General features: G+C 40.0%; 15 protein-coding genes, 3 long non-coding RNA genes, 1 other non-coding gene and 8 pseudogenes across 77 annotated transcripts; 13 read left to right on the forward strand and 14 right to left on the reverse strand.

Moving 5' to 3' along the window:
* The first annotated feature begins 13,220 nt into the window (after window positions 1–13,220).
* On the forward strand, window positions 13,221–278,311 carry BTRC (beta-transducin repeat containing E3 ubiquitin protein ligase). 24 transcript variants are annotated; one of them, XM_077125777.1, is made up of 18 exons: window positions 13,365–13,485; window positions 15,635–15,747; window positions 61,726–61,760; window positions 126,063–126,170; window positions 168,381–168,458; window positions 189,767–189,856; window positions 231,730–231,961; window positions 235,421–235,607; window positions 242,765–242,812; window positions 249,899–249,995; window positions 250,671–250,808; window positions 251,291–251,409; window positions 253,280–253,529; window positions 254,014–254,132; window positions 255,932–256,042; window positions 258,920–258,998; window positions 270,074–270,266; window positions 272,442–277,600. In XM_077125777.1, the coding sequence occupies exons 2-17, from the start codon at window positions 15,738–15,740 to the stop codon at window positions 270,233–270,235; spliced, it is 1,863 nt and encodes a 620-aa protein (XP_076981892.1). In that variant the 5' UTR covers window positions 13,365–13,485; window positions 15,635–15,737; the 3' UTR covers window positions 270,236–270,266; window positions 272,442–277,600. The 24 variants fall into 24 exon arrangements, with proteins under 24 accessions (XP_076981898.1, XP_076981888.1, XP_076981886.1 ...); XM_077125776.1 differs by lacking the exon at window positions 13,365–13,485 and adding an exon at window positions 13,765–13,895; XM_077125775.1 differs by lacking the exon at window positions 13,365–13,485 and adding an exon at window positions 14,580–15,521.
* Window positions 86,316–87,190, reverse strand: LOC143654182 (E3 ubiquitin-protein ligase RNF138 pseudogene; annotated as a pseudogene).
* Window positions 127,794–130,307, reverse strand: LOC143654562 (estradiol 17-beta-dehydrogenase 11 pseudogene; annotated as a pseudogene).
* On the reverse strand, window positions 215,403–215,969 carry LOC143654563 (peptidyl-prolyl cis-trans isomerase A pseudogene; annotated as a pseudogene).
* A 12,691-nt stretch (window positions 278,312–291,002) lies between the features above and the next one.
* POLL (DNA polymerase lambda) lies at window positions 291,003–305,168 on the reverse strand. Of its 3 annotated transcripts, none has more exons than XM_077125801.1 (9): window positions 305,073–305,168; window positions 304,091–304,230; window positions 303,097–303,391; window positions 302,750–302,912; window positions 300,909–301,226; window positions 300,360–300,533; window positions 299,776–299,904; window positions 297,651–297,819; window positions 291,003–291,559 (listed from the first exon to the last, which is right to left on the reverse strand). In XM_077125801.1, the coding sequence occupies exons 2-9, from the start codon at window positions 304,203–304,205 to the stop codon at window positions 291,537–291,539; spliced, it is 1,386 nt and encodes a 461-aa protein (XP_076981916.1). In that variant the 5' UTR covers window positions 304,206–304,230; window positions 305,073–305,168; the 3' UTR covers window positions 291,003–291,536. The 3 variants fall into 3 exon arrangements, with proteins under 3 accessions (XP_076981916.1, XP_076981915.1, XP_076981914.1); XM_077125800.1 differs by lacking the exon at window positions 291,003–291,559 and adding an exon at window positions 293,928–294,875; XM_077125799.1 differs by lacking the exon at window positions 291,003–291,559 and adding an exon at window positions 296,398–297,243.
* Window positions 305,169–305,170: 2 nt separating this feature from the next.
* DPCD (deleted in primary ciliary dyskinesia homolog (mouse)) lies at window positions 305,171–340,571 on the forward strand. 3 transcript variants are annotated; one of them, XM_077125802.1, is made up of 6 exons: window positions 305,171–305,283; window positions 326,904–326,984; window positions 332,854–332,978; window positions 333,318–333,451; window positions 339,750–339,852; window positions 340,281–340,571. In XM_077125802.1, the coding sequence occupies exons 1-6, from the start codon at window positions 305,220–305,222 to the stop codon at window positions 340,383–340,385; spliced, it is 612 nt and encodes a 203-aa protein (XP_076981917.1). In that variant the 5' UTR covers window positions 305,171–305,219; the 3' UTR covers window positions 340,386–340,571. The 3 variants fall into 3 exon arrangements, with proteins under 3 accessions (XP_076981917.1, XP_076981918.1, XP_076981919.1); XM_077125804.1 differs by lacking the exon at window positions 305,171–305,283 and adding an exon at window positions 305,435–305,556; XM_077125803.1 differs by lacking the exon at window positions 326,904–326,984.
* A 665-nt stretch (window positions 340,572–341,236) lies between these two features.
* Window positions 341,237–514,289, reverse strand: FBXW4 (F-box and WD repeat domain containing 4). 6 transcript variants are annotated; one of them, XR_013161703.1, is made up of 10 exons: window positions 513,490–514,289; window positions 482,855–482,950; window positions 479,037–479,222; window positions 478,459–478,591; window positions 470,027–470,121; window positions 363,842–363,907; window positions 357,387–357,554; window positions 356,477–356,549; window positions 353,508–353,688; window positions 351,852–351,957 (listed from the first exon to the last, which is right to left on the reverse strand). XR_013161703.1 is itself a non-coding variant. In XM_077125795.1 (9 exons), the coding sequence occupies exons 1-9, from the start codon at window positions 514,266–514,268 to the stop codon at window positions 341,797–341,799; spliced, it is 1,830 nt and encodes a 609-aa protein (XP_076981910.1). In that variant the 5' UTR covers window positions 514,269–514,288; the 3' UTR covers window positions 341,237–341,796. The 6 variants fall into 6 exon arrangements, 4 of the variants coding, with proteins under 4 accessions (XP_076981910.1, XP_076981912.1, XP_076981911.1 ...); XM_077125795.1 differs by lacking the exons at window positions 353,508–353,688; window positions 356,477–356,549; window positions 357,387–357,554 and adding exons at window positions 341,237–341,916; window positions 342,098–342,311 and having other exon boundaries at window positions 351,817–351,957; window positions 513,490–514,288; XM_077125797.1 differs by lacking the exons at window positions 353,508–353,688; window positions 356,477–356,549; window positions 357,387–357,554 and adding exons at window positions 341,237–341,916; window positions 342,098–342,239 and having other exon boundaries at window positions 351,817–351,957; window positions 513,490–514,287.
* LOC143654187 (RNA-binding protein 34-like) lies at window positions 374,230–390,965 on the reverse strand. Its single transcript, XM_077125805.1, is given in 4 exon segments — window positions 374,230–378,093; window position 380,006; window positions 380,423–380,587; window positions 380,589–390,965. Coding segments are annotated over 4 exon segments (1,299 nt in total). The 5' UTR covers window positions 380,898–390,965; the 3' UTR covers window positions 374,230–377,269.
* Window positions 446,707–458,527, forward strand: LOC143654190 (uncharacterized). 2 transcript variants are annotated; one of them, XR_013161705.1, is made up of 4 exons: window positions 446,707–447,152; window positions 457,224–457,356; window positions 457,502–457,676; window positions 457,844–458,527. It is a non-coding gene; the product is annotated as an uncharacterized LOC143654190 (long non-coding RNA). The 2 variants fall into 2 exon arrangements; XR_013161706.1 differs by having other exon boundaries at window positions 446,710–447,152; window positions 457,502–457,620.
* LOC143654189 (uncharacterized) lies at window positions 513,436–520,398 on the forward strand. Its single transcript, XR_013161704.1, has 3 exons — window positions 513,436–513,623; window positions 514,846–514,952; window positions 516,969–520,398. It is a non-coding gene; the product is annotated as an uncharacterized LOC143654189 (long non-coding RNA).
* Window positions 520,399–551,422: 31,024 nt separating this feature from the next.
* LOC143653193 (26S proteasome regulatory subunit 10B pseudogene) lies at window positions 551,423–552,318 on the forward strand (annotated as a pseudogene).
* A 31,651-nt stretch (window positions 552,319–583,969) lies between these two features.
* Window positions 583,970–589,257, forward strand: LOC143653195 (uncharacterized). Of its 2 annotated transcripts, none has more exons than XR_013161155.1 (4): window positions 583,970–584,210; window positions 584,355–584,505; window positions 586,800–586,847; window positions 588,887–589,257. It is a non-coding gene; the product is annotated as an uncharacterized LOC143653195 (long non-coding RNA). The 2 variants fall into 2 exon arrangements; XR_013161154.1 differs by having other exon boundaries at window positions 588,927–589,257.
* Window positions 585,589–591,257, reverse strand: FGF8 (fibroblast growth factor 8). 2 transcript variants are annotated; one of them, XM_077124408.1, is made up of 5 exons: window positions 591,226–591,257; window positions 591,060–591,096; window positions 590,017–590,164; window positions 586,766–586,872; window positions 585,589–585,879 (listed from the first exon to the last, which is right to left on the reverse strand). In XM_077124408.1, the coding sequence occupies exons 1-5, from the start codon at window positions 591,255–591,257 to the stop codon at window positions 585,589–585,591; spliced, it is 615 nt and encodes a 204-aa protein (XP_076980523.1). The 2 variants fall into 2 exon arrangements, with proteins under 2 accessions (XP_076980523.1, XP_076980522.1); XM_077124407.1 differs by having other exon boundaries at window positions 590,017–590,197.
* A 5,345-nt stretch (window positions 591,258–596,602) lies between these two features.
* Window positions 596,603–598,791, reverse strand: NPM3 (nucleophosmin/nucleoplasmin 3; the record flags this gene model as incomplete). Its single annotated transcript, XM_077125825.1, has 6 exons — window positions 596,603–596,930; window positions 597,032–597,153; window positions 597,587–597,680; window positions 597,785–597,904; window positions 598,146–598,225; window positions 598,542–598,791. Coding segments are annotated over 5 exons (657 nt in total), but the record flags the coding sequence as incomplete, so codon positions are not given.
* Window positions 598,792–599,671: 880 nt separating this feature from the next.
* OGA (O-GlcNAcase) lies at window positions 599,672–626,176 on the reverse strand. 6 transcript variants are annotated; one of them, XM_077125807.1, is made up of 17 exons: window positions 625,922–626,126; window positions 625,348–625,479; window positions 622,166–622,217; window positions 621,106–621,203; window positions 619,331–619,461; window positions 617,763–617,934; window positions 616,541–616,639; window positions 614,861–615,145; window positions 612,704–612,862; window positions 611,573–612,186; window positions 610,937–611,111; window positions 607,691–607,776; window positions 606,631–606,735; window positions 605,814–605,899; window positions 605,332–605,524; window positions 602,931–603,090; window positions 599,672–601,874 (listed from the first exon to the last, which is right to left on the reverse strand). In XM_077125807.1, exons 3-17 carry the CDS (start codon window positions 622,192–622,194, stop codon window positions 601,738–601,740), a joined length of 2,529 nt encoding a protein of 842 aa, XP_076981922.1. In that variant the 5' UTR covers window positions 622,195–622,217; window positions 625,348–625,479; window positions 625,922–626,126; the 3' UTR covers window positions 599,672–601,737. The 6 variants fall into 6 exon arrangements, with proteins under 6 accessions (XP_076981922.1, XP_076981921.1, XP_076981923.1 ...); XM_077125806.1 differs by having other exon boundaries at window positions 625,348–626,176; XM_077125808.1 differs by lacking the exon at window positions 625,348–625,479 and having other exon boundaries at window positions 625,922–626,127.
* A 4,714-nt stretch (window positions 626,177–630,890) lies between these two features.
* KCNIP2 (potassium voltage-gated channel interacting protein 2) lies at window positions 630,891–650,491 on the reverse strand. 6 transcript variants are annotated; one of them, XM_077125822.1, is made up of 10 exons: window positions 650,117–650,234; window positions 636,886–636,981; window positions 635,892–635,990; window positions 635,115–635,239; window positions 634,656–634,725; window positions 634,447–634,517; window positions 634,210–634,317; window positions 633,918–634,022; window positions 633,719–633,781; window positions 630,906–633,433 (listed from the first exon to the last, which is right to left on the reverse strand). In XM_077125822.1, exons 1-10 carry the CDS (start codon window positions 650,187–650,189, stop codon window positions 633,386–633,388), a joined length of 858 nt encoding a protein of 285 aa, XP_076981937.1. In that variant the 5' UTR covers window positions 650,190–650,234; the 3' UTR covers window positions 630,906–633,385. The 6 variants fall into 6 exon arrangements, with proteins under 6 accessions (XP_076981935.1, XP_076981933.1, XP_076981937.1 ...); XM_077125820.1 differs by lacking the exons at window positions 635,892–635,990; window positions 636,886–636,981 and having other exon boundaries at window positions 630,891–632,169; window positions 650,117–650,491; XM_077125818.1 differs by lacking the exons at window positions 635,892–635,990; window positions 636,886–636,981; window positions 650,117–650,234 and adding an exon at window positions 646,473–650,109 and having other exon boundaries at window positions 630,891–632,169.
* Window positions 650,492–650,559: 68 nt separating this feature from the next.
* ARMH3 (armadillo like helical domain containing 3) lies at window positions 650,560–1,016,226 on the reverse strand. Of its 6 annotated transcripts, XM_077125815.1 has the most exons (27): window positions 1,008,528–1,008,624; window positions 971,944–972,028; window positions 971,223–971,335; window positions 922,164–922,220; window positions 921,908–922,054; window positions 919,295–919,402; window positions 910,045–910,137; window positions 909,220–909,294; window positions 909,016–909,102; window positions 904,684–904,740; window positions 892,790–892,833; window positions 889,919–889,979; window positions 888,167–888,213; window positions 887,582–887,657; window positions 883,393–883,486; window positions 880,039–880,140; window positions 866,478–866,536; window positions 863,836–863,901; window positions 862,781–862,850; window positions 861,637–861,697; window positions 839,620–839,708; window positions 821,147–821,229; window positions 820,027–820,153; window positions 780,489–780,564; window positions 709,661–709,739; window positions 657,271–657,387; window positions 650,561–653,915 (listed from the first exon to the last, which is right to left on the reverse strand). In XM_077125815.1, exons 3-27 carry the CDS (start codon window positions 971,322–971,324, stop codon window positions 653,823–653,825), a joined length of 2,070 nt encoding a protein of 689 aa, XP_076981930.1. In that variant the 5' UTR covers window positions 971,325–971,335; window positions 971,944–972,028; window positions 1,008,528–1,008,624; the 3' UTR covers window positions 650,561–653,822. The 6 variants fall into 6 exon arrangements, 5 of the variants coding, with proteins under 5 accessions (XP_076981932.1, XP_076981930.1, XP_076981929.1 ...); XM_077125814.1 differs by lacking the exons at window positions 971,944–972,028; window positions 1,008,528–1,008,624 and adding an exon at window positions 1,015,391–1,016,226; XM_077125813.1 differs by lacking the exon at window positions 971,944–972,028 and having other exon boundaries at window positions 650,562–653,915; window positions 1,008,528–1,008,661.
* Window positions 676,137–676,565, forward strand: LOC143654191 (protein LDOC1-like; annotated as a pseudogene).
* LOC143654564 (four and a half LIM domains protein 1 pseudogene) lies at window positions 731,949–732,563 on the forward strand (annotated as a pseudogene).
* LOC143654199 (translationally-controlled tumor protein-like) lies at window positions 764,439–765,205 on the reverse strand. The gene has a single exon (XM_077125824.1). The coding sequence runs from the start codon at window positions 765,159–765,161 to the stop codon at window positions 764,643–764,645; it is 519 nt and encodes a 172-aa protein (XP_076981939.1). The 5' UTR covers window positions 765,162–765,205; the 3' UTR covers window positions 764,439–764,642.
* On the forward strand, window positions 983,042–983,675 carry LOC143654192 (SIN3-HDAC complex-associated factor pseudogene; annotated as a pseudogene).
* HPS6 (HPS6 biogenesis of lysosomal organelles complex 2 subunit 3) lies at window positions 1,016,046–1,019,531 on the forward strand. Its single transcript, XM_077125812.1, is given in 2 exon segments — window positions 1,016,046–1,018,641; window positions 1,018,644–1,019,531. Coding segments are annotated over 2 exon segments (2,397 nt in total). The 5' UTR covers window positions 1,016,046–1,016,288; the 3' UTR covers window positions 1,018,688–1,019,531.
* Window positions 1,019,532–1,090,666: 71,135 nt separating this feature from the next.
* LOC143654694 (small nucleolar RNA SNORD112) lies at window positions 1,090,667–1,090,737 on the forward strand. The gene has a single exon (XR_013161889.1). It is a non-coding gene; the product is annotated as a small nucleolar RNA SNORD112 (small nucleolar RNA).
* A 3,239-nt stretch (window positions 1,090,738–1,093,976) lies between these two features.
* Window positions 1,093,977–1,107,503, reverse strand: LDB1 (LIM domain binding 1). 3 transcript variants are annotated; one of them, XM_077125828.1, is made up of 11 exons: window positions 1,107,381–1,107,503; window positions 1,098,911–1,099,013; window positions 1,098,755–1,098,799; window positions 1,098,587–1,098,662; window positions 1,098,388–1,098,490; window positions 1,098,021–1,098,193; window positions 1,097,422–1,097,544; window positions 1,097,103–1,097,186; window positions 1,096,887–1,097,010; window positions 1,096,532–1,096,674; window positions 1,093,977–1,095,863 (listed from the first exon to the last, which is right to left on the reverse strand). In XM_077125828.1, exons 1-11 carry the CDS (start codon window positions 1,107,403–1,107,405, stop codon window positions 1,095,633–1,095,635), a joined length of 1,230 nt encoding a protein of 409 aa, XP_076981943.1. In that variant the 5' UTR covers window positions 1,107,406–1,107,503; the 3' UTR covers window positions 1,093,977–1,095,632. The 3 variants fall into 3 exon arrangements, with proteins under 3 accessions (XP_076981943.1, XP_076981941.1, XP_076981942.1); XM_077125826.1 differs by having other exon boundaries at window positions 1,096,526–1,096,674; window positions 1,107,381–1,107,481; XM_077125827.1 differs by lacking the exon at window positions 1,107,381–1,107,503 and adding an exon at window positions 1,102,089–1,102,292 and having other exon boundaries at window positions 1,096,526–1,096,674.
* Window positions 1,107,504–1,118,364: 10,861 nt separating this feature from the next.
* Window positions 1,118,365–1,133,279, forward strand: PPRC1 (PPARG related coactivator 1). 6 transcript variants are annotated; one of them, XM_077125829.1, is made up of 14 exons: window positions 1,118,365–1,118,567; window positions 1,123,049–1,123,237; window positions 1,123,804–1,123,950; window positions 1,124,070–1,124,162; window positions 1,124,284–1,127,218; window positions 1,127,507–1,127,560; window positions 1,128,364–1,128,421; window positions 1,129,193–1,129,263; window positions 1,130,213–1,130,927; window positions 1,131,818–1,131,961; window positions 1,132,068–1,132,134; window positions 1,132,253–1,132,374; window positions 1,132,582–1,132,733; window positions 1,133,028–1,133,279. In XM_077125829.1, exons 1-14 carry the CDS (start codon window positions 1,118,415–1,118,417, stop codon window positions 1,133,129–1,133,131), a joined length of 5,004 nt encoding a protein of 1,667 aa, XP_076981944.1. In that variant the 5' UTR covers window positions 1,118,365–1,118,414; the 3' UTR covers window positions 1,133,132–1,133,279. The 6 variants fall into 6 exon arrangements, with proteins under 6 accessions (XP_076981944.1, XP_076981946.1, XP_076981945.1 ...); XM_077125831.1 differs by having other exon boundaries at window positions 1,129,196–1,129,263; XM_077125830.1 differs by having other exon boundaries at window positions 1,123,807–1,123,950.
* Window positions 1,133,280–1,134,754: 1,475 nt separating this feature from the next.
* NOLC1 (nucleolar and coiled-body phosphoprotein 1) lies at window positions 1,134,755–1,142,776 on the forward strand. Of its 2 annotated transcripts, XM_077125835.1 has the most exons (13): window positions 1,134,755–1,135,049; window positions 1,137,037–1,137,092; window positions 1,137,243–1,137,379; window positions 1,137,483–1,137,610; window positions 1,138,129–1,138,294; window positions 1,138,986–1,139,125; window positions 1,139,244–1,139,379; window positions 1,139,742–1,139,870; window positions 1,140,081–1,140,191; window positions 1,140,307–1,140,966; window positions 1,141,154–1,141,254; window positions 1,141,432–1,141,524; window positions 1,141,707–1,142,776. In XM_077125835.1, the coding sequence occupies exons 1-13, from the start codon at window positions 1,134,930–1,134,932 to the stop codon at window positions 1,141,863–1,141,865; spliced, it is 2,136 nt and encodes a 711-aa protein (XP_076981950.1). In that variant the 5' UTR covers window positions 1,134,755–1,134,929; the 3' UTR covers window positions 1,141,866–1,142,776. The 2 variants fall into 2 exon arrangements, with proteins under 2 accessions (XP_076981950.1, XP_076981951.1); XM_077125836.1 differs by lacking the exon at window positions 1,134,755–1,135,049 and having other exon boundaries at window positions 1,137,052–1,137,092; window positions 1,137,200–1,137,379.
* A 7,205-nt stretch (window positions 1,142,777–1,149,981) lies between these two features.
* Window positions 1,149,982–1,150,488, reverse strand: LOC143654206 (stress-associated endoplasmic reticulum protein 1 pseudogene; annotated as a pseudogene).
* Window positions 1,150,489–1,153,433: the final 2,945 nt, after the last annotated feature.

Consider the following 1,153,433-nt stretch of genomic DNA (forward strand, 5'->3'; position numbering starts at 1 on the left):
GGTTCAAGAAGGCCAATGAAGTTCAGGGTTTCTCTCTCAAGTGAGAAGGCACATGGTGAACACAGTCAGGGCTTGTCTCTCAGCTGGAAGGGCATATGACAAACATGGCGTCATCTGCTAGCTTTCTCTCCTGGCTTCCGGTTTCATGAAGCTCCCCAGGAGGCGTTTCCTTCTTCATCTCCAAAGGTTGCTGGCTTGTGGACTCTCTGCCTCATGGTGCTGCAGCATTCTCTGCTCTCTCCGAATTTCCCATTCTCCAAAGTGTTTCCTGTTTTATAGGACTCCAGAAACTTCTCAAGACCCACCCAAATGGGTGGAGACATGTCGTCACCTAATCCAGTTTAACAACCACTCTTGACTAAATCACATCATCCAGGGAGATGATCTGATTACAGTTTCAAACATACAGTATTGAATAGGGATTATTCTACCTTTATGAGATGGGGTTTTGATTAAAACATGGCTTTTCTAGGGGACATACATCATTTCAAACCAGCACAATAATGGTTTCAAACCAGCACATAGCCATTTTAGTGGATATGAGATGGTATATCATTATGGTCTTGATTGGCATTTCCCTAATGGCTAATGATGTTAAGCATATTTTCATGTGCTTGTTAGCCATTTGTATACCTTCTTTGGAAAAACATCTATTCAATGCTTGGCTCTTTTATTCATTTTGGGCTGTTTGTCTTTTTGTTGTTGAGTTGCAGGTGTTCTTTATATATTGTGAATATTAAACCCTTATCAGATATATGATTTACAACTATTTTCTCCCATTCTGTATGTTGTCTTTCATATCTCTACATAATACCCATTGATGCACAAAAATTTTAAATTTTGATTAATTTCAATTGATCTATTTTTTATTTTGTTGCTTATGTTTTGGTATAAAGTCTAAGAATCCACAACAAAATCCAAGGTTGTGAAAATTTACTCCACTGTTTTCTACTAAGTATTTTGTGGGTTTAAGCTCTTATATTTAGGTCATTGATCCTTTTTGTTTTTGTATTTGCTTTTTTGTTTTTTCATTGATCCATTTTTGAGTTTACTTTTTATGTGGCATAAGGTAGGGCTTCAACTTCATTCCTTGCATGTCAAAATCCAGTTATCCAAGCACCATTTCTAAAAGAGACTATTCTTTTCCTATTGAATGGATTTTTCACTCTTGTCAAAGATCAACTGGCCATTGGTGTATGAGTTTATTTCTCAGTTCTATTCTATTGATCTGTATGTCTGTTCTTGTGTTAGTACCACAATGTCTTGATTACTGTAGTTTTGTTGTAAGTTTTGAACTTGGGAAGTATGAGTCCTCCTACTTTGTTCTTCTTTTTCAAGATGGTTTTGGCATTTGGGACCCTTTGCAATTTCACATGGATTTGAGGATTGGCTTTTCCATTTCTGAACAAAATTCTGTTGGAATTTTGATAAGGTTGGCACTGAATCTGTGGATCACTTTAGGTGGTATTGACATTTTAACAATATCAGCTTTCAGAATCCATAAGAATGAGATTTTTTTCCTTTCATTTTGGTCTTTAATTTATTTCAACAATGTTTTGTAGTTTCTTGTGTATAAGACTTTCACCTTCTTTGTTAAATTTATTCCTAAATTTATTATTTTAGATGCTATTGTAAATAGAATTGCTTTCTTAATTTCCTTTTCAGTTTGTTCACTGTGGGTATATAGAAACACAACCTATTTTTTTAGCACTCCCTCCCTCCACATGACAACCAACAATGTCTTCAAACATTGCAAAATGTCCCCTGGGGGACAAAATTATCCCCATTTGAAACTTACTGGTCTAGAACAACATTAATCTGAGAATATGTACATTTTGATTGTGCTAACGGTGGACAGAGGGTAATATAATCCAGAAGAGTAGAAAACGCAAACATTTAATTTATTTGTGTGACAGAGATTGCTAGTTGGCTATTTAGACATCTGTCAGAAGGGGACTTCCTTAACCTCTCTCCTCCAACTCTATACCCAACCTGCATTTGCACTCATACTCTTCTTCCTTTTTGTAATAGGAAGTTAACCCCGCCATTTGTAACTGGATCCCATTCTGTCCTATCTTCACAGGAATATCTTCTCTCTCTTTCATAGTCAACATTTCTCTGTCTAATAGATCCTTTCCACTGTTATTTAAACATGCTGAAGTCAACTTGCTTATTTATTTATTTATTTATTTATTGGCATGTGCAGGCTCTGGGACTCGAACCCAGGTCTCCCGAATGGCAGGTGAGAATTCTACCACTGAGATACCCTTGCACTGCAACTTGCTTATTTTTATTCTCCAAATTTTTATTTTGGAAAATTCCAAGCCCTCAGAAAAATTGCAAGAAGAGTACAGCAAATACTCATAATGCTTAACCTATATTCATCAAATGATACCAATTTGTCATATTTGCTTTGCTTCTCTCTTTCCCTCTCTCCCACTCCCTCTTTGTCTCTTCCTCTATCATCTCTATCTATCTATCTCCTACATACCTATCTAATCTATCATCTCTGTCTTTCTCTGTGTACACAAATGCACTTTTTTTCCATGAGCAATTTGAGATTTGCAGGCATCATAACATTTCACCCTAAATACTTCTGCATGTATTGTTTAAGAAAAGAGACATTCTCTTGTTCTCTTATTCTCACAATACTATTATCACTCTCAGGAAATTTGACCTTGGTATAATACTATGATCTAATATACAGTTTGCATTTAGTTCTTTCCTGTTTGTCACAATGTCTTCCTTAGATATCTCTCCCTCTCACCTTCTCTCTCTCTTCCAGGACCAATCAGGGATCACATATTACATTTAATTGTCATGTTTCTTCAGGTTCCTTTGAACTAAAATCTCTCATCTTTCAAACAAACAACAAAAAAGAACATTTTCCCTGGTCTCCCAACTTCTAGCTCTAACCATTGTGCAACTCCTCCTCCTCCTGACAGCTGCGTGTCTTAAAAGAAGACTCAACAATCTCCATATCCTCACCTTCCACTCCCTCTTCAACTCACTAGAGTCTGGCTTCTGCTCACCACCATAATTCACACTCTTCTGATTTTCTATCGGCCTCTCTGGCCACTTCCTTGTGGGCTCCTCTGTGGGCTCTGTACAGGCTTCCCTTTCGGTGCTTATCTTGTCAATCTTATTCTTCAGGCCTCAGCCCTAGCGCTGCTGCTCCTCCCACTGCGTGTACTTTCCCTGGGTGATTTCATCCTTTCCCATGGTTTCAATCACCAACTATATCCCTATTTGCAGCCTCTCTCTGCAACTTCAGTTTCAAAGAGTCATCTGCATCAATGTCTGAATCCATGTGGAAGTCTCACAGTCACCTCAAAAGCAGTAGGTCCAAAAGAGAACTGATTGTTCGCCCTCCACCTGCTCCTATTATGTTTGTGGTCTCAAAAAATGGCACCCCTTATTCATCCTGTTTCCTGAGCTATACACCTAGAAGTCATCTTTGACACATCCCTTTGACATCATCCATGACTCATCTAATCAATCACCAAGTCCTACCTCTTCTATCTCCTCAGTATCTCTGGAATCCATCTACTTCTTTCTGTTCTCACTACCACCCTCTTCCTCCCAGAAAGAATTACAGCAATTTTATAATCCTTTTCCTAGCCTCCAGCCATGCTCCATTCTAATCTATTCCTCAGCCTGGACTCTGAGTGATTTTTCCAAACATGCCAATCTGACCATGCTGCAGCACCCCTGCTGAAAACAATTTCAATAGTTTCTCACAGTCCTCAGGATAAAGTCCAAATTTTTAAATTTGGTCTTAATAAGCTGGGGTGAAAGTCAAAGTATTTTTATAGCTGGTAAGGCACACAGGTACTGACACCAACTAGAAAGGATGTCAGCTGATTCACCTGATCAGTGTGTCAACAACGGGTTACCTATAGAGCCCCAGCTACTGTCCTCTGCAGTCTTATCTAGGACAACTCTTCTCCTAAAGTTACACTGACTTTGTTTTGGTTTCCAGAAGGCACCATTAAAAATGCAGTTACTTTTACCTGGAATATTCTTTCCTGTGGCCCCACCATCACTCCACTGTAACACTCCCCAACACTCACCCCTGGCTGAGTTGCTCCAGGGGTATTGCTCTATCCATACAAGGATGGTAGAAGGAACATCTGTTGAGGGAGTCTAATTTGGATCACCGTTCACTGTTAATAATTATTCCTTCCAGTTAGACACAAAGACATAGAGCCCCAAAGTGTCAGCAACCTTTCAGAAGTAGAGGAGTGATTCTTTTTTTTTCACTTTAAAAAGCACATTTTTATTGAGATATTTTCATGTACATATAGGCCATCCAAAGTATATAATCAATGGCTCACAATATCATCACATAGTTGTGTAGTCATCACCATGATCATTTTTTTAAAAATTTTTTTATTAATCAAAAAAAAGAAAAGAAATTAACACAACATTTAGAAATCATTCCATTCTACACATGCACTCAGTAATTCTTAGTATCATCACATAGATGTATGATCATCATTTCTTAGTACATTTGCATCGATTTAGGAAAAGAACTAGCAAAACAGCAGAAAAAGATATAGAATGTTAATATAGAGAAGAGAATTAAAATAATAATACTAATAAAAATATATATATATAAAAAGGAAAAAGAAAAAAAACAAAAACAAAAGATACAAACACACAAACAAACAAACAAAAAACCATATTTCAGGTGCAGCTTCATTCAGTGTTCCAACATAGTTACATTACACTTAGGTAGTATTGTGCTGTCCACTTTTGAGTTTTTGTATCTAGTCCTGTTGCACAGTCTGTATCCCTTCAGCTCCAATTACCCATTATCTTACCCTGTTTCTAACTCCTGCTGGTCTCTGTTACCAATGATATATTCCAAGCTGATTCTCGAATGTCGGTTCACATCAGTGGGACCATACAGTATTTGTCCTTTAGTTTTGGGCTAGACTCACTCAGCATAATGTTCTCTAGGTCCATCCATGTTATTACATGCTTCATAAGTTTAGTCTGTCTTAAAGCTGCATAATATTCCATCGTAGGTATACGCCACAGTTTGTTTAGCCACTCGTCTGTTGATGGACATTTTGGCTGTTTCCATCTCTTTGCAATTGTAGATAATGCTGCTATAAACACTGGTGTGCAAATGTCCGTCTGTGTCTTTGCCCTTAAGTCCTTTGAGTAGATACCTAGCAGTGGTATTGCTGGGTCGTAATCCATTCTGCCATTTTATGTCTTTTGATTGGGAAATTCAGTCCATTAACTTTTAGTGTTATTACTGTTTGGATAATATTTTCCTCTACCATTTTGGCTTTTGTATTATATATATCATATCTGATTTTCCTTCTTTCTATGCTTTACTCCATACCTCTCTCTTCTGTCTTTTGTATCTGACTCTAGTGCTCCCTTTAGTATTTCTTGCAGAGCTGGTCTCTTGGTCACAAATTCTCTCAGTGACTTTTTGTCTATAAATGTTTTAATTTCTCCTTCATTTTTGAAGGACAATTTTGCTGGATATAGGAGTCTTGGTTGGCAGTTTTTCTCTTTTAGTAATTTAAATATATCATCCCACTGTCTTCTAGTTTCCATGGTTTCTGCTGAGAAATCTACACATAGTCTTATTGGATTTCCCTTGTATGTGACAGATTGTTTTTCTCTTGCTGCTTTCAAGATCCTCTCTTTCTCTTTGACCTCTGACATTCTAACTAGTAAGTGTCTTGGAGAACGCCTATTTGGGTCTATTCTCTTTGGGGTGCGCTGCACTTCTTGGATCTGTAAATTTAGGTCTTTCATAAGAGTTGGGAAATTTTCAGTGATAATTTCTTCCATTAGTTTTTCTCCTCCTTTTCCCTTCTCTTCTCCTTCTGGGACACCCACAACACGTATATTTGTGCGCTTCATATTGTCATTCAGTTCCCTGATCCCCTGCTCAAGTTTTTCCATTCTTTTCCCTATAGTTTCTGTTTCTTTTTGGAATTCAGATGTTCCATCCTCCAGTTCACTAATTGTAGCTTCTGTCTCTTTAAATCTACCATTGTAGGTATCCATTGTTTTTTCCATCTTTTCTACTTTATCCTTCACTCCCATAAGTTCTGTGATTTGTTTTTTCAGATTTTCTATTTCTTCTTTTTGTTCAGCCCATGTCTTCTTCATGTCCTCCCTCAATTTATTGATTTGGTTTTTGAAGAGGTTTTCCATTTCTGTTCGTATATTTAGCATTAGTTGTCTCAGCTCCTGTATCTCATTTGAATTATTGGTTTGTTCCTTTGACTGGGCCATATCTTCAATTTTCCGGGTGTCATCCATTATTTTCTGCTGGTGTCTGGGCATTTGATCAGATTTCCCTGGGTGTGGGACCCAGCTGGTTGAAAGGTTTTTCTGTGAAATCTCTGGGCTTTGTTTTTCTTTTCCTGCCCAGTAGGTGGCACTCGTGGCGCTCGTCTGTCTGTGGGGCAGTCGGCCCGGGAAACCGCGCGTGGAGGCAGGGATCGCTGGCCGCCGCGGCTTGGGAGAGTGCCGGTCCAAATTGCCCAGCTGGCCCGAGACGCCAAGCGTGACGGGAGGGCCCCGCTATCCAACGTTCCCAGTCAGACCGGGGAGCCACGTGCGTGGAGGGGACCCCAGTCGCCAGCCGCCCCAGCCGGGAAAACGCGCGCCCCTCGGGTATCTCACCGCAGCGGATTCTCCCTGCCCGTTCAGCCGTTCCAGAATGGGGTACGCTGTCTTTTTGGTCTCTGTCGTGACTCCGGGAGCTGTTTCGTATTGTTTCTGTTTCTTTAGTTGCTTTTCTGGAGGAGGAACTAAGACCCGCGCGTCTTACTAAGCCGCCATCTTCTCCGGAAGTCCACCATGATCATTTTTAAAAACATCTGCACCATTCCCGAAAAAGAAATAACAACAAAAAAAGAAAACCCGTACATCCCATACCCCTTACCCCTTTCTCTCATTGACCACTAGTATTGCAATCTTCCCAATTTTTTCACCCCTTATTCTTTTTTCAATAAAATTAAAAAAAATATTTTCATTGTCAAAATATCACAATATGCAAACACGAACATTCTTAACATATGAACATTCCATTCTTGGTATATAATCAGTGACTCACAATATCATCACATAGCTGTATATTCATCACCATGATCATTTCTTAGAACATTTGCATCACTCCAGAAAAAGAAATAAAAAGAAAGAAAAAACTCATACATACCATACCCCTTATACCTCCCTCTCATTGACCACTAGTATTTCCATCTACCCAATATATTTTTTCTTTTTATTTATTTTTAAACTTTTTTATTGTATAGTATAACATATATACAAAGCAAAGAAATCAAAAGCAATAGTTTTCAAAGCACTCTTCAACAAGTGGTTACAGACCCTCTCATATTTTTCCTTCTAGCTGCTCCAGAATATAGGAGGCTAAAGGGCTTAAATACTTTTTTATCATCACAATCGACTTTTTTTCCTCCTTTTTGTTTTTTTGTGAAAACTAACATATATACAAAAAAGCTATAAATTTCAAAGCACAGCACCACCATTAGTTGTTGCACATATTTCAGACTTTGACATGGGTTACATCAATTTTCTTTTTTTTAATTAATTTATTTTTTATTTATGATACATAACCACATACAAACACAAACATTCTTATCACATGATCATTCCATTCTTCTTATATAATCAATAACTCACACTATCATCACATAGTTGTATATTCATCATCATGATAATTTCTTAGAACATCTGCATCAATTCAGAAAAAGCAATAAAAAGAAACAGAAAAAAATTCATACATACCAAACCCCTTACCCCTCCCCTTCACCGATCACCAGCATTTCAATCTACTAAATTTATTTTAACATTTGTTCTCCCTATTATTTATTTATTTTTAATCCATATGTTTTGCTTGTCCGTGGATAAGGTAGACAAAAGGAGCATCAGACACAAGGCTTTCACAACCACACACAGCCATATCATCATACAATTATCTTCAAGAAACATGGCCACCGGAGCACAGCTCCACATTTTCAAGCAGTTCCCTCCAGCCTCTCCATGACACCTTAACTAAACAGGTGATACCTATTTAATGCGTAAGACTAACCTCCAGGATAACCTGTTGACTCTGTTTGGAATCTCTCAGCCATTGACACTTTGTCTCATTTCACTCTTCCCCCTTTTGGTCGAGAAGATTTTCTCAATCCCTTGATGCTGAGTTCTAGCTCATTCTAGGATTTCTGTACCATGTTGCCAGGAAGGTCCACACCCCTGGGAGTCATGTCCCACATAGAGAGGGGAGGGCAGTGAGTTTCTTGCTATTGGCCGAGAGAGAGAGGTCACATCTGAGCAACAGAAGAGGTTCTCTTGGGGGTGACTCTTAGGCCTAATTTTAAGGAGCCTATTCTTTGCGGGATTAAGTTTCATATGAACAAACCCCAAGATTGGAGGTTCGGCCTATTGCTTTGGCTGTCTCCACTGCCTGTGAGAATATCAAGAATTTTCCACTTGGGGAAGTTAAATTTTCCCCCTTTCTCACTATTCCCCCAAGGGGACTTTGCAATGACTTCCCTATTCACTGTTCAAATCGCTCTGGGATTTATTTGGGCATCACTCTGGACAAACCTACAAAATCTCATGCTCTATGCAAGGTTCCAAGTACTATGGTGTTCGATTAAGCTGTCCACATAAGTTATATTAGGAAATGCACTAGTCAAAATATAAATTTTGTACCAAGTAAACATTTTTTGCTTGTCTCACACATATGGTCAAGTTTTAAAATATTAATTACTATCTATTTTCAACACCCTGCATTATTGACATTAGAGGAGTGAGTCTTAATGAGGACAGGGAAATGAAGAGAAGTATGTGTGTGTGTATGTGTGTGTGTATGTGTGTGGCACTCTTTCTTTAGGGCCCAGCTAAAAGTGTATCTCTCTATCTGACTGAAATGTAAATAACCTTTCCCACTTCCTCTGGACCTCTTGACCCTAGGATTAAGTCTATCAGATATTCAAATAGTTGATGGTGTTTTTTACTGTTTGTTTTAAAATTAGATAATGACTTTGCTTCCAGTCAATCTTGGGCAGCCCTTGGCAATCCTTAGAAAATGTAGTTTTTTAGAGAGGGGAGGGAAAGGTAATTCTAGAATTTCCTAGAATTTGGAAAGCAAGTTAGGCTTGGAAGGGGACTCTAGATAGCAGAGGTCAGCAAGAAGGCACTGGACACCTAAACGCCAAGGCAGTGGTCTCAAACTTGACTGCAGATTAGAACCACCTGCGGGTCTTTTAAAACAACCATCACCCAGGACCACCCACAGATCTTATTCAATCAGAATAGCTGAGTGGTAGCAGAGGTGTGTGACTGTGGGTAGAGTTTGGGCATCAACATTGTTTATAAAGCTCCTCAAGTGACTCTACTGTGCAGTTAGGGTTGAGAATCCTACCAGATTTAGGAGAGGGGATGCTAAGGGAAGAGGAAAAAGCACAGGCATGTGTGGAATATTTCTGGCTTTGGCCTATTTGTTAATCACCAAACGCATACTGGGGGGTGAGGTTTAGAAGAGCAGATTCAAGTGCTTAAAGAAAGGCAAGATCATTATGAGTTGAGGGTTACCTAGAGAAGCGATAATTTGCAGACTGGCAACAAAAAAAGTTAGATAATTCCAATGGTGACAGAGAAGTGACATCCTCCCACACTGCTCATGGAATTGGAGAATGTTATGGCCTTTCTGTACTGTGATTTGGCACCACATAGTCAAATTAGGTATCCTTAGGCTACAAACCAGTAATTATGGTTGTGGGTATAAATTCCCAAAGATACTCTTACTCATGGGACATGTAGGCAGTGGGTCACTACAGTGCTATTTGGGGCAACTGGATTCTGGAGGCTTTGCTGGAGAGTGGATAGGTAAAACTTGGGAGATGTCATCATCAGAATATTAGCAGTTAGAAGCAACAAGTTAGATGTACACATGGAAACACGAAAGGTTTTTTTCTTTTTACTGGGGAAAGGCTTTATTATATTACTTAAGATTTAAATTTAAGATTGGTTTTTATCATGTCTAACTGAACATATGGAACATATGGTGTCCGTAGTTACAATTAGAGGCGGTTTGGATGACATCATTATAAAAAGCTCAGTGTTTTTTTATTTCCAGAATTTTTCTGCCCCTAAAGATTCATGGGAAGATGATCAATATCTTAAGAAGAGAAGAAGCATTCTACCTGCACAAGCATGCCTTGAAGATATTGCCAGTTTGGTTTGTAGACCACTGCAATAAAGCGAATATTGCAATAAAGCAAGTCACATGAATTTTTGGTATTCTAGTGTATATAAAAGTTATGTTTATAAACTGTACTGTAGTCTATAAGTGTGTGGTAGCATTTTGTCTAAAATATCAATGTTTATACCTTAATTAAAAAAAAACTGTAAAAACAAACGAACAAACACATTTATTGTTAAAAATGCTAAACTTGGGGGCAGGGGGTGCAAGGGTAGTTCAGTGGTAGAATTCTCGCCTGCCATGCGGGGGACCAGGGTTTAATTCCCAGCCCATGCACTTCCCGAAAAGCAAACAAACAAGCAAAGAAAGAAAGAAACAAATACCCAACAAATGATGCTGCAATAACTGGATACCCATATGGAAAAAGAATGAAAGGTGATGCCTGCCACACAGCATAACAAAAACAAAACAAAATAAAAAACAAACAAACAAAAAAACCCAGGAAAAATGCTAACCACGATCTGAACCTTTAGTGAATTATAATCCTTTTGCTGGTAGAGAGTCTTGCCTCAATTAATGGCTTCTGACTGATCAGGTTGGTGGTGGTTGAAGATTGGTGTGGCTGTGCCAATTTCTTAAAATAGGACAACAATGAAGTTTGCTACATCAATTGACTCTTCCTTTTACCTTAACTCTTAGAGCACATTGTAGGGTTATTATTTGGTCTAATTTCAATATTGTTGTGTCTCAGGGAATAGGAAGACCATGTTGTTTACCAAGCTAGACTTTCATTAAAATCACAATGGGGTCATCAGGTCTAATGCTTTAGTTCTGGCTGTCGTAGTGAACAGATCTTTCCTGGTGGTGGCTGGTCAGGACATGGAAGTCCGTGCTCCGCCAGGAAAGAGTTTTTGAAAACCATAGGTACAGGGTGCAAAATGTATGAAACAATGAGATACATATAAAACAAAATTACATCTGTGAATTAAAAATATAGCATACAAAGCATCTATTTTGCAAGAACCATATAAACAAACAAAAAGGAAACATTGCCTATGGGGGAGGAAAAAGGGGTAGAACTGAAAGAGATATCTGATATCTATAACTGGTTGAATACGGAAGCTAAAGGACAAGGGTGGGTCAAATAGTACTCTCAGCTCTTAAGCTAGGAGAATGGGAGCAAGGAATCTAGGAGAAGCGATTTTTCATGTTAGAAGTCCAGTTTTCCAGTAAAGTGGAGCTTTAAAAAGGTTCTAATGATTCAGTATTTTCTGTGAGCAACTGTGCCAAAAGCAAGCTCATAGATGCATACTGTTTTCAGTTGGCAGAGAACTTTGTTTTCTAGATGACAAAAGAGAGGGCCAAAGTGGTTTGGTTAATTACCCAAAGTCTACCAATTAACTGATGAAAGTGGGGGCTAGAATCAAGTCTCTCAACTTCCAGTCCAATGATCTTTCCTAAAACCTGAGTTTTCCTTAAAAATTAAGACAGTTCATATTTGGATTTCTGTTTGCCTGACCATGACTGGTTCATTTTAAAGAAGGAGGATTTACTTTTTCTGTGGACTGCCTCTGCCAACTGACTTTCTGCTTAGATTCCCAGCTGGTTGGGCTTTTAAACAAAAACTCTTTGAATTTGCTTTACTAATCCTCATCTGTACCTGCTTGGACAAAGTGAGGATTGTCACTGACCGCCAGCTTCATCAGGCAATGTTTTCATACTCTCGTACAGATAATAAAGTAAAAAAAAGTGACTGTTCAACTTCAGAGGTGTTTTAGTTTTCTAGGCTGCTCAAGGCAAATACCATGGGTTGAGTTAAAAAAAAAATAGGAATTTATTTGCTCACAGTTGAGGCTGGGAAAATGTCCAAATCAAGGTTTCATCAAGGAGATACTTTCTTCTCCAAGATTGACTGCTAGCAATCCTTGGCTCCTCTGCCACTTGGCAAGGCACATGGCGGTGTCTGCTTATTGCTGTCTTCTCTCTTTCCCTGTTTTCAGGTTCTTGCTTCTGTGGTTTTCGCTTTGTCTTGCTTGTGTTTATAAGGGATTCTAATAAGCTTAAGACCAATCCTGAATGAGGTGTGTCACACCTTAACTGAAGAAGCCTCATCAAAAGGCTGTTTACAATGGGTTCACATCACAGGAATGGATTAACTTAAAGAACATATTTTTCTGGAGTACATACAGCTCCAAACCACTACAAAAGTTTTTTTCTTTTTTTTTTTTAAGTGGAGAGTTTAATTCATTTACAAGTAATATTGAAAATGTAGGACTTGAGCTATTTTGCTATTTGGCTTTTGTAAGTCTTATACCTCTTTTGTCCTTCAATTTTTCCATTAGTTGCCTACTTTTGTATTTAGTTGATCTTTTGTAGTGACCCATTTAGAATCCCTTCTCATTTCCTTCTGTGCATACTTCTTAGATATTTTCTTTGTGGTTTCAATGGGGCTTAAATTTGACTTACCTGAGCTCTAAACACCAGAGAATTTTCTCATTTGAGTTCTGCCTGGCCCTGTCTTGTTGTGAGAGAGACTAGGTTCCTCGGAGAGGTGTGGAGTGACAGTTTGGGTAGACTTTTAAATTTAGTAGTGGGTTGGAGGTGCTGCCAGGTGCCCATAGAGCCAGCAATTCTGGGTCTCAATCCCTCCTGCAGAAGTGAGATATATGAAATTTGGGTTTGACCAGCTCTCCACATTGAAAGTTAGAGAGGTCCTAGCACCCCCGAGTCTTGTAACATTTTTTCCCAGTATGTGGGTTACTGGTGAGGCTCTTTCTGGCCACCATCTTGATGGCAAATGCTAAGCAAGCCGCCACCGGCGTCGCACGTTAACCACGGAGATAATCTGTGCATCCTCCCGTTTTCTATCCTAGAGGCTGTGAACTACAATTCCCATCAGCCGTTTTTCCCTAGTTGACCACGAGTTGTCTAAACTTTGCTTATCGACAAAGGCAAACCTGCGGCAATGAACAGCGGGAGTCGGGACTCTTGGTTGCCTCACTTACTGCAGCGGGAAGCTCCAGAACTACAAATCCCTTGAGCCACAGGGTTTACGCATGCGCACAGCACAAGCGGGGGGGGTCCCTGACCCCCCCCACGCCGGTGCCTAAGAGGTAAGAGAGGGCGGGGGAAGGAAGAGGAGGCGGGATCCGGGCGCTGCGTTGGCTGAGGCCTGGCACTAAGGGGGCGGCCCCGGTTGAGAGCAGACCCAGCGGCCCCGGGAGATTATGGACCCGGCCGAGGCGGTGCTGCAGGAGAAAGCGCTCAAGTTTATGGTGAGGAGGAGGGGCCGGCCGGGGAACAGTGGAAGCGGTGGCGTTGGTGGCGTCGCTAGGAGTCGGGCCTGGGCCGCCCGCCGTCCGGGGGAAGGGACCCGGGCACTCCGAGCCTAGGCCGGCAGCCGAAGCGGCTGGAGGGCCGGGACCGGAGCTCCGGGGAGGCGGGAGGGGGTTGCGGAGCAGACCCGGGGGTGGGGGCAGCAGCTCCGCCATCTTGTGGATGAGAGGCCGAGTGACAGCGGGGAGCTTAATCGGGGAGGGGGCTCCGGGCCGCGCGCGGGGCCCTGGAGGGAAAGGGGCGTGGGGACAGTTACTGAAGAGCGGAGAAAGCTCGGAGGATAGACTCTGCGTGGCCGCTGGCAGGGCCTTCCCGGTGTCAGGGTCACGGATAAGGCCCAGGAAAGAAGGTACATTCCAGCGTGGGGAAGCGGAGCGCGGGTGGGTGGGAGGACAGATATTGAGGGTAGGTGGAAAATGGGCAGACCTAGATGAAGATGGATCTAAGGGTGGAGGAGGGAAACCAGGGCTGTTGGGAGGCGTGTAGAATTGTAGAATGAAGTGGGAGATAGCATTTGCCCTGAGGCTAAATCTTATCTTAAGCCAAACTAGTGTTGACAAACTCTGGAAAGGAGGAGGCCTTATTTAGGAAGATAAGGATGGAGATGGTGACCTAGGGCGATGATAACAGCCCTTGGGAAAGGAGGGTGGTGTTGACTGTGGGCCAAATTACAAATGACAGGAAAAGGGGTATATACTCAGAAAGGAAAGGCTGTATATATAATATTATATATATTAGGAATAAGGTGATGAAAAGCAAGAGGCTGATTTGTCAGGGAAATATGGGTATAGGAGATTGGGGGAAAATTAAGATCTAATAAGGTAAAACAAAACTTAGAGCTAAATTGTGGAGGTAGTGAACTGTAGGGGTGGGGACCTGTACGATGTTCTGGGAAAGGAAAGGGCATGTAGATTAGAATTGCAAAGACTCCTAAGAAGCAATGAGAAGAGTGGAGAAATTCAGAAAATGAAAGTGGGGTTGTAGGTAGTAGAGAATGGGAGGTAAATCAGGATGGGGGGTTGGTTACCCATCAGTTTTAGGTTGAAGCACAATGTTTGCATGGATTGGATTTTGTGGGTGTGCTGGAAACTCTTGCTTTAGAGCCGATTTCTTTAACTTTGTATCATGCTTTTCTTTTTCTATGCTTATGTTTGGGAAATTTGTGTAGTCTGATATTTGATGCTTTTAATCTGATACTTCTTGTATATCCTAAGTGTAAAGCCAGACTTGATGGTTTCAGCTAGAGTGAGGGGATACATAGATTTCTAGTTTAGCAGGTGGCTTTAGGGACATGGGTGTCATTTGCAGTCAAGTCTTACTTTTTCAAAAGTAATTGTAACCTGCACTCCAAACCTTATTCCTTTGTTAGATAGTTTCTATTTTGTACCCTTGCTGGAAATAGTATAACAACTTCAAATCTAAATAAACATGTATCACTAACCTGGATTGAATTTAGGCTTTAAACTGCCCCATTTACAAAAATGTTGTTCAAGAGACTGGTCCAGTTTACAAAGTCTTTGTGTTAGGTCTTTCAGAAACACCTGATTAAAGTTTGACTATCAAAAACAAGAATACATTAAGCTTGAAGAAGGTTCTTGAATTTCTGCCCAATGTTGAAGAGAAACTTGAAATTTTTTTGGACTTTAGTAGAGGAAATTGCTTGATTTCGTTACCCAGCTTCTAGATTTATTTTCAGTTAGAAAAGTGGCAGATGCTTACTTTTGTTTCCCTGCTTAGAGGGTTGACTCTTAATCTTCATCCTGACACTGTGTCACATTTATGGAATAATGTGATTTATAGATCATAAAGAGACATTATGAGATCATTTTCTTAACTTCCCATTAGACCTCAGCCTATGAACATTCTCAACTGCTTGATTTCTGTTTTGTACCAGTGAGACATGTTTCCATAATGGGCTCGTGATTGAATTATATTGGACCTGGAAATGGCCATGTCGTAGTTCACAGCTTTTGGGGTACCATACATTATTAAATGTTGAGTCAGTTTCCATAGGGAGAAATCAGTTTTTCTTTAATTTGACTTTCATTTTTTATCTTACTTGTCACTGTGGCTGTTGTTTGAGAAAAGGCCAACTTGAAGAGGGTAACCAAAAATGACACCTTAATAACTGAAGCAGACCTCGGAGAACCAGAGATACGGTCTTCTCTTTCAGCTCAGTAACGCTCTAATTATGAATCTGAGTAAGTCCATTTGGTCCCATCCACCCTGCTATAACATGCTTGTTTATTCAGAATGAATTTTGAGATAGGAAGATAATTTATTTGCGCTTGCCCCAAGCAATTAGTATACAGTACATATGGAAAGGTTAGCCTTTTAATCAAATTGGAATTTTTGTGTAGTATTTGACTTTGTTCTGGCTGCTATCCTTTCCCTCAATTGTGAATTACTGATCATAACTTTTGTACAAATGCCTTGATTTCTCTAGTTTAGAAAGATGTAAAATTTGTTTAAAATGTCAATAGGAAATGAATACTCTCTTTGACGAATTTTAGTCATGACCACATTAATGTAGTGCTTTGTTTAGGAATTTTACAATAAAATCTTATTATGAGACTACTAATCCATAGTGGGCTGTTTAAGTCACATATGATCTAGACTTAAAGCTTATCCTTATCTACTTGTGAAAAATACTTTAAGCAGGGGTGCATGGGTAGCTTAGTGGTTAGAATGCCCACCTTTCATGTGGGAGACCCGGGTTCAAGTCCCGGACCATGCACCACCCCCTAAAAAAAAAAAGCTTTAAGCAGAATATTAGGGTCTAAAAACAAATAAATCATATTAAAGCAGTAGTTTACATTAAATGACCCATATGCTAATCTACTCTCATTCAGCTTTAGCAGGTCCTCAAGGACCTTTTCTAATATATCTGTGGTCAGTAAAAACATGATACCTCAAGAAAGATAAGTGGGAACTTGAAGAAGACCCAAGAAGAGAAACTAAAATGATTGTGAGGATGAGGCACACATATATAAAAGGTGTAGGATGGGTAGATAAGCCAAGGAATGAATTTTATTTGAAGTTTATTTGAAAAAGTGGACAGTATACATATATTCTTGTCCAACTATTCCTAGAATTTTAGAACGGGGGAAACACTTGAAACTTGATAAAATAATTTTAAGACATATAAAATACAATATTTTAAAAATAGAATTGGTAGATAACTGAAACAGTATAAAAGCTTAACTATTGTTGCATAGCAAACTACCCCCAAATTTAGTAAAAAAAAAAAACCCTCTTTATTGTTTCCTTCGATTCTGTGATTGACTGGTAGTTTTTCTGGACTTTACTTGGTATTGGCTGGGGTGCTAGTATGGCTGGAATGTCCAAAATGGCCATACTTACCTAGCAGGCCACTGGCTGGTAAGGCTACTCACCAGGGCTAATGGCCTCTCACCATGTGGCTGCTTGAATGGTAGCTAGATTCAAGAAAGAGAGTTCTAGGAGACAGAAAGAATCTGCCAGTTTTCTTAAATCCTTGATTTGGAAGTCCCAGAAGGACAAAATTTGTCAGAATTTGTCAAAGCCAATCAAGGCCAGTCCAGAGTTAGAGAAGCTTGTTGACGTGAAGTGTGGCATCTATAAACAGAGATGAGGGAATTGTGGGGACTCTCTTTTGAGACTGACAACCATATATATTAATGTAATTGGCTGTTCTTGATTGTATTTGTATGTTTCCATACAAATGGGATTAGCCAGGTCTGTAGGTACTAACTCTAGGAATGTGTGGTAGGTGTCTCATTTTTGAGCTTAATTTCTAAAAGAACTAATGTGATCTCATGATGTTATGTCACTGTAGAACTATATTGAGGTGAATAAGTATGATTTAGAGACTTTTCTTATTTGCTTAAGAAGCATATATATTTTAAAGCAGTAAATTGCATTTAAAAATAAATACATTTTTCATTGTCATAGACTTTTCTTTAAATCAGTTAGATTGAGTACCAGTTCATTGGATGCACATTTGAAACTAGTTCTTAGTTCTGTGTATCCCTTACCTCTTCCCAATTTAAATTAGTTTACAAACTATTTATATTCTTTTATTTTTTTTTTAAATTTGTTTCAATTTGTTTCTTTTCTGGATAGTCACATAGGTAGTGGGGTATAAAATGAAGATTAGTGATGATCTTTGTGCTAATTTCTTGATTTGTATTTGTAGTTAGATGCATTTAATAAATTATTAGAAGTGAATTAATACACATTGGAGTAAAATTCTTCCACTTTGAATTGTTGTCAGAAAATTTTTTATTGTTAGATTAGAAAAATAAACCTTCAAAAGAGACCACTTGCTATTCTGTATTGTTTGTATGTTGTTTAAAACCTGAAAGAAAGGAAGCAGATAAGAATTGTTTTCCCTTCCTAGAGGGAGAGAATGCATTATGTAAGATCTTCATATATAGATATAATTATTTTATGGTAATGGCATTACAAAAAAAATAGAATGAGACTGAAGAAAGAAAAAAGAATCTTTAGTGGTATTAAAATATTTTTGATCCCTTCTACTTTCTCACAATACTTAAATACAGCACAGAAGTGCTTTCTAAATACGTATAATGAGACTCCATTGAAGATGAAATAGAAAATATTTACCAAAGTTTAACAACTTGGTCACTATAAAGAAAACTGTCTCTCCCCTTATTAAATCAATACCAGCATCCTAAAATTGGTAGGGAGGGGGTGGGGGGATCTCCACATGGGAAAGTTCAGCTGGATTTTACAGTTTCAATCAGTATTCCGAAGTATTCATCTCGTACTTGTGGAATTGCTGGATAATTACAATCAGACTGAGGTGCTGTCCCCTTTAGTTTCCCAAAGCTTGATTTAGACAGAACTTGAACATTTTATGGAAGAGTTAAAGATAACAAAAGTGAAATAGATACTGAGAGTAATATTGAACTAAGAATATGATTTGTTCTCTGGGGTACTACCATCTTAACTCTGAGATTGCCTTTATATGTAGCCACAGTGGGGAATGGGAAACAAAGGAGCAAAAGCACAAATCTGGGAGAAAATTCCTGCCTGCTTAAGATGAATCCTTTGAATTGGAATTTCCTTCTGAGGTCTTGCGTTCTTCCTGAGAGTTGGCTCTCTCTTCCGGATATACTTGCCTTCCTACTCCCAGGCTTGTGACTTGACTTTATGCTGTATTAATAACAGGATAACCACAATAGGTGTGGGAGAGTTATGCTTTTTGTTTTAAAAAATATAATCAGCCACGAATAGCTAACAGCTATCATTTATGTAGGGTTTAGTCTGTGTTATTTTAAATGCACTATTTTCAGTTCTTTACCTATATTCTCTCATTTAATCCAGCTAATAATCCTATGAAATAAATTGAATACTATTATTACTCCCATTTTTCAGATAAGGAAACTGGTTTCAGAGAGGTTAAATAACTTTGTATGTAGTCACTGTGCTAGCAAGGACCCTGAGATCAAACCCAGGCAGTCTGACTCTAGAGTTTCACTTATACTATATTTCATCCTTGAAGAGTAGAGAAACTTTCAGTGAAACATGATGGCATATTTCCATTACTAGTCAGATGGTGGCCAGGATGGAAGAGTTACTATCCAGACTTACATACGATTTCATGATCATTTGAATTACTGAGGAATTGCAGTAAGACTTTACAGTTGTCATGATATCATTGTATCAGTTGGCTATTCCTCTGTAATTAAGACCCATAGAATATCAGTGGCATATAATGATAGGTATTTAGTCTCATGAATTTATTCTCATGAATCAAGTATTGGCTGATTTAGATGGGACTTAGATGGATTATTCTAGACTTGGCTATTCACCTGTTGCACATGTCTCTGTTCTGACATAGGCTGGAACTGAAGAGGCAATAACTTCCTAGACAAAACTCTTCTTGTGGCCAGGCAAAGGCACAAGAGAGCAAACCCAGTTTTTCATGTGCCTTTTAATCAATGGTCTGTGTCACATCTGCTAATATTCCACAGGATAAAACAAGTCCAAAGTCAGAGTCATCCTATAGAGGGAATTGGGGAAAGGAGTGAATATTTCTGAACAGTCATCTACTACAATTGACTTATAAAAAAATGGTAAAATGCTCACTATGACAATTACTTTGCCTTTATCCTGCCCTCCATTGCTGGCACTATTCTATTACTTTCTCATATTGGTTACTGATCGAAACCTTCTTGGTTGGAAAAACTGAGAATCACAATTCAATACAGTGAGTATACAGTAAGACCTTGTTTTATGCGACCAATAAGTTCCAAGACTCTTGGCGTAAGTTGAAAGTTGCGCATAATAGGCGAACCCCGTTATTTAAAAAGTATTTCTTATATGAATATACCTGTCACACATTTTTTAAAATGGAAAAGGCAAATGAATACTCCAATACAATAAGTAAACAATTCATTATAGGAAAACTTTTTTAAAATTTTAATTCTTTTGCTTTTATTTTTTCAATTACTGACCATGTATACCTGAATTTGTATGTTGAGTTCTCTAAAACGAGGTCCTACTGTAATCTTTTTATCACATTATGTAGGAAAAAAGCCTGAATAATCAAATTCTTGACTTTATTTCACAGCGATGCCATGAAAAGTTAATCTGTTTCACAATGTTATTCTGTAATTATTGGGAAAGTTATAAGGCTGATGCCAGTCAAGCAGTATTTTTAACTGAATTTGAAACTTATCTGATCAATATCATGCATAATGTCTTGACAGCTTCTTTAGTAACAAGTTCAGAGTTCTTCAGTCCCTTTCGTGCCTCTAAGTTTAAGTTACAGAGATCTAGTGCTGATAATATTAGATGTCTGGGAAACTTTCATTCTCTCACTGTTAACATAATCAGAAGTCGCAGAGACTGACATCCAGGAATTGTGGCATGTGGATAAATGTTTTTTTAGCACTTAGGTAGTACTGCACTAAATTTTATTTTATATTTTTAAACATTTTTATTGTAAGATATAACATATATACAAAGCAAAAAAATTTTTTCATAACATAGTTGTATGTTTATCATCATAATTATTTCTTATACTGTTTGCATCAATTCAGAAAAAGCAATAAAAAGAAAACAGAAAAAAAATCATACATACCATACCACTTACCCCTCCCTTTCATTGATCACTAGCATTTCAATCTACTAAATTATTTTAACATTTGTTCTCCCTATTGTTTATTTATTTTTAATCCATATGTTTTACTCATCTGTCCATAAGGTAGATAAAAGGAGCATCAGACACAAAGTTTTCACAATCACAGTCACACTGTGAAAGCTATATCATTATACAGTCATCTTCAAAAACCATGGCTACTGGAACATAGCTACATTTTCAGGCAGTTCCCTCTAGCCTTGCCATTATACCTTAACTAAAAAGGTGATATCTATTTAATATGTAAGAATAACCTCCAGGATAATCTCTGTTTGGAATATCTCAGCCATTGATACTTGATTTTATCTCATTTCTCTCTTCCCTCTTTTGGTCGAAAAGGTTTTCTCAATCCCTTGGTGCTGAGTCCCAGCTCATTCTAGGATTTCTTTCCCATGTTGCCAGGAAGGTCCACACCCCTGGGAGTCGTGTCCCATGTAGAGAGAGGGAGAGTGGTGAGTTTGCTTGTCATGTTGACTGAGAAAGAGAGGCCACATCTGAGCAACAAAAGAGGTTCTCTTGGGGGTCACTCTTAGGCCTAATTTTAAGTAGGCTTACCCTATCCGTTGTGGGGTTCAGTTTCATATGAACAAGCCCCAAGATTGGGGGCTCAGCCTATTGCTTTGGTTGTTCCCACTGCTTGTGAGAATACCAAGAATTCTCCTCTTGGGGAAGTTGAATTTTCCCCCATTCTCACCATTTCCCCAAGGGGACTTTGCAAATACTTTTTATTCACTGTTCAAATCCTTCTGGGATTTATTGGGGCATCACTCTGGACAAACCTACAAAATCTCATGCCCTACTCAAGGTTCCATGTGCTTATGGTGTTCAATTAAGCTGTCCATGTAAGTTATATTAGGAAATGTACTAGTCAAAATGTAAATTTTGTACCAAATAAGCATTTTTTGCTTTAGTCTCACATATAAGTTAAAGTTTTAAAATATTAATAACCATCTATTTTCAATACCCTGCATTATTGACATTCCTTTGTTCTTCCTCATACAAAACATTTTTAGGTTTGTACATTTAGTCAGTATCGTTATACACTGTAGGCATTCCTAGATTGTACCATCTCAGTCTTTATCGTATATCTTTCCTTCTGATTCCATTTGTGCCCCCAGGCCTCCTCCCTCTATCATTCTCACATTTAGCTTCATTCAGTGTTCTAACATTATTGTATTACAATTAGGTAGTATTGTGCTATCTGTTTCTGAATTTTTACAGTCAGTCCTGTTGCACAGTCTGTATCCCTTCAGTTCCAGTTACCTAATATCTACCCTATTTCTATCTCCTGATGACCTCTGTTCTTAACTGAAATTATCGAAGTTCATTCATTACTGTTAGTTCATATCAGTGAGACCATGCAGTGTTTGTCCTTTTGTTTCTGGCTAATCTCACTCAGCATAATGTCCTTAAGGTCCATCCATGTTACATACTTCATAACTTTATTCTGTCTTACAGCTGCATGACATTCCATCGTATGTATATGCCACAGCTTGTTTAGCCACTCGTCTGTTGTTGATGGACATTTGGGCTGTTTCCATCTCTTGGCAATTTTAAATAATGCTGCTATAAACATTGGTGTGCAAATGTCCATTTGTGTCTTTGCCCTCATCTCCTCTGAGTAAATACCTAGCAATGGTATTGCTGGGTCATATGGCAATTCTATACTTAGCTTCCTGAGGAACCGCCAAACTGCCTTCCACAGCGGTTGTACCATTTGACATTCCCACCAACAGTGGATAAGTGTGCCTCTTTCTCCATCCTCTCCAGCACTTGTCATTTTCTGTCTTATTGATATTGGCCATTCTGGTGGGTGTGAGATGATATCTCATTGTGGTTTTAATTTGTATTTCCCTAATAGCCAGGGAAGTTGAGCATTTTTTCATGTGTGTTCTAGTTTGCTAGCTGCCAGAATGCAGTATACAAGAAACAGAGTGGCTTTTAAAAAGGGCAATTTAATAAGTTGCTTGTTTACAGTTCTAAGACCGAGAAAATGTCCCAGTTAAAGCAAGTCTATAGAAATGTCCAATCAAAGGTATCCAGGGAAAGAAACCTTGGTTCACAAAGCCCAATGCAGTTCAGTCTCTCTTTCATCCTAGAAGGCACATGGTAAACATAGTCATGGTTTCTCCCTCAGTTGGAAGGGCACATGGCGAGCACAGTGTCATCTGATAGCCTTCTCTCCTGGCTTTCTGTTTCATGAAGCTCCCTGGGAGGCATCTTCCTTCTTCATCTCCAAAGCTCTGGCTGATGGACTCTCTGCTTCATGGTGCTGCAGCATTCTTTGCTCTCTGAATCTCCTTCATTCTCCAAAATGTTTCCTCTTTTATAGGACTCCAAAAACTTATCAAGACCCACCCAAATGGGTGGAGACATGTCATCACCTAATCCAGTTTAACAACCACTCTTAAATCACATCTCTAGGGAGATGATCTGATTACAGTTTCAAACATACAGTATTGAATAAGGATTATTCTACCTTCATGAAATGGGGTTTTGATTAAAACATGGCTTTTCATACATCCTTTCAAACCAGCACAATTCACCTTTTGGCCATTTGTATTTTTTCTTCTGAGAAATGTCTGTTCAAGTCTTTTGCCCATTTTCTAATTGGGTTGTCTGTCTTTTTGTTGTTGAGTTGAACAATCTCTTTATATATTCTGGATACTAGACCTTTATCTGATACATTGTTTCCAAACATTGTCTCCCATTGTGTAGGTTGTCTTTTTACTTTCTTTTTTTAATTAATTAATTTTTTATTTATGATACATAACCACATACAAACACAAACATTCTTATCATATGATCATTTCGTTCCTGTTATATAATCAGTAACACACTATCATCACATAGTTGTATATTCATCATCATGATCATTTCTTAGAACATCTGCATCAATTCAGAAAAAGCAATTAAAAAAAAGCAGAAAAAAGTTCATACATACCATACTCCTTACTCCTTCCCTTCGCTGACCACCAGCTTTTCAATCTACTAAATTTATTTTAACATTTGTTCCCCCTATTATTTATTTATTTTTAATCCATATGTTTTACTTGTCCATCAATAAGGTAGACAAAAGGAGCATCAGATGTTTTTTGCTTTCTTGACAAAGTTCTTTGATGCACGAAAGTGTTTAATTTTGAGGAGTCCCCATTTATTTATTTATTTATTTCTTAAATGCTTATGCTGTGGGTGTAAGGTCTAGGAAACCACCTCCTATTATAAGATTTATAAGCTATTTCCTTACATTTTCCTCTAAAAGTTTTATGGTCTTAGATCTAATATTTAGGTCTTTGATCCATTTTGAGTTCATTTTTGTATAGGGTTTGAGATATGGATCCTCTTTCATTCTTTTGCATGTGGGTATCCAGTTCTCTAGGCACCGTTTATTGAAGAGACTGTTCTATCCCAGGTGAGCTGGCTTGACTGCCTTATCAAAGTTCAATTGTCCATAGATGAGAGGGTCTATATCTGAACACTCTATTCAATTCCATTGGTCAGTATATCTGTCTTTATGCCAGTATCATGCTGTTTTGACCACTGTAGGTTCGTAATATGCCTTAAAGTCAGGTAGTGTGAGACCTCTGACTTCATTTTTCTTTCTCAGGATACTTTTAGCAATTCAGGGTACCCTGCCTTTCCAGATAAATTTGGTTATTGGTTTTTCTATTTCTGAAAAGTAAGTTTTTGTGATTTCAATTGGTATTATATTGAATCTGTAAATCAATTTAGGTAGAATTGACATCTTAACTATATTTAGTCTTCCAATCCATGAACATGGTATGCCCTTCCTTTTATTTAGGTCTTCTGTGATTTATTTTAACAATTTCTTATAATTTTCTCTGTATAGGTCTTTTGTCTCTTTAATTAAATTTATTCCTAAATATTTTATTCTTTTGGTTGCAAAAGTAAACGGAATTTTTTCCTCATTCCCCCCTTAGATTGCTCATTACTAGTGTATAGAAACCCTACAGATTTTTGAGTGTTGATCTTGTAACCTGCCACTTTGCTGTACTCATTTATTAGCTCTAGTAGTTTGCTGTGGATTTTTCGGGGTTTTCAACATATAGTATCATATCATCTGCAAACAGAGTTTTACTTCTTCCTTTCCAATTTTGATGCCTTGTATTTCTTTTTCTTGCCTAATTGCTCTGGCTAGAACTTCCAACATAATGTTGAATAACAATGGTGATAGTGGATATCCTTGTCTTGGTCCTGATCTTAGAGGGAAAGTTTTCAGTTTTTTCCCATTAAGGATGATGTTAGCTGTTTGTTTTTCATATATTCCTTTTATCATGTTGAAGAAGTTCCCTTCTGTTCCTATCCTTTGAAGTGTTTTCAACAGGAAAGGATGTTGAAGTTTGTCAGATGCCTTTTCTGCATCAATCAAGATGATCATCTGGTTTTTCTGCTTTGATTTGTTGATATGATGTATTACATTAATTGATTTTCTTATGTTGAACCATCCTTGCATACCTGAGATGACTCCTACTTGATCATAGTGTATAATTCTTTGAATATGGTGCTGGATTCAATTTGTAAGAATTTTTTTTGAGAATTTTTGCATCTATATTCATTAGAGAGATTGGTCTGTAGTTTTCTTTTTTTGTAATATCTTTGCCTGGCTTTGGTATGAGGGTGATGTTGGCTTCGTAGAATGAGTTAGGTAGCTTTCCCTCTTCCATTTTTTTGAAGAGTTTGAGCAGAATTGGTACTACTTCTTTCTTCAATGTTTGGTAGAATTCTCTGGTCCTGGACTTTTCATTTTGGGGAGCTTCTTAATGACTGATTCAATTTCTTTACTTGTGATTGGTGTGTTGAGGTCATCTGTATCTTCTCGAGTCAATGTTGGTTGTTCATGCCTTTCTAGGAAGTTGTCCATTTCGTCTACATTGTCGAGTTTATTAGCATAAAGTTGTTGATAGTATCCTGTCATTACTTCCTTTATTTCTGTGGGGTCAGTGGTTATGTCTCCTCTTCCATTTCTGATTTTATTTATTTGCATCCTCTCTCTTCTTCTTTTTGTCAACCTCACTAAGGGTCCATCAGTCTTAATTGATTTTCTCATAGAACCAACTTCTGGTTTTGTTGATTTTCTCGATTATTTTCATGTTCTCAATTTCATTTATTTCTGCTCTAATTTCATTATTTCTTTCCTTTTGCTTACTTTGGGGTTAGTTTCCTGTTCTTTCTCTAGTTCCCAAGTGGACAGTTAATTCCTCGATTTTTGCTCTTTCTTCTTTTTTGATATAGGCCTTTAAGGCAATAAATTTCCCTCTTAACACTGCCTTTCCTACATCCCATAAATTTTGATGTCATGTTTTCATTTTCATTTGCCTTGAGATATTTACTGATTTCTCTTGTAATTTCTTCCTTGACCCACTGGTTGTTTAACAGTGTGTTGTTAAGCCTCCATATATTTGTGAATTTTCTGGTGATCTGCCTATTACTGATTTCCAACTTCATTCCTTTATGATATAAAAAAGTGTTTTGTATGATTTCAGTCTTTTTAAAATTTTTGAGACTTGCTTTGTGACCCAGCATATGGTGTATCCTTGAGAATGATCCATGAGCACTTGAGAAAAAGATACATCCTGCTGTTGTCGGGTGTAATGTTCTATAAATGTCTGTTAAGTCCTGCTCATTTTTTTGTGTTATTCAAATTCTCTGTTTCTATATTGATCCTCTATCTAGAAGTTCTGTCCATTATAAGAGTGTGGGGTATTGAAGTCTCCAACTGTTATGATAGATGTGTGTATTTCTCTTTTCAGTGTTTGCTTCATGTATTTTGGAGCGTTCTGGCTTGGTGCATAAATATTTATGATTGTTATGTCTTTTTGTTGAATTGTTCCTTTTATTAATACATAGTGTCCTTCTTTGTCTCTTTTAACTGTTTTACATTTGAAGTATGATTTGTTGAATATTAGTATAGCTACTCCTGCTCTTTTCTGATTGTTATTTGTATGAAATATCTTTTCCCAACCTTTCACTTTCAACCTATGTTTATCCTTGGGTCTAAGATGTGTTTCCTGTAGACAGTATATAGATGGGTCCTGTTTTTTAATCCATTCTGCCAGTCTTTGTCTTTCGATTGGGTGGTTTAATCCTTTAACGTCTAGTGTTATTACTGTATGGTCAGTACTTTCATCTATGATTTTACCTTTTGGATTTTATATGTCATATCTAATTTACCTTCTTTTTACCTTTACCAATAGTCTTCATTTCTACTCTCTTCTCCATACCTCTCTCTCCTGTCTTTTGCTATCTGTCTCCGGTGTGCCCTTTAGTATTTCTTTCAGAGCTGGTCTCTTGATCACAAATTCTCTCAGTGATTTTTTTGTCTGAAAATATTTTAATTTTGCCTTCATTTTTGAAGGACAGTTTTGCTGGATATAAAATTCTTGGTTGTTAGTTTTTCTCTTTTAGTAACTTAGATATATCATCCCACTGTCTTCTCACCTCCATGGTTTCTGCTGAGAAATCTATGCATAGTCTTATTAGGTTTCCCTTATATGTGATGGATTGCTTTTCTTGTGCTGCTTTCAAGATTCTCTCTTTCTCTTTGACATCTGACATTCTAATTAGTAAGTGTCTTGGAGGATGTCTATTTGGATCTATTCTATTTGGGGTATGCTTCACTTCTTGGATCTGTAATTTTAAGTCTTTCATAAGTGTTGGGAAATTTTCAGTGATAATTTCCTCTATTAGTTTTTCTTCTCCTTTTCCCTTCTCTTCTCCTTCTGGGACACCCACAACATGTATATTCGTGTGCTTCATATTGTCTTTCAATTCCCTGAGTCCCTGCTCGTATTTTTCCATTTTTTTCCCTATAGTTTCTGTTTCTTGTTGGATTTCAGATGTTCCGTCCTCCAGTTTTGAAATCCTATGTTCTGTCTCTTGAAATCTACCATTGTAGGTTTCCATTGTTTTTTCATCTCTTCTACTGTGTCTTTCATTCCCATAAGTTCTGTGATTTGTTTTTTCAGATTTTCAGTTTCTTCTTTTTGTTCTTTCTTTGCCTTCTTTATATCCTCCCTCTCAATTCATTGATTTGGTTTTTGATGAGGTTTTCCATGTCTGTTCGTATATTCTGAATTAATTGTTTTAGCTCCTGTATGTCATTTGAATTGTTGGTTTGTTCCTTTGACTGGGCCATATCTTCAATTTTCTTAGTGTGATTTGTTATTTTTTGCTGGCATCTAGGCATTTAATTACCTTGATTAGTTTATTCCGGAGATTGCTTTCACTTCTTTTATCTAGGGTTTTCTTGCTGGATGAATTTGTTGTCTATCTGTCCTTTGACATTCCGTTCAGCTTTATCTGGACCTTTAGCTTAAGTTTTGTTTAACAGAGGAGAATTTTTCAGTTCTTGTTTTCTTGTTTCTTGCCCTGTTTGTGTGGTGCCTTCGCACCCCCCACCCCAATTTAGGAGGGTCTACTTAGATATTATAGACCCCAGCCAGATTTTCCCAGATCAAACTGGCCTCCTATCAAGAAGAAAGAGTCACCTGCGTCAGTTTTCCCTGAGGATGAGACCCAGCAGGTTGAAAGACTTTCCTGTGACGTCTCTGGACTCTGTTTTTCTTATCCTGCCCAGTATGTGGTGCTTATCTGCCTGCAGGTCCCACCAGCATAAGATGATGTGGTACCTTTAACTTTGGCAGACCTCCCTGCTGGGGGCGTGGTGGAGACAGAGGAGAGGTTGTAGGCTGGTTTTTTCTTTTTTTTTTTTTTATAGTTTTTTTTTATTAATTAAAAAAGAAGAGAAATTAACACAACATTTAGAAATCATTCCATTCTACATATGCACTCAGTAATTCTTGATATCATCACATAGATGTATGATCATCATTTCTTAGTACATTTGCATCGATTTAGGAAAAGAACTAGCAAAACAGCAGAAAAAGATATAGAATGTTAATATAGAGAAGAAAATTAAAATAATAATAATAAAAAAATATATATATACAATAAAGGAAAAAGAAAAAAAAACAAAAACAAAAGATACAAACAAACAAACAAACAAAACTATAGTTCCGGTGCAGCTTCATTCAGTGTTTTAACATAGTTACATTACAATTAGGTATTATTGTGCTGTCCATTTTTGAGTTTTTGTATCTAGTCCTGTTGCACAGTCTGTATCCCTTCAGCTCCAATTACCCATTATCTTACCCTGTTTCTAACTCCTGCTGGTCTCTGTTACTAATGATATATTCCAAGTTGATTCTCGAATGTCCGTTCACATCAGTGGGACCATACAGTATTTGTCCTTTAGTTTTGGGCTAGACTCACTCAGCATAATGTTCTCTAGGTCCATCCATGTTATTACATGCTTCATAAGTTTATTCTGTCTTAAAGCTGCATAATATTCCATCATATGTATATACCACAGTTTGTTTAGCCACTTGTCTGTTGATGGACATTTTGGCTGTTTCCATCTCTTTGCAATTGTAAATAATGCTGCTATAAACATTGGTGTGCAAATGTCCGTTTGTATGTTTTCCCTTAAGTCCTTTGAGTAGATACCTAGCAGTGGTATTGCTGGGTCGTAATCCATTCTGCCAGTCTATGTCTTTTGATTGGGGAATTCAGTCCATTAACTTTTAGTGTTATTACTGTTTGGATAATATTTTCCTCTACCATTTGCCTTTTGTATTATATATATCATATCTGATTTTCCTTCTTTCTACGCTTTACTCCATACCTCTCTCTTCTGTCTTTTTGTATCTGACTCTAGTGCTCCCTTTAGTATTTCTTGCAGAGCTGGTCTCTTGGTCACAAATTCTCTCAGTGACTTTTTGTCTATAAATGTTTTAATTTCTCCTTCATTTTTGAGGGACAATTTTGCTGGGTGTAGAAGTCTTGGTTGGCAGTTTTTCTCTTTTAGTAATTTAAATATATCATCCCACTGTCTTCTAGTTTCCATGGTTTCTGCTGAGAAATCTACACATAGTCTTATTGGGGTTCCCTTGTATGTGACAGATTGTTTTTCTCTTGCTGCTTTCAAGATCCTCTCTTTCTCTTTGACCTCTGACATTCTAACTAGTAAGTGTCTTGGAGAACGCCTATTTGGGTCTAATCTCTTTGGGGTGCGCTGCACTTCTTGGACCTGTAATTTTAGGTCTTTCATAAGAGTTGGGAAATTTTCAGTGATAATTTCTTCCATTAGTTTTTCTCCTCCTTTTCCCTTCTCTTCTCCTTCTGGGACACCCACAACACGTATATTTGTGCGCTTCATATTGTCATTCAGTTCCCTGATCCCCTGCTCAAGTTTTTCCATTCTTTTCCCTATAGTTTCTGTTTCTTTTTGGAATTCAGATGTTCCATCCTCCAGTTCACTAATTGTAGCTTCTGTCTCTTTAAATCTACCATTGTAGGTATCCATCTTTTCTACTTTGTCCTTCTCTCCCATAAGTTCTGTGATTTGTTTTTTCAGTTTTTCTATTTCTTCTTTTTGTTCAGCCCATGTCTTCTTCATGTCCTCCCTCAATTTATTGATTTGGTTTTTGAAGAGGTTTTCCATTTCTGTTCGTATATTCAGCATTAGTTGTCTCAGCTCCTGTATCTCATTTGAACTATTGGTTTGTTCCTTTGAGTGGGCCATATCTTCAATTTTCCGAGCGTGATCCATTATTTTCTGCTGGTGTCTGGGCATTTGATCAGATTTCCCTGGGTGTGGGACCCGGCTGGTTGAAAGGTTTTTCTGTGAAATCTCTGGGCTCTGTTTTTCTTATCCTGCCCAGTAGGTGGCGCTCGTGGCACTCGTCTGCCTGCGGGTCCCACCAGTAAAAGATGCTGTGGCTCCTTTAACTTGCCAATCCTTATCTCGCAGTCGGCCTGAGAAACCACGCGTGGAGGGGGTGTCGCCGGCCACCGTGTCTTGGGGGAGTGTCGGTCCAAATTGCCCAGCTGGCCCGAGATGCCAAGCGTGGCGGGAGGGCCCCGCTATCCAATGTTCCCAGTCGGACCGGGAAGCCACGTGTGTGGAAGGGACCCCTGGTCGCCAGCCACCCCGGCCCGGGGAAGCACGTGCCCCTCGGGTATCTCACCGCAGCGGATTCTCCCTGCCCGTTCAGCCGTTCCAGAATGGGGTACGCTGTCCTTTTGGTCTCTGTCGTGGCTCTGGGAGCTGTTTCGTATTGTTTCTGTTTCTTTAGTTGCTGTTCTTTAGCTCAGGTCAGGTTTGCCTCCTGATGAGTTAGAAAGCTTTTGGCTTGCAGAACCTTTGATTTCGGTAAGGCAGATGAAGCAGTGAACCCGGAATGGTAATTCTGGATCATGTCTGGATTAGAGTGGTCATCTAAATTCTGAAAAACTGTTCAATATTCATTGATTGGCTGAGCCCGGCAATCTCACTGCTCCTGGCTCTGGTCGAGATTTGGTAGCCAGCCTCTGAGGCTTCCTAAACATGGCAGTCAAGGTGGTGCCTCCCTGTTCAGAAAGGACTGAAAGCATCAGGTCTGTAGGCTGGTTTTAATGGCTTCAAATTACCAAGCCCTGGTGTCTGAATTCCTTGATGGAGGGATTCCACCTGGGTGGGGCTTCACCCCTCCCCTGGGGAAGGCACAAGCTCCAGACAAGCCCCCAAAAGAGCTCACTTCTGCCTATGCCTGGGGCAGTTGCAGCCTGAAAAGTCCTGCCACTGTATCCAGAGGCAGTCAAGCCTTTGTAGATACACAGCCACAAAAACCTCTGTTTCCTTCTTTTTTTTTCCCCCCTTTTTCTGTCAGTCCTGCCCCCTTGGCGCCGGGGCAAAAATGAGCAACCTTGGCTTTGATCAGGCTCACCTAGGCTGGGGGTCTATTTTTAGTAGTCAGAATTTGTTAATTAATTCCACAATTGGCATTTGATTGTGCCCAGTCCCTGCTGCTGGTAAAGTCCTTTCCTTTCCCCTCTGAGAAGAGGCCTGTGGGGGAGGGGCGCCGGCCACCTCGGGTTTGGGAACTCACGGTTCTGGGGGGTGCTCGCAGCCGGTCCAGCTGGTCCAGACTGGGGTACGCTGTGTATGGTCACTGACGTAGCTCCGGGAGCTGTTCTGTACTGTTTCTGGTTATTTAGTAGTTGTTCTGGAGGACGAACTAAAATGCACATGTTGTTAAGTCGCCATCTTGCCTGGAAGTCCCTTCTGTTGGGTCAAAAAATTTTTTTAAACGTAACAGCAAATGAACACAAACATTCTTACCATATGATCATTCCATTCTTGATATATAATCAATAACTCACAATATCATCACATAGTTGTATATTCATCATCATGATCATTTCTTAGAACATTTGCATCAATTCAGAAAAAGAAATAAAAAGGAAACAGAAAAAAATTCATACATACTATACCCTTTACCCCTCCCTTTCATTGATCACTAGCATTTCCGTCTACTAAATTTATTTTAACATTTGCTCCCTCATTATTTATTTTTAATCTGTATGTTTTACTCACTGTCAAAAAAGTAGATAAAAGGAGCATCAGATACAAGGTTTTCACAATCACATAGCACATTGTGAAAGCTATATCATTATACAATCGTCTTCAAGAAACATGGCTACTGGAACACAGCTCTACATTTTCAGGCAGTTCCTTCCAGCCTCTCCATTACACCTTAACTAAAAAGGTGATATCTGTTTAATATATAAGAATAACCTCCAGGATAACCTCTCAGCTCTGTTTGGAATCTCTCAGCCCTTGACACTGTATTTTGTCTCATTTCACTTTTTCCCCTTTTGGTCAAGAAGGTTTTCTGAATTCTTTGGTGCTGAGTCCCAGCTCATTCTAGGATTTCTGTCCCATGTTGCCAGGAAGGTCCACACTCCTGGGAGTCATGTCCCACATAGAGATGGGGAGGGCGGTGAGTTTGCTTGTTGTGTTGGCTGAGAAAGAGAGGCCACATCTGGACAACAAAAGAGGTTCTCTTGGGGGTGACTCTTAGGCCTAATTTTAAGTAGGCTTAGCCTATCCTTTACAGGATTAAGTTTCATATGAACAAACTTCAAGATTGGGGGCTCAGCCTATTGCTTTGATTGTCTCTACTGCTTGTGAGAATACCAATAATTCTCCACTTGGAGAAGTTAAATTTTCCCCCTTTCTCACCACTCCCCCAAGAAAACTTTGCAAATACCTTTTTATTCACTATTCACATCACTCTGGGATTTATTTGGGCATCACTCTGGATAAACCTACAAAATCTCATTCCCTACCCAAGGTACTTATGGCGTTCAATTAAGCCATGCTATATTTTTTCATTTATTTTATGTCCTCTTTAATTTCTCTATATAGAGGGCTTTGTACATTTTTCATTAGGTTTATTCCTAGGTATTTGCTTTTATTTTAATTTTTTATTTTGTAAGATTTCAAACTTACAGGATAGTTTAAAAAACAATAAAACCCCATACAGAGAAGTCCAACATACCTCTGTGCCCTCCAGATATCTAATCCACCAATTTTAACATTTTGTCACATTTGCCATATCACTGTTTCAGTCCACCCGTCAAGATATTTTCTGAATATTTGAATATTTGAACATTGACGGTATACATCGTGCTCCTTGAGCACTTAATACTGTCATGTACAGTCCTAAGAACAAAGGTGTTCACTTATTTAATTGTCTGAAGTACAGCTATCAAGTTAAAAAAATTTAACATTGGCATAAAGCTTACAGTCTATCTTCCAATTTTTTCATATTTCCCAATAATGTCCCTTTGAGTCTTTTCTCCTTTCTTGATAGATCCCATCCAAGATCATGTGTTACATTTCATTGTCATTTTTCTCTTTAGTTGCTCTTTTTTTGTTGTTATTATGAATTATTGAGAAATGTATACAACATAAATTCTCTTATCTTAACGTCTCCCAAGCATACCATTGAATAGGATTAATCATATTCACAATATTGTGGTACCCTTAGCACCTTCCATTACTCAAACTTTCTCATCTCCCCACACAGAAATGCTATGCCCATTATGCATTAACTCCCCATTCTCTTTGGTTCCTGGGAATTGGTACTGTAATTTCTGTCTCTGTGTGCTTGCATATTCTCTGATATTTAATTTATAGTTATCATGGAGCTTAAATTTAACACTCTAAATCTATGACAAATTCGTTTGCTTCGATACCAGCTTAACTGCAATAGTATATACAAACTGTATTCCTATACCCCTGTCTCTCCATCTTTTTTTAGTTCTTGTTACATATTACATGTTTATACATTAAGTCCAAAACCAATTTGACCTATCATTACATTTTATGTATCTGTGTTTTAGATCTTGTAGAAAGTAAAAAAGGGGAGTTACAGACCCAAAAACATAGTAGTACTGGCATTTATATTTACACATTTTTTTGTTACCCTGCTAGAGATCTTTATTTTTTCATGCAGCTTTGATCTATTATCTATTATTCTTTCCTTTCAACCTGTAGAACTCTCTTTAGCTTCACTTGTAGGGCCAGTCTAGTGGTGATTAATTTCTTCAGCTTTATTTACCTGGAAATGTCTTAATCTCACCTTCATTTTTGAAAGACAGTTTTGCTTGATATAGAACTCTTGGTTGACTTTTTTTTGCTTTCAATACTTTAAATATGTCTTGCCTCCATGGTTTCCCATGAGAAATTGTCACTTATCTTTACTTATGCTTCCTTGTATGGTACATGTTGCTTCTTTCTTGTGGCTTTCAGAATTCCCTGTTTATCTTAGCATTTGACAGTTTGATTATAATGTGCTACGGTGTGGGTTCTTGAATGTGTGTTTTCATGTCTTTTGTTACATTTGGGAAGTTTAAGCCATTATTTCTTTGAACATTCTCTTTATCCCCTTTTCTCTTTCTTCTTCTTCTGGAACTCCCACAAAGCATATATTGGTTTGCTTGATGCTGTCTCACAGGTTCCTCAGGCTCTGTTAAAAACCTTTCTTCATTTTTTCTTCTTTCTGCTCCTTAGACTGAAAATTCTTTCTTCTCCCAACTCCAATCTATATTGAACCTCTCTAGGAAATTTTAAATTTGTTACTGTGGTTTTCACCCCTGTTTGGGTTCCTTTTTTATAATTTCCACCTGTCTTTTGAAATTCTCTCTGTGTTCATCTGTCATTTTCCTAACATCCTTTATTCTTTGTCCAGATTTTCTTTTAGCTCTTTGATCACATTTAGGGTCATTCAAAAAAACTTTTTCTAGAATGTGCCAGGTCTGGTCCTCTTCATTGATATATTTTCTAATGCTTTAATTTTCCCTTCGCCTGGGCTCTCACTTCCTATATCTTTGTATGTTTTGTAACCTTTTGTTGAAAACTGGAAATTTTGATATTTTAATGTGTTACCACTGGAATTTGGGCCCCAAGACATCTTTTTCTTAAGCCTGTATCTACCTAGTGTGTGGCAGAACTTTCCTTGATTGCCAGTATTAAAAAAAAGATACTTTTCCCAGACTTTGCAGATTGACCTGTGAAGGTGCTCTTCTTCAAGGCTTATCTATGCATTGAATATAAAGAGTAGCTCCAGGCCAAAGCATAGGGGCCTCCCTGATCCTTCCTGCACATGTATCTTATCTTGGGTATGGGCGTGTGGCCCTAGGAATTTCTCTGTTTACATGGTTCCAGATGTTCCCTTTTCTCTAGGAAATAGTAACTTCACCTTCCCAGGCATTGTACTGTATGTCCTACAGCTAGCAATCCCTTGCCCCAGGCAGCATGTTGCTCTCCTGCAGTATTCTGTAGGAGAGTTCCATGAGCTGCCTTCTGCTTTCAGATTCTGAAATGGTAAGACCCTCAGGCCATCACCAGACAGATTGGGCCAGACATACAAGCTCTCAGTATATGTACAAGGGTTATTCTGCTCCCTCCAGAACCAGGACCAGGGTATCCGCACTGGGAGCATGGGCCATCCCTGTGTCGAGCCAGTGAGGGACTAAGCCAGTGAAGGATGGGGAAGGGACCAGCTAGGGTGCCACATTATCCTCACCTTTTTTTAAATGTGTCTCCCTACATGTGTATATTAATGTATCTATACATATACACACACAGAGGCAGATATGTGATACATATATCATAGGGAATTTTGTTCACAACGTTTTTTTTTTGGTATGTTTGTTTGTTTGTTTTTTGGGGTGGTGGTGGTGGTGGTGCATGGGCTGGGAATCAAACCCGGGTCTCCTGCATGGCAGGTGAGAGCTCTACCACTGGATTACCTATGTACTCCATTCTCACACTTTTAAGTGGGCTTTTTCTTTATTCAGCACTTGCCCTGTGTTTGTTGTCCTTTGCTTTCTGGAGCTTTGTGGAAGATGTTTCTGCCAATTCTTTCTGGTGGTTCAAAGCTTCTGTGTGTGGGGCTGGGGTGGGGATGGAGGCCTGAAGCATCTCATTCTGCCATCTGGAAAAGGGCAGGCCCTACTTGATGATTTTATATGCTTTAAATTTTCATTTTCTATTTGTTGTTATAGTGCAAAGATTTTAGATCTGAGGTATGTGGCCCCACATATGAGGTACAAGCACATTTGTGTCCTTTTTTCTGAAAAGTCTGTAATTTACATCTGAATTTGATTCCTGCTAGGGGCGATAATAACAAAGAAGATTAAAGACTATACTTTAGTGAATTGGTTTAGAGTGGATTAGTGTGAGGAAGTAAGAACACACAGAGGCAGAGAGGCCATTTATAGTTTATATAAATAGTCTAAGTCGGTAAAAGGCCATACGGGCTTGAGTGAGGGCATTGGATATAGAAGGGAGGAAAAACATTCAAGAGATATGAGAATTATTGAAAGAATGAATAAGATTTGCTGGGAGCAGGATAGGAGAAATGAAAAAAGAGAAGAGTGACACATGAATGGTTTATAGGTATGTTCAGGGTAATTAGTTCAGGGGATGGTTGCCATGGCATTAGATGTGGGAAAATGAGTACTTGGTAGGTGAAGATGTCGGAATAGTCTGAAACTATTTTAACTACTTTAGGAGACTGTAAACTTAAGATATATCTATATGAATAAAAATGGACAAAGTATTTGAGATTTGAGAGGTAGAAAGAAGGGTATAGATAAAACAAGATTGACCTTGAGTTGATACTTGTTGAACTTTGGGGTGGGAGTAGGTTCATTATAATTTTCTGTACTTTTTATTTTAATTTTTTTTTTATTAATTAAAAAAAATTAACTAACACAACATTTAGAAATCATTCCATTCTACATATGCAATCAGTAATTCTTAATATCATCACATAGATGTGTGATCATCATTTCTTAGTACATATGCATCGATTTAGAAAAAGAAATAGCAAGACAACATAAAAAGAAATAAAATGATAATATAGAGAAAAAATAAAAATTAAAGTAAAAAATACAAAAATATATAAGAGAAAAACAACTATAGCTCAGATGCAGCTTCATTCAGTGTTTTAACATAATTACATTACAATTAGGTAGTATTGTGCTGTCCTTTTTTTTTTTTTTTTTTTTAGAAATCATACCATTCTACATATGCAATCAGTAATTCTTAACATCATCACATAGATGCATGATCATCGTTTCTTAGTACATTTGCATCGGTTTAGAAGAACTAGCAATATAACCAAAAAAGATATAGACTGTTAATATAGAGAAAAAAAATAAAAGTAATAATAGTAAGAACAAAACAAAACACAAACCTATAGCCGGATGCAGCTTCATTCAGTGTTTTAACATGATTACTTTACAATTAGGTATTATTGTGCTGTCCATTTTTGAGTTTTTGTATCTAGTCCTATTGCACAGTCTGTATCCCATCAGCTCCAATTACCCATTATCTTACCCTGTTTCTAACTCCTGCTGAACTCTGTTACCAATGACATATTCCAAGTTTATTCTCGAGTGTCGATTCACATCATTGGGACCATACAGTATTTGTCCTTTAGTTTTTGGCTAGACTCACTCAGCATAATGTTCTCTAGGTCCATCCATGTTATTACATGCTTCATAAGTTTATCCTGCCTTAAAGCTGCATAATATTCCATCGTATGTATATACCACAGTTTGTTTAGCCACTCGTCTGTTGATGGACATTTTGGCTGTTTCCGTCTCTTTGCAATTGTAAATAACGCTGCTATAAACATTGGTGTGCAAATGTCTGTTTGAGTTTTTGCCCTTAATTCCTTTGAGTAGATTCCCAGCAATGGTATTGCTGGGTCGTATGGCAATTCTATATTCAGCTTTTTGAGGAACCGCCAAACTGCCTTCCACAGTGGTTGCACCATTTGACATTCCCACCAACAGTGGATAAGTGTGCCTCTTTCACCGCATCCTCTCCAGCACTTGTCATTTTCTGTTTTGTTGATAATGGCCATTCTGGTGGGTGTGAGATGATATCTCATTGTGGTTTTGATTTGCATTTCTCTAATGGCCAGGGACATTGAGCATCTCTTCATGTGCCTTTTGGCCATTTGTATTTCCTCCTTTGAGAGGTGTCTATTCAAGTCTTTTTCCCATTTTGTAATTGGGTTGGCTGTCTTTTTGTTGTTGAGTTGAACAATCTCATTATAAATTCTGGATACTAGACCTTTATCTGATATGTTGTTTCCAAATATTGATTCCCATTGTGTAGGCTGTCTTTCTACTTGATGAAGTTCTTTGATGCACAAAAGTGTTTAATTTTGAGGAGTTCCCATTTATTTATTTCCTTCTTCAGTGCTCTTGCTTTAGGTTTAAGGTCCATAAAACTGCCTCCAATTGTAAGATTCATAAGATATCTCCCTACATTTTCCTCTAACTGTTTTATGGTCTTAGACCTAATGTTTAGATCTTTGATCCATTTTGAGTTAACTTTTGTGTAGGGTGTGAGAGATGGGTCTTCTTTCATTCTTTTACATATGGATATCCAGTTCTCTAGGCACCATTTTGTTGAAGAGACTGTTCTGTCCCAGGTGAGTTGGCTTGACTGCCTTATCAAAGATCAAATGTCCATAGATGAGAGGGTCTATATCTGAGCACTCTATTCGAGTCCATTGGTCGATATATCTATCTTTATGCCAATACCATGCTGTTTTGACCACTGTGGCTTCATAATATGCCTTAAAGTCAGGCAGTGCAAGACCTCCAGCTTCGGTTTTTTTCCTCAAGATGTTTTTAGCAATTCGAGGCACCCTGCCCTTCCAGATAAATTTGCTTATTGGTTTTTCTATTTCTGAAAAATAAGTTGTTGGGATTTTGATTGGTATTGCATTGAATCTGTAAATCAATTTAGGTAGGATTGACATCTTAACTATATTTAGTCTTCCAATCCATGAACACGGTATGCCCTTCCATCTATTTAGGTCTTCTGTGATTTCTTTTAGCAGTTTTTTGTAGTTTTCTTTATATAGGTTTTTTGTCTCATTGGTTAAATTTATTCCTAGGTATTTTATTCTTTTAGTTGCAATTGTAAATGGGATTCGTTTCTTGATTTCCCTCTCCGCTTGTTCATTGCTATTGTATAGAAATGCTACAGATTTTTGAATGTTGATCTTGTAACCTGCTACTTTGCTGTACTCATTTATTAGCTCTAGTAGTTTTGTTGTGGATTTTTCCGGGTTTTCGACGTATAGTATCATATCGTCTGCAAACAGTGATAGTTTTACTTCTTCCTTTCCTATTTTGATGCCTTGTATTTCTTTTTCTTGTCTAATTGCTCTGGCTAGAACCTCCAACACAATGTTGAATAATAGTGGTGATAGTGGACATCCTTGTCTTGTTCCTGATCTTAGGGGGAAAGTTTTCAATTTTTCCCCATTGAGGATGATATTAGCTGTGGGTTTTTCATATATTCCCTCTATCATTTTAAGGAAGTTCCCTTGTATTCCTATCCTCTGAAGTGTTTTCAACATGAAAGGATGTTGAATCTTGTCAGATGCCTCCTCTGCATCAATTGAGATGATCATGTGGTCTTTCTGCTTTGATTTGTTGATGTGGTGTGTCCGCGACCGTCTCGCTCAGCTTCTGGTCCCCGGCCGGCGGAGGGAACAGGAGGGAGAGAGAGACAGACGCAGACAAATCCGCGCTGGTGAGAAACACAGATCCAAGACACGTAGCAGTTGTAAGCACAGACCTTTACTGGAGTTAAGCTTGCATTCTCTGTTACAGGTTCCGCGCGGGACTGAATATCCCGCGGGGGAGCGACCTCTATGCGGCCGTCAGGCACGGCTCCCTGTGGGTCGTCTCCACCCACCCCGTCCGGGTAACCTCTTATATACTGTGCCCAAACCCAATAGGTTAGTGCCACGTATACAGAGGTAATTGGAAGATAGGGTTGGTGGGCGTGTGCGTCATTTGCAAAAGCAGGATGTGAGCGCCATCTTGGCTCACTCGATGGGCGGGGGGAACTCTAGAGCAGGCTGCAGCGTGTCCACTAGGCCAAACCCGGAAAGCGGCTCTCTACATCTCCCCCTTTTTGTTTTTATAAGAGGCATGGTCCGTAGACCGTATTCTTGTACCCAGTGTCTCTATTGATGATGGTGCTCCCGTGGGCCTGAGTGGCTCACAACATAGTTTGGTGCTTTGGGGAGTCTGGACTAGGCTCCAGCCATCTTGCGGCTGAACCTCTGGCACCGACCAGAATGCTCACCTCATATAGAGACCGGAGAGTCCGTGAACTGGATACCACGTGACTCTCCCTGCAGTGCTTCGCCTCGCAACTGGGTCAAGCGGGGATTATGAGAGCGACAGCCAGGGCATAGGAAACGCTGCGGAGGCCTCGGTGCAATGGCTAGAGCCAAGCCCAGTCTGGCCAGGACTGCGGCCGCAGCTCCACCGTCGAGGCGGCTAGGCGCGCAAAATTAACAGCCTCTGGTGCCTAGCTAAACACGGGTAGTGGCCAGGGAGCCTGCAACAAACCTTGCTGACAAGAGCTTTGCCCCAGGTGATTCAGACGGGCTATCTATCGAGGAGGGACGCACACCCACATTTGACTGGGAAGACATAGCTAACATGGTAGAAACACGTAGTTGCTGCTGTGTCTGGAACAAGCGTTCTAACAAACATTTAACAGTGACTAAGCCCACTAATAGTCCCACTGCCACGAGAATCCAAGTAGTCAAATTGGGCCAAGAGAACCATGAGGTGACTCGGTTCCACAGACTTTGTACAGTCTCGCCCAGTTTGGAAAGGTCGAAGGCAACGGGGGTTAACTTGATCTTCCCAAGCACTTTAAGGTCTGATTCCACCTGTTGGGAGAGCGGGGGGTATTAAAACTGGTCCCCCTTCTAAACAATCGAAGGGTGACCGGCGTTTTCGTTGCCATCTCGTCAGTTGCCGCCATCATCAGCAGAGTTGGAGGCCGGGTCGGACGGTTCAGGTTGAAGGTTTGCTGATTTGTTGGGCAGCAGTTCCTCGGCGCCCCCGGGCGGTGTCACGGTTCTCACCAGTCTTTCTGGAACCCACACTGGCTGACGTCCTGGCTCCTGGGGAAAAACACAAACAGAGCCTCTGGCCCAGCTGAGCACTGGGTCAGGGCCTTGCCATTGTCCTGACAGGACATCCTTCCAACGGACTAGACCTCTATGTGGAGGACTCGGAGTGGTGTGCTGTAGAGCAGGTGTCATTCCTAGTGAATTTTCATTTAAAAAATTGTACGTAAACAAGGCTATAGACAGTTGAGCCTTTGGGGACAGGCCGTGACCTATTCCCCCTTTCTGTTTCTTTAGTAAGTCTTTGATGTCTAAGATGAAAATAGACCAATGCTCTGGCAGAGCTGAGAGAAGGGGCAACCCCATCTGAACAGGTCCTAAGGACTCCATGCAATTATTAACGGCTCTTAAATCATGTAACAATCTCCATCTGCCTGATTTTTTCTTTATGACAAATACGGGTGTGTTCCAAGGCGATGTGGAGGGAATGATATGGCTCTCTTTTAGCTGTATAGACACTAGAGTATGCAATGCTGACAGCTTTTCTTTTGGTAAGGGCCACTGAGGCACCCACACCGGGGTACTGGTCTTCCACTTTAGTTTTATAGGTGTGGGTGGGAGTCTCCCCTCAGTGGCCCCTAGGAAAAACCCAGGCCTCGTCTGTCAGAATTGGAGACAGCTTGTATAGGCCTTGCGCGCCCGTGCAATGAGGCTCCTAAGCCTTTGCCGGGGACATATCCCATTCCTTTTAACAAGCGTTTAGAAGTTGGAGAGCAGCCACTGTAATTACCTGATTCGGCCACCAGAGGGAGCCCGTGGTGAGGGTTTTTGGCGAGATCACCAAAACCATTCACCGGAAGCTGTTGCATCCCCGGGGGCGCAGCAGCAGACGCTGGCGGGGCGGAAGGTCGCGTGGGTGAGACAGGGGGCCTCCCCCAATCGATCAGCGGAGGCGCGTCTGCACCCTCGGTCTCATCACCATCTGACTCTGAGTCAGAGGTGTCTGAACTAGCGTTTGACTCCGGCGGCTTGCCCTTACAGGAGCCGTCCGCAGACGAAGCTGACTGAGTTTCTTGGAGCGCGCGCCGTGCCTGTAGCAGGGCGGAAGACGGACTTAGGCCTGCAGCATTCTCCGCCTCAGGGCAAGCACGGACGGTTTCCCAGATAGGGACCGGGATCGGGTCCATACAAAGGCCCGTCCGGCGCGCCCGTTCTATGTCATTACCAAGTTTTAACCAAGAAGGCAGACTAAGGCTCCCGGAGTGGGCGAACCAAGGTGCAAAAGTAGCAACATCGTCTAAGAACCGCAGGAGGGAACTCTTCCTAACCGAGATACCCCACTGCTTCAAAAGGGTCTTTAAAGGAGCTAACAAAGGTGAACTTCCTGACTGCCCCATGCTTGCAGTCGGCACTGTACTTTAATCAATCGGGGAGCTCTCCCGATTCACTGGGGCTACCTGAACGCCCACAGCCCTTAACTCTCACGTAATAAGAAGTACTCACCTTCTCGCGGTGATCAAGCGCGGGAAGTCCGCTGCGAACTCAGGATGCGCGTCCTCACCAGCTCGGGGAAAGGCAGCAGAAGGGTCCCCGTACGGGCCACCACTTGTCCGCGACCGTCTCGCTCAGCTTCTGGTCCCCGGCCGGCGGAGGGAACAGGAGGGAGAGAGAGACAGACGCAGACAAATCCGCGCTGGTGAGAAACACAGATCCAAGACACGTAGCAGTTGTAAGCACAGACCTTTACTGGAGTTAAGCTTGCATTCTCTGTTACAGGTTCCGCGCGGGACTGAATATCCCGCGGGGGAGCGACCTCTATGCGGCCGTCAGGCACGGCTCCCTGTGGGTCGTCTCCACCCACCCCGTCCGGGTAACCTCTTATATACTGTGCCCAAACCCAATAGGTTAGTGCCACGTATACAGAGGTAATTGGAAGATAGGGTTGGTGGGCGTGTGCGTCATTTGCAAAAGCAGGATGTGAGCGCCATCTTGGCTCACTCGATGGGCGGGGGGAACTCTAGAGCAGGCTGCAGCGTGTCCACTAGGCCAAACCCGGAAAGCGGCTCTCTACAGTGGTGTATTACATTAATTGATTTTCTTATGTTGAACCATCCTTGCATACCTGGGATGAATCCTACTTGGTCATGATGTATAATTCTTTTAATGTGTTGTTGGATACGATTTGCCAGAATTTTATTGAGGATTTTTGCATCTATGTTCATTAGAGAGATTGGCCTGTAGTTTTCTTTTTTTGTAATATCTTTGCCTGGTTTTGGTATGAGGGTGATGTTAGCTTCATAGAATGAATTAGGTAGTTTTCCCTCCGCTTCGATTTTTTTGAAGAGTTTGAGGAGAGTTGGTACTAATTCTTTCTGGAATGTTTGATAGAATTCAGATGTGAAGCCGTCTGGTTCTGGACTTTTCTTTTTAGGAAGCTTTTGAATGACTGATTCAATTTCTTTACTTGTGATTGGTTTGTTGAGGTCATCTATGTCTTCTTGAGTCAAAGTTGGTTGTTCGTGTCTTTCCAGGAACCCGTCCATTTCCTCTAAATTGTTGTATTTATTAGCGTAAAGTTGTTCATAGTATCCTGTTATTACCTCCTTTATTTCTGTGAGGTCAGTAGTTATGTCTCCTCTTCCATTTTTGATCTTATTTATTTGCATCCTCTCTCTTCTTCTTTTTGTCAATCTTGCTAAGGGCCCATCAATCTTATTGATTTTCTCATAGAACCAACTTCTGGCCTTATTGATTTTCTCTATTGTTTTCAATTTCATTTATTTCTGCTCTAATCTTTGTTATTTCTTTCCTTTTGCTTGCTTTGGGATTAGTTTGCTGTTCTTTCTCCAGTTCTTCCAAATGGATAGTTAATTCCTGAATTTTTGCCTTTTCTTCTTTTCTGATATAGGCATTTAGGGCAATAAATTTCCCTCTTAGCACTGCCTTTGCTGCGTCCCATAAGTTTTGATATGTTGTGTTTTCATTTGCATTCGCCTCGAGGTATTTGCTAATTTCTCTAGCAATTTCTTCTTTGACCCACTCGTTGTTTAGGAGTGTGTTGTTGAGCCTCTACGTATTTGTGAATTTTCTGGCACTCCGCCTATTATTGATTTCCAACTTCATTCCTTTATGATCCAAGAAAGTGTTGTGTATGATTTCAATCTTTTTAAATTTGTTAAGACTTGCTTTGTGACCCAGCATATGGTTTATCTTTGAGAATGATCCATGAGCACTTGAGAAAAAGGTGTATCCTGCTGTTGTGGGATGTAATGTCCTATAAATGTCTGTTAAGTCTAGCTCATTTATAGTAATATTCAGATTCTCTATTTCTTTATTGATCCTCTGTCTAGATGTTCTGTCCATTGATGAGAGTGGTGAATTGAAGTCTCCAACTGTTATGGTGTATGAGTCTATTTCCCTTTTCAGTGTTTGCGGTGTATTCCTCATGTATTTTGGGGCATTCTGGTTCGGTGCATAAATATTTATGATTGTTATGTCTTCTTGTTTAATTGTTCCTTTTTTTAGTATACACTCTTCTCCATATCTCTCTCTTCTGTCTTTTTGTATCTGACTCTAGTGCTCCCTTTAGTATTTCTTGCAGAGGTGGTCTCTTGGTCACAAATTCTCTCAGTGACTTTTTGTCTGAGAATGTTTTAATTTCTCCCTCATTTTTGAAGGACAATTTTGCTGGATACAGGAGTCTTGGTTGGCAGTTTTTCTCTTTTAGTAATTTAAATATATCATCCCACTGTCTTCTAGCTTCCATGGTTTCTGCTAAGAAATCTACACATAGTCTTATTGGGTTTCCCTTGTATGTGATGGATTGTTTTTCTCTCGCTGCTTTCAAGATCCTCTCTTTCTCTTTGACCTCTGACATTCTAACTAGTAAGTGTCTTGGAGAACGCTGTGCTGGTTTGAAGGGAAGTATGCCCCCTAAGAAAAGCCATGTTTTAATATAAATCCCATTTCATAAAGGTAGAATAATCCCTATTCAATACTGTATATTTGAAACTGTAATGAAATCATCTCCCTGGTTGATGTGATTTAGTCAAGAATGGTTGTTTAACTGGATTAGGGGATGACATGTCTCCACCCATTTGAGTGGGTCTTGATTGGTTTATTGGAGTCCTATAAAAGAGGAAACATTTTGGAGAGAGAGACTCAGAGAGAGCAGAGAATGCTGCAGCACCACGAAGCAGAGAGTCCACCAGCCAGCAACCTTTGGAGATGAAGAAGGAAAACGCCTCCCGGGGAGCTTCATGAAACAGGAAGCCAGGAGACAAAGCTAGCAGATGATACCGTATTCGCCATGTGCCTGTCCAGCCGAGAGAGGAGCCCTGACTGCGTTCACCATGTGCCTTTCCAGATGAGAGAGAAACCCTGAACTTCATCGGCCTTCTTGAACCAAGGTATCTTTCCCCGGATGCCTTTGATTGGACATTTCTATAGACTTGTTTTAATTGGGACATTTTCTCGGCCTTAGATCTGTAAACTAGCAACTCATTAAATTCCCCTTGTTAAAAGCCATTCCGTTTCTGGTATATTGCATTCCAGCAGCTAGCAAACTAGAACAGATTTTGGTACCGAGAGTGGGGTGCTGCTGCGGTTTGCAAATGCCAGATCTGTTGGAACTGTGTTTTGGATGGCTAAGGGGAAGACTTTGGAGGAATTGTGAAGAGATTGATGGAGAAGTCCTGGAGGGCTTGAAGAGACTGTTGGTGTAAATGAAACCACCGCCAATCTTGACAAAGGAGGACACAAAAGGGAGAGATTGGAGTTTGCAGAGTGAGAACCGTGGAAGTTCGGGTCTGAAGCCAAGAAACCTCGGCCAGGAGAGTGGACCCACCTGTATGTGTGGAGGGGGTGAGTTTACCCTGAAGGGCGAGGATGAGTCTCCCCTCTCATTGCAGTGGAATAGTTGTGCAGCCTCGGGCCTTGGAAAAGGCATAGCACGCTCCTTGGGGGACTGGGAGAGCCTGGCTGCCACCATGTGGAGGGGTTGAGCGTGCGCCCCAGAAATGGCAGAGAGCCCAGGGGTGGCCCTGATGCCTGGAGAGAGTGGAGCCCAGAGGTGGTCTCCTCGATGTTCCCCGAGGTTGATTTGGAAAGAGGCCGGCCACTGCATAGGCCCTTGGAAGGGGTGGGACTGCCGCTTTCTACAGCCGAAGGATAAATGACTTTCAGACTTGGAAATCCAATGGTGTTTGCCTGCAGATCTTCCTTCCAATTTCTCCCTATGGAAATGAAAATCTGTATCCTTTGACTATCCTCCTTTGCATATTGGCACCGGACTTATTTTGAGATTCACAGGTCCACAGCCAGAAGAGAATATTTTGCACCTGTTTAAGGTGATGTGCGTAGCTGCCAAGTTGACAAGGGGTGGACATGTGGTAGTTAGATTCAGTTGTCAACTTGGCCAGGTGAAAGCACCTAGTTCTGTTGCTGTGGACATGAGCCAATGGTAGGTGAATCTCATCTGTTGCTAATTACATCCGCAGTCGGCTAGGAGGCGTGTCTGCTGCAATGAGTGACGTTTAACTTAATTGGCTTGTGCTTAAATGAGAGAACGCAATGTAGCACAGTCTAGCAGCTCAGCATTCCTCATCACAGCACTTGCAGCTCAGCCCAGGCCTTTGGAGAAGTCACCCCGGGGAAAGTTGTTGGAACCCAGGGGCCTGGAGAGAAGACCAGCAGAGACCATCCTGTGCCTTCCACCTAGCAAACCAGAACAAACGCCTATTTGGGTCTAATCTCTTTGGGGTGCGCTGCACTTCTTGGATCTGTAATTTTAGGTCTTTCATAAGAGTTGGGAAATTTTCAGTGATAATTTCTTCCATTCGTTTTTCTCCTCCTTTTCCCTTCTCTTCTCCTTCTGGAACACCCACAACACGTATATTTGTGCTGTTCATATTGTCCTTGAGTTCCCTGATACCCTGTTCAAATTTTTCCATTCTTTTCCCGATATTTTCTGTTTCTTTTTGGAATTCAGATGTTCCATCCTCCAAATCACTAATTCTGTCTTCTGTCTCTTTAAATCTATCATTGTAGGTATCCATTGTTTTTTCCATCTTTTCTACTTTATCCTTCACTTCCATAAGTTCTGTGATTTGTTTTTTCAGTTTTTCTATTTCTTCTTTATGTTCAGCCCATGTCCTCTTCATGTCCTCCCTCAATTTATCGATTTCATTTTTGAAGAGGTTTTCCATTTCTGTTCGTATATTCAGCATTAGTTGTCTCAACTCTTGTATCTCATTTGAGCTATTGATTTGTTCCTTTGACTGGGCCATATTCTCAATCTTCTGAGCGTGGACAGTTATCTTCTGCTGCTGGCGTCTGGGCATTTAGTCAGATTTCCCTGGGTGTCGGACCCAACAAGATTGTAAGATTTTTCTGTGAAATATCTGGGTTCTGTTTTTCTTATCCTGCCCAGTAGGTGGCGCTCGTGGCACACGTTTTTCTGCGGGTCCCACCGGTAAAAGGTGCTGTGGGTCCTTTAACTTTGGAAAACTCTCGCCGTCCGGGAGGTTCGCTAGCCGAAGCGGCTTGGAAGAGTGCCAGCCGGCCCGGGGTCTGAACGCGGGGAGGGTCGCTGACCGCCGCAGCCCAGGAATGCGCCCGTCCGAATTTCCTAGTCAGCCCGGGGCGCGAAGCGTGGCGGGAAGGCGGCAGCCGCAGCGGCCCGCCCGGGAAAGTGCACGTTCCCGGGGAGTCACGGGTTTGGAAGGGCCCCCCCCCGTCACCGTTCTCCGCAGCCTGGGTATTTCCGATCCAATTCTCTCAGTTGGTCTGGGGGGGCACGTGTGGTGTGGGCGCCAGCCGCCGCGGTTTGAGGGGACCGTCTGTCCAATTCTCCCAGCCGGCCCGGGAAGGGGGAAGGGAGTGACTCCGGCCGCTCGCCGCCCCGCCCGGTGAAGCCCGTGCCCCTCGGCGATCTCACCAGAGCCGGTTCTCTCAGCCAGCCAGCCATTCCCGGATGGGGTATGCTGTCTTTTTTATCTCTGTCGTGGCTTTGGGAGCTGTTCTGTATCGTTTCTAGTCCCCTAGTAGCTGTCCTGGAGGAGAAACTAAGATCCGCACGTCTTACTAAGCCGCCATCTTCTCCGGAAGTCATTTTCTGTACTTTTCTGTATATTTTAAAATACCCATGCCTGCCATGTGGGAGACCCAGGTTTGATTCTGGCTCATGCACTCCCTCCCCCCACACAAAAAAATTCAACAGAATGGTGCTGCAGTAATGGGATAGTCACATGGAAAAAGAATGAAAATGAAATATGACCCAACCATACAGCATACAAAACAACAACAACAACAACAACAGCAAAACCCATAATAAGAGGTTAAAAACCCATAATAATAGGTTATATGGCCAGATATAAATACAGTAGGCCAAATTGAAGGTCTCTGGACCAGCTGTACTCACATTCCTGTTGAAAGAAAGATTAAGATTTATCTAAACATTACATTTGGATTTTGGGTAATTTCAAAACTATCTATTGTTGTATTGAGGACTCTGTTTTAGCTTTCTAGGCTTCTTAAGCAAATACCATGAAATAGGTTGACATAGACAATTGGGACTTTATTTGCTCCTGGTTTTGAACCTAGAAGAAAGCTGAAGTCAAGGCATTATCAAGTTGATGCTTTCTCCCTGAAGACCATGGTATTCTGAGGCTGTCTGCTGGTGATTCTTGGTCCTTAACTTGTCACATGGCAATGCACATGGCTTCTTCTCCTGGCCACTTATTTCCTGTGGCTTTCTCTCTCTCTGTCTGAATTTTACTCTGCTTATAAAGTACAGCAGTAGTAGGATTAAGGTTCATTGTAATTGAGGTTGGCCACACTTTCTTTTTTTTTTTTTTTTGGCTTTTATAAAGGGAAATTTAATAAGTTACAAGTTTACAGTTCTAAGGAAGTGAAAGTGTCCAAATTAAGGCACCAACAAGAGATTACCTTCACTCAAGAAAGGCCAATGGGTCTGGAACACCTCTGTCACCTGGGTAGTCACATGGCTGGCATCTGCTGGTCCCTTGCTCCTGGGCTCCATTGCTTTTAGCTTTTGTTCCAGTGAGGGTCCTCACTTTACTTCTCCAGGGCTGGCTTTCATTTCTTGGCTTCCCTTGGCTCTCTCCAGGTTCTAGCTTGCTTAACATCTCTTGTCAACATCTGGTGGGTTCCAAGCATCTCCAAATATCTGTGTCTATGTTCTCCAAGTGTCTGTATCTGTGTCAGCTCTGCTGTAAAATTTCTGTTGGTTTCTGTCATTTCTGACTCTCTCCAAAATATTTCCTCTTTTAAAGGATTCCAGTAAACTAATCACGATCCACCCGGAAAGGGTAGAGCCACATCTCCATCTAATCAAAAGATCACCCCCACAATTGGGCATGCCATGTCTCCATGGAGATAAGTTAATCAATAGTTTCCAACCTACAGTGCTGAATCAAGATTAAAAGAAATAGCTGCTCCCACAAGATTGGTTCAGGATTAAAACATGGTTTTCTGGGTACATAATACTTTCAAAGCGGCATACAGGTCTATCTTCATTGCCAGTCTCTGTGCACAAAATAGGACATTTTAGGTATCGGTTTTCTTGTTATGTGAAGATGACACGCAGTTACTCATTATTTAGCACCTGTCTTTCATTTTTCAATAAGGATTTGTAGACGCTTCCTACATGTATACTGTTTTACAGTTTACCATACATTTTGACATCCTCCCGTTTGAAAGGTGTACCCAGAAGCATTCTATAATCTTCAAAGTAACATACAAATAAAAGTTAAATCATATTTTTATATGTTCTCTATTTCAGAAGTAGGGATCACATCTTATAATCTCAATATTCGTTTGTTCAATAGTTATTTTGAGTTTAAAGATACTAGGATATGAGGATATAATGATGACAAAATGTGTTCTTGCCTTTACAGATCTTTTAGTCGAATAAAAGACAAGTACAAGACAAATACAATATAATGCAGATTCCTGTAATGGGATGGATGACTATGGTGCAGTGGGACAAAGGGAGGGAGCTTCAATTCCTGCCCATGTTTTTGCCTTTCTGGAAGTTTAAAAGCATTATGGCCATGAAAGTAGAGAATAAAGTGTAGAAGTTGAAGAAGGGAAAAACAAAAGGAGAAAATGTTTATTGAAAGCTGAATGGAAAACTAATGCAGTGCGTATCTGCTTTGTGTCAGGAATGTCACTGGACTCTCTGACACATTTAATCATTACAAAATGTTATGAAATATCAGTACTACTGTCACCAACTCAGAGAAGTTGAAGAACTTTCTCAAGGTCATATACTGTATACTGACTTCTTAGAAATAATACTAAATGGTGCCAATAAGTCAAATACTAGCTAAAAATATATTATTCAACACGTTATTTGTGTAAAGAAAGAAAACCCAGGTCTTTCCCCTGCTCTTGTTATTTTTTTAATTTAGTAATTAATTAATTTATTAAACGTACCCACATACAAATGCAGGTATTCTTACTATATGATCATTCCATGCTTGGTATATAATCAGTAACTCACAATGTCATCACATATTGTATATTCATCATCATGATCATTTCTTAGAACATTTGCATCAATTCAGAAAAAGAAATAAAAAGGAAACAGAAAAAAATTCATACATACCATACCTCTTACGCCTCCCTTTCATTGATCACTAGCATTTCAATCTACTAAATTTATTTTAGCATTTGCTCCCCCTATTATTTATTTATTTTTAACCCATATGTTTTACTCATCTGTTGATAATGTAGATAAAAGGAGCATCAGACACAAGGTTTTCACAATCACATAGTCACATTGTGAAAGTTATATCATTATACAGTCATCTTCAAGAAACATGGCTACTGGAACACAGCTCTACATTTTCAGGCAGTTCCTTCCAGTCTCTCCATTACACCTTAACTAAAAAGATAATATCTATTTAATGCTTAAGAATAACCTCCAGGATAACCTCTCAACTCAGTTTGGAATCTCTCAGCCATTGACACTGTATTTTGTCTCATTTCACTCTTTACCCTTTGGGTTGAGAAGGTTTTCTGAATTCTTTGGTGCTGAGTCCCAGCTCATTCTAGGATTTCTGTCCCATGTTGCCAGGAAGGTCCACACCCCTGGGAGTCATGTCCCACATAGAGATGGGGAGGGCAGTGAGTTTGCCTATCGTGTTGGCTGAGAGAGAGAGGTCTCATCTGAGCAACAAAAGAGGCTCTCTTGGGGGTGACTCTTAGGCCTAATTTTAAGTAGGCTTAGCCTATCCTTTGCGGGGATAAGATTCATATGAACAAACCCCAAGATTGGGGGCTCAGCCTATTGCTTTGGTTGTCCCCACTGCGTGTGAGAATATCAAGAAGTCTCCACTTGGAGAAGTTGAATTTTCCCCCTTTCTCACCATTCCCCCAAGGAAACTTTGCAAACACTTTTTTATTCACTGTTCAGATCCCTCTGGGATTTATTGGGGCATCACTCTGGACAAACTTACAAAATCTCATGCCCTACTCAAGGTTCTGTGTACTATGGGCCACATAGTTTTCTTAATTGAAGTACCCTCAACAAAAGTCCTACTTAACAATGGATTCACACCCACAGGAATAGATTAAATTTAAGAATATGTTTTTCTGGGGTACATACAGCTTCAAACCACCATGGTATTTTATTAAGATTAGCCACATAAGGAGCTACAAAATTAGAGACTTTACATGGGAGACTTTACGTGCTCCCTGAAGTACACCAAGTACTTGGGGTTAGGGAGGAGTTGAGAGGAAATAGAGCCAGGAACCTGATATCTGTCGGCAACCCAACTAGGTTTGTGGACCCAGGGAAATTAGCAAGGGGTATATTTTCATGGTGTAGAATAGATAGGGGTTCTGCATGCAGTTATTTTGGGAAGATCTAGGCAGGCAGACAGCATTAGTGACTACTGGAAACAGGTGGTAAGGCCCCAGTTTCAGGCTTGGCTCAAAAAGTGCAACTGGAAAACCCAGCAAGGAACTTCGTTCAATTTGTTCATTAATTCATTCAACTTATGCTCATTAGTGTCCGCTGCAATGGTTCTTAACTTTATAAGGCTTAAGAATTACCTGGAGGGCTTCTTAAAATATTGTACTTTCTTAGCTCTTCTTTCCTCCCCTTAAGTTGGAAGGCCTACAAAGTCTGCATGTTTAACAAGCATCTCAGATGTTTCTAATGCAAGTATTTCTCAGAGCATGCTTTGATAAAATGTCTAATCCATTGTATATTGGCCAGTGTACTTGTATGGAGTGGGGAGTCGGGGTTGGAATGTTGCAGCTAAAAGCAGAGTAAAAGCTGAGGACTTGTACACTGGGAACATGGCAGGAAGAAGCTGAGCCAACTAGAATTGAGAGTAAAGGGAGAATGAGACAAATCTCATGGTGGAGGCTTGGACTTTCTTTACATTCTAACTGATTGATAATAAATTGGCTTCTGCAAAAATTTATTTCTAAGGTTTAAGTATTTGCAGGTGGAGAGATTGGCGAGTTGTAGGAAAATAAGCAAAATATTTTACTTTGCAACTATAAGATGTGTCAAATGAAGTATTATCAACTGGAAGAACAATAGCAACATCCCTAAATGTGGCCATTCTAGGAACATTAAAATCACACCATAACTGGTAGTCTTTTCTAGTAATATGAAAGGGTTGTGCGTAGTTTTCAAGTTATTTTTATTCCTAATATTTTATGATGCTGTCACATGTGTGGAAATAAATGACAACAGAGTACCTTAACAGTTAATTTACAGTGCTAGAAGTGGAAGTAATGTGAAGAAATGAAGGAAGAATTTTGAGGACTCACTGAAGTGTTGCTTAAAGCCACAAGGTGTAACTGAATGGTAAGGACATTTATAATAAAACAGTAGTCACTTGTACAGTTACATAGACTGAAAGTTGGTCTTTTGTACAAGGGCCTCAGGTGGACCCCATATGAGAGGCAAACAGCAACAGGCTCTCTGGATAGTGAGAAATTCTGTCTGAAGAGGTCTTTTTATTTTCATCCCTTGGAGTGTAATCACCATCAACTACAGCATCTTTAAAATAGAGGCAGGTGTAACTTGAGGTAAAAATTCAGTTTACCTCAGTTGAATGAGGTAAATGTTTGTAGGCCATAAAAATAAGGTGGTGGTGGTACTTTTACAACAAAATTCTGGCCTAAAATAATTCACGCAGACTCCCAGAGTTCGTTGATTAGGCATGTCACTTCTATTCCATTTTACTATTTAAATGTATATTTATTGATGCTTGCTATGTGTCCGATTTTTTTGTCTGTTCTTTTTTAAATTAGCATACAGTGCAATTGATTTTTTGGTGCATACTTCTAAGAATTTTAACACATTTGTAGTCATGTAACCACCACTACAGGATACAGAACAGTTCCATCACCTCAAAAGACTCCCCCATATTATCTCTTTGTAGTCATTCTCTCCCCTTCTGATCCCTAGCACCCATTGATGTTCTTTCTCACTTTAGCTTTATCTTTTTTGGAAATTATATATATATATATATATATATATATATATATATATAATTATATAATATGTAACCTTTTGAGGCTGACTTTTTTCACTTAAGGTAATGCTGTTGAGATAGTCATCCAAGTTGTTTGTATCAATAGTTCATTACTTTTTATTGCTGAATAGTATGTCTGCTGTATGAATTGTACCATAGTTTGTGTTTATCTGTTTACCTGTTGAAGGACATTGGGCTGTTTCTGGTTTTTAAACACCATGTATAGATCTTGCATAAACGTAAATTTTCATTTCTGCAAGATAAATACACAGAAGGGAGATTGTCTGGTGTATGGTAAGTGTATATTTAACTTTATAAGAAACTACCAGGCAAATGATTTATGTAGAGAAAAGGAAGACCTTCCCTTGTATAATATATTTGGCTTCTTATACCTTTCTCCATTCTTTCTAAATCATCCCAGTAAACTGTTTGTATTATAAGAAGCAAACCAAATGATTGCTAATTAAATGTTTAGTGTTTATTAGCTCGAGGTCAAATTTGTTTAATGAATATGGAAGAATTATTTTTTTAAATTTTGATCACATGTTGCTCATCATTGGTATATAACTCCAATTTTCTGAAGCTGAAACATAATTACCTTAATTGAAAATACTGTAAGGGCGGGCAATGGTGGCTCAGTGGCAGAATTCTCGCTTGCCCAGATGGAGACCCAGGTTCGATTCCTGGAACCTCCCCATGCCAAAATAATAATAATAATAATAATACTGTAGAGGTTTGTAATTATTGAATCTGTGTTTTGATATTGTTAGTCATTCCAGTACTTTCTTTGATACCAATTTCTCTGTTAGGAAATAGCCTCCTGATTATAACCTGTTTCTTTGGGAGAATATAGCCTACACTCTCCAACAATACATTGCTGCAGAAATAGGGAGTGTGAAGTAGTGACTAAAGTTTAGTGTTTGGCATAATTTAGAAAAGGTGACTTAAGTAGAAGGATATTGATGTATCTGTTTTTCAAATTGCAGTTAATTATAGTGACAGTTTAGGTATCTTGCCTAACTTTACAAATATTACATAATTTGAATTAAAAACAGACAATTTAAAAATTAGTCAAATTAATAAAAAAGAAATTTGCCTCATTACATCATTCCTCCAAAGGTTTTTCATACCCTGTAGTCATATGTAGTCATGGCATTTGAAAATCAAAGTGAATTGCTTCAATTTTTATGAGAAAGTTTGAGGGTAGAATCTCCTTTTATGCAGGTGTCATTCACTCACTTTTGATTATATGATAGTCTTCTGAATATGGTCCCTTTACATTAATAAATGATGTAATCCTTGTATTTATGGTGGCCACATTAAAAATAATTTTTAAAAAGTGGATTTTAAGTATTTATAATCATTTATAATCAAATGATTTAATCATTTATATATAATCATTTATAATCAAATTATAATCATTTATAATCAAAACAGCTTTCATGTTTTAAAGAATTAAAAATAATGTGGACCTGTTCTCTTTCAATGCATGTATAAAATATAGGTGTAGTAGATAAGAATTCATACTACAGGGTCAACTGAGACTTGGATTTACATATATCATAAATTATGCTATGTAAGCCTGCCTAAGATGCTACTTATTTTTTTTCCAAAGAAGCTTCTTCAAATGGTTCTGTTAAGTGTAGGAATGTTCTGATGATTATGTTTTTAATTAAAATGAGAAATCTTTGTTTAAAGTGGCATTCGTTTTTTACGGCCTGTTACAGTCTCTGTAACAATCATTTCTTTAGTCTGAACGTTTTATTTCCAGGAATCCATTTATATAAAACTATGTTTAGACTTAATTAAGGAACGATTCTTACAAAGCTTGTAAATAGGAAAAAAGGGACCGAAAATAAAACTGACATTCACATTTAACAAAATGATTGTAACAAGGTATGTAATAAGCTATAAAAATACAATAAAGCCCATTTTATAAGAGTTCATATTTTTTGATCCTTGTTTTCAAAAGTATTTAAGAGAAATATCAGAGCTCTGTGAACTGACATCTGCTTTGCTGAATTGATTAGTGATAACTTCTTTTGTCTATGACTGAGAATATAGGAGTTCTACCTGTCTTGTTAGTATCCTTTCTTTGAAATACCTTGTAATCAACTTATCTTAGATTGTAAATGTTACATTATCCTTTAGTGAAAACAAGACCTGGTTCTCATCCCAGTTACACTACTTTCCAGCAGTTCTAAGACCTTGGGCAAGTTGCTTAATCTTTCTAGGTCTCATTTTCCTCATCTGGAAAGCAGATACAATAACTACTTTTCCTACTTCAAAGAGCTGTTTTGAGGACTAAGCAAAATTATAAGTAGTGAAAGTATTTTGGAAAATTTTTAAAGGAATGTAAGCATCCAAGTTATTTTTCTCTTAAAGATGAACTAGGTATAATTCTTTTAATTAGCAAACTTTCTTCTCTCACTTGTACACTCTCATGCATATGTGCATTTCCTTTCTGCAGTGCATTTTGTTATTGTTATTTTTCATTTCCTTGCATAACTATAAGTGCTTGGTATAGTGGTACTCACACAGGACTTGAAGGCAAAAGACCTGGTTTCAAATTCTCTCTTAATTATTTACTTACGTATCTTACCTTGGATGGTGGTAATAGTCGTAACAGCAGCAGCAGTAGCAGCAAACACTTACAGTTCAGAATGCATATGCAAGGCAGGATTTCTGGACACTCTACATATATTCACTTACTTGATTCTTTCACCTTATGAGTTATATACTGTTATTATTATCTGTGGAAACTGAGTCACAGAAAGATTACATTACTTCTCCAAGATTATACAGCTGGGATTCCAACTCAGTTTAGTTCCAGAATGAGTACTCTTAACCACGTTGCTGTACTTAATCACCCTATTCCTCAGTTTCCTCATCTCTAAAATGAAGATAATAATCGTCCCTCTACTTTACTGGGTTGTTTTGAGGATCAACTAAGGGGGTATGCATAAATGCAGTTTATATCAGAATGTACCATAAGTATAAATTATTAGATGTCAACTTTAGGATTAATAGTCATCTTAGATGAGCTATTTTGTGGTTTGGGTGTTATGTGTGTGTGATTGCTGTGGACTAACATCTTTTGACTTATTTTGGAGAAATATAGTTTTGAAGAAGGGTGTGGATGGTATCAGCTTTTTTCTCCTCCCTAAACCTACAGAAAAATTGTGAGAAAAACACTATGATCATTCATATATTCCTCACCTGGATTGACAGTTAACATTTTGCCACATTTACTTTTTCTCTACTTAGCTTTATTTTTTCTTTCTAGGCTAAGAGTTGTAGACATCCTTATATTACACCTCTAAATACTTCAGCATGTATTTCATTAAGAGCAAGGGCGTTCTCTGTCATAACCACAATACAAGATCCCACTCAGGAAAGTTAACATTGGCAACATTTTATTATTTAATATCTAGTCCATATTCAAATTTCTTCAATAGTCCTAATAATATACCGTACAGCATTTTGTTTTTTAAATCCAGAGTCTAATCACGTTATATGTAGTTTTGTCTCTTCAGTCTCCTTTAATTTAGAACAGTTCCCTAGCTTTTTTTGTTCACAAAGTTGACATTTTTGAAGAGTTCAGACTAGTTGTGTTACAGAATTTCCCTTATTTCGATTTGTCTGATTGTTTCCTCCATGATTAGACTCAGGTTAAGAAATTTGGGCAGGAATATAATATATGTTGTGGTATCTTTCTCAGTTTGTTACATCAAAAGGTACATGATACCAGTTTGTTCTGTTATTGGTAATATTAACCTTGTTCATTTTATTAAGTTTGTGCTCACCAGATTTCTCCATTGTAAAGATATCTTTTTAATAAATAAATTTCCAGTAGAGTGAAAATTGGAGATGGTATAGATATCTTGTTCTCCAACAATGTTTTACCCGACATTTTTAGCCATCCATTGATGATTCTTGTTGAATCAATTATTCTATGGCAAGTGTAAAATCAATCTGTACTTTTTAGGAAGTCCTAAATCATTTTTTTCTTTCTCTTTTATTTTGAAGTGGCCACTGTTTTCTATTTTCGGAAAATGTTGAGTATGTAGACTATCAAAAATTTTTTTAAAAAATTTTATTTTTGAACTTAGACCAATGAAAATTTGCTTTTTAAGTTGTAATGTCATGGTTAGGGACAGGTGTCAACTTGGCCAAGTTGTGGTACCTGTTCGTCTGATTGGGTAAGCACTGGCCTGTCTGTTGCAATGAGGACATTTCATAGGATTAGGTTATGATCACATTAGCTACATCCACAGCTGATTCCATTTGTGATCAGCCAAAGGGGAGTGTCTTCTGCAATTAGTGATGCTAAATGCAATCATGGGAAGCCTTTTAAGGAGGACTCAGAGGAGATAGGTTCCATTCCTGCTTTGGCTGGTGAGCCTCTTCTGTGGAGTTCATCCAGGCCATCCATTGGAGTCATCGGCTTCGCAGCCTGCCCTGTGGATTTTGGACTCTGCGTTCCTACGGTCACGTGAGACACTTTCATAAATTTTATATTTGCAAGTGTTCCCTGTTGATTCTGTTTCTCTAGAGAACCCTAACTAATACATGTAAATTGCAAGTTCTTTGCTTTATAATTGTTGTCTTTAGTAAAAAACACTATTGAAGTAGATTAAATAAATGGGTTAAGTTTTTAAGGGCTTATGGTAGTAAATAGTGCATCAGAATCACCTGGAGGGCTTTTTAAAGCACTGATTGCTGGGGCTCACTCCTTGGGTTTCTAAATTTAATAGGCCATGGGTGGGGCCTGATAATTTGCATTTCCAGTTAGCTTCCAGGTAATGCTGCTGGTTCTAGGACCACACTTTTGAGAGCCACTGTGGCTTCTTTAGGCCTTTCCAGCTGTTATTTTGCTCACGACTATTTGGGCCATTTTTATACTCATTTGCTTTTTTCTGGTAGATATGAGAGTAGTGTGGATATGGTGGAATAATTTGAAATTCATATTAGTGGATTTTGATAAATGTTGGAAAAATTGTGACAATTGACTAAGTTTCTGAATAGGATCTCATTAATCTGGCTAATCCCAAATTGACTATGCTGTAATGAAAATGGTTATAGGCTATTTTAAAACTTGTCATAGCATTTATATTTGTTGAATTTTCTTTCCTTGGCTCTGAAACACTGATCCCTTAGTTTTATCTAAATTAGGTATCCATAGTGGTCAGTTTGGATTTTCAACTGATCTTTGCATACATTTCAGCAACTTGAATCTGTTAAGTCTATGGAATTAGTAAAGCATATGGCACATTTTGCATGTCAGAGATATTTTCGCTTCTGTAGAATTTGACTAGTCTCTTCATCCTCCTTATTTCTCCCTTAGAAATACTATAAACATCAGAGAAAATAGGGTGACCTTAATATTTGTTTCCCAGCATAATTACAGCCTTGAAGCAGTTATTTGCTACTGAATAAAAAGTTTAATTTCACGCCCTGATTAGTACTAGTCCATGCAGGTGGATATTTATTTTATGCAGCTAAAGTGATCTGCCTTTGTAAATTACTTGCCAGTCAGCAGAGCTATAATTTCTTATGAGTTAGTTGGTGGTAAATTATAGTTCTTATTAGTAAGTTTTGTGTTTAAGTGCTTGTTTTTATGAGGTAGGGGTGGGAATCAGTCACAAATTTTGGCCAGTCTAGGATTTGGCTGATAGTTTTTTCTGAAAGATTCAGGGATTGGCTTTGAACTAGCAGCCCCAAACTAATTAATTACATAAAACAGTAAGAAAGAGCAAGCTCTTGTTTTCAAGTGACTTGAAATTGTAATCAGAACCTAGAAAGAATGGTGCTTGGTGGAAAAGACCTAAGTGTAGATTCTCTTTCTTACTGAAAAATAGAATATATTATAGTTACAGTTTTAGTGTTTAGAGAAGCTTAAAAAGTAGGGAGATAAACTGAGGGCAAGACACAGAAGATTTTAAAATTAAATGGTACCTTTAACTGAATATTTAATTGCTTATCAAAGCCATGAAGTTTAAAATTTTATTTTTAAGTGAGACTTATTGGATTTGGATTAAGAGTAAATGCAGTAAATCAGAAAGAAGCAGAATGCTGCTTCTTTAATAAGTGGGTCACTTATTTGCCTTCTTTTCTAAAATGCCACCAAATTTACATGGGACCATAGGATTTGGGAGGGATCCTCTTTCAATGCTTCTTAACCTTTCTTTGGCCATGGGCCTCACTAAAACTTTGTTGTTTGCCACTGGTCCTTTCTCCAACATGCACGACACACATTTTGTATACAATTTAGGAGGTTCAGAGATCCCTGAATCCTATCCATGGACCCTAGGTTAATATAACTTGATCTAGCCTTATTTTTTTGTTGTTACATATTTTAATTAAAAAGCCTTTGTTGATAATTTGCCTTTGTTGATAATTTTCATTTCAACATAACTAGTTGTGACTACTTAAATAAGGGTGTAACTATAAGGTCTGAGTTTCATCATAAAATAACATTTTGAGAAGCTAATGAAATGTTGAGAATGCAGCTTGATAATGTCAGGAAAAAATGTTACAGAAATGACTTGGCTGGTAGTTATCAAAAATCCTACTGAAACATCCTGTTCTTAATTTTCTCATTCCCTTAGCCACTCAGGCAAGCAGCTACAATTTATCCCTGTCTGTGATGATGGAATTTTACTTGTCAGGAATATATGGATAGATACACTTAAATCCTCTGATTGCTATCCTACTGATATTTCTAAGATCTTTTTACTTTTATCAGTTTTTTTGGGGGGGCATGGGCAGACACCAAGAATTGAACCAGGGTCTCCGGCATGGCAGGTGAGAATTCTGCTACTGAGCCACTATTGCACCGCCCTACTTTTATTAGTTTTATTAAAGAAAATAGCATGACCAAGCAGATGCCCAGCAAGACAAGTTTAACCCAGCAAGTGCACTTTACATCTAGGAGCATTTGGAATAGACTTCTTTTTATTAAGGTCAACAATAAACACTGTCATGCTAAGTTATTTATACTCTACAGTTCTGGGAGACCTGGAGAACATTTATCTTCTTTTCTTAATCCTCTTAAGCTACCAACACTGGGAATGCTATCCATCTAGTTAGCTCATTCAAGAAACGGTAGTTCTTGATCATTTTAGGTCACTTTGGACAAAGGAGCAGGTTTGGATTTTAGCTAGGTATCTCACGTGCCATTTGGAAAATAGTTTTTATGGGGCATCAATAAAAAGTTTCATGCCTCCTTCCTTTAAAAAATGAGCAAACTAAAACTCAAGGAAGTTAGGTGACTTGTCCAAAGTCAAAGTTTGATGAAAGCCTTGATTACAGCCCGTATTTCCCAAGTCCAGTCCTAGATGGTGCCCTTTCTACTTTGCTCTTCCTTCTTTTTTGTTTGTGGTTGAACTTTTATTTCTTCCTTTGGGTGTGACTGATAGGTGAATTGAGGGATGTGTGTGTTTACTTAGTGCTTTCTGGACTTGTTTAAGAAAGCCTTTTCTACTCCATGATAATGAAGAGTCTTTTGTATTCTCTACTGAAAGCTTTAGTGTTTTGCCTTTTACATTTTTCAGTCTGTCTAGAATTGATTTTTGTGTTTGGTGTGAGGAAGGGATCCTATTTCATTTTTTCCACATGGATTTCCAGTAGTCCCAGCATAACGTAATTCTCTGCTGATCTATAGTGTTACCTCCATCATATATCATGTCCTTAAATGTATTGGTCTGTTTCTGGACTTGCTCTTCTATTTTGTTGTTCTATTTATCAAGCTCTGTATCAGTACCATATTGTGTTTTTTCATGTAGCTTTATACAAGGCCTTGATACATGGTAGTTAAATTCCCATGCCTTGTTATTTTATTTTAATAATTAATCCAAGTTAATTATTAATAGAAGCCAAAGTATGGTTTTCAAAAAATATATTTTATTTTTGAATATGTAAAACATGTAACAGTCAAAAATTCAAAAGGAAAATATAGTGAAAAGTCTCTTATCTTACTAACCATTCAGTTTCCTCCCACAGAGACCACCACTTTTTTCTTGTTCATTGAGTTACTTTTTTAAAGTTTTTTAAAATTGTGAAATATAACATATATACAAAAAAGCAGTAAATTTCCAAGTACATTTGAACAAGTTGTTATAGAACAGATTTTAAAGTTTGGTATGGGTTACAGTTGAACGATTTTTTTGTTTTCTCTTCTAGCTACTCCAAGATGTTGGAGACCAGAAGAAATATCAGTATGATTCAGCAGTCATGCTCATTTGTTAAATCCTATCTTCTGTTATATTCTTCCTACTCATTTGTTAAATCCTATCTTCTCTGTTATAGTCCTCTTTCTCTTTAAATAACATATGTGTAAAAACAATTTCTAAGTACATCACAATAATTAGTTGTAGAATAGATTTCAGAGTTTGGTATGGGTTACAATTCCACAATTTTAGGTTTTATTTCTAGCTGTTCTAAGGTACTAGAGGCTATAAGAAATATCAGTATAATGATTCATCACTCATACTCATTTGTTAAACCCCACCTTCTCTGTATAGCTCCACCATCACCTTTGATTTTTCTCCCACTCTTTAGGGATATTTGGGCTATGTCCATTCTAACTTTTTCATGTTGTAAGGGGCTGTTGATAGTATAGGACAGGGGGATGAAAGTAGTTGATATTCTGGAAAGGCTGGCCCCTCTCCATTTCAGAATTTCTCTGGTCCAGGGACCCAACTGGAGGTTGTAGGTTCTGGAAAATTACCTAGTACATGGAACCTTGGTAGAATCTTATATAATGCCCTAGGAATTTTTTAGGATTGGCAGGAATGGTCTTTGGTTGGGGTTTGGCATGTTAGAATAGGTAGCAGTGTCTAACTGAAACATGTATGAGAGTGACCTCCAGTGTAGCCTCTTGACTTTATTTGAACTTTGTCAGCCACTGATACCTTATTTGTTATGCTTCTTTTCCCCCTTTTGGTCAGGATCACATTTTTGATCCCATGGTGCCAGGGCTGGACTCATCCCTGGGAGTCATCTCCCATGCTGCCAGGGAGACTTTCACCCCTGGATATTATGTCCCACATAGTGGGGAGGGCAATGGTTTCATTTGCAGAGTTGAGCTTAGAGAGAGAGAGGCCACATCTGAGCAATAAAAGAGATTCTCTGGATGTGATTCTTAGGCGTATATACCAATAGGTAGGCTAAGCTTCTCCACTACATACATAAGCTTCACAAGAGCAAGCCTCAAGATCAAGGGCTTGACTATTAATTTGCATGTCCCTAATGCTTGACACAGTATCATTGGTTTCCCTGGTGGTAAAGTTTAATGGTTCCATATTTTCTCTCCCATCCCTGAAGGGACTTTTCCAATACTATTTTCTTAACTGCTTAATATATTCTGGGATGTATCCAGGCATTACATTAAGCCATGCAGCAATAAAGGCCCTCATTGTTATTCTGGGCTCCCTGTGTTTGGATTGTTTAAATAATCTGTCCAGACGGGTTGAGTTAGATTATGTACTACAGAAAATTTAGGTTCTGGAAAAAAGAAACCTTTTTTCCTTTGGTCTCAAAGAGTAGGTGAATTTCTAAAATACAGACAATGTCTTCCTTACCCTTGTATTCTAAATTACCTTAATCTCTACCTAGTCAGCTTTATTCTTATCTATAAAAACCAGATTATACTTATGCTCTCAAAATTCAGAAATAACAATTACCACTCCAGACTGAGTGTGACTGCTGTAAGAGCTTACTGAATGTAGGCCCCAGTTTTCTTATAAGTATTTTCTAAATGAGACCGTATGATATTTGCTCTTCTGTTTCTGGCTTATTTTGCCTCACCAAATGTCCCATAGATTCATTCACATCAGTGCGTGCCTCACAACTTCATCCTTTTTTGTAGCAGCACAGCATTTGATCGTTCTATATGCACCATCATTCGCCAATTTACTTCTCAGTCAGTATATCTTTCTGCCACCTCCATCTACTGGGCCTCATGTATAATGTCCAAAGTCAACAGTCCATCAACACTTTCAATTTTAGATAATTTCATTGTTCCTTGAGTTATTTTTAAGGTAGATTCTGTAATGAATTTTTCTAGGACCCACCTAGAAGACACTTACCAACTTTGAGAACCTTTGGCTAGGGTAGATTTTTTTTTTTTAATTTTTTTATTAACTAAAAAAAATTAACAAACAAAACATTAAGATATCATTCCATTCTGCATATACAATCAGTAATTCTTAATATCATCACATAGTTGCATAGTCATCATTTCTTAGAACATTTACATCGATTTAGAAAAAGAAATAAAAAGACAACAGAAAAAGAAATAAAACGATAACAGAAAAAAAAAGATTATACATACCATACCCCTTACCCCTCGCTTTCATTTACCACTAGCATTTCAAACTAAATTTATTTTAACATTTGTTCCCCCTATTATTTATTTTTATTCCATATGTTCTACTCTTCTGTTGATATAGTAGCTAAAAGGAGCATCAGACACAAGGTTTTCACATTCACAGAGTCTCATTGTGAAAGCTCTATCATTGTTCAATCATCATCAAGAAACATGGCTACTGGAACACAGCTCTACATTTTCAGACAGTTCCCTCCAGCCTCTCCGCTACATCTTGAACAACAAGGTGATATCTACTTAATGCATAAGAATAACCTCCAGGATAACCTCTCAACTCTGTTTGGAATCTCTCAGCCATTGGCACTTAGTCTCATTTCACTCTTCCCCCTTTGGTCGAGAAGGTTCTCTCAATCCCTTGATGTTAATTCTCAGCTCATTCTAGGGTTTTTCTCAGTCCTTTGATGCTGCGTCTCAGCTCATTCCAGGATCTCTGTCCCACGTTGCCAGGAAGGTCCACACCCCTGGGAGTCATGTCCCACGCAGAGAGGGGGAGGGTGGTGAGACTGCTCGTCATGTTGGCTGGAGAGAGGGGCCACATCTGAGCAACAAAAGAGGCTCTCTTGAGGGTGACTCTTAGGCCTAAATCTTAAGTAGACTTGAGCTATCTTTTGTGGGGTTAAGTTTCATATGAACAAACCCCAAGACTGGGGGCTCAGCCTATAGCTTTGGCTGTCCACACTGCTTGTGAGAATATCAAGAATTCAACTTGCGGAAGTTGAATTTCTCCCCACTCTCACCATTCCCCGAAGGGGGCTTGCAAATACTTTTCCAGTCACTGATCAAATCACTCTGGGATTCATCAGGGCATCACTCTGGACAAACCAACAAAATCTCATGTCTTACCTGAGATTCCAAGTACTTATGACATTCAGTCAAACTATCTACATGAGTTATATTAGGAAATGCTCTAGCCAAAATATAAATTTTGTAACAAACATTTTTTGCTTTAGTCTTCCACATAAGGTGACATTTTAAAGTATTATCATCTATTTTCAGCACCCTGCAATAATGACATTCCTTTGTTCTTCCTCATGCAAAAACATTTTTAAAATTTGTACATTGTACATTTCACTATTATTATATACTCTAGGCATTCCTAGATTATACCATCTCGATCTTTACCATCTATCTTTCTTTCTGATTTCATTTATGTCCCCAGCCCTCCTCCCTCTATCATTCTCACATGCAGCTTCATTCAGTGTTTTAACATAATTGTATTACAGTTAGGTAGTATTGTGCTGTCCATTTCTGAGTTTTTATATTCAGTCCTGTTGCACAATCTGTATCCCTTCAGCTCCAATTACCCAATATCTCACCCTATTTCTATCTCCTGATGGTCTCTGTTACCAAGGAAATACTCCAAGTTTATTCACTAATGTCAGTTCATATCAGTGAGACCATACAGTAGTTGTCCTTTTGTTTCTGGCTAATCACACTCAGCATAATGTCCTTAAGGTCCATTCATGTTGTTATATACTTCGTAACTTTATTCTGTCTTACAGCTGCATAATATTCCATCTTATGTAAATGTCACAGTTTGTTTAGTCAACTGTCTGTTGATGGACATTTTGGGTGTTTCCATCTCTTGGTAATTGTTAATAATGCTGCTATAAACATTGGTGTGTAAATGTCCATTTGTGTCCTTGGCCTCGTGTCCTTTGAGGAGAGACAGCATATAGATGGGTCCTGTTTTTTAATCCATTCTGCCAGACTATGTCTTTTGATTGGAGAGTTTAATCCATTAACATTCAGTGTTATTAATGCATGGGTAGTACTTTCTTCTACTATTTTGCCTTCTGGATTTTATATGTCATATCTAATTTTCCTTCTTTTTACCTTTACTCATAGTCTTCCTTTCTACACTCTTCTCCACACCTCTCTCTTCTGTCTTCGTATCTGTGTCTAGTGTTCCCTTTAGTAATTCTTGCAGAGCTGGTCTCTTGGTCACAAATTCTCTCAGTGATTTTTTGTCTGAAAATGTTTTCATTTCTCCCTCATTTTTGAAGGACAGTTTTGCTGGATATAGAATTCTTGGTTGGCATTTTTACTCTTTTAATAATTTAAATACATTATCCCACTGTCTTCTCGCCTCCATGGTTTCTGCTGAGAGATCTACGCATAGTCTTATTGGGCTTCCCTTGTATGTGATGGATTGCTTTTCTCTTGCTGCTTTCAAGATCCTCTCTTTCTCTTTGACCTCTGACATTCTGATTATTAAATGTCTTGGAGTATTTCTATTTGGATCTATTCTCTTTGGAGTATGCTGCACTTCTTGGATCTGCAATTTTAAGTCTTTCATAAGAGTTGGGAAATTTTCAGGGATAATTTCCTCCATTAGTTTTTCTCCTCCTTTTCCCTTCTCTTCTCCTTCTGGGACACCCACAACCCGTGTATTCGTGCGCTTCATATTGTCTTTCAATTCCCTGAATCCCTGCTCATATTTTTCCATTTTTTCCCCTATAGTTTCTATTTCTTGTCAGATTTCAGATGTTCCGTCCTCCAGTTTTGAAATCCTATGTTCTGTCTCTTGAAATCTACCACTGTAGGTTTCCGTTGTTTTTTTCATCTCTTCTACTGTGCCTTTCATTCCCATAAGTTCTGTGATTTGTTTTTTCAGACTTTCAGTTTCTTCTTTTTGTTCTTTCCTTGCCTTCTTTATATCCTCCTTCTCAATTCATTGATTTGGTTTTTGATGAGGTTTTCCATGTCTGTTCGTATATTCTGAATTAATTGTTTCAGCTCCTGTATGTCATTTGAATTGTTGGTTTGTTCCTTTGACTGGGCCATATCTTCAATTTTCTTAGTGTGGTTTGTTATTTTTTGCTGGCATCTAGGCATTTAATTACCTTGATTAGTTTATTCTGGAGATTGCTTTCACTTCTTTTATCTAGGGTTTTTTTGCTGAATGAATTTGTTGTCTATCTGTTCTTTGACATTCCGTTCAGCTTTATCTGGACCTTTAGCTTAACTTTTGTTTAACAGAGGAGAATTTTTCAGTTCTTGTTTTCTTGTTTCTTGCCCTGCTTGTATGGTGCCTCCCCCCCCACACACACTTGGGGGGGTCTACTTAGATATTATAGACCCCAGCCAGATTTTCCCAGACCAAACTGGCCTATCAGGAGGAAAGAGTCACCTGCGTTGGTTTTCCCTGAGGGTGAGACCCAGCAGGTTGAAAGACTTTCCTGTGAAGTCTCTGGACTCTGTTTTTCTCATCCTGCCCTTTGTGTGGCACTTGTCTGACTAGCATAGGATGATGCGGTGCCTTTAACTTTGACAGACTCTCCCTGCTGGGGGCGTGGTGGAGACAGAGGAGAGGTTGTAGGCTGGTTTTAATGGCTTCAAATTACCAAGCCCTGGTGTCTGAATTCCTTGATGGAGGGATTCCACCTGAGTTGGGCTTCACCCCTCCCCTGGGGAAGGCACAAGCTCCAGATAAGCCCCAAAAGAGCTCACTTCTGTCTATGCCTGGGGCAGTTGCAGCCTGAAAAGTCCTGCTGCTGTATCCAGAGGCAGTTAAGCCTTTGTAGATACACAGCCACAAAAACCTCTGTTTCCTTCTTTTTTTTCCCCCCTTTTTCCGTCAGCCCTGCCCCCTTGGCGCCAGGGCAAAAATGAGCAACCTCTCCCTTGATCAGGTTCACCTAAACTGGGGGCCTATTTTTAGTAGTCAGAATTTGTTAATTAGTTCCACACTTGGCGTTTGATTGTACCCAGTCCATGTTCTTGGTAAAGTCCTTTCCTTTCCCCTCTGGGAAGCGGCCTGTGGAGGAGGGGTGCTGGCCGCCACAGCTTTGGGAACTCACGGTTCTGGGGGGTGTTCGCAGCCAGTCCAGCTGGTCCAGACTGGGGTACGCTGTGTGTCTGGTCACTGACGTGGCCCCAGGAGCTGTTCTGTACTGTTTCTGGTTATTTAGTAGTTGTTCTGGAGGACGAACTAAAACACGCACGTTGTTAAGCCACCATCTTGACCCGAAAGTCTTTTTTTTTTTTTTTTTTAATGTTAAGAGACACTAAGGTATAATTATGAGGAGCATTTGGAGTCAGATGACTTAAGCATTTGACCCTTGGACACATCTTCTGTTTGTTGGAGTTTTTTAGTTGTTGGTCCTCTGTTTTCTGTTTGTACTTTGCTCCTAGTGATTTCGTCTGTCTTTGCTTTGAAATACGCTCTGTGTGCTGGTGATGCCTAATGTTCCACTAATCTCCAGCTCTTCCTTCTTGTCTGACCTCTGGATTTATGTATTCACCTGAATGTTGCATAGTTATTTCAGACTGAATATAGCCAAAAAAAAAAAAATCTTAATTTAAAAATGAAACCTCGATTTTTGCTGGTCTTTCCATCCCTATAAACGGCACCATATTTACCCCGTTGCAGAAGCCCCAAATCTGGCAACATCTTTGACTCTTCACTTTACCTTACCCCAATAGCCAATCCATCATCAGATCCTATCTGCTCTACCTATAAAATGCATCTCAAATTCATTTCTGTATTTCTACTATCATCAGCTAGTTACTGTAATTTATCATATGGACAAATACAATAAGTCTCCCTGTTAATTCCAAATTCTACCCAACAGCCAGAGTGATCTTTCAAAAATCTAAATTTAAAACTTTTCAGTATTTTTCCTTTGCATTTATGCCGAGCATGGTAAGACTTTGTTGTTCTGCCAGGTAGATCAGGTCTTTTCCTGCTTTCAGCTTTGACTATGTCATGTCAGTATTCCCACTCTTCAATTATAGTCTAGTTACACTGGCCTTTTGCTGAACTCTTGCCTGGTGTAAGCACTTTTCATTTGTTCTCTGTAACCCTGACTTTTTGCTTGACTCCTCCTTATATCCTTTGTATCTCACTTCAAATGTCACTCCTTAGGGAAGTTTCACTGACCCCCTATCTAAAGCAAACTCTCCCCCCCCAATTGTTTGTTATTTATGTTAGGAAATAAATTCTATGAGGGTAAAGTTTTGTCATTTGCCCTTCAGTATATCCTATCGAAGGCAACAAATAAGTATTTGTGAAGTCACTTTTGTTCCCTATTTTTTATCTTGTAAATTACTTATCTTACCTCAGGGAGTCATTGTAGAGTGCAAATAAAAAATAGTTTACTAATATTTTTAATGTCCATATGTTAATTGTTGATAAAGAAGTTTTAATGTATTTTTTATGGCAACATAGCAAATTTGAGAATGAAAAAACAGAATCTCGCCACCTTCCACAACCTTTTAATTTTAATTTTGTTTAAAAAAAAGAATTATTATATCTAACACTCTCTTCTTTCTTATGTTCCTGTTCCATGCAGCTTCCAAATGCTCTTTGTAAGGGGCCACATCAGTTGAGCAGATTAATTTTATACTTTCAAAGGTTGTGGGTAATTCAAATGTGTATTTCAGTGCTCGTGTGAAAAGGGGTAAATATAAATGATTCTGTCATATTTAGACTCTTAATATTTTACATATTTTACTTTCGATAATTATAGTTATAAGAACTTTGCCTAAGGAACTTTTCCTGAAACTAGTCTGTATATAATCAGGATTTCCTGATATGGCATGCAATCTGATTTATCTTTTGAAACAACTCTTAGAATGAAGAGATTACTATTTACCCTATATGGTAACTGCATCTCGTCTGTGATTCAAATATTGTAACCATTAAGGAGTTGTATTAGGCTTGGAAAATGGTGTAATCTGAAGCCCTTGCAACATATTTTTCTATAAGAAAAACAGTTTTCAAACGAATATATCGAAGTGGGAGAACTAAGCACTTTTTTGAAATTTATTACTTTGGAATGTATAAAATTTGTCATCTTTGGAATTTACTAGCAAATAGAATTTATAGTACTAAAACATAGTACCATTTTTATTTAAAATTCTTTTTTTTTTTTGTTGTTTTGTTTCTTAGGTTAGTCACTTGTCCCTGAGTTGACTGTGATGATTAATTTCAAAGTGAAATTTGCCTTTATTTCTTAGCCATGGTTTCAGCTCTCTAGTTCAGGCTTCACAAAGAGGGCCTCCTTGTTCATCAGTTTAAGTTGGAGCTGATTCAGACTCTTTACAAAAATGGTAATATTGATATTTACCTTAATTTGCTAAGTTAAAAAAAAATCAAAGTTTGCTATCTAGAACAATGGCTTCCAAACTTGATGACATAACCTATTAGGAATAAATTTTGAGTACCCATTCCAAGTATTTTTGTTAATTTACAGATTGTATGCATGGACTGTTTTTTTTTTCTTTCTTTCTTTCTTTCATTTAAAACACTTACATTGTTTCATTTAAAACGATCAGATCATTGCTTGAACTGTGCTTAGAGTAGGGATGGTAACTAACCACCTGAATGGCTTTACCTTTCCCTCCTTTTCCCATGCCAGACATGCTTTGTTTACTACTGTTTCATTGAGCCCAGCTGCAGCCTTCTTTTTTTTTTTTAAGCTTTTTTAATTGTATAGTATAATATATATACAAAGCAAAGAAATAAAAAAGCAATAGTTTTCAAATCACTCCTCAAACGGTGGGTGGGTTACATGTCAGATCCCAGAGTCTGTCATGGGCTACCATATGATCCTCTCATATTTTTCCTTCTAGCTGCTCCAGAATGTAGAAGGCTAGAGGGTTTAAATACTTTTTTATCACCACAATCGACTTTTTTTCCTTCTTTTTTTTTTGTGAACAATAACATATATACAAAAAAGCTGTATATTTCCAAGCACAGCACCACAATTAGTTATAGAACATATTCAGACTTTGACATGGGTTACAATTTCACAAGTTTAGGTTTTTGCTTCTAGCTACTCTAAAATACTGGGGACTAAAAGAGATATCTATTTAATGATTCGGCATTCATATTCATTTGTTAAGTCATATCTTCTATGTATAACTCCACTTTGATCTTTCCATACCTCTCATTGGGGTTGTTTGGGCTATGGCAATTCTGAATTTTTTAAATTGGAAGGGTCTGTCACTAATATGGGGTAGGGAAATGGTACTATCTAATGTTCTGAAGAGACTAGGCTATGTTTCAGGATTTAACTGGACCAGGGACCCATCTGGAGTTTGTAGGTTTCTGGCAAGTTACTTTAGTGCCTGGAACCCTTGTGGAATCTTATAAATTGCCCACGGTGTTCTTTAAGATTGACTGGAATGGTACTAGTTGGAGGTTGGCAAGTTATGATAGATAGCAAGGTCTACCTGAAGCTTGCATAAGAGCAACCTCTGGAGTAACCTCTCGACTCTATTTGAACTCTCTCTGCCACTGATACTTTATTAATTATACTTCTTTGCCCTCTATTTGGTCAGGATATAATTGTTGATCCCACAGGGCCAGGTCTGGATTCATCCCTGGAAGTCCTCTCCCACGTCGTCAGGAATACTTTCACCCTTGGATGTCATATCCCACGTAGGGAGGAGGGCAATGATTTCACTTGCAGAGTTGGGCTTAGAGAGACTGAAACCACATCTTAGCAACAACAGAGGTCCTCCAGAAGTAACTCTTAGGCATGCCTATAGGTAATTTAAGCTTTCATGCTACCTGCCTAAGTTTCACAAGAGTAAGCCTCGTGATCAAGGGCATGGCCTATTGATTTGGGTGTCCCTAATGTTTGACACAGTATCAGGGGATTCCCTGATGATAAGGTTTAATAGTTCCATATTAGTCTTTCTCCCCTCTCTCAGGGGACTTTGCCAATATTTTTTGATTATCTGGTTAATATACTTTAGGGTGCTTCCAGGCATTACCGTAATCTATACAGGATCAAAGGATCTCTTTCTCATGCTGTGCTCTGTTTCAGTTGTTCAAATGAACTATACAGATAGTTGAATTAGATTATGCACTACAAAAAATTTCAGTTCCAGATCAAATAACCTTTCTTCCATTGATCTCATGCAGCCTTCTTTTGCACCCCATCCTTTTGGAAGGTTGTGGGGATGAGATGGTGGAACATATTTACCTCTCCTATTGTAGATTACATCATCTTGGTAAACAGGAAAGAGAAGGTGGTGGGCCAATCATTCTTTCTTTCTCCACCTCCCATCCCCATACAGCACCCATCTGTGTCTCTTTTGTTCAAAAGGAGAGGAAGAAGCATTAAATTCCTTAAGTTTGCAGAAAAAACATGCAATACTGAGTTCCCATATTGCCATATACACAGTTTTTCCTATTATTAACATTTTGCATTAGTGTGGTACCCTTTATAATTGATGGAACAGTATTATTGCAATTATACTACTTACTGTAGTTCTTAGTTTACATTAGGAGTCACTCTGTATTATACACTTCTACAGGTTTTTAAGTTTTTTGTTCTGGTAGTATATATACAACTTAAAATTTCCCCCTTAATGTATTTTCTTTATTTAGTTGTGTATACAACTTCAAATTTCCTTGAGGATTTAACCCTGAATGTGGGTAAATTTTAACAACATTCAGATATATAATTCAGTGGCACTGATGCCATTTACAATGTTGTGCTACCATCACTGCCATCTACTACCAAAACTTTATCAGTCCAAACAGAAACTCTGTATCAATTAAGCAATAATTCCCTATTCCCTACCCCCACTGTGGCTCCTGATAACCTATATTCTAGTTTTTTACTCTGTGAATTTACTTATTCTAATTATTTCATATCAGTGACCATACAGTATTTCTGCTTTTGCATCTGGCTTATTTCAGTGAACATGGTGTCTTTAAAGTTCATCCATGTTGTAGCATGTATCAGAATGTCATTCCTTTTTATAGCTGAGTTCATTGTATGTATATACCATATTTTGTTTATCTATTCATTTGTTGGATGGATACTTGGATTGCTTCTACCTCTGTGCAGTTGTGAATAATGCTGCTATGAACGCTTGTATATAAACATCTGTTTGAGTCTCAGTTTTAAATTATTTTGAGTTTGTACCTGGAAGTTGAATTGCTGGATCTTAGGGTAATTCTGTACTTTCTGAGGAATGGCAAACTGTTTCCACAGTGGCTGCACCATTTTACATTCCCACCTATAATGTATGAGTGTTTCCATTTCTCCACATCCTCTTAAACACTTGCTATTTTCTGTTTGTGTGTGTATGTGGTTTTTTTTTTTAATAGCACCTATTCTAGTGGGGGTGAGATGGTATTTCATTGTGGTTTTGATTTACATTTCCCTAATGGCTAATGATTTTGAGAATCTTCACATGCTATGTGCAGTATTATCATTAGCTAATATATCAAGGTACAGTATACTTCGGGAAATATGTGTGTGTGTGTATATATGTACACACACACTATGGGTATATATATAATATATATAAGTAGCAAATATAAATTCATACTTTAAATAGTTGTTTTAATAATGTCTTTAGCTCACCTTTTTATGTATGATTAGTTCAATATTGTTCTTACCTTGTAAAGTGATTAACAAAGAGCTTGTGCAAAGAGCTAGAGAAGGGTCAGTTTTTTGGCTACCTGCTTCTGTTTGTATTATTATCTTTTTAGTTTCTCTGATGAGAATCTTTTTAGGCCACTTAAGTGTTTTATGACATTTAGTTTATTTAAAGCTAGATAATATTCTTATATCCACTTAACTGGACATACTACAAAGACTTGGATATGCTGAAAGAGGATGAATAAAGTAGGGCACCACTGTCAACCTTCTTTGTGTTGTGGATCTCCCAGTCTTCCATCAGAACACTGGTTCATAAGTGACATGTGACCATCTAACATCAAACTCTATGAGGGAATCAGTGTCAATCTATATTTTAAAAAATTAGAAAAGACTAATTAAAAAAATTTGATTAGAAATTCTAAGGTTTTTTCCCCTGACCTTAAAGGATCATCCTGCCTACTTCCTAGAGTATGCATACCCCGCTTTGGAACCCAACTGGTTTAGCACAAGGATGCATTGTGGAAGAATTGATTTGTTTGCTTTTTCTCAGATCCTCTTCAAATTTGATTTATCATTGGAAGTCACCTAAATGAGAAAACTCTTTAATCCTTAGAGCAAGCATAATCAGAATAATTCAGACTTCTTATACTAGATATTATGCCCCTGAAAAACTAATTATATGCTCAGGAATCCATACCCAGGACCTCTTATCCAAGTCTTTAGTAACTATCTAAATTATAGACTATAGAATGCATATATTGTTTAAACGGTGTCTTAGTTTGCTAGGGCCTCTTTGACAGATACCACACACCAGTTGGCTTAAACAACAGGAATTTATTGTCTGACAGTTTTGGAGGTTAGAAGTTCGATATCAAGTTATCAGCTTGGCTTGCTTACTCCTGGAGTGTGTAGTGTTTCAGCAGTCCTCAGTCACAGGGTGATCTCTTCTCGTTTCTGGGGCTTCTCTGATTTCCATTGACTTCTACTTCCGCATTCAGTTTCCTTTGCTTGTAAGGATTTCATCCATATTGGATTAAGGCCCATCATTCAGTTTGGCCACATTAACTAATAAGATCATCTTCAAAGTTCCTATTTCCAAATGGGTTCACTTCCACAGGAACACAGATTAAGACTTGAACATGTCTTTTGGGGGGGGACATGATTTAATCCACAACAGCTGGAAAAAGAAATATTTCGATCTCAGTTCTATTTGGAAGAATTTATCATTTTTGTACAGCTAAAGGTGGAGATCTGTGATTGAATGTATCTTTTTAATTTTTTTTGTTGAAATGCAAGTGTTCTTTGGCAATTTATTATTTATGTTAATATACTTTTTCAACTGGAAAAGATATTCAGAATTGTTCAAATAGCAATAAAATTATTTTCAAAAATAAATTTTGGAAATTGTATATATTCAGGTCCTATTGTCAGTGGTCAATATATAGAATCTTTATAAATCACTATTTTGTATCTTGGAGAGTTAGAAGACCTACAGATCTTTTATGTGTACATGGAATTCTTACCCCTAAAATCACTGAAAAAGTACCCTTTTTTTTGCAGCATGTAGCTGCCCTGGTTTGAGGATTTCTCTTTGCTTCCGCTAGAAATATTAGTTTATTCCTTAGATAAGGGCTTTTGTTTGGTTAAAGACTCAATTATCTAATATCAAATGTAAAATTAAAAAGAGAAAAAAAGAAGATAAAATTCAAAACAGGTTCTTCCCTCCCATCCTCCACCCTTCAAATACACAAGATCACAGATTCACTAGTGAGTAAAACAGATGCAAATAGCTCTCACCCTAGGAACAGATGGGAGAAATAAGGAAGGCCCGAGCCAACAGGGTAAGGGTTAAAATTCTTACCACTCTGGACAGAGTAAAGCACATTCTTTTTTTTCGATTTTAGAATGTTTTTATTATTCAAAAAAAAAAAAAAAAAAAAAACCCAAAACCCAAACAACCCAAACATTCCCAACTGTTATCCTTACATCATTGACCCCTGGCAACGGTATGGGACACTTGATACTGTTGAGAGAATATTAAGATGTTACTGTCTGCACAGTAAAGCACATTCTTAAGAAGAGTGGTGGGAGCTTGTCTCTATAGCCTGCAAATCCCTTTGGAGTACATGGCTAGACATGTCAGATCAAGGGCAGGAATAGCAATTCCACCAGTTAAGTTCCAGCAGGGGTAACAGCAGTAGTACAGGTCTGTTCTGGAGAGTAGGCCAGAGGCTCTTTTGAGAGGTATTCTTGATGAATCATAGCAGTTACCAAGAATGGTAGGCTACACACACACAAATACTTCACCAGCCCTGCTAAGGGTCATCCCGAAAAAACCAGTCTCCCATTTTATGATTCCAACACCATTAGCATGTAAGTTCACATAATTGTACTATAATGAAAGTGCATCACCTTGATTACAGACCAGGACCTACCAGCTTCAACAAATTTAGAAGTCATTATGGTAACCAAAGGGTAAAAAACTTCTTGCAAAGTAGTGTTTGCTTGGGGAGTTTAGGTCTCACAAAGGGGGATTTTCCTGGGAATTCCTAGTACAACAAACCAAGAAAAGAAGAAAGCAGGGCTAGAGAGAGATGGGTATATTTGTAAACTATTTTAGCCTAGTTTAATTTTTATGTGAGGGAAACAGACTAATCAGACTAACTAGGACTGAAATCTGTTTCTTCCTAGTCTTTCCCATTTTCTTTCCGACATCGTCCCTTCTGCTGTTCCTCCTCCCTCGACCCCTCTTGTAAGTAGTGTAGCTGTCCTTTACTCCAGCTGCTTTATTGACATTGGCTTGGAATTGCTCATTTTCTAGTATTGGAAGGGATTTTACAGAAAAAGATCTTGATCGAGTAATCAATTATTTTTGCTCCTAACATTCTCAAACTATTTCCTCTGCAGTCCTTTAAAAAAAATAGGCAGAATACAAATTGTTAAATTTATTTTTCAGAATTTGGAAAAGTAGTAGAATGTTTTGTTTTAAAACAGAAGAATTAAAAAAGAAATGGTCATGCTATGAAAGACTTTAAAATTTTCCTTTAATCTTCAGGTTTGGTTAAATTAATCATACTTTTCAGTTCATTGCGTACAACAGAATTTATTAAGTTATCTTGGCTGTGATTAACATTAAAGTATCTTGTTACATTAATATGTGAAAATTAGTTCTATCTTGTAAAAAATACTACAATATTATAAATAATCTTTTACATTCCTGTGGGGAGCTTATGGGAAATTTAGTAACATTTGCATGTATTTCTTCAAATAGTAGTAATATTTCCATTTTTTATTTTTATTTTACTATTTTTAACATTTTTAAAATTGTGAAATATAACATATATACAAAAAAAGCAATAAATTTCCAAGTACATTTTAACAAATACTTATAAAACAGATTTTAAAAGTTTGGCATGGGGGGCGGGCCACAGTGGCTCAGCAGGCAAGAATGCTTGCCTGCAAATGCCAGAGGACCCGGGTTCGATTCCTGGTGCCTGCCCATGTTAAAAAAAAAAAAAAAGTTTGGCATGGGTTATAGTTCCACAGTTTTTCATTTTTTCTTCTAGCTGCTCCAAGACACTGGAGACCAACAGAAATATCAATATAATGGTTCAGCAGTCATATTCATTTATTAAATCTTATCTTCTCTGTTATATTCCTCCTCCTCTTTAAATAACATATATACATAAAGGCAATTAATTTCAAAGTACATCACAACAATTAGTTGTAGAACAGATTTCAGAGTTTGTATGGGTTACAATCCCATACTTTTAGGTTTTTATTTCTAGCTGCTCTAAGGTACTGGAGGCTATAAGAGATATCAGTATAATGGTTCATCACTCCTACTCATTTGTTAAACCCCATCTTCTCTGTATAACTCCACCATTACCTTTGATTTTCCCCCCACTTCTTAGTGCTATTTGAGCTATACCCATTCTAAATTTTTCATGTTGGAAGGGGCTGTCGATAATATGGGATAGGGGGATGGAACTAGTTGATGTTCTAAAAAGGTTGGCCCCTCTCCATTTCAGGACTTATTTGGTCCAGGGACCCATCTGGAGGCTGTAGGTTTCTGGAAAGTTACCTAGTACTTGGAAACTTTGTAGAATCTCATAAAGTACCCTAGAAATTTTTTTAGGATTGGCAGGAATGGTCTTGGTTGGGATTTGGCAAGTTAGGATAGGTAGCAATGTCTAACTGAAGCATGTGTAAAAGTGACCTCCAGTGTAGCCTCTCAACTCTATTCGAACTCTCTCAGCCACTGATACCTTATTTGTTATACTTCTTTTCCCTCTTTTTGTCAGCGTGGCATTTTTGATCCCTTGGTGCCTGGGCTAGACTCATCCCTTGGAGTCATCTCCCACACTGCCAGGAAGACTTTCACCCCTGGATGTCAAATCCCACATAGAGGGGAGAGCAATGCTTTCATTTGCAGTGTTGGGCTGAGAGAGAGAGAGAGAGAGAGAGAGAGGCCGTATCTAAGCAACAAAAGAGGCCCTCCTGCAGTAACTCTTAGGCATACCTATAGGTAGGCTAAGCTTCTCCACTACATACATAAACTTCACAATAGCAAGCCTCAAGATCAAGGGCTTGGCTTATTGATTTGGGTGGTCCTTACTGTTTGGCACAGTATCTGGGGTTTCCTCCATGATAGTTTAATAGTTCCATATTTTCTCTCCCATCCCTCAAGGGACATTACCAGTATTTTTTTATTATCCGCTTAATATATTCTGGGATGTATCCAGGCATTATATTAAGCTACACAGGATTAAATGCTCTCATTCTTATTCTGGGCTCCCTGTGTTTGGATTGTTTAAATGATCCATCCAGACAGGTTGAGTTAGATTATATGCTACAGAAAATTTAGGTTCTGGACAAAAGAAACCTTTCTTCCTTTGGTCTCAAAGAGTAGGTGAATTTCTAAAATACAGACAATGTCTTCCTTACCCCTATATTCTGAATTACCTTAATCCCAACCCAGTTGGCTTCATTCTTATCTTTAAATACCAGGTCAATTTTTTCGTTCTCAGCGATAAATATGTATGTACATTTATGGGTATTTTAACTATGAAAGAAATTTTTAATGTGTCTGTCGGCTGATCAGTCTAAGGGATCTGAATTTAGCAATTTAAACTATTAAATAAAGATAACTTTGTATATATAAATAAAGTCCTGTTATTGCAAATATTTGTACACAAAGGGTTGTAGCAGTTGAGAAGTTTTTAAAATACACTTTCTCGGCTCACATGTCCCAATATGACAGTCCTAGTAATGAATATGGTGATCCATTAGCCAAAATATTTTATTTTATACTGCAAATTTACTTAGAAATGTGTTTTTTTGGATACTTTCCATGAATGTGAGTTTTTATAAATACTCAATTATACTATAAAAGTATTTGAACTTTATGAATTTCTGCAGAATTCTACTCCTGTGGAAAAATTTTTTAAAATTGAATTTAGCCAGTACAAAGCCCACTATTCTAAGCCATGGTAATCCTAACAAGTGATGTTGGATTACTACAGCAAGGTATATGGTAGAGAATTATATTCATTCTTTTTCTCAATAAAAGTTTGTTCAACTTCAACTCTAATAGAAGCCACGGTATATTCATTCTTAATTATTCTACTTGGGACAGGTATCAGTGGATACTTTCCCACAGCTATGCTCGTGATGATATTGCTGCTTTTGTTTGGGGGAGTTGTACAAAATCAATCACTACTAATGGTGAGAGTGTTCAGATTTCAATAAATGATTTGTGTCATGCAAGTCTGTGTTAGAGTCTACCAACAATTTTTAAAATTAGGTATTATATAAATTATTGAAATAAAGCTCTAATACAGATTCTATTATTTGCTTTCTTCCTGGGGAACTCCAGTGTCCTTACAAAAACAATCCTAAAATAAAGTTGTTACATCTTGGAGAAAGGCAGAGTGATTGTGTTGTTATGACAACTCAAATAGGGAAAATGAAAACAGCACCAGAGAAGCTGCATCCTGTTGTCATAGCAACCATAGTTGTGAAAATGATTAAAGCTGGTCTAGAAAGGATGTATTTAGCTTTAGTCCATTGAAAGTAAATAGTGTAAGAAAAGACAGGGATAATTGGTTTTTGGTAAAAATTAAATCCCTCTGGTACCACAAGTTGCTAGTACCACTATGTATAGCCATATACATATAATTAGATATGTCCTTTCTAATTATATTTCGGCTCAATTTTATTGCCTCAGAGCATGATGAAAGTATGAAGGAAAGATAAATGTAATAACTATATGAAAAGCTTGTGAATAAAGATTTTTTGGGGGGTTGCAAATTTAGAAATTGAAGATAAATTTTGTTATTGGTAATATTTAAAAAATATATATTTTTATTGACAAATCTCCATTTCTCATCCAGTGCTTAATTTATACTCTTTTCCATATGTTTTTTCTGTGTCATTTTAATCATAAGTATTGAACTACAACAGAAAAATCCAATGTTGTGGCAGTTTGTAAAGCATCCAGTGCAGTATTATGATTGCATGCATGTGAACAGATGGATTTGATGAGAATGATAAGCACCCTGTAGGTGTGAAGAAATTTAACTTTAGCTATATTTTACAAACTTTCTCTGTAATCAAAGGTTCTTAATTGTTACTTAAATGTCATTATTTCTTTCCCAACTCCAACTTGCCCCATCATAGTAAAATATTTTATGCCAGTGGAGTGGAGATATGTTAGGAATAAACCTGATGAAAGCCAAGCTCTTTGTTCATCATCTGGCTGCTTGCACAGGTTTTTGTGTTAATGGAATTGGTATCTGTGTATTAGAGTATTGATTGCTGCTTGATAGGTGCTGTGTAAAAGAAGTAACCCAGTAACAATGTATTAAAGGGGTTTAAAAGCTGTTTGTATTACAGATGAGGTGGAAGAAGATGGAGTTCTGCAAGACTGCATATGTATAAAGCTGAAGACTTTTTCTAAAAACCATGGGTGTTGAAATTCACTTATTTCCATCCTCCTTTAACTACAAAAAATAGAACCTACCAGAATATGAGTGGTCTACACTAGTGCCATTTCCTGTTTGCTCTTTATATTTAATATGCTTGAGTTGTAGTTGAAAGCTGTGTTGAGAACCTAAGTGAGTTGTAAGAGATAATATTGACTGACCATAAGAACAGTGTTTTAAAGTAATCCGTTGAAGGATATTTTTAGTCATAATCCAAACATTAGTGCTAATTTGCTTAAATGTAGGTTTATTTTCATAAATGACCTCTTCACTTTAAACATTGTTCAGTTTTGCCTGGCTGTCCAAATGCTGTCCTTTCATATAGGCATAGGGGAAAAAACCTACTTTTTAAAAAGCAGAAAAGATGAGAGGAGGACAAGAGAATTAGAGTGATTTTTCTGCAGGATCTGTAAAAAAAACTCATTCCTCTCTGCTCTTTATTTAATCCTATTAGGTTGTGTATGGCTCCTGTGGTTTATGTTGGACAGTTTAGGCTGTTAAATGGTTTGAATATCTAACCAACAGTTCAAAGATTCTCTTAACAAGTTAGCTAGCCTTTTGTAAAGGAGTTTGAAAATCAAAGTTGACTGTTAGTTCCTTTATCCCACTGTGCCCAGGTATCATTGCACCATTGGAATTTAACAGTGGATGGATTTGAGTCTCCCTTTCTTCTCTCTTGGAACAGAAGTTTTTAAGCTAGTTTGTAAATCTGTAAAAACATTTTATGTTAAAATCTGATGCGCTGATTTTTAGATCAGTATCCAAAAGTGGGCAAAGTCATTAGGTTGTGCATTTGAGATTATGTTTTCGTCTTGGTTTATGATAAATTGGATTGGAAGATCAGGCACTTTATTTTCCTGAAAGAAAAAAAATTGTTAGATATATTCATCATTCCTTATTTCATAATTTCTTGCCACATTTCACTTGCTTCAGAAATGTTCATGTTGGATCCTTCTTGTGAATTTGTAACTCTTTGCTGATGATGTCCTGAGAGGAAGGAGAATTTCTTATCTAACCTACAGAATATCCACAACATCACAAAATGCCCTCACAACATATCAGAGCATCAGATAGCCAATAAACCTGATCTCTTGCTATATTCCATGAACTAGGGAGGCTAGAGGTAGATACTGTTTATTTTTGTTACTTACCAAAGAGGGTGACACTTGGTGTCTTGAAATTATTATTATTATTATTATTATTTTGTTTGTTTGTTTTACATGGGCAGGCACCGGGAATCAAACCTGGGTCCTCTGGCATGGCAGGCAAGCATTCTTGCCTGCTGAGCCACCATGGCCTGCCCTTGAAATAATTATTTTATATATTACAGCTGCCAGTCAGAGAGTTGCAAATAGTGAAGTAAACTGCTGAAAATGAGTTTTTTCTCTCTGCTAGTCTGTAGTACCAAGGAAGTCAGAATGTGGTTCTATTTATTTATGTAAGCATTTATTCTCTTTCTAATGAGCAATAAATTTTCTTTTCTCTACACCTATACGAAAGTTAAATTAAGGAGAACCCAAGAGAGCTGGGATTCTTGGTTTGCGTCCGTTGAAATACCTTTGGATGTCAGGGGATCCTTTCATGAGTGGAATTTCCCTCTCCTTAGAAGAAAACTTCAGATAGTTCCCGTTTGAACGCATTGTTAGAGCAAACACATCTGTAGAAAATGGAGCAGGATGATCCAGAAGTCTTAAGTATTAGGGTTTGTCTTTTTCTCCCTCCTCAAAGGATTTCACTCTGTGACTTTTTTTTGCTTTTGCTTGGGAAATGGGGGACAAGAGCGCTGCTCTCTCATATGGCAGCCATCTGGCCTTAACATGTGGATTATTAGCATCACACTAGCCTCTGTTGAATCAGATAAACTGCTGTAAATGAATGTGTAAATCCGTGGGGAGGGGGAGGGAAGAATGTTGCAAATGTCTTTCCTCAGATAGAAGAGGGCTTCAGTTTATATTTTCTCCTCTAGTTACAAAGAAGTTTTTTTCTTTTTCTTTCTCCATTTTTTCACTCCTCCCTACCCTCACATTAATTTTGCTTCTTTCCTTCCTTGCTTGCTTCCTTCCTACTTCCTTCCTCCCCCATTCCTCTTCCCCTCTCTCTTCAGAAATACATGAAGTCTAATCCTTCGTGATCATTTGAAATTTTTGTATAGGTCAATCCCAAATCGTCAAAAATTGTTGTGTAACCCAATAATTTCTGGGCCTCAGCTAGTGGCCTAGTTATTTCAAATAATATTTAATGCAGTTCCAGGGCAATAAGAGAATTTGTACAGTCCTTTGGAACTTATTGCAATGGAATTTTACTTGAATTTAATACAGTGTTATCAAATATAACCAAAAAAAAATTTAATAGCATGATTTAAAAGATGTTTAAGTACGGGTACAGGAGATTGAGTTTCCACAACCTAACCGGAGGTAATTACAGTTTTACTGAGTAAATGAGCACTTTTGAAAATGTCGAAACTCTCTTGACTTAGCATAAGGTGATTTTTAATAGTTTGGCAAGGGAAATTGTCAGTGATAAAATGAATGTCTTTACTTTTTATTGTGTACAGGAAGAATATAGATACTACCTGGTTATATGCATAAATATGTTTAATGTTTATTAAATTGATTTGTTTCCTGTGGGTGAATATTAAAAATGATTTTTTGGGGGGATAGAAGACATGTAGCGTCTAGGCATTATTATGATACCCTCCTGCTTGCTAATGTTGAATATTTCATGTTATTTTTTTTAAAAAGAAAATTGTTCTTTATTCTTTCATATTCAACAGTCATATTCATAGTCAAGTCAAGCCAGTGACTTTTAAGATCTTTTGTTTTCTTTACTGAAGCAGAATAGTGAAAATGTTTTTGTAGAAAGTTATGAAAAAAAGTATGTATTAATATGCTTTGGGTCATTCTAGTCTCTCTGGTAAATTCATAATTAGGAAGGCCTTTTAAAGACTGTGTTCTGGTCTCACAGGTTCACAGCTACTCCATATCTGGTAAATCTAAATTCATATGTGAGGAGGTTATGTTTTTTAAGGCATATTATTTACACAATTCACTGGAATGGCTCCTTTGGAAGTTGGGCGACTCTGGTATAATTATGTACTTAGTAACCCTGCACTACACAGCATAGAAATTCAAGTAAGAATAATTTACTGCTTATGAATAGTTATTAGAATTTTAAAGCATTTGTTTACTCACAATTCTAGTTTATCAGTGTTATATTTGACTAATTGAATGCTTAGCCAATGATAATGAATGAAATTTATTTTAGAAGGCAACCATGTTTGAATTTAAGCCATTCTAAGTAAGCATCAGGAGCCGTTTTCACCCCTTCTGGTTTAAAGGAATTTTCAACCTAATAGTCATGTGATGAAACTAATAATTACTATAAAAATCCACATTAGAAGTGTTGTGGGTTTAAATCACATAATTAGTCTTAAATCACAGTATTATGGAATTTTATTGCAGCAGAGTATTGTTAGAAATCTTTTAATCTACTCCATTTTCTCAATGATGAAGCTAGGCTCATAGGTCATACAGTTGGTTTGAGAATAATCTGCACCAGAACCTGGCCTCTTAAGTCCTGGGTTAATGTCACACCTCCTCTCAGTTATCCTGATAATTCACCAGGCATTTCTAGAACCTCTAATATGTACACAACAATAGGCTAGGCATCCAGCGGTTATAAGAATAGTGTGAGTTCATATGGTCTAACAATAATGATAACAAACCAGTTACATTTTAAATTTTAACTCTCATTTATGTAGGGTTTTCCGGTGTTTATAAATGTTAATATGTGGTGGCTAAACCTTTAAATCTCATTTTTCTACTAGATTGTAATCTCCTTTAAGGCAGGGCCCCATCACCTCTCATGAAGCTAATCCAATTTCATTTTGGAAGGCTTAAATTAAAGAACAACAACAAAAAATTGAGTACTGATGGCATTGTTAAATAAATTTAGCTTCCCATGGTGTTTACTTTGGGTATAACATGCATTTTAAAATTATATTTCTATAATTCTGATTTCAAGTAACAGATTCTAACATTCCCCTCTTACCCAAGATGAGCAACAACTGTAAGGGTTCAGATATAGGTCACTGAAGACAGACACTGAAACACCTTTAGGACCTTGCCTCAAATCTTGCCTTTTCTGGGACTACATGATCTTTATTTCCCTTCCTTCCTCTATTTCCTTATCCCTTCTTTGAAGATGAGTTTTCTCATCTTCAAGTGCTGCTGCTTTTAGAGGACAAAAGATAACTGTTCCACAATTCCAAAATTTCTCTCTTTATTATAAAGTGCTTTACTGAGGCTTCTCTCTGCTCAATTTCAAATTCCTAAAACAGAGAATCTGAATCAGATTGAGTCAGATGTCCACTTTTCACTCTCTGCATCAATGCTTTGGCCAAAGGAAGGAAGCAATGCCCATAATATAAATGGGTCCCTAGTGCTCCAGCATTAAGCAAAGAGAGGTATATATCAGAACGTAACAGCGGGGTTGGATGGACCCTGTGAAAGGTGGCTGCTTACAGTCCTTTGGTTCATTTAAAGCTGCATATCTTAAAATATTTTGTTTTAGAACTATATATTAAATTGAGGTATTTATTTCCATTTATGTACCTTGTTTTAAAAATATAAATTTTCACCTTTGCAGTTTTTTTTTTCCACTTCCAAAATTAACATTTTTATTAAATCAAGTTAAAAATGTTCATTGTAGAAAAGTCAACAAGGGTTTTAACAAAACCAAGAGACACCCTTTTATACAATATATGTATATATTTAGCAGCAAACTACTTCTGAGATTTTATCTTCTTTTACTCATTTTAAAGAAAGCATAAACAATGTAAATCAGTATGGAATGTCAGTGAATCCATTATTCATCCTTTATTCTGGGATTTGAACCTTCTAGTACAAGGTACTTCATGAATCTCGTGAATATTAAGAACAAACCCAGCTTTAAAACTAAAACGTAATGAAACAGAATGGCTGGAAGAATCTAACTACTTCATAGTCACACATCATCTTTGAAAATAACAATGAGCACCATATAAACAGGTATTGTGTGTATGTTTGTGTGTTAACACAATAAAGTTAGTAATAGTAGCCCAACTAGACTACTTAGCATATGACTATTTTTCTAAAAATTGGGTGATGCACAAAATTTTAAATCAGATAAACACTCCAATCCATATTGCTTGTTCATTTTAAAAATCCTTTATGGAAATTCTGTATATAACCTGACAAACTGCATGCAAATATGTGTGTATATGTACATATACATCTTTAACTGAGTGAATTTCTAAACTGAGAAATGAAGCCAAACCCCTCACTTAAATATATATAGAATATAATATCACCAACTGAAAATACATAATAAATGTTTAATCTTAGCTAATCAGAAATACTGGCTATTGAAAAGGTCTGAGGCCAAAGAGCTGTCATCCAGCTTACCATGTTTTGGGTTTACAAATTAGCCTAATGAACAAGATTGAAATTACCAAGTGCCCACCAAAGAAAGAAATTTTTCTCGATATTTCCTACTAACACCAAAAAGAAAACATCTTTACAATGAGCTTTCATTTTTCAAAGAGTTAAATTTATTAAACAAATCTCACTGGTCTTTAAAAATACTAAAAGTTATATAAATACAATTTTCTTAAAGCTGAATTCTTCAGCTAGAATCAGTTTTATAAAAAGTTTACTTTGGATTGTTTCATTTAACACTTCACGTTTGCACTCTGCAACTCTGATAACTGGCTCAGATTTGTTTAAGTTTATATCATCACATTTTTCAGAATTTGCTACTGTGTTACAAGTGTACAATAAAGTAAATGTGAGAAATTGTACCAAATTTCAAAAGCAACATAATAATGAAAAATTCAGTATGTAACATAAAAAAGAAAAGTACAACAGGGATTTCCTTTTCACCATTACATTGGTAAAATATAATCCTTTTTTTTAATTCTTTTAAAGCTAATTTAACTTTCATTTTTTTAATTTATCAAGAATGAAGCTGTTAGATGGCCCACATTTTTCAATTAAAAAACTAAAACAGACTGAATTATTTTTATTAATATACACATCAAGTTATTGAAATGACTTTATGTAATTCTCCCCTTAAAGATGGCACTTGCAGGTACAAAGATGCAGAGACCTATAGACTTCAGATGTTTACTTGGAAAGATTCTTCAACAGCAGTTTGATATTGGGTTTCCTCATCTAGCTGAAGGTTCACAAATTCTCCATAATCAAACTGATGCCTTTGATTTAGATGACTAACGAAATTTCTAGTAATCTGGCTAGGATCTCCCCAAGGAAGAGACACGCAAATAGGACATGTCACAGGAACTATCTGAAATAGGTGATTGCTGTTACAGTGATCCAATAAACGCTGTCTGGTAAAATTTGTTTCTTGACACAAGGGACACTTAAAGGTGGGATGCCCAGAACTTGTATTCTCTTGATAAGTTTCTGTGTTATCAGATGTAGACGTTTCACTCCTATTACTGTTCCCTATTGAATCTTGAGAGATCTGAAAGTTTGGAATGACAGAAGAAACACCATATTCATCCTGATACTTCTTACAAGATTTGTAATGATGTCTCATACGATAGAATTTAATCTGTTTTGCACAGCACCTGCAGCTACCAGAAAACTTCCTCATGATATTTTCATATCATGAGGCCCGTTCAGGACATGCTCTTTCTCTTCTAGTCACATTTCCACGACAGAGGGGACAATGTATTCCACTTTCTCTCATTGCAGTCAGGAAGCACTTTCTACAGAAAACGTGCTGACAGGCCGCGGTCCGCACGGGCGTTTTGAGGACCTCCTGACAGACAGGGCAGTAGAAATCATCTTCGGTGTACGAGGTGGCCGCGGAGAGCTCCTCGGCCATGGCGGGGGTTGAGGGATCAAGGCGATGGCGGTGGCGGTCTGAGGCTCGACTCCCTGCGCGAACCCGGAGGGGGACGGGAAACGCTTCAGGAAGCGGCTCGCGCCAGGAAGGGGGCGGCACCTTTGCAGTTTTAATATCTCCTATAAGTAGTAGAAAATCAGAGAATGTGCATGATAGGCATTAAAATTTTATTTTTTTATTTTTTAATCAACCTTTTTGAGGTACAATCCACAAACATCACATACTTTTTCATTTATTTAGGTCTTTTATAATTTCTTCCAGTGATGTATTGGAGTTCTCTGAATAGAGAGAACTTTGCACATATTTCATTCGATTTATTCCTATGTATTTAATGTTTTTGATGCTTAAGTACATGGCATTGTTTTTTTCAGCTTTATTTTCTGTTTGCTAGTACATAGAAACTAGTATATTTACTTATGCAGTATTTTGATCTTGCATTCACTGATCTTGCTGCATTTTATTCTAATATTTTATCTGTAGATTCTTTTTGTTTTTTTTTTACCTGGGCAGGTTGGGAGGTACCGGGAATTGAACCCAGGTCTCCAGCATGGCAGGCGAGAAATCTGCCTGCTGAGCCACCATGGCCCGCTGTAGATTCTTTTGAATTTTCCATGGACACAATCATGTAGTCTGCTAATAAATGATGATTTTTATGTTTTCTTTTTCCTAAATACTTATTCTACCTTTTATTTCTTTTTCTTTCCTTAATCTACTATCTAGAATCTCCATTAAAATAAAACAAGTGGTATTAGACATTCTTGACCCATTTCCTTTCAAAGGGGGAAACTTTTAAATATTTTGCCATTGAGTATTAAGTTTGTTGTGATTTTTTAGTAGATGATTATCAGATTATGGAAGTTCTTTTCTATTTGTAGTTTGCTAAGCATTTGTCTTCTGAATTAATAGGGTATTGAATTTTGTCAAGTTTTTTTCAAACTATGAGATAATTATAATTTACCTTCTTTATTCTGTTAATGCTGTTAATTATATTGTTTAATTTTTGAATGTTAAACCAAGCTTGCATTTCTGGAATAAACCCAACTTTTGCATTATTTTTTTATATGTTGAAAAATTGTTTACATTTAAAAAAATAACTTTATTGAGAAGTAATGTCACCTTTTAAAATGTACAGTTGAGTGGTTTGTAGTGTATTCACAGAGTTGTGCAGCCATAATAATATCTACTGTTAGAATGTTTTTATCACTCAAAAAGAAACCTAGAGTTCCTGGAAGATGGCGGCTTAGTAAGACGCGCGGATCTTAGTTTCTTCTCCAGGACACCTACTAGGGGAGTAGAAACGATACAGAAAGCGCCCAAAGCCACAACAGAGATAAAAAAGACAGCGTACCCCATCCTGGAACGGCTGGCTGGCTGAGAGAAGCAGCTCGGGTGAGATCGCCGAGGCGCGCGGGCCTTACCGGGCGGGGTGGCAAGCGGCCGGAGTTACTCCCTTCCCCCTTCCCGGGCCGGCTGGGAGAATTGGAGAGGTGGTCCCCTGAAACCAAGGTGACTGGCGCCCACACCACGCGCAGCCCCCGGACCAACTGAGAGAATTGGATCGGAAACCCCCAGGCCACGGAGAACGGTGACCCCGTGACTCCCGGGGAACGTGCACTCTCTCGGGCGGGCCGCTGCCGCTGGCGCCCTCCCGCCACGCTTGTTGCCCAGGGCCGACTAGGAAATTCGGACGGGCTCTTTCCCAGGCTGCGGCGACCAGCAACCCTCCCTGCGTTCGGACCCCGGGCCGGCTCAAGCCGCTTCGGCTAGCAAACCCCCAGAGCGGCGAGAGTTTTCCAAAGTTTAAGGTCCCACAGCACCTTTTACTGGTGGGACCCGCAGACAAACGTGTGCCACGAGCGCCACCTACTGGGCAGGATAAGAAAAACAGAACCCAGAGATTTCACAGAAAAATATTACAACCTTGCTGGGTCCAACACCAAGAGAAATCTGAATAAATGCCCAGACGCCAGCAGCAGAAGATAACTGTCCACGCTCAAAAGATTGAGAATATGGCTCAGTCAAAGGAACAAACCAATAGCTCAAATGAGACACAAGAGCTGAGACAACTAATGCTAAATATACGAACAGAAATGGAAAACCTCTTCAAAAATGAAATCGATAAATTGAGGGAGGACATGAAGAGGACATGGGCTGAACATAAAGAAGAAATAGAAAAACTGAAAAAACAAATCGCAGAACTTATGGAAGTGAAGGATAAAGTAGCAAACATAGAAAAAATAATGGATAGCTACAATGATAGATTTAAAGAGACAGAAGATAGAATTAGTGATTTGGAGGATGGAACATCTGAATTCCAAAAAGAAACAGAAACTATAGGGAAAAGAATGGAAAAATTTGAACAGGGTATCAGGGAACTCAAGGACAATATGAACCGCACAAATATACGTGTTGTGGGTGTCCCAGAAGGAGAAGAGAAGGGAAAAGGAGGAGAAAAACTAATGGAAGAAATTATCACTGAAAATTTCCCAACTCTTATGAAAGACCTAAAATTACAGATCCAAGAAGTGCAGCGCACCCCAAAGAGATTAGACCCAAATAGGCGTTCTCCAAGACACTTACTAGTTAGAATGTCAGAGGTCAAAGAGAAAGAGAAGATCTTGAAAGCAGCAAGAGAAAAACAATCCATTACATACAAGGGAAACCCAATAAGACTATGTGTAGATTTCTCAGCAGAAACCATGGAAGCTAGAAGACAGTGGGATGATATATTTAAAATACTAAAAGAGAAAAACTGCCAACCAAGACTCCTATATCCAGCAAAATTATCCTTCAAAAATGAGGGAGAAATTAAAACATTCTCAGACAAAAAGTCACTGAAAGAATTTGTGACCAAGAGACCACCTCTGCAAGAAATACTAAAGGGAGCACTAGAGTCAGATACAAAAAGACAGAAGAGAGAGATATGGAAAAGAGTGTAGAAAGAAGGAAAATCAGATATGATATATATAATACAAAAGGCAAAATGTTAGAGGAAAATATTATCCAAACAGTAATAACACTAAATGTCAATGGACTGAATTCCCCAATCAAAAGACATAGATTGGCAGAATGGATTAAAAAACAGGATCCTCCTATATGCTGTCTACAGGAAACACATCTTAGACCCAAAGATAAACATAGGTTGAAAGTGAAAGGTTGGGAAAAGATATTTCATGCAAATAACAACCAGAAAAGAGCAGGAGTGGCTATACTAATATCCAACAAATTAGACTTCAAATGTAAAACAGTTAAAAGAGACAAAGAAGGACACTATATACTAATAAAAGGAACAATTAAACAAGAAGACATAACAATCATAGATGTTTACACACCGAATCAGAATGCCCCAAAATACGTGAGGAATATACTGCAAACACTGAAAAGGGAAATAGACTCATATACCATAATAGTTGGAGACTTCAACTCACCACTCTCATCAAGGGACAGAACGTCTAGACAGAGGATCAACAAAGAAATAGAGAATCTGAATATTACTATAAATGAACTAGACTTAATAGACATTTATAGGACATTACATCCCACAACAGCAGGATACACCTTTTTCTCAAGTGCTCATGGATCATTCTCAAAGATAGACCATATGCTGGGTCACAAAGCAAGTCTTAACAAATTTAAAAAGATTGAAATCTTACACAACACTTTCTCGGACCATAAAGGAATGATGTTGGAAATCAATAATAGGCAGAGTGCCAGAAAATTCACAAATACGTGGAGGCTCAACAACACACTCCTAAACAACGACTGGGTCAAAGAAGAAATTGCAAGAGAAATTAGCAAATACCTCGAGGCGAATGAAAATGAAAACACAACATATCAAAACTTGTGGGACGCAGCAAAGGCAGTGCTAAGAGGGAAATTTATTGCTATAAATGCCTATATCAGAAAAGAAGAAAAGGCAAAAATTCAGGAATTAACTATCCATTTGGAAGAACTGGAGAAAGAACAGCAAGCTAACCCCAAAGCAAGCAAAAGGAAAGAAATAACAAAGATTAGAGCACAAATAAATGAAATTGAAAACATGAAAACAATAGAGAAAATCAATAAGGCCAGAAGTTGGTTCTATGAGAAAATCAATAAGATTGATGGGCCCTTAGCTAGATTGACAAAAAGAGGAAGAGAGAGGATGCAAATACATAAGATCAGAAATGGAAGAGGAGACATAACCACTGACCTCACAGAAATAAAGGAGGTAATAACAGGATACTATGAACAACTTTACGCTAATAAATACAACAATTTAGAGGAAATGGACGGGTTCCTGGAAAGACATGAACAACCAACTTTGACTCAAGAAGACATAGATGACCTCAACAAACCAATCACAAGTAAAGAAATTGAATTAGTCATTCAAAAGCTTCCTAAAAAGAAAAGTCCAGGACCAGATGGATTCACATGTGAATTCTACCAAACGTTCCAGAAAGAATTAGTACCAATTCTCTTCAAACTCTTCGAAAAAATCGAAGTGGAGGGAAAACTACCTAATTCATTCTATGAAGCCAACATCACCCTCATACCAAAACCAGGCAAAGATATTACAAAAAAAGAAAACTACAGACCAATCTCTCTAATGAACATAGATGCAAAAATCCTCAATAAAATTCTAGCAAATCGTATCCAACAACACATTAAAAGAATTATACATCATGACCAAGTAGGATTCATCCCAGGTATGCAAGGATGGTTCAACATAAGAAAATCAATTAATGTAATACACCATATCAACAAATCAAAGCAGAAAAATCACATGATCATCTCAATTGATGCAGAGAAGGCATTTGACAAGATTCAACATCCTTTCCTGTTGAAAACACTTCAAAAGATAGGAATACAAGGGAACTTCCTTAAAATGATAGAGGGAATATATGAAAAACCCACAGCTAATATCATCCTCAATGGGGAAAAATTGAAAACTTTCCCCCTAAGATCAGGAACAAGACAAGGATGTCCACTATCACCACTATTATTCAACATTGTATTGGAGGTTCTAGCCAGAGCAATTAGACAAGAAAAAGAAATACAAGGCATCAAAATAGGAAAGGAAGAAGTAAAACTATCACTGTTTGCAGACGATATGATACTATACGTCGAAAACCCGGAAAAATCCACAACAAAACTACTAGAGCTAATAAATGAGTACAGCAAAGTAGCAGGTTACAAGATCAACATTCAAAAATCTGTAGCATTTCTATACACTAGTAATGAACAAGCTGAGGGGGAAATCAAGAAATGAATCCCATTTACAATTGCAACTAAAAGAATAAAATACCTAGGAATAAATTTAACCAATGAGACAAAAAACCTATATAAAGAAAACTACAAAAAACTGCTAAAAGAAATCACAGAAGACCTAAATAGATGGAAGGGCATACCGTGTTCATGGATTGGAAGACTAAATATAGTTAAGATGTCAATCCTACCTAAATTGATTTACAGATTCAATGCAATACCAATCAAAATCCCAACAACTTATTTTTCAGAAATAGAAAAACCAATAAGCAAATTTATCTGGAAGGGCAGGGTGCCCCGAATTGCTAAAAACATCTTGAGGAAAAAAAACGAAGCTGGAGGTCTCGCGCTGCCTGACTTTAAGGCATATTATGAAGCCACAGTGGTCAAAACAGCATGGTATTGGCATAAAGATAGATATATCGACCAATGGAATCGAATAGAGTGCTCAGATATAGACCCTCTCATCTATGGACATTTGATCTTTGATAAGGCAGTCAAGCCAACTCACCTGGGACAGAGCAGTCTCTTCAATAAATGGTGCCTAGAGAACTGGATATCCATATGCAAAAGAATGAAAGAAGACCCATCTCTCACACCCTATACAAAAGTTAACTCAAAATGGATCAAAGATCTAAACATTAGGTCTAAGACCATAAAACAGTTAGAGGAAAATGTAGGGAGATATCTTATGGATCTTACAATTGGAGGCGGTTTTATGGACCTTAAACCTAAAGCAAGAGCACTGAAGAAGGAAATAAATAAATGGGAACTCCTCAAAATTAAACACTTTTGTGCATCAAAGAACTTCATCAAGAAAGTAGAAAGACAGCCTTCACAATGGGAGACAATATTTGGAAATGATATATCAGATAAAGGTCTAGTATCCAGAATTTATAAAGAGATTGTTCATCTCAACAACAAAAAGACAGCCAACCCAATTACAAAATGGGAAAAAGACTTGAACAGACACCTCTCAGAAGAGGAAATACGGGTGGCCAAGAGGCACATGAAGAGATGCTCAATGTCCCTGGCCATTAGAGAAATGCAAATCAAAACCACAATGAGATATCATCTCACACCCACCAGAATGGCCATTATCAACAAAACAGAAAATGACAAGTGCTGGAGAGGATGCGGAGAAAGAGGCACACTTATCTACTGTTGGTGGGAATGTCAAATGGTGCAACCACTGTGGAAGGCAGTTTGGCGGTTCCTCAAAAAGCTGAATATAGAATTGCCATACGACCCAGCAATACCATTGCTAGGTATCTACTCAAAGGACTTAAGGGCAAAGACACAAACGGACATTTGTACACCAATGTTTATAGCAGCATTATTTACAATTGCAAAGAGATGGAAACAGCCAAAATCTCCATCAACAGAAGAGTGGCTAAACAAACTGTGGTATATACATACGATGGAATATTATGCAGCTTTAAGACAAGATAAACTTATGAACCATGTAATAACATGGATGGACCTAGAGAATATTATGCTGAGTGAATCCAGCCAAAAACTAAAGGACAAATACTGTATGGTCCCACTGATGTGAACGGACATTCGAGAATAAACTTGAAATATGTCATTGGTAACAGAGTTCAGCAGGAGTTAGAAACAGGGTAAGACAATGGGTAATTGAAGCTGAAGGGATACAGACTGTGCAACAGGACTAGATACAAAAACTCAAAAATGGACAGCACAATAATACCTAATTGTAAAGTAATCATGTTAAAACACTGAATGAAGCTGCATCTGAGCTATAGGTTTTTGTTTTGTTTTGTTTTGATTTTACTATTATTACTTTTATTTTTTTCTCTATATTAACATTCTATATCTTTTTCGGTTATGTTGCTAGTTCTTCTAAACCAATGCAAATGTACTAAGAAATGATGATCATGCATCTATGTGATGATGTTAAGAATTAATGATTGCATGTGTAGAATGGTATGATCTCTAAATGTTGGGTTAATTTCTTTTTTTCTGTTAATTAAAAAAAAAAAAGAGAAGGGATAATTGGAGATGAAGGGATACAGACTGTACAACGGGACTGGATATAAAAACTCAGAAATGGACAGCACAATACTACCCAATTGTAATGCAATTATGTTAAAACACTGAATGAAGCTGCATGTGAGGTATAGGTTTTTTGTTTTTGTTTTTTTTGTTTTTTTTCTTTCTATTATTGTTTTAATTCTTATTCTGTTGTCTTTTTATTTCTTTTTCTAAATCGATGCAAATGTACTAAGAAATGATGAATATGCAACTATGTGATGTTATTAAGAATTACTGATTGTACATGTAGATTGGAATGATTTCTAATTGTTTTGTTAATTCTTTTTTTAATTAATAATAAAAAAAAAGAAACCTAGTACTCCTTATTAATTTGCTTACATTTTGATTAGGATTTTTGGGTATATGTTCATGAAAGTTATTGGCATGCAGTTTTTCTTTCTTGTAATGTCCTTGTAAAGTTTTGGTATCAAAATTATGCTGGTCTTAGAAACTACAAATGTTAGAGAGGATGTGAAGAAATTGGGATACTTATGCACTGCTGGTGGGAATGTATAATGGTACAGCTGCTATGGAAGACAGTCTGGCAGTTCCTCAGAAAACTAAATATCAAGTTGCTCTATGACTCGGCAATACTGCTACTCGGAATATACCCAGAAGAGCTAAAACAATAACACAGACAGACATTTGTACACCAGTGTTCATAGCAACATTATTTACAATTGCCAAAAGGTGGAAACAGTCCAAGTACCCATCAATAGATGAATAGATTAACAAAATGTGTTATATACATATAGTGGAATATTATGCAGCAATAAGACAAAATGACGTCCTGAAGTATATGACAAGATGAATGAACCTTGAGGGCATAATGCTGAGTGAAATAAGCCAGACACAAAAGGATAGATACTGTCTGGCTCCACTTTTATGTCCATCATAAAGATAAAATCAGAGGTTTATAATACAGAATATAGAGATATGCAGAAGCTAACTTGAACTTAAATGTAAGGGAATAGATAGAAGTAAATGCAGGTCACTAGTGTGGGTCTGTAAGTAATACTACCATATTGAAGGTGAACGCGATTGAAAGGGTATGTATAGACCCATGTGTCCCACTGATTAACACTGCAAAAATAAAGTAAGTTCTTGCATGAACTACTGCAAAGGTGTGAATCTTGTACAAAGAGTGTATAAGTTCGGGGTATAGGGAAAAAACTGCTATTGCATGCTATGGGTTGTGTTTAACAGGAAAACATCATCAGTACCATAGCAACACTGGGGTAAATAATGGGGGGAGGGACAAGAGTTAAGGGGAGGTTTGGATTTTCTATTTGGTGAGGATGTGTTTATTGGTTATCATTCTCTTGGGAACAATGAAATTATCTAAAATTAAGAGTGTTGATGGACTGTTGACTTTGGACATTATACATGATGCCTAAATGCGTAATGGATGGAGGTAGCTGAAGAATGATCTGACTGAGAAGTAGATTGGCGAATGATGGTGTATACCCGTGATCGAATATTGTGCTGCTAGAAAATGGAACGAAGTTGTGAGGCCTGCACTGTTGTGATTGAACCTTTGGGACATTTGATGAGGCAAAATAAGCCAGAAACAAAAGAGCAAATATTGTATGGTCTCATTTAGAAAATACTTATAAGAAAACTGGGACCTAGATTGTATGTTCTTATAACAGACATTTAGTCCAGAGTGTAATTATTTCTGGATTTGGAGATGCTGTTTTATGTATGTATAACCTGGTATTTATAAATAAAAATGGAGCTAATTAGGTGGGGTTAAGGTAATTCAGAATACAGGGGTAAGAAAGACACTGTATTCATCTACTCTTTGAGACCAAAGGAAGAAAGTTTTCTTTTGTCTAGAACTTAAATTTTCTGTAGCACATAATCTAACTCAGCCTGTCTGGATAGGTCATTTAAACAATCCAAATGCAGGGAGCCCAGAATAACAATGAGGGCCTTTAATCCTATATAGCTTAATGTAATGCCTGGGTACATCCCAGAGTATATAAAGCAGATAATCAAAAAGTATTTGCAAAGTCCCTTGAGGGATGGGAGAAAAAATATGAAACTATTAAACTTTACTACCGGGGAAACCCATGATACTGTGTCAGACATTAGGGACACCCAAATCAGTAGGCCAGGCCCTTGATCTTGAGGCTTGCTCTTGTGAAATTTATGTATGTAGCAGAGAAGCTAAGCCTACCTATAAGTATGCATAAGAGTTACTTTTAGAGGATTCTTTTGTTGCTCAGATATGCTCCCCCCCTCCAAGCCCAACTTTGCAAATGAAATTATTGTCCTCTCCACTACATGGGACATGACAACCAGAGGTGAAAGTCTCCCTGGTCATGTGGGAGATGGCTCCCAGGGATGAGCCTGGCCCTGGCATCATGGGATTAAAAATGGCATCCTGACCAAAAGGGGGAGAAAAGTATAACAAATAAGGTATCAGTGGCTGAGAGAGTTCAAATAGAGTCGAGAGGCTACTCTGGAAGTCCCTCTTACTCAAGCTTCCATTGACATTGATACCTATCATAGCTTGCCAAATCCTAACCAGAACTATCCCTGCCAATCCTAAAGAAAAGCTATGGTGTTATATATGCACTAGGGTAACTTTCCAGAAGCCTAAAACCTCCAGACAGGTTCCTGGACCAGATAAGACCTGAAATGCAGAGGGACCAGCCTCTCCAGAACATCAACTAATTCCATCCCCCTATCCCATATTATTGACAGCTCCTTCCAATGTGAAAAAGTTAGAATGGGCATAGCCCAAATACCCCTAAAAAGTGGGAGAAAGAGCAAAGGTGATGGTAGAGTTATACAGGGAAGGTAGGGTTTAACAAATGAGCATGATTACTGAATCATTGTATATATGTCTTTTAGTCTCCAGTAGAGCAGCTAGAAGTAAAAACCTAAAATTGTGGAATTGTGACCTGTGGAACTGATATCTGTTCTACAACTAATTGTTGTGATGTGCTTTGAAATTTCTTGCTTTTTTGTGTATGTTATTTTTCACAAAAAAGAAAAATAGAGAGTTGATTGTGGTGATAAATACACAACTGTATGATGATACTGTGACCCACTTATTCTACACTTTGGATGAGTACATGGTATATGAATATATAATATATATCAATGAAAAATTATGCTGGCCTTATAAAACAATTTGGAAAGTGGATCTCTCTTTTTAGAGGAATTTGTGTAACATCAATTTTTGTTCTTCCCCAACTATTAGAAGAATTTACTCTTGAGACCATCTCAGCCTGGAGTTTGTATTGTTGGAAGGTTTTTATTTATGGCTTCAATTTCTTTAGATAGAGAAAGGAGTAAGTAGATTTTCTGTTTCTTATATCAGTTTTGGTAAGTGGCATTCCATTTCAGCTGAATTCAAATATTTTGGCATAAAGTTCTTCATCTTCTTAGGACCTTTCTGATGTTGGGAAGATCTAAACTTATGCCTCCTATGTGTCTTCTTTTTTTCTTGATTAGTTTGCAAGAGTTTTTATTAATCATGTTCTTTTTGAAGAGCCAGCTTGTGGTTTTGATTTCCTTTAATGTACATTCATTTTATATATTTTAAAATTTCTGCACTTATTTTTAAATATTTCCTTTCTTCTATATTCGTTGGGTTTAGTTTATACTATTCTAACTTCTTGAAATGGTTACTTAGATTATTCCTTTTTAAGGCTTTCTTTTAAAAAAAGCATACATTTAAGGATACAAATTTTACTCTAAGCATTGGTTTAGTTGCAGTCCATAAATTTTTTAATGCAAATTTTATTGAGATATATTTACATACCATATAATTCATCCAAAGTAGCTCTCAGTATCGTCAAATAGTTGTGCATTCATCATCACAATCAATTTTAGAACATTTCCTTACTCCAAAAAGAAAAATTTAAAAAGACATTAAAAAAATACCTATAACACCTCATACCCCTTATGCCCCTCCCTCATTGTTAGCCCCTATTATTGGTGTGCTACATTTGTTACTGTTGATGAAAGAATATTAAGATATACTGTTAACCTATAATTTGTAGTGTACAGTATGTACATTTTCCCCCATATACCACTCTGTTATTAACTCTTTGTTAATGTATCCCACATTTGTTCTGGTTCACGAAAGAACTTATTGTGTTTGTAGTATGAATCACAGACATCATCCACCACAAGGTTCACTGTGTTATACATTTCTATATTTTAATCTCTAGCTTTTCTTCTGGTGTCATACATAACTCTAAACCCCTTTCAGCCGCATTCACCGACAGTTCAGTACTATTACTTATATTCCCAATAGTGTGCAGTCGATCACTTCTATCCATTTCCAAATGTTTAAGTTCAACCTAGTTAAAACTCTGTACATATTTTAAGCAACTGCTCTCCATTATCTAGCCTCACTCTGTCTCTTGGCAACCAATATTTTAGATTTTTTTTTTTTTTTTAAAGGAAAGACAGAGAGAAGGAAGGAAGGATAGAAGGAAGGAAGGAAGGAAGAAAGGGAAACATTTTCTTGTTTTATTGTATTCTGTTTCTGCGTTTTTGTTACATGGGCTGGGGCCGGGAATCGAACCGAGGTCCTCCGGCATAGCAGGCAAGCACTTTGCCCGCTGAGCCACCGCGGCCCGCCCAATATTTTAGATTTTATGACCATGAATTTACACATTATAATCAGTTCATATTAATGAAATCATACAATATTTGTCCTTTTGTGTATGACTTCATTCAGCATTACGTCCTCAAGGTTCATCCATGTTGTCGCATGCTTCAGGACCTCATTCATTCTTGCTGCTGAGTAATATGCCATGTATATATATGCCACAATGAACATTGTGAACATCAGTGTCCATGTATTGATGGACACTTGGGTTGTTTCCATCTTTTGGCAACGGTAGATAATGCCACTATGAACATTGACATGCAAGTGTCTGTTCAGGTCCCTGCTTTCAGATCTTTTGGGTATATCCCAAGTAGCAGGATTGCCGGGTTGTAAGGCAATTCTATGTTTAGTTTTCTGAGAAACTATCAAACTGATAGGGGTCATTCTAGTAGGTGTGAGATGATATCTCATTGTAGTTTTGATTTCCATTTCCTTGATAGCTAGTGAAGATGAGCATCTTTTCATGTCCTTTTCATCAATTTGTATTTCCTTTTTGGAGAAATGTCTATTCATGTCTTTTGCCCATTTTTAAATTGGGTTGTTTGTCTTTTTCTTGTGGAGTTGTAGGATTTCTTTATGTATTCTGGATATCAAACCTTTATAGAATATGTGGCTTCCAAATATTTTTTCCCATTGAGTTGGCTACCTTTTCACCCTTTTGACAAAGTCCTTTGAGGCACAGAAGTATTCATTTTTGAGGAGGTTCCGTTTATTTTTCTTTTGTTGCTTGTGCTTTGGGTGTAAGGTCTTAGAAGCTACCTCCTATCACTAGGTCTTGAAGATATTTCCCTACATTTTCTTCTGGGAGTTTTATGGTACTGACTCTTATGTTTAGTTCTTTGATCTATTTTGAGTTAATTTTTGTATAGGATATGAGGTAGAGGTCCTCTTTCATTCTTTGGTTTGGTCTCTTCAAAAAACACCATTTTTTGAAGAGACTTCCATCACAGTTGAGTGAATTTGGGAGCCTTGTCATGAATCAGTTGACTATAGATCTGAGGGTCTATTTCTGACCTCTCAATTCAAATCACTATGTTGCTCTTTCTGCCAGTACTGTGATATTTTGACCACTGTGGCTTTCTAATATTGTTTAAAGTCAGGAGGCATGAATCCTCCTACTTCATTCTTCATTTTCAAGATGTTTTTGGCTATTTCCAGCCCCTTCTCTTCCAAATAAATTGGCTAACAGTTTTACCATTTCAGCAAAGTAGGCTGTTAGAATTTTGATTGGGATTACATTGAATCTGTACATCAGTTTGGGTAGAATTGACATCTTAACAACATTTAGCCTTCTAGTCCATGAACACGGAATGCCTTTCCATTTGTTTAGGTCTTCCTTGATTTCTTTAAACATTTTTGTAGTTTTCTGTGTATAATTCCTTTACATTCTTGGTTAAATTTATTCCTAGATATTTGATTCTTTTTGTTGTTATTATTAGTTGAATTTTTTTGATAACCTCCTCAGATAGCTCATTGCTAATGTATGGAAACTACTGATTTTTTGTGCATTGATCTTGTAACCCACTACTTTGCTGAACTCATTCCCATTAATTTTTATATGTGGTGCTTTTAGTATCATTCAGTTAAAATATTTTCTAATTTCCATTGTGATTTCTTCTTTGACCCATGAATTAGTTGTAAGTGTACTACACAATTTTAAGGCATTTAGGGATTTTTCTAGTTGTGTTTTTAAATCAACTTTGTTGTGATAAACATATTTTAAAATTAACATTGTTAGGTGGTTCAGTGGTAGAATGCTTGCCTTCCATGCAGGAGACCTGAATTTGATTCCTGGACCATGCACCTCCCAGCCCCCCCCCAAAAATTAACATCATAAAATTTTGTTGGTGTACAATTCTGTGACTTACAGCGCATGTAATAATCGCCACAATTGTGATACAGAACAGTTTTATTACTCCCAAAAAAGTTCCTCATGCTGTCCCTTTGTAGTCACATTTTTCTCCAATTGCTTTGGAAGAGAAGCAATTGATCTATCCTTTGTCACTATAATTTTTATTTTTCCAGAATCATGTAAATGAAATTATTTAGTGTATAACCTTTTGAGATTGATTTCTTTGATTCAGTATAATGCCTTTGAGATTCATATAAGTTTTAGCATGTAGCAATAGTTCATTCCTTTTTGTTGCTGAGTAGTATTTCATTATCTGGATGTACCACAGTTTGTTTATCCACTTACCCACTAAAGATATTTGGGTTATTTACAGTTATTGGAGATTATGAATAGAGCTGTTACACACTTTTGTATATTGGTTTTTGAGTGAGCTTAAGCTTTCATTCTCTAGGGCAAATATCCTGGGAGTAGCATTGCTGAGTTATATGATTAATATATGCTTACATTTATAAAAACTGCCAAACTGTTTTTAAGAGTGGCTGCATCATTTTACATTTCTTCCAGCAGTGTCTGAGAGTTTCATTTGCTCCACATTCTTTATGTGTACGTGGTATTGTCAACATTTTAAATCTCAGTCATTATAATAATTGTATACTAGCATCCCATCATGATTTTAATTTGCCTTTCCCTAATGGCTGTTGTTGAATATCTTTTCATTTGATTATTTCTGATCTGTATATCTTCTTTGTAAAGTATTTATTCAAGTCTTTTGTCCATTTTTGTTTTCTTACTATTGATTTTGAGAGTTCTTGATATGTTCTAGATAAAAGTCTGTGCCTATTTGAAACTATTATGTACCACAGAAAAGCCATGTTTTAATCCTGATCCAATCTTCTGGGGCCAGACCTATTGTTTAGGGTGGGAAATTTTGATTGGATTATTCCCGTGGAGATGTAACACAGTTGTGGGTGTGACCTTTTGATTAGATGGAGATGTGATTTCACCCATTCAAGGTGGGTCTTGATTAGTTTACTAGCATCCTTTAAAAGGGGAAATATTTTGGAGAAACCTCAGATACAGACACTTGGAGGACAGTTGCTTCAGAGCCGACAGAGAAAAAGATGTTTGGAGATGCTTGGAGTGCTGACAGAGCAGATGCGTAGACACAGGCAAAGTCCAGCAGACATCACCATGAGTCTTCCCGTGTGATGCTAAGCAAGCCAGAACCAAGAGTTGTGTCCTGCAGGAGCTAAGTAAAGACCCACAGATGCTTAGAGAGGAAACCACTGGCATCAGAAGCTGGAAGCAGTAGAACCAGAAACAGGACCAGCAAATATCAGCCATGTGCTTTTCCCATGTGACAGACATCGACCTTTCTTAAATCAAGGTATGATTGCCTGGATGCCTTAGTTTGGACATATTTCTGGGCCTTACAACTGTAAACTTGTAACATAATAAATTCCCTGTATAAAACCCATTCCATTTCTGGTGTATTGCATTCCGGTAGCTTTTGCAAACTAACACAAAATCCTTTGTCAGATATGTGTTTTGCAATTATTTTCTCCCAGTCTATAGCTTATCTTTTCATTCTCTTAACAGTGTCCTCAGAGCAAAAGTTTTAAAGTTTTGATGAAGTTCAGTTTATGAGTTTTTTCTTTCATGTGACATGTTTTAGGGTCATATCTGAAAACTCTGCCTTGTGCTAGGTTATGAAGATTTTGTCTTACATTTTCTTTGAAAAGTTTTACATTTAGATCAGTGGTTCGTTTTGACCTAATTTTTATCCAAGTGTTAGGTTTAATTGTACTTTTGTTTTTTCACATATGGATGTCCAGTTGCTCCAGCACCATTTGTTGAAATAACTGTCCTTTCATCACTGATTTGCTTTTGTATCTTTGTCAGAAATCATTTGACCAAGTATTTGTGAGTCTGCAATTCTCTTACTTAACTAAGTACTGTTTCATTGGTCTGTTTGTCCCTTCACCAAAACCACACTGTCTTGATTTTTGCAGCTTTATAATAAGTCTTAAAATCAGGTAGTGATTTCTCCACCTTTTTCTTTTTTCAAACTTATTATGGCTATTATAGTCCTTTGTTTTTTCACGTAGATTTTTTAATTAGGTTGTCTATATAGCTGTGCAAAACTTGTTGCATTAAATCTATAAATGTATTTGGGGAGCGTTGACGTCTTTTCTCTTGCAATTCATGAATATAGTACGCTTCTCAATTAGGTCTTCTTCGACTTCTTTCATTGGCTTTTTATAGTTTTCAGCATACTGATTCTATACATGTTGTTAGACTTGTAACTAAGTATTTATCTTTTGGAAACTATTGCGAATAATGGTATTGCTTTTAAAAGATGATCTAAGTGTTCTACTGGTGTCTAGTTAAACACTTCTTCCTTAGAAACATGGTTGATTTTTGTGTGTTGACCTTGTATCCTGTGACCTTGCTAACTAAATTCACTTACTAATTCTAGGAGGTGTATTCCCCTCCCTCTCAAAGATTCCTTGATATTTTGTATGGAAACAATTATGTGATCTGCAAATAGAAACAGTTTTTTTTTTCCCCTTTCCAGTCTGTATGCATTTTATTTCTTTCTCTTACATTTTGCACTGGCTAACATTTCCAGTACATTGATGAATAGAATGATGAAAATGGATGTTCTTAATTTGTTCTGAATCTTAGTGGATTCATTAAGCATGAAGTTGTAGGGTTTTTGAAGAATCTCTTTGTCAGGTTGAAAAAGTTCCCTTCTTTTCCTTATTTATTGAGTGTTTTTATAATGAATGACTAATTTTATCAAATTCTTTCTCTGCATTAATTGATATAATCATATGCGTTTTCTTCTTTAGATTGTTAGTGTTTAGTATGACATTCATTTAACCAACCTTGCATTCTTGGTATAAACACCATATGGTCATGATGTTTTGTTCTTTTTATGTATCATTGTATTCCATTTGTTAATATTGCTTGAGGATTTTTTAAAACAGTTTTATTGAAAAAATAACTCATATACCATCTGAAGTCCACAGTTTACTGGTTTTCTTGAATATCTATAGAGCTGTAGAACCATCATCATGATCTAATTTTAGTACATTTTGTCACCCCCCCCAAAAAACACTCAGCTTAATAGCAATCAATCCCTATTGCTGACATCCCTTAGCCCCAGCCATAGGCAATCACCACTCTACTTTGTGTCTATATAGATGCACCTATTTTGGCTATTTTATATTAATGGAATTTTACAAAACGTCTTTTTTTTTTAACTTTTTAATTGTATAGAATAACATATATGTAAAGCAAAGAAATAAAACAGTTTTCAAAGGACTCTTCAAAAAATGGTTACAGGATAGATCCCAGAGGTTATCATGAGCTGCATACAATTCTCTCATATTTTTCCTTTTAGCTGCTCCAAAATACGGGAGGCTAGAGAGCTTATGTTTTTATTATCACAATCAACATTTTTTTCCTTCTTTTTTTGTGAACGATAACATATATACAAAAAAAGCTATAAATTTCCAAGCACAGCACCACAATTAGTTGTAGAACATATTTCAGACTTTGACATGGGTTACAGTTTCACAATTTTGGGTTTTACTTCCAGCTGCTCTAAAATACTGGAGACTAAAAGAAATATCAGTTTAATGATTCAGCATTCATATTCATTTGTTAGGTCCTATCTTCTATGTATAACTCCACCATCACCTTTGATCTTTCCATACCTCTCTTTAGGTTATGGCAATTCTAAATTTTTGATTTTGGAAGGGTCTGTCACTAATATGGGGTAGGGAGATGGAACTATCTGATGTTTTGGAGAGGCTGGGCTAGGTTTCAAGACTTATCTGAACCAGGGATCTATCTGGAGGTTGTAGGTTTCTGGAAAGTTACTCTAGTGACTGGAACCCTTGTGGAATCTTAAATATTGCCCTAATTGTTCTTTAGGATTGCCTGGAATGGTCCTGATTGGGGGTTGGCATGTTATGATAGGTAGCAAGGTCTACCTGAAGCTTGCGTAAGAACAACCCCCAGAGTAGTCTCTCAAGTCTATTTGAACTCCCTCTGCCACTGATACTTTATAAATTACACTTCTTTTCCCCCTTTTGGTCAGGATGCAGTTGTTGATCCATGATACCAGGTTTGGATTCATCCCTGGGAGTCCTCCCCCACATCACCAGGGAAACTTTCACCCCTGGATGTTATGTCCCACATAGCGGGGGAGGGTAGTGATTTCACTTGCAGAGTTGGGTTTAGAGAGACTGAAACCACATCTGAGCAACAACAGAGGTCCTCCAGAAGTAACTCTTAGGCATGCCTACAGGTAGTCTAAGCTTCTCCACTACCTACATAAGCTTCATAAGAGTAAGCCTCATAATTGAGGGCATGACCTATTGATTTGGATATCCGTAAAGTTTGACACAGTATCAGGGGATTCCCTGATAGTAAGGTTTAATAGTTCCATATTCTTTTTCCCCTCTCTCAGGGACTTTTCCAATACTTCTTGATTATCTACTTAATATACTCTAGGACATTTCCAAGCATTACAATAATCTATACAGGATTACAGGACCTCTTTCTTACTCTGTGCTTCCTGTATTTCGGTTGCTCAAATGAACTATACAGATAGGTTGAATTTGATTATGCACTGTAGAAAATTTCAGTTCCGGATCAAATAAACCTTTCTTCCACTGATGTCAAAGAATATATGTGGTTCTAAAATATAGACGCTATCTTCCTTACCACTATATTCTGAATTACTTTAACCCCAACCTGTTTGGCTTCGCACTTATCTCTAAATATCAGATTATATATATGTAACAGCATCTCAAAATTCAGAAAAAATAATCCCCACTCCGGACGTAATGTTTCTGCTGTAAAAGCTTACAATCTAAACCCTGTTTTTTTTTTTACAAGCATTTTGTAAAGGTGACGATACCATTGTTGTTTTTCTGTTTCTGGCTTATTTTGGCTAACCAAATGTCTCACATGTTCATTTACATCGTTGTATACCTCACGACATTGTTCCTTTTGTAGCAGCACAACCTTCGCTCATAAGTATAACCATTGTTTGCCAATCTACTTCTCTGTCGGTACATCCTTAAGCCACCTGCATTCATTGGGCGTCATGTAGAGGGCCCAAAGTCCACAGTCCATCAACATTCTCAATGTTAAATAATTTCATTGTTCCCAAGAGACAGAAAACCAATAAACACCCTCGCTAAATAGGAAATCTAAATCTCCTCTTAACTCTTGTCCCTCACCCCATTGTTTACCTTTTATGTTGCTGTGGTAGTGGTTTCCTTTTGAACATAGTTCATAGCAAAGCAATAGCAGTTTTCCCCCTGCACTCTGGACTTCAACACTGTTAATACAAGAATCATATCTTTGAAGTAATTCTTATGAGAACTCATTCATATTTCTAGTGTGAGTCAGTGGGACATATAGGTCTCCACAAACCCTTTAGATTTTGTTCATCTTCAATATGTAATATTACTTATAGACCCACTAGAGAATTACCTTCACTCCTTTCTGGTCCCTTACTTTGGAGTTCAACCTCATCAGCTAACGGTTCACCCATCTGTAGCTTCTATTAGCTCTAAGTCCCCTATCTTCTGTATTATAAGCCTCTGATTATGCCTTTATGCTGGTCATAAAAGTGGATTCACACAGTATCTATCCTTTTGTGTCTGACTAACTTCACTCAACTTTATGTCCTCAAGGCTCATCTATCCTGTCATGTGCTTCAGGGCATCATTTTGTCTTACTGCTGCATAATATTCCATCATATGTATATACCACATTTTGTTGATCCACTCGTCTGTTGATGGGCATTTGGTTTGTTTCCATCTTTTGGTGATTGTGAATAATGCTGCTGTGAACATCGGTGTGCAAATATCTGTTTGTGTCATTACTTTCAGCTCTTCTGGGTATATACCAAGTAGTGCTATTGACGGGTCATAGGGCAACTCGCTATTTAGTTTCCTAAGGAACCACCAGTCTTCTGTAGTGGCTGCACCATTATATATTCCCACCAGCAGTGCATAAGTGTCCCAGTTTCTCCACATCCTCCCCAACATTTATAGTTTCCTGTTTGTTTAATAGCAGCCATTCTTATAGGTGTGAGGTGGTATCTCATTGTAGTTTTGATCTGCATTTCCCTTATAGCCAGTGAAAATGAGCATCTCTTCATATGCTTTTGAGCCACCTGTATTTATCTCTTCAGAAAAATATGTTCATATCTTTAGCCCATTTTATAATTGGATTGTTTTTTCTTTTGTTGTTGACTTGTATGATTTCTTTGTATATGCAGGAAATCAGACTTTTGTCTGATATGTGATTTCCAAATTATTTTCTCCCATTGAGTTGGCTGCCTCTTCACCTTTTTGGCAGCTCTTTTGAGGTGCAGAAGCATTTGATTTTGAGGAGTTCCCATTTATCTATTTTTGCTTTTGTTACTTGTGCTTTGGTTGTAAAGTTTAGGAAGCTACCTACTATTACTAGGTCTTGAAGATATTGCCCTACATTTTTTTCTAGAAGCTTTATGGTGCTAGTTCTTGTATTTAGGTATTTGATCCACTTTGAGTTAATTTTTGAGTAGGTATAAGATAGGGGTCCTCTTTCATTCTCTTGGCTATTGATCTCCAGTTCTTCCATGCCTAATTATTGAAAAGAGTATTTTGTCCCACTTCAGAGGATTTGGGGGCCTTATCAAAAATCAGTTGACTATAGAGTTGGTGGTCTATTTCTGCACTCTCAATTCGATTCCATTGTCAGTGTTTCTGTCTTTGTGCCAATACCATCCTGTTTTAACCACTGTGGCTTTATAATAGGTTTTAAAGTCAGGGAGTGTTAATCCTCCCACTTCTCTCTTCTTTTTTAGGATGTTTTTAGCTATTTGGGGTCTCTTTCCCTTCTAGTTAAATTTGGTAGTTAACTTTTCCAAATCTTCAAAGTAGATTGTTGGAATTTTTTTTGTGTGTGTGGGCAGGCACTGGGAATCAAACCTGGGTCTCCGGCCTGGCAGGCAAGAGCTCTACCTGCTGAGCCACTGTGGCCCACCCTTCAGTTGGAGTTTTGATTGTATTGTGTTGAGTCTGTAGATCAACTTGAGGAGAATTGACATCTTAACTATATTTAGCCTTTCTATCCATGAGCAAGGAATGTTTCCACCTATTTAGATCTCCTTTGATTTCTTTTAGCAATGTTATGTAGTTTTCTATGTACAAGTCCTTCATGTCCCTAGTTAATTTCATTCTTAAGTATTTGATTCTTTTAGTTGCTATTTTGAGTGGAATTTTTCCTTAACTGACTCCTCAGCTAGCTCATTGCTTGTGTATAGAGTGTTACTGAGTTTTGCCCATTAATTTTATATCTGCTACCTTGTTTAGCTCAAGTAACTTTTCTGTAGATTTCCGAGGCTCTTTCAAATATAGTATCATATCATCCGCAAATAATGAGAGTTTTACTTCTTCCTTTCCAATTTAGATGCACTTTATTTCTTTGTCCTGCATGATTGCTCTAATTAGAACATTTAGCACAATGTTGAATAATAGTGGTCGTAGTGGGCATCCTTGTCTTGTACCTGATCTTAGGGGGAAGGCTTTCAGTCTCTCTCCATTGAGTACAATGCTGGCTATCAGTTTTTCATATATTCCCTTTATCATATTGAGGTAGTCACCTTTGATTCCTATCTTTTGGAGTGTTTTTATCAGAAAGGTATGCTGAGTTTAGTTGAATGATTTTTCAGCATCAATCAAGATGATCATGCGATTTTTCCTTTTCAATTTGTTATTGTGCTTTATTATACTAATTGATTTTCTTGTATTGAACCATCCTTGGATTCCTGGTATAAACACCACTTGGTCATGGTTTATAATTCTTTTAATGTGTTTTTGAAGTCAATTAACTAATATTTTATTGAGAGTTTTTGCATCTGTGTTCATTAGGGAGATTCGCCTGTAGTTTTCCTTTCTTATAGCATCTTTACCCAGTTTTGGTATTAAAGTGAAATTAGCTTCATAAAATGAATTAAGTAGAGTTCCTTTTTCCTCAATTTTTTTGGGATAATTTGAGCAGGATTGGTGTTAGTTCTTTCTGGAATGTTTTATTAATTCCCCTGTGAAGCCATCTGGCATTGGGCTTTCCTTTATAGGAAGATTTTTGATGACTGATTGAATCTCTTTACTTGTGATTGGTTTGTTGAGATCTTCTGTTTCTTCTTGAGTCAGTGTAGGTTGTTTGTGTGTCTCCAGGAATTTGTCCATTTCATCTAAATTGTCTAATTTGTTGGCGTATAATTGTTCCCAGTATCGTCTTATGATTTCTTTTATTTCTTCAGGGTCTTTGGTAATACCCCTTCTCGTTTCTAATTTTGTTTATTTGCATCCTCTCTCTCTTTTTCCTTTGTTGGTCTTGCTAGTGGCCCATCAGTTTTATTGATTTTCTCAAAGAACCAACTTTTGGTTTTATTTATTTATTTATTATTGTTTTTTTACATGGGCAGGCACCAGGAGTTGAACCCAGGTCCTCTGGCATGGCAGTTAAGCATTCTTGCCTGCTGAGCCACCGTGGCCCGCCTGCCCCAACTTTTGTTTGGTTTTTTTTTTATTAATTAAAAAAAATTAACACAACATTTAGAAATCATTCCATTCTACATATGCAATCAGTAATTCTTAATATCATCACATAGATGTATGATCATCATTTCTTAGTACATATGCATCGATTTAGAAAAAGAAATAGCAAGACAACAGAAAAAGAAATAAAATGATAATATAGAGAAAAATAAAAATAAAAATAAAAAATACAAAAATATATAAGAAAAAAAACAACTATAGCTCAGATGCAGCTTCATTCAGTGTTTGAACATAATTACATTACAATTAGGTAGTATTGTGCTGTCCATTTTTTTTTTTTTTAGAAATCATACCATTCTACATATGCAATCAGTAATTCTTAACATCATCACATAGATGCATGATCATCGTTTCTTAGTACATTTGCATCGGTTTAGAAGAACTAGCAATACAACCGAAAAAAATATAGAATGTTTAATACAGAGAAAAAAAATAATAGTAAGAACAAAACAAAAGAAAACAAAACAAAAACCTATAGCTCGGATGCAGCTTCATTCAGTGTTTTAACATGATTACTTTACAATTAGGTATTATTGTGCTGTCCATTTTTGAGTTTTTGTATCTAGTCCTATTGCACAGTCTGTATCCCATCAGCTCCAATTACCCATTATCTTACCCTGTTTCTAACTCCTGCTGAACTCTGTTACCAATGACATATTCCAAGTTTGTTCTCGAGTGTCGATTCACATCATTGGGACCATAAAGTATTTGTCTTTTAGTTTTTGGCTAGACTTACTCAGCATAATGTTCTCTAGGTCCATCCATGTTATTACATGCTTCATAAGTTTATCCTGCCTTAAAGCTGCTTAATATTCCATCGTATGTATATACCACAGTTTGTTTAGCCACTCGTCTGTTGATGGACATTTTGGCTGTTTCCGTCTCTTTGCAATTGTAAATAACGCTGCTATAAACATTGGTGTGCAAATGTCCGTTTGAGTTTTTGCCCTTAATTCCTTTGAGTAGATTCCCAGCAATGGTATTGCTGGGTCGTATGGCAATTCTATATTCAGCTTTTTGAGGAACCGCCAAACTGCCTTCCACAGTGGTTGCACCATTTGACATTCCCACCAACAGTGGATAAGTGTGCCTCTTTCACCGCATCCTCTCCAGCACTTGTCATTTTCTGTTTTGTTGATAATGGCCATTCTGGTGGGTGTGAGATGATATCTCATTGTGGTTTTGATTTGCATTTCTCTGATGGCCAGGGACATTGAGCATCTCTTCATGTGCCTTTTGGCCATTTGTATTTCCTCCTCTGAGAGGTGTCTATTCAAGTCTTTTTCTCATTTTGTAATTGGGTTGGCTGTCTTTTTGTTGTTGAGTTGAACAATCTCTTTATAAATTCTGGATACTAGACCTTTATCTGATATGTCGTTTCCAAATATTGTCTCCCATTGTGTAGGCTGTCTTTCTACTTTCTTGATGAAGTTCTTTGATGCACAAAAGTGTTTAATTTTGAGGAGTTCCCATTTATTTATTTCCTTCTTCAGTGCTCTTGCTTTAGGTTTAAGGTCCATAAAACTGCCTCCAATTGTAAGATTCATAAGATATCTCCCTACATTTTCCTCTAACTGTTTTATGGTCTTAGACCTAATGTTTAGATCTTTGATCCATTTTGAGTTAACTTTTGTGTAGGGTGTGAGAGATGGGTCTTCTTTCATTCTTTTACATATGGATATCCAGTTCTCTAGGCACCATTTTGTTGAAGAGACTGTTCTGTCCCAGGTGAGTTGGCTTGACTGCCTTATCAAAGATCAAATGTCCATAGATGAGAGGGTCTATATCTGAGCACTCTATTCGAGTCCATTGGTCGATATATCTATCTTTATGCCAATACCATGCTGTTTTGACCACTGTGGCTTCATAATATGCCTTAAAGTCAGGCAGTGCAAGACCTCCAGCTTCGGTTTTTTTCCTCAAGATGTTTTTAGCAATTCGAGGCACCCTGCCCTTCCAGATAAATTTGCTTATTGGTTTTTCTATTTCTGAAAAATAAGTTGTTGGGATTTTGATTGGTATTGCATTGAATCTGTAAATCAATTTAGGTAGGATTGACATCTTAACTATATTTAGTCTTCCAATCCATGAACACGGTATGCCCTTCCATCTATTTAGGTCTTCTGTGATTTCTTTTAGCAGTTTTTTGTAGTTTTCTTTATATAGGTTTTTTGTCTCATTGGTTAAATTTATTCCTAGGTATTTTATTCTTTTAGTTGCAATTGTAAATGGGATTCGTTTCTTGATTTCCCTCTCCGCTTGTTCATTGCTATTGTATAGAAATGCTACAGATTTTTGAATGTTGATCTTGTAACCTGCTACTTTGCTGTACTCATTTATTAGCTCTAGTAGTTTTGTTGTGGATTTTTCCGGGTTTTCGACGTATAGTATCATATCGTCTGCAAACAGTGATAGTTTTACTTCTTCCTTTCCTATTTTGATGCCTTGTATTTCTTTTTCTTGTCTAATTGCTCTGGCTAGAACCTCCAATACAATGTTGAATAATAGTGGTGATAGTGGACATCCTTGTCTTGTTCCTGATCTTAGGGGGAAAGTTTTCAATTTTTCCCCATTGAGGATGATATTAGCTGTGGGTTTTTCATATATTCCCTCTATCATTTTAAGGAAGTTCCCTTGTATTCCTATCCTTTGAAGTGTTTTCAACAGGAAAGGATGTTGAATCTTGTCAAATGCCTCCTCTGCATCAATTGAGATGATCATGTGGTTTTTCTGCTTTGATTTGTTGATATGGTGTATTACATTAATTGATTTTCTTATGTTGAACCATCCTTGCATACCTGGGATGAATCCTACTTGGTCATGATGTATAATTCTTTTAATGTGTTGTTGGATACGATTTGCTAGAATTTTATTGAGGATTTTTGCATCTATATTCATTAGAGAGATTGGCCTGTAGTTTTCTTTTTTTGTAATATCTTTGCCTGGTTTTGGTATGAGGGTGATGTTGGCTTCATAGAATGAATTAGGTAGTTTTCCCTCCACTTCGATTTTTTTGAAGAGTTTGAGGAGAGTTGGTACTAATTCTTTCTGGAATGTTTGATAGAATTCAGATGTGAAGCCGTCTGGTCCTGGACTTTTCTTTTTAGGAAGCTTTTGAATGACTGATTCAATTTCTTTACTTGTGATTGGTTTGTTGAGGTCATCTATGTCTTCTTGAGTCAAAGTTGGTTGTTCGTGTCTTTCCAGGAACCCGTCCATTTCCTCTAAATTGTTGTATTTATTAGCGTAAAGTTGTTCATAGTATCCTGTTATTACCTCCTTTATTTCTGTGAGGTCAGTAGTTATGTCTCCTCTTCCATTTCTGATCTTATTTGTTTGCATCCTCTCTCTTCTTCTTTTTGTCAATCTTGCTAAGGGCCCATCAATCTTATTGATTTTCTCATAGAACCAACTTCTGGCCTTATTGATTTTCTCTAAATTTCATTTATTTCTGCTCTAATCTTTGTTATTTCTTTCCTTTTGCTTGCTTTGGGATTAGTTTGCTGTTCTTTCTCCAGTTCTTCCAAATGAATAGTTAATTCCTGAATTTTTGCCTTTTCTTCTTTTCTGATATAGGCATTTAGGGCAATAAATTTCCCTCTTAGCACTGCCTTTGCTGCGTCCCATAAGTTTTGATATGTTGTGTTTTCATTTTCATTCGCCTCAAGGTATTTGCTAATTTCTCTAGCAATTTCTTCTTTGACCCACTCATTGTTTAGGAGTGTGTTGTTGAGCCTCCATGTATTTGTGAATTTTCTGGCACTCCGCCTATTATTGATTTCCAACTTCATTCCTTTATGATCCAAGAAAGTGTTGTGTATGATTTCAATCTTTTTAAATTTGTTAAGACTTGCTTTGTGACCCAGCATATGGTCTATCTTTGAGAATGATCCATGAGCACTTGAGAAAAAGGTGTATCCTGCTGTTGTGGGATGTAATGTCCTATAAATGTCTGTTAAGTCTAGCTCATTTATGGTAATATTCAGATTCTCTATTTCTTTATTGATCCTCTGTCTAGATGTTCTGTCCATTGATGAGAGTGGTGAATTGAAGTCTCCAACTATTATGGTATATGAGTCTATTTCCCTTTTCAGTGTTTGCGGTGTATTCCTCACGTATTTTGGGGCATTCTGGTTCGGTGCGTAAATATTTATGATTGTTATGTCTTCTTGTTTAATTGTTCCTTTTATTAGTATATAATGTCCTTCTTTGTCTCTTTTAACTGCTTTACATTTGAAGTCTAATCTGTTGGATATTAGTGTAGCCACTCCTGCTCTTTTCTGGTTGTTATTTGCATAAAATATCTTTTCCCAACCTTTCACTTTCAACCTATGTTTATCTTTGGGTCTAAGATGTGTTTCCTGTAGACAGCATATAGAAGGATCCTGTTTTTTAATCCATTCTGCCAATCTATGTCTTTTGATTGGGGAATTCAGTCCATTGACATTTAGTGTTATTACTGTTTGGATAATATTTTCCTCTAACATTTTGCCTTTTGTATTATATATATCATATCTGATTTTCCTTCTTTCTACACTCTTCTCCATACCTCTCTCTTCTTTTTGTATCTGACTCTAGTTCTCCCTTTAGTATTTCTTGCAGAGCTGGTCTCTTGGTCACAAATTCTCTCAGTGACTTTTTGTCTGAGAATGTTTTAATTTCTCCCTCATTTTCGAAGTATAATTTTGCTGGATACAGGAGTCTTGGTTGGCAGTTTTTCTCTTTTAGTAATTTAAATATATCATCCCCACTGTCTTCTAGCTTCCATGGTTTCTGCTGAGAAATCTACACATAGTCTTATTGGGTTTCCCTTGTATGTGATGGATTGTTTTTCTCTTGCTGCTTTCAAGATCCTCTCTTTCTCTTTGACCCTGACATTCTAACTAGTAAGTGTCTTGGAGAACGCCTATTTGGGTCTAATCTCTTTGGGGTGCGCTGCACTTCTTGGATCTGTAATTTTAGGTCTTTCATAAGAGTTGGGAAATTTTCAGTGATAATTTCTTCCATTAGTTTTTCTCCTCCTTTTCCCTTCTCTTCTCCTTCTGGGACACCCACAACACATATATTTGTGCGGTTCATATTGTCCTTGAGTTCCCTGATACCCTGTTCAAATTTTTCCATTCTTTTCCCTATAGTTTCTGTTTCTTTTTGGAATTCAGATGTTCCATCCTCCAAATCACTAATTCTATCTTCTGTCTCTTTAAATCTATCATTGTAGGTATCCATTGTTTTTTCCATCTTTTCTACTTTATCCTTCACTTCCGTAAGTTCTGTGATTTGTTTTTTCAGTGTTTCTATTTCTTCTTTATGTTCAGCCCATGTCCTCTTCATGTCCTCCCTCAATTTATCGATTTCCTTTTTGAAGAGGTTTTCCATTTCTGTTCGTGTATTCAGCATTAGTTGTCTCAACTCTTGTATCTCATTTGAACTATTGGTTTGTTCCTTTGACTGGGCCATATTCTCAATCTTCTGAGCGTGGACAGTTATCTTCTGCTGCTGGCATCTGGGCATTTAGTCAGATTTCCCTGGGTGTCGGACCCAACAAGGTTGTAAGATTTTTCTGTGAAATTTCTGGGTTCTGTTTCTCTTATCCTGCCCAGTAGGTGGCGCTCGTGGCACACGTTTTTCTGCGGGTCCCACCGGTAAAAGGTGCTGTGAGTCCTTCAACTTTGGAAAACTCTCGCCGTCCGGGAGGTTCGCTAGCCAAAGTGGCTTGGAAGAGTGCCAGCTGACCCGGGGTCCGAACGCGGGGAGAGTCGCTGGCCGCCACAGCCCGGGAAAGCGCCCGTCCGAATTTCCTAGTTGGCCTGGGGTGCCAAGCTTGGCGGGAGGGCGCCAGCCGCAGCGGCCCGCACGGGAAAGTGCACGTTCCCGGGGAGTCACAGATTTGGAAGGGCCCCCCCCCCCATCGCCGTTCTCCGCGGCCTGGGGATTTCCGATCCAATTCTCTCAGTTGGTCCGGGTGCCCCGCGTGGTGTGGACGCCAGCCACCGCGGTTTGAGGGGACCGCCTGTCCAATTCTCCCAGCCAGCCTGGGAAGGGGGAAGGGAGTGACTCCGGCCGCTTGCCGCCCCGCCCAGTGAAGCCCGTGCCCCTCGGCGATCTCACCAGAGCGGGTTCTCTCAGCCAGCCAGCCGTTCCAGGATGGTGTACGCTGTCTTTTTTATCTCTGTCATGGCTTTGGGAGCTGTCCTGGAGAAGAAACTAAGATCCGCGCGTCTTACTAAGCCGCCATCTTCTCTGGAAGTCCCAACTTTTGGTTTTATTGATTCTATTGTCCTTTTGTTCTCCCATTCATTTATTTCTGCTTTAATCTTTGTTATTTCTCTTATCCTGTTTGCTTTGGGGTTAGCTTGCTATTCTTTCTCAAGTTCCTCCAGGTTTGCTTTTAAGTCCTTGATTTTTGTTCTTTCTTGTTTTTTAATTTAGGCATTTAAGGCAATAAATTTTCCCTCTTAGTGTTTGCTGCATCCCATAAGTGTTCTGATAAATTGTATTCTCATTTTCATTCGTCTCCAGGTAGACTGATTTCTCTAGCAATTTCTTCTTTGACCCACTGGTTGTTTAAGAGTGTATTATTTAGTCTTCATATATTTGTGAATGCTCTTGTTCTTTGGTGGTTATTGAGATCCAGCTTTATCCCATTGTGGTCAGAGAAAGTGCTTTGAATAATTTCAATATTTTTAATTTATAAAGACCTGTTTTGTGCTCCACCATATGATCTATCCTGGAGAATGTTCCATGAGCACTAGAGAAGAATGTATAACCTTGTGTTTTGGGGTGCAATGACCTATATATGTCTGTTAGGTCTAATTTATTTATCAAGTTATTTAACTTCTATATTTCCTTGTTGATCTTCTGTCTGGTTGTTTATTTTTTTGTTCAACATATCAACATACAAACACAAATATTCTTACCATATGATCATTCCATTCTTGTTATGTAATCAGTAACTCACAATATCATCACATGGTTGTATATTCATCATCATGATCATTTCTTAGAACATTTGCATCAATTTAGAAAAAGAAATAAAAAGAAAACAGAAAAAAATCATACATACCATACCCCTTACCCCTCCCGTTCATTGATCCCTGGCATTTCAATCTACTAAATTTATTTTAACATTTGTTCCCCCTATTTATTTATTTTTAATCCATGTTTTACTCATCTGTACATACCCTAGATAAAAGAAGCATTAGACACAAGATTTTCACAATCACACAGTCACGTTGTGAAAGCTGTATCATTATATAGCTTTCTTCAAGGAACATGGCTACTAGAACACAGCTCTGCATTTTCAGGCACTTCCCTCCAACCTCTCCATTATACCTTAACTAGAAAGGTGACATCTATATAATGTGTAAGAATAACCTCCAGAATAATCTCTTGACTTTATTTGAAATCTCTCAGCCATTGACACTTTATTTTGTCTCATTTCTCTCTTCCCCCTTTTGGTCGAGAAGGTTTTCTCAATCCCTTGATGCTTAGTCACAGCTCATTGTAGGATTTCTGTCCCACGTTGCCAAGAGGGTTTACACCCTGGGAGTCATGTCCTACATAGAGAGGGGGAGGGCAGTGAGTTTGCTTGTCTTGTTGGCTGAGAGAGAGAGGCCACATCTCAGCAACAAAAGAGGTTCTCTGGGGGTGACTCTTAGGCCTAATTTTAAGTAGGCTTAGCCTATCCTTTGTGGGGATAAGTTTTTTTTTTCAAACTATCTACACAAGTTATATTAGGAAATGCACTAGTCAAAATATAAATTTTGTAACAAATAAACATTTTTTGCTTTAGTCTCACACAGAAGGTGACATTTTAAAATATTAATATTTTAATATTTGTATGAACAAACCCCAAGATTAATATTTTAATATTTGTATGAACAAACCCCAAGATTGAGGGCTCAACCTGTTGCCTTGGTTGTCCCCACTGCTTATGAGAATATCAGGAATTCTCCTCTTAATTCTATTTCATTGAGCTATATGTATGTCCTTGTGCCAGTAAACCACGTCTTGATTATTCCATCTCTGCAGTAACTTTTTAAATAGGGAAGTATGAGTCTTCCAACTTTAGTCTTATTTTTCAACATTTGGCTATTTTGAGTGCTTTTCATACTCATGAATTTTAGGATCAGTCTGTAAATTTCTGTAAATTACAGCTGGGATTTTCTTTTTTAATTGAATAGCTCATTTTTTTTGGACATTAAGTTTGAAAGTAATTTCAGACTTACACTCAAGTTGCAAACATAATATAAAAACATAGAATACTCCAACATATCCCCTGACCAGATACCCAAATTTACCAACTTTTGACATTTTGCCGTATTTGTTGTATCATTTCTTCTTTCTTTCTTTCTTTCTGTATCCCCCTTTCTCTCTATCTTCTAATATTTGACTGTGTTGAATATATCATCCTCCTTTACCATTTACACTTCCAAGTATATTTCCTAATAACAAAAGTATTCACCTAGGTAATCAATATTAAATATAGTTGCCAAGTTCAAGATGTTTAACATTGTTTTTTCAGTTATCCCAAAAATATCCTTTTGTTTTTCTCCTTCATTATTAGATCCAATCTAGGGTCATGTATTGCATTTAATTGTCATTGTCTCTTTAGTTTCTCTCTCTCTCTCTCTTTTTTAATTGTGACATATATCAGCATGAACCACCCCAAGCATACAGTTCAGTAGGGCTGCAGGGATTTTAACAGGGATTATGTTGAATCTTTAGATCAATTTGGAAAGTATTGCTGTCTTAACAGTATTAAATCTGTGGGCATTGGGTTTACTTCCATTTATTTAGATCTTGTAAAATTTCTTTCTACACCCTGAACCATCGGGTATTTATGTGATGCCTGAGACAGAGTTAGAGCAATGAAGGGTATGAAAATCAGCATCATCCCATTCAGCAACTGTTAAGAAAGCGGAAAAAGTGATCAGACTTCAACTAGAGATATGAATGACGCTGATCTGGATAGGACTAATACTGGGTAAAGGATGATATGACCCATATTTTCAGATTTCAACTTCTGTGCAAGACCAAAGGGAAAGAGGTTTATTTGGTACAAAATTTATATTTTGAGTAGCACATTATCTAATTTAACTTTTATGGTGTGTTTACTTGAACACCATAATTACATGGAATTTTTTTTTTTTTTTTTGGCATGGGAAGGCTCTGGGAATTGAACCCGGGTCTCTGGTGTGACTGGCGAGGATTCTGCCACTGAGCCACTGTTGTACCGCCCATTACATGGAATCTTGAATAGGGAGTGAGATCTTGTTGGTTTGTACAAGTTAATATTATAGGAATTGTGAAAGAGCTATTATAAGCTGTTAGTAACTTATACCAATGGTAGTTATTTGTCTAATTTTATATGTTTATGCCACTCAACAGGTTCTTTCCAGTCTAGTTAGATCAGTCTCAATAAAATGACCCAGGAGTATTTTATCAGTATTCTGATGGGAAAAAATGCCTGCTTTCTGTCTTTCTGTTACATGTATTTCTCACTAATCTCTGAACAACAATAAGCACACATTGTTGAACATCTACATGACCAGCCACTGGAGATGAAAAAGATAAGACATGACTCATATCTCAGAGGAATGTAGCCTGTTAAAGGAAACAAATATATAATTAATTGACGTACAGCAACAAGTTCCAATAATAAAATTAAAACCTGTATTTAAACTTTTCTAAATTTTAGAAATTTTAACCAAACTTACATAACAGCTATAGTCTAATACAATTTAGTATATTATTATATTTTTCCTTGTTGTTGTCATTTGTGTTAGTTAATGTATCTCCTTAAATAGAGTGTAAACTACAGGTCTCTGCGGTGGTGAGTCTGTGAATTTTGGAAATTAAACATATTGGTGTCCCATTTCTGGCATTACCATTTTAGTCACAGTAACTTTTCTAAACTTGAGGTGACTCTCCTGTTAAAGTGAAAATGCTAAATAGCTCCCTGATGTGGTTGTATTGATTAAATGAAATAATATATTTAAAAGCTCTAGAACAGTGTCTGTTAAGCAATTTGAAGGCCCAATAAATTTTAGCTTTCTCCTTGTACTCCATTTGTATGCACTCTGGAAATGAACAATAAATATTTGATTGGTGGGTAAATTTATTGATTGCATCGACTGCAGTTCATAATGGCTTTCCAGAACTTTTGAAGTGCAAGTGTCATTCATGGAATCCTGTTCTTGGTAATAAAGCCACTTTATTTTTTGCGTGGGGGTAGGGTGAGCACTTGGCAAATTTAAATTTTATTTTAGTTTTACCACCACTTGTGCAGTAATGCTAGGGAGATATGATTATCCCAAGTCACAGGTGGGAGTTTAAATTTTGAAGTGAGTGAGCTAAATGGGGTTTTTTAAGCGGCAATCATTGAATTTGTATAGGTAGTGTCTGAATGTGGCCTATGCAATACTGTACTTCTCTTGGCCTAAATTGTATAGGTGATATAGTAGTGAAAAGGGAGTTCTTCTATGGCTTAAGGATATAAAAACTCTCAATGCAGCAATCTTTTCATTGTTGATTATTATAGTTACTATTACTCCTAGAAGTTGACCAACAGGGACCTGAGTTTAGGAGATTTTGTCATTCAGCTTTCATATAGTAAATGCTGAGGCCAGCCCTTTGTCTGCAGGGCTCTCTATCAGAGTGAAGAGAATCTGTGACATTACTCCAGGCAGCCAAGTGGGCGGAGGAGTCAAGGTTTTCAATGTTCTCTGTGTAAATGAATTTGTGCTATTAAACCAGATGGGTACTGGATACTATATATTGTCCTTGAAGCACTGGAGGAGGTCCTTTGTTGCAACATTTCAATCTGTTTTTTCTGATTCTTCCAGGTAGTAGAAAACATGTTCAGGCATTTTTTTTTTTTTTTTAATGCTCCGATATACTTTTTAAAAGCTGCTAAAGTTTAATTTGGCTAAAAATCTTATAGCCTATGTACTTTGATTTTGCAAAGGAGAGTTATTTGGGGTGAGATTGGTGGCAAAATATCATGTCTTTGTGGAGTGGAAATATGTGTTGTGAATATGTGCTGTGCAGGGTTGGATTTGTGTAGGATAGAGGCACACCTTTTTTTTTTATCTAACAAAAGTCCATACTTTATTCACATTTCCTTAGTTTTTACCTAATGTCCTTTCTCTGTTCCAGGATCCCACTTTGAACTTAGTCTACACATTATATTTAGTTGTTGTCTCTTTAGGCCCCTTTTGGCTGTGATAGTTTATCAGGTTTTCCTTGTTTTTGATGACCCTGTTATTTTTGAGGAGTACTGGTCAAGTATTTCTTTACTTATTTTCTTTGATGAAGGAAACCTTTTAATTTTAGGTAAAGAGAGTCACTCTGGTGTATCTTTGCCAAGTCCATTCAGTAAACTCAGAAAGATATGAAGATACAGGAGGCATGCATATGGAAGCCAAGTAGTCTTGCTTTGTTTTTTCGGTTTTGTTTTTTTTTAACTTTTTTTTTTTTATTGTTAGGTATAACATATATACAGAGAAAAGAAAGAAAAAGTGATTTTCAAAGTACACTTCAACAAGTAGTTACAGAACAGATTTCAGAGTTTGTTATGGGTTACCATTCCACTATTTCAGATTTTTCCTTCTAGCTGCTCCAAAACATTGGAGACTAGAAGAAATATTTTTTCTTTTTTTAACTTTTTAAATTGTATAATATAACATATATACAAAACAAAGAAGGAAAAAAGCAATAATTTTCAGTGCATTCTTCAACAAGTAGTTACAGGACAGATCTTTGTATTTGTCATGGGCTACCATACCATCCTCTCAGAATTTTCCTTCTAGCTACTCCATAATATAGGAGGCTAGAAGGAACAAATATTTTTTAATCATCACTATCGACTTTTTTTTTGTGAAAAATAACATACAAAAAAAGCAATAAATTTCAAAGCACAGCACAACAATTAATTGTAGAACAGATTTCAGAGTTTGGTATGGGTTACAATTCCACAATTTTAGGTTTTTACTTCTAGCTACTCTAAGATACTGGAGACTAAAAGAAATAACAATATAATGATTCAGCAATCGTACTTATTTGTTACACCCTGCCTTCTCTGTATAATTCCACCATCACCTTTGATCTTTCTCCCACTCTTTAGTGCTATTTGAACTATACCCATTCTAACTTTTTCATGTTGGAAGGGGCTGTTGATAATATGGGATGGGAAATAGAACTAGTTGATATTCTGGAAAGGCTGGCCCTTCTGCATTTCAGGACTTATCTGGTCCAGGGGCCCATCTGAGGTTGTAGGTTTCTGAAAAGTTACCCTAGTGCATAGAACCTTTGTAAAATGTTATGTAATGTCCTAGGTGTTCTTTAGGATTGGCAGGAATGGTTTTGGTTGGGGTTTGGCAAGTTATGGTAAGTAGCAATGTCTAACTGAACCTTGCATAAGAGTGACTTCCAGAGTAGCCTCTCGACTTTATTTGAACTCTCTCAGCCACTGATAACCTTATTTGTCACACTTCTTTTCCCCCTCTTGGTCAGGATGCCTTTTTTTTTTTTTTTTAATATAGGCAGGCACCGGAAATTGAACCCGGGTCTTCTGGCATGGCAGGCAAGCACTCTTGCCTGCTGAACCACTGTGGCCTGCCTGGTCAGGATGCCATTTTTAATCCCATGGTACCAGGGCCAGGCTCGTCCCAGGGAGTCATCTCCCATGCCACCAGGGAGAGACTCTCACCCCTGGATGTTATGTCCCATGTTGCAGGGAGGACAATGGTTTTACCTGCAGAGTTGGGATAGATAGATAGATGGATGGATGGGTGGATGGATGGATGGATGGATGGATGGATGGACGGACGGACGGACGGACGGACGAACAGAGAGAGACCACCTCTGAACAACAGAAGAGGTCCTCTGGAAGTAACTCTTAGGCATACCTATAGGTAGGCTAAGCTTCTCCGCTACATACATAAGCTTCACAAGAGCAAGTCTCAAGATCAAGGGCTTGATCTATTGATTTAGGTGTTCCTAATGTTTGACACAATATCATGAGCTTCCCCAGTGGGTAAAGTTTAATAGTTCCATATTTTTTCTCCCATCCCTCAGGGGACTTTGCCAATACTTTTTGATTATCTGCTTAATATATTCTGGAATGTATCCAGTCATTACATTAAGCTATATAGGATTAAAGGCCCTCATTTTTATTCTGGGCTCCTTGTGTTTGGGTTGTTTAAATGATCTCTCCAGACAGGTTGAGTTAGATTATGTGCTAGAGAAAATTTAGTGGTCAAGTATTTCAGTATGAGTTTGCCTTAAGTTTTTCTTGTGATTTGACTGATTTTGTGAGTTTTGGAAAGAAAACCACAGAAGTAAAGTACCATTCTCATTATATCTTATCAAGGGTAGTGCTATCAGCATGACTTATCACCATTGATGTGAATCACATCTTTTAACTAAACTTTTGTAACTTTTGATATTGCTTCTGAAAAGCATTTAAATAATAAATCATTCACAAGTTCTTTAATGGTTAATAGAAGTTAAATATTTCAATGTGAGAATGTAGTTGCTGGATTGCAGTTTAGTTTAGAACCTGTGTGGGGTTTTTTTTTTTTTTTTTTTTTTTGCATGGGCAGACACCAGGAATTGAACCCAGGTCTCAGGTATGGGAAGCAAGAACTCTACCTGCTGAGCCACCGTGGCCTGCCCAGAACCTGGTTTTAATTAAAAAAATTTTTTTTAAATATAGAAAGAAAATCTTAGGAATTTTAATATAATTTGTTAGGAGAAATAATAAGAGCAGCCTAAACTTTAAGCAGAAAACTATGTGTATTTTTCTGATATTTTAGAGGTGAATTTTAAAGGGCATTATTTATTAATTGTTGGAAGACACAAAAAACTCTTACACCTGTCAGAAATTAACCAATCAGGATGACCCTGAAATAAAGCATGCATAAGGAAAGTACCAGAAGGGTAGTTCTTTCCACTCTTGTTACTTATTGCCCATATTTTTCTTGGTTTTCTCTTCATTTGGAAAATGCCCCTAAATGTGAGGACAGAAGGGAAGAGGTAGATTTAAACTTAAAGCTTATTCTTTTTATTTTGTAATTACATTTTTTTCCCTCAGTTTTTAAGTAGTATTTACCAGTATGGGTAAGATTAATGGTTAGAATACAGACCAATTTGAAAATTAGTTTTTAAATTGAGCTATAATATATAAAATCTTATGTTTGTATGCAGATCTGATTATATCCAAGTGCAGTTTTCATACCCACACCAGTTGTCTTGTAATAATCAAGAATGTATCCACTGTGTGATGTTTGTAAGTTACTGCTCTTTTGGAAATCACACTGGTATATCTAGTGGGTATATGTGGTTCATTATTGATTATAATTTTATTTTAGAATTTTTTGCTTTAAGTGGTTGGGGTAATTCTTATTGTTAATTCTTAGATTTTTTGATGAGGATAATCCTGGATTAATAAGGATGAGCATCAAAACATTAAAATGAATAATGATAAAAGAAGTCAGGTAATGATTCCTTAAGAACGTGCTGCAAAAATAACACAGGCTCTTAGGTACAATGGAGAAGACAAAATATTTAAAAGAGAAATGCCTTAAAACTTAAAATAAATATGTAAATTTTAATAAACATTTTTAATAGAGAAATCCCAAGTCTAGAGATGAAGGGCTCCTGATTGACTTCTGTACCCACATGTGGGTATTTTTGAAGTCTCTACTTTATGACCTAGGGTTGGATGGACACAGGCAGAAGAGTTCTGCCTTAGGAAGTAATAGGCCAGGATTCTCGTCCCTACTTCTCTGCTTTCTAAGTTCATGTTCATGAGCCAAATACTTAATTTCTCTTAGGCATGTAAAATGAGGATAATGATCTGAAAGCAGGGGTCCAGGTCAGGTTATATTTTGGAGTCCTTTGCAGTGAACTGTCCATATATCAAATATATATAGTGTGAACATTGAAGAACATATTTTGCTTTCTAATAGTAATTCCTACAACTAGAGTTTTTTTTTTTTTTTTTTTTTTTTTTTTTTACTAGAGTGATTTAAGAAGTAAAAACGCCCATGGTGATAATAAATATTTCAAAACATAATTTAAAGTTTAGTATAATACATATTGACTGCTATATTTTAAAATGTTTTCTTGTTTTTATATGTGCCATGATTAGGTTTTCAGTTTTTTAGTTAATATTAAACTGTAATATCACTCAAGTTGATGTATAAAAGCTCAGTCTCATTTACTCACTTTTAGAAAATATGAAGTAAAAACGTTCTAAAAGACATAGTGTTTTATGAAGCTAAAGGAGCAATAACATTGTTTTTGTTTACTTGGTGTTATTAGAAATCATAACTTATAATTTCTGCCTTTTTGCCTACCAGATATACTGCCTTTTTGCCCTCAGATGGGCCCCTGGACCAGATAAGTCCTGAAATGCAGAAGGGCCAGCCTTTCCAGAATATCAGCTAGTTCTATCTCCCATTCCATATTATCAACAGCCCCTTCCAACATGAAAAAGTTAGAATGGGTATAGTTCAATACAAAATTATTGTATTGTACAAATACAATAATATATGTATATTTACACTCACATATTTTTTGATTAGGAAGTTTTAATAAGAGCAGTTTTCTGTTTGTTTTTTTTTCTCCTCTTTCCCCTCTCTTTCTTCCTCCCTCCCTTATTTACTTTTCTACTTGGGTTGTTTCTTGCCCTCCCTTGTCCCTTTTAATCTTTCTGGGAAAATAAAGAGGCAGCTGCTATGATAATACACATTTTGGTTAGTAGCAGACTAACAAGACACAAAAAACATATACATGGTGGGCCCCGGTGGCTCAGCAAGCAGAGTTCTTGCCTGCCATGATAGGGACCCGGATTTGATTCCCGGTGCCTGTCCATGTAAAAAAAACACAAAAACAAAAAAAAAACATGTGCATACTGTACAGAGGTGGTTGTTATCAAAGCCATAGGGATACAATACTTTTATTTTCCTTCTCATCTTCTAAAATAACCTAACCTCCCTATACTATTTTATTTTTTAACTTAATATTCCTAATATTGAAGTGCTACCATGAACTATTCCCCTTTCTTCTTAATCTACTCAATATTTTACCTTGTGGTGAATATATGGGAAATAAATTGAGGTACAGAGAGAAAATAATTAATTGTATTAAGGAGTAGATTTCCTTTAGACGCATATATGGAAGAATAGGAACAAGAATTTGTATTAAATGTTTGTTTTTTTAAAATCTGTACCTCTTTTATCTTTTTTTTCCTTTTTGGCCATTAGTGCTCTTTTTGAGTTTCTCTCTGGGTCAGAATCAGTAAGTAGTATGCTTTTTGAAGATGTTTCTATCATGAAAGCCAGGTATAACTGGACTAATGCATTTCAACGAAGCTTTGGAAATTCCTGTAATCTGTGCCATCCTGTCTCATACTGTCCCATCTCATAGTTGTCCTCTCTCTGCAGTGCTCTATGCCCAGGTCTCTGTGGCTGGGCTGCTCCAGCCTGGCGGACAGCATGCCTTCACTGCGGTGCCTGTATAACCCAGGGACTGGCGCACTCACAGCTTTCCAGGTACTCTCTCTGTCTCTGTGGGTTATTTGCGGGCATTAGTGTGTGTCTAATTCATTAATATGTCTCTCCTTTCCCATACTTTACTTATGTTCAGTTTTTCTCCTTCATATTATCTCTAGTTCATACCACTCAGTACTCCTTTAATGATTGACTTTTAATGTAGATCCAGACTGATCCATTCAGAAGACATTTAAAAAATCATGTTTGGTTTGCAAAAATTGACAGAGCCCAGCTTGACTCTTGATTTTCAGAGCTAATAGAAATATAATAGTGAATTTTAAAGTAATTACATACAATATGTAGCATCTAATATATCGTGTTTGCTCTGGACCTACATAAAACCAATTAATATAATTAAGCAATCAATTATAATCACTTGCCTGAACAGCTTGTGTTTTTCTTATGATTATTAAAAATGTGAATACGATAACATATTGCTTTATAAAAACTGTACTATATTTATATCTTGGTTAATTTGTAGTTTCAAGGTAGAAAGATCTTTAAGACCTTTGAGTAGAATATTCAACTTATGGCCTTGCATGGAATGATGGATTCTAGTTCTCTTTAGCTTTTCTTAGAAGCCATTAGATCAGTACTAGGATGTGAGAGGAAATTAGAGAAGGAGAAATGGAAAATGTGTAGAAGTGAATGTAAGAAAGAGCATAGTACCCTTTGCTTATGGGTTAAGGTATATACATCTTGGTAGATGAGTTATCGATTCACTTCATGTATTTGGGAGTGTGGTTAGCATTGGTAGAAATATGGAATACATTCGTTTTGTGGTTATTTTATTTAAAGGTATGTGGTTCATATTCTTATTAGGAAGAATTTCAAAGTCAAGCTATAAGTAAGCATCAGAATGCTATGACTAAGTTTTAAAAGAGGGAAACTTAAGTATTCCATATTCCTGAAATCTGCTAACAATTGCTAGTCTTTAATGGTACTTTTTTTTTTTTTTTTGGCATGGGCAGGCCCCAGGAATCGAACCTGGTCTCTGGTCTCTGGCCTCTGGCCTCTGACTTGGCAGGCAAGAATTCTGCCACTGAGCCACTGTCGCACCGCCCTTTTGTAGTATTATTATAATTATTATTATTATTTTTTTGAGTTTGATCCATTTATTAGTGTTGCCATTTAAGGGTACGTTCTCTGACTCAATCTCAGTGATGCTTTTATACTTGCAAGGCAGGTCCATCTGTAGTTTCCTTGTGCTGAAATGTTTGGAATTGGAATGAGGTATCTCTCAGGAAATGGAATGGCAGTACATAGGATGAAATGTTCAAGAGCTATTACAGCACATGGAATTCATGTGAAGTGCCTCTAGGTACAATCCTTCATTTTAATTAGAGAGCCTGAAATTTCTGATTATATAGAATACAAAAGAAGTGAATTATATAAAATATAAGTGTAATTAAAAATTAAAAGCTCAACAAATGAACATTTATAAAACAAATTTTGCAGCCTTCAGATAAGCTACAAATCTTTGGAATGACTTTAAAATTATTTTTGTTGTTTTCATTTTTCATAAGATCCACTCCTAAGGTATGTCTGTCTGTATAACATGAAATCAGCTTTCAGTAAAGGATTGGTGAATGAAGACTGTTAGAGCCATGAGAGACATTATTGAAGAATAAAATGGATAACTAAGAAAAGCAAAGCAAAAGTCCAAATGGATTAAAATTCTGATTAATATTAGGTGAAATAAACTCAAACTGGTGCCAGTTAGTTCTCAAGAAAATCAGGTACTTATTTTTCTTTAGTTCTACATCCAATAACTGCATCAAACTTAATATTGATCTTTCATTTTAAAATTGCCAGGAAACGCTCAAGAAGTATCCTTCCCATTAATAGGAGAAAATGTGAAGAAGATGGAGCAAAAATCATTTTTTGCTTAGTCAAGATCCCAACCATGAGTTTGTTTACCACTTCTTCAGGTTCCAAGCTCTGTCTCAAACTGGTACTTGGATTTTTGATGAAACCAGTGTTTAAGAAATTAGGACAGAGGCAGGTTGTTTTAACTCTAGTAATTCTTAAGGCAGCCATTTCTTCAGTCAAAGAGCAATGAAATCCAACAGCAGCAAACTTGCTTGAACAATAAGCCAGCAAGAAGGACACCACAGTACGTCCAGCGGCTGAAGCCACGGTGACAATATGGCCATGATTATTCTTCACCATTGCTGGAAGAAATACCTTTCTAGTCCAGAAATGAGCAAGTACATTTACTTCAAAAGTATTTTCAATCTGAGGGTCTTGTGTAGCAAACAAAGCCCAATGTGTAAACTACGCCAACATTATTTACTAAAATACTAACATCTCCAATTTCTGCCTTCGCCTTCTTGGCAGAGCTGTAAATATCTTCTCGGTTACTACAGTCCACCACAAAGTAATGAACCCTGACACCCATTCTCTTGCATTCTGCTGTTGTCTCCTTAATTCTATATCCCAAAGAACCAGTTTGCTTTTAAGTTTGGCAAATTGAAAGGCAGTCAGTCTTCCAATTCCATGTCCAGCTCCAGTAATCAGAACGACTTCTCCGATGACTGATTTTCTCCTCTGAGGAATAAAAAGCCTCATGAAAGACTCTAATATGAAGAGGATCAGAAAGGGCAGAAGGAGGAGGATGTCTAGAAGAATTTCATCCTTTTCCTTGCTGTGAGCTCTTGGTGTGTTTTCTTTTAACAATCAATCTGGATTGCTCTTGGAGGAGTTGTTAGGTTACAAAAAGCAGAGTGAATTGTGGTACTATTTTAGTGCTGATAATGCTGGAGATTTCCATTTGTCTTTTGTAAAATTTAATATTGGACTTCCTCTTCCTGTACTGTTAGAATAAAAAAATATAGTAAAGCATATATGCTTTGGAGTCAGTTAAATTGGAGCTTATATACTGGCTCTGTCTCTGGTTGTGTGGGCTTGAGCAAGTTGTGTCAATTCTCATCCTCATTTGTAAATGAGGCTATCGTAAGGGCTTGCAATAAATGGTCATTTTCATCATTGTTAGTATCATTATTGATATAATTACTGTTATTATTACCGAATTTTAATATCCAGACAGTGACAATTTATTTAAAAATGATTTTTCACTATATGCTGCTTTGAAAGGATGTGTGGACCCTAGAAAAGCCATGTTTTAATCAAAATCCCATTTCGTAAAATGGCAGAATAATCCCTCTTCAATACTGTATGTTTGAATCTGTAATTAGATCATCTCCCTGGAGATGTTTCCCAATCAAGAATGGTTGTTAAACTGGATTAGGGGAGATGTGTCTCCACCCATTTGGGTGGGTCTTGATTGATTTACTGAAGTCCTATAAAAGAGGAAACATTTTAGAGAATGGGAGATTCAGAGAGAGCAGAGCAGAATGACATAGCCACGAGCAGAGTCCACCAGCCGGTGACCTTTGGAGATGAAGAAGGAAAATGTTTCCCAGTGAACTTCATGAAGCAGGAAGCTGGAGAAGAATCTAGCAGATGATGCCATGTTCGTCATGTGCCCTTCCAGCCAAGAGAGAAGCCCTGACTGTGTTCCCCATTTGCCTTCTCACTTAAGAGGGAAACCCTGAACTTCATCGGCCTTCTTGAACCAAGGTATCTTTCCCTGGATGGATGCCTTTGATTGGACATTTCTATAGACTTGCTTTAATTGGAACATTTTCTTGGTTTAGAACTGTAAACTAGCAACTCATTAAATTCCCCTTTTTAAAAGCTATTCCGTTTCTGGTATATTACATTCCAGCGGCTAGCAAACTAGAACACACTATATGCCATATTGATAGAAGATTTCTGCTTTGTAAGAACACATAGTCTAGCCTCATGGTCTTTAATCTTATTTGCAGTCATGGATTCTTTTGAGGATCTAATGAGAACTATAAATCTTAGAAAAATGTTCATATACATTTGTAGGCAAAATTTTTTTATTGATACATATTATGTGTTCACATACCATGTTATCATCCAAAGTGTACAATCAGTGGTTCACAATATCATCATATAGCTGCATTTATGAATCACAATTGACTTTTTCATTTTTTGTGAAAAATAACATATATACAAAAAAGCAATAAATTTCAGAGCACACCACAACAATTAATTGTCAATCATACTTGTTTGTTGCATCCTACCTTCTCCATATAACTCCACCATCACTTTTGATCTTTCTCCTTCTCTTTAAGGGTATTTGGGCTATGCCCATTCTCACTTTTTCACATTGAAAGAAGCTGTCAATAGTATGGGATAGGGGAATGGAACTAGTTGTTGTTCTGGAGAGCCTGACCCCTCTGCATTTCAGGACTTATCTGGTCCAGGGACCCATCTGGAGGTTGTAGGTTTCTGAAGAGTTACCCTAGTGCATGGAACCTTAGTAGAATCTTGTGTAGCATTCAAAGTGTTCTTTAGGATTGGCAGGAATGATTTTGGTTGGAGTTTGGCAAGTTATGATAAGTAGCAATGTCTAACTGAAGCTTGCATAAGAGTGACCTCCAGAGTAGCCTCTCGACTCTATTTGAACTCTCTCAGCCACTGATACCTTATCTGTCACACATCTTTCCCCCTTTTGGTTAGGGTGGCATTTTTGATCCCATGGAACCAGGGCCAGGCTCATCTCTGGGAGTCATCTCCCATGTCACTAGGGAGACTTTCACCCTTGGATGTTATGACCCATATTGTGGGGAGGACAATGGTTTCACTTGCAAATATTGGGCTTAGAGAGAGAGAGAGGCCACATCTGAGCAACAAAAGAGGTCCTCTGGAAGTAACTCTTAGGCATACCTATAGGTAGGCTAAGCTTCTCCGCACATACGTAAGCTTAACAAGAGGAAGCCTCAAGATCAAGGGCTTGCCCTATTGATTTGGGTGTCCCTAATGTTTGACACAGTATCATGGGTTCTCCGGTGGTAAAGTTTAGTAGTTCCATATTTTTTCTTCCATCCCTTAAGGGTCTTTGCCAATACTTTTTGATTATCTGCTTAAAATACAGTAGGCAAAATTATATTTAATGATTGTATAGATTATTATACGTATATTCTACTCTGAAATGGGAGATTTATTAAATCACATAGACAGCAAAGAATAATCTCCCCAGTTAATAAGTACTATGAAAGAAATTTGCAGGGAGCTATAAAAATACTAGAGGGACCTGATCTAATCTTAGGGTGGAGTAATCAGAATCAGGTGATCAGTATTTGAGTTAAGATCTGAAGGATGAGTAGAGTCAAAAAGGCAAAAGGAATGAAGGGAGGAATATTTCAGGCCTAAGGAATGGCCAAACAAAGGCCCTGAGGCCGATAAATCTTGGTGTATTTAAGGATTCTGTTGAAACAAGACTATTGTGATGAGATTACTTGAGAATAAGTATAAAGAGGAGATTGGAAGAGAAGACTAGGGAGACTTGATCATTTAGGATTTGTGGTTCAGTGAAAGTAATTTAGTATTTATGCTAACAAGAGTGGTAAACCGTTGAAAGGATTTAAGCACAAGTTGGGCCTGATCAGATTTGCATTTAGAGGCATTACTCTGGCTAGAAGAAGGATAATTTTAGTAATTAAAGGTATAGATGATGGCAGTTTGGGCTCAAGTAATTGTTCTGGTCTCTGATCTCCTTTATACTTTTAAAATTTTCTCAAGATCCTAAAGAACTTTTATTTATATGGGTTATTTCTATTGATATTAACTGTATTAGAAGTTAAAACCTGAGAAAAAATTTATATATTAATTTATTAATTCATTTTAAAAGAATGGATTTTTTTGAAAAGTAACTATTTTCCAACATGAAAAATATTTAGTAAATACTGGTGTTCTAGTTTGTTAGCTGCCAGAATGTAATATGCCAGAAACAGAATGTCTTTTACAAAGGTAAATTTAATCAGATGTAAGTTTACACTTCCCAGGCCGAGAAAATGTCCCAATTAAAACAAGTCTATAGAAATGTCCAATCTAAGGCATCCAGTGAAAGATACCTTTGTTCAAGGAGGCTGATGAAGTTCAGGGTTTCTCTCTCAAGTGAAAAGGCACATGGGGAACACAGTAAGAGCTTCTCTCTTGGCTGGAAGGGCACATGGTGAACACAGTCAGGGTTCATCTCTCATTTGGAAGGGCACATGGCGAACACGCGTCATCTGCTAGATTCTTCTCTTGGCTTCCTGTTTCGTGAAGCTCCCTGGAAAACATTTTCCTTCTTCATCTCCAAAGGTTGCTGGCTAGTGGATTCTGCTTCTTGTGGCTATGTCATTCTGCTCTGCTCTCTCTGAATCTCTCATTCTCCAAAATGTCTCCTCTTTTATAAGACTTCAGAAACTAATCAAGACCCACCCAAATGGATAGAGACACGTCTCTACCTAACCCAGTCTAACAACTACTCTTGATTAAATCACATCTCCAGGGAGATGATCTAATTACAGTTTCAAAAATACAATACTGAATAGGGATTAGAAGAAATGGCTGCCTTTACAAAGTGGAATTAGGATTAAAACATGGCTTTTTAGGGTATGTACATCATTTCAAACCAGCACAACTGGAATTATATTATTTTTGCAAATCTCTTTATAGCTTGGATTAATAAAAGACAGCTGGATTCCCACATCTGTTTCTTTATTCAGTCGGCTGTGATATTTTATTCTGTTTGAGAGGCTGGAAGAAAATCCATCCTCATGCAGATATATATTTGAAAAGGGAGGAATATTTTAAGAGCCTTTTCAAGGAATTTTAATTTATTTCAGTTTAGTTGTAGTATAAAATCTGAAACTATATCAATGAACTTCTTGTACTCTGTCATATTAAATTCCAGTGGTCTCAGTCTTTTCAACAAATAGTGCTGGAACAATTGGACATCCATATGCATCAAAATGAACTTCCATTCTTATATTACACTATATGCAAAAATCAACTTGAAATGGGTCATAGACCTAAGTAAAAGAGCTAAAATTATGAAACTAGTAGTAGAAAATGTGGTAGAAAGAGGTCTTTGTGACTTGGGGTTAAGCAAAGAGTTTTTGGATAAAACATACAGAATATGAGCCATAAAAGAAATAATTGATAAATTGGACCTCATTACAATTTAAAACTTTTGAAAAACAATGTTTTTCAAAAGACATTGTTAAGATAATATAAATAAATGGTGAATAAGCACTTGAAAAGGTGATCAAAATGTTTAGTCATCAGGGCAATACAAATTAAAATAACAGTGAGATACTCCTGCATTGCCACCTCCATGCCTTTTCCCATTCTCGGGATGTGGGTTGGGAATTCAGTAGACTTGGTAGTTAATATATCTTAGTTAATTTGAGAAGTGTTGTGTTAGAAAATTCTTTGAAAGCAGTAGCAATATTTTATACTTACCCATTGATCTCCACAATGCCCAGTAGAGTGCTTTTTAGTTGTTGGAGCTCAAATAATTCATTGTCACTGTCAGGATCTTTTAGTTTTAATAAAGGATGTGTGGGTCTTGAATACTGTGTATTGCAGGAGTGAAATTATGTGGCATAGGCAGAAAGGATATGCTTAAGAAATACCTTAGAAAAGAAAGGCAGAGTCAGGCATATGCTGTAGTGGTAAGAATGTGAGCCCAGCTGCCTGATTGACTGGGATTTCAGATTTGGCTCAGTCATTTTCTAGGCATGATCTTGGGCAAGCTTCTTAATGACTTTTTACTTCGGATTCCTTATCAATAAAATGAGGATGATCTGTGACGATTAAATGTTGATTTATATGAATAGTGCCTGGCAGATTAGTGAGTTTTACATTATTAGAAAAATTCATGAAGGGCTATTTTTGGAGGCTTTCAGCCAATATTTTTCACCTTAGTATAAAATAGTATACTTTTAAATAAAATCTTTTTTTTTTTCATGTTGTACAGCCCGATTCTGCAAAAATTACAGGGAAGTCCACTCTTGGTCAAGGTTTTGATGAGAAAATTTGCTTTCCCAATATTGTTATAAGTGTGAATATTTGTTTTTCTTTGCTTGTCTTCAGAGAGATCCTTATGTTTTATATAGCAGAAATGGAAGAAATGGGCTTATTTGCTGGTTTTACCCTGTTAATTCAGTAGTAGGAGCTGTTTAGTATGTGCAGGTGCTCAGTATTGTTGGTTTTCCAGTTGGCAGCTACAGTATTTGAATCTAGGCCTTCCTGTTACCACTATTGGAATTACATCAATTTTAGCATATTTATATCTTTCTGGTTTAAGTTTTATTTACTTATCTGAATTTTTTTTTACATAAAAATTTACATGCAATGACATTCATTAGATACCTTTATGTATGAACATTTCTATAATCCGAGAAAGTTCCTTTGTGCCCCTTCTTCGCAATACCCGTATGCAGTTGCTCTTCTGATTTCCGTCACCAAAGATTAGTTCTGTACTTGAACTTCATATAAATGCAGTGATATGGTAGTCATTGTTTTGATCTGTTTTTTTTCTCAACATGTTTTTGAGATTTGCCCATACCATGTTGTATGTATAATAATTTATTCTTTTTAAAAGAATATATATTTTTAAATTTTTTAGTAATTAAAAAAAATTACAAGAAACACAAACATTCCCAACACATACACTCAGCAGTTCACAATATCATCACATAGTTGCATATTCATCATCATGATCATTTCCCAGAACATTAGCATCAATTCAGAAAAAGAAATAAAAAGACAAAAGAGAAATATAACAAACAGAAAAAAAAATTTTACAGGCCATACCCCTTACTGATCCCTTTCATTGATCACTAGCATTTCAAACTAAATCTATTTTAACATTTGTTCCCCCTATTATTTATTTTTATTCCATATGTTCCTCTCATCTGTTGACAAGGTAGATAAAAGGTAGATAACCCCTGTGGGGTTAAGTAGAATATTTTTGACACATCTTCACCTACATACATTCCATACACGATGTACCGGTTTGAAAGGATTTATGTACCCTAGAAAACCCATATTTAAATCCTGATCCAATCTTGTGGGAGCAACTGTTTCTTTTAATCCCTATTCAATAATATAGGTTGTAATCATTTAATTAGATTATCTCCATGGAGATGTGACTCACCCAATTGTGGGTATTAATCTTGGATTAGAGGGACTCCACCCATTCCAGTTGGCTCTTGATTAGTTTACTGGAGTTCTTTACAAGAGGAAACATTTTGGAGAAAGCTTGAGAAAGACGTGATAGCCATGAAAACTACTAGAGCCCATGCACCCAGAGACCTTTGAAGATGAAGAAGGAAGATGCCCCCAGAGGAGCTTCAAGAAACAAAAAGCCTGGAGAGAAAGCTAATAGACATCATTGTGTTCTCCATGTGCCTTTCCAGTTGAGATGGAAACCCTGAACTTCATCAGCCTTTCTTGAGTGAAGGTAACCTCTTGTTGGTGCCTTAATTTGGACATTTTTGTAGCTTGCTTTAATTGGGACATTTCCATGGCCTTAGAACTGTAAACTTGCAACTTAATAAATTCCCCCCGTTTTAAGCCATTCCGTTTCTGGTATATCACATTCTGGCAGCTAGCAAACTAGAACACATGGTGTATATTCTGTGGTTCACAAAATCATCCCATAGTTGTGTATTCATCACTATGATAATTTTTTAGAACATTTGCATCACTCCAGAAAAAGAAACTAAAAAAAAAAAGAAAAGAAAAACTTATGCATACCATATCTGTTATCCCTCCCTTTCATTGACCACTATGTTTCCATCTACCCAACTTATTTTACCCCTTATCCCCTGTGGTATTAGATTCATTTGTCAACTTGGCCAGGTAAAGGCACCTAGTTCTGTTGCTGCGGACATGAGACAATGGTATGTGAACCTCATCTGTTGCTCATTATTGCAGTCGGTTAGAAGGTGTGCCTGCTGCAATGAATGACATTTGACTTAATTGGCTGGTGCTTAAATGAGAGCACAGCCCAAGTAGCTCGGCATACCTCATCTCAGCACTCACAGCTCAGGCTAGGCCTTTGGAGATGCAGAAAGAAATCACCCCGAGGAAAGTTGTTGGAACCCAGAGGCCTGGAGAAAAGGCCAGCAGAGATTACCCTGAGCCTTCCCACGTAAGAAAGAACATCAGATGAAAGTAAGCTGCCTTTCCTCTGAAGAACTAACAAAATAAAACCCTTTTATTAAAAGCCAATCCATCTCTGGTGTGTTGCATTCTGACAGGTAGCAAACTAGAACATCCCCCTATTATTTATTTTTTTATCCATATCTGTTTTTCATTTGTCCATACCCTGGATAAAAGGAGCATCAGACACAAGGCTTTCATAATCATATAGTCAATCACATTGTAAAAGTTCATGTCTTTATACAATCATCTTCAAGAATCAAGGCTACTGGAGCATAGCTCAACAGTTTGAAGTACTTGCCTCCAGCCACTCCAATACAACCATAAACTAAAAAAAAAGATATATATATAATGTCTAAGAATAACCTCTAAGCTAACCTCTTGACTCTAAAATCTGTCAACCACTGAAACTTTATTTTATTTCATCTCTCTCTCACCCCTTTTGGTCAAGAAGGCTTTCTCAATCCCGTGATGCTAGGTCCTGGCTCATCCTGGGAGTTTTGTCCCACATTGCTAGGGAGATTTATATCCCTGGGAGTCATGTCCCATATAATGGGGAGGGCAGTGAGTTCACTTGTCGAGTTGGCTTAGAGAGAGAGGCCACATCTGAGCAACAGAAGAGGTTTTCTCGGGAGACTTTTAGGCCTGATTTTAAGTAGGCTTAGCCTATCCTTTGCAGAATAAGTTTCATAGGGGCAAACCCCAAGATTGAGGGCTCGGCCTATTAATTTGGTTGTCCCCATTGCTTGCGAGAATATCAGAAATTCTCCCAATGGAGAAGTTGATGTTATCAGTAATTTATTCATTTTTGTAGTTGAATATAGTCTATTATATTAATATACTACAATTTGCTTATCCGTTAGCTTGTTGAAGGACATTTGGATTGTTTCCAGTTTTAGCCTATTACAAATAAAGCTGCCATGTACAGTTTTGTACAAGTCTTTTTTTGATGTGTATTTTTCATTTCTCTTGAGTAAATATGTAAGAATAGAATTGCTGGGTTTTAGAGTAAGTGTGTTTTTAACTTTAAAAGAAACAGTGAAATAATTCATGAAAGTGGTTATCCCAGTAGGAATATTAACTTGTATAAACATTGCTAAATGTGTTTAAGGCAAACATCTTAGGAACAGTTTCATGACTTTTTTTTTCATGAAATCATTGCATTCTTTTATAAGTTTGCAGCTTCTTAAAGTTTTTATGCCAGTAAAGAAGGAACAGCCATGGGGCCATTATTGAATTTGTCAAATTATCCGTAGTAACTCATTGGGATACATTGGGATAGTTTGATTATTGACATTTCAAACAAAACATTTCAAATTAGTGATAGAGACGATGGTGAAAAAATAGATTGCTTAAATAGATTCTATGAGGACATGTTTAGTTTTGTTTACTTTCATCATTCCATCGGTTTGTCCTAGAAATTGTATGGGTGATTAAAAGGCTTTCTGTTGCTTAACAGAGGATGTATTTTGTGAATCATTTGCTCATCCCAGCAAATGGTGGTCTTGTAATCTACAATATTAAATGAGAATGAGCAGTAGAAAGAAAGTACTTAAAAATAGCTGAGTAATTAAGATCCTTTATTTTCTTTAGACATTGAAAGAGAAAAGAAATGAATTCTAACAATAAGGAATTAAGTGGATTTATATGACTTAAGAATGTTTTAGGTATCTAGAATAGCTAGGAGGTTTAGAGAAATCTTGAGCTTAGTGAACCATATGATTTTTAAAATTAGCTAGAGTCCTTGGCAAAGGTCAAAATTGTTGAGGGTTGAATCAGGAGAGATAATGTAATGTATTATTTAAGAATGCTTGAACTCTTCTAACTTTTTCCACCTCGTAAGTGAAATGTTATGATGAAACAGTAGTAGATAATTAAGCATTATTCTGGAAATATTCACGACAAAGAAATATATGTATAGGAATGAGCAACTTCATTTTACATTTTAGCTTGTAGGAGAATGTGGATTATCACATTGAATGAAAACTAACGTTCAAATTCTATTGCAAAACCATATCATAAGGAAAATTATCCTATGACATAAAAGACAGCTAATGGCCCTCCTATTATATATGAATAATTTCAGCACAACACAATTTGTGTATGAAATAAAATTCGGTTTCTTTGTGCATGCATGCATTGAGATTTGACCTGTATTTACCTCAGATATGCTTTTCAAAGAACAGGATCACAGATGATGACAAATCAAAAATGTTTTGGTTTATTTGGTGAAAAAAAGATTTCCTCCTTACAAAACTAATTATTATTATTTTTTCTATTAATTTTATTCTAGTAACATATATACAACCTAAAATTTGCCCTTTTAACCACATTCACATGTGGGTATGAAATGGTATCTCATTGTGGTATTGATTTGCATTTCCTTACTAGCTAGTGATGATGAACATCTTTTCATGTGCTTTTTTAGCCATTTGTGTATCCTCTTTGGAGAAAGGTCTGTTCAAATCTTTTGCCCATTTTTAAATTGGGTTGTCTTTTTATTTTGTGTTGTAGGATTTATTTATATATTCTGAATAATAAATCTTTATTAGGTATGTGGTTTCCAAGTATTTTCTTCTATTGAATGAGTTGTCTTTTCACTTTCGTGATGAAGTCCTTTGATGTACAAAAATGTTTAATTTTGATGAGGTGTCATATATCTATTTTTTCTTTTGCGGCTTAAGCTTTTGGTGGAAAATGTAAGAAACCATTGCCTAACACAAGGTATTGAAGATGCTTCCTTCTAGGAGTTTTGTAATTTTGTTTCTTATATTTAGGTCTTTGATCCATTTTGAGTTAAGTTTTGTATATGGTGTGAGATAGGGGTCCTCCTTCTTTCTTTTACATGTGACTATACCATTCTCCCAGCACCATTTGTTGAAGAGACTATTTTTTCCCAATGGAGTGGGCTTGGCAACCTTGACAAAGATCAGTTGGTCATAGATGTGAGGATCTGTTTCTGAACTCTCAGTTCAATGCCATTGGTCTCTATATCTGTCCTTGTGCCAGTACCATGCTATTTTGACTACTGTAGCTATGTAATGCATGTTTTTTATTTAGTTGAATTTACATACCATACATACAATCCATCTAAAGCGTACAATCCCTGTCTTCTAGTATATTCACAGAGTTGTGCATGCGTCACCACAATCAATTCTAGAACATTTTCGCCCTAAAGAGGGTTCACAGTGTTATACAGTCCCATGTTTCATCCTCTCTTTCCTTTTAGTGACCTGCACAACCCTAAAATTTCTCTTTCTACCACAGTTGTACTCAGATATCATCACCGTTAGTTACATTCACTGTAATATGTTCCTGTCACCTCCGTTCATTTCTGAACATTTGCAGTCAACCTTATTACATATTCTATACAAATTAAGCATCAGCTTGTAATAAGTTTTAAAGTCAGGAACTGTGATTCTCCTCTATCTGTGTTCTTCCTTTTTCAAGATGGTTTTGGTGGATAAAGAATTTTGGGTAGTTTTCTCTTTCAGTACCATAAATATATCATAACACCACTTTCTTGCCTCCTCGGTTTCTGATAAGAAATCAGCATTTAGTCTTAGGATTGCTTATATGTGGGAAATAATTTTTCTCCTGCTGTTTGTAGAATTCTTTATCTTTGGCATTTAACATTCTGATTAGTATGTGTCTCAGAGTAAGTCTCTTAGGGTTGATTCTGTTTGGAGAACTTTGTGCTTCTTGGACAGGTATATTTATGCCTTTCATAAGATTTGGCAAATTTTGGCCATTATTTCCACAAATATTCTTTCTGCCCCTTTTCCTTTCTCTTCCCCTTCTGAGACACCCATGATGCTTATATTTGTATGCTTCATGCTGTCAGTCAAATCCCTGAGACACTGCTCAAACTTTTTCTTTCCTCTGTCTGTTTTTCTGACTATTGATTTAGATGATCTAGTCTCCTAATTTGCTGATTGTTTCTTCTGCCTGTTCAGATCTATTGTATGCCTCTTGTGTATTTTGCATTTCATTCCCATAATTTCTGTTGTTTTTAAACTTTCAAACTTTTTTATACTCACTCGTTGCCATCTTAATATCCTTTAATTCTCTATCTACCATTAGTTTATTTCTATCCATAGTTTCCTTCATCTCCTTGAATTGCTTTAGGAAATTTGTTTGTACTTCTTTGTTTAGTTGTTCCAAATTCTTTGCCTCCTCTGATGTTTAATTTGTTCCCTTGACTGAGCCATATCTTCCTGCTTCTTAATGATTTGTAATTCTTTGCAGATGTCTGGGTATCTGATTATTTTGATGTGTTAACTCTGAAGGTCAGTTCTCCCTTTTGCCTAGGATTTCATTTTTGATTGGCTTTTTGTTAAGGCTCTTCTTTGACACTTGATCCAACTTATTCTGGACCTTTAGAAAAGCCCCTGTTTAACTGTTCAGATCTTCCTAGCTTTTTTGTACCTGATTCTTACCATGGATATATGGTACAATTTTTTTTTGTATGCTGTAGGGGTCACATTTCATTCTTTTTCCATGTGAGTATCAAGTTATCGCAGCACCATTTGTTGAATTTTTGGAATTGAATCTGGGTCTCTAGCATGACAGGCGAGAATTCCACCATCGAACTACCCTTGCACGGTAGAAATTTTTAAGATTGCCCTTTTAAGTACAGTTGTTTCACCTCCAAGAGTAAGCTTCCTTTCTTCTGTTCCTTCTCTGGGAATCTTGATCTGTTCTGTTTGATTTTGTTTAGAATTTTCTCCCTAGCTCCTGTGATTTGTTTAATTTCTCTCTCTCGCTCAGTGCCCCCTTTTCATTACACTTTTCAGTTCTAGGACCTATCCTGTCTTACTGCAGGATAAATTCCCTTCTCCCTCCACTGTTTTTTTTTTCTGTGTTTGCACCCCAGGGAGACAGTTGGGGTCAGTTTAGATAGGTCCATTTTGGATTTAGGTGGTCCAGCAAACAGACTGGTTTGCATATGTGCACCTCTTGCCAACAGTTCTATCATGGTCTCTTTTTTTCCCTAGGACACTTTTGTATGAGTGGCACTCCTTAGCTGATTGTATTTCACCCTGGTTCTCTGCAGATTGTGGTTCCTGTGCCTCAATATGCATTGGGTTTTAACTTGTTGCTGTGAGTGGCTCTATGGTTTGCATGTGTGGCAGAAGGGTCCTGGGCTGTGCTGTCACTGTGCTGCTCATAGGCTGCACAGGTCTAGTGAGAGGGTCTAGACTGGTGGGTCCAGGGCATAAATTTGCCTGATTTTGGTGTTTTCTTTGACTCAGCATTTGTGTCAGTCTGTCTCTAGTCTCTATTATACTCTACGGTTCCAAGCAAACAGAATTTCTCCTCTTATTAGGGATTCTGAGGGGTAACTTTTCCAGGGGTTGTCTTACATCACCATGTTGATGGCATCACTCTTAAAACTATTTTTTATTATGGAGTATATAAAATATCTGGTAAAAATATAAACAGAAAAGTATCACCTATGCCCATGATACTTCCATTTTAAGATAATCATCATTAATATGTTAGCTTTCTTTCTATCTGGAATGACTTATTCATACATGCATTTACACCCACACACAGGCATACCCAAATATAGTATTGTTTAAAAATGTTTATTATTGCCGTTTTTATAAAGGTATAAAATGTAAGTTTTAATATTAATAGTAGCAAATACAGAGAAGTAAAAGGAAAATAAATATTCAGAACTCCTCCCAGATATTACAGTTTTTTTGATACTTGTATTTTTTGTATTTCAACTGTATGGTATTGCCCAAAATCTACATTGTCTAGCTGGTAATATTAATTTTGGTCACTCTATCTCATGACCCGCTCACTCAGTTAAAAATTGGACAAAATTTTAATTTGACTTGTATTCTAACACCTCTTCCCTTTCATATAAATCCCTTTCATATAAATCTTCAAAATTTACAGTTCTCCAAACATTAAAAGTGCTGTGTTTTCTCAAGCATCTGTGTCTTTGCATATCCTTTTTTCTTTGTCTGGAGAACCCAACCCCAAACACTTATCCTCTCCTCCCTCCTACCTCCTGCCTTTAGTAATCTACCTGGATTATTCCTAATTTCTCTTCAAGATTCAACTCAAATTTTTTCACCTGTATGAAAAAAGCCCTCCCTTGTCTTTTACCTCCTCCCCCTCAAGCTGTCAGAGCCATCCATACCCAGAGCATTCAGTACATAACTTTGTCATAGCATGGAGATGCCACTGTAATTGTATGTTGTTGTTTGTGTATTTGTCTCTTTCTCTCACTAGACTGTAAGCCCATTGAGGGCAAGACTTGTTTTGTTTATTTTATAGTCCCAGTGTCCAGTGTAATCCGTGAGAAAGAAGATAGTGCTCTACAAATTGTTGCTAAATGAATAAAGAAATGTGTAGATAGTTTGAAGAAAACGTTTTATGGGATGGGAAGTGAAGGAAGGAGCATTGAATTGCTGGTGGTACCTGTACATACATACACAAAAATGTTCTGTATTCAGAAAAAAGTCATGATAATTAAACAGTCATTCCAAAGAACACAAATTTATGGAAAAAAGAAAAACATGCTAATTCTGATTCACAGATAGTACTCAAATTTTATGTATTTGGCTTTCATACACCTCATACTATAATGATCCTCTTTGAATTAGATTTTATGTGATGAATTTGGACTTGTTGATGAACAAATGTATACTGCCAGCCAGCTAACAGCTCAGTTTCAATGATGTCAACATCTTTATCTTCACAAGTGTATGTATATGCAATATTATTTGATGATTTTGTTACATTTTACCCCTATTCTATAAAATAATAGGAACTGGGAAAATTAAAATGCTGATAGTAGTGATAAGCAGCAGTCTAGAGAAAAAGATGGAAATCATTAGGCACACTAAAAGTGATTCTTTAACGTTGATTGGATGCAAAATTAAAGCACTTGTGCAACATGTTTGAAGTATATTATTGAAGGTAGTATCTTGAAAGTGCAGTTCTGGATTTAAGAACATTTTAGCTAGCATTGTTATCTATTGTTCAGATTCTATCCTTTCAATTTTATATACATTTTCAGTAAAAAAAAAAAAAAAAAAAAAAAAAAAGTAGAGATGAACTGAATTCATGGTGTTTTACCTTACCTGAAAATCGTCTTAGAGAAATTATTTCATTTGGGCCTATTTATCTTTCTAGTTATCTGTGTGTTTATTTAAATACTCTATTTCAAGTTTTGTAATGATAGATTCGTCCATTGCTTAGTATTTTCACACGTCTGTGATGTAGCTAATGTTCATTTACAGGTTAATATGAAACACTATCAAATGTTTAAACCCCATCATCCTATTGAAAGATGATCAGACTACCTTTTTTTATTTCTACTTTTCCTGATCTTGAAAAATTATACTTTTCACTCTGAAAAGAGGAGTCATTGCTTTTTAAGTATTGCACAGTATTGGATTTCCCATGATTGCCTATGGCAAAGGGGAGAATACAGATAATAGGTACCCAGGGGGTCTGAAGTTGCCCCAGTGTAAGAAGCACAGATTGGAAGAATAGAATAATGAAAACTTTAAAAGGGTGATGGGAACTTTTAGCGATGTACTGTCCTTATGAGACAAGTTCTTGTGAACAGTTAAGACTCACCTGTCTCCTCTGGCTTTCTTTATTTTACTTTCTTTATTTTCTGAAATTACCTTTTTGTTATTGCCATGTTTGTGCCAGAGAACCACAGGAGTTCTTTCTATGCTATTCAGGAATCATTGTTGGTTGTTTTGTGACTGCCATAGCTGTTTATACCTTCTTTCAGTATTGTTCTCTTTATGTGATAGTGCTTTATTGTTTTGCTGTCTTTCCTTCTGTTAGTTTCTAGGCCTGCTATTTTATGTGTACTGATAAGATAAGGAATCTTGGTAGATAGGCAGCATTTAGGAAACTCTTTCCTTTGTCATTTTTTCATGAAGAGAAAAAGCCAGGTTATTTACAATGGCCTCACTGGAAAAAATGACCAATCTCTTGACTTGTTTAGCTGCATAGACCTCTAAGAATTTCAATACTTTACTATTGGGAGGTGATGCACATGAATTTTATTTTTCCTGAGAGTAATGTTGAGTAGCTTTGAGCTTTTCTGTATTTTCTTGCCCAGTCCTCTGGAGACCAACTATTTTGAAGTAGTTATTTGGGCCTGCGATGTAGTACACTATGAAACGCGATTTCACAATTTATCTTTTTATGCTGTGTTATCTGTCATCTGCCTTTTAAAGTTCTCAGTTGTACCATTCAAATCCTTGAGACCTTTGTTGCAAGTTATCTGTGGCTTAGTATAAATTCAGTTGGAATTCTGTGTCCTGTAAAATCTAACGTGAAAAAAAAGTGTATCCATTTCCATAAATGATCCTTTAGCAAAAAGTTAAACCTTAGCCAGATTGGTCTAATCTTTTTTTCTTTTTTTAAGTGTTGGATTAGGGGGCATAAACGGAAGGGAAAGAAATAAGTACTCTGATTTTATGTTTTCTGCTTTACATAAACACATACATGTACATACTGCACTATTTCAAAGTAGATACAAAGCTTTTGTATATGAACATGAGAAATTTTCTATTTGAAAGAAAATACATGATTAAAATATGTTTGCTGTTGACATTGCAGTCTTTATACTTTCCATGTTTTGGTGAGTACCTTTTCCTTTTTTACTGATAATAAAACATAAGGGAAATTCCTTTTATTTAAATTAGTGTATTTTCCCAGGATTTTTTAATTGGCAGGCCATTTGTTTAATTTTTTTTTTTAAAGCATTTCAGTTGCAGCACAGTACAGTCCTTTGGGGTAATTGGTAAAATGAGGATGAAATGGGTATAGGATTCCAACAGCTTGAAAATAACACAGTATTTGACCAAAATCTCTTTGTATTCTCTACTCTGGTTCTATTCCAGTAGTCCTAGAAATGTGCCTACGGACTATTTACAGTGAGATTATAAAACTGAATCATGATTTTGGTGAATAGAAGCCAGAGCATGTGGCTCCAGCACCCCAGCTGGCAGTAAGCTCTCCCTAGGTTTATGAATGTAGTTAGATGGCCCCCAACTGTTTACAAGACAGCAGAGGTGAGATCTTTGATTGACAAGTCAGAAATGCATTAGATCATTCTCTCTGCCAGTCTCTGGTTCATGCTGTTAAAAATGTCAGCCTCCAAGTTTGAATGGCAGCCTGAGGGCCTTAGAAGCTTTTTGTTTTCTGAGATAGAAACACAAATTGGATGTGTGCCTGAGCGCTTCATCCTGGGCTGTAATTTCATCTTTTAGCTAAGAACCACAAGGTACACGGGCAAAGCACCCTGTAAACAATAATACTGTGGAAAAAAAAAATAAACAAGGTCGTGTTTCTGGTACGTTGATCCGATGGTGTCCTGACCTCTATCACGTTGAACATCTCCACTCTGATTGCTGTTCCCTTTGGCATTACAATGAGAGAAGGAGACTGACATAGGAGGAAAAGATTTAAAGTTGCAGCGGCATTGCACATTCCTTGTATTGGCTATGAAATATTGAACTGTCAGAATGTGACACTTGGTTTTTTAAGCAACCTTTCTTGTTTGAGGTGTTTGCAGTTCATTCCTTTCTCCCCAATTTGTCCACTTTCATTGATAGGGTTGGAAGTAATTACCTTAAATGCATGAAAAGGGAAAATGTTAAAGAAAAGTGGTGCTGATGGAGCCACATAACACTGAAACACAAATGCAGTCTGTGAGGTGTCAGCAAAAGGAGATTAAAACTAAGTTAGTATAATAATATTGGGGCTTATGGAATACCCTGTTGTAAAAAAACGATCAGCTTAAGTCTTGATATTGTTTTCGTAGAGACAGGAAGTTGGGTGGAGGGGTGGTAGTAGATAAAGATAACAGATACAGAGATGTAGTTTATTAAACTGATAGTCTACTATATGGTAATATTGCCAGTCAAATAAACATTAACCCATCTATTTTATTGATTGCTCTAATTATTGTTTCTTTGGCAAGTGGTTTGTTATGAAAGATTTTTAAAATTTGGCAAGGAAAAATTTTTTTTAATGTGCAAATTTGTATTTATAGTAAGCTTGATGAATAGGTAATATGGAAGAACCATTATGATTGTATTAGTCCAACCTAATGGTACATGAATAGAAAATCTGCACTGAAAAAGCCAAAGCATGTATTTCCTCAGAAATAGTTCTAGGAATAGAATGAGTTTTCTATCACTTTTTTGAGTTTCAGTATATCTTAAAAGAGCAAATATTTTATGATTTTTTTCCTCCTGAGAAAGCAGCATTGGTGAGAGATATGCTTTTATCTTAATCCATTTTTTTGGCATATACCTTAAATGTAAAGCTTTAACTGCAAAAGACCTTTTGCAATTCTTCTGGAGTGTAGAAAAGCAGGAGTTTGTGTTGCAGGTACTTGAATTAACCCTTATTGATGGTTTTAAAGGACGGCTATTTAGCTTAGCCCTCTCCTCTGCAAATGTGAAAGGCAAGAGCTATTATTCTCTATCATGAGTACATCGTGAGATGCACCAGAAAAATGGTTGTAATCATTCTTGACATTTCTTAATTCTCTGCTTTGAGGTCATACTGGAAGGAGAGGAGACTAGATTTGTAAAGTAATGTCCTGCTCCCTTGTACCCAGAGCTATGTCCTCACAAAATACAAGGGCTCAAAGAGTAAGGCCATGTGGAGATATTTTGAGAACTAGTTACTGTTTTTGTTAAGTACTGCTCTGTATTTTTAAAGCATAAATATTGACATAGATTTTCATTTAAGCTATGCAACCCCCCTGTCTTGACTCAGCAGGGAAGTTTACAAAAATCATTCTTCTGGAAATTGATTTCTTATTGACTGATTTCCAGAGGATGAGTGAAAATAGCCATTCTTTTTAGTCTTATAAGAATAAGAGGAGTACAAGTGTTTAAGAAATAAAAGGTTGAGAAATATGTGCATTTATGGGATCTCCGAAATTTAGCAGTGTGTAACTGTACAAAATTTCTGCTTCTCTTATACTGGTGTATTATTAATGCATCTGTTACTATGAAAATGCCTCACAGCCTGTGGGCTTTATGCACCTACACCTCCATATTAATAATTAGCTTTATTACTTAAAACCCAGCTTTGCCTTGTGAGCAAAAATCAGTAATCATATAACTATAGAATTTCAACATTAGAAGGGACATCAGAAGGCCATCTGGTCACATTCTTCTCACAGTACAGGAGTCCTTGGTGAAGTATCTTTAGTAGAGGGACAAATAATCTCTGCTTATTGAGTTTACAACTTCTTGAGGCAACTTGTTTTCTTCTTCATTGTTATTTCTATTACAAGGTTTTCCTTTTAGGAGCCAAACTTTTTGTCTACCCATTGATTCTAATTCTGCCTTTTGTAGTAATATAATGTAATTATTTTCTTTTGTCATGTTGCTTGTATCTTCTGTTCTCCAGGTTCTGGTTCTGTACATATTTCTTTGGAAAATGTTAATAATTATTCCTGCCATTTCTATAACTTCCTATTTTGGTGGAGGATGTTATCATTTTTGTTGCCCTTCCCTTTGCATTCCACCTTGACAGCGTCCTCATTATAATATGGCATGCATAACTAGAGGCAATACTGCAAAAGCGTTTTATAGGGTAGGATGCAGGGATACCTTTTGTTTTGAATGTAATTTGGATAATGAAATTTAATTACTGCAGCCTAAAATTGCATATACTTTCTTTATGTAGGTGAGAAAAAATCTCTGTGAAGTTAGCCTGGGTTTGTTTTCTCATCTTTTCTTTGAAGCCAGAAAGGCACACGTAAGCATTTTGACAAATGACATAATGTAGTGGCATATCTGAGTGGTACAGGTATTTTAAAACTAGCTCCAGTTCCTGAAGATGGTGAACATCTGCTTAGAGGTATTGTAGAGCTCCACAATGCTCTAATTGAATTACTCTTTTCTGGAGTTGCCGACTGCACTAATTGAATTAGAATCAGCTTTGTGTGTGTGTGTGTGTGTGTGTGTGTGTATGTATGTATGAGTATGTATAACCGAGATAATTCCAGTCTTAACAGGAGAGATTGTGGGAGACATGACTGATGATGTGTACTGTGCTGCTATCTAATGGCAGGCTATGGAACTACTACGTTGTCTCCAGGGAAGAAACCATGCAGTCATTTGATCTAGTATGACCTCAGTCTAACCCCATCCAGTTTAGTTCGAAAGGTCCCAGGATATATTTTTGTAATTCCATATCTAAAAAGATAGAATGTGTTTATTTCTCCATTAAAAGTTAAGGTTTATCTTTTTTTTTCAAATACTATGTTGCAAATATTCAACCAAATTAAAAACTTCTAACATCTAATTTAATTGGTAAAAAAAAAAACCAAGATATACTGAATTGGTGAAACATTTTCTTTCTCATTTTGGCTCTCGTATGACCTAAGTATAAAAATAATTACCTTTTTTGAAATGTCTTAGCATCTTAGAAGAGATTAATGATATAATGTTTATGTACTTAAATAAAATTTCTTTCTGGTTTTCAGAAATACCGAGGACAGTTGTTTTCAGGGTCCTGTCAAATTTTACTATACATGATTATTTATACAAAATAAAAATTATTCTAGAAAAAATTCTAATTACTGCTACGTCAAAGCAATGTCTACAAATCTCTATTGCTCTAGTTAATAGTTTAAAAGGTAATTTAATTTTACCACAAGTTTGGACAAGTTTGAAGCCTTCCAAAGAGAAGAAGGTCATTTTCTTTCTTTTTTAAATAATGTTACTGATAATTTAATGATTTTTGTAAAACACATCATGAAAATACAATTCTGTATAACTTTAAAAGCAAACACACTGATGAAAATCAGCAAGAAACAATTTTTGAATCAGTTTGGCTCTAGGCAGTCTAATTTGCAAAATAGTCCTTAACAGAAAAATATATATACTATCATTTCATATATAGTATGTGTTAATACCACTTCAGTAATAGAAAAGTGCATTTAAAATGAGCTCATTCAATTTTTTTATATGAAAGAAACAAGTGTAAAGAATTGAAAAATCTTAATCCTTTCTATGTTCTCTTCAATATTAAAATAAAATGTAAGTTTGAATATGCTAAAATTTTGTAGGCTAGTTTTTGTTTGTTTGTTTGCATGGGCAGGCACGCGAATCAAACCTGGGTCTCTGGCATGATAGGTGAGAACTCTGCCTGCTGAGCCACTGTGGCCTGCCCAAGTTTTTTATTATGATTGAACTATTTGGTTTCTTTTACAAATTGCTTTCATAAAATAACAAAAATGTGATATTCATTGTTTATATAGCCTTTAAGGACATTTTGCTGATTTAGTAAATAAATTTTAACATCAGACCTAATGCTTTACAAAATAACATTGCCATTCACAACTAGCTACAATTCCCTTATGTAGTATGTTACAAACTATTGAACATAAATTAAGACTCAGACCCTGTCTTCAAGGAACATATATTTATTAGACATTTATTGAGAATTTTTATGTACCAGGCACCACATGTATAATTTGGGGAGCCTACTGTTAATAACACATTAGTTCCATGTATTTTTCCCATTCAGTGAGCTAGAGGTCTGGCTTAATAGCAGTCATAAGGAAGCATTCTACAGTTATAGCTCATCTCAGCAAAAGGAGTGATATGCATATTTGAGACTAGTCTGCTTCTTAAATATTTTTTCCTTCTGTCTTTACACACTTTATAAAGGAGCAGTGATGTTTTTGATAGCTCTCCATGTAGCTTAAAAGAAATAGCAATGTTTATTACAGTGCCTCCTGCTGGTAGACCATAGATTTTCAGTCTTTGTTGTCTCCTAAATTGGTAGTGCCCACTTGTAGTTTAATAGTTAGTTCGAAGCTTCTTCTAAAGCTATAAATGGGAAAGTGTATAAAGTATAAAGTGCTTCTTTAAACAGTCTATTTCTAGACCCTAAATTGTCCTGGGACCAGCTCTTGATATAAAAATTCATAGAAACCTGTTTTTCACAGAGTGTGGTAACTCCTTGCCATAGTGCTGTAGTGTTAAAATTCACATTGGCCAGGTTGTTCTGTAAATTAAACACTGACAGCTACCCTCAGGGGAACAGCCAATGTATTTATGATGATGTGCTGATTACACAAAATACACTGCAAGCAGAAAACAGCTGCAGAGAACAAACCTCTTAAAAAGAATACAATTACAAATAGCACCCTCAGTATTTCTAGTGGTGAGTGTAGAATACAGCATGCTAATGCAGGTTTCTTACTTAATCTGCCTGAAAACAAAAAATATGGAGATAAGTTAAATTATGGTTGAATGTACATGTGGTGTCAACATAGCCTCTATGACAAATTTTGTGTCTGAAGAACATGGCTGTGAGTGCACAAATTTCAGGTGTAGAGTAGTCACACACACATACACACACACACACACTCTCTCTCTCTCTCTGGTTGTTGTTAGTAGATTTTATTACTGCTTTTCTCATATATACTAGGGCATGGTGTTGAGGTGAAAAGGGTTTTGGACTTTGAAGGATATTACACAGTGATTTGGGCAGGAGGGTGTCTAAATGGCATTTAAAAAATTCTCCTAGAAACTTGATATGTTAGGGTTTGGAAATCAACATTTCATTTGAAGATACAGCTCTCTATATTCAGTCTTTTATTTATGGCTTTTAAGATGTTTGCCCTTGGAATTAGTAAAAGGAATCATGACTATCTATGATACAGTCTTTCTGACTAAGATTCTTTCTCAGAAATATATTATTTTAGAAACTGAAATAGCTGGGTTATTTTTCATTTTTAGATTAATCAGCTGTTAAGTATGTCCTTTTCCATCCCTGTTATTGGTCACATGCAGACAAATAAGAAGATAGAAAAAAAAATTTTTAGTTTACTCTGTTTGAGAGTCTCCCTATTAGAGTTTAGAGTCAGTATCTGTAACATATATTTCAACTACTGAACATGCTAGCTTCTGTTTAGATCAGTAGAAAATATGTTGATCGTCCAACACATAAATTTACTCAAGCCAACTGTAAGATATAGCAGGGGGACATAGTGATTGGAAACAGTTCGCTTCACCTGCCTGAAACTAAGAATCAACTCTTCAGTATATGGATCACTGGTATATAATAATCGACTATTATTGGTCTGTCTGTTGGTCTCTTTTTAAATCAGTTTAGAACCTCCTGAAGTTATTTTCTTGCTCTGCTGACATCAATCCCATGTGGCAGAGAACTTGTGTATAATCGCTTCGCTTTAATCAATAGAATAATTGATAAACCAGATAAGATTTAAACCGATTATGGCCCTAACGGAATTCCCTAGAGGCCTTGGACTCTCTTAATTTTGACATGTGTGTTGTGTACCCTGAGGATGAAGTGCAGTTTGAATTATCTGTTTTTATTTGCTTAATGACGGGGAGGGTGTTAAAGTCAAATGTTTAATTAACCCAGCAATGGGCTGCGTTGTCACTTACACACAGCTGATTGAGATATCTCATGGAGAATACTGAATAGGAATGATAATGTGGCACTGGGATGGAAGATTGCTTTTTCAATCTATTTGCTGGGTCACTGCTTTGAATGTCTTATTGGATGAAAGGCATTCAGCCTGGAGAAAAAATTCAGCATTTAAGTACATTTTGCTCCTCTTCTCCCCCTCTAACCCCCTCCCTACCCAGAAGTTAACTAAAACAGATATGTTCTAGGTTTAATAAGCCATTCATGTACTAGTAAGAGATCAGGGTAGTTGGTAGCCTCAAGCTACATAATTTCCTGTGGAAACGGAAAAATCCTACTAGCCTCCAAGGTATTCTAAATGTGAGCTCTTTTGTCCCTCATATCCCTTGTTCCTTGCCATTATTGTGGGGTTGTCTTTGGTTACTTGTCTCCTGCTTCTTTTTGTAGTGTTTGTTAGATGCTCAGCTACCTCTAGGGCTCCAGGCAGATGTTTTCTTTTAAAGAAGCAAATTCTCCAATATATTTTTAACATTTCATGCAGCTGACTTCTATTTGGTTGCATTGCTGATCAAGTATTAAAACAGTGAGATTGTTGAACTATTTAGAGAAATGAAAATTTGAAGCATGTAGATTCTTGCTCCTTTGGCTACTGCTTTTATATAAACAGTTGGTTCTGTGTATCTTTTATTTTGTTTACTTTCTGTATGGGTTTAAAAACTAGGCCAGGAAAGATTCTAATAGGCTACACCATCAAAAATGCAGCCCAGGCAATTGGAGTTTTAATGACTTGCTGCCCACAAAAAAACCCTGACTAGCTTTATAATCAAATGTAAAATTCTTTGGAGGCATATTGAACCGAACTTAAAATTTTTTTTTGTCATGACTTACCTTCTTTGTAGTTCTTATGTTTCTTCCTTCTGTCCTCCAAAGATCTAAACCAGGAATTTACTAATTTTTTTCTTTGTTTTAGTCATTTGTATTCCAGAGAGCACAATAGGGAGAAGGATACAAGATTGATTTTTTATGTGTGTCCTCCTGAAAGCATAGTCAGGGCATGACTACTGGTGGGGGGGAGGGGGTCGTGCAGTACGTTTACAAAGCAATAGAAGCATGCAGCTAGTTTTCAGGCACAGGTTGGACTTTTGCAGGTCAAGGCAGACCAGACGAGTAGCTTATCTTGAGGGACGCAAGTAATAGACCAAATATAGAGCAGCTATTTCAGGAATCATGTAGGTCATTTAATTATCCATTATGATTGAGTGGCTAATGCTCTTTTGGCAATTACATGACCTCTGTTATTCTTGAAACCTTTCCAGGCCCTCGTGGGTCAAATGACCCACCAGTCAGTGCTCGCAGACTTCATTCCACTCAGAAGGAAAGGAGATGCTGGGAACCACTGGCATTTAGAAATGGCTATGCTTTCTTTACCAACCACTACCCAGAATGTCCTTTGTACTGCAATCAGTGATAGGCAACTGGCTTTGAAGTCAACTATTTCTTTATTGTCTGTAGGGAGCAAGACAGGTACATTGGTTTTCACAAGGGGGAATTGTGGAAAAACAAACTTTAATACCAAAGTTGATTATTATGTTATTCATAGGTTCTGTACTACAAGAACATGTACTGTGGTGGTCAAATTAATGTTTGATATCTGTCAAATCAATCATCCAGTACTGGACTTCAAAGTTAGTGATGAAGTTTTTTTCATTCCATATCACATACCATATCACAATATTGCTGTTGATGATGGATAGTAACAGATTTTAAAAGATCATTCATTAAAATCAGCCAAATTTAAATTTCAATGCTAAAATTTTAAAATGAAAAATATTTTAAAAAATATTTTTATTGATAAATCCTAACACACAAACATTCCATGCATGGTGCACAATCAGTGGCTCACAATATCATCATATAGTTGTGCATTCATCACCATGATAATTTTTTAGAACATTTGCATCACTACAGAAAAAGAAATAAAAAGTAAAAACTCATACATACCATGCCCCTTACCCCCCCTCTAAAATGAGTCATTAAATTTTAAAAGCCACTTCAAGATGCTGATCACAAAGAATAATTCTGGGATATCTGAATTGATATTTCTCACTTCTTTTTCCTTTAATCAACAAAGGATGATAAATATTTCCAAAGAAATCTTTGAATTCCTGGTACATGATAGCAAGCACTTGCTTTTTATAATCATGGTTACTTATAGGGTAATTCTGAGTAAAGAAAATATAGTAGGTGTCTTGTGACTCTTTACATTTGATTGAGAAGAGTCATGATATGGAAAGTAATGACAGCATAATCAAATTAGTTGTAAGATTGGTCAGAAATACATAAAATTCTGTACAGTTAGCAAAATGGAAGATTAGAGGTATACAATCATTCTTTAGTTTCCCAGTAATTTAACACCTTAGGCTTACAGGAGTAATTTTGTTAGAATAACTTCACCCCCCCTCAACACACACACCCTTAATAGTAGAAACCATTTGTATTGGCACATAGAAAGAAACAATCCCTTCTATTGGAGGAGAAGAGCATTATTGGGAAAAAGAACTTTCAAGGTGTTTTTTTTTCCCCTCTGGGACAAAGGAATTTCTATCTTCCCAAATAAATGTATTAAGCTATTTTTGATAGAACTCCAAGTTAATCTGTTTGGGTTTTTATATTCATTTTGTTGCTTGGTAATATTAACGTACAAACTGAAGACTTGAATTGGTGCTTACTTTGACACTTCGGAAGTAGAAGCCTTCTTAAATTTTAAATCCGTAAGCAGAGACTACCTTGGTTTCTGCTACTTAAGGACCTATAAGAATATGGTCAGTGTGAGTTATAATTTAAGCTGCTTTCACCTTAAAAACATATTTCCTTCATTGTAGTTTTCTGATTTCTAGTAGTAGAGATGAGCAGAAAATGAGGAAGCAGGATTTCTAGTAAAAGCAGAAGTTATAGTGTAACCTTCAAGTATCTAGAATAAGGAATATAGTATAACATTTTAAGAGGATAGCAAGGGAATAAAGTGTGATGCGTGGTTTTGAATTGATGTATTGCTATTCTTTAAGGCTTGCCCGTCAGGACCTGTGTTGGGCCATGATTTTCAGCCATGGGATCCAAAATCTATTGCGAAGAGATGGTATTTGTAATTTTTAAGATCTGAAATGTCATTAAGACTCTATAATTATTTTCATTCCAAAATGGGTAAATATTTGGAGATATTACAGTTTATGAACTTTAAAGGGATCTTAAATTTCTTTCAAGATATTGCTGAATTATAATAAAGTGGCAAGTCCAAATCAGGGAAGGTAACCCAGATAATGAAGGTCAGTCATTTAGCAAAACGAAAAGAATTTGGCGTATGTTCTAAGGGTTCTATAGTTCTCAACCCTATTTTGAGAAATAAAAAATCTCTACATAACTCATAAATCTATGAGTTACAAAATTACCAGATGTCCTTAAGAAGCAAATGTGTGCCTCTTAATTCACACAAAACTACATGCAAAGGATCTTTGAATAAAATATTGTATAAATGTCACAGCAAAGAAAATTGTGGCACAAAAGGATTTGACCTAAACACAGGATGGTAAGGGTTAAATCTTGAAGAGGGAAAAAAAATACAAGATTCATGCAGATTTAAAGGTAAATTACGCTGATTATATTTTTGTTCACATGATAGGTGAGCTTGGCTTTTTTTAAATGTATGTTACAGCCCAACTCCTCTTGGTGAATTTTTATTCATTGAACCTTGTTTATTTAGCTACTTTGTGTGTTGTCATTGTATTGTGAGCAGTGTGAAACATATTTAAACTTATTTATTTCTGAATTAGTAATAGTCTTCCTAGTTCTGTCAAGAAAAACAAAACCTACAGTAGTTTATAAATGCTCCCTTTGTAAGTCTATTAGGTTTTTCTTAATATTAAGCCACGTTGTTATAAATAGATGTGGTTTGGTGATTGCATTGGTATGTTAAGCAGAATAAAATGTAAAACATCTACTTGAAAGGGTAAGGTATGAAGTGTTTTTGTTTTGTTTTTTTAAATCAAGCCTTTTAGAGCCAAAAAACCTTTAGAGTTTAAATGGACTATTACTTCTGATGTGGAGCATATTAACATAATTACAAACTGTTTTATATACTCACAGTCATTGCTAAGTTGATGTTCAAACCTTTGATTAAGAAGTCACAAAGCTGAATGTGTTCAGACAGCTGTATAATCTCTCCTATTCACAAAACAGAGATAACTGGTTGCTTTTTTCTGTCCCTGTATTTATTGCTACAGATTTGTCCTTCTTCTATAGCTATATATATTTTTCTTTTGTAGCTATATTTAAAATATATTTTTTATTGAAAAATCTTCACACATATACAGTCCATACATAGTGTACAGTCAATGACTCACAATATCATCACATATTTGTGTACAATCAATGGCTTACAATATCATCACATAGTTGTGTATTCATAACCATGATCATTTTGAGAACATTTGCATCACACTAGAAAATAAAAAAAGAAAAAACTCATACACCCTGTACCCCTTACCCCTTCCTCTCAATGACCACTAGTATTTTAATTTACCCAATTTTTACCCTTTACCCCCATTATTTATTTATTTTTATCCTTATTTTTTATAGCTATGTTTTCAATGGTGCAATATTAAAATGCTGTATTTTTATGTATTCTGTAACTTGGCAAAGTTAGCAAAAGCAAGGCTGCTTCTTCAGGTCCTTGCCTTGTCACTCCCTGGTGCAACTTGTCTCTTAAGTCCTTATCAGAGTATCTCAGAGCTTAGTTGAGCTTGTTTATCTTAAGAGAGCAGGAGGCAGGCTTTTAGGGAGTAAGCTACATGTTCCACTGTAACAGGCACCAATGCTGTTTGACTTGAAAAACATTTGATCTCTTACATTAACAGCCCATGTCACTGTAAAAGGGACTACAGCCGGGCTGTTGTTCAGTTTTCTGTTATTTTAGCTTTAAAATAACTGTTAGTGCTGTTCCAAAATCTCCGTGTGTAAAACTATATTGGCTGTCCCCCCAGGACTCGTAAGTAAACAAGGTGATTTGTGTGGCCAGAGGGAGCATATTTTGTTAGCTTTGTTTTTAAATAAGAACCTTTGTATCTAAAAATGGTTTTGGTTTGATTTCAGATACTGTGTTGTAAGACTTTGCTTTTATAAATTTTCAAACCTATCATTATCTTAAAGCAGATTTTTGTTTTATTGTTAATGAGTTTGCTCAGTTACTATTGATTATGAACTGTCATTTTTCTTTAAAAAAGGAAGCTTTTCGTTTTCTCATGAAGCTTAACTTCAGAGATCCTGCACAATTCCCCCAAGTATAGCAGTTGAGAATGGGCAAGCAAGAATTTAAGGGGTATGTTTGTTAGACTTACATATTATTTGCTTTATTATAAAATATCCAGTTATTCATTTCTGTCCTGAGAGTGATTTGACAGTTGGAATCAGTTGGCAATTAAAGAATAGAAAATAAAATTTGTAAAATAAGGTTGGTGTTCTCTTCCACTTTAAGAATACCTCTTCTTATACTAGTGGTAGAATGGCAGTTTATTAGAGTAGTGGTGGAATGGCAGCATGTAATTCTAATCCTCCCTTTCTTCTTTTCTCTATATATCTATTTATTTTTAAGAACCTTGTGTGTTTTCCCAAATACAAATTCTTTTCTGATATGATTCAACAACTACTTGGCCACCCAGCACTTGCTTTGAATTTTTAGCCTAAAATATATACATCAGTCAGCACAAGCATAATTGGTTGAAAGGCAGCCATCTATCTGGGGAGTTCTTCTAAATACTAAATGTGTCATGTGCTTTGACATGGCATATCTGTACTGACTCTGAATACAGAAAGCACTTTCTACATTAGCTGTGTGTGTTAAAATAGTAGTGTGTTTTAAGAATGTGTGCTGTGCAAATTCTGGCCTGTGAGGTAATGACAAGTGTTTGCCTGCATAGACAATATATTTTTCCCCCTGAGATCCCCACACACCTAGTTTCCCTCAAGCTCATCATCTCTGTCAGGTTAATCAATAGGCACCGTATGGCAGAGGGTCAGTAATCAGTGTCATCGTGCCTTTAAATCGTGTTGAAAATTTGCTTAAAGCCTGGGCCAATTAACATCGAGATGATGAATGGATGGGAAGATGGGAAGAGCCTGACGCTCAGGGGCTTTGTGAGGAGGAGATGCTCAGCTGTTGAGCAGCAGACACCAGCGAATAAAATCAGCCATTCATGTGAGCTCAGTCCACCCACTCTTAATGATAATGTCAATCTAGCAAAATATATACACATTGGAGTTGTCATGAGTTCATAAATCAAAGGAGTTTGTCAAAGGCATTCAGATTAACGAGGCAGCAGCAATAACAAGTCAAATTTGCATAGAGAATTGCTCGAATCTCAGTAAATTATGATCCTGTTTTTCATTTGATTATTTGCTAATGTCTCAAGAGGGAGAATGATTATATTAGCATGCAAAATCTACTCCAGAAGTAGAAATCTGAGGTATAGAAGACCAGCACACATGACAATTAATCAGTTTCTGCATACTAGCATAAATGCACAAGGCCCAGAAATGAACTTCTTTTTTATTATTATTTCTCCTTGCTACTGATCCAAATGGTTCAGCTTGACAGAGACTTTATATTGCTTTAACAGTGTTCTGAATTGTGCCTGCAGGCAAGACATAGTTATGCAGCTATAACCAACCTATCCATCTGCCAACCAGATTGGAATTCTCCTATCCAAGGCTTCCATTAACCCCCACTGACAGCTCCAAACAGGATTAAGAATTTGGAAGCATAAAAAATAGTTGTTCTTTGAAAATATATACAATCTCTGTATTTGGAGAAAGGCTGCATCTGTAGTGTTTTATAATTAGTCTTGGACAATGTAGTAGGGTGAAAAACTTACTTGGCAGGGTTTTTTTGTTGTTTTTTTTTTCTTTTTCTAGTTCCACCATAGGAAGTAGGTATAGTTACTAATGAAAATCCTATCTATTTGGTTGTCGCAGAGAGTGCTTTCCATTATATTTGGTTCCTAACACTGTCCTTGAACTAGGTGTATAACTAGAAAATATCACTTTTGAAAGCTTTACATGGAGTATCATGTTGAAATTTAGCAGTATAGGAAGTCTTTGATGTTGTTGTAACTTAATAACATATGTTAGCTGATAAACATGGTGGATAAACAATGCAATGAAAACATACTAGAGAATGTAATTTCATGAGGATACTTCAGTCCTTCCCTAAAACTAGCCTTGAATGGGATTCTTCAATCAGCTTCTGGGCTTGAATGACCCAGGTTTTCCCCATTGTGTGCTAAAAGGGTTCATTAAAAATTGTGTACATATTCCCCATATACACGATGTTTGATTTATGTCACCTTTCATAAGAATTTGAATGATTTTATCCATGTAGCTAAATTACCTTTTAACCTTGTAGAAGAATTCTTTCTATTTTTTTATATCCTTTTTTTGGGGAGGGGCGCATGGTCCAGGAATCAAACCCCGGTTTCCTGCATGGAAGGCGAGCATTCTACCACTAAACCACTCTATTTTTTTAAATTACAAATTATATATTTGGAGGCTATAATTTGCCCCAAATCACAAAATAAGATAATGGGAAAAATATTAATCCAATTACTGACTTACCAGTCAAGTCCTCTATGTGATATTTGCAGTTAGTTACTAGAAATTGGTCTCAAGATATTCTCTGAGTGGGTTGTCATTCAGCATGATGATTGAATGATTCCTTTCTTTAAATGTTTTCAAAATCAGAGCGTTTAATTCACACAATCTACCTACTTTGCTAAAATGATATAATTTTACTAGTTACAGAGTTCTTTGAACTCTCCCAATGAAGAATGTGCCGTAGGAGGAAGATGTTACTCCTGGTTTTAGAGCTGCTTATTTTACTCAAAACAGATGTCTGTTCAGCTAGGCACAGGCCCTGTTGTAATATCCAACCTTGAGGAAAATGCTTAGTCAAAGATTTTTATAAGTCATTATTAGTGGCTGACTTTTTCATCAATGTGTAAATTAGTATGTTTTTTACTTGATTATATAATCAGCTCTTAATTATCCGTGTCAACAGGAGTTGTGTGTTTGAATAGATAACTGAAAACAGTAAATAAGCCACTTACTAGTTTGTGAAGGATATCATCCCATCCATGAACCTGCTGTGCTACCATCAAAACCTTTTTTATTTCTTGTTTTTGCACACCAAAAAAACAAAACAAAAAAAAACAGCAAAAACTCTGAAATGTTAGAAATTCTGTTTTTCTCCAGAAGAACTTTTCTCTGTAAATCAAGGATCAGGAAACATTTTCTGTAAAGGGCTACAGAGGATATATTTTAGACTTTGTGGGCCATACAATCTCATACTCTTTTGTGACTCAGCTCTGCCATTGTAGCACAAAAACAGCCATAGATAAAAGATTAATGAATGGGCATGGCTGTATCCCAATAAAATTTTATTTACAAAAACATGCAGTGGAACCAGTTTCCAACTCTTCCTGAAACATGCAGTGGACCAGAGTCTCCCAACTCTTCTTGATCATTCTAGCATTATGAGTAAGTAGGATAGTAGAATTGTAGTTCACCTGTCATGTCGGAATTTCTCTGCCATGAAAATTATTTTTAAGCTAGCTGGACAGCATGGGTATAGGGTTCCAGTTGTTTATTAAACAGCTATTATCTGTATTTTAAGTAGTGTGTTGGCAGGTAGAGGGAGCTATGAAGACTTTGCTGATAAGCTTTCAACCTTATGGGTAGTTGAGAGTAACAAGCTAAAAATCATCTAATTAAGTGCCCAATTGTGTGGATCAAGAAAAAAGTGTTGAATGAGTTTCTAGTAGAAAAAGATGGAGTAGTTGTATGGTTTCTTAAAGAAGCTGTTTGTTGAAGCTCATTTTAAAAATGGAAAGGCCTAGTGTAAACTACGGACTATAGCTAATACTACATAATATTTTCTTATCAGTTGTAACAAAGGCACCACATGAATACAAAATGTTAAAAATAGGGGTGGGCATAAGAGAATTCTGTATTAGTGCATGAGCTTTCTGTAAATCTACAGTTTTAACCAAAAAAAGAAGAATGAATAGGACTTGGATAGATTAAATAATCTTCTTGTAATTTATTATTGTTGAGTGAACAGGACCAGCATTAAGTATTCTTCCAGTCTGAAAGTTTCATGATCACATCACATGATTGTGAGACTGCGAAGAAACTAGATTAACCAATGTAGAATATGTATGTTGAGGGAAATAACTTGATGTAATATAGCAGAAAATCCTGGAAGGCCCTGAAAACCAGGCCTAGAACTTTCTTGATTGCATAGAAACAAAAGGGCCACTAAAAGTTTTTGAGAAAAATACCACAAAGAACCACTGAAAGTTTTTGAGGAACATGCCACTCTAAGAGGAGTATTTAAAAAAGATTAATCTGGGTTCACAGGTGGTTCGGTGGTAGAATGCTCGCCTTCCATGTGAGAGACTCGAGTTCAATTCTAGGACCATGAACTGCCCCACTCCCACCCCCCAAAAGATTAATCTGTCAATAATAGTACACAATCCAACAACATTTTAAGAACTAACATTGTGTTCTCCAGCCGTGTACCTAGCCCCTGAAATATAAAGACAAAAAAAGAAACTGGTCCTGCCTGAGGGAATTTGTAGTCTAGGGTGGGGGTGGAAATATGTCTATTTATGTGTGCAATATAAAGAATAAGTGCCAAATTGAAAATCAAAATAAAATGCTTAGTTTCAGAGTGGTTAATTTCACTTTGGGGTTGGTAGACAAGGTAAACATAGACTTCTCAGAGAAGGTATCATTTTGGCTGACTCTTGAATCAGGATAAAGAGATTGAGAAGAAAGGTTATTTCACGTTGAGGGAATACAATTAGCAAAAGCATGGGGATGAGAGAGGCTTTTCTTATTTTGGAGAATGATAAATAATGTCATGTCAATGGTGCACAGACTTTGACTGAAAGGTAAGTTGGCCAGTTTGTGGATACTATAAGAAGCTTGAACTTATCCTGTAGGTATCAGGGGGCTATAAAAAGCTTTTGAGCAGAGGTGTCAGAAAGCTAAAAAGGGTTTTTGAGCAGGGGAGAAACATGATGGACCTCTTTTTAGAAAGATTCTGACAGTAGCGTATAGAATAGATCACCTGTAGATTTAGGCAAGGATATCAGGCCGTCTCAATAGTAATAGCACTGCTAAGAGGTGCTGGGGGTCTGGACTGGAGTAGAGACAGTGAAAACCCAAAGGTAGGGTCAGATCTATTAAAATAGATGCTTCAAGGAAAATTTGAAGACTTGAGCTTGGCTAGATATGGTCAAAGAAAAAAACAGTTCTAAGTCAAATGACCCTGAGGAATTAAGTCTAGGATAAAAAAAGAAAAGTTGAGAGGGAAAGAGCTGACCTAGAACAGGTGAGAATGGTGAAAGAGTGGTTTAAATGTGGATATGCTGATTTTGAGACAATTTATGTTTGTCATCTGAATACTTTTTTTGATGTGATCATGTCTTTTTATTAAAAACACCACCCCAGGATACTTCTGGAAATAGTTTATCTAAAATAGTCTCTGAGATCCACTGTCATGAGCTTTAGTAATAATTTCATTTATTTGACTTTTTTCTACCCAATCCACTGCAGGTGTTACTACCTGAATGCTTTCAAGCTGTCAGTGATAGTTTTATTTTACCCTTTTTAATTCTAAACTAGTAAGTGCTAGACTAAGAGAGAAATATTTGAGTTCATATAAATCGTAGCAAGTTATGTAGTATACTTTTCAGTAGTATTTTAATATAATGTTACTGTTTGTAGAATGTTGTTTCTTGAAGACTAAAAATACATTATGTAGATCTATACATTACTATACATTACTATAGTGAAACATTCCGTACATTACTATACATTACTATAGTGAAACATTCCGTCTGAGTATTGTGAATTAGTTGCTCAGAGCAGTCAAATTTTTTTTTAGTTATTGCATTGTGGTAGAATATGATCTTTAATTAAATTTAATGGCATTTCCCCCCTAAATTTATTTTATGCTTATCTGCCTTTTTTCTGTTTTCTAACATTTTATCTTAAATTTAATCTATTATCATTTTTATTTTGACATAATTTCAGATTTACTGAAAAGTAAATAGAACTGTACAAAGAATCCCCTTATGCCCTTCATGCAGATTCACCAAATGTTTATGTTACCATGTTTGATTTATCTGTTTACACACATACACACACACACACACACACACATCCATTTACACATTTTTTCTGAACCAGTTGAAATTTAGTTACAGAATAATGTCTTTTCACCCCTACATGTTTCCTAAAAACAAAGACTTATCTTTTAAATAACGATTGTGCAAATTATCAAAATTAGGAAACGGAATGGATAAACAAACCATAGTCCATCCATATAGTAGAATAATACTCAGCAATAAAAAGAAAAGAACTACTGATATATACAACAATGTTAATGCCTCTCAAATGCATAATACAAAGTTGAAAAAACCAGACTGAAAACACTACATACTATTTAATTCCATTTATATGATAGTCTAGAAAAGACAAAATTATCAGGACAAAGAAAAAAATAGATCAGTAGTTGGCTAGTGGGGAGAGGGGTTTCTATAAAGGGGCAGTGTAAGGGAATTTGAGGGGTTTAGTAGTGTTCTCTAGAGAAACAGAACAAACAAGAGATACCTGTAAATATGAGATTTATAAAGGTGTCTCACGTAACCATGGGAATGGAAGAGTCTGAAATCTGCAGTGCAGGCTGGGAAGCTGGCAGCTCTGATAAAGCATCTGGACAAACTCCACAGGAGAGGCTCACTGGCTGAAGAAGCAGTGAAAAAGTCTCCGGCCTTCCATAAACATCTTCGGCTGATTGGATTATTTCATTGGTGGGAGGCAGGCTTTAGTTGATCCCAGATATAATCAGCCACAGATGCAACCAACTGACTGATGATTTAATACACCAGTCTTCCAGTTTATCAACTAGTCATGAAATATCCTTGCAGCAATGGTCAGGCCAGTACTTGCCTGACCAGACAACAGGGCGTCACCACCTGGCCAAGTTGCCACCAGAACCTATCATAAGGGGTAATGGAGCTGTTGAATATATTGATTGTGGTGGTTGTTACACAACTGAATGCGTTTATCAAAACTCACAGACCTATACACCAAAGAGAGAGTGAATTTTTATGCATATACATTTTTTAAGTGGGGGGGGATAAAAAATTAACATTGATACAATATTATTAGCTGATCTGTAGACCTTATTCAAATGTTACCAGGTGTCCCAATAATGTACTTTATGGGAAAAGAAACGTCAGTTTACAAGTTGCATGTATTCAGTTGCATCTTTCTTTAGTTTCTTTTCATCTGAAACAATTTCTGAGTCTTTCCATTTCATGACCTTGACATTTTTATTAAGTACAGACTAGTAGTTCTATAGAATGTCTCTCACTTTTTGGACTGGTCTGGTATTTCCTTATGAGTAGATTTAGATTATGTGTTTTTGGCAAGGATACTTCAGAAGTGATGGTGTGCTTTTCTTAATGCATCATATCCACAGGCACGTGATGTTTGTGGTGTCTGCCAGATTTCTCTACTGAAGCTACTATTTTTCCCTTTGAATTAAGTATCTTATGGAGAAATATTTTGAGATTATAGGATATAACTGTCCTATTATTCATCAAATCTTCATCCACTAATTTTAGCCTCCATTGATAATTCTTGTTTACAGTAGTTACCCTTAGAGTTTATTGGCCATTATTTAGCTTGATAATCTCGAGCAATTGTGATTACTGCTTATTGGGATGCCTCCCAGTTAAAAATGCAAGGAATAACTCTGCTTCTGAGCTCTCCTGGGTGGTGTTGAGGATCACACACAGGCTTTGAGGACTATTGAGGGTGACTATTTAGGTACACATGACTATTTCATCATCCCTCTCCCCCTTCAAGACTGTAGAGTTATTCATCCCTTATTCACTGGCTTTCCTCTTAACTTTGTTCCTTGCTCCTGAAATCATGACTATTTTCAAGTCCCTACTTCCCTTTTATGTAACAACATACACACGTTGATTTGATTTAATTTCTCATGGGGGATGATCCTGAATAAAAGACTTGGGTTAATCTGGCAAAAAATCACAAGCTATAAGAAACAATATTTTTTGTTTTTTTTTCTCTTTTTCCTGTTTGTTAAGAGTTTTTCTTTTTAACAGAGGAAACTGTTTGCCCTGATGGTGTAGAAAGCGGAAAGGAGCTCTTCCACACAGCTCTATGTTCTGCTCTCCTATAGCTATTACCCTTTAGCTCCCTCAACCTTTTCATACCTTAGACATTCTCCTACTATCCCACCCAATAGTTACCATCAAAATCAGATAGAGTGTCAGGAGGACAAAAGTTTAGGATTTGGGCTAGATAGTTACCTCTCATCCTATTAGATTCAGATCACTATTTTTCACTTGGCAATTTGGTATAGAGGAGTTTAGTATCAATTTTGTTTTAGCCCAAGTACCTATGGAATGAAAATGTGATATCATGTCTTCAGTATAACAAATTTCCACTAAAAAGTAATTAGGCTTCCAAGTTGATTGTAATGTTATTTCAACAGAACATGATAAATTTTGAAATATAGAGGATCTTACATTGAAGGAAACAGGTTTAGATGATCTGCTTTGGTATTTTTTTTTTTTTTATTAATTAAGAAAAAGAATTAACAAAACAATTAGAAATCATTCCAATCTACATGTACAATCAGTAATTCTTAATAACATCACATAGTTGCATATTCATCATTTCTTAGTACATTTGCATCGATTTAGAAAAAGAAATAAAAAGACAACAGAATAAGAATTAAAGCAATAATAGAAAGAAAAAAAAACAAAAAAAACAAAAACAAAAAACCTATACCTCACATGCAGCTTCATTCAGTGTTTTAACATAATTGCATTACAATTGGGTAGTATTGTGCTGTCCATTTCTGAGTTTTTATATCCAGTCCCGTTGTACAGTCTGTATCCCTTCATCTCCAATTATCCCTTCTCTTTTTTTTTTTTTAATTAACAGAAAAAAAGAAATTAACCCAACATTTAGAGATCATACCATTCTACACATGCAATCATTAATTCTTAACATCATCACATAGCTGCATGATCATCATTTCTTAGTACATTTGCATTGGTTTAGAAGAACTAGCAACATAACCGAAAAAGATATAGAATGTTAATATAGAGAAAAAAATAAAAGTAATAATAGTAAAATCAAAACAAAACAACACAAGACAAAACAAAAACCTATAGCTCAGATGCAGCTTCATTCAGTGTTTTAACATGATTACTTTACAATTAGGTATTATTGTGCTGTCCATTTTTGAGTTTTTGTATCTAGTCCTGTTGCACAGTCTGTATCCCTTCAGCTTCAATTACCCATTGTCTTACCCTGTTTCTAACTCCTGCTGAACTCTGTTACCAATGACATATTTCAAGTTTATTCTCGAATGTCCGTTCACATCAGTGGGACCATACAGTATTTGTCCTTTAGTTTTTGGCTGGATTCACTCAGCATAATATTCTCTAGGTCCATCCATGTTATTACATGGTTCATAAGTTTATCTTGTCTTAAAGCTGCATAATATTCCATCGTATGTATATACCACAGTTTGTTTAGCCACTCTTCTGTTGATGGAGATTTTGGCTGTTTCCATCTCTTTGCAATTGTAAATAATGCTGCTATAAACATTGGTGTGCAAATGTCCGTTTGTGTCTTTGCCCTTAAGTCCTTTGAGTAGATACCTAGCAATGGTATTGCTGGGTTGTATGGCAATTCTATATTCAGCTTTTTGAGGAACCGCCAAACTGCCTTCCACAGTGGTTGCACCATTTGACATTCCCACCAGCAGTGGATAAGTGTGCCTCTTTCTCCACATCCTCTCCAGCACTTGTCATTTTCTGTTTTGTTGATAATGGCCATTCTGGTGGGTGTGAGATGATATCTCATTGTGGTTTTGATTTGCATTTCTCTAATGGCCAGTGCTTTGGTATTTTGTTTAAAGGAGAATGGAACTTTGTGGCCTAGAGAATAGTTAATTGCAAATTATAAATTTATATAATTGACTACTGGCTTAAGTTTTTATTATAGAAGACATTTTTTTCTTTTTTTATTTTGTGTTTTTTTTGTCTTTATTTTATTATAGAAGACATTTACTTTGACATTTAAAACATTGATCTATATTTTTTTAGAAAATCAAGTATACAAATTTATCTTATAGGCTTAATGTTGCCCTTTCCCCTTCTTTATGTGAGTCTCTTATCAATGTTGTGTTTTGGTAGTTTTTTCCTTTGGAATGCTTTATCGTCATTATCTTGAACCAAATCCCACCCCACCCCACTTACCTTTTATAGTTGTCTCCATTCCTTTTCTTCAGAATGGTGAGAAAAAGCAGTTAGAATCTGAAGTTCTTGAATCCTTGTCCCTTATTTGTAATGTAGCATGTTTTATCTTCTATGTCTTAATTTTAGGGACCTTTACCTTAAAAGTAATCATTGCAGGTTTAAAATATCAGTACACTAATCTCAAGTAAAACCTCATATGAGAGTGCCCAAAAGGAACACTTTGGGGTATTGGCCTCTCAGATATTTAAAGATGACCCACAAGGCAAACAAATGTTAGCCAGAGGTGCAAGAATCTTAGAATGATACTATATACGTTTTACTCTTAAGTATCTTTTAAAAATGTGAATATTTAATATGTAAAAAGGCAAAAAAAGTGTAACATATATAGGTTTACACCTACACAATAGTGACTCTTTAATGATTTCATTCTTATATAAAACTTTTCAGATAAAACATATGTTGGAAAAAATTTCTGGATCTAAAGACAAAGTAACTCCTAATTAGAATGCAATAAATAAGATGTATAAACTGCAAGATTATGAATGTTAATGTTAAAAACGTAGTGTTGGAAATTATAACCCAAATAATATGAAATTTGGCTTTTCTATATTTGTCATACAGAGAGTAATTTCCATGTGTTAACTAGCAGATTTTTAGTACTTTTGAACTCGCTTTTATAATAGGATTGTTTTTTCACTTCTTCTTAGGTATTTAAAAATCCCACTGGCATTTAGGCATCTTCTAGTTGCCTTTCAGCTGACAGTGACAAGGAATGGACCTTAATTCTAAACCACTGATAAATTGTTATTATTTTGATCTAAGTACTATGCTATTTTTGTTGAAGAAAATTAAATCTGCAAAGAGGAAGAAGAGAAAACAACTCAATAAAGAATTACTTTTTTAGGATTCAGGCTTGGAGCTCTGTAGGAAATAATCAGTTGAAAACTAATTATTTAAAACAGAGAAGGTTATAATCCTGGTTTTAGTTGTCATCAGCTAAGTATGAACCAGAGCCTTCTTGTGTCCAGTGTCAACCTGCATTTTCAAAGGGTGTTAAACCAGACTTCAAATGAATGTGATCTGCTGGGCAGTGCTTAAACATAGATGTAATACAGTTCACCCTGATCCCTGCATACATTTATTTATATACATGGGCATATGTTTTCTTTTGTATAAGTGTATGTCTGTATGTATATAAATCTTCAAATGAATAAATACATAAATCTACATGGTGTTCTAGCTTACAGAATTAGAGATGTAATTCACTTTACTCCCACAGAATAAGATTGAAGATAATGAGAACTGAATTAAAGCTTACTTTCTTTCACAGAATTCCTCAGAGAGAGAAGACTGTAATAATGGCGAACCCCCTAGGAAGATAATACCAGAGAAGAATTCACTTAGACAGGTATGAAATTCAGTCTTACTTAAAAAAAAAAAAAAACTACGAACAACAAAACAAAAGATAGGAAACCCTCGATTTTCCATTCTTTTAGGCACTGGAGCTTAAATTAAGAGCACTCTGAAGTTGGTCTGGCCATAGTTATCAATTTCAGTTAAGTAACATTGTTTTCCCAATTATTTAAAAAACTATCCTCAGTCCACAAGTACAGGACAGTCAATTGCTTATGTGTAGTGAAAACAAAATGAAAGGTTTTTTCTTTAGGAAAAAATAGCTTTAAATGCTTCTTAAGTGCAGATGGTAAAATAGTTGACTTTAAACCATATTTTTCTCATAAGATTCTTTATACAGTCTTAAAAAATGAGTAATCAAAACAGATTTGCCTGTAATAAAATTAGTTCCTTTTAGTTTTGAGCAGCATTTTGCTCTCTTTTTCTAGAAGTAAAGGTTATTCTTGATGCCACTTAAATTTTTTTACTTACCACTCTGCCCCCGCACCCAACAGATAACACATTTTACTTGTGAAAGTTCAATTCCAGCGTGCCCTCTTCTTAAAAAATTAGTTTCCAAAAGCATTTGGTTGAAAGTTTTACTTTTCTCACTGCCTGTACCAACCTCTAACATCTTCCATTACCACTGGCAACAAAAAGAAGTTTGCCCGAAAAGAGGTATGTCACTTACTCATCTTCAATATAGAATTGGGTTAGATTGGATAAGATGACCCCAGCAGCAGTAAAAATAATTTTAACTTACGCATTTATGGCATTGTTTTAGGAAAAATGGGAAGAGAGCTTAAAATTATTGAGCACCCACCATGAACCTGGCAGTTATTTCATTTAATCCTTACAATAACCCTGTAAAGTAGTTAGATATGATTTCTAATGTATGGATGAGAAAAGTGGAATCTTGACGAGATTAGATGACTTCCCTAGCAGACCATTGGTTTGAATCCCAGAGCTCAGTGTTGCCATAGTATTTCTACTTCTTCCTTCTGACTCCAGTTTACATACTCTGTTAATTTAGGGGGAAAAGTGCTTGAAACCATGGTGCACTTTTTATGTGTGTGTTAAATTATTTTGGATGGGCACTTCTTTTTTTTATATAAGTAATTGTTTAGTAAATACAATTAAATCCTGTTTAGGAAGCTTTGTTAAAAAAAATTCAGTAATTAATATTGAGACAATACAGTCCTAACTATTTGGAGAGAAACACCTGATCTGTAATGTAAACCTAAGCAAATAAAGCAGTACTGAATAAGATAAATTTGGAGGTAGAAACAACTGTCAGAAAACAATGACACGACAAAAAGTTTTGGCAACTTTATTTAAGCTAACAAACGAATTTTCACTCTGCAAAGTTATAAATTAATTTTAATAGGCTGATCCAGATGGTCCATTTGGAAAATGGATAGTCTGATCTGTTGAAAATTAAACTAAATTTATCTCTCTCATACTTCAAACTGAAGCAAGAAAGAGAATCGTGCCTATTAAGTCCAGCACATACAGATGGACCAGCAGGTCACACATGGGACTAATCTGATTCATTTTAAAAATAAATGCATACATTATTGAATCACTTTCTACTTACAAGATCTGTTGTGTGCAGTACTGAAAGAGATTTAATGTTTGTTTGTTTGTTTTTTTCACTGCTGTTTTAGCAGGTTCTCCTCACCCCTCCACTTTAATTTAACAACTAGTGTTCCAAAATGATTTTTCTAATATCTGTCGTTCAGCGTTGAGATCCAAGCTCTAGAGATTAATTAGGTCATGAGGCTTCCCCCCTCCCTTCTTTGTAAAGGTTTTTATATCCATTGTCTTTGTGAAGAGCATGAACTCAGTGTTCTTGGAAAGAGAAATGGCCTTTAGAAACAGGAAAGTAGGAGATCCTCCTGGGGCTCTCAGAGTCTTTTAGCTTCTGGGTGTTTTAACAGCCCCATGAATGTAGATTTGTAAATTTATTGCAGTGCCATCTGGTTTTTTGCTTGAACCAGATTACTGTTGGCTTGTGTATGTCTATTGTGGTGGTCACTCCCTAGGAGCTTGCCCTCTCAATCTTAGGGAAGAGTGATGAATAGCAGGGGTCAATAGAAGCTAGTCACAGGGCAGCTGTCCAGGACTGCCCTGAACTTGATTACCCCACTGCCGATTTTTTTTAAGGTAGGATGTAATATATAAGCTGTTTAAAATCCTCTTTATTTTGTTGCATGTGACAATAATGAAGTGCCCCTTTGTGTTGTTTTTGTTTGTTTTTGTTTTTGTAATCAAGTTCTGTAGATAAAAAGATGTCAGAGTTGCCTTATACCTAGTGTTGCTGAATATAGGATTTGAATCATGTAGGTCAATCCCTTAAGATTCTTTCACAGACTTTTCTAATGAGATTTCAGGAGCACTTTCACCATTGATTATAAAACTCACAGTTATGTTCTAACAGTTTAGTTTTGTTTTAAACTAATATTGTTTACATATATTATTCCAAAGTAGGAATTGTTGATAGGACATGGTCACCACATGTTAATTTGGAGAGCTATTTAAATATGGAAGAAATTGAAAAAGGGTATTCATTACAATTCCTACAAACATTGAAAGGAAAACAAGGGAATATTATGAATAACTCTATGCCAGAAATCAGACGACTTACATGAAATGAACAAAATTCTTTTAAAAACACAACTTACAACACTAACACAAGGTGAAATAAGAAAATCTGAGTAAACCTGTCTATTAAAGAAATAGAATTCATTATCAGAAGGACTATATTGTTTCACGGGTGAATTCTGTCAAATATTTATGGAAGAAATAACCAATTGTTTGCAAACTTTTAGAAAACAGAGAAGGAAACAACACTTACTGGCTTGTATTCTGAGACCAGCATAAGCACATACAGACTTGACAAAGACATTACCAGAAAACAAAAATATTGAAGGAAAATGTCAGGAGACACCTCCTCTTTGTGTCACTAAATCATTTTGTATACCTCCTTTTTCCATTTCATTTCCAATATCAGAAGGAGGCAGAGTTGGGGTATGTGTGTGTGTGTGGGGGGGGGGTGGAGTGGGGAAGAAGAGTAGTATATCCTTTTTAAAAGTTAATTTTCTTAGTATCAGAATAATCTTCTCTCCTCTTGGCATTAAGTATAAATTTTTATTTAAGAGGTATACAAAGTAGCTACAGTTGCCTTTCTACCTTTACTCCTAAAAGAAGCCAAGGAAATCATAACCACTGTTTTCGTTGCTTTTATCCATATCTGCAAACAAGGGCAAAAGCCTGGAAGGAGACATGAAAGTACTCATTACGTTTTGAAAATGTAGCCTTACAACATGCAACTCCTTTGCTTCACATTGGTGCTAATAGGATCTGTCAGCCCTGCCTTTCTCTGTAATTGAGTAAATTGTGACTGCTGTCTAAGCCTTTCCCCATCCCCCATTCCCTTTGTGTATGTGTCCACTTACCATCCTGAGAACGTGGGCAGTGATAAATAAAGCATTGAGTAGAGCTCTCTCAACTCTTTGAAAGCAGCATGATGCCAGCCCTCTAGTTATATTTAAGTGTTTACGTTTTTCTGTACTCTTTCTCTTGTGTAGCTGGAACCCTGGGGATGCAAAGCCATGAGAGAGGCCAAGAAGCTAACAAAGTAGCTGTCTCCCTTGTTAGCTTGTTCCTTTATTCTTTAAAAACAAGATAAAAACCATCTGGCTCAGGGCATTACATTTTCCTCCCCCATGCACCTCTATAGATGGAGACTTCACCTGCAGTGAGGGTTTACATTGATTAGGGAGGGAGCAGTAATTCAAGCTTCCATCCTCTTCAAGGATACTTTGCAGTCTTTAAAGGTGCTGACCCACTGAGTTAAACTGTCAAGGGAGGATAAAAAAGTATCTTCATCCCAGGAGGTAACAGCTGCCAGGTTTTCAACACCTTGCACGCTGCTGGAAAAATGTCACATTTGTCAGCAGAAAGAAAAATGACTCTGTTGTCATCTTTTCTGTTAATGACTGGGCCTTATAAAAGGAACTATATAAGCCTTTTAGAAGGAATAAGTTGCTGTTTTCCTTGCTCATCATCCCACCCCCCCCAAATTCTAAGCGTTGTTCCAAGCATTGCCTTAGAGCAGCTCCACAAAAAGTAGCAGTGAATAACTTAAAGTTAAAACAGACCAGTATAAGATTGAAAGTCTGATGGGCATAGCTTTTTTATACAGTTGGATGAGTAGGAGAAAAAGCATATTACTGACACAGAAAATAACATTATAGTGTGTATTAAACAACAGCAACAACGAAGTCATTCATAAGCCAGTGATCTGAGAGAAAACATACTGTATTTTTGCTCTTTGGAGGACAATTTGTTTTCAGGAAACATCCAGATGGGTAAATACCACGACACTTCTGTTTTCAAGAGAGCTGCTTCTTTTTCTTCCTTAAAAAAAAAGAACAGAAAAGGAAAAAAAAAAACCCCACAGAATTTCATTTAATAGCTCTGTAATGTTTGTATATGATGGCATTCCCTTCTTTCTGATTTGATTGATGAGAAAAAAGGTTTAATGAAGTCCCTGATACCCATGCAGGCAGCCTTTTTTTTTTTCCTATTTGTTTTAGGTTAGTCATTTTAATTGTATTGAGTAATTAGAAGGTACACACAGCCAAGGGAGCTTTGTTCTGATAATTGCTCAAGAAAACATATTCCCTATCTTCATTGCTTTGTGTTAAGACACTTCTCCCTCTAGTGGCAACAGTAAGCAATTTGGTTTGGCAGTAGATAAGGTGTAATTGCAATATTACAAACTATGCTTAAGGGACTATCTTGTAAATTGTAAATACTTCAGTTTAGGGTTTGTCATTATTTCATTATATATGTGTGTTTTTCCCCATATGAAACTTCCTACCCTTTTTTTCTTTCCCCCTGAAGTACTTTGGGCTTCAGAAGGGAAAAAAAATAGCCTGAGATATTTATTTAAAAAAAAAAAATCACAGTGCATCCTGGGTAATGTTTTGCAGCTTGACTTAATTTTAGTCATTTGTTTTAATTACCTGTTTATAAAAATGCTTTTGCATTTGTAGACATTATTTAATTCTTTGGAAGAAGCACCTCATTTGAAATAAATAAATAAACAGGACTTATTTTAAATGGTCCATGTAAAAAAACCTTAAAGGTAATTAATGTAGGTCTCTTAAGTAAGACAAAAGTGATCTTTCTAAAGTCTGATGAAGTGATTTGTTTATATAACTTCCCACTTCTATTGAATTCATCAGAGTCTAATAACTTTTTTTAAAAAACAACATGGTTTGGCAATTTGTGCCTAGCTACAAAAACCTTTGTTCAAAAAGAAGCAATTTAATAACTAGCTTTCTTAAAATTACTTTGAGGAAAGAAGACTGTATAGGGGGTTGGTGTTTTGTTTTATTTTTATTTCAGTGTAATCATTCTTTGATAAATTGTGTAATCACTGACTTAGCAGAAAAAATATTATTGAACTCCTGGGTTGCAGTGGCCATAAAAAGTGTATTTTCATATAGAGACTTAGATACTGTGAATAAATTATAAAGGAAACAGCTTATATACTGGTCGAGGTCCGTATGGGCCCAATTCATTTTGTGTTCAGTGCTTAATCTGGTTGTACCATTAAAAACAAAAAAGGAAAAGGAAAAAAAAGTCTATTGTGTCCAGCTGCATGAGTCCTAAAAAAAATCTGCCCTAAGAACAACATGGAATGAGTTCAGAAACGGCTTTGCATCTATTGAACAAAATTCAGAAGCATCTGTGTGGCATTTTTAAAGCCCGGTTCCAGCTTCCCTAGAATGTCGCTTTGTGAGTTTGCTTTTTCTATAACATATTCTTGCTCAGGACATGACTGGATGTTACCATTTATCTGAAGGTCCCTATTCCTCCACCCCCTATCCCCCCAATCACTAACCATTTTCATTATACTATATCTTGTTTTGCTATAGGGCTGCTGAACAGATTTCTGAAGCAGTTTTTTGCAAGGTTAAAAGAATGCAGCCTGGTAACAAGTTTGTGTCATTTTAAATATATACCTTCTAGTAAATAAGGAGAAGTCTGGCAATCAATCCCTTTTAGTGTGTTATATGTTTCACCTGACAACTAAACCGTCTATTGATTAGCCATTACTTTGTTAGATAATCCTATGTCATTGAATCCATTGTAAAAAATTAAACTCTTTAAAATGTTTTACCCTAGCAGCAGTGTGAAAATTGAAAACTTGTTCAGAATTACAGCCTGCTTTCACAAAGAAGGTAGTTTTCAGCAAAGCTTCTTACTAGTTTATGCTTATGTGCTTTATATGCAATATAAAAACGTATTAAAGTACTCCAACGCAAAACTCTCTGCCTCTGGTTCGGCAATGAAGCTACCTTTACAAACAATGCATGGGGACGGAATCTTTCTTGCCTGTAGCTATTGTATTTACTAGTTTGATTTCAACTCATGAGTCTCATAACAGTAAAATATTGAATTTACTTAGTCTTTTTATTCCAAAGTGGTCCAAAGACTGTGACTAGTTTTAGTTCACTGATGTATGTGACTTCCTTGAGAAATAAACAAAATCATAATCATATACCCATTTTACAGATGGGACCTCTAGAAAATAAAGGCACATATATAGCCTTATGCTGGAAATCCTAGAGCCTGGAGCAGGTTTCCTGAATCTATCTAATGTTCCCCTCAACAAATTATACTTGTTTTAGGGAGGAGGGCACACTGGTGGAGAAAACAAATTAGTTTTTGTACCTGCCATAACTTAATTTTCCTTGAGAACAGCATATTTCTCTTTACTAGACAAATCTCTATAATATTTATTTTCCCTAAAATTTTAGCTTCATGCTCATTCTATTTTTATTGAAATAAAATTTTCATAGAGTGAAATACAGAGATATTAATTGCATAAATCAACAAATTTTTGATAAATCTGTACATTCGTATAAACCATAACCCAAGTCAAGTTATAGAACATTTTTATTACCCAAGGAAGTTCACGTGGGCTCCTTACCAGTGAGTCTTCCCACCCCCATGAATCAAACACTGATCAGCTTTCTGTTACTATAGATTACAGTTGCCTTTTCTGGAATTTCATTTAAATGGAATCATACATTTTTGGGGGTCTAACTTCTTTCAGTCAGCATAAGGATGTTGTTAATGTGTATCAATAGTTTAATTTCCTTTTATTCCATTGAATTAAAATACTGTAGTTTTCCATTCGCTTTTTGACAGACACCTGAGCTAATTCCCTTTTTTATCATTGTGAATGAAGTTGCTCTGAATATTCTTGTATAAAGCTTTTTGGTGAGACTATGTTTTCATTTCTGGGAGTGTAATGATTGGGCAGGATAGGTTTGTGGTTAATTCTTTTTAACTGCCAAACAGTGTTCCGAGGTGGTTAGACTATTGTACACTCCCACCAGTAATGTATGAGAGTTCTGGTTGCTCTGCTTCCTCACCAACGTTTGATGTTATCAGTCTTTTAAATTTTAGATATTTTTTGTAGGTATGTGTGTTGTCTCGTAGTTTTAATTTGTGTTTCCTTGTTAGCTAATAGTGTCTAGTACTGTTCCTATGCTTATTGACTGTTCAGATATTTTCTTTTGTGAAGTCTTTTAAATTTTTAGCTATTTTCAAAAATTGTGTTTTGTCTTTTTATTATTCAGTTTTACAATATAGTTGAGTTCTAGATGCCAGTCCTTTGCCAGATACATATATTCTGAAATTTTCTTACGATCTGTGCCTTTCCTAAATGTTAATAGCTTGTGAAGACTTTAATTTTGCCCATAGAGTTCCTTTGATGCCTCTGTCAAAAATGATTTGACCATATAAGGGTGTGGTACTCTTTTATTTTTTGTATTCTATGTGGTGGGGTCACATTTCATTATTTTTCCATGTGCGTATCCCATGATTATAGCACCATTTGTGGAATTTTTGTTTGTTTGTTTTTTGTTTGATTTGCTTGTTTGTTTGTTTTGGGGGACGTGCATAGACTAGGAATTGAACCCAGATCTCCCACATGGCAGTCGAGAATTCTACCACTGAACTACCTTTGCACCCCTATTTTTAAGCTCTGTTCTTTTCTATTGTTCTAGTTGTTTGTCCTTACACCAAATACCCCATTGTCTTGATTATTGTGGTTTTATATATAGAATTGTTAAGTTTTGAAATCGGGTACTTTGAGTCATTCCTGTTTTCATTTTTAATGTTGCTTTGGCTCTTGTAAGTACTTTGCATTTCTTTATAAATTTTAGAATCAATTTTCAATTTTTCAGTTTCTATTTTAAAAGCCTGTAGGTTAAAAAATTTTTTTTAGCTTTTTATTTTTAAGTAATTCAGAAGTTATAGGACATATTGTAAAGGTTCCTAGATTGTAAGCTCTTACTATAACAGTCACATCTATTCCAGAGTTGTTACAGTTATTTCTAAATTCTGAGATTCTCTTTGTGTATAACTGGGTCATTCCCTGAAACTTCAGGTATTTGTATGATACCCGAGACTCTTACTTAGAGCTCTGAAGCTATGAAAGTCAGCATTATTCCTTATAGCAACTGTTAAAAAAATAGGAAAAGCAATCAGGCTTCAACTAGAGATAAGAATGAAGCTAATGTGAATAGGTAAATTAGAATAACAGGTAAAGGATGTTATGGTTTATATTTTAAAACTTCAGTTTCTGTGTGAGAGCAAATGAAGAGATGTTTATTTGGTACAGAAATCATATTTTGGATAGCATATTATCTAATTTAACTGAGATCAGTTTATTCAAGCACCATAACTACATAGAATCTTGAATAGGGAATGAGAACTTATTGGTTTGTACAGGTTGGTATGAAGCCCTAATACATCCCAGAGTAATTTGGGCAGAGAATAAAAAAGTATTTGCAAAGTTCCCTTGGCAGACTGGGGAGAAAAGAGGAAATATTAAACTTCCCAATCTTGAGAAATTCCTAATATTCTCGCAAGCAGTGGGGACAACCAATTCAATAGGCTAAGTCCTTGATCTTTGGGCTTGCCCCTATAAAACTTATTCCTGCAAAGAAGCAGCTAAGCCTACTTATAATTATACGTAAGAGTCACCCCCCAGAGAATCTCTTTTGTTGCTCAAATGTGGCCTTTCTCTCTCTCTAAGCCAACGTGGTAGGTGAACTAACTGCCCTTCCCCATATGCGGGACTTGACTCCTAGGGGTGTAATATCTCCCTGGCAATGTGGGCTAAGACTCCAATATGAGCCAGGACCCAACATCATGGGAATGAGAAAGTCTTCTTGACCAAAAGGGGGAAGAGAGAAATGAGGCAAAGTAGTTTCAATGGCTGAGAGATTTCAGAGTCGAGAGGTTATCCAGAGGTTATTCTTATACATAATATAGCTATCCCTTTTTAGTTTCTGGTGCATTGGAGTGGCTAGAGGAAAGTACCTGAAATGATTGAACTGTGTTCTAGTAGCCTTGACTAGACTTTATAGCTTTTACAATGTGACTATGTGATTGTGAAAACCTTATGCTCCCTTTATCCAGGGTATGGACAGATAAGTAAAAAAGTAAGGACAAAAAAATATATAAACAATGTGGGGTGAGGCTAAGGGGTTAAAAAAATTGGATAGATTACAATACTTGTGGTCAGTGAGAAGGAGGGGTAAGGAAGGAGTGTGGGATGTATGGGTTTTTTCTTTTTTTTTCTGGAATGATGTGAATGTTCTAAAAATTGATCGTGGTGGTAAATACACAACTATGTGATGAAATTGTAACCCATTGATTGTACAATATGGTTGGGCTTATGTACATAAAGATATCTCAATAAAAATATTAAAAAGGAAAACTTACAGGACAGTTGCAAAAACAGAACGAACTCCTTCCTGGTATGATTCTGTCCTGCGCAACTGTTCTTTGCAACACTGGTTGTCTATCTCCATCCTTCTTCTCTACCACTTAAGCATGTGCCACCACCCCATGGAAGATTCGACGGACATGGACATGAGCCCCTGAGGCCCCAGAACTATCTTTTCTGTTGTGTGCTAAAGGCCGACAAAGATTATCACTCTAAGGTGGGTAATGATGAAAATGAGCACCAGTTATCTTTAAGAACAGTCAGTTTAGGGGCTGGTGCAAAGGATGAATTGCACATTGTTGAAGCAGAGGCAATGGATTATGAAGGCAGTCCAATTAAAGTAACACTGGCAACTTTGAAAATGTCTGTACAGCCAATGGTTTCCCTTGGAGGCTTTGAAATAACACTACATGTAGTCTTACTGTTGAAGTGTGGTTCAGGGCCTGTGCATGTTAGTGGACAGCACTTCATAGCTGTGGAGGAAGATGCAGAGTCAGAGATGAAGAAGATGATGATGTGAAACTCTTAGGTATATATGGAAAGCTATCTGCCCCTGGAAGTTGTAGCAGTGTTCCATAGAAAAAAGTAAAATTGCTGCTGATGAAGATGAAAATGATGATAATGAAGATGAAGAAGATGATGATGATAATTTTGATGATGAGGAAATAGAAGAAAAACCCCAGTGAAGAAATCCATATGAGGCACTCCAGTGAAAAATGCCTTTTTTCCTGTCTTGCCAGATCCCATCTAGGATACTATATTACATTTAATTGTCATTATCTCTTTTCTTTTTAGAACTTATTTAAAAAAAAAAAATTTTTTTTTTGCATGGGCAGGCACCGGGAATCAAACCTGGGTCTCTGGCTTGGCAGGTGAGAACTCTGCCTCCTGAGCCACCATAGTCTGCCCTATTTTAAGATATTGTTTTTAACTTATTTTTTATTGATAATTTATATATTATATATTCACATGCCATGTAATCATCCAAAGTATACAATCAGTGATTCACAGTATCATCATATAGCTGTGCATTTATCCACAATCAACGTTTTTTTTTCTTTTTTGTGTGAAAAATAGCATCTATACAAAAAAGCAATATATTTCAAAGCACATCCCAACAATTAGTTTGTAGAACAGATTTCAGAGATTGGTATGGGTTATAATTCTACATTTTTAGTTTTTCACCACTAGTTATCCAAGACACTGGAAATATCAAGGTGGTGCAAGGGTAGTTCAGTGGTAGAATTCTCTCCTGATATACGGGAGACCTGGGTTCGATTCCTGGCCCATGCACTACCCCCATCCCGCCCCCCCCACAAAAAAAAAACCTCAACAAAATGGTGCTGCAATAATGGGATAATCAAATGGAAAAAGAATGATATGTGATCCCCATCATACAAAATATATATATATATATCATCTAATAATTCAGCAGTCATACTCATTTGTTAAACCTTACCTTTTCTGTATAACTCCACTGTCACCTTTGATCCTTCTCCCACTCTAAAGGGGTATTTAGACTATGCCCATTGTAAATTTTTCATGTTAGAAGGGGCTGCTGATAATATGGGATGGGGGATGGAACTAGTTGATGTTCTGGAGAGGCTGGCTCCTCTGCATTTGAGGACTTATCTAGTCCAAGGACCCATCTAGAGGTTGTAGGTTTCTGGAAAGTTACCTTAGTGCATGGAACCTTTGTAGAATCTTATATATTGCCCTAGGTGTTCTTTAGGATTGGCGGGAATGGTCTTTCTTGGGGTTTGTCAGACTATGAAAGGTAGCAATGTCTAACTGAAGCTTGTGTGAGAGTGACCTTCAGAGTAGCCTCTCGACTCTATTTGAACTCTTTCAGCCACTGATACCTTATTTGTTACACTTCTTTCCCCACTTTTGGTCAGGATGGCATTGTTGATCCCCTGGCATCAGGGTCAGGCTCATCCCTGAGAGTCATTTCCCATGCTACCAGGGAGACTCACCCCTGAATGTCATGTCCCATGTAGGAAGGAGGACAATGATTTCACTTGCAGAGTTGGACTGAGAGAGAGAGAGGCCACATCTGAGTAACAAAAGAGGTCCTCCAGAAGTAACTCTTAGGCCTACTTAGAGGTAGGCTAAGCTTCTCCACTACATATATAAGCTTTGCAAGAGCAAGCCTCAAGATCAAGGACTTGACCTATTGATTTGGGTTTCCCTGTGTTTGACACAGTATCATTGGTTTCCCAGTGGTAAAGTTTAATAGTTTCATGCTTTTCTCCCATCCTTCAAGGGACTTAGCCAGTACTTTTTATTATCTGCTTAATATATTCTGGGATGTATGCAGGCATTACATTAAACTATACAGGATTAAAGGCCCTTATTCTTATTCTGGGCTCCCTGTGTTTGGATTGTTTAAATGGTCTATCCAGACAGGTTGACTAAGATGATGTGCTATAGAAAATTTAGGTTCTGAACAAAAGAAATCTTTCCTCCTTTGGTCTCAAAGAGTAGGTTAAGTTCTAAAATACAGACAATGTCTTCCTTACCCCTGTATTCTGAGTTACGTTACTCCTGACCTGATCAACTTGGTTCTTATCTCTAAATACGTGCTTATGCATATATAAAACAGCCTCTCAAAATCCGGAAAGCTTGCAATCTAGGCCCCAGTTTTCTTATAAGTATTTTCTGAATGTGACCATACAATATTTGCTCATTTGTTTCTGGCTTATTTTGCCTCACCGAATGTCCCACAGTTTCATTCATAAGGTTGTACACCACACAACTTTGTTCCTTTTTGTAACAGCACAATATTCAATCATATGTATACACCATCTTTCATCAATCTACTTCTGTCAGTGCATCCTTCAGCCACCTCCATTCACTGGGCATCATGTATAAAGTCCAAAGTCAGCAGTCCATCAACACTCTTAATTTTAGATAATTTCATTGTTCCCAAGAGAAAGATAACCAATAAACATACCTCACCAAATAGAAAATCCAAACCTCCCCTTAACTCTTGTCCCTCCCCCTGTTATTTACCCCTGGTGTTGCTGTGGTATTGTTGGATGTTTTCCTGTAAACAGCCCGTAGCATGCAATAGCAGTTTTTCCCCCATACCTCGAAATTATGCCCTTTTTGTACAAGATTCATACCTTTGAAGTATTTCATGCAAGAACTTATTTATATTTGTAGTGTTAATCAGTGGGACACATGAGTCTATTCAACCCCTTTCAATCACATTCACCTTCATGGTAATATTACTTATAGTAATATAAGTAATATAAGTAAACTAGTGAACCACCTTCACGTCTATCTATCCCCTTACATTTAAGTTTAAGCTCTTTAGCTAACCGTTCACCCATCTCTAGCCTCCATGTATCTTTAGGTCTGCTATAATTCTGTATTTTAAGCCTCTGATTTTACCTTTACCATGGACATAAAAGTAGAATCATACATACAGTAACTCTTATTTTGTGTCTGGCTTATTTCACTCAGTATTATGTCCTCAAGGCTCATCCATCTTGTTGTGTGCTTCAGGACATCATTTTGTCTTATTGCTACATAATATTCTATTGTATGTATATACCACACTTTGTTAATCCACTCGTCTTTTGATGGGCAGTTGGATTGTTTCCATATTTTAGTGATTGTGAATAGTACTGCTATGAACATCAGTGTGCAAATGTCTTCGTGTGCTTTTTAGCTGTCTATATTTGCTCTTCAGAAAAATGCCTATTCATAACTTTAGCCTATTTTATAATTAGGTTGTTTGTTCTTTTATTGTTGAGTTGTCTGATTTCTTTATGTATATAGGATATCAAACCTTTATCTGATGTGTGATTTCCAATTATTTTCTCCCATTTAATTGGTTGCCTCATCACCTTTTTGACAAAGTCTTTTGAGGCACAGAAGCATTTGATTTTGAGGAGTTCCCATTTATCTAGTTTTTCTTTTGTTGCTTGTGCTTTGGGTGTAAAGTTTAGGAAGCTACCTCCTATTACTAAGTCTTGAAGATGTTTCCTATATTTTCTTCTAGGACCTATATATGGTACTGGTTCTTATATTTAGGTGTTTGATCCACTTTGACTTAATTTTTGTATCGGGTGTAAGGTAAGGGTCTTCTTTCATTCTTTTGGCTATTGATATCCAGTTCTCCCATGCCCATTTATTGAAAAGACTAATTTTTCCCAGTTCAGTGGATTTGGGACCCTTGTCGAAGATCAGTTGACCATAGATTTGGTGATCTATTTCTGCACTCTCAATTTGATTCCATTGGTCCATACTTCTGTCTTTGTGCCAGTACTATGCTGTTTTGACCACTGTAGCTCTATAATAAGTTTTAAAATTGGAAAGTGTTAATCCTCCCACTTCATTCTCATTTTTTAGGATGCTTTTAGCTATTCAGGGTTTCTTTCCCTTCCAGATGAGTTTGGTAACTAGCTTTTCCAAGTCCTCAAAGGTAGGTTGTTGGAATTTTGATTGGTACTATGCTGAATCTGTTCCTCAATTTGGGTAGAATTGACATCTTAACTACATTTAACTTTCCTATCCATTAACAGGGAATGTCTTTCCACATATTTAGATCTTCTTTGATTTCTTTTAGCAATGTTATATTGTTTTCTATGCACAAGTCCTTTACATCCTTAGTTAAGTTTGTTCCTAGATGCTTGATACTTTTAGTTGCTATTTTGAATGGATTTTCTTAATTGAATCCTCAGTTAGGTCATTGCTTGTATATAAAAACATTACTGATTTTTGCACATTAATTTTTGGTGTTTTTTTTTTTTTTGCACATTAGTTTTATATCCCGTCACCTTGCTGAATTTGTTTAGTAGCTCGAGTAAGTTTGTTGTAGATTTGTCAGGATTTTTCAAGTATAGTATCATGCCATCTGCAAATAATGAAAGTTTTACTTTTCCCTTTCCAATTTGGATTCATTTTATTTCTTTTTCCTGCCCGATTGCCTTCCTTGAACTTCTAGTACAATGTTGAATAATAATGGTGACAGAGAGTATCCTTCTGTTGTTCCCAGTCTTAGGGGGAAAGCTTTCAGTCTCTCACCATTGAGTATGATGCTGGCTGTGGGTTTTTCATATATACCCTTTATCATATTGAGGAAGTTGCCTTTGAATTCCTACCTTTTGAAGTGTTTTTATCAGAAAAGGATGTTGAATTTTATTGAATGCTTTTTCAGCATCAATCGAGATGATCATATAATTTCTTCCTTTTGATTTGTTAATGTGCTATATTAGTTGATGTTCTTGTGGTGAACCATCCTTGCATTCCTGATATAAACCCCACTTGGCCATGGTGTATAATTCTTTTAATGTGTTATTGGATTTGATTTGCTAGTAATTTGTTGAGAATTCTTGAATCTGTGTTCCTTAGGGAGATTGGCCTGTAGTTTTCTTTTCTTATAGCCTCTTTACCTGGTTTTGGTATTAAAATGATGTTAGCTTCATAAAATGAGTTAGGTATTGTTCCTTTTGCCTCAATTTTTGAGAAAAGTTTGAGCAGGACTGGCATTGATTTTTTCTGGAATGTTTGATAAAATTCCCTTGTGAAGCCGTCTGGCCCTGGGCTTTCCTTTGTAGAAAGATTTTTGATGACTGATTGAATCTCTTTATTTGTGATTGATTTGTTGAGATCTTCTGTTGCTCCTTGAGTGAGTATAGTTTGTTCGTGTGTTTCTAGGAATTTGTCCTTTTCACCTAAGTTGTCTAGTTTGTTGGCATATAGTTGTTCATAGGATCATCTTAGGATTTTTTAAAATTTCTTCAGGGTCTATGGTAATGACCCCCACCCCCACCCCTCATTTCTGATTTTGTTTATTTGCATCCTCTCTCTTTTTTTCTTTGTTAGCCTTGCTAGCTGTCCATCAATTTTATTGCTCTTCTCAAAGAACCAACTTTTGATTTTATTGATTCTTTCTGTTGTTCTTTTGTTCTCCCATTTATTTAATTGTGCTTTAATCTTTGTTATTTCTCTTCTGTTTGCTTTGGGGAGTTTCCTGTTCTTTCTTTACTTCTTCCATGTGAGCAGTTAAAGTCTTCCATTTTTTTGCTCTTTATTCTTTTTTAATTAGACATTTAGGACAATAAATTTCCCTCAGTACAGCCTTTGCCTTATCCCACAAATTCTGATATGTTGTATTCTCGTTTTCATATTTCTACAGATAGCTACCAATTTCTCTAGAAATTTTTTCTTTGACCCATTATTTAATCTCTATAAATTTGTGAAAGTTTTCTTCTTTGGTGGTTCTTGAGTTCCAGTTTCATTCCATTATGATCAGAGAAAGTGCTTTGGATAATTTCAGTGTTTTTAAATTTATAAACACCTGTTTTGTGCCCCAGTATATGATCTATCCTGGAGAATATTCCATGAGCACTAGAGAAGAATATATATCCTGGTGTTTGGGGATGTAATGACCTATATATGTCTGTTATATCTAATTCATTTATCAGATTGTTTAAGTTCTCTACTTCCTCGTTGAAGCTCTATCTGGTTGTTCTGTCAATAAAGGAGAGTGGTGTGTTGAAGTCTCCTGTTATTTTTGTTGAAACATGTCGCTCCCTTCAGTTTTTTTTTTTTAATATATTTTTTGGATTTTTTATTTTTGTTTTTATTTTTTTCTCTATATTATCATTTTATTTCTTTTTCTGTTGTCTTGCTATTTCTTTTTCTAAATCGATGCAAATGTCCCTTCAGTTTTGCCAGTGTTTCTCTCATGTACTTTGGAGCTTTTTGACTGGGAGCGTAAACATTTAAGATTGTTATTTCCTCTTGGTGAATTGTCCCTTTTATTAATATATAGTGGCCTTCTTTGTCTCTTGTGATGTCTTTACATTTAAAGTCCATTTTGTCTGATATTAGTATAGCTACTCCTGCTTTCTTTTGGTTATAGCTTGTGTGGTCCATCTTTTTCCATCCTTTCAGTTTCAATCTATTTGTATTTTGTGTCTAAGATGAATCTCTTATAAACAGCATATAGGTGGATTATATTTCTTAATCCATTCTGCCAATCTGTGTCTTTTAATTGGTAAGTTTAGTCCATTAACATACAAAGTTATTACTGTAAAGGCTTTTCTTGAATCCACCATCTTATCCCTTGGATTTTATTTGTTAGATCTATATAGTCTTTTCCCTCGTACTCATTTTATCCTTTAAGTTACCCTTATTTGTACTCTTCAATTCTGTGCCCTCCAGACCTCTCTCTTCTGTCTTTTTTTTTTTTACAGCTGGCAGAACTCCCTTTACCTATTTCTTGTAGGACCGGTCTCTTGTTGACAAATTATCAAGTGTTTGTCTTTGAAAATTTTAATCTCTTCCTCACTTTTGAAGGACAATTTGGTTGGGTACCGAATTCTATTTGAAATTCATTGGGCTTCTTTGATTTGCATATTTATATCTTTTATACAGGTTGGTGTGTTTTCCCCCATTATATCCTCAACTAATCTTCCTAGCCCTTTTCTCTTCTCCTTTTGGGACACTGATGAGTCTTACATTTGCGTGCTTTGTTTTGTCTATCATTTTCCTGAGATCCAATTCAAATTGTCCCATCTTTTTTTGGCCATTTGCTATTTTGTGTGTTCTAAATCCGTTGTCCTATGCTCCAGTTCACTTATTCTGTCTTCTGCTTCTTCAAATCTGCTGTTGTGTATTTCTAGTATATATATATATTGGTATGAGTAGGCTCTCTAGTATATTTTTTATCTGGTCTGCAGCATCTTTCATCTCTGTGATATCTGCTATTATTCTATTTGTTCTTTTGTATTCCTCTTTATGTTCTTCTAGTGTCTTTTTCTTTTAATGGCTTTTTTTTAAATTGTAAAATACAACATATATACAAAAATCAGTAAAGTAGTTATAGAACAGATTTTAAAGTTTGGTATGGGTTACAGTTCCACGGTTTTTCGTTTTTTCTTCTACTTCTCCAAGACACTGGAGACGAAAAGAAATATCAATATAATGATTGAGCAGTCGTACTCATTTGTTAATCCTATTTTCTCTGTTAAACTCCTTTTTTTGTGAAAAATAACATATACAAAACACAAATTTCAAATTACATTGCAACAGTTAGTTGTAGAACAGATTTTAGAGTTTGATATGGGTTACAATTCCACAATTTTAGATTTTTATTTCTAGCTGCTCTAAGGTACTGGAGACGAAAAGAAATATCAGTATAATGATTCAGCACTCATATTCATTTGTTAAACCCAAACTTCTCTGTATAACTCCACCATCACCTTTGATTTTTCTTCCACTCTTTATCTTACAGTGTCTTTTTGATCACTTTTATGTCACTAGCCAACCATTGATTTTATTTAGAGGAGTTAGATGAACATCTTTGATCAGTTGTTCCAAAGTCTGTTTCTACTCCAGTGTTTTAATTTGGTCATTAGGCTGGGCTATTTCTGTCTGTATCTTCATATGCTTTGTGATCTTCTGTTGCCTTTGAGACATGTAAATATCTTGATAGGTTTACTTTGGAAGTTGATTTCCTTCAGTAGTGTAAAGCTTTGTATTTGGACACAAAGGTAGGACATGGTAGGAAGTGGATGGGGGGCTGCGCGGCTGCACTAGGGCTGGTGCACAGGCAAGATGTGGATGGGCACATGGAAGTTGTAGGTATCAGGATGTGGGGTGTGGGTCACAGAGGTCAGGGCACAGGGGTGGCAAGATACGGGTGTGTTCTTGCTCAGGAGGAGGGGTCCAGCGGGTATGTCGATGCTGGAGTGTACAGGAGTGGGGCAGCAGTTGTGGGGGTTGCAGGATGTGGGTCAGGGGCATGGGTACACAGGGCGGGGATGGGGCTGGGGTGCAAGCGTGTGCAGGGTAGGGGCTATGTGGCACAGCTGCCCTTGTGAGCACCTGCCAGGTGTAGGAGCAGGGCTCTTGTGCCAAGGGTGGGGCAAGGGCGTGCATGTGTCCAGGACATGGGGCCTCCATTCAGGGTTTGAGAGGTCGGTGCACATATGCATGGATGCCCAGTGCGTTGGATGTGGGTTGTGCATGTATGGTTTGGGGGGGTGAAGGGTGGGGAAGCGGTTGTCAGATTGGTAGGATGGGATTGTGCAACTGTGTGGGCTGAGGGTGGGTGTGGCCCAGGTATGAAGGTGGGTACCTACAGCCCAGATGCGTAGGTGAGTGTCTGCACCAGGTAGGGAGGGAGAGGTGGAGCTCGAGGGACAGGGCGTGGGTGCACAGGTCTGAGAAGGGGCGGGGTGAGAGTTGCACTTGTGTGGGAGAGGTGAGTTGGGCTGGGGCAGGGATGCGCAAGTGGGAGGTTAGAGCGGTGGCAGGATTCAGATGCGTGGGGTGTGGGGGGAGTTGTGGGCCTTGGGCGTGCATGGGTGTAGCATATTCAAGGACATAGCTTGACTTACTTCCTAGTCCCATCCCCCCTGTCCGTGCACTCCTGAGGGCTCCGGGCCTCCATTTGGAAAGAGGTGTTTTAGGCTGTTTGCACTAGCTGAATGGTCTCGGTTCTCTATGTCTCAATTCTTCAGCTTATGCAACCAGGGCCTCCAAATTGGGTAACTCTGGCTGAGCTAAATGACTCTGTTTCTTCATGAGAGCTACTCTCGCCATCGTGAGAGCTACTCTCTCCATCGCCATCATGCCTCAGTTGTGGCTGCCTCGTTTGCCTGTCATTATCTCTTTAGTTGCTCTTTATTTCTCCCTCTTTATTGTCTGAACATATATACAAACAGAAATCTTCCCATCCCAACCCCTCTCAAGCATATATTCAGTGGGATTAATTACATTCACAATGTTGCAGTACTTTTACTACCATCCATTACTGGAACTTTCCCTTCACCCCAAACAGAAACCCTAAACTTATTTTGCATTAACTCCCCATTGTCCCTGTGTCCTACTACTGGTAACCGGTGCTCTTTCCATCATTCTTTTGCTACACTCTTTGTGTTCATCTATTGCTTTCCTGCCTTTAATTCTTTGCCCATGTTTTCCTTTAACTCTTTGCTCATATTTAGGGCCGTTTTTTAAACGTCTTTGTCTGGTATGCCCTGAAGAACCTTTGGCCCTCCTTATTGATATATTTTTTAATGGATGGTTTCTCATACTTTAATTTTTCTCATGCCTGAGCTATCGCTTCCTGTTTCTTTGTTTTGTAACCTTTTGTTGAAATCTGGGCATCTTGATATTTTAATATGCTATCATGGGAATTTAGACTCTGAGGTATCTGTTCCTTAAGCGTGAATCCAGCTAGTATTATCTCAGAGCTTTCCCTGAATGCAGGAGCAGGCAGGATAAAAAAAAAAAGGATGAAAAAGAAGAAGGGAAAAGAAGAAAACTCCTTCATCAGACCTTGCCAACTGACCTATGCAAACAGTGCTCTACTACAGGGCTTATCCCAGACCAAAGTTTGGGGCTTCCCTGGTGCTTTCTGCACTTGGCTCTTGTCTTAGATATGCATGATTGGCTGTAGATATTTCCCTGTTACATGGTTCCAAATGTCCCCTCTTCCCTAGGAAACAGTTTCTTCATGGTCCCTAGCACTTTCCTGTATGTCCTACATCTGCAATCCCTTGTCCCAGGTAGCATGACTTGATTGCTCTCACCCAGCATTTTGTAGGAGAGCTTGGTGAGCTGCTTTTTATATACAGGGCATGTTCTGGGACTGTGAGTCCCCTGACTCACCACCAGTCAGATTGGACCAGACAATACATAAAGGTTCAGTCTGCTACACCTGGAACCAGTACCAGGGACCTGCACTGAGAGTGCAGACCAGCTCCCTGCTGAGCCATTGAGGGGTGGAGAGAGAGAGGGGTGGAGAAGGGGCCAGTCAGAGGGCCCGAAGATGGTACCACTTTTAAAGGGGCTTTTCCTTGAATCAAGAACACAGCTCCACTGTTTTCTGGAGCTTTGAGAAAGATATTTTTGTCAGAAGTTGCTGTTTTTTCAAAGCTTCTCTGGGGCCATTGAGTCCTGTAGCATCTCACTCCCCCATCTTGGTCCCAGAGAAGGCATTTTGTTTTTTTTCTTAGGTCCTGCCCTGCTCTCAATTTTAAAGAAAAAAATCAAAGGTTAATATATTTATCCTTGTATTGTGAGATTCTTTCAAAGATTTCATAATTGATTTTAGAATCATTTTATTCTGTATAGTCTGAAAATTTTTTATCCACTGTTCTGAATAAGGTGCATGTCCTCTCAGGTCTTGATATACTTTCAGGTGTTGATTTTGAAGGATTAGAAGGATAAACAATAAAAATATACCTTTTGTCAGAATGTTAGTTACTGTATTTTAAATAAAACTAAGTTCTTTCGTGAAAAAATCTACATAATGAATACCCTACCTTCCATACCACCAGTCAAGCAGCTCTGCTCACATGGTTGTCATGGGTATCATTGGCCCTTATGGGGTTTCACTTTCTTGTCCCTCAGGCCTCATAAATCTGGAATTTATAGATAGGATCTATTTTTGCATTCATTTTGAGAATTCAAAAACTGTGTGTGGCAGTATTTCAATATTTAAACCTGTTTCTAAAAAATTCTTTTTACAGACTTACAACGGTTGTGCCAGACTCTGCTTAAACCAGGAAACAGTATGTCTAGCAAGTACTGCTATGAAGACTGAAAACTGTGTGGCTAAAGTAAGTAATAATAATGCCCATCATTGTATATTATACTGTACGGTAACAGTGTTTTATCTGTAGGCATCTTCACTCCATTATTGCTATTTAAGACCAGGATTATGTATATTTAAAGAAAGAGTAACAAAGGAATCATTTTCTCCAAAGTAGTTTGTAATTTGGATTTTCTTTCTCTTCAATTACAGCAGCACCTTTTGATTATTATTCTGGTCACACTTTAAACTAATTCACATTTGGTGCTTGATACTAGTTATGGATTGTCACAAATCAGTAAGATTGTGTAGGATAAGTACAATTGTTTTTCTAAGTTTATTCATGGTTTTGAAATACAATAAAGCATAGAATACACCATTACAAGGATTGTGAAACATGCTAAAGAAAATAGAATTATTATATTATTATTATTATTATTATGTATTGAGTAGCATCTGATATAAATATTGCTTGTGGTGACCTTTTGTGTTTTTTGTGCATGGTCCGGGAATCAAACCTGGGTCTCCCTCACGGAAGGCAAACATTCTAGCCACCAAACTACCCGTGCACCTTGCTTGTGGTGATCTTGATCTGAGTAGACAAGTATGTTTAGTCATGCATTTCAACTACCTTTTCTCATGCTTTGTGTGTCATATTTATAGCTTTGTTACAAAGATAATCTAAAGTATTAGAGATCTAAGGTGTTGCAACTATAAGTCACATTATCCTATGATTTCTCATTACTTGAGAAACTTGACCTAAATTTAGAAACGGACATTTTGATTATTTCAGAAGTGAGTAAATTTCTAGTAGTGTTCTGTTCCTAGAGTTTACTTTAAATATCTGCAACTTTAATTACTTTAGTTTAATCCTGTTTATTATATGCCCAGGCCCCTCAGTTACTATTATTATTAGAGCCAGGAGATGGTGTTTTGTAGCCACCATCCTCTGCTACAAAAATGCAAGATAGGAATCTTTATTATTTTTATTTTATTTCTTAAAACATGGAGTAGTATCTGTGCCTAGACTGTCAACTAAAAATGTATCATATAAAATGTATGATGGTCCCTATAAAAAATGACTGAACTAATTAAAAATTACAGTTAAGAAAGAGTTCATCAGTTGTGTCTCTTGAATTTGAATGTCTTAATAATTGCTATGAAATATTAATAGTATAAATTATAAATACATATTTTTGTCATTTACTATAGCTAGGTAATGTTGTTTTATATCCAGCATTTGTGCATGAGGAAGTAGGGGGACAGCTATTTGAATCTTTCCAAATATGCTGCTCTCAGTTTCATCAACTTCTGGCTAAAAAGGTAAAATCTTAGCATGAACACCGATCCAAGGACAGGGTGACGATAATGAGTTTCATTGAGAGCTGGCCAAGTGAGCATCTGTTCCTTTTGTTTTCTCCATACTTTGTAAGCAGGATCTCTAAGCTACATAGTTATATCGGTGTATATCTATACGATATGTGCTTTTTATCCTCCTGCACTCCACTTCAGTAGTGCATGGCTAGAAATCTTCTGGCATCTGGCATAATGGCATAATTTCTTTTATGCTCTTGGGTGAGGAAATAAGTTTACTCATTGCTGCTCATCAATCTGTTTCACTTGCTCCCAGATGGTGACCCTCTCACCCCATTCTTGCTTATTTTAACATTATTCTGACATCTATATCCTTCCATTGTTCCCTTAAATACCCTAACTTCATAATGATTTCTATCGTGTCATATTGTAAACCACCTAACTTGCTGGTTCCATTTATTGGCCTGGATCCTGTCTTCTAGTTTACTTCTTCAGATTTGAGCCAATAATCAGTTGATAGCTGGCAAATGAAAATACATAGCTGGAAAAATTTCTTTCCTAAAACAGCCTCTAGTGTGGTCCCAAGAACATGGAAATACTGGCAGTTTTCCTGTTTATTTACATGTATTATATAGTGTCTCATGGTCCCATAATGTTTCTACTGGCCTCATTTATTGCTTGACCTTTGAAAGGTAAACACTTGCCATTATTTTTTTAGGTCTTCAAGCTTGTCCCCATTTCCTGTTACTCACCTTTTGCCCCAGCTGAATAGTTTCATCTGCTACAGTAATTTTTAACTTGGTTTAAGTATCTATGTTGATTCAGATTGTGTACCAATGTGGCCTTGAATGTGCATCCCATCTCCATTTGAAAGCAACCATAACATACTGATATTAACCATTTTTGTCTTCTATTTCATACAACTGAATTTTGATAAGAGTAACTTGAGTTTGAATGGAGATACTAATTATATTCTAAAATCTTATTATTGAGTACTGTTTATATGAGTTTTACAGAAGACATTAATATCAGTTATTCCCTTTAAAACAGCAATATTGTTATGTTCAGACCCCTGTAGTACATTGCATGTGACTGATCTTTGCCAGAATTGTCATAGTCTCCCAATAGCTCTGTGAAAAGCTATTTGTCCTTTTTAGGATACTAGAAAACAAAGCTATAAAACAATAAATAATTTCACTACAGCCACCCTAGTTGACAATAATCTTCTAAATCTTTAACTTGAAAATGAGGACTAAGAAAATATTTTGAAATAAAAATGTGGGAGTGGTCATTTTATCAGTATAACTCAATCCAAATTATATTTAGAGGCACTGAAATGTCTTTTATTTTCTTCAGAAGCCCCCTTTCTTACTAATTATAGCCCTATAGTTCATGAGATTTGTGTTTGGAACATGATGAGCTCTGTATTTATTGTAGCTTTAAATGGACAGTCATTATTGACTGTCAACTTAGTCTTTAAAATCCATAATTACATTGGGCCTAATTATCAACCTTCATGATGCTTTTTAATTGGTGAGGAAAGCTAACTGGAAAACTGAAGAGCATTAATTAATGTCTTATGTTATCTTTTTACTGACTTCAGTAAAATATTGCTGAAAATTTTGGTTTAAGCTTCAGGCTTTTTCCTAATTTACCTTTACACCCACACTTACAGATACATACATATACCCAAACATATACAGTTAACATTGAATTTTTTGCACACATCTACCTAGATTCTTGGCCTAGATAGAAGTTCTGCCTCTTTGTGATTGGGAAATAAACTCTTTCAGTAGTCCTTTGTGCATGGGCTTATTTTGGTGGTTGTTGTTTGTTGTTAATGTTTTTTACTTGAGATTGAGAATCTGTTTGCAACTGACGGAGACAGAAAAATGTGATGTTTCTTTCCACTCAACTCCAGATTTTGATAGAAGACTTGTTTTATTTATTTCCAAAATTATATCCGCAGGAAACAAGCTGTTTAAATTCAGATTATGCTGAAGCAAAATGGTCCTGGTATGAGAAGCAACGTGCTGTTTTACGAGCACAGAGTCCCTTTTCTCATAACTGATTGATAGTAAATATTTTCCTGAAGAATTATTGCCAACCATGAACAGTGCAACTGTTTCACTTTTTTTCTGTGCTACTTGCTGTACCAGCCATTGTCGGTAATTAAGATCTACAATTCACAATGCAGACGTTTGCACTTCCTCTGGGTCTGCGCATTTTATAAGGCATTTCAGCTGTTCAGAGTTTCTTTTGAGTTTTAAACTACATGTTAACAGGCTTCTTTAATATACTGTTCCACAAGTAGCATGTCAGATGGTCCATTCTTCACACAGGCACCTCTATCAAGTTTAAACTTTAGCTTCGTGGTGAACATACTAAGATTTAACCATATAACTGAGGCTGAATCCGCTGGGAAAACTCTGAAAAAGCATGTTACGTGTTAGGTTTATTGCTGTTTCAAAAAGGCAGGAATGAAATTCAGAAGTAATTTTTTTTCTTTTGTCTTTAAATGTTCACATGAATTTGGTGTGTTAATGAGGGTTACAGAAAGGTTCTGTGAAATACATAGTAAAATTACTTTTCCAAGGTCACTTTGAATTAATAACAGAATAACAGAATAAATCCATGTTATAGACAAGAGTTTGCATGTTTGTCAGATTAAAGATGCAAGAATACATTTCCTTCTAGAAGTGTTTGATATTTAAGAATACAGGCATGGAGCACCAAAATGGATCAGCAGATTGCTTGCACATTTGTTGTGTAATCAGCTTCAGGAACCCTAAGTAGCATATGCTATTGGGGAGAAAAGTATAAACAGGAATTCTGGTTTGCATTACAATTGGTAGAATTCAAAGCCATTTGAAACAAAAAGAGAATTAATTGTAAAAAATGTTGAGACCCCAGCCCAGAATGTTCATGAATTACGCCCCAGAATCAGACTAACCGCTTGCAGTCTTCTTGTTGCCGACACTCATTGTTAAACATACAAAAGGAAACCGGAAACTGAAAGCTGTCAAAAATATGTTTAAAACTTTTGCCCAAGTGGGGACCAGATTGGCTGTTTTTATGCCGGGAGTCCAGCTGCACTGTCTGCCCACCAGTCGCTAGCATCTTCCAGCAGAGCAGATCTCTAGTGAAGGCAGGACACAGATTTCAGTGCTTATTTCTTGATGGCTCCTTGAATATGGACAGAATTTATAACAAAGCCATTCCGAGGTAGATTTTTATGATGAAAATCTAACTTTCTGTTGTTCTTTTGAATTACAATGTTTCTGTAAACTTTTTTCCTTAGTGAACTCCTTATGAACCTTTTTAAAGATAGCAGCAGTAGTTCAACTGTTGGGAACCACTGATATATTTGACTGAATCATTTCAAGATGCTAGAACTTATTCACATTTCTATTTAGTCAGGGAGCTAATAAGTTCGAGTTTGCCTTTGTGGATTGATCTAGATTAGTATGAGAAGAGCCCAGTCAGTGCCTTCCTCTGTAAAAAAGAAAAGAAAAGAAAAGAAAGGTTGGGCAAAAGAAGGGTAAAAGAAGAAAGTTCTTCATCAAGAATTGACTGCAGTATTGCCTGCTGATGCATGTCGGATCACCCACACAGAGAGATCACATGGCTTCTCCAAAAGTCAAACGATCAATTCGCCTCGTTTTGGCTCTGTACTTAATGCACAAACAGTGCGATCTGCGGGGCTGTAATTGCATTGTTAGGGCCAAGGAACAAGCCTGTGCCTTTTCAGCAGACAGCTGGCAGGGAGAGAGGCATGTTGTTAGGAAAGAGAGAGGCAAGGCAAATAAAATTACTGCTAACGCTCAGAGATCGGCAGGAGTCCTACTTGCCTAATCTTACCGGTGGGAGCAAGCGGCTGTTGTAATCCAATTATAGCAGCATAAGCAATTTGTTAGACACTCCGCATAATGTAACAATTTCCCAATAAACTCTGACTTGTAATAACGTCGGCAAGAGTCCGCATAAATCTGCCGGAATGGTGGGGGATGGAGCGTTCGGCTGGGGGCTTGTAATTGGCGCCATCAGCACGTTTTGCGGAGTGCAGTATGGTGCAGTCTTTTAGTGCAGGAATTTTAAGGAGAAAAGCATGGCACACGTTTCTTAGAAAAAGAAAAGTAGCCATTAAAAGGGGAGCAGCTAGAAGGGCATATTCTTGCCTTCACATTACCTAAAAACCTTAGTGTAGAAAGAAAACAGGAGGGAGCCATGTTTCTTTTAACAGTAAAGTGGGGGTGAGGTGGGGGGGGGAGTATGTAGATTAGTTAAATTTCTTTATTTAAAAGCATCCGTTTTTATTAACTTATGCTTTCTTCTCTAGTCCTCTAAAATGCTGTTCAAGCAGCATTTAACTAACATTTTTACAAAATGTTCATAGCAGACAAGCCTAGAAATGTCAAGTTTGAATTGGGTTTCTTTTTCTAGAGGTTAGCATTTTCTTCACGACATGAAAATATATTTTCTTTGTGCCCAGAACAAATCTTTTAAAAAGATACTATCTCATCGTAAAGCACGCTTTTCTGCAGTTCTGCCTTCTGCTTTAAGAAACCTCTTACTGAAGGGCTTAAAATCTAGCTTACTGTTTGCTTAGCTGGCTGTACTCCCCTGTTTATTTTCCAATTCTGAAATAATATTGTGAATATCTATGATAGCAGGATTAGTAATCTTTCTTGTTGAAAATTTCCATTATATAAGACTATAGTGACTCCTATTTAAAACTATACCTGTAAGAACATTATAGAAATGATTTTGATTCCTGTCATAAAATTTCTGTTTGGGAAAAATAATTCTTGTTGTTTAGAGCAAAATAAAACCACCCTTATTTATTGATTAGCATTTGTAGTCACAGAATAGGATTTCTTCATTTATATGAGGTTTAAGAAGGTGAATAGTGTTCATGTATTTGAGTAATAGACGGATTTTCATGCTTCTGATTGTACATTAAGTGTTATTTACTTTCTTATGCCAATCCAACCGTTAATTTTTGCAAAACCAAGTTTCTAAAATAAAAACAGGATTCTTCAAAATAACATCTTGCTGTAGGTATTACAATAAATATTTACTTTCATTATAAACATTTCCTTCTACTGAAGTAAATGCTGCCTTGTTTGACTATAGCTACATCAATAAACTGCATTGCCTCTAATAAAGCCACTCAGTGTCTGGGTTTAACTAATGGCTGATTTTCATGGCTTTGACAGTGAGCTGTGTGCATTATTTTCTCCTGATATTGTAAAAATAATGAGAGCAAATTAGAACAATCAGTTTACACAAATAGCTCCTGATTGGAGGCGATGGACAATATGGCAGCAGGTAATCCATCTTCGGGCTCCTGTCACATTTACTTCAGCAGTGTGAAAAGATCAGGTGGGATAAGCAGGGATCCTGTCCAGTCGGAACACTGAAATTAATGAGAAGAGCATTGTTCTGTGATCAACCTTTTAATTAGCAAGACTGGAAACGGAGGGAGTGGTGAAGGTAGCACCACAGCTGCACAATGCCAGGCACAATTTCTGAAAAAGGAAAGAAAAAATACCCATGGGTTTTACTTTACCTTTTATTGCTGTATATAGGCATTGGGTTTCCATTCTAGAGTTCATTTACAGCTTTAGTATTGCCTACCTTCCAAAGTAATGTCACAAATATGGTTGATGTGTTAATAATCTAGAGATTATAATTCTGTACAGAGACATTTTGAGTACCAGCAGACTTTCTTTGCTATTACGCTCTGTTTTAAGTTTTGATTTAAAAAAAAATCAGGTATCCTGGGAGGTATTAAATTTTAAAAAGGTCTACCTTGATAAACCTCTTCTTCCTACCTCATCTTTCCAATTTGGAGTTCTCCTCTTGAAACAGGAGGGTTTTCTGAGTTGGAGTACTTCTGTTACTTTGAGTTGTTTAAAAGAGAAGCAAAATCCAGGCAGTAAACTGTGACATACTTAATTGTGTTTTTTCCTGATTCTGTTTATTAGGAAATTCAGTTTTTTTCTATGTCATTGACTTCTTAGTGTTAGAACTGTGTAATTTCAATTTATATACTTATGAATTGGATATCAATCAAGTATGTTGTATTTATAGGAGGGAGAGTGAAAAAAATCTTTGCAGTAGCTGAGGTTAAAGGCTGATTCATCTACTTAAAGCTCAGTTACACTAAAATTGTAACCTTGTTAATCATCCCTGTAATATTGGAAAATATGGTATAAGTCTGTGGAAGACATTAATGAGCTGAATTTTCTTATACCAAATCAGCACCTGTTTTCTGGGCCTTCTTTGGCAGACTTTAAGATTGGGAAAATATAGTGAGGCCATCAGGATTTACAGTGTTTTAGTCTTTATGCCTTAAGCTCAGTGGCTTAAGTGAAAACTAGGAATGTACTAGTAAAAGTTAGTAATATGTAGATTATGTAAACAAATTCAGGTATCATCCAAATGTTATGGAGTGAAAATATTTTTCTTGATATTAACAATTAAATTGACTTAGAAGGCATTTATTTGAAGTATAAAACATAAGAGTTGGTTATCAGATACCCACCTGAGCAAGAAAGAGTCTGGCCTGAAATTAGGTAAGGTATAAGTGATCTTTTCTTATCATAGTAAATATTTAGGGCTTTTTTCCCCCCATAATATGTATAACTAATGGAAATTTTAGAATCACGCTCTAGCCTTGCAGCACTAAGCTACTGTATTTACAGAGACTAAGTCCTGATGTTTTATCTTCTCCATGTAAAACTCGTAAAACAAAAAGCACTGTACTTCCCCCTTATACCCAACTCTTGCCAGCTCTCCCCCTAAAAACCCCTTAATATAGTTCCTGGGATTGTGTCAGAGCACAAATCCAGCTTTTGTTTTGTTTTTTGACTTATAGTGAGTTTTGCCTGAAAATATTGATTTAAACTTGCATGTATCAGTCTAAAATGTATTAGTATCAGCTATGTAATACCAAGTAGCATCTAGAACTTTTTCCCCCCAATCTTTAAGAGAATGGTACTACTGTGCATGTCAATATTTTAAAGCCCACTTGGTGGAATTTTGCTTGATGTATTCCTTAATCTGAAAGAGAGATTTTTGTTCTTATAGCTTTTATGGATTTTTGTGGATGTTTATGAGTTTAAACATTCTCCTCTCTCCTACTTTGGCAGTTTCAGAAGCCTGGGCTCATAATCTCTCCATGAATAAATATGTTCTTAGTCATATGGTGTAAATAGATCACTTACAAAGCTTGTGAAACCCGAGTCTTCCTTTTGAACATTTCAGTACCCATGAGCTCAGGATCTATACATGTAAAAATTTATTCTTGTAGTGTGACTTTACCTTGTAAGGCAATTAAGCTATGGACTTAAATGACTATTCTGCTCTATACCAAGAGTCTAAATATATATATATATGTGTGTGTGTGTGTGTATATGTGTGTATATATATATATGTATATATGGCATTTTTCTCATTTTCCAATGATTCTGGCATTCTTCTGAGTTTAGTGATCCTGCCAATATTTGCTCTTATTGTCACCATTCATTTCTAGTAAGATTTGCTTCTTAAGATTAGAGTTAAAATAGATGTCCCTTTTTTGAGGACACTGGTTTTTTGTTTGTTTGTTTACACAAGTAATTTCAGAAATGTTCAACTGGCTGAATGACCAAGAAACTCCTTTTTAATTTCCTGATAGAGCTAGAGTTACCAAGTCATCCTAAATTCCACTAGTTCCTAGTTTTCTATTCTCTTTAGAGAAATTTTCATCAGTCTAGTCCTTTGGAGGTCTTTGAACACCCTTATTTAAACTTTTTTCTGTGTAGGATCAGTTGAATCTCTGAGGATATTATAATCTTTACTTAGCTTTCCTTTTTCTATACTCTCTCTTGCTGATTTTTAGTTTTGATATATGCTCCTATATAAAAAATGGGAAAATGTCCATTTCCTTAGAATAGAATATATTAATATTTATTGAACCCCTGTGTTCAGGTGCTATTATGTTAGCTGTTTGTTCTCTGTTTCAATCCTCATATAAACCTGATGACATGGATGATAGTACCCCTATCTTAGAGATAAGGAACTCAGAGAAGTTAATCCATTTCCCAAGTTTTCACATCATTCATTGAGTCAGGTTTTGTACTCTCTTACTATAGAGTCCTTGCTCTTCAAGTAGTTGCCCTCAAGTAGTACTTGGAGTCCTGGTTTATCTCTTCTACTAGGATATTTGGCCCACCTTTAAATAAGACCTGTGGCTTCTCATCATTCAATTTCTGTCACACTTTTGCCATGTAGCAAATGTAATTTCCTCATCATTTTTCCTCCCTGTACTATATTAAGAAAACTTAACTATCTGTATTCTGGGCTACTTAATAATTCTACTGTGTAGCTTTAAATCCTTATTACTCAACAATAATCACCTAGCTTATAAACACAGTGTCCAGGTCTTTAAAGATTCTGAAATGAACTCATAGTTCCATATTACATTGTTCGACAGTACAAAATTAGTGGAACAATATTGGACAACTGGTTCAAGGTGGTGACTCATACCTTAGTAATTATTTTAAAAGTTGTTTTGGAATATAAACCTCATCTTACTGTCTTTGTCAGGATTTACAATATAAGCATGCAGTGGCCATCCTTTTATATCAAAAAATTTATTGTCCCCAGTTAAGCTTGGTAATTAATTTTGTCAATTAAAAAAAAATGTCCTTTGAGGCTTCAAAGCCCATACTCTAAGTAGACTGGTAAATATTTTTGTTTTTGTGTACATGCTTCTTAGATGGTTTGGTGATTGAAAAGACATCTGATGATAGTGTCAAAATTAATAGGTGAACTTTGAAATCCTCTGTTTCGGAAAGGAAGGTTGGCATAAGGGCAAGTGATTAAGAAGAAACAGGCTCATCAAAAGCAAACAAAAACAAGGATAAATATTATTTTTTTGAATGTATACATTTTTATTCCTCAGTTCTCTAATGAAGAAATAAAAGTACTTGACAGTTAAGGTTAATATAAATTTCATTCACAGACTTGTAAGTTATGTAAGAGGCACTTGCTCACATGGAGAACTATAACCATGACAAACAGGAATGCCCAAATATTTCTAGAAGGATGAATATAAATTTAATTGCTTTATATATCAAACATCACTTATCTAATTTTGTCCACAAGGAATATCTAAGAGTATAAGAAATTTAATTATAAAGAGTTTTTTGTTTAACTGGGAGTAAGACAAAAGGGAAATAAATAGAGAAAACCATGTTTAAAAAGAAATGGTTCCTACAGTGTTAACTATGGAGTCTGTAGCGTGACTCTGTAATGGAATATCATGGTAGGGGGTATAATACTGTAAATAAGATGAATATGCCACTTGTGGATTAATGGGCAACCTAAAGAGTGGCTTTATTTACATCTGTATGTGAGGTTCATTTCCAGTTTGTGTTTTTTCTCTTATTCTTGTGTAGGCTGTAGAGTAGGGTTGGAGTATTTATAAACCAGACAGTTAAATTATAGAACTTAAAAAAAATCAGTGCCTTTGAATCTTGCTTTTAAGATTAATACAGTGTCATTTTAGACTTTAAAATTGATAGGTTGAGGATGCACTGGTGGTTCAGTGGTAGAATGCTAGCCTTTCATGTGGGAGACCTGGGTTCTATTCTTGGACCGTGCACCCCCAAAAAATTAAAGAACAGAAAAATTGATAAATTGAAGGAGTTTTCTTTTTTAACACTTTCTTTAGATAGTACTTAAGGAGAAGAGGTTGTTGCTCAGATCTGTTAAATCCATGATATACAGCTATTTTTTAATATTTTGTTATGAATGATATAGATGTTGGTACTACATGTCACCAGATTACAATAGAGTCTATTTACAGCAATACGGTTTTATGGATATTGTATGCTTATTTTCAAGAAAAGTCTGTACTGAATAATGTAAACTTGAATGTACTAGCCTTGAACACTATAGCAGCCACTATGTCAACATTATAATACGAGAACATGCAATAAAAGTACTAAGTGAAAATTTTATATACTAATTTTTTAGTCAGCTGTCTAGGTTGATTACCAATTAATACTTTAGTGCTTGAAACTTCAAATGTTTGAAATTTAAATTATTATTTATTCCCTGCCTTCCTCAATTGAAAATGTGTAGTACAGGTTACTTTTAAAAGGCAAATTGTATACAAAATTAAATTATCTTCATTATAGAATTTGTATAGTATTAATTTTTACTTGTATAAGGTGGAGTCTCAATTTATGTTTTTTGGGTGATTGACATCTAAATAAAATAATTGTGAAATATGGTATTAAAATCCAGAGATTGTGTCCTTGAATTTTGCACTAGTATTTATTGAACATTTATAATGTGCCCAAGACACTGGGCTAAGGATTATATATATATGCTTACTTAAATCTTTACAGTAACCTCATTAAGCATAGATATTACTATTCCATTTTACATGTGAATAAACTAGAACTCAGAGAGATCAAGCAACTTGCCCAAGGTCTTACTGTGCTGCAAAACTGGAATTTGATCTCAGTCTGTCTGGTCTCAGGTCCTGTGCTTTCAGCCATTGTCTATGGTGATTTTCGGTATAGAAGTTAAGGTAGATATGGCAAATGTGTGCATTTGGTTGGGGTGGGTTGGGTATCCAAAAAGAGGTTCTCTGTGATACCTATTAAATGTTTATTGAACAATTAGCCAGGATTTAAAGAACACATATGCAGATTGTTATATAGAATCACGATACAGGAATACGTTTTAGGTTTATTATACTTCTCTTGCACTTGTAGTATTTTCCTTTTCAGCATTCCATACAAAATAATAAAAATTAAAAATATCTCAATTAACAATGACAAGAAAGTAAAACTGTTCATTGAGCCTTGTAATCTCTTTCTGACTGTTAGGCTTTTCTTTCAAGCTTTGATTATGTGTAATAAAACTGTCACTTAATTAATGCCAGAGTCCTGAAGACTTTGGATGCCACAAAAGAGTGAAATGGAGAAACCAAGAGGCAGCATCAAATAGCTTTTCTGTCATGTTAATTTAGATCTGTCATTCTTGTTCTAGATCATAATACACAGCTCCCAACAGATACTCAGTGAATTGAAAGAGAAGCAGCAGTGAATCCTGTCTTAAGAAAAACACAACTCAGGGTTGAAGCTCTCAGTAGGTTAATGAATAACTGTTTTCAGGCAATATTTCACCCCTAGTTTGAGCTGCCCTTGGAATGAGTGTGACCACGTTAATGTGACCATAGACATAATGTAAAACCAAATTAAGGTGATGACTTAGCATCATGGCTTTATGGTTTGTGCAGGAAGAATCCAGGACTGATGTCCATGGTATACTGTCTTTGGCAGAAGGGTGCTTGTTGGTGTGCAGAGCACAAGAAAGGAAGTCATCCTGACTTGTCATTCTCCATTAGAATGCTGAAAAAAAGAAAGGGTAGAGATTTCCCTTGAAAAGTGCTAAAGATTCTTTTAATAATGGACACTTTCCAAAGGATCCATATGCTAAAAGATAGGCTAGAGAAAGAAAGATGAGTTGCTGAAAGAAAGTTTGTTTCATTTTTTAACTCAAAAGACAAAAATGCTATTTCTTAATTTTTAGAATACAGGATGTTGAATAACACACAATGATCCTCCCTAAAATGAGTTTACTTTTTTTTTTAATGCAACTTTATTGAGATTTATTCACATACCACAGAAACCATCCACAGTATACAATCACTGGCTCACAGTATCATTACATAGTTGTGCATGCATTACCATGATCAGATTTAGAATGAGTTTACTTTAAGTTGACTCTTTATATTCTCTCTTTCTCTCCCTCTTTTTTTTTTTTTTTCCTTCCCATACTTCCCTCCTTGATTCAAGGGCCATTCAGGATGGGACAGATTTTAATCCTGACAATGAAAATGAAGCCCCTTTTATTTGTGTATTGTAATCATTGAACTTTTAGAGTCCACGCAAATTCTCTCATGATTGTATAGGCAGACAACATCATATCTAAATTTTATTTTCTGGTAATGTCGTAACATGTACTAGAAATAGCTTGGTGGAGACACTGATACTATCATAATTTCCAGAGGTTAAAGTGTCAGTGGAGGAGGGCATTCACAAGCATGGGAAAAGTATACAAGCTTCAGTTTTAACAGGTCTCTATTGCCCAGGGGGTTAATTTAATGCTAATAAATACTTGTTTTAGAATGGGTGGAACTAGGTTAAGTGTTTATAGCCAAACCAATCCATTCTCCTCCAGCGAAGAGCAAGGTTCTCCTAACACTGACCTACTTTACTCTTAAACAGTACTATACGTACAGTGATTACACAGGCATGAAGAGAGAAAATAAATGAGGAAGACTGGATTTTTTAGTAGGAAGTGCTTGGTAGCATGTTTCTTTGTTGGTGGGACATAATGTTGCTACAAATCATGAATAAATATTTTGAATTCTCTAATATTATAGCAGTTATAACCATTTTTAAGCCTCCTTTCTAAGTAGATATTTCTCTCCTGGCTCTCTGTACTGTGAACTTTATAAAACTGGCTTAGGCAGCCTATTAATTATTCATACATAGCAACAATTAAAGCAAATTAAAAATAAAAATCGCCATATTGCATTTAACTGTGGGCAGCACAAACTGTGTCAGCTTTGTAAGGGCCTGTGGTATTTCGTTAGTTAAAAGTGCTAGAGGGAGCTCTAACCTTGTTCAGAGGAGTGGCATATGGGAACAGTTGTCTGTTTGTGGCCATAGTGTTGCAAGTGTGAAGATAAAGACTAAGGCTCTTCCCTGGAGAAAAATGTAAATCTTCTTTTTCTATTAGGAGCCCTGTTTTCCTTATATCAGAAAATAAGAGTTAAGACTGCCGACCTGTAACCAAATAGGACTTCACTAATCCTTACCTCCCTTTCTATGTGTATAATCATCTTCTCCTAATACAATATTCAGGAGCCCCAGGTAGGTACTTCTTAGCACCTAGAAATGCTTATTAAATGAATGAATTTATCTCTAGCCTTCCGTAACTGGGGACTGAGGCTATCTTCCTCATTGTTGTCACCCTTTTCTGCTGAAACCTGTGCTCCCTCCCCCTGCCCAGCTTCTCTTCAGTCTAGCTAATTTATTTTAATGTAAAGTTTATTGAACTGTCACATATAGTATAAAAATTCAAGAATTAAAGTGTTTGTTCACAGTAATTGTATACTTCAGATGGTTTGTATGGTGTGTGTGCTGGTTTGAAAGAATGTATGTACCCTAGAAAGGCCATGTTTTAATCCTAATCCCATTTTTTATAAATCCAGCCTTTTCTTTGAATCCCTATTCAGTACTGTATGTTTGAATCTATAATTAGATCCTCTCCCTGGAGTGGTTGTTAAGCTGGATTAGGTGGAGATGTGTCTCCACCCATTTCGGTAGGTCTGATTAGTTTACTGGAAGCCTATAAAAGAGGAAACATTTTGGAGAAAGCTGGAGATTCTGAGAGAGCAGACCGCATGCCTTTCCAGATGAGAGAGAAATGTTGATCGTGTTCTCCATGTGCCTTCTCACTTGAGAGAGAAACCCTGAACTTCATTGGCCTTCTTGAACCAAGGTATCTTTCCCTGGATGCCTTAGATTGGATATTTCTATAGACTTGTTTTAATTGGGACATTTACTCGGCCTTAGAACTGTAAACTAGCAACTTATTAAATTCCCCCTTTTAAAAGCCATTCCCTTTCTGGTATATAGCATTCCAACAGCTAGCAAACTAGAACAGTGTGTAAATATATCTCAATAAAATTGCACTTAAAAAAGGAGGGGGGGCTCAGAGATTTTTTTTAACAAAACAGACACACCTGTGTAACCACCAACCAGATTTTTTTTAAAAGAAAAAAATTAGAACCCCCAAAGCCCTCTCCTGCTCCCTTTATGTCACTGCCCTCCAGAGGTAGACACTGTCCTCACTTCTAACATTATAGATTAATTTAGCCTGTTTTTGAATCCTATATAAATGAAATAATATGCATATAGTTCATATTCTTTAGTGACTGACTTATTTCACCCAACATCACATTTGTGAGTCATCCATATTGTTGCATAATTGTAGTTTGTTTATTCTCATTGATGTATGGTATTTCACTGTACAAATAAACCACAGTTTATCCATTTTGTAGAAGATAGGTGTTTGGATTGCATCCACATTTTGATAGCTATAGAAAGTACTTCTATAAATATTCTTGTGCACATTTTTTGGTGAATGTGTACAATGAATATATGTATTTCTATTTGTGTGTAACTAGGAGGGGAATTAGAATTTTCAAACTGGTTGTACCAATTTATGTTCCTGCTAGCAATGAATGAGAGTGCCATTGTTCCTTATTCTCACCAACCAACACTCGGTGTTGGCTGATTTCTTCATTGTAGCATCCCGGTGGTGGATAGTGTTATACAATTCTTTTTTTTATTTAAATTTCCCTGAACCACAATTAAAATTGAGCATCTTTTTATATGTTTATTGGCCATTTGAATGTGAAATGCTTCTTCAAGTTTTTTGCCCATTTTTCTATTGAGTTTTATGTGTTTTTCTTACTAATTTGCTATAGTTCTTTATAAATTCTAGATCCAAGTTCTTTGTCTGATGTATATGCTACAAATTTCTTTTCCTGCTCTTTGGCTTGCTTTTGCACTTTCTTGATGTCTGTTGATGAACCATTAACATTCTTAATTTTAATGTACTCCAAATTATCAGTTCTTGCTTTTATAGTTAGTATATTTACATTCTACTTAAGAAATTTGTGTCTACCCTAGTGCTGTGAAGATATTCTTTAATGTTTTATTCTAAAATGTTTATTGTTTTTACCTTTATGTTTAGATCTATAGTTCGTTTGATTTTTGTATATGGTGTGAGGTAAAGATCATAATTCCTTTTTTTCCCCCCAACATGATATCCAGTTGACCCAGCACCATTTTTTGAAATGTGGTTTCCCACTGCAGTGCCTTGTTTCTGCTGTCATTAATCTACATGGCCATATGTGTATAGGTTTGTTTCTGTTGCATCTGTCAGCAAATCTATCCATGTGCCAGGACCTCATTGTCTTACTTTGTATTGTTTTGTCAAAATTTTGAAATCTGGTAGTAAGTAGTCAGCCAGCTTTGTTGTTCATCAAGATAACTTTGGTTGTTCTTGGCTCTTTGTATTTCCATAGAAATTTTTTAATCACCTTGCCAGTATTTACCACCTTGTGTGACCTTTGCATTTCCTAGATAGCATTTGTGCATAGAAGGTCCTCAGTATATAAAAAGACCTCAATATATTTTTTTAAGTGAGATAACTTTGTACAAAAGAAATTCCCTAAATTGTAGTTTTTTTGCCCAGAGCTTGTTAGCCCAAGCTCTTAAGTCTAAATCACATCTTCACTTTTATCCCTTTTCTTCACAGTTCTGTCTTCAATCATATCAACTAAGGGCAGCCAGACTAATTAGCATAATTAAAAAAACATTTTAATTCATATTTGCCCTTTCTGGGAAGGGGAAAATTCAGAGTCTAAAGTTCAGTATAGAGTTTAAAGTTTTTTGCACAGGTTACTCATACAGCCTGAATTGTTGAGATGGTTTCTAGGTACTAGAAAACATTAATAGCCATGTTTGTTGAGCATTTATATACTAGGCTCTGTGCTGAGCCTTTTATATACATAATAAAACAACCTCATGAAATAGGTGATATTATTTCCCTTTGCCTGTGAAAAAAATTGAGGCTTAAAGAGGGTAACTAACTTGCTTAAGTCTCCATAGCTTTTTTTTTAACTTTTTTATTAATTAAAAAAATTAACATACAAAACATTAAGATATCATTCCATTCTACATATACAATCAGTAATTCTTAATATCATCACATAGTTGCATAGTCATCATTTCTTAGAACATTTGCATCGATTTAGAAAAAGAAATAAAAAGACAACAGAAAAAGTAATAAAACGATAACAGAGAAAAAAAAAGATTATACATACCATACCCCTTACCCCTCGCTTTCATTTACCACTAGCATTTCAAACTAAATTTATTTTAACATTTATTCCCCCTATTATTTATTTTTATTCCATATGTTCTACTCTTCTGTTGATATAGTAGCTAAAAGGAGCATCAGACACAAGGTTTTCACATTCACAGAGTCTCATTGTGAAAGCTCTATCATTGTTCAGTCATCATCAAGAAACATGGCTACTGGAACACAGCTCTACATTTTCAGGCAGTTCCCTCCAGCCTCTCCGCTACATCTTGAACAACAAGGTGATATCTACTTAATGCATAAGAATAACCTCCAGGATAACCTCTCAACTCTGTTTGGAATCTCTCAGCCATTGGCACTTAGTCTCATTTCACTCTTCCCCCTTTGGTCGAGAAGGTTCTCTCAATCCCTTGATGTTAATTCTCAGCTCATTCTAGGGTTTTTCTCAGTCCCTTGATGCTGCATCTCAGCTCATTCCAGGATCTCTGTCCCACGTTGCCAGGAAGGTCCACACCCCTGGGAGTCATGTCCCACGCAGAGAGGGGGAGGGTGGTGAGACTGCTCGTCATGTTGGCTGGAGAGAGGGGCCACATCTGAGCAACAAAAGAGGCTCTCTTGAGGGTGACTCTTAGGCCTAAATTTTAAGTAGACTTGAGCTATCCTTTGTGGGGTTAAGTTTCATATGAACAAACTCCAAGACTGGGGGCTCAGCCTATAGCTTTGGTTGTCCACACTGCTTGTGAGAATATCAAGAATTCAGCTTGCGGAAGTTGAATTTCTCCCCACTCTCACCATTCCCCGAAGGGGGCTTGCAAATACTTTTCCAGTCACTGATCAAATCACTCTGGGATTCATCAGGGCATCACTCTGGACAAACCAACAAAATCTCATGTCCTACCTGAGATTCCAAGTACTTATGACATTCAGTCAAACTATCTACACGAGTTATATTAGGAAATGCTCTAGTCAAAATATAAATTTTGTAACAAATAAACATTTTTTGCTTTAGTCTCACACATAAGGTGACATTTTAAAGTATTAATTATCATCTATTTTCAGCACCCTGCAATAATGACATTCCTTTGTTCTTCCTCATGCAAAAACATTTTAAAAATTTGTACATTGTACATTTCACTATTATTATACACTCTAGGCATTCCTAGATTATACCATCTCGATCTTTACCATCTATCTTTCTTTCTGATTTCATTTATGTCCTCAGCCCTCCTCCCTCTATCATTCTCACATGCAGCTTCATTCAGTGTTTTTCAGTGTTTTAACATAATTACATTACAGTTAGGTAGTATTGTGCTGTCCATTTCTGAGTTTTTATATTCAGTCCTGTTGCACAATCTGTATCCCTTCAGCTCCAATTACCCAATATCTCACCCTATTTCTATCTCCTGATGGTCTCTGTTACCAAGGAAATATTCCAAGTTTATTCACTAATGTCAGTTCATATCAGTGAGACCATACAGTATTTGTCCTTTTGTTTCTGGCTAATCACACTCAACATAATGTCCTTAAGGTCCATTCATGTTGTACATACTTTGTAACTTTATTCTGTCTTACAGCTGCATAATATTCCATCTTATGTAAATGTCACAGTTTGTTTAGTCAACTGTCTGTTGATGGACATTTTGGCTGTTTTCATCTCTTGGTAATTGTTAATAATGCTGCTATAAACATTGGTGTGTAAATGTCCATTTGTGTCCTTGGCCTCATGTCCTTTGAGTAGAGACAGCATATAGATGGGTCCTGTTTTTTAATCCATTCTGCCAGACTATGTCTTTTGATTGGAGAGTTTAATCCATTAACATTCAGTGTTATTACTGCATCGGTATCTACATAGCTTTTATGTGGCAGGCGTAGGGTTTGACCTTTTAAAATAATTTATTTTACCTACTCCATAACTAATTCCCAGACTCCTTGGTTTTATCCTTACTAGATTGCTCACTATTTTAAAAATGCTATCATCATGGAAGATGATGCCACAAATTCTGTAAGTTCCAAAGAAATTTCATTTTTCATATAGAAATTCAGGCCCACTTCATTTCTATATGCATTTATTTATTCTAGTAGCTAATATGCTATCTTGACCCTGAGGGCACTTGATAGCATTTGGAATCTGAAAGGAAAAGGTCTCCATGATACAGCAAACTTTGGGCTGTAATGCTGAAAATTAGAAACTGACAGAAAACAGCAGCCATGTGATCTTGACCACCATCATCTAGATAAAACATTGAGAATACCAGTAGACTTGTCGTATCTATTTTCCAACTCTTCATAAAGACCTACTACTTTGATTTGGCACTAAATAAATTTAGACAGTTTAGTTTATTGAATTGATATAATTGTGCTTCCGTGTGAAGTAAAGGATTACAGATAGATGTATGTATACATTGACAATTCTCTAGAAAACCTTTCCTTCAAAATAACTTTAAATAATGAAAACTAAGGGGAGAGATAGATAGATAATCAAGAGTAAACATGAAAGATGAGGCATATTGAGATACAGAAATATTTCAGGAAGGCATTATTATGGCTTCAGATCCTAGTGTCAGCCCTGGGGAAGGTTAAAACAAAAATTTTTTAATTAATTATGGAATATTTTAAACACAGAGAGTCAGAGAATATGTTACCTGTGTATCATACAGAATGCTACCATTTCTCTTTTTTCTATTAAGATTTTTAGTCATTTATTTTTTTATATAGCTGGACATTTATCACCATAATTGACTTTTTTTTCCTTTTTTGTGAAAAATAACATATACACCAAAAAAGCAATACATTTCAACAATTAGTTGTAGAATGGATTTCAGAGACTGATATGGGTTACAATTCCACAATTTTAGATTTGTCCTTCTAGCTGCTCTAAGACACTAGAGACTAAAATAAAATCTAATGATTCAGCAATCATACTCATTTGTTAAACCCTACCTTCTCTGTATAACTCTACCATCACCTTTGATCTTTCTCCCACTCTTTAGGGGTATTTGGACTATGCCCATTCTAAACTTTTCATGTTGGAAGGGACTGTTGATAATATGGGATGGGGGATGGAACTAGCTGATGTTCTGGAGAGGTTGGCCCTTCTGCATTTCATAACTTATCTGGTCCAGGGACCCATCTGGAGGTTGTAGGTTTCTGGAAAGTTACCCTAGTGCAGGGAACCTTTGAAGAATCCTAGGTGTTCTTTATGATTGGCAGAAATGGTTTTCCTTGGGGTTTGTCAAGCTATATATAGCTATATAGGTAGCAATGTCTAACTGAAGCTTGTGTGAAGGTGACCTCCAGAGTAGCCTCTCAACTCTATTTGAACTCTCTCAGCCACTGATACCTTATTTGTTACACTTCTTTCCTTCCTTTTGGTCAGGATGGCATTGTTGATCCCCTGGAGTCAGGGTCAGACTCATTCCTAAGACTCATTTCCCATGCTACCAGGGAGACTTTCACCCCTGAATGTCATGTCCCGTGTAGGAAGGAGGGCAATGATTTCACTTGCAGACTTGGGCTTAGAGAGAGAGGCCACATCTGAGCAACAAAAGAGGTTCTCCTGAAGTAAGTCTTAGGCATACCTATAGGTAGGCTAAGTTTCTCCGCTACATGCATAAGCTTCATAAGAGCAAGCCTCAAGATCAAGGTCTTGGCCTATTGATTTGGATATCCCTAGTGTTTGACACAGTGTATGATCTCCCGGTGGTAAAGTTTAATAGTTCCATATTTATCTCCCATCCCTCAAGGGACTTTGCCAATACTTTTTGATTATCTGCTTAATATACTCTGGGATATATCCAGGCATTACATTAAGCTATACAGGATTCAAGGCCTTCATTCTTATTATGGGCTCCATGTGTTTGGATTGTTTAAATGAACTATCCAAACAGGTTGAGTTAGATCATGTGCTACAAGAAACTTTGGTTCTCAACAAAATAAACATTTCTTCCTTTGGTCTCAAAGAATAGTTGAGGTTCCAAAATATAGACAGTGTCTCCTTTACCCCTGTATTCTGAATTGCCTTAATGCCGACCTGATCAACTTCATTCTTATCTCTAGATACCAGGCTATACATATATAAACAGCCTCTGAAATTCCAGAAACAACAATCACTGCTCTGGACCGAAGGTGACTTGTAAAAGAGCTTACTATCTAAGCCCGTTTTCTTATAAGTATTTTCTAAATGAGACCATACAATATTTATTAATTTGTTTCCAGCTAATTCTGCCTCACCAAATGTCCCACAGGTTCATTCACAATGTTGTATGCCTCACAACTTCATTCCTTTTTGTAGCAGCACAATATTCAATCATATGTATATATCATTGTTCGGCAATCTACTTCTCAGTCAGTGCATCCTTCAGCCACCTCCATTCATGGGGCATCAAGTATAATGTCCAAAGTCAACAGTCCATCAGCACTCTTAATTTTAGATAATTTTATTGTTCCCAAGAGAAAGATAACCAATAGATACACCCTTACCAAATAGAAAATCCAAATCTCCCCTTAATTCTTGTCCCTCCCTCTTATTTACCCCTAGCATTGTTGTGGTATTGTTGATGTTTTCCTGTTAAACATAGCCCATAGCCTGCAATAGCAGTTTTCCCACTATACCCTGAACTTAAACACTCTTTGTACAAGATTAATACCTTTGGAGTAGTTCATGCAAGAACTTATTTATATTTGTAGTGTAAATCAGTGGAACACATGGGTCTATACAACCCCTTTCAGTCATGTTCACCTTTAGTAGAGTTAAATATTGCTTATATACCCATTAGTGAACTGCTTTCACTTCATGATAGCATTTCTTTGCAATAAAAACTCAGTTGTTGCAAAAAGTTTAACTTCTTGGGATTATAGAATATGTTGTTTGCCCAAATAATATTATGAAAAATATTTCTGATTTTATTTGAGGTATATACTGAAATTGTATTGTGTTGGGTTTTAGTTCAGAAATATGAAGAATGAATCTATGTTTTAAAATGTATTCAGGTCTATTTTAATTTACTATGAAACTGAATCATAGACTCAAAATATAAGAGCCAGATAGAGCCTTGGATTACTCAGAGACCACCCACTCATTTACAGATGAGATTCCAGGCAGTCAGTTTTGCCCAAAGTCACATAGTGTTCTAGTTTGCTAGCTGCCAGAATGCAATACACCAGAGATAGATTGGCTGTTAATAAAGGGGGACTTATTTTGTTACAAACATATAGTTCTTTGGAGAAAAGGCAGCAACTTTCAACTGAGGTTCTTTCTTATGCACAAAGGCACAAGGTGATCTCTGCTGGCCTTTTCTCCAGGCCTCTGGGTTCCAACAACTTTCCCCAGGGTGATTCCTTTCTGCATCTCCAAAGGCCTGGGCTGAGCTGCAAGTGCTGAGATGAGACACGCTGAGCTGCTTGGACTGTGCTACGTTAAGCTCTCTCATTTAAGCACCAACCATTTAAATCAAACATCATTCATTGCAGCAGGCACACCTCCTAGCTGACTGTAGATGTAATCAGAAATGGATGAGGTTCACATGCCATTGTCTCAAGTCCACAGCAATAGAACTAGACACCTTCACCTGGCCAAGTTGACACCTGAACCTAACTACCACACATAGTAAGAGGATTGGGCCTAAATCTCTTTTACATCATGCTGCTTCACTTTTTCATGAATTGTTTGTTTCCAAAGCATCATATTTCAAATATAGTCCCTAAACGGAAAATAGAGTAACTGCAGAAAGTTGGAGACAGAAAAATTTCATGGAAAAGGGTTGTTATCCTTGAGTTTCATATTTATAGTGCTCTATGTGAACTTCAGCCACACCCAGGTGAGGTAAAAAGATTGAAGAGTGTTCTAATTTGCTCTGCTGGAATGCAATTCTGTTCAGAAACAGAATGTGTTTTAAAAGGGGGAATTTAATAACTTGTAAATTTACAGTTCTAAAGCCATGAAAATGTCCCAATTAAAGCAAGTCTATAAAAATGTCCAAATTAAGGCACCAACAAGTGGCTGTTTACCTTTACTCAAGAAAAGCCAATGAAGTTCAGGGTTTCTCTGTCAGCTGGGAAGGCCGTGTGCCTTCACCGTGTGAACATGGTGATATCTGCTAGCTTTCTCTCCAGGCTTCTTGTTTCATGAAGCTCCCCCGGGGATGTTTTCTTCATCTTCAAAGGTCTCTGGCTGCTCTCATGGTTCTCGTGGCTCTCTCCAAAATGTCTCCTTTTTAAAAGGATTCCAGTAAACTAATCAAGGCCCACCTTGGAGTGGGTGGAGTCACATCTCCCTCTAATCAAAGGTTAATACCCATAATTGGGCATGACATCTCTGTGGAGATAATCTAATCAAATTTCCGATTTGCAGTGCTGAATAGGAATTAAAAGAAACAGCTGCCTCAGCAAGATGGATCAAGATTAAAACAGGCTTTTCTAGGCTACATAATCCTTTCAAACTGGCACAGAAAGTAAACCAGAAAATGTCTTTATAGAAAAGGTTAAGTTCTTCAAAAAAAGGATGTGAGTCCTATATCTAAATCAAGTACTTAAACACTATGGAGGCAACTGTCTTCGTGATTTTCGCATTCTTATTTGTACTCTACTCCCACCTTACATATACACAAAACCTCTGGTGAGAATTTGTCCCATTCTGAAAGAAAGAAATTTTGTGACCCTTAAAATTCAGGGTCTTTTGTCAGAAAGATGCACAGTCTACAGTGTCTTGTCTTTGAAACCCCATAAAAGTGGTGCTCATGTCAGGAAAATGTAAATGACCTTCAGATAAAATTACAAGGTAGTAGAGTTTTTCTGCCAGTTTTTGAGAGAAAACCACTCTCCTGAGATACAGAAGGATGGCAGCCAGGATTTTAGTCTGGATTTCTTTGCTGAAACAAAGTAGAAACTCAGAAGGAAGCTCAATATGCTCTATAGCCTACAAGAAATTGGCTCTTTTGGTGACAGCTGGTAAAGTGAATTTTAAAAATTAAAGTTAGGTACTGAGAACCATGTCACCATTCTGATAATTTTCCCTCCTTCCTTTGGTAAATTTGAGTATTATGGGAATATTTTTTGATAATAGCTCTGAATATTGAAGAAATATCAGTGTGCCAATGTCTTTATTCCGTATAGTAGATAGTATTTTGAGTTCTTTGTTTTTCTCTTTTATATCTTCTCCAATTGTTAAATGTAATGGAGATATTAGTGTTAGTATAGTAATATTTGCATAGTGATATTTTACATATTTTCTTACATAAAAATGTTGAAACTAATCTTAGAAAACAATGGATTAAAGTTGGCCAAATTAGAGTACCTGTGGGCAAACCCTTAATTTAGTGATAGTGTCCTTTTTGGTGAGAGAAAAGAATATCAAATGTGTTTACAGCACAAGAAATTTTATACCACACTCCCAAAAAAAGCAACATCTATCCCTTATATTAATTTGGATTAACAGCTCAGTCCAGCAAATATTTTTGAACTGCTACATGTAGATACAAAAAAACTTATGCCATAATTTCCATCCTCCAAGAGTTTAAAATCTACTTTGAATGTGAAGGTTTCTAGACATTAAATTATAAAAGCAAAGAAGATTGTGTCTTATAAAGTGTTAAGCAAATTATAACCAGGATCTATGTACATTACAATCATCTCTAGTTAAAATCATGGCAGGTAATGCCCACCTGTATGCCAGAAATTCTTCTAAATACTTTTACATGTGTTATTTTAATTTATCCTCACATAAACCCTTCCAGATAAGTACTATAATTACCACCATTTAAGAAATGAGGAAATTGAGGCCTAAAGAAGTTAAGTAACTTACCCAAGATCACAAACTAAGTTTATGGTAGAGCTGGGATAGAACCAACACCAAATCATGATGATGATGATGATGATTATTATTATTTTTATTTTTTTTACATGGGCAGGCACCGGGAATCGAACCCGGGTCCTCGGGCATGGCAGGCAAGCACTCTTACCTGCTGAGCCACCGTGGCCCGCCCATGATGATTATTTTTTATGATATTTTGTTACATAAACATGAGTTCTAAAGGTTCCTTCAGGATAATGTTCGAACTATCTTCAGTGTGGCACTTGTGGTCTTTTTCTTTTGGTTAAGTTTTTGTTTCATGATCATAAACTTAACGATATAATCCAACTAGACTTGGAAGGGGAGGATAATGTAGAACCCAAAGAACTGCTGTGAGAGCACAATGATAGAATACTGAGGCAGACCAAGTGTCAGGTGGGACGCTTTCCTGAGCTACAGAAGGAATGGTCTGGTGGTTAAGAAAAAACACAAATCAAATGTATTAGATTTGTCCACAATTGGCAATGGTGATATTCTTGCTGGTCTTGCCATTCCTGGACTCAAAGTGCTCCATGGCTTCTACAGTATGCATACCCTCTTTTACCTTGCCAGAGACCACGTGCCTTGCCATCCAGCCACCCAGTCTTAGGAGTGCAGATGAAAAACTGAAACTATTTGTGTTGGGTCCAGCGTTGACCGTGGACAAGATGCCAGGACCTATATGCTGCAGGATGAAGTTCTCATCATCAAACTTGTCCCTGTAGATGGACTTGCCACCAATGCTGTTATAGTGTGTGAAGTCACCACCCTGGCACATAAATCCAGGAATAATTCTGTGAAAGTAGGAACCCTTATAACCAAATCCTTTCTCCTCAGTGCTCAGAGCATGAAAATTTTCTGCTGTCTTTGGGACTTAGTCTGCAAACAGCTCGAAGTAGACACGGCCCAAGGACTTGCCATTGATGGCGATGTCATAGGACAGGGTAGGGTTGGCCGTGGCTGCAGACTGGTGACTGCGGCAGTGGGCACTGGCTTCCGCAAGGCTGGCACTTGTGGTCTTGGTACTCATGTACCTCTTTGGCTATTTATCCATCTATGCAAAGCAGCAATGGTGTTCTACATTCAGTCTAGTCATTGACTTGGGGCTTCATTGTCTGAAAAAGAGGAAAGTCCACGATTTCATTTTTGAAAGACTGCACTGTTTATAAACTGCATTTTGAAATTTAGTCTGAACTCCTTTACCTTTACTAACTTATGTGACTCCTTTACTAATTTATGTGAATCTAAGCAAGTTATTCTGATCACCTCTGCTAAAAAAAACAGATGCTGCATCCAAACTAAGTTTTTCCTGGATAAATTAAGAAAACAATTACCCAAGTATTCCAGAGAGAAATGTCTTTAGTCCCTTGGTGTTCCAAGGGTTATTAAAGTTTTACCTGCAGATAGCCAAGACTTCCAGAAGTTACAAGTCATTTACTTTGCTCACTGCAGCTAAGAGAGGCCTGTGCTGCTGCCTCATAGGATTATTTCTTGCTGCATTTAACATGCATTAACAAGCATTTGGAAAGAGTTGAATTTCTTCTAGAAAGCTGAGTTGGCTTCCTGAGATCCTATCCAAAAAAACCTTCTTTTTTCCTAATCCAGGTTTTAGATAAAGCTTCTCAGATGCTTTCTTCAAGTTTTATTACCAAACATTAAGACTTTTTTTATAGGACACAGGAATGTATGGATTGGTTCAAGTACAAAAAGGGAAAGGGTAGGTTGCTTTCTTTATTTAAAATGGACTATCATTTCCTCAGTGCTTTTTAGTTTAGTTTAAGTGTGTTTCTGTATTTTCCTCCGGCAACCAAGTCTCCATTGTTCCGTATTATTTATGGTAGAAGTTAATTTTCTGGTGATAAATAAAAGGAAGGTGTGAAGGGCAAGTTGAGAAGATTCTTAGTTAAACGTTCTCCATCACAGAAATTCTATTTTGGTAATATTAACATTCATTTAAAATTCATTAACATCCAGATACGCAGTTTCTATCTGAGGAAGTTATGCAGAAAAAGTAACCAGAATCCAGACAATTAAACTTTATTACTCTGCCTGAAACATTTAGTAGTAGTTTAGGAAAATGGTTTTTCATCTCCTCTCCCCCTTGGTGTTTATTGTTTGCAGTATTGAAGACCTATTTGTCCAACAAGCTTAGTGCCTCTCTTAGAACAGGTGTACTGCTAATGTTGGGTCCCTTTTGCATTTGATTATATTCATCTTTCCCCCCTATCTCTCCCCATCAGCTCCCCCTCCCTCTATTTACTGCCATCTCCCCCATCTCTTCCTCAGCCCCTCTTCTCTCTCCCTTTTCCCCATGTCTCCCCCTCCCTCCTCTGTCCCTCTTCCATCATTTCTCATCCCCCTAGTCCTCCTTACTTTCTTTTCCCCCATCCTGTCACTCCCTCTCATTCCTGTCTCTTACCTCCAGTTTTTCCCAGTCTCTTATTTGCATGCTTCCTCTCCCCCTTCTCCATGCTTCCCTTCTCTTTTCCTTTTCGTTCCCACCCCCTCCTACTTCCACTTCATTCCCTTCTCTTCCCACTTCTCTCCTTTTCACCTTGTCTTCCTCTCTTCGTCTTCCTCCTCTTCTCTCTGCTCCTTTTCCACAATCACAATAACCTATATCTTCCAGAAGTAGATCTTGACTTCTCTGAGGCATTCTGCAAAGGAGATTGATTTTGCCTGCTCTAATAAGTTTGATGTTATGGACAAAGAATCCTCCCCTGCCATCACCCCCATCAAATAATTGACTAATAGATGAAAAAAGACCAAAAAGATATATACCCACCAAAATATGAACATTATTTATTTGTTGATTCTGAGAAATTTTTGTTTTTTTGTGCTTCTATGTTTTTCAAAAATGTATTTTCTAAAATGTATAGATTATAGATTTTTAAAATATCTACTTATCTCTCCTTGATTTACCCTCTAAGATCCTTATTTAATAAAACTGAAAATAAAACAAATGAATCGGATTTGGACCTCTAATATGAATTTTTTTTTTTTTAATATGAATTTAATTTGCTGTTTTGATCTTTGGTTTCCCAAATCCTTTTACTTTTCAAAATGGTGGCACCTTGGAATGTTGCATGAAGTCTTCAGCTGTTGGTGCTGTCCTAACACATAATAGATGTTAAACAAATACAGTCTTAGAAGGTAAGCTTAAACTTCAGAAGTCCCACAGGACTTTTTCTTCTCACCCCCATATTTTGTACATATTTTATGTTGTTGGGTTTTGTGTGTGTGTGGTATTTCTATACTACAAGGGTGGTCAGTCTGACAGACTTGGCGATTTATATACAGATTTGTTTTCAGCTCTGTTCTTTGTCTTTGGGGGTAGGGGGAAAACATTTCTACTGTTGTCGTACCTCAGTATTATACCTTCTCTATTATTCTTGGATATTACTGTTGGATATCAAAGGTGTAAAATTCATGCTGTACCATATGATGATATTGTGAATCATTGATTGTACACATTGATTGATTACATGGTATGTAAATATATAATATATATCAATTAAAAAAAAACAGCCATAGAGGGAAAGACAGAAAAAAAGCTTTACATCCTACTTTAATAGAATTTTGCATTTTTTACATTGCATTATATAGTGATAAAAAGTATTGGTTTTGGAGCAGTCGTTGTGAGTACAAATTTACAGCATTTGCAACTATTTACCAGCATTGTACCCTTAATTATTTGGTATCAATTCAAAAAAGGAAAAAAAACAAAACTATTGAGGACTCTAAAGAGCTTTTTGTTCAGGGGTATAGCTATTGATGTTTACGATATTGGAATTTTAAATTGGGGAAATGTAAATATTTATTTATTCTTTCATTTAAATATTAATAATAAACCAATTACCATGTTAACATTAAAAAAAAACCAAAAAATTCATGCTGTAGTAGATCATGATACCACAGTTAAATGTTAAAATTCCAAGTTCATATTCAAGTCTGAGTGAAAGAAACACTCATCAGATGATTTCCTTGTCAGTTGGCTAGTTTAGGTGTGGGCAGTGAATATAAGACTAGATGAAGTATTATAGACCAAGATATGCATTTCCTAGTTATAGTATACTCATTGTTTCAGAAAGGGTTAAATAGTATAGTGAATGGTTTTCTAGCTGTGAGGGTTTTTGAAAAGAGATCTAGAAATTCTGCAGTTAATTGAATTCTTCAGGCGTGGGCCTGTGGTCATTGAAAAAATTTAAGTGCGTGAAATTCTCTTCCTTTGCTCCTAGATGTAGTTCATACAACATCTTAGAAGTCCAGGGAAAAAATTGTGAAGGATTTTCTGCCTTTATTTTCCGACTGGACATTTTATATGATGAATATGCCATTTTAAAAGTTTTGTACAATATATTTGGTCCTTTGAGTTGCCTTTCTCCGTATTTTTTTCTACTTTCCTCACTACCCCAAGTCTGTATTACTGATACTTTCCCCCCTTTTTTCCCATCTTGTGAGCAAAGTTTGAACAGTACATAGTAAGTTAACTGCCTGCAGTCTTTTAAATATAAGTAACACGCAGCCAGTAATAAGCTGTCGGGTTTTTTTTTTTTTTTTTTTTTTTTGCTGCCTGCAAAGAAACATAAACACAGCGCTCATTTCTGGCAGGTTTTTACTGTCAGAGTTTCTCCTATTATATTTATCTTACAATTTGCCAGGGGGTGAAGTTATTAAGTTTTAGCAGCAGCCATCGATCAAGTTCACAAGTTAACACGATAAAGGCTCTGTGCCGCTCCGATCGGGGGAAATGATGATCCTCACTCGGTAATTAACTAAATGAGAAAGTTAAATCTTACTTGAGAGCTGGGAGAGATGAAAGAGAGGTGTTTGTCAGTTTCTCAGTGGAAATTAGAAGCAGTTTTCTGCAATTCCCTAAGCTGTTGCTCTGTCATATTTTACATAAGCACTGGGAAAACGTCTTGTAATTAGTGCTGTCATGGAGGATTTTTTTTTTTTTTTTTTTTTTTTTTGGTTAAGTATGTTGGAATAATTCATTAGATTATCAAGAAAGGCTTGTGTCCTGAAATGATTAGCACAGTGAAATTTAAACCATTAACGATAACAAGTTTAGAGCTTGCTGCAGTGCAGAGGCACCCAGGGTATGTCTGTGCCTATTTCAATCATTTCTTATAATTAAACATTATGTCCTTTTTCTCCCCCCTTCACTAGGACCCATCCAAAATTCCTTTTAAGGTGGCACTCTCTACTTCAGTGGGTTTACCAGCCTTGGAGGTGTATGTAGTTGGTAGCTATAACAATGCAGCAGTAAATTAAACTGCTGTATGTTTCTTGGTTTAGAACAAAAGAACCTATCACCCTGGAAGCTATAAAGTTGCCTGAGGGAGCCCACTAACGAAACAAGAGCCTCAGTTTTGATACCTAAAAATGCTAGATAACTATCCCATCCCTTAGACCACCTAAAAGTTATGAAATAATCAAAATGGTTTCATTTTGGTTTTGGTAAAATTTATACATGGTTTTCTTATAGCAACTAAATAGAAAAAAATAGTAAATGTTTAGTCTTTATATAACCATATATACTGGGACATTTATGAGTTCATTTCCTAGTGAGTTTTATTTAAAATAATTGAAGTGATTTCAAGCTTTTTCTTGTTGGTTATTAGAAATCAGTCAGATTCATAATGTGAACTTTCCTTCTGCTGACAAATCTGCTCCTTCCTGTCGTCCATGCTCACTAATCAGATCTGACATATTTATGAGTTCACCTAATATGTAATCATATTTACTAGAAAATGTTAAAATATTAATGCAATAATCCCACTGAGATATGCGATGTTTACTTCTGTTGAAACGGATGTCCCATTCTATGCATAGAGCCACCACTTTTTTTCATTTGAACCCTCATCCCTGCCACCACCACAAAAATAAAAAGATAATGGTTTACTTATTTGACTGCTGAAAGCTATAAATTTTTTTTTATTAATTAAAAAAAATTACAAGAATATAAATTTTTTTTAAGAATTGAAAATTAAAAGTTATGGTTCCACTTTTGAGTATGCATTATCTTTTACACTACGTGTGCAATTTATGACCAAATTCTCTCAATTTCTCTTGAAATCCTTTTCCACCCTGGCACCTTGGGCATTCTGAAGCTGGTCTGTTCTCCCTGCCAGAACAGAATTATCATCTCCATCCCTAGATGTGCTTACATAGTTCTCTTTTATTCCTAATCAAAATGTGCTTAATCCCATTTCCTCTTAATTCAACTGAGATGTTGCCTTTTCAAAGATACTTCTGCAAAGAAATCAAGGGAAAACAACAAGGGGGAAAAGCTTTTAGTAGATGTTTTTGGATTCTCATTTAACCACAGTTTGACAACAGCCTTTGGAATATACTCTAGACCACTTCACCCCAGTTCTTTTCCTAACTTCAACTCTGTTTGAAGAAACCTTCTTGTTTCTACCTCCTTCAAAAACCTTCCCCTTTCCCTCAAAACTCTTAAGAGTTTTACCTTATTTCTCCTGGCCACGGGAGCAAGAACCTTCATTCTTTCCCCATCCAGGTTAATATACCAGACTAAATATCTGAAGAATCAGCCCTACTGTAAAAGTAAATCATTACACTGAAATAAATGTGTATTATAATCAAGGTATATTACTCTCAATGGGCCCTTTCTCCTTTCTTGTGAGCATATCTTTCTTGTAAGCACTTCCTAATCTACCTCTTCTAATCCTAACCATGATCACCTTTTGCCTGGATTATTTTATTAGCCTTCTAATTGGTCTTCCTGATCTTGCAAATCATCTCTCTCTGCCTACTTTCCACTACCCCCACCGACTACCACCGCCACCACCACTGCGGATGTCCATTCTCCAGGTGGCAGCTAGTGTAAGTATTTCTAAAGCATAAATCAGGTGATGTCATATACCCCACTACATCAAAACCTCCAGGGCTCTCCTTTATACTAAAAAAAAATCCAAGCTCCTTCCCATGGCCCACAAGACCTTATATGATCTGGCTCCAGCCACCTCTATAATCTCTTTTCCCACCACTTTCCCCCTCATTCACTCTGCTGCTACCACACTGACCTTCTTTCTGTCTTTCACTTGAACACATTTTTGAACTTACTGTCCTTCTGTCTGGAAGGCTTCCCCCCAGATTTTCACAATCTTTTTTCTTATCATTCAGATCTCAGCTCAGATGTCACCTTCTTCAGAGTAATTTCTTGACCATCCCAGTTAAAGTAGGCTCCACTGTTCATGACCTATTGTTATTTTGTTTTCTTCACAATACTTACTGATTCTGAAATTAACATGTTTTGGTTTATTACCTGTTCTCCCCAGAGAAGGTAAACTCCTTGAGAGCAGAAAGCTTTTGTATGCCGGTACACCACAGTTCTGCTAGCACAGAGTAGGCACTCAATATATCTTTGTTAGTTGATTGATAACTCTAAAGTTCTATCCTTGGTCAGATGCTTGACCTGTCCCTCCTAGGCTAAAGCTTTGCTCCCAGCACAATCCCTGTCCACTTTATTCTCTCTTTCTCTCTCTTTTTTTTTTTCCGTTTGTATATAACTTTTTTTTTTCCTATGCCTGTCTTTATTTTATTACTCTCCTACCCATACACTGGATAAAGGGACTGTCGGTCACATAGTTTTTATAGTCACCTGGTGTTTTAGTTTGTAAAAGCTGCTGGAATGTAATATACCTGATATGGAATGGCTTTTAAAAGGGGGAATTTATTAAGTTGTAATTACAGATCTGAGGCTGTGAAAATCTCTAAACTAAGGCATCCAGAGAAAGATACCTTGTTTCAGGAAAGGTCAATGGATCTAGAACACCCCTGTCAGCTGGAAAGGCACATGGCAACGTCTGCTAGCTTTCTTTTCCCATTTCATAAGGCTTTCCCTGGGGTATTTTCCTTATGCATTGCCACAAATCTCTGGCTGTGTGGGCTCTGTCTGTTCTCTTTTCAAAAATTAGTTCCCCCTTAAAGGGCTCCACTAGCAACTCCACCTTGAATGGGTGGAGACAGTTCTCTATGGAAACCATCTAATCAAAAGTTATCACCCACATGTGCCTAAGTGTTACCTACAGAGCACCTCTTTTGTTGCTCAGATGTGGCCTCACTTTCTCTAAGCCCAGTTCTGCAAGTGAAATCCTTGCCCTCCTCCCTACATGGGACATGACATCCAGGGGGGAAAGTCTCCCTGGTAATATGGGAGATGACTCCCAGGGATGAGCCTGGCCCTGGCACCGTGGGACCAACTATGCCATCCTGACCAAAAGAGGGAAGGAAGTGTAACAAATAAGGTATCAGTGGCCGAGAAAGTTCAAATAGAATCGAGAGGCTACTTTGGAGGTTGTTCTTATGCAAACTTCAGTTAGACATTGCTACCTATCATAACTTGCCAACCCCCAACCAAAACCATTCCAGCCAATCCTAAAGAACATGTAGGGCAATATATAAGAGTCTACAAAGGTTCCGTACACTAGGGTACAGAAACATACAACTTCCAGATGTATCCCTGGACCAGATAAGTCCTGAAACCTAGAAGGGCCAACCTTTCCAGAACATCAGCTAGTTCCGTCTCCCAATCCCTTATTATTGAAAGCCTTTCTAACATGAAAAAGGTAGATGGGCATAGCCCAAATACCCCTAAATAGTGGGAGAATGATCAAAGGTGATGATGGACTTATAAAGAGAAGGTAGGGTTTAACAAACTGTTATGATTGCTAGATCATTGTATTGATATTTCCTTTAGTCTCCAGTATCTTAGAGCAGCTAGAAGTAAAAACCTAAAATTGTGGAATTGTAACTCATCCAAAGTCTGTAATATGTTCCACAACTAATTGTTGTGCTGTGCTTTGAGATTTATTATTTTTTTGTATATATGTTATTTTTCACAAAAAAAGAAAAAAGTGATTATAAAAAAATACATATTCCTTCCTGCTTCCAATATTCTGGAGCAGGCAGAAGGAAAATCTGAGATGATGCTGTGTTGGCCCATGACAGATTCTGGGATCTGTCCTGTAACTACTTGTTGAAGAGTGCTTTGAAAACTATTTCTTTTGTCTTTCTTTGCTTTGAATGTATGTTATATTATACAATTTAAAAAGTTGGAAAAAAAAAAGTTACCACCCACAGTTGCATAGGTTTTGTCTCCATGGAAACAATAAAAAAGGTCCTACCCAGCAATTTTGAATGAAGATTAAAGGACATGGCTTTTCTGGGGTACAGAACAGATTCAAACTGGCACACGTAGTCACACAATAAAAACAATTTCAGGTCTTTCCTTCTGGCTATTCCAATACACTAAAAAATAAAAAGAAACATCCATGTATTGATTCACTGGTAATAATCATTTGCTGAATCTTAATTTCTCAGTCTCCTCCTTCTCATCTGATCGTTCTCTCAGTCTTCAGGTATATCTGGGCAATGACCATTTTAACTTCTATGTGCTGGAAAGGGTGTTGACCTTTTGTGATAGAGGAATAAAACTGGTTGATGTTCTTGGAGAGTCTGGTACTTCTCAGTTTCAGAGTTTATATGGCATAGGAATAATCTGGAGGCCTTAAATTTCTGAAAAAATAAATTTTCCAAGAAAAATTTGTATAGATTCATGTCCCATGTAGAAGGGAGGGTAGTGAGTTTATTTTCAGAGTTGTCTTAGAGAAAGAGACCACATCTGAGCAACAAAAGAGGTTCTTTGAAGGTTACTCTTAGGCATAATTATGAATAGGCTTAGCTTTTCCATTGTAGAAATAAGTTTCCTTGGGGGTAAGCCTCAAGATCAACGGTTTGGCTAATTAAATTGGGAGTCCCTAAGGCTTGGGAGAATATCAGGAATTCCCCAGGTAGGGAAGTTTAGTAGCTCCACATTTTTCCCCAGTCCCTCAAGGGGACTTTGCAAATACTTTATTTTCTGCCCCAAATACTCTGGAGTGTATCAGGGTATTACATTAATCTGTATGGAATAACAAGATCTCGTTCCTTATTTTAGATTCCATGTAATTAGTTTGCTTAAATAAACTGGCCAGACAGGTTAAATTAGATATTATGCTACAGAAAGTTTAAATTTTGGACAAAATAAACATCTTTTCCTATGGTCTCATATAGAAACTGAAGTTTTAGAATACAGATAATATCCTCCATTACCCTGTATTCTGATTTACCTTCGTCCTAACCAGATCCACTTCATTCATATCTCTGATTTGTCCTCTTTATTCTTAAATTCATTTTCATCATCATTGCATCCCTTTTTGTCTAGGCATAGTTTTAAATGCCAGAGCCTTTTCTCAAAGCCTCTCAAGTCCAAACAGAATCTTTAAATATTTTTTTGTTTTTGCATCTGATCATAAATACTTTTCTTCCTCTAGTCCTTGCATACCCCATTTCCAAATAGTGTCCTGTCTCTGAAGCATTTTCCTTTCTCTATGTACCCACACCCTTCCTTGTGACTAAAGCAAGGTTTGCATGCAAACTCTAAATATTTGTCATTTCAACACCAAGTTTAGCCAGTCCCAGTCAATGCTGACTTAATGGATGCTTAATATTGCAGTGGTAGTGGGTTAGGCCAGTTGGTGTCTTCAGGGGTGTATTTTTTTCCTCATGGCCTTCACTACAGCTTAAGAGAAATGCATGGTAATTTCAAAAGTTGCACATTTAATATTTTCAAGGGGAAAATGTTAGCACTCAGCCTTTGAGGACTAAGCTGGAGGACAGTCGCATTAATTCTTTTTTTTTTTTTTGCATGGGCAGGCACTGGGAACCGAACCCAGGTCCTCAGGCTTGGCAGGCAAACATTCTTACCTGCTGAGCCACCATGGTTGCCCGTATTAATTCTTAACTCCTTTCATCTTGTGTACTTGTCACCTGACAGCTTATTTTGCCTTTCTTTGTTTTGGAACTAACTGTTCATTGAAACCAGAAAACAGAGGAGCAGATAGATATGCAGGATGGCACAAAGTTAAGAGTTACTATTAAACTAAGGTTTGTCAGCTTTCTTAGACATTTAAATACTAGTCATCAGGCTTTTGTGGGGAAAGCCAAAGCAGTTCTACTGCCATTAGTAGCTATTACTCTCTCTCCCAAACTCTCTAACATACAGCTTTTGATTTTTTTTAATAATTGAACTTTTTCAGTGTGCCCTTATGGGTTTCCAGAGGTCCTAAAATTCAAATTTGGTAATTTATTTTAACTGTAGACTAAAGCTTTTGCTGCATTTACTTTTACTGTAGACCTTTGTAGAAAAATCTGTATGGGAGAACGATACAGGAAAGAGACTCAATAGCAATGACCTTTACTTCCACAGTTTTTAATAATTGTAACATCTTAGTTACAAATGAAATTAAGATGACAGTGACATTTATCCTTTGGCATTCTCTAAGAGGTTGTTTTTTTTTTTAAATCAACCTGATAAATTTATAATTTATATGCAATAAAGTACATCCATTTTAAGTATACAGTTGATGAATTTTGGCATATATACTTGCCCAACCATGACACTCAAGATATAAAACATTTTCATTGTCCCTGAAAGTTACTTTGTACCTTTACCAAGTCAGTCCCACCCCCACATTTAGCCCCAGGCACCGCTGATCTGTTTTCTATCACGACAGATCAGATTTGTTGTTCCTAGAGTTTCATGTAAGTAGAATCATAAAGTATGTACTCTTTTGATTTGGCTTCTCTCATTTGAGAGAATTGTTTTTGAGATTCATGTTGTTTTGGTATCTGTCGTTCATTCTTTTTTATTGTCGAGTACTAGTTGGTTGTTCACATATATTACAGTTTATTAGTTCATTTCTTGATGGACATTTGGATGGTTTCATTTGGGGGCTAACTATGAATAAAGCAGCTATGAATATTCATGTACAAATCTTAGAGTATGTATGTTTTCATTTTCTTTGGGATAAATACCTAGCAGTGGAATTGCTGGATCATATGGTAAGTTTATGTTTAAATTTATTTTAAAAATTGTTAAACTGTTTTCCTAAATGGTTGTGTTATTAGACATGATCACCAGCAACATACAAGAAACCCAGTTGTTTTGCATTCTTGCCAATACTTGGTCTAGAAACTTTTTAATTTTAGCCATTCTAGTCGGTGTGTAGTAGTAGCTCATTGTGTTTCAATTTGCTTTTCCTAATGACTGATGTTCAATATCTTTTCTTGTCCTTATTGGCTATCCATAATTTTTTTTTTTTGTAAATTGTTCAAATCTTTAGCCCATTAAAAAACAAGTTTTGTTTGTTTTCTTTGTATTATTCTCAGTCGACGTATGTTGAATTCTTATTATTGAGTCCTTATGTATTCTGGATGTAAGTCCTTTGTCAAGTACATATATTGCAAATATTTTCTACCAATCTGTGGTTTACCTTTTTATTTTGTTTCTTTAGAAAACCAGAATTTTAAAATTTGCCAAATGCTAGTTTATCAGTTTTTTTCTTTTACTAAAAATAAAAGTTTGTGCTTTTATGTCCTTTCTGTGAACTGTTTGCTTGTCCCAAGGACACCAAAATTCTCCCTTCTGTTTTCTTCTAAAAGTTTTATAGGTTTAGCTGTCATGCATAAATCCAGAATCTACTTCAAGTTCAATTTTGTGTATGGTGTGAAGTAAAGGACAAGGCTCATGTTTTTCAAGTAGATATCTAGTTCTTTCAAAACTATTTGTGAAAATGACTGTCCTTTCTTCACAGTCTTTCTGGAAAATCAGTCAGCAATGTGTGAGTATGTTTCTGGACTCTCTCTTCTGTTCCATCGATCCACATTTTTCCTTACACTGAAACCACACTGTCTTGATGACTGTTGTTTTATTCTTAGGTCTTGAAATTCAGCAGTATGAGTTCTCTATCTGTTTTTTATTTTTCAAGGTCTTGACATGTATGTTGTTAACTTTATTTCTAAATATTTTGTATGTTTTTAAATGCTACTGTAAAATTTCATTGGCAGATGATTTCTAAAAATGTATTTAAAAAAACATACAATGAAATGAGTATAGTAACTACTAGGAAGGCTAATGACAGAAGGGGCACAATGCAGAGCTTGCAAAACTCATGATGATCTGGTTTTTGCTCTTGGTGCATGAATATGTTCGCCTTGTGAACATGAATATATATGTTCACCTTATGAAAATTAATCGATTTGTACACTTAAGATTTACATTTTCATGTTTATTATACTTAAATGAAATTTAAATAGAAAAATATATATTACATCAAAAAAGTGTATGTAGATATAGGGAGAGTTCACCTCCAACAATGTCATAAATTCATTGAGATAGTACTGATAGCTATCATTTATTTAGCATTTCTTTGTGCCAGTTGGTGTGCTTTTGTAGATTATGTTATTTGTTCCTCACTAAAACCTCATGAAATAGGTCTTATTACTATCCTCATTCTACAGATGAGGGAAACAGAGACTCAGAAAAATAAAACTTCAGGAAAAAGTAATTTATTCCATGTCACACAGCTGATAAATGGAGAAGTTAGAATTTGAAGACGGGTCTTTTTCCTCCAGGGCCAAAGCTCTTAAAAATACAGTGTGGTGTAGTGATTAAGAGTAATTTATTTAAAGCGATCCTGGATCTGAGGTGTGTATCCTTCTACTTCACAAGGAAATACTGTGTTTTGAAGTGTGGTAACTAAAATGTAGTATTAGCTAGAGTCACCCAAATGGACAGTTGGTAAATCCATGCACCTCTCAGTTTAATACTTTGTAATCCAATTTCTAATAGTCAGATATTTTTAGGTCCCATTTATGATTTGATCATAGAAAACATAAAGTCTTGATTGAACTTTCGCTCCTGTGGTGGGATGAATAACCAAATTGGCAAATCCCTCAGACAGTTTTATCTATTAATAGTCTGATAGTCACTGCTCAAAGCATGACCCCCTTGATTATGGAAACACCTGGGTTGTTTAAAGTGTAAATAGGAGCTTTTCATTAACTTGCTGATTGTTCTCTGTTACTGGTATTTCTGGTCATTCTCCAGAGAACAATTTTCTAGATAGCACCCAACTCAGGCCCATTTCTACCTTTTAAAAGACAAGGGGTAAACATGTAAAAGATGGTAGATTGGGAGGTTTGGTTGTTGTGATCAGAAGTGGCATTTGATCAAGCTTGTGAACCTACTGTTAATATTTGTTAGCTCCCTAAATCTTATTCCACATTTCATGAGTTTTTCTTTTCTGAGATGCAAGCAAATAATCCACACTAAAAAACAGTTCAGAAATCCTGAGGGCCTGTGTCCAACAAGATTCTTATTAATCATTTTTGGTCTGTATCATAGACAACAGTGGCTTTTATGCTAGGAAATTTCCAGCTCTGCACACTAGGGCTTGCAGTTTACAGATGTCAGCTCTTTCGAGTGTAAGTAGAATGGCTAATGCCGTTCTTGAAAATAATGCTTTCAACTGTTTATTGTAAAAAGGCCTGCATATAGGAGTTAACATTTAGAAAATAAGACAAACTTGTATCTTAAATAGCAGAAGTTGATCATTCAAATTTGGTACCATTTTATGGCATGTTGTACATTCAATAAGTCTTGGCAGGGATGAGTTCTATAGTAGCAGAGGTCTTCCTCTCAAACTGGGGTTACCTCAGGCAAATATGGCAAAGATCCATCAAATTACGTTGAAAAGTATCCAGATGTACTACTGTGTAGATTATGCTTTAAAGAAAGTTATACTTTCTTCAGAGTCGAAAATGTTTCTATTGATTTCTGAATCTTCTCTCTGTGATCCCCAGCTTTCAGTATCATCCTTGACTCTTCTTTTTTCCCCCACATCTCATGTCCCATCTGTGAGTGAATTCAATCGGCTCTGCCTTCAAAATATTGAATTCCAATTATTTCTTACTACCTTTAAAGCTACCACTCTAGTCCAAGAGAGTATCTCTTCCGTGTACTACTGAAGTAGTCTCCTTATTTCCATTCATGTCCCCTATATCCTTTTCTTCACACAACAATGAATCTTTTAAACTGTAAGTCAAATCATGTCACTATCATGCTTCTAGGTGATTCTCCATGTAGCCTTTCTATCTGCATAGCTTCTCATCTCCAGGCCTCCCTTTAGGGTAGCCTTAATTTCTTACGTGGTAGCTCAAAACTCCAAAAAGAAGTAAGCAGAAGTCTCAAATGTCACTTTCTCCCCATTCTGTTAGTCAAAGCCTAGATTCAAAGGAGAGGATAAAAGCTCTACCTCTGGGTAGGACTTACATCCAGAATATGCTGGAATTATTTGGGGCCATCTTTTAAAATTGGCTACCGCCACCTACATGAGTTAAATGATCTGATTCTGACTACTTCTGCAGCTTTATTTCTCCTTGCTCACTCTGTCCAGCTGCATGGAGCATGCTGCCACCCGGACTTTTGCTCACAAAAATTCCTATTGCCTACATTATTCTCCCTCCAAATAATGAAGTGTCTTCCTAACTCATTCCTTTCAGGTCTTAGTTCAAATGTTATCTCTTTAGAGATATCATTTCTGACCCCTTAGACTTAAATAACTGTATGGTGTTTTTTGTTTTGTTAACTGCTGCTAACAAATTACCACAAATTTAGCAGACTAAAACGATACCCATCTATTAGCTCAGCTCACAGTTCTTTAGGTCAGAAGCCCAGCACAGCCTAAAAGCTGACATCAAGGTATCAGCCAGGCTGAGTTCTCATCTGGAGGCTCTGCAAGAAAATGCTCTTCTTAGTTCATTCTTGTTGGCAGATTCAGTTCCTTGTGGTGCAGGACTGCAGTCCCTGTTTCATACTGGCTGTCAACCAGTGGCTGCTCTCAGCTTCTAGAGACTGAACTCATTCCTTGAATGTGGAAACTTTCTGTTTGTAAAGGGCTCATGGATTAGGTCAGGTGTTTACTGGGTAATCTTCCTATCTTAAGGGCAGTTGATTTGGGACCTTCTTTATATCTGCAAAATTTCTCACAATGAACAGTTTTACGTGTATTTGATTGAATAACTGAGAGAAGGTGTGTGTTTGCCAGGAGCTGGGACCATGGGGACCATCTTAGAATTCTACCTACCTCAAAAATATATACTTTTTCCCCCACCTTTAACTTGCTCTGTTTTCTTCATAGCACTATCTACACTATATTTTCTGCTTATTTGCTTATGGCTTTAACTTGCCTCCCCCACTAGAATATAAGTTCGTTATCAGCGACCATGTCATTTTTGTTCACTGTTGTATTCCTAGCACCTGGAACAGTGCTTGATATATTGTAGACTCTCAGTAAATATTTATTAAGTGGGTCAATCAATAAAAAGACTTTATAGCTTATAAATGACAGCAGCACCGAAATTTTTTTAGAGGGAAAAAAGTATATTGAGCATGTGACTGTTATTTAAGTTTTGTCTCCAAAGGTACCAGAGTCTCAAAATATTTGTTGGCCTTTCTTTGCATAGAGAATTTCCTGTTTGATATGAGTTGTGAGAGAGTAATTGTATAAATATCTGGTAACTAGTATATACAAGAAAAAGCAAAATAACCTTTTACCTGCTAGTAATAGTAACCTAACCTGCCCTCTACATTCGTTTTCATCTATATATCTCCAAATAATAAGAATTTCTTACTGTGAACTTTTGGAAATGGGTGCTTAGTCTTCTGGCAATATACTTGATTTACCAACCTACTATGGCAATTCTATGGCTTTCCATGTAATTGCTGTCACAAATGTCCAATTACTAACAGAGTAACAGAGTGAGTGCCATCAAAAAGACATAACATAACATGCCAGACCAGAAAATTATACATTTCCATCATTTTCAATACTTATTGTTATATGTTTCTTTTAATCTCCTCCCACCCCCTTCTGCAGACAAAACTTGCCAATGGCACTTCCAGTATGATTGTACCTAAGCAACGGAAACTCTCAGCAAGCTATGAGAAGGAAAAGGAATTGTGTGTCAAATATTTTGAACAGTGGTCAGAGTCTGATCAAGTGGAATTTGTGGAACATCTTATATCCCAAATGTGTCATTACCAACATGGACACATAAACTCATATCTTAAACCTATGTTGCAGAGGGATTTCATAACTGCTCTGCCAGGTATGTCTCTGGGTGTTAGTAAGCCACTAATTTGCCTGAAAGATATGCTACAATATTAACTACACCGAATTTTCAGCTGTTATGTCTCTTTTTTTGAAAGCCTTTATTGGCTTGATTTTTTACAAATTTAGTCCTTTAATTGGTCCTTCTTGGGATATAAATATACAAAGCCATACTCTGGAAATAAAGACCATCTTTATCTCTTTCCTGTCTTATACCTTTCTATTAACTGCTTTTTACCCACACATAGGCCCAAATAAAATCTTTTTTGAGGTGATAAATGGTTTGAGTTGCATCTTTTATAATGTGTCTGTGTTTCAATGTATGCTAACTGTATACTTGGATTTGGGTTTCTATGGGAATTTATCAACAGGATATTTAAGTTCTAATGTTGAATAAGAAACATTTTTAACAGAGTATTTTAGAAAGTAGACTATCTCAGGAGCCTTGTTTGAACAGTAAATATGTAAATCCCAGGTTTTACAATCTCACCCTGCTCAGTAACCAAATAGCTATTGTAAACTAAATACAAATATAGGTTACGAGACTTAAAATAGCATTTTTTGGAGGGGAGGCCGGTTGTGTAATTGTTTTTCTGATGCTTAATGGTGATCTAGACACTAGAAAGGTATCTATTGGGAAGAAATGCTATCTTAGGAAAACATAAGGTTCTAATCTACTAAAAAGCTTATTGTAAAAGAAAGAATAATACAAAGATGAGAGTGGATCTCAACTAATATATCTTTTTTTTGCTGTTTTCTGATTATAGAAGTTATAGGAAATTTAGAAAATGCAGAAAGTATTTTTTAAAAAGTAAATTTACCCCACCATCCAGAGAAAACTATTAATATGCTGTTAAATATTGGTATATAGCCTTCCAGTTTTTTCTAGGTATATGCATTTTCCCCTAAAGCTGTCATCATAAATGTTTTTAACATATTTTTCTTAAATATATTCACTTAATGTATTTTCATTGGTGTTTGTTCTTCTAAAACATAATTTTTAATTGTTGCATAGTATTTTTCTCAGTGATTAGAACCGTAATTATTATTTAATCCCTTTTGTGAACCTTTATGTAGTTAAAAATTTTTTTCCCTTTTATAAGATATGCTATGATGAATATTCTTATACATTAATCTTTTGGGCTTCTTAGAGAAAAAATACCAAAAGTAGAATTGCTGTTTTGAAGACTATAAACATTTTAAAGGCTTTTAATACAGCTGCCAAACTATCTTCTAAGAAAAAAAAAATACGTTAGCTTGTACCCTTCCCAGAACTGCATATTACTATTTGGTTTAATCTTTACCAATTATATCATTAAAAAAATTATTTTTCCAAACTTGGGACTTAAATTGTCTTTCAAAACAGAAAAAATGCCTATATTTAACTATATCTTAGAAATAATCATTTTAAAACTGAATTTGAGCCTATCCCTTTTATTAAATAGAATAGATTTTTGCCCCCTTTTCATTCATTGGATTTTGTTTTAGCCATAGGCAAGCCATTTTCTTTGTGTGAACAATCTATGTATACCTCATTACTGTGCTCTCCCCAATCACTGAGACATACTACTACGTCAAGATTATGCCACTGGTTCTTAGTGCTGTAACAGTTGATTAAGCCTGTGTAGCCTTTGCCTAAAACACTGATCCCTAGTGTATATCAGCTGGCCACTCTTATAAAAAGTATTACAGCATCAGTTTAATGCTTTACAGCTGTTTTAATTTATAAGCCTACACCTTTTGGCTTCATTCAAAAAGAAAAAATGCCTGTAAGCCATTAATGTAATAGGATTGTTTAGAGTGTTAAGTGAAATTACTTCTAAAACTTATAGGTATATAGTGAAGGATCAGGAGCAATTTGATGGCAGCCATTAAAAACACAGAATACATTTTGGAAACTTTTCTGGTGGTGTAGAAAGTTTAAATATAAAGATGAAGAAATTGTATCTTCAATATATTTTGCATGAAGAACTAATTATTATATTTTAAATTGGCTTATAATCATGTTCCTTTAATAAAAATTAGGTGATGGATGCCTCCATGTGTTTATGCTTAATTGTGAACATGTTGTGTCAGCCACACAAGGATCCATTTATGCTTTCTTTCCTTGCTGAAAAATGATGACTGATACACATACAGTCTTTATAATTAGAATAATGTTTAAGCACATTTGGCTTGTTGCTTTGTGTCCATGATGTTTTTGTATGATCCAGGGGAAAGGCAGAAAGTGAAATGTGATATTCTCTTTCCTGTTTGTTAATTTTTTGCTCAAGGGAGTCAGAGTATGAAAGAATCCTTCCTAACAATTTAAGTTCTTTAGAAAACCTATGACAAATAACCTGTAAAGAAAAAATAACTTTGATTGTTTCTGACTTACTTGTGATTTAGAACAACAGCCAAAAGAAGGTTTTTTTAGTGTGTCCTGAGTCATCCTATTTTATGGGATCTGTTCCTCTGAGGACTCAATACATATTTGGGTGGTGGAACCAATTTGCATGACTTAAGACGTACTCTGCACAATTTTCCTTTGTGCATCCTACGGAATACTCTCTGAAATGCTAACCAAGTTATTGGCCCAGAGGGCCTGTAACACTCTGTTTCCCTACCAGCAATGACTGGAGCATCTCTCTCTCCACATTTTATCCAAAAATTTTTGGTCACCTGTCACTGATGTTTTATAGGAATTGCTATTTTGGGGGTTTGGGGGTGGGTGGGTGGGGGTGGGGGAGTTGCATAGGCTTGGAATTGAACCCCAGTCTCCTGTAAGCATTCTACCACTGAACCACCTGTGTACCCAGTAGCTATTCTTAAATGTAGTTTTAACCATCTGAAATTAAACTCATCCTTGAACTTAAACATACTTCCCTTTCTTTCGTCTCAAGATATTCATGTACCAATCCATATTTCCTTCTCTCCTTACTTCCCTGCATGCCCAACATTCTGTAACCCAGCACATTCTGACTTAGTGTTTCTCCCCCAGTACATTTAAAAGATATTTCTTTTACTGAACAGCTTTGGAACTGCAGCAGTAATAGAAACAGAATGAGAAATGGACCTAATATAGAGATTTGGGGGTGGGGTTCAGAACCACAGAGTTTGAGATGCCATCCATAGATACATAGAACATCCCTGAGTGCTGAAATCCATATAGATAGATGTGAATTGTTTTCTGGAATCCTTTTTATTTTTAATGCCTTAGGAGATTTGCTGGTTGTTAGCTTTAACTTCCTTATCTAAAGGAAGATGGAAAATACTGTTCATTTCTGTAACCTTATGGAAAAATTATTGACACTCATTTTACCAAGTCTGTTTGAAAAAGAAACTGTACCCCACTAGGGATGGTGATATGCCTTCATACCAGAACAAATGCTGTTCTGTTTTGAAGGACCTTTTGTACAAAATTATTCACTGTCCCCATGTTCTTTTTCTTTGCCCCCACTACCCTCACCCTGGAAAGCTCGGGGCTTGGATCATATAGCTGAAAACATTCTGTCATACCTGGATGCCAAGTCACTATGTGCTGCTGAACTTGTGTGCAAGGAATGGTACCGAGTGACATCTGATGGCATGTTGTGGAAGAAGCTCATCGAGAGAATGGTCAGGACAGATACTTTGTGGAGAGGCCTAGCAGAACGAAGAGGGTGGTGAGCCTTTTAACATTTTTACTATACAGAACTTCAGAATATAGTCATTCAGAGTCCTTGAAAGATTTTGGGAACCATTGAGGTTCATCATTTAACACCATGATTTTGCTGGTTTATAGCAAAAAATAAAAGTAAAGGAGAATGATTTTTCATTTACTCAGCAGTTTTTCTTCTTACCAGTCATTCATAAAATGACATAATGTTGTGTGATACTGCTCGGCAAAAATAATGATAAACTGGGCAGCCCACCAGCTTAAAGCATTCTGTTCTCCAGGTAGAAATTGGTAGCCTAAAAAAGGTCTGATTTATAAAGCAAGTAGATAACTTCGAATCAGATCCAGGTTTCTTCTCAAATAATCAAGGACAAAATATTCTTTTCTCCTTCAGAAGATTTCTTGCATTAGTTCCTGTTCCTGGTGGTTTATCACTTTTATAATTAAAAGATTATTTTTTTGTGTCCACCTAGAGTAAAGACTCTAGCCATCAGAAAAAGTCAAAAATTGGATTTGATATAAATCATTGTTTCTTCTTAATACCCTTATATATTTATATATAGTTTGCTTTCCTTTTTGGGTTTTTTGAAGTTCGTTAACATGTAATAAATATAATGACCCCTAATATGACACCACATACTACAGAAATTTCTGTCATTCTAGCTATTAGGAATACTTTTTGAATGTCTCTCAAATTCAGTCATAAGGAACCAAATATCAGGCATTCCTTTGGCTAAATGAAGATTGCATAAATGAAAGAATATTGTCATCTGTTTCCCAAATATGGCTTTCTTATCCTCATTATGATAGGAAAATAGAAACCTTTCATAACCTATTTTGTACTTTGGAAATAAACTCTTTAATAGTATTTTAAAAAGCAAGTAAGATTGCATTTTCAGAGTCCATCATTTTGCTAAGAATTCCAGGACCAGCCTTAGAAATAAAACAGAGAATTGCTTACATGATACAATTTCAGGAGAGTGGGAAGATGACTCTGCCTCTCAAAAAGGGAAAGGAAAACTCTTTTCCCAATAACTCCTGACCTGAAATTTTATAGAGATTCATTCCCATTACCGTATATATGTTAATGTTGTTTCCTGTTAGAATACATTTCATGAACTGTAAACAACAGTAAACCTTTATCAGACATTAGGAATTTACCAAATCCTTTTTTGAGGGCAGGTTTTAATAGGGGCGAAAAAGGAGGAAAGACAAGGATTAAGTGGGCACATATTGGCAGTTAGAGGTGAAAATGCCAAAGTTAAATGTTGCTTAAGATTAGCACTAAGCAGCAAGATCTGTTACTTCAGTTAGAAAGGAAAAACAAATAAGATCATTGAAAAGATAACTTTTTTGGCCTTTTAAAAGAATATGTGCAGGCATAGCTCTGAAAGTCATCCTGGGTCCCACAGTAATTACCACTCTTTTCCTTAACTCTTCAACCACAAAAACCCATTCCTGCTCCTTTTTTTCCTCCTTTTTATTGAGATATATACTCACATACCATATAATCACCTAAAGTGTACAAGCAGTGGTTCATAGTATCATATAGCTGAACATTCATCATCACAATCTTTTTTTTAACATTTTCATTACTCCCAAAAAATTTTTTAAAATAAGAATAAAAACAAAAAGACACCCAAAACATCCCATACCACCCTATTGTTTATTTACTTTTTGTCTTGTTTTCTTCCTCATCTGTCCATACACTGGATAAAGGGAGTGTCTGTCACAAGGTTTTCACAATCACATGGACACGCCTTTAAAGTGTCATAGTTATTTAATCATCTTCCAGAAGCAAGGCTATTGGATTACTTAAATTTCAGGAATTTCCTTCTAGCTATTCCAACACAAAGGGATATCTATATATTGCATAAGAATAACCTCCAAGATAACCTCTTGACTCTTGAGATCTCTCAGCCACTGAAACTTTATTTTGTTTCATTTCTTTTCCCCCTTTTGGTCAAGAACGCTTTCTTACTCCCACATTGCCAGGGCCAGGCTCGTCTCTGTGAGTCATGTCCCATGTAGCGGGGGAGGGCAGTGGGTTCACCTGCGGAGTTGACTTGGAGAGAAAAGCCACACCTGAGCAACGAGAGTTCCCTGGGGGCGACTCTTTGACAGAATCATAAGTAGGCTTAGCTTCGCTTCTCTGCAGGAATAAGTTTCATAAGAGCAAGTCCCAAGATCGAGGGCTTGGCCCATCAAATTGGCAGTTCCCAGTGCTTACAAGAATATCAGGTCTTCTGCTAGTGGGGAAGTTTAATATTTCCACCTTATCCCCCAGTACCTCAAGGGGACTTCAGAATTACTTTTTTTTTATCTTCTGCCCAGATGACTCTGGGATATATCAGGGCATCACACCAACCTGTACAAACCAACAAGATCTCACTCCCTATTCAAGGTTCCATGTAATTAGTGTTCAAATAAGCTGACTATACAAGTTAAATTAGATAGTGTTCTACCAAAAATATAAATTTTGCACCAATTAAATATCTCTTCCTTTGGTCTCACACAGATGTTGAAGTTTATTTTAAAACTTTAATATCATCCTTTACTCTTTAATCTGATTCACCTTAGTCTTCCCCAGATTATCTTCAATCATGTCTTTAATTAAAGTCTCATCACTTTTTCATGTTTTTTTAACAGTTGTTGTGTAGGGTAATGCTGACTTTCATAACTGCAGAACTCTAGCTCTGAGTCTCAGGTGTAATGCAAATACCTGAAGTTCCAGGGAGTGACCAGGTTATGCACAAAGAACTCAGCAATTCAGAATTTAGAAATAACAGTTACAACTCTGAAATAGATGTGACTGCTTTAAGAGCTTGCAATCTAGGAACCTTTACAATAGGCCTTCACCTGATAATCTGTGGCCTCAAATTCAATTCTCAGATGTTGCACATTATAGTTAGTCCATGTTAGTGATGTGTTATAATATTTGTCTTTTCGTTTCTGGTTTATTTCACTCAATATACTGTCCTCAAGGTTCATTCACATTTGCCTCACAAATTCAGTCCTTCTTGCAGCTGCTCAATAGTCCATTGTGTATATGTATCATAACCCATTGCCTATCCATTCCTTAGTTTATGTACCTGTAGGCCAACCCTCCATCCATTACAAATTGAGAACACTGCCACCAAAAATGTTCAACAGGATTGATTGTAAAGATCCAGAAAGGAATAACATACCCCATACACCTAATTATGGAGTTACAGGATCATGTGGCAACCCTACCTCTAGCTTCCTCTGGAGCTACCACATTGCCCCCCAGAGGGGCTGTACCACCCTGTTTCCCTACCAGCAATGACTAGGACATCTCTCTCTTCACATTTTATCCAGCACTTGTATCTCTGTTCGTTTTTAAACACTTTTATTCACAGATCCTCTAATACAACTTAAATAAAAAATCAATGGTACCTCATATAATCACATATCTATGCCTTCACCACCACAATCTATATGAGGACATTTCCATTTCTTCCACAAAGAATCCCATAACCCTCCCTCATATCCCTTGCTTATTGACATTTATCTTTGGCATATTGCCTTTGTAACATTCGATGGAAGCATATTACAACATTACTCTTAACTAAAGGCCCTAGTTTGTGTTGATTGCATTTTATTACCATATACCATCCCATTTTCAACACCTTGCAGTGTTGACATTCATTCATTCTCTCTTATGTAAAAACATTTTTTATATTTGTACATTTAACCACCGTCATTGTTCACTCCAGGCATCACTAATTTATACTGTCCCAGTCTTTGTCCTCTATCTTCTGGTGTCACATAGGTACCAGCCCTGTTCCCTCAACCATACTTCACACTTCATTCAGTGTACTTACAATATTGTGCTACCATCAGATTAGTATTGTGTTATCCCTTTCTGGATCTTTACAGTCAGTCCTGTTGAATATCCTATACTCCTTCAGCATCAAATGCTCAATCTCTCCCCCCTTCTATCTCCTCATAACCTATATTTTTAACTTTTACTTTCAAAGCTCACTCATTGATCTTAGTTCATATTAGTGATACCATATAGTATTTGTCTTTTGTTTCTGACTAATTTCACTCAGCATAATGTCCTCAAGATTGATCCACATTGTTACATGCTTCATAACTTTATTTTGTCTTACAGCTGCATAATATTCCATTGTATGCATATACCACAGTTTGTTTAGCCACTCATCCTTTGCCAGACATTTGAACTGTTTCCATCTCTTGGAAATCGTGAATAATGCTGCTATAAACATTGGTGTGCAAATGTCTGTTTGTGTCCTTGCCTCACTACCTCCGCATATATACCTAATAATGGGATTACTGAATCATATGGCAATTCTGTACTTAGCTTCCTGAGGAACTGCCCAACTATCTTCCTGAGAGATTGTACCATTCTGCATTCCTACTAACAGTGAATAAGTATGCCTCTTTTCTCCGCATCCTCTCCAGCCTTTGTAGTTTTCTGTTTTTATTAATGGCCATTCTTGTATGTATGAGATGATATCTCACTGTGGTTTTGATTTGCATTTTCCTAACGGTCAGTGAGGTTGAGCATTTTTTCATATGTTTTGAGCCATTTGTATTCTCTTTTCTGAAAAGTGTCCATTTTCTTTTACCCATTTTTCAGTTGGGTTGTTTGCCTTTTTGTTGTTGAGTTGTACAATCTCTTTATATATTCTGGATATTAAACCCTAATCTGATATGTGGTTTCCAAATATTGTCTCCCCTTGCATAGCTGCCTTTTTACTTTCCTGACAAAGTTCTTTGATGCACAAAAGTGTTTAATTTTGAGAAAATCCCATTTATCTGTTTCTTTTTTCATTGATCATGCTTTGGGTGGTAGGTCTAGAAAACTACCTCCTATCACAAGATCTATAAGATATTTCCCTGCATTTTCTTCTAAACGTTTTATGGTCTTAGCTCTAATGTTTAGGCCTTTGATCATTTTGAGTTAATTTTTGTATAAGGTATAAGTTATGGGTCCTCTTTCATTCTTTTGGATATGGATATTCTGTTCTTCAAACACTATTTATTGAAGAGGCTACAAAAATCAATCCATAGATGAGTAGATCTATTTCTGAATGCTCAATTCGATTGATCGACCAATGGGGTCAGTTTATCTTTCTTTATCCCAGTACATGCTATTTTGACCACTGTAGCATTGTAATATGCTTAAAGTCAGGTAGTGTGTGACTTCCCACTTCATTCCTCTTTCTCAAGATATTTTTAGCTATTCAGGGCACCATTCCGTTCCAAATAAATTTGATTATTGGTTTTTCTATCGCTACAAGGTAAGTTTGTGGTATTTTATTGGTATTGCATTGAATCTATAAATAAATGCGGGTAGAATCGACATCTTCACTATATATTTAGTCTTCCAATCCATGAACGCAGTATGTCCTTCCATTTATTTAGGTCTTCTTTGTTTTCTTTTAGCAATTTCTTGTAGTTGTCTGTGTATAAGTCTTTTGTGGCCTTGGTTAAATTTATTCCTACATATTTTGTTCTTTTGGTTGCTATTTTAAATGGATTTTTTTTCTTGATATTCTCCTCAGAATGCTTATTACTAATGTGTAATTAGTAATGGGTATTGATCTTATACCAAGCCACTTTACTGTACTCATTAACTCTAGTAGCTTTGCTGTAGATTTTTTCAGGATTTTTGACAACAATATCGTGTTACTGCTTCCTTTCTAATTTGGATGCCTTTTGTTGCTTGTTCTTGTCTAATTGTTCTGGCTAGAACTTCCAGCACAATGTTGAATAACAATGGTGATAGTGGGCATCCTTTTCTTGTTCCCGATCTAAGAGGGAAAGCTCTCAGTATTTTCTTATTGAATATGATGTTAGCTGTGGGTTTTCATATATTCCCTTTATCATGTTGTAGAAGTTCCCTTTAATTCCTATCCTTTGAAGTGTTTTCATCAAGAAAGAATGTTGTTCTAAAAAATGATCATGGTGATGAATATACAACTGTGTGATGATATTGTGAGCCATTGATTGTACACCACGTATGGAATGTTTTTATGTTAAGAATGTTTGTTTTTATGTTTACCAATAGAAATATTTTTAAAAAAAAAGAATGTTGAATTTTGTCACATGCCTTTTTGCATCAATTGAAATGATCATGTGGTTTTTCTGCTTTGATTTATTGATGTGGTGTATATATGTGAGTTATGTTATTCCTTTCTGGATCTTTACAATCAATCCTGTTGAACATTTTTGGTGGCAGTGTTCTCAATTTGTAATGGATGGAGGTTGGCCTACAGGTGCGTTTTCTTGTGTTGAACCAGTGTTGCATACCTCAAGTAAGTCCCACTTGGTGTTTAATTCTTTTAATATGCTGCTGGATTTGATTTGCAGGTATTTTGTTGAGGATTTTTGCATCTATATTCATTAAAGAAATTGTTCTGTAATTTTATTTTCTTGTAGTATCTTTGGCTTTGGTATTAGGGTGATATTGACTTCATAGAATGAGTTAGGTAGCTTTCCTTCCTCTTCAGTTTTTTTGAAGACTTTCAGCAGGATTGGTACTAATTTTTTTCTTGAATGCTTAGTAGAATTCACATGTGAAGCCATCTGGTCCTAGACTTTTCTTTTTGGGGAGTTTCTTGATATCTGGATTGGTTTGTTGGGTCATCTTTTTCTTCTCAAGTCAATGTTAGTTTTTCATGCTTTTTTAGGAAGTTGTCCATTTCATTTATATTGTCTAGTTTGTCAGTATATAGTTGTTCATAGCATGCCCTCATTATCTCCTTTATTTCTGTGAGGTCAGTACTTACATCCCCCCTCCCATTTCTGATTTTATTTATTTGCATCATATTCTCTCTCTCTCTCTCTTTCTCTCTCCCGTCAACCTAGCTAATAGTTCATCTGTTTTATTAATTTTCTCAGAGAACTAGCTTCTGGTTTTGTTGATTCTCTCCATTGTTTTCGTGTTCTCAGTTTCATTTATTTCTGCTCTAATCTTTATTTCTTTCCTTTAGTTTGCTGTTCTTTCTCTGGTTCCTCCAGGTATGCAGTTAATTCCTCAACTTTTGCTTTCTTTGTGTGTGTGTGTGTGTGCACGCGTGCTGTATGGTGGGGATCACATTTCATTCTTTTTCCATGTGACTATCCCATTATTGCAGCACTCTTTGTTGATTTTTTTTTTTTTTTTGGCAGGGGCAGGTATATAGGCCAAGAATTGAACCTGGGTCTCCCACATGGCAGGTGAGAACTCTACCACTGGCCAATCCTTGTACCTTCGCTCTTTCTTCTTTTTTAACATAGGCATTTAAGGCTATAAATTTCCCTCTCAGTACCGCCTTTGCTACATCCCATAAGTTTTGATGTGTTGTGTTTTCATTTTCAGTTGTCTCAAGATATTTACTGATTTTTCTAGTAATTTCTTCCTTGGCCCACTGGCTATTTAAGAATGTGTGGTTTAGGATCCATATATTTGTGAATTATCTGGCTCTTTCCCTGTAATTGAGTTCTGCCTTTGTTCCATTATGATCTGAGAAAGTGTTTCGTATGATTTCAGTATTTTTAAAATCTTTTGGAACTTGCTTTGTAATCCAACAGGTGGTCTGTTCTGGAGAGTGATCCATGAGCACTGGAGAAGAATGTGTATCCTGCTGGAATGAGGTGTAATGTTCTATAAATGTCTATTAAATCTAGTTCATTTATCATATTATTCAAAATCTCTGTTTCCTTATTGATCCTCTGTCTAGACGTTCAGTCTATTGATGAGAGTGGTGTATTAAAGTCTACGATTATTCTTGTAGAGGTGTCTATTTCAATGTTTTCAGGTGTGCCTCATGTATTTTGAGGCATTTTGGCTCGATGCATAAATGTTTATGATTGTTACATCTTCTTGATGAATTGTTCCTTTTATTAATACATAGTATCCTTCTTTATCTCTTTTAATTATTTTACATTTGAAGTCGAATTTGTCAGATATTAATATAGCTGCCCCCACTCTTTTCTGGTTTTTGTTTGTGTGAAATATCTTTTCCAACCTTTCACTTTCAATCTATTTTTGTCCTTGGGCCTAAAATGAGTCTTTTGTAGACAGCATATAGATGGGGCTTGTTTTTTAATCCATTCTATCAGTCTGTGTCTTTTGCTTGGAGAATTTAATCTGTTAACATGTAATGTTATTACTATAAAGGCAGTACTTCTACCATTTTTTCTTTTGGATTTTATATGCCTTATTTTTTTCTCTTTTTACCATTAGTCTTCATTTCTACATTCTTTCCCAAACCTCCCCCTCCTGTGTTTTCCTATCTACCTATAGTGCTCCGTTTAGTATTCTTATAAGAGCCGGTCTCTTATTCCCAAATTGTCTCAGTGACTATTTGTCTGAAAATATTTTAAATTCTCCCTCATTTTTGTTGTTGTTTGTTTTTGTTTGTTTGTTTGTTTGTTTGTTTGCATGGGCAGGCACTGGGAATCGAACCTGGGTCTCTGGCATGGCAGGCGAGAACTCTGCCTACTGAGCCACCGTGGCTGGCTCTCCTTCATTTTTGAAGGACATTTTTCTGTATATAGAATTATTGGTTGAAAGTTATTCTCTTTTAGTATCTTAAATATATCATAGCACTGCCTTCTTGCCTCCATGGTTTCTGCTGAAAAATCTGTACAGTCTTATTGCAGTTCCCTTGTGTGTGATGGATTGCTTTTATGTTGCTGCTTTCAGGATTTTCTCTTTGTCTTTGACATTTGACAATCTCATTAGTAAATGTCTTGGAGTAAATCTATGGAGGTCTGTTCTGTTTGGAGTATGCTGTGCTTCTTGGATCTGTAATTTTATGTCTTTCATCAATTTTCTGTAATAGTTTCCCCCATTATTCTTTCTGCCCCTTTTCCCTTCTCTTCTCCTTCTGGAACACTCGTAACATGTATATTCATGTGCTTCATGTTGTTATTTAACTCCCTGAGACCTTGTTCATGTTTTTCCATTCTTTTCCCTGTCTGTTCTTTCGTGTTTAGAACTTCAGATGCTCTGTCCTCTAGTTCACTAATCCTTTCTTCTTCCTCTTTAAATCTGCTGTTGTAAGTCTCCATTATGTTTTTCATCTCTTCTATTGTGCCTTTCATTCTTGTAAGTTCTGCCTTTTGTTTTTTTAAGCTTTCAAGTCCTTCTTTATGGTCCCCCAATGTCTTTACATATCCTTCATCTCTTTTGCCCTGTCTTCCCTCAACTTGCTGATTTGATTTTTTTATTTGATTTAGCATGTTTGTTTGAACATCTTTAATTAGTTGTTTCAACTCCTGTATTTCATTTGGAGTGTTAGTTTGTTTCTTTGAATGGGCTATATCTTTGTTTTTCTTAGTATAACTCGTAATTTTTTGTTGGTGTCTTGGCATCTGATTTCTTTGATTAATTTATTCTGAAGATTGTTGGTTTGCTTTGTTCTCTGTTGGTTTTTGTTGTTTTTGTTGTTCAGTTCAACTTATTCTAGACCTCTAACACAGCTTATATTTAACTATTGAGAAATTTTCAGCTCCTGTTTTTCTGATTCTTACTGTACCTATATGGAACCTTTTTTTTTGAGGCGGGTCACCCCAGATCTAATCAACCCCAATCAGATTTTCCCAAACAAGGCAGGTCCATGTCTCAGGAGGAGGGTGTGATTGGTATCAAGTTTCCCTGTGGATGAGACCCTGCAGGTTGACTTTTCCTGTAGAGCCTCTAGACACTGTGCTTTTCCTATCCTGCCCAGCAGGTGGAGTTTGTCAGCCCATAGCTCCCCACCAGCATAAAGTGATGTGGGGTCTTCAATTCTCAGCCTGCCAGGGGCTTGGTTGAGACAGATACTGAAGTGGAAGAGGCAAGTTTAAGCTGTTTCTGAAGGAGGGCAGCCACTTGAACTTGGCCCCACCCCCCTTTTCTTGGGAAAAATATGCCCTTTAGGGAATTATCTCCTTCACTTGACTTGTTACTTTGTCTCTCAGACCTATCTTAACTCTGCCCTTGACTGGGTCACTGCTGACAATTGAAAATGCATGAGGCTTTCTCTAATGAGCTACTTAGAATACTTTAGAAAGAGAGAAAAAAAAATAAAATCTCTTTTTTAAAGCCAGTCCCCAGCCCCGGAGGTTTGTCAGTCAAGAGCTGGAATTGGTACATGGCTCTATAAAGGGCACAGCCCTTTCCAATATTCTGAGCTCAGCCAACTTTAAAAAGCCTCCTTTTTGGCTTTTTGTTTTGTTTTGTTTTGTTTTCTTTCCTCAGCCCCTTCTCCTCTCTGCCAGGAAAGACCTCAGTCCACAAAGTCTTTCCAGCTTTCTCTGGGTTTATCTGTGCTTGGAGCTTGTATTCAGCAGTCCAGATTTGTTCATTAAAACCTTGTTAATTAAAAGCTTGGAGCTTGGTTGAACTTCCTTTGCCCCTTGTAGAATCTGCTTCTTTTTCCCACAGGGAAGTGTCTCCAGTAGCCTGCTATGCCAGTTGGGGAGGGGCAATAACCTCTGAAGTTCAGGAGCTTTACTTACAGTTCCGTGCTATGATCTCAACCCTTCCACCTGTTCCAGACTGGTATATGATGTGTGTCCAGTCGCAGATGTCCCCCAAACAGTTGTTCCAGACAGTTCCTGGCTATTTACTAGGTGCTCTAGAGGACTAACAAAATTCCACACCTCCCTGTACCACCATCTTGCCCCACCCCCTCCCTTTCCTCCTCATTTGAACATCCTGCGCAGTTCTGACTACATTCCTTTGTCTTTAGCCGTATTTATCCTCTTCACTTTATATAGCCCCATGAAATATTTGTCCAACCATGAAAACCTTCTCCAGTAGCCCCTTGACTTTCTTGTTATTGCTTCTATTTCTACATGTTGCCTTTCTTTCTGTGTTAGCTATCTTAGGTTTGTTTTAATTTAACCTATCATGAGAGTCTTGTTTACTTTCTGTGATGAGTTCTTGTTTTCTTAGTAAGTATACTATGTCAGTAGTCTTTCTATGTTATACCTTTCCCCATATGCTGCAGTGAAACTTCTTCCATTTCCTTTAACCAAAAATAAATAAGTAAATATCTAATACAATTTTGAGTCTCTAAGATTTAAATTCCACTTTACTGTGTATTTTATATCTAGATGGATTTGACAGCCTGTCCCTTTACATGAACCTCATCATTTTTTCTCTTGAATAATACTAAATACATTCTCTCTGCTCATATAATGGTAAAACTTGGAAATATAAAAGAACACTTGGGGAAATTTCATTTTCTTAATCAGTAGATCACACTTTATGCTAACATTTTGAATTTAATATTTAGCATTTATCACATACCCACACTCTAATAAGTACTAGGCACTTCACATAGAAGTGGTCCCTGTTGTCAAAGAGCTTCCATTATAAAAGATATTGACTTACGCATAGACAGACTGAAAAACCAATTTCCAACCAGTAGCCACTCTTGATCTGAAGAAATCCACATACTTTATTTTAGCAAGGCACAGTAGATGCAATGGGGTGAAAAACAAGATAAATTTATATAAGTCTTCTTTCCTTAGGATGCGAAATAATACCAATGTGTAATACCAGTCTAGGTATTGAAAATCCTGGAGTGCCTATATACAATTATCAGAGATCAAAAGGAAGACAAGAATTTCTGAGGAATGTTGGACATTGAGAGGCAATAAAAGTGGTTAGGATTTGGGCTCTGGAGTCAAAGCTAGATTCAAATCCCAGATCTGCTACTTGATACCTATGTGACCTTGGGCAAGTTATTTTATCTCTCCAACATTTGATTTCTTTATCTGCAAAATTAAGTTAGTAATTTAATTCAGTGAGTTGAACTTATTAAATTATTCTTAACAAGATTTACAATCTTTTCTTTTAAAATCTATTTGAATATATCTGTTCTGGAGTTGTAGCTATTATTTCTAAATTCTGAGATACTGAGCTATTTATGTATAACCTAAATGTATCAGGGCGTCACACTAACCTGGAGAAGCCAACAAGTCTGGCTCCCTATTTAAAATTTCATGTAGTTACAGTGTTCGAATAAACTGACCATACTAATTAAATCAGATATTGTGCTACCCAAACTATAAATTTTGCACCAAATAAATATCTCTCCCTTTGGTTTCACACAGAAGTTGAAGTTTTAAAATATGGACAATATCATTCTTTACCCTGTATTCTGATTTACCTTAGTCCTATCCAGATCAGCTTCATTCATATCTCTAGTTCAAGTCTGGTCACTTTTTCAGCTTTTTATACAGTTGCCGTATGGGGTAATGCTGACTCTTATAGTTTCAGTGTGCTAAGTGAATCTCAGGTGTCACATATATGCCTGAAGTTTCAGGGAACACCAGGGAGATGATCCAGGACATAGCATCATGGGATTGAGAAAGCCTTCTTGATCAAAAGGGAAATGACAGAAAATAAAGTTTCAGTGGCTGTATTGGAGTGGCTAGAGAGAAGTACCTGAAACTGTTGAACTATATTCCAGTAGCCTTGATTTTTTAAGACAATTGTATAACTATATAGCTTTTACAGTAGTGACTGTGTGAGTGTGAAAATTTGTATCTGATGCTCCCTTTATCCAGGGTATGAACAGATGAGTGAGAAAAGAACAAAAAATAAATAATGGAGGGGGGGAATAAGGGAGAAAACTAGGTAGATTGAAATACTAGTGGTCAGTGAGAGGGAGGAGTAAGGTGTATGGGATGTATGAGTTTTTTCTTTTTTCTTTTTATTTCTTTTTCTGGAGTGACGCAGATGTTCTAAATATGGTCATGGCAATGAATACATAACTGTGGGATGATATTGTGAGCCATCAATTGTATACTTTGGATGGGACATATGTGTGAAGATACCTAAAAAAAATGTTTAAAAAAAAATACATGTGAATGAATGCTTGTTTGCCTGAAAAAATGTTTATAGAATAATAGTTTATAAGAAGTATACCTTTACACAAAAGTTATTTCATAATTGTATCCTGCTTGCTCTTTTCTTTATGTTGGTGTATCATGTTTTTTATTCTATTGGTCCCTTTTTAAAAACTGTAGTATTTATATTCTCCACTGTACATTTCCCCTTCTGTATTAACACAGAACTCAGAGCCTGCTACCTTCTGATAAGATATTTTCTCAGCTCATTTTCAAGGTGTATATAATAGGGAGAGGGCAGGGGAGAAACACCCCTGGAAACATCACAATTAATTATATTGTAATGGAGCTATAGAAGGAGTAGTGCCTGACTGGCCCAGAGAAAACATGATTTCTCTGGTGCCAAGATTACACTCAGAGGCATTTCTGCCTATCTCCACTTTGCAAGGCAAAGTGCCAGTGAGAACAGCAGTTAGTATACCCATAGTGGGGTTTACTAGCTTCCACACCGTGTTTGGTGGGTTCTTAACTTCAGGATGAGGAATTAAATTTTTTACCCAGCAGGAAGTGATTGCCATTTACTGAATTTTTTTGTAGCAAAGATCTAGCTTGGGATATGAGTATTCCAGAGATGTGCTGTCATAAGGAAAGAGATGCTAACAAATGTTGTTCAACTGGAATCAAGAAAAAGCCATGAAAGGCGTGTATATATGTGCATAGCCAGGAACACACCTGTGAAAGTTAATTTCATGGGTTAGATTTGACAGCACAATGCTTTTAGGCGGTTCTCTTCATCTTCTGCCCTACCTACTGCTGGATCCTCCTCTGATCCCTTTGTTTTCTGTTGAAATTATCTACTCATTTTAAAGCATGTACACTGATCACCCATAGTCTGAGTTCCCGAGCAGTCAATACACATTGCACCACACAAAGGCCTAGAAAAAGCATTTCTCCTGCCCACAATGCTAGGTATCACTGTCACAAAAACAGCTTTACACAATGAGGAAAAGACTCTGGGCTGTGGGCTAGTTCGAAGGTAATAATTACCATCACTAACAGAAATTTCTAAATGAAATCTGATTACACATATGTCTAGTAGACAAGTTGATGAATTCTGATTATACATATCCAGTTTGCCTATTGACATTGTATATAATATTCTTTAAAGCCTGATTGCCTATTTTCTCGAATTAGAAAACCCCATGTTCCCAAAAGCCAAATGACAGTACAATTATTTTGATATCCTACATTGGATATATTTATTATGTTTTACCAAAAAGCACATCAGTATTACTTAGAGTCCAGAAAGTTATTCCTGGACGTGGGACTCCTGAAATCAGGCTTAAAGTCATGCCTTTCTAGGCAAGTTATGGGAATTATATGGAATGATAGCTGTAAAAACACTGAAGGAATATGAAGCTCCTTATAAATATATATTTTTATTTTCATTGAGAAATATTTGTTGTTTTTTAGGGTACAGTATTTATTCAAAAACAAACCTCCTGATGGGACTGCTCCTCCCAACTCTTTTTATAGAGCACTTTATCCTAAAATTATACAAGATATTGAGGTAAGAATCTATATTTATTTGGGTATTTGCCAAATGCTAGAGAATTGTCAGCATTCTTCAATAACAGTATTGTTACAGCAAACCCATTAAAGTTTGTTGATGTAGGTTAAAAATCAGTTTCTTAAAAAGTGGATAGAATAGGTAAAATCTAATAAATTGCCAGGCAGATTTTTAAAAACTTTTAAAAATTGTTTACTAGTAGAGCATCGATAAGAGAGAGAGAAGAGGTGTGTAGTGAGACTATTAAAGTTACACTTACAGGCTGATATCCAAATATCTTCTGAATTGAGCCTTCATGGAGGGTCACTGCTAGAAATGGCCACGATATACGTAAGAAGAGCACTCAGCACATAACATCATGTGGCCATAGGTTGCCCTCTGTTGCTGAGCAGTCTCTTTCCACCAGCTTTATTATTTGTTTGAACAAGGTGCATGCGAGAGAGTTCTGAAAAATAAGTCTTTATATTGCAAATGGGAAAGTGTTTTATGAATTTAGATAATAGCTGTTTAAAAGTGCATGGTTAGTTTGCTTTAAGTTCTGTATATCTCATAGAAAGAAGCATTGAGCATTTGTCATTGGTTGCCATGAAAATCAGATATTTTAACAACTGGAATGCAAGAGCTTGTTTCTGGTTCTTTCCTAATTATTGCCTTTTAACCATTCCTTCTTCTCAGACAATAGAATCTAATTGGAGATGTGGAAGGCATAGTTTACAAAGAATTCACTGCCGAAGTGAAACAAGCAAAGGAGTTTACTGTTTACAGTATGATGATCAAAAGATAGTCAGTGGCCTTCGAGATAACACTATCAAGGTAAGGTCTCTTCAGCTGCCGAAGGAATGAGGGTGAAAACGTGCATTAAACAAACCAAAGCATAAACTTAAGCTCTATTTCTGGAAAAGGAGAGTTTTCGATTGTTTACAGTATCACAGCAAAAATCATTTACTTAAAAGACAGATCTCTGCCTCCCCTCTACCTAAGAACATACAGGTAGAAGGTCCTAGGGTTAAATTCCTTTCTTAAAGTGCACTGAAATGGGATATTACTCTTTTGGCCCTGGCATAATTACAGGCTACCCCTCTTCCCTAATAAAAAGAATAAAGTTTGCATTAGTACTGAAGCCACATATATGTATATCTATGTATACGTGCTTAGGTATACCTATAGAAAAGAATGCATTTCACACTACTCTAGGCTTTCATTCTTTGGGGGATCAAACACAATAGAGCCAGCAAGTCTCCACAGCACCCCCATTATCACAGTGATCAAAAGGATCTTCTTGTTTGCCATCCTAGATCTGGGATAAAAGCACATTGGAATGCAAGCGCATTCTCACGGGCCACACGGGTTCTGTCCTGTGCCTCCAGTATGACGAGAGGGTGATCATAACTGGATCATCGGATTCTACGGTCAGGTAGAAAATTTCACATGAGCTTTTGAACTCTGAAACCTCAGATCTGCTTTGTTCTTTGTCATAGACGATAGTAATTCTGTATATATCTACAAGAACACAGTTCCGAAACTTCATTACTGAAGAAAACTAGACCATCAGTTCTCCCCATCATTTGTGTCCATCTAGAATTAGAAAACTTGATTTAGGTTTAATCGAGGTAAGTTTACATGTTTGTACATTTAAGAAAGGAAACATTCTATTTTAATTTGGGAGAATCATCCACTATAAAAAACTTTTCCTATCTTTAGGGTAAACCTTGCATTCTTTACAAAGACACCTCACAGGGGAATGACATGAATAGAATAAAGCTTTCATTTCATGTAGTTAGAACTGTATGTAAGCATGCATTATCTCCTTTAAAATGTGTATAGGTGAGCAGTGCTGTCTCTCTGCCAGCCCCTCCCCTGCTGTACCTGCAGTTTTTAATTGCAGGCTTCACTCAGGGAGGGGGCCTTCAATTTCCAGAGGCATTAGTGATTTGATGACACAGCCATTATGCTGCTGGAGTCCAGTGTAGCTTGAGTTCTGGGTACTAACAGCACTGTTGGAAACCTCTGTTAGGAATTTTGCCTTAAGCTAAAGGATTGGCAAACATAATGCATCAAAAGTAACTTAAAAAAATATTGGGGAAAAAAAAACAGCTACATTGTTAGATTCTCAGAAGTTAAATGTTTAGCATTCCAAGTTATCCTCTGTGAATAGAAAAGGCTGTTCCTGCTTCTTATCTTTTGACTTAAAGGCATAGCTAACTCAGTCCTTAGAGTTATTGACATTTACATTCATTGGTGTTATGGAGTACATTTACAGGAAAATGGAATAAAATAATTTTCTAAAAAATGAGTTAAACTGGAAGCAAATAAAATGTGTTATAAAAACCAAAGTAAATACACAAAAAATACAGTAATCAAAGTAAAATCTGTCATCACCAAAATGTTTCCATCTATCCAAAGGTCCCACACTCTGCTGTGAAGCCCTTGTTTACAATAGGATGGCCATTCTTGATCTCCAAACCTGTTGAAAGCATAGAGACAGGGATTTAGACTAGATGTCTAGGAAATCTTTGGTCTTGACCTGGATGATGAAACTGAAGATCTGGGCAATCAAGCTCACATACACAATACTAAATAAGTTTGTTACAAAAGCGTCTTGACCTATATCCATTCTGGTTCTTGAGGGCTGTCAGTGGGGCACTAATGTTGATGTTATTAATCAAATCCTCAGTTTAAAATATGTCTTGTTAATGGGATCAGATTCAATGTTGTAAGTTTTGAAATAATTTATCTTGAAGGCTAGACCCAGTTATTAGGTGCTGGTGGTGGTTGTTTCATTCCTACACCCAACAACTTACTCCGATTTCGAATAGTGTGTCTTAAGGATTTCGCATTGGCAATATCACACTCCCTTCCTCTTCCCACTCCCCGAGTTCATCCCTTTCCTATCTACCACCTCCACGTAGTCCATCATATTCTTTACCTCAACTCAGCCTGAAAGCTGCAAAAGAGAAGTAGGATATTTACCCTTTACCATGAAAATATAGAGGAGGGGTTGGAATGATGAAAAGTTTTGGTAATAGGTGGTGGCAATGGTAGCACAACATTGTGAATGTAATTAATACCACTGAATTGTATAGTTAAAAATGAGGAAATTTTTTTAAAGTGAAGAAAAATGAGGAGAGGCAGAGAAAGAAAGCTCATTGGATTACTGAATAAATATAAAGCAGTTTATTTTAAAAAAAATAAATAAATATGAAAAGAGCGGCAGTCAAATACTGGTAACATTGTAGCATGAGTACCATCTAAATCTCAGATAACCTTCTTCACGTTTTTTCCAGAGTGTGGGATGTGAATACAGGTGAAATGCTAAACACATTGATTCACCATTGTGAAGCAGTTCTACACTTGCGTTTCAATAATGGCATGATGGTGACCTGTTCCAAAGACCGTTCCATTGCCGTATGGGATATGGCCTCCCCAACTGACATTACCCTCCGAAGGGTGTTGGTTGGACACCGAGCTGCTGTGAATGTTGTTGACTTTGATGACAAATATATCGTTTCTGCATCTGGAGATAGGACTATAAAAGTAAGAAGCCCAAGAGCTCTTAAATTGGACAATAGGCAGTTTTCATTAAGCCCCCAACTTAGAGTAGGGGAGTCATGAGAAAATTGGTTCAAGCGCAATTTCATATATAAACAACACTGTCAAATAATTTAACATTCAATTTGGAGGCTATATGTAAAAATGTAATGATGGAAGCAAGTTATGCATTAAGTTTGGTTAGGTATTTTATTCCGATAAATAATGGTAACAGTGAGAAGGGCAGGAGTGAATTTAGGTCAAGAAAATTTATCTACAAGACCAGACTCACCCTGTAAGAGTAAATCAATTTGAGGATTTCTCTTCTCAGAGAAGCCAGATACATACCAGCTCTGTATTACCATCAATTGAACTTGTCATGGTTTTTGTTTTGTTTAAAAAGTTGACTTCCCCATTGGTTCAAGTCTATCATCATAGATTTGCCACTGAAAGTACCAAATTAACTGCCAAATGCTATTTTCTGTTTCAGGTATGGAATACAAGTACGTGTGAGTTTGTGAGGACTTTAAATGGACACAAACGTGGTATTGCCTGTTTGCAGTACAGAGACAGGCTGGTAGTGAGTGGCTCATCTGACAACACTATCAGGTAAGCAGCAGGTGCCCTTTCCCAGAATGGATCAGTATTCCTGCCATTCATTGCTTGTGCAAAGATCATTCACATCACCAACTGCGTTATGTTTGTAATAAAATATTTTTTCCTTTCTGTAGCTTCTTACAGGTCAAAAGTTTGCCCCAAGCAGAGAGGGAACATAGCAAAGCCTTTTGTTGATGTGTTTCCTTTCTGTAATAGTTTTATCACCAGATAGACCTATATAAAAGGTAGTGCCTGAATGAGAAGAAGGCAAGAGAGACAGGTAGATGGAGATTGATGACCCGTCTCTTTAAATTTCTTCTGTCTGTAGTTAAAAAGTGCTGATAAATAGCTAAAGGCCTTTGCAGGTGTTCTCATTGCCTCTGTTCTAAGAAAAAAAAGAAGAAAAATATTTGTTTCTGTGTAAGAAATTGTACAGTTTTGTTTTCTTAGCATTGCTTAAGTTATAAAATTGGCCAAGGAGTTATCTGTCTTTGAGATTATGAAGAAACCACAAGTTGAAGTATTTTTTCACATTCTTATCTCACAAAGATGAAAAGCACAGATGTAATTAGCATTTGGGAGATTTATCTATCCTTTCCCTCCCTTGAATGAAGAACTAAGAGGTTGAAAGGTATTTAAAAAAAACAGCTATTGTTAGCAAAGGATATTATCATTCCTAGATATCACTTGGGTTGGTCTGAAAGCACACTGTTTTATAAATTAGTATTCGAACATTTTTTTTTTTTGGCCTGTCCTTTTCATGCTTCCTTTATTTGGTTTTAATTTTTATTTTGAAATAATTTCAAACCTACAGGACAGTTGCAAAAATAATACAAAACCCATACAGAGAATTCCAGCATATCCCCTGGCACACACACATAAAATACCCAGATTCACCAAATTTTAACTTTTTTCCACATTTGCCATATCATTCTAACCATCTAACCATCATCATCTATTTGCCTGTCTATATATCTATTTTCTAAACATTTGAAAGTAAGTTGTATACATGATACTGCCACATACATTTCCTAAGAACAAGAATAGTCATTTTTGTAATGACCTCAAAGTTCAGTTATCAAGTTCAAGAAATTTAATTTGAACATAATCTTACAGTCTATATTCCATTTTTGGTGTGTGTCCCAATAACATTCTTTGGGGCCTTTTTTTCCTCTTGCAAGATTTTTTTTTTTTTTTTACAAGGGCAGGCACTGGGAATCGAACCCGGGTCCTCTGGCATCGCAGGCGAGCACTCTGACTGCTGAGCCACCATGGCAGGCCCAGTATTCAAACATTTTTGAGAACTTACTTTATGCTTCCATTATATAAGGACTGTCCTTACAGTGGGTGAAATGTACATTGTGTCCTCTGTGATAGAGGTGAAGATGCTTTGTGAAGGCAGGAAATCACTGACACTCCTCCTCTCAGGAACCATTACTTTCTTAACTTTAACTTGGTCATTTCTTTCCCTGGCGGCTGTGTGCATTGCATTCATCCTTTTTATGCCCAAGAGAACCTAGTTACAGGTTATAATATAAATATAAATAATAACTATATTATATAATATAAAGCATTATGCTTTGAAAATATATACTATATTTGCACTGCAGGTACATTGTTTTTCTGCTTGAGCTTTATGGCAAGAAGAAAGTTGAATTACATTGAAAGCAATGCATTTTTATATGGGTGCTGATTGATTTGATTTTTATGGTTTTGTTTTTTTTTTTTTAAGACATATGAAGTTATTATTATAACTTTCAAACTCAGAAAAGAATACATGAAAATTCACTTGACTGAATTTTCTCTTCTAGATTATGGGATATAGAATGTGGAGCATGTTTACGGGTGTTAGAAGGCCATGAGGAATTGGTGCGCTGTATTCGATTTGATAACAAGAGGATAGTCAGTGGGGCTTATGATGGGTAAGTTTGCTAACAAGGTTTTAAAAAATCTACGTCTTTATGCCTTCTGCCTTATAATTTTAAATTTAGCATTTTTTTGTATTTAAAAGCCTGTAGATTTTACAGAAAGAAGAATCTGATCTACTATTGCTTTTGAATTTTGATTCCTTTAGTGATTCCTAAAAGTTCAGCACTGTTATCATTACTTCTAGCATTTCACTTACAGGGAGTTCAGCAATCTTTTTCTTCAGTCTAATATTCATTGGTTATAGGATCCTTTCCTGTTATGGCTAGATCCCACATCTAGCAACAGTAAGCACATAGTAAAGTCATACAAAACTGTATTAGCTTACAAAGAGCAGTGAGGAAAACCAAATGAATAGCTCAAGACCGCAGTCTTGGGGTTTGTTCATATGAAACTTATCCCCACAAAGGACAGGCTAAGCCTACTTAAAATTAGGCCTAAGAGTCTCCCTCAGAGAACCTCTTTTGTTGCTCAGATGTGGCCTATCTCTCAGCCAACACGGCAAGCAAACTCACTGCCCACCCCCTCTCTTTTGCTCCTTTTATCTACAGTATGGACAAATGAGTAAAAAATATGGATTAAAAATAAATAATGGGGGAACAAATGTTAAAATAAATTGGGTAGAGGGAAATACTAGTGGTCAATGAGAGGGTATGGTATGTATGAGTTTCTTCTTTTTTCTTTTTATTTCTTTTTCTGGAGTGATGCAAATGTTATAAGAAATGATCATGGTGATGAATATACAACTATGTGATGATATTGTGAGCCATTGATTGCACACCAACTATGGAATGTTTGTATGTTAAGAATGTTCGTGTTTGGGCGGGCCACAGTGGCTCAGCAGGCAAGAATGCTTGCTGCTTGCCTGCCATGCCAAAGGACCCGGGTTCGATTCCCAGTACCTGCCCATGTTAAAAAAAAAGAATGTTCATGTTTGTGTGTTGTTTGATTTTATCAATAAAATTTTTTTTAAAAAAGAAAGATTAGTATCTGGCCCAGTGGGCCTGTGCAAGGAAGGATTGTGACTACAGCATAAAAATGATTTCAGGGACAAAAGCATCGTTTATTGCTCCTGCCAGAAGGCAGCTCATAGTTATGCTGAGTAAAGTCCACATTGATGGAAAGTTAATACTGGCATCTTCTGCCATCCAGATTTTAGGTAGAGTGGAAGCCTGGGTTAAAGCTCCTGGACTCTGCTTACCAAGGCAACCTACTGCTGCTGCTGTCGCCACTTAGGGTTTCGTTAACCCATTAGTGATTTATTAATTTTAGAAGCATAAATATTGATTTTCTGGCTTGAGAATAAAACAGTGATAATTCAGCCTAAAAAAAAAAACTGTATTAGCTTACAAAGATCTCTTTATCATTTCTTCTTGACTAATTTTGGGAGGGGTAGAAGGCTGTAGTTCAAATACTGTCAGCTTTTTTAATTATCAGAAACTAACTTATCCTAGTTTGAACTGGCTATACCAATATATTAAGCCAACTCAACCACCAGGAAGTATAGCAGACTCACTCTTCTCTGAGTCAGCCACCAACTGTCATACTCATAGGAAATGGTTCAGGGTGTGACAACATACTTCACCTGGATCCAACACTATGTTTTCTCATTGTCCTGGTTTTGGTCTGCACCTACCTTTTTTGTTTTTCGTTTTTTGTTTTTTTGTCTGTTTTTAACTTTCTAAATTGTATACTATAACATATATACAAAGCAAAGAAATAGAAAAGCAATAATTTTCAAAGCACTCTTCAACAAGTAGTTACAGGACAGATCCCAGAGTTTGTCATGGGCTACCGTACCATCATCTCAGATTTTTCCTTCTCACTGCTCTGGAATATAGAAGGTTAGAAGGAATAAATATTTTTTATCATCACAATAAACTGTTCTTTTCTTTTTTGTGAAAAATAACATATATACAAAAAAGCAATAAATTTCAAAACACAGCACAACAATTAGTCATAGAACAGATTTCAGAATTTGGTATGGGTCACAATTCCACAATTTTAGGTTTTTACTTCTAGCTGCTCCAAGATACTGGAGACTAAAAGAAATATCAATTTAATGATTCAGCAGTCATATTCATTTGTTAAACCACACCTTATCTGTATAACTCCACCATCACCTTTGATCTTTCTATCCCACTCTTTAGGGGTATTTGGGCTATGGCCCTTCTAACTTTTTCATGTTGGAAGGGGCTGTCAGTAATATGGGGTAGGGAGACTGAACTAGCTGATGTTCTGGAGAGACTGGGCCCACTAGGTTTCAGGAAAATATAGGGCTATATGTAAGATTCTAGAAAGTTTCCCTGCACTAGGGTAACTTTTCAGAAACCTACAACCTCCAGATGGGTCCCTGAACCAGATAAGTCCTGAAACCTTTCTTGGTTTTGTCTGTTACTTATCTTGAGGAGACATGACCTATAATTGATTTTGGGAAGGGCTAGACTTTTCTTACTAGTTCGTGTAAGCTGGGCCATTCTTAGAACTAACCAAAAAGAAGATATCTTAGAGTTGTAAATTTCTAGGTCTTGTTGAGCTCTTCTATCAAAAGAGGGCTAATGTACAGATCTCTTCTTGGCCCCAAAGTACAGTGTAACTTTACCACTTACCTATCTTCAGTTTGATTAAAGCTAACCTGTTTCTCATTTTAGGTCAATCACAAACATTTTCCCCTATATGCTGTACCCAAGAGTGAATACAGAAATCAAGTCTACAAAACAATAAGTTTGTATATATATTCCTGTGAGCTGGATTTATCATATAAACTATATTCATCATATTTATTATTATGGCTTTTGCTGTTCTCCTCTTTGTGCCTTAATTTTTCTTTCTTTTTTGGTAGCTAAGATTTTTGTCCTGTTTTTGATCTTTAGAAAAATTAAAGTGTGGGATCTTGTGGCTGCTTTGGACCCCCGTGCTCCTGCAGGGACACTCTGTCTACGGACCCTTGTGGTAAGCGCCTTATTGTTTAGAGGAGGTTGGGAGAAAAATTAAATGTTGGTGTGCTTTGGAATACAGATCTTGATTTGATAGTTAGAACCTCACAAAACTTAATACTAAATGGGAAGGCACCCAATACTATGACAATAAAATGTTATATAGTACCTTTCATCCAAAAGCACTTTAGAGACTATATATGGAGAGGAATGTGGCAGCTGTTTTACAGCTGCATAGCAACTCTTCACAACAGTTTAGTACAGGAAATGAATAGGAATTCCGTATCCACCAGAATCAGGAGGGGTACTTAGGGAGAGAGAATATAATTACCCAATTTGGACTCTGTCCAGGATATGAGGACCTGCACACTTGTGCCAGCAAATAGTGCCATAGGAATTTGCTTGAATCCCCTGGTCAGTCCCTTTAGTTCAGCATCCAGCTACAAGAATCCCATCTTTTTTTATTCCCTATATTATACCTTTATCTGAACATTTTGATACTTGGTGAAAGAAGTTACTCAAAAGGAGGAATGTTAATTCTATATCTTTGTCTATATTTATATCTAAATTCTGTATCATGGTGTTAGCCAAGGGCCCAGATTGGAAAATGGTCTAAGGTTAAAGGCTGCTTACCTTAGAAGATTAGTTAGGGCACCGGGGAGAACAGAATCTTTTCTATAATTAGGGAAAAAGATGAAAGAAAGCACTAGAAACCCAGTGTTCTGAATCCTGACTCAACCTTTAGACAAGAGAGATTTTTTGGGGGGGGCAGGGGTCTTCCTTGTGGGAGTCAAAGCTCATTCCTTCAGCATCAGAAATGCTTTACCTGTATATTTAACATGTGCCTCTTAAAATGCATACTTTCATCCATTTACAATTATTCTAAGTCTGGGCTTTGAGATATAATTTGCATACAACAAAATTCACAGGTTTAATAGTACTTCTATGGATTTTACAGTAACCACCACACAATCAAGATAAAGAACATTTCCATTGCCCCCCAAATCTTGTACCTTTTTGTATCTATCCCTTCCCCCTGCCTCTTAGCAACTATTGGTCTGATTTCCATCCCTATAGTTTAGCTTCTTATGAACATCACATAATTAAATCATACAAAACATAACCTTTTCCCACTTCATTTGAGATTCATCCACATTGTTGCATTTATCAGTACTTTTTTCCTTTTTATTGCTTAATGGTATTTCACTGTGTAGATGAACCAATGTGTTTATTCATTCCATAGTTTAAGGACATTTGAAATGTTTCCGGTTTTTGGTGATTCTGAATAAAGCCTCTGAAAAGATTCCCATACAGGCTTTTTTATGTACATGTTTTCATTTCTCTTGAGAAATTTCTTAAAATGGAATTTCTGGGTCCTATATGTAGTTAATGTGTGCAATTTAAATAAAACTACCAACTTATTTTTTGAAGTAACCCTACCATTTTGTATTTCAACCAGCAGCATATGAGAATTCCATTTTTACCCTACATCCTTGCCAGTTCTTGGTATTGTAATAATTGTTCTTGGTGTTGTATATTTTTTAAAATATAGCCATTTAAGTAGATGTGTAATGGTATCTCGTTGTGGTTTTAATTTGCCTTTTCATGATAATTAATGGTGTTGAGTGTCTTTTAATGTACTTATCTTCTTTTGTATAGTGTTCAAATCTTGTGCCCATTTTATTTATTGAGTTTTTGTCCAATTAAGTTTTTAAAAACTGCTTTATTGAGTTATAATTGACATGCAGTAAAGTGCACAAATTTAAAGTGTACAACCCATTGTATTTTTTTTCCTTTTTTTTTTTTTTGACGTGGGCAGGCACCGGGAATCGAACCCGGGTCTCCGGCACGGCAGGTGAGAACTCTGCCATTGAGCCACCATGGCCCGCCCTTTATTTTGGCAAATGTATATACCAGTGAAACCATCACTGCAACCAAAATAATGAATCTGTCCTCATGTTCCTTTGTAATCCCTCCCTCTTTTCATCCTACTCCTTGCATCAATCTCCTCATCAGGTAACTACTGATCTACTTTCTATCACTACTTATTAATTTGCATTTTGTAAGATTATATAAAAATGGAAACATATATATTCTTTTTGCACTTGTCTTTTTTCATGGAACATAACTATTTTTGAGATTCATCCAGGTTGTTGGCATAAATTAGTAGTTCACTCTTTTTTTTTTTTTTTTACAAATTTCTAAACTCCATTCTAAAACTAATGGAGTAGTTTCCATTGTGTCCATATACCACAATGTACTTATCCATTTACCAGTTGAGAAGCATATGAGATGCTTCCAATTTTGACTATTAAAAATCAAATTTCTATAAACATTTGTCAATAGATCTTTGTATAGATATATGCTTTCATTTCTGTGGGAAAATACTTAGGATCTTAATGGCTGGGTCAATGTGGTAGGTATGTTTAATATTTTTAGAAGCTGTCAGACTTTTCTAGAGTGTACCATTTTACATTACAATACTGCAGTGTATGAGAATTCTAGTTACTTCACGTACTCATCAAAGTGTCTCCTCTTTCATCCCTGATATTGATAATTCCTTTTCCTTCTTTTTTCTTGATCAGTCTAGCTAGAGGATTATCAGTATTATTTGTCTTTTCAAGAAAACAGCTTTTGATTCTCTTGCTTTTCCTTCTTTTTAAAAAAAATCTGTTTCATTGTATGTGTGGTTTTTTCTTTTTTCTTCTAAAGGTAGAAACTTAGATTCTTGATTTGGGCACTTTCTTTTTTATAAGCATTGAATTTATGTCTAACTACCAAACTTTAATGTGTGTTTTCTTTCTCATTTACTTTAAAATATATTCTAGGGCAGTGCAACAGTGGCTCATGACAGAATTTGCGCCTGTCATGCCAAAGACCTGGGTTCAATTCCCGGATTCTGCCCATGCCCCCCAAAATACATATATATAGTCTAACTTCCCTTGTGATTTTTTATTTGATTGATGGGTTATTTAGAGTCATGTTGTTTAATTTGTCTATATTTACATATTTCCATATACTATTCTATTATTGATTTCTAATTCAAAACTGTAGTGGACAAAGAAAATACTTTGTGATTTCAGTCCTTTTACAAGAAGAGTTTTGTTTTATCGCTTAGTATATGTCTTATTTTGATGAATGTTTCACGAGCACTTGAAAATAATATATATTTTGCTATTAGTCTCATGGAGTTTTTTATAAATATCGAATTGGTGTATGCAGGTCTTCTGTGTCCTCATTGATTTTCTTCTATTTGTTCTACCATTAAGAGAGAAATATTGAAGTCTCCCACTATAATTCTAGATTTATCTATTTCTCCTTTCAGTTCTGACAGCGTTTGCTTCATGTATTTTTAGCCCTGTTATTGGGTGCATATACACTTAGGATTTTTATGTTTTAGTGATGAAATTGACATTTTTAACATTGTGAAATGTCCCTTTTTATCCCTTATAATATTCATTGTTTTGATGAATATTTGATGTTAATATATACATTCTATTTACTTATGGATAGTGTTTGCATGGTGTAATTTATTACATCCTTTTACCTCTTTTTTTTTTTTTTTTTTTGCTTGGGCAGGCATCGAACCTGGTCTCTAGCATGGCAGGTGAGAATGCTGCCTGCTGATCCACCATGGCCCATCTACATCCTTTTACTTTTAACATACCTGTGTCAATACATTTAAAATGAATTTCTTATATTCAACAAATAGTTGGGGCTTGCTTTTTTATCTAGGCTGACTTTCTCTACCTTTAATTGTAGTGTTCAGACTATTTACATTTAATGTAATAATCAGTGTGTTTGGATTTAAATCTACCACCTCGCAATTTATTTTCTATTTGCTATCTGTTGTCTTTGTTTTTTGTTTTTGTTTTCTTCAGTTTTCCTGCCCTTTTTTGGATTGGTTATTTTGTAGGATTTCATTTTATCTCCACTATTGAATTATTAATTATGTGTTACATTTCTTTTATCTTTTTAGGAGTTGATATAGTATTTCACAATCTGTATCTTTAATTTATCACAGTCTGTCTTCAAATGATATTCCACCACTTCATGTATAATTTAAGAAACTTACAGGAGTACACTTAAATTTTTCCCCTCCCATCCTTTGTGCTATTGTTGTTACAGATTTTACACCTACATTAATTATAGTCTCCACAATATGTTGTTATTTTTTTCTTTCAGGTTTGGGTTATTGTAAACAAACAGACTGCATAATTTGTCTTCTACACAATCCATTTCTGTTCCTAAAAGTATAAGCCGTGCTTTCTTTTCAATGAGCACTGACGCCATCTTCGTTGTCAGACTCTCCTTTTGTCTTCATATATTCTCGAATATATGAAAGGCCATTACAACCCCTGGTTGGAACACCAACTTTCACATCTACATGTTCAGGCTTATCTTTAAGAAGTTGTTTTATTCTGTTTACTGTTGAAGGTATCAGGGTGAGGGCATCCCAGGTGGGCTACATCTTCCTCTTGCTCACAGCCCATGCATTGGGCCAGACTAACAAAGCCTAGTCTTGGCTGTCCCTATGCCCTGGCACCCCTAGCTAGAGCTCAATCACCTCAGCCTCTCTCCATGGACATGATAGCATAAGCTGCAGTGCATGGCCCTGCCCCACATCCAGTCAGCTGTCTTTTAAAGAAATTTTAACATAGAGGAAAATAGTGGTTTATTTTTATCCATATATTTACTGTTTTCCATCAGATACCATTTTCTTTCTATTTAGGAACTTAAAGTTTGTATAATCAAAATTGCTGGCAACAAATTCTCTCAGCTCTTATTTGTCTGAAAGTGTTTTCTCTTAATTTTTGAAAGATATTTTTGCAGCCAACAATTCCAGATTTACAGTTTTGATGTCATTCCATTTACTTTGCTTGGTTTCTGATGAGAAGTTTGAAGTCATTTATCTTCATTCTTCTGTACACAATGTATCTTTTTCCTCTGGCAGCTTTTAAGATTTTTCTCTTTATCACTGGTTTTCAGCAGTTTGGTTATGATATTACCTTCATGTGTTTTAGTTGTATTTTTCTGCTTGGGGTTTGTTAAACTTATTGAATCTATAAATTTATAGTTTTCATAAAGTTTGGAAATTTTTTTCTTCTCTCTCATGTCCTCCGATATTACTCCAGTTGCACATATGTTAAACAATTTGATAATGTCCCAAAGGTCACTAAAGGCTTTGTTCTTTAAGCTTTATAGTCTGCTTCTTCACAGTTAATCCAATCACCATCCCATGAATTTTTCATCTCAGATATTATATTGTCATATCTATAAGTTTCATTTGTGTATACCATTTATCTCCACACTGTGTTCAGGTTTTCCCTTATGTACATAAACATAGTTATAATAGCTGTTCTTAACATCGCTATCTGCTAATCCCATCATCTGTAATTTCTGGGTCTATTTCTATTGCCTGTTTTTTCTCCTTTTTCCCCTTTTAAACTGGTATAGTTCCTCAGTCTTTCCTTATCTTTTATAATATTTTTGATACAGGTCAGTTATTTTGTAAAATGACCCTGAGTTTGTATTTGGCTGATATTTCCCCACAGAGATTCTGGTTATACATCTTTGGCAGGAACACCAAAGAAGTAACATTCTTCTCAGTGCAGCAGATCATGAGGCACGTGATGCCAATCACTTTCCCCCCCCCCTTTTTCTAACTAGTGGTTAGCTGGATAATGTGTATATTACTTTATAGAGTGTTTGAATCTGGACCTTATAATCTTCCTTTACAGAGTGTTGGGTTTTGTTCTGGTAGGCAATTACTTTCAATTCAGGTTCATTAGTCAAGGCTTGATTTTATACTTTGTTTGGACAGAGGTAGAGTGATCTCTATCGTAGTGATAGGGTGGCTCCACTACTAATTCACAGACCTCCAAAGTCTCTACTGAATTTCCTGAGTGATCAATGAGAATTTTCTATCCTACCAGCTGAAAATGCAAATGATCTCCCTATGTGAGTTCTAGGAACCATTCAGTTTGCAGGTCTTCATTTGCACTTTGGCAGACCTCATGGAGTTTCACCCTACATGTGCATTATCTTAATATTTAGCACAGATTCTAGCTAACTCTGCAGATTTTTAGAGTTCTTTTTTTTTCCTTGCAGAGTTCCCTTCTTTTCATAGTCCTTACCCTAAAACTTCCAGCTATATCAGTCTCACTGAACCTCAATCTCTGTGTCTTTAACTCAGCAAGATCACCATGCTCTGCTGAAGTCCAAAAGTGCCTTCAGACAGAAAATTGGGGGAGATGTAGGGCTCACCTTATTTGTTTCCCTTTTCTCAAGGATTACAGTCTTGCACTGCTTTTTGTCTAAGATTGAAAGCAGTTATTTCATATAATTTTCCAATTTTCTAGTTACTTAGGGTGGGAAGCTAATTCTGGTCTTTATTATTCCCCACAACAAATTTTTATTGAGTTAGAAATTCAGTCCTTTGGTGGACAGGGATCTTCATGTATAGATTATCTCCATCCACATTGGCATTAGTGAGTAGGATTCTAATACTCTTTTTAAAAAAAAATGTGTTTGTGATGTGAATAAACTTTCACATAAAAATGACATGGCCCTGATCAGTGTATCAGGGCAGAGTGGCTATGGTATGTTGATATTTGTAAGGCAGACAGTTCTTAAAACAGAGTATATATAGTGTCCTAAGCAAGGGGAAAAGTTATGTTGTATTTTTCTATAGCTCAGCAGCCTTGTGAGTCAATACAAGAAGATTAAAGGAAAATACAGCTTATAGAGTTCCAAGAACATTTACTTGGAGGTTCTAGGTTCACATCTTCATGAAAACCCATGAGAGTTTGTTCATAAAATTTATTAGCCCATTAGTTTTACTATAAAGTAGTCATCAGCTAGAAAGTCAGGAAGTATTTTTAAAATGGTGGGAACTTGTCAAAAGGACACAGGAGTGAAATTGAAGGGGCTCTTAGTGACCAAGTTTGGCTCAATTTGAGCATCAAATTAAACAATATTACTTGAATTATAGTAATAACTGATTGAACAAAGTAAAAATCCATGAGTCCTTATTGGTAAATATGGAAAGAATGATAGGATGAGAAAATCATCATTTGGCAGCCATCATAATTATAATATTTTCGGTAAGACTGAGCAAAGGAGTGGGTGAAAATTTGTTGAGTAACAGGATACTTACATGAACGATCTCAAAGTACTTACCACAAAATACTTACTATTTTCCAAAGGAGAAAAGAGAGCCTTTGCAGTTAAGAAATTTAACAAACACTACCTGAATCAAGTGATCAAAGTTAACAAAATTAAATCAAAGAACAAATTGGCATCACGTGCCTCGTGATCTGCTGCACTGAGAAGAATGTTACTTCTTTGGTGTTCCTGCCAAAGATGTATAACCAGAATCTCTGTGGGGAAATATAAGCCAAATACAAACTAAAGGTCATTTTACAAAATAACTGACCTGTATCAAAAATATCATAAAAGATAAGGAAAGACTGAGGAACTATACCAGTTTAAAGTAGATTAAAGAGATATGACAACTACATGTGACATGTGATCCTGAATTCAGGATCCTAGAGAAAATGAGGGGTGGTGGTGGTATTTATTTATTTATTTACATTTAACTGAAGGACACTTGCTATTGGAGTTTTGGCAAAATTTGAATAGATACAGTGATAGTATTATATCAATGCTAATTTCCTGGTTTTGATAGTGGCATATGGCTACTAGATAGGAGTGTCCTTGTCTTTTAGGAAATACATACTGAAGCATTTAGTAGTAATGAGCCATTATCTCTGCAACTTAATCTCAGTTGGTTCAGAAAGAAAATATTGTGTGTGTGCATGTGTGAAGAGAAAGAACGATAAAGAAAATGTGGTGAAATGTTATCAACTGAAATGTGGTGAAAGGTATACATTTTTTGCTTTTCTTGCAACTTTTCTAAAAAGTTTGAAATATTAAAATAAAAAGTTAAAGTGAGGGTAGGGCAGTAAGTTCTAAGAAGAAATATCAGGCTAAGAAGAATAGAGTGATGGGAATCTTATTTTCATATACTGGAACCAGGAAGGGTCTCTCAGATTGGGTGATACTTGAGCATGAACTGAAAGGGAGAGAAATAAAAGCCATTCAGTTATCTGGAGCAACAGTGATCCAGAGAAAAGGGTTAGCAAGCACAAAGGCCCTGGATTGCTGAGGTATGCTGCTGAGGTACAACAAGGAAGCCCGTGTAGTTGAAATAGAGTGAGCAAGAGGAAAGTGTTAGAGATGAGGTCAGAGCAGTGGTGGAGGTACAGGACACTCTGGGGAGGGCCTTGTAGACTGGTAGAAGCTATGACTGTTTCCTCCAGTCAGGTAGGATCACATTTGAAGATTTTGAACAGAGGAATCAGACGATCTGAATACACCTGCAAAAGATTACAATAGCAGTAGGGCTAGTGCAAGACTAGAAGAGAGAAACCAGCTGATAGGGTATTAAATTAAAAAATGAGTACAATAAAGAGATGAAAGAAAGATTTGAGCAAATATTTTACAAAAAAATATATATGGATGGCAAAATAAGCACATGGCAAGATGCACAACATCATTTGTAATTAAGGAAATGAAAATTTAAACTAAAATGAGATACCACTACAACCTCTTAGAATGGCTAAAATTAAAAAAATGGATAGTACCTGGTGCTAGTAAAGATGTGGAGTGAGCAGCTATAACTTTTCATTTGTTGCTGGTAAGATTGCAAAAATGGGAAAACAGTTTGGCAGTTGCTTATCAAGTTAAACATACACTTACCAAATGACCCAAAGTCCCACTCCAAGATCATTACCCAAGGCAAATGAAAATCTGTGGGCACACAAATACTTATATACAGTTGTTTATAGCAGCTTTATTCATAACCACCACAAACTGGAAATAACCCCATGTCCATTGACTGGTAAATGGGTAAACAGTAGTGGTTCTTCTGAACAAGGGGATCACTGGCACATGCAACAACGTAGATGAATCATAGATGTATTATACTGAGTGAAAAAAGCCAAATTTATCATACAACTGCATGCTGTATGATTTCATTTAGATAACCTCAAAATTATAGGGACAGAACACATCAATGGTTGCCATAGGAATTGATATTGGGGAAGAGGATTATCTACAGAGGGACACAAAGGAATTTTTGGTGATGGGAACAATATTTTATCACTTGATTCTGGCAGTAGTGATACAACTTTTTGTCAAGCCTCGTTATATACCTAAAATAGATGAATTTTACTGTATATGAATTGTATCTCAATAAACCTGACTTTTAAAAAAACTATAAGGCTAATACAAAGCATATTTTTAAAAAGTATTCAACTTCATTAGTCATCAGAAAAATGCAAATTAGAACTACAATAAAATAACCACTACAAACCTACCAGAATGGCTAAAATTAAAAAGATTGTTCGGTTCCTGGTACCTGCCCATGCAAAAAAGAAAAAAAAAATTGTCAGTATAAATTGAAGATGTGGAATAACTGGAGCTCTGATACTTTGCTGATGGGAGTGTAAATTGGTACAATATTAAAAAACTGTTTGGCGTGTTTTGAAAACAATGAAAGGGAGTTCTAAGGAGTATAGAAAAAAATAGGGGAAACAAAGGTTAAAATATATTGAGTAAATGGAAATACTAGTGGTCAATGATTGGGAGGGGTAAGGAGTATGGTTTGTATGAGTTTTTTCTTTTTTCTTTTTATTTCTTTTTCTGGAGTGATGCAAATGTTCTAAAAAATGATCATGGTGATGAATATACTACAAAGTGATGATATTGTGAGCCATTGATTGTACACCATGCACAGAATGTTTGTATGTTAAGGATGTTCATGTTTGTATGTTATTTTGGTTTGATAATAAAAAATAAATTAAAAAAATAAAACTGTTTGGTAGTGTCTACTAAATCTAACCATATACCTACTGTATGGTCCAGCAATTCTACTCCTAGATGAAATGAGTGTGGTCCATCCAAAGACAATTACTTAAATCTTCATAGCAGCTTTATTTATAGTTGCCAAAAACTGTTATCAGTCTATATATACACCAACAGGAGATTATGTAAATAAATGGTGATATGTTCATAAAATGAAATATCAACTACCACTAAAAAGTATGAACTACTGTTACATGAGGCAGCATAAATAAATCTCACAGATAAAACATTGAGTAGAAGAAAAGATTACATACTGTATGAGTTTATTTATATGAAGTTCAAGGACAGGCAAAATGAATTGATGATGAAAGCATTGGGGGGAGGGTAATATTGGCTAGGAAAGGGAATAAGAATACCTCCTGGGATGCTAGAAGTAATATACGTTTTCATCAGGATAGGTGGTAGGTGAAAAGGTAGTTGTGAACTAGCGCTGGCTCATGCCTACTCATGACCGCCAATTGTTAAACTCTGATAAATATTGCAAGTTGATTGCAAGTAGGTAGCTTAAATTTAATCATGGTAGGAATTTTTAACGTTATAGAAAATCTATAAACGCTTCTGCAAGTTGGGGGGAGCCGTTACCATCATACTACCGATTATTACTCACCAACCCTTTCCTTCTTAGCAACCCAAAGAGACAGAGTATAAGGCCAAGAAGATTCTGAGGAATGCTTTCCTCCAGCCAAAGCCAAGGAAAGTTGGCGATGAGAAACTAGCTTATTGTTTAACATGTCTCAGCTACAGTGACTTTTACGTTGATTTTGTATGAAGTCCCTGCCTAGTATTTGACTTTTTCCATTGTGCCTTTAGCTAAATTAGTATGTGTGCTGCCAAAGTAAGCACCCTTTAGCCAATTTAGTTTTCTGTCTGTATTCTTGAAACAACTAACTGGTAGAGAATATTATCAACACTCCCTGGTGTTGCTGTAGACTCCTCTTTTGACATTTTGCTGAATTAATGTCCTTTTGATTTTGAGCAGTTCAAATTTTTACCCTCTTATATCATTCCACCTATTGCTACCTATGTGAGAAGGAGCAGAGATTGTCTTGCTAAAGATATGGGCTATATTTTCTGGAAACAAAGAAACCCTGATGATTTCTTGAGGCAAGATCCTATAAGCAGATGTCAATTATATGAATTTGTTGTTTTTTGCTTCTGTAGGAGCATTCTGGAAGAGTTTTCCGGCTCCAGTTTGATGAATTCCAGATTGTCAGTAGTTCACATGATGACACAATTCTCATCTGGGACTTCCTAAATGATCCATCTGCCCAAGCTGAACCCCCCCGCTCTCCTTCTCGAACATACACCTATATCTCCAGATAAATAATCATACACTGACCTCATATTTGCCCAGGTATGATAAAGAATTATCTACAGAGTACTGCAGGTGGGAGATGGAATATTGGCTATAAGCTGCTCCTAGTACACTGAGTACTCCCTTGTTCATTATCTCACCAAATCCTGTAAAGCAGAGAAGGCAGATAAGGTGAGAGAGGGCTTGGGGCTCCTGCATTGCATGCTGCCTTTCATCACAGTAGGCACCTACAGTTTCTAGATGATTCTGGGGTCCTACTTGTATAGTGAAACTAATAATTCCTTTCCTGTCTAACTAATAGACTTGTTATGAAAATGAGATTTGAAAAATTTGACTTAATGACTCAAAAGTTTGTTATTTTGTAGTTTCCAGATCAATCCAGTATCTACAATAGAGAACCTTTAAGCCAAGTAGATAATCATATGTGGATGGGAAAATCCCTTGGTAAAATATCACTCTGACATCCCAGAGCTCTAAATTGTTAGTGTTGTTCAGGTTTAAAATCTAGCTTTTTTATCCTTATCCTTCTCCCACCTTCTCTCCTCCAAAAAAGACCAGAAAGTTGGTGAGAACTCCGTGTATCCTTCTAGTCAAGTCTCCGACCTTTCTCTCAGGCAGGGAGAGATCCTAAAATATTCAGGATGTCTAAATTACGGTATATTCAGATACCTGGTATTCCATCCACCTCAAAAATACATGGTTATCTCAGAGTAAGTTGAGCAGTGAATAAAGAAGTATGTGCAAGGTCCCCTTGGGGGCTGGGGACAAAGGAGGAAATATTCAGCGTTCCCATTTGGAGAATTTCCGATATTCTCTCAAGCAGTGGGAACAACCAGATAGTCTGAGTCCTCGATCTTGGGGTTCACTCCTATGAAAATTGCTCCTGCAAAGGATAGACTAAGCATATTTAAAATTAGGCCTAAGAGTCACCCCCAGAAAACCTCTATTGTTGCTCAAAATGTAGCTTCTCTCTCTAAGCCAATTCAGCAGGTGAACTCACTGCTCTCCCCCCATACATGGGGCATGACTTCCAGGGGTGTAAATCTCCCTGGCAACATGGGACAGAACTCCTGGGATAAGGTCAGGACCCAGCAGCAAGGGATTGAGAACGCCTTCTTGACCAAAAGGGGGAAGAGAGAAAGGAGACAAAATAAAGTTTCAATGGCTGAGAGATTTCAAACAGAGTTGAGAGGTTGCTCCTTTTATCCAGGGTGTAGATAGATGAGTAAAAAATATATGGATAAAGAATAAATAAATAATAGCAGGGACAAAGGGTAAAATAAATTGGGTAGATGGAAATACTAGTGGTCAATGAGAGGGAGTGTAAGTGTGAGGTTTGTTTTTTTTTTTTTTTCATTTTCATTTCTATTTCTGGAGTGATACAAATGTTCTAAAAAATGATCGTGGTGATGAGTACCCAACTATGTAATGATATTGTGAGCCATTGATTGTAACCATGTATGGAATGTATGTGTGTAAACATTTATCAATAGAAATATTAAAAAAGAAAAAAATACACATGGCTAGGGAAAAACTGCACATAAACATAAATTGTGATTTCTCATTTCCACAGTTGCCTCAGTTCATATGACAGAAGTGCACATTTACTACTCTTTTCTGCATGTGTTTGCATGGTGTTTTTCTTCTGATTGGAATGGTCTGTGCCTTGCCAGGCTTGCTTTGGTGCTCACTGTTCTAGCAAGAACATAGACTAAGTCAGACACGCCTGGGTGGGAATCCTAACTCAGGCATTTCCTACTTGTGTGACCTTAGGCAAGTCACTTCCCAGAATCTTAGATTTCCTTATTAGTAAAATGAGGGTTGTAATACCTGCCTCGGAGCTGTGGTAAGGATTGCATTGATATAATATAGTTAAAAAGCTTAGTGCTTAGCACAGAACCTACCACATAACCAGCCCCCAGTAAAAAGTTGTCATTAATGTTGTAATCATCATGCACCGATCCTCTCCTTTTGGCAAAATTATCTTCTGTGACATTTTACCACTTTTAATATTTTACCTGGCTCACTGGTTGTTTATTTGTCCTTCCTCCTTTCACCTCTAATGCATAGATGACCCTAAGGGTCTGTTTTAAGTCTTCCATTTCAGTGCCCCTCCTTTGGTTGCCTTATCTATTCCCAAAGCTTCAGCTCTCGTCTCAGTGTAGATGATTCTCACATTGTATCTCCAGTCCCAATCTCTGCTTTCATCTCCAGGCCACATTCCAACCTGTCCTTGAAGCCACAGGAGTACTCCTAGTGCAGCACATCTACCATCAGACTTGCCCCTCATCTGCACCAGCAGCACCCTCCCGCCAAACAAGACCAGCTTCACCTGACGCCCTCACTTCTGTCAGTGACACCCCAATGCTCATGGCCATTCAGGGGCAGAACCTCAGAGCTATCCTTAACTGCTCTTCTGTTGCTGGGGAGCAGATCAAAACTTGATCTGAAGCTAACTGTGGTCAGTCCTAATCTCAAGGCATCGGAGTTAAGCTGCTGGAACACTGTGGCTCTGAGCATGTGACCCAGCCTTTGGAGTAAATTCCCCTTACAGACCATGTGGTCTTTGACAGAAGCGCCTGCAAAGCAGTGGCAGAGAGGAGGCATTAGGAAGAACTTAGCTTCTCCCAACCAACAGCTAAGTTGACATTCTTTTCCTCTTAGAGCAAGTGAAAAATATAGGAAAAGGGGTAATGACTATTTGCTCTGTTTTCACGCAGGACTAATTAAAGTTGCGGTATTTAATGTATCTGCCAATACCAGGACAAGCAACAACAGTAAAGATCAAACTCCTACCCAGTTTCCCTGGACTAGCTGAGGAACTGGGCTTTGAGACTCCTGTTGGGACACAGTTGGTCTGCAGTCGACCCAGGATGGTCTACTCAGCACAGCTGATAACTTCCATGCTGCTATCAGAAGATGTCTTTTAACTTTCCTGAATGATTAGAACTTTGAAACCTCATGTCCCCTTCCCTCCTCCTTTCCCATCTGCACCTGTTTTGCCCCATGGGTTCCAGACAAAGATGACCTATAAATATATTTAGTGTTTTGCCAGAATCTCTTTTGCTTTGCGTTAAGCAGAACTAGTTTCCCTTTGTAGTCTACTAGGAGAGACTCACTTCTGGGGACCAAGGGGATACAGCTTCAAGCCAGGAAGCCCCAGGGTCTCCTGTGAACTGCGAGAGTGTTGGCATCTGGCAAGATCAGCCCACTCCTTCATGCTTAGGAGAAGCCAGAGCTCTCTGTATAGTTCTGGGGCAAGAAAGAAAGAGAAAAACCAAGAATGCCCACTCTGGAAGATTGGGCCTCTTTCCTCCTCTTTCTCTGTTTCTGTCCCTCTTCCCCTCCTACCTGTTTCTCTACTCCACTCAAAAGAAAGTGTGTGAAGAGAGTGGCCTCAGTTAGAATGAGGCAAATCAGGGAGAAAATGCAACGCTTGAAAGAGTCAAAGGCTGTTCAGTCAAAATTTCAAATCCAGGCTTTTGCTGCAAGTGACCTGTGTGGATTCTTGGACATGGTACTCTCCTCATATTGACAGTTCTTCTCTCTTTTCCTCCTTCTTCTCACACTCCTCCCCTGCCCCTCACTGGAAAAAAAAAAAAAGGCAGAAATTTCCTGGGCTCCATCAATGGCTGCATCTTATCGGAACTCAGCAGTCTCCCCGATTCCATGTAGAGTGTGGAAAGGAGTTGCTGATTGCATTTCCTCTCATTAACAATTAGATGTGTAATAAAGAGCATTGTAGTTCATCTTAAATCACTGGTAAAGCTCAGCCTACAGAAAGGTTTGAAATGGCCAGGGCCAGTCTCTCAGTGCATTCTGAATAATGGTTCATGTCTCTGATTTCCTCATCAGGGCATGTGAGCATCCGAGTGCCTGTATCTTTGCCAAGACCACATCAGGATAGCTTATGAGATGGTCAGGAGTAAAATCTGATTTCTGTTTCATTTAGCCCATAAATACAATCTCTCGAAATTCAATCTAGCACCTCAACTTTGTACTGCAGAACTTTCTGCTTTTCCCAAACCTGCTATTCACAAAAGGGCAGAGCTGCCAGAGAGAGGGGATCAGGGTGAAGTTTGGCACACAGGATTTATTAGTAGGGCAGAAATCGCCTTCTCTTTCCTTTTCTCCTTCCTCCTGGCCTTATTTGGCCTCTACCTCCCTAACCAATAAAATTTCTCTGGCAGTTGGAGGACAGCATAAACAAATGGACCTCACCAATGACCAGGCTAGCATGGCCACTGGGAAGGCAGCTGTCTGGGCTTTCAAGCCAGTGGGCTTCAAAGGGCACATTTGCCACACCAACCTGGAAGCACAGGGTATACTGTTAATGCATGAGTGGACTGCCTGAGTCACCTTACATGGCTTGGGCATACCCACCAAAGGCCCCAAGGCCACACTGCAGTCTCAAGTTTCCCTAGGAAGCTGGGCAGTCAGGCCCATTGTTTCCATTCCTAATCAAAACAGCTGAGTTAAAGGAAGCCACTTTTTAATCAACTGCTCTAAAAACAGCAGAATGGAAGCCAATTGCAGGTGACCTCAAAGCCAGGCCACCTTTAGTAGTTCATGCAAAGATGGGGAGAGAAAGGCATCTTCATTCTTCCCTCTGATTTGCAAGAAGTTATGCTCTTTTCCCAAAAGATACCTAGACTGAATGTTATTTTGTAATGAGAGGCAGGTTATGCATATGCATTTTTCCTTTCCTGCTTTAAGAGTACTTTTAAGCTTTTGGTTCTCGGTTATATTCAGAAAGTATTTCCCAGTGTAATGACGCATCATTACCTAGAAGGTATTTTCTGAATATAATCCCCTTCCCAACTCCCAAAAGCTACAGAGAAATGTTTTCTATTTAGCCACAACCAGGGTTCCTTGTCTGTTGTATTGATTATGAATGGCTTTTTTGATTGGTTAAGGATTTTGCTACAGGTCAAGGCAGGCAGCCCTGAAAAACATACGGGTCAAACATTAAAGAGGCATGGATTTCTAGCTGTTTCAAAATACTGTCCTGTAGCCATAACTTTACTAGCCTTTCTATTATATGCTGCTGTTCAAAGTGGGAGCTGTTGAATTTTCATTGGTGCCCAGGGTTTTGCTCTTCTATCTAGATTAAGCTGAAGGTCTGTTTTTCCTAAGACTGTTTTGAAGTTTGTCCAGCACATCATAAATGAGATCGAGAGTGGACCCTGCAGATCTGGAGCTATTAGCTCAGTTGAAGATATTCTACAAGTTGTCCTCTCTACTGTTGATGAAAATGGGAATGAAGTTAAGTGGTCTGAAAAACTTGAATTGTTCACATTTGTCAGCTGTGGGGGTCATTTACCAGTTCATTGTAGAAGAAATAATCAGGTAAGTAGAAGTTCATTTCCAGAGAAGGTAAACCCCACTTACCATCTCTGCATGATTTCAGTGGGAATTGATTATCGCTAATCCCCAACTGGGCTAGCATGAATGTAAAGTTTGACCTTTTGTAAAAGAAAAGAGAAACAAAGAAAGTCTCAACACGTATAATAGAGAAGTGGAAAAGGAAGTGGAGGTATCCCTTGGCTCTGAAGTGAATTGCCTCCATTGTAGATTAATCTTTTCTCACTAAAGTTCATTTTCCAGCGTGGAGCCTGAGAAAGCCTTTCTTAAAGATGGGAGGAAGCCCTGTCCAAGGCGGATGAGGAGCATGTGCATGTACCTGCACCATTATGGGCACATGTGACCCCTCAGTCAACACCAGGGCCACTTGGATAGAAGCAGCATGCTTTGAAGCACATGTATATTTTCACTGCTGAGGATATCTTTTTACATTATGTGCAATTTGAAAGCAGACATGAATTTTGAATGGGAGGCCTTCTACACTTGGCCCTTGGCAGACATGTTTCTGGGGACTCCTTCAGAGACAGGGGCTCTCTTTGGAACTCTGTTGACAAGTAAAACCTGGTAATCATGACTTGTTTATGAACTAGAAAAGATGCTAAGACCCCTAAATCATTCTGTTTCTTGCTTAAGTATAAAACCCCTTTTTATTTTCCTTTTGTATAATCAAAAGCTGAAGAGAAGAAAATGTGCACCCTTTTCTCTTGCCATTTCCTGGTACCCATTGGTCTGAAAAGCTATGATTGGGCTACTCCCTTATGTAGCATTTGATTGCGTATGGAAGCAAAGGGCTTGGGGTAAAGGGAGGTGGGGTGGGCAACAGTGGAAATAATTGGGGCTGCTTTTTCTTCCCTAGAGTTGGATTAGATAACGTGGTATTATTGGCCTTCTTAGCTGCTTCCATTTGCCTTAGATGGCAATATCTTCCTTCCTGGAGTGGAAACAGTCCAAATGAGAATAGTGCAGACCTAAGGGGCTAGGCTACAGACTTGATTTTTGAGGAAGTCAAAGTACTTACAGGTGGGAAAAGGAACGCTTAAATATCCATCCCTCTGCCCAACACATTCTTTGATCATCAGACTTTGGTGGCTTTGTCCACATTTCTGATCTCCTTCCCCATTTAGATGAGTTCAACAGACCTTCCAGGACATGAACATGAAAAGGAGCCCTTGCTTCTCCTTCCCCTCCTCACCTCTCTCCTAGAATAACTCTCATCCCTAACAGGTCCATGCGGCTGGCTGCAGACAGACCAGAGCCTGCTACTCTAGCCAGAGTTTCAACATAATTAATGCCAGAGAGACAGCCATCTCTTAGAGGAAAGCAGGCTGTTTTGCTTTTTATCTTTACACATAGTTCATTTGTGACTTCAGCATCCTTGGAACTGAGGAGAGAAACTAAGAAAGCATGATTATGGCTGCCTGATTCCATGTGGAATTTAAGCATTGATATTTAGAAACCTCTCCTGTTGGAAGTTGGGTACTGTGATCTAAAAATTCCTGGAGGCAATGACGTCTGAAATATGTGCTTACCAACCAGCCCCGCTGGCTCTCTTAGCTCTTTCCTTATTGGGTGTGGGGTGTGGGGTGTGTGTGTGTGTGTGTGTGTGTATGTGTGTGTGTGAAGGATCAATGCAGTAAATGACTTTATAAAGTGTTACCTCCCCTCCTGTTCCTTTTCCCTGAACTCTGAAGGAAAAGAATGGTAGGGGTGGAGTAGAATATTTAGACCTCTGGTTACCAAGGAAATGATACCTTCCCAAGTCAGTTAACATTTAAGCCCAACGCAGACCAATCTGAGGGATGTTCAATAGATTCCAGCTATGAGGATGGGCCTGGCAACAAATGTGAGCTTCCCTGAGAGCTTTTGGTTGGTTCAGTTCTTTGTTCTAGACTCTTTTAAGTATTGACTGCTTTGACTTTTGTGATTATGTCATGGTGATGTGTAGTCAATATGTTCACAACCTAGGATCATGGTAATTTAGTGTGTTTTGTTTTTTTTTTTATTGTTCAGAAAAAAGTAACTTAAATTACAAATATAAGATTTAAACTGAATTTTTGAAGTGTCTTGTCTCTTTACTCCAGCATCCAGAAGAGAATGACTTGTTTAAATATACAAATCAAGGAATGCATCATGGATTTAATACCTTTTTAAGATTACCTGACACGGAGGAAACAACATTGAGAGAAGTCAGGACTAAATGGTGTGATAATGTGGGGTCCCGGCATATGTTAGTGCTCACACTTGAATTAAATTGAAGCCTTTGTGATGTGTGACTTAATCATAGCCTCAGTCAACTACAACCCAACCTGAGCCCAGAATTTAAATTTTTCTCTGTCTCCTCAGTCAGTAAAAAGATTTAGGTTTCCCCTGCATCCACTTGACCAGTTTATATACAGGTAAGTTCACATTTGGTAGCAATTTCCGGAGAGAATCCAAAAGTAAAAATGAACAGAGCATTGTCCATCTGGATCTGGGGGGTAATATTGCTACTCCCAAGTGAGCCTCCCCCTTCCCTCCTTAACCAAACCTAGGGAGATATGTACAAGATTGCAAACAATGGCAGGAAGGGACTCTTTCTTTCCCTCTCTTTTGTCCTCTCCATCTCTAGTATCACAAGCTGGACCATACCACAATTGACCTATCCTCATTTTAGACCTGTGGGCTTTTAGTATGGCTATTCCTCCCACTTGGCCAGCTCCTTGGCATCCATCAGCCTTGTGGTCTCAGTGCCTGTTTTTCCTGGACTGGACTGTCCACGGCGGTCACTAGAGAATTCTCAGACTGGTAGTGGACATCAGGGCTTCAGAGCAGACAGACCAGCAGAACCATCACTACTAGAGCTGGAAGAACATCAGAGCATCCAGTGCACACAGCATTTTGCAGATGAGGAACCTGAGGAACAAGAAAAGGGATCCACATTGCTGAAGATCACACTGAAGTCTGTTCCCTAGCAACTCAGGGCAGGCAATATCCTAGAAAGAGGAGGCAGGGACGTAAGAGCAGAGATGGCCGTGGAGCCACTAGTATCCACTCAGTGTGGCACTCACTCTTGGGCTCCTGAGCCCAGAATTGAGCAGGCTGAGTCTAGGGGTTTATGGAGCTCATCTTCAAGCCCAATGTTAGATCTCTTCCCCAGGAAGGATGAAGTCCAAGGGCATGCTCTGAAAGACTTAGCCCCCGTGGCAGTTTCCTGATGGCAGGCTGGGCCTGGAATCCCTTTCCCCTTTAAATATAGCTGTGCCACCATCAGAAATGACTAAGGGAAGGAGACTTCTGTTCTTCCTGATTGGCTCTTGCCAATTAAGAGCATTTTATTAGGCTGCTAATTAAAGGCACTTCGTTAGCAGCAGGAGAGGCCCGGTGGATGCCTGGTGAGATGGTGCAGGAGCCAGGAGAAATTGTTTTCCTCCCCCCACCCATCCCCACCCCCTGTGGAAGCAGAACCTCTCAGGGAACCCTCTTAGCCTCCCAGCTTCTCCTGCTGAGCCTGCCACACCCCTTGCTTTCAATTAGCAGCTCTGAGGGGAGTGAGGTCATTACCAACCCCCAGAGCTCTCCCCTGCCTCGGGCCACATGAGGTCTTCAGGGGCTTTCCAAACTGCACCTTGTTTGGGGCCTGGGCACAGGGAAGGAGTGGCTGGTTTTGCCCTATAGGAAGTATTTCTTCCCACTGAAGAGTGACCCTTTCCCCCTCTGCTCCTCTGGCTTACGCTCTTCTTCCAGTCCCTTGCCAGTGCCAGTGAGGCTCTGGGATTCTGCCCCTCAGCTCCTTCTCTTCCATCTCCACCTTCCCCCATGTCCATCCACCTGCATAGGAACATCACATGGCCTCCATCACTAAGGCCATCCCCAGCAGTCACCTAGCGAACTTGAGGCCCTGTCAGTTGGTAACATGGTGTGAATTCCCTTATGCTCCTTCCTCACTAAAGGCTCATGTTATGTAGGAAGCATGAACTGCCAATCAAAGACTGTCCCCAATCACTTTGCAGGAGATGAGCCATTATAGAGCCTGAGTGGGGCCAGGAAAAGGGACTGATGGTTTCAGAAACCCAGTCAAGCAAAACCATGAAAGACGACTCTGGTTCCAAACTCAGCACATATATGACGTTATTCCCCCGGATTGACCAAACAAACCCAGGACAAGTCCCCTTCCTTCAGCTAGAGAGGAGGGCCTGACTTGACCAGGCGCTGTTCCAGAACTGAGCAAAGGCTGAATCTTGGGGTTTATGGAGCTCGTCTTCATGGGGCTGACCTGCAGATCACCCAGAGAAGACCTGCACTCAGGAACCCTCTGTATCCCACCCTGCCTTCCTTACCCTCTCACTTAACTGCAGAATTAGCACCAGCCCAGGCTGGGAGGGCAGATTTATGTTTGGGCCTGCCTCCCTCCATTTAACCCAAGGCTGGCCCAGCCTCCAGACACTAAATTCGATTTTTGACAATTAAAGAGACTAATGGGCACATAGCCATCCCTAGAGCCAGATATCCAGAAAGGCCGTCCTTTAATATCCACTGCTGGCCAGCAGCCCTTCCTCTGGCTGCCCCCCCCCCCCCTTCTTTGGGTGGGCATTTCTCTCTCACATGTCCTATGTCTCTGCCCTGGTTCTTCATGCACTCTGGAGGTTTCTCTGGTCCCTCTGCTTCTCCAGCTTACCCCCTCCCTCCAGTCCCTTGCCAATGCCAGTGAGGCTCTGGGACTCTGCCCCTCAGCTCCTCGTCTTCCAATCTCCACCTTCCCCCATGTCTGTCCACCTGCAGTCTTTCCATCAGCCCTGAACAGATCGTAAGCCCCTTGAGGGCAGGGTCTTGTGCCCTGTGTATCCTAAATGCTTAGCACCCCGTGGCTGTTTAATAAATGTTTTTTGCTTCCTGAGACTTTGCCTCCCTTTTCCCACTCCTCTGATACACTAAGTCCCCAAGGCCTTCTCACCTGCCTTCCTGGGCCGAGGCCCAGCCCTCGCTGTGGCCTAGCCCTGGCTGTGGCCTGGCTCTGCTCCAGCTTGGGTTAGGTCCCCTTTCCCTGTGGCCCCTTAGCCCCAGCCGCTCTTGGGCTGGGCAGGTAATGAGATTGCAGTAAGTGGTGTTGGGGGGTGGGGGGCGGGGAAGATGCTCACATTCACTCAGGCAGACTCATAGCTCTGTCAGGCTGATTGGTCCTGAGTGGAGGCACAAACGGCCCCCCATGGACACACTGAGATTGGTTATAAAATTACAAGCATTTGTTCTGCTGTCAGTGTCCTTCCCTCTCTCCCCTCTGCCTGCTGCCTGGGCTCCACACAGCCCTCCACCTCTCCTTCTCTCCCCTGGGGTCAGCCCACACCCCCAAAGGACTGTGGCCAAGGGCCACCGTGGCACATAGGACCAAGAGGCTGAGGCCACAGAGCCTGTCATCTGGGCAGGCCTTCACGCCTTAGCCCTGGGGTGGGTGGCCCTCAGGCTGGCCTCAGAGTAATCCTGGCCCTGAGCTCAGGGTTTCCTCTTCATGTTCCCTGAGGGCATGTGGAGATGGGGGCTTGGGACAAACAGGCCTCAGAACCCATATACCCCAAGAAGAGGCAGAGGTGGATGTCCCAAGCCCCAGGTCTGGGAGGGAGGGAGCTGTAGAAGCCAGCTCCATCAGAGAGGCCCACTACTCTCCTCCTTTCATGAGCCAGTCCCCCGCCCAGTACCTAGTAACCCCCAGTTAAGGATGAACCAGCCCTGAGGAGAGCCTCCACTGATTCCTGAAGCTTGAGCCAGACCTGAAAGCCAATATGGCCCACCAGTCCTTTGCTATGGTTACTCTTCTTTGGGTCAATTCCTGTCCCTGCAACCTCCCTCTAAGGTCAAGTGTCAGTGGCCATCAATCCCTCTGGCCTTTGCAAAGCCCAAATGCACCTTAAGCAGGCCTGCGTTGAAATCCTGTTTTGTGTTCATGCTCTCACAGAAATATCTGCTTACTGGCTCTGCTTCCCTGCCTGAGAGAGTGTCCCCCAGCCCCAGCCCCAAGGCCTTACCCTGGCGTCTCAGCTCTTTCCCTACATTCATTTCCCCAGTAGGGCCCTGGCCCCTGGCCCCTGGCCCCTGGCCCTTCACTGGCTCCTTAGTTCCAGACTTAGTCCCTGCCTGAGTGAGCCAACAGCTCCTTGTCCAGAGGCAACAAGGCACCCTGGAAGCAGCTTGGGGAGGGGATGCTGAGGGGGCTTCCCCATCTTGAAGTGGAAGCTTTATGGGGCAGTATCTCCTGGCTGCTGTCTACAAGGTGCCTTGCCACCATCTGTCATTCATTCTTAGCCCAGAATGTATTTACTGTAATTACATCTTTAATTAGGGTGGTGACGGCTCATTGTTCACCAACAATGATGGATCGGAGCCTCCTGTTTGCCATCCTCCCTCTGTCCAGCACCCTCCAGGTCAGCTCCACACCAACCTTGGGGTTGGAGAAGATGCACGAGAACCTGCTTTCTCCCCACTGAATCCCAGGCACTGAGGCCTGGAGCAGCCATGGGCTCTACCCTAAGTTTGATTGTGCTCTTTTGGACCCTTATGGACCCTGACATTTCCACCCAGGGCCCTCTGCAAAAACGCTGCAGGCTTCTGGTAGCCACAAAATTTCTCCTTAGTCCGGACTGGCCAGGTTAGGGGTGGCCCAATGTATCCCATCTCCCACCCCATGCACACGCATGTCATCGTCACCCTTCCAAGACCTGGCAGCGGCTACACACTCCTCATCCACAGAGGTTAACAAGCACAGAAAGCTCCCTGAGAATTAACCAGGGACTCTAACCAAAACGCGATCTCCACTGCCCCCAAACTACATCCACCCAGACTATATGCCCACACCCAAGTCTGCAGGTGGTGTGCAGATAATGACTCAGTGAATGGATGGGTCAGTCAGAGAGAGGGAATCTGCTCCTGGAGGGTAGGGTTTAGAGCTACCCAGTGGAGACCAGGAACTGACCCAGTGGATCTTATGCAGAGGAGCAGGATGGGCAGTGAAAGCCCAGGAATCTCCAGAAGGCTCTCTGGAGGTAAGAATCCTAATCTGGGATAGAATCCCAGCCTGGCAACCTACTAGCTGTATGACAGCGGGTGAGCACCCTAACCTTGCAAAGCCTTAGTTTCCTCACCTATAAAGTGGGAGTGAAACAGCAGCCTACCTCATACGGTTGTTGTGAAGACTCACTAAAACAGTCTGGGTGAAGTTGCTGGAAGCTACAGGAAAAGGTGGAGCTGATTTCTCATGTGGCTGGGCTAGCAGACACAGGTGCTGGGAGACAGATACCCTCTTGGTTTGGAGACTATCCTGCCAAACCCAGGCACTATTTGGGCACAGGATGGTGGGGGTAGCCAGACTGTGACAAGGGTGGTGTAGGATTCGGTGCACAGTAGTTGCCCAGGACAGGCTTGCTGAGCTGAAATGGCCAACCTCCTTCCAGAGGTTGCAGGGGCTCTTCCCAGGGTAGTTAAGATTTGGTTAGGGTGGGGCTCTAGCCAGGGCCTAGCCTGATTCAGTGATTCAGTGGGAAGGTACTGGGTGGGGTGGGGTGGGGGGAGGTGGGTAGGGGGAAGCCTTAACAACCTGGCAGGGAGGTTAGCCCCAACCTTATCTTTAAGGAGTTTGGCCTAGGAGATGGCAGGGCTGATGAGGTCGTGAAAGCTTCAAGCCAGGCCTCAGAATAGGGGTTAAAGGGGAGACACATGGGGTACACCCTCTGTCCATTCTACCTTTCAGTTCTAAAATTCTGTGACTCCCCTCCTTCCGTGGGACCCTGTTCTTCACCATAGAGCCTCCCCACCCCCAGGTTGGCTCCCTCAGCATTCCTCTTCCCCAGTGACACCGGACAGGGACCCTCTGCCCAGAGCGACGCTGGGGCCCAGGCTGGAAGAAAGCATGGTACCTAGCGGTAAGTATGCGCAACATTACATATGTATATTGGAGAGTAAATAACCCCAAAAAGCGCCTTGTAAATAGACTCCGAGTTTATCCTTTATTAATGAGGCACCGAGTGCCCCGCTGTTTTAGAGCAGCGAGACTTTCATAATATCAAAACCTAAATTACACTTGCATCTCTCATCCCAGGGACGATCTTTTGGCTCCGTTTGCATAGTGAATAAGCAGGAATCCCTCCCGGCCTGCCTGGGATCTGTTGGCACGTTTCTTCTGGTGGTGGGAGGATGTACGGGTGTGTACACACACACATGCACTCACACATACTGAGTCCCTCGAGAGCTCCGGGTCTGCTTAGGCCTCAGGGTCTGATGGGCGAGGGCTGCCTGGAATGCCAGCCTGCGTTCCTTGTGCAGAGTTGGCGGGGTCAAAGGGCCGGCCCTGAGGCTCTGGGGTTTGGACGTGTGGATGGGGCACTTCCAAGATCTGTCAGCAAGTTAGTCCCGTCTCCCAGCTTCAATTCCCCTGTGAGTAAAAGGCGATATTTCCTCGTGAGGCTGTTGTGAGGACTAAGCAAGATGGGAACTGATCGGCAGTGCTTGAAGGATGGTGCATAGTACGTGGTTTGTAAATGTGGCCTGTGAAGATGATCACGACGGCAGTGTCCCTCTTTGGGGTGGAACACTGCTGTCTTCTGCTTAGTTTCCGAAACAGACCACGTGTGGGGCCACAGAGCTCCAGCCCCAGCCTGGCACCAAGGTCCTGACTGGGTGGGGGTGGAGGGGGGAACAGGTCCCATCTCACCTCCAGCAACTTTAAGTCCTGACACTCCGGTGCCTCCAATCTTGTGCGCAGCCAGTGCAAGGAGGCAGGACCCTTCATTCCCCAGGTCCAAAAAAAACCTCTCAGGTCTCTTGGGGATTGTGCTCATCCTGGGCCGGGCCGGACTGGGTGGGCAGGTGAGCAGGCGGCCGCAGTGTGGGCAGAATTTACAACTTGGCCAGCCAGGTTCCCGGTGCTCCAGTGGGCGTCATGTCAAATCTGTCCCATTATATGGACAGTTGAGTTTAATAGTCATTGTGTGCTTGCTTGGAGCCCAGCAAACATTGCGGGGCGACACCCCCTCCACTTGAGCTGCCTGCTCCCCAGCCACACGGCCCATCCATACAGTAAATTAAAAATATGAATCACTTCTCCCCACTGCCTCCCCAAACGCTCATCTTGTCAGCCTCTATGTTGCCTTCATTTGTATTACCTTAATTTAATGTTAATTATGGTCTTCATTTACAAGGAACAAGCGAGCCCCGCTCTGCCAGGGGACCTTCCCCTGCCCCTCCCCCTCAGCTCAGGAGGGAGAAGCTGGAGGAGATGGAGAACTTGGGGGATTGCAGAAAGGGTGAGGAGGGGAGTTAAGGGGAGGGCGTGAAATGGGACCTGGTGGCCACTGGTGGCCATTCTGAGAAGGATTAGGAGGACCCCCCACCTCCCCCATATACATTGTCAGTCGTGTGTTCCTCCAGCATTCATTTATTGAACACCTAATATGTACCAGACAAGCAGAGCAGGGGAGGGGAGGTCTCGCTCCCAAATAGTGGCTAACGGGGTCCTCTCTGCCATCCTGAAGTGAATGTGCCAGAAAGCAGCATCGGGAAGACGCATTATCCATTCCCTAAGTGGGGTGACACCTGACCTAGTGCAGAGGGCACAGAACGCGGACAGAAAATTTTCACCCCCTTCCAAACTCCCCCCTTGACTACCAGTGGCATCCTGACCCCAATCTGCCGCATACCCCCTCCAGGCAGGAAGTTCTTTTTTCTGTCTTTCCTCAGTTCCTCTTGCTGCTGCAGATCAGCCTAGTCTCAGAGCCTGAGTGAGATCAGGGGTGGTCGAGTGACTCCCTCCAAGGCTGCACAGTCTTGGGCGGGTTGGAAGAACGGGATTTGGGGTGGGAGGAGCACCTGGGCTCTGTTCCCCTTGGGCCAAACTCTTCCTATGTTGAAGCTTAAGGGCAGGCTTCTCTGGATCACAGCCTGAGGGTTAAGGGAAGGTGCTTAACGTGTGAGATCAGAGCTTGTTTATTAGTGCTTATTCTGTGTCAGGCATGATGCTGAACCCATCATGTATATTCTCTCATTTAATCCCCACAAGAGTGTGTTCACAATTAGATGGGAGCTCCTTGAGAACAGTGTTTTGTTTAATTCTGTTTTGTTCACCACTGTTCCCAAAGACTACAACAGTGTAGTCCCAAAGACTACAACAGTGAGTGTTTAACAACTAGGTGTTGAACGACAAAACATTCATTCCAATTTCATAGGAATGGAAACGCTAGCTCAGAAGACAGGTAGAGGAGCTGGGATTTGAGCTCCAGAGCCAGTGGGCCAGAATGCCACCCAGAACCCATCCATCATCCCAACAGCCAATACCCCTCATCCCAACACCCAACACCCATCATGCCATACACCCCCTCACCATCCCGCTACACAGCTCTGCTGACTTGGCCAAAGAACCTTGCGTCTGAGAGCCCTGGGAGGGCTGAGAGTGATCGTGTGGCTGTCCCTGGGCTGCCACACTGTCGGTGGGACACATAGTCACACACAGACCTGTAGAGCCTGCAGGGGGCTCAATAAATGTTGGTGGTTGATGTCACATGTGTGCACAGAGGCTGCTGGCAGAGGGCCACCTGCACTCAAGCTGCCATTAACCATGAACCATCCCCATTCTCTCCTCCTCGGCTGGGGAATGAGGATTTCCAGCTGGGAATAGCCGCCTGACGGATGAGTGTTCTGAGTGTGTGTGTCTGTATGTGTGTCTGTCTCCAGGGAGCTTTGAGCCACGCACAAGGACATGTCCCCCTGAGGTTCGTGTGCACTTTGTGCGTACATGAGCACGTGACAGCAGGCCTTCTGTGCTTGTGTGCACACTTGTACTCAAGCACGCACCTTCCCCGCCCCCGCCCCGTCCCCACCGCCCCGCCTGTCAGCATTGCTGATGACATTGGCGCAGAGGAAAGTGATGACAAATGCCCGTTATCAGCGAACGAGGCCGATGACAAATGGGCGGGCGCCCGAGCAGCCCCATTACGCTGTAATAACAGAAGATGGATGGCCTGGCGCCCCCCACCCCCACCCCCCCCCTGCCCTCCCTGTGCTGGTAACGGGAGCGGATTTGGCCCCGCCCGCCCGGGAGGGAGCCGAGACGCCGCCACCGGGCAGCCAATCACGGCGGGGCCCCGGACGCCAGGCCGAGAGCCCGGAGGGGACGAGGCCGCCCGCCGCGAAGGAATAAAGCAGCGCGCTCAGCGGCCCAAGGGCGCCCCGGGAGTCCGGCCTGCCCGCGGCCGGGACACACAGCTGTGCACACACATGGCCTGCACACGCGCCAACCGCCTGTTTCCTTGCAAGGTGCACATATAGCCACAACCCGTATATCACGGGACCACGCACACATGCTTTTGTGTTCAAGCATGCACACACATCTGCCACCCAGATCTGAGGCTGCATCCACCCATATAAGTCCATTCACACAACCATGCATAACCATGTACCTGCAATTCATGCACATGTCCATAGAAAGCACTTATGTCTGTGTATATGTATGACTGCACATGGATGTATATGGATATATGTATATATATAAGCAACACATGCTTGTGCATGAATACAAACCCCCACAGAAAATTTTGTGCATGCAATTCAGCGTCTCCAAGCACTTCTTCTGTTAAGCAGAATATGCCCACAGCAGTATCAACAACTATAACTGAGCTCCAACCACTTGTCAGCAAGGTGCTGTGGAATTTACAATGGTAAGTATGGTAAGTATGACACCATCCCTGTCTACTATACTAGAGAGGGGTGAGGTGCAGACAGATGGCTATGAGTGAAGTATATAGTTTGTAGTGGGAGATTTCTAACAGGAAAATCAGGAAAGGCTACCTGGAGGAAGTGGCTGAAGGAAGAATAAAATTTCAAGAGGAATTGATACTGAAATGGGAAGTGAGGGAGTGGTTGGGGCAAGAAATCTAAGGGGCCAGCAGCCCAGGTGAATGGTGTTGGGTGAGGGGGATGTGGAATGAGATGTATCAGGTAGCCTGGGCCCAGGAGGCTGGAGCTGGGGAAAGGATGGAAACTATGAAGCCAGTGAGGAGGCTGGGGGCAGGTGCAGGTCAGTCACCCAGCATGAGGCTGTGCTGCACCTCCATAGAAAAGAAAAGAAGCATCAGACTTGGCAGAAGCAGGACAAGACCAGAGAGCCAATGAATGGAGAAATAAACGTGGAGGGGCCAGGCAGGGTCAAGTTCATGGGTGGGTGAGCTGTGCAGTACCATAGGGCCCTTGTGTTCAGAAGGTCCCCAGGCTTGGTTTAATGCCCTATTGTCTCTGTTTACAGATTCATAATAATTTTTAAACAAGGGACCCCACATTTTTATTTTGCATTGAGCTCTGGAAATTATTAAGCCAGTTCCGGAGTCAGGGATATCCCAGGTTTCTAGGTTGGGCTACGAAGATGGTAGAAGGAGCAGATTCAAGGGAGAAAATGATGAATTTGCTTTGGGACAGGGGTGTGAGAGCCTGGCAGTGGACTGAGGGGTTGAGGTGGTGGGTGAAGATATGGTGTCTCCTTACCAAAAGTGGGAATTGATGCCTTGCCTGTGCTGCTTCGCTTGCTCTTTTCTCCTCTGCAGTGAGTCCACATACCACCATACACCAGAGGGTGCCTCCAAAAATATACCCATGCTACGTATCCCCCTTGCTAAATTCCTCAATGTTCCCCTTTATCCCCAGGGCCTGGTACTCAGTACTTGTTTGTTGAAATAACAAGTGAATGCATAAATGAATGTGCACACGAGTCCTCATGCACACACATGGGGCATCTCATGTGCCCATCACCAGGGACTCATGCACGCCCAAATATATTCCCCCACCCCACTGCCCTAAACTTCTTCCAGGGTTGTTCTGTCGCTCTGTGTCTACTTAGGGGGAAGAAGGCCTTTGCTTCAGTGGCCCGCTCGTTGAGTGTTGCAGAGAGAGCTGGGCAGGAGTTAAGGATGAGGAGGCAGAGGGAGGAGTCCAGGACTCCAGGGTGGTGGGGCTAGGGGGAGGCCATGATTTGAGGCCAGAAGTTCTGAATCCAAGTCTCAGCTCCTAAATCTACTCTCTCTGAGCTTCAGCTTTTTCATCCACAAAATAGGAATAATAGGTAGAAAAGCACTTCCACTGGACTCTTGATGCTGATCTAGATTATTATGGGAGCAGCATTAAATTCAGGCAGCCATTGAGAGGGCTCCTTTCCCCGCCCACCCCTATACTTTGGGTCACTTGGGGTGCCAGAAATATAGTGGTGGTTCAGGGAATAACCCAGGTGACCTCAAACAGGGAAGCTTTGGCCCATTGCCAATAGAAGTCATTTGTTCAGGAGTTGAGACTTGGACTGTTGCCTCTTACAACTCAAAGGCAAGCAGCGACACAGGCAAATGTGGGATTTCTCCCTCCCACCCCCACTGAAGTAAGTACTGTGACCTCAGGTAGCTTGGGTTGGGGGGAGGCAGAGAACACCTCCAGAGAGATGATCCAAGAGACAGAGGGAAGCAGGTGGAGGGGATGAAGGAAGTGGATGGGGAGCCTTCTTTCCGAAGGAGCCTTCCTTTGCCTGACCTGCCACCTGCCGACGGTGGCTTCAGAACGTGTGACTTTCTCCTGTCTACAGAATGGGGGAAGAGAGTTTTCCCAAGACTGCTCCCACACCTGTCTCCCTCTCCCTCCTGGAAACCACTTTAAGTCTCTCCTGCACGTCCTGGTCCCTATCTCAGCTGTGTTAACCATCGCCTTTCAGTTCCCTCATGAAGACCCCAGGGAAGCCCCTGCAAGGGGCCTGCTGTGAGAGGCACTGCGATGCCGGGTGAAAAGGGATGGGCCAGCTAATGGGCCTCGTCCCTCCTCCCCTTACCAGTTCACTTTTTCTGTAGCGTTATTGACCCGTCATTAGTTATCCGTCCAAGGTCGCCCAGCTTGGCCCAGCCATAAATCATGGCGGCTGGAGGGGGCGAGGCGCAGAGCGCTGATTCCCGGGCCTCTGCAGAGAGTTCAGCCACGCACAGTACGGGAGGAGGCGCAGAAGGCCCCACCCTCGGGGGATGATTACCCCCAGAGGACTGGGTCCCCTTGGCCCCACCCACCCCAGCCCTGCTCATCTTTCTCCTCCACTTTCCCCCTCCGTTTGCTACTCCAGAGCCGCCTCTCCCTCAATCCGTCACTCTCCAATCCTCTCCCCATCTCCTTCCTCTCCCCCCACCCCAGCTCTGCGCACTAGAAGCCACCAAGGTAGGGGAGAGTGGTATTGATTCCCACGTATTCGGTGTCTCACCCTCCCGGTTTCCCAGTGTAGAGCTGCCAGAAGCAAGGACAGAACTCCCCCTGGGGGAATGAAGGCACAGAGTCCTCACTAGAGGTGAGTCTGGGAAAGGACTTCCAACCGATTCGACGTTAAGGTCACCAGCCCAGGCCGGTCCCGGATCCGCAGCCCCTGCTTCCCCGCCAGGTGATGGGGAGGGGCGCGCGGAAGGGACGCTCAGTGCCCAAATCCTCATCCGGCCGTTCTCCTTCAGCGGGGCGGGGACCCAGCCGGGCTCGGTGAAAAGCCACCCTCGGTGCTCTCTCTGGAATCCATCGCCTCCTCAACGCACCCCCCCGACACACACACACACACACACACACACACACGCACGCACACACGCACGCACGCCTTCCTTGCTGCGCGCCTTCTTCACCGGTCCTCGGGCGCCCTCTGCTGGCGTCTTCCGGGAAATGCGCCCGCCGGCTCACTACCCGCCACGCCCCCAGCGCGACACACCTGGCGGCCGCCTCAGCCGCGAGGTCCCAGGCAGAGCCCCGTTTACGGCGAAGCCCTTGCCCTAGAGCATGCCCCATGGAGCACCTCCCCACCCCATCCCCCTGCTTCGGAGCAGCCACTCCCATTCCAGACAGGCCATTTGTCCGTTCCCATGAAGTTGCGAGAGTTAAGACGGAGCTTGAAGCGTGGCGGAGAGAGCATATCTCTTGGCGAGGGACCCAGGCGCTAGAGGAGCATCTACAGTCCGAGTCCTCACCAGAGGGTGAGTCCTTTCCAATGGGGTGCCTGGCCCGGAAGATAGGTGGGGAGGTCAAATTGGTGCAGCTGATTCAGCTTTCCTTACTGGAAACTCCTTCCATAATTTGCAAAATGTCAGTTGGTGTTCCCCAACCTCCAAAGAACCTGGCACCCATCCAGTGGTTCTTTTGCCAGAACCTACCAAGGCTCTATAAATAATTATTGAACAGAAATTTTTGAAAACCCTGGTTGCGGGTGGAGGGGCTCTGGTTTGAAAGGGCACCAAATTACCAGCCTGCCCATAGTGCCCACATCCCGAACCAATTCCACGGAAGCCTCTCCTGTTAAGGACCGCCCCCATGACAGGTGTGGGCTATGGACATTTCCCCCATCACTGTTAACCAGTGAGCTCACAGCTCCTCCTAACCCAGGGAAGCAAGTCCAATTGAGCAGAAGTCACAAATATAAATGCTTACAAGAGTTAGACCCCAGGTGGAACAAGAGTGGTGAGGGCCTTGTCAACTCCAGTTCATTGTTGCAATGTGGGAATGTGGGGGGAGAGAGGTGATATTAGGATGGAACCCCCAGACCTCTCCCAGCTTCACCCCCTCTTAAAGCACTCTTCTCATAGGCAGTGTATTGTTTCCTATTGCTACATAACAAGTTAATCACAAATTTAACAGTATAAAACAACATCCAGTTATCACAGCTCTGTAGGTCAGAAATCCAAGCAGGCTGAATTGGGTTCGCTGCTTAAGGTCTCATGAGGCCAAAATCAAGATGTTGGCTAGGCTGGGCTCTTGTCTGGAGGCTGTGGGGAAGAATCTGCCTCTGTGTTTATTCTTCTTGTTGGTAGAATTCAGTTTCTTAGGGCTGTAGGACTGAGGTCCCCATTTCCTTGCTGGCTGTCAGCCAGAGGACACTTTCTGTCCTTGTACATGGCTCCCTCCATCTTCAGAGCCAGCAACAGCACATGGAATCTTTCTCATGTTTCAAATCTTGTCCCTTCTGCTACCTGCCAGAGAAAATTCACTGCTGTTAAAGGGCTCCTGTGATTATATTAGGCCCACAGGATAATCTCCCTTTTGCCATGTAATGTAACATAATGACAGGAGGAACATCTTATCAAATTTGCTGGTTTGGCCCACGCTTAAAGGGGAGGAGATTATACAAGAAGGAGGGTTGTTGGGAAACATTCTTAAAATCCTGTTTACCACATCCAGCACCCAGGTGGGCAGGAAGTATCCCTTTCTCCTAGTCCAGCCTTTCTGACTTCTGTGATGCCTTGGGCCAGTCACTTCCCATCCCTGGACCTCTATTCCTTCATTTGTAAAATGGGGCAAGGGGCTAGATAAAATCTGAAATCCCTCCCAGATTTCACCCAGTTGTGTAAGATGAGGATTGGAGCCTTGAATGGTAGAAGTCCTTCTCTCCAGGAAAGAGCAAGGCTGTGCTACCCTCCCTGCAGCACCCCTGTCTGGGCCCTCAAGAATGGGCCAAGGAAGAGCAGTAGCTGAGACAGGGAGCACCACAAAAGGGGGTCCTGCCAGGCTGGGCTGTGGGGAGGCTGGGAGGCTGTTTCTGTCACCAGAGACCATGGGTGCCCATGAGCTGCCAAAGACAAGGATGGGGACACCTGGAGGCTGCACAGGGCAAGGTGGCCTGTGTCTAGTTGAGGGTGAGGTGGGGCAAAGTCCAGCTCAGGTGCACCACCAATCTTTTGCCCTCCCTCTCAGGCCCTCCTCCCAAACCCTTCCTCTCTGTCCCCAATCTCAGCCTCTGGGTCTCCAAAAGGGCCTTCTCAGGCTCTTCCTGCCCCCTTCTCACTGCCCTGTCTGGCAAGGGTAGTTGATCTCAGCATCCTGAAGCTTCTGGCAGTTTCTGCACAGGGAGGGGTCGGGAACCCTCAGGAGCCTCTCATCTGGGAGGCCCAATCACCCCCCCCCCCCCCCCCCCCGCATATAACAGAAGTGTGTCATTCATCCAGCTCCCCTCCCGCCCTCCCCACGTTTCACTTTCTTTTCTGTACACAAGCTTCCCTTCATGGCTGCCCAGCCCCCCTCCCCCAGATACCCACTAAGGGCTGGCAGAGGGGCTGGGCTGGAAGGAGACCCCCCTCCTAACTCCATCTACAGCGCGGGAGCTGGAGAAGAGGCGGGGAAATGAATATTAATTTATCATGATTAGGCAAATCCGGCAGGGAGAGCCGATTCCGGAGGAGGCTAAAAAGATGAATTTCAGCAATAAAATTAAATAAGGACGGACGGGCGTCCCCTCCTCCCTCCTGCTTTGCTGATCTCTCTCTTTCTTACAATTTATGAGGCCAATTATGAAGATGAGGTTGGAAGTTCCTGGAACTTCACTAAATGCAAACGGCAATCCCTGCTGTTCCCATCAAATTAATTAACCGCGCGCTATTGATGGCGCTCCAGGCTGACTCAGGCGGCCCGCCCTGTGGCCGCCTCCATGGACAAGAGGACCCCAAGTCCAGAGCTTGGGCTCCAGCACCTTCCGCATTCCCTACCCAGTACCTCAGGGGGCTTCCAGGGACACCCCACCCCCGACCCAGCCTAAAGACCCTGCCTGAGCCCTCAACACACAGGGAATGCAGGCAGAGGCCCAGCCAGGGACATGCTGGCACATACCCAGGGGTACACACACATACTCAGATACAAAATCCCAAACCCTCAGCACACAAACGGCTCAGCATGTGCGCTGGGCACACGGACAAATAACGTAGTTGTACCTGGACACACATACCCAGAGCACCCCAATGCATAGCACCAGCTGAGCTGAGGGAACAGGAGCCCTGTGGGTGAAGGCAGTAGGTGAAGCGGTCTAGTACTATGCCTGGACCTTGCGCCTGCTCAGGCAGGGCCAGTCCAGAGTCCAGCAGGGGCCACCATTCCTATTCAGGAAGAGGCTCCGCCCACTCAAGCAGCAAGCAGTGGCTTCCCTCACCTGGTGCCACTGTGCAGTGCAAGTCTAGGGCCAAGGGGGATGCCATTACCCAAGGCCCCTGGAAAAAGACGATGCCCCAAGTTTGGCAGGGCTCAGGCAGAGCAGCCTGGAGAGCACTAGTATCTTAAGCACAAAGTGCCAGCGGAAAGGTGAAATTAAGGGAGGCTCAGACTGAGCCCATCTGCAAGCTGGGGCCCAGGGCTTTGCCCACCACCTGACCCTTCCCTGCTCCAGGCATAGAGGCTGCTTCCCCTCTCCCACCACCCTCCCAACTGCACTTCAGGGGACTCCCTCCACGGCACAGCAGGGCCTGTTCACATCCACTATCCCTCTGCCCACTTTGTGAAGGGAAAGACCAAGACATACATGGTGTATCTGTTACCTAGTGCTACAGGAACAAACTACCACACAGTGGCTCAGAACAACATATATTTATTATCTCACAATTCTGAAACTCAGAGTCCAACACAGGGCTCAGTGGGCTAAACACCAAGGTGCTGGCAGGGCTCCATTCCTTTCTGGAGGCTTCCAGGGAGAATCCATTTCCTTGCCAATTCTAGCTTCTAGATGCTGCCTGTATTTCCTGGCTGGCGGCCTTCATTCTCCATCTTCAGTAGCAGCAACATCCCATCTGTCTGACCTTTCTTCCACATCTCTGTCTGATTGTAGCTGGGAAAGGTTCTCCACTTTTAAGGTCTCATGGTTAGGTTGGGGCCCAATAGATAGTTCAGGATAATTGCAACTCAAATCCCTTAGCCTTAATTACACCTGCAGAGTCCCTTTTGCCATGTAAAGGAATATATTTCCAGAACCCAGGGGTTAAAACGTGGATGTGGGGCATTATTCTGTCTACCACACATGAAACCTGGCCAGGGACAACTCTGGTTGGGCTGAGTGGCAGGAAGCAGGATGTGGGGGCTCCTCTCCTCATTAGGGCAAGTGGTGATTAGGGGTGGGTTTATGGGGTGTTCAGGTGCTGGACCCTAGCTCCCACAGCTCTGAAATTCTGTCTCGCTTTCTGGAAGGATGGGGGGCTGGACTGCAAACCTGCCTAGGAATCAGATCAGGCTCATAAGTGGCTGTGGAATACCCTCAACACTCAGCCTCTGCTTAGTTTTAGATTCAAAGAACTGTCTCCCACCCAAACGGGCAGCCTTTTTCGAAGATGCAGAAATGCCTCCATCAGCTTCTATTCCTCAGAAGCTCTGCCCCTGGCCTCCTGTGTCAGCTCAAGTAGTCAAGAGGGTTCTATCTCCAGGATGGCATGCTCCCTCTTTAGTCCATCATTTCCTCACGTCCTCCCCAGTAGGGGGCTAATAGCCTGGATGGTGTGAAAGGCAATCCTCCAAGTGGGTTGAGATCTGAATCTCCTGGGGAAGAGGTGAAGGCAGATGCAGGGTGATGGTGATGGCAGGAATGGGGGTCAGGCTCCTGGTTTCAGACAGAGATATGACCACAAGATCCTTCCCTTTAGCTTGAGGAACTTCCTATGTGTGGACCCAAAGGATCCCTCTTTCCTAGCTCTGAAGGCCTGTTCCTCTGGGCCTGGAGAGGCTGCTAAGCAGGCTAGGGCACTGATACGTGAAGCAAAAGGAGAGGGTCTGGGACCTCTTATCCTTTGGGCTTCTGCTTACCCTGACCCATGCTGGGGTCAGTGGCACACACTGAGGGTCCAGCCCAGAGTAGAACTGGAATAGCTCTTAATAAAGAGGGACCAAAAGCAGCCCTAATGCCTGAGGTCCCAGGGATTTCCCCAGTTCCTCTCCTGTCCATCCCAGATTCACTATGGCCTTTGGCAGCCATGCCTCTCAGGGAGACAGGCACAGGAAGGAGGTGCTTACCCCTCAAGGAAGCTTTTCCATCTTTGATCTGGCTCTCTCTCTCTGGTTAGTCCCAAGTAGTGAAAGGGCCCTAGACTCCATGGGTTTTTGGTTCCCTCCCCAGCATGTGAGGTCCTGTGGCTTGGACTTCAGAGTCCTGAACTAGATTTGAGGGGCCCACTCTCAGTCTGCTGGGATCTCCCAACTGAGACGACTGAGGCAGGGCAGACAAAGTCTGCTCTGGGAGTCCCTGCAAGTTACCAACAGGACTCAGCACTCCCTGTCCTCTCCTTCCCAGCACACTCAGGTTTGAGCCCACCTCTGTGACTAAAGTTCCTCTCACTCTATACCTAAAAAATGCCCCGGGTTATGGGGCCTTTCCAGGTTGCTTGATGTTCGGGCAACACAGCCTTCTTCTCTGTGCCTATTATTTTACTTGTTTGCCCAAACTTCCTTCCTTACCCCCCAACTAAATTCTCCCTGTCCTACAAGGCCTGGCCTAAATAGAAAGCCATTCTGAACCACTAGCTGGAATTCTTCCTACCTACTCTGTCAAATTAAGCCCTTCAGTCCACTTTCAATCCTCTACCAGCCTGGCCTTCTTCTGATTGCCACTATACATCATCCTCTCTAAAGGTGTTCCCCAAATTGTCCCCAAATAGAGCCTGCTTACCCTCTTAAACAGGCTATTTCCCTGCTGGCCTGCCCCTCCCCTCTTCCAGGCAGCCTTCCCTGACTGTTCCAGCCTCATCAGTGGCATAAAGGTTGTCATTTAGTTGTTCTGAATCATTTCCTGCGTCTTGTCTCTTTGTTCATGTTCCCCAATAGGCTGGTCTAGAGCATAAACCACCGAGGATGCCAATGAGTGAACAGAGAGAGGCATTTTTGATGCCCTGCTCCCTGAATTCTCTTTCCAACATCACCCCTGTTCCACTTCCGAGCCTAGGAACCAGCTCAGCTCAAGTTGGGCCATTAGGAGGGCAGTTACTGCAGCATTTCAGAGCTCTCCCACACAGCTCCCATCCCCAGCCCTGCTTGGGCTGGAAGCAGCAGCTCACAAAATCAGGCAGGATTGAGTGTCAAATGTACTTTACTGGTCCCTGGACCTTCAAATGCTCTTCTTGCCAAACCAGGGGCGCCCCCTCTGCCCAGCCCCTCCAGCTGCACGGGAAGAATGGTGGGCAAAAGGAGTATGTGACTCATTCTCCTACTTCAAAGGGTCTTGGATTTTGCTGGGACCACAGCTGCTTGCCTCTTCCCCTACAGCCTCTATTCTAACCCCAGCAGCTTCTTAGGGTAGGAAAAGGGGTGCCTCGCCTTAGCACAGGAAGCTGGACCTCAAACCAGTCACCCGTTCCTCCTTAAAATGGGGCAAAACTCTACCAGGGCCATGGTGAGGGTGAAGACATAGCAGCCTATTCCCTTCCCGTAGGCCCAGGGCCCAGGCTTGCTGAAGACTGCTAGTAGTGGAAATAGTAAGGGGCAGCCAGCTGAGGCTAGACAGGCGTTCTAAACAGCCGGGTAGGGCAGCTGGTCTAGCGCTCGGCCATGGGTCACCAGTCCCGTTCAGCTGGTTCTCGGTAGGGTAGGCCTAACAGCCTGAAGACATCCTTCTCAGTGGGAGTAGGCAGCACCTGGCCAGGCCCCACCTTGAGGCCGTGGGTGTTCCGGACCACAGCCATGCTGAGGGCATGCTCTGACAAGCTCATGCCTTTGGTCTTGGCCAGAGCCCGCATGGAACGGTTGAAGTGGGCAGAGCCAGTGAAGTAGAGCAGAGCACAGGCAAACTCACTGTAGGGCACAACGATGATGTCGAGCCGCCGGTGCCGCCTTCCTGGCCCTGGGAGCTGGCACACACCCAGGTACTTCTGCTGCTGGCCATTCTCCTCCTGGCTTACCAAGTCATCTGTCAGGAACCCTGACCCAACAAGGGGAGCTGCTGAGAGGGCAGGGAGCCAGACCCTGGGTTGTCCCCGATCCTCTCAGGTCTTGGCTGCCTATTCCCAGCTCACCTATTTATTTGCTGGGCCACCTTACTCTCTCTGGGCCTGTTTCCTTACTTGTGAAATGCAGCTAGTAATTCCTCCTGCTGTCTGTCCAGTATCATAGACAGACCAGATGAGATATTCATGGGCAGGTATTACTGAGCACCTCTGGGTGGGTGTAGGGAGCTGTGACCATAAGGGAGAGGTGGGCTTCTTACAGAGCAACCTCCTCTGCTTCCTGCCTAGGAACTACAAATTTCAGGCTCTCCATCCTGGGAGTTGCCCAACCCTGCCTAGCCATGCTGCTGCCAACTTGCCCACCCAGAATTGAGGCTTGTACCTCGTTGCCGAAGATTGTCAAGGAGGCGACTTAAGATGCCCTGGTGAGACCGGCCATCTGGGTGAGTGACCAGCACATCCACATCCCCACAGGTTGCTTTCCCCCGTCTATATGAACCACATGCCACACATAGCAGTCCGGGGTTGAGGGCCTGGGCTGATTCCCGGACCTGGGGAAGAACAGAAAAGAGAGAAGAGAAAGAGGGGGCCAGGGCTTCAGAAGGCAGCAAGAAGGCATTCCCTGACCCAGGGGTCCACAGTGGTAGTTTCTGACCCAAACCAATCCCTGAATGCTTGGGTACCAGCCTGAGCGAATGAGCCCCAGGGAACAGAGGCCAGAGGATCTCTCCTAGACAGAAGCTGTTCTCTAGCTTCATGAGAACAGAAGAGGAAATAAAAGTGCTCACACCACAGGTGCTAGGCCTGAAGTAGGATATAAGGTTTTCCCTCTGCTTTTGACGGAGGGCACTGATTGTTCTCTCTGGAACTCTCTCAGAGCATATCTTCTCTTGGCCCTTTCCCCAACCCATATGCTCAGGTTTGTGAACCTCCATTTCAGACAAGCACTGGGGTATCTGAAAACCTTCAGTCAAGCAGCCCCAGGTATCTAAAGATTTGGAGTTAAAGTCAGAGTGTGTGAATTGGGGCTTGGAGCCTGAGCAGGCTGGGTACCCCAGGCCCAGGCCTGGTGGGGGGGAAATGGAGCACAGAAATCTAACTGCACCTGTGGGAAAGGAAAGCAAAGAAAATAAGGGAGCAATTCTGAGCCAATGCCCACATCCTGACTTGGAGGAATGGGGTGTAGTAGGGAGGGAGCAGAGGCAGAGGGGACTGTCAGCTAAGGGGCTATAAGCCCATTAGTCTTCCCTCCAGAGACACTGAGGCCTTTCATATGCAGATGGCCTTCCCGCCTCCACCCCAGGACACTGAGATTTCTGGGGCCCTGGATACCTGAAGCTAGGACACCTCAATTCTCCTCAAAGGCAGCATTGCTAATCCCATCAGTCCCTTCTTGAGCCTCCCAAGAGGATGGGAGGAGGAGGCCTAGCATGAATAAAAACTCCTACTGCTCCTACAGTGGGAGAACAGGAGGCCAGGTGGGAAGCCACTTCTGTTCCAAGGGATAGGGCTCGGCTGCAGCATTCTCTGTGCCCGGAGACTGTGACTGAGTGACAGTGTCATCTTTCACACCAAGGCTTGGTGATGGGTGGAGAAAGGTGGATAAAATCCCATGGCTTGGAATAGAGCTGGGAGCTGATTTCAACTAAACTGGGCCAAAGCCTCCATGGAGGCCTAACCCCAGCAGAATCCTATACCAAAGTGAGCAAACCTTGCCCACAGCAACCAGCCCCTAATCCTAATGCCCACTGAACAAATAGTACACCCTGCCAATGTATACTATACTCTCTCTAATCTAGGTTTTACATGATCCAAATCCCTAGCCCAACTCCAAACGAAACCCTAATCTTGGCCAAACTTTATTTCTGAGACAGCTAAAAATCTTACCTTGAAACCAACCAACTCCAGCAAAACCCTAATCTTAATTCAAGCCTACCTTTAACCTAACTTTTGATCGAGTGCTCCTCTAACTCCAGACCTGGTCCTACTGGTGCTGTGCTTCTACCCCAACTCTAATCCAAATCCTGAACCTGAGGATTTTGCCTTGGGCAGGCTTCAAGATTCCATACATTTCCTGGAAAGAGATCTAAAACTTTGTACACTTGTGCATTTTGGGGTTCTCAAAGAAGTTTGTGAACCATAAAAAGGGTACAACTTCTGCCTTAATCTAGCCCAGTTCAAATTTCAATATCCTCAAGGAATTTAAACAATAATCTACCTCTACTCTAGCCCTAACATCAATCCAGTCCTAACACTATTCTAACATAAAATTCATCTTAACTTGATCTCACTACTGAGAACTCTAATTCAGAAAACTGGTGTTGCAGTACTCCCCTTCCAAAGTCACCCACCCCCTTCTCTCAGCCTGTAGCTTTGGTCCCAACCCCTGGTAACTCATTGCTTCCTCTGCTTGCTAGGTTCCCTGGCTGAAGGTCAGGGGCTCTTGGCTTCAAGTCAGACTTCTAGCAGGACCCGGCTGTCCTCACTGCTCTGGGATACCTGCTCACCATTTGCTCAATGTCTGTGGCCTCCTCCCTGGGCATACGTTCCAGGAAGTCATCGTAATGCCTCAGGCCAATGGCCTGCTGGGTGGTCAGGAATGCTTGGCTGCGGATGTCTTCCAGGCTCCGGAAACCCTAGAAAAGAAAACCAGAAGAGGAGGTTGTGAGGATCCAGGACCAAAGATGAGGCAGTGAGTGAGCACTCCTAAGTAAGGCCTTAGGCCAGGACTTACACCAGCAGCAGTTAGGTCTATAATCAGTTGGACTTAGAATAGGCAAGGGGCACAAAAAACACACCAAAATTCAACCCTACCACATTCTTAAAATACTGATCCCTGGGCTCCACTAGTTTGTGGATGGGCCCGGCATCTACAGCCAAGTTTGAGAACCACTGCTTTGACTACTCCTGCCTCTGCCTATATCACATGTAAGGGCCTCTGGGAATCAGGAGAGGGGAATCCACAAGCCCTGGTTTCCTTGAAAAATGGTTTCTCTATAGTCTAGGTTCATTCCCGTCAGAATGTAACAGACCTGTGGGACAGAATCTCTGAGACATGGCAAAGCTGAAGTAGGGTAGGTGAGGGTATGACCTGCTGGTACCACATTTGGGCAGTCTTGGTTCCAGCTCCCCAGATGTTGGAGAAAATCTCCAAGACAGGCACACTTTCACTGATATGGTCCAGCTTCCGCAGATGCCCACTCTCCAGGATCTCCACAATCTTCTCAGCCATCCGCTTCCCAATCCCAGGGATACTGCAGGCCTCCTAGAAGGGAAGAGATAGTGGCAAGAAAGAATAGCAAGATGAGGGGAGATGCGTATAGAGCCAGTGGTAGGGAAGCACACTCCATTAGCAGGATTCTGGGAGGAGGACTGTCCGGCTGGTTAGCACCTCTGTGGCCACAGTAAGCATAGGCCCAGCAAAAGATGTGAAGTATGAATGGAATGGTTACCCAGCTTCAACAAATATCAAGATTTTGCCAATACGCTTTCATCAACCTCCCCATTTTCTTCTTTTATGCAAATCCCAGATGTCATAAAACCTTAACCACTACATTAGATCCCCACTTGTGACTGGTGCCTCCCCCTACTCCCGGCTAGTAAAGAAAGGATGCCCACCCTTGCGCTAGTCCCCAGGTACCTGGTGGGAAGTAACAGGCTTGTGGAAACTCTTGAGGGCATTGATGGCCTTGGCATAGCTCAGAGCCCTCCATTTGTCTCCCTGAACAGTGTAAGCTTTGGCCAGCACTTCCAGCTTCTCTGTGATGTGGGGGTTGTGGTTCATTGCCTTCTGGCTTGAAGGTTGTGCACAGACCCACTTATCCAGGGTCCCCAGGGCTGGGCTCGGCTCACCATCTTCCTCGAGGAATGTAGGGTAGTGGCCACTGACCAGGGCTTCCAGATAGGCTGGATGATTCCCCATCTCTAGTCCATCACAGGTTTCATCATCAGAGCTGGGCTTTAGGTAGGGAAAAGAAGAGACAATAAATTCCTGCTATCTATAAGGAGGGCTCCTCGAAGGTAGGGGTTGAGTCTCTTGACTAAACTTGGGTCTTCTTTTTAATTTTATTTTTTTAAATACCAAAAAACACATAACAAATGCAAACATTCCTATTTTGATCATTCCGTTCTACATATATAATCAGTAATTCACAATATCATCATAGTTGCATATTCATCATTATGATCATTTCTTAGAACATTTGCATCTATTCAGAAAAAGAAATAAAACGAAAACAAAAAAAATTTTATACATACCATACCTCTTACCTCTCCCTTTCATTGATCACTAGTATTTCAAACTAAATTTATTTTAACATTTGTTCCCCCTATTATTTATTTTTATTCCATATATTCTACTTGTCTGTTGATAAGGTAGATAAAAGGAGCATCAGACACAAGGTTTTCACAATCACACAGTCACCTTGTGAAAACTATATCATTATATAATCATCTTCAAGAAACATGGCTACTGGAACACAGCTCTACATTTTCAGGCAGTTCCCTCCAGCCTCTCCATTACATCTTGACTAACAAGGTAATATCTACTTAATGTGTAAAAATAACCTCCAGGATAACCTCTGGACTCTGTTTGGAATCTCTCAGCCATTGACACTTTGTCTCATTTCCCTCCTCCCCCTTTTTGTCGAGAAGGTTTTCTCAATCCCTTGATGCTGAGTTTCAGCTCATTCTAGGGTTTCTGTCCCATGTTGCCAGGAAGGTCCACACCCCTGGGAGTCATGTCCCGTGTAGACAGGGGAGGGTGGTGAGTTTGCTTGTTGTGTTGGCTGGAAAGAGAGACCACAGCTGAGCAACAAAAGAGGTTCTCTTGGGGGTGACTCTTAGGCCTAATTTTAAGTAGGCTTGACCTATCCTTTGTGGGGTTAAGTTTCATATGAACAAACCCCAAGATTGGGGGCTTAGCCTATAGCTTTGGTTGTCCACACTGCTTGTGAGAATATCAAGAATTCAACTTGGGGAAGTTGAATTTTCCCCCATTCTCACCATTCCCTGAAGGGGACTTTGCAAATACTTTTCCACTCACTGATCAAATCACTCTGGGATTCATCATGGCATCACTCTGGACAAACCAACAAAATCTCATGTCTTACCCAAGGTTCCATGTACTTATGGTGTTCAACTAAGCTGTCTACATAAGTTATATTAGGAAATGTACTAGTCAAAATATAAATTTTGTACCAAATAAACATTTTTTGCTTTGAGACTTGGGTCTTCTTAATTGTTGGGCCCAGTTCTACTTGGCTTCCCCTAGTGCCCAGCCCTAGGATCCCCATGTGCACAGTGGTGACTGCCTGGGTGAATGCAAGAGTGCTGAATGTTGGCAAGAGCTAAGTGGTTTCATAGTAAAGAGAACTCTCCTCTCTCAGAGGCCTGGGATTTTCTGAACAACCACTAGGCCCTCCCCTTTACTATGATCTGGTTCCCACAGGAAAGGAGCATGGGAGACGGGAGGCCCCTGACCTGGACTTGGGTGCTTGGTGCCTCTTCTGCCTTCTGAAGAGGAGACACAGGTCTGATGGGAAGAGCGGGAGGTAAGGGGGCTATACTGAGCAGAGTCTCATGGGGACCAGGAAGAACAGAAGAATCTCGGTCTGCCTTGCTGAGCTGTGGTTGGTCCAGGCACCTGTAGGATGGAGATGGGAGGCTGAGACACCAAAGGTCTAACCATACCTCTGCCCTCAATCCTTCTCTGCTCTGGATTTTTGCTTTTCCAATGTGTCCAATTAAGAGAGTGATAGTTAAAAATCTAAGAATAGAGCTCAAGATGCTGCCAGAAAACATTTAAGGGAAGACTGGGACCAGCCTACCTGTTGGGGTTGACAATTTTGAATCCTGCCGTATCCACAAGCCTTCTTTCTTGCAGGCACAAGCTCAGCCAAGATGACTTCACCAGTTGGACACCGGGGGGCAGCCGGGGCAGTCTAAGGAGGCGGAGGGCCCGCTTATATTCCATGCCTTCATCCACCACAATGTGAGTGACCCCTGGGGCCTGGGCAGGGCATATCTGGCCACCATGCTGGACAATCTGTTTCTCAAAGAGTCCTGCCCGGGCTCGCCCAATGCCAGTGGGCACAACATGGGCCCGCAAGGAGCTTAGCCATTCTGTGGAGAGGACATCCAGGTGCCTGTTGTCATGATTTTCAGATATGATCTGAACGAATTATTTATAAACAATCCTCTTACCCCCTAATCAATCATTTTTCCTTTTTCCAGACAACTTAAATTCTGGAAATCCCAACACAAACATAGAACAAATTTCCTCTTTGGCATCACTCGAATGTAAGGGGTAATAAGGACTTTCATATATCCTTTCATACATCCTAGAATGGTGTCTGCCACATTGTAAATATTCATTGAATGAATGACTCCCTCCTCTCTCCATGCTTTGAAGCTGCAGCTCAGCATCACTCATTTTAACATTCGTTCTTTCAACAAATATTATTAGATTTTGTGCCAGGCACAAGACAGACATGTCTCTAGTTCTTGCTACCCTCACAAGCTTGTAGGCTCTTTCTGCCACCAGCCCGCCCACCCCCAACCCCCAGAAACCTTTGTAATCTATTTGTCAATTTGGCTGTAAAACAACTTATAACTCTGAGAAACTAAGGGGAAATTCTGTCATGACCCCTGGGACAGCCTCCTAGAGAGCAAAGTTATACTGGGCATTTCTTCAGGGACCGGGGAATATTTTCTGACTGTGTGAGGTCTTGGGCAATACCTTATTTGGGACATAAACAATGCAAGGCAACAGTGAGGTTGAGGATTCAAGTACATGAAGGTTCTGAGGGTGGATCAGCTTACCTCCTGCTTCTTCTCCCTCTTTCCTCTTGGGAATCTTTGCAGGTGCTTTTGATGATGAATTAGCATGAATTTTCTTCCGCTTAGGAAATGTCTTCAAGATGCCCCTGGGGTCCATGGAGGTTGACTTGATCCTGAACTTTCTGTTTAAGAGGTGGTAGCAGCTGTAAATCAGGATCGAGATCCTTTGGCCCTTTTGCCTAGGGGGATGTGGTCTCTACTGGCCAGGCCTTGGGAACAGCAGCTCAGTCCCAGGGTCCCCAAACCCATCTGAACCTCAGTAGTGTATCCTGGCTCTATACTTCATAGCATTTCAAAGTCGAATATTGGGAGGAAATGAAAAGAGTGGGACTTAAGGGAGGGCTTCTGAGGATTTGGAAAGGATATCATTCCTTAGAGGGGTTGTTAAAGATATAGTGCAGTGTCTAACCTTCCTACATCTCACTTCCAAAGGACTTAATCAAAAAGGGATGCTAGCCTGGGAAATGCTGCTATATCTTTAGGAAGGGATCGGGTCCCCAAAAGGAGTGGAGACAGGAAGGAACCTACACACAACTCCACGTACTCTTCTTCACCCCTAAGACAGACCAGTAGAGTAAAACCTGGGGCAACTGTGGGAGGAGACAAGGAGTAAGGTGGGGAGGGAAGGGGGCAGTGAAAGAGCCCTGCACCTGCCCTGGTCCCGGGACTCTCGGCACGGAGGTGCTCAGCCCCATAGCTGCGGGGAGGTCGGGCACGACCGCAGCAGGTTTGCGGCATCCTCCGAGATTGGGGGAATCTCGGTTTTACATGTGAGGGTGGAGAAGCCCCAGGCAGGTGTGGTGCATCTGCCGCGGGCGCAGCTGGCCCGACTCCCAGCTGAACAAGGAGGGCTGGAGTGCCTGGAGCCTGCCCTAAGAGATCCCCCTACGCCGGGGTCGCTCCCAGAGTGGCGGTATCTTTAGGCCGGGGGGTGGGGGGGGGAGGGTAGGAGTGAAATACTCACCAGTGCAGCCGCTCTCTCCGGGGGGAGGGGTTGGGGAGAGAGAGAGAGAAAGATATTGCCAAGAACACCTTCCGGGCCATCCGGAAGTGACCCTCGGCTAGGCGGTTGCCATGGCACCAGCCGGGCACGCAGCTGGGAGAAGGGAAGATGGCGGTGACCGGTTGGCTGGAGAGTCTGCGAGCGGCCGAGAAGACGGCGCTGGTGCAGGATGGTAACCCGAGGTCCCCCTCGAGCTCCCTCGCCCTTTCCCCCAGGGTTCGGCCCTCCGCGCCGGCGCCTCCTGGAAGGGCCTCAGAACCTAGCAAGGCAGAGCTGGAAGGGCCGCGGCCGTCAGCCGGGCCAGCGGCCGTCAGCCGGGCCAGGTTCCACATTTACAGTTGAGGAAACTGAGGCCCAGGGAGGTGACGTGACTGGAATGCACGTCTGTGGACCCACTGTAGTTTCCCTTACACCACCTCGCTCTGCTCTTTGAGTTCTGTTACTGGTAAATAATAATTCCTTTCACATTCATTATTTCATTTGCTCCTCGCCGCTGTCGAAGAGGCTGATGATTTCCCACTCCGTTTTACAAAAAAGGAAACTGAAATCCAAGAAGGTTTTAAATCAGCCCCAGCTTATCCAGGGGAACAGTGTTACAACTGAATCTTAACCTGGGGTCTCATGAATCGTCGCATCTGTGGGGTTCTAATGCCAAAGGCAGGCTGGTATCCTGGAGAGGCAGGAGGACCTTGGCTGCTAGTTTCGATTCTCATTAATTCACCATGGGCCCTTTTACTTGTTTGTACCTCATTTCTCTCATCTGTAAAATGAGGTAGGTGGGCCGGCTACCACTGCTGTCTCTGAGCTCCTTTTCAGCTGTAATGTGTTAATAAGTAACTACATGCTCCCTAGGTGATTAGGAGAGACAGAGCAAAGGCTAGGGGCTGTGCGCAGGGATGTGGAGCTCTGACTTTCTCCCACCCTAACATTGGTTGGCACAGGATCCCCCGTGCTTCAGGGTTCTTTCTGGTCCCATAGATTATTTGGCAGCCAGAATGCATAGATCTGAATTTCTGTAACTTTCAAAATAATAGCTGGGAACTCACATCCACAGGCAGACACCAATCAGGAGAACCTAGAGTTTGTGGAAATTAAAATCAGCTGCTCTTTGTTCATTCACTTATGAAACATTTGGGGAGGCTTTGCAATATGCAGAGCTCTGTATTAAAGCAAATAGGAAAATACATGTGGTTCCAGAAATTCACAGCATCATCAAGGAAAAGGACATGTAATTAAATAATTCTGTGTTAAATAGAGGTTGAGACTTGTAGAAGGTGCCTGAGAGCATGAAGTGAATGAGTCTCTTTGGAGAAAGATGTGACCTTGATGGGTACTAAAGGATTAGTAGGTGTTTGCTAAGTAAAGAAGAGGGGACTGATGTTCTAGGAAGAATGGATCATGTATAATGGCATGGAGGTGTGAAAGTACATAGCTGATTACTGGAGGAATAAGGGAACCAATAGTGAGGCTAAAGCATTCACCTATTCTCCCTACCCCTACCCTCCACTCCTTTCATCCTCTCTTCTTGGTTGCCCTGGTAAATACTTCACTCCCACCCGCTCCAGAGCGGCCTGTCCTGAAGATGATCCCACCCTAGCGTAGGGAGCCACGTTAGATAATATGCTAGGTGCTAGGATACAAGGGAGAAGAAAACTCCCTTTTCTCAAGGAGCAATAAGGAGAGAATAGTGGAAGAGAGATTTCAGAGAAACGGGCATATTGTTCTAGAACTTCGATGTCAAGCTAAAGTTCTTGGACATTATCTCACAGGAGAATATTTAAACAAATGTTTCCCCAGCCAAGAAGATAAAATGTGTTTCTTTTATTAGTAGCATCACAAAGCAATGTTGTTATTTTTTTCCAAACTCAAAAAAGTATGCAATATTGAATATATGAATATGCGTTTTCAAAACTTCCCTTACAGATTTGCCTTTCTGGTATATTTGGAGGGGGGTGGGGAGGGGCGAGGGATATTAGTTTTGATAATGAGAACTCAGTACATGTTTAATTTTTCTGTTATTAAAAAACAATATATATTGTGGAAATATGAAAATAAATAGTTTAAAAAGCACCCATAATCCTGCCACCCAGAGATAATCTTAATTTACATTTCACACATAAACTTCTATATTTTTTCCATATATCCACATTCACATAAATTTTTTTTTCTTAGACTTCTTATTTGGAAATATTTTTAGATATTTTAGAACAATTAGAAAAATAATACAAACTCCCTACAGAGAACATGTCCTCCCACCCATACCTAGATCTACCAGTGTTAACATTTTGTCACATTTTACATATCATTCATTCTTTCTATCCATTTTCTGAACATTTGAATGTATACTATACCAATCATGCTTCTTGAACACGTAACACGTCCACGAACATTTCCTAAGAACAAAGATACTAATTTATATATCTGCTTTAAATAGTTATCGAGTCCAAGAAATACATTGCTGTAAAGCTTACTGTTTATATTCTAATTTTTTTGTATGTCCCAAGAGTGTTCTTTTGAGCCTTTTCTCCAACATTATTAGATCCTGTCTAGAATCATGTATTGTACTTAATTGTCATTGTCTCTTTTGTTGTTCTTTCTTTTTTTTCAGTTGTGGGAACATATATACCACAAATACTTTTCCATTTCAGCAGCTGCCAATAATACCATTCGATGGGATTAATCACATTCACAATATTGTGGTACCCTTACCACCTTCCATTACTAAAACTTTCTCATCTCCCCACACAGAAACCCTACACCTATTATGCATTAACTCCCCGTTCCCCCTGTCACCCCTGCCCCTGGCAGCCTATACTCTGCTTTCTGTCTCTATGAGCTTGCATATTCTCGGATATTTTCTTTATAGTTACCATGGGGCTTGAATTTAACATCTTATGTCTATAACAATCTCCTTTTCTTTGATGCTAACTTCAATAGTATACACAAGCTATGTTCCTATATCCCTCCATTCCCCCATCTTTATGTAGTTCTTATCACAAATTATGTGTTTATACATTGTGAATTCAAAGCCACTGATTTTTGTTATATTTTATGCATTTGCTTTCTATATCCTGTGGGAAGTAAAAACAGGAATTTCAAACAAAAACCACAATAGGGCTGGCATTTATATTTACCCGTGTGATTATCCTCACCGGAGAGCTTTATTTCTTCAGGCAGCTGTGATCCATTGTCTACTGTCTTTTCCTTTCAACCTGCAGAATTCTCTTTAGCATCTCTTGTAGGATAAGTCTAGTGGTGACATACTACCTCAGCTTTTGTTTCTCTCTCCCTCACTTTAAAAAAATATATCTTTATTGCGATAGCGTCACATACCATACAGTCCATCCAAAGTATACAATCAGTGGCTCACAATATCATCATATAGTTGTGTACTCATCACCATGATCATTTTTAGAACATTTGCATCATTTCAGAAAAAGAAATAAAAAGACGTAAGCAAAACCCATATATACCATACCCCTTACCCATCCCTCTCATTGACCACTACCCAATTTTTTTTACCCCTTATTTATATTTTTTGACCTTATTATTTTAGTCATCTGCCTATACCCTGGATAAAGAGAGCATCAGCTACAAGTTTTTCATAATCACACAGTCGCATTGTGAAAGCTGTTTAAACATTCGTCTTCAAGAATCAAAGCTACTGGTGTACAGTTCAACAGTTTCAGGTACTTCGACTAGCACTCCAGTACACCGTAAACTAAAAAGGGATAGCTTTATATTGCATAAGAATAACCTCCAGGATAACCTCTCAACTCTGAAATCTCTCTACCACTGAAACTTTATTTTGTCTCATTTCTCATCCCCCTTTTGGTTCTCAATCCCATGATACCGGGTCCCGGCTTATCCTTGAGAGTCACCACGCCAGGGAGATTTACACCCCTGGGAGTCATGTCCTATGCAGAGGGGAGGGCAGTGAGTTCACCTGCCAAGTTGCCTTTGAAAGAGAGTCCACAACTGAGCAACAAAAGAGGTTCTCTGGGAGTGACTCTTAGACATAATTATAAGTAGGCTTAACTTCTCCTTTGCAGGAATAAATTTCATAGGGGCGAGCCCCAAGATCAAGCTCCCTCAATTTTTTTTAAGTTTTATTTGCACACCACACAATCCATTCAAAATGTACATTCAATGGCTCTCAGTATAACAGAGTTTTGCATTCACCATCACTATCAGTTTGAGAGCATTCTCCTTGCTCCGAAAAAGAAAAAAAAAAATCCCATACTCCCTCACACCCCACTCCCTATTATTGATGCTTAACTTTGGTATAGTGTCTTTATTTTGTACAACCACAGTCATCGTCCACAACAGATTTTGCCATGGTGTATCCTCTAGCTTTCCTTCTAGTGACATACATGACTCTAAAATGTCCCCTTTCAGCTATACTTATACTTGCTCTGTTAATTACACTTACAATATTGTGTTACCATCAACTCTATCCATTTCCTAATATTTACAGTCAACCTGACTAAACATTCTATATACCATAAGCATCATCTGCCCATTCTTTACCCTCTTTCTATCTCCTGGTAACCTATATTGTAGATTTTAACTCCCAGAGTTTGCTCATTAAAATTAGTTCATATTAGCAAGACTATACAATATTTTTCCTTTTGTGTATGGCTTGTTTCACTCAACATCACTTCCTCAAGGTTCATCATGGTGTTGCATACATCAAGACTTCATTCCTTCTTGTAGCTGCATAATATTCCATTGTATATATATGCCAGTTTGTTCATCCACTCATCAGTTGATAGACACTTTGGTTGTTTCCATGTTTTGGCAATGTGTGTGTAAGGCTGCTATAAACATTGGTATGCAAATGTGTATTCACATCCCTGCTTTTAGCTATTCTGCATATATACCTTGTAACAGGATTGCTGGATCATGTGAGAGTTCTATACTTAGCTTCCTAAGGAACTGCTAAACTCCCTTCCAAAGGGCCTGGATCGTTCTGTATTCCCACCAGCTGTGAATAAGTGTTCCTATTTCTCCACCTCCTCTCTAGCACTTGTACTTTTAGTTTTTTTTATAATCACCATACTAGTAGGTGTGAAATGATATCTTATGGTTTTTATTTGCATTTCCCTAATAGCTAGTGATGTTGAGCATCTTTTCGTGTGTTTTTTTAAAAAAAAAACATTTGTATTTCCTCTTTGGAAAAGTCTATTCGTGTCTTTCGCCCATTTTTTAAATTGAGTTGTTTATCTTTTTATTGTTGTGTTGTAGGATTTCTTATATATTCTAGATATTAACTAACCTGTATCGGATATGTGGTTTCCAAATAATTTCTCCCACTGAGTGGACTGCCTTTTCACTTTCTTGACAAAGTCCTTTGAAGCACAAAAGAATTCAGTTTTGAGGAGATCCAATTTATCTGTTTCTTCTTTCATTGCTTGTGCTTTGCATATAAAGTCTAAGAAACTACCTCCTACTATAAGATCTTAGAGACTTTTCCCTATATTTTCTTCTAGTAATTTTATGGTCCTATTATTAATGTTTATGTCTTTGATCCTTTTTTGAGTTAATCTTTGTATAAGGTGTGAGATTGGGGTCCAGTTTCATTCTTTTGGATATAAATAACCAGTTCTCCCAGTACCATTTCTTGAAGAGACTGTTGTAACCTGGTTGAGTGGTCTTTGCAACCTTGTCCAAAAATCAGTTGGCTATACATGTGAGGGACTGTTTCAGAACTCTCAACTCATTTCCGTTGGTCAGTATATCTTTCCTTATACAAAGACCATTCTGTTTTGACCACTGTAGCTTTGTAACACGCTGTAAGGTCAGGAAGCATGAATCTTCCAACATCATTTTTCTTTCTCAAGACATTTTGGGCTGTTCGGGGTCCCTTGCCCTTTCAAATAAATTTGAAGGTGTTTTTAAAATTTTTTTTTGTTGTTGTGAAAAAGAACATATCTACAAGCAAGCAATAAATTTCAAAGCACACTGCAACAATTAGTTATAGAACAGACTTCAGAATTTGGTATGGATTACAGTTTCATAATTTTAAGTTTTTCCTTCTCACTGCTCCAAGACACTGGAGACTAAAAGAGATATCAATGTAATGATTGAGCAGTCATACTCATTTGTTAAATCCTGTTATAATTCTATCTTATCCTTTAATCTTTCTCCCAATCTTTATGGGTATCTGACCTATGCCCATTCTAGCTTTTTCATGTTGGAAGGGCTGTTGATAATATAGAATAGAGGGTTGGAACTAGTTCTTGTTCTGGAGAGGCTGGCCCTTTTGGATTTCAGGACTTATCTGGCCTAGGAACCCATCTGGAGGTTTCTGGAAAGTAATCTTTGTGCATACAACCTTTGTTGAATCTCAGATAAAACCCTAGATGTTCTTTAGGGTTGGCAGGAATGGTTTTGATTAGAGTTTGGCAAACCGTGATAAATAGCAATATCTGGCTTGTGTAAAAGTAGTCTTGAGTAGCCTCTTGACTCTCTCAGCCACTGATAACCTTATTTGTAATAATTCTTTCCCCCTTTTTGGTCAGGAAGGCATTGTCGATCCCATGGTGCCAGGGCCAGGCTCATTCCTGGGATGATGGTTGATTTTTTTCCAATTCTGCAAAGTAAGCTGTTAGAGGTTTGATTAGTAGTTGCATTGAATCAGTAAGTCAATTTGGGTAGAATTGACATCATAACTATATTTAGTCATCCAATCTATGAACTTGGTGTGTTCTTGCATCTGTTTAGGTCTTCCTTGATTTCTTTTAGCAATGTTTTGTAGTCTTTTATATATAGGTCCTTTACATCCTTGGTTAAGTACTTTCCTAGATATGTGTTTCTTTTAGTTACTATTGTAAATTTTTATCTTGATTTCTTCCTCAGATTACTCTTTACTAGTGTATAAAGGTACTACTGATTTTCATGTATTGATCTTATATCCCACTTTGCTGAACTTATTTGTAAGTTCTAATAGCTTTGTTGTAGTTTTTTGGGACTTTCTAAATATAGGATCATGCCATCTGCAAACAGTGAAAGTTTTACTTCTTCCTTTTCAATTTTTTTGCATAACAAAGAAGCTCTACTTTTAAATGATGATCAATATATTAAGCAATGAGAAGCCGTGTAACACGTTCTTGAATTTTATCCAGCAATTTTTATTAAGAGAAACTAAAAGCAGCCTAAACAATTATTCTAGTATTCTTTGTTCTAACTCTTAGCCAAAAAGGACTACTTTAAGGCTGGCTGCTGCTTCACACAGTTTACAAATGACTATTTTCTACTTTCTTCTAGGTAAAGCCCCTGACTTTTAAGAAAGCCTTAGGGAAATAAAGTATTTAACTCCTTCTTTCTTAAAAAAAAGTGTTTTTTGGTACTGGATCTAAGAAAGAAAAAGTCAGTATTGCCATATATGTAGCTTGAGCTAAATGACATAGGAAAAACAGACAACATCTACCCATTAACTTTATAAGAAATATGAGGTAAAAAGATGGAATCTTTGGTTGAGCTCTAAGTCTGTACAAAGAAGCTAGGCTTGCTACTCTCCAAAAAATGAAAGGAACTATCATATATCATACAGAAATAATTTAATAACTTTCCACAAGAATATAACTCTAGCTTTGCCAAAGCTTCATATTCCATGTGAGGGCATTTAAAATGCCAGTCCATGGAACAGGAACTCTTCTCCGCTATCCATTTATGCCATCATTTTCATGGATTTCTGGCCTGATGTCGCAGACAAAGGCCAAGAGGTTATCCAGGACTTTCTCCCTGTTCTGCTGGAGGTAGGTCTGGAGGATGTTCATCTTCTCCTGGGTCTCCTTCTCTACCTCAGTGCTACAACTGCCTTGGGATCCCAGAGCTGCAGCCTCCTTGGCCTTGAACTCTTTCTCCCTCTGCAGGCAGTACTGTTAAATTTCAGCCTGAGTTGCTGCTTTGGCTTGCTTCAGCCTCTGGTTCTTTTGCTTTGGAGCCTTAGACACTCAGCGGCAGTGTGCTCCTCCAACTGCGGCAGCTGCTGGATGCCCTGCAGTGTCTCTCCAGGCCACAGTGACTGGCTTAAAGAGGTTCCGTTGCCCCCTAGGGTCAAGGTGACCACCACCCAAGTTGTACACCTCCTTTTTCAATTTTGTATGCCTTTTATTTCTTTTTCTTGCCTAATTGTTCTAGCTGGAAGTTCTAGCACACTGATACATAACAGTGGTGACAGTGGGTATCCTTGTCTTGTTCCAGATCTTAGAAGGATCGCTTCCATTCTTTTACCATTAAGTATGATGTTAGCTTTAAGTTTTCATATATGCTCTTTATCATGTTGAGCAAGTTTCCTTCTATTTTTGTCTTTTGAAGTGTTGTTTTCAAGAAAGGATGCTGGATTTTGTCAAATTCCTTTTCCATGTTAATTGACGTGATCATGTGGTTTTCCCCTTCTATTTGTTAATGGTGTATTACATTAATTGATTTTCTTGTGTTGAATCACACTTGCATACCTGGGATAAAACCCACATGGTTATTCTGTATAATTATTTTAATATGCGGTTGGATTTTATTTGCAAGTATTTTCTTGAGGATTTTGCAGCTATATTCATTGAAGAGATTGGTCTGTAATTTTCTTTTCTTGTGTCTTTGTCTGGCTTTGGCATTATGTAATGTTGGATTCATAGAGTGAGTTAGCATTCTCTCCTCTTTGATTTTTTGGTGGTGTTTGAGCATGATTGGTCATAATTCTTAGAATGATTGGTAGAATTCATCTATGAAGTCATCTACTCCTGGGCTTTTCTTTTTGGGGAGGTTGTTGTTGACTGTTTCAATCTCTTTACTTTTGATTGGTTTATTGAGGTCTTCTATTTCTTCTAGAGTCAGCGTAGGTTGTTCATGTAGTTCCAGGAAGTTGTCCATTTCATCTAATTTGTTGGCACATATCCTCTTATGATATTTTTGTTTCTGTGGGATCATAGTAATGCTCCCCCATTTCTAATTTTATTCATCTGCCTCTTTTCCTTTTTTGTCTTTGTCAGTCTAGTTAATAGTTTTTCAATTTTATTCATTTTCTCAAAGAACCAATTTCTGATTTTGTTGATTACCTCTTTTTTTTTTTAATCCTCAATTTCATTTATTTTTGCTCTAATTTTTATTTCCACCTGTTTGCTTTGGGGTTAGTTTACTGTTCTTTTTCTAGTTCCTCCAGGTGTGTAGTTTGGTCTTTGATTTTAGCTTTTTCTTCTGTTTTGTTTTAATGTAAGCATTTAGGTTATATATTTCCTTCTTGGCACCACCTTTGTTACATCCCATAAGTTTTAATATGGTTGTTCTCATTTTCATTTGTCTCAAGATATTTACTGATTTCTCTTGTAATTTTTCTTTGGCCCACTGATTAAAAGTGTATTGTTTAACCTCCATAAATTTATGAATTTTCCAGTCATCCACCTTCATTCCATTATGACTAGAGAAAGTGCTTTGTATAATTTCAGTATTTTTAGTTTATTGAGACCTGTTTTGTGACCCAACTATGGTTTATCCTAGAGAATGATCTATGAGCCCTTGAGAAGACTGTATATCCAGCTGTTTTGGGGTGCAAGATTCCATGAATGTCTGTTAGGCCTAGTTTATTTATTATATTATTCAAGTTCTCTGTTTCTTTATTGATCCTCTCTATCTAGATGTTCTCTCTAAATAGGTGGTATATTGAAGTCTCCATCTACTATTGCAGAAATTTCTATTTCATTGTTCAGGGTAATTTTTTTTTGGGGGGGGGGTGCATGGTCCAGGAATCAAACCCGGTTCTCCACATGGAAGGTGAGCATTCTACCACTGAACCCATGCACCCTCTCCCTTAAGTTTTGCCAGATGTATTTTGGGGCATCCTGTTCGGGTACATAAATATTATGATTACTGTTTCTTCTTAATAAATTGCCCCTTTTACTATATAGTATCTTTCTTTGTCTCTCTTTATAGTTTTGTATTTAAAGTCTATTTTTTCCAGTATAGTATAGCTACCCCCCACTATTTTCTGGTTCTGTTTGCATGGAATATCTTTTTCCAATGTTTTGCTTTCAACCTGTCTTTGTCCTTGGATCTAAAGTGAGTCTCTTGTAGACAGCATACAGATGGATCATATTTTTTTAATCTATTTCACCAGTCTGTATCTTTTGATTGGGGAGTTTAATCCATTAACATTCTTTGTTATTACTGTAAAGGCAGTATTTTCTTCAACCATTTTATCCTTTGGCTTTTATATGTCATTTTATTTTTATCTCTTTTTTTTTTACCCTTTTAGTTACACTTACTGATGTTCTTCATTTCTACACTGTCCTCCAAACCTCTCTCTCCTTTTTCTTTCATTTAGTATCTTGTAGTATTTCTTGTTAAAAAAAACTCTCAGTTTCTGTTTATCTGTGAATATTTTAGACTCTCCATCATTTTTAAAGAACAGTTTTTCTGGATAGGCAATTCTTGGCTGGCAGTTTTTCTCTTTCAGTACTTTAAATATATCATACCACTGCCTTCTTACTCATGGTTTCTGATGAGAAATCAGCAGTTAGTCTTAGTGCTTCCTTTGTATGTGATGAATCACCTTCCTCTTGCTGCTTTCAGAATTCTTTCTTTATCTTTGGCATTTTACATTCTGGTTAAGTGTCTTAAGTGTCTTGGAGTGGGTCTATTTGAATTTATTCTATTTGTCATATGTTATGCTTCTTGGATCTGATATTGATGTCTTTCATAAGAGTTTGGAAATTTTAGACCATTATTTCCTCAAATATTTTTTCTGCCCCCTTTCCCCTCTGTTCTCCTTTTGGGACACCCGTGATGCATATATTTGTGTGCTTTGTGCTGTCATTCAGTTCCCAGAGACCCTTCTTAAATGTTCCCTACCTGTTCTTTTGTCTGTAAGGTTTTGGATATCCTATCCTCTAGTTCACTGATCCTTTTTTCTGCCTCTTCAAATTTGCTATTGTATGTCTCCATTGTATTTTATCTCTTCTTTCGTGTCTTTCATTCCCATAAGTTCTGATTGTTTGTTGTTCCGCCCCCCCCCTTTTTTTTGCATGCTTTCCAATTATTCTTTATGCTCATTCAATGACTTTATATCCTTAATCTCTTTTGTCCCATTTTCTTTCATATCCTTGAACTGATTTCAGGAGATTGTTTTTTGAGCATCATTAATTGTTTCAACTCCTGTATCTCATCTGAAGTTGTAGTTTGTTCCTTTGGGCTGTATCTTCCAGTTTCTTAGTATGGCTGGTAATTTTTTGCTGGTGTCTAGGTATCTTATTTTCTTGATGAGTTTATTCTGAAGATCAGTTTCTCAATTGCCTGAGGTTTTCTTGTTGTTGACTTTGTTCTATAGTTCTTCTTTGACACTTGGTTCAACTTATTCTGGCACTTTAGAATAGCTTGTGTTTAACTGATTGGCATTTTTTCAGCTCTTATTCATCTAATTCTTGCCCTGAATATATGGTATGATTTTTGAGAGTGTATTGTTTGTGCAATGTTTCACCCCCAGGGTAAAGCTTCCTTTTCCCTTTTCCTCCTCTGGAATGTTGATTTATTCTGTCTTATTTTTATTTGCTCTCTGTCTTTAACACACTTTTGCTGTCTCTAGCTACTTTCCCCTGGAGAGCTAATTTTGGGGGGAGGGACCCCTGGAGTGAACTTACCCAAATCAATTTTTCCCAGTCAGAACAAGCCTAGGTCTCACAAAAGGGGCATAGATCTGTTCCAAAGTGCCTGGGGGCAGAGACCTGGAAGGATGCCAGTCTTCTCTATGTGTCTCCCTGATTTTGTGTTTTCCTATGATGCCCAGCAGTTGGTGCTCCTCAGCCAACTGTTCCCCACAACCCTAAGGTCATACCATGCCTTTAATTTTCAGCTGACTCAGCCTGCCAGGTACATGGTTGAAACAGAGTTTGCCAGCCACCTTTGGCCAGGTCAGTTTGAAGCTGTTACTCAGATCCCAGACCCTGGAATCTGAAGTCTTTATCACTAGGCACCGAGCATACTGCTCTAGGCCTTACCACCCCCACTTTCTTGGGGAAGAGTTGCCCTAAAGCACCCTGTTCCCCACCTGCCCTAAGAAGTTACTGTGTCTTTCAGTCAGCCTCCTTCCCCCTCTGCCAGGGGCAGGTTTGAAACTGAGGCTGCCAGCAGCTTCCTGTATTGGGCTGTTTAAACTGTTGCTGCTCTTAGAGCTGGAATCTGGCAACCCAGATTCACTAATCAAGAACTGTCATTGGTGCCCAGCCCTGTCTTATGCTTATCTTGGAGAAGAGCAAATTGATATCTGCTGCCCTAAGAAATTACTGTATCTCTCAGTCTGCCCTGCTTCTCCTGCCAGAAGCAAGATTGAAGCAGAACCCGCTGAGCTCTTTCTGTCCTGGGTGGATTATAAATTTAGCCGTGCTCAGAGCTGGTAAACAGCAGTCCAGATTTGCTAATCAGAAGCTGCAAGTGTCCTGTCCCCCTTCAACCTCCACCCCCCTTTCCTGGGAGAGAGAGCTTCTATTCCCAGACAGGGAGTGGCTCCCAAGGCAGACTGCCACACGGTAGGTGATGGACATCAGCCTCTATAGTGTAGGGAAATCTACTCACAGCTCTTCACTGCAGTTGATCAGTATCTTCCTTCCACTTATCCCTAGATGGTGTACAGTATTCTCCTGGTCTCTGGAACCCAGACTGTTAAGAGAATAAACTGAATTTTAGAATTCCTTACTCTGCCATCTTGTGAAGGAAAAGAAAAACTTCATTTTTGAAAAACCGTTTTGCCAGATACAGAATTCTTGAGTGGCAATTTTTTGTTTTCAGCACTTCAAATGTGTCATCCTGCTGTCTTCTTGACTCCTTGGTTCCCCATAATAAATTGGCACTTAACCTTATTGAGGCTCCTTTGTATGTGGCATATTTTCTCTCTCTCTTTTTATATGTGACATGTTGTTTCTCCTGGCTTTCAGAATTTTTTATTTAGCTTTGGCATTCAACTACTTGATTATAATAAAATAGGCGTGGGTCTGTTTGGGTTTACCCTGTTGTGAGTTTGTTGAGTATCCTGGGTATGTATATTCATGTCTTTTGTTAAATTTGGGAAGCTTTTAGACATAATTTCTTTGAATTTTCCTCTGCCCTTTTCTCTCTCACTTCTTCTGGGACTCTCACAGTGCTTATATTGGTGTGCTTGATGGTGTCCCACAGGTTTCTCAGGCTCTGTTCACTTTTCTTCATTCTTCCTTCTTTCTGCTTCTCAGACTGAATGGTTTCAATTGTCTTATCTTCACATTCTCTGATTCTTTCTTCAGGATATACTGTTGAACTCCTCTAGGGAATTTTTTATTTCTGTTACTGTGGTCTTAACCTCTTTTTGTTCTTTTTCATAATCTCCATCTATTGATAATTCTTTTTGTGCCCATCTACCATTTTCCTGATTTTCTTTAGTTCTTTATCCATGGTTTACGTTAGCTCTTTAAGCATATTAGAACCATTTTTAAAAAGTCTTTGGTGTGCCCCAGGTCTGGTCTATCTCACTGATGGTTTCTAATGCTTTAATCTTCCCCTTTGCCTGGACTATCACTTCCTGTTTCTTTGTATGTTTAGTAACCTTCAGTGAAACCTGGGCTTTTTTTTTTTTTTTTGCGTGGGCAGGTACTGGGAATTGAACCCAGGTTTCCGGCATAGTAGGCAAGAACTTTGCCACTGAGCCACCGTGGCCTGCCCTGGACTTTTTTTTTTTGAGTATAATAGCCCTGGTTTTTAAAATTAATTAATTATTTATTTATTTATTAAACTTAACTACATACAAACCAACATTCTTACCATATCATTCCAGTTTTTTGAGTATATTAGCCCTGGTTTTTAAATATTTATTTATTTATTAAGCATAACCACATACAAACACAAACATTCTTACCGTATGATCATTCCAGTCTTGATATATAATCAGTAACTCACAACATCATCACATAGTGATGAATATACGTAGTTGTATATTCATCATCATCATTTTTTAGAAAATTTGCATCAATTCAGAAAAAGAAATAAACAGAAAAAAATTCATACATATACCCCTTACCCCTCCCTTTCATTGATCACTAGCATTTCAATCTACTAAATTTATTTTAACATTTGTTCCCCCTATTATTTATTTTTAATCCATATGTTTTACTTGTCTGTCAATAAGGTAGATAAAAGGAGCATTGGACACAAGGTTTTCACAGTCACACAGTCGTCACATTGCGAAAGCTTTATCATTATACAATCATCTTCAAGAAAGATGGAATACAGCTCTACTGGAACACAGATCTACATTTTCAGTCAGTTTCCTCCAGCCTCTCTGTTACACCTTATCTAAAAAGGTGTTATCTATTTAATGCGTAAGAATAACCTCCACAATAACCTCTTGAAGATTATCTGTTTGCAATCTTTCAGCCATTGACACTTTATTTCGTCTCATTTCATTCTTTCCCCTTTTGGTCAAGCAGGTTCTCAGTGGCTTGATGCTGAGTCCCAACTCATTCTAGAATTTCTGTCCCACGTTGCCAGGAAGGTCCACACCCCTGGGAGTCATGTTCCACGTAGAGAGGGAAAGGGCAGTGAGTTTGCATGTTGTGTTGGCTGAGAGAGAGAGGCCACATCTGAGCAACAAAAGAGGTTCTCTAGGGGTGACTCTTAGGCCTAATTTTAAGTAGACTTAGCCTGTCTTTTGCAGGGATAAGTTTCATATTAACAAACCCCAAGATTGAGGGCTCAGCCTATTGCTTTGGTAGTCCCCACTCTTGTGAGAATATCAAAACCTGGACATTTTGATAGTTCAGTATTCTATTGCTAGGATTTAGACTCAGAGGCCTCTCTATTCTTTATGCATATATCTACCAAGTGTTAAGACAGAGATTTCCTTGAATGCCAGGAGCTAACAAAAAAGAAAAGAAGAAGAAGGTGAAAAAGAAAACCCCTCTCCCAGTCTTTGCAGAGGAATAGATTGACTTGTACAAGTGCTCTCCTTCTGGGCTTATCCATACAATGAATTTAAAGAATAGTTCTAGGCCTTCTGGGCTTATCCATACAATGAATTTAAAGAATAGTTCTAGGCCAGGTGGGCCACAGTGGCTCACCAGGCAGAGTTCTTGCCTGACATGCTGGAGACATGGGTTCAATCCCCTGTGCCTGCCCATGCAAAAAAAAAAGAAAACAAGAAAGGCATGGTAAAGAATAGTTCCAGGCCAAAGTGCAGGAGCCTCCCTGATCCTTTCCACCCTGATCTTGTATTGGGCATGTGTCCAACAGGAATTCGCCTGTTAACACAGTTCTGAATGTCTCTTCTCTTGGAAACACTTCCCTTACCATCTCAGGCACTATGCTGAATATCTTACAGCCAGCATTCCCCTGCCCCAGAATGCACAACTTGACTGCCCTCCTCAGCATTCTGTGGGAGAGCTGGGTGAGCGCAAGTTCTGGGATGGCGAATCCCTCAGACCTCACCAGACAGATTGGGCCAGACATACAAGCACCCAGTATTGCATGAGGGCTGCTGGGCTCCCTCTGAAACTGGGACCAGGGGTCTTCACTGGGAGTGTGGGCCACTCTGTGATATACCAGTGAGGGGTATAGAGGGGGAGCACACAGGGGCCACAGGATCCTACTGCTTTTTAGTAGGCTTTATTGCAGTCCTTTAGAAAAGCTTTGAGGAAGATATTTCTGCTAGTTCCACTGGTTGTTCAAAGCTTCTGTTTAGGGATGGAACCCTGAGGTATCTGCCATCTTGAACAGGGAAGGGCTATAAAGTTTTTCTATAGCAAAATACCATACTAATATACTTTTTTTTTTTTTTTAACATGGGCAGGCACCGGGAATTGAACCCAGGTCTTCTGGCATGACAGGCAAGCATTCTTGCCTGCTGATCCACCGTGGCCCGCCCCATACTAATATACTTTTAACTATTTTTTTTATTATTTAAGAAAAACATTTTTATTGAGAAATCTCCACACATATACATTCAACACATGGTGTTCAATCAGTGGCTCACAATATCAACACATAGTTGTATATTTATCACCATGATCATTTCTTCAAACATTTGCATCATTCCAGAAAAAGAAATAAAGAGAAAAAAAGAAAAAACTCATAAATATCATACCCCTTACCCCTCCCTCTTATTGACCACTAGTATTTCAGTCTACCTAATTTATTTTACCCTTTGTCCCCCCTATTAATTATTTTTTTATCCATATGTTTTTACTCATCTGTCCATACCCTGGATAAAAAGAACATCAGCCACAGGTTTTCATAATTGCACAAGCACATTGTAAAAGTTATATCTTTATTCAGTCATCTTTAAGAATCAGGGCTATTGGAACACAGCTCAACAATTTCAGGTATTTACCTCCAGTCATTCGAATACATCATAAACTAAAATGGGATATCTATATAATGTATAAAAATAACCTCCAGGATAATATATCATCCCTTTTTGAAATCTCTCAGCCACTGAAACTTTATTTTGTCTCATTTTTCTCTTCCCCCTTTTGTCAAGAAGGCTTTCTTGGTCCTGTGATGCCGGGTCCCAGCTTATCCCAGGAGTTCTGTCCCATGTTGCCAGGGAGATTTACACCCCTGTAAGTCATATCCCTTGTAGGAGGGAGGGTAATGAGTTCACCTTCTGAGTTGGCTTAGAGAGAGAGAGGCCACATTTGAGCAACAAAAGAGATTCTCTGGGGGTGACTCTTAGGCCTAATTTTAAGTAGGTTTAGCCTATCCTTTGCAGGAATAAGCTTCATAGGGGCAAACCCCAAGATCAAGGGTTCGGCCTATTGATTTGATTGTCCCTAATGCTCATGAGAATATCAGAAATTCTCCAGAATGGGGAAGTTGGCTATTTCCTCCTTTCTCTCCAGTCCCCCAAGGGGAATTTGCAAATACTTCTTTTATTCACTGCCCAAATTAACCCTGGGATTTATTGGGACATCACACTAACCTGGACAAACTAACAAAATCTCACACCCTAGTCAAGATTCTGTGTACTTATGGTGTTCAACTAAACTGACCATACAAGTTAAATTAGGAAATGCATTATCCAAAATATAAGTTTTGCACCAAGTAAACATCTCTCCCTTTAGTCTCACACAGAAGTTGATGTTTTAAAATATGGACAGTATCATCCTTTACCCTGTCTTTTGGTCTACCTTAAGTCCTATCCAGATCACCTTCATTCTTATCTCTACTTGCAGTCTGATCATTTGTTCAACTTTATTTTAACTCTTTATGTCATGTATATGTATATAGTGCTAGAATAAATATGTTATCAAAATATAGATAAGTATTATATAATCTGAGTAAGAGAGGATGTTTAAGCACAACTTCTAGGGCAGTTATCTACAAAGGGACAAACAGTTGACTTTATAAAATAAACACTTGTTTCAGAAAACCCACTTTAAACAAAGATAAAAGGCAGTTGAAACTGAGACTGTAATTCATATGACACATGTTTAATATATACACAGCTCAATCAGATCCATAAGGAAAAGATGAATACCCAATAAAACAGGGTAAGGCCTAAACTGGTCATTTGCTAGGAAGATGGCCAGTAGACCCTTGAAACAATGGTCACCCTTAAAAATATTTAAAGCCACATAAATTATCTTATGGTTTTGACAGTATGGACTTTGACCTCCAGTAGCTTTAAGCCCTAGTCTGCCATTTCCTAACTCTGTGACCTTGGACAAGTTGGTGACTGTTCTAATTTGCCAGCTGCCAGAAAGCAATATACCAGAAATGGAATGGCTTTTAAAAAGGGGGAATTTAGTAAGTTGCTAGTTTACAATTCTAAGGCCGAGAAAATGTCCCAGTTAAAGCAAGTCTATAGAAATGTCCCATGAAAGGCATCCAGGGAAAGATACCTTGGTTCAGGAAGGCCGATGAAGTTCAGAGTATCTCTCTCTCAAGTGAGAAGGCACATGGCAAACACAGTCAGGGTTTCTCTCTCATCTGGAAAGGCACATGGTGAACACAGGGCTCTCATTTGGAAGGGCACATGGCAAACACAGCATCATCTGCTAGCTTCTTCTCCTGACTTCCTGTTTCATGAAGCTACCCGGAGGCATTTTCCTTCTTCATCTCCAAAGATCACTGACTGGTGGACTGTGCTTCTTGTGGCTGTGTCGTTCTGCTTTGCTCTCTCTGAATCTCCTTCATTCTCCAAAATGTTTCCTCTTTTATAGGACTTCAGAAACTTCTCAAGACCCACCCAAATGGGTGGAGACACACCTCCAGCTAATCCGGTTTAACAACCACTCTTGATTAAATCACATCTCCAGGGAGATAATCTGATTACAGTTTCAAACATACAGTATTGAATAGGGATTATTCTGCTTTTATGAAATGGGATTTAGATTAAAACATGGCTTTTCTAGGGAACATAAATCCTTTCAAACCAGCCAGTGACCTTTACTCCTCAGTGTTTCTGTTTGCTAATGCTGCCTGAATGCAACATACCAGAATGGATTGCCTTTTTTTTTTTTTAACTGAGAAATCTCCACTCACATATAGTCCATCCACAGTATACAATCAGTGGCTCACAATATCATCGCGCAGTTGTGTATTCATCACCATGATCATTTTTAGAACATTTGCATCAGTCCAGAAAAAGAAATAAAAAGAGAAAAGAAACTCATACATCCCATACCACTTACCTCTCCCTCTCATTGACCACTAGTATTACAATCTGCCCATTTTGTTTACCCTCTATCCCCTCCCCCCATTATTTATTTATTTATTTATCCTTATTTTTTAGTCATCTGCCCATATCCTGGATAAAAGGAGCATGAGACACAAGGTTTTCACAAACACATGATCACATTGTAAAAGCTATGTAGTTATACAGTCATCTTCAATAATTAATGCTCCTGGAACACAGTTCAGTAGTTTCAGGTACTTTCTTCCGGCCACTCCAATACACCATAAACTAAAAATAGGTTATCTACATAATGCATAAGAATAACCTCCAGGATAACCTCTTGACTCTGTTTGAAATCTCTCAGCCACTGAAACTTATTTTGTCTAATTTCTCTCTTCTTCCTTTTGGTCAAGAAGTCTTTCTCAATCCCATGATGCCAGGTCCTACCTCATCCCTGAGAGTCATGTCCCACATTGCCAAGGAGATTTATACCCTGGGAATTATGTCTCGCATAGGAGGGAGGAAGTTTACCTACTGGGTTGACTTAGAGAGACAATAGATTGCCTTTTACAAAGGGGATTTATTAAGTTACTAAGTTACAAGTTTACAGTTCTAAGGCCATAAAAATGTCCAAATAAAGGCATTGTTCTAGTTTGCTAGCTACTGGAATGCAATATACCAGAAACGGAATGGCTTTTTAAATAGGGGAATTTAATGAGTTGCTAGTTTACAGTTCTAAGGCCGAGAAGATGTCCCAATTACAACAAGTCTATAGAAATGTCCAATCAAAGGCATCCAGGGAAAGATACCTTTGTTCAAGAAGGCCGATAAAGTTCAGGGCTTCTCTCTTGGCTGGAAGGGCACATGGCAAATAGGGCGTCATCTGCTAGCTTCCTCTCCTGGCTTCTGGTTTCATGAGGCTCCCCGGGAGGCGTTTTCCTTCTTCATCTCCAAAGGTCACTGGCTGGTGGACTGTCTGCTTCATGGTGCTGCAGCATTCTCTGCTCTCTCTGACTCTCTCATTCTCCTCTTTTATAGGACTTCAGAAACTAATCAAGACCCACTCAAATAGGTGGAGACATGTCATTCCCTAATCCAGTTTAACAACCATTCTTAACTAAATCACATCAACCAGGAAGATGATCTCATTACAGTTTCAAATATACAGTATTGGATAGGGATTATTCTACCTTTAAGAAATGAGATTTATATTAAAACATGGCTTTTCTTAGGGGGCATATTTCCTTTCAAACCAGCACAGGCATCAACTAAGTCAATCACATCCCGGATTTCTGTAAGCTGAGACACATCCCAGATTTCTGTCAGCTGATAAGACATGTGCCTGGCATCTCTTTTGTGGCTGGTCCTTTGCTCCTGGATTGCATTGCTTTCAGCTTCTGATTCCAGTAGGTTTCTATGTCAGCTTTCCCCATATCTCCAAATGTCTGTGTCTAGTTGTCAGCTCTCTGTGTTGGCTATTTTAAGGACTCTAGTGAACTAATTAAGACCTACCTTGAATGGACAGAGCCACATCTCAATGGAAATGATCTAATCAGAAGGTCCCACCCACAGTTGGGTGAGTCACATCTCCATGGGAACAACCTAATCAAAAGATCAAACCCAAACATTAGGTCTGCCTCCATAAGATTCGATTAGGATTAAGGGCATGTCTTTTCTGGGGGTACATACCAGTTTCAAATCAGCAGTTTTCCTCCTCTGTGAACTATAGATAATGAGGCACATGGGATTATTATGAGAATTAAATGTGATCAAGCATGTACAGTGTCTGGTAGATGGTGAGCTAGGCATCCTGCCTGTACTGAAGACTGAACGGAGAGAAGAGGGTCAGACCAGATACCCTCAGCTACTCAGAGGCAGCACCTTGTGCCCCATTCCTACAGGTAAACCCTTTCTAGCTCCTAGGAGACACGGAAGTATTTTAGGATGGTGTATCCAACAGGGCCTGCTGAGAACTGCTGCAGATTTGGGGAGTGTTTCCCTGAAATATAAATTAGAAATGACTCAAGGGAATTGTGTTCCAGGGGAGTGAATTGGATAGGAAAAAGACCTGAGAGATCAGATGCAGGTTGCAAGTTTTAGCTGGTGGCACTGGTGACTAATTAGGAGCCTCAGGATGTGTTTGATGCCTGGCCACTGGTATTAGTGCCCTGTTGTTGTTAGCCTTATCATGGAGGGTACCTGTATCTACTTACATCTGTGCAAAAAGAAAAGGGGAAATATCTAGCCACTCTTAAGCAACATGCTTATGATTATACTGCATAGTGAAGGTAATTGGGCCAATAGACTCCCTTTGGGATCTTTTATTCTTTCAGTGGAAGATGAATCAATATTTGTTCATTCTTTAGGCCAACAATTAGTTTTACTCTTAACATATGCAGGTACCATGCTTGGCCTTAGGGAAATGATTGGCAGGGGAGAAAAATCCTCCTGTCTATTAGATAAATCACTCTAGAAGCAAAAGAATCAAAGAACCATGCAAACTGATATAAAACTATAACCAAGGTAAGTGTCGTGAGGAAGATATGTGGGGACCAACATCGTGTGGGGATGTGATAGGAGTGGCCTAGCAATATGCAGGACATAGAGCAGTGGCTAGAAGGAATGCCTGGTCAGGAAACCCAGATCAATATACTTAGCACATAAACTTGGTTTTAGAAATGGGGAAAAGAAGGATAAGATATTCCTGGGAAGATAGATGCTTTTAAAATGATCATACCATGTGATAAATATTTCACTAAGGATATGAATAAAGCACTACACCAGGGATGCACAAACAAGGAAGTGATTAATTCTGCCAGTGTGGCTGGGGGCGATAGTGAAGGGAAACTTCCCAGTGGAAGTGACATTTGTACTTGATTTTGACGGGTGAAGAGGACTTCAACAGATGGGAAGAATTACTGGCTATTGCTGGTTGAGGAAACTAGAGCATAGGCAAGTTCAGAGAAAGCTTCCAAAAGGAAGTGAGTCATGGGACTTGCCTTAAAGTGCATGGTGGATGATGGTTGGCAAAGAATTCACAGGAAGCTTGTGGAGGTTTCACAGTATCCCCAAGGCTATAGCTGTTTACCCAGTAGTCCCCTTGATCTGTAAGAGGCAAAACAAGAAGAAGCTTTGAGGTAAGGCATTCTCTGCTTTGTGTGTAGGGAGAAGGAAGGTGCACTATTTATTCCCAGATGGGAAGGAAATGGCTGAAGAATACAATGAGAAGACAAGTGAACTACTTGGTAAGTCACTGAGGTTCCTATCCGGTTAGGGACTACCTAAGCACTGGTAAACCCACATAGCCTTAGGTTCGAGGGAGGATCCCTGCATAAAATGTGGAAACTAGGACAGACAAGACCTTTGAGGCAAGATTGTCCCTGAGAATAATAGGAAGTTGAAGCACCAGAAGACCAAAGCTGGAGTTGGTATCCTTTTGACTAGTAAAATCCCATCCCCACTCCCTATCCCTGGCCAAATGAGAGAGTGAGAACTCTTCTGTAAGGTGGGAATGAAGAAACAGTTACAAAACATCTTTGAGGAGCAGGTGGTATTGGAATTGGGTCCTGTAGGCTAGAAGTTCTAAAGGCAGGCTTTCCCTGTAGGTTTTTTTGCTTGGTTTTAGTATAGTTTTGTTTTGTTTTCTGAAATCGCACTAAGAGCAAGCAAGTGTCAGAGGCAGCAGCTTCTGACCTTGCCCCAGAGGCGGCAAGAATAGATGGCGGTCAACATGGAGAGTGTCTGAATCAAAGTGAGTAGGTGGTAGAAACAGCGATTTTGCAGCATTGTCATTTTCATCCCTGCAGTTCTTTTCCTTCAAGTACAGGCTCATGTATAGGGGTTGAAGCTCAGATTTCTGGGAATTATTTGATTTGTCCATTCTGTTTCCCGGTGTACATATCAGCATTAACCGACTTCCCAGAGCTAGATGGCTGGGTATTTGACCCAGGGCCTAAGGCTGTCAGCAGTGGGAGTTGGTCTCTTTATTAAGTTCCACCTGAAATGCTAAGACCAATGATGGAATCATGGGCTGGGTTATTTTCTTGTCATTATTCCTGACTTTAATTTCTTCCCGGGTCTGATCGACAGGTAGTATTGGCGAGGGAATTTCTTTTTCCCTTTTTCTGACAGCTCATAAATGTCTAGAACTGACAACACGGATCACACTGGTTTGCATTCTCTTAGTCTATGGTCTTAAAATGTGTATCCTGCGCATGTTCAGTCACAGAGTGAAGTGTTGATCCCTCCTTATTATGAGCTGCTTGGGCTCCAGTCCCAATTGGTTTAGTCTGGTGCTATTAAAAATCTTGATGTGTTTAGCATATGACACTGATTCGGTGGAAACCAATACAGTAGTAATATCCTCACAATGCATTGTAATTTATAGCACTCCCAGGGGGTGACAGCCTTGGAATGCCTAACAGGGGAGAACTTATGAAAACAGAGGTCACGTGGACTGACACCACCCTCCCAGGGCAGAACCTACTACAGCTCCTCGCCCCCCATCCCCACCCCCAGCGTCACCTCTTGCTCCTCCACACAGAGCAAATAAAAACAGCTATAGCAGCTGTGGCCATGAAAACAGACAAACAGATAAAACTCCAGCCTCTTTGTTGTGCTTGGGCATGAAATTAAAATTAAAAGCAAGTCCAGGTCCCTTCATTTATAGTTCTCTGTCCTCTCCCTTCCCAGATTACCCTATCACTTCCCCTCTTGGCCAGTGGGAATAGACCATGGACTTCAGATGCTTTCTCCTTAGATGCAGAAATGGAGGTTCATAAGAGAACATTGTTTGACTAAAGTTTACCTTTTGTTCTATGGTTTTGTTTTGTTGGGTTTTTTTTTTTTTGTATTCAAGATAACATTTCCCATTTTAACCACTTTCAAGTATACAATTCATTGGTATTAATTACATTCACAATGTTGTGCTACCATCATCACCTCTATCCATTGCTGAAACTTTGCTATCACCTCAAACAGAAACTCTATCCTCAATTAAGCATCAACTCTCCCTAATAGCAATATTGATACCATAACTTTTATATGAATTATCACATTTAATTGTCTTTATTACATCCATGTGATGTAGGTACTGTTATTCCCCTTTTGATAGTTGAAGAAAACAGACACTGAAAGAGACTGAGTACCTTGCTTAGAACCACAGAGCTGGGCAGTTTCCAAGCCAGGATTTAAGCCTGGGTCTGCCTGAATAAAAGTCCATGCTTCAGTCCACAACAGTATACTGTATAAGTTGAGCATAATTTAAATCCAGCTTTCTTTTCTTCTTACCAAGTTTTGCTCTTCCCAGAATGCTCAGAATGGGGGCTGTTGGGAGCAGGACAGACATGGGCATCAGAAGGATACCCCACTGGGCCACTGGGCACCCAGACCTGTAGGTGCGGAGGCTTTTCTTACCTGTCTCCAACCAGTGCTCTCCCTCTTGAGGCTGCCTTTGCGAAATACTGTTCATTATTAATTTTTATGCCTAAATAAAGCTTAGACAGCTTTTGGCTGTCTACAAAGTAAAATATGGAGCCTGGTTTTTGTGGCAATAAGTAGGAGTAGTTTTCTTCTTCTTTTTTTCTTTTTTTAGCTTATTATACAAACTTAATAATTGACATAACTGGTTTTCTGTTAGAAAAACCCAGAAAGTAATTTACAGAAGAATGAGTGTGCATCTGTCTAGAACAAAGTTATTCCAGTCCATGTTAATAAGCATGTTAGTGTCATGTTTTTTCTACCCTCTCAGTGCTATTCATTCCCACCCCCCACAATGACTGCTGTGTGTGTTCATAGAGGAAAAAACTGAAGGGCTGTTACAATGAACGGAAGATCAAACCAGCCCAAGAAGAACACAGCATGTTCAGGGGGCAGAGGCTGAAGGGCAGGCCATCCCCCAGCGATTACATTCGGATTACCGGTTTAATCTGCTTTGGTATTTGACCGCCAGCCTAACCACCCCAGGCTGCATTTGGAGGATATTGAGCACTTTCATCCCCAAGCACTTCACCAGCTTTATAAATGACCCACTCGATTCCCTTCAGCCTCCTCAGGGATGGGATGTGGCAGCTGTTTAATAGCCACATAGCAATGTTGCAGTGTTTTAGGGCAGAAAAGAAGAATCCTGCATCCAGTTTAAGCTGCAGGGAGTATTTAGGAAGGGGGGAATGTAATTATCCACATTGGAAGTGGGCCAGGGCTTGGAGCTTTGGGGAAAGAGGCCTTTAGGACCTCCACTTTCCAGCCCACCTGAAAGATGGGGCCTCCTTTCAGCAGTTGGGGCCATCAGCCTGCTTCCTGCTGACTTAGGAAAAAGCCCCCAGGTGCAGCTTCCTTCATATATTCCTCGTCAGACCCTTTACAGGTTCATTGAAAGTCTCCTTTCCAAGGACTGGCCCTGGCTTAGCTGGGAAGATATGACAGCGTCCTGGGGAGCTGCCTTGCACACACCAGTTTGGGTTTAACGTATAATCAAATCAGAGTGACAGCAGGTGGAAACAGTCTTCTGTTGCCGCAGGAGCTGTCCTTGAGTTCAGGAACAAAGACAGGGACAAGAAAGACAAAAGAAGACAGAGTGTGTGTTTGCTGGAGTGTGTTCATGCCCACATGCATGGGAAAAATAACGAGGGCATCACCAAAATCATATATCAGAGCTATTCTCTTAAAGGAATAAGTAGGGAGCCTTTCTTCTGTACTCTTTTAACAAAATATTTCATTCTTAAGGTCTTTCAAAAAAAAGAAAAAAAAATGGAAGCAGCCAATAGTGCCAAGTTCCTGTAAGCCGTTTGGCTTTTGAGGTCTTGAAGTAAGGAAACCGTAGTTGACTCTTCCCATTTAGACTGCTAGTCGGAAAGGTTTCTGTGGAAAATCCAACATTCTCTCAAGTAAAAGAGGGGACAGAAAATTTTGAGGTGGAAACTGACTCTCCGGGCCACACTGATCTTGCATTAGGATATTCAATATAACAAGGCCCATCATTTTAGGAGCCCCTCATCTAGTCAGACCCAGAGATGAAGTCCTTATGGTTTCCTTTTCACACAATCAAAGCTTCTCCTTTAAAGGCCCAAAATATAAAAAGGAAATAACTATTTTGCTTTTTTCTTATAGAAACGTCCTTAAATATTGTATTTGATTATCGAACACTCATGAAATATAATTTAGATTTTATTAATGTTTCAAATGCTAGGCTTGGAGTTAGAAGATTTGAATTTTATCAGTGGCTTTTACAAGTTAGTTTATCTTGCTGAACCTCAGTAAGTGGCAAGGGTTGAAGGCGAGCAAGCAGGGAAGAAATGCTATTTCTCATCCCCCAAATATAGGCACTGGATTAGAGAAACTTCCACTTTAAAAATATATGATGATTGTGTTTATTATAAGGCAGTACCTTTGGGGTCTAGAGGGTGCTTGTTTGCCCTCACACTAAATGGTCCCAAGTGCTATACAGCTTTGACACTGCCCTCCGATGTGAGCTGTCCCTCATGCCGTTATCAGTATGCCTAGGGAAAAAAAGTAATATCCTGCCATATTCTGCACATAGCATTTTATTCATAGACTGCGTGAGAATCTGGAAGTGATTGTTCCTGTAATACAGATTGAGCTACATGGAACTTGTCATGATAAGCTCCTGCTCAGGTGCATTTGTCACTTCTGAGTTTGTGACTATGACAGAGGTCCCCACAAGGCTGGCTTCCAGTTAAGTGAGGTATTACAGAGAATAAATTTGGATATACTTCTGGTCACAGTTCATTCATTTAAGAAGGTAGGTGTATTTAGGGGTGGGTGGGAGGGGAGTTACCTATAAAGCATATTTCTAAGTCTTACTCTTCCTTGTTAATTTTCATTATAAACTTGGAAATGTGTTTCTAGGGAGAATTTTTGGCCCTAAGACTTAGTAAAAGCATGCTGTAGAATGCAACAGACCTTATAAAAGCAGATATTCAAGGGAAAATTAAAATTTTACAGCATTATTTTATGTTCAGCTTACATGCCTTACTTTGGATTTGTCACAACTGCTCAAAAGGTCTAAAGGAAAATCATCAGTTTACCTGGATATGAGAATTTGGCCATAGCTGTCATCCCTCAGCCCAGAGAAAGGAGCAAACAAGTGGAAACCACTGAGGCAGGATCCTACACTTTCTGAGCCATTTAGCTCCCTCTAACAGCTTACAGGAAGGCTGCTGGCCTTTAGTACTCACTGGGCCACCTGAGCCCCAGTGACTTCAGATGTAACAGGAAGAAAAAGGGACAAAGGGGGATACAGGTCGGAAAGGCCCTGCTCCCCGACCCTGCAGTGAGGGTGGAGTCTGCAGATGACAGTAGTCTCTACAGCGTGGTTTGCGCGGTTCCTGAATATTTAGGAAGGAGTTTTTAGGTAATGTTCCTTGAACTTGTTTCTTATTTCATTATAATTTCCATAATATATGTGCTTTACTTAAAAAAGAAAAATCTTATACTAACATCTCAATTATGAAACACGTAAACGAAAAAAAGAGATTATTTGCCTCGTGAAAGGATGATTCCACTTTACAAATAATTTATATAAGAACTTCCATGAATTAAAAAATGGTGTGTGCCTAAGCCTAAAACTTTGTTTAAATACAGCATTTAGCTGTTATTGTAAGCCAAGTATACCTAAAGTGAGGGAATTTCTATATTTGAACTTTCTGAATCATACAATCCCACCCAACAGCTTTCATCCTCTTAATTCATTTTTCCTTTGCCTGGGGAAAAAAATGCATCTCAACTCACACTTTTTTGAGATCTGAAATTTTCCTATTTCTATTAGCCACCCTTTTCCTAACTTGCATCTTCCCCTTGCTTGAAGTAAAGCCACATTTGGGGGGTTCTTGACTCTATTGGGCTCCTCTCAGCCTAGTCCCAATTAATTTCATCTGGGCACCCATGATATGTGCCCTGCAGATTGTCTGATATTTAAATGCCCTACTGAGATATCAGAGATTGTGAGGTCCCTGCTCAGATGGATAATGCCCAATGTAAAGGCCCGTGGCTCCACATCTATCCTGTTCCAATTACCTAATGTGATGTTTGTGATTCAGCAGAAAAGAGCAGAGCCCTTTCCTTCTCCATAATCCCATTGCTTCCTTCTCTCCCCAGTGAGAAAGTGGCGTGTGAAAAGTGCCCTGGGAGCCTTGGGCCAGTGGCAGATTGAAGTGGGGGAGCCAGTACCCACAGGAACGGGGAGTCTGGGGCCTGAACTCATCAAGGAAAGCAATGCCAATGTATGTCTGCCTGTCCATGTATCGTAGGGGGGCTGGGGTGGTGGTAGACTACTGGCCCTTGCAGACAGGACCATGTCTTTTTCGTTTCCTCGTCTCCAGTTTGCCCACCTGGATAAGTGTGCTGAATGAATCACCCCAGCATTTTGGTTTGGTCATGCCAGGGCAAGGGCTCTAGGCCTGGAATGTCACAGCAATGGGAGCATTGGAAGGGAGCTGTGGAGAAGAGCTGGAGGTCTCAAGGCCCCTTTGTACCCCTGGGTAGGGCTTTGAGAAGGATGGGAGCTGTCCCTTTCTACCCCTCCGCGAGAGCAGTCCTTGAGTTGAATTTGCCTTCTGCAGCCCATCTTCATGCGCAAGGACACCAAGATGAGTTTCCAGTGGCGGATTCGAAACCTTCCCTATCCTACTGACGTCTACAGTGTCTGTGTGGACCAGAAAGAGCGCTGCCTCATTGTCAGAACAACCAACAAAAAGTGAGAAGTATAGTGGGCACCTGTCTGTTTGTGTATGAGCAGGCCAGAGGGTGGGGTTTGGTCTGGGTTGAGGTCTGGGACTGCTCTCTACCCTGGAGGGCAGAGAAGCCTCCACTCTCAAGCTCTGAGGGAGATGCAAAGGCTGAATTAAAATCCCAGTAGGCACTGGAAATTGAAGAGATTCCTTTGCTACTTCTCTCTCTAGGACCAGTTTGAATAATGTACTCAGCTCCATCAGGGCAGGAAATTGTCACTTGAGTAAAGAATATCTGACCTGCCATATACTGGGCTCAATAAATAGTTGTTGAATGAATAGGAAATGAGGGAGATACCTGGCCATTGACTTGTGATCTTAGGTGGTTCTGCTGTAAGGCTATTGTGACCTTGACCTCTTGCCTGGATGCAGTCCATAGTGAACTTGACTAGGAGACACCACTGTCAGAGCTGGCAGGAAGGACATGACCTGGAAGGTGCTCCTGTCCTAGGTAGCTAGTTAAGTGCTTTAGAATACTGGACTGGTAAGTAGAAATCTGATCCCTCCCTAGACTGAGGGTCAAAGGCTAGATCCTTTGACCTCTTGCAAGTCTCTTGCATTATCATTTAACAGGTGTACTCAGCTTCCCTTAGCTCTTCTCCTTGTAGTCTGCTAGAAGGGAGGCAAAATGTGGGGGTTGAGAGCCCAAAAGGTAACCAGGGTGGGAATCTGATCCTGGCAGGGCTGCTTTCAGGCCTACCATCTTGGAAATGCATAGACCCCATTTGGGTTTCTGGAGTTCTGACTGGTCACAAGAGAGGAGCAGAGCCCTGTTGAGCCCTGAAGTGAATTGGTCTTATCCTGGGCCAGAAGGATTGTAGGGCAGGACCAACTCCTGTGAAGAAGATTTAGAACATTGGGTAGGAGGTTGTATGAGTTATCAGTCCACAGCTATTAAGCCACCCTCCATGCTTTGTTTGGTGCTAAACCCGGCCCAGAGTTGCCCTATCTATTCACCTATCTCCTTGATGCTCTTCTCTGGCTATGTGCACCAATCTTCTGTCCCATCTCCCTCACTTCCGTGAGGCCAAGAGGGAAATTGTGTGGCTCCCAAGCTCTCCAAATGCAGCCCTGGGGTCTGCCCTCCTCTTACGACCTCCACCTCCTATGATTTTGGCAGAGTTAAAGGTACAGAGAAAGAAGTGGAGATGAATGAATTAATTTCAGGGTTATTGCTGTACATGCAGCCAGCAGCCCCTGCAGTGGGCCTTGTCTATAAATATAAAGTCATAATAATAAGGTTTGTGTTTATAAAGCACTTTGAAGTCCTCAGATAAAAGGCAGTTTATTCCTGTTATTGTTCTCATCATTAACAGGAGTCAGTGCCTAAAGTGGAATTTAGCAATTTCAGACAACAGAGAAATTGCCTTTAGGAAAACAAACTCCGTGCTTCAGCAAGCATTCCCTGGCGTAAGAGGCCCTGGGTCCAAACAGGGAACAAAAGTGCTTCAGATAGCACTTGAATCTGCAGCCCAGCAGTTTGTGAAGCTGGCTGCTGCCTCCCTTTTGTCCCCCAGAGGTCACTGTCGAATACAGATATCAGGCAAAAATGTGATTACCAGGGAGTGAGAGAAGAGAGGCTAGCTAGCTTACAAAAATTCATCAGTGGACAGATCCTCTGGGTCCCATTTCCTGCACATATCTAGCCATAGGTGGCGCTGTTGGCCAGGAGCTCCGTGGCCAGAGGCCCACTGTAACACCTGAGTTGGGGTGGGGGGGTTGGGACTGAAATGTTGGTGAGGCCAGGTGAAATGGGAGTAGAGCCTGGGAGGCAGCAATGTTGGTGGTTGGATTCCTACAGAGGGAAGAGGAATTTGTCAGCTCCCACTCGGGAACCTGCATGGGAGCCCTGGCTTAGTGTCCTGCCTGGCTCAGACCAGCCCACCTCAGGTGCCCCTGCTGGGCTGTAGGCCAGAGAGACCTCTCCACCCTTTCCCAGCTCTTTCCTGAGCCTACTGGCATTTTAAGCTTCTATCTGGAGTATTGTATTTTGTATCTTTCCTATTATTAATGAAACAGAACGTAATGGCTATTCCTTTAAGCAGTATAGAACTTTATCATGGTGCTTTTAAAATCTGTTCTCTGATCATCACACCATTCAGAAGTAGGCAGAGTACATATTTTTATTTCATGTCATGTATTAATGATTATATTCACACATAAGTAAGTCAGCATGATGAACTGACCTGCTGAAGAGAAAGTGAGTGACCAGTGCCCAGCAACCTGCAGGTTCCATTTTTTCTTATTTAACCTTTTCCTCTACCTGGAAGTTCCATGCCTACCCCAGTTCTAATGTTCTAGAATATGGTTTCTGACCAAAGCCAGGGTTCCTTTGTCCATACCTGCCTTGTCTCTGAAGAATTGGGCTGGTATTTTCTCAAAGGGAACTGCTTCTAGTGTATTGTGTCCTTGGCCTCAGTGTTAGTGGGAGATGACTCAGGATCCCAGTGCAGTACCATCTGTTCCTGATAAGAATGTTTGTGCAGAAAGCAAGCTCTGTCCTCAACCCAGAAGCTGGCAGCTGTGAATGGAATGAGCCACATTGCTGGAGTGGGAAGATGTTGGGTTAATTCTGGCCTCTGTCACTTACTAGCTGTATTATTTTGGGCAAGGTTTCCTCATCCCTGCCTCATAGTGGTTTGGGAATTTGATGAAATCTGAAGCAGATCCTCGATTAATTCTTTGGAACGCATATTCTGAAGAGAGCTTGGCTGATTTAACATCAGTGGTACTAATGCAGTAAGTGTTCATAGGCATTGCTAAAAAAATGGATTCTGTGGTTAAATAAACTCTGGAAGAAACAGATTTCCCTTTGGCAGGACTTCTGTGAGGCTTTAGTCTGGGAATAGTGCACTGTGATTCTCTAGGAGGGGGCTACTGTGGAAGGGAGTGACAACAGTTTGACCAGAGCCTTGGTGATTAAGAAAAAAGGAAAATTTCCTGCTGATTTCAAAGGGCCTGACTGGCTGGTGGCTTTTCTGGACCAGTCTGGCTGTGCCAGTCCTGCAGGTGTGAAGGATGCCCCCTGGAGGGGTGGGGCATGGCCATGTGACTGTCTGCAGCAGCCCTACTTCTCTCTTCCTTTCCTCCAAATCTTAGTCTCACTGTCTCCCACTCCCTCTCCCCCCACATACCTCTTGCCCTTTCTCAATTCACTGCAAGAGAGAGTGGGTTGGAGAAGTTTGGGAACTGGGAGGGGATACACTAGAGAGTAATGGGATGCAGTAGGCTGTTTCTGAAATAGCCAAAATGCAGGAGCTGCCCATCTGGCACTGGAAGAAGTACAGAGCTGGTCTGTTCCAGGCCTTTTCACAGTGATCTAAAGTTCATCTAGTATTGTTCCATTATCTGACTAAAGAATTTGGAGAAAGAAAATGAGGCACAGAAGCAAAGTGCCCTTCCAGGGTCATAGGCTAGGGCTAGAGGTCCTACTGTGCCCACATTCAGGAAGGAAAGCCACTAACCTGTTGGAGAGTGCCCAGGGCACCTGTGCTCAGGGACCTCTAAGGAAGACAATCTGTTCATTGTTGTCTCTGGAGTCTCTGTGGACTCCAGAACCACCACCACCCCTTCCCCCATATCTGCTTCATCCTGGCACGATGTGGGGAATCTTGACCAGGTAGTCTGTTGTGGAGAGATGGGGTGGGGATAGTAGTCAGGAGATCTAGGGAATCATTACTTGTAATGGGGGCTTCTCCTGTTTGCCAGCTTTGTGACTTTGGCAAGATACCTTTTTCCTCTTGTGTAAATAGAATCAAAGAAGTAACCAATCTGAGAAGGTTGTTTTGAGGAGTAAATGGGATTAGAAAAGTGTCTGGCACTAATAAATGCCATTTTTCATTATATGTTTGAGACTGAGAGCAGTGAAGGGGGGTGAGAATGGGGGAAGTTAGGCGAATGCAGGCAGCTAGGGAACTACCTTGCTATAATATAAGGGTTTAGCTTTTAGTGGAAGTCCTTCAGGGGCTCAGGGATGGGGTCCTGTGTCTCCATCCTTAAATTCCCTGCTCATAGCCTGACACACAGCTGATGCCTAACACATTCCTGCTGCATGAAGCTAAGGGTTCTGTCTTTTCCAGAAGCAGAATGAGTTCCTGGTTTTCTTCTCTGGTCCAGGTGCTATTGAGAAAGTTGAGTGTAGCTCCCCTCAGGACCAACCCCAAGCCAGGGAGTAGAGGTGAGAAAGGAACAGGCCATCTGCCCCATACTCCCTTGATATCTTTCCAAAACCTTTGAGAAGTTGTTTAAACTTAAACAATGCACTAACTCCATTAGAATAGGTACTTAAAGCAAAGCTGAGCCTCTAGGCTCTGCTGTGCCTTCCATTCCCCCTAGCCTCCTGTAAGGGACTGGAAATTTAAGGAAGGTGGCAAGCCATGCACATCAGGTTTCCTTTGATCTTGTCACTGCTTGGCATTGAGGCTGAACCCAGGGAACTCTTTCCAGTCCCATTACCTCAACCTTGGCAGTGACCCTGTGAGGACACATAGACATCCCTTTCTCATTGGCCCTCAAGCTAGGTAGGTAGTGAGGTTGTTCCCATGCTCTACATGGCAAGGCCTTCCACAGCTCTGCCAGATCAGCTGTGTGTCTGGGCTGCTTTTCTCTCTGCCCGACTTTTGTGTATATTTGTGTGCAAGATGTTAATGCTTCCTAACTAGCCTTTGTGTTCTTCTAATCTCTGCTGTTTAACCTTTGACCCTTCCCTATTATCAGTGTCTTCCACCTTTGCTAGCCAGACCAAGGGTCCCAGGAAGAGCCCTCAGCTGGGCTGGCTAGCAAGAGGATGAGGCAGGAATTCTATCCCCTGATTGCAGGCAGATTGATTGTCTTTCCGTAGGGCAGAGCTTTGGAAGATAAAGCAAAATGGTGCTGTTAGGATGCCTCCCCTTCTAAACTGCACTCCTTTTAAACTGTCAACCTTTGGGTAAACGTTCTTTTCCTGCCATGAGTTCCAGCTTCTTGGTGAGGTGGAGTTCCACAAGAGTGGAGAACTTGGGAGGAGAAGGACCCTGAGATCCTGTACTTGAACTGAGGGGTTAGGGCACGGAGAATGGGAGCTGAAGTGCTGCACTGATATTACCTATCCAAGACCCAAGAGCATTGGGGCTTCTGAAGTGAATTCAGGGCAACCGCTACCACAGGACCGAGGCCCCTCTGAAGTATTACAAGTCACATCATCTCCAGGCCCCTCACTTGAGTTTGTCTCCAGCTCTTCCTTTCCCGGCTCAGCTGCCAAAGAAAGTAAAGCTGTGCCCAGTTGATAGGTCTGGCAGCCCTCAGAGCCAGCACTGAGGCTGGCTGCGTCTACCAAGCAAATGCCCAATGGGCCTATTGTCCAAGAGGAGGTCATTCTTTGAGCTCTGGTGTCAGAAACATAGGATTAGGAGAAAGAACCTTAATACTGACTCCACTGACAACTGCCTTTGTGAAACCAGGTAGAACATTTTACCTCTCTGAGCCTGGGTTTCCTCTTTGGTAAAGAGGGTCAGATTTTCTGCAAAACAAAGTCCATTATGGGCTGGGTGTTGCTATCTGTTTTGTGTTGTTGCTTTTTACTGAAAGGGATCATTAATCTCTGGACTGGCACCTCCAGCTGATAGAGAGGGACTGTGTATGGTGTGTGAAAACAAAGCAGGGTCTTACACCAGTAAAGTAGTCCAGAGCCCCAGAGATCCAACTTCGCATTGAGCCACATGGTTTGTCCTCTCAAAAAGAATTTTCCTTGTATCTGCACTTTTTTCTCTAGTCTATAGGTAGAGTCAGGCTAACAAGGCCTTGATAAGACTCCCAAAGTGGAAAAGTAGCTGAGGCCTTCAGTGGAAGTAGGTCCCAGCTTTGGGGGATAGACCTGGATGTTCTTATTCTGTCCTTTTTCAGAACATAGGGACGCATTTTCTGTGTGGTGTTTCCATGAGGCTTGGGGTGCATAGAGGCTCAGCTTGCCTAAGCTGTTTGTGTATTCCAGGTGACTTCTTTTCCTGGTCTTTGGGAGTCCTAAACCTCAGTCATTCTAACCCCTGGTCTCACAGGGAATTATGGCTAGTTCTATGCCTCTCTTGGTAGGCTGGCCACAAGGTCTTCCATCCTTTCTTCTAGAGCGATTAAACTCTAAAATGCTGGTGTTCTTAACAGCTTCCCTTCCTCTCTGGCTGTCTGGTAGGTATAGGACAACTGTGTGAAAGCTTGGAAGAAGAGGACCTGATGCCAAATTGTTGAGGTCACCTTGCTGGGTGCCCCTATGGCCTCTTGGTGTTCCCACAGGTACTACAAGAAGTTCTCCATTCCTGACCTAGACAGATACCAGCTGCCTCTGGATGATTCCTCCCTAAGCTTCGCTCATGCCAACTCCACCCTGCTCATCTCCGTAAGATTGACCCAGCCTTCTTGGCTACTACATCAGGAAGAGTCTTCCTCCTTCCTTGCCCACTTCCCATCCCAGAGGTTTCCCCAGTTTTGGCCTAACCCCGGGGGTATGCTTGCTAGGGAAGAAGCATCTCTAATTGAGGCTGGGGATAGCAGGATGGGGCTCAGGAAGAGCCTGACTATATAAATCACAGCTAGAAGGGGATAGACGATGATGGGAATGGGGTAGAAATCACAGGACTTGGGTTCTGGTCCAAGCCAAGGTCTTCTCCCACGCAGCCACAGGCCTTTGAATGGACCATTCAACCCTGTAGGCCTCGATTGCCTCATCTGCAGATGGATTTGAAGGGGCCCTGAATGTATGTGGGGGCAGGGTGGGAGGGGGATAGTGACTGAATTATGTCTGCTCCTACCCGGTTCCATCCACAGTACCAGAAGCCAAAGGAGATCCTGGCAGCCGAATCAGAGCTACAGAAGGAGCTGAAGAAGATAAAGACAGCACACAGTAGCGATGGGGACTGCAAGACCCAGTAGTTAATCCCTGAGCCTGCACCTGGAGCATGGAATATGTGTGAGACTGATCTTTCATCTTGAGGCATGGGGGCAAGCTCCTGTCTGTTCTATGAACTACCCAGTTTCTGGGAGAAACAGACCCTGGGGCACTCCTAACCCCGTACCATGCTTTTATTTCCCAAGTAAAGTTACTCTGAGTTACTGGAATGGACTACCCTCTTGTTCACCATTGCATGCTGCCTGCCCCCAGTTCCCCCTGTCTCCCCAGGGGTGCATTCTCTTCTCTACCCTGAGAGAGCAGGTGCCTTCACCATGCAGCTTTTACATAGAGAGGTTTGGTGGAGAAGAAGATGGAGTACATGCTCCAGCAGGGGAAGGGCCAGGTGTCTCCCTAAATTTGTTTGTATAAATTCAGAGGAAGAAAAGGCTGCAAGGGGCCTTTGTGCTACCCTGGCCCAGAGGAACTCCCTAAGATAGGTGTGGGCAATGAAGAAGTTTAAAAACGCGGACCATTTGGTAGACCAAGCCCAGGATGTTAAAGCATTGTGGGTGAAAAGCCAGACTCAGGTCTCATAGCATTGCTAAGGGTGGGGTGGGATGAAGAGGAGTCCTAATAGACAAATAGAAGCTTAGCCTCCAGGCAGCCTGGAGCCCTTCCTTTCTCTGATCCTTATAGGTGACATCCACCTCACCAGCAGGGCCAAAGGGGTAGATGGGTGGTCAGCAGGAGATTTTCATGAAGAAAAGAAGCCTTTGTTTTTTTGGACACTGAGCCATGAGGCTGAGCTTGTCCTCTCCCCAACATACACATCCTCAAGTTTGAATCTGTCATTCAGTCTCCCTGGATGGCGCAGCCAATGAAGAATCAAATCTGTGAACAATCAAGCTTTATTTTTACAAACTGCAAATTGTGGCATGTCTCAACAGGCAGCCTGAAATAGGGGTGGCTCACAATGCACTCAAAATGGCTAGGTTTCCTTTATCCTTCCCTGGTTTTAAAGTGAAACCAGGCCTTAGTGCCCCAAGAATGAGTGCTCAGTCCTCCCATGGAAGGGGTAGAAAGAGACCAACTGGGATGGTTAGAGCACAGCACCTCACCTCATTCTGTAAGCTGGTCATGGCTCTAAGATGGGGTGTAGTGCAGGGTGGGCCTCTCAAGGCCAAATCCAGGGACCTGAGGCCTGGGGTCAGCTGCACTGTCCCAAAACAGCAGGTCACTTCTTCATCTGGTTCCTGGGAGGGATGCCATCTCTGGGTAAGCCCCAAATCCCCAGGAGTCAGCAGGAGTCTTTAGCTTAAGATGCTGAGCACTGGGATCACAGTCCAGGAGCACAGGTTGGTAGGTGGAGGTGTCACCAACTCCCAACTCTAGGTAAGAGAGGTTCCTGAGTAGTTGGTCTCCTTGGTCCACAGGTTGGAGTGGTCGTGACTGTCATGGATTTTGAAAGTCCAGGACGTGGAGGTTATAAGAAAGTGCAGCATAGAGATGCTTGGAGGTGAAGCGTAGGCAGTACACAGGACTGCTGAGAGGAGCTGATGTCAGCGGGAAGGCCTAGAAGGGAAGGCAGAAGAAGTGGGAGCTGGAAACTCTAACTCGGAATCCCCAGGCCCAGGGAAATAGGGACATGTGCCCTCTTCAGGCACATCCCTGGCCAACTCACTCCCACCCAAGATGCAGCCCATGATAGAGTGTCCTGGCATCCTAGAGGCTTGAAGATGGGTAGAACACTCACATGCAGGCAAGCCCTTTGGCGCCGGTCCCACAGCCGTACAACACCATAGTAGGAAGAGCCTGTGGCCAGCAGGTGGTTCCCATCTGTCTGCAAGCAGTACAGGGTGCTGTCGTGGGGCTCCTCCCACTCCATGATGCACTTCCTGTCCACGAAGGGGAGATGTAGTGGAACTTTCAGGGATTCCTGCCACCTCCACCCCAGCTTCCCCAGGGACCTGGGGGAATGGGGTGGGGGGAGAGGTTTAGGGAGTCATTCTGGGATGGAAGAGAGAGAAGCCTGGATCACCAGTCCTTTAAAAAACAAACTTAATGGGGAAAAGCATCCTCTGTAAAGGTCTCTTACTCACCAATCCTCAAACCACAGGTTAGATTGTGCTCTTGTTTGTGTTGTGTACTCATGAGACAGAGTGGTAATAAAGGCCTCAAGAAAGCCATCTTTAGGAAGATGGTAGAATAGGGAGGGAGCTGCAGGGCTCACTCCTCTCCCAAAAGTGTGAGTGGAGGCAGAAACTGTCTGAATCAACCATTCCTGGGCTCAAGAGACCAAAAGAGCAAACCAGTTTAGCATTCAGGGAAGTGTAAGATAAAGAGCCTGAGAAACTGGTAATTCTGTGGCTCCTGATACACATGCCCCACCATTCAATGCAAGCACTGTCAGGTGGTCCTAATTCCTGCCTGGTAGGTGGCTACAGACTGGAATGTCCATGGAACTCCTGTGCCCCAAGTTCAAAAGAAACACAGCCTGGTACTGATCCAGCTATTGGTTGTCAAATCCCACTATTCTAGCCCGTCCCAGACAGGCACCCCTGCACCATTGTTTTGATTGCGTCACAGGCGGAATTGGCAATAGGCTAAAAATAGCCAGCACCATAGGCCAAGGGAGCTAGATTGCTGAAGAGCACCATTTGCTGGGAAGGTCAGGAAAGTGCAGCCTTGGGAAACTGAGGGGAAAAAGAAAGGCTTTTAGGAGTCTTTCCTAACCATCTTTCTCCAGGGCCCCTTGGACCTGGTCTGCACCTCCTGCATGGGAACTTGGCTCTGTCAAACTGACTGTCAAAAAAAAGTCTTAACACAAATCCAATTGACAACAAAATCCTAGATAAGATAGAGAAACCAGCCTTCAGAGTGAACCATCAAGTTAATCAGATATCAGCAAAAAATATGTCATACTAAGAAACACGAAGGTGTGGTCCAAAGGAACAAATTTAAAAGTTGGAGGAAATTCTGGGAAAATGGTGGAATAAGGAGAGGCAGAACTCACCCCTCCACCAAAAACATCTAGAGAACAGGCAGAAACTGTCCAGAGCAGCAGTTCTGGGGTTCAGGAGACCAAGGAAGGACCATTGCAACAAGCAAGGAAGAGCTGGATGAAGAAATGAAGAAACCCATAATGGAAAACTGCTATATATGACTGAACTTGGCTATAGCTCCTGGTGTTTATCTCTACCCCTAAGGCTGGCAGCTTCAAGTCTGCTTAGTTCCTGCCCAGCTGACTGCTGCAGACTGGGAGGCCCACCGGCTGAGAAAAGAGGGGGAGGGGCACAGTCCGGATCCAGCTGTTGTCTGGCAAGGCTGACCCTCTGGGCCCTGCAGCCATGCACCTTTCCAGGCAGAAGCCTAGTACACCCACGGTGCCATTATTTCTAGACAAAAACTGCAGTACCCATCCCCTAACCTTGAGGCCAACAGGTTCTGGTTGACTTGGACCCTGACCAGTTGGCTGCTGTGATTGGGAGAGTTGAGTAATCTTTCCACCCGAGAATAGAGAGAGACAGCACAGATCTGATCCAATTGTTGGTCAGCAAAATTGGACCATGAAGTTCAACAACAGCGTTGGTCCTTTGTGGTCAGGTGCCCACAGCCTCATGAAGCCATTATTTCCACCCACCTCAGAAGGGAAAGAGGACTAAAAAAAAATAACTTACCTTTGTGGGGCTGTGGAGAATAGGCTGCCAAACAGCGCCATCTGCTGAGAAGGCTGGGAAAATGCAGTCTTGGAAGGTTGCTTTCCTGACACACCAAGGCTCTTTGAAACTGGTCTGGACCCCCCTCCATGGGACTCTGGCCCTGTTTTGTTTTGTTTTTTTTTTCTGGCCTTGTTTTAACTGGGAAATACTGGCAAACCAAGTGCCAAAGAAGACCTTTAACATGAACCCAACCAACAACAAAATCAAGTGCCGAAGAAGACCTTTAACACAAACCCGACTAACAACAAAATCTTAGGCAAGAGAGGGAAACGAACTTCAAAATAATACTATCTAGGTGATCAGATGCCCAGATAGAACAAAAAATTGCAAGACATACTTTGAAACAAGAAGATAATGGTCAAGACAATAAGATTAGGAAGTCAAAGGAGACACAGAATTTGGAACAATTTATCAAAGATGCTCAAACAAATCTCCTAAATAAACCCAACAAGATGGTTAGAGATAAAGCATATTAAGAAGACACTATGAGAACATGAAGAATTTGAAAGACTACATAGAAAAATAACATCTTATGGGAATGAAAGACATTGTAGATGAAATTAAAAACATACTATAGCGACACAGAATAGCAGATCTGAAGAGGCAGAAGAAAGGATCAGCAAGCTAGAAGACAGTGACTCAGACGAAACAACAAATGGAAAAAAAGGTGGAAAATTTTTAGCAGGGTCTCAGGGAAATGGTTGGTAATATGAAGCATATAAATATATATATCATCATAGATGGTAGATGTCATCATAGATGTCCCTGGAGAAAAGGGAAAAGGGCCAAGAAGAATATTTGAGGAAATAATGGCCTAAATTCTCAATCCTTGTAAAAGACATAAATATGCAAACTGAAAAAGCCTACAGTACTCCAAACAGAATTAATTCAAGTAGACTGACTCCAAGATACATACTCATCAAACTGTCAAATAAAGCAGCAAGAGAAAAGCCATATACAAGGAAAGCCACATAAGGTTAAGTGCTGACTTCTCATCAGACACCATGGAGGTGAGAAGGCAGTGGTATGACATATTTAAGATACGGAAAGAGAAATCGCCAGCCAAAAATTTTTTACCTGACAAAACTGTTCTTCAAAAATAAGGGAGGGGAGTGACATCATCAACATGGTGATGTAAGAAAGCTACTGGAAACCTCTCCCCAGAGATTCAGAAAAAAAAAAGAAAAAAAAATAATTCTCACTTGTTCAGAACTTTGGAGGAAGGTAAAGACTAGAGAAGGATCCCACAAATTCTGATTGAAGAAAAATAAAAATATCAGGTAGGCAAACTTCCATCCCGGATCAGCTGGTCCTCTCTCTTCCCCCTCCTCCAGTCCCACGCAGCTTGGAAAATGCCCAGAGGTAGCAGCCAGGATACTCCCACCTCCCACCAGAGACACAGACTATAAAACTCTCACAGAGGTTTAGATCCCCACCTATATTCAGACACAGACCAAAGGCCTCAGGGACCCACAGAAGAACTTAAGCCGCTGGAAGGGGAGGGTGGAATATATAAGGGCAACAAGGAGGAGTTTCCAAAATGGAGGATTAGGGAGGAAATGGCAGAATCTTTTCTCAAAGTGGCAAACAGCCAGGCAGAAACTGCCCAAATCAACTGTGTGAGGGTGCAGGGGACAGGGGAGGACATTTCAAATGGTTCAGGTCAGTGAGGGGCAAAGAACCTGAGGAACTGTGGACAGGGGCTATAATCCCAGCCTTGGGTCCTGGCACCCATAGCCCACCCTTGAGAAAAAGAGCCAGGAGTACAGCTGCAGACAGGGGTGGCTATGGGAATCCTCACAGCCCAAAAATTAACCACATTTTCGTGGCCAAAGGGTATAGGAATTCCACAGTTTTAGCTCCACCTGTTCAGATGCTGCTGTGCTTCAGGAGGTTAACAGCTTCTAAGGAGATTAAGTCACCAAAGAGTGCCATCGGCAGGCTGGAAAATGCAGGGAAAAATTGCAGAGCCTTTCAGAGCCCCTCTAACCCCTATCCCAGGCCCATTGATGCTGGTCAACACCCCCTGCATGGGTAACCAGCCCTGTTTTAGCTGAGAAATTTTGGATGACCCAACTGTCAAAACAGTGCCCTAATACAAACACAGACAACAACAAAATCCTATGCAAGAGAGAGAAATTGACCTTCAGATTAGACCCATCAAGATAATCAGATGGCCAGATATCAGCAAAAAAGTCAAAAGGCATACTAAAACTCAAGAAGAAATAGCCCAAAGGAACACATCAAGAAGTCAGAGAGGATGTAGAATCTGGAACAACTAATCAAAGATGTGCAAACAAATCTAAATCAATTCAAAGAAATGAAGAAAAATGTGGAGAGGTTAATTTGGAGGTTATTCTTACGCATTAAATAGATATCACCTTGTTAGTCAAGATGTAATGGAGAGGCTGGAGGGAACTGCCTGAAAATGTAGAGCTGTGTTCCAGTAGCCATATTTCTTGAAGATGATTGTCTAATGATACAGCTTTCGCAATGTGACTGTGTGATTGTGAAAACCTATGTCTGATGCTCCTTTTATCTGCCTTATCAACAGACTGGTAAAACATACGGAATAAAAATAAATAATAGGGAGAACAAACGTTAAAATAAATTTAGATGGAAATGCTAGTGATCAGTTAAAGGGAGGGGTAAGGGGTACGGTATGTATGAATTTTATTCTGTTGTCTTTTTATTTCCTTTTCTGAATTGATGCAAATGTTCTAAGAAATGATCATGATGAATATGCAACTATGTGATAACATTGAATTACTGATTATATATGTAGAACGGAATGATCATATGTTAAGAATGTTTGTTATATATTTTTTAAAAATTTAAAAAGAAAAATATGTACAAAGAGATAAAGGATATTAAAAAGATACTAGAAGAGCTAGTTCTTCTAAACCAATGCAAATGTACTAAGAAACGATGATCAAGCATCTATGTGATGATGTTAAGAATTACTGATTGCATATGTAGAATGGTATGATTTCTAAATGTTGGGTTAATTTCTTTTTTTCCGTTAATTAATAAAAAAAATAATAATAAAAAAAAGATACTAGAAGAGTATAAAGAAGAATTTGAAAAAATGCATAGGAAAATGACAGACATTATGGAAATAAAAGACACTGTAGATGAAATTAAGAATACTATAGACACACAACAGATTTGAAGAGGCAAAAAAAAATATCAGCAAGCTAGAAGGTAGTTCAACCACATTTGAATAGTCAAAAGAATAAATGTAGGAAAAAATGGAAAAATTTGAGCAAGGTCTCAGGGAAATGACAACACAAAGCACACAAATACACACATCATGGGTGTCCCAGAAGGGGAAGGAAAGGGGAAAAGCACCAGGAAGAAAATTAGAAGAAATACTGGCTGAAAATTTCCCAACCCTTATAAAGATATAAATATGCAAATCCAAAAAGCCCAATAAATAAATCCTAATAGATCCACTCCAAGACACATGGTAATCAGACTGTCAAATATGGAAGAAAAGGAGAAAATTCTGAAAGCAGCAAGAGAAAAGTGATTCACCACATACAAGGTACGCTAAATAAGACTAAGTGCTGACTTCTCATCAGACATCATGTTGGCAAGAAGGCAATGGTACAATATTTACAATACTGCAAGAGAAAAATTGCCAGCCAAGAATTATCTGTCCAGCAAAGCTGCCCTTCAAACATGAGAAAGAGTTTTAAATATTCACAGATAAACAAGCTGAGAGAGTTTGTTAATAAGAGACTGGACCTATGAGAACTCCTAAAGAGAGTTCTGCTGGCTGAAAAAACGAGAGGTATGCAAAAGGATACAGAATTGAAGAGTAGTATTTTAATAAGGGTTAACAAAGGAGAAAAAACAGATCTGACAAATAAAAAACAAAGGATAAGATGGTTAAATCAAGAACTGCCTTTACAGTAATAACATTGAATGTTAATGTAGTAAACTTACTAATCAAAGACACGTATTAGAAGAATGAGTTTTAAAATATCTGTGCCAGTTTAAATCGGTTGTGTACCCCAGAAAAGCCAAGTTTTTTATTTCTGGGTGTATTTTTTTTTTTATTGTTTCCATGGAGATGTGACCCACCCAGTTGTGGGTGTTTGGTTTGATTAGATGGTTTTCATGGAGATGTTTTTCTACCCATTCAAGGTGGAGTTGCTGACTGGAGTCCTATAAGAGGGAAACATTTTGGAAAAAGCTCAGTGCCAACAGAGCCCACAGAACCCACACAGATGTGGAAGGAAGGCACCCTTAGGGAAGCCTTATGAAATGAGGAGAGGAAGCTAGCAGACATTGCCATGTGCCTTCTTAGCTGAGAAAGTTCTCCAGAACCCAGCAGAAGTCACCCACGTGACTTCCCAGCTGACAGTTGTTCCGGATAGTATCATCCTTTCTTGAATGAAGGTACCCTCTTGTTGGTGCCTAATTTGCACATTTTCATGGCCTTCGAATTGTAAACTTGCAACTTAATAAATTCCTTTTTAAGAGCCATTCCGTTTCTGGTATATTGCATTCTGGCACTTTTCCTAACTAAAACAATATCCTGTACATGCTGTTTATAAGAGACTCATCTTAGACCCAAGGATACAAAAAGCTTGAAAGAGAAAGGATGGGAAAAAATATTGCATGCAAGTAGTAACCAAAAGAAAACTGGGGTAGCTATACTAATATCAGACAAAATAGACATTAATGCAAAAATGTTATGAGATAAAGAAGAACATTATATATTAATAAAAGGGGCAATTCACCAAGAAGAAATATCATAAATATCTATGTACCTAATCAGGTGCCCCCAAGTACATGAGGCAACTACTGGTAAAACTGAAGGGAATAATAGACTCTGCCATAAAGTGGAAGATTTCAACACACCACTCTCTCCAGTAGATAGAACATCTAAACTGAGGATCAATAAAGAAAGAGAACCTAAATAATATGATAAAAGAAGTGGCCCTAACAGACATATATAAAGCATTGCACCCCAGAACACCAGGATATACATTCTACTCAATTGCTTATGGAAAATTTTCCAGAATAGACCAAATGCTGGGGCACAAAATAGGGCTTAATAAATTTAAGATTGAAATTCTACAAAGCACTTTCTCTGACCATAGACAACTTAGATAAAATGGACAATTTCCTAGAAATACATGAACAACCTATACTGACTCAAGGAGAAATAAAAGACCTCTGCAAACCAATCATAAATAAAGACATTGAATCAGTCATCAAAAACCTCCCAACAAAGAAAAATCCAGAAACAGGTGGCTTCATGCTTGAATTTTACCAAGCATTCCAAGAAGAAATATGACCAATCCTGCTCAAACTCTTCCAAAAAAATTTGAAGAGGAGGGAACACTACCTGACTCATTCTGTATCAACATCACCCTAATACCAAATCCAGATAAGGATACAAGAAAAGACAGACCAATTTCTCTAATGAAGTTAGGTGCAAAAATCCTCAATAAAATACTTGCAAATCGAGTCCAAGAGCACATTAAACGAATTATACATCATGAACAAGTAGGTTTTATCCCTGGTATACAAAGGTGGCTCAACTCAAGAAAACAAATTAATGTAATACATCACATTAACAAATTGAAAAGGAAAAACATGATCATCTCTATCAGCACAAAATAGCATGTTAGTGGCATAAAGTTACACATATTGATCAATGGAATTAAACTGAAAGTTCAGAACTACAACTTTTATATATATAAAAGTTCAGATCTATGGTCAACTTATTTTTGACAAGGTTGCCAAGTCCATCCAACTGGGACAAAATACCCTCTTCAACAAATGCTGGGAGAAATGGGTATCTATATCCAAAAATATGAAAGAGGACTGCTATCTCACTCCTTATTAAAAAACTAACTCGAAATGGATCAAAGACCTAAATAGAAGAACCAGTACCATTAAAAACTCCTAGAAGAAACTGTAGGGAAGCATCTTTAGGATATTGTGGTAGGCAGCAGTTTCTTAGACCTTATACCCAAAGCACAAAAAGGAAAAGAAAAACTAGATACATGGGACCGTCTCAAAACGGAATACTTTTGCACTTCAAAGAACTTCAAAAGGGTGAAAAGGTGACCTACTCAATGGGAGAAAATCTTTGGAAACCACATATCTAACAAAGATTTAATATCCAGAATATATAAAGAAATCCTATAACTCAACAATAAAAAGACAACCCAATTGGAAAATGACTAAAAAGACATGAATAGACATTTTTCCAAAACAGAAATACAAATGGCTTAAAAGCACATGGAAAGATGCTCATCTTCACTAGCTGTTAGGAAAATGCAAATTGAAACCACAATAAGATATGATTTCACACAGACTAGAATAGCCACTATTAAACAGAAAACTACAGGTGTTGGAGAGGATATGGGAAAATAAGAACACTTATTCACTACTGATGGAAATATAAAATGGTGCAGCCACTGTGGCAGATAGTTTGGCGGTTCCTCAAGAAGCCAAGTACAGAACAGCAATATGATTTGGCAGCCCTAATACTAAGTATATGCCCAGAAGAACTGCAGCAGGAATGCGAAGAGACGTATTTGCACAGCAGTGTTCATAGTGGCATTATTCACAAATGCCAGAAGATGGAAGCAACCCAAGTGTCCACCAACCAATGAATGGACAAATAAAATGTGGTATATACATACAATGGAATATTATTCAGCCATAAGAAAGAATGAATGGATGAAACTTGAGGACATTATGTTGAGTGAAATAAGCCAGACACACAGGATAAATCTTGTGGTATGATCTCACTAGTATGAACTAAATATAATGAGCAAACTTCATGATGTTAATACCTAGAATATAGGTCACTAGAAGATAAAATAAGTATAAAAGAATGGGGAAATGCTGCCTGATTCATGCAGAATTTTAAAATAAGCTTGATTATAAATGTTGAAATTGTTAGCAGTAATGGTAGCACATTTCCATGTACATAATAAATAATCAGTGCTGAATCGTGGGTATGATTGTGGTTGAAAGGGGAAGTTTAGGGTCATGTACGTCACTAGAATGAAAGCTGAAGGATGAAACATGGAACTGTATAACACAGTGAACCCTGTTGCAGATGATGAAGGTGGTTAATAGTACAAATATGACAGTGTTCTTCCATGAATAAGAACAAATGTTTGTCACAACTACAAATTTTAATAAAAGGTTGCTATATATGAGGAAAAATGCACCTAATGCAAACTATGGACTGTAATTAACAGTAATATCTTAATGCTCTTCCAGCAGTTGTAACAGAGGTACCACACTGATGCTAAGTGTCAATAATAGCGGGGTATGAGGGGCGAGTGGGTTTTCTTTTTGGAGCTATGAAAATGTCCTAAAATTGATTGTGGCAATGAAAGCACAGCTCCATGATTATACCGAGAGCCACTGGTTGTACACTTTGGATAGACTGTATGATATGTGAATAAAACTGTTTTGGGGGAAAAAAGAGAAACAGCATCTGGGACAGAGGGCTGAGGGCCAGTATCCCAATGGCTCCAGAGGCTCTGAGAAATGCCTGTCTTCATAGGAGCCTCTTGCTTACAGTCTTCCAGCCCTGAGGGGAGGAGCTGTCCAAGGGTGGAATATAAGTTTGTTATGATCTTGTTGGCCCCTCCTGACCCAGCTCTTGACATGGAGTCTCTGCATCCTCTCCCTTGGCCAACCCAGGATGGAGAGAGGGCCAGGGTTGGCTCAGGGCTCCAACCATCTAGTCCCCTACCACCACACTCACCGGACACTGGCACGGAGGTCCCAGTACCGAACATAGGTGTCGTAGCCACAGGACAGGAGTGTAGAAGGGGTCTCATACATGACATCCAGCACTCCAGCCCCTGGGGGGAAGTCACTGCCTAGATGTGTCATCAGCTGCCCACTGGAGAAAAGAAGGCAGAGGTTTAAGCTAGTCACCTGGGCCCATGTGCCTTCTTTCAACCTCCAAATGGGCGCAGACCTTGGGGAAATGCAGCTCTCCTTCCTGATCCAGAATCAGAATCCCTTAGAAAGTGGGCCAAGGGAGAAAACACCCCTTCCTGTACTCCTGCCCCTGCCACCCCAACCCCAGGGCCTCTCCATCCAGCCCTGGCTCCTGGCCCCATGGACCTGCACTCTCCTTTCTCTCCTCCTCCCAGTATCTCCTTAGTTCCCAGCTAAAGACCTCAGTCAGATGCCAGCAGCCCACCATCACACCTGTGTGCTAGCCTCAGGCATTCCACTCCTTTTCAGGACGATGAATGGGCCCTTACTGAAGGAGTCAACCCCCCACCCCCAACACACACACACACACACACACACACACACCCCACCCCCAACACACACACACACACACACACACATGTTTGGTTACTTTATACTCTTGATCCTCCAGGTCATGCAGTTCTGAGCTGCCCCAGCCCAATGCCTTAATTCCTGCCTGTAATCTGGGACTCAAACCTCACTGAGGATAAAGACCACACAAAGGGAGACGGGGAGTCCCAGGAGATGTTAAAATAAGTAAACACCTTTGTGCTCAGGGAGAGAAATCGCTGAGAAAGCAGCTTAGCAGGCTGGTCCCTAGAGTCCTGGCCCGGCTGCCCCGCCTGGAGCTAGCACGCCTCCATGATCACAGCCCCCAGCCTGCTGGGCCCCCACCCGCTCTACCCCCCTCGCCCCTCCTGGTGGCCGAGAGCAGATTACTGAGAAGAACAATTTCTTTGTGACTGTGTAATTCCCTCCGTGACCGCGGCAGTGGGCAGACCCCTTCCCCTGATGCCAGACCCCTAGCAACCACGTAGGGGGGCTTCCTGGCCCTAGCAACTACCCCTCAACATCAAGTGCACCAGCTAATCCCTGCAGCTAGGGGACGGGGAGAAGCATTGAGTTTCTGTAGAATGACTGAGGGGAATGAAAGCAAAGAACCAGTTTAGACCCAATGCCTCAGCTTGATCCGAGGAGCAACAAGGCCATGGACATTTCATAGGGAGGGAGACAACTTTACATCCCACCATTCCAGCTCTGGCCCGTGTAGCATTTCAGTAAGCGGCTTGAGGCAGACAAGGCTGTATGCATGTCTGTCTGCAGATTCAGCTCCAGTCCCTCCACCTCACAAACTGATCTTTCATCTCCCTCTGCTCCAACAGAGTCACCATCTTCTTTGAAGCCTGAAGGAGCTGAGGGAACAGGCTGTGTGGGTTCCTTTCTGCCCACTGCCTTTCTCTGTGGGCCCTCAGCACCCTCAGATTGCCCCCAGCTTCGTAGTCAGGGAAGTTCTTCGTGGCCCACTGCTGGGTTGGAGTTAGAAGATAACAACCTCTGTTTGTTGGGGTGATTCTGAGTGGGAACAAGCAGAAAGCCACCTTCCCAGGTCAGCATCCCCTAGAGATGAACGACTTCGGCTTCTAAAGAACTTCTGCCCCCCTAGAAGGCCACCGGCTGTGATTCACCCACCTGGGCAGGCCAAGCCGTGATGGGTCAGTCTCTCTCCAAGTCACATACATGCCTAGGCACTATTTTGGTCCACAGTTCTCCTTTCTCCAGATTTGGGGGCCCTGCCCCCTCCATTAGTGAGGCCTTAAAGAATAATTGAGGAGCTCTCCCCTTTAATCTATAGAAGTAATTTCATGTTTGTCTGTTTGAAATAGAAGATGAAAGGCACTGGGGGTTAGGGGTTGTGAAGCCCAGCATGGCTCTACCTGTCCCAGGGTTCAGAGGGAAAGAGAGCTGGGCACCCACAGGGTTGAACAGGGACAGTGGCAAACTGGGTACACACAGACACTGAACTGCCAACCTGGGCCCCTGCCCTGCTGTCTAAGCCACCACTGGAAAATGTTATGGTTAGTGTCTACAACAAGAAATACAGAATAGTTCCAGGGTCCCTACCCTCCAGGGCCTGAGCAAGCATCAGTCCTTGAGGGCTGGGACAAGTCCCAAAAGCCCCTTGTCTGCTAGCCCCGCCTTGCCAGACAGTGGAGTTCCTTTCTCCTGCTTTCTCTGGTTCTCTGAAATGGCCACACACACTTTAAATGGGCCAATAAAAAGATACAATTTCTTTTGCCGCTGTGCCTGGGACCCTCAATGCTCTGTTGTAGAGTGCAGTGAGGTTAAGTTCAGAGCATAAACTGACCCACCAGTCTTTGGGAAATGGCTGGGCTCTTCCAATAGCAGCTCGGTGGTGACATAGGAGTCCTGCTGGGGCTTTGATTTGGGAAAACAAACAGAAATGGCACCGTGGGCCCTTCAGGGCCTTCACCCCAGGGCCAATTTAACTAGAAAACTCTGGCTCAACTGCTCTGGTGGAGGGAGAGATCAGCCTGACAATAGCCCCAAACTTTGGGAGAAGGGGGCACAAAACAAGCTGTGTCTCCTCATCCCCTCCTCCTGGGCTCCTTTTCTTAACTGCAAGTTTGTTCTTGTAAAAACGATTAGATTGCAATTTGTATAACGTGGTGACCCCCAAATTCAGACGTTTCACCCCTTTTCTCTGGAAAGAATGTTAAGAATGCTTCTCGGCCTCTTCTCACCGTGGGGGGCAGGAGGGTGTGTGGAGCCTTGACTGTTGCACGACTTGTGTGGGAACAGCGCTGCACTCGGAGCCCTGGGCCAAGACTGGAGCAATGGCTGGGCCTGTCACTATAGAAGGCCAGACAAAAAGACCATTCCCTTCCAGCTCTTGTGGACAAAGCCCAGGCTTCCAGTAGCTGCTGAGGGCTGGGGGGCCTCCACACCCCAGCCTCCTGAGAGCCTGACTCCAGCAATTCTCTCCAGACCCAGTGAGACGGATTGGGCTGTCCCTGTGAGCCTGATGAATAAGACAGGCCACGGAGGGAGGGCCTGAAAGAGACCTATCCCCTTGGCCCTGGCTGTGTGCAGGCTGCTCCAGGAGCCTCGACTACCTGGGCACAGTACAGCCATATCCCTGAGATACCCCTTGAAAAAGCAATCAGGTAAGGGGCTTGAGTCCCCTTGGTCCAACTCACCCTGATGCCCATGCAGTCTTACTGAAGAAGCTAGGGGGAAGTGGGAGAATAGAGGAAATCCCTGACAGAGAAGAAAATTTAAACAAGTCACTCCATCACCCACTAACTGGAGGTAGGCACTGGCCCTGACCATCTGAATGTCTCATTAGGGAGAGGTCCTGAAGGCCAGGCTGGAGTTGAACAGAAAGGCAGTCCAGGCAAAGCCCACTCCTCTAGTCCAGGTGCTGCAGAGTTAGCAATGCCTGGGAGGCTCTGTTTCACTCCTCCCCACTCCCAGCCTCCAAGCAACCCCTACCCCCAAGTCTGGCCTGTCCAAGCCCCCCACCTATACAGAAGGTCCTCCTCTATAAAGTTCTCCTAAGATATCTCTGGCTCCCACCTCCCAGCCCACATCTAAGAATGCCCTTAATTTCCACACCATTCTACAGCCAGTTTTAACAATTGGGCTTCCTTGTGATACCCCCTGGAGGGCCTATGGGTGCTCCTTCCTGCATCTATTTGGGTGTAAGGACATCCCAATGGCTTATACTACCCTGAAACGCAACAGTGCCTTTTTTTTTTTTTTTTTTTTTTTTAAGAGAGAGGAAGGAAGGGAAGGAAAGACAGAGAGAAGGAAGGAAGGATGGAAGGAAGGAAGGGAGGAAGAAAGGGAAACAACTTTAAACATTTTCTTGTTTTATTGTATTTTGTTTGTTTGTTTGTTTTTTACATGGGCTGGGGCCGGGAATCGAACCGAGGTCCTCCGGCATGGCAGGCAAGCACTTTTGCCCGCTAAGCCACCGCGGCCCGCCGCAACAGTGCCTTTTAAGGGAGGGAAAGGATGGAAGGGTGACAAAGAGTTCACCTTCCTATATCTCTTCTGCTCCCAGGGGTGGGGGAGTGAAAGGGGGCAGATGGCCTGAAGGTATAAGCTGGGCCCAACATGGTTGCTATGAGAATGGGAGATTGTTCCTTCTTTCGTCTCATTCTTTCCTTCCCTCTCTTCCTTTGATCAATATCCGCTTATTAAGCATTTTCTGTATCTAAGGTTTTGTGCTTGATAGACATTACAGATAAATGGGATATTGTTCTTCAATCAAGTGAGGGAGAGAAATATGAATCATGTATATATCTAATGAATTCAGCGCATGATTTGGTAAAGACAGAAAAAAATTTAAGAGGATAGAGAAACTTTCTGTTTGAGGATGTTGAGCTGATTCTTCAATGAGCTACAGGATTGTGGCAGGCAATGAGGGGAGGGGGCAGTGGCCCAGGTAGAAGGAACAGCAATAACAAAGGTGCAGAGAGGGAGCAACTGGGCTATATGGGCCATGGATGGTAGTCTGGCTTGCTAGGGACTCATGTATGTGAGGGGAGTAGGGAGAGAGAAGGCTGGCAGAATATCTGGTTTCCAGGTCATGGTGGGCCATCAAGTCCCACCATGGTCTTTACACCTCTCACCTGGTGGTAATTCCATGAATGGCAGACAGCCAGAAGGCATTTGAGCAGGGAGTGACTGTCCTGGTCCAGCGTCCTGATTTCAGATAAGGATTTCAGGCCAAGAGAGGAAAAGTGACCTTCCTAAAGTCACATAGCAAGAAAAGGCAGAGTCTGAACCCATGATAAAGGCTGAGCTTCTGCAAAGCCTGTCTGAAAGCGTCATCCAGGATGGACCAGAAGAGAGTTGGGGGGCCACCTGCCTATGCGTCTGCTGGGAACAGATGGGACTGCTGTGCAGGTCACCAGGGCAGGGCAGCCCCTGCACTGGCAGCAGCTCCTGAACACCGAGTCCATAATATGTACCAGGCTCTATGCCGAGAACTTCACATATATCAGTTCTTCCAATCCTCACAACAGGCCTACGAAGTAAGTATACTTAACTCTACAGATAAGAAAACTAAGGCTCAAAGGTGGTATGTCTATGTAAGCATTAGAGTCAGGTTGTTATACACCTAAGCCCATGCCCTTGCCGGTGGCACTTTCTGCCTTCACAGACCAGACAGCCACTTGCCACTGACCCTTGTCTCTCCAGGTGCCTCCAGAGGCCCTAGTGGCCAGGACACCTCCAAGCCCTGGCCTATTCTTTGCAGACCTCCATACCTTCCAGGTGCCCAGAAGCTGGCCCTCTGGCGAGGGAAAGCCAGTGGAAGCATGGCATGCCCCAGCCCCATCAGGTGGGAGAGAAGGGCTCTTCCCCAACGCATAGCCCCTCACATGCTTGTGAGTGTGCACACGCACACCCTGAGCATCCGCCCACGCACACGTGTTCAGACACAATGGCTCAAAGGCCAGCAGCTGGGCAGCCCACTTTGTACTGCTAACAAGGGGACCGTAATTACAGGAAGGGGCAGCCGGGCAGATAAAAGGATACAAAATTTCAACATCTGTTGCCATAAAGGGATAAGGAGAAGTGAAACGCAAAGTATCAGTTTGGTGTCAGCAGGCAGAGAGGCAATTTCAAAGAGTTCAGGGGACAACAGGACAAGAAAGAAAAAGGATTGTGGGGGAGAAAGAAAGAAAGAGAGAAATTACAGGGTTCCTTAAAGAGGTAAAGAAAAAAGAAAATGAAAAAAGCTGTCAGTAATACTTTCAAAGAAGGCAGGTACTTTAAAGAGGGGCAATTCCCATAATCACCCTGACTGAGGGCTGGGCCGCCTGCATGGGGTGGGGGCAAAGGGACAGGGGACAGGGACAAAGCCACACCTGGGGCAGAATGGGTTGCTCAGCCTGGGCTCAGGACAGTTTTCTTCTCTAGACAGTTAAAATGGGCTCCTTCCAGATACCCCTGCCATTCTTTACACCAGTAAGTGTCCTAATGTTCATACTCTGGGCTCAGTCCAGGGATAGATAATAAGATAAGCTCCTAGCTTGGAGGGGGAGCCTACCAGGTCACACCTGGCTGACAGGATGCCCCTGACATGTACTCTAACACGGTGCCCAGTGGAGAGGCTCACCAACTCCAGCCACAAAAATCTGAAGCCTTCATGGTGGAGGTGCTACTTAGGCTGAAGAATGAGCAAGATTTCATTAGGCAGAGATGGGGCATTCCAGGCAGAGGGGTCAGCCTGAGCAAAGGCTCAGAGGGGGAAAATGCGGGGCACATGTCAGAATGGGTGAGGAGCCTATTGCCCCTGTCTTTGTTGAGAAAGGGGCTTTCGGATAGAACTAAAGAGTAATGGGTAACTGGAGATGAGTCTGGCTGGAAGGGGAAATGGAATTGAGGGCTATGCAGGAGTACACAGTTAGGGCCACACACCCAGGGCAACACACTGGCCAGTTGAGGACACAAACCTAATGCAAATAGGTGCCCTAGATGCAACCAGGTCCTCAAAGCCTACCCCAACCCACTTCTCTACCTCACAGCCTGCAGGCTAGCTCAGGGCTATGCCAGGAGCCACTGGGATACCTCAAGTTTGGGATCCCAGGCCTCTTCATCCTGATGCCTGCCTGTCCACAGCCACTGGGGGCAAAATGGTGCCCTGATCTCAGGGCACCAATGCCAGATCCAGCTCAAATATCCCTTGACAGAAAAGGGAAATGCCCCAGCAAGTGTGAGGCCAAAGGGCTTGGGGTATGAGGCAGGCCAGTTAGGTCCACCTGGGCCTTCCAGCAGCTAGAAGGTGTGTCTCACACAAAGACTTGACACCTCTCCTGGGGCCTAGCTCAAATGCAGGTAGAGAACACAAGACAGGCCTTGACTCCTCCTGACCCCAGGCTCAGAGCCGGATGGCTTTGACCCACTTGGGGCCTAAATGGACCAAAGGACCTCACAAGGGAGTGGTTGACTGTTGGCAGGGGCTATCAAGATGGAGGCACAGGAGTTCCTGGCACTATACCCTTGGCCTGAAGACCATCTACTCTCACAAGCAGGAACACTCTGACACCTCCACATTAGGTGAAGGATTCCATTTTTGTCCCTGCTTAGCACAGACAGGCTAGAGATCCCCCATTCTTGAGCCCAGCCTCCAACCCCATGACCCTTCAGTTTCAGAAAAAAGAAAGGCAGAGAAGGGAACAGCCAAACTTCTTGCCTTCTGGGCAATGGTGGGGTTCACTGCAGCTGCACTTTGACCCTTTGTGCTCCAGCCAGCATCTCTCCCTGTGCTGCCATCTGGCCTGGTCCACGGGAAGAAGAGTCTCCAAGGAATGAGAATGATGGAGTGAGGGACAAGGGAGCCTGAGAGGGGTCTCAGGCATTCAGAGAAGCAGTCTAGGCTGCCTGATGAAAATACCTTGGACGCACAGATAGCAGTGAGGTGATGACTCCACTGATGGGAGGTCCCAAAGGCACCTCCACCTCCAAGGTATGTCCCAGCCCCCACCACAGTTCTGCAGGCAGCCCTGGGAGAGGCCGTGCTTAGAGCAAAATTGCCCCTCCAGTACTTCCTTCCCCTGCCCCCCAGTCAGAGCACACACATAAAAGAAAATCCAGGAGCTCCTCAAGTTTCAGCTATGACAGGTTAAAAGCAAAGAATCCATCTAGCACAGCACACCGCCCAGCCGCCAAGTCCTGGCGGCGATGCTGTTCTACCTTTCAGATGGCCTGTCAGTCAGGCTTTGGTGTTATTGAAAGATCAAACTCTGTCCTGCCTGTTCATTACCTTAATCCTATTTTCTACATGGCTTTATTATCTGCTTGGGCCTCTCTGGGAAAGACAGCTACAGAAAGTTGTCCTGTCCATCCGTTTCCTCCCCCAACAAGCAGATGCCTCCACCACGTCTCTCCCTCAATCCCTGCAACCTCTCTTGTGTCCCAACCTTCCCTGGGGACAGGAGAGATGTTTCAACAAGACTCTGGGACCTCTGAGTGGTAAGGAGGAATCTGGAGCTGTAGAGAAGGTACTGCTAAATGACTCCTGGGCAGCCCTGCCACAGCAGTAGAGCCTGGGCACTGGCCAGCCAGAGGTGACTGTGTCCTTCAGTGGCTGTTTTGCATATGGCTCCAGGGAGAATCGAAAGCCTTATGGTCTTCTGCTCATTCTCATTGGGTTCTTTCTGGATTCAACAAACACCCAGGGTTTGAGGTTTCTGAGGTCTGGAGATTTCATCAGAGAATGCTATTCAAAGAGTTGGTGCTTAGAGCTCTATCCTGACTATATATCTGTGCCCAGGAGCATCCCCTTACCAAGGTAACCACAGGCAGAAGAGGCCTTCCCAAAGACTTCTCAACTTTTGAGATATAGCTGGGCCATCGTGGTACACCCAAGCCAGTCTGCACCTCCCAGCCTGTCTGACATCCTGGGCCTAGGCCAGTGACAGTGACTATATGAGCATAGTACAAGGTCTAGAAAATCTTGGCAGAAATGCCCATCTTTATGGCCCAAAGCCTTAGGAGCCTTCTCTGTGCCACGAGGTTAGCCGGTCTACCTCCCTGTCCACTGGTCACAAAGGCTACACATTTTTGAAGACTAAAAGACTGAGCTTCCATAAACTCCAACGTACTAATGTAGATGACAACTGTGGGAGAGGAAAGGAGGAGGCTACATGCATTAGTTAAGTGTCCCCCAAATGACAGATACTAAGTGGGCCACTTTTTCAAAAGAATTTTTTCATACTAATTCTGTTAGGTAGGTCTAATTAATTCTCATTTAGCAAATGTGGAAACTGAGGCGGGTCCCCAATCCCAGAGCAAATAAGTGGCAAAGCCAGTTCTGGAGCCCAAGCCAGTATGACCACACAGCCAATGTTCCCACAGTAGCTCCTCACAGCCTCCAGGCACACAATCCCTGGCATGCTTCTTCCCCCTCCTCAGAGGTAGAAAGGACCAGTAGCAGGAGGTTTGGCAGCGTGGGCTCATGGGAACAATTTTCAGATTGCAGGAACTATCACATCCTAGAGTCTAAAGAACAAAGGCACCCTCGGGAGTTTTAGTTATGCTGGCAACAGTGTGATGTAACCATTGGCTACATTAGCAAAAGTATAATAAAGTATAATATCTAGAATAAGGGAGGTCATAACACTTATCCCTAATCAGACCATACCTGGTCTGTTCAGGGTTCAGTTATGAACCCACCATCTTAAAAGGGATAAAACCAAGTTAATTAGAGAAACTTTCAGGTGAGAATGGTCCTGAAGCCAATATGAGGCCAACACTGTGGGTCACACTCCAGCCACTCCTCACCTTCTTTCTTGCTAACCAAACCCTGATTCTGCCCTCCATGTGCAGGGGAGGAAGCTGGGCTCTTCCCCAGGCTCAGGAGGTAAATCTTGACTGGTAAATCCATTACCCTTGCAAGGGTTTGGTTTAGGATGAGCATGGAACATAATTTTAGCTCACTAGATGTGGAGGAAATCTGCTCAGGGACTCCTAAGAAAGTCTTTCTAATCTTAAAAAGGAAACCCAGACACGGACATATCCTTTTCTTCCTTCTTCCCTTTGGGTGTTGCCTTGTGAGTTGGTGGAGCTGCCATAAATGAACTGAAGACAAGGACAAAAGCCACCTTGACTAAGGTGGCCGAAAGAAAGCTGAGGAGAATATAGGCTCCCATACTCCCACTGAGCTGCTGAACCCATCAACCCTGGAACTACCCAACTTCTTGACTCCTTGTTATTTAAGATGGTAATAACGCCTTTACTGTTTTAGCTACTTTGAATTAGGCATTCATTACTTTCAGTCAGAAGCATCTGAACTGATCTACTACGTTTATAAGGAACAAATGAAAGACTAAGGACTTTTGGCCTGAAAAAGAAAAGACACTGAAGGAGCAGGACCAAAGTTTTCATATATTTAAAGGCCTGTTCTTCAGAGGAGAGTGCCTTGTCTCTTGCTCAGAATTGCAGCTCCGGGAAACAAATCAACCCTCAATAAAAAGTAGGCATTCTAACTCTCAGAGCTATCGAAAGGTGTAATGAGTTGTTTGGGGAAGTAGTGAGTTTCCTGTCCCGGTGGTCAGAAAACCATCAAAGAAAATGTTGTTGAGAAAACCATGTTTAATTAAAATATCTCATGTGTTATAAAGGAATCTTTTAGAGAGACTGACTATAGAATGGGTTTTTCAGAAAAAAATTAAAAAGATAAGATTAACACTTTCCTAGGGAGATGAAGAGAAAAGAAGAGGAAGAGGCAGCCACGAAAAACACATTTTCACTGTTACTGTGAATTACGGCATTTAAAAAACAGACTGCTGCGACCTAGGGTCAGGTGACAAGTACTTAGATACCAAAAGCACAACTGATAAGATTATTGCTCTGCAGAAAACACTGTTAAGAGGATAAGAAGGCACCAGATTGGGAGAAGACATTTGCAAGCCATGTAACTGACAAAGGACTTGTATCTATATAAAACATATATATTATACATAAATCTTAAAACTCAACAGTAAAAAAAAAAAAGAAGAAAACTCAACAGTAAACAAACAGTCCAATTAACAAATGGGCAAAAGCCATACACCAAAGAGGATATATAGATGACAAATAAGCACTTGAAAATATGTTCAACATCTTCAGCATTTAGGAAATGCAAATTAAAGCCAAGATGAGATATCACACCTATTAGAGCAGCTAAAATTAAAAATAGTGATAATACCAAATGGTGGTGAGGATTCAGAGAAAATGGATCTCTCACTCTTTCTGGAAGGGCTGTAAAATGGTAAAGATAGTCTGGAAAATAGTTTGGCAGTTTCTTTAAAAATACAATTTTACTTCTGGGCAATTATTCCAGAGATATAAAAATATATGTTCATACACAAACCTGGAAACAAATGTTCACAACAGCTTTATCTGCAATAGTAAAAGAAAACTGAAAACAGCCCCAATGTCCTTCACTGGGCAAATGGTTAAAGAAACTGCTATATCCATACCATGAAGTACCACTCAGAAATAAAAAGGAAGGAATTACTGATACATGCAACAACTTTATAGGTCTCAATGGAATTATGCTGGGTTTTACAGAAGCCAATCTCAAAAGTTTATATACTGTGCAATTTCATTTAAATAACATTAAATGAAAAATTATAGAGGTAGAAGACAGATTATTGGTTGCCAGGGGTTTGGAATGAGAGAGAAGAGGAGGGGTGGGTGTCACTACAAAAGAGCAGCATGAGGGGTGGGTCTTTGTGCTGGATGGAACAAGGAGTTCTATACCTTGATTGTGATAGTGGTCACACAAATCTATACATGTGATAAATTTATATAGAACTAAATACACACACAAACGAATGAGTGCATGTAACACCGGAGAAGTCTGAAAAAGGGTTCTGGGTTATATCAATGTCAATTTCCTGGGTTACATCAATGTCGATTTCCTGGTTTTGATATACTACAGTAAGATGTTACGGGGGACCTCTCCATCCTATTTTTGTAACTTTCTATGACTATATCTTTCAAAATAAAAAGTAAACAAAAAAACCAGAATGGCAGATACACAGATGGGTATATGTCAAGCCTACAAAGGCAGAAAATTGTGAATAAAACAATTCATGTATTTTAACTGTCCTCTATAATTCTTTTTAGGACCTATAGGCCACTGTCAAAATTTCTTTATGTAAAAAAAAAATCATCTGTGAGAATAGTGGGCTCTTGTAGTCACATAGCCAGGCACTCCTCAGAGAACGAATATCATAAATCCAGATTGTGTTACTATAATTAACTTCCACATGAAATTATTTACCTATTATAAATTACTTTAGCAGCCCCTCAAGCTACCCCTGAACAATTCCCTGTGAGAAGGTGCCACAGCTAATGCTGTCATCAGGTTTTGGGGCAGGGGTCCTTCCCACTCGGCCAACTGAATCAGGGCTGACTTAGCCAGCTCTGCCTTTGGCCTCCCTGGCTGTTCCACAGTTCCAGCCCCACTGGAAGCCATAGTGTACTCAGGAATCTCTTACCTGTTGAGGTCCCAGATTCTTAGGGGTGAGAAGTGCCCACAACAAGCTGTTCCTGTCACAAAAGAGCTGCCAAACAAAAGAAGAGCAGAGTCAGATCTGGCTTGCCAGAACTTGTGGTGGAAATGGCTACACAATTAAAAATGCCATTCTCATTCTCCAGGGGATTGTGGGGTTAAGCCCGAAGGAGAGAAGCAGCCAAGAGAAGTCATCAGAGGAGTTCCAGGAAGACAGCTGGGAGCAGGGTGACAACTGCAAGTCCCACAGCTGCCTCGACAGAGAACCTGTAGGTCTAAGGATAGCTGAGCTTGCTGCTCAGCTCACTATAAAAACAGATCTCTAGATGAGCAACTCTGAGGTAGGAGCTTGTTGGGCTCCATCGTATGAACCCTGAGATCACAGTGCACATGGCACAGACAAGGTCTCCTGGGAATGGAGAACTGGAGGCTGGAAGGAAAACCCTGGTCTGAAGTTGAGGTGACTAGGAGACAATACTGAAGGTTATAAGAGATGAGAGGACCTGGTAATGTGGTATAAGCACAGGGTACGGTAAAGGCACCAAACTGAGAAAAGGAAAAATATGAAAGGTGAGTAAATGCCATAGGTGGATGACACGCTGGTTCATGAGGGTGGAGAGAGTGGGGAAGGAGAAGCCAGGCAGCCAGGGCTAGGGGGAGGAGGACAGGAGTCATAGGTAAGAGAACAGTGAAGATGTAAGAGTCAGGTGAGAAGGAGCACTCTGATCTTATTTCCCAGAGTATCTCTTAAACCCCCCAAAAGTTCAGCACATATAATCTGCACAGTTTCATTTTTGAATGGAGGCACAAGCCCAGTTGAAGGACCAGTGCAATGAACTAGGTTAGCTAGGACTAGAACTTGAACCTAGGAGCCAGACAATGTCTTTGTTAAAGGATTTGGCAGGGGTAGGGAGGGGGAAGTCTTTAGGAATTCCGGATTTGAAAACCTAAATGGCAAGGAAGAGAGTTGAAAGGAGCTGGGTCATTCAGGAGCCCTAGGGCAGGGATGGGCCATGCCCCTACACGTCTGCTGTGGAGGGGAGGGGGCTGGACATACTAATGACACGTTAGCAGCCCATCCGCCTGGCCCAGCCCAGCACCTGTGGCTCTCTGATCCCAGGTGCACCAGTGGGGAGATGGATTTCCTTAGAAAGGGGGCTGAAGAAGCCATGGCTTTGGCTAGGGTAGGGAGTTTGGCCTGCCATTTGCTGATGGGGGTAATGTTAGGGCAGGTATTACCTGCCTATGTTTGCAAATGTTAGATTGCAAACCACTGATTTACAATCAAAATTGCAGGGCAGATGTCTCCTTTTCAGGAGACAGGCTAATAAAAAGGCCACGTGAGCCACCTTAGGGTGTTCATGCCTCAAGCTAAGACTTCCTACAGGGACATGCCCCCATCATCCCAGCTCCCTCTCGACCAATAGTATTGCCAGCAGTCATAAAACTATAGTGTGATAGGGTGGGCCACAGTGGCTCAGTAGGCACGTTCTCGCCTGCCGTACCAGAAACCCAGGTTTGATTCTCAGTGCCTGCTTATGTAAAAAACAAAACAAACAAACAAACAAACACTACAGTGTGGTAATGCCAGCACAGTCACTCTCACCAGGCTGAGAAGCAGCCATTGGACACTGAAGTCCCAAACTACAAAGCCAGGAGGTGTTGCCCTGCCCCTCCTCCTCCCAACAGTTTTCTCTTTAGGGTAATCCATTAATAACTGGTAAAGCCAATTGCCTTGGGTTGGAAACATAATAGCCACTTGGAAATCATTGGACCAGGCAGTTGGGCTCTCCAGACTCTGGAGGAGTGGGGGCTGGGTGAGGAACGCAAGCACAGATATACAGCCACCTCTCAAGAAGGCCTGTGGCAGGCCCCTGACTGGCCACAAATGTAAATTAGCATTAAGGTAAATCAATAGAGAGGGAGATGGGAGGAACCTGGAACTTTAATCCCTGCCACCCTCAGAGCTCTGACCTCCCAGCAGGCCTGGGTGGGGAGAGGAAGGCTGCCAACATCTTCCCCAAGGACCCCCGTCCTCTATTCCTGCCTACCCACCCTGGCCCTGCTCACCTGACACCAGAACGAGGAGTGCCCCTCACCTCCATCTCCTACAAATAACTTTTTAATTGCCTGGACATGACACGCATAAGTGTTTCTGCCCTTTTCTTTTTGCCTGGCTGCTGTGAAGGAGGTAGAAGAGAGGGAGGGAAAATAGAGAGTCTTCCTGGCACTTATGAGATCTAAGAGCTTAATCAAACTTAATACTCAATAAAAAACCAACTGAGCAACAGTCAAACTGACCTGGAGCCAGGTCCTGCTGAGGGACACACACCAGGACTAATAGCCATCCTTGGGGACTCCGGGGAGCAGAAGGCTACAGACAGTCCTGCACATCTCTAATTACTTCCCTCCTACTTGTGACCATACCCACCTTCCAGCCCATCCCCAACTCCCTTGGACTCTAGGAAGCATGGGGCAAATGCCACAGGCCAGACACATTTAAAGTCAGAAGATTAACAAGGGTGTGCCCAAGTGTAGTTTCTGCAGAGTGTGGGACAGATACATGGAACAGAGGAAGAGAAGGAATCCATTACTCTGGCACACCCAAAGGATGTTTCACACCCCACAAAGATTGCTGAGATAGAAATTATTAGCCCCATTGTACAGAAAGGGAAGGTAAAGTGACAGCTGCCAGGCTGCCATGAACTGACTCAGAATGTTGCAGCTTTGAGACTCACCGGTAAAGTGCTTTAAAAAGGGGCTGGTGTGTGGCATCTGTGTCTCAGAGGCAGCCTGGCTACTCTCACTTCCTAAGCATGTCAAAGGTTCACAATAAATAGCTGAGATCAACTAAATACAACATGTACCATACTTCTATGGCTTCTCCATACCCTCTATGGCTATTCCTAAAGACTGCTCCAAGAATCTTTCTCTTTAAAAGGTCTTTTCTGTAACCTCAATTTAGGGTTTGGGTTATTGAAAAAAACAGCTCCCCTTAGCAGAGAAAGAAAATTCACAAGGTTTCTGCCTTCAGTCCTATTGTTCCCTCAGGGGAATCCCAGGGACAAGGGCAGCAAACCTGTCCTGACCAGGCAGAAAGGCAGGAGCTGGTGGCTCCCCAGCTGGGTTGTTCGTCCATTCCCTGAGCCCTAACTGTATTTGGCTATCTTCCTCACAGGACAAATGGTAATTTGGGGGTTATCTTCCCCTCTTCCTTTGGAAATCATGAGCTGGCTGGTGGGTTCTGTGTACTCCCACGCCTAGCACAGTGCCTGGCCCAGAGGAGGCACTCAGTGCAAATCTGTGGAAACTAGTCTTGTGGGCTTTGAAGGTGCCCTTCCCAAATCATCACCAACTCACACCTGTACAAGGCATGACAGACGTCACTGGGGCAGTAGGAAGTCTCTCATAAGTACCACAACCAGATAAGAGATAAGAAGTCTCTACCGTACCTAAAAATCAATGTCAAAACACTCACTCGAACAAAAAATAAAGAAGCAAAAAAATCCCACACACGTGTACATGCTCTTTCCTTCTCTCCCCGTTCCCTCTCTCCCAATGTTTTAGTCTGCCAAAGCTGCCAGAATGCAACACAACAGAGATGGTTTGGTTTTTAATAAAAGGGGATTTATTTAGTTAAAAACATATAGTTCATCAGAGGAAAGGCAGCTAACTTTAAACTGAGGTTCTTTCTTACATGGGAAGGTATAGGGCAGTCTCTGCTGGCCTTCTCTCCAGACCTCTGGGTTCCAACGACTTTTCCCAGGGTGATTCCTTTCTGCATCTCCAAAGGCCTGGGCTGAGCTGCGAGTGCTGAGATTAGGCATGCTGAGCTGCTTGGCTGTGCTACGTTGAGCTCTCTCATTTAAGCTTCCAGCCAATTAAATCAAACATCATTCATTGCAGCAAACACGCCTCCTAGCTGACTGCAGATGTAATCAGCGACAGATGAGCTTTACATGCCATTGGCTCATGTCCACAACAATAAAACTAGGCACCTTCACCTGGCCAAGTTGACACATGAACCTAACTACCACACCCAACTTCTGTCTCTCTCTCAGTTTGAGAGTCTAAAAGAAATTATTCTGACTCCATAAATTCCACTCTTTGGGGACAAGAAATCCCACACAAAAGCTAACCTTCTACAATTTCTCATGTTGTCCCAGGCCTTACCCAGATCCTCTTCTTATCTTACTGGTCCCCTTGCCCCAGCTCAAGCAAGCCTGGCATCACAGAGACCATCACCAGGTAGAAGCAGATCTAACAGTCCACACATAACAGAAAGACCCCAGGGAAATTGAGGGTTCTGGTGCTCAAGCTGAAGAATAGAAATTAAAAAGATTAGAAAAGAGGAGAGGAAATTAAGGAGGAAAATTAGTTGGTTGTAGGCAGGATGGAAGGAAGGTAGATTCTTGCTGCCTCTACCTTAGTTCAGACCTTCTTAATGACACTTTTAGTTTATTGAGCACTTATTATGTACCAAGTGCTGAACAAGTGTTTCAGAAGCATTAACCATTAATTCTCACAATCCTATGAAATAGGTACCACTTTCACTATTTCACAGATTAGAAAACTGAGGCACAGAGAGGTAATGTGACTTGCTCTAGCTCACAGAGGTAGCAACTAGTAGGACTTGAATAAACTCAGTATTTTTTTTATTTAAAAACATTTTAAAATTTTTATTGACAAATCCTCACACACATACACATTCCATACATGGTGTACAATCAGTGACTCAAAATATCATCACATAGTTGTGTATTTATCACCATGATCATTTCTAGAACATCTGATCATTTTTAGAACATCATTTTTAGAACTATTTCTATTCCATCACTCTGGAAAAAGAAATTTAAAAACTCATACATACCATACCCCTTACCCCTCCTTCTCATTGATCACCAGTATTTCCATCTACCCAATTTATTTTACCCCTTATCCCCCACTGTGGTAGTTAGATTTAGTTGTCAACTTGGCCAGGTGAAGGCACCTAGTTCTCTTGCTGTGGACATGAGCCAATGGTACGTGAACCTCATCTGTTGTTCATTACATCTGCAGTCAGCTAGGAGGCGTGCCTGCTGCAATGAATGATGTTTGATTTAATTGGCTGGTGCTTAAATGAGAGAACACAGCGCAGCACAGCCAAGCAGCTCAGCATACTTCATCTCAGCACTCGCAGCTCAGCCCAGGCCTTTGGAGATGCAGAAAGGAATCACCCCGGGGAAAGTTGTTGGAACCCAGAGGCCAGGAAAGAAGGCCAGCAGAGATCATCCTGTGCCTTCCCATGTAAGAAAGAACCTCAGTTGAAAGTTAGCTGCCTTTCCTCTGAAAAACTAATGAAATAAATCCCCTTTTATTAAAAGCCAATCTGTCTCTGGTGTGCTGCATTCCAGCAGCTAGCAAACTAGAACATCTGCTATTATTTATTTTTATCCACATATTTTTTTACTCATCTATCCATACCCTGGATAAAAAGAGCATCAGACACAAAGTTTTCACAATCATAGTCACATCATAAAAGTTATATCTTTATATAATTATCTTCAAGAATCAAGGCTAGGGCGGACCACGGTGGCTCAGCAGGCAGGAATGCTTGCCTGTGATGCCAGAGGACCCGAATTCGATTCCCGGTGCCTGCTCATGTAAAAGAAAAAAAGAAAAAAAATCAAGGCTATTGTAACACAGCTCAACAGTTTCAGGTACTTCCCTCCAGCCACTCCAATACACCATAAACTAAAAAGGAATATCTATATATTGCATAAGAATAACCTCCAGGATAACCTCTCAACTCTGTCTGAAATCTCTCAACCACTGAAACTTCATTTTGTCTCATTTCTCTTTCTCCTTTTGGTCAAGGAGGCTTTCTCAATCCTATGATGCCATGTCCTGGCTCATCCTGGGAGTTCTGTCCCATGTTGCCAAGGAGATTTAAATCCCTAGGAGTCATGTCCCATGTAGGAGGGAGGGTAGTGAGCTCACCTGCCGAGTTGGCTTAGAGGGAAAGGCCACATCTGAGAAACAAAGGTTCTCTAGCCTATCCTTTGCAGGAATAAATTTCATAGGGGTGAACTCCAAGATCGAGGGCTCAGCCTATTGATTTGGTTGTCCTCATTGCTTGCGAGAATATCAGAAATTCCCCAAAGGGGAAGTTGAATATTTCTTCCTTTCTCCCCCGTCCCCCAAGGGGATTTTGCAAATACCTCTTTATTCACCTGCCAAATTATTCTGGGATATATCAGGGCATCACCCTAACCTGAACAAACAAAATTTCACGCCCTATTCAAGATTCCACATACTTATGGTGTTCAACTGAACTGACCATGCAAGTTAAATTAGGTAATGCACTACCCAAAATATAAATTCTGAACCAAATAAACATATCTCTCTTTGGTCTCACACAGAAGTTGAAGTTTTAAAATATGGATGACATCATCCTTTACCCTGTATTCTACTCTACCTTAGTCCTATCTAGATCAGCTTCATGCATATCTCTACTCGAAGTCTGATCCCTTTTTCAACTTTTTAAACATGAACTCAATCAGTCTTGATTGCAGAACTCAAGATCTTATACCACCCCTTGCCCCATTAGCTCTCACCTGGGCTGCATTTCAAGCGTTAGTCTTGTTTGCATGCCTAGCACCTAGTATAATGCTTGACACATATTAAAAAATCAAATGCTTGTTGAATGAATGAACAGATGAACAAATGATTCCCGGTAGAAGAAAGAAGAGGCTGAGTGGCTCTGAGGTGTGGCAGTAGCAGTAGCCTACTCAGCAGCTGCTGCCCCGTGGCTGGCCTGGAGCTGCCCAGCTGGCATGGGCCCCAGCAGCCTCTGAGCCCAGGCTGACACACTTTGGCAAGGGAGGCCACCAGAGCTGTCACATCATTCACCAACATGCCCGTCAAAATGTATTCAGTTCTCTTCAACCTGCATTGGCATTTTAATTACTGTTGGGTAAACTAATTTGTACAAATGAAGGCCAGGCTGCCTAATAGAATATGCAAGCCCCCTGACCTCTGACAGGCACTGACACAAGATACAAAGGCTACTGAGGAAGGCTTTTTATCTGAGCCTTATTACTCTCTATTACTCCAATTAGTCAGGCTCCAGTGCTCCTAATTGGAGGAAAAATTGCAATTAAATCAATTTTTAATGGGCTGCAAGTGGGCTTCTGAACTGCCCTGCCTGTGAAACACTGATATTATAGCAGCAAAGGTCACAGTCCTCATCAGGACCTGGGGGTCTCCCGATTTCCCTTGATCTCCTCCCTAAATACTTCAAGGAAACTCCTTCCCCTCCATGGGCTTGGCCAGCAAGGGTGAGAAGGAGGGAGTCATTAGAACATGTCAGGTCTCATTGTTGATGCCGCCATCTGCTAACCTCCACCACTGACATCATTACAGCAGGGAAGTCCCGCAGCATGAATACAGTGCGAAGGTCATACAAACTCTCTCGGCAAGGGGAAGTGGGCAAGCCAGGAGCAGTGGCTGCAGTGACAGCAATGGGAGGGAGAAACGAGAAAAATGGGAATAGGAGGTTAACAAAGTCAGGAAGGGGAAAGACAGAGTCTGGGAGCAGGTAAAAGTGTGAGGCATTCAATTTCCAAGATTCAGCGAACAGGGCGCCCCAGGACACCAAAGGGGAAGAGAAATAGATGTGTTTCGGAAGGGAAAAAATGAGACAAAGAAATCTTGTTCTCTCTCCAGCAAACAGCCCATCTTGCAGATGGGGAAACATCCACCTGAATGCTGTACACAGAGCTAGAAGGCTGAGCATCACAGGCAAGTGAAGACGTCCAGAACTAAAGCTGAGGTGCCAGGGGTGGGAAGGTGAATACAACTTTGCTCACAAAACCAAAGGAAGACTTCCGGAGAAGATGGCGGCTTAGTAAGACGCGCGGGTCTTAGTTCCTCCTCCAGAAAAGCAACTAAAGAAACAGAAACAATACGAAACAGCTCCCGGAGTCACGACAGAGACCAAAAAGACAGCGTACCCCATTCTGGAACAGCTGAACGGGCAGGGAGAATCCGCTGCAGTGAGATACCCGAGGGGTGCGCGTTTTCCCGGCCGGGGCGGCTGGCGACTGGGGTCCCCTCCACACACGTGGCTCCCCGGTCTGACTGGGAACGTTGGATAGCGGGGCCCTCCCGTCACGCTTGGCGTTTCGGGCCAGTTGGGCAATTAGGACCGGCACTCTCCCAAGCCGCGGCGGCCAGCGACCCCCGCCTCCACGCGCGGTTTCCCGGGCCAACTGCCGTGCAGACAGACGAGCGCCACGAGCGCCACCTACTGGGCAGGAAAAGAAAAACAGAGCCCAGAGATTTCACAGAAAAAGCTTTCAACCAGCTGGGTCACACACCCAGGGAAATCTGATCAAATGCCCAGACACCAGCAGAAAATAATGGATGACGCTCGGAAAATTGAAGATATGGCCCAGTCAAAGGAACAAACCAATAGTTCAAATGAGATACAGGAGCTGAGACAACTAATGCTGAATATACGAACAGAAATGGAAAACCTCTTCAAAAACCAAATCAATAAATTGAGGGAGGACATGAAGAAGACATGGGCTGAACAAAAAGAAGAAATAGAAAATCTGAAAAAACAAATCACAGAACTTATGGGAGTGAAGGACAAAGAAGAAAAAATGGAAAAAACAATGGATACCTACAATGGTAGATTTAAAGAGACAGAAGCTACAATTAGTGAACTGGAGGATGGAACATCTGAATTCCAAAAAGAAACAGAAACTATAGGGAAAAGAATGGAAAAACTTGAGCAGGGGATCAGGGAACTGAATGACAATATGAAGCGCACAAATATACGTGTTGTGGGTGTCCCAGAAGGAGAAGAGAAGGGAAAAGGAGGAGAAAAACTAATGGAAGAAATTATCACTGAAAATTTCCCAACTCTTATGAAAGACCTAAATTTGCAGATCCAAGAAGTGCAGCGCACCCCAAAGAGAATAGACCCAAATAGGCGTTCTCCAAGACACTTACTAGTTAGAATGTCAGAGGTCAAAGAGAAAGAGAGGATCTTGAAAGCAGCAAGAGAAAAACAATCTGTCACACACAAGGGAAACCCAATAAGACTATGTGTAGATTTCTCAGCAGAAACCATGGAAGCTAGAAGACAGTGGGATGATATATTTAAATCACTAAAAGAGAAAAACTGCCAATCAAGACTCCTATATCCAGCAAAATTGTCCTTCAAAAATGAAGGAGAAATTAAAACATTTATAGACAAAAAGTCACTGAGAGAATTTGTGACCAAGAGACCAGCTCTGCAAGAAATACTAAAGGGAGCACTAGAGTCAGATACGAAAAGACAGAAGAGAGAGGTATGGAGTAAAGCATAGAAAGAAGGAAAATCAGATATGATATATATAATACAAAAGCCAAAATGGTAGAGGAAAATATTATCCAAACAGTAATAATACTAAAAGTTAATGGACTGAATTTCCCAATCAAAAGACATAGAATGGCAGAATGGATTACGACCCAGCAATACCACTGCTAGGTATCTACTCAAAGGACTTAAGGGCAAAGACACAGATGGACATTTACACACCAGTGTTTATAGCAGCATTATCTACAATTGCAAAGAGATGGAAACAGCCAAAATGTTCATCAACAGACGAGTGGCTAAACAAACTGTGGCGTATACCTACGATGGAATATTATGCAGCTTTAAGACAGACTAAACTTATGAAGCATGTAATAACATGGATGGACCTAGAGAACATTATGCTGAGTGAGTCTAGCCCAAAACTAAAGGACAAATACTGTAAGGTCCCACTGATGTGAACCGACATTCGAGAATCAGCTTGGAATATATCATTGGTAACAGAGACCAGCAGGAGTTAGAAACAGGGTAAGATAATGGGTAATTGGAGCTGAAGGGATACAGACTGTGCAACAGGACTAGATACAAAAACTCAAAAATGGACAGCACAATAATACCTAAGTGTAATGTAACTAGGTTGGAACACTGAACGAAGCTGCACCTGAAATATGGTTTTTGTTTGTTTGTTTGTGTGTTTGTATCTTTTGTTTTTGTTTTTTTTCTTTTTCCTTTATATATATATATATATTATTAGTATTATTATTTTAATTCTCTTCTCTATATTAACATTCTATATCTTTTTCTGCTGTTTTGCTAGTTCTTTTCCTAAATCGATGCAAATGTACTAAGAAATGATGATCATACATCTATGTGATGATACTAAGAATTACTGAGTGCATATGTAGAATGGAATGATTTCTAAATGTTGTGTTAATTTCTTTTCTTTTTTTTGATTAATAAAAAAAATTAAAAAAAAAAAAAAAAAAAAAAACCAAAGGAAGATGAAACTAAATGGCTATCAAAGCTTGAATGAATAAAGTTTGAGGCAATTTTTTTAAAGGTTCCATTTCACACAGCAACGGGCATACTGTTACCTCAAAGAGATGATGTAGACTGAAAATACAAATTCAAGGAAAGTTTAGCCAACTTCATGGCTAATGAACCACAAGGGAAAATAAGGGAAAGGAGGATATGCAATGCCTTTAAGGGGGGGCAAGACTAAAAATATGTTAAGTAAGTGATGGTCCATCTACCCAATGGAATATTACAGTTAGTTAAAATGATGTTCCCAAAATAATACAGGCAAGATGTTCATAATTTACTGTTATAAGGGGGGGGGAATAGGGCATAAACAGCATTATTACAGCTATTAAAAACAGCTTATGTACAGAAAAGGAAAGATTGGAAGGGAATATACTAAAATGCTAAAACTGATTGTGTTTGGGATGGAGAATGACTAGCAATTCTTTCTTCTTTTAAATGTTATATATCCTGGTAACCTATATTCTATATTTTATGTCCATGAGTTTATGTACTATAATTAATTCATATCAGTGAGATTAAAAAAAATTTGTCCTTTCATGTCTGACTTATTTCACTTAATATCATAATGTCCTTAAGGTTCATCCATGTTGTCTCACGCTTCAGGACTTTATACCTTCTTACTGCTGGTATATATACATCATATGTATATACCACATTTTTTTATCCATTCATCTTTTGACAGGTACTTGGGTTATTTCCATCATTTGGCAACTGTGAATAATGTCACTATGAATATCAGTATGCAAAGATCTGCTCGCATCCCTGCTTTCAGTTCTTCTGGGTATATACCTAGTAATGGGATTGCCAGATCATATGGCAGTTCTATACTTAGCTTCTTGAGGAACCGCCAAACTGTCTCCCACAGTGGCTGTACCATTTTACATTCCCACCAGCAATTAATGAATGTTCCTATTTCTCCACATCCTCTCCAACACTTGTAATTTTCTGTTGTTGTTTTTTTTTCAATAGTAGCCATTCTAATAGGTGTGAAATAATATTCATGGCTTTGATTTTCATTTTCCTAATAGCTAGTGAAGATGAGCATCTTTTCATGTGCTTTTTAGCCAATTGTATATCCTTTTTGGAGAAATGTCTATTCATGTTTTTTTTTTTGTCCATTTTTTAACTGGGTTGTCTTTTCATTGTTGAGTTGTAGGATTTCCTTATATATTCTGGATATTAAACCCTTTTCGGACATGTGGTTTCCAAAACTTTTCTCTCACTAAGTAGGTTGTCTTTTCATTTTCATGGCAAAGTCCTTTGATGCACAAAAGTTTTTAACTTTGAGGAGGTCTCATTTATATATTCATTCTTTTATTGCTTGTGCTGGTTGTAAAGTCTAAGAAACCACTGCCTACCACCAAGATCTTGAAGATGTTTCCTCACATTCTCTTCTAGGAGTTTTATAGTCCTGGTTCTTATATTTAGGTATTTGATCCATTTTGAATTAATTTTTCTATGTAGTATGAGATAGGGGTCCTCTTTCATTCTTTTGGATATGGATATCCAGCTCTCCCAGCACCATTTGTTGAAGAGATTATCATTCCCAGTTGAATTGACTTGGCAGCCTTGGCAAAAACCAGTTGATCAGAGATGTGAGGGTCTGTTTCTGTCCTCTCAATTCAATTCCATTGGTCAATATATCTATTCTTATGCGAAGCCATGCTGTTTTGACCACGGTGGCTTTGTAATATGCTTTAAAGCTGAGAACAGTAAGTCCTCCAACCTTGCTCTCTTTCAAGATGTTTTTGGCTATTCAGGGTCCCTTACCTTAATTTGATAATTGACCATTTCAGCAAAGTAGGCTGTTAAAATTTTGATTGGTCTTGCATTGAATCTGTAAATTAATTTGGTAGAATGTACATCTTAGTGACATTTAGCCTTTCAATCCATGAACATGGAATGTCCATTTATTTAGGCCTTCTTTGAATTATTTCAGCAATATTTTGTATTTTTGAATACAGGTCCTTTACATCCTTGGTTAAATTTATCTCTAAATATTCAATTCTTTTAGTTGTTTAGTTCTAAAACTAAAAGAACTGTTTAGTTCTTGTGAATGGAATTTTTTTCTAGATTTCCTCGATGGATTGCTCATTAGTAGTGTATAGAAACACTACTGACTTTTGTGTGTTGATCTTGTTTCCCACCACTTTTTGCTAAACTCATTCATTAGCCCTAGTAGTTTTATTGTAGATTTTTCAGGACTTTCTAAATATAGGATCATGTCTTCTGCAAACAATGGAAGTTTTATTTCTTCCTTTCTGATTTGGATGCCTTTTATTTCTTTTTCCTGCCTAACTGCTCTAGCTAGAACTCGGAGCACAATGTTGAATAACAGTGGTAATAGTGGGCATACTTATCCTGTTCCAGATCTCAGAAGGAAAGCTTTCAGTCCTTTTCCATTGAATACAACATTAGCTGGTGGGTTTTTCATATTTGCCCTTTATCATGTTGAGGAAGTTTCATCTATTTCTATTTTTCCAAAGATGGTGGATTTTGTCAAATGTCTTTTCTGCATCAATCAAGATGAACATGTGATTTTTCCCTTTTAATTTTTTTTTTTTTTAGATCAGCATTCCCAGTTTATTTAGATATTTTGTTCAGGTACAGTCAGTACTACTACTTAGTGTATTGTTTTAATTTTCTGTAAATTTACTTACTTTTCAGTCTCATTCTGAGTGGTAATATTCTGAAAATAACTGATCTGAAGTGCTAATTACATATTTCCAATGTACATTAAAGTAAGACGTAACAACTAAAATTCTAAATGTTCACCCTATGCCTGAAATGTATAACATTATTACTAACATGAACCCATACTAAACAATTTGCCCATATTTTAAACAAATGTGTCAGAGATACCATTATAATTTAAATAAACTCAGAACAGAGAAGTCTCCAAGGTTCACATACAGCATCTATAAAAATTCTGAAATGTAACACACAGGTCAACACACTTTTAATACTAGTATTCAGTGTTTGCTTTTTTTTTTTTAAAGGAAAAGAGAAAAGAAAAGTTTCATATTATTTCTGTTTCTTTGCTTTCTGAGTTTGTCCACTTCTCTTCTGTCCCTTCTTTTTCTTTTTAATGAGAACTGCTTTTTCTCCAATAAAGAAACTTTTAGAATGTCTTGCAGTTTTTGAAGCAAAATTTTTAAGTCCCTGCTTAGGTTTACCAATATTCCTCAAACCAGGATTTGAGTTTTGTTGTTTTAATTTTTCTTTATTAACTGAACGCATGACTCTGAGTTTTCTTCCCATTAGTTCAGAATTATTTAATTTCAGAGCAAGATGAACAGCATCTGTATTCTCAAATAGTACATAGCCAAAACCTTTGCCAACTCCAGTAACTTGGTCTCTCACAATTCTCACTGCTACAATATTCCCACAGTCCAAAAAATGTTGCTCAACAGCAGATTCTTCAATTTTGTAAGGGAGATTCCCCACAAATACTGATCTCTTGTCCCTAGATGAGGTCTCAGATGCGAGATCAAATCTAACACGAAATCCATCTGCAATCTGGGCTCCATTACTTTTCAATGCTTTTGTAGCAGCATCCTCATCCTTAAACACAACATAAGCATTAATATTTTTCTGATCAGGATGAATTTTACGTTTTATTGCTGCCAACTTTTTGGATAAAGTCCCCTCCGCTGGAATCACAGAGCGAAATCGTACAGATTCTATTTGTCCATACTCTTTAAAAAATGACTTCAGCTTCTTCTTATTACATGTGATGGGCAAATTCCCAACAAACACAGTTCTCTCATTCTTCAATCTTTCTTCCTCTTGGTTGATTTTTATTTTCTTTCTTTGATTTACTATTGTGTAATCTACATCATCAAGTACTTTTCTTTTTTTTTTGATTTTTTTTATTAATTAAAAAAATTAACAAAACATTTAGAAATCATTCCATTCTACATGTACAATCAGTAATTCTTAATATCATCACATAGTTGCATATTCATCATTTCTTAGTACATTTGCATCGATTTAGAAAAAGAAATAAAAAGACAACAGAATAAGAATTAAAACGATAATAGATAGAAAAAAAAACCTATACCTCACATGCAGCTTCATTCAATGTTTTAACATAATTGCATTACAATTAGGTAGTATTGTGCTGTCCATTTCTGAGTTTTTATATCCAGTCCTGTTGCACAGTCTGTATCCCTTCAGCTCCAATTACCCCTTCTCTTATTTTTTTTTTTTAATTAACGGAAAAAAAGAAATTAACCCAACATTTAGAAATCATACCATTCTACATATGCAATCAGTAATTCTTAACATCATCACATAGATGCATGATCATCGTTTCTTAGTACATTTGCATCGGTTTAGAAGAACTAGCAACACAACCGAAAAAGATATAGAACGTTAATATAGAGAAAAAAATAAAAGTAATAGTAGTAAAAACAAAACAAAACAAAACAAAAACCTATAGCTCAGATGCAGCTTCATTCAGTGTTTTAACATGATTACTTTACAATTAGGTATTATTGTGCTATCCATTTTTGAGTTTTTGTATCTAGTCCTGTTGCACAGTTTGTATCCCTTCAGCTCCAATTGCCCATTGTCTTACCCTGTTTCTACCTCCTGCTGGACTCTGTTACCAATGACATATTCCAAATTTATTCTCGAATGTCCGTTCATATCAGTGGGACCATACAGTATTTGTCCTTTAGTTTTTGGCTAGACTCACTCAGCATAATGTTCTCTAGGTCCATCCATGTTATTACATGCTTCATAAGTTTATCCTGTCTTAAAGCTGCATAGTATTCCATCGTATGTATATACCACAGTTTGTTTAGCCACTCTTCTGTTGATGGACATTTTGGCTGTTTCCATCTCTTTGCAATTGTAAATAACGCTGCTATAAACATTGGTGTGCAAATGTCCGTTTGTGTCTTTGCCCTTAAGTCCTTTGAGTAGATTCCCAGCAATGGTATTGCTGGGTGGTATAGCAATTCTATATTCAACTTTTTGAAGAACCGCCAAACTGCCTTCCACAGTGGTTGCACCATTTGACATTCCCACCAACAGTGGATAAGTGTGCCTCTTTCTCCGCATCCTCTCCAGCACTTGTCATTTTCTGTTTTGTTGATAATGGCCATTCTGGTGGGTGTGAGATGATATCTCATTGTGGTTTTGATTTGCATTTCTCTAATGGCCAGGGACATTGAGCATCTCTTCATGTGCCTTTTGGCCATTTGTATTTCCTCTTCTGATAGGTGTCTGTTCAAGTCTTTTTCCCATTTTGTAATTGGGTTGGCTGTCTTTTTGTTGTTGAGTTGAACAATCTCTTTATAAATTCTGGATACTAGACCTTTATCTGATATGTCATTTCCAAATATTGTCTCCCATTGTGTAGGCTGTCTTTCTACTTTCTTGATGAAGTTCTTTGATGCACAAAAGTGTTTAATTTTGAGGAGCTCCCATTTATTTATTTCCTTCTTCAGTGTTCTTGCTTTAGGTTTAAGGTCCATAAAACCGCCTCCAGTTGTAAGATTCATAAGATATCTCCCAACATTTTCCTCTAACTGTTTTATGGTCTTAGACCTAATGTTTAGATCTTTGATCCATTTTGAGTTAACTTTTGTATAGGGTGTGAGACATGGGTCTTCTTTCATTCTTTTGCATATGGATATCCAGTTCTCTAGGCACCATTTATTGAAGAGACTGTTCTGTCCCAGGTGAGTTGGCTTGACTGCCTTATCAAAGATCAAATGTCCATAGATGAGAGGGTCTATATTTGAGCACTCTATTCGATTCCATTGGTCGATATATCTATCTTTATGCCAATACCATGCTGTTTTGACCACTGTGGCTTCATAATATGCCTTAAAGTCAGGCAGCACGAGACCTCCAGCTTCGTTTTTTTTCCTCAAGATGTTTTTAGCAATTTGGGGCACCCTGCCCTTCCAGATAAATTTGCTTATTGGTTTTTCTAATTCTGAAAAATAAGTTGTTGGGATTTTGATTGGTATTGCATTGAATCTGTAAATCAATTTAGGTAGGATTGACATCTTAATTATATTTAGTCTTCCAATCCATGAACACGGTATGCCCTTCCATCTATTTAGGTCTTCTGTGATTTCTTTTAACAGTTTTTTGTAGTTTTCTTTATATAGGTTTTTTGTCTCTTTAGTTAAATTTATTCCTAGGTATATCAAGTACTTTTCTATCTGCTATTATAATACCATCACCAGATTGAGAACTTTTCTTTTTCTGCCCTTGCTTCTGGTGAATTTCTTCTTCTAAATCAGCACATGCTAGAGCACTTTCCCTGTTTTCCAACTTTTTGTCTGCATCAGAAACTTTCTTCTTCGCTTTCTTTTTTTTTTGCAGGTTCGTGCAAAAGTGGTCTTTGAATTTGGGATGTACTTTCTTCCTCCTCGTTTCGTTTCCTTCTTTGTATATTTTCTTTAGGCACAGGCACGTACACGGGCTGAACCTGAGACTCGAAAGAGGTGAAAAGGGACGCCAGCCGATCTGTACTGCCTCTGGAAGGGCGCTTGCTGTGGAATAAGCTATCAGCGACTTGTCCAACGAGGTAGTCTGCAGTTCCACACCGGAGAATACCATCGTCCGGGTTCTCTCCCCGGACAGCATTTTTCGTTTTCTTCCATTTGTTCTTCACTTCCAAGGCCATTCTTTTTCCAAGGTCTCCCAGAGAACTTCCCTTTTAATTTAATGTACTGTATCACTTTAACTGATTTTCTTGTGTTGAATCACCCTTGCATAAAACGCATTTAATCATGGTATATAATTCTTTTAATGTGCTGTTGTATTCAATTTTGTTAAGGATTTTTACATCTAAATACATTAGAGAGATTGGCCTGTAATTTTCTTTTCTTGCAAATTTTCTTTATCTGGTTTTAGTATTAGGGTGATATTGGCTTCATAGAAGAATTAGGTAGTGTTCCCTCCTCTTCAATTTTTTGGAAGAGTTTGAACAGGATTGTTCTTAATTCTTGGAATGATCAGCAGAATTTACCTGTGACGTCATCTGGGCCTGGGCTTTTCTCTGTTTGGAGGGGTTTGATGACTGATTCAATCTCTTGTAATTTGTCTGTTGAAGTCTACTATTTCTTCTAGAGTCAGTATACACTCTTAGTGTGTTTCTTGGAATTTGTCCATTTCATCTAAGTTGTCTAATTTTTTTTTCTTTTTTTTTTGGGTGGGGGGGCATGGGCAGGCTCCAGGAATCAAACACGGCTCTCTGGTATGGCAGGCGTAAGTTATCTAATTTTTTGGCAAACTACTGTTTATAGTTTTTTTTTATGATCCTTTTTATTTCTGTGCAGTCAATAGCAATGTCCCTCTTCTCATTTCTTATTTTATTTATTTACATATTCTTTTTTTCTTTCAGTCTAGCTAAAGTCTTGTCAATTTTACTGATCTTCTCAAGGAACCATCTTTGGTTTGTTAATTCTCAATTTCATTTATTTCTGCTCTAATCTTTGTTATTTTTTTCTTTATGCTATCCTTGGGATTAGTTTGTTATTCTTATTCTAGTTCGTCTAGGTGTGCAGTTAGGTCTTTGATTTTTTAGCTCTTTCTTCTTTTTTAATGTAGGTGTTTTGGGCTACACATTTCCCTCTCAGCACTGACCCCGCAGCATCTGATAAGTTTTGATATGTTGTGTTTCTATTTTAATTCATCTTGAGATATTTACTGATTTCTCTTGCAATTTTTCTTTGACCCACTAACTGTGTAAGAGTGTGTTTTTTAATTTCAATATATTTGTGAATTTTCCAGTTTTCCACCTATTCTTGATTTCCAGTTTCATTCCATAATGGTCAGAGAAAGTGCTTTGTATAATTTCAATCTTTTTTAATTTATTGAGACTTGCTTTGTGAGTCAACATGTGGTCTATTCTAAAGAAAGATCCATGAGCACTTGAGAAGAATGCATACCCTGCTGTTTTGGGGTACAATGTTCTTATATGTCTGTTAGGTCTAGTTCATTCATCATATTATTCAGGTTCTCTGTTTCCTTATCGATTCTCTGTTTAGATGTTCTACCTGTTGATAAGAGTGGTGTACTGAAGTCTCCAACTATTATTGTAAATTGTCTTATTTGTCTCTTACGTTTTGCCAGTGTCTGCCTCATGTATTTCGGGGCACCCTGTTTAAAAGCATAAATAGTTTTGATTCCTATTTTTCCTTGGTGGATTGCCCCTTTATTAATATATAGTGTCCTCCTTTGTCTAAGAGCTTTGCATTTAAAGTCTACTTTGTCTGATATTAGTATAGCTATCCCAGCTCTTTCTTGATTTCTGCTTGCATGGAATATCCTTTTCCAATGTTTCACTTTCAACCTATTTGTGTCTTTGGGTCTAAGGTGAGTCTCTTGTAAGCAGCATATAGATGATTCATGCTTTTCTATCCATTCTGCCAATTTGTGTCTTTTGACTGGGGAGTTTAATCTATTAACATTCAATGTTATTACTGTAAAGGCAGTACTTAGTTCAGCCATTTTATCCTTTGTTTTTTTGTCATATCTTTTTTTTTGGTCTCTCTTTTTATTCCTTTAGTTACCCTTACTCATAATTTTCACTTCTTCACACTACTCCAAGCATATCTCTCCTGTCTTTTCCTTTCAATCTGCAGAACCCCCTTAAGTATTTCTTGTAGGTTAGGTCTCTTGTTGATGAACATTCTCAATTTCTGTTTATCTGTGAATATTCAAAACTTTCCCTCACTTTTAAAGTTCAGTTTTGCCGGATAGAGAATTTTTGGCTGGTAGTTTTCTCTTTCAGTACTTTAAATATATCATACCACTGCCTTCTCGCCTCCATGGTTTCTGATGAGAAATCGGCACTTAGATTTACTATAGATGCCTTGTATGTAACGAATCACTTTTCTTTTTGCGTTCAGAGACCTCTATCTTTGGCATCTGACATTCTGACTGGTATGTGTCTCAGTATAGGTCTTTTAGTATTTATTCTGTTTGGAGTGCATTATGCTTCTTGGACTTCTATATTTATGTCTTTCGGAAGAGTTGAGAAAATTTTAGATGATTATTTCCTCACATTCTATTTCTTTTCCCCTCTCTTGTCCTTCTGGGACACCGATGACACATATAATTGTCATGCTGTTATCACTTTGCTGAGACCCTGCTCAAATTTTTCCATTCTTTTCCCTACTTAGTCTTTTTTTTTAATTGAAAAATCGTCACACACATACAGTCCATACGTGGTGTACAATCGGTGGCACTCAAGATCATCACATAGTTATGTATCCATGATAATTTTTAGAACATCTGCATCACTCCGGAAAAAGAAATAAAAAGAAAAAACTCATACTTCCCATACTCCTTACCCCTCCCTCTGACTGATCACTAATATTTCAATCTACCCAGTTTATTCTACCCCTCATCCCCCATACATATTTACTTTTTATCCATATTTTTTTACTCTTCATACCCTGGATGAAAGGAGCATCAGACACAAGGTTTTCACAATTACAGTTACATAGTAAAATTTATATCATTATACAATCCTCTTCAAGAATCAAGGCTTTTGGAACACAGCACAACAGTTTCAGGTACTTTCTGCCAGCCACTGCAATACACCATAAACTAAAAAAGGGATAGCTATATAATGTGTTAAGAATAACCTCCAGGACTTGTTAAAATGTACTTGGAAATTCATTGCTTTTCTGTATGTACATTATTTTTCCACAATAAAAAAAAGGTGTGTTTTTTTTTTTAAAAAGAATAAGCCCCAGGATAACCTCTTGACTCTGAAATTTCTCAGTCACCGAAACTTTATTTTGTCTCATTTCTTCTCTTTCGCCTTAGTCAAGAAGACTTTCTCAATCCCATGATGCCAGGTCCTGGCTCATCCCAGGAGTTCTGTCCCTCATGGTCAGGGAGATTTACACCCCTGGGAGTCTTGTCCCACATGGGAAGAAGGGTAGTGAGTTCACTTGCTGAGTTGGCTTTGAAAGAGAGGCCATATCTGAGTGACAAGAGGTTTTCTGGGGGTGACTATTAGGCCTAATTTTCAGTGGGCTTAGCCTATCCTTTGCAGGAATAAGTTTCACAGGAGCAAACCCCAAGATCGAAGGCTTTGGCCTATTAGATTTGGTTGTCCACATTGCTTGCAAGAATATCAGAAGTTCTCCAAATAGGGAAGTTCAATATTTTCTCCTTTCTCCCTAGTTCCCCAAGGGGACTTTGCATACTCCGAGTACTTCTTTATTCACTGCCCACATTACTCTGGGATATATTGGGGTATTACAACTAACCTATACAAACCAACAAGATCTCACACCCTATTCAAGATTCCATGTACTTATGATGCCCAACTAAACTGACCATACAAGTTAAATTAGGTGATGTACCAACCCAAATACAAATTTTGCACCAAATAAACATCTCTCCCTTTGGTCTCACAAAGAAGTTGAAGTTTTAAAATATGAACAATATCATCCTTTACCCTGTATTCTGATCTACCCTAGTTCTATCCAGATCATCTTCATTCATATCTCTAGTTAAAGTCTGATCCCTTTTTCAATTTTTTAAACTCTCTATGGGGTAGTGCTGACTTTCATAGCTTAAGAGCTCTAAACTCTGAGTCCCAGGTTTCACATGAATACCCAAAGTTTCTGGGAACGATCAGGTTATGTACAAACAGCTCAGTATCTCAGAATTTAGAAATAACAGTTACAACTCCTGAATAGATGTAACTGCTATAAGAGCTTACAATCTAGGGCACTTTACAATGGACCCCAACCTGATAACACATGCTCTTGACTTCAGTTAACCAAGTTTTGTATATTACAGTTAGTCCATATGAGTGAAGCATGATAATATGTGTCTTTTTGTTTCTGACATTTCATTCAACCTACAGTCCTTATTAAGGTTCATTCACCTAGTTGCATGCCTCACAACTTCATTCCTTCTTGCAGCTGCTTAGTGTCCATTGTATATATACACCACAGTTACCCCTTCCATTCCTCAATCGTTGTACTCTTAGGCCACCTCCATCTATTGTGAATCATGAATACTGCTGCCCAAAACATCAGTGTGCAAATGTCCACTCATGTTCCTACACTCGGTTCCTCCAGGTATATACTGAGCAATGGGGTTGTAGGATCATATGGAAACCACACCCCTGGCCTCTTGTACAGCCACCACATTCCAAGGGGCCACACCTCTCAGCTTCCCTACCGACAGTGAATAGCCTACCTGTTCTTTTGTCTGTAAGATTTTGGATATCCTATCCCCTAGTTCACTGATCCTTTCTTCTCCCTTCTCAAATCTGCTCTCATATGTCTCCATTGTATTTTTTTATCTTTTGTATTGCATCTTTCATTCCCATAAGTTCTTTATACTCACTGTGCTGGTTTGAAACTGTCATGTTCCCTAGAAAAGCCATGTTCTTTAAACCTCATTCAATATTGCTGGATGGGGTCTTTTTTATTATTTCCATGGAGATGTGACCCATCCAATTGTGGGTGGTAACTTCTGATTAGATGGTTTCCATGGAGATGTGTCCCTACCCATTCAAGGTGGGGTTGCTTATTGGAGCCCTTTAAGAGGGAACCATTTTGGAAATCGCTTTAGTGCTGACAGAGCCCACAGATCCAGAGATCTTTGGAGATGCAGAAAGAAAACACCCCCAGGAAACCTTATGAAATGAGAAGAGAAAGCTAACAGATATCACCATATGCCTTTCCAGCTGAAAGAGCTGTTCTGGACCCATTAGTCTTTCTTGAATCAAGGTATCTTTTCCTGGATGCCTTAGTTTGGACATTTTTACAGCCTTAGAACTGTAAACTTGCAACTTAATAAATTCCCCTTTTTAAAGGCCATTCTGTTTCTGTATATTGCATTCTGCCAGCTTTTACAAATTAAATACTCACCTAATATCTTCCCAAAATCCTTTATCCCTTTAGCCATATTTTCCTTCATTTCCCTGAATTAATTTAGGATATTTGTTTAAACATCTTTGATTAGTTGTTCCAAATTCTGTGTCTTCTCTGAAAGTCTAATTTGTTCTCTTGACTGGGCCCTATCTTCCTGCTTCGTGATATGGTTTGCAATTTTTTGCTTATGTCTTAGATATCTGATCATCTTGATGTGTTTTACTCTGAAAGTTGGTTTGTCTCTCTTGCCCAGGGTTTTATTGTTGATTGGCTTTGTGTTAATGTTCTTCTTTGACTCTTGGTTTAACTTATTCTAGAGCTTTAGAATCAGATTTTATTTTTCTTTTTAAGCATTTCTTCATTTGATTTTTGCCTTTTATATGCAATTTTTAGGATTGTACTTTTGGTGCAATTGTTTCACCTACAGGAGAAAATTTCCTTTCCTCTGTTCCTTCTCTGGGAATCTTGTTCTGTTCTGTTTGTTTCTGTTTGACATTTATAGTCTTTTACTCTCCTTTCAATGTCTCTAGCTATTTTTGCCTGGAGGGCAGTTTCTGGGGGAAGGGTCACTCCAGCAAGGACTTTCCCAAGTTGGTGTTTCCCAGCCAAAACAGGGTCAGGGACCTATGAAGGGGCTGCAGATGCTCCAAAGTACCCTGGGGAGGGGATAGGGAAGGATACCAAAAGCCTCTTTGATGGATCCCAAGGCTGTGCTTTCCTGGCCTGCCCAGTAAATGCAGCCCATCAGCATTTATCTCTAAATCTGTACCACATCTGCCTCTGCCCAAGTTAAAACAATGGCTGCTGCCACCTTTGTCCAGAGTCAGTTGAAATAGTAGCTCAGAGCCAGGAACCAGTGATCCAAATTTGCTGATTAAAAATTGTGATCAGTGATTGACTGTGCTCACCCCTGCTCTTGTAGAAAGGACTTTTATGTCTCTTTCCACCAACAGTGAGCTAGCTATGAACTGGATCCTAAGACTACCTGCCATGAGAGTGGGGGATGGGCACTGGCAGGCCACCATGCAGAGAAAGCAATTCACTGTTCTTTACTGCAGTTTATCAACCTCTTCCTCCTGCTCTTCCCTGGATGCTGTAAAGTGTTTCTGGTCTCTGGTGCCCCAGAACAGTTGTTTCAAACAGTTCCTGCCTACTTATAGCTGTTTTAGTGGAAAGCCTGAGTCCTGGAGCTCCCTACTCTGTCATCTTCCCTGAAGCCTCTTTATGTTACTTTTATATATTTATATATTTTTATTCTTTAAAACATCTTATTGTGAAATATAACATGTATACAAAAAAGCAATAAATTGCAAAGTACATTGTAACAAGTGACTGTAGAACAGATTTCAGAGTTTGCTATAGGTTACAGTTCCTCAATTTTCCTTCTAGGTGCTCAAAGACACTGGAGACTAAAAGAAATATCAATCTGACTCCGCAGTCATACTCTATTGTTAAATCCTATCTCTGTTATAACTTCTCATCCTTTTATTGTGAAAAATAGCATATATACAAAAAAAGCACTAAATTTCAAAGCACATGACAACAATTAGTTGGAGAACAGATTTCAGAGTTTGGTATGGGTTACAATTTCACAATTTGAGGTTTTTACTTCTAGCTGGCTCTAAGATACAGAAGACTAAAAGAAATAGCAACGTCAAACTCATTTGTTAAACCCTACCTTCTCTGTATAACTCCGCCATCACCTTTGACCTTTCTATCACTCTTGAAGGGTATTTGGGCTGTGTCCATTCTAAATTTTTCATGTTGGAAGAGGCTGTCAATAATATGGGATGGGGGATGGAACTAGTTGATCTTCTAGAGAGGCTGGCACCTCTGCATTTCAGGATTTACCTGGGCCAGGGACCCATCTGGAGGTTGTAGGTTTCTTGAAAGTTACCCTAGTGCATGAAACCTTTGTAGAATCTTATATATTGCCCTAGGTGTTCTTTAGGATTGGCAGGAATGATTTGATATGATATAAGTTATGATAGGTAGCAATGTTTAACTGAAGCTTGCTTAAGAGTGACCACCAGAGTAGCCTCTCGACTTTATTTGAACTCTCTCAGCCACTGATAACTTATTTGTTACACTTCTTTTCCCACTTTTGGTCAGGGTGGCATTGATGATCCCACAGTGCCAACGCCCCTAGACGCATCCCTAGAAGTCATCTCTCATGTTGCCAGGGAAACTTTCACCCCAGGATGTCATGTTTCATGTAGGGAGGAGGGCAATGATTTCACTTGCAGAGTTGGGCTTAGAGAGAGAGAGAGAGAGGCCTCCTTGTGCTACTTTTTTTTTTTTTAACATTTGTTCCCCCTATTATTTATTTTTTTCCATATGTTCTACTCGTCTGTTGACAAGGTAGATAAAAGGAGCATCAGACACAAGGTTTTCACAATCACACAGTCACATTGTGAAAGCTATATCATTTTTCAATCATCATCAAGAAACATGGCTATTGGAACACAGTTCTACATTTTCAGGCAGTTCCCTCCAGCCTCTCCATTACATCTTGAATAACAAGGTGATATCTACTTAGTGTGTAAGAATAACTTCTAGGATAACCTCTTGACTCTGTTTGGAATCTCTCAGCCATTGACACTTTGTCTTATTTCACTCTTCCCTCTTTTGGTCGAAAAGGTTTTCTCAATCCCTTGATGCTGAGTCTCAGCTCATTCTAGGATTTCTGTCCCATGTTGCCAGGAAGGTCCACAGCCCTGGGAGTCATGTCCCATGTAGACAGGGGGAGGGTGGTGAAATCGCTTGTTGTGTTGGCTGGAGAGAGAGGCCACAGCTGAGCAACAAAAGAGGTTCTCTTGGGGGTGACTCTTAGGCCTAAATTTTAAGTAGGCTTGAGCTATCCTTTGTGGGGTTGTTTCATATGAACAAATCCCAAGACTGGGGGCTCAGCCTATAGCTTTGGTTGTCCACACTGCTTGTGAGAATATCAAGAATTCAACTTGGGGAAGTTGAATTTTCCCCCGTTCTCACCATTCCCCAAAGAGGACTTTGCAAATACTTTTCCACTCACTGATCGAATCACTGTGGGATTCATCGGGGCATCACTCTGGACAAACCAACAAAATCTCATGTCTTACCCAAGGTTCCAGGTACTTATGGTGTTCAACCAAGCTATCTACATAAGTTATATTAGGAAATGCACTAGTCAAAATATAAATTTTGTACCAAATAAACATTTTTTGCTTTAGTCTCACACATAAGTTGAAATTTTAAAATATTACCATCTATTTTCAGCACCCCGCAGTAATGACATTCCTTCGTTCTTCCTCATGCAAAAACATTTTAAAAATTTGTACATTTACTCACTATCATTATACACTCCAGGCATTCCTGGATTATACCATCTCAATCTTTATCGTCTATCTTTCTTTCTGATTTTCCTTGTGCTACTTTTTAAAGGAAAAAACATTTTATAGGAGGACATACAACACAGCCAGACAGAAATCATCCTGTCCACTAATTTCTGGGATGTAGGCAATTAAGCCACACCTACATGGTCAAGAGCAAGCAGCCCTGTTATCGAGCTGCCTCAATTGGAGCTGGTGTCAGTTATAGTGGCCCTGAAGCACCCTAGACTCACCTTGGGCTGTAGCTAAGAGACTGAGTAATGGACCAAGGTCAGTCCAGGAAGTCTAAGATAAGTCTCTTTCTCCAATAAGTCTCTTTTTTTAACTAGACACTGGTCAGCAACAAGAAGGATCAACTCTCCCAGTCTCTCTCTCACACATATTCACTAGGACCTCCTCAGCCCGTGTCATCAGGACAGGATGGTGGAAGTAGCCACCTTAAAGATCAAGCTCTGGAAAGAGTGCCAGTGGCTGGGGCTCCCATTGCTCACCTCACTCTCCACTTCTCCAACAAACAAGGACCAAGAAAGCAGGGTTCTTCTGTCTGTTAGAGAAATGCAGCCCAACAGCTGGGAAATGCCACTACAGAAACACAAAAGAGTTATTTCCCATTTTAACCAATGGTAAAGGTTTTGCCTGACCAAGAATATAAGAACCTGGGCCAGGCTAGACTATGGGAGGCTTGAGGTAGAGGCTGCTCTTCCCAAATGCATCCACCCCACTCAAGAATCAGAGACTCAGAAACTTGAACAATGGGGGACAGAATTAATAGACAGAGAAAACAACTAAGGAAATCAAAACTAAAAACTCACAGTACAGTAGACTGATACTTTCCTTCAATCTATTGAAATTAACTAGATGTTCTAGGGGCTTCAGGGAGCAGAGGTTCTAAACTGTATTTTCCATCTATATGGCCCCTAAATACCAGTAACTGCTTCATATGCTCCTGAAAGGAAGAAATGGCAATAAGTTCTAATAATAAAGGAAAAGCTGCCTGGGTCAAACTTACTGAGATTTGATAATACAATGCTCACATAAATATGCACTCAATAAGAGGCAATGGAAAAAAAGAGATAAATATGGTCAATATTTGCAGACAATACAATCATTTGCCTAGAAAATCCAAAAGACTCCATTAAAAACTATTACAACTAAAAACAAATAAAATACACCTTTTACAACTAACACCAGGGCTGGATGAAGTGACTGATATGTTGCAAACCAGGCTGGAAAGGAGTACAGGCTTAGGAGCCCAACTCCCGACCATGCCACCTGATAACCATGTAATCTTGGATGAATTATTTAATTTCTCTAAAGCCCAGTTTCTTCATCTATAAGATATAAATAAGAACAGTACCCAGACAAAGCCTTGTAAAAATTATATGAGATAAAATACTTAGAATAATGACAGCAAACACCACAGATGTTAGCTGTCATTACACACCAACAATAAACAATCTAAAAGGTAATGAAAAATTCTATTCACAAAAACAGTAAAAAAAAAAAAAAAAATAACTATAAAATATCCAAGAATAAATCTAACCAAATTTTAAAAAAACTATAAAACTCTACTAAAGGACAAAGAACTGCTGAATAAGTGGAGAAATAAATCATGGTCCTGGATGGGAAAGTTCAACATTATAAAACTCAGTTCTCCCTTAATTAATCTGTAAATTTAATACAGGCCAATCTAAACATGATTTTTTACTTAATCATTGATTCTAAAATTCACCTGAAAGAAGAAATGCACAAGAATAACCAGGAAATATTTAGGAAATATTTAGGGAACAGTGAGAAAGAAGTTGTTCCTACAGATATGAAAACTTACTATAAAGCTATAGTATGATGTTCATCCTCCAACAGACAAACAGATCAATCGATAAGAATAAAGAATCCAAAATCACACTCATGTATTCGTAGGGAATTAGTAGATGCCAAGAATGACCTTTAAGGTAGTGGATAAAGAATGAACTAATCAATAAATGTTGTAGAGACCACTGGATATGCATTTGGGAAAAAAATAAAACTAGCACTCTACTTCATAGCAGAAATATAAAAACAAAGTAAAAAAGAGAAATATTTTTTAAAGTACATGAAAAATCATGAAAGTTTTACAAGTAGGAAAACAGTGTATAACCTCAGAGTAGGAAAGCCATTTTTTTTTTTTTTTTTTTTTAGGAAAGCCATTCTTAAGACAGACACAAAATTCTGAAGCCATAAAGGTAAAGACTGACCAACTAAATTTCAAACAACAAACACTTCTACACAACAGAAGATATAAAGTTAAAAATGACAGACTGAAAGGAATTGCCACATATTTAAAATAGTCAAAAATTTAATACTCAGCACACATAAAGAAATCTTGCAATCACAGGGAAAAAAGTAAATAAATGAGCAAAACATTTGAATCATAGAAAAATGTATACATGGCACCCCAAAACATGAAATAACGTTAAACCTCTCCAGCAATCAAAGAATTGTAAGTAAGAAAAATAATTACAAATATTTTATAGCATTTACTATATGTCAGGTGCTGTTTTAAGTACTTTATATAGATTAGTTCATTTAACTTTCAAAACATTCCTACGTCTTTGATAACATTAAGGAATTACTGTTAAGTTATTCCCTAGGTGTGATAATGGATTGCTATTATAGTTTTTAAAGAATCACTGTCTTTTAGATTGTTGAAATATTTATGCATAAAACTATATGACCTCTGCCATTAGCCTCAAACGAATGTGGGAAGGGAAAGAGGGGGCAGGGTGGCATCAATGAAACAAGATCAGCCAAGAGTTGATAATTACTCTGTCTACTTTTGTATATTTTTGAAATTTTCCATAATAAAAAGGTTTTCTCCAAGTCACTACAAGGTATAACTACCAGTATTACCTCCCATTTACATATGAAGAAACTGAGGATCAGAGGTTAAGTAACTCACCAAGGACACACAGCTAGTATAGGAGACAGGGGACTCATGATCTGACCTCAAGTAGTTGGGCTCCCGAGTCCAGTTCTTAATCACTATTCTATACTCACTTTCCAAAATTAGATATAACTTTTTACCCATCAGAATGGGCAAAAATCTAAAAACTGACATTACCAGGTACTAAAAAGTATGTATAAGAGGAAATAGGTACTTGTATACCCTCTTTGTAGATTTATAGTCTGATATAGTCTAATTAGAGGGCAATCTGGTAGAACTTAAAAACTTTAATGCACTTACTCCTCAATTCAGCAAATCCTTTCTAAGTATTTTTTCCAGAAAGATATTTGCCCACATGCACAAATAGGCAAATACACTGATGTTTCCTGAAGCACTGTTTATAATAGCAAAACACTGGAAACAAACTAAGGGTCTATCAATAGAAGAATGGTTAAATAAACCACAGTGCATCCATAGTACTCTGAACTAGAATGCAGCAGTTAGAAAAAATGCAGTAGAGCCATGTGTTCTGACATGAAAAGACTACATGAGTAGAAAAAAGCAAGTGGCAGAACAAATACACAACAGGAGCCTAAAACAAAGCAAAACCATTTATTTCTATATACAGACACACTTATGAAACTATATAATGCTGATATTTGTATCACATGAAAGATATACAAGTGACATGAGACTTCAGGAAAGTAAAAAGGCACCCTATGCAATGGGAGACAATATTTGGAAACCACATATCAGATAAGGGTTTAATATTAAGATTATATATAGAGATTCTACAACTCAACAATAAAAAGATAAACAGCCCAATTTAAAAACAGGCAAAAGACTCCCTCCCACCTATATAGGACATGACTCCCTGGCAACGTGGGACAGAAATCCCGGGGCCAGGTAGGACCCAGCATCAAGGAATTGAGAAAAGCTTCTTGACCAAGAGGGGGAAGAGAGTGGGGCGGGCCGCGGTGGCTCAGCAAAGTGCTTGCCTGCTATGCCGGAGGACCTCGGTTCGATTCCCGGCCCCAGCCCATGTAACAAACAAACAAAATACAAGAAAATGTTTAAAGATGTTTCCCTTTCTTCCTCCCTTCCTTCCTTCCATCCTTCCTTCCTTCTCTCTGTCTTTCCTTCCCTTCCTCCTTCTTTAAAAAAAAAAAAAAAAAAAAAAAAAAAGAGGGGGAAGAGAGAAATGAGAAAAAATAAAGTGACAGTGGCTGAGAGATTTCAAACCGAGTCAAGAGGTTATTTTTATGCATTATATAGATATCCCTTTTCAGTTTCTGGAGTATTTGAGTGTCTAAAGGAAAGTACCTGAAACTGTAGAGCTGTGTTCTAATAGCCTTGTTTCTTGAAGATAATTGTACAATGATATAGCTTTTACAATGTGACTGTGAAAACCTTGTGTCTTATATTTCCTTTATCTAGAGTATGGACAGATGAGTAAGCAATATGGATTAAAAAAAACACAAACAAATAATAGGGAAACAAAGATTAAAATAAATTGGTTAGATGGAAATACTAGGGGTCAATGATAGTGAGGAGAAAAGGATATACTATGAGTTTTTTCCCTTTTCTTTTATTTCTTTTTCTGGAGGGACACAAATATTCTAAAAAATTATCATGGTAATGAATACACAACAATGTGATGCTATTGTGAGTCACTAATTGTACACCATGTATGGAATGTTTGTATGTTAAGAATGTTTGTGTTTGTATGTTGGTTTATCAATAAAAATATTTTTTAAAAAGGAAAAAATGGACAAAAGACATGAAAAAATACTTTTGAGATGAGGAACTACAAATGGCTAAAAGGGGCATGAAAATATGCTCAACTTCACTGGTTATTAGGGAAATGCAAATCAAAACCACAATGAGGGCCCTGCCCCACCCCCACCTCAGCCTCCCCCCCAGGTCCTCTTGCACTAATGGTGCTTGCCCGGGGCTACTCCACTGCTCCCACCTTGGTGGCCAGGCATTCCGTGCTCCTCTGGCTTTCACCTTGGCCACCCTGGCCCAGAGAGGACTCAGTGACTTCAATGATGATTTCAATTTGGAAGATGCACTGAGAGAAACATCATCATTAAAGCATGAGTAGCAGGTAAAAAAAAAACTCTATTAAAAGCAAACACAGGGCAGGACCCGTGGCGCAGCAGGCAGAGATCTCGCCTGCCATGCTGGAGACCTGGGTTCGATTTCCAGCACCTGCCCATGCAAAAAAAAAAAACAAGCAAACCATAAGATAGCAGACTAGAGTAGATCAAGATGAGACCTACTCCATGGAAAGGTTGAAGAAGGGACAGGAGGACAACTGAGGCAGCAATTTGGGAGTATGGCTGACCTGTGAGAGCCTTCTGCACCACATGCAGCAGCCCTGGTTATGGAGGCTGAGGAACTGAGAGGCCAAGGGCTGGAGCCTGGCGTGGAGGCACGGGGCTGTGGAGCCCACAGGAGAGCACAAATAGGAACATGGGCCTGGGAAGTAAGCCAGGCTGCACTCCTTGGGCGTGCTACCCTCACTGGCACAGCCCTGTGACCAGCGACTCACCCCATACCCCATGCACCTGAACCCCCGTCACCCGCTTCCATTCCCTGCACTCCAGGTGCACCCACCGCACCAGCCCCCAATGCATGTACCTGTCCCACACCCATACCCCAAGTGCAGTCCAACCCACCTCTCCTGCACCCATCCTGAGCACCACCTCCCCCTCCCTGTTCCTGGCAGGGTATTGCCAGTGCATAAGGGTGCGGGCACTAACCTGCATACCTAGGCTACCTCCACCCCCTGCCTATAGTGTCACACAGCCTCACCCCGCTCTCCCTGAGCTCAGTCCATCCATTTATGGCACTGGGCCCACACATGCGCAGGGGCCCCCAATCACCTCCTTCAGCTCTGGGAACTTTACTTTACAGCAGTCCTAGAACCGTACATGCGCACAGTCCTCAGCCTCATTTCCCTGCTCTGAGAAAGTGCCAACCTGTGCAGCTGAGCCACATCTGCCCCCAATCCACGAAGACATAACACTGACCTACTGTCACAGCTCTACACATGCACACAAAGGGTCCCAGGCCTTAGACCAGTGCACAACAGAGTTACATCCCCAGACCGGTGCACCCACACAGCTACATCCTCCCTGGCCACTGGGCGCCCACATTCACAAGCACCAGCGTAACATCCCCAATCTGCGCCCATACCTGCCCTGAAACAAATCTCCGTACTGAGTACCCCACCCCATGCCCTGCTCCCTGCTGTACAACCATCCGCAAACATAAGGCCTTAGACTACAGAAAGAAATCAACTCCCAAAGTAAATCAATCTAAGACAAAGACAGCAAAAGATCACTAAGCATATCTCAATGCAGACAGATATAGCCCTGCCTAAAACCAAATTAAAACACCAGAGGAGACACAGACATTGGAACTAATCAAAGATGTTCATACAATTCTACTTAATAAAATAAGTGGGATAGCAAATGACATAAAGGAGATCAAGAAGATAGTAGAAGAGCACAAAGAGGAATTAGAAAGAATAAATAGAAAAATAGTGGAAATCACAGAGATTAAAGACTCTGCTGACCAAATAAAAGCATATTAGAGGCACACAAGACCAGATTTGATGAGACAGAAGAAAGAATAAGTGATATAAAGGACAGGATAATTGGCTTCGAAGACTCAAAACAGCAAATGGCAAAAAAGATGGAAAAAAACTGAATGGGAACTCGGGGAAATGATAGACAAAACAAAGCACGCAAATATCAAAATCATCGGTGTCCTAAAAAAAGAGAGTAGTAAAGGGCTACTACTCAACAAGAAATCGACCCTACAAGAAACACTGAAAGGAGTTCTGCCGGCTGAAAAAAAAAAAGACAGGTGAGGGAGGCCTGGAGGAAGGCACAGAATTGAAGAGGACCACTAAGGGTAATTTAAAGAATACAAAGAGGAAGAGGGAAAAGAATATGTAGATCTGAAAAGATAAAAAAATAAGATGCTGGAATCAAGAAAAGCCTTTTCAGTAATAACTTTGAATGTTAATGAACTAAACTTACCAATTATAAGATACAAATTGGCAGAAGGATTAAGAAACATAATCCAGCTATATGCTGCTTACAAGAGACTCATCTTAGATACAAGGATACAAATAGATTGAAAGTGAAAGGATGGAAAAAGATGTTCCATGCAAGAAACCAAAGGAAAGCAGAAGTAGCTATACTAATATCAGACAAAATAGACTTTAAATGTAAAGCCATCGTAAGAGACAAAGAACGACACTATATACTAATTAAAGGGTCAATTCACCAAGAAGACAGAACAATCATAAATGTTTATGCTCCCAATCAAGGAGCTCCAAAGTACGTAAGACAGACATTGGCAAAACTGAAGGGAGTGATAGATGTTTCAACAATAATAGTAGAAGACTTCAATACACCACTCTCCTCTACAGACAGAATAACCAGAAAGAAGATTACCAAAGAAATAGAGAAGTTACATAACTGTGTAAATGAATTAGACTTAACAGACATATATAGGTCATTGAACCCCAAAGCACAAGGTTATACATTCTTCTCTAGTGCTCATGGAACATTCTCCAGGATAGATCGCATGCTGGGGCACAAAACAGGTCTTTATAAATTTACAAATACTGAAATTATTCAAACCACTTTCTTTGATCATACTGGGATGAAGCTGGATCTCAATAACCACCAAAGAATGAGAACATTCACAAATATACAGAGATTAAATAACACACTCTTAAAATTACCAGTGGGTCAAAGAAGAAATTGCTAGAGAAATCAGTAGCTATCTGGAGATGAATGAAAATGAGAATACAACTTATCAGAACTTATGGGATGTGGCAAAGGCTGTACTGAGAGGGAAATTTATTGCCTTAAATGCCTATATTAAAAAATAAGAAAGCAAAAATCGAGGACTTAACAGCAAATCTGGAGGTACTTGAGAAAGAACAGCAAGCTAACCACAAAGCAAATAGGAGAAGAGAAATAACAAAGATTAAAATAGAGACAAATGAATGGAAGAACAAAAGAACAACAGAAAAAAATCAATAAAACCTAAAGCTGGTTCTCCGAGAAAATCAATAAAATTGATGGGCCACTAGCAAGACTGACAAAGAAAAAGAGAGAGAGAGGATGCAAATAAACAAAATCAGAAATGAGAAGGGGTGCGTTACCACAGACCCTGAAGAAATAAAAGAAATGAACAACTATGAACAACTATATGCCAACAAACTAGACAACTTAGATGAAATGGACAAATTCCTGGAGACACACTGTTCTAGTTTGCTAGCTGCCAGAATGCAATATACTAGAAACGTGTGCTGGTTTGAAGGGAAGTATGCCCCCTAAGAAAAGCCATGTTTTAATATGGATCCCATTTCTTAAAGGTAGAATAGTCTCTATTCAATGCTGTGTATTTGGGACTGTGATGGGATCATCTCCCTGGTTGATGAGATTTAGTTAAGAACGGTTGTTAAACTGGATTAGGGGATGACATATCTCCACCCATCTGAGTGGGTCTTGATTAGTTTCTGAAGTCTTATAAAAGAGGAAACATTCAGCAATTCAGAGAGATTCAGAGAGAGTGACACTACGAAGCAGAGAGTCCTTCAGCCAGCGATCTTTGGAGATGAAGAAGGAAGATGCCTCCCGGGGAGCTTCATGAAACAGGAAGCCAGGAGAGAAATCTAGCAGATGACGCCATGTTCGCCATGTGCCCTTCCAGCTGAGAGAGAAGCCCTGACTGTGTTCGCCACGTGCCTTCTCACTTGAGAGAGAAACCCTGAACTTCATCGGCCTTCTTGAACCAAGGTATCTTTCCCTAGATGCCTTTGATTGGACATTTCTATAGACTTGTTTTAATCGGGACATTTTCTAGGCCTTAGAACTGTAAACTAGCAACTCATTAAATTCCCCTTTTTAAAAGCCATTCCATTTCTGGTATATTGCATTCCAGCAGCTAGCAAACCAGAACAAAACGGAATGGCTTTTAAAAGGGGAATTTAATGAGTTGCTAGTTTACAGTTCAAAGGCCAAGAAAATGTCCCAATTAAAACAAGTCTATAGAAATGTCCAATCAAAAGCATCCAGGGAAAGATACCTTGGTTCAAGAAGGCCAATAAAGTTCTCTCTCAAGTGAGAAGGCACATGGCGAATATAGTCAGGGCTTCTCTCTCTCAGCTGGAAGGGGACATGGTGAACACAGCATCATCTACTAGCTTTCTCTCCCGGCTTTCTGTTTCACAAAGCTCCCCAGGAGGCATTTTCCTTCTTCATCTCCAAAGGTCACTGGCTGGTAGACTCTCTGCTTCTCGGGGGTATATCATTCTCTGCTCTCTCAGAATCTCCCGTTTTCTCCAAAATGTTTCCTCTTTTATAGTATTCCAGTAAATTAATCAAGACCCACCCAAATGGACAGAGACATACCTCCACTTAATCCACTTTAACAACCACTCATGATTAAATCACATCTCCGGGAGATGATCTAATTATAGTTTCAAGCATACACTACTGAATAGATAGAAGAAACAGCTGCCTTTACAAAATGGGATTAGGATTAAAACCTGGCTTTTCTAGGGTACATACATCATTTCAAACCAGCACACACACAAACAAGCTATACTGACTCAGGAAAAAAACAGAAGATCTCAACAAACCAATCACAAGTAAAGAGATTCAATCAGTCATCAAAAATCTTCCTACAAAGAAAAGCCCAGGGCCAGATGGCTCCACAGGGGAGTTTTATCAAACATTCCAGAAAGAACTAACACCAATCCTGCTCAAACTTTTCAAAAAAATTGAGGAAAAAGGAACTCTACCTAACTCATTTTATGAAGCTAATTTCATTTTAATACCAAAACTGGGTAAAGATGCTATAAGAAAGGAAACTACAGGCCAATCTCCCTAATGAACATAGATGCAAAAATTCTCAACAAAATATTAGCAAATCGAATCCAATAGCACATTAAAAGAATTATACACCACAACCAAGTGGGGTTTATACCAGGAATACAAGGATGGTTCAACACAAGAAAATCAATTAATGTAATACAGCACATTAACAAATCAAAAGGGAAAAATCACATGAGCATCTCGATTGATGCTGAAAAAACATCTGACAAAATTCAGCATCCTTTTCTGATAAAAACACTCCAAAAGATAGAAATCAAAGGTAACTACCACAATATGATAAAGGAAATAAATGAAAAATGGATAGCCAGATTGTAGTCAATGGAGAGAGACTGAAAGCCTTCCCACTAAGATCAGGTACAAGACAAGGATGCCCAATGTCACCACTATTATTCGACATTGTGCTAGAAGTTCTAGCTAGAGCAATCAGGCAAGACAAAGAAATAAAAGGCATCCAAATTGGGAAGGAAGAAGTAAAATTCTCATTATTTGCAGATGATATGATACTATATTTAGAAGATCCTGAGAAATCTACAGCAAAGTTACTTGAGCTAATAAACAAATTCAGCAAGGTGCCAGGATACAAAATTGATGTGCAAAAATCAGTAACATTTCTATACACAAGCAATGACCTAGCCGAGGAGTCAGTTAAGGAAAAAATTCTATTCAAAATAGCACCTAAAAGAATCAAATACTTAGGAATGAACTTAACTAGGGATGTAAAGGACTTGTACACAGAAAACTACAAAACATCGCTAAAAGAAATCAAAGGAGATCTAAATAGGTGGAAAGACATTCCTTGCTCATGGATAGGAAGGCTAAATATAGTTAAGATGTCAATTCTCCCCAAATTTATCTACAGAGTCAAGAAGGTACCAATCAAAATTCCAACAACCTACTTTGAAGATTTGGAAAAGCTAACTACCAAATTCATCTGGAAGGGAAAGAGACCCCGAATAGCTAAAAGCATCCTAAAAAAGAAGAACAAAGTGGGAGGATTCATGCTCCTTGACTTTAAAACCTATTATAAAACCACAATGTTCAAAACAGCATGGTATTAAAAACAACAACAAAAAAATCAGCATGGTATTGGCACAAGGACAGAAGCACTGACCAGTGGAATTGAATCCAGAGTGCAGAAATAGACCACCAAATCTATGGTCAACTGACTTTTGATAAGGCCCCTAAATCCTCTGAACTGGGACAAATAGGCTTTTTCAATAATTGGGCATGGAAGAACTGGGTATCAATAGCCAAGAGAATGAAAGAATACCCTATCTTACACCCTACACAAAACTGAACTCAAAGTGGATCAAACACCTAAATATAAGAACTAGCACCATAAAGCTTCTAGCAGAAAATATAGGGAAACATCCTCAAGACCTAGGAATAGGAGGTAGCTTCCTAAACATTACACCCAAAGCACAAGTAACAGAAGAAAAAAATAGATAAATGGGAACTCCTCAAAATCAAATGCTTCAGCACCTCAAAAGACTTTGTCAAAAAGGTGAAGAGGTAGCCAACTCAATGGGAGAAAATATGTGGAAATCACATATCAGACAAAGGTTTGATTTCCTATATATACAAAGAAATCATACAACTCAACAACAAAAGAACAAACAATCCAATTGTAAAATGGGCTAAAGATATAATAGGCATTTTTCTGAAGAGCAAATACAGATGGCTCAAAAGCACATGAAGAGATGCTCATTTTCACTGGCTATAAGGGAAATGGAGATCAAGACTACAATGAGATACCACCTCACACCTATAACAATGGCTGCTATTAAACAAACTATAAATGTTGGACAGAATGTGGAGAAACTGGAACACTTATGCACTGCTGGTGGGAATGTATAACAGTATAGCCACTACGGAAGACTGTTTGGCAGTTCCTTAGGAAACTAAATGTAAGTTGCCCTATGACCCAGCAATAGCACTACTTGGTATATATCCAGAATAACTGAAAGCAATGACACAAATAGACATTTGCGCACCAATGTTCATAGCAGCATTATTCACAATCATCAAAAGATGGAAACAAACCAAATGTCCATCAACAGACGAGTAGATCAACAAAATGTGGTTTATACATACGATGGAATATTATGCAGCAGTAAGACAAAATGATATCCTGAAGCACATGACAAGATGGATGAGCCTTAAAGACAATGCTGAGCGAAATTAGCCTGACACAAAAGGACAGATACTGTAGGATTCTACTTTTATGACCAGAATAAAGGTATAATCAGAAGCTTATAACACAGAATATAGGGGACTTAAAGATACATAGAAGCTAGAGATGGGTGAATTGTTAGCTAATGAGGTTGAATTCCAATGTAAGGAAATAGATAGGAGTGAGGGTGATTCTCTAGTGGGTATAGAATTAATATTACCATATTGAAGATGAACAAGATTGAAAGGGGTTGTATAGACCTACATGTCCCATTGACTCACACCAGAAATATGAATGAGTTCTCGTAAGAATTACTTCAAAGACATAATTCTTGTATAAAGAGTGTTTAAGTCCAGGGTACAGGGTGAAAACTGCTATTGCATGCTATGAGCTATGTTCAAAATGAAACCATCAGCACTACTACAGCAACAGCAGAGGTAAATAATGGGGTGAGGGACAAGAGTTAATTAAGAGGAGGTTTAGATTTCCTACTTGGTGAGGGTGTGTTTACTGGTTTTCTGTCTCTTGGGAATTACGAAATTATCTAAAATTGAGAATGTTGATGGACTGTGAACTTTGGGCCCTCTATATGATGCCCAATGAATGCAAGTGGCTGAAGGATGCACTGACGGGGAAGTAGATTGGTGAACGATGGTGTATACTTGTGAACGAAGGTTGTGCTGTACAAAAAGGAGCAATGTCGTGAGGCAGGCAACGATGTGAATGAACATGTGGGACATTTGGTGAGACAAAATAAGCCAGTAACAAAAAAACAATGGTATGGTCACCTTTAGAAAATGCTTATAAGAAAACAGGGGCCTTTCTGTTGTCTTTCTCTTTCTTTTTCTGAACTGATGCAAATGTTCTAAGAAATGATCATGATGATGAATACGCAACTATGTGATGATATTGTGAATTACTGATTATATATGTAGAATGGAATGAGCACATGTTAAGAATGTTTGTGTTTCTTTCTTGTAATTTTTTTTAATTAATATAAAAAAATTAAAAAAAAAAAAGAAAACAGGGGCCTAGATTGTAAGCTTTTAGAGCAGACACATTAAGTCTGGAGTGGTGATTATTATTTCTGGATTTTGAGAGGCTGTTTTATATATATAACCTGATATTTAGAGATAAGAACAAAGCCGAACAGGTTGGGATTAAAGTAATTCAAACACAGGGGTAAGGAAGATAGTGTTTATATTTTAGAACCTCACATACTCTTTGAGAAAGGTTTATTTGATCTGGAACTGAAATCTTCTGTAGTGCATAATCTAAATCTGTATTGCTCATTTGAACAACTGAAACACAGGAAGCACAGATTAAGAAAGAGGTCCCTTTAGCTGGAGATCAGTAGCTGTATCCTTTTCTGACTGGGCATGCATTCATCATTGGCTTTCATTTCCAGGCAGCCAGCTTAATTCCTCTCTTTTACCAGCCTAGCCTCTGAAGGATTTGAGTTTCTGATCCCACGATAGAGTGAAATGTAATGAGCACTAGACCAGTGCTAGGCCTATCCCTAAATAGATGAGGCCATTAGATAAGTCTTTAGACTTCTCTGGAATTTATCTGTAAAATTAGTTGGGTTGAAATTCATGATCTCTGCCAGCTCTAAATTTTGGACATTTTTTTCTTTATTTATACAAATGACCTAAATATCAGTTACAATACAGTATTAAATAAAATGATTCAGAATTGTGGCACTTGAACATACTGTCATTTTTCTTAGTTATTTTTTAAATAATAGTGTATTACAGGTACTATAGATGTCCTGCTTATACTCATACCCAGTCTTATTCTGCATATTTATTCATCCATAAGTAACACGTAGTATTGTTCTTCATACTTTTAAATTTACAGAAATAATGTATGTTTCTTTCTGTAATTTACCATTTTCTCTCAACATTATGGTCAAAATCCATCCATATTCATGTATGTAGGTTTTATTCATTCTTTTTTTTTTTTCACGGGCAGGCACCGAGAATCAAATCCAGGTCTCCAGCATGGCAAGCGAGAACTCTGCCTGCTGAGCCACCATGGCCCGCGCTTATTTATTCATTTTTAATACTTTGAAGTATTGGATTGACATGTATGCCATATTTATCCATTATTCTATTGATGAATATTTAGATTATTTCCAATTTTTTCACTATTAAAAGTGATGTTAAAAGGGTATCCTTGTGCATATATGCTCAAGTTTCTACATTACACCTAGGGGTGGATTGGCAAATTGTCCTCAATTTAACTTTCCATCAGCAGTGTGTGAGATCTCATTTCTGCACATCTTTGTGAAAAATTGCTATTATCAGACTTACATTTTTGTCTGTTTGAGAGGTATGGAATGATAATATCATTGGTTTAATTTGCATTTGTCTAATTAATAGCAAGAATAAATTCAATATTTTTAACAAAAAAGAAAGAGGTCCTTTAATCCTGTATAGATTATTGTAAGGCCTGGAAACAACCTAGAGTATATTAAGCAGATAATCAAAAAGTATTGGCAAAGTCCCCTGAGGGATGGGAGAAAAACTATGGAACTATTAAAAGTTACCACCAGGGAATCTCCTGATACTGTGTCAAATTTTAGGAATACCCAAATCAATAGGCCATGCCCTCAATCATGAGGCTTACTCTTGTGAAGCTTGTGTAGGTAGCATAGAAGCTCAGACTACCTATAGGCATGCCTAAGAGTTACTTCTGGAAGACCTCCGTTGTTGCTCAAATATGGTCTCAGTCTCTTTAAGCCCAACTCTGCAAGTGCAATCATTGCCCTCCCCCCTACATGGGACATGACATCCAGGGGTGAAAGTATCCCTGGTGACGTGGCAGAGGACTCCCAGGGATGAATCCAGACCTGGCACTGTGGGATCAACAATTACATCCTGACCAACAGGGGGAAAAGAAGTGTAATTAAGAAAGTATTAGTGGCAGAGAGAGTTCAAATAGAGTCGAGAGACTACTCTGGAGGTTGCTCTTATGCAAGCGATAGGTAGACCGTGCTACCTATCATAACATGCCAACCCCCAACCAGGACCATACCAGCTAATCCTAAAGAACACCTTGGGCAATATATAAGATTCCATAAGAGTTCTAGGCACCAGAGTAACTTTTCAGAAACCTACAACCTCCAGATGGGTCCCTGGTCCAGATAAGTCCTGAAACCTAGCCCAGTGTCTCCAGAACATCAGATAGTTCCATCTCCCTACCCCATATTAGTGACAGACCCTTCCAATATCAAAAATTTAGAATTGTCACAGCCCGAACAACCCCAAAGAGAGGTATGGAAAGATCAAAGGTGACGGTGGAATTATACATACAAAATAGGACTTAACAAATAAATATGAATGCTGAATCATTAAATAAAGATTTCTTTTATTTAGTCTCCAGTATTTTAGAGCAGCTAGAAGTAAAAACCTAAAATAGTAACCCATGTCAAAGTCTGAAATATGTTCTACAACTAACTGTGGTGCTATGCTTGGAAATTCATAGTTTTTTTGTATATATGTTATTGTTCACAAAAAAGAAGGAAAAGTAAATTGATTGTGATGATAAAAAAGTATTTAAGCCCTCTAGCCTACTATATTCTGGAATAGCTAGAAGGAAAAATATGAGAGGATCATATGGTAGCCCATGACAAACTCTGGAATCTATCCTGTAACCAATTTTTGAAGAGTGCATTGAAAACTATTGCTTTTTTATTTCTTTGCTTTGTATATATGTTATACTATACAATAAAAAAAGTTTTTTTTTTTTTTAAAAAAGAAACAACCACAATGAGATATCATCTCACATCCACTAGAATGGCCATTACAAAAAACAAACAAAAAAACAGAAACCCACAACTGCTGGAAAGGATATGGAGAAAGAGCCACATTTATCCACTGTTGGTGGGAATGTAAAATGGTGCAACCACTCTGGAAGGAAGTTTTGGTTCCTCAGGAAGCTAAATAGAGAATTGCCATATAATCCAGCAATCCCATCAGGGCAAGGACACAAATGGACAATTGCACACTGATGTTTATAGCAGCATTATTTACGACTGCCAAGAAATGGAAATAGCCCAAATGTCCATCAACAGACGAGTAGTTAAATAAGCTGTGGTATATACATGCAATGGAATATTAAGCAACTGTAACAGAGAATAAAATTAATGAAGCATACAGAAACATGGATAAATCTTGAGGACATTGTGCTGAGTGAAATTAGCCAGAAACAAAAGGACAAACATTGTATGGTCTCACTAATATAAACTAATGTTAATGAGTGAACTTTGGAGATAAAGTTAAGGATACAGGTTATTAGGAGATAGAGGGTAGAGATTGGGATTTAGTGCTGAAGGAATACAGAATGTGCTACAAGACTGATTGTAAAAATTCAGAAATGGATAGCACAATACTATTTGATGGTAGCACAAAATAAGTACACTGAATGTGAGTATGGTTGAGTGAGAAGGGCTGGAGGCACATATGATGCAGAACGAAAGAAAGAGGATAAAAACTGAGACAGTTTAACTTAGGAATGTCTAGAGTGGACAATGATGATTAAATGTACAAATATAAAAAGGTTTTTGCATAGGGGAGAACAAATGAATGTCAACATTGAAAAGTGTTGAAAATGGGATGGTACACCGAGAAAAAATACAGTCAATGCAAGCTAGGGTCTACGGTCAACAGTAACACTGTAATATACTTCCACTGAATGTAAGAAAGGCATTAGGCCAAAACTAAGTGTCGACAAGCAGGGGATATGGTGGAAGGGTATGGATTCTTTGCAGAAGAAAAGGAAATGTCTTCATATAGATTAAGGTTGTGAAGGCATAGCTATTTATTTAGCTTGGATTATATGATGTGCAAATAAAACTCTTTAAAAATGAACAGTGTGTGCATGGGTGGTTCAGTGGTAGAATGCTCACCTTTCATGTGGAAGACCCGGGTTCAATTCCTGGACCATGCACTTCCCAAAAAAACAAAGAAACCGACAAAAACAAGCAAACAAAAATTCAACAAATGATTCTGCAAAAACGGGATATCCACATGGAAAAAAAATGTAAATGACTCTGCCATACAGCAAACAAAAAAAAAAGAATGCATTTTAAAAAATGAACATTGTGCATCAAAGAACTTCATCAAGAAAGTAGAAAGACAGCCTACACAATGGGAGACAATATTTGGAAATGATATATCAGATAAAGGTCTAGTATCCAGAATTTATAAAGAGATTGTTCATCTCAACAACAAAAAGACAGCCAACCCAATTACAAAATGGGAAAAAGACTTGAACAGACACCTATCAGAAGAGGAAATACAAATGGCCAAAAGGCACATGAAGAGGTGCTCAATGTCCCTGGCCATTAGAGAAATGCAAATCAAAACCACAATGAGATATCATCTCACACCCACCAGAATGGCCATTATCAACAAAACAGAAAATGACAAGTGCTGGAGAGGATGCGGAGAAAGAGGCACACTTATCCACTGTTGGTGGGAATGTCAAATGGTGCAACCACTGTGGAAGGCAGTTTGGCGGTTCCTCAAAAAGCTGAATATAGAATTGCCATACGACCCAGCAATACCATTGCTAGGTATCTACTCAAAGGACTTAAAGGCAAAGACACAAACGGACATTTGCACACCAATGTTTATAGCAGCGTTATTTACAATTGCAAAGAGATGGAAACAGCCGAAATCTCCATCAACAGAAGAGTGGCTAAATAAACTGTGGTATATACATACGATGGAATACTATGCAGCTTTAAGACAGGATAAACTTATGAAGCATGTAATAACATGGATGGACCTAGAGAACATTATGCTGAGTGAGTCTAGCCAAAAACTAAAGGACAAATACTGTATGGTCCCACTGATGTGAACAGACATTCGAGAATAAATTTGGAATATGTCCTTGATATCAGAGTCCAGCAGGAGGTAGAAACAGGGTAAGATAATGGCCAATTGGAGTTGAAGGGATACAGACGGTGTAACAGGACTAGATACAAAAACTCAAAAATGGACAGCACAATAATACCTAATTGTAAAGTAATCAGGTCAAAACACTGAATGAAGCTGCATCTGAGCTATAGGTTTTTGTTTTGTTTTGTTTTGTTTTGTTTTGATTTTACTATTATTACTTTTATTTTTTTCTCTATATTAACATTCTATATCTTTTTCGGTTATGTTGCTAGTTCTTCTAAACCAATGCAAATGTACTAAGAAATGATGATCATGCATCTATGTGATGATGTTAAGAATTACTGATTGCATATGTAGAATGGTATGATCTCTAAATGTTGGGTTAATTTCTTTTTTTCCATTAATTAAAAAAAAAAAGAGAGAGAACGGGTAATTGGAGCTGAAGGGATACAGACTGTACAACGGGACTGGATATAAAAACTCAGAAATGGACAGCACAATACTACCCAATTGTAATGCAATTATGTTAAAACACTGAATGAAGCTGCATGTGAGGTATAGGTTTTTTGTTTTTTTTTTTCTTTCTATTATTGTTTTAATTCTTATTCTGTTGTCTTTTTATTTCTTTTTCTAAATCAATGCAAATGTACTAAGAAATGATGAATATGCAACTATGTGATGTTATTAAGAATTACTGATTGTACATGTAGATTGGAATGATTTCTAATTGTTTTGTTAATTCTTTTTTTAATTAATAAAAAAAATGAAATTAAAAAAAAAATGAACAGAGAGAAAAAAGTGCTAGAGAGAAAATGGAGAAAACGATGTACCTATTCACTGCAGGTAAAGAAGGAGAGAGGTGCAGCCCCTCTGGAGGGCAGTGTGGTGGATCCACAGGAGACTAGGGGTGGGGTTGCCATATGACCCTGCAAGCCCACTGCAAGGTATATACTTGAAGGAACTGAGAGTGTGGACATGAATGGGCATTTGTGCACTGGTGTTTAGTGGCAGCAGTGTTCACATTTGTAATGGATGGAAGGAAGGGAAGGGGGAACTGTGCTGTATACTACTGTAGACTACTGAGTGGCTACGAGAAAGAATGAAGTTGTGAGGCATGTAACTAGGTAAATGAACCTTAAGGAGAGTATGTTGAAGGAAATGTCAGAAACAAGGAGACAAATATTATCATGCCTCACTTATAGAGACTAACTATAATATACAAACTGGGAGAACTGAGGTCAAGATGATGGGTTATTAGGCTGGGGCCAAATATAAAGGTTCCTAGACTGTAAGCTCTCACAGCAGTTATATCTATTCCAGAGTTGTAACCGTTATATCTAAATTCTGAGATACTGAGCTATTTGTGTTATAACCCGGTCGTTCCCTTGAACTTGGGTACGACACCTCAGACTCAGAGTTAGAGTTCTGAAGCTATGAAGAGTTAGCATTACCCCAGATAGTAACTGTTTAAAAAGTTGAAAAAGTCATTCGTATTCATTTAGAAGATATGAATAAAGCTGATCTGGAAAGGACTAAGGTAAACCAGAATTCAAGATAAAGGATTATATGGTCTATATTTTTAAATTTCAACTTCTGTGTGAGTCTAAAGGGAGAGATGTTCAGTTGGTGCAAAATGTATATCTTGGTAGCACATTACCTAATTTAACTTGTAAGATTATTTGAATACCATAATTGAATGGAATCTTGAATAGGGAGTGAGATCTTGCTGGTTTTTACAGGTTAGTGTGATGTGCTAATATATCCCAGACTCATTTGGGCAGAGAATAAAAAAAGCAATTGTAAAGTCCCCTTCAGGGAATAAGAAGAAAGGAGGAGATATTAAACTTCCTCATCTGGGGAATTCCTGTTATTCTCACAAGCAGTAGGGACAAACAATTCAATAGGCTGGGCCCTTGATCTTGGGGTTTTCCCCTATAAAACTTATTCCTGCAAAAGAGAAGCTAAGGGGAGCTCTGTGGCCCCACAGTGGCTCAGAAGGCAGGGTTCTCGCTTGCCATGCTGGAGACCCAGTTTTGAATCTTGGTGCCTGCCCATGCAAAAAAAAAAAAACAAACAAACAAAAAAAAAAAACAGAGAAGCCAAGCCTACTTATAATTATGCCCAAGAGTCACCCCCAGAGAACCTCTTTTGTTGCTCAGATGTAGTCTCTCTCTCTAAGCCAACTTGGCAGGTAAACTCACTCCCCCCACCCCCCACATGGGACAAACTCCTGGGATGAGCCGGGACCCGGCATTTTGGGATTGACCAAAAGGGGGAAGAAAGAAATGAGACAAAATAAAGTTTCAGGGACACACAAGCAGGAAAGGGGAAAAGATGGAGGCTTAGTGGGATCTAGTTCCTCCTTCAGAGCAGCTAGTAAATAGCCAAGAACAGTACAGAAGAACTACTGGGGACATGTTATTGACTGGACACACAGCGTACCCCAGTTTGGACCAGCTGGACCGGCTGCAAGCCCACCCAGAACTGTGAATCCCCCAAGCCGCAGAGGCCAGTACCCCTCCCCCCACAGGCTGCTTCCCAGAGGGGAAATGAAAGGGACTTTACTAGCAGCAGGGACTGAACGCAACTAAGCTCCAACTGTGGAATTAATGAACAAATTTTGACTACCAAAAATAGGCCCCCAGCTCAGTTGAACCTCAAGTCAAAGCAACGGTTGCTGGGTTTTGCCCCAGCCCAGAGGGGGCAGGGCTGACAGAAAAAAGAAAAAAAGAAACAGAGGTTTTTTTGGTCAGATAGCACATAATACTTGAAAGGGTCTGGCCCCTGAAGGAAAGGAGGGGGAACATGGAACCTGAAGGTACACAAAGCAACATACCAACTTAAGCTCTTGATTGGCAAACAATCTGAGATTGAGAGAAAATCTCAGATTTTCTCTGAGAAAAGAGGGTCCTGCTCTGAAAAGGATTTTTCATTCTTTTTTGTGGCTGTGTTTCTACCACTTGACTGTTCTTTGGATACAGCTGCAAGGCTTCTCAGGCTCCAACTCCCCCAGGCACAGAAAGAATTAAGCTTGTTTGAGTGTTTATCTGGAAACTGTGCCTTCCACAGGAGAGGGGTGGGGCCCAGCTCAGGTGGATTCCCTCCCTCAAGGAATTCAGACCCCAGGATCTGGAAAAGTGAAGCAATTAAAGCCAGCCTACAACCTCTTCTCTATCTCAATTAAGCCCCCAGCAGGAGGAGTCTGCTCAAGTTAAAGGTATCACATCACCTTACATTGGTGGGACCTGCAGCTTTTTTTTTTCTGTAGGCAGAAAAATGCCAAGTCCAGAGGCTTTATAGGAAAGTCTTTCAATCTGCTCAGTCTCACCCTCAGGGAAAACTGACACAGGTGACTCTTTCCTCCTCAGAGCAGGCCAGTTTGGTCTGGGAAAATCTGGCTGGGGTCTATAATACCTAAGTAAACCCTACTAAAGGGGGAGAAAAAAAGGCACCATACAGGCAGGACAAGAAAGAAGAAAGCAAGGACTCAAAAATTCTGATCTGTGAAACAAAATCTAAGTTAGAGGTCCAGAATAAGCTGAACAGAATGTCAAAGAACAGATACACAACACAGTCATCCAGTAAAAAAAACCCTAAGTTAAAAAAAGTGAAAACAATCTCCAGAATAAACTAAGGTAATTAAATGCCTAGATGCCTGCAAAATATAACAAATCATACTAGGAAAATTGAAGATATGGCCCAGTCAGAGGAACACATCAATAATTCAAATGAGATACAGGAGTTGAAACAATTAATTCAGAATGTTTGAACAGACATGGAAAACCTCATCAAAAATCAAACCAATGAACTGAGGGAAGATATAAAGAAGGCAAGGGATGAAAAAAAGAAGAAATCAGAAGTTTGAAAAACAAATCACAGAACTGATTGGAATGAAAGGCACAGCAGAACAGATGAAAAAAACAATGGAAACCTACCATGTCAGATTTCAAGAGGCAGGAGATAGGATCAGTGAACTAGAGGACAGGACATCTGAAATCCAATAGCTAAAAGAAAATATGGGGAAAAGAATGGAAAAATATGAGCAGGGACTCAGGGAATTGAATGACAACATGAAGCGCATGAATATACGTGTTGTGGGTGCCCCAGAAGGAGAAGAGAAGGGAAAAGGAGGAGAAAAGTAATGCAGGAAATTATCACTGAAAAATTCCCAACTCTTATGAAAGACTTAAAATTACAGATCCAAGAAGTACAGTGTACCCAAACAGAATAGATCCAAATAGACATACTCCAAGACACTTACTAATTAGAATGTCAGATGTCAAAGAGAAAGAGAGAATCTTGAAAGCAGCAAGAGAAAAGCAATCCATCACATACAAGGGAAGCCGAATAAGACTATGTGTAGATTTCTCAGCTGAAATCATGGAGGCAAGAAGACTGTGGCATGATATATTTAAGTTACTAAGAAAGAAAAACTGTGAACCAAGAATTCTATATCAGCAAAATTGTCCTTCAAAAATGAGGGCGAAATTAAACACTTTCAGGCAAAAAAGTCATTGAGAGAATTTGTGACCAAGAGACCGACTCTGCAAGAAATACTAAAGGTAGCACTAGAGATAGATAGGAAAAGACAAGAGAGAGAGGTATGGAGAAGAGTGTAGAAATGAAGACTATCAGTAAAGGTGAAAAAAAAAGAAAAAGAAAAAGAAAAATTAGATATGATATATAAAATCCAAAAGGCAAAATGGTAGAGGAAAGTATTGCCCAGTAGAGCAATAACACTAAATGTTAATGGATTAAACTCTCCAATCAAAAGACATAGACTGGCAGAATGGAATAAAAAACAGGACTCATTTATATGCTGTCTACAGGAAACACATCTTAGACCCAAGGAGAAACATAGGTTGAAAGTGAAAGGTTTGCATTATTTCATGCAAACAATAATCAGAAAAGAGCAGGAGTAGCTATACTAATTGTATTAGTTAGGGTTCCCTAGAGAAACAGAATCAACAGGGAACACTTGCAAATATAAAATTTATAAAAGTGTCTCACGTGATCATGGGAACACAGAGTCCAAAATCCGCAGAGTAGGCTGTGAGGCCGACGATTCCGATGGAGGGTCTGGATGAACTCCACAGGAGAGGCTCACCAGCCGAAACAGGAAGAGCCTGTCTCTTCTGAATCCTCCTTATAAGGCCTTCACTGATTAGATTAAGCATTGCTCATTGCAGAAGACACGCCCCTTTGGCGTGGAATCAGCTGTGGAATCAGCTGACATGATCATGATTTAATTCTATGAAATGTCCTCATCGCAAAAGACAAGCCAGCACTTGCCCAACCACCACTTGGCCAAGCTGACACATGAACATGACCATGACACTAATATTCAACAAATTAAACTTCAAAGGTAAAACAGTTAAAAGAGACAAAGAAGGACACTATGCATTAATAAAAAGAACAATTCAACAAGAAGACATAACAATCATAAATATTTCTGTACCGAGCCAGAATGCTCCAAAATACATGAGGCAAACACTGAAAAGAGAAATAGACATATCCACCACAACAGTTGGAGATTCTAATTCCTCACTCTCATCAAAGGACAGAACATCTAGACAGAGGATCAACAAAGAAACAAAGGGGACTTCCGGGTCAAGATGGCGGCTTAACAACAGTGTGCATTTTAGTTCGTCCTCCAGAACAACTACTAAATAACCAGAAACAATACAGAACAGCTCCCGGAGCCACGATAGTGACCAAACACACAGCGTACCCCAGTCTGGACCAGCTGGACCGGCTGCGAGCACCCCACAGAATCGTGAGTTCCCAAAGCGGCTGTGGCCATCGCCCCTCCCCCACAGGCTGCTTCCCAGAGGGGAAAGGAAAGGACTTTACCAGCAGCAGGGACTGGGCACAATCAAACGCCAATTGTGGAACTAATTAACAAATTCTGACTACTAAAAATAGGCTCCCAGCTTAGGTGAACCTGATCAAAGCAGAGGTTGCTCATTTTTGCCCCGGTGCCAAGGGGGCAGGACTGACAGAAAAAGGGGGAAAAAAAAAGAAGGAAACAGAGGTTTTTGTGGCTGTGTATCTACAAAGGCTTGACTGCCTCTGGATACAGTGGCAGGACTTTTCAGGCTGCAACTGACCCAGGCACAGGCAGAAGTGAGCTCTTCTGGGGCTTATCTGGAGCTTGTGCCTTCCCCAGGGGACAGGTGAAGCCCCACCCAGGTGGAATCCCTCCATCAAGGAATTCAGACACCAGGCCTTGGTAATTAAGGGCCATTAAAACTAGCCTACAACCTCTCCTCTCTCTCCACAACACCCCCAGCAGGGAGAGTCTGCCAAAGTTAAAGGTACCACATTATCTTATGCTGGTGGGACCTGCAGTCAGACAAGCGTCACATACTGGGCAGGATAAGAAAAACAGAGTCCAGAGACTTCACAGGAAAGTCTTTCAACCTGCTGGGTCTCACCCTCAGGGAAAACCGATGCAGGTGACTCTTTCCTCCTGATAGAAGGCCAGTTTGGTCTAGGAAAATCTGGCTGGGGTCTATAATATCTAAGTAGACCCTCCTAAGTGTGTGTGGGGGAAAGGTACCACACAAGCAGGGCAAGAAACAAGAAAACAAGAACTGAAAAATTCTCCTCTGTTAAACAAAACTTAAGCTAAAGGTCCAGATAAAGCTGAACAGAATGTCAAAGAACAGATAGACAACAAATTCATCCAGCAAGAAAACCCTAGATAAAAGAAGTGAAAGCAATCTCCAGAATAAACTAATTAAATGCCTAGACGCCAGCAAAAAAACAGCAAATCACACTAGGAAAATTGAAGATATGGCCCAGCTAAAGGAACAAACCAACAATTCAAATGACATACAGGAGCTGAAACAATTAATTCAGAATGTACGAACAGACATGGAAAACCTCATCAAAACCCAAATCAATGAATTGAAGGAGGATATAAAGAAGGCAAGGAAAGAACAAAAAGAAGAAACTGAAAGTCTGAAAAAACAAATCACAGAACTTATGGGAATGAAAGACACAGTAGAAGAGATGAAAAAACAATGGAAACCTACAATGGTAGATTTTGAGAGACAGAACACAGGATTTCTGAACTGGAGGACAGAACATCTGAAATCCAACAAGAAACAGAAACTATAGGGAAAAAAATGGAAAAATATGAGCAGGGACTCAGGAAATTGAAAGACAATATGAAGCACATGAAAATACGTGTTGTGGGTGTACCAGAAGGAGAAGAGAAGGGAAAAGGAGGAGAAAAACTAATGGAGGAAATTATCACTGAATATTTCCCAACTCTTATGAAAGACTTAAAATTACCGATCCAAGAAGTGCAGCATACCCAAAGAGAAGAGATCCAAATAGACATACTCCAAGACATTTAATAATCAGAATGTCAGAGGTCAAAGAGAAAGAGAGGATCCTGAAAGCAGCAAGAGAAAAGTAATCCATCACATACAAGGGAAACACAATAAGACTATGTGTAGATTTTTCAGCTGAAACCATGGAGGCAAGAAGACAGTGGGATGATATATTTAAATTACTAAAAGAGAAAACCTGCCAACCAAGAATTCTATACCCAGCAAAATTGTCCTTCAAAAATGAGGGAGAAATTAAAACATTTTCAGACAAAAAGTCACTGAGAGAATTTGTGACCAAGAGACCAGCTCTGCAAGAAATACTAAAGGGAGCACTAGAGACAGATACGAAAAGACAGAAGAGAGAGGTGTGGAGAAGAGTGTAGAAAGAAGGAAAATTAGATATGACATATAAAATACAAAAGGCAAAATGGTAGAGGAAAGTACTACCCAAACAGTAATAACACTAAATATTAATGGACTGAACTCCCCAATCAAAAGACATAGACTGGCAGAATGGATTAAAAAACAGGATCCTTCTATAGGCTGTCTACAGGAAATACATCTTAGACCCAAAGATAAACATAGGTTGAAAGTGAAAGGTTGGGAAAAGATATTTCATGCAAATAACAACCAGAAAAGAGCAGGAGTAGCTATACTAATATCCAACAAATTAGACTTCAAATGTAAAACAGTTAAAAGAGACAAAGAAGGATACTATCTACTAATAAAAGGAACAATTCAACAAGAAGACATAACAATCTTAAATATTTATGCACCGAACCAGAATGCCCCAAAATACATGAGGCAAACACTGCAAACACTGAAAAGGGAAATAGACACATCTACCATAAAAGTTGGAGACTTCAATTCCCCACTCTCATCAATGGACAGAACATCTAGACAGAGGATCAATAAAGAAACAGAGAATTTGAATATTACAATAAACGAGCTAGACTTAACAGACATTTATAGGACATTACACCCCACAACAGCAGGATACACCTTTTTCTCAAGTGCTCATGGATCATTCTCAAAGACAGACCATATGCTGGGTCACAAAGCAAGTCTCAACAAATTTAAAAAGATTGAAATCCTACACAACACATTCTCAGATCATAAAGGAATGAAGTTGGAAATCAATAATAGGCAGAGTGCCAGAAAATTCACAAATACGTGGAGGCTCAACAACACAGTCTTAAACAACCAGTGGGTCAAGGAAGAAATTACAAGAGAAATCAGAAATATCTCGAGGTGAATTTTGTGTTGCCTTGCATCAGCCACGGCAGCCATGTTGGCAATATTTTATGATTTCTCCATCAATGAACAACTTTATGCTAATAAATACAACAATGTAGATAAAATGGACAACTTCCTAGAAAGGCATGAACAACCAACTTTGACTCAAGAAGAAATAGATGACTTCAACAAACCAATCACAAGTAAAGAAATTGAATCAGTCATTAAAAAGCTTCCCAAAAAGAAAAGTCCAGGACCAGACAGCTTCACATGTGAATCCTACCAAACATTCCGGAAAGAATTAGTACCAACCCTGCTCAAACTCTTCAAAAAAACTGAAGTGGAGGGAAAGCTACCTAATTCATTCTATGAAGCCAACATCACCCTCATACCAAAACTAGGCAAAGATATTACAAAAAAAGAAAACTACAGACCAATCTCTCTAATGAATGTAGATGCAAAAATCCTCAACAAAATTCCAGCAAATCGAATCCAGCAATACATTAAAAGAATTATACATCATGACCAAGTAGGATTCATCCCAGGTATGCAAGGATGGTTCAACATAAGAAAATCAATTAATGTAATACACCATATCAACAAATCAAAGCAGAAAAATCACATGATCATCTCAATTGATGCAGAGAAGGCATCTGACAAGATTCAACATCCTTTCCTGTTGAAAACACTTCAAAGGATAGGAATAAAAGGGAACTTCCTTAAAATGATAAAGGGAATATATGAAAAACCCACAGCTAATATCATCCTCAAAAGGGAAAAACTGAAAACTTTCCCCCTAAGATCAGGAACAACACAAGGATGTCCACTATCACCACAGTTATTCAACATCATGTTGGAAGTTCTAGCCAGAGCAATTAGACAAGAAAAAGAAATACAAGGCATCAAAATTGGAAAGGAAGAAGTAAAACTATCACTGTTTGCAGATGATATGATACTATACGTCGAAAACCCTGAAAAATCCACAGCAAAACTACTAGAGCTAATAAACGAGTACAGCAAAGTGGCAGGGTACAAGATCAACATTCAAAAATCTGTAGTGTTTCTATACACTAGTAATGAACAACCTGAGGGGGAAATCAAGAAAAGAATTCCATTTACAATTGCAACTAAAAGAATAAAATACTTAGGAATATATTTAACTGAAGAGACAAAAGACCTATACAATGAAAACTACAAGAAACTGTTAAAAGAAATCACAGAAGACCTAAATAGATGGAAGGGTATACCATGTTCATGGATTGGAAGACTAAATATAGTTAAGATGTCAAGTCTACCTAAACTGATTTACAGATTCAATGCAATACCAATCAAAATCCCAACAACTTACTTTTCAGAAATAGAAAAACCAATAAGCAAATTTATCTGGAAGGGCAGGGTGCCCCGAATTGCTAAAAGTATGTTGAGGAAAAAAATGAAGCTGGAGGTCTCATGCTGCCTGACTTTAAGGCATATTATGAAGCCACAGTGGTCAAAACAGCATGATACTGGCATAAAGATAGATATACTGACCAATGGAATCGAATAGAGTGCTCAGATACAGACCCTCTCATCTATGGACATTTGATCTTTGATAAGGCAGTCAAGCCAACTCATTTGGGACAGAACAGTCTCTTCAATAAATGGTGCCTAGAGAACTGGATATCCATAAGCAAAAGAATGAAAGAGGACCCATATCTCACACCCTATACAAAAGCTAACTCAAAATGAATCAAAGATCTAAACATTAGGTCTAATATCATAAAACAGTTAGAGGAAAATGTAGGGAGATATCTTATGAAACTTACAATTGGAGGCGGTTTTATAGACCTTAAACCTAAAGCAAGAGCACTGAAGAAAGAAATAAATAAATGGGAGCTCCTCAAAATTAAACACTTTTGTGCATCAAAGAACTTCATCAAGAAAGTAAAAAGACAGCCCACACAATGGGAGACAATATTTGGAAACAACATATCAGATAAAGGTCTAGTATCCAGAATTTATAAAGAGATTGTTCAACTCAACAACAAAAAGACAGCCAACCCAATTACAAAATGGGAAAAAGACTTGAACAGACACCTCTCAGAAGAGGAAATACAAATGGCCAAGAGGCACATGAAGAGATGCTCAATGTCCCTGGCCATTAGAGAAATGCAAATCAAAACCACAATGAGATATCATCTCACACCCACCAGAATGGCCATTATCAACAAAACAGAAAATGACAAGTGCTGGAGAGGATGTGGAGAAAGAGGCACACTTATTTACTGTTGGTGGGAATGTCAAATGGTGCAACCACTGTGGAAGGCAGTTTGGCAGTTCCTCAAAAAGCTGAATATAGAATTGCCATATGACCCAAAATACCATTGCTAGGTATCTATTCAGAGGACTTAAGGTCAAAGACACAAACGGACATTTGCACACCAATGTTTATAGCAGTATTATTCACAACTGCAAAGAGATGGAAACAGCCAAATTGTCAATCAACAGACGAGTGGCTAAACAAACTATAGTATATACATACGATGGAATATTATGCAGCTGTAAAACAGAATAAAGTTATGAAGTATGTAAGAACATGGATGGATCTTAAGGACATTATGCTGATTCAGATTAGCCAGAAACAAAAGGACAAATACTGCATGGTCTCACTGATATGAACTGACATTAGTGAATAAACTTGAAAAATTTCATTGGTAACAGAGACCATTAGGAGATAGGAATAGGGTAAGATATTGGGTAATTGAAGCTGAAGGGATACAGATTGTGCAACAGGACTGGTTGTAAAAACTCAGAAATGGACAGCACAATACTACCTAACTGTGATACAATTATGTTAAAACACTGAATGAAGTTGAATGTGTGAACGATAGAGGGAGGGGGGCTGGGGGCACAAATGAAATCAGAAAGAAAGATAGACAATAAAGACTGAGATAGTATAATCTAGGAATACCTAGAGTGTATAAGGATAGTGACTAAATGTACAATTTTAAAATATGTTTTTGCATGAAGAAGAACGAAGGAATGTCATTACTGCAGTGTGCTGAAAATAGATGGTAATTAATATTTAAAATTTCAACTTATGTGTGAGACTAAAGCAAAAAAATATTTGGTACAAAATTTATATTTTGACTAGTGTATTTCCTAATATAACTCATGTAGACAGCTTAATTGAACACCATAAGTACATGGAACCTTGAGTAGGACATGAGATTTTGTTGGTTTATCCAGAGTGAGGCCCTGATAAATCCCAGAGTGATTAACAGTAAATTAAGAAGTACTTGCAAAGCCCCCTTGGGGGAATGGTGAGAAAGAGGGAAAATTCAACTTCCCCAAATAGAATTCTTGATATTCTCACAAGCAGTGTGGACAATCAAAGCTATAGGCTGAGCCCCCAATCTTGGGGTTTGTTCATATGAAACTTAACCCCACAAAGGATAGGTCAAGCCTACTTAAAATTAGGCCTAAGAGTCACTCCCCAGAGGACCTCTTTTGTTGCTCAGATGTGGCCTCTCTCTCCAGCCAACACAACAAGCAAACTCACCACCCTCCGCCTATCTACATGGGACATGACTCCCAGGGGCGTGGACCTTCTTGGCACGTAGAACCGAAATCCTGGAATGAGCTGAGACTCAGCATCAAGGGATTGAGAAAAACCCTAGAATGAGCTGAGACTCAGCATCAGGGGATTGAGAAAATCTTCTCAACCAAAAGGGGGAAGAGTGAAATAAGACAAAACAAATGTCAGTGGCTGAGGGATTCCAAACAGAGTTAAGAGGTTATCCTGGAGACTATTCTTATGCATTAAACAGATATCACCTTGTTAGTCAAAATGTAGTGGAGAGATGGCCTGAAAATGTGAAGCTGTGTTCCAGTAGCCATGTTTCTTGACGATGATTGTATAATGATATAGCTTTCACAAGTGACTGTGTGATTGTGAAAACCTTGTGTCTGATGCTCCTTTTATCTACCTTATCAACAGACGAGTAAAACATATGGAAAAAAGATGAATAATAGAGGGAACAAAATTAAAATAAATTTAGAGTGAAATGCTGGTAATCGGTGAGGGGGAGGAGTGGGGGTATGGTATATGTGAATTTCTTTCTGTTTTTTTTTTATTTCTTTTTCTGAATAGATTCAAATGTCCAAGAAATGATCATGATGATGAATATGCAACTATATGATGATATTGTGAATTACTGATTATATATGTAGAATGGAATGATAAAAAATTACGAATGTTTACGTTTGTTTGGTGTTTTTTTTGGTATTTTTAAAAAAAATTTAAAAATTAGAATTTTCATATGACCCAGCAAGACCATTGCTAGTATCTACTCAGAGGACATGAGGGCAAGGACACAACCAGACATTTGCACACCAATGTTTTGTAACAGCATTATTTACAATTGCGAAGAGATGGAAACAGCCCAAATGTCCATCAACAAGAGACGAGTGGCTAAACAAGCCACATATGTATATACATATGATGGAATATTATGCAGCTGTAAGACAGAATAAAGTTATGAAGTATGTAACAACATGGATGGACCTTAAGGACATTATACTGAGTGAGATTAGCCAGAAACAAAAGGACAAGTACTGTATGGTGTCTATGATATGAACTGACATTAGTGAATGAACTTGGAAAACTTCAGTTGGTAACAGAGACCATCAAGAGACAGAAATAGGGTAGATATCGGGTAATTGCAGCTGATTGTTGCAGGTTGTGCAACAGGACTGATTGTAAAAATTCAGAAATGGATAGCACAATACTATCTAACTGCAATACAATAATGTTAGAACACTGAATGAAGCTGAATGTGTGAATGATAGAGGGAGAAGGCCTGGGGGCACAAAAGAAATCAAAAGGAAAGATAGATGATAGTGACTAAGATAGTACAATTTAGGAATGCCTAGGGTGTACAATGATAGTGACTAAATGTACAAATTAAAATATGCTTTTGCATGAGGAAGAACAAAGGAATGTCAATACTGCAGGGTGTTGAAAATAAATGGTAATTCATATTTTAAAAGTTTAACTTATGTGTGAAACTAAAGCAAAAAATGTTTATTTGGTACAAAATTTATATTTTGACTAGTACATTTCCTAATATAACTGATATGGACAGCTTAATTGAACACCATAGAACATGGAACCTTGAGTAGGGTATGAGATTTTGTAGGTTTGTCCAGAGTGATGCCCCAATAAATCCCAGAGTGATTTGAACAGTGAATTAAAAAGTATTTGCACAGTCCCCTTGGGAGAATGGTGAGAAAGAGGGAAAATTCAATTCCTCCAAGTGAAGAATTCTTGATATTCTCACAAGCAGTGGGGACCACCAAAGCAACAGGCTGAGCCCCCAATCTTGAGGTTTGTTCATATGAAACTTAACCCCACAAAGGATAGGTCAAGCCTACTTAAAATTAGGCCTAAGAGTCACCCCCAAGAGAACCTCTTTTGTTGCTCAGATGTGGCCACTCTCTCTCAGCCAACACGACATGCAAACTACTGCCCTCTCCCTCTCTATATGGGACATGACTCCCAGGGGTGTGGACCTTCCTGGCAACGTAGGACAGAAATCCTAGAATGAGCTGGGACTCAGCGTCAAGGGATTGAGAAATCTTTCTCAACCAAAAGGGGTAAGAATGAAATGAGACAAAACAAAATGTCAATGGCTGAGAGATTCCAGAGTCGAGAGGTTATCCTGGAGGTTATTCTTATGCATAATATAGATATCACCTTTTTAGTTAAGGTGTAATGGAGATGCTGGAGGGAACTGCCTGAAAATGTAGAGCTGTGTTCCAGTAGCCATGTTTCTTGAAAATGATTGTATAATGATACAGCTTTCACAATGTGACTGCGTGATTGTGAAAACCTTGTGTCTGATGCTCCTTTTATCTATCTTATTGACAGATGAGTAAAAAGTATTGATTAAAAATAAATAAACAACAGGGGAACAAATGTTAAAATAAATTTAGTAGATTGAAATGCTAGTGTCAATGAAAGGGAGGGGTAAGGGTTATGGTGTGTATGAATTTTTTTCTGTTGTCTTTTTAATTCTTTTTTTGAATTGACACAAATGTTCTAAGAAATGATCATGATGATGAATATACAACTATGTGATGATATTGTGAGTTACTGATTATATATGTAGAATGCAATGACCATATGATAAGAATGTTTGCGTTTGTATGTTGGTATGTTTAATAAATTAAAAAACAATATTAAATAAATAAAAGAAAAAAAAAAGGTTTCAGGGGCTGAGAGATTTCAAACAGAGTCAAGAGGTTACCCTGGAGGTTATTCTTATGCATTATATAGCTATCCCTTTTTTAGTTTATGGTGCATTGGAGTGGCTAGAGGGAAATACCTGAAACTATTGAACTGTATTCCAGTAGCCTTGATTCTTAAAGATGACTGTATAACTATATTGCTTTGCAACATGATCATATGATTGTGAAAACCTTATGTCTGATGCTCCTTTTATCCAGGGTGTGGGCAGATGAGTAAGAAAATAAGGAAAAATAAATAGATACTAATGGGGGGATAAAGAGGAAAAAAAAATACTACTGGTCAATGAGAGGGAGGGGTAAGGAGTATGGGCTGTATGAGCTTTTCTTTTTTCTTTTTATTTCTTTTTCTGGAGTGATGCAAATGTTCTAAAAATGACCACAGTGATGAATACACAACTATGTGATGGTAGTGTGAGCCACTGACTGTACACCATGTATAGAATGTATGCATGTGAAGATTTGTTAATAAAAATATCTTTTAAAAAATGATCATGGAGGGTGAGCTTTGGTGGCTCAGCAGGCAGAGTTCTCATCTGCCATGACAGAGACCCGGGTTCGATTCCTGATGCCTGCCCATGCCAAAAAAAAAAAAAGATCATGGTGATGAATGCACAACTATGTGATGATATTATGAGCCACTGATTGTATACGACAGATGACCTGTATATGTGTGAGGATTTCTCAATAAAAATATTTTTAAATAAAAAAAAATTATGAAATGCTGATTTTTTTTCACATGAAAGATCTACAAGTGACATGAGACTTCCTGCAAAAAGGAGTAGAAGAGCGGTGAGGAGGGAGGTGCCCACAGGTAACTGAAGGGGATTTTTACTTTATATTGTCTGTATTTTTTAACTGTTTGAATTTTGCACAATTAGCATTTTTTATATATTACTTTTTGTTGTTGTTAATTTTTTTTTTTACTTGAGAAAGCAAATATATAGTAAGAACCACCAACAATGGATATCTTCGTTAAACCATAGGCATATTTAAATAAAGTCTCCATTTAATCATTGTAAAGCCGGTGTTTGTGCAGTAAGTTTCATAAACCAATTTAAAATTAAGGCAACAAGGAAAAAATCTACATATTCAGATAGCAATGCTCTTAAATTCTAAGTAGTAAACACTAACTTAGATACCATTTGATCAGCTGTCAAAACTGTGAATGTTCTCAAAATATCAAGTAGAAAATCCTTACAAAATATCAGCATTGCTATAGTAATGAACTATGCTACTAAGTATTTTCCTGATTTCAGGAAAATATGAAGATACAAATATTTTTAGAATTAACATATGGAAATCTTAACCACCTAAAATGAATAGCTAAGTTAGCTACAGGCATATTTTTAAAAAATCTAAGTGATCATTGTAAAGCATGTTTGTACAATATGTTTCATAAACCAATTTAAAATTAAAGGAAGAAAAAAATCTATAAATACAGTTATCAGAGTTACTTGAATTCTTAATATTAAACAGTTATCTTAAATACCTCATTTGATTAACTATCAAAACTGTGTGCATTCTCAAAATACCAAGGAAAAAGTTATTACAAATATCAGCTTTGCTATACTAGTGAGCTCTGTTACTAAATATTTTCAAATTTTTTATTTTAGGAATTTATTTTATCTAATATTAGTATAACTGCCCACAGATTTTTTTAAACTATTTTTTGGTTGTGAAATATAACATATATATATATATAAGAAAGAAAAAAAGCAATAATTTTTAAAGCACATTTCAACAAGCAGCTACAGAACAGTTTCCAGAGTTTGTCATGGGCTACCATGCCCTCAACACAGATTTTTCCTTATAGCTGCTCCAAAACACTGGCAGCTTTGTTAGAGTCATAATAATGGAATCATACAGTATCTGTCCTTTTCTGTCTGACTTATTTCACTCAGAATTATGTCCTCAAGGTTCATCCTCATTGTCATATGTTTTGGGACATAACTTTGTCTAAATGCTGCATAATATTTCAGCGTATGTATATATCGCATTTTGTTTATTCATCTATTGATGGGCACCTGGATTGTTTCCATCTCTTGGCAATTGTGAATAGTGCTGCTATGAACATCGATGTGCAAATGTCTGTTCATGTCACTACATTTGTTTCAAGAAGTTGGGTATATACCAAGTATTGGTATTGCCAGGTCATAGGGCAACTCAATATTTAATTTTCTGAGGAATTGACAAACTGATTTCCACAATGGCTGAACCATTTTACATTCCCATCAACAGTGAATAAGTGTTCCAATTTCTCCACATCCTCTTCAACATTTATAGTTTCCTGTTTGTTTAATAGCAGCCATTCTTATAGGTGTGGGGTGCTATCTCACTGTTGTCTTAATATGTATTTCCCTAATAGCCAATGAAGATGAGAAGTTCTTCAAGTGCATTTAAGCCATCTGTATTTCAGAAATACATCACTCTTCAGAAAAGTACCTACTCATTTCCTCTGCCCATTCTATAATTCGGTTGTTTGTTCTTTTTTGGTGAGCTGTATAACTTCTTTATGTATGCAGGGTAGCAAGCCTTTATCTGATACGTGAAGTTGGTTGCCTTTTCACCTTTTTAACAAAGTCCTTTGAGGCACAGAAGCTCTTGATCTTAAGGAGTTCCTGTTTGTCTATTTTTTCTTCCACAACATGTACTTTAGGTGTAAAGTTTAAGAAGCTACCTCCTATTAACTAGGTCTTGAAGATGTTTCCCTACATTTGTTTCAAGAAGTTTTATGTAACTGGCTTAGGTCTTTGATCCAGTTTTTTAAATTATTTTATTTTTTATTAAAATACCAAAAAAACACCAAACAAACACAAACATTCTTAACTTTTGATCATTCTGTTCTACATATATAATCTGTAATTCACAATATCATCACATAGTTGCATATTCATCATCATGATCATTTCTTGGAACATCTGCATCTATTCAGAAAAAGAAATAAAAAGAAAACAGAAAAAAATTCATACCTACCATATTCCTTTCCCCTCCCTTTCATTATCACTAGCATTTCAAACTAGTTTATTTTATTTCTTTGTTCCCCCTATTATTTATTTTTATTCCATATGTTCTATTCGTTTGTTGACAAAGTAGATAAAAGGAGCATCAGACACAAGATTTTCACAATCACACAAGTCACACTGTGAAAGCTATATCATTAGACAATCATCATCAAGAAACATGGCTACTGGAACACAGCTCTACATTTTCAGGCAGTTCCCTCCAACCTCTCCATTACATCTTGAATAACAAGGTGGTATCTACTTGATGCGTAAGAATAACCTCCAGGATAACCTCTTGACTCTGCTAGGAATCTCTCAGCCATTGACACTTTGTCTCATTTCCCTCTTCCCCCTTTTGGTCGAGAAGGTTTTCTCAATCCCTTGATGCTGGGTCTCAGCTCATTCTAGAGTTTCTCTCAATCCCTTGATGCTGAGTCCCAGCTCATTCTAGGATTTCTGTCCCACGTTGCCAGGAAGGTCCACACTCCTGGGAGTCATGTCCCACGTAGACAGGGGGAGGGTAGTGAGTTTGCTTGTTGTGTTGGCTGGAGAAAGAGGCCACTTCTGAGCAACAAAAGAGGTTCTCTTGGGGCTGACACTTAGGCCTAATATTTTTTCTTTTTTTAAAAAAATTTATTTATTAATTAAAAAAATTTAACAACAAACTAACAAAAACATTAACATATGATCATTCCGTTCTACATATGTAATCAGTAATTCACAATATCATCACATAGTTGCATATTCATCATTTCTTAGAACATTTGCATTCAATTCAGAAAAAGAAATAAAAAGACAACAGAAGAAATAAAACAAAAACAGAAAAAATTATACATACCATACCCCTTACCCCTCGCTTTCATTGATCACTAGCATTTCAAACTAAATTTATTTTAACATTTGTTCCCCCTATAATTTATTTTTATTCCATATATTCTACTCGTCTGTTGACAAGGTAGATAAAAGGAGCATCAGGCACAAAGTTTTCACAGTCACACAGTCACATTGTGAGAGCTATATCATTATTCAATCATCATCAAGAAACATGGCTACTGGAACACAGCTCTACATTTTCGGGCAGTTTCCCCTAGCCTCTCTATTACATCTGGAATAACAAGGTGATATCTACTTGATGCATAAGAATAACCTCCAGGATAACCTCTCAACTCTGTTTGGATTAGGCCTTATTTTAAGTAGGCTTGACATATCCTTTGTGGGGTTAAGTTTCATATGAATAAACCCCAGATTGGGGGCTCAGTTTATAGCTTTGGTTGTCCGTACTGCTTGTGAGAATACTTTGATCCACTTTAAATTAATCTCTGTATAGGGTGTAAGGTAGGGGTCCTCGTCCATTCTTTTGGCTATTGAAATCCAGTTCTCCCATGCCCATTTGTTGAAAAGACTATTCTGTCCCTATTCAGTGGATTTGGGGGCCTTATTGAAGATCATATGCCCATAAATTTGGTGGTCAATCTCTGCACTCTCGACTCTGTTCCACTGGTCAGTCCTTCTGTCTCTGTGCTAGTATCATGCTGTTTTGACATATAGTAAGCCTTAAAGTCAGGAAGGGATAGACCTCCCAGTTCGCTCTTATTTTTTTTATTTTTTATTTTGCTCTTCTTTTTAAGGATATCTTTAGCTATTCAAGGTCTCTTTCCCTTCCATATAAATTTGATAACCAGTTTTTCCAAGTCTTCAAATTTAGGTTGTTGGGATTTTATTGATATTGCATTGAATCTATAGATCAGTTTGGATAGGACTGACATTGTGACAATACTCAACCTTCCTATGCATAAGCATAGAACATCTCTCCATCTGTTTAGGTCATTTTTTATTTCTTTCCCCAATTTTTTAGTAATTTTTTGTGTATAAGTCCTTGACATCTCTGATTAGGCTTATTCCTAGATACCTAATTCTTCTGATAACCATTCTGAATGGAATTTTCTCTTTAGTTGTCACCTCATATAGGTCATTGCTTGTATACAGAAACATTACTGATTTTTGTGCATTAATCTTGTATCCTACCACTTTGCTGAATGTATTAGTTCAAGTAGTTTTACTGTAGATTTCTCAGGATTTCCTAAGTATAGGGTCATGTCATCCGTAAATAATTAAAGTTTTACTTCTTCCCTTCATATTTGGATGCCTTTTTATTTCTTTCTCCTTTCTAATTGCTTCAGCTAGTACTTCTAATACAATGTTGAATGATAGTGGTGACAATGGGCATCCTTGTCTCGTCCCCGATCTCAAGGGCAATGCTTTCGATTTCTCACCATTAAGTATGATGCTAGTTATGGGTTTATCATATATGCCCTTTATGATATATTTTACTTTTTAAATAATAAAAAATAGAAACTGAGAATTAAAAGGATGATAATAAAAATACTAATTTTAAAGTTGCCTAAAGATGAGTTGCATGTTGGTGGCATGCTGAATTTAATGAGATTTTGAGTACCACCCAAACTACGGTCTTTTTGCTCTGTCCTGGACCTGGCTGATGCCTCTTTGTCAGAGATCCTTCACCTGGAGGGCTTCTGAGTACCTATAAGAACCCTACAGTTTCACCCTTGTTCTGATAGTGTTTTCTCCTATTTTTTTTTCTTCATAACCACTATCTGTGTGAAGAGGTAAACAAGTTTCTCAAAATAGGTGATCTTTTGAACACTACTGTGAGACCATCTAAGGCTAAAAACCATGGCCTGCTCCACAGCACTGACCTGTACATATGTGTATTCTAATGATTATTGCTGCCATGCCCAGTTAAGCCTAAAGGACAAAATATATTTAACTTCAAAACAAGAAACTTTTTTTTTAGGCAGTTCTACTTTGGCATCATGGTAGAAGCCAGGCCCAACGCCTGGGCCATTAGCCTGGTAACATTTTCTTCAAGGCTCTGGGTGGCTTACATGGTCTATTAATTACTGGGGAAAGCTCTGGTGTTTTTTCAAGTTTGCTGATGAGCATAAGCAGCTGATATTTAAACAGGGGCATGGGAGGATGACAAGAACCATTAGGATCAACTCTGGCTCCACAAACAAACAAAGAGGAAAGCAGAGCTGGGCTGCAGAGCTGCACAGATAAGCTGCACACAAACTCAACAGGTTTATTTTAAAATTTGATTCTTTCTAAACATACCCACATTAACAAACCAGAGAGACCTTGAGCCTCAGGTTTGATCCAGATTTGGGTAGGAGCATTAAGTGTTTATAATGCCAGTAGAGAAGGGAGTCGAGGACAGGACAAACAGGAATCTGTGTGACCTATGACTCTGAGGCCCTACATTCTAATGCCCTGTCACATTTAGGCTCAGAGCAATGAGGTCCCCTAGAGACTGTCCTGGCTCTTTTTTTCACATTCGGTGTTCTATATGCACCAACCTGGGGCAATCATTTTCATGTGCTAAGCATCAAAGTACAATCAAGACCTTCTAGAAAGAGATTCTCTCTTAGAAGCAAAGGCAGGAGAGCCAATCAACACTGACCACCACACGGCCACATGGCCTTCCTCATCCAACTGTGGCAGGAAAGTAACAAAGGGCTTGATGACAGACCAATGAAAAATAGTCCCATGATGACATCCAACAAGCTGAAACAAAGGAGAAAGCAGAGGGTGTGAGTGTTGACTTATGGAATCCCTACCACCATCTGCATCCCTGGACCACTTCCCTTCCATCAAGATAGAAGGAAGAGAGGAAGAAGTGAAGTTCTATACTCCTCAATCTGGTCAGATGGCTGCAGCATTTTCCACCATCACCCAGCAGACTGGAGCAGGGCAGGGTGGGAGAGGGAAGAGTCATAGAAGTTGATAAGCCAATAGAGCCTGTTACACATCATAAATTATACACAGCAGGTCTACAGAAGCAGGATCCATAAGAAGAAAGAAGCAGACTGTGTACCTATGTACACAGCAGGTAAAGCCTATACCTCAAAAAGGAGTGTTCCACTTGTAGAGGAGTGCTAGCAGCAACCTCTGGTGTACAAACACAACCAGTATTTCTTGTGTCAACTCATTCACTGTAATGGGAGATCATAAAGTCTCCAGAGTCCTTGCATTGGCCACACATACTGAGGGCTACCTTACAGGGGGAAGGGGAAAAATCATAAGGCTGTAGATGGTGGAATAGTGAGAGTTCTGAAGTCCTTTTCTGAAAGATTCCATTACAGACAGGGCTATTCAGGAAGGCGAAGTTCCCAGGAACCTCCTTGTTTCCACATTCGTTAACAATGCCAAGAATCTTGGCCTTGAATTTTTTTTTTTAAGTTAAAACTTTGGAGACTTATTTATTATAGGTACCATAAAATAAGCCATTTCTATGAGCATTTTTTTTTTACTTAAACAATGGGAGTTTATTAGTCCATGGTTTTGTTCTGTTTTATTGACCAAACAAAACAACATACAAACATGAACATTCTTAACATATAAACATTCCATACTTGGTGTACAATGACTGGCTCACAATATCATCATTTAGTTGTATATTCATCACCATGGTCAGTTCTTAGAACATTTGCATCACTCCAGGAAAAGAAATAGAAAGAAAAAAGAAACAACTCATACATACCATACCCCTTACCTCTTCCTCTCATTGACCACTAGTATTGCCATCTACCTAATACATTTTAACTTTTGTTTCCCCTATTTTTTCTATACCCCTTACCACTCCCTTTCATTGATCACTAGTATTTCAATCTACTCAATTTATTTTAACATTTGTTCCCCCTATTATTTATTTATTTATTTATTTATTTTTAATTAATGGAAAGAAAGAAAAAAAAAGAAATTAACACAACATTTAGAAATCATACCGTTCTATATATGCACTCAGTAATTCTTAACATCATCACATAGATGCATGATCATCGTTTCTTAGTACATTTGCATCGGTTTAGAGGAACTAGCAACACAACAGAAAAAGATATAAAATGTTAATATAGAGAAAAGAAATAAAAGTAGTTATAATAGTAAAAAACAAACAAAAAAAAACCCTATGGCTCAGATGCAGCTTCATTCAGTGTTTTAACACGATTACTTTACAATTAGGTATTATTGTGCTGTCCATTTTTGAGTTTTTGTATCTAGTCCTGTTGCACAGTCTGTATCCCTTCCACTCCAATTACCCATTATCTTACCCTGTTTCTACCTCCTGCTGGACTCTGTTACCAATGACATATTCCAAATTTATTCTCGAATGTCCGTTCACATCAGTGGGACCATACAGTATTTGTCCTTTAGTTTTTGGCTGGACTCACGCAGCATAATATTCTCTAGGTCCATCCATGTTATTACATGCTTCATAAGTTTATCTTGTCTTAAAGCTGCATAATATTCCATCGTATGTATATACCACAGTTTATTTAGCCATTCTTCTGTTGATGGACATTTTGGCTGTTTCCATCTCTTTGCAATTGTAAATAACGCTGCTATAAACATTGGTGTGCAAATGTCCGTTTGTGTCTTTGCCCTTAAGTCCTTTGAGTAGATACCTAGCAATGGTATTGCTGGGCCGTATGGCAATTCTATATTCAGCTTTTTGAGGAACCGCCAAACTGCCTTCCACAGTGGTTGCACCATTTGACATTCCCACCAACAGTGGATAAGTGTGCCTCTTTCTCCGCATCCTCTCCAGCACTTGTCATTTTCTGTTTTGTTGATAATGGCCATTCTGGTGGGTGTGAGATGATATCTCATTGTGGTTTTGATTTGCATTTCTCTAATGGCCAGGGACATTGAGCATCTCTTCATGTGCCTCTTGGCCATCCGTATTTCCTCTTCTGGTAGGTGTCTGTTCAAGTCTTTTTCCCATTTTGTAACTGGGTTGGCTATCTTTTTGTTGTTGAGTTGAACAATCTCTTTATATATTCTGGATACTAGACCTTTATCTGATATGTCATTTCCAAATATTATCTCCCATTGTGTAGGCTGTCTTTCTACTTTCTTGATGAAGTTCTTTGATGCACAAAAGTGTTTAATTTTGAGGAGCTCCCATTTATTTATTTCTTTCTTCAGTGCTCTTGCTTTAGGTTTAAGGTCCATAAAACCACCTCCAGTTGTAAGATTCATAAGATATCTCCCTACATTTTCCTCTAACTGTTTTATGGTCTTAGACCTAATGTTTAGATCTTTGATCCATTTTGAGTTAACTTTTGTACAGGGTGTGAGATACGGGGCCTCTTTCATTCTTTTGCATATGGATATCCAGTTCTCTAGGCACCATTTATTGAAGAGACTGTTCTGTCCCAGGTGAGTTGGCTTGACTGCCTTATCAAAGATCAAATGTCCATAGATGAGAGGGTCTATATCTGAGCACTCTATTCGATTCCATTGGTCGATATATCTATCTTTATGCCAGTATCATGCTGTTTTGACCACTGTGGCTTCATAATATGCCTTAAAGTCCGGCATCGCGAGACCTCCAGCTTCGTTTTTTTTCCTCAAGATGTTTTTAGCAATTCGGGGCAACCTCCCCTTCCAGATAAATTTGCTTATTGGTTTTTCTATTTCTGAAAAATAAGTTGTTGGGATTTTGATTGGTATTGCATTGAATCTGTAGATCAGTTTAGGTAGGATTGACATCTTAATTATATTTAGTCTTCCAATCCATGAACACAGTATGCCCTTCCATCTATTTAGGTCTTCTGTGATTTCTTTTAGCAGTTTTTTGTAGTTTTCTTTATATAGGTTTTTTGTCTCTTTAGTTAAATTTATTCCTAGGTATTTTATTCTTTTAGTTGCGACTGTAAATGGGATTCGCTTCTTGATTTCCCCCTCAGCTTGTTCATTACTAGTGTATAGAAAAGCTACAGATTTTTGAATGTTGATCTTGTAGCCTGCTACTTTGCTGTACTCATTTATTAGCTCTAGTAGTTTTGTTGTGGAGTTTTCCGGGTTTTCGACATATAGTATCATATCGTCTGCAAACAGTGATAGTTTTACTTCTTCCTTTCCAATTTTGATGCCTTGCATTTCTTTTTCTTGTCTAATTGCTTTGGCTAGAACTTCCAACACAATGTTGAATAATAGTGGTGATAGTGGACATCCTTGTCTTGTTCCTGATCTTAGGGGGAAAGTTTTCAATTTTTCCCTTTTGAGGATGATATTAGCTGTGGGTTTTTCATATATTCCCTCTATCATTTTAAGGAAGTTCCCTTGTATTCCTATCTTTTGAAGTGTTTTCAACAGGAAAGGATGTTGAATCTTGTCAAATGCCTTCTCTGCATCAATTGAGATGATCATGTGATTTTTCTGCTTTGATTTGTTGATGTGGTGTATTACATTAATTGATTTTCTTATGTTGAACCATCCTTGCATACCTGGGATGAATCCTACTTGGTCATGATGTATAATTCTTTTAATGTTTTGCTAGAATTTTATTGAGGATTTTTGCATCTATATTCATTAGAGAGATTGGCCTGTAGTTTTCTTTTTTTGTAATATCTTTGCCTGGTTTTGGTATGAGGGTGATGTTGGCTTCATAGAATGAATTAGGTAGTTTTCCCTCCACTTCGATTTTTTTGAAGAGTTTGAGGAGAGTTGGTACTAATTCTTTCTGGAATGTTTGATAGAATTCACATGTGAAGCCGTCTGGTCCTGGACTTTTCTTTTTAGGGAGCTTTTGAATGACTAATTCAATCTCTTTACTTGTGATTGGTTTGTTGAGGTCATCTATTTCTTCTTGAGTCAAAGTTGGTTGTTCATGTCTTTCCAGGAACCCGTCCATTTCATCTAAATTGTTGTATTTATTAGCGTAAAGTTGTTCATAGTATCCTGTTATTACCTCCTTTATTTCTGTGAGGTCAGTAGTTATGTCTCCTCTTCCATTTCTGATCTTATTTATTTGCATCCTCTCTCTTCTTCTTTTTGTCAATCTTGCTAAGGGCCCATCAATCTTACTGATTTTCTCATAGAACCAACTTCTGGTCTTATTGATTTTCTCTATTGTTTTCATGTTTTCAATTTCATTTATTTCTGCTCTAATCTTTGTTATTTCTTTCCTTTTGCTTGCTTTGGGATTAGTTTGCTGTTCTTTCTCCGGTTCTTCCAAGTGGACAGCTAATTCCTGCATTTTTGCCTTTTCTTCTTTTCTGATATAGGCATTTAGGGCAATAAATTTCCCTCTTAGCACTGCCTTTGCTGCGTCCCATAAGTTTTGATATGTTGTGTTTTCATTTTCATTCGCCTCTAGGTATTTACTAATTTCTCTTGCAATTTCTTCTTTGACCCACTTGTTGTTTAAGAGTGTGTTGTTGAGCCTCCATGTATTTGTGAATTTTCTGGCACTCCGCCTATTATTGATTTCCAACTTCATTCCTTTATGATCCGAGAAAGTGTTGTGTATGATTTCAATCTTTTTAAATTTGTTAAGACTTGCTTTGTGACCCAGCATATGGTCTATCTTTGAGAATGATCCATGAGCACTTGAAAAAAAGGTGTATCCTGCTGTTGTGGGATGTAATGTCCTATAAATGTCTGTTAAGTCTAGCTCATTTATAGTAATATTCAGATTCTCTATTTCTTTATTGATCCTCTGTCTAGATGTTCTGTCCATTGATGAGAGTGGTGAATTGAAGTCTCAAACTATTATGGTATATGTGTCTATTTCCCTTTTCAGTGTTTGCAGTGTATTTCTCACGTATTTTGGAGCATTCTGGTTCAGTGCGTAAATATTTATGATTGTTATGTCTTCTTGTTTAATTGTTCCTTTTATTAGTATATAGTGTCCTTCTTTGTCTCTTTTAACTGTTTTACATTTGAAGTCTAATTTGTTGGATATTAGTATAGCCACTCCTGCTCTTTTCTGGTTGTTATTTGCATGATATATCTTTTCCCAACCTCTCACTTTCAACCTATATTTATCTTTGGGTCTAAGATGTGTTTCCTGTAGACAGCATATAGAAGGATCCTGTTTTTTAATCCATTCTGCCAATCTATGTCTTTTGATTGGGGAATTCAGTTCATTAACATTTAGAGTTATTACTGTTTGGATAATATTTTCCTCTACCATTTTGCCTTTTGTATTATATATATCATATCTGACTTTCCTTCTTTCTACACTCTTCTCCATGTCTCTCTCTTCTGTCTTTTTGTATCTGACTCTAGTGCTCCCTTTAGTATTTCTTGCAGAGCTGGTCTCTTGGTCACAAATTCTCTCAGTGACTTTTTGTCTGAAAATGTTTTAATTTCTCCCTCATTTTTGAAGGACAATTTTGCTGGATATAGGAGTCTTGGTTGGCAGTTTTTCTCCTTTAGTAACTTAAATATATCATCCCACTGTCTTCTAGCTTCCATGGTTTCTGCTGAGAAATCTACACATAGTCTTATTGGGTTTCCTTGTATGTGATGGATTGCTTCTCTCTCGCTGCTTTCAAGATCCTCTCTTTCTCTTTGACCTCTGACATTCTAACTAATAAGTGTCTTGGGGAACGCCTATTTGGGTCTAATCTCTTTGGGGTACGCTGCACTTCTTGGATCTGTAATTTTAGGTCTTTCATAAGAGTTGGGAAATTTTCAGTGATAATTTCTTCCATTAGTTTTTCTCCTCCTTTTCCCTTCTCTTCTCCTTCTGGGACACCCACAACACGTATATTTGTGCGGTTCATATTGTCCTTGAGTTCCCTGATACCCTGTTCAAATTTTTCCATTCTTTTCCCGATAGTTTCTGTTTCCTTTTGGAATTCAGATGTTCCATCCTCCAAATCACTAATTCTATCTTCTGTCTCTTTAAATCTATCATTGTAGGTATCCATTGTTTTTTCCATCTTTTCTACTTTATCCTTCACTTCCATAAGCTCTGTGATTTGTTTTTTCAGTTTTTCTATTTCTTCTTTTTGATCAGCCCATGTCTTCTTCATGTCCTCCCTCAATTTATCGATTTCGTTTTTGAAGAGGTTTTCCATTTCTGTTCGTATATTCAGCATTAGTTGTTTCAGCTCCTGTATCTCATTTGAACTATTGGTTTGTTCCTTTGACTGGGCCATATTTTCAATTTTCTGAGCGTGATCCGTTATCTTCTGCTGGCGTCTGGGCATTTAGTCAGATTTCCCTGAGTGTTGGACCCCACAGGTTGAAAGATTTTTCTGTGAAATCTCTGGGTTCTGTTTTTCTTATCCTGCCCAGTAGGTGGCGCTCGTGGCACACGTTTGTCTACAGGATCCACCAGTAAAAGTTGCTGTGGGTCCTTTAACTCTGGAAAACTGTCGCTGTAGGGGAGGTTCGGCAGCCGAAGCGTCTTGGAAGAGTGCCAGCCGGCCCGGGGGTCCGAACGCGGGGAGGGTCACCGGCCGCCGCAGCACATGAAAGCGCCCGACCGAATTTCCTAGTTGGCCCGGGGCGCCAAGCGTGGCGGAATGGCGCCAGCTGTCGTAGCCCGGGAGAGTGCACTGTTCCCAGCCGGACCGGGGAGTCACGTGTTTGGAAGGGACCCCCTGGTCACCGTTCTCTGCAGTCTGGGGATTTCCGACCCAACTCTCTCAGTTGGTCCAGGGGGCCTCACGTGGTGGGGACGCCAGCCGCCGCGGCCCAAGGGGACCGCCTGCCCAATTCTGCCAGCTGGCCTGGGAAGGAGGAAGGGAGGGACTCCGGCCGCTTGCCGTCCCGCCCAGGAAAGCCCACATCCCTCAGTGATCTCACCGGAGCTGGTTCTCCCAGACAGTCAGTCGTTCCAGGATGGGGTACGCTGTCCCTTTGATCTCCGTCGTGGCTCTGGGAGCTGCTCTGTATTGTCTCCACTCCCCCAGAAGCTGTTCTGGAGGAGGAAAGGTGAGGGTGGCAAGGCTGTCGAGGCTGGTGGCAGAGGAGCCGGTGAAGGCGGAAGAGGGCACCGTGGTGGTTGGAGAGCCGCCGGAGCAGGAGGGGGAAGAGGGGAGAGGAGGGCGGGCAGGTCGGCTGCTGCAGGGCGTGGGCGCCGCGCGGCGGGCCGGCGGACAAAGAGGGGAGAGGAGGGCGGGCAGGTCAGCTGCTGCGGGGCGTGGGCCTATTATTTATTTTTAATCCATATTTTTTACTCATCTTCCATAACATAGATAAAAGGAGCATCAGATACAAGATTTTCACAATTAGACAGTCACACTGCAAAAGCTTTATCATTATACAGTCATCTTGAAGAAACATGGCTACTGGAACACAGCTGTACAGTTTTAGGCACTTTCCTCTAGCCTCTCTAATACACCTTAAACTAAAACAGGGATATCTATATAATGCCTAAGAATAACCCCAGGATAACCTCTCAATTTTGTTTGAACTCTCTCAGCCACTGACACTTTCTTTTGTCTCATTTCTCTCTTCACCCTTTCGGTTGAGAAGGTTTTCTCAATTCCTTGATGCTGAGTTCCAGCTCATTCTAGGATTCCTGTCTCCCATGTTGCCAGGGAGGTTCACACCCCTTGGAGTCATGTCCCATATAGAGAGGGGGAGGGCAGTGAGTTTGCTTGCTGTGTCAGCTGAGAGAGAGATAGTTGGCCTTGAACTTTGATGCTCCCTAAGATTTCCTGCCCTCTTGACAAGGGCACTAAGGAATCCACGTCTTCTACTCTGTTCTGGGAGATAAACTGTAATCCTAGAGTATAATTCCAAATTGTGCAGCCTCCTAGTCCTCTTCCTCTGGGCGAGGCCTGGCCGGGTCAGGCCTGGGCCATCCTAGGACTTGGCTCATTTTTCCAACCTCATGTGTCTGCAGCCAAGCCCTTTTGTCACATTAGGAAGGTGACACCATCAATAGCTTACAATCAGCTGACCAGTAATGAAGTGAAGAAGTGAAAGTTTCTCATAAAGGCTGTAGGCAACAGTCCTATCCACAGGTTTGAGGGCTGATGGTTAAGGCCTTTGAATTCAGATACCAACCATGTACTTGTTCAGGCTAGATAATTTGGGAATGGATGTTATGTAGTAGTTTAGCCTTTATGATAATGGTAGGCACCTATTATTCTGTCTGCCACACAATCTCCCTCAAAACACATGATTCCTGAGAGATCTGCCATGTTCTTATATGACTCCTCCCTGGCCCCAGCTAATTGATTCATGTGTGGGCAAGTGACCCAAGCTGGGTCAAGGAGTCTCTGCCCTGGAATTTTTGGAAGCCAGCCATTCTCCATGACTTAAGCTATGAGTTGTCAAACTCAGGAGCTCTTGGCAGCCTTGTGGAATACACTGGACAGCTGTGTGAGAAAGGAAGACACTGGACTAAGAAGCAGAGATGAACAGCACCCCAGAAGGAAAAGGCCTGGCCTCTAGGTCCAGTTATTCCTAAGGTCTAACTGAATCTGCAGTCTTCCTTTCACTTGGTTGCTCAACTTTCTCCTTTGATTTCATGAGCCAAATATTCCCAGCTTACAGCTAATCTGAATTCCATTTCTGTCACTTTCAATCAATATGTTCTGACTAATATAGAGCCATTGCTTAGTAGTTTCTAGGCTGTTCCTTAAGCTTCTCACCTAACTGAATGTCCTCATGCCAGATGAACAAAGGGTTTTGTCAAGCAGGTTATCTGCCCACCTATTGGACACCTTAAGGCCTGGCTGATATCAGACACTTCAATCATGAAACTGGACGCTAGATCTGCTAGAATTCTGAGCAGATGAAACAGAGCAGCACAGACGAGCCCGGAACTTCAGAAAGGGGGATGAGATGTTCTATAAGCTACGCTGGGGTGAACCTCATATTTAGGCTAAAGGTGGGTGCCAGAACAAATCTACCCTCCATTTTTAATAGAGGCTGTGAAGACTGTCTGGACAGCAGCAGATACAAAGATGCTGCTTGAGGACTGTGATTATAGTTTCCAAGGAAGAAAGCTCTAATCTTTAGAGATTTGGTCTCTTAGATCCCTTTTTATGGAACGATGGGAGTGTAGGTTCCACTTGAAATCATAAGGCTCACTCTGATGGATAGAGTTTAGTCTACTCTTAGATCCTACCATTTTCAACAACTATAATGTCAGGCATCTGAGAGATGATAATTTAAAAATACTTTCCAGATATTTATCTGATTTGAGTTAAAAACATACACAATTAAGACAGTGATGGAAACACAGGGATTAATTTTACTATTTCTATTTATGTATGTTTGAACATTTTTGTAATTAAAGTTAAAAATACACATATACACACATATACAATTAAAACCAACTGACTGTGATCTTCTTTTAATAATCCTAAGCAACTCTTGGTTGCAACTTCTTCCATCTCTTCCCCACACTGATCCAGTAACGATGGCTCAACCACTAAGGGGGAAAAATCTAACCATAGGAATCACCCAATATTCCACTCCTGAATTCACTTGAGTGACACACAGTAAAATGCAGGGGAAATCAAGCAGAAAATGCACACATAGCATATAAAATGTTGTTCTTAAAAACAAATAAACAAAAAAGCCCTAACAGATCCAAAGTATTCCCCCCAAACACTCGTACTTTATTTTTAATGAAACTGGTCCTAGGTCAGAAAGTCATTTGAAGTTGTAAGTCAGAAAGGAGGTCTGAGGAAACCAAAACCCCTTAATGGAAAACCAAATTCTGGAGCATAAAAATAATAAATGATATCATATATGAATCATATAAAAATTCTATCAATATATCACTTTGTTTTACATACATAAACATATGTATATGTCTGTGTGTGTGTGTGTGTGTGTGTGAGCAAAACAACCAATATTTGAGCTTCAGGTTCCTCTGAATACACCCTCCTTAGGGGTAGCCACCATGTGAGCCTGCCACAAGCAAGCAGAGCAGTTCCGTCCTGCTCCTCTCTGGGCTACTGCAAATTCCAGTAAGCCCTTGCTCTCCATAAAACCTCTCCTCCATGCTCCAGTTCAGGACCTTCCCAACAGCCCTCACCTTTCCACTGCCAGCCTATAGGCACCCAAATCTACTTTCTATGGCCCCATCTTAAGAAATAACTTGGCATATTGTTTTCTGGAAAAGATTCAATGTTTACTTTCACCTCTTTGGAACATTGGAATAAAGACTAAAGATATCCTGAGACACAGGGAAGCACTGGGGCCAGGGCAGTGTCTGACTCAGTGCCATGCCCATCAGTGCCACCTGGCTCTCCCCTAAAGCACCATGAATTGGGGCAGGGTAGGACATGGTGCCTAAACTATCTGTCATCTGTGGGTACATGTGCAGATGCACCTGTAAATGGCCAAATTACAAGCTTTTATTCCTGTACATCCCTCCCTGTCACCTTTCCGAGATAAGATAAAATAAGATCACCTTTTCCTTCCAAAAATTCAACAATCACAGTGGGTTGGGATTGCCAACTGCCAACCATAGACTGTAGCCAAGCTAGATACCAAGAAAGCATGTGCCAGCTCAGACTACTGCTTTCTTTCCTACTGAGTCTCCACACCTCACTTCCACTCAAGCAACATGGGGAACAAGACTGTGGAGATTAGCAGGTCCAGCCTTCATTCCCCAGGACTATTAGCAGCCGAGGGCCATTAGGTGGCTGCTGGCACTTCAGTTCTCAGTTGCCAACTGTCTGAGGTGGAAAGCTATGCTGTGGCTCAACTCCCAGGTGCTGCTATTTGGCTCCTCCGAGAAGAGAGAGCCTGGGCCCAGTCACAACCTCAGGAAGAGGTGCATGCCCAGCTGGTTGTCTTGTCCTTGCTATCCTTTGCTGAGAAGGAAAACATAAGCAGACACATACACATACACACAGCACCCTGTGTTTACTCTCCTAGGTAAGGGGACACCCAGGATGTCACACACACATACACATGTACCCTACTGCCTAGTGTTTCCTCTCTTGCTGGGAAGACAGTGGTCCCACCACATACCACATACACACCCTGTATACCTACTGCACCCCACAGGACTCTCTGCCCAATCTCACAGGGCAATTGTGATTTTTAATCAGTCCAGGTGTTAAGCCCCTGCGATTTTCTCCCCCTTCTGGCCTGTCTCTGGTCCCTCCCTCTGTCCTCCCACAGTAAGTGCTTTCAGGCCACACAATGAGCAGGAGGAGGAGAAATACTTCTGTTGAGAAAGGCGTTTTGTTGTTTCATCCCCAAGGTGGTGGTGGGGGATGGGATTGGGTGATCAGGTTGGGGAACCCAAAAAATTTCTAATAAGCAGTTTCTTTCCTCAAAGCTAAAGCTAAAATGATTTTCTTTAATTGCTTAGTGGGAGCAGTTTATTGTGGGGGTCTCTGTCCCCCCCTCCACAAACCTAATTGACTTAGTGAAGTTTAACAGGGGTTTTCACCTGGAGAGACTGTAATTATTCCCCCCATCCCACATTCGTACCTGGGTTATCCCCACAGGGGGCCTTTGTTCCTTCTAAATACAGCAGTGACACAAATGTCCTCAGCAGCAGGGGAACACGGGGAAGTAGTAATTTTCAGCCCAACGCAATTAGTTGAGGGCTTTTCAGTCTTCCCGGTGAATGGTAGGGAAACTTCAGCATGTGGGAACGGTAAGCAGGGGCTGCTCTGTGCAGACCAAACAAAAGAGGCCTCTGAATTGGACCCCGTGGTGAGCCAGACTGGCGCTAGTGAAGGCAGCTGGACCTGGGGCTTGGTGGAGGGGAAGAAGGTGCTGCTGTCCATTACCTACACTTTCACCCACCTAATCTGTGTCTCCCAGTCAGGGCTTATGGCCCAAATAGCTTTCTGGGAAGTGAAGGCACTCAGGATTGTTGACTTACGTTCAGCTCTTAGCACCACAGCCCTGCATATATGAAGCAAAAAGCAGTGAAAGGGTGGTAGATGGAGCTGGGGTGGAGAAAGGGGCGTGGCTATGGGGCCAGAGTAGCCACAGTGCTGTGCCTGTTCTGCCTTTCCTAGTGGGCCTGCACACACACACACACCATAGAGTCACGAAGCTTCAGGGAAAGAGAATCTCCTGGGAGTGCAAAGACAGGGAGACTCAGAGCTACAGTGACACTCAACCATGACCATCACAGCAGCCCCTACAGCTCAGCTAAGCAAGGAGGAGAGTCCTTGGTTACAGGGGGCTTCAAGGCTAGAGAGATGAAGAGTGAGGGCAGCATGTAGCTTATTTGGGGTTTCCAAAGGCAGGAATACGGGCTCCAGTGGTGGGAGTAGCCACAGAGCCAGCAGCAAGCAGGCATGCCAACCTCGCACAGCCTACAAGAGATCTGACCCCAGACCCAAGAGAGAGAGAAGCAACTCTCTTTGAAAGAATGAAAAACAGATATAGAAGGGCTGGTTGACAAATGAGCTGTGAGAGAAAGAATGGGGAGTCAAGATAACAATCATGTGAAAATACCCAGAAGATAGTCCAGGGCAGGCACTAAGACAAGTGAGACTATGGTGTACTGGAAGGGGCCCTGAACTGGAACTCAGCAGGCCTGAGTTTAGTGCCAGTTCAGTACTTACAAACTACTAACTTTGGCCAAGCCTAGCTACCCTAGGCCTCAAATTATTTTTCTGCAAAATGGGAAACAGTTGCACTAGAATGCTGTTTTTCAACTTGAAAAAAACAGGCAGAACACCACTTTTATGAGCTAGCATCTATAACAGATTTACAAAACAGGTATTAGGAGATCTGTTCTGTTAAACAGAGGTGGGGGGAGAGGGTCTGCAAGCCCTACCCATGTGACCTCCAACCCTCCTGGCTTTCACACTGACCATCAGAGCCCTGTCTGGAACTTCTGGAATGAGACATTCTCCAAGACTACTCCACTAATAATATTATGATCCAGCAAAACCCAGGGCTGATGAAAAGGAAGCTGAGCTCCTCATAGTCCAGGTCACAGCTCTGCAGCCCTGCCTCCCAGTCTGCCCTCCAGACATACCAACAGAAATGGGCCCATTTGGCCTCACAGACCTCATTACATGCAATGGTCAGTCACTCTGAAAGTCCACGTGGACTACATTCAGGGGCAATTATGGCAACAGTTGCCTGGGCAGTTTGGCATGTGGCTTATCGGCAGTGGTCAGGTCAAACTTTTTGCCTGTTTATCTGACATTGAGAACTAGCCAGGAAAACTACAGCAATCTGATGTTCTCCCCTCGCTCAGCTCATTCACTGGCCTGGGCTAGTTGCCAGGAGTTAGTGTAGCTACCCTCACCCCAATCCAACCCCTGCCAAAAGAGTTTCAAAGCAATTCTCTACAGAAGAGTCTATGAAATAAAGGGTGGTTAGTCCTGACTCCCATAGATTAGCTGTGAAAACGAGACCCCATGCTTACATCTCCATACTCATGGATCAGCCTCTTCCCTTGTGGGAGCAGCCTAGTCTGACAATCTGCCAGAGATAAGCAGCCCTGCAAGACAGGGTGTTCTAGTTTGTTAGCTGCTGGAATCCAATGTATCATAAACGAATGGCTTTTAAAAAGGGGAATTGAATAAGTTGCTAGTTTACAGTTCTAAGGCCGAGAAAATGTCCCAATTAAAACAAGTCTATAGGAAAGTCCAATCAAAGCCATCCAGGGAAAGATATCTTGGTTCAAGAAGGCTGATGAAGTTCAGGGTTTCTCTCTCAAGTGAGAAGGCACATGGCGAACACAGTCAGGGCTTCTCTCCCATCTGGAAAGGCACATGGTGAACACTGGAAGGGCACATGGCGAACACGGTGTCATCTGCTAGCTTCTTCTCCTGGCTTCTTGTTTCATGAAGCTCCCCAGGAGGCATTTTCCTTCATCTCCAAAGGTCGCTGGCTGGTGGACTCTTGCTTCTCGTGGCTATGTCATTCTGCTCTGCTCTCTCTGAATCTCTTATTCTCCAAAATGTTTCCTCTTTTATAGGACTCCAGAAACTTATCAAGACCCACCCAAATGGGTTGGAACCATGTAGTCACCTAATCCAACTTAACAACCACTCTTGATTAAATCACATCTCCAGGGAGATGATCTGATTACAGTTCCAAATATACAGTATTGAATAGGGATTATTCTGCCTTTATGAAATGGGATTTAAATAAAACCATGGCTTTTCTGGGAGACATACATCCTTTCAAAACAGCACACAGGAGTACCCACAAAAAATGTGTCAAACAGGTCACTCAGAAATGACTGGGCTCCCCCACCTACCTCTGGCCTAGATTCTTTCTTTCCATCCTCTTCCTGTACCTACATCAGCCTTGTATCTCAGCTGCCCCAGGCCTTTTCTCTGCACAGGGCATCCTCTTCCCTTGCAGCCTCTCCCATCCTTTTCCTCAAACATGCTCAGAGGCTACCTCCCCAAGACAAATGAAAGATCCTGCTCTGGGCCTAAACACCCCCTTCAAAGAACAAGGTCTTGCCTGGGCTATTCTTGAGCTGGAGGAAGGCTAAGACAGGGGTTTCATTCCTTCAACAAATACCTGAGGACTACTGATACCAGCCCTGTGTTAAGTGTTGGGGTGGACAGGGAAAACCAAACTCACACTGTGGCCTTTAGGCAGCTTAAGGTCCAGGAAGAAAGCCTTGAATGCATCAAAGAAAGAAACAAGCAAAAACCACCTGGAAGCAATCAAGTCAATCCATAAATTCTATCCCAAATGAAAGAGAGAGAGATCACCTTGGGAAAAAGATAGCATAGCATAGCAGTTAAAAAGCCTAAGCTTTGGAGTCAGAGGCCAGGGTTTAGACCCTGGTTATATCAATTAAAAGAGGCATCTTAATTAACCTCTCTCAGGCACCAGTTTCCTTATTGTAAAAAGGGGGATGGTGAAAGTACCTACTTGGAAAGATTAAATGAGATATAAAGTGTTTAGCATGGTGCTTGGCATTTAGTTGGCACCCCATAAATGTTAGTCATTCTCATCATTACTACCATCACTGGCTAGGCAATAGTCAGTTAGGATTCTTGTTCAAGGAAGTGGCCTAGTAAAGAATCCTGAATCCACTCCCTTTCTCAGGCACCAAGAATTGGGATAATCCCTTCAAAAAGCTTTTATCAATGCTGATGACAGACAGGACAAATTTAACCTGGCCAAGGCCTCAGGAGATCTGGGCCAAACAGAATTTGAACCCCTCAAATTGACCACAGCCTGGCCACAGGTTCCTTGGTCCTCACCTGCCCCTCATTCCCTGCTATCAGTCTGCTGGCTGAACTGTAGGAGTCCCTCTGCCAGAAGGCCCATGCCAAGCAAGAGGCTGGGAGGCACAGGTGGTTCTCAGAGGAGATCCCTGAGCTCCAGACAGCATTTCCCCCACAGGGCCAACAAAGCTGGGGCTTGTTGCTGGTCAAAGCGCCTTTGCTTGCTTGGGCCAATGCCCAGACTATGAGGCGGAGGGGGCAGATCAGGGAATGCAGAGCTGGGAGGAATAGTGGCCAGACCTTTTGGCACTAGCTTCCTCCTTCCCTGGGTTTCTCAGTTTGCTCAGCACAGCAACCCATAGGAGGGTGGGGGATCGCTTTTCACTACCTGGCAAATAAAGCCACAAGGAAAGGGAGAAGGATGAAAGGTTTTGGGGGGAGGGGCAGTTAATTTGGTTTTTGGGTATTTAGTTGGTTTGAAAAAATAATAAAAGGAAGTTGTTTCTGCAATCCAATTAATTTCAAGCCCAGGACTCGGTTCACAAACAGCCAACAGTCATCCCACAGTATCTAATACCCATGATCCCGCTCATGAAATCCCAGTGGAGCCAGAGTTGATTCCATGAGACCTGCAAGGACATTTTCTATCTCCTGGCAGGAGATGGTTAGGGGTGGGGCACAAACAGCATCAGTCAGCCCTACTACAAAACCCTGGGATATCAAGGCCTCAAGCTCCTTGGGTCCATGCAGACTGTGCAGTTTGCTAGTTATGGATATATGTGGCTTTCCAAATGGAGGCTTGACACTCAGGGACTGCCAGATCCCACTTACTCCCAAGAATCATGTCCTCCTGGCCCCAGACCTAGGCGGAGACTACTACAATGAGAAGGGAGATTCCAAGTTATCTGCTTCCCTCATTATTTCCAAGAATTGGAGCCCTCAGCCACAGCTCATTCTCCTATGTCAGCTGCTCTAGAGTAGGACTCCAGGCCTTTTTTGGGTGACTACCACCCCAGAGAGGATGAGGGAAAATTATTCTCTCAGGTTCTTTCAAGTAGGAGAGGTTTTCACACAGGAGTTTAAGGAGTTTCTGTGCTGGGAAATCCCAGCCCATCTATCCCATGCAATTCAAGTTTAGCCCAACCCACACCTCTTAACATTTACTTTGGAATAGATCTTTTCCAGTGGCATGTTTTTGTTAAAGATTTCTGAAATCACAAATTATAAAAATTATGGGTTTTGCTCTTTGGAAAAAAACCTTTAAGATACCAAAAAGGTCATTTGACTGGAAGCTTCCTTTCTTTCCAACTAAACCACTAGGAATGAGACACAAATCTTTCAGAACAATGAAAAGAAATAAGAGACATTTGCAAACACACCTGACAGTGGTACAGGTTTCTGAGTTACTGATTGGTGACCCACAACACTTTAGGCTTTCACTCCTACACAGGACTATACCACGTACTGGACTATGTGCTAGCTGCTAACTTGAGGTATTCCTAAGCCAAAGGTTTCTGGAGAAAGCAAACTTTCCACCCCTGTGGAAATCTGCTCCCTCTGTGGAAAAACCAAGGAGTTTAGACCCTGATGACAACTGGTATTGAATCTACAGGTCAGCTGCCACCAGCACAGACCTGGGCCCTCTACCAACTCAGTAGCTCCCACTCTCTCATCTATGTTTAGGTTCTGCATTCTCCCATATGACCACAACCACCCATTATGACTTGCTTGAGAAGCATACACCTTCTTTCAGAAAAAAGCATTCCATGTACTCAACAGGATGAGAACTCACAGGGAAGTCTGGACAAAAGGTAATCAAGAAGAGAATGACAGAACTACAGGAAGCACAGTAACCGCAAAAATTCAATAACTAAGTTCCTAGCTCCTCTTCCATGCTCCAATGAAAATGGAAATCAGTGGCTTTAAAAATCCACATACATATACACTCACTTTTGCCAAGGTGTCCTTCTTGCAGTGACTGTGTTCCAGAAAAAGAAGCAACATCAACATAAAGTAATGATGGTGAAAGGCAGAGGATTACATGTAAATCTCAGGAAAGGTTATTCTTGCTTGGTGTGAGGGCACCCAGAGACCAAGGAACCTACCACCCTGACACATACTCATAGTTGTGCAGGCTCAGAGACAGGTACATAGATGCACATACATATAAAGCTGTGAGGAAAAGCGTATAGGACCTATGTCTGCAGAATAAACAAATAGCATTGGCTATCTATCACTAAGTTAATTTTCATCATGTGCTAATTGCTTCCTCTGATCAACTCTTCCTTCTTTGGAGAAGTAGAAAGTGCACAAAGGGATATTTTTTCTCTCTTTGTGGGGAGGAAATGGGGAAAAAGGAGAGAAGAAGGAGATAGAAACAAGCTGCCTCCTATAGTTGCTCAGCGAGCTCCATTCCCAGGTTTACACAATCACCAGGGCAGTCCCTGTCCCCTGAAGAAAGATTAGGTCTCTACTGCGGATTAGGCCTACCAACCACAGGAAGATATCCTGTGTATTTGAAGTCCCAAGTACCTCAGGGAGGTCGAATTAAGCACAGACTTGTGGTAAAAGCAAAGGTCAATTTGGGTGGGAGAAAGCAAAAACTGTAGGCCTTTGATGAAGTCACAATAAACATGGATTCTAAACAACTAAGATTTGCACCTCCACTTTTGGCACCCTAGCCTTGAGAGGAAACTCCCATGACAAACAATACCTTCTCTCACCTTTCCTAAAACAATGAACATCAGATAATCTGATTGACGATACAGAACCTAGACATAGAGCTTCTCTGAGTGAGCAACCTGGATCAGAATTTTCTTGGGGACTGACTGTACTTCAGACATGAGCACTGGGACAGCAGCAGCAACAGAAGGAGTCAGACCTTTAAATATTGGCAGATGGAAAGATCAAAGGTAATGGAGCAGTTACACAGAGAAGGTAGGGTTTAACAAATGAATATGATTTCTGAATCATTAAACTGATATTTCTTAGTATCTTAGAGCAGCTAGAAGTAAAAACCTAAAATTGTGGAACTGTGACCCATACCAAACTCTGAAATCTGTTCTACAACTAATTGTTGTGCTGTGCTTTGAAGTTTATTGCTTTTTGTATATATGATATTTTTCACAAAAAAGAAAAAAAATCAATTGCGATGATAAAAAAATATTTATTCCTTTTAGCCTTCTATGTTCTGGAGCAGCTAGAAGTAAAAATCTGAGATAATGGTATGGTAGCTGTTCTAGTTTGCTAGCTGCTGGAATGCAATACACCAGAAATGGAATACCTTTTTAAAAAGGGGGATTTAATAAGTTACAAGTTTACAGTTCTAAGGCCATGAAAATGTCCCAGTTAAAGCAAATCTATAGAAATGTCCACTCTAAGGCATCCAGGGAAAGATACCTTGATTCAGGAAGGTCAATGAAGTTCAGGGTTTCTCTCTCAAGTAGAGGGGCACACGGCAAACACAACGTCAACTACTAGCTTCCTCTCCAAGCCTCTTGCTTCATGAAGCACTCCCAGGGGCATTCTCCTTCATCTCCAAACATACTGGTTAGTGGACTCTGCTTTGTGGTGCTCAACATTCTGTCGTTTTTTTCTGCTCTCTCAGAATCTCCAAAGGTCACTGGCTGGTAGACTCTGTGGTTTTCTCAGCCTCATGGCTCTGCTCAGCTCTGCTGTGGCTTTCTCATCATTCTCAAAAGGCATTCTCTCCAAAACTGTTTCCTCTTTTATAGGATCCCAGTAACTAATCAAGACTCACATAGAATGGGTGGAAACACATCTCCATCTAATCAAGTTTAATACCCCCCAACTGATTGAGTCACTGTGGAGATAACCTATTCAAGTTTCCAAGCTATGGCACTAAATAGGGATTAGAAAAGCTTGCTCCTACAAGATTGATTAGGATTAAAACATGGCTTTTCTAGGGTACATAATCCTTTCAAACAGGCACAGTAGCCCACGACAAACTCTGGGATCTGTCCTATAACTGCTTGTTGAAGAGTGCTTTGAAAACTACTGCTTTCTATGCTTTGTATATATGTTATATTATACAATAAAAAAAAGTTTAAAACGGGTGGTGCAATGATGGCTCAGTGGCAGAATTCTCACCTGCCATGCTGGAAACCCAGGTTCAATTCCCCATGCCTGCCCATGTTAAAAAAAAAAAAAAAAAAAAAAAAGTTAAAAAAAAATTTCCCTGACTGGCTTGGATGACCTTCTATGGATAGGACCAGGCTGCCTCTGCCCCCAAGGAAGTTAACATATTCACCAAGGCCCATTAAAAGTCAGGTCCACCCCAGCCCTTCCCTGTCCAAAGGAGAAAGTCCTGTGTATGCTGGGAAACAGTTCTGTCAGACCATCACACTGCATCTAAAACCCATCATTGTGTACTTTTAATACAACAGTTAAAATAGTCAAATATCAGGTACCCTAGGAAATCAGTTTTTCTGATAAACATTGTACCTATTATTACAAATCCTCAATCTTGGTTCCAGAAGTGAGGCCCAACCCCTACCAGAATTTTTTCCACTACCTTTTTATTGTCAAAGAATGGGGCTTCTAAGCACGCTCCCACTGGTCCATCTCTCCCTTTCTTTTAGCCTGCTCCAAACTCTGCTTTAAATTCTTGGGCACTCGACTCTGCAAGTGAAATCAATGCCCTCCCCCTATGTGGGACATGACATCCAGGGGTGAAAGTCTCCCTGGCAATATGGGATATGACTCACAGGGATGAATCCAGCCCTGGCACTACGGGATCAACAATTCCATCCTGACCAAAAAGGGGAAAAGAAGTATAACTAATAAAGTATCAGTGGCAGAGAGTGTTCAAATATAGTCGAGAGGCTACTCTGGAGGTTGCTCTTACACAAGCCTCAGTTAGTCCTTGCTACCTACCATAACCTGCCAAACCCCAACCAGGACCATTCCAGTGAATCCTAAAGAACATCTAGGGCAATATATAAGATTCCACAAGGGTTCCATGCACTAGAGTAACATTCCAGAACCCTACAACCTCCAGATGGGTCCCTGGCCCAGAAAAGTCCTGAAACCTAGAGAGCCCAGTCTCTCTAGAACATCCATCTCCCTACCCCATATTAGTGACAGACCCTTCCAATATGAAAAAATTTAGAACGACCATAGCCCAAATACCTCTAAAGAGAGGAATGGTAAGATCAAAGGTGATGGTGTAGTTATACAGTGAAGATAGGATTACCAAATGAATATGAATGATAAATCATTAAATTAATATCTTTTTGTCTCCAGTATTTTAGAGCAGCTAGAAGTAAAAACCTAAAATTGTGACTGTAACCCACACCAAACTCTGAAATCTGTTCTGCAATTAATTGTGGTGCTATAATTTGAAATTTATTGCATTTTTGTATATACACTATTTTTTATCAAATACAAGAAGAAAAAAGTCAATTGCGATAATAAAAAATATTTATTCCTTCTAGCTTCCTGTATTCTGGAGCAGCTAGGAGGAAAAATCTGAGAGAATCATATGGTAGCCCATGACAGACTCTGGAATCTGTCCTATTGTTGAAGAGTGGATTGAAAACTATTGCTTTTTTATTTCTTTGCTTTGTATATGTTATACTGTACAATAAAAAAGCTTAAAATTTTTTTTAAAAATTCCTGGGCATCCCATAAATTTACCAAGAGCAATTCCTCCCTGTTCCTACATTCTAAATATAATAATACTTTTAAAAGGGGTGGGAGGTACGGGTAGAACCCAGCCCAGGGATCCCAAAAGAGACCTGCTGCACCCTTCTCCTTGTAATGAAACTTAATAATGGAATGCCCTGCACTTCAATTAGTAAAGAATGCTTATTTTTTCCAGTAGAATATCTCCTATAGATATATCACATTTATTTCCATTCTTTCATCTCTCTCCTCCACCAAGTTTGTATTTAAAGGTGATGATCTCTAGGTGTCTTGCTAAGTCTTAAAGGGGCAGCCTGGGGGCAGGAGGAGCATGATAGCACATTCTACAGTCTTGGAGCCCCAGTCTGACCACCCTGACACCACTCTCCCCTCTTTATCATAGTCATACACAAAAGCTCTGTCTCTCTCAGGCTTTTTAGGAGCTGTCTACAAAATGGAAGGGAAGGGAGGGGGAAAAGCATTTGGGAAAATTAAGAGAAAAGAACAGTAAAAGAAAAAATGAAGGGATGGGTATTACTGGGAGCATCTATTTCTCAATGAAAGAAATATTCTCTGAAACAGAGTGATCCAAAGCAGGAACTGCTCCTCGTTGATAGGCCCCTTTGGGACTCTCAAAGGCCTTGGAGCTCGAGCTTCCTTCCCCCTTATCAAGCCTGGCAGTGTGACTGACACCAATTCCCAAGATAGTCTGAAGGATGCCACTGGCAGCACATAGGAGCTGCTACGCCCAGGGAGGACCTTGGCAGGACGCCTCCTGCAGGGCCCCTCAACCCATTGGCCAGCCCATATCTCTTCCTCCTGATTCACAGGAAGAGTAAGGACCCAGACCCTTTTAAAAGCTTGAGTCCTCAGATAAGGGTCCCCCACCCCTAGCACCACAACAGATGCCAGACCTATGGCCTGGCCTTGGACTGGGGAGTCATCCACTGACTCCCTGACACAGAGGTGCTCCTAGGTTTCACTCTCCGCAGGGATAGAGCAGGCCACATCCAGGCTGAGGCTATGCAGGATCTCCCTCTGCATATGTGTCTTTTCTCCCAGGAAGATGAGGGACTCAGAGAGGGTGGAGGTCCTCTTCCCCAGTTCCCAGCATGAGGCTATACTGCAGAGAGGCTAATGATAAAGACAACACACGCGGCTCAAAAGCCCTAGTGGTTCTACCTGTGACTGGAGTCTAGTTCTCCTCACTGAGAAAAAGGCCTCCTATCCAGCCCCTAGTTTCTAGGAACTCTCCCCTCAACCACTGGAGATGAGCACTTGAGATTTCCCAGATGTTCCCTCAGACACTTTGCCTCTTCTGTCTGGCCCTGTTTTGACCTTTACTAATTGCTCAGTATTCCTCTGCAGCAGCCTTGTGCTCTCCCAGCCTCCTCCTGAGCTCCTGCAAAAAGGCCCTGCCCTGCCTCACGAGGCTCACAATCTGTGCTCCTGCCAGACTCAGTCACAAGAGGGATTTAACTCACTCCAAGCTGGCAGCCCTGTGTGGTAGAACTAACCGCCCCCCTCACAGGGTGGTGAGGAGCCAAGCAAGCGTGTGCCTGGGCATCCCAAGGTGCTCTTGTTTTCTAGGCACCCCATGGTGGCCCGTGACAGACGCATGGATGGGGAAATCCTCTGCCAGGCAGAGTTGGCATCTCATCCTACTTCTCAAATCTGCCACTAGCCTCCAGGGCTGAAGACCCTCCAAGAAGAAGAGGCACCGCAAGACAAAGACCTGGCCCCCCCCCCAGCCCGGCTTCCCAACCAACACAGGCCAGCATTAAAATCAATACTCCATGAACACACAAAACTGACAGGAGAGAGGGGGGAGCGCACAGCGGATACAAAGATCAGGCTCTCAGGAGACGCGGCCTGTTGGTCTCCCATGTTAGCTCCAAGTGACTAAGCGCGGGGTGGGAAATAACGCCACCACGGCAGGACAGTTCCCGCCTGGGCTCTGAGCTCGGCAGCCTTTTCACGGGGAAGATGCCGCTGCCTGGAAAAAAAAATGCAAGCATTGTATGGAGACCCATTAATGCATGTGCCTCTGCACATTCCTTCGAGAAGAAGGAGCACTCCAGTCCCTGAGCCCCCAGCTCTGTCCCCCAGTGACTTTACAGGCCTGGAACACACTGCACATGCCACCTGGTCCTTTCTCCCAGGCCCCCAGCTCTGTGAGCGATGGGAAGGGGCCCACCAAACACCCTGGCTTCATTGTGCCCCAGAAAGAAGGGACTAATTACTCGCCTACACTCTGGAGCATCCAGGGAGAAAACAGAGGCCAGTGGGGTGGAGAGGGTGGGAAATGGGGGTGGGGGGTGGGGGTGAAAGAAGGGAGAGAGAAAGCCACAGGATACATTTCAAAGTTTCTCTAGCAATTTGGAGGTGGGAGAAAAAAGCCTGGTTCTGAAGTGAAATCATACAGAGGTCAGGGCTGGGTCTCCCACCCTTGTGAGAAAGTAGTGAATCGGGAACGGTTTATCAAACGTTCATTTTTTTTCTTTTGAAACCAGGAGGCAGCAGCTTGGACAATTCTGCAGATGTGCTTGATGAGTTAGGGACAAAAATCGCCCTTCTCTGCCCCCCTCCTCTCCTCCCTCTATAAGGGCTCCCATCGGGGGTTGCTTCTCCCTCCACTGCCTCCCAGACCCTCCCCTCCCTTCTTCAGTGGTCAGCTGAGACCCCCACCCACTGCTTGCTTTTGTACTCTTGGCCTTTGGACATACTGACAGGGGCCTTTATGAGACCCCAATCAAGACCCCCATGTCACAGGTACCTAGTAGAGACACCAGACCTTTTCAAACAAGGGACAACAAGGAAAATCGGCTGGCCCATTGTCTCTCTTCTGTGCTAAGTGAGATGAAAGGGGCCCGCAACCCCCTCCCCACAGCCGGCCTGCCAATCACCTCTAGTTATTAAGGTCACAATGTGTAAATTCTTTTGACCTGCACCTAATCAAAGATTCACCGGCCCTTTCAAATCCGAATGGGGAGGAGGGGAGAGATTCCCTCCCATAAACCCAGCAAACCCTCCCTCAATAAAATTTCTCTCTCTGATTCCTTCTCTGCTTCCCATCTCCACCCCCTCGCTTCTCCTCACTCCGCCCTTCTCACCACTAACTTCAAACACAAATGACAAGCCCCACGGAATTACTACCCCCCCCCCCCCAGAAAAAAATCTGAGAAAGCTTGAAGGTTTTTATTTGATTCTCTTGAAAGAAAGGTTTTCAGATAGGCATAGTTGCCCAAGCAAGCACAGAACCTGGGCAGCCCTTCTCTCTGGCTCTGATGCAGAATTTCTCCAAATGGCAAAGCAGTTGGTTGACTTTTTTCTGTCTCCTAATTCATCTTCTCTTGTTTTGCCCTAGACACCAATATACACACAGAAAACAACTGGGATTAATGATATTCCCTCATATTGTCACTTAGCATCTCTAGCTCAACTGCTGACCCTCCAAATCCCATCTTGGCTTTGTAAAGGGAAAATATTACCAACCTCAAAGTAAATAATCCTCAAAAAAATTATTATTTTTTTTTGTAGAGCAATAGAGAAGAGAACAAAAGCCAGAGGAAAGAATGTGAGAAAAAAGTATAACTTAATATTTATTGTATTTTGAAAACAAATGCTTGAGTCAAGCAAGGAAAACAAAATGCTTGCAAATCTCCATGCATCAATATCAAGGCTACGCATTTTTACCTTGCCAACCTATCTATTAATTAGAATAGAGAGGAGTCATAACAAGAAAAGTGGTGATAAATTAGTTCATGTTAAGTTGCCCAAAATACTCATTTTCTCACCATCTCCTCTTGTTGTTTGGCCCTTTTCTTGGCTCCCCACTTTGATCCAGTCTCTGTGACTGGGCCTTCAAAGAACTAAAGAAAACTGGGAAAACAATCTATGAGCACAAAAGATTATCAACAGAGAGATGGAAATTGTGAAAAGAAACCAAACAGAGATGAGGACCAGTGAAATAGAAATTGGAAATTCCCTAAAGGGGTTTGACAGCAAACAAGAGCTGGCAGAAGAAAGCAGCAGAGAACATGAAGTTAAGACCATTGAAATTATATATTCTAAGGAGCAGAAGGAAGAAAGAACCCAGAAAAGTGAACAGAGCCTTAGGAACCTATAGGACGTCATCACATGTACCTGTTTACATATTGCACGAATCCCTGAAGGAGAAGAAAGAGACAAAGGGGTAGAGAGAATATGCAAATAAATAATGGCTGAAAAATTCCAAATTTAATGAAAGACATGAATATACACATCAAGGATGCAATGACTTCCAAACAGGATAAACCCAAATAGACACATGCCACAGCATATTATAATCAATCTGTTGAATGTCAATGCCAAAGAGAGAATTCTGAAAGCCACAAGAGAGAAGTAATATATCACACACAAGGGAGCCTCAATAGGATTAAGTGATGATTTCTCACTGTAAACCATGGAAGCCAGAAGGCAGTGAGATAACATATTTAAAGTGCAGAAAGCAAAAAACTGCCAACCAAGAATTCAATATCCAGCAAAACTGTCTTTCAACAAATGTCAAAATAAATTTAGTACATTGAAATACTAGTGATAAATTAAAGGGAGTGGTAAGGGGTACAGAAAAAAACAGGGGAAACAAAAGCTAAAATATATTGGGTAGATGGAAATACTAGCAGTCAATGGGGGGGGCAAGGAGTTTGGTATGTATGAGATTTTTCCTTTTTTTCTTTTTATTTCTTTTTCTGAACTGATGCAAATGTTCAAAGAAATGATCACGGTGATAAATATACAACTATTTGATGATACTGTGAGTTACCGATTATATACCAAGAATGGAATGATCATATGGTAAGAATGTTTGTATTTGTATGTTGTTTTGTTTAAAAAAAAATTTTTTTTAATTATCTTTCAAAATTGAGGGAGAGGGTGCATGGGTGGTTCAGTGGTAGAATACTCACCTTCCATTCAGGAGACCTGGGTTCGATTTCCGGACCATGTATCCCCTCCCCCCAAAAAATAAAATGAGGGAGAGATTAAGACATTCCCAGATAAACAAAAGCTGAGGGAGTTTACCACCACAGACCAACCCTGGAAGAGATGCTAAAGAGGTTGAAAGGAAAGGGCAATAGACAATAGATTGAAGCTGCATGAAGAAATGAAGATCTCCAATGAGAGTAACAACAAAATATAAATGACAGCTCCTACTATGTTTTTGATTTGTTAACTCCATTTTTTACCTTCTATAGGATCCAAAAGGCAAACGCATTAAAGTGTAATGATAAATCAGTGTTTTGGACTCATAATATATAAAAATGTGATTTGTGAAAAGAACTATAAAAGATAAGTGGTTGGAGGGGTATAGGAACACAGTTTGTATATACTATGAAGTTAAGTTGGTATCAAAGCAAAGAAGATTGTTACAGACTTAGGATACTAAATTTAAGCCCCATGAAAACCACAAAGAAAATATTAGAGAATTTGCAAGCACATAGAGACAGAAAATAAAGTATGGATTGCCAGAGATGGGGGTGGGAAGAATGGGAGTTAATGCATAATGGGTATAAGTTTTCTGTTTGGGGAGATAGGAAAGTTTTAGAAATGGAAGATGGTAAGGGTACCACAATTGTGAATGTGATTAATCCCACTGAATGGTTTGCTTGAGAGTGGTTGAGATGAGAAAGTTTATGTTGTAGACATGTTCCCATCATTAATTTTAAAAAGAAAAAAAAGCAGCTAAAGAGACAATAATAATTAAACACAATACATGATCTTGGATAGGATCTAACATGGGAGGAGAAAAGGCTCAATTGGCACATATGAAAAACCTGATATATAGACAGACCATAAGCTTTATATCAATGTTAAGTTTCTTTAACCTGATAACTATATTTATATAGTTACATAAAGTGAATATTTTTGTTCTTAGGAAACATACATGGCAGTATTAAATGTTCAAGGGGCATGATATATATGACCTAAACTCAAGTGTTCAGAAAATGGATTGATAGACTGACAGACAGAAGAGAGACAGACAGATAGACAGATAGACAGATAGATAGACAGACAGACAGATGGACAGACAGACAGATAGATAGATAGGTAGAATGATATTGCAAATAAGGCAAAATCCTAAAATTGGTGGATATGGACATCTGAGGAGGTAGGGGTATGTTGGATTTCTCTGTAAAGGATTTGTATTATTCTGGTAACTGTCCTATAAATTTGAAAGCAGTTCAAAATAAAAAGTTAAAAAAAATTGTCGCAATGGTTGCACAACTCTGTAAATTTAAAAAATTCATAGAATTGTCCTCTTAAGCTTGGTGAATTTTATGGAATATAAATTATACCTCAATAAAGATATTCAAAATAAAAATGTAAACGTAAGCCCATGCATCCTTAATTTAAATACTTGTGTAGCTGTAGATTTTTCCTTCTGTTGCTTGATATTGAAATAGACACTTAAAATGTGAGTTATATTTTTTCCAAATATAAAACTAGGTTCATTATGAAAAAATTAAATACACAAAATATAAAGAAACCTACAACCTCCAGATGGGTTCTTAGGACAGATAAGTCCTGCAACCTAGAGGAGCCAGCCTCTCCAGAACATCAATTAGTTCCATTCTCTTATCCCATATTATTGACAGTCCTTTCCAACATGAAAAAGTTAGAATGGGCACAGCCTAAATACCCCTAAAGAATGGGAGAAAGATCAAAAGAGAAGGTGGGCAGTTATGACAGAGAAGACAGGATTTAACAAATGAGTATGACTGCTGAATCATTACATTAATATTTCTTTTAGACACCAGTGTCTTAGAGCAGTTTTAGAAGGAAAAACCTAAAATTGTGGAGCTGTAACCCATACCAACTCTGAAATCGGTTCTACAACCAATTGTTGCAGTGTGCTTTGAAATTTACTGCTTTTTTGTATATATGTTATTTTTCATAATTAAAAAAAGTAAAAAGAAAGTAAATAGCAGAAATTCACCACATAAGAAACAGCCCTAAAGAAACAGTCAAACAACTATCGTGCTGTTTGTGACCGTTTTTATTCAACTATGTTATGACATCTTTTTTGATCAATAAATATACATATATATTATCCTTTTAATGGCTACATAATATTCTATTAAGTGAATATACCATGAAATATTTAAGCAGACTTCTATTAATGGATATTTAAGTGTTTTTAATGTAAGTCTTTGTACATACATCTTGCATATTTATCTAATTATTGTCTTAAGATAAATTCCTAGAAATGGAATTTATGTTTTAAAAAGTGTTCGCGTTTTTGTTCTTATACTAATTACCAAATTAATGCAATTTTAAAACTCTAACTTTTCCTTTCCTTATTCTTGGGCCTGCCTTAACCAGACTGCAAAGAAGGATTTTCCTGACCAAAGTCTTCAAGCAGAAGAATCCCTTGAATAACCTGCATTTTTTCCTGTTAATTTTTTTATTCGCAATCATATGTCTCCATGGGTACTAGTGGATTCAAACCAGCAGGGTAAGTAAAGCACTTTGAACACATTATCCAAATGAATCCTTCCTTTGGGGTTGCAAATCTCACCCCATACCTAGCTGACCTTTCTCTTGGGTCACTTATCAGAGAACCTCACTCCAATCACTCACTTTGTCTCCTCCCATTTCAGGCATAGGAGGAAAAAGGCCCAAGGTTGACCAGAACAGCTAACACTACAGCTACAACAAGGCAGAAAATAGCAGGAGAAAGAGAAACATCCTGCAAGAAAGTCCTCAGGAGAAACAGACAGTGAGTCACGTGCTCTGAGCTGGACCCTCTCTGTCACCCCCACAAGCCATGACGCAGTGAGTCCAGGGGTAAAGGGCATGTGCTCAATGACAGCTTTCATTAAATCTGAAGAGCATTCTGTTGGAAAACTGGGGTCCTCAAACTCTAGATTTTTGACCAGGTACCACAAAACTGAACCGGGGCAAAACTCGAACTAAACTCTCTTTAAAATTCCCCAATCTAGGGCAATGGTGGCACAATGACAGAGTGCTCTGCTGGAGACCCAGGTTCGATTCCCAGTGCCTGTCCATGTATGTAAGTAAATAAATAAATAAATGAAAATTAAAAATTCTCCAATCTGAAAAAGGGAGGGAAGGACACTCATGGTGAAAGAAAAAAAGTGCATTTCACTTTACCCCATACATCTCAGCTTTTCCTTCTCTGTTTCCCTAGTGCATATCACATGCACAACAGAGCCCCATACAAAGGAGGCAAAGAAGTCCCCACAGTTATACAGTGGCCCCTACCACTGGGGGATATTTATAATTGAAAAAATCTCCCTCCACACTGCCTTCTGGCCTCTTTTAGTGTCTATCTAGCTCAGCTCCTAGAAAGAAGGTAGTCTGAAGCTACTCGTCATAATAATGGAAGGTTGGTCCGCCTTGCCTATCCCCACCTCCAGCACCACCAAAGCATCCAGAAAGAGGTAACATAGACAATAAGTGTCCCCAGCCTGGAAGCAGAAAGCTATACGTCTCTAGATAGGGCAGATGAGGCATGGGATATCAAGAGAGGAAAAAGGTCTGATGGCCTCACATTCTACTTCACGAAGCCTATCCCTGCTGTTCAGAAGATCTTAGAGAACATAGATTAAGAACCTTGGCTTTAAGATGCCTTCTCAAAGCAGGCATGCCCCTGCCTCTCAAGATGCACGCCCTTCAAATTGAAAAAGCCTTCTTGACTGAAAGGAGGAAGAGACAAATAAGACAAAATAAAGTTTCAGTGGCTGAGAAATTTCAAACAGAGTTGAGAGGTTATTCTGGAGGTTATTTTTATACATTATATAGCTATCCCTTTTTAGTTTATGTTGCATTGGAGCAACTGGAGGGAAATACCTGAAAATGTTGAGCTGCAGTCCAGTAGCCATGATTCTTGAAGACAACTGTATAAAGACAGAACATTTATAAACTGACTGTGTGATAGTGAAAACTTTGGTCTGATGCTCCTTTTATCCAGGGTATGGACAGATGAGTAAAAAAATATGGATTTAAAAAAATAAATAAATAAAGGGAGGACAAAGGGTAAAACAAATTGGGTAGATGGAAATACTGGTGGTCAATGAGAGGGATGGGTAAAGTATATGGTATGTATGTGTTTTTTATTTCTTTTTTATTTCTTTTTCTGGAGTGATACAAATGTTCTACAAAATGATCACAATGATGAATACACAACTATGTGATGATATTATGAGTCACTGATTGTACACCATGTATGGAACGTATGTGTGTGAAATTTTCTCAATAAAAAAAAAAAGATGCATACCCTTTAGCCTACATGTGGAGGCTCCAGCACCCAGGACCAGTGTGCATATTTTCTAAAGTACATGCAATTTAGAGGGAGCTGCTCTTTTCTAGTCTGCTGTGAAAATCAAGATACTACACCACGATCACTATGGCCATTGTTCTTGAAGGTGGATTATGGCTCTGCTGCAGGACAGAGCAGAGGAGGAATAGCAGGGTAGACTGGGCTGGGTCATAGGCAAGTCTGAACACAAGTACATGGAGAAGGTGAGGATCACAGAAAAATATGATTTTAAATGATTTTCATCTCCTAAAAAGTTCTATCTCATTGCCTGAACTCCTCTTCTGCAACTTAAGGTCCTGCTGAAGATGTTGGACATTATCACATCTCAACACCACCTGCCCCCCACTAGTTTCTTGTGCCCCATTCAGTGTTTTTAATTCGCATTTCAAACTATGCAAGAGGAAAGTTTCTACAGAAATCAATTTCCTGGCCAGAAGCTTTTGGACTAATTTTCCCTTTGCAATTATCATAGCTTCTGCATGCACGTGCTCACCTCCCTTCTTTCATCCCTCCCTCCTTTGCCAGCATCTTCTGCCTGAGTTGAGCCTATATGACAGGACACTAAAGACCCTGTCACAAACTCTCCCTATGAAAATGTCCCAGCCTGAGAGAGGAGCAAAAACAAGCTGGGTAAAGAAGCAAGGATTTGGGATGATCAGCTTAATAAGATATTCAGAGACATAGAGGTATGACTGCAATACACAGACACATAACTTTTATACAAGACAGGAAATAAAGGCCCTGCAACCAAAAGTTCACAATCTGAAATTTCTAAAGAGTCAGTCCTGTTCCAGAAATTGCTAGGGAGGCACAAAGATTAGCAGGTGTCCAATTCATAGAGCCAGAAATCTTTTAGGTCTGGTCTGAAGAAGGGCCAAATAAAATGATTGATTTGCTGAAGCATATACATCCTTTATTGTTCTCATGCACAGAAACTCTAGTTAGCACAGCAAAATTCAGAATCAACACAAATCTTTATAACTTACAGCATTTTTACAGCCAGTTTTCCACATCAATAGTGTCAACATTTCCCACTCCTAGTGGTATACATCTATGTCTATCCTCTTTCTTGCTGGTGTAAAGTTCCTGGGTCCCAATAATGAAACTCCCTGAGACTCACTGATACAAGGAAACTGTTATGGACAGCAGAAATCCTGTTCCTGGGGCTTAAGGCCATAACTGAGTAGAGCCACATGTGTTGTCCTGAACTCAGAGAAGGGAGACATGTACCCAGCACTGCAGACTGTCCACCTGAAAGTCCTAGGGCAAGGATTCTTCTGGTACATGGGGGGGGTGGGGGGGGGTGGGGGGGGGCACACTTTCAGAAAATTTGGTTTCAAATGAAGAGGAGAAAAGAATTTTAAACTTGACTCTAAACTGAAATACCCTCTGGCTCCCAGGCCACATAGGGTGATTCTTACACATCTGACATCACGTGCACACACACATGCACATGCACACATTATGCTACTGATGCAGGCACACCCCTACCATTGCCCTTTTTCTCTCTAACCCAATATAAACCCTACCCCACCTCCTTAGAGCCACTGACTCAAGAAACTAAAAGCACAGACACTTCATTAAGATCCCTCTTTCGACTGATCTGAGTGTTACAGCTAACAGGTGGGAAAATCTTCTTAAATATATGAGTATTATCATGACAGGGCCACTGGAACGGATCAGTGCCATCAGTCAGAGAGGGCTAGAAGTTTCCGCCTCACCATCAGGTTCCTCTTTAGCCTTGACAGATCAAACTCCAAGCCGAAGCAGAACACAGAGATCAGTTCAGTCTCCAAGCCAAAGGTCTTCACAGTGAGGGACCAAAGCTGCCCTGGCTGGGTCTCTGCCGGCCCATGCCCCAGATTAATCACCAGCAGGCGGGGCCTGAATACCAGTCTGCAATCTGAGCCCAAGTAGCACCTGCACAGGGGTCGTCGCCCCAGTACCTCCTTCACTTCCCTTGGGCAGGACCCAGGGGAATGAGGGTGTCCACCTGTTGACTAGGTTACCTGCAACAGGAAGGCAAGACACTCAGCCATCTTCAAGCCTTGCAGATAGGCCATGGATGGTTTGAGTGGTTTAGTGAAGGAAGCAGAAGAGGTGAAGTGACTCAGGTAGTACAATCAAGACGTCAAGAGAAAAAAAATTATCAGTATCTGAATAGAGAGAAATGCCCCAATGCCCCTCTCATCACTGTCTAGAGAAGAAATCTAGTTACAGACCCGCAGTGGGGGAACTAAACCCTCAAAGGTTATGAGCTAATGAAATGCTCAGTGTTTTATAGACATTTTGGTCATCTATAGATAAGCAGGGTGCTGATGGGAAGGAGACCGGAGCAGGATGTCTTTTCAAAACATCCCCAAACATGACTCCCAGGGGTATGGACCTTTCTGGCAATGTGGGACAGAAATCCTAGAATGAGCTGAGACTCAGCATCAAGGGATTGAGAAAACCTTCTGGACCAAAAGAGGGAAGAGGGAAATGAGACAAAATAAAGTGTCAATGGCTGAGAGATTCCAAACAGACTCGAGAATTATCCTGGAGGTTATTCTTACACATTAAATAGATATCACTTTGTTAGTAAAGATATAATGGAGAGGCTGGAGGGAACTGCCTGAAACTGTATAACTGTGTTCCAGTAGCCATGTTTCTTGAAGATGATTGTATAATGATATAGCTTTCACAACGTGACTGTGTGATTGTGAAAACCTTGTGTCTGATGCTCCTTTTAACTACCTTATTAACAGACAAGTAAAACATATGAAATAAAAATAAATAATAGGGGGAACAAATGTTAAAGTTAGTAGACTGAAATGCTAGTGATCAACGAAAGGGAAGGGTAAGGGGTATGGTATGTATGAATTTTTTTCTGTTGTCTTTTTATTTTTCTAAATTGATGCAAATGTTCTATGAAATGATCATGATGATGAATATGCAACTATGTGATGATACTGTGAATTACTGATTATATATGTAGAATGTTTTTGTTTGTTGTTATATTAAAAAAAATTAATTAAAAAAAGGGGGAAAAAAAACATCCCCAAACATTACCAGATATTTGTGTGTGAAAGAAGCTTAGAAACAAATCCACTTTGTGAAGGCCTAGGGGAGCTTCCTCTGAATGCCAAGATCTGGGAGAACAGTTCCCTCAATGGATCTCCTAATTCAGTAATCTTTCTCAAACACACATACGCTCAGAGCTAGTGACTTGGGAGCTGGGGCATGCATTTGGTTGTATTAAGAATGCTGGGTGTAGGGCGGGCTACGGTGACTCAGCAGGCAAGCACGCTTGTCTGCCATGCCAGAGGACCCGGGTTCGATTCCCGGTGCCTGCCCATGTAAAAAAAAAAAAAATGCTGGGTGTACACCTATCTCTCTATGCTAGATTGCTTTTTGAGGAACAAAGGACCCTATTAGATTATAAATTCTTCTCAGATAATAATACTTTTCATTTGTTGTTTCTCCAAGTCTTAGTAGGGTAAGAGGAAGTATTCATGAGACCCTCCAAAAAAATCCAAAGTAAGAAAATAAGCATGAAGATCTGTATCTTAAAATTATCAGCCCCAGGCTCTAACTCATGATATAAGGAGAAATCACTCGGGTGGGTGGCACCCTTTCCCAACTGCCCCATGGCTCCAAGGGGAAGGTCAAGAGTCAGACTGAAGCATGTGTCCGTTGAAGAGCAGAAAAAAAGGACAGGTCAGATAAAGAGGAGAAGGAGCTCCCACATCCTAACTGTTACATCTTATACCTCCAAAGCTCCATCTCCAGGAATTCCCTTTGAACCTCCGCAGAAACCCAGAGTTAGGGACAGAGCAGTGGTTACAATTACACACTAGCTGGGGGGAGGGGGGGGAGAGGAGGTCTTGTGGGTGTGGGGGTGGGGGGTGGGGGTGGGGGGGGACTACATGTGACAGGCCATGAAAGGTCCCTGCCTATAAAGCAGACTGGAAAACAAACCTTTAATTTAAATGTTAATGAAAGTGCTGTGGAGACATCAGAGTCTCCCCCAGCTGCTCAGAGAACAGCTACACTAGCCACAGAATTTATGGCTCCCCTTCACCCTCCCGCCTTCCTCTCTGCCTCATCACCCACTGAACCCAATCACCCACTGAACCCACTGAAGTTTAAAGAGAAAAAAGAAAAAAAAAAAACTAATTTTAACATTAACTCCATGCTTCCACCTTGGGATGTGATTGCTAAATTATCTATTGGCAGAATGGCAAGCAAAGGTAGGGGGGAAAAAAGGTAGAAAAACAGAGGTACATTGCACACACAACCCAGAAAAAGTCAGCAGCACCTAAGAAGGGAAAGTACCTTCTCTTTTCTTGATGAGGAAAGACTCAAAAGAAACAGTGGTGCAGGTGGGGCCTGGAACCAGGAGGGACAGGCAGCAGGAAGAAGAGGAGGAGGAAGTCTCTGATCACTCTAATGTACTCCCATAGCCCTCCGTTTTCCTCCAGCTGAGGACTCAGCACAGTTCGTGGTAACAACCCATTTACTTGTCTGACTCTCCTATCAAACCACTCTCCAGCTCACTGTTGCTTCTCAGTGTCTAGCACATAGTCATACTTAAGTATCTGGAGAGAGAAAAAGACATTGAGTGAGAACGGCAGGGGGAAAATGGAAGCGGAGGGAGAAATGGAGGTAGAGAAAGAGAGAGTAAGAGGAAGATAGAGACAGAGACAGAGATCCAGACAAAAAAGGATATAAACACAGAGACGGAAATGTATCCCTGTGAGCCAAGGCAGCATCTTGATTCACCGACTCTGCCTCCCCAATGTCCAGTCCTCTGCTGTAGCCTCTGTTTCTACTTGTAGTATTTAATTTGAGTCAGCTCTTTACAACTCAGACAACTTTGCTAGCCTGAGAGATTGCTGCTCCTACAAATGGATTCTGGGCCAGCCAGGGCTGGGAGGGTTATTGATCTCAGGCCAGCAGTTCAGCACATCTCTGTGCCCATCCCCCAGGGGAATGACGGATATCCAGGATCTTGAGAAAGTGAAACCCACCACTTGTGGCATCTGGTCCTTGCTATCGATGGATACAACCACCTGAGAGCCTGCCTTAGCACAGGCAATGAACTCTAGGGTAGAGGGCACTGCTCTGACATCTAGTAGGACCTGATTCCAACTCAATTGTACTCCCACTGATCCCTTTCCAATTTTGGATCATTTCAGGCAGGACAAGTGGGCTTATCTAGCATTATCAAGAGCTTCTTCTTTCTCCAGGTATCAGGACAGTCCCTCTAGCCAAAGTAGCCCCCATGCCCTGGTACCTACCCCCACCTCCGCCATGGTATCTTTGTGCCTCTGACTCTCTCATCCAGTGGCACCACGTGCAAGAAATTCCCTCTGTGTGCTCTATGGCCTGACAAAGGGGAACACTGAGCCACTCCTTGCCTAGCTCTTCAGGTCTCCTTTCCCCAGACAGGCCCCAGATGAGGCTTCCCCTCTGCCCCTGCCAAGGGAATACAGATAGATTCCCACATCACCCATGGTCCAAGCCATCAGGAGAACCAGCTACAATGTGAATCATAACAAAGTTACCCATCAGACTCTTTCTCCGGGTCATCAAAGTTAGGAATCCCCTTCAAGACCTAGCTCCCCTTCACAAACAAGAGGCAAAATCAGAGATATAATCTTTACTTTTGATTCTTCTTCCCCTAAAAGCACTGACTGAATTATGAAACACAGGAACAAAGGATTGCTAAACCACTAACCAAAATAATCCAAATCGAAAGTTGGTAAACTTTTTTTTCCAATCTTTCAAACCTCTCTGTCAGAAAACTCCAGATGGCAATTGCCTTTCACTAAAGAAAGAAGTATTTCAACAAGCTGGTGAATATGCATCTACCACATACAAAACACAATAAACCCTGTAGCCACTGGGAACAAATACCCTGCTCTCCCCAAAAACCCACTCTTTTACCAAGCAGTACACAGTGACTACTTTCCTTTTCAGACTCTCCCTCACCTCTAGAAGAAATGAAGCAAGAAGGGATAACTCTTCCATCAAACCCCCCCCCAGAGGCCACAACTCACTTTATAAATTTGAATCGGTACATTTCATGCAGACTTGGAGTAATCCCCCAAAAAACAAACAGGACACCACAGTGAGCAAAGTTATACAAAATTATACTGTATATTTAATAACACAGCTAAGTCAAGTTTCTATACCTATACCACTCATATATCTCCCTAATGACATAAGTAAGAGAGAAGGGATTAAAACCCAAGTGTCCTGAGAAGTCTTTCTGACCGCACTCATATGATGGCAAGTGTTATTCAGAGATGGGGAAAGGATTCTGCGGAGCATCTCCTTTTCCTTGAAGGGAAATAATCATATCTGCAGAGGGAGAAGGAGCTGTGGACTTCTCTCCCCACCTCTCCTAGGCAAACAGGGCAAATAGGTCTATAGATTAATTTCACCCCCAGGGCCCCCACTGTTGGCTTGGCAGGGTCCTGCAAACTGAAGATTTGTGTGAATTCCTACTCCTGGAATGATATAAGTATATACAGCTATAAGAGTGAGCCTAGCTCTCTATCACATACTGCCTTCTCCCACCCCTTCTATCTCACCTTTGGCCTCCAGGAAAAGAGAAGGTTCCTAGGTCTCCACAAAGCCCTTCCTATAGCTGCTGCCCAAAATGCTTGTGAATAAGGCACAGCAACAACACAGAGGCCTGCCCAACTTCATGGGACCCCTGCCCCAGCACCACAGGTTATGGCAGTAGTCTGGAGACTTGGGCACAACTTTCTCTTCTGCTCCATCCCACATTAGGCCCGGCCCTGATCTTCACTGGGCCTCGATGTCTTCCTCTGCTAGGAAGAAAATGATACTCCCCTCCCTGCAACCAGAGACAGCATGCTTCAAGGTTCTTTTTATAGTCTGGCAATCAATACAGTTATGTACCCATCTTATCCCCACCAATGAATAAATACTTGGGTGAGCTGGCATATAGTAAGTGCTCAGTAAACACACAAAGAGTAAGGAGAAAAGGAAGTGAGAAAGGAAGAGTTGGAAAGTAGGAGCAAATGAAGTTGAGTCTTTTAAAAATTCTGCGTTTCCTCACTCTTGAGTACTTACTAACTTTATTAAGCTGGAAATAATTTTTAAATGGCAATAAGGCATATTAACATATTTTTTAAGAGTCTGCTTTTCCTGGTTACTCATGGGAAAGTAACCTGAATCTTGAAAGAGGTTGAATCTCTGAAACCAGTTGGGCTGACCATTCTGCCTCTCTCTCTCCTCCAAATTATATTCAGACATATGCCCTTACACCCCAGGCATAGCTCAAGCAACTCACCACTGTTTCATCTCAACCTTTCCTTCCTTTCTTCACTCATCAAAGAACCCTAGGCTGGACTTCCTCTGGAGGAGGATGGCTTTATCGACAAGTCATGAATCTCAAAAAAGAAGGACAATTGATGTTGGGACAAAAAGATGGTAACAGTGTACAGAAGAGATAGAAAAAAGGGCCCTTGACTGTCTCCTTGCTGTGAGCCTACTGGTTTTCATTCTGTGTTTGGGAGGTACCTAAATATGATTCTAAGCACACAACTGTTGTTAAACATCATCTTCCATGATTGCTTATGAATCAAGAATTCAAGGTTATGGAAGGAAGGAAAGGGAACATGGGGATACTAGACAGAATATCTGCTTTCTCCCAGTTATGAGCACCTCAAATTAAACCTAGCACTTGGGGTTTCATACTTCCTATGACAAGTGCCTGGATGTGTAAGAAAAGAAGGTGGAAAAGCTCCAGCATCAAAAGTAAATAAGATGAATAGGTCTGACAAATTTTTCTAAATAGAAGAAAGAGATTAATTGAGAAAGGAAATGTGCAAGGTGTCTTAACTGTCCAGGTTCCTTCTAACTGCATAAGGGAACAGCAAGAAAGTGAGAAGTTGTCAAGGAAAGCAGGAGTTCTTGATCTAGAACTGAATATAGAATGCTTGTTAAAACATCCTCACTGATTGAGCAAATGAAAGGCAGCTGGACAACCTCCCTAACAAGGACAGGGAGCACTGTTACCTCCTAGAGGACAGCAATTGCCCACATCACCTTACATTCTTCATCAGGGGTTCAGGGGTACATCACATCAGTAACAATGACAACCACAACTCACAACAGGGGAAGTGGCAGGCAGGAGATCAGAAGGCCGCCAACAAGGGCAGGAACAGTATAGGGGGAAGAACAAGTGGCAAATGGGATTCAGACTGAGCCCCCACTTCAAGAAGGCAGCAAAAGAACAGTGTGATCCTGAAGAGCCAGGAGAAGCTGGAGGAAAGGTAGAGCCTTGAAAGTAGCTGTGGCCACTAAACAAAAGTTACACCAAATGGGAGACGATTCTGGCTGACATGATATTATAGCCCTTTTACCTTTTCTGAGTATTTTCATATACATTATTTCACAGTATCTTCATGATAATCTAGTAAGGTCCATAAAGGAAACAGGCTCAAAGAGGGAAATTACTTACCTGAGGTCACCCTGCTAGTTGGTGGCAAAACAGAATTCCAGTCCCAAGACTTTTCTAAAAAAAACAGACCCTAAGGCTGAGAGGCAGTATCTCTCCAGACTGAGAAAATGGATGCATTTATTGAAAGGCTCAAATTCATGGAAACAGTGAGAAGAACTGGATCTAATAACAAAGTGAAAAGATCTCTATCCCACTATATTCTTTAGTGAAGAGAAAAGGGGGCAGCAATAACAGCAGCCTATACCCTAGTTATCTAGTGTAAAGACAGAATCCCAAAGGCAAACAGTTTTTAAAAGGAGTCCAAGACATTACCTATGGAGTTGAGAAAAAGTCCATCTCAAGTTATCATAGGTCAGAAGCTGAATAGTCATCTCAGAATGGGTGAAAGGATCATCCCAGGAACAAGAAAATACATTAAGGGAATGAGAAGATCCTGAAGAACAGTGTGAGAAAGCACAAGACCCAGGTCTTCACCAAAGATAAGGTAAATCAAGGGCATAACAGAGGGTCAGCTGATGGTGGTGGTGGTGGTGGTGGTGGTGGTGGTGGTGGTGGTAGCGGCAGCCATAGTAATATTGGAAAGCTAGACCTTCCCCAAAGCCAGTATTCAAGTGGTGGCCATAAAAACCAAACTCAAGCTTATTGAGATCTAAAATACTTCTTAATGGTTAGGGCATACTTTGTCCTCAACCTCCCGTATTTCCATCATCTTCAGCAAGTGCTGTTTTCTAGTCTTTTAAAAGGTAGTCTAATAGCCTAACACATTCCAGAGGAGGCAGGTGGAGTAGAGGAATACAAGAGGGGGTAGGTGTAGGCCCCTGCCTATGCTCTTTGGCCTAAATCCATGGGCAGGAAGCACAGAGACCATTTACAGCCCTGAACTCTCCCTTCTACCACCTACTGCCTCCAACACCAATCCCCCGAAGCTAGCAGAAGTCCGCAAGTAACCACCAAAACAAAGCCATCAGCACACCCCTCACCTCTCACAAACTACCTCACTATCCTTAAATTCTTACACATATTTAGTCCACAGACTCCGAAGCCTGGCTAATTGGGTTAAAAAAAAAAAGGCAGCATTAGGAAGAAATTGAGAAGACAAAGCTCCATAGCTCCATTTTCTACCTTCCACTCCCACACACTTAGGCCTCTCCACTCGGACTGGTCTTTTCCTTCTCTCTTTCCTAGGACTGCTAGAATGATTTGTTCAGAACAATGACAGGTTTATAGGTTAGCCGACACCTCTGCTCTGTGGAATTTTAATTAACTTCTCCCATCGTCAATATGCTAAGGAACTGGGTCTCCATTCTCTGAGGTCAGCAATGTGTTTCAGGTCCTGCTATATCAGCCGTCAAATTGAAGAATTAATGACGTGGCTAATCGGCTCTAATTCTTTAGGAAGAAAAAAATTTGAAAAGGAGTTATAGAAGGGAGCAGGAGGAGGGGTGCAGGTTCCATACGGTGAGGAAAAGGAGGCTGAAGGGGGTTGAGCAAAGGGGGTTAGAGGGGTGGGATCAACTCTCTCATAAAACAAGTGAGTGACTTAAACCCAATGTTGAAGGTGACAGTACAAGAGCGTTCTCATTTATCATTTGGGTGGGGAGGTGGAGTGAAGGAAACGGGGGAAGATCCTAGGTAAACACTGTGATAGAACAGGTGCAGGAGAGTGAGTATAAGTGCCTGGTGGGGAGGAGAGAGGCCCTATATTGTTCAAAATCACCTAGAAAGCAGATGAAAAGCTCACTTGTTCATAGGTAAATTTAAAGAAATGCCAGTCAGGCCAAAGGGTAAAGGACAAAGCCAACATAAAAAAAAATGGGGCACTTTTGCTACAATTTTCAATGAATCTACTCCTCTACACACGCATGTCCCTGCATGAGCAACCAGTTAGATATAGGCCCCAAGGCTCTCCTGATGACTCAACTCTGTAAGGGATACTTGAGAGGACATTTTCCAAGGGGAACAAACCAAAGACATGAATTGTGAGAACATGTTGGTTTGATGATGTCACTTTCAGAAATGTGGAGAGGCCTCCCCTTTGGAAACAACCCCAGAGGGCACATGCTCCAGAAGTGATACCCCTGCCAACAGTTGGACTCTTAGTTACATTCTTACATAGTACCTTTTCCTTAACATTCCTGGGGTTGATACTTAGAAAATTAACCCGTGTGAGGTCATTTCAACTCCATGAATACTTGAAATGACCTTTAGCTCTCAAGTCTCTGCAGGGTTTTCAAAATCCTTCAGAGACTTAACAGTGGCACAAAACATTGTACAGTGGGAAAATTTCCTAGGCCACCTGACTAAGTAAAATAAAAGCATAAGTTATATGGGACAAACGATATGCAAAAATGTCTCCCTTACCTGAGTAATGGGCTGACTGCAATGGACCAGACTCGGTCTTCAGTCTGGATGGTATGTAGGCACTGCCCCAGCCGGCCTGAGGCCAAAGGCCAAACCTGGAAACAGAAGAGAAGATGCTCTCATTGGCACTGCCAAGGATGGGGAGGAGAGAAGAGAGATGCACCAGATGGGGTGACTGTCTCCAGGGGGATGGGGAAAAGGAGACTCCTTTCTGTTCTCTATGTACAGAGCTCAGGGTATCAACAGAGGGGTCTCTCCAGCTTCTGGCTCACCTATTACTCAGAACCAGTCCTAAACCATAGTTTTTTACTTCTACCGGATTGCCCTGACTAGCTGATTTTATACCAGGAAATTAGAAGTTCCACATTTCTCGGCTGAGACCTAACTGAGAAGTGCATGGATAGGGCTCACTTTCAGCAACCTTCACATGTTTGTGGATTTTCTTTTTTCTTATCACTCACCAGCATTTTACTTTGGGGAGGGGGAGAGAGGGAGGAAGATCAAGGTGTGGTATGGGGGGAAGGAGACAGAATTAAAGGGGACTAAGAAGGAAAGATGCAAAGGAAGGAAAGAATGGGAGAAGACTTCAAAGTAGGAAGGTGGTATGTTGTTGTTTGTTGATAATGCTCAGGGTCCAATGTTATTCATGTCAGCAGGGAATTTGGCACCAACTGTCACAAAAAGCAGCGAAAAGCTAAACTCTTTTAAGCTTCCCTATCTCCTACAGGTTAAAAATATTGCTTGGAGCACATTATCTGGTCCCTATCAGTCAGGAATGTACATTAGCAGCCACTCTGGATTTAACTCTAATCAACACTCACAGAGCCCTCTCAGCGATTGTGCATTTAGAGGTCTCCCATTAAGCACAGGCTCCCTCTCACCTCGCCCTACCCTAGAGGACACACATAAGCCTCTAACCAAACAGAAAGGAAGCCTCAAATGTGCAAAGTTATCCCTGGACAGCAGCAAAGGACAGATCCTGAGGCAGCCAGATGGATCAACAACCTTGAGAGGTCCGTGCAGTGCTATAAGGGGAACACACAGAGCTCAGCCAGGACCTTAGATGGAAGAACTTTACGGAAACACTCCTTGAGTTTAAGGAGTAGATGAGAGACTGGCGGATGGCCCTGACTTCATCTTAGGGTCACATGATACATCTTCCCTATAAAGAGAGAAAGTGTCTCTTAGTAGCTACGTGTGTATGACCAAGGAGGGAGATGATAGTTGTGTGTGTTACTTTTACCAACACAGGGAAAAGAAAATACATTGAAGAAGATCCTGAATGAGGAGGGGAAAAAAACAAAGATAAACACAACTTTTCTGAAGTGTTATGTGTCTGGCTTACTCTTCTAGATCTATGGTCAGTCCTTCGTTTTGGTAATAACTAGATATACTTCAAATGTCCTCTTTCAGGCAGCCCCACCTTGGAAGAAAATTTTGCCTTTTTCTTGATGTAAACTCTTTAGAGCCAGAACTTGCTTGGGGAGCAGGAGACACTAAGGATTCTGATTACAGTCTAGGGATAACTCTAGGACTGAATTCACTAGCTCCCTCCATAGAAAGGGCTGGTGGACCCCAGGATTCCAAAAACACAAAAAGATTCCTGGTCTCTAGAGTGGCTCAGAAAGCATGCTGCCAATTCTGAGCATGATTTGGGAGAGGGGCCCTCCAGGCCTCCCCCAGCAGCACACCTTCCAGCAGAAAGACAAGTAGCAGGGTGCACACATGGTTCAGTGGTAGAATGCTTGCCTGCCATGTGGGAGACCCAGGTTCAATTCCCGGCCCTTGCACCCAATAACAACAACAAAAAAGAAACACAAGTAGCATGGTGCCTGTCAACAATAATGCTGATCACATCTTCACCCTCAACAGTCAAATCCAAAACAGACTCATCTCAAGCAAAGATAAAACTTAGTGGGAGTGGATATTTATATGGCTCTTTTAAAAAAAGCAGACTGGTAAGTGTCTTAAAACGATCAAAACCTTGACTCAGTAATTCTACTGCTGAGAATCTATCCTAAGAAAATAATCCTAAAACACACACACAAAAAACTAAATACTAAAAGTATTTCCTACAGACCTTCTGCTACAGAAAGAGCATACACGGGCTCTGCAATAAGAAAAATCTGGGTATACCCTAACTGTTACTTACAAGCTTTGATATTAGAGATATTTCATATTTTAGCTTCTGTTTCCTCATTTGTAAAATGGGAAATATACCTACCTTGCAGGATTGTAGTATGGAAAAGCACCTAGCACAGTAGCACAGTATTTGGTAAATATTAGGCATTCAGTAATGTGCTTCTTTTTTATTACTATAAGGAAAAAACAGTTACAAACATTCACCAAACATTTTCAATAGGAAAAATGGTTAAATAATTATGGTGAATCCATTGTGAAGCCATTAAAGATGACATTTCCAAATAATCTGTAAAATAATTCCTTATCAATAATTTGATAAGGAAAACCTTATCAAATAAAATAGTTACAGTAGGTTATCTATGTGGGGGGAAAATTACCCTAAAGGATAAAATGAGAAAATGAATAAACACAAAGTGCCTAGCACAGGCCCTGGTAACATTCTATATTGTTACAAAACAAGAAAGCAAATCTACACATTGAAAAATGACTAAAAGAAGAAAAACAAGCCAACTCAAATGCTCCCTTCTTCAAGTATCCCCTTCCAAACAGACACGATCTCTTCATCCTCTGAACTCTCCGGCCCTTTCCCTAGAGCCTTACCACTTCACAGTCTCAGCCATTTATGATCAGCTTCATAGACAGATGCATACCTCTCACCTCCCCCCTTAAGGACAGAAGCTATATTTTCCTCAAGTTTGATGTACCTGGTTGCCTTGTGTGCTAAGTCTCACATATATAGTAGCACTCATAAGAATAAATGAAAAACTAATGGAATAAAGTGGGAAATGAAAGAATGGTCACAACCAGCCTAGGCCCACCAAGAATATACATTACCATCTGGTCACAATTTTAGGGGACCCACTGAAACCCAAAGAGGCAATCCAAGCTAAGTGACAATAAATCTGAAACTGGGAGTGGAGGAAAGGGAACAATGAAGACTCCATGGGCAGACCTCTAGCTCAGAAGTCTTGCAGTGAGAGTTTTTTTATTCTTTCATACCTCTTTCCTAAAATATGGGTCATATTTGGGAACTCCTTAAAAAAGCATTAAGTTCTTAGGTTCAGGTGTGTTCAATGCCTATAGAAGCAGCTGCAGAATTGTAGATGCCACTGAAAAGAAATGGAGAGTCCATTATAAAAGACTAACTAGAACAAACAAACAAACAAAAAGACTAACTACAGGTAATAAGGAAATAGCCAGGAAGACGAAGGTAAGCGGATGCAAAATCAACACAGAAAGGAACCAAAGCAGCATCTAGGAAACCAGACGAGGTGGGCTGGCCTGAAGGTCACACTGACCTGCTTTCAGGAGTCAAAGAAACAGAGAAGAGAGTTCTTTCACTAACCTAAAAGAAACCCTCAAAAGGAAGAGGGTAGACTGCACTGACAGAATTTTAGAATTAGGATGTACCTACTTACGTGTTTAAAAAAATCTAAGCCACTACTATTAGCACCTTGCATTGGTGTGATACCTTTATCGCAATTCAGAAATATTTTTATAATTGTATTAACTGTAGCCCATCATTTACAAAAGAGTTCACTGTATTGTGCAGTCCTATGTTATTGGTTTTTTTTAATTTTTATTCTAGTAACATATATACAACCTAAAGTTTTCCCTTTGACCGCATTCACAGTGCTGTTGATTACATTCACAGTGTTTTACGATCACCACCATTCATTACCTTGAATATTTTTCTTAAATTACAGAGGTAGTTATGTTTTAATACTGATCTGTTTCTACATTACCTATTACTATGAAGAATACATTAATAGACTCTAATATTGAGTTTTCTATGATATTTCATTTATTTATTATAAAATTGAACTATATGAGGCAGGGTGCAAGGGTAGTTCAGTGGTAGAATTCTCACCTGCCATGCAGGAGACCGGGGTTCAATTCCCGGCCCATGAATTTCCTAAACAAACAAGCAAAACAAACAAACAAAAAACCAAAACAAAAGAAAAATTCAGCAAATGGTGCTGCAATAAGGGGATACTCCCATGAAAAAAGAATGAAATATGACCCCCACCAAATAGCATACAAAAAAAATTGAACTATATGAAATTGTGGGTTGGCCTAGCACAATTCTGCTTAACAAATCAGCTCAAAATTTAGTAACTTATAATAACCACAGTTTCTTATTATCCTGCTTCCTGGATCAAGAATTTAAGATAAGCCCAACTTGGAAATTTTGCTTGGGGCTTCTCTTGTGGCTACAATCAGATGATGGCTGGATCTCAGAACCTCTCTTTCTGCATGAGGACTACTTGTGGCTTCCTCCTAGCACTGTATGTAGCCTCAGGGATTACTTACACCTAGTTAAAGTCTTCGAGAAATATTTCAACAAGCAAGGCAGAAGCTGAATTGCCTTTTATGACCTGGTCTGAGAAGTCATTCTACATCCCTTCCACCAAACTCTATTGACTAAAAGTGAGTCACAACTGCGTGACTGTGAAAGCTTTGTGTCTGATGCTCTTTTTATCTACCTTATGGACAGATGAGTAAAACATATGGATTAAAAATAAATAAATAATAGGGGGAACAAATGTTAAAATAAATTTAGTAGATTGAAATGCTAGTGATCAATGAAAGGGAGGGGTGAGGGATATGGTATGTGTGAGTTTTTTCTTTTTATTTATTTTTCTGAATTGATGTAAATGTTCTAAGAAATTATCATGATGACGAATATACAACTATGAGATGATATTGTGAGTTATTAATTAAACACCACGAATGGAATGATCATATGTTCAGAATGTTCATGTTTGTATGTCGTTATGTTAAAAAAAAAAGTTTTTTTTTTTTAAAAAGTGAGTCACAAGCCTATAAGATTCAAGAAGATGCGACACAGATTCATCTCATTGGATGAAATAGCTAGTTCACATTGTTGAAGAGGATGTGAGAAGGGAGATACTGTTGCAACCATCTTTGGAAAATAAAATCTCCCACATACATAAAAAACGCTCTATTATATGTAGTTTTCCTATGGTTCAACACAAATAGATACATGCAAATGTGTGGGGAAAGAGAACAGGATTACATTGTATTAGAAAGTTATAATCTATTAAATTGGCCTATAATTATTTTTCTACTGTATGTATCCAGATTTGGTACAAGGTTATAACAGGTTTGTTAAAATGAATTTGGGAGTAATCTATATTTTTAATTTTCTGATACTGCTATTATAGCATAACAATTATCAGGTTCTTCAAAGTAGATAAAATTTTATTTTACAATCATCTAGGCTTGTTATATTTTGTTGAGGGAACATTTTGACTACCAATTCAATTACTTTATTTTATTCTTTATCTTTATTCAGTTTTTATTCTTCTGCTTAGTTAATTTTGGTAATGTTATAATTTGCTAATAATTGAAAATTTTATCTAAGTGATCATATTTATCAGCAAATAGTTGTACATGGTACTCTCAATTTTTAAAAAAATGGAAATTATTTATATTCCCTTTTTAATCAAATATTATTTATAAGCATTTTCTCATGAATGCTCATGAACCTTTTACATACTCTGAAACCAGAAAATTACAAATAATTTGCAATCCCTGTATACTGCTCCCCTTTTCCAACTCACTGTTTCCTCCATAGAGACAGACACAATCCTAAATATTTTGGGAATCATTCCCTTGCTTTTTCTGTTTTTCCATTTTATCACATATAAATGTACACATTAACAATATATAACTTCAGTTCGTTTAATTCTGACCTTTAAATATGTTATGTTACATATAACCTTCTGGGAATTACTTTTATCATTCAATATAATTTATCTAGGATTTAAATTGTAAAAAAAACCCTAAGCCACTAAATAGGGCTAAGTCAGTACTTAAATTAGGAAACTAAACCAGCATTCCAAATAAAATTGCTATTATTCCTTAACTATAAGAAGCCCAGAATCTTGAATTGCAACCTATGGAGCTTTGTTTTCATACTGTGCTAGGTGCCAGACCACAGAGAATAGGACAGAAGAAAAAGATGTCACTAAAAAGAAGAAACCAGGGAAAGCTTGAAGCCATGAGAGGGAGATGCCAGAATAAGGCAGGAAGAGCTATGTCATATAGGCCATAAAAGGTTTCTATGTAAACTGGCTTTTGAGCAGTACAGCAGGTAAAGGTCAGTATTTGCAAGGAATGGTACAAAAACAGTGTCCAATCAGAAACCTGAATTTAGAAATGGGTGAGAGTCTTAGGGTTTGTTCATATGAAACGTATCCCTGTAAAGAATAGGCTAAGTCTACTTAAAATTAGGCCTAAGAGTCACCCCCAGAGAACTTCTTTTGTTGCTCAGATGTGGCCTATCTCTCTCTCAGCCAACATGGCAAGCAAACTCACAGTCTTCCCTGTTTCTACATGAGACATGACTCCCAGGGGTATAAACCTTCCTGGCAACATGGGACAGAAATCCTAGAATGAGCTGGAATTCAGCATCAAGGGATTGAGAAAACCTTCTTGACCTAAAGAGGGAAGAGAGAAAGTGACTGAGAGATTTTAAACAGAGTCAAGAGGATATCCTGGAGGTTATTCTTACACATTATATAGATATCTACTTTTTAGTCTAAAGTGTGTTAGAGAGACTAGAGGGAAGTGCCTGAAACTGCAGAGCTGTGTTCCAGCAGCCATGTTTCTTGAAGATGATTATATAATAATATAGCTTTTGCAATGTGACTGTGTGGTTGTGACAACCTTGTTTCTGATGCTCCTTTTATCTACAGTATGGAAGATGAGTAAAAAATATGTATTAAAAATAAATAATAGGGGGAACAAATGTTAAAAAATAATAACAGATGGACACATCGGGGAAAGGTACCTACTGCAAACTATGGACTATGGTTAACAGTAATATTTTAATATTCTTTCATTAACAGTTAACAAATGTACCACACCAATACTTTCGGTCATTGGGGAGGGGAGATGGATAAGGGGTATGGGAGGATTTGGGTTTTATTTTTTATTTTTATTTATTTTCTGGAATAATGAAAATGTTCCAAAATTGATCATGGGGATGTATGTGCAACTATGTGATTATACTGTGAGCCAGTGATTGTATACTTCAGATGGTCTGTATGGTATGTGAGTGTATCTCAATAAAACTGTACTAAAAAAAAAAGAAATGGCTGAGGAAATAGGAAGCAAGTGATAGGAAAATAAATTCCCATATTAGTTCAAAAAACTTGCTAGATTTTTCTCAAGTTTCCTGTGCTGATGTAGACAGAAAATAAAGTGTAAGAAAAAAATAGCAAAGGAAAGAGAAACTTCCATAACTAGGAAAATAACATGCTTAGCCTTTCTTTTCATGAAAATTAGCAACATTTGTACATGAAGATATAATCACCAAAAGGTACACAGAATCTGAAAAGTTGATGAATAAAGACTGCAGCTTCCCTCTCCTTAGTTCTCTCCCTATATGCCTTACAGCCCTGTTTGCTGACACTGAAAACACATTGCTCCTTCCTGACAGCACTATGGAGCTGTCACATACTGGGAAGAGAGACAACAAGATATTATTGGGCTTCCTGAACCATCAAATGAGTTGTGAACAAAATTCCCATAGCAGTCCCAATGGACCAGGCATGTGTATGCCCTGGTAGTACTTATGGACACAGGGATGGAGACATAATTTCTTCTCTGTCTCATAGGTGGGAGCCTATTTGATCCAGATCTGAATGAGTTGAGTCCATAAAGCAAGGGTCATGTTACTTATCAGTCTCATTCTTTCATGCCTTGGCGGATGTCTGACTGTAGACAAGGCAATTTGGCAATGACGCAACAAACAATGCCCTTCCTAATCATCTTTCTACTGCTTTCTGACCACATCACTCTCCAGAGAAGCAATAAAAACACATTTTAATTATCAGCCTGACTGCTTATAAACAAGGTGGTGAAAAATTAACCTCCCTAAACTAAGAACAAGCAAAAGTAGGGAGATTTTTAAATAAAATGTTGGGGTCAAAACTCAACCCACAAACTTGAGGAAACTCTGCTCAGGGAGGAAAGGCTGGCCAAACCCTCTGTTTTTGAGTTCACGCCACATTTCAAGTGAGTGGCAAGCTTCCCAGCCACTGTCCACTCCTTTCCCAATCCAGCTGGCAAGGACACCGCCTAGCATGGTGAGTTGCATGCCAGAGGCACATAAGTGAGTTCTTTATTGTGTTGGCTCCCTCTGCCCCCACCCAATGCTCTCAGCCAATCCTGGGACTCAAGTTCCTATCCACCCTCTCCCACCCCCACACCCTATAGACAGGAGGAAATAACAGTATGTAAGGGGGAGACCACCTCACCTTGGCTGTCCTGTCCCTGGAGCCACTTACAATGATGCCCCCTTTGCAATCCACACAGTTCACCTCCTGTTCATGAGCCGAGTATTTGACAGTGAAGGTGCTATGAATCTTATGAACACCAATCTTCCCATCTCTAGAAGAGAAATAAGGAGCCCATCCCCAGTAGCCAATTATTTTCTCTGTAGGAAGAGAATTAGTCTACAGAAACAGCTCAATTTTCCAATGACGTTCAAATTTAGTAAGCATTAGGCAATTCCAGTCCAATAAGATGTTGAGTTCTAGATAACTTACTTCTTCAGCACACTTGGGGATGAACAGAGCTGAGCAACAAAGCAAATTGCCCCCTAGAAGGTATCAAAACCACCTTCTCTTTTCATTAAAAGTTCTTCATATTTTCCTTCTCCAGCTCATCCTATTAGTTATCTTTAGTAAAACTCTGTTCTAAATGAAAAAAAATTTACTACCCCTTCTTCTAGCCTTCCTCTTCATCCCTTTGTAGCCAAGACAGAAAAGTCACAGGCAAGTAGAAAGACCAGCAAGCCATAAGAAGAGGGCAGAAAGAGATGTGCAGCACTTACCCTCCTGCACTGATAATATGCGAGTTGGCCAGCACAAAATGGCAAACATCCTCATCATGACCAGCGAAGACTCCCAGGGGCCGGCGGTTCAAGCTGGCACCATCTGGGCGGAACTGGTAGGCCAGGATGAAATTAGCCTGGGATACGTACAGAGAATCACCCTCTAGCTGCATCCAGGGCATTTGACTACAGAGATGGGGGGGAAAAAAAGCTAAGGGTCATTTAGATATAGCTTTCTTTTAGAAAGCCCAAAGAAGACTGGGTCACCACAAAGAGGCGAGGCTGAAAGACCCCCAACTTAGCAAGAACAACATGCAAGGCTAACAGTCCATACCTCCTCACACCCCTCCCTCAAAATCACCTACCCCTAGGCTATCTTCAGAAAACTAGCATGAGGTTTGTGGTCACCCAATCTTTTTTGGGCTTCCTAAAAGACTTAGAAATAAAAGATCAATTAAATATCACCTTTAACTGGAGAATGCTAAAAGTCTGAATAATTGGCCATCTAGACTTTTCATAGGCAGGCAGAGTTTGGAAAAATTCAGGATAGGGAGGGTCAAAAAGAAACCTTTCAGCCAGGTAAAGTAACTTTCACTCATCATTCTCACTGATTAGAAGCATAAGTGATAAATTTCAAGGTTTCCAGATTCCTGTACATAGTTCTTTCTCATAAAAAAAATCAGTGAGGATGTAATGGACAGAAGAGCCCCGGGAAATGCCATTCCTTTGTCCTAGGAGCCATTTATAAGTGAAAGGAATAAAGCCATTTAGGAAAGGATGTTAATGTACTGATTAGATACCTAGATCCTCAAAGGGGATATCTACATTTCTATATTAGAGGGTAAGTGTGGCAATGGAAAAACACAGCTCCAAAGCAGTCTGCTACAGTTCAGGAACTACAGAGAAATACCCAGCTCTCACAGGCAGCTGATAAGCGAAATCCACAAATAGTTAAAGATTCTCTCCATAATCTGGGAGAAAGAAGAAAGGTTAGAAGCCACAGGCCAAGCCCATGGCACAAAGTGAGCCTTACAAAGAGAGAATCCTTAGTTCCCACCAGAGAGCCAGACACAATTCTCAGGTAGATACTAAATCCCTTTCACAAAGTAGACTTCCCAACAGCCTGTTCTACTCTATGTAGGGGTGCTGGAGCTTCTAGGTCCCAAGAAAAGCACAGGGACAGCTGATTCATCACCATTTACAGAGACACCATCTCCCACTGCCAAGACTGTCTGAGCAAATTGGACTGTTTCTTCCCCAGACTCCTTACTACAAGCGTCATGGGAATGTGGAAAAGTTCTGCAAATTGACTTGACGGATCATTAAATGCAACTTAGACTTTGTAGTGACTGAGTGTCTGCTTAGGAGGTTTTTATAAGTGTATGCCTCTATTATATGGAATGTGTATAGAGTGTATCTAGATGCCTGCTTTCTCACACTTAATGCACATTCCCTCTTCAACATACCCTTGCATGAGTATGTGGCACAGTCAAGTGGGTAGTAAGCAGAGTGGGGTGGAATTTAGTATGCATGTGTTTAGAGCCATCTGGGAAAAAGCCATCTGCCTAGGACAAGAAACCAGGTTCATGCCAGGTGAACAGTGGAGAATCCCAGGGCAGCCTGGTAACTATTTTGTGTGTGTGTGTTTTCAAACTGCTTGAAATCAGCCCAAAAAGACAACATCAGGGATACAACCTTGATAGAGAAATAAACTCTAAGAGTATTAAAAGGCAAAAGTGGGAAGCAGGAGATCATCATCACCACAACTACCACCACCACATAATACATAGCAACTGATATCAACAAAACCAATATAAACTAAGCTGAACACAAACAAGAGAGTGAAGTTTATCAGACAGAAGCAGCCTGCCTGTACCTATCAGGAAAGTACATGTCAACTTGAAACGGGGAATCATAATATTTCCTTTCTATCCAAACCAATCAACAAGGAGCAGTATTTTGTTAGGGACTTGAATAATAACTACAAAACTATTTAGCATTGATGAAGCATAAAATTTATGCTTTGGCAGTGCCAAAGCCATTATCTAAATTTCCTGGCAATTTTTCTCAGTCTAATCTCCTGCAACATATATATGCAAGCTTTTAGATGCTATTTTGTCTTTTAATAAAGTAGGAAAGAGGGCCAAAGAAAGCCAAGAGTGAAGGTGTAACTCCTAGAGAAGATTTAAAGATAAATCTTTAAAGTAAAACTAGATGGATTGAAATATTGGCTTCTTTTATTCCCTTTGATGAGATAAATCAAAAGTGCTTACCTCTGAGTGATAAGATTATAGGTAAGTTTTATTTTCTTCTCTAGACTTTTCTATTTTTTTTCAAATTTCTATAATATATATTTATTTTTATAGTCAGAAAAAAATGTAATATATTACAATAAAGTACATTTCTTGTCATTCTTTTTTTATTGTGATGAAAAGCTGTTGGCCCACATGAATAGACAATTCTCAGAAGAGGAAATATAAATTGCCAAAAAGGCACATGAAAAGATTCCCTAATTTCCCTGGTTATTAGGGAAATGCAAATCAAAACCATAATGAGTTATCATCTCACACCCACCAAAATGGCCATTATCAATAAAACAGAAAACAATAAGTGCTGGAAAGGATGTGGAGAAAGAGGCACATTTATCCACTGTTGGTGGGAATGTCAAATGGTACAACTGCTGTGGAAGGCAGTTTGGCAGTTCCTCAGGAAGCTAAGTTTGGAATTGCCATATGACCTGGCAATACCATTGCTAGGTATTTACTCAGAGGACATGAGGGCAAGGACACCAATGGACATCTGCAAACCAATGTTTATAGCAGCATTATTTACAATTGCCAAAAGACGGAAACAGCCCAAATGTCCATCAACAAGAGACGAGTGGCTAAACAAGCTGTAGTATATACATATGATAGAATATTATGCAGCTGTAAGACAGAATAAAGTTATGAAGTATGTAACAACATGGAGAGACCTTAAGAACATTATGCTGAGTGAGATTAGCCAGAAACAAAAGGACAAATACTGCATGGTTTCCCTGATATGAACTAATATTAGTGAATGAACCTGGAGAATTTCAGTTAAGAACAGAGACCATCAGGAGACAGAAATAGGGTAGATACTGGGTAATTGGAGCTGAAGGGATACAGATTGTGCAACAGGACTGATTGTAAAAATTCAGAAATGGATAGCACAATACTATCTAACTATAATACAATAATGTTATAACACTGAATGAAGCTGAATGTGAGAATGATAGAGGGAGGAGGCCTGGGGGCATAAATGAAATCAGAAGGAAAGATAGACAAAAAGACTGATGGTATAATCTAGGAGTGCTTAGAGTATATAATGATAGTGACTAAATGTACAAATTAAAAAATGTTTTTGAATGAGGCAGAACAAAGGAATGCCACTATTTCAGGGTGCTGAAAATAGATGGCATTTCATATTTTAAAAGTTTAATTTATCTGTGAGACTAAAGCAAAAAATGTTTATTTGGCATAAAATTTATATTTTGACTAACGCATGTCCTAATATAACTTATGTGGACAGCTTAATTGAACACCCTAAGTACATGGAACCTTGAGTAAGGCATGAGATCTTGTAGGTTTGTCCAGAGTGATGCCCTGATAAAGCACCCCCCGCCCCGCAAAAAAAAGCTGTTGGGCCTTGGATGGTCTCTTTTGTGGCATGAAAGAATCACTAGTGCCACCCCATTCAAGACAAGCCCAGTTACACTGTAGCTGGACCCAGTTTTTTCACCTTCCAGTAGGCTCTCCTAACCCAGGTAGCTTTAAAAGAGCCAAGAGGCTACTTACCTGCATTTCCACTTTAGCAGAATCCCCTCACGGCAGCGCCCCAACCTCCAGTTCTGAGATACCTTCACCCGTTCCTTCACTGGGACACTGGCCATCCTGTGTCCAGAGAGAAAAGATAATCCAGTCACTACAACTCATTACCAACCAGAGAAAAGTCCATGGATTTACTGAGTTAAGACTAAGGAATATCCAAAATGTATCTAAATGTAGTGAAAGAGTTAGGAGAGACCAGAAAAGGATCAAAAGAGTAACTCTCTTCTTCCATACTTATATAGCCAAGAAAACCAAGAACAGCCTGTCCTTTAAACTATTAAAAGTGTCTATAAGGGCATGAAAGCAATCTAATAGGGAAAGGATGGCAAATAATGCTGGAATCACTCAACACTCATCTGCAAAAAAGTGAATCTTGACCTCTACCTCACACCGTGAAGAGAAATTAACTGAAAATGGATCACAGACCTAAGCACAAAATCTAAAACTATAAAGCTGCTAGAAGAAAATATATAAAAATATCTCTGCAACTCAGGGAGCAGGCAAAGGTTCTTATGACACAGAAAGCAATAACATAAAAGAAAAATCCAATTAAGCGTACTTTATCAAAATTTAAAACTTCTGTTCACCAAAAGTCACCATTAAGAAAATTAATACAAAAGCCACAGACTAGGAGAAAATATTCACAAAACATGTATCTGATAAAGGACTTGTATCCGGAATATATAAAGAATTCCTCTCTGTATATGTACATTTTTCGAAGGCCAATAAGCATAGAAGAAAGTATTCCTATCATTAGTCACCATGGAAATGAAAATTAAAACCACAATGAGATAGCAGCACATACCCACCAGAATAGCTAAAATTAAAGACTGAGAATACCAAATGTTGATGAGAGAAACAGGAATGCTGTTACACTGTGCAAAATGGTACAGCCACTTTGGAAAAGGTACGGCAGTTTACTGCAAATCTAAACACATACCTACTCTATGACCTAGCAATTACCAAAGAAAAATAAAAGCCTATATCCACAAAAAAGAGAAGCTAGGACTAACTATAATTATGTCTAAGAGTTACTTCCTGGAAACCTCGTTAGTTGTGCAGATGTGGCCTCTCTCTCTCTCTCTAAGCCCAACCCTGCAAGGAAAAATCACTACCCTCTCCCCTACAGGGGACATGATATTCAGGGGTGAAAGTTTTCTTTCAATGTGGAGCATGATTCTCAGGGATGATGGTCCTGGCACTATGGAGTCGAGAATGCCTTCGGGACCAAAACAGGGGAAAGAAAGGTAAAAAAAAAAAACAAGATATCAGTGTCTTCCATATTATCAACAACCCCTTTCAACATGAAAAAGGTAGAATGGTCACAGCCCAAATACCCCTAAAGAGTGGGAGAAAGATCAAAGATCACAGTAGAATTATACAGAGAAAGTAGGGTTTAACAAATGAGTATGATTGCTGAATCATTATATTGATATTTCTTTTAGTCTCCAGTATCTTAGAGCAGCTAGAAGTAAAAACTTAAATTGTAGAATTCTAACCCATAGCAAACTTTGAAATCTATTCTACAACTAATTACTGCAATGTCCTTTGAAATTTATTACTTTTTTGTATATACATTGTTTTTCACAAAAAAGAAAGTTTATTATGATGATCAAAAAGTTTAAAATATTAAAAATAATTTTATTTTAAAAACTAAATGCAAACAATAAAAAGAAAAAGGAAAAAAGAAAAAAAGATATCAGTGGCTGAGAGTTCAAATACAGTCGAGAGGCTACTCTGGAGGTCACTCTTAAGCAAGCTTCAGTTAGACCATGCTACCTATCATAACTTGCCAAACCCCAACCAAAACCATTCCAGCCAATCCTAAAGAACACCTAGGGTAATACATAAGATTCTACAAAGGTTACATGCACTAGGTAACTTTCTAGAAACCTACAACCTCCAGATGGGTCCGTCCTGAAACCCAGAGGTCCAAGCCTCTCCAGAACATCAGATAGTTCTATCTCCCTACCCCATATTAGTGACAGACCCTTCCAATATCAAAAATTCAGAATTGCCATAGTCCAAACAAACCCAATGAGAGGTATGGAAAGATGAAAGGTGATGGTGGAGTTATACACACAAGATAGGACTTAACAAATGAATATGAATGATGAATCATTAAAGTGATATCTCTTTTAGTCTCTGGTATTTTAGAGCAGCTAGAAGTAAAAACCTAAAATTGTGAAATTGTAACCCATGTCAAAGTCTGAAATATGTTCTACAACTAACTGTGGGGCTGTGCTTGGAAATTTATAGCCTTTTTGTATATATGTTGTTGTTCACAAAAAAAGAAGGAAAAAAAAAGTCGACTGTGATGATAAAAAGGTATTTAAGCCCGCTAGCCTCCTATATTCCGGAGCAGCTAGAAGGAAAAATATGAGAGGATCGTATGGTAGCCCATGACATACTCTGGGATCTATCCTGTAATCACTTTTTGAAGAGTGTGTTGAAAACTATTGCTTTCTTATTTCTTTGCTTTGTATGTATGTTATACTAAACAATAAAGAGTTTTAAAAAAATAATAAACACTACTGCCACAGTCACAAAAACAAAGACAAACAAAAAATGTAAACAAAGATTGGACTGCAAATTATTGGCTCATATTTGTAAATGATTATTAATGCCTTCTATGGAACATTAAACTCATTATGAAAGTTAAAAGAACTACTGTTTTTTCTTTCTTTGCTTTGTATATACGTTGTATATTATATAATTTTAGAAGTTTCAAAGAAAAAAAAAAAGAGCACCCAGGCCTCTGAGACACCATAAAAGTTTCATGCACTAAGTTTACTTTCTTGAAACTCATTATTTCCAGAGGGTTCCTAGGCTAGATAAACCCTAAAATCCAGAGGAACCAACCTCTCCAAGAATATCAACTAATTCCATCCCCCTATCCTATGTTGTTGACATGAAAAAGTTAGGAAGGACATAGCCCAAAGATCCTTATAGAGTGGGAGAAAGATCAAAGAAAAAGGAGGAGTTATCAGAGAAGGTAGGATTTGGCAAAAGAGTATGACTGCTGAGTCACTATAATGGTATTTCTTTTGGCTTTCAGTGTTTTGGAATAGCTAGAGGGAAGGGCCTAAGAGTCTGGAATGGTAACCCATGACAAACTATGAAATCTATTCTGTAGCTGCTTGTTCGAGTGTATTTTGGGAATTACTGATTTTTTTCTTTTTTTGTATATATATTTCACAATAAAAAAAAAAAACATTTTAAAAAAATGTCGGGCAGGCCACGGTGGCTCAGCAGGCAAGAATGCTTGCCTGCCATGCCAGAGGACCTGGGTTCAATTCCCGGTGCCTGCCCATGTAAAAAAATAAAATAAAATAAATATAAAATTTTAAAACTGTCTACAAAAAGACTTACACAAAAATGTCCATAGAAACTTTAATCATTAATAGCAAAAAGCTGGAAACAGCCCAGGAATCCATCAACAGGAGAATGGATAAACATACCATGGTATATTTGAGGTGGTATTGTTCCATACAAACGGAACAGTACTCCGCAAAGAAAAGTAATAATTCATATAATGTAGACAAATCTCAGTAATATTATTCTGAATGAAAGAAATCTTACACAAAAGAGGTCATTTGTATAATACCATTTATTTTGAGAATGGGGATAACTAATTTATGGTGAAAAAACTAGAACAGTGGTTGCCACCAGGGGAGGACAGAAATTGACTGGGATCGGGCATGTGAAAACTTTCTAGGCTAATGTTCTGTATCTAAATCATAAGTGTAGGCTACACAGATGTATGAATTTGTCAAAAGCCCATCAAATGATACACTTAAGATATAAGAATTTTATTATAAGTAAATTTTTCTTGAAACTTATAAGCTAATATACTCTAGTTGATGCATGCATGCTGTAGTGTTTAGGAGTAAGTGTACTGATATATGCAACGTACTCTGAAATGCATGATAAAGCAAATATAACAAAATGTTAATTGTATGTAGCTTCTAGGGAAAGGCAAATCAAAACCACAATAAGATACCACCTCAAACCACTAGGATGGTGATTATTTAAACACACATACCCAGAAAATAACAAGTATTGGCAAGAACACAGAGAAATAGGAACCCTAGTAGGTTGCTGGTGGAAATGAAAATCATGCAGCCACTAAGGAAAACAATTCAGTGGTTCCTCAGGAAATTAAACATAGAATTACCATGTGACCTGGCAATTTCACTTCTATATTCCCAAAGGAGTTGAAAACAGGGCTCAAACATATTCAGACACCAATGTTCACAGAAGCATTATTCACAATAGCTAAAAGGTAGAAGTAACCCAGCATCCATCGACAGATTAATGGATGTAATATTATTCAGGAATTAAATTTTGATACACACTACAACTTAGATGAACCTTGAAGACATCATGTTGAGTGAAATAAGCCAGACATACAAGGACACATAGAGTATGGTTTCACTTACATGAAATAGCTAGAATAAGCAAACTCATAGAGATGAAAATCAGATTACAGGTTATTGGGGGCAAGGGAGGGGAAGCGGAGGGCAGGGATAGAAAGTTATTTCTTAATGGGTACAGAGGTTCTGTTTGGAGTGATGGGAAAGTTTTGGTAATGGATGATAGTGATGGTAGCACAATTGTGAATGTAATTAATGCCAGTGAATTGTACACATGAAAGTGGTTAAAACAGGATATTTTGAATTGCATATGTATTATCACAACTTAAAAAAAAAACCACAAAAAAAGTTAATTGTAGAATCTAGGTGATATGTATATGAATGTTCATTGTACAATTTATTCAACTTTTTCATATGTCTTTAAATTTTCATTTTAAAATGTTTGGGAGGAAAGTTGTCAACAGTACTTACTGGATGAGGAAGATAACAGCAGTAAGAGATAAAAGAACACACTAGCAATAGGAATAGCTTAATTTTGGGACAGGGTAGGGATGGATAGGGAGAAGAGCTCTAGGTCCCTTCGAGAGTGCACCTTTTGAACAAAATTTTCACATCATGGGCAAAAATTTCAAAATTCCATTTCAAGTACCCACATCTCCTCCTCTGTCTCCTTGGCTTGCTTTGCTGAACAATAAGAGGTATACAGCTTGGGACAGAGGGTGATAACTGCCATGTCTGCCTAAAAGTTCACTGGCAGAGGAGAAAGATAACACATTTCATCCAGCCTCTACAACACCTTCACACTTGCCACTCTTTACTAAAAGGCAGTAAGTAAGATTTCTAAGATTCTAAAGGACACAGTTTTGAAAAGATGGCTTTGGCAGCCAGAAAAAAATATGAATCCATTCCTAGACAAATAATTACTCTACCTCCTAGCCTTATTTCATTTATTTTTGCATACAATTACTTTTGATATATAACGTAATAAATGGACAGGGTAAGAAAAAGGTAGATACTATGAAAGGTTACAATGCAAAAATGGGTCATACTCCTCACCCAGCTGGGACTCCCCCCTCCCTAGAAATAAATATATATACCCTGTAGATACATATATATTGGTATATATCAATACTTTTTTTAAAAAGTAGTATATTTTCTACTCACTGCTTTATTCACTTAATATATATTGGGGATCATTCCATATCAACATAATTAGATCCATCTCATTTTCTTTAACAGCTACATAAAAGTTATTATATGACTACCATAATTCATTTCATCAGTCACTTACTTATTGACATTTAAAACATTTCCAGATTTTTGCTATTATAAACAATTCTACAATAAATACCTTTATATCTCTATTAACATGTGAGAATATATCTGGAAAAAAATATTAGAAATGGTATTGAATGAGTCAAAGGAAATTATTTATTTTTATTTTGACAGATAATGCCATATTGTCATCCAGAAGAGGTTATACAATCTTATGCTTCCAATACCATATGAAGGTATTTATATCTGAATATTCTTTCTTTTCTTTCTAAAAAAAATTTTTGGAACAATTTTAGATTTACAGAAAAGTTGCTAAGAGTATACAGAGAGTTCCCATTTAACTAACACCAAGCTTTTCTCTAATATTAACATTGTACAAAACCTGAGTTGGTACATTTACAAAACTAAGAAATTAATTCTAGTTCATTACTATTAACCCAACCTCAGATTTTCTGGAGTTTACCAGTTTTTCCACTAATGTCCTTTTTCTGTTCCAGGATCCAAGCCACAATCCCATCCTGCATTTAGTGTCATGTGCCCTTAGTCTACTCTGGTTTATAACAGTTTCTCAGTTTTTTACTTTTTATGATCTTGATACTTTTTAATTTTCTTTATATCTTAACAATTCTAAGAAGTGAAAAATGATTCCTTCCTATTGTTTTAAAATGTTTTTTCATTATGAATAAAATTGAATTTATCTGGTTATATGGTTAAAAAGCCATTAGTATTTCTTCATCTGTGAAATGCCTGTTCATGTTCTTTGCCCATTTTCCTATTAGATCCATGGTCTTTTCCTTGAATGTTTGTAAAGTCTCTTTACATATCCTGTGTTGTAAGTATTTTTCCAATGTTATAATTTTCTTTTTACTTATTTATAGTATTTTAGTCACACAGACATTGTTAACTTTTATATTTCCACTTCAAAGAGCACAAATGTTCAAGAAAAGTTTTCCTTTTATATTTTTCTGGCTAGAATAAGATTAACCAGAAATATATTTTTATTGCAGATCTTACTACTGAAAATCTTTTCAATATTTTAAATAAAGTTTAGTTAATCCAACTGAACACTATTTAAAAATGATTCGGAACTTTAAGTCTCTTTGGATCATGATTCCAAACATAATTTATTTAACAAACACATAACATAGGGCTTACTATATGCCAGGCACGGTTCTCATTTACTCAGTGCGTTATGCATGTAGTAAGTATCAATAAGTGTTTGCTGTGAGAGCAATAATACTTCCTATATTTCTAGTTCTATTCAATTAGATGACATTGGAAATAAACAATAAGCAAACTGGTGCTTCCATATAAAAAAAAGAAATCCAGAAGTGATGCAAACTGATATGAATTTAATATATAACAAAGCAAAATTTTTAAGTAAAGAAATCACTACTTAAGTAGTAACTGCTGGGTTTATATAGCATTCTCCCAACTTAATTAGAAGGAAGGGTGGGAAAGAGGGAGAAATATATGCCTGGAAACAATACTGGAAGAAGAATCTCAAATAGTAATAACAGCGGATGGCCAGCTTTGGGTATTTTTATTTTCTTTTTTGTTCTTTCATGCATTTTCTTATTTTTCAATAATGTACTATTTGGCAAGAAAAATGCTTATTAAAATGGTAATAATGATAAAGCTGTATATCGGTAAAGAAAAAACTGATTTTAGGCTACCATATCATCTCACAACATAAATTCCAAAAAGATGAGTGAATTTAAAATATATTTTTAACTATAAGAAAAAGAATAAACACATGCCAATGAAGGAAGACATTTCCTAATTACAGAAACAACAGAAATGCATCAATTACAAAGTTGTCAAGTTTGAATATATTAATTTTAAATAGTGCATAGAAAAAAAGATTAAAATGAAAGCAACAGAGTAGGGGAAATCTAACAATATTATAGATATAAGTTGCATCTCTGAAACATTTAGGGAACTGGTAAGAATCTATCAGTCTGTTATTAACAATCTGTTACCCATATTCAACAGAAGATATGAACAGTCATACACTGTTAAAACAATAAAACACTGCAACATTTAAAATTTGTGAACTTACACATTAAAACAATTATTTAAGTACCATCACACGTTTGTTAAGTGAAAAAGACTGACAACAGCCTGATTTGATAAAAGGGTTTGGATCTGGTCATATATTGCTGATAGTAGGCTCAACTGGTATAGCCTTTCAGAAAGGAATTCTGTCTCTTAAGGCAAAAAAGTCCATGAATTGATACTGTCTGACCCAGAATTCCCACTTTGGGCACTATATCACAAAGAATTAATTCAAAAGAAAAAACTATATTTTTTACAAACATTTTTACAGTTGCAGGTATATATCAGAGTCAAAATCTGGAAACAAGCCCAAATATGTCTGTCTGTAGGAGAGAATGGTATACTAAGGCAATAGAATATATTGCCACTAGAAACGACAAGTGGGAACCTGCAAATCATTTCGACAATGACAATAGCAAATAATGGTAAATTTACAACTAACAAATTCATAAAGGTAGAGTAGACGCTATATAAAATAATGTCTCTTCAAATAACAGTTCAGAAGATGTTACACGGTGCTTTAGGAAGTAAGAATTTCTTTTAGTTAAAGCACATAATTAACTGTTGATAACTACATCTCTCTGTCTACCTTACTAAATAGAAGATTAAATGAAGTTGTGGAAAAAGTTCAGAATGCACACTCAGGAAACTGGGGTCTGAATCCTAGGTCTCCTTCTTACAAATTATGTGTTCCTGGATGCCTAATTTCTCTAATAATATATTTCTTCATCTATGAAATGAGCATAATATTTCATATAACTGTGGTGTTTTAAAGACAATGACCAGAACAAGTTACAGTAAAAATTATAAATCACTAAAAAGTTATTGTACGTAAATATTAATAAATATCACAGTTAACACCCATTAATGATGCCATCGCTAAAGCTAATCCAACAATCATCTATTTTTCTTCTAAGTTAGTTCTGCTAATATTGTTCTTCTCATAGTGAACATCAAGCTAATATTTAGGATTTAGATGTTAAGGCTAAAATATCACTGAATTCTTCCATTGGGTAAATTTCATTTTTGGTTCACATTACTAGAGAGCAACCTAACCTACTACACGGATAGAGAACTGAAGACAGTAAAAAATGAGTTTGTAAGATGAACCAAAAGAATTAAGCTCTTAATGAAAAAAACTAAATTCATTTGTTAAATCATACCTGCAAATCCCTCCCAAATATAAAAGAAGAGATCACAGGCAGGAATACCTCTTCTCTTGAGTTAAATCTAAATTAATAGGTGGAAGAGAGATTAAATCTTGGATATTCTGGATTACAGTAAGAAGAAAACAAGGGAAAAGAATCAATATATTTCCTGAATTGAGGCAAGCAGAACACTTCTCTCATCTCCCTGGTCACTAAACTTTGATTTGGTGATACTTATATTGGTCAAAACACTCCCCTAAGGGCTTGATTATAGCAGCAGTAAACTTCCAAAGTTGAATTTTATAAGCTCCTACCAACAGCAGGTATAGGATCCTCTCCCAAAATGAATACCATGATCAAAATTCTTTACTGTAGTCCTTCAGATCGATTATTGACTTTTTTTAACCACTGCATTTGACTTTAACTTGAGAAATAGTATCACTTTGTTAAAAGCAATTTGACAATTCAGTTCTTTCAACCCCTTTGTCCAATCATCTTTAATGGTTACAGTTCCCATGGCTGGTGGCCAAATCATACCAGTGTATTTATTGGCTTTAGCACCTGACAAATCAGGAGGAATTTTTTTAAACTCTTCTTTCTCAGAAAACAGGTATCCCTACCTTCTTGCGGGACACCTGTCACTGTCCAGTCAAAGGGAATCAGTAAAACAAGGCAGGAAAAGAAAAGCGCCTGAGAAGACAGGAGCAGGTGCCACTTGGAATTCGATAAGGACCCTTACTCCCAACCTTGAAATGCCCTCCAGCTGGCTGTTTCTCCAACACAGTTACTAGTATAAAATGAGGGTGCCCCCACCCCTTCAAGAAATGATTAGTGCCCTGTAAATAAACCTCCTGCATGGCTGTTAATGCACAGAGGAATCTCTAACTTGGCCTGTGGGCCTGGTCAAACTTCCATTTTCCCAGCCCTCCTTCTCTTGCCTCAGGCTCATTTTTCCACTTGGGTCCCCTCCCTTTTAGCTTTCCGGCACTTAGTTACCTTTATAGTTTGACTGCATTCCTGGGCACATGACCTATTTTAAACAAAAACAACACAACAGGCACCCGGTAAGGTAAGTAAGCTATCTGGCCCCTTAAAATCTTGGCAAGAAGTGAGCCCAGAGGGAGAGAAATTAATCTAGGGAGTTATCCAGAGTTCCCTTTCATTTCACCTCTCCTAGCTCGGAATCCCAAATCAAAAGCAAACAAGTAAGTCTAGTATGAAGAAAAATGGCTGGGGATTGAAAGACGTTAAACCCACATGATCTCTAAAATCAGAAAACTCCAGGATCACAGATTAATTTCCCTCCCTGTCACAATCTTGAATTTTGATTCCCCTTGATGCCACGAATGCTGCCTACGTGCCTGGCTGCTACGATCACCATCAGCATAACTTCCTGCTAGCTTGGGAGTTCAGGAAAGGTGGCATATCAGTCCCCAAGGATAGAGAAAGGCCACCTCAAGGGACAATGGGCTGAGGAAGGGGGACAAGCTATGCAGTATGATGACTAGGGACTTGCATTTTATCTTAACACTATCTCTTATTGATTTATTTGACCTGTTTGCTCTCCAAAAAGCAGATTTTCTCCCATATTGCCTGCACCCACAAGCTCTTTTAGTACACTAAGAATCTGGTTTTAGTGTACAACTATTTACACAGCCCAAGATACCTAAAAGAAACTTCCAACTCTTCATGTATACTTAGATTAAATTGAACGCTCCAAAGGCCCCAGTAACAGAGATTAAGATTTTTTACATTAAGATTTTTTAAAACTTCATGAAAAATCGTATTTTGTTAATTGCTTTCCCTTCTGGCCAGAAAACAGCTTAAGGAACATGTCAGCATGAAGAGAGGGCAGCCAAGGAGGGCATGGACCACAACCCAACTCCCTTGGAAAAGCTTCTCAATGTCAACTCATTTTACCCACTCAACCTCACCTTCCATGGCTCCACATTAGGCAACTGCACTCTAGCCAAGCCCATCTCTTCTACATTTATCCCTATACCCAAGCCTTCACTCATATTGCCAGCACCAGCCTACCCTTGTTCCTAACAAATGCTTGCCTTCCTCTTCAGACAACTAGTCAAATTCACCCATTCTTTGAGATCCATCTAAAGCCTCTACCTTCCTGATTTCTCCTAACATCCCTCTCCATCTCAGCTGAACTGTCAGACTGAAACTACCATAAACCATGGACCATTGCTAGGTTTTCACAGTTATATGTCTTGTTTGTTAAAGTCAGCCATAAATTCCACAGGATTGAGCCTTAAGCATCTTCCAAAAGTGACTCTCAAACAGAGAGCTGCAGGACAATGGTATACCAGGATCGTAAATAAGTGTACCATCAAATTTTAAACAATTTATAAAATTTATTTTCATTCAACTAAAGATCTACACTTTTAAGGTAATTTCTGTCAGACAAACAAATGAATCACAATGTAGCTCCTGATACAATTTGCTGCAAATAAGAGGAAAACTGCATGTTCAGTGGAACATGTATGAACTCTACTTTGTAAGAGAACAAGGTCAGGGCAGTAAACAGTTCAATTCAAACAGTAATACACCGGAGGAGCCAAGATGGTGGCTTAGGGAGATGTGGGATTTAGTTCGTCCTCTAGGGCAGCTAGTAAATAGCCAGGAACAGTACAGAACAACTGCTGGAGCCACATCAGTGACTGGACACACAGCAAACACCAGTCTGGACAAGCTGGACCAGCTGTGATCCCACCCAGAACCGCGGGTCCCCCAAACTGTGGTGGCCAGTGCCCCTCCCCCAAAGGCTGGTTCCCAAAGGGGAAAGGAAAGTGACTTTACTAGCAACAAGGGGCTGAGCTCAACCAAGCTCCAATTTCTAGAATTAATTAACAATTTCTGACTACTAAAAATAGGCCCCCAGCTCAGCTGAACCTTGAGTAAAAACTGAGGTTGCTGGGTTTTGCCCTGGTGCAGAGCAGGCAGGGCTGATGGAAAAAGAAAAAAACAAAACAAAACAAACAGGGTTTTTTTTGGATCGGACAGCGCGAAATACTTGAAAGGGTCTGGACCCTGAAGGAAAGGAGGGGGCACATAGGACCTGGAGATACACAGATGAATGTATCAACTTAAGCGCTTGACTGGCAAACCTGAGGACGAGGAGCCCTGCTCTAAAAAGGATGTTTTTTTCCTTTTCTTTTTTTGGGCTGTGTTTCTATGGCTTGACTTCTCTTAGTATACAACTGCAAGGCTTCTCAGGCTCCAACTGCCCCAGACAAGGGCAGAATTAAGCTTGTCTGAGAGCTTGTCTGGAGGCTGTGCCTTCCCCAGAAGAGGAGTGGGGCCCAGTTCAGGTGGAATCCCATCCTCTAGGAATTTAGAACCCAGAGTTTGGAAAACTGAAACAATTAAAGCCAGCCTACAACCTCTCCTCTGTCTCAACCTCACCTCCAGCAGGGAGAGTCTGCTGAAGTTAAAGGTACCACATCACTTTATGCGGGTGGGACCCGCAGGCAGACAAGCGCCACATACTGGGCAGGGTAGGAAAAACACAGAATCTAGAGGCTTCATAGGAAAGTCTTTCAACCTGCTGGGTCTCACCCTCAGGGAAAATTGATGCAGGTGACTCCTTCCTCCTGAGAGAAGGCCAGTTTGATCTGGGAAAATCTGACTGGGGTCTATAATACCTAATTAAACCCTCCTACAGGGGGCAGGTGGAGACCCCACAAAGTCAGGGCAAGAAACAAGAACTGAAAAATTCTGGTCAGGTAAACAAAACCTAAGTTAGAGGTCTAGAATAAGCTGAACTGAATGTCAAAGAACAGATAGACAATGAAGTCATCCAGAAAGAAAATCCTAGGTAAAAAAAAAAGTGAATACAATCTCCAGAAAAAAATAATTAAGGAAATTAAATGCCTAGATGCCAGCAAAAAATAATGAATCATACTAGGAAAATTGAAGATATGGCCCAGTCAAAGGAACAAACCAACCATTCAAATGAGATACAGGAGTTGAAACAACTAATTCAGAATGTTCAAACAGACATGGAAAACCTCATCAAAAATCAAATCAATCAATTGAGGGAGGATATAAAGAAGGCAAAGGACAGACAAAAGAAGAAACTGAAACTCTGAAAAAAAACAAATCGCAGAATTTATGGGGATGAAAGGCACAGTAGAAGAGATTAAAAAAAAAAACGGAAACCTACAATGTTAGATTTCAAGAGGCAGAAGATAGGATTAGTGAACTGGAGGATGGGACATCTGAAATCCGACAAGCAAAAGAAAATATGGGGAAAAGAATGGAAAAATATGAGCAGGACTCAGGGAATTGAATGACAATATGAACCGCATGAATATACGTGTTGTGGGTGTCCCAGAAGGAGAAGAGAAGGGAAAAGGAGGAGAAAAACTAATGGAGGAAATTATCACTGAAAATTTCCCAACTCTTATGAAAGACTTAAAATTACAGATCCAAGAAGCATAATGTACCCAAACAGAATAGACAAAAATAGATGTACTCCAAGACATTTACTAATCAGAATGTCAGACCAAAGAGAAAGAGAGAATTTTGAAAGCAGCAAGAGAGAAGCAATCCAACACATACAAGGGAAGCCCAGTAAGACTATGCACAGATTTCTCAGCAGAAACCATGGAGGCAAGAAGACAGTGGTATGATATATTTAAGATACTAAAAAAGAAAAACTACCAACCAAGCATTCTATATCCAGCAAAATTGTACTTCAAAAATGAGGGGGAAATTAAAACACTTTCAGTGCTCATGGATCAAATGTTTGTCTGAGAGAATGGTCACTGAGAGAATTTGTGACCAAGAGACCGGTTCTGCAAGAAATACTAAAGGGAGCACTAGAGACAGACAGGGAAAGACAGGAGAGAGAGGTGTAGAGAAAAGTGTAGAAATGAAGACTATCAGTAAAGGTAAAAAGAAGAAAAATTAGATATGACATGTAAAATCCAAAAGGCAAAATGGTAGAAGAAAGTAGTGCCCTTACAGAAATAACACTAAATATTAATGGATTAAACTCCCCAATCAAAAGACATGGACTGGCAGAATGGATTAAAAAACAGGACCCATCTATATGCTGTCTACAGGAGACACATTTTAGACCCAAGGATAAACACAGGTTGAAAGTGAAAGGTTGGAAAAAGATATTTCATGCAAACAACAATCAGAAAAGAGCAGAAGTAGCTATATTAATATCCAACAAATTAGACTTCAAATGTAAAACAAAAGAGACAGAGAAGGACACTGTATTAACAAAAGGAACAATTCAACAAGAAGACATAACAATCATAAATATTTATGCACCGAGTAGAGTGCTCCAAAATTCATGAGACAAACACTGAAAAGAGAAATAGACATATCTACCATAATAGTTGGAAACTTTAATTCCCTGCCTTCATCAATGTACAGAACATCTAGACAGAGGTTCAATAAAGAAACAGAGAATTTGAATAACACAATAAACAAACTAGACTTATCAGACATTTATAAAATATTACACCCCACAACAGCAGGATACATCTTTTTCTCAAGTGCTCATGGATCATTCTCGAAGATAGACCATAAGCTAGGTCACAAAGCAAATATCAGTAAATTTTAAAAGATTGAAATCATACAAAATACTTTCTCAGATCATAATGGAATGAAGTTGGAAATCAGTAATAGGCAGAGGACCAGAAAATTCACAACTATATGGAAGCTTAAAAACATACTCTTAAACAACCAGTGAGTCAAAGAAGTTACAAGAGAAATCAGTAAATATCTCAAGGCAAATGAAAATGAAAACACAACATATCAAAATTCATGGGATGCAGCAAAGAATGTGCTAAGAGGGAAATTTATTGTCCTATATGCCCATATCAAAAAAAGAGGAAAAAGCCAAAATCGTGGAATTAATTGTTCACTTGGAAGAACCAGAGTAAGAACCACAAACTAACCCAAAAGCAAGCAAAAGGAAAGAAATAACAAAGATTAGAGCAGGAATAAATGAAATCGAGAACATGAAAACAACTGAGAAACTCAACAAAACCAGAAGTTGGTTCTATGAGAAAATCAATAAGATTGATGGACCCTTAGCAAGGTTGACAAAAAGAAGAGAGAGGATGCAAATAAATAAAATCAGAAATGGAAGAGGAGACACACACACTGACCCTGCAGAAATAAATGAGGTAATGAGAGGAAACTATGAGCAACTTTATGATAATATATTAGACAATGTAGATGAAATGGACAACTTCCTAGAAAGGCATGACTCCCAACAATGACTCCAAACTCCAAACAACCAACAATGACTCGAGAAGAAATGGACAACCTCAACAAGCCAATCACAAGTAAAGAAACAGAATTAGTCATTAAGAAGCTCCCAAAAAATAAAAATCCAGGGAGAGATGGCTTCACATGTGAATTCTACCAAACATTCGAGAAAGAATTAGTACCAACCCTGCTCAAACTCTTCAAAAAAACTGAATAGGAGGGAAAGCTATCTAACTCATTCTATGAAGCCAACATCACCCTCATACCAAAGCCAGACAAAGATACTCCAAGAAATGAACATTACAGACCAATCAGTCTATTCTAGGTTGCTAGCTGCTGGAATGCAACACACCAGCGATGGATTGGCTTTTAATAAAAGGGGATTTATTTCATTAAAATATATAGTTCTTCAGAGGAAAGGCAGCTAACCTTCAACTGAGGTTCTTTCTTACATGGGAAGGTACAGGGCATTCTCTGCTGGCCTTCTCTCCAGGCCTCTGGGTTCCAGCAACTTTCCCTAGGATGATTCCTTTCTGCATTTCCAAAGGCCTGGGCTAAGCTGCAAGTGTGGAGATGACGTATGCTGAACTTCTTGAGCTGTGCTACACTGAGTTCTCTCATTTAAGCTTCCAGCCAATTAAATCAAACATCATTCACAGCAGCAGGCACGCCTCCTAGCCGACTGCAGATGTAGCCAGCAACAGATGAGGTTCACATGCCATTGGCTCATGTCCACAGCAATAGAACTAGGTACCTTCATGTGGCCAAGTTGACATCTGAACCTAACTACCACACTCTCTAATGAATATAGATGCAAAAATCCTCAACAAAATTCTTGCAAATTTAACCCAGCAGCACATTAAAAGAATTATACACCATGACCAAGTAGGAGTCATCCTAGATATGCAGGGATGGTTCAACATAAGAAAATCAATTAATGTAATACACCATATGAACAAATCAAAGCAGAAAAAAACACATGATCATCTCGATTGATGCAGAAAAGGCATCTGACAAAATTCAACATCCTCTCTTGTTGAAAACACTTCAAAGGATAGGAATAGAAGGGAACTTCCTCAGCACAATAAAGGAAATAAATAAAAACCCACAGCTAGCATCATCCTCAATGGGGAAAGACTGAAAACTTTCCCCCTAAGATCAGGAACAAGACAAAGATGTCCACTATCACCACTGTTATTCAACATTGTGTTGGAAGTTCTAGCCAGAGCAATTAGACAAAGAAAAAGAAATACAAGGCATCACAATTGGAAAGGAAGAAATAAAACTCTCTGTGTTTGCAGATGATATGATACTATATGTCGAAAACCCTGAAAAATCCACAGCAAAACTACTAGAGCTAATAAATGAGTACAGCAAAGTGGCAGGTTACAAGATCAATGCTCCAAAATCTGTAATGTTTCTATACACTGGTAATGAACAAGCTGAGGGGGAAATCAAGAAAAAATTCCATTTACAATTGCAACCAAAGGAATAAAATATTTAGGAATAAATTTAAAGAAGGATACAAAAGACCTATACAAAGAAAACTACAAGAAATTGCTAAAAGAAATTACAGAAGACCTAAATAAATGGAAGGGCATATTGTATTCATGGATTGGAAGACTACATATAGTTAAGATGTCAATTCTACCTAAATTGATTTATAGTTTCAATGCACTACCAATTAAAATCCTGAAAACTTACTTTGCAGAAATAGAAAAACCAATAACCAAATTTATCTGGAAGGGCACTGTGCCCCAAATAGCTAAAAATATCCTGAGAAAGAAAAATGAAGTCAGAGGTCTCACACTACCTGACTTTAAGGCGTATTATGAACCTACAGTGGTCAAAACAGCATGGTACTAGGATAAAGATAGATATACTGACCAATGGAATCGAATAGTGTTCAGATATAGATCCTCTCATCTGTGGATAATTGATCTTTGATAAGGCAGTCAAGCCAACTGACATGGGACAGTTGTTGACTCTCTTCAATAAATGGTGCCTAGAAACTGGATATCCACATGCAAAAGAATGAAAGAGGATCCATATCTCACACCCTATACAAAAATTAACTCAAAATAGATCAAAGACCTAAACATTAGATCTAAGACCATAAAACTTTTAGAAGAAAATGTAGTGAAATATCTTATAAATCTTATAATAGGAGGAAGTTTCCTAGATCTTACACCCAAAGCACGAGCACTGAAGAAAGAAACAAATAAATGGAAATGCCTCAAATTAAACACTTTTGTGCATCAAAGAACTTTGTCAAGAAAGTAAAAAGACAGCCTACACAATGGGAGACAGTATTTGGAAATGATATATCAGATAAAGGTCTAGTATGCAGAATATATAAAGAGATTGTTCAATTCAACAACAAAAAGACAAACCACCCAATTACAAAATGGACAAAAGACATGAACAGAAACTTCTCAGAAGAGGAAATACAAATGGTCAAAAGGTACATGAAAAGATGCTCAACTTCCCTGGCTATTAGGGAAATGCAAATCAAAACCACAATAAGATATCATCTCACACCCACCAGAATGGCCAGTATCAATAAAACAGAAAATGACAAGAGGATGTGGAGAAAGAGGCACAGTTATCCACTGTTGGTGGGAATGTCAAATGGTACAACCACTGTGGAAGGCAGTTCGGCAGTTCCTCGGGAAGCTAAGTATAGAATTGCCATATGATTCAGCAATACCATTGCTAGGTATTTACTCAGAGGACACAAGGACCTGGACACAAATGGACATTTGCACACCAATGTTTATAGCAGCATTATTTAAAATTGCCAAGAGATGGAAACAGCCCAAATGTCCATCAACAGACAAGTGGCTAAACAAACTGTGGTATATATACACGATGGAATATTATGCAGCTGTAAGACAGAATAAAGTTATGAAGTATGTAACAACATGGATGGACCTTGAAGACATTATGTTGAGATTAGCCAGAAACAAAAGGACAAATACCGTATGGTGTCACTGATATGAACTAACATTAATGAATGAACTTGGGGAATTTCAGTTAAGAACAGACACCATCAGGAAATAGACAGAAATAGGGTAGATATTGGGTAATTGGAGTTGAAGGGATAGAGACTATGCAACAGGACTGATTGTAAAAATTCAGAAATAGGTAGCTCAATACCACCTAACCGTAAGACAATAATGTTAGAACACTGAATGAAGCTGAATGATAGCGGGAGGAAGCCTGGGGGCATAAATGAAATCAGAAGGAAAGATAGACAATAAAGACTGATGGTATAATCTAGCAATGCCTAGAGTGTACAATGATAGTGAATAAATGTACAAATTAAAAAATGTTTTTGCATGAGGAAGAACAAAGAAATGTCACTATTGCAGGGTACTGAACATAGATGGTCATTCATATTTTAAAACTTTAACTTATGTGTGAGACTAAAGCAAAAAATGTTTGTTTGGTATAAAATGTGTATTTTGACTAGTACATCACCTAATATAACTTATATGGACAGTTTAACTGAACACCCTAAGTACATGGACCTTGAATAGGGCATGAGATTTTATAGGTTTGTCCAGAGTGATGCCCCAATAAATCCCAGAGTGATTTGAACAGTGAATAAAGAAGTACTTGTAAAGCCCCCTTGGGGCTTATGAGAAATGATGAGAAAGAGGGAAAATTCAACTTCACCATTTGGAGAAGGACTGATATTCTCACAAGCAGTAAGGACAACAAAATCAATAGGCTGAACCCTCGATTTCAGGGTTTATTCATATGAAACTTATCCCTGCAAAGGATAGGCTAAAGCTACTTAAAATTAGGCTGAAAAGTCATATCCAGAGAACCTCTTTGGTTGCTCAGATGTGGCCTCTCAGCCAACATGGCAAGCAAACTCACTGCCCTCCTCCTCTCTACATTGGACATGACTCCCAGTGGTGTAAACCTCCCTGGCAACGTGGGTCAGAAGTCCTAGAATGAACTGTAACTCAGCATCAAGGGATCGAGAAAACCTTCTCGACTGAAAGGGGAAAGAGAGAAATGAGACAAAATAAAGTGTCAGTGGCTGAAAGATTTCAAATAGAGTCAAAAGGTTATCCTGGAGGGTATTCTTATGCATTATATAGATAATCCCTTTTTAGTTTAAGGTATATTAAGAGAGGCTAGAGGGAAGTGCCTAAAACTGTAGAGCTGTGTTCCAGTAGCCATGTTTCTTTAAGATCATTGCATAATGATTCAACTTTCACAAAGTGACTGCGCGATTGTGAAAACTTTGTTCTGATGCTCCTTTTATCTACAGTAAGGACAGATGAGTAAAAAAATACAAATTAAAATAAATAAATAATAGGGGGAACAAATGTTAAAATAAATCGGGTTGAGGGAAATACTAGTGGTCAATGAGAGGGAGGGGTAAGGGGTATGGTATGTATGAGTTTTTTCTTCTTTTTGTTTCTTTTTCTGGAGTGATGTAAATGTTCTGACAAATGATCATGATGATGAATACACAACTATGTGATGATATTGTGAGCCACTGATTGCACACCAAGTATGGAATGTTCATATGTTAAGAATGTTCATGCTGTACGTTGATTGGTTTTATTAATAAAATTTTTTTTAAAAATGAAGTGCAATAAAAGGACATATGCCTTTAAAAAAAAATAGTAATACATCAAATGGTGAACAAGTATATAGTATAAGTAATCATAGATGGGTTTTTCCATGTTCTAAAACTTGTTTTTTTTTTTTAAAAAAAAAAAAGACCTTTTAATTCTTTAATATACTAATGAAAATTCTAACATCATACAGAAGATGAGAACCATGGCCCTAACATGATAGGCGTTTTGCTGGTTCTGCTTAAGGAACTGCTTAAGCAAGAGTCTTATGGTTCTTCCCCTTAGCAAGTCACACTTTCAACAACACCCACAGATTTTTGGGAGCATGGACAAACTACACTTAGGCTCCAAGGCCCTTCTTAAAGATGGATAATATACATCTTGCAGAATGAATTCAACCAAGATCTCCAGAAAGAAGCTCTAGGGAAGGATTCTTACAGATAAACTACCTTAATATGGTATCCACAAGTCCAAGCTGCCCAAAGCCATTTCAGAAGCGCAGGGCATAGCCCTGATCTTTACATGAGATTAGGATTTAGCGTTGGTCCTTATTCACATTTATTTTCTCCTGCTATCAGAAAGGTTTTATATTTGAAGGGCACTTGACCAGTGTGTGTTTTATGAAAGATGTTAAGTTAAAAAAAAAAAAAGGATTTTATGGTCAAAACACTTTGGGCAATGCTGGCTGAGACAAAAGTAAACAAGTCTCTTTATCTCAGGACTTCTCAGTGTCTTTAATTCGCAATGGACATTGTAAATTCCCAAGAAGGAGGATTTGGTTCACAGTATTTCCTATACTCATTTGATCACAGGATCAGTTTTTCAAGAATCTCACAATGCAACTTTTGGAAAGGTAATATAGCACTTTCCAAAAAGAATCAACAGCAGGAATGATACCACCATTTTTGTGAACAGGCCATCCTCTATGTTAGTCATGAATTAGGGACTAGCAGGCTCAGAGGTGGACTTTGTTCTCATACGTTCCAAATGACATTTCCCTGGACTTCCCATCTGAAATGTGGGGAATAATTACACTGCCTGCCTCCCAGGGTTGTTTTTTATTGTTTTTTATCTTGCAACTGTGTTTAGTCTATATTAATCACCAAAACAGGTTCTCAACCAAAATGGCCAGGCTTCAAAATCCCTGGTGCCCTCCTAGCCTGGATGAAGAGAACATGAACCAGATGACACCCAGAAAGTTTTTAAAACTCCAGTTTCTAGGCCATTATGATAAAGTCAAAGTGCAGGCAAGATAAGGCGTGAACAAGAAGTTCTGCTTTAGTAACTCACTTCTAGAGAGAATCCCTCTCGAGCACACATACCACATATATCTAAGTCTTGATACACCTCTTCATTTTGCCTTTCTAAAGGAAAATTTAAAGAAACATGGAATTAGAGATCTCTGTATTGGGTTTGTATTATCTTTACAACTGCTCATAAGTTTGAAAGTATTTCGAAATAAAAAGTTTAAAAAATGAGGTGAGGGGGTGCACGGGTGGTTCAGTGGTAGAATGCTCGCCTTCCATGCAGGAGACCCAGTTTCGATTCCCAGACCATGTACCTAAAAAAAAGAAAAAAGGAGGGGAGGACATCCATGCTAGAACTGCAGGGAAGAAAGAAAAAGGAGTACTAGAGGAAGACTATTGCTCTTGCCCCAAAGAAAAAAATGCTCAGAGAACAGCAGAGATATCTTTCCTTTCAGTGAAACAGCTTTCTAGGAAAAGTATCTCAACATATTTACTATAAAACAATTTAATTTCCCTGTCCCATCACCTGCCACCCCATCCCCATCCCCCCCCCCCCAAAAAAAACCCCACAGATTGTGGATTTCCTCTCATTCTTGGCAGAGTTACCAGAAGAAATATAATACCCCCTTTGGACTGCTCCTAACAGCTGCTGGAACTAGTACAGGGAGCTGGGGTTATCCCTCCAAAGCTGCCTCTAAAAATGACCATTCCCCCTTCCAAACCACACAGGTGGTGAGCATAAGACTTCTCTTTCTCTACAACCTTAAGGAAAGGGAAGACCCCAAAAGCTACAGTGTCCCCTAGTCCAAAATCCTTGTCTTCAGCCATCCATTCCCTCCAAATTGTCAGCTGAAGCTTCTATACAGTAAGCCTCACTTTTTACTTTACCATCAACAAGTATTTTTTGAAACAAACCTTTACTGTTTCATGGAATGAGTATTGTTTGTTTAATCTATCCATTTCCACATTTGGGTTCTTATCAAACTCCTATTCAATATCATTTCCTTGTCCCTGCAAACTTCTCCCAAAATCACATAAGTACACACACAAGTCCCCTTTCAGGTTAATAACCTTAAAAATCCAAAGCAGAGCAGTGTGATGGTGGCACGGTGGCAGAGTTCTTGCCTGCCATGCTGGAGACCCGGGTTCAATTCCCAGTGACTGCCCATGTACACACACACACACACACAAAAAAAAAAAAAAAAATCCAAAACAATACTCTGGGAACAAAGTCAGCAATGACTACTCTATATTCTTCACCCCCTCCCCAACACCATCACACATACTCCTCAACTCTGTATAGAAATCCCCATCACCAGACATCAGGGAGACATCCAGTTACCCTTGTTTCTCAGCTGAGACCACCAACAAAGAAGTTCATGAATGTCAGCTGGGGGCAGAGGTAATATCTTTTGGTGCCAGGGAGAAACTGGACAGAGCCTTCAGCATTATTCTCCAAAGGTGACAACCCAGGTTGAGTGAAAACCGTGAAAACTGTATGGAGCTGGGGGAGAAAATATAACTTAAGGAAAGATTCGAAATCAGAGGTAGGGGAAGGCAAAGGGATGAACTGGATGACCTCAAATGTCTTTTCCATCTCTAATTCCTATGATTCTTTGACCTCCAATTTTGTGCTGCAGACAAGGAATGGAAAGTCAACATACATGGTGATGTTTTGAAAGAGCCTGGCAGTCTGCTCTTGTCATTTAGTGGCCTTTGCATGTATTTTTTAAGGTGTCTCCAAGCCCTGTCTTCATTTCACAGTTGTCACCTTTCTCAGCAATTTGAACTCATGTCAAATACCAAAAAAGGAAAAGAATGTGTTGGCAATTAATTGTGGGCTAAAGAAGGGCAGACACAGGGGCCCTCTGAGTAGCCCAGACTTTCTGAGAGGCCAAAGTAGACAGTTTGGATAAAATGAAAACTGACTCAAAGTTGAGACAAGGCAGCCAAACTGCTAACAAGAGGTAAATTCTATCTCCAGATAGTCTCATGCTTGGTTTTGGATACAGCTCTACAGCATTTACATGATTTCATAAAAGAAAAGAAGCCCAACCATCTTGCTTTTATTGATTACAGCTGGAGTTCCATCTGTATCCTGTTCAAATCTCTTCTCAAGAGTAAGCCAAGTTAACACCCTAAGTAAATGGAATCTTAAAAAGGGCATGAGATTTTGTTGGTTTGTCCCGGTTAGCATGATGCCCCCAATAAATTCCAGAGAGATTTGCACAGTGAAATAAAGTATTTGCAAAGTCCCCTTGGGGGGATGAGGAGAAAGGGGACAATATTCAACTTCCCATTTGGAGAATTTCTGATATTCTATCAAGCAGTGAGGACAAAAGAATCAATAGACCAAGCCCTCAATCTTGGGGGTAGCCCCTATGAAACTTATTCCTGAAAAAGATAGGCTAAGCCTACTTAAAATTAAGCCTATGAGTCACCCCCAGAGAACCTCTTTTGTTGCTCAGATGTGGCCTCTCTAAGTCAACATGGCAAGTGAACTCACTGCCCTCCCACTATGTGGGACATGACTCCCAGGGGTTTAAACCTCCCTGGCAATGTGGGACAGAAATCCCAGGATGAGATGGGACCCAGCACCAAGGGATTGAGAAAACCTTCTTGTCCAAAAGTGGGAAAAGAGAAGTGAGACAAAATAAAGTGTCAGTGGCCGAGAGATTTCAAACAGAGTTATCCTGGAGCTTATTCTTACTCATTATACAGATATCCCCTTTTTAGTTTATGGTGTATTAGAGTGGCTGGAGGGAAGCACCTGAACTATAGAGCTGTGTTCCAATAGCTTTGTTTCTTGAAGATGACTATATAATGATATAGCTTTTACAATAGACTGTGTGATTGTGAAAACCTTGTGTCTAATGCTCCTTTTAACAAGGGTATGGAGAGGTGAGTACAAAATACAGATAAAAAAATATATATATGGATAAAAAATAATAGGGGGAACAAAGGTTAAAATATATTGGGTGGATGGAAATACTAGTGGCCAATGAGAAGGAGAAGTGTGGGGTACGGTATGTATGAGTTTTTCTTTTTTCTTTTTTATTCCTTTTTCTGGAGTGATACAAATGTTCAAAAAAATGATCATGGCGGTGAATACACAACTATATGATGATACTGTAAGCTGTTGATTGCATACCATGTAAGGAATGTTTATATGTTAAGAATGTTTGTGGGTTTGTATGTTGTTTTATTAATAAAAATATAAAAAAAAAAAAGAGTAAACCAGGCCTCTCACCTCCCTTACCTCTCTGTCTTTGTAAGAGCACCCATATGTTCTCTTACATGTGTATATAATAAATTTCTTACCTACTTGCACAATCTGTGTTGTGTGTCTGAATTCTTTCTTATGGTGCAGACAAGAACCTAGGAAACCAAAATCTGGTAACATATTTTGGTGAGGCTTAGCCAGGAGTCATTTCTCTCCAACAATCTAGACTGACTAGAAGACTTTCACACAAAACAATGCTGATGCAAGGATTTTCAGTTGTTCCAAACGCCCCTCTGGATTCCTCCCTTCTCAACTTAAATAAAACAATCAGAGTTCTACACCCCATTAAGCAGAGTCTACATCCTGATAAGCCAGAAGCAGCTATAGAAGACTGACTATGGTCTATGTTATGGAAGCACCTTAAGATTAAGGGGTGAGAACTCTCTAAGGGGGAATTTGAGACAAGCTAAAAGAGGGAGAAAGGGGAAAGAGAGAAAACTGTGAAGAAGCCCTTGAACAAGGATGGTTAATCAAGGTCAACAGGCCCTGTGTTCACCACAGGTACCCTGACCAGGGCCACCCATTTATGGGAAAGACCGAGCAACAGCCAACCCATCCGAAGCCAAATGACTCCCAAGTGAGCATCTATGGAGAAGGGTGAGATCAATGAACCCACCCCAATACATATGCCACCAGGCACAGCCCTGGAAAGAAGGAGGTGTACGAGAAAGAGCCTCAGAGGAGGTAAGGGGAGGGGAAATAAGTAAAGCTAATCTATAAAAGCAAAAGGTCCCACATTGCCCGTTCCTCTCACCCTCCCTCACCTTTGTCTTTGCAAGAGTGCCCACATGTCCTCTTACATGTGTATCTAATACATTCCTTATCTACTTGCTCTAAAAAAAAAAAAGAAAAAGAAAAAACTGAACCAAATCTCTGGATTCTCAGCCCCTTCTAATAGTTGACAAACCTCAGATGAATTCTGAAACTCAGGCCAAAATCTGTTTCTGTAGGTCAAAGGTAGGTGGAGTGGGGGTGGGGGAATGTCAATTTTCAGTGAAAATTCAAAACCCCATTTTCTCATTTTTTAAAACAGTTGATATCTTAATTTAAAAAATTTATAGGGTCCTGGTCTTAAGAGGAGTCTACCTGAATTTCTCCCTATTCTATGGCTATGAGTCAGGACCAGAAACAAATGCAGTGCCAGGGTCAACTCAGAGTTAAGGTCAAGTTGTCATGCAAAGTTTATTTTCTATGTCAAACACAAAAATAATTTTTAAAAAAATCTATATGCTTCTGCAGTAACCAAACTATCAGTTTGACTTCAGCAACTCAAATGTAACTTTACCTAAGGGTGAAGGTGCTAGAAACAGAAAATTAAAAGTACAGAGAAATGAAATATCTTCAGAGATCTCATTCCAAAATGAATTCACATAAAAAGCAGTTCACATTGCAGATCGTTAAGGACTTTTGGTTTCACCATGTTTCTGCCTTGAAAGCTAGGAAATTCATCCCCCACCAACTGAGTCTGCAATTCTGGAAAGGATATAAGCAGCTTCTGAATTCTCAGAGTCTTGGAAGAAGAGGCCCCTTCCATTCTTCCCGTTTGCATTCTTCCAGTAATGCAGTACTGCCTGCATTAGACCATTTCCTGCTGCCACAGGTGTACTGTTTTATTTTTTTTTGACCACATAAACTGAACTCTACTTTTACTAATTCACAGAAACCATCAAAAATAAGGTCTTTCCAAAATGGCTGAAGACAATAAATACATCCATATAAGCTTTCAATGAACTGGAGAACAAATAAGAGGCTCTGCTTCCTAGATAAGCCAGACCCGTGAAGGGGAAAGCCTAACCTACTTTAACTTGATAATTTTTTCTGAAAAACAATGTTTGGGTCTGAAATGTAACCAGTCAGCAACACCTTCTCCATTCAGAGTTAGGAAAAGAAACTATGCTTTCTGAACCAAAAAAATGCTCCTAGGCACAATCATTTTAAAACAAACAAACACACTCTGCTTATCTGTGTCTATCTCATCACTTTGGACGTTAATCATCACTGAAATAGATACCCCAGTTCCCAAACTCAAAGAGCTCCAAGCCTACAGGAACAGGGCAGAGGAATGAATGTACATGCCAGGGCAAACACCCCAGAATATTTAGTCCCTAAATACCTATTGTTAATTTGAGGCAAATCTATCACAGGCCAAATGCAGGAGAGGACCCAAATACTGCCTGAAGGACATTTAAAACAAAATTCAAGGTTGAAAATACACAGTACTTATTTGGGAGGAAGACAGTCAAGGAGGCTTTAAAGTAAGACTGGCAAAAAAGCATTAAAAAAAAAAAAGACAAAAACTGACAAATTTCACTATTCAGGTTCTTGTAGACTGAACTAGATTAGTTTTCCCAACTCTTCAGGGAAAACTATAAAAACTGCCATATGAACCATTTCCTTGATATTTTTCTCCTTGATTTTTACAATTATATTCAAGATATTTCTTCTCTCATAGGTTTCATTAAACCTTCAAATAAAAACTGATTTTAATCCAGATGACATATTGAAAGTACCTTTGTGTCCCCTTTAAAAAAATAGCTCAGGATACCAGTGTTCACTGTTTGGACTAGAGGCCCAAAGGGAAGCAAATTGTTTGTGGTTTTTAAGTGGTCAAAATGCCTTCAAGCACAAGTATAAGACCATTAACAAATCACAAGGAAGCAAAGCAGTTCATCTTACTTAACAAAGCTATGATCAGTTAGGAACAACCAAACTGAATGGGGCTTGCCCTGGGCCGGAAGGTCAGTACACCTCAGCAATTGGCATTTCTGAGAATCAAGAGGCTCTTCAGTAGGGAGTGCAGACCCTAAGCCCACAGGTTCTGCTGTAGTGTTTCCAAAAACATTCAGGACAGGTGAAAAAAACTAAGTAACTTTTGTGTGTGTGTGTGTGTGTGTGTGTGTGTGTTCTCCCCCACCTCCTATCTTTCAGCAACACCTCCTAGTCAAACTTGGTGTGTGTGTGTGTGTGTGTGTGTGTGTGTATGTGTGTGCTCTCCCCCACCTCCTATCTTTCAGCAACATCTCCTAGTCAAACCACCCCAGTTTTGCTATATATAGACACACCAGAAGAGAAACCAAGCAATGAGAGAGTCTGATTTTACAATTTATCAAGTACCTCCTATGTTACACATTACTATGCTTAAGCCTCATTTTACTAGGTAATGTTAATTCCATTCTTTAGAGATGATAAAACTCAGGTACAGTGAGGTTCTGTGACTTCTGATAAAATGCGGTTTCATCTTATGCTTATAAAAATATATCCCATTATCCAGTATCCAACCAAAGCATGAAAGACAGCCTTGCCACTATCCAAGGCAAATTCTCACTGCACTTTGGGCCCAAGTCCCCTGATGCCCTAACATCCCAACAGAACTGGGGTGCACACCTACTCCCCCCAGGGATGGCAACCACTTCTTAGCGGCTTATCACATCTCTGCTGCTGTCCAGAAACAGACTACACTAACACTCTCCACCTGCTAGAACACATAATTTCTCCCCTCAACCCAGAAACAGAAGCAGCAACCATACTCTTTAGCAAATGCTGTGGTACAACTCCCCTAGAAGGCCAAACACACTTCACCCCAGGACACAGGCCAGAAATCAAAACATGTATGGCTAATAAATAATAAAGTCATAATTTCACTTCACAGGCTCAGAGCATTTTACACTATAAACTCTTCCATTTTGCTGTTGTTATTGCTAAGAGAATGCAGCTCATCCCCACTCTCTCTCCTTTAGAGCATTTTGAAAAGAAAAGAAAAATGAACATCAATTATTTTGTTCATTCATTCATTCTCCATAAGGAGGTAGCACCAAACTTTGCTTTGGATGGCTTGGGTCCCAGTCATTTTCTCTCTTAGGTCAATGGATACCTTCTTTGAAAGAGGACTTTCTTATTAAGAAGGTAGAGAAAAGTACTATTTTTTCAGGGGACAAGCCTGGTGTGCCCAAAAAATCCCAAAGAATCATTATCATCAATCAAGCAACATATTGTCATTGTTGATGATAATGATTCCTGTTTTTATTAATAAAGCAGTTAAGCAAAATGATCAGGTTCAAGAAAAGATTTGCAAAAGATTATAGTAATCTTGTACATCATCAATACCCAGTTGGAAAACATACTGAAAAAGAGATTGCAAATAAAAACAAAATGCAAAACATATTTAGAAATACTTAGGAATAAGTGTAACAGCTATATGAGAAGTTTTTATAATGAAAACTTTAGAAAAGACACAGAAATTTTTTTTTGGGGGGGTGGTAAGAGTAGTAATGAGACATACCAAAATAATCTAACAAGGATAGTCTAACCATTACACAATAGACTTTATATAAAAGCAATAAAATTAAAAATAGTATGGAAATGGAAAAATAGATCAATAAAACAAAATGGAGAGTTAAGATTTAAATCATACATAGATGTAAACTTAACATATGACAAAGTAAGCTTTCTAAAACAAAGAAGGGGGCAGTCATTGTGGCTCAGTAGACAGAGATCTCACCTGCCATGCCAGAGAGCCGGGTTTGAGTCCCCATGCCTGCCAATGCAAAAAAAAAAGAAAAGAAAGAAATCCCTTTTAAAACAAAGGGAGAGAGAACACATTTAACAGAAGAAGTAACAATGAGAGCCATTTAGAAAAAAAATAAAATTCACCCTTACACCAAAACAAAAATGAGATTAACGAAAACGTTAATTAATAAAAAAAATCAAATGATCAGGAAATCAGTCAAAATAATTATCAGGTCTGTGAAGGAATTTTAAATAACCCAGCTTTGAAAATAAGAGAGGAGAAGAATCATAAAAGATCAACAGATTTTAATAGATTAAAGTGTAAAACTTCTATAGGATAAAAACAGTAAAGAAAACACAAATGACTAGGAAAAATATCTGCATCAAAGATGACAGACTAAGAGCCACGGGATTTCAAATTTATAAGAAAAACATTAAGAGCAACAACTCAGAACAGATAATCTCTCAGGTGAAACAAACATATGGGAGAGTATTTATCCTGGCCAGTGGTAAAAGAAATGCAAAGCAACACAAGTTTGAAATACTATTATATGCCCACTAAAGTGGCAAAGATTTTTTAAAATTCTCACATGAAATTGATTCAATCATTCTATGCTAGTGTCACTGTAACCTAGTACAACCCCTTTGCTTTGAAAGCATAACCTTTGCTCCTAAAGCCAATCTTGGGAATTTATTCCAATGACCTAATCCAAAAAGACATATGTGTTGAATGGTATGTGAAATATATTTCAATAAAGTTGTTACCCAAAAATGCACTAAATTTTTCATTTCACAGTTATCTTCAATGGCAAAAAAAATGAACACAACATAAAAGTCTAATATTAGAGGAATTTTTTAAAATCTCATTACCATACTATCTACAAACATTTATTATGCACCTATTTTTAGGATCCATAAGATAGCAATTATGGGGTCAAGGGGGAGTGTGCAAAGAAAAGTCATTCTTAAAAATGAGAACAGCTGTCTTGAGATGATGGCATTATGGCTTTTTATCTTTATAAAACTTGTAATGTTATTATACTGCACTCCCTCTACTCTGAGAATGAATAAGACGTAATTTGAAAGCTTTTACTCCCCCAACTCCCTTTTTTTTTCCCTCCCTATATAGCAGCTAGGTGAGTTCAGTAAAGTTTTTCATTCACAGGTCTCAGACCCTACCAAAAACAGGTCAAATCTGCAATACGGTCCCTTTGTACAGTCTAGACTTAACCCAGCATCCTGCCTCAAGCAAGCATTCTTTTTCATATATTTCTGCCCAGTATAAAGTCATAACCTGTGCCTGGCACCTGGGCCAAAGTCCTTCTTTTCGGGTCTGAGCCCTCTGGCAATACTTCAGGCATCAGTTTTTTCCATATTCGATTTTATCTGAGCGTTGGTGATTTTATTGTGAGCGGGTGGGAAGGATGATAATCCAGGAAAGTATTCTCATAGACCACGAAGCGGATGTGCGTCCTACACCAGGAATGGAGGAGGCCTCCAAAGCATGAGGGATCCACAGACCAGCCTGACTCCTTTGGAACTAAGGAAGCCCAGACAAACGTCTGCGAAAAGACACACAAAGCTGAAGGAAGCGCTTAAGACGGCTAATTGTGAGGAGCCACCCATGGGAGTGGGTGCTGCCTCAAGGATGCTCTCGGGAAGCTTCCTCAGATGGGGGAACCTCAGAGTGGAGGGCACTGGGATCCCCCAGAGTATCGGGGAGGGGTCTCGATGGAGATCGAGTCTGAGCCTCAGAATTCGGCTGTGACACCGCCCCAGGCAGACCAGGCCGCGGCGCCCCGCCCTTTCCCGGGATACGGGCCGGCCCGGGGCGGGGAGCGGGCGGGCAAGCGGGCGCTTACAAGTCGGTGCCGAGCCGCGTGAAGCCGGTGTTGAGCGAGGCCCGGGCTATCCGGCGCCAGAGCAGGTCGCAGCTGGTGAAGCGCCGCAGCCATCGACACACCTGGGCCAGGCGGCCGAGAGCCCGCATGTCCAGGTAGGAACAGATGAGCAGCAGTAGCTCCTCCGGCAGGCGCCAGAGCGCGGGCCCCGAAGCTGAGCGGGAGGGCTGCTCTCCAGCCGCGGCCGCCTCCTCCTCGGCTGCTGCCGCCGCCATGTCCGCCCCTGTACCTGCGTTGCGGCTCCACGCCTGAACCCCTCGTCCCTGTGCTCTCCTCGGCCTTGCGTCCTCCCGACGCCCAGTCCTGACCCTCCTTTCCACCTCCTTCCCATCCCCTCTTCCTTTTGCCTCCTTGCTTGCCCCTGCGCTCCCCTCATTTCCCTTTATTGTCCCCCTTGCCCTTTCCTCCACGCTTCCGCCTCCCCCTCCTTCCCGCCCCTGCTCTGCCTTCGCTCCCGCCTCAGCCCCAGGCCCCGCTGCCTCCTTAGCCTCCGGCCCTGGCTTCCCTTCCGCCCCGCTTCCTCTTCCGCCTTGCCCTACGCCAGCTTTTTCTTTCCCCTTCTTTCGCTTCCCCCTCACGACCCTCCCTTCCTGCAGTTTCCTCGCTTCCCCGCCCTCGCCCTCTCCGGGCCCGCCGTTCCCGGGGAGCCCAGAGCGGCCCTGGCTGCCCATAAGCGGCCGCGGGGCCGGTGCGACACGGAGCGCAGCCCGAGCAGCTACCGCGGGAGGAGGCGACACCATGTCGGGCCGGGTCACATGGGGCGGCACGGGCCGAGGCCTGGGCCCGCCCCTCACACCCGCAGCCGTGGAGCCGCCTTGGGTGCAGGTGTGCGACCAGGTCGGAGAGCAAACTCCCATCCCCTGGGCCACCAGCAGCTCTCGTTGTAAGCACATGCATTCATTCATCAAGTGTGTCGGGAGGCCCGCCAAAGGCCTGGCCTAAAGTCACCAGAGGAGCCACCTTCTTCAAGAAAGCGCCTAAGTCGAGTCTCTGTCCTCAAGAAGCACCTAGTCGGGTGGCCTTCCCCTTTCCGGAGCCCTCTTCTTCCTCAAGTGAAACCTCTTTCCACAGGATATTTACCAGGTCCCCACTAAACTGCAGTCCTAGAAGTCAGCAGGTTTAATCGCCAGGTTTACCAACCAGGATCTTGGCAATGAAACTTGTGTTTTAGACATATTCTGGGAGGTTGCAGTCCTGAGTTCTTAACTTCCAATATAGTCATTTATCTGGAAATGGCAAATAATTATCACCCGAATGCAAACTGATTCCCCAAGGACATTCAAGACTCCTTGCCCTTATCACCTTTTACATTCACAGGAGCACCAATCTGAAGACAGAGCTAAGAGACACCTACTGTGCCGTCCAACACTAGCTGCACATGACTACTGAGCATTTGAAGCCTGGAGTCCAAATTGCCATGTGCTGTAAGCATGAAATAGACACCAAATTTTGAAAACATGTATAAGAAAGGAATGTAAAATATCTCAATTTTAAATTGATTACATGTTGCAGTGATAATATTTTGGATATATTGGGCTAAATAAAAGATATATTGTATTGGAGCTACTAGAAAATTTAATATTACACGTGACATAATATTTGTGACTCACATTTTCCTCTTGGCCTGCCCTGGCAGTAAAATTGTGAGGGAGAGAAGATGTCCAGTCCAAGTGTGTATCTTATATTCCAAGCCCCAGATAGGAAGGGTTTGGGGTTTTCTTTTGTATTTATCTACATCTTAAGACCCATTTTCAGGAAGTAGGAATGGATAAGCAGCAACTCTGAAAATTATTCAACACCTAGCATAGTCAAAGAGAAACCTGAGGAAGCAACTAGATTTTATTATGGTGCTGTAGAAGTGTGGTGTAACAAGGTCAGACCGGAATCTGGCTTTACCCTAGAATTACTTTTTGATCTTAGCAAAACAACAACAAAAAAATCCCACCTATCTTGGCCTTTTAGTGTTCTCAGTCTGTAGTGGAGATAATGCCTCTGCCTTACTTTCGAGGGATAAATGAGATGATCCCTGTAAAATGCTTTGAACTTCTCTAAGAAAATTCTCAATAATAGTTACAGGTCAAATCCTGTTACAAAAAATACACTTACCAAAAAAGAAAAAGAAACCTACAACAAAGGCTTTGTGTAAAAAACGATTCTAAACTCCTGACAGTGGGTTACTTATTAAAAGCAATACTTGATACACTGCAGTACAAAGATTTTAGACCATCTCTTAGAGATCATTATAAAGAAATTTACTTATTCACAGGAAGACTCATGAGGTGAGAACCCATCAAAGTGAGGTGATATCATGAATTCAATATTTATTGATCTTGCTACATTTGTATACTGTGAGCCATTCTGGAAGTGGAGACAGAAATGAATACAGCATATGTATGGGTCATGCATCTTGTGTTGATTTGTGTAAAACCCATTGGCAATTTTTTACTGTTTAACTATTTTTTAATTGTTCCTTTACATATAGTAAAGCTGAGTAGTTCATCCACATTGTACCTAGTTTTTATATGGGGACTTGAAGGCACAGAAAATTTTTTATTTAACCCAACTTAAATCAGGAATAAAATTCACAAATACAAAAATACAACTCATTCATTACCCGTTGTTGCCTTTATTGATTAAATTAAATTAAACCATCATTTAAAAACATCAAGTCACTCCCTTTCATACCCAAACTAAAGATCAGATGAACTGCTTGAGGTAAAATTTATGGCTTAATAATTTCAAAAAAAAAAAAAACAGAGTACTTAGCATGCAGGGAGAAAAGCAAAGCCAAAATGGAAAATTCGTAAATATTATGTTATTTAGTGGTAATGTGTGCCCGTAAATTCCTGAGCATTCAAAACAACCAAATGAAACTACAATTTAGCATCAGCTTAGAGAAGCAGCTAGAATTTTTCAAGTCTCTCTCCCCTTGACCCTGCCCCAACAAAATAAAGTCTCAGTTGGGGGTTAAACCAAACTTGGAAAAACTGCATAACAAAAAAACAATCACTTTAAAAAAAAATTTTTTTTTTTTGAATGGGAAGTTAATTCTTAATTGGTACAGAGTTTCTGTTTTGATGAAATGCAAGTTTTCCACTAAGCATTGCTGCCACATACTGGAGTATGACAGTTGTCCTAAGAAAAAGCACTTGTGTGACTGGCCTGAATCAGTTGCATGGGAAATCATTTTTTCATGAATGACTGGCAGACAAATGAGGCTTATTCAGACTTGAGTCGATAGTCAATGTTTTTCTTGAAAATTAATGAAGTGTGCCTGCCACTCTTGCCAGTGATAAAATTTAAGTTTTTGAAAATTAGAATTCTGGAAAACTTGTATTTGTCACAGTGAGCATGACACCTTCTGAATAAGCAACAACTTTTCTGATGAGATTGGTGGTGAAATTAATGAATGTGTTTTTTTTTTTTTTTGACGCTTTAAGGAAACTTGGATAATTCAGCGAAAGAATATTTTCCTAATTACCTGTGGGTAAAAGAGCCATTCACAGTGCAAGACGACCAGTGGATTTTAATGTGAAAGTATAGAAGAATTTCACTAATAAGATTCCAGATTCCACACTGCCACTAATCTTTATAAACTACTACTTGTTGAGTTTTGGTCTAGTATCAAAGAAGAAAATCCTCAGCATTTGTAAAGTTATTAAACTCCATTTTCCAACTATGGGTCTGGATGAAGTGGGATTTTTCTTCATATACTTCCACCAAAACAACATATTAAAACACACTGAATGCTGAAGCAGATGTGAGAAGTTAGCCGTCTAACATTGTCAGACATTAAAACTGTGAAAGAATGCAGTTCTTGTCATGAGATTTCTCTTTGTTTTGGAGAAAAGTTTTTTTCTTAAACAATAGGTTATTTGTTTAAACATGTAATATGTTTATTATTATTTTGAATTAATGGATAAATATTTTTTTAATTAAAAAGAAATTCCTGACATTGCCAGAGGCTCTGGTCTCTAGGTGGACAACAAATTACTTTTTTTTTCCTTTAAATCTTCATATTCATTTCACTTTCATGTCTCACGTTATTCTGAATCTAAAATTCTGGGTTGGCAGGTTTGTTGTTTGTTGCTTGGTTTGTCTTCTTACTTACTGAACTTCAAAATACAGTTAAACCCTCTTCTGATTTGCATGCTTTCTAATGATAGACCGTCAGTCATTCAAATTACTGTTTTGCAATCTGTAAAATGTCCAGGATTTTATTGGCTGTTTTCAAGATTTTGTCTTTATCTTTGGTTTTCAGCAGTTTGATTCTTATACACACGTAGGCTTTGCTGTGTTCAGATTCATCCTGTTCGGGTTTTGCTAAATTTCTTTAATTTATAAATTTGTATCTGTCCCCAAATTGGGTCGTTTTTTGGCCATTATTTCTTCAAGTAATGTGCCATTCCCATTCTCTCTAAACTCTTCTTCTAGGAAACTTCCCAAATCTTCTCTCTTTAGAAATTGTCGCACAGGTTCCTCAGGTGCTGATCATTGTTTAAAATATATCTTTTCTCTCGCCTAGTTGGAGAATTTCTATTGATTTACTTTTAAGTTCACTGACTTCCCCCTACCCCATCATCTCCATTATTCTATTTACCCTTCCAGTTGAATTTTTATTATAAATAATAATTTTTTCAGTATCAGAATTTACATGTTTAATTTTTATATTTTCCTTTTCTTCGCTGAAGTTTGTTATCTTTTTACTCACTATTTTTTCTTTACCTTGCTGAGTATAGAGTATTGCTTTTGATGTATTTTATAATTGAAAACATGTTTTTTTTCTTTTTTACATGTGTGGTTACTAGGAACCGAACCAGGCGAGAATTCCACCTGCTGAGCCACAATCACACTGCCCTATTGAAAACATGCTTGCAAACTAAGTGAAAAGCGTTACCTCATTTTAAGAAAAATAAATTCTTGGCTACTAGTAATATTTGGGCATGTTTCTCCACTTTTTTATCAAATAGAATAATTTGTACTGCTCTGATTTGAAGTCAGTGAAAATAGCTTGTATGGGAAAGATTAGGAGACAAGCATCTTTGACTTCTGATTGTTTCAATTATTTAGGATGGGATGGCATTGGGTTACCTAGTAAGAATATATAAAATATATTCAAAGATCATTTTAAATGATAAAGATCAAGAGAGCGAAAAGTAAATGTCAAAAAATACACATTGAAGTTCTCCTTATAACGTAAAAAGTGAATAGAAGCTAAATGTCTACATAGATTTACCCTTTCAAAATAATATTATACAGGGCGGGTCACAGTGGCTCAGCAGGCAGAGTTCTCACCTGCCATGCTGGAGACCCAGGTTCGATTCCCACTGCCTGCACATGCCAAAAAAAAAATATATATATACAGGCTTTTTAAAAAGATAAAGGGAATATGAATACCTACAAACAATTGTTATGATGTACGAAAAAATCTAAAAAGTAGAATATAAAATTCCATCTACAACCATGTAAAATTATGTCAACAGATGGATGAGGACTAACAGAAAACTGTAAGAATAGAAATTGTTTTTGATCTGTTGGGAATATAAATTGTGATGAAATTGGTATCTTTCAGGTTCTGTAAATATAATATTGATTGTGTAATAAAATATCTAGTTGCACTTAACACTTTTTTTTTTCAAGTATTTGCAAAGTCCCCTTTTGGGAAAGGTGACAACGGGGAAAAATTCAAGTTCCCCAAGTTGAATTCTTGATATTCTCACAAGCAGTGTGGGAAACCAAAGCTATAGGCTGAGCCCCCAGTCTTGGGGTTTGTTCATATGAAACTTAACCCCACTAAGGATAGGTCAAGCCTACTTAAAATTAGGCCTAAGAGTCACCCCCAAGAGAACCTCTTTAGTTGCTCAGATGTGGCTTCTCTCTCCAGCCAACACAACAACCAAACTCACCACCCTCCCCCTCTCTACGTGGGACATGACTCCCAGGGGTATGGACTTTCCTGGCAAGGTGGGACAGAAATCCTAGAATGAGCTGAGACTCTGCATCAAGGGATTGAGAAAACCACTAGAATGAGCTGAGACTCAGCATCAAAGGATTGAGAAAACCTTCTTGACCAAAAGGGGGAAGAGGGAAATGAGACAAAGTGTCAATGGCTGAGAGATTCCAAACAGAGTAGAGAGGTTATCCTGGAGGTTATTCTTATGCATTAAGTAGATATCACCTTGTTATTCAAGATGTAATGGGAGAGGCTGGAGGGAACTGCCTGAAAATATAGAGCTGTGTTCCAGTAGCCATGTTTCTTGAAGATGATTGTATAATGATATAGCTTTCACAATGTGACTGTGTGATTGTGAAAACCTTGTGTCTGATGTTCCTTTTATCTACCTTGTCAACAGTCGAGTAGAACATATGGAATAAAAAGAAATAATAGGGGGAACAAATGTTAAAATAAATTTAGTTTGAAATGCTAGTGATCAATGAGAGGGAGGGGTAAGGGGTATAGTATGTATAAATTTTTTTTCTGTTTTCGTTTTATTTCTTTTGAAAAAAAGAAAAAACTTTTTTTTATAATTTTGGAATGAGAAGTTAATGCTTAATTGATACAGAATTTCTGTTTAGGGTGATGGAAAAGTCTTGGTAATATGGTGCCGATGGTAGCGTAACATTGTGAATGTAATTAACACCATTGAATTGTATATACTTGAATATGGTAAAAATGGGAAATTTTATGTTGTATATATATTTACAGAATAAAAAATTTAAACTCATATAACTTTATAACACAAAAGTAAACCCTAATTAACTATGGACTTTAATTAATAATAAATTTATAATAATTTTGGTTCATCAGTTGTAATAAATGTATAACACTAATGCAAAATGTTAATAAAAGGGAAAACTAGGGGAGAATAAATGGGAACTTTCTGCGTGATTTTTTCTATAAACTTACAACTTCTTCTAAAACATGATAATAATTATTATTTTTTAATGCTATGGGGCAGGGGTCATTTCATTCTTTTTCCATGTGAGAATCCCCTTATTGCAGCACCATTTTTGCTGAATATTTGTTTGTTTGGTTTTTCGTTTATTTGTTTGTTTGGGAAGTACATGGGCCAGGAATCGAATCCAGGTCTCCTGTATGGCAGGTGAGAATTCTACCACTGAGCTATCATTGCACCCCCCGTAAAACATAATTATTTTTAAAAGTAAAAAAAAAAAGAGAGAGAGAAAAAGTGTTTTCTTTTTTTTTTTTTTTTTTGGAATACAGTATTTAAAAAAATCAACTGTGCCTGAAAAAGTGGATGTGTGGCAAAAATAAATGTATATCTTCCTGGAGAACCTGAAGAGCATTTTACTATCAAAAACTGTAAATATATTACTAGCTAGGGGAAAAAAGGAAGGTAGAAAGAGTGGATTGATCGGCCTTCAGAATATCTTTTAAGAAAAGTCATCAGCTCCTTTGAAATTAACGGAACCTGATACCAAACCCAGGAGCCATCATGAAATAATGTGGAGTAAAATTTACCTTTGTTTTTAGAAAGCTTTTCACTTAATTTTATTTTAATTGTAGATTAATATACAAACTGAAAATGCTGAACTGCTTTAAACTTAGTATGCAAAAAAATATGGATTTCACAATATAATAAAACTTCAGTCAATATGAATTTCATATTGGGTTTTTAGAAACACTAACAGTTTACTTTTTTAAAGAGGATTGGCCCTTTTTTTTTAAAGAAGTTTTTAAAGTACAGATATAACATTCTTTTGTGTTACCATGTCCATGTCAGTGACATGCATAGTGGTAATTTTTGCTGTTACAGGTAATACTTAATGTGTGTTTGGGATTCTAAAAAATCTAGGAGTACTGTGTTCTGGCCATTGTTATAGACACAGGTGGCAGAATCTCAGACAGGAGCCCATTCCCATGTCATGTACATGGCACCAGCCCACACATTGGTTAAACCCTCAGTGTGCCAGCCTTTAACTTTAGGAATAGGCACATTAAACAGGGGAATTATTCTCAGATAAATGAGAAAGAGATTATTTTGTAAATTACCGTTTTTAACATGATACGTTGGCTTATATGCTCACCATTATTCCTTTATAATAATAAAAGCTCATGTTTATTGAATACTTCCTGTATGTTTGGCCTTATCATAAAAAGCTTTCCATGTATTGTCACTCATTTCTCTCAGCAACCCCATGAGGAAGATACGATTATTAAACCCTTTTGGCAGAAGATAAAACCAAGGCCTGTGGTTACATGTTACTAAGTGGCAGAGCAGGTAGTAAATCCTTATGACTAATAAAGACACATCTGATATTACCCTTTACCTCTGATCATCAAATAGTTCTAGTATCTAAATAAAAGCTGCTTCTAAGCGAAAAATTAGCTCCTGTTCTTATCTCAGTTCCTTTCAAGAGTTAATCATGTCGACCCTCACCTCTTAATGCTTTTCATAATCTAATGCAAAATTTTAAAGGGATTTGTAGGTATTAATAAATCTTACAAAGAAACATTTAACTAAAGTTCAGTAATTCCTTCATTTTCCTTCAGCTTCATTTTCTGCTGTTAAATTTAAGTAACAGGGCGGGCCGCGGTGGCTCAGCGGGCAAGGTGCTTGCCTGCTATGCCGGAGGACCTCGGTTCGATTCCCGGCCCCAGCCCATGTAACAAAAACGGAGAAACAAAATACAATAAAACAAGAAAATGTTTAAAAGATGTTTCCCTTTCTTCCTCCCTTCCTTCCTTCTATCCTTCCTTCTTTCTCTCTGTCTTTCCTTTAAAAAAAAAAAAAAAAAAAAAAAAAAAAAATTTAAGTAACAATGTATGTATGATAAATATTCCATGACCCCTTTCTCTGTAAATTTACCTCTATCTGCAAAAATACAAAGATTTTGTAGAATGATGTTATTTTTAGGTGATAGAATTTTTGGATTTTACTTTGTACTTTTCTCTATTGCTTTTTTTTTTTTTTTTTAAATAAGAAGCATCTATCACCTTTAGAAAATCAGTGAAACCTTTCAAAAGAAGAAAAGAGTTATAAGTCTAAACACACCATACATAAGAAAGCTGGAGATTTGCAGCCCAGATCACTGCCAGAGTTTTTAACTAGCCACCCCAATTTTTTATTTTTTGTTTATTATTCTATTTAAAATGTTTATCACGTAATAGTAAAATAAAAGGATGAGTTTGGGTATTAGAAAGAGAAAAAATGAGGCCTCAAGTGAATGCTGAACCATTAAGCATTTGAGCTTCTCATAAATAGAGGAGAAGAATCTAAAATATTTTTCAGAAATAATGTCAGGTCAGTGGTTTACATTCTTAAATCCTGTTAGAAACACTGCTAAACTTTGGTCTGTTTTTATATGAATCCACCTTCTTTGCCAAATTTAGTGATAAAATATTTTTATTTCATATAAAACAATATAAAGCTAATGCTGTTTAAAAAGTTATTTAATATAGAAAAGACTGGAAAGAAACTACTTTTATTTCTAGTAAAATACTAGAAATGGTTGTTTATGAAAGGTAGAATTATAGGTAGTTCTTTTTGTTGCTGTTTTACATTTTTCTGCATTTTCTAAGTTTTCTGCAGTGAGCATGTATTAAATAGATAATCAGGGTTTTTTTTTTGTTTTGGGGTGTTTTTTTTTTTTACATGGGCAGGCACCAGGAATTGAACCTGGGTCTCAGGCATGGCAGACGAGAATTCTGCCTGCTAGAGCCACTGTCACACCACCCCAATAATCAGTTTTTTAAAAAAGAAAAAACCTAAGAGATTTTTAAAAGTTCATCTTACAAATCTCCTTGCAAAAGAATTGCAAATAATTTATGTAGATGCTTAACCTCAAAGTGTTGGAGCATGACTCCCCACTTCTTAGGTGTCAGCGGCACATAGTGACTTCCTCCTGAAGAGTGCAGCAGGGAAAGGGGAGGGAAAGAGTAACTTTACAATGGAGAAACCTGACAAACACTACCTCAGCCAGGCGATCACGGTCAACATCACCAGTGGTGTCAGACTGATAATATGTAGCTTTGATATAATGTGATGGCAGTGGTACTTTACCTCTGAGATCTTCCTTCAAAAATCCCATAAGCATAGTCTAATCATGAGAAAAATGCCAGGCTAATCCAAATTAAAGAACATTCTTCAAAATACCTGCCCAGTTCTCCTCAAAACTATCAAAGTCACCAAAAATAAGGGAAGTCCAAGAAACAGTCACAGCCAAGAGGAGCCAAAGGGAGCATAACTAAATGTAATATGGTATCCTGGAGAGGATCCTAGAACAGAGAAAGGACATCAGGTAAAAACAAAGGAAATGTGAATGAAGTGTGGGTTTCACTTAATATCAGCATATCAGTATTGGCTCATTCACAGTTACAAATGTACTACAGTAAGGTAAAATGTTAATAATGGTGGAAACTGGTTATGGAGTATGTGGGAACTCTATATCATCTTTGCAACTTCTCTGTAAATCTGAAACTTCTAAAAATAAAACTTATTGTTTAAAAAGTTCACTTTAGCCTTTTATAAAAAATTTACTAATGTACATGAAAGTCAATCTGAGTTACACAGATTCATGATATTATGAAATCCTATCCTGTCATCCCAAATGCAAACAAAAAGTCAAAATAATGCCCAACAAAAAGTAAACCTCTACTTAAGGTTTCTAAGTCTTCCAAATTAACAGCTATACTAAAAAGATTCATTTTCCAAAGGATTGGATAATATCATGCCAAGACACTGTCCTGACTTTGCAACCATGAGAAAAGAGGCATTTTCAATCACCAATTTTTATATACATTCCATATGTGTTAAGTTCTATATATATATATATCATGTAAATACACACACACACACATATATATAATTTAAGGCCCATATGTCTATAATAGTAAGAAGAGCAAGTAAGGGGAAACAGAAATAGAAAATGTAACTTTCTGAGGGGAAAAAAACAGGTTTCCAGGAGGTTTGTCAGTTAAGCAATGCTATAATTAGGTAATCTGCTAAAGTAAGTTCCTGTATTGCCATGTGGCATCAGAATTTAATTTGATTTTTCTGGTCTTTGCCAGTCAAAAGACCAAGTAATCTGGCAACGGATGATGAAAGGTACAAAACTTGAAGATGAAGGGAATTAAAAAAACTTGTGAAATTTTCATGACCACCTAGGGGTTTCTTAAATTGCTTTCAGATTCTGGTTCTTTATTAAAAAAAAAAATTATCTTAAGCATCTTCAGTTCTTCCATAAGGAAGTGCCAGGTTGAATATAAAATTCTTATTTCTGATTGTAGAATTATTAATACTATTTAATATTGTCTAACTTCAAGTAAATATTTTCATTTAAGACATCCATAACACTGAATGAACCCACAGGATACAATTTATCTTGTCCTAGTTCTGGGTCTTGTTATAAACATCAAAGACAACTTTTCTGGAGTATCATTCAATTACATTATTTTGAACAGATGATGAGTTGTATTCAGTTGTTAAATAAAAACATAAGTTTGGATGTGAGTGGAAAAGGGATAGGTCTTATTTGATTTTTTTTTGCAGGGGGGCTTGTACTGTAGTAAAACTACACACACACACACACACACACACACACTAAGTAAAAAGCAATTATGCCCTTTGAACCAAAATGTAACTGTTATCCTTTAAGAAACTGTGACACTGCTTCCAAAAAAGTTAAATACTCTACATAGTGTGCTCTTCCCCCTTTATTATAGCAGCATTTCAGACACAGATAGAGAGATGAATGAGAAAAATCCCCTATATTTAAAATCCACCATGGAGAGAATAGAAGGAAGAAGTTTAAGCCAGCCCCTGAGAATTTTCCCGGGTTCAGTAGATTCACCTGGAAACAAGAAGTGTAGCTTGAGCTTTTCTCCTTTTAGCAATGTAAGCTCTGGTTAGAGAAGTTTCCAAACACTTTGAGCTTAGTGAGACCACCTGCTCCTAACACAGGACAATGGCTACCAGACCGCCAACTCTGTTGCTTCCAGTCAACACCAGCTCTCCTTCACAACAAATAGCAGGTTTTTCACTAGAAGAATTTCCCAATAAAAGAATAGCAAAGAAAGCCAGGAGAACTTCATAAATTAGGAGAAAAATGGGCAAATTAAAAAGCTGAAATTAAAGTCAGTCTGATAATAGAACCAAAAATTAATCATAATAGATGTCTTACCCTTGGTGAGATACAGTTAAGATTTTTCAGTCCTCAACTTGGCAAGTGTGTGGGCCTCTTTTTACTATGGAGCTACCAAGAAGTACAGAACGTTTGTCCAAGTGTTCATGCATTATTAAGCATGCCAAGTCAGAGGATGTGTGGCACACTTGGGAAATTTATAATCTATAAATTTATCAAAATCTATAATCTATCAAAACCCCCATTTCTTGAACCCTTCAACAAAAGGAGAGGAATCACAATGGCCAGGCCCCACAGCTTGCCTCATTCTACCAGAAGAGGTCAACCCAAAGTTCCAGTTTCCCTGATTTGAGTCCTTAGTCATCTATGAGGTAGCATGTTAAAGTGGTGCTTAATCAAAAGTGTATAAAGCAGCTTCTCCTCCTTTGGAGAATGCCGGCACTCATCTTCCATTGAGCGTGTGCTTTCTCTACACATTAAGTTTTGAGCGGTACACACTGGCTAGTCTTTGGATTCTTTGGCTGTACACACTGGCTAGTCTTTGGATTCTTTGGCTGTATACATTGAGTAGTCCTGGAGTTCTTTCCTGTGGCTGAGTTAAGAACTTTCAGTGCCAGCCCCTGGTCAAGGTCTCAACTTCTCTGAGAATTCCTGGGGCTCTCCAACATCCAGCAGAGAATTCCCCAGTCTCTCTGGCATCCAGAAGAGAGAATCCCTGAGGCTCTCTGGCATCCAACCAAAAAATCCTAGGGCTCTCCAGTATCCAGCCGAGAACTCCCAGGTTCTCTGGCAACAAGGTTATTAAACTCTTTTGCTGTTTAATAACAAAATTATTATTTTGTTATTTACTGACCAATCCTTGAATTCTTTCCTGTGACTGAGTCAAGAATCCTCACAGTGCCAGCCCTTGGTTGAGTTCTCCATTTCTCCGAGAAGTCCTGGAGCTGTTTGGCATCAGCTTGGCAACCATGAAGGTACTCAGCAGTGCCTCCTACAGCATGCAACAGAACATAGATCACCCACAAATGAATTGAACTCTGGGTGGCCACATCAATAACCAATGGTGCATCATCCAGACCAGTAGGCAACCTAATATTCACTGTCTCTCTAGACCCCAATCAGGGAGTATCTTCCATTGTGAGCATATAACTTACCTTAGCCTACCCCCTTGTTGGTCAGGGACATGCACTTTGGGGTATGTGGCCCCAGTACTAAGCTAAAAAGTGGAAATGAGCCTTTTCCACTCCCAGTTTCCTAACCTGTCATCCCAAACCAGAATAAAAGAGCAGGCCAGTTCCTAATCCCACTCCTAGCTATTACTGGGACTGGGGGAACTGTAGCTACTGGAGGTACAGAAATAGCCCGTGCAGAGAGGATGTACTATAATCTCTCCCTTGAACTATTCACTAGCATTGAATGAAGAGCCTCCATCTTCACCCTTCTTCAAACCCAAATAAGTTCATTAGCAAGTGTCATCCAAGGAGCCCTAGATGCCCTTATAGCATCCATAGAGGAGCATGTGCTTTCTTGGGAAAGGATTATTTTTATGTTATTCAGAGCTCAAAATGGCACAGAATATTAACTCCCTTTAAACCAGGCCACTCAGTTGTCCATTGAGTCCCAAAATCTTCTATTTAATTTATTTAAGTTTCTACCACCAGGGATAGGTGCCATTCTTCACTCTGTTCTTTTCTGTTTAATAGGGCTAGTCACGCTTGTTCTCCCTCTCTCTCTCTCTCTCTTTCTTTCTTTCTCTCTCTCTCTCTCTCTTTGTCTCTTCTCGCTCTCTCTCTCAACACTGTGCCTTGACAGTAATAGCATGAGTCAAGGTACAGATCGGACACCTTTATAAGACATCAACCGACATCCAAGGAGTCACACCAGAACAAGAACTATGCCAAAACCCCCATACCCTCCCAGAAGAATAGTTAGATATGATAGCCAGAGAATTCCACTTCCATTATAGGCAAGGACAATGCCCCCTCTGTCAGCAGGAAGTAGTTACAGAAGACTGAATTCCCTCCTTCAGCACCCTTTAAGATTAAGGGATAGAATTCTCTGAGAGGGGAATAAGCCAGGTTAGATAGGGAAGGAAGGAGGGGGAAATGACCTTAAAATCCATAAAAAAAAAAAAGTTCCTTTTGGCACACAAACACACCTAGTCCTCACATGGTTAGCCCTCACTCAGGTCGGCATCTGAAAAAAACCAATGAAAAGTGCATCTCATCAATCCCTCATTAGCATAGAAAGGAAAGGGCCCCTCCAAATACTTATAATACAAGGATCCTGACCTCAGACTGCTTCTCCTCCTTTGGAGAATCCCCGTACTCATCTTCCTTCTATTGTGAACTTTCACTATGCATTAAAGTTTTGAGCTGTTAAAAAAAAAGTCCATAAAGCAATAACATTTAATATTTAATAATATTTTGCAAGGTTAAGAGAATTAATATCAGCTATTAGAAAGTAATTCTCAATTCAGTATCCACTATTAGCCCATGTAGGAATCATTGATTTTTAAATATCTAAGTTGTTAGGTCATCTAGGTGGGACCCATATGGACACTGGCAACTATCAAGAAAGTAACTGAAAATCTTGGTCTCCTACAACTTCCATAATGTTTTAAAAAGCAATAAACCCATATCACTTTTGGTAATTTTAAAAGGTTTCAAATGGTTTTGAGTGTAAAACACAAAAATTTTTTCAAGAAACAACTATGTTACAATTAAAATAATTTTTCAACAGTACCCAAGACAGAGTCATAGAAACAACCTGAGAAGAAACATACCACTGACCAAGGACAGAAGCGTTTGAAATAGAAGTCTCAAACTATTTAAATAAATAATGGAACATCTATAAAATACAATAATAGGCCATTTTTTAAAAGAATTGGGAAAATTATATGCATTGTATGGAAGGATCTCTAATATACATTAAGTACAAAAAGAAAAGTGCAGAACAATGTATAATAAAATAAGCTGCCATTTGTGGGGGAAAAAACTGTGCCTGTGTTCTGTACCTGGGTACACCAAATATCTCTGGAAAGATACACAAAAACCTGATACCAGTGTTTACCACCAGTAAGTGGAACTGAGTAGATGAGGGACAGGGTTTCTCTTCACTAACAATTCCCTATCTTTTGAATTGTTAGTAATTTGTGTGTATTACCTATTAAAAATAAATTTTATCTCTAAGAAAGGAGACTCTCTAATAAGTGAGAGGGTGTACAGATTTTGCAAGATGCTTACGAGGATGTTAGAAGGTAGATAAAAATTAATACCCAAATTGTCAAAATATTATAATTACTGATAAAACGAAAAAGAATAAAGTCCATCCCACTGCATTTAATTAAGCAGTGATATGTTAGGAAAACAGTCTAAACAGGGAGAGAATATTGAAACTCCACTAAAAATTATAAAAAACAGAAAGAAAATCATTTATGAAATAAAGCCTTTACAATGTTGTAACTTCTTAATGAAACATTTAAATAAATTTTCAAATGAACGCCATCAGATCCAGAAATCAGCAAAATAATTTCAATTTCTTACAAGCCTAATACACACACACACACCCCCAAAAAGAAACACACATATATCCGTAAGCAACCTATGAAATCATTAATATAATTCTGGAACTTTATGGCTATTTTTCAGGGGTCATTCTTTGCATTTTTACTGCCCTAAAGTTACCTCTTCAAGTCACAGCAATGCAGATTGAGCTTTCTTTCTTTTTAGTTTTGTTTCCAACCAAATCTTTTGTACATTTCTGGAATTTAAACCACCTCAGTTACCGCTACTTATCTGAAACACCACTGCTTTGAGGGATTAAAGCAGGTTTCTTGTAATACACTTAGATCAAGAGTTTATCTGAGTTGAGAAGAATATCCTGTTTGAGTTGGTGATGGGGAATCTTTAATTATTCATTTATTTTTATTTTTATTTTTATTTATCTTGAGTTGTTTTGCTTCCCCTGAGAGCTGTAATCTTCAGCAAGTGATATTTTTAAAAAGCCCCAAACACACCACAAAACATTCCATGTGATTTTAACTCCTGAATGAGGTTGGGCTACCTGAGTGATTCTCTCTCTTCTCTTCTTTGGCAGAAAGGATTAGAAACCTCCACAGAACTTGCTCTCTATTAAAGTGGAGTGCTGTGCATTCATTGGCAAGAGGTGAATTGTTTTGAGATTACATGCGAAAGAGTGTGTGTGTTTCTTTGCCACATCAAAGACTTGGATGGAAGCAGTTCTGAGTATTGCCAGGGATGCAAGAATTGGTGCTAAAGTGATTAACAAAATTGCTTTCCTGCAAAAGAAGCACAAAACATTACCTAGGGATTAGAGGAGGAGAGGGCAAGATTAAAGGTGATGTTGAATTTTGGGTGGAATATCTTATCCATCTTTTTCAAATCATGCTTCAAGGATTCTGCGACCCCTCCTTAAGGAAAACCGAACAAATCAAAGTCTTGCTTTCTCAAGTTTTGTACACAGCGGTGCTGACAAGGTAAAATTAAAACCACTAATATAAGCAACACTCACCATGCGTCCTCCGTGTCTTTATTTCAAATTACAAATTTGTTCTGAATATTTTATTCAACACGGACCACCAGCTCCATTGAGCAGAGTATTTCACTTGTCATTGGTTTGTGTATCCACCCAATGGGCTTAAATGATAGTATTCATAGAATTTCTGGGGTTGCTTTGTTTTGATTCTATTTAATGTAGCATCTCTTTTTAAGTCAAAACTTTCATCTAGCCTAAATGTTAAAAAGGTCATAGAAACGATACTTAAAATAGCAAAAGAAAGACCATACAGCAAACCTCATAATTTCTAGTTTAGGAAATTATTTTGAGGCATATCTCTGAAATGCCCCATGACGATCTCTGTCACTTGCATATTTTTCATCTCCTTCCAAAACCTAATTCAGTCCTCACTTCTTCCAAGAAGTCCTCCTGACTTTGGTCTCTCAATCAGAGGCAGGCAGAAACATATAGGTATGTGCAAGTGTTTTGGGGTGAATACATTTCTTCCTCCTTGGCTTTTTCCTTTAAAACATTAAATCCAAAAATGAAATGAAACATGCATATCTGGATAGGTGGCAAAAATATGAAATTGAGTGAAATAAACAAAACAGATTCAGAACAGTGTAAACAGTTTGATACGATTTACAAAAAAAATAAAAACTCAGGTAATATTCTTATCTGCGAATCATATATATGAGTGTAAAACTACAAAAATAGAACACAATTATACATGTCAAATTCACGGTGGTGGCTGCCTCTGAGAAGGAGGCTGGGAAGTGAAATTGGGGGTGGTGGTAAAAGGGAATTTTAACTACATCTACAATGCTAATTTCTTTATAAAAAACATTTAGCTGAGATGATTCACTTAAGCATAGTCAGGGGATGTGAAGTGTCATTGAAATTCTTGTCTAAAAAGCACAACAGAAGTTTAAGATCTCATCTTTGTCCTCATGAGGTGTTCTTTAGAGTAATGGATAGATTTTTTTGTGTGTCAGGCCCTCGTTATGTCTTTCTAACCATAAAACCTGTTTCAAATGGATTAAATAATTCAGAATAGTCACTCTCTCATTTCCCACAACAACATTATCCTCACAAATTCATTTACAGCGGTGATGGAACTTTACCTTTGTGGGTGTTCTGTAAACGTGTGCGACATAACCAGGAGTCCTCAGTAAAAAAAGAATATATAGATGAATAGATAAATAAGCACTGTTTGCTGCCCTGCCCGCAACAGTTTGTGGGCGGTTTCACTCTGCAGCCTTTGTTTCCCCGGGTTGCCCATTTGACTTCTTCGTCTTCAGGGACTTATTTTAGAGCAATCTTTTTTTTTTTCTTTTTCTATCTGTCTTTCCCTTGGGGTCCCGTAAGGTCACTGGACATAAGATAGCTGTGAAATTTGACATTGTTCCGATTTAAATGCTTTACTCCAGCAAGTGCAAGACTGCGGATGCTTCAGTGCAGGGATTGCCACGGCCAGCCCGTTTCTGAGACTCGCCAGCCCTCCAGGCTTCAAAGCCTGCCATCCTTGATCTCACTAAAGAATGTTTTTGAATTCTATGTCCATCTAGTGGTTGCCTGCAAAGATCTACTTGGCTTTTTCTTTCTTCCTTTTCTTTCACACTTGATCAGTGAGATTCTGTTTGTGATGGGGGTTTTGCCCCCCTTGGTCTTTAATTCTTTCACAGGTGGTTTCAAAGTGTCTATCCTTAGCCACTGCTTTCTATAAACAAGCAGGAATTCATGCGCTGCAGTCGCCGATGGCTTTCCTCACCGGGCAATTCCCCTCTCACTTTGAAAATAGACTTGTTTTGTGGACAGTAAAGTACAGTTCTTTTTCACAGATGAGATTAGAGGCTTGAGGGAGAGGCCTTTTTGGTTTTGTGTTTTAAACTGGGGCGCCTTTGTTTTGTAACTCATTTTAGCAAATGCGAGAACTTTTACTTATTTCACACTCGGTTGTACCTTTGGTTAAGGAGGACGTGGCACCAAGTAGAAGGTGCTGGGAATTTGCTGATTTCCTCATTAATTCCAATATGTCCAGCAGCTCAAATGTAAGGTTAGGAGTTGAAGATGAGTTGGTGACAGGAACTAATGGTGTTGCGTATCCAAGGGATCAAATGAGATAAATTCTAATTAAGAATTGTGATGTGCCGGAGGGGTTGAAGTGTCTGTTTTATCATCTTCCTCCCCCCCCCCCCCCCGCCCCGCCCAGATGCTGAAAAAACACTTCCCAGATCTCAGTTTCCTTGATTTGAGGTTTTAGAAGGAATGGAATTCAATCCCTTATCTGTAGCAGTTGTCGGGGTTTAGATTTAAACTCCTCTGAATTCTGTAAGAAAAAAAAAAAAAAATAGAGGCCAAGTGTTATAACTTAGCTCCTAAGGCATCAACACTGTTAGGGTATATGTGTGTCCCGGGCCACCTTGGCCTCTAGGTAAATGGGGGCACACCCTAAATTAATATCTGAAAGCCACTGCCTTTGTTCCAAATTAAAATGGCAAACAATTTTAACATTTTTAAATATATTGCCTTTATAAATGTAATATGCCGTTTTAGAATCAATTTAGAAAACACAAATTGTGTTCAGGCAGCATTGCACATAATAACATGCAATATATAAAAAATATATAAACAATCTAAATGTCCATCAGTGGGAGATTGGCTAATTAAACTAACATTCATATTGTAGAATAATATGTAGTAATTAAAAAGAATGAAAGTGATCTGTATAGACTGACAAAAATATGTCTAAGAAGTATTATTGAATGAAGAGAAGAAACAAGTTGCAAAATAATATTACAGACATGATACGTACAAAATCATATATAAGTTAATTGGAATTGGGGAGGTAGTCTAAAGTTTTCTTTATAAGGAGTACGTATTTATGTAATTCTCATATAATTAAAAAATAATTTGTAAAAGATTCTAAAGACCAAATAAAAATAACTAAAAAGGAAAAAAAAAATCACGTGTAATCAGCCACCTAAATTAAAAATTAGCCTCAACAGTCACATATGTTCAGAAGGTGTAATTTGTTAATTCTAAATTCTGAGATTCTGAGCTTTTGTAGACAACTTGGTCTTTCACAGAAACTTCGGGTATTTATGTGACACCTGAGACTCAGAGTCACAGCTCTGAAGCTATGAAAGTCAGCAATACCCTGCACAGGAACGGTTTAAAAAGTTGAAAAAGTTATCAGACATCAAGTAGAGATATGAATGAAGCTGACCTGAATATTACTAAGGTGTATCAGAAGACTGGGTAAAGGATGATAGCGTCTATATCTTAAAACTGCAACTTCTATGTGAGACTAAAGGGAGAGATGTTTATTTGGAGCAAAATTTATATTTTGGGTAGGGCATTTCCTAATTTATCTTGTATGGTCAGTTTAGTTGAACCCCATAAGTACAAGGAATCTTAAATAGGGCATGAGATTTTTGTTGGTTTGTCCAGGTTAGTGTGATGCCCCGATAAATCCCAGAGTGATCTGGACAGTGAATAAGGAAATATTGCAGGGTCCCCTTAGGGGAATGGGGAGAAAGAAAAGATTCAACTTCAGCATTTGGAGAATTTCTGATACTCTCGCAAGCAGTGGGGAAAAGCAAATCAATAGGCCAAGCCCCCGATCTTGGAATTTACCCCTATGAAACTTATTCCCACAAATAATAGGCTAAGCCTACTTAAAATTAGGCCTAAGAGTCACCCCCAAAGAACCTCTTTTTGTTGCTCAGATGTGGCCTCTCTCTCTAAGCCAATACGCTAAGGGAACCCTCTGCCCTCCCCTCCTACGTGGGACATGACTCCCAGGGATGTGAATCTCCCTGGCAACACGGGACAGAAATCCCAGGATGAGCTGGACCTAGCATCAAGGGATTGAGAAAAGCTTCTTGACCAAAAGAGGGAAGAGAGAAATGAGAAAAAATAGAGTGTTGGTGGCTGAGAGATTTCAAACAGAGCTGAGAGGTTATCCTGGAGGCTATTCTTACACATGATATAGATATCCCTTTTCAGTTTATGGTGTATTTGAGTGGATAAAGGGAAGTACCTGAAACTGTAGAGCTGTTCTTCAGTAGCCTTGTTCCTTGAAGATGATTGTGTGAAGATATAATGTTTACAATGTGACCGTGTGATTGTTGAAAACCTTTTAACAAAGGTTAAACAAAGGTTAAGATATATTGGGTAGATGGAAATACTAGTGGGCAATGAGATGGAGGGGTAAGGGGTATGGTATGTATGAGTTTTTTCCTTTTTCTTTTTATTTCTTTTTCTGGAGTGATGTTCTAAAAAATTGTCATGGTGATGAATATACTACTATGTGATGATATTGTAAGCCACTGACTGCACACCATGCACGGAATGTTTGTATGTTAAGAATGTTCATGTTTGTATGTTGTTTTGGTTTGATGATACAAAATAAATTATTTTAAAAGATTTTTTTAAAATTAGCCTCAACTGTAGCTCAATATAACATTAACATTTTTCTACATCATTAAATGTTCTTCAACAATATCACTTTAATGGCTGTGCAGCATTTCATTGAATAAGTTGTGACATAATTTACTCAACCAATTCCTTATTGAAAAATTAGTTTTCCAAATATTAAAATAAATTTAGTAGATTGAAATGCTAGTGATCAATGAAAGGGAGAGGTAAGGGGTATGGTATGTGTACATTTTTTTCTGTTTTCTTTTTCTTTCTTTTTCTGAATTGATGCAAATGTTCTAAGAAATGATCATGGTGATAAATATACAACTATGTTATAAAAAAAAGAATGTCCCTATTGTATGTTGATTGGTTTTATTAATAACAATTAAAATAAAAGAAAAAAGAAAAATTAGGTCTCCAGTATAATGGCAAACTTTTAGCATTATAAAGAACCCTACACATTCAAATTTTAGCTTTAATTTTGCTTATAATTCCTTACAGGAATTTATTGTACTGCTGAGTCCATAGGGCACATACTTTTTTTTTTTTAAGCACAAACATTTTTTAAAGTTTTGAACATCAATATCCATTTTTAAATCCAGTTAAAAAGAGGGATGAAAGGAAAGAAAGAATTGCCGTTGCTGCTGTTGCCACACACACACCCAAGAACCCAAGCAAACCGGCACTTAATCAGACTATAAATTCCCACATACAATGCAAAGAGTGGGCATCGCCTGTTAGTCCCCCAACAATTAATCTTTCACCATTGACCTCCATTAAAGCCTTCAGCTTAGGAAAAGAATGTAGGACCCTCCTCCTGGAAGGCTCAATCCAGTGGTGCTGAGGGTGTGAAAGCTGAGTGTGAGCACTTTCATCACAGAAGCTTACTCCCGCATCCGGGACCAACCTGAATCTCTCTCATTTAGCCCACTACTGAAATATGGTACTGGGAATTTCAGGAGTATTTAAGGGTACTCAGGAATTACACGATCAAGAAAATAAACTGGACAAGAAGGTCAAGATGAGGAATCATCCAGGAATAAATGTCAGGGAATGTAGCTTTCTCCCTCCTGCACTGCCTATTTATCAGTTGGTACGACCTGTGCCCCCATAGGACCTTAGCTTTGGGTATCCTGGATACACTTTAGTTAAGTCACTCCTTTACCTAAAGACTGTTAGACATCCCTAGTCTTGCTGGTCAGTTTACGCCCCCTTACCTAGCACTCATTTTTCTGGCTTCTCCTGACCTCTCTCCATCCTTATCACCCCAGCATGAACCCTCCATTTCATCCCAACTGACTTGTTATTTGCTAAACAAGCAGCATATAATGTAGAAAGACCTTTGTGCTTGGAGTCAGACAACGTGGATACGTATTTGGCCCTGCCATTTCCTTACTAGATGACCTTGGGCAAAACACTTAATATTGCCAAACCTCAGTTGCCTCATCTGCAAAATAGGGATAATGAAGCCTTATTGGCAGTATCATTAGGTGTATTTTAATCTGGACAACAGTATGTAAAAGAAGTTAGCACAACACAGAGTGTGTAGCGTTTGATAGGTAACACAAATGCCCTGTTAGCCTGGCCTCTCAGACTTTACTACCACCTGTTCTTTTTCTGGGAAAGTCATCTCTCATCTGAATCCTAATAATTTATCAAAGGAAACTTAAGTTTTATGCACAGCCTCAACCCCTTGAAAGCCTTCCCATGCAAATCCTTAGACCTCTCTGACTAGACTGGTCATTTGGCATTTGTTTGTACTACCTGATACTGGTCATACTTTTTACTTTGTCTTTGTCTTCTCCAGGGAGCCTGAGAAAGGACCAAAACCATGACTACTACCTCTTTCCCCCTTAGCTTCTTCCCCTGCATCAAAAATGTTTTACACATAATAAATTAAAAGCAGTCACTAATTAAGAAAGCATTCAAGCTCAACACCATTGCTTCCTTAATACTTAAAAACAAATCCAACTCCTAATATTTTACTGGGTCAATCAAGGCTAAATAAATATTCGTTGACTGACCTTTTTCACTCTCCCTATGCTCCATGACCTGTAGGTATCAGTAGATCAATATCAGTCCTTCGAAATGGGTCTCTCCAGGGACAATTTCCAGAGAACTGCTGATACCAATTTTGCCCCAACAATAGTCATAATTAATGTACACAACTTCCTAGCGTACAATAGCTTGTTAAGGTCAATAAAATGGGTATTATTGTTAATATCATCACTATATTTCTAGGAGGTTCAGGGAGCTCAAGATCAAAAACTCTTCCTCTTGGCCTTACATCATAAAACCTTCTTCCATATTTAACTGTTAATGAACATTTGTCCCTCTCTAAAGCAATATTATTGCTGATTTGAGATTCTTGCCTAAGAGAAATGTAGATGTTCTTGAGTATAATTACCTCCTAAAGAAACCTCTTCAATGTTTGTGGAGGTATGAAAAAAAAAGTCCATGTTCTTAGGGAAATGTTCCAGGTGAGAAACTCGTATAAATTATTTCCTTGGGACCCAGAATGAAACCCAGGCCTCTGGTGGGAAGGTCCCTTTTTCCCTTGAACCTTATCTAATTGCAACCCAGAGCAGCCCTCTTAGAAATGCCCCTCCCCGCCACTGCACTTGTTACCTCTAAGTGACCTTCTGGCCCCACCCCTCAAGGCTCATGGGTCTACTTCAAGACTTGACTCTAGCTCTTCAGGAGTTCTTCCCTTGCAGTCACCCTCTGTGCTGATTTGAAAGGATGTATGTCCCCTAGAAAAGCCATGTTTTAATCTAAATCCCATTTCATAAAGGCAGAATATCCCTATTCAATACTGCATGTTTGAAACCATAATCAGATCATCTCCCTGGAAATGTGATTTAATCAAGAGTGGTTGTTAAACTGGATTAGGTGACATGTCTCCACCCATTTGGGTGGGTCTTGATAAGCTTCTGGAGTCCTATAAAAGAGGAAACATTTTGGAGAATGAAAGAGATTCAGAGAGAGCAGAGTAGAACAACATAGCCACGAGAAGCAAAGTCTACCAGCCAGTAATCTTTGGAGATGAAGAAGGAAAATGTCTCCTGCGGAGGTTCATGAAACCGGAAGCCAGGAGAGAAGGCTAGCAGATGATGCCGTGTTCACCATGTGCCCTTCCAGATGAGAGAGGAACCCTGACTGTGTTCGCCATGTGCCTTCTCACTTGAGAGAGAAACCCTGAACTTCATCGGCCTTCGTGAACCAAGGTATCTTTTTCCTGGATGCCTTAGATTGGACATTTCTACAGACTCATTTTAATTAGGACATTTTTTCAGCCTTAGAACTGTAAACTAGCAACTTATTAAATTCCCCTTTTTGAAAGCCATTCTGTTTCTGGTATATCGCATTCCAGCAGCCCCCAAACTAGAACACCTTCCATGAACCACAGTCCCTCCAGCAAAGACCATGATTCTTTAACCACAGCTCAAGGAGTATGGACTACATCCAATTTAAAAGAATCATCATTGATCCTGATTAGAAGAGATTCTAAAGGTCATCCTATCACCCAGAGTCCTCTAGCATACAGGCAGACTTTTGCCATTTCATCCTCTGACAACTCAGCAGACATTCTTCAAATTTAGGGAAGGTATGAATCCACAGATACTTGACCTGCGATCCATGGCAGAGCCATGTCCCTCAGTAACCTTGGTCCCTGAGTAAGCAACAGCCTTTCTGTCCGGGGTGCAGGCCTACCCTTTGGCCCAGTAAAAACTCCTGGATAGCACATGGCTCTTGATTTAGCTACTACCCTAAACTCTGTTGCTAACATTTGCTTAAACTTCATCTCTGTTTTTTCTCCCTTTGGGTACTTGGGCACTAAGATCAGTTTTGCTGAGTTGCTTTCAAAGTCATTCAATACACACTTATTGAAAACTCCTTCCCAGGAACCCTGTTAGGCACTGGGGTGAGGGAGAGGAAGAAGGAGGTAAAACAGTGGGATATAGAATCTTCTTGTTTTCACTCAACCCAGTGTCCACTGAAAGCCCCACTTCCTCACAACCAACAAACTTCATATCAGCCAACAAATCCCAAATTGCACAGAGTTGGTTCATATTTGCAAACTCACTGTTTTTTTTTTAAACAAACATTAGCATAAAACGTCAAAGCAGCAACATTTAATTATACTCTAATTACTCTGGGTCAAATATGGGAGCTTGATTTCAGTTCACTCTTTTGGTGAATTATCCCCCTTAACCCCAGGCATTATATGTACACTGGGTCCCTTACTTGCCCACATTATTTGGTGCAACCCTCTCCTCTGTCATTTCACATTGTCGCTGCTAGTTTTCCCACACCCACCATTCTGTCTCGCCACTAAGAGTTCAAACATTTCTCCTCCAAAGATATTAACCTTGAAACATTTTCCCTTATTTTTCACTAGTACCCCCTCCTCCCTGGCCTGTTCTATAGCATAACATCAACTCAGTCAAATGAAATAAACAAATATTTACAGAGTGAGGAAGGAGGGAAAGATGGGGAGAAGGACAGCTGTGATTACTGACCCTTTCTGCCCCAGCTTTCCCTCACTGAGAGCATCTTTGGGTACAGACCTATAATGGCATTTCAGAAAATAAAAGTCTCATTTCTTATGCTCCCTCTAGACCAGTCACAAACAATCGGAATTTGAAATTCAAAAAAAAAGATACTTTTTAAGAGTCTTGTTTCTTACCATCATGCAAATTCTTTAACACCTTAGCTTAGAATTAGCAGTTTCAGCTTGACTATGTCCTTTAGCCAGAAATCCTGGGGTTATTGAGACCTTTCAGGCAGTGGCCCAGATATATTCTGAGTCAACACTGTGCTTTGGTTCCAACCATCCCTGGATACCTCTTAGGTACCATTTGTCATCCTTTTTTTTTTTACCCCCTCCAAGTCTGTTTCATATGAGCAGCCAAATTTTCCCCAGAGGTTTTCATTCCTCATTTTCAAACTGTCCAGACTCTCTTGCACCTAGCCGACTACTGAACTTTGAGCTGACACTTCCAAAGTTACCTCCAATCTGCAGCAAATCATACTGTCTTTGTGTCCCTTATGTTGTTTCCCAGCTATTCTACAGCTTCTCTGTTCTTCATTCCTTTTATTTTATTTTTTTGTGCTAACATGTATATAACACAAAATTTCCCATTTTAACCATTTTCAAATGTTCTTCATTCCCCTTGGCCTCCACCCTTTCCCCACTCTTTTCCTAGTGCACAGCTCAGTCCTTTAAGAGTATACTTATCATGGGAAACTCTGGTTTAAATCATTCTCTGAAAGAAATATCTGTGTATCTGAACCCCATAGTTGTCACATGTTTTTTCCTACTTCTCAGCCAGAAGAACTCTCAATTTCATATTTATTTTGGGAAATGAAGTTTTCCCCAGATGGTCTCTCTGCAAAGCACCAAAGCAAGGTCAGGATTTGTGTGTTTCTTCAAAGGTTCTAGGCAGAGGTTAGAATTACTCATGTTTTCTTGGTTCCATCAGCAAGTGTGTTATTAGCGCACCTGATAATGGCACATGACCTGGATCTTTCTTAGCTAAAAACACACCAGAGTCTGAGGGAGATATTGAATGATAAACTGATATCCCCAGGGAAAGAAGAGAAACCAGTTGCTCAAACAATTTCAAACCCGAACCCCTAAGAACACTTCCACAGGGAGAGGAAAAGAGTGTGAAAATCAGAAAGATGATGAACCAGATGTGCCAAGAAGGTTTCCTACCCCTAGAATGGGACAGGGGCAGCCCCACATCTCTACTGGGAAACATATTTCCCCTTTTAAATCGGGGGAAAAAAAAAAAAAAACACAGCCCCAAATACAGAATGTTTTCTTTTGTAACTGGAAGCAAACATCGTTGATGGCTTTAACAGCTGCCTGCCAACATGGCCTGAGAAGCAGGCAAGCTTGAACATTTTTTGAGATCAACACATGTACAGACGTACAGTATATTAGGTCAAATTATAAATCCAGGAATAAAAGAGCAAATAAACAAGTTTCGGCTTTCTCTAGGCTTCTGTGTCCAACACCAGCTAATTTAGACTCTGAAGCAGAGAAATCTGGATGCCAAGAAGGTAGGTCTCCCAGGAGTTCAAGTCAAAGCCTCCCTCTGGTAGAGAAAGAAGGTGCCGTTGTAGATTAACTGGCTGATGGTTGACCAGGACCAGGCTGCTGGGCCCTGCCTAGACGAGGCCACCTTGGGTCTTAGCCTAGCAGACTCTGAGGGTGTGTGGCAGCTTAACTTTTAGGTCTGCCATTGACTTGATCTTTGACCCCCGTAAATCATTTAATTTGCCATGTGCCTCTGTCCATGTGTTAATGTTTGGTGTAATTCGGATGAGAATTCCAGCAAGTCTGGGTGTGCCACCCATTAGGATAAAATCTTTCCCTTTGGAGCTTCTAGGGGGAGCGTTTTGGACAGCTGCACCGCAGAGAGCTGAGGTGTTTGGACAAACCAAACTGAAATGCCTGCAGCTGGACAGAGCAGCTTTGCCCTAACTCTGGCTGAGAAGTACAGGAACTACTCTGATTATCAAAACCGACACAAAGATTTTGTGATAGTTTGCCTTAGGGCGAGAAACTCACTAGGGTGTGCAATAGGAAGGAGAACACTGGATTCTTCTAACTTCATCACCATACTCGTTATGCGGCCTTAAGCTTGTCAGACAGGGTTGTTCAGACTAGAGTTGGTCATGAATTCAACAAAATTGATTGGGACTAAACTTTTTTTTTTGCATGGGCAGGCACCGGGAATCGAACCCGGGTCTCCAGCATGGCAGGCGAGAATTCTGCCACTGAACCACTGTCACACAGCCCTAAAAACTTTGTAATGAAATAAAGTTGAGTAGAATAGAAAATATGACTGCTTCGCCCACAGTAAGGGTACATATATTTGTGCATGTGTGTGTTTCCTGGGGTCATGATGAACAATAAGTTTCTAATTGTAGGTAACAAAGAAGTTTTCAAGCCTCTAGCTTAGACCCTAGGATTTCGATTCCTTCATCTTTCAATGGAAACAATTCTTCTTATAGGTTTACATATGTATATATACATGCATGTGTATACACACACATACACACACACATAAAAGGAACACCCACTATGTTGTCAGGCATATCAGGCACATAAGTTATGTAGGAATGGCATGGAGCCTTGGCTAGTGGAGGATTCAGCCACTAAATAATTACATAATTATTTGACTAGTGTTCCGGTTTGCTAGCTGCTGGAATGCAATATACCACAAATGGAATAGTTTTTTAAAAAGGGGAATTTAATAAGTTGCTAGTTTACAGTTCTAAGGACATGAGAAAGTCCCAATTAAAACAAGACTATAAAAGTATCCAAATTGACACACACCAAGAGGTTACCTTCACTCAAGAAAGGTCGATGACGTTCAGGGTTTCCCTCTCAACTGGAAGGACACATGGCAAACTGGTGATGTCTGCTAGGTTTCTCTCCAGGCTTCTTGTTTCAAGAAGCTTGCCCACCATTTTCCTTCTTCATTTCCAAAGGTCTCTGACTACGTGAGCTCTGTCGTTCTTGTGGCTCTCCCATGGCTCAAAAAGGAACTCTCTCCCAAATGCTTCCTCTTTTAAAGGATTCCAGTAAACTAATCAAGACCTACCCGGAATGGGTGGTGTCACATCTCCTTCTAATGAAAGGTTAATACCTACAATTGGGTGAGTCATATCTCCATGGAGATAACCTAATCAAGTTTCCAGCCTTTAGTACTGAATGGGGATTAAAAGAAACAGTTGCTCCCACAAGATTGGATCAGGATTAAGACATGGCTTTTCTAGGATACATAATCCTTTCAAACCAGCACAACTACTGATAAGAGACTTACAAGGTGTGAAGAGAGTCATGTACCAAGGGCCCTCTGTGATATCAGAGCTGCCTCCCTGAGGAGGTGACGTGGAAAGAGGCATAGAGTGATGTAGGCAAAGACTGGGCAGGGGGTGGGGGTGGCTGGGGAAGCCGCCCAGGCAGAAGGACCAGCAAGTGTGAGAAAACCCTGAAGAAGGGGCAATACTGTCAGTCCCAGCACAAAGATTTCTGTGAAGACTAAATGAGGTATCTATGGAAGGACTTTGTAAACTGTAGAGTATTACTCAAATGTGACATATGATTATTTAAAACAATGACTATAAACTGCCTTAAAGATGAGTTTGAATTCCTTTATGCAGCCTTTCAATGACTATTTGAGCCCTGCTCTAGGTGCTGGGGAAATAGTAATAAATCGCACAGGATTCCTGCCCATGAAATGTTTCCATTCAGAGAGGGAGACAGACCATAAGCATGGAAAACTGTAATTTCAGGGGATAGTAAATGCTATGTTGAAAAATAAAGGAAGGCAGTAGAATAGAGGTTGATGGAGGTAGGGGAGGTGGTTTAGACAGGAAGGCAGGGCTTTCTGAGGGGGTGACAGTCCAGACCTGAGTAAAATAAGATCTGTCTCTTCCTGATGATGTGACTCTGGAGACATCCCCTAACTTTTGAAGACTCAGTTTCCTTATCTGTCACATAGGGATACATCTCACGGGACTTTCCTGAAGGTTAAATAAGATAAGTGATATAGGACCTCTGGCACAGTTCCGGCATGGATAGGCACTAACCAAATGCTCAGTAACTGAGTGTCTACTGCTCTGTTATTCAAGATATTAGAAATATATGTTTAGAAGGAAATAGAAAGGTAGACAAGAAAGGGAATGCAGACCTTCTGTTTTCTGACTGAGCTGGACGAATCCCTCAAAGGAGTCATTATTGATTCCAATTTATGTCAGCTGAGTCCTCTGGGAAGCATAGGCTGAGACAGTTAGATGTCTAAGTATTTTAGGTTTGAAGGACTACACCTGTGAAAAATAAAAGGCAGAGCAAACAGAATTGAGCAGGAAAAGCCTTAAGCTATGATGCAGATCAGACAGTCTCAGCTAACCAACAGCGAGCACTGGGGAAAACACCGCCCACTGGAAGAGTCATCTACTGGACAGGGACAGCTGGGTCCTAGCACCCCCACCATGCTCAGTCACTAGAGAGGGCTGCCCATGAAGGACATGTGCTCAGCTCAAAAAGGCAGCTAAATAGCAAGTTATTTCTTGAGGAAGAGCTGTTTAATTTAGAATTCAATAGCATCATCAATGACCTAGTATTGAATCATCTTTTAATTCAACATGCTCAACATGTCAATCTGGTCCTCGGTTAGCTCCCTTCCTGATTCCAGGATTGTTGCTGCAGTTTCATGCATCTCAAGTGGGCAAGATAAGATCTACCAGAAGAAGAAGGGCCCTATCTTCCTATGTGTCTATGTGAATGAAGAAACTTTTCCTCCGGAGACTTACCCTCTGGTCTCATTGGCCAGAATCTCATCACATAGCCACCCCTACACAAATCACTGGTGAGACCAATGGAGTTGCAATGATGGGTGGGCCTGAAGGCCTCGGGCGATAGGGTTAAGGGAAGTTTTTTACTTTTTTTTTTTTTCAAATAAGTGGCTATACATTTGCATGTGTGTGTTTCATAACTTTATTAAGACAGACTTCCTGTATCAATATGTGGCTTTTTAAAAGGTTAAGCACTCAGGCTGTGGAGCCTACTGCTTGGATTCAAATCCAAATTCTTTCACTTACTAGTCTGGAGGAAAGGATGTACACCACAAAAAAGCCCAGGGTCTGCATACAAGGAAGAAAGGGGCAATGGCAGTTGAATAGATAACACTATACTAGTTGCCAAAAAGAAGCTAGGGATGTAGACAGGACTTATTTCAGTTTTCAAATTAGGAGGCACAATGTCCAAAAATAATAGGAGATAGAAACTCACTGAGTGCTAAGTGTGCCAGGGCCATACCAAGAGCTTTATGAGCATTATATCCTTTCACTTATTTATTCAATCAACAGGCATTTAATGAAACCCTAATAGGAGCTGGTCACTGATGAGCTAAAACAAAGCAAAATAAAAAGCCAGTCATTGTGCATACCCTCAAGTGGTTTAAAGACTTCGGTCAAAGAATCAAACAACTTCCATTGATGCTAAGAGTTATAAAGGATAGATCCGTGTCCTGTGGAATTTGACCTGGTCAAGCAGTTCTCTGAGGAAATGGAGCTTGAGCTAAGAAAGAATGGGAGTGAAGATCTAGGGGAGAAGATTCCAGACACATCAGAACCAGTACCACAGAAAGTAGGTACAATTATTATCTCCACTGGAGTATAAGCTCTATGAATAAAGCGACCTCACCTTTCTTGTTTACCAGTATATCCCTGTTGTCTAAAACAGTGCCTGACATGAAACAGCCCTCAGAAAACATTTGTTGAAATGAACGTATCCTCATTTTAAAGAAGAACTTGAATCTCAGAGAAGGTAAGTAATTTTCCCAAGATCACAGAGCTAATAAGTGGCAGGGCTGGGACTTGATGCCAGTAAGTAGACTCTACTGTCTGAGCTTTGAAACTTTTTAGAAGTCACATAGAGTTCAACATAAGAAAATCAATCAATGTAATATACCATATTAGAATAAAGGAAAAAGTCACATGATAGTCTCAATTGTTACAGAAAACACATTTGACAAAACCAACACCTTTCCAAAATAAAACACCAAGAATTAGAAATAGAAACGATCCCCACATTACAAAAAACATGTACAAATATAATATTATTTTATCAATTGTAACAAAGGTCCACACTAATGCAAAGTGTTAATAATAGGGAAATTATGGGGGATGGAGGAAGGTATATGGGAACTCTGTATTTTCTACCTGATTTTTCTTTAAACCTACCACTTCTCTAATTAAAAAAAAAAAGTACTAAGAGGTAACCACATAATAAACAGCAAACTGCAAACATATTTGGAATATATCATCCTCAATTACTAAATTTTAAAAATGATATTTTTTGGTAGGTGATTATAAAAGTAAAAAAGCCAAATAAATAAGCAAGGGAAAAACCCCAACTACCATCATACTCGATGGTGAAACATTGAAAGCATTCTCCATAAGATCAGCCACAAAACAAGGATGCCCACTTTTACCACTGCTTTTCATCACTGTACTAGAAATTCTTGCCAGGGAACTTAGGCAAGAAGAGGAAATAAAGGCATAAAAATTGGAAAGAAAGAAGTAAAACTCTATTTGCTGATGACATAAGCCTATATATCGAAAATCCCAAAGAAACCACAAGAAAGTTAGTAGACCTAATAAATGAATTCAGCAAAGTTGCAGGTTATAAGACAAACACCCCCAAATCAGTTGTGCTTCTAGATTCCAGCAAGAAACAACCCAAAAAGGAAATTAAGAAAACAATTCAATTTACAATAGCATCTTATAGAATAAAATGCCTAATAATAAATTTAACCAAGGAGGCAAAAAACACATACACTAAAAACTAAAAAACATTGCTGAAAGAAATTAAGGATGACTTTAGTAAATGGAAAGACAACCCATATTCATGGATTGAAAGACTCAGTATAGTTCAGATGTCAAATCTACCAAAAGCTGTCTACAGATTTAATGTGATTCCTATAAAAATTCCAGCAGTATTTTTTTTTTGTTTTTACATTTTTAAAATTTATTTTTAGAGCAGGTTTACATAAAAAACATGTAGCAAGTACAGAGTTCCCATATTACCTACATACACATATACACTTTTCCCTATTATCAACATCTTACATCAGTGCCATTAGCCTTTTCTGAATAAATGGAAAACCTAATGATAAAATTCTTATGGACCTAAACAGCTTAAAACATCCTTGAAAAAGGAGAACAAAGTTGGAGAACTCAAAACTTACTCCAAAACAACTGTAATCAGAACAGTATGGGACTGGCATAAGGATAAATACATAGATTAGTGGAATTAAATGGAGAGCCCAGAAATAAACTCATATATCTTTGGCCAAGTGTGCTGGTTTGAAAGTATTATGTACCCCAGAAAAGCCATGTTTTATTCCTGATTCCATTTTGTGGAGGCACCCATTTCTTTTAATCCCTATTCAGAACTGTAGGTTGGAAACTTGATTAGATTACCTCCACAGAGATGTGGCACACCCAATTGTGGGTATAACTTTCATTAGATGGAGATGTGACTCCACCCATTCCAGGTGGGTCTTGATTACTTTACTGGAATCCTTTAAAAGAGGAAACATTTTGGAGAAATCTCAGAAATGACAGAGCCAACAGAAACTTCACAGCAGAGTTGACACAGATGCAGACACATGGAGAACAGAGACATGGATGTTTGGAGATGCTTGGAGCCCAGCAGACATTGCCATGAGATGTTAAGCAAGCCAGAACTTGGAGAGAGCCAAGGGAAGCCAAGAGATGAAAACCAATCCTAGAGAAGTAAAGTGAGGAACCTCCACAAGAACAGAGGCTGAAAGGAACGGAGCCCAGGAGCAAGAGACAAGCAGCTGCCAGCCATGTGACTACCTAGCTAACAGAGGTGTTTCTGACCCATCGGTCTTTCTTGAGGGAAGGTTACCTCCTGTGGTGCCTTAATTTGGAAACTTTCACTTCCTTAGGACTGTAAACTCGTAACTTATTAAATTCACCTTTTTTAAAGGCCATTCCAGTTCTGGTGTATTGCATTCCAGCAGCTAGCAAACTAACACACCAAGTGACTTTCAAAAAGGATTCCAAGTCCATTCAGAGGGAAAGGAATAGTCTAACAAATGATGCTGAGCAAACTCAATTTCCACAGGCAAAAGAATACACGTGGACCCCTACCTCACACCATACACAAAAAAATTAACTTAAAATGGATCAAGGGTCAAAATATAAAAGCTAAAACCAAAATACTCTTTGAAGAAAATCTGGGTAAATCTTTAGGACGTCAGATTTGGCAATGGTTTCTTAGATACGATGCCAAATGCAAGAGAAACAAAAGAAAAAATAGATAAATTGAACTTCATCAAAATAAAAACTTTTGTGCATCAAAGGACATTATCAAGAGAGCAAAAAGACAACCTCTAAAACAGGGGAAAATATTTACTGCAAATAATATATATGATAAGGGTTTAATATCCAGAATATGTAAAAATGACTACAATTTAAAAGCAAAAAGACAAACAATCCAATTAAAAAGTAGACAAAGTACTCAAATAGACATTTCTCTAAAGACGATAGACAAATGACCAACAAGCACATGAAAAGATGCTCAAAATCAATAGTCATCAGGGAAGAGCAAATCAAAAACCACAATGAGATTCCACAATATGACACCTTTGTTGTCTATTTCAGTTGGCTATTATTTTTTAAAAAGAAACAAACAGAAAATAGTAAATGCTGTCAAAAATATGGAGAGATTAAAACTCTCATGCATGGCTGGTAGGAAAGTAAAATCATGCAGCTACTGCAGAAAACGTTTGGTGGTTCCTCAAAAAGTTAAACATAGAATTACCATATGATCCGGCAATTCCGATTGGTCAGATAGTTGTACACCAATGCTCCTATCAGCATTATTCACAATAGCCAAAAGGTGGAAACAACACAAGTGTCCATGAAACAAATGAATGGTTAAATATGGAATAAACATACAATGAGTATTATTCAGCCACAAACGGGAATGAAGTTTTGATACTTCTTCATGCTACAAGAAGGGTGAACTTTGAGGACATTATGTTGAGTGAAATAAGTCAGGCACATAAGGACAAAATAAGGTATGATTCCACTTATATGAAATGTAGAGAATAAGCAAACTCATAAAGACAGAAAGTAGACTAGGAGTTACCAGGGCTGAAAGGAGGGGCAATAGGGGGTTTTGCCTAATATTTGCCTAATACGTACAGAGTTTCTGTTGTGGGAAGAGTTTTGGTAATGGATGATGGGAATGGTAGCACAATATTGTAAATGTAATTAATGCCACTAAACTGTACACTCAAAAATGGTTAAAATAGCAAATTCTATGTCATATATATAGTACCACAATTTTAAAAATAATAAAATAAAAAGTTTTCCTTAACCTCATTATCCTGGGCCTACAGAAATAATCATTCGCTTCTTTGGCCTTCTGGGGCATTTATTTCAATTTGTTAGTGTGGTCCATAATACATTGTGTTATAGTTGCTCTCATAAGACTATCCTTCCCCCACCCTCCCAGCCCCTTCTCCCTTCCCCAGAATACGAGTAAACTATAGGCCACTTAAGAGACTATTTTTAAACATATGCATAGCGCAGTGTTTACGAATGCAGGCTCAGGGTTCAGAAAGAGCTGGGAATGGGTCCTGTTTCTACCACTTATGAGTTATGTGACCTTAGGTTCTTTACTTAACCTCTCTAAGCCTCTGTTTCTTTATCTGTAAAATGGGGATAATAATAGACCCCCATACCTCATAAGTTGTACAAAGGATTAATTGAGATAATATATGTAAAGTCCTTAGGTTAGTACTTGGCACAAAGACTTCAACGAAAGTTTGCAAATATTATTCTATGCTTGGAAAAATAAAACCAACATCAACACCCATCCCATTCCTATAAAAAAAAATGAACTTAAAATGCAGGCAAAACTGTTTTTTCCAAGGACAAGGGTGGGTAGGCTTCAGCTACTCAGGCTTTTTCTTTTCCTTTTTTTTCATTCAAAACACACTATTGAAAGCATCACCCCAAGCCACAGACTCTTGTGGAAGGGAAGGGATTGGCTGGTATGGGAGTGACCCAAGGTGGGGGGTCCCAGAATCCCCAAGTTACTTTCCCCTCTCTAACCCTGAAGGCTTCCTGCTGCTTCTGCCCAGGCCTTGCCAATCCTCCACCTCTTCCTTTCTTTTTTCCCATCCCTCCCTCTCCACTTCAAACCCTGGGGGAAAAAAATGAAGAAAAGCACACCAACCAAGGAGGCTTTTCACTTCATTGTGTTTTCCAGCTAGACCTGAACAGACTGCGATCAAGTCAACCCTCTCTCACCCTCCCTCCTCTCTTCTTCTCTCATGTCCTCTTTGTTTTGTTTTTTTCCCTCTCGGACTGTGTCTTCAGGCTTAGGAAACCGCAGTTACCTCCCGGCAGCAGGAGGGCACAAGTTGCTTCTGTTGCCAGTAGCAAATGTGACATGATGGGACTAGGTTCCCATGGCCCTTGGCACTTGGACAGCCCCAAAAGCAGAGGAACCCTGTGTGGAGTCTCTGAGAATCTCCTCATCATGACCACTCTGTCCCGGCCCAGGCCCAGAGGCAGCGAGTCACACAGAAAACCTCCATCTCCTACTTCCTCTGGCCAGCAACTTCCTGAAGACCACCCCATCCCCAGGCAAGGGGGTTTCATCCCAAGTTTGAGCAAACCCAGCCAGTTGGACTTGAAATCAGCGAGGAGGAAGAAGGAATATATCTTTTCCATTAAAGCAGCCTAGTGGGATTTTGTTTTTTTCCAACAGGATAACTCCAAATTGGCAGGACTTTCAAAGCTACAAATTTCCATGTCCCCAGACCTCACTAAAGAAAAATTTCCTGGTTAGGTTGGCATGTGTGGCGTTTTGTGGTGTACAGGTGAGAAATTTGAACACAGTTAAACCTGGGCTGTGAATCAAATTAGTCTAAATAAGACTCTCCCCTACCCCATCCTGTACTAGTTACCCTCCTTAATTCCTACCCTAAATATATATTCAAAAATAACTACTATTTATCAAGCACCCAGTAAGTACCAGGAGCTGAAATGAAGTAAGTGCTTTATTTACTTATGTTGACTCATTTTATCTTTGCAACGATACAAGGTAGGAGTTATTTGTTTTCTCTTCTCTGAGGCACACATAGGTTAAGCAATTTTCCCAAAGTCACCCATTAATGAGAAGCAGAACTGGAGTTCAGATCTCATCCCCAACAAAACAACATGAGTGAATCTTAAAATCATCATGCTGAGTGAAAGAAGCCAAGCCAAAAGGGGTCCCTCCTGTATGATTTCATTTATATAAAATTCTTGAAAATAGAAACTAATCTATAGTGCTAGAAAGTCAGAAAGCAGACCAGTTGTTGCCTGGGGATGTGGGTTGTGGGAAGGATGGATCAGCAAGGGGCAAAATAAATTTTTGAGGGTGATGGAAACAAATGTTTGTCATCTTGATGGTTGTGATGGTTTCACAAGGCGTATACATGAGTCAAAACGGATCAAGTCATACACTTTAAATATATTAGTTTAGTGTACTTTAATTATGCTTCAATAAAGTTGGGGGGGGGTAAGAAAGGAAATCTCATCCCTAACTGCTTCCACAAGGCAGTTCTTTTTTCCTGTAATGAGTATTGTAGGACCTAACCCAAATCAGGTTTCAGATTTTTATACTGTTGCCTCTGAGTCCTTTGTTGGTCAGAGGGCCTTGCTGTTTCAGGCTTATCTCATCGGAAACTACAGTTAGCCAGGATTGTGATTCTAGAAATTCTTTGGTACCACTCACAATTAGGTCTGATATAATGTCAATGGGATGCTAATGAACCAAAGCAGCAGTTCTCAAACTTTTTCGTCTCAGGACTCCTTTACACTCTTGAAAATTATCGAGGACCCTAAAAAGCTTTTGGGTTATGTCTATTATTATGTACCATATTAGAAATCAAAAATGAAAAATTTTTTTAAATATCCAATTCACTTAAAAATTAATAAGCTCAAGGCGCTTCAGGACTACCGCAAGAAGCTACCGGAACACAAGGAGATGGACGGCCGTCTCAAGGAGTTAAGGGAACAGTGAAAAGAACTTACCAAGCAGTATGAACAGTCTGAAAATGACCTGAAGGCCCTACAAAGTGTTGGTCGGATTCTGGGTGAAGTACTTAAGCTAGTAACTGAAGAAAACTTCATTGTTAAAGCCACAAATGGACCAAGATATGTTGTGGGTTGTCCTCGATGGCCCGACAAAAGTAAGCTGAAGCCAGGAACAAGAGTTGCGTTGGACATGACTGCACTAACTATCATGAGATATCTGCCAAGGGAGGTGGAGCCACTGGTTTACAATATGTCTCGTGAGGTCCCTGGGGATGTTTCTTATTCTGAGATCAGAGGGCTATCAGAACAGATTCGGGAATTAAGAGAGGTAACAGAGCTACCTCTTACAAACCCAGAATTATTCCAGTGTATAGGAATAATACCTCCAAAAGGCTGTTTCTTATATGGACCACCGGGTACAGGAAAAACACTCTTGACACAAGCTGTTGCTAGCCAGCTAAACTGCAATTTCTTAAAGGTTGAATTTAGTTCTAGTGTAGACAAGCACATTAGTGAAAATGCTCGTTTGATCAGAGAAATATTTAATTATGCCAGGGACCATCAGTCATGAATCATTTTCATGCATGAAATAGATGCTATTGGTGGTCATAGGTTTTCAGAGGGTACTTCAGCTGATAGCGAGATTCAGAAAATTTTAATGGAGTTACGGAATCAAATGGATGGATTTGATGCTCTGCATAGAGTTAAAATGATCAAGGCTACAAACAGACCAGATACTCTGGATCCTGCTTTACTGCGTCCAGAAAGATGAGACAGAAAAAATACATACTGATTTACCAAATGAACAAGCAAGATGAGATATATTGAAAATCCATGCAGGTCCCGTTACAAAGCATGGGGAAACAGATTATGAAGCAATTGTGAAGCTTTCAGATGGCTTTAATGAAGCAGACCTGAGAAATGTTTGTACTGAAGCAGGTATGTTTGCAATTCGTGATCATGATTTTATAGTACAGGAAGACTTCATGAAAGCAGTCAGAAAAGTGGCTGATTCTAAGAAGCTAGAGTCTAAATTGGACTACAAACCTGTGTAATTTTACTGTAAGGTTTTTAATGGCTGCATGATAGACATTGACTTAGTGAAAAACTAAAGTTAAGGGGAGGGCCACGGCTGCTCAGTGGCAGAGTTCTCACCTGCCATGCCAGAGACCCGGGCTTGATTCCCAGTGCCTGCCCATGTTAAAAAAATAATAATAAAATAGAGGAAAATAACATATGTATTAGCAATGATCTTATTCAAAGTATATGAATAAAAATATGTATGAATAACATCATATAAATTAGTAATTCAGTAATTCCACTTTTAAGATTGGAACAGAGAAATTTGTATGTTTGTTAATGTTGCATTTATTGCAGCAGAGGCTTAAAAAAAGGGTGTGTTGGAGCTTTTCATATTTGCTGTGTGAGCATTTTGTAAAACATTGAAAATGGTTTGGATCTTACAAGAGAAGATTTCTTGACTTATTTTATACCATTTGTTTTCCTCATCCTAAAAAGTTGAATAAAATCTGTTTGAGTCAGTTCTCCTACATATATTGCTGTCTTTTCTAAGAGTATATTCACCATGGTTCTTTAGTAAGTATACTATGTATTTGATAGCCAAGATGAAGTTGTATTTAGATTTTAGGCTTTTGAATTTTATTTTAAAACAGTACCCACACCCTGTATCCATAAAATCATCTTGTTTTATTTAATACCAATGCGTGTGTCTATAGGTAACTGAAACAATACATGCACATCTACAACTTTTTTTTAGATTATGATTAAAAGTAATATTTGCTAATAAATGTGGCTTGGTTTCCTTGATTTATGTGAGATGACAGATCCCTCTTGAGAGAACCCTGTGCCCTAGAAAATTCACACAAACACACAAGTTTGCATATACTGAAATTCAAGAAATTTATCATTTCTCAAGCTCATACATGGGCTCTACAGGTATCCAGGGATAAGAGTGTCTGATGTAGGGGGTTTTGATGTCACAAATGTTCAAAACAAAAGTTTTGTTATTTATGTACAATTCTTTTTCATTCCATGTGGTAATAAAACTTAACAGATTACATAGGGAATCATCGTAGGATATCAATTGAAATTATCTTATTATAGGTACTGTTAAAAAAGAAAGTTGACTTCAGTTTCATGAACACTATGAAACAAACTATATATGACCCAGTTAATTCATACAATCATTCTTTAAATATTCACTAGCAAAGTACTGTGTATCTTTTTATATATAACAAATGTGGAGAACAATTTACACAGTGGTAAAGAAAAAACAGCACTATAGCTGGCCATCTAATACTCAAATTTTGAACAGTTCTGTTTTTTTGTGTGCTGACTGCATTTCATAAAAATGATATTGTAAAAGTAATAGAATACTGGGGGGAAAGTCTAGGTCAAACATCTAATTTCATGTGATCTTTTTACTTTTATCCATTATAATTTGCATTTTAATGTGTAACTAATTATCTTGCCTTTTTAGCTTTGTGTTGGTGGCTTTTTAAAAAGAAACCCAGTTTGATGTGCAAACCTTTAAGTGTGGTTTAAAACACTGAAATTCCTCATATGTTTAAAAACTTTGAGTTTACTATGTTTAAAACAAAAAGGATAATAATACAAGTCCAGAGAAAATATCATGTACTCATAATATTTAACCTCTATTAATAATATAGTATTGTGACTCAGACTCCATTTAAAAATATATTGAAAGCCATGTAGTTTATTAATATTTATGGTGAAATAATTGCACTAAAGGGAAAAACTTCAATATTATGCGTGAAACAAACATTAATAAGCTCATTACATGTGGCACAAATAACATATTTTGTGAGAACATTAGCACTGTTTTGCAGTTTTGCAGATCTGTTTTAATTTCTGGGCTTCATAGAACACATAATTCTAATATTTGCTTCTTCATTCAATCAAGTTCAATATCACACATTATGTAGCTTCTGGAAAATCCCACCATATACTTGTGAGAGAATGAGAATGAAGAAGGCAAATAACATCGCAGTATTATTATGAAGGTAGTTTTGACTTCACAGAACCCCTGAAAAGATCATGAGGCCCTACAGTGGTCCAAGACCATACTGTGCAAACTGCTGCTTTAAGTGTTTATCACTGTAAATTATTTAGTCCAGTTCTTATGCTACCAATCCTAAAGAACAACAATGGAAATAGCAGAGTTTCTTTGTGAACCCCCTCCCAGAAAGAGGAATAGCTACCTCCTCTCAGGCTTACTCCATAGTGTGTGTCAAAGGAAGAACCTGGGGTCCTAGAGAAATTTCAGACAGATCTGAGCACCTACGTGTTCCCTCAACCACCCCCTGCCCAGGCTGAACCTAGCTCTCATCCAAACCTCAACCCAGATTTAAAAAAACGTTGCCCCCTGGCCTGGGGCACCAGACAGAGCATACGCTTGGGTATCAAAAAAATCTCTGTGTAAATATTGCTTCTCCTTCTTACAGTCTATGTAATCTTGAGTAAGTTATTGAACTTTTCTGAACCTTGGCTTCTTTATCTGCAAAAAGAAAATCATAATATCTTTCTGAAAGACTGTTCAGATTCAGTAAGATTATAACACATGTAAGAATCTCAGCAGAGTACGTGGCACATAATAGTACGTGGGTCACTCTTAGACTGTTATATTTTTACAGAAAAGCAAAGGGCACAGTGAAAACATTACACCAGCATCAGGCAGACCTGGATTTGAATCCTAACAACATTGGCTCTAGGCAAATCACTTAACCCACCTTGTAGAATTATTGTGAGGAATGACGGAAATAATGGCTATAGATTGCTGGGCTGCTTGCCCAGGACCTATCGATGGTCACAGTCACTGTCATTCAGCACCTGCAGCTGAGCAGTAGCTGCAGCGCTAGTGAACAGTATCTGAAGATCCACTAATTCTCAAGGAGACCCCTTGTCTTCAGGGGTAGCCTCTGTGGCTTCCCCCTTCATATCCCTGGGGTCAGGTTAGGACAGCTGATGGCCCTTTTCCAAAGGAGTTAACCCAGTCCTCACTTGGGGTTTCTCAACTCCTAAATATCCACTCACAGAGGATGATGTGGGAGTCATGTCTAGGGGAACTGCTCCCAAGGCAGAAGGAGAATGGACACGGCACGTAAAACCCACCAACTACAAGGAGAGGCTGAACGAGGGTTACGGAGTCAGACCCAGATTCGAATCCTGGCTCTACCACTTACTTACTAACTGCAATTCCTAAGGAAAATTACTTTGCCTTTGTAAGCCCATGTTCTCGTCTGTAATTGTGGATAACGAGGCAGCACCAGTGGTAAACGGGAGAGCACTCTACATAGTGTCTGGGGCATAGAAAATGGTCATTGCATTTGACCTATTATAACAACTGCTTTTCTTATTATTACTGCAGGATTCAATGTTTTAGCAAAAAAAAATCTATAAGGGGGTGCAAGGGTAGTTCAGTGGTAGAATTCTCACCTGCCATGCAGGAGACCCAGGTTCGATTCCTGGACCCTGAACTTCCCCAAAACAAACAAGCAAACAAATAAAAAAACCCCAACCAAACAAAAATTCAATAAATAGTGCTGCAACAAGGGGATACTAACATGGAAAAAGAATGAAATATGAGCCCCGCCATACAGCATACAAACAAAACAAAACATATACAGCTCACACCCCCACCTAATCACCAGGTTCAGGGAGGGACAGCATGGCTTTGGAAGAAATTGCCAATTTTCACTTTTATTTACTTTCAAAAGTTTCTTTTGCAAGCACCAGTAATTAGGACAATCTGGGAACGAAGGAGGAGGAGGGAGGGGGTGGGAGGAAGTGGAAGAAGACGGAGAAATTAAAAAACACAAGCTGAGCTCGGTCCTTTAGAACACAGAGGCACACCTCCAAGATATGGTAAGTTCAGTTCCAGACCACTGCAACAAAGCGAATTTCACAATATAACAAAGCACACAAATATTTTGGTTTCTCAGTGCATATAAAAGTTATGTTTATCCTACAGTGTAGACTATTAAGTGTGCAGTAGCATTATGTGTAAAAAAATTGTACGTACCGTAATTTTAAAATATTTTGTTGCTAAAATCGCAACCATCATCTGAGACTTTGTCAAGTTCTCATCTTTTTGCTGGTGGAGGGTCTTGCCTCAATGTTGATGGCTGCTGACTAATCAGGGTGGTGGTTGCCGAAGGTTGGGTGGTTGTGTTCTTAAAATAAGATGACAATGAAGTTTGCCACATTGATGGACTCTTCTTTCTCACTCTTACTTCTTCCACTGAAGTCTTGAACTCTCAAAGTCATCTATGAGGGCTGAAATCCACTTCTTCCAAACTCCTATTCATGTTGATATTTTGACCTCCTCCCATGAATCATAAATGTTCTTAATGGCATCCCGAATGGTGAATCCTTTCCAGAAGGTTTTCAATTATCTTTGCCCAGATCCATCAGAGGAATCACTACCTATGGCAGCTATAGGTTTAGAAAATGTATCTCTTAAACATTAAGGCTTAAAAGTCAAAATGACTCCTTGATCCACAGGCTGCAGAATGAATGTTGTGTTAACAGGCATGAAAACGTGAATCTCATTCCACATCTCCATCAGAGCTGTTCGGTGACCAGGTGTATTGTTAATAAGCAGTAATACGTTGAAAGGAATCTTCTTTTCTGAGTAGTAGGTCTCAACAGTGGACTCAAAATATTCAGCAACTATGTTGTAAACATATGTGCAGTCATTCAGGCTTTGTTGTTTCACTAATAGAGCACAGGCAGAGTAGATTTAACAAAATTCCTAAGGGCCCTTGGATTTTCAGAATGCTAAATAAGCATTGGCTTCAACTTAAAGTCACCAGCTGCATTAGCCCCTAACAAGATAATTAGCCTGTCATTTGATGCTTTGGAGCTAGGCACTGATGTCACCTCTCAAACTATGAAAAAGTTCCAGATGGCATCTTCTTCCAATACAAGGCTATTTTTTGTTGTTGTTGTTGTTGTTGTTTTTTAATTACATGGGCAGGCACCGGGAATTGAACCCAGGTCTCTGGCATGGCTGGCGAGAACTCTACCACTGAGCCATTGTCGCCCACCCATGGCTGTTTTGTCGACAGTGAAAACCTGTTGTTTGTTGTAGCCACTTTTTCGTCAATTATCTTAGGATCATTAAAATCGTTAGCTAGCTCTGCATAACTTGCTGCTTCACCTTGCACTTTTATGTTAGGGTGATGACTTCTTGCTTTAAACTTCATCAACCCACCTCTGCTAGCTTTAGAGTTTTACTTTTCTTCTGCAGCTTCCTCACCTCTCTCAGCCTTCACAGAGTTGAAGAGAGTTAGGGCCTTGCTCTGGATTAGGCTTCGGCTTAAGGAAATATTGTGGCTTGTCTGACGTTCTATCCAGACCACTAAAACCTTCTCCCTATCAGCAATAGGTCTGTTTTGCTTTCTTACCATTTGTGTGTTCAATGAAGTAGCATTTTTAATTTCCTTCAAGAACCTTTTCTTTGCACTCACAATTTGGCTTATTGTTTGGTGCAAGAGTCCTGGCTTTTGGCCTACCTTTGCTGTCAACATGCCTTCCTCATCAAGCTTAATCATTTCTAGCTTTTGATTTAAAGTGAGAGACATGAGACTCTTCCTTTCACTTGAACACTTAGAGGCCACTGTAGGGTTATTCACTGGCCTAATTTCAATATTGTCGTGTCTCAGGGAATAGTGATGCCTGAGGAGAAGTAGAGAGTCTGTGGAATGGCCAGTCTGTGGCGCATCAGAGCACCTACAACATTTATCAATTAAGTTCACCGCTTATATGAGTTCAGTGCACAGTGCTCCAAAATCATTACAATAGTAAAGTCGATGATCATTGATCACAGGTCACAATTACAGATACAATAATAACAAAAAAAAGTTTGAAATATTTTGGTAATTACCAAACTGTGACTCAGAAACCAGAAGTGAGCACACGCTGTGTGCTGTGTGCTGTCCGACACAGCATCGGAAAAATGATGCTGATAAGACTTGCTCTTATAAGAGGCAGGGCTCGACCCAGGGTTGCCACAAACCTTCAGTTTGTAAAAAAAAACGCAGTATCTGCACTGGTCTCCAGCCCTGTGACTCTAGTGCGCCTGCGCCTAGCAGGCACTGGCACCAGGAAATCCCGCCTGAAGTGACCAGCCAATCAGAAGGGCTCAAGTGAACCGGCCTTCCTGTCACTCGGCCCACCCCGGCCCTGAGAACCACGAGGTTGTAACTAGCGCAAGGCTCCTGGCTGGGGCGGAGGGGGCGGAGCCAAACAGAGTTGGGAAAGTGGGAGGCAAGGAGGAGAGGGGGAGAATGGCAGAGTGGTAGAAAGGGTGGGGGAAGAACAGAGATGGGGAGACGGTGTAAGGGTGGCCTCCAGAAGTAGAGAAAGAGTGTGTGATGGGGAGTGGGGTAGAAGGAGAAGGGACCAAGATGAGGAGAGGGTGTGAAGGAAAGATCACAAGAGGTACTGGTGGTTCTGGAACTTGTGGGGAAGGGTCTCCAGTGCAAGCTGTGAAGGCAATGATGAGTAATTATTGAGCACTCACTGTATGCCATTTTACATAGAATCCTATGGGGAGGTTACATAGCTTGCTCATAGTTCACAGCTGTTTCAGATCCTAACTGTCTCCTGTGAGATGACCCTAAGGACACTTCCAGCTCCTCATATGTGCATGTGACTTTCTGAGAGAAAAGACCAGGGAGGAGGAAGAGTCGTGGGAGTGGGGGAAGATGAGGAAAGGAGGGGCAACCAAGATACATAGAAGAAGGGAATAGTGTGAGAATGAGGCGGAGATAGGAAAGGAGGGAATGACCAAAAGAGGATGGAAAGGGAAGAGTCAAGAAGGAATAGCAGAGAAGGAATCAGGGACTGAGAAGAAAGGGAAGATGGAACCCTGGTGGGACATGAGGTTCAGTCCAGAAAAGAGGAAAAAGGTAATGGGGATGGAGTCTCAGAGGAGCCAGAACCACCTGGAGCACAATCCCGGGGGTGGGAGGAACAGGTACTGGCTTGGGAGGTGTGTGTGCTTTGTTTTTTCTTTCTGTGGGCGTGTGGAGCATGTGTACCATGGCCCAAGGAGGCACCAACCAGCTGCTCGGCTCACTAAGAGTGTCTGAGGGAGGGAAGAGGGAACCGAGGGCAGACTCCCTATGGCATGTAGCGTGGCTGCCTCTAAGCTGAAGCTGGGTTGCGAATTCAGGTTATTGGTGCAGGAAGGAGCTCTGTCCACTACATTATTGTAGAGTCATCAACAGATTGGTTTAAAGTTCTTTTTCCTTCAGACCATGTTGTGGTTTGTGAGGTTTTGGGTTTTTTAAAAAAGCAAAGTTGAGTTTTATTACTAGAGCCATGATTTCAGAAATCCTCTATCTTCTTTTTCGTCTAAAACTCTGCACAGATCCTGTTTGAGCTTAGACACTGTGGACTAGGAAGGATAGATTCTTCTTTTCCTTCTTGGGTTTTTGTTGGATTCATAAGGGTCAATCTCTTGAAGGATTGTAATTAGGGGGAGAAGGCAGATCAGAAAGGAGGTAGCGGTGGCATATTATGCATCAATTAAAAAAAAAAAGGAATGAAGTTCTGATATAGGCTCCAACATAGATGAACCTTGAAGATAGCATGCTGAGAGAAGTAAGCCAGACACACAGGACAGATACTGTGTCAGTCCACTCACATGAAATAACTGTACCATGCAGAAAGAGAATACAGGCTGGGGGTGGGGGTGTTAATGCATAAAGAGTTTCTGATTGGGATAAAGGAAAAGTTTTGGTAATAAATGGTATTGATGGTAACACAACCTAGAGACTATAATTAATGCCACTGAATCATGTGCTTGGCAGTGATTAAGATGAGAGATTTTATGTTGTCTATATATATATATACATATATATGTATATATATATATATGTATGTATGTATGTATGTATGTGTTACCACAATTAAAAAGAAAGAAAATCTCCAAGCCCAACTCTGAAAGTGAAATCATTGCTCTCCCCCTTACATGGGACATGACATCCAGGGGTGAAAGTCATAATAATGACAGCGTGGGAGATGACTCCCAGGGATGAGCCTGGTCCTGTGTGCTGGTTTGAAAGGATGTATGTCCCCTAGAAAAGCCATGTTTTAACCTAAATGCCATTTCATAAAGGCAGGATAATCCCTATTCAATACTGTATGTTTGAAACTGTAATCAGATCATCTCCCTGGAGGTGTGATTTAATCAAGAGTGGTTGTTAAGCTGGATTAAGTGACAACATGTCTCCATGCATTTGGGTGGGTCTTGATAAGTTTCTAGAGTCCTATAAAAGAGGAAACATTTTGGAGAATGAAGGAGATTCGGAGAGAGTGAGAATGTTGCAGCACCACAAAGCAGAGAGTCTGTGAGCTAGTGACCTTTGGAGATGAAGAAGGAAAACACTTCCCGGGGAGCTTCATGAAACAGGAAGCCAGGAGAAGAAACTAGCAGATGACACCATGTTCGCCATGTGCCCTTCCATATGAGAGAGGAACCCTGACTGTGTTTACCATGTGCCTTTCCAGATGAGAGAGAAACTCTGTGTTCACCATGTGCCTTCTCACTTGAGAGAGAAACCCTGAATTTCTTCAGCCTTCTTGAGCCAAAGTATTTTTCCCTGGATGCCTTAGATTAGACATTTCTATAGACATGTTTTAATTGAGACATTTTCTCAGCCTTGGAACTGTAAACTAGCATCTGATTAAATTCCCCTTTTTAAAAGCCATTCTGTTTCTGGTATATTGCATTCTGGCAGCTAGCAAACTAGAACACCCTGGCACCATGGGATCAACAATAACATCCTGACCAAAAGGGGGTAAAGAAGTGTAACATGGCAGGCCATGGTGGCTCACTAGCAGAGTTCTCGCCTGCCATCCTGGAGACCTGGGTTCGATTCCCATGCCTGTCCATGTTAAAAAAAAAAAAAAGGAACAAATAAGGTATCAGTGGCTGAGAGTTCAGAGTCAAGAGGCTACTCTGGAGGTCACTCTTATGCAAGCTTCAGTTACACCTTGATACATATCATAGTTTTGCCAAACCCCAATCAAAACCATTCCTGCTAATCCTAAAGAACACCTAGGGCATTTTATAAGATTTTACACAGGTTCCATGCACTAGTGTAACTTTCTAGAAACCTCCAGATGGGTCCCTGGACCAGATAAGTCCTGAAAGGTAGAGGGGCCAGCCTCTCCAGAGCATCAGTTAGTTCCATCCCCCTATCCCATATTATTGACAGCCCCTTCCAACATGAAAAAACTAGAATAGGCTTAACCCAAATACCTCTAAAGAATGGGATAGAAAGATCAAAGTGATGGTGGCATTATACAGAGAAGGTAGGGTTTAACAAATGAGTATGATTGCTGAATCCTTATATTGATATTTATTTTAGTCTCCAGTATCTTAGAGTGGCTGGAAATAAAGACCAAAAATCATGGAATTGTAACCCATGCCAAACTCTGAAATTTGTTCTACAACTAATTCTTGCAGTGTGCTTTGAAATTTATTGTTTTTTTGTATATATGTTATTTTTCTCAAAAAAAAAAAGTTGATTGTGATGGTAAATGCCCAGCTACATGATGATATTGTGAACCATTGATTTACACTTTGTATGATTACATGGTATGTGAATATATAATATATAATATATATATCAATAAAAAATTAAAAATAAAAGAAAGAGAGAGAGAGATTGACTACAGAGACACTGACAGTTGAATGTAATACATGATCCTGGACTGGATCTAATAATAAAGGAGAAAATGCCCAAAAGGACATTATTGGGAAAATTTGAAAAAATTGAAAAACTTTGGGACAATTGAAAAAACATTTTTTTACTGGATGCAGTATACTTTATTAATGGCACATGACAAGTGTGGCTCTCTAAACCCCTCCCCTTCTTCGGGGGGTCTGGGATGGATGAGATGGGAGATTCTTAGTGTTGGAGAATTGATTTGGGGCCAGGACTCCCTAGCAGCTGACTGCCTCTCTTCCTCTCGTGGTATTGCTGAGGCTGGTGTTTCAGGGGGCTCTTACTCCTTGGAGGCATAAGTTCCATAACCCTGCTTCTGTAGCCAAATTCAGGAAATGAGCTTGACAAAATAGGTAGGGTGTTATCTGAAATTCTACAAAGGTTCCATGCACTATGATTACTTTCCAGAAACCTACAACCTCCAGATGGGTTCCTAGGCCAGATAAATCCTTAAACCCAGAGCAGCCAACCTCTCTAGAACATCAACTAGTTCCATCTCCCTATCTGATATTATCAGTAACCCCTTCCAACATGAAAAAGCTGGAATAGGTATAATCCAAATACCCCTAAAGATTGAGAGAAAGATCAAAGGAGAAGGTAGAGTTGTAAAAGAGTAGATAGGATTTAACAAATGAGTATGACTGCTGAATCATTATATTGACATTTCTTTTAGTCTCCAGAGTCTTGGAGCAGCCAGAAGGAAAAACCTAAAATTGTGGAACTGTAAACCATACCAAACTCTGAAATCTATTCTATAACTAATTGTTGCAAGCAAACTCACTGCCCTCCCTGTCTATGTGGGACATGACTCCCGGGGGTGTGGACCTTCCTGGCAACATGGGACAGAAATTCTGGAATGAGCTGAGACTCAGCATCAAGGGATTGGGAAAACCTTCTCGACCAAAAGGGGGAAGAGCAAAATGAGACAAAATAAAGTGTCAATGGCTGAGAGGTTCCAAATAGAGTCGAGAGGTTATCCTGGAGGGTATTCTTATGCATTAAGTAGATATCACCTTGTTAGTCAAGATGTAGTGGAGAGGCTGGAGGGAAGTGCCTGAAAATGTAGAGCTGTGTTCCAGTAGCCATGTTTCTTGAAGATGATTGTATAATGATATAACTTTGGCGATGTGATTGTGAGATTGTGAAAACCTTGTGTCTGATGCTCCTTTTATCTACCTTATCAACAGACGAGTAAAACATACAGAATAAAAATAAATAATAGGGGGAACAAATGTTAAAATAAATTTAGTAGATTGAAATGCTAGTGATCAATGAAAGGGAGGGGTAAGGGGCATGGTATGTATGAATCTTTTTCTGTTGTCTTTTTATTTCTTTTTCTGAATTGATGCAAATATTCTAAGAAATTACATTATGATGAATATGCAACTATGTGATGATATTGTGAATTACTGATGATATTGTGAATTACTGACTGTATGTACAATAGAATGATCATAAGTTAAGAATGTTTGCGGTTGTTATTTTTTTAATTAATAAAAAATAAAATACAACTAATTATTGTGGTATGCTTTGAAATTTATTGCTTTTTTGAATATATGTTATTTTTCACAATAAAAAATAGAAGTGGTGTAATGTGGCTCAGTGGCAGAATTCCTGCCTACCGTGCCGGAGACCTGGGTTCGATTCCCAGTGCCTGCTCATGCAAAAAAAAAAAGTAAAGAAAAAACAGTCAGATTTGACCCTCAGGCCTTAGGTTGCCAGTTCCTGAGTTAGAGAGTTAAGCTGGAGTCTCTGAAATCTCTTGTATCTGCCAAACCATTGGCACTTTCCTCACACACCAGCGCACGTACTTGGCAATTTCCTTCTCCTTTGCAAACAGTATGGATTCACAAAGCATTGGATCTGGAAGAGACTGTCGAGATCATGTCCTCCTACCCTCTCATATTACATTTAAGGAAACTGAGGCTCAGAAAGTCACATAAACAAAGTCACATTGAAGTGAGGAGTTTCCAAATTGTGGGAATAATTACAAAACTATATGAGGCAGCATCTGGCATAAAAGGGAAGGCTCTGAGGTCAAACTGAGTATGTAGGTCCCATTCAGTGACTCTAGATTCTAGCCTACCCACCCATCCATCCATCCATCTATTACTTCATTCATTCATCGCTTATTTCTTGAGGTTACCTGGGTGCCAGGCCTTATGCCAGACTCTGAGGTACCAGAAATTAATTTATTTGGTCACTAACCTCAAGGAGCTCATAGTATGGGGGGGGGGGGGAGGATATTTTTAAAACAAATATCCTAAAAGGATAAGGGAAAGGATCTCTGAAGAGGTGTGGCCCGAGCAATGATCAGGGAGACAGAATTTAGCCAGATGAAGGAGAAGGTGGGAAGAGAGTTCTGGGCTGGAGGAACAGCATATGGAAGGGCCTGAAACTGACAGTGCCCAACGTGTTTTGAGAACTATTCGTAGATCAGGTATACAGGGTTAAATAGGAGACGGGAGTGGGAGAGGTGAATTTGGAGAGTCCATAGGGCCTAGTACATGAAGAATCTCTGTTTGAAGTTTAAAAACTTGGTTTTCATGGGATCAACAATGCCATCCTGACCAAGAAGGAAAAGAAGTGAAACAAATAAGGTATCAGTGGCTGAGAGAGTTCAAATGGAGTCTAGAGGCTACTCTGGAGGTCACTCTTATTCAAGCTTCAGTCAGACATTGCTTCCTATCATAACCTGCCAAACCTCAACCAAAACCAATCCTGCCAATCCTAAAGGACATCTACGATGTTGTTAAGATTCTACAAAGGTCCCATGCACTAGGGTAACTTTCAAGAAACCTACAACCTCCAGATGGGTCCCTGGACCAGATAAGTCTTGAAACCTAGAGGGGCCAGCCTCTCCAGGACATCAGCTAGTTCCATCTCCCTACCCCATATTATTGACAGCCCCTTCCAACATGAAAAAGTTAGAATGGCCATAACCCAAACACCCCTGAAGAATGGGAGAAAGATCAAAGGTGATGGTGGAGTTATACAGAGAGGTAGGGTTTAACAAATGACTGTGATTGCTGAATCATTATATTGATATTTCTCCAGTATCTTAAAGCAGCTAGAAGTAACAACTTAAAATTGTGGAACTGTAACCCATACCGAACTCTGAAATCTGTTCTACAACTAATTGTTGCATTGTACTTTAAAATTTATTGCTTTTTTGAATGTTATTTTTCACACACACACACACACAAAAGCTGATTGTGATGATTTAAAAAAAATTATTCCTTCTAACCTTCAAAGTTCTGGAGCAGCTAGAAGGAAAAATCTGAGATGATGGTACAGTAGCCCATGACAAACCCTGGGATCTGTCCTGTAACTGCCTGTTAAAGAGTGCTTTGAAAACTATTGCTTTTTTTTCTTTCTTTGCTTTGTATATATGTTATATTTTACAATTTTAAAGAGTTTAAAAAAAAAGGATGGATATTTTAAAAAAAGGAACATGGTTTTCATCACATTAGGACAGAGAGAAAAGGTTTAAGCAGTGGAGTGACACAGTCAGACTGAGCTTTAAAAGAATCACAGGAGAGTTGACCAGGCAGAGAAGAGAGACAAATATTCCACAGGGAGGGGACAGCCTGTGCAAAGGCCTGGAAGAATGAACGGCCCAAACAAGGAGTGATCTTGGGTGGCTCAAGCATGCAGTGCATGACAAGGAGCAAGAGAAGCCTAGGAAGGAAATTGGTACAGATGGGAGGGTCTTGAATTGCAGGCCGAGGAGGTTGGGTTTGGTTCCTTAGGTGCCAGACAGGGGTACGGACCTCACGGGAGTAAGGGGGAAAGGTAGAACACGGACCTAAGGTAAAATTTTCCTAGCTCTGCCATTTATTAGTTTAGCCTCAGTTTCCTCAAAAGTAAAATGGAGAGAGTAACAAAGATGAGGATTAAATGAAATACTACATTAGAAGTGCTTGTCAGGGCGGGCCACAGTGGCTCAGCAGGCCAAGTTCTTACCTGCCATGCCGGAGACCCGGGTTCAATTCCTGGTGCCTGCCCATGCCAAAAAAAAAAGATAAAAAGTGCTTATCACTTTTTAAGATCCTGACACACGATAAGCACTCAGAATGTTAGCTCTAGAACATACGCAGGACAGATCATATCAAAAGGCTCTAAGGGTGGGGCGACTGTGCCGGAGGGAGAACTCTCAGGAGTGGGCTGCCCCCAAACCTCTTCTCTTGGAACCCTAAGTTTCCATTTTTTATGTAGAAAAATAATTGTGGAACTACAGCCACCTACATTTTAGGGTGGAGGAACTCAGATACCGTGCCTCTGGCACTATGTCTCCCTTCCTGCACAGCAGAGCTCAGAAATTCTCCATGGACCCAGGGACATTCTCCATGGACCCGGGGGCCTGACTTTGTGTTCTTGTCCCCTCAACCCTGAGCTTGTGGCAGCCCCTATTCACTGTGCTGTGGTCTGTATGCACAGAGGAGTGTATACACTGTAGGTGAGAATGGGAAAATATCTTATGTAAATGTTTATCAACGCATAGCAGAGCTCTTAAGAAACCAGTAACTGATTTCCTCCAGAAGGGAATGGTGTGGAGAGGCAGGTCTGACGGGGAGAATTTCTACTGTGAACTCTTTTGTATCTGTTAAAGTACAATGTCTATGGATTATCTTTTTAAACAAATAAATTTTACCAAAAGAAAACATTTTTGCTTTTCTGTAGAAAAGTTATGCTAGATCTACGGTTGGTTTCATCTCTGGTCTTACTTTTTAACACCTTGCTCTTGCTTTTTAGTCCAAAGCCAAAGCAGCAAGTGACAGGGTGATAGACTTGGCTTCCACCCCCCACTGCAGGACTTCGGACCTCTCTGTGACCCAGGCCTCCCAGCTGGAGACCGGGGAGAGGGGCGCTTGCCACATTGCCCCTCCCCCGTGCCAGGGTGGCATTGAGAACTGGCTATCTATGGGGAAAGGATTTCAGGATCTGGGAATGAAAGAGAATAGATTAACACAAATTACTCTTGCTTTTTAACCCCACATGGTTCTGGGGAAATCTAATATAAAGGCTTCAGATCCATTTACAGTTGCCACACTAAACGCGAATGTTAATTAGTGACATTGACAATTGTCATTTTCTTTGTAAACCTGCTTGATGACTGGGAGCTGCAGGAATCTTGCCATATGAGCCGTCTCGCTTTGAACAACAAAGTCTCAGTCTGACCCGCCTGCAACAGACAGAAAACCTGTCCACCTCAATTACAGGTCTCATCTGAGGATCAGTGTTTGGTGTCCATGTAGCCTCTCTGTACAGCCTTTGGGTCCGGTGACTGTGTCTTATCTTTTAATGAGGCTCTCCCTTCCTCCTCTCCCCACTGCCTTTACATGGTGGGATGCACAGGAGGCGTTCCCCATGAATGATGGCTGAACTAATGGCTGGCTGGTTGGCTGGCTGTCTGCAGGAGTGCCCTCACTTTAGACATAGGGAAAGAAGTGAGATGCCTTGCAGGGGTTCCATTATATAAGAACTCACTGGTTCAGGCAGGAGCCCCAGTTCAACTCCTAAGGCTCATCTCTTCTACTTTCTGGGTAGAAAATGCTTAAGAAGCTCCTGCATTTCTGTTTTCAACGTCCAGGAAAGAAAGAGAAGCAGCTGTAAAACCTAATCTAGACCTGAATCTAGGCGCTCTCACTCCCTGGGTCTGGTTTTCCCCACCCATAAAATCACAGTTTGGATGGGCTGTTCCCTCTGGTCCCTTTGCATTTGGAGGGTCTCTGGTCTGTGTAAGCAACTCTGCATACACCAGCCCTCCAGAGAAAGGGATCGGCCAGCCAACTTGGGCCAGTGACTTCTCCAAGTTTTATTTCTTTAATCCCTCGAGTTTCTCAGGAGTTTCAAGGGGGCGCTGTGAAGCTGGCGACTGGGCAGCCAGCAGACTTTTCCTCCCTCGGAGCTGCCTGTCTCCCCGCCGGTAACCAAGCCCCTGGCTGCCTCTCCAGCAATCCAGCCTATTCTTATTGTTGCTGTCTGTTTCCATTTGCTCCTTTTATTCTCCAGGTTTTCCTTGACTCTGATGTTTTTTTCCCCCTGCTGCACAACAAGCCCTTCTGATCTCTGTGAAAGGCAAACCCGTGTCATTCTTCCAAATCATCATTGTATGACATGTTTTTATATCAGCCGGACAAAGGGGCTATTTGATCAGGGGGTATGGTGTGTGATTGTAAGAAATTCAGCTAGTCGGTGGCAACCATTGTTCCCCCGGCAGCTCCCTGACCCCATTCTGTTCCAGGAAAAACTCCCTGAGAGCGGCCTCTATTCATGGAGTTACACCAGTCCCCAGCCGCGCTCCCGGAGCATGCTCAATTCCTAGCGGTGTCACCGATAGCTGCCCACAGCCACCCTTTAACTCTTTCATCAGCATTAGGTTTCCAACCCCACAGCTGTTATCATGGCCATGAGCTCAGGGGGTTAGAGATATAGGCCGGCTCTCTGCTCTCCCTCTTATCTTGGAGAAATTCAACCTTCCTTTGAAATGGTCATTTGGAAATTACCCGTCTGCTGCTTTCAGCGCAGCAGGCCTGGCTAGCTCGTCCTGTCCTCCTCGGTTTTCCCCTGAGAACAGCCTCCCCTAGGACCGCCAACACACGGGCCCTGCTGGCATGCGGTCTGGTAGTACCCCCAAATCTTTTCTGATTGCCCGACATGGAGGTGTGCAGGCCCTCACCCTGGCCCTGGGGTCTTCAGCAGATTGTTCTGATAGTGACTGTTAAACAGACCCCAGCAGATGAGGAAATGCTCCCACACGCTAACAAATGGTACCTGCTCAGCTTTCTCTCCCTTTCCTTCCAGGACATGCTGGGCCCCTATATATATAAGGCCTTATGTTGGATGCTGAAGGAGAGACAAAACTGTATGAAAATTGGCCCTGGGCTCTGGGAACTCAGTCCTTTAGGGGACGTGAGACAAGTAGACCTGTATCTGCAGAAGCATCCATAACATTTCCCCATCATCAAACTCTGTGCCATGGAACAACGGGAGGTACACCCCAACTGTTCTGGCCTAACCGCTGAGCACACAGACTTCCCACTTGACTGGGGTCCTCAAAACCACACATTGGGGTGGGGGTGGGGTGCCTGGGTGGTTCAGGGGTAGAATGCTCGCTGGCCATGTAGGAAACCCAGGTGCAATTCCTGGCCCATGCATCCCCACCCCTGCCCCCGCAAAAAAAACACTCATGGTTATGAATTATCAACCTTTCTAAAGTCCATACATCTACAGAATAGCCTAGAGAATGCTGGAAGAGTCTTTGAAATGTCTTAACACTTAATAGCTTTGAGACTTTCTTCATTATCACTGGGCTCCTTTTATAGAACTAGAAGTAGAAGGACCCATTCAAGATCACTCAAAGCCAGTGGCTGAGCAAAGGCCCCAGTTTAGAGCCTAGGGTTCGTTTTTCCCCTGACTCTCTCTCTATTTTTTTTTTTTTTTTTTTTTTGTCATGGGCAGGCACTGGGAACCGAACCCTGGTCTCCGGCATGGCAGGTGAGAACTCTGCCTGCTGAGCCATCATGGCCCGCCCTCCCCTGGCTCATTTTTTAATTTAGTAAGTTCTGTGTTCCTCCACGAAGCTGACAATTAATTAGACCGCTGTCATTTCTCTGTATGACTATCAGGAAGTCAAGGACCTCAAAGCCAGTGAAAATGCCTGCTCAAAAGTCTAGAATCCTAAAAAAGCCTTCATTCTTGCCTCACCCCCCTGCTGGTGTATCTGTGCCTTCAGGCAACAGAATGGCCTCACCAGTAAGAGAATCTGAGCTTGGCTTCTCTGTGGCTCCAGGGGAACACCCACCGTGCAATAGATATGGTCTTAATTTATCGGCCAACGTACTGACACATGCTTCAATATGGATGAAACTTGAGGTCATTATACGAAGGGAAAGAAGCCAGGTACAAAAGGCCAGACCCAAAATGTATGATTTCATGTATATGAAATGTCCAGAAAGTAAACTTACACCTACTTTTCACAGAAAATACATTGGTGGTTGCCATGGGCTGAAGGATGAAGGGAATGGAGAGTGACTGCTAATGGGTACAGCATTTCTTTTGGGGGTGTTAAAATGTTCTGGAATTAGATAGTGGTGATGGTTGTACAACTTTGAGAATATACTTTAAAATAAAAACACTTTTAAAGGGTGAATTTTATAGTATGTGGATTATACCTTAATTTAAAAAATAAGAAGAATGTGAGAGAAAATGCCAACAACAAAAAAGCTGTTTATTGTCCAAACCAGAGCTGAGACACTTTGAGGTCTTAATGACTACCCTGAGATAATATGTATAAAACAGGACATCTGGTCACTCTAACTAGCGACAATGACCCTGAGCTCTGTGTGCTGCCTGCCTTCACATCTTCTCCAGGGAGCCTAAGAATGACCTAGAGCCTACCCAGTCAAGGGTTCGGTGGCCACCACGGCCCCAGGGACCAGAGGAGCCATTATTCTTAACTCTTCTTAGCTCTTCTGCTCCTAAATCTTCCAGTTCATTTGGAATTCTACCTCTTTCTGTACATACTTCCTTTTTTATAATGAGCTCTAAAGATTCACTCCACACTATGATTTAGAACTTCTTCCTACCCCACCTGACTTTTATACATTAATTTAACAGACATTATATGGCCCCTCCTGGTGCCATGCATTCAGTTCAGGGGCTGAGGGGCATGGATTGAAGACATCAAGATTCCTTCCCCCAAGGAGTTTGCTTTCTACTGAGAATGTGACATTTAAGTATAAGGAAGTGAATACTACTGGTATAGAAGTATTTACTGGGTACAGGGAAGCCCAAAGGCAGGAGAAATTAGCTTTTTCTGAAGGTGGAAGTTTCTAGATGCCCCTCTAGACTTTCCAGAGGGACTGTGAGGGGGTCTACTTTTGGTCTCCCAGATGAGGACAGGAGAACGTTTTATCTTTGCTTTCCTCTCCCATTTCCCATAGGGGCTGCTCTTAGGTGGCTTTCACCCCTATCAGCACACTGGGACACTACCACTTGGAAGCTCAGAGCCTCTTTCCTGGGAGGCCTATTATCCAGCTCAGAACCCCATGCTCTGGATCTCCTCCAGATCTTTCCCTCCTAGGTGCATTGTGTTCTTGTCCATTTTTCTGCCCACTCATGAAGGCTCCTAAGGTTAAGGTCTTGCCGGAGGTCCCATAGCTGGTTAGTAACAGAAGTCAGGCTAGTAGTGGGGACAACCAATTCAGTAGCCTGAGCCCTCGATCTTGAAGTTTGCCCCTATGAAACTTACTCCTGCAAAGGAGACGCTAAGCCTACTTATAATTATGCCTAAGGGTCACCCCTTGAGAACTTCTTTTGTTGCTCAGATGTGGCCTGTCTCTGTAAGCCAATGTGGAAAGTGAACTCACTGCCCTCCTTGCTAAATGAGACATGAGTCCCAGGGGTGTAAATCTCCCTGGCAACATGGGACAGGACTCCCAGAATGAGCTGGGACCCAGCATCATGGGACTGAGGAAGACTTCTTGACCAAAACAGGAAGAGAGAAATGAGACAAAATAAAGTTTCAGTGGCTGAGAGATTTCAAACAGAGTTGAGAGGTTATCCTGAAGGTTATTCTCATGCATTATATAGATATCCCTTTTTAGTTTATAGTGTACTGGAGTGGCTAGAGGAAAGTACCTGAAACTGTTGAATTGTATTCCAGTAGCTTTGATTCTTGAAGTCAATTTTATAACCATATAGCTTTTACAATGTGACTGTGTGATTGTGAAGCCCTCATGCTGATGCACCTTATATCCAGGGTTTGGACAAATGAGTAAAAAAATAAGGGCAATAAATAAATAATGAGGTGGGATGGGGGTAAAAAAAAGTGGGTATATTGAAATACTAGTGGTCAATGAGAGGGAAGGGCAAGGGGTATGAGATGTATGAATTTTTTCTTTTTATTTCTTTTTCTGGCATGATACAAACATTCTAAAAATGATCATTGTGATGAATACACAACAATGTGATGATATTGTGAGCCATTGATGTATGTGTGTGAAGATATCTCAATAAAAATGTTAAAAACAACAAAAAAAGTCAGACTAGAAACTGGGTTCTATCCAAGGAATGTAGTCCTTTTGAGCTAGGTTTTGTTTTCCTAGCAAAGTGGCTGTGACCTGAAGAGAGAAACTCCAGACAATCCCAGGACAGATGGTATGTGCATGTGTGTGTGTGTGTGTGTGTGTGTGTATGTGTGTGTGTGTGTGTGTGTGTGTGTGAGCCCTCAGCCTAGGCTGTTCCCGGGGTGACAGGGATAGTAGTAAGTCAAGGTCTCGGCACAAACACCAGGCTGGAACTCCTGCTTTCTCATGGCCTGGGTACCCTGTCCCTGTGCTATTAGGTTCAGAACCCACAGGCTGACGGTGTTTCTAAGAGTAAGTAGAAGGAGCAGTGGGATTTGATTCCCTCATGATGCAGAAGGAAACTTTCACACTTGGAGGAAGGAGTAAGAGGGAGAAAAGCTAGGGGTTAAGAGCTTGGATCTTAAGGGCCAATAAATCTGAGTTTAAGTCCTGGCTGTATAACTTGGGGAGGCTTATGTACTTCTCTGAACCTTGCTTTCTTCCATCGTAAAATAGAAATAACAACCAGCTTAGGAGATAAAGTCCTCATAAGGATAAGAGCTGCTACATAGTAAGTATTGTTGTGAGGATGAAATGAGATGAGGACACATCCTATTATCTAATCAGCAATGATATAAGTGGTAGCTATCATCAGTGTCTTTTCTAAAACTACCTCTAATATTCAGTGTAAGATCCTGGGGAGGTTTGGTCAAGTCTCCCAGATCATGTTTGCAGGCTTCTTGCTTGTCCCTTAAGAGCAAGACCAAGGCATCCAGACTGGGCGTCATTCATTCATTCATTCACCAAAATTCATGAAGCACCTACTGTATTCCAAAACTACTTGAAAAATTATAGTTATAAGCAAGTAGTTACAACTCAGTGTTACGCATAGAATGATACATGAGACCACAGAGGATCGCTTGGGAGACCTCGCAGGGAGGACACAATTGGAGGTCTTGAAGGAGTACAGAGACGTTCATCAAAGCAGAGGCAACAGCACGCAGGAAGACGGACCACAGAAGAACAGAGAGCATTTGGGAAATGGGAGAAAGAGCTTTATAACTAGAAGCTGGAAGTGGAGGGGAACAAACGTGGAAGGAGACTGTGAAGGGCCTCATATGCCTGTGTGAGGAATTTGAATTTTATCCTGTGGGCTAGGGGAGCCAGGAGAGATTTTTGAGCATACACGGGATTTGATGCACACTTGGATTTTGTTTAGAAATGTTTGTTCTGGCTGCTTCATGGGTGAAAAGACTGCAGCGTGAGGCCCTGCCTTCTGGGGCATTCAGGCTGGCCAGAATGGTGGAGAAAGTGCTTCTGCTGCTCTGGCCCTCGGAAGAGAGGAGTCAGTTTCCTCTCCACCTTTTACATGTGCTCTCAGTTCATTTGGGTTTCACAAAGGCTCTGAGGGACTTTCAAAAGCCACACTGCTTTTTTTCTTTAGCAAAACAAAGCTGAGGTTAATTCCTCTCAAAGTTCTTTGGGCAGGTAGTTGTCGAAACTGCTATTGATCTGAGAGTCTACCTGAATTTCACCTCCCTCTTTTCAGTAATCAGCAGTATGACCTTGGGCCATAAGCCTCTATTCCTCTGTGCTGCCTCCCTTCAGCCGGGTGGGAACTCTCCCCTCCCAGAAAATCCCGAGCACATGCTGGTGCCTGTCACAGGTCACTTTTCCCGTTGCAGCCTATTTCACATGATTAGTTATTGGTGTGCTCTGCAGAATGGAAAGAAGCTGGAGGAACAGACCCTGGCTCTGCCACTTACCAGCTGTGTGGCCTTGGGGAAGTCATTTAACCCCCTTGGATTGCAATTTCCTCCTCTATAAATTTGGAATATTAATTTATAATGCCTTGGATCATTAGAAGGTCAACAGAAGGAGTAATTGAAAAAAGTATGTAAACACAGTGCCTGAAACTAAGGCATTCACTGAAGAATGTGTGTGCGGACATACTACAGACAACACATGGGCACATACACACTGTAATCTTGGTATCCAAGTGCCTAGCTTGAAACCTTGTATGTGGCATGGACTCAGCATCAACTGAAATTGCATTTATGCTTTGGTTTTCTTAACCTTTAGAAGGGAACGATATGCTCTGAATTATCTCCTGCTCTGGTTTCCCTATGGGTGAAAAGTGCATGATGCCTCTTGGTGGAAAAGAATCTTTTCTTTCCACCAAAAACATGGAGCCAGTTCTCAAGTTGGGAGGTGCCCTCCTGCCCGGCCACTCCCTGCCTCAGCTGCCACCTTCCGCTGACTACACAGGCTCTAGCATAGGCATCACATAAACTTATTTCAAGTTTGCCCTTGAAGATGATATCCTGAGATTCCTAACCCATGCCCAACACTGATGGCAGCCAGAAGTTAGCCTCCAGATAGATGCCCAGATGTTGAGGATGTGAGCAAGCACCAGCAGGGTCTCTTTCCACCTGCTCGGCAGAGCCACTCCCAGAGGATAGTCCTTCTGGGACACCTGAGTTTGGGAGATTGCAGGTGAAGGGCTAGTCAGTGAGCCCATAGCATCTAGTTAAACTTCTCATCATCAGTACCAGCAAAATTCCTCCTTCTCAGGCAGACAATGATGGCTCAGTGGCAGAGTTCTCGCTTGCCATGCCAGAGACCCAGGTTCGGTTCCCCGTGCCTGCCCGTGTTAAAAAAAAAAAAATTACTCCTTCTCAGAACCTGGAATGTATGGGAAGGGAGCCTGCAGCTGCCTTCCCACTCAGCAGTAGCCCAGGGCATCCCATATCTACACAGGGAGATGGAGCAACAGCCCAGTTCTGGACCCATCCAAACCACTTCTCCTTCTCCCCTAGTCAACTCACCCCAAGGAGCTCCCAGGATGGGCCTTCTGCTCATTTGGGATCTGCAATCGGCCTTCAGAGCCATGCCGGGGCAATCTAGCCGCTCCGCTAAATGTCTAACTGAAGTGACAAGACTGGGTGGCTCGCCCCTGGAGCTGCTCTGGGGTGTGTTTCCAGACTCACCTTATAGGCATTAGACCCCTCGAGGAGGTTTCCTATAACCTCTGCCTGTTTACTTGGGGGCATGCGGAGGGGGTGAGTTTAGGCTGGCCGGCTCAGCCTGCTGAGGCCTCCTTCCTCGGGGCTCGGGGCTGCTGAGGGAGAGGGGAAAGCAAAGTCTCCTGACAACACGATGGCATTTACTGAGTGCCTGGTCAGTGCCCAGAGCCGCTGTACGTGCATATGCTGTGTTACCTGTCGGGCCCTCTACCTGGGAGAAGGCACTATTACGAAGGACAGGTCTGCACCTCAGAGAGTTAAGTGACTTTCACAGGTCACAGTGGTCCAAGCTAGATAAATGGTCACTGCTAGTTGCTTCCTTTGTCTCACACGAGGGCTTGAAGAGGACGAAGTAATTCATTTTGAAATTAACCAGGGTTCTTGGGCTCTCATACAAGATTTCAAGACTGCACGCTGTGGCATAACAGAATGTGCTTTAGAGTCCCAAAGCCCTGGAATCAGATCCTGAGTCAACCATTATCACTTTGGGCAAATTGCCTAACTTCCCTTAGCCTCAGTTTCCCTGTTGGTAAAATGGGGCTAGTAGTACAGCCCTTGCTAGTGTGAGGATTAGAAATAACATGAGTGGCCCACCTGGCACGCGGTGTGTGCCTGAGAGGTGGTGGTCCTGGTTGTGACAGGGGGGGCGGGGGGGCACGTAGACCCTCAGCCACCCTCGGGCAGCCCACTGGAATAAGTGGAAGCAGCTCGGGGGGGGAGGAGAGGGGAGAGGACAGCTTGAGTGACTGCAGGCCCGTCCTGAGGGCCTCTCAGGGGATATTGGCCATAGCCACAGGTGCACCAATTACTCTCCCCTTGAAGACAGCCTGGGGGTGCACGCCCCCCTCCCCCGCGTTTTCCCACTCAGCTCGGCCCTGACTGTTGCTTCTGTGGATGACCAGACTGCGGTGGCAGCTCTGCAGCCCCAGTCCACTGGCTGGTCGTTTGTCTTCAAGTTTCACAGCCTTGCCGAGGCTCCCAGTGCTTTGCAAACTTTCCCTCCCTTTTCCAACCACTTCCCAGTTAGCCGGGAGCCTCTTAGTGGCAGCTCGGATTTCATTCCTGGGAGCTTTGTTCGGAATGGAGTTCCCGGACAGGCTAATCCCTGGGTGTGAGTGGTCAGAGCAGGAAGAGACAGGAGCCTCCCGGGGACGCTGGGGGGACAGCCCCACTTGTCCAGGTGCTCCAGGGAGGGAGCAGGGCTCAGCTGCTCGTCCCCGGGGCAGCTTTCTACCGAGGGCCTGGGACGCAGACAGCAGGTGGAAGTCCATGGAACTCTTCCTCTTTGGAGAGTCCTTGCCATCATCGTCCCCTGCAGCCTCGAGGGAACCCTGAAGGGCTCAGACTCTCCATTCCCTTTACCACCTGCAGAGGGTGAGATGTCAGGCGCGATGGAAGCAATGGAGGGGGCCTCAGTCTCTGAGTCAACCAAAGCAAATACTGTCTCCATCTATTTTTTGCAAGAGGCTTCTATAAAGGTTTGCCTCAGCAAAAAAAAAAAAAGCCTCTGCTGCTAAAAAATAAATTGTAAATTAATAATGTACTTCAAACCCTTCATTTACAGATAAGGAAATTAAGGCTTGGGAAGGTTAATTTTCCTGAGGAACCCACGGCTACTCATTTTCAACTCCGATCTTCCCTGTGTTTCCTTTTATGATTCTGCCAGACCAAGCACCCAGTACTAACCCTTTCATTGTCCTCACCCAGTTGTGCGGCAGCTATAGGTTTATTAGTGTGTGAACCCTGATGTGTGGGGAGTGGCATGAAGGCAGGGACCTTGCCCTGCCTGCCCCTTTGTCCCAAGCGGCTCACTGCTCAGCGTGCACTGAATTGAATTGGGACTGGGTGGAGCTGAGCTAACCTCCGTCAGAAACAGCTGTTGCCTGAGCTCCCAGACCCCTATGGGCTTCGCAAAACCCCTGCCCTTCCTCTATCTTGGCCTTTACCACCTCTCACCAGAGCTGCCTTCCTATTGCAGCCACCTGAGCCAGGAGGGAGGCTTTGGGAGTCCAGGGCCCATCCCTTCTGCTCACCATTGCTTCCCAACATCTTCAATGGCAGGTGTGCGGAAGCCCCCAACTAATCTGTCATGAATTTGTCAGGCAAGGCATCGGGAAAAGGAAAAGATTGGCCTTGGCGCAAGAAGAAAGAAGGCCAGAATGTTGATTCGCTGAGCTCCTATCCCCTTGTGCTCTTTTCAGCTCCAGGTGCCCCAGACTTGACCTTTTCCCCAACTTGTGTGGGTGTCTTTGGAGGCTAGGGGAGGGAAGGCAAGGCCAGGTCTGAGGAGCGGGGTGGTGAGGACCTGCCTCCAGGAGGAAGCGGGGAGACCCAGGCCTTTGGCTGCCATGCCCTCCTTGAGTGGTGCGGCCTTGTGAGCCTGGAGGACCCGGCCCTCTCTCCCTAGGGCTGTAAAGCTCTCTTCCAAGGGCCTCATCCCAGGAAAGCAGCCTCTCTGGAGACTCTGCGTTCCTCACTGTGCCTCTTGAATGAGATCCCTGTGCAAACTTGGACTCACTGGGACATAAGCCTCTCCCCGCAGCTGCCACCACTTACTCAGCACCACTGGGGGTGGGGGGGGAGGCACTCTGCTAGGCACTTTGTGTCCATTAAGACTTATCTTCATGGCAATTTTGTATGGTGGAGTATGTTCCCCATTTTTGCAGGTGAGGAAATTGAGGCTTAGAGAGGTGAGGTGACATGGTCAGTTCACTTAGCCAGAAAGTGACAGAGCCAGGATTCAAACTTAGTTCTGTCTGTCCACAAAGCCTTCCTCCTAACTACCGCACCAAGACGCACCTCGCTTCTGGCTGCCCCTGGAGCCATCCCTTTGAATTCTTCCTCTGACTGGGCTGAAGTCTGGGGAGGCTCCACATCAGCGTCACTGCAAATTCCAGGGGTGGTAGAGAGAGTAAGGCAACAGAAGATGCCCTTCTTCATCCCTTCCCTCTCTCCACCCACCCCACAGCTTTGCTGTTAAGTGCCTCCAGATAGAGGTCTGTTTCCTGGAGCAGGGTGCTTCCGCCACCTCCCATTCCGTGCGCACCTGGGCCCACACCCATCTCACTAGGCTAACTGGGTCAAAAATAATTCCATGGGATGTTTAGCCTCCAAGCCCTCCTCACTCTCAGCACAAACCTCTGGCTTTAGCCTTTTGATCACTCGGCTCACCTTGTCTTCCGGCCTTTATTCACAGTCCTAGCTATCCACCAGGCCTCATTTCAGAGTCTCTAGAAGTGGCCTCTCCCTCCCCTCCCCAGGCTGCCTGCACCTCTCCCCGGGAAGCTCCTCTCCTGCTCTGCTTAAGACTCTCCCCCTCGCCCACCCCACCGGGGAGGTTTGAGCCTGACTTCAGGGAAGTGGCTGGAACTTGAGCTCCCGGGAAGCCCAGGACCCAGCAATCTGCCGACCCGGCCTCACCTATCGGAACAGAGATCAGGCTGAGCCTACATGGTGGATTACCCATGATGAATATTTTATGAGTTTGCTTTTCATTACTGAGGGCTGCGGAAGGTGGGGCAGTGTAGGGATAGGCCCAGGGAGAGATGGGTCAGGGAGATGAGCTGGGAGGCCGTGAAATGGCCCAGGGGGAGGTTATGGCGGGACAGGGGATTTCTTTGTGCTTGTCAAGTGGAAATGATTGAATGAAGGAGTTTGGTGACGGGGAGGAGTTCAAGAAGGTGGAGGTGTCTTGAATCTAGGTGTTTGGGGGCTGTGTCTCGTGGGCGGACAGAGGGAGCGCTGGAATGGGGTGTGTGCCCTGGCCACTTCCACCCTCAAAAGTCACCAACTGCTTCTCCAGTGCCGGGCCCCCCCGGGGGTTTGCTGAACTACCACTCCCAGATCCTCTGTGTTCAAGGCAGAGGGAAGCTGCGGAGCTGGCAGGGCTGGGTCCAGGCACCTCCTTGCCCCCTCAGAGCAGTGTCCAGGCGTGGCCCCTTGTTCCATGTACCTCCAGGTGGCCCCTAAGCCAGGGGCCATCTGATCCTTCAACACTGGGGGCCTGATCTTCATCCCCAAAAGCCAAAGCCCGGGACCTCTCCTGACACAATTCAATGCCCTGCTTCCCCACTCCCATACCCATCCAAAGAAGGAAGGCGGGGGAAATGCAGCTCCCCAAAGTGACCCAATGGCTCCAGCTTGTTTCATTATTGCCAAGAGGGGCTGAGGGAGGGGATAGACTCCAGGATGGAGCCAGGGCCTTTCTCAGCATCTCCCAGCCAGGAGGAGGGGGCATCCCTGAGGGGTCAGTTCTGGGGCCTGCCCTAATGGACAGTTAGTTCTTGAAGGTCTGTAAGAGATCCAGATGGGGAAAGGGGCAACCAAAGGGACCTTTTTGGCACAGCCTTGCACAGTAACATGAGACTTGGGGATCCCCCTGGAGTTCCTGCCAGCTCCCCATCTGTTTTACCACCACTTACCCCTCCTCTGTCCTCTGCTCTCCCTGGCTCTTAATTCCCCATTCACTCTTTCCTTTGAAGTTCCCTGGTAGCTATGGAAACCCAGTAGCAGGGAAGGAAGCAGAATTCGTGGAGGTTTCTGGATGTCCATCATTATAGCCCTTGCTTAGATGTTCATTTGTCTGTATTTTGGAGACATTTCTTACATCTTGAGAAAATGGCAGTGAGCCTGTGTCAGAAAGTGTTGGACCTTTTTTTGGTGAGATGGTGTGTGTCCCTGGTTTGGTTCAGAGGGTATACTCAACCCAGGTGTACTCAACCATCTCAAGCCTTCCTGCCCTTCAGGCATTTCCAATGTTTGGCCCAAGTCCTAGATTCAGAGAATTCCCAGCCCACCTTCTCCATTCAACAGTGTCGGATTCCCTTATTTCTTAGTTGGTTACTTTAACACAATACAACCTTGGATGGGTGGAGAATAGCAGGGGAGGCAAGTAGATGGATGATGATAGTAAAACGTTCCCCTAACCCCACTTGAAGTTTCAGGCTCAGACATTGTTCTGTCTTTCTCCTACATCATCAGGCCCCACACTCTTCTACTTTTCCTCCCATCTACTCCATGGGCTACTTTCTCAATCTGTTTTGCTGGTTATAAATGGTCAGCGTCGGAGTCCCTTATTTCTTAGTTGGTTGCTTCAACACATGTTTACAAACTCCTACTCCATACCATATGCCAGGACCTGTTCTAGGCACTGGGTGTTCATCAATGGCAAGCCAAACAAAGTCCCTACTCTCTTAGGAGGGAGAAGTAGACAGACCAAAACCAAGTAAATAAATAAGCAAATAAATGATACCAGATAGTGATGAATGTAATAAAAAAAGCAAAGCAGAAGGTGACAGCAGAGATGTTCTCATAATGAGGAGTTAGCCATCCATCCCTATAGAGAAAAAGCACTCCAAGAAGAGAAAACAAGTATAAAGTTCCTAAGGCAGATATGCATTTGGCTTATTTGAGGAACTGGAAGGATGTGTGGCCTAAGTGCAATAGGTGAGAGGGAGAGTAATTACGTGATGAGGTTAGATAGGCAGACAGAGGACAAAGCATTTAGGGAAACCAGGTGAGCCCTGGAAAGGAGTTTATAGATTTAATTCTATGTGCAGTGGGAATAATATGACCAGATTTGTGTTTTGAAGATTCTGGCCACTGAGTACAGACCCAACTGTAGGGGAATAAGAAGAAGAACTAGGGAGAGCAGTTAGGGGGCTGTTGTCATAACCAGACAAGAACTGACAATGGCTTGGGCCAGGGCTGTAGCAGTGGATAACTGAACCCTAGATAAATTGGAATTGAGATCTGATGTGGAAGTAAAGCCTGCAGAACCTGCTGATGGGAGGCAAAGCGATGAGACAAGGAGACTTCCAGGATAAATAAACCCTCTTTGTTGGTCTTCGTCCTCTTGGCCCTGGGATGGGTGGAGAATGGCAGGGGAGGCAAGTAGATGGATGATGATAGTAAAACGTTCCCCTAACCCCACTTGAAGTTTCAGGCTCAGACGTTGTTCTGTCTTTCTCCTATATCATCAGGCCCCACACTCTCCTGGTATTCCTCCCACTTATCCCATGGGTTTCTTTCTCAATCTGTTTTGCTGGCTATAAATGGTCATCATGTCCCAAGGCTGAGTCTTGGATCTCTTCTATTTTCTATCCACACTCACTCCCTGGGGAATCCGTTCAGCCTCTTGGTTCTAAAAACCATCTGTGTGCCGACCCCTCCTAAATGCACAGCTGCACAGTGGACCTCGCCCCTGAGTTCCAGCCCAACACACAGCAGCCCACTTGACATCTCCTCCAACATTCATTTAGTCAACTCGGACTTAACACGTCCAAAGCCAAAGTCCTACTCTTCCTGTCAAAATCTGCCCCTCCTGGAATCTTCCCCATCTCTGTAACTGGTACCTCCATTCTTTCAGTTGCTCAGGCCAGAAACCAGAAGCCCCTAGATTCCTTTCTCTCTCACAACCCATATCCAGATCCATCCCCAAATCCTATCATCTCTACCTGAGAAAAATGTCCCAAATTCCAATCTCTCCTGGCCACCCCCAAGCTGCTATTATCTCTCGCCCAGTTTACTGCAGCAACATCATACCTGCTCTCCCTTGCTTCCCTCCTGCGTCGTCTTACAGAGCAGCTAAGGAATCTTATTAAAACTTATGTCAGATCACGTCACTCTACTGCTCAAAACCCTCCAATGGTTTGCTGTCTCGTTCAGGATCAAAACTAAGGTTTTTCAGTGGTCCTACATGATCTGCCCTTCACCACCATTCCTTTTATCTCTCTGGTCTCACCTCAGCTTCTATCATTCTCCCTGCCTCCTGCCCCTGTCCCCTTACATACACACCCCACATCACCCCTTCACTGTGCTCTGGTCCTGCTGGCCTCCTGCCTCTTCCTCTAATGCCATAAACCTGACCCTGCTTCGGGGCCTGTTGTTCTCTTCGCTTAGCTAGCCGAATGCCTCACCTCCTTCAGGTGTCGGCTCCAGCGTTATCAGTGAGTTTTTCTTTGACCATACTAGTTAAAATACTTACATCTACCCTCACTTTCTCTTCCTACTCCTCTCCTTCGCTGTATTTTTTTCCCACTGTGTTTGTCAGTGTCTGCCATGCTATATAGTATTTGTTCTTCACCCTTCCCTAACTAGAGTACAGCCCCATCATGACAGACATTTTTGTTTCTTATTACCTTCCCTTCCCCTGTATCCAGAACACAGCCTGGCATGTGATAGGCACTCTGTAAATGTTTATTCAATGAATGAATGGAGCTGGGGGTAAGCTACAGTCCTCAAGGGGCAGTCTGTATCTGGTAGTTCAGAGCTGACTTCCGGTGCTTGCTTTGACAGGAATTATGTGGCCCCTGAGCCCAGGTGGTCAATTTGCAAGGGGTGGAGAACCCCTGAGGTCCCAGGCTGCAGCATCCTTCTAGAACGCTGCTTGGTCATAGCCTGATCTGATTCCATTTGGCTGAGGCTAGAAGGTAGGGATGGAGGGGGCCTAGTGGGGCGGGAAGGGAGAACACTTGCTCATTTACTTTCTAGTCAAGACCTGGGTAGAATCTGCCACTGGCTAGGAAATGAAAGGCAGGGCCTTGTCCTAGGAATGGGCAAGTAGTCCAGTCCCACTTCAGAGTGGGAACAAGTAGAGAAGCCTGGGGTCCCCCTCCTGGGGAGCAGACCCTGTGAGGGCTTCGTGGAGAGTGCTGCTATCAAGAAGGGAGGAGGGCAGGGGGTGAATCAGGAAGAGGCAAGAAGGGAGAAAGGAGAAGGACTTGCTGCGTGGATCACCTGGGCCTGCACTTGGGTCCTTGGTCAGTGCTGGGTGGTCCAGCCCCTGAGCAGCTCTCAACAGGCCCACAGGGCCCTACTAGCCCGCTCCAAGACAGAGAGCCAGACCCATGAGCTGAGAAAAATTACCTTCCTCCCTTTTCTGGGCCTTGCAACAGCTCCCTGCTTGTTTTCCCCGAAATAAATGGGCTGAGCATATTGGGCCGGCAATAACCCCTTGAAATCAGTTGTTATCACAGTTAACAACCAGTTTGGCTTCAGTTCAGGCTGTTAACTATCAAACCACTAAGTGCTGGTAATGATTGATTCTTGGCCAGTTGCAGCTTGAGTGGGCTGTAAAACCCCATTAGCCCAGGCTCTGTGGAGGCAGCAACTCAAAGATAAACAAGTTGGTGGGTCCCACAGCCCAGCCCTGCCCTACTGCTTCTGTACTCAGCTCCCATGGGTCCCTGGTCTAGGGTCCTGCTGGGAGAACACCCCTTCCCAAAGCCTCAGGCAGCCTGAAGGACCAGACCCCCATCCTCCTGTCTACCTCTACCTCTCCAGGCATCTCTCTCCTCTCTGTAAGTCAGGTCTGACTCTCTGGACAGCCCCCCTCTTCTCCCTAGTGGCATGATCCACCGCCACCACCAGAGATACTCATGCATTGCCAGCCTGGAGGCTTGGGGGTTAGCTCCAGCCTAGCCAGTGGCCAGCCTGGCCCAATTGGTGGCTGGATCACAGGCAGAGAGCCTTACATTCCACCCACCCCCAGACTCCCTCCTACCCTCTGGCTTCCCCCAGGAATTGCTCTCAAACAAATGAAATGTGGGTAATTACTGGGCTGGGGGCTGGACAGGGGCCCGTGCAGATGAAAGCGTTTCCTGGACGGTCTCTTCATTTGCATGGCATCAGAAGCTGCTCAGAAGGTGTGACTTTTCCCACAGTGAGACCCCAGCTTCTTGCACAATAAAGCCAGGCTGCTCACCCAGAATTCATTAAAGGGGGAAGGGAGAGGCTGGGGCAGAGGCAAGGCACTAACAATTGGGGGATCTGGAAGGGGACGTCTAGACTCCATTCCTACATCCCCAGAATCCATGCACTCCCTCCAGGACCCCTCAATGCCACAGCGGGCAGGGAGCTGGGGTGAACAAGCCTAGTGGTTTCCCCAACCTCTCTACTCCAAGGCTTTCCTGAGTTCTGGAACTCCTGATCTGCCTAGGCGGGTTCATCCTGGGACTTGGGACTGCAGCCTCAGGAGGCCTCATGGTTAGGAAGCCTTGGGCTGCCCCCCACCCAAAGGAGCTGCCCAAGAACAGAGGCTCAGACAGACAAGACCTCTGGACTGGCCTAGTAGCTGGACTAGGTCTCTCGGTAAGGTAAGGTCTCCCTCTCACTGTCCCATCCAAATTCTCCCCCTCACCTACAGTGGACCAGTCCATAGCCTGACCTGGTCTGCCCTACTCCGGAGCTGTCCTCCCTCATCTGTCCTTCTGGCATGTGACCTGCTGCTTCTCCTCCAGGCTCTGACGACCGCTCAAGTTCTGCTCTCAGAACTGCTCTCATTCCCGAGGCAGCTTCCGGACCACACTCACGCCTACCAGCTCATTGGCCACACCTGGGCTCAGGGCCTTCTGCTCACAGCTACCTAACCAGAGCGCCCGAAGTTAACAGGTGTTCCGCATTACAATTTTCCACAGCAGCCTGGCAGTGCCCCCTCCTACATAACCCACCTTAGACCCTGGCAGCTGCTCTTTTCTTTCATTTTCTGGAGACTGATACTTGGAAAGAACCAGCCCTGGAATCTCCAACCTGCCTTACAGAGACCTAGGGGAGCACAGAGAAAGGCACTTAAAAAGCTGAACCTATGCTTGCCACATGGGTCCTAACAGGTGCATCCCTCTGGCCTTGAGGTGGCCTGGGGAGGTGTGAGCAGAGATTCCTGCTGAGCTACTAAGTCTGTAGGAGAGCTCCTGGGACCAGCCAGTCAGCCTCTTCTTGCCCCATTCCCTGCTTCTATTCTCCCAGGAAAACCCCTCCATGATGATGCTGGGAATTGGGGACAGCTGACAGCTATGGGCCCTTTAGTCAGGCTGGAAGGAGGCTGTGGTTGGAGCTGGTACCTGATATTCCAGCTGGGGCAGGGCAAGTGATGGGGGAGAGGGAAGTGGGAGCTGACCCCAGCAGGACTCACTCTCACTCTCCAACACAAATTTTTAATACACAAGTTAAATAAATATTTCAGTCATTTAATAGCAACTAGTTACACAACCTCCCTCCACTGACACTGACCCCTAAATGAACTGTCCCGAAGAATCCCAACCCTTTCTGCCCTGCCCCTACTTGGAGGTGCAATGACTCCTTGGCTGCCTGGCCAGCTTGCCCTGAGGTGCAAGAGCGTCTCCGTCTCCGGAGCCCCTCTGCTAGACTCTAAAGAAGCTTCCCTGGTCCCCCCTCCTCCAAGAGCCCCCAGGGCAGGCCACTAACTGGCCTTCATGGCATTAAGAAGACAGACAACTCAGCCAAGTGGAATACAAAAATAGAGCCTCTCTTTTGTTTAAAAACAAAACAAAACAAAAAACCCAACAGCAAACAATTATCAACAACTAGAACCCGGGGCTCCCCGGCTCCTCCCCAGCCTTCAGCAGCGCAGATCTCATCTTGCTTGAGTTTCTCTCTCTTTTTTTTTTTCTTTGCTCCCATCAAGATGAAAGTCTCCGTTGTTCGCAGGGCTGGGGAGGGGCGCGGGGCCGGCGCCTATCGGGGCTCCGGGGCCCAAGTCCTCTGGCTGCCGCGCAGGCTGCGCGTGAAGGGCGGGTAGTTGAGGAACTCGAAGCGCAGGCTCTGCTCGGTGGTGTGGTGGCCGCGCGGCAGCCGCTTCATGAAGTGAACCTCGCGCTGGTGCTGCCGCGTCTTGGAGCCCTTGCGGGGCCGGCCCTTGCGGGTGAAGGCCATGTACCAGCCCTCGTACTTGGCGTTCTGCAGGGCCGTGTAGTTGTTCTCCAGCACGATCTCGGTGAACACGCAGTCCTTGCCTTTGCCGTTGCTCTGCAGGTAGTGGGGGGGGGGGGGGGGAGCAAACGCGGCGTTACTGGGCTCTGCAGCGAGCCCCCCTATCAGAGGCAGAGGGCCAGCGGCCCCGGACAGCAGGTGGGCACCCCAGCAGATGGCGAGGTGGGCAGGAGCCGCGGCCCCACCCCCCTGCCCGGGCACGGGGCTCTCTAATCCCTCACAACCCGCAGCCCACCCGGCAACTTCCTGTGCTCCCGGGCGGCGGTGACACATGGTCGTCTACGCAGGGGCTGGGCCCCGACACGGGGAGGCAGGGAGAGGGGGTCCAGGCGCGCGGCCTGCTCTGGCCCTCTGCCCACCGGTCTGGCCAGAGCTGCTAGGGCCCGTCTCCCCACCTGCCCCGGGCTCCCCTTCAGGAGCTCGGTCGCCTGGCCCCAGGGCCGCCACCCCGTGGGGGAGGGGAGGCCGGCGGAGAGGCTCTGAGCCCACGCCCCGGCAGCCCAGGAAGAGGGGAGCTCGAGGCTGGAGAGGAGCCGTGACTAATGGGGCCATTTCAGAGCTCGGCCGAGGGGCTGGGCCTGCGGCTTACTGAACATTCCAAATGCTGGTACCATGTAATTGGACATAATAGCAAAGCAATTTGGCGATTTGTTAAAAAGATATATGGAATTTACCACCACCACCCCCGCCCCTTCCCTAGCCTTCCTTCTTCCTCTTCAGCCTTTAGAGCTTTTCATCTCTTAAGCAGTCCCTCCCTCACCTCCCCCAGCCCCCCACCCCATCATTAGGTAACCCCAAGGTGGCTCTGTGTCTCTCTGACCACTTTGTTGAGATTAGAGGCAAAAGATGGTCCTGGAGGAGCTCAGCCACCCCAGCCTGCTTGCCAGGTCCCAGGGGCCCCACTTTCCTTCCAGGGCCTCACCTTGGCGATCAGCTTCCCCTTTTTGTTCATGCAGATGTAGAGGCCCGTCTCAGCTCCGCGGACTCGAACCCGGCTCCCAAAGGTATCTGTCTCCACAATGAGCTTTGCTGTCGGAGAAGGTGGGGGCTGGTTATCAGAAGGTCCCTGACCCCCTCCCACCCCCACACTGATCCAGGCCCTCTCTGCAGCCTCACTTACAGACTTGTCATTGCCCAGCAGCTACCGCTCAAAAGGCCAGGCACACGACCCCAGCCCAGCGCAGCCACGAAAATGGGCTGTGCAACCCTGAGAAAGTCAAATCACCTTTCTAAGTCCCCAGCTACCTGCCTCAGCTTACAAGGGGGATTGCACATGATCATGGTTTACAGACTGGGTTCTGCAGAGGGGTCTTGGGGCCAGGAAGGCTGCCTAAGTTCTATTCCTCCCATCCTCTTTTTAAGTCAGACCATCTTGATTTTTATGATGGGGCTCCAAGTAAAATTTAATTTGACCACAGCTCCACTGCTAATCAAAAGATCTCAGAGCTTCCTTCCAACTCAAAATATTACATGTACATGTCTCACAGGTTGTTACAGACATTCTGGGTCCAGTGGCGGCCTCCAGGCCCAAGGACAAATGTAAAAGCACTCTCTCCTGTTCCTGCCACTTCGGTTCTATCTCCTAGCCTTGGCCATCCCATTCCTTGGGCACTTGTGCTCTGCTGGTGGCAGGGGTGGGGACAGGTCTCCCAAGGTCAGCTGCTTTTCCTGAACCTCAGACACTGGCTGGGAGGCTCCTGCCCCTTCCCCACCGCTTCCCAGCCAACACAGTCCCCAGCTCCAGTGTCCAGAAATCAACAACTCAATAGTCTTTTCTCTTGCAACCCCCATCACAGCTGGGCTTCTCACCCCAGTGGCCAACCACCTTCTGTGGACCCCAACAGTGTTTCTGTGGGTGAGGAGGGGAGAAATCAGACATGCTTGCCTCTCAATCTGGAAAGCCAGGAGACTAACCCCTTCTCCAGACACCCAAGTTACCACAGAAGCCCCAGTCCCCACCCACTTTTCTGCACAACTCCCCCCTTTCACACTGTCCCACGAAGGGACTGGGGCCTGAGTTAGCTCTCTGGCATGGGGCAGAAGTGGCTGGGTCTCCTGTCCTTGGTACCACAAAGTCCAGCAACGGCCAGAGCTGCTTTCCAGCCTGCATTGAGACAGTGGTATCTTCTCTTTCCCTGAAACTAATGGGGGAGCGGGCACCTAGGACAGCAAGGCAGCTCCTACCGCCCAGCCTGTAACTTCACCTCCTGTCCCCCTGCCATTCACATGGGCCCAGAGCTGGGACCCAGTGGCCAAGTCCCCAGTCTGGCCCCAAGTCAGCAGGGAAATGCAGCTGTCACTTCCCCTCCCACCCACCTCCTCGTGGACCCAGCCAGTCTGCTCATCCCTCTCCCAGTCTGCCTTCCAGAGCAAGAAATGACTGCTTCTAAGAGCCGAGAAAGGGCAGTGACTGGAGAAGGGACGAGAGAATCCCACTCAGGATTATGGCCCAGCAGGACAAACAGGGACGGGATAAGCCCCCTCTGTTTCTTCCCAGGACTTGCAAAGAAGCAGTTGGGGCCCCTGCTGTCCCCCACACTCCCCCTGTCCTGGCTCCCCACCCAAAGCCTCTGTTCCAACTCTCAGGGCCTCCAGCTCCTACTCCCCACCTGCAGCAGGGGGACCAAGGAACCTGGGAAACCTCCTATTCTTCTAGGGAGAGAAGTGGGCATCAGACTTCTGAAGACTAATTTCCCTGCTGCCAATTTAGCCTCCCCTTCCCTCCTGGAAACCCAGTGATGCTGGCCATTTGCTCCGATGGAGCAAACCCGGGAGAAGCCAGGCACCCGCTTCCTTTCCTTGGAAGCTGAGAAGGGCAGCAAAGCAGCCAGTTTGGAAGGACAAAGGGACTGCAGGCCAGCCCTGCCAGCCCAGCAGGGGAGCTCGGCCACCGGACTGGCCGCCCCCACCCCCACCCCCACCCAAGAGAGCCCCCACTTTCCTTCCTGGATGGATCGGGGGAGCTGGGGCCGCAGTTTACAGCGCCTTTCCCGGCTGGGCTTTTGGAAAGCTTAACATTTTCAAACCTATTCTTCCACCCCAGTGACAGATTTATCCCAGGAAAATTATGTCTCCTTCTCCAGCTTTGAAGGGAAGTCAGCTACGTCGATGCAGAAAAAATGCAGCGAGACATACTCGATCCCCCAAACTGGCTGGAGAAGAGGAGAAAGTATTCAGGAAATGTTAAAAAAGGTGAAAGTAAGAAGAGTTTTAATCGCTCTGCCAGACGCGGGGGTCTCTCCAGAGATTCATAGAGAACAATCTTGAACCTCTTTTTTAACATTTACAGACTTGCAACTCCTTTCAAACTCCACATCTGAAAAAAGACTCGTTCTTTTTCTGTTTTATATCATTCTTCATTTTTCTTCTTAGCTCTTAAAATGCCTCACCTTTTTATTACATTTTAATAGAGTCTTCCCCTCTCCTTTCATGCTTGTTTAACTTGGTCATTATTTAAAGGTTTTTAAACTCACAATAATCGCTCTCTAAAAACAACACCAGCCGCCCAGAGGGCTTGCTTTTCTCTTGGTACATCCAGGGCTCTGGAAATTGGCCCTGTTTCAAGGCAGGAATATTGAATGTTTTAGAAATCAATCAGTCCTCAGCCTCTCCGCCAGCAGTAGCTCCCTGCACTCAGCGCCCCACAGGGAGCCCCGGGCCCTGTCCCAGCAGTCTGGGACCCTGAGCCACTGGAACAGGGAGGGCCCCTTTTCAAGCTGAAAAGAGGAGTAATTGACCCTTCTGGTCCAAGTATTTAGAGATTCACAGCACCCCCTTTTTCCAAGCTAGGAGTATTGGGGAGATTTCTCTCCCTTCTTCTTGCTCTGCTTTTGTGGGCTCTGGCGACATATCCTCTTTCAAGAGCTTCCCTTAAGTCTGGGCCCCCTCCCCCTGCACCCCCTGCCTCCACCTGCAGCTGGGGAGGGCTGTGGGGGGGGGGGGGGGTGTAAGGGGAGATTCCTGGATTCATTCGTCTGCAGGACAGGGAAGGGGGCACCTGTGGGCCAAGTGTTCCCGGAGGCCCCTTCCCCAGGCGACCCTCGGGACACCTTTTGGCCTTAACTCCTTCCCTTCTGAGCTGGGGAGCCTGCAGGCCAGCCAGGGCGCATGCTCCACGAGCTAGCCAGCTAGCTCTCCTTAAGGCGCAGGTGGTGCGCAGGCAGCGCCGCTTACCGAAGGGGTCGCCGTCCTCCGCCATGGCGTTGATGCGCTTGTTGGCCAGGACTTGCACGTGCTTCCCGCTGGTGCGGCTGTAGAGCTGGTAGGTCCGGATGAGGCGGCGGCTGAGCTGATCCGTCACCAGGCTCTGCTCCCTCACATGCTGTGTAAAATTAGGTGAGGACTGAACAGTTACCTTTAGGAAATTGAAAAATACACAACACGCCATTATAATGCTACTCCGCCCAGGGGCCCACGTGCCCCCCCCCCCCCGCCCCTGCGCACTCCCCTTCCACCGCCCCAGGCCGAGGCAAGGGCCCGGCTCCCCAACATCTGGGTTCAAGTCACCTCCCCCTACCCAGGAAAGCCGGGGCAGACCCAGCCCGGGCGGATGAGCTTGGGATGGGGAAGGATCTGGACCCACCTGTTGGAAACACCCTGGGGCTCGCAGCCAGCTCAGAGCAGGGAAGCAAGCTCCCTGCCCGGCGCAGGCCCCTACTGGGGGGCCCTTCTAGGGGAGCAGCTGGGTGCTCCTAAGTAGGGAGGCAGCGCGACTCGCCCGTGACATTTATAAAGACAAATTTACAAAGCAAATGTTGAGCGCGCAGAGGGCCTGGGCACCCGGTCGCTCGGCTCGACCAGCCTAGTCTCCCGCCGAGGGCCATGGCTCAGAGGGTCGCTGCGGCCGTCGCCGGGCCTTCTCCTGACACCTGAACGCCCCCCGGCCGGGGCTGCCCGCTTCCTCAGCGCCCAGGTGTGGCTGCCCGCAGACTTCCCCATCCACTCCAACCTGGCTAGGATGCGTAGGAGACAGCGCTGGACTCGGAAACCCTGGATTCTAGTCTCGCCACTCACTCGCTGTGTGACGTTAGGCAAGGAGCTACCTCTCTGCTCCCTAGCTCCCCTCCTCCGGGTAGCTCGAGGCTGGTTTCTAAGGCTCCTTCCGTCCAGCTCTGCAGCCCTGGCCGCAAGGGCTGTCCTCGGGCCCCTGCCGGACATTGCCAACCGATGACCCCCGCCGGCCCGCCGGGCCCCCGCCTTCGCGCAATGCTCCTTACCTGGGCTTGGAGGCAGAGAACCAGCAAGTGCAACAGCCTGTGGGTGAGAAAAGCGGGCGGGAGAAAGAGAGAGAGAGAGAGAGCGAAGCAGGGTGAGCGAGGTGAGCCGAGAGGGCGCGGCGGGCGCGGGCCGGGCAGGGGCTGCGGGGGCGCGGGCGCTACTTACAAGCAGCTCAGCGCGGAGCGGGGGCTGCCCATGGCGCGCGGCCCCGGGAGCACGGTGAGCCCGGGCGGGATCACGTCGTCCCGCGCGCCGCCGTGGAGGGACGGGCGGATGGTAGCAGCGGCTGAGGGAGGCTGGGGTGCAGGAGACCAGCCGCGATCCCGATGCGGCTCCGCGGGTCCCGTGGAATGTCGCGTTCGCCGCGCCGCGCTGTGCCGCGCTGAGACGCTCTGCGTGGCTGTTGGAGCTGGTGGCCGCAGGCTGTTCAGGAGCCGGAGCAGGCGGGAGGGTAACGGGCCGGCGGAGTGGGTGGGTAGGTGGGAAAGGAGGGGGAGGGGTGGGGGCGGGGGGCGCCGCACCGGGGGCGAGGGGGGAGCGCGGGGCAGGCGGCGGGAGCCCGCAGCCCCCGGCTGGGAGCTGGGGCCGGGACACAGCCCCGGGCGGAGGCGGGGCGGGCCGGGGCGGGGCGGCCGGCGGGTTGGGGATTGGGGGTCTGGGCCAGGGGAGGGGTCTGGGGACCCGCGGGAGGGGTAGGGGCGGCCCATGTGGGCACCTCCCCCCTACCCCCCATCCCAGGTCTGTCCCTTCGCGCGCTCTTCGGGCCTGGACACGCGGGGATGCGGCATGCCTCTAGCCGTCCGCTCCATGGGGCTCCGAGACCCTCGACCCGGGTTTCCTAGACCGCGGGGTCTGCCAGGTCTCCGCCGGGACGTCCGGTCCGCAGATGCCTCTGGCTGCGCGGCCAGTCTCTGAACCACCTACTGTGTGCTCCGGCAGGGCCTGTCCCCTGGGAGCGATGCTGCACGCCCGTCTCTCGGGCAGTGCGTGTGTGTGCAATGGGGGAACCGCTCCTCGCACCCTTCTGCTGAGACCCCGTGAGTCTCGCCTGTCTCGTTCATTGTCTAAGCAAGCCCCACTCGCCCTCCCCCACCCCCCAGCACAGAAGGGGTTGCCCAGAAGTCCCTGGCAGAGGTGCACAGCAGCCGGATACCCAAACCAGCAGGTAGAGGGGACCAAAATAACTGCTTTCAGCTGCTTTTCCTGGGCTGGGCACCCGTTATGCACTGTATCAACTGGAAATTGGTACTAAAGGGGGTAAAGGGGCTTGTCTAACTCTTTCCCTGTCCTCCACCTCATTACTTCCCTCAGGGACTTCTGGAAACCTTGAGGCCCACTGCTTCTGTGGGAGCAGCCAGAGTGGGCAGAGGTGCCCTGGGACAGGTACTTCTGAGGAGCAGGTAAAGCCACAGGTGCCCTGCCCAGTTGCTGCCTTCACCCACGACCTCTCTCTCCCCACTGTCCCCCATGCCCTTGGGAGTAGAGCTGGAGAAGGTGGGGGTAGTCCCAGGAAGCCATTAGATGGCAGAAGTGACTGACAGCTCTTATCCAGTAGCTCAGCCAAATTCTGCCTACCACCCCTTTCACTACCCCACCTTTCCCCACTTCCAGCCATAAATGCAAACACTGAATAATATATAGATGGGAAAACAGAGTCAGAAGGCTTGTCCCAAGTTCTCATCCCTCCTCAGTAGACCCCCTAAGCCCATCTGTTGTCACCCCTGTTCACTCAGCTGGCTCTTGCCTACTAACTTAGAACTTACTCTAGTAGCAAAGAACTGGGCAAAGTTGTTCTACAGTCAGTGTTTGCTGAATGAATGAACAAATGAATGAATGAATGAATGAATAATGGGGAAACTAGCTGTGCTGTTAGACTTCTGCCCATATGCAACTTTCCCAGGGAGGCCTGCCTCCGGCTCCCCCACCCCCACCCCCAATAGAGAATAATTGTAAGCACCATCATTTTTCGAGCATTTATACCTGCTAAAAGTTTGGCATGCTTGCTGTTTGCTCTCATCCTCTCAAACCCTGGGAGAGGGGTCCATCAGGGAGGAGATAGGTCAGGCAGGTTCCAGGTGCTCACGGCCCCAGGCGTCCCTTTTCCTTCGTTGTGCTTTTCAGTGTTTTCAAGGTCTTAGAGGCCTGTGTGGTGACTTGTTAACTGTCTGCCTCCCCTTCTGCACTCTAACGTGAGACCTAAGAGGGCAGGGATGGCATCTGTTTGCTCACCATCTTAATCTTGTATTCTGCACATAGTAGGCCTTCAGAAAGTTTGTATATATACTTTAAACAATATATATTTATTTGTATATATTAATGAATGACTGAATGAATCAATGAGTGGAGTGGATAGAGAGCAGGACTGTGGATACTTCCTGAAAGGAAAGGACCGTCTCCTCACTGTGGACCTAGCTCTCTGAAAATAGTTTGGCGGGAAGAGCAAGAAACAGAATACAGGCAGGGGTTAGGGAGGCCAGTCTGTCCTCAGCATACATGGTCTTGGGGTCCCAGCCAGGACCATTCCAGGCACCTGCTCTTTCCTGAGGTGGGGTCCGGGTAGGACACAGACCAGCCTTCAGAGTACCTGGCACAGACCAGCCTTCAGCCCTGGTTCTCCCCTCCAGAAAAGTCAGAAGAGACCAAGACTGAACCTCAATGATCTTCACTCCCCTCTCCCCCCTCTCCCCCCCCCCCCCCCCCCCCCCCCCCCCCGAGATGGACATCACAGGCTGAAGGGGCTGAGGTCGGGGTTTCAATCCTCCACCTTAACCTCTGCCAAGGGGCCCCTGCAGGACCAGAAATCCTTTACATTTGGAGACTCTCCCACAAACTGGACCCCTGTTCCCATTAATTGTCAATTTGGGGGGCTTCCTCTCATCTCCCCAAAAGTCCCGTTCTGTAGAGACAGATGGGGATACCCCCGCAGCAGGCGCCCGGTTCTGCCCGGGCAGAGCCCCGTGACTGACAGATGCAAATGTTTCGCCGGGGCCCCCGCAGGCCGCTCTCTCCCTCCCTAGTCCGCTCACTCGCTCGCCTCCCGGCCAGCTCGCTCCTTCCTTTATCTTATCAAAGCCCCGTAATTACAATTGCTATTTTGTTTCCTCGAATCTGCAATCAGAGCTCCTGGGCCCTGATGAGGGAGCGCCTGTCAACCTGATCGCTGAGTGACAGCCTGGCCACCTTCCCTGGAGGCCGCCCCCACACTCCGCAAACACAAACACACACACACACTCACTCCCCCACCTTGCCTCCAAACACAAACACACGCTCCTCGCCAACACAAACAGCTCCTCCGCAAACACGCCCTCGCCGGGACCCAAACACATGCCTTCAACCCCTTTCCAAACGCACCCCTCGCCCCCGCCCCACCTCGCCCCCTCTCGCTCCTCAAATCCACACCAGCCGGCGCGGGCGGCCCCGACTGCCGCCCCCACTGCCGCTCGCTGTAAAGCGCGCCTCCTGCGCCCGGCGTTCAAAGCGCCGCGGACTCTGCCCACCGTTCAAATGCAAATCTCCTAAACTGTGTTAAGCACTTCGGGCCCCAGTCGGGAGCCCCCCTGTAGCCCCCAAATATGGGTCAGCAAGCCCCAGCTTGTGCCTTCAGCTCCCAGCGCTCTGAGGCCAAAACGAATTGGCAGCACTCCTACTGTGTGCTGGGGTGGGGGGGATAGAAAAAAGAGGTAGAGGAGAAGCGCGGGACAAGGAGAGAGAAGAAACAAGTCCCAGCTCAGTCCACGGGGAGTCCGATTGGCCGGTGAAACTCCAGAACCGAGAGACAGATGTGGATTGGGCCCCCACTGCGGGCAGGAGCACGCTCGGCGCCGGCCGGAGCCCGGGGAGAGACAGACCAAGCAAACAGTAAGAGAAATACAATGAGCGATCAGCGGCACGGTGGGGGGTAAATATTGGGGCGGAGCTACGCGCCGGGGGTAAATGGGTCTGCTTGGGAGGCTTGCCCATAGAGATTACTTTTCACTGTACTCAAGCCAGACTCCAGTGCTTCCTACCAAGAACCGTGCGAGGAGTTTGGAGGATGGAGCCGGGAGGAGGAAGGGAACTGCTTGAACACTGCCTCCTGATTCCCCTACTCTAAAGCGAGCTCTCTCTCTTCCCAGGAATGAATGAATGGATGAATGAATGAATGACTTAGCCTCAGTGACTCATTCCCTCGCCTTCTGCTTAAAACTTGGAGGCCCGGATCCCTCGCCGGCCACGTATACTCCTGCTCCACCGCCCACCTCCAGAGCCCGAGACTGCGTGCGGAATCGCACTACCACCCGCGACCTATCCGCGGTTCGGCCATGCCCACCAGAGGGCGCTAGCTCCTTCTCCTCTCCCCACGCTTTGTCGTCCAGAGGCGAACGGTTCCGAACGCGCCTCTCTCCTGCTCCAACCTGGCTCCCTGGTGGAAGCACTTCGGGAACTCCTCATGGAGTTGTGAGTAACCTGGAACCCTAATCACCGCTACACAAAGAAAGGGGTCTTCTTTTGTCCTCAAAGGGTGGTTGAAAATTGGATACCCCCCGCACCCCACCCCCTGCACGCTCCTCATCACAAACCGGGGAAAGCATCTCCTTTTCCAGGGATGCATATTGAAAAGGGAATACTTTTCCGTGTAGTGAGGACACTACCTCCTAAATTGACCCCACCTACCCCAATACCCATCCCCCCCCCAATATCTGGGTCCCCTCCCACTTGTCCACTCACTTCTTCCAGCAGTGGATGCAGAGCCTGCCTGGTTCCCACCAGACCTGCTCTCTGTCCATCTTCAGCTTGTCTGGCCCCTGGCTGTCTCAGGAAGTAACCTTTGTTTGTTTGTTGGTGGGGCATTATCGCTCCCCCTACCTTACCCCTCAGCACAGATGCTGAACTGCTGACCCCAGAGCTGGTCAAATATACACTTAGGCTGGCAACCAGGTCTCAGAATTACCTGATTCTGGGAACCAGAGACCCCCAGACTAGGTGATGTGCTGGGGGCAGGAACCCTTTAGCTCAGGAGACAGGTTCCCAGGGGGGCCCTCTGCCCCCATATGCCAGGCCACCCGGATTCTGGTTTCCTTGTCACCCAATCTGGCCAGGCCCCTCCATCTGGCCCTAGGAATCATGTTTCTAAGGGCCCAGGCCAGCTCAGAGACTGCCTGCAAGTCTTGAAGGAGCAAGGACTGGCCCCCACCCGATCCCTCACAGGCCCTCTTGGAGCCTGTGCCCCTTCATGGGGCTAGGGATGCACATTCCTCAGCCAGCTTAAGCCCCCTTATCTGCCCCCCTGCCCATCAGTTTGAGTGCTGACAGAGGCCCAGACCCCTTGTTTGGATGCTGATAACCTCCTGAGTTGGCCCTCCCCCACCTGCAGAGGCTGGGAACAGTCTGGGTGTTGGGAGGTCCCCTTCTAGCAAAGCCTGGGCCCTCGGGATAGCAGGATCCCACATTTCTCCACCCTCTCCCAAGCCCAGGACCACCCTCCGCGCTGCCACAGTGCCACCTGGTGGTCTCCGGGGGAATGTCACTCCAGTCCAGGAAGAAGCCACACAAGTGATCTGCAAAAAGTCCCACAGCACTTTATTCCAATCTTTATCCAAAAATGTAAAAATTGTCAAAAATGTGTAGTTCTGAGCTTCAGCTACTGACCTCCAACACTCATGGGAAGAGGCAGAGAGTGGATTAGGATGGAAATTCAGAGTTCCTCCCATCCCTGGAAAAAGGGGATGTAGGACTAGGGAGAATGGGCCCCTTTCTCTCCTAGCACTGGCCCAAGTTTCCCCTCACCCCAGGCTCCAAACCCTTCTCTTCAATGGAGAAGAAATATTTAAAATTCTTGAGACTTGTCAAGGAACATGGTGCATGGCACATGTAGCAGGTAGATCGCTGACCTGAGGAGAGCAGTCAAGGGGTCAACATCTAGGCTCTCACCTGTTCCTTCTGTCCCCTCCCCAAACCCCAGGCACCATCCCTGAGCTTCTCCCCCACTCACCAAAGAGGACTAGGGCCTGCCCCTCTGCTTCTTGGCAGGCAGGATGGGGTACAACTCAGTCTCCTCCTCATTCTCCTCTTCCACACTCTCCTCCTCCTCAGAAATGTCATTGCTTATAGTAACTGGTAGGCACACAAGCAATAAGTGGACGTGAGGGGAGAGAAAGCTGAAGCCAGAGCACCTTCACATCACGTGTCTTTTACTTGACATTTTTTAATTGTACATCCTGTGGTGCTAGGCTTACAAGGACCCTGATCTCCCAGAGCTTATGGCCTAGATAGGAAGAACCTCAGATACTAAACTGATGAACAAGAGCCATTACTGGAGCTGAAGAAGCTGGGAAGATTTCTTGAAGGAGGTAGGCTTGAGTTGGACAGAAAAGTGTGGAGGACACATCATACAGGGGGCATGGCCTGGGGAGAGGTGGGGTGGGCACATAGGTGGGGCTGCATTAAGAGGTAAAGCTGGAATGGGGCAGACGTATGGGGTTGGGGGAGTCCTGAGAGTAGGCTGGAGGCAGAGAAGGCAAAGGAGTGGGCCTCCCCATACTCTCACCAATCTGGTGTCGCCCAGTGATACGCACAGGGCCAGAGCCAGACTTCAGGCGGAAGGTTACAGGTGGTTGGAGCTGAAAATCATTGAGGCTGAGCTAGGGAAAAAGACAAGGATAAGAGCCTGGCCCACTCCTCCCCCAACTACCTTGTGAGTCCTGAAGCTCAATCCTCCTCCCCTGGGTCTGACTGAGGAACTCACCATGGGTTGGCAAGACAACTTGAGGTTGGCCACAGGGACTGCAATCTCCTCATTGTCATGGTTCCGGGCCACGACTTCCACCACATTAAACTCATCCTTGGCTCCCTCAGTGAGGCAGAGCTGGGAAGGGTACACAGGGCCTCAGCTTCTCCTCAAGGGCTGGTTGACACCACACGTGGAGGAATCCTTGAACTTGCCCAGCCTGATGTTCCTAAATCACCTGGCCAGGGGAGCCGTCCATGGGGGGCTCAATCAGATGAGGCGACTCCCAGTAAAAAGAACATGTATAAAGACCCACCCGGTGCCTGCCCAGGCCCAGCTATTCTCCTACGCCGTCCCCTCCCTCGTCCCCTCCCCTCACCATGGTCAATGCCAGCACATGTTCCGCATCATCCTCTTCCTCTACCTTGAAGGAGCGGGTGCGGCCGGAGAGCTCACAGCCTGGGAGTGATGACAGTGTATGAGTGGGGGGCGGGGGGGGGGTATTGCAGGGGAAGAGTTTTACCGACCCTCCGTCATGTGCTGCCATCGACTGGGGCGCTCGATCCTAGGCCCCACCCCACACGGCACATCTAGGGTAGGCACCCCATTGCCCACTTCCGCCTAAGCGGCAGTGTGCGGGACCCCGCCTCCTGGGAGTACGGCAAGCCACCCCTCCACCCCCACCCACGTTGTGCATCCAACTAGATTCCTGTTCATCTCTGACGCTTACCGAGCCCACCCTAGCACCACCCTCATGCCCTCCTTTCCTCATTACCGAAGAAAAAACTGTCCATAGTGACCGGGACCCGCAGACTCCCGACAACCCCAGTCCGAGATCGGATCTCCCGGCCTAGGAACGCTAAGGCGGCAGTGCCAGCGACCTTGCAGCAAGGACCGTCTTCAAGCCCCGCCCCTGACACGTATAAAACAAGGGACTGTCTACCAGTTCCGGCCCCGCCTTTTAAAGGAGAAGCTGTCTTCAGCCTGGTCGATAGCTTTTCCGCCCAGGAACCTACGCTACCTACTCAGACCTCTGTTTAAAGACCTAAGAGGGAGGGACATCACAAAGCATAGGTTTGGAGACAACGTTGTCGTCCGTGCTTATTTCTAGAACTAAGGCTCTCTTGAGGGTGGCTTCCTGTATCCTTTTTTTCCAGCTCCTGGCACCCTTTGTAGCGTTCCCACTCTTCTAACCGAGTAAGTTCACATTAAAGGTGGGATACAAAAATAGAAATCTTTCTTACTTCCTCCCCTAGCAAAGGGGGTGTCAAGATAGCCCAAGTTCTTATCAAAGCAAAGGAAATGCATTCACAGATTTGCACATGGCCTTTGTCCCAGAGACTGAGGGAAGACTCCACTGATTTCCACCCGAATGCTCAGCCCTCTCAGTTTAAACCTCTTGTAGATATGCTTCAGTTGTTGGCCTTGCTAGCAGCACGGTTAGCTCAGGTGAGGGACTAATTGTTCCTACGGGCTTACCTACCCTTTACATGGTCTTTGATTCCCACACAACCCAGGCACACCACTCCCTTTTGAATTCTTCTCATTCAATGCGGTTTTCTCCTCCCCACTTTTTTTTTTTACATTCTGACGAAAAGAACCAGACTGTGTTCCTCATTCTATTAGATAGCAGACAACTCTCAAATTAGCTGCCCTATTTCACACCCAAATAATAATTCTAGAGGGTAGTTTGGTCAGGAACTACATGGGGCCTTCCTCAGTTTTTGCCCGTTGCTTGAGGAAAAACTGGGAGCCCTTTACTGAGGATGGGAGTGGGGAAGCCTGCCTTCAAGATACAGTCCCAAAACTGGAATAGCTGCAGAAGAGAAATGCCTACTTCTTGCCAAGGCATGAAGGACCCAAGGGGTAGAGGGCAAAAACAGGTTCACACAGTACACCACCACACACATTCATTTCATGTTTTATTTTGCCTCTTGCATGGTCTTCAGACAGTTTTACAGTTCATTTTCTACAGGAACTGAGATGTAATCTAAACAATCAATGACAGCATCATTTCAATCTTAATAAAAATTCTTAACCATATGTCAGCATAGCACTTTATGATCCTAATGAAGTTATAGGCCTGTACATCTCTTTCACAGTTAGCATCTGTGAACAGAATGTTCTGACCAAAGTGATTATTAAAAGCCAATATAAAGCCACAAGCAAAGTTGCTAAAATATCCTGATTCCATAAGAGGTTGACCCTGAAATTCTCCAGGGCAAGATGCCAGAAACGTCCACTCGTATATGAGATGCTCTCAGAGAAAACTGAGTTAGCTGTTTTAACAATACCTAGTAGGGATTTTCCCTTCACCCCAGTCCTCAAAAATGCAAATTGGTTCCAGCTTTCCAACATAACGTTATCCTTCTCTATTATTTTAAAGTTTCTATAGTTGAAAATGCAAAGGCCTCCTTTTGCTCTCGCCTATTCTCAGCCATTCAGTGCACACTCAGGCCCTGGTTGGAAATCACTAGGTACCACTAGGTACAAAGTTTTAAGATTCTCTCACAGCCCACACATACTGAGTTCCAGAAGTAAAAAAAAAAGTCAAGTTTTCATCTTCTTACCCCACACCTCCTTCACTCAACAGCTGACACAAAACTGCAGGAAACAAGATAACAAAATACTGTTATGAATCTAGGGAAAAGTCAGCCAGTCATGATGAAAAAAATGAATCCTGCAGAAATCACCTGCCATCCTCATGCTCAAAACCCTTAAAAACATGAAATCTAAATCAAAATACATGAAGCTTTCAGAATCTGTGGTTAAAGGGGGAAAACAGGTAATCATAAATCGTTGGTTAAAGTGTGTTCATTCTTTGCTGCTTTTAAAAATTAGATACAAACATGCAAGAATTAAAGACTCTGATTTAATAAAGCCCAGAGCAAAAAGGTCTTGAAATTAAAGGACAACTGAGTGAAGTGCAAATGGGACAATCAGTTCTATCAAACTGACAGCTCTATCAAATCTAACATTTCACATGCTGACCTGCTATTGAGGTTAATTTCCAGAAGTGACTGCACATTGCAACAGACTGAGTCTTAGTTACAGAAATGAGGCTCTGGTACCCAAAGTGGTCACAGACTAGCCCTAGGTGGGAGGCACTTTAAAAACAATGTTTTTTAAAAAAAGAAAAAGAAACAGAAAGAAAAAACAACCCACAGACAAAATGAAAGAAAATCCACCTTCTACTATGATTTACATTATTCAAAGTGCCATCCTTAACCAACACTCCCACTTTGAAAAGGAAAACTTTTTTTTTTAATAAAACAGTTAACACAAAAGATAATCGGGTTACACCTAATTTATATACAAACAAATTTACAAGTTTGCCATTTTGAGGCTTTTGCCACCAGCAACTGCACATTTGTCCCTACAAAGCACATCATGCCTGAACCAATGGTCACTACAGGAGACAACTGGCCATAGCTTAACATAAAGCAAGAATATTGCCCAAAACTGAAATCATTTACTTAGCTTAAACTAAATGCCACAACCATTCCTTGGGGTTTTCTTCCTCAAGCTTCTGAAACTCTAAATCTTTCTGATCACTGCCATGTCCACAAAGAATGTGAGACCTTTCAATCAATAAACCAAGGAGTATAACAGAAGTGATTTTGATTACTCTTGGGTGAGAAATGCAATCACACTGGATGCAGAACACTGCTGACTACATTTATTGAAGACCTCCTCTCTATAAGCCCATGTAAGAGACCTTGATACCTAACACAGACCCAAAAAGAGGCCCACATCTGTGTCATACAGGATTTGTGGCAATACTATCTATCTTCTTCCAACCAGTGAGTAATCTGAATGCATGATGGGTGAGTTTTACACAGTCTTCTTTGTTTCCAATCCAATTGGCTGATTTTGTTACCACTCCAGAGGCTGAACTGTATGAAGACCCCAACCACCACCCACCAGGTGGAGTTAAGAGACTTTTGGACAGTTCACAAGACCAACCAATGTCACAGGCTCCGACCAAGTATAACCACATCCTTTGGAAATCCTTCCATTTTGGCAATTTCAAAACAGCCTAACTTGCTGTAAAATTCCAGAATTCTCTTATCATCTGGTCTCACTTCACAGAAAGCCCCCCGGGAGCCTAGGAATAAAACAAATATTCAAAACATAAATAAGATAATTAGTGGAATTACGCATATGAATCATGATTAACCCCTAATATATTTTAAAACAGATAACAAGAGAGTGTCTCTACCAGCCCCAAAATTTCAGGCCATATTAAAAAAAACATGTTAATATTCAACTATGAATGAATCCCTTCCCCCACGAGAAAATCTCTTAGAAAAGAGTGCATAATAAACCTCAAGGAAAGGGACATCTCAATTTGAAAGACAAAAAACGCTTTTGATGGGTCCCAGGGCAGAGCCTACTCCAACATATCACAAGTCAATAAGACCAGAATGTGACACACCTCACATAGCTACATGATTCAGTTCCAAGCAGCATGCTGAGAACTGGGCTTTCTTCAGATACATAATTGTTTAATTCTTCCACAAAGGAGACTCCACTGACTCAAATGAAAAAAGATAAAAAAACAAAACAAAACAAAACAAGAGGTACATTTTCATCTATCAACAACTCTCTAATTGGAATCGGGGAACTACTAGGTTTTGCATGGCTCAAGGGCTAAAAATGGTTTTCCACGTTTTTAAAGAATTGTTTTAAAAGAAGAACATGCGAGAGACAGTACATGGCTCTCAAAGACTAAAATGTTTACTCTCTGGCCCTCTGCAGAAACGTAAAGGAGTATTTTTAAAGGTTAAGTATGGATAACAAACTCTGAAAGAAAATGGATGACTCTGCTACTCTAAATTAAGTTTCTCCCTGAAGTTCACTTAATTTCAACTATCACTGATGGGGCCTCCTGGCAAAATAAATAAAACCTCATGTATTCACTTCTCATTTAAATGGGGCTCAAAATAAGTGTTGGCATGTTAAGAGAATAGCAGCACTTTTCAATGCAGCAGCAGAGTGACTAAAACACAAGCAATTCTTATACCACTAATAATTCAGACAGCAATTCATAAATGGTAAGAAGGGAATATGAATTCACCATAACTAATTTCTTCCATTCTTACCCTCAAATATAGTTCTTATTCCATCTTGCACAAACACCAGCAACTCCACACTCACTTACCATTAGCCTTGAGTGAAGACAGAAGGCAAGCCATCATGCTTTTGGCCACACTTGGGTCAGTTACTTTTTTGTGAATATCCATCTTTATCAAAGAAGGGAAGTTGGCAAGGAAAGTTTCTGGCAACACTTCCTGTTCTTCGTGGAAACTCAACATGATTTTCTAGGAAAAAGAAAATTAGAATTTCTTGATTTTTGCAGTAGCTAATCCTTATACATATATATCCCAAGTACAAAACTCAGCAACAGGTAAAGGAAAGCAATATTCAATAATTCTGAGTCATTATATACTTATCATATGCAGAATTAATTAGCTTGTAATTTCTAGGGAATACATTTTCACTTTTAAAAGCAATTTATCTAAACCTATCCTGGATTCGATCCTGGAAAAGAAAAAGGACATGAGTGGAAAAATCAGTGGTGAATTTCAAATAAAAGGAGTTAAACTAAAATATGAATGCTGATTTTTTAGTTTTGACAAATGTTGTCATGGGCATGTTAAGAAATCTAACTTCAGCAGGGAAAGCTGGGTGAAGGACAGACACAATTCTTTGTTCCTCTGCTGAAAACTAATTGTCAGATGTGGAACAGCCACACAGCAACAGTCCAATCACAAGCATACTGCAGTGTCAGTGTCAATGTAATCCCAAGTAAGAAAAGCCATTTCAAACCAGCCCAATTATCTAGCCATCTTGCTAGGATCAGAGGTTAAAAAAGATGGTAACAATTAATAGAGAGTGTGGGTATTTTGGTAAGGGGGAGAGGGGTAGAGAATTTTAGAAAAGGAAAATATGAACAACAAATGAAAGAAAAGAAAGTCATAAAAACAAGAGTTCAACAAACAAGGATCTAAAAGCATTTACTAAGCATGAAAGTTATTCTCAGGAAGAACTATTAAAAAATACAGATTTGATAAATCAAAATAATCATGAATTGAAAACAACACTTCTTTAGAGAAGAACAATAATTTAAGTTGGGAAAGGACACACACCTATCAAGGAATGTTCCTATCAGAGAAGCTCACTTTTTTTTTTAATTACAATGAAAATTGCATTTCTGAAAATGCAAGCTAGCCTCCTCTCAACCAACCAAATGACTTTAATCACCTAAGCTTGTTCTGAGTACTCAATGAAAAGACCACAACATCATTCTTAAATTCACAGGGAGAAAAAAAGTTTGTCCATACCATGTTTTTAAGCACAAACTTTTTTTTACTGTATAATATATATACAAAACAAAGAAAGAAAAAAGCAATAATTTTCAAAACAAACAGTTACAGAACAGATCCCAGAGTTTGCCATGGGCTACCATTCCATCATTTCAGGTTTTTCTTCCTAGCTGCTCCAAAACACCGGAGGCTAGAACAAATATTTATAATGATTCAGCAGCCATACTTGTTTGTTAAATCCCATTTTCTCTGTTATACCTAATCCTCCTCCAATCTATAGGAATCTGTGGGGAATGCCTGTTCTTTCATGTTGAAAAGGGGTATCTACACTAAAGGATAGAGGGATGTAATTAATTGATAATTCTGGAGAGGCCAGCCCCTCTGAGTTTCAGGATTTATCTGACTTAGGAACCCTCTAGGAACTCTACATTCCAGGAAGACAAAACTAGCGCATGAAACATTTTATAGACTTTCAGTTCACGCCTTAGGTGTTAAGAATCAACAAGAGTGATGTTGATTGGGATTTAGCAAACCATGGCAATTAACTCTGACTGAATCTTGCATAAGAGCCTCCAGAACAACCTCTTGGTTCCATTTTATCTCTCTTAGCCACTGATGCCTTACTTTATTACACTTCTTTTCCCCCTTTAGGTCAGGAAGGCATTGCCTATCCCACAGTGCCAGGGGCACACTCCTTCCTGGGAGTCATGCCAGAGAGATTTCACCCTTGAATGGCTTGTACCACATAGTAGGGAGGGCAATGATTTTCCTTGTAGTGTTGGGCTTAGAGAGAGAGAGCCCACATCTGAGCAACAAAGAGGCTTCCTGGAAGGAACTCTTAGGCCTCACTGTGGGTAGTCTTGCCTTCTCCCCTACAGAAATAAGTTTCATCAGAGGAAGCCTCAAAATCCAGAGCTTGGCCTATTTTCTTGGGAGTCCCCAATGTTTTAACTTGAGGAAACTTTACAACAGTCTTCCTAATCAAAAAACGGCTTAGGGTTCACTTCCTGGTGCCTGTCCATGCAAAAAAAAAAAAAAAAAAAGTGGCTAAGGTTGAGAGAACAGTAGAAAATACTATGCATACCATGCTAAGAATTAACCCTATGAATTTTTTTCTGCAAGACATTAACTGAGAAAGCATTAAGATTTTATGATATATCTGCCTGCTTCTCTATTTTAGTAAGAATTTTACGAAAAACAAAATTCCCATAGTATAATTCTAAACCCGTGTATTACCTCAGCCTCAGAGAGTTCTTTGTCACCATTTGGCTTGGTATACTTCTCCTGCATGAAGGGAATCCAGGAGATTTTACATTTTTTAATAAAGGGTGTCACATCTACAGTGCCCAGGGCATAACCACAAATGCCATCTTCATCTTCTAGGACAAAGCAGTAATCCAAGCTGAGGGAAAGCAGCCCTCCTACTAACCTGCTCAGAAGAAGAGAGGCCACAGTGAGTTTGCAAGTTAAACCTAAAACTTCAGACTTCACCAACAGATACCAAGACTACAATGCACTTGAATGACAACCTATGGAAACTACATTTGGTGTAAGAAACAGGAAATACACATATATTAATACTCAGGTTTTACTAACTAAAACTAAAGTGGGACCTAAACATTTCTCTCTCTGTATTTCTACTTCTCATCTCCCCTTAAGTGCTATGATAAATGTGCCTATATAATGTCCATTCCCAAATTCAAGTACTTATCACATACTTGTCTCCAATAAGGTCAGGCTGACTTTGAAAAGGCAAACCAACTCCATCATCATACATTTCTCTGCAAATCTTGTACACGGAAGCCTGAAAATATAATCTAATTAAGCAACACATCAGGAAAAGTGGCACAGACTCAAACAGCAATATGACTCATAAGTCAGTCTGGATCTCCAGGATCTCCTCTGGATCTCCAGAGGAAGAACAAAACATCTGACCTGTCAGAGAAGTCACCTAAGATTTATTCACTGAGTCAGATGTGTAAAACCAGTGGGAAGCAGCATTTAGTAAACACTGAGAATTGCCTTCCAGGGGATGCTTTTCGATAATAAGCAATGGATTCAAAATCTAGCCAACTGTAAGGTCAAGGAACTCTCAGTTTTCTGTATTTTAATACTTCTAAAATGTCTTAAACCTATTATTCTCTTTAAACAGGCTTCTTCCTCTCTGTAGCTGAAGTCAATAGCCCATAGGCACCTCACAAATAAAAATTACAAAATACCAATTATCAGCTACTAAAATCAACTCTCAAAGCATAATGTAACACATCATTCAGACTCATTAGAAAGCCAACCCTGAATACATTTCACCTGACTTTAAGGGACTTAGCACAGATGTTAGAAGCCTGAATCCCTAGGCTTTTCCTTAAATCTCTCTTTACATGACCCCTCTGTTGTGTATTGTTTTAGTTAACTTTCTCCATCAAATTTTGTATATAAAGAAGCAGCATCAGTTTTTTAACCAGTGAGTTAAAAAAAAAAAAGCAGGAAGTATGCACCATTACCACAGACTAAGTTGAAAGGTAGAGAGATAATTACCTCATCTTTAGGAAAATATGGTCTGATAGTATAGACTTTGGAGGTAGGAGTCAGTGGGGGTGGTTGAAAAAAGAGATCATTTGCCCCATCAATTGGCAGCAAACGCTGTAGGAAAAAAAATGAAATGGATTAGTGTTGGGGAAGATACCTATTTTCTTAAATGGGTGTGCACTGCAGATTACCAACTTAACATTAACTGGCTACTGCAGGCAGACCTAAAGAAGAGGGGTGTACTATATTTTACTAATATAAACACCTCTTTGCTGGGGAAGGGGAGTGCTTCTGAATAGAAATTATCCAAATTGAGTTACATAAGCTTTAGTGGTATATTAGTAGGGATTTATTACAGTTTAAAAACAAAGAAGGATCTATTTCAATTACGACAAGTCTATTTTTTAAAACCAATCTCATATAGACCATCTCTCTACTAAAAGATGGCAGAACAGAATGTCAGGAGGAGAGGTTTGGTCTGAAGAGGGTTATCTGTCCAGGAGACGCTTTATCCCCATAGCAATGCGCTTCAGTTTGCTGTGCGCAGCAGAGCACCTGTTGGGGGGAGAAAAGTAGAGCACCCGAAAAGTCCATGAACAAATTCCAACAACAAAAAAGCTTCATATTTTGTTTAAGTTTTCATTGATGGATTGTTCTTTTAAGTACAAGTTATATTTATAACTAACTGAAAAAGTATTCAAGCCCTGTCACCACTCATTTGTGTAATTATTCATCTGTTTTGCTCATGGAATTTCCACTGGCAGACAAGCATGCGCGCATTGTGCATTGCGGGCGCAGATTAAAATGCTGTGCGACCTGCAAAGAAACAATGTGAAGTGTATACCTAGAGCCGCTGCGCTTCGCGGGCGCGGGGGAATTGGCAGCATCTCCTTCAGAAATTACTGTGAAAGAGGAGGAAAATTTTATTTAAAATCCAGCTATGTAACTAAATTGAATTTGGGACCAGAAAGCCTTCGGCAGACCAATCCTTCCAGCCATCTGATGCGCAACATAAGGTTTCTCATAAAACAAGGAAAATGTCAATTCAGTTGTGAATTCATATTGATACCTGGAACTCTCCTGCTAGACCACCTCTAAAGGCCCAGGGTTCTTGGTCTCCAATTAAGAACTGTGCTGAAGAATGACTACGACACCCTGTTGAGATCAGATCCAAGCGGAGAACGTTACGAGAAAGGGGATTTCCTGGGGTCTTAAACGTCCAAACAACTAACAAACACTTTGTGGAAATAGCTCTCTAACAATAATAATCCAGGGTTTCAGGGCAAGGCTGTGATAATAATTATTTTTAAAAATTAGTAATGGAGTTCTAATACTGGTATTCCTTCCTGCAGTTAATGAAAAATGACTATTATCAATTCTGTCCTTTCTTTGAATACAGAAAGGAAAGTTAAATCCCAAGTTTGTCTGGGTCAGTTGTATATAGTCGCAACATACAACGCTAAAAATTAAGCCAATCACTTGTTCTTTAGCTAAATTACAGTTAACTTTAAACTGAAATGAATTAGATGAGAAAAATTTTATTATCACAGCCCATGAAGGAATCAAACCTGTCTGAAGTCACATTTTACATTTTGAGGAAGGGTAAAGGAAAGGGAAAAAAGGGGGGAAAGGATTAATCTTGTCAGAAAACTAAGGTCAGCCGAATAAATAAAAGAAACTGTAAAGTTGACAAAACTAAACTTAATGAAAACTTCTGATAAGGACAATCTAAATTCAGACTTGGCTAGTTAAAACTACCAGCCTGTCAAATTCAGAGAGCTACAGAGAGTTAACTAATGCTTCTAATTTAGAGCCAAGACATACTTTTAGTTTAAAGTACGACAACATCTGGCTCCTTTGATGACCATTATGATCTTTGCAATGCACTGAACACATGCATGGAATGGCAGGCTTTGAGGCCCAAAAGTCAGCAGTAAGGTCATAGGGCTTAACCAACTTTATAAAGCAGTAAGATAATAAGATAATGAAAGGCAAATGTTTGGAGGCCAAATCAATTATCACCTGCCTAGTCTTCTGACAAGGTAAAGCAGCGCAAAATATTCTTTTCCATTTGAAGACAGCATTCTACCTCCTGTTCAAGTTAACAGTCTCATCATTATAAGATATATAGTGTGCTAGTCAGACAGTCCCAAAGCAAACCAATTTTTTTGTTGACAATTCAGGCCCATAAAGAGATTATATCTAGGTTTGTCATTTTTTTTTTAGGGGTAAGGGTATTTAAAAAAAAAAAATGTAGTATTTGTAAAATAAATATGAAAAAGATTCAAAATTTAGGCCATGAAGAGAACCTGTCCCATTCCGTAACTCAGTGTGATTTACACTGGGTGAAAAAACTACACCTCTCAAACTTTATGATCAGCCAATTTCCCCTAGCCCCCACTTTGAGACCACAACATAACTAGCACTTCCAACTAATACAATAAAAGACTGCATATACGAAGAGCTGTATAAATGAAAACATGGTTAATGCCTTAGTCGCTGCGCAAACGTGACTTCAGTTCATGCCTACTGCCCTTAAATCTACCTGAGCTACCTCACAGATAGAACCTTTTCAATTTAAACTAATTAATCATGACGCGCTGTGAACATCTGCCGCTGTCCATCCAATAGTAGTAGACACTTGTGCTGAGGATTCTCCCATCTGTACACAATGGGGAAGAAGATAATAGAAGTCGTTAGTAATCAAAAGTACTGCACAGCCACATTCTTTAAAGGACTGAATGCCAGCTGGACTGGAGAGGAGGAAAACAATGGGTTCTAATCACTAACCCCCCAGAACTACTATAGAACCATGAAAATACTCGCCCTCTAGTGAGCTTTTGTGAATGCCACAATGATTACTTAAAACTTCTAAGATGCTGTGACCTTGAGACTGTACAACAGCTTCTGTACAATTTGGGAAAGTTAATCCCATAATTGCATAATACAGTGATAAAGTCTAAGAGGAGACAATATTGTATATATTCAATAATTTAATTTTTAATAATTCTTGAGTTAGAAACAATATCCGTATTTTAAATAACTACTTTCTTAATTTCAATGATCCATATTTCAGGTTCAAAATTCCTAGGGGCCTTGGGAATTTAAGATTTAAATCCCAATAAGGATTAATTAACATTGCCTGGCCAGAAGCCTGAAAAGCAAATGGTGCTGTCCAACAACTTACAGAAGATTTTCATAAGCCTAAGGGGAAAAGCCTGTCAAAGACAAGATTTTGCAGCTCTTTAACAAGAGGTTCAAAATTCTCCTCTACCTACTGTGCCATATACACACAGCAACCCAAAGATCTGTATTTTCAAATTAACAACTTTACATTTAATTGCTAATTAGGTGTATCACAGGAAAGCTGTTATTTTTTAATATTTGAGCCAAAAGGTATATATAGGCAGAAAGTGATAAACTCATTACTTCTACTTAATCTAAGCTCACAATGTTTCATACATCTATTTCACAACCAAGACCAGTCACCCATCACAGTATTTGTGTGACTACTATGAAAATTATGACATATCAGTCAGCCTTGCTGCCTGCTGTGTGCTATATGTAAGTCCATTACATTTTCCTTATAGCTGGGTTGAAAACCTGGAAATGAAATTAGGTCCCTGGAGAAACTTGGCCATGCTGGTGCTTTTTACCAAGTTTGAGAATTTCCAAAAATCAGTTTTCAAAGGAGACATGTAGAAGTCCATTTAATGAAGCAGAGTTGTTAGGGGACTGCAATTTCCATCCCCTGCTAAAACCAATTACTTGGTAGAGAGATAAAGAAAAAGTGTTGTGAAATAATAAAATAGCACCAGAATAGCCTTCCACTAAAGCTCGCATGCGCACAGGGCTGGGAGGATGGCTTCCTCTTGCCAGGCCCCTTAGATCATTTCAGCAATTGTTCTGTTAAACACAGCATTAATGTTATCAAGACACAGCAAGCAGCAGAGAACTTACAGAATCACATTTCATAGTGTCTCATCTCCAAATTAGATAAATGTGGTATACGGGTTCCATCCAGGAAGCATTCAGTCAGAGCAAGTTAAAGTCAGTACTCTCTAACACATTTTCAAGATGTTTATACTGAATTAGCCCAAGGGAGAAAAATCAACCTGCTCGATGTAATTGCTCAAACTTGCATCTCAAGTCTGCAGCAATGTCTATTTATCTTTGAAAGAAACCTAGGCAAAGAATTTCAGGAGTTGGAAATTTGCCAATTCTCTATTTTTCTCCCTGTGGGATAATTAATCTTTTTTCTTCTTTTTAAATAAAAGGGACATATAGTTGAAGAGATTATTCCTGGTGCACCTACCTAACCACTGTACAAAAGACTTCACCATAGACATTATACTCTTGATATCCCAAACATAGGAGTACATGTCATAAAGGATTGTCCTGTTGGCACAATTGGAAAGCCGTGTGAACATTCCCATCACTAGTCCGCACATCTCTTCAAACTTGGCTGCTCGTGACCGCCATTCTTCAATCTATTGAGGATCAACAGAGACTCAGAAAATCACAAGCTTAACAAAATAATCTAGACATAAAATAGTAAATAAATTGTTTATGTTACCAGGTACTTGTAATTTATCCTAAACATTAAAGAACTACTGGCTTATACTCTTTAAGTAATAAAATATTCTATCTCCCCAAACTGACAGATTCCTAAAATAATCAACTTCGACTTTCCTTCTTCATTCTTGCAAGAAGGTGAAATTACTGAACTGAAGGTACAGATTCAAGAGTCCACACCTACTTTACAAAACAGACTCTAAGAGGTTGTCGATTTTCTGCCAGTTACTTATACTCATTTAAGAGTCCTCTCCAGACTGTATGTGTGTGAAGATTTCTCAATAAAAAAATATTTTTTTTAAAAAAAGAGTCTTCTCCCTATCAGCAGAAGGGAGACCATTCAGACTAGAACAGCTGGTAAATTAAGCATACTTGCCTTTTCAGAGTCTTTTCCTTTGCAGTTGACACTGACAACACTGCTATTTGCTCGAAGCCACTGGAACTCCCGCAACATCTGTGCTCCTTTAGGTCCATGCTCATAAGGGAGATAAAACAGATCAGCAAGTAACTGCAAATCCTCCAAAGTCACTGGTTCTGCGGTGTACAAAGGCTTTTCATTTGGACCTGGCACAAACTGCTCCTTGTTTGTCTGTTCGTCAGTCTGCATAGGGGCAACATCACTAATGCAATCTTCCTGCATAGACATCTCTGGAGATTTTGATTCAGTTACACTCTCTTTATCAGTGTCCATCGGTTTCAATTCTTCTGCCATTTTAGCTTCTACAATTTCAGTTAGTATTTGACTGTCATTCTTGTGGTCTGTTTCCTCTTGTTTTTCCACTACCATGTCCATGGGTTCCTCATCTGGCTGTTTTTTTTCTTCTTCCTTGGTCAGAGTTACAGGCTCACCACTTAATGCTGCTCCCTGGCTCATAATGGGCTCCTGGTAAACTGTTGTAACCACAGTCGTGGCATTCAAAGAGGGTGCTGCAACTAGAGGAGCCCCATCAACTACACTTGCTTTAGCTCCACTGTGTGCAACTTGCCTACCTATAAAAACAAACAAAATTGCCATAAAGATATCAGGAATTAGAAACAGAACAAATCAGATTAAAAAAAACACTACGCCTGACCATATCTGTAATAATTTGAGCCCTGAATAAAAGTGAAATTTCTCTAAACCACAGTGGGAGGGTGGGGGCCAAGGAGAATGCTGGAGAGATATATCCCAACATCTATATGTCTATTATCTTCTTTTTGAGGATTTGTATTAAAAAACTGTATTCTCTAGATCTCTAAAATCTCATCTAATTTCAACTTTGCTTGATGGGCCTAAGGTAAGGTACCCGATGTAATCCAATTCCCTTACAAAAAAAGGCCAAGGGAGTGTAAGGGTAGTTCAGTGGTAGAATTCTTGCCTACCATGTGGGAGACCTGGATTTGATTCCCAGCCTAGGTACTTCAAAAAAAAAAAATCAACAAATGGTGATGGTGCGCAAAGTAGGAAAAGAATGAAATGTTACCCACCCCCCACCACACTAGCATAAAAAAAAAAGGCCAAACTCACTGCTGTACTGATGAGGTACACCAAACTCCTGCAACCATTCTGTTAATGCTAGCTTTAGAGCCATCTGTGGACTATAGAGTACATCAGTTTCTATATCTTCATCACTGCCTTCATTTTCTAACTTTATCTGGATTGATACAGTACTGTCTTCACTGTCAGCTGCAAAAAAAAAAAAAAAAAAAAAACCAGAAAAAATAGTTTTGATTAAAACAGCTACCTTATAAGGGAAGGATAAATGCAAAATACTAGTCATTACAGTATAACCTCAGAAGACCTGGAATAAGAACAACCCTTAAACATAAAAATGCAAACACAAATATCATTCACTGAACCATTTCACCTAGAGTAGTCACCTAAATACACTGCTAAATGTAAAATCTCAACTGAAATAAAAAATATTACTTGTGGAGTCACTGGAATAGTAGTTCACAAATATCCACTAAGCACCACTTATCTGAAATGCAAGGTACAAGACACTATGCTTTATATAAGGATAATTCCCTATCCCTCAAGGGCTTACAGCTTAATAAGAAATAATTTTTTTAAATAATTAGCATATTAATAAATGTTGTGACGGTTAGGTTCTGGTGTCAACTTGGCCAAGTGATTAGCACTGGCCTGACCACTGCTGCAAGTGTAATTCATGACTGGTTGATAAACCAGGAGACTGGTGTAGTAAATCATCAGTTAGTTGAATGCATCTGTAGCTGATGAAATCTGTGATCAACTAAGGCATATCCACCCCCACCCACAATGAGATAACCCAGTCAGTTGAAGGCTTTTAAGGAAGAAGAGAGATTTTTTCACTGCTTCTTCAGTCAGCAAACCTCTTCTGTGGAGTTCATCCAGATTCTTCATCGGAGCTGCCAACTTCACAGCCTACCTTATGAATTTTGGACTCTTCTCTTCCCACAGTTGCGTAGACACCTTTTAAATATCATATTTACAGACATCTCCTGTTGGTTCTGTTACTCTAGAGAACCCTGACTAATACAAATGCCTTGAAGAGGGAAGAGAGCCCACATATGAACAGATACAAGGTAATGAAGCCCTGAACCAGGATAGTGATAGAGAAAGTTAAGCCTGAAATCTCTGACTTGGTATTCAAAACCCTGTATTTTTCATTTTTCTTAGTATTTCCCTACACACGGTCCAGTTTGACTAGTGTCTGCTATTACTTAATGTTTCCTTGATCTATCTTAAAAGAGGTAGGAGCTAAGTACCATGTATAAAAAGGGGGTCAAGACCGTAACCTTCAATTTCGTGGTTTTTATTGGGCAAAGAGGAGTGACAATGACTGAGCCATAAAGGGAGGCATTAATTCAAAGACCAAAATTGATGGTGGGAGTAAGGAACTGAGAAACAGAACATAATTACACAACTACACAACCACCAAATGTCATAATTTGACACTTCAGTATCTCAAAAAGGGTCAAAATTCAGATAACTTCAACATTTCAATGCCCAGTGATTTTACTCCACTCTATCATCCCTTTTATGTCCAGCTTAATTATCCTCTCCTCTGTGAAATCATCTTACCATCACTCTTGCTTAGTTGATGCAATCACTTCTTCCCTTGTGCTCCCACAGTACTTTGTAGATAACTATTACAGCACTTACACACTATAGTACAGTTGCCTAAATATGTCTTATCCAACATTAAGACTATGTTCTTCAAAAGTTGCCAACACTGTCTAACTGAGAAATACATCAATTAGAAATTTTCATTTTTTAAAAAATAAGGCAATGTTTAAAATGAGACTATTTCATAAATTTAAGTTGAATCTAAATGATATATGAAGTAACTCAGACAGGAACATCTAGTTATTTAAAATATTCCACTTAATAAAATCACCTGAAGACAAACTGAATCAGAATGATTCCAGGGATAATAGGAACTCTATCAAACTACCTTGTCTAATACTCAGATTTCAAAGGAAGAGTTACTTTTTAAAAATAAGGAATTAAGGCCAACAAGACTTATCCAGGACCACTCAGCTTTTCTTCTATCATATAACACTTCTCATTAAAAGTACTAAACAAGTCATCTTAATAAAAGCTCTTAATTTGTGATTACAAAGGAATACGAACTTGCCAGTGGCTCTGGTAAATCTTAGCTCTCGTTCCAAGGTAAAAGATCAAACAGAATCTACTTACTCATTACTACATCTTTTCTCACTCCATTCATGTTTGATTTGTACCAGGTGGCAAGGGTGTGGATCGCAACATAGTTGGCTTCAAATTCACAATTTGGATTAGTCAGGACTCCTTTTAACCGTGGGATGAGTTCTGTGGATCTTCCTTTGTATGGACCCAGAAATAGTCTCTTCTGATCATAATCATTAGCATGAATGTTATCCCAGATTACTGGCGCTCTCTTAATAATCTTAGAGACTTCTTCAATAGACTCTACTGGAATTTCTTTAGAAACAACTTTCGGACCTAGAAATAATGATCACAATTTAAAAGCATTTCACACATGATTCTCTAAAAGATACTGCACATACAATGTTTAATTTTATTGTATTTTCCTTATGTTATTAAATATGCAATTCATAACGATTTTTCTTTTTAAACTAAAATAGCAACAAATGTCTTTTTACTCAAAGTTTTGTTTTTTCCTCCCTATTTTCTCATAACACATTTCTAATAATGGAATTAGTAGTGAAAAGGTATGAACATTTAAGACCTGGGTGAGCTTCTTTCAACCGTTAACAAGAAACAAATTTTCACATAATACAGTAAACTCTCAATTAGACAAACCCCAATTAACCTACACCGTATGTACTGGTTTGAAAGGATGTATGTCCCCTACAAAAGCCATGTTTTAATCAAAATCCCATTTCATAAAGGCAGAATAATCCCTATTCAATACTGTATGTTTGAAACTGTAATCAGATCATCTCCCTGGAGATGTGATTTAATCAAGAGTGGTTGTTAAGCTGGATTAGGTAACGACATGGCTCCACCCATTTGGGTGGGTCTTGATTAGTTTCTGGAGTCCTATAAGAGGAAACATTTTGGAGAAAGAAAGGGATTCAGAGAAAGCACAGCAGAACGACATAGCCACGAGAAGCAGAGTCCACCAGCCAGTAACCCTTGGAGATGAAGAGGAAAATGTCTCCTGGGGAGTTTCATGAAACAGGAAGCCAGGAGAAGCTAGCAGATGATGCCGTGTTCGCCATGTGCCCTTCCAGATAAGAGAGGAGCCCTGACCGTGTCCACCATGTGCCTTTTCAGATGAGAGAGAAACTTTGACTGGGTTCACCATGTGCCTTCTCACTTGAGGGAGAAATCCTGAACTTCCTCGGCCTTCTTGAACCAAGGTATCTTTTCCTGGATACCTTTGATTGGACATTTCTATAGACTAGTTTTAATTGGAACATTTTCTTGGCCTTAGAACTGTAAACTAGCAACTTATTAAATTCCCTTTTTTAAAAGCCATTCTGTTTCTGGTATATTGCATTCCAGCATCTAGCAAACTAGAAGACCCTAGGAGGGTTTCTGTGCTTAATTCTTAGAATAAAGGCTAATATAGCTAGTTGATTACCAACTGTTAATCTAGCATGGCCACTTTCATTTTACAAAATAAAAAAGTCTCCTAGAGTGGATTTTAACCTAATTCCCTACAGCTTTATATTAATTATTCTACAACTAATATTCTGATTCACTGCAAAATCATCAAAGATATTTCTATTTCTTTTTAGACATAGTGAAGAAAACATACTTTATAAAAGAAAGTATTTTAACAATGAAGATGAAATTTGCTGGTTAAGACTCAGTTAAAAAAGTTTTCAATTAACCAGAAGAACCTTATTCTATAGGTCAAAGACTTACCTGTCCAAAGCACCTCAATCCCAGGTAGAAGCTTTTCACCCACAGTCCTTAAATAAGGAGACTGAGACACATTTGGGTAACAGAAAGTGCCACAATATTCTGAATGTAGGGGGAAAAATTAAGTAAAATAGTCAGGAGTGAAATTATCATGGGATTCTGAAGGGGGAAAAAATGTCTGCCAATTCTAAATTCTTTTCATTCAAATGATAAAAGTCATCCATGTCATGCACAAAAGGATGTAAATTCAAGTGGGGAGCTCATTTAGGAAATCAATGAATAAAATCAGATAGTCTTACAACAAGAGTACAGATAAACCCTTATGGATCCAACAGTCACTAGAAATATGAGTTTATTAAACAAACAGAATTTTAGCATTTTTTTCATATTTCTTAATTGCCTTCATTTCTGTAACAATCTCAGAGGCCAAACAGAATGAGATGATATTAATAGAATGCAAGATTATGTGCCCATGGCTATTAGTATTTGACTGCAACTTAAATTACAATTTGGACTGAATTAAGTAATTCTCAGTATAATCTTTTTTTATCATTATTTGAATACTTAAGTTGTTTAGTATTAGACCACTGAAATAAAGTTCATGATTCACAATGCTCTTAAAATAGACATGTACAAAATTAAATAATTCACTCTAAAATTTCTTAAAACTAATTAATTTATTTCTTCCTAAACAAGAAGTCAGGTCTGAAGAAAACATCATAAGGTGAATTTTGTGGGGCAACCAGAGGAGATTAAAACATTTTCAAAGGAATGAGCTGGAGGGTGGGGATGGGGTGGGGATGAAGCTTTCTATGCTGACTACTGGAAATAAAAGCCCAGATGAAGAAAGAATACAAGCATGTATGGGCAGAGAATGGGAACAAGTAGGAGGAAAAGTGAAGTGACTAAGTTCAAAGCAATGCAAAAATTTTTTTCTTACAGTTTGCATTTCAATAAACCTACCCCTCCTTTAATAACAAAAATGTAAATGTGATGTATCTCCAATACAAAAAAATACACACAACTTTTTGCTTAATCTATTGCCATTTATTAGTCCCTAAAATTTCTCGAATTTAAGATCTTGAGAAAGACCTTCTGGGGAAAAAAAAGTATTCCTATCTTAATACATCAAGGGAGGTTGGGGACAATAGCACCCATATGCATTCCTTTGAAAGTAATCTATCTTGAGATGACTAGCTAAATATAAAGCTATTGTATATAATACCTGTAGGGCAGAAGAGGAAGGTTTCTGGCTCTCCTAGGTATTGATAAATTTCATTTGTGATGGAAACCTGGGCATGAGCAAAAGAACTGAATACTTCTTTGTCTGCTGCACACATATTATGGTCAATATCATCAAAAAGCAAGGCAAATGACCTGCATCCAAACTGAGAAACCTAGAAAAATAAGAAGAGCAAAGGCTTATCATCTTATCTTAGAGCTAAAAATACAGGAATCCAAATATTAAAGGATATACTTCATAGTCACACTTAAAAGTCAAATATTTTCCTCAAAACATTCAAAGCCAGACCTATCGTTTCTACAATTTCAATGAGAAGAAATCCTAAGTTAAACAGAAACTTAGGACAGTTTGGGGACACATTTTTCATTTCTCTTTAAATACAATATGCCAATACATTCCAACAAAGCTTCTTCTACGTGGCCTTCCAAGTTGCTGACTTGGCTGCTGACTGCAGAAGCACCAACAGAGTCAGAAAAATTATGAAACATGAAATAAAAAGAAAACTTCCGACCTGAAAAACACAAGCCTTGTTCTACTCCCAAATGGCACATTAATCCTACTTAATCCCTTTGTAGATAAACCTAACTGGGCCATGAATCAGAAAACGCTTAAGCAGAACACCATAAAAGAATGTGATCAAACAGGGAAATAACCTCTCAAAAGCTCACTTGTGGTCATGGGTGCACAACATTGTGAACATAATTAACATTGATTATATATTTAACGTGGTTAAAAGGAGAAATTTTAGGTTGTATATATGTTCACAGAATAACACACAAAAAAAATCCAATGAACTGCACACACACACAAAACTGTTTGTGAAAATTCTTATCAGGACATTTTAAAGCCACCAATAATTTATTTGCCTAAAGAAATGAAACATATAGGAAAAGAAAAATAAAATCAAACCTGAAAAACACTGGGAAAATGGATGCCCTAGACTTTTCCAAAAACCGTAGGCAGTTTCATGCTAAGTAGAATTTAGACTATGTTGAGTTCTCCAATAGTTCCTGTATTTACCTATTCCATTTTTCCTCTTATCTTGGAAAACTAGCCACCAATAATTTCCAGACTAAATCACATCTCCTAGCCATAAAATTCAAGGGAATGATGTCTAATAGATAACACACACAGTTTCAACAATCTCAGTAACAAATTCATTCAAGCTCTCAATGGTATATATCAATTTCTCAAAATGTGGTTACGGACCACTCAATCATATGGGTTCCTAGTGCCCATCCCATACTGACAGCATACCAGTTTCAAGGAGTGGAGTATAAAAATCAGCATTCTTTTATGCATCACTTGTAAGCATTATTTTTAAGACAATTCTTAAGCAAAATAAGTTTGAGAAGCACTGGGGTACCACAAGCAAAGCTGTTTTGGACTCACTTTGGAAAATATTCCTCTGTCAGAAGCATTAAAGTAAAAAAGTCTTACAGAAACATAGAAGTATGAATTTGGCTTCCTTTTAACATCACAAAAACAACTCAAAAATCTTTTGATTTCATACTGAGTTGGGAAGAATAATTAAAAATTAAAGAAATTACCTGGTCTAGTTTGCGCTTTAATGTAGATACTTCTTTGGGGTTAGAAAAGGTGATATCCAATCCAGGTGAAATAGCATAGATGAACTCTATTTCATATTCCCGTGCAGCAGAGATGAGAGTCATAAGTTGCTCTGAAGAACACAGTCCATGTTTTTAGAAAACTATAAGAACCTTTACCTTTCAACTGAATGTAAAAGATCATTTTCCTAATTTACAATGAGGTAAGAAAAATTTTACAAAATCATCACCTCCAACATGACAAGCTATACAAAATGGCACAAACCTTACGAGTCATGGCAAGAGAGAAAAAAAAAAGTTTTCACACTTTTCTAAGCCAACAGAAAATAAATGGTTGTTCTTTAATTTATCACTTTCAAATAGTTCCTTATACTTTTTGGGAAACACTTTTAAAAACAATAAATATTCTATTCCTTTAACTGCCATTTCTCAGAGAAGTGTCAATTCCTAGTGAACACAAAGCATTTCTATTCCCTATAACATGTGAGAGAGAAATACTTTTCTTTTTTTTGCTCTCTGACAAACTACAATTCCTAAATAAGTAAATCTATGTGTAACTACCATATCCTTTGGAAGCAAAAATGCTTTCTTCAGAATCAGGTACAGTGATGTTGATGGCTTTAATAATTCTCATCTTTAAAACCAAAGGAGAAATATGTTACAAAGTTTAAGCTTTTAAAATGTTACAAACCCTTTTTTTCTAAATAAATTTTAAAACTTCTATTCTCCATTACAGGATATATCCTTGACTAATTTTCAGTGGCATCTCAAACTAGTCATCAATTTTATTTTGATTATTAATCATATTAAGTTTCATTACCAGCACCATCAGAAAACAATTACATTGAAGGCACACTTGAGTTATATGGAGTCATAAGTTTTAATTATTTCCTTCGTAATTCAAGAAAACTTTTCTGCCTTCTATTCTCTGACTGGTCTTTGTAACCAAGTGTCTTATTAGCTGCACATGGATACCATTTAATTCCAAGTATAAAAGTGTTTCCCCATTCACTTAAGTCTTTAAAGAAAAGCACCATCTGTTCTATTTACAGGGAGGTTCTGTGAGGTACTACCTTATTTATGAACTTTATGTAACTAAAACATAAGAATACACCTAGCAAGGATAGTCTGTAATGGCTCTCCACTTCAATACAGGCCTGGGCTAGGGTGAGATCTTTATTTTAAATAAAGACAGGACCAGTAACTGTGCCGTGCCAAGCCATACTGGAATCTGAAACAAAAGAAACAATCAGTAATGTTGATCCTGTCTTTATTTGAAATTTTGATATTCTGCTCATTATGGATTTTTGCAGTAACTTTGATTTTTAAAAAATGCATAAAATATTATTTATCTTGATTATTAATTTGGGGGGGGAGCCCCTTCAATTCTGCTCCCAAGGTAAGGGCCTCAAACTTGCTTTGCCCGAAGCCTGGCCTGCTTCCACACTTCTTTGCCCAGAAGCTCATTGTTTAGACTACTAGCAGAAATCAAAGAACATAATCTGTGACCACAAAAGTGGTAGAATCAGACCATCTCACCAATGAATCACATTTATGGACGTGAGCCTGCTAGTGAGATTCTGAATTGCACTAGCTCACACAGACTAAAAATAGTTATCAGGTAGAAAACAAAGGAAACTATCTACAAAGTGAAAAGGAAATTCTCATTCAAATAAAATTCTTATACAACTGCATTTAAAATATAACTATTTTCTTCATACATTATGAATTAGTGGATTAAAAGGAAAAAAAATTACCAGCTTCCTCCACTGAATACATTTCTCGCCAAAACATCCTATGTTTGTAGTCATCTTTGGGGGCATACAAGTATGTATTTAATTCCCATTTCTGGAGCCTTGGGGGGAAAGAAAATTACGTATGTATGAACATAAACATATAGGCTATGATGAATCTCAAAATTTTCCCTTCCCTATAACATCATAATCTTATATAAAGCTGATACTATTCTGGGCACTGGCTTTTTAACCTTTTTTAAGTCAGTGGAATTTTTTTTTAATTAAATATTATAAATAATGTCAAAATATTAAATAGTTTTAAGTAAAAACACAACAGCTCCGATGAAGGGAGGTGAAGTCCAAAACCTATTCAAGCTTCCCTGGAAAGATATAAAATCCTCTTGCATAGGTGAAGAAGAGACAAAAGACCCAAGTAAATGAACTTTTGTGAAAACAAAATCAAATTGTATCCAGCCTACCTCTTACGCATTAAATAGATACTACCTTTTTAGTTAAGGCATAACAGAGAGGCTGGAGGGAATGCCTGAAAATGTACAGCTGTGTTCCAGTAGCCATGTTTCTTGAAGATAACTGAATAATGATATAGCTTTTTTGCAATGTGACCGTGTGATTGTGAAAACCTTGTGTCTGATGCTTCTTTTATCTACTTTATGGACAGATGAGTAAAACATATGGATTAAAAATAAATAAATAATAGGGAGAACAAATGTTAAAATTTAGTGGATTGAAATGCTAGTGATCAATGAAAGAGAGGGGTGGGGGGATGGTATGTATGAATTTTTTTCCTGTTTTTTAATATTTTTTTTGAATTGATGCAAATGTTCTAACAAATGATCATGATGATGACTATACAACTATGTGTTGAAAAAAAAAGAATGTTCATATTGCACATTGATTGGTTTTACTAATAAAAATTTTAAAAAATAGAAAAGGAAGAAAAAATAATATCCACATGAAAAACATGAAAAAAATTTTTTTACCCAGCCTATCAATGTTAATATTTCTTCAAACAAAAGAAAAATGTTAAGACTCTCCTCTCCTTCATAAAATCAAAATTTACCTTCTAAAGAGTTCTTTTCTCTGTTCCATAACCCAAGGTCTTCCATAAAATCCTACGATTCAAATCAAGAATGAAATTATTTCCAAGTTTCAAACATGGTAAACTGTTTATCAAGAAAAGCAGGTTAAAAAATATACACTTGTAAAAGTGTATAACACACCAAACGCTGAAGGATATTTAGTAAAACATTAAGGTATCTTTATCTTTAGGTGACTATATATATATTTTAACATTATCGTATTACAGTTAGGTAGCATTGGGCTATCCATTTCTGAGTTTTTACAATCAGTCCTGTTGCACAATCTATCCCTTCAGCTCCAATTACCCAATATCTTACCCTATTTCTATCTCCTGATGGTCTCTGTTACCAATGAAATTCTCCAAGGTTATTCACTAACGTCAGTTCATATCAGTGACCATAGGTGACAATATATTTTAAGGTGATTCTTATTCTCTATTTGCTTAGGTCAATTTTCTGATTTTTCAACCATGATTACTTATGCAATAATAATATTTAAAACAGCTAAACCTTATCATCACTTTTCACTACCAACAAAGAGTAAACACATATTAAATCTAATTTTTCAAAAGAGTATCTCAATCTTAAAATGGAGGAGAAAAAGTAAAGTAATTCAAAACTGCTAATAATAATTATCACACCTAGGAAGCAAGTTAAACTGCTTTAGAGAGTAGAGGGAGATAAATGAGTAAGGCAGGAAAGAATCAGGAATCTAGATCTAATTTGGAAAGGAATCTGATTAATCTATTTTTATAATCATCTTTTTTTTTAAGTTCCTGATATAATCAGAGACCAAAAAATGTCTGAAACTACATTCATAATAAATCCAACAGCAGAAATGGCACAAACTGGAAACCCTCAAGCAATCTCAATTTCAGAGTAAACGCTTCAACAACTAAAAATTCAAGAATGTATTTTATCTCATAAGGGGGCAAAGCACGAGTAATGCACACTCAGGGAACAGATCTGCAGAATGATGCCACCACACAGACCTTACATCTTGCCTAATACTTATTTTCCATCTCTCTGTCTACTCATCTGCAAGAGATAAGGACAATGTCTCATGAAGATGGTTAATAAAAACATCCTCAACACAAATGCTCTGCACACACAGTCTACATAAGAAACTGCCGTAGAACTGAAATTTCTGAAATGTGTTAAAATCCCACCTCTAGACAAGATGGTTACTCTGCACCACAAACAAGGACACTGACAGACCAAAGTCAAATTCATTATATACCAATGTATGAAATTACAACACTTCAATCTCGACAATTCAATGTTCCCCTCTTACAGGTGATTTAAAATATTTGTGATCAGTAAAACTATACAAGTCTTTGGCTTTCCTAAAGTCTTGGTATTGTCATTTTTCTCTTAAAGGGAGGAGGCATTAAACATTCCATTCGAGTTACTTTTAATATTAAAAAAATTTTTTGAAGAGTTTACCATCTTAATCTTCAGATGCCCTAATTGCTCTTTGAGAGTTAGGTTCACGGTTTTGGTTGATGGGCACCACAAAGAGGAAGCAGCACAGTCAGCAATGAGTTTAAAATCAACAAAGACTGTGAGGGAAGGAAAACAAAAAATAATCCCGGCAGTACCTACAGTATTTGCTATCCTCATTCAATTTCAGGAACGGTGCCAACAAAGAAGAACAAAAAATCAGTGCTGACTCGGGTACTCAAGAAAACATACAAGGTCACCAAGAAAATATACAATGGAATGGGAGGAGGAGCAACAACAGACAAGAGAAGTGAAAACCACTCTGTTCTCTAGCATAGGAAGTGTCCCCTTCTCGGTACTCTGAAAAACACACTAAATTATTTAATCCTTCACAATTACACAAGATGTAATAGACAAACAGAAGTTTCCTTACAGACAAGGCTAGTTTTAAAATTTTTGAACCCCTGCACTTCCTTCCCCACCATTCATGCCAACGTCTTTAATGACAAAACATAGATTTTTTTCTATTTTGCCTCTCCCCCAAATTCTGCAAGATGATTAACTCACCCAACAGGTTCACTCACTACTGTAGCTGCAGTTTGTTCTTTGTTACAATTAAACTTAATCTAGAATATCATAACTATTATCCATCTTTCAAATGAATATTATATGGTGAAACCTTGGAAAATATGATGCTGCTCTCAATTTAAAGAACAGTTCTTCACTTTTCCAAACCTTTTTGGGTTTTATACAGAATAATTTTAGACTCATGCACACCATTATATTTAAAAGGAAAAAAGAGAATAAAACAGACATCTAGGAAACCAGGGTCGGCAAAATAACTCAGACAGTAACATGTTGAACTCTAGGAAAGAGCAATAATGTAACTGATTCGTGCTTTCATAGGATGCAGGGCTGAATATCTGTCCATTCATAGTCAGAAATTGTGATACAATATTGTGATACAATCTGGCAGTTTTCCATAATCAGAAAAAAACTGATCACTCTTTGTAATTCGAAACGGGAAGAGAGAAGGTAAGGACTGCAGTCTCTTCTGGAGACATTAAATTCAAATTCAGTACCTTAGACACTTTGAGGTTTTGTTTTTAGATTCAAACTTTATCCTTCAGAGGGAAATACAGTAATACTTGGGAAAGAGGATAATACCTAGGTTGCAAATAAATCGGGGGTGGAGGGCGATTGGGGACAACAAGAAAAATTCAAAGCAGAGAGGAATCTGTAACGCTACAGGCCGACTATTCTTCTCTACACTCCAGGAGTAAAACCAGCATGTTTATGTGGGTTAAATTTTTTCCCCAAAAGGACGGAGACAGAAGCACTATACGTTTTTCATTTGAACGGGGACACCTTTGAACGGGGACACCAAAGTGCAACGAAGTACAATCCAGAGCCTAATACTAACTAGGCTCCTATAATCTCCTCTAAAGCAAGCCTGGCTCCAATACCCAGGCGGGTGGGCCAGGCCTGTTTGTAGCCAGAGGGGAATTCGAAGACTTTAAAAACGTGGAGACGAGACTCGCCCACCCGCTTCACCTCTTCCTCGTCTTAGTATGGCCAAATTTCTGACCTAGCGAGCTAAAAACTTAAGTCTTGTAAAGCACACCCTTCTCCCCTAGAATTAATTAGACTCCTTCTGCGTCCCCTATCTCCTCCCCCGAGGAGAGAATATATTAGCTCCGAGGCATAAGGGAGCGCTCACCTTCCACCACGCCACACAAGAATCTCCGAGCCCCTCCTGCCGCCCCGGGCCCCGCTGCTACCCCGGCCCCGGCGGGGTTGTCCTCTCCGGAAGCCGGCGCTGCCGGCGGCTCCAACGTTGCTCCCGCGGAGACTGCAACGGCAGGACTGGAGTTGAGCTCGCTTTCCCGCTCCTCCAGCGCCGCCTGGTTTTCCTTCTGCACCATCCTCCTGCTCCTAGCCGCCGCCACCTCAGCAGGTCCTCCTCGGCCTCCGTCCGTTGGGCCGCTGGCCCGGAGCCCTGGAGAGGGCCTCACCTCCGAGCGCGCGCCCCTCCTGCTCTTTCCCCTCCCCCTTCAGCCCTTCCCCCTCCCTCTGCGCCGGGGCCCGAATGCCCGGATGAAAAGGGCGGCGGCACCCAACGCGAGCCCTTTGTCAGCGGCTGCCTCAGCCTAAGCTGAGAAGCCGAGAACCTGAAAGCAGAGCGAGAACGCAACCTCTGGTACCCTGGCGGTAGATAGCCAGAGCTCCTCTTCTCGTTCTCAGTAAGCCTCTGCTACCTCCCGTTTATTTTCCCTCTTCCGCTTTTTCCTCACCGAAGCCCCTAGGTCTCCTTTGCCGCTGCCCCTGCCGCCCGCTTCCTGTTTATCCGCACTGCGCCTGCGCCGCAGACCGGCTCAGACCGGTCCGTTCAGTCCGGCTTACCCACTTCTTTTGGGTCAGCCTATTGAATCTCATTCGGTAGGGGGAAGTAGGACAGAGGAGACGTGAAAAGCGGAAGGTAATGAAGGCAGTGGACTGTACCATTTTTGCCTACTACCCTCCAGTACCAGTCAAACATTCTGGGACAGACCATCATCCCACCCAGAGGAGGGGCGTATGGGAGGAGGAAGGGCACTTGGAAGAAGGCGGGGGCGAAAAGCAGAGGTGTTTACTTTCTCACTGCGCAGGCGCGGAGACGGAGCCTTTAGTTTTTTAAAGAGAAAGGGAAGGACTGACCTACTTTCTATTGGAGTGCTCATAGTAGGTTAGTTGGCTTTATCTGCCTGACCCATGCCCGGTTCTGTGAAGATACCACTCGATGGAGCTCAGCTTGCCCCTCTGCCTTCAATCATTTTCCCTACTCCAAAGACTGGAGTTAACCTCGTTTAAAAATTCAGTTCTTCGTTCATTCCTTCATTAAGCAGACACCTATTGAGCGTGCCTCCTGCTGGGCTCTGGGACTACTGTGAGCTCATAATATTGTGGTGGATACAAGCAAGTACACGCATTTCCCGTACCGAGCTCAGAGTAGGGAATGATTTACTCGTTCTGGATCATAAAGGATGAATAGGATTTAGCCAGACTGAGTAGGAGGGAGAAGGAAACAGCACTCCAGACAAGGGCAACAGGAGTCCAAAAGTAGAGAGAGAGGAAAAGGTTTGCTTGTTTGGGAATGGAACAGTCCGATGAAGCTGGAGCATGAGCTGTGTAAGGGGGGCATTGAAATCCCTCAGGCCTCAGCATAAATATTTCCTTGGGGTAGTCTTTGCTGAGCTCTAGATGGGCTTGTTATATGTTCTCAGAACTCTCTGTATTTGTATCATAGTGCACTTTAGATTTATATTATTTGAGAGCTCTAGCTCAACTTTTGAGGTATATGATATGTCTTTCTTTCAAAGATTGTTGACCCTCTCTTAAGAGTCTATAAGTATCTCAGTCTCATTCTGATTAAACAGTACTGTCCATTTACATTTCAATCCAGTAAGCATTTCCTCCTATGGTAGCCCAAACTTGTTGCTCCAGGAACTGTTATAGACTGTTCTGGTTTGAAAGGATGTATGTACAGTAGAAAAGCCATGTTTTAATCCTAATCCCATTTTGTAAAGGCAACCGTTTCTTCTAATCCCTATTCAGTATTGTATGTCTGAAACTGTGATTAGATTATCTCCTTGGAGGTGTGATTTGATCAAGAGTGGTTGTTAAATTGGATTAGGTGGGTCTTGATTAGTTTATGGGAATTCTATAAAAGAAACATTTTGGAGAAAGCGAGAGATTCAGAGAGAGCAGAGAATGCTGCAGCACCACAAAGCAGAGAGTCCATGAGCCAGTGACCTTTGGAGATGAAGAAGGAAAATGCCTCCCAGGGAGCTTCATGAAACAGGAAGCCATGACAGAAACTAGCAGATGATGCCGTGTTCGCCATGTGCCTTCCAGCTGAGAGAGAAACCCTGACTATGTTCGCCATGTGCCTCCTCACTTGAGAGAGAAACCCTGAACTTCGTGGGCCTTCTTGAACCAACGTATCTTTCCCTGGATACCTTTGATTGGACAGTTCTGTAGACTTGTTTTAATTGGGACATTTTCTCGGCCTTAGAACTGTAAACTAGCAACTTATTAAATTCCCTTTTTAAAAGCCATTTTATGTGTGAGATTTGTGAAGGTCTCAGACATACTTATCTCTCACATATACTGAGGGTATGTTATGAAGTGTGATGAGTACTCTAAAGCAGCGATCAGTAAAATATGACCCTTGGGCCAAAAAAAAAAAAAAAAGCCATTTTATGGTATATTGCATTCCAGCAGCTAGCAAACTAGAACACTCATAGTTCCTAATAAGTGCTATGAAGTGGGGAAACCAATTGAAGTGATGAAGAGTAAATGTAGCAAGAAGGAGCTACTTCAGATGGCTGAGAACTAGTAAGCTAGGTGGGAGGTGATGGTAGCCTGGACTAGGGTGTAGCAGTAGAGACAGAGAGGTGCTGTACCTTTGGGTGGTAATAATGGTGATTGAGGAATAGGGTTTGGGGGAGAAGGGAGAGGAAGAAATGAAGCCTCCTAAATTTTGACCTGAGCAACTTGGTAGATGTTATTTACTGAGATGGGGAGGACTGGGAGGGCATGAATCAAAGCTCCTTTTTGAAAAAAAATAAAAATAAAAGCTCCCTTTTTCAACATATTACATCTGAGAGTCCATCACAGATTTATGTGGTGATGTCAAATAAGCAATTGGACATATGGGTCTTGGAACTCAGAGATTTCTGGCAATATAAACTTGGTAGTCCTCTGCATGTAGACGGTGTTTAAAAACAGGAAATTGGGTTTGGAGAAGAGGCTCAAGTTTGAGCCAAAGGACCCTGCAATGTTTAGAATTCTGGTTGAGAAGGATGAGTCTGCAAGTTAGGGCTGAGAAGGGGTGGCCAGAAAGGTAGGAGGAAGACCAGGACAATGTGACATACTGGAAGGCAAAAGAGGAAATTATTTTGAGATGAAGCCACTCTCAACATTCAGGCACCAGCAAATGTCCAAGACAAAATTATCAGAAGTTTTTTTTTCTGCAGCTCCTCTGTGTAACTTAGTTGTGGGGTACCCATTAACAATCCCCAATCTCGGACTTCACTTGGCTTTTCCTTGAAATAATGGAGCCTGTCTTCATGCCTGACTCAGTTATATATACATGCTATCATACTCATTCATACACTCATTCATACACAGTTATTTTATTGACCGCCTATTATGTGTTAGAACCCTCACTACCCAGGTTGGTGAGGGAAAAAAGACCTAGTCTAGGCACTCAAGGAGCCCTCAGGAGCTTATAATGATGTCCAGAGAAGGGATGGGAGGAACCTACCTTTGGTGGGAAGAAAGTTTCCTGCCCTACACCAGACATCTCTAACACCCTTTGTGCTACCAACCCATGATTATCTGCCCTGGGACCATCCCATCTGATCCCCCCATCATTCCTAGTGGGAGTATGGAATGGACACAAATGAATATCTATACCAGAGGCAAGATATTCTAGTTGAATATTCTAGTTGTACTATTCTAGTTCTGACTAGTGTCGTTTCTAGAGTGGGAAGTTTACACAAAGGTATTTTCATTAGAAATGAAAGGGAACTCACAAAAGAAAGCACTTTGAAATGAAGAACTGTGGTATATACATATGATGGAATACTGTGCTACTACAGAAAGAAATGAAGTCATAAGGCATGCAACGAGGTGAATGAACCTGGGAGACATTATGTGATGCAAAATAAGCCAGAAACAAAAGAACAAATATTGTAGGACCTCTTTTAGAAAATGCTTAGAAGAAAATTGGGGCTTAGATTGTAAGTTCTTATAGCAGTCACATTTAGTCCAGAGCTGCAATTGTTATTTCTAGATTTTGAGATGCTGTGATATATATGTATAACCTGATATTTCCCTGGAACTTTGGATACCTGTGACACCTAAAACTCAAGAGTAGGAGTTCTACAGCTCTGAAAGTCAGCATTGTCACTTACAACAACTATTAAAGAAACCAAAAAAAAGATCAGGCTTCAATTAGAGAAAAGAACGAAGCCAGTCATGTCAGGACTAAGATAAAATCAGAATACAGGGGTAAGGAGGACATTGTCAGTATTTTAGAACTTTACCCACTCTCTGAGACCAAAGGCAGAGAGGTTTATTTTGTCTAAAATGTAAATTCTCTGTAGCACATAATCTAACTCAGCCTGTCTGGATTGCTCATTTAAACAACCCAAACACATAGAGTCCAGAATGGGAATGAAGGCTTTTAATTCTGTACAGCTTAGTATAATACCCGCTACATACCAGACTATGTTGAGCAGATAAAAAGTATTGGCAAAGCCTTTGAGGGATGGGAAAAAAAATATGGCACTATTAAGCTTACCACTGGGGAAACCCCTGATACTGTCTCAAACATTAGGGACTCTCTAGTTAATAGGCCAACCCCTTGGTCTTGAGGCTTGTTCTTGTGAAGCTTATTTTTGTAGTGAGAACCTCAGCCTACCTACTGTTATACCTAAGAGTTACTTCCAGATGACCTCTTTTGTTGCTCAGATGTGACGTCTCTCTTTCTCTAAGCCCATTTCTACAAAGAAAATCATTACCCTCCCCACTACGAGGAACATGAGATCCAGGGTTGAAAGTCTCCCTCACAACATGGGACGTGAATCCTCAGGATGAGCCTGGCCCTGGCACTGTGGGATCAACGCCTTCTTGACCAAAAGGAAAAAAAGAAATGTAACAAAATAAGGTATCAGTGGCTGAGAGAGTTCAAATAGAGATGAGAGGCTATTCTGGAGACTACTCTTTCACAAGCTTCACTTAGATATTGCTATTCACCATGTTTTACCAACCCCCAAACAAAACCATTCCTGTAAAACCTTGTGTCTGATGCTCCTTTTATTCAGGATATGGATAGAAAAATAAGTATAAAAAATAATTAAATAATGGGTAGGGGAGGATAAGGGGTAAAAAAAAAATTGGGGTAGATTGAAATAGTAGTGGTCAATCAGAGGGAGAGGTAAGGGGTATGGGATGTATGAGTTGTTTCTTTTTTCTTTTTATTTCTTTTTCTGGAGTGATGCAGATGTTCTAAATATAGTCATGGTGATGAATACACAACTATGTGATATTGTGAGTCACTGAATGTATATTATGGATGGACTGTATGCATGTGAAGATGTCTCAATAAAAATATTAAAAACAAAACTAAACATTCCTGTCAACCCTAAAGAACACCTAGGGCTCTATCTGGATTTTTAGAAAGTTTCATGCACTATGATTAGTTTCCAGAAACCTACAACCTCCAGATGTGCTACTAGGCCAGGTAAGTCCTGAAATCTAGAGGGACCAACCTCTTTAGAACATCAACTAGTTACTGAGAGGTTTTAAGATATGAGGTAATTGAGAGAAAGGAAAGTAGACAAAAGGATTGCAAATGAGCGTACTTTATTGGCTGCGCTCCCAGGCAGAGCTCACTCAACCCAAAAGGGAATGAGGTGAGTTTGCACACGGGCTTTGGCAAGTGCAGTTTTTAAGGGCAGGGGTCAGGTGATGACATGAAAGGGGCGGCACATTAAACAAAGGATTATTATGCTAGCGGGTTGAGGAGCGGGTGGTTAGATGTCCGTGAATAGATGTTTGCTGCGCAAGGACCTTGATTGTAACGGTTCACCTCTCGTCCTGGAGTGACTTCATGATTCCAGCCATAGAGATCTCCCTTATCCCCCAACCTAACAGTTACATCCCTCTATCCCATATTATCGACACCTCTTCCAACATGAAAAAGTTAGAATGGGCATAGCACAAATACCTCTAAAAATTGGGAAAAGGATCAAAAGAGAAAGAGGAGTTATAGATAGAATTTAACAAATGAGTATAACGGCCGAATCATTATACTGATATTTATTTTAGTTTCCAGTGTCTTGAAGCAGCTAGAAGGAACCCTACCCCATAACAAACTCTGAAATCTACTCTGTAATTACTTGTTACAATGTATCTTGAAATTCATTGCTTTTTTATAGATATATTTCACAATTTAAAAATGTTGAAAGAAAAGAAAGCACTTTAAGTAGTTTGTAGAGTAGAAATTCTTGATTCAGCTTGCAAAAATGTCTAGCCAAAGGGCAGCTTGCTTGGCATAGTCTTTGGAATATCAGACTCCCTTCCTTTGTTTTCCTTTCAGGATGTGAAATAAAGACACTCTGATTTGAGTGGGAAGGAAATTTACATGGGGGCCTCTCTGAGGTCAGGTGGGCTTCCAACCTTTCCAGAACCTGTATTCTGGTCTCCTGCAAAGGTATGGCCAGACTATAGCTCCCCTGGAAAGAGAGAGGTACTCTCCTGAGGAAGCTGCAGAGGTAGGAGTCAGGGATTGTACAGTTTGTATGGGGTAGGAGGGACAGAAAGACAGAGACAGCAGCCTGTGCATAGCCATTGTGTTTTATTGGATCTGAAATATTTATTTTATAAAATATACAGAAGAGCCAAAAATGCAAAGCATTCAACGGTATTCTGATGGGAAAGGGGTTCCCTGGGTGGCCCATCTCCTCAGACCCTGACTGGCTAGGAGGGTGTGCTGAATGGGACAAGCAGGTATATTAGGAAGTGGCAGCATGGCAGAGGTGCTGACAGTGAGGTGGGTCCTATAGTCCCTGCCCTTTGGGTGTGCTCAGGGGCATCTCTGGGTAGACTGGGTGGGGCAAGAGGAGATCTTAGGTGGCAAATGAAGAAGCCATGTGAGGGGCTGGGGTGGAGCCTGGGTTGATCAAAGATTCTAAAAAATGCCCCCACACCTAGGTTCCTTCTAAGGCAGTCACTTGGGGGGAGCGTTGGGACCCCACATTCAGGAAGGTCCCTGACTATCTCAATTTCTCCAAGTCTAGAGTGGCAAATGAAAACTCAAGGTGGAGCCACCAAACGGGTGATGAGAGCGTAGGCTGCAACTCTGGCAGGTATCAACCAGGACATCTCCCACTCAATTTCCCTGCCACCCACCCCGCCATACAAGCAGGAAGGAAGGAGAGAAAAGAATTCCAGAGATGAGCCAGACATCTAGATTTGCCAAACATCTGGATTCCAGGTTCTCTCCTAACCAGAGGAGGGAAGGTATGGAAAATTTATGGGGTACTTTCAAGGAAAAGGGATCTTCTGAAGAACCTGAAAATTCATATTCTGATGGCCTGGGGTAGCAGGCCTGTGAAACATGGGGCCATGGCCTGGCATGCCTGAGTATCACTGACAATCCATCCAGGCCTTTCTGCCCTCTTTTCCAGCTCCTCCTAGGACCTCCACCTCAGGCCCCAAACTCCACCCTTTACATTTTTGTCCCTCTCCCACAGGTTTGCAAAGGCTTTATCTGAAAGGCCTGCCAATGCCAAGGATAGAACATCATCTCTAAGAAGGGAGTCTTGGGGGAAATGTTTACGAGATGAGGGACAGGGGGAGCACCATAGCAGGAGACATTCTGTCTAGTCTGGAAGCTATGGGGACCAGCCAGTTCCTACAGCAGGGGTACCCTTAGCACATGGGTGTCAGGGAGGAAAGAGGTGGGAGCTTTTGGGAATTCTGAGAATGAGGAGCAATCCCCCCACCCCCAGATACACTCTGACCATTCCCTGGCTCCCTCAGTTCCGGGGATCTAGACTACTGAATCTGTAGGCTATTGGAGTCCTACAACCCCCAGAGCAGGGCTGAAATGGGAACAGACCTGGGAAGAGAAGGGTAAAGTCTACCTGAACTAGGGGTAGAGAGCATGGTCCCCCCAGGACATATTGACCCCCTCTCTTGGGGAATTAGATGACATTGTCAAAGAGCTGCATGGACTTCATGATGTTCTCATCCTGCAGCCATGGGGTGAGGGAGGCAGATTGGAAAGAGAAAGAAAACTTGTCAGAGACAGAAAGAGGGACATTGATTCAGAGATAGGGACATGCAGAGAGGAGGAAGACACCCAGAGAGATCAGAAGATTCTAATAAATGCCCCCACACCTGGGTTCCTTCTAAGGCAGTCACCTGGGGGGACTGCAGTGCAGGTGGGTTAGGGAGATAGGACTCTGCTGAAAGGAAACTTCCTCTACATCAGTGAATCAAGCCCTGAATCCAGAGCAGGGAAGTATGGCCTATACCTTCTGACAAGACTCAATGAACTCCTCAATGGTCACCACGCCATCCTTGTTCCTGTCCATTTTCTTCAGAAGGTGATCAGGCAGCAGCAACAGGAGGGTTGGCAGGGTAGAGGCAGGGAGAATTCAGGTAAGTTCCCTTCTGGGACCTTGTCTCCTTTCCTTCATTCCAGGGCCCTCCAGCCTACCCAGTCCCAGGCACCTGGAAGAAGATCTCCACATGTTCCCTTGGGGCCTCCTCCCGGAGTACAGGATACGTGTACTTGCCCATCATGTCATAGATGGATTTAATGATGTCAAGCATTTCCTGTTAGGCCAAGAGAGAAGACAATCCTCCTCAGAGCCTCTAGCCTTTAAACCAGGAGACTTGGGGCATAGGCTTGAGCATATCTCACCTATTGCTGGTGATACATATGTGTGTCGTATTTCCTTCCCAAGGGTCCTTTGGACTCCTCCACCTATAGATACATGCCCCCAGCTCAGTTGCCTCATACCTCCTTGGTGATGCAGCCATCCTTGTTGAGGTCATAGAGGTTGAAGGCCCAGTTCAGCCTGTCATCTATGGTTCCCCGAAGAATCACCGACAAACCAGCCACAAAATCCTGTGAAGGAGGCAGGGGGAAGCTGTGTCTTCAGATATCCTTCACCTAATCTCTGTCTCTGTTTGGCCTGCACATCTCGACCCTAAAGGCCAAGAAAATAGGCTTTTCTGGCCTACCTTTCCAGCTCACCTCAAAACTGACTGAGCCATCATGATTGGTGTCAAAAGCATTGAAGAGAAAAGTGGCATAGGTGCTGGAATCTGTAGGATAAGTGTAGAGAAGTAAGTTTGGCTTCCTGGCAAGGGGCTCCCCAAACCCCTCTCATCACCTTGACATTCCCACCCCTTCCTGAACCCTCTTTCCATTCAGCTTCTTCCCCTCAGGCCTTGGCCTCTCACCTCCTTGAGGAAAGAACTGGGAGTAAATCTGCTTGAAATTCTCCTCATTGACAATTCCACTGGGACATTCCTGGGGAATGGGGGAAACCAAGCTGAGAACAGAGACAAACCCTCTTTTGTTCATCCCTCCATCCTCCATGCCCAGAGACTCCCAGAGAGAGGGAAAATCTCCTCCAGGAAACTCACCAAGTAGTTCTAGTAAAGGGAAGGAAAGAGGAAAGACTTCTCTCCAGTGCACAAATAAGGAACCACTGAACTAAACTACCAGTCTACAGGCATGCCTGTTTACCGGCCTTCCCCACTTCAGAACAGGCCCAGTCTCTGAACCTCTCTCTAGAAGTTTGGTCTTGGCTTCCTTTCCTTTCTCCTCTGGCCCTGATGGTCCAGACCAACCTTTCTGAAAAGCTGGGGACAGGCCCGTCCCTCCTGCTCCGCCCCTCGTCCAATTGTTGCACTCACGTTCTTGAAACCTCGGTACAGGACCTGCAACTCCTTGCGTGTGAACTTGGTTTGCTCCTGCAGCTGCTCCAGACCATCGGGTCGGTGACATACGGTGGACAGTTCAAAGTCATCCTCCACGCTGTCTGGGGGGATGGTGGGGAGGGGGACAGCCGCGCCTCAGGCCCGGCCTCCAGGCCCCCTCCTCAGAATCACCGACCCATCCATCCCCCACTCTCCAACACCGGTGACCAGTCTGCCTGGTCCTTGGACCCCCAATCAAGGACATCGAGGAAAGGAGAGAAGGGGTTGGTCAGCTTAGATGTCTATCAGCTGGGCCCGGACGAACGTCAAGCCTGACAGCAGGCCTGATCAGGAGTCCGACTTAGTGCTCGTCTTGGGCCCTTGATCCCTGGTCGGAGGGGAAGGCCCCCTGCCCATCTTCGTCCCATAAAAGGAGGAGCAGAAAAAGCGGTCTTGAAAGGGGGCGTCTGAGAGTCGGAACTTTGGGCCCTCGCCGCGCTGCTCCGATCCGTCCCGATCCGTCCCTCCCCAGCCATTCCGAACTCAGAGCCCAGTGCTCCAGCCAAGCACCCCCCATCCCAGCCATGCCCCGCCCAGCTCCAGCCAAGCCCCGCCCAAATCCCCACTTCCGCATGGGCTTAAGCCTTAGCGAGGGCTCCACCCCGCCCCTTCTCAGCCCCACCCCAGCCCTTAACATCCACCCCCCCCAACCCCCAGGCAAGTGCCGCGAGCCCACGCTCCCGAAGCCCCCCACCCCCCAGGAGAGTAAGTCACCTGGGTCCAGCGGGCGGGGTCTGTGGGGGCGGAGGGAGGCTGGGGCGGCTAATGCTGCGGGGAGCGAACTGTCACCGAGAAAGCAGAAGACCCGGCCAACTGCAGACACACACCTCGTCCCTCACACTCACAGCAATTCTCACACACCTGCGTGTTACGATGCACATACCCCAGCCCCGCGCGCAAAGAGCACAGATGTACACGAAATGGATCCCATGCACACATGCTTGCGGGATCCTAGCCCCTACTTTTCCGAATCTCTGTGTGGGCCCCAGCGGAATCAAACACAACAGACGCTCAAATAACTACAAAATGGGTCTTTATAGCTTGCGAACTGTAATATGATCCTATGAAGTAGGCGAGGTCCAGCTGAGGAAACTGAGACCAAGACACAAAGTGAGGTCACTCAACTCTAAGTTACTCAGCTGGTGGCTATATTAGGACTAGAAAACCCGAGTATCCTGGCGTCTGGGAAAAGGCGAGCTCCGTCCTCTACACCTGTTTCCATCCTGTCCTGGCACGGGCGGACTTACGTCTCAAGGCCAGGACATACCCGTTGGCGGAGCAGCCACACTGAGTCGCAGACACTAGCTCAGCTAAGCCACGCACAGACCCTCACAGCCGCCCGATTCCGTCCCCGCCACACTGGCACATCCACCCACAGGCTTGGGCATCAGTCCGGCACACTAGCCACGCCTAAACTCTCGGGTCCAGCTCGGGTCTTAGAGCCGGGCACGGACAGACATTCGGGCTCCGCCCCCCCCCCCCACGTGACCGCGCTCACACGCTGGGGCTTCTTCTGTACACTGTAGCTACGCACGCTCACAGGCGGGCCGGGCCAGGGCCTCCCCCCCGGCTTCCGCCTCGTTGATCACGCACACGCACGCGCGCACACACACACACACACACACACACACACACGCACGCTCTGGGTCACAGGCCACACCCACAAGCATTCGGGTCCCGCCCCCGGAAGCACAGGAGAGGCACTTGCTTTCACTGACTGAGGGCAGGGCTTGGGGCCCGCAGCAGGGCAGCAGCTTGAGGAACCGCTGCTTCAGCGCTTTTTTAGTGGGCCCTGGAGGGTGGCCTGGGAAGAAAGAAGACCCCAGGAAGGCACATTAACCCCCACAGTCCCTCCGTCCCGTGCCCCTTCCCCGCCAGTCACAAACCAACCCGGGCTGGGTGGGTGGGTAGGATGTTGAGGGTAGTTGGGGCCAGGTGTTTGGGCAGCTTAGTAGGTCTCGGGGGCATGGGAAATTGCTCTAGCATCTTGTATAATGGGACATAGCCAGGGGACAGCAAGGTGGCTGAAGGGGAGGGAGCAGTGGCCTCAATGTCTTTTTGATCCAGGGCCTTTGGCTCCAGTGCCAAGGCTGGACCTTTCAGGGTGATGTCCAACTCAGGCCAGCAATTGCCTGGTAGGAACAACTGTTTCTCTATATACTTGTCTCTCATACGTGTGCACACACACAGTGATTAGGCATGTGTAGTTCTAGTCACATAGAATGATCACATCAGTGTGATGGATGCCATAGAGTAACAGCTTGATATCCAGTAACTCACTCACTGGGTGGACTAAGCAGGCCCAAATACACACACACACACTTTGACCTAGCACTCCTTAACACAAACACAAATATGACCCAAGTAAAACATGACATATACATAAGGGGATCCATACAGGCCATCTTATACATGGCATGACCACACAAGATCACACAATGATCCTGTAACATTGTGACACATACACCATGACTTCCTAATATTATGACACACAACCAAGGTCACCATGACAATGACATAAATTTTAAACCACATATGTCTGCAGCATACCTACTTTCCCTTCCTGTAACCCCTCATTCCAAAGGACCCAGAACCTTCCTGATAAAAAAACAGGGTTTAATCAGCTAACTCATCCACCCTAAAAGTGAGGTCCTTCCTAATACTTCCAGTATGGCTTGCTCTTGGAAGGCAAAATGACAGAGTAATTTGAGACAATAACAGGCCTTGGAGATGAATATTTTGGTATAATATGGGGGGTTATCCAGGACCCAGAGATTACAGCTTCCCTCTGCTCCATCCAAACATAAACGCATGTCCTTGTACACATGTCCTACCTACAGCTCTAACTGCACCCCTCTGTGTGGTGTGTGTCATTTCCCAGTTGCGCCTAACCCCAGACTCCAGGACTGAAGTGCACAGCACCTGACATACAGGCTGAAGGTGGTCTCAGCCACCTCCAGTAAGGGCCCAGATTCAGCTATTAATATGTCCCCCACCCCAGCCCCTATGTATGCCCTGCCCTGCCAAGCCAGGCTCCACCTTCAGGACTAAGCCTTGTTGCCTGGAAGAAACTGTGTGGAAATCATTGCCTCCCCCCTCTCTCCAATATGTCCCCCACACCCCAGGAGGTAAAGAGGTGGGAGGGAGGCCACGAGCCGTGCAGGGGATCGATGGCGGCCTGGCCCCTGGCCCATGGCTCCATTATCCCAGACTTTGGTTTCCCCAAGCCAGAGTGGGGGCTGGCTCTCCCGCCTCTTTTCTCCTCCCACCCCCTGTCTGTCCCTAGGCCTCTGTCTCCTCTAGGCTCACTGGAAGATGGGAAGAGAAAGGGACTGCCATTAACTGACAGGATGCCTGGGTTTCTCTGATAGGCCCTCTCTCCACCAAATAATCAATAGGGGATGGGATGGCAAGATAGAGCCCAACTGACTTCATCTTTTGAGATTGTATCTGACCAAGCTCAACCCAGCTTTCTCAGTTTACTGAGGTCCAACTTTCTGCTCCCCATTCCACCCCAATAATGCAGCAGAGGAAAGAGGGTGGGCTAGGAGTTTTCTGTTCTCAATGAACCCCAGCACAGGCAATTCCCGGATCTTCCTTCAGCTTCCTCATCTTTTCCAGTTCTCCTAGGTGTCTACTCTGCATCCTTCCTATCATGGTTCTTGCAGTCTACCTATTCCTGGTAGAACTGGAAACAGCCATGCTGTGGAGTTGCACAGTTCTTCATGTGAGGAGGAGGGGGAAGCCAAACTGCTGGGAAGGCAGAATGTACTCCCCCTTCCACCTCCAATATCACTCTCCAGAGGTGACTTTGGGGTGAGGTATGAATTTATTTCACACTCCCATGTCTAGGCCCTGGAGATCATTCTGCCCTTGGGTCCTGAGAGTTGCTGGGGGAGGCGAGGGAGCTTGGGAAGTAAGGTCCCTGATCTACTCTACTACTACCACCCCCGGCTAGAGCTGAGCTGTAAATGTCTCATTCACAGTGTTCCCACTCCTGTGCCTCCATCCCAAGCCTTGAGTATGGAGCTGGTGCATCCTTGGAGAGCTCTGGGAATAGCATATACACAATCCCACACCCAAAGAGGCTCACTCCATCCCTCCACCGTGTCACCCAGCCACATGCACCCTGTCACTCTGACACATACAGCCATATTCCTGTCACAGGGTCATATACTTTATCTTCTCTCACGCACTTGAACATGGGCACACCCTTTATATCTCTCACACTGGGCCTCCACACATCATGCAACCTACACCGGCAGGCATGGAGGTGTAGACAGTCACATACCTCTTCAGAGCCCTTGTGGGACTACCCATAAGTCTGGTGTTATTTCAGGACTCCTGGAACCTTCCTCCTTTGCTCCAGACACCACTGCCTGTCTCCAGACCCAATCTCATGTTCACCCACCCCCAGATTCCCCTCACTTGTTCATCTCCACACCCCAGTCCTTTCACCTGGAACCCCTCATAACCTCCCCCCAAACCTTGTTCCCCAGCCTCCTCACCTCCCCCCAGGTCCCTTCTTCACCTCTCAGATGGATATCTTGTTCTCCAAGCACCCCTCCTCACTCCCCCTAGATGCCCATCCCACCTCTGTCCCCAGCTTTGAAGGTGGAGTATCCCCTTCCCCAGTGCTGCAGGGGGAAGCTGTCCCTCCAGTCAGCAGCCCAGACACACCCAAACACATGGGTTACCTTCCAAGGAGACAGGCTCAAAGAGGCCAAACTGCTCCAGGACCTTGACAAAAAGAGCGAGGACCACGAGCACAGCGACCATCTCCAGCCCTTCCAAGTTCATGGTGGGCCCGGGGCATGGCCCCCACGGGCTGAGGCTCAGAGGCCAGCGTGCCCTCCTCACATCATCATCCCCTCAGGCTCCCCTGCCAGAGTAGCACCGCTTGCAGCCTCCCTCCCCCTCTCCCTCAGATCTCCTCCCTCTCCCCTCTCACCCCGCCTCTGCCCCACATGCCTTCCAGCCACAGCGGCTGCCTCTTCCACTTCACAGGACCACTTCGGCCTTTGGATTGGCACCTCCTAAGGAAGCTTTGGCGTGAGGATGTGGGCCAGGTAGGGCTAGTTGGGAGGAGGGATGCAGTGACCTGCCTCTCTGTCTTAGAGGACAGCTTCCCCCAGACATCTAGTGGCTATTCTGTGCACGGGGAAGGGGCAGAGGGAGGTGCTGCGCTAAGGGAGAAGGCAGAGGAGGGCAATGTGTGTTTGTGAGAAAGTAATCTGCATATGTATAATCAGAATAGGTTATGGGTTCACACACAAAATTGTCTCTGTGAGTGTCTACATGTGATTGTACACCACATATTTATTAGGTGTGCATTTTGTGTATGGTTATGCATTTCTACTCGTATATATGGGTATATAACCTTGGTGTCTATGATGTGCGTTTGTGTTTGAGGGTGTGATTGTTTCTGTTTGGGCATGGGGTACGAGATGTCAGTGTTTTAGGAAGGTTGTGGGATGTGGGCTTGAGGATTGGTAAGTATGGGTGTGTCGTATAATTAGAAGTGTGGGTCTATGAGTGTGTAATTATATCAGTATAGAATTGTTTATCTCTAACAATTGTGGGGGAGGGTAGGTGAGGCAGTGACCTCTCTTGTCTGGAGGACACCACCACCATCGATTGTGGTTGCCATGGAGACTGTGAGGCAGGAAGCACTCTCTTCCCGCAGGCCACAGACAAGGAAACTGAGGCCCAAGGCAGGGAGGATTAGGCCTAATGCCCTGGACTGATAGATGGCTGCTTAGATCATAATCTTCTAGGGAGGGGACTTACTGCAGCTACCTCTGGGAACAGAGACTCATGTTCCTTAGGAGAGGAGGGGGTAGAGTTGCTCTTCCCCTCTCCCTGGCTTGTACCTCATCCAGGAGCTGCCAAAGCCCTGACCACTCCTTGGGGACAGTTATCTATAACTGATAACTGATGAGGAAGCCCAAAGTAGGAGGGAAATCTGAACCTTCCACGGCAGCTACCTGCCCCCTGGAACATTCCTGGAGCCCCTCCTCCTTCTCCCATGCTCCTTCCTAGTGGTGGTGAACAGTGAGAAGGGGGTCAGAAGTGGGGGAGACCAATAAAACCAGCTAATCACAGGGACCCCGTCATTAATTACTTTAATAATACCACTACTACCAATGCTGGCTAATATTGATTTTAATTAAGCACTCACTATGGGTTAGATAGTATGCTATGTGCTTATAGACATTACTGCATTGAATTTTCACAAACCTATGAAGGCAGTATGTTAGCCCCATATTATAGGTGATGAAACTAAGGTAAAGGGAGGTTAAGCAAATCCCAAGATCAGTAAATGTCAGAGCCTCAATTTTAACCCAATCTGACTGAGCTCTAAGCCACCACATGACATACTGCCTCTTTTCTTAGAAAGCTTGCCCTACCCAGGAGTCCCAGTTTAGAGGGGTGAGCCCAGCAGGTACCCTCCCCAGTGTCTAGCTCTAAGATGAGGAGATCTTGGCCTCTATTGTGGGATAGGCATGGGACTGCTCCCCACAGCTCCAAATGAGGTTCACTGATCTGCAGTTCTGCAGGGAGACCACTGGGTGTCAGGCATCCACCTCACACCATTTGTATCCCTTGGCTCTGCAAGTCCATGTCCTGGGAAAGTGTGCAAGCAGGAAGGGAAGAAGGCTATGCCTCAGGCAGACTTGGTCCTCTGCTTGCCCCACTTTACAGGAAAAAGTTAATTCAGCAGCTCAATAGGGTTTCTCACATCCTAGAGGTTACAGGTTTACAGAAGTAACCAGCAAATATCTCCCTGTGGCTGTTCAAATTCCACATCTACCATTTGATGCTTATCCCCCTACCTTCATCAACAGATCCCTTTGTTTCAGCCAGTTTGTCCTCCTCACTGTACCCCAAACACATCACACTCAGTTCTAGCTCTGTGATTTTACTCCTGTTAGTCACTCTGCCTCGAATGTCCTCCCTTCTGCTTTCTCTCCTACAATTATTACCTTTCCTTTAGAGGCAGCTTAAAGGCCCCCTTCCCTTCCAAGCCCCCAGTGGTCTCCTGGTTGCCTGAATTCCTCCTCAATTCATTGTTCGGACCTTTACACTCAGCACCTATGGTAGTTTGGAGCTGTATGTACCCCAGAAAAAGATGTTCTTAAACTCAATCCATTTCTGTGGGTGTGAACCCCTTGGTAAGCAGTACTTTTTGATGAGGTTATTTCAGTTAAGGTGTGATCATCTCAATCAAGATGGGTCTTAATCCTATTAGTGGAGTCCTTATAAGTGAAATGAAATTCACACACAGAGAGAAAGCCACAGAAAGTAAGAAGCTGAAGGTCAACCGAACCAGAAAGAGGAGGGAGAAGCTGCCAGGTGCATTATCACATGACAGAAGGGCCCAGGACTGATGATCACCAGCAGCCAGCACCAGAAAGCTAGTCTTTGGGAAGAAGGCATCGTCTTGATGATGCCTTGATTTGGACTTTTCTTTGTCTCAAACCGTGAGCTAATAAATTCCCATTGTTTAATCCAACCCATGGCATGGTATTTGCTTGAGCAACTTAAGAAAATAAACAGCACCTAATTCTTGTAATGTTATTGGGGGGAACAGTAAAAACAGGCAGTGTAGTATGGTGGGTAATGGTGTGGGCCCAGAAGAGAGAGTGGGGCAGTCTTCCTGGGTTCAAATCCCAGTGTTGCCATTTATAATTAAACATGCATGTTCTTAATCTTTATGTCTTACAGTTTCCTACCTTGTTAGGTATTGGGAGGAGCAAATTAATTAATTCATGAAAAGCTCTTAGAATAATGCCTGGCAGAGTAAATGCTGAATAAATATTTGATACCACTACTAGTAATATAATAGCAACCCCCCCATACACACACTCATTTCTATACCTCACAAAGAAAGCACTTCCACAAACCTTGTTATCACAATGGCTTCTCATGACAACCCTGTAATGTGGGCAGAGTGAATAGGATTGTGCCCATTTTAAGGACCAGAGAGGTAAAGGGACTTATTCAAAGGTCCCCAGCTTAAAGGGGATGGGGCAGAGATTTGAGATCAGAGATCAGAAAGTCCTCCCTCCTCAACTAGATCCCAAGCTCCTAGAAGATAAAAATGTTAAAAAAAAAAAAATTGGGCCTGCACAAATTGAATGCCAGGCTCTAGAGAGCTAATGCTGTCTGAATGCAATCTGCCAGAAATGGAATGGCTTTTTAGAAAGGGAATTTAATAAATTACAAGTTTACAGTTCTAAGGCCATTAAAATGTCCAAATTAAGACATTGACAAGAGATTACCTTCATTCAAGAAAGGCTGATGCCATCCAGAACACCTCTGTCAGCTGTGAAAGCATGTGGTGGGCATCTGCTGGGTCCTTGTTCTGGTTCCATTGCTTCCAGCTTCTCATGTCGGTGGTTGCCTCTCTAAGTGTCTGTGGGACTTCACTTAGCTACTCTGGGACACAACTCTGGGTTCTGGCATGCTTAGCATCTCATGGGAAGGCACATGGCAACATCTGCTGGGCTCTGCCCATATCTAGACATCTGCTCTTTCTGTTAGCACTCCGAGCATCCCCAAACATCTGTGTCTGTCAGCTCTGAAGCAACTGTTCTCCAAGCATCTGCATCTAAGTTTTCTTCAAATGTTCCCCCTTTTAAGGGACCCCAGTCAACTAATCAAGACCCACTTTGAATGGAGTCACATCTCCATCTAACCAAAAGGCCACACACACAATTGGGCATGCCACATTTTCCTGGATATATTCTAATCAGAAAGCCACAGCCCCAACTGGGAGTCACATCTCCATGGAGATAATCTAATCAAAAGGGTTTCCACGCTACAACACTGAATCATGGTTAAAGGACATGGCTTCTCTGGGGTACATGACACTTTCAAACTAGCACAATACCTATGGTACAAAGGTGAACCAAACATGGTTCTGGCTGCCAGTGTTGGGCACAGAGAGCAGCTCACTGAGAGAAATGTACCAGAAGGCATCTATTCATTCAACAAAAATTTGTTGCATGCTTATTGTGTGATTGAAACTGTTCTAGATAAGCCATGAAATGCACAGCAGTAAAAGCCCCACATGCAGTTCTAACTGGAGTGCCATTGCAAACTGATGGAGATGGTACCTTTTGAGTTGAGTCTGAAAAGTATGGCTAAAATTTCAGCAGTCTGCCTGAACGAAAGGGTCAATATTTATCAAGCACATTTCATGTCCTGGATACTTTACATGTATTATCTCACTTATCCTCACAATAAACCTGAGAGGTAGAGTCAAATATGCCTGTTTTTACAGCTGACATGGTCAGAGGGAGCAGTATTGCACCTGTTTTGCAGATGAAGGGATTAAGGCTCAGAGAAGAGAGTTTCCCAAGATAACACAATGATAAAAGGTGGAACAAGACTTGACTCAGAGCCCATGTTCTGCCCACTCCCTCAGTCTGTCTCTTCAGGGAAAGTATAATGTGTGTGGGGTATCAAGCAGTCCTGGTGACTATAGTGTAGTTTGTGTTGGAAGAGCCAAAAGGGATCAGATTTCATGGAGACTCAATGCCAAGCCAGACTACTTGGATTGAATAAGGCACCATAGCAATACCTTCCTGCTCCCTGTTGCTGATTCACAGCAGTCACCCTGTCCCTGATCTCTCTTTTTCTCTCTCACCCCCAACCATCAACTTTCAGAGACCTTAATCCAGCCTTACAGAAACTTAACATCCTAAATCAACCAAGCATCTCCGGTGGAAGGATCTGTCAGAAGTGAAAGAGAAAATTATTTTTCAGGTTCTCCTTTCTCCCCATTCAGAGACCTCTCATGTCTCAGGGATGTATTCAGGAAACTTGCCCCGATCTGTCCTATCCAATCACCCCTGTGCCCCTGGACTTAGCTCTCCACCCAAAGGAGTGTCCTAATGGAAGCACTTTAGGCATAGCATGGATCCAAGGGAAAGCTATCTTGGGGCATTAGGTGGGTCGTCCCCAAGTCCCTCAAACCTCACCACACAGGTACTCGTGTCACTCAGTTCTTTCCTCCCCCAGTTCAAACCCAGGAGTAATAACACCTTATGGGGGGACACACTCTATGCAACTGCCCCACCTTTCCCAGCCTGCCTTTGCTCCCCCACTATTACCTGGCCAGTGAAGACACCAAAGCCCTTCTCTCAGTCCCCAACCCCACTCCATCAGCAGTCAGGCCAGAAGCCACTGCAGCCCCCAGCTGCATCAGGTGATTAATGATTTCCCTAGACGTTGGGGCTATTTTGGGGCCTGGAAGTCACGCTGGCAATGATTGAGAGCTGGCCCTGCCTGGCTCCAACCATCTGTCACAGGAGACAGGCCCAAGCAGGGGGCTTAGAGGATATATGCTTCGCAAGAGCATTTCAGCGTGGCTCTGATTTAGTCCCATTTCCCCTTCTTTCAGGGGACACGCAGCAAGGAGAGCCACAGGCCCAGAATATACCCCAGGAGCTCAGGTGGATACCCATGGGGACAGCCAGAGAACTACAAATTTCAGAATGCCATTGGGTCAAGCTGTTTTGGCCTCCCTGAGGTCAGGTGTTGGGGTGGGGTGGGGTGGAGTAGGTGTGAATCTGGCTGGGTTCTAAGGGCTGTGCCTAAGTGAAGGTTTGCACTAATCTCGGCACTACCATAATATGATACCCACTATCCACACATCATAAATTCCACACCATAGTTCAGCCTTGTGAAGGCTATACAAGGAACTCAGTGTCAATCAGGAACACCCACTGCAGCCCTAAGACACAGAGCTCAGTGTCACAGAATCCTATGAATATGCCACCCGAGGGATACACAACCCTAGTGATCACGATCCCAGACTCCCATCCCATCATCTGTGGACTCTCTAGCTGAATTCATGATGGTCCAGTTTCACCTCGGGGTCTCTCCTGACACTAATCCAGGTCTTCTTAAGACCCCCTTAACCTAAGCAATGCAGTAAAGGGATGTGCCTTTTTTCTGCTCTGCTGCAACCTCCCTCCTTTGATACCTGTGAAGAGCCCTGCCCCTTTCTTTTCAGCTGCCTGAGAACCTCTCCCCTGCACTCAATGGGAAGCCCTGCCCCCTCCTCCACCGTTATGAGGGACCATGTCCCCTTTCTTTTCCTCTTTGAAAAGCTCTATCCCTTCCTCCTCCTCTGTGAGGGGTCTTGCCGGTTAAACTCTTTACTTTAAGGGATCCTGCTCTCTTCTGATCTCTGTGAGGAGCCCTTCCCTTCCCCACCTCCATAATGCGCCTATTCCACTTCGCCCACTTTTTGAGAGATCCTGACCCCCCCCCCGTTCCTACCTGGCGACAAGGACCCAGTCACCAGCTGGTAGAGGGATCGTGCTGCCTGCCCCAGCGGGCTCCGGCACCTGCGGGGGCATCTGTTCATGGTCCGGCCTGGAGTACAGTAGCCAGGCTCCGCCCCCAAGGCTCCCGGCCGTCGGGTCTCCGCCTCCAACAAAATGGGCCCTGCGTGGGCGGCGCGTGAGGGCCGGAGTGATAGGACCAGGTTCTCAGGCAACATTTTCTTTTTGCCTCTCCGTCCTCTCCTGGCTGCAAGAGAGCTCAACCTGGTCCCATCATTTGAAGCATCTGCTTAACCAAACTTCCTAGACTGGGGCAGGGCGGCAGAGTGAGGCGCGGACTCTCCTCACAGCCTTCTCTGGGAACGTTTTCTGGATTTCTAACGGGGAAGGGGGACAGACAGGGGATTTGGAAAAGGAGCTGAAGGAAGAGTGTACCATAGCTTTTATTGTTCTTCTTTAGTTCCTCCTCCGCCCCCCCTTTTGTATCTAGATGTGGAGGGGTAATAGGACATTGTTGTCATGGCAACCCTTCACACTTCCTTATTTCCTGGACCAATAGGAACCTGAACAGAAGAAAGGAGGAGGAAGAGGTCGTGTATTGGGTTGACCAAGAAAAAGCGGCGCGGATGTGCCCCTACTGTTCTCAGTTTCCTGGCTTTTAATTTCTCTAATTTACTGTTCGTGCTCGTCTGTTACTGTTCTGGTTCGGCGGGATCATAGACTCTACCATCGTATGTTGGCTGCCAGTCAAAATGCAACAAGAAGTCCCTCACTCTCAATCCCCACCCCGATCCCTTTTCTGGGCTCATCTCTATCTAGTTAGACCCAAACTAAACCTTTTCAGGACCCTCTAACGTCTTCATGCACCTGCGAGAGCTTTCGGGGGAGAGGACACAGCCTCACTCCTCCGACAGGAATCCCATATTTCTGGCTGAAAACCCTGCACTTGCTAGGCGAGAGTCACCTCCAAACAGTTAAAATCTCATCCACTTGGGGACTGTCCTTGTCCGGAATCAGTTCCCCACACACTGCTCCTCACTGGGCCACACGGGGGCGTCCCAGGCCCGGGAACGAAATGTCAGGCCAGAGGGAAAGGACTTCACAGATTTCAGGACTTTCAGACCCAAGGACTGGAGCCCAGGCCTGGCCAACGAGGTCCCAGCTTCTTACCATATTCCCCGTCCTTTCTGTGCTTCGACTCGGGCAGGGAGGATGCAAATCGCTACCTTTTCCTCCCCACTGCACCGTTAAACGGCCCCAATGGGATGGGAAAACCTGAGGGGATATATGGGGGAGGGGTGGGCCTCGGGTCCCCCCACCCCCTTTTTAAAAAAGCTTCTTCCAGCTATTTTGAGAATGGGGTAGGAGTGGGAGAGGGAAGCAGTCGGCTTGACCCAGGATGCCAGGACCTCCTCCCTGTCAGCCTGACGGGCCGGGATGACAGAGGCTGGAGACCACCTCCGTACCCAGCTCCGATAATCCGTCTGTACCGGGTGGGAAAGGACAGGCGCTTTGGGAACTCAGAAACCCCACCGCCCGCTTCAGCACCGAGGAGAACGATTCCCATTAAGGCTTCGGCTCAGACGTACTCCGCACTCCCAGCGCTGCGGACCAGACCAGAGTCTTGGAGTCTTTGTTTACGACAGTTTCTCAATTCCATTCGTCTCCCCGCCTTCCAGAGGAGAACCTCCGCCAGCTCAATTTCTGCTTTCCAAGTTGTGCGTGGAGCTGTCTACAGGGAGAATGCTGGTGACCTGAACCAAGATTCTTAACACTTGTCAACATTTGACCCTTCTTTTCCCCTTGGGAGGCAGGCAGGCAGGCAGGAAGTGGTATTCCCCATTTTATGCACGATAAAAGTGAGGCCCAGAGATGAAAAGTCAAACAGAGCTGGTACACTCCCATTCCTGACTCCTAAGGCTGTGCATCTTTCAATGCTTCCCCACCCTCACCCAAAGGGGAAGCTATTCTGGAAGCAAACACTGACTAATGAGGTGCTAATGAGAGCCCCAGGACCCTCATTCCTCTTAAGGATCCTGAGCTGGTGGTGGGAACAGAATTCAAAACAGAACTGGACAGCTGAACCTTTAGATCTCATGCAGGTCTGAAGCAATGGGTTATGGATTCTTCCCGATCTGGGACCTGCTTAAGGGGCAGGGTTCCGCCATCTGGGGGTCTTTGTATAGTGACTGCTCTAGAGTGAGTAAGTAGGGAGACACTTAGGTCTCAAGGCACCACATCCTAGTCCTCCACCCCCACCCCTAAGTTTTAATTAATCTCACTTCCCTCAGGCAGGACAAAAATCATGTTCCTGCCGCAACCCCAGCCACAGGAAGAACAGTCACCCTTCTCTCAGTCTCTGCTGGAGGGTTCACAATGAGAGAAACATAAATATAAACGTACATGGAAATATACTCAAGGTGACAGTCACACGAACACATGGAATATGCACATGCACAGATGGAGGGTCTCATGTGCCTCACCACTGTGGGAGAGGATGCCTAGCTAGTAAAGGGGCTTAGGAGCACTTGAGAGGAGGCCACAAGACACCTCCAAGGTTTAGAGCTTTTATCTCTGAGTCTGATGGGGAGAAAAGATGTGTTTTCCCTGGGGTTTGGATGAAGTTGGGGGTTGAAGGAGTTTCAGTTATAAAATGACTTCTCTAATTTTTGGGAGCTGACCCAGAACTAACCAGAGCCTTCTCACAGAGGCCAGGTGCTGGACCATAGGGTGCTCCTGGAACCAGACAGGGCAGCTGGACACTACAGACACCATCTTGAGGTCCATCAGGGCTAGTTTTTTGAAACTTGGAGAAGCAGTGGGGTGCACTAAGGATAACACCCCACACCACCCATACCAGGAAGCCACAAAGGCAGCAAGGGTCAGACACATTATGGACAATTACAGAGCCCCACTGCAGACATCACCACTTGTAAGTACACAATCAACATTAAAAAAAACAATATAACCTGCACAGTGTCACAATCACAAAACACAACACAACCCACCTTAACAAATGCTCATCCCTGAAGGTTCAGAGTCATAAAGTCTTACAAAGAGACATACCACAATAAAGTCAAGCCCTGAACATTCTGGTAGTCACATGACACTTCCTACAGAACCAAACACTTAACCCACACAGTTGCACATACAACAGAGACACATGGTAAAAACAACTAATCTGTACAGTCAGGGTGCTACGTAACCTCACTCAAACATCTGACAAGATCACTCAAAACACCTGGCCATATGCAATCAAACTCACTCTGGGCCGTTACCAAGCCCAGAACATATGGCAATCAGCTGGGGAAGGCACATGCACACATAAATACACACAGACACATACAAAGAATGACAGGCACTCACATACGTAACACCTCCCACTCCAGACACCCTCCAGTCTTGTGTCACGCACGCCCACACCTGCTGCCTTGCCCCACCTGCCTCCCCTCCCCGATGTGGGACTCAAGACTTGAACCCCAGTGTCTTGCCACCCAAACTCTCCTGGAGGGTGCCTGGGGATGGGGCAGAGTGTGGTCGGGGGTAGGGGATGGTGGCCAGGTGAGGGTCAGAGAGACATAAGGGCCTGGGATTTTGGAATCCAGCCTCCCTCCCGCGAACGCCGTGTTACCGACTCACCCGTGAGCTGGTCATAGGAGCCGTCCAGGTCTCGGGAATCGGACAAACTCTCCTTGCGGCCCTGGCCCCGCATGGCCCCCGGCGCCCCCTTCCCGTCCCACCTGGGCCGTGGGAGGGGGCGCCGGGTGGCCGGGGCCGGGCGCTCACACGGTGCCCCCTGGCGGGATTGAGCGCTGTTGGTGCTGGGGCCGGACGAGTCCGGGCAGGGGCTTAGACTGAGGCCGGAGCCAAGGGTCCAGGGCCCACCCGGGAATCTGGGGCAGGGGCGGAAGGCTTGGGCAGCAGGTAAGAGCAGAGCCAGAGCCAGAGCCAGAGCCAAAGCCGAGCTAAGCGTGGAACCGCCTCTCTCCTCCCGCCCCCTCCCCGCGGCTGTCACCGCCGCCCCCCTTCGGCGCTGCCGGGATTGGCTCCCCCTACCCCCGCTCTCCCCTCCCTTTGCAGCTCGGGGGAGGCACCCGAGGAAGGAGTGAGCTGCGAAGTGCAGGGAGGGGGACTAGCTCTCCAACACTTTCCCCTAGACCTGAAGCCCAAGGGGCTTGGGAGTGGGGGAGAGAACATGGCCAGAAAGCCCTGTCAGATCACCCCCAATTCTCAGGCGCCCTTCTTCCCATCACCAGAGCTGTTGTGGCCAAGTCAGCCTCTTCTCTTAGTTGCCAGCCTGTCTGTCACCATGTTGCTCCCCGTTTTCCCAGCTGTTCCTCCTCCATATACCTCTATGGCCCCAGCCAGTCCCATGCTCAGAAGGGGGCTATGGGTGCAGAGAAGTTAAAACAGGCTCTAATACAGGCTCATCTCAGGTCAGTGAATTATGAGGTTTTCTCTTCTTCCTTCAAGTACAGAAGGACCCCAACTCTCTCAGGATTCTAGGACCCAGTCTCTGGGCCCCGTTCACTCTAAATGCCTTCTTCTCTCATCTGATCTGCCCTGGTCAACTGGGAAGGTAGAAAAAGAATGAACCAGGTCAGCTTCTCAGGACTTTCTTGCCCTTGTTTTCTTTCAATTCTCCTGTCATCCGGTCATCTATCTATCATCTGTCCTATCCTAGATTCCTTCTGTTTTCTGCTAGGTTTGGGGGAGCAACTGAAGGGTTGTGGAATCCAAGTGAGGAAACAGAATGCAAAAGAAATGCCCTTGCTGTGAGGCCCCTTTCCTTTAAGAGTAGCTCCTCTTCTGAAGCCAGGGCCTAGTACAGAGCTGGGCTACCGCAGGTACTCAGTAATGTACTGGCAACAGCCTAAGTGAATCTCACTTGTCTTGACCTTCCCCAGAATGATACCTGGACTCCTAGCCCAAGGCACCCCAACCCAGCATATGGATGGGGCAGGGGTTGGATCTGGTGGGTATGGGTGATTTGGTAGTAGTGTCCCAGCTAATCTTGCCTGTCCAACAGCTCCTCTGTAGGAGTGACCTGCTGAGACTGAAAGCTTCAGCTAAAGTGAACCCAGGACATTTATTCTCTTCAATTAGATTCCATTTCCAACCTCTGATTCAATTAACCCACCAGGAATTGTGGTGAGAGTTCAGGTATGAAAGGGAGACAAGCAGCTGAAGAGAGGATTGTCTTTGGGAGCAATGCCCTGCTCCTAGCTTTCCCCTGGCTCTGGAGGAACCTCCATAGACCTGACAAAGAGGGTGGGGCGTGGACAGAGCATGGGCAGCTCTGGGGTTGATTTCTAGCACAGGATAGATACTTCTTCTTGGAATGTGTGGATGTAAAGGAATGAGAATAGGTCTTTAAAAGCAAAGAGTGCTCTGTTTATTGCCCCAAGCCCTAAACTGCCCTTGTTCACCCTATAGGAAAGGCTGGCAGGAATATAGAAATGGTCCAAATGGGCTGTCTGAACTCAATACCACTAGGTCTGAAGAATAGGGAATTTCTCCCTCCATCCACTCAAAGGGCAACAAGGGAGGTTACAACTCAGAACTGAACTGGCCTCTGTTAGGGCCAGGAGACTCAGGGGGGATACTCAGAGGGAGAGTGTTTGCAAGAAAAGGCAGGGCTCCCCTAGCAAGAAGGGTCCAATACCTGAGAGACTACCTTAACTCTGTCTTTGAGAAATGAGTTCTGAGAGACAGAGATTAAGAAATAAAACAGACACTAAAAAGGCTGTCCCATACAAATCAATATTTAATAATTTCAACTTGCCTCCAGCTCCAGCTTCTCTGGGGTTTATCACCACGGAAAACACTAATTACCCCAGGCTGAGCTATCCATTTAGTGATCAGAGATGACCCAGGCCCTCATCTCTTAGATATTTACCCTATACACTGCAGCACATTGGTGCTGATTCTCTGGAATCAGTACAGATCTGTTCAATGTTGGAGCCACAATTCTGGTTCCCAGGGAGGGCAAGTAACCCAAAGAGATTTTTTGAGTCTGTCTGGAATAGCAGTAAGGGGGTCCCAGACCAGTTCTCACTGCTGGGTTTCTGCACTTACACCTGGATTCTTCCTGTACTGCTTGCTCCCTGCCATTCTGAGAGCTTTAGAATGTGCTTTTTAGAAAGGAAGGATCTCAGAGCAGCATCTACTTCTGAGGGAAGGAAAAGCCAATAGTGGTCCCATGGAAACCATCCAAAGGAGAAACCACAGGTCAGCTTTCCAAAGATCAAGAGACTTGCCTGTGGCCCCCATCCAGCATATGGTGAGGCAGAATGGAGCCCTATCTAAGATGCTGATCTGGCCTCTTTCAGATGGAAGGCACTCTGCTCCCAATCAGGTTCTCTCCCTCCCAGGCACCAGACCACAGAAGAAATTAATTCTTCCCCAGAGGAAATTCTCGGGCAGGCTGGATGTAAACAACAGCCGGGTGAGGGGGTGGAACATGTGGAGGGGAGCTGCAGAAGCAGGAGAGGTTCCCAGAGGAGGGAGAGCTGGGGAAATAGGAAGCTGCTATAAAGGCAACCAGCAAAGTAGGCACCTGAGGGCTCCAGAAAACCCGTCAATGTTTATTTCACACACACACATACCCTAAACATAGTTTAAAAGAAATTGAAAAGCTAAGGTTGTAATTCTATTGTGCTGATAAATTAACAGTTGGGTTGGAAGGCAGGAGCATTCAACAAGTCCTCCTGGTGTCCAAAACTCAAATCCAGAAACTGGTGGCTGGAAAGCAGAGCACTGGGAAAATTCTAATCTACAATCTCCCAGAGGAGTCAGCTCTGGATTTAGATAATAGAAAAAGTTACCCCACTCCTACCTTACCCTAAGCCTGAGCTAAGGGTCCTAATGACTGGTCAGAGTGCCAGTGGGGGCAGAGGAAACAGATTCCAAACCCAGCTCAGCCCCAGGCCCAAAAGTAGCTGTGGCTCCATCTTCATGTGAGAGTTGGTCTTTTTTCAGAAGGCTGGGAAAGTTACTGACCCTCAGGGTGGTGGCATCATCCTACTCCACCAGCTCCTGAAAATTAGTCAGTAGCTACAATTTATAATCTCAATGGGAAATGTGATGGCATGTCCAGGGAGCCCACCCTGGAAGTTCTCACATTTTTGGAGTCCTCTCCCTGCTCCCAACCCATCCCTCCCCAAACAAGATTATCCCTGCTTGCCCTTTCTGTCCAAGTTCCACTTAAGTGCAGCCTTTACGGAGAGAACTTGGTATCTGTGTTTCTTTCCAATCTTGGGAGCAGGCCCTCTCCCCTCACTCCTTCTCCAGTCTAGGAGCCTGATGGAAAGGGCAGTCAGTGGTTGCTCAGGTGGGCATGGCCTCAGGAGATAGTGGAGAATTCCTTGAGTAGGACCTCCTGGCTGAGGGTGTGGAATGCCAGGTTTCTCCGGACGTTGGTGCTAATGGATCGAACCTGGGAAAGGGAAGGGGAAGATGGGAGGGTATAGCAGAGAGAAAACAAGAGAGTTAGTTAGAAACAGTAGAGGGCAAGCCTCTTATATTCTGGAGTAGCTAGAAGGAAAAATAGGAGAGGATCGTAAAACTCTGTGATCTGTCCTCTAACCACTTGTTAAAGAGTGCTTTGAAAACCATTGCTTTTTTATTTCTTTGCTTTGTATATGTTATACTACACAATAAAAAAAGTTAAAAAACAAACAAACAGTAGAATTGGCAGTGCCTGAGGCATAGGACCAAGATGCAGTGCTAGAAGTTTCTCTCTGAGGAAATGAACCCTTAACACTTATTATGCTTATAGGCAAATGAGCAATCAGTTTCACCTTGAGCAATCAGTTTCACCACAGAGGGAAGAAAAGAAGAGGGGCTAAGAGGGAAATTCTAGAGGATGCAAGGAAGAACACCTGAGCTCCGAGGAGGTAGAAGTAGACACACATGGAGGGAGAGTTGAGGTCAGGCTCTTGTCCTTGCCTCTGCCAAACAGAAGGGTACTGGTCTGAGGGGGAAAGAGAAGACTGAGGCAGGAGCTACTTCCTTTAATCCTAGAGGAGTCATTCTCTGAGGCCACCTCTCTTCTGATGTGCCTTTAGCTTCCTCACTCTCTCTTTGGATTTATCTAATTTTGAGGGTGGAAAGGAGAATTACAGACACTGCTCTTGTCTTGTGTAGATGGCAGGAGTGTGATCCAAGGAGGCCAATGACCAGGATCAGGTCACACAGCTAAGTGAGTCATAGGCTCGAGAAAGACCCAAGTTTCTTTTATTTTTTGGATGTATGGGCCGGAAATTGAACCTGGGTCTCCCTCATGGAAGGCAAGCTTTCTATGGACCAGGTTTCTTAATTCTTAGTCCAGTACTCTTGTCACACCACAAAGATGCCTCCCACTCTAGAGGGATGTCTGTGATATATCTTTGCTGTATCCTGGCTGCTCAACTCACATACATTCTATGCACAGACCGGAAACCTTGCAGGAAGCATTACCTGTGTCAGCAGGGAAAAAGACTTGTGGAGAAGAGGCTAAGGGACCAAACTTACTATTCTGAGTGGGTACTAAGAGGACTCCAGAAGACTATGGAAGATTTGTCCATGGGTAATAGGTGTGTATGCTGTGTGTGAAACAAAGCCGGGGCAGGATGGGAGGGGGTGTGAAGGAACAGTGACATGGAAAAATTTGTCAATCTGTCTGGGACTTCACAGTCCAGGGAGCTTTTCTTCAATTTCTGCTTTGCTATGGGAGATTTAATGAAGTTGTTAGGCAAATAATAGAGGGAAGGGAAACAGCAAGCAACTCAAATGCATTAGCTTCAAGCTAGATCAGGCTCACTTTAACTTGTGCTAGAGGAATAGAAATGAGTGAAGTGAGTAAGACCAAGGCTAGTGCCAAAGAACCTTGACACACAGCTCCTCTAACTCTCTCCCTGACATTCTCTTCATCTCTCAATAACTTACTCTGTGAATTCCTGGCTTCCAGCAATTCCTTATGTAAACTTAAAGACTTGCCAACCACCCCACAAAAATATCCTACTCCAGTATCTCTTTACACTAAGGGCTTCCTGCTCCTAACTAATTCATCCCAGTGCATGCCTTCCTTACCCTGCAACAGCCAGAAGTCCCAAATCCTAAGAATGCCATATCAGGGTCAGAGCTGGACTGTATGTTTAACATGACACAGACAAAATCTAAAATTTGGCACATTCACTAAGGACTCCACATGGGAAAGTAAAAGCTAGTCTAATACAAGTTCTGGGACAAGGGAAATGGATGTAAAGGCCTATGTGCTCTGATCTCAGGTCCCAGCCAGGATACTTGTAAACAACTGTGCTAGATTAAAAGTGTTGTGTACATGTCCTTTAGTCCTCATTCAATATTGTAGGGTGGAAACCCTTTTGATTAGATCATTTCCATAGAGAAGTGACACACCCAGTTGTTGGTGTGCCCTTTTGATTAGATGGAGATGTGACTCTCCCATTCAAGGTGGATCTTTTCTTTTTTTTTTTAACATGGGCAGGCACTGGGAATCGAACCTGGGTCCTCTGGCATGGCAGGCGAGCATTCTTGCCTGCTGAGCCACCGTGGCCCGCTCCAAGGTGGATCTTGATTAGTTTTCTGGAGTCCTTTAAAAGGGGGAACATTTTGAAGAAACCTCAGATGCAGATCCTTGGAGAACATGTGCTTCAGAGCTGACAGAGACATGGATGTTTGGAGATGTTTGCAGTGCTGACAAAGAGAGCAGATTCCTAGTCATGGGCAAAATCCAGCAGACGTCGCCATGAGCCTTTCCATGAGATGCTAAGCAAGTATCATGAAAGCTGTGTCTTGCAGGAACTACGTGAAGGACCACAGAAAGCCAAGTGAGGAACCCCTACAGGAAAGAGAGGCTGGAAGCAAGAGAGCTCAGGAGCAAGGGACCAGCAGATGCCAGTCACGTGCCTTCCCAGCTGACAGAGGTGTTCTGAATGGCGTCATCCTTTCTTGAGTGAAGGTAACCTCTTTTGGTGCCTTAATTTGGACATTTTCAAGGCCTTAGAACTGTAAACTTGTAAAGTAATAAATTCCCTTTACAAAAGCCATTCCAGTGCTAGTACATTGCATTCCAGCAGCTTTAGCAAATTAATACAACAACTAAATAGGTGGAGACAGGTGGCAAGGCTACAGGAAGACTGAGCATTTCTTGAGAGCAGCTCTGAGCACAGGGCAGAAAAGGGACAACAAACATCTTCTAGAATCCAATTCTGTGGAAATTCTGACTGGGAGGTGGTACAGGAGGCAATGCAAATGCTCCCTCATTCCAGGTGGCCAAAGGTGGGGGCTGCAGGAAGCTGAGTGATTAGAAAGTGGAAGTGGGGGTAGGGAGTGAAGAATAGGGAACTAGCTTGGGATGATACTCAGACCAGGAGCCAATAAGGAATCATTACGAAGCAACTGCATAAGGAGGAGAAGAATCAATTACTCTCATTAGTTGCTCTGACGACAGGATAAGGAGTAGTGAGCCAGGGCTGCCACTGAGAACACATGTCAAACTCCAGGCCCAGTTGGAGCTGTAAAGGGGCTGTCTCCATGGCTACAGAGGAGAAGAGGGCAATGGTGTCTCAGGCTCCTCACCCTTCCCAGTACCCTGGGGAAAAGTCTTTTCTCTCACTGCATGGTCCTGGACTGCTTTGTGAGGGAGAAGTTGTACACCCAATCCCAGCAGACTCCTCTAGTCTTGTTTTATCAACACTGGCAAATCTGAGTTGTTCCCTAGATGACCACCTGTATGGGTGAGAGAGGGCCCCCAAGGGACACAGACAGAGGGAGGGGAGGGGCAGACTCACCAGCTCTTTGAAAAAGGCAGCCTCCTTGTGCTGCTCTGAGTAGCGCTCATATTGGTCCAGGCCATCCTGCAGCTTCAGTGTAAGTGTGTCATAGTTGGCTCGTACAACTTCCAGCACCTGGGGGGAGGTCAAGGGCCAGACAGGGCTTAGATCAGGCAAATCCCACACTGCTCAGCCCCCAGGACCCTACGTCAGAATCAGTCTTGGGTGATACCCTCAAGAGATCTTGCTTATTATTTATCATTCAGAAAAAACCTGGCCATGAGGAGCAGTTCTTCAGGTTTCTGGGAACACTTTCTAATTTCCTCTGTTCCCCTCACCCCCACCTTCCTTGACAAGTTCAACCTGGCAAATGCTGTTTACTGTAAGTGTCTGAGCTCACCAGTATCCTTGATATCATAAATATGTTCTCAGCCCTATTTTGAAGCTTTCTCTTGCCAGGTTGTAACCATTGTTAACAGAGACTTAGCTAATGTTTGCTTTCTTCTCCCTTTCTAGGCACTATATTTCTTCTATCCCAAGATGTTCCTGAGCATCATCTGCCACTGCTGTCTTCTCTCAATGCCAACTCAGTCCTCCTATCCAATGCTTGGACACAAACTTCTGGGTACCCCAGCCTTTGGGTTTAAGAGTCTTTCTACATTAATCTAGAGTTAAATCCTCCCCCATCTTTTATTTATTTATTTTTTTAATTTTTTTTGTGTATTTTTTTTATTAATAAAAAAAAGAAAAGAAATTAACTCAACATTTAGAAATCATTCCATTCTACATATGCACTCAGTAATTCTTAGTATCATCACATAGATGCATGATCATCATTTCCTAGTACATTTGCATCGATTTAGGAAAAGAACTAGCAAAACAGCAGAAAAAGATATAGAATGTCAATATAAAGAAGAAAATTAAAATAATAATAAAAATATATATATATAAAAAAAGAAAAAGAAAAAAACAAAAACAAAAGATACAAACAAACAAACAAACAAAAAACTATAGTTCAGGTGCAGCTTCATTCAGTGTTTTAACATAGTTACATTACAATTAGGTATTATTGTGCTGTCCATTTTTGAGTTTTTGTATCTAGTCCTGTTGCCCAGTCTGTATCCCTTTAGCTTCAATTACCCATTATCTTACCCTGTTTCTAACTCCTGCTGGTCTCTGTTACCAATGATATATTCCAAGTTGATTCTTGAATGTCAGTTCACATCAGTGGGACCATATAGTATTTGTCCTTTAGTTTTTGGCTAGACTCACTCAGCATAATGTTCTCTAGGTCCATCCATGTTATTACATGCTTCATAAGTTTAGTCTGTCTTAAAGCTGCATAATATTCCATCGTAGGTTCACACCACAGTTTGCTTAGCCACTAGTCCGTCGACGGACACTTTGGCCGTCTCCATCTCTTTGCAACTGTAAACAATGCTGCTATAAACACTGGTGTGCAAATGTCCGTCTGTGTCTTTGCCCTTAAGTCCTTTGAGTAGATACCTAGCAGTGGTATTGCTGGGTTGTAATCCATTCTGCCAGTCTATGTCTTTTGATTGGGGAATTCAGTCCATTAACTTTTAGTGTTATTACTGTTTGGATAATATTTTCCTCTACCATTTTGGCTTTTGTATTATATATATCATATCTGATTTTCCTTCTTTCTACACTTTTTTCCATATCTCTCTCTTCTGTCTTTTTGTATCTGACTCTAGTGCTCCCTTTAGTATTTCTTGCAGAGCTGGTCTCTTGGTCACGAATTCTTTCAGTGACTTTTTGTCTGAGAATGTTTTAATTTCTCCCTCATTTTTGAAGGATAATTTTGCTGGATATAGGAGTCTTGGTTGGCAGTTTTTCTCTTTTAGTATTTTAAATATATCATCCCACTGTCTTCTAGCTTCCATGGTTTCTGCTGAGAAATCTACACATAGTCTTATTGGGTTTCCCTTGTATGTGATGGATTGTTTTTCTCTTGCTGCTTTCAAGATCCTCTCTTTCTCATTGACCTCTGACATTCTAACTAGTAAGTGTCTTGGAGAACGCCTATTTGGGTCTAATCTCTTTGGGGTGTGCTGCACTTCTTGGATCTGTAATTTTAGGTCTTTCATAAGAGTTGGGAAATTTTCAGTGATAATTTCTTCCATTAGTTTTTCTCCTCCTTTTCCCTTCTCTTCTCCTTCTGGGACACCCACAACACGTATATTTGTGCGCTTCATATTGTCATTCAGTTCCCTGATCCCCTGCTCAAGTTTTTCCATTCTTTTCCCTATAGTTTCTGTTTCTTTTTGGGATTCAGATGTTCCATCCTCCAGTTCACTAATTGTAGCTTCTGTCTCTTTAAATCTACCATTGTAGGTATCCATTGTTTTTTCCATCTTTTCTGCTTTGTCCTTCACTCCCATAAGTTCTGTGATTTGTTTTTTCAGATTTTCTATTTCTTCTTTTTGTTCAGCCCATGTCTTCTTCATGTCCTCCCTCAATTTATTGATTTGGTTTTTGAAGAGGTTTTCCATTTCTGTTCGTATATTCAGCATTAGTTGTCTCAGCTCCTGTATCTCATTTGAACTATTGGTTTGTTCCTTTGACTGGGCCATATCTTCAATTTTCCGAGCGTGATCCATTATTTTCTGCTGGTGTCTGGGCATTTGATCAGATTTCCCTGGGTGTGGGACCCGGCTGGTTGAAAGGTTTTTCTGTGAAATCTCTGGGCTCTGTTTTTCTTTTCCTGCCCAGTAGGTGGCGCTCGTGGCGCTCGTCTGTCTGCGGGTCCCACCAGTAAAAGATGCTGTGGCTCCTTTAACTTGCCAATCCGAATCTCGCAGTCGGCCCGGGAAACTGCGTGTGGAGGGGGGGTCGCCAGCCACCGCGGCTTGGGGGAGTGCCGGTCCAAATTGCCCAGCTAGCCCGAGACGCCAAGCGTGGCGGGAGGGCCCCGCTACCCAATGTTCCCAGTCGGACCGGGAAGCCACGTGTGTGGAAGGAACCCCGGTCGCCAGCTGCCCCGGCCCGGGAAAGCGCGCGCCCCTCGGGTATCTCACTGCAGCGGATTCTCCCTGCCCGTTCAGCCGTTCCAGAATGGGGTACGCTGTCTTTTTGGTCTCTGTCGTGGCTCCGGGAGCTGTTTCGTATTGTTTCTGTTTCTTTAGTTGCTGTTCTGGAGGAGGAACTAAGACCCGCGCATCTTACTAAGCCGCCATCTTCTCCGGAAGTCCCCCCCCATCTTTTATTTTTAATTGTGAAAAAGTAAATTCCACAATTTTAGGTTTTTACTTCTAGCTCCTTTTTGTTTTGATAAATGGTTTCTCCCTTACCATACCTCTCTCAAACTTTCTGTTTTGACCTCTACTGACTCCGGGAGCTTTAGATCTCTGTGATTCCAGGAGGGAGGGATTACCATGGCCAGGCCTGATGTGACTTCAGCTTATCAAACCAAGAACCAAAGGCAAAACTGTTAGGGTAAGATGCACTACATTAAGTTAGAAATGAGCTGCATAGAAAGGAGAGACAGGACAGCAAACAACTGGCTCACCCTGGGAATCTGTGTGATAACTATTTTGCAATCTGATCTGATCTGGGAGGAAAGGCTACGATATCATGGAGAGGTCCTGGCTCAGTAGAGAGCCTGAGGAGAGTGAGTGAGTGATGACGGAAGCTTAGCTCTGACTGAAGGTAGGGGTGAAGGGAATAAGCTGGAAACAGGACTGGTCAGAAGCATTGAGGATGGGCTTCTGAAAGAGGCAAAGTGCCTTTGGGCTGTTCCTCTTCCAGTCCAAATTTTACTTAGTAGCATACACTTCTGCCTGCCAAGAATTTCTGAGGCAAAAGTAGGGCTGGAGAGCACGGGGAAGGCTTGTGTTGCTATGGGAAAATCTTTGAGTTTGGGGAAGGGATAGCTACAGCAAAAGTCTCGCCCAGGTTTCTGGCTTAGGTTCCTTCCCCCTGGTCACTTAACTCCACAATCTCGCTTTGATTGGCTGTGTCTCACAGACTCTAGTATAGGCTGGCTCCTTTGCTTCTATTTCCAGTTGTCAGCAGTGCAGCAGGAGGAAAGGTATCCAGCAGTTGACAGTCACCCACAAAATAATCCAGCTCTTTCATGCACGTGGGCTGCACTCGTGGCCAAAATATCTACGACCAAGGTCTTTGCTCAGAAATGTACGGCTCAAGCCCAGAAAAAGGCCTAATTCCTCAAAGACAAAAAAAGCCCCCAGGAACTAGGCAAAATAGAGTAGCCCATGTTTTACTAAGCCTTAAAATCTGGGCAGCTTTAGCAATGCCTATGATCCAGCAAATTGGACTCAGTCTTCCCTAAGGGGTGTCAGGTGCCAAAAGACAAACACCATATACTAAAGCCAATTTCTAAGAAGAAGGTGCAGCATGAAAAGAGATAGCTGTACCTTCTGACTACATCCTGAGAGCCTCAGGTAAGGCTGCCTTGATCACCTGGGCTTTTTCCTCTTGCCAGGACAGAGTGGAAGGTCTAAAGTTTTACTCAAAAACAGAGATTTTTTTTTTTCCCAGTAAAGTTGGCTTTGGTCAGTATAACTCAGTTCAGTCTGCTGCAGGGAGGTGAAAACTGAGAGACCCCCCTGAGCTATCTGCTCTTGGAAAGACACCAGAGTCCTGGCTAGACTTAGAGAATGGATAAGCTCTCCTTTTGTCCAGACATTACTTACCATTACTTCCTCCTCCTCTTGGCCCTTTCATTTGGGCTTACTCCCTTTCTTCCTCTTTTACTCAGAGGAAAGTTGCCTGTCAGTTCATCTACTATCTGCCTTCTCCTGTCGTTGACACTCCATTTTCACTACCAAGGGAAGATGTTCTAAACCCATGCCTAGCCTCAACCCATTCAGGACTTCAGTACTAGGGAGTACTTTCCTACTCTGCAACTGTGCTTTCCACAGCTTCAGATATTAGGAATATGTCCCATTTGAGCCTCACACTCAGCACTGGCCTGGAACATGATAAGGGAAGCACTTAGAGGGCAATCTTCCAGAGCCCTTAAGCCTAAAGACCTTATGCTATATCATAATTTGCAACCTCAGTATCTAACTTCCTAGCAACTCCAAAGGGCCCCTCCCAGATTGCGATCCCTCCCTAAACCATCAGGTAATAGTCTATTCCCCAAGTACAAGTCTACCATCTTTCATTAGCTATTGGGCATATAGGCTTCCCAGAACCTCGCCCACCACCTCAGTCCAAGGTAGCTCCAAAGTCAGTCAAGTACCTACAAGTTGCATGCTCTCTAAAGAATCCTTATATTCCTATCTATGGTGCTCAGGAACTCGGGTCCTGGCAAGGGGCCCGACAGAAAGAGGACTGAACTTCAGTGGGCCCCATTCTTGTTATAGGACCTCAGACAATTCACCTAACCTCTTTGAGCCTCAGCCCTACATTTTATAAAATGGAACTTGAATTCATCTTTCTAAAATTACATGGAAATATAAGTTTTAAGTTCCTAGAGGTAGCACACAACTGAGCGAATCTGTATCATCCCAGTGGCTACACATAAACCTACCTGGATAGCTTCTGGGACTTAAGAGAATCTGCCTTTACAATTCCAGGAGGTATCTACCTATTTCAAACCATTCCAAAGCTCCTATGTGCATAAATTACTCTTAACCACAAAGGAACATTTTCTGTATTTAAGTGAAAGCTAGAATACACAAATGGCCTCAGTTTCAAAGATCCTATGTCTCCTTCTTTGCCCTGAAATACTTTGCTTCAACAGAGGTTAAAACAAATAGAAGAAAGGATTTTACTACAAACAAACAAACAAACAAATAGGGGACCCTAAACACTTGACCCTGAGGTTTGTGGAGTAGGAAGGGCCTGAGAAGATAGCAAAGTTATTAAGAACATAGGCCTTGAGGTCAGAGAGATCAAAAATCCTTAGTCACAGATCTACACTAATTAGCTATGTAAATTTATACAATTTATTTAATTTCTTTGAGCCTATCTTTGTAATGGGGATAACACTATCTACCTCATAAGGCTGATGTGAGGATGAAATGAGATAATCCATGTTCTGTGATTGTCCAATGCATGGCACATAATGAATAGTCAATAAATGTTTACTAATTTTATAATGAAAGTCTCTTTCTGGTGACTTCCGGGTGGGAGTTTCCTGCTGTCCCCAGATAATTCTAATCATATGCCAGGAACTAGTGCCTCACACATCTTCACTCAGCCTAAGGCAGATTCCTATGAAGAAGAAACCAAATTTCCCTATTCAATTTGAAAGCAGGCCTCTCGTAATGACCTCACTGTTTTGAATGTAATTGGTAACATGTCAGCCAGAACTCAGAGAATTCCTAGTACCCACTGCAACTAAGTAGATAGCTATACTAAAGAAAAGACTGAGCGGAGAGTCCATAGAGGACGGTGGCATGATGCAGGTTGTGAGACTCCTGGCCATATCAGGATTAGGATGTCTTTAATGATAGGATGGAAAAGAGATCCCAGTATACAAGCTTAGTTTAAAATTGGTGGGGAGGTTTCAGACACATAAATATCCTTCCCCTCGTATTCCCCACAAGAGGTATTCCCCACAGACTATTCAATAGCTTGTGTCCCATTTTTTTTTAGCAGGATTTTTGAAATGTGAAATAACTTCTGGCCTGAAGATAGCAACAAAGGAGAATCATAAGTTGGAAAAGTTCCTGGCAATCACTATTCATCCTTGATGTCAGAGAGCTGCGCCCTGTGCCTGAAAAACTGCTGAGACACTCTCAAATCTCTATAGGACTAAATTCCCAGCAGAATGAGAATGAGAGGACAACTAAATAATAGGATGTGACCTGATAGCACATTTGTATTCATGACATTCTTCTCAATTTGAACTGACATCTATAGTATGACCTATTTGGGGAAAGCATATAAGTTTGCTGCCAACCACTCCCAGCCAGAGAAACATGTATGGCCTTCCCGAGAGGTTAGACTGTCAAAAGAGGAGGAGACCATAAGAGAATACCAATGGACAAACTTAATGAAACTTCTTACAGAAGAGGACATAAACATGGACCCTGTCAAGACAGCAGTGGGGCGTAATGAAAAAAGGCTATGGAAGAGAGATCTGGGTTCACATCTTGACACTATCATTTACTAGTTATGTGACCTTTACCTGTTTGAGCTTTGATTTACTTATCTGTGCAACAGTCATAATAATATTTCACTAAAATATTAGTGGTAATATATAAAATAAGTGTAAAAATATGTGATAGGATCTAGCAAATAGAAAGTGCCAAAGGAATGAAACTATTGAGATGGAAAAATAGAAATAGATTGTATTTGGTATACTCAAATAAAATCAATCAGGTAGTTAAATGGTAGCCAGGAAGGTCTGAAGTTACCCCTAATAAGAGGACAGTGTCATGAAAGGCAACTACATCTCTTTTTGCTAAAGTGCTACTGGGACTGAACCATAAAAATAATAGTTCTGAAAGGGACTTTGAAATTACCTATGTAATGCATGACCTTCATTTTCCAGATGAGGAAATAGAAGTCCAGAAAGATTGCAAATTGCTCAAAGTCACAAAGCTTGGATTAGTCACCAGATTCTTCTGACTTCTGGTCCAGAACTCTTCCTATACTGGCAGGCTAGTCTACCCTGGGGAACATTCCTGGATTAACAGGCTAAACTTGGTCTTCCAGAGAACAAAGATTTGAGGAATTTTAACTCAATCATCTTAAGAAATAGGACACACGATCTGTGAAGAGCAGGAAGAGTAACTTGGTGAAGGCCTGGTTTGATATTGGAGTTTTATTGACTACAAGGCTCCTTAGGGCTCCAGGGCCTGTCAGTTTTCACCATTAGCAACTAAAAACTCAGCTCAACTCTGCTGGTAGTTAGTGTGAACTACCAAAAACACTTTACAGACCACTCCAAATTCATTTCCAGCAAAATCTGACTTTGGTTGCTATTTTGATTATTTAATACTTATTTGAAAGCTTGAAATTCAAAGGTCTTTCTTTAATCTTCAACTGGATTTCTTCTGACTCAGTCAGCCTGAGTCAGGCTCAGGATTGGGTACCAAAGGGATTCAATGAATCCCTTCTATAATGAATGCTCATACTTCAAGGCCAATCTTCCATTCTCCCAAAAAGACTGCAACCATTTTGCTCACTTCCATGCAGTTCCGCTTTACCCCCACCTAACTCCTAATCATAGTGAAATTAATCTCTGGATGCTTTGAAACATACATAGGAGTTAAAAGGGAATTAGGAGGGAAAAAATGAGAAGTCTTTTTAGAGAATTTTCATGGGACAGAATATCTCCTCATATCTCTTGCTGCACATGATTTGCTCCATTTCAGATGTTTACTGGCTTGTTAGAGAAAATGATTATTAGGCTCCATTTTTTCCAAGAGCAGGAAAGGACAGCCTAAAGGTTTTAAGTTCTAAAACCACAAACAAGAGCATTACCAAGTCCAGGTACAAGTCTGGACATTGACCTTGCTTTTTTCCTTTTTCTTTCTTTCTTTTCTTTTTTTAATTATAAAACTTATTGAAGGGCATCTAAAAGGCCTAAACAAATGGAAGGCCACACCATGTTCACAGATTGAAAGACTCGGTATTGTGAAAATGACCTGGCCTCCCAAAACTAATCTATAATCCAATACAAAATTTAAAGGATTTTTGTTTGTTTAATGCAGAGCTTGTCAATCTAATTCTAGAAGTTTCATGAAAAAGCACATGGATAAGAATAGTCAACATATGCCCGGGGAAGAAAAATTTGGCGTGATGTTGGGGGTGGAGGCAGGATTTACCCTTTGTGATATAAGGACCTTGTTCTAAAATTGTAGTAATCAGGAACATTTAATACTGGCACAAGGTTAGTCAGATTGATCAGTGTATCAGAACAGGGCCCAACAACAGACCCATCCCCACACACAGAAACTTGGTTAACCAAAGAGCCAGCATTACAATCAGTAGGAAAAGGATGAACTTTTCAGTAAATGGTTCTGAGACAACTACTTTCTATGTGGAAAAAAATATTAAACAGGATTTCCGCCTCACACTTTGCACAAAAATAAGTTGAGGGCAGACTAAGGACAAATGTGAAAAGCAAAACAATAAAATGTTTACAAGGTAGTACTGGAGACTATCTTAATGACATCCAGGAGGAAATGATTCCATTCCACCTGTTCAAGCCAACTTGTATCTGACTTTATAAGATACTTTTCAAAAGCAGTCATGTTATTCCAGCAGGACACAGACAACAATTAATAATATTTGTCAACTTCCAAACTCCCCTCCCCAAAAAGTCACCGTAAAATTTAACAGAGTTTTCTTTTGCTGCTTTCAACAGGAAAACTTTCAACTTGGATGAACATTTCACATGAAGTATGTAGTTTAAGAGCTATTCATAGTCCAATTCTGATTCTGAGGAAATGAACTAAAAATAAAAAGCAGGATCCTCAATGGGGCAATCCACAAACTAAAAACAGGATTCTTGGCTCTTGAATGGTATGATCTTGATGTCATCATCATAAGTCTGCATTGCCTGAGTATTGTTACCTACACAGTTGCTTTTAGGGGTGCCAAGGCCTTATCAACACACTTGTTTCAAGTCTATGCTGACAGCATCAGGGAAAGAGACGAGCACATGAAGTTTTGCTTCTCCACATGACAAGTCTTCTGTGCCAAAATGTCATAGAATTCCCCCTGGGAACCAAGAACAATCTTCAAAATCCAAGATAGAAAATACTATTTCCCCCCATTTCAGTCTGTCTTCTGAGATACATTCTATTAGTGGTATTTGACCTTTCTACAAAAGACAATATTGAAGCATTCTGTGTGCTAACAACAACAAAAAGATAAACCAGATTTCTACATTTTTATAAAACTTGATTAAAAAAAAAACCTATAGTATTTTAAACAGCAGAGTCACTAGAAGTACAAAGCTATCAAAAATGTACACTTCACTTGGCATCTCCAGGGCCTTCCGCTTTTGATGCTTGGACTGTGGCGGCATCTCTGTTTTTGCAGGGTTGTTCACATTCTTGCCAGTGTCTGCTTTTCCTTTTCTCCCTCTGGGTAACTTCCCTCCCTTCTTTGTTGGGGCCTTTTTAGGCCTGGGCTCTGGTTTTGAAGGGGTAGGTTTAGCAGACAACTGTGCTGATCTCCTCTGTGGCTCATCCTTCCTCTTCACTCTGCCACCTTAAGCACCTCCTTTTGCCTTTCTCTTAGGCATGGATGCAATAGTGCTTGACAGGAGGCTTTACTAGTCCAAGGGGTGCTTCTGTCTCCCTCAGGCTGCCCTTTAAGACTGATCAGGAGACAAGGCAACTGCTTTTAGGTGGAATTACAAGACCTCTTTCCCACAAAACCGTCTGATTAATCCAGTTAGCATGGAAGCATGCCACATGTCAGACAGCAGTCAGGAGCCAAGCACCAGAGCACAGGTCCTGGTTTTAAAAAGGTGTTGCCAGGAACATTTCTCAAGCTATGTCTTGCAGCTGCCCGAGGGGGACTTTCAACTGCAGCCCTGGTTGCGTGGGTACCCTCTGTCTGGGCAGGGGCTAGTGCGGAGACCAGTAAGACTGGGAAGAATTATCTTGATTTTTTCTCCCATCAGTTAAAGGGGGCTGAGCAGATATGGCTTATTCTACAAGCTAATGATGGAGAAATAATGAAAGATTGCAGTCCATGGTAAAGTGTGGAGAAACAAGAAGTTTACCTCTCACAATGGTTCAGGATTTAAGAATACCTATTTCAAGATCTGAATAATCAAATTTGTTTCCCATGTCACCCCTCAAAATTGCTCATTGCTCCTATTCCTAAAATAAATAATGCTGAATAAATTGTAGACCTTCAATAATAGCAGCAAATGAACAGCCAGAGAGGAGAAAGCTACAAGTGGGACAAACTGCTTTTATGGTAAATACAGAGTGAGGTGGCTCCCTCTAATCAGCTATGGAGGAACAACATGACAAGTAAAATAAACCGTTCTCAGCCAGGAAGGTTGAAGCCTTTTTCCTTCCAATACCCAGAAAAGTTCCTCAAATTTAAAGGAAGAAAACGAGAAATATCTATTCAGGGCACTGCCTAACTCACCTCTTTGAATATGGTAGAGGAATTTTTGACAAAAGACTGAAAGAAAAATGTGTGTGTGTGTGTCTGGGCATTCGTTTTCTCTGAAAGACTCTAATCTCCTGCTTTTCCTCTACTTACCTAAAACCAGACCTTCCCCAGAACTGGCTGTCTGTTTCCCAATAAGGGACACCCCTCTTTTCTCCCAGAACCAATAGAGGTCTGTCCCTAGCCCTGCAATTTCACCACTCCAAGGACAGCTTCTTAGCGGCATTCTCACAATTAGCTAAGTAGGTGGTCAGGTGATAGACAGCTTGAACGATGCAGTCTGATGACAGAGAAAACAAAAGTCAATTCTTCCTCCTCCACAAATCAAATTTATTATTCTAAAACCAGGACCAGTTAAAGTTAAGCAATAAGACTGCAAAGGTGCTTTTTAAATAATGATCTTGGTGGGTCATTGTTGGATCTAGTGGCACCTGGCACTGAAAAAAGAGTTCTGACTAAAAGCTAGTAATTTTCAGGATAGCACGGGGTGGGGGTGGAATGGTAGCTAACAGAGAGTTAAGAGTACTTCTCTAGGTGGGCCGCGGTGGCTCAGCGGGCAAAGTGCTTGCCTGCTATGCCGGAGGACCTCGGTTCGATTCCCGGCCCCAGCCCATGTAACAAAAACGGAAAAACAAAATACAATAAAGCAAGAAAATGTTTGGAGATGTTTCCCTTTCTTCTATCCTTCCTTCCTTCTCTCTGTCTTTCCTTTAAAAAAAAAAAAAAAAAAAAGTACTTCTCTAGAGTTAGCATGCTTAAACTCATACCCTAGTGTTACCACTTGTTATCAGGGTGGAGCTGGATGAACCTGTTTCCTCTTCTGTAAATTGGGGAGAGTAATGATCAACATATAGGATTGGTTGCGAAGATTAAATAAGGGAATGCAAATGTATTTAAAGTTCCTAGAATAATACCTGCCATACAGAAAGTGCTCAATAACTGTAGTTATTATTATTATTTTATCATTTTGATATGACCCCATGTATAACTACTTTCTAGGGCCTGAAATTGGGAAAACTGACCTATTTCCATAACTTTCCATCCAACTTCAGCCATAAAAGAGCAGTCTGCTCTGCCCTCCCACCTTTTTGGAAGAGATCTATCTTCTACAGTTTTCCTAATGAATGATTTCCTGTGGAGGAGAAAACATACTGCTTTAGGGTTTATGCATTAGTTGGGGTAGGCAGAGTGGCAGGCCTTTCTCCAGAGAAACAAACACACTACTACTCCTGATTTTTCCACTGAAATTGTGTCTTCACTAGATTCTGAGCAATCTGAGGGAAGAGACCCAGTGTTACACCACAGAATTTTCATAATCCCTAACAGAGTTCTAAGAAACAGTAAACACAATAGTAAACACTCATGCTGTGGATTAATTTAGTAACACACAGACCCAACTAAAAAGGAAAGGAATCTCTCATCAAGGTCACATGGTAAGATTAGAGTTAGGGCCTGAAAGTACACTAAGCACTGTTCTCAACACTCAGATAGGCTAAAGTCCACAAAGCCAAGTACTGCCTTTAAGAAGTGTTTCAGTTTCCTTGTTGCTAAGGGAAATACCATGCAATGGGTTGTCTTAAACAACGGGAATTTATTGGCTCATGGTTTTGAGGCTAGCAGAAGTCAAAAAGCAAGGTGTTAAGAAGGCAATGCTTTCTCTCAAAAGACTGGCTTTCTGGGGCTTGCTGATGGTGATCCTTGGTCCTTGACTTTTCTGTCATATGGCAATTCACATGGCAGTCTTTCCTGACTTCTGGGTTCCTTGACTTTCAGCTTCTGGAAGTATCTTTCTCTCTTTGTGACCTTCCCTATGAGGCCTTTAGTCACAGGATTAAGACCTATCCCTAGTCAGCTAGGCCAACCCCTAACCAAAGAAACCTCATCAAAAGATACTATTTATAAGAGTTCACACCCAAAGGAATAGATTACATTTAAGAAAATGTTTTCCTGTGGTGTACAGCTCCAAACCACCACAAGAAGCTAGCTTGGTCCATGCCAGATGGAAAAGAAGCTAGCAAGCAAAATGGGGAATCAAGACAAACCACCATGAAGGGACACACAAAGAGATGTGAGCACGTAGGATTGGGTCAGTAGCATTAAGTGTGGTACGGAGTCACCTGCATAACTGCCCAGTGACTGGGAAGTCAGGTTGAGATAGCGTCACACTTTACAAAGAAAATAAAGGAGCCCAAGTCTCTTCTCTTTTGTCTACCACCTCATCTACTTTACAATACTCTGTTAGCTAGATCTGAGTACAAAACTCTCCACCAGCCTGGCAAAGTTCCTGAGAGAGCAACTGCAGGGAGGACTATTAACTCTGACAGGTCTGTGACTCTGGTACTGACAGTAGGCTCCATCAAGGCCTATTTTCTGAAGGGCAGATTATTCAGGATCAGCTCCGACATGTTGAAGAGATAAGTCCTGCAAAAAAGATGTGCAAAAGGTGGAAAAGATGGGAAAGAGTGTCACTCACTTCACTCCCCAAATACACAAGTTGTTGTTTCAATTTCTTAGAAATCAGATTTGATCCATTCTGTAGTGCCCTTCTGATGTGTGTTCAATTTAGCAGTGAATTCCAAATGCAAAAATTCACCACAACTGTGCAGTGTACCCATTAGATAACTGTGCAAAACATTCTAATGAGGCACACAGTATGATCTTCGAACAGTCAGGTCAAAAATCTTGTTGAATTATTTTTAGCACTTGTTTGCATTTTGCAATCAACAAATCTCAATCTCAGAAGATAAGAAACAATTAGCTCCATGAGTTCCATGGTTAACTCAGAGAAGATTACTAGCTTCTTCTAGATGCTGTCTACTTAACCTTTTCTTATACAGGAGAAAGCTTGGTCCATACCACATGGACATAGTCTAAAAGAGGCATATGACCAAGAAGACAATTAAAAGCATGAAACATCAGAGACACAGAATTTTATGTTTCAACTCTTCACGCTTTTCTGAGAGGCTTGAGGGTCAATGATCAATGTAAAGTTGTAATCTGGGCATGAGAATAAAAGGAAAAACATGAGGAAAGGACAGAAATGTGAATTATTTTAAAATGGATATAAAATGCTCACCATTCACACTGTTTCCAATGTCCACTTAAGACAAAAAGGAATGGAGATTGAAGCAGAAGGAGACAATATATGAATATTTAATGCAAAGAGAGGTTTTGTGAGAAGTGAATGAAATTTTTAAAATGTAGTTGTGCAACTCAGGGTACACTGTGAAATTTTAAGTGGTTCAGGACTTCCACTTCCAATCATGGTGATATAACTGAGAACTGGGAAAGAAACAGCCAAGTCACAACAACTGGCTGAAGAGTTGTAAGCAGAACAATTCTCAGAGCTTACACAGGATAACTGGGCTTTGTTTGAATGTTGACCAACCAGAATGAACAGTCCTTGATGAAGATCTGGGCATTTAAAAGAGATACCAGAAGAGTCACACCTTAGTAGTAGAACTAAACAAGTTTTAGAGTAAAGGCTACTCAAAACATATCCATGTGAAGCATAAAAGGCAGGCTCAGAAGAATCTCATTGTTCCATAAGTAACTTATTTGCTTAGTCCAACACCATTTAAAGAAATTCATGATGTCTACCATCAAATAAAAAATTACCAGACATGTCAAGAAGCAGGAAATCGTGATCCATAACTAGTAGAAACATCAATCAACAGAAACAGAACCATAAGTGAGAGAGGTGACAGAATTAGCAATAAGGATATTTAAAGAGTGATAAATACATCCAAGTATTTAAAGAAAATCATTAACATAGAAAACAGCAAAATGGAAGAAGATATTAAAAAGAACCAAGTGAGATTTCTAAAGATGAAAAACACAATATCTGAAAAGAATAGTTCACCAGGTAGGACTAGTAGCAAATTAGACACTGGTAGAAGAAAACATCAGTTGAACTTAAAACAATGGTATTAGAAACTATTTAGGATGTCATAGAAAATGGTGGAGTAGGAGGCATTAATTGTAGTATTTTTTTTAGCATGGGCAGGCACTGGGAATCGAACCTGGGCCTTTGGCATTGCAGGCAAGAACTCTGTCTGCTAAGCCACTGTGGCCCACCATAGTTGTAGATTCATAAACTAACAACCACTAAGCTAGAAAAAATGAACAGGTCTCAAAACTCTGGAACCTGATATTATATTGGCAGCAACCAGGGGAGGGCTTGATGAAGGGAGAGGCTGCCAAAATTTGGTTGTAGAACACTGTGGGCAAACCCACTACCGTTCCACACTCCTAAGCCCCTGTAACAATAATAATATAATTAGGAAGAGAAAAAGATGTATAGAAGCAGAGTATCCGTATATAATTGAAACTAAGTTGTTATTTTTCAAACTAGGTTAAGTTTATGATATTAATTGTAATACCCATTGTGAGAAAATAACAAAAACATACACAGAAAAGGAAAGAAGAGAATCAAAATGGTTCACTACAAAAATCAACTAACTAAAATCAAAACAAAATGGATTAACAGAGAAACATAAACAAATACTTGAATGGCAGAAGCCCTTCCATATTACTTTAAGTATAAATGGATTAAACTTTCCAAATAGATGGATTAAACTTTTCCAAATGAAAAGCAGATATTGGCAGAATACATTTAAAAAATACACATAATCCATCTATATGCTGAGCACAAGAAACTTACTTTACATACAAAGATGCAATGATGTTGAAAGTAAAATGATGGAAAAAGATATTTTATGTAAATAGTAAGCAAAGTAGATTTTAAGTAAAAAAAGGTTACAAGAGACAAAGAAGGACCTTATATGTTGATAAAAGGGTCAAAACATTAAAAAGATCTGACAATAATAGATATATGTATACCTAACAACAGAGCCCCAAAATGTAAGAAGCAAAATTGACAGAACTGAAGAGAGAAATAGTTCTATAGTAAGAGTTGTAGGTTTCAAAATTCCACTTCAATAATGAATAACATGCCAGATGGAAGATCAACAAGGAAATAGAGGTCTCAACAAACATAACAGACATATACAGATCATTCTATACAACAAGAATAGCAGAATAACATTCTTCTCAAGTGCACATGGAACATTTTCCATACTAGACCATATGTTAGGCCACAAAACAAATCTTTATAAATTAAAAAAAACTGCAATCATACAAAGTGTATTTTTCGGATCACAATATAATGAACGTAGGTATCAAAAACAGAAAGAAAATGGAAAAAGCTCAGAAACTGTGGCAATTAACAACATACACTTAAACAAACAAGGAGTCATAAAAGGAATCACAATGGAAATTACAAAATATCTGGAACAAAGGAATACATAAACACAATATAAAACTTAAGGAACACAGCAAAAACAGTGTTAACAGGGAAATTTAATAGCACTAAATACTTACATTAAAAAAAAATCTTAAAATCAATAAACTAACTATAAGCCTTAAGGAACTAGAAAAAGAAGAGCAAATTAAACCCAAAGTAAGCAGAAGAAAGGAAATTATAAAGAGCCAAGAAAAAATAAATGCAATACAGAATATAAAAATGGAGAAAAATTAATGAAACCAAAAGTTGGTTTTTTGAAAGGTCAACTAAATGGACAAATCTTTAGATTAAGAAAACAAGAAAGAAGAGTCAAAATATTAAAATCAAGGGGGACATTATTATAGACTGTAAATAAGAAAAATTAGAGAATACAACAATAATCAACTACAGAACCTAGATGAAATGAAAGTGTTACCAGAAAGACACAAACTACCAAAACTGATTTAAGAAGAAACAAAAAACCTGATTAGATTTATAACAACAAAGGACATTGAATCAGTAATAAAAAACACCCCAACATGAAAATGCCCAGGACAAGATGGTTTCACCAGTGAATTTCCCCCAACATTTAACAAAATAAATTAAAACCAATTTTTCTCAGGCGGGCCACAGTGGCTCAGCAAGCCAGAATGCTTGCCTGCCAGGCCAGAGGACCCGGGTTCGATTCCTGGTGACTGCCCATGTATTAAAAAACAATTCTTCTCAAACTCTTACAAAAAAATGGAAGGACCATTTTCTATGAGGCTCATATCACCCTGATACCAAGAAAAAGACGTTACAAGAAAATTACAGGCTAATATATCTGATGAAAATAGATGCAAAAACTGTCAACAAAATACTAGCAAACCAAATTCAAAAGCTGGTTAAAAGGATTATACAGAGAGGATTGAGAGAAGAGCTTCCTAGGAAGCTCCAGGAATCAGCTCCTCTACCAAAACAACTACTGAACTGGCAAAACTGAATGAATCTACTATTTTGACAATTTCCAGTCTGGTGGAACATTGTGCAACATCCAGGGAAGAGCCCAAGAAGGAGGCTGATAAATAGCAGTAATATCAGCAAATTTCACCTTCCATATAGCTGCTCCCATCTCTCATTCCCCAACAATGTGGGATGCAAGCAGTAGTAGGGATGCAGCCCAGGTTTCTCGTGCTATAAGGACCTAGTCTGCCAAAATCCAGGGGTGTGTGAGCTAATCATGTCTCTCTAATTTTACTTTTTTAAAAATATTTTTATTGCCAAATCTTCACACACATACATACTTGTACAATCAATGGCTCACAATATCATCACATAGTTGTGTATTCATCACCATGATCATTTTTAGAACATCTGCATCAGCCAGAAAAAGAAATAAAGGAAAAAGAGAAAACTCATACATTCCATATCCCTTACCCCTTCCTTCTCACTGACCATTAGTATTTTAATCCACCCAGTTTATTTTACCCTTTATCCCCAATTATTTATTTATTTTCCATCCATATTGTTTTTACTCATCTGTCCATACCCTGGATAAAAAGAGCATCAGACACAAGGTTTTCACAATCATACAATCACACTGTAAAAGCTGTACTGTTATACAACTGTCTTCAAGAATCAAGGTTACTAGAAGACAGCTCAACAGCTTCAGATACTTTCCTGCAGCCACTCCAATGCATTGTAAACTAAAAAGGGATATCTATATAATGCATAAGAATAATCTCCAGGATAACCTCTCGACTCTGTTTGAAATCTCTCAGCCACTGAGACTTTATTCTTATTTATTTTCTTCTCCTTTGTGGTCAAGAAGGCTTTCTCAATCCCATAAAGCTAGGTCTGGCTCATCCTGGGAGTTCCATCCCACACTGACCTATGGGTCAACATTAAGTGTACCATGTGCCATTGGAGTTTTACAAGGACAAGAGATGGTGAAAGGGAAAGAAAACCTATTTGAAGAAATAATGGCAGAAAACTGTTCCAAAATTGATGGATATACATCCAAGAAGCTTAATGAACTCAAAGCAGCATGGATGCTAAGAGATCTAAACCAAGACCACATTATAGTGAAACTGTCAAAATCCAAAGATAAAGAAAGGATTCTGAAAGCAGCACCAGAGAAGCAACTTATTACATATATGGGATCCAGAATAAGACTAATAGCAAATTTCTCATCACAAACTATGGAGGGTGTGACTGTATTGCAATAAAATTGCATTAAAGAAAAAAAAGAAGAAAGAAACAATGGAGGCCAGAAGACAGTGGGATGGTATATTTCAAGTCCTTAAAAAAACAAAACAAAACAAAACTTCTCCAGCCTAGAGAATCCTTTATCTGGCAAAATTCTCCTTCAAAAATGGAGAAGGTGTGGGCAGGGCCTCAACAGCTGCTAAGACCCTGGTGTGTGCTACCCTCTGCCCCCTCAGCTGTGCGCCTCTGTGGACCTGCACTTCCTGCTAGGCCTCTGTGTTGCATTAGCTTGAGTGGAACCCAGTGGAGCTCCTCTGAGTGGCTTGCCATGGTGGACAAGCTGGTGTTGCTGCTGATGCCCTCCTGATGCCACATCATGCCATGAGCAACAAGAACAACCAACTCATGGATTAGCTGCTGCTGCTGGTATGTGAGAAAGCCAGTCTGCTGTACCACGTACATCCATCACGCTGCCTAGTGCCATACTCCGAAATGTTTAACAGCGAGAACACCAGCTACCCGAGTTCATCATGCAAATAGCGTCTTACATGCTCATGAACAAGAACAGGTTCTACAACCCTATGAAGGTGGTATTTCCAATCAGTCTCCTCAGTGGGGAAGCCGAGGAGTGGGAGTTCCCTACATGAAGATGGATAGCCTCAGTGATTACCAAGCCTTCCTCGATGAGATGAAGCAGTGCTTTGGCTGGGATGATAATGAAGACAATGACAATGAAGACAACGGCAAGGGTTACTAGGCCAGGAAACCCCAGGGCCTAGGGAGGTAGGGCCCTATAGTCACCACACTCCTCCTCCACTCCCTCCTCTCCTTTTCCCTTCCTGGGAGCTGCCGCACTCCTTCTCTTGCTCAGGCCCTCTTCCCTCCCCCTGCCTAGTCTGTGCTCACTCCTCCCTGCCCCTGCTGGGAGCGCTTGCCTTTGTTCAAAATAGTGTTATAGTTACCTGCTACTCTGAAACCTCCTTCCATTCTGGCCAGCCCCAGGATCCTTGCCCTGAGAATATGGACTGTGTCTTAAGCCCCAGCTGAAGGCCAGGTCCCTGTGACAAATGGGACAGACTACCCCACAGCCCAGCTTCTGCCAGTCCTGCCTCTGCCCAGTGATCTATGCTGCCACTTCATCTCCACACATCACATCTTGACAGGCCACCGCTATTCTAGTTTGCATAAGCTACTGGAATGCGATATACCAGAAACAGAACAGCTTTTAAAAAGAGGAATTTATTAAGTTGCTAGTTCACAGTTCTAAACTGTGAAAATGTCCAAATTAAAGGAGGTTATAAAAATGTCCAATCTAAGGCATTCAGGAAAAGATACCTTGGTTCAAAAAGGCCAATGAGGGAGGGGGTCCAAGATGGCAGCTTAGAGAGGTGTGGGATTTAGTTTGTCCTCCAGAGCAGGTAGTAAATAGCCAGGAACAGTACACAACAATGCTGGGGCCACATCAATGACTGGACACAGAGAGCATGCCAGTTTGCACAAGCTGGACCAGCTACGATCCCACCCAGAACCATGAGTCTCCCAAGCCAAGGAGGCTGGTGCCCCTCCCCCACAGGCTGGTTCCCAAAAGGGAAAGGAAAGAGACTCTTCTAGCAGCAAGGGGTTGAGCTCAGTCAAGCTTGATTGAGCTCAACGTGTGGAATTAACAAATTATGACTACTAAAAAATAGGTCTGCAGCTCAGCTGAACCTCAAGTAAAAGCTGAGGTTGCTGGGTTTTACCCTGGCACAGAGGGGTCAGGGCTGATGAAATAAGAAAATATAAAACAAAATAGGTTTTTTTTTTTTTTATTACACAGCACAAAATACTTGAAAGGGTGTGGGACCTAAAGGAAAGGAGGGGGCACGTAGGACTGGAGTTACACAGAGGAACATACCAACTTAAGCTCTTGATTGGCAAACACGAGGAATGGGGGTACTGCTCTGAAAAGGATTTTTTTCTTTTCTTTTTTGTGGCTGTGTTTACAGATCCAAGAAGTGCAATGTATCCCAAACAGAATAGATCAAAACAGATGTACTCCAAGACACTTACTAATCAGAATGTCAGATGTCAAAGAGAAAGACAGAATCTTGAAAGTAGCAAGAAAAATCAATCCAACACATACAAGGGAACCCAATAAGACTATGTGCAGATTTCTCAGCAGAAACCATGGAGGAGAAAAGAAAGTGTTATGATATATTTAAGATACTGAAGAGAAAAATTGCCAACGAAGAATTCTATATCCAGCAAAACTGTCCTTCAAAAATGAGGGGGAAATTAAAACATTTTCAGACAAAAACTCACTGGCTCTGTAAGAAATACTAAAGGGAGCAATAGAGACAGATAGGAAAAGATAAGAGAGAGAGAGGTGTGGAGAAGAGATAAAAAGAAGAAAAATTAGATATGACATATAAAATCCAAAGGCAAGATGGTAGAGGAAAGTACTGCCCATACAGTAATAACACTAAATGTTAATGGATTAAAGTCCCCAATCAAAAGACACGGACTGGCAGAATAGATTAAAAAACAGGACCCAACTATATGCTGTTTACAGGAGATGCATTTTAGACCCAAGAATAAACACAGGTTGAAACTGAAAGGTTGGGAAAAGATATTTCATGCAAACAACAACCAGAAAATAGCAGAAGTAGCTATACTAATATTCAACAAATTAGACTTCAAATGTAAAACAATTAAAAGAGACAAAGAAGGACACTATGTATTAGTAAAAGGAATAATTCAACAAGAAGACATAACAATCATAAATATTTATGCACTGAGCTAGAATGCTCCAAAATACATGAGGCAAACACTGAAAACAGAAATAGATACATCTACCATAATAGTTGGAGAATTCAATTCTCCGCTCTCATCAATGGACAGAACATCTAGACAGAGGATCAATAAAGAAACAGAGAATTTGAATAACACAATAAGCAAACTAGACTTAACAGACATTTATAGAACATTACACCCCACAACAGCAGGATACACCTTTTTCTCAAGTGCTCATGGATCATTCTCAAGGATAGACCATATGCTAGGTCAAAAAGCAACTCTCAATAAATTTTAAAAGACTGAAATCATACAAAACACTTTCTCAGATCATAAAGGAATGAAGTTGGAAATCAATAATAGGTAGAGTGCCAGAAAAATCACAAATATATGGAGGTTCAACAGCACGCTCTGAAACAACCAGTGGGTCAAGGAAGAAATTCAAAGAGAAATCAGTAAATATCTTGAGGCAAATGAAAATGGAAACACAACATATCAAAATTTATGGGAAGCAGCAAAGGCAGTGCTAAGAGGGAAATTTATTGACCTAAATGCCTATATCAAAAAAAGAAGAGCAAAAACTGAGGAATTAACTGCTCACTTGGAAGAACTAGAGAAAGAATAGCAAACTAACCCCAAAGCAAGCAAAAGGAAAGAAATAATGAAGATTAAAGTAGAAATAAATGAAATTGAGAATATGAAAACAACTGAGAAAAATCAACAAACCGGAAGTTGGTTCTATGAGAAAATCAGTAAGATTGATGTTCCCTTAGCAGGTTGACAAAAAGAAGAAGAGAGAGGATGCAAATAAATAAAATCCACTGATCCTGCAGAAATAGAGGAGGTAATGAGAGGATACTATGAACAACTTTATGCTTATAAATCAGACAATGTAGATGAAATGGGCAACTTCCTAGAAAGGCATGAACAACCAACATTGACTTAAGAAGAAATAGATGACCTCAACAAACGAATCACAAGTAAAGAAACTGAATTAATCACTAAGAAGCTCCCCCAAAAGAAAAGTCCAGGACCAAATGGTTTCAACCACAAATAAAGAAACTGAATTAGTCATTAAGAAGACCCCCAAAAAGAAAAGTCCAGGACCAGATGGCTTTACATGTGATTTCTACCAAACATTCAAGAAAGAATTATTATCAATCCTGCTCAAACTCTTCAAAAAAATTGTAGAGAGGGAAGGTTATCTAACTCATTCTATGAAGTCAATATTACCCTTATACCAAAGCCAGACAAAGCCACTACAAGAAAAGAAAATTACCCCCAATCTCTCTAATGAATATAGATGCAAATACCCTCAACAAAATCCTTGCAAATCGAGTTGAGCAGCACATTAAAAAAATTATACACCATGACCAAGTAGGATTCATCCCACGTATGCAAGGATGGTTCAACATAAGAAATTCAATTAATGAAATATACCATATCAACAAATTAAAGCAGAAAAAACACGTGATCATCTGGATTGATACAGAAAAGGCATTTGACAAAATTCAACATCCTTTCTTGTTGAAAACACTTCAAAGGATAAGGAATAGAAGGGAACCTCGTCAACATGATAAAGGAAATATACGAAAAACCCACAGCTAACATCATCCTCAATGGGGAAAGACTGAAAACTTTCCCCCTAAGATCAGGAACAAGACAAGGATGTCCACTGTCACCACTGTTATTCAACATTGTGTTGGAAGTTCTAGCCAGAGCAATTAGACAAGAAAAAGAAATACTAGGCATCAAAATTGGAAAGGAAGAAGTAAAACTCTCACTGTTTGCAGGTGATATGACACTATATGTTGAAAATCCTGAAAAATTCACAGCAAAACTCCTAGGAGCTAATAAATGAGTACAGCAAAGCGGCAGGTTACAAGATCAACACTCAAAAATCTGTAGTGTTTCTATACAATAGTAATGAGCAATCTGAGGGGGGAAATCAAGAAAAAAAATTCCATTTACAATTGCAACCAAAAGAATAAAATATTTAGGAATAAATTTAACTAAGGATACAAAAGACCTATACAAAAAAAAAAAAAAAACTACAAGAAATCACTAAAAGAAATCACAGAAGACGTAAATAAATGGATGGGTATACTGTGTTCATGGCTTGGGAGATTAAATACAGTTAAGATGTCAATTCTACCTAAATTGATTTATAGATTCAATGCACTACCAGTTAAAATCTCAAAAACTTACTTTTCAGAAATAGAAAAACCAATAACCAAGTTTATCTGAAAGGGCAGGGTGGCCCGAATAGCTAAAAATATCCTGAGAAAGAAAAATAAAGCCAGAAGTCTTACATTACCTGACTTTAAGGCATATTATGAAATTACAGTGGTCAAAACAGCATGGTACTGGCATAAAGATAAATATTCTGACCAAGGCAATTGAATAGTGTTCAGATATAGAGCCTCTCATCTATGGACAATTGATCTTTGATAAGGTAGTCAAGCCAAATCACCTGGGATAGAACAGTCTCTTCAATAAATAGTGCCTACAGAACTGGATATCCACATACAAAAGAATGAAAGAGGATCCATATCTCACATCCTATACAAAAATTAACTCAAAATAGATCAAAGACCTAAACATTAGATCTAAGACCATAAAACTTTTAGAAGAAAATGTAGAGAAATATCTTATGAATCTTATATAGGAGGAAGTTTCCTAGATCTTATACCCAAAACATGAGCACTGAAGAAAGAATTAGATAAATGGGAACTCCTCAAATTTAAACACTTTTGTGCATCAAAAAACTTTGTCAAGAAAGTAAAAAGAGAGCCTACACAATGGGAGACAGTATTTGGAAATGATGTATTGCATAAGGATCTAGTATCCTGAATATATAAAGAGATTGTTCAACTCAACAACAAAAAGACAAACAACCCAATTATAAAATGGGCAAAAGACATGAACAGAAACTTCTCAGAAGAGGAAATACAAATGGCCAAAAGGCACATGAAAAGATGCTCAACTTCCCTGGCTACTAGGGAAATGCAAATCAAAACCACAATGAGATATCATCGCACACCCACCAGAATGGCCATTATCAATAAACAGAAAACAAGAAGTGCTGGAGAGGATGTGGAGAAACAGGCACACTTATCCATTGTTGGTGGGAATATAAAACAGTACAATCACAGTGGAAGGCAGTTTGGCGGTTCCTCAGGAAGCTAAGTACAGAACTGCCATATGATCCGACAATACCAGATAGGTATCTACTCAGAGGACACAAACGTACATTTGCACACCAATGTTTACAGCAGCATTATTTACAACTGCCAAGAGGTGGAAACAGCCCAAATGTCCATTAACAGACAAGTGGCCAAACAAGGTGTGGTATATACATATGATGGAATATTATGCAGCTATAAGACAGAATAAAGTTATAAAGTATGTAACAACATGGATGGACCTTGAGGACATTATGCTGAGTGAGATTAGCCAGAAACAAAAGGACAAATATTGTATGGTCTCAATTATATGAACTAACATTAATGAATGAACTTGGAGAATTTCAGTTAAGAACAGAGACCATCAGGAGATAGAAATAGGGTAAATATTGGGTAGTTGGAGCAGAAGGGATGCAGATTGCACAATAGGACTGATTGTAAAAATTCAGAAATGGATAGCATACTACTACCTAATTGTAGTACAATAATGTTAGTACACTGAACAAAGCTGAATGTGAGAATGATAGAAGGAGGAGGACTGGGGGCACAATTGAAACTAGAAGGAAAGATAGACACTGAGATGGTATAATCTAGGAATGCCTAGAGTGCACAATGATAGTGACTAAATGTACAAATTAAAAATTGTTGTGGCATGAGGAAGAACAAAAGAATGTCAATATCGCAGGGTGTTGAAAATAGATGGTCATTCATATTTTAAAACTTTAACTTATGTGTGAGACTAAAGCAAAAAATATTTATTTGGTACAAAATTTACATTTTGACTCCTGCATCTCCTAATATAACTTATATGGACAGTTTAATTAAACACCCTAAGTACATGGAACCTTGAGTAGGGCATGAGATTTTGTAGGTTTGTCCAGAGTGACGCCCTGATAAATCCCAGAGTGATTTGAGTAGTGAATGAAAAAGTATTTACAAAGTCTCCTTGGGAGAATGGTGAGAAAGGGGGAAAATTCAGCTTCCCCATTTGGAAAAGGCCTGATATTCTTGCAAGCAGTGAGGACAACAAAATCAATAGGCCAAATCCTATAAACTCTGGGGGTTTATTCATATGAAACTTACCCCCACAAGGATAGGCTAAGCCTACTTAAAATTAGGCCTAAGAGTCACCCCCAGAGAACCTCCTTTGTTGCTCAGATGTGGCCTACCTCTCTCCCAGCCAACACGGCAAGCAAACTCACTGCCCTCCCCCTTTCTACAAGGGACATGACTTCCATGGCTGTAAACCTCCCTGGCAATGTAGAATGAATTGGGACTCAGTATCAAGGGATTGAGAAAACCTTCTTGACTGAAAGGGGGGAGAGAGAAATGAGACAAAATAAAGTATCAGTGGCTGAGAGATTTCGAATAGAATCGAGAGGTTATCCTAGAGGTTATTATTATGCATTATATAGATACCCCCGTTTTAGTTTAAAGTGTACTAGAGGCTAGAGGGAAGTACCTGAAACTGTAGAGCTGTGTTCCAATAGCCATGTTTCTTGAAGATGATTGTATAATGATATAGCTTTCGCAAAGTGCTGTGTGATTGTGAAAACCTTGTTCTAATGCTCCTTTCTGTAGGGTATGGACAGATAAGTAAAAAATATGGATTAAAAAATAAATGGGGAAGCAATTGTTATAATAAATTGGGTAGAGGGAAATACTAGTGGTCAACAATAGGGAGGGGTAAGGGGTATGGTATGTATGAGTTTTTTCTTTTTATTTCTTTTTCTGGAGTGATGTAAATGTTCTGAGAAATCATTTCTCAGATCACGGTGATGAACATACAACTATGTGATGATATTGTCAGCCAATGATTGCACACCAAGTACAGAATGTTCTTACATTAAGAATGTTTGTGTATGTATGTTGATTGGTTTTATTAATAAAAATTTAAAAATACTTCTTTATTCATGCCCAAATGACTGAAATTTATTGGGGCATCAATGTCTTACTTCTGCCATTTTACTGTTTGTTTTTTGTATGTCTTGCATATTTTTGTTCAGTTACTCTCTTACAGCCTCTCATTTTGTACTTAGTTCTTGTTTTGTAATGTACAATTTTGATTACCTTCTCTCCTTTTCTCTATATATTTAAAGTTATTGCCTTAGTGGTTACTCTTGTAATTATAGTTAACATCTAAAGTAATACTGACCTAAGTCGACTAGTACTAATCCAGTTTCAGTACTATACAAACTCTCTTCTCCCACAAGTCTCCATCCCTCTTGCTTTGTATTGTTGTTGTTTCAGATTACATTTTTATACATTGTTGAACCTTTAACAAATAACAGCAACAGAACTAGGCACCTTCACCTGGCCAAGTTTACATCTGAACCTAACTACCAGAGTCCTCTTGGGGGGATGGGGAGGAAGGAGGAACTATTGAACTTCCCCATTTGGATAATTTCTAATACTCTCGCAAGCACTGGGACAACCAAATGTCCATCAACAGATGAGTGGATTAACAAACTGTGGTATATACATATGATGGAATGTTATGCAGCAGTAAGACAAGAGGACATCCTGAAGCACATGACAAGATAGATGAGCTTGAGGATATAATGCTGAGTGAAATAAGCCAGACATAAAAGTATAGATACTGTATGATTCCACTTTTATGATCATGGTAAAGGTAAAATCAGAGGCTTATAATAGTGAATATAGGGGGATTAGAGATACATAGAAGCTAGAGATGGGTGAATGGTTAGCTAATGAGGTTGGACTCCAATGTAAGTGAATAGATAGAAGTGAAGACGGTTCTCTAATGGGTCTTACCATATTGAAGATGAACAAGATTGAAAGGGGTTAACACTAGAAATATACATTAGTTCTTACAAGAATAACTTCAAAGGTATGATTCGTGTACAAAGAGTGTTTAAGTCCAGGGTACAGCGGGAAAACTGCTATTGCATGCTATGGGCTATGTTTAAAAGGAAAACATGAGCTCTACCACAGCAACAGCAGAGGTAAATAATGGTTGCAGAGGCAAGAGTTAAGAAGAGGCTTAGATTTCCTATTTGGCGAGGGTGTGTTTATTGGTTTTCTTTCTCTTGGGAACAAAGAAATTATCTACAACTGAGAGTGTTGATGGACTGTGGACTTTGGGCACTATACATGATCCCTGATGAATGGAGGTGGCTGAAGGATGCACTGACTGAAAAGTAGACTGGTGAATAATGGTGTATACTTATGAATGAATGTTGTGCTGCTACAAAAGGAATGAAGTCGTGAGGGAAGCAACGATGTGAATGAACCTGTGGGACATTTGGTGAGGCAAAATAAGCCAGAACCAAAAGAACAATAACGGTATGGCCTCCTTTAGAAAATGATTACAAGAAAACAGGGGCCTAGAGTGTAAGCTTTTATAGCAGACACATTTAGTCTGGAGTGGTAATTACTATTTCTGTATTTCAAGAGGCTGTTTTATGTATATATAATCTATATATATTTAGAGATAAGAATGAAGCCGATGAGCTTGGGGTTAAAGTAATTCAGAACACAGGGGTAAGGAAGAGAATGTCTGTATTTTAGAACCACACATACTCTTTTAGACCAAAGGAAGAAAAGTTTATTTGGTCTGGAACCCAAATTTTCTGTACCACACAATGTAACTCAACTTATCTATATAGCTCATTTGAACAACTGAAACACAGGGAGCCCAGAATAAGAAAGTGGTCCTTTATCGCTTCTCAGCCTTTTGGCTAAGATCAAGTGTAGAAAGCGGTCCTTTAACTCTGTATAGCCTAATGTAATGTCTAGATACATCCTAGAGTATATTAAGCAGATAATCAAAAAGTACTGGTGGGTGCACGGGTAGAATGCCTGCCTTCCATGCGGGAGACTTGGGTTCTATTTCCTGGACCATGTACCCGCACCGACCCCCTGAAAAAAAAAGTATTGGCAAAGTCCCTTGAGGGATGGGAGAAAAAATATGGAGCTCTTAAACTTTGTCATCAGGAAATCTGATACTGTGTCAAATTTTAGGGATACCCAAATCAATAGGCCATGCCCTTGATCTTGAGGCTTACTTTGTGAAGCTTATGTAGCTAGCAGAGAATCTTAGCCTACCTATAGGTATACCTAAGATTCACTTCTGGAGGACCTCTTTTGTTGCTCAGATGTGGCCTCACTCTCTCTAAGTCCAACTCTGTAACTGAAATCATTGTCCTTCCCACTACGTGGGACACGACATCCAGGGATGAAAGTCTCCCGGGCGACATGGGAGATGACTCCCAGGGATGAATCCAGCCCTGGCAGTGTGGGATCAAAAATTCCTGACCAAAAGGGGAAAAAAGAAATGTAACTAATAAAGTATCATCAGCAGAGAGAGTTCAGATAGAGTCAAGAGGCTACTATGGAGGCTGCTCTTAATTAGACATTGCTACCTATCATAACCTGCCATACCCAACCAGCACCATTCCAGTCAGTCCTAAAGAACACCTAGGGCAATATATAAGATTCCATTAGGGTTCCATGCACTACTGTAATTTTCCAGAAACCTACAACCTCCAGATGGATCCCTGGACCAGATAAGTCCTGAAACTCAGAGGGCCCAGCCTCTCCAGAACATCAGCTAGTTCCATCTCCCTACCCCTTATTAGTGACAGACCCTTCCAACATGAAAAAGTTAGAATGACCATAGCCCAAACACCCTTAAAGAGTGGGACAGAAAGATCAAAGGTGTTGGTGGAGCTATACAGAGAAGATAGGATTTAACAAATGAGTATGATTGCTGAATCATTAAACTGACATCTCTTTTAGTCTCCAGTATCTTAGAGCAGATAGAAGTAAAAACCTAAAGTTGTGAAATTGTAACCCATACCAAATTCTGAAATATGTTCTTCAACTAATTGTTGTGCTGTGCTTTGAAATTTATTGCTTTTTTGTATATATGTTATTTTTCACAAAAAAGAAAGAAAAAAAGTCGGTTGTGGTGATAAAAAAAATTTAAGCCTTCTAGTATGCTATATTCTGGAGTAGCTAGAAGGAAAAATCTGAGAGGGTCATATGGTATCCCATGACAAATTCTGGGATCTATCCTATAACTACCTGTTGAAGAGGGCTTTGAAAAGAATTGCTTTATAATTTCTTTGCTTTGTATATATGTTATACTATACAATAAAAAAGTTAAAAAAAATACATAGGACAAACACAAAAAATTAAATAAAAAAATATATATATATAGGACTATAATAGCAACAATGAGCCCTAATGTAAACAATGGACTATAGTTAAAAGCAGGATTATTATAATATTATTCCTTAAATTTTAGTAAAGATATATTAACTAAAATAAAGCAACTGTTGCATTTGGTATTGCCAGGTGAGGATCCCTTTCCAAGAAGAGCTTTACCAGAAGGCAAAAACAATTGACCTACATGGATTTTTCGAGAACATGGAAAATATCCTACAGAGTTGATGATAAAAAACACCTTATGATAAAACTAGTTTGGGTCCAATGGAGATTATTATTTGGTTTGTTCCTACATTTTGGTTACGTGAATAACACTGCTATAAAGCAGTCCTTCAGTGGACAAATATTTTCATTTCTCTTAGGTAAATACCTAGAAGTGTCATAATGCAGCTGAATCTCAGAAAGAAAGCAGGTACAAAAAGAGTACATATTGCTTGGGTTCATTTATATGAAGTTCTATAAAAGACAGATCTAATCTACAGTGGCAGAAAAAGCACAGCCACGGTTGCCTAGCGCCCAGAGTTGGGCTGAGGACTGACTACAAAGTGGCATAAGAGAACTTTTTCAGGTGATGGAAATACTCTCTATCTTGACTGTAGTCTTGGTCACATACTATACCTCAATAAAGGTAAAAATAAGCCCAGAGAATCATGTCCAGTAAAAAAAAGATGTGTAGCCATGGGCAGTAAGCCTATGTCTTTTTTTGCTGACTATTCCACTTTGGGTTGGGGCAAGAATATTTCAAATTGCTTTATCAGTAACTCTAAGGTAGGAGTTTTTAGTATTTCCTCAACACCTCATTTTGCTCTCCTCCATTCAAGAACAACTCAGGAACTATAAAGACATCTATGAGGGCTCTACTTTTGCCTTTTTTATGAAACTGAGGCAAGTATGAAAGATATTGGGGATTAGAGGAAAACAGGGAGGTTTAACCTGTCCTTCATAGGCTTATCAAGGCTCAGGTGGGGCTGCTGCAAAAATTCCATAGAAATCAGCTGAGAAAAGTGTACAGGGGAGCAGAAAGGCGAGTTAGCAAGACTTAGACTCTGATACCTTATACTATGAAGTCCTCAAAGGCAACTACGATTTTTCCATTTTTGTTGCCCCTGGTCTGGCACATTACAGCTACTTCTTTGCAGAGTATAAGTGAAATCTGGGGATCTTTTAAGCCAGGGCATCTATTCTCTGTCCTACTGCACTAAACTACAGACACCCTGAAGCAAAAAATCCTGTGGATTCCTTTTAGGGGCAAGAATTGGGTCTTTTGCAAAATATTTTGCTTTAGAGTACCTGAAACAACAACAACAAAAAAAAACAGCTAACAGCACAGGAACTAGAACAAATAACAATCTGATGATAAAACCACAGATCCCACTGAGTGGTCATCCCTCCTTCCTTAGGGTGCTTACAGTGACTTTCTAACCAAGATAACTTAAGTATCTCTCCAGGGCACAATAATACACTATAGTGTTTGGAAATAATGACCCAAAAGGTGGATGCAAATCTCTTAAGCTAAAGAAAAGCAAATTGCCTTTAAAGGTAAATTTCCTGCATTTAATATGCAGAGGATTTCCCCCTCTTTCCATTTTCAGCATGTATACCTCAGGACCAAAACCAATGCCCAGTTTTTCTAGTTCATCCATGTCTTTCAAGCCTACTACCAAAGGACTCTTTACTGCCCTTAGAGTTACTGATCTAACAGGCTGGTCCTGCCCTTCAGCAAGGTGGACCACATAATGAACCACACAGGGGGTGATTAGTGAGAGGCTGTCAGTTGGTTAAAGGAGTGGTGACAGTGACTTTCTTTTCTTTCTCTCTTTTTTTAAAAAATATTTTTACTTGGCTAAACAAACTGTGGTATATACATACGATAGAATATTATGCAGCTTTAAGACAGAACAAAGTTATGAAGTATGTAACAACATGGATGGACCTTGAGGACATTATGCTGAGTGAGATTAGCCAGAAACAAAAGGAGAAATACTGTATGGTCTCACTGATATGAACTGACATTAGTGAATAGACTTGGAATATTTCGTTGATAATAGAGACCATCAGGAGATAGAAATAGGGTAACACATTGGGTAACTGGAGCTGAAGGGATATAGATTGTGCAACAGGACTGAATGTAAAAACCCAGAAATGAACAGCACAATACTACCTAACTGTAATACAATTTTGTTAAAACACCGAATGAAGCTGCATGTGAGAATGATAGAGGGAGGAGGGCTGGGGGCATAAATGAAATCAGAAAGAAAGATAGATGTTAAAGATTGAGATGGTATAATCTAGGAATGCCTAGAGTGTATAATAATAGAGACAAAATGTACAAATTTTAAAAATGTATTTGCATGAGGAAGAACAAAGGAATGTCATTACTGCAGGGTGCTGAAAATAGATGGTAATTAATATTTTTAAATGTCAACTTATGTGTGAGACTAAAACAAAAAATGTTTATTTGGTACAAAATTTATATTTCGACTAGTGCATTTCCTAATGTAACTTATGTAGATAGCTTGATTGAACACCATAAGTACTTGGAATCTCAGGTAGGACATGAGATTTTGTTGGTATGCCCAGAGTGATGCCCCGATGAATCCCAGAGTGATTCGATCAGTGAGTGGAAAAGTATTTGCAAAGCTCCCTTTGGGGAATGGTGAGAACGGGGAGAAATTCAACTTCCCCAAGTTGAATTCTTGATATTCTCACAAGCAGTGTGGACAACCAAAGCTATAGGCTGAGCCTCCAGTCTTGGGGTTTGTTCATATGAAACTTAACCCCACAAAGGATAGGTCAAGTCTACTTAAAATTAAGCTTGAGGGTCACCCCCAAGAGAGCCTGTTTTGTTGGTCAGATGTGGCCTCTCTCTCCAGCCAACACAACGATCAACCTCACCACCCTTCCCCTGTCTGTGTGGGACATGACTCCCAGGGGTGTGGACCTTCCTGGTAACGTGGGACAGAAATCCTAGAATGAGCTGAGACTCAGCATCAAGGGATTGAGAAAACCTTCTCGACCAAAAGGGGGAAGAGTGAAATGAGACAAAGTGTCAATGGCTGAGAGATTCCAAACAGAGTCGAGAGGTTATCACCTTGTTATTCAAGATGTGAGGGAGAAGCTGGAGGGAACTGCCTGAAAATGTAGAGCTGTGTTCCAGTAGCCATGTTTCTTGGAGATGACTGAATAATGATATAGCTTTCACAGTGTGACTGTGTGATTGTGAAAACCTTGTGTCTGATGCTCCTTTTATCTACCTTGTCAACAGATGACTAGAATACATGGAATAAAAATAAATAATAGGGGGAACAAATGTTAAAATAAATTTAGTTTGAAATGCTAGTGTTTCATTTCTCTCCTCTCCCTTTTGGTCAAGAAGGCCTTCTCAATCCCATAATGCTGGCTCTCGGCTCATCCCAGGAGTCCTGTCCCACACTGCAAGGGAGGTTTACACCCGAGTCATGTCCCACATAGCGAGGAGGGCAGTGAGTTCACCTACCAAGTTGGCTTAGAGAGAGGTCACATCTGAGTAACAAAAGAGGTTCTCTGAGGGTGACTCTTAGGCATAACTATAAGTAGGCTTAGCTTCTTTGCAGGAATAAGTTTCATAGGGTTGAAACCCAAGATAGAGGGTTTAGCCTATCGAACTGGTTGTCCCCACTGCTTGCGAGAATATCAGGAATTCCCCAGATGGAGAAGTTGAATATCTGCTCCTTTCTCCCCAGTCCTCCATGGGGACTTTTGCAAATACATTTTTTATTCTCTGCCCAAATTACTCTGGGATGTATCAGAGCATCACACTAACCTGCAAGCCAACAAAATCTTACATGCTATTCAAGATTCCATGTAATTATTGTGTTTGAATAAACTGACCATAGAAGTTAAATTAGATAATGAGCTACCCAAAATATACATTTTGCTGACAGTGAGTTTTAAAAAAATTTCCCGGCCAAGATGGCGGCTCAGCAATCTGTGCATTTTAGTTTGTCCTCCAGAACAACTAGTAAAAAACCAGGAACAATACAGAACAGCTCCTGGGGCCACGTCAGTGATCGGACACACAGCGTACCCCAGTATGGACCAGCTATGAGCCTCCCCAGGACCGTGAGTTCCCCAAGCCACAGCAGCTGGCGTCCCTCCCCCACAGCTGCTTCCCAGAGGGGAAAGGAAACAGACTTTACAAGCAGCAGGGGCTGAGCCCAATCAAACACCAATTGTGGAATTAATTAACAAATCCTGACTACTAAAAATAGGCCCCCAGCTCAGGTGAACCTGGTCAAAGCAGAGGTCGCTCATTTTTGACCCAGCACCAAGGGGGCAGGGCTGATGGAAAAAGGAAAAAAAGAGAAGGAAACAGAGGTTTTTGTGGCTGTGTTTCTACAAAGGCTTGACTGCCTTTGGATACAGCAATAGGGCTCAGGTTGCAACTGCCCCGGGCATAGGCAGAAACAAACTCGTTTTGAGGGCTTGTCTGGAACCTGTGCCTTCCCCAGGGGAGGGTTGAAGCCCAACTCAGGTGGAATCCAACAAGAAACAGAAACTATAGGAAAAAAATGGAAAAATATGAGCAGGGACTCAGGGAACTGAAAGACAATACGAAACGCACGAATATACGTGCTGTGGGTGTCCCAGGAGGAGAAGAGAAGGGAAAAGGAGGAGAAAAACTAATGGAGGAAATTACCACTGAAAATTTCCCAACTCTTATGAAGGACTTTAAATTTCAGATCCAAGAAGTGCAGCGTACCCCAAAGAGAACAGATCCAAATAGATGTACTCCAAGACATTTACTAATCAGAATGTCAGAGGTCAAAGAGAAAGAGAGTACCTTGAAAGCAGCAAGAGAAAAGCAATCAATCACATACAAGGGAAGCCCAATAAGACTATGCGTAGATTTCTCAGCAGAAACCATGGAGGCAAGAAGACAGTGGGATGATATATTTAAATTATTAAAAGAGAAAAACTGCCAATCAAGAATTCTATATCCAGCAAAACTGTCCTTCAAAAATGAGGGAGAAATTAAAACATTTTCAGACAAAAAAATCACTGAGAGAATTCGTGACTAAGAGACCAGCTCTGCAAGAAATACTAAAGGGAGCACTAGAGACAGATACGAAGGCAGAAGAGAGAGGTGTAGAGAAGAGTGTAGAAAGGAAGACTTCGAGTAAAAGTAAAAAGAAGGAAAATTAGAAGGACATATAAAAGCCAAAAGGCAAAAAGCCTGGGCAGTAAGAACACTGATGTTGATGGATTAAGCTTCCCAATCGGGGGACACAGACTGGCAGAATGGATAAGGGAACGGGACGCATCTATATGCTGTCTCTACTCAAAGGACATGAGGGCAAGGACACAAATGGACATTCGCACACCAATGTTTATAACAGCATTATTTACAATTACCAAGAGTTGGAAACAGCCAAAATGTCCATCAACAGAGGGGTGGCTAAACAAACTGTGGTATATACATATGATGGAATATTATGCAGCTGTAAAACAGAATACAGTTATGAAGTGTGTAACAACATGGATGGACCTTACGGACATTATGCTGAGTGAGATTAGCCAGAAAGGACAAATACTGTATGGTCTCACTGATATGAACTGACATTAGTGAATAAACTTGGAGAATTTCGTTGGTAACAGAGACCATCAGGAGATAGAAATAGGGTAAGATATTGGGTAATTGGAGCTGAAGGGAACAGATTGTGCAACAGAATTGAATGTAAAAACTCAGAAATGGACAGCACAATGCTACCTAACTGTAATACAATTTTGTTAAAACACTGAATGAAGCTGAATGTGAGAATGATAGAGGGAAGAGGGCTGGGGGCACAAATGAAATCAGAAAGAAAGATAGACGACAAAGATTGAGATGGTATAATCTAGGATTGCCTAGAGTGTATAATGACAGTGACTAAATATACAAATTTAAAAAATGTTTTTTTTATTAATTAAAGAAAAAAAAGAAATTAGCCCAACATTTAGAAATCATTCCATTCTACATATGCATAAAAAATGTTTTTGCATGAGGAAGAGCAAAGGAATGTCATTACTGCAGGGTGCTGAAAATACACGGTAATTAATATTTTAAAATTTCAACTAATGTGTGAGACTAAAGCAAAAAATGTTTATTTGGTACAAAATTTATATTTCGACTAGTGCATTTCCTAATATAACTTATGTAGATAGCTTGGTTGAACAACATAAGTACATGGAACCTTAGGTAAGACATGAGATTTTGTTGGTTTGTAGAGTGATGCCCCGATGAATCCCAGAGTGATTTGATCAGTGAGCGGAAAAGTATTTGCAAAGTCCCCTTTGGGGAATAGTGAGAACGGGGGAAAATTCAACTCCCCCAAGTTGAATTCTTGATATTCTCACAAGCAGTGTGGACTATCAAAACTATAGGCTGAGCCCCCAGTTTTGGGGTTTGTTCATATGAAACTTAACCCCACAAAGGATAGGTCAAGCCTACTTAAAATTAAGCCTAAGAGTCACCCCCAAGAGAGACTGTTTTGTTGCTCAGATGTGGCCTCTCTCTCCAGCCAACACAACAAGCAATCTCACCACCCTCCCCCTGTCTATGTGGGACATGACTCCCAGGGATGTGGACCTTCCTGGCAATGTGGGACAGAAATCCAAGAATGAACTCAGACTCAGCATCAAGGGATTGAGAAAACCTTCTCGACCAAAAGGGGGAAGAGTGAAATGAGCAAAGTGTCAATGGCTGAGAGATTCCAACCAGAGTAGAAAGGTTATCCTGGACGTTATTCTGATGCATTAAGTAGATACTACCTTGTCATCTAAGAGGAAATGGAGAGGCTGGAGGGAACTGCCTGAAAATGTAGAACTATGTTCCAGTAGTCATGTTTCTTGATGATGATTATATAATGGTGTAGCTTTCACAGCGGGACTGTGTGATTGTGAAAACCTAGTGTCTCATGCTCCTTTTATCTACCTTGTCAACAGATGAATAGAACATATGGAATAAAAATAAATAATAAGGGGAACAAATGTAAAATAAATTTAGTTTGAAATGCTAGTGATCAGTGAAAGGGAGGAGTAAGGGGTATGGTGGGTATGTTTTTTTTTTCTGTTGTCTTTTTGTTTCTTTTTCTGAATTGATGCAAATGTTCTAAGAAATGAGCAGGATGATGAATCTGTAGCTATGTGATGATATTGTGAATTACTGATTATATATGTAGAATGGAAGGATCACATATTGGGAATGTTTGTGTTTCTCTCTGTAATTTGTTTTTTAATAAAAAAATTAAAAAAACAAAACAAAACAAAAAACAGTACCACAGTAATAATTAATTGGAGGATGGGGGAGGGACAAGAGTTAAAGAGAGGTTTGGATTTTCTGTTTGGTGAGGGTATGTTTATTTGATATATTTCTCTTGAGAATAATGAAAATTGTCTAAAATTGAGAGTGTTGATGATTGTCTAATGGAGTGTTGACTATATGATGCCCATTGGATAGAGGTGGCTAAAGGATACACTGACTGAGAAGTAAAATGATGAACTGTGGTGTATATATATGATGGAATATTGTATGACTCCAGAAAGGATCAAAGTTGTGAGGCATGTAACGATGTGAATGAAACTGGGAGATATTATGTGAAGTAAAATAAGCAAGAAACAAAAGGGCAAATATTGTATGGTCATATTAAAAAATATTTATAAGAAAAAAAAATTTCCCTGAGCAGTAGCTCCAGCTTCCCTGCCTTGATTTGGTAGAAGCCCTAGATACCCCTTGTGAAGCTTTTCTTTGTGCTAATTTCAGACCCAACACAATGAAGTCCTTATTCTGCAAAGCAAGGCATCCAATCATACTAAAAGGAAGCCAATGTAATGGGGGTGTGGAAAACATGATACACAAAATCCACATCAGGCTTTCTTCTCTATGGCTTACTTCAATTGAGGGATTCTGCCCAGCTCAAGTCGAGAGGCAGATGTCTCTTTGTCCTCCCCACTTGAGGTTTCTTTCCTTAGAAAAAGATCACATCTCAGGGAGGGAGACAAAAACACTGTCTCTTTGCTCCTGACTCCCTGGAAATTCGACAAGGAATCTGTTCTCTTGCCAGGCCTTACTTACCCATCCCTCCATAGCAGGCAGAATCCTTTACCAGAAATTCCATCTGTGGGCTATCCACAGCTTCCTTTGTAGCTGGGTGGGTCATTCTTTGAGGTTTCAATATTCTTTGAACAGTAGCACTATGAGAGGTTAAGATGCTATTAGGGTACTTACCCAAAATGTTTCCAGTTAATATTGCTTAAAACAGAGATAAAGTTTTCATGATGATGCTTCTGGCCTCTGATGTTAGCACAGTGGCAAATCATGCTCTTCTGAGCATACCTTATAGATTTCTGAGCCACCTCCTGGGAAGAGGTCATAGTAGAAATAAAACAAGGTTCCCAAAGATCTATTTGGAAGAAGGAAGCAGCTAAAAACCAAACTGAAGATGGAAATATTACCCATACTGTCTCATCTAATAACTCAACTAAAGGCTCTTTTTAGGCGACTACTGTCTCCTATAACCTCTTCAAAAGCCAACAACTACTGCAATGTCTACTAGTTCTAACACTGTCTCCCCCTTCCCTCCCGCGCCTCCACGATACACAAACAAACTGGTCATGCTTGCCAACAACTGCCAACACAGTGATCTTGAGGAAATCAGAAACAGGGTATTGCAATAGTACAAAACTGTTGTCTATCACTATAGTAGCAATAATACTGAATTGGACACAGTGTGTGGAAAATATTAGGGTATGCACACTGGCTATATTGATCCAAATTGTGCTATCATTAGAACCATGCCAGAACAAACTGACAAAAGGTAAAACAAGTAAAAATTTTCTTTAATAAAACCAACCAGAACTCATCTAAAAAAAAAAAAATTAAAATAAATTAAAAATCACTGTGCCCCTTTGGTTTGTGGGTACGTTTTCTTACAGTGACCTTCCTGGCATATTTGGTTGGAACAGAAACTCATCTCATTTATAAGTTATACAGAGTCAGGAGCCTCTGCTTAGGCATTTCTACCTGACAGGCAGGCAAACGCTCCAGGCCTCTGTTCAGTACTTTCTTCTCCCTGCGGGCAGACCTGGAGATGCATTTATGGGTTTTAATTCTCAAATGAATGGGTCCTTTCCAATCCAGAACTTCTCCCATTCTCCAGGAATAAGACCTGTTATCTTCACTCTCTTTGCTTCTCCTTCACCTTCCTGTCCCCAGCTGTCCCCTTCCTTCAAAAAGCTGACAAGCTTAGGTTGTTACACATGTTCCAGGCTGATGAAATGTAATAAAAGCTTAAACTTTGGAGTCAGACCTAGGTTCACACTATGGCTTTACCACAAATAGCTGTGTGAACTTGGACAAATTAGCCTCTTTAAGTGTCCCCATCTATGAATGAGGATAATTATACCTACCCCAAATAGTTCTAAGAATTAAGTAAACAACCCATATAAAAGTATCCAGCACATAGAGCTTATCAATAACTACTAGCTGTTCCTTTCCTTTTATCCATTTATTGTCTATTTTTAATTCACAGTACTTGGACCTCTGGGAGCACTGCTTACCTCCTGGTCCAAATAAAAGTGGTCATCTTAGCAACACATAATCAGTCACCTGATTCTCTCATGTGGACTTTCTCAAGATGTCCTATATTACCTAAGGTTGATTTTGGAGGACAAACAGCTATGGGGAAATCCCCCTGCCCTAGACTTTGCACCTTTTCTGCTTTAATGAATGCAGTGACCAACTAAAGTCCAGGGAACAAACAATTCATATCAAACTTTTTCTCTGTCAAACAAATGAACTGAAATACCAGAATCTAAACAAAGGCAACAAGGAAGGCAGGGTCAGAGAGCTGATGCTTGTGTGACATGCTTACACTCAATAAGAGTTCCCACAGCAGCCATCGCTCATGGCTACACACAGACAATGCAAAACTACAGGCTGTTGTAGAAAAGCATACTGCCAAGAACAGGAAAATGAATTATGGTTATAGTGGTAGTCTTAAACTTCAGCTCTCCAGCACATACCTCTGCCAAGGCTACCTTTCATGTTGGTCAGGATCCTGTGCTAAGAATAGCAAACAACACAGGGGTTCTCAGAGAGGGCTGCTCAGAGGCCTCGACTGCTCTGTTTGAGGTCCATAGCTGCCCTGGGGAAAATTTTTTTATGATTGGCTCCCAAGGGAAAAGTAATCCACACTCACTCCCTTATCCCAGTTTTTCTCAACACCAATGGTTTGCTGGAGCTTGCTCACACAAGCAAGCTTGTCTATGAGACAAGCTTGTCTCTTGTCTCTTGTCTATGAGAGCTGACTTAAAATTTTCAGAAATTTTGCAAGCCAGGTGACTTCACATTGGTACCATGGTGTGAATATTCAGCAAACACTAGAAGGCAGCCCTATCTCTATCCCCTTTCATTCCTTACTATCCCCTCCTCCATTGGTTATCAAACATTTACTAGCATGCCACTGGCCAACAACTTCTTCATGAGGCCTGAAATTCCTAATCTCTCCAAGATCTTTCCACACTTCTTCCTAGATGTCCTCAAGTAATGGGTGCCACCCAGGGCCCCTGACAATGTTGTGCCCCACAAACTGGGGCTCTCCTCTTGTTAGTGGTTCACTCCTCTCTCTGAGAATCAAGACTTCATTCGATTTCTAAACACCTAGCAGTTTTTTGTAGGGGCCCTTATCATAGGATAATGAGAAAATCAAAAGACGTTTAGAAAGATTACTAGTTTATGGAAATTAAGAGCCTCCAAACTCACCTCCATTCACTCATATATTAAACATTTTTTGTTTGTTTCCCTAATTTGCTTTACCCACTCCTACAAATAATTGAGACCGTGCTTTGTCATAATACTTTTGAAGATATTGCTTATAATATATAACATATAAGCCTCCCCTGAATAAAAAATCCAAAGCCTTTGAATGCTAGGACGCGAAAATCTCATCAAAATTTCTTATGTAGCATGCTTAGGAATCTGGTTTCATTGGCCTATGGTCCTGTGATATACAGGGGTGCCAGCCAGTCACCTTTTTGACCTTCTCAGAAAATTTCTAAAGTTGTATGTAGAGGAATTTTCAGAAAGCCCCTGGATCACTTGGTTGAAAGGAACACCAGTTTCAAGACAGGTCTGCCCATTAGGCCCTATCAAATACCTAGTATGGAGCCTGGTTCATACTTGGCCCTTGAAAAATGCTTGTGAATGGAATCAAAGGAAGTACAGAGATGAGTGTCAGTGCACAAGGAATTATGGAGGCTATGATAACAATTTAAATGACTGAACTGCATTTTTAAGTCACCCACCCTCTGGGTGCTCTGTGATCCAAGGACATGACTTGCAGGAACTCTGAGACTCCTCTATTCTTTCTGTTCTTTTCAGGTCCTGGTGCTGAGACTATTTCACAATCTATGCTTCTCCATCTATTCAATCACCACTTCTCTTTCAAGGTCCAATTCAATTCTCTCCTCCACGCGGCCTTTCCTGACCACCTGCAGAAATCTTTTTCTCACAGGAACTCATGGATCCTGTTGCTAGTACAGCTTGGCTGAAGACAATATGTTGTTTTAAGCCATCTCACACTATTCACTCCTCTTGAGAACAGAGGCACTTTATTGTTGTTGCTGTTTTTTAACTTCTTTTATTGTATAATATAACATATATACAAAGCAAACAAAGAAAAAAGCAACAGTTTTCAAAGCACTCTTCAACAAGTAGTTATAGAGCAGACCCCCACAGTTTGTCATGGGCTACCATACCATATAGAGGCACTTTATTATACCATCTGTATACCCTCAAATGCCTGGAACAATATGAGGCACAGAGCAGGCAGTATACTGATAGCTGAGTGAAGGCTGAAGAAAGTTAAGAGTGGCCAATCACTTACTTGTTCTCCAACGGATATTTCAAAGGCATAAAACTGGTCATGAATGTGACTTAAAGCTTAAGGAATCAGGTGGTCAGGCATGATTTTACCTCGAATCCTAAACTGCCACTACATACACCATATATCCAGGGCTCTAAAGAATTCTTTTGCAAAGGTCTGTCATGAAGCCCTCTTCTGCTTACAAGGGCAATTAGAGCTGATAAAAAAAATCAGTACTTCATAGCAATTGTACATCAAAACAAATAGTAGACAGCCTGAAAGGAATTCAAGATCCTCAATGGACATTTTAAAAATTCTGATGAATTTGGGGTAAGGAAAGGATGAGACACAATTTAAAGCACCTAAGCTAATGACTCTTAAAAAATTTATATATATATATATAAAGGAAGAAATAAAATTATCTTTATTCACAGATGACATGGTATTCAATGTAAAAAATCTAATGGTATACACAAAAAAGGTAAAAGAACAGATAAATTTAAAAATTTAGCAGAATATAAGATCAATACACACAGAGAATTTTATTTTTACTAGCAACAAGCAACAAGAAATTGAAATTTATAAAAAGCAGTAACATTTACAATAGCATAAAATGTATTAAAAACTTAGAGGTAAATATGACAAAGGAAGGCAAAACCTGTACATTGAAAACCATATTGATGTTGCTGAGAGAAACTGAATACCAAAATAAATGTAGAGATATTCTTGTTCACTATCAGAAGATTCAATATTAAGTCTTCTTACTTCTCCCGTAATTGGTTTATGCATTCAGTGCAATACCAATAAAAATGCTGGTAGGCATTTTTCTAGATATTGACAAGCTGATTTAAAATTCGTATGGAAATTGAAAAGAACCAGAATAGCAAAAACAGTTCTGAAAAAGACAAAAAGTTTTGGAAGGCTAAAACACCCTGATTTCAAGAATCACTCTAAAGCTCAGTAAATCAAAGTGCTGGCATTAAGAAAACAAATATATTAAAGGAACACAAAAAAACAGTCCACAACAGAACAGTCTCATCAACAAATTATGTTGGAAAAACTGGACATTTACAAACAAAAGAATGAAAGAGACCCCCATCACATACCCCACCCAAAAATCAACTCAAAATGTATCAGGGACCCAAACACAACAACTAGGCACCGCAAAACTACCAGAAGAAAACACGGGAAACATCCCCCAGATGCAGTGACAGGCTATAGCTTCTCATGCTTCACATTCAAAGCACAAGCAACAAAAGAAAGAACAAAAAATGGGAATTCCTGAAAATAGAACACTTTGGTGCCTTAAACGACTTTGACAATTCAATCCTACAATTCAACTACAAAAAGACAAACAACCCAATCAAAAAATGGGCAAAACATATGAACAGACATTCCTCCAAAAAGGAAACACAAGTGGCTAAAAAGTACACAAAAAGACCCTCATCCTCACTAGCCACCAGTAAAATGCAACTCAAAACCACAATGAGACATCATCTTGCACCAGCAAGAATGGCCACTACTAAGCAAACAGGAAACCACAAATGCTGGAGAGCACTTGGACAAACAGGAACACCATTCACTGTTGGTGGGAATGGTTCAGCCGCTGTGGAAGACAGCCCAGCAGCTCTCTCAAAAACCAAATACTGAGTTGCCCCATGACCTGGCATACACGACCACTTGACACATACCCATAAGTTCCGAAAGCAGGTACACAAACAGACACTTGCACACCAATGTTCACAGTGGTACCACTCACAAACACCAAAAGATGGAAACAATCCAAGTGTCCACCAACAGATGAGTGAACAAACAAAACATGGCAAGATTCCAGTAAGACGGAATACATACAGCAATTAGAAGTAATGAGTGATGATCAACGCACAGCCATATGATAATACTGTGAACCACTAACTACACCTTGGATGATTCTATGGTATGTGAATATATAATATACCTCAATAAAAATTCCTTTAAAAATGTTTTAAAAAAGAAGTAATGAGGTCCTAAAGTATGTGGTAACATGGACATACCTTGAGGATACAATGCTGAGCAAAACAAGTCAGACACAAAACAACTGACACTGCATGACCCCACCAATATGAACCAACCAGAATATGCAAACTGAGTCTTAAAACATACCTAGAGATAGGCAGAAGCCAGAGAAGGGGAAGCAGCTACCCAATACATACAGGATTTTTATGAGATTGAACTCAAATGTCTGGGAACGGACAGAGGGGATGGCAGCCCAGCACTGAGACAAACAATAGTGCCATATTGCAATGAACCCAGCTGAAAGGGGTTGTCTAAAGTAGTGCATGCCATTGACCAACACGACAAATACAAACAAGTTCCTGCATGAACCACCACAAAGGAGTCAATATAGTGTTTTGGTTTGCTAAAACTGCCAGAATGGGGTGGTGCGACAGTGGCCCAGTGTCAGAATTCTTGCCTGCCATGTCGGAGACCCGGGTTCGATTCCTGGTGCCTGCCTATAAGAAAAAAAACAAAGCAAAACAACACACATACACACACACACACACACACACGCACACGCACACACACACACACAAAACAGATAAAAGAGCCAGAATGCAATATACCAGGAATGGACTGGCTTTTAAAGGGGATTTATTAAGTTACAAGTCACAAGTTACAATTCTAAGGCCATGAAAATATCCAAATTAAGGCGCCAACAAGAGGATACCTTCTCTCAAGAAAGGCCAATTGTGTCCAGGGTTTCTCTGGCACATTACAATGTCTGCTGTTCTTCTCTCCAGATTTCTGTTTTCAAATGGCTCTTTCAGCACTTGTGGGTATTTCTGGCTTCTGCTGGGGTGTTTGCATATCCAAACATCTGTGTCTTGGGTCCGTCTCTCTGCTTTCTGTATTGGCTCTCCAAACTGTGCTGCCTCTAAAATGTTTCCCTTTTAAAGGACTCCAGTAAAGTAATTAATACCTACCCTGAATGGGCAGGGTCACATTTCCACGGAAATATCTAATCAAAAGGTCCTACCCACAATTGGGTGGGTCACATCTCCTTGGAAACAATCCAATCAAAAGATCCCACCTACAATAAGTCTGCATCCACAAGACTGGATTAAAAGAGCAGGCTTTTCTGGAGTACATAACAGTTTCAAACCAGCACAAACAGAGTGGTATATGGGGAAAAATGATCTATTGTAAGTTATGGACTATAGTTAACAGTAGTACCTTAATATTATTTCACCAACAGTAACAGGTTGACTACACTGGCACTAGAGGGTCAATAATGGGGGAAGCTAAGGGATAGGGGGTATTTTGGGTTTTCTTTTTGTCTGTCTATTATTTTTCTCTTCAGAGCAATGAAAATGGTCCAAATTGAGTGTGATGATGATTGCACAACTAAGTGATGATACTGTGAAACAGTGACTGTATATTTTGGATGGAATATATGGTATGTGAAGACATCTCAATAATTTCTTACAAGTTTACAGTTCTGAGGCCATGAAATGAAGGCATCAATAGGCTGTGCTTTTTCCTCAAAGAAAGGTTGTTTGATATTGGGCTCCTCTGTCACATGGCAAGGCACGTGGCTGGCTCTACTGGTCCTTTTCCCAGGTTTTTTTGCTTTTAGCTTCTGGATGCTTCTATATATACATATATATATATTTTGAGTCAAACACTGGTTGAGAATTTTATGAAAGACTGATTCTCTTCCACGAAAAAAACAATAACTCCACATATGTATAAATACACATTTACAATTTCAGGGTGTGTACTAATTTGCTGAACCTGCTTCTTGGACCTTAGTTAATATTATTTCAAGAAATCTCAGGGCAGACCTCAAGTGTAGATACATGTTCTAGTTTGCTAGCTGCCAGTGCAATATACCAGGAACAGAACAGCTTTTCAAAAAGGGGAATTTAATAAGTTGCTAGTTTATAGTTCTTAAGCCAGGACAATGTCCCAATTAAAGCAAGTCTATAGAAATGTCCAATCAAAGGCATCCATAGAAAGATACCTTGGTTCAAGAAGGCTGATGACGTTCAGGGCTTCTCTCTCAAGTGAGAAGCCACATGGTGAACACAGTCAGGGTTTCTCTCTCAACTGGAAGGGCACATGGAGAACATGGCATCATCTGCTAACTTTCTCTCCTAGCTTCCTGTTTTCATGAAGAATCCCCGGGAGACATTTTCCTTCTTTATCTTCCAAGTACGCTGGTTGGTAGACTCTGCTTCTCATGGCTATGTCATTCTCTGCTCTCTCAGAGATCTCCTTCATTCTCCAAAATGTTTCCTCTTTTATAGGACTCCAGAAACTAATGAAGATCCACCCAAATGGGTGGAGACATGTCATCAACTAATCCAGCTTAACAACCACTCTTGACTGGGTTACAGCTCCAGGGAGATGATCTAATTATAGATCCAAACATACAGTATTGAATAGGGATTATTCCGCCTTTATGAAATGGGATTTTGATTAAAACATGGCTTTTCTAGCGGACATACATCCTTTCAAACCAGCACAATCCTTCTCTAGTATGATGCTGTCAATAGTAAAAAGAAAGTGTTTTTTCTAACTTGAAAAGCAGGAAAAGGAGGAGAGGGAGTAAGAAAGAGTTTAGGGAGGTGAGAACGCTACCCCTCCCCCTCTCCCAAACACTTCTCAGAAAGTAGCACGGTCTTAGGAAGTCACGATGGCCTCAAAGTATCAGGACCCAAGGCTTAGCCTGGGGGTGCAGGGTTCCTCTGAAATACCTTCCATCCACATTCATTTAGTACAGACAAATTGGTCATTGCGATTTATCTGTGAAACACAGGTTGTATGATTCAGCTATCCTCCTGGGGTAAAAAAAAAATCACTGCTGAAAATAGGGCTGGCCACTGGTGGAGGAGGAGCTGGAGAACAGAATTTAGGAAGACTGACAATGGTGATGTCCTCTTCCAAGAGGTGAAGGCTAGAAGTGAATACAACTGGAGCCAAAGAAAATGTAACCTTGGGACATGGAAACTGAGAAAGCAGACTCACAGTTCCCTAAATTGGAAACCATTTAGCCCACTATGCATTCTAGACCTTCCTTTCTGATTCTTTAGCCTCATCTTTTTGGGAATCATTATTCCCCAGTGAACAAGTTTGCTAGGACATATCAAATGGCTCTATCAGCGAGGGGTGAGTGCTTACAAAAAAGCCACAGTAGGGGAGGGAAAGTAACTAAACCTCAGCTCAGGGTGGGCAAAGGCTCTGAAGGACACTTTTAAAAGATGTACTAGAGATGAGTCAAACTCATTAGGGGATAAACATAAAAGTGCTTGAGAAAGCAAGCTGTACCTTCTCCATAACCCTTTTTTTTCAAAAAGACAGGGTAAATAATAAAAGAGGTATATAAAAAGTTTCATAATCAACCCCAGATAAAAAGGACACCTGCATACACATTATCAAAAGGCATACTGTTTATCAGGCTAGAAAATGCACAACCACTCAGTCACACTGAAGGTATTAACTAATTAAAATGCTTTGCTTTAATTCAGAGAGTCAGAAACTAGAACACAGGTTACCAGAGGCTAGGGTAGGGGTAGGGAATGGAGAATTCATGATTAATTGGTAAAAGAGTTTCTGTGTGGGGTGATGGAAAAGTGAATGTAACTAACACTGCTGAATTACATATTTGAATGTGGTTAAGAGAGGAATTTTTAAGTTGTATATATGTTATTAGTATCAAAATTTGTGAAAAACAAATAAACATAGGGCTGTACAAAACTAACGGTGAACCCTAAAGTACACTACAGACTATAGTTAATAATATAATTACAATTATATTTTTTCAACAGCTGATACAAAGGTATCACATATAAAAAGTGTTAATGTTAGGGAAAACTGTGTGTTTGGGGCAGAGGGTAAATGGAGCTGTTCATTTTACATATGATCTTTCTGTAAACCTACAATTTCTCTAATACAAAAAAAGCTTTGCCTTCCAAGAAGCCAATGAGAATTAAGAGCAAAATGGTATCTATCTTGTTCTTTGGTGTCATCTGAAGAGAAATTCCAGTGGGAGATACTGGCCTTTGTTTAATAAGCAATAATATATCTACAAGCCATCACTTTGAAATACCTCAAACAGAGGCTGGAATGTATTTGGGATTATTAAAACTCAAGAATTCACAAATCTCTCCCTAGAAGAAAATGGCAAACTGAGCAGGCAGATCTCCAAAGAGCCCTGTCCTGTCTGCTAATTTGCTAAATGCTATAAATTCCAGTTAACTCCTAACCGTGGTTTTAAGGTTTTATTTTAGGAATACTTTATAATCTATTTGGGGACTGAGTTCTTGATTTTTTTCTACTTAGTCAGCTGCTAACAACTGCAGGGCCCTATTGCATCCCAAAGCCAGCACTTTGGGAAGATGAGAATACTCTTAAAATTAAGTGACATTAAACGTTAATGTTCATAAAGCAAAGGGAGAAAACTGCTCTAACACATGTTGCAGATTAACAAGGCAGTAAAATAGTAAATCATATCTAATATGATATGGCAGAGAATAAAAGCAAGTGAACCCTAGTGCTGTCATTTAATACTCTTCAAAGTTTCAGAAGAGAAGCAACAACATTTTTGAGTGCAGTTTAGAAAGGGTCCTACAATAGAATCACCTTCTTTCTCAAGTGAAAAGGATTGTTAAGAGGTAATGGATGGGTAATTGGAGCTGAAGGGATACAGACTGTGCAATAGGACTGGAAACAAAAACTCAGAAATGGACAGCACAATACTACCTAACTGTAATATAATTATGTTAAAACACTGAATGAAGCTGCATGTGAGAATGATAGAGGGAGGAGGGCTGGGGACATATTGAACTCAGAAAGAAAGATAGACGTTAAAGATTGAGATGGTATAATCTAGGAATGCCTAGAGTATATAATAATAGTGAAATGTACAAGGTACAAATTTTAAAAATGTTTTTGCATGAGGAAGAACAAAGGAATTCATTATTTCAGGGTACTAAAATAGATGGTAATTAATATTTTAAAATGTCAACTTATGTGTGAGACTAAAGCAAAAAATGTTTATTTGGTACAAAATTTATATTTCGACTAGTGCATTTCCTAACATAACTTATGTAGATAGCTTGATTGAACACCATAAGTACTTGAAATCTCAGGTAGGACATGAGATTTTGTTGGTTTGCCCAGAGTGATGCCCTGATGAATCCCAGAGTGATTCGACCAGTGAGTGGAAAAGTATCTGCAAAGCCCCCTTCGGGGAGTGGTGAGAACGGGGAGAAATTCAACTTCCCCAAGTTGAATTCTTGATATTCTCACAAACAGTGTGGACAACCAAAGCTATAGGCAGAGAGCCCCCAGTCTTGGGGTTTGTTCATATGAAACTTAATCCCGCAAAGGATAGGTCAAGTCTACTTAAAATTTAGGCCTAAGAGTCACCCCCAAGAGAGCCTCTTTTGTTGCTCAGATGTGGCCCCTCTCTCCAGCCAACACAATGAGCAGTCTTACCACCCTACCCCTCTCTACGTGGGACATGACTCCCAGGGGTGTGGACCTTCCTGCCAACGTGGGACAGAGATCTTGGAATGAGCGGAGACTCAGCATCAAGGGATTGAAAGAACCTTCTCAACCAAAAGGGGGAAGAGGGAAATGAGACAAAGTGTCAATGGCTGAGAGATTCCAAACAGAGTCAAGAGGTTATCCTGGAGGTTATTCTTATGCATCAAGTAGATATCATCTTATTATTCAAGATGTAATGGAGAGGCTGGAGGGAACTGCCTGAAAATGTAGAGCTGTGTTCCAGTAGCCATGTTTCTTGATGATGAGTGAATAATGATATAGGTTTCTCAATGTAACTGTGTGACTGTGAGAACCTTGTGTCTAATGCTCCTTTTACCTACCTTGTCAACAGACGAGTAGAACATATGGAATAAAAATAATAGGGGGAAGAAATGTTAAAATAAACTTAGTTTGAAATGCTAGTGATCAATGAAGGCAAGGGGTAAGGGGTATGGTATGTATAATCTTTTTTTTTTTTTTTCTTTCCTGTGTTCATTTTATTTCTTTTTCTATTGTCTTTTTGTTTCTTTTTCTGAATTAATGCAAATATTCTAAGAAATGATGAATATGCAACTAGGTGACGATATTGTGAATTACTGATTATGTATGTTGTTTTATTTTGTTTCTTACTTTTTAAATTAATAAATAAAATTTTTTTTAAGTGAAAAGAAAAGTAATGGGTGTGTAAAATGTCCATGACAACAAGAACTATACATAGAATATTTATCACTGATCTCCACTACTCAGCAAAATATCTTTTTTTCATCACATAGCTGTATATTCATCATCATGATCATTTCTTAGAACATTTGCATCAATTCAGAAAAAGAAATAAAAAGAAAATAGAAATAAAAAAAAAATTCATCATACATACCAAACCCCTACCCCTCCCTTTCACTGATCACTAGCATTTCAATCTACTAAATTTATTTTAACATTTGTTTCCCCATTATTTATTTATTTTTTAATCCATATGTTTTACTCATCTGTCCATAAGGTAGACAAAAGAAGCATCAGACACAAGGTTTTCACAATCACACAGTCACACTGTGAAAGCTATATCATTATACAATCATCTTCAAGAAACATTGCAACTGGAACACAGCTCTACATTTTCAGGCAGTTCCCTCCAGCCTCTCTGTTATGCCTTAAGTAAAAAGTGATATCTATTTAATGTATAAGAATAACCTCCAGGATAACCTCTGGACTCTGCTTGGAATCTCTCAGCCACTGATACTTTACTTTCTCTCATTTCTCTCTTCCCCCTTCTGGTCCAGAAGGTTTCCTCAATCCCTTGATGCTGAGTTCCAGCTCATTTTAGGATTTCTGTCCCACTTGCCAGGAGAGTCCACACCCTGGGAGTCATGTCCCATGTAGAGAGGGGGAGGGCAGTGAGTTTGCTTGTTGCGTTGTCTGAGAGAGAGAGAGGCCACATCTGAACAACAAAAGATGCTCTCTTGGGGGTGACTCTTAGGCCTAATTTTAAGTAGGCTTAGCCTATCCTTTGTGGGGTTAAGTTTCATATGGAACAAACCCCAAGATTGGGGGCTCAGCCTATTGCTTTGGTTGTCCCCACTGCTTGTGAGAATATCTGGAATTCTCCACTTGGGGAAGTTGAATTTTCCCCCTTTCTCACCATTCCCCCAAGGGGACTTCCAGCAAGACACCTTGTATACTTAAGGCATGTAATTATTTATTAACTAACTAAATAAATCCTTGAGTTGTTATCTCTTCCCCATTCTTGCACAGGGCTGAGAAATTTCTCTTTCAATATGAACTGCCTTACTTCTGGCTCATGGACTCTTTTCGAGAGAGGCACTTTCATCACTTCATTTAACTCTGAAAGAAGTTGGAGGAAGGCAAAGACGCTTGCTAATCATTCTTTTTGAGATTGCCTCATGTGCCAAAGTAGATTTTTATTACTGGTATGTGGCTGCTACTGCTTGAGAAAGATTTCAGTCTGACCTCAAGCTCCAAGGAGATGAATGCTGCATGTGGCTGACAGGGGAAACATATCATCCTTTCTTTTTTTACAAAAAGCTTTAAGACCAACCAGATCTCATTATGGTAGGAAAATCACCCTTTCTCTCACTGCAAAATTCAAGATGTTGACTTTTGCATAAAAATGATATAGTAAAATTGATTTGAACTAGCTCAACAGGAAAAAGGTTGCATCACCAAGCACCTCACAGAGAGCAATGGCATCAAAGACCAGGACTCAGGAATGCTCCAAAAGCAGAAGAGGGAAAAATAGGAAATGAAAGCCATTTATAAAAGCAGTTTTAAATATGAGGATGGGTACTCACAGCTGGTCTCACAAAAGAGAACAAATATGTCAAAGGAAATAAGTGACAGACTAATAAGAGTCCTGTCCATCTGGTTGAGGAAAGAGCCGCTGGTGGATTATTGTTAGGAAAAAGGCTTGATGCCTCACTGGGCAAGCTGGATAGCTTTTAGGGATGTTGAATACATGGTCACACCACATTTGCCAGCAAGAGGCTCAGAGGTTTACAATGGGATGCACTGGCTAAAAAGGGAGAGCAGAGCATATGGCAGCCTCCTTACTGGGTTGTCTGCCTAACCTTGTGAATACCCTGGACCATTCCAACTTGGGAGCACATTGGGAAGAGAGAGAGAGATCGTGTGGACAAGATGTCTAACTTTGTGCTTTTAAAAAGAAGATTCAGAGCCTCAACATTAAGTTCAATCCCATGCCATAGTAAGCCCATCTGCATGTTTGCATACTACAAAGCTTAGTGCAGATGCCTTGGGAAATGGAGAAAGCAGGTCAGGCTAAAGGAAAACAAACACATATATATCTGCATCTCCAACTTAATCTATTTATTAGGAAAATTTGTCCTAATGAGGGCTTGTGTTTTAACGAGCCAAAGTACCTCAAATTAAGATAAACTCAGTTTTTCTTATTAGAAGTTTCACCCATTTCTAAGTTTTCCTTTCATATTTTTAAAAGTCAGAATTGCTCTCTGCCTAAAATTAAAAAAAAAAGAAATGCCTAATCACTCACTATAAAACAATAATTAAAGAAATTTTCACCTACATATCTTTTATATAATTAAACAAAACCCTCAGAAGGCACAGAAGCAGCAACTAACACTATATTTAAACTACCTTTCAGCCATCCCTTACTAATACCTCCCTGCAGCCTGGCTCTTGCCACCCCCACTAGAAGTCTCAGTTGCAGAATCTCACTGCCATCAGGAAGAAAGAAGGTAACTGCTTGATCTTAGCCACCAGCTAGGGTTATGCTAATGTGAGTAGTGGCTTACCTGCTCCTCTGATAGTTGAGATATGTGATTCACAGCAGCATAGGACTCAATTTTGGGGTTAAAATGGTTGATGATGGCTCTGAAACAAAGAATTAACATTAATATAGCACCATAGGCAAGTAGAAGATATAATTAGTTAAAAATAAGGATTGATACTGATTATATATGTAGAACGGAATGATCATATGGTAAGAATGCTTGTGTTTATATGTTGGTATGTTTAATAAATTAAAAAAAAAAAAAAAGGATTCAGTACCCCCTGGTTAGAGCGTTAGAGCATGGGAATGATTATCAGGAGATAACTGTCCTCTTATTGAACATGAGGAGGGCACAGATGAAGGTGTACTGCTAACTCTGATATGGAATGGGTTAAATAATTAGACAAAGAATGGAATCAAGCAGTTCTGTTCTGCAAATGAACCCACAACCAAACAAAAAACAAAACCAAAAGTCCTTCAAACAAGAGATAGTACCCAGGCCCACAGGGGGCTGTCTACTAGGGGGCTCTGGTGTCTCAATCAGAAAGAAAATTGGTTTTCTCGCTTTAATTTTGGAGAATAGGGCACTAAGACTACAGTCTCTGAAGAAGCTGAGCTTCATCAAAGCCCAGAATTATACTTGTTAGTAAATACATATCAAACCAAAATTTTATTTCCAGCTACTCAAATCAAAACCTGAGTGTCATTTTCAAACACTCCCTCATCTCCAAGGTCACCAACTCTTAGTAAATCTACCTCTTAAATATCTCTGAAATCTAAACTAAATAAATAAATAAATTTCTCTGTAACCAATGCCTTAGTATAGGTCCTTGCCTGGTACATTGAAAAGAGAATCGACTTTAGAATGAAATAATGAGGACAAAGAGGCACACTTATCCACTGTTGGAGGGGAATGTAAATTCCACTCTGCAACCACTCTGGAAGGCATTCTGACAGTTCCTCAGGAAACTAAGTGCAGAACTGCCATATCAATCCCATCACTATATATATATTCAGAGAACTGAAGGCAAGGACATAAATGGACATTTGCACACTGATATTAACAGAAGCATTATTTACAACCGCCAAGAGATGAAAACAGCCCAAATATCCATCAACAGACAAGCTGTGGTATATATATACACGATGGAATATTATGCAGCTGTAAGACAGAATAAAGTTATGAAGCATGTAACAATGTAGATGAACCTTGAGGACATTATGCTGAGTGAAATCAGCCAGAAAAAAAAGGACATTATGGTCTTGCTAATACGAACTATATTAGTGAGTGAACTTTTAAAAAAATTTTATTGTAAGAAACATGGGAAAGAACAGCTTTACTATTTCTAAAGTTTGATGAAAGTGTGATTAAATTGAAAGTCAAATGTTGCTTTAGTGAACATTTTAACCCATACCAGGTTTAATCTGAGAGATAAAGGGACTGAAGTGACTGACTTCCCCTCTGTGGGTACATTGAGCCAATAAGAAAATGAAGTAAAGGAACACAGCAAGAGATTTCTTATATTCACCATTGCTAGGTAACGCCTCTTTATTTTTATGTTAATACCTCACATTTGTAAAATACTGTTGGTGGACTGTTAATATTATAACTGAGTCCTTTGTTGACTGAGGAGCTCTGTAGAGCCAAACTGGAGGATTGTAAATATTTCTGGTTTTTCATACTGGCCAGTTGGCATAGTTATATTAAATGTGCGGGTGCCCCTCATTTTATCATATCCTGTTTCTCACAGAAGGCAGTAAAAGGTGACAACTTCCTCTCTGATGGGAGTTTCTCTTGGGGTGAACTATATGTTATTCTTCAGCCAGTTCTCTCAGCAACAGAGGTTCCATGATCCCCACCAAACAAACAAAAACAAACTTTTTTTTTTTTTACCTCATTTGATTCTTAGAATTAAGGCATATGTAGTCAGCTTTCAGATCAAAAAGTTCATTTAGAGAGGCTTAAGTAACTGGTCTAAGTTAGAGCATACTGCTTTCCTCTGTTTGCTATACAATTGATTTTTTTAGCTCTTTACGCAAGATACTTTAAGTTCCTTTCAAATCATCAAGGTAGGAGTTAACATTCTAGAACAAATTCTAGAATAAATAAATTGTAAACTATAGATTACTGAAGATACAAAAGAATACTTAACCAACATAGTAATTTAGACTTTTTTCAAGTGTAAATCATAATTCAGAAAACTATTTCTGCCTTCCTTGTTGTTTTCTTCAAATTTCTTTTCAAAAATTGAAATAATGCAACGGCCACATTTTATTTCTCTGTAAAATTATGCATGTATATATTACATCAGTCTAATTACTATTTGTTTTAGGTTTCTTTTTTTTTTTTAAATATAAACCAAAAACAAACAAAAAACATTCTTAACATACCATCATTCTGTTCTACATATATAATCAGTAATTCACAATATCATCACTTAGTTGCATATTCATCATCATGATCATTTCTTGGAACAGTTGCATCAATTCAGAAAAAGAAATAAAAAGCAAATAGAAAAAAATTCATACATACACTACTCCTTACTCTTTCCTTTCATGGATCACTAGCATTTCAATCTACTAAATTTATTTTAACATTTGTTCCCCCTATTATTTACTTTTATTCCATATGTTTTACTCGTCTGTTGATAAGGTAGATAAAAGAAGCATCAGATACAAGGTTTTCACAATCACACAGTCACATTGTGAAAGCTATATCATTATACAATCATCTTCAAGAAACATGGCTACTGGAACACAGCTCTACATTTTCAGGCATTTCCTTCCAACCTCTCTGTTATGCCTTAACTAACAAGGTTATATCTATTTAATGCATAAGAATAACCTCCAGGATAACCTCTCTACTCTGAAATCTCTCAGCCATTGACACTTTATTTTGTCTCATTTCACTCTTCCCCCTTTTTGGTCCAGAAGGTTTTCTCAATCTCTTGATGCTGAGTCTCAGCTTATTCTAGGACTTCTGTTCCACGTTGCCAGGAAGGTCCACACCCCTGGGAGTCAAATCCCATGTAGACAGGGGGAGGGCGGTAAGTTCATTTGTTGTGTTGGCTGAAGAGAGAGGCCACATCTGAGAACAAAAGATGTTCTCTTGGGGGTGACTCTTAGGCCTAATTTTAAGTAGGCTTGAACTATCCTTTGTGGGGTTAAGTTTCATATGAATAAACCCCAAGATTGGGGACTCAGCGTATTGCTTTGGTTGTCCCCACTGCTTGTGAGAATATCCAGAATTCTCTACTTGGGGAACTTGAATTTTTCCCCTTTCTCACCGTTCCCCCAAGGGGACTTTGCAAATACTTTTTCACTCACTGTTCAAATCACTGTGGGATTTATTGGGGCATCACTGTGGACAAACCTACAAAATCTATGCCCTACTCAAGGTTCCATGTACTTATGCTGTTCAATTAAGCTGTACACATAAGTTATAGTAGGAACTGCACTAGACAAAATATAAATTTTGTACCAAATAAACATTTTTTGCTTTAGTCTCACACATGTTACAATTTTAAAATATAATTACCATCTATTTTCAACACCCTGCAATAATGACATTCTTTTGTTCTTCCTCATGCAAAAACATTTTTAAATTTGTACATTTAGTCCCTATCATTATATACTCTAGGCATTCCTAGATTATACCATCTCAGTCTTTATCATCTTTCTTTCTGATTTCTTAATGAATGAACTTTGAGAGTTAAAGTTAAGGACCCAGGTTATAAAGAGATAGAAAGTGGGAAGATTGGGCATTTGGTGCTGAAGGAAGACAGAATGTGCAACAGGATTGACTAAAAATTCAGAAATGGATAGCACAATGCTATCTGATGGTAGCACAATAATTCAAATGCACTGATACAAACGAATGTGAGTATGGCTGAGGGAGAAGGGCTGGGGGTACATATAACACTAGAAGGAAAGACAGAGGATAAAGACAGAGACAATATAATTTAGGAATGCCTAGAGTGGACAATGATGGTAATTAAATGTACAAATGTAAAAACATTTTTGCATGAGAGAGAACAAATCAATGTCAACGTCGCAAGGTGTTGAAAATGGGATGGCATATAGGAAAAAAACACAAGACAAAATATAAATTTTGTACCAAATAAACATTTTTTGCTTTAGTCTCACACATAAGTTACAATTTTAAAATATTAATTACCATCTATTTTCAAAACCCTGCAGTAATGACATTCTTTTGTTCTTCCTCATGCAAAAACATTTTTAAATTTGTACATTTAGTCACTATCATTAGGGTTAGGGTCTATAGTCAACACTAACAGTTTAATATGCTTCCACTGAATGTAACAAAGGCATTATACCAAAACTAAATGTCAACAAGTGTGAAAAATGGGGGAAGAGGATGAATTCTTAGCAGAAGAAAGTAAATGTCTTCATATAGATTATGGAGGCAAAAGTATGGTTATTTATTTAGGTTGGATTGTATGATGTGCAAATAAAACTGTCTAAAAATGAACAGAGAGAAACAAGTGCTAGCGAAAATGTGAAGAAAGAGAAGTACTTATTTGCTGTTGGTGGGGAAGCTGACAGGCGCAGACCCTCTGGAGGGCAGTGTGGTGGTTCCACAGGAGGCTAGCGGAGGGGCTGCCATTTGATCCTGCAACCCCGTTGCTAGGTATATACCTGGAGGAACTGAGAGTGGGGACATGAATGTACATTTGAACACTGCTGTTTATGGCGGAAGTGTTCGCATTCAATGGATGGTGATGGTGTGCGGTAGTTAGCTTCAGGTGTCAATTTGGCCAGGTGAAGGTGCCTAGTTCTATTGCTGTGGACATGAGCCAATGGCATGTGAACCTCATCTGTTGCTGGCAGCGAACTAGGAGGCGTACCTGCTGCAAAGAATGATGTTTGATTTAATTGGCTGGTACTTAAGAGAGTTCAGTGTAGCACAGCCCAAGCAGCTTAGCATATCTCATCTTGGCACCTGCAGCTCAGCCTAGGCCTTTGGAGATGCAGAAAAGAATCACCCTGGGGAAAGTTGTTGGAACCCAGAGGCCTGAAGAGAAGGCCAGCAGAGATTGCCCTGTGCCTTCCCACATAAGAAAGAACCTCAGTTGAAAGTTAGTTGCCTTTCCTCTGAAGAACTAAACGTTAACTAAATAAATCCCCTTTTATTGAAAGTCAATCTGTCTCTGGTGTGTTGTATTCCAGCAGCTAGCAAATTAGAACATGGTGTAAAGGTACAATGACTGAGGAATAGAAGGGGGAACTGTGGTATATACATACAACGGAATTCTGAGTAGCCCAAGAAAGAATGAAGTTGTGAAGCATGCAACTAGGTGAATGAACCTTGAAGACAGTATGTTGAATGAAATGGCAGAAACAAAAAGACCAGTATTTTCCTGCCTCATTCATATGGACTAACTATAATATACAAATTGGGAGAACTGAAGTCGAGAGCATGGATTATCAGACTGGGGCCTATTGTAAAGGTTCCTTGTTTGTAAGCTCTTACAGCAGTCACATATAGTCAGGAGTTGTAACTGTTATTTCTAAATTCTAAGATACTGAGCTATTTATGTATAACCTTGTTGTTTCCTGAAACTTTGGGTATTTAAATGACACCTGAGACCAGAGTTAGAGCTCTGAAGCTACGAAAGTCAGAATTACCCCATTTTGCAACTGTTACAAGTTGAAAAACTGATCAGACTTTGCCTAGAGATATGAACGAAGCTGATCTGCATAGGACTAAGGTAAATCAGAGACTAAGGTAAATCAGAATACAGGGTAAAGGATGATATGATCCATATTTTAAAACTTCAATTTTTGAGTGAGACCAAAGGGAAAGAAGTTTATTTGGAACAAAATTTACATTTTGAGTACTGCATTATTTAATTTAACTTGAATAGTCAGTTTATTTGAACACCATGGGTACATGGAATCTTGAATAGGGTGTGAGAGCTTGTTGGTTTACACAGGCTAGTGTGATGTACCGATACATCCCAGAGTAATCTGGGCAGAGAATAAAAAAGTATTTGCAAAGTCCCCTTGCAGGAAATATTAAACCTCCCCATCTGGGGAATTCCTGATTTACTGGCAAGCAGTGGGGAGAACCAATTTGATGGGCTGAACCCCTGATCTTGGGATTCGACCCTACGAAACTTATTCCTACAAAGGAGAAGTTAAGTCTACTCATAATTATGACTAAGAATCAACCCCCCCAAAGAAACTCTTTTGTTGCTCAGATGTGGCCTCTTTCTCTCTAAGCCAACTCAACAGGTGAACTCACTGCCCTCCCTGCTATGTGCAACATGACTCCAAGGGGTATAAACCTCCCTGGCAACATGGGATAGGTCTTCTGGGATGAGCTGGGACCTGGCATCATGGGATTGAGAAAGTCTTATTGACCAAAAGGGGGAAAGAAATGAGACAAAATAAAGTTGCAGTGGCTGAGAGATTTCAAGCAGAGTTGAGAGGTTATCCTGGAGGTTATTCTTGTGCATTACGTTGATATCCCTTTGTAGTTTATGGTGCATTGGAGTGACTAGGGGGAAGTACCTGAAACGGTTGAACTATGTTCCAGCAGCCTTGATTCTTGAAGACAATTGGATAACTATATAGCCTTTACAATGTGACTACGATTGTGAAGAAAAAAAATACTTAGAACACTTAAACAACTTCCCTACCTTCCAGCCTTACTAATACAACGTACAGACCTAAGTACTACTGTAAGAAAAAATACAATAACAAATTTTTTTTATAAAGTTGGTATTTTGTGTAGGTGTAATATAGTTTCACAATATCAAAAACTAACGAACAACTGTTTGCAACTTAGAAGTGCATCAAAAGATAAGCTGGATTACAGGCTGAACCCCCAGTCTTGGGGTTTGTTCATATGAAACTTAACCCCACAAAGGATAGGTCAAGCCTACTTAAAATTAGGCCTAAGAGTCACCCCCAAGAGAACCTCTTTTGTGGCTCAGATATAGCCTCTCTCCAGCCAACATAACAAGCAAACTCACCACCCTCCCCCTGTCTACGTGGGACATGACTCCCAAGGGTGTGAACCTTCCTGGCAACATGGAACAGAGGTCCTAGAATAAGTTGAGCTCAGCATCAAGAGATTGAGAAAAACCCTAGAATGAGCTGAGACCCAGCATCAAGGGATTGAGAAAACCTTTTCGACTAAAAGGGGGAAGAGTGAAATGAGACAAATTAAGTATCAATGGCTGAGAAACTCTGAAGAGAGTCAAGAGGTTATCCTGGAGGTTATTCTTATGCATTAAGTAGATATCACCTTGTTATTCAAGATGTAATGGAGAGGCTGGAGGAAACAGCCTCAAAGAGCTATGTTCCAGTAGCCATGTTTCTTGAAGATGACTGTACAATGATAAAGCTTTCACAATGTGACTGTGTGATTGTGGGGAAAAAAAAAAAGATAAGCTGGATTGATGGACAGATAAGAGGGATATACAGGTTAAAAAACAACAAGATAAAATACTAACGGTAGAATCTAGGTGACAGGTGTATGGAAGTTCACTGTACAAATGTTGCCATTTTCTGTAAATTTAATTTTTTAACAAACCATTGAAAAAGTTAAAACTTTAATGTTTGTACTTAAAAAGGGGACATTAATGGGACAGAGAAAAATTGGAATATATACTGCAAGTTTTATATTAATGTTAAATTTCTTGAACTTCATATCTGTACTTAAGGTGGTTAATAAATATCTTTGTTCTTATTTAATGCTCATGGGAGTGTTATATGTTCTAGGTATACAACCTATTCTCAAACATTTAGAAAATAGCTATAGACATACAAATAGACGGATAGATGGACTGATGCGTGGAAGGACAGAATGATATGACAGAACTGGCAAAATGTTAAGATTGGTAGGTTTGGTTATCTGGTGTGTGTATGTGGATGTGTGTGTGTGTTAGAGTTCTCTGTATAGGGTTTGTATAATTTATTTATTTAAAACAGTTTTATTCACACACCATACAATCTATCCAAAATGTACAAGTAATGGCTCTCAGTATAAATATTGGGGTTTGTATTATTTTTGCAATAATCCTGTAGGTTTGAAATTATTTCAAAATTAAAAGTTTAATTGGTAAAAACAAATTTGGAACTCAAGCCCCCTATATTTTAAATGCTTGCTTAACATACACATTTGGGTGTTACACTTTTATTTCCATGTTTTTCTTCATCAGCAAAAAAGGTAAGTCTTATTTTTCCTTGAAAGCCCAGTTAAAATATCATTCCTTGCCTGAACAACATGATATATACGATGGAAAAAGCAAGGCTTTAGAGTTAATAGACCTGAATTATAATCCTGATTCCTCTACTTATTAGGCATACGACTACAGGTAAAAGACCAACCTCTGCAAGTATCAGTTTCTTAACGTGGCTGACTTTCCAAAGTTTTATCCTGTGTTTTCTCATGAACTATTTAACTTCCCCTAAAGATAATTTTTTCCCAAGCAATTTCCCCTTCTTATACCCAAAACAGCAATCCAGAGATTTATACTATAGAGTGTATTCTGATATCTGAGGATTAAAGACAAGAAAATTATCATAGTCTTAATTGCTTCTACCTAGGAAACCTTCAAGCACAGAGGTAAATAAATGGCTTCTGAGAAGGGGTGAAGGTGTGACTGAGTAGTATATGGCAGTGGTTTAAATGGTTCATCTGAGGATGAGTAATTTAGTTTAAAACTAACTTTTCTTTTCATCTTTACAATTGCTTCACATACTCCCATTTCATGCAGTAATACGCTTCCCTCTTCCTAGAGTCAATGAATCCTCAGCCCATCCAATTCAACATCATCAACAACAAAAAAAGCAATTTCCCTTGATGCCTATTAACAGCAGTGCATTACAAGCTTCAGAGACTCTGCTGATTAACATTAAACAAAATAAAACCTCAAACAAGAATAACTTCTAAACTTTTCATTCTGAAATGGTTTAGTCAAAACTATAGTGATTGACATGTTAGGCTTATCCCTCTAACTTACCTTCTAAGTACTGGCTCATACCCCCATCATGTCAATTATCTCCTTCCTTATATGACTGTGGCTGTGGCTCTTGTTTTCAGGATCAAGGACACAAAATTGGAACCTCACTGTAGAAGGCATTCTGACAACCATCAGAGAGGATGGGCCCCTGGCGAGTCCACCTTGTTGCTTGCTGTACCCAATGACCCAAGTACGTAAACCGACCTAAGTAATTACTAAAGGGAAATCATTTGTGCACACAAATTTACTGGTTGAAGGAGGAAGGGACAATTTCTATCACTGACTGATAATGCCTTAGCAACCTCTTATTTTAACCTAGGGAATATATTTAAAAAAAAATTTTTTTTTCATTGAGATATCTTCACACACCATACAGTCCATCCAAATCATACAATCAATAGCTCACAATATCATCTCATAATTGTGTATTCATCACCATGGTTATTTTTAGAACATTTGCATCACTCCAGAAAAAGAAATAAAAAGAAAAACCCCATACATCCCTTACCACTTACACCTCCCTTTCATTGACTACTAGTACCGCAATCTCCCCAATTTTTTTTACCCCTTATCCCCTCTATTATTTATTTATTTATTTTTGTCCACATTTTTTTTTTTTACTCATATGTCCATGCCCTGAATAAAGGGAGTATTAGCCACAAGGTTCCCCTTGTGAATCACATGGTCACACTGTAAAAGCTATACAGCAATACTGTATTATACAGTATACTGGATCACAATTCAACAATTTCAGGTATTTCCCTCTAGCTATTCTAATACACTAAAAACTAAAAAGGGATATCTATATAATGCATAAGAATAACCTCCAGAATAACCTCTTGACTCTACTTGAAATCTCTCAGCCACTGAAACAACTTTGTCTCATTTTTCCTTTCCTCCTTTTGGTCAGGAATGCTTTCTCAATCCCATGATACTAGGTTCCAGCTTATCCTGGAAGTCCTATTCCACATTGCTCGGGAGGTTTACACCCCTTGGAGTCATGTCACACACAGCAGGGAGGGCAGTGAGTTCACCTGCACAGCTGGCTTTCAGAGAGAGGCCACATCTGAGCAACAAAAGAGGTTCTTTAGGGTGGGGGGTGATTCTTAGGCATAATTATAAGTAGGTATAGTTTCTGCTTTAAAGGAATAAGTTCCATAGGTGTGAGCCCCATGATCAAAGACTCAGCCTATTAAATTGGTTGTCCCCACTGCTTGCAAGAATATCAGGAATTCCTAGAAGGGGAAGTTTAGTATTTCTTCCTCTCTCCCAGTTCCCCAAGGGGACTTTGCAAACACTTTTTTATTCTCTGTTCAAATTACTCTGGAATATATCGAGGCATCACACTAAATGTACAAACCAACAAGCTCTCACGTCCTATTCAAGATTCCATGTAATTATGGTGTTTGAATAAACTGACCGTATAACTTAAGTTAGTGTGCTACCAAAAATATAAATTTTGCACCAAATAAACATTTGTTCCTTTGGTCTCAAACAGAAGTTGAAGTTTTAAAATATAGACCATATCAGGACTTCCGGGTCAAGATGGCGGCTTCACAACGTGCGCATTTTAGTTCGTCCTCCAGAACAACTATGAAATAACCAGAAACAGTACAGAACAGCTCCTGGAGCCACATCAGTGACCAGACACACATCATATCCCAGGCTGGACCAGCTGGACCCGCTGCGAGCACCCCCCAGAACCGTGAGATCCCAAAACTGCGGTGGCCAGCACCCCTCCCCCACAGGCTGCTTCCCAGAAGGGAAAGGAAAGGACTTTACCAGCAGCAGGGACTGGGCACAATCAAACACCAATTGTGGAACTAATTAACAAATTCTGACTACTAAAAATAGGCACCCAGCTTAGGTGAACCTGATCAAAGCGGAGGTTGCTCATTTTTGCCCTGGCACCAAGGGGGCAGGACTGACAGAAAAAGGGGGGGAAAAAAAGAAGGAAACAGAGGTTTTTGTGGCTGTCTTTCTACAAAGGCTTGAATGCCTCTGGATACAGCGGCAGGACTTTTCAGGCTGCCACTGCCCCAGGCATAGGCAGAAGTGAGCTCTTTGAGGGGCTTATCTGGAACCTGTGCCTTCCCCAGGGGAGGGGTGAAACCCAACCCAGGTGGAATCCCTCCATCAAGGAATTCAGACACCAGGGCTTGGTAATTTGAAGCCATTAAAACCAGCCTACAACTTCTCCTCTGTCTCCACCACGCCCCCAGCAGGGAGAGTCTGCCAATGTTAAAGGTACCGCATCATCTTATGTTGGTGGGATCTGCAGTCAGACAAGCGCCACTTACTGGGCAGGATAAGAAAAACAGAGTCCTGAGACTTCACAGGAAAGTCTTTCAACCTGCTGGGTCTCAACCTCAGGGAAAACCGATGCAGGTGACTCTTTCCTCTTGATAGGAGGCCAGTTTGGCCTGGGAAAACTGGCTGGGGTCTATAATATCTAGGTACACCATCCTAAGTGTGTGTGTGTGGGCACCACACAAGCAGGGCAAGAAACAAGAAAATAAGAACTGAAAAATTCTCCTCTGTTAAATAAAACTTAAGCTAAAGGTCCAGATAAAGCTGAATGGAATGTCAAAGAACAAATAGATAACAAATTCATCCAGCAAGAAAACCCTAGATAAAAGAAGCGAAAGCAATCTCCAGAATAAACTAATTAAGGTAATTAAATGCCTAGATGCCAGCAAAAAATAACAAATCACATTAGGAAAATTGAAGATATGGCCCAGTCAAAGGAACAAACCAACAATTCAAATGACATACAGGAGCTGAAACAATTCATTCAGAATGTATGAACAGACATGGAAAACCTCATCAAAAACCAAATCAATGAATTGAGGGAGGATATAAAGAAGGCAAGGAAAGAATAAAAAGAAGAAACTGAAAGTCTGAAAAAACAAATCACAGAACTTATGGGAATGAAAGACAGTAGAAGAGATGAAAAAAACAATGGAAACCTACAATGGTAGATTTCGAGAGACAGAACACAGGATTTCAAAACTGGAGGATGGAACATCTGAAATCCGACAAGAAACAGAAACTATAGGAAAAAAAATGGAAAAATATGAGCAGGGACTCAGGGAACTGAAAAACAATACAAAGCGCACGAATATACGTGCTGTGGGTGTCCCAGGAGGAGAAGAGAAGGGAAAAGGAGGAGAAAAACTAATGGAGGAAATTATCACTGAAAATTTCCCAACTCTTATGAACGACTTAAAACTACAGATCCAAGAAGTGCAGCATACCCCAAAGAGAATAGATCCAAACAGACATACTCCAAGACATTTAATAATCAGAATGTCAGAGGTCAAAGAGAAAGAGAGGATCTTGAAAGCAGTGGGAGAAAAGCAATCCATCACATACAAGGGGAGCCCAATAAGACTATGCACAGATCTCTCAGCAGAAACCATGGAGGCGAGAAGACAGTGGGATAATATATTTAAATTATTAAAAGAGAAAAACTGCCAACCAAGAATTCTATATCCAGCAACATTGTCCTTCAAAAATGAGGGAGAAATTAAAACATTTTCAGACAAAAAATCAGTGAGAGAATTTGTGACCAAGAGACCAGCTCTGCAAGAAATACTAAAGGGAACACTAGAGACACATACAAAGACAGAAGAGAGAGGTGTGGAGAAGAGTGTAGAAAGGAAGACTATGAGTAAAGGTAAAAAGAAGGAAAACTAGATATGACATATAAAATCAAGAAGACGAAATAGTAGAAGAAAGTACTACCCATGCAGTAATAATACTGAATGTTAATGGATTAAACTCTCCAATCAAAAGCCATAGACTGGCAGAATGGATGAAAAACAGGATCCATTTATATGCTGTCTCTACTCAAAGGACATGAGGGCAAGGACACAAATGGACATTTACACACCAATGTTTATAGCAGCATTATTAACAATTACCAAGAGATGGAAACAGCCAAAATGTCCATCAACAGAGAGTCGGCTAAACAAACTGTGACATTTACAGAAGATGGAATATTATGCAGCTGTAAGACAGAATAAAGTTATGAAGTATATAACAACATGAATGGATCTTAAGAACATTATGCTGAATGTGATTAGCCACAAACAAAAGGACAAATACTGTATGGTCTCACTGATATGAACTGACATTAGTGAATAAACTTGTAGTATTTCACTGGTACAGAGACCATCAGGAGATAGAAATAGGGCAAGATATTGGGTAATTGGAGCTGAAGGGATACAGATTGTGCAACAGGACTGAATATAAAAACTCAGAAATGGACAGCACAATATTACCTAACTGTAATACAACTATGTTAAAACACTGAATGAAGCTGCATATGAGAATGATAGAGGGAGGAGGGCTGGGGCATAAATGAAATCACAAAGAAAGATAGACGATAAAGATTGAGATGGTATAATCTAGGAATGCCTAGAGTGTACAATGATAGTGACTAAATGTACAAATTTAAAAAATGTTTTTGCTCATATAGATAGTTTGATTGAATGTCATAAGTACTTGGAATCTCAGGTAGCACATGAGATTTTGTTGGTTTGTTCAGAGTGATCCCCCGATGAATCCCAGAATGATTTGATCAGTGACTGGAAAAGTATTTGCAAGCCCTCTTCGGGGAATGGTGAGAGTAGGGAGAAATTCAACTTCCCCAAGTTGAATTCTTGATATTCTCACAAGCTGTGTGGACAACCAAAGCTATAGGCTGAGCCCCCAGTCTTGGGGTTTGTTCATATGAAACTTAACCCCGTAAAGGATAGGTCAAGTCTACTTAAAATTTAGGCCTAAGAGTAACCCCCAAGAGAGCCTCTTTTGTTGTTCAGATGTGGCCTCTCTCTCCAGCCAACATGACGAGCAGTCTCACCCCCCTCGCCTTCTCTGCGTGGGACATGACTCCCAGGGATGTGGACCTTCCTGGCAACGTGGGACAAAGATCCTGGAATGAGCTGAGACTCAGCATCAAAGGACTGAGAAAAACCCTAGAATGAGCTGAGAATTAACATCAAGGGATTGAGAGAAACTTCTCGACCAAAAGGGGGAACAGTAAAATGAGACAAAGTGTCAATGGCTGAGAGATTCCAAACAGAGTTGAGAGGTTATCCTGGAGGTTATTCTTACGCATTAAGTAGATATCACCTTGTTGTTCAAGATGTAGTGGAGAGGCTGGAGGGAATTGCCTGAAAATGTAGTGCTGTGTTCCAGTAGCTATGTTTCTTGATGTTGACTGAACAATGATAAAGCTTTCACAATGAGACTCTGTGAATGTGAAAATCTTATGTCTGATGCTCCTTTTAGCTACTATAGCAACAGAAGAGTAGAACATACGGAATAAAAATAAATAATGGGGGGAACAAATGTTAAAATAAATTCAGTTTGAAACAGTGGTAAATGAAAGCAAGGGGTAAGGGGTATGGTACGTATAGTCTTTTTTTTTCTCTATTATCATTTTATTTCTTTTTCTATTGTCCTTTTATTTCTTTTTCTAAATCGATGCAAATGTACTAAGAAATGATGAATATGCAACTATGTGATGATATTAAGAATTACTGATTGTATATGTAGAATGGAATGATATCTAAATGTTTTGTTTGTTAATTTTTTTTAATTAATAAAAAAAGTTAAAAAATGTTTTTGCGTGAGGAAGAACAAAAGAATGTCATTACTGCAGTGGGCTGAAAATAGATGGTACTTAATATTTTAAAATTTCAACCAATGTGTGAGTCTAAAGCAAAAAATGTTTATTTGGTACAAATGTACACTTTGACTAGTGCATCTCCTAATATAACTTATGTAGATAGTTGATTGAACACCTTAGGTACATGGAACTTTGTATAGGACATGAGATTTTGTTCGTTTGTCCAGGTGATGCCCGGATGAATCCCAGAGTGATTTGATCAGTGAGTGGAAAAAGTATTTGCAAAGTCCCCTTTGGGAAATGGTGAGAACAGGGGAAATCTCAACTTCCCCAAGTTGAATTCTTGATATTCTCACAAGCAGTGTGGACAACCAAAGCTATAGGCTGAGCCCCCAGTCTTGGGGTTTGTTCATATGAAACTTAACCCCACAGGGGATAGGTCAAGCCTACTTAAAATTAAGCCTAAGAGTCACCCAAGAGAACCTCTTTTGTTGCTCAGATGTGGCCTCTCTCTCCAGCCAACACAGCAAGCAGACTCACCACCCTCCCCCCGTCTACGTGGGACATGACTACCAGGGGTGTGGATCTTCCTGGCAGCGTGGGACAGAAATCCTAGAATGAGCTGAGATTCAGCATCAACGGATTGAGAAAAACTCTAGAAAGAGCTGAGACCCAGCATCAAGGGATTGAGAAAACCTTCTCAACCAAAAGGGGGAAGAGTGAAATGAGACAAAGTGTCAATGGCTGAGAGATTCCAAACAGAGTCCAGAGGTTATCCTGGAGGTTATTCTTACACATTAAGTAGATATCACCTTGTATTCCAAGATGTAATGGAGAGGCTGGAGGGAACTGCCTGGAAATGTAGAGCTGTGTTCCAGTAGCCATGTTTCTTGATGATTGTATAATGATATAGCTTTCACAATGTGACTGTGTGATTGTGAAAGCCTTGTGTCTGATGCTCCTTTTATCTACCTTGTCAACAGATGAGAGGAACATATGAAATAAAAATAAATAATAGGGGGAACAAATGTTAAAATAGATTTAGTTTGAAATGCTAGTGATCAATGAAAGGGATCAGTAAGGGGTATGGCCTGTAAAATTTTTTTTTTCTGTTTGTTATATTTTTCTGTTGTCTTTTTATATCTTTTTCTGAATTGATGCTAACGTTCTGGGAAATGATCATGATGATGAATATGCAACTATGTGATGATAATGTGAATTGCTGAGTGTATGTGTTGGGAATGTTTGTTTCTTGTAAATTTTTTTAATTAATAAAAAATTAAAAAAAGAAAAAAAGAAAAAAAATAGACCATATCATCCTGTATCCTGTATTCTGATTTACCTTAGTTCTATCCAGATCAGCTTCATTCATATCTTAACCTAAGGAATGATATGAGTCAGCATTCCTCTTGATGCTAGGTGAGATATACATCGGCCATACTAGGTAAATTATTCACTTACTGGACTACCTTTTCATCAGCTCAGCATTGGATAGATGAAGATTCACAATTCATTAAACAGGGAAACAGGAGAGGATTAATGTATGTGAAATGCATGTGCACAGGGTCTGAGAGGTAGTTGCCTCATTTTCTGATGCTATGCACTTTGGCAATTTAGGCTTTATATCTTGATGCATGACTCACCCAATGTAGGTTTCCACCTCATCACCTGCTAGAAATTAAGCAATTGTTTATAGGTACTTTGCTTGAAAACTGAGCTAATTTCTAGTTACTGTGGCCCCAAACCAAATATTTAAGCCAAGTAAGGATGCCATAGGTTTTAAACTGCCTAAATTATCTCTTCTAGCATTGCTATATGGAAGGAATGAAAAGTCTTTCCTGTTTTAGACACTAAACTGATATTTTTTCCACTGTTTTCATAATCACAATGAATGTACATGGAAAAAAATGAACCAAGGAGTTGAAGGAAAAACAAAAGTTAAACAGATAATTTCCACTCCATAAAAGCCATTAGTTAACACAATCCCCTTACAAATGTTTTGTTATTAAAGTTTCCTCTCAATAAATTAACCACAGCTTCATAACTTTCCTAAGGATAAAACACCTACAAGGTTAGCCTACCCCTGCTCAGATCTTATTACTCTGTTTCAGATTCCCTTACTCGGTCTTCAGTGGTAGGCCAGGAGTTTTTACAGAATACAAACCATTGATAGCCTGTGGAATCAACCTGGCCCTGCAGTTCCTATCTCCAGAAAGAAGGCCCCTCTATACTTTCAGAAACACCTAGTGAATAATATAAACGAACGAAATATGAAAATGTGTGTTTAGACTTCCTGCCCCACCTCGGGACACAAGAAAACCTAATTTATACTTGAGAGGAATGGTGAACTTTCCAACCCCATGAATGACATGAACCAAAGTCCTGTACCATTTTAATTATACCTTATTCCCATTAATTTATTAATCAAGTTATTATAAGACATTTTACTTTTTTTTAATAACAAACAACAGACAACTTTATTCTTTGTTTTTTTTTGGGCAGGCACCAGGAATTGAACCCGGGTCCTTTGGCATGGCAGGTGAGCATTCTTGCCGCTGAGCCACTGTGGCCCAAGACATTTTACTTTTAAGCACTGGGGAAGCAGGAGGGCAGAAAAATGAGCAAATGACTAATTTAGGCTTCTTTTCCTGTTAACTGCAAAAATAGAGAGAAAATTATTTTAATAGGTTACATGCTAGACTGGGGAAGGAGGGAAATTTTCTGTGGATCTCATACTGTTCAAGAAAAAGAGTTACATGGATTCGAAACTAAATTAGAAGAGCCATGTATACACCTCAGTGGTGGAGAAGGGAGAATAGGGATTTCATATGGTCAAAGAAGAAGTCTATCAAAGGTTTCTGAGCAGTCCAGTGTGGGCCATATAGATACCATACTGGACAGGAGTGGTTCTGATGTTGATGCATAGGATGAGAGGTGGCATACTATATAGATCACATACTGGTTTTCAAGTGTTCCATGTAAAGACTGAAATTAAAAGACATGGGGGAGGCGGGCCACCGTGGCTCAGCAGGCAGAATTCTCGCCTGCCATGCTGGAGACCCAGGTTTGATTCCCGGTGCTTGCCCATGCAGAAAAAATAAAGTAAAAGCATAGAGTTTTATTATTAAAAAAAAAAAAGACACGGGAAAAGGTTTATGTTTCAACCCTAGGGAACCTTTTAGAACTCCTCAGGAAAGGCAATCAAGTGAGTCTGCCAAAGTAATTAAGCAAGTGAACATTTACCATAAAGACCACATTGGTTAAGTGAACAGAGATGAATCTTATTACAGTGCACTGTCAGCTCTGAACCTACAAGTGCTAACCACCAAGATGCAGCATTACTTAGCCCTGGCTGATTTGTTTACCCACTGCGATGGAGAGTTGTGCCGTTCTTGATAGCGCTGAAAAAGCAACTACTTTCACCTGCTCTGGCAGTAAGTAACTTATGTTGCCTTCAGAGAAGCCCCAGCAGCAGCAGTCTCCTATAAGAACCCTGAGTATAAATACTAGGGATGGGTGGTGTGGTTAGCTAGAGAAAGGAGTTTTTGAGAGGTACAGAAGATGGTGTGGGAAGAGAAAGGGTTGCTAGATAGCAGGTCCTGTTAGTTAGACAAGGAGAATGGGATAATTTAGTAAATCAAGAGGTAGATGGAGAATAAAAAAGAAGTAAATTGAACCATTCTGCCTAGGTGAAGCTGATAGTTTCTCTCTCACTAAAAAGGTAAAAGTTAATACTTCATTGCAATATACTCTCTTCCCAGGAGAGGAAATATTAAGGAATGTTGCTTTTCCAATGTTAATGGCAACCTCAACATTAACTTTATTAATGAGTTAGCACCAAAGATAAAGGGATGGATTTTCTCAACAACTGAATCAGTATCTATTATTGAACAAAACCCACTATTTGCTAGAGGCAATAGCTATTTGTTTCCTATCTGAAAAACTCACAAATGGCACTAGGAACACCTTTGGCCCTATTTCTTTCTGCAAATAACTTTGAGAGTCAAAATGAAAGCCTTGTGCTCACTAAATGCCAACCTGCTAAGAGACACAGACAGCTTTTATTCAACAGAAACTCCTCCAAGGAGAAGACTGAATATAGCTGCTGAGACAAACTTAAAAATCATGTAACAAATTTTAAATACTCATCAAAGGATATGTGTCTTATCACTCAGAGAAGCAGAAAAGAATAGATGGATACAGAGAACCTCCTGTGTTCAGAAACCAATGAATCCCTAACTGATTACAGAGAGGTGATCTAAAGCCAATGTTGGGAGACAGACATGACCAGCCAATTGAAGAAATAACAGAGAATGTATTGGGCTTGTGACTGAAACTGAAACTGGAGGTCTCACTGCACATGTACACACGCACTCATACAAGTATGCCTGTCTCTAGGCCTAGAGCAAGAGCAAACAAAGAGCTGTGGTAGAAACTGATTTTTTTTTTTTTTGCATTGGCAGGTTCTGGGATTCAAACTCAGGTCTCCGGCATGGCAGGTGAGAATTCTACCACTGAGCCACTGTCGCACCACCCAGAAAGTTATTTTCAACCTCATTTTCTACCACAGCTCTTTGTTTGCAACAGGGCCTGCAGCATCCCTACATTCAAAGGCAGTGGGAGGTGAGAGAAGGAGAGGACACTAGATGACTGCTACTCCAAACCAAGCGGAACTGCCCAGGGGAGGACTTAATGGGAGGATAAATTTGGGGCCTAAGTCTTTGACAGCATCTCCAGTAATAGCTGGTAAAGCAGTGGGTAAGGGCCAGCTTCAAACATTCATCATGACAGTGCAACAAGATGAACGTCTTTCGGGGAGAGTCTATGAAATTCTGGAGTAAGAAAATGAAGTCCGTGTGGAGAAGGAGGTGGTTGACTCTGGCAGATTGTCTCTATGGGAGGCTGGGTATAATTGTTTTATGCTCACGAAGAGGTTATTAGCTGCATCCTTTCCAATGTAACAGAAATAAGAAATAACAAAAAAATGGCTAAAATAAGATAGTGGTAAGTTTATCTCCCTTTCTGAAAATGTGATGCTATCTAAAGGAGACATTAAGTAATTATAGAATTTTGCCTTATAAGCACCATTTTAAAAAGAAAACTAAATCTTCTCCTCTCTCTTTACTCTGCAAATTGACTTCCTCACGTGGTTAAGGAACACTCTATCCTAGAAGAAAGTTCTAAGGCAGAACTTTGAAGTTCTATGAAGGGTTTGCTGGCACAATCCGTGACATATGATAGTTCAGTTTGTTAGAAGAACATTTGGATACCTACTTTGCACAGATACTATAGTAGGCAATGGGGGAAGTGAATAAGATATGATCCCAGACATCAAGGAGCTTATAGATTAATGGAAGAATAGCCCATGGATAGATCATTTAACTGTTATTCCCTGTTGTCTAGTAAAACATCATACAGACTTCTGTTGTGGAGCTCTAGAGATGCATTTGGAGAGCACAACCAGAGGGGGAGCCCTACAAGCACTTTTCAGGCATTTCAATATCCACTTCCCTAGATTAGGACCTCAGGTTATCTGATAATTCTGGAGGACAAGGATGGCAATGTAATGCCTTAGAAGATGAAATCATTCATTCACTCAACATTTATTATAACCATGTTATACTGTGCTAGGGGCAGAGATTACAGAAGTAAAAAGAACATGGCCCTTGTCCTTGGGAGCTCACCATCTAGTGATAGACAAACATATAAACAACCATAAGCAGAATGTGATAAATGCTGTAACAGAGATATTTGAGAAATCCTATGACAATACAGGTGTGAATCATTCTACCTCAAAGAATTCAGGAAGTTTTCAAGAAAGGTGACATCTGAGTTAAATTTTGAAGCATAAATAGGACTTTGCTAGGTGAACAGAAGAGTGGGAAGGCATTCTGTAAGAGTGTGTGCAGAGGCACAGAGAGGTGAAATTTGAGACTCTGTGGCTAAGTTCAATTTGGCCAGAACTTAGGATAGACGGGAGATAGATAGCAAAAAGATTAGAAAGAAAGGCAGGGATCAAGTGCCATGCAAAGAAGTTTGGACATTATCCACCAAGGATGGGGAATCACAGAAGATTTAAAATCTGGTCCTTTTCCTAATGAAATACGCCAGATGTACAAAAGGTGTAAAAAGATGATATACTATATGCTTGTGTACTCACTATCCAACTTAAGAAAGCATTACAACTACTTTTGAACCCTACATGTACCCCTCCTTGGTTGCATTTTTGTCTTTCTCTTTTCAAAGGTAAACACTGTGCAGAATTTGGTTTTTATCATTCCGATACACACCTTCATTCTTTCACTAAATAGGAATGTATCTCCAAACAACATATATTATTGTTTTTTGTGTTTTTAAACTTTATTTGCACATTATCTTACATGTATCCTACCACTTATTTTTTAAGCTATTATATCTGAGACAGTTGTGTTGATTTATGTAGCTCTAGTCCATTATTTTCGATGTCATATAATATTCCATTTTATAAATATACTGTAATCCACTGTCTTGTTGATGGACATGCAGGTTGTTGCCAATTTTTCTTGGTATTAAAAACAGTGGTATTTTAATAAATCTTCTTATTTATATATTGTTGTGGTCATTTCAAAAAGTTTTACATGGAAATATATTTAAGAATGGAATTTCTGGGTCATAAGTTGTGGATAACTTTGACTTTACTAGATATTGCCTAACTGCCCTCAAAATAATAGCACCAATATACACTCCAACCAGTAAAGACTTGTGCTTCTGAAAAGCAATTCTAGTGACTAAACAGACTGAATGATGACTGCTATAAAGGAAAGACTGGGGGCAGAGAGAACAGGTAGGAGACTCTTACAAGTATTCCAGATGAGAAGTTATGAGCCCTTGAACTAAAATGATGGTCAAAGGAATGGAGAAGGAGAATTTACTTGAGAGATATTTTGGAAATAGACCTGTAAGGACCTAGTGACTGGGTAAGGGAGGAGGAAGAATCTAAGGCAACCTTGAGAGTTCTACTTTAGACAACTGAACAAAAGATGATGCCATTAATTGAGAGAGTAAAGACAGGAGGAGGTTGGCAAATTGCAAAGGAAGGGCAATAGGGCATGTTTTTCAGAACGTCAACTTTGAGGTACTTGTGAGACTTCTAGGTACAACAGGTAGTAAAGGGATAGGGATAAGGAATGGGGAGTTAATGTTTAAATTGTACGTACAGAGTTTCTATTTGGGTTGATTTTAATGTTTTGGTAATAGATGGTAGTGATGGTAGCACATTGTGAACATAAATAACAGCCTGAATTATATATTTGAATGTGGTTAAATGGGAAATTTTAGGTTGTATATGTTACTAGAATAAAACAAACAAACAGGACTGTAGAGCACAAACAGTGAACCCTTTTATAAATGATGGACTAGGCATGCACCCCGCCCTGGGCCAGCCGCACCTGCCCCTGCAAGCATGCTCAAGCCCACCACCTCCCGTGTGTGCACTACCCAGCAAAGGGGCTCAGTTCGCAGCCGCAGCCGCAGCCACAGGGACCTTGGCTTCAGTGCAGGAAGCCGCAGCGGGTAAGACAGTTAAGCAGAGGAGCATCCCTAAGCAGTGCATTTGAAATTGGTCTCAACGATGGCCATATCCAGTCCTTACAGAATACATCCTGTTCTCCACAAATCTAGTGTGAGGTTTCTCGACCTACAAGGTGGACACCATGGCAAACAGGATGGACTGCCACTACTGCAGGTACCTCTTGCAGCAGAAGTATGGGTAAAAGGGCCAACACCACTGCAGTAGGTGCTTTGACAAGTTCTGCGCCAACACCTGTGTGGAATGCCACAAGCCCATTGGTGTGGATTCCAAGGAGGTGCACTCTAAGAATCATTAGAGGCAGGACACCTGCTTCCACTGTGTCAAGTGCCTTCACCCTGTGACCAACGAGACCAATTTCTGTACAACAAATGCAACACTCGGTAGGTTTTCCCCAAGTGCAAAAGGTGCTTCAAGACAATTGTGACAGGAGATCAAAACGTGAAGCACAGGGGACTGTCAGGCACAAAGACTGCTTCACCTGCAGCCACTGCAAACAAGTCACTGCCACTAGAAGCGTCTTTCTGAAAGGGGAGGCCTTCTATACATGACTTGCCATGAGGCCAAATTCATCAGGTACTACATGAAGGCCAACAAGGGTTTGGTAAAGGCTCCAGTGTGGTGGCCTAGGAAGGATAAATCTGGCACAACTAGTGCTTCCACTGCAAAAAATGCTCCGTATGCTACAAAGATGTGGTCTCTCTCTCTAACCCTAACTGTGTAAGTGAAGCCACTGCCTCCTCGCTAGGTGGGACATGACAGCCAGGGGTTGAAGTCTCCCTGGCTGCTTGGGAAATGATCCCCAGGGATGAGACTGGCCCTGGCACTGTGGGATCAACAATGCCACCCTGAACAAAAGGGGGAAAGAAGTATAACAAATAAGGTATTATGTGTTAAGAATAACCTCCAGGATAACCTCTCAACTCTGTTTGAAATCTCTCAGCCACTGATACTTTATTTTGTCTCATTTCTCTCTTCCCCCTTTCAGTTGAGAAGGTTTCCTCAATCCCTTGATGCTGAGTCCCAGCTCATTCTAGGATTTCTGTCCCACGTTGCCAGGGTGGTTTACACCCCTGGGAGTCACGTCCCGCGTAGAGAGGGGGAGGGCACTGAGTTCACTTGCCGTGTTGGCCAAAAGAGAAAGAGGCCACATCTGAGCAACAAAAGAGGTTCTCTGGGGGTGACTCTTGGGCCTAATTTTAAGTAGGCTTAGCCTATCCATTGTACAGATAAGTGTCACAGACATGGAGGAATCTTAAATAACAATGAAGTGAAAAAAAACCACTTTGAAAAAGCTATATACTGTGTGATTCTAACCTTATGACATTCTGGAAACGGCAAAACTACAGAGAGAGTAAAAAAGTCAGTGACTGACAGAGGTTCAGGTGGAGGGAGGCAGGAATGAACAGGTGGATCACAGCAGATTTTTAGGGCAGTAAAACTATTCTGCATACTATGATAGTGGATATATGACATTATGCATTTGCCCAAACCAATACAATCATACAACATAAAGGGTGAATCCTAATACAAACTGTGGACTTTAGTTAATAATAATACATCAACAGTTGTTCAAAAATTGTAACAGATGTCCCACACTAAAGCAAGATGCTAAAAACAGAGGAAACAGTGGGGGCAGTGGAGAAGGGGTAAATGGAAACTAAACATTCTGCTAAGTTTTCTGTAAAACTAAACTGCTCTTAAAACAGCTTATTTTTAAAAAATCAGTCATATTCTAATAAAACAATGTTGATTTCTCCATTTTTAGGAAGAAAGTAAAGAGAAATAGTACCAGTAGAAATCAGACTATACCAGCCTCACATGCCGCATTTCAAACCCTCACATGAATGAGTCAACAGTCCCTACTCCTTTGTCCTACAATGTGAAGAATTTTTAAGTCAACCTCGCATGACTATCTTCTTCTGGATCTGTGTTGTCTGACATGATTGCCATTAAGCCATATGTGGCTACTGAGCCAACTCCTTGTAATGCAGCTAGTGCAACTGAGGAACTGAAATTTTTTAATTTATTAACTTTTATTTATAAACACTATACCTACCAAGCAAATCCACTCCCCCCGCCCCCTATCTCCGGTAACCTCTAATCTACCTTTTTTTTTTTTTAAAAGATGTTTTATTGATAAAACAAACATTCCATACATGATATACAATCAGTGGCTCACATTATCATCAGATAGTTGTATATTCATCACCATGATCTATTTTTTTAAAAACATTAACATATATAATCAGTAAGTCACAGTATCATCACTTAGTTGCATTTTCATCATTTCTTAGAACATTTGCATCAATTCAAAAAAACAAAAAGACAACAGAAAAAGAAATAAAACGATAACAGAAAAAAAAGATTATACATACCATACCTCTTACCATCACTTTCATTGATCACTAGCATTTCAAACTAAATCTATTTTAACATTTGTTCCCCCTATTATTTATTTTTATTCCATATGTCCTACTCATCTGTTGACAAGGTAGATAAAAGGAGCATCAGATACAAGGGTTTCACAATCACACAGTCACATTGTGAAAGATATATCATTATTCAATCATCCTCAAGAAACATGACTACTGGAACACAGCTTCACATTTTCAGGCAGTTCCCTCCAGCCTCTCCATTACATCTAGGATAACAAGGTGATATCTACTTAATGCGTAAGAATAACCTCCAGGATAACCTCTTGACTCTATTTGGAATCTCTCAGCCATTGACACTTTGTCTCATTTCCCTCTTCCCCCTTTTGGTCGAGAAGGTTTTCTCAATCCCCTTGATGCTGAGTCTCAGCTCATTCTAGGATTTCTGTCCCACATTGCCAGGAAGATCCACATCCCTGGGAGTCATGTCCCACATAGACAGGGGGAGGGTTCTAATCTACTTTTTGTCTCAGTGAACTTTCTTCTAGATATTTCATATGAGGGACATCATACAATATTTGTCCTTATGTCCTTTGCTTATTTCACTTAGCATAATGTTTTCATGTTGCAACATATCTCAGAACCTCAATCGTTTTTACGACCAAGTAATACTTCATTGCATGTATGTACTATATATTTTATTTAAAAAGTTGTGGGTTTACAGAAAAATCATGCATAAAATACAGAGTTCCCATATACCACTCTATTACTTACACCTTGCATTTGTGTGGTACTTTTGCTATAACTGATAAAAGAACATTTTATAATTGTACTATTAACTATTGCCATGGTTCACATTAGGGTTCACTCTTTGTGTTGGATAGTCCTATGGTTTTGTTTTTATTTTTAATTTTTACTGTAGTAACATATATACTATCTAACATTTTCCCTTTCAACCCCATCAAAACATACAATTTGGTACTATTGATCACATTCATAATCTTGTGCTATCATCACCACCATCTATTACCAAAACATTACCATCATCCCACACAGAAACTCTGTACAATTTAAGCATTAACTCCCCATTCCCTATCCTCACCCTAGTCCCTGGTAACCTATTGTCATGGTTAGGGACAGGTGTCAACTTGGCCAAGTTGTGGTACCTGTTCATCTGATTGGGCAAGCGCTGGCCTGTCTGTTGCAATGAGGACATTTCATAGGATTAGGTCATGATCACGTCAGCTACATCCACAGCTGATTCCATTTGTAATCAGCCAAAGGGGAGTGTCTTCTGCAATTAGTGATGCTAAATCCAATCATGGGAAGCCTTTTAAGGAGGACTCAGAGGAGACAGGTTTCATTCCTGCTTTGGCTGGTGAGCCTCTCCTGTGGAGTTCATCCAGGCCATCCATTGGAGTCATCGGCTTTGCAGCCTGCCCTGTGGATTTTGGACTCTGCGTTCCTACGGTCACGTGAAACACTTTCATAAATTTTATATTTGCAAGTGTTCCCTGTTGGTTCTGTTTCTCTAGAGAACCCTAACTAATACACCTATATTCTAGTTTCTGACTCTGAATTTGTTTATTCTAATTATTTCTGATCAGTAAGATCATACTAATATTTATCCTTTTGTGTCTAGCTTATTTCACAAGATGATGTCTTCAAGATTCATCCATATTATCTCATGTATCAGAATTTCATTACATTTTATGGCTGAATAATATTCCATTGTGTTTTGGTTTGGTAAAAGTGATAGAATTCAATATACCAGAAATATACTGGCTTTTAACAATGGGGATTTTTTAGTTTACAGATTTACAGTTCTAAGGTTATAGGATACCTTTTCTAAAGACAGGCTGCTGGCATCCAGGACACCTCTGTCACATGGGAAGGCACATGGCCAGTGTCTGCTGCTCCTTTGCTCTCAGGTTTCACTGCTTACAGTTTCTGGTTCAAGTGGTTTCCTCTCTGAGTTTCTGGGGGTCCTCCCTTAGCTTCTTCTCTGAGGCTTTTCTCTATGAGTTTCTCTTAATTTCATCTCTTAGCTTCTCTGAGCTCTCTGGGCATTTTCTGTGTATCATTTATCCTCTTATAGCAGACTCTCAGTAAGAGGACTAAGACCCACCTTCAGTGGGGTGGGCCATATCTCAATTGAAATAACTTAATCAAAAGTCCCACCTAGAATAGGTCTACACCCACAGAAATGGATTAAAAGAACATGGCCTTTTCTTACAAGGTAATTAATAGCTTCAAATTACCATACATTGTATGTGTATATTACATTTTGTTCATCCACTCAACAGCTGATGGATACTGGATTTCTTACCACCTTCAGGTGAATAATGCTGCTATGAACATTAGAGAAAAAGTATACATTTGGACCCCATTTTCACTTTCTGTATATACCTTTGAGTGGAATTGTGGGGTCATATGAGCATTCTATATTTAATTTTTTAAGGAACCACCACATACCTTTCCACCGTGGTAATATTATTTTATATTCCCACCAACAATGCACTAGATTCCCAATTTTTCTGCAACTTCTCCAACACTTTATTTTCCATTTAAAAAAAAATAATGGCCATCCTTATGGGTATGAAGTATCATCTCACTGTCTTTTTTAAATGAAACTTTCCATTTTGAAATCATTTCAAACTTACAAGACAGCTGCAAAAAAAAGCAAAAATACACAGGGAATGCCAACATAACGTTCCCTTGCCAAGATACTCTGATTTACCAACTTTTAACACTTGGCCACATTTGCCATATCATTCTTTCTATCCATCCATCCATCTATCTGGCCACTTATTTTCTAAACATTAGCTAATAGATTGTATACATTATGCTCCTTGAATACTTCATACTTCCATGTCCATTTCCTGAGAATAAAGATACTCACTTATTTAACTACCTCAAATATAGTTATCAAATCTAGGCAATTTAACATCGATATAAAGCTTATGGTCTATAGTCCCGTTTTTCTTCATGTCCCAATAATGACCTTTTCTTCTTCCACTATTACTTCCAGTCCAGAATCATGGATGGCTTTTGTCATTGTCTCTTTAGTCACTTTTTAAAAATACTGTGGAAACAATTACACAACTAACTTTTGAACCTCAACCAAGCATACCATGGGATTAATCACATTCACAATGTTGCCCTATGCTGAACACTATCCATTACTAGAACATTCTAATTACCCTAAAGAGAAATCATGTATCGATTATTAATTAAATCTCCATTTTACCCCCACCTGGCACCTAGTAGGTAACTTGTGCTCTACTCTGTCTCTATGAAATTGCATATTACATTTATTTCACATAAGAACATATATGTCTTCTGTGTCTGGCTTATCTCTTCGATGTTCATCCATGTTACAGCATGTATCAGAACATTATTCCTTTTTACAGTTGAATACTATTCCATGGTATGTATATACCACACTGGGTTTATCCGTCCATCTGCTGATGGAGACTTCAGTTACTTCTGCTTTTCAGCTACTGTGAATAGTGCTGTTATGAACATTGGTATACTAGATATAATTCATCTGAGTCCCTGCTTTCAGTTCTCTTAGGTATATACCTACAAGTGGGATTGCCAGGTCATTTTACAGTAAACTTTTCCAGAATAGCTAAATCATTTTACATCTCCACCAACAATCTACTAAGGTTCCTATTTCTCTGCATCTGCCCCAGCACTTATTTTCTATGTGTGTGTGTGCATGTTTTTTTTTTTTAAATAATAGTTATTCTAATGGGTGAGAGGTGGCATATCATTGTGGTTATGATTTGCATTTCCCGAATGGTTACTGATGTTGAGCATCTTTTCATGTACTTATTAGTCATGTGGTTATCTTCTTTGGAGAAATATATATTTAAGTCATTTACACATTTTAAAATTGGGTTATTTGATTTTTTGTTGTTGAATTATAAGAGTTCTTAGTATGTTCTGGATATTAAACCCTTAGTAGATATATGATTTCCAATGTTTTCTCCCATTCTGCTGGTTGTCTTTTTACCTTTTTGATAATGTCATTATCAAAAATTTCTAGTTTTTATAAGTTTAATTTATCTATTTTTTCTTCTGTTGCTCATGTTTTCCTTCTAAAGTCTAAAAATTCACTACTTAATAAAAGGTCCTAAAGATATTTCTCTATGTGTTCTTCTAAGAATGTTATAGATTTACCTCTTATATTTAGATCGTCGATCCATTTTGGGGTTAATTTTTGTATATGGTATTAGGGTAGGCTCTACTCTTTCTTTTACAGGTGGACATCCAATTTTCTCAGCAATATTTATTCCAGAGACTACTATCTTCCTACCGAATGGATTTGCCTTCCTTGTCAAAAATCAGTTGGCGACAGATGTGTGGGCTCATTTCTAATTTACTGGTTATACATCTGTCCTTGTGCCAGTACCACACTTTTGATTACTGTAGCTTTGTAGTAAGTTTTTAACTGGAAGTAAAGATCTTCAGCTTAATTCTTTTTCAAAACAGTTTTGGCTATTTGGGGCCCCTTTCCTTTTCATATCAATTTGATGATTAGCTTTGTAATTTTGATTAGGATTGTGTTAACTCTGCAAATCACTTCGAGTAGTACTGATTTCTTAATGATACTAAGCCTTCCAATCAATAAGCACAGACTATCTCTCCATTTATTTAAGTCTTCCTTAATTTCTTTCTGTAACTGCCTTGCAGTTTTCTGTATATAAGCTCTTTACATCCTTAGTTAAGTTTATTCCTAGATATTTTATTCTTTTAGATTGTACTGTATTTATTTTTTTAATTATTATTATTACTAGCAGCTGTCTAGTTCAGAGCTTTAAAAAAAATCGGGTCCAAAAAAACTGATTTATTATTTTGAAAGTTTCCCCTCAAGAACCACTGTACTTCAGAATGCAATAAGCTGTTTTTTTAAGCAGTTTTATTGAGATATATTTACATACTACACAATCCATCCAAAATGTACAATCAGCGATTCACAGTATCATCACATAGTTGTGCATTCATCACTACGATCAACACATTTTCATTACTCCAAAAAAGGAAATAAAAATAAAAAAGAAAACCCTTTATGCCCCCCTATTATTGACCCTTAACATTAGGGTGGTAGATTTGTTACTGTTCATGAAAGAATATTAACATATTACCGTTAACTACAGTCTATAGTTTGCAAGAGGTGTCTTTCCCCCATATACCATACTAGGATTAACTCCTTGCAATAGTGATGCACATTTGTTATAGTTCATTAAAAGAACATTTCTATATTTACACTATATTAATCACAGTCATTATCCATCACAGAGTAAACTGTGTTATCCAGTCCCATGTTTTATCCTCTAGCTTTCCATCTAGTGACATACACAACTCCAAATGCCCCCTTTCAACAGTCAAACTCATAACTATTAACTTCACTAACAATGTGCAACCATCAATTCTATTTCCAAACATTTAAATTCAACCTAGTTAAAAATTCTGCACACATTAAGTATCCACTCCCCATTCTCTACCCTCATCCTATCTCCTGGTAACCTATATCCTAGATTTTGACTCTATGAGTTTCCTTACTATAATTAGCTCATATTAGTGAGATCATACAATATTTGTCCTTTTGTGTCTGACTTATTTCACTCAACATAATGTCCTCAAGGTTCATTTATGTTGTCACATTCTTTGGGACTTTATTTTTCTTATTGCTGAAAAATATTCCATCATTCCTTCTTACTGCTGAATAATATTCCATTCTATGTATATACCACATTTTGTTTATCCATTTGTTGGTTGACAGACACTTGAGTTATTTCCATCATCTGCCAACTGTAAAAAATGTCACTATGAACACTGGTGTGCAAATGTCTGTTTACATCCCTGCTTTCAGTTCTTCTGAGTAGTAGCGGGACGTAGAAGCGGGGCTGCCAGGTCTAATGGCAGTTCTATACTTAGTTTCCCTAGGAACCACCAAACTGTTCCACAGGCGGCTGTACCATTTTACATTCCCATCAACAGTGAATAAGTGTTCCTATTTCTCCACATCCTCTTGAATACCTACAGTTTTCTATTTGTTTAATAGCGGCCATTCTAGTTGGCGTGAAATGTTATCTCACTGTGGTTTTGATTTGCATTTCCCTAACAGCTAATAACACTGAGCATCTTTTCATGTGCTTTTCAGCCATCTCTATATCCAATTTGGAAAAATGTCTATTCAAGCCTTTTGTCCCCCCCCCCCCTTTTTTTTTTTTGCACGGGCAGGCTCCAGGAAGCGAACCCAGGTCTCCAGCATGGCAGGCGAGAATTCTGCCACTGAGCCACCATTGCACCACCTTTTGCCCATTTTTTGATTGAGTTGTTTGTCTTTTTATTGTTGAGTTGCAGGACTTTTTTTTATATTATGGTAGTAAATCTTTATCAGTAGTTCCCAAATATTTTCTCCTACTGAATAGGCTGCCTTTTCAGCTTTTTAACAAAGTCCTTTGAAGCATAAAATCTTCAATTTTGAGGAAGTCCCATGTATCTATTTTTTCTTTTGTTGCTTGGGTGCCAAGTCTAAGAAGCCTCTGCCTACCACAAGATCTTGAAGATGCTTCCCTACATTTTCTTCTAGGAGTTTTATAGTCCTGTCATTATAGTTAGGTCTTTGATCCATTCTGAGTCAATTTTGGTATAAGGTCTGAGATGATGGTCCTCTTTCATTCTTTTGGATATGGATATCTAGTTCTCCCAGCATCATTAATAAAGAGACTGTTCTGTCCCTTTTGAGTGGACTTGGCTGACATGTAGAAAATCACTTGACCATGAATGTGCAGATCTGTTTTTGAACTCTCAATTTGGTTCCATTGATCAATATATCTATCTTTTTGCCAGTACCATGCTGTTTTGACCGCTGTAGTTTTGTAATTTGCTTTAAACTCAGGAAGTGTGAGTCCTCCAACTTCGTTCTTCTTTTGTTAGATGTTTTTGGATTTTTAGGGTCTTTAACTCTCCCAAATAAGTTTGGTGATTGGCTTTTCTATTTCTTCAAAGTAGGCCACTGGAATTTTGACTGGGATTGTGTTGAATGTGTAAGTTAATTTGGGTATAACTGACATCTTAACTATATTTAACCCTCCAATTCATAAACATGGAATCTCCTTCCATTTATTTAGGTCTTCTTTGAATTCTTTTAGCAGTATTTCGTAGTTTCTGAATTCAGGTCCTTTATATCCTCTGGGAGTCCCAGAAACAGAAGAAACAGAGAAAGGGGAAGAAGAAATACACAAATAAATAATGACAGAGGGCTTCCCTAATTTGGCAAAAGGTGTAAATATGCCCATCCAAGAAGCCCAGAGAATACCAAGCAAGATAAATTTGAAGAAAATTATGCCATCACATATTGATCAAATTGTAGAATGCAAAATACAAGTAGAGAGTTCTGAAAACTGCAAGAGAAAATTAACTCGTTATATACAATGGAGTCCCAATTAAATTTCTCCCCAGAAAATTCTGATTTATTCTCAGAAACCACAGAAGCAAGAAGGCAGTGGACTGAAATACTAAAAGTGCTGAGAGAAAACAACATCCAACCAAGAAATTTTTATCTAGTGAGACTTTCTTTCAGAATGCAGGAGAGATCAAGATAAATTAAAGCTAAGGGAATGCTAGACTTGCCCTAAAAGGAAGGCTAAAGGGGGTTTCTTCAGACTGAAAGGAAGACAATAGACAGTGGTGCAAAACAGCCTAAAGAAATAAATCTCCTGTAATAGAATATTTGGGTACTGTAAATGCCAGTACTATTGTGTTTTTTGGTATGTAACTCCAAACCTGCTTCCTCCTAGAGGTGCTAAAATGCAAATACATAAAACTAATGATAAATCTATGGTTTTGGACACACAATATATAAAGAAATAATTTGTAACAAGTAGAAAAAGGTGGAGGAATAGAAGAGTACAGAAACAGTATATGTATATACTATTAAAGTAGAGTAAGTATCAAATTAAATATGATTGTTACATATTTAGGTTGTTAAATTTTAACTCAATGGTAGCCACAAGGAAAATATATGAAATATATATCCAGACAGACTCAACTAGACACTGTCTACAAGATAGTTACTTTAAATTCAAAGTCATAGCTCAGCAGTCAGAGTTCTCGCCTGTCATGCCAGACACTTGAGTTTGATTCCTGGTGCCTGCCCATGTAAAAAAAAATCAAAGACATAGGTAGGTTAAAAGTGAAAGGATGGAAAAAATATACCATGTAAGTAGTAATCAAAAGAGAGCTGAGATAGTCACTAGAAAAGTTACTATTTAAAAAACGGAAAATTAAAGTGTTGAAGAGGATGTGGAAAAGTAGGAATACTCATTCATTGTTGGTGGGAATGTAAAATGGTATAGTCATTGTAGAAAGCATTTTAGCAGTTCCTCAGAAAGTTACGTAAAGAACTACCATATACAAAAACAAACACAAAAACAAAACCAAAGAAACAAAAACAAGAATTACCATATACCCTGGCAATCCCACTTCTTGGCATATACCCAAAAGAAATGAAAGCAGGGATCCAAATAGGTATTTGCACATCAACGTTCATAGAAGAATTATTCACAAATGCTTAAAGATGGAAGAAACCCAAGTGTCAACCAACAGATGAATGGATAAATAAAAAATGGTAATATACAACAGAATATTATCTAGCTATAAAAAGGAATGAAATTCTGATACATGTGACAACATGGATGAACTCTGAAGACATTATATTGAGTGAAATAAACCAGATACAAAAGGACAAATATTATGACCTCACTGATGAGAAATAATCAGAATAAGCAAAAGGTAGAGTCAGAATCTAGAATACAGGTTACCGGGGGTCAGAGTGGAGACAGGGAATAGAGAGTTAAAGGCTTAAAATGCTCAGAGTTTCTACTTGGGACAATGAAAAAGTTTTGGTAATAGATAGTGGTAAAGCTAGCACAACACTGTCAATGTAATTACCAGCCCCAAATTATACATTTGAATGAGGTTAAAGGGGAAATATTAGGTTCTATTTATGTTACTGCAATGAGAATTAAAAAGAAAGGGGGGGGGGGGAGAGAGAATCCATGGACCTGCACTAAAAGTGAACTAAAAGTTAAACCATGGAATATAATTAATAGTACAATTATAAAAAGGTGCTGTCATCAATTGTAACAAATGTACCACACCAATGCAAGGTGTTAACAATAGGGCAGTATATGGGAATCCTGTATTTTATGATTCTTCTGTAAAGCCACAACATCTCTAAATAGTAAATTATAAAGACATGGAATTCAGCATGAAAGTCCCTCTACTCTTCAAAAACAGGATAATTTCAGCATCAAACTATTAATCAACTGAAACAATTAAATACATAAAAAGCCATGAGTTCATACTACTAAAAAAATAGAGAAAAAATTTGATCAGATGCTATTGGAGGATGTTATTTTCATTTCATTTCAATTTCCAATCATTTGTTGTTAGTATATAGACACAATTTACTTTTGCATATTGATCTCACATTCTATAACCTTACTAAACTCATTCATTCCAGTAGCTTTTTATAGATTCCTTCAAGTTTCCACATAGGTAAAACAGTGTCTGAGAGTCAAGACAGTTAACATCTTCCTTGCCAATCTGGACATCTTTTATTTATTTTTCTCGCCTTACTGCACCGTGTAGAACCTCAAGTACAAAGGTAAATACTAGTGGTGAAAGCAGACATCCCTATCTTGTTTCTGCTCTTAGGCAGAAAGTAGTCTGTCACCATTAAATATGCTATTAACCATAGGTTGTTGGTAGATGCCCTTTTTCAGGTTGAGGAAGCTCTTTTATATTCCTAATATGCTGAGAGTTTTTATTTATTTATTTAAAAACATTTTTTAATTGTGAAATATAACATATACAAAAAGCAATAAATTTCAAAGTACATTATAACAAGTAGTTACAAAATAGATTTCAGAGTTTGGTATGAGTTACAACTCCACAATTTTAGGTTTTTCCTTCTAGCTGCTCCAAAACACTGGAGACTAAAATAAATATCAATATAACAGTCATACTCAGTTGTTAAATCCTACCTTCTCTGTTATAACTCCTGTTTCTCCTTTGATCTTTCTCCCAATCTTTAAGGGTAATTGGGCTATGTCCATTCTAACGTCTTCATTTTGTAAAGGGGTCTCAATAACATGGGATTGGGCGATGGAACTAGTTGATGTTCTTGGAAAGGCTGGCTCCTCTGCGTTTCAGAACTTATCTGGCCTAGGTATCCACCTGGAGGGTGTAGGTTTCTGGAAAGTAATCTCAGTATGTGAAACTTTTGCAGAATCTCAGATAGAGCCCTAGGTTTTCTTTAGGGTTAACAGGAATGGCTTTGATTGGGGTTTGGTAGACCATGGTAATTAGCAATATCTAACTGAAGTTTGCATAAGAGTAGCCTTCAGAATAGCCTCTCAAGTTTTATTTGAACTCTTAGCTACTGATGCTTTATTTTGTTAGACATATTTTCCCCCTTTTCGTCAGGAAAGCATTGTCGATTCCACTGTGCCAGGGCTAGGTTCATCCTTGGAAGTACTGAGATTTTTCAATCAGGAAAAATAGATGTTGGATTTTCCATTTCCCTAATGATTGATAAAGATAATGGACTTATTAGCTAATTATATAACTTCTTAGGTGAAATGTCTATTCAAATCTTTTACTCATTTTTAAAAGAAATTATATGAATTTTTAGTACAGAGTTATAAAAGTTCTTTATATTTTCTGGATACAAGTCCTTTACCAAATATTTGATATTTACATATGGTGTAAGGTAATTAATCTTTATGCATGTGGAAATCCAGCTGTCCCAGCACCATATTGAAAAGAGTAACCATTCCTGACTGAATTATCATAGCACCTCTGTTGAAACTGATTGACTATCAATTTAAGGGTTTATTTCTGGACTCTCAATTCTGTTCATTTGATCTATATGTCTAGTCTATGCTAGTTCTCCATTTTAATTATTGAAGTTTTTACTGAGTTTTGAAGGAAGTGTAAGTCCTCCTTCTTCTTTTTCAAAATTGTTTTGACTTTTCTGGATCCTTTACATTTCCATATATATTTTAGGATGGATTAGGTTTTCTTTTTTCTGTTTTGGGGGAATGGCGTGGGATGCATAGGCTGGGAATCAAAGATTGGGTATTTTTTATATTAAGGAAATGCTGGTATTTATGTTAGGTATGATAATGGTGTTGTGATCATGTAAAAAAGTCGTATTTTTTTAAAGATACAAATCTAAATATTTAAGGATAAAATAGCATGATTCTTAGGATTTGCTTTAAGATACCACTGATCTAGAAAATGAAAAAGCAATCTCCAAAATATACTAAGTGAAAACAGAAAGCTGCAGGATGGTGTTTGCAAAAGTTATCAGTTGTATAAAAAAAATAAAGAAAAAGCAAAAAATAAAAACAAGACATATACCTCTCTCTCTATATATTATCTCTGGAAGGATAATCAAGACGGGGCGGGGGAGGGGAGTGAGTGAGTGAGATTCTTGCTCTAAGAGAAAGTCCTTGTTTGAAAGGACAACCAAAAGGAAGAACACCAATGTTGACTAAAGACAAAGGCCCCCAAAGTCAAATGGTCCCAGTAGATCTGTGGTTTAGTGCTTAAAGTGGTCTCTTCTTTCCTGGAGCTGCCATAAGTGCACAGAAGGGAAGAAACACTTCAGAAACTCTCCAAGGGCAAATGATGGGTGGTAGGTACTAGTCTGTCATCTCCTAGAGCTTTTCAAAGGAGCTATTGTGAGAGGACAGCTGTCTTTGTCACATTCTATCTTGAGTGCAGCCTGATTGTATCCTGGCCTTCAGATGGTCTTAAAGTCTTAACTGCAGGGCCCCTGGCCTTCAGATGGTCTTCTAAGTCTGAACTGCAGGGGCGTTCTACCCTATGATAACTTGCCATGTGGTCTATGGATACAAGCCAGGTCTATGGACACAAGGATGGGCACACAGGAAATGCATGTAAAGCACTTAATAATGAAATATGAGTTAGCCAAAATGGGCTTGCATATGTCCCAGCTGGATGAAGGGCTGTGTGTCTACAATATATAGTCAGTAAATTGCATAAAACCACAGGATTAAAATATGATACACTGCTGACATAGCTTTATCTCACAGTTCCTTATTGGCTATTTACCCAATCAAAAATTTTGAATGTCATCTCATCATTTATTTCCCTGCTAAAACCTGTCCTTTTTACAAAGTAAATTACAGCTTTAAATTACTACTTGTTAGATTCTGTGAGTACTGGTGAACATTCCATGCCAGGATAAGAAAACAATAAGCCACCTGATATATATGCTTATTTGAGAAAGTCTCATTTCAGATTAGTTTAGTTCAACTCTGAGCAAAATAATTAGAATTTTGCTCCAATAGCAGACTTGATCTAGTATGTCTACATTATGTATCACACTAGAAGGACAGAAGGGACAGATTTTTATAAACAGGGATACAAATCATTATGAGATCTTAGTTGGGGTTCATAGTAGTTCCTTTAGGCCCAGTGCTGAAAATCATTCAGCTAAAAATACTGAAAGATCTAAGGACACTTGCTCTGAAAATCACTGCAGCAAACAATATCTTGCTGGATGTAATCTACACATTCTGAGCCAGAATGATGGCCACACATATGCTCAGGGAGAGTAGTCAGAAGTCAGCACACTAAGCAGCAGCCATACAGCTATATTCAATATTACCGCTGCAAGTAATGCATTACTACTACCATCATATAATTTCCTTCATTCAGCTATTTTTGGAGTATGAATAGAAACAGTTTGCATTCAGTGAGGTACATCAAGTTGGACATGAGAAACAATCATCATACACACACAGTTGAGATCACTGGAGACATGGAGTTATGGAGGAAGGAGGCACAACAGCAGCTGTCAGAAATGGTTTGGCATTTTTGGTTCACCTATCCCTGGACCCCTGACTTTGTACAAACCTGCCTTAAAAATTACAGTATAATGAAGCTTTCTGTTCTAGTCCAAGTGCAGAGGGATGCAGAAGTTGTTTCTGAGGTTAGTTTTGAGACAGAAACATTCCTTGGCACCATTCCAGGTCCCACAACAATTCAGTAGTGAGAGGGCCCAGATAAAATAAATAAAGCTTTAAAACTAAATACACAGAACACCAAATAATTGGATTCAATTAATAAATTCTCTTATCTATGTCTGGATGGCTATCAATAAGGTCTAAGAGCTCCTTAATTATACTTTCCCTCTCACTGGTATACAGATTTATAAAAGGCTGACATCTAAGAAAAGCAATCAGCAAATCCCTCCATTTCTATCCTCTCTCTCCAAAACAAAATAAAAACCTTTGGAATTTGGAAGCAATATAAAGAATATTCAAATCCTCTGATTCTCATTTCTGTCACTCAAATTATTTTCAAAAGTTGCCATATATTATAGCTTTCGCAATGTGACTGTGTGATTGTGAAAACCTTGTCTGATGCTCCTTTTATCTACTGTATGGACAGATGAGTAAAACATATGGATTAAAAATAAATAAATAATAGGGGGAACAAATGTTAAAGTAAATTTATTAGATTGAAATGCTAGTGATCAATGAAAGGGAGTGGTAAGGGGTATAGAAAAAAAATAGGGGAAACAAAGGTTAAAATATACTAGTGGTCAATGAGAGGGAGGGGTAAGGGGTATGGTAGGTACGAGTTTTTTCTTTTTATTTCTTTTTTTGAATTGATGCAGATGTTCTAAGAAATGATCATGGTGATGAATATACAACTATGTGATGATATTGTGAGTAACTGATTATATACCAAGAATTGAATAATCATATGGTAAGAATGCTCGTGTTTGTATGTTGTTATGTTTTAAAGAAATAAAAAAACTAAAAAAAAAAAAAAAGCTGTCATATTTAAAGTATGGTAGTGATGGCTGGAAGTTGAACCTCCTACCCTGACCTGTAAGATCTAATATTTTCCAAAAAAAATTTTTTATTAAGGTATAATTTACATACAGTAAAATTCACTCTTTTTAGGCATGCTGTTCTAAAAGTTTTGAAAAAAATACACAGTCATGTAATCACCACCATAAATAAGACATAGTTACAGAACAGTTCTAATATCCTAAAAAGTTCCCCTATGTCTCATTTTGCAGTCAACTCTTACCCAAATCCCAGTCTCTGGTAACAACTGACCTCTTTTCCGCCCCTTTGCTTCTGCTATTTCTATAATGTCAAATAAATGGAATCACATAGTATACAGCCTTTTGAATCTATATAACACAGACTCATATTGTATTCATATTGTTTAACACAACTGAGATTCATCCATGGGGTTACATGTATCAGTAGTTCATTCCTTTTTATTGTTGAGTAGTATTTTGTAATATAGATATACTACATTTTATTTAACCATTCTCCAGCTGAGGGACATATGGATTGTTTCCAACAGTGAGAACGTATGAATAATGTCACAGTAAACATCTGCCAAAGATAAGTTTTCATTTCATTTGGAATGCTTTCAATCCATTCTAAGAATGGACTGCTGGAAGATCTACTTTTTAAAAAATATCTGCCTGGTTCTATGTATCCTAAGCATTTCTATAAGATAGATATGCATTTTCCCAAGGAATAGTTGAGTTATTTTCTGATACTCATATCCCTGGTCCATCTGTAGAATTTTTCTGCCCCCCTTGATGTAGGAAACATTTTCATATGAGTATTACTTACAAATATCATCAACACTTTATTTACTTTTGGACCTAGATCATTAATACAAATGCTGAATATGCCTGAATTCCTCATCATTACCCTGCAGCATCCTAGGAAATGCCACTCCTTTCCAATGCAACACACTACTGTTTAGCTTCATACTTGCTTATGTAGCTCATGTTACATCACAAGCTTCTCCTTTACATTCTTTGTCGATTTTCAACCAAACCAAGAATCCTCAATACACTACCTTTAAAAACTACAGGAACACCAAACAGAGCTCTTCCCAAGACATTTGCAGTTAGTATACTTTTTCAAATCACAAATATGGTCAAGAATCAATATAGGGAACAATCAGGAAATTGAAGGTATTACTCTCTTTTAACAGCCTAAAGCAACCCTGGCCTTTGATTACCTCTAAAACAGTGTCTCATCCTTAAAACAGTCTTTCAAGTAAATGCAGTATTAAACTAGAGAACAGAAATAAAGGTCAGCATAATTAACAAACAAATAGCTTAATTAGTCACCATGAAGAGCAATCAAATAAAATACTGCATATTTTTACAGAGCAATTAATCTGGTATGGAATTAATCACAGAAACATCGAGCAAGACAAATGGATTTCCCTTTAAGGAAGTCACATTTATCATCTATAATGTATTCTAAATTCTAATTTGTTATCCCGACTCAAAATTGTCCAGGAGACAATGAATTGTCAACCTATAGAACAATGATTTTTTATTTTTTATTTTTAAATTTTTATTAATAAAACCAATCAACGTACAATATGAACATTCTTTTTTTTTCATCACATAGCTTTATATTCATCATCATGATCACTTCTTAGAACATCTGCATCAATTCAGAAAAAGAAATAAAAACAGAACAGGAAAAATATTCATACATACCATACCCATTACCTCTCCCTTTCATTGATCACTAGCATTTCAATCTACTAAATTTATTTTAACATTTGCTTGCCCATTGTTTATTTATTTTTAATCCATATGTTTTACTCATTTGTCCATAGGTAGATAAAAGAAGCATCAGACACAAGGTTTTCACAATCACACAGTCACATTGCAAAAGCCCTATCATTATACAGTCATCTTCAAGAAACATGGCTACTGGAACACAGCTCTACATTTTCAGGCAGTTCCCTCCAGCCTCTCTGTTACGCCTTAACTAAAAAGTGATATCTATTTAATGCGTAAGAATAACCTTCAGGATAACCTCTCAACTGTTTGGAATCTCTCAGCCATTGACACTTTATTTTCCCTCATTTCTCTCTTCCCCCTTTTGGTCGAAAAGGTTTTCTCAATCCCTTGGTGCTGAGTTCCAGTGCATTCTAGGATTTCTATCCCACATTGCCAGGAAGGTCCACACCCCTGGGAGTCATGTCCCATGCAGAGAGGGAGGGCAGTGAGTTTGCCTGCCATGTTGGCTGACAGACAGAGGCCACATCTGAGCAACAAAAGAGGTTCTCTTGCGGGTGACTCTTAGGCCTGCTTTTAAGTAGGCTTAGCCTAGCATTTGCAGGGTTAAGTTTCATACAAACAAACCCCAAGATTGGGGGCTCAGCCTATTTCTTTGGTTGTCCCACTGCTTGTGAGAATATCAAGAATTCTCCACTTGGGGAAGTTGAATTTTCCCCCTTTCTCACTATTCCCCCCAAGGGGACTTTGCAAATACTTTTTTATTCACTGTTCAAATCCTTCTGGGATTTATTGAGGCATCACTCTGGACAAACCTACAAAATCTCATGCCCTACTCAAAGTTCCATGTACTTTTGGTTAGAGCAATGATTTTTGATGAAAAAATAGAACACAGTCTTTCAAATCAAGTTACAGTCCCTGAACACCCAAAGAGCTAAAGGTGGTAGGGCAGAGGTATGCGGAAATAAGGTATGTAAGTCTTGCCCTTAGGAATTCTAAATCTAGGTCAGTTTAGTCAAATCCAAAGATAACTGCCCACTGATTTATGAAGAGAAAGCACTTAGCACTAGAAGTGACAAATACAGGTCACAGATATTATTAAAACCCCAAAGAGAGGAGTTTCTGTAGCTGACAACAGAGGGAAATAGTAGAGCTTTTGCTCTTCACAAGTAAAGGGGGGTAAGAGCATTAGCAAAGCAGTGAGATTTAGCTCAGAAATCTTCCTCCCTCCTTCCCACCATCCCTCCATCCTCTCTTCTCCTTTCTTCCTTCCTCCCTTCTTCTCTTCTCTTAATTCTGTTGCTCCTTCCTTCTCTCCCTCCCTTCGTTCCTTAAATAATGACCCATTTTCCCTGAGCCCCAGTAGCCTCAGCAGCAGTTTGAAGAAACCAAAAAACTGATTTTTCTAACAGCTTCAATTTCCAAAGACAGTGACACACATTAGCTAAGAAGGTGCAAGGGGCTGTCTTTATCTCCTTCTTCCCAGCTACCCTCTCTGCTTGGTTATATTTGAGATTAGATGAACTGCCTTTTTTTTGCCAAGGATGTTCATGGCACATACAAGCCTTTCCCTTAATATTCTTATTCTTTTCATTGAGACTTTCTAGTTCTTCTCTATACTAGGTTGAAAGGGCTTTGCCTCTCTCTTTTTAAGCAAACCCCTACAGATTAAAGCACATGGCAGAATAGCCTCAGACGTCTGCTGATCGCAGTCAAAGGGTTTTTCTCTTTACTGATCTGTCCGACCTCCAGGGCTGAATCCTATGAAACATTCAATACTTATTCAAAATTGGACAAGGAAAGTTGTGCTTTTCACAAACCCACCCTACTCTGTCTGTGCCCACAATTTAAGAAAAGCTGTTGTAGATATTCTCTTTGGTTCAAGGCATTTTCTTCAACATTTTTACCCTTCAAACCCTCTTGCTCTAGTATCCCTGGTATCTGTTCCATTGGCTTGTACCTGAATTCTTCACTTTGCCTGGCCCCTTGAGTCCAAGTCTCTTCTGGACGGTCTACATGGCATTTTTGTTCAATGACTCTCTAAGATGCCATCTCTGATTTGCCTTTATTGGTCCAACTTTTAGCCCAACAGTAATTGAAGTGCTACTGTTCCCATCGAGGACCAGGTCAGCCAGGATCCTGAATCTTCACTTGTCCAAAAGAGAGGAACTTTTTGTTTGTGGATCTACATTCAACAACCACTTAACACAGTCACTGTGTTCCTAAGATGAATAAGACATGGATATTGAGTAGGGAAGACAGACAAGTAGGTAGTTACTACTGTAGTATGGTCAGGTCTAACTCTAAAGATCAGGTGACACTTGAGATGCACTATTTCAGACAAGCTAGGGAAGATATTCCAATCAGGGAGGAAAAATAAACATAGAGCCAAGAGAATATGTCACGGTTTGTCCAGAGAACTGTAGGTGGTCTGGCCTAGCTGCAGTGAGGTGACAGATAAGGATAAGATTCCAGTAAGTAGGTAACAAATGGAATTGCATGTCATGCTACAGAGATTAAATTTTATTCTGCATATGATAGAGAAGCCAAGGAAGGGACAAGCACAGAGAGGAGAACAAGAGGCAGAGATGATAAGTGAGACCAGAGACCTAAGAATATCCTACTGGAAAAAAAATTAGAAAATTTATCCAAGGATATTATTAAGAGGTGAAAAGACAACTTACAGAATGGGAAAAAATAGTTGCAAACTGTGCTGGTTTGAAATCATTATGTACCCCAGAAAAGTCATATTTCTCTAATCTTTTTTTTTTTTTTTTTTTTTTTTACATGGGCAGGCACCGGGAATCGAACCCGGGTCCTCTGGCATGGCAGGCAAGCATTCTTGCCGCTGAGCCACCGTGACCCGCCCATATTTCTCTAATCTTGATTCAATACTGCAGGGTGGGATTTTTACATGGAGATGTGATACACCCAGTTGTGAGTGTGACTTTTTGACTAAATGGAGATGTGACTCTGCCCATTCAAGGTAGGTCTTGATTAGTTTACTGGAGTCCTTAAAAGAGCTGACACAGGGAAATACTTTGGAAAAGCTGAGATGCAGATGTTTGGAGATGCAGAAGCCCCAGGAGATGCCAGGAGCTAGACAGGAACCAGAGCCAAGCAGACGTCATCATGTGCCTTTCTGTGAGATGCTAAGCAAGTCAGACCCTGGAGAGAGCAAAGGGAAGCTAAGAGATGAAATCCAGAGCTGCCCCAGAGAAGGACCAGCAGATGCCGGCCACATATCTTCCCATGTGACAGAAGAAACCCGGATGCCATCTGACCCTTTCTTTGGAGTGAAGGTATCATTCTCTGTATACCTTAGTATGGATATTTTTATGGCCTCAGAACTGTAAACTTGTAAGTTAATAAATACCCTGTATAAAAGCCATTCCATCATTCCATTTCTGGTATACTATATTCTGGCAGTGTGTGTATATATATATAAAGATTTATAAAGAATACATCCAGAATATATAAAGAATCACTACAACTCAACAACAAAAAGGCAACCCAATTTTTAAAAGGGCAAAGGATTTGAACACACAATTCTCCAAAGAAGATATACAAATATCTTCTTGATATACACATGAAAGTATATTCAACATCATTAGACATTAGGGAGATACAAATGAAAACCATGATGAGACAAAATTATTTAAAACACAAAACAGAAAACACAAACGGCAACAAAGCGGAGAAATTGGAACACTTGAACATTTGCTAGTAGAAATGGAAAATGGTGCAGTTGCTGTGAAAAACAGTTTGGTGGTTCCTCAAATAGCTAAACATAGAACTTCTAACTATGTGACCTCACAATCCCATTTCCGAGTATATACCCAAAAGAACTGAAAACAGTTCTTTGATTCTCTGAAAACAGAGAATCAAAGAGATACTTGTACACCAATGTCTATGGCAGCATTATTCACAATTGCCAAAAAAGTGGAAGAAACCCAATTAACAGATGAATGGAACAAACAAAATTGGTGTATATATACAATGGAATAATATTATTCAGCTATAAAATGGAATGAAATTTTGATACATGTGACAACATGCATGAACCTTTAAGAATCATGTTGCATGAAATAAGCCAGAAACAAACAAACAAAAGACAAATATGGTATGATCCCTGATATGAAATAATTAGAATAGGCAAAATTCGTAGAGTCAAATTTGTAGAATGCAGGTTATTAGGGGCTAGGGTGGCAATTGGGAATGGGGAGATACAGAGTTTCTGTTTGGAGCAATGGAAAGTTTTGCTGTGGATGGTGGGGATGATGGCACAACACTGTGAACGTAATTAATAGCACTGAATTATATATATGAATGTGATTAAAAGGAGAAATTTTAGGTTGTATGTATGTTTTAGTTTTCTGGCTGAAAAAGCAAATACCATGCTATGGGTTGGCGTAAACAATGGGAATTTATTGGTTCACGGTTTTGTAGCTAGTTTTGAAGCTCCAAAGAAAGGTGTCATTAAGGCTATGCTTTCTTCCCCAAAACTGGTGTTCTCGGGCTGGAGGCCAGCAACCCTTGGTTCTGGGCTCTTCTGTCATGTGGCAATGTACTTGGTAGTCTCTTCTGATCTTTCCCTTTTCTTTTGTGTTTGTTGACTTTTAGCTTCTGGCTGCTCCTTCTGTGGATTTCTTTCTATTTTTTGAATTTCATTCTGTTTATAAAGGACTCCAGTAATAGTAGATTAAGACCCACTGTGATTAAGCTGGGCCATATTTTAACCAAAGCAACCTCATTAAAAGGTCTTTTTACAGTGGGCTCACACCTACTAAATGGATTAAGTTAAAGATCATGTTTTGCTGGAGTACATAGATCTAACACATCACAATAGGTTACTAGAATAATAATTTTAAAAAACCATAGAACTTAACAACGATGGAGTATTTCAGTTGTAAGAAAGGTATCACACTAATATAAAGTGTTAATAATAGGGAAACTGAGGGGAAGGGGGTTATCAAGGAACTCTTTACTTTCTGTATTATTTCTCTGTAATCTACAACCTCCCTAATGAAAAAAAATACTAAAATAATAAAGGTAACTGAGTGAAAATAGAAGTACTAAGTAGATTTCTTCCATTTAAAAAATGTCCAACTAACAATAAGGTGTTGAATGTTGCTTTAGATTTATGTTTGCCTCAGTAGGAGCAAAATTAGTACCTCTTTGGTGAGAGGAATGTTTACTGTATCAAAGTAGGAAAAAAAAGAAGTTGGAGCAAAATTTGCAGATAAATGCCATAATTAAAAACAAAAACCCAAAAATGGTTAAAATAGGAAATTTTGTTATATACATATATATAACAATAAAATTTTTAAAAATAGAGAGAATGAACAAACTGCTATATATTTATGCAATGAACTACTGCTCAGAAATAAAAAGAAATGAACTGATAAATACCACAATGTGGATGAATCTCAAAAATACTATATTGAGAAAGAAGCCAGACACAAAAAAGAGGTATTTATGAGTCCATTTACATGAAGTTCAAGAAGAGGCAAAAACTAATTTATGGTGAGAGAAATTAGAAAAGTGCATAGTTCTAGGGAAAGGGGCTTATGACTTGAAAGGGAGGGACATGAGGGAACTTTCTGGGATGATGGAAATTTTCTGTTTTGATCTGGATGGTGATTACAAAGGTGTGTGCATATGCAAAAGTTTTCAGTTATATACCTAAGATTTGCACATTTCACCATACGTAAATAATACGTTAATTAAAAAGAAACAAAAATAGCATTTCAATGGATTGGTAAAATTCTATTTCTTAAGTAAATGGTCCATAGATGTTCATTTTATCATTAAACTTTATAACATATACATTAATATGTACTCTTTAAAATTTATCAAATATTTTATATATTTTTAATAAATATTTACTTCAGATTAAAAACTGAAGGGAACAGATTTTAATTCATTCCTATTCGAATACTATGGTAGTTAGATTCAGTTGTCAACTTGGCCAGGTGAAGGCACCTAGTTCTGCTGCTGTGGACATGAGACAATGGTACTTGAACCTCATCTGTTATTAATTACATCTGCAGTTGGCTAGGAGGCATGCCTGCTGCAGTGAATGATGTTTGATTTAACTGGCTGGTGCTTAAATGAGAGTGCACACTGTAGCACAGCCCAAGCAGCTCAGCATACCTCATCTCAGCACTCGCAGCTCAGCCCAGGCCTTTGGAGATGCAGAAAGGAATCACCCCGGGGAAAGCTGTTGGAACCCAGAGGCCTGGAGAGAATGCCAGCAGAGATTACCCTGAGTCTTCCCACGTAAGAACCTCAGTTGAAAGTTAGCTGCCTTTCCTCTGAAGAGCTAACAAAATAAATTCCTTTTATTGAAAGCCAATCCATCTCTGGTGTGTTGAATTCCGGCAGCTAGCAAACTAGAACAAATCCCATCTAATAAATCATCCCACAAGAGGAATCAGGCATAATAAAATCCCTGGTCAGAAATCTGTCTCCTTACACCCAGAATGAGCTCCAACTATGGATGACCACCCCTGCTGCCTTCTCATGGTGTCACCAAGATGAATACATGAGAGGAGAGACCAATAAGAACAAACTGTCCCTGGAGCTATCAGGAGATCAAGGATTTTTATCATATGAAAATGGTGTCAAATGAGTGAGAAATTAATGATCTTTGGTGTGCAGGGTAGTGAAAATGCATTAGCATACCTATATTTGACATCCCACTCACACGTGACTGGTTTTAAAAGAAATTATACAGAAATGAATTAGAATAAGAAAATCTTATTTAACCTCTTACAAGAGGAGCCCACTTTGCGAGAGCATGCACAATATCTGGGTCCCAGGGAGAAATATATAATTGAGGTAAAATTAATCAAAACTTACATAAAAAGAACAGCAAGAGAAAATTTAAGAAGAAAATTTTTCCTCAGAGTTAGAAATTCCTGAAGTCTGATCACTGAGTGAATAATTCTTTAGCTTATTATTATCTTCTACTACATAACACAATATTTATAATTAGGCCGATGTCACAATAAAATGACAGTAAAATGCAGATATAATTCATTTGACAATTAATTTACTGAAGCTAAAAATTCTTACCATATCATTAATTGCCTGCTTAAAGCATCTCAGTTTCAGATTATCACACAGCTTCTTTAAGAACCCAGGAGAAATGCAATACACAAGGCAAGGCTTGCATAGGGAAGAACTAGGAAGCAGCACTGAGTTTCATATTTTTCTCTCCCTAAGGACCCAAACTGAGAAAGGCCTTTATTGTGACCACCAAGCTCACTACTAATTAAAAGAGAAAACAGTAAAGAGAATCTTTTTTTCTCACTAAAACTCTCCTACCGATCTTCATTCCAAAGCTGCCTTTTTACAGGTAAACTGAATATCCTCTCTAATTACTCAATTAGAATTGACGCTTACTAAATCTCTTTTTTTTAATTCCCCAATTGGTGAATTTCTTTGTGGTGGTCTGAGGAGAAGATTTGAGCCATTCTTTGAAGGTTGTTGTCCCTGGTATAGTATCAGACAAAATTAAAAAAAAAAAAAATCCATGGAACTACACTAACAGACAGTGAACCCTAAGTTAAACCATAATTATAAAAATGCACTATCATCATTGTACCAAATGTTCCACAATGTCTTGGTTTGTTAAAGCATGCAATATACCAGAAATGGAACAGCTTTTAAAAAGGGAATTTATTACAAGTTTACAATTCTAAAGCATTAAACTGTCCAAACTAAAGCATCCGGGAAAAGATACCTTGATTCAAGAAAGGCTGATGTCTGTCACATGGTGTTTTAGTGTGCCAAAGCTGCCAGAATGCAACACACCAGAGATGGATCAGCTTTTAATAAAAGGGGATTTATTTAGTTACAAACATATAGTTCTTCAGAGGAAAGGCAGCTAACTTTCAATTGAGGTTCTTCCTTACATGGGAAGGCACAGGGCAATCTCTGATGGCCTTTTCTCCAGGCCTCTGAGTTCCAACAACTTTCCCCAGGGTGATTCCCTTCTGCATTTCCAAAGGCCTGAGCTGAGCTGTGAGTGCCGAGATGAGGTATGCTGAGCTGCTTGGCTGTGCTATGTTGAGCTCTCTCAAATCGAACATCATTCATTGCAGCAAGTACACCTCCTAGCCAACTGCATAGGTAATCAGCAACAGATCAGCTTCACATGCCTTTGTCTCAAGTCCACAGCAACAAAACTAGGCACCTTCATCTGGCCAAGTTGACACCTGTACCTAACTATCACACATGGGAAGGCACATGGCTGGCATCTGCTGGTCCTTGTTCCCAGTTCTGTTGCTTCCAGCTTCTGATGTCAGTGGTTTCCTCTCTAAGTGTCTGTGGGCCTTCACTTAGCTCCTCTGAGACACAACTCTAGATGTGGCTTGTTTAGCATCTCGTGGAAAGGCACATCATGACATCTGCTGGGCTCTGCCCATGTCTAGGCATTTGCTCTCTCTGTGGGCACTCCAAGCATTTTCAAACATTCAAGTCTCTGTCAGTTCTGAAGTAACTGTTCTCCAAGCGTCTGCATTCTCCAAAATACTTCCCCTTTTAAAGGATTCTAGTAAACTAATCAAGACCCACCTTCAATGAATGGAGTCATATCTACATCTAATCAAAAGGCCACAACCACACCAGGACGTGTCACATCTCCATGGAAACAATCGAATCAAACTTTCCCACCCTAAACAATCAGTCTGGTCCCAGGAGGTTGGATTAGGATTAAAACATGGCTTTTTCAGGGTACATAATAGTTTCAAACCAGCACACACACCAATGCAAGGTGTTAATTATAGGATGATATATGGGAATCCTATATTTTATGCCTGATTGTTCTGTAAACCCATAATTTCTCTAATAGAGAAAAAAATTACTTTAGTTAAAAAAAAGTCAATTGATGGAACAAAGGATGCCTTGCCTATTGAAGTTAGTAGAATATATGTTAGCCCTTCAGATTCTAGAATAAATTAACATGTAAAAGGCAAAGTAAATTTTTGGTGCTGTACCTGAAAGTTGAAATAAAATCAATATGTTCAAGGTTATAAGAAGAAAGACTCCAATATAAGAAAGAGATTCCTATCATTCAAAAAAACTAAATAATCTGCAAAATAATTAGAATATGGAAGTTCATAGAGTCAGAAACCAGAATACAGGTTACTAGAGGCCTGATGGAGGCAGGGGAAGGGGAGTAACGCTTAATTGGTACAGAGTTTCTGTATGGGGTGATGGAAAAGTTTTGGCAATAGATGACAATGATGGAGGCACAGCAATGCGAATGTAATGAATTGTATATATGAAAGTGGACAAAACGGAAAATTTTAGGCTGTATACAAGCTACCAGAATAAAAATAAAATACAAAACCCATAGAACTATACAACACAAAGAGTGAACCCTAATGTAAACTATGTAGTACAGTTAATAACAATAATAATAATATTGCTTTGTCAATTGTCACAAAGGTATCAACTAACGCAAAGTGCTAATAATGGGGAAAACTGTATATGAGACAGGATGTATATAGGAACTCTGTACTTTCTGCATGATTTTTCTGTCAACCTACAACTGCTCTAATTTTTAAAAGGCAAAAACAAACCACCATGAATACAGAATTAAAAAAAATTAGCCTGTAGCTTATAGGAATATATAGTACGTCACTAAAAGTATTCACACAGAGGCTGGATATTTCCCCAACAAGCCAGATTATGATTTGGGAAGAAGAAAGGAAGAGATAGATACCTTTTAGGTCCTTTCAAGTCTTACGGTTCTGTGATCCCAGCTGGCCCTGCTAATCTGCAAGGTTTCAAGGTCCTTGCAGAGGCTGACACCTTAGGCATTTAGTATAAACCTGTTCCCTGGCCAGAGAATTTGAACTGATTAGGCACCTATGGAGCCAAGAACATTTCTCTTCTTGGTCACAATAATTTGAGAAAAGCTAAAATTTCATCTGCTGAAGAAACACCTGTTTATGTGTGCTGATAGGATAATATATTGCTACCAAATAGTAATGACTTCTTTCTTCCATCAGCAAATTAATAGTCTCTTGTTATGTGACTACAGTTCTAGTCTCACTTTTGAAGAAGATAAATGGAGAAAGAAAAATAAGGGATAAGATGAAGAACTCCCCGCAATTTAAAAAGTACTCTTTTTTTTTTTTTTTTAAATACTCTAGATATGGGATGGAAAAGGGCAAGGAATTAAGGATCTGAACTTTGCCTAATGACTCCCTTTATGGCTAGGCTTTATATAGGTTATAATTAGAAACTGGTATTTTATAAACTGAGCCATTATTATAATGTCCATATTTCTTAGCAAGCACTTCTTTTAAAGAAATAAAATAAAATACATCTTTTACCAGATGAAAATAAAAAATATTTTTCTTACATCAGGGTAAATAATAATCAGGGCAAAATCAGTGGTAAAAGCAGTTCCTCTTCAGAGAGCCAAAGACGGGAGAGCTGGCTGGGAAAGAGCAAAAGTACCAGGAATGACAAGGTTCAGACTAATATAGGTCCTAAGCCCTTCCCACCTTCATGGTTCCATTATATAACGAGTCAATTGGAAATATAACTGAGAAGTTAGGATGTAAGGGATGATTATGATTACAAAGACAGCCCCTAATGTTTATTAATGTAGGGCCTTGAGTCAACCCAGAACTAACCCACCCTAATTTTTTTATTATCTTATTAAGGAAAGCTGGATCTAAACAAAATGGATCCTCCTGACATGCACAGTAGCTTAAACTTTAACCTATAAGTGATTTATACCTCATTATAATACTAAAAACCACACCCATCATTATATTAAGGCCACTATTTTCTTATATACATTCTGTGACTAAGCATGTAATCAATCTGCACATTCTCAATAATTAGATGACATCTAATTACATCATCTAGGTCACTGTGCTCATTATTTTAAAACCTGCCCATCTTTTGATACTAAAAAAAAACATCAAAGTTACTGCAGTTCTGGGGGACAGATTTTTAGGCTGATAGACCATCTGATCTCCTGTTTTGCACCAGCAACAAACTCTTTCTGTTTTTGAAATCCTGGTATCATGGATTGACTATGTGCATCGGGCAGAGGAACCCAAGGCTTCTGTCTAAGTAACAGAAATACCTTTCTTCCTGACCTGCTAAGCGGTGCAGCAATTCCTGCTCACCTTGACTGCCCTCTGGCTCTCAACTATTAGCATTTAGAACAGCTGCAAAGATAAGGAAGCAGTGAAAAAAGAAAACAAAACCACAGACCTCAAAAGAAAGGATCCCAAAGAAGGATCTAAGCTTTTTGGATTTATTTTTGTTCTTTTTTTATAGTTCTGTATCTATCTATCTCACATAAACATACCACACTTGCTCTTTCGCTCATTTATCCTCTCTCACTCTCACCTTCTTCCCTTCCAAAGTTTATTTTTTTAATTTGTGAAATATAACACATATCCTAAAAAACAATAAATTTCCAAGTACACTTTACAAGTAGTTATAGAACACATTTTAAAGTTTGGTATGGGTTACAGTTCATGATTTTTTGTTTATCTTATATAACACCCTTTGTATTCTTTGAGATTGACAAGAATGGTTTTGGTTCTGCAATGTCTAACTGAAGCATGCATAAGAGTGACCTCTAGTGTTGCCGCTCAACTCTATTTGTACTTTCTCAGCCACTGCTACCTTATTTGTTACACTTCTTTTCCCCCTTTTGGTCAGGATGGCATTACTGATCCCATGATGCTAGGGTCAGGCTCATCCCTGGGAGTCATCTCCCACACCTGCAGGGAGTCTTTCATCCTTGGATGTTATGTCCCCCTCGTAGTGGGGAGGGCAATGGTTTCACTTGCAGAATTGGGCTTAGAAAGAGAAAGCCATTTGTTGCTCAAATGTGGCCAACAAAAGAAGTCCTCCAGAGGTGACTCTTAGACACACCTATAGGTAGGCTAAGCTTCTCTGGTACATACATAAGCTTCACAAGAGCAAGTCTCAAGATCAAGGGCTTGGCCTATGATTTGGGTGTCCCTAATGCTTGGCACAGTATCCAGGGTTTCCCCAGTGGTAAAGTTTAACAGTTCCATGATTTTTCTCCCATCCCTCAATGAAGTTTGTCAATACTTTTTTTATTACTTCCCTTCCCAAGTTTTTGATGCTTATGTAAAGAAACTGGAAATAGCATATGGTGGATTCTATTGATTAAAAGATGAGCAAAATAAAGAACATCTGTCACATGGCTAATCTCAGACACCTATAAAAAGTTAATGCTAAGTTTAAAACCTGGACTCAACATGTGTAAACCAGAGGTTTGTGCCATGTAAATACAGTTTTACAGAAACAAAGAATGGTGTGAGGCTGCATATCTAAAAAGAGAAGAAAGACTATGTTCTGCCATGTGGGGGTAATTCACGTTACATCTGGGAATAAGGGCTAGAATATTCTGGAGGAAACTGCCAATTATCCATTTCTTCCCTAGTATTATCAGCAATTTCATCTGCAACTGTCTGTTCTTCCAATTTACATCAAGGCCCAGAACTCTTAGCTACCTCTAATCATCAGGAAGTAGCTACACTTAGTCAACTGAGTGTACAGGGGCTCAGTCACAAAGGCAGTCCCTCCAGCCACTCAAAACAGCTCAACATAAAATAAATCTCAATTAAGAAATAATACAAAGAATATTCTCTGACCATAATGGAATGAAATTAGAAATTAATAACAAAAGTAATTTGGAAAACTCATAATTATGTGGAAATTAAGCAACACATACCTAAATAACCAATAGGTGAATGAAGAAATCAAAACAGAAATTAGACAATATTTTGAGATAAATGAAAATGAGGACATAATATATTTAAACTTATGAAATACAGCTAAAGCAGAAATTTACAGCTGTAAATGCCTATGTTAAAAAAGAAGAAAGATTTCACATCAATAACCTAACTGTCCACATTAAGGCACTGGAGAAAAGAAGAGCAAAGCAGACCTAAAGCAAGCAGAAGGAGGGCAATAATAAAGATTCAAGTCGAAATTAATGAATGAATTAATGAATTATAAAGAATAATGGAAGATCATCAAAGTCTGATCAACAACTAAATTTTAGTTCAAGGGATAATTTGAGCCTACTTGCTACCTTAGAGTGGACAAGTGGAATAGGTTATGTTCATGTATCCCCTGCTACTTGAGTCAGCAGCCTAAAGACTCTGCCTATTATTTATCATTTTAATCCATATTTGCTTTTCACTAGACAAAGTTATAACCTTCAGCAGAAGTGCCTAGAGGTCAAATTGCTCCTTTTCTCAACTTAGTGTCTATTTTGGTCAGGAAACTGTGGCAATATGAGACAAATATGTCCCCAAAAGGTGCATGGGCAAGGGGAGATAGACAGATTTCAGCTGACTGAGACCTCACATTCCCTTCCCAACCCTAACTACAGCCATCAGCAGTAAAGATCAATGCATACTTTCCTTGACTATGGCTTGAGAGTCTATTTCCTTGACTTTTAGAATTCCATACACAGCCTGTTCCAAAGGGTGTTATACTCAATGAAACCCCTTACTAGAAGCTGCTAAAGTCTACTCTTATTTCTTAGCCTCCCCAGCAGAGTTGTACACTCAAAGCTTTCCTTCTCTTTTTTCTTTCTTCCTTCCTATCTTTCTCTTTTTCTCCCTTCTCCTCTCTTTTCTGTCTTTTAGAGGAAGAATTTTTAGGTGAAGGAAAATAGCTACATAAACACATAAGCAGGAAGGGGGAGAAAAAACCAACCTCAGCAATGGAACAAAAAGACTATGGATCAAATAAGGGGCAGGTGGTAAACTCATAGGTGAACAATGATGAGACAAAGAAATGCACTAAATCTTCATTCCAAACCCTAAAGCTTGTCACTAATCATAGCAACATCTTAAATATCATTCTGAAGAAAAACTAAACTTCAGCTAAATGCATTCCAAATAAAGGGGAAAGTTAATTCATTAACACAGAGTTAAAAGCATTTACCTACTTTACAAAAAATTATAGATCACGAGAAAAAACTATTTTCAGTGATTCAGCCACTATTTCTTTCTGTGAGCATTGAACAGGACTGTGAACTTGGTGCTAACAAAATGCTCATTAAGTGAAAAACACTAAGATGTTAACTTGACGAAACTCATTAAGGGCCTCAATTTATTCACCTTGAAAGTTGTTTGGTAAGATGAAGGTCATATTTAGTCAATTTTTCTTTTGCTCTTTTGTCTACTTAGGTTAGACAAAATAGTCAGCAGACATCTTTTCTTTTCTTTTTTTTTTTCCAAGTTATTATAGTCTCTTTATTCTTTTGATAAAACTCTTCCAGAGTTAACTATTTCCGTTGGTAGATGATGAAATGTTATAAAGATCCACTTCAAATGTTGGCACTGCTATGAACATGGTCTCCTTCCTTCAACTCAGAATTAAGACTTTTGGTTCTTGTTTTTATATTCCAGTCCCAGAAGTAGGTTAACTGTAGATGTTATCTGTAGACAGCCTGATGCTGTAAAGTAGTTACCTATAAACAGGCTATAGCTTCTCCAGGAACACTACAGGATGAATTTAGTTTAAATATTAAACTAAGAGGCATTCTCTCAAATGAGTTTAAATGCATTTTTATTTTTAGACAACCTACATGACATGTTTTTCTTAAAAACAATGCCTCCGCTCCAAATAAATCAAGGTCAAAATAAATGAGTTCAAGATGGCATCAGTCCATCTGTCTAAGTCCTGGTATTGTGTGGATGAAAAGCAGCAGCCACTTATGATGACAGGTGACAGATCGAAGGAATTGCCAAATTTGTTAACATTTCTCCATTTCTAAACCATCCTTAAAGAAAATCATATATGGGGTCACACCATCCTCACGGTAGTCCAGGAGAGCAACCATGCCATCTGGATTCATGTTTTCACCAATATAGAACTGGTAGTTTTTGAAATTAGCAAGGATGTGCTTGATTTGTTCTGCAGCCCCTGTCATAAAAGGTTTTACTCTTTCTGGTCTCTGTTCTTCAAGCTTGCCTTTGATTGATTTCATGTAATCTTTGATGTACTTCTTGTAGGCTTCTTTTGTGAAACTGGTTTCCTGCAAGTGATGGTTCATGACAATATCAACACCAGTGATAACTGTGCTTTTGGTACCTTCACCCTCCGGACCTTCGGCAGAGGCATTTCCACCAATGAGAGCATCATCAATGCCACCCTCTGTCCTACTGACCATCTTTCCCTCCACCTCCAGGCACAGCCCGTCCGCGATCTCCCGAATCTTGTAAATGTCGGAGAACATCTCATCATGGCTGATGAGGTCCCGGTAGATGATCATGATGGCGGCTGAAGGGAGACGGCGGCTGAAGGGAGACGACGGCGGCGGCAGCGGTGGCGTGGCAGGAGCCCAGAACTCGCCGAAAGCGCGGAGCGGCCGGAGCGGCGCTGGGGGAAGGGGGCAGCGGGCGGAAAAGCAGCAGACATCTTTTCTAAAGCACAGGACCTCACTGGGGTAGGAACCTAAATTGCAGGAAATACTTAGCATACACATTTCCAAGCAAAACTTTCCAAATGCTCTCTTTCTAGCCCGGCACATGGCCCCTCAGGGTATTTTTCCTTCGCGGAACATTAGCTCTGTAGAGGTTATATGAAGCAACAATTACACCTGCAACAGGAATCTTAAAGGTGTGGCATAATATTTTGTTTCTTGTAGCACAGCGAGAGTATTCTTCTTTTCCTATGGGAAGGAAAAGAACATAAGGCCTTGTTTGTTGGTTAACACTGGGTATTCCAATAGAAATAGCAGTTTCTAAGCAACAGCATTTTAAGAATCTCACTGAAGTATCAAACAGGAAGAGAGAAACAAATTGTTTAAACACAAGTTACTTTGACAATTAAAGAATGGACATGACTAAGCCAAGAAAGATAAGTGAAAAGCAAAGAGGCTGACACTTGAGCAAATTTAGGCTTCCAAACATGTGGAAGTACCTTAATTTTTGCTTGTTACAATCTAAGTTTCAAACAAGAGAAAGGTCTGCAGCCTCTCTGTTGCTTTTCACCTGCTGGGGACGCACAAAGTTAGGGCAGTCATTATATGCATTGCATTCTAAAAAATTCAAAGACGCAACCTGCAGCCATCATCAACCACCAAGCCAGACTGGAAGAACCTCTCAACTGCTAAGTGTGTGGAAATTTGACATAAAACTCAATCCCTTCCCATGACTATTAAAGAATATGTAACAGAAAAGGTAGCTAAAAGTTTGCTCACTGTGGCTTAGAAATTCTTTCCAGGTATAGAATTAAATCAAATAACCTTCATAAACAGCAGAAGTAAACACTGCATACTGATTCAATTTTTACTGTTAAGCTATTTTCTATTCAACCCTTGATAATCAACTGGGTGGCCAATAGTTACTCATCCCACAGTATTCCTGGAAGACCCACAGGTCAAATTTTCTGATACAGGCTCTTGTTTTCTTTTTTCTTTTTTCTTTTTTTTTAACATGGGCAGGCACCAGGAATTGAACCTGGGTCTCCGGCTCGGCAGGTGAGAACTCTGTCACTGTGCCACCATTGACTGCCCAGGCTCTTGTTTTCTAAACCACCCAAGGTGAACAGTGCCATGGATACACAACACAAGCTCAGAGAGAGTAGTAAAGGAGCATAAGGCAGCACTCATTCCTCTTGGCCCAACACAATGCAAACTTCTCAGGTATACTACTTATTTTTGCCTTCAGCCAAGAAACTACTGATTCTTAAGAGAAAAGAAAACTCCCTAGGCCATCCTCATCCAAAGTCATCACAGTACACCTACAAAGAAAAGCAAAAGATCTTTTAAGGTTAAGAGTAACATCAAACTTTTGTTGCAATGAAAAGTGAAGAGATTCTTAGGAAACATTTTAAAGGAAAGTTCAAAGTGCTAAGCCTATAACCTCATCAAAGAGATATCATGGTACCTGGAGATAAAAACTAATACCTCACCACTATTTATAGTTTAATAAGTGTTTTCATATATATTGCATTATATATCCTCATAACCATCATCCTACAAAATGGTTAATATCATCCTCACCCCTATTTTACAGACAGAGGAAAGAGGCCCAGAGAAGCTAAGTAACTTACTCAAGGTCACACAGTAAGTGGCAGAGACAGAAATAAAAAATCCTATTTCTCTAACTCAAATTTCCATGCTTCCTTCAATATATCATGCTTAATTTTCTATTTACCTCCATGATAGCCTCTGATGAAATTCTATAGAAGGAAGCACTGATAGGGTAGAAAGAACCCCGGACTTGGAGTTCAAAAATCTGTGCTCAACTCGCAGCTATGCCACGCAACAATGGTGGGAACTGCAGCAATTTACAATGTGTTTAAGATTCCCCTCATTGGTTAAAAAAAAGTATATGTTAAAAAAAAAAGGAAGTAGAAATGAAAACCTAAAATTGTGGAACTGTAACCCATACTAAACTCTGAAATCTGTTCTACAACTAACTGTTGTGATGTGCTTTGAAATTTTTTGCTTTTTTGTATATATGTTATTTTTCACAAAAAGAAAAAAAATTCAATTGTGATGATAAATGCACAATTATATTGTGAACCACTGACTGTACACATCGAATGATGTATTAGTTAGGGTTCTCAAGAGAAACAGAATCAACAGGAAATATTCGTAAATATAAAATTTATAAAAGTGTCTCACGTAACCATGAGAACAGTGAGTCCAAAATATGTAGGGCAGACTGTGAAGCTGATGATTCTGATGAAAAGTCTGGACGAATTCCACAGGAGAGGATCACCGGCTGAAGCAGGAAGAGAGCCTGTCTCTTCTGAATCCTCCTTAAAAGGCTTCTAGTGATTAGATTAAGTATCACTCATTAAAGAAGACACTTCCCTTGGCTGATTACAAATGGAATCATTCAGCTGTGGATGTAGCTGATGTGATCATGATTTAATTCTATGAAATGTCCTCATAACAAAAGGTAGGCCAGCACTTGCCCAACCAAACACGTACCACCACCTGGCCAAGTTGACACATGAACCTGATCATGACAGTTCACCCCTTGTCAACTTGGCAGCTATACTCATCACCTTAAACCATACCTGATTTCTAAATAGAAAACAATAAAAGACACATTTTCCCCCCTCACCTAACAATACTGAACTGTCCTGCATATAAATGGAAACACATTAAATCTCTCCAGAATAGGGTGCAAGTCCTTGGGTAATATTCATTCTCAAATTTGATATCTTACAACTTAAATAGTATAACATGAACAAAACAGCATTACAGTCCTCGTTTCTGTAACTGATCATGTGGTTGTAGTTCATATTTATCACTACCTTCTTCCACTACCCATTCCATGTTCCCTTTACCCTCAGCAAGCACTTCAGCTGGCTGTGATTCTTTGCCTAGTGGGGTTACCCAAACCTTCATTCTTGAAGTTTCAGAACCACTGGTAGCCCTGCCTGGACTGGGTTGTTGCAATTTTCCATTGATTTTAATCACAGGGCATGGTATACTAAAAGATGCCCTAGGGGATCTCCTATATTCCAGGAAAACTCTTCTTTACCTTCATTGTGTAGTTGCAGTGCTATTTGCCCCTGATAATCAGGGTCAACCACCCCAGCTGATTGTTGATCTCCTTCTTGGCTTGTTGATCTAGGAGCATGAATAGCACAAAGTGACCAGGTGGCAGTCTTAGATTCCAGCTCAATGGAACCATTGTTGTTTCTCCTGGTAGAAGCACTCCCCCTTTTGGAACTAAAACCTGTAGACCAGCAGAGCTCAGGGTCACAGGGACAGGAAGCAAAACCCCTAGTAGATCACTAGGGGTAATAGTGAGTGGTGCCACTCCCACTTCCACCCATTGGTTCCTGGATCCATGGATCCTGGCTATGGGAGAAACAGCCCCACACAATGGATGCTGATTCAGAGCATACACAGTTTCCTGGAGAACATTACCCCAGCCCTACAAGGTATTGCCACCTAGTTGTCACCGTAACTGAGTTTTCAAAAGGTCACACCACCGTTCTATCAATCCAGCTGCCTCTGGATGATGGGGAACATGGTAAGACCAGAGAATTCCATGAGCATGAGCGCATTCCTCCACTTCATTTGCTGTGAAGTGTGTTCCCTGATCAGAAGCAATGCTGTGTGGAATATCATGACGATGGATAAGGCATTCTGTAAGCCTTAGTAGTTTGGGCAGAAATATTGCGTGTAGAGAAAGCAAACCCATATCCAGAGTATGTGTTTATTCCCAGTTAGAATAAATTGCTGCCCCTTTCATGAAGGGAATGGTCCAATGTAATCAACCTGCCACCATGTAGTTGGCTGGTCACCTCGGGGAATGGTGTCATATCGGGAGCTGAGTATGGGTCCTTGCTGTTGGCAGACTAGACACTCAGCAGGGGCTGTAGCCAGGTCAGCCTTGGTAAGCAGAAGTCCATGTTGCTGAGCCCATGCATAACCTCCATCCCTACCACCATGACCACTTTGTTCATGAGCCCATCTATTGTATTTCTAGGTACCCCATGATTTACTAGCCAACGTCAAAATCTCTTCAAGTCAGGTTATTTTGACTCCTCCTTTGAGTTTGCTGTCTATTATAACAGCCACATCCACCCTGTCTTTGGCGATTAAGTGCTGTCACCTGACTTCAGCCAAGTTGGGATTGGGTCATCCCCAGTGCGTTTAAGGATTCCAGCTCAGGGACAGCAGTTCCCACAATAATATCTGACCTACGGAGAAATGAAACTACAGAGCTTTTCAGGGATGATGGCACTATTCTCACAAATTTATTTCTCACTGTTTTCGTAAAAGGTGCATCCTCCAGATATTCCTGGGGTGTAAGAGCAGGCTTTGCATGATAAATCCACTCTAACATCCCAATCTCTCTAAGCCTCTGGATCCCCTCATCTACATTATACCAGGGCAGTTCTGGCATTTCAACCTCAGGTAATGTTGGCCACTTTTTGATCCATGTTTCAGCCAACCATCCAAACAAACTGCTAATGTCTTTTCTAACCCTCAAACTATAACACTGAATGCAGAATCTCTGCTTAGTGGGCCCATATCAATAAATTCAGCCTGATCCAGCCTTATACCTCTCCCAACATTATTCCACACCCTTAAAATCCATTGCCACACATATTTCCCTGATTTCTGTCTATATAAATTGGAAAACTCACACAGTTCTTTTGGAGTATAATGTACCTCCTCATGTGTGATACTTTGTACCTCACCTTTTGGGGCCTGTTAGGACTTTAGTCTAGTTATAGGTCTGGAAGAAATGAGGGGTGGTAGGGGTGGGTCATGAAAAGAATTAGAAGTATCTTCCAAGCCATTTGCTTCAGGGTATTCATTTGCAGTTTCATCTGGTGTGGTAGCTAAATTCAGGTGTCAACTTGGCTAGGTGAAGGTGCCTAGTTCTATTGCTGTGGACATGAGCCAATGGCATGTAAGCCTCATCTGTTGTTGATTACATCTGTAGTCAGCTAGGAGGCGTGCCTGCTGCAATGAATGATGTTTGATTTAACTGGCTGGTGCTTAAATAAGAGAGCTCAACATATCACAGCCAAAGCAGCTCAGCATACAAAGCACTTGCAGCTCAGCTCAGGTCCTTGAAGATGAAGAAAGAAACCACCCTGGGAAAGTTGTTGGAACCTTGAGGACTGGAGAGAAGGCCAGCAGAGATCACCCTGTGCCTTCCCGTGTAAGAAAGACCCTCAGTTGAAAGTTAGCTGCCCTTCCTCTGAAGAACTATACATTTTTAACAAAATAAATCTCCTTTTATTAAAAGTCAATCCATCTCTAGTGTGTTGCATTCTGGTAGCTAGCAAACTAGACCATCTGGTGAAACAGGATTAATCACTCTAGGGCTAATCCCTTCAGGTGGAGGTTGGGTGGCCAACTCCTCAAGACAGATTGGATGTGGGACGGCTATGTCCTCAGGGCAGACTATTACAGGGTTATTTAGAGAAGACTCAGCATGACCTAGGGTTTCAACCTCTCCACCGACATCATTATCAATCCGTATGTCGCCATCCCATTTTTCAGGGTCCTACTCTTTTCCAATCAATGCCCTCACTTTAAATGGCAGACACCATGCAAGACTGAGATTTCAGCTTATGCTGTAAAGTTACTACTCTAACAATAAGATTCTGAGTCTGATTTCAGAGATCTCAAGTCTACGGCTACAGGAAATAAGATTTTCCTTCAGGACATTCACAAAAACGTCTAGTCTGTCAGACAGCAGTTACGCTTCTTGTTTGAAGTCTTAAGCCCATCCCTTTCACTCACTGATGTATACAGTGTATCTAACAACAACCAGCCAACTTCTCTATACTTCCACAAAACTCTGTAAAGGTATCAAAAACATTTTCCCCCAGAGTCTGGCTTCGTACAAGCTAAGCATTAGAAGGATCAAATGGTGATACTTTGACTATCTCTTTTGCCAACTCACTCCATGGATTGGTAATATCATTCTGATTATGGGAATCAGAGTCCAGCCCGAGTAGAAAACATTCATAAAAACCCATTTTTAAGATTCTGTTTCTTAAGAATCACTCCTGGTACCAAGTCGTATTAGTTAGAGTTCTCTAGAGAAACAGAATCAACAGGAAATATTCATAAACATACAATTTATAAAAGTGTCTCACATAACCTTGGCAACATAGAGTACAAAATCCGTAGGGTAGATTGTGAAGCTGATGATTCCAATGGATGTTCGGAGGGTCTGGACGAATTCCACAGGAGAGGATCACTGGCTGAAGCAGGAAGAGAGCCTGTCTCTTCTGCATCCTCCTTAAAAGGCTTCCAGTGATTAGATTAAGTCTCATTCATTAAAGAAGACACTCCCCTTGGCTAATTACAAATGGAATCAGTTGTGGATGTAGCTGACGTGCTCATGATTTAATTCTATGAAATGTTCTCATAGTAAAAGATAGGCCAGCACTTGCCCAACCAGATAAACAGGTACCACCACCTGGCCAAGTTGACACATGAACCTGACCATAACAGATGATTACATGGTATATGAATATATAACATTTATCAATAAAAATTTTTTTAAGCTCTCTCTCTCCGCCGGACCGCCGCGCGGCGCACGCGCCCCGCAGCAGCCGAGCCGCCCGACCTCCCTACCCCCTCTCTCTCTCCGCCGGACCGCCGCGCGGCGCACGCGCCCCGCAGCAGCCGAGCCGCCCGACCTCCCTACCCCCTCTCTCTCTCCGCCGGACCGCCGCGCGGCGCACGCGCCCCGCAGCAGCCGAGCCGCCCGACCTCCCTACCCCCTCTCTCTCTCCGCCGGACCGCCGCGCGGCGCACGCGCCCCGCAGCAGCCGAGCCGCCCGACCTCCCTACCCCCTCTCTCTCTCCGCCGGACCGCCGCGCGGCGCACGCGCCCCGCAGCAGCCGAGCCGCCCGACCTCCCTACCCCCTCTCTCTCTCCGCCGGACCGCCGCGCGGCGCACGCGCCCCGCAGCAGCCGAGCCGCCCGACCTCCCTACCCCCTCTCTCTCTCCGCCGGACCGCCGCGCGGCGCACGCGCCCCGCAGCAGCCGAGCCGCCCGACCTCCCTACCCCCCCCTCTACCCCCCTCCTCCCCCTCCCCCTCCTGCTCCGGCTGCTCTCCAACCAACACGGTGCCCTCTTCCCCCGCCTTCACCGTGCTCCTCCGCCACCAGCCTCGACAGCCTTGCCGCCCTCACCTTTCCTCCTCCAGAACAACTACTGGGGGAGTGGAGATAATACAGAGCAGCTCCCGGAGCCACGAGGGAAATCAAAGGGACAGCGTACCCCATCCTGGAACGGCTGACTATCTGGGAGAACCAGCTCCGGTGAGATCACCAAGGGGCACGGGCTTTCCTGGGTGGGACAGCAAGCGACCGGAGTCCCTCCCTTCCACCTTCCCAGGCCAGCTGGTAGAATTGGACAGGCGGTCCCCTTAGGCCGCGGCGGCTGGTGCCCCCACCACACGAGGCCCCCCGGAACAACTGAGATAGTTGGGTCGGAAATCCCCAGACTGCGGAGAACAGTGACCGGGGGATCCCTTCCAAACACGTGACTCCCCTGTCGGCTGGGAGCAGTGCACTCTCCCGGGCTGCGACAGCTGGCGCCCTCCCGCCACGCTTGGTGCCCCGGGCCGACTAGCTAATTTGGCCGGACGCTCTCCTGTGCTGCGACAGCCGGCGACCCTCCCCGCGTTTGGAACCCCGGGCCGGCTGGCATTCTTCCAAGACGCTTCGGTTGCCGAACCTCCCCTACGCCGAGAGTTTTCAGAGTTGAGGGACCCACAGCAACTTTCGCTGGTGGAACCCACAGACAGGCGTGTGCCACGTGGGCCACCTACTGGGCAGGATAGGAAGAACAGAACCCAGAGACTGCGCAGAAAAATCTTTCAACCTGTGGGGTCGAACACCCGGGGAAATCTGACTAAATGCCCAGACGCCAGCAGAAGATAACGGATCACGCTCAGAAAATTGAACATATGGCCCAGTCAAACGAAGAAACCAATAGTTCAAATGAGATACAGGAGCTGAAACAACTAATGCTGAATATACGAACAGAAATGGAAAACCTCTTCAAAAACGAAATCGATAAATTGAGGGAGGACATGAAGAAGACATGGGCTGAACATAAAGAAGAAATAGAAAAACTGAAAAAACAAATCACAGAACTTATGGAAGTGAAAGATAAAGTAGAAAAGATGGAAAAAACAATGGATACCTACAATGACAGATTTAAAGAAACAGAAGATAGAATTAGTGATTTGGAGGATGAAACATCTGAACTCCAAAAAGAAACAGAAACTATCCGGAAAAGAATGGAAAAATTTGAACAAGGTATCAGGGAACTCAAGGACAATGTGAACCGTACAAATATACGTGTAGTGGGTATCCCAGAAGGAGAAGAGAAGGGAAAAGGAGGAGAAAAACTAATGGAAGAAATTATCACTGAAAATTTCCCAACTCTTATGAAAGACCTAAAATTACAGATCCAAGAAGTGCAGCGCACCCCAAAGAGATTAGACACAAATAGGCGTTCCCCAAGACACTTACTAGTTAGAATGTCAGAGGTCAAAGAGAAAGAGAGGATCTTGAAGGCAGCGAGAGAAAAACAATCCGTCACATACAAGGGAAACCCAATAAGACTATGTGTAGATTTCTCAGCAGAAACCATGGAAGCTAGAAGACAGTGGGATGATATATTTAAGTTACTAAAAGAGAAAAACTGGCAGCCAAGACTCCTATATCCAGCAAAATTGTCCTTCAAAAATGAGGGAGAATTTAAAACATTCTCAGACAAAAAGTCACTAAGAGAATTTGTGACCAAGAGACCAGCTTTGCAAGAAATACTAAAGGAAGCACTAGAGTCAGATACAAAAAGACAGAAGAGAGAGACATGGAGAAAAGTGTAGAAAGAAGGAAAGACAGATATGATATATATAATACAAAAGGCAAAATGGTAGAGGAAAATATTATCCAAACAGTAATAACTCTAAATGTCAATGGACTGAATTCCCCAATTAAAAGACATAGACTGGCAGAATGGATTAAAAAACAGGATCCTTCTATATGCTGTCTACAGGAAACACATCTTAGACCCAAAGATAAATATAGGTTGAAAGTGAAAGGTTGGGAAAAGATATTTCATGCAAACAACAACCAGAAAAGAGCAGGAGTGGCTATACTAATATCCAACAAATTAGACTTCAAATGTAAAACAGTTAAAAGAGACAAAGAAGGACACTATATACTAATAAAAGGAACAATTAAACAAGAAGACATAACAATCATAAATATTTACGCACCGAACCAGAATGCCCCAAAATACGTGAGGAATACACTACAAACACTGAAAAGGGAAATAGACACATATACCATAATAGTTGGAGACTTCAATTCACCACTCTCATCAATGGACAGAACATCTACACAGAGGATCAATAAAGAAATAGAGAACCTGAATATTACTATAAATGAACTTGACTTAACAGACATTTATAGGACATTACATCCCACAACAGCAGGATACACCTTTTTTTCAAGTGCTCACGGATCATTCTCAAAGATAGACCATATGCTGGGTCACAAAGCAAGTCTTAACAAATTTAAAAAGATTGAAATCATACACAACACTTTCTCGGATCATAAAGGAATGAAGTTGGAAATCAATAATAGGCGGAGTGCCAGAAAATTCATAAATACATGGAGGCTCAACAACACACTCTTAAACAACAAGTGGGTCAAAGAAGAAATTGCAAGAGAAATTAGTAAATACCTAGAGGCAAATGAAAATGAAGACACAACATATCAAAACTTATGGGACGCAGCAAAGGCAGTGCTAAGAGGGAAATTTATTGCCCTAAATGCCTTTATCAGAAAAGAAGAAAAGGCAAAAATGCAGGAATTAACTGTCCACTTGGAAGAACTGGAGAAAGAACAGCAAACTAATCCCAAAGCAAGCAAAAGGAAAGAAATAACAAAGATAAGAGCAGAAATAAATGAAATTGAAAACATGAAAACAATAGAGAAAATCAATAAGACCAGAAGTTGGTTCTATGAGAAAATCAACAAGATTGATGGGCCCTTAGCAAGATTGACAAAAAGAAGAAGAGAGAGGATGCAAATAAATAAGATTAGAAATGAAAGAGGAGACATAACTACTGACCTCACAGAAATAAAGGAGGTAATAACAGGATACTATGAACAACTTTACGCTAATAAATACAACAATTTAGAAGAAATGGACAGGTTCCTGGAAAGACATGAACAACCAACTTTGACTCAAGAAGAAATAGACGACCTCAACAAACCAATCACAAGTAAAGAGATTGAATTAGTTATTCAAAACCTCCCTAAAAAGAAAAGTCCAGGACCAGACGGCTTCACATGTGAATTCTATCAAACATTCCAGAAAGAATTAGTACCTACTCTCCTCAAACTCTTCAACATAATCGAAGTGGAGGGAAAACTACCTAATTCATTCTATGAAGCCAACATCACCCTCATACCAAAACCAGGCAAAGATATTACAAAAAAAGAAAACTACAGACCAATCTCTCTAATGAATACAGATGCAAAAATCCTCAATAAAATTCTAGCAAATCGTATCCAACAACACATTAAAAGAATTATACATCATGACCAAGTAGGATTCATCCCAGGTATGCAAGGATGGTTCAACATAAGAAAATCAATTAATGTAATACACCATATCAACAAATCAAAGCAGAAAAATCACATGATCATCTCAATTGATGCAGAGAAGGCATTTGACAAGATTCAACATCCTTTCCTGCTGAAAACACTTCAAAAGATAGGAATACAAGGGAACTTCCTTAAAATGATAGAGGGAATATATGAAAAACCCACAGCTAATATCATCCTCAATGGGGAAAAATTGAAAACTTTCCCCCTAAGATCAGGAACAAGACAAGGATGTCCACTATCACCACTATTATTCAACATTGTGTTGGAAGTTCTAGCCAGAGCAATTAGGCAAGAAAAAGAAATACAAGGCATCAAAATTGGAAAGGAAGAAGTAAAACTATCACTGTTTGCAGACGATATGATACTATATGTAGAAAACCCAGAAAAATCCACAACAAAATTACTAGAGCTAATAAATGAGTACAGCAAAGTAGCAGGCTACAAGATCAACATTCAAAAATCTGTAGCTTTTCTATACACTAGTAATGAACAAGCTGAGGTAGAAATCAAGAAACGAATCCCATTTACAATCGCAACTAAAAGAATAAAATACCTAGGAATAAATTTAACCAAAGAGACAAAAAACCTATATAAAGAAAACTACAAAAAACTGTTAAAAGAAATCACAGAAGACCTAAATAGATGGAAGGGAATACCGTGTTCATGGATTGGAAGACTAAATATAGTTAAGATGTCAATCCTACCTAAATTGATTTACAGATTCAATGCAATACCAATCAAAATCCCAACAACATATTTTTCAGAAATAGAAAAACCAATAAGCAAATTTATCTGGAAGGGCAGGGTACCCCGAATTGCTAAAAACATCTTGAGGAAAAAAAACGAAGCTGGAGGTCTCGCGCTGCCTGACTTTAAGGCATATTATGAAGCCACAGTGGTCAAAACAGCATGGTATTGGCATAAAGATAGATATATCGACCAATGGAATCGAATAGAGTGCTCAGATATAGACCCTCTCATCTATGGACATTTGATCTTTGATAAGGCAGTCAAGCCAACTCACCTGGGACACAACAGTATCTTCAATAAATGGTGCCTAGAGAACTGGATATCCATATGCAAAAGAATGAAAGAAGACCCATCTCTCACACCCTATACAAAAGTTAACTCAAAATGGATCAAAGATCTAAACATTAGGTCTAAGACCATAAAACAGTTAGAGGAAAATGTTGGGAGATATCTTATGGATCTTACAACTGGAGGTGGTTTTATGGACCTTAAACCTAAAGCAAGAACACTGAAGAAGGAAATAAATAAATGGGAGCTTCTCAAAATTAAACACTTTTGTGCATCAGAGAACTTCATCAAGAAAGTAGAAAGACAGCCTACACAATGGGAGACAATATTTGGAAATGACATATCAGATAAGGGTCTAGTATCCAGAATTTATAAAGAGATTATTCAACTCAACAACAAAAAGACAGCCAACCCAATTACAAAATGGGAAAAAGACTTAAACAGACACCTACCAGAAGAAGAAATACGGATGGCCAAGAGGCACATGAAGAGATGCTCAATGTCCCTGGCCATTAGAGAAATGCAAATCAAAACCACAATGAGATATCATCTCACACCCACCAGAATGGCCATTATCAACAAAACAGAAAATGACAAGTGCTGGAGAGGATGCGGAGAAAGAGGCACACTTATTCACTGTTGGTGGGAATGTCAAAGGGTGCAACCACTGTGGAAGGCAGTTTGGCGGTTCCTCAAAAAGCTGAATATAGAATTGCCATACGACCCAGCAATACCATTGCTAGGTATCTACTCAAAGGACTTAAGGGCAAAGACACAAACGGACATTTGCACACCAATGTTTATAGCAGCGTTATTTACAATTGCAAAGAGATGGAAACAGCCAAAATCTCCATCAACAGAAGAGTGGCTAAACAAACTGTGGTATATACATACGATGGAATATTATGCAGCTTTAAGACAAGATAAACTTGTGAACCATGTAATAACATGGATGGACCTAGAGAATATTATGCTGAGTGAATCCAGCCAAAAACTAAAGGACAAATACTGTATGGTCCCACTGTTGTGAACGGACATTCGAGAATAAACTTGAAATATGTCATTGGTAACAGAGTTCAGCAGGAGTTAGAAACAGGGTAAGACAATGGGTAATTGAAGCTGAAGGGATACAGATTGTGCAACAGGACTAGATACAAAAACTCAAAAATGGACAGCACAATAATACCTAATTGTAAAGTAATCATGTTAAAATACTGAATGAAGCTGCATCTGAGCTATAGGGTTTTTTTTTGTTTTTGTTTGCTTGTTGGTTTGTTTGTTGTTGTTGTTTTTTACTACTACTACTACTTTTATTTCTTTTCTTTATATTGACATTTTATATCTTTTTCTGTTGTGTTGCTAGTTCCTCTAAACTGATGCAAATGTACTAAGAAACAATGATCATGCATCTATGTGATGATGTTAAGAATTACTGAGTGCATATGTAGAATGGTATGATTTCTAAATGTTGTGTTAATTTCTTTTTTTTCTTTCCGTTAATAAAAAAAAAAAAAAAAAATTTTTTAAATAATATGTAATACTACCTACTTTCTAGCTGTGATTAAATGATAATGATTAGAGAAGATTGCGTGTGTGTGTGCATGTATATATAATGAAAGAGCAGCACAAAGTTTGCAGACTCAGCATCACCAATTATTTTTTCCTGACCTGCCTTACTGTGATAAGTGGCATTCAACCACATCTGTTCCTGTGATCTAATAAGAAAACTGTCTAGGTGTTTGCTACTTTCAGCACATGCTTTAAGTAGGTCAGTAGCAACAGTGAAGATGATATGTTTATCCTCTGTAGCAAGTTCATCAGAGAAGTTTGAGAAATGAAAAATGAAGGCATAGGCCTGACAGAGTTTTGCAAAAAAGAAGGAAGCAATCATAGCAATGGGCACCTGTTCAAAGCTTAGCCTAGTCCTTTCTAGGTTACTCAGAAAATGGAGAGGCCAAGGACCTAAATCAGCTGCTTGACAACCCTCGGGAAGTATGACAGCAGCCAAGCCAGGACCACTGAAAGGAGAAGTAACAAGGTAGGAGATAAAGCAAGCATAAAGGAATGCGATCATGGAAACAGGGCCCAGATGAAAAGGAGCTGTCTGGAAAACCTAAGTGAATACATGAATAAATAAACACAACATAAATTATACCTACATGCACTTTGTACTCTAGCCTACAGTCCAGTACACCATATCTGTCATACTGACCTTGGGTCACAAAGGCATTTTTGGGAGAAAGTAGCTTGTAATTTCTAATTCTTACAGAAAATTACATTTATCATAAGGCCTCACCAAGTATCTGGTTTATCTGCTAAGTGTGGATTTGCATTTTTGTGAAATTTATAAAACTGAGTTTGCTACAAAATGTCTCTGAGGACAGGTAAGGCAGACCAATTTTCAATGAGATCTTGTTAGCACATCTCACTCCCATGCTCTCTCATCCCAGCCCTCCACACACACATTCCACACTTTCTTTTGTTCCCAGATGTTTCAAACACTGCAGTAAATCACTGCAAGGACAGGACATTTTGCCTTTAAAGAAAAGAGAAAAGAAAGAAATGCAGAAACAAACATCTCATCCCAGCTATGTAGCACATTAAAATCTATACCAACTTGTAATCGTGCATTATTATCACTGGGAATGACTGGCAAGGCTTCCATTTGGAGCTAAGTCAATTTCCCATCTGTTGAGTTTGCCTCTTTTTCTCAACATTAATTTTTCAATTGTTTGCAAGAACAATAACTGTTGAGAAATGGAAAAGCATAGGCACAAAAGGAGCAAGGAATATAAGAAAAGTCAAATTTAGGTTCATAAAACTGGAAGCATTTTCACCTCTCCAACTATAAGCAGATCACTCTTGTGAGTGAGTGGTATTTTTTCAAGTGGTGATCAACTCCATATCTGACACAATTATATCCAATACATACAACATTTTGTAACTGCACTTTTGTTTCCTAAGGAAACTAAAACGACTTAACCCCATGGGATCCATTTGTCTCTACTCACCACAAATAGAAAAAGCTACATAAAGCAAAATGTCAAAGTTCCAGATCCCCATGAGTCATTCATTGAAGTCATGGAGAACAGCAGAAAAATTTTTCAGAGAAAAACTTTCAGGATAGCCTATACACAGAAAACACTTTGGAAACAAAGACACCTAAGAAAGGCTTGAAATAATCTCTTGGTAAGAAAATTCACAGAACAGCAATACTTTGAGCTATTTCAACATGACAAAATAAAAGACTCATGCATTCCTGCTTTTCTTCATCAATATGACAATTTCTTTCACTCCTACAGACACTAGAGCTTAAAATAGTTTTAGTGTTCAACATACTCCACTTATAAAAGTACAGTAAACTTTGGCAAGAGTCAGAGAACTCTGAAAGAAATAAATTTTCATTCCTTACCTGATATTAACCAATGCGTGGGTCACCTTGCTAGCTGCTTCTTTCCACTGGCCTGCATTGGTAGAAAGCCTCAGCACTGTAAGGAAGGAAAGAACACAGGTTTTTCAGATCCCTGGTATAAAACCCAGAACTAAAAATGAAGACATCTCAGAAAAGCACTATTAAAATAACCAAACAGAGTCTGTGCCAATCTCCTATGAAAAGCATCCTACAGGATGTATGGGTGGTTGAGTGGTAGAATGTTCGCCTTCCATGCAGGGGACCTGGGTTTGATTCCCGGACCATGCACCTCACCACCACCCACCCCCGCCAAAAAAACCCACAAACATCCTCAATCTAGAGTAAATGCAAGGGCTCATACGGTTCTCTCAATTTTTTTCAGTGGGAACTTTTTCCTCTAACTTCTTTTCACTTTCTATCATATACTCTACTCAGTCTCCTCATTTTTGTTTTTTTCCTGCTATCAGGGTTCCATAACTTAGTTTGTGTACTCATTTAAAATCTACACTGGAGTTAGGTTTGAGGGCAACCTGTCTGCCAGATTTATCATTTCCCTAATGGCTGGGGCTGACGTAGTAGAAATGGCTGGCTAACCTGGTGTCCTCTACTGCTCCCTGGATATTTTTCTCTTAAAGTACAACTCAAAAAGGACAAATAACTTTTCCAGATACAAGATGGTCATATTTCAATCAAAGTGTAACCTCTTTCAACTTCTCTAACCTATTATGTGACCTGCAACAAGAACCAACAGGAATCCTCTTCCCTTCTATACCAAATTCTCTCTCTCCAAACACATGCATAAGTGGAGAGAACATATTCTCAATCAACCTAAGAACTTCAGGGCCACACATCAAAGTATCTATGTCATTTTAGAAGAGATAAAACAGCACAAGTGCTGCTTCAAAGAGCAAGTATATAAAGGGCACACCAAATACATTTTTTTGATGAATGAACAGCTTAGCTCATTCATCAAATGTTTATTAATTAAAAGTAAGTAGTCATGCAAATATACAGCCATGCCACTTTTAATAGTATCTTTTATACTTGGGAAAAAAAATGTTTATTAATTGCCAGGCACTGGACAAAGGTTTTATACGCAATATAGCTGTATTAGTTTTCCAGCTGCTAAAACAAATATCGTACAATGGGTTGGCTTAACAACAGGAATTTATTGGCTCACGATTTCAGAGCCTTCAAGGCCTGCCTTTTCCCAGGATGAGTATCTTCTAGCTGGTCAGCAATCTTTGATTTTCTTGGATTCCATATCACATGGCAATGCATGTGCCAGTGTTTTTTTGTTTGTTTGTTCTGTTTTTAACTTTTAAAATTGTATGATGCAACATATATATAAGGCAAAGAAATAAGAAGTTTTCAAAGCACTCTTCAAACAAGTAATTACAGAACAGATCCTAGAGTTTGGCATGGGCTACCATACAATCCTCTCATATTTTTCCTTCTAGCTCCTCAAGAATACAGGAGGCCAGAGGGCTTAAATATTTTTTTCAATCACAATCGAGTTATTTTCTTTCTTTTTTTGTGAAAAATAACATACACAAAAAGGTATAAATTTCAAAGTACAGCACAATTAATTGTACAACATATTTCAGAGTTTGACATGGCTTACAATTCTGCAATTTTAGGTTTTTACTTCTAGCTCCTCTAAAATACTGGAGACTAAAAGAGATATCAATTGAATGATTCAGCATTCCTATTCATTTGTTAAATCCTATTTTCTCTGTATAACTCCACTATCACCTTTGATCTTTCTTTCCATGTCTTTAGGGGTGTTTGGGTTATGGCAATTCTAAATTTTTCTTATTGGAAGGGTCTGTCACTAATATGGGGTAGGGAGATGGAACTATCTGATATTCTGGATATCAGGTTGGCTAGGTTTCAGGACTATCTGCACCAGGGACCCATCTGGAGGTTGTAGGTTTCTGGAAAGTTACTCTAGTGCATGGAACTCTTGTGGAATCTTATTATTGTTCTAGGTGTTCTTTACAGTTCTATTCTTGATGATTGTATTACATGAGAAAAATATATTTACTTTAATGCTTTTTTTCTTTTTTTATTGTATAGTATAACATATACACAAAGCAAAGAAATAAAAAAGTAATAGTTTCCAAAGCACTCTTCAAAAAGTGGTTGTAGGATAGATCCCAGAGTTTGTCATGGGCTACCATATGATCCTCTCAGATTTTTTCTTTCTAGCTACTCCACAATATAGGAGGCTAGAGGGCTTAAATACCTTTTCATCATCACAATTGACTATTTTTTTCTTTCTTTTTTTTGTGAACAACATATATACAAAAAAATCTATAAATTTCAAAGAACAGCATCACAATTAGTTGTAGAACATATTTCAAATTTTGACATGGGTTACAATTTCACAATTTTAGGTTTTTACTTCTAGCTGCTCTAAAATACTGGAGACTAAGAGATATCAATTTAATGATTCAGCATTCATATTCATTTGTTAAGTCCTATCTTCTATGCATAATTCCACCATCACCTTTGATCTTTCCATATCTCTCATTGGGGTTGTTTGGGCTATGGCAATTATAAATTTTTGATATTGGAAGGGTCGTCACTATTATGGGATAGGGAGATGGAACTATCTGATGTTCTGGAGAGGCTGGGCTAGGCTTCAGTACTTATCTGGACCAGGTATCCATCTGGACTTTGTAGATTTCTGGAAAGTTACTCTAGTGCCTGGAACCTTTATGGAATCTTATAAATTGCCCTAGGTATTCTTTAGGATTGGCTTGGAATGGTCCTGGGTGGGGGTTGGCAGGTTATGATAGGTAGCAAGGTCCAATTGAACCTTGCGTAAGAGCAATCTCCAGAGTAGCCTCTTGACTTAACTCTCTCTGATGTGGCAGTGCTTTACCCTGTCTCTGCTAGGTCCCATTGACTTCCAGCTTCTGGCTGCTCCCTGCAGCTTCTCTTTCTGTGTCCAAGTTCCTTTGCTTAGGAAGACTTCAGTCATATTTGATTAAGGCCCAACCTCATTCCATTTCGGCACACTGTAACTAATAACAACTTCAAAGGTTGTATTTACAAATGGGTTCAAAAAAACAGGCATGAGGGTTTGGGACCTGATCATGCCTTTTGTGGGAGACATGATTCAATTTCCAACAGTCAGCCTCTGGACCCCAAAGACATATTCTTTCCACATGCAAAATATACTGATTCCACAGAACATCCCTGAAATCATTTCAGTAACAATGCAAAATACAAAGACTTATTAAAATAGTTTATGGGTGTGGTCCATCTGGGACAAAATTCTGTTGATGGACCTTTGAAACCTAGAAACAATCTGCTTTCAATATATAATGGTGGGACAGGCAAAGGATAATTACTCCAATTTCACGGGGGGAAATTGAAAGGAAACAGTGGACACGGGTCCCAAACAATTCCAAAACCCACTAGGCCAAACTGCAAAAGATTTCAAGGTCTGAGATTTATCTGTGCATCAATGTTTTGTTCTCTGGCCTGTTAATAGGGGCAGCCTCACTAATTCCAAGTGCTTCAGCAGCAGTCATTCTCTTCTGGAACAGTAGTGTGAAGGTTACACCCTCTTCAAGCATCTAGATGGAAGCCAGTCTTTTCATGAATGCTAGGAATAGGCCCGATCTTCTCTAAACATGGGGGATGGCAGTAAGGCTCTTCACAAATGCCTAGATAGAGGTCCTAACCTCTCCAAACATCAGGGTCATTTTCAGCCTTCCCAAAAAAGTGCGGACACAGGCCTCACCCACTCTGAGCACTGAGCCAGGCTCTCCGTGAACACTGTGGTGGCACAGCTCCACCATTTCTAAGCATTGGGTTGGCAGCATTCTCTCTCAACAATGGGGTGTAAGGTCCGCCCCCTCCAAGTGCCAGGGAAGATGGTCAGCCCCTTTCAAGCAGAGGGCAGAGGGGCAAACATACTTTTCCCACACACACAGGTGGACCAAGCAGACCTTGGGCCAAGATCTCTTTGGCCCAGACATCAGCTTCCATGGTTCTGCCCTTGAAGTCATTCTTCCTTTAATTCATCCTTTCTCTGTCCCTTTCAGGCATTGCTTCAATTCATACAAATTTCACAAAAGCCTTGTTGGCTTTGCATGTGATTTCATGAGGTCCAAACCATCAGACACGAGAACTTTCTACAGATCTTTCCTGGTAACTGCATCTCCAATCCTGAAATGGTTGGTGTTCAGTCAAACCTTCTTTAGCAAAGAGTTGTTTAGTTAAGCCCTCACATGGAACCCTTTCTCTGGGGAGTCATGTCCAGAAAGCTCAGTGAGATCTGAGAGTGCCACTTCTGCCCTAGTAGCAGATTACACTATCTGGATAGGCTGAGAATCTTCAAAATCATCAATTTCTAGTTTATTTGTGTTTAAAAGTTAAGTTCTCAGCTTATCTCTTTTCGCTCACATTTTACTATAACCTGTAAGCAGAAACTAAGTTGCATTGTCCAAAGGTAGCTTGGAAATCTCAGCTAAACATTCAAATTCATTGCTTTCTAGTTCTCCCTTCCATTCAACATCAAAACACACTCTTGCTACTTTATAACAAGGATGACGTTTCCTCCAATTTCCAATAACATATTCATCATTTCATCTAAAGTCTGTCTTGTGAGCTGGTCTGAAAAGGGTTATGTACCCTAGAAAAGCCATGTTTTAATTCTAATCCCATTTTGTGGGAGCAACGGCTTCTTCTAATCCATATTTGGCACCATAGGTCAGAAACTTGATTATGTTATCTCCAAGGAGATGTGACTCAACACATTGTGGGTATTAAACTTGATTAGATAGAGACGTGTCGCCACCCATTCTATGTGGGTCTTGATCAGTTTACTGGAATCCTATAAAACATTTTAGCGAAAGCTAGAGATTCTGAGAGAGCAGAATGATATAGTCATGAGAAGCAGAGAGTCTACCAGCCAGTGACGTTTGGAGATGAAGAAGGAAAACATCTCCTGGGGAGCTTTCTGAAACAGGAAGCCAGGTGAGAAAGCTAGCAGATGATGCCGTGTTCAACACATGCCTTTCCAGATGAGAGAGAAATCCTGACCGTGTTCGCCATGTGCTTCTTCACTTGAGAGAGAAACCCTGAACTTTATCAGCCTTCTTGAACAAAGGTATCCTTCCCTGGATGCTCAGATTGGACATTTCTATAGACTTGCTTTGATTGGAACACTTTCTCAGCCTTAGAACTGTAAACTAGCAACTTATTAAATTCCCCTTTTTAAAAGCCATTCCATTTCTGGTATACTGCATCCCAGCAGTTAGCAGTACTGTTAAACACCCATATCTCCACAAACAGTCTCTTAAAGTCTCCTGATAGTATTTTTCTATCAAGTACTGCACAATTTCTCCTGCCTCCACCAGTTACCCACATCCAAAGCTGTTTCCAAATTTTCAGCTATTTGTTATAGCAATACCTCATACTATAGTACCAAACACTGTATGAGTTTCTCCTGACTACAAAAACAAGTATCACACAGGCTTCAGGGAAGATGGCAGGACAGGACAGGCTTAGTTCATCTGTTCTCTGTGGAACAACTAGAACAGTGACAGAAAAACGACCAAGACAACAGTTCCAGGATATGAGTGGCCAGAGAGGGTCTTCTATGCTATATAGGGAGGTCCTGGATGAAAAAGTGTGGAACCTGGGATGGAAAGAACAGGGTGAGTAGGCTTGGTCATGACTCCACTTGGGACAAACGGTGAAGTGCAGGAAGTAGTAGGTTCCAAAACAGTGGGGGATCTCTGCATTCCTGCCCACCACTGTAGCCAGATTGGGAGATCTTCCCTCTCAGCTCCACAGCTGGGAGCTCCCATGGAGAACCCAGAAGCCAGTAGACTTGGTTTGCCTGCATACAGAGACCTTCCAGCCAGTGCACAGTGTCTGTACATGACCACTGAGACAAACCGCTATCGGTGCCTGGATTTTGGCAGAAACTGGGTGGCCCTTGTTTTGGGAAGAGGGGGTGACACAGAGTGGAGCCAGTCTGACAACTGACTGGCGAAAGAGACTCACTGGGTCCCACTACTGCTTACGTTTCCCCACAGAGGCCTGGAGACCTCAGGTATACACGGCTGAAGAGGTCAGGCCAAGGAAGGAAGCCAAAATGCGCTGTACCACCAGGCTTTTTCAGGTTGGCTGAGGGTAGAGGCAGTTGAAATATTCATTCCAACTGGGAGCCTGGTGATACACAGATGTATTGGGCCCACAAGTGGATTCTGTGCCAAGGTGTACAATGCCCACTCCCAGTCCCAGGGTTGGTAGTTTTCAGCGAGCATCGAGACCTGCGGTCTTGGCTAGAATTGCACAAGGTATCCATTCTGCTCAGCCAGTGGCTGCTGTTGGGAAGAGGTGGATCTGAGGGAAAGAGATAGCCAAAGGGAATCTGCTAGGATAGATATGGAAAATGCAATCAGGCAAACTGCTATTTGTCTACTTTTCAATAGACCATCAAGTAGATTTGGATCTTTTGCATGAGATCTAGACCTTGGCTTGGAAGGGAATTTCTGACAAAATGAGAACAAAAGACCTTGAATACAAAACCAAGCAAATACAAAACCTTAGAGAGTGAGAGAAATCAACTTTCAAAACAACCATACCAAGATAATCAAACGTCTCCAAACCAAAAGAAAATCACAAATCATATGAAGATGCACACAGATATGTCCTAGCCAAATGACCAAATCAAAACACAAGAAGAGACGCAGACTTTGAAACAATTAACGAAAGATGTTCATACAAATCTCCTAAATAAATTCAATAGGTTGGCTAACGACATAAAGGATATCAAGAGGACACTAGAAGAAGGGTGGTGAGTTTGCTTGTTGTGTTGGCTGGAGAGAGAGGCCACATCTGACCAACAAAAGAGGCTCTCTTGGGGGTGACTCTTAGGCCTAAATTTTAAGTAGACTTGACCTATCCTTTGTGGGGTTAAGTTTCATATGAACAAACCCCAAGACTGGGGGCTCAGCCTATAGCTTTGGTTGTCCACACTGCTTGTGAGAATATCAAGAATTCAACTTGAGGAAGTTGAATTTCTCCCCGCTCTCACCATTCCCTGAAAGGGGCTTGCAAATACTTTTCCAGTCACTGATCGAATCACTCTGGGATTCATCGGGGCATCACTCTGGACAAACCAACAAAATCTCATGTCCTACCTGAGATTCCAAGTACTTATGATGTTCAATCAAACTATCTACATGAGTTAATTAGAAAATGCTCTAGTCAAAATATAAATTTTGTAACAAATAAACATTTTTTGCTTTAGTCTCACACATAAGGTGACATTTTAAAGTATTATCATCTATTTTCAGCACCGTGCAATAAGACATTCCTTTGTTCTTTCTCATGCAAAAACATTTAAAAAATTTGTATATTGTACATTTCACTATTATTATACACTCTAGGTATTCCTAGATTATACCATCTTGGTCTTTAACATCTATCTTTCTTTCTGATCTCATTTATGTCCCCAGCCCTCCTCCCTCTATCATTCTCACATGCAGCTTCATTCAGTGTTTTAACATAATTACATTACAGTTAGGTAGTATTGGGCTGTCCATTTCTGAGTTTTTGTATCCAGTCCTGTTTCACAGTCTGTATCCCTTCAGCTCCAATTACCCAATATCTTACCCTATTTCTATCTCCTGATGGTCTCTGTTACCAACGACATATTCCAAATTTATTCACTAATGTCAGTTCATATCAATGAGACCATACAGTATTTGTCCTTTAGTTTTTGGCTAGTCTCACTCAGCATAATGTTCTCAAGGTCCATCCATGTTGTTACATACTTCAAAAGTTTATTCTGTCTTAAAGCTGCATAATATTCCATCGTATGTATATACCACAGTTTGTTTAGCCACTTGTCTGTTGATGGACATTTTGACTGTTTCCATCTCTTTGTAATTGTAACTAACGCTGCTATAAACATTGGTGTGCAAATGTCTGTTTGCGTCCTTGCCTTCATGTCCTCTGAGTAGATACCTAGCAATGGTATTACCGGGTCATATGGCAATTCTATAGTTATCTTTTTGAGGAACCGCCAAACTGCCTTCCACAGTGGTTGCACCATTTGACATTCCCACCAACAGTGGATAAGTGTGCCTCTTTCTCCACATCCTCTCCAGCACTTGTCATTTTCTGTTTTGCTGATAATGGCCATTCTGGTGGGTGTGAGATGATATCTCATTGTGGTTTTGATTTGCATTTCCCTAATGGCCAGGGAAGTTGAGCATCTCTTCACGTGCCTTTTGGCCATTTGTATTTCCTCTTCTGAGAAGCGTCTGTTCAAGTCTTTTGCCCATTTTGTAATTGGGTTGGCTGTCTTTTTGTTGTTGAGTTGAACAATCTCTTTATAAATTCTGGATACCAGACATTTATCCGATATATCATTTCCAAATATTGTTTCCCATTATGTAGGCTGTCTTTTTAATTTCTTGACGAAATCCTTTAATGTGCAAAAGTGTTTAATGTTGTGGAGGTCCCATTTATTTATTTATTTCTTCAATGCTTTTGCTTTGGGTGTAAGTTCCAGGAACCCCCCTCCTAGTATAAGATTTATATTTCCCTACATTTTCTTCTAACGGTTTTATGGTCTTAAATCTAATGTTTAGGTCTTTGATCCATTTTGAGTTAATTTTTGTATAGGGTGTGAGATATAGGGTTCTCTTTTTCATTCTTTTGCATATGGATATCCAGTTCTCTGGGCACCATTTACTGAAGAGACTGTTTTGTTCCAGGTGAGTTGGCTTGACTGCCTTATCAAAGATCAATTGTCAATAGACGAGAGGGTCTTATCTGAACACTCTATTCTATTTCGTTGGTCAGTATATCTATCTTTATGCCAGTACCATCCCGTTTTGACCATCATAGTGTCATAATACGCCTTAAAGTCAGGTAGCGTGAGACCTCCAACTTCATCTCAGGATACTTTAGCTATTCGGGCCACCCTGCTTTTCCAGATAAATTTGGTTATTGGTTTTTCCATTTCTGAAAAGTAAGTTGTTGGGATTGTAATTGTTATTTCATTGAATCTGTAAATCAATTTAGGTAAAACTAACATCTTAACTATATTTAGTCTTCTAATCCATGAACATGGCATGCCCTTCCATCTATTTAGGCCTTCTGTGATTTCTTTTTCTTTTTTTTTTAACATGGACAGGCACCAGGAAACGAACCCAGGTCCTCTGGCATGGCAGTGAAGCATTCTTGCCTGCTGAGCCACCATGGCCCGCCCACTTCTGTGATTTCTTTTAACAATTTCTTGTAGTTTTCTTTGTGTAGGTCTTTTATCTCTTCAGTTAAATTTATTCCTAAGTATTTTATTCTTTTGGTTGCATAACGTTCTAGTTTGCCAGCTGCTGGAATGCAATATTCCAGAAATGGAATGATTTTTAAAAAGGGGAATTTAATAAGTTGCTAGTTTACAGTTCTAAGGCTGAGAAAATGTCCCAGTTAAAGAAAGCCTGTAGAAATGTCCAATCAAAATCATCCAGGGAAAGATACCTTGGTTCAAGAACGCCAATGAAGTTTAGGGTTTTTCTCTCAAGTGGAAGGGCACATGGCAAACATAGAGTTTCTCTCTCATCTGTAAAGGCACAGGGTGAACATGGTCAGGGTTTCTCTCTCATCTAGAAGGGCACATGGCAAACATGGCATCATCTGCTAGCTTTCTCATGGCTTCCTGTTTCACGAAGTTCCCCAGGAGGCATTTTCCTTCTTCATCTCCAAAGGTCACTTGCTGGTGAACTCTACTTCTCGTGGCTATGTTGTTCAGCTCTACTTTCTCTGAATCTCTCATTCTCCAAAATGTTTCCTCTTTTTTTTTTAAACTTTTTTTTATTAATTTAAAAAAAATTAACAAGCAAAACATTTAGATATCATTCCATTCTACATATACAATCAGTAATTCTTAATATTATCACATAGTTGCATATTCATCATTTCTTAGTACATTTGCATCGATTTAGAAAAAGAAATAAAAGGACAACAGAAAAAAGAAATTAAATGATAATAGAGAAAAAAAAGACTATACGTAACATACCTCTTACCCCTCGCTTTCATTTGCCACTATTTCAAACTGAATTTATTTTAACATTTGTTTCCCCTATTATTTATTTTTATTCCATATGTTCTACTCTTCTGTTGATATAGTAGCTAAAAGGAGCATCAGACATAAGGTTTTCACATTCACAAGAGTCTCCTTGTGAAAGCTATATCATTGTTCAATCATCATCAAGAAACATGGCTACTGAAACACAGCACTACACAAAATGTTTCCTCTTTTATAGGACTCCAGTAAACCAAACAAAACCCACCCAAATGGGTGGAGACACATCTCCCCTAATCCAGTTTAACAACCACTCTTGATTGGGTTACATATCCAGGGAGCTGATCTAATTAGCTGATCTAATTACACAGTGTTGAATATGAATTATTCTGCCTTTAAGAAATGGGATTTTGATTAAAACATGGCTTTTCTAGGGTACATACATCCCTTCAAACTAGCACAGTTAAAGAAGACCAATGACATTCAGGGTTTCTCTCTCAACTGGGAAGCACATGGCAAACATGGCAACGTCTGCTAGCTTTCGGTCTAGCCTTCTTGGTTCATGAGGCTCTCCCAGGGAAGTATTTCTTCTTCACCTCCAAGGGCCTCTGGTCGTGTGGGCTCTGTGGCTCTTGTGAATCTGAAGCTTTTTGCAAAATGTTTCCATTTAAAGGATTCCAGTAAACTAATCAAGACCCACCTGGAATGGGTAGAGTCATATCTCCCTCTAACCAAAGGTAACACAATCTGGCATGTCATATCCTTGTGGTGATAATCTAATTCAGTTTCAAGTTTCCAACCTACCGTAGTAAATATGGATTAAAAGAAACGGCTGGCTCCACAAGATGGATCTGGATTAAAACATGGCTTTTCTAGGGAACATAATGCTTTCAAAACTGAACAAATGGCAATTTCTCAAAATCAAATGCTTCTGCACCTCAAAGGACGGTCAAAATGTGAAGAGGCAGCCAACTCAATTGGAGAAAATATTTGGAAATGACATATCAGATAATGTTTGATATCTACTATGTAACAAAGAACATCATACAATTCAACAAGAAAACAAACAACTCAATTATAAAATGGGCAAAAGATATGAATGGACATCTTTCCAAAGACCAAATAGAAATGACTAAAACCACATGAAGAGAGGTTCAACTTCATTAGCTATATGGAAAACGTAAATCAAAACTACAATGATACCATTTCACACCTATAAGAATGGTTGCTGCTAAACAAACAGGAAACTACAAATATCAGAAAAGATGTGGAGAAAATGGAACACTTATTCACTGCTGGTGGTAATGTATAATGATGCAGCTACTATGGAGTAGCAACAAGACAGTTTGGCAGTTCCTCAGAAAACATGCCCTACAACTAAGCAATACCACTAACTCAGTATATACCCAGGAGACCTGAACACAGTAACACAAACAGACATTTGCATGTTTTAATCCTGATTCAATTTTATGAAAGTAGCTGTTTCTTTTAATCCTAATAGAACACAGTAGGTCAGAAATTTTTATTATGTTATCTCTATGGAGATGTGGCATGCCCAATGGTGGGTGTAAACTTTTGATTAGATGGAGATGTGACCCCACACATTCCAGACAGGTCTTGATTAGTTTACTAGAGTCTTTAAAGGGGGAAATATTTTAGAGAAATTTCAGAAATGACAGAGCAGTGCTGACAGAGCAGAGCTGAAACAAATGTTGGCACTTGGAGAACAGAGACACAAATGTCTGCAGATGTTTGGAGTCCAGAAGATGTTGCCATGAGATGTTAAGCAAACCAGACCTAGAGAGAGTCAAGAGAAGTCAAGAAATGAAAGCCAGCCCTGGAGAAGCAAAGTGAGGAATCCCCACAGGAACAGAGGCAGAAAGCAATGGAGCCCAGGAGCAATGGAGCCCAGGAGCAATGGGCCAGCAGATGCCAGCCACATGACTATCCAGGTGACAGAGGTGTTCATGAACATTGGCCTTCCTCAAAGTAAAATATCTTTCCCTGGATGCCTTAGTTTGGACATTTTACTAGGCTTAGAACTGTAAACTTCAAACTTGTTAATTTCCCACTTTTAAAAGTCATTCCAATTCTGATATATCACATTCTAGCATTTTGCAAACTAAGACAGACATAATGCTCAGTGAAATAAAGGAGACACAAAAGGATAGATACTATAAGATTTGACCAAAAGGACCCTGATGAAAGTAAACTCAGAGTCTTCTAATGGAGAATACAGGGGACCTAGAGATACACAGAAACTAGAGATTGATAAATGGTTACCTAATGAGGTTGAATTTAAATATAAGGAAATGGATAGCAGTGACGGTAGTTCACTAGGGGGTTTATAAGTAATATCGCCATATTTAAGGTAAATATGATTGCAAGGGGTTTTAGAGAGCCATGTATCCCACTGATTAACACTACAAATATAAATAAGTTTTTGCATGAACTACTTCAAAGGTATGAATGTTGTACAAAGAGTCAATAATACAAGGATATAGGGGGAAAACTACCATCACATGCTATGTTCTATATTTAACAGGAAGACATCACCATGGGTAAATACTAGGGGTAAATAATGGAGGGGGAGGGATGAGAGTTAAGGGGAATTTTGGATATTCTCTTTCGTAAGGGTGTATCTATCTGCTATTTTTCTGTTTGGAACAATGAAAACTGTCCAAAGTTGAGAGTGATGATGATTTTACCACAAGTGAGGATACTGGATTTGTTTATTTTGGACATGATTCATGATGCCCAATGGATAGAAGTGGTTGAAGAATTCAATGACTGAGAAGCAGAAAGGCAAACTGTGGTGTATACATATGATGGAATATTATGTGGCTACAGAAAGGAATGAAATCATGAGGCATGCAAGTCATAAGGTGATAAATCTTGAGGACATAAGTTGTGCTAAAAATGAGCCAAAAACTAAAGGACAAATATTGTTTGGACTCTTTCAGAAAATACTTATAAGAAAATTAGGACTGACTGTAAATTCTTATAGCAGTCACATTTAGTCTGGAGCTATAACTGTTATTTCTAAATTCTGAGATGCTGTGTTATATATGTATAAACTGGCATTTCCCTGGAAATTTGGACACCTGTCTGTGCTGGTTTGAAAGGATGTATGTTTCCTAAAAAAGCCATGTTTTAATCCTAATCCCATTTCGTAAAGGCAGCCATTTCTTCTAATCCCTATTCAGTATTGTATGCCTGAAACTGTAATTAGATCATCTCCCTGGAGATGTGATTTAATCAAGAGTGGCTGTTAAACTGGATTAGGTTGAGGCATGTCTCCACCCATTTGGGTGGGTCTTGATAAGTTTCTGGAGTCCTACAAAAGAGGAAACATTTTGGAGAATGAGACATTCAGAGAGCACAGAGCAGAAAGACATAGCCACGAGAAGCAGAGTCCACCAGCCAGCGACTTTTGAGATGAAGAAGGAAAATGCCTCCCGGGGAGCTTCATCAAAGAGGAAGCCAGGAGAGAGAGCTAGCAGATGACACCGTGTTCGCCATGTGCCCTTCCAGCCAAGAGAGGAACCCTGATTGACTGTGTTCGCCACGTGCTTTCTCACTTGAGAGAGAAACCCTGAACTTCATCGGCCTTCTTGAACTAAGGTATCTTTCCCTGGATGCCTTTGATTGGACATTTCTAAAGACTTGTTTTAATCAGGCATTTTCTCGCCTTAGAGCTGTAAACTAGCAACTTACTAAATTCCCCATTTTAAAAGCCATTCTGTTTCTAGTATATTGCATTCTGGCAGCTAGCAAACTAGAACACTGTCTGACACCTTAGATTCAGAGTTGGAGTTCGACAGTTCTGAGAATCAGCATTGTTACATACAGAGATCAGGCTTCAGTTAGAGATAAGAATAAAGCCAACTGGGGCAAACGATGGTGTATATGTATGATAGAATATTGTACTGCTGCAAAAAGAAATGAAGTCATGAGGCAAGCAATGATGTGAATGAACCTGGAGGACATTTGGTGAGGCAAAATAAGCCAGAAATGAAAGAACAATTATTGTATGGGTTCCTTTAGAAAATGCTTATAAGAAAAAAGGGGCCTAGATTGTAAACTCTTATAGGAGACAATTAATCTGGAGTGGTAATTATTATTTCTGTATTTTGAGAGGCTGTTTTATTTATCTATAACCTGGTATTTAGAGATAAAAATGAAGCTAATCAGGTTCAGATTAACGTAATTCATAACACAGAAGTAAGGAAGACATTGTTTATATTTTAGAACCAAACCTACTCTTTGAAACCAAAGGAAGAAAGGCTTATTTGCTTTGGAACCAAAATTTTCCGTAGCACATAATCTGACTCTACCTGTCTGGATAGCTCATTTCAACAACTGTAACATAGGAAGATCAGAATAAGAATGAGGGCCTTTAATCATTCATGGATACATTACATGTATAGTTTAATGTAATGCCTGGATTACATTAAATTTAATGTATTAACCCAAGAATATATTAAGCAGAAAATTAAAAAGTATTGGCAAAGTCCTATGAGGGATGGGAGAAAAAATATGGAACTATTAAACTTTACCACCAGGGAATCTCCTGATACTGTGTCAAACACAAAGGTTACCCAAATCAATAGGCCAAGCCCTTGATCTTTTTTTTTTATATATAATTTTAAAATTTTTTTATTTTTTTAAATATGAAAAAACACCAAACATAAACATTTTTAACTTTTGATCATTCCATTCTACATATATAATCAGCAATTCACAGTATCATCACATAGTTGCATATTCATCATCACGATCACTTCTTGGAATATTTGCATCTATTCAGAAAAAGAAATAAAAAGAAAACAGAAAAAACTTCATACATACCATACCCCTTACCCCTCCATTTCACTGATCACTAGCATTTCAATCTAAATTTATTTTAACATTTGTTCCCCCATTATTTATTTTTATTCCATATGTTTTACTCGTCTGTTGATAAGATAGATAAAAGGAACATCAGACAAAGGGTTTTCACAATCACACAGTCACAAGGCTTGTGAAACAAGCCCTTGATCTTGAGGCTTACTCTTGTGAAGCTTATGTAGGTAGTAGAGAAGCTCAGCCTACATATAGGTATAGGTAGGTAAGAGTTACTTCTGGAGGACCTCTTTTGTTGCTCAGATGTATCCTCACTCTCTCTAAGCCCAACTCTGTAAGTGAAATTATTGCCCTCCCTCCTAGGGGGGACATAACATACAGGGGTGAAAGTCTCCCTGGCAACGTGGGAGATGACTCCCAGGGATGAGTACAGCCTTGGCACTGTGGGATCAACAATTCCATTCTGACCAAAGTGGGGAAAGAACTGTAAATAATAAAGTATCAGTGGCAGAGAGAGTTCACATAGAGTCAAGAGGCTACTCTGGAGGTTGTTCTTACACAAGCTTCAGTTAGACATTGCTACCTATCGTAGTTTGTCAGACCCTAAGTAAAACCATTCCTGCCAATCCTAAAGAACACCTACAGCAATATATAAGATTCCACAAATCTTCCATGCATAAGGTTAACTTTCCAGAGACCTATAACTTCTAGATGGGTCCCTGGACCAGATAAGTCCTGAAACCTAAAGGGTCCAGCCACTCCAGAACATCAGCTAGTTCTATCTCCTTACCACATATTACTGACAGCCCCTTCCAACATGAAGTTAAAATGGCCATGGCCCACATACCCCTAAAGAGAGGGGCAGAAAGATCAAAAGTGATGAAGGTGATGGTGGAACTATACACAGAAGGTAGGGTTTAACATATGAATATGATTGCTGAATCATTAAATTGATATTTCTTTTAGTCTCCAGTATCTAAGAGCAGCTAGAAGTAAAAACCTAAAATTGTGGAATTGTAACCCATACCAAACTCTGAAATCTGTTCTACAACTAATGGTTGTGCTGTGCTTTGAAATTTATTGGTTTTTTGCTATTTTTCATAAAAAACAACAAAAAAGTCAATTGTGATGATAAAAAAATATTTTTTCCTTCTAGTCTCCTATATTCTGGAGCAGCTAGAAGGAAAAATCGGAGAGGATGGTATGGTAGCCCATGACAGACTCCAGGATCTGTCCTATAACTACTTGTTGAAGAGTGCACTGAAAATTATTGCTTTTTTTCTTCCTTTGCTTTGTATATATGCTATATTATAAATTAGAAAAATAAAAAGAAAAAAGCCAATCGAGTCAGTACTAAGGTAAATCAGAAGTACTAAGGTAAAGGAAGACAGTGTCTGTATTATGGAGCTTCACCTACTGAATGAGACCAAAGGTAGAGAGGTTTATTTTGTTCCAAACCTCAATTTTCTGTAGCAAATAATCTAACTCAACCTGTATGGATAGTTCGTTCAAACAACTCAAGCACATGGAGCCAAGAATGGGAATGACGGCTTGTAATTCTGTACAGCTTAATGTAATAACCAGATATATCCCAGAGTATGTTGACCATATAATTAAAAGGCATTGGTAATGTCCCTTGAGGGACTGAAGAAAAAATATGAAACTATTTAAACTTTCACACGTGGAAAAGCCTGGATATTCTCTCAAACATTAGGGATTCTCAGGTTCATAGGCCAAGTCTTTGATCTTGAGGCTTGCTCCTATGAAACCTGTGTAGCAAAGAAGCTAAACATACCTATAATTATGTTTAAGAGTTACTTAAAATGAATCTGTTTTGTTGCTTAGCTGTGGCCTCTCTCTCTCTCTCTAAGCCCAACCCTATGAGTAAAATCTTACCTTCCCCAGTATGTGGGACGTGACATCCAGGGCTGTGAGAATCCCTGGCGATGTGAGACATGACTCCCAAGGTTGAGCCTGGCCTGGTACCTTTGGATCAATAATGTCTTCCTGACCAAAAGAGGGGAAAGAAATGTAGCAAGATAAGGTATCTTTTTCTTGATTTCCTTCTCAGATTGCTCATCACTAGTGCATAGAAATACTACAGATTTTTGTGTGTTGATCTTGCACCCACCACTTTGCTGTACTCACTTATTAGCTCAAGCAGATTTTTTGGGATTTACAACATACAGAATCCAGTCATCTACAAACAGTGAGAGTTTTACTTCTTTTCCAATTTGGATGGCTTTTATTTCTTTTTCTTGTCTAGTTGCTCTGGCTAGAACTTTCAGCACAATGTTGAATAACAACGGTGATGAAGGCATCCATGTCTTATTCCTGGTCTTAGAGGGAAAGCTTTTGGTCTTTCCCCTCTAAGGACAATCCTAGCTATGGGTTTTTCACACATTCCCTTTATTATGTTGAAGAAGTTCCCTTCCATTCCTATACTTTGAAGTGTTTTCATCAAGAAAGGATACTGAATTTTCTGAAATGCCTTTTCTTCATCAATCAAGATAATAGTGTGTTTTCCACTTTGATTTGTTGATATGGTGTCTTCTATTAATTGATTTTCTTTTGTTGAACCAACCTTGCATACCTGAAATAAATCCCAATTGGTCACTGTGTATAATTCTTTTAATGTCCTGCTCAATTCAATTTGCAAGTATTTTGTTACAGATTTTTGCATCTATATTCATTAAAGAGATAGATCTGCAATTTTCTTTTCTTATATTACGTTTGTCTGGCTTAAGGAGATGTTTCATAGCATGAGTTAGGTAGCTTCCTGCCCTCTTCAATTGTTTTTTAAAATTCGAGCAAGATGGGAACTAATTCTTTCTCAAATGCTTTGTAGAATTCACATGAGAATCCCTCTGGTTCTGGACTTCTCTTTTTTGGGAGCTTCTTAATGACTGATTCGATCTCTTTATTTGTGATTGGTTTGTTGAGGTCATCTATTTCTTCGTGAGTAAATTTTGGTTGTTCATACCCTTCTAGGAAGTTGTTCATTTCATCTATATTGTCTATTATCAGCACATAGTTGCTCATAATATCCTCTCATTACCTCCTTTATTTCTGGGGGTCAGTGGCTATGTTCCATTTTCCATTTCTGATTTTATTTATATGCATCCTCTTTCTTTTAACTTTTCTTTTTTGGTCAGTCTAGCTAAGGGTCCATTCATTTTACTGGTTTTCTCAATGGATCAACTTCTAGTTTTGTTGATATTCTCAATTGTTTCCATTTTCTCAACTTCATTGATTTCTGCTCTATTCTATATTACTTCTTTCCTTTTGTTTGCTTTAGGGTTAGTTTGCTGTTCTTTCTTTAGTCTTTCCAAGCGAATAATTAATTCCACGATCTTTGCCCTTCCTTCTTTTTTAATATAGGAATTTAAGGCAATAAATTTTCTTCTCAGCACTGCCATTGCTGCATCCCATAAAGTTTTCACATTCTGTGCTTTCGTTTTCAAATACTTTGATACATTTACTGATTTTTCTTATAATTTCTTCCTTGACTCACTGGTTGTTTAAGAATGTGTTGTTTATCCTCCATATATTTGGGATTTTTTTTGACCCTCTGCCTGTTATTGATTTCCAACTTCATGGCATTATGATCCAAGAAAGTGTTTTGTATGATTTAAATCTTCTGAAATTTACTGAGAATTCCTTTGTGACCCAGCACATGGACTATCCTTAAGAATGATCCATGAGCACTTGAGAAAAATGAGTATCCTGCTATTGTGGGATGTAATGTTCTATAACTGTCTGTTAAGTCTAGTTCACTTTGTATTATTCAAATTCTGTTCCTTTATTGATCCTCTGTCTAGATGTTCTACCCATTGATGATAGCATGGAAATGAAGTATCCAGATATTAAGATAAAGTTGTCTATTTCTCCCTTCAGTGTTGTCAGTTTTTGACTCATGTACTTTGGAGCTTAATGCATAAATATTTATGGTTGTTATGTCTTCTTTTTGAATTGTTCCTTATAGTAACACATAGTGTCCTTCTTTGCCTCTTTTAATTGTTTTACATTTAAAGTCTAATTTGTCAGATATTACTATAGTTACTCTTGCTCTTTTCTGAATGTTGTTTGCATGAAATCTTTTTCCAACCTTTCACTTTCAACCTATTTTTGTCCTTGGGTCTAAAATGTGGACAACATATAGATGGATCCTGTTTTTTAATACTTTCTGCCAGTCTATGTCTTTTAATTTGGGAATTTAATCCATTAACATTTATTGTGATTGTCGGAAAGGCAGTAATTTCTTCTCCCACTTTGTCTTTCGGATTTTATATGGCATATCTAATTTCTTTTCTCTTTCTACCTTTTCTGATAGTCTTTATTTCTACACTCTTCTCCAGATCTGACTTCTCACCTCCATGGTTTCTGCTGAGAAATCTACACATAGTCTAGTTGGGCTTCCCTTGTATGTGATGGATTGCTTTTCTCTTGCTGCTTTCAAAATTCTTTCTCTTTGACATCCAACAATCTGATGAGTAAGTGTCTTGGAGCATATCTATTTGGATCTATTCTGTTTGGGGTATGCTGCACCTCTTGGATCCGTAATTTTATATCTTTCATAAGAGATGGAAAATTTGCAGCGATAATATCCTCCATTAGTCTTTCTCTTCCTTTCTCCTTCTGGGACAAAGATAACACATATATTCATGCACTTCATGTTGTCATTCAATTCCCTAAACCCTGCTCATATTTTCCAAATCTTTAGTATATATTTTCTTTTGTGTGTCAGATTTCAAATGTCCGTCGGATTTCAAATGTCCAGTCCTTTAGTTCACTAATTCTTTCCTCTGCCTCTTCAAATCTATTGCTGTAGGTTTCCATTGTTTTTTTCATCTCTTCTATCGTGCTTTACATTCCCATAAATTCTATGATTCGTTTTTCCAAACTTTTGAATTCTGTTCTTCATTGACCAATGTCTTATGTATATCCTTCCTCAACTTGTTGATTTGATTTTTGATGAGAGTTTCTATGTCTGTTTGAACATCCTGAGTTAGCTGTTTCAATTCCTGTATATCAGTTGAATTTTTGGTTTGTTCCTTTGACTGGGCCATATCTTCAATTTTCCTAGTATGACTTGTTACTTTTTCCTAGCATCTAGGCATTTGATTTCCTTAATTAGTTTATTCTTGAGGTTTTTTTTCACTCTTTTACCTAGGATTTTCTTGCTGGATGGGGTTGTTCTCTATCTGTTCTTTTGACATTTGGTTTGAGTTATTCTAGACCTCTAGTATAGGTTCTGTTTAACTGATCAGAATTTTTCAGTTCTTGTTTTTCTTTTTTTTTGCCCTGCCTATATGGAGCCATTTATTTATTTATTTATTATCTTATTTATTTACAGTGTCTCCTTAGATATAAACCCTAGTACAGATTTTTCCCAGACTGTACTGGCCCATGTCTCAGGAGGAAAGAGTTGCCAGCATCAGTTTTCCCTAAGAGTTAGACCCAGCAGTTTGTCATATTTTCCTAAGAAGCCTCTAAACTGTGCTTTTCCTATACTGCCTAACATGTCGCACTTGTCTGCCTATTTGCTTCCAACCAGTGCAATGTGATGTGGTGCCTTTAATTTCAGCAGATTGAGACAGAGGTTGGCATCAGTTGCTTCAGTTTTCCAGTCCCTTGAAGGAGGAATTCCACTTAAGCTGGGCCCCACCTTTCTCTTGGGGAAGATATACCCCTTAGGGAATAAACTCCTTTCATCTGATTAGTTACTTTGTCTTTCAGACAAGCTTAATTCCACATTTGCCTGGGGCACTGCTGGAGCCTAAAAAGGCTTTTTCAGAGCAGGAGCCCTTGAATTTGTCAATCAAGAGCTTAAGTTGGTACATGGTTCTATGTATCTCTAGGCTCTATGTGCCCCTTTTTCTCGGGGCCTAGACCTTTTGCAGTATTTTGTGCAGTTCAAGTCAAAAAGCCTCTTTTTTTTTTTCCTCCCCATCAGCCCCATCCTCTCTCTGCGAAAGCCAAAACTCCTAGTACCTTTACTACTTATTATAGGTTTATCTGTGCTGGAGGCCTGTTTTCAATAGTCACAATTTGTTAATTAATTCCACAAGTGGAGCTTGGTTGAGCTAAGCGCTTGCTGCTAGTAAAGTCTGTTTCCTTTCCCCTTGGGAACCAGCCTGCTGGGAGCGGCACCAGGCTCCATGGCTTGGGGGACTTACAGTTCTGTGTAGGGTCTCAGCCATTTAACCTGGTCTAGACTTATGTACAATGGGTGCCCAGTCACTGATGTAGCCCCAACAATTGTTCTGTACTGTTCCCGGCTATTTACTAGCTGCACTGGATGCCAAACTAAATTCCATACCTTACTAAGTTGCCATCTTGTTCCCTCTCACTTTTTCTTGAGCTGTAACTTTCTTATTTTGTCTCATAGGTCCTACAGGCTGTTTATTTTTTCTTCAATTATTTTTTTCTCTACATTCTTTATATTTGATAATATCTATTGATCTATCATTAGATTCACTGACTCCTGTGTTAGTCCACTCTGGTATATAACTCCCAATGAAGTTATTTCATATCCAGTGAAGTTATTTCATAATATATATTTCATTTCCAGATAAGATCTATGGCAGCACAGGTTTTTTCCTTTCCAGTGGTTCTTTACTCCCAGACCTGGGTAGTTTCTTCTCCCATGTACAAAGATCAGTGTAGCTAAACAGTTAAGAGAATCTGTCTGCAGATCTCCAGAGCTGTCTGTCAAACTTCCTTCTCTCTAGTAATTACCCTTTAAATTCCAGATGACTTGGCCTCTTCAAATGCTGAACTCTTTACCTTCAACTTAACAAGACTAATGGGTTTTGTTTGGATTACTCTACCCTGCCCTGCAGAGTAGAAAGTTCTCCATGTAGTAAATTGGTAAAATGGTAGGGGCTCAGGGATCACAGTCCTATACTACCCATTGTCCATTGTTTGATAACTGTTGTTTCATATATTTTGCCCAATTTTTTAGTATTTAAGGTAATAGGGTAAGTTCTGGCTTTGTTATTTCATGATGGCCAGAAAGGAAGTCTCTCACTGACATGTTTTTTATAAAAGGCACAAAATGGCCAGATGGAATTTACTCCAGGTGTGCAAGACTGGTCCAACACAAGAAAATCAACTAATGTAAGTGCACCACATGTAGTGTACCACATCAACATATGAAAGCAGAAAAAACACATGATCATCTTTTGATCATCTTTGAAATGAAAGACATTTCAGAAAATTCAACAAACTTTCTTGATGAAAACACTTCAAAGGATAGGAATAGAAGTGAACCTCCTCAATATGATAAAGGCAATATATGAAAACACACAGCTACATTATCCTCAATGGGGAAAGACTGAAAGTTTTCCCTCTAAGATCAGGAACAAGACAAGGATGCCCAATATCACCACTGTTATTCAATATCGTGCTGGAAGTTCTAGCCAGAGCAATTAGACAAGAAAAAGAAATAAAAGCCATCCAAATTAGAAAAATAGAAGTAAAACTCTCACTGTTTATAGATGACATAATTCTGTATGTTGAAAATCCCAAAAAATCTACAGCAAAGCTATTAGAGCTAATAAATGAGTAAAGCAAAATGGCAGGGTACAACATCAATACCCAAAAATCAGTAGTGTTTGTCTATACTAGTAATGAGCAATGTGAGGAGTAAATCTAGAAAAAATTTCCATTTACAATAGAACCAAAAGAATAAAATATTTAGGGATAAACTTAACTAAGGGTAAAAAAAGACCCATACATAGAAAACTATAAGAAATTGCAAAAAGAAATCATGAAAGACCTAAATAAACAGGCATACTATGTTCATGGAGTAGAAGACTACATAAAGTTAAGACTTCAAGTCTACCCAAACTGATTCATATATTCAATGCAATACCACTTAAAATCCCAACAATCTACTCTGCAGAAGTAGAAAATTCATTTGGAAGGGAAGGGTACCTTGAATAGTTAAAAATATCTTGAGACAGAAAACTGAAGTGAAAGGTCTCACACTACTTGAGTTTAAAGCATATTATGAAGCTAAAGTGGTCAAAACACCATGGTACTAGCATAAAGATAGATAAACTGACCAATGGGATTGAACAGCGTTTTCAGACATCGACCCTCTCATCTATGGACAACTGATAAGGTGGTCAAGTCAACCCACCAGAGGCAGAGCAGCCTCTTCAATAAATGGTGCTTAGAGAACTGAATATCCAGATGCAAAAAAGTGAAGGGGGATCCATCTCTCACACCTTATACAAAAACTAACTCAATATGGATCAAAGACTTGAACATTAGAGCTAAGACCATAAAACTTTTAGAAGAAAATGTAGGGAAATATCTTACAAAACTTGTAATAGGAGGCAGTTTCCTAGACATTACACCCAAAGTACAAACACTGAAGAAAGGAGTCAAAATTAAACACTTTTGTGCATCAAAGAACTTTGCCAACAAAGTAGAAAGGCAGCCTATGCAATGGGAGACAATATTTGGAAACCACATATTACATAAGGGTTTAATATCCAGCATATATTAAGAGATTCTTCAACTTAACAGCAAAAAGACAACCCAATTTTTAAAATGAGCAAAAGACATGAACTGACACTTCTCAGAAGAGGAAATACAAATGGCTAAAAAGCACTTGAGAAAATGTTCAAGTTCACTGGTTATTAGGGAAATGCTAATCAAAACCACACTGAGATATCACCTCACCCTACCAGAAAGGCCATTATCAAAAAAAACAAAAACAAAAACAAAAAAACCAGGAAATGAAAAGTGCTAGAGAGAATGTGGAGAAAGAGAAAATGCTACAACCACTGTAGAAGGCAGTGGGGTGGTTCCTCAGGAAGCTAAGTACAGAACTGCCACATGATCCAGCAATCCTATTACCAGGTGTATATTCAGAGGACCTGAGGGCAAGGACACAAATGGACATTTGCACACCAATCTTTATAGAAGCATTACTTAGGACTGCCAAGACATGGGAACATTCCAAATGTCGACCAACTGATGAGTGGCTAAATAAGTTGCAGTATATACATAAGATAGAATATAATGCAGTTGTAAGACAGAATAAAATCATGAAACATGGAACAACATGGATGAAACTTGAGGACATTATGCTGAGTGAAATTAGCCACAAACAAAAGGACAAATACTGTATGGTCTCACTTATAGAAACGAATATTAATGAGCACACTTGGTGAACTGAAGTTAAGAACAGAGGTTATCAGGGAATAGAAATAGGGCAGATATTGGGCAATTGGTGCTAAAGGAATACAAATTGCACAACAAGACTGATTGCAAAAATCCAGAAATGGATAGCACACTACCTGACTGTAGCACAATAATATAAGTACTAAATGAACATGAATGTGAGTATGATAGAGGAATAAGGGCTGGGAGCACGTATGAAACCAGAAGGAAAGATGGAGGATAAAGACTGAGGTGGTATAATTTAGGAATGCCTAGAGTAGACAATGATGGATATTAAATGTACAAATAAAAAAACATTTTTGCATGACGGAGAAGAAATGAGTATCAATATTGCAGGGTGCTGAAAAAAGATAGTATACGGGAAAAAGTACAATCAAGGCAAGTTAGGGTCTATAGTTGACAGTAACACTATAATATGCTTCCACTGAATGTAACAAAGCCACTATGCCAAAACTAAATGTGAAAAGTGGGGGGCATGGGGAAGGGGTATGGATTCTTTGTGGAAGAAAAGGAAATGTCTTCAGATAGATTACGGTGGGAAAGGTATGTCTATACACTTAGGCTAGATTGCATGATCCAGTAAATAAAACTGTTTAAAATGAACAGAGAGAAATAAGTGCTAGAGAAAAAGTGGAGAAAGGGATGTACCTATTCACAGTTCGTAGGGAAACTGAGAGGTGAGGGCCCTTGGAGGGTAGTGTGGTGGTTCCACAGGAGGCTAAGGGTGGGGTTGCCATATGATCTTGAAACTGCACTGCTCAATACATACCTGGAGGAACTGAGTGTGGGGACATGAATGGACATTTGCACACTGGTGTTTATGGTAGCAGTGTTCACAATCCACAATGGATGGAGGTGGCCTAAGGGTACAATGATTAAGGAATGGAAGGAGTAACTATGGTGTATAGTCACCGTAAGAAGGAAAGAAGTTGTGAGGCATGCAGTAGGTGAATGAACTGCATGCTGAATGAAATGTTAGAAACAGAAAGACAAATATTATCATGCCTCACTCATATGGACTAACTGTAATATAAAAACTCAGTGAACTGAAGTCTAGAGTACGGGTTATCAGGTTGGGATCTATTGTAAAGGGTCCTTGACTGTAAACTCTTAACAGCAGCCACATATAGCAGTCACATATTCACGTGTTCTGTTTTTTCTAAATTCTGAGATACTGAGCTGTTGCTTATAATTGGGTAAGTTCCCAGAAACTTCAGGTATTTCTGTAATGCCTGAGACTCAGAATTAGAGCTCTGAAGTTATGAAAGTTAGCAGTGCCCCTACAGGAACTGTTTAAAAAGTTGAAAAAGGGATGTGACTTCAAGTAGAGATATGAAAGAAGATAATCTGGATAGGACTAAAGTAAATCAGAAGACAGGGTAAAGGGTGACATGATGCATATTTTAAAACTTCAATTTCTGTGTGACACCAAAAGGAGAGATGTTTATTTGCTACAGAGTAGAAAGTTCTCCATGTAGTAAATTGGTAAAATGGTAGGGGCTCAGGGATCACAGTCCTATACTACCCATTGTCCATTGTTTGATAACTGTTTATAGATATAGATGACATAATTCTGTATGTCGAAAATCCCAAAAAATCTACAGCAAAGCTACTAGAGCTAATAAATGAGTAGAGCAAAATGGCAGGGTACAACATCAATACCCAAAAATCAGTAGTATTTGTCTATACTAGTAATGAGCAATGTGAGGAGTAAATCTAGGGTAGTGCATTTCCTAATTTAACTTGTATGGTCAGTTTAGTTGACCACCATAAGTACATGGACTCTAGAAATAAGGCATGAGACTTTGTTAATTTTTCCAGGTTAGTATGATGTCTCGATATATCCCAGAGTAATTTGACCAGTGAACACAGAAGTATTTGCAAGGTCCCCTTCAGGCACTGGGGAGAAAAGAGGAAATATTCAATGTCCCAACTTGGAGAATTTCTGATATTCTCGCAAGCAGTGGAGACAACCAAATAAATAGGCCCAATCTCTCGATCTGGGGCTCACTCCTATGAAACTCACTTCCCTCCCCACTCCCTACCTGGGACATAGCTCCCAGAGGTGTAAATCTCCATGGCAAAGTGGGACAGAAATGCCAGGATAAGCTGGGACCCGGCATCAAGGGATTGAGAAAGTTTTCTCGACCGAAAGAGGAAAGAAAGAAATGAGACAAAATAAAGTTTCAGTGGCTGAGAAATTTCAAATAGAGTTAAGAGGTTATTCCGGAGGTTATTCTTAGGCATTATATAGATATCCCTCTTTAGTTTATGGTGTAGTGGAGTAGCTGGAGGATACCTGAAACTGTTGAGTTGTATTCCAGCAGCCCCGATCCTTGATATGACTGTATAATGACATAGCTTTTACAATGTGACGGTGTGACTGTGAAAACCTTGCCTGATGCTCCTTTTATGTAGGGTATGAAAGATGAGTAAAAATAAAACAAATAATAGGTGGGACAAAGGTTAAAATAAATTGGGTAGATGGAAATACCTGTGGTCAATGAGAGGGTGGGGTAAGGGATATAGTATCTATGAGTTTTTTCTTTTTATTTCTTTTTCTGGAGTGATGCAATTGTTCTAAAAAATGATGATGGTAATGAATACACAACTATGTGATGATACTGTGAGCCACTGGCTGTACACCATGTATGGATTGTTTGCATGATAAGATTTATTAATAAAAATTTTAAAAAAAGAAGTGAAAGTGATTGGGGCAGAAGAGTATCTGGATAAAGAATGGCTAAAAACTTCTAAATCTGGTGACATTCAAGAAGCTCAGCAAATCCCAAACAGGAAGAAAAAAAAAGAGAAACCATGCTTAAATGTATCATAATCAAACTGATGAAAACTAAAGAAAAAAAGAAGCTGGAGAAAGAAAACCAACATACTGAAAAAAGGGAACAATGGTTCAAATGACCATACATTTATCTTCAGAAACTATGGAGGCCACAAAAAGGAGAATGACAATTTTAAAGTACTTAGAGATAAAAACTGTCAATTCAAAAAAAAAATTTTTTTTGAGATTATGTTGTGCTCTTTATTGTCAAAAATAAAAACTTTTAAAACGACAATTACTGTTAATCAATAAATATACCTTTCTTTCTATACTGACTCTCTGGTTTTCTGCAGGCTTCACCCACCAGGCAGCTTAATTAACTGGAGGCAGTGCTAAGGGGCCACGGCCAGACATCTTCACTAAAGAGAAAGAAAATGGGGGGGAGGGAACCTTTGTTCCCTCCCCAAACTAAATGATCAGGCCTTTGATGGTGAAGGAGTTCATAACTGATGGGCAGACAATGAAATACTGCATTTATTTTGTGTAGGGAGAGAAAAGCCAGTCCTAAGGCTATTCCAAAGGATGACCTCTCAAATTAGGGACATTCGGATATTTGTCAACTCAAAATTTTATATCCATCAAAAATGAGAGAAAACAAAGAAAATCTGTTGTCTGCTCTAAAAGAAATGCTTAAGAAAATTTTTAAGACTGAAGAGAAATAATAACAGAAGGAGATGTGAATCTTCAGAATACAGGAAGAGCAACAAAACTAAAAATAGTTGCAAGCAAAATTATAGTATTGTCTAGTGGAGCTTTCAATGTATGTAGATGTAATAAATATGAAAACTATAACATAAAAGGGAGAAGACTTTTACTGAAGTGGGTGGTACAACTCTAAATACCTGTGTAATGTATGGTATATACACTATAATTGCTATAGCAACTACTAAAAAATATAAGACAAAGAAATAATCATCAAAAAGCCAATTGATAAATTAAAATAGAATATTTTAAAATATTCAAATTACCCAAAAGAAGGTATAAAAAGAGGTATGAAGAACAATAACAACAACAACAACAAAAAAAACAAAAAGAGAAACAGGAAATAAACAATGAAATGTAGAACTCAATGAAACTCAATTATTACATTAAATATATCTTGTAAACAGACCAAATAAAAGACACTGATTGTCAAACTGGATAAAAAATAAAACCAAATTATAAGCTGTGTACAAGCTAACCAATTTAAAGATAAAGATAAAGATAATCCAATTGTAAAAGGATAGAAAAACATACACCTGCAGACACTAATCAAAAGTTAAAATAGAGTAGCAATATTAACATCACACAAAAAGACTTCAGAATAAGGAATATTACCAGAGATAAAGGACATTATACAACGATAAAAGGGGTCAATCACCAAGATATAATAATACTAAATGTGCATGTATCTAACAATTGAGCTACAAAGTATGTGGAACAAGAAGTAAAAACTGAAAGGAAAAACAGATACATGTGTTATGGATATTTCAAGAGTCCTCTTTGTCACTTCAGAACAGGTTAGATGGGAAATGTGTGAGAAGAGAAAACATTACCAAACAACTTAATCAAAATGAATCTTACAGAACATTCTACTCATCAAGGGCAGAATATAACTGCACATGGGTCATTCACCACAGGATGGACAATATTCTAGGCAATAAAACAAGTCTTAACAAATTTCAAAGGACTGAAATCATACAGAGAATATTTTTGGACCAATACAGAATTAAACTAGAAATTACTAACAGAAAAATACCTGGAAAATTCCCAAATATTTGGAAATTAAACAATACACTTCTAAATATCTCCTAGGTCAAAGAAGAAGTCACAGGGAAATTAGAAAATAGGTTGAACCCAGTTGACAATAAAAACAGAACTCAAAATTTATAAATTGTCCCTAAATCAGTACTTAGAGGAAAATTTATAGTATTAAATATTTATATTAGGAAAAAAGGTCTCAAATCAATACTTTAAGTCTAATCTTCAAAAATGGCAAAAGAAAAATCAAACTCAAAGTGAGCAACAGGAAGAAAACAAGATAAGAGCAAACATAAATGAAACAGCAGAAAAGCAAGAGGGGTGGGGGCAGGGTGAGGGGAATCAATGAAACCAAAAGCTGGTTCTTTGGGAAAAAAAATAAACATGATAAACATCTAGCTAGTAATACAATTATGCTAAAACACTAAATGAAGCTGAATATGAGAATAATTGAGGGAGGAGGGCTGGGGGCACAAATGAAATCAGAAAGAAAGATAGAAAATAAAGACTGAGATGGTATAATCTAGGAATGCCTAGAGTGTATAATGATAGCGACTAAATGTACAAATTTAAAAAATGTTTTTACATCAGGAAGAACAAAGGAATGTCATTATTGCAGGGTGCTGAAAAGAGATGGTAATTAATATTTTAAAATTTCAACTTACGTGTGAGACTAAAGTAAAAAAATGTTTATTTGGTACAAAATTTATATTTTGACTAGTGCATTTCCTAATATAGTTTATGTAGACAGCTTAACTGAACACCATAAGTACATGGAACCTTGAGTAGAACATGAGATTTTGTGGGTTTGTCCAGAGTGATGTCCCGATAAATCCCAGAGTGATTTGAACAGTAAATAAAAAAGTTATTTGCAAAGTCTCCTTTGGGGAATGGTGAGAAAGGGGGAAAATTCAACTTCCCCAAGTTGAATTCTTGATATTCTCACAAGCAGTGCGGACAACCAAAGCTATAGGCTGAGCCCCCAGTCTTGGGATTTGTTCATATGAAACTTAGCCCCACAAAGGATAGGTCAAGCCTACTTAAAATTAGGCCTAAGAGTCACCCCCAAGAGAACCTCTTTTGTTGCTCAGATGTGGCTTCTCTCTCCAGCCAACACAACAAGCAATCTCACCACCCTCCCCTGCTTACGTGGGACATGACTCCCAGGGGTGTGGACCTTCCTGGCAACGTGGGACAGAAAACCTAGAATGAGGTGAGACTCAGCATCAAAGGATTGAGAAAAACCCGAGAATGAGCTGAGACTCAGCATCAAGGGATTGAGAAAACCTTCTCCACCAAAAGGGGGAAGAGGGAAATGAGACAAAGTGTCAATGGCTGAGAGATTCCAAACAGAGTCAAGAGGTTATCCTGGAGGTTATTCTTATGCATTAAGTAGATATCACCTTGTTATTCAAGATGTAATGGAGAGGCTGGAGGGAACTGCCTGAAAATGTAGAGCTGTGCTCCAGTAGCCATGTTTCTTAAAGATGATTGTATAATGATATAGCTTTCACAATGTGAACGTGTGATTGTGAAAACCTTGTGCCTGATGCTCTTTTATCTACGTTGTCAACAGATGAGTAGAATATATGGAATAAAAATCAATAATAGGGGGAACAAATGTTAAAATAAATTTAGATTGAAATGCTAGTGATCAATGAAAGGGAGGGGTAAGGGGTAGGGTATGCATGAATTTCTTTCTGTTTTCCTTTTATTTCTTTTTCTGAATAGATGCAAATGTTCCAAGAAATGATCATAATGATGAATATGCAACTATGTGATGATATTGTAAATTACTGATTATATATGTAGAACGGAATGATCAAAAGTTAAGAATGTTTGCGTTTGCCTGGTGTTTTTTGGTATTTAAAAAAAAATTTTTTTAATAAATAAAAAGAAAATTTTAAAAAAACCAAAAACATCTGGCTAGACTGACCAAGAAAAAGGAGAGAGAAGATACAAATTACCAATATCAGTGACAAAAAAGGGGATATCGTTCCAGTTCTTATAGACATTAAAAGGACAATAAGGGAATATTATAAACAACTTCATGCCCATAAAATCGACACATCAATGAAATAAAACAAATTCCTTTAAAGATACAAATTATCAAAAGAAACTCTGAAAGAAAATAAATAAAAATGCCCTTTAACTATTAAGGAAAAAAATTTTTTTGGTACGCTGTTCTGTGGGGGTCACAGTTCAATCTTTTTCTATGTGACTATACCATTTGTTGATTTTTTTTTGGCCAGAAATCAAACCCGTGTCTCTGGCATGGCAGGCTAGAATTCTATCACTGAGCTACTAGTGCATCCCACTATTAAGGAAATTGATCATAGTTTAAAATCACAGTTAAAAGCCTTCTAAGGAAGTTAACTTCAGGCTCAGATGGCTTCACCGGCCAATCACACCATAAATTAAAAGATAATATCACTTCTAAAACTCTTCCAGAATATAGAAGATGAGAGAATACTTCCCAGGACGTTTTATGGGGCCAAGATTAACTGATTCTAAAATAAGGGAAAGATTAATGAAAATAAAACTACAAACCAATACTCCTCATTAATACTTACAGATGAAATCCAGCAACACATAAAAACAATAAGGTATGATCACATAGGGTTGATTCAATATTCAAAAAGTAATCATTTTAGTGGTTTCTCAAAAGGTTAAACATATTACAACAGCATCCAAAAATGTGAAAGACTTGTACACTAAAAATTTCAAATCACTGTTGTAGGAAATTGAAGAAGACCTAAATAAATGGCAAAAAATTCCATGTTCATGGATTAGAAAATTTAATATTCTTAAGATATAAATACTAACCAAAACAGTCTACCAATCTAATCCCAATCAAAATCCCAGAAGCTTTTTTTTTTGTTTCAGAAATGGATAAAACAATCATCAAATTCATATGGAACTAAAGGGGATCCTGAATAGCCAAAATCATCTTGAAAAAGAACAAAGCTGGAGAACTCAGATATCCTGATTTCGAAACTTAATACAAAGCTACAGTAATCAATACAGCAATCTCTTGACTTTCATCTTTCCTTTTTTTTTGCCAGAATGTCCACATGTCTTCTCACATGTTTTCAATAAACTTTCTATCTGCTTAAAAAAAAAAAAATAGCATGGTACTGGCTGAGAGGCAGAATAATGGAATAGAATTGAGAGCCAGAAAGGAACCCACATGTATATGGCCAATTGACTTTTTTTTTTTTTTTAACTTTTTTTATGGTGTCATATAACATATATACAAAGCAAAGAAAGAAAAAAGCAATGGTTTTCAAAGCATTCTTCAACAAGTAGTTACAGGACAGATCTCAGAGTTTTTTCCTGAGAAAAAACCATCATCTCAGATTTTTCCTTCTAGCTGCTCCAGAATATAGAATGCTGGGAAAGAATAAGTATTTTTTTATTATCACAATCAACTATTTTTTGGTGAAAAATAACATATATACAAAAAGCAATAAATTTCCAAGCACAGCACAACAATTACTTGTAGTACAAATTTCAGAGTTTGGTATGGGTTACAATTTCACAATTTTAGGATAGCCAATTGATTTTTTTTTTTGCATGGGCAGGCACTGGGATCAAACCTAGGTCTCCAGCATGGCAAGCAAGCACTCTGCTTTCTGAGCCACCGCGGACCACCTGCCAACTGACTTTTGACAAAGGTGCCAAGTCCACCCATTGAGGAAAGAATAATCTCTTTAGCAAATGGTGTTGGCAAAACTGGATTTCTACATGCAATAGAATGAAACAATAGAAATACCACATACAAAAATTAATTCAAAATGAATCAAGGACCTAAATATAAAGCTAAATCCATAAAACTCTTAGAGGAAACCATAAGGAAATATCTTTAGGACCTTGTATTAGGTAATAACTTCTTAACAATAACAACAAAATCACAAGTAACAAAATACAGAGTAGATAAACTGAATTTCACCAAAATTAAACCTTTCAGGCATCAAAGGACATTATCAAGAAAGTGAAAAGACAACCTATATAATGGGAGAAAATATGCGGAAATCATAAATCTCAAATGGGTTTAAATCCAGAACATATAAAGAACTACCACTCAATCACAAAAAGACAAACAATCTGATTTTAAAAACAGGCAAAGGACTTGAACAGACATTTCTCTAAAGAAGATATACAAATGACTGATAAGCTTATGAAAAAATGCTTAACATCTCTGGTCATCAGGGAAATTACTACTATTAAAAAATCAGAAAATACTGCCATGTAGGAGACCTGGGTTAGGTTCCCAGCCAGTGCAGTCTCCCTCACCCCTCACCGTCAAAAGTCAACAAATGGTGGCTGCAATCATGGGATACTCACATGGAAAAAGAATGAAATATGACCCCTACCACACAGTACATAAAAAAATCAGAAAATAATAAGTGTTGACAAGGAGTGAGAGAATTGGAACCTTTATATACTGCTGGTGGCACTTTAGAATGGTACAGCCACTGTAGAAATCAGTTTGCTGGTTCCTCAGAAAGTTGAAAAGAGAATTATCATATGACATGGCAATCCTACTTCTAAGTATATACACAAAAGAATTAAAAGCAGGGGCTCAACAGATATTTGTACACCAACGTTTACAGCAGCAATATTCACAACAGACAAAACGTGGAAATGACTCAAGTGTTTATCCAGATGAATGAATAACAAGTGATTATCCAGATGAATGGATAAACACAATGTAGTCTATACATACAATGGAATATTTCTCAGCCTTAAAAAGGAATGATGTTTTGACACATGCTTTAAAATGGATGAAACTTGAAACATTATGCTAAGTGAAATAAGGACACAAAAGGACAAATATTGCATGATCTCACTTATATGAAATAAGCGGAACATACAAAATGATAAAGACAGAAAAGAAATTAGAAATTACCAGAATTTGGGAAAAGTGGGAATAGGGAGTTATTGCTTAATGGGTACAGAGTTTCAGTTTGGGATGATGGAAAAGTTTTGGTAATGGATGGAAATGATGGTAGCACAAAAAATGCAAACTTAATGTAGTGAATTATATACTTGACAGTGGTTCAAACTGGGAAATTTTTTGTTATATATTTGCTACCACAATAAATATTTCTTAAAAAGGTGAACATAGAATTACCATATGACCCATCAAATCCACGCTTAGATATATATCCAAAGAACTAAAACAGCCAAAAAGTGGAAACAATCTAAGTATCCCTCAACAGATGAATGGATAAACAAAATGTGCCATATACATACAATGTAATATTATTCAGCCTAAAAAAGGAATGAAGATCTAATACATGCTATGACATGGGAGAACCCTGAAAACATTTGGCTAAATGAAATGTAAGCCAGACACAAAAGAACAAACATGATATGATTCTGCTTATGTGAAGTATCTAGAATAAACAATTCTCAGAGATTGAAACCAGATTTGAGGTTACCAGGTACTAAGCAAATCAGTGTCTTCAAAAGACACTGTTGAGAAAATGAAAACACAAGATATAATCTGAGAGAAAATGTTTGCAAAACACATATCTGGCATCCAGAATTTATAAAGAGATTGTTCATCTCAACAACAAAAAGACAGCCAACCCAATTACAAAATGGGAAAAAGACTTGAACAGACACCTCTCAGAAGAGGAAATACAAATGACCAAAAGGCACATGAAGAGATGCTCAATGTCCCTGGCCATTAGAGAAATGCAAATCAAAACCACAATGAGATATCATCTCACACCCACCAGAATGGCCATTATCAACAAAACAGAAAATGACAAGTGCTGGAGAGGATGCGGAGAAAGAGGCACACTTATCCACTGTTGGTGGGAATGTCAAATGGTGCAACCACTGTGGAAGGCAGTTTGGCGGTTCCTCAAAAAGCTGAATATAGAATTGCCATACGACCCAGCAATACCATTGCTGGGAATCTACTCAAAGGAATTAAGGGCAAAAACTCAAATGGACATTTGCACACCAATGTTTATAGCAGCGTTATTTACAATTGCAAAGAGATGGAAACAGCCAAAATGTCCATCAACAGACGAGTGGCTAAACAAACTGTGGTATATACATACGATGGAATATTATGCAGCTTTAAGACAGGATAAACTTATGAAGCATGTAATAACATGGATGGACCTAGAGAACATTATGCTGAGTGAGTCTAGCCAAAAACTAAAAGGCAAATACTGTATGGTCCCACTGATGTGAACCGACATTCGAGAATAAACTTGGAATATGTCATTGGTAACAGAGTCCAGCAGGAGTTAGAAACAGGGTAAGATAATGGGTAATTGGAGCTGATGGGATACAGACTGTGCAACAGGACTAGATACAAAAACTCAAAAATGGACAGCACAATAATACCTAATTGTAAAGTAATCATGTTAAAACACTGAATGAAGCTGCATCTGAGCTATAGGTTTTTGTTTTGTTTTGTTTTGTTTTGTTTTTACTATTATTACTTTTATTTTTTTCTCTATATTAACATTCTATATCTTTTTCGGTTGTGTTGCTAGTTCTTCTAAACCGATGCAAATGTACTAAGAAACGATGATCATGCATCTATGTGATGATGTTAAGAATTACTGATTGCATATGTAGAATGGTATGATTTCTAAATGTTGGGTTAATTTCTTTTTTTCCGTTAATTAATAAAAAAAATAAAATAAAAATAATAATAATCCATGCTACCTAAAAAAAAAAAAAAAAAAAAAAAAACATATCTGGGGCATTAGGGACAGTGAGGAGGAAGGAGGGGAAAAGGCACCAATCAGCAGCCGCCTCAGCCCTGCCCAAGTTTCACTTTTTGTCTGTGGGTTCACTCCCAAGCCCCACATGAGTTTTCCTGGGAAAAGTAGCTTTAGCACCAGGTACTGCAGGAAACTGAAGAGAATCTTGACAAGGAAAACTAGAATTCTAGGAGAGGCCTGAAGGAAAGCAAACCAGCACCTACATTCTTGGAGTTTCTTGAGTGCCCTCCATCTTCCAGGTGGTCTGCAGCAGGACCTCTCATCGGCATTGTGGTCTGCTTAACCTTGAGTACAGAGACCACCTCAAGAGCTAGTGATCTGAGATATCAATAATGTCTCACCATTTCGGCTACTCCCCAAAAGCACCAGAGAGCCCCTTGGTCGTGTGCCTACACAGCTGGAGACCATCCACTCCTTTGGGACATCAAGCACTTCAGTGTCCACACAAAAGCCACCTAAGAAAATTCTACCTGTAGTTGCTCCAAAGCCCAAGTATAATCCATATAAGCAGCCTGGAAGTGAGGGTGATTTTGTTCTACCATCACCTCTACCTTTATATGACCCCAGTATTATTCCATCTGGCTCCGGAAACTTCCCTCCTCTACCTTCCCTTGATGAAGGTGCTTTCAGAGTATACAGCAGGTTAATCCCGGAGGCAAGACCCTTGAGGAGAAATGTTCTAGCCTGGATGCTGAGATTAACTCCCTGATCAGTATCTTGGCTGACCTGGAATCCAGCTCCTCCTACAAGCCTCAGCCACCACAATTTCATCTGTTCAACTAAAGGAGAACATATTCAGTTCTTGCTAGTTGAGATGTGTGTTCTACAGTTTTGAGTTAGTTCCTCATTTGACTCTCTATCCCTGTGGTGCACTGAGTCACAATGCAATAGTCAGTTAGCTGCCTGTGAGCTACAACTGCACAAAGCACAGTGGCTAGTGAGATAATCAAGATTGGGAAATCTTTTCAGGAAAAAATAGAGATCTGTTCTCCACTCTGAGCATCTTTCGGTGGCTTAGTATAGTTGTTATTTATGTTATAAATGATCATCCTTAAGCCTTTCTCAGTTCTGATCCAGATGGAGTTTTGATTTTAGAAAATCACTGAGTGAAATATATTTCCTGTGCCTGGTAGTCAGGGATCACTCACCAAGGAAAAAAGACGGTGGTGGGAGAATATAAATATACTTACAATAATTAAAAAAAAAAATCCACGTATCTGATAAAGTACAAGTGTGCAAGATATATTTTTAAAATCTTACATTTCAAAAACAAAATAAAACAAACAAATCAATCCAACCTTTCCTCCAGAAGAATTCCAAATAATTTATGTAGTACTCCCCCGTCTAGGAAGTGGAGCTTAGCCTCCTCTTTGCTCCCCCATCCCCTCCCTGTCCACTTCCCTTTAGTGTAGGCTACATTTAGTGTAATCTGAATAAAGTCTCGAGTTCAGTTTTTCTTTTAATGGGCCAAAGAAGATATATAGTTGGCAAATAAGGGCATGAAAAGATGTGCAACATCATTTTTCATCACAGAAATGCAAATAAAAAATCACAATGAGATAGTACAAACCTATAAAGATGGACAAAAAACAAAAACATCAGACAACATCAAGGGCTGGCTAGGATATGGAGCAACTTCAACTCTCCTACATTAATGGAGGAAATGTAAAATACTTCATACACTTTGGAAAACAGTTTGGTGGTTTCTTAGAAAGTTACACATATACTTGCTGTAGTTCTCCCAAATTCCATTCCTAGGTATGTAACCAAGCAAAATGAAAATTTGGATTCATTTAAAAATGTATACAATAATTTTTGATAGGGGCTTTATTTATAATCACTAAAAACTGGAAGTTTCCCAAATGTTCATCTACTGATGAATGGATAACCTAAGTGTGGCACAATGTACTATAATCAGCCATAAAAAGGAACTACTGATATAACAACATGGATGAATTTTAAATGCATTATACTATGTAAAAGAAGTCAGACTCAAAAGGCTATACACTATATGATTCTATTTATATAATATTCTGGAAAAGGCAAAACTAAATGGTGATAGGAAACAGGTCACTGGTTACCAGGAGTTTGAGGCTAGGAAGAGAAGCTGACCTCACAGGAGTACAAGAGAAATTTGGGGGGTAATAAAACTCTTCATAGCTTGATTTTGGTGGTAATTATACTACTATATGCATTTGCCAAAACTCAGAGCTGTACATTAAAATGAGTGAATTTTACTGTATGTAAATCATACATCAAAAAACCCAACTGGAAGAAAAACATCTTTTCCACCAAAAGTTTTACCATATTTTATATAAAGCACTGAAATATTGCCTCTTACTATTTGTTGTGTTTCAGTTAGTGAAATTTTTTACTTTCCTATTTGTACTCTCTTGGTTAACATTTTTATTCCCTTGCTAGGTTTCAACATTCCCAGATACTCTCTCTTACATTGTTGCTGTAACTATAAGGGCTTATCTCATTTGATAATGAATACATGGTCCAGTTGAGCATGTATGCCAGACTTTTATAAAATATCTTTACCACTCCAACTCTTTTTCCTTTCCTCACTGAAATACATATGTGTTCATCTATTGATGGGATCTAAAGCTTACGGGGCAGTTCTTAACCCTTGGAAAATTGTACACTCCCAGAAAATAAGGACTCAGTAACGCTGGGCAGATGCAAACCACACCAATGCCAATGAGAAGCTGCTTGAAGGGGCTCTCATAGAAGACCTTTTAGCTTCTAAAATAGAGACAGGTGTTTTGATGTAATAACTGGAACTTGCCATCCTGAGGGGAGCTGACCTGATGCTAAAATCATCATACTAAGAATTGAAGAGCAGAGAAAGAGTCTTAGCAGACACTGCTGAGCAATTAATCATACCACTCTGAAACTTCTGTTTCTTTAGATTTCTGGTAAATGACATAATTTTCTTATTGTTTAAGAAAGTCAGTTTTTTGATACTTGCAGTTAAAAACATCCATACAAGGCCCAATCCTCACTGTCTACATCATACTGCTAAACTATACATGGCTCTCTGAAAAGTTTTCCTTCCCAGGCAATCCTGCTTTTCCACTATTTGCCCCTCCAGATCTTTTTCCCAAAACTTGTTTCAAATCTCCTGTACTTTTCATATGATGTAGGAGTCCCAAGAAGATGGTGGGTTTTTCACAATTAGTTTCATCAAAAAGGCACAAAGCAAACTACTCTATGGTGACAGAAAACAGAGCAGTGTTGCATAGGGGGATGGAGAAGGAGAACCAAAAGCGACAGGTGAGAATTCTAAAGGAACACAACTTTGAGGGATGATGGATATGTTCATTACGTTGATTGTGAAGATGGTTTCACATGCATATATATACATGGCAAAATTTATCAAATTGCATACTTTAAATGCATGCAGTTTATTATATATAAATTATATCTCAAAAAAGCTGAAAAAATAGGTTTGTCTGTTGTTTTTAATAAATAGTTTTTACTGAGCGGCTTTCTGTTTCACTGCAATCTACAGAGACTGTCCCTTATTCTTCAAATTTGTAAGACTGACATGGCTCTTCACTCAAACTATAAGAAATATACAAAAGAAATGTTATACTTACTATGGCTGCAGAGCAAATTTTCACTGAACCAATCACCAAAGGTTTGCAAGATAAATCTTTATCTAATGCTAACTTCCTCTCATAAATTATTCTAAAAATACCTACGCACATTAAGACTCCTTAAAATCCTGTTATTTTCTCAAATCACATAATGTTCTTTTCAATTTGGCCACCCACTATTTCAACTCCACTTCACTGGCATTCACTAAATCTATAAGCCTCCCTTATTCTTTCTCTCTTTCACAAACATTAACAAAGAGCTATAAGGCTGCTAAGAGGCTTTCCACTGAGATGAAATATGAGTTCCTGAAGTCAATGAAGCCCACATATACCTTCCTATTGCCTAAGAGAGAGACCACTATCTTTCTGCACCAAGCCAGGGCACCAAGCAACCAGAGAATAATTTTTTGTAGTCCTTTTTTCTTATATACCAAAAACCAGACAGCTGTTGGAGAGAAAGAAGTAAAAAGAAAAGACAGCTTACCCATGGAGTAGAGATTGTCAAAGCTCTGGTGCATACGGATAATCTCATAATAGAGTTCATCATAGCTGCTGGGTGTGGGCAGGAATGTGTCGCCATATGTGATGAACATATTAAATAGGTTCACAATCTAGAAAAGAAGCAAAAGTCCCATCAGACACTGACATCAGGCTTTGAAGACCAGAAGGGTATTATCAATGGTATGCTGGAGCCAGCTCTTACTGGCTTGTAAGTGCCAACTATTCAATTTTCAGGAATTTCATGAGCTGGTTGTTAAACACAGCATTATTAAAATAAACTTAAATGAACTTATAACTAAATAAATTATATTAAAAGAAAGGTAATAAATACTCAAACGTCATTACTTCCTAATTATTTTCTACTTTTAACTATTATCTATGCTCTTGAGATTAATGTACATTAATGAACCCAATGTTCCATCTACATGACGGAAGTACCATTAGGATGTGCTACTGCACATTTCAATTCTGCATTCAGGGACGTCACGCTGATAGCTTGAACTTGGCCACGTGGGAGTGTCTATACCATGGAAATCAACTAATGCTACAAATCAGGGCTTCTGTCTTTCCCACCCCCCAGAGAGTCAGTTGTTGAACATTTGCCAACATATCAAGGGGAACTATACTTTTCTCATATCCTGAGAAAAGAGTCAAAAGACACAACAGTCTGCTTCTACACCAAATAATCAGCCAGATAAACAGGCATCTATAATGTCTCTGGGACACCATGAGCAGCCATGACAGGAGTTCTCCTCTGGCTGGGAAACCTCTAGAGGCTTTGCTATTTACCAACATAGAGACTGGAGCAGCAGTAACTGCAGTAGCATTGTTTCTTTAAGTGGGACAAGTTTCACTATTCATACACATATCTGGCGTATACCCTTTCCTGCCAGACAGTATACCCTCATGAAAGAAAGGCTTAGGTTTGTCAAAGACTAGGTGAGAATGGGGAGTACCATTCTAGGGATTCTGATCCAAGAGGAAAATATAGGCCTAGTTCCCCTAAAGACATAGCCCCCAGACCACCAGATCCTGTTTCAAACCAGGCCACCTCTACCTTAGGGTACAGCTTCAGAAAAAGAAATATTTTTTTCATTACTCACCATAAGGGCTAACATAAAAATGTTGTGCTTGGCCAAAAGTACAGTCTCATTTGACATAAGGAACTTCAGCAAATTGATCAAGGCTTAAAGAAAAAAAAAAAGACAACAAGCTATTTTAAGCATAATCAGTAAAGTTAAATGAAAGTAGACTAACTCCATAGAAATCCAAACATGGCTAGAATGAGTAAGTTAAGTCTCAGGTTGCTAAGGACTTAAAAAACAGGTAAGGTAGGTATATTTAAAGAAAACACTGACTTTCCTAAATGCATGTCTGCTTATCTGCTCACAGAAAGTTTTTAAAAATCTACTTATTTTTACCACTTCTTAAACAGCAAATTGAGCTCAAATTTTGACTATCAAACTGACATCTTAGTGTTCTAAATTTACTCCCACATGGTGATTTCCCCATCAAATTTGCTCAATTTACAAGTCAAAATGAGGGTCCCCCTCCCACACTAGGCTGCTAGCATCACCAAGCTGTAGCCATATATCGGTTTCAAATATCATTACTAAGAGAGACAGCTACCAATTCCAACTGGTCACCAGCTGGGCCAGCTGTACTGGATAACCTACAGCTGGGCTTCAGCTCTGGATGGGGGTAGTGCTTGTGGTGAGAAAAAAGAAGTCTTTAACTGTTCTAGCTATTCTAACAAAAGTGCAATTTGCTCTCTTTGTTCTTTCTCAACAGGGACAACATTTATGGAAAAGATCTCTTGCCTGGCAATCCTTAGTGAGAAGAGAGCTTGCTAAAACCTAAGCAATTTCAGTAAAGAGAGGACTGCTAAGTTCCAGGGTTAACAGTTCAGGCTTAAAGATATTTTTCTGCAAATAAATATTAAGGATAAAGGAAATTATTAGTTGTCTCAGTCTCTTTCACCTAAGACATTTGTCCAGAAAACTGATCCTGCCTTTGTGTCTGTCTTGAACAGTGTCCCGGTAGCAAGCTGCTCTACTTGATGGAAAATTTAAAAGATGGAGTTCAGCAGCTAAAATCGATTTGTGGTCCATTTTCATTTCTCCCCAACCCTCCCCTCCCACAGGCTTTGAAGGAGGGAAAGAATTGTAACAAAATAAGGTATCAATAGCTGAGAGAGTTCAAATAGAATAGAGGGGCTATTCAGGATGCTACCCTTATGCAAGCTTCAGCTAGATATTGCTATTTACCATGGTTTGCCAAACCTCAATGAAAATCATTCCTGCCAGTCCTAAAGAAAACCTACGGCTCTCTCTGAGGTTCTACAAAGGTTCCATGCACTATGATTACTTTCCAGAAACATACAACCTCCAGATAGTTCCTAGATCAGATAAGTCCTGAAACCAAAAGTGGCCAACCTTTCCAGAACATCAACTAGTTCCAGAACATCAACATCAACAGCTCTTTCCAACATGAAAAAATTAGAATGGGCAGAGCCCAAATACCCCTAAAGGTTGGGAATAAAATCAAAGGAGAAGGTAGAGATATAACAGAGAAAACAGGATTTAACAAATAAGTATGAGTGCTGAATCATTACATTGATATTTCTTATAATTTCCAGTGTCTTGCAGCAGCTAGAAGGAAAAATCTAAAATTGTGAAACTGTAACCTGCACCAAACTCTGAAATCTGTCCTATAATTAAATGTTGTGGTGTGCTTTGAAATGTATTGCTCTGTATATATGTTCACACACACACACACTGGGGGAAAAAAGAAAGAAAAGATTTGACTTCTTTTTCTAAGATATCTGCTTCTTTGCTAGCATTGATGCCTGCTCTCGGCTGTCTGAGGTTTGTGTGAAGTTTACTACTCTTAAGAAGTACAGATAGGAGCTTTGATTTGGAACAGCAGGAAACGATGAGTAGGAGTAAGACTCTCCAGACATTTGCTGCCTGCAACACAACACCCTCACTCACAGTCTTCTAAAAGGACAGGTACAGTAAAGAAACAGCAGGCAAGGAAAGTATTAGAGCCTTGCTCAGCTTACAGTCGGTATCTAAAGCCTGAATCACCTCTTCAAATAGCAAAAAGCCTCACCAGGGATGAAAGAGACAGGCTTTCTCACTTATGACCTCACCACTCTGCCCTGACTTCAGTTCTCTGTGGGCCTAAGAAATAGAAAGGCAAATGATAGGTAGCTGGCCTTTTTTGATATGTCTGTTAAGAAGTAATCTGTTGGAATGAACAAAAAAGCTCCATGGGAACTAATTTTGGATCATACAACCTGCTTACCTCCTTCTACAAGTTGAGGAAATGAAGGGGACTAGCTGAAATCCACTTAAAAATGACTAACCCCTAGCCCAAATGTCCCTCCTTAATGAAGATTCCTTTGCTGAGTTAAGGAAGGTGCACCCACCCTTAATCCCAGAGTTTAGACAAACCCTGTTAATGGATGACCCACCTGACAATCAGACTCAATAAATTCACAGGAGATAAGAGCCAGAGATGGGCAGCACAGGTGGCACTCTGCAAAACATGATTACTGAAGAAAGACAAAGTAGCTTTTGCATGCATCCAATCAACAAAGGTTTTTTCCCCTAGCACACACAAGCACAGAAATGCAGGCTCAACAGTGGCTATGTGGTAATTAAGGGGCAGGAAAGGAAGTGGGAGCAAATGATTTATTGCTCCTTTGCTGGACTACAGCTAGCCTTGATCTCTGGGACTCAGAGTCAGGAATGACAAAGTGATAAATAAATATAAGAGGAGGAAGAGAGCAAATCTGGCACAGCCAAGAGGCAACCTGTGTCCCTGTATCCCAACTGCCAAAGACATCAGAGGAGCCAAATGATACTGAGAAGAGTTTAGTACTGAGTTACCCTGGGAGTCAGTGTGGGGGGGAGGGGGGGATAGGTGGGAGTGTGGAGGTGGGGATGTGGGGGTGGAATGAAGACTGCATTCTACCCTTGATAATTCAGGTCACACCAAAAAAAAAAGTCAGTGTTTCCTCATCTGGAAATAGTAGTTCTCTGGATATAGTTTAAGAGGTGACTAAAATAAACAAAGCAATCTTAAACTTGATGTGGCTCCCACAAGGACTTCAATTCTTCTTCAAGAAAGAATGCCCCAAAATAGTCCATGAAAATCATGTTTTTTTCTTTCATTATTTCCCTGACTTTGCACTCATTATATTAAATGTTCACTAATGTATAATCCATCACACACATATTCTCTTCTATCTATGAGCTATTGGATTGGAGTTTTAAGTCTGGAAGGCTTTGACATAAATGACAATAGATTCTTACAGGTAGAAAGGACTGTTATAGATTGAATCATGCCCTCTACAAAGACATAGCCCCCAGTCCTATGGATACAAACTCATTTGTAAATAGTCTCTTTGAAGATATTTTAGTTAAAGGTGAAGCCAAACTGAAGCAGGGTGGGTCTTAATCCAAAATGACTGGAGTTCTTATCAGCAGGGGAAATTTGGGCACAATAATAGTACACAGCAGAAGCAAGATGGTTATGTGATGGAAGCAGAGATTGAGTTACAGATTGCCAGCAAGCCACCACCAGAACACCACAGTCTTCGGAGAAAGTATGATCCTGCCAACACTGATTTTGGACTTCTAGCCTCGAAAACAGTGAAGACAATAAATTCCTGCTGTCTAAGTGAACTAGTCTGTAGAATTTTGTAATAATAGCCTTAGCAAACTAAGACAAGGGCCTTAGAGGTCATTTAATCCAATCCCCTCATTTTTGGACAAGCAAACTTCCACTCCTCCTCAAACTATATAGTGACTAAGCTGAGAAGAGAACCTGGTCTCCTGTTTAGTTTTCTTTCTACCATTCCATTCAAATAAGGGTAAACAAATAGAAGTGCTAGATGGAGGTAAATGTGAAAAGGGGAAAAAAGAACTTATGCATAAACAGTGTGCTTAGACTTGCTGACTATACTTTTAGCAATACTTCTGTAAACTGTGGTTAATAACTTTCTCTACCTACCGGATGTTCCAGGTTATTTTCATGTGTTTGGTCCCTATTTCTTTTGGTCCTCAGCTACTTCTTAGAATAGAGGATTTAATACCTCAACATTACATTTCTACTAGTTATTCTCAATACTAAAAACTGCCAGTAGCTCTTCTCAGCATAAGATATCTCAGCAGGCCTTCTCATCCAGTTCCTTACCTCAAATCTGCTCTCATGTCTCCTCTTTTTTATACCTCATTTGTCTTTTATAACTCTCCCTTTCTTTCTCTGCCTCTGCATGCTCTCTAGTACCTTTGGTATCTTGTGTATCATTTAGTATCCTATCTAGTATCTTTTAGAAGGACAGTACATAACTATCTACTAAAACTGTTCCCAATTTCCTCACTCAGAGTTGCCTCCTTCACAATTCTGTACTGGGCATGGAGTGTGATTCGATCTGGACTTTAAAGGAAGTCAAGATCCCTTTCTTTTTGTAAAACTGGAACCAAATCAAAGAAACAAAAAAACATGGGTATAAACAATTAATAATCAAGTAATCATAAGCCATTAGAGTGTAGGAATATACCCAAGGTTTAGATAGCAGACCAAAAAGATTCCTCTTGTGTGAGCAGCAGTTTCAAAGGGCAGTATAGAACTGGCATTCAGGATCTCAGAGCCTGCTCAAGAGAAGCACAGAGTTCAGAGCTCATGTTGGCTGCCTCCTGGACCCACACCCCCACCCATTTTAGAAAACTACCTTTGTGCCACTTGTCCACTTGGTGCTATGTGGGCACATAACCAGCCAAACTGTTACAAGGACAGTCACAGAGTTAAGAAAACTGTAAAAGATAAGAGGTCAACTGTATAAACACAGTATTGCTAATCACTCATAAATCTGCAAAAGCTGTTATTACATAAGCAACTTTCTGTTGTATGTTGTAATCATTATGAGGTATGTTGCAATCATTGTGAAGATATGAAAAGCAGGATATAATTTTTTTCCTTTTAATTCGACCTTTTGGCTTTTCTCATTTTAAATAATAGTTGTTAAAAAGAGAGCAGTGGGGCAGGCCACAGTGGCTCAGTCCTTGCCTGCCATGCCAGAGGACCCGGGTTCGATTCCTGGTGCCTGCCCATGTTAAAAAAAAAAAAAAAAAAAAAGAGAGAGCAGTGGATAAGGGATAACCACAAAAGCCTCTTCCTCACCAAAGGCCTGAAAACCTGGCCTTGGAGGCTCTCAGGTCTTCAGCCTGGTCTGGGAGATTTCCATAGGAAAAGAGTTATATGTATCAGGAATTCAATTCTGTATAAGCAGTTCTACCCATTAGGTGAGTAACTGCTGCTCATCCCCACAAAACAAAATGTCATGGCTTGTTACAGAGAGTATCCTTTTGGGATAAAAAGCTTGGTGGCTTTTAGCAGTTTTTTGTAGTTTTCTTTATATAGGTTTTTTGTCTCTTTGGTTAAATTTATTCCTAGGTATTTTATTCTTTTAGTTGCGATTGTAAATGGGATTCGTTTCTTGATTTCCCCCTCAGCTTGTTCATTACTAGTGTATAGAAAAGCTACAGATTTTTGAATGTTGATCTTGTAGCCTGCTACTTTGCTGTACTCATTTATTAGCTCTAGTAATTTTGTTGTGGATTTTTCTGGGTTTTCTAAAGACACAAACGGACATTTGCACACCAATGTTTATAGCAGCGTTATTTACAATTGCAAAGAGATGGAAACAGCCAAAATGTCCATCAACAGAAGAATGGCTAAACAAACTGTGGTATATACATACGATGGAATATTATGCAGCTTTAAGACAAGATAAACTTATGAAGCATGTAATAACATGGATGGACCTAGAGAATATTATGCTGAGTGAGTCCAGCCAAAAACTAAAGGACAAATACTGTATGGTCCCACTGATGTGAACGGACATTCGAGAATAAACTTGAAATATGTCATTGGTAACAGAGTCCAGCAGTAGTTAGAAACAGGGTAAGATAATGGGTAATTGAAGCTGAAGGGATACAGACTGTGCAACAGGACTAGATACAAAAACTCAAAAATGGACAGCACAATAATACCTAATTGTAAAGTAATCATGTTAAAACACTGAATGAAGCTGCATCTGAGCTATAGGGTTTTTTTTTTTTTACTATTATTACTACTTTTATTTCTTTTCTCTATATTAACATTTTATATCTTTTTCTGTTGTGTTGCTAGTTCCTCTAAACCGATGCAAATGTACTAAGAAACGATGATCATGCATCTATGTGATAATGTTAAGAATTACTGAGTGCATATGTAGAATGGTATGATTTCTAAATGTTGTGTTAATTTTTTTTTCTTTCCGTTAATAAAAAAAAAAAAAAAAGCTTGGTGGCTAAGAGCTTCCAGGACTATTGACAGGCAATTATCACAGACCCCCATCCTCCAAGCCCCAGGACAATGGGTTGTCCCAAAACACCAATGCCTCAAGCATGTCAAAGAGAAGGCATCCTCTTTCTCCAGCCAACACAACAAGCAAACTCACCACCACCTCCGCCCCCCCCCCCCCCCCCCCCCCCCCCGTCGGACATGACTCCCGGGGGTGTGAACCTTCCTAGCAACGTGGGACAGAAATCCTAGAATGAGCTGAGACTCAGCATCAAGGGATTGAGAAAACCTCCCCGACCAAAAAGGGGGAAGAGAGAAATGAGACAAAGCGTCAATGGCTGAGAGATTCCAAACAGAGTCAAGAGGTTATCCTGGAGGGTATTCTTACACATTAAGTAGATATCACGTTGTTATCCAAGATGTAATGGAGAGGGGCGGGTCAAGGTGGCTCAGCGGCAAGAATGCTTGCCTGCCATGCCAGAGGACCTGGGTTCTATTTCCGGTGCCTGCCCATGTTAAAAAAAAAAAAAAAAAAAAAAAAAAAAAGATGTAATGGAGAGGCTGGAGGGAACTGCCTGAAAATGTAGAGCTGTGTTCCAGTAGCCATGTTTATTGATGATGATTATATAATGATATAGCTTTCACAGTGTGACTGTGTGATTGTGAAAACCTTGTGTCTGATGCTCCTTTTATTTACCTTGTCAACAGACGAGTAGAACATATGGAATAAAAATAAATAATAGGGGGAACAAATGCTAAAATAAATTTAGTTTGAAATGCTAGTGACCAATGAAAGGGAGGGGTAAGGGGTATGGTATGTATAATTTCTTTTTCTGTTTTCATTTTATTTTTCTGCTGTCTTTTTATTTCTTTTTCTGAATTGATGCAGATGTTCTAAGAAATGATCATGATGATGAATATGGAACTATGTGATGACATCGTGAATTATTGATTATATATGTAGAACGGAATGATCATATATTAAGAACGTTTGTATTTCTTTCTTGTAATTCTTTTTTAAAAATTTAAAAATTAATTTAAAAATTCAAAAAAAAGAGAACGCATCACTTCTTCCTACAGAACAGCTCTAATTATACATTAATGACTGTGCCAGAAGCTGATACAAAGCATCTCAAACCTTCTTTTCTCCTCCCCATACCAGATAATTTAAAGAGAGGCTTAACTAAAGAAATCACTTTTCCCAAACTGCATTCATCTCTTTTCAAAGGGAGAGAAACACAATGGTCATACATGGCAAGGGATAGGCGCCCATTGTCTGCTAGGCATCATGTAAAGCATTTAAAAGTACATTATTCTCACTGAATCCTTTTAAATATATGATGAAGTAGGTATTACTGTTTCCATTTTACAGATGAAGAAACCGAAATTCAGATAGGTTAAGTTACCCAAAATCGTATATCTGGTTGAAGTTAAGCCGTATAACATAAGAGGAAGAAGTCCATTAACTCTTCCTACTGAGGTCTATGAAACTACATTGGTTCTTTCTAAACTGCAATTAAAAACAAATTTGTTGAGGGGAGGGGCTTATGCTACCTACGGCCAATATCTATACAGACGTATCTCATTTTATGGCATTTGACTTACTTTGCAGATATGCTTTTTTTTTTTTTTTCACAAATTACAGGTTCATGGCAACCATGCATCGAAGTCTATTGGCACCATTTTTCTAATAGCACGTGCTCACTTTGTGTCTCTGTGTCACATTTTGGCGATTCTCTCAATATTTCAAAATTTTTCATTATTATTATATTTGGTATATTAATCTTTGATGTTACTATCGTACTTGTTTTGGGGCACCACGAACTGTGCCCACATAAGACAGTATCCTCTAACCATCTCAGGATTTCTCTCTATTAACCTGCATTTTACCTGCATACTCTCAAAAAAACAAGAAATTACCGTTTTTCTTTCCACTGGCACTACCATGAGCCCCACAAACATTCCACCCCAACTTTCTGTAATCACAGCCTAACTGGCTGACATTTATATCACAGTAGAGAGTACTGAGTATAAGGCCAAATATGCAAAAGTGTTTCCTCTTTGATGGAGAAAAGGAAAGCAAGAATGCAAAATCAAAATGAACCCTGGGCAGCCTTCAAGACAACCCTGTCAGAACACAGAGTAAAGGATGATATCATCTGTATTTTAAAATTTCAACTTCTGTGTTGAGACCAAAGGGAGAGATGTTTGTTTGGTGCAAAAAGATTATATTTTGGGTAGTGTATTACCTAATTTACTTGTATGGTCAATTTAGTTGAATACCATAAGTACACGGAATCTTGAATAGGGTATGAGATCTTGTTGATTTGCCAGGTTAGTGAGATGACCTGATAGATCCCAGAGAAATGTGGGCAGTGAATAAAAGAGTACTTGTCAAGTCCCCTTGGGACACTAGGGAGAAAGGTGGAAATACTCAACTTCCCTATTTGGAGAATTTCTGATATTCTTGCAAGCAGTGGAGACAAATCGACAGGATGAACCCTCAATCTCAGGGTTCACTCCTATGAAACTTATTCCTGCAAGGGATAGGCTAAGCCTACTTAAAATTAGGCCTAAGAGTCACCCAAAGAGAACCTCTTCTGTTGTTCAGATGTAGCCTCTCTCTCTAAGCCAACTCGGTGGGTGAACTCACTTCTCTCTCTGGGGGAAGTGGGACATGACTCCCAAGGGTGAAAATCTCCCTGGCAATGTGAGACAGAAATCCTGAGATAAACTAGGATCCACATCAAGAGATTGAGAAAGTCTTTTTGACCAAAAAGGGGAAGAAAGAAATGAGAAAGAATAAAGTTTCAGTGGCTGAGAGATTTTAAACAGTCGAGAGGTTATCCTTATGCATTCTTTAGATATCACTTTTTAGTTTATGGTGTATTAGGGAGGCTGGAGGGAAGTACCTGAAACTGCTGAGCTGTGTTCCAGTAGCCACGATTCTTGAAGATGACTGCATAACTATATAGCTTTTACAATGTGACTGTGTGATTGTGAAACCTTGTGTCTGATGTCCCTTTATCCAAGGTATGGACATATGAGTAAAAAGTATGGATTTAAAATAAATAAATAGGGGAAGATAACGGTAAAAAAAATTGGGTAGACTGAAATACTAGTGGTCAATAAAAGTGAGGGATAAGGGATATGGCATGTGAGTTTTTTATTTTTATTTCTTTTTCTGGAGTGATATAAATGTTCTAAAAATGATCATGGTGCTGAATACATCACGATTGTAATGATATTGTGTGCCAAGGACTGTACACCATGTATGGACTGTATGTATGTGAAGGTTTGTCAATAAAAATATTAAAAAAAATAAAAAACACAAACAAAAATCACCATGGCAGTCTTCAGAATAATAATCAAAGTTTGTATTAAAGCTACCAAAACACCGAGTACCAACACAGAGGAAATCCTTGGGGATTCTGGTTTTAATTTCTACTAAATAAGGCTCCAAATATTCACCTTGCCAAGTGGAAAGTAGAAAAGTTATATCCATTAAGTATTTGAGGTATGATATTACTCATTAACTATGCTTAAATTGCTAAAGTCCAGATTATATATATATAACTGGGTGCTCTATACACACTTGCTTCTTCACTGGGAAGACTTTTCTACTAGGTTCCTTGAAAAGTTAGTTTGTGGGCTCTTTTTCAGGAATCACCAAATGGCTGCAAATGCTGCCTCTTTTGACTGTGTCCTCAATGCAACTGGCTATTGCATACTAAGCTTTGGCCCATGCTCCTTTCCTTAAGGTATTTTCATCATGCTTGAGGAAACATGAAACAGCAGTGTACAGAAGTTCTGACTTTTATGCATGCAGACACAGGTGGAACAAAGGAGAGTATACAGGCTCTGGGAATCTGACCCAGAATCCAATGCCTTAATGGTTCTGAGTCCCAAATAAATTCCCAAAGGTAGGGGTAGCCAATCTGTTTTTCAAATGGGAAGGACTCAGTACCACCCATCTAAGACTCCTGTCACCTTACACAGGCCCCCTCACCAACAAGGAACCTTGTTTGCAGAGCTGTTCCTAGCATTAAGGTACCTCACATAGCAAGGGCTTTCCAAGAGTTTTTCCTATCATGATTGAATTCAGGAGGAAGGAAAGGAGGTAGCAGTAAATTGTGTTATCATGTGGGAGTAGAATGAATAATGGATATGGGAACTTCTCCAGGACTAAAACCTGTCCCCCCACATTGAGGTAAACCAGGTGCAGAGAGGAACAAGCCAACCACAGGAAGACACAATTAAGTGATAGCTCAGATGCCTGCCACAGAGAAGGAGAGGAGAGGCTTAATTACAAAAAACCAAGTGAATGACATTTAAATAAGATTAAAAACAGGATGGAGAGAGAGAACCTCCAGCACAGCAAAAGTAAATGTCTCCAAAGAATCAGGTCAGAGAGCTGTTTGAGCAGCTTTTACATGCTATCGAGAGAAAGAAGTAGAAAGCAAAGATGACACAGCCAGAATTTTATTTTGTGGTTTGGCATGGAGTTAGGATAAGATGCCACATAATTCAAATCAAGGCCTGCTCATTAAGGGAGATGGAGAATTTTACAGTGACTGATAGAAAAGAAATATAAGCATTTCATGTGCTTAGGAAGGAATTAAGGAACTCAAAGGACAGTCTGGAAATAGCACCAGAGTAACAATCAAATGTCACCAAAAGTCCAGAGGCACTATAAACTCCAGCCAATTCCAGCATCTCTGGACAAAATCACCAACTACCTAAGGACATTGCCAACAATCATCAGGCTCACTGTCAATCAGCAGAGCAATATAGGAAAGATTTAGACGCCAACACGTGCCAGTAGAATAATTTAAAAATACACCGGGTGGCTTTTCAGAAAACAGGCATCTGCCTGGCTGCAAACCAAGGCACCTCACCGACAGAGGCCAATGAAGCAAATAAAAAAACAGAATGGCTTTGGTTGTGAACAGAGTACAAAAGTCAGTATGCCAACCGGCTGCACTGCCTAAAGGTTCCAGACCCCTCGAGGTGACCCATAAAACAGAACAAATCCTTTCTTTAAATGGAAGTCAGATTCTGTCCTTAACATTTCCCTTGCTGTTAATGTGTATTTGCTAAAAGGGAAAATAAAGTTCGCAACCATTTTCCATTTCCTCAGGGACAATGTAATCCTCACAAATGGCATCAATCCTCTTTTTGATAATGAAAATGAGCTTTTGCATGAAAGTCCCCATACCTCAAACTCGGGGAAATCAGGATTCCAACTACCTCATTCCTATGCAGCTGCCTCTAACTAAGCACACTCAGGAGCCACTGCCTTCTTCAAGGGTCCTAGAGCAACTGTTTATTTTTTTCAATATTGTCCAACTGAGAGCCAAAATCACCGTTTCAGAAATCTAATATTCAATGAGACCACATCTCAGCAGAGTCATCTCATGTAGGACCAAGAACTTTACTTGGTGCCAAAATGAGGGAAAACCAGTAACAGACCTGTCCTGGTCACTCTAGATCCAGGGAAAGATGACTCCTTATCACACCAAGTGATCTGTTCCTTTAGAACTAGGATAAATAGAGCAATAAAAGAACAGCTTCTTCTTTCCCTGTTCCTTCAACTTAACAAGATGCTGTTGGACCTACAAGAGCTGATACTTCTCTGGACAGGAAGGGACTTCAAGTACGGAGAAAGAGAACAAGAAGGGACTTATGTTAGGGACTTTTTTCTCCCCTAATAGACTAAACCTTTTAGAGATTTTTATCTTTTGCTTCTGCCAAATTTTGGAGAGGATGAGAAAAATACTCAAAATAGTGTAAAATTTTAGTTTAAGCTAAATGTGGTGATTTAGCTTTAAAAACCTTACAGGCACTCTTTTTCTGTCCTGGAGCTTTCTACCTTGCTATATAGGAATTTTCATAACTAAATTATGGAACCAAGTGATACCTCCTAATGCCCCTATATTAGAACATTCTAATTTTGAGAGGAATTAGTTGTCCATTGAGGAAAAAAGCCCTTCTGTTTTTTTGCATATGGAACGTAGAGCAGTCTTAATTAGGCACACCACGCCTGGAATATATCATGTGACATATTTCCCTAAATCAGAAAATTTAGGGAAAAGAAGAACAATTTAAAAATCAAGTTTAAAAACAAGATAGCAAAAGTGGCTGCCAAAATTCCCCTTCTCAGCTGCTCCAGCTTTTTACTGTTATGTTCTTTCCCACCTGGATACCCTCCTCAAAACTAAAAGAAACAATACTGTTCAGCAATATAAGCTGTCACCACTGGGATGAAGATGGGTAGAGGGTAAACGGGACTCTGTAATATTTCTGCCACTCCCTCTGAGTCTGCAATTATATCAAAATTAAAAGTCTTAAAGAAACCCTAAACTTAGAGCAACAAACAATTAAAAGTTCAAAGGAACATTTCTCAAAATCAAGAGGGACTGCAAAACTGCCAAAGCTATACTTTATCTACACAAGAACTGCCAGATAAATTTACGGTTCTGGTCAGCTTTTCTCCTGAAAAATTTCAGTCCTATATGACAACACCTACAGTATAACAAGCTTCCAAAGAAAAGCTCTCAATTCTGAGTCTCAAGGTGTACATAATTAGGGTCATAGGCTTATGGCAGTGATAAGAGAGCGAGCTGGATCCTGAAAGCTATGATACTTTCTGGGTTTTCCATTTTTCCCTGTAGGCATCTGAAAGGTCAGGCCATGTGCAATTTCTATCTTTTCCACAAAGCTGTGAATGCTTTGGGTGCTATTTAGCACAGTGAGGCTGAACAGATTGTTTTGAGGGCTTTGGGGGCCTTTCTTCCTGCAGGGAGGCAAATGTTGCCTAGTGATCTGCATCTGAATATAGGAGTCAGGAACTCTAAGTTCTAATCATGACTCTGTATAGTGTCTGGTTCCATGTTCCTTGGCAAGTTACTTAACTTTTCCATCTCTCCACCCCCTTCCCCAACAAATGGGGATAAAAATGATGACATCACCCAAGAAGGACCATGATCCTTTGATAATGCCAAGTATGAAATTCCAGTATAAATCTACCTTTAAATCAACCCGTGTTTTCAGACTGCGGAAAGCTACACAATTTAAATGCATGCTGCCTCCTCAATGTCCCTTCTGCCTGCAGTGGAAGTAAAATAAGCTGACACCATGAAGCTCTGTTCAAAAATTTCCCTCTCCAGCAACTACATACTTCTCTCTAAACATTCTGTTCATCCTTAAGTTAATGGCTTAGAAATTATCAAAGCTTCCATTTTCACTTGGTTAAAAGAAATCCACACATCTGTGGGTTAAGGATGAAAGAGACAAAGGAAAGAGTTTACATTACTTCCTTTCACATCTAAAATGTATAAAAATGTAGTTGGATGGCTGGCTGATCCTATCAAAAGTGACAGGGTCAGCTGAACAGAAAGATGACAACAAACATCTACCTGGATTATTTTTCCTGAGGCCAAAAGAAAATATTATTTTGTGTATGTGCTGTTTTAAGAAAATGTTGATCCATCATTAATGAAATGATGGAATCCATTATGATCTATTCATACAATTATTTATTCATTCAAATGTTCTCAAAGTCCCTGTTACAAGTCTAATGAGGATAAAAGAATGATTAAATATCAAGCCCAGTCCTCCATAAGAGATCATTCTGGAGGTATTCTTACACAGTATATAGATATTCCTTTTCAGTTTTTGGTGTATTGGAGTAGCTAGAGGGAAATACTTGAAAATGTTGAACTGTAATCCAGTAGCCTTGATTCTTGAAGACAACTGTATAAACTACATAGCTTTTATGGTGTGACCAAGTGATTGTGAAAACCTTGTGACTGACACTCCCTTTATCCAGTGTATGGACAGACGAGTAAGAAAATAAAGACAAAAAAATAAATAAATAATAAGAGAGATAATGGGTATGGGATGTTTTGGGTGTTCTTTTTCACTTTTATTTTTATTCTTATTTTACCTTTTAGGAGTAATGAAAATGTTCAAAAATCAATTTTGATGATGAATGCAAAGCTATATGATGATACTATGAACCACTGATTATAGATTTTGGATGATCATTTGGTATTTGAATATATAATATATTACAATACAATTGCATTAAAAAAAGAAAATGCTTATCTATCAGTAACAGAATGATGGATTCCATTATGATTCATTCATACATTTACTTATTCATTCCAATGTTCTCTGAGTCCCTGTTAAAAGTCTTCTGGGGATAAAACAATGATAAAATATCAAGCCCAGCCCTTCAGGAACTTTTTAAAGAGGGCAGACAGATATTTAAACAATCACTGTACAAACATATGCAAGCACAGCAATACAAATGTGATATACTAAACTAAAGGCATAAAGTTCTATAGGAATACAAAGGAAATAAAACATAGTGAACAAATAGGCTTCAGCTTCAAGAAGTTTCGAGAGGAGCACTGTTCACCTAAAGTTTCCAATGGGAAAGCAGTATGACCAGTAAATAAAATAAAAATATTAAGCCAGATACTAAGATGTTCTATGAGCACAGAATAAATAGGGATGTTAGGGGACATAAAATTAGGACAGGGATTCTTAACATGGGATCGTGGATAGGCTTCAGAGGGCCCATCAACTCCCTGATATTATATGTAAAATGTACCTATGTACAAACGGACATTTTTCTGCACACACAGACTATGGCTTTCATCATATTCTCAAAAGTAAAGGACTGGGTGGGCCCTGGTGGCTTAGCAGGCAGAGTTCTTGCCTGCCATGCCAGAGACCTGGGTTCACTCCCCGATGCCTGCCCATGCAAAAAAACAAAAAAAAAACAAAAAAAGTAAAGGACTGTTTCATTAGGATCTTAAGCCAACATCCCATTTCCCCATCACTACCAGTTCAAAATTCTGAGGTCTAACTGTTTATTCAAACTAAGAGATGTAGGTAGCCTAGGGTACAGGGAAGAGCTTTTAAACTTTCCATAACTGGGTGAAAAACAATGACTACTGGAAAGAAGGCAATGCAGAGGTAGGAATTCTTCTTTTCCCTACTCTAGTTAAAGTTAGCCTAAATATTTTTTTTCACATATTCAGATACCATGGTGACAAGCCTTATATAAATAGACAGTGGCAGAGGGAGTAAGTCAGGGTTGTAGCTATAAAACCAACAGTTGGGAAAGTATATCAGGGAAGACTGAACTCCCAACTAATATAGTTGACTCCTCCCCTTCTATAAGACCAAGCCTGAGAATTTTACCTGGAAATTGGAGTGGGTGGAGGGGGTAAGACAACATGCTGACACCTCTGGGCTGCCTTCCCAATAACAGAGAGTAGTCAAACAGCAATAAAACCAGGACGTGACAGGCAATGATACTGAATACCAATATTGCAAACAACGAAAGACATCTGGATCCTAGCTAACTGTTTCCTATATGCCAGAGGTCTATTTATGTGTCCAATCTAACAACTCATACTTTACCAACCTTAAATATAAATACAGTTTCCAGCACATGTATGGACAAGCATATATATGTGTACACATATTTGCCATGATGAGTTTCACACATCTCCCTCAAATCCTAAGTCTAGAAGGCAAAGAGAATGAAAACATGGGCATACCAACATATGAGAGGTAGTGCTGGCCAAGGAGTGGGTGGATACACCATTGCCACACTTATATTCACTGATTATAATATTACACATTATTATTGGCTCTGACTGCATCAGATATAGTGTTTTATTTTGCAGTTTTTCTTAGCACCTGCTGCTCTGTATCTCACTGTACATTCCATACACGAAGGCATAGAAACAAGGTTCATGTATCTAGTCTATACGTGAAAAAGAGCAAATCTCACTTGGCAGAAATTTCTAGTACAAATGCCTATGCTCTAAGAATAAACAATCACCGAGGCCAAGAATAAACAATCACGGAAGCCTCACTAATGATGCCCTCTACTCAACCTATCAAGGACCATGCAATGCCAACCAATCAGTCCTGAGACAGTACATAATTACAAACAAAGCTGAGTAGGACATAAAGTACTCAAAGACATAAAGCCAACTGACCAATACAGAAGAATGGTATTCTTTCTCACAATTCCTCAGCCAGAATGAGGAAATACTAAGTGCTAGAAATGATAAATATAAAAGACACTTTTAAATCTCTTCAAAAGAAGAGTGTTTGGACAGTGCGATAGTTTGGCAGAATTTTCACCTGCCATGCGAGAGACCCGGGTTCGGTTCCTGGTACCTGCTCATGCAAAAATAAATAAATAAATAAATAAAAACTTAAAAATAAAAAACAAAAATAGAAGAGTACGTATTTAAAGAAAAATAATGACAACGTATTCTGGGGTTTACAACATATATAGAAGTAAAATATATGATGACAATAGCACAAGGGACAAGGAATATTTTATAATGATAAAGCTGTTAGTTAATTAAAAGGACAGGAAATACAAGGTGGAAATAAGGGAGGAATAGGAAGCCCTAGGTCTCAGGGAGACATACCAGGGTAAGCAATGTGGAAGCAATGTTGAAAAGGCAACGGAACAGGATAATAAGGTAAAAGACATCAGATTTTACCTTATAGGATGGGGAAAAAAGCCAGAGAGATCACTAGCACCAAAGATAGGATGGTTAGGACAGAAAGGAAAAAAAATTAGAAAAAAAGTGAAAATAAAACCAGAAGGGAATCAGAAGACACAAGGAGAAACAACTACTACCACCAATTGGTTGGTAACTAACACATAATTTCATCCCAGCTAAAAATAAAAATTTAAAATTGTAACTCAGTGGTACAATAAAGTCTTTTCCAGAAGATTACAGTGATGAATGGTTGCCCCACTCACTCATAGGAGGGTTTCTCTATTCTTAGGAGAGGAGGGTGTGTTAGTTAGTATCAGAGACTTTATAACCTGTGCTAAGATCTGTAACATGCAACATTTTGTGCTTTCTCTTTAATTCTAGGCTTTTAGAGCATAACGATCACATTACCCACAGCCAAAGTAGTAGTCCTTTATATCAAAAAGAATTGTTGCTACCTAACAACTTCTACTAACTTTAGCCATTTTGAGCTCTTTTGATCCTTTTAGCTCTTCTGATATTCCCCAATCTCAAACTGTCACACTCAATTACAATCATACTCCTCTCTCCTAAAATACCAAAATACACTATAGCCACTTAGTGCTTTTCTCCTACTCCTCCTTCACCACCATAGCAGAAACTACAAATAACTTGCTAATCCATTAACTAAAGATCTCTACTTTCTATTATAGAAGACTAAATTTAGAAAGCCAAATTGGATTGGGAGGAAACCATGTGTCACAACAAGCAAGATGAATTCCATGAAATGGGGCTGGGTTTCTGGTCTGTTTCTTATAAAGTCTCTGACACTAACTAACACACCCTCCTCTGCTAAGAATAGAGAAACCCTCCTATGAGTGAGTGGGGCAACCATTCATCACTGTAATCTTCTGGAAAAGACTTTATTGTACCACTGAGTTATAAAAGCCACAGGACTTATCAGCAAGCAACTCCCTTAGAGACATGTCTCCTCAGCTTTCCTGAAACCTCCAATTTAGTAATACAAAAGACAGAGGTAGGGAGCCGGCATTAATTGTACCCTTAGAGAAGAGTCATATCCTGCCTGCTGGGGTGGCAGTGACTTTACTGGGCTACCAAATGGATAAGAAGACAAATGTAAACACTGTAATTTGCTGTTTTTGTCTCTGGCACAGGGGGAGTGGTACAATTGACACTGTCTGTAAACAGTAATAATGCCAGATCTAAGACAAAGAACAGGATTCCCCCCAACCCCCACCCCCTCCCCACCCTCTCTCCCTATGACATTCCTCCTGAGATTACTCATCTTGAGGAAACACACAGAAGACTCCCCATAATCCATATGCTGCTACCAAATGGAACAGAAGGAGAATCCAAGTTTGTAGTGAGTCGTCCTACCTCACACAAGAGAAGAATCACTGGAACTAAAGAAGTATGCAATTGTTTCTATTCAGCTGATAAAAAATAGAGGGAGAAGAAATAGAGAAATTGTAGAAAAGGTGTAAGACATGCCCAGGTCTGAATTAGGAAAAGCTGAAATGTCAAAAAAATGACAAAAAGTATAAATGTTTGAAATAGAAGCAACCTAAACAAATTTAAAAGTTGGTTTTTGTTTGTTTTTTAATTCATCTTGAGGCCAGGTCTAGGTGTTTCTAAAAGGTACAGGAAATGAGGATGAATTCAAAAGAGAAAGTTACCTGACCAGAGTTCCCGCCAGGTGTAATGCAGGCGTATTCTACACTTCTTCTGGTAGCAAAGCAGTTTATGTATTACTTGAATGCAACGTCTACAACAGAGAAAGAGAAAAACTGGGTAAGCCTAAGAATACAGTGCAAACTCACCACAAACTCTCTTTCTTTAGTGCAGAAGGTTTGCTAAGGCCACTGAAGACAGAAGGTATGAATTTACCCACATACAAAAGAAAGAAATTTTTTCCACCTATAGCTCTTCCTATGGATTCCACCCCCATCCTCCCACATTGGCTCTCTTATCACTGGGACAAAGGGGCTGTAACCAGTTATATTAACAAGCAATTAGGTACTACTGAAACCACTCTCCTGAGTTTTCCTAGGAGGAAGGATGCCAAGGCCAGGATGAGATTACTGCACTCAAAGTGGTAGAAAAGGATGGAAAAACACAAAATAAAAGTTTCTAAATCTAAATTAAATTAAATTAGATTTTGATTTTATTTGTAATTAACTTAAAGTTTACTTTCATTAAAAATTAAATTAGGATTACATCCCACAACAGCAGGATACACCTTTTTCTCAAGTGCTCATGGATCATTCTCAAAGATAGACCATATGCTGGGTCACAAAGCAAGTCTTAACAAATTTTAAAAGACTGAAATCATACACAACACTTTCTCGGATCATAAAGGAATGAAGTTGGAAATCAATCATAGGCGGAGTGCCAGAAAATTCACAAATACATGGAGGCTCAACAACACACTCCTAAACAACAAGTGGGTCAAAGAAGAAATTGCTAGAGAAATTACCAAATACCTCGAGGCGAATGAAAATGAAAACACAACATATCAAAACTTATGGGACGCAGCAAAGGCAGTGCTAAGAGGGAAATTTATTGCCCTAAATGCCTATATCAGAAAAGAAGAAAAGGCAAAAATGCAGGAATTAACTGTCCACTTGGAAGAACCGGAGAAAGAACAGCAAACTAATCCCAAAGCAAGCAAAAGGAAAAAAATAACAAAGATTAGAGCAGAAATAAATGAAATTGAGACATGAGAACAACAGAGAAAATCAATAAGACCAGAAGTTGGTTCTATGAGAAAATCAATAAGATTGATGGGCCCATAGCAAGATTGACAAAAACAAGAAGAGAGAGGATGCAAATAAATAAGATCAGAAATGGAAGAGGAGACATAACTACTGACTTCACAGAAATAAAGGAGGTAATAACAGGATACTATGAACAACTTTACGCTAATAAATACAACAATTTAGATGAAATGGATGGGTTCCTGGAAAGACATGAACAACCAACTTTGACTCAAGAAAACATAGATGACCTCAACAAACCAATCACAAGCAAAGAAATTGAATTAGTCATTCAAAACCTTCCTAAAAAGAAAAGTCCAGGACCAGACGGCTTCACATGTGAATTCTATCAAACATTCCAGAAAGAATTAGTACCAACTCTCCTCAAACTCTTCAAAAAAATCGAAGCAGAGCGAAAGCTACCTAATTCATTCTATGAAGCCAACATCACCCTCATACCAAAACCAGGCAAAGATATCACAAAAAAAGAAAACTACAGGCCAATCTCTCTAATGAATATAGATGCAAAAATCCTCAATAAAATTCTAGCAAATCGTATCCAACAACACATTAAAAGAATTATACATCATGACCAAGTAGGATTCATCCCAGATATGCAAGGATGGTTCAACATAAGAAAATCAATTAATGTAATACACCATATCAACAAATCAAAGCAAAAAAATCACATGATCATCTCAATTGATGCAGAGAAGGCATTTGACAAGATTCAACATTCTTTCCTGTTGAAAACACTTCAAAGGATAGGAATACAAGGGAACTTCCTTAAAATGATACAGGGAATATATGAAAAACCCTCAGCTAATATCATCCTCAATGGGGAAAAATTGAAAACTTTCCCCCTAAGATCAGGAACAAGACAAGGATGTCCACTATCACCACTATTATTCAACATTGTGTTGGAGGTTCTAGCCAGAGCAATTAGACAAGAAAAAGAAATACAAGGCATCAAAATTGGAAAGGAAGAAGTAAAACTATCACTGTTTGCAGACGATATGATACTATACGTCGAAAACCCGGAAAATCCACAACAAAACTACTAGAGCTAATAAATGAGTACAGCAAAGTAGCAGGTTACAAGATCAACATTCAAAAATCTGTAGCATTTCTATACACTAGCAATGAACAAGCAGAGGGGGAAATCAAGAAACGAATCCCATTTACAATTGCAACTAAAAGAATAAAATACCTAGGAATAAATTTAACTAAAGAGACAAAAAACCTATACAAAGAAAACTACAAAAAACTGTTAAAAGAAATCACAGAAGACCTAAATAGATGGAAGGGAATACCGTGTTCATGGATTGGAAGACTAAATATAGTTAAGATGTCAATCCTACCTAAAGTGATTTACAGATTCAATGCAATACCAATCAAAATCCCAACAACTTATTTTTCAGAAATAGAAAAACCAATAAGCAAATTTATCTGGAAGGGCAGGGTGCCCCGAATCGCTAAAAACATCTTGAGGAAAAAAAACGAAGCTGGAGGTCTTGCACTGCCTGACTTTAAGGCATATTATGAAGCCTCAGTGGTCAAAACAGCATGGTATTGGCATAAAGATAGATATATAGACCAATGGAATCGAATAGAGTGCTCAGATATAGACCCTCTCATCTATGGACATTTGATCTTTGATAAGGCAGTCAAGCCAACTCACCTGGGACAGAACAGTCTCTCCAATAAATGGTGCCTAGAGAACTGGATATCCATATGCAAAAGAATGAAAGAAGACCCGTCTCTCACACCCTATACAAAAGTTAACTCAAAATGGATCAAAGATATAAACATTAGGTCTAAGACCATAAAACAGTTAGAGGAAAATGTTGGGAGATATCTTATGGATCTTACAAGTGGAGGTGGTTTTATGGACCTTAAACCTAAAGCAAGAACACTGAAGAAGGAAATAAATAAATGGGAGCTCCTCAAAATTAAACACTTTTGTGCATCAAAGAACTTCATCAAGAAAGTAGAAAGACAGCCTACACAATGGGAGACAATATTTGGAAACGACATATCAGATAAAGGTCTAGTATCCAGAATTTATAAAGAGATTGTTCAACTCAACAACAAAAGACAGCCAACCCAATTACAAAATGGGAAAAAGATTTGAACAGACACCTACCAGAAGAGGAAATACAAATGGCCAAAAGGCACATGAAGAGATGCTCAATGTCCCTGGCCATTAGAGAAATGCAAATCAAAACCACAATGAGATATCATCTCACACCCACCAGAATGGCCATTATCAACAAAACAGAAAATGACAAGTGCTGGAGAGGCTGTGGAGAAAGAACCACACCTATTCACTGTTGATGGGAATGTCAAATGGTGCAACCACTGTGGAAGGCAGTTTGGCAGTTCCGCAAAAAGCTGAATATAGAATTGCCATACGACCCAGCAATACCATTGCTGGGAATCTACTCAAAGGAATTAAGGGCAAAAACTCAAATGGACATTTGCACACCAATGTTTATAGCAGCATTATTTACAATTGCAAAGAGATGGAAACAGCCAAAATGTCCATCAACAGACGAGTGGCTAAACAAACTGTGGTATACACATACGATGGAATATTATGCAGCTTTAAGACAGGATAAAATTATGAAGCATGTAATAACATGGATGGACCTAGAGAACATTATGCTGAGTGAGTCTAGCCAAAAACTAAAGGACAAATACTGTATCGTCCCAATGATGTGAATCGACATTCGAGAATAAACTTGGAATATGTCATTGGTAACAGAGTCCAGCAGGAGTTAGAAACAGGGTAAGATAATGGGTAATTGGAGCTGATGGGATACAGACTGTGCAACAGGACTAGATACAAAAACTCAAAAATGGACAGCACAATAATACCTAATTGTAAAGTAATCATGTTAAAACACTGAATGAAGCTGCATCCTAGCTATAGGTTTTTGTTTTGTTTTGTTTTGTTTTGTTCTTACTATTATTACTTTTATTTTTTTCTCTATATTAACATTCTATATCTTTTTCGGTTGTGTTGCTAGTTCTTCTAAACCAATGCAAAGGTACTAAGAAACGATGATCATGCATCTATGTGATGATGTTAAGAATTACTGATTGCATATGTGGAATGGTATGATTTCTAAATGTTGGGTTAATTTCTTTTTTTCCGTTAATTAAAAAAAAAAATTAAATTAGGGCCACGGTGGATCAGCAGGCAGGTTCGATTCCCCTTGCCTGCCGATGCAAAATTAATTAATTAATTAATTAAAACTTTAGTTTCTCAGTTGCACTAACAACATATCAAGTCTTTAACAGCCACATGTGACTAATGGCCAGAATTTTGGACAGCACAGATATATAGAACATTTCTATAATTGTAACAAGCCCTATTGGACAGAGCTGCCCTAGATTATTAGAATATTCAAGGTTATTCATATGCCAACAACACATCTGATTTTGAGAGTATTTCCAAATAAGCACTTAGTAGACTGAGGTTGAGATGAATTTTTAAAAGCTGTAAATCTAACAAAGCTACTTTTCATCTCTGAAGTGAAGGATTTTGAAAGTTTAAAAAGTTTTATAAAGTAAAGTATTGAAAATTCACTGTCTAAAAATGAAAATCTTTTATTTGATAAAAATTTTTAACAATTAAAATTAAAGGTATACACTACAGGAAATTATATTAGCAGCAAATGATACGAAAGGGACACTATGCTTAACATATAGAACTTATACAAATTGAAAAGAAAACCAGTAACATTCCTAATATTATGGCTATAGGAAATGGTCAGATTTCTCTATCGCCCCAAAAGTGAAGATACGGAAAGTTAACATTTTTCTATAAAGTTCAACTTAATTTAGAAAAAGCATATTAAACAAGACTGTAAAATTTTTAAAAAGATTCTATTTTTGCACATAAATTAGATTTTAATGCTTACAAAGGAAGACAAAAACAGCCACTCATATGTTATCAGAATAAGTGCAAATTGACATAGAACCCTACTGGAAGGCAATCTACCAATTTCTATCAATAGCAGTAATATTTATATTCTCTACCCATTAACACCACTGCTGGGAATTTAGTGTGAATGCAGAATTCAATGAAAGCTTTGGGTAAAAAGATGTTTATTATAATCTTACTTATAATGGAGGAAAATTGGAAACAACTGTGCAAAGGATAGCCAATGCAAGGAAAATAGCAAATAAATCATTACGCAAAACATTAAAAAGCTCTTAAAAAGTGCAATTGGGAAGATTTTCTTACAACACAGGAGCACAGATAAGGTTAATTAAAATAGTGTATACAATATATGAAAATGGTCACACATTTATTAAAACAAACAGAAAAAATATTTAATTTCTATGTTAATACTGGCTGCCATTTTTAGGTATTATTAGGATTATAGGTGAATTCTGTTCTCTCTTTTTTGGCCAAATTTTTCACAAGTATATTTTACTTTTACAACTCAAGAAACTGATCTTTTTAAACAAACTTATCTTAAAAAATTATAACATCCTTTGGAAAGAAGCACAGGTAATGTTTTCATTTTTTATGAATTAAAAAAAAAATTACAAGAAAGAAACACAAACATTTCCAACATATGCTCATTCTATTCTACATGTATAATCAGTAATTCACAATATCATCACATAGTTGCATATTCATCATAATGATCATTTCTTAGAACATCTGCATCAATTCAGAAAAAGAAATAAAATGACATCAGAGAAATAAAACAAAAACAGAAAAAAGAGAAATTATACGTACCATGCCCCTGACCCCTCCTCCCTTTCATTGATCACTACCATTTCAAACTAAATTTATTTTAACGTTTGTTCCCCCTATTATTTGACACAGACACATGGTGAAAGCTATATCTTTATACAGTCATCATCAAGAAACATGGCTACTGGAACACAACTCCACATTTTTAGGCAGTTCCCTCCAGCCTCTGCATTACATCTTGGAAAACAAGGTGTTATCTACTTAATCCGTAAGAATACCCTCCAGGATAACCTCTCGACTCTGTTTGGAATCTCTCAGACGTTTATGCTTTGTCTCATTTCACTCTTTCCCCTTTTGGTCAAGAAGGTTTTCTCAATCCCTTGATGCTGGGTCTCAGCTCATTCTAGGTTTTCTGCCCCATGCTGGCAGGAAGGTTCACACCCCTGGGAGTCATGTCCCACGTAGACAGGGGAAGGGTGGTGAGTTTGCTTGTTGTGTTGGCTGGAGAGAGAGAGGCCACATCTGAACAACAAAAGAGGTTCTCTTGAGGGTGACTCGTAGGCCTAATTTTAAGTAGGCTTGACCTATCCTTTGTGGGGTTAAGTTTCATATTAACAAACCCCAAGACTGGGGGCTCAGCTTGTGGCTTTAGTTGTCCACACTGCTTGTGAGAATATCAAGAATTCTACTTGGGGACGTAGAATTTCCCACTGTTCTCACCGTTTCCTGAGGGGACATCGCAAATACTTTTCCACTCACTGATCAAATCACTCTGGGATTCATCGGGGCAACACTCTGGACAAACCAACAAAATTGCATGTCATATTCAAGGTTCCATGTGCTTACGTTGTTCAACCAACTATGTACATAAGTTATATTAGGAGATGCATTAGTCAAAATACAAATCTTGTACCAAATAAACATTTTTTGCTTTAGTCTCACAAATAAGTTGAAATTTTTAAATATTAATTACCATCTATTTTCAGCACCCTGCAGTAATGACATTCCTTTGTTCTTTCTCATGCAAAAACATTTTAAAAACTTGTACATTTAGTCACTATCATTATGGACTCTAGGCATTCCTAGATTTTACCATTTCAATCTTTATCGTCTATCTTTCTTTGTGATTTCACTTATGGCCCTAGCCCTCCTCCCTCTATCCTTCTCACATTCAGCTTCATTCAGTGTTTTAACATACTGGTATTACAGTTAGGTAGTATTGTGCTGTCCATTTCTGAGTTTTTATATTCAGTCCTGTTGCACAATCTGTATCCTTTCAGCTAATATTACTCAATATCTTACCCTATTTCTATCTCCTGAAGGTCTCTGTTACCAACGAATTATTCCAAGTCTGTTCACTAATGTCAGTTCATATCAGTGAGACCACATAGTATTCCTCCTTTTGTTTTTAGTTAACCTCACTCAGTGTAATGTCCTTAAGGTCCATCCATGTTGTTACATACTTCAAAACTTTATTCTGTCTTACAGCTGCATAATATTCCATCGTATGTATATGCCATAGTTTGTTTAGCCACTCTTCTGTTGATGGACATTTTGGCTGTTTCCATCTCTTGGTAATTGTTAATAATGCCGCTATAAACACTGGTGTGCAAATGTCTGTTTGGGTCCTTGCCCTCATGTCCTTTGAGTAGAGACAGCATATAAATGGGTCCTGTTTTTTCATCCATTCTGCCAGTCTATGTCTTTTGATTGGAGAGTTTAATCCATTAACATTCAGTGTTATTACTGCATGGACAGTACTTTCCTCTACTACTTCTTCTTCTGGATTTTATATGTCATATCTAATTTTTCTTCTTTTTACCTTTACTCGCAGTCTTCCTTTCTACACTCTTCTCCACACCGCTCTCTTCTGTCTTTTCATATCTGTCTCTAGTGCTCCCTTTAGTATTTCTTGCAGAGCTGGTCTCTTGGTCACAAATTCTCTCAGTGATTTTTTGTCTGAAAATGTTTTAATTTCTCCCTCATTTTTGAAGGACAATGTTGCTGGATACAGAATTCTTGGTAGGCAGTTTTTCTCTTTTAGTAATTTAAATATATCATCCCACTGTATTCTCGCCTCCATGGTCTCTGCTGAGAAATCTACGCATAGTCTTATTGGGCTTCCCTTGTATGTGATGGATTGCTTTTCTCCCACTGCTTTCAAGATTCTCTCTTTCTCTTTGACCTCCGACATTCTGGTTTGTAAACGTCTTGGAGTATGTCTATTTGGATCTATTCTCTTTGGGGTATGCTGCACTTCTTGGATCCGTAATTTTAAGTCTTTCATAAGAGTTGGGAAATTTTCAGTGATAATTTCCTCCATTAGTTTTTCTCCTCCTTTTCCCTTCTCTTCTCCTTCTGGGATACCCACAACACGTATATTCGTGTGCTTCATATTTTCTTTCAGTTCCCTGAGTCCCTGCACATATTTTTCCATTTTTTCCCCTATATTTTCTTTTACTTGTCAGATTTCAGATGTTTCATCCTCCAGTTCACTAATCTTTTCTTCTGTCGCTCGAAATCTACCATTGTAGGTTTCCACTGTTTTTTTCATCTCTTTTACCGTGCCCTTCATTCTCGTAAGTTCTGTGATTTGTTTTTTCAGAGTTTCAATTTCTTCTTTTTGTTCATTCCTTGTCTTCTTTATATCCTCCCTCAATTCATTGATTCGGTTTTTGATGAGGTTTTGCATGTCTGTTTGTATATTCTGAATTAATTGTTTCAGCTTCTGTATGTCATTTGAATTGTTGGTTTGTTCCTTTGACTGGGCCATATCTTCGAATTTCCTAGTGTGATTTGTTATTTTTTGTTGGCATCTAGGCATTTAATTACCTTAATTAGTTTATTCTGGAGATTGCTTTCACTTCTTTTACCTAGGGTTTTCTTGCTGGATGACTTTGTTGTCTATCTGTTCTTTGACATTCAATCCAGCTTTTTCTGGACCTCTACCTTAAGTTTTGTTTAACATAGGAGAATTTTTCAGTTGTTTTCTTGTTTCTTGCCCTGCTTTATGGTGTTGCCCCACCCCACCCCACCCCACCGCACACACTTAGGAGGGTCCACTTAGGCATTATAGAGCACAAACAGATTTTCCCAGACCAATCTGGCCTCCTATGAGGAGGAAAGAGTCACCTGTGTCGGTTTTCCCTGAAGGTGAGATCCAGCAGGTTGAAAGACTCCTTTGAAGTCTCTGCTCTCTGTTTTTCTTATCCGGCCCAGTATGTGCTGCTTGTCTGACTGTAGGTTCCACCAGCGTAAGATGATGTGATACCTTTAACTTTGGCAGACTTTCTCTGCTGGGGGCATGGTAGAGATAGAGGAGAGGTTGTAGGCTGGTTTTACTGGCTTCAAATTAACAAGACCTGGTGTCTGAATTCCTTGAGGGAGGGATTTCACCCGAGTTGGGCTTCACCTCTCCCCTGGGGAAGGCACAGACTCCAGACAAACCCTCAAAGAAGCTTGTTTCTGCCTATGCCTGGGGCAGGTGCAGCACGACAACTGCTGCTGTATCCAAAGGCAGTCAAGCCTTTGTAGAAACACAGCCACAAAAATCTGTTTCCCTTTTTATTTTCCCTTTTTCCGTCAGGTCTGCCCCCGTGGAGCCAGGGCAAAAATGAGCAACCTCCGCTTTGACCAGGTTCACCTGAGCTGGGGGCCTAATTTTAGTAGTCAGAATTTGTTAATTAACTCCACAATTGGTGTTTGATTGGACTCAGCCTCTGCTGCTGGTAAAGACTCTTTCCTTTTTCCTCTGGGAAGCAGCCTGTGGGGGAGGGGCGCCAGCCACCGCAGCTTGGGGAACTCACAGTTCTACGCGGGCTAATAGCCAGTCCACCTGGTCCAGACGGGGGTACGCTGTATGTCTGCTCACTGACGTGGCCCCAGGAGCTGTTCTGCACTGTTTCTGGTTATTTAGTAGTTGTTCTGGAGGGTGAACTAAAATGCGCACATTGTTAACCCACCATCTTGGCCCGGAAGTCCTCCACAGGTAACTTTTTGCAGAACAGAAATGTTTCATATTTTGAATGGGATCTGGCAAGATGATGTATATATCTGTCAAAACTCAAATTTTGACATTGAAACCCCATTTATAAGGCCTTGGCAATGGATGTCTGAAAACAGGATGGGTAGATCATGAGAAAATAGCGTGAAGACAACGGGTGTACCAATCTGTTTACCAAGAACCTGAATGTGAGAATGATAGAGGGAGGAGGGCTGGGGGCATAAATGAAATCACAAAGAAAGATAGACATATAAAGATTGAGATGGTAATATCTAGGAATGCCTAGAGTCCATAATGATAGTGACTAAATGTACAAGTTTTTAAAATATTTTTGCATGAGGAAGAACAAAAGAATGTCATTACTGCAGGGAGCTAAAAATAGATGGTAATTAATATTTAAAAATTTCAACTTATGTGTGAGAATAAAGCAAAAAAATGCTTATTTGGTACAAGACTTATATTTTGACTAGTGCATGTCCTAATACAAATTATGTACATAGTTGGTTGAACAACATAAGTACATGGAACGAAGGATACGACATGCAATTTTGTTGGTTTCTCCAGAGTGATGCCCCGATGAATCCCAGAGTGATTTGATCAGCGAGTGGAAAAGTATTTGTGAAGTCCCCTTCAGGGAACGGTGAGAACAGTGGAAAATTCTACGTCCCCAAGAAGAATTCTTGATATTCTCACAAGCAGTGTGGACAACCAAAGCCACAGGCTGAGCCCCCAGTCTTGGGGTTTGTTCATATGAAACTTAACCCCACAAAGGATAGGTCAAGCCTACTTAAAATTAGGCCTACCCTCAAGAGAACCTCTTTTGTTGTTCAGATGTGGCCTCTCTCTCTCCAGCCAACACAACAAGCAAACTCACCACCCTTCCCCTGTCTACGTGGGACATGACTCCCAGGGGTGTGAACCTTCCTGGCAGCATGGGACAGAAAACCGAGAATGAGTTGAGACCCAGCATCAAGGGACTGAGAAAACCTTCTCGACCAAAAGGGGAAAGAGTGAAATGAGACAAAGCGTCATTGGTTGAGAGATTCCAAACTGAGTCAAGAGGTTATCCTGAAGGGTATTCTTACACATTAAGTAGATACCACCTTGTTGTCCAAGATGTAATGGAGAGGCTATGGGAAACTGCCTGAAAATGTGGAGTTGTGTTCCAGTAGCCATGTTTCTTGATGATGACTGTATAAAGATATAGCTTTCACAATGTGTCTCTGTGATTGTGAAAACCTTGTGTCTGATACTCCTTTTATATACCTTGTCAACAGAGGAGGAGAACATATGGAATAAAAATAAATAATAGGGGGAACAAATGTTAAACTTTTTCTTTTATTAATTAAAAAAATTAACACAACATTTAGAAATCATTCCATTCTACATATGCAATCAGTAGTTCTTAACATCATCACATAGATGCATATTAATCGTTTCTTAGTACATTTGCATCGATTTAGAAAAAGAAATAGAAAGACAACAGAAAAAGAAATAAAATGATAATAGAGAAAAAAAAACTATACCTCAGATGGAGCTTCATTCAGTGTTTTAACATAATTACATTACAATTAGGTAGTATTGTGCTGTCCATTTCTGAGTTTTTGTTTCCAGTCTTGTTGCACAGTCTGTATCTCTTCAGCTCCAATTAACCATTATCTTACCCTGTTTCTATCTCCTGATGGTCTGTGTTACCAATGACATATTCCAAGTTTATTCTCGAATGTCAGTTCACATCAGTGGGACGATACAGTATTTGTCCTTTAGTTTTTCTTATGTCTCACACAGCATAATGTTCTCTAGGTCCATCCATGTTATTACATGCTTCATAAGTTTATTCTGTCTTAAAGCTGCATAATATTTCATCATATGTATATACCACAGTTTGTTTAGCCACTCGTCTGTTGATGGACATTTTGGCTGTTTCCATCTCTTTGCAATTGTAAATAATGCTGCCATAAACATTGGTGTGCAAATGTCCGTTTGTGTCTTGCACCTTAAGTCCTCTGAGTAGATACCTAGCAATGGTATTGCTGGGTCGTATGGCAATTCTATATTCAGCTTTTTGAGGAACCGCCAAACTGCCTTCCACAGTGGTTGCACCATTTGACATTCCCATCAACAGTGAATAGGTGTGGTTCTTTCTCCACAGCCTCTCCAGCACTTGTCATTTTCTGTTTTGTTGATAATGGCCATTCTGGTGGGTGTGAGATGATATCTCATTGTGGTTTTGATTTGCATTTCTCTAATGGCCAGGGACATTGAGCATCTCTTCATGTGCCTTTTGGCCATTTGTATTTCCTCTTCTGGTAGGTGTCTGTTCAAATCATTTTCCCATTTTGTAATTGGGTTGGCTGTCTTTTTGTTGTTGAGTTGAACAATCTCTTTATAAATTCTGGATACTAGACCTTTATCTGATATGTCGTTTCCAAATATTGTCTCCCATTGTGTAGGCTGTCTTTCTACTTTCTTGATGAAGTTCTTTGATGCACAAAAGTGTTTAATTTTGAGGAGCTCCCATTTATTTATTTCTTTCTTCAGTGCTCTTGCTTTAGGTGTAAGGTCCATAAAACCACCTCCACTTGTAAGATTCATAAGATATCTCCCTACATTTCCCTCTAACTGTTTTATGGTCTTAGACCTAATGTTTAGATCTTTGATGTATAATTCTTTTAATGTGTTGCTGGATTTGATTTGCTAGAATTTTGTGGAGGATTTTTGCATCTATATTCATTAGAGAGATTGGTCTGCAGTTTTCTTTTTTTGTAATATCTTTGCTTGGATTTGGTGGATTTGGTATGATGGTATTCTTCATAGAATGAATTAGGTAGCTTTCCCTGCACTTCAATTTTTTTGAAGAGTTTGAGCAGGGTTCGTACTAATTCTTTCTGGAATGTTTGGTAGAATTCACATGTGAAGCCGTCTGGTCCTGGACTTTTCTTTTTGGGAAGCTTTTGAATGACTGATTCAGTTTCTTTACATGTGATTGGTTTGTTGAGGTCATCTATTTCTTCTTGAGTCAAAGTTGGTTGTTCATGCCTTTCTAGGAACTTGTCCATTTCATCTACATTGTTGTATTTATTAGCATAAAGTTGTTCATAGTATCCTGTTATTACCTCTTTTATTTCTGTGAGGTCAGTGGTTATGTCTCCTCTTCCATTTCTAATCTTATTTATTTGCATCCTCTCTCTTCTTCTTTTTGTCACTCTTGCTAAGGGCCCATCAATCTTATTGATTTTCTCATAGAACCAACTTCTGATCTCATTGATTTTCTCTATTGTTCTCATGTCTCAATTTCATTTATTTCTGCTCTTTGTTATTTTTTCTTTTGCTTGCTTTGGGGTTAGTTTGCTGTTCTTTCTCCATTTCTTCAAAGTGGACAGATAATTCCCGAATTTTTGCCCTTTCTTCTTTTTTGATATAGGCATTCAGGGCAATAAATTTCCCTCTTAGCACTGCCTTTGCTGCGTCCCATAGGTCTTGATATGTTGTGTTTTCATTTTCATTCGCCTCGAGATATTTACTAATTTCTCTTGTAATTTCTTCCTTGACCCACTCGTTGTTTAAGAGTGTGTTGTTGAGCCTCCACATATTTGTGAATTTTCTGGCACTCTGCCTATTATTGATTTCCAACTTCATTCCTTTATGATCTGAGAAAGTGTTGTGTATGATTTCAATCTTTTTAAATTTGTTGACACTTGCTTTGTGACCCAGCATATGGTCTATCTTTGAGAATGATCCATGAGCACTTGAGAAAAAGGTATATCCTGCTGTTGTGGGGTGTAATGTCCTATAAATGTCTGTTAAGTTTAGCTCATTTATTGTAATATTCAAATTCTCTGTTTCTTTATTGATCCTCTGTCTAGATGTTCTGTCCATTGATGAGAGTGGCGAATTCAAATCTCCAACTATTATGGTAGATGTGTCTATTTCCCTTTTCAGTACTTGTAGTGTATTCCTCATGTATTTTGGGGCATTCTGATTCGGTACATAAATATTTATGATTGTTATGTCTTCTTGTTTAATTGTTCCTTTTATTAGTAGATAGTATCCTTCTTTGTCTCTTTTAACTGTTTTATATTTGAAGTCTAATTTGTTGGATATTAGTATAGCTACTCCTGCTCTTTTCTGGTTGTTATTTGCATGAAATATCTTTTCCCAACTTTTCACTTTCAACCTATTATTATCTTTGGGTCTAAGATGTGTTTCCTGTAGACAGCCTATAGAAGGATTCTGTTTTTTAATCCATTCAGCCAGTCTATGCCTTTTGATTGGGGAGTTCATTATATTAACATTTAGTGTTATTACTGTTTGGGTAATACTTTCCTCTATCATTTTGCCTTTTGTATTATATCTATCATATCTAATTTTCCTTCTTTCTACACTCTTCTCCACACCTCTCTCTTCTGTCTTTTCGTATCTGTCTCTAGTGCTCCCTTTAGTATTTCTTGCAGAGCTGGTCTCTTGGTTACAAATTCTCTCAGTGACTTTTTGTCTGAAAATGTTTTAATTTCTCCCTCATTTTTGAAGGACAATTTTGCTGGATATAGAATTCTTGGTTGGCAGTTTTTCTCTTTTAGTAATTTAAATATATCATCACACTGTCTTCTAGCTTCCATGGTTTCTGCTGAGAAATCTACACATAGTCTTATTGGATTTCCCTTGTTTGTGATGGATTGCTTTTCTCGTGCTGCTTTCAAGATCCTCTCTTTCTCTTTGACCTCTGACATTCTGACTAGTAAGTGTCTTGGAGAACGCCTATTTGGATCTATTCTCTTTGGGGTGCGCTGCACTTCTTGGATCTGTAATTTTAGGTGTTTCATAAGAGTTGGGAAATTTTCAGTGATAATTTCTTCCATTAGTTTTTCTCCTCCTTTTCCCTTCTCTTCTCCTTCTGGGACACCCACAACACGTATATTTGTGTGCTTCATATTATCATTCAATTCCCTGAGCCCCTGCTCAAATTTTTCCATTCTTTTCCCTATAGTTTTTGTTTCTGGATTTCAGATGTTCCATCCTCTAGTTCACTAATTCTAACCTCTGTCTCTTGAAATCTACCATTGTAGGTTTCTATTGTTTTTTTCATCTCTTCTACTGTATCTTTCATTCCCATAAGTTCTGTGATTTGTTTTTTCAGACTTTTCATTTCTTCTTTTTGTTCATCCCTTGCCTTCTTCATGTCCTCCCTCAATTTATTGATTTGGTTTTTAAGAGGTTTTCCATTTCTGTTCGTATATTCAGCATTAGTTGTCTCAGCTCCTGTATCTCATTTGAACTATTGGTTTGTTCCTTTGACTGGGCCATATCTTCAGTTTTCCTGGTGTGATTTGTTATTTTTTGCTGGCGTCTGGACATTTAATCAGATTTCCCTGAGTGTGAGACCCAGCAGGTTGAATGATTTTCCTGTGAAGTCTCTGGGCTCTGTTTTTTTTATCCTGCCCAGTATGTGGCGCTTGTCTGTGTGTGGGTCCCACCAGCAAAAGATGTTGTGGCTCCTTTATTAATTCCACTGTTGGTGTTTGGTTGGACCCAGTCCCTGCCACTGTCGGAAACTCCCTCCTCTCCCTCCGGATAGCCACCTGTGGGGGAGGGGCACCGGCCGTTGGCTGCCGTGGCTTGGGGAACTCGCTGATCCGAGACTCGCTGCCGGACCAGGAAGCCGCCTGTGGGGGAGGGGCACCGGGTGCCGGCCGTCGCGGCTTGGGAAACTTGCTGATCCGAGACTCGTAGCCGGTCTGGAAAGCCGCCCATGAGAGAGGGATGCCGGCCACCGGCCACCGTGGCTTAGGAAACTTGCCTTTCCGAGACTCTCAGCCGGTCCGGGAAGGAGGGAGGGAGGGGCGCCAGCCGCCGCGGCCCGGGGAAGCGCGCGCCGCTCGGGGAGCTCACCACAGCGGAGTCTCGCAGCCGGTCCAGCCAGTCCAGACTATGGTACGCTGTGTGTCTGGTCCCTGCTGTGGCCCCGGGAGCTGTTCTGCACTGTTTCTGGTCACCTAGTAGTTGCTCTGGAGGAGGGACTAAGACGTGCGTACCTTACTAAGCCGCCATCTTGGCCCCGACCTCCATATGTTAAATTTAGTTTGAAATGGTAATGATCAATGAAAGGGAGGGGTCAGGGGCATGGTACGTACAATTTTTTTTTTCTGTTTTTGTTTTATTTTTCTGTTGTCTTTTTATTTCTTTTTCTGAAGTGATGCAGATGTTCTTAGAAATGATCATGATGATGAATATGCAACTATGTGATGATATTGTGAATTACTGATTATACATGTAGAACGGAATGAGCACATACTAAGAATGTTTGTGCTTCTTTCCTGTAATTGTTTTTTTGTTGTTGTTAATAAAAAATTTTTAAAGAAAAAGGGAGGAGAGAAATGAAACAAAATAAAGTTTCAGTGGCTGAGAGATTTCAAACAGAGTCAAGAATTATCCTAGAGGTTATTCTTATGCATTATATAGATACCCATTTTTAGTTTATGGTGTATTAGAGTGGCTGGAGAAAAGTACCTAAAACTGTTGAGCTGTGTTTCAATAGCCTTGATTCTTGAAGAAAATTATATAACGATATAGCTTTTACAATGTGACTGTGTGACTGTGAAACCTTGTGTCTGATGCTTCTTTTGTCTAGGGTAGGTACAAATAGAGAGTAAAAAAGATGGATCAAAAAATGAACAGATACTGTGAGAAAGGTTAGAACAAATTGCATAGATGGAAATGGTGGTCAGTAAGAGGGAGGGGTGGGGGATAAAGCAGGTATGAGTTTTTTCTTTTTATTTCTTTTTCTGGAGTTATGCAAATGTTCTTAAAAATTAATGTGGTGACGAAATACACTACTAAGTGATGATATTCTGAATCACTATGTATGGAATATTTGTATGATAAGATTTATCAATAAAAACATTTTTTAAAATACCACCACAACAAATAAATCTTCATGAGGACAGACTTCTGGGGAAGATGGTGGATGGAGTAGGGAGCACCAGGAGTCAGTCCTCCTAACAAAACAGCTATTAAACAAGTAGGAACTGTCTGAAACAATTGTTCTGGGGCTCCAGAGGCCTGAACACTGTACAACATCCAGGAAAGAGTGGAGGCAGAGGCTGAGAAACTATGCTAAAGAAGAGTGAGTTGCTCTGTCCACGTGGTGGCTGCCAGTGACCATATCCCACTGTCACAATAGAACACCTTGGGGTCCACATCCTGGCTAACTTGTTGGAGACAGTAAGGGACATAAAAATCCTCTTTCCCGAAAAGAAGGGTGGACATGCTGGATCACTGATCACTGACTACAGCTTCTGATTAGCAAATTCAGAGCTAGTATTTCAATATACCCTGGACAAAGGCTGCAGCAGCCACAGTTTCAATCTGACCTCTAACAGAGGCAGAGGCAGTGTTGATTTAACGACACAGCATTTCCTCAGAGCTCCAGGAGACAGCTGGCTGAAGGGCTGCATTTTCTGGGCAATCCAGGAAAGCACATATTTAGGGAGCTGTCAAAGAGGTTTAGGGTACCTTTCCTGATCCCCTCCCCAGGAAACTCTGGAGCTGGTGTCTGTCCACTTCATGGGTCCCTGACCCTGTTCTGACTGGGAAATACTGATTTAGGAAAGTTCTGCCTGGGGTGACCATCCTCCCAGAACTTGCCCTCCAGGCAAAAGCAGCTAGAGACAATGAAAGGAGTATAAAAAACTATAGCAGAAAAAACAAAAACAAACAGAACAGATCAAGATTTCCAGAGAAGGAGCAGAGGAAAGAAAGCTTTCTCCTGGAAGTGAAACAATTGAGAAAACATGCAATCTTTGGATAGCCATATGCAAAAGAATGAAAGAGGACCCATATCTCACACCCTATACAAAAATTAACTCAAAATAGATCAAAGACCTAAATATTAGATCTAAGACCATGAAACTGTTAGAAGAAAATGTAGGGAAATATCTTATAAATCTTCTACTACAAGGAGGTTTCCTAGACCTTACACCCAAAGCAAGAGCATTGAAGAAGGAAAGAAAGAAATGGGAACTCCTCAAAATTAAACACTTTCGCGCATCAATGAACTTCGCCAAGAAAGTAAAAAGACAGACTACACAATGGGAAACAATATTTGGAAACGATATATCAGATAAAGGTCTAGTATCCAGAATTTATAAAGAGATTGTTCAACTCAACAACAAAAAGACAGCCAACCCAATTACAAAATGGGCAAAAGACTTGAACAGACACTTCTCAGAAGAGGAAATACAAATAGCCAAAAGGCACATGAAGAAATGCTCAACTTGCCTGGCCATTAGAGAAATGCATATCAAAACCACAATGAGATATTATCTCACACCCACCAGAATGACCATTATCAATAAAACAGAAAATGACAAGTGCTGGAGAGGATGTGGAGAAAGAGGCAAACTCATCCACTCTTAGTGGGAATGTCAAATGGTACAACCGCTGTGGAAGGCAGTTTGGTGGTTCCTCAAAAAGCTAAATATAGAATTGCAATGTGACCCGGCAATACCATTGCTAGGTATCTACTCGGAGGACATTAGGGCAAAGACACAAATGGACATTTGCACACCAATGTTTATAGCAGCATTATTTACAATGGCCAAGAGATGGAAATAGCCCAAATGTCCATCAACAGACGAGTGGCTAAACAAGCTGTGGTATATACATACGATGGAATATTATGCAGCAGTAAGACAGAATAAACTTTTGAAGTATGTAACAACATGGATGGACCTTAAGGACATTATGCTGAGTGAGATAAGCCAGAAACAAAAGGACAAATACTGCATGTCTCACTGATATGAAGTAACACTAATAAATGAACTTGGATAATTTCAGTTAAGAACAGTGGTCATCAGGAGATAGAAATAGGGTAGATAGTCAGTAATTAGAACTGAAGGGATACAGATTGTGCAATGGGACTGATTGCAAAAATTCAGAAATGGATAGCACAATACTACCTAACTGTAATAAAATGTTAGAACACTAAATGAAGCTGAATATGAGAATGATAGAGGGAGGAGGCTTGAGGACACAAAGGAAATCAGAAGGAAGCATATATGATAAAGACTGAGATGGTATAATCTAGGAATGCCTAGAGTGTATAATGATAGCGACTAAATGTACAAATTTAAAAATGTTTTGCATGAGGAAGAACAAAGGAATATCGATAATGTAGGGTGTTGAAAATAGATGGTAATTAATATTTTAAAACTTTAACTTATATGTGAGACTAAAGCAAAAAATATTTATTTGGTACAAAATTTACATTTTGACTAGTGCATTTCCTAACATAACTTATGTAGACTGCTTAAATGAACACCATAAATACATGGAACATTGAGTAGGACACGCGATTTTGTTGGTTTGTCCAGAGTGATGCCCTGATAAATCCCAGAGTGATTTGAACACTGAATAAAAAAGTATTTGCAAAGTATCCTTTGGGAATGGTGAGAAAGGGGGAAAATTCAACTTCCCCAAGTTGAATTCCTGATATTCTCACAAGCAGTGTGGCCAACCAAAGCTACAGGCTGAGCCCCCAATCTTGGGGTTTGTTCACAGGAAACTTAACCCCACAAAGGATAGGTCAAACCTACTTAAAATTAGGCCTAAGAGTCACCCCTAAGAGAACCTCTTTTGTTGCTCAGATGTGGCCTCTCTCTCCAGCCAACACAACAAAGAAACTCACCACCCTCACCCTGTCTATGTGGGACATGACTCCCAGGAGCGTGGACCTTCCTGGCAACGTGGGATAGAAATCCTGGAATGAGCTGAGACTTAGCATCAAGGGATTGAGAAAACCTTCTTGACCAAAAGGGGGAAGAGTGAAATGAGACAAAATAAAGTTGTCAATGGCTGAGAGATTCCAAACAGAGTCAAGAGGTTATCTTGGAGGTTATTCTTATGCATTAAACAGATATCACCTTGTTATCCAAGATGTAATGGAGAGGCTGGAGGGAAATGCCTGAAAATGTAGTGCTGTGTTCCGGTAGCTGTTTCTTGAAGATGACTGTATAATGGTATAGCTTTCACAGTGTGACTGTGTAATTGTGAAAACCTTGTGTCTGAAGCTCCTTTTATCTACCTTATCAACAGACAAGTAAAACATAGGGAATAAAGATGAATAGGGGAAACAAGAACAACAAAAAAGTGCAACCTTAAAAATTGTACCACATCTTCAGATGAAATGCTGAAAAAAATCTGACCAAGCACAGGCTATTCTAAAAGTATAGAATAAGGTGGATTAAGTGTCATAGAAAAGGCTACACAAAGTCAATCAACAAAAAAACTTTAGACAAGAAGAAGCTGACCCTCAGAGTAGGTGTCAATAATAGGGTAGCATATGGGATAAAAAAATACACCTAATGTAAATTATGGATGATAGATAATAGTATAGTTACTAAAATCATGTATTATTTAATATTGTTTTTATTATTATAATAAAAGTATTAATATTATTTTTCAAATGCTATAATCAATGTAACAAATGTTTCACACCAAACAAGGTGCTGGAAGTGGGGTAGCTTACAGAAATCCTGTATTTTATGCATGATTGTTTTGTAAACACAAAGATACTCTAAAAATAAAAAATAAAATAGAAAACACAATGAGATACCACCTCACACCTACTAAGATGGCTATTATTTTTAAAAACAAAAAAGAATAAGTGTTGGTGAGAATGTAGAGGAAGTGGAACCCATGTACACTGCTAGTGGGAATGTAAAATGGCACAGCCACTGAAGAAAAGAGTTTACTGGCTCCTCAAAAAATTAAATATGAAATTACCATATAACCCAGCAATACCACTTCTAGGTATATACTCAAAAGAACTGAAAACCAGGACTCAAGTACTCATGTTCACAACGAGTATTTGTCTATTAATGTGCATAGGAGCATTATTCACAATAGCCAAAAGGTAGAAACAATCCAAGGGTCAATCAACAGATGAATGGACAAACAAAAATATGGGCTATACACACAATGGAATATTACTCAGGCATAAAGAGGAATGAAGTTCTGATAAATGCTACAACAAGGATGTACTTTGAAAACATTATGCTAAATGAAATAAGAAGCACACAAAAGGACAAATATCATATGATTTCACTTTTATGAAAAATCTAGAATAAGTAAATTCACAGAAATAGAAAGTAGATTAGAGGTTACTAAGAGTGGGAGGAGAGGAAATGAGGAGTTAATGCTTAATAGGTAGAGAGCTTCTGTTTCTCCTTTTTGGTTTCAAAAAAGTTTTGGTAATCGACGATGCTTATGATAGAGCACTGTAAATATAACTAAGGCCACCGAATTAAAATGTATGTCATTATGTCAGACCAAGGAAAAATCAAGACTATATAGCATATAGGCCATCTGAAAAGTTGGAGGCCTACTCTATTCATAGTAAAATTCTTTATATATCCCTAGATTCCCAGACCCGGCACTGGAATGAGGTAAACTGAGCTTGCTAATACTAAACTGCACACTAGCAATAACAACAACAAAAAAGCGGAGGTACTAATTCCCTTGTCAGACTCAATTCAGATGCTTTTTCATAAATACAAATTATAAAACATAATTATTATCACACTAACGTGGTACAGATGTTCTTGGGCATTAAAGATTAAAAAAATGCAGATATGGCAAAGAAGAAAGCCTGAAGGCTTAAACTTTCATAAAATACAATGATTTTCAGTTGCTTCTAGTTGTATACATCTTAAAGAATTATGGTGGATGGTCACATCTCCTCAAGAGGCAGGAATTTCCCAGCCAGGCATATAAACTTAGTCTACCCAGCTAACAGAGTTCAGGTAGGACTACGGAAGCTAAAACTGGACCAGAAGCTCTCTCTCTACTCTCTACATTTTAGCTACTGCTGACTACTTTGAAGCCAAGGCCCAAGACGACTAAGTGGTCTCCTAGCATTTCACGTCTCTGGATTACAACAGCTCCCTATGATTAGTGTTTCAGTGCATCAGCCTGCTGTTCATGAGTGTGTGCCTAAAAGTGATATTGAAGTGATGTGCAGAATCCAGACTGCGGTTTGTACTTTTTACCCACCCCTTCTGAATATACAAAGCCAGATCATTAAAATGTTCCATGACACGTTCATACACATACTAATGTGTTTTTCTTGAGGCATATAGAAATCTTGTGTGGTTGTCAATATCCTATTACTCAATTCTATAAAATGATTTGTATGCATTAAATGAACAATGGAACTTACACATAGAGATCCATAGGAAACTCCTTCATCATATGTGTTACAATAAACTCCACCATCAGGTCTGAAAGGGGAAAGGAGAAAAATAAGATCAATCATATGAAATTCAACCCCTACCTCTGAACAGGAAATAGACCTAAGAATACTTTGCTATTCATGCTGAATGGCATCCACTAACCACACCCTCTTCACACGAACTTAAATTTATTTTATATAAGGCATTTTTTGCACCACTGTTCATCACCTGCCTTTGTGAAGTAACAAGAAAATTAATTCACTCTCCTACTTCTATAAGGATAAACTGATCTGCCAATAAATTCAGATAAAAGGGAGATTTCATTGTACAGATATTTCATACAATAGCACTAATGTAAAACATCAAAGGAAATCATACTTTTGAGAATAGAGCAATGAGGCAAGGCAAGAAGAAATTATGGATCACATTCATGTAACCAGAGATTCAGCTCTAAAGCTTTATCAGTCTTTCTTATCTCACTATCGTGCTCAGTTTCACAGATATTGATTGAAATGGTCTGTGGGGCTCTGGGTCATATGGGTTTATCATATAGCTTTATCATATAGTTTTAATTACTATTTCTAAAATCAAGTCAATTTAGGAACTGGAGCTGAATAACCAGGTGAAATGACATTAAGAGTTCAGATTAATTCCCCTAAGAAAAATGCAGAATTCTGGGCAGAAAAAATACCCAAGAAATAGTTCCCTACCTGTCAGTTCTGTCAGCTTCATCTCAGCTTAATTTACTCAGAGGATGTTTCTATGTCTGAACCTTGAACTTCAAGCCTCCTGGTCAACTGACATATCAATTTGGACCAAGAAAGGGAGGGAAGAATTTGAAATCTTGATCAGGAATGAGAAATTTTACCAATTAAATTACACATCAAGATTAGGCATAGATATTTGTCTCCCTGGAAAGATCTTTTTCTATGAACAGCAGCATTCTTTTACTAAGTACTCTATTCACTGGAGTTTCTTTACTAAAAGAAACATGGTGTCTTATGTCAGGAAAGAAACATAACTAGTAACAACTTCTCTGAAAAAGAAGCATATCAACTAAGATCTACCCCTCATCTTACTCATGAAAAACTGTAACTGTCTTGAGAAAATGTCAATTCAGATGATACTCACCCAATACTGCACACACTAAAGGACGGCAGGGAAGGTTTTTGTCTGCTGCCTTCTTTCTATGTCTCATAGGCTTCATACACAAAAAAAAAAAGTAAAAATAAAATTATTAGTAGAAACCTGAATCAATATCCAATGGCTCATCATCATGCTTCTCATGCAAATAAAATCACTACTTCAGAGATGGTACCCTTTACTTTCTCTTTTTTCTAGTGCTGGGGGTGGGCTGGGGCAGGGCGTACTTGTAAATGCTTCTTAGATGTCAGTGCAGGCCTGTGACAAAAACACAATTCACAGCAGGACAACAGCTCCAGAGGGCACTGGAGTATACTACAATAGGAAACACGTTGTTTGTAGCTTTGATTTGTGATCTACATGAGACATTACTAACAACAAAAGAGGTACACTGGTATGTTCCTTTGATAATAAAATAATTAAGAAAAAGAAGTGATGTTGGTGGCCATAATGGGGAAGTAATAATAGCAAAAATAAAAAATAGTTTGTTTTTGAGTTTTTTTTTTTTTTGGGGTGCACGGGCCAGGAATCAAATCCAGGTCTCTCATATGGCAGGTAAGCATTCTACTACTGAACCACAACAGTAGATTTTAAATCTACACCTCAATGTGACAGTTTTGAACATACTTCCAAACTTTAGGAAATTCCCTGATTCTCCATATTCTATTTCTCCATCTCTCAAATGGATAAGTCAAAGTAGTATCTATTTAATCAAAGATCATATTATATTTTGAAGAAAAAAAGCTTAGAGCCATATCCTTTTTTAAAATATATTTTACAGATGCATTCTGATATTACTGCCATGAGTATTTCAGTTGTGAATCTTTCCATTTTCTCCTAAGTAAGAAACAGTTCCATGACATGCAAAAAATTTCCAACAACAGGCATGGGTCTGTTGAAAAGAAAAGTCAAACAAGAGCTCCTTGTCACAACTTCCCACACACATTTGCTCTAGTGGGGATCAATTTCATCCTCTGTCATCCTGGCCAATACACACATACAATTTCCTCTAAGGAAAAGTAAGAAGTAAAAGTCATACTTACCATTCTATGTAAGTTTACTCGAAAATTCATGTTATCATCATGCAAAAATGCATTGGCATACTGATCCTAATAATAAAAATTTAGAGAAAAAGTAAGTAGTGAGAGCTACATTTAATAAACTCAGTTTGTACCTTAAAAATGTAAGAGCTAAGCCATAAAACTCTCAGGAGAAAACACAGGGGAAAATCTTCATGACCTTGGTTCTAGCAAAGATTTTTTACATATATCACTAAAAACATGAGCAACAAAAGAAAAATTAGATATGATATACTTCATCAACATTAAAAACTTTTGCGTGAAGAACAATAGCAAGAAATTGAAATGGTAGACAATGTTTGGAAATCATATATGATAAGGGTTTAATATCCAGAATATATAAAGAACCGCTACAACTCAAGAACAAAAAGACAAACAACCCAATTTAAAAATGGACAAAGGACTTGAATAGACATATCGCCAAAGAAGATCTATAAATGGCCAATAAGAAATGATATTCAATATCATTAGCCATTAGAGAACTGCAAATCAAGATATTATTCATAACTATTAGAACGGCTATCATTTTTAAAAAGAGGGATGGATGGGAACTGGATCTCTTGTATTGTTGGTGGGTATGTAAAATGGTATAGTCGCTGTGGAAAATAGTGGTTCCTCAAATATTAAACACAGAATTACCAGAATACAGCAATTCCACTTCTAGGTATATACCCAAAAGAATTGAAAGCAGGGACTCAAACAGATACTTGCATGGCAGTGTTCATAGCAGCACAATAGCCAAAAGGTGGAAATAATTTAAGAGGTCATCAACAGATAAACGGATAAACAAAACATGGTCTATAGATACAATGAAAGACGATTCATCAATAAAAAGGAATGAAGCTCTGATACATGCTACAACATGGAGGAACACTTGAAATCATTATGCTGAGTGAATAAGCCAGGCAAAAAAAAAAAAGATAAAAATTGTGTGATTATATGAAACATCTAGACTACACAAATTTATAGAGATGGAATTACAGTAGCGGTTACCAAGGCAGGAAGAGGGGGAAAAAGGGTGTTACTGCTTAATAGATACAGAGATTCTGTATTAGGTCATGAAAAAATCTAGGTAAAAATGGTGATGACAGTAACACAATACTGTGAATATAATTAGTATCACTGAAGTGTACACTTCGAAATGATTAAAGTGGCAAATTCTGTGTTATTACAATAAAAAGAAAAAAAAGAAACAGTTTATAATCTACCACATTTCCTACATATCTTTGGGCTATAAGAACTACTTTCAAGGATAAATTAGAAAGCTAGCAGGATAAGCCTAGAGCCTTTATGTCAAACCCTACTTATGCCATGAGATTTTACTTGGGTATAATTTTCCAGTGCCTCTTTAACTGGCCAAAATCACAAAGTAAATTACAAATAATAAAAATTAAAACATAGGGACTTGAGGCAAATGCTGAGAGGAATATGTTTTCCTGTTCTCTCTTCCTTCCCATCTGCCCAAGGTGTCAGTTCTATTTGTGACAGCTTGAAGGTTTTCATAGGGGTTGCAGGATGCATGTGCAGGCTCCACATGAGGCTCTATGAATAAGAAGAAAGGTCTGTGCTCTGTTGGGAATGGGCTCAGCACAACAGGAGAGAACTGCTACCAGCAGTGTGGGAGCTGGCAAGTCTCTGTTCCTGGTTTTGCTGAAGACTGATAGAAAATTAAAAAAAAAAAAGCACCATGGATGGGTTTTATTTATTCATCCCTTGGCCCCTTCACAACATCATTTCTGAAAATCTAACATGCCTACAGACTCCAATTACTAAGAATGCTAACATTTTTTTAAAAAAAAACTCCTTTAAAGATTTTCTCAGAAAGATTTTTGAAAAGCAATTATACCAGGCCACTGCTAATAGGCAGCTCTTCTACAAGCAACTTCCCCTAACCTTGTGAAAAGTAAGTTACTTTTCAGAGAGCACATAAGAAGGGAAAAACTATGATCTCTATTCCAGGAGGATCACCTTCACCATTTTTTTAAGACTAAGAAAACAGCAGAGTTAGGAATGACTACTATGCCTGTGTGCCAACAAGATCCAGAGTGATTTCAAACCTAAATAAATCACCCAAAGGTGCCTCCCTAAAAGCCAAAACACCTCTTCTTTTTTCCCCTCAGAGTCTTGTTCTTCACCAAAATGCCACCAGCCCAACTACTGAGTTACTGATGCCCTCTCTGGAGTTTCTTCCACCCGCCCCACTCCCTCCCTACAGGAAACCTGAGCTCCTTTTTTTTAGTTTGCTAAAGGCAAAAGATTCAACATGAATAACTTCAAAGAGGCAGGATTTTTTTCTCAAGAAGTATGTCTTTTGTTTCAACTTAAGAGTCAGAATCTTCCAGTTCTCAATTATAGCAGTTATCTTATCACAATTCATTATTAATTCATCCAACAAATATTAATTGAGTTTCTATATGTGCCAGGCACTGAGAATACAGTGGTAAAGGAGACACTGTCAGAACTTACATTCTAATTGGAGGAAACAAATAAGCTTTAAGACCCTGAAAGTACCCTAAAAGTTAGGAGACAGGAACCAGGGGAAAAAGGCAGGAAAAGACAGTACTTTGTAAGAGATTAGCTAATACCAGAAGGCTGGTGAGACCTACCTCTGCAATACATGTAAGGATAATCAGACAGAGTTTACCACTGTGAAGCCGGTGCTCATCTGTAACGAAAAAAGAAACCTTTTTCTGTAAATCATTCAGATCATGTTTCTATAGAGAATACAGATGCATATCATGAAAAAGAACATTTTCACTTTCTCTTCCTACCAAATACATAAATGAAACTTAAAGTACTACTAGAGTAATTCTTACTCCTCTTCTAGGCAAAATATTTTTTTGCCTTAAGTATGCTGGTCTGATAAACACATGACCACCTTTCTGAGAACCACCTAATTCTCAGGAAGGTTCCTTCGGTCATAGCACAAATCACTTCCAAACCAGCCCTTTGCTTCTGAATAAGCAGATTCATTCCCTTTCCCATCCCTTCACATCTGTCAACAAAAAGCACCACCTTCTATATCAACCTACCACAAAGTCTAGAAAGGTTTCATGACTGTTTGGAGCAAACTAGCAATGCAATCAGACGGAAACTAGGACTTCTTCCTGGAGATCAGGGTACAGACCCCATGCTTCTCCCTGCATAAGGCATACTGTTTCTGAACTGGACAAGCTGTGAACTCTTTTTTTTTTTTTTAATTTTTTATTAATTAAAAAAAATTACAAGAAACAAACATTCCCAACACATACACTCAGCAATTCACAATATCATCACATAGTTGCATATTCATCATCATAATCACTTCCCAGAACATTAGCATCAATTCAGAAAAAGAAATAAAAAGACAACAGAAAAATATAACAAACAGAAAAAAAAATTTTACAGGCCATACCCCTTTACTGATCCCTTTCATTGATCACTAGCATTTCAAACTAAATCTATTTTAACATTTGTTCCCCCTATTATTTATTTTTATTCCATATGTTCCTCTTATCTGTTGACAAGGTAGATAAAAGGAGCATCAGACACAAAGTTTTCACAATCACACAGTCACATTGTGAAAGCTATATCATTATACAATCATCATCAAGAAACATGGCTACTGGAACACAGCTCTACATTTTCAGGCAGTTCCCTCCAGCCTCTCCATTACATCTTGGATAACAAGGTGATATCTACTCAATGCGTAACAATAACCTCCAGGATAACCTCTGGACTCTGTTTGGAATCTCTCAGTCATTGACACTTTGTCTCATTTCACTCTTCCCCCTTTTCGTGGATAAGGTTTTCTCAATCCCTTGGTGCTGGGTCTCAGCTCATTCTGGGATTTCTGTCCCACGCTGCCAGGAAGATCCACACCCCTGGTAGTCATGTCCCACGTAGACAGGGGGAGGGTGGTGAGTCTGCTTGCTGTGTTGGCTGGAGAGAGAGGCCACATCTGAGCAACAAAAGAGGTTCTCTTGGGGATGACTCTTAGGCTTAATTTTAAGTAGGCTTGACCTATCCCCTGTGGGGTTAAGTTTCTTATGAACAAACCCCAAGACTGGGGGCTCAGCCTATAGTTTTGGCTGTCCACACTGCTTGTGAGCTGTATTAGTTAGGGTTCTCGAGAGAAACAGAATCAACAGAGAACACTTGCAAATATAAAATTTATAAAAGTGTCTCACGTGACCGTAGGAACGCAGAGTCCAAAATCCACAGGGCAGGCTGCGAAGCCGATGACTCCAATGGATGGCCTGGATGAACTCCACAGGAGAGGCTCGCCAGCCAAAGCAGGAATGCAACCTGTCTCCTCTGAGTCCTCCTTAAAAGGCTTCCCATGATTGCATTTAGCATCACTAATTGCAGAAGACACTCCCCTTTGGCTGATTACAAATGGAATCAGCTGTGGATGTAGCTAACGTGATCATGACCTAATCCTATGAAATGTCCTCATTGCAACAGACAGGCCAACGCTTGCCCAATCAGATGAACAGGTACCACAACTTGGCCAAGTTGACACCTGTCCCTAACCATAACAGTCCACCCCTTGTCAACTTGGCACCTATATATATATATATCACCTTAGACCATACTTAATTTCCAAATGAAAACAAGCACACATTTTTTCTTTTACCTGACAATACTCAACTGTCCTGCATATAACTGGAAACACATTAAATCTCTCCAGAATAGGGTGCAAATCCTTGGGCAACATTCATTCTTAAACTTGATATCTTACAACTTAAATAGTATAACACAAACAAAACAGCATTACAGTCCTCGTTTCTGTAACTGATCACGTGGTCGAAGTTCATATTTATCACTACCTTCTTCCACTACCCATTCCATGTTCCCTTTCCCCTCAGCAAGCACTTCAGCTGGCCGTGGTTCTTTGCCTGGTGGGGTGACCCAAACTTTCATTCCTGAAGTCTCAGAGTCATTAGTGGTCCTGCCTGGATTGTGTTGTTGCAGTTTTCCATTGATTTTAATCACAGGGCATGGTAGTACTAATAGACGCCCCAGGGGATCTCCTATATTCCAAGAAAACTCTTCTTTACCTCCATTATGTAGTTGCAGTCCTACTTCCTTCTGATAGTCAGGGTCAATTACCCCAGACAATAATGTAATCCCCTTCTTGGTGTGTTGATCCAGAGGCATAAGTAGCCCAAAGTGGCCAGGTGGCAATCTTAACTTCCAGTTCAGTGGTATCACTGTTGTTTCTCCTGGAGAAAGCACACCCCGTTTTGGAACTAAAACCTGTAGACCAGCAGAACTCAGGGTAGCAGGGACAGGAAGCAAAAATTTTCCTAGTGGATCACTAGGAGTAATAGTGAGTGGCACCATACCCATTTCCACCCCTTGGTTCCTGGACCCATGGATCCTGGCTATGGGAGAAACAGCACCATACAGTGGACGCTGATTCAGAGCATACACAGCTTCCTGGAGAACATTACCCCAGCCTTTCAAGTTTTTGCCACCTAGTTGGCACCGTAATTGAGTTTTCAAAAGGCCATTCCACCGTTCTATCAATTCAGCTGCTTCTGGATGATGGGGAACATGGTAAGACCAGAGAATTCCATGAGCATGTGCCCATTCCCGCACTTCATTTGCTGTGAAGTGTGTTCCTTGATCTGAAGCAATGCTATGTGGAATACCATGGCGATGGATAAGGCATTCTGTAAGCCCACGGATAGTAGTTTTGGCAGAAGCATTGCGTGCAGGGAAAGCAAACCCATATCCAGAGTATGTGTCTATTCCAGTTAGAACAAATCGCTGCCCCTTCCATGAAGGGAGTGGTCCAATGTAATCAACCTGCCACCATGTAGCTGGCTGGTCACCTCGGGGAATGGTGCCATATCAGGGGCTGAGTGTGGGTCTCTGCTGCTGGCAGATTGGGCACTCAGCAGTGGCTGTAGCCAGGTCAGCCTTGGTGAGTGGAAGTCCATGCTGCTGAGCCCATGCATAACCTCCATCCCTACCACCATGACCACTTTGTTCATGAGCCCATTTGGGCAATAACAGGAGTTGCTGGGGAAACAGGCTGACTGGTATCCATAGAACGGGTCATCTTATCCACTTGATTATTAAAATCTTCCTCTGCTGAAGTCACCCTCTGGTGTGCATTCACATGGGACACAAATATCTTCATGTTTTTAGCCCACTCAGAAAGGTCTATCCACATACTTCTTCCGCAGACCTCTTTGTCACCAATTTTCCAATTATGGTCTTTCCAAGTCCCTGACCATCCAGCCAAACCATTAGCAACAGCCCATGAGTCAGTATACAAATGCACCTCTGGCCAGTTTTCCTTCCAAGCAAAATGAACAACCAGGTGCACTGCTCGAAGTTCTGCCCACTGGGAGGATTTCCCCTCACCACTGTCCTTTAAAGACACCCCAGAAAGGGGTTGTAATGCTGCAGCTGTCCACTTTCGGGTGGTACCTGCATATCGTGCTGAACCATCTGTAAACCAGGCCCGAGTTTTCTCTTCCTCAGTCAATTCACTGTAAGGAACTCCCCAAGAGGCCACAGCTCTGGTCTGGGAAAGAGAAGGTAATGTGGCAGCAGGAGTGGAAACCATGGGCATCTGTGCCACTTCTTCATGTAACTTACTTGTGCCTTCAGGACCTGCTCTGGCTCTATCTCGTATATACCATTTCCACTTTACAATAGAGTGCTGCTGTGCACGCCCAACTTTATGGCTTGGTGGGTCAGACAACACCCAACTCATGATAGGCAACTCAGGTCTCATGGTAACTTGGTGGCCCATGGTTAAGCGTTCAGTCTCTACTAAGGCCCAGTAGCAGGCCAAAAGCTGTTTCTCAAAAGGAGAGTAGTTATCTGCAGCAGATGGTAAGGCTTTGCTCCAAAATCCTAAGGGTCTGCGTTGTGAGTCTCCTACTGGGGCCTGCCAAAGGCTCCAGACAGCATCTCTATTTGCCACTGACACTTCCAGCACCATTGGATCTGCTGGATCATATGGCCCAAGTGGCAGAGCAGCTTGCACAGCAGCCTGGACCTGTCGCAGAGCCTCCTCTTGTTCAGGTCCCCACTCAAAATTAGCAGCTTTTCTGGTCACTCGATAAATGGGCCGGAGTAGCACACCCAAATGAGGAATATGTTGTCGCCAAAATCCAAAAAGACCAACTAGGCGTTGTGCCTCTTTTTTGGTTGTGGGAGGGGCCAGATGCAGCAATTTATCCTTCACCTTAGAAGGGATATCTCGACAAGCCCCACACCACTGGACACCTAGAAATTTTACTGAGGTGGAAGGCCCCTGTATTTTTGTTGGATTTATCTCCCATCCTCTGACACGCAAATGCCTTACCAGTAAATCTAGAGTAGTTGCTACTTCTTGTTCACTAGGTCCAATCAACATGATATCATCAATATAATGGACCAGTGTGATGTCTTGTGGGAGGCAGAAATGATCAAGGTCTCTGCGAACAAGATTATGACATAGGGCTGGAGAGTTGATATACCCCTGAGGTAGGACAGTGAAAGTATATTGCTGACCTTGCCAGCTGAAAGCAAACTGTTTCTGGTGGTCCTTACTAATAGCTATTGAGAAAAAAGCATTTGCCAGATCAATAGCTGCATACCAGGTACCAGGGGATGTATTGATTTGCTCAAGCAATGATACTACATCTGGAACAGCAGCTGCAATTGGAGTTACCACCTGGTTGAGTTTACGATAATCCACTGTCATTCTCCAAGACCCATCTGTTTTCTGCACAGGCCAAATAGGAGAGTTGAATGGGGATGTGGTGGGAATCACCACCCGTGCATCTTTCAAGTCCTTAAGAGTGGCAGTAATCTCTGCAATCCCTCCAGGAATACGGTATTGCTTTTGATTTACTATTTTGCTTGGTAGGGGCAGTTCTAGTGGCTTTCACTTGGCCTTTCCCACCATAATAGCCCTCACTGCACTAGTTAGAGACAACGTGGGGATTCTGCCACTTGCTCAGTATGTCTATGCCAATTATACATTCTGGAACTGGGGAAATAACTACAGGATGGGTCCGGGGGCCCACTGGACCCACTGTGAGACGGACCTGAGCTAAAACCCCATTGATCACCTGGCCTCCATAAGCCCCCACTCTGACTGGTGGTCCAGAGTGACGTTTTGGGTCCCCTGGAATTAATGTCACTTCTGAACCAGTGTCTAATAATCCCCGAAATATCTGATCATTTCCTTTTCCCCAATGCACAGTTACCCTGGTAAAAGGCCGTCGGTCTCCTTGAGGAAGACTTAGAGGAAGGTCAACAGTATAAATTTGTGGCAGTGTAACAGGTTTCTTCCCCATAGGGACCTGGCCTCCCCTTCATTCAAGGGGCTCAGGGTCTGTAAACTGTTTCAAGTCTGGAAATTGATTAAGGGGCCGTGATTCTGTGTTTTTGTAATTCAGGTTAGACTTCTGTTCCCTTGACCTAGAACTCTTTTGTTTATACAGCGCCAACAAGAATTTAGTAGACTGCCCTTCTATTGTATTTCTAGGCACCCCATGATTTACTAGCCAATGCCACAAATCTCTGCGTGTCATATAATTTTGATGCCTCCTTTGAGTTTGTTGTCTATTATAATACCCGCGTCTACCCTGTCTTTGGTGATTAAGTGCTGCCACCTGGCTTCTGCCAACTCGGGATCCTGTCATCCCCATTGTGTTTAAGGATTCCAGCTCAGTGACAGCAGTTCCTACAGTAATATCTGACCTACAGAGAAGTGCAACCACAGAGCTCTTGAGGGATGATGATGCTAGTCTCACAAACTTATTTCTCACTGTTCTGGTAAAAGGTGCATCTTCTGGACATTCCTGGGGTGTAAGAGCAGGCTTTGCATGATAAATCCACTCTAACATCCCAATCTCTCTAAGCCTCTGGATCCCCTCATCTACATTATACCAGGGCAGTTCTGGCATTTCAACCTTAGGTAATGTTGGCCACCTTTTGATCCATGTTTCAACCAACCACCCAAACAAGCTGTTAACACCTTTTCTAACTGCTCTAGCTATAACACTGAATGCAGAATCTCTGCTTAGTGGGCCCATATCAATAAATTCAGCCTGATCCAGCCTTATATTCCTCCCACCATTATCCCACACTCTTAAAATCCATTGCCACACATATTCCCCTGATTTCTGTCTATATAAATTGGAAAACTCACACAGTTCTTTTGGAGTATAACGTACCTCCTCATGTGTGATACTTTGTACCTCACCTTTAGGGGCCTGTTGGGACTTTAGTCTAGTTATAGGTCTAGAAGAAATGAGGGGTGGTGGGGGTGGGTCATGAAAAGAATTAGAAATATCTTCCAAGCCATTTGCTTCAGGGCTTTCATTTGCAGTTTCATCTGGTGAAACAGGATTAATCACTCTAGGGCTAATCCCTTCAGGAGGAGGTTGGGTGGCCAATTCCTCAAGGCAGGCTGAAGGTGGGGCGGCTATGTCCTCAGGGCAGACTATTACAGGGTTATCTAAAGAAGGCTCAGCATGGTCTAGGGTTTCAACCTCACCCCCAACATCATTATCAATTCATATGTCACCATCCCATTTTTCAGGGTCCCACTCCTTTCCAATCAATGCCCTCACTTTAACGGCAGACACCATGCAAGACTGAGATTTCAGTTTACGTTGTAAAGTTGCTACTGTAACAATAAGATTCTGAGTCTGATTTTCAGAGATCTCAAGTCTACGGCTACAGGAAATAAAATTTTCCTTCAGGATACTCATAGAAACCTCTACATCTTTCAGACGGCACTTAAGCTTCTTGTTTGAAGCCTTAAGCCCATCCCTTTCACCCTTTAATGCAGACAGTGTATCTAACAACAACCAACCAATATCTCTATAACTCTTATTTCTGCAAAACTCTGTAAAGGTGTCAAAAACATTATCCCCCAGAGTCTGGCTTCGTACAAGCAAAGCATTAGGAGAATCGAATGATGATATTTTGACTATCTTCTTTGCCAACTCAGTCCATGGATTGGGAGTGTCATTCTGATTATGGGAATCAGAGTCCTTAGTGTCTCTGAGCCCAGTCAGAGTAGAAAACCATTCATAAAAACCCATTTTTAAGATTCTGTTCCTTAAGAACCACTCCTGGTACCAAGATGTATTAGTTAGGGTTCTCTAGAGAAACAGAATCAACAGGGAACACTTGCAAATATAAAATTTATAAAAGTGTCTCACGTGACCGTAGGAATGCAGAGTCCAAAATCCACAGGGCAGGCTGCGAAGCCGATGACTCCAATGGATGGCCTGGATGAACTCCACAGGAGAGGCTCGCCAGCCAAAGCAGGAATGCAACCTGTCTCCTCTGAGTCCTCCTTAAAAGGCTTCCCATGATTGCATTTAGCATCACTAATTGCAGAAGACACTCCCCTTTGGCTGATTACAAATGGAATCAGCTGTGGATGTAGCTAACGTGATCATGACCTAATCCTATGAAATGTCCTCATTGCAACAGACAGGCCAACGCTTGCCCAATCAGATGAACAGGTACCACAACTTGGCCAAGTTGACACCTATCCCTAACCATAACATGAGCATATCAAGAATTCAACTTGGGGAAGTTGAGGTTTCCCCCGTTCTCAACATTCCCCAAAGGGGACTTTGCAAATACTTTTCCACTCATTGATCAAATCATTCTGGGATTCATCAGGGCATCACCTGGACAAACCAACAAAATCTCATGTCCTATACAAAGTTGCATGTACTTAAGGTGTTCAATCAACTATCTATGTAAGTTATATTAGGAGATGCACTAGTCAGGGTATAGATTTGTACCAAAAACATTTTTTGCTTTAGTCTCACACATTAGTTGAAATTTTAAAATATTAAGTACCATCTATTTTCAGCACACTGCAGTAATGACATTCTTTTATTCTTCCTCATGCAAAAACATTTTTTAAATTTGTACATTTAGTCACTATCATTATACACTCTAGGCATTCCTAGATTACACCATCTCAATCTTTATCGTCTATCTTTCTTTGTGATTTCATTTATGCCCCAGCTCTCCTCCATTATTCTCATATGCAGCTTCATTTAGTGTTTTAACATAATTGTATTACAGTTAGGTAATACTGTGCTGTCCATTTCTGAGTTTTTATATTCAGTCCTATTGAACAATCTGTATCCCTTCAGCTCCAATTACCCAATATCTTACCCTATTTCTATTTCCTGATGGTCTCTGTTACCAAGGAAATATTCCAAGTTTATTCACTAACGTCAGTTCATATCATTGAGACCATACAGTAGTTGTCCTGTTGTTTCTGGCTAATCACACTCAGCATAATGTCCTTAAGGTCCATTCATGTTGTTATATACTTCATAACTTTATTCTGTCTTACAGCTGTATAATATTCCATCTTCTGTAAATGTCACAGTTTGTTTAGCCAACTGTCTGTTGATGGACATTTTGGCTGTTTCCATCTCTTGGTAATTGTTAATAATGCTGCTATAAACATTGGTGTGTAAATGTCCATTTTTGTCCTTGGCCTCGTGTCCTTTGAGTAGAGACAACATATAGATGGGTCCTGTTTTTTAATCCATTCTGCCAGACTATGTCTTTTGATTGGAGAGTTTAATCCATTAACATTCAGTGTTATTACTGCATGGGTAGTACTTTCTTCCACTATTTTGCCTTCTGGATTTTATATGTCACATCTAATTTTCCTTCTTTTTACCTTTACTCATAGTCTTCCTCTCTACACTCTTCTACACACCTCTCTCTTCTGTCTTCATATCTGTCTCTAGTGCTCCCTTTAGTATTTCTTGCAAAGCTGGTCTCTTGCTCACAAATTCTCTCACTGATTTTTTGTCTGAAAATGTTTTAATTTCTCCCTCATTTTTGAAGGACAATATTGCTGGATATAGAATTCTTGGTTGGCAGTTTTTCTCTTTTAATAATTTAAATATATTATCCCACTGTCTTCTCGCCTCCATGGTTTCTGCTGAGAGATCTGCGCATAGTCTTATTGGGCTTCCCTTGTACGTGATGGATTGCTTTTCTCTTGCTGCTTTCAAGATCCTCTCTTTCTCTTTGACCTCTGACATTCTGATTATTAAATGTCTTGGAGTATGTCTATTTGGATCTATTCTCTTTGGGGTGCGCTGCACTTCTTGGATCTGTAATTTTAAGTCTTTCATAAGAGTTGGGAAATTTTCAGTGATAACTTCCTCCATTAGTTTTTCTCCTCCTTTTCCCTTCCCTTCTCCTTCTGGGACACCCACAACATGTATATTCGTGCGCTTTATATTGTCTTTCAATTCCCTGAGTCCCTGCTCATATTTTTCCATTTTTTTCCCCATAGTTTCTGTTTCTTGTCGGATTTCAGATGTTCCATCCTCCAGTTCATAAATCCTATGTTGTCTCTCGAAATCTACCATTGTAGGTTTCCATTGTTTTTTTTATCTCTTCTACTGTGTCTTTCATTCCCATAAGTTCTGTGATTTGTTTTTTCAGACTTTCAGTTTCTTCTTTTTGTTCTTTCCTTGCCTTCTTTATATCCTCCCTCAATTCATTGATTTGGTTTTTGATGAGGTTTTCCATGTCTGTTCGTACATTCTGAATGAATTGTTTCAGCTCCTGTATGTCATTTGAATTACTGGTTTGTTCCTTTGACTGGGCCATATCTTCAATTTTCCTAGTGTGATTTGTTATTTTTTGCTGGCATCTAGGCATTTAATTACCTTAATTAGTTTATTCTGGAGATTGCTTTCACTTCTTTTATCTAGGGTTTTCTTACTGGGTGAATCTGTTATCTATCTGTTCTTTGACATTCCGTTCAGCTTTATCTGGACCTTTAGCTTAAGTTTTGATTAACAGAGGAGAATTTTTCAGTTCTTGTTTTCTTGTTTCTTGCCCTGCTTGTGTGGTGCCTTTCCCCCCACACACACACTTAGGAGGGTCTACTTAGGTATTATAGACCCCAGCCAGATTTTCCCAGACCAAACTGGCTTCCTATCAAGAGGAAAGAGTCACCTGCATCCGTTTTCCCTGAGGGTGAGACCCAGCAGGTTGAAAGACTTTCCTGTGAAGTCTCAGGACTCTGTCTTTCTTATCCTGCCCAGTATGTGGTGCTTGTCTGACTGCAGGTCCCACCAGCATAAGATGATGCGGTACCTTTAACGTTGGCAAACTCTCCCTGTTGGGGGCGTGGTGGAGACAGAGGAGAGGTTGTAGGCTGGTTTTAATGGCTTCAGATTACCAAGCCCTGGGGTCTGAATTCCTTGATGGAGGGATTCCACCTGGGTGGGGCTTCACCCCTCCCCTGGGGAAGGCACATGCTCCAGATAAGCCCCCAAAAGAGCTCACTCCTGCCTATGCCTGGGGCAGTTGCAGCCTGACAAGTCCTGCCGCTGTATCCAGAGGCAGTCAAGCCTTTGTAGATACACAGTCACAAAAACCTCTGTTTCCTTCTTTTTTTTCCCTCTTTTTCTGTCAGTCCTCTGCTTTGATAAGGTTCACCTAAGCTGGGGGCCTATTTTTAGTAGTCAGAATTTGTTAATTAGTTCCACAATTGGCATTTGATTGTGCCCAGTCCCTGCTGCTGGTAAAGTCCTTTCCTTTCCCCTCTGGGAAGCGGCCTGTGGGGGAGGGGCGCTGGCCGCTGTAGCTTTGGGAACTCATGGTTCTGGGGGTTGCTCGCAGCAGGTCCAGCTGGTCCAGACTGGGATATGCTGTGTGTCTGGTCACTGACGTGGCCCAGGAGCTGTTCTATACTGTTTCTGGTTATTTAGTAGCTGTTCTGGAGGACGAACTAAAATGCACACATTGTTAAGTCGCCATCTTGACCCGGAAGTCCAAGCTGTGAACTCTTTTCAACATTTTCTTCCTTTCTACCAAAGGTAGTGATTTGAAAAATATTTACTTAGCACTTACTGTGGGGCAGGAATTGTGGTAGGCATTACAGATAAAGCACCAAACCAAACAAATATCCCTGGTCTTCCAGAACTTACATTCTAGTTATTAAAAAGGAAGAAGGCAACTGTGGTAGTCAGATTCAGTTGTCAACTTGGCCAGGTGATACCACCTAGTTCTGTTGCTCATTACATCTGCAGTCGGCTAGGAGGCCTGCCTGTCTGTTGCAATGAATAATGCTTGATTTAATTGTCTAGTGCTTAAATGAGAGACTCAACCTAGCACAGCCCAAGCAGCTCAGCATACCTCATCTCAGCACTTGCAGCTCAGCCCAGGCCTTTGGAGATGCAGAAAGAAATCACCCCAGGGAAAGCTGTTGGAACCCAGAGGCCTGGAGAGAAGGCCAGCAGAGATCACCCTGTGCCTTCCCACGTAAGAAAGAACCTCAGTTGAAAGTTAGCTGTCTTTCCTCTGAAGAACTAACAAAATAAATCTCCTTTTATTAAAATCCAATCCATCTCTGGTGTGTTGCATTCCGGCAGCTAGCAAACTGGAACAGCAACTTCAATAGGAAAGCTCTAAGCCTACACACAAATGATCAAGAAAGAGCTATTCCATCACTGCCAATTACCAGAACTATCAAAGCATATTTACTTTCCAGGGACTTTGTGGGTGATAAGAAGAGGGCCATGCCAACATATCCAAAATGGACAAATGACTCATGATGCTTCAAATTAGCTTGATAGGGCCCAGACTGAAGTCCATGCCAGAGAGATCTATTAACAAAGTACAGTGCTGTAAAAGTTAGCCAGTAGCACTCAACATGACATTAACCTCCATTTCCACAATGACAGAATCTATCAACTAAAATCTGACAATTAGAAGGCATGATGAGTGCTGTAGTCCAGAAATACATTCACCTCTCCTTAAGCAGTGCAAATAGAGGAATGATGATAACCCCTATCCAACATTTTCTATCTCTTCAATTAGAACCCACAGGCAGCCAGAAGAACCAAAATACTCAAGGTATTACTCTCTTCTTGTGGAAAGTAAGCTGGAAAAATCAATGATATTTTAAAAGTTCTGCCTCTGTGGTAGATCTGGGGGTTTTTTTGTTCTTGTTGTTATTGTTATCTGGGAATCTGAAGTTTGTCTATGGAGCTGAATTTAAGAATCCAAACTTAAGCTGTTGAGTAGAGAGAACAGCTAGCTCCTAAACAGGATTTGAATTCTTCTTCAAAGGGGCTTATGAAGTTACAATATACTTGAAATTAAGAGTGATTAGCTCTGGGAAGCTAACTGCAAAAGATATTCACTTTCTAAGTTAACCACTACTGGAATGTTTCAGTCTTTAACAAGTACTATGTTTTTAATGTTAGGCAATACATGCTAAAAGTACTTAGATGTGAAGTAGAGTATGTCTACATCATTAAAATGAATTAGCCAAAACAACAACAACAAGAACAACACACAGAAAGAAATACACAGCAAAATGTTAGCGGGTATATGGGAGAGCTCTGTATTTATTATTCTTCCAACTTCCCTGTATACTGGATTTTCTTTTTCACTCAAAAAAAACTGGAGGAAAAAAATGCTAGCTCAGTGTCACCAGGGAATAAAATTCTTATTTCCAGGGAATCTTAAAACAGGGATATGCACTAAACAGAATCTGCTGGATCTCCTCTCAATCCTTCTCCTTCCCTAGCCCAACTATTCCATTGCCCTATCACCAATTAAAAGACCATAGAAAAATCATAGGCAGAAGAAGAATACAAAACCAGGTAGAAAAAAACCTCAAACTTGGCCAAAACCAATCTCTTCCTCTTTCACTCGGCATTTTTTGGGATGGGTATTGACACTTGTATTTTAAGTGTTAAGGAACATAGCCCCTTTGAATCTCACTTCTCCCTATACTGTACTCTGTGCAAGTCTTCTACTTCTCACCACAAGCTGATACTTTCAATTCTTGTCCTCAAAAGGGAATTCCCTGAAGCGTGCTAATTCCCCCATTTCACTTCCCACACGTAAGAGTTTGCATTTACTTACCCAGCTCTGCTAAGACTTGCTAGTTTTTATACAGAACAGTTTTTTTCCTATTCTATTTTTGAGTACTCCCCTCCTCCAAGATTTTCCCAACATCCTAACTGCCATCTGGCAGTGAGAGATCACTATTTTCCAGCAATCAATATCATCACCCTACACAGAAGCCCCCAATAGTTCATCTTGTCAAAGCTTCAAAGTATTAATGCTACTCTCTGAGTGCAGCTAAGCAGCTGCTGCCACACCTCCTGTTTGATGAGCCCCCAAAGTGGCATGCCTTACCTTTGGTGTCTTGCATGACAATCGAGCTATACTTTAAAAAGGTTATCAGTAGGTTACTGGTCTGTACATCTGCATCCAGTGGGAGTTCCACAGAACTTATAACTGGAACAGAACAGATGAAATTCACTTAGCCTGTAACATATTCCATCTAACTTCTGCTACCCACATAGCCATTTTGCCAGCAAGCAAGAAAATTTCTAAATATGCTTTTTCCACAATGGAGGAAGAATCAAGTACCTATCATAAAACTGTTATCTCCTCCTTCTAGGCCTCTAGAGACCTTCTTACTACCAAGATTAAGCCCAATGATCTTCTCTCCTACCTAGGAGAGTCAGTCTCCAGGAACAGAGCTTTTCTCCTAACATCCTAGGAAGGATATACTGATGCCACTTCCAACTCCTAGTAACCCAGAAGCATTCAGGGCTCTTCTTAAAGGCACTTCCATTTGCACTTAGGGGAAAGATCTGTACTGACTATAAATGCTTTAAGAGGTTTTCAGGTTAAAATAAATGGAGATTACTTCCCAATAAGGGGAAATGCTCAATTTGAGAAAAAACCTTTAGATCAGAAGTATCCAAGATAGGGGTAAAAACTTAAGGTAGAACTACATTCAAATTCTACTTCTTTATACCCTCTCCTAAAAGGGGACCTGGAAAGGAATATCAGAAAGAAAATAAGTGGCCATTACTGACTGGGACAGCCAAAAGAACCCCCAGGCCCACATCCCACCTCTGAGCCACAGCTCCAATGAATGAGGAACCAGACCAAGGCTGACACATAGAAGAACACAGTCTTAACGTAAACTTTTCAAGATTCTAAGGCTTTAAATAAGACTTAGAATTTTGTTAAGTGCTTTTACACCGTCTAAAACATAATATATAAGCAAAAGAAGGTTCATGTTAACTCGGATAAGTAAGAAAATCTATAAGCTTTCTGCTGTATTTTCACCAAAAATAAAATATTCAGCTGAGTTTGGGATATTACTCATAATATGTATTCATAACCATAAAGGATCCCTTTGAAGTTGTTATGATATATGCAGTGAATGTTTATTAACAATGGGAAAAATTTGCATATTATAGACAGATAATACACAGCAAGCACAGCAAAAAGCTATGTGAGAAGAAATTAGCATGCCCAATCCTTGGCTGTTTTCCCACAGTTCGGCCCCCAAGAACTAATAAAAGGCAAATATATTTTTTGTTGAAATATTAAAAGGTTTTAATTCATGGGATGGATTAATGACCCAAAACTGTCATTTCAAACCACAAGCCTATTCTGTAGTGCAGAGCCCATAATCATTCCACTGTCCAATCCAAAGAGGCATCCAACTGGTAAGTGGAACTTTTCCCCCGTCTTATATGCAGGAGTAACTAGAAAAATGTCTTATATAATATGTAGAGATATAGAAGTATATGTATTTTTAGTTTACCAGAAAATCTTCTCATGCCAAAGCTGAGTTGTCAAATGTCAAGTTTGAGCTAAGAACAAATGTTACAACTAAACTCTTGACTTTTAAAAATAATGACTCCAGTGACATACCTTTAGATATAACTGGACTACTGAGCACCACTATAATTAAAAACCAAAAATTAAAAACAAGGTTATAATACCTAGAATCCTACAGAAAGGACATGAATTAGGAGAGGGGAAAAATAATAAAACAGGGCAGAAACAGAATAAAATCCATCACAAATTAAAGTCTTCTTCCTAAGGAAGAGGAATTCCTTGATCTTTGGCTTCAAAATTCTTCCCAGCAGCCTTTGTCAAGGGAAACATTCATTTGAAAATGGGCTGACCCTATCTTTCCACTAGAAAAAATAAAAGCTCGCTGTTTGTAGGTAAGTAAGCACAAACTCTGCTATTGCATAATCAAGTGTGTAGGTGGAAGTGTTCACAATGAACAGTTTGAAAGGCAGTTTTCTGAAGCATCCAAACCCCAACATCACGTGGAACTTGTATGTGTGTGTGTGTGTGTGCGTGTGTGTCTGTGGCTTTTAATATCCATGGTAACCAGGCAGGCTTCATCCTTAAAGAGAAAGAACAGCCTTTTCATTGGATTATTCAGCAACCTGAATTAGCAGAGACAAGTATGCAATCCTCACAACTTGATCCTTCTCATTAAGATATTTTGGGATTTGGTTTTCAATTCTAAATAGATCCAATTTGCTACCATAGATATGAATATCAATGGCACCTCTCTGCCATGCCTCTGTGATAATATGGCTGAGGTGCTACTGTCAGGTGCTATATGAAAATTTAAAAAGAGAGAAAGGGGTGCAAGGTGGTTCAGTGGTAGAATGCTTGCCTTTCATGCAGGAGACCTGCGTTCGATTCCTGCACCATGCAACCCCACCCCACCCCACATAAAAAAGAGAGAAAGCAGAAAAAAGGAGGTCATTGCACATATAGACAGTAAGAAGGCACAAAAAAAGAACCACAGATTTCCATCCCTTCTTTACCTAAAATGAGGTTAAGATTTAAGTATTTAAGTAATACAACATCAAGTATCAATGTTAATTACTTTTAGGTTAAGGTATTTCCATCAAACACACTAGCTTACAAGAGAACCATCACAGGTGACACAAATTTTATAGGCAAAATTCATAATTTTTCTTATTTTACCTTAAGTTTCAGTCATGAGATTTATAAAAGAAAAATGTTTCTTTATTGTTTTTAGAGGGAAGAGTTTTAAATAATCATCAAACTCCTAATTAAAATACATCTCAAAGCCTGTCATTTCCAACTGGGAGTAGCTACCAGACATGTAACAGTGAGTGAATCCAAGTTTCATTTATTCGACAAATATTTACTAAGCAATTACCATACCAGGCACTGTGCTAGGCATATAGCAGTGAATAAAGTAAGACATGGTCCCTGCCCTGATTCATGTCTCAGTTCTTAGTCTTATCTCTAACTAAACTTAGGCAAACTGCTTCCTTTTCCTTCAATTCCTTCATTTATAAGCTGTTAATATGAGATAACATATCTATTTTACATTTCAGTGCTTTAAAGTTCCCAAGTTACACATTACATAAAATAGCTCATCTGAGCCTCCCAAGTACCTGGAGTGCTTGGCAAGTGAAGAATTACTCACTTTTAAGGTCCCTTTCAGATCTAGTACTCCATGGTTCTATGACACTTTCTGAGGAGGACAAGCTAGAGTTATATAGCTTTCTTAGAGAGAAAAGCACACATCTTTTCCAAAGTTTTCTTAAGAGCATCTGGAGTCCTGAAGAACAGTACTTCAAATTTCTTAACTGAACGAACTGGTTTTTTTTTCAACACAACTATGTTTACCCTGCAAAGCCCAAGCTCATATTAATCAATAAAACAAAAGAGGTGCTGGCTCACCATCAGAAGAGGGCGGTGTAGTCCCAAGTGGTGTGGCTGGGGTTGCTGGAGCAGGACTGACAGGGGTCGTCACCAAACCCATTTCTGGATGATTCTAAAAGGGCAAAAAGAAGGGTAAGAAAAATAAAATCCAGTTCTCCCTTAGTATCCTTTGCTAAACATCCTTAAATTTCTAATCTTATAATTAGGCAAAAAGCTCAATGAGGAGGGACTGTTGCTGCATTTAGTCCCCATGAGTACCTGATTACTTGCCAAATTGTTGTTACTTGCCAAACTCCAATAAAAAGCTCTGTGGACTGGTTTACTTTAAGCAACTATGTTGCCATTATATAAGTTTTTCTGCAGAACCAGAGACATAAAATACAAGGGTAAACAAATATACAAGATCATTCTACAAATATACAAGATGATTCTACAAGGACACTGGCACTCCTACTTGGACATGGAAAGGGACTGCTCTCAGCAGATAAACTTAAAACACATATATCTACAAGCTGCTGTGCTGATCACATAGTTGGCTAACCAATGTAGGTGAGCGACGAGGATACCAGGAGCTATAAAAAGAGTTATACAGATGGTAGCCTTCCTATTTCAAAACAAACAAGAGTGTATGGAGGAAGGAGACAGGGACAGAGTGTAGACACCCATGGGTATCAAAATAGATGACTTCCATCTCTGACCTTCTGTAGCCATCCCTGCCACGTGAGCTACTGAGAATTAAGCTGAGTGGCAACTACTTCTATTTCCCAACAACATCACTGGCCTTTTACCATCTTTATCCCTTCTTTTAAAATCACTTATAGAATTCAGAGAGTGGACAAGGAACATAGTGAAAACAGTGGGAAAAGTTTCTTATGTTATCAGTCATGAAAACTGTTGTATCCTCCTAAGCAGACCCCAAACACCCACTTTTTTTTTTAACATTTTTATTGTGGAATATAAACTATATATACAAAAAAGCAATAAAGTTGAAAGTACATTTTAACAAGTAGTTATGGATCAGATTTCAATGTTTGGTATGGATTACAATTCCACAATTTCAGGTTGTTCCTTCTAGCTGCTCCAAGACACTGGAGACTAAAAGAAATATCAATACAATTCAGCAGTCATACTCATTTGTTACGTCCCATAGTCTCTGTAATAACACTTCTCTTTGATTCTCATTCCAATCTTTAGGGATATTTGGGCTATGCCCACTCTAACTTCTTCATGTTGAAAATGGTTGTCAACAGTAAGGGATGAATTTAGCTGATGTTCTTGGAGAGCTGGCCCCTCTGGGTTTCAGGGCTTATCTGGTCCTAGGAACCATCTGGAGGTTCTAGGTTTCCAGAAAGTAAGCTTAGTTCAGGAAACTTTTGTAGAATCTCAGATAGAGCTAGATGATCTTTAGGGTATTTGGTTGGGGGTTGGCAAACACGGCAATTAGTAATATCTAGCTGAAGCTTGCATAAGAGTAGCCTCCAGAATAGCTTCTTGACTCTATTTGAAATCTCTTAGCCACTGATACCTTATTTTGTTACATTTCTTTTCCCCCTTTTGGACAGGGAGGCACTGTTGATCCCACAGTGCCAGGGCCAGGCTCAACCCTGGGAGTCATACCCCACATTGTCAGGGAAAATTTCACCCCTGAATGTCATATCTCATGTAAAAGGAAGGGTAGGGCGGGCCGCGGTGGCTCAGCGGGCAAAGTGCTTGCCTGCTATGCCGGAGGACCTCGGTTCGATTCCCGGCCCCACCCCATGTAACAAAAACGGAGAAACAGAATACAATAAAACAAGAAAATGTTTAAAAATGTTTCCCTTTCCTCCTTCCTTCCTTCCTTCTATCCTTCCTTCCTTCTCTCTGTCTTTCCTTTAAAAAAAAAAAAAAAAAAAAAAAAAAAAAAAGGAAGGGTAATGATCTTCCTTGCAGGCCAGGGCTTAGAGAGAGGCCAGCAAAAGAGGTTTTCTAGAAGTAACTCTCAGGCATAACTACAGGTAGGCTTAGCTTCTCTGATACAGAAATAAGTTTCATAAGAGCAAGCCTCAAGATCAAGGATTTGGTCAATTAATTTGGGAATCTCTAATGTTTGAGAAACTACCAGGGGTTCCCCAGGTGGGAAAGTTTAATAGTTCCATATTTTTTTCTCCCATCCCTCAAGGGATGTTGCCAATACTTTTTAATTATCTGCCCAATATACCTTGGGAAGTATCTGGGTATTGCATTAAGCTATACAGAATTAGAAGCCCTTGTTCCCATTCTGGGCCCCTTGTGTCTAGAAGGAGCTATCCAGGCAGGTTGATTTACATTGTGTGTTACAGAAAATTTACATTTAGGACAAAATAAATCTCTGTCTTTGGTCTCATTCAGTAGGTGAAGCTCTATAATACAGATAGTATCATCCTTTGCCCTGTATTCTGATTTACCTTAGTCCCAATCAGATCAACTTTTTTCTTTTCTCTGATTGACATCTGATCTCTTTTTTAGTTTCATTAACAGTTGTTGTATGTAGCAATGCTGACTTTCAGAGCTGCAGAACTCCAACTCTGAGTCTTAGATGTCACACAGGTACTCACAGTTCCAGGGAAATACCAGATTATACATGTATAGCACAGCATTTCAGAATCTAGAAATTAACACTAAAAGCTCAGGAATAAATGTGACTGCTATAAGAGTTTATACTAGGCCTCAATTTCCTATAAACATTTCCTAAAAGAGGCCATATACTATATTCTTTTGTTTCTAGCTTATTTTGCACAACATAATATCCCCAAAGTTCAATCACTTTGCTGTATGCCCTCATGATTTTGCTCCTTTCTGTAGCTGCACAATATTCCACCATATGTATACATCACAGTTTGCCTTTCTGCTTCTCAGTCATTATACTCTTCCATGGACCCTCCATTCATTGGGCGTTATGGATAATGTCCAAAATAAACAATCCATGTCTCACAGTATCCTCACTTAGTTGTACAATTATCAATATCAATTTCAGACTATTTTCATTGTTTCAAAGAGAAAAATAACAGATAAACAGACCCTCACCAAAGACCAAATCTGAACCTCCCCTTAACTCTTGTCCTCTCCACCCCTAATTATTTACCCCTGATATTGCTGTGGTACTGTTGATGTCCTCCAGTTAACTACAGACCACAGCATGCGATAGTAGTTTTCTCCCTATAACTCTCAATTACTGACTTGTACAAGATTCATACCTTTGAAGTAGTTCATGCAAGAACTGATTTATATTTGTAGAGTTAATCAGTGGGATACCTGGCCCTATACAACCTCTTTCAGTCATATTCATCTTCAATATGGCAATATTACTAATACAACCCACTAACAAACTACCATCACTACTATTCATTTTCATACACTTAAGTTCAACCTCATTAGCTAACCATTCACCCATCTCTAGCTTCTGTGCATCTCTAGTTCCCCTATATTCTACATAGTAGTGAAATAATAGTATCTATCATTTTGTGTCTGATTTATTTCACTCAGCATTATGTCCTCAAGTTTTATCCATGCTGTCATATGCTTGAGATGTTCATTTCATCTTACTGCTTCATGATATTCTATCGTATGTATATACCACATTTTGTTTATTCTCTCATCTGTTGATGGGCACTTGGATTGTTTCTATCTTTTAGCAATTATGAATAGTGCCATTATGAACATCAGTGTGCAAATGTCTGTTCATGTCACTGCTTTCAATTCTTCTGGGTATATACTGGGTAGTGAGTGGTACTGCTGGGTCGTAGGGCAACTCGATAATTAGTTTTCTAAAGAAGAGTCAAATTATCTTCCACAGTCACTATACCATTATACATTCCCACCAGCAGTGAATACATGTTCCAATTTCTCCAAATCCTCTCCAACATCTGTTTTCCCACTTATAACATAAATTCACAGTGGTTTAGAAAACAGTAAGTCTGAGATAAAAATCCAAATGCACAGATACTACCAAGGGATTTCAGTGAGCAAAATGAAGTAATCTCAGTGCATTTGGATTAACAGAATCAATAAACTTGTCAAAACTATTTACTCTGCATGTTTTCAGACCCACTGCAGCATCAGATGGAAAGATAACTATTTTTAGATTAGCATGAAGTAAATGCTAAAGAGGCATAGCCAAATAGGCTTCCTGTGGAATGAATCTATATGAAATTCAGACAGAGTAAGGATTGGGGTTTTTAAGGCAACCAACCTGGGCTAACACTGTGATGAAGTTGCGATTTAAATGAACAGCTTCATAAAGTGCCAGAAGAATGGCCTCATTGGTTCTAAACAAGAGAATGAATTCAAGAGAGTAGAGTAGTTAAAACAGTATAATCATGAAAACAAGATTTCACCCCTGCTCCTCATTCTCAATCCTTTTGTATATCTAATGTTCCCTTTTACTTCCTTCTTAGACAATGTAAAGTAGGTACAGGTGAGGAGTAAAGGCTTTAACCTCAATTCCATAAGACCCATTTTTATTTACTTCATTCACTATCTCCCCTCTCAATTTTCAATCCCAATCCAGTTAAGTATTTAACTGGATCAGATACCCAGTCCTCTTTCATTTCATTCCAGAAATACGGGGAACAGTTTTTCAGCTTCTTGGGGCTCAATACACATGAAACCAAAGGGTCCATTATTGTTTAAAACCCAAGAAACATTGATAATCAACAAAACAGTTTGAATCTGTGAAGGATTAGCAAGAGGTAATGTTTCACGAGTGTGGGCTTACCAATACAGCTGGTAAGCCCACACTAAAATCAAGCTACAGCATAAGAATGCCAGTACTTACTGTACTGAGATTTTTTCATGGGCATCTGCTATGAACATGCTGCCCACCTGTGGAAGAAAACAGGAATTGCAGATTTATAGCAAGGAGATGTGGGAGAAGTCTGTGCTTATCAACCCTGTCTTATCAGTGAAAAAATAAACTGCTCCAGCCTGAGGAAACTGGAACTGTGGACACTAGTCTCACACACACCAAAACCTACTTCAAAGATATTAAAAGAATCTTAAGTAATAAGTATAATAAAAGAAAGGAGAACCCTACTAAATACTTAAATCTTCTACTTAAAGGGGCTTAAAAAAATCCCACTACTTTCATACAGCTCTCCTTTCCAGTCTGTAGGTTTAGTTACCACTGACACTGAGTAATGTTAACTAGACATCCTCATCATTTCTGCAGCTTTCTGGAAGTTGCTTTTACTCATGAAGAATGTCAAAGAAAGCAGACTGACTTCATCTAACACAGAGCTATCCTCAGAGGGCTATTTAGATTTCAAACCTGAAATGTCTAGGCTAGATCCATTTCCATCTTTATCATATCAGAAAATCTTTAGTTTGTGGCCTAGTCAGAGCAGCCAAATAGGAAAATGGAGTAGGCTGCATCTAATATGTGTGATATCAGAGCCACCAAGAAAGTTGCCAACCCCTCTAAAAAGTACCTTTTCCACTTGCTTACTGATGCCCAACACTTTTGTAGCTGGAGATTCATCTTTTTGGTACAAAGATTTTTTTCCTTTTGGCTAAAAGGCAAAAATCCTTGGGAGCAATATAATTATATCTATTTCCTAATCAAACGCCAATACAGGGCGGGCCATGGTGGCTCAGCAGGCAAGAATGCTCGCCTGCCATGCCAGAGGAACTGGGTTCGATTCCTAGTGTCTGCCCATGAAAAAAAAAAAAAGAAAAAAAGAAACGCCAATATAGAACTCATACTGCTCCAGCCTCAGACTTTATTCATTTATGCTTCAGAGTTAAAGAGTTTATTAGATCATTTACTGAGAGTAGGCTCTAGAAGGGAGAAGTAGAGAATGTATAGTCATTGGAGGAAAAAAAAAACATCTCCCTCTTTCTTCCTTTTTTTGGTAGTGAGGATAGGGGCAGTTTCTGTGTCTTATAATGAACACAAAAATCATCCTTCCCTAGGACAAATTGATTGGATACTAACACCCAAGAAAACTGATTTTCTGAATCTGTCTGCATTTGAGCACTTTTATAAGGAAACATACATAGATTTACCCCCTAAAAGATTAGCCCCAGATTATTTCACCCAAAATGCCAGTGGTACTGAGACTGAGAAACTACTCTAGTTTTACAAATGGTATCAAAACTCTCCTAAACTTCTAACCTTTCAGGTCCAGATCCTATACCTTTAGAGCAATGTCTCACAGCCACTGCCACAATCCCTTGACTCCAGGACCAGCTACAAGAACTTAAGCAGCAACAGCAGACAGCAAAAAAGCACTCGTATCAAAACCTTCCAATTCTGTATTCCACAGGGCCAACAGTTTAGGAAGTCAAAGTCTGGCTTGATGTGTACCTTTTCTTTACCCTTACAAATTTAAATAATTTAAAAAATTCAGTCCCAGAGAAATCAAAGGTCTCTTTTTCCCTGTCTCATGTCGTTATATAAAAAGAGATACAGCTCGCACTAAAATGTGCTCTAAGCAGCCTCTCTCCCCTTGTCATGCCATCACCTCAAAAATTTACCCTTGCAGACGTCATGTATTTCTGAGCAGGAGAAAAAACATGTAGGACTTACCATGTTTGTCAAAGCAGAGAAAAAACCACTCTGGTGTTCTTCTTCCTTGTCTTTATATTGCCTGAACAAAAAGAACTAAATTCAACTTTAGTATTATTTATCAAGTATGTCTTTGTTCTTGGCTTTCCAGGTAATTAGGACAAGGTACTCTTTGAATTCACTGACTCCACAATACAGAAGCATTATAATAATCCAATCACTGCAGTTTCCCTTGTAAGCTAAGAGGCATCCATCTGCTTTTGAGGTTATGTATACTAAAATGCCTGGCCACTCTGAGAGAGACTCAGAAAGCAAACTGCAAAAGTGTGAAACTGCTCTAACATATGTTTGATCCAGTTATTTCCAAAATAGACTATTACTTGAAAAGTGTGACAGTGAAATTACTTTAAGGCTGTAACAGTGAAAATCTTGTTTGTTTTTGAAGAAGGAAGAAGAAAACCTGTGAGCTAAACTATTTGTGGAGATGGAACATATTTAAAGCTCCAACATTCAATTGTGTTTGAGAAAAATCTGGAGAGGAAAACGAGAGGTCCTGCCAGGCTTTTTATCAGGATTAGGGACACTTCTAGTATCCATCCACTGAATACCAGATCCTTCCCATCCACAGCAACAGGGAAGGCAAGCATCATTGAAGAAAACACGCAGAACAGACAGAGACTCTGGGGAGTTGCAGTCAATTTCTGATGAAAATGAAGCATCTGTTAAACTAGAGCTAACTTGGCATGTTTTCTCCTTGGTTTTTTTTTTTTTCTTAAGAGTACAAAAAATAGTATATCACAATGTTTTCTACATAGAAAGTGACAAGCTGTATGATACATTCCATTAAATTGAGGCACCTACTTATAGTTGGAAAATTAGCTAAAATGCTCTGCAAAAAAAAAAAAAAACCTTGCAAAAGAATGTGCCTAATTGCTAAAACAAAAGATGGACACTAACTCAGTGAAAGCTTTTCCCCTGTGTTAAACCCTTGTGGTTTAAGGTTACAACAACTGAGGAATGGAAGGGGGAGCTATGGCGTTTACATATACAACACACTATTGAGCAGCCGCATGAGAAAATGAAGTTGGGAGGCATGCAACTAGGTGAATGAACCTTAAGGACTGTATGCTGAATGAAATGTCAGATACAAAAAGACAAATATTATCATGCCTCACTCGTATTACAACTATAATATAAAAACTTGGTGAACTGAAGTCAAGAGCATGGGTTATTAGGTTGGGGGCTATTATTAAGGGTCCTAGATTGTAAGTTCTTACAGCAGTCACATATATTCAGAAGTTATAACTCTTATTTCTAAATGCTGAGATATTGAGCTGTTTGTATATAACCTGGTCATTCCCAGAAACTTCAGGTATTTATGTGATACCTAAGACTCAGAGTTGGAGCTCTGAAGCTAGGAAAGTCAGCAGTACCCTATACAGGATATGCTTATAAAAAGTTGAAAACAGGATAAGACTTTGACTAGAGATATGAAGGAAGCTGATCTGGATAGAACAAGGCAGATCAGAATATAGGGTAAAAGATATCATTCATAGTTTAGAGCTTCAACTTCCGTGTGAGACCAAAGGGAGAGATGTTTATTTGGTACAAAATTTATATTTTGGGTAGCATATTACCTAATTTAACTTGCATGGTCAGTTTAGCTTAACACCATGGGTGCATGGAATCTTGAATAGTGCGTAAGATTTTGTTGATTTGTCCAGGTTACTGTGATGTCCCAGTAGATCCTAGAGTAATTTGGGTAGTAAATAAGGAAGTATTTGCAAAAGTCTCCTTTGGGGACTGGGGAAAAAGGAGGAAACATTTAACTTGTCCATTTGGAGACTTTCTGATATTCTCACAAGCAGTGGGGAGAACAAGATCAATGGGCCAAGCCCTCAATTTTGGAGTCCACCCCTATGAAATGTATTGCTGGGGAGGATAGACTAAGCCTATTTAAAATTAGGCCTAAGAGTCACCCCCCAGAGAACCTCTTTTCTTGCTCATATGTAGCCTTTCTAAGCCAACTCGGCAGGTAAACTTACTGCCCTCCCCTCTATGTGGGACATGACTCCTAGAGGTATAAATCTCCCTGGCAACATGGGACAGAAATCCTGGGATGAGCCGGGACCCAGCATCATGGTATGGAGAAAGACTTCTTGACCAAAAGGGGAGAGAGAAATGAAACAAAATAAAATCCTAGTGGCTGAGAGACTTGAAACAGAGTCAAGAAGTTATCCTGGAGGTTATTCTTATGCATTATATAGATATCACTTTTAAGTTTATAGTATATTGGAGTAGCTGGAGGAACTTCCCAAAATAGATGAGCTGTGTTCCAGTAGCACTGATTTTTAAGACAATTGTATAAAGATAATAGCTTTTACAATGTGACCATATGATTGTGAAAACCTTGGGTCTGATGCTCCTTTTATCCAGGGTATGGACAGATGAGTAAAAAATGAGGATAAAAAATAAATAAATAATATGGGGATAAGGGGCAAATTAAATTGGGTGATGGAAATACTAGTGGTCAATGAGAGGGAGGGGTAGAGGGTATGTATGAGTTTTTTCATTTTATTTATTTTCCTAGAGTGATGCAAATGTTCTAAAAAATAATCATGGTGATGAATACACAATTATGTGATGATACTGTGAGCCATTGATTGTACACAATATATGGACTATTTGTGTGAAGATTTGTGAAAAAAATTTTTAAATAACCCTGCTAAAGTCATCAAACTAAGCTAGAGCAAATACATCTGCAACAGCTGTACCTCTGAATATTCTCAGAATAGATAAAGGAAGTTCACCCAAGAACTCTAACAAATCTGTTTCCTGTTCCACCAATTTATATGAAAAGTAGAACTTTTCTTTCTGGGAAGGTGAACTTACCTGTTATATTCAGACAAAGCTTGAGCAATTACAAGCCCCATCCCCTAGAAGAGAAAACACAGCACAGGTGAAGTAAATAAGCAGTCTTGGGGAGAAAAAGGGTACTAGACCAGAGAAATTACTACACTTTCACCGTCTGAACCCGAGAAGCTTTGCCGGAAAGCAGGTAGCAAGGACACAAATTCTAAGATGCAGGGAATGTCAAAGCATCAAAAGGAATTTCTTTGGAAAGATTATTCTGATTTAATTATCTTATTTAATGTTCCCAGATACCATTAAAATAGAGAAACAAGGGGTAAAACAGATGAGCCCAGATTCCTGACCATTTCACTGGGATCATTTTTACCCAAAAAGAAAAGCCCAAGTTAGAATCTTCAAACAAAAAGCTCTAATCTGTCTCAAAAAACAGCCACAATGCATTTCCTAATGTAACTTATGTGGACATCTTAATTGAACACCATAAGTATATGGAATCTTGAGTAGGGCATGAGATTTTGTAGGTTTGTCCAGAGTGATGCCCAGATAAATTCCAGAGTAATCTGAACAGTGAATAAAAAAGCATTTGCAGACTTCCGGAGAAGATGGCGGCTTAGTAAGACACGGGGGTCTTAGTTCCTCCCCCAGAACAGCTACTGGAAGTAGAAACGGTACAGAACACCTCCTGGAACCATGACAGAGACCAAGAAGACAGCATACCCCATTGTGGAACGGCTGACTGGCTGGGAGAACCCGCTGCGGTGAGATCACTGAGGGGCGTGTGCTTCCCCGGGCCGGGGCAGCAGGCGGTCGGAGTCCCTCCCTCCCTCCTTCCCGGGCCAGCTAGAAGAATTGGACAGGCGATCCCCTAAGCCGCGGCGGCTGGCGCCCCCCTTCCCCACGCGCGGCCTCCCGGACCAGCTGGTAGAATTAGATCGGGGACCCCCAAGCCGCAGAGAATGGCGACCGGGGTCCTTTACAAACACGTGGCTTTCTGGTCCGGCTGGCAATGGTGGATGGGCACTCCCCCAAGCCGCGGTGGCCGGCGCCCCACGCCGGCTGGGAAATTTGGACAGGCACTCCCCCAAGCCGCGGAGGCCGGTGCCCCCCCACCGAGTTTGGCGCCCCGGGCCGGCTGGGAAATTTGGACAGGCGCTCCCCCAAGCCGCGGAGGATGGCGATTTTCCACACGCGCGGATTCCCAGGCCGGCTGGGAGATTCGGATTGGCACTCCCCAAAGCCGGTTCAGCTGGCAACCCTCCCCTACAGCGAGAGTTTTCCGAAGTTAAAGGAGCCACAGCATCTTTTAATGGTGGGACCCACACACAGACGAGCACAACGAGCATCACCTACTGGGCAGGATAAGAAAAACAGAGGGCAGAGATTTCACAGAAAAATCTTTCAACCTGCTGGGTCCCACACCCAGGGAAATCTGATTAAATGCCCAGAAGCCAGCAGAAGATAACAGATCACGCTCGGAAAATCGAAGATATGGCCCAGTCAAAGGAACAAACCAATAGTTCAAATGAGATACAGGAGCTGAGACAACTAATGCTGAATATACGAACAGAAATGGAAAACCTCTTCAAAAACCAAATCAATAAATTGAAGGAGGACATGAAGAAGGCATGGGATGAACAAAAAGAAGAAATGGAAAGTCTGAAAAAAACAAATCACAGAACTTATGGGAATGGAAGATACAGTAGAAAAGATGAAAAAAACAATGGATATCTACAATGGTAGATTTAAAGAGACAGAAGCTAGAATTAGTGAACTGGAGGTTGGAACATCTGAAATCCAAAAAGAAACAGAAACTATAGGGAAAAGAATGGAAAAATTTGAGCAGGGGCTCAGGGAATTGAATGATAATATGAAGCGCACAAATATACGTGTTGTGGGTGTCCCGGAAGGAGAAGAAAAGGGAAAAGGAGGAGAAAAACTAATGGAAGAAATTATCACTGAAAATTTCCCAACTCTAATGAAAGACCTAAAATTACAGATCAAAGAAGTGCAGCGCACCCCAAAGAGAATAGATCCAAATAGGTGTTCTCCAAGACACTTAACTAGTCAGAATGTCAGAGGTCAAAGAGAAAGAGAGGATCTTGAAAGCAGCAAGAGAAAAAAAATCCATCACATACAAGGGAAACCCAATAAGACTATGTGTGTAGATTTCTCAGCAGAAACCATGGAAGCTAGAAGACAGTGGGATGATATATTTAAATTACTAAAAGAGAAAAACTGCCAACCAAGACTTCAATATCCAGCAAAACTGTCCTTCAAAAACGAAGGAGAAATTAAAACATTTTCAGGCAAAAAGTCACTGAGAGAATTTGTGACCAAGAGACCAGCTCTGCAAGAAATACTAAAGAGAGCACTAGAGGCAGATACGAAAAGACAGAAGAGAGAGGTATGGAGAAGAGTGTAGAAAGAAGGAAAATCAGATATGATATATATAATACAAAAGGCAAAATGGTAGAGGAAAATATTATCCAAACAGTAATAACTCTAAATGTTAACGGACTGAATTCCTCAATCAATGGCACAGACTGGCAGAATGGATTAAAAAAACGGATCCTTCTATATGTTGTCTACAGGAAACACATCTTAGACCCAAAGACAAACATAGGTTGAAAGTGAAAGGTTGGGAAAAGATATTTTATGCAAACAACAACCAGAAAAGAGCAGGAATAGCTATACTAATATCCAACAAATTAGACTTCAAATGTAAAACAGTTAAAATAGACAAAGAAGGACACTATTTACTAATAAAAGGAACAATTAAACAACAAGACATAACAATCATAAATATTTATGCACCGAACCAGAATGCCCCAAAATACGTGAGGAATACTCTGCAAACTCTGAAAAGGGAAATAGACACATATACCATAATAGTTGGAGACTTCCACTCACCACTCTCATCAATGGACAGAACATCTGGACAGAGGATCAATAAAGAAATAGAGAATTTGAATATTACTATAAATGAGCTAGACTTAACAGACATTTATAGGACATTACATCCCACAACAGCAGGATACACCTTTTTCTCAAGTGCTCATGGATCATTCTCAAAGATAGACCATATGCTGGGTCACAAAGCAAGTCTTAACAATTTAAAAAGATTGAAATGATACACAACACTTTCTCAGATCATAAAGGAATGAAGTTGGAAATCAATATTAGGGGGAGTGCCAGAAAATTCACAAATACGTGGTGGCTCAACAACACACTCTTAAACAACCAGTGGGTCAAGGAAGAAATTGCAAGAAAAATTAGTAAATATCTCGAGGCGAATGAAAATGAAAACACAACATATTCAAAACCTATGGGACGCAGCAAAGGCAGTGCTAAGAGGGAAATTTATTGCCCTAAATGCCTATATCAGAAAAAAAGAAAAGGCAAAAATTCAGGAATTAACTGTCCACTTGGAAGAACTGGAGAAAGAACAGCAAACTAACCCCAAAGCAAGGAAAAGGAAAGAAATAATGAAGAAAGAGCAGAAATAAATGAAATTGAGAACACGAAAACAATAGAGAAAATCAGTAAGACCAGAAGTTGGTTCTATGAGAAAATCAATAAGATTGATGGGCCCTTAGCAAGATTGACAAAAAGAAGAAGAGAGACGATGCAAATAAATAAGATCAGAAATGGAAGAGGAGACATAACCACTGACCTCACAGAAATAAAGGAGGTAATAACAGGACACTATGAACAACTTTACGCTAATAAATACACAATTTAGATGAAATGGACGGGATCCTGGAAAGACATGAACAACCAACTTTGACTCAAGAAGAAATAGATGACCTCAAAAAACCAATCACAAGTAAAGAAATTGAATCAGTCATTCAAAAGCTTCCTAAAAAGAAAAGTCCAGGACCAGACGGCTTCACATGTGAATTCTATCAAACATTCCAGAAAGAATTACTACCAACTCTCCTCAAACACTTCAAAAAAAATTGAAGTGGAGGGAAAGCTACCTAATTCATTCTATGAAGCCAACATCACCCTCATACCAAATCCAGACAAAGATATTACAAAAAAAGAAAACTACAGGCCAATCTCTCTAATGAATATAGATGCAAAAATCCTCAACAAAATTCTAGCAAATCGAATCCAACAACATATTAAAAGAATTATACATCATGACCAAGTAGGATTCATCCCAGGTATGCAAGGATGGTTCAACATAAGAAAATCAATTAATGCAATACACCATATCAACAAATCAAAGCAGAAAAATCACATGATCATCTCAATTGATGCAGAGAAGGCATTTGACAAGATTCAACATCCTTTCCTGTTGAAAACACTTCAAAAGATAGGAATACAAGGGAACTTCCTTAAAATGATAGAGGGAATATATGAAAAACCCACAGCTAATATCATCCTCAATGGGGAAAAATTGAAAACTTTCCCGCTAAGATCAGGAACAAGACAAGGATGTCCATTATCACCACTATTATTCAACATCGTGTTGGAGGTTCTAGACAGAGCAATTAGACAAAGAAATACAAGGCATCAAAATTGGAAAGGAAGAAGTAAAACTATCACTGTTTGCAGACAATATGATATTATACATCGAAAACCCAGAAAAATCCACAACAAAACTACTAGAGCTAATAAATGAGTACAGCAAAGTAGCAGGTTACACGATCAACATTCAAAAATCTGTAGCATTTCTATACACTAGCAATGAACAAGCTGAGGGGGAAATCAAGAAACGAACCCCATTTACAAATGCAACTAAAAGAATAAAATACCTAGGAATAAATCTAACTAAAGAGACAAAAAACCTATACAAAGAAAACTACAAAAAACTGTTAAAAGAAATCACAGAAGACGTAAATAGATGGAAGGGCATACCGTGTTCATGGATTGGCAGACTAAATATACTTAAGATGTCAGTTCTACCTAAATTGATTTACAGATTCAATGCAATACCAATCAAAATCCCAACAACTTACTTTTCAGAACTAGAAAAACCAATAAGCAAATTTATCTGGAAGGGCAGGGTGCCCCGACTTGCTAAAAGTATCTTGAGGAAAAAAAACGAAGCTGGAGGTCTCACGCTGCCGGACTTTAAGGCATATTATGAAGCCACAGTGGTCAAAACAGCATGGTATTGGCATAAAGATAGATATATCGACCAATGGAATCGAATAGAGTGCTCAGATATAGACCCTCTCATCTATGGACATTTGATCTTTGATAAGGCAGTCAAGCCAACTCGCCTGGAACAGAACAGTCTCTTCAATAAATGGTGCCTAGAGAACCGGATATCCATATGCAAAAGAATGAAAGAAGACCCATCTCTCACACCCTATACAAAAGTTAACTCAAAATGGATCAAAGATCTAAACATTAGGTCTAAGACCATAAAACAGTTAGGGGAAAATTTAGGGAGATATCTTATGAAACTTACAAGTGGAGGCGGTTTTATGGACCTTAAACCTAAAGCAAGAGCACTGAAGAAGGAAATAAATAAATGGGAGCTCCTCAAAATTAAACACTTTTGTGCATCAAAGAACTTCATCAAGAAAGTAGAAAGACAGCCTACACAATGGGAGACAATATTCGGAAACGACATATCAGATAAAGGTCTAGTATCCAGAATTTATAAAGAGATTGTTCAACTCAACAACAAAAAGACAGCCAACCCAATTACAAAATGGGAAAAAGACTTGAACAGATACCTACCAGAAGAGGAAATATAAATGGCCAAAAGGCACATGAAGAGATGCTCAATGTCCCTGGCCATTAGAGAAATGCAAATCAAAACCACAATGAGATATCATCTCACACCCACCAGAATGGCCACTATCAACAAAACAGAAAATGACAAGTGCTGGAGAGGATGCGGAGAAAGAGGCACACTTATCCACTGTTGGTGGGAATGTCAAATGGTGCAACCACTGTGGAAGGCAGTTTGGCGGTTCCTCAAAAAGCTGAATATAGAATTGCCATACGACCCAGCAATACCATTGCTAGGTATCTACTCAGAGGACTTAAGGTGCAAGACACAAACGGACATTTGCACACCAATGTTTATGGCAGCATTATTTACAATTGCAAAGAGATGGAAACAGCCAAAATGTCCATCAACAGACGAGTGGCTAAACAGACTGTGGTATATACATACGATGGAATATTATGCAGCTTTAAGACAGAATAAACTTATGAAGCATGTAATAACATGGATGGACCTAGAGAACATTATGCTGAGTGAGTCTAGCCAAAAACTAAAGGACAAATACTGTATGGTCCCACTGATGTGAACCGACATTCGAGAATAAACTTAGAATATGTCATTGGTAACAGAGACCAGCAGAAGTTAGAAACAGGGTAAGATAATGGGTAATTGGAGCTGAAGGGATACAGACTGTGCAACAGGACTAGATACAAAAACTCAAAAATGGACAGCACAATAATACCTAATTGTAATGTAATTATGTTAAAACACTGAATGAAGCTGCATCTGAGCTATAGTTTTGTTTGTGTCTTTTGTTTTTTTTTCTTTTTCCTTTTCTTTTTTTTATTATTATTATTTTTATTTTTTTCTCTATATTAACATTCTATATCTTTTTCTGTTGTTTTGCTAGTTCTTTTCCTAAATCGATGCAAATGTACTAAGAAATGATGATCATGCATCTATGTGATGATGTTAAGAATTACTGACTGCATATGTAGAATGGAATGTTTTCTAAATGTTGTGTTAATTTCTTTTTTTTCTTTAATTAATAAAAAAATTAAAATAAAATAAAATTTAAAAAAAAGCATTTGCAAAGTTCCCTTGGGGGAATGGTGAGAAAGGGGGAAAATTCAACTTCCCATTTGGAGAAGGCCTGATATTCTGGCAAGCAGTGAGGACAACAAAATCAATAGGTTGAATCCTCAATTTGGGGGGTTATTCCTATGAAACTTAACCCAGCAAAGGATAAATCCCAGAGTGATTTGAACAGTGAATAAAAAAGCATTTGCAAAGTCCCCTTGGGGGAATGGCAAGAAAGGGGAGAAATTCAACTTCCCCAAGTAGAGAATTCCAGATATTCTCACAAGCAGTGGGGACAACCAAAGCAACAGGCTGAGCCCTCAATCTTGGGGTCTGATCATATGAAACTTAACCCTGCAAAGGATACGCTAAGCCTACTTAAAATTAGACCTAACAGTCACCCCCCAGAGAACCTCTTTTGTTGCTCAGATGTGGCCCCTCTTTCTCTCTCAGCCAACATGACAAGCAACCTCACTGCCCTCTCCCTCTCTACATGGGACATGACTCCCAGGGGTGTGGACCTTCCTGGCAACGTGGGACAGAAATCCTAGAATGAGCTGGGAGTCAGCATCAAGGGATTGAGAAAACCTTCTCAACCAAAAGGGTGAAGAGTGAAATGATACAAAATAAAGTGTCAATGGCTAAGAGATTCCAAACAGAGCTGAGGTTATCCTGGAGGTTATTCTTAAGCATTATATAGAGATCACCTTTTCAGTTAAGGTGTAATGGAGAGGCTGGCAGGAACTGCCTGAAAATGTAAAGCTGTGTTCCAGTAGCCATGTTTCTTGCAGATGACTGTATAATGATATAGCTTTCGCAATGTGACTATGTGATTGCGAAAATTTGTGTGTGGTGCTTCTTTTATTTACCTTATCAACAGATGAGAGAAACATATGGATTAAAAATAAATAAATAATAGGGGGAACAAATGTTAAAATAATTTTAGTAGATTGAATGCTGGTGATCAGTGAGGGGGAGGGGGAGGGGATATGGTATGTACAATTTGCTTTTTTCTTTTTGTTTCTTTTTTTGGATTGATGCAAATGTTCTGAGAGGTGATCGTGGTGATGATATACAACTATGTGATGATATTGTGAGTTACTGTTTATATATCAAGAATGGAATGATCATATGGTAAGAATGTTCATGTTTGTATGCTGTTATATTTTTAAAATTTTTTTAATTAAAAAAAGCATTTCATGAGGTTATTTTTTAATATCACGAATGTTAGTAGCTCAAGCAAATATTAGGATTATGATAAAATATAATCTCCATTATTTTGATTTGAATTGTTTTCCAATTTTACAATAATTTTTTGACTCATAAAGAATATTATTAATAGTTTATTAGTTTTAATAATGTTAACAATATAATTAATAAAGTTTTTATATTAAAAAAAAAAACAGCCACAGTAAAAGTAGCAATGAGGGTGGTTCAGTGGCAGAATTCTTGCCTGCCATGCCAGAGACCCAGGTTCAATTCCCGGAGACTGCCCTTGCTGGGAAAAAAAAAAAAAGTAGCAATGAGACCCATGCTAAATGAAGGGCGTGTGTAGACAAACCTCTCTTTTTAGGGTCACAGGAAAATAGGAGTATAAAGGGAAGAAGAATCCAAGAAATGTTAAAGTGACTCATCAACACTTTGCTTTGTGCTTTTAAGCCTAACACAAAGATCAACTAAGGCCACAACGATGAATCATGTGTTAATTTTTTTTCATAAGGGAAAAGAGGAGACCAGGATGGAAAAGGAATAAAACCCATCATCTTTATGACATTTTCAGAGATCATACGTTATTTCCCAAACTTTCTGGAGTATATCAGCTATATATGATCCTCTAAGTTTCTGTTTCACCAAGTCAGGATAAAATACCATCTGGCTAGCTCTACAGGAAAGAATCTCCCATCATTTAGTCATCTCAGCCTCCCTATTTCTTAGAAATGTAACATTGACTCTGTAGGACAATCAACCCAGTATACTATAATATGAAATTTACCCAATCATTTTGTCACGATTAACGAGCAAAAGTCCCTTTAAACCTTCCCTCCATGACAATAAGACAGAAGACCATAAAATCATGTGTTAGTTTGAAAGCTACTGGAATGTAGTATACTAGAAATGGAATGGCTTTTATAAAGGGGCATTTCAATAAGTTACAAGTTTACAGTTCTAAAGAAGTAAAAGTATCCAAATTAAGGCACCATCAAGAGGTTACCTTCACTCAAGAAAGGCTGATGGGACAGGAACACCTCTGTCAGCTGGGTAGTCATAAGGCTGGCATCCACTGGTCCCTTCTTCCTGGACTTCGTTGCTTCCAGCCTGTGTTCCTGTAGGGGTTCATTACTTTATTTCTCCAGGGTAGGCTTTTATCTCTTGGCTTTCCTTGGCTCTCTTCAGGTCCTGGCTTGCTTAATGTCTCATGGCAACATCTGCTGGGCTCAAAGCATCTCCAAACATCTGTGTATCTGTTCTCTACGTGTCTGCATCTGTGGCAGCTCTGCTGCAAAGTTTCTGTCAGCTCTGAGGCCTCTGCTATTTCTGTAGGCTCTGTTGTTTCTGAGACTTCTTCAAAATATTTCCTCTTTTTAAAGGATTTCAGTAAGCTAATCAAGATCTACCTGGAATGGGCAGGGTCACACCTACACATAGATAATCTAATCAAAAGATTCCAGCCTCTTTATTAAATCAGGATTAAAAGAAATGGCTGCCTCCATAAAATGGAATTAGGATTAAAACATGGCTTTTTGGGAGTTCATAATATTTTCAAACTGGCATATTCTACCCTCTGGACCCCTCAAAAGACATGTTTATTCCATATTTAATATACATTGATTCCATTATAATATCGCAAAGCCTTAAAACATTTCAATAAATAATAATACAAAGTTAAAATTCTACAAAATCTTAAAGTAAGCTACAGGCATGGTATGCCCTAAAGCAAAAAATTCTCCTCTGGCTGTGGACCTGTAAAACTCAGAACAAATTGTCTACTGCCAATATACAAAGCAGGGACAATCATAGGATACATGTTTCCCTTACTATAGGGAGAAACTGGAAGACGGGGCTCACAGAACCCAATCAGTTTCTGAAACCTGCAGGGCAAACTCCATTGGATTTCAAAGCCTGAGGGTCATTTATCCTTGGGGGTTTTAGGAAGCGGCAGCCCCATCCTTTCCAAGGACCTATGCAGTGGCTTTGCTTTCTCCAAATTTTGGCATGGGGTTTGCAACCTTGGCAGACATTGAGGAGACCATCTTTTTCTCAGTTCCACCCTCTCCAAACATTGGGGCCATACCTGAGCTCTCTGCCAACTCCGGGGCACACACTCAACCCCTCAAAAACAATGAGGTGGTAACCAGGCAACACTCAACCCTGGTTTATATGCGCTCCACCCTTTCTGAGGCCTGAAGTGGCACAGCTATTCCTAGCAATGAAGCAGAAGGCCCACCCTCTACTTCCGGGGCAAATACACCCTCTCTACATGTATGGGTTGGTCTGCCCTCCTGGTCCAAGGTTTCCTGGCTCCAGACCTTAACTGCCATGGTTCTGCCTCTGAAGACATTTTCCTTCACTTTGTCCCTTTTCTGTTCCTTTTATCAGATTGGCATTGATTCTGTTTATACAGATCCCATAGAAAACTCTGTTGGTTTTCTATGCAATATGCTGGGATCATGCTCTTCAGACAAAAGGACTTCTCATAAATCCTTTCTGGATTTCTCCATCTCCAATCCTTGCTTGTCCTGTAATGGCTGACTACTTCCGTGCTTGGATAAATCCACACATCGGGCCCCTACTCACCAGGTTCTCATTTTCTGGAAGCCCAGAAGTTTCCACAACACCAATTTCTGTTGTCTTTGTACTCACAAGTTCAGTTCTCAACCTAACTCTTTCCTCTCGCATTTTACTATAAGCTGCAAGGAAAAGCCACACTGCATTTTCCACATGTAGTTTGGGAATTTCTTCTGCTAAATATTCTGGGTCATTGCCTTTAAACTGTAAATTCCATCCAACAGCAGTACTCAATTTGGCCAAATTATCTGCTATTTTAAAACATGGGTCACCTTCCTTCCAGTTTGCAATGAAACATTCCTCTTTCCTGTCTGAAGTTTCATCAGCGGTATCTTTACACATTTCTACCAACAGTTTCTTCAAACCACTTAAGACCTTCTCTAGCAAGCTCCTCACAATTCTTCCAAAATCTTCCCCTATTTTCCAATTAAAAAGCTGTTTCAACATGGTCGATATTTGCAAACCACAGCAAAACCCATTTCTCTGGTACCAAAATCTGTGCTAGTTTACAAGCTGCCATAATGCGATATACCAAACTTGGAGCAGCTTCTAAAAAGTAGGAATTTAATAAGTTACAAGATTATAGTTCTAAGAAAGTGAAAGTGTCCAAATTAAGGCACCAACAAGAGGTTACCTTCACTCAAGAAAGGCTGATGGGACAGGAACACCTCTGTCAGCTGGGTAGTCACATGACTGGCATCCACTGGCATCCATCTTCTCTTGGGCACCATTGCTTCCAGCCTCTGTTTCTGTAAGTGTTCATTACTTTACTTCTCCAGGGCTGGCTTTCATCTCTTGGCTTTCCTTGGCTCTCTCCAGGTTCTGGCTTGCTTAACACTTCATGACACTGTCTGCTGGGCTCAAAGCATCTCCAAACATCCATGTCTCTGTTCTCCATATGTTCACATCTGTGGCAACTCTGCTGTGAAGTTTCTGTCAGCTTTGAGGTTTCTGTTGTTTCTGTAGGCTCTGTCATTTCTGAGGTTTCTCCAAAATGTTTTCTCTTTTAAGGGATTCCAGTAAACTAATCAAGATCTACCTGGAATGGATGGGGTCACATTTCCATCTAATCAAAAGTTAACATCCACAGTTGGGTGCGTCACATCTCCGTGGAGATAAAAAGAAACAGCTGCCTTTATAAAATGAAATTATGATTAAAACATGGCTTTTCTGGGGTACATAATATTTTTAAATGGGCACAGACCATTAACACTGACAGCTCTAAAAAAAAGAAACATACTAATTCCTTCTGTATAGGCAGATGAAATCAACACAATAGCTTTCTGCTCTCTGTTCTAAATATTTACTGCATACAGAACCAATAAGTAAGATAATACACAAGGAACCAGATACTCACATTGAGTGTGGCTTCATCATCCACAATGGACAGCTTCACAATATAAGGATTCACAGACTGTTAAACAAGATTAGAGACTCAAGGTGAGTATGACCTAGTTAAGAAAGTCCGTTAGCCATAAAGTGTTAACAACAAAAAATACTTCTATAAAAGGCTTCTCTCTACAATGACACTCTTGATGCCCAGGCCTAACCAATCTTGCCAGCAGACTCTCCTTACTTCCAGTAAATCCTCAGTGTGTATGGCCAATCAGCAAGAACACACACACATGCATGCACGCACACGCGCACACACACACACACAAACACACACACACTCAAACACACACACACTCCGGTTCTTTTCTATTTGCATTTTTCCCTAGGCTGAATCAGCTCAGGTCTATGTCTGTCCCTTCCCCCATCTCCCCTCCTTTTTGTTTCTAAGTGAACACAACAGAAAACTCACTTTGTCCTATCCTGCCGTTAGTTCCCTGAACCTATGGCGATAGCTGTCTTTTGGGGGACATAAAGGCTCCTTCGTCATAAGGCACATATTTATAAGTTGCTAACTTACATTCTCATCCCAAGGGCTTCCTAACCATTTCACAAACTATATTCAAAGACTGATTCACCCACCCATAAAACAAAGCCACCTTGGGGTGGAACTGGCAGCTGCTTAAAAGCCAAAGACACCATTTATGGATCCAAAACCGAAATAACACTGCAGGGGGAACTGAAAACAGGGGTGTAATTACCCAAGCTACAATCTGGTCAGGATACTGGGATTTAATGATTGTCCCAACACTTTCAGCACTAGATTTCTTGAGTTTTTTGAAACCCAATCCCAACTGGGCAGCATATGGAAGTGGACATATATTTAAATTCATTGATCAGTTGGGCCATCTCCTACAAGTGAGATGAGAACCAATGACGGGCTCACCTTGAAAACCTTCCACCTATGGGATGTAAGGAAAGGTCTCATATAGATTAGGTACCAATTCTAAGTCAAGGGAAGCAGGGAACAATAGTTCTCAGACTGGCAGTTTTTACAGCAGAAAGAAAACTCATTACTGAGAAACTTGGAAGCCCAAGTGAAACGCTAGTCCCCTGCATAGACCTTATTTAATCAAGTTTCTGATGGCATCTTTTGCATGTCATTTGGGAAAAGAGAAAGAGATAGCTTTGTATCTTAATGGAACAAATGTTTACAAGGTTTTCTACCATACAATTCAAAGACTGAGTGTGCCATGGATGCTATGACAAATATCACACAATGAGCTGATTTAAACAATGGGAATTTATTTTCTCATATTTTAGAAGCTGGAAGTCTAACATCCAGATATTGGTAGGGCTTACTTTCTCTCGGAGTCTGTAGGGTTCTGGCAATGCTGTCACATGGCAATATCTCACTCCTTGAGTCTGCTCCTCTGATACCCACTGACATCTCACTTCTTCTGACTATGTGCAAATTTCCTTTACCTTATAAGGAAGGACTCCAATCATATGGATTATGGCTCAACCTGATTCAATTTGGTCTCATCTAAATAGAGTCTTCCAAATCCATATTCACTAATGAGCCCACATCTAAACCAAAAACATTGCCAACGCTCCTACTTACAAACAGGCTCACGCCCACAGGGAAGGTGGATTGAGACCTGACCATGTCTTTTGTGGGAGACATAATTCAATTCCTAACATTTGCTATATTCCCAAGAGTAGACTGTTTTAGGTGATAAGGATCATCTGATTATCAAGACCAGCATATGCTTTAGCAGCAACTGAGGAAGATGTAAAGTAGCTTAAAGCAACGGGGGGTTGAATTTTAGCTTCTCAACTTAACTGTGACAAGTTAGACATATTAATTGACCAAAGCTACAATTTCTTCATCTATAAAAGGAGAATATTTTCTTCCCTGTGATTGCTGTGAGGCTTAAATGAAATAACACTTGTAAAGCCCTTAACATAGTATCTGTCATATGGTAAGGCTCAATTGGTAGGTATATTCTTTCCTGCTTCGACAATCATTATCACATTCAAAGGAAAGCTCTTTAGGAAAAAAAGAGAAAAAAGAAAAGGAACAACTTTCAAATGGACATAAATATAAACAATGGACAGAGATATTTCATACTCAGGACAGTAGCAGTTGGGGACTGAGTTACTTCATTTCAACATATTTGGCCAGCCTAGACGGCCAGGATCTTGATGCTGTGAAAATTTCTATTCCACTAGACACTGATTTTTCTTAACAACATTAGATAGCTTTTGTGCTAGTCCCTTTTTAAAACTGGAGGCAATCTACTTTGCATCCACAAGACAGAATTACAAACTTAGTGACTCTTTCCAGCATCACTCTAATTAATTAACAGGATCCTGTCTTTATGTGATCTAGGCTATATTTATTTTCACTGCTTTTCCCTAGACCTTTTTTTATTCCTCCTCTATCTCTTTAACAGATGACTAAAATGGAATGCATTATTTGAAGTGAGAAAGAACTATACATTTACTACAGACACCTTTCCCTTCACTTCTATTCCTTCTGTTCCTTAAGTTCAACACTTTGTCTTCTCAGTGTTTAGCTGCATTCCTAGCCTCTCAAATACCCTCGGTACCCTTCTGAATAGGTTACAACTTATCTCATTGATTATGGGTAGCTAGAATGCTGATCTCCCCTGCACATATCCTTTGATGCTCGTTTGTACAAAATGTTCCAGCTTTTGGTTTTGCTGGGTTCATTTAGAATTCATTATGTTCCTATCAAAAGCCTTCTTGCTCCATGGTCACGAGCCTTCCTTAATGGTTTCTAGTGAGTGACTTGTATCAAAAGCTGCAAAGCCCAGATAAATTATGCCCACCAGCTTGCCCTTGTCCACTATGTTGCTCTGACAGACTAGAGATACATACCTTACTCCAGAAATATTTTCTCCAGTTCCTTGGCCACGTCCAATTTTTCAGGCTAACATTTCAGAGAGCCCTATTGGGCTGAGCCAGCTTTCAGTTCACATTCAGAAAATCCAAGCCACTGCTTCTGAGTGGTCTGCATCCAGCAGAATGTTTTGAAAACCTTCATTACTGATGACAGCACATTCCTGTCCTATATAACTCAACTCTCTTTAACTATCCTCAGCTTTTCTTTCAGGTATTTTTCATGCCGTTGTAATAAGGCCCCAGATGCTACTACACAAACAGAGATCAAAACAACTACAATGCCAACACTTCCAGATCACCAGTAAAACAGGTGTTGGTGATAAATTACATATTTACTAAGTAACTCTACACACTATTCTTCAGTTCCTCCAAGACAGTAGAAGAAATCAGTTACTGGGATTTAAATCAACACATTAAACATTGCTCCACATATTCCAGTCTCCCTTCAAGTATTCCTTTCTTACAGCATCCTCATTTTCCATATTCGCCCTATTAAGAATAAGCTTCAGGTTAAGTGTTGTCCATCACTTCCAACCTCGCTAAATAAAGCCTGACTAGGAATCATATCAAAAGCCACTAAGTCACTTATCATACCCAGGAGCTCAGAATTAAAAATCCTCTCTCTAGCTGGGCCATTTCTCATAACCTGCTAAAGTCAGGTTGCCTCCATGCAGCTCCTGATTTCTGGGCTCAATGAAATCCTGGTGCCCAAGACTCAGTGACAAATGCTCCCAATTCCTTCAAAACAATCCCCCTTTCCTGTGTTTCCTGCCTTTTGAGGGGAATCAAAGAGATTCAGCAGCCCAAGTCTAAAACTCTGAGTTCTGCTCTTTATCTCAAAAATCTACAGATTTGTACCCTAATTAATGCAGGGTCAAGAAAACTCTACAAATGATACGGATAAGGTCCTGCCTTCAATTTTCCATGAAAATCAACAAGAGTTCCCAGACCAACAATGACACTTATACAAGTGGACTGAATTGAGGAAATCCAATATATGAAAATCTAATCTTTCAAAACAGACATACTTAGGTCAGTGATTCCCAATACTGACTAATCATCATTATACTCAATAGGGGAATCTTAATAATAATGGTTATCATCATCATCCCAGGGTACACTCCCCACAGATTCTAATTCAGTGTCCAGATTATAGCTCAGAAATCTTTTTTTTTTTTTAAAGTTCCTAAGTGATCATAATGATCAGCTGGGTTTGGGAACCTCTACATTAAGGGAAGTTGAACCACAGGATTCCTTTGAACAGCCATATCCTCTGCCCCATTCATTTAATATAGGATTTTTAGGATTTGGTTTATTAAAATTAATCCATATATCATTTGTCAAGAACATATCTCTTATATTAAGCAAAGTTCACTGAGGAAGATTATAGAAAGATAACAACAGTCTTATTAAGGGGCCCACTCACCTCATACTTTCTATAGTTGACCAGCAAAGCCAAGAGGACAACAGCATCATACCCATGCTCCCTACGACTTGGTGGGTGGGAAAGTATCTGTAAAAAGAACCAGAGATGTATGACAGTGCTAATTCTTGGTTCCTGGTAATGCAGACAGAGATTTGAGAAGGTGATTTATCCAAAAAAGAAAGAGGTAAAAGGGAACTGACCTACCTGTAAAATTGCTTCAAATATGCTATTGATCATTACATACTCCAGGATAGTGTTCTGGCTAATGTTATCTGTCACCTGAATGCAATAAAAGACATTTTAAAGTCTGTATTGAGGTATTCTGCTATCTCATGTATATCTCCTCCCCTATCATCTAAGAGACACAGAAATGCTACAACATACTACAAGATACTTAGAAGGTCTTCACAAACACCATCAAAACTGCCAGAACCTGAAAAACAAACACTAGAAGGGAGGAAATTAGCAAATTAAAACTTCCTAAATATCTGAACTTCTTACTACCTATTTCATACCCCTACACCCGCATTTACTATAGTTTCTTGGGTTTCATTCTTCAAAAGCACAGGAAGGGGTTTATGAATCCAGAAGTCTTCAAGCAGTGACAAGGAAAAGCAATCACCTGAAGTAGATGAACAATACCCCACCTTCCTCCCACTAGAAAGTGCAGGCCAGCTTCCAGCTATAAAATCAAAGTTAGGACAATTACAAAAATTTTCAGATTCATAAGAACCATTTCCAGATGAGACCTGACGAGAAAGGCAAATTGGACAATCTGGGAGTGTACTTCTGAGGGATATATATGCAATATCCTACAAGCTGAAAAATGCCAACAATTGCTCCAAAGAGCAACTTCCAGGACAGTCACTCAATTAACTTCTTTCTACACATTCAGACACTAGAGAACAATGTTAATACTCCAGTAGAAAACATTTTCCTTTCTTTTCCCTTCTAACTTTGGGCTCAAGTGTTCAAATATGCTTTCCCCTGCTTTCAAGTCCCTTGACAAATAAATGAAGGGTCACTTACGGTCACTAAACAAAGGAGAAGTTTCAAACACAAACTCTTCAGACTTTCAGAACCTTCTGCGCAAAGCAATGAATCCAAACTCTCCATCAAATTCTGAGAAAGAGAACCGTTAAGTACTAAATCATATCATATAACATCTAAACCTTGTCTCTGTCCAACTCTGGGTTACATTACACAGGGTAATATGAATAATATACAATGAAGAAGCTAAATCATTCTCCTAGGCCTTAAACCTTGCAAAAATCGTAAAGGATAACATCAAAGTCTAGATAATTTGGGAAAAAATACTTTAGAGCACAGAGAACAATAAAGAACTCAATATTCTATCAAATGAATATTTTCAGTCTACAATCCCCAAATAAACCTTTAAATTAAATGGAAGTAAATATAAAAAGGAAACAGTCTTTCCTGGGGCCTACTATTAGCTGTTTTATTTACTTATAATTTATACTCTTTCAAAAAGAACTTGAGGCTTAAAACAATATATATATACGTTATAAGACAATTTGGTAGAAATATAATAACAAAAATGATGCAGTGTACTAGAGTAACTAATAAACATACAAACCCTCTAACACAGAACACTGAATGAAGCTTAATGTAAGAATGATAGAGGGAGCAGGCCTGGGGGCAAAACTGAAATCAGAAGGAAAGATAGACAATAAAGACTGAGATTCTATAATCTAGGAATGCCTAGAGTGTATAATGATAGTGACTAAATGTACAAATTTAAAAATGTTTTTGCATGAGGAAGAACAAAGGAATGTCAATTCTGCAGGGTGTTGAAAATAGATGATAATTCATATTTTAAAACTTTAACTTATGTGTGAGACTAAAGCAAAAACTGTCTATTTGGTACAAAATTTATATTTTGACTAGTGCATTTCCTAATATAATTTAAGTGGACAGATTAATTGAACACCATAAGTACACGAAACCTTGAGTAGGGCATAAGATTTTCTAGGTTTGTCCAGAGTGATGCTCCAATAAATCCCAGAGTGATTTGAACAGTGAATAAAAAAGCATTTGCAAATTTCCCTTGGGGGAATGGTGAGAAAGGGGGAAAATTCAACTTCCCATTTGGAGAAGGCCTGATATTCTGGCAAGCAGTGAGGACAACAAAATCAATAGGTTGAATCCTCAATTTGGGGGGTTATTCCTATGAAACTTAACCCAGCAAAGGATAAATCCCAGAGTGATTTGAACAGTGAACAAAAAAGCATTTGCAAAGTCCCCTTGGGGGATTGGCAAGAAAGGGGAGAAATTCAATTTCCCCAAGTAGAGAATTCCAGATATTCTCACAAGCAGTGGGGACAACCAAAGCAACAGGCTGAGCCCTCAATCTTGGGTTTTGATCATATGAAACTTAACCCTGCAAAGGATACGCTAAGCCTACTTAAAATTAGACCTAACAGTCACCCCCCAGAGAACCTCTTTTGTTGCTCAGATGTGGCCCCTCTTTCTCTCTCAGCCAACATGACAAGCAAACTCACTGCCCTCTCCCTCTCTACATGGGACATGACTCCCAGGGGTGTGGACCTTCCTGGCAACATGGGATAGAAATCCTAGAATGAGCTGGGAGTCAGCATCAAGAGATTGAGAAAACCCTCTCGACCAAAAGGGGGAAGAGTGAAATGAGACAAAGTGTCAATGGCTGAGAGATTCCAAACAGAGCTGAGGTTATCCTGGAGGTTATTCTTATGCATTAAGTAGATATCACCTTGTTATCCAGGATGTAATGGAGAGGCTGGAGGGAACTACCTGAAAATGTAGAGCTGTGTTCCAGTAGCCATGTTTCTTGATGATGATTGTATAATGATATAGCTTTCACAATGTGACTGTGTGATTGTGAAAACCTTGTGTCTGATGCTCCTTTTATCTACCATGTCAACAGATGAGAGGAACATATGGAATAAAAATAAATAATAGGGGGAACAAATGTTAAAACAGATTTAGCTTGAAATGCTAGTGATCAATGAAAGGGATCAGTAAGGGGTATAGCCTGTAAAATTTTTTTTTGTTTGTTTGTTATATTTTTCTGTTGTCTTTTTATTTCTTTTTCTGAATTAATGCTAATGTTCTGAGAAGTGATCATGATGATGAATATGCAACTATGTGATGATATTGTGAATTGCTGAGTGTATGTGTTGGGAATGTTTGTTTCTTGTAATTTTTTTTAATTAATAAAAAATTTTTTTAAAAATTGAAAAAGTAATCAGACTTCAACCAGAGATATGAATGAAGCTAATCTGGATAGGTCTAAAGTAAACCAGAATACAACGTAAAGGATGATATGGTCCATATTTCAAAACCACAACCTCTGTGTGAGACCAAAGGGAGAGATAATTTATTTGGTGCAAAATTTACATTTTAGATAGTGTATTGTATGGTCAATTTATTCAAACAGCATAATTACACTGGAATCTGGAAATGGCATGAGATTTTCTTGGTATATTTACAGGTTAGGGTAATGCCCTGATACATGCCAGAGTAATCTGGACAAAGAATAAAAAAGTATTTGCAAGGAAAAAGGAGGAAATATTCAACTTCTCCATCTAAGGAATTACTGATGTTCTTGAAAGCAGTGGTCACAATCAATTTGATAGGCTGAGTCCTTGATCTTGGAGTTTACCCCTATGAATCTTATTCCTGCAAAGGAGAAGCTAAGCCTACTTACAATTATGCCTAAGAGTCACCCCCCAAAAAACCTCTTCTGTTGCTCAGATGTGGCCTCTCTAAGTCAGCTTGGCAGGAGAACTCACTGCCTTCCTGCCTACGTGGGACATGACTCCCAGGGGTGTAAATCTCCCTGGTAATGTGGTACAGGACTCCTGGAATGAGCTAGGACCCGGCATCATGGGATTGAGAAAGCCTTCTTGACCAAAAGGGGAAAGACAGAAATGAGAAAAAATTAAATTTCAGTGGCTTGGAGATTTCAGAGTAAAGAAGTTATCCTGGAAGTTATTCTTATGCATTATGTAAATATCCCTTTTTAGTTTATGGTGTTTGGGAGTGACTAGAGAGAAATACTTGAAACTGGTAAATTGTATTCCTGTAGCCTTGATTATTGAAGACGACGATAAAATGATAAAGCTTTTACAATGTGACCGTGTGATTGTGAAAAGCTTATGTCGGATGTTCCTTTTATCCAGGGTATGAATAGACAATTTAAAAAAGAAGGACCAAAAATAAATAAATAATAGGGGAGAGGATAAGGAGCAAAAAAAAAAAAATTGGGTAGCTTGAAATACTACTGGTCACTGAGAGGGAAGGGTAAGGGGTATGGGATGTATGAGTTTCTTATTTTTTCTTTTTATTTCTTTTTCTGGTGTGATGCAAATGTTCTAAAAATGTCCTCGGTGATGAATATACAATTATATAATGATATTGTGGGGGAAAAAAGCAAATGTTTATAGTACATTTGAAAAGAAAAAAGGGGATCTATTAATTATTAAAAATTGGGCTTTCAAAGAATACAAGAAAAAATACAACCATGAGCCTTGCTCTCAAAGTACTCTTAGTTTCTATTCAATGGCTACAATGACAAAAATACATGTAAAGGAAGGTAATTAGAAGTCACCTGTTCCAGGACCCATTGGGGCTCAGCTATAGTTTGAAAAATCAGTAGTATTTAATCAAAATTTGAGGAGAAAAGCCATTCTAGATGGGTATTAGCATGATTAAAGCCACATGAAGAATAAAGGAGCCTTGGGTATAGGGTTGGAATACAAGTGGTTTGTTATTATGGGAGTATAAAGAGTGAAGCACATTGGTAAGAAATGAGACTGAAGAAGTATAAAAGGAGTAGGATATGAAAGTCTTATAAGGTGTGCTGGTTTGAAAAGATGTATGTCCCCTAGAAAAGCCATGTTTTAATCTAAATCCTATTACATAAAGGCAGAATAATCCCTATTCAATACTGTATGTTTGAAACTACAATCAGATCATCTCCCTGGAGATGTGATTTAATCAAGAGTGGTTGTTAAACTGGATTAGATGACGACATGTCTCCACCCATTTGGGTGGGTCTTGAGAAGTTTCTAGAGTCCTATAAAAGAGGAAAAGAAACATTTTGGAGAATGAGAACAATTCAGAGAGAGCCAGAGAAGAACGACATGCCACGAGAGCCCACAAGCCAGTGACCTTTGGAGATGAAGAAGGAAAACGCCCTCTGGGTAGCTTCATGAAACAGGAAGCCAGGAGAGAAATCTAGCAGATGACGCTATGTTCGCCATGTGCCCTTCCAGCTAAGAAAGAAACCCTGACCGTGTTCACCGTGTGCCTTCTCACTTGAGAGAGAAACCCTGAACTTCATCAGCCTTCTTGAATCAAGGTATCTTTTCATGGATGCCTTTGAATGGACATTTCTATAGATTTGCTTTAATTGGGACATTATCTCGGCCTTAGAACTGTAAATTAGCAACTTATTAAATTCACTATTTTAAAAGTCATTCCATTAGTATATTGCATTCCATGGTATATTGCATTCCGGCAGCTAGCAAACTAGAACATAGGGCTAAGTAAAGAATTTTTATCCTGTTAGGGAAAGGGATCTAATAAAGGATTTTAAGCAAAAAGATTTAAGAGTGAGCTACATCACTCTGCTGTCAGTGGATAACAGATTTAAAAATATAAGCCTGCAGGAAAGGAGACCAAAGAGGACCAGTCTATAAGTTTCTTGAGGACAGCTGCCATGGCTTACTTGTATATTCCACTGTATCCCCAGTGGGTTGGGAAACTGAGAAGATAAGTGCTCCAGTTCTGAAAGGGAATGAATGAGGAATGTAGAAGAAACAATCAGCTCCATATTGGATATATTAAGTAAGAGGTCCTTATGAAATGGATTAGTGGATATATTCAGCGATTACTTAGGTTTACAACTCTGAGGCTTAAAGGAAGATGTTAATGCTAAAAATATAGATGCAATAGTCATCAGCATATAAGCAGTAGCTAGAACTATTAAAATAAAGGAGATACTGGGATTTTTCCCATGATATATATATACAGAATATAAAGAGCAAGAATTAAAAAATGACTCGGGCAGACCAAGGTGGCTCAGCAGGCAGAGTTCTCGCCTGCCATGCCAGAGATACAGGTTTGCTTCCCGGTGCCTGCCCATGTAAAAAAACAAATTTTAGGTACTAAATTTTTGTATATTCATTATTTTTTGTAACCTAATCACTGTATGATTCTTTGGCTCACAGATTTCTTTATTTTAAACCTAGTAACAGAAGACTAACTCTTTAAAGTTCACATTTTAAACAACATTTATTTAAAATAGTCTCAAATACTGCAAATCATATATCTAATATTAAATTATATCCAAAATACATAATGAACTCCTACAACAAAAAAGACGAATAACTCAATCTAAAAATAAACAAAAAATGTGAATAGATATTTGTCTATAATAGATATACAAATGGCAAATAAACACATAAAAAGATGTTCCCATTAGTCATTAGGGAGATAAAAATCAAAACCACAATAAGGGGCAGGCCATGGTGGCTCAGCTGGCAGAGTTCTCGCCTGCCATTGCCAGCGACCCGGGTTCGTTTACCAGTGCCTGCCCATGTAAAATAAATAAATAAATAAAATTTTTAAATTAAAAAAAAAAAAACACCACAATAAGATACCTCTATACAACAGAGATAACTAAAATAAAAAAGACATTAACAAGTGTCAGCACGGATGTGGAGAAAGAAATTAGAATGGTCAATCTATTGCTGGTGGGATTGCAAAATGGTGCAGCCACATTAAAAATAGTCCAACAGTTCTTCCAAAGGTAACATATGACCCAGCAATTCCACTCCTAGTCTACCTAGAGAGACAGAACTGAAAATACATGTCTACACAAAAACATGTACAGAGATGTTTATAGCAGTATTATTCATAACAGCCAAAAAGAGGAAACAAACCAAACATCCATCAACAGATGTATGGATAAGCAAAATGTGGTATATCCATATAAAAGACTATTGTTCAGCAGTATAATAGAATCATTGTGCATCAAAGGTCTTTGTTATGAAAGCAAAATGAAAACCTACACAATGGGAGAAAATATTTGAAAACTATATGCCTGAAAAGGGTTTAATATCCAGAATTTATAAAGAAATTCTAAAACTCAAAAAAAGACCTACAACCCAATTTAAAAAATGGGCAAAAGACTCGAAAGGCCATTTCTCCAAAGACGATATACAAATGGACAAAAAGCACTTGTAAAGATGCTCAACACCACTAGCCATTATGGAAATACAAATCAAAACCACAATGAGATGCCACTGCACATACTATTTTACATCCTACTATTAAAGAAATGGAGAATTATAATTATCAGAGAGGATGCAGAGAAAAAGGAACACTCATTCATTGTTAGTGGAAATGTAAAATGGTGTAGTCGTTGTGGAAAACAGTTTGAAGGATTCCTCAGAGAGTTAAATATAAAACTACCACATTAGTTCTATATTTAAAACACTAGCAATCCCACTATCAGGAATATACCCAAAAAATTGAAAGCAGGAACTCAAACAGATATTTGCACAGCAATGTTCACAGCGGCATTATTTCACAATTGGCAAAAAATGGAACTACCTGAAAACTGTTGCATTGTATTCCAGTCGCCTTGATTCTTGAAGACAATTGTATAATGATACAGCTTTTACAATGTGACTGTGTAATTGTGAAAATCTTTTGTCTGATGCTACCTTTATCCAGGGTATGGATAAAAAATAAGCAAATAATAGGGAAGAAAAGGTGTAAAATAAATTGGGCAGATGGAAATACTAGTGGTCAATGAGAGGAAGGGGTAAGGGGTATGGGACGCATGGGTTTTTTTTTTTATTTCTTTTTCTGGAGTGATGCAAATGTTCTAAAAACGATCATGGTGATAAATAAACAACTATGTGATGATATTTTGAGCCACTGATTGTACACCATATATGGACTGTATGTATGTGAAGATTTCTCAATAAAAATATATATTAAAAACACCTTCCATCTCCTTTAATTAACAACTCTGCATGTACTAGGCCTCTAGAAATTAATACGTTAAACCAACTCAATGGGAGCAAATATCCATACAGCTTGTTTTCCAATGAAAAATATTGTTAAAAGTAGCACCGTTCTAAAACTGCCTATGCTCTTGCAAAGCAAGGGAAAGACTGAGCCAGGCTTCTGAGTGGAAATGTAGCGCCCAAATTCTGTTCTGCTTAAAATGGTGGTAACACATACTGGTGAATAAAAAGAAAAATTGCAAAAAAAAAATTATATATATATATGAAATATAACACAAAGAAAGAACATGATGTTGGAAAAATGACACCAATATGATACATCCTACAACATGGATGAACCTTGAAAACTCTATGCTAAATGAAAGAAACTATACTCAGAAGGCCACATATTATTCCATTTATAGAGGATGTCTAGAACAGACCAATCCATAGAGACATAAAGAAGAATAGTGATTAACTAGGGGCTGGAGGGAAGGGAAAGTGAAGAGGGACTGTGCGTCAGTTCGAAACTGTATACCCCAGAAAAGCCATTCATCGTCTTTAATCCTCATTCAATACTGCTGTGTGAGATCTTTTTTATTGTTTCCAATAGTGGGTGGTAACTTTTCATTAGATGGCTTCCATGGAGATGTGTCTTCATCTATTCAAGGTTGGGTTGCTTACTGGAGCCCTTTAAGAGGGAACCGTTCTAGAAAAAGCTTGAGAGCCCACACAGCCAGACACCTTTGGAGATGCAGAAGTACCCCCAGGGAACACTCATGAAATGAGGAAAGAAAGCTAGCAGACATTACCATGGGCCCTCCCAGCTGAGAGAGAAGTCCCAAAATGTCTTTGGCCCTTTCTCTGGAGTTAAGGTATCTTTCTCTGGATGCCTTAATTTGGACATTTTCACAGCCTTAGAACTGTAAGCTTATAACTTAATAAATTCTCTCTTTAAAAGTCATTCAATTAATGATATATTGCATTCCAGCAGCTTACAACTAAAACAGACTGCTAATGGGTATGGGGATTCTTTATGGGGTGAAAATGTTCTAAAATTAGAAAATGGTGATGGTTGCAAAAATCTATGAGTATAATAAAAACTACTGAACTGTACATTTCTAAAGGGTGAACTGTGTGATATGTGTATTATGTATTAATATAGCTATTATTTTGTCTATAGATTTTTTTCTTCCTTGCTTTAATTTTATATTGGTTTATGAAACATATTATGCAAACGGGCTTTACAATGATACTTAGATATTTTATTTAAACATACTATGGAAAAGCTTACTAAAATACCCATTTTAGGTGGGTAACATTTTACAATGTTAATTGTAAAAACGTTTGCATCTTCATATTTACTTGAAATCAGAAAAATGTTTAGTAATAAATCATTACTATAACAATGTAGATATTTGTAATTATTTTCTACTTAATATTTTTAAAATATTCACAGTTTTGACAGCTGATCAAATGGTATTTAAGTTAGTGTTCAACATTTAGAATTTAGGAACTTTGCTATATGAATTTGTAGATTGTTTTCCTTGCTGCCTTAATTTTAAATTGGTTTATGAAACTTAGTGCACAAACACAGGTTTTACAATGATTATATGGATACTTTATTTAAATATGGCTATGGTTAACCTGAAATATCTATTTTTGGTGGTTCTAGGTGTATTGTTTGTTTTCTTAAATAAAAATATTTAATAAAAAAAAGATAATGCCTTTCTGGAGTAATGGAAATCTTCTAAAATTGATCATGGGTTGAATGCACAACTATGTGATGATACTATGAGCCAGTAATTGTAAACTTCAGATGGTTTGTATGATGTGTAAACATATCTCAAAAAACGACATTAAAAAAAAGATGTCAAATAGCAAAATTTAAATTCTGATTTTAAAAATCAGTTATTGTGCTGAATAAGAAAGTTTAAAGTTTACGCAGTATATTAATGTTATATTTTATTTAAATTCACAACTGTTTGTGAGAATGTATGATCACATAATACAAATAATAAAAAAATGCTCCATCTCTATCCTACAGAGAAAGGATACCCAATTTAAATATGAATTTAAAATTTCCTTTCATTCAGATAAACCATATCTGTTAAATAAAAATATACAAATCCAATGTCAAATGCAATTATCTATGTATCTCTGACTCCAAATCTTTTAGTACAACTGTTTACAGATGCTATCCATGAACCATTGTCAGAAGTGGCTATTCACAGGCAAATCTGTAGCTTATGCCTCACCTTCATGCATAGCTCTGCCTTGTCAAAGCCCATCAGCATGTTGATAATATCAAACCCAGAGGTAGACTTATTCTTCTGATGGACTCCTCGAATGAGTGCACACAAGGTCTGCAGAGATGAGAGAAAAAGAATTATTTCCAGACAAGGAAGCCTCAAAACTAGGTCACCTGATCTGCAGCCTTATATTGCAAACCTAGAACCTTCTCCTTACACAACTGATATTTAAATTTCTGTTACTCTGAGCTCAAAACACATTCTAAGTTTTAATATAACATAATACATAAATTTAAAGAGGAACAGCAACTGAGACTCTTGCCATTCTTTTTTTAACCATCTCCTTTTGAAAAACTGCACTGCAAAGACTGAAAGGTGACATCAAAAAATAAAATAAAATAATAATAACATAAAATATAATTCTTGAGTCAGAGTCATGGGATTTATACTGTTTCCCTTTATTTAAAAGGGGAAAGAGCAAAATGAGACAAAATAAAGTGTCAATAGCTGAGAGACTCCAAGCAGAGTCAAGAGGTTATCCCAGAAGTTATTCTTATGCATTATATAGATACCACCTTTTTAGTTAAGGTGTAATGGAGAGGCTGGAGGAAACTGCCTGAAAATGTAGAGCTGTGTTCCAGTAGCTATGTTTCTTAAAGATGACTGTATAAAGATATAGCTTTCACAATGCAATTGTGTGATTATGAAAACCTTGTGTCTGATGCTCCTTTTATCTACCTTTCGACAGAAGAGTAAAACATATGGATTACAAATAAATAAATAATAGAGGTAACAAATGTTAAAATAAATTTAGTAGACTGAAATGCTAGTGATCAATGAAAGGGAGGGGTAAGGGGTATGGTATATATGAATTTTTTTTGTTTTCTTTTTATTTCTTTTTCTGAATTGATGCAAATGTTCTAAGAAATGATCATGATGATAAATATACAACTATGTGATGATGCTGTGAATTACTGATTATAAATGTAGAATGGAATTATCATATGGTAAGAACGTTTGTGTTTGTATGTTGGTATGTTTAATTAAAAAAAAAAAGTTAAGCTCTTAAATGGTAAAAGCCAACTGCTTCAAATCTTAAATTGTTTATAAATCCCAACTACTATTTACTAGCTATTTGAACTTGAGCAAATTAATTTTTCAGTGCCTCAATTTTCTCATCTATAAAATGGGAATGATAATAATTGCATCCATCTCAGAGTAATGTTATAATTATTATGTAACAATACTGTAAAGCACTTAGAACAGTCCCTGGAACACAGAGCCTGGAATTGTGTCACAACTCGGTGAGTGTTAGCTATTGAAATAATGTGCTATTATTTTCATGGGTCACCAAGTATCTTTATGTCAATCCACTTTCACTGAACTAAGAGCAGTTTATAATTCATGCTCAACAGTATGGCACCGCAATTACTAGAAGTACAATCTCCAACTTTTATTTCTATTTTCACTGAACCCATGCTCAACAGTATGGCACCGCAATTACTAGAAGTACAATCTCCAACTTTTATTTCTATTTTCACTGAACCATACAACTGTGATGTTCAAAATCTGAAATTTTTTGTTTCAAGGGTTAACAAAGCCACAGGATAAAAATGGCCCATCTTTTTGGGGCATCGACTCAAGAGGTAATTATTATTTCCATTCCACAGATGAACTCCAGCTCACAAAGCAACGTGCCAACTACAAAGTTAGAAACTTGAAACCAATCTACCAAAAATTCTAATAAAATCTTTTATTCTCTCATGGACTGTTCATACTCAGCCCAAACTTGGCTATACTGAACCCACTAGACTGTAAATTTTAAATACTTTGTTCAGCAATCATTCAGTAAGAATTTACTTCTAGAGTGCCAACTATTTGCCAGACACTGATTCTACCAACTACGAATGAAGTACTGAATGAAACTATCAAAGTCTTCGCCCTCAAAAAGTCTATAGTATATCCCCACCACCCGGTCCAATGCTTAGCATTTAACAGCCATTCAAGACAACAGTTGTTGAATGAATCTTCCTCATAGTAATGTCTCTTAGCATTAAGAACACTGAATCATAATGTATTTTGAGTTAGATCCTTTTGAAAATCTGATGAAAGGCTTCTTTCCAGAAAAATGAATATATATACAAAAAATATTATATAATTTTAGGAAAAGTGAAGAATCCCCTGAAATCTCAGGTTAAAAACTCCTGATATAGTGAGAAAATAGTGTACTAAGAATCTCCTTTTCTGAATTTTGCTATACACTAAGCAGTCTTGCCTCAGTTTTCCCATTACTTCCTTTTCTCAAGTAATAGCAAGAATTCTGTCAATCTATCTTGGAGTTAAATCAAATTACACAAATGAACAAGATTACTAGAAGTATCAATTTGTTTAACGAGGAAGATGGCTAAACAAACATGGTACAGGTATGTGATTACAGACAGGAAGGAAGGAAGAGAGGGAGGGAAGGAAGGAGAAAGAGACACAGAGAGAGAGAAGGAAAAAGAGAAAGAAAGAAGAAAACCTCATATCTAAGGGCAATTTTAGGTTCCTCAGGTTCCAAGAGATATGTTTCGATTTCTTTCTCTTAAACAAGACTTTCCCAGTCTCCCAACCTTGTACCTGCAATGCATTGACAACTCGAATTGGATGCTCCTCTCCAAGAGCCTGGATACAGTGTTGAAATAAGCAATTAATATTGTCCTTGATCTTCATTAGTTCCTCACCATCAAGAGATTCTAGCTTGCCTTCCAGGTACTCTAAATTCACCTGCCAAGGAAACAATAAAAGCCTGAGGGCATTTTTAGTGTAGCACATAGAATACATGATAAGGCAATCTCAGATACCAGGAAAATCCACATATACCACCAAGTCTTACCTTCATGAGGAAGAGCTCCTCCCAAAACCGAGGACTGCATTTACTGGGGTCCTCCATCTGAAACCAGAAGATAAGCAGGTTCAGCTCAGCTGTCACCAAAAGCACTAAAAATATGCTCCTCTGGGGAGGAGGCAAAGCAAAATGGTGGCATAGGGAGGTACAGAATTTAGTACTCTAGAACAGCTACTAAATACTCAGGACCTGTCTAAAATAACTGGGGGACATTCCTGACTGGAAACACATCATACACCAGTCTGGAACAGGTGGAAGAGCCGAGATCACACCACAGAACTGCAAGCCAAGTCCTAGAACTCCAAAGCCTGGCGCTCACTGGAATGGCAGGCTCAGTCAGAAACACTTCCCCAAGGGAAAAAGAAGAGGTCTCTGCTGGGAGCAAGGGAGGACAGCTCAGTCAAGCGCCAATTGTGTTTTGTCATTGTTGTTGTTTTAGTGAAAACTTTACTCACTTGTTTTTTGACAGAGTTAAAACATTTCCATATCAAAACAGCCACATCAAGGCAACCACAGCAAGATGTTCATGTCATCAAAATGACTGTAAAAGCTGTGTGTGAGTGTGACTCTGTGAGTGTGAAATTTTGTGTCTGATGCTCCTTTTATCTACCATATCAACAAAAGAGTAGAACATATGGAATAAAAATAAATAATAGGGGGAACAAACGTTAAAATAAATTTAGCTTGAAATGCTGGTGGTAGATGAGGGCGAGGGGTAAGGGGTATGGTATGTATAACTTTTTTTTCTCTATTATCGTTTTATTTCTTTTTCTGTTGTCTTTTTATTCTTTTTCTGAATTGATGCAAATGTTCTAAGAAATGATGAATATGCAACTATGTGATGATATTAAGAATTACTGATTATATATGTAGAATGGAATGATATCTTATTGTTTTGTTTGTTAGTTTTTTTAATTAATAAAAAAAAGGAAGGAAATCAGGCAAAGATATTACAAAAAAAGAAAACTACAGGCCAATCTCTCTAATGAATACAGATGCAAAAATCCTCAATAAAATTCTAGCAAATCGTATCCAACAACACATTAAAAGAATTATACATCATGACCAAGTAGGATTCATCCCAGGTATGCAAGGATGGTTCAACATAAGAAAATCAATTAATGTAATACACCATATCAACAAATCAAAGCAGAAAAATCACATGATCATCTCAATTGATGCAGAGAAGGCATTTGACAAGATTCAACATTCTTTCCTGTTGAAAACACTTCAAAGGATAGGAATACAAGGGAACTTCCTTAAAATGATAGAGGGAATATATGAAAAACCCACAGCTAATATCATCCTCAATGGGGAAAAATTGGAAACTTTCCCCCTAAGATCAGGAACAAGACAAGGATGTCCACTATCACCACTATTATTCAACATTGTGTTGGAGGTTCTAGCCAGAGCAATTAGACAAGAAAAAGAAATACAAGGCATCAAAATTGGAAAGGAAGAAGTAAAACTATCACTGTTTGCAGACGATATGATACTATACGTCGAAAACCCGGAAAAATCCACAACAAAACTACTAGAGCTAATAAATGAGTACAGCAAAGTAGCAGGTTACAAGATCAACATTCAAAAATCTGTAGCATTTCTATACACTAGTAATGAACAAGCTGAGGGGGAAATCAAGAAACGAATCCCATTTACAATTGCAACTAAAAGAATAAAATACCTAGGAATAAATTTAACTAAAGAGACAAAAAACCTATATAAAGAAAACTACAAAAAACTGCTAAAAGAAATCACAGAAGACCTAAATAGATGGAAGGGCATACCGTGTTCATGGATTGGAAGGCTAAATATAGTTAAGATGTCAATCCTACCTAAATTGATTTACAGATTCAATGCAATACCAATCAAAATCCCTACAACTTATTTTTCAGAAATAGAAAAACCAATAAGCAAATTTATCTGGAAGGGCAGGGTGCCCCGAATTGCTAAAAACATCTTGAGGAAAAAAAACGAAGCTGGAGGTCTAGCGATGCCTGACTTTAAGGCATATTATGAAGCCACAGTGGTCAAAACAGCATGGTATTGGCATAAAGATAGATATATTGACCAATGGAATCGAATAGAGTGCTCAGATATAGACCCTCTCATCTATGGACATTTGATCTTTGATAAGGCAGTCAAGCCAACTCGCCTGGGACAGAACAGTCTCTTCAATAAATGGTGCCTAGAGAACTGGATATCCATATGCAAAAGAATGAAAGAAGACCCATCTCTCACACCCTATACAAAAGTTAACTCAAAATGGATCAAAGATCTAAACATTAGGTCTAAGACCATAAAACAGTTAGAGGAAAATGTTGGGAGATATCTTATGGATCTTACAACTGGAGGCGGTTTTATGGACCTTAAACCTAAAGCAAGAACACTGAAGAAGGAAATAAATAAATGGGAGCTCCTCAAAATTAAACACTTTTGTGCATCAAAGAACTTCATCAAGAAAGTAGAAAGACAGCCTACACAATGGGAGACAATATTTGGAAATGATATATCAGATAAAGGTCTAGTATCCAGAATTTATAAAGAGATTGTTCATCTCAACAACAAAAAGACAGCCAACCCAATTACAAAATGGGAAAAAGACTTGAACAGACACCTATCAGAAGAGGAAATACAAATGGCCAAAAGGCACATGAAGAGATGCTCAATGTCCCTGGCCATTAGAGAAATGCAAATCAAAACCACAATGAGATATCATCTCACACCCACCAGAATGGCCATTATCAACAAAACAGAAAATGACAAGTGCTGGAGAGGATGCGGAGAAAGAGGCACACTTATCCACTGTTGGTGGGAATGTCAAAGGGTGCAACCACTGTGGAAGGCAGTTTGGCGGTTCCTCAAAAAGCTGAATATAGAATTGCCATACGACCCAGCAATACCATTGCTGGGAATCTACTCAACGGACTTAAGGGCAAAGACACAAACGGACATTTGCACACCAATGTTTATAGCAGCGTTATTTACAATTGCAAAGAGATGGAAACAGCCGAAATCTCCATCAACAGAAGAGTGGCTAAACAAACTGTGGTATATACATACGATGGAATATTATGCAGCTTTAAGACAGGATAAACTTATGAAGCATGTAATAACATGGATGGACCTAGAGAACATTATGCTGAGTGAGTCTAGCCAAAAACTAAAGGACAAATACTGTATGGTCCCACTGATGTGAACAGACATTCGAGAATAAATTTGGAATATGTCATTGGTAACAGAGTCCAGCAGGAGGTAGAAACAGGGTAAGATAATGGGCAATTGGAGTTGAAGGGATACAGACTGTGCAACAGGACTAGATACAAAAACTCAAAAATGGACAACACAATAATACCTAATTGTAAAGTAATCTTGTTAAAACACTGAATGAAGCTGCATCTGAGCTATAGGTTTTTGTTTTGTTTTGTTTTGTTTTGTTTTGACTTTACTATTATTACTTTTATTTTTGTCTCTATATTAACATTCTATATCTTTTTCGGATATGTTGCTAGTTTTTCTAAACCGATGCAAATGTACTAAGAAATGATGATCATGCATCTATGTGATGATGTTAAGAATTACTGATTGCATATGTAGAATGGTATGATTTCTAAATGTTGGGTTAATTTCTTTTTTTCCGTTAATTAAAAAAAAAAAAAAAGAGAGAAGGGGTAATTGGAGCTGAAGGGATACAGACTGTACAACGGGACTGGATATAAAAACTCAGAAATGGACAGCACAATACTACCCAATTGTAATGCAATTATGTTAAAACACTGAATGAAGCTGTATGTGAGGTATAGGTTTTTTGTTTTTTTTTTTTTCTTTCTATTAATGTTTTAATTCTTATTCTGTTGTCTTTTTATTTCTTTTTCTAAATCGATGCAAATGTACTAAGAAATGATGAATATGCAACTATGTGATGTTATTAAGAATTACTGATTGTACATGTAGAATGGAATGATTTCTAATTGTTTTGTTAATTCTTTTTTTAGTTAATAAAAAAAAACTTATCGGAATAATAAAAAAAAAAAAAAGGAAGGAAAAAAAAGCTGTGTGTGAAGCAAACTGGCAATGACAAAACAGCATGTAGCAAAATGGCCCATATCCTATACTGGCACACTACTTGCCCAAAGGAATGTTTTCTACAATGTCAGTGCTATTTAAAGATGAGGATGAAAAATTGTATTTCTTTCCATCAATGCTTTTACCTTCAGAAGGAAGTTGGACTTAGCCACAAGGAACTGCATGACAAAGAGGTACCATTCCTTACTGCTAGAGATCAATGACTTTTGCAAAAAAAGAACAAGGTACAAATTAATAAAGACAATCTTGCTTTTACCATGGAAATTGTGAAACATGATATGCTGGTTTGAAATGATGTATATACCCTAGAGAAGCCATGTTTTAATCCTAACCCCATTTTATAAAGTCAGACATTTCTAATTCCTATTCAGCACTGCATGCTTGAAACTTCAATTAGATCATCTCCCTGGAGATGAGATTTAATCAAGAGTGGATGTTAAAATGGATTAGCTGGATGCATATCTCCATCCATTTGGGTGTGTTTAGATTAGTTTCTGAAGTCCTATAAAGAGGAAACATTTTGGAGAGAGCAGAGCAGAATGACAAGTCACGAGAAGCAGAGTCCGCCAGCCAGCGACCTTTGGAAATGAAGAAGGAAAATGCCTCCTGGGGAACTTTGCAAAGGGAAGCCAGAGAGAAAGCTAGCAGATGATGCCATATTCAGTACATGCCTTTCTAGATGAGAGAGAAACCCCAAACTTCACTGGCCTTCTTGAACCAAGGTATATTTCCCTGGGTGCCTTTGATTGGACATTTTTATAGACTTGCTTTAATTGGGACATTTTCTTGGTCTTAGAACTGTACACTAGTAACTTATTAAATTCCCCTTTTTAAAAGCCATTCCATTTCTGGTATATTGCATTCCGGCAGCTAGCAAACTAGAACACATGGGGACAGTCTGGAGCCACTTCTACAGTGTCTGATACTGTGTGTTGGAAGGCAAGCCCAAAAGAAACAAAAAATGTTAATACTCTCATCTGCTGCCTCAGCAGATGTTCAAATACTTTGCAAAACTCTACTTGGAAGCTGTGATGTTCAAAACCTTTCTTGGTTATATCTTGTTATTTTCTTTAAACATTTTTTATTATGAAATATAACATATACAAAAAAAGCAATAAATGTCAAAGTACATTGTAACAAGTTGTTATAGAAAACAGTGCAGAGTTTAGAATGGGTTACTGTTTCGCAATTTTAGTTTTTTCCTTCTAGCTGCTCCAAGACACTGGAGACTAAAAGAAATACCAATAATTCGATTCAGCGGTCACATTCATTGGTTAAATCTTATCTCCTGTTAAAATTCTTCCTTCTCCTTTGACCCTTCTCCCTGTCTTTAAGGGTATTAGGGGTTCTGCCCCATTCTAACTTTAACATGCTGGAAAGGGCTGTCAATAATATGGGAAATGGGGATGGAACTAGTTGATGTTCTTGGAAAGAATGGCCCCTCTGGGTTTCAGGACTTATCTAGCCTCAGAATCCATCTGGAGGTTGTAGGTTTCTGAAAAGTAATCTTAGTACATGAAAACTTTTGTAGACTCTCAGATAGAGCCCTAGATATTCTTCAGGGTTAACAGGAAGGTTTTTGATTGGGATTTGGCAGACCGTGACAATTAGTAATATCTAGCTAAAGCTTGCATAAGAGAAGCCTCCAGGAGAGCCTCTCGACTCTATTTGGACTCTCTCAGCCACTGATACCTTATTTTGTTACATTTCTTTTCCCCTTTTGATCAGGAAGGCATTGTCAATCCAACAACTGACAAGTGCCAAGGACAAGTTCATCCCCGGGAGTCATGTCCTACATTGCCAGGGAAACTTTAACCCCTGGAAGTCATGTTCCACATAGCAGGGAAGGTAATGATTTTACTTGAAGAGTTGGGCTTAGACAGAAAGAGACCACATCTGAGCCACAAAAGAGCTTTTCTGTAACTATTAGGAATAACTATAAGTAGGTTTAGCTTCTCTGCTACAGAAATAAGCTTCACAAGAGCAAGCCTCAAGATCAAGGGTTTGTCCTATTGACTGAGGAGTCCTTAATTTTTGAGACAAGATCAGAGGTTTGCCTGGTGGTAAAGCCTAATACTTCCATAATTTTTCTGTCTTTCCTCAAGGAAATTGCCAATACTTCTTAATTATCTATCCAACATACTCTGGGATGTATGCAGGTATTACCTTAAGCTATGCAGGATTGCAAGCCCTCATTCCAATTCTGGGCTCTATGTACTTGGGTTGTTTAAATGAGCTATCTATACAGGTTGAATTAGATTACGTGCTACATAATTTAGGTTTTGGACAAAATAAACCTCTCTCCCTTTGGTCTCATATAGTAGGTGAAGTTCTGAAATACAGACAATGTCATCCTTACTCCTATATTCTGATATACCTTAGTCCCGACCCAACTGACTTCATTCTTATTTCTAATTGAAGCCTGATCTTTTTTGGTTTCTTTAACAGTTGTTGCATGTAACAATACTGATTTTCAGAACTGCAAAACCCTAACTCTGTGTCTTAGGTGTCACAGAGGTAGCCGAAGTTCCAGGAAGATACCAGCTTATACATATATAGCACAGCACCTCAAAATCAAGAAACATTTTTACCTCCAAACTAAACGTGACTACTATAAGAGTTTACAATCTAGGTCTCAATTTCCTTTAAGTGTTTTCTAAAAGAGACCATACAATATTTGTTCTTTTGTTTCTGACTTATTCTGCACAATATAATGTCCCCAAGGTTCATTCACCTTATTACATGTCTCATGATTTTGTTCACTTCTGTAGCCACTCAATATTCCATTATACATATATACCACAGTTCGCCATTCTACTTCTCACTCAGCACGTCCTTCAGCCACCTCCATTCACTGGTCATGACATATAATGTCCAAAATAATCTTCGTCTCACAGGATCCTCACTTAGTTGTACAATCACCATCACTCTCAATTTTAGACAATTTTCATTGTTCCAAAAAGAAAAAATAACAGATAAATACACCCACACCAAACAGAAAGTTCAAACCTCCCTTTAACTCTTGCCTTTCCACCCCTCAATTATTTACCCCTGGTACTGCTGAGGTACTATTAATGACTTCCTGTTAAATATAGAAAATAGCAAGCAATAGTAGTTTTTCTGCCCATAGCCCCTTAATATTGACTCTTTTTACAAGATTCATACCTCTGAAGTAGTTCGTGTAAGAACATGTTTATATTTGTAGTGTTAAGCGGTGGGTTACATGCGTCTATAAAACCCCCTTCAATTATGTTCACCTTCAATATGGCAATATTACTTATAGACCCACTAATGAACTGCCTTCACTTCCGTGCATTGTCTTACAATAAGTTCAACCTCATCAGCTACTGGTTCACCCATCTCTAGCTTCTGTGTATCTGTAATTCCCCTATATTCTACAGTATAAGACACTGACCTTACACTTACCAGGATCATAATAACAAAATTCTACAGTATCTATCCTTTTACGTCTGGATTATCTCACTCAGCACTATTTCCTCAACGTTTATCCATGTTGCCTCATGCTTCAGGACCTCACTTTGTCTTCCTGCTGCATAATATGCCGTTGTATGTATAAACTACATTTTGTTTATCCACTCTTCTGTTCATAGGCACTTGGAATGCTTTTATCTTTTGGCAATTGTGAATAATATCGCTATGGATATTGGCGTGCAAATCTCTGTTTGTATCACGGCTTTCAGCTCTTCTGGGTGTATACAAAGGGCTGGTATTGCTGGGGTGAAGCGAAACAGGTGTTGCCCAAAGATCCCTATAGACTGGGAGAAGGATTAAAGGAGAAGGAGGAGGTATAACACAGAAAATGGAATTTAACAAATGAGTATGGCTGCTGAATCACTGTATTGATATTCCTTCTAGCCTCCAGTGTTTTGAAGCAGCTAGAAGGAAGTAACTGAAATGATGGAATGGTAGCCCATGACAAACACTGGAATCTGTTCTATAACTACTTGTTGAAGTGTGCTTTGAAAATTATTGCTTTTTCCTTCCTGTGCTTTGTATATATGTTACATTATACTTTTCTTTTTTTAAAGAAATACTAGTGGTCAATGAGAGGGACGGGTAAGGGGTATGGGATGTTTGAGTTTTTCTTTTTATTTCTTTTTATGGAGTAAAGTCAAATTCTAAAATGATCAAGGTGATGAATACACAACTATGTGATGATATTGTGAGCCAGTGATTATACACCATGTATGGACTGTATGTGTGTGAAGATTTCTTAATAAAAATATATATTTAAAAAAATGTAACACAAAGACACAAAGAAAGAACATGAAGTTGGAAAAATGGCACCAATACGAGGCATCCTACAACATGGATGAACCTTGAAAACCCTATGCTAAGTGAAAGAAACTATACATAGAAGGTATATGATTCCATTTATACGGAAAAGACATTTGTTGAGGCTCTTCATCCTAGATTTGTTTGGTGCTGCTCTTGCATAAAAGCCTTGTTTCCCAGATATGCAAATGCAATCATCACACATCCTGGATGCAACAAATAGCCTTTTCCTGAGTGAAAATCTCAGAAGCCTGGGCAGTTAAACCCTGTCTCCTCTCCTTTCATGTCAGACCTCTACAAGTGTCATGGTCAGGTTCATATCTCAACTTGGCCAAGGGGTGGTACCTGCTTGTCTGGTTGGGCAAGTGCTGGCCTGTCTGTTGCGATGAGGACATTTCATAGAATTAAATCATGAGCACATCAGCTGTATCCACAGCTGATTCCATTTGTAATCAGCCAAGGGGAGTATCTTCTACAATGAGAGATGCTTGATCTAATCACTGGAAGCCTTTTAAGGAGGATTCAAAAGAAACAGGCTCTTCTTCCCGCCTTGGCTGGCGAGCCTCTCCTATGGAGTTCATCCAGACCCTCCAACGGAATCGTCAGTTTTACAGCCTGCCCTGCGGATTTTGGACTCTGTGTTCCCACGGTTACATGAGACACTTCCATAAATTTTATATTTGTGAGTGTTTCATGTTGATTCTGTTTTTCTAGAGAACCTAACTAATACAACTTGGTACCAGGAGTGGTTCTTAAGAAACAGAATCTTAAAATTTGGTTTTTATGAATTTGTTTTCTACTCTGACTGGTCTCAAAGGCACTAAGGACTCTGATTCCGATAATCAGAACGACACTCCCAATACACGGAGTGCGTTGGCAAAAGAGATAGTCAAAATATCACCATTCGATTCTCCTAATGCTTCACTTGTATGGGCTATGGGGGATAATGTTTTTGACACCTTTACGGAGTTTTATGGAAATAAGAGGTATACAGATGTTGGCTGGTTGTTGTTAGAGATACTGGAAACATTAAGGAGTGAAAGGGATGGGCTTAAGGCTTCAAACAAGAAGCGTAAGCACTGTCTGACAGATGTAGAAATTTCTATGAATATCTTGAAGGCAAATCTTATTTCCTGTAGCCGTAGACTTGAGATATCTGAAAATCAGACTCAGAATCTTATTGTTAGAGTAGCAACTTTACAACAAACTGAAATTTCAATGTTGCATGGTGTCTGCTGTTAAAGTGAGGGCTTTGATTGGAAAGGAGTGGGACCCTGAAAAATGGCATGGTGACATGGATTGATAATGATGTCGGGGGTGAGGTTCAAACCCTAGGTCATGCTGAGTCTTCTCTAGATAACCCTATAATAGTCTGCCCTGAGGACATAGCCACTCCACCTCCAGCCTGCCTTAAAGAATTAGCCACCCAACATCCTCCTGAAGGGATTAGCCCTAGAGTGATTAATCCTGTTTCACCAGATGAAACTGCAAATGAAGGCCCTGAAGCAAATGGCTTGGAACATATTTCTAATTATTTTCATGACCCACCCCCACCACCCCTCATTTCTTCCAGACCTATAATTAGACTAAAGACCCAAAAGGCTCCTAAAGGTGAGGTACACAGTATCACACATGAGGAGGTATGTTATACTCCAAAAGAAGTGTGTGAATTTTACAATTTATATAGACAGAAATCAGGGGAATATGTGTGGCAATGGATTTTAAATCATAAGAGTGTGGGATAATGGTGGGAGAAATATAAGGCTGGATCAGGCTGAATTTATTGATATGGGCCCACTAAGCAGAGATTCTGCATTCAATGTTATAGCTCAAGGGGTTAGAAAAGGTATTAACAGTTTGTTTGGATGGCTGGTTGAAACATGGATCAAAAGGGGGCCAAAAGTACATGAGGTTGAAATGCCAGAACTGCCCTGGTATACTGTAGATGAGGGGATCCAGAGGCTTAGAGAGACTGGAATGTTAGAGTGAATTTATCACGCAAAGCCTGCTCTTACACCCCAGGAATGTCTGGAGGATGCACCTTTTACCAGAACAGTGAGAAATAAATTTGTGAGACTAGTGCCATCATCCCTGAAAAGCTCTGTAGTTGCACTTCTCTGTAGGTCAGATATTACTGTAGGAACTACTGTCACTGAGCTGGATTCCTTAAACACAATGGGGATGACCAGATTCCGAGTTGGCAGAAGCCAGGTGGCAGCACTTAATCGCCAAAGACAGGGTGGATGCGGCTATTATAATAGACAGCAAACTCAAAGCAGGAGTCAAAATTATATGACTCACAGAGATTTGTGGTATTGGCTAGTAAACCATGGGGTACCTATGTGCTGGTTTGAAAGGAAGTGTGCCCCCTAAGAAAAGCCATGTTTTAACATAACTCCCATTTCATAAGGTAGAATAATCTCTATTCAACACCGTATGTTTGAAATTGTGATTGGATCATCTCCCTGGATGATGTGATTTAGTCAAGAGTGGTTGTTAAACTGGATTAGGGGATGACATGTCTCCACCCATTTGAGTGGGTCTTGATTAGTTTCTGAAGTCCTATAAAAGAGTAAATATTTTAGAGATTCAGAGAGACTCAGAGAGGGCAGAGAATGCTGCAACACTACAAAGCAGAGAGTCCACCAGCCAGCGACCTTTGGAGATGAAGAAGGGAAATGCCTCCCGGGGAGCTTCATGAAACCAGAAGCCAGGAGAGTAAGCTAGCAGATGACGCCATGTCTGCCATGTGCCCTTCCAGCCGACAGAGAAGCCCTGACTGCGTTCGCCATGTGCCTTTCCAGATGAGAGAGAAACCCTGAACTTCATCGGCCTTCTTGAACCAAGGTATCTTTCCCCAGATGCCTTTGATTGGACATTTCTATAGACTTGTTTTAATTGGGACATTTTCTCGGCCTTAGATCTGTAAACTAGCAACTCATTAAATTCCCCTTGTTAAAAGCCGTTCCGTTTCTGGTATATTGCATTCCGGCAGCTAGCAAACTAGAACATACCTAGAAATACAAAAGAAGGACAGTCAACTAAATTCTTGCTCGAGCTGTATAAACAAAACAGTTTTAGGTCAAGTGAACAGAAGTCTAACCTGAATTATGGCCCCTTAATCAATTTCCAGACTTGAGACAGTTTACAGACCCAGAGCACCTTGAATGAAGGGGAGGTCAGGTCCCTTTGGGGGAGAACCCTGTTACACTGCCATAAATTTATACTGTTAATCTTCCTCCAAGCCTTCCCCAAGGAGACTGATGGCCTTTTACCAGGGTAACTGTGCATTGGGGAAAAAGAAATGATCAGATATTTCGGGGGTTATTAGACACAGATTCAGAATCGACATTAATTCCAGGGGGCCCAAAACGTCACTCTGGCCCACCAGTCAGAGTGGGGGCTTATGGAAGTAAAGAAGAGTTTTTGTGGAATATAGGAGATCCCCTGGGGCGTCTTTTAGTTCTAACATGCCCTGTGATTAAAATCAATGGAAAACTGTAACAACCCAATTTAGGCAGGGGTACCAATGGCTCTGAAATTTCAAGAATAAAGGTCTGGGTCACCCCACCAGGTAAAGAACCACGGCCAGTTGAAGTACTTGCTGATGGTAAAGGGAACATGGAATGGGTAGTAGAAGAAGGTAATGATAAATATGAACTATGACCACATGATCAGTCACAGATGCAAGGACTATAATGCTATTTTGTTCATGTTATACTATTAAAGTAATAAAATATCAAGTTTAAGAATGAATATTACCCACGGATTTGCACCCTACTCTGGAAAGATTTAATGTGTTTCCAGTTATTTGCAAGACAGCTGAGCATTGTTAGGTGAAAGAAAAAATGTGTGTTTTTATTGTTTTTTATTTAGAAATTAGGTATGGCTAAAGGTGGTATGTATAGCTGCTAAGTTGACAAGGGGTGAACTGTCATGGTCAGGTTCATGTGTCAACTTGGCCAAGTGGAGGTACCTGTTTGTCTGTTTGGACAAGTGCTGGCCTGTCTGTTGCAATGAAAACATTTCATAGAATTAAGTCATGATCATGTCAGCTGCATTCACAGCTGACTCCATCTGTAATCAACCAAGGGGAGTGTCTTCTGCAATGAGTGATGCTTAATCTAATCACTGGAAGCCTTTTAAGGAGGATTCAGAGGAGACGGGCTCTTTTCCTGCTTCGGCCAATGAGCCTCTCCTGTGGAGTTCGTCCAGACCCTCCATCGGAATCATCAGCTTCACAGTATGCCCTGTGGGTTTTGGACTCTGCGTTCCCACGCTACATGAGACACTTTTATAAATTTTATATTTGCAAGTGTTTCCTGTTGATTCTGTTTCTCTAGAGAACCCTAACTAATACATATGGAAAGGGGAGCAAAAGACTCTGTGCACTAGCTGGATGGTTTCTTTGAGCAGGGAAAGCAAGGTAACTGGCTGCCAAGCTCCCCAAGGGAGCTCCTGACTGTGAGGGGGCTGCCATCCCAAGCTACCTGCAAGGGCAGGCATTTTCCTGGGTGTGATCAGGAAACAGTTCCTGGTGGAGTACCAATGGAGCCCACTCACCCTGTTCTCTATCCCAATTCTTCAGCTTCTTCATCCAGTATATTCCTATATTGTACAGAAGACCCTCTCAGATCACTTGCACCCTAGAACTGCTGTGCCAGTCATTTTTCTGTCACTTCTCTAGTTATTCCTTGGAGCAGTTGTGAACTCAGCATAGCCTATTCTACCATCTTCCTGGAAGTCCCAATTGCAGTTTTAATGAACAAATTCGAGCTAATAAAAACAAGCTCCAAGCACAAACAAACGAAGAGGAAGCAAGTAAGGAATCCTGAGGTTTCTCCCTACAGAAACGAGGCAAGAATGATGAAAAGAAAACAATAAAGTCAAGACTTCTGAAGTCAGCCAAGCTCAGAACACTGGAAAAGAGTGTGCCCCAAGGCACACAGAGCCAGGTACCAATTCAGGCTCTTAACTGGCAAACCTTGGGAGTTGGGGACAGGCTCTAAACAGATTTTTCTTTTTTTCTTAAACTATTCTAAGTAACACATAGAAGGAAGCCTGAGGCAATTTCAATCATCAGCACTAATACAGGCAAGGGGCGGAGTGAACACAGTTCTGACAGACAAAGTAACAAGTCCAGTGAAAGACATGATTTCCTAAAGGGTTTATCTTCCTGGAAGAGCTGGCCCTCAATCAGAGAATTCAGATCCCAGGAACTAAGCTCTAAGCCAGCCATCTATTTCAGCCTCTGTCACAACCACACACACCTGCAAGCTACAGATTCTGCTCAGAATTATAGGCACTGCACCACTTTACACCAGTGGGGAGCTGCAGGCTGACAAGCACTACCTGCTGGGAAGGATAGGAAAAGCACAGTGTCTAGATGCTTCACAGGAATCTCTAATAACCTGCTAGGTCTATTCCCCAGGAAAACCTGACACTGCTTACAGCATCCTCCTGAGACCTGGCCCTCTCTCATCTGGGAAAATCTTACTAGGGTCAATGATATCTGGGGAAACCATCGTAAGGAAAACTTTTTTAAAAGGTTCCATTTAGCCAGGGCAAAAAGAAAAACAAAATAGTTTAAAAATTCTGAACAGTTAAATAGAACTATGCTAGCAGTCTAGAATACGTTGAACTGAATGTCAAAAACAAATTAAAAAAATATGAAGCCAATGAAGAAGAAAACCTAGGTGAAAAAGCAAAAATGACCTCCAGAATAAACCAATCAAGAAAAACAAATGCCAAGACACCAACAAAAAATTACAAGTCATATGAGGAAAAGCTAAGATATTGCCCAAAGAAACAAACTAACACTACAGATGGCATACAAAGTTGAAACAACTAATTAAAAACATTCAAGGAGACATGGTAAATCATATCAAAAATCAAATCAACAAATTGAGGGAAGATATGGCAAAAGAGATGAAAAAGACATTGTGCAACCATAAAGAAGAAACCAAAAGCATAAAAACAAGCAAATGGCAGGGCAGTGCAATGGTGGCTCAGTGACAGAATTTGTTTACCTGCCATACCAGAGACCCGGGTCCAATTCCCGGAGCCTGCTCATGGAAAAAAAAAAAAAAAAAACAAAACAAATGGCGGAATTTATGGAATAAAAGGCAAGACAGAGGAAATGAAAAACACAATGGAGACTTATAACAGCAGGTCTGAAGAGGTAGAAGAAAGGATTAGTGAACTAAACACAAAAGAACAGAAAGGAAAAAGAATGGAAAAATAAGAGCAGGGTCTCAGGGAAATAAATGACAACATGAAGCACATGAATATATGTGTTATGGGTGTCTCAGCAGGAAAAATGAAGAGAAGGGGGCAGAAATAATAACAGAGGAAATAATCGCTTAAAATTTCCCATCTCTCATGAAAGACATAAAATTACAGATCCAAGAAGCACATCATAACCCCCAAACAGAATAGATCCACAAAGACCTACTCCAAGATACTTATTAATCAGATTATCAAATGTCAAAGACAAAGAAAATTCTGAAAGCAATCCAGCACATACAAAAGAAGCAATCCAGCACATACAAAAGAAGGTTGATATGACTATATGTTAATTTATCAGCACATACCATGGAGGTAAGAAGGTAGTGGTATGATATATTTAAGATTCTGAGACTTTTTCTGTTGTCTTATTTCTTTTTCTAAATCGATGCAAATGTTCTAAGAAATGATGAATATGCAACTATGTGATATTAAGAATTACTGATTATATATGTAGAATGGAAAGATATGTTAATTTTTTGTTTGTTGTTAATTTTTTAAATTAATAAATAAAAAAATTAAAAAAAGATTCTGAAAGAGAAAAACTGCCAACCAGGAGTTCCATACACAGCAAAACAGTCCTTCAAAAATGAGGGAGAGTTTAAAATATTTCTAGACAAACAGTCACTGAGAGAATTTATGAACAACACACTGGCTCTATAAGATATACTAAAGGGGAACACTACAGACAAATGGGAAAAGGGAGGACAGAGGGGTCTGGAGAAGAGTATAAAAATGAAGACTATCAGTGAGGTTAAAAAAAAGATAATAATAATAGGATGGCATATGGGAAACAATAATCCTGATGCCAACAATGGAGTGTAGCTAACAGTAATGTTTAAATATTCTTCCATCAGTAAATGGTAAATATCAATAATAAGAATTTACCATTCTTCCAATGGTAAATATCAATAATAAGGAGATACAGGGTACAGGACTTTTCTCTTTGGAGTGATAAAAATGTTCCAAAATTAATTGTGGTGATAAAGCACAACTCATACTGAGATCCATTGACTGTACATGTTAGATGGATTGCATGGTGTATGAATGGAACTGCTTTAAAAAAAGCCAGAAGAGAGTCTTAGTGCAGTATTTTCTTATTAGATCCAGAGTTCTTAATTAATGAAGACATTAATTCTTGATAGTAATTTAAAAAGGTAAATTTAAGGTAAGATGGGGGTGTCCCACCTTTGGGCACACCCACGTTAACTTCTCTAATGTGTACTCTCTCTTCTTAATAAACTTGACTATTTATCCCTACTAGCCTTCTTGTCTATAAATTCTTTTAGTTTCTAGACTATCAAATCTGGATCCAGCACAGCTGGCACCGCTGCCAGATCGGCACCGGTTACATATTCTGGCGAGCCCACCAGGAGTGATTTTAAAAGATCCCAGGAAAGTAGCATCTTTCATATAAGACACTGATCCTCAAAACTTGCATTTTGGATGCCCTGGGGTGAGTATATGTCTCAAGGATACTATTCAGCTGCGGAGGAGACATTGGACCCCACTGAAAAGAGAAGGAGGCAGATATTTTAAATGACCCATTGTAAGCTAAACCTCCAAACTTTGAAACCTCAAAAAGACTAAAAGGAAGAGGCATCCAAGACCAGTGAGCTCCCTTCTTATTAAAGTCTGGAGGGACAAACTCGTAGTGGAGCCCCTTACCACTCCCTAGAGAATGGGGGTAAAACTCCAAAGGAAATGGAATTTACAGAGGGGGAGAAAGCAAGGAGACACTGGAATAAGGCATGGCTTGTAGCTTTGGCTATGATCAGTAACCAGTCGCCTGAGGGCCACTCAAGGCAAAAGTCACTGGGAACCTGTCATGGATGTGGAGAACTGGGACACTGGAAGTGGGTGTGTTCACAAAGACCAAAGGAGCCGCAAAGATGGAGAGAGCTTCAAGAGCCCTGTTAACGAAGTAGTAAGGCAGAACAGTAGGCCTGAGAGTGTACTAACCACCAAGAGGGAGAGAAGCCTCTCCAAAAGCCCTGTTGACCACCCCTGACCAAGACTGAAGGGGCCTGGGGCCAATAGCTCCCTGGATCTTGGCAAAGAATAATGAAATAACGGAACCCTAAATGTCTCTACACATGACGGGGTTTGTAATAAACTACAAATCAAAAATTCATCCTCAACAAAAAATTTTTAAAACAAGCAAAAGTATATTTAAACAGAACCTGCCCAATGTGACATAACCTAACTCAAACTATCTGTATACCTCATTTGAACAACTGAAACACAGGGAGCCCAGAATAAGACAGGGTTCCTTTAATTGTATATAGTTTAATGTAATGCCTGGATACATCCTCGAGTATACTAACCAGGAAATCAAAAAGCATTGGCAAAGTCCCTTGAGGGATGGGAGAAAAAATATGAAACTATTAAACTTTACCATCAGGGAAGCCCCTGATACTGGATCAAACTTTACAGACACCCACATCAGTAGGCCAATGGACAGAACATTTAGACAGAGGATCAATAAAGAAACAGAGAATTTGAATAAAACAATGAATGAGCTAGACTTAACAGACATTTATAGAACATTACACCCCACAACAGCAGGATATACCATTTTCTCAAGTGCTCATGGATCATTCTCATGGATAGACCATATGCTGGGTCACAAAGCAAGTCTCAATAAATTTAAAAAGACTGAAATCATACAAAATACTTTCTCAGATCATAAAGGACTGAAGCCGGAAATCAATAATAGGCAGAGGACGAGAAAATTCACAAATATATGGAGGGTCAACAACACACTCTTAAACAACCAGTGGGTCAAGGAAGAAATTACAAGAGAAATCAGTAAATATCTCAAGGCAAATGAAAATTAAAAGACAACGTATCAAAATTTATGGGATGCAGCAAAGACAGTGCTAAGAGGGAAATTTATGGCCCTAAACGCCTATATTAAAAAAGAAGAAAGGGCAAATATCGAGGAATTAACTGTACACTTTGAAAGAACAGCAAACTAACCCCAAAGCAAGCAAAAGGAAAGAAATAATGAAGATTAGAGCAGAAATAGATGAAATTGAGAACATGAAAACAATTGAGAAAATCAACAAAACCAAAAGTTGTTTCTATGAGAAAATCAATAAGATTGATGGATCCTTAGCGAGGTTGACAAAAAGAAGGAGAGAGAGGATGCAAATAAATAAAATCAGAAATGGAACAGGAGACATAACCACTGACCCCACAGAAATAAAGGAAGTAATGACAGGATATCATCAACAACTTTAGGTGAATAAATTCAACAATGTAGATGAAACTTTGAAAGATGAAAGATGAATAAATTCAACTTTCTAGAAAGGCATGAGCAACCAACATTGACTTAAGAAGAAACAGACGACCTCAAAAAACCAATCACACATTAAGAAATTGAATCAGTCGTTACGAAGCTTCCAAAAAAGAAAAGGACCAGATAGCTTCACATGTGAATTCTACCAAACATTCAAGAAAGAATCAGTACCAATCCTGCTCGAACTCTGCAAAAAATTGAAGAGGAGGGAAAGCTACCTAACTCATTCTACAAAGCCAACATCACGCTCGTACAAAAGCCGGACAAAGATATTACAAAAAAGAAAACTTCAGACCAATCTCTCTAATGAATATATATGCAAAAATCCTCAACACAATTCTAGCAAATCGAATACAGCAGCGCATTAAAAGAATTATACACCGTAACCAAGTAGGATTCAACCCAGATATGTAAGGATGGTTCAACATAAGGACATCAATTAATGTAAATACCCCATATCAACAAATCAAAGCAGAAAAACCACATGATCATCTCGATTGATGCAGAAAAGGCATTTGACAAAATTCAACATCCTTTCCTGTTGAAAACACTTCAAAGGATAGGAATAGGAGGGAACTTCCTCAAAATGATAAAGGGAATATATGAAAAACCAACAGCTGGCATCATCCTCAATGGAGAAAAACGGAAAATTTCCCCCTAAGATCAGGAACAAGACAAGGATGTCCACTACCACCACTTTTATTCAACATTGTGTTGGAAGTTCTGGCCAGAGCAATTAAACAAGAAAAAAGAAATATAAGGCATCAAAATTGAAAAGGAAGAAGTAAAATTCTCACTGCTTGCAAATGATATGATAATATATGTCAAAAACCCCAAAAAAGCCACAGCAAAACTACTACAGCTAATAAATGAGTACAGCAAAGAGGCAGGTTATAAGATCAACACTCAAAAATCTGTAGTGTTTCTATATACTAGTAATGAACAATCTGAGGGGGAAATCAAGAAAAAAATTCTATTTACAATTGTAACCAAAAGAATAAAATATTTCAGAATAAATTTAACTAAAGATACAAAAGACCTGTACAAAGAAAACTACAAAAAATTGTTAAAAGAAATCACAGAAGACCTAAATAAATGGAAAGACATATCATGTTCACGGATTGGAAGACTAAACATGGTTAAGATGTCAATTCTACCTAAATTGATTTGCACATTCAATGCAATACCAATTAAAATCCCAAAAACTTACTTTACAGAAAGAGAAAAACCAATAACCAAATTTATCTGGAAGGGCAGGGTTCCCCAAATAGCTAAAAGTATCCTGAGAAAAAAAACATGAAGTCAGAGGTCTCATGCTACCACACTTTAAGATGTATTATGAAGCTACAGTGGTCAAAACAGCATGGTACTGGCACAAAGATAGATATACTGACCAATAGAATCAAATAGAATGTTCAGATATAGACCCTCTCATCTATGGGCAATTGATCTTTGATAAGGCAGTCAAGCCAACTGACCTGGGACAGAACACTCTCTTCAATAAATGGTGCCTAAAGAACTAGATATCCATATGCAAAAGAAAGAGGACCCATATCTCACACCCTATACAAAAGTTAACTCAAAATGGATCAAAGACCTAAACATTAGATCTAAGATCATAAAAATGTGAGAAGAAAATGTAGGGAAATATCTTATAAATCTTATACTTAGAGGCGGTTTTATAGACCTTACACCCAAAGCAAGAGCACTGAAGAAAGAAAGAAATGAATGGGAACTCCTCAAAATTAAACACTTTTGTGCATCAAAGAACTTCATCAAGAAAGTAAAAAGAGGACTTCCTGGAAGATGGCAGCTTAGTAAGACGCGCGGATCTTAGTTTCTTCTCCAGGACACCTACTAGGGGAGTAGAAACAATACAGAAAGCGCCCAAAGCCACAACAGAGATAAAAAAGACAGCGTACCCCATCCTGGAACGGCTGGCTGGCTGAGAGAAGCAGCTCGGGTGAGATCGCCGAGGCGCGCGGGCCTTACCGGGCGGGGTGGCAAGCGGCCGGAGTTACTCCCTTCCCCCTTCCCGGGCCGGCTGGGAGAATTGGAGAGGTGGTCCCCTGAAACCAAGGCGACTGGCGCCCACACCACGCGCAGCCCCCGGACCAACTGAGAGAATTGGATCGGAAACCCCCAGGCCGCGGAGAACGGTGACCCCGTGACTCCCGGGGAACGTGCACTCTCTCGGGCGGGCCGCTGCCGCTGGCGCCCTCCCGCCACGCTTGTTGCCCAGGGCCGACTAGGAAATTCGGACGGGCTCTTTTCCTGGCTGCGGCGACCAGCAACCCTCCCTGCGTTCGGACACCCTCCCTGCGTTCGGACCCTGGGCCGGCTCAAGCTGCTTCGGCTAGCGAACCCCCAGGACGGCGAGAGTTTTCCAAAGTTTAAGGTCCCACAGCACCTTTTACTGGTGGGACCCGCAGACAAACGTGTGCCACGAGCGCCACCTACTGGGCAGGATAAGAAAAACAGAACCCAGAGATTTCACAGAAAAATATTACAACCTTGCTGGGTCCAACACCAAGAGAAATCTGAATAAATGCCCAGACGCCAGCAGCAGAAGATAACTGTCCACGCTCAAAAGATTGAGAATATGGCTCAGTCAAAGGAACAAACCAATAGCTCAAATGAGACACAAGAGCTGAGACAACTAATGCTGAATATACGAACAGAAATGGAAAACCTCTTCAAAAATGAAATCGATAAATTGAGGGAGGACATGAAGAGGACATGGGCTGAACATAAAGAAGAAATAGAAAAACTGAAAAAACAAATCGCAGAACTTATGGAAGTGAAGGATAAAGTAGCAAACATAGAAAAAATAATGGATAGCTACAATGATAGATTTAAAGAGACAGAAGATAGAATTAGTGATTTGGAGGATGGAACATCTGAATTCCAAAAAGAAACAGAAACTATAGGGAAAAGAATGGAAAAATTTGAACAGGGTATCAGGGAACTCAAGGACAATATGAACCGCACAAATATACGTGTTGTGGGTGTCCCAGAAGGAGAAGAGAAGGGAAAAGGAGGAGAAAAACTAATGGAAGAAATTATCACTGAAAATTTCCCAACTCTTATGAAAGACCTAAAATTACAGATCCAAGAAGTGCAGCGCACCCCAAAGAGATTAGACCCAAATAGGCGTTCTCCAAGACACTTACTAGTTAGAATGTCAGAGGTCAAAGAGAAAGAGAAGATCTTGAAAGCAGTAAGAGAAAAACAATCCATTACATACAAGGGAAACCCAATAAGACTTTGTGTAGATTTCTCAGCAGAAACCATGGAAGCTAGAAGACAGTGGGATGATATATTTAAAATACTAAAAGAGAAAAACTGCCAACCAAGACTCCTATATCCAGCAAAATTATCCTTCAAAAATGAGGGAGAAATTAAAACATTCTCAGACAAAAAGTCACTGAAAGAATTTGTGACCAAGAGACCAGCTCTGCAAGAAATACTAAAGGGAGCACTAGAGTCAGATACAAAAAGACAGAAGAGAGAGATATGGAAAAGAGTGTAGAAAGAAGGAAAATCAGATATGATATATATAATACAAAAGGCAAAATGTTAGAGGAAAATATTATCCAAACAGTAATAACACTAAATGTCAATGGACTGAATTCCCCAATCAAAAGACATAGATTGGCAGAATGGATTAAAAAACAGGATCCTTCGATATGCTGTCTACAGGAAACACATCTTAGACCCAAAGATAAACATAGGTTGAAAGTGAAAGGTTGGGAAAAGATATTTCATGCAAATAACAACCAGAAAAGAGCAGGAGTGGCTATACTAATATCCAACAAATTAGACTTCAAATGTAAAACAGTTAAAAGAGACAAAGAAGGACACTATATACTAATAAAAGGAACAATTAAACAAGAAGACATAACAATCATAAATATTTACGCAGCGAATCAGAATGCCCCAAAATACGTGAGGAATATACTGCAAACACTGAAAAGGGAAATAGACTCATATACCATAATAGTTGGAGACTTCAACTCACCACTCTCATCAATGGACAGAACATCTAGACAGAGGATCAACAAAGAAATAGAGAATCTGAATATTACTATAAATGAACTAGACTTAATAGACATTTATAGGACATTACATCCCACAACAGCAGGATACACCTTTTTCTCAAGTGCTCATGGATCATTCTCAAAGATAGACCATATGCTGGGTCACAAAGCAAGTCTCAACAAATTTAAAAAGATTGAAATCTTACACAACACTTTCTCGGACCATAAAGGAATGATGTTGGAAATCAATAATAGGCAGAGTGCCAGAAAATTCACAAATACGTGGAGGCTCAACAACACACTCCTAAACAACGACTGGGTCAAAGAAGAAATTGCAAGAGAAATTAGCAAATACCTCGAGGCGAATGAAAATGAAAACACAACATATCAAAACTTATGGGACGCAGCAAAGGCAGTGCTAAGAGGGAAATTTATTGCTCTAAATGCCTATATCAGAAAAGAAGAAAAGGCAAAAATTCAGGAATTAACTATCCATTTGGAAGAACTGGAGAAAGAACAGCAAGCTAACCCCAAAGCAAGCAAAAGGAAAGAAATAACAAAGATTAGAGCACAAATAAATGAAATTGAAAACATGAAAACAATAGAGAAAATCAATAAGGCCAGAAGTTGGTTCTATGAGAAAATCAATAAGACTGATGGGCCCTTAGCAAGATTGACAAAAAGAAGAAGAGACGATGCAAATAAATAAGATCAGAAATGGAAGAGGAGACATAACTACTGACCTCACAGAAATAAAGGAGGTAATAACAGGATACTATGAACAACTTTACGCTAATAAATACAACAATTTAGAGGAAATGGACGGGTTCCTGGAAAGACATGAACAACCAACTTTGACTCAAGAAGACATAGATGACCTCAACAAACCAATCACAAGTAAAGAAATTGAATTAGTCATTCAAAAGCTTCCTAAAAAGAAAAGTCCAGGACCAGATGGCTTCACATGTGAATTCTACCAAACGTTCCAGAAAGAATTAGTACCAATTCTCTTCAAACTCTTCAAAAAAATCGAAGTGGAGGGAAAACTACCTAATTCATTCTATGAAGCCAACATCAGCCCCATACCAAAACCAGGCAAAGATATTACAAAAAAAGAAAACTACAGACCAATCTCTCTAATGAATACAGATGCAAAAATCCTCAATAAAATTCTAGCAAATCGTATCCAACAACACATTAAAAGAATTATACATCATGACCAAGTAGGATTCATCCCAGGTATGCAAGGATGGTTCAACATAAGAAAATCAATTAATGTAATACACCATATCAACAAATCAAAGCAGAAAAATCACATGATCATCTCAATTGATGCACAGAAGGCATTCGACAAGATTCAACATCCTTTCCTGTTGAAAACACTTCAAAAGATAGGAATACAAGGGAACTTCCTTAAAATGATAGAGGGAATATATGAAAAACCCACAGCTAATATCATCCTCAATGGGGAAAAATTGAAAACTTTCCCCCTAAGATCAGGAACAAGACAAGGATGTCCACTATCACCACTATTATTCAACATTGTGTTGGAGGTTCTAGCCAGAGCAATTAGACAAGAAAAAGAAATACAAGGCATCAAAATTGGAAAGGAAGAAGTAAAACTATCACTGTTTGCAGACGATATGATACTATACGTCGAAAACCCGGAAAAATCCACAACAAAACTACTAGAGCTAATAAATGAGTACAGCAAAGTAGCAGGTTACAAGATCAACATTCAAAAATCTGTAGCATTTCTATACACTAGTAATGAACAAGCTGAGGGGGAAATCAAGAAACGAATCCCATTTACAATTGCAACTAAAAGAATAAAATACCTAGGAATAAATTTAACTAAAGAGACAAAAAACCTATATAAAGAAAACTACAAAAAACTGCTAAAAGAAATCACAGAAGACCTAAATAGATGGAAGGGCATACCGTGTTCATGGATTGGAAGGCTAAATATAGTTAAGATGTCAATCCTACCTAAATTGATTTACAGATTCAATGCAATACCAATCAAAATCCCAACAACTTATTTTTCAGAAATAGAAACACCAATAAGCAAATTTATCTGGAAGGGCAGGGTGCCCCGAATTGCTAAAAACATCTTGAGGAAAAAAAACGAAGCTGGAGGTCTCGCGCTGCCTGACTTTAAGGCATATTATGAAGCCACAGTGGTCAAAACAGCATGGTATTGGCATAAAGATAGATATATCGACCAATGGAATCGAATAGAGTGCTCAGATATAGACCCTCTCATCTATGGACATTTGATCTTTGATAAGGCAGTCAAGCCAACTCACCTGGGACAGAGCAGTCTCTTCAATAAATGGTGCCTAGAGAACTGGATATCCATATGCAAAAGAATGAAAGAAGACCCATCTCTCACACCCTATACAAAAGTTAACTCAAAATGGATCAAAGATCTAAACATTAGGTCTAAGACCATAAAACAGTTAGAGGAAAATGTTGGGAGATATCTTATGGATCTTACAACTGGAGGCGGTTTTATGGACCTTAAACCTAAAGCAAGAGCATTGAAGAAGGAAATAAATAAATGGGAACTCCTCAAAATTAAACACTTTTGTGCATCAAAGAACTTCATCAAGAAAGTAAAAAGACAGCCTTCACAATGGGAGACAATATTTGGAAATGATATATCAGATAAAGGTCTAGTATCCAGAATTTATAAAGAGATTGTTCATCTCAACAACAAAAAGACAGCCAACCCAATTACAAAATGGGAAAAAGACTTGAACAGACACCTCTCAGAAGAGGAAATACGGATGGCCAAGAGGCACATGAAGAGATGCTCAATGTCCCTGGCCATTAGAGAAATGCAAATCAAAACCACAATGAGATATCATCTCACACCCACCAGAATGGCCATTATCAACAAAACAGAAAATGACAAGTGCTGGAAAGGATGCGGAGAAAGAGGCACACTTATCCACTGTTGGTGGGAATGTCAAAGGGTGCAACCACTGTGGAAGGCAGTTTGGCGGTTCCTCAAAAAGCTGAATATAGAATTGCCATACGACCCAGCAATACCATTGCTAGGTATCTACTCAAAGGACTTAAGGGCAAAGACACAAACGGACATTTGCACACCAATGTTTATAGCAGCATTATTTACAATTGCAAAGAGATGGAAACAGCCAAAATCTCCATCAACAGAAGAGTGGCTAAACAAACTGTGGTATATACATACGATGGAATATTATGCAGCTTTAAGACAAGATAAACTTATGAAGCATGTAATAACATGGATGGACCTAGAGAATATTATGCTGAGTGAATCCAGCCAAAAACTAAAGGACAAATACTGTATGGTCCCACTGATGTGAACGGACATTCGAGAATAAACTTGAAATATGTCATTGGTAACAGAGTTCAGCAGGAGTTAGAAACAGGGTAAGACAATGGGTAATTGAAGCTGAAGGGATACAGACTGTGCAACAGGACTAGATACAAAAACTCAAAAATGGACAGCACAATAATACCTAATTGTAAAGTAATCATGTTAAAACACTGAATGAAGCTGCATCTGAGCTATAGGTTTTTGTTTTGTTTTGTTTTGTTTTGATTTTACTATTATTACTTTTATTTTTTTCTCTATATTAACATTCTATATCTTTTTCGGTTATGTTGCTAGTTCTTCTAAACCAATGCAAATGTACTAAGAAATGATGATCATGCATCTATGTGATGATGTTAAGAATTAATGATTGCATGTGTAGAATGGTATGATCTCTAAATGTTGGGTTAATTTCTTTTTTTCCGTTATTTAAAAAAAAAAAAAAAGAGAGAAGGGATAATTGGAGATGAAGGGATATAGACTGTACAACGGGACTGGATATAAAAACTCAGAAATGGACAGCACAATACTACCCAATTGTAATGCAATTATGTTAAAACACTGAATGAAGCTGCATGTGAGGTATAGGTTTTTTGTTTTTGTTTTTTTTTCTTTCTATTATTGTTTTAATTCTTATTCTGTTGTCTTTTTATTTCTTTTTCTAAATCGATGCAAATGTACTAAGAAATGATGAATATGCAACTATGTGATGTTATTAAGAATTACTGATTGTACATGTAGATTGGAATGATTTCTAATTGTTTGTTGTTAATTCTTTTTTTAATTAATAAAAAAAAAAAAAAAGAAAGTAAAAAGACAGCCTACACAATAAGAGACAATATTTGGAAACAATATATCAGATAAAGGTCTAGTATCCAGGATATTTAAAGAGATTGTTCAACTCAACAACAAAAAGACAGACAACCCAATTACAAAATGGGCAAAAGACTTGAACAGATACTTCTCAGAAGAAGAAATACAAATGGTCAAAAGGTACATGAAAAGATGCTCAACTTCCCTGGCTATTAGGGAAATGCAAATCAAAACCACAACGAAACATCATCTCAGAATGGCCAGTATCAATAAAGCAGAAAATGACAAGTGCTGAAGAGGATGCGGAGAAAGAGGCACACTTATCCATTACTGGTGGGAACATCAAATGTTACAACTGCTGTGGAAGGCAGTCTGGCGGTTCCTCAGGAAGCTAAATACAGAATTGCCATATGACCTGGCAATACAATTGTTAGGTATCTACTCAGAGGACATGAGGGCAAGGACACAAACGAACACTTGCACACCAAAGTTTAGAGCAGCACTATTTACAATTGCGAAGAGATGGGAACAACCAAAATGTCCATCAAGAGATAATTGGCTAAACAAACTGTGGTATATACGTACAATGGAATATTATGCTGCCATAAGACAGAATAAAGTTATGATGTATGTAACAACATGGATGGAACTTAAGAACATTATGCTGAGTCAGATTAGCCAGAAACAAAAGGACCAATACTGTATGGTCTCACTGATAATGAGCTGACATTATTTAATAAACTTGGAGAATTTCATTGATAAAAGAGACCATCAGGAGTTACAAACAGGGTAAGATATTGGGTTATTGGAGCTGAAGGGATACAGATTGTGCAACAGGACTGGTTGTAAAAACTCAGAAATGGACAGCACAATACTACCTAACTGTAATACAATTATGTTAAAACACTGAATGAAGTTGAATGTGAGAATCATAGATGGAAGAGGACTGTGGGCACAAATGAAATCAGAAAGAAAAAGACGATAAAGACTGAGACAGTATAATCTAGGAATGCCTAGAGTGTATAATGATGGTGACTAAATGCACAAATTAAAAAAATGTTTTTGCATGAGGAAGAACAAAGGAATGTCATTACTGCAGGGTGCTGAAAATAGATGGTAATTAATATTTTAAAATTTTAACTTATGTGTGAGACTAAAGTAAAAAAATGTTTGATACAAAATTTATATTTTGACTAGTGCATTTCCCAATATAACTTATGTAGACAGCTTAATTAAACACCATAAGTACATGGAAGCTTGAGTAGGACATGGGATTTTTTTAGTTTGTTCAGAGTGATGCCCCGATAAATCCCAGAGTGATTAGAACAGTGAATAAAAAAGCATTTGCAAAGTCTCCTTTGGGGAATGGTGAGAAAGGGGGAAAATTCAACTTCCCCAAGTTGAATTCTCGATATTCTCACCAGCAGCGTGCACAGTCAAAGCTACAGGCTAAGCCTCCAATCTTGGGGTTTGTTCATATGAAACTTAACCCCACAAAGGATAGGTCAAGTCTACTTAAAATTAGGCCTAAGAGCCACCCCCAAGAGAGCCTCTTTTGTTGCTCAGATGTGGCCTCTCTCTCCAGCCAACACAACAAGCAAACTCACCACCCTCCCCCTGTCTACGTGGGATATGACTCCCAGGGGTGTGGACCTTCCTGGCAATGTGAGACAGAAATCCTAGAATGAGCTGAGACTCAGCATTAAGGGATTGAGAAAAACCCTAGAATGGGCTGAGACTCAGCATCAGGGGATTGAGAAAACCTTCTCGACCAAAAGGGGGAAGTGTGAAATGAGACAAAATAAAGGGTCAATGGCTCAGAGATTCAAAACAGAGTTGAGAGATTATCCTGGAGGTTATTCTTACGCATTAAACAGACATCACCTTGTTAGTCAAGATGTAATGGAGAGGCTGGCGGGAACTGCCTGAAAACGTAGAGCTGTGTTCCAGCAGCCATGTTTCTTGAAGATGATTGTATAGTGATACAGCATTCACAATGCGACGGTGTGATTGTGAAAACCTTCTGTCTGACACTCCTTTTATCCTCCTTATCAACAGACGAGTAAAACAAATGGAATAAAAATAAATAATAGGGGGAACAAAGGTTAAATTTAGATTGAAATGCTAGTAATCAATGAGAGGGAGGGGTAAGGGATATGGTATGTACGAATTTTTTTCTGTCGTCTTGTATTTCTTTTTCTGAATTGATGCAAATGTTCTACGAAATGATCATGATGATGAATATGCAACTATTTAATATCATGAATTACTGATTATATATGTAGAACGGAATGATCATAGCAAAAAAAATAAATAAATAAAAATAAAACTCCACAACAGATATGACTGCTGTAAGAGCTTATCATCTAGGAAGCTTTACAATAGGCATTCACCTGGTAACCTATGCTCACGAATTCAAGTCTCAGAGTTTGTACATTATAGTTAGTCCGTATTCATGAGATGTTATAATATTAGTCTTTTCATTTGTCTTGTTTCACTCAACATACTGTCCTCAAGGTTCATTCACTTATTGCATGCTTCACACCTTCATTCCTTCTAGCAGCTGCTCAATATTCAATTGTATGTACACACCACAGTTCCCCCTCCATTCCTCAGCCTATGTACTCTTTGGCCATCTCTAACCATTGCAGATCACGAACACTGCCACCATAAACACCAGTGTGCAACTGTCCATTCATGTTTGTGCTCTCAGTTCTTCCAAGTATACACGTAACTACCAGGCTGCATTATCATACAGTAGCCCCACCCCTAGACTCCAGTGGGGCCACCACACTGGCTTCCAGAGGGGCTGCACCACTCCACTTCCCTACCAACAGTAAATAGGTATATCTCTCTCTCCAAGTTTTCTCCAGCACATTTTTCTCTGTTCTTTATTATTATTATTATTATTATTGTGAATAACACGAAAAAAGCAATAAATTTCAAAGCACAACACAACAATTAGTTATAGAACTGATTTCAGAGTTTGGTATGGGTTGCAGTTCCACAATTTTCCGTTTTTCCTTCTGGTTGCTCCAAGAAACTGGAGACTAAAGGAAATATCAATATAATGATTCAGGAGACATACTCATTTGTGTAATCCTATCTTCTCTTTTATAACTCCACCTTCTCCTCTGATCTTTTTAAAATTATTTTTTATTAAAATATATATTCACATGCCATGTTATCATCCAAAGTGTATAATCAATGGTTTACAATATCATTATATGGTTGTACATTTATCATCACACACAACTTTTTTTCCTTTTTTGTGAAAAATAACATATATACAAAAAAGCAATAAATTTCAAAGCGCATCACAACAATTAGTTGCAGAACAGATTTCAAAGTTTGGTATGGGTTACAATTCCACAATTTTAAGTTTTTACTTCTAGGTGCTCCAAGACACAGGAGATTAAAAGAAATATCAGCATAATGATTCAGCAATCATACTCATTTGTTAAACCCTCCCTTCTCTGTATAACTCCACCATCACCTCTGATCTTTCTTCCAATCTTTAGGGGTATTTGGGCTACGCCTATTCTAACTTTTTCATGTTGGAAGGGGATATCAATAGTATGGGATGGGGAATGGAACTAGTTGATGTTCTGGAGAGGCTGGCCCCTCTGCATTTCAGGACTTATCTGGTCCAGGGACCCATCTGATGGTTGTAGGTTTCTGCAAAGTTACCCTAGTGCATGGAACCTTTGTAGAATCTTATATACTGCCCTAGGTTTTCTTTATGATTGGCAGGATTAGGATTTAGCAAGTTATGATAGGTAGCAATGTCTAACTGAAGCATGTGTAAGAGTGACCTCCAGGGTTGCCTCTCGACTCTATTTGAACTTTTCAGCCACTGACATCTTATTCGTAACACTTCTTTTTCCCTTTTTGGTCAGGATGGGATTGTTGATCCCAAGGTGCAAGAGCCAGGCTCATTCCTTGGAGTCATCTCCCATGAAGCCAGGGAGACTTTCACCCTTAGATATCATGTCCCATGTAGCAGTGAGGGCAATGGTTTCACTTGCAGTCTCTCTGTTCATTTTTAAACAGTTTTATTCACACATTATACAATCCAACCTAGGTGAAAAATCAATGTTTCCCAGTATACTCATATAGCCATGGCTTCAACACCACAACTAATATGAGAACATTTCCATTTCTTTTGCAAAGAATCTCATACCCGTACCCCACACCCCCACTTACTGAGATTTAGTTTTGGCATATTGCCATCGTTACATTCAAAAGAAACATATTACAATGTTTGGGTTAATTATAGACCCTAGTTTGCATTGACTGCATTTTTAACCCATATACCATCCCATTTTCAACACTTTGCAATGTTCAAATTCCTTCATTGTGGTGAATAAAAAGGTATTTACAAAGTCCCCTTGGGGAAATGGTGAGAAAGGGGGAAAATTCAACTTCCCTAAGTGGAGAATTTTTTATATTTCCACAAGCAGTGGGGACAGCCAAAGCAATAGGCTGAGCTCTCAATCTTGGAGTCTGTTCATATGAAACTTAATCCTGCAAAGGATAGGCTAAGCCTACTTAAAAGTAGGCCTAAGAGTCACCCCCAAGAGAACCTCTTTTGTTGCTCAGATGTGGCCTTTCTCTCTCAGCCAACACTAGCAAACTAACTGCCCTCCCCCTTTCTACATGGGACATGACTCCCAAGGGTGTGGACATTACTGGAAACATGGGACAGAAATCCTAGAAGGGGCTGGGACTCAGCACCAAGGGACTGAGAAAACCTTCTCAATCGAAAGGGGGAAGAGAGAAATGAGACAAAATACAGTGTCAATGGCTGAGAGATTCCAAACAGAGTCGAGAGGTTATCCTGGAGGTTATTCTTACGCATTATATAGAGATCACCTTTTTAGTTAAGGTGTAATGGAGAGGCTGGAGGTAACTGCCTGAAAATGTACAGCTGTGTTCCAGTGGCCATGTTTCTTGAAGATGATTGTATAATGATATGGCTTTCGCGATGTGACTGTGTGATTGTGAAAGCCTTGTGTCTGCTGATGCTCCTTTTGTCTACCTTATGGACATATGTTTATGGAGTAAAACATATGGATTAAAAATAAATAATAATAGGGGGAATAAATGTTCAATTTACTAGATTGAAATGCTAGTATTCAATTAAAGGGAGGGGTAAAGCATATGATATGTATGAATTTTTTTTCTGTTTTCTTTTTGTTTCTTTTTCTGAATTTATGCAAATGTTCTAAGAAATTATCATGATGATGAATAGACAACTATGTGATTAAAAAAAGAATGTTCATATTGTTTTTTGATTGGTTTTATTAATAAAAATTTTAAAATAAATAAAAATTCCTTCATTCTCCCTCATGTAAAAGCATTCTTATTATATTTGTACATTTAATTACCATCTTCATCGAATCTAGATATTATTAAGTATGCCATTTCAGACCATATCCTTTTTACTTTCCTTCTAGTGTCACAGATGCCCCCAGCCCTCCTCCCTCAACCACACTCACACTCAGCTTCATTCAGTGTACTAACGATATTGTGCTACCATCAGATAGTTTTGCGCTACTGATTTCTGGATCTTTACAGTCAGTCCTGTTAAACATCTGTACTACTTCAGCATCAAATACCAAATCTCTACCCTCTATCTCCTGATAATCTTTATTCTTAACAGTCTCAAAGTTCATTCACTAACATTCCTAATAGTGAGACTATACAATATTTGTCCTTTTGTTTCTGGCTAATTTCACTCAGCATAATGTTCTAAAGGGTCATCCATGTTGTTACATGCTTCATGAATTTATTCTCTTTTAGAGCTGCACATAATATTCCAAAACACGTATATACCAGTTTATTTAAGCCACACATCCGTTGATAGACATATGGGCAATTTCCATCTCTTGGCAATCATTAATAATGCCATTATAAACATCACTGTGAAAATGTCTGTTTGTGTCCTTCTCTTCAGTTCCTCTGAATACATACTGAGTAATGGGATTTCTATATTATAAAATAATGGTACACTTAACTTCCTGAGGAACCACCAAACTGTCTTCCAGAGCAGTTATACCATTCTACATTCCCACCAACAGTGAATAAGTGTTCCTCTTTCTACACATCCTATCTCCAGCACTTGCAGTTTTCTGTTCTTTTGATAATGGCCAATCTAGTTGGTGTGAGATGATATCTCATTGTGGTTTTGATTTGCACTTACATAATAGTCAGTGAGACTGAGCATCCTTTCATATATATATTTTTTCTTTTTGTTTCATTTATTTTGGGGCCCTGTGTATTTCCTCTTCTCAAAAAATGTCTTTCCATGTCTTTTGCCCATTTTTAAAGCGGGTTGTCTGTCTTTTTGTTGTTGAGTTGTAGGATCTCTTTATATATTCCGGATATTAAACCCTTATCTGATATGTGGTTTTTAAATATTGTTTTCCATTTTGTAGGCTGCCTTTTTACTTTCTTGATGAAGTTCTCTGATGCACAAAAGTATTTAAATTTGAAGCAATTCCATTTATTTATATTTTTATTGCTCATGCTTTGGGTCTAGGAAACCATCTCCTATCACAGATCTGTAAGATATTTCCCTACATTTTCTTCTAAAAGTTTTATGATCTTGGAGCTAATATTTAGGTCTTTGATCCATTTTGAGTTAATTTTTGTAGAATACAAAATTTATGGGTCTTCTTTCATTCTTTCATATATGGATATCCAGTTTTCCAAACACCAATTATTCAAGAGATTGCTCTGTTCTGTTGAGCTGGCTTGACAGCCTTATCAGAGAATAACTACCCATAGATGACATTCTATTTCTGAGCACTCATTTTGAGTCCAATGGTCAGTGCATTAGCTAGCGTTCTCTAGAGAAACAGAATTAGCTGGAAATATCTGTAGATATAAAATCTATAAAAGTGTCTCATGTAACCATGGGAATGTAGAGTCTAAAGCCTATAGGGCACACTGCAAGCTGGTAACTCCAATGAAGATCCACAATGAACTCCCAGGAGAGGCTGGATGGGCAACCCTGGGAATATAAGGGTCCAAGGTCTGTAGGGCAGGCCTCAAGCTGGTAACTCCAATGAAGTTCCTCAGTGAACTCCCAGGAGAGGCTGGCTGGACAACCATAGTAATGGAAGAGTCTAAAATCCATAAGGCAGGCTGTAAAGTTGACAACTCCGATGAAGGATCTGAACAATCTCCACAAGAGAGGCTCACCAGTTAAAGCAGGAAGGGAGACTGTCTCTTCTGAATCCTCCTTAAATGGTTTCCAGTAGCTAGATTAAGCATCACTCATTGCAGGAGACATTCCCCTTAGCTGATTACAAATGCAATCATGCTGATGTAATCATGATTTATGTCCATAAAATGTCCTCATAGAAACAGATAGGCCAGGACTTGCCCAATCAGACAAGCAGGTATCACCATCTGGCTAAGTTGACACAAGAATGTAGGAGCCAAATGTAGGAGCCAAGGGTTAAAACAAGACCTGCAGAATTTGCTGGGAGCAGCTGGTGTTAGGGTGGAGACAAGAAACTGAGGAGATTGTTATCTACTTTGTTTGGAACAGTCTGGGAGGAAGAGAATGTTTGTTTACCCCAAATGGTTATGTTAAGTATCAAGAAAGTTAAGTACTTTGCTTCCTCAGGAAATGCAGGCATGCCTTTTGTTACCCTGCAGTATATAAGCAGGATCTGGTTCAGAATAAAGTTGTCTGTTGTCTGTTATGGCTGAGCTTCAGACCCCCTGATCCCATCTGTCTCTTTCTTTCTTTCTTGTCATTCCTTAATATCCTTCGAGCTCCGTTTCACAGGAAGCAACACATGAACCTGACCGTGACAGTCAGTAAATCTATCTTATGCCAGTACCATGCTGTTTTGACCATTGTCATTTTGTAATATGCCTTTAAGTCAGGTAGTGTGAGACCTCCCACATCCTTCCTTTTTCAAGATATTTTTAGCTATTTGGGCCACCCTGCCCTTTGAAATAAATCTTATTGTTGTTTTTTCTATTCCTGCAAAGTAAGATACTGGGATTTCAGTGGATATTGCACTGAATCTATAAATTGGGTAGAAATGACATCTTACTATATTTAGTCTTTCAATCCATAAACATGGTATTTATTTAGGTCTTCTTTGATTTCGTTTAGCAATTTCTTATAGTTTTCTGTGTATAGGTCTTTTGTGTCCTTGATTAAATTTATTCCTAAATATTTTATTCTTTTGGTTGCTACTGTAAATGGAATTTTTTTCTTGATTTCCTCCTTAGATTGCTCATTAGTAGTGTACACAAACAGTGAAACACTACTGATTTTTGGATGTTAATTTTGTACTTTGCTGCACTCATTTATTTGCTCTAGTGGCTTTGCTGTAGTTTTGGGGGATTTTCCTTGTCTTCTCAATCTCAGAGAAAAAGTTTACAGTCTTTCACTTGTTGAGTATGATGTTAGTTGTGGGTTTTTCACATATGCTGTTTATCATGCTGAAGAAGTCTTCTGGCTTTTTAAGTGAATATGGCATAAAGAATCATCATTTCTAGCCTTCTCATAAAGTTCGCATTTAGTAAGTTCTTTCCCTTTCTCTCAAATCCTGACCCCCAGGAGGGGTCATACTTTGATTCTTATACTTCTATTATGGTATTTTCTTTTCTAAATGAGACTTAGGGAACACATAGTGTTGGCACTTTCTACCCCCAAAGCTCATGCAATCAAGTATACCAAACTTGATCAACAAAGAAAAAGCCCTTATAGGATCCTACTACCTATCCATTTCTCCATACTGATCTGGGCAATTATATATTAATTTTCTACAGGTCAGACTGTCAGCTCATCTGTAGAGCTAATTCTCTAAGGTTTGCCAGTAAGTAAATGTTTTATTTGATCATATTATCTCTTGTAAGCCAGATACCTGAATTCACATATCATAGCTCCATTAACTACAGCTGTCATCCTCAGTTTCCTCAGCTGGAAAATAAGGATATTCCCTGGGCTCTTGCAGAGTTCTTGTCAGAATTAGACTGATGTATTTAGTGAAACATTTAGAACAGTACCAGGCACATAGCAGGAACTCAAAATATGGTAACGCTTTTAATAAATATTACATTGGACATGTACATGTACAACCAGAATTTCAGAAAGAAAGTACCTCTGCAAGGCATCTAATTACTCCAATCTTCACTGACAGGTGATATTTTACAACACAGGCTTGGACAATAATAAAACAGCAGTTCTGAAGAACCAAAGAAATCCCCAATCCAATTACTAATAATTTCTTACTTATCCCACATAATTGGAGAATGAAACAATTTAAGCAATTGTTCTATCCACCAACAATCTGACATGAATTTACTGCATCCTTTAAAAATATATGAATCACTTCCAGAAAGATCATTTAGCAGGGTGGATGGAAGTCACCCCTGTTCCATGGGACAATACAGGGTAGGGGGAATGACTGGGACTGCAGTTCCAAGGGGTGACTGGGAAGGATCATCAGGGAGTTTTGGGGAGAAGAGAGGCAGGGGGATAGGGCCAGGGAAAGTGGGGTGGTTTGTATTGGCAGGGACCCCCACTGGGGGCAGGTAGTGGTGCACAGGGAGGTACAGAACAGACAGAGCTGACCTCCCTCTGCTCTAGCCTACCCCAGATGCTGGTTGGGGAAACCTCCCTGCATAGATCCGTAGCTGGCAGCACCCACAGGGACCTCAGAGGCGGGCAGGCTGCCTGCTGAGAAAAGCCACACCCCTAGTTACAGGGAGCCATCATCCAGCTGGGCTCTGCAAATAGCCATCCCTTTGGATGCAGACCAGCCCCCCAATCCCACAAACTGGAACCAGCCATCCAGCCGCCATGGTAAGCGCAGTGTCTATATGGCTCACGCTATCACTCCAACTGGTCCCTGCAGATGGAACTATGAGGGGAGGAGGTGCCGTGGGAGCATCACCTGCTGGAGGGATGCAGTAACTGCAAGCAGGCAGGCTCCCCATCTCTAGGTTTCTTTCATTTTTTCCTTCTTTTTTTCTACCAATATCTTACATATATATATATTCTTTATTAATAGTATTATTGCTATTTTATTTGCATATTTTATTATTTACATTTTTATTGATTTTTATTTTTATTTCTTATTTCTCATTTTTTTATTTTATTTTATTGCATCTATATATTTTTCCGAATTTTTTTTTTCCCTTCTGTGGGCACCAGTCTGAGTTCATTCCGAATATATCTTGACGTGTCTGCTTCTGACTTTGGGGCCTAATACTGGTAAGGTATGTTTTTGTTGGCATTTTTTTTCATATTTTTATTTTATTATTATTTAAATTGCAATGGGGGTACACAGGTCAGGAATCAAGCACAGATTTCACAGTGGTAGGCAAGCGTTCTGTCACTGAAGTACCTGTGCACCCCAGCCTAGCTTTTAACAGACCCTGAACAAAAATTACACTCCTACATGAAATCCAAACCTTGGTTTGGTGGGGAGTTACTGACAACCAAGTGCAAAAGGAAACCCTCAATGCAAAACCAAGTAAGTTTACAAAACTTTAGAAAAGTGAAGGAAACCAACTTGCAAAATAACCATATCAAGATAATTAAATGCCCCAAACAACAGAGAAAAATCATAAAGCATGTGAAGATCCAACCAGAAATAGCCCAGCCAAATCAAAGCACCAGAGGGGACACAGAATAGGGAACTACAACTTAAGAATATTCATAAATTGGCTATCAGGAAGATACTAGAAGAGCACAAAGAATTTCGAAGATTAAATAGAAAAATGGCAGATCTCAGAAATGAAAGACACAGTAGAGCAAATTAGAAATATACTAGAGACACAACAGGAGATTCAAAAAAGCAGAAAAATATGTGAGCTAGAAGACAGAACAACTGGACTAGAGCACACAAAAGAACAAACGGTAAAAAGATTGAAAAAAATGAAACTGGATCTTAGGGAAATGAGAGACAATAACAGGCACACAGATATAAGAATCACTGGTGTACCAGAAGGCAAAGAGAAGAGTAAAGGTCTGGGAAAGTTAATTGAAGATATGATCAAGGAAAACTTCCCAACCTTTATAAAGAACATAAATACACAAATCAAAGAGGCCCAATGAATTCCAAACAAAATAAATCCAAACAGGTCTACTTCAAGACACATACTAATCCAACAGTCAAATGCTGAAGAGAACAGAAAGCCCTGAAAGCAGCATGAGAAAAGCAATCTACTACATATACAAGGGAAAACACATACGACTAACTTTGGACTACTCAACAGGCATCATGGAAGAAGGCAGTGGTATGATATATTTAAGATCCTCAAAGAGAAAGGCTTTCAGCCAAGAATTCTTTATCCACCCAAGTTATTCTTCAAAATCAAGGGAGAGATTAAAATCTTCAAAGACAAACAAAGATTGAGAGAACTAGTCAACATGAGACCCACCCTACAAGAAATACTAAAGAGAATTCCGTCAGCTATGGAAAAAAAAAGACAGTTGAGGAAGATCTGGAGGAGAGCAAAGAATTGAAGAATATGAGTAACGGTAATTTAAAGGATAAAAAGAGAAAGAAGGAAAAGAATATATAGATCTGACAAATGAAAACTAAAGGATAAGATGGTAGAGTCAAGAACTGCTTTTACAGTGATTACTTTGAATGTTAACAGACTAAACTCATTAATTAAAAGATACAGACTAGCAGAATGGATTAAAAATCATAATCTAACTACATGATGTTTACAAGAGACACATCTTAAACTCAAGGACACAATTAGATTGAAAGTGAAAGGATGTGAAAAAGATCTTCTATGCAAGCTGTAACCAAAAGAAAGCAGGAGTAGCTATACTAATATCAGACAAAACAGACTTTAAATGTGAAGACATCATAAGAGATGAAGGACACTGAATATTAGCAAGAGGGATAATGCACCAAAAGGAAATAACAATATAAATGTGTATGCTCCCAATCAAAGAGCTCCAAAGTACATCAGGAAAACACTGGCAAAACTGAAGGGATTATAGATGTTTCAACAGTAATAGTGGGAAACTTCAATATACCACTCTTCTCTATAGCTAGAACAAGCAGACAGAGGATCAATAAGGAAACAGAGAACCTAAACAATGTGATAAGCAAATTAGACCTAACAGAGACATATATAGATAGTTACAGCCCAAAACACTAGGGTTTTCTCTAGAGTGCATGGACCATTCTCCAGGATAGAAGATATTCTGGGACACAAAAAAAGTCTTTATAAATTTAAAAAGACTGAGAGGACATATGTAAAGGGCTAAAAGTGAAACACTGCCAACCAAGAATCTGTACCTAGTAATAAAAAAATAAAGGCGAGATTAAGACATTCTCAGGTAAACAAAAGCTGAGGGAATTCATCACCACTAGACCCTCCCTACAAGAAATGCTAAAGGGAGTGCTACAGGTTGAAAAGAAAGGACGTTAGATAACAGGCTGAAGCCACATGAAGAAAAAAAGAACTCCAAAGGTAACAAAATGGATAAACACAATTATACCACTATTGTATTTTCGGTTTGTAACTCCACTTTTTACTTCCTACGGGATCTAAAAGGCAAATACATAAAATATAATGATGAAAAAAAAAAGAAAACAAACAAACAAACAAAAATTTTAAAAACACTGAAGTTATCTGAGGCACTTTGACCACAATGGAATGGAGTTGGTAATTAATAACCACCAAAGAACCAGAGCTTTAACAAATATATGGAGATTAAACAACACATGCTTAAATAATCAGTGGGTCAAAGAAAAAATTGATAGAGAAATCAACAGCTATCTCAGAGACAAATGATAATGAGAATACAACATATTAAAACTTATGTGATGCAGTAATGAGGGAAATTTTTTGCATGAAATGTCTATATTTAATCGAGGACTCAAGTAGATACATTAAGAGAAAGAACATAAAAGAAGAGAAATGATTAAAGTAGAAATAAATGAACTGGAGAACAAAAAAAATAAAGAAAGAAAACAAAAAGTTGGTATTTTGAGAAAATCATTTTGGAAAAAGCTTGAGAGCCACAAGAACCACCAGAATCAACAAAAGCAACAGAATGGACAGAGCCCTAGGAAGCCGCTGAAGACAATGCTAGCAGATCTTGCCATGTGCCTTCCCAACTGAAAGAGAAAAACCCTGAATGACATCGACCATCTTGAACGAAGTTATTTTTTCCTGCATGCCTCAGATTGGACATTTTTATAGCATTGCTTTAATTTGGACATTTTCACAGCCTTAGGACTGTAAACTTACAACTTAATAAATTCTCGTTATTAAAAGCTGTTCCATTTCTGGTATATTGCATTCCGGCAGCTTTCAAACTAGAACAGATTTGGATAAAAGTAGTGGGGTGCTGCTGCAGTTTGCAAATACCAAACATGTTGAAATGGCTTTTTAAATGAATAAGGGGGAGATTTTGGAAGAATTGTGAGGAGCTTGACAGAGAAGGCCTAGAATGCTTTGAAGAGACTGTTGGTAGAAATGTGGAATCTAAACGTACTTTTGATAAGGTCTTAGACAGGAATGAGGAGTGTATTATTACAAACTGGAAGGAAGGCGATCCTTGTTTCAAAATACAGATAATCCGGCAAAACTAAGTAGTGGAGGATAATCAAGAAGGCGGCTTAGCAATGAGAGCGTTTTACTTTGTCCTCCAGAACTACTAAATAACCAGAAACAGTACAGAACAGCTCCTGGGGCCACGTCAGTGACCAGGCACACAGCATACCCCAGTCTGGACCAGCTGGACCAGCTGCAAGCCCACCCAGAATCGTGAGTTCCCCAAGCCATGGCGGCCGGCGCCCCTCCCCCACAGGCTCCTTCACAAAGGGGAAAGGAAAGGGACTTTACCAGCAGCAGGGGATGAGCCCAACCAAACGCCAATTGTGGAATTAATTAACAAATTCTGACTACTAAAAATAGGCCCCCAGCTTTGGTGAACCTGGTCAAAGCACAGGTTGCTCATTTTTGCCCCAGCACCAAGCGGACAGCACTGACGGAAAAAAGAAAAAAAAAAAAGACAGATTTTTGTGGCTGTGTTTCTACAAATGCTTGACTACCTTTGGATACAGCGACAGGGCTTCTCAGGCTGCAACTGCCACAGGCATAGGCAGAAACAAGCTTGTTGAGGGCTTGTCTGGATCCTGTGCCTTCCCCAGGGGAGGGGTGAAGCCCAACTCAGGTAGAATCCCTCCATCAAGGAATTCAGACATCAGGGCTTGGTAATTTGAAGCCATTAAAACCAGCCTAGAACCTCTCCTCTGTCTCCACCACGTCTCCAGCAGGCAGAGCAGGGAGAGTCTGCCAAAGTAAAGTTACAGCATCATCTTATGCTGGTGGGACCTGCAGGCAGACAAGCACCACAAACTGGGCAGGAGAAGAAAAACCAAGTCCAGAGATTTCACAGGAAAGTCTTTCAACCTGCTGGGTCTCACCCTCAGGGAAAACCAACAAAGGTGACTCTTTCCTACTGAGAAGAAGTCAGTTTGGTCTGGGAAAATTCGGCTGGGGTCTATAATACCTAAGTAGACCCTCCTAAGGATGGGGGGAAAAAGGCACCATACAAGCAGCAAGAAACAAGAAAACAAGAACTGAAAAATTCTCCTCTGTTAAACAAAACCTAAGTTAGAGGTTCAGAAAAAGCTGAATTGAATTTCAAAGAACAGATAGACAATAAATTCATCCAGCAAGAAAACCCTAGGTAAAAGAAGTGAAAGCAGTCTCCAGAATAAACTAACTGAGGTCATTAAATGCCTAGACGCCAGCAAAAAAACCAGAATACACTAGGAAAATCGAAGATATGGCCCAGTCAAACGAACAAACCAACAATTCAAATGACATACAGGAGCTGAAACAATTAATTCAGAATGTACGAACAGACATGGAAAACCTCATCAAAAACTAAATCAATGAATTGAGGGAGGATACAAATAAGGCAAGGAATGAACAAAAAGAAGAATTCAAAGTCTGAAAAAACAAATCACAGAACTTATAGGAATTAAAGGCATGGGAGAAGAGATGAAAAAAACAATGGAAACCTACAATGGTAGATTTCCAGAGGCAGAAGATAAGATTAGTGAACTGGAGGATGGAACATCTGAAATCCGACAAGAAAAAGAAAATATAGGGGAAAGAATGGAAAAATATGAGCAGGGACTCAGGGAATTGAAGGACAATATGAAGCACATGAATATATGTGTTGTGGGTGTCCCAGAAGGAGAAGAGAAGGGAAAAGGAGGAGAAAAACTAATGGAAGAAATTATCACTGAAAATTTCCCAACTCTTATGGAAGACTTAAAATTACAGATCCAAGAAGTGCAGTGTACCTCAAAGAGAATAGATCCAAATAGACATACTCCAAGACATTTACTAATCAGAATGTCGAAGGTCAAAGAGACAGAATCTTGAAAGCAGCAAGAGAAAAGCAATTCATCACATACAAGGGAAGACTATGCATAGATTTCTCAGCAGAAACCATGGAGGCAAGAAGACAGTGGGATGATATATTTAACTTATTAAAAGAGAAAAACTGCCAAGTAAGAATTCTATACCCAGCAAAACTGTCCTTCAAAAATGAGGGAGAAATTAAAACATTTTCAGACAAAAAAATCAGTGAGAGAATTTGTGACCAAGAGACCAGCTCTGCAAGAAATACTAAAGGGAACACTAGAGACAGATACGAAGACAGAACAGAGAGGTGTGGAGAAGAGTGTAGAAAGGAAGACTATGAGTAAAGGTAAAAAGAAGGAAAATTAGATATGACATATAAAATCCAGAAGGCAAAATAGTAGAAGAAAGTACTACCCATGCAGTAATAATACTAAATGTTAATGGATTAAACTCTCCAATCAAAAGATACAGACTGGCAGAATGGATTAAAAAACAGGACCCATCTATATGCTGTGTCTATCAAAGGACATGAGGGCAAGGACACAAACAGACATTTGCACACCAATGTTTATAGCAGCATTATTTACAATTACCAAAAGATGGAAACAGCCAAAATGTTCATCAACAGAAGGGTGGCTAAACAAACTGTGGCATATACATACAATGGAATATTATGCAGCTGTAAGAGAGAATAAAGTTATAAAGTATGTAACAACATGGATGGACCTTAAGGACATTATGCTGAGTGAGATTAGCCAAAAACAAAAGGACAAATACTGTATGGTCTCATTGATATGAACTGACATTAGTGAATAAACCTGGAATATTTCGTTGATAACAGAGACCATCAGGACATAGAAACAAAGTAAGTTATTGAGTAATTGGAGCTGAAGGGATCCAGACTGTACAACAGGACTGAATATAAAAACTCAGAAATGGACAGCACAATACTACCTAACTGTAATACAATTATGTTAAAACACCGAACGAAGCTGAATGTGAGAATGATAGAGGGAGGAGGGCAGGGGACATAAATGAAATCAGAAAGAAAGATAGATGATAAAGATTGAGATGGTGTAATCTAGGAATGCCTAGAGTGTATAATGATAGTGACTAAATGTACAAATTTTAAAAATGTTTTTGCATGAGGAAGAACAAAGGAATGTCATTACTGCAGGGTGCTGAAAACAGATGGTAATTAATATTTTAAAATTTCAACTTGTGTGTGAGACTAAAGCAAACAATGTTTATTTGGTACAAAATTTATGTTTTGACTAGTGCATTTCCTAATATAACTTATGCAAATAGCTTGGTTGAACACCATAAGTACATGGAACCTTGGATAGGACATGAGATTTTGTTGGTTTGTCCAGACTGATGCCCCGATGAATCCCAGAGTGATTTAATCAGTGAGTGGAAAAGTATTTTCAAAGTCCCCTTTGGGGAATGGTGAGAAAGGGGGAAAATTCAACCTCCCCAAGTTGAATTCTTGAAATTCTCACAAGCAATGTGGACAACCAAAGCTATAGGCTGAGCCCCCAGTTTTGGGGGTTGTTCATGTGAAACTTAACCCCACAAAGGATAGGTCAAGCCTACTTAAAATTAGGCCTAAGAGTCAGCCCCAAGAGAGCCTCTTGTTCCTCAGATGTGGCCTCTCTCTCCAGCCAACACAGCAAGCAAACTCACCACCCTCCCCCTGTCTACGTGGCACATGACTACCAGGGGTGCGGACCTTCCTGGCAATGTGGGACAGAAATCCTAGAATGAGCTGAGACTCAGTATTAAGGGATTGAGAAAAACCCTAGAATGAGCTGAGACCCAGCATCAGGGGATTGAGAAAACCTTCTCGACCAAAAGGGGGAAGAGTGAAATGAGACGAAGTGTCAATGGCTGAGAGATTCCAAACAGAGTTGACAGGTTATCCTGGAGGTTATTCTTACATTAAGTAGATATCACCTTGTTATCCAAGATGCAATGGAGAGGCTGGAGGAAACTGCCTGAAAATGTAGAGCTGTGTCCCAGTAGCCATGTTTCTTGATGATGATTGTATAATGATATAGCATTCACAATGTTACTGTGTGATTGTGAAAACCTTGTGTCTGACGCTCCTTTTATCTACATTGTCAACAGATGAGTAGAACATATGGAATAAAAATAAATAATAGGGGAAACAAATGTTGAAGTGAGTTTAGTTTGAAATGCTAGTGATCAATGAAAGGGAGGGGTAGGGGGTATGGTATGTATAATTTTTTTTTCTGTTTTTGTTTTATTTTTCTGTTGTCTTTTTTTTTCTTTTTCTGAATTGAGGCAGATGTTCTGGGAAATGATCATGATGGTGAATGTGCAGCTATGTGATGATGTTGTGAATTACTGATTATATATATAGAACGGAATGATCATATATTAAGAATGTGTTTCTTTCTTGCAATTTTTTTAATTTACAAATTAATTAAAAATAAAAAAAAAACCTGACTAGTGATCTTGGTGGAAAGGCAGAGTTTAAAAGCCACAAACTTGGATATTTAGCAGAAGAGATTTCCAAATTAAATGTAAAAAGTGCAGCCTGGTTTCTCCTTTCAGCTCATAGCAAAATGTGACAGGGAAAGAGATGAGGTTAGAATTCTTGGATACAAAGAAACCAAAAATCGATGGTCTAGAAAATTCTGGGCTCCCAGAAAGGGGGACCCCAGAGAATAGTGCCCCACATGATGATTTAACCAAACGTGAAACCAGTCAGCCAGTTTAGAAAAAGCCAGGATTGGAGATGAAGTTATCCAGGAAAGATTTGTGGAAACTCCTTTTGTCTGATGGGCATGACCCTTGCCTGCTACATAGAAAGCCAACAACAGTACTGTGGGATCTGTATAAATGGAACCACTGCCAATCTGGACTAAGAAGGGCAGAAAAGGGACACACTGGAGGAAAAATAACTTCAAAGAAAGAACCATAGAAGCTAAGGTCTGAAGTCAACCTCAGACCAGGAGAGTAGACTCACCCAAGCACTTTGTAGAGAGTGAGTTTGCCCCGAAGGCAGAGGGTGAGCTGTCCATCTTACTGCTGTGGAAGATTTGTGCTACCTCAGGCCTTGGAGAGGGTGGGGCACATTCCTTGGGAATTGGGGAGAGCCTAGCTGACACTCCATGGTTTTGAAGGGTTGAGTGTGTGTCCCAGAGATGGCAGAGAGCCCAGGCGCAGCCCCAATGCTTGGAGAGGGTGGAGCTGAGAAAAAGGTGGTCTCCTCAATGTCCCCCAAGGTTGCACTCAGAGAAACGCGGGCTGTTGCATAGGCCCTTGGAAAGAGTATGACTGCTGCTTTCCAAGTCCTGGAGGATAAACGACTCTCAGATTTTCAAATCTAACAGCGTTTGCCCTGCAGGTCTACAGAACTATTAGAGTCCAGTGACCCCTGTGTTCCTTCCAATTTCTCCCTATGGAAATGGGAATATGTATCCTACAACTGTCCCTCCTTTGTATGTTGGCAGCAAATAACTTATCTGAGCTTTACACATCCAGAGCCAGAGGACAGACCATGACTGTAGCTGACTTTGATGAGATTCTGTACTGTTTTTGACCTTATATTGTTACTGAAATGGTTTAAGTTTTCTGATATTGTTATGGAATGAATGTATAAGAACATGTATTTTGGGGGTCCAAAGGGTGGAATGTGCCATTTTGAAGCCATTGTTTACCCCAGAAAAGCTATGTCCTTTAATTTTCATTCCATATTGCTGGATGGAATCTTTTTTATTGTTTCCATGGAGATACAATCCACCCAATTGTGGGTAGTAATTTTTGATTAGATGGTTTCCATGGAGATGCATCTCCACTCATTCAAGATGGGTTGCTTACTGGAGCCCTTAAAGAGCAAACCATTTTGGAAAAAGCTTGAGAGCCAGAAGAGCCACCAGAATCAACACAGGCAATAGAACAGAGTCCCACGGCAACCACTGAAGATAAAGCTAGCAGATCTCACCATGTGCCTTCCCAGCTGAGAGAAAAACCCTAAACATCATCAGCCTTCTTGAGCCAAGATATCTTTCCCTAGATGCCTTAGATTGGACATTTTTATAGCCTTGCTTTAATATGGACATTTTCATGGCCTTAGAATGTAAACGTGCAACTTAAAAAATTTCCCTTTTCAAAGAGGTTCCATTTCTAGTATATTGCATTCCAGCAGATTTCAAACTAGAAGAGAGGCCTAAGAGTTGCTTCCAGGAAGTCTCTTTGTTGCTCAGATGTGGTCCTTCTCTCTCTAAGCCCAAAATGGCACAAATTTCCCTGACAACATAGGCATGACTCCTGGGGATGAGCCTGGCCCTAGCACCATGGGACTGACAACACCTTTCTGATCAAAAGAGGGAAAAGAAGCACAATGAAATAAGGCATCAGTGGCCAAGAGAGATCAAATGGAGTCAAGAGACTTTTCTGAAGGCTGCTCTTATACAAGGTTCAGTTAGTGTTAATTACATGGTTTGCTAAACCCCAATGAACATCACTCCTGTTAACTCTTTGAGAACACCTAGGGTTTGAACTGAGCTTCTATAAAGGTTTCATGCACTAGGTTTACCTTTCTGGAACACATAATTCCCAGAGGGTTCCAAACTCCTGAAGCCCAGAGGCATCAGCTTCTCCAAAATTATCAATTAGTTACATCCCCTATTCTTCGATGAGGACACCCTTTCTCAACATGAAGGAGTCAGAACAGGCATTCCCCAAGGATCCCACAGATTGGGAGAAGAATTAAGGGAGAAGGAGGTGGTATGACAGAGAGGATGCGATTTAGCAGACAAATATGGCTGCTGAATAACTAAAATGATGTAAAATATGTAAAATAACCCATGACAAACTCTGGGATCTGTTCTGTAACTACTCATTGAAGGGTGTTTTGAAAATTACTATTTCTTTCTTTCTTTGCTTTGTATATATGTCAAATTATAAGATTAAAAAAAGCAGTTTAAAATTGAAAAAAACTAAGCAAATAAAAAATAAATTTTATATATATAAATAAATATATATATATATGCATGTGCCAGTTTGAATGGATTGGTGTACCTAGAAAGGCCATGTTTTAATCCTAATCAATCTTGTGGGAGTAACCATTTCTTCTAATCCCTATTAGGTACAATAGGTTGGAAACTTGATTGGGTTGTCTCCACGGAGATGTGACTCAATTAATTGTGAGTATTAAACTTGAATAGATGGAGACATGTCTCCACCCATTCTATGTGGGCCTTGATTGGTTTACTGGAGTCCTGTAAAGGAGGAGACATTCTGGAGAGAGTTCCCTTTTGAGAATGAGGAGAGAGCCGCAGAACCACAAGAGAAGGACGAGAGAATCACAGAGTCCACCAGCCAGCCACCTTTAGAGATGAAGAAAGACAACACCTCCTTGGGAGCTTCATGAAGCAAGAGGCCTAGAGAGAAAGGTAGCAGATGCTGTCATGTTTGCTATGTGCCCTTCCAGCTGAGAGAAACTCTGAATGTCACTGGCCTTCTTGAAAGAAGATACCTTTCCCTGAATACCTTAGATTGGACATTTCTGTAGACTTGCTTTAATTTGGACAATTTCACAACTTTAGAACTGTAAACTAGCAACTTATTAAATTCCCCTTTTTAAAAACCGTTCCGTTTTTGGTATATTGCATACCAGCAGTTCGCAAACTAGAACAGTATAAATCACAGAATTCTAGGACCAAAAGGAACTTCATGGGACATCTGAGATAGCAGGATCCCTAAGTAAGATCATGAGGAAGGCAAATATTCAGAAAAGAAATTTCCCAGCCTTTTTCCTTCCTTTCCATTGTTTTACCCAGTTCCTACCAACAACCTTATAAGAACAATATAATGACAATTTATATTTATTAATACATAATCATAATCCCTACCATGAGAGAGTTCACTCTCGCCCTTGCTTTCTCTCTCTCACTCTGAAGAACCTGAAGGTGGCAGGTGGTGGTGAGGTTATTGCTCATTTGTGAATAAGAAAAAGAGTACTGAATAGTACACTTGAAAGTGGTTAAAACAGGAAATTTTAGATTGTATATAGGTTACAAGAATAAAAATTTTAAAAAACGTTTAAAACAACAAACCAACCATGATAGTTCAGTGGTAGAATTCTCGCCTGCCAAGCAGGAGACCTAGGTTCGATGGATTTGATTCCCAGCTCATGTACTTCCACCACAAAAAAAAAAAAAAAAAGATTCAACAAATGAAGATGCCATAATGGGATCATCACAAGGAAAAAGAATGAAATGTGACCCTTACCATACAGCACACAAAAAAATTAAAAAGAAAATTTTAAAAATTAAAAAAACATGAAACTGTAGAACACAATGAATCCTAATGTAAACAATGGACTACAAGTAATAATATAATTATAATATTGTTTCATCAATTGTAACAAAGGTACCACACTAATGCAAAACATTAATAACAGGGAAAACAGGAGGAGGGGGATATAGAGGCATACTTCTGAGATATTACAGGTTCAGTTCCAGAGCTCCACAATAAAGCAAATATTGCAATAAAACAAGTCATGTGAATTTTTTGGTTTCCAGTGCATATAAAATTATGTTTACACTATACTGTAGTCTATTAAGTGTACCAAGCATTACACCTAAAAAAAAAAAAAGTACATACCTGAATATAAAAATGATTTACTGCTAAAAAAAATGCTAACCATCTTCTTCTAAGCCTTCAGTGAGTCATAATCTTTTTGCTAGTGAAGCGTCTTGCCTCAATGCTTATTGCTGCTGATTGATGAGGATGAATGGTGAAGGTCAGGATGTTGGAGCAATTTCTTAAAATATACAACAATGAAGTTTGCCACATCAACTGACTCTTCCTTTCATATGAACCCTTAGAGGCCGATGTAGGGTTTTGTTAAGTGACCTAATTTCAATACATTGTGTCTCAGGGAATTGGGAGGCCGGAGGAGAGGGAGAAAGACCAGGGAGTGGCAGGTCTGTGGAGCACTTAGAACACACACAACATTTTTTACTGATTAAGTCTGCAGTCTTATATGGACTCCCCAAAACAATTACAGTAATAACATCAAAATCACCGATCACCATGACAGATGTAGTAATAATGAAAAAGTTTGAAATACCGCAAGAATTACCAAAACGTGACACAGACACAATGTGAGCAAATGCTATTTGAAAATGGCACCGACAGACTTGCTCAAGGCAGGGTAGCTATAAATCTGCAATTCATAGAAAACTCAGTAAGTATGAAACACAATAACTGTGAAGTGTAATAAAGCAAAGTACAACAAAACAAGGTATGTCTGTATGGAAACTCTGAACTTTCTGCATGATTTTTCTGTAAACCTACAAGTGCTCTAATAAAAGAAAAGTGCTAAACTGTAAGTTCTAATAAAATAAAGTGAAATAGGAAAAAGAAAAAAACAGAAAGAAGAAAAGAAGGAGTCAAGCTGTGCAAAATGACAGGGTTCCAGGCCTTACCATGAAGATCTCATCATACATCAACACCACTTTTTCCTTCAGTGGTTTTTTCGAGGCTGAAGATTTCCGGAGCAACCCTCCCCGTTTCTCTACCTGTGCCATGGTTACAGAATCTGTGAAAAGAAAGCCATGATCAGTGCCAGAATGCTTTCCAGGATACTGGACAGAAAAATGAAATGACTCTCAATGGAAAATTTTTTAGGAAGAAAAAATAAACAGCCATGCCATGGAGCTTGTATATCTATCAAATTCCCCCTCCGCTGACCAGGCCATGTTAGGGTTTAAATCATTACTTGGTCTATAGCACAACATATTTTACATCCTTAAAACTTGCCAATGAACAAGGCTTAAAGCACATCCAAAACCAAGTAGGAAAGTATAACTAGTGCCACTGATAATATATCTGGCCATATATTTAAGGCTGATAGAAGGAAAGATGAAAATCATACACTGCCCATAGACTAAGTGAGGTTAAATCTCAAGTATTGATTGAGCTTAAGACCAGTGTGGTAGTTAGGCTCAGGTGTCAACGTGGTCAAGTGAACGTGCCTAGGTCTATTACTGTGGCCAGAAGCCAATGGCATGTGAACCTCATCTGTTCCTGATCACATTTGCAGTTGGCTAGGAAGCAGACCTGCCACAATGAATGATGTTTGACTTAACTGGCTGGAAGCTTAAATGAGAAAGCTCAATGTAGCACAGCCCAAGCAGCTCAGCATACCTCATTTCAGCACTCGCAGCTCAGCCCAGGCCTTTGGAGATGCAGGAAGGAATCACCCCGGAGAAAGTTGTTGGAACCCAGAGGCCTGGAAAGAAGGCCAGCAGAGATTGCCCTGTGCCTTCCCATGTAAGAGAGAACCTCAGTTGAAAGTTAGCTGCCTTTCCTCTGAAGAATATACACTTCTAACTAAATAAATCCCTTTCTATTACAAGCCAATCCATCTCTGCTGTATTGCATTCCAGCAGCTAGCAAATTAGAACAACTATTAAGGCAGGAAGTGTGTGAGAGGCTAATATGCTCCACTGATTTCCCCAAAGTAACAAGGTCCACATTACTGCACAGTACTTGGCCTTCACTACCTCATAAATCACACTGCACTTGACTTGTCTTCAGAAATTGCTCTAGATAGAGACCCAAGGAAGAAAATAGCAGTTAAAAGACCAATGATTAAATATTATTTTAAAATAATAATACACTTCTTTCAAATTTAGCTGTATATATTTATAACACCATTGCAGATCAAACTTCGGTATATTTTTCTATTCTACATAAAAATAGTTTCATGAATCATGTACAACTTTTTCCATCCTATTTCAAGAAATTCTCAAAAATCGCTTCAAGCAAGAATTTAAAATCCAATAGATCTCCCTCGTGGTTTTACACATATTCCCTCAATTCCAGATTCTTCATATTATTAACAAAGTTCCCCACTCTTTATTAAACCCTAGTTTCTAGGTGTGAAGCTTAATCTCATCTAATGACAAGGATGGGAGGGGAGACAGCCTGATTCTACTTCCAGACAAATCCAAAACAGTGAAAACAAATTTTGTTCAATAACTTTTAGGAACTAAGCACTATCTTTCAAATCAAAATCAAAATTCTGCTTAAGGCAGAGATTGTACCATAGCACAAACACACACAAAAAAACTATACTCTCAGTCATTGTCTTTAATACATACTATCAAAAAGAGATTCACCTCTGAGCATACACCAAAGCACAGAAAATTTCCCCACCTAGATAGTAAACATCTTTAGGACAGACTATATCTTATATTTAAGTATTTGGTTCATGGCAAATGCCTAATGACTGACTCTGAAATAAGAAAAAACAAAAGAAAACTGAAAAGTCTGAGTACTGACTTATAATTTAAGTACTACGTATCTCAATTGAGGCCTCACTAAGTGTTTAAATTCAATTACGGTCCAGAGAAATCTGAAGGAAAGAATAACAGCAACAACAAAAAAGAGAAGACTCTTTTGGCAATTTATATTATCATGGTTTTGCTTTAAAGCATAAAATACAGCTTCCATTCAAAACATTCCTGTGTCTTTTAAACAGGTTCTCAAGAAGATGATGATAAGGAAAAAAAATAAACTGGAAATCAAAAGGATCCTACTAAATAAATAAAAACTAATGCAGTCCTAAGTGTTGTGGATATAGATCTTGCACGTGCTCAGTTTCAGTCAGTTGATTAGCAAGAATAATGGGAATCACAAGTTTCTGGATGTGAAATGCACTTGTTTACAAACATCCCCCTCTGAGGATTTCTAACTGGGTTATATTAATCAATCTCCACCCCAAAATCTAATTAACTCACTTTCCCTTTTTCAGAATCAATACTTTCTAATAAGCAAAAGAGGGGAAAAAGAGAATAGGAGGAGGAAAATAATTCCAAACTAAAGCACCAAATTTCCTAGGAAATTAAATTATTTTCAGTACTCTCCTTCCATTTGGAGCAGGGAGAAATTCAGCCTAAGACCTCAACTCATTACACTCTGTCCTCATCACAGGCAACTGGAATTTACCACCCAAGCTGCCTGAAATGTCACTGGAAACTGATACCATAAAGCCTTTTCTGCCTGCCAGAACTTCTACCCATGGTACATAGGAAACAAGGATGTTTCTAGGATGTGGGCTGGGAGGAATATAGAATTCTTAGAAAAGTTTTGTTTGGGTCCCAGACATTAATCCTGTACTCCTAAAATTGCAAGTAAAATATCTGACAGTTAACACAGTAAATTCTAGCATATCAGTAATATAAGTGTAATCTGTATACATCCTCCCCCTTGCCTTCTTCCTCTTTCACACCCATCCCCCATTGCAGAAAGCACCAGCTGAGGACAAAGAAAGCATAATTGGAAGAACACAGGTCTCCCAACCAACTAGATGATACTGACTAAGCAATTGTGCTTCTCAATTCCCCAGGTAAAACAAGGGGATTGGACTAGACATTATCATCTAATGCTTCTCAGCATCACTGAAATACCACAAAGACATAAAAATCACCCAAATACTGTAAAGTACTACTTTAAACACTATGGGTTACATACAGGAAAATCCAGACCTGATCCTCTGAAAGCTCACAATCAACAGAGACAGACATGTAGTAAACCATAGCAAATCACGAGATATAGAGGAGAGGAGCGAAAAGTACAAAAAAAAAACGCTACAAGACCATAAAGGAGAGAAAGAATCTTTCTGGCAAAGAAGCAAATATGGCAAATACAGAGATATCAATATAGGTTTAACCTAGTTTCTCAGAAAAAAACATAGGGGAAAGTATAAAAAAAAAGAATCAAGCAATTTTTCAATACTAACTTCATCTATCACCTAATTTACGAATGGCTTCAAATTCCCCCAACTGAATGGTCAATCAGTGAAGCCATTTTTATCCCTAAACCTCAGGGACTGCAGGCTTCATGACTTCTCACAACTTCTCTGTAGAAAACTTTTAAGATCTACATCTTAAAGCAATGCAGTCACATACTTCCTAAATGAATAACACTTCACATTACTGCAGGATGAAGTAGCCAAATGTCAGGATTTTAAAACCTAAAGCCAATCTCTCCCAATGTCTAATATGCAAGAAATGCTAGCCACACCTAGCTAACTGGGTACTCATTTATTTTATTTTCTTCTTGAGCACACTGCGTGCCAATTCCAGCATCAGATCTGGCAGTCATTTCTTCATTCAACAAGTATTTATTGAGCACTTTTTAATGTGCCAGTCACCGAGGGATGCAGTAGGAACAGAAAACTACTCAGAATTTTCATTCTAGTGGAAAAGAGACAGACAATAGACAAGATGAGGTAACACAGCTTTAAGTGCCTTGAAGGCAAACTGCCTAGAAGGACTACCTTAGATTGGAAGGTTAAAGCAGACCTCTCTTAGGAAATGATATTTCGGCTGAGAAGAGGACAACAGGAGGAGTTAGCCATGTGAAAATTTGGGGGAAAGTGTTCCAAACAGAGGGAATCACAAATGCAAACTCCCCAAGATTTGAACAAATAGAAGTGTGCTGGTTTGTATGTCCCCTAGAAGAGCCATGTTTTAATCTAATTCCCATTTCATAAAGGCAGAATAATCCCTATTCAATACTACATGTTTGAAACAGTAATCAGATCATCTCCCTGGAGATGTGATTTAATCAAGAGTGGTTAAACTAGATTAGGTGATGACATGTCTCCACCCATTTGGGCGTGCATCCTGTTAAGTTTCTGGAGTCCTATAAAAGAGGAAACATTTTGGAGAATGAAAAAGATTCGGAGAGAGCAGAGAATGATGCCGCAAATGAAGCAGAGAGTCCACGAGCCAGAGACCTTTGGAGATGAAGAAGGAAAACGCCTCCCAGGGAGCTTCATGAAGCTGGAAGCCAGGAGAGAAGAAGCTAGCAGATGACACCATGTTTGCTTGTGTCCTTCCAGATGAGAGAGGAACCCTGACTGTGCTCGCCATGTGCCCTTCCATTAAGAGAGAAACCCTGAACTTCACTGGCCTCCTTGAACCAAGGTATCTTTCCCTGAATGCCTTAGATTGGACATTTCTATAGACTTGTTTTAATTGGGACATTTTCTTGGCCTTAGAACTGTAAACTAGCAATTATTAAATCCCCCTTTTTAAAAGCCATTCTGTTTCTGGCATATTGCATTCCAGCAGCTAGCAAACTAGAACAACAAGAAACAGAAATATTAGCGTGCTTAGACCAGAGCATAAACATTCCCCTTTTGAAACATTTTTGTAAAATTTATTGAAATGGGTGTTTTGTGTCTGTGTGTGTGTTTAAATATATAAGGAGAATTTAGCTGTCCATCAGGAGTAGAATGGGAAAATAAATTATGGTATATTCATACAACAGAATACTACTCAAAATTAATCTATGGTGACAGATGTAAGAATAATATTACCTTTAATGAGATGAGTAGGAGGGAGTACAAAGCAGTCTTCTGGGGTGCTGGAAATGTGGTCTACCTTCATCTGAATGGAGGTCACACAAATGTGTACATATGTAAAAATCACCCACTTGTACACCTCACATTTATTGAGTTACTCTTCAATTAAAACAATACATATGTGTAGAGGAATTGTGGGGAGATGGTGGAGTAGGAAGCTCCAAGAATCAGTCCCTTCACCAAAACAATACTGAATTGGCAAGACCTGTCTGAATAAACTCTAGAGTCTAGAACACTGTGAAAATCCAGAGAAGAGTTGAACAAAGAAGCTGGTAAGTTGCCATAACTATGGGTGATCTTCACCCTCCGTGCATTAGCTACCATCCCCCAACTGCACGGCAGGCAGCACTGGGGACTGCAGCCCAGGCTCACAGTGCAGCTTGCTGGTACCAGAGTGAGCTATAAGGACCTAGTCCTGCAAAATCCAGGGGTGCATGGTCTGATAACCAATCACTGCTTCTGATCAGCTACCTAGATCACTAGGGGGCTAGATCTTGGGGAAGCCATTGTTCTGAACCCCTCAGGCAAAAGCAACAGAAGAATTTTAAAGAGACAACACCTTTTTTCTTTTCCCTTTTTTCCCTTTCCATTCCCCATTTGGGAACAAAAATAATTTGGAAAAGTTACAAACTGACAGTTCCAGCCCTCAACAATACAAAAAACAAACATCCCAGAGGAGTGGGAGTACTAGATTTCCAGACTTATAACAATATAACACACTAAATGTCCAGTTCCCAACAAAAAAATTACAAAACACACAAAGAAACAGGAATGTACAGCCCATTCACAGAAAAAAAAATTGCCAGAAACCACCCTCAAGGAAGCTTATACATTTTAATTTTCAAAGACTTTAAATTAACTGTCTTAAATACGTTCAATGAGCTAAAGAAATTCATATACCAAGAACTAAAGGAAATTATGAAAATATGTGAACAAAATAAAGAGAAAGAAACTATGAAAAGGAACCAAACAGAAATTATGGAGCTGCAAAATACAGTAACTGAAATGAAAAAAGCACTAGATGGATTTAACAGCAGATTTGAAGAGGGAAAAAAAGGAATTAGTAAAGTTGAAGATAAAACAACTGAAAGTATCCAGATTTCTTAGAGTCTATTCTGCTTGGAGTTCATTGAGCTTCTTGGTTGTGTATTTTCGTGTTTTCCCTCAGATTTGGGAAGTTTTCGGCCATTAGTTCTTCAATACTTTTTCTGCTCCTTCCTCCCTCTCTTGTCCTTCTGGGACTCAATGATGCTTATGTTGGTATCTTAGTGTGTTGTTCACAGATTCATTTTTCTTTATACTCCTCAAACTGGATACTTTCAGTTGTTTTGTCTTCAATTTTACTAATTAAGGCATTTAGAGATAAAAGACCTGCCCTACAAGAAATGCTAAAGGGAGTCCGTCAGGCTGAAATAAAAGGACACTAGGCAGTAACTCAGAGCCACAAGAGAATAAAGAACACTGGTAAAGCTAACTACATAGGTAAATATAAAATCCTATATTATGGACTTTTGGTTTGTAACTGCTTTTTCCCTCTATATGACTTAACAGGGAAATATGTAAATAGTATTTTAAATCTATATTAATGAGCACACAATATTTAAAGATATAAACTGAGCTAATAATATAAAGGGAAAAGAATAGAGATACAAATGAGTAGAGAATTTGTATACCACTGAAAACACAAGATTGTTATTAAGACCATGTGGTGGTGAGATTCAGTTGTCAACTTGGCCAGGTGAAGACACCTAGTTCTTTTGCTGTGGACATGAGCCAGTGGTACATGAACCTCATCTGCTGCTGATTACATCTGCAGTTGGCTATGAGGCGTGCCTGCTGCAATGAATGATGTTTGACTTAATTGGCTGGTGCTTAAATGAGAGAGCTCAACATAGCACAGCCCAAGCAGCTCAGCATACCTCATCTCAGCATTAGCAGCTCAGCCCAGGCCTTTGGAGATGCAGAAAGAAATCACCCCAGGGAAAGCTGTTGGAACCCAGAGGCCTGGAGAGAAGGCCAGCAGAGACCATCCTGTGCCTTCCCACGTAAGAAAGAACCTCAGTTGAAAGTTAGCTGCCTTTCCTCTGAAGAACTAACAAAATAAATCCCCTTTTATTAAAAGCCAATCCATCTCTGGTGTGTTGCATTCTGGCAGCTAGCAAACTAGAACACAGATCATACACCTGTTGAAGGGTTTAATATCCAGAATATATATGAAGAACTCCTACTACTTAATAACAAAATGACAACCCAATTTATAGATGGACCAAGGATTTGAAGATACATTACTCCAAAGTTATTCAAATAGCCAATAAGTGTATGAAAACATGCTTAAAAATCATTAGCCATTAAAGAAATGCAAATTAAAATTACAATGAGATACCACTTCACACCCACTGAAAATAACAAGTGTTGGAGAGGATGGAGAAAAATAGGCATCCCTTGCACATCATTGGTGGAAAAGTGAAATAGTTTAGCCTGTATGGAAAAATCTGATGGTTTCTCAGAAAGTTAAATATATAATTACTATATGACCTGGTTATTCCACTCCTAGGTATATTCCAAAAAAAACTGAAAGCAGGGACTCAAACAGATATTTCTGAACCAATGTTCACTGCAGCATCATTCACAATAAGCCATAAGATGGAAGAAACCCAAGCATCCATCAACAGATGAATGGATAAACAAAATGTGGTATATATACACACAATGGAATATTATACAGCTGTAAAAATAAACGAAGTGCTGGTACATACTACAACATGGATGAATCCTGAAGACTTCATGCTGAATGAAATAAGCCAAACATAAAAGGACAAATACTATATGATTTCTCTCATATGAAATACTTAGAATAAGAAAAGTCACAGAAACAGAAAGCATAATAGTGGTTACAGTGGCTGGAATGGTGATGGTGGAAGGAATGGGGAGTTACTGCTAAATGAGTATGAGTTTTGGTTTAGGACGTTGAAAACTGTCTGGAAATAGTGGTGAAAGTTTACTCAGTATTGTCAATGTACTTAATGTCAAAGACTTGTTCACTTAAAATGGATAAAATGATTTTTATGTTATGTATATTTTATGGCTAAAAATAATTTTTTTTAATGTGAGTATAGAGACACATATTTATATGAAAATTTAACAGTCTCCATGCAGAACACTAGAACAGAGGCTGGTATGGAACCCACATGTGCACTATCAGGACACCAATTAAAATAACAACCAAAGCATTAATGCTTATTTAGCTCTTACTATGTACTAGGCTCTGTTCTAAGTACTTTACAAACATTAATTCATTTAATTCTCACAACAACCCTATGACCAGGGCATTTTATGTTGATAAAATAGGAGTACAAAATCATTAAAAAAACTTGCCCAGTGTTAGTGACAAGCAGGGATTTAAACCCAGACAGTCTGAAATCATAATTTCTGATTTAAACCACAATGCTAGTCTTTCAAAAGGAAGAGGAATGAGCAGGAATAACCTAAACAAAAACAGAGTTAGGGACCTGAAGACAAACTGTGAAGAGGTTCCAAGTGAGTGAGGGGCAAGAATATATACTCTCTGAATTTAATGAACAAACTTTGGTGTGTCCAGATATCTTAGGTTTCATCACTTTCGTCTGCCAGTGGAAAGAGATGCAATGGTAGAAAGTATTAAAAAAAAGAAAAGAAAAACATCTGGTGTATACATATGAATATAAATATAGGTAATACTAAAGTGAAACCAAGAGGGATAGATAAACAGATGTAATGGTAGAAAACTTAGAAGATAAAACTGAAGAAAAATTTGAGGTTATAGTCAAGCTGACAGATGTATCTAAAACAGCTTTAAAAAAAAAAAAGTTGCACCAAGTATAATTTTCACTAACATTTTTCAATAAATGGACATATATATTATAAAACTGAAAAGAAAGATTAAATAGAGAGTAAGCCAAGTGAGTCTCTGCAGGCCCCCAGATTAGGAGGGAATAAGCTTCACTAAAGCAGAGCTTTAACTTCTGGGATATTTCTGAAATGTAGATTCCTGCATCCTCCCAATCCCACCACTGAATCAAAGTTTTCAAGATAAAGCCTAGGAATCTACATTTTTAACAATCACGCCAGGTCAATGGTTCTCACCCATGGCAATTCTGCCCCTCATGTGGCAGTGACTGGAGGCAGTTTCGGTTGTCACATATGGAGATGATGGGGGAAATGTATCTAGTTGATAGAGGCCAGGGATGCTGCTAAACAAACAGACACAAAACAGTTCCCCATCAGAAAGAATTATCTAGGCTAAAATGTCAGTAGTGTTGAGATTAAGAAATCCTGCTCCCAAGTAATTCTGATGTTCACTAATGTGGAAGAATTACTTGCTCCCGTCTTAAACCAGGATTTAAAAGGAAAGGTGCTTCTAGTCAGAAGAGGGTATTGACAGAATGAATAAAACTTCTACAGTCTCCAGGAAAGGAACTGATATGTTTTTCACCTACCCCCATCTCATTCTATCCACACTTAACTCTCCAACAAGCATCACCTTCCTTTGGGATCTCAGTTTGCCTCCGTGAAAGGAGATCACTACAAGACACAATGACCATAGTAAGCCACATGCCCAGTTAAGAGGATAAAGAGCATATGTAGCTATCTGTCCAGGAATTGTGACTGAGTCAAATATTGCCATTATCTGACCGTAAGCCATTCACCCAAAATCCAAGAGGCAACAGATTTATATCAAGCCAGAAATTAAAACAGGATGGCCACCAATCTCCCCTTTCCTGCTCTAACTCTCTGAAAAGCTCCCCTATTTTCCCTACGTGGAAGTTTATTTCACTTTTACTTCTTTAGGCAGAAGTTACCCATCCCCCAAGTCTTTCTGTAGGGCCTACCACACTCCCTGGAGGCAAATAGAAGCACTACAAGCATTTTAGAGAATATACGTGTTTTTTTTTTTACCTCCAAATCCCTACCCCACCCCCATTTCTCAACCTAACTGTTTACATGTCTTTTTCTTCCTGTCTGAAGGTTCCTGGGATTTAGCTCACATGCTGGATTCACATAGAAGCACTACAAGCATTTAAGAGAATACAGGGTTTTTTTTTTAACCTCCAAATCCCCACCCCACCCCCATTTCTCAACCTAGTTCTTTACATGTCTTTTTCTTCTTGTCTGAAGGTTCCTGGGATTTAGCTCACATGCTGGATTCACATCCTACTGTTCCAAATAGTTGCTCTCTACAGCTTTTCTAAGTAGCATGAGGCACAGATTCCTCCAATCCATCCCACAGACTGCCTCTAAAACAAGCATATAACCTCTTTCCATTTTAACTGCTGGTCACTCCTATTCTTTTATATCTCCAAATGAAAATAGAATAGGAACTACATTCTTAAAGTCATCTCTCTGAATCCTGGAGATGATGGAATTTACCACTCATTCCTCCTATAATTTTCAAGGCACAGCCTTCCACTTAGGGTGATAATAATAAACACCACTACTGAGTACTTGCTATCCACTCGACACTGTTATAAGTGCTTTCTATATACTGTATTTAATCCTTACAACAACCAAATGAAGTACTGTCACTGATTTTACAATGAGAAGCTGACCTTGCCCAAAGTAACACAGTAAGTCATGAAACCACCAAATTGTTCTCTCTGGTAGCCATTCTCCATGTCAGAATATCTTTTGGTGCAAAACATCAGTTGCTACCTAGTAGAATATTCAAAACCCAGATTCAGTTAAAGTCACAAATCTATGGAAACTCCAAACTGATAGCCATCATATCACATTCCCACTTTATCCAAGAAAAGTCATCCAACTCAGAATACCACCTGACAAGCATCATCCCTATTTTCTGGATGCTAGGAGAGACCAGACTGATTAAGTAAGCACATGAGCTACTAGAGGGCATGCTCCATATCTTGCATGTGCTCTGGACAGTGTTCACCTCAGAGTGGGTGTTTAGCTTATAAAAGCTAAATGAGCTAATTAAAAGCTAATGAGCTAATTAAAAGCAGAATTAGCTCAATCACTTTCTAAAAACTAAGTAGCAAGTGGCAAAACTAGGAATTTCCCAATCTCTATTCTAAGTATCAGCCATAAATATGACATGTTAGAGGTGAACTAGGTTCGAGAAGAGAATTCAACCGGGTCCCATCAGTATCTACTGGTTCCATCTAGTTCCACAAACTAATAATACAGGTGATGAGGCTTAAATGAACATGACTAACCCAGGGTGCCTTTCAAACTATCTTACATAAGAAGCAATGTACTGGTACCTTCAGAAGGAAGAACTAAGTCCAAATTGACAGGATTTCAGGGAACTCTGAGTTAAAGTCACATTTTTCTGACATACCCCAGAAGGAGAATTCATTCCTCTTCTCAATGGAGCAGCTCAACAATCCTCCTCTCCATGAGCAGATGCCTCTTATAAATTAATACTAGCTCCTGCTCAAGACCTGTATTTCCTCAAGCAGCACAATCACTCGTATCTTCTCACTCCTTTCCTTCCCTCTTGAACCACATAAGCCTCATGAATACCATCTAAGTATAAAATGAAAATGAAAAGACAGACTCTCATGATCTTCTTAAAGACAGCCCAGAAGTAACCACAATCTTGCAAAGTAAATTAATTTCCTGCAAGTTGAACAACTAACATTTACTGAGATCTTATAATAACAAAGGCATAGGAGAGAAAGTGGAATCTACACCTTCTGGGCCAGGCCAGTGGTAGCAACTGCAGAACTGCAGGAGACAATGTTTCTAGACAAGGCAATTGAGGAGGAGGGAGCCACCAGAGGGGAGCTGGTCTGGCATGCGCTCCGCACCTTGAGAACATTACTGAGCATGGAATGGCTGCTTTTGGAAGACTACTGCACAGAAGAAAAGATGTTTGGTTTTCAAAAGTCAAAGATGTACTGAAGTATAGAGAGCTGCTGTATTTGCAGGGCTAAATCCTCCAGTTCTTGACTCCCTGACAATAGATGCTATGGAAAAGACTTCCAGAGCTGTTTTGGGTTGCATGAGACTGGTTCAGGAGATATCTGCAATGTCTGTGTCTTGCTTGTGAAAAGACGGAAGAAAAGATGTGGTAGATACAAGGGCAGGACCTAGTCTAAACACTACACTGAAACTAAAGAAAGTGAAAACTCTATCTGGAAACTGGAAAGCAACCAGATTAGTAAACTGCAGAAAGAATTTAATATCACAATTCTGATGCTCACAGTACCACCTCAAGTGCCTCTCTAGCCCACTCTCCTTGTAACAGTAACCAGTCATATAACAGCTCACATACTAAGATGACTTCTGGCTCTAATAAAACACTAGTCTTTTCTTTTTTAGATCTCACATACTGGAAAAGACAGAAAATATGCTGTGGGATTATCTATAAAGGCCATTTTGGGGAAGTCCTCAGTGACACACAACCTATTCAAGCCTTGCTGCAGCAATAAGAAAACAGCTGCTGAGAAGCCAGAGGAGCAGGGGCCAGAGCCGCTACCTGTTCTCCACTCAGGAGTGGTGACAGAGGTTTATGTAGAAAGGGAACAAAAAAAAAATTTTTTTGGAAGACAACAAAGCAACAAAGTGACCCTCCTATTTTTAACTTGGATACTTGCTATTCTGTCAAAAGACAATATCTAGAATGGTTCTGAATGGGTTATTTTCCCCCTACCTCCATACAGAAGCCAGTGTCCAGCTTATTAAAAGAAAAAGAGAAAATTATATAATATTTAAGATGCTGAGTATTTCATAGGAAAGCTGAATGCTACTGTAAAGTGCTCTTTAAGTCTTTTTTTAAATTCCCTTCTCATGAATGACATTAGGGGAATTTCAGGGGACAGAGATGGGATTTGCTGTAGGAGAAACCATGTGTAGTTTTAGTCTTTTTTCTATATTGAGAAGCAGTGGTTGGGGCATTTTTTAAGATGGCTGGCTACACTTGTTTTCCCTCACGATAGTAAATTTGTTATAATTCAATAATATGGACTTGCCTCTAGAGGTATTTGTTAATAATTTTGAAATATTAAGGTCTTGCAAAGGTTCTGATTATTCAAACCTGTACTACTGAATATTAAGCAGGACAGACTAAACTTTCTGTTGCAAATACCTTGAAAGAAATGGTAATTACTAAACATACAGACAGGTAACTTGAGTGTATATGTTGCATTCTGTGTCACCTCCATATTAATATTTGACAAGATTTTAATTTATATGGAGCTTCTAAAGCAGAATCAAAGCTCCTCTTGGTGAATGGCAAAGCTTCAGGAAAAGCGATCCTATATGAATAGTTAACCAAAGCATTACCATATGGTAGAGAACACACATTATTAAAAATGTCTGAAAAAAACTATGCAAGTCTTCAGCATGGCACTAAAAAAAGATTAATGCTTCTTGAGGCACATTTCTTCGAGGGCTTGCCTAGCGTGTATATAATTGACTTTTGTTTGTGTTATATAACTGTTTGGTAACTACAATGAAACTCTGCACAATTCAGTTTTAGCTCTGGATGACTTCAGTGGACCTTTGTAAAAGTTTTATCTGTGTAAAGTGGGTATTTGATTTGTTTTAACCTATTAGGGTTGTTTTTTTTTCTTTTCAATATTTGAAATTCTACTAGAAGAAAAGAGGTGTGTGCTAATGCTGCTTGGGTTGGTTTTTGGTATGGCTTCTTTTAATCAGGCTTTCTGAACACTGACATGTTAGGTGATAATTAAATCCTGAATATGGAGCTCTTCAATTTTAAATCTATTAAAAGCCTCTCACTTGAATCAAATAAATAAATAAATAAATAAGAGGCATAGTGAAATACAAAAGGAAACCCAATTTGAGACTTGCCTTTATGACACTTTTGTCTGTAGGGGAGAAGCTAAGACTACCCATAACAAGGCTTAAGAGTTACTTCCAGGAAACTTCTTTCGTTGCTCAAATGTGGCCTAAGTCCAACTCTGCAAGGAAAATCATTACCCTCTCCCCTATGTGGGACATGACATTCAGAGGTGAAAATCTCCCTGACAACGTGGGGTATGACTTCCAGGATGAGTCTGGCCATGGCACTGTGGGATTGATAATGCCTCCCTGACCAAAAGAGGAAAAAGAAGTGTAAAAAAATAAGGCATCAGTGGCCACAAGAGATCAAATAGAGCCAAGAGACTAGTCTGGAGGCTACTATTATGCAAGCTTCAGTTAGACAGTGCTAACTACCATGGTTTGCTAAACCCCAACTAACATTGCATCACTTCTGTTGACTCTTAAGAATACCTAGGATTCCAGGTCAAGATGTCAGCATAACAATGTGCGCATTTTAGTTTGTCCTCAAGAACAACTACTAAATAACCAGAAACAGTACAGAACAGCTCCTGGGGCCACATCAGTGACCAGACACACAGCATACCCCAGTCTGGACCAGCTGGAACAGCAGCAAGCCCAACCAGAACTGTGAGTTCCCGAAGCTGCAGTGGCCGGTGTCCCTTCCCCACAGGCTGCTTCCAAGAGGGGAAAGGAAAGGAACTTTACCAGCAGCAGGAACTGAGCACAATCAAACGCCAATTGTGGAATTAATTAGCAATTCTGACTACGAAAAATAGGCCCCCAGCTCAGGTGAACATGGTCAAAGCAGAGGTCGCTCATTTTTGCCCCAGTGCCAAGAAGGCAGGGCTGACAGAAAAAGAAAAAAGAAGGAAACAGAGGTTTTTGTGACTGTCTTTCTACAAAGGCTTGACTGCCTTTGGATATGGTGGCAGGACTTCTTAGCCTGCAACTGCCACAGGCATAGGCGGAAGCGAGCTCATTTGGAGGCTTGTCTGGAGCCTGTGCCTTCCCCAGGGGAGGGATGAAGCCCAACTTAGGTGGAATCCCTTCGTCAAGGAATTCAGACCCCCAGGGTTTGGAAATTTGAAGCCATTAAAACCAGCCTACAACCTCTCCTCGGTCTCCACTATGCCCCCAGTACAGAGAGTCTGCCAGAGTTAAAGGTACCACATCATCTTACGCTGGTGGGACCTGCAGGAAGACAAGTACCACATACTGGGCAGGATAAGAAAAAGAGTTCAGAGACTTCACAAGAAAGTCTTTCAACCTGCTGGGTCTCACCCTCAGGGAAAATTGACGCAGGTGACCCTTTCCTCCTGATAGGAGGCCAGTTTGGTCTGAGAAAATCTGGCTGGGGTCTATAATACCTAAGCAGACCCTCCTAACGGTGGGGAGAAAAAGGCACCATACAAGCAGGGCCAGAAACAAGAAAACAAGAACTGAAAAATTCTCCTCTTAAACAAAACTTAAGCCAGAAGTCCAGATAAAGCTGAACTGAAGGTCAAAGAACAGACAGACAACAAATTCATCCAGCAAGAAAACCGTAGGTAAAAGAAGTGAAAGCAATCTCTATAATAAACTAATTAAGGTAAATAAATGCCTACACACCAGGAAAAAATAACAAATCACACTAGGAAAACTGAAGATATGGCCCAGTCAAAGGAACAAACCTACAATTCAAACCAACAATTCAATTCATACAGGAGCTGAAACAATTAATTCAGAATATACGAACACACATGGAAAATCTCATCAAAAACCAAATCAATTAATTGAGGGAGGATACAAACAAAGCAAGGAATGAACAAAAAGAAGAAATCAAAACTCTGAAAAAACAAATCACAGAACTTATAGGAATTAAAGGCACGGTAGGAGAGATGAGAAAAACAATGGAAACCTACAATGGTAGACTTCGAGAGACAGAAGATAGGATTAGTGAATTGGAGGACAGAACACCTGAAATCTGGCAAGAAAAAGAAAATAAAGGTTAAAAAAAATGGAAAAATACGAGCAGGGACTCAGGGAATTGAAAGACAATATGAAGCGCACGAATATACATGTTGTGGGTATCCCAGAAGGAGAAGGGAAGGGAAAAGGTGGAGAAAAACTAATGGAGAAAATTTTCACTGAAAATTTCCCAACTCTTATGAAAGACTTAAAATTACAGATACAGGACACTATGGGCGGTGGTGGGTGTAGTCAAGGTATGAAAGTTAGCACCTGCAGCCTTTAAGCACTGGCGGCAGTCTTTAAGCACTGGCGACAGCCTACAGGGAGCAAAGAGGAGAAGTCCCTGTCTGGCTGTCAGTGCACTCCTGAGGGCTCCAGGCTTCCACGTTAAGCTGATTGCACCAGCGGGACAGTTCTGCTTCTCAGTTCCTCAGCTTTTGCCACGAGGGCCACCATATGTGGCGCAGAAGTTTCTCCCAGGCATCAGGGACCGAACAGGGGTCTCCAGCATGGCAGAACAGCTACTAGGGGAGTAGAAACGATACAGAACAGCTCCCAGAGCCACGACAGAGATCAAAAAGACAGCGTACGCCATCCTGAAACGGCTGACTGTCTGGGAGAACCAGCTCCGGTGAGATCGCCGAGGGGCGAGGGCGTTCCCGGGCGGGGCGGCAAGCGGCCGGAGTCCCTCCCTTCCTCCTTCCCAGGCCAGCTGGCAGAATTGGGCAAACGGTCCCCGCAAGCCACGGCGGCTGGCGCCCCCACCACGCGAGGCCCCCCGGACCAACTGAGAGAACTGGATCAGAAATCCCCAGACCGCGGAGAACGGTGACTGGGGGGTCCCTTCCAAACACATGACTCCCCGGTCCGGCTAGGAACGGTGCACTCTCCCGGGCTGCGGTGGCTGGCGCCCTCCCGCCACGCTTGGTGCCCTGGGCCGACTAGGAAATTCGGTCGGGCGCTCTCCCGTGCTGCGGCGGCCGGCGACCCTCCCCGCGTTCGGAACACCGGGCCGGCTGGCACTGTTCCAAGACGCTTCGGCTGCCGAACCTCCCCTATGGCGAGAGTTTTCCAGAGTTAAAGGACCCACAGCAACTTTCACTGGTGGAACCCATAGACAAACGTGTGCCACGAGCGCCACCTACTGGGCATGATAAGAAAAACAGAACCCAGAGATATCACAGAAAAATCTTTCAACCTGTGGGGTCCAACACCCAGGGAAATCTAACTAAATGCCCAGACGCCAGCAGAAGATAACGGATCACGCTCAGAAAATTGAAAATATGGCCCAGTCAAAGGAACAAACCAATAGTTCAAATGGGATACAGGAACTGAAACAACTAATGCTGAATATACGAACAGAAATGGAAAACCTCTTCAAAAACGAAATCGATAAATTGAGGGAGGACATGAAGAAGACATGGGCTGATCAAAAAGAAGAAATAGAAAAACTGAAAAAACAAATCACAGAGCTTATGGAAGTGAAGGATAAAGTAGAAAAGATGGAAAAAACAATGGATACCTACAATGATAGATTTAAAGAGACAGAAGATAGAATTAGTGATTTGGAGGATGGAACATATGAATTCCAAAAAGAAACAGAAACTATCCAGAAAAGAATGGAAAAATTTGAACAGGGTATCAGGGAACTGAAGGACAATGTGAACCGCACAAATATACGTGTTGTGGGTGTCCCAGAAGGAGAAGAGAAGGGAAAAGGAGGAGAAAAACTAATGGAAGAAATTATCACTGAAAATTTCCCAACTCTTATGAAAGACCTAAAATTACAGATCCAAGAAGTGCAGCGCACCCCAAAGAGATTAGACCCAAATAGGCGTTCTCCAAGACACATACTACTTAGAATGTCAGCGGTCAAAGAGAAAGAGAGGATCTTGAAAGCAGCGAGAGAGAAGAAATCCATCACATACAAGGAAAACCCAATAAGACTATGTGTACATTTCTCAGCAGAAACCATGGAAGCTAGAAGACAGTGGGATGATATATTTAAGTTACTAAAAGAAAAAAACTGCCAACCAAGACTCCTATATCCACCAAAACTGTCCTTCAAAAATGAGGGAGAAATTAAAACATTCTCAGGCAAAAAGTCACTGAGAGAACTTGTGACCAAGAGACCAGCTCTGCAAGAAATACTAAAGGGAGCACTAGAGTCAGATACAAAAAGACAGAAGACAGAGGCATAGAGAAGAGTGTAGAAAGAAGGAAAGTCAGATATGATATATGTAATACAAAAGGCAAAATGGTAGAGGAAACTATTATCCGAACAGTAATAACTCTAAATGTTAATGGACTGAATTCCCCAATCAAAAGACAGAGACTGGCAGAATGGATTAAAAAACAGGATCCTTCTATATGCTGTCTACAGGAAACACATCTTAGACCCAAAGATAAATATAGGTTGAAAGTGAACGGTTGGGAAAAGATATTTCATGCAAATAACAACCAGAAAAGAGCAGGAGTGGCTATACTAATATTCAACAAATTAGACTTCAAATATAAACCAGTTAAAAGAGACAAAGAAGGACACTATATACTAATAAAAGGAACAATTAAACAAGAAGATATAACAATCATAAATATTTACGCACCGAACCAGAATGCCCCAAAATACGTGAGGAATACACTGCAAACACTGAAAAGGGAAATAGACACATATACCATAATAGTTGGAGACTTCAATTCACCACTCTGATCAATGGACAGAACATCTAGACAGAGGATCAATAAAGAAATACAGAATCTGAATATTACTATAAATGAGCTAGACTTAACAGACATTTATAGGACATTACATCCCACAACAACAGGATACACCTTTTTCTCAAGTGCTCATGGATCATTCTCAAAGATAGACCATATGCTGGGTCACAAAGCAAGTCTTAACAAATTTAAAAACACTGAAATCATACACAACACTTTTTTGAATCATAAAGGAATGAAGTTGGAAATCAATAATAGGCAGAGTGCCAGAAAATTCACAAATACATGGAGGCTCAACAACACACTCTTAAACAACAAGTGGGTCAAAGAAGAAATTGCAAGAGAAATTAGTAAATACCTAGAGGCGAATGAAAATGAAGACACAACATATCAAAACTTATTGGACGCAGCAAAGGCAGTGCTAAGAGGGAAATTTATTGCCCTAAACGCCTTTATCAGAAAAGAAGAAAAGGCAAAAATGCAGGAATTAACTGCCCACTTGGAAGAACCGGAGAAAGAACAGCAAACTAATTCCAAAGAAAGCAAAAGGAAAGAAATAATAAAGATTAGAGCAGAAATAAATGAAATTGAAAACAAGAAAACAATAGAGAAAATCAATATGACCAGAAGTTGGTTCTATGAGAAAATCAATAAGATTGATGGGCCCTTAGCAAGATTGACAAAAAGAAGAAGAGAGACGATGCAAATAAATAAGATCAGAAATGGAAGAGGAGACATAACCACTGACCTCACAGAAATAAAGGAGGTAATAACAGGATACTATGAACAACTTTACGCTAATAAATACAACAATTTAGATGAAATGGACGGGTTCCTGGAAAAACATGAACAATCAACTTTGACTCAAGAAGAAATAGATGACCTCAACAAACCAATCACAAGTAAAGAAATTGAATTAGTCATTCAAAAGCTTCCTAAAAAGAAAAGTCCAGGACCAGATGGCTTCACATGTGAATTCTATCAAACATTCCAGAAAGAATTAGTATCAACTCTCCTCAAACTCTTCAAAAAAATCGAAGTGGAGGGAAAACTACCTAATTCATTCTATGAAGCCAACATCAGCCCCATACCAAAACCAGGCAAAGATATTACAAAAAAAGAAAATTACAGACCAATCTCTCTAATGAATATAGATGCAAAAATTCTCAACAAAATTCTAGCAAATCGTATCCAACAACACATTAAAAGAATTATACATCATGACCAAGTAGGATCCATCCCAGGTATGCAAGGATGGTTCAACATAAGAAAATCAATTAATGTAATACACCATATCAACAAATCAAAGCAGAAAAATCACATGATCATCTCAATTGATGCAGAGAAGGCATTTGACAAGATTCAACATCCTTTCCTGTTGAAAACACTTCAAAGGATAGGAATACAAGGGAACTTCCTTAAAATGATAGAGGGAATATATGAACAACCCTCAGCTAATATCATTCTCAATGGGGAAAAATTGAAAACTTTCCCCCTAAGATCAGGAACAAGACAAGGATGTCCACTATCACCACTATTATTCAACATTGTGTTGGAGGTTCTAGCCAGAGCAATTAGACAAGAAAAAGAAATACAAGGCATCAAAATTGGAAAGGAAGAAGTAAAACTATCACTGTTTGCAGATGATATGATACTATATGTCGAAAACCCAGAAAAATCCACAACAAAACTACTAGAGCTAATAAATGAGTACAGCAAAGTAGCAGGTTACAAGATCAACATTCAAAAATCTGTAGCATTTCTATACACTAGTAATGAACAAGCTGAGGGGGAAATCAAGAAACGAATCCCATTTACAATTGCAACTAAAAGAATAAAATACCTAGGAATAAATTTAACTAAAGAAACAAAAAACCTATATAAAGAAAACTACAAAAAACTGCTAAAAGAAATCACAGAAGACCTAAATAGATGGAAGGGCATACCATGTTCATGGATTGGAAGACTAAATATAGTTAAGATGTCATTCCTACCTAAATTGATTTACAGATTCAATGCAATACCAATCAAAATCCCAACAACTTACTTTTCAGAACTAGAAAAACCAATAAGCAAATTTATCTGGAAGGGCAGGGTGCCCCGAATTGCGAAAAACATCTTGAGGAAAAAAAATGAACCAGGAGGTCTCGCGCTGCCTGACTTTAAGGCATATTATGAAGCCACAGTGGTCAAAACAGCATGGTATTGGCATAAAGATAGATATATCAACCAATGGAATCGAATAGAGTGCTCAGATATAGACCCTCTCATCTATGGACATTTGATCTTTGATAAGGCAGTCAAGCCAACTCACCTGGGACACAACAGTCTCTTCAATAAATGGTGCCTAGAGAACTGGATATCCATATGCAAAAGAATGAAAGAAGACCCATATCTCACACCCTATACAAAAGTTAACTCAAAATGGATCAAAGATCTAAACATTAGGTCTAAGACCATAAAACAGTTAGAGGAAAATGTAGGGAGATATCTTATGAAACTTACAATTGGAGGCGGTTTTATAGACCTTAAACCTAAAGCAAGAGCACTGAAGAAAGAAATAAATAAATGGGAGCTCCTCAAAATTAAACACTTTTGTGCATCAAAGAACTTCATCAAGAAAGTAGAAACACAGCCTACACAATGGGAGACAATATTTGGAAATGACATATCAGATAAAGGTCTAGTATCCAGAATTTATAAAGAGATTGTTCAACTCAACAACAAAAAGACAGCCAACCCAATTACAAAATGGGAAAAAGACTTGAACAGACACCTATCAGAAGAGGAAATACAAATGGCCAAAAGGCACATGAAGAGATGCTCAATGTCCCTGGCCATTAGAGAAATGCAAATCAAAACCACAATGAGATATCATCTCACACCCACCAGAATGGCCGTTATCAACAAAACAGAAAATGACAAGTGCTGGAGAGGATGCGGTGAAAGAGGCACACTTATCCACGGTTGGTGGGAATGTCAAAGGGTGCAACCACTGTGTAAGGCAGTTTGGCGGTTCCTCAAAAAGCTGAATATAGAATTGCCATACGACCCAGCAATGCCATTGCTGGGTATCTACTCAAAGGACTTAAGGGCAAAGACACAAACGGACATTTGCACACCAATGTTTATAGCAGCGTTATTTACAACTGTAAAGAGATGGAAACAGCCAAAATGTCCACCAACAGAAGAGTGGCTAAACAAACTGTGGTATATACATACGATGGAATATTATGCTGCTTTAAGACAGGATAAACTTATGAAGCATGTAATAACATGGATGGACTTAGAGAACATTATGCTGAGTGAGTCTAGCCAAAAACTAAAGGACAAATACTGTATGGTCCCACCAAGGTGAACGGACATTCGAGAATAAACTTGGAATATGTCATTGATAACAGAGTCCAGCAGGAGTTAGAAACAGGGTAAGATAATGGGTAATTGGAGCTGAAGGGATACAGACTGTGCAACAGGACTAGATACAAAAATTCAAAAATGGACAGCATAATAATACCTAATTGTAAAGTAATCATGTTAAAACACTGAATGAAGCTGCATTTGAGCTATAGGTTTTTTTTTTCACTATTATTACTTTTATTTCTTTTGTCTATATTAACATTCTATATCTTTTTCTGTTGTGTTGCTAGTTCTTCTAAACCGATGCAAATGTACTAAGAAATGATGATCATGCATCTATGTGGTGATGTTAAGAATTACTGATTGCATATGTAGAATGGTATGATTTCTAAATGTTGGGTTAATTTCTTTTTTTCCATTAATTAATAAAAAAATAAAAAAAATATATATAAAAAAAAAAATTACAGATACAAGGCAATAGTGATTATCTGGGCCAAGATGGCGGCTTAGCAATGTGCGCGTTTTAGTTCGTTCCCCCTAACAACTACTAAATAACCAGAAACAGTACAGAACAGCACCTGGAGCCACGTCAGTGACCAGACACACAGCGTACCCCAATCTGGACCAGCTGGACCAGCTGCGAGCCTCGCCAAAACCATGAGTCCCCCAAGTCGCGGCGGCCGACGACCCTCCCCCACAGGCGGCTTCCCAGAGGGAAAGGAAAGAGACTCTAAACCTGGTCAAGGCGGAGTTCGCTCATTGGGCTCACAGAAAAAGAGGAAAAGGGAGGAAACAGAGGTTTTAGTGGCTGTGTCTCTATGGAGACCTGGCAGGCTCTGGATTCAGCGGCGGGACTTCTCGGACTGCAACTGCCCCAGACATAGGCAGAAACGGGCTGCTTTCAGGGCTGTCTCCCACCTGTGCCTTCCCCAGGAGAGGGGTGAAGCCCAACTCAGGTGGAATCCCTCTCTCAAGGAATTCAGAGCCCAGGGGTTGGCAATTTGAAGCCATTAAAAACAGCCTACAACCTCTCCTCTGTCTCCACCATGCCTCCAGCAGAGAGAGTCTGCCAAAGTTAAAGGTACCACATCATCTTATCCTGGTGGGACCTGCAGGCAGACTAGCACCACATACTGGGCAGGATAAGAAAAACAGAGACCAGAGACTTCACAGGAAAGTCTTTTAACCTTCTGGGTCTCACCCTCAGGGAAAACTGACGCAGTTGACTCCTTCACCCCGACAGAAGGCCAGTTTAGTCCGGGAAAACCCGGCGGAAGTCTATAATACCTAAGTAAACCCTCCTAAGGGTGGGGAGGGAAAAGGCACGACACAAGCAGGGCAAGAAACAAGAAAACAAGAACTGAAAAATTCTCCTCTGTTGAACAAAACCTAAGCTAGAAGACCGGAAAAAGCTGCACTGAAGGTCAAAGAACAGATAGACAACAAAGTCACCTAGCAAGAAAATCCTACGTAAGATAAGTGAAAGCAGTCTCCAAAATAAACTAATTAAGGTAATTAAATGTCTAGACACCAGCAAAAAATAACAAATCACACCAGGAAAATTGAAGATATGGCCCAGTCAAAGGAACAAACCAATAGTTCAAAGGAGATACAAGAGCTGAAACAACTAATTCAGAATGTACGAACAGACATGGAAAACTTCATCAAAAACCAAATCAATGAATTGAGGGAGGATATGAAGAAGGCAAGGAATGAACAAAAAGAAGGAATGGAAAGTCTGAAAAAACAAATCACAGAAATTATGGGGATGAAAGGTACAGCAGAACAGATGAAAAAAAATAATGGAAACCTACAATGGTAGATTTCAAGAGACAGAGGTTAGGATTGGTGAACTGGAGGACGGAACATCTGAAATCCGACAAGATACAGAAACTATAGGGGAAAAAAATGGAAAAATATGAGCAGGGACTCAGGGAACTGAATGATAATATGAAGCACACAAATAGACGTGTTGTGTGTGTCCCGGAAGGAGAAGAGAGGGGAAAAGGAGAAGGAAAACCAATGGAAGAAATTATCACTGAAAATTTCCTAACTCTTATGAAAGACCTAAAATTACAGATCCAAGAAGTGCAGCGCACCCCAAAGAGAATAGACCCAAATAGACGTTCTCCAAGACACTTACTAGTCAGAATGTCAGAGGTCAAAGAAGAGAGGATCTGGAAAGCAGCAAGAGAAAAGCAATCCATCACATACAAGGGAAATCCAATAAGACTATGTGTACATTTCTCAGCACAAACCATGGCGGTGAGAAGACAGTGGGATGATACATTTAAATTAGTAAAAGAGAAAAACTGCCAACCAAGAATTCTAAACCCAGTAAAATTGTCCTTCAAAAATGAGGGAGAAATTAAAACATTTTCAGACAAAAAAATCACTGAGAGAATTTGTGACCAAGAGACCAGCTCTGCAAGAAATACTAAAGGGAGCACTAGAGACAGATACGAAAAAACAGAAGAGAGAGGTGTGGAGAAGAGTGTAGAAAGAAGGAAAATTAGATATGACATATAAAATACAAAAGGCAAAATGGTAGAGGAAAATACTACCCAAACAGTAATAACACTAAATGTTAATGGATTGAACTCCCCAATCAAAAGACACAGACTGGTAGAATGGATTAAAAAAACAGGATCCTTCTATATGCTGTCTACAGGAAACACATCTTAGACCCAAAGATAAACATAGGTTGAAAGTGAAAGGGTGGGAAAAGATATTTCATGCAAATAACAACCAGAAAAGAGCAGGAATAGCTATACTAATATCCAACAAATTAGACTTCAAATGTAAAACAGTTAAAAGAGACAAAGAAGGATACTATGTACTAACAAAAGGAACAATTCAACATGAAGACATAACAATCCTAAACATTTATGCACCGAACAGAATGCCCCAAAATACATGAGGCAAACACTGAAAACAGAAATTCCCCACTCTCATCAATGGACAGAACATCGAGACAGAGAATCAATAAAGAAACAGAGAATTTGAATATTACAATAAATCAGCTAGACTTAACAGACATTTATAGGACATTACACCCCACAACAGCAGGATACACCTTTTTCTCAAGTGCTCATGGATCATTCTCAAAGACAGACCATATGCTGGGTCACAAAGCAAGTCTCAACAAATTTAAAAAGACTGAAATCATACACAACACTTTCTCAGATCATAATGGAATGAAGCTGAAAATCAATAATAGGCAAAGAGCCAGAAAATTCACAAATATATGGAGGCTCAACAACACACTCTTAAACAACCAGTGGGTCAAGGAAGAAATTACAAGAGAAATCAGTAAATATCTCGAGGCAAATGAAAATGAAAACACAACATATCAAAACTTATGGGATGCAGCAAAGGCAATGCTAAGAGGGAAATTTATTGCCCGAAATGCAATAAATTTATCAAAAAAGAAAAAAGGGCAAAAATACAGGAATTAACTGTCCACTTAGAAGAACTGGAGAAAAAACAGCAAACTAACCCCTAAGCAAGCAAGAGCAAAGAAATAACAAAGATTAGAGCAGAAATAAATGAAACTGAGAACATGAAAACAATTAAGAAAATCAATAAGACCAGAAGTTGATTCTATGAGAAAATCAATAAGGTTGATGGGCCCTTAGCAAGATTGACAAAAAGAAGAAGAGAGAGGATGCAAATAAATAAGATCAGAAATGGAAGAGGAGACATAACCACTGACTTCACAGAAATAAAGGAGGTAATAACAGGATACTATGAACAACTTTATGCCAATAAATACAACTTATGCCAATAAATACAACAATGTAGATGAAATGGACAACTTCCTAGAAAGGCATGAACAACTAACTTTGACTCAAGAAGAAATAAATGACATCAACGAACCAATCACAAGTAAAGAAATTGAATCAGTCATTCAAAAGCTTTCCAAAAAGAAAAGTCCAGGACCAGATGGCTTCACATGTGAATTCTACCAAACATTCCAGAAAGAATTAGTATCAACTCTCCTCAAACTCTTCAAAAAAATCGAAGTGGAGGGAAAACTACCTAATTCATTCTATGAAGCCAACATCAGCCCCATACCAAAACCAGGCAAAGATATTACAAAAAAAGAAAATTACAGGCCAATCTCTCTAATGAATATAGATGCAAAAATCCTCAACAAAATTCTAGCAAATCGTATCCAACAACACATTAAAAGAATTATACATCATGACCAAGTAGGATTCATCCCAGGTATGCAAGGATGGTTCAACATGAGAAAATCAATTAATGTAATACACCATATCAACAAATCAAAGCAGAAAAATCACATGGTCATCTCAATTGATGCAGAGAAGGCATTTGACAAGATTCAACATCCTTTCCTGTTGAAAACACTTCAAAGGATAGGAATACAAGGGAACTTCCTTAAAATGATAAAGGGAATATATGAAAAACCCACAGCTAATATCATCCTGAATGGGGAAAAACTGAAAACTTTCCCCCTAAGATCAGGAACAAGACAAGGATGTCCACTATCACCACTATTATTCAACATTGTGTTGAAGTTCTATCCAGAGCAATTAGACAAGAAAAAGAAACACAATGCATCAAAATTGGAAAGGAAGAAGTAAAACTATCACTGTTTGCAGATGATATGATACTATATGTCAAAAACCCTAAAAAATCCACCGCAAAACTACTAGAGCTAATAAACGAGTACAGCAAAGTGGCAGGGTACAAATCAACATTCAAAAATCTGTAGTGTTTCTAGACACTACTAATGAACAAGCTGAGAGGGAAATCAAGAAACGAATTCCATTTACAATTGCAACTAAAAGAATAAAATACTTAGGAATAAATTTAACTAAAGAGACAAAAGACCTATACAAAGAAAACTACAAAAAACTGTTAAAAGAAATCACAGAAGACCTAAATAGATGGAAGGGTATGCCGTGTTCATTGACTGGAAGATTAAATATAGTTAAGATATCAATTCTACCTAAATTGATTTGCAGATTCAACGCAATACTAATCAAAATCCCAACAACTTACTTTTCAGAATTAGAAAAACTAATAAGCAAATTTATCTGTAAGGGCAGAGTGCTCCGAATTGCTAAAAGTATCTTGAGGAAAAAAACGAAGCTGGAAGTCTGACACTGCCTGACTTTAAGGCATATTATGAATCCACAGTGGTCAAAAGAGCATGGTACTGGCATAAAGATAGATATATTGACCAATGGAATCGAATAGAGTGTTCAGATATAGACCCTCTCATCTATGGACAACTGATCTTTGATAAGGCAGTCAAGCCAACTCACCTAGGACAGAACAGTCTCTTCAAAAAATGGTGCCTAGAGAACTGGATATCCATATGCAAAAGAATGAAGGAGGACCCGGATCTCACACCCTATACAAAAGTTAACTCAAAATGAATCAAAGATCTAAACATCAGGTCTAAGGCCATAAAAGAGTTAGAGGAAAATGTGGAGAGATATCTTATAAATCTTATAATTGGAGGCAGTTTTATAGACCTTATACCTAAAGCAAGGGCACTGAAGAAAGAAAGAAAGAAATGGGAACTCCTCAAAATTAAACACTTTTGTGCATCAAAGAACTTCATCAAGAAAGTAAAAAGACAGCTTACACAATGGGAGACAATATTTGAAAAGGACATATCAGATAAAGGTCTAGTATCCAGAATTTAAAAAGAGATTGTTCAACTCAACAACAAAAAGACAGCCAATCCAATTACAAAATGGGAAAAAAGACTTGAACAGACAACTCTCAGAAGAGGAAATACAAATGGCCAAAAGGCACATGAAGAGATGCTCAATGTCCCTGGCCATTAGAGAAATGCAAATCAAAACCACAATGCGATATCATCTCACATCCACCAGAATGGCCATTATCAGCAAAACAGAAAATGACAAATGCTGGAGAGTATGTGGAGAAAGAGGCACACTTATTCACTGTTGGTGGGAATGTCAAATGGTGCAACCACTGTGGAAGGCAGTTTAGCGGTTCCTCAAAAAGCTGAATATAGAATTGCCACATGACCCAGCAATACCATTGCTGGGTATCTACTCAGAGGACTTAAGGGCAAAGACACAAACGGACATTTGCACACCAATGTTTATAGCAGCATTATTTACAATTGCAAAGAGATGGAAACAGCCAAAATCTCCATCAACAGAAGAGTGGCTAAACAAACTGTGGTATATACATACGATGGAATATTATGCAGCTTCAAGACAGAATAAACTTATGAAGTATGTAACAACATGGATGGACCTTGAGAACATTATGCTGAGTGAGACAAGCCAAAAACTGAAGGACAAATACTGTATGGTCTCATTGATATGAACTGACATTAGCGAATAAACTTGGAATATTTCGTGGATAACAAAGATAGAGATAGAAACAGGGTAAGATATTGGGTAATTGGAGCTGAAGGGATACAGACTGTGCAACAGAACTGGATACAAAAACTCAGAAATGGACAGCACAATACTACCTAACTATAATACAATTACGTTAAAACACTGAATGAAGCTGCATATGAGAATGATAGAGGGAGGAGGGCTGGGGACATAAATAAAATCAGAAATAAAGATAGATGTTAAAGATTGAGGTGGTATAATCTAGGAATGCCTAGAGTGTATAATAATAGTGAAATGTACAAGGTACAATTTTAAAAATGTTTTTGCATGAGGAAGAACAAAGGAATGTCACAATTGCAGGGTACTGAAAATAGATGGTAATTAATATTTTAAAATGTCACCTTCTGTGTGAGACTAAAGCAAAAAATGTTTATTAGTTACAAAATTTATATTTTGACTAGTGCATTTCCTAATATAACTTATGTAGATAGTTTGATTGAACGCCGTAAGTACTTGGAATCGCAGGTAGGACATGAGATTTTGCTAGTTTGTCCAGAGTGATGCCCCAATGAATTCCAGAGTGATTCAATCAGTAAGTGGAAAAGTATCTGCAAAGCCCCCTTCAGGGAGTGGGGAGAAATTCAACTTCCCCAAGTCGAATTCTTGATAGTCTCACAAGCAGTGTGGACAACCAAAGCTATAGGCAGAGCCCAAGTCTTGGGGTTTGTTCATATGAAACTTAACCCCGCAAAGGATAGGTCAAGTCTACTTAAAATTTAGGCCTAAGAGTCACCCCCAAGGGAGCCTCTTTTGTTGCTCAGATGTGGCCCCTCTCTCCAGCCAACACAACGAGCAGTCTTACCACCCTACCCCTCTCTACGTGGGACATGACTCCCAGGGGTGTGGACCTTCCTGGCAACGTGGGACAGAGATCTTGGAATGAACGGAGACTCAGCATCAAGGGATTGAGAAAAACCCTAGAATGAGCTGAGACTTAGCATCAAGGGATTGAAAAAAACTTCTCGACCAATAGGGGGAAGAGGGAAATGAAACAAAGTGTCAATGGCTGAGAGATTCCAAACAGAGTCGAGAGGTTATCCTGGAAGTTATTCTTATGCATCAAGTAGATATCATCTTGTTATTCAAGATGTAACAGAGAGGCAGGAGGGAACTGCCTGAAAACGTAGAGCTGTGTTCCAGTAGCCATGTTTCTTGAGGATGATTGAATAACGATACAGCTGTCACAATGTGACTGTGTGATTGTGAAAACCTTGTGTCTGATGCTCCTTTCATCTACCTTGTCAACAAAGGAGTAGAAAATATGGAATAAAAATAAATAATAGAGGGAACAAATGCTAAAATAAATTTAGTTTAAACGCTAGTGATCAATGAAAGCAAGGGGTAAGGGGAATGGTAGGTATAATCTTTTGTTTTTCTTTCCTGTGTTCGTTTTATTCCTTTTTCTATTGTCTTTTTATTTCTTTTTCTGAATTAATGCAAACGTTCTAAAGAAATGATGATTATGCAACTAAGTGATGATATTGTGAATTACTGATTATGTATGTTGTTTTATTTTATTTTTTAATTAATAATTTTTTTTAAAAATTCAAGATAAAAAAAGTGCTGCATACCCCAAAGAGAATAGATCCAAACAGACGTACTCAAGACATTTACTAATCAGAATGTCAGAGGTCAAAGAGAAAGAATCTTGAAAGCAGCAAGAGAAAAGCAATCCATCACGTACAAGGAAAGCCCAATAAGACTATGCATAGATCTCTCAGTAGAGACCATGAAGGCAAGAAGACAGTGAGATGATATATTTAAATTATTAAAAGAGAAAAACTGCCAACCAAGAATTCTATATCCAGGGTGGGCCACAGTGGCTCAGCAGGCAAGAATGCTTGCCTGCCATGCCAGAGGACCCGGTGCCTGCCCATGTGAAAAAAAAAAAAAAATTCTATACCCAACAAAACTGTCCTTCAAAAATGAGGGAGAAATTAAAACATTTTCTGACAAAAAATCACTGACAGAATTTGTGACCAAGAGACCAGCTCTGCAAGAAATACTAAAGGGAGCACTAGAGACAGATACAAAGACAGAAGAGAGAGGTGTGGAGAAGAGTGTAGAAAGGAAGACTATGAGTAAAGGTAAAAAGAAGGAAAATCAGATATAACAAATAAAATCCAGAAGGCAAAACAGTAGAAGAAAGTACTATCCATGCAGTAATAAAACTGAATGTTAATGGATTAAACTCCCCAATCAAAAGACATAGTCTTGCAGAATGGATTAAAAAACAGGACCCATTTATATGCTGTCTCTACTCAAAGGACATGAGGGCAAGGACACAAATGGGCATTTGCTCACCAATGTTTATAGCATTATTTACAATTACCAAGAGATGGAAACAGCCAAAATATCCATCAACAGACAGTTGGCTAAACAAACTGTGGCATATACATAAGATGGAATATTATGCAGCTGTAAGACAGAATAAAGTTATGAAGTATGTAACAACATGAATGGACCTTAAGGACATTATGCTGAGTGTGATTAGCCAGAAACAAAAGGACAACTACTGTATGGTCTCACTGATATGAACTGACATTAGTGAATAAACTTAGAATATTTCATTGGTAACAGAGACCATCAGGAGATAGAAATAGGGTGAGATATTGGATAACTGGAGCTGAAGGGATACAGATTGTGCAACAGGACTGAATATAAAAACTCAGAAATGGACAGCACAATACTACCTAACTGTAATTACGTTAAAACACTGAATGAAGCTGCATGTGAGAATGACAGAGGGAGGAGGGCTGGGGGCATAAATGAAATCAGAAAGAAAGATAGATGTTAAAGATTGATATGGTACAATCTAGGAATGCCTAGAGTGTATAATGATAGTGACTAAATGTACAAATTTAAAAAATATTTTTGCATGAGGAAGAACAAAGGAATGTCATTGCTGCAGTGTGCTGAAGATAGATGGTAATTAATATTTTAAAGTTTCAACTTATGTGTGAGACTAAAGCAAAAAATGTTTATTTGGTACAAATTTATATTTTGACTAGTGCATCTCCTAAAATAACTTATGTAGATAGTTGGTTGAACACCTTAAGTACATTGAACTTTGGGTAGGACATGAGATTTTGTTGGTTTGTCCATGTGATGCCCCAATGAATCCCAGAGTGAAGTGAGTAGTGAGTGGAAAGGTGTTTGCAAGGTCCCCTTCAGGGAGTGGTGAGTGCGGGGGAAAACTCAACTTCCCCAAGTTGAATTCTTGATATTCTCACAAGCAGCATGGACAACCAAAGCTATGGGCTGAGCCCCCAGTTTGGGAGTATGTTCATATGAAATGTAACCCCACGGGCGATAGGTCAAGCCTACTTAAAATTAGGCCTAAGAGTAAGCCCCAAGAGAGCCTCTTTTGCTGCTCAGATGTGGCCTCTCTCTACAGCCGACACAGCAAGCAAACTCACCACCCTCCCCCTGTCTACGTTGGACATGACTCCGAGGGGTGTGGATCTTCCCGGCAATGTGGGAAGTTGAATTCTTGATATTCTCACAAGCAGCATGGACAACAAAAGCTATGGGCTGAGCCCCCAGTTTGGGAGTATGTTCATATGATATGTAACCCCACGGGCAATAGGTCAAGCCTACTTAAAATTAGGCCTAAGAGTAAGCCCCAAGAGAGCCTCTTTTGCTGCTCAGATGTGGCCTCTCTCTACAGCCGACACAGCAAGCAAACTCACCACCCTCCCCCTGTCTACGTTGGACATGACTCCCAGGAGTGTGGATCTTCCCGGCAACGTGGGACAGAAATCCCAGAATGAGCTGAGATTCAGCATCAAGGGATTGAGAAAAACTCTAGAATGAGCTGAGACCCAGCATCAAGGGATTGAGAAAACCTTCTCGATCACAAGAGGAAAGAGTGAAATGAGACAATGTGTCAATGGCTGAGAGATTCCAGAGTCCAGAGGTTATCCTGGAGATTATTCTTATGCATTAAGTACATATTACCTTGTTATCCAAGATGTAATGGAGAGGCTGGAGAAAACTGCCTGAAAATGTAGAGCTGCGTTCAGTAGCCATGTTTCTTGATGATGACTGTATAATGATATAGCTTTCACAATGTGGTTGTGAAAGCCTTGTGTCTGATGCTCCTTTTGTCTACCTTGTCAACAGATGAATAGAACATATGGAATAAAAATAAATAATAGGGGGAACAAATGTTAAAATAAATTTAGTTTGAAATGCTGGTGATCAATGAAAGGGAGGGGAAAGGGGTATGGTATATAAAACTTTTTTTTTTCTGTTTTCATTTTATTTTTCTGTTGTCTTTTTATTTCTTTTTCTGAATTGATGCGGATGTTCTGGGAAATGATCATGATGATAAATGTGCAACTATGTGATGATATTGTGAATTGCTGAGTGTACGTGTAGAGCGGAATGAGCATGTGTTGGGAATGTTTGTGTTTCTTTCTTGTAATTTTTTTTTAATTAATAAAATTTTTTTTAAAAAAAGAATAATAGAGCTCAAACTGAGACTCTATGAAGGTTTCATGCACTAAGTTTGCTTTTCTGGAATCTATAATTCCTGGAGGGTTCCTAAGTCAGATAAATCCTGAAATCCAGAAGGACCAGCTTCTCCAAGATTATTGACTGAATACATCCTCCTATCTTTTAGTGTCAATACCCTTTCTCACATGAAACTCAGAATGGGCATTGCCTAAAGATCCCTATAGAGTGGTAGAGGGACTAGAGGAGAAGGAAGAGATATAACAGAGAAAATAGGATTTAACAAATGAGTATGACTGCTGAATCACTATATTAATACTCCTTTCAGCCTCCAGTGTTATAGAGCACTTAGAAGGAAAAATCTGAGATGGTGGAATGGTAGCACATAACAAACTCTAGGATCTGTTCTGTAACTGCTTATTGAAGTGTGCTTTGAAAATTATTGCTTTTTCTTTCTTTGCTTTGTATATATATTATATTGTACAACAAAAAAATTTTTAAAAAAGGAAACCGCAAAATCACTAAGCTACAGTCCCTGCCTTGAGGAACTCATAGTTACGTGGAAGAAGTTCATATTCCAATGCTTCCTTATTGTTCTAGTTTGTTAATGGTGCCAGAATGCAATATATCAGAAATGGAATGGCTTTTTAAAAAGAGAATTTAATAAGTTGCAAGTTCACAGTTCTAAGGCCATAAATATGTCCTAAGGAATTCAGAAAAAGATACCTTGGCTCAAGGAAGGCTGACCTGGGAAGACATGTCTGGCATCTGATGGTCCTTGTTCCCAGTTGCACTGCTTCTAGCTTCTGATACCAGTGATTTTCTCTAAGCATCTGTAGGCCTTCACTTAGCTCCTCCAGAACACAACTCTAGGTTCTGGCTTGCTTAGCATCTCATGGGAAGGCACATGGCAATGTCTGCTGGGCTCTGTCCATGTCTAGGCATCTGCTCTCTTTCTGTCAGCACTCCAAGCATCTCCAAACATCCATATCTCTGTCAGCTCTCTGTTGGCACTCCAAACATCTCTAAACATCCTTGTCTGTGTCAGCTCTGAAGCAACTGTCCTCCAAATGTGCTGGTTTGAATCTATGGTGGACCCCAGAAAAGCCATGTCCTTCAATACTCATTCAATATTGCTGGGTGGAAGCATTTTGATTGTTCCCATGGAGATGTGACCCACCCAACTGTGGGCGGTAATTTTTAATTAGATGATTTCCATGGAGGTGTGTCTCCACCCATTAAAGGTGGAGTTGCTTACTAGAATCCTTTTAAAAGAGGAAACATTTTGGAGAGAGTCCTTTCTTTTAGTAGAGCCACAAGAAAGCCAGCAGATGCTGCCACGTTCACCATGTGCCCTTCCAGCTGAGAGAGAAACATTGAATGTCATCGGCCTTCTTGAACCAAGGTATCTTTACCTGGATGCCTTAAATTGGACATTTCTATAGACTTGTTTTAAATGGGACATCTTCTCAGCCTTAGAACTGTAAAACTGTAACTTATTAAATTCCCCTTTTTAAAAGTCATTCCGTTCCTGGTATTTTGCATTCTGGCAGCTAGCAAACTAGAACACCAAGCATCTGTCTCTGAGGTTTCTCAAAAATGTTTCCCCTTTTAAAGGTCTCTAATAAACTAATCAAGACCACCTTGTATGGGTAGATTGACATCTCCACCTAATCAGAAGGTCACACCCATAACAGGGCGCGTCTCATCCCCTGGAGATAATCTAATCAAAAGTGTCCACCCTACAATACTGAATCAGGATTAAAAGGAAGAGCTGCCATCACAAGATCAGATCAGGATAAAAACATGGCTTTTCTGGGGTACATAATAGTTTCAAACTGGCACATTTATAAACAAAATAAACATTATTTTTTCCAACGATTTTTTTCACACATGCCCTCACTTAAAGCTATTGCCAAGATATTACACTCAGCAGTCCTCCTTTTCCAGCTGCCTACTAAGATCTCAATCTGTACATCCTATAAGTAACTTGATCACGGCACACCAGACTATCTTCTCTTAAACCACTTTCTATGCCCACCTGTGCCAATATGAAAGTATTATGTTCCCCAGAAAAGACACATTTTAATCCTGATTCCATCTTGTGGAGGCAGCCATTTCTTTTAATCCTGACTCAATAATGTAGATTGAAAACTTTTGATTAGATTATTGTGCAATTGTGGGTGTGAACTTTTGATTAGATGGAGATGTGACCCGACCTATTCTAGGTGGGTCTTGATTTATTTACTGGAACTGTTTAAAAGAGGAAACATTTTGGAGAGTCAGAAATGACAGAAGCCTCAGAGCCAACAGAAACTTTACAGCAAAGGTGACACAAAGGTTGACTCTTAGAGAACAAAGACACAGATGTTTGGAGATGCTTGGGGCGCAAGAGATGTCACCATGAGATGTTAAGCAAACCAGAACCTAGAGAGAGCCAACGGAAGTCAAGAGATGAAAGTCGGCCCTGGAAAAGCAAAGTGAGGAACACCCACAGGAATAGAGGCTGAAAGCAAAGGAGCCCAGGAGCAAGAGATCAGCAAAGGCCAGCCACGTGACTACCTGGCTGACAGAGGTGTTTCTGACCAAACGACTTTCCTAGAATTAAGGTATCTTTACCTGAATGCCTTAGTTTGGGCATTTTTATAGGCTTAGAACTATAAACTTGCAATTTATTAAAATCCTCTTTTTAAAAGCCTTTCCAGTTCTGGTATATATTGCATTTCGGCAATTTGTAAACAAACACACCATCTCAACACTTTAAAATTCTGCTCTACTTTCTCTAACCCACATCCTGATCAACGAAATCCCCATCTACCCAGTCTCTCAAATTATAAACCTTAGCCTACACTCTCTCCCCAAATAGTCACTTAGTTCTGCTGTATCTACCTCAGAAATACATCTAAAAATCCATCCGCACTGTCACACTTTATTCAGATTCTCATTCAACTGCAACAACTCTAGTTTCACTGCCTCATTTCTAATTACTTCAATAAGCCCTTCTGTCACTCCCTAATTAAAGACGCTCCAAAGGTTCCCTGCTCCCTTTTTAGCCTCACCTCCTGGCAATTTCCCCACAACACATTCTCTTTGGACAAATTCCAGACACTCAGACATCATGTGTTGTTTTTTTTTACTCTCATACTTTCAACATGCTTTTGTTTATGCTGTTCTCTCCATCTGTAATGTCTTCCCTTACTTGTACAGCTTCTACTCATCCTTCAACACCCAACTCAAATATCTCCTCCCTGTAATTTCCTTGACTCCCAGGCAATGGCCCTTTCTGCAATACTCCCTTCACACTGTAAATTCTTTTACATAGACATGTAATACATAGCACTACAAATTTTCAACTGAATATACCTCTCTAATGTCTTTAAGGAGACATGTTCATATTTCTAACCCCAGTGTCTATTACAGGTAAGTGCTCAATAAAGGGGTTGAATAAACAGCTCATCCTCACATATAATGGATCTATTTAATTGGTCAGTTTCCCCAAATTTTATGGATTCTTGAACTAGGTTCTATGCAAAATTCCAACTTTCACAACAACCGTATTTGGGGTTTTCAGGTCATGTTTTTTTTTAATATAAATGTTTAAAAAGTGAGTGAATTATAATGTCTACAATCCCGATGAAAATGCCTTAAAGACTCTTCAAAGAATGGGAATTCCCTCTCTGCAATCCTAACAGGAAGGATCAGCTGTTCCCTAGACTGACTTAACCCTTAGCCAGAAAGCTTTCACATAGGAAGTAATGTGCACATAAATCCAACTGATGGCTCACGCAAAATAATTCTGATTAATTCGTGCAAAATTAAAGGCAGCAACAACAAGCCAAACTTGCTCTGGTTTACAAAGTCAATGAGTGCTCAAAACAGCAAAAAAAAATTCATCTCACTGAGCTCAAAACTTTTTCTGTGAAGGAAGAATTGGGGAGGGTCTGACTCTGCAGAAATATTTCTTCGGGCTTGACCCAAGTATCTACTTCCCTATTCTCCAAAAGCAGCCCTCCTCAGTTCTGATAGAGCTCCCTTTCCAGAGAACCAGTTTTCTCTCCCCTTATATCTTCCCACACCGCCTCGAAAACAGGTTCGTTTCCCTGGCTTGCATCAAGTAACTCCGAAACAACACGTAGCTTCACCGATTTTGTGTGAAAGGTGAGCTGAAGCACACTGGTAGGAGACTGAAAAGCGAGAAGAGTTGGGGACCCTTCCCGACCACCACCTCGTCCTCTAATCGGCCTCACCGGTCCGGCCCCACGTCACCCAGGGAAGAGGACAACCTGAGAGAAAAGACTCTCGAGGAAGCTGGAGGGATGTAGGGCAGCCCCGTTCTGAGGTCAAAGGCCATCGTCTCTGCAGTGAAGCAGGCTGGGTAGGGGCCACTACTGGGAGTTACGGGACCCGCTGCTGAAAGTGACCGGCTTCTCACTCCTCTCGGCCGCACCCTGGCCCTGCTCGCCACGCCGCACCTAGCCTCAGCCCGCCTCAACAGGCGCCTTCCCACCCCGTCGTGGGTCAACCCCGTCATCCCCTCGGCAAGCGCAGGCCCCGCCCCAGGCCGCCGCACAGAGCCATCTCCGGGCCAAAGCCTAGTACGGTACAAGTCGCGGGGGTGGGCCAGGTGCCAGAACAAGGGACCTACCCGGGTCGCCGCTGCTTACCTAGACCCGGGCTGTACCCGCGAAGCTCCCAACGCACCGACGCCACCAGGGCCGCCGCTGCCCGGGATTCACGGGCACGCTCAAGACCTCCCCCGACCCTACCCCTGGCCCGCCGTGCTCCGCCGGGTCCTAAAGCCCTCCTGACAGTCTGCTCGTCCACGCCCGTTTCCTGAGAGCCCATACAAACCACAATTCCCAGCAAGCATTACAAACACTGCAATTCCTGAAAGGCATCGCGAGAAAGAAATTGGCAAACGCTCTATTTAGGGCCTACGGGATGCAAGTCGTATTAGCCATTTTTTTAAATATGAGTCCGCAATTCCTCTTCTAGGAATGGATGTATTCTCTCGAAATACTGCCAAAGCTTGGAAGGATATATGTTCAAAGATGTGTATTGCAATAATGTAATAGAGAATTGGAGTCGTTCATTCAACAAATTTTATTGTGTGCCTACTAGGTACAAAGCACATGTAAAGCTGTGTTGACTTGGCAAGTTACTTAATTTCTCTTGGTCCCAATTTGCTCATATACAAAATGGAAGATTAAACAAGATGTGCCGTGCACTATACACTATACTAACACATTTAAATATATATATATATATGTCTCATTCAATCCTTACAATGACTTTATGAAGTAGATGCTTTGCAGAGGAGAAAACAAAAGTTCAGAGTTATTAAATAGCATGCCTTATGTTCTAGAGTTTGTAAGAGATGAAATAGAGTTTGAACTCAGATCTATCAGTAAAGAGTTCTTTACCCAGAAGCTCAGACTTTCTTGGAAGATGCTTTTATTTTTCTTGTCTACTTACCCAGTAGCATTGACATGATTAGTAGTAAAAAGTTGTAGTCTCATAGAATATAAAAAAGAGTGGGGAGAGAAAGGCATTTTAAAGTGGACCCCAATAGTTTATGAACACCTGTATGAAGGCTCTTATCCACCTGAAAAAACTCTAATCCATACTGTGCGGATCTGAAACTGTTGTATACCTCAGAAAAGCTGTGTTCTTTAATCCTCATTCAATATTGTTGGGTGGGATCTTTTTTTTTATTTTAACTTTTTTTGTATTGTATAATATAACATATATACAAAACAAAGAAAGAAAAAAACAATAGTTTTCAAAGCACTCTTCTCTAAGTTGCTACAGGACAGATCCCAGAGTTTGTCATGAGCTACCATACCATCATCTCAGATTTTTCCATTTAGCTGCTCCAGAATATAAGAGGCTAGAAGGAATAAATATTTTTTTTATCATCACAGTAGACTTTTTTCGTGAAAAATGACATATATACAAAAAAGCAATAAATTTCAAAGCACATCACACCAATTAGTTGTAGAACAGATTTCAGAGTTTGGTATGGGTTACAATTCCACAATTTTAGGTTTTTACTTCTAGCTGCTCTAAAAGTAAAAGAAATATCAATTTAGTGATTCAGCAATCATATTCATTTGTTAAACCGTACTTTCTCTGTATAACTCTCTGTGTCACTGTACAACTCCACTATCATCTTTGATCTTTCTGTCCCACTCTTTAGGGTTATTTGGGCTATGGCCATTCTAACTTTTTCATGTTGGAAGGGGCTGTCGATAATAAGGGGTAGGGAGATGGAACCAGCTTATGTTCTGGAGAGGCTGGGCCCTCTAGGTTTCGGGACTTATCAGGTCCAGGTACCTATCTGGAGGTTGTAGGTTTCTGGAAAGTTAGCCTAGAGCATGGAACCTTTGCTGAATCTTATTGCCCTAGGTGTTCTTTAGAACTGGCTAGAACGGTTTTGGTTGGGGTTTGGCAAGTTATGATAGGTAGCAATGTCTAAATGAAGCTTGCATAAGAGTGACCTCCAGAGTAACCTCTTGAATCTATTTGAACTCTCTTAGCCATTGATACTTCATTAGTTATACTTCTTTTCCCTCTTTTGGTCAGGATGGGATTGTTGATCCCTTGGTGCCAGGGCTGGGCTCATCCCTTCGAGTCATTTTTGAGTGGGATCTTTTTTATTAAGTTGTTTCCAAGGAGATGTGAACCACCCAATTGTGGGAACCTTCTGATTAGGTGGTTTCCATGAAGATGTGTGTCCATCTATTCAAGGTGGGGTTGTTTACTGGAGTCCTTTAAGAGGGAAACATTTTGGAAAAAGTTTCAGAATGACATAGCCAGAGCTACCTTTGGAGATGCAGAAGGAAAACACCTTTAGGGAAGCCCTTTGAACAAGCCGGGAGAGAAAGCTAACAGACATTGCCATGTGCCTTCCCAGCTGAGAAAGATATCCTGGATGTCATTGACACTTTCTTTCATCAAGATATCTTTCCCTGGGCGGGCCGCGGTGGCTCAGCGGGCAAGAGTGCTTGCCTGCCATGCCGGAGGACCCCGGTTCGATTCCCGGCCCCAGCCCATGTAAAAAACAAGCAAACAAACAAAATATAATAAAAATAAGAAAATGTTTAAAGATGTTTCCCTTTCTTCCTCCTTTCCTTCCTTCTATCCTTCCTTCCTTCTCTGTCTTTCTAAAAAAAAAAAAAAAAAAAAAAAAAGATATCTTTCCCTGGATGCCTTAGTTTGGACATTTTCATAACCTTAGAACTGTAAACTCTCAACTTAATAAATTATTAAATTAATTTATTAATAAACATATAAATGATAATAAATAAATGAATTGCCTTTTTAAAAGTCATTCGATTTCTGGTATATTGCATTCTGGCAGCTTTAGCAAACTAAAACGCTCTGTTTCCTTTCAACAAGGCTTTGTTGGGAATCCCTACTGAAGACTCAATCCTGGGAGTAGTTACAAGAAAAATAAATCATAATTCTGAGATTATATTATAATAAAATAAGGTATACATAGATGATGGAGATAGATTAACAATATATATATAATTAAATGTTTTTAAATATCAGAAAGTGAATTATTTTTCAAGGGCAGGCATTTTCATGGCCTCAGAACTGAAAATTTGTAAATTAATAAATCCCCAGTATAAAAGTCAGCGCATATCTGATATATTGCACTTCGTCAGCTTTAGGAAACTATACCACCAGTATTGAACCCTTACCCTTCTGTTCTAGAGGACTTCTTCTTTGGGTATAATCTTAATGGAAAACCACACCAAGGGCAACCAGGGTAAGTTAGGGCATGTGACCTGGACTTTACCACTCAGATGTGCCTCCAAGCACTTTGGCTCTTCTTTATTTCTTTTGGTGGGGCAGAGGTGGAGGGGTGTGTGGCAAGTCCGCTGTGCATAGGCAGGGAATTGAACCCCAGTCTTCAGCATGGCAGGTGAGCATTCTACTACCGAACAACCCATACACCCCTGACTTTGGTTCTTGATCCAATTATGCAAAGATGAAGAGATAGTCAGAATTCATTCATAATAAGTACTATCTTCCAGCACTGTGACCAAATCCTGTAGCAGGAAAGATCAAGATATCCTGACTGGATGATTCCTACTGAAAAATGATTGCTATGTTATGAAGTATGTAACAACATGGATGGACCTTGAGAACATTATGCTGAGTGAGACTAGCCAAAAACAAAAGGGCAAATACTGTGTGGTCTCACTGATATGAATTGACATTAGTGAATAAACTTGGAATATTTTGTTGGTAACAGAGACCATCAGGAGATAGAAACAGGGTAAGATATTGGGTAATTGGAGCTGAAGGGATACAGACTGTGCAACAGGACTGGATACAAAAACTCAGAAATGGACAGCACAATACTACCTAACTGTAATACAATTACGTTAAAACACTGAATGAAGCTGCATGTGAGAATGATAGAGGGAGGAGGGCTGGGGACATAAATGAAATCAGAAAGAAAGATGTTAAAGATTGAGATGGTATAATCTAGGAATGCCTAGAGTGTATAATAATAGTGACTAAATGTATAAATTTAAAAAATGTTTTTGCATGAGGAGGAACAAAGGAATGTCATTACTGCAGGGTGCTGAAAATAGATGGTAATTAATATTTTTAAATACCACCTTCTGTGTGAGACTAAAGCAAAAAATGTTTATTTGGTACAAAAATTATATTTTGACTAGTGCATTTCCTAATGTAACTTATGTAGATAGTTTGATTGAACACCATAAGTACTTGGAATCTCAGGTAGGACATGACATTTTGTTGGTTTGTCCAGAGTGATGCCCCGATGAATCCCAGAGTGATTTGATCAGTGAGTGGAAAAGTATTTGCAAAGCCCCCTTTGGGGAATGGTGAGAACGGGGAGAAATGTAACTTCCCCAAGTTGAATTCTTGATATTCTCACAAGCAGTGTGGACAGCCAAAGCTATAGGCTGAGCCCCCAGTCTTGGGGGTTGTTCATATGAAACTTAACCCCACAAAGGATAGGTCAGGTCTACTTAAAATGTAGGCTTAAGAGTCACCCCCAAGAGAGCCTCTTTTGTTGCTCAGATGTGGTCTCTCTCTCCAGCCAACACAACAAGCAATCTCACCACCACCACCCCTGTCTATGTGGGACATGACTTCCAGGGGTGTGGACCTTCCTGGCAACATGGGACAGAAATCCTAGAATGAGCTGAGACTCAGCATCAAGGGATTGAGAAAACTGGGGAAGAGTGAAATGAAACAAAGTATCAACGGCTGAGAGATTCCAGAGCAGAGAGGTTATCCTGGAGGTTATTCTTACGCATTGAGTAGATATCACCTTGTTATTCAAGTATTCAAGATGTAATGGAGAGACTGGAGAAAACTGCCTGAAAATGTAGAGCTGTGTGACAGTAGCCATGTTTCTTGAGGATGATTGAATAATGATATAGCTTTCACAATGTGATTATGTGATTGTGAAAACCTTGTGTCTGATGCTCCTTTTATCCACCTTGTCAACAAACGAGTAGAACATGTGGAATAAAAATAAATAATAGGGGGAACAAATGTTAAAATAAATTTAGTTTGAAATGTTAGTGACCAGTGAAAGCGAGGGGTAAGGGGTATGGTAGGTATTATCTTTTTGTTTTGTTTTGTTTCATTTTATTTCTTTTTCTATTGTCTTTTTATTTCTTTTTCTCAATGGATACAAATGTTCTAAGAAATGATGAATATGCAACTAAGTGACGATATTGTGAATTACTGATTATCTATGTTAATGTTTTACTTCGTTTGTTAAATTTTTTTAATAAATAAATAAATAAAGATTGCTATGCTTCCTATTTTTTGGTCTTCAAGAGTACCTTAGTTTCTGCTCCTTTCCAAGCCTATTCCTTCTATTTCCTGGAGATTCTGTGAGCCTATTATATTCTAATAAATTTCCACTTTACTTAGGAAAGTTATGGCTGATATCTGACCCTTATAACCAAAAAATTCGTAAATGATATCACAAACACACAAACATATACCCACACAGGCTTACTCATTCTTTAATTAAACATCTATTGAATTCTTTCTACATATCAGGATCCACCCTAATATTGAGGATACAAAGATGAAAGAAATCCTATGGCAACTAGGAACAACTGCAGAAGTAAACCTGGGCAAGAAGATGATGTTTAGGATATACTGAGACTGAGATGCCTGTGAGACATCCAGGCAGAAATATTTAGTAGTCATTTGAACAACCCTTATTGTAACTCAGCAGACTTTAGATAAAGATTTTGGAGCCATTGGTGTGGAGGTAATGGTTCAAGCCATGGGAAGTGGGCAGAAGGCCCAGGAAGAGGAAACAGAGTAAAAAAAAAGAGGGCCCAGAATGGAATTGGGGGGTGAGGAAAGAAGCACCAGCAAAGAATGGTAGAGGAAGATGAACCAATGGCAAGTGAAAGTGAAACTCTGAAGTCATCTAAAAGATAGAAGAGCAAGGGGAGGAAGATGCTGTGGAAACCAGAAATAGACAATAAAAGGGTTGTTATATGTCTCAGAGAAGAAATAAAAGTGTCCCTGAAGACCTCAGCAAAGGCTAGTTCAGTGAAATAGTGATTGAGGAATGAAAAGAAAGAGGGGAAATGGAGGCAGCAGATAAAGAGAATACTTGCAAGATGTTTGACAGTGAAATGAAGGAGCGATGGAGTAACAGGGGTGGGGGTGGGGAAGGAGGATAAAAGAGTAAATTCTAAGACAAAACAGACTGAAGGATGTTTCTATGCTGATAGCAAAAGGACAGATTAAGACTGATGAAAAAGAAGTAAATTCAAGTTCTCAGGGAAAGTGGAAAGGAGAGGAGTCATGCTAATGAAGAGAGCCTGGCCTTTGAGGGAGGAGAAATACTGTATCACCTAAGAAGGAGGTCAGGGGATGGAAGGTCCCCTGCATATATATATATATATACTATATATATATATAGTAGAATAAAACATATATACAAAGCAAAGAGAGAAAAAAGCAATAGTTTTCAAAGCACTCTTCAACAAGTAGTTACAGGACAGATACCAGAATTTGACATGGGTTACCATACCATCATCTCAGATTTTTCCTTCTAGCTGCTCCAGAACACTGGCGGCTAGAAGGAATATACATATATTTTTTACCATCACTTTTTTTTTCTTTTTTCTGAAAAATAACATATACAAAAAAGCAATAAATTTCAAAACACAGCACAACATTTGGTTGTAGAACAGATTTTAGAGTTTGGTATGGGTGACAATTCCACAATTTTAGGTTTTTACTTCTAGCTGCTCTAAGATATTGGAGACTAAAAGAAATATCGTTATGATGATTCAGCAATAATATTCGTTTGTTAAACATTACCTTCTCTGTATAACTTCACCATCACTTTTGATCTTTCTCCCACTCTTTAGGGGTATTTGGGCTATGCCTATTCTAACTTTTTCATGTTGGAAAGGCTGTCAATATTAAGGGGTAGGGAGATGGAACTAGCTGATGTTCTGGAAAGGCTGGGCCTTCTGCATTTCATGCTTACCTGGTACAGGAACCCATCCGGAGGTTGTCGGTTTCTGGAAAGTTACCCTAGTGTCCTGCATATAAATTTATAGGTGTTGCTAGAGAGATCACACTCAGGCTTAGAGCCTCTAAAGTAAGTTTTTGTTTTCTAGCAAACTATTGATTTTGGAGATGAATTCTTCATAAAGTAAAGCGGTTTGGTGCACTGACCAGGGAGCCAGATTGCCTGCAGTTGAAATCCCGCCTCTACTGCTTAACAGCTGTGTGATCTTGAACAAATTACATAAACTCTCTGTGACTCATTTTCCTCATCTGTAAAAGGAAGTGGGGGAGTTTTCAAACAATAAGTGCTATGAAAGTTGAAAGTGAAAATAGTAGCTATTGATCCACTAGATTGTCATCTCCACGAGTTTGAGGTTTCTAGTTTGTCACTTTTTTAGTTCTACTCAGGGTCTGGTACGTAATAGGTGCTCAATAAAATTCCATGAATAAATTGGAGTGAGAAGGCGAGGCTTGGAGGGAGAGGAAAGCCTTAGGAGAAGAATTCTCGCAGTCCGGGTCTCAGCGGCGTCTGGAATCCCGATTCTTGGCCCAGAATCCAGACCATTCTGCGGCTTCCAGAGACAACAGACCTACACCCTGACTCGGAGAGCGCCCCTTAGGCTGCGGAGATAGGCGGCGCAGACACCTTTGGGTGCCCGGGAGGCTCCTCCCCCGGCGATTGTTCCGTGGCTCCTCCCCCGGAAGTCAGTGTCACGCCGGCGGGGCTTGAACTATCCGGCCAGACTTCGGCCCACCTCATCGCCTGGGGACGAAAGCGTCACGAGCCTCTCCACCTCCCGCGAGAACCCAGGACCGCAGCCTGGGCCTTGCCCTACTGGGTCTTCCGACCCAGGCGCTCTTGGCGCCGCGGCACTATGAAGCGAGCCGGGACGCTGCTCTTACTTTCCGACCTGAGTGACTTCAGCGGCGCTGCGCGCCTCCGGGTGTTACTGGCTGAGGACCCAGCCGTCCGAGTCCGCTGCAGCCCGGACAGCCGCCACCTGCTGCTGCTGCGACCCCCGGGGGCGCCGGCTCCGCAGCTATTGATCGCGGTGCGCGGACCCGGTGCGGAACTGGAGCGTGCCTGGCCGGCTGGCCATCCCTTACCACTGGACGCCTTCTTCCTGCCTTGGCCAGCGCAGCCGGCTCTGGTCCTGGTGTGGGAGAGTGGCCTAGCCGAGGTTTGGGGCGCGGGAGTGGGTCCTGGCTGGCGACTGCTGCAGAGCACCGAGTTATGTCCGGGTGGTGGAGCCCGCCTGGTGGCCGTGGCGGCACTCCGAGGCCGCCTGGTGTGGTGCGAGGAGCGTCAGGACGTCTCTGAGGGCCAGCTACGGTCGCCTTCAGCTCCTTTCAGCCACTGCGTGTGCGTCCGAACCCTGGAGCCCAGTGGGGAGGCCGGCACCACTCTGGGCCACAAACACGTCCTGCTGCACCACTGCCCCTCTTTTGGGCTGCTGGCCTCCCGCAGGGAGCTCTTCCTGGTGCCATCTGCTACCACCTGGCCTGGCGTGGCCCACATTGTGCTCATCTGGAGACCAAGTAAAGGCAAGGTGATTGTGGCTGCTCCGTGTCTTGGCATCTCCCACAGTAAGAGCCTGAATCCCAGCCGAGGGGACACATGGGACTTCCGGACCCTGCTCCGAGGCCTTCCTGGACTGCTGTCCCCCAAGGAGCCATTGGCTGTACATACTTGGGTCCCAACCCTTCAGGGCTTGTTGTTGCTTGACTTCAGGGGCACCATCAGTCTGGTGCAGCCCCATGGTTGTACCCGGGCTGTGGGTACCCTGCAGGAGGTACCTGTAAGCCTGGGGGAATCTGCAGCACTGGGAACATTTCATGGTACTCTGGCCTGTGTGCTAGGCTCCACCTTGGAATTGCTGGACATGTGCAGCGGGCAGCTGCTGGAAAGGAAGGTCCTGAGTACAGACCGAGTACATTTGCTGGAACCGCTATCCCCTGGCATGGAGGTAGAGGAAGAAGTGGAGGCCCGAGGGGGTCTTCGTTTGCTTTCAGCCTTAGGGCTGTTTCGAGTAGGCTGGGAAATCCCACAGAGCCTTGAGCTACCTTCAGCTGAAGACCTGGTGTTTGAGGAGGCCTGTGAGTACTACCAGCGCCGGAGCCTAAGGGGTGCTCAGCTCACCCCAGAGGAGCTGAGACACAGCAGTACATTTCAGGCACCTCAGGCCCTGGCTTCCATCCTCCAGGGCCATCTGCCTCCATCTACTCTATTGACCACACTGAGGACTGAGCTTCGGGATTACCGGGGATTGGAGCAGCTCAAGACCCAGCTGGTGGCTGGGGATGATGAAGAGGCTGGCTGGACTGAGCTGGCAGAGCATGAAGTGGAACGCTTACTGAGGACCGAGTTGATGGGAGACCAGCTGGCCCAGCTCAACACCATTTTCCAGACCCTTCCCACAGCAGCCTGGGGTGCCACCCACAGAGCCCTGCAGTTACAGCCAGATAGGGATGGCAGGCTGAGATCCCAAGCACCCCCTGATCTGTGGAAGAAGGTGCTAGGGGATACAACAGCTAGAAAGAAACCTTCTAATGGGGTGCTACCCCCCTTTGAACTCATGTGCCAGTGTCTTTGCCGACTGGAGCCCCAGTGGCTACCACCCTTTGTAGAACTGGCACAGCAGCAGGGTGGGCCTGGGTGGGGAGCAGGGGGCCCAGGGTTGCCCCTGTATCGCCGAGCCCTGGCAGTACTAGGTGAGGAAGGGGCCAGACCCGAAGCACTGGAGCTAGAACTGCTTTTGGGCAGTGGGCGACCCAAAGCTGTCCTTCAGGCTGTGGGGCAGCTGGTGCAGAAGGAACAGTGGGAGCGGGCTCTTGAGGCCGGCCTGGCCCTCGGCCCCTCTAGCCCTCTGCTTCAAAGTGAGATTTTCAAATTGCTGTTGGCCGAATTTGCCCGGCACCGCAGGCTTGATGCCCACTTTCCCCTCCTTTGCCGTCTGTGCCCACCGGACCTAGCTCCAACTGAGCTCCTGCTTCTACTGCGGACACACCTGCAGGAGGAGATGGGGTCCCCTACCCCATTCCCTGAACCTGGCGCAGAGCCCCCTCTCACTGTAGGCTTGCTCAGAGCCCTGCTGGAGCAGACTGGGGTTCAAGGACAGCCCTCGTGCCCAGTTCTAAACCTATATGAGGACATCCTATGGGACCTGGGCACTCCACCCCCTACCCCACCACGGGGACCAATGACTACCCTCCAGACACCAAACCATCCACCCCTCCATCAGGACAGGGCCTTTGTGTGACTGACACAAGCTAAAAATTGTTTCTAGGACACAGTTATCAAGGATAGGTACCCAGGAGTTGAAGGAGCCTTGGGTAAGACCTGCTTGTACTGTACTCTTTTTGGAACAATTTCAAATGTATAGTTATTAAATATATACACAGTTTGTGTGTTTTTTGAACAGCAAGTGTCTCAGAGGGTCATAGGTTATGGATGGGGGTGTTTGAATCTGAGTCTGTCGCTAAAGTAGCCATGTCCATTATTGATATTAATATTTGTGAGCATTTACCATGTGTCCGGGATTCTACTGGTTTTTATTTTTTATTTTTTAGCAGTAGTAAAATATGCTTTATTTTGGTTAATTGCCTAAAACGTTAAGAATAAGACAGCTGTAAATTAAATCTAAACAATTACACTATTCTTGTAGCAGGCAACAGGCATTTCCCTCCTTTATTAAGTTATTTTAGGACATATCAATTTGCACTCCTCAAAAGTGGAATCGTATTAAAAACAAAAAAAGAAAACCAGTTTTCTCCTCCTGCTTCCAACATTCTTATCAGTCATCTTTTTGACCATGAGCAGAGTTAAAGGTAAAACACATAAAGTACATCATCACAATTTTCCAATTGAAATTTTTTTTAAATAGCAATTGTATAAATTAAAATTACTAACTAAACTCAGGATCAGCCAATAGTTGCTGGGTGATGAGGAATTTAAACTTTAATGTCACTATGTAATTAATCTGACAGCTCAACCTTGTAACTCAAACCTCATAACACACAAGTTAGAAGTGGAAAAACTAATAACTTTAAAATTATGATGTAGGTGTATATGTATTTATGTATGTACACATAAATTTGTGGGCTTTTTGTCACCTCTTCTAAGATCAATCAAGAGGAAGAACAGTAACTGATTTAAAAGTTAGGAACTGGCATAAATTTTAAAACATTTCAACAGTATGTTCTTTTTGAGCTGCTAACTGAAATCTAAATTAGAATAAGGTCTGTTTTAGTGGTAGTATTTATCATTGCCCAAAATAGTTCAGAAAATGTTATATAAGATATTTTTTTTTCAGTTATGTGCTGAAAAAAACTGAAAAAAAAAAGTTCAATTATTTAGAGAAAAGGTAAATTTTTTCCATCTGCTAAAATGATTGGATTTTTTGCATTAAGAATGTCATTCAAGTCTTCTAAAATGAGAACTTTGAGTTCACATTAAGCAACTCTACAATATTTAATCTTTTTTTAAACAATATAGTAAGATACATTTGTAAAACATCCAATTTAAAAACCAAATCTACTGGTTTTTAAGTAAAAAGAACAAATATCCCCATTTTACAGGTGAAGAAATAGAAGTTCAGGAAAATTAACTAACATGACCAAGGTCAGTGAGCTAGAAAATAGCAGCTCTTAGGTTTGGCCCCAAGGCTCTGGTTTACCTCACTGTACAGCCTAATAACTCCTACTGCCTTGGGCAGTCCTCATCCAGGGCTCAACAGTAGCTTCTTTAGCCTGTTGTAATGAAAGGGAATTTGTAGAGCAGCATCCTACCTTTCCCCAGGTCTCTTCTGTTCTGTTAAGTAGGAACTGACATGGGCTCCGGATCCATTCCTGTCTTCCCTAGGCCTCCTGGTTTGGATTTGTCACGGATGGGAGAACTCCTGGCTTAAGTACAAGAGTCACTGGAGGCAGCATAACTTGGGGTTCCCCACATTCCTGCTGCCTCCCTAAGCCAAGAAGCAAGAGTATCTGCACACAGATTTCTTCTCATCTGGATTGAGTCAACAAGACCACCTCTGAAGAGGTCTTGGCTCTTGCCCACTTAAACCCAAAAGACCCTTCGGCCTGGTCTAGGCTTAGAGTAGGACATTGGATGTTGCAACTCAGCATCATTTTGGGTCCCAGCTATCCATCTGCCTTGTCCAAGGCTTGGGGCTAAGTTAAGAACTGCCATTCAGCTTTGTCCTCTGCTGGAAACTACTTCTTAGACTCTGCTAAGCCTTGTCCAGGCCTTAAGGTGACCCCTTAGGCTCATACAGAACTGAGAAGAGTTCCTCAGTCTTTTAGAGAAGTCTGCCTCTCAGGCTTGTTCAGAGCTGGTGTTAGCTCCTCAGCTTTGTGGAAGTTCTGAGGTGGCTCATCTAAATGGCCAAGGCCTGAGATGGCTCACTTCCCTGAAGTCTCGAGACAGTACCTTTGGCTCATCCAGGGCTTGGAATGACTTCCTGGCCTTATTCTGGTCCTCAGACCAAGCTGCCTGTCAGTTCCTGGACTCCAATTACTGGCCCTTAAGGTATTGCTCCTGAAGGCTCAGGGCTAGGAACAACCCCTTCTTGGTTTAGCAGAGGCACTTTTTCCTCTTCTTGATCTGGAGACTGGGCCCATTTGCCTTCTCCGTGGGAGGCTGAGAATGGACAGGAGCAAGAAGCCACTTCCTGATCATGATCTTGCAGAATCATAATTGTTTCTTCTCAGCCTGAGATTTGACTTGGACTTCATTCTAAGCCCCAAGGAGAAGGAATTGTATTCAGTGGGCCCTACAGGCTTGGGAAGGGAAAGGGGGCCAGATTTTTCCTTGGAATCGTATGGCTCAAGGAAGTTCCTCAGGGCTACCCGTTAGTAGGGACCACCAGCCTGGCAGCTCTGAGGAGATCATGTGGATTTAGATGGGAACTTTCACCTGCACTTTTAAACTGGGCACTTGATTTCTCTGGCCCTTGCTTATCCCCCACTTAGTGTATGTAGAAGTCACACCAAACCATATCTCGGGGACACAGATTTCATCTTGTGACTAGGTTTTGGTAATGTGTGAGAAATGGCTCAGTATGGTGTTCCTGAATTAGAGGTCTCTGGAGGAGTGGATGAGGATCACAAGTCTGAGGTCCTTGATCTTTGTTTCGTGGGTAAAAGGAGAAGTTTAGGGCTGAAGCTCTTGCACAGTGGACAAGATCCCAGACTAGGAAGCCCTGGGCAGGAGGAGGTAGTAGGGTCTGAGGACCCTGGATAAGTGAGGAGGAGGGTTCTAGGCCAATGGACAGGAATATTTCCATAGATGTACCCCATCTGTCTCAGTGGGCAGGAGCATTTCCACTAGCTATACCCCACTTCTGGATCTCTCTGAGGTTCATGTGGCAATAGTCTATAGAATGCTTGAAGGTGAAGATGAAGCTAGGCAAGAGGAGCTCCATGCAACAGCCCAGGCAAAGCCAGAATGCATTCTGGGTAGGGGAGAGGAAGTAAAGCTTAAGGCTCCTCTACCTACCTCTACAGCCGTGTGGCCCCAACCATATTCCCTCCCCTGACACCTCCAGCCTTATACCTCCCTTCCCTCACCATTTGAAACAGATTAGCCTTCATGCTGACTGCTGATTAGGACCACAGGACAAAGTGACACAAGTCTTCTCCAACCTGTAGGGGCCAGAGGTCAGAGCCCTATGTCTTCTCTGCATGTGGCCTACAGGAAATTAGGCCTGGCAGCCAATATGGCCAGTATCCAAAACCACTCCTGCTCCTCCCATACCCCGTCTCTGCCTTAGTCCAGGCCTTGGCCATCTGCATTGGGACTGTTGGAGTGGCTTCCCAGTTGGAATCCCTATTTCCTCAAATCTAACTTTGCCTAAGCAGAGTATTGTAACAAGCAAATCTGATCAAGCCCAAAATCTCCTTTAATATTGAGGATAAAGACCAAAAACACCTAAAAAAAATACCTTCATGTCTTGTCCTGCCTCTTTTTCCAGTCTTCCCTCCAGCCATTCATCCTTTTCCCACTTTCTGAAGAATATGTGGTACTCTGAACTATTTATGGTTTCCTGGGCTCACTCAACTACATTTGTTTCCCCAGCTTTGTACCTAATGCTTAGTATGCCATTCACTCCTTTCTCTGCCTGGCTTCATCCTTTAAGATACACTTCAAATGTCACCTCCTGTTCACTCACAATAGATTTAGTTGTATCTACTCCTGTCCAACCATGGCTCTTGATACACAGCTCTTTAAAAAAAAAGCATTTGTCATATTGTTTTGTGATTACCTAATTATTTATTTGTCTCCCTGACTGGTACAAGTGCCTTATCGGCATAGGCTGTGGTTATTTTTTGGCATCGTGAGCATGTATCACAATTCCAGGCTTAATGAAGTTTCAATAATTATTGTGGATACGGGAACTGATTGGTCCCTAAGGCCTGGGGATAATGAGGGATTAGGCCCTGGTTTTAGAGGTTTTTTCTCTTCCCTTTCTCCCACTGGACGGAACCTACTCTTTGGTTTATCCAGACCTGAACTTGATATAAGTAGTACAGCTGGATTTGGAGGAAGGACTAGGTCACCTGGGCAATTCTGGAGAGGGAGGGGGAAGCTGCTGAGAGGGACATGTTGAGATTTTGAGAGTTGGGGTGGAGGTAGAAGGGATGGATATAACCAAGACTATCCACAATCCCCTCAACCCCAAACCAGGAGACAAAGAGGGATGGGAAAGCCTGGATCCGTGAGGATTTAGGAGAGTGGTTAATGGCAGAGGCTAGTGGAAGTTGTGGAGTGAGGTTAATGGGCTGCAGGATTGATCCCCACATTGAAAATGGCTGTTAGGAAACCTGCCATTAGAAAGTGTCCCACAGAGTGGGCCACGGTGGCTCAGCAGGCAAGAATCTGTGCTTGCCATGGCAGAGGACCCGGGTTCGATTCCCGGTGCCTGCCCATGTTAAAAAAAAAAAAAGAAAGTGTCCCACATTCTGCAAATACACTAGGATTTAGTTCACTCCAAACTGGGTAATAAGGAAAAGAAACAGAGACTCAGAGAGCGGAAGGGAATAGCTCTAGACCCCTAGCTCCACAGGGAGCTGCCACAGGCTGGAAAGCCTCACTGTCCTGGAAAAAAGTAAAGAATCCTGAGTGGTTCCTTAGGCCCCCAACACAGTCTCTTCTTAGGCTTAGGCTCCCCCTGGTGGCTACTCTTGTCACTATCACCTCCAACCATTACCCTCACAACACACACTTGCCCATTTTTCAGGTAAAGGAGAAGGAAGACTCCAGAGATAGTAAAACAGGGTTCTCTAAGAGCAAGAGAGAAAGAGAAGGAGGAGAGGTTCAGGGGAGAGAAAGGGTCTCTGGAGTCGTACTAATACAGCATAACAGAGAAGAAAGGAGGCTGAGGGGCCAGGATTCTCCCTCTCCAGGTTCAGAATTCTGTCCAAGCTACCAGTCTGAACTGGGAAATTTGATCCAACTGCAAAGGAAGTTGAGGGCACAGCAGATTTTCTCATATGAATATATAATACATGAATAAGATATCAGACCTTGTTCAAAATTAAGTTTCACTTTATGGGCAAAATGTAAAATGGAAGTGAATCAACCCAAATAGAGATTTTGTCAAGAATCACATTTCAAGGCTAATAGTATGTGAATTGTAAACTGTGCTTACACTATTACTGCATGGGTCTCCTTTATGATGGTAAACAAAAATATAGGTGGGAGCGAGGCTGAATCAGGCTGAGAGGTCAGGACTGAGTGACCAGGGTCACTCACTAGATCTGGGTAGAAGTCTTGGAATGGTTTCTCCTCTAATTCCCAAAATGCCTGTGCCTGGCTCCAAAGTTCTCTTTGTCCACTGGGGTCACTTCTTATTTTTTATTTTCTTTATCTTTTTTTAAATTTTTATTCTGCTGACAAATATGCAATCTAAAATTTCCACCTTTTAGCCACATTCATCTATGTAATTCAGGGTTGTTAATTACATTCACAATGTTGTGCTGCCATCACCACCACTACCATCCATTACCAGAACTTGACAATCAACCCAGGTAGAAATTCTGTAGGAAATATTAGCTCCCCATTACCTACCCCCAACCCAGCCCCTGGTAACCTATATTCTAGATTCTGATTCTATGAGTATGCTTATTCTAATTATTCCATGTCACTGAGATCATACAACATTTGCCCTTTTGTGTCTGGCTTATTTCACTCAACACGATGTTTTCAATGTTCATCCATGTTGCTGCATTCATTCCTTTTTATGACTGAATAATTTTCCATGGTATGTAAATACATTTCGTTTGTCCATTCATAAGTTAAGGGACACTGGGGTTGCTTCCATTTTTTGGCAACTGTGACTAATGCCTCTGCGAACATCGGTGTGAAAATACTGGTTCAAGTACCAACTTTCAGTTTTTTGGGGTGTGTACCTAGTAGTAGGATTGCTGGGTCATATGGTATATCTATATTTAGCTTTCTGAGGAACTGAAAAACTATTTTCCACAGCAATTGTACATTTTACATTTCTACGAACAATGAATGAGTGTTCCTATTTCTCCACATCCTTTCCACCACTTGCAATGATCTGTTTGTTTGTTTTTAGCACTAACCATTCTAGTGAGTGTGAAATGGTATCTCATTGTGATTTTAATTTTCATTTACCTTATAGCTAGTGATGTTGAACATCTTTTCGCGTGCTTTTTAGCCATTTGTATATTCTCTTTAGAAACATGTCTATTCAAGTCTTTACCCATGTTTTAATTGGTTGTGCTTGGTTTGCTAAAGCTGCAAGGATGCAGTATACCAGAAATGGATTGTCTTTTACAAAGGGGATTTATTAGGTTACAAATTGACAGTTCTAAATTCATGAAAATGCCCAAATTAAGGCATCAAGAGAAGGATTCCTTCTCTCAGGAAAGGCTGCTGGCATTCGGGGTTCCTCTGTCACATGGGAAGGCACATGGAAGAACTAGAGAAAGAACAGCAAACTAACCCCAAAGCAAGCAAAAGAAAAGAAATAACGAAGATTAGAGCAGAAATGAATGAAATTGACAATATGAAAACAATTGAGAAAATCAACAAAGCCAGAAGTTTCTTCTATGAGAAAATCAATAAGATTGATGGACATTTAGCAAGGCTGACAAAAAGAAGAAGAGAGAGGATGCAAATAAATAAAATCAGAAATGGAAGAGGAGACACAAACACTGACCCCGTGGTAATAAAGGAGGTAATGAGAGAATACTATGAACAAACTTATGCTAATAAACTAGACAACATAGATAAAATGGACAACTTCCTAGAAAGGCATGAACAACCAACATTGACTTGAGAAGAAATAGTCGACCTCATCAAGCCAATCACAAGTAAAGAAATTGAATTAGTCATTAAGAAGCTCCCAAAAAGAAAAGTCCAGGACCAGATGGCTTCACATGTGAATTCTACCAAACATTCAAGAAAGAATTAGAACCAGTTCTGCTCAAACTCTTCAAAAACATTTAAGAGGAGGGAAAGCTACCTAACTCATTCTATGAAGCCAACATCACCCTCATACCAAAGCCAGACGTAGATACTATAAGAAAAGAAAATTACAGACCAATCTGTCTAATGAATGTAGATGCAAAAAACCTCAACAAAAATTCCTACAAATCGAATCCAGCAGCATATTAAAAGAATTATATACCATGAATAAGTAGGATTCATCCCAGGTATGCAAGGATGGTTCAACATAAGAAAATCAATTAATGTAATACACCATATCAACAAATCAAAGCAGAAAAACCACATGATCATTCGATTAATGCAGAAAAGGGATTTGACAAAATTCAGCATCCTTTATTGTTGTAAACACTTCAAAAGATAGAAATAGAAGTGAACTTCCTCAACATGAGAAAGAGAATATATGAAAAACCCACAGCTAGCATCATCCCCAATGGGGAAGACCTGAAAACTTTCCGCCTAAGATCAGGAACAAGACAAGAATGTCCACTGTCACCATTGTTTTTCAACATTGTGTTGGGAAGTTCAAGCCAGAGCAGTTAGACAAAAAAAGAAATACAAGGCATCAAAATTGGAAAAGAAGAAGTAACACTCTCACTGTTTGCAGATGATATGATACTATATGTCGAAAACCCCGAAAAATCCACAGCTAAACTACTAGAACTAATACATGAGTACAGCAAAGTGGCAGGTTACAAGATCAATACTCAAAAATCTGTAGTGTTTCTATACACTAGCGATGAGCAATCTGAGGGGAAAATCAAGAAAAAAATCCATTTACAATTGCAACCAAAAGAATAAAATATTTTGGAATAAATTTAACTAAAGATACAAAAGATCTATACAAAGAAAACTGTAATAAATTGTTAAAAGGAATCACAGAAGACCTAAATAACTGGAATGATATCCAGTGTTCATAGATTGGAAGACTAAATATAGTTAAGATGTCAATTTTACCTAAATTTATAGATTCGATGCAATACCAATTAAAATCCCAAAAACTTACTTTTCAGAAATAGAAAAAACAATAACCAAATTTATGTGCAAGAGCAGGGTGCCCCGAATAGCTAAAAATATCCTGAGGAAAAAAAATGAAGTCAGAGGTCTCACATTACCTGATGTTAAGGAGTATTACAAAGCTACAGTGGTCAAAATAGCATGGTACTGGCATAAATATAGATACACTGACCAATGGAATTGAAGAGAATGTTCAGATATAGACCCTCTCATCTATGGGCAATTGATCTTTGATAAGTCAGTCAAGCCAACTCACTTGAGACAGAACAGTCTCTTCAATAAATGGTGCCTAGAGAACTGGATATCCACATGTAAAAGAATGAAAGAGTATCCATATCTCACACACATACAAAAATTAACTCAAAATGGATCAAAGATCCAAACATTAGATCTAAGATCATAAAACTTTTAGAAGAAAATGTAGGGAAATATCTTATAAATCTTATAATAGGAGGTGGTTTCCTAGATCTTATAGCCAAAGCACAAGCATTGAAGAAAGAAATAGATAAATGGAAACTCCTCAAAATTTAACACTTTCGTGTAACTCAACAACAAAAAGACAAACAACCCAATTACAAAATGAACAGACACTTCTCAGAAGAAGAAATACAAATGATTAAAAGGCACATGAAAAGCTGCTCAACTTGCCTGGCCATTAGAGAAATGCAAATCAAAACCACAGTGAGATATCATCTCACACCCACCAGAATGGCCATTATCAACAAAACAGAAAACAAGTGCTGGAGAGGATGTGGAGGAAGAGGCACACTTATCCACTGTTGGTGGGAATGTCAAATGGTACAACTGCTGTGAAAGGCAATTTGGCGGTTCCTCAGGAAGCTAAGTATAGAATTGCCATATGATCCCGCAATACCATTGCTAGGGATCTATTCAGAGGACATGAGACAAGGACACAAATGGACATTTGCACACCAATGTTTATAGCAGCATTATTTACAATTGCCAGGAGATGGAAACAGCCCAAATGTTCATCAACAGATGAGTGTCTAAACAAGCTGCGGTAAAAAGACAGAATAAAGTCATGAAGACTGTAACAACATGAATGGACCTTGAGGACATTATGCTGAGTGAGATTAGCCAGAAACAAAAGGACAATACTGTATGGTCTCACTGATATAAACTAACATTAATGAATGAACTTGGAGAATTTCAGTTAAGAACAGAGACCATCAGGAGATAGAAATATGGTAGATGTTGGGCAATTGGAGCTGAAGGGATACAGATTGTGCAAGAGGATTGATTGTAAACATTCAGAAATGGATAGCACAATACTTCCTAATTGTAGCACAATAATGTTAGTACACCGAATGAAGCTGAATGTGAGAATGATAGAGGGAGGAGGACTGGGATCACAAATGAAACCAGAAGCAGAGATAGACGATAAAGACAGATGGTATAATCTAGGAATGCTTAGAGTGTACAATGATAGTGACTAAATGTACAAATTAAAAAATGTTTTTGCATGAGGAAGAACAAAGGAATGTCAATATTGTAGGGTGTTCAAAATAGATAGTAATTCATATTTTAAAACTTTAACTTACGTATGAGACTAAAGCAAAAAATTTGGCACAAAATTTATATTTTGACTAGTGCATCTTCTAATATAACTTATATGGACAGTTTAATTGAACAGCATAAGTACATGGAACCTTGAATAGGGCATGATATTTTGTAGGTTTGCCCAGAGGGATGCCCTGATATATCCCAGAGTTATTTGAACAGTGAATATGCTGGTTTGAATCTATGGTGGACCCCAGAAAAGACATGTCTTTATTCCTCATTCAATATTGCTGGGTGGGAGCATTTTGATTGTTCCCGTGGAGATGTGACCCACCCAATTGTGGGTGGTAACTTCTGATTAGAAGATTTCCATTCCATGGAGGTGTGTCTCCATCCATTGAAGGTGGAGTTGCTTACTGGAATCCTTTAAAAGAGGAAACATTTTGGAGAGAGTCCCTTTTGTAAAGCCATGTGAAAGCCAGCAGATGCCACCATGTTCGCCGTGTACCCTTCCAGATGAGAGAAGAACCCTGATCGTGTTCACCATGTGCCTTTCCAGATGAGAGAGAAACTGTGACTGTGTTTGCCATGTGCCTTCTCACTTGAGAGAGAAACCCTGAACTTCATCGGCCTTCTTGAACCAAGGTATCTTTCCCTGGATGCCTTTGATTGGACGTTTCTATAGATTTGTTGTAATTGGGACATTTTCTTGGCCTTACAATTGTAAACTAGCAACTTCTTAAATTTCCCTTTTTAAAGACCATTACATTTCTGGTATATTGGATTCCGGCAACTAGCAAACTAGAACAGTGAATAAAAAAGTATTTGCAAAGTCTCCTTGGGGGAATGGTGAGAAAGGGGGAAAATTCAACTTCTCCAAGTGGAGAATTCTTGATATTCTCACAACCAAAGCAAGAAGCTGAGCCCCCAATCTTGGAGTTTCCTCATATGAAACTTAACCCCACAAAGGATAGGCTAAGCCTACTTAAAATTAGGCCTAAGAGTCACCCCCAGAGAACCTCTTCTGTTGCTCAGATGTGGCCTCTCTCAGCCAACACAGCAAGCAAACTCACTGCCCTCGCCCTCTCTACGTCAGACATGACTCCCAAGTGAGTGGACCTTCCTGGCAACATGGGACAGAAATCCTAGAATGAGCTGGGACTCAGCATCAAGGGATTGAGAAAACCTTCTTGACCAAAAGGGGGAAGAGCTAAATGAGACAAAATAAAGTATCAATGGCTGAGAGATTCCAAACAGAGTGGCGAGGTTATCCTGAAGGTTGTTCTTATGCATTAAATAGATATCACCTGTTAAGGTGTAATGGCGTGGCTGGAGGTAACTGTTTGAAAATGCAGAGCTGTGCTCCAGTATCCATGTTTCTTGAAAATGATTGTATATAGCTCTCGCAATGTGACTGTGTGATTGTGAAAATTTTGTGTCTGATGTTCCTTTTATCTACCTTACCGACAGATAAGTAAAACATATGGATTAAAAATAAATAAATAATAGCGGGAACAAATGTTAAAATAAATTTAGTAGATTGCAATGCTAGTGATCAATGAAAGGGAGGGGGTGGGGTATGGTATGTATGATTTTTTTTCTGTTTTCTTTTATTTCTTTTTCTGAATTGATGCAAATGTTCTAGGAAATGATCGTGATGATGAATATAAAAAAAAGAATGAAGCTGAACAGGTTGGGGTTAAAGTAATTCAAAACATAAGGGTAAGGAAGATAGTGTTTATATTTTAGAACCATATATACTCTTTGAGATCAATGAAAGAAAGGTTTATTTGGTCTGGAACTGAAATTTTCTGTACTGCATAATCCAATTCAACCTATCTGTATAGCTCATTTGAAAAATTGAAACACAGGGAACACAGAATAAGAAAGAGGTCCTTTAATCCTGTATAGATTATTGTAATGCCTGGATACATCCTAGAGTATATTAAGCAGATAATCAAAAAATATTGGCACAGTCCCCTGAGGGATGAGAGAAAAATATGAAACTATTAAACCTTACCATCAAGGAATCCCCTGATACTGTGTCAAACTTTAGGGACACCAAAATCAATAGGCCATGCCCTTGATCATGAGGCTTACTCTTGTGACGCTTATGTAGATAGCAGAGAATCTTAGACTACCTATAGGTATGCCTATGAGTTACTTCTGGAGGACCTCTTTTGATGCTCAGACGTGGCCTCACTGTCTCTAAGCCCAACTCTGCAAGTGAAATCATTGCCTTCCCCCCTACATAGGACATGACATCCAGGGGTAGAAGTCTCCCTGGTGACATGGGAGATGACTTCCGGGGATGAATCCAGACCTGACACTGTGGGATCAACAATTCCATCCTGACCAAAAGGGGGAAAAGAAGTATAATTAAGGAATTATCAGGGACAGAGAGAATTCAAATAGAGTTGAGAGGCTACTCTGGAGGTTGCTCTTATGTAAACTTCAGTTAGACCTTGCTACCTCTCATAACCTGCCAACTCCCAACCAGGACCATTCCAGTCAATCCTAAAGAACACCTAGGGCAATATATAAGATTCTACAAGGGTTCCAGGCACTAGAGTAACTTTCCAGAAACCTACAACCTCCAGATGTCTCCCTAGTCCAGATAAATTCTGAAACCTAGCGCAGCCTCTCCAGAACAACAGATAGTTCCATCTCCCTACCCCATATTAGTGACAGACCCTTCCAATATGAAAAATTTGGAATCACCACAGCCCAAACACCCTAAAGAGTAGGATGGAAAGATCAAAGGTGATGGTGGAATTATACAGAGAAGATAGGATTTAACACATGAATTAGAATACTGAATCATTAAATTGATATCTCTTTTAGTCTCCAGTACTTTTGAGCAGATAGAAGTAAAAACCTAAAATTCTGAAATTGTAACCCATGTCAAACTCTGAAATATGTTCTACAACTACTTGTAGTGCTATGCTTTGAAATTTATAGTGTATATGTTATTTTTTGTATATATGTTATTTTTCACAAAAAAAGAAGGAAAAAAAGTCTACTGTGATGATAAAAAAATATTCAAGCTCTCTAGCCTCCTATATTCTGTGTAGCTAGAAGGAAAATCTGAGAGGTTCGTATGGTAGCCCATGACAAACTCTGGGATCGGTCCTGAAGAGTGCTTTGAAAACTATTGCTTTTTTGTTTACTTTGTATTTATGTTATATATACAGTAAAAAAGTTAAAATGAAAAAAAAAAGAGGATGCTGAATGTTGTTGAATACTTTTCAGCATCAGTCGATATTGTCATGTGATTTTTCCCTTTCAATTTGTTAACATGTTGTATTACATTGATTTTCTTGTGTTGAACCACCTTTGCATTCCTGGTATAAACCCCACTTGGTCGTGATGTATAATTCTGTTCAAGTGTCACTGGATTCAATTTGCTATTATTTCATTTAGAATTTTTGCATCTATTTTCATTAGGGAGGTTGGTCTGTAATCTTCCTTTCTAGTAGTGTCTTTATACAGCTTTGGTATTAGAGTGATGTTAACTTCATAAAATGAGGTAGGTTGTGTTTTGGTTTGCTAATGTTGCTGGAAGGCAATATACCAGAAATGGAGTGGCTTTTGTAAAGGGGATTTATTAAGTTACAAGTTTACACTTCTATGACCATAAAAATATCAATTAAGGCATCCAGATAAAGATACCATGACTCAAGAAAGGCTGATATTGGAAGGCATATATATGGCTGGCGTCTGCTAGTCCTTTGGCTTCAGGTTTCAAACAGCTTCCCCAGGGGCATTTTCTTTCTGCATCTCCAAACGCCTCTGGATCAGCTCTGAAGCTTTTTCCAAACTGGTTCCCTCTTAAAGGACTCCAGTAAGAAGCCCACTTTGAATGATTAGAGATGCATCTCCATGGAAACCACCTAATCAAAAGGTTCCATCCACATTGGGGGTTCCATCCCCCAATTGGGGGAGGTCACATCACCACGGAAAATTTTTAATTAAAAAATACCACCCTACAATATTAAGTCTGGATTAAAGAACATGGCTTTTCTGGGTACAGAACAGTTTCAAACTGGAAGAGGTAGAATTCCCTTTTCCTCAAATTTTTGGAAGAGTTTGAAGAGTATTGGTATTAGTTCTTTCCGAAAAGTTTGATAAAATTCCCCTGTGAAGCTGGCTGGCCTTGGACTTTTCTTTGTGGGAAGATTTTTGAAAACTGATTAAATCTCTTTACTTGTAATTAGTTTGTTTAGATCTTCCATTTATCTCGAGTCAGTATTTGTAGAGCATGTGTTCCTAGAAATTTTTCCATTTCATCTAGCTGTTGGCATATGGGTGCTCATAGTATTCTCTTATGATTTTAAAAATTTTTCAGGGTCTATGATAACAACTCCCCTCTCATTTATGATTTTATTTATTTTCATCCTCTCTCTTTTTTTCTTTGTCAATCTAGATAGGGGTCCATCAATTTTATTGGTTTTCTCAAAGTACCAACTTTTGGTTTTGTTATTTCTTTCTAATGTTATTTTTTCATTCTCCAGTTCAGTTATTTCTACTTTAATCTTTGTCATTTCTCTTCTTTTATTTGCTTTGGGGTTAGTTTGCTGTTCTTTCTCTAACTTATCTAGTTGAGTCCTTGATTTTTGTTCATTCTTGTTTTTAGTATAGGCATTTAGGGCAATGGAATTTCCTTCTCAGCTTTGCCTTTCCACATCCCATAAGTTCTGATATGTTATATTCTCATTATCATTCATCTCCAGCAATTTACCAATTTCTCTAGCAATTTCTTCTTTGACCCACTGATTATTTAAGAGTTTGTTGTATAATCTTCATATATTTGTGAAAGCTGTGGTTATTTGGTGATTATTAATTTCCAGCTTCATTCCATTGTAGTCCAAGTGCCTCGGATAATTTCAATCTTTTTAAATTTATAAAGACTTATTTTGTGTTTTAGCATATGATCTGTCCTGGAGAATGGTCCATGTGCTCGAGAGAAGAAAGTATATCCTTGTTTTTTGGGGTATAACTATCTACGTAGGTCTCTATTAGGTCTGATTCATTTATAATATTGTTTAGGCTCTCTATTTCCTTATTGATCCTCTGCTTGTTCTAGCTATAGAGAAAACTGGTGTATTAAAGTCTCCCACTATTACTGTTGAAATGTTTATAATCCCTTCAGTTTTGCCAAGGTTTGCCTCATGTACTTTGGTGCTCCTTGATTGGGAGCAAGCACATTTATGATTGTTATTTGCTCTTGCTGAACTGTCCCTTTTATTAATATGTAGTGTCCTTCTTTGTCTCTTAAGATGTCTTTACATTTAAAGTCTATTTTAGCTGATATTAATATAACTGCTCCGACTTTCTTTTGGTTACAGCAGGCATAGAATATATTTTCTGTTCTTTCACTTTCAATATATTTGTGTCCTTGGGTCTAAGATGTGTCTCTTGTAAGCAACATATAGATAGATTATAATTTTTTTATTAATTAAACAAATTAACTAACACAACATTGAGAAATCATTCCATTCTACATATGCAATCAGTAATTCTTAATATCATCACATAGATGTATGATCATCATTTCTTAGTACATTTGCATCAATTTAGAAAAAGAAATAGCAAGACAACAGAAAAAGAAATAAAATGATAATATAGAGAAAAAAATAAAAATAAAAAATACAAAAAATATATATAAAAAACAGAACAAACAAACAAAAAAAACTATAGCTCAGATGCAGCTTCATTCAGTGTTTTAACATGATTACTTTACAATTAGGTATTATTGTGCTGTCCATTTTTTACTTTTTTTTTTATTAATTAAAAAAAGAATTAACAAAACAATTAGAAATCATTCCAATCTACATGTACAATCAGTAATTCTTAATAACATCACATAGTTGCATATTCATCATTTCTTAGTACATTTGCATCAATTTAGAAAAAGAAATAAAAAGACAACAGAATAAGAATTAAAACAATAATAGAAAGAAAAAAAAAACAAAAACAAAAAACCTATACCTCACATGCAGCTTCATTCAGTGTTTTAACATAATTGCATTACAATTGGGTAGTATTGTGCTGTCCATTTCTGAGTTTTTATATCCAGTCCCGTTGTACAGTCTGTATCCCTTCATCTCCAATTATCCCTTCTCTTTTTTTTTTTTTTAATTAACGGAAAAAAAGAAATTAACCCAACATTTACAGATCATACCATTCTACACATGCAATCATTAATTCTTAACATCATCACATAGATGCATGATCATCATTTGCATTGGTTTAGAAGAACTAGCAACATAACCGAAAAAGATATAGAATGTTAATATAGAGAAAAAAATAAAAGTAATAATAGTAGAATCAAAACAAAACAAAACAAAAAAAAACAAAAACCTATGGCTCAGATGCAGCTTCGTTCAGTGTTTTAACATGATTACTTTACAATTAGGTATTATTGTGCTGTCCATTTTTGAGTTTTTGTATCTAGTCCTGTTGCACAGTCTGTATCCGTTCAGCTTCAATTACCCATTGTCTTACCCTGTTTCTACCTCCTGCTGGACTCTGTTACCAATGACATATTTCAAGTTTATTCTCGAATGTCCGTTCACATCAGTGGGACCATACAGTATTTGTCCTTTAGTTTTTGGCTGGGTTCACTCAGCATAATATTCTCTAGGTCCATCCATGTTATTACATGGTTCATAAGTTTATCTTGTCTTAAAGCTGCATAATATTCCATCGTATGTATATACCACAGTTTGTTTAGCCACTCTTCTGTTGATGGAGATTTTGGCTGTTTCCATCTCTTTGCAATTGTAAAGAATGCTGCTATAAACATTGGTGTGCAAATGTCCGTTTGTGTCTTTGCCCTTAAGTCCTTTGAGTAGATACCTAGCAATGGTATTGCTGGGTCGTATGGCAATTCTATATTCAGTTTTTTGAGGAACCGCCAAACTGCCTTCCACATTTGACATTCCCACCAACAGTGGATAAGCGTGCCTCTTTCTCCGCATCCTCTCCAGCACTTGTCATTTTCTTTTTTGTTGATAATGGCCATTCTGGTGGGTGTGAGATGATATCTCATTGTGGTTTTGATTTGCATTTCTCTAATGGCCAGGGACATTGAGCATCTCTTCATGTGCCTTTTGGCCATTTGTATTTCCTCTTCTGAGAGTTGTCTGTTCAAGTCTTTTTTCCCATTTTGTAATTGGATTGTCTGTCTTTTTGTTGTTGAGTTGAACAATCTCTTTATAAATTCTGGATACTAGACCTTTATCTGATATGTCATTCCCAAATATTGTCTCCCATTGTGTAGGCTGTCTTTCTGCTTTCTTGATGAAGTTCTTTGATGCACAAAAGTGTTTAATTTTGAGGAGATCCCATTTATTTATTTATTTCTTCTGTGCTCTTGCTTTAGGTTTAAGGTCCATAAAACCGCCTCCACTTGTAAGTTTCATAAGATATCTCCCTACATTTTCCTCTAACTGTTTTATGGTCTTAGACCTAATGTTTAGATCTTTGATCCATTTTGAGTTAACTTTTGTATAGGGTGTGAGATATTGGTGTTCTTTCATTCTTTTGCATATGGATATCCAGTTCTCTAGGCACCATTTATTGAAGAGACTGTTCTGTCCCAGGTAAGTTGGCTTGACTGCCTTATCAAAGATCAAATGTCCATAGATGAGAGGGTCTATATCTGAGCACTCTATTCAATTCCATTGGTCAATATATCTATCTTTATGCCAAGACCATGCTGTTTTGACCACTGTGGCTTCATAATATGCCTTAAAGTCCGGCAACGTGAGACTTCCAGCTTCGTTTTTTTTCTTCAAGATACTTTTAGCAATTCGGGGCACCCTGCCCTTCCAGATAAATTTGCTTATTGGTTTTTCTATTTCTGAAAAGTAAGTTGTTGGGATTTTGATTGGTATTGCATTGAATCTGTAAATCAATTTAGGTAGGATTGCCATCTTAACTATATTTAGTCTTCCAATCCATGAACACGGTATGCCCTTCCATCTATTTAGGTCTTCTGTGATTTCTTTTAACAGTTTTTTGTAGTTTACTTTGTATAGGTTTTTTGTCTCTTTAGTTAAATTTATTCCTAGGTATTTTATTCTTTTAGTTGCAATTGTAAATGGGATTCGTTTCTTGATTTCCCCCTCAGCTTGTTCATTGCTAGTGTATAGAAATGCTACAGATTTTTGAAAGTTGATCTTGTAAACTGCCACTTTGCTGTACTCGTTTATTAGCTCTAGTAGTTTTGTTGTGGATTTTTCCGGGTTTTCGACGTATAGTATCATATCATCTGCAAACAGTGATAGTTTTACTTCTTCCTCTCCAATTTTGATGCCTTGTATTTCTTTTTCTTGTCTAATTGCTCTGGCTAGAACCTCCAACACGATGTTGAATAATAGTGGTGATAGTGGACATCCTTGTCTTGTTCCTGATCTTAGGGGGAAAGTTTTCAGTTTTTCCCCATTGAGGATGATATTAGCTGTGGGTTTTTCATATATTCCCTCTATCATTTTAAGGAAGTTCCCTTGTATTCCTATCCTTTGAAGTGTTTTCAACAGGAAAGGATGTTGAATCTTGTCAAATGCCTTCTCTGCATCAATTGAGATGATCATGTGATTTTTCTGCTTTGATTTGTTGATATGGTGTATTACATTAATTGATTTTCTTATGTTGAACCATCCTTGCATACCTGGGATGAATCCTACTTGGTCATGATGTATAATTCTTTTAATATGTTGTTGGATTCTATTTGCTAGAATTTTGTTGAGGATTTTTGCATCTATATTCATTAGAGAGATTGGTCTGTAGTTTTCTTTTTTTGTAATATCTTTGCCTGGTTTTGGTATGAGGGTGATGTTGGCTTCATAGAATGAATTAGGTAGCTTTCCCTCCACTTCAATTTTTTTGAAGAGTTTGAGCAGGATTGGTACTAATTCTTTCTGGAATGTTTGGTAGAATTCACAAGTGAAGCCGTCTGGTCCTGGACTTTTCTCTTTGGGAAGCTTTTGAATGACTGATTCAATTTCTTTACTTGTGATTGGTTTGTTGAGGTCATCTATTTCTTCTTGAGTCAAAGTTGGTTGTTCATGACTTTCTAGGAACTTGACCATTTCATCTACAAGGTTGTATTTATTGGCGTAAAGTTGTTCATAGTATCGTGTTATTACCTCCTTTATTTCTGTGAGGTCAGTGGTTATGTCTCCTCTTCCATTTCTGATCTTATTTATTTGCATCCTCTCTCTTCTTCTTTTTGTCAATCTTGCTAAGGGCCCATCAATCTTATTGATTTTCTCATAGAACCAGCTTCTGGTCTTATTGATTTTCTCTATTGTTTTCATGTTCTCAATTTCATTTATTTCTGCTCTAATCTTTGTTATTTCTTTCCTTTTGCTTGCTTTGGGGTTAGTTTGCTGTTCTTTCCCCAGTTCTTCCAAGTGGACAGTTAATTCCTGAATTTTTGTCTTTTCTTCTTTTCTGATATAAGAATTTAGGGCAATAAATTTCCCTCTTAGCACTGCCTTTGCTGTGTCCCATAGGTTTTGGTATGTTGTGTTTTCATTTTCATTCGCCTCGAGATATTTACTAATTTCTCTTGTAATTTCTTCCTTGACCCACTCGTTGTTTAAGAGTGTATTGTTGAGCCTCCACGTATTTGTGAATTTTCTGGCACTCTGCCTATTATTGATTTCCAACTTCATTCCCTTATGTTCTGAGAAAGTGTTGTGTATGATTTCAATCTTTTTAAATTTGTTGAGACTTGCTTTGTGACCCAGCATATGGTCTATCTTTGAGAATGATCCATGAGCACTTGAAAAAAAGGTATATCCTGCTGTTGTGGGGTGTAATGTCCTATAAATGTCTGTTAAGTCTAGCTCATTTATTGTAATATTCAAATTCTCTGTTTCTTTATTGATCCTCTGTCTAGATGTTCTGTCCATTGATGAGAGTGGCGAATTGAAATCTCCAGCTATTATGGTAGATGTGTCTATTTCCCTTTTCAGTGATTGCAGTGTATTCCTCATGTATTTTGGGGCATTCTGATTCGGTGCATAAATATTTGTGATTGTTATGTCTTCTTGTTTAATTGTTCCTTTTATTAGTAGATAGTATCCTTCTTTGTCTCTTTCAACTGTTTTACATTTGAAGTCTAATTGTTGGATATTAGTATAGCTATTCCTGCTCTTTTCTGGTTGTTATTTGCATAAAATATCTTTTCCCAACCTTTCACTTTCAACCTATGTTTATCTTTGGGTCTAAGATGTGTTTCCTGTAGACAGCATATAGAAGGATCCTGATTTTTAATCCATTCTGCCAGTCTATGTCTTTTGATTGGGGAATTCAGTCCATTAACATTTAGTGTTATTACTGTTTGGGAAATACTTTCCTCTACCATTTGCCTTTTGTATTATATATATCATATCTTATTTTCCTTCTTTCTACACTCTTCTCCATACCTCTCTCTTCTGTCTTTTCGTATCTGCCTCTAGTGCTCCCTTTAGTATTTCTTGCAGAGCTGGTCTCTTGGTCACAAATTCTCTCAGTGACTTTTTGTCTGAAAATGTTTTCATTTCTCCTTCATTTTTGAAGGACAATTTTTCTGGATATAGAATTCTTGGTTGGCAGTTTTTCTCTTTTAGTAATTTAAATATATCATCCCACTGTCTTCTAGCTTCCATGGTTTCTGCTGAGAAATCTACACATAGTCTTATTGGGTTTCCCTTGTATGTGATGGATTGTTTTTCTCTTGCTGCTTTCAAGATCCTCTCTTTCTCTTTGACCTCTGACATTCTAACTAGTAAGTGTCTTGGAGAACGCCTATTTGGGTCTATTCTCTTTGGGGTGCGCTGCACTTCTTGGATCTGTAATTTTAGGTCTTTCATAAGAGTTAGGAAATTTTCAGTGATAATTTCTTCCATTAGTTTTTCTCCTCCTTTTCCCTTCTCTTCTCCTTCTGGGACACCCACAACCCGTATATTTGTGCGCTTCATATTATCATTCAATTCCCTGAGCCCCTGCTCAAATTTTTCCATTCTTTTCCCTATAGTTTCTGTTTCTTTTTGGATTTCAGATGTTCCATCCTCCAATTCACTAATTCTAGCTTCTTTCTCTTTAAATCTACCATTGTAGGTTTCCATTGTTTTTTTCATCTCCCATGTGTCTTTCAATCCCATAAGTTCTGTGATTTGTATTTTCAGACTTTCCATTCCTCTTTTTGTTGATCCCATGCCTTCTTCATGTCCTCCCTCAATTTATTGATTTGGTTTTTGAAGAGGTTTTCCATTTCTGTTCGTATATTCAGCATTAGTTGTCTCAGCTCCTGTATCTCATTTGAGTTATTGGTTTGTTCCTTTGACTGGGCCAATCCTCAATTTTCCTGGTGTGATCCATTATTTTTTGCTGGCGTCTGGGCATTTAATCAGATTTCCCTGAGTGTGGAACCCAGCAGGTTGAAAGACTTTCCTGTGAAGTCTCTGGGCTCTGTTTTTCTTATCCTGCCCAGTATGTGGTGCTTGTCTGTCTGTGGGTCCCACCAGCAAAAGATGTTGTGGGTCCTTTAACTTTGGAAGACTCTCGCTGCTGGGTGTGTGGTGGAGACAGAGGAAAGGTTGTAGGTTGGTTTTAATGGCTTCAAATTGTGAAGTCCTGGGATCTGAATTCCTTGAGAGAGGGATTCCACCTGAGTTGCATTTCACCCCTCCCGCCGGGAAGGTTCAGGTGGTAGAGAGCCCTGAAAGCAGTCTGTTTCTGCGTTCGGGGCAGTTGTAACCTGTGCAATCCCAGCGCTGAGCCCAGAGGCAATGAAGCCTCCGTAGAAACAGCCACAGAAGGCTCTGTTTCACCCCCTTTCCTCTTTTTCAGTTAGCCCAATCAGCGACTTCTGCCTTGATCAGTTTCACCTGAGCTGAGGGCCTTTTTTTTTTTTTGGCTTTTTTAAAAAGGGGAATTTAATGATTTACTAGTTTACAGTTCTAAGGCTGAGAAAATGTCCCAATTACAACAAGTTTATAGAAATGTCCAATCAAAGGCATCAGGGAAAGATACCTTGGTTCAAGAAGGCTAATAAAGTTCAGAGTTTCTCTCCCAAGTGAGAAGGCACATGGCAAACACAGTCAGGGTTTTTCTCTTGGCTGGAAGGGCACACGGTAAACGCGGCATCATCTGCTAGCTTTCTCTCCTGGCTTCCAGTTTCATGAAGCTCCCCAAGAGGCATTTTCCTTCTTCATCTCCAAAGGTCACTGGCTGGTGGACTCTGTTTCATGGTGGTGCAGCATTCTCTGCTCTTTCTGAGTCTCTTTCTCCAAAATGTTTCCTCTTTTATAGGACTCCAGTAAACCAATCAAGACCCACCCAAATGGGTGGAGACATGTCGTCCCCTAATCTAATTTAACAACCACTCTTGACTAAATCACATCATCCAGGGAGATGATCCAATCACAGTTTCAAACATACAGTATTGAACAGGGATTATTCTATCTTTATGAAATGGGATTTTGTTTAAAACATGGATTTTCTAGGGGGCATACTTCCTTTCAAACCAGCACACATGCCAAACCCCAACCAAAACCATTCTAGCCAATCCTAAAGGACACCATGGGCAACATATAAAATTCTATAAAGGTTCTATGCATTAGGGTAACTTTCCAGAAACCTACAACCTCCAAATGGGTCCCTGGACCAGATGAGTCCTGAAATTAGAGGGACCACCTCTCCAGAACATCTGATAGTTCCATCTCCTTATCCCTTATTATTAACAGCCCTTCCAACATGAAAAAAGTGGACTGGACATAGCTTAAATACCAGTAAAGACTGGGAGAAAGATCAAAGGTGATGGTGGAGTTATAAAGGGAAGGTAGGGTTAACAAATGAATATAGTGCTGAATCATTACATTGATATTTCTTTTAGTCTCTAGTACCTTAGAGCAGCTAGGAGTAAAAACCTAAAATTGTGGAATTATAACCCATACAAAACTCTAAAATCTGCTCTACAATTAATTGTTGTGCTGTACTTTGAAATTTATTGCCTTTTTTTGTATATTTTATTCTTCACAAAAAAAGAAAAAAAAGTCAATTGTGATGATAAAACAATATTTATTCCTTCTAGCTTCCTATATTCTGGAGCAGTTAGAAGGAAAAATTTGAGAGGATGGTATGATAGCCCATGACAAACTCTGCGATCTGTCCTGTAACTAGTTGTTGAAGAATGCTTTGAAAACTATTGTTTATTTCTTTGCTTTGTATATATGTCATATATACAATAAAAAAATTTTAAAAAAAAGAGTATGATTAGATAAACAAGGAAACCAGGGAATATTCCCTCTGGTGAAATATTATACTGTATTTAAAATGATGTTTCAAGGTTTACATTCTCATCTCAGCAATCCATTACTGGGAATCTACCCTAAAGAAATAACCCCAAACACAGCGAAAACCTTATTTACAAGAGTGAATAACCAGAAACACTAATGTCCAACAGTAGAATAGTTAATCAAATTCCTACTGGTTCTTCAAAATTCAGCTTCAGTGGAATTTCCCCTGGGAACCTTCCCCTGATGCCCTGCCCAATTCTGGACTCTCATGTGTCCACAGAAACTTCACTTCTTTGACTTAGAATTTCCAATACCAACACAGTGCCTGGCACAAAGTATATTCACCCCAACATCTACATTACATAATATCATCATACAATCAGCAAATTTTGAGATTTATAAATTTGCAATTATATGGAAATGGCTACTTATAATGTTTAGTAAAGAGTTGGATAAAAAATTTTATACGGTAAGAGTTCCTAAATGGAATTTTTTTCAGATTTTTAAAAGAGTTCATGACTTCCTCCGCCACCGTCCTCGACAGCCTTGCCACCCTCACCTTTCCTCCTCCAGAACAGATACTAGGGGAGTAGAAACGATACAGAACAGCTCCCAGAGCCACGACAGAGATCACAAAGACAGCATACCCCATCCTGGAACGGCTGACTGTCTGGGAGAACCAGCTTCGGTGAGATCGCCGAGGGGCAAGGGCTTTCCTGGGCGGGGAGGCAAGCGGACGGAGTCCCTCCCTTCCTCCTTCCCAGGCCAGCTGGCAGAATTAGGCAGGCGGTCCCCTCAAGCCGCGGCAGCTGGCGCCCCCACCACGCGAGGCCCCCCGGACCAACTGAGAGAATTGGATCGGAAATCCCCAGACCACAGAGAACGGTAACTGGGGGGTCCCTTCCAAACACGTGACTCCCCGGTCCGGCTGGGAATGGTGCACTCTCCCGGGTTGCAGCGGCTGGCGCCCTCGCGCCACGCTTGGCACCCCGGGCCAACTAGGAAATTCGGACGGGTGCTCTCCCGGGCTGCGGCGGCCGGTGACCCTCCCCGCGTTCGGACCCCCGGGCTGGCTGACACTCTTCCAAGCTGCTTCGGCTGGCGAACCTCCCCCACGGAGAGTTTTCCAAAGTTAAAGGACCCACAGCACCTTTTACTGGTGGGAACCACAGACAAACGTGTGCCATGAGCGCCACCTACTGGGCATGATAAGAAAAACAGAACCCAGAGATTTCACAGAAAAATCTTTCAACCTGTTGGGTCCAACTCCCAGGGAAATCTGACTAAATGCCCAGACACCAGCAGAAGATAACGGATGATGCTCAGAAAATTGAAAATATGGCCCAGTCAAAGGAACAAACCAATAGTTCAAATGAGATACAGGAGCTGAGACAACTAATGCTGAATATACTAACAGAAATGGAAAACCTCTTCAAAAACCAAATCAATAAATTGAGGGAGGACATGAAGAAGGCATGGGATCAACAAAAAGAAGAAATGGAAAGTCTGAAAATACAAATCACAGAACTTATGGGATTGAAAGACACAGTAGAAGAGATGAAAAAAACAATGGAAACCTACAATGGTAGATTTAAAGAGACAGAGGATAGAATTAGTGAACTAGAGGATGGAACATCTGAAATCCAAAAACAAACAGAAACTATAGGAAAAAGAATGGAAAAATTTGAGCAGGGGCTCAGGGAATTGAATGACAATATGAAGTGCACAAATATACAGGTTGTGGGTGTCCCAGGAGAAGAGAAGGGAAAAGGAGGAGAAAAACTAATGGAAGAAATTATCACTGAAAATTTCCTAACTCTTATGAAAGACCTAAAATTACAGATCCAAGAAGTGCAGCACACCCCAAAGAGAATAGACCCAAATAGGCGTTCTCCAAGACACTTACTAGTTAGAATGTCAGAGGTCAAAGAGAAAGAGAGGATCTTGAAAGCAGCAAGAGAAAAACAATCTGTCACATACAAGGGAAACCCAATAAGACTATGTGTAGATTTCTCAGCAGAAACCATGGAAGCTAGAAGACAGTGGGATGATATATTTAAATTACTAAAAGAGAAAAACTGCCAACCAAGACTCCTATATCCTGCAAAATTGTCCTTCAAAAATGAAGGAGAAATGAAAACATTTTCAGACAAAAAGTCACTGAGAGAATTTGTGACCAAAAGACCAGCTCTACAAAAAATACTAAAGGGAGCACTAGAGGCAGATACGAAAAGACAGAAGAGAGAGGTATGGAGAAGAGTGTAGAAAGAAGGAAAGTCAGATATGATATATATAATACAAAAGGCAAAATGGTAGAGGAAAATATTTCCCAAACAGTAATAACACTAAATGTTAATGGACTGAATTCCCCAATCAAAAGACATAGACTGGCAGAATGGATTTAAAAAACAGGATCCTTCGATATGCTGTCTACAGGAAACACATCTTAGACCCAAAGATAAACATAGGTTGAAAGTGAAAGGTTGGGAAAAGATACTTCATGCAAATAACAACCAGAAAAGAGCAGGAGTGGCTATACTATATCCAACAAATTAGACTTCAAATGTAAAACAATTAAAAGAGACAAAGAACGACACTATATACTAATAAAAGGAACGATTAAACAAGAAGACATAACAATCATAAATATTTATGCACCAAACCAGAAAGCCCCAAAATACGTGAGGAATACACTGCAAACACTGAAAAGGGAAATAGACACATCTACCATAATAGTTGGAGACTTCAATTCACCACTCTCATCAATGGACAGAACATCTAGACAGAGGATCAATAAAGAAATAGAGAATTTTAATATTACTATAAATTAGCTAGACTTAACAGACATTTATAAGACATTACATCCCACAATGCAGGATACACCTTTTACTCAAGTGCTCATGGATCATTCTCAAAGATAGACCATATGCTGGGTCACAAAGCAAGTCTTAACAAATTTTAAAAGATTGAAATCATACACAACACTTTCTCAGATCATAAAGGAATGAAGTTGGAAATCAATAATGGGCAGAGTGCCAGAAAATTCACAAATACTTGGAGCCTCAACAACACACTCTTAAACAACGAGTGGGTCAAAGAAGAAATTGCAAGAGAAATTAGTAAATACCTAGAGGCGAATGAAAATGAAAACAAAATATATCAAAACCTATGGGACACAGCAAAGGCAGTGCTAAGAGGGAAATTTATTGCCCTAAATGCCTTTATCAGAAAAGAAGAAAAGGCAAAAATTCAGGAATTAACTGTCCACTTGGAAGAACTGGGGAAAGAACAGCAAACTAACCCCAAAGCAAGCAAAAGGAAAGAAATAACAAAGATTAGAGCAGAAATAAATGAAATTGAGAACATGAAAACAATAGAGAAAATCAATAAGACCAGAAGTTGGTTCTATGAGAAAATCAATAAGATTGATGGGCCCTTAGCAAGATTGACAAAAAGAAGAAGAGAGAGAATGCAAATAGATAAGATCAGAAATGGAAGAGGAGACATAACCACTGACCTCACAGAAATAAAGGAGGTAATAACACGATACTATGAACAACTTTACGCTAATAAATACAACAATTTAGATGAAATGGATGGGCTCCTGGAAAGACATGAACAACCAACTTTGACTCAAGAAGAAATAAATGACCTCAACAAACCAATCACAAGAAAAGAAATTGAATTAGTCATTCAAAAGCTTCCTAAAAAGAAAAGTCCAGACTTCCGGAGAAGATGGCGGCTTAGTAAGACGCGCGGGTCTTAGTTCCTCCTCCAGAAAAGCAACTAAAGAAACAGAAACAATACGAAACAGCTCCCGGAGTCACGACAGAGACCGAAAAGACAGCGTACCCCATTCTGGAACAGCTGAACGGGCAGGGAGAATCTGCTGCGGTGAGATACCCGAGGGGCGCGTGTTTTACCGGCCGGGGCGGCTGGCGACTGGGGTCCCCTCCACGCATGTGGCTCCCCGGTCTGACTGGGAACGTTGGATAGCGGGGCCCTCCCGTTACGCTTGGCGTTTCGGGCCAGCTGGGCAATTAGGACCGGCACTCTCCCAAGCCGCAGCAGCCAGCGATCCCCGCCTCCACGCGCGGTTTCCCGGGCCGACTGCCGTCCAGACAGACGAGCGCCACGAGCGCCACCTACTGGGCAGGAAAAGAAAAACAGAGCCCAGAGATTTCACAGAAAAACCTTTCAACCAGCTGGGTCCCACACCCAGGGAAATCTGATAAAATGCCCAGACACCAGCAGAAAATAATGGATGACGCTAGGAAAATTGAAGATATGGCCCAGTCAAAGGAACAAACCAATAGTTCAAATGAGATACAGGAGCTGAGACAACTAATGCTGAATATACGAACAGAAATGGAAAACCTCTTCAAAAACCAAATCAATAAATTGAGGGAGGACATGAAGAAGACATGGGCTGAACAAAAAGAAGAAATAGAAAATCTGAAAAAACAAATCACAGAACTTATGGGAGTGAAGGACAAAGAAGAAAAAATGGAAAAAACAATGGATACCTACAATGGTAGATCTAAAGAGACAGAAGCTACAATTAGTGAACTGGAGGATGGAACATCTGAATTCCAAAAAGAAACAGAAACTATAGGGAAAAGAATGGAAAAACTTGAGCAGGGGATCAGGGAACTGAATGACAATATGAAGCGCACAAATATACGTGTTGTGGGTGTCCCAGAAGGAGAAGAGAAGGGAAAAGGAGGAGAAAAACTAATGGAAGAAATTATCACTGAAAATTTCCCAACTCTTATGAAAGACCTAAATTTGCAGATCCAAGAAGTGCAGCGCACCCCAAAGAGAATAGACCCAAATAGGCGTTCTCCAAGACACTTACTAGTTAGAATGTCAGAGGTCAAAGAGAAAGAGAGGATCTTGAAAGCAGCAAGAGAAAAACAATCTGTCACATACAAGGGAAACCCAATAAGACTATGTGTAGATTTCTCAGCAGAAACCATGGAAGCTAGAAGACAGTGGGATGATATATTTAAATTACTAAAAGAGAAAAACTGCCAACCAAGACTCCTATATCCTGCAAAATTGTCCTTCAAAAATGAAGGAGAAATGAAAACATTTTCAGACAAAAAGTCACTGAGAGAATTTGTGACCAAGAGATCAGCTCTGCAAGAAATACTAAAGGGAGCACTAGAGTCAGATACAAAAAGACAGAAGAGAGAGGTATGGAGTAAAGTGTAGAAAGAAGGAAAATCAGATATGATATATATAATACAAAAGCCAAAATGGTAGAGGAAAATATTATCCAAACAGTAATAATACTAAAAGTTAATGGACTGAATTTCCCAATCAAAAGACATAGAATGGCAGAATGGATTATGACCCAGCAATACCACTGCTAGGTATCTACTCAAAGGACTTAAGGGCAAGGACACAGACGGACATTTGCACACCAGTGTTTATAGCAGCATTATCTACAATTGCAAAGAGATGGAAACAGCCAAAATGTTCATCAACAGACGAGTGGCTAAACAAACTGTGGCGTATACCTACGATGGAATATTATGCAGCTTTAAGACAGACTAAACTTATGAAGCATGTAGTAACATGGATGGATCTAGAGAACATTATGCTGAGTGAGTCTAGCCCAAAACTAAAGGACAAATACTGTAAGGTCCCACTGATGTGAACCGACATTCGAGAATAGGCTTGGAATATATCATTGGTAACAGAGACCAGCAGGAGTTAGAAACAGGGTAAGATAATGGGTAATTGGAGCTGAAGGGATACAGACTGTGCAACAGGACTAGATACAAAAACTCAAAAATGGACAGCACAATAATACCTAAGTGTAATGTAACTAGGTTGGAACACTGAATGAAGCTGCACCTGAAATATGGTTTTTTGTTTGTTTGTTTGTTTGTTTGTGTGTTTGTATCTTTTGCTTTTGTTTTTTTTCTTTTTCCTTTCTATATATATATATATTTTATTAGTATTATTATTTTAATTCTCTTCTCTATATTAACATTCTATATCTTTTTCTGCTGTTTTGCTAGTTCTTTTCCTAAATCGATGCAAATGTACTAAGAAATGATGATCATACATCTATGTGATGATACTAAGAATTACTGAGTGCATTTGTAGAATGGAATGATTTCTAAATGTTGTGTTAATTTCTTTTCTTTTTTTTGATTAATAAAAAAAATTAAAAAAAAAAAAAAAAAAAGAAAAGTCCAGGACCAGACGGCTTCACATGTGAATTCTATCAAACATTCCAGAAAGAATTACTACCAACTCTCCTCAAACTCTTCAAAAAAATTGAAGTGGAGGGAAAACTACCTAATTCATTCTATGAAGACAACATCACCCCCATACCAAAACCAGGCAAAGATATTACAAAAAAAGAAAATTACAGACCAATCTCTCTAATGAATATAGATGCAAAAATCCTCAATAAAATTCTAGCAAATCGAATCCAACAACACATTAAAAGAATTATACATCATGACCAAGTAGGATTCATCCCAGGTATGCAAGGATGGTTCAACATAAGAAAATCAATTAATGTAATACACCATATCAACAAATCAAAGCAGAAAAATCACATGATCATCTCAATTGATGCAGAGAAGGCATTTGACAAGATTCAACATCCTTTCCTGTTGAAAACACTTCAAAGGATAGAAATACAAGGGAACTTCCTTAAAATGATAGAGGGAATATATGAAAAACCCTCAGCTAATATCATCCTCAATGGGGAAAAATTGAAAACTTTCCCCCTAAGATCAGGAACAAGACAAGGATGTCCACTATCACCACTATTATTCAACATTGTGTTGGAGGTTCTAGTCAGAGCAATTAGACAAGAAAAAGAAATGCAAGGCATCAAAATTGGAAAGGAAGAAGTAAAACTATCACTGTTTGCAGATGATATGATACTATACGTCGAAAACCCGGAAAAATCCACAACAAAACTACTAGAGCTAATAAACGAGTACAGCAAAATAGCAGTTTACTAGATCAACATTCAAAAATCTGTAGCATTTCTATACACTAGTAATGAACAAGCTGAGGGGGAAATCAAGAAACAAATCCCATTTATAATTGCAACTAAAAGAATAAAATACCTAGGAATAAATTTAACTAAAGAGACAAAAAACCTATATAAAGAAAACTACAAAAAACTGCTAAAAGAAATCACAGAAGACCTAAATAGATGGAAGGGCATACCGTGTTCATGGATTGGAAGACTAAATATAGTTAAGATGTCATTCCTACCTAAATTGATTTACAGATTCAATGCAATACCAATCAAAATCCCAACAACTTATTTTTCAGAAATAGAAAAACCAATAAACAAATTTATCTGGAAGGGCAGGGTGCCCCGAATTGCTAAAAACATCTTGAGGAAAAAAACAAAGCTGGAGGTCTCGCGCTGCCTGACTTTAAGGCATATTATGAAGCCACAGTGGTCAAAACAGCATGGTATTGGCATAAAGATAGATATATAGACCAATGGAATCGAATAGAGTGCTCAGATATAGACCCTCTCATCTATGGACATTTGATCTTTGATAAGGCAGTCAAGGCAACTCACCTGGGAGAGAACAGTCTCTTCAATAAATGGTGCCTAGAGAACTGGATATCCATATGCAAAAGAATGAAAGAACACCAATATCTCACACCCTATACAAAAGTTAACTCAAAATGGATCAAAGATCTAAACATTAGGTCTAAGACCATAAAACAGTTAGAGGAAAATGTAGGGAGATATCTTATGAAACTTACAAGTGGAGGCAGTTTTATGGACCTTAAACCTAAAGCAAGAGCACTGAAGAAGGAAATAAATAAATGGGAGCTCCTCAAAATTAAACACTTTTGTGCATCAAAGAACTTCATCAAGAAAGTAGAAAGACAGCCTACACAATGGGAGACAATATTTGGAAATGACGTATCAGATAAAGGTCTAGTATCCAGAATTTATTAAGAGATTGTTCAACTCAACAACAAAAAGACAGCCAACCCAATTACAAAATGGGAAAAAGACTTGAACAGCACCTACAAGAAGAGGAAATACAAATGGCCAAAGGGCACATGAAGAGATGCTCAATGTCCCTGGCCATTAGAGAAATGCAAATCAAAACCACAATGAGATATCATCTCACACCCACCAGAATGGCCATTATCAACAAAACAGAAAATGGCAAGTGCTGGAGAGGATGTGCAGAAAGAGGCACACTTATCCACGGTTGGTGGGAATGTCAAATGGTGCAACCACTGTGGAAGGCAGTTTGGCGGTTCCTCAAAAAGCTGAATATAGAATTGCCATATGACCCAGCAATACCATTGCTGGGTATCTACTCAAAGGACTTAAGGGCAAAGACACAAACAGACATTTGCACACCAATGTTTATAGCAGCGTTATTTACAATTGCAAAGAGATGGAAACAGCCAAAATGTCCACCAACAGAAGAGTGACTAAACAAACTTTGGTATATAAATACGATGGAATATTATGCAGCTTTAAGACAGGATAAACTTATGAAGCATGTAATAACATGGATGGACCTAGAGAACATTATGCTGAGTGAGTCTATCCAAAAACCAAAGGACAAATACTGTATGGTCCCACTGATGTGAACGGACATTCAAGAATAAACTTGGAATATGTCATTGGTAACAGAGACCATCAGGAGTTAGAAATAGGGTAAGATAATGGGTAATTGGAGCTGAAGGGATACAGACTGTGCAACAGGACTAGATACAAAAAGTCAAAAATGGACAGCACAATAATACCTAATTGTAAAGTAATCATGTTAAAACACTGAATGAAGCTGCATCTGAGCTATAGGGTTTTTTTTTTTTTTACTATTATTATTGCTTTTATTTCTTTTGTCTGTATTAACATTCTATATCTTTTTCTGTTGTGTTGCTAGTTCTTCTAAACCGATGCAAATGTACTAAGAAACGATGATCATGCATCTATGTGATGATGTTAAGAATTACTGATTGCATATGTAGAATGGTATGATTTCTAAATGTTGGGTTAATTTCTTTTTTTCTGTTAATTAATAAAAAAAAGAAACAAAAAGTAATTTGAGGGGGTGCAAGGGTAGTTCAATGATAGAATTCCTGCCTGCCATGCTGTAGACCAGGATTTGATTCCCAGCCCATGCACTTCCCAAAAAAAAAAAACAAGCAAAATAAACAAACAATAGCAATAACAAAAATTCAACAAATGGTGCTGCAATAATGGGATACTCACATGGAAAAATAATGAAATGTGAACCCGCCATACAGCATACAAAATAAAAAAAAAAAAGAGTTCATGACTACCCTCAAAATTAAGTGCTATTGATATCAAAAATTTTTTAAAGCATATATAGAAAAAATATGTGCAGTGAGAAACCAAAATGTTAACAGTATTTGCCTCCGTCATCCATAATGGGATTATGGATGAATGGGATTGTTTCCCAATTTTCTATAACAAGTTCACGTTTTTTGGGGGTTTTTTTTATTTGGCTTTTCAAAAGGGGAATTTAATAAGTTGCTCGTTTACAGTTCTAAGGCTGAGAAAATGTCCCAATTAAAACAAGTCTATAGAAATGTCTAATCAAAGGCATCCAGGGAAAGATACCTTGGTTCAAGAAGGCCGATGAAGTTCAGGGTTTCTCTCTCAAGTGAGAAGGCACATGGCAAACACAGTCAGGGCTTCTCTCTCAGCTGGACAGGCACATGGCGAATACGGTGTCATCTGCTAGCTTGGTCTCCTGGCTTCCTGTTTCATGAAGCTCGCTGGGAGGCATTTTCCTTCTTCATCTCCAAAGGTCACTGGCTGGTGGACTCTCTGCTTAATGGTGCTGCAGCATTCTCTGCTCTCTGTCTGAGTCTCTCTGAGGGCCTATTTTTAGTAGTCAGAAGTTGTTCATTAATGCCACTATTGGTGTTAGGTTGGGCTCAGTCTCTACTACTGTTGGAGACTCTTTCCTTTCCCCCTGGGAAGTCACCTGTGGGGGAGGGTCGCCAGCCGCAGCGGCTTGGGGAACCGCTGTTCCGAGGCTCCCAGCTGGCCCGGGAAGCCGCGTGTGTGGAAGGGGCTGCGGTCGCCAGCCACTGCGGCTTGGGGGACCGCTGTTCTGAGGCTCCCAGCCGGCCCGGGAAGCTGCGCGTGGGGGAGGGTCACTGGCTGCCACGGCTTGGGGAATCGCAGATCCAAAGCTCCCAGCCGGCCTAGGAAGCTGCATGTTGGAGGGCCGCCGCGGCTTGGGGAACCCAGTCCAAAGCTCCCAGCCGGCCCAGGAAGGAGGGAGGGAGGGGCTCCGGCCACCAGCCGCCGCGGCCCGGGGAAGCGCGCGCCTCTCGGGGACCTCACCGCAGCGGAGTCTCTTAGCCCGTCCAGCCGGTCCAGAATGGGGTACGCTGTGTGTCTGGTCTCTGTCGTGGCTCTGGGAGCTGTTCTGTACTGTTTCTAGTTCTTTAGTAGTTGTTCTGGAGGAGGAACTAAGACCCGCGCGCCTTACTAAGCCGCCATCTTCTCCGGAAGTCAGATTATAATTTTTAACACATTCTGCCAATATGTATCTTTTAATTGGTGAGTTTAGTCCATTAATGTTCAAAGTTATTACTGTAAAAGCAGTTCTTGAATCTACTATCTTGTCCTTTAATTTTTATTTGTCAGATCTATATATTCTTTTCCTTCTCCTTTAAATTACCTTACTGGTACTCTTCAATTCTGTGCTCTCCTCCAGACCTCCCTCTCCCATTTTTGTTTGTGTTTTTTTCAGCTGACAGGACTCCCTTTAGTATTTTTTACAGGACAGCTCTCTTGTTGACAAGTTTTCTCAGTCTTTGTTTGTCATTGAAGATTTTATATCTCCCTCAATTTTGAAGGACAACTTGGATGGATAAGGAATTCTTGGCTGGAAGTCTTTCTCATTCAGGATCTTAAATATATCATACCACTGCCTTCTTGCCTCTATGGTGCCTGTTGAATAATCCAACCTCAGTCTTATGTGTTTTCCCTTGTATGTAGTAGGTGACTTTTTTCTTGCCACTCTGAGGACTTCCTGCTTCTCTTCAACATTTGAGTTTGATTAGTATGCATCTTGGAGTAGGCCTATTTGGATTTATTCTATTTGGGGTTCTTTGAGTCTCTTTAGCGTGCATATTTATATCTTTCATAAGAGTTGTGAAGTTTCCCCTGATATATCTTCCTCTAACCTTCCCAGCCCTTTCCTGTTTTCTTCTCCTTCTGGGACACCAATGATTCTTATACTTGTGTACCTTTTATTGTCTATTATTTCCCTAAGATCCAGTTCCATTTTTTAAATTTTTCTTCCCATTTGTTATTTTGTGTGCTCTAGTTCAATTGTTCTGTCTTCTAGCTCTGTTATTCTTCCTTCTGATTCTTCAAATCTACTATCATGTGTCTCTAGTATATTTCTAATTTAGCCTACTGCATCTTTCGTCTCTGTGAGAGCTGCCGTTTTTCTATTTAACCTTCAAAATTCTTCTTTATGCTCTTCTAGTGTCCTCCTGATATTCTTTATTTCTTTATATGTATTCTTGAGTAGTTGTAAGGTATTCTGTGTCCCAGCTGGTGTTTCAATCTGGTCGTTTGGCTGGGCCATTTCTGCCTGGATCTTCACATGCTTTGTGATTTTCTGGCATTTGATTATTTTAATAAGGTTATTTTGCAAGTTGGTTTTCTCCACTCTTCTAAAGTTTTGTATTTACTTGGTTTTGTGGTGAAGTTTCCCTTTTGCACTTGTCAGTAATTCCCCACCAAACCAAGGCCCAGTTTTCATGTAGGGGGTGCAATTCTACTTGATGGTCTATTAAAAGCCAGGCGGGGGTGCACCAGTAGTTCAGTGGCAGAATGCCCACCCGCCATGCAGGGGACCCAGGCTTGAATCCCAGTCCATGCACCCCAAAATAAATAAACAATGAAACTACATTAAAAGTATATTTTGAAAAACACACCTCAGCAATAGTAGATGCTGAAGTTAGAAGGAGACACCGCAAGATATGCTGTCATGAACTCAGACTGGTGCCCACAGATAGGAAAATAAATAAATAAATACTTTAAACTTGGCTGATAGTTTGCCAGACTGCACTTATTACTTCTTCCCAGAAGGTGGCGTTCTTGAGACACCTTCCCTGAGGCCCACCCCTCCCCAACACTGTGACTGGCTAGGCAGATGGTGTGAGCAGGGGGAGGGGAGGGGGGTGGGGGTGGGCAGTTCCCAGCATATGGCAGCAAGATAGCCAGTCTCAGCACATGGGCTGGGGGAGCTGATCTGAGTATCCATTGGAACAATTGATCACAGCACCTGGCCACCATGCGCAACTAGATGGCTATTCGTGACTCCTGGTTGGGCAACTGATCCCAGCACCCAGGGGTGTGGCTTTTTGCAGTGGATAGCTAGGCATTCCTCTGGGCCCCCCAGAGGTGCTGTTTGCTGCAGAGCCACATGGGGCAGTTTCCTCAGGCAGCAGTTGGAGCCTCCTGAAGTAGAGGGACTGTCAGTTTCCTCAGATCTTCATTTCCCCATGTGCCACTGCCCACCCCACGGGGTTCACAGCTGATCAGATCCCCCCCTGCTCTCCCCATCCCAGTCTCCCCGCCTCTCTCCTTTCTATGAAATATTGAAGACCCTCTTCGATCACTCACCCCCCAGGACTGCACTCCCTGTCATTTTATCCAGATCTCCTATTTTCTCCTATGGAGCAGGGGTGAATTTAGCCTACCCTACTCCACCATCTTCCCGGAAGTCCTCTTATAGTATTTTTATCTGGCTTTGGTATTAGGTGTGATGTTGGTCTCATAGAATGAACTAGGTAGTGACTTCTCCTCTGCAGTATTTTGGAATAGTTTGAGCAGGATTGGTATTAATTCTTCTTGGAATGTTTGGTAGGATTCACCATCTGGTCCTGGACTTTTTTTTATTGCTGGAAGCTTTTGATGGCTCATTCAATCTCTTTACTTATAATTGATCTGTTGAGATCTTCTATTTCTTTTAGAGTCAATGTAGGCTGTTTATGTGTTTCTAGAAATTTGTTCATTTCACCTAGGTTGTCTAATTTGTATTCTTATATAATCCTGTTCATTTCTGTGTAGTCAGTAGTATGTCCTCCCTCTCTTTTCTGATTTTATTTATATGCATCTTCTTTCTTTTTCTTTGTCAGTATAGCTAAAGTTTGTCATTTTCACTGATCTTTTCAATGAAGGAAAGTTTGGTTTTGTTAATGCTCTCTGTTGTTTTTGTTTTTTGTTTTCTAATTCTCTATTTCACTTCTCTCTACTCTAATCTTTGTTATTTCTTTCTTCTTCTTCTTCTTCTTCTTCTTCTTCTTCTTCTTCTTCTTCTTCTTTTTTTTCTTTTGCTTGTTTTGGATTTAGTTTGCTATTCTTTTTCCAGGTCCTCCAGGTGTGCAGTTTTCTTTTTTATTTTAGCTCTTTTTTCTTTTTTAACATAAGCATTTAGGGCTATAAATTTCCCTCTCGACACTGCTTTTGCTGTGTCTCATAAGTTTTTTGATATGTTATGTTCTTGTTTTCACTCATCTCAAGATATTCACTGATTTCCTTGGTAATTTCTTCTTGGACTCATTAAAAATATATACTTTTATTGATATATTTCATGCACCACACAGTCCATCAAGAGTATACAATCAATGGCTCACAATAACATCACAGAGTTGTGTATTCATCACCATGTCTTCTTTGACTCATTGATTGTTTAAGAATGTGTTATTTAACTTTCACATATTTGTTAATTTTCCAGTTCTCTGCTTGTTATTGATTTCGAGCCTCATTACATTATGATCAAAGATGATGCTTTGTATAATTTCATTTATTTAAACTTACTGACACTTGTTTTGTGACCCAACATGTGGTGTATCCTGGCACACATTTCCTGTGCTCTTGAAAACAATATACATCCTGCTGTATTGAGGTGTAATGTCCTGTATGTATCTGTTGAGTCTAATTTATTTATCATATTATTCAAGTTGTTTCCTTATTGATATTCTCTATAGATGTTCTGTCTATTGATGAGAGTGTGTATTGATGTTTCCAACTATTATTGTAAAGGTGTCTATTTCTCCCTTCAGTTTTGCCAATGTACTTTTGGGCACTGAGGTTAGGTGTATATATATATTGTTATTGTTAAAAACGGTTATTTCTTCTTGGTGGATACACACTTTTATTAATATATAGTATCCTTTGTTTCTTGTAACTGGTTTTGACTTAAAGTCTGTTTTGTACAATAGTAGTATAGCTACCCCAGATCTTTTGTGGTTACTATTTTTCCATCCTCTCACTTTCAACCTATTTGTGTTTTTGGGTCTAAGGTGAGTCTCTTGTAAACAACATATGTTTGGATAATTTTTTTTTTATCCATTCTACCAATCTGTCTTTTGATTGAGGAGTTTAATCCATTAACATTCAGTGTTATTACTTTAAAGGCAGAACTTACTTCAGTCATTTTTTCCTTTGGTTTTTATATCTCTCATATCTTTTTTGTCTCTCTTTTCCTTTATTGCAGCCTCCTTTTCTGTGTAGTTGATCTTTTGTGATGATGTCTTTCTCATTCCTACATTTCTGCATATTTTTAAAATACTTTATTTTGTGTTGTATCTGACCGATCCCTTTCTCACTTCTGTTTCTGTATAAATTTTAAATACCTTCTTTGTACTTACAGTGGTGTTTATATTACACAACCTACATCTATAACCTACTAATTTGAAAAGATACCAACTTAGCTTCAGTAGCATACATGTTCTCTGTTCCCATATGTTCTAGTCTGCTAGCTGCCAGAATGCAATATACCAGAATCAGAATGGCTTTTAAAAAGGGGAATTTAATAAGTTGCTAATTTACAGTTCTAAGGCTGAGAAATTTTTCCAATTAAAACAAGTCTATAGAAATGTCCAATTTAAGGCGTCAGGAAAGATACCTTGGTTCAAGAAGGCCGAAGACGTTCAACATTTCTCAGCTGGAAGGGCATATGGTGAACATGGCGGCGTCTACTGACTTTCTCGTGGCTCTACCAAAAGGGGGACTCTCTCCACAATGTTTCCCCTTTTAAAGGATTCCAGCAAGCAACTCCACATTCAGTGGGTGGAAACACACCTCCATGGAAATCATATAATCAAAAGTTACCACCCACAATTGGGTGGATCATATCTTCACGGAAACAATCAAAATGCTCCCACCTAGCAATATTGAATGAGGATCAAAGGGCATGGCTTTTCTGGGGTCCACCACAGATTCACACCAGCACTTCATATCCCTCTGTTTTCCTTTTTCTGCTGTTTTTCCCCACATTGCTTCTTTATATTTTGTGCATTCATTATTAGGAAATATAACTTTTTTGTTCAATTATATACTGATTCTTATATGAATTAAAGAGCAGAGTCATACCATTTACAGTTTTAGTTACCTTCACTGAAGGTCTTCACTTCTTCACACTTCTCCCAGCCACCCTCTTCTGTCTCTTCCTTTCAACCTGAAGGACTCTCTTTAACGATTCTTGTAGGGCAGGTCTTTTGTTCATTAATTCTCTCAGTTTCTGTTGATTTGTGAATATTTAAAACTCTCCCTCACTTTTGAAGGATAGTTTTTCCAAATAAATAATCTTTGCTAGTTTTTCTATTTCAGCATCTTAAACGTATCATACCACTGTCTTCTTGCCTCCATGGTTCTAGATGAAAAATCAGTACATAGGCTTATTGAAGATCCCTTGTATCTGATGAATTGCTTTACTCTTCCTACTTTCAGTATTCTCTCTTTATCTTTGGCATCTCACATTCTGATTAGTATGTGTCTTGGAGTAGGCTGATTAGGGTTTATTCTCTTTGGAGTAGATTGCACTTCTTAGAAATGTTTATTTATGTCTTTCATAAGAGTTGGGAAATTTTCAGTCATTATTTCTGCAATATTCTTTCTGCCCCTTTTCCCTTATCTTCTCCTTCTGGGATACCTACAATGTGTATTTTTTTTTTTATTAATTAAAAAAAGAATTAACAAAACAATTAGAAATCATTCCAATCTACATGTACAATCAGTAATTCTTAATAACATCACATAGTTGCATATTCATCATTTCTTAGTACATTTGCATCGATTTAGAAAAAGAAATAAAAAGACAACAGAATAAGAATTAAAACAATAATAGAAAGAAAAAAAACAAAAAAAACAAAAGCAAAAAACCTATACCTCACATGCAGCTTCATTCAGTGTTTTAACATAATTGCATTACAATTGGGTAGTATTGTGCTGTCCATTTCTGAGTTTTTATATCCAGTCCCGTTGTACAGTCTGTATCCCTTCATCTTCAATTATCCCTTCTCTTTTTTTTTTTTTTTTAATTAACGGAAAAAAGAAATTAACCCAACATTTAGAGATCATACCATTCTACATATGCAATCATTAATTCTTAACATCATCACATAGATGCATGATCATCATTTCTTAGTACATTTGCATTGGTTTAGAAGAACTAGCAACATAACCGAAAAAGATATAGAATGTTAATATAGAGAAAAAAATAAAAGTAATAATAGTAAAATCAAATCAAAACAAAACAAAACAAAACAAAAACCTATAGCTCAGATGCAGCTTCATTCAGTGTTTTAACATGATTACTTTACAATTAGGTATTATTGTGCTGTCCATTTTTGAGTTTTTGTATCTAGTCCTGTTGCACAGTCTGTATCCCTTCAGCTTCAATTACCCATTGTCTTACCCTGTTTCTAACTCCTGCTGAACTCTGTTACCAATGACATATTTCAAGTTTATTCTCGAATGTCCGTTCACATCAGTGGGACCATACAGTATTTGTCCTTTAGTTTTTGGCTGGATTCACTCAGCATAATATTCTCTAGGTCCATCCATGTTATTACATGGTTCATAAGTTTATCTTGTCTTAAAGCTGCATAATATTCCATCGTATGTATATACCACAGTTTGTTTAGCCACTCTTCTGTTGATGGAGATTTTGGCTGTTTCCATCTCTTTGCAATTGTAAATAATGCTGCTATAAACATTGGTGTGCAAATGTCCGTTTGTGTCTTTGCCCTTAAGTCCTTTGAGTAGATACCTAGCAATGGTATTGCTGGGTCGTATGGCAATTCTATATTCAGCTTTTTGAGGAACCGCCAAACTGCCTTCCACAGTGGTTGCACCCTTTGACATTCCCACCAACAGTGGATAAGTGTGCCTCTTTCTCCGCATCCTCTCCAGCACTTGTCATTTTCTGTTTTGTTGATAATGGCCATTCTGGTGGGTGTGAGATGATATCTCATTGTGGTTTTGATTTGCATTTCTCTAATGGCCAGGGACATTGAGCATCTCTTCATGTGCCTCTTGGCCATCCGTATTTCCTCTTCTGAGAGGTGTCTGTTCAAGTCTTTTTCCCATTTTGTAATTGGGTTGGCTGTCTTTTTGTTGTTGAGATGCACAATGTGTATTTTTGTATGCTTCATGCTATCGTTCTAGTCCCTGAGACACTGCTCAATTTTTTTCTATTCTTTTCTCTATCTGTTCTTCTGACACTGTGATCTCAATTGTCCTGTCTTCTAGTTCACTGATTCTTTTTTCTGCTTATTCAAATCTGCTACTGTATGCCACTAGTGTATTTTTAATCCCCATTATTGTGACTTTCATTCCCATAACTTCTGTTATTTTTTTATTTTAAAATTTTGCTTTATGTTCATATATTCTCTTCTTAATATCTGTTAGCTCTATATCCACCATTAGTTTACTTCTATCCATATTTTCCTTCATCTCCTTGAATTTATTTAGGATATTTGTTTGAATTTCTTTGATTATTTGCTCCGAATTCTGTGTCTCCTCTGAAGTTTTAACTTGTTACCTTGACTAGGCCATATCTTCCTGTTTCTTGGTATGACTTGTAATTATTTTCTGATGTATGGGCATCTGATTACTTTGATGTGTCAACTCTAAAGGTCTGTTTCTCCCTCTTGTCTAGGGCTTTATTGCTGATTGGCTATGGGTCAAGGCTCTCCTTTATCTATTTACTTATTTTTTAAAAAAACATATTATTCTATAATATAACATATATACAAAGCAAAGAAAGAAAAAAAGCAATAGTTTGCAAGGCACTCTTCAACAAGTAGTTACAGGACAGATCCCAGAGTTTGTCGTGGGCTGCCATACGAACCTCTCAGATTTTTCCTTCTAGCTGCTCCAGAATATAGGAGACTAGAAGGCATAAATATTTTTTTATCATCCCAATCGAGTTTCTTTTTCTTTTTTGTGAAAAATAACATAGATACAAAAAAGCAATAAATATAAAAGCATAGCACAACAACTAGTTGTAGAACATATTTCTGAGTTTGGCATGGATTACAATTCCCCACTTTTAGTTTTTAGTTCTAGCTGCTCTAACATACTGGAGACTGAAAGAGATATCAGCTTAATGATTCAGCAATCATATTCATTTGTTAAATCCTATCTTCTCTGCGTGACTACACCATCACCTTTGATCTTTCTATCCCTCTCCTTAGGGGTGTTTGCACTATGGCCATGCTAATTTTCTCATGTTGGACACATCTGTCAATAACATGGGGTAGGGAAATGGAACTATCTGATGTTCTGGAGAGGCTGGGCATAGGTTTCAGGACTTATCTAGTCTGGGGACCCATCTGGAGGTTGGGAGTTTCTGCAAAGTTATTTCTAGTGCATGGGATGCTTGTGGAATCTTATATATTGCCCAAGATGTTCTTTAGGATTGGCTGAAATGGTCCTATTTGGGGTTTGGCAAGTTATGATAAGTAGCAATGTCTAACTGAAACTTGCATAAAAGCAAATTTGAACTCTCTTGGCCACTGATACTTTATTAGTTACACTTATTTTCCCATTTTTGGCCAGGATGGAATTGTTGATCCCACAGTGCCATGTCTGGACTCATCCCTGGGAGTCATCTCCCATGCTGTTAGGTAGACGTTAACCCCTGGATGTCATGTCTCATACAGCGGGGAGGGCAATGATTTCACTTGCAGAGTTGGGCTTAGAGAGAATGAGGCCACATCTGAGCAACAAAAGAGGTCCTCCAGTAGTAACTCTTAGACATCCTATGGGTAAGCTAACCTTCTCTGCTAGCTACATAAGCTTCACAAGAGTAAGCCTCAAGATCAAGGGCTTGGCCTACTGATTTAGGTGTCCCTAAAGTTTGACACAGTATCAGGGTATTCCCTGATGGTAAAGTTTAATAGTTTCATATTTTTTTCTCCCATCTCATGGGACTTTGCCAATACCTTTTTATTATCTGCTTAATATTCTCTAGGGTGTATCCAGGCATTACAATAATCTATACAGAATTAAAGGATCTCTTTCTTATTCTGGGCTCCCTGTGTTTCAGTTGTTCAAATAAGCTATAGAGGTAGCCTGAGTTAGATTATGCACTACAGAACATTTAGGTTCCAGACCAAATAAAACTTTCTACCATTGGTCTCAAAGAGTGTGTGTGGTTCTAAAATATAGGCAATGTCTTCATTACCCCTGTGTTCTGAATTACTTTCCAACCTGATGAGCTTCGTTCTTATCTCTAACTACCAGGATATATATATCAGCCTCTCAAAATCCAGAAATAATAATTACCACTCCGACTAACTGTCTCTGCTATAAAAGCTTACAATCGAGGCCCCTGTTTTCTTGTAAGCATTTTCTAAAAGAGACCATACCGTAATGGTTCTTTCATTTCTGGCTTATTTTGCCTCACCAAATGTCCCACACATTCATTCACATCGTTGCATGCCTCGGGACTTTGTTCCTTTTTGTAGCAGCACAACATTTGATCATATATATATATACCCTCACCAAAGAGGAAATCTAAACCTCCTTTTAACTCTTGTCCCTTCTCCCATTATTTTCCTCTGCTGCTGCTGTGGTAGTGCTAATGTTTTCCTTTCAAACATAGCCCATAGCATGCAATAGCAGTTTCCCCCCTTTACCCTGGACTTAAACACTCTTTGTGCATGAATCATACCTTTAAATTAGTTCTTGAGAGAACTAATTTATATTTCTAGTGTAAATCAGTGGGACACGTAGGTCTATACAACCCCTTTCAATCTTGTTCATCTTCAATATGATAATATTACTTATAGACCCACTAGAAAACTGCCTTCACTTCTATCTATTCCCTTACATTGGTGTTCAACCTCAATAGCTAACAATTCACCCATCTTTAGCTTCTATGTATCTCTAACTTCCCTATATACTGTATTATAAGCCTCTGATTTCACCTTCACCATGGCCATAAAAGTGGAATCATATAGCATCTATCCTTTTCTGTTTAGCTTATTGTACTCAGCATTATGTCCTCAAGGATCATCCATCTTGTCATGTGCTTCAGAATGTCATTTCATCTTACTGCTGCATAATGTTCCATCGTATGTACACACCACATTTTCTTGATCCACTCGTCTGTTGATGAGAATTTGGTTTCTTTCCATCTTTTGGTGATTGCGAGTAATGCTGCTATGAACATCGATGTACAGATGTCTGTTTGTGTCATTGTTTTCAGCTCTTCTAGGTATACACCAAGTAGTGCTATTGCTGGGTCATAGGGCAACTTGATATTTAGTTTCCAAAAGAATCACCAAACAGTCTTCCATAGTGGCTGCACCATTATACATTCCCACCAGCAGTGCACAAGTGTCCCAATTTTTCCACATTATCTCCGACATTTATAGTTTTCTATTTGTTTAATAGCAGCCATTCTTATAGATGTGAAGTGGTATCTCATTGTAGTCTTGATTTGCATCTTCCTTATAGCCAATGAAAATTAACATCTCTCATGTGCTTTTGAGACATCTGTACTTGCTCTTAAAAAAATACCTATTCATATCTTTAGCCCACTTTATAATTGGGTTGTTTGTTCCTTTGTTGTTCAGTTGTATGATTTCTTTGTGTATACAGGATATCAAACCTTTGTCCAATATGTGATTTCCAAATATTTTCTCCCATTGAGTTGGCTACCTCTTCACCTTTTTGAAAAAGACTTTTGAGGTGCAGAAACATTTGGTTTTGACAAGTTTCCATTTGTCTATTTTTTCTTTTGTTGCTTGTGCTTTGGGTGTAAGGTTTAGGAAGCTACCTCCTATTACTAGGTCTTGAAGATGTTTCCCTACAATTTCTTCTAGAAGCTTTATGATGCTAGTTCTTTTATTTAGGTGTTTGATCCACTTTAAGTTAATTTTTGTGTAGGGCATAAGATAGGGGTCCTCTTTCATTCTTCTTTTGGCTGTTGATATCCAGTTCTCCCATGGCCATTTATTGAAAAGACTATTTTGTCCCAGTTAAGAGGATTTGGGGGCCTTGTCAAAAATCAGTTGACCATAGATTTGGCTGTCTATTTCTGCACTCTCAATTCAATTCCATTGGTCAATATTTCTATCTTTGTGCCAGTACCATGCTGTTTTGACCACTGTGGCTTTATAATAGGTTTTAATGTCAGGGAGTGTTAATCCTCCCACTTTGTTCTTCTTTTTTAGGATGTTTTTAACTATTCAGGGTCTCTTTCCCTTCTAGATGAATTTAATAACTAGCTTTTCCAAATTTTCAAAGTAGGTTGTTGGAATTTTGATTGGTTGGGTTCTGTGTTGAATCTGTAGATAAATTTGGGGAGAATTGACATCTTAACTATATTTAGCCTTCCTATCCATGAGCAGGGAATATCTTTTCACCTACTTAGATCTTCTTTGATTACTTTTAACAGTGTTATGTAGTTTTCTGTGTACAAGTCTTTTACGTCCCTAGTTAAATTCATTCCTAAGCACTTGATTCTTTTAGTTGCTATTTTGAATGGATTTTTTTTCCTTAGCTGACTCCTCATTAGGTCATTGCTTGTGTATAGAAACATTACTGATTTCTGTACATTAAATTTACATCCCACCACCTTGCTGAATTTGTTTATTAGCTCAGATAATTTTGTAGTAGATTTTTCAGATTTTCCAAGTATAGTATGTCATCTGCAGATAATGAAAGTTTTATTTCTTCCTTTCCAATTTGGATGCCTTTTATTTCTTCATCCTGCCTGATTGCTCTAGCTAGAACTTCTAGCACAATGTTGAATAATAGTGGTGACAGTGGGCACCCTTTTCTTATTCCTGATCTTTTTTTTTAATTAACTTTTTTTATTAATTAAAAAAAGAAAAGAAATTAACACAACATTTAGAAATCATCCCATTCTACATATGCACTCAGTAATTCTTAGTATCATCACATAGGTGTATGATCATCATTTCTTAGTACATTTGCATCGATTTAGGAAAAGAACTAGCAAAACAGCAGAAAAAGATATAGAATGTTAATATAGAGAAGAAAATTTAAAAAAAAATAATAATAATAAATATATATATATAAAGGAAAAAGAAAAAACAAAAACAAAAAATACAAACAAACAAACAAACAAACAAAAAACTATAGTTCAGGTGCAGCTTCATTCAGTGTTTTAACATAGTTACATTACAATTAGGTATTATTGTGCTGTCCATTTTTGAGTTTTTGTATCTAGTCCTGTTGCACAGTCTGTATCCCTTCAGCTCCAATTACCCATTATCTTACCCTGTTTCTAACTCCTGCTGGACTCTGTTACCAATGATATATTCCAAGTTGATTCTCAAATGTCGGTTCACATCAGTGGGACCATACAGTATTTGTCCTTTAGTTTTTGGCTAGACTCACTCAACATAATATTCTCTAGGTCCATCCATGTTATTACATGCTTCATAAGTTTAGTCTGTCTTAAAGCTGCATAATATTCCATCGTATGTATATACCACAGTTTGTTTAGCCACTCGTCTGTTGATGGACATTTTGGCTGTTTCCATCTCTTTGCAATTGTAAATAATGCTGCTATAAACACTGGTGTGCAAATGTCTGTCTGTGTCTTTGCCTTTAAGTCCTTTGAGTAGATACCTAGCAGTGGTATTGCTGGGTCATAATCCATTCTGCCAGTCTATGTCTTTTGATTGGGGAATTCAGTCCATTACCTTTTAGTGTTATTACTGTTTGGATAATATTTTCCTCTACCATTTTGGCTTTTGTATTATATATATATCATATCTGATTTTCCTTCTTTCTACACTTTACTCCATACCTCTCTCTTTTGTCTTTTTGTATCTGACTCTAGTGCTCCCTTTAGTATTTCTTGCAGAGCTGGTCTCTTGGTCACAAATTCTCTCAGTGACTTTTTGTCTATAAATGTTTTAATTTCTCCTTCATTTTTGAAGGACAATTTTGCTGGATATAGAAGTCTTGGTTGGCAGTTTTTCTCTTTTAGTAATTTAAATATATCATCCCACTGTCTTCTAGCTTCCATGGTTTCTGCTGAGAAATCTACACATAGTCTTATTGGGGTTCCCTTGTATGTGATGGATTGTTTTTCTCTTGCTGCTTTCAAGATCCTCTCTTTCTCTTTGACCGCTGACATTCTAACTAGTAAGTGTCTTGGAGAACGCCTATTTGGGTCTATTCTCTTTGGGGTGCGCTGCACTTCTTGGATCTGTAATTTTAGGTCTTTCATAAGAGTTGGGAAATTTTCAGTGATAATTTCTTCCATTAGTTTTTCTCCTCCTTTTCCCTTCTCTTCTCCTTCTGGGACACCCACAACACGTATATTTGTGCGCTTCATATTGTCATTCAGTTCCCTGATCCCCTGCTCAAGTTTTTCCATTCTTTTCCCTATAGTTTCTGTTTCTTTTTGGAATTCAGATGTTCCATCCTCCAGTTCATTAATTGTAGCTTCTGTCTCTTTAAATCTACCATTGTAGGTATCCATTGTTTTTTCCATCTTTTCTACTTTGTCCTTCACTCCCATAAGTTCTGTGATTTGTTTTTTCAGATTTTCTATTTCTTCTTTTTGTTCAGCCCATGTCTTCTTCATGTCCTCCCTCAATTTATTGATTTGGTTTTTGAAGAGGTTTTCCATTTCTGTTCGTATATTCAGCATTAGTTGTCTCAGCTCCTGTATCTCATTTGAACTATTGGTTTGTTCCTTTGACTGGGCCATATCTTCAATTTTCCGAACGTGATCCATTATTTTCTGCTGGTGTCTGGGCATTTGATCAGATTTCCCTGGGTGTGGGACCCAGCTGGTTGAAAGGTTTTTCTGTGAAATCTCTGGGCTCTGTTTTTCTTTTCCTGCCCAGTAGGTGGCGCTCGTGGTGCTCGTCTGTCTGCGGGTCCCACCAGTAAAAGATGCTGTGGCTCCTTTAACTTGCCAATCCGAATCTCGCAGTCAGCCTGGGAAACCGCGCGTGGAGGGGGGGTCGCCAGCCACCACGGCTTGGGGGAGTGCCGTTCCAAATTGCCCAGCTGGCCCGAGACGCCAAGCGTGGCGGGAGGGCCCCGCTATCGAACGTTCCCAGTCAGACCGGGAAGCCATGTGTGTGGAAGGAACCCCGGTCGCCAGCCGCCCCGGCCCGGGAAAGCGCACGCCCCTCGGGTATCTCACTGCAGCGGATTCTCCCTGCCCGTTCAGCCGTTCCAGAATGGGGTACGCTGTCTTTTTGGGCTCTGTCGTGGCTCTGGGAGCTGTTTCGTATTGTTTCTGTTTCTTTAGTTGCTGTTCTGGAGGAGGAACTAAGACCCGCGCGTCTTACTAAGCCGCCATCTTGTCCGGAAGTCTGTCCTTATTCCTGATCTTAGGGGGAAATCTTTCAGTCTCTCACCATTGAGTACGATGCTGGCTATTGGTTTTTTATATTCCCTTTATCATACTGAGGTGGTTACCTTTGATTCCTATCTTTTGTAATGCTTTTATCAGGAAAGGATGTTGAATTTTGTCGACACTTTTTCAGAATCAATCAAGATGATCATGTGATTTTTCCCTTTTGATTTGTTAATGTGCTGTATTACATTAATTGATGTTCCTGCATTGAACCATTCTTGCATTCCTGAAGCAGGATAATGCTTCAGGAATGATAAATGAATCAGACCTAACATCTATAGGTCATTGCACCCCAAAACACCAGGATATACATTCTTCTCTAGTGCCCATACAACATTCTCCAGGATAGATCATATGCTGGAGCACAAAACAGGTCTTTATAAATGTTAAAACAATGAAATTATTCAAAGAACTTTCTCTGATCACAATGGAATGAAGCCGGGTCTTGGTAACCCAGACCACCACCATCCGTGGGAACCACAGCTTTCCAAGCCCCAGACTGTGCTGGGATCTGGGCTGCCTTAGATGTGTCCTTGACCCTTCCTGGCTGGGGAGGAGGGGAAGGTGGGAAAGCTCCTTTCTACCTCCAGTGCCCCGAGCCTCCAGCCAGTCTCCCCCTGTATGCCCCATGTGGGAGGTGCTGCACTTCAATCCAGCATTATGCTGACTCTGACAGATAGATATACATAACTTGGGGGGAGGGAGGCTGGTCTAAAACTGGGCATGTCGGCACCCCCAGGAGCCACCTCACTCGAGACCCCTCTCTCCAAGCCAAACCCCATCAAACTGCCCCTCTCCAAACCTCAGCCTAAGGAGAAATGCATCCCTTCCAGTGCCCTTTCTGCCCCTGTGCTTGTGTCTGTCCCTCTCCAGCCTGCTGGGAGGGAAGGAAGGAAAGGGGGCAGTGAGGTTCTCGGCCTCCAGAGCCCAGTTCTGTGCAGCGCTGTGGCTGGGCTGAAGGAGTCGAAACCAAGAGTGGAGCAGCCGGAACAGGAGTCAGCAGCCTCTCTGCCTTGTCGACAGCAGCAGGCCCTCACTTCCAACCGTCTGTCTCTCCATCTCCAACTTCTGTCCTGAAGCTGATGCACCTTCTTCCCTCATGGGAATGACGAGTGGGAGTCAGGGCCCAGGGGCCAGCATGCCAGAGCCCAGGTGGGGTCAGGATCATGAAGGTGCTGAGCCGGTGCCCTACTGCCAAGGACCTCCACTTCCTTTCTGCCCTCACAGCTTCTAGGGCCCTCCTGCTCTGGACCATAGAATGATTCATTTGTAAATTATCATGGTATTCTGCATTAAAATGGCCATTTCCGAAAAAAAAAACAAAAACTCCTGAACTCCACTTGGTCGTGGTGTATAATTTTTTTAATGTGTTGTTGGATTCAATTTGCTAATATTTTGTTGAGGATTTTTGCATCTATGCTCATTAGGGAGATTGGCCTGTAGTTTTCCTTTCTTATAGAATCTTTACCTGGTTTGGTATTAAAATGATATTCATAAAATGAATTAGGTACAGTTCCTTTTTCCTCAATTTTTTGGAAAAGTTTGAGCAGGATTATTGTTAGTTCTTTTTGGAATGTTCGATAAAATTCCCCTGTGATGCCATCTAGCTCTAGCTTTTCTTCGTAGGAAGATTTTTGATGATTGATTGAATCTCTTTACTCGTGATTGGTTTGTTGAGGTCTTCTATTTATTCCTGAGTCAGTGTAGTTTGTTTGTGTGTCTCCAGGAATTTGTCCATTTCATCTAAGTTGTCTAGTTTGTTGCTGTATAGTTGTTAATAGTATCTTTTTATAATTTCTTTTATTTCTTCAGGGTCTGTGGTAACACACCATTCCTCATTTCTGATTTTGTTTATTTGCATCCTCTCTCTTTTTTTCTTTGTCAGTCTTGCTAGTGGCCCATCAATTTTATTGATTTTCTCAAAGAACCAACTTTGGTTTTATTGATTCTATTGCTCTTTTGTTTTCCCATTCATTTATCTCTGCTTTAATCTTTGTTATTTCTTTTCTCCTATTTGCTTTGGGGTTTGTTTGCTGTTCTTTCTCAAGTTCCTCCAGGTTTGCTGTTAAGTCCTCGATTTTTGCTCTTTCTTATTTTTTAATATAGGCATTTAAGGCAACAAATTTCCCTCTCAGCACTGCCTTTGCTACATCCCATAAGTTCTGATATATTGTGTTCTCATTTTCATTCATCTCCAGATAACTACTGATTTCTCTAGCCATTTCTTCTTTGATCCACTGGTTGTTTACGAGTGTATTATTTAATCTCCATATATTTGTGAATGTTCTCATTCTTTGGTGGTTACTGAGACCCAGCTTCATTCCATTGTGATCAGAGAAAGTTCTTTGAATAATTTCATTGTTTTAACATTTATAAAGACCTGTTTTGTGCCCCAGCATATGATCTATCCTGGAGAATCTTGTATGGGCACTAGAGAAGAATGTATATCCTGGTGTTTTGGGGTGCGATGACCTATAGATGTCTGTTAGGTCTGATTCATTTATCAAGTTGTTTAGCTTCTCTATTTCCTTGTTAATCTTCTGTCTGGTTGTTCTAGCTATACAAGAGAGTGGTATACTGAAGTCTCCTACTAGTGTTGTTGAAACATCTATCACTCCCTTCAGTTTTGCAAATGTCTGTCTCATGTACTTTGGAGCTCCTTGATTGGGAACATAAACATTCATAATTGTTATATCTTCTTGGTGAATTGTCCCTTTTAATTAATATATAGTGTCTTTCTTTGTCTCTTATGATGTCTTTACATTTAAAGTCTATTTTGTCCGATATTAGTATAGCCACTCCTGCTTTCTTTGTATAGGTCATTATATCCTTAGTTAAATTTGTAACTAAATATTTTATTCTTTTGGTTGCAATTGTAAATGAAATTTTTTTTCTTGATTGCCCCCTCAGATTGCTCATTACTAGTATAGAAAGACTGCAAATTTTTGAGTGTTAATCTTGTAACCTGCCACTTTGCTGTACTCATTTATTAGCTCTGGTAGTTTTGCTGTGGATTTTTGGGGGTTTTCGATATATAGTATCATGTCATTTGCAAACAGTGAGAGTTTTACTTCTTCCTTTCCAATTTTGATAGCTTGTATTTCTTTTTTCTTGTCTAATTGCTCTGGTTGAAACTTCCAACACAATGTTGAATAACAATGGTCACAGAGGACATTCTTGTCTTGTTCCTGATCTTAGGGGGAAAGTTTTCAGTCTTTCCCCATTGAGGATGATGCTAGCTGTAGGTTTTTCATATATTCCCTTTCTCATGTTGAAGAAGTTCCCTTCTATTCCTATTCTTTGAAGTGTTTTCAACAAGAAATGATGTTGAATTTTGTCAAATGCCTTTTCTGCATCAATCAAGATGATTATGTGGTTTTTCTGCTTTGATTTGTTGATATGGTGTATTACATTAATTGATTTTCTTATGTTGAACCATCCTTGCATACCTGGGATGAATTCTACTTGGTCACGGTGTATAATTCTTTTAATAAGCTGCTGCATTAGATTTGGAAGAATTTTTATCCATTTCATCTATGTTATCTAGCTTATTAGCATAAATTTGTTGATAGTATCCTCTCCTATTACCTGCTTTATTTATGAGGGGTCAGTGTTTATGTCTCCTCTTCCATTTCTGATTTTATTTATTTGCATCCTCTCTCTTCTTCTTTTTGTCATTCTCCCTAAAGGTCCATCAATCTTATTGATTTTCTCATAGAAACAACTTTTGGTTTTGTTGATTTTCTCGATTGTTTTCATGTTCTCAGTTTCATTTATTTCTGCTCTAATCTTTGTTATTTCTTTCCTTTTGCTTGCTTTGGGGTTAGTTTGCTGTTCTTTCTCTAGTTCTTCCAAGTGAACAGTAAATTCCTCAATTTTTGCCCTTTCTTCTTTTTTGATATAGGCATTTAGGGCAATAAATTTTCCTCTTAGGATTTTGTTGGTTTGTCCAGAGTGATGCCCCGATGAATCCCAGAGTGATTCTATCAGTGAGTGGAAAAGTATTTGCAAAGTCCCCTTTGGGGAATGGTGAGAACGGGGAGAAATTCAACTTCTCCAAGTTGAATTCTTGATATTCTCGCAAGCAGTGTGGACAACCAAAGCTATAGGCTGAGCCCCCAGTCTTGGGGTTTGTTCATATGAAACTTAACCCCACAAAGGATAGGTCAAGTCTACTTAAAATTTAGGCCTAATAGTCACCCCCAAGAGAGCCTCTTTTGTTGCTCAGATGTGATCTCTCTCTCCAGCCAACACAACAAGCAATCTCACCACCTTCCCCCTGTCTACGTGGGACATGACTCCCAGGGGTATGGACCTTCCTGGCAACGTGGGACAGAAATCCTAGAATGAACTGAGACTCAGCTTCAAGGGGTTGAGAAAAACCCTAGAATGAGCTGAAACCCAGCATCAAGGGATTGAGAAAACCTTCTCGACCAAAATGGGGAAGAGTGAAATGAGACAAAGTGTCAATGGCTGAGAGATTCCAAACAGAGTTGAGAGGTTATCCTGGAGGTTATTCGTATGCATTAAGTAGATATCACCTTGTTATCCAAGATGTAATGGAGAAGCTGGAGGGAACTACCTGAAAATGTAGAGCTGTGTTGCAGTAGCCATGTTTCTTGATGGTGACTGAATAATGATATAGGTTTCTCAATGTAACTGTGCGATTGTGAAAACCTTGTGTCTGATGCTCCTTTTATCTACCTTGTCAACAGATGAATAGAACATATGGAATGAAAATAAATAATAGGGGGAACAAATGTTAAAATAGATTTAGTTTGAAATGCTAGTGATCAATGAAAATGAGGGGTAAGGGGTATGGTATGTATAGCCTTTTTTTCTGTTTTCATTTTATTTCTTTTTCTGAATTGATGCAAATGGTCTAAGAAATGATGAATATGCAACTATGTGATGATATTGTGAATTGCTGATTATAGATGTAGAACGGAATGATCATATGTTAATGTTTTTGTTTGTTTGTTGTTAAATTTTTTAAATTAATAAATAAATAATTTTTAAAAATTCCCTCTTAGCACTGTCTTTGCTGCATCCCATAAATTTTGATATGTTGCATTTTCATTTTCACTTGCTTCGAGATATTTACTGATTTCTCTTGTAATTTCTTCCTTGACCCACTGGTTGTTTCAAGTGTGTTGTTGAGCCTCCACATACTTGTGAATTTTCTGGCCCTCTTCCTGTTATTGATTTCCAGCTTCATTCCTTTATGATCTGAGAAAGTGTTTTGTATGATTTCAATCTTTTAAAATCTATTGAGACTTGCTTTGTGACCCAGCATATGGTCTGTCCTTGAGAATGATCCATGAGCACTTGAGAAAAAGGTGTATCCTGCTGTTGTGGGGTGTAATGTTCTATAAATGTCTGTTAAGTCTAGTTCATTTATTGTATTATTCAAATTCTTTGTTTCTTTATTGATCCTCTCTCTAGATATTCTGTCCATTGATGAGAGTGGGGAATTGAAGTCTCCAACTATTATGGTAGGTGTATCTATTTCTCTTTTCAATGTTTTCAGTGTTTGCCTCATGTATTTGGGAGCATTCTGGCTCGGTGCATATATATTTATGATTGTTATGTCTTCTTGTTGAATTGTTCCTTTTGTTAATACATAGTGTTCTTCTTTGTCTCTCTTAACTGTTTTACATTTGAAGTCTAATTTTCTGGATATTAGTATAGCTACTTGCTCTTTTCTGATTATTATTTGCATGGAATATCTTTTCCCACCCTTTCACTTTCAACCTATGTTTATCCTCTGGTCTAAGATGCATTTCCTGTAGACAGCATATAGATGGGTCCTGTTTTTTAATCCCTTCTGCCAAACTATGTCTTTTGATTGGGGGAATTTAATCCGTTAACATTTAGTGTTATTACGGTAATGGCAGTACTTTCCTCTACCATTTTGCCTTTTGGATTTTATATATGTCATATCTAATTTTCCTTCTTTTTATCTTTACTGATAGTCTTCATTTCTACACTCTTCTCCACACCTCTCTCTCCTGTCTTTTCCTATCTGTCTCTAGTACTCCCTTTAGTATTTCTTGCAAAGCCAGTCTCTTGGTCAGAAATTCTCTCAGTGATTTTTTTTTTGTCTGAAAATGTTTTAATTTTCCCTCATTTTTGAAGGATAGTTTTGTTGGATATAGAATTCTTGGTTGGCAGTTTTTCTCTTTTAGTAACTTAAATATAAAATCCCACTGTTTTCTTGCATTCATGGTTTCTGCTGAAAAATCTATGCATGGTCTTATTGGGCTTCCCTTATATGTGATGGATTGCTTTTCTCTTGCTGCTTTCAAGATTCTCTATTTCTCTTTGACATCTGACATTCTGATTAGTAAATGTCTTGGAGTACGTCTATTTGGCTCTATTCTGTTTGGGGTATGCTGCACTTCTTGGATCTGTAATTTTAAGTCTTTCATAAAGGTTGGTAAATTTTCAGTAATAATTTCCTCCATTATTTTTTCTCCTCCTTATCCCTTCTGTTCTCCTTCTGGGACCCCTACAACATGTATATTCATATGCTTCATGTTGTCATTCAATTATCTGAGTACCTGATCATATTTTTCCATTCTTTTCACTATATTTTCTTTTGCTTGTCGAATTTCAGATTTCTCGTCCTCCAGTTCACTAATCCTATCTTCTGCCTCTTGAAATCTGACATTGTAGGTTTCCATTGTTTTTTTTTTTATGTCTTCTACTGTATCTTTCATTCCCATCAGTTCTCTGATTTGTTTTTTTCAGACTTTCAATTTCTTCTTTTTGTTCATTCCTTGCCTTCTTTTTATATCCTCCCTCAATTCATTGATTTGATTTTTGGTGAAATTTTTTTCCATGTCTGTTCGGACATTCTGAATTAATTGTTTCAACTCCTGTATCTCATTTGAATTGTTGGTTTGTTCCTTTAACTGGGACATATCTTCACTTTTCCTAGTATGATTTTTATTTTTTGCTGGTGTGTAGGCATTTAATTACCTTAATTAGTTTATTCTGGGGATTGTTTTCACTTTCTCCCCCTAGGATTTTCCTGCTGAATGACTTTGTTGTCTATCTGTTCTTTGACATTCAGTTCAGCTTATTCTAGACCTGTAATTTAGGTTTTGTTTAACAGATCACAATTTTTCAGTTCTTGTTTTCTTGTTTCTTGCCTTGCCTGAATGGCTCCTCCCCCCACCCCCACCCCACTTAGGAGGGCCTACTTAGGTATTATAGATCCCAGTCAAATTTTCCCAGACCAGACTGGCCTCATCTCAGGAGGGAAGAGTTACCTGCATCAGTTTTCCCTGAGGGCGAGACCCAGCAGGTTGGAAGACATTCCTATGAAGCCTCTGGACTCTGTGTTTTTCCTATCCTGACCAATATGTGGCACTTGTCTGCTGCAGGTCCCACCAACATAAGATGATCCGGTACCTTTAACTTTGGCAGACTCTCCCTGCTGGGGGGCATGGTGGAGACGGAGGAGAGGTTATAGTCTGGCTTTAATCACTTCAGTATTCCAGACCCTGGGGTCTGAATTCCTTGAAAGAGGTATTCCATCTAAGCTGGGCCCCACCCCTCTCCTGGGGAAGGCATAGCCTCCAGACAAGCTCTCAAACAAGCTTAATTCCACCCTTGCCTGGGACAGTTGGAGCCTGAGATGCCTTGCATTTGTATGCAAAGAGCAGTCAAGCTGTAGAAACACAGCCACAAAAAAGGAAAGAAAAAAAATCATTTTCAGGGCAGGACCCCTGTTCCTCGGGTTTGCCAATCAAGAGCTTCAGTTGGTACATTGCTCTGTGTATCTACAGGTCCTGTGTGCCCTCTCCTTTCTTTCAGGGCCCGGACTTTTTCAAGTATTTTGTGCTGTCCGATCTGAAAAAACATCTGTGTTTCGTTTTTTAAATTTTTCTGTGAGCCCTGTCCCTTCTGCGCCAGGGCAAAACCCAGCAACATCAACTTTCACTGGAGGTTCAGCTGAGCTGGGAATCTATTTTTAATAGTCAGAATTTGTTAATTCCACAATTGGAGCTTGGTTGAGCTCAGCCCCTTGCTGCTAATAAAGTCTCTTTCCTTTACCCTCTGGGAAGCAATCTGTGGGGCTGGGGGAGCTGGCCTCTGTGGCTTGGGGGACTCACAGTTCTGGTTGGGATTACAGCTGATCCAGCTTGTCCAGACTGGGGTGCACTGTGTATCTGGTCACTGATGTGGCCCCCGCAGTTGTTCTGTACTGTCCTGGCTATTTACTAGCTGCTCTGGAGGACGAACTAAATTCCACACCTCACTAAGCCACCATCTTGGAACCACCTTCCCATTCCTGCTTTCTTTTGGTTACAACTTGCATGGAAAATCTTTTCCCATCCTTTCACTTTCAATCTCTTTGTATCCTTGTGTCTAAGATGAGTCTCTTGTAAAAAGCATATAGCTGGATTATATTTCTTAATCCATTCTGCCAATCTGTATCTTTTAATTGGTAAATTTAGTCCATTACCATTCAAAGTTATTACTGAAAAGGTGTTTCTTGAATCCACCATCTTACCTTCTTAATTTGTCAGACCTATATATTCTTTTCCCTCTTTCTCTTTTTATCCTTTAAATTACCCTTATTAGTACTCTTCAATTCTGTGCCTCCTCCAGGCCTCCCTCTCCTGTCTTTTTTTTTTTTTTTCACCTGGCTGAACTCCCTTTAGTATTTCTTAGAGGGTCAGTCTCTTGCTGACAAATTCTTTCAGGATTTGTTTGCCTGTGAAAATTCTAATCTCTCCCTCAATTTTGAAGGGCAATTTGGCTGGGTACATAATTCTTGGCTGGAAGTCTTTCTCTTTCAGGATCTTACATAGATCAGACCACTCACTGCCTTCTTACCTCCATGGTGCTTGTTGAGTAGTCTGAACTCAGTCTTACATGGTTTCTCTTGTATGCAGTAGATTGTTTTTCTCTTGCTGCTTTTAGAATTTTCTGCTTCTCTTCAACATTTGACAGACTGATTAGTATGTGCCTTGGGGAAGACCTATTTGGATTTATTCTGTTTGGAGTTTTTTTAGCTTCTTTGACTTGTATATTTATGTCCTTTATAAGGGTTGGTAAGTTTTTCCCCATTATATCCTCAACTACTCTTCTTAGCCCTTTATTCCTCTCTTCTCCTTCTGGGACACCAATGATTCTTATATTTGTGTGTTTTGTTTTATCCATCATTTCCTTGAGGTCCAATTCACATTTTTCCATCTTTTTTTGCCATTTGTCATCTTGAGTGTTCTAGATCAGTTATCCTGTCCTCTAGTTTGCTTATTCTTTCTTCTACCTCTTCAGATATGCTGTTGTGTGTCTCTAGTATATTTTTAATTTGGTCAACAGACTCTTAATCTCTGTGATATCTGGTATTTTTCTATTTATTCTTTTAAATTCCTCTTTATGCTCTTCTACTTTCTTCTTGATCTTCTTTATGTCATTAGCCATCCCACTTATTTTATTTAGCAGAGTTATATGAACATCTTTGCTTAGTTTTTCCAATATCTGTGTCTCTTCTGGTGTTTTAATTTGGTCATCAGGCTGGGCTATATCTGTCTGCATTGTGATATGCTTAGTGATCTGTTGTTTTTGTCACTTGTAAATATCTTGATTAATTTACTTTGGAAGTTCATTTCCTTCAGTAGTCTGAAACCTTGCGTTTGTGGGATGGATGTTGAAGGGCACAACAGTGTGGTGATGTGTTGCAGCTCAGGTATAGGCACAGGCTGGAGATGCTACGCAGGTGCCTGTGAACGTGGGCACCCAGCGACCAGGGAGGATGTAGCTGTGTGGGTGCACGGGTCTGGGGGTGTGGCTCTGGTGTGCGCTGGTTTCTGCACGGACCTTTGTGCGCATGCGCAGAGCTATGGCAGGGGGATGGCGTTATGCTTGCATGGGCTGGGGATGGATATGACCCTGCTTTCCCAGAGCTAGGTAGTGTGACTGGGGGCCATGAGCATGTGCGGATCTAGGAGTGCTGTAAGCTGATGTATCTGTGCGGAGAGCTCCGGGCAGCCTGGATGGGCTGTGTGACTGTTTGGGCTGGGGGCAGGTGTAGCCTGGGTATGGAGGTAAGCGCCAACAGTCTTTATGTGCTGGCAACAGCCTTCAGGGAGGAGGGAGGGGGAGGTAGTGCTCCAAGGGGTGCAGGAGGTGGGTTGGGCTGCACTTGGGGTGGGGGTTTGGGGTGGGTATGCATGTGAAGGAATGGTGGGGCGGGGGCACTTGGAGCTCAGGGAGTGGAGGTGGGTGATGGGGTTCAGATGTGTGGGATGTGGAGTGAGTAGTGGGTCACTGGGCTGCGCTGTAAGGGTAGTGCGTTCAAGGAACGCGACTTGGCTTACTTCTTAGTGCCTGTCCATGCACTCCTGTGGGCTCCAGGCTTCTGCTTTAGGCTCCAGTTCTCTGCTTCTCAGTTCCTCAGCTTTTGCAACCAGGGCCACCCTATGTGGTGCAGAAGACTCTCCCAAATCAGTTATACTCTGGAATTACTGTCTCAGTCGCCCTCCCATCCCTTCTCTAACTTTTCCTTGGAGCAAGGCTGATCTCAAGCGCTCCTATTCAGCCATCTTCCTGGAACCCAAGGCTCTCCTTTGATACTTGGTCAAACTTATTCTGGACCTTTAGAGTTGCCCATGCTTAACTGTTCAGGTTTTCTCAGTTTCTGCACCTGATTCTTGCCTTGGATATGCAGTATCATTTTTAAGATTGCCTTTTTTTTCTTTGTAGATTCTATTGTGATATATTCACTTATCATATATTCCATCCAAAGTATACAATCAATGTTTCCCATTATCATCACTTAGCTGTAAGATCGCCTTTTGTGTGCAATTATTTCACCTCCAGGAGTAAACTTCCTTTCCTCTCTTCCTTCTCCAGAAATATTGATCTATTCTGTTCTGGTTTTGTGCAGAATTTTCTCCCCAGCTCCTATGATTTGTTTAAATTCTCTCCCTCACTCAGTGCCCCCTTTTCCTTACTCTTTTAGTTTTGGAACTCATCCTCTTTTACAGCAGTTCAGTACCCCCACCTCCCCTTCTTTATTGTGACATTTTTCTTCCTCTGGTATCTTCCCTGTTAGGGTTTTCCACCCTGGGGATGGGGCCAATCCAAAAAGGTCCATTTTGTGTTTAGGTGGCCCAGCAAACAGAGACAGAATTGAGTGTGTTCACCACTTGCCAACAGTTCTGCCACAGTCTTTTTTCTTTTTTTGCCTCTGGGGGGACTTTTTCAAATTATTTATTTTTTATTGATATATATCATATAGTCACATACCATGTAATCATCCAAAGTGTACAACCAATGGTTCACAATATCACATAGCTATGCATTTATCATCACAATCAACTTTTTTCTTCTTTTTGTGAAAAATAACATATATACAAAAAAGGAATAAATTTTAAAGTACATTGCAACAATTAGTTGTAAAACAGATTCCAGAGTTTGGTATGGGTTACAATGGCACAATTTTAGGTTTCTGCTTCTAGCTGCTGTAAGATACTGGAGACTAAAAGAAATATCAATATTATGATTCAGCAATCATACTCATTTGTTAAGCCCTACCTTCTCTGTATAACTTCACCTTCACCTTTGAGCTTTCTATCTCACTCTTTAGGGGTATTTGGGCTATGCCCATTCTAACTTTTTCATGTTAGAAGGGGATATATCAATAGTATGGGATAGAGGGATGGAACTAGTTGATGTTCTGGAGAGGCCAGCCCCTCTGAATTTCAGGACTTGGTCCAGGGACCCACTTGGTGGTTGTAGGTTTCTAGAAAGTTACCCTAGTGCATGGAACCTTTGTCGAATCTTATATAATGCCTGTTCTAGTTTGCTAGCTGCCAGAATGCAATATACCAGAAACAGAATGGCTTTTAAAAAGGGAAATTTAATAAGTTGCTAGTTTACAGTTCTAATGCTGAGAAAATGTCCCAATTAAAACAAGTCTATAGAAATGTCCAATCTAAGACATGCAAGGAAAGATACCTTGGTTCAAGAAGGCTGATGAAGTTCAAGGTTTCTCTCTCAAGTGGAAGGGCACATGGCAAGCACAGTCAGAGTTTCTCTCTCATCTGGAAAGGCACATGGTGAACACGGTCAGGGTTCTTCTCTCATCTGGAAGGGCATATGGCAAACATGGCATCATCTGCTAGCCTCTTCTCCTGGCTTCCTGTTTCATGAAGGCCTCTGGGAGGCATTTTCCTTCTTCATCTCCAAAGGTCGCTGGCTGATGGACTCTGCTTCTCGTGGCTATGTCATTCTCTGATCTCTCAAAAATCACTCTCATTCTCCAAAATGTTTCCTCTTTTATAGGACTTCAGAAACTAATCAAGACCCACCCAAATTGGTATAGACACACCTCCAGCTAATCCAGTTTAACAATCACTCTTGACTAAATCACATCTCCAGGGAGATGATCTAATTGCAGTTTCAAACATACAATACTGAATAGGGATTAGAAGAAATGGCTGCCTTTACAAAATGGGATTAGGATTAAAACGTGGCTTTTCTAGGTAATACATCCTTTCAAACCAGCACAATGCCCTAGGTGTTCTTTAGGATTGGCAGGAATGGTTTTGGTTGGGGTTTGGCAAGCTATGATAGGTAGCAATGTCTAACTGAAGCTTGTTTAAGAATGAACTCCAGAGTAGCCTCTCAACTCTATTTGAACTCTCTCGGGCACTGATATGTATTTGTTACACTTCTTATCCCCTTTTTGGTCAGGAGGGCATTGTTGATCCCATGGTGCCAGGACCAGGCTCATCCCTGGGAGTCATTTCTCTTGCTGCCAGGGAGACTTTCATCCCTGGATATCATGGGAAGGGCACTGATTTCACTCATAGAGTTGGGCTTAAAGAGTGGGGGCACTTTTGTATATGGCACACCTCAGCCACTTATGTTTCATCCTGGGTCTCTGCAGACTTGGGTTCCTGTGCCTGGAAATGTTTGGGGTTCTCACTTGCTGTGGGTGGCTCTATGGTTTACATTTGCAACAGGAGGGACCCAAGCCATGTTACCTCTGTATGACTCTTAAGCTGTGTGGGGCTGAGTGAGGGGGAGTTCAGCATTTGTGGAGTTCTTCTCTAGTTTCTATCAAATTCCAGAGTTCCAAGAAAGTGGGATTCATCCTTTTGTTAGTTGATTCTGAGGGGGGAAAGTTTTCCAGATGTCTTACATAGCTATGTTGATGACATCACCTGGGGTTGTCCTTTGATCCAGGGACAGGACAGGAGCAAGAACTAAGGTGTAAAGAGATAGAGACAGAGAGATGAGTAAGAGGATGTGACTGGACCATGAGCAGAGAAGGAAAAGTAGAAAAGAGAGCAGACAGAGGGGAATTAGGAGAGGGACCTAAGAGTAAGAGGCAGGGAAATACACTCACTCTGGGGAGAAGAGGAGGTATGAATACTGGGAGGATGGAGGAAGGGGCAGGGAGAGGGAGGTCCTTTAGACACTTGCACCAGGATTATGATTAACATCATAAGGGAAATGGAGGAAAAGGAAAGGAGCTGTGAGGGACTGGGGAATGGGGATTAAGGGAATGGCCTCTGGCACAAAAATAGAAGACCCACCTCATCCAAGGCTTCCCTGAGCTTAAGGTTGTGGAGGAACAGACTGACCTGGTCTTTCATGGGCTTTGGCAACAGATTCCAAGATGATATGCAGTCATCTGAAAGTCTAATGTTTTTGTTTTATACTGAGGAAAAGTGGAAAAAGGTGGATATTGGCCTCTCAGCTAATAGCCTCAGGGAGGCTCTGGGAACAGAGTGTGGGAATTGGGAAGCAGGGCTTCTCCAGCAAGGATGGGGATGGAGCCTGATGCTGGGGTGGGTGGGTGGGAAGGTTATAGTAGGTTCTGGAAATCACAGTGGAGGAAGAGAAGGGAAACTGAGGAGAGTGACTGGAACAGAGGGAACCCAGAGGAAGACAGATAAGTGTCGTGGGCCTAGGTAGAGAAATCAAATGACTGCTCATCACTTACTAGAGAAACTCATTCTTCCATAGCCCCTTTGGGCATGATTAAAAAGGTCAGTATGGGGTAGGATTTATGGGGAGTGCAAGGGAAGAAGGAGACACATCAGTGTCCCACTCACCCCCTCCACCATGCTAGTCCCTCATGTTGGTCAGGTCCAAGTGAGTTCCCCAAGGCCTGTAAACCTTCATTCCTGAAGTTTCTGGACCTTCAGTAGTCCTGCCTGGATTGGGTTGTTTGCAGTTTTCCATTGACTATAATCACAGGGCATAGTAATACTAAGAGATGCCCTAGTGGAGCGCCTGTATTCCAGGAAAACTCTTCTTTACCTCCATTGTGTAGTTGCAGTCCTATTCCCTATAATCAGGATCAATCACCCCAAAAATACTAATCCCCCTTCATGCCTGTTGATTCAGTGGCATAAGAAGCCCAAAGTAGTCAGGTGGTAGTCTTAACTTTCAGTTCAGTGGAATCAATGGAAGGTAGGAGCATTCCTTCTTTAGGAACTAAGACCTGTAGACCAGCAGAGCTTAAGATTTCATGGACAGGAAGCAAAAAAAGTGGATCACAAGGGATGATAGTGACTGGTGCCACTCCCATTTCCACACCTTGATTCCTGGACCCATGAATTCCAGCTATGGGAGAAACAGCACCATAGAATGGATTCAGATTCAGAGCATATACAGCCTTCTGGAGAACATTGTCCCAGCCCTGCAAGGTATTGCCACCTAGTTAGCACTACAATTGGGTCTTCAAAAGGTCATTCCAGCATTCTATCAACCCAGCTGCCTCTGGATGATGGAGAACATTGTAAGACCAGAGGATTCCATGAGCATGTGCCCATTCCCGCACTTCATTTGCTGTGAAGTGGGTTCCTTGATCAGAAGCAATGCTGTATGGAATATCATGACAATGGATAAGGCATTCTGTAAGTCCATGTATGGTAGTTTTTGTGGATGCGTTGCATGCAGGGACTGCAAACCCATATCCAGAGTACATATCTATTCCAGTCAGAACAAATCACTGCCCCTTCTATCACAGAAGTTGTCCAGTGCAATCAACCTGCCACCAGGTAGCAGGCTGATCATCTTGGGGAATGGTGCCATATCAGGGACTGCTGCTGGCAGATTGGGCATTCAGCAGTGGCCATAGCTAAGTCAGCCTTGGTGAGTGCAAGCTCATGTTGCTGAGCCCATGCATAATCTCCATCCCTACCATCATGTCTACTTTGTTCATGAGCCCATTGAGCAATGACAGGAGTTGCTGGGAAAAGAGGCTGACTGGTATCCATAGAACAGGTCATCTTGTCCACTTGATTATTAAAACCTTCCTCTGCTGAAGTCATTCTCTGGTATGCATTCATGTGGGACACTAATAGCTTCATGTTTTTAGCCCACTCAGAAAGGTCTATCCACATATCTCTTCCCCAGATCTCTTTGCCACTAATTTTCCAGTCATGTTCCTTCCCAGTTCCATTAGCAACAGCCAAACCATTAGCAACAGCCCATGAGTCAATATTCAAATGCACTTCTGAACAGTTGTCCTTCTAAGCAAAATGAATAACCAGGTACACTGCTTGAAGTTCCACCCACTGGGAGGATTTCTCTTCACCACTGTCCTTTAAGGACATCCTAGAATGGGGTTGTAGTGTTGCAACTCTCCACTTCCGGGTTGTCCTGCATATCATGCAGAACCATCTGTAAACCAGGCCTGATTTTTCTCTTCCTCAGTCAGCTGATTACAAGGAACTCCCCCAAGAGGCCATAGCTCTGGTCTGGGAAAGAGAAGGGAATGTGGCAGGAGTGGGGGCCATGGGCATTTGGGCCAGTTCCTCATGTAACTTATTTGTGCCTTCAGGACCTGCTCGAGCCCTATCTCTAATATACCAATTGCATTTTATGATGGAGTGTTGCTATGCATGCCCAACTTTGTGGCTTGGTGGGTCAGACAACACCCAGCTCATGATAGGCAACTCAGGTATCATTGTAACTTGGTGGTCCATGGTTAAGGATTCAGTCTCTATTAAGGCCCAAAACAGGCTAAAAGCTCTTTCTCCAAAGGAGAGTAGTTATCTGTAGCAGATGGTAAGGCTTTGCCCCAAAATCCTAAAGGTCCACATTGTGATTCTCTCTGCATTGTGCCAAAGACTCCAGACAGCATCCCTACTTGCCACTGACACTTTCAGCACCATTGGATCTACTGGATCATATGGCCCAAATGGCAGTGCAGTTGGCACAGCAGCCTGGACATGTCACAGACCCTCCTCTTGTCCTGGTCCCTACTCAAAACTAGCAGCTTTTCTGGTCACTCAGTAAATGGGCTGGAGTAGCACACCCAAATGAGGATATGTTGTCTCCAAAATTCAAAGAGGCCAACTAGGCATTGTGCCTCTTTTTTTTGGTCATAGGAGGGGCCAGATGCAACAGCTTATCCTTCACCTTAGATGAGATATCTTGATAAGCCCCACACCACTGAACACCTAGAAATTTCACTCGAGGTGGAAGGCACCTGTATTTTTGTTGGATTTTATCTCCCTTCCCCTGACATGCAAATGCCTTACCAATAAGTCTAGCGTAGTTGCTACTTCTTGCTCACTAAGTCCAATCAGCATGATATCATCAAAATAATGGACCATACCAGTATCCACTGGGAGGGAGAAACGATCAAGGTCCCTGTGGACCAGATTGTGACATAGGGCTAGAGAGTTGATATACCCCTGAGACAGGACAATGAAGGTATACTGCTGGCCTTGCCAACTGAATGCAAACTGTTTCTGGTAGTCCTTACTGGCAGTTATTGAGAAAAAAGCATTTTTCAGATCAATAGCTGCATACCAGATACCAGGTGATGTGTTGATTTGCTCAAGCAATGATACTACATCTATCTGTGACAGCAGCTACAGTTGGAGTCACCACCTGGTTAAGTTAATGATAATCCACTGACATCCTCCAAATCCCTTCTGTTTTCTGCACAGGCCAGATAGGAGAGTTGAATGGGGGGTATGTGGTGGGAACCACCACCCCTGCATCCTTCGAGTCCTTAAGAGGGGCACTAATTTCTGCAGTCCCGCTAGGAATATGGTTTTGCTTCTGAATCACTATTTTACTAGGTAGGGGCAGTTCTAATGGCTTCTACTTGGCCTTTCTTACCATAATAGGCCTCCCACGAGTCAGAGAACTAATGTGGGAATTCTGCCAGTTGCTGATGTCAATTTCAATTATGCATTCTGAAACTGGGGAAATGACCACAGAATGGGTCCAGGGACCTACTGGACCCACTGTGAGATGGATCTGAGCTAAAACTCCATCGATCACCTGACCTCCATAAGCCCCTACTCTGACTGGTGGACCAGACTGATGTTTTGGTCTCCTGGAATTAGTGTCACTTCTGAGCCTGTGTCTAACAATCCCAGAAATATCTGATCATTTCCTTTTCCCCAATGCACAGTCAACTTGGTAAAAGGTTGTAGGTCTCTGGGGAAGGCTGGGGGGAAGGTTGACAGTATAAATTTGGGGCAGTGTTAAAAGGTCTTTCCCCAAGGGTACCCAGCCCTCCCCTTATTCAAGGGGCTCTGGGTCTGTAAACTGTCTTGTCTGGGAATTAAAGGGCTGTGACTCTGTTTTTGTAGTTCAAATTAGACTTCTGTTTACTTGACCTAAAATTCTTCTGTTTATTCAGTTCAAACAAGAATTTAGTAGACTGCCCATCTATTTTACTTCTAGGTACCCCATGATCTACTAGCGAATGTCACGAGTCTCTGTGAGTCAGATTATTTTGACTGCTGCTTTGAGTCTGCTGTCCATTATGGTGGCCATGTTCACCTTGTCCATGGTGATTAACTGTTGCCACATGGCTTCGGCCAACTCAGGATCCAGTCATCCCCATTCTGTTTAAGGATTCCAGCTCGGTGACAGCAGTTTCCATAGTAATATCTGACCTACAGATATTATTGTATCTGACCTACAAATATAGGGTGACTACAGAGGTCTTCAGGAATGATGGAGCTCGTCTCATGAATTATTCTCAAGGTGCTGGTGAAAGATGTGTCCTCTGGACATTCCTGGGGTGTATAAGCAGGTCTTCCATGATAAATCCGCTCTTACATTCCAATCTCTCTAAGCCTCTGATCCCTCATCTACATTATACCTGGGCTGTTCTGGCATTTCAACCTCAGCTAATGTTGTCCACCTTTTGATCCATGTTTCAGCCAACCATCCAAGCAAACTGCTAATGCCCTTTATAATCCCTTGAGCTGCAACACTGAATTCAGAATCTCTGCTTAGTGGGCCCATATCAATAAATTTAGCTTGATCCAAGTTTATATTCCTTCCACTTTATCCTACACCCTTAATATCCATTCGCACACATATTCCCCTGATTTCTCTCTACATAGATTGGGAAATTCATGATGTTCTTTTGGAGTATAGCATAACTTCTGTTTCTCAAGGTACTTTGTACCTCACCTTTTGGGGCCTGTTGGGACTTTAGTCTAACTATAGGTCTTAAAGAAAATAGGAGTGGTGGGGGTGGGTCAGGAAAAGAAATAGAAGTGTCTTTCAAGCCAATTACCTCAGAGCATTCCATTGCAGTTTCATCTGGTGAAACAGGATTAGTTGCTCCAGACAGAGGAGGAGTGAAGGCTGTTTCCCCAGGGGAGGTGGTTATAGGGTTAGCAGGCACTGAAGGGTTAATCTCATTACATGGAGGTTGAATGGCAGACTCCTCCGGGAAGACTGGAGGCTGGGAACTGTTTCCTGGAGGCAGGCTGGAGGTCATGAAGCTCTTTCCTCAGGACAGTCCATTACAGTTCTATCTAGAAAAGACTCAGCAGATTCCAGGAGTCTGTCTCTGCATTGCCATCATTATCAAGCCATATATCCTCATACCAAGTTTCAGGATCCTGTTCTCTTCCAATCAAATCCCTTACTTTAACAGCAGACACTCTGCAAGGTTGAAATTTTAGTTTACGTTGTAAATCTGCTACTCACACAATGAAGCTCTGTGTCTGGTTTTCAGAGATCTCAAGTCTGCAACCACAGGAAATGAGATTGTCTTTCAGGGCAAACATGGAAATTTTTACATCATTCATACGGTGCTTAAGGTGCAAATTTGAAGCCTTCAGCTCATCCCTTTCCTTCATTACTGTATCCAGCATATCTAACAACAACCAGCCAACATCATTATACCTCTTAATTCCACAAAACTCTGTAAAAGCTGTCAAAAACACTCTCACCCAGAGCCTTGCTTTGTGTAAGTGTACAACTAGCAGAATCTTATGATGACATTTTAACTATCTCTTTTGCCAACTCACCCCATGGATTGTCAGTGCCATCTTGATTATTGGAAACAGAGTCATTAATGCCTCTGAGTCTAATCAGAGTAGAAAACCAATTATAAAAACCCATTTTTAAGATTCTCTTTCTCAAGAACTACTCCAGGCATCAAGCTGTATTAGTAAGTGTTCTCTAGAGAAACAGAACCAACAGGAGATGTCTATGAATATGAGAGGTATAAAGGTGTCTCATGCAACCATGGGAACAGAAGAGTCCAAAATCCACAGGGCAGGCTGTGAAGCTGGCAGCTCCAATGAAGGTCTGGACGAACTCCACAGGAGAGGCTTGCTGACTGTAGGAGCACCAAAAGTCTCTCTTCTACCTACAAAAAGACTTCAACTCATTGGATTATCTCATTGCTGGGAGACATGCCTTAGTTGATCACAGATGTGATCAGCCACAGATGCGATCAACTGGCTGTTGATTTAATACACCAGCTTTCTGGTTTATCAACCAGCCACAAAATATTCTTGCAGCAATGGTCATGCCAGTTCTTGCCTAACCAGACAACTGGGCATCATCATTTGGCCAAATTAACTTCGGAACCTAACCATCACAGGGCTTTAGCAAGATTCACACCCAATAGTTTTGGCTTCCTCCCAAGATGTGTTCTCCCAGGTCATGCTATTAGTTTGGGCCTCAGACTGCTTTTTAGTGAGCCTGCTTTGGGTCTCCTACCCTCTGGTCAAGCAGATGAAAAGGCAGGTCAAACCCGCAAACAGATACTCATTTTTTATGTGCCTTAGCAAGTCTAGAGCTAGGTAGGAAAAAAGGGAGAATGGTGAACCAGAGTGGACTCAATTAGCCAGCACCTATTGGGCAAAAAGGGGAAACCTCTCCAGTGCCCTTTCCTTTTACCATCCAGAAAACATCCTGATATAATTGACATGGGCAAGATAGCTCCAATGGGGTGTCTCTCAGGGCCTCTCTGCTTTGCTATTAGACTAACCCACTTAATTTGCAATTTTCTAGTCCCTAGCTCCTAACCCATTTCCAGAACACCAGTCTTCCCACACATCCCACTTTAGAGTCCCATCCACTCCCATTTCTGTGGGATTCAGAGCATCCCCTGGGCAAAGTCCCAGCAATGAACTGTTTGGAGGAGCAGGACTGAAGGGACTATTTCTAGTCTGACAGATGGCTGGGGACAGAGAAGTCCTAGCTTCTGATCTTCCAGGGCTACTGGGCACATCATAATAGCTAAACTTTACTGAAAGCTTCTTTTGTGCCATTCTAAACTCTCTTTATCAGTTGATCATACTAACAACCCTATAAGAAAAAGGCTACTATTATCCCCATTTTAGAAATGAGGGAACAGGTTCAGAGAGGTTAAACAGATTGGTCAGGGTCACCCAGCTAGTAAGTCATTTTTCCAGGATTCAAAATGTGCCATCTATCACAAAAGCCCTTGTTCTAAACCACTGTGCTGGAATTCCTCCAGGGGTTCTCAATTTTAGTTATGGCACCAGTGTCTTCCCACATCTTCCAAACCTCAGTATTGCCTTCCATCTTTCCCACCCACTCTCCTATATTCAGTAAGCAGCCAAATTGTGTCCTTTCCCCTCTTTCTTTCTCCACTCCAACCACAAATGCTCTAATTTAGGTCTTTATTACTTCCCACCTAAAATCTTTCTTTTTTATGTGGAGAATTTGTTATTATAAAGGCAGTATGAGTACATTAAAGGAAATTTGGAAACTGGCAATGAGGAAAAAGAAAATTGACCTAGAGTCCAATTATCTTATTACCACCATTATACTTTCTTTCCATCTATATTTTTCCTATGTGTACACCCTTTTACATAATTGTAGTCACTTTTTATGAGAATCTTTTATCCCACTTCTCAATTAACCTTTATCATAAGTGTTTTTTCTACATTTTTTTAACCTACTGGTAAGTATTCTGATGGCTATGTAACATTTCATTGTTAGGATGTCCCATAGTTTACTAAGCTATTCTCCTCTCCAAAGCTTTTCTGAAGTTTCTAAATTTTCTATATTTTAAGTAATGCTGTGATTCCAAGAAATGGAGTCACTGTTTCAAAGATTGTGAACATTAATACAAGTTGCTTTTCTGAGAGACTAGCTTACTTGAAGGGTATGATATTCTACCTAGTCTCTTTAAATCCTTCCCAAGATTGGGTAACATCATTGAAAACTCTTTACCCCTTTAATATGATTCCATTTATATATATCAAAACAAGCAAAACTAATAAGGATGTTTAAAACTAGGACAGTAGTTACTCTTGAGAGGAAAAAATTATCAGAAAGGGGTAAAAGGAGGGCTTCTGGGGTGCTGATAATGTTTTGCTTCTTGGTAGCAGTACTGGTTACTAACAGTGTTAAGTTTGAGAAAATTTGTCAAGTTGTACATGTATGCCAGGTGGAGTTTTCTGTATATTATGCTTCAATAACGAGCTGCTAAGTTCACCAAAGTCACAGTCCACAAAAGAAAAAAGGACAATTTGGACTTCATCAAATGTGAAAACTTTAGGGCAGGCCACTGTGGCGCAGCAGGCAGAGTTCTTGCCTGACATGCCAGACGCCCAGGTTCAGTACCTGGTGCCTGCCCATGAAAAAAAAAAAAAAGTAAAAGCTTTTATGTTTCAAAGGACAACATAAAGAAAATGAAAATAATGGGAGGAAATATTTGCAAATCATATATCTATTAAGAGACCTATCTAGAGACATATAATAATCCTTTCAGCTCAGTAATAAAAAGATAACCCAAATAAAAATGGAAAAATGACCTGAATAATTTCTCTAAAGAAGATATATAAGTCACCAATAATTACATAAAAAGATAATGCTCAACATCATTAGTCATCAGGGAAATGCAAATCAAAAGTATAATGAGACGCCACTTAATACCCACCAGGATGACTATAATCAGATAATAACAAGTGTTGGTGAGGATATGGAGAAATTAGAACCCTCATTCAATGCTGGTAGGAATGTAAAATGGTGCAGGCTTTGGAAAACAGTCCAGCATTTCTTCGAAAATTAAATATAGTTACCATAGGACCTGGCAACTCTACTCCTACTACATACAGGCATACCTTGTTTTATTGCAGTTTACTTTTTTTTTTTTATCACACTAAACACACGCCTTTTACAAATTGAAGGTTTGTGGCAATCCTGCCTCAAGCAAGTCTACTGGCACCATTTTTCCAAAAGCATGTGCTCACTTTGCGTTTCTACATAATATTTTGAAACACAAAGTTTCTGTGTCATGTTTTGGTAATTCTCACAATATTTCAAACTTCTTCAATTTTTATCCTATCTGTTATGGTGCTTTGTGATCTCTGATATTTGCTGTTACTATTGTCATTGTTTTGGGGCACCATGAACTGCACCCATATGACATGGTGAATTCAACGATAAATGTGTGTGTTCTGACTGCTCCACTGACTGGCCTTTCCCCTGCTCCATGCTCCTCGGGCCTTCCTATTTCCTGAGACACAACAATATTGAAATTAAGGCAATTAAGGCAATTAATAACCCTATATTGGCCTCTAAGTGTTGAAGTGAAAGGAAGAGTTGCCATTCCCTCACTTGAAATCAAAAGCTAGAAATGATTAAGCTTGGTGAAGAAGGCATGTAGAAAGCCTAGATCAGCCAATAGCTAGGCCTCTTGTGCTAAAGTTGTGAATGTAAAGGAAAAGTTCTTGAAGGAAATTAAAAGTGCTACTTCATTGAACACACAAATGATCAGAAAGTGAAACAACCTTATTGCTGATAGAAAGTTTTAGTGGTCCAAACAGGAGATCAAGGCAGCCATAGCATTACCTTAAGCCAAAGCCTAATCCAGAGCAAGGCTGTACCTCTGTTCAATTCTATGAAAGCTGAGATTGGTGAGGAAGCTTCAGGTGAAGTTTGAAGCTAGCAGAGGTTGGATCATGAGGTTTAAGGAAATAAGCTCTCTCCATAATATAAAAGTGCAAGGTAAAGCAGAAAAGTTATTCAGAAGATCTAGCTAAGATAATTGGTTGATTAAGGTGGCTGCACTGAACATCAGATTTTCAATGTATATGAAGCAGCTTTCTACTGGAAGAAGATGCACTTTTTAGCAATAAAGTATTTTAATTGAGGCAAGCACTTTTTTTTTTTGCATAATGCTATTGCACACTTAATAGCCAACAGTAGAGCATAAGCCTAATTTTCATATGTACCGGGAAACCAAAAATGTGTGTGACTTGTTTTGCTGTGATCCTCACTTTTTTGTAGTGGTGTGTGACTGAACCTGCAATATCTCCAAGGTATGCCTGTATTATATAGCCCTCAATATAAATGAACTGCAGCAATAAATAACAATATGAATCTTAGCAAACCAATAAGTGAAAATTATAAGCCCCCAAAATGACATACAAAAGATATAATGTTATGTGACTGTGTGATTGTGAAACCTTGGGTCTGATGCTCCTTTTTCCAGGGTATGGACAGACAAGTAAACAATTATGGATAAAATAAATAAATAATAGGAGGGATAAGGGGTAAAATAAATTGGGTAGATAGCAATACTAATGGTCAATGAGAGGGAGGGGGTAAGGTGTATGGTATGTATGTGTACTTTTCTTTTTCTTTCTTTTTCTGGGGTGATACAAATGTTCTAAAAAATGATCATGTTGATGAATACATAACTATGTGATGATGTGAGCCACTGATTGTACACCATGTATGGACTGTGTGTGAAGATTTGTCAATAAAGATATATTTTTAAAATTACACACAGCAGGATTCCTTTATAACAAGATAAGAAAATAAGTAAAAAAAAAATTAAATATAAAATTTTAGGAATATATATAACTGAGATAAAACTATATAAAAAGGAAAGCAAGGGAATGATGGTACCTTTAGTGAGATGGGATGGGGATGGACCACATAGCTAGATTCCCTTATTGCCAAATCCTATCTTTCATTTTTATGAGTTTTTATGACAGTATTACGAGTAAATAAATGTGTGCTGTGCATGGAACAATGATGAGACTGTGTCATGAACCAAGGTTATGATTAATCTAGTTCTGTGTACCTGAGGTTCATTAAAATAAAGAGAGGAAAATGGACAAACAAAATGCAGTATATATCAATTGGAATCCTATTCAGCTATAAAAAAGAATGAAGGTCTGATGCATGCTAAAACACGGATGGACCTTGAAGACATCATATTGAATGAAATAAATAAGACACAAAAGGACAAATTTTGTATGATATCACTTATGTGAGTTAACTAGAATATGGAATTACATAGAGAAAGTAGATTATAGGTGGGGTGAGAAGAATGAGGAGTTAATGCTTAAACTGTACAGTTTGTTTGGGGTGATCAAAGAGTTTTGGTAATTGATAGTGGTGATGGTAGCAAACATTGTGAATGTAATTAACACCACTGAATTGTATACTTGAAAGCGACTAAAATGGGAAATATTGTGGTATATATTATGTTAGCACAATAAAAAAAAAAAAAAAAAAAGAGAAAAGTATGCCTATCTCCTCCAAAGAGTCTTATTTGGTTGGGGATAATATGGAAAAGATTCTTCTCCACCAACCTTCTCTAGGACTTTTCAGGGACTGTCCCTAGGTTCTCCTCCTAGAGAGGTGAGCACGTAGCACAGAGGTGGGACAACAGGGAGGGGGGAGATTAAGTCAAAGTTTAGCTACTTCAGAAAAGGGTTCCAGAATAGGCAGAAAAGCGGGTCTCCTCTGGAGGCTGGAATAGGAGCCTGGGAGAATGGGTCTGTTTCCACTCCTATTCAGCTTCCCACTCCCCCCTGGTTGAGAACTGCAGGGTATATAGTCTTCCCCCCAATCATTTCCTGTCCCATCTTCAGTGAAGACATGAGAGTGGTGGTTAAGGGGGAACCCCAGAGGTGGGCCCTGAAAGAATGAGAGTATGACAATCTGGGGGACAGTTATTTTAAGCATCCTGGATGCCAGAAAGCCAGGGCCAGCAGGGACAGAGCCAGCATCTTTGAATCCAGCCTGAAACTAGTGGGCCACTGACTCTGAACTTCTATTTACATCTGCCTTCCTGTTAGCCTGGCCCAGAGCACACCTGGGCCAACCTCAGCATCTCCTGCCCCTCATCTCCCTGTCATCTTTGCCCTTCCCTTCTTCATCCAGACTTTAACTCCTAACCCCTTACCCTCTTCTCTACTATCTCCTCAACTTGGGGATTCTATCAACCCCCAAGATAAGGCTCTACTTTGTGAAAAAGGAACACAGGAGGCTCTGGGAAGGCAGCTTAACTTCTGTTTCGAAGTTTGGCACCGAAACTTCTCACCTTCAGAAAAGTGGATTAAGGTCAGGCTGGACTGGGCTGGGCTGGGCTGGATTGGCTGGATTGAGGTTCTACTGCTGGGAAAGGAATTAGAGGTCAGACCTGACTAGGCTAAGGTTACAAAAGAGGCGACTGGAAGTTGTGCTGGACTAGACACTAAGGGTCCTAGGGAAGTAGCTGGGACCCTGGGGAGGGGGTGTCTTCTCCCACCCCAGCAACCCCTCTTTAACTAAAAACCTTCCAAGTAGCTGCTAAAGGCAAATGGGAGGAAACAGATCTAGGGCTCCAGAAGCAGCTGGTTCCCTGAGTTCAGGTCGTGGGGTCCCCTGTCCCTCTGGTCACCCCCTTTTCCCTAAGCAGGAAAGGGAGTCTCCAGGCCTGGGCTGATAATCTATAGCTTTCTGATGACTATCCCTACAACATACACACAAAGGACGTTAACCTGCAAAGGATGTTAACTCATTCACACAACACTGCCCAGGCAGTCCCATGACCTTAGCACAGCCATACCGCCAAGCCATGCATTTCACAATACGTCTTCAAGTAGGTGCTTTAGAATCCTACTCACACCCAGCAGTCACACCTTCTCTTTTGTTCAACACCATATCCTTAGCACCTATAATTATACCTAGCACCCCAAGAGAGCTCAATGAATATGAGGTGAAAGAATGAATTGACCAACAGACATATACATAAATGTATGCATATACATGCCCACACACAAACTTACATAACTCAAATCCAACTCAGCAGCACACATATACCCACCGACACACACACAGGCAAAAAGGTCAGACATACACCTAGTTCGACAGACTCACTGTGGGTGATACCCAGCACTCCCAGGGTGAGTTAGTGGTAGCAACTGGCTGGTAAATGTTCTTCAGTCAGGCCAGGTCTGCACAGGAGGAGGGAGGGGTGGGGGGTGTGTTTGTGTGTATGCAAATGCAGGCCTTGGGGTCTTACGTGGCACTGGGGTTGTGGGGATGAACTGGGCTGACAGCCAGGCAGGGCTAAGTAACTGCCTAGACTGAAGAGGGGGAGGGTAGCTTGTGCAACCTTCTTTCCTTTTCCTTTAAGCTAGCTGGTGCATGTGTGTCTCACAGGCCACTTAACTCCAGCTCAAGAGTGACCCCAGTGATGAGATGGTCTGAGGCTTCAGCTTCCCCTGACTGGGATGAAAATCAGGGAGTCTGGGGAATGGGTTTGCTGGGTACTAAGACCCCCTCTCCAACCCACAGCAGGTTATACCATGTCAGTCTTTTCTGATGGTGGGGGACCAGATCTGAAAGAGGTGAAGGTACAGACATGGTGGGGAATAACTACCTAGAATCTGAAAAGTGCCCTATTCCTCCTCCTAGTAACCTTTTAGACTTCCATCTTTCTATGGGGCTTCAGGCTATGCCCTAGCAACAGCCCTTGGTTATAGTCCACTCCTCCCTCAGTGTCACCATCTGTATTCAACAAGGAGATAAACAATTCTCCTATTCTCTTAATCTCCTACCCAGGGACTTAAGCATCAGAGGAGACTAGTTCATGTATCTCAGCAGGCTGGTAGGCTTGGTAAGAATTTTACTGACAAATATGACAGTCTCCTAGGCATTCTAACTGGGCAAGCTCCCCCAACCCACACTGTGAATTGGGAAGAACCCCTCCCCCAACTCCTCCCTGGACAGCTAATCTAGAGCTGTTAATACCTGGAGTGATATTCCTAGAGGATAAATTCTGATGCAAAAAAAACAACTTCTGAGGAAGATGGGGCCAGACTAGAACACCTGGAGGCAAACTTTAGGTGGCTTTTTATGATGGGGCAGATGGGTGAATCAGGAGCAACACCTGAAGAATGAGGGGAACTGTGAGAGGAGAGGGAAGGGAAATTCACAAACCCAATTTCACACCCCCGACCCAATAATTGGTTTTAGGAATTTCACAGGAAGTGGGTGGAGGGAGAATGATTTGAACCGAGTCAAGTCAGTATTGGGCATCAATGACCAATCTGGACGCTCTCAAACTGAAAAGTATCTTTATTGATCAGTACCATACATGACTCAAATAGCCCCACCCCCAAAGAAAAAGGCATTACCGTTGGAGTGGAACATCCATTTTCCCCACCCCTTCCCTCAGCTCCTGACAGAATACCCTTTCAACAGTGGCAGCTGGAGTGGAAGAAACAAGGTGAAGGGAACCTCAGAATCCAGAAGGGGAGTGGGGAAACAGGTGGTGCCAACACTTCTGGAACTGACCACAGGAAAAGGCAGGAAAGCCACACAGCTGGGTCTAGACTCATGGAACCCTGCTCTCAGCCTCATCCTGGGTCCTGAGCCTCCTTCATGTGTCCATCTACGAAATGGAGCCGAGGTTCCTTGCTGCCACCTCCTCCCTTTTATGAGGAAGAAGGGTCAGGGGGAATTAGGAGATGAAAATTCTATTTCAGCTGGGAGGCGGGGAGGAATAAGGTCCTACTTCTTCCTGGTGGGCATAGAGCTGGGAGGCCCTTAGTGGCTCCTTCCCCTCTGTGGAGGGCAGAGTAGGACTGGATATGCAGTTTGAGGGTTGGGGGAGGAAGGTCCTGGAGGAGAGTGGGTGAGCCCCTCCCCCATCCTAAGCCTGTTCAACAGAGACAAAACAAACACAGTGACAAACAAGGCTCCTTGCCCACCACACTCCCTAAAGGAAGGAGCTTCCCCCAGCCTCCCCCTTCCCCCACCCAAGACAGCTGCTCTAGTGGAGGACTTGTAAAGAATATACACACCATGGGGGTGGGGGGAAGATTGGGGGCTGGGATAGAGGGAATCACAAGCACTAGGAGGGCAGGCCAGAGTCCTGGAGGATGGGGCGACAGAGAAACAGTGTGGAGTTGTCAGAAAGGGGGATAGGTGTGGCCATGAATGGCCTCCCTAATCCATGGCATGCCTTCCCCAACTCCAGTCACCCCAAAGGAAAAGGGAAGAGAGATGGCAAAGTGTCTCCTTGGTCTGAAGCTCTCAAACTGTATAAAATGGTATTATATAACCAGCAACCCCCCACTGTCACACCCATTGGACCTAGGCCCCTCCATCTGTCAGGAGTGGGGAGGTAGTTGGACTTTTATTAGGGAGAAGGTAGGGGAAACAAGATGTTTTTTTTAAAACTTACATTTTTAATAATATTATTTTTTAAAAAAAACTTGGAGCTGGGATAGGTGGCAGAAGGGAGAAGCCCAGAGCTTTACCCCTCTACTACCAGCCACCAATGGGGAGGGCTTAGGGGAGGGGCACTCAAACAAGCCCCATAACTTTAAGTTCCTAGGGGTTGTGGGTACAGACAACCCTAAGCTTTAAGGGGGTAGAGTCAGGAGGATGGGGAACCCAGAACCTGGGGTGAGGATGGCGGCAAATGCCCTGAGGGGTGGGGGTGGTCACGTCATTTCTTAGAGGCCAGAATCCATATGGATATCCACGAATTCCCCCTTCCCCCAAAAGGCTCTGCAGAGAGGCCAGGCCCAGCCCAGGGCCACTGGGGGGCAAATCTTGGCACCTGCCCCCAGTAAGTCCAGTTCCTCCCTGAAGTGGGTAGATGGAGGCTGCTCATTTTAGATGTTCAGTCTCTTAATTCTGTCTTCTGCTCCCTGGGGCTGTGAGGGGTGGGGCAGGCAGGCAGAGCTGGGTGGACATGGCCGGTCTTTACTGGGAAGCCTGTGAGGTGGGGTTCTCCGATTTGCTTTCTTGGCTGGACGGAGGCTTGCTGTTCCAGGGGCTGTTGGCGCCCAGTGCGGGGGAGTTGTTAAAGCTGTCCTCGTCGTCAATGCCGTTGGCCGCGTCAAACTGGGTGTTCTCCAGCCGGGTGATGAGCCTCTCGTCCTCGTCCCCGAACTCCCCGCCCATCAGGGTGGGCTCCCCCACCACCATCACATCCTGAGAGTGGCGGAGGTCCCCAAACATAATCGGGGCAGGGGCTCGCCCGGCCCAAGGTGGCAGACACCCCCAGTGCCCCAATACCCACCCTGGAAGCTCAATGCCCCACCCCCTCCTCAGCCCCAAATTTAAAACCCTAACTCCTCTGACACCCTCAGCTCCTGGAATCCTTCCCACTGAAGCCCATGCCCAATAGATTCTGGGAGAGGACAATCTATTCCCCTAGCTTCTAGCCTATCTCCCTAAATTTTAGGGGTCTCCTAAACTTCTGTCCACATGTAAGAGAGGGAGCAGATGAAAAACACGTCTGTTCCAGATCCACAAACATTCAAGACTGTGAGTTCCTCTATTACAGTGTCAGTGTATCGCTCTCTGATAGTCAGTGTACCCACAAGCTGTCTGTCCTGAACGTCCGTTATGTTCTCATGGTTGTCTTCCTCCTTTACATCCTATGTTCCTGTGGCTGAGCCTATGCAACCACAGCCATGCATGTGACTGATCAGATCTCTCTCATCAGTAACAGGAGTCACCCACCCCACACTGGCAGAGTATATTGGGAAAAACCGTCCGCTTCTATGCCTGCTAGTGAGATCAGACTGGGACAGGGGTCAGGGGTCAGCAGTGGGGTAGCCCAGAAGAGAGAAGAAAGCCGAGATGCTTACAGGTACCTGGCTGGAGAGGGCGAAGGTGCTGGCTGGGCTCTTCTTCTTGCTGTTGCTGTTATTGGTATTGCCGCCCCCCGAGCTCATAGTGCTGCCCCCTGACATCTTCCGTTTCCGCCGTTTGCTGGGCTGCTGCCGTGCAGGCTCCGCTGTGTCAGACAAAGGAGACTCAAATGGGAGAGGGCTTTGGGCCCCCCATACTCCAATCTGGCTCCTAAGGCATCTGAGCCTACCCTGGTCTCAATCTTGCAGACTTGGAAGCAAGGAAAGGGCAAGGGGAGCTTCATGAAGAGATGGAGATACAGTCTTGGGGAGCAGTGTCAGATCCTGGTAGGAGCAGGTACAGGTGCAAGGCACTCACCTGGTGGTGCTACCATGCGCTGCCACTTCTGGAAAAGGCAGGTCTTGAGGCAGTCGCGAGGGCTGAGGCTGTAGGTCTTGTGGCGGGACATGAGCTCTTGCATGGGCTCGAGTATCACACAGAGCTGGGGGGTAGAGCAAGAGGTGGGCATCAGGGAAGAGACATGGAACTGAGACCAAATGGGACAGGGCAGAAACCAGGGGATCAGAGACTTACTCGGAGGTAGTTGAGAGTGGAATTAGACAGCCCACATCGGGTAATGTTTTTGGAGAGCTGATCCAGCATCTGGGGGTCCTGGGCCTAAAGAGGAAGAAAGACAAGAATATTGGCACCTGGGTTTCACCTGCTTACCTAGCCTATCACTTGAGTATCATGACATTCCTAGAACAGAAAGGGGCAGAGGCTATTATTAAACCCATTTTTCAGATGAAGAAATCCTAACCCTTCATCTAAGGTCACAGGAAACGCAGACCTTGTTCCACCCTCCCCACTGCTGACCCTCACCCTTGCTTCTTGGGTTCTGCCCGCAACTTACATGCATGGCAAGGATGCTGCGGGGGATGAGCTCTCGGTGCTGCCGGATGCTGAAGTGCCACGTCTTTATACGCATCATGTCGTCAAACATGAACTCCAGGTACAACCGGCCCTCGACACACACCTGAGGACAAGCTTGTCTCAACATACCTGAAAGTGTACCTGTTACAATTCTCTCCCACTTGCTCACAACTTCTGCCACCTGCATACAAATCTGGGTACCTAATTGTCACAGCAGTCCCTCCCCCCATATACCTGCCACACCCCTGACTCTTATACACACACATATATATACACAGGGGAAATGCTTAACAGTCTTTGTCCTTTCTCCACGTGGCTAGTAACACACCCATCTACTATAAGCTCAGTAAGGAAAGATTCTTATTCACCTGGTGTACCCATGGTGCCCAGAAAACTGTCTTACACAAATTAGGTTCTCAATAAATGCTTGTAGCATGTTGCAGCATACCTGCCCTCACTTCTCATTTTAATACTTCTCCATTGTCCCTCTCTGGGAGACAGCTGTGGGTATATATGGGGAGAGGGGAGTGGAAACAATCCCAGGTGCCTTGCTCTTCCACCTCCAGCTGGGGTGCTGACCTGGGTGAACATGGGTTTGCCATGCTGGGTCACCATGCTGCCCTGGTCACAGTCGAGGGACACAAAGTTGCTGTGGAATGCCTCCTTGGGGTGCTTAAGCACATAGTACAGCTCTGTAGCACCCCCCTCAAAGATGCTGCGGAAGTAGCGTGGGATCAAGGTCCGGCCAATGGCTGCAGAGATGGGACAAACTCTTCAGAACAGATGGACCTCAAAAGGGCCCAGACAGATGCCTGAGCCCCTGCCAAGACAGATCCACAGTCCTTAGTATATATCCCCAGTCCTTAGAAGTACACAGGAGGTGTGTACTCTCATAGCGGACTGACAAGAAGCCCAGGCCCACGAGGGACACCCAAAGGCCACTTACTATATCTCTTTGGTCCATCCTCCAGGCAGAAAGTGATGGTTAACATGGCATCATCCTCAAAGAATTCAGTCGTGAAAGCATCCCACCAGAGATTGTCACACTCCTGGGGATCACGGGCAGGGGTGGTGTTGTCACAAGACTTTCCACAGGGGTGCCCAGATGGCCCTGCCCCTCCCAGCTTATTTTCCTTTGGCCATACCTCTGTCCAGTTCTGAAGCCGTTTGTTAAGCTCGAATATTCTGTAGTCAGTTTGGTTGCCATACGGTGTGTGCCTCCTGGGAGAGTGAAGGAAGAAGGTGAAAAGGAACAGAACACCCCCACCTTCCCAGCCCCACCTCCTCCTCCCTCCCAAGTCAACTCCACTTACCCAATCCCAGGCTCCAAATATGTAGGCGGGTACATGGGAGTTGGGCTGTATAAGGGAAGAGGCTATGAGAATGGGAGTGGAAGACAAATTATGGGGGGATCACTCCCTCCCCTTTCTAGGCAGGGAGAAAGAGCTAGGAAGTGGGCAAAGACTCACCCCACATCCCGATCCAGCATGGTGCCGGGATGGAAGGGGGGGAAGGCGTTGCCGTTCGGGGGCTCCTTCGGTGAGTACAGCTTGAATGACTTTGAGGAACAACCTAGAAGGGAAAGGAAGGTGTCCCCTGAGCCTGTCTTCAGGAACTCTTCTGGAAGCCTGCTAGACTATGTGGACAATGACTGGTCTTACAGGTCTCTCTAAGTCTGATTACAGCAGGGGGGCTACCCCTGGGAACACCTATCTCTGCTTCTAAACCTGGCCCCAATCTTGCTTTATTAAGGAGGTAGGAGTATTTAGTTCTGATCCCACCCCACACCCAAGACCCACTTTCTTTATTTGGCTGAGCTCTGGATGTCAGAAGAGAAACTGAAGGTGGGAAATGTCTATACCACAGAAGGAGAATATTATCCAAACATTAGAATCTAATTTTTAAAAAAACCTTTTTATTGACAAATCTTCACACATATACATTCCATACACGATGTACAATCAATGGCTCACAATAACATCACATGATTGTGTATTCATCACCACAATCATTTTTTAGAACATTTGCATCACTCCAGAAAATAAAAACAAAAACACTCATACCATACACCTTACCCCTTCCTCTCATCGACCACTAGTATTTCTATCTACTCAATTTATTTTACCTTTTCTCACCTCTATTATTTATTTATTTTTATCCATAATTTTTTATTCATCTGTCTATACCCTCGATAAAAGGAGCATCAGACACAAGGTTTTCAAAATCACACAGTCACATTGTAAAAATTATATCTTTATACAATAGTCTTCAAGAATCAAGGCTACTGGAATACAGCTCAACAGTTTCAGGTACTTTCCTCCAGCCACTCCAATATATCATAAACTAAAAACGGATCTCTATATAATGTATAAGACTAACCTCCAGGATAACCTCTTGACTCTCAGATATCTCAGCCACTGAAAATTAATTTTGATAACTCCCCCTTTTATCTATACTTTCTTATTCAATCATCATAAGCTTGTGAGGTAGCAGGGTTGACTTTAACATTATTCCCATTTTGCAGATGAAGCAACTGAATGCTCAAAGGGACTTGGCCAAGATCAGAGCTGGTAACAGTGGAGCTAGGACTTGAGTCTAGATATTCTGATTCCCATATCCTGTAGTATTTCTACCTCCTAACACTTCCATTGCCCCCAGAGACCAAGTTTGGGGGAGGGGAGCTCTGCCAACTCCCTGCCCTCCCCCACAGTCTCAGGAGGGCAGGGGACAGAAAGATAAAGGGGGGTGGGTGCCTGTTGGGTGCCGCCCACCAGATAACCAGTAGGACCTTCTGCCTCCTCCACCAACTGCCACTCCCTTATCAGCCCAGCCCCCTCCCCCACACCCAGTATGGTTAGGGTATTGTCTCTAAATCAGAAACCCAAAGCCTCAACCTTTTTTCTCTTCAGAGACATGCAGCACAGAAGGGAGGTAGATGAGACTCCACTGAATCCCACCCTGCTCACAAATGGAAAACAGGAGGCCTGGGAAGGAGCCTAAAAATGAGGCTGTGTTCCAGGAGGGCATCGTGAGGGGCCCACCCAGTCTACGAGGCAAGGATCTTTGCTTGTGTGTGTGTTTGGGAGTGTGCATGTGTTCCCTTTTGCCCCTTGCTCAATGACACACAGTTCCTGGGGTACCATTCCCTGATGAAAGTATGGTAATTCATAGTTGAGTATAAGCCAGGTACCTCCACAACTCTGTTTTGCCCTTCCCCATCAGATAGCAGGGGAAACAGAAGCACAGCCTCAAAGGTCCTGACCCCAGCCATATCTATTTCTTCAGGTCCCCCAAACTTGGTAGCATTGGAAGGGTAGCTGCATCAGAGCCTCCCCTCTGTGTTCCTTGGGGGAAGAGACAAAGGAAGACCCCGTGCCAACATGTGTCATTTAATTCTCTCCCCAGGGCCCCCTCCTCACAATGTGGGCAAAAGGAGGTTCCCAGAGGGGCCCACACTGACAGTCTCTGAAGGTGCCAAGAGTCAGAGTCTGTGTGTGCCCACACATGTGTGAGCCTCATCCTGCCTAGCAGGCTTCCACCCTTAGCTTGCCCCAACACGCCTAACCAGGGCTAGAACCCAACAACTGCAGGCAGGATCAGGGTGCCCGCAACAGGCCCCCAACCCGTGCATGAGCTCTCATGGGCCACATCCACATGTGCGCTGCACAACATACACAGCCTTCAAGTGCCAGCCTGGACTGAATGAGCCTGTGTTTTCAGGACAGAGACAGATGTCACCCCACCCCCAGACTCTACACTCCAGAGAGGTAGACTAAGGCCACACAGGAAGCCAAAGATCACACAGACCATCAGAGGCCAAGCCTGGGCAATGAATCTCAGAGTCTAGATTCTCAGACGTGGCCCTTGTTCCCAACCGTGCTGCCCTTCCCACCAAAGCAAATTGCCTCTGTCCCCTTTAGGGACACCTGAAGAAATGTATTTGCTCAAGACCCTAAAGAGAAGGGAAGCAGGACACTTGGGTTCCTCTCCAATTCTGAAAAGAAAAAAAAGTCCTAGGACCTCAGTTTATTTCTCTAAGAAATGAGAGGCATTGCTGGGGCTGGGAAAATAGTACCGAGGCCCTAAAGCCCAGAGCTCTGGGGCCTCTGTTTGCACCTCCAGTAAGTGAACACAAACAAAACTCAGCATCTCTCCCAGTCACGGCAACTCCCAGTAGCCCCAGCATCAGGACTTGGGAGTGAGAAGGGGGGGGAGGGAACATCACCCAGACCATCTGTCCCTGTTGCTGCCTGTCCCCAGCAGCAAGGATAGAGGGGGCAAGTTGGAGGGTGGGGATGTACGGAATGTGTCATACACCCTTGGAGTCAGACATACCCTGACCCCTCAGCATTCTGGGAGCCCTAGGAAAGGGGAGAGCAGTGGAGGGGCTGAGAACTAGTAAAGTTTTCTCAGGATGGAAGTTGTATCCTGGGGCTGAGGGGGTACCTCCAGCTGGGCATATCCATGGTAACCAGCCTAACCTGAGGGCAGGCCTCCTTCCTGTTAGGGATGACCATAGGTAACAGGCCTGAGAGTCCCCAGCCTCAGAGAGGCGGGGCACAGCTTCCCCAGCCAGCATACAAGGCCTGGGCCAGACTGAGCACCTTCCGCCCACCCCCAACAGGCTTGCAGGGTGCCCAGACTTACCTGAGAGAACTGAGGGAGCCAGGAGAGGTGAGGGGAGCGGCTTGAAGCCCAGAGGGGCCCTAGCAAGGGTGAAGGCTGAAGGGGGGCCAACTTCAGCCGCTCATGTCTCAAGTGGGACAGGCAGGCCTGGCTGGGAGCTCCACTCCGCCGGCCGCACAAAGACTCACACGCACAGCCTCGGCCGCTTAGCGGCGGCCACAGCCCGGGGGGAAAGTTACAATGGCCACCGGGCCGGGGGCCGGAGGCCAGGGGGCCGGCCTGGGGGGCGGGGGGCCGCGGGGAGTCCGGAGCTTTCTTTGTTTGCAAGGTTTCCCTCAACAATGGCTGCTCCGCTCTTTCCTCTCTCCTCCTCCTCCTCCTCGGCTCTCCCCGCCGCCGCCTCTAGCTGCCTCTGCCTCCAAGCAGCCCGCCCGCCCTCCCCAGGCCACTGGGCCTCTCTGCTGGGGGCACCAGGACAGTCGGGGCCTGGCACTCACACTCACTCGCACACTTACAGAGACACACACACAGACACACACACACAGACACACACAGCGCCCGCCGGCTCCCTTCCTTTCCTCCCTTTCTCTCCCTCCCTCCTCGCTCGCTCTCTCGGAGTCTCTCTCAGAATGAGGCCCCAGGGCGGGCGGAGGGTGGAGCTGCCCCACCGGCCCCGCCCCCTCCCTGCGAGGGAGAGGAAGGAGAGGGAGGGACTGCTGAGAAAAACAAAAGAGAGACAGAGACTGGGAGAGACAGGAGCCGAAGAGATGCACACAGAACAGATTGGGCAGGGAGAGACCTAAGTGGAGGAGAGGCCTGCGGGGGCCAGGAACGATATGCGACCCCCACTCCAGCTCCAGGTGGGGAGCTCAGGGGTGAGTTGGGGAGTTAAAGCCACAGACAGGGATGGAGGACGTTGCTTACTTCCCTACAGAATCACAACACCTTCCAACCACCCCTTAAACCTCCCCCCATTTCTCCCTCTCTGTGATCTCTCAGGTTGAAGGCTGGCCTGGACTGCCACTCTGAGCTTAAACCCCTGGTGAAATCCCAGAGCAGCTGGGGGGAGGCTCTAGGGGGTTATTTTTGACAGAGAGACATTCTGACTTCAGCCTGTAAACACTGATTGAAGGAAGGGACACACTCCAGGCTTCCCTGCCCCCAACCCAGCTAAGTTCCATGCCCTGACTCAGAGCCTTCTTAACAGGAAGTCCCTTCAACCCCCCCCCCACACACACACACACTAAAACCACGTGGGTATCATGGAAGGGGCTGTCAAAGCTAGGAAAAACATCCCCATCTGAGGGTCCCCATAAGGGGCCTTGTCTGCTACTGAGTCCTTCTCCCCAACCAACCCTGGGTATGTGGTTACTGGGGTAGGGCTTGTTTTCCAAATCAGTGAGGACATCCCAAAGGAGGAGGTATTTTCTAAAACTTGGATAGTGATCCAAGTCCTACAACAGGGGCAGAAAGGAAAAGGAATGGGATATGTGCAAACACACACACACACACACACACACACACACACACACACATATGGGGTGGGGAGGGGGAGTGGTATGTGCAGGCAAGACCTACTTTTTTTTGCAATTTAAGTCACTACTTTCTACTCCCTACACTCCTCCTTCCATATTCACACACAACTGAAGACAGGATTTCCCCATGACATCCACACCAAATAACACATCTCACATTCACACAAATCAGTACCGTATACACACTGCAACCTGTAATATACTAAGTATACCCAAACCTAGGAAACATACACATACACAGCCTGTATCAGACCCTGACCTCCATACACAATAGGGCCTATGACACACATGTACCGTGACCAAATACACACCAAAACTGCATCATACCCCGAGCTTGTGACAGACTATCACATACACACAGTGACCACTTATTACAGAGGGACTCACCTTACAAACCACACTCCTGAAAACCAGCACACCACTCCCCATCACAGCCTGGCCATATGATATAGCTTAGCATCCACAAACACATGGAAAGCTATGACATACAGCCAAACTTGGCAACATACTGCCTACCACCAGGACATAACTTTCCTACTGACTCCCAAATTCTGGGATAACCACATTCCTCCCCCACAGATATTGTTTGTTTTATGCCTTTAAACTTCCCAAAGTGCATTCACACACAGTATCTCAAGGGATCCTTATAATACACAGGGCCAAATATTATTTCAACTTGAACAGATCACAGTGGGAGAGGGCCTGAAGCTGGAACCCTGGACCTCTAACCTCACTCTACATAAGCTCAGCCATTCCTACTCCCTTCCCCCTCCAAGGAATGGTCACTCCAGATCTAAAATGTCTGTCCACATGGGAAGGGGGATTGGATGTGTGCTTTAGCTTCTGTCCCCAGCCCAAAGGTTCAGAACTCAGAATCCCAACCCAGCCTGTCTCCTAAATGTGAGGGAGAAGAGCCCCTAAGTGCCAAGATGTATCAAGACTCTGGCATTTTGTACAAAACAGGCCCCCTTCTAGTTCCCCTTCTTTAGAAAATGTGGTCCTTTCTCAGAATTGACCCTAATTCCCCCAGAGGAGGTCCAGCTAAAGAGAACAAGTCTGAGTTGGGAGGCCCTAAAATTGGTGAGGAGAGGGTAGGGAGCAAAGAAAGCAGGGAGCAGCAAAGAACGACAAATGTGATAAGGCAGAGCACCCTCCTAGAGGTAGGGTACCACAGGGCACAGTTTGCCCAGTCCACAGGATGAGGTACCAGCACTACCCCCTACCCGGGCCCCTGGGGCTCCCTGACCCAGGCCTCCACCGTGCCTGCCCCCCTTCCTTTGTCTGTGCCCGGCCTCCCGTTGGCCTGGCGCTCTGCCATCCTCTTCTCCTGGCTCTCAGCCGCCACCACTGCTGCTTCCTCCCCTCCCCCTACTCCTCCCTGTGTTAACCCTTCTGAGCCACACGCTGCCCCAGACAGGCCCCGGTCCCCCTCGGCATCCCGCCTGGGGTGAGGAACCTTAGCAGAGGTTCTCCCTGTTCTTGGCCATTTCAGTCCCAAAAACTGTTTGGAATCTCCAACTAGGACTGTGGGAGCTGGGTGTGTGTATATGTGTGTGTATGTCGGATATGTGTATCTTGTGGTGTTTCTGGATATGCATATGTGTGGGTCTGTGTATGCTCTGGCTTCCCTCAATCACATGTGTGGGGCATGTGCTGTCTCTGCTGGGCTGGGGGAGGAGGAGGGGCCAGGAGACAGCAGAGCACAAAGGAGAGACTCAGGCAGGCAGGCAGCAGGCCCGGTGGCCCACCAGGGTGCCTCAGGGGCCCCCACGACAGAGCTGCTCAAGGGAGTAGGGGGGATGGACTTTGACTCTTACATGCTACCACGATGCCCCTGTGTTCAAGCACGTGTTCCTACCCACCCATGCAAGTCTGGCCCCCTCCCACACCCCAACTCCTACCATTCCCCTCCTCCAGACCATTCTCCAGCCCCTCCCAATGTGAGTCTCCCTGAAGTTTAACCTCCCTCCATCTGTCAGCCATAGTTCTTCATAGTTAGCAAAAAGACACCCCCTCTTCCCCAACTATAGCCATCTTTTGCCATTTCTCCCATAGCTAGGCCACCAGACATACAAACGGAACATGACTTTTGGGGCACTGAGTGAAGTTGTTGTCCCCCCCCCCAACACATTTGCCCCTGGGCCTGAGTCCTCTTCCTGACCTCACGGCTGTTCTCAGAAAAATTGAGGGGGAAACTTTCTCCTTCCTTCCACTAGACTTACGCATCCTGTCCCAACTTCAGGGCCAATGAACGTCCAATCCACCTCCAACCTGACAAACCCTCCTTACCCACCTCCTACCCACTCTTTGTGGGAACCAAGAATCTAGAATTTAGAAGTCTTGTCAGAGCTTTAGTTTCTGCTATGTGGTGATGGCAGGTCTAGGGCCATGGGGTGGGCTCAAAGCATGGATGGACATAAAGGGGAACACACGCATGTGGGCAATTATAAAGGAAAACACAAACACACAAACATGCACACCAATTGGTAAGGGGAGGGGCGATGGGGCCAGCCAGGATTGCAATTTAGCAACTCTTCCCCCTCCTCTCCTGGCTATTTCAGACCCTCAGGCAATACTGATTTTTTTCTGGGCCCCTGGCCCTTAATGATCAGTTTCAACAGACACTTTAAGTGGGTTCCCAGCCCAGCCCAGCCCAGCTTGCCAGGGTCACGTGATTTTTAAGGAAGCGTCCATACTGGAAGCTTCCTTTGGGGATTTTTTTGGGGGAGGTCTGGTTGTGGGATATGGGCCTCCCAGAGAACAGGGCATCTGGTGAAGGCAAAGAGGTCCAAACCAGGCTGGATTCAGGAGAAAGCAGACTCCACTTGGGACAGAAATGGGGTCCTACAGTTAAAGGACCCAGAAGTCCTGGAAATAGGGATAGACAGTGCTCTGAGTCCCTCTGAAGACTACCCATCAAGTCATGTGGCCCCTCGCTGTCCTCTTGGTAGCAAGGTAGAGAGCCCCCACCTCCCACTCCCAGGACAGAATTCAAAGCCAGGTTATTATCACTGGCAGGAGCTGATAATGTGTTTTGGGGCAGGAAGGGGTCTGAGCCTGGGTTTTCTCTCAAATTCGCACTTTGGGATTAAGTGCTGCTCTCCCAACTCAACTTTCCATTCTATTTTCCAGCCTACCTGAGGCTGCCACATTCCCCCTCCCACTAGAGCAGAGATGTCAGACCCAAAGGTGCAATTATCTGGCACCCTCTAGGAGTACCTCCCGTCCCTCCAGAGGGCCAACCTTCCCTGACAACAGTGTGTGGGGGGTGGATATGGGCCCCAACCAATCCCTCCACCAAAACACGGTTCCCAAAAACAGCCTAGGGGAGGAGTTGTCACAGAATATGAAAGAGAGAATAGGCATCAGGGAAGAGGGGGCAACCCAAACCAGCCAATCACAACTCTATGATGACCTGAGGGTGGGGGTGGGGGTCAAAAGTCCAGAGTCACTTCTGATTGGCTAACACCCTGGAATTCTGGGAATTTCAGCCCCCCCAAACCCCTTTCCCAATTATTACCCCCACCCCCACCACACACACACACACACACACATACACACAAGCTACCCCCCACTCCCCCTCCTCGTGCTCTGGGCTGATACGCATTTACACAGTTGGGGCAAACCAAACCCCGACTGAGACCCCGTATACCCCTTACAGCTCCCGACCTCCCCCATGCCATTGACGCACCCCCCACAAGTTCTCGCAAAACAAGGGGTAAGGGGTCCATCGGGAAGGTTGGGGAGGGAGGGACCGGGCGGCGCGCGCCCCACTTACCAGGGCAGGCACAGCCTACTGACATCTTCACATCGCCCGCCGCTGGGGGCCCAGCCGAGTCACGGTGCCCGCCCCGCGCGGGGACAGGCCGGGCATGAGCCGCCGCCGCCTCCCGCGGCCCCCGCTGGCCCCGCCACCCGCCCGACCCGGCTTCGGCCCGGTGCTGGCGGCCCCTGGCTGCAGCGAGGGGCCTGTCAGGCGCGGAGCAGACAGGAAGGAAGCCAGGCAGGAAGGCGAGCTGCCTCTGCGTGTTGCGCGCGGGTGTGCGTCCCCGGAGTGTGTGTCCGTGTGTGCGCGTGTGCGTGTCTGTGCGCTCCCGCCGCCCTCCCCGCCGCTGCCGCCGCGGCTCGGCCACCCCCCTCCCTCTCGCAGGCGCCGGCTCTCCAGCCCCAACCGGGCTGGGCCGGGCTGGGCCTTATTAATATGCTAATTGTCCTGCTAGTGGGAGGGGAGATCCGTGTCAAAGTGACCCGGGCGAGCGCGTAGAGAACTACGACGTGCGTGCGCCGCGCGGCGGACAGGCGGGCTGTGAGGGGCTGGGAGCGTTCAGGGAATGGCAGGCATGTGACGCAGCTTTTAAAAAAGGAGACAGAGGCAGAGACCCCGGAGAGGGAGGGCGAAGGGGAGGGAAAGGAGGCGAAGCCTCATACTCGGTGTCTATCCTCAGGGCGCTGCCGGGTTGGGAGCGTAGACGAGCAGGAGCGGGAGCTCGGGCTGGGGGAGGCGGAGCCAGCGTGGGCGGTGAGGTGTAGCTCTCTCTCTCCAACCCCTAGCCGCGCTGCGAGAGGGAAAAGGGACTGCTGACCCCCTCCTTTTCCGCCTGTGCTCCCTGCGGAGACCACGCTCTTACTCTGGAGGCCTCTAGTTACGCGCCCCCATCCCAACCTGGGTGGGAAAGGAGGCATGATCTTAATTCTTGCAGCAACCCCTCAATCCCTCTCCCTAAATTAACCAGTTTTCTCTTGCCTGCTAAACCAGTTGGGACTAGAGCTAAAGGGGTTAATTAAGTGGGGTCCCCGCCCTCCGCCGCCTAAGGGCCTGAGATCTGTGACCCTTGTTTTGCAGAGTGTAAAGGGAACTGCAGATTGGCCACCAGGTTGGACTGGGGAGGGGGGCGTCCTTCCCCTGTGCAGGCTCTGGATACGCGTAAGATACGCTCATCCCTTCCTCCCTTTCCCGGCCTCGCCCCCATTCCACCCCACCTCACGCTGGAGGCTGCTTTCCTGTGAGCGCCTCGAAGACTAAGGAGAACTGGAAGCAGACCCCTCTAGTGCCCCCTACCCATAAGGGCAGGGACCGTGGGCGGGGTGAGGTGGAGGGCGCGATGGTCTGGATCGTCAAGGTTAGAAGCACTCCGTCCCTTGGAAGGGGCCTCCCAACCCTCAGGTACTCCTCAAGGACTCCCCACCCAAGCCCTGGGAGGCGTGAGGGGTGTGTGGGGGGGTGGGCTCCATCTCCATCTCTTCCCGAAAGCCCAACCTTAACTGCCTCATAAACAGGAAATAGTAGGGAGGAGGAAGGGGAGCGGCCTGGAGGAGGGAGTTGGCCCCCTCCCTCCTAGGGGGTCTCCCGCTGCTAGCTTCTCTCCTTCCTTAAGCTTCAGGGTGGGCTCCAGGATCGAACGCTGTGTGTCTCGGCTGGTGTCCCCCCTAGGGCATCTGGGTCAGACTAAGTAGAAGGTCCCCCCCTTTGTTACTGGGTTTGGTTGAGAGGCTGTTTGGTTACCTCACTTCTGCCCAGAGTCTGCACAGCTGGCTTGACTGGCTGTGGGAGGGTTACAGATGTGGAGGCTTAAGTGTTTGCAAAAACTCCTCTCCGCCTTAGCTTTTTATGAGGGAGCACCCCAGTGATAGCAGGATGCAGAGTCTAGGGGTTGGAAAAAAGGGCTTGCCTAGGGATGGGGACCCCTCCCTTGTGCTAGAAGAGAATGTGGAGGAGGGGAGCTGTGAGCACTGCCACACACTAACTCGACACATTCCCATCCACATTATGTATTCCCAACCCCCATCTGGACGAGAGGAACATGATTGATGCTTACACACACACACACACACAAGTATTTCCTTGGCAGCATCCTGTGCCATCTCCTTCCCACATTCCCCCTAAGCAGAGGTCAGCACTGGAGGGAGTAGAGGGAACCTAAAGCAACAGAACACTGGTCTGGAATTTTGGAGACCTGCGTTTGAACTCCATCTTTGCCCCTAACTAGTTGAATAACCTCTGACGAATGACTTCTCTACTCAGCCCTAGCTTTGCCCTCTAGAATTGGTACTGTAGTTGGTATATACCCAGGCATCTAGGGCAACCACCTGTGTAGTCAATGTTCTATGTACATTAGTTCCTTTCTGCTTTCTTTGAGGTTATCTTTTATTCCTCTAGGAAGGGGCTAGATTGGAAGATTGGAGGTTTCATGGGGAGAACGGTACCTGCCTTGATCCCCTCCACTCCCTACTGTTCAGGAATTTGCCTTCCCTGTATCCTGTGACCACATGCCCCTAAGGCCACTCATTCCAAACAACTAGCTTGGCCAGATTCCATGGTGATCACCGATCATCTGGGTGTTATGAGGGGAATTACAACCCACCTTTTACAGAGGTCTTTTGCCTCCTCTAAATCTGAGGTTCCCTTCTCCTAGATTACATATATGGAAAGTGGAAGGTAGGGGAGGAAGGAAAAAAGAACCAACATTTTTTGAGTATGCACCACACGCCAGGCACTGCTCTAGGCGTTTCACACTTGAGATTTTATTTACTTCTCAGGAGGACCTTTGGAGGAAGGTGCTATTACCCCCATTGAACAGGTAAGAAAACAGAGGCTCAGTGAGGTTAATAAATTTAAACTTGCCTGTAACTCTATTTTCCCCTCTTCTTCACCTACTCACTGGTTAATGCCTCCTTAAAACCTCAGTCATAGCTTCACCTCCTCAGGGAAGGGTATCCCTCCAACCCCCACTCCAGTTGCTCTGGTGACTCTATTTCCTTTTAGGAAATAACCATCTCAATTAACATAAGTGATTTTGGTTTCTTGAGGAACCAGGTTCGGGGAGGTTAAATAATTTGCCCAAGTTCACACAGCTAACAAGCACGTGACCCAGTGCCCCTTCTCCCTGCCTGGGTAAGATGAGGTGGAATGTGAGAGACAAGAGAACCTTTCTGGAGCAGCTCTGGCAATTGTGGTATAAGCAAAAATGGGAAGAGAATTCACAGAGGCCTGGCAGACAGACCTATGTGGAAGGTTTTTAACTAATGACGTTGTCCTGGAAGACAAGAGGCTTGGCCTATTTGGATGGATGTTTATGAGCATCCAGTATATTTTAATACCAGTGATTAATGCAAGCTGGCCTGTGGACACTGGATGTGAAGCAAAGAAGAGTGTACTGAGAAAAGGTGAGTTGAAGAAAGGAAGGAGGGAAGAAGAGACCCACAAAGAGACAGAGCAGAAGCAACCGCTGGGTTCACTACAGAAGAGGTGCCCTCCCTCCTCCCAACTCCTTGGACCTCTCCCATCTAACTCCCTCTCCTGAACTTGGCCTTCCATAGTTTCCTTAACCCCTTCAAATATTTATTGGCATTGCTCTTTCTCTCAAGGACGAATCTTCTTTACCATTCACATAAAAAATGAAATGTAAAAAATAAAAATTAAATTTAAATTTAAAAATATGATATGTATCTCATTGATGGCTATGCCCCCAGCATATAACAGAATGCCTAGAACCTAGTGTGTGTCCTCTAACATTTAGGCATTACAAGAATTCTAATAGGATTTATCTTCCACTGTTCCAACACTTGACTCCTTCCACTGTTGCCCATTCACCATCATCATCAACATTTACCACCATCATTCCTCCTTCTCCAAAAGCAATTTCTCAAAATGCAGAAGAAACTCCTGGGAAACCAGTTAAACATAAAGAAGTTCTCACATTCGGATGTACCAAATCATATCTCTGGAGAAGAATCTTGGAATTTGCCTTTTTAAAAGGTTTCTTAGGTGATTCTGATGCCTGCCAATATAGGGAATCAGTCTTCTAGAATGGTCCCTGCCCTTCAAAGCCTTCCCATAAAAGGTGGATGGAGCCTAATCACTCATCTCACCTTCCATCAGCAATTGCTTAGTATGGTGGGGCTATATACTGTGTAGGGGGCTATATAGCATGTAGGAACTAAGGAGACAAAACAGTAATTTATGAGCCATATACCCTTGGACTTAATCTTTCTTTAGCTTCAATTTCCTCATCAGTAGAATGGGAATAGTAATTCCTGCTTTTCTAATTCTTCTTGGAATGTTGCAAGGATTCAAGGATAGATGACATTTAGCTGAGGATTATAAACCTATCTCCAAAAGTGGGTTGTTTGGGGCTAAAAATAGTGCAAAAAGGGATGTTGCCTGAAGCATTGCAGCTCACTGGTAATATAATTGCAACCCAGGTATATTAACTATTGCATTGTAAGGACCCCAGAATTTACCAGCTTAAAACAACAAACTCCTATTATCTCACAGTTTCTGAGGGTCAGGAATCCTGGCATGTCTTTGTCCAGTGGTTCTGCTTTAGAATATCTCACAAGGTTGCAGTCAAACTCTCACCTGGAGAATCTACTTCCAAGTTCACTCACTTGGTTGTTGACAAGCCTCAGTTCTTCAGTGACTGTTGGCCAGAGGTTTCAATTTTTTGTCACATGGACATCTTTATAGGACTGCTCACAATACCAGAGAACCAGAGCATCTAAGACAAAAGCCAAAGTATTTTTATACCCTAATCTTGGAACTGACATATCATTACTTCTGCCTTATGCTATTGGTCACAAAGACCAATTCGGGGACAGTATGGGAGTGGACTGCATATGAATGTGAATAATGGGAGGCAGCAATCGTTGGGGATCATCTTAAGAGGTTCCTACCACACCAAGTTGGTCCTCCGCATTGCAGCTCTGGCAATTCAATGTAGGCAGTATATATCAGAATTCATCAGATTCAAAAGGCTGACTCACTGGACAACGATGGGTATTAAATGTATGAATATAAGAGTGTTTTTGCATAAGGGAGAATAAATGAATGTCGACATTGCAAGGTGTTAAAAATGGAATGGTATACAGGAAAAAATACAATCAATGCAAGCTAGAGTCTGTAGTCAGCTTTGTAATATGCTTCCAGTGAATGTAACAAAGGCATTATGCCAAAATGAAATGTCAACAAGTGGGGGATATGCGGGAAGGGTATGGTATTCCTTGCAGAAGAAAAGGAGATATCTTCAGGTAGCTTGCGGTGGGAAAGGCATGGCCATCTGATTATACCAGTAACCACTGATTTTTTTACTTAGGTTGGATTGTACAATGTCCAAATAAAATTGTTTAAAAATGAACAGAGAGGGCAAGACACGGTGGCTCAGCAGGCAGAGTTCTTGCCTGCCATGTTGGAGACCCCAGTTTGATTCCTGGTGCCTGCCCGTGCAAAAAATAAATAAATAAATCTCAAAAAAATGAACAGAGAGAAACAAGTGCTGGAGAAAATGTGGGAAAAGAGACTTACCTATTTATAGTCAGTAGGAACACTGAGAGCTGCAGCCCCTCTGGAGGGCAGCGTTGGTGGTTCCACAGGAGGCTAGGAGTGGGGTTGCCATATGATCCTGCAACCCCCATTGCAATGTATATACCTGGAGGAACTGAGAATGGGGACATGAATGGACGTTTGCACACTGGTGTTTATGGTGACATTGTTCATGATTTGCAATGCAATGCATGGAGGTGGCCTAGGATACAATGACTGAGGAAAACCATGTGTATACATACAACAAACTGCTCAGCAGCTGCAAGAAGGAATGAAGTTGTGAGGCCGCAACTAGGTGAATGAACCTTGAGAATGGAATGTTGAATGAGATGTCAGAAACAAAATGACAAATGTTATCATTCCTCACTCATATGGACTAACTACAATATACAAACTCTGAGAATTGAAGTCAAGAGCATGGATTATCAAGTTGGAGCCTATTGTGAGGGGTCCTAGATTATAAGCTCTTAGAGTAGTTACATCTATTCTGGAGCTGTAGTTCTAAATTCTGTAGTTTCTAAATTCTTTATTTCTAAGTTCTGAGATACTGAGCTATTTGCGTATAACTTGGTCATTCCCTAAAACTTTGGGTATTTATGTGACTTTTGAGCCTCAAAGTTAGAGCTCTGAACCTATGAAAGTCAGCATTACCCCGTACAGCAAGTGTCTAAAAAGTTGAAAAAGGGATCAGACCTCGACTAGAGATATGAATGAAGCTGATCTGGATAGGACTGAGATAAATCAGAATGCAGGGTAAAGGATCATATGATCTATATTTTAAAACCTCAATTTCTGTGTGAGACTAAAGAAAGATGTTTATTTGGTGCAAAATTTATATTTTGGGTAGTGCATTATATAATTTAACTTGTATGGTCAGTTTATTCAAACACTGTAATTACATGGAATCTTGAATATGACATGAGATCTTTTTGGTTTGTACAAGTTAGTGTGATGCCCCTATATATCCCAGAGTAATTTGGTCGGAGAATAAAAAAACTATTTGCAAAGCGCCCTTGGGGGACTGGGGAGAAAGGAGGAAATTCAACTTCCCCATCTGGGGAATTCCTGATATTCTCACAAGCAGTAGGAACAATTGGCTGAGCCTTTGATCTTGGAGTTCACCCCTATGAAACTTATTCCTGCAAAGGAAAAGCCAAGCTTACCTGTAATTATGTCTAAGAATCATCCCCAGAGAACCTCTTTTGTTGCTCAGATGTGGCCTCTCTTTCTAATCCAACTCAGCAAGTGAACTCACTGCCCTCCCCCGTTATGTGGGACGTGACTCCAGGGGTGTAAATCTCCCTGGCAACGTGGGACATGACTCCCAGAGATGAGCAGGGACCCAGCATCATGAGATTGAGGAAGACAAGAATTTTTTTTTTTCACAATCACACAGTCACATTGAGAAAGCTCTATACAATCATCTTCAAGAAAGATGGCTACTGGAACATAGCTCTACAGTTTCAGGAACTTCCCTCTAGCCTCTCTAATACACTAAACTAAACTTTTTAGTTTAGTCTCTAATACACTAAACTAAACTTTTTAGTTTAGTTTTTTAAACTAAAAAGGGGATATCTATCTATATAATGCATAAGAATAACCTCCAGGATAACCTCTCGACTCTGAAATCTCGCAGGCTCTGACACTTCATTTTGTCTCATTTCTCTCTTCTTCCTTTCAGTCAAGAAGGTTTTCTCAATCCCTTGATACTGAGTTCCAGCTCATTCTAGGATTTCTATCCCATGTTGCCAGGGAGGTTTACACCCCTTGGGAATCATGTCCAACATAGAGAAGGGGAGGGCAGTGAGTTTGTTTTCTGGGTTGGCTGAAAGAGAGAAAGGCCACATCTGAGAAACAAAAGAGGTTCTCTTGGGGGTGACTCTTAAGCCTAATTTTAAGCAGGCTTAGCCTATCCTTTGCAAGGATAAGTTTCATATGAATAAACCCCAAAATTGAGGGTTCGGCCTATTGATTTTGCTGTCCTCACTGCTTGCGAGAATATCAGGCCCTCTTCAAATGGGGAAGTTGAATTTTCCCCCTTTCTTGCTATTCCCTCAAGGGGACTTTGCAAATACTTCTTTATTCACTATTCATATCACTCTGGGATTTGTCGGGGCATCGCACTGGACAAACCCACTGAATCTTATGCCCTATTCAAGGTTCCATGTACTTATGGTGTTCAATAACCTGTCCATATAAGTTATATTAGGAAATGCACTAGTCAAAATATAAATTTTGTACCAAATAAACATTTTTTTGCTTTAGTCTCACACAGAAGTTGAAGTTTTAAAATATGAATGTTCATCTATTGAGAAAGATTTCTTGACCAAAAGGGGGAAGAGAGAAATGAAACAAAACAAAGGTTCAGTAGCTGAGAGAGTTCAAAGAGTCAGGAGGTTATCTTGGAGGTTATTCCTATGCATTATACAGACATCCTTTTTAAGTTTATGGTATATTGGAGTGGCCAGAGGGAAGTACCTGAAATTGTTAAGCTGTGTTCCAGTAGCCTTGACTCCTGAAGATGATTGTATAACTAACTATATAGCTTTTATAACATGACTGTGTTATTGTGAAAACCTTGTGGCTGATGAACTCTTTATCCAGGGGATGGACAGATGATTAAGAAAATATGGATACAAAAATAAATAATAGGGGGGTTGATGGATAAAAAAAATTGGGTAGATTAAAATACTAGTGGTCATTGAGTGGGAGCCGTAGTGGGTATGAAACATGCGTTTTTTTTTTCCTTTTTATTTATTTTTCTGGAGTGATGCGAATGTTCTAAAAATGATCTTGGTGATGAATACACAAATATGTGATGGTATTGTGAGTCATTGATTGTACAGCATGTATGGACTGTGTGTGTGTGGAGATTTGTCAATAAAATATTTAAAAAAAATAAAACAAAACAAAAATAAATAAATAATGGGGTAGATAAGGGATAAAGATAATTGGGTAGATTGAAATACTGGTGGTCAATGAGAGGGAACAGTAAGGGGTATGGGATGTATGAGTTTTTCTTTTTTTTGTCTTTTTCTGGAGTGACGACATATTCTAAAAATAGTCATGGTGATTAATGCACAACTATGTGATTATATTGTGAGCCATTGATTATATGCTTTGGATGGACTGTATGTGTGTGAAGATATCTCAATAAAAATATTTAAAAAAAAAACTGACTCCCACAAATCAAATTCATGTGAGATCTTACTTTGGTACAACTCCCCCTGTCTTTCCCTGCAACACTGTATGAAATTGCCCCCTCTCAATTTTTACCCTTGCCATCTCATTTATTTTCTTACAGCCCTTATGACTCTGAAATTATTTTGACCTTTATTTACTTGGAGATTGTGTCCCCACTAGTATGTAAGCTCCATTAGGAAAAAATTTTTGTTTTTGTTTTTGTTTTTGGCTTGTTTTTACATTGCTGTATCTCCAGTGCCTAAAACAGTGCCTGACACATAGTAGGTACTCAATAAATAAACCAGAATGCCGATTTAATAACTGACAATGAGAAATATATGTCATTTAACTTGATCAACACACTTTTACCCCTAGAAAATTATATGGCCGGTCAGTTATTATAACCAGATGAGTCTTTTGGTGAGCATGGAATCAGACAAGGACAACAGATTGGAGGTTCCCAATGCTTGATGGTCTGTGGCTTGGAGGTGTTCGTTTGTGGTTCTTAGGAAGGCACCTACCATGAGGACTGTAGCCAGAATCCCTGTCCAGGTGGCACTGGAGACCCAATGATACATTCTTGTCTTTTTAAGTAGAGTCCACCAGGATACCATACTCAGGTGAATAGATTATTTCTTCAGGTGCTGAATAAAGCAAAAAATGGCACCTATTTCTGCTTTCTTTTATATTAGTCATCTTCCCAAAGCCTAATTGCCATAATGAGTGCTCAAATCACCAGCATTTGCAGAGCATCTCTAAGAGTATGTATCTTCCACAGGCGAAGAATTATGCCCATCCTCTACTACTGGTTTCTCATAGGCAACTTTATTAGCAACACATTTTATTATTGCTCCCTTGTGACTATTTTATAGAGAAACTTATGAACAAGATTCACTTTCCAACTTTATGGCTTTTACAGCCTTTTTGGAAAGAGAAAACTTATTCACCTGAAAGATTAAGAAACTAACCAAAGGGAAATCAAATCCTCTCATGAACTTTTTATGAGAATGTTTACTGATGTAATCTTACTGGAAGGGCAATTTTTTATCCACTGAAATTTCAAATGCATGAATCCTTTAACTCAGAAATTCCATTTCAAGGTAACTATTCCACAGAAAGATTGCACCAAAGTGTAAGGATATATGTACACATGCACAAGGATTTTCACTGAAACTTAATTTGTAATAGTAAAAAATTTGAAGCAACTTTAAATATTATTTAAATAATGATATATTTATATAATGGAACTGGCACTCCTTAAGCACGCCATAAACATTTGGTAAATGCATGGAATAACACTACATGAAGAACACAAGTTGCAGAATAAATACGTATGGAATGAATCCATTTTTTAACAAAGACAAGACCAGTGTGTGTCCCTATATATTTTTATTTGCATACAAAAAAGTGTGGATGAATACACACCCAAGGTAACAACAAGGGTTTAATCTGGGGGAGTAGAATTGGAATCTGGAATCCAAGTACAGTTTCCACTTTACAGTTTTGTACCACGTGAAAGATTTTTAACCTTTTGTAATACATAAATCTAAAAAATACCAAACAATATGAAGCAGTATATAAGTGGCAGACATTGATGATCACGATTGGCTGGACTGATCAAAAAGGGTTTCTTTGATGAGACAGGGCATGAAAGATGGTTCAGGGTTTAGTTTGCCAGGTAAAAAGAAAAAAGCAGAGCTTCTGTTCTCTTTGCGTGACAAAGAGATATGCAAGCAGCAGGAAATAAATTTGGTAATGAAAAGCCAAGGCAGGTTTCAGAGTAGTACCAGAGACGTGGAAAATGCTCTGTCCAAGATTAAGCCCACAACGGTGCCGCATTAAAGGATTAGGTGAGGGTTGGCGCATTGAGGGCCGCTGCCCATTAGGGGGTGCTGTTTCAACAACAGAGGTCGACTTGGGCTAAGGTGAAAAGAACGTAGAGCAAGTAGAACGTTCAGACTAAGAGGACGTTCCGACAGTTGGACAAATTCCAAAAATAAAAATACATACAAATACTAACACTCCCGTCGCTAGAGCGAGCTCCCTAACTCGGCCTGGCCGCGCAACACAAAACTACGCATTAAGGTATGCCTACTGCACGTGCACCAGCCTCTGATTAAGGCAACTACTACTCCCAGACACCACCGCGCGAGGCAAAGAGCCTCTTCCCGGGTAAAGTGCGTCTCCCTGCACCGCCTTCTGGGAGCCGTAGTTCTGCAGTGATATTCGGGAGTTGTAGTTCCCTTCCCACAATCGGCTGGGCGAGGCGGCGCCGGCGATCAGAGCAGCCCTGGATGTTCAGGGGCCAAGATGGCGGCGCGCCGGGGACTGAGAGACGGAATTGCGCCGCCGCCGGGTGGGGGCCGTGGGCCAGGACCTGGCGGTGGAGTCCGCTGCAGCGGTTGGGGGAGTCGGAGCCAAACGTCGTATGGGACCGTGGGCGCTGCGAGCAGCGGGGAGCAGGTGAGAGACTGGCGGGCGGCCCGCGGCTGGCAGCAAAACGGCGTGTACCGGGCGGTGACACGTGGACGCCACAGGAAAGGGAGGAAGCGCTCCGGAGTCGATGCCGGGTGTCGGCGGGAGCCGGGTTGGGGCCGAGTGCACCCGGGCGGTTTGCTGGAGATACGCGGGCATGGTGGGGTCTCTACGGTCACTTCTAGGGATCGCCGAGGGGCAGGAGCCGGGTGTCAGAAACATTATGGCCCACTTCTGGAGGGTTCAGAGAGTCGGACTCCGGGTCGAGGGCTAAGATTTTCCTCTAAGGTGCCGGGCGGGGCGTCCCTAGCCACGCGCCGCAGTTGCCTTTTCGAGCCACGTGGGGCTGGGGGGGGTACATTTTCCCGGGAGAACTTGTCTGCCTCCCCTCCCCCTTTAGGCAGCCGCGACACCCACGTGGGTTGGGCTTTCGGTGGGGGGGCCGCGGGTCCACGTGGGGGCAGGGAGGGGGATGTCCACGTGGCTCCCGCCCCAGGCTGCCCGGCATCTCGTGTCGGCCCTGGAGCCGCACTGCCGGGAACTGGGTGTGTCCCAGCCGGTCCCGCCATCTCCAGTCTGGGCTGAGGTCTCCCAGCCGGGAAGGAAGGTAGGGGTTGCTAGAGTCAGCTTTGCCCAGAGCCTTGGGAGTTTTTCCCTTCTGCTTTGGTCCGCAGCCGCTCTCGACAGCGGGTGGTGAAGGACTTTCCAGATGTGCTTCGAGTCTGTTCCCTGAGATTGGCGGGTGTGATGGATGGGGGAGGGTATAGGACTGAGGCTGAAGGGCTATGGAGGAGTGAGCTGGTGGCGGCTTCTGTCTGACCGGCTTGGGGTGGGTTGTGAGTCACGGGCACTGGCGTGTTTTGGTTGCCTGCAATGCTGCCTCATTTTTTATTTAAGAGGGATGAGGAGTGTCAACATATACCTGGGACAAGCTTAAGTAAGGGAAAGGGAATCCTCCCTCCCCCTTTACTTTTTTTTCCAGCGTCTGTTTTGAGGAGGCAACTAAATCCTGCTCCTCTGAACTGACAAATTGGGTGGTCTGTATTTAAGGCACTCTAGGCTTTTTGCTGAAGATGGGAAAAGTTGAAGGTGGTTTGAGAACTATTCAACACTGGTTGAATATTTATTAGATGTGAAGAGTTCTTTCTGTCAGATTCTTTCTTCTGGGCCTTCATGTTTCCATACTTAAAAAGTGTTATTGCCCCATTCCTCAGCCAAAGGCGTCGTAAAAGTTCCCACCCAGGGTGGAGATGGGCAGGAAGTAGTTTGAACTGTTATCTACCAAACAATTAAACTGAGTGCTTGAAAACTTTTTCTAAGGTCTGGGTTAGAATTGTGCTGTAGACTGCCAGGTAGGGACAAATTCAACAGAATAATCCAGGAGAGAGGGGCTTATGGGGCATGAATTTGGGAGCTGCCCTGGTGTTTTCTCAGAGGTCACATTTTGTGGGGCTAGAGCTGCTCAGGAGGAGAGGCAAGAAGGACCCAAGATCCAGCTGTAATCTAAATTAGGTGGTCATCTGGGATTGGAGAGGATCTCACTGAGAGATTACTCTCACCTCTCCTCTCTGCCATACATACACACACAGATGGGTTATGTGTGAACTAGCCAGCCAACCAACTGGGTATTTATTGAGGTGCTGTAATGTTTAGGCACAGGATACAGTAGTGTACCATGCAAACATCGTCTCTGTCCTCAGGATCTTATGTTTTTACCAGGACAGACAGATAATAAATAATGATAAGTGGATAAAAGGAAAATGCAGTGGTTGTATAATGGGTAGTAGTAATGTACTTTGCAGGGTCTGGGAAAGGACATTTTAAGCTAAGGCCTGCATGCTGTTTGTGTGTGTGGGAAAAGCTTTTCTTTTTTCTTTTCTCATCCTATTCCATTTTAATTTCTTTTCAGTACAAAATCAAAAGGATTGCTTCTAATATTTCACCACTTATTATCTTTGTGGTAGGCTTTTGGTAAGTTCATTTTACCAGGTTAAAAAAGCTTTCTTATATTTATAGCTTTATAAAAGTTTAAAATATTTTTATTTCATTTCATATGGCTTTTCTGCAATTATTGAGATTATAATATGTTTTTTTAATCCATGAATGTGGTTAGTTGTGCCAATAGATTTACTAATATTAAACCACCCCAACGTTCCTGGAATAAAATCAGTTTAGTCTTGGTGTGTTTTTAGTATAACATTCAAGATTCACTTATGTGTAGGAAAAGCCTTTATCAGAGGTAATACTTTGTGAAGGCCTTGAGGTGGGAGAGGACTTGGCTTATAGACTTCTGTGGCTGGCATGGAGAAAGAGGCAAAGTGGTGGGAGAAGACTTGGAGTAGGAGAGTCTGGTGGAAAAACTTCATCCTAGGCACGACCCCTGTAGACCATGTCAAGGAGTTTAACTTAATTCTAAGACCATTGAAGAGATTTAGGGAGGGTCTCAGGAAGTGAGCAGATAAGTGTTTTTTTGTTTTCTTTTTTTAAAGTTTCTGGCTGGTTTTGGAACCCTGGAGGGACAAGATTGGAAATCCATTTGGGAGGTTGATGCTGGTGTCTGACTACTCCTGGCCCACTTTTAGCATGGGCTTGGCTCCTAGGTAATTTTGGTACTCCGGGAGCTGTGCTGTTTGTGAATTGAGGAATGGGTGTGGTCAGGTTTGGGGAGAAGACAGTCGCTGACTATGTCTCCAGTACCTGCCCGGTGGAGGTGGAGTGATTTGTTGGAAGGGCATTGTCTTGAAATTCTGACGTGGTGGCTGGGGCTCTTGGTAGGTAGGGAGAAGGGGCAAGTAGAGATGTAGCCACTTTGCTCACTTAGGACTGTTTGTTGAGCCAGGTGCGCTTCAGCTGCTGGTTGTAATTATAGGATTGTGAAGGCCTGGGAGGGGTTAGTGCCTAAAACCTGCCACCCTTCATTCATCTCTGGGCTTGGTTCAAAGTTTCTCTATCCAGCCTTTCCTCACCTTGGGCATCCAAACTCAGCTTGGTTAGGAAGGAGAGAGAGAGAGTGAGAGAGAGTGTGTGTGTGTGTGTGTGTGTGTGTGTGTATGCATATGTGTGTTGCATGCATGTGGTGGTGGTGGCTGAAAGAACTGTGGTCACACCTGTGGCTTTTTTTCTTTTGGAAGAGGTATAGAGTTTTCCTTTGCTGCCTAAGATGAGTGGGTGGGGGAAGCTGGCCTGTTTCTGTTCCTGTTCTTTGTGTCTGTTTCCTACAGTGGAGATATCTGTGACTCTGGCCTCACCAGCCCCATCCAGCCACGTCTGCACACATCAGTCCTGGGTGGGTGGCTCCCTACCTGACAAGGCTGAAGATGTTGTTAGGGGAATGTGGGGCAGGACCTGTCCATCTGTTAAACCAGGCTTTCTCCTCTTTGGCTCTCACCTGTAGGTGGGGACCCTTCCCTTGGGACACCCATTGAGAGGTTGAGTGGCACACTATAGGGCCTTTAGAACAAAATTGTGAAATGAATGTGCTTATCAGCTGTGCCAGGCATCATGGGTAAATGGAAAGTATAAGTTCAGTTTAAACCCTCTCAGGAACCAAAAAGAATCTTAAGTTAATAAAGTACAAATGGGTATTTGCCCTAGAGGAGATTGGTTTTATTAGTGATGTAAGGAATGTCATGTCATGGGTTGGGGAGAGGACAGGCTGTGAATCCAGGATAAACAAGGGGTACAGAAAAATATGGGAATTTATGGGTGTGAGTAGCGATTACCACAGGCTGGAGAAGTCTGAGGTGTCTTCTTGAAGAAGGTGGGATTTGAGCTAAACAGAGAAGAGAGACCTAAGAAGGGTTTGAGGGAGGTAAGGTTGTTAATAGCAGAAACTGTCTTCTTGGTGACCTCCTTTCCTTTGGTGTCCCCCTTCAGACTGTTTGTCTTCACCACTGCCAACAGATGACTCTACTGAATATCTTTTTTGATCTTTTTTTTTTTTTTTTTTAAGAGAGAGGGAGGAAGGGAAGGAAAGACAGAGAGAAGGAAGGAAGGATGGAAGGAAGGAAGGGAGGAAGAAAGGGAAACATCTTTAAACATTTTCTTGTTTTATTATATTTTGTTTGTTTGTTTGTTTTTTACATGGGCTGGGGCCGGGAATCGAACCGGGGTCCTCCGGCATGGCAGGCAAGCACTCTTGCCCGCTGAGCCACCGCGGCCCGCCCCTTTTTTGATCTTTTTACTCTCCAGTCTAATAATCTCCTGTGGTTCCAACTGTTCCTGGATGGAGTTTAAAGTTTTTTTCAGTCCAGAAGGTCCTTCAACACTGCAATCATTGTTGGGGCTATTGTACCAGGGTTGTACTTCTCTCTATCCAGCTAGCCTGGAGGTTGGGGGAGGGGGGTGCTGCTGCCATTTGTGGAGGGATGGGTCTTTGGTTTATGGAACATGTCAAACAGTTGCCCCCAGAGGGCCCATCCCTTCTAGCTATCACCCTACTTTTCTGATCCTTGTCCTTTTTATTCTAGGTACGGCTACATGAGGAAGGGGATGATTCTGGCTTTGTCAGTCTGTCTCGACTGGCCCCGTCTCTGAGGGACAAGGACCTGGAGATGGAGGAGCTGATCCTACAGGATGAGACACTGCTGGAGACCATGCAGAGCTACATGGATGCCTCCCTTATCTCTCTTATTGAGGATTTTGGAAGTCTCGGGGAGGTGAGCTAGGGCTGGACCTGGAAGTCTTCAAACAGGGATTTTGTACAAATCTTTGGAGTTGCTTCAGGCATGATTCTGCTCCTGGATGCCCAACCTGAGTCCTTAAAGAGTGTTGTTTTTTTTTTGTTACTAAGTGGAAGTTGGGTGGCAGGCTGCCAGATAATGTGCCATGTAAGGATGCTCTGGTGAGCTTGGATGAGAGCCCAAGGCTTTTGCCCCAGCCTGGGCCTCTTACCTGTCCGGAGAGTTCTGATCTCTGTCTTTGAACCCAATCCCAGCGTAGCTAAGGGTCTACTAAGCATCCCATATCTTACCTGAGGGTTGGTGGGGGGTTGCAAAACCCAAGTTAAAGACTCAGTTTGACTGGTCTCAGTTGACCCTAGAGGTCTGGTGAATGGTAATAATGTGATAGAAATCCATGTTTCATGGAGCTCAGATTCCTGTCTTTGGCAAATTGAGCTGAGCATGGGAGACCATGATTCTCTTTCTCTTTGCACCCATTCCTTCTAATTGGCTTAGAAGGGCATTAGGAGTGATGGTGGGACCTTTCTCTTGTCTTTCTGGAGCAGAGCAGGTTGTCTCTGGAGGACCAGAATGAAGTGTCACTGCTCACAGCCCTGACGGAGATCTTAGACAATGCAGATTCTGAGAACCTGTCTCCGTTTGACAGCATTCCTGATTCAGAGCTGCTTGTGTCACCTCAGGAAGGCTCTGTGAGTGTGGGACCAGGGAAGGGGATGTATGGTTGGTGTAAAGATTAGGACCATGTCTGTGGGTCTGCTTACCTTGCTCTGAGACACAAGTTGATCTTGATTCTTTCTCTCCCTCTCAGCTACACAAGCTGCTCACCCTCTCTCGGACACCCCCAGAACGTGACCTCATTACCCCAGTTGATACATTGGGGCCCACCACAGGAAGTAGCAGAGTGAGTGGGGTGAACCTAACTTAGGACGCCTCAGGGACCTCCCAGGAGGGAGGAGTATGGGGGCAGTCTGAAAAACTTATCTAGAGAAAACTCTTCCTGAGGCTTCTCTTCCCTTCTGCAGGTTGAAATGTCTCTTGCAGACCCCTCATGGGATTTCTCGCCACCCTCCTTCTTGGAGACTTCCTCCCCCAAGCTTCCTAGCTGGAGGCCCCCAAGATCACGATCCCGTTGGGGCCAGTCCTCTCCTCCCCAGCAGCGTAGTGATGGAGAAGAAGAGGAAGAAGTGGCCAGCTTCAGTGGCCAGTTGCTTGGTGGGGAGCTTGACAATGCTATGAGCAGCATCCCAGACTTCCCAATGCACCTGGCTTGCCCTGAACAAGTAGATAAGTCAGGAGCAGCAGAATTGGCTGTGCCAGCAGCTGGCGATGAGAGCATTTCTTCTCTAAGTGAGCTGGTGCGTGCCATGCACCCATACTGCCTGCCCAACCTCACCCACATGACATCACTTGAGCATTCAGATGACTTGACACTGCCCGAAGATTGTGTGGTGCTGGAGATTGTGGGCCAGGCAGCCACAGCTGGTGATGACCTGGAGATCCCAGTTGTGGTACACCAGATCCCTACTGGACCTCAACCTGTGCTACTGGATAACTCATTAGAGGCTAATTCAGCCTTGAAGCTGCTCATGCCCATAATGGAGTCAGAGACGGAGGCTGCTGTGCCCAAGGAAGCTCTCTGTCCTAAGAAGGAAGTGTCCCTGGACATAGAGGAAAAGCTGGGGTCAGCTTGCTTTTTGGAACCCAGGGAGGTCATGGAGTCAGTTGTGCCCAAGGAGCCTCAGAACACACCTTCCAATGCAGTGCTGGGTTCTCAGAGAGCTCGAAAGGGCAGAAGGAAGAAAAGCAAGGAGGAACCAGTAGCCTGTGTGGAAGCCTATGCCAGAAGGCTGAGGTCATCTTCTCGTGGTCAGCCCACTGTGGCCACAGAGGCCACCTCTCAGGTGGGCACCTTGCAGAAGCAGCCTCAGGAGGAATTTCAAAGAGATACTGGGCCTCCCCGGGGCAGGGGCAAGCCATGGGCCTGGGCACGGGCCTGGGCAGCTGCATTGGAGAAGTCCAGCTCTGAGAACTTGGAGAGTGGTGCTGGACAAGACAGCCCTGCTAAAGAAGGGCCCCTTGACCTCGCCCCTAAGCTGGCTGATACCATCCAAGCCAACCCTATTCCAGCTTCTCTCTCACTGAATGACTCTGCTCAAGCTGACCCCATGCCAGTTGACTCTGTTGAAGCTGATATCACTGCAGTTCATCCTGTTATAACTGACTCTGCACCTGTTGACCCTGGATTGGTTGACCTTGCCTCAGCCAATTCAGAGCTGGTTGACTCTCTTCCAGCTGACCCAGTACTGACTGACCCAGTCATGGCTGATTCAGCAGCAGTTGCCCCTACGGTAGTTGTTCCCATCTCAGATGATTCGCCACTGGTTGATTCTGTCCTTGCCAACCCAGCACCAGGTGACCTAGCATCTGTTGACCCTGTACCTGATGACCTGGCTCCAGTTGAATCTGTGCTAGTTAAACCCAGGCCAACTGATCCCAGACGTGCAGCAGCATCAGCCCAGGGGAGTCCACCCCCCCAGCTTTTCCTTGAGTCAGAGTCCTCGGAACCACCAAAGGCCATTGTCCCTGAAGTCAAGGAGGTTGTGGGTCCTCTGAAGGTGGAAAGTGGTACCAGTGCTACAACCCAAGAAGCTAGGCCTCGGCCTCTCAGTTTATCTGAGTACCGACGCCGAAGGCAGCAACGTCAAGCAGAGGCAGAAGAGAGGAATCCCCAGCCTGCAGCTGGGAAGTGGCCCAGTCTCCCAGAGACCCCCACAGGTCTGGCGGACATCCCTTGTCTTGTCATTCCATCAACAACAGCCAAGAAGACAGCTCTGCAGAGAAACTCTGAAGCTCTCCATGAGGGTCCCTCTGAGGCTTGTTTAGTGCCTATGGGTCCCAGCCCTACTTCTTCTAGTCCTGAGCCACCTTCAAGCAAACCTGTGGCCTCAACTCCCACTGAGCAGGTGCCATCCCAAGAGATGCTGCTGCCGGCGAGGCCTCCACCTCTTACTGTGCAGTCCATGTCCCCCGTCGGGCCCATGCCTTCCACAGTGCCCACTGTTCCACTTTTTCCCCCAGGTGGACTGGGCATACCCTGTATGTTGCCCCTTCCCCCAAGTGGGCAAGGTGTTCCTAGCCTCCCTCCACCATCCTTGCAGCCACCTAGTCTTCCAGTGTCTATGGGGCCAGTGCCACCTGAGCCCTATACTCACTACGCTCCTGTGCCACCCTGGTCTTGTTATCCCTCTGTGTCCCCTTCTGGCTATCCTTGCCTTCCTCCCCCTCCAACAGTATCCCTAGTGTCTGGCAGTCCTGGAGCCTATGCTGTGCCCCCCACTTGTAATGTGCCTTGGGTACCCCCTCCTGCCCTAGTCCCACCTTACAGTTCCAGCTCTTCCTATGGGCCCTTGGGATGGGGCCCAGGGCTGCAAAACCCTCCATTCTGGCCAACTGTTCCCCCACCTCCATTGCCTCCAGCCTCTGTTGGGAGAGTTGTTCCCCCACCCAAGATGGAGCCCAGTGGTATCCCAGTTGGCGCTCCTGAAAGTGTACTTCCTGTGCCTGTGGCTCCTCCCCTCAGTCTGGGGTCTGTTGGCCACGGAGCTCCACAGATAGAGCCCACCAATGCAGAGGTCAAGCCAGTGCCTGCATCTCGCCACCTGAAACATAGTGTGGCTTCCCCAGTTCAAAGCCCCCCAAATAACGCTCCCCACTGTCTGCCTGGTGAGGGTGTGGCTATTGAGCCTGTGTCAGAGAGACTAAAGCCTGAGATGCAGGAAACTAGGCCTAGGGAGAAGCCTCCCTCTCCTGTTGCTAAGGCTGTGCCCACACCAAGGCAGAGCAATGGCCCCAAGCTGCCTGCAGTCCACCCAGCCCGTCTAAGGAAGCTGTCCTTCTTGCCTACCCCACGTACTCAGGCCCCTGAGGACGTGGTACAGGCTTTCATCAGTGAGATTGGTGAGTGCCGCACAATTCAGTTGGCATGATCAGGGACTGAGAAGGGAGTGTTCTCCATAAGTAGGATAAACTACCTTAATGGGGCTGGCCTTTGTTGGATTTCTTTGAAGGGTTCCCAAGAGGTGGGCCATTTGTTTGAATCCTTCCTGCTTTGTGCTGCTGCCTTGATTTCACTTAGTACAGTGGGCAGGGGGAGCATAAAGGGAGAATGATTGGGGGCTTCTTGGGTACTGTACCCTCAGAGTTGATAGAGGCTGGTTTCCAATCCTGTGTTGTATGCCTCTATAGGGATTGAGGCGTCGGACCTGTCCAGTCTGCTGGAGCAGTTTGAGAAATCAGAAGGTGAGGGAACCTGAATAGTTTTGGTCCAACTTCTTTTTTTACTAATAGCTCCTTTGGGTCCAGTGCTGTAGTTGTTTAAACTGGGGTGCATGAAGGAGCAGTCTCCCTGGTTGGAATGATGAGTCAGGATTCATCTGTGACACAATTTAGGCCAGGGAGAGGTTTGTGGTACAATATGGCAAGTATTATAGAGAAGTAGATGGGGGAGATCCAAGTGGGTTTGGGTAGTTTGAAGACATCTTTCTAGAGAGGCTTAGCTCTCAAACTGTGCCTTGAAAGACAGGATTTTGAAGAAAGAATGAGTATATCGTCAATAAAGTTATAGAGGTATAGGAAGGATTCCTTGTGGTCTATTTGCAAGGCAGTGAATGGCTCAGCTTTGTAAGTACAAGGCTTAGTTGTAGGTGGAGTGAAGGCTGTGTCCTGTCCTCAAGGAGCTTATCTAATTGGAGAGAAAAATCTGTAGAATTTCTGAATTGGCAACATATCTATGGTACAAGGCAAAATATAAAATGTGAGTTTTAGCAGCTTAAGAAGTTAGGCAGGTCATGAAGGACTTGAATGTCAGGCTTAGGAATCTGTACTCCCAAGTTCAGGGGGGAATGTGGATGTTTCTGAGCAGAAGAGAAATAATTTAAAACAACCTAGGTATCCATTGGAGGAGAACAGATTTCTCTGGAGAGAACCCAATAGGGGATATGTAGGCAATGTAGATTTTCCTCCTTTGAGTCTCAAAGCCAGCCTTTCTGCCCCGCAGTTTGGAACATCTGGTTGGGCTTTTAACTAGTATAATTTCTTTGCAGCCAAAAAGGAGTGCCCTCCCCCGGCTCCTGCTGACAGCTTGGCTGTAGGAAACTCAGGGTAAGTATGGAGACATGTGAGCGAGTTACCCTACAGCTGTTAGCTGTTGGTCAGCAGCCGGCCGGCGCTCCAGGACCGTTGACTGGATTTTTCTGTTGCAGAGATACCTAGTCTACTCTAAAGGCTTTCCCCATTTACCCATCCCTTCTGTCATTACTGAGCACTGTCTTGGGTGGCAAGGTGGGGAAGGGTGCATACCATTGTTCAGCTGATTCAAGTCAGATTCAAAATGCTTTTGAGGTGCCTTTTATCTTCTGGCAGGTCATGCCTTTGGAGATTTCTTTCTTTCTTTTAACAAACTTTGAGCTTGCTCAACACTGGTGATGGTGTAAGTCAGGCTGATGCTCATGGCTAGGGCTCTCCTTGCTCCTTGCAGAACACAGGCACCCCGAACCTCCTTGCTCCCAGTATTCTTACACTGAGAGGACTTTTTTCTTTCTTCATATTCATGGCACCTCATCCTATTCTGCCAAGCATGTTCTCCACATTGGTCTCTGGTTGGTTTGAGCTGGGCAGATGATGTACCTTGTTTGACAGAGGTGGGGGGCGATATTCAAGGTCATAGCCATCCTACCCCCTGGAATCAGTGAATTGAGGCCCAACCTGCAATTTAGTCGCTAAGTCCCCTTTTGTACCTGAGGAGACTATTGGGGACAGTTCATACATCCCATTCCTCTCTGCACATGCCCCTCTCCCATTGCGTTGTGAGGAGAGCAGATGTACAAGATGTTGAGGAGGCAATGAACCAGGCTTTCCCTTTTCCCCCGCCAGCAGCGTTGACACTCCCCAGGAGAAGAAGCCCCTAGACCGGTTACAAGCCCCAGAACTGGCCAACGTGGCAGGTGGGTTCAGGGCGGGAAACTGCCTTTCTCTAGTCATGCAGCAGACCTTTTCAGAGCTTGCTCTGTACTGAGTGCTGTGTAGGTGTTAGGGACCTAAAGAACTGAGTTCCATCCTTGAGGTGCTCATAGTCTAGGGAGCAGATGTATAAACAAATGAGCACATTGAGTGTCAGAGATGGTACGTTAAAAAGAAATCTCTCTGGTTTACAGTTGGGATGGAAGGGAGCAGTCAGCAAACGGTTATATACAAGGTAATCCTCCAAATTGAGACTTGAGAAAATCTCTGGTATCAGATTTAGGGAACAGGGCATTTTAGGCAGAGGTTGCAACTTGAGTGAACTGAAGAAACGAAAAATGTCTTGGTATGCTTTGGGGATTGTGAGTGGTTTGGTTTGGCTGGAGTATAGTGGCTAATCAGGGTAGGAGACAGAACTAAAATAAGATAAAGCTGGAGCAGTGAGTAGGTGGTCAGATTATGGGAACTTTGCATGCCGTATTAAGCTGCTTGGACTTTGTCCTGTATATGATAAGAAGCAATTGAAAAAACTTTGCCAGATTGGTTTTGGGGAGCTTCCTCCAACAAGAATGCAGAAGACAGGTGTATGGATATGAAGCTGGAAGCATAGGAAGATGCAGCTCAGAATTCAGGCAGTGCTTGGGTGGAGGGTAGATCTAAAAGTGGAGAGAGAGACTGTATAAGACCAGGTCACCAACTAGGTTTGAGTAGTGAGATGGTGAGGACTAGTTGGCTGGTTCTAGCTATTGCTGTTTCCCAGGATGGGGAATACAGGGAAAGCATCAGTTGCCGCAGTGGGAGAACTTGGGCTGCTGACCATGCTTGATATACTTAGTGAGATGAGGTCTGGGGGTTTCTGGAACCTGTATACATAGTATCTGGAAGTTAGAATGGGATCTCATCCTGGTATCTCCATCCTCCCTCCCCCCACAGGGCTCACCCCTCCAGCTACCCCTCCCCACCAGTTATGGAAGCCCCTGGCTGCTGTCTCACTGCTGGCTAAAGCCAAATCTCCTAAGTCTACCGCCCAGGAGGGAGCCCTCAAGCCTGAAGGAGTTACAGAGGTCAAACATCCAGCTGCAGCCTGTCTCCAAGAAGGGGTCCATGGCCCTAGTCCTGTCCATGTGGGCTCTGGGGACCATGACTATTGTGTCCGGAGCAGGACCCCCCCAAAAAAGACGCCTGCCCTAGTCATTCCAGAGGTGGGCTCCCGATGGAACGTCAAACGCCATCAGGACATCACCATCAAGCCGGTCTTGTCTCTGGGCCCAGCTGCCCCATTGCCCCCACACACAGCTGCCTCCCAGGAGCCACTTGATCACAGGACTAGCAATGAGCAGGCAGACCCCCCAACCCCTTGCCTTGCCCCATCCACCTTGCTGTCCCCTGAGGCTTCACCCTGCCGGAATGACATGAACACTAGGACTCCTCAGTCCTCAGCCAAGCAGCGGTCAGTGCGCTGCTACCGAAAAGCCTGCAGATCAGCCAGCTCCCCAAGCCGGGGCTGGCAGGGCCGCCGTGGCCGCAGCAGCCGTTCTGTCAGCTCTGGGTCCAACGGGACCAGCGAAGCATCCTCATCCTCATCGTCGTCTTCCTCATCCCGATCCCGGTCCCGGTCCCTCTCCCCCCCACACAAGAGATGGCGCAGGTGAGCTCTGATGGCCTGTTAGGTCCTCTCCATTTAGGAAGTTCATGTACAATGGTTTCTTTTGAAAGCTTTTGCACATTAAGTTTGATACTTTCAGGCACTAGGTCTTCCACTTCTGTCTTTGGCTTTTGTCTTTCCCCCCTTTCCTGAGTTGTTGAAGGAGGCAAACTGTGGGAAGATAGCTTCCATTCTTTGTTGGAGTTTGGGTTGTCCCTGAGGTCTCCTGCTTCCTTGAGACATGCCTTGAGGAGACTGTTAGGGTTTGCTCTTGACCATGTTGATTCCTTCACATACTTTATCAATCCTCAATTATGGCATTTTCCTGGTGGTATGGGAGAAGGTGGAAGAGTGGGTTAATTCTTCATTGGAAACAGTCATTCCCGAAGTCCTTTGGGTGCCTCATCTATTTCCTGGTGGTGTCTTTTAATAACAGATCCAAAATTTCCCACTTAATCAGTGAAGTTTTTGGTTTTTGTTGGCGGTAGATATCTTCAGAAGTGGCCCCTACTATAAGTCTAGCACAGTCACCTACCCTTTATTCTATAGTGGAGCAGTCCTATGAGATATGGTAAAGAAGGAGAAACCCAGAGACTCAGGTCTGGCTCCCAACACCACAGAGAGACCTAGGGCTCAGCCCTTTATCTCTCTAGGTTTCCATTTATTTTCTTTTTGATAACTCTTTCAATTTTGAATTGCACAATTGAAAATAAAAATGATTTCTGTCCAGATACTTTGTTTATCTGTGAAGATAACTGTTCTAGACCTCTTCTATTCTACTTTACCTCTGGTCCTGAACCTTCTGACGAGAAGTCAGGGCAGGAGCCGGGGTGATGCAAGTGGAGTATACCTGTACCACTTCCAGCATTTTTGCATGGTCCTTTATTCTCCAGGTCCAGCTGCAGTTCCTCTGGACGTTCCCGAAGATGTTCTTCCTCATCGTCATCTTCCTCTGCATCTTCCTCGTCTTCCTCATCCAGTTCCTGCAGCCGTTCCCGCTCTCCATCCCCTCGCCGAAGAAGTGACAGGAGGCGGCGGTGAGCGTGTGTATAGGATGTCAGTGGTACCTGGGCAGGTACCTCAAGTTTCGAGTCTTGAATTGATGTATGTCTAGGGGCTGATGGTACCTTTTCCTCCTGTCAGGTACAGCTCTTATCGTTCACATGATCATTACCAAAGGCAGAGAGTCCTGCAGAAGGAGCGTGCAATAGTGAGTAGAGGAACAGGTGATGGGACCTTGGACTTGCCCCTGAGTTACAAGCTTAGAGAGTCAACTACAGCTGACTGTCCTGGCTCATGGTATGTTGATTTTCCTTGTCCCAAAATAGGAAGAGAGAAGGGTGGTCTTCATTGGGAAGATACCTGGCCGCATGACTCGGTCAGAGCTGAAACAGAGGTTCTCTGTTTTTGGAGAGATTGAGGAGTGCACCATTCACTTCCGTGTCCAAGGGTAAGCTTCTGCCCTAAGGTTAGGATGTCCTTTCTGTCCCATTTAGCTATCTTGATGCTTCTTTGTCTTTTTCCCCTTGCTCTGGGACACCTTTATTTCCTCAGTCAGAGAGTTGGCTGGTTGGGTAATGAGAAGAAACCACCCCAGATACTCTGTCAACCTGTGCCCAAGTGGCCACTCCAGCCCATGCTTCACCCTTCCCACCAGTGACAACTATGGCTTCGTCACTTACCGCTATGCTGAGGAGGCATTTGCAGCCATTGAGAGCGGCCACAAGTTGCGGCAGGCAGATGAGCAGCCTTTTGATCTCTGCTTTGGGGGCCGCAGACAGTTTTGCAAGAGGAGCTATTCCGATCTTGGTGAGTGGAAAGAGGGCCTGAGGCTTTGGCACTCTTCATCACCTTCCTAGAAGTGGTCCCAACCCTTTGAGGGTGGAGCTAGGCAGACTTATCTTCATCTGACAAATGAAGAACCTAAGGGGTGGGATGAGAGGAGAAGTGGGGGCTTTGGTGTCTTTGACAGAAAATCAGGACACTTAAAGCTTCATCCATTATTGGGATGGGAGGTTGCTGGCCATTTGAGGACCCTGTGTTTGGGAAGTGACGGTCAGAGACCTCATAATCTTGAAATTACTGGTCTCTCTCCTTTTATAGACTCCAACCGGGAAGACTTTGACCCTGCCCCTGTAAAGAGCAAATTTGATTCTCTTGACTTTGACACATTGTTGAAACAGGCCCAGAAGAACCTCCGGAGGTAACCCTGGGCCCTTTCTCCCCTTTTTTCTTCGGAGGTGCCCAACCTCCTCCACCCCACCTCCCCCACTCTAGGGGAGAGAGCTGCTAGTGAGGAGATGACTGTTTTGTAAAGAAATGGAAAAAAAGTGAAATAAAAAATGTGTAAAATCAGATTTTTTTAAAGGGGTATTTGTTTTTTATAACAGGTATTGAAACAAGTTAACTTGCATTCCTGTGTAAAATGGGTGGAGCTGAGGGGTTCGCCCATTGTTGGAACATCTAAATCACTATGCAGACTAATAAAAATGAACTAGAGAGAACTCCCAAGTGCTCTTGTGTTTCTTTCTGTGGTGCTAGTGCCAAATATATTCACTTTTCTTTAAACACAACCAGGGAGATGCTCATTTCCATCACGATCCTAGGACCTCTCTGGTCAGGTGCAGAGTCCACTGGATTTGAATGTATTCTTTGAGAAATCAGTCATGGTGGTCAGTGCTGAAACTTCAAAGTCATTGAATCATAGGGAGCTCTTTTTAGAATGCAGATTCTTAGACCTTCTGGGATGGGATCTGCGTTTCTAACAAGAGGATGTTCCTGCTGCTGTCCAGGAAGGGCCTGCAATAGCAAAGACCTAAGGAAAGTCAAACTTATTCCAAATAAAGGTTCCCCAAACTGGATCTCTGGTTACATAAACCATTCAGTTTTGTTTACCATTTTAGCTTGAGCACAATGTTTGGTGCACAGAAAGTGCTCAGGTGTTTAAAGAATACATGCATGTGGACAGATGGGGCCAGCTTCTTTCTAGGGAACAGGGACACGGAGTTACACCTGGGGGGGGTGCCTGTTTTGAGAAAAGTAGAGTAGAGGGGTAGCCCATGAGGAAGTGATTCTTACCCTTCCTGATGTAATGCATTAATGGAAAGTGATGAAGGTTGGTAGGATTGAAGGGATTGCTGCCTGCTAATGTGAACTGAAATATGGCAGAAATTGGAATTTCTTTATGAACCCGAGGTTTTATATTAGTTACTCATGGTAACTAATTGGGCGGCAGTTCTCTAGTTCACAGTGTGAACTCTTATCCAGGAGGTAGCGGAGTTATTTTTAGGACTTGCTATGTGACTGGGTTGGGTGCAGGATTTCTCTTCATGGAGCTAATGATGAAAAAGTAATGGGAGGGGAGCTGCCTTATATCTACGGGAGGTGCAGGGACAGATCCTGTCGGGTGGTTTGGGGGATCAACAACCACCACCGATAACCTGAGGAATCCTTTGTAACGGAGGGGTGAGTTTGGAGGCTGAAGTGGTATCTGAGAAAAGTGTCTCATTGGGTGCTGGAGGCAGTGAAGATGAAGGGGGAACCCACTGAATGGGGACAATTGGGAGGGTTTGTGACCAAGTCTAGGGAGTAAAGGACAGCTTGAACCGGGCGGCCCATGCATTACTGTGGAATACCAATTCCAGCTGGAGACCGGAATGCCGATACTCTGAGAAAAGAACCTCCTACAAAAGTGTAACGCGCGGGAAACGCCGAGGTTTCCCGCCACGGCCGAGGGCGTGGCCTTTACGTCAGGGCTCCGCCCACACAAAGTGGCGGACCGCGAGCTCCGCCCTTACCATGAAGACGACACGCTTAGGACCGGAAGGAGTTTTCGGCTTCCGCCTTGACCTTGCCTCCGACACGGAGGCGGGACTGCTCTGTGGAATACCTGCCTTTCCGGTATGCGCCCGCGCGGCGTAATGACGTTACAGGGCGCCTGCCTACCTCCTGCAGTTTCTAAGTAGCACTGTGTCGACGACGGTAGTGACGTGTGTATCCTGGAATATGGCGGACATCGGCTTGCGCCGCGTGCTTCCCAGCGATCTGTATCCCCTCGTTCTCGGCTTTCTGCGCGATAACCAGCTCTCGGAGGTGGCAAACAAGTTCGCCAAGGCGACAGGCGTTGTAAGTCCCGAGCTTGGGGCACTGGACAGGGTGGGACGACCACAAGACTCCAGGCCCTGATATGCTTAGGGTTCCGAATAGGAAAGTCTCTGGGGTCTGCCCGCCTGGTCTCTGCGGAGGCCTTTGTGCCGAGCTCTCGGCGGTGGCAGCAGAGGGCCTGGAGCGTCGCGCCTCCTTTTCCTCGAGGTCTGAATAGGTAGTACTGAATCTTGCTGCTTTTTCTTGGTGAGCGGTGCATTGGCTGCAGCATGGGACCCGCGTGGCCCAAGTCACATGGGTTGGCGGAGTGCTGCAATGAAGGGTCACCGTACCCCACCGAAATCGTTGGCGGCCCTTGGTGGGCTTTTAGTTGACTGAGACAGAGCGTGACTTGACCTAATTGACGACTTCATTTACCTCGGACTCAAGGTGAATGAAATTGCTTCAGAAATGAAGGCTAGAATTTTCGTTAATAAAGAAGAAAATAAATTAGCGTAGAGGCAGGGTTCTGCTCTTGTTATACTGAAGCAGAAGGATTGAACCTCATAGCCCTATCAAGCAAACGTAACGGTGGATCTTTGACTTAGCAAAGATACCAGGTCTACCATTAGTAGAGTGTAGCTTAGGCAGCTTGCTTGATCTCTCTGAGTCTGTTTCTATTTATACAGAGATGCTGTTATCCACTTTGGGGTTTTTTTGGTGAATTTCCGTAAGATGATATATACTAAGTTCTGTACAGGAAACATCAATGATTGAAAGCTGTTCCCTTAGCTATGATAACTTAGAATTGTTCCAAACATATATAAGAGGACGATGACCAGGATCTGAAAGGTTTGGAATCCACATATCAGGAAGAGCACCCTGGGGAAACACCTGGAGAGAGATTAGAGTGGTAGTTTGCAGTGTAGACATTACACGACCAAGAAGGTAGTCTTGTTTTTGTAGCAGAACCAGGCTGTGAAAGAGGGCGATTGGCTCAACCTCAGAAAGAACTTCCTTAGCTGGGACACAGTACCATGTAAACTTATATAACTGCTTTCTTATTGGAACAGTTTTGAATTGAATGTCAGGGAGGCTGCAAAGAAAATTTCCATAATGGGTTGGATGTAATTGGGCCTTTCAGAGTCAGGATTCTTGGGTTTTACAAGACAAAATTAATATTTGTGGAGGGATAGTGAGGGGCCAGCTGTTAAGCCCTTTCACATGCATTATCTCTTATTCTTTGTATTATTTTGGGGGGGAGGGGTGCATGGTCCAGGAATTGAACCTGGGTCTCCTGCATGGAAGGCAAGCATTCTGCCACTGAACCCCCCATGCACCCATATTATCTCTTATTCTTTCTGCAATTTAATGAAATGGATAGTATTATTTCCTTTTTTTAGAGAAGAAAACAGTCTCAGAGAGATTAGGTAATATGCCCATAGTCACACAGCTATAACTGGCAGAGGTGGTTTCATATCTATAGTTATCTGACTGAATCTGCACTCTTGTTTGTATTGTAATGCCTTACCATCTTTTGGAATCAATTTATAATCTATATGAGTGCTAATAATTGAATGCAATTCTATACTGTCTGTATAGCAGTTATTTACCAATCTTCTCTTCCAGTGATTTGGTATTATAAACCACATTGCCAAAAACACCCACTTGTATAAATGTTTAATTTCCTTGTTTCATGGGTAAGGATAAACTCCAAATAAGACAATGGTAGAATAAAGGAAATGCATGTTCTTTTAAGCCTTTCATATACGTGGTGGTGATGGTGCCATAAAAATCTCATGAATAGCCCAAGTATTTGGTATCCAAAATTGGGAAATACGCAAATAGATCAGATGTTTTTCTCCTGATTTGTGCAAGTAGACATAGTAATATGTACCGTTTATACCAAATGTAGTTGGGATTAATAGGTCACATTTAATGAAAGAATAACGCAAAACATGATCCTTCCTTGAAGAACCAGAATAAAATTTCCTTATCCAGTTCTCTCTCTTTTTTTTTTTTTTTACAGACACAGCAGGATGCCAATGCCTCTTCCCTTTTGGATATCTATAGCTTCTGGCTCAAGTAAGCCTTCCCTCTTCCACTTTGGCTATTTTTTCTCTGTGGCGGGCTGAGTGAGCTGTGTTCCTCAGTGTTTTTTATTCCTTGTTAGGCTGTGTTCCTTGGTTTAGGAAGGTCCTGATCCCCAGAAGTTAGTCTAATGTATGTCAACAGGTCTGCTAAGGCCCCAAAGCGGAAGTTACAGGTAAATGGACCGGTGACTAAGAAGGCTAAGAAGACTTCATCCAGTGACAGCAGTGAGGATAGCAGTGAGGAGGAAAAAACCCAAGGGCCTCCAGCTAAAAAGGCGGGTAAGACAGGGCAGGAGGTTGTGATTGGTGATTCCGGGAAAAGGATTTGTGGTTAGTGTGTACCATGTGCCTAATTTTTACTTGGATCTCTGCTTTTGTTCAGCTGTGTCTGCTAAGCGGACCACACTGCCTCAGCAATCTGGGAAGGTTGTGGCCAAAGCATCAGAAAGTAGCAGCAGTGAAGAATCCAGTGATGAGGAGGAGGAGGAGAAAAAGAAAAAGTCTGTCCAGGTGTGCAGCTTTAAGAAGGGAAGGGAGTTAATTAAGAGTTTAGAAAGGAAGAAACCTAGAATCCTGGCTTCTAGTGACCAAGGGGTGGTGGTGGGTGCGGAATAGGTTAACTATGAAGAAGAACCTGGGGACTTTCTGAGCAATGATCAATATGTGAAGTGTAGAAGGGATGTGTGAGATTGAAGTCAGGCTTTGGATCTAGAGGAATAACCCCATTTTTCCTCCCTGGAGTGTGGGTTTTTCAAAACTGTGTTTAGGGCTCTGGGAGTAAGAGATTATGTTTTGTAAACAGGTATTGAAAGCTCATGGCAGGGGGTGGGAGGGCAAAGCCAATATATCAAGTGGCTGAACTTTTTGTTTCCTATTAGGATTGTCTTGCCCTTCCTGTATGTATTTCTGCTTAGCTTTCCCTCGCTCTTGTTGCTCCAACCTATAAAAAATAAAAGGGGTCTGGAAAGCCTTCTGCCTTTTGGGCCACCCAGAAGTTCTTGCTGATTCCCTTATGTGTTTTCTAACAGAAGAGTGTTAAGCCCCAAGCCAAGGCAGCTATTGCTCCTCCCAAGAAGGCTGAGAGTTCTGAGTCTGATTCTGACTCAAGTTCAGAGGACGAGGCACCAAAGAATCAGAAGCCAAAGACAGCACCTGTGGCAGCTAAAGCACAAGCAAAAGCTCCAACCAAACCAGGTACTGTTTCTGTTCCAAGAGGCTGGCTTGGGGAACGAGTTACTCTGGGGACTGCTATTAAAATTGCTCCTTAGGTCCAGGGTTGAAATGGACATCTGGTTGTTGAATTAGATGTAATGTCATTATTAATTTTTTTTAAGGAAACTTTTTATTACAAAATAAGATTTCATAATTAAGGGCTAATAGAAAAACAGACATTGCAGCAAGGAAAATCTTATTTAAAAACCAAAATGGTACCTGTTTGGCATTTTTTAGTTAAATTTCATAACCATTTTTGTTTTTACAAATCCTACTCCACTGACCACTTTGTGCGTTTTAGTACCATTTTTATTCCTTTTATTTCCTGCCCTTTCATCCCATAGAAAAACTGAGAATATTTTTTCTTACGTAATTTCTCGTGATAGAGATTAGATTGATTTATAGGAGTTTCTCTGAATGGAATTTGGAATGGAAAATTTCAGAGGGCATATTTAAATTTACATTATAACATCTTTCTTTTTTAGATAGATTTATTCCTGAAATTGGGCGGGAAAGTCACCTTTTGATACAGTAAACCTTGGCAGTCTCCATCATGGCTGCTCCAAAGGCAAGAGAATTAATAGACTTTTATGTTCTGAACTAATAGGAAGGAAGTTTTTCATGGCTCCTGACTTGCCTTGGTATTCCTTACATTGTTTTCTTTTTCCTCTAGGCAAACAAGCTCGGGCAGCACCTAAAGTAACAAATGGCAAAGCAGCTAGCAGCAGCAGCAGCAGCAGCAACAGCGGCAGCAGCAGTAGCAGCAGCAGTGATGACTCAGAAGAGGAGAAGGCAGCAGCCATTTCTAAGAAGGTTTGGGCCATAACTTTTGTCAGGAAAGAGGTGGCCGGGAACAGGGGTGTCTCATTTCCCTGGAAGGAATGGTTGGGTCAGCATTTTCCTGGGGTAATTGATTTTCTCTTTGATTCAGACTATACCTAAAAAGCAAGTCGCAGTGAAGGCTCCAATGAAAGCCGTTGCCGCCCCTGCACAGAAGAGTTCTAGCAGTGAGGACTCCTCCAGTGAGGAAGAAGAGGAACAGAAAAAGCCCATGAAGAAAAAACCAGGTGACTTGACTTAAGGGAATCAAGCTGCGTGACTATGGGCAGGGCCCCATTGCAGAAGTACCTCTGCAGTCGCCATGTGGACCTCTCCATGGTGCTTCTGTGCGTCCTCATGACATGACAGCTAGCTTTCCACAGAGCAAGGAAACTGAGAAAGAGAGCAAGGAGAAAGCTGCAGTGCCTTTTATGACCCAGACTTGGAAGTGACACACTGTCTTTTCTACTATGTTCCATTCTTTAGAAGCGAGTCACTTACCCATTCCAGCTTAGATTCAAGGGAAAGGGAATTAAGCTCCACCTGTGAGAGTATTATCAAAGAATTTATGTACATATATTAAAATTACCACACTGTCTCTCTTAAACAGGTCCTTACAGTTCAGTCCCCCCACCTACTGCTCCCCGATTAAAGAAAACCCTGGGGACCCAGCCCCCCAAGAAAACTACAGAGAAGAAACAGCCAGAGGAAAGCAGTCAGGAGAGCAGTGATGAGTCTGGTGAGTCAAAGGGATGCAGATCCCCCCTAAAAATGAGTTTTGGGGATTGTATAGGAATTGAGAAGGGACAAATGCTTCTGTTCCTCTGTTGCTTTTCATGTAAGCAAGACAGGCCTAAGGCTCTGTAATTGTCTTCGTATCCTCCTTTCTGTTGTTCTCCTGGTTGGGTCGGGACTCTGGACCCAGCATAATGCCACAGGTTCTCCCCAGATTCAAGTTCTGAGGAAGAAAAGAAACCCCCAGCTAAGGCACTCATCTCTAAAGCAACCACTAAACCAGCTCCAGCAAAGAAAGTAGCAGAAAGCTCTGCAGACAGCTCAGGTAAGGCATGTGGCAGCAATGATATACTCACTCCTTCCCTTGGATAGCTGCTACTAGGGCTTCTTCCCTGAGTGTGAATTGGGGAGCAGCTCATCCTGTCCCCCTCTCTGTCTAGACTCGGAGAGCTCTGAGGATGAAGCTCCTGCCAAGCCAGTCACCACCACCAAGAATCCCTCAAGTAAACCAATTGCCACTACCAAACAGCCTGCAGCTAAATCAGCTGCAGCTCCCAAGCCACCTGCCAGCAGTGGTCAGAAGTCTCTCATCAGAAAGGCTGATAGCAGCTCCAGTGAGGAGGAGAGCAGTTCTAGTGAGGAGGAGAAGGAGGAGAAAACTACAAAGATTGTGGCCACACCTAAGTCTAAGGTGACAGCCAAAGTAGTTGCATCTCTACCTGCCAAACAGAACCCGCAGGGTGGTGAGGCCAGCAGCTCTGATTCAGACAGCTCCAGCAGTGAGGAAGAGGAGGAGAAAGAAAAGACATCTAAGCTCCCAATTAAAAAGAAACTGAAGAAGATAACAGGAGCTGTTGCCCCTTCCAAGTCTGCTTCCAAAAAGAAAAAGGCTGAGAGCAACAGCAGTTCTTCCTCTGATGACTCCAGTGTGGAGGACAAGGAAGAGAAGCCAAAGGGCAAGGGTACCCCAAAGCCACAAGCACCCAAGGCCAATGGCACTTCTGTACTGACTGCCCATAATGGAAAACCAGTCAGGGACAACAATGAGGAGGAGAAGGAGGAGGAAGAAAAAAAGGTGACAGTGGCAGTTTCCAAGCCAGGTTTGTATCCAGAGAACCTGTCCTCTGGGTTTTGCACCCCTAGTCAGATTGGGATATATTCTTGGGGTAAGGGGTAGGGAAGGGAAGCCCACAATGAGACTTCTAGGTACAGGCCTTCAGTGTAGGAACCTGGGAGGAGAAGCAGGAAATTAGTCCCCGAGACTGACTTTTTGTTTTGTGGGTTCAGGAAAGAAACGGAAACAGAATGAAGCTGCCAAGGAGGCAGATACTCCTCAAGACAAAAAGCTGAAGCTCCAGACCCCCAACACATTTCCAAAAAGGAAAAAAGTAAGTTGTCTCACTTTCCTCTTAGGACATAGCCCTATAAGAGCAGAAAGAAAAATCGGGGGATGATCTTGACAGCCCTCTGCCTGGTCTTGCACACCTGCACATATGTGTAGTTCAGGAGGGCACTTATGTTACATGACCACTCCATCACAGATTTCCTATTTTATTCTTCTCTAGGTAGAGAAAAGGGCATCATCCCCATTCCGAAGGGTCAGGGAAGAAGAAATTGAGGTGGATGAACGAGTGGCAGACAATTCCTTTGATGCCAAGGTGAAGAGACAGTGTTTTCTATTGTTGAGGGAAGTGGGGTGAAAGAAAGGACAGCTTTTGGTTCAGGTTGGTGGGATGCTCTGTGGATTCAGGTTGCCTTGAGGGGAGGTAGGATGTGAAGAAAGTGACTAAGGGTCCAGTATTAGGCTTCTGTATGGTAATAACATTTCTCTGCCCACTAGCGAGGTGCAGCTGGAGACTGGGGGGAGCGAGCCAATCAGGTTCTGAAGTTCACCAAAGGCAAATCCTTCCGACATGAGAAGACCAAGAAGAAGCGGGGCAGCTACCGGGGAGGTTCCATCTCCGTCCAGGTCAATTCCATTAAGTTTGATAGTGAGTGACCTGGGGCCATCCATGGTGAAGCAGGGGCGATGATGTGAGACCGCTCACTTTCCCCAGTTGACCTAAGAACCTTCATTTGTCTTAGGGGAGGTCTGGGTGAGGGCAGCAGTTCAGAGTAGATCCTAAGACTTTACAACTTAACATCCTCCCTGGTCCTTTCCTGTGATCCTAGTTTTGTAGAGATTTGTTTTTGAGTATTCTGTAGCAAGGACAAGCTAAAGGGAGTGTCATTTTTAAAGAAAATTTATTTTAGTTGTCATTTCCTTCTCCCTATTCTGTGGAAGTTCTCATACTGAGAAATTTGTATATTTTATATTAAATCATTTCCTGTTGTTTTTTGTTATAATTTTCAGAGGCAGGTTCCCACAGATAAAATCTTAGCTATTATCCAAGATTATTATAATAAATGTCACATGTGTGAATTTTTATAATTTACTTGAAGAATTCACATGTGGTCCACTTCCTCCCTCTTACCCCTTCTCAAGGAAAGTTAAAAGAATGGTTAATGTATATGTGTGTCTGTTAAGCATGCCTTATGTATTTTGTACTTTATTCATTGGGTCTGGGACTGAAGTTTTCAGGCAGCATGGACCTACCTACTTTTTAGGATAAAATTCACTGTTTTGTTACAGGCAAAGTTTGGTGTGGTGTGAATGCTTAGGTCAGTCAGAAATTTCTTCTATAATTTTATCATTATTACATAATGTTTGCAATAAATGGCTTTTTTTTTCTTTTTTTTAATTTGAAAGCATAAACTTTTCTATTATTGAAAAGCTTTTTTCTGCAACTTGACCCTTACTAGTATTGAGTAATAAGTACTTAAATGTTCTAATTTAAGATCATTCATTCCCAGGGAAGCTGTCAAAACATTGAAGACTGCATCTTCTTTTTGACAGAGAACAAAGTAATGTTAATTCTGAAAAATACATATCATTTGGTATTTCTGTCTTGGTAGCAGTGGTGACACAAAATTGGTTTCATTAACTCTCACATGGTTGGGAATCACTGATCAAGAAAGTGGGGGGAAAAAACTAAAAACTTCAAACTTTGGTAGGAATTAGGTTACATTGGGTCAAATTAATTTATATGTATGAGCTAATGGAGGTGATAGGAACCTTTAAGAATATAATCTGGTAAAACTTGGAGTGTAGTGGGGTTAGGAGAGCATCCTAATAGGATTATTTTGTCTCATAGTTGATATGTGGAGCAATTGATGTGCCCTCTTGAGAACCTTAAATGTTACTAACATTGGAATTGATGGCATAAAACAGTAAGCAGAGATATGATTCCTAGGCTAAACTGGCTGATTATAAAGCTGTGAGAAATGACCATTGGGAATGCTCAATCAGAGTAAAGTGGGAAGGGAAGAGTCAACAAGCTTTCCAGAGGCAGGGCTGTCCCTATGGTGGGAAAGTGTGCCCCAAGTTCTCATGATTGTCTTGTAGGATCTTAAGATCAGCCTCCCCTTTCTTGGATTCCATGCTTCTAAATAACTTGGTAACAATCTGGTTTTCTGTGTAACTGCCTCCAGGAAGAAAATGTACTGTACTGTTCATACTGACATAGGTATTTCAGTCTGCATGGTAAAAGTTACATGTTTTAGCATAAAATAATAAACTGGCTGGCTTATAATATGTCTGGAAGTTTTATTGCTGAATCCATCCCCCTTCCACCTTCTGCCCAAACCAGAGCATTCTGGATGCCAGTTAGAGGGTTGGGGTTCAGACCTGGTGAGTTCACTGCAGAAGCTTCTGGGCAGTAGCTTGCTGGCTCTTGGTCACACCTCATAGTCTCATGGTCCTTTTTCCAGGCAATATTCCAGCCTGTGCTAGAATAGTCTAAATAGGGGGTTGGCAAAATGGCATAAGGGCCAAATCCCACCCATGGCTTATTTTTGTACTGTATTTTGTATTGCCTAAAAAATACAAACTAAGAATGATTTTTACGTTTTTAAAGGACTTAAAAAAAAAAGCAACAGACTTTATGTGGGTCACAAAACCTAAAATATTTACTTTCTGATCCTTTACAGAAGAAGTTTAAATCAATCATTCATGATCCTGGCTGTGAATAGAATCATCTAGAGAACTTTTGAAAATACTGATAACCCAGGGCTCCATCCCCAGACCAGTTGAGTCAGATGCTGGTGGGGCCTGGGTGTTAGTATTATTTAAAGTTCCCAGGTGATTCCACTGAACAACCAGAGTTGAAAAATGTTAATCTGAGAGTAATTGAAAAAAAAAAAAAAAGAATGGTATTTTTTTCTCCGCCTCATTCCCCTATGCATCCATTTTCAAATTTACTTAAGTCTTAAATAACACCAAAAATTGAATATTAAATTTTCATCTCATCTCACCTCTGCTACCTAGAACCTGTTTCTTGTGTCTCCTTCCAGAGAGAGCTTCTATATGTGTATTATTTATCTTCCCCAACTTGTTTCTTACATAAATGGTACCTTGTTATGCATACTGTTTTATAATTTTTGGAGCTCATTTCATAGCAGGGCACAGCAGCTCATTTTTGATGGCTACATGACACTCCATTGTGTGGAAATAGTGTAAATTATTTAAACTAGTACTTTATTGATGGATGTTTAGATTGCTTCAGTGTTTTGCTATTTTAAATAGACTTTAAGTATTTTTTTAAACATTTTTATTGTGAAATACGACATACAAAACAATAAATTTCGGAATCCATTTTCACAAGTAGTTTTAGAACAAATTTCATAGTATAGGTTTCAGGGCTTCTCTGGCCTAGGAACCGTCTGGAGGTTATAGGTTTCTGAAAAATAAACTTAGTGAATGAAACTTATAGCTCCATCAGATGGAGCCCTGGATATTCCTTCTAACTGCTCGAAGACACTGGAGACTAAAAATAAACATCAGTATAATGATCCAGTAGTCATACTCATTTGTTAAAACCTATATACTCTGATACAACTCTTCCTCCTTTGATCCTTCTCCCAATCTTTAGGGATATTTGGGAAAAGGCTATTCTAACTTCATGTTGAAAAGTGGTGTCAACTTTATGGGGTAGGGGGATGTAACTGGTTGATACTCTTGGAGAGATTGGTAACTGGGTTTTAGGGCTTATCTGGCCTAGGAACCATCTGGAGGGTATAGGTTTCTGAAAAATAAACTTAGCGAAATTTTTATAGTTTCAGAACCCTGAGTATTCTTTAGGGTTTTCAGGAATACTGTTGGCTGGGGCTTGGCATACCGTGGCAATTAGCAATATCTTGCTGAAGCTTGCATAAGAGTAACCTCTAGAATAGTCTCTTGACTCTATTTGAACTCTCTTAGCCACTGATACCTTACTTTGCTACATTTCTTTTCCCCCTTTTGGTCTGGTAGACATTCTCAATCCAACATTACCAGGGCTAGTCTCATCCCTGGAAGTCATGTCCCTGTTGCCTAGGAGAATTATCTGCCCAATATACTCTAGAATGAATCTGTGTATTATGTTAAGCTAAACGAAATTGCAAGATCTTGTTCCCAATTCTAGGGTCTATGTATAAGTTTTTTAACTGAGCTGGCCAGACAAATTAAGTTAGATTGTGTGCTACAGAAAGTTTAGGTTTTGGACAAAATAAACCTTTCTTCCTTTGGTCTCATACAGTATGTGAAGTTCTAAAATACATACTATCATCCTTTACCCTGTATTCTGATTTACCTTAGTCCTAACCACATAGGCTTCATATTTATTTTTAATTGAAGCCTGATCTCTTTTTTGGCTTTAAAAGCTGCTTTATGTAGCAATGCTGACTTTCAGAGCTGTAGAATTCCAACTCTGAGTCTTAGGTGTCACACAGGTACCCAGAGTTCCAGGAAAATATCAGCTTATACACGTATAGCACAGCATCTCAGAATTTAGAAATAACACTTAAAGCTCAGGTATAAATGTGATCTGTGTATTTTTGTAAGAAAAATTCCTGAAAGTGATTGCTGGGTCAAGGATATATGCATTTAACATTTTAATAAATATTACACCCACCCCAAGCTGTCACAGGCATACCTTGTTTTATTCCACTTGTTTTTTACAAATGAAGTTTTGTGTCACACTTCGAACAAGTCTTTTTGGCACCGTTTTTCCCATAGCATGTTTACTTCGTGTCTGTCACATTCATTTTGGTAGTTCTTACAATATATCATACTTTTTCATTATGGTATCTGTTCTAGTAATCTGTGGTTAGTGATCTTTGATGTTACTATTGTAATTGTTCGGGAGTGCCACAAACTGAACCCATGTAAGAGAGAAAACTTACTTGATAAATATTGCAGGTGTTCTGACTGCTCCACCTATCTACCATTCCCTTTCTCTTTCCCTCTCCTTGGACCTCCCTATTCCCTAAGAACAAAGTAATAGTGAAATTAAGCCACTCAGTCCTACAATGCCTTCTAAATGTTCAAGTAAAAGGAAGAGTTACACATGTCCCACTTTAAATCAAAAGCTAGAAATGCTTGAGTTTAGTGAGAAAGGCATTTGAAAGCCGAAACTGGGGCTGAAAGCTAGGCCTCTTGTGCCAAACAGCCAAGTTGTGACTGCAAAGGAAAAGTTCTTGAAGGAAATTAAAAGTGCTACTGCAGTAAACACACGAATGGTAAAGTGAAATAGACTTATAGGAAGAAAGTTAGTGGTTTGGATAAAAGATCAAACCAGTTACAACATTCCCTTAAGCCAAAGCCTAATCCAAAGCACGGCCCTAATTCTGTTCAGTTCTGTAAAGGCTGAGTAGAGATGAGGCAACCCCAGAGGGAAAGTTTAAAGCTAGCAGAGTTGGATCATGAAGTTTAAGGAAAGAAGCCCTCTCCATAACATAAAAGTGCAAGGTGAAGCAGCAAGTGCTGATATCAAAGCTATAGCAATTTATCCAGAAGATTTGACGAAGGTAATTAACTGATGAAGATGGTTACACTAAACAACAGGTTTTCAGTGTAACTAGACAGCCTTCAATTGGAAGAAGATGCCATCTAGGACTTTCATAGCCAGAGAGAAATCAATGGCTGGCTTCAAAGCTTCTCATTGTTAGGGGCTAATGCAGCCAGTGACTAAGTGAAACCTAAGCTCATTTACCATTCTAAAAATCGTAGGGCCTGTAAGAATTATGCTAAATCTATTCTGCCTGTGCTTTATAAATAGAATAACAAAGCCTGGATGACAGCACATCTGTTTACAACATGGTTTACTGAATATGTTAAGTCTACTGTGGAGACCTACTGCTCAGAAGAAAAGTTACTTTTCAAAATACTGCTGCTTATTGACAGCACACCTGGGTCACCCAAGAGCTGTGTTAGGGGTGTGTGAAATTCGTGATGTTTCCATACCTACTAACACAACATGCATTCTGTAGCCCATGGATCAAGAAGTCCTTTTGACTTTCAAGCCTTATTATTTAAGAAATATATTTCATAAGGCTAAAGCTTTCATAGATTCTGATTCCTTTAATAGATCTGGGCAGTCTATGGAAAACCTGGAAAGGATTCACCATTCTAGATGCAATTAACATTCATGATTCACGGGAAGAGTTGAAAATATCAACATAAACAGGAGTTTAGATGAAGTTGATTCCAACCCTCAGGGATGACTTTGACGAGTTCAGAACTTCTGTGGAGGAAGTAACTATAGATGTGGTGGAAATAGAACTAGAATTAGAAGTGGAACCTGATGATGTGACTGAATTTCTGCAGTCGCATGATAAAATGAATGGATGAGTTGCTTTTAATGAATAAGCAAAAGAAAAGTGGTTTATTGAGATGGAACCTAACTCCTAGTGAAGATACTGTGAACATTGTTGAAATGACAATAAAGGATTGTTGAGAGAATTGACTCCAATTTTGAAATAAGTTCTATGAGTAAAATGGTATCAGACAGCATCGCATGCCAGAGAGAAGTCTATCATGAAAGGAAGAGTCAGTTGATGCAGTCATCTTCATTGTTGTCTTATTTTTAGAAATTGCCACAACTACCCCATCCTTCTTCAAGTACCACCCTGGTCAGTCAGCAGCCATCAGCTTCAGAGTAAGACCCTCCACCAGCGAAAAGATAACAACTCACTAAAGCCTCAGATGATGGTTAGCATTTTTTTTTAAATGTAGACAATTCAAATACATTTTATTTCAATACTGTGCTCAACATTAAATATCTAAATTCAACTGGGAAAGGGAGATCAAAAGACATTTTTCTATAAATCAAACTGGGATAATAGTGAGATGAGGGTAAACCCTAGGGGAAGTATTTAATTGTGCTTTTTATATATTTTTCTTGCTACCCACTTCCAGTTATAAATCTGTGCTGGGTACTATTTAAACTCAAGTACAACTTAACACTAGGCACTCTTTAAAAATAATTTTCTATTAATTATAAAAAGTAAATTTATTTTGTAAAGTAAGTAAATTTTGAAAATAATTTTCTTTCAGAAGGCATGAAATATTCAGGGAACTTTATTTTTTAAAGGACAAATCAAGTAAGATACAGTTTTAATTTACTCAAACATGCATAATCCATCCTTAATATAAAATGCACTCAGTTGGTAAATTACACATGAGATACAAAGGGAATGCAATTTTACAAATGTAAAACAAGCACATCGCTACCAATTTAACAGTCAAATTAATCAAGACCGTACTTTTTTTAAAACCCAACATTTTAAAGCCAATTATAGTAAACCAGGGGAAATTCTGATATGGAATGGTTTAACTCAAAACAAAAATTAAGGCACCTGCTATGAATTTAGAGCAGTAACTTTCATTTGAAAAGTTTAAAAAACAGACATTTAACCAAGACACCTATTTCAGGAGGGAACCAAATAGAGGGGTTGATTTACTGGGTGAGAAAGGCAGGTAATGATGTGATTGAAAACCGACTGGCCCAAGGTCAGCTGATTTCTATTCCTTCATTTGGAGCAGCTAAGCTAACCTGAGTAGTCAACATCCTTAACTACTTCTCTCCCTTCTCCCCATGGGGGGGTTATCAGAAGCTATGAGGTTCACACTGTGTATAGACTAGGTAGATTTCCCTTCTTTTCCTCTTAACTTTAAAAAGAGATATCCTGGGACTATCAACAAAGCCAACAGAAGCAGCTTTTTTCCAATTCATTAGTAGACACCTCAGCCTTTTTTTTACTAAGATATGGCTAAGGATATAAATAGCCAATACTTGCAGTTTTTCAACAGTACTAGAAAATCCAAAACCTGCCTTATCACCCTCACCCCTACTAGTAGAAGGGAAATTTGATCAATCAAAACCTGAAAATCATACTACAAAGGAAGACTAAAGACTGATTCTTATCACTAAATTGATTTAATTTCAAATGTCACTCTAATCTGATGTACCTAGTAACAACAGCAATTTAATCATAAACCCAGTAAAAGCATTTCTAAACTAAGTATGACTTTTAGTTTAGTTGATGTGCCTTTTTGGTATTAAAAGTGCTAGTAACATGTGAAGATGTCTTATGGCACATTGGGCTCAAAAGCATGTCCTGATGAGGCACCCATCTTTAGCAGTATCTTTTCCATTTATTTTGTCTGATATAATAAATCCCTTTGACATATTTAAATAGTTCCGATGAAATCAATGCTGACATAAACAACCTTCCCTGACTTGGCTCTACAGTAGCTTTTAGTGAAACTGCAACGACTAAGTTACAAAATGCTCAATCGTTTTTTTTCTTTTTAATGGCATCTTTGATTAGTATATTCACACATGCAAAATCCAAGGTAGTATAATAGAAAGACTATTGTTAAAATAGATGTTGTGATTATACGCATCTCCCTTCATATTAGGCATTTAGAAGCTTTTCAAAATTTTCAGGTGCTAAAGGTTGTGGTAAAACTAGGCCATGAAGCTGTTCCATTTATAAGCACCTTATTACAGGACAGTTACTTTACCCTATATGGGAATGTGCTTTCAATTCAAAAGATAGTCATAAAGTGCCTACTTATCTATACAAAAACCAGATTTCAATTTTTAAATTAAGCTAATTGCATTGACACATTAGGGCTAACAAAATTCAGACCCTGCCTACACAGATTTGATCTAATTATCCATACTGCATACCGTTTTAAACAATCATAGAAAAATTTACTCTTTACTGACTGAATAAGTAGAGCCCACTACTGAAGCTTAACAATCAAATTTTATTGCTTTATTCATGTGGTGCTTTTGCAAGGCACTGTGGTATGGACTAGAAAACTCGGCATGACTGGTGAAGAAACCTTGGAATGACACATGAAATATGATATGAACAGTCATTCTGAGGCAGGATGCTTTACTGAATTGTTTTAAACCAGGGTATCAAACATCAGGAATGAGTTCAAGTTAAAATTCACAGGAAAATGGAAACATCTTAAGGTCTGTCACTTCACATGCCCATCCTGATACTTTGAATAATCTGGAAAATTGCAGAGCCACAAACAACAAAAATGAAGAGAGCTAACAACCAGGGTCCTACAGATGCCTTCTCTTCGGGGGCATTTCTCGAGGTCTTGGCGACATTGCCGCGCTGGGTGATGTTCTTACTGTGCTTCCCGTTGGCTATACGGATCCGCTGCTTGGCGACCATCTTCGCGGCGCCACTCTTAGCCCCAGCTACCCCCTCAGACGCGCTCGCTCGCCTTTCTTCCGGCCGCTGCGAGGCCCAGCTCCTAGGGTCCGCGCCGCCGGAGCGAGGAGGCTCTCAGGCGGGGCGCGAGCTCCGGCCGCTGGACCTGGGCACGGTGCTCGGAGGGGCTGAGCACTAGCCGGCGCGGGTCGCCGACGGACTGCCGAGCAGGACGGGACGCGGGAGTAAGACAGCAGGCTGCCGGGACGTCCCTCCGCCGCCACCGCCGCTCGGGCAGTAGCCGAGAGCGTGGAGCGAAAGAGGAAGGAAGGGCAACGCAACAACCGGACGGTACAGCCAGCCGCCTCGAACTACTTTGGATTCGGCTGCCAGCGTCACCACTGGGCGGGCTCCGCTCGGCGGAAGCGTGGGCTCCGCCCTCGGGGAAAGAAGGGAGCGGGAGGGCCGAGACACGCGTAAGGGCCTAGCCTAGACCGCTCGCGCCCCGCAGTGTTGTCGGTTAGCATTTTTTAGCAATAAAGTATTTTTTTAACTACAAATTTTATCGATATACTCACATCATATAATCTGTCCAAAATATAGTGTCTCACAGTGTAATCACTTAGTTGTACAGTCATCACTTTCTACTTGAGACCATTTTTATTGCTCCAAAAAGAAAAACAACAAATAGACATAAAAAAAAAAACAAACCCTCCAAATATCCCTTACCCTGATCCCGCCATTCTAGTTTGCAAGCTGCCGAAATGCGATATACCGAAGTGGTATTTTATTATTTTATTTTTTGTCAAAATAAGTTGTTTTAATTATTGAAGTAAATTGTCACCTCAAGTTTTTTTTTTTCAGTCTAAATTTTTTAAAATTAATTTTTAAATTAAAAAAATATATAACAACACTTCCGGAGAAGATGGCGGCTTAGTAAGACGCGCGGGTCTTAGTTCCTCCTCCAGAAAAGCAACTAAAGAAATAGAAACAATACGAAACAGCTCCCGGAGTCAGGACAGAGACCAAAAAGACAGCGTACCCCATTCTGGAACAGCTGAACGGGCAGGGAGAATCTGCTGCGGTGAGATACCCGAGGGGCGCGCGTTTTCCCGGCCGGGGCAGCTGGCGACTGGGGTCCCCTCCACTGGGGTGGCTCCCCGGTCTGACTGGGAACGTTGGATAGCGGGGGCCCTCCGGTCATGCTTGGTGTTTCAGGCCAGCTGGGCAATTAGGAACGGCACTCTCCCAAGCCGCGGCGGCCAGCGACCCCCCCTCCACGCGCGGTTTCCCGGGCCGACTGCCCCGCAGACAGACGAGCGCCACGAGCGCCACCTACTGGGCAGGAAAAGAAAAACAGAGCCCAGAGATTTCACAGAAAAAGCTTTCAACCAGCTGGGTCCCACACCCAGGGAAATCTGATCAAATGCCCAGACACCAGCAGAAAATAATGGATGACGCTCGGAAAATTGAAGATATGGCCCAGTCAAAGGAACAAACCAATAGTTCAAATGAGATACAGGAGCTGAGACAACTAATGCTGAATATACGAACAGAAATGGAAAAATTCTTCAAAAACCAAATCAATAAATTGAGGGAGGACATGAAGAAGACATGGGCTGAACAAAAAGAAGAAATAGAAAATCTGAAAAAACAAATCACAGAACTTATGGGAGTGAAGGACAAAAAAGAAAAACTGGAAAAAACAATGGATACCTACAATGGTAGATCTAAAGAGACAGAAGCTACAAGTAGTGAACTGGAGGATGGAACATCTGAATTCCAAAAAGAAACAGAAACTATAGGGAAAAGAATGGAAAAACTTGAGCAGGGGATCAGGGAACTGAATGACAATATGAAGCGCACAAATATACGTGTTGTGGGTGTCCCAGAAGGAGAAGAGAAGGGAAAAGGAGGAGAAAAACTAATGGAAGAAATTATCACTGAAAATTTCCCAACTCTTATGAAAGACCTAAATTTGCAGATCCAAGAAGTGCAGCGCACCCCAAAGAGAATAGACCCAAATAGGCGTTCTCCAAGACACTTACTAGTTAGAATGTCAGCGGTCAAAGAGAAAGAGAGGATCTTGAAAGCAGCAAGAGAAAAACAATCCATCACATACAAGGGAACCCCAATAAGACTATGTGTAGATTTCTCAGCAGAAACCATGGAAGCTAGAAGACAGTGGGATGATATATTTAAATTACTAAAAGAGAAAAACTGCCAACCAAGACTCCTATATCCAGCAAAATTGTCCTTCAAAAATGAAGGAGAAATTAAAACATTTATAGACAAAAAGTCACTGAGAGAATTTGTGACCAAGAGACCAGCTCTGCAAGAAATACTAAAGGGAGCACTAGAGTCAGATACGAAAAGACAGAAGAGAGAGGTATGGAGTAAAGTGTAGAAAGAAGGAAAATCAGATATGATATATATAATACAAAAGCCAAAATGGTAGAGGAAAATATTATCCAAACAGTAATAATACTAAAAGTTAATGGACTGAATTTCCCAATCAAAAGACATAGAATGGCAGAATGGATTACGACCCAGCAATACCACAGCTAGGTATCTACTCAAAGGACTTAAGGGCAAAGACACAGACGGACATTTGCACACCAGTGTTTATAGCAGCATTATCTACAATTGCAAAGAGATGGAAACAGCCAAAATGTCCATCAACAGACGAGTGGCTAAACAAACTGTGGCGTATACCTACGATGGAATATTATGCAGCTTTAAGACAGACTAAACTTATGAAGCATGTAATAACATGGATGGACCTAGAGAACATTATGCTGAGTGAGTCTAGCCCAAAACTAAAGGACAAATACTGTAAGGTCCCACTGATGTGAACCGACATTCGAGAATCAGCTTGGAATATATCATTGGTAACAGAGACCAGCAGGAGTTAGAAACAGGGTAAGATAATGGGTAATTGGAGCTGAAGGGATACAGACTGTGCAACAGGACTAGATACAAAAACTCAAAAATGGACAGCACAATAATACCTGAATGTAATGTAACT

This window comes from Tamandua tetradactyla, chromosome 13 (genome assembly GCF_023851605.1).
Source record: "Tamandua tetradactyla isolate mTamTet1 chromosome 13, mTamTet1.pri, whole genome shotgun sequence".
NCBI classification, from domain to species: domain Eukaryota; kingdom Metazoa; phylum Chordata; class Mammalia; order Pilosa; family Myrmecophagidae; genus Tamandua; species Tamandua tetradactyla.

Coding starts and splice junctions, on each gene's coding strand:
- BTRC (XM_077125773.1), top strand. CDS start 13,438: ATGGACCCGGCCGAGGCGGTGCTGCAGGAGAAAGCGCTCAAGTTTATG. Junction 231,962..235,420: donor TTTCATAACTGCTCTGCCAG/GTATGTCTCTGG, acceptor CACCCTGGAAAG/CTCGGGGCTTGGATCATATA. Junction 249,996..250,670: donor AAATTATACAAGATATTGAG/GTAAGAATCTAT, acceptor CCTTCTTCTCAG/ACAATAGAATCTAATTGGAG.
- POLL (XM_077125799.1), bottom strand. CDS start 304,205: ATGGACCCCAGGGGCATCTTGAAGACATTTCCTAAGCGGAAGAAAATT. Junction 302,913..303,096: donor AAAATTGTCAACCCCAACAG/GTAGGCTGGTCC, acceptor TCCATCCTACAG/GTGCCTGGACCAACCACAGC. Junction 301,227..302,749: donor CACCAAGCACCCAAGTCCAG/GTCAGGGGCCTC, acceptor CCCTACCTAAAG/CCCAGCTCTGATGATGAAAC.
- DPCD (XM_077125802.1), top strand. CDS start 305,220: ATGGCGGTGACCGGTTGGCTGGAGAGTCTGCGAGCGGCCGAGAAGACG. Junction 305,284..326,903: donor GACGGCGCTGGTGCAGGATG/GTAACCCGAGGT, acceptor CTTTGTGTGTAG/GGAGAAGGAAGGTGCACTAT. Junction 339,853..340,280: donor ACTCCACCCTGCTCATCTCC/GTAAGATTGACC, acceptor TTCCATCCACAG/TACCAGAAGCCAAAGGAGAT.
- FBXW4 (XM_077125795.1), bottom strand. CDS start 514,268: ATGGTGTCGCCTCCTCCCGCGGTAGCTGCTCGGGCTGCGCTCCGTGTC. Junction 351,958..363,841: donor AGAATCTGGGACCTCAACAG/GTAAGAGATTCC, acceptor TCTTTTCTCCAG/TGGGCAGCTGATGACACATC. Junction 342,312..351,816: donor GACCTCCGTGCCAGTGTCCG/GTGAGTGTGGTG, acceptor CCATTCCCCCAG/GTCCCTGGGGAAGCTGGGGT.
- FGF8 (XM_077124407.1), bottom strand. CDS start 591,257: ATGGGCAGCCCCCGCTCCGCGCTGAGCTGCTT. Junction 590,198..591,059: donor TTCTCTGCCTCCAAGCCCAG/GTAAGGAGCATT, acceptor AATTTCCTAAAG/GTAACTGTTCAGTCCTCACC. Junction 585,880..586,765: donor AGGGGAAGCTGATCGCCAAG/GTGAGGCCCTGG, acceptor CACTACCTGCAG/AGCAACGGCAAAGGCAAGGA.
- OGA (XM_077125806.1), bottom strand. CDS start 625,552: ATGGTGCAGAAGGAAAACCAGGCGGCGCTGGAGGAGCGGGAAAGCGAG. Junction 617,935..619,330: donor TAAAGCGCAAACTAGACCAG/GTAATTTCTTTA, acceptor TTATTTTTCTAG/GTTTCTCAGTTTGGATGCAG. Junction 611,112..611,572: donor AAGGAAAAGACTCTGAAAAG/GCAAGTATGCTT, acceptor GATCCTCAATAG/ATTGAAGAATGGCGGTCACG.
- KCNIP2 (XM_077125822.1), bottom strand. CDS start 650,189: ATGCGGGGCCAGGGCCGCAAGGAGAGTTTGTCCGATTCCCGAGACCTG. Junction 634,726..635,114: donor TGTACCGAGGTTTCAAGAAC/GTGAGTGCAACA, acceptor CCCATTCCCCAG/GAATGTCCCAGTGGAATTGT. Junction 633,434..633,718: donor TCATTGAGTCTTGTCAGAAG/GTATAGGCCATA, acceptor CCATGGCTGCAG/GATGAGAACATCATGAAGTC.
- LOC143654199 (XM_077125824.1), bottom strand. CDS start 765,161: ATGATCATCTACCGGGACCTCATCAGCCATGATGAGATGTTCTCCGAC.
- ARMH3 (XM_077125814.1), bottom strand. CDS start 1,015,451: ATGCAGGACACTAGGGTAACTTTCCAGAAACCGACAACCTCCGGATGG. Junction 919,403..921,907: donor GAGTTGTCAATGCATTGCAG/GTACAAGGTTGG, acceptor TCATCTCTGCAG/ACCTTGTGTGCACTCATTCG. Junction 780,565..820,026: donor TGACAATCTCTACTCCATGG/GTAAGCTGTCTT, acceptor CCTTCCTTACAG/TGCTGAGGCTTTCTACCAAT.
- LDB1 (XM_077125826.1), bottom strand. CDS start 1,107,405: ATGTCAGTAGGCTGTGCCTGCCCTG. Junction 1,098,491..1,098,586: donor GGCTTCAGAACTGGACAGAG/GTATGGCCAAAG, acceptor CGTGATCCCCAG/GAGTGTGACAATCTCTGGTG. Junction 1,097,187..1,097,421: donor GCAGCATCCTTGCCATGCAT/GTAAGTTGCGGG, acceptor CTTCCTCTTTAG/GCCCAGGACCCCCAGATGCT.
- PPRC1 (XM_077125829.1), top strand. CDS start 1,118,415: ATGGCGGCGCGCCGGGGACTGAGAGACGGAATTGCGCCGCCGCCGGGT. Junction 1,118,568..1,123,048: donor CTGCGAGCAGCGGGGAGCAG/GTGAGAGACTGG, acceptor TTTTTATTCTAG/GTACGGCTACATGAGGAAGG. Junction 1,132,734..1,133,027: donor GAGGAGCTATTCCGATCTTG/GTGAGTGGAAAG, acceptor CTCCTTTTATAG/ACTCCAACCGGGAAGACTTT.
- NOLC1 (XM_077125835.1), top strand. CDS start 1,134,930: ATGGCGGACATCGGCTTGCGCCGCGTGCTTCCCAGCGATCTGTATCCC. Junction 1,137,380..1,137,482: donor GCCTCCAGCTAAAAAGGCGG/GTAAGACAGGGC, acceptor GCTTTTGTTCAG/CTGTGTCTGCTAAGCGGACC. Junction 1,140,192..1,140,306: donor AAGCTCTGCAGACAGCTCAG/GTAAGGCATGTG, acceptor CTCTCTGTCTAG/ACTCGGAGAGCTCTGAGGAT.